This window comes from Microcebus murinus, chromosome 28 (genome assembly GCF_040939455.1).
Source record: "Microcebus murinus isolate Inina chromosome 28, M.murinus_Inina_mat1.0, whole genome shotgun sequence".
Lineage (NCBI taxonomy): Eukaryota > Metazoa > Chordata > Mammalia > Primates > Cheirogaleidae > Microcebus > Microcebus murinus.
In genome coordinates, this window is record NC_134131.1 from 10,101,354 (window position 1) to 10,952,477 (window position 851,124).

Genomic DNA, 851,124 nt, shown 5'->3' on the forward strand with positions numbered 1-851,124 from the left:
ATTATTTTTTGTCCAACGGTATGAGGAGATAGACATCCTAATTTTCTGGAAACCAACACAGAGCAGTTCAGCAGTTCACTTAACATGAACTCACACTTCCTCCCCCAACCCCCACCCCAACTGGTTTCTTCTTTCCTAATTGCAGCAGGGCAATTATCATGGTTGCCAGAATCTAGTTGTGTATTTCCAAAAGCATTATGAAAATAGAAGCTATAATAAACTTTCAGAATGCCACTTCCTAAAGATCATTCTTTTGGGAATAACATTAACATGTTTGAAACTTACAGTGATAAAGCACCACAGAATTGCCTTGTTTCCCATCCTGAATGAAGGCATATTTGGGATGTGTGTCTCAAATAGAGCCTTTCCTGTGAGCTACAACCTAGAGTTCTGGCTATCAATAAATATACCAATTCAATAAGAAAAATGTGAAATGCTGAGAAGAGTGTTTGAGACATAAAATGGGCTCAACGAATGTCATTTTCTCCCTTACATCCATATATCCATCCACCATACATTCAAGGCCTAAATATGTCAATACAAATAAAAATCATTCAAGCACAGTTTTTTATTTTTGTTTAACATTCTAACTTAGCAAAACAATAAGCTGGCTAAATACTTCCACATCCCCTGTTGTATAGAAGAGAATCAGGTTTATGTTGAACCTAACAGCACACTATATTAATATATTAGCATTAATTATGAAATAGTTAATATATCATAATGGTAAGTTCTACTGTCATGTAACAACCAAGACAAAATTATAGAAACTAAAAAAACCACCAAGTAACAGTTACCAATGTATAGGCAGACCTAGTTTTCCAGAGAGAGGAAACTCATTCTCTAATCTTGATAGGTTAATTGAATAAAAACTCAAAATTTGCTCCTCCTATATTTTAGGCACAACTGAGGCTTCTATTTAGAATGCTTTCAGAATTTCAGATTCCAACTGTACGTGGTTCAGGGAGTAGAAATTAAATCTCTGAAGAGTTCTGTGATCAGGATCTGTTTCTACTAATGTAGGGGGGAAAAAAGACATCCTCTATTTGAAGCAGAATTGAAGGGGCTCTTGATGTACAAAAGTAGCTTCAAATGCATTGAACAAAATACTTGATTTTCCCTTGAAAGAACAGGAACTAGTACTTCTGTTGCTACAAAGTTTTGCAACTTTTCTTTTTCTTTCTTATCTTTGCAAATAGAGTTTCTGAAAGTACACTTACAATGTAAGAAAAACTCTTACTTTGACCATGTGCTTTTAAGAAGATACAAAGTATTTCTGCGCAGAAACTATTTATGGTGAAGTTGAGAAGTTAGTAGTCTGTCCAGTTTTTCTCTCATTCCAATGTTGTGGTAGAAGCAGCAAGAGTTCTAGGCTCAGGGAGACCTGGGTTCAAATCCTGGGCTTTGCTTTTAAATGCCTATAAACTTGGACAAGGACACGTTACTTAAACATTTGCCTTCTGCCTGACGCCTGTTACTTGTGTCATAGTGGACAACGTCCCCTTCTACCCCACCACTCTCCTGCTCCCCCACGCAGAACCCTGTACTCTCACATGGTTACTGCATAACACGTGCCTTTCACTACCCCCAGGAAACAGCCCATATATCTAATCCCTTTATCTTTTTCTCAATCAAATTTACCTATTGTGCATTTCATTTCTAAACTGAAAATAGGAGGTAAAAGTTACTCAAGGAAAGGCAGGAAAGGTATTTAGAAATGAACAGAAGACCTCACTTATTTAGTCAATTGATCTACCAGGAATGAGTCACGTGGCCCCTCACACTTAGCCTAAGTGTCATTTGTAAAATGGCAATAATTCTACGTAATTCAGGTCATGGTTTAGATGATACATCATTTTGTGCATAACATATATCATGTCATACCTTTATGGGAAGTTATTGTCAACTAGCAGTTATTAATAATTACCTCTCCCAGGAATAGTTTCTTTCCCTGGCAAAAATGTTCAATAAAGCCCTGTGAAATTTAGGTAGGTTTGTGGTGTGAAGTCAAAGTGACAGAGACACTTCTAATTCCATTATTTTATATCACTGTGACTGTGGACATATTATTTCTTTATATTTCTGGTTCTCAATTTTCTCACTGAAAACATATAGGCTTTTCCACTCATCTTACAGAAGATCTTATAAAGACTAAATGTGATTATGTATGTAAAACCACTAGCACAGTGCCTGGTACAGAGATACTCAATAAAAATTGCTATTATAATGACGGGGATTTCAGGCAATATGTAGGTTGGGCAGTAGGATCTGAAAGTGATTCTGCTAATACAGGTGGCTGTTTTTGCCATCCACATAAAAGCTGAGTTTTTGATGAGGGTTTTTGGGTTCTCATAAAAGAAAGCCAGTATATAATTGATTCCCTGTGGACTACTATTGAGATGAGTTGGTAGCAGACAGGATTTACACAATCAGTTGAAAATGGAGAGTCACAAAGATCCCTTCCGGCTCCTGAAATTGGGTAACAAGACTATAAAATGGTTATCCTCTTCAACAGCAACTAGGAAGAACCAAACTTAAAATGAATGAGATTAGTCAACTATGGGAGTAGGGAGAACTTGTAAACATGGTCCCAAGAGATCCTCAGTGTCCTCCACAGCTAATCAGGATAACAAAAGCAGATCTCCAGATTGTGCTGTCTTCTGAGTGGTATACAGAAATTTCTTTTATGCTCAGTCGTTCTGAAGCTTGCTAACCCAGTTGAAATGTATACTGTCATAAAGCAGCTCTGCCCAGGGGTAAATGATGAGAGGTTATTAAAAAACAAAATTCTTGCTTTGTTCCATGAAGCTTTTTGAAAAGTAACTTGGTTGACTAGGTAAGCTCGCAAAGGTTAAGGTGCTACAGAGAGTGCACTATAATATTCTGTTTATTGGATCCTCACTGTAAATTAAAACACCAGCATTTCAGCTCACAGACTAATCTTTGACTCCTCTGGTTAGCATACTTCAGATCCCTAAAGCTTAGACATTTTTGAGTCAACTGTTAAGACAAAAGGATAAGAAATGGCTCTAACAAGAAGAAGAGAGAACAGGAATGTAGATAATCATTATTTCTGAACTTACTCAACGTTTACATTAGATACTAACACCAGCATGAGTCCTTCAGAGAAAATATTGTAGAGGAGATGAAAAGTGCAGTTGTCATTAAGTTTGGAAAAACAGCGCAGCCTCAAGATGGGAAGTGTGTGATAGAAATATGTTTTGCATGCCCCTCTCCCAAATGTTGAAAATAGTCCCAGTTTATAGCACTACAAAAGGTTAAGTATGAAGCCATCTGGACCGGGACTTTTCTTTTTAGGGAGATTCTTAATTGCTGTTTCTATTTCAGCTGTTGAGATTGGTCTGTTCAGGGAATCTATTTCTTCCTGGTTGAGCCTAGGGAGGCTGTGTGTTTCTAGAAATTTGTCCATTTCCTCCACATTTTCCAGTTTGTGTGCATAAAGACTTTTGTAGTATTCATAAATTGTATCTTGTATCTCTTTGAGATCAGTTGTGATATCTCCTTTTTTATTCCTGATGGAGCTTATTAGAGATTTCTCTTTTCTGCTTTTCGTTAGCTTAGCCAATGGCGTGTCAATCTTGTTTATTTTTTCAAAGAACCAACTTTTTGTTTTATTAATCTCCTGAATAGCTTTCCTGTTTTCAATTTCGTTTAGTTCTGATTTGATCTTGCTGATTTCACTTCTTCTGCTGGGTTTGGGGTTGGTCTGTTCTTCTTTTTCCAGCTCTTTGAGTCGTTTCATTAGATTGTCTATTTGTGATCTTCTTGCCTTTTGGTTATAGGCATTTATGGAGATAAACTTTCCTCTCAGAACTGCTTTAGCTGTGTCCCAGAGGAGTTGATAACTTGTCTCTCCATTGTCGTTTTCTTCATAGAAGTTTTTTATTTCCGTCTTGATTTCTTCATTTACGAAGTAATCATTTAGTAGGAGGTTGTTTAATGGCCTTTATCAAAAAATCTCCAAACAATAAATGCTGGCGTGGTTGCGGAGAGAGAGGAACACTCCTACACTGCTGGTGGGACTGCAAACTAGTTCAACCTCTGTGGAAAGCAATATGGAGATACCTTAAAGCGATACAAGTGAATCTACCATTTGATCCAGCAATCCCATTGCTGGGCATCTACCCAAATGATCCAGTGACACTCTACAAAAAAGACACCTGCACTCGAATGTTTATAGCAGCACAATTCATAATTGCAAGGCTGTGGAAACAGCCCAAGTGCCCATCAATCAAAGAATGGATTAATAAAATGTGGTATATGTACACCATGGAGTACTATTCAGCTCTAAGAAACAATGGTGATATAGCACACCTTATATTTTCCTGGTTAGAGCTGGAACCCATACTACTAAGTGAAGTATCCCAAGAATGGAAAAACAAGCACCAGATATATTCTCCAGCAAACTGGTATTAACTGAGTAGCACCTAAGTGGACACATAGGTGCTACAGTAATAGGGTATTGGGCAGGTGGGAGGGGGGAGGGGGGCGGGTATATACATACATAGTGAGTGAGATGTGCACCATCTGGGGGATGGTCATGATGGAGACTCAGACTTTTAGGGGGAGGGGGGGAAATGGGCATTTATTGAAACCTTAAAATCTGTACCCCCATAATATACCAAAATAAAAAAAATAATTAAAAAAAAAAAAAAAAAAAAAAAAAACAAAAGGTTAAGTATATTTATTGTCAATGAGAATAGTCAGGACAATAACTAAAAATTAGCAATAATTTACCAATATTGTTTATAATTTTTTTGCAGCCTCCTGGTATTTGTTTAAGGCATAAGCAAGAGGCCTTTATGGTCATTTTCTTCCCCTTGAAGAGTGAACAGTACAATGACTGGGAGAATGTGCTCTGGAGCCAGATGGCCCTGGGTTCTGTTTTGGTTTGCTATTTCCTGGGACTGTGTGGGGGGGATTGTTTTTTGTTTCTTTTTGTGACACAGTCTCATTCTGTCACCCCTGCTAGAATGCAGTGGCATTATTGTAGCTCACTGCAACCTCAAATTCCTGGGCTCAAGCCATCCTCCTGCCTCAGCCTCCTAAGTAGCTGGGACTACAGGTGTAGGCCACCACACTGGCTAATTTTTCTATTTTTTGTAGAGACGAGGTCTCACTCTTTCTCAGGCTGGTCTCGAATTCCTGAGCTCAAGTGATTCTCCTGCCTCGGCCTCCCAGAGTGCTAGGATTACAGGTGTGAGCCCCGCGCCCTTGTGGTTTCAGATAATTTACTTTACCTCTCTGAGTTTGTTTCCATTTCTGCAAAATATTGTATAGTTGTTATTCATTGCTATATAATAAATAATCCCCAAACTTGATGGTTTAAAACAGCAAACATCTATTATCTCATGTAGTTTCGGTGGATCGAAGATTCTGGAGACCTTAGCTCGGTGGTTCCGGCTCAATGTTTCTAGGGATTGTAGTCAAGATGCAGACTGGGGCTGCAGTCTTCTGAAGCTTTGACTGGCACTGGGGGATCCACTTCCATGATGGCTGGCTCACGTGGCTGTTGGAGGGAGGCCTCAGTTCCTCACCGCATGAAGTTCTCCATGAGGCTGCTTGAGCACCCTCACAACATGGCAGCTGGCTTCCTTCAGAGCAAGTGATCCAAGAAAGAGTGAGATGGAAGCCAGAGTGTCTTTTGTGACCTAGCCTTGGAAGTCACATACCACCGCTACTTTCGTTCTTCTTAGTCACACAGACTGACCCTCATACACTGTGGGAGGGCAGACACATGGGCATCAATGCCAGGAGGTGGGAATCATTGGAAGATATCTTGGAGGCTGGCTATGGTACTTATTTACCTTGTTATGATAAAAATTTAATAAAAAATAGCATACAGATTCATTATTCTAGGCCCTGATACATGGTAGGGGTTCAATTGGATAGTGGCTAAGTCTAAGTAAGCTCTTTAGGCTTTTTCCACTATTTGACCTTAAGCACTTATTTATTATTATTACTACCAACATTATTATTATTTACCTCATCAATTTACAAAGTCTTTACCACTATAATAGGTCTGACTATTAGCAGACAATGCTTCCTTGTGGGAGACTAAGCCTTACCTCCAAACACAAGTATCCTCAGCTTGGGAGTGGAAAGAGGTATTTGGGAATCCTACACTCTGGTCATCAACACCAAAAAGATATTTTGTCCCTAAATCATGTTCAGATACCAAAGATCTTTAAATGAATCCAGAAATGTACTTGTCTCTCTAGCCCTGCCAACTGTATTCTGAGTTTTAAAATGAGAAAGAGAGAAAGTGAGAGAGACAGAGAGAAAACATATTACTTAATTAATTAATTCTAGTCTTCTATTATCGCTATAAAGCAGATGGGGAGAATTATTTTTATCCTGTTTCATAGATAAAAGAGCTGGGACTCAGGGAAATGAGGTGGCTTGTCCAACTGTCCCCAGTGCATCACATAAAGATCTGTAGTTGAAACCAGGTACTTCACACACACATTCATTATATTTTCCTCTTTCTCGTCTGTCACCTGGGGCCTGACTGTTACGGCAAGGTGTACAGCTAGTGTTACAGCTCTTGACCAGGGAAAGAACCGAATGGCACACAAAATCCTTCCAGCAGGCTCAGCCAACTTCTGACTCCCAGCAGGCTCCTGAGGATCTGACCCCCCCTTCCTTGTTCTCCTCCAGTTTTTATACCCTTGGTAGGACTCAAAAAGCATCCAATCAACAACAAGCTTTAACAGCCAATCAGCAACAAGTGTTAACATCCAATGAGCAACAGTGGGATTCAAAAAGTATCCAATCAAAATTGCGCAGCCAGCATGGGGCCAGAGGACCGGCCTGGGCAACGGGTGGCCACCTTCGGGCCCCTAGGCCCCGGCAGCATGCCCTCCAACAGGCCCTGCACAGCGCAGGCTGGCAGGGATGCAGAGTGGCGGGGAGGCGGCAAGCCTCCACGTCCCAGCGCCCAACAGTTTTCCCTGTCATGACTACAGCCTGGTTTAATGGGGGTGCCCTGTACTTTTTTTCCCCCTTATTTTCTCACTACTTCAAAAAGAAAGGGACCAGAAAACCATGAAAAAGTCACCATGTAATGCCAACTTCACTTTAGAGTCACTGACAACAGTTTCCCTTAAAAAGATAAAAAAGCAACTTGTAATTATAGAAGTAACCTCCCACTGAAGGGTAGACGTGGAAGGGCTGGTCCCATTTTCCAAGGAAAGGGTATAGTTGAGGATGCTTTGTGTTTTGAAGGCTTGAAAGAGGAGGTACCCCTCTCCTCTTGGAAGAAGAAAAAGAAATCAGGGAGAGAATGAAGACAGTAATCATGCATTCTAGAAGGAGCTGATACCTGAAATCAGCTCCACCCAGAGCTTTGGGGCTGACCTGCAGTCGTGGAAGAAGTGAGCGAGTGAGTTGATCGGACCAGGCGAAAAGCCCCATGCGTGCCCTTTGGGCTTCATCGCGCAAGGACGAAGACAGCTTCTTCTCAAATCTCAGCACCTTGCCCCATGATACGTGGGGAAAAGGGCTGCCTAGAAGCTGATCCTGTAACTCCAACACATAAAATAAGAACAAATACCTCGAAAATCTCCCTGCACGAAATACAATTCTCAGTGGCTAGGGAGGTCGGTTCCTCTAAAGCATTTTAATGGTGTGACTGTTCCTTCATGAGAATGTCTTTGCAGGCATGGTTTTATTCTGATTGATTCTTTACTTCTTCTTTTCTTGACTCTAAGCATTGTCATAGCTCTTTCTGCCTGCACAGAAATTAGTATCACTGAGGGCAAAATGCAGCCTGACAGTAAACTTTCCTTAACTTCCCGAGCTAAGCAGGGCAGTCTCCGGGTACACTGGTCGTACTACAAGGGACAACACTGGGTTGGTCTTAAACTCCTCTGGCCCAGGGAGTTTTTGTTTTTATTTTCACACAAGCACCTGGCTGCCCATGACTTGAGCAATTTCCTAAGAGGAAAATGAAGAGCCAAACTCCTCTTAACCTGCTCCCAGTGGACTGCCTCACCTTATGCTTGGAAATCCCACTAGCGCTGGTGGACTGCTGCCATAATTGCAAAGCTGTAGTGCAATAGATGGTTTTGTTTTCTCTCTGCAAGTGCAGCTCCCAAAGCCACCATCCAAACCGTGTGAAATTTCTCACCCTTGTCTGTAAATGAGGCTGAACCGCTCCTGAGCCCGCTACCTACCACCTTCTGCAAACTAAAATGCATCTCTATCCTGCCAAATCATTTCTTCCCTTTCAAGTGGTGAAGTGTGAAGAGGAACACCCTTATTTCATTGTAAAATGAACAGTAAGTAAACAGATAAATGTGATTAAAATTCAATCACATGTGATTTGGATAGTAATCGGTTTATGGCCTGCCCTATAACGGGGGAAAGAAAGTCACAGCAGCTCAGCTAGAAAATTGTTGGGGCATTTTACTGAATGAATCTCTTGCTATCCTCAGCTCTGTCTGCATCCTGCATGTCCTCGATTACACAGTGATGCACAACATACCCCAGCAGTCTGAGGCGGGACTAGGGGCAGTAGCTGTTGTTTGCTTGCTAGTGGGATTCCTAATGGGGTTTCTTACCCATTCCTGAGCTCACAACCTGAAAATGACTACTTGCTTTGCTTTCTGAGCCTTATGGAGCCAAATATCAAAGACGATCCAATTAGCTTTAAACAAAGCAAAAAAACCTACAGTCTTCTACCTGCGGTTTCCATAGCAATTCCAAATACTGCGCAGTTTCTTTAAATGTGGCTCAGTTGTAATGGGCCCTAATGTAATAAGGTCCAACATGTGTATCTCCCAATGTGGCCAATAAATTGCATTTCATAGGCTCATGGAAAACAGTTGATAACTGGTTCAGAGGAAGGGCTGCCAAGTCAGCTGACCTGGGTTTGAATTTGGACAAGACCATTTATCAGCCATGGAATGAATTTTGGGCAATTTATTTAAGCTCTCTATGCTTCAGTGTCCTCAACCCTAAAATGGAATTAAAAGCAAGAGTGCTAACCATGCTGCTGTGATAATCATATGTGTCAATGTATATAAAGTCTTAATATGGTGCCTGGCACATAGTAAATGCTCAATAAATGCTAATAAGAATTCATGCAGAAATATATGTCTGCAAAGGTGAAGTAAACTATTGGAGGTTACACAGCTGACCATTCGGGAAAATTAGTACTAGAAGATCTCTTAATCCCCAGACTAGGGCCATTTTGTGATGCTGTGTACAGATAGAAATTGGGCATGACTTGAGCATCTTTAGACCATTGGTTCCCAAAGCACAGCTATGGATCTCAGAAAAAATAGTGTCTGATGAGAATCTATTTTAATTTCCCAGGTGATTATCCTGAAACCCCTCTGTTAACTATAGAGCGAGAAGGGGTCCTCCTAGGTAAGAAAACAGTGTGAAGAGGGTACAGACATGAGAATGTATAATAGCAGTCAGAAGAACTGCAAGAATAATCTGTGGCTTGGGGCAGAGGGTACCTGCCTAAAAAGCCCTTCAAAACTGACCAAATGGTCAGGTGGAGCCATGTGTGAACTAAAATAAAATCTTAAGAACCCCCCCCCTGACTACATGGACCCCCTTTCTTGGCCTAGGGGACCCCAGAAAAAACTTAAAGCTGTGCTACCAGCCATGAGGAGAAGAGCTGTCAGACACACCTCCTCATCATGTCCCCTCCCTTTTGGAGTTACTCTTTGTAACAGTTGGATACTAAGTCCTCTAACAGGCCTAAGGTCATGCAAGATAAAGCTTAACCACACCTGCAACCCACCAATCTACTTAACAGATCACTTGAATTTTGGTAAATGTCCAGTAGCTTGTCTCTGATTAACGAACTTCCTTAAGTTAAAACATCCCAAGCCTTTAGATAAAGCTTCATTTCTTTAGCCAATTGCAAGTCAAAGAATCTTTAAATCCATGCATAGCCTGTAACACCCCCCATCCTCAGATGTCTGGCCTTTTTGAGCCAAACCAATGTCCACCTTCCACGTATTGACTTAGGTTCCTACGTGTCATCCCCCTCTCCAATAACGTATAAAACCAAACTGTAACCCGGCCCCCATGGACACCTTTTCTCAAGCCCTCTTGAGGCCATGTGCTCCAGGCCGGACACACACATTCAGCTCAGAATAAACCTTTTAAAATGATTTTATAGAATTTGGATTTTTTTTTCTATTAACACATGCAAAATAGCCCAAATCATCTAAGCATCATTATGCTATCCAAAAAAATTGTATGACCATAAGAACACGAAGAAATGCACTGTCCTGCCCTGTGTGTGACCTACTGAGTTAGAAGGAAGTACCAGTCCAAGGAATACAAGAGAAATGCTGAAACCCACGAATGAGGCGATCAGCTTGGGTAGGCTCCAGACTTCTTTGTCAAAGAAGTATCAGGTATGGCATAACCTGAATGCAGGCACATAGGCTATCTGTCCACACTCCCTTTTGACTTTTGGAATACTTGATGGAAATTTTTATTTTAATTTCATAATATTATAGGGGTACAAACGCTTTGGTCACATAAATTGCCTGTGCACTGCCAAGTCAAAGCTACGAGCATGCCCATCCCCCAAACACCACACACTGCACCCATTAGGTGTGAATTTACCCAACTGCCCCTTCCCCCTCCCCCTGCCTGATCCCCAGTGAATGCTACTTCCATATGGGCATGTAAGTGTTGATTGATTAGAACCAATTTAATGATGAGTACATGTGGTGCTTGTTTTTCCATTCTTGTGATACTTCACTTAGAAAAATCGGCTCTAGCTCCATCCAGCGTAATACAAGAGGTGCTAGATCACCATTGTTTTTTTTTTCATGACGGAGAAGCCCTCCATGATATCCATACACCACATTTTACTAATCCATTCATGTATGGGTGGGCACTTGGGTTGTTTCTACATCTTTGCAACTGTGAATTGTGCTGCTATAAACATTCAAGTGCAGATGAAAAAATTCTTAATAATGTTGGTGCACCCTACCAGGGCTGTCCACAGAACCCAATCAGTAGGCTGAGCTAGAACCTCTCATCATTACATTACCAAAGTCATGGGATAACTTAGTTTCCTGAGAGGACAAATTTATTTCAACCCTTGAAAGTTAAGTATGGGAATATGTATAAGAACCAAGTAATAAGCTTTTGTAATTAAGGGGTCTTTGCAACTGGTATTATATAATTTGGTGTTCTATATAATTGTATAATATTTAAGAGAATTTGTTTTATTAAGTTAGCCTTAAGTTTCAATATAAAATGTATACATGAGCAATGGTTATAGAGTTGGGATTTCAAGTTGAAACCTTACTACATTTTTATTCAGCACTGGGACATTTGAGATAACTTATAGCTCACCACATGACACATTTCATATATTGGATGTGTAAGAACAGTTTGCGTGCTCAGGAAACAGATGACTGCAGAGCCATGTCAGCCTGGGAGGGGCCACATCAGAGCTGGCACTTTGGTGAGGAGTAGAGGCACGATGTTCAGCTTTCCTGGGCTACACTTGCTTCATACCAAGGGGTCCCAGAAGTAGACAGGAGTCTGGCTGGGGCACGTGTTGGGCAATCACCATAATGGGATCAAGGCGACCCTGCAGTAGTTGTTTGCAGACTGGCTGCCTGGGCCGCCACTGAATTGGAGTCATGCCCGGATCATGGCAGCGGGGAGGGGAAGAGGAATTCTGTAGTGCCAGAGACAGCCACAGCACTGCTGCCTCAGACAGGGAGGGCCACTGGGCATTGTGCAAGCTAAGAGAATTTATCACTCAACCATCTACTGGCTTCAGCCACAAATGCCAGTAAGGTCCACACTGTCCAGGCAGCCTAGGAAGGGACATGGCCACAAAGACCCATCAGGGCAGAGAACCCCTTACCCTTATATCTTTGAGGCCAACTAAGACCCTTACCTAACTCCCCATATACCATTTAAGGAGGAAACAAGGTGAGAAAAAGACTGTACTTAACCCGAAGCTTGCTTTCTATGATGATGTTGGACTAGGTCATGGGTTGAACTCAAAGTTTAAGTGGAAGCTTATGAGGAGGAAAAATTAGAGACAAAAATGAAGAAAAAATATTTTCTCTGTACATCCCATCAGCAGTGTAAGTAAATTTGTGGTCCCGTTTCAAACTTGGTTAATTTTCATCTCACAGACTCACAGAAGGGAGAGTTGGGAGCAAACTCAGCAGTTATCTATACCAGTGGTCCCCAACCTTTTTGGCGCCAGGGGCCAGTTTCATGGAAGATGATTTTCCCATAGACTGGGGGTAGGGGGAGGCGGAGCTTAGGCGGTGATGTGAGTGATGGGGAGGGCGGGAAGTGCATAAGAAGCTTCGCTTGCTCGCCCACAGCTCACTCCTGCCGTACAGCCGGGTTCCTAACAGGCCACGGACCAGTACCAGTCCATGCCCGGGGGGTTTGAGGACTGCAGATCAATAGCAACATTCTTATTTTGCAGGTGATCAAAACAAGACAGGAAAATGTTAAGTGATCTGAGAGGCAGAATAGCACAGTGACCAAGAGCCTAAACCACGCAATTAGGCAGACCTGTACCCACACCCTGCGGCTGCCATTTCCTGGCTATGGGACCCTCTCTGAGCCTTAGTGTCCTTGTAAATTGGGGACTGCTTAGAGCTATCTCATAGGGTTCTTGTGAGGATCAAAGAGAACATCTTTCAAACACTTAGCATAGCACCTGGCATTGAGTAATTGCTCAATAACGGTAGTGGCTTTCATTGTCTAAGTTCACAGCAATGGGAAGGGAGAGGATGGGAAGTGCAGGGAGGACACACAAGTCCCCAAGAAAGCAAGGGCAGAGCCTTAGCCCTGTGATTAGCATTCCATCAACCCAGGCTTCCGACGAGGCTGGCTTTGGTTAATGCAGCCCATCTGCTAGGCTACAGTGAACTGCAGAGTGGGTTTCCCGGGAGTATTCATTGGGGCTGATTAAAGCCTTCCTAACATGCCATTTGCATCTGTTGGAATCTTCTGTGCTGTTTATGTTGGTTTGCTATTATGCCATTTACCTTGAACAGCTTTGTTCTTTTTAAAGAAAAACGTAACACTCTGCTGTCCCATGGAGGTGTGAGCCACATTGGAATGAGCGCTGCCCTGTGCTCTCGATGGCTGTGTGACAGGGCAGAGGGTGAGGGATCCTGGGGCGAGTGGAGAGAGCACTGGACCAGGAGTCTAGTCCCTGCTGTGTGTGACTTTCTGATACCCTGAGAACCTTTCTAAGTCTTGGGTTCCTTATTAACTTTTTTAAGGGGTAGGGTTTGGACACGATGGCTAAGTGCCCTTCCGCCTCCGAACCTCTGTGATCTGTTCGGCACAGCGTCAGGCTGGGTGACAGTGTGCCCCTCTCGTCATTTTCAGGCTGCACTGATAGCGATGACAACTAAGGACAGGTGGCTCTCGATTCATAAACAGTGAAGATCAGCAAGGGAATAACAGACATTGACGTGAAACAGACCAAATTAAACAAACAAGAAAATGAAATGAATAGCTAACCTTTACGAGAACTTACTATGAACCAGGAAGAAGGCTTTCCTCACCTGGATTTAGTTGATTTAATCTTTGGTACAACCCTGTGGAGTAGGCACAAATACTGTCTTCATTTTGCACATAAAAAAGATAAAGTCACAAACGCTGCAGAGTAGCAGTCCCCAACATTTTTGGCACCAGAGACCGGTTTCATGGAAGACAATTTTTCCATGGGCCAAGGGGGTGGGGGTATGGTTTGGGGATGATTCAAGTGTATTACATTTATTATGCACTTTATTTCTATTATTATTACATTGTAATATATAATGGAATAATTATACAACTCACCGTAATGCAGAATCAGTGGGAGTCTTGAGCTTGTTTTCCTGCAAGTCAGGCACCTGCTGATCCGACAGGAGGGGGAGCTCAGGCGTTGCTAGGAGCGATGGGGAGCGGCTGTAAACACAGATGAAACTTTGCTCACTCACCTGCCACTCACCTCCTGCTGTGTGGTCCAGTTCCTAACAGACTGTGGCCTGGTACTGGCCCATGCCTGGGGGTTGGGGACCTCAGTTGTATAGAACTTCACACTTTGCAATTTATCTCTGCAAACATTTATTTTACTTAAGTCTCACGCAAAACCTCCAAGCAAGGTAGGTATCCTCACCAGTCTAGGGATAAAGAAACTTGATCTCAAAGCAAGGGAAGAGACTTACGCCCAGGACACAATGCCCCACTGGGGTAGAGCTTTAGTGTCACTTTCCCACACTTTTCCATGATATCTGCTGCCTCCTCACTGGGACCTTTGCTTTTCTACTTCTCCTTCATTTTTGCTTTTACCCCCCAAATCCTGTTTTTCCATTTCTTCTCCACTGATACATCATGCCACACTTGACTGATGAGAAAACCCTTACCTCCCCACACAGCACGCCCCCCTGGCTAGACCTGGACCCTACTGTGAAAAGTATGGCTCTTCTCATCAAAACCCAGTTGCCTCATCATGCCCTGGGGATCCCTTCCCTCCCTTGCCATCCCTGCTCTACCCCACCATCGATGTCTCCCCTGTGCTGGGTCATTCCTAAACAGGCTCTGGAATCTCCCATACTTGAAACACCTGCCTTGAATCCACATCTTCCTCCAGCTCCTGTCCCTCTGCCCTCTGTCATTGATAATAAACTTATTATTGATAAGTTATTATTGATAATAAACTTATCAAAAGCTTCTCTATATGCATCTGCTCTACCTCCTCATTTCCATTCTTTCCCCAACCAGCTCCCATCTGGGTGCTCCCCTAACCTCTTCCAAAGAAATTACCCTGGCCAAGGGCAGTGGGACCTTCCTGTGGCCAAATCTAGTGGGTCTTTCCCAGTCTCCATCTTACTCCGTTCCCAGCAGCAATGGAACCAGGCCAGGTCTCCTCTCTTGGCTCTTGCAATCCTGTGCTCCTTCCAGCTTCCTCCTGTCCTGCTGGCTGCTCCTCCTAAGACCTCCAAGAGTTGTGGTTCCTTAATGTTCAGCTCAGCTTCCCCTGTTTTCTCTGTTTTCAACAGGATTCAATCCTTCTCCATGGCTTTGAATATGACTCTAGGCTGGCAATACCCACATTTATCTCCCCAATCCCAGGCCTCCTTTCTGAGATTCAGATACTCATCTCCAGCCACTTAGATTAGACAGTTTCTCCTTTGGGAGCACCTGCCAACTCAGAATAAATCTCAGACTGAGCCCTTGATTTGCAGCCTGTACCTACTCTTTTCCACTCTCTCACCTCATTTAGTTTAAGCATTTTTGAGAAATCTCATCATCTATCCAATTGTTCATTCCAGAAACCTATGGCAAGTCTTATTAGCATTGACTCCAAAATAGATTTCAAACCTATCTAACACATCTTCATTGCCTCAACTGGCCCTGTGGTATTTTCAAATCCAAGGAATGGATCTTTAAGTAAAAAATAAATAAATAAAAAAAAATGAGGAAGCAACACTTTCCTGGAACATGCAAATTACATGCTGGCGATGTACCTGTGCACTCAACATGTGGTTTATAGACCAGCAGCATTAGCTCAGCCTGGGAGCTGGTTAAAATGCAGATTCACAGGCCTCATACCAGCTCTCCTAAATCCAAACTTGTGGATTCTGGAGGTGGGGCTCAGGAATCTGTTTAATTGAGATCTCCAGGTGACTCTTCCTGAGAACCAGTGGGCTGCACTGTGGCATATGCTCGGAGCACTGCAGCTGAGAACTTGGAGCCTCCTGCCCAGCATCCCTGGAAAAACTGCCAGCATGGCAAGAAGTGACTGTCCCCATGGATCTTAGCAAATAGCTCTGCCATGTTCATATGCCCCTTCAGAAGGCACATGGGCAAACTGAAACACTGGATTGAGACTCAGAACATTAAAAAAAATTAGAATCTTATGAAAATATAATAACACAATGCATGCAATGATAAAAGCGAAAATTAAACTGTAAAAAATGTCTATAAGTGATTTTCCAATTATTCTGAGGTTACCACTGTCTTTCCCTAGAGATAATCAATGCTTTACGTTTCTTGCTTATACCCTCTAGAAATTTTCTCTGAATATACAAGTATATATGCATGTATATTTATATGTATATGCATGTGTATATATATATGGGGGGGAGGAGAGAGAAAGTCCCCTCCTGTTTTAACAGAATATAAACTGAAGCACACATATTCTGTGACTCTTTTTCCTGAAAATTGCTGCTGTCTACCCACATCTAGAGGTTCCTTGTTCTTTCTAATGCTGATTCCACTGAATAGACCTATCTTATTTTATTTTGCCCATGGCTAGTCATATAAATTGTTTCCATTTTTTGCTATTATAAGAAATTCTGCCAAAAATATATGCTTATCCTTGGACACATGTGAGTATGTCTGTGAGGTCATAGCAACCTGTCACCGTGCTTATCTGTCCCTTCACCTGGTGATTTCCAGGGACCCTTCTAAATCTGTAATCTTAGTCGTCTTCACAAATCATCCTGTTTTTAGCAATATTAAAACATGTAAAGCTTTGTTGATAAAGAGGAGATCTCGCTAAATGCACACCAGCTCTCTGCCTGCAGTGTGTCATGAAACGCCACACAACGCAGATGAGGAGAGAGAACGCTGGTTTAGCAGCTACGGAAGGATGAATCGATTAGTGTGAAACCTTCCCAACAATAGATAAGTGTTTACATCTCTTCTCTCTCCACTTTGCAACTGTTACTTTCTCTTATGAGACTACATGGGAAAAGAATGCATTAATTTTCTTCTCTCCATGTTGTTTAAACGCAAGGTGTTTCTGAGTTCCCCATTGACCCTGGTTCGCCTATAACACATGTGAGGTATGCCATGGTGGTTTCTGATCGCAGGGGATCATTTTTAATCATCTTTTGTGTTTTTGTCTTGAAGTGACCTCACAGCGTTTAGCAGGATATACACATACACACATACACTGTCACGTCCGCACATCACTGCTAAGATTGTGTGAGAAAATTCTACTGCAAGCGGGTTATGGGCAAGTTTTTCTTTGCTCCCAGTAAGATGGAAGACTCCCTGACAAGGATTTTATTTTCATTGTAGTGGGCTGTCAGCACAGCCATTTGTAATAGCCTGAATTAATAAGGAGAGAACAGAAGAAAGACAGCTTGCTGCCAAACAGCTCGGGGATGCTCGGGGCTGCACAGATCAATCAGCTGGGCACACTGGCTATTGTCTGTTCATCAATTCATTTTCATTGAGTTTCAGGACAGAGAACACCAGGCCTTTTTCTGAGGCATGCTCCTAGAATGACTGCCTATACTCGCTTTCCATTCCAACCTTTCGATCCCGTGAGCTGCTCATCAAGGAGGCATATTGTGTTTAGATTAAGATACTTCTCTAAAAATCAACTTGTGGCAGAGCCCTGCCCTTTCCCACTGCCCACATGCATATGTCTTCAGGACCTTTCAAAAATGTTTACACATATTTGCACAGTTCACAATCGCAAAGGTGTGGAAACAACCCATGTCCCCATCAATTCATGAGTGGATTAATAAAATGTGGTGTATGTACACCATGGAGTACTATTCAGCTTTAAGAAACAATGGTGATATAGCATCTCTTGTATTTTCCTGGATAGAGCTGGAACCCATTCTACTAAGTGAAGTATCTCAAGAATGGAAAAACAAGCACCATATGCACTCACCAACAAATTGGTATTAACTGATCAGCACTTAAGTGGACATACAGGCATAACATTTATCGGGTGTCAGGCAGGTGGGAGGGGAGCATGGGCAATATATGTAACCCATAACCTTAACATTTGTACCCCCATAATATGCTGAAATAAAAAAAAGAAATATAAATCCAACTGGAGCTTCTAAATCAGCAAAGAGAAAAGAGTGGCCAAGGCTTGGGGAGATTTAATACAGAAATTTAGTAATTCAACAGAAAGCATAAAAAGAAAATAAAGTTATGGAAAGCAAATTTCACACGCAAAATAGTAGAATTAAGTCCAAATATGTCTTAATAAGCACAACAACAAAACATTTAAATTACTTTTTAAAAGGCAAGGATTATCAGCTTGGCTTAAAACACAAAACTAAACAAACCACAGAAAGACTGGATGTAATGGGATAAAAAGAGATAAATTATCAAAATACTAACAAAAAGAAAGCTGAAGAAACATTACTAATGTCAGACAAAAATAGTCTTTTAAACCAAATGTATTAATAGAAATAAAGAGGGTCACTACCAAGAAGTTTAATGACCAAAAAAAAAAAAAAAAAACTAATAGGCACAATCAATTAGCATCAAACACCTCTGAGATGCAAAGGGAGACCCTTATGCGCTTGTGACAACATGATAAATTAAATAGTCAAATGCTTTCAAAGGCACTGGGGCACATGAAGGCCACAGAGGAAAATGACAACATTCATTTCTAGTTGGCTGGTGTAACACATTTTTGTTGTTTTCTTTTATTCAAAATGTATTCCCTTTCTACCAAAAATAGCTTTCTGATTTTTCTCAGCAAAGCACATTCTCTGCCACTTTCAGATGTCATGCTTCAGCCTGGGCTCCACACCATTTTGGGGTTAGAGAAATTAACTCAAGCGTGCCACGTAACAGCATCTCTCTCCCCAGGAACCAATGACTGGTTCATGGATGAACCAATGACCCAGCAGAGCCTGTGAGATACGATGAGAATTTCTGGGATTCTTGGATGTTTTTGGTGGCTGTAAAATGGTGAGGATATAAAGACAGAGCCTTAAGAGGCCACCACAGACAACTTGAGAATGAAGCCAACCTGGTAGAAAACTGCAATGACAGACAGACCGAAATTAGTCCTGATGGCATCTCAAGAGCCCCTGGAAGAAATCCCACCTGAAGCTAGTATCCCCCTGGATTAAGTGAACTAATATAATCTCCTAATTTTAAAAAATATTAGTTTGAATTAGGTTTCTGTTATAATAAAAATAATTTTCGCTAATATAGACAAAATTCCATTAATCGTGTTTATTAAATTTAGAAGACCCAGAATCCCGAAGCTTCAAAGTGGTCCTCATAGTTTCTTCTTCTTTTTGGACAGAACCAAATAGCTTTTTAATCTGGAAATCAGAAAACACAAACATTTCATCTGACTGAACTCCCTCCATAATATTAGTCCTGCCTATACTTTGAGAAGTCAGGAATGGGGCCTTTCCTTCTGATAACTATTGACAGAGTGACATGAACTAACTACTTTGATAAGGATAACATTAAAGCTGGATAAAATAGAAAGATAAAATAAAGGCATTGGAGTGATAATAATAATGGGAAGAATTACTGGGCCAAGACCTAGGAGAAGACAGTGCTTGAGAGATGCAGTGTCTGGTAGCTGCCATCCTGAAGGTGAAGGCTATCAGATCGAGAAGTACTTCTGAAAGCTTATAGAAGGGGACAGAAGTCCAGAACTTGCTAAAGGAGGCGGTCATGACAAATTCCCTGCAATTTGTGTGTTGGAGGCCTGACTGGCTTTATCCTAAGAGAAAGAGTAAATTAGAAGTATAACAACATATTTCTCATGAGGACTGAGTGGAGATGGGAGACATCTAGATATCCAAGAAATCTAAGAAATTTGATAAAAATATGGACAAATCCAAATGAATCATTGTCTTGTGTGATTTATAATAATAAAATAAAAATGTATGACAATGAAAGCACATAAGTTGGAAGGAGATAAAAGATGCAAAAGTATTTTAAGGCACTTACTTGGATTATTTAGGAAGAAGGTAAAAACGGAAAACCATAAAACATTACTAATAGAAATGAAAGAAAATCTTCCTTCCCTGCTCCTCACCAATGGAGAAATATACAATGTTCACAAACCGAAATACCCAATTTTGTAAAGATTTTAATTATCCCTAAATCAGGCCAGGCACGGTGGCTCGAGCCTATAATCCTAGCACTCTGGGAGGCCAAGGCAGGCAGATTGCTCAAGGTCAGGAGTTCGAGACTCCAGCCTGAGCAAGACCCCGTCTCTACCAAAAATAGAAAGAAATTAACTAAAAATATATATAGAAAAAATTAGCTGGGCATGGTGGTGCATGCCTGTAGTCCCAGCTACTCAGGAGGCTGAGGCAGTAGGATCGATCACTTCGGCCCAGGAGACTGAGGTTGCTGTGAGCTAGGTTGATGCCACGGCACTCACTCTAGCCTGGGCAACAAAGTGAGACTCAAAAAAAAAAAAAAAAGAAGATTTTAATTATTCCTTCTAGTAAAAATATCAAACGTCCTATTGTGAAACTTGACAAACTTATTCTAAATGTATATGAAAATGCAAAAGGCCAAGGTTAACCAATTATATCATGAAAACTTCTTATAAAAGAACAGTAATTTGAATGAAAGTAATTACAGGTACCGTTGTAAGGATAGACCCATAGACTAATGGAGCAGATAAGAAAACTCAGAAACATACCAATATATATAAAGACACTTGGTTTAAAATTAGGTTGCACTTTGGAGTGATGAGGAAAGATGATCTTTTCAATTAGTAGTGCTAGGAAAACTGGATACAATGTGAAAAAAACCCTAAACCTCTAGTCCATACTATACACACACAAACAAAACAATTATAGTGGGTTGTTGATATAAATATGAAAGGTAATACAATAAATATTTCGGAATATAATTTAGGTGACTATTGTCATGACTTCAGAAAAGGAGACAATTTTAAAATAAGGACACAAAAAGGACTAACCAAAAAGGAAATTTTTGATACATTGTACTACATAAAAATTAAGAAATTATAGTTCTTAAAAAGACACCATCAAGAAAGTTAACAAATATAACCAAGACATAGATTGATAGAGGATATTTGTAAAATAAATAAAAAGGACTTATATGCAGAGTATATAAAGTCTGCCAATCATAAGAAAAAGACAGATAACCCAATTTTTAAAAAAGGATGAGACACGTGAACAGGTAATTGGCCAAAGATGATATCTAGATGACTCTGTACATGAAATGATATCCAGCCTCATTAGTAATAAAGGAAATGGTAATTAAAACCACAATGAATTACCACTACATACTTCACCAGAGTGCCTCAAATTAAAAAGACAGAAGAGGAATTGATTTGTGGCAACAGGAACTTTTATACACTGCTGATGGAAATATGAATTGATACTACCACTCTGAAAACAATTTGGTAGTATCTAACAAAATAAACTATGCATGTCCTTGCAATTGAGAATTGTGCTATTAATATAAACATTCTTCTGAGTGAAGTACCACGAGAATGGAAAAACAAACACCACATGTATTCGCCATTAAAGTGGTATTAACCGATCAAAACTTATGCGCACATTTGGAAGTAACAGGTGGGCAGGAGGAGGGGATGGGTAAACTCACACCTAATGGTGCATGCTATCTGCGGGATGGGCTCGTATCTGGCTTTGACTCAGGCGGTGCAAAGACAATTTATGTAACCAAAGAATTTGTACTGTAATACTCTGAAATAAAAAAAAAAATAAAACAACTATGCATATCCACAGACCCAGCAATTCCATTTCTGAGCATATACTCAACAGAAAGTCATGCATATGTATAATAAGTGACAGAGACAAGGATATTTATGGCAGCATATTTGAATAATAGCCCGTAACTATAAAGGGCCCAAATATCCGTTAGCAATAAGCGGTGATACATTCTTACAATGAATATATAACAGAGAAAATGAGCAAAATAGTTACATGAAAAGATGAATGAAATCTCATAAACATTATCAAAAGAAGCCAGACAAAAAAATTATATATTACTCCATTTACATGAAGTTAAAAAATAGGTAAACCTAATCTACAGTGTTTAGTGGATGCAAACTTGCATGGAGAAACCATTAAGACAATTACTACAGAACCCAGGGTAGTGATTACCTTTGGGGAGAATAAGAATTGGAAAGCAACCTGCTTCTAGGATGGCTGCATTGTTCTATTTCCTGATGAGTTTTTCCTTTATAATAATTCATTAAGCTCTGCATTTTTATGTATTTTTGACATATATGTTTATATTTCACCATTAAAGAGGCTTAAAAATGTTACCATCAGTCAACTGATCTATGCAACCTAACGCCATAGGTACACACCCTGTAGCACCTCAGGGAGATGTCTCTGGAGTCAGATGTCTGGGTTTAAATTCCAGCTCTCTCCTAAGGGATGTGCGGCCATAGGTGAATAACTTAACCCCTTTAAGTCTCCATTTCTTTATGTGTAACATGGGTGTTGTATAGCTGAGAGGATGAAATGAAATAAAGCATCCAAGCACCTAGCAATTATCATGGCACATCAAGAGAGTGCCATTTTATTTTAGTTATTCATCTGCAAAAATGTTCTTGATGTAAGTCAAAGTCACACCTGGGCAGAACTGGCTTTATTTCCCACCTTCCTCCTTCCAGCCCTTGCTTCTTTGATGCTGCTGTCTGCAGTGGTTAATGACAGGAATGGAGACAATCACAGTAATATCATCCGAGAGCTGTAGGGTGCTTTAGCATTTACAAAGAGCTTGCCTTTATATTTTATCATTGAATTCTTCAGAACAGCGTGAGAAGTCAGGTCTATTTTTCCTGCAGACACAAGCCAAGGAAATAAGAGGTTTAGATGGTTTAGCAGATCAGTGGTGGATTCCCACAGGTCCCTGACACTCTGGCTCAACTACTTACAGTCTTCACTGTTCAATTTGCAATGATTATGGTTTCCATGATGGTGTAAACCAAGAAGTTGAAGTGATTCCACTTAGAGAAAAAGGCGAAAGGACAATCTGTAACCATCATTAGTACTCAGCAACCAAAGTGTTTCTTTAATCTACTCCAATGTATGAATAAAATCATTTCCTTCTGCTCACAGATCTCTTTTTATTATTTTCTCTGTATGAATTTTTATTCTCTTCCTCAGTACCCCACCCCCACATCTGCCACTATGCCATTGTCATGGTACTGAACAACAATGGCAAATCCGGGACATGGAAGCACATCACTGCTGATTTCTGCCCATGTCTCTAAGAGTTTATTGCTTAGTTTAGTTTGAATAAGCCATCCAGACCTTGAACTGTTTGCTCTCAAGGCCGACCCTGATGTAGGTGTACTTAAGTTCACTGTACAGAATTCCCTCCTTTCAATCCAAGTTGTTCAGAAACATCAAAAACCCTAGGAAGTCATTCTTTATCATGCCCATTTAGCACCTGTACTTTTAGCCCTAACTGTTGTGCCACGATAAGGGAAGCCACTTAACAAAAAGACTCGTGACCAATTCAGCTAAAAAAGCTCAGCTCTAGAAGAGAAAATGAATGGTATAGTTTTGTTTTCCATTCTTACAAAGAATTTCAGGGCCAGTCCTTAGAAAATTGGAAAAGAGGACTGAGTTTGCTTTGGTTTCTCAACGGACTTTCTTTCTGCCATTTTCTTTTGGCAAGATTACTCAGTACTCTGTGTGGGGAAAGAAGGTTAGCACTAGAAGTCTGGAGATTAATTAATTCATTAAGCATTTATTGAGTTCCTAATGTTTGTTAGGCATTGTGCTGGAGGCTGAAGATCAAGTGGTAAACAAAATAGACAAGGTCTGTGCCCTCATGAACTCACCGGCTAGTAAGTTCTCAATTGTGAGAACAGGCAAGTTACTTAATCAATGTAAACATCACTTTCCTTAATTCTCAAGTAGAGATCTCAATCCTCCTCTATGCAACAGGGTTATGAGATAAATAGTAGCAGATATATCTATGAGGACTAGGGTACATGGTTTTGTTGTGAAAATTTAGGTCTATTGAAATGTCAGGTGTTATCATCATACTTTTCTTCATGAGATATTCATGTTTATATGACTTGTGATTAAAATGGGATTCTGGGTACTATATAGGGTCTGGGGCTCCTTTGCTAACTTTCAAAAGCAAGGAACTTCATAACTCTAATGAAGTGTTATTTACATTTAAAAGCAGGTTAGAAACTATAACCCAAGAGAATAGCATTTATCATCTCAAACTGAAATAAGTATAACCCTTAGGGTATATAGTAGTAGTCTGCCAGTGGGTATAATACACAGGGCTACATCCTCATTTGAAGACAAATAGTTTAAGTTACAGTTTTAACGATAATAAAACATCAGAGATACTGTCTTACTCCATTTTCTGTTGCTTGTTATTCTGTTATAGAATATCTGAAACTGGGTAATTTATAAAGAAAAGAAATTGATTTATAGTTATGGAGGCTGAGGAGTCTAAGGTCAAAGGGCCACATGTGGTGAGGGCTTTCTTGCTGGTGGGGACTCTGCAGAGTCCCAAGGTGGCCCAGGGCATCACATGGCCAGGGGGCTGGTGTGCTATCTCAACTCTCTCTTCCTCTTTTTATAAAGCCACCAGTCCCTACTCCCATGTTAACCCATTAATCCATTAGTCCATGGGTGGATTAATTCATTCATGAGAGTAGAACCTTCACAACCCAATCACCTATTAAAGGACTGGCCTCTCAATACTGCCACACTGGAGATTAAATTTCAACATGAGTTTTGGAGGGGACAAATAAGCAAACCATGGCAGATAGTAGGAGTTCAAATAATTTTTTAAAAATAAAATAGAAATCATCAAAGACATTTCAAATTTGTGATAGCCTACTATAAGCTAAGCCCCTAGAAACATTAAGGGTCATCAATCATTTATACTTTTCCACTTTAAGAGATTCTTTGGTGAAGAAATTTGAGGTAGATCAAAAGGATCAATCTTACATGGTAAAGATTTAAATCAGAAAAACAGAAAGGTTCTCCTCCCTGTACTCAATATTATGGTTCCCCTCTTATGCTGATTGTTCATCCTTGGTGTTTCAATACAGAATCCAGTGTTCCCTTGGTTAGAGATTGCTCCCAGACAGCTGGCCTGCTCATTTGAGACAAAACCCACAGTACAAAGCAGCAGCTCCTCAGAAATGAGAAGGGTGATGGCTAATGCACCCTTGTGTTCAGCTTAACTTCTGAGTAGTGGTTTATCTGTTATCATTCCATGTTCCCTTTTTTAGAGCAAAATCATGATGAGCTTATAGTTCTAAGAATGCAAATCTTGCCTTTCAAGCTTGATCAAGAGCTCAATGAGAGTTCAAATGGCTTGTAGTCTCCAAGTGGTCTAGAACAGTGTTGGGTATAAAGAATTTTTACCTTTTTACCTTTAGCTAGATCCATCTTTTTCTCCAAATGTATTTGAGGTGGCTCTGGGTAGTGTAGGCATTCCATAAATAAGCCTAATTTAAATTTTTCTCTGCTCTTAAATAACAGGATGTTAGCTAGATTTATTCCTGATGCTTAAAAATTTTGGCTAAGGCTTCAAAACAGAGATCAATGGATCATGAGTACACATTTTAAAGAGAGATGCTTGATACTTCCCTAGCAGCCATGAATAAAGATAGGAAAGCCAGTCCAGTGACTGCCACCCCATCCCAAGCTGATAAAAGAAGGCTAGAGATTGATAGAAGGGATTTTTTGAAATAAATTCACGTGAGGAAGGGAGCAATGTAATTGTTACCCGTTATTTCCCCTAGTATTTGCAGTACCTGTGAAAAGGGCACTATATTTATCAACTAGAGCTTTCCATGATGGCAGGAAGGGAAAAGAGGGCCAAGCAGGTACATTTCCATGGTTTGCAGTTGGCAAAAAAGAATGAATTCTTGATATCGGGTGAACCCCACCATGCTGGGTGAATGCTAACCAAGAGCCACCTACCAAGGCAAGGGGACTCCTGAGGAGAGAAACCACTGAAGGGGGTGCTCCAGCAGGCCAGTTGGAAAATATATCACTTGAATCAGATATCCTCACTGGGATCTCCAAAGAACACACTTATGCACCCTACAAAAGATCCAGAATTTGGTGACTACCATGACAGAGACTGACAATTGAGAGAGAATGGTAAACATCAGCTAAGTAAAAAAGGCTTTACCTGTTTTCCTTTTGATCATTCTTTCACTCTTTGCTTCTTTCTTTCCCTCTTTTCAAAATTTCACACATTAAACCAACATTGGAAGATCGGGAGCCAAACAAAAAAAACAGTGAGGGAACAAGGAAGATGAACGAACAGACCATGCCATCCTTCTGTTCTGACAAGTCAACAGCAACAGCTCTTGACTGGCGAAAGAACCAAGCGGAGAGTTAGAGAACAGCCTTTACTCCACCAGCAGGTTCAGCCAAATTCTGACTTCTGACCCCCCCCCCCTTGTTCTCCTCCAGCTTTTATACCCTTGGTAGGACTCAGAAAGCGTCCAATCAGCAACAAGCTTTAACATCCAATGAGCAACAAGCTTTAGCATCCAATGAGCAACAAGCTTTAACATCCAATCAGCAACAGTGGGATTCAAAAAGTACCCAATCGTGATCACGCGAGCAGTGCAGCCAGTGTGGGCCCAGACCAGCACACGGGGTCTGGCCCCAGCACCGTGCACCTGCTGAGGCCTCCAGCCGGGATGCGAAGGGGAGGCGGTGAGCGGCCGCATCCGGGCGCCTGATGGATTTCCCCGTCTCTTGAAAGTGTGTCCAGATGACACACGTGAAGCCTGAGCTGGGGATGGGGAAGGGAGGAGGTTTAATTGCCTGGGAGACTGAAGTTTTGAATTAGAACAGACCAGGCTTCTTAATATTTATACATGACAAAACTATGGGGTTAAAGAGTAAAGGAAAAAAATCCACGTATTGAAGGTAATAACTGAGAAGTTACAGATGATTCCTGATTATATTCTATTAAATTTAACGGACTCCACAAATGAGTTATAGTTAATTGCTTTAAAATGCTATAGTCCTATGATAATTTATCAATTAAATGCACAAAGAAATAAAATGAGCTCCTCTCAGACCCCAAAATCAGACTGCCAGACCTTCTTAGAACTGGGGAATGAAGGCTTTGATTTACTGTGTAGAGGACAAACTCCCAGGATGACAAGAGCATTTTAAGGGTAAGTAAAAGATCTTGTGCTCTGTTGTCAGAAAATGCACCGAAGTAAAATTCATACTAAACTTTAGAGAAAGGTTAAAAATGGGGTTTTCACTATTTGTAAGAATCCAAATGCCCACCAACAGTAAGTGGGCATATAAACTGTGGTATAGCCACACAGTGAAACAGGAATGAACTATTCTAGAACCACGCATGATAATATGGATGATTCCTACAAGTGTAACGTTGTGCAAGATTTCAGACATGAGAGTGTGTGCAACGTGATTTGGTTTATGCAAAGTACAAAAATAGGCAAATCAAACTAGAGTGGTGGAAGTCAGGAGTGGGTAGCCTTGGTAGAGAGCAGTGGTTTTATGGGGAGCCAAAGTACTTCTGGGAGGCTGGAAAATTCTGTTTCTTGATCTGGATTTCTAGGTGTTATCAGTTTGTGAAAATGCAAGTTATACATTTATCATTTGTACACTTTTATATGCATACAATTCAATAAACCATTCAAAAAAAATTTTTCCCCTCCCATAGGTAAATCTACTATTGGAAGGGGGCAGGAAGGGGCTCCTGAGTTACGTGGTATGTTCACTTTTTGAATACCCGTTGAGCTGTACACTTATATTTGTACTTTCATACGTGTGTGTATGTGTGTGTATATATCAGTACATTTTATACGGACATAATGGAGTACTTGAATCTAAAACTTCAAACTTATTTTGTCCTAAGACCTCCAAATAAAATACTACCTAATAGACCTCTTTTAAAACTTACTGAGTAAAATATTCCCCAGTTAGCTTTTCACTAAGCTATAACACATCAGGGATAATCAAATATTTATTGATTAAAGATCTAGTTTTCTCAGCCCACGAAATACTTCTTTGGATCTCTTATTGTGCTTTTCTATTGGCCTGATAGGATTTTAAAATTATCATTGCATTCAAGTTGCTGACAACTACATCCCATTTTGCACACCTTTAAAACACCTGTAGTCCTTGCAAGTGATGGACCCACATGGCTTACAGCTTCTCTGCAAGTCGTGTAAATATATCGAATTGAAGAGTCAAGCACAGCATCTGTGAAAACTTCCACCTATGCAGGCGAGTTGGAAGTTAGCTCACTTCTCAGCTCTTAAAAACCAGGGAAGCACCTGGAACAACAGATGGTACATCAATATGACAGTCAGGGGCAGATTTAATTTTCTTGGATTAAAGATCCCAGGCCTTCATCTACTAAATACATAGAGACAAGGGAGCAGTGAGAGCCATTTTACCAGATAACGAACAAGATTTGGTGAATAGAGTCATTTTACCAGATAATTACAGATAAGATTGAAGCTGGCAACACATTTCTCTGTTGCTATTGGGTAGTTACCGTTTTAATTATGCTATCATCTTAATGAGGAAGGTAGGGAAATTATGCCATTCAGAATACTGATAGGCTTTAGCAAACATGGATAGAGAAGATAAATACTGTATGTATCTTATTAACTTTTCCATTTGCAAAGCTAAATCTGTCTGATGTGGTGCATTTGAAATCAGAAACCGCTGAACACACATGAAAAATGGCGAGGCACAGGTCCTATTTCATTCAAAATGACATTGAAAGAATCGCTGAAGAAGAAAACAATACACTGTAAAATAGAAATGATGCTTTTAATTATTGAGCACTAAATACAAAGAAAGACTGCCTTAAGCAAAGTGTGGTTGGCAGCTGAAGAGTATGGTGGATTTCTACCATGTGTAGCAAGCCTCTTGAAACATTATCGATAGGAAGGAAGTGAATAAACAGACATGAGTGTTACCCCACCATCCTGATCTTGTATTTTTCTTTTGAAATAAAAGTGTTACTCTAGCTTGTATCCTATCGTGAAGAGCAGTTCTCAAATGGTCGCTTTTAAGTTTTTATGGCAAGCAAATGAACTAGCTTCCAAAGTGTATTATCAGAGGAAGCATTTTATTGTGATAGGAAAAAAACGATGAGACGAAAAAAAAAAAAAAAACCCTTTCTTAAAGTTTTAGAGCTGTGAAATCCAGAGGAAGCAATAGTTCAAACAGTTACTATGTCTATTATCAGGGAAGTCAGTGAGACATGAAACAAGGACAAACCCCATTTGCCTGGGCAAAGAGCCCAGGGAGGAAGTAATTGCTAGCTGAGGCGCAGCTGCAGATAGAGGTTGATCAAATCCAAAGATCAAATGCTTATTTCATTCTCATAAAAATCATTAAATCACAAATTAACTTACTGCAGGCTCCTATATACTCAGGAAGTGACTATGTATACCATGTGCACATAACTGTCCCTTAATACATTAAAATGGTGACAGTGACTTTCAGTACAAAATCCTTAGATATGAACAATTTATCAAAATGCAAGTAGTCACCATTCACATTTTATTTAGCCATGAGAATGAATTCCATATTTGAACTCACTAAGGAAAATTTCAAAGCAAAATCTAAATTTGGAAGAACCAAGACTCTAAAATGAAAAGTTTGCTACCAACTTTTTGAATATAATATTCATTTGGCTGTTCTTTATTCATATTATATTGATTACAGAGAAAATACCTAAAACATTATTATTAATTTCTTCATATAAATAGAATAGTAAACTGGCAAAGAACTATTTTTTCAACCTTGAGCCTATTTTCTTCACCATAAAAGATATTCATAAAATGTCTGTGAGGCAAAGAGATACCTGGTACCTTGTGCTTTAGAAAATAGTGGATGAAAAAATAATTGTATGTTATTTTTATATCTAAGAAGTTGGAAATAGGTGGAAAGTTTGGAGTTGCTTCCACCCAAATACAGGATAAATGTTTAAAGCATAAAATTGAATGTGTGTCTGTGTGTATGTGTACACATGTAGCAAACTGACTCTTTGTGTCATGCCATCGGCTTTAGTTACTCCCAATTTGCAGACAACTCACAAAGATATATCTACAGTCTCTGAGATTTACTAATATCCAGAACCCACATCTTGAACGTCTCAAATATAGCTCCAACTCAAGCTCCAACTCAGCTGTTCAAAGCTTAACTCAAGGTTTCTCACAACTTACATATATGTATTCCTTCTTTCCACCACAGGGCCTTTGCACATGCTACCCTTTGCTTGTTCCTTCCTAAGTTAATGACTACTTATCCTTCAGACCTCAGCTCAAATGTAATTTCCTCAGGAAGCCTTCCCCCACCTCCATGGCTAGGTTAGATTTTTCTATTATACACTATCATATCATTGTGAAACTTGTCTTCATGGCAGCTGTCAAGCTATAATATCGCATTTACTTGTGCCATTATTTGTGTTTGACTCTCCCATGAAACTGGCATAGTGTCTTGCACATACATGCACAATATGAATGAATGAATGACTACATGAATAAATCGTACTATCTTTTAGTCTGTGGTAAATACCAAGCTGAAGCTGATCTCTGCCTTTGGTCTCAGTGGTAGCCAGGAACATGTGCCTCTCGCCCTTGAGTATGGGTAGCATAATTGACCGATGGCTCTGTATGGAAGATGCAATGTTGTAGGCATTGTGCCTTTGTTCTAGTTTGTATCTCTGAGAATCTTTACCCATTGTATCTATTCAATATTTCATACATGACCAGTGTGTGTGCTATTCAGTTATATGGCATCTGCTTTGCACGCCAGGCAGAACATACATGGTACTGTGCAATTTAATGAGCTACTTAAGATGAAGAACTTAGCAGGACGCCTAGAACACAGGATGAGCATGGTACATGTGTTACCACATCGCCATCACAAGATCACCATGATCATTGCCACTTTTGCCCTCTTCAGTTGTCTCTGCCTGCCTTCAAAGGGTGGAATTTGGTGTGGAAAAAGCACTGTACCTATTTAATTGCCTGACCTCCAGAAAATATTCTGTCATCATTATTTCTAGTGGGGGACACAATATAACTAAATACCAGGCAATGTTAAGGAATACTGCAAACAGCCTTTTCATTTCATTCTATTCTTTGATCAAATGCAAGTATAGAAAAGCAGAGTGGTTTTTTGGTCACATTTGCCAACCCGAGATGATCAAAAGTTATGACTATATTAAGAAGATAATTGTACTTTGGACACATGAGACCGAATCTTGTTAGGATTTCCCTTGGTATAAAAGTCTTACCGTGATTTAACCCCAATTTCTGAGAAATCACACACACATTGCTTTTGGAACACTTGGGTCACTGTGGAATATTTCCAATATCTTCAAATATATCTCCCTGGCTATGGAGAAACATTAATAGCTTTAGTTACTAAAATGTAACTAAATGTAACTTCTAATTTTGTAATCTATTTCAGTAATGTTAGAAGAGATTCTGGAGCCTAGACAAAAATGTCAAAATGACTTTTATTTCAAGTGAAACAATCTCAGCAAAAATATTTTAGTCCTTTAATGTTTTCTGGATGTTACGCCTTTGTGGCCCTCCTCTCAGCAGAAGGACGCTCCCTTCCCAAGGCCCAGAGAAGTCACCCAGGGCACCCACCTAACAATCAGAAAGGAAAGAATTATTTTCCCTCATTTGCCTATAGACTACCAAGGCATTAATTGCATCTTGTCTTCTTAACGTCCCAGGGGAATGAAAACACTTATAGCAATTTATTTTTCTAACTGAGGAAGATAGTGACTGTGAACATCCAGGAATAAGATAATTGGATTTCAAAGGTAAAAACAGGAAAAGATTTCAGAGATTATTATTCTTTTACATTAGGAATATTATACATGTGATACTGATTGAATCTTTAAAATGCTAAAATTATCATCAGTGCAAGGTAGAAAAAAATAGGAATTTATTTTTCTTTCTTCTGTGTTTTAACATGCTAATCAGGAGGCAGAAAATTAGGAAGTGGGAAGAATTGGTAGTAGGCCTAGAAATTAGAGTTTAATAGGATTCCGACTGTCAGATTAATTTTCTACTCTTTCAAGGGCCACAAAAGGATAAAGTTTGAATTCAAACTCTGCCTCTCAGAAACAGTGGTCCAAAGCTCTTCTAGGCCTAATCTCCAGACTTACCCTGGTGGCCAACAATATATTATTTTTCCTTCAAATACTTTAGAACTGCAAATTATATTTTCACTGAAAAATAAAATTTAAATTCTGAGGAGGAACAGCCAATTTACATGCATACGTTTTCACTAATGACATTTTGCTTGGGTGGGGAAAATGTTTTTGCTCCTAAACTTTTAATTTACATTCATGTTGGCATCATGTAAACATAAAGAGATCTGTGCTACTAATTCCAGAAGTTTTTAACGTATGTTACCATAATATTCATTTATTAAGACCAAGAAGCATAAATCAATAAATGTTTAATTATAGGCCTCTCTTTTAGAATAAAGTATTATTAACCAGCCACTTGGAAAATGCAAAGAATTCCCACTTAACTTTTTGTTGAAGGGGAAAACTGAAATATAATCAGAGACTATGTAGAAAATAATGATAAAGAAAAAAGTAAGACCTATGAACACAAATAAGGCTATGCTCAGTGGAAGAAATCATAGACAAACATATCACCCAAGAAAGACTGAAACAAATAAATCCTGTTTTTAGCATTAAGAGCTCAGGAAAAACTCCACAAACTAAACCTAATAAAAGCAAAAATAAAGGAGTTATAAATAAATACAAAGAAATTGCAAAGAAGAAGATTACCAAAGAGGAAGATAATTGAAATAGAGTTAAAACAAAGAACAATGACCAGCCAAGGAATAATGATGAGATAAGCCAATGGGTACACTAATAATTTAAAACAGGAGAAAGCATCAATAGACACAAATGAAGAGAGGGAAACACCCTAAGATACAGTGCAGATAAAAAGAATTATATGGTACTTAAAAAAATTCTAAGCAAAAGTATCTGGCTACAATGAGTGATTTTCTAGCAAAATACAATATGCAAAATTAACCCCAAGAGAGGTAGATAAGTTTAACAGACCCACAATAATTAATGTAATTGAGAAAATTATCAAAGATGGAAAATATCTCCAAATATTAGCAAGCAGGAATCAGCATTAAATTTAAAGAATGACAACTCACAATTGAGTAGGGTTTATCTCAAGAATACAAGATTATTTCAACTTAAAGAAATTAATATAGTTTATTACATTTATGATCATCTCAATAAATATCAAAGAGCACTATTCCTGATTTAAGTAGGAGTGTGTAATAAACTACAAATTCAATGTTCTTCAAATTAAAATAGTACCATTTAAACATTTTTTATCTTAACAGAATGATACTAAAGATCATCTGAAAAATAAACATGTGAGAATATCTGGAAAAGTTCTATAAAATAAAATACAGCCTTATCCTACGAGAAAATAGAATATTATGCAATGAGAAAAATTAAAATACTTAAAGACAATGGATGAAATACGTTGAACAATAAAAGCAAATAGAAAGTCAAGAAATAGACAAACATACCTGGGAATTTAGTACATAACGAAGGTTCGAGTCAGGTGTGAAAAGATGGCAGCATAATCAGCGATTGACCAAGTGGAAAAACACTGTGTCCCTGACTTCACTTCAAACTAAATTCCATGGAATGCAAGAGGTATCAGAGAAAAACTCATAAACCATAAAAAAAGTCAATGAGAATTTTGAGATTGATTTGAGAGCAAAAATGGTATCAAGAATAATTTTAAAAATTATAATCAATTTTAGTTACAAACTCAAAAACCGAGGTCCTAGTTCTTTCTGAAGTTTTTAAAATATAGTTGTATTAATCTATTAATTAATTGACTAAGTTTTTGCTTACCAACTTGTACTTGCTAACATCTTAAACTGCATTTATAAATTTAATATATCCAGCTAGACTTTTAGACTCTCAAAGGTCTTATTAACATATGAAAACTCCACGAGTACTTAAATAAACCTTATAAATATAATGTCAAACTTTTAAGTGTGGGAAATTATATGCTATTGACAATATTCCAAATGTTATTTCACTAACATTTCCACTTACAACAACAATTCTAGATCAAAGTATAGCTTAACTGACTGTTGTATTGGAACCACAAGGCTAGTTTCTGACTCTACTAGGTCACATTCATGCAGGTAAATCCTTAAAACAAAAGGTCCGTTGTTATCGGTTATATTTACGTCACCATTTCTACATTAATTTTACATTTCCCCAAAGTTAAAATAGACTTTCCTACTAAGAGAGCGATGTGTCAATCAAAATTCTTTTGGGATAGTCTTAACCAAAAAAGATTCATAGGGGATATCATTTCAGTTGACTAAAAATGAATATTGACCAGAAACTTGGGAGATCTGAGTTGCAGAGAGCCAAGGCAATTTTTTGTACAATAATAAGGACGCCCAGTTTGAAAGGTTTAGGTCAATAGGAAACTCAAATCCATGTCTTCTACGTGAGCTTAGTCTGCAGCCAACATCCCAAAGATTCAAGTCATCTTATACTGAATTCTCAAGTTATGATGAGGCTGTATTCCATCAGAAAGCCAGTATCTGACACTCTTCGCTCCTTCAATTGGATTTCACTTTTCTTTATGTCTCTTACACAATATTTAGATGACATGTTCTTGGATTCTGTGTTTCTCTCTTGGCTTTTTATGGTTTCAGGCCACCATTTTTAAGGGTCTTCTTTCCTAGTTTGTGCACTTTCCTGCTCTCTGGAGCACTATTTCATATCTCTGCTCTCTGTTTCTCCTCTGTTCTCAAACCCCCAAAGCTTGCTTCCCCAGGTTCACTATGAGTTCAAGATCTTTCTTCCTAGTTCACTGGGGAAAAATGAAGTGCTCAGAAGAGAACTCTCAGACTCTCAAATCCATACTACCCACGTGAGAGCATCTGGCTCCACATACTCAGATGAGCTTCCAGGCTCTTATTCAATACTAAACTCTTTCTCCTGGCCTTCAAGGATCACTCAAGCAGTTCTCCCTTTTCTCTGTCTCACATTATCATTTCCCTGTCTCTACTAGATATTTCCCCCTTCAGCATTTTTAAATGCTGTGATTTTTTCCCATGTTAAAAAGAAGAACCCTCTCAACCTCACTTTCTCTGCCAAGCCAGCTAATTCACTATTCCTATCTCTTCTGTAGCAAAACTTATTGAAATAATTGTTTATTATTTCCACTTCTTTTCTTATTTTCTATTAAACGCATTCCAATCAGGCTTTTGCTTTCACCATTTGATTTCAACTCCACTGCTCAATGTCCTTCACTGATGACCTTCACATTGCCAAATCCAATGAACAATTCTCAATCCTCATCTTGATCTAGTATCAGCATGTGACACAGCGGGTCACCTTCTCCTCTCTGACACACATAGTTCACTTTGGTTACAGGGCACCACATGCTCTTGGTTTTCATCCCAACTTACTACCTCCTACTCCTCAGTCTCCTTTGCTATTTCCTCAATTTCTCCTTAGCCTCCCAAAGTTGGAGTACTCAGTTTCCAGTTATCATCTTATATTTATCAACATTCACTTGCTTAATGATATCATCCAGTCTATTTTCCTTAAGTATTATCTTGCACAACCTGGCTATACCACAATCTATTTCTCCAGGCCAAACTACCCTTTTAATCTTTAAATTCATAAGTCTACCTGCATATGTGATACCTCTCCTAACTATAGGGTTAACACTGAAAACTCAGCATGTCCAAAACTGAACTGAATCTATCCCCAAAACCTACCCTACACACATCCTTCACCATCTCAGAATTATGACTCCAACATGCTAGTTACAAATCATGGCCAAAAATCATGGAGTTATCCTTGACAACTCTCTTTCTCTCACACACCACACTTAAGTGATCAAGGTACTATGTGAGTTTATATATTCAGAATATAGACACAAATGGAGAGAGGGAAACACCCTAGCGTACAGTACAGGTAAAGAGAATTATATGGTACTTGAAAAAAATTCTAAGCAAAAAAAAAATTAGTATCTGGCTAAAATGAGTGATTTTCTAGCAAAATACAATATGCAAAGTTAACCCCGAGAGAGGTAGATAAGTTTAACAGACCCACAACAGTTAATAAACTGTTAGTTTATGTATTCAGAATATATCCAGAATCTGCCTAAATCTCTCCACTGTTGTTGCTACCACCCTATTCCAAGCCATTGGAGAGATGATTGCAATAGTCCCTTACCTATCTCTAGTTTATATTTTTGTTCCCCTACATTTTACCTCTATTCTCTTCTATGCCTGATAGATCCATCTAAAATGTAAGTCATCAATGTCTCCTCATTTCACTCAGAGTAGTTCATTATGCAGGCCTTGGGACAATGTGTAATCTACCGCAACCCCCGTACAGTTTCCTTCTGTTATATAACTTATTTACAGGTATTTACAATACATATTGCTTATGCCCCCTCATTCATTTGAATAAAACTCCACAAGGACAGGGATATTTGTCCTTTTTGTTCACTGAGGCATCTATCCTAACCACCTAGAACAATACTTGACACATAATTGGCACTTAAAAAATTTGCTGATTAATGAATTAATTCTAATGGTAAAATATTTGATGCATTTAACTTCTAAAAAATTAATTTTGTAGTAAAATAGTAATAAAATAAATTAAAGGTACCAATGACAAACTGGCAGAATGAATAAAGGAGTAATTTTTCTCTTAATGAAAGAAAGAGTTTTTATAAATCATTAAAAGACAGAACAAGATGGCAGAGTAGGAGATCCCAGCCTTCATTATCCCCACAAAGAGCAACAATTTGGCAGCTATCTTGGAATGAAAATAACTCAGGAAGGGTTCAGGAATCCACTTAAGAAGCTATAACACTATAGAGGAAGGAAAAAAAAAAAAACAAGAATAATTACACAAAAAGGATAGAACCGTTTCATTTTGCCTACACCCCCCATTATTTTTAAAGTACATACAAAGTGTGTTTCTTTGATGTAAATATTCCCTTTTATAAATGTATTTTCTTATCCTATTGATTCTTATGGTGGGATTATTTTCATGAGATGTATCAATCACATTCTATATATTTTCTCAAGTCCAAAAAATTTGAAAAGCTTAAATATGTATAGGTTTACTAAATGGATGAATTAGATAACAATAGCAGCCCCTACAACAACCTGCTTGCCATATGTCCCTATTTTTTTTAAATGTATTTTTCCTTTTATTTTTCATTGACACATAATTGTACATACTTATAGGATAGAGAATATTTTCATACATATATACAATGTGTAATGATCAAATCAGAGTATCAGCATATCCATCATTTCAAACATTTATCATTTGTGTTATGAACATTCAAAATTCTCATCTCTTTGAAAATATGCAATAAATGATAGTTAACCATATTCACTCTACAGTACTGTGGAACACCTGTAACTTATTTCTAATATCTAGCTGTAATTTTATGTTTATTAACCAACCTCTCCCCATCCTTCCTTCTCTGCTACCCTTGCCATCCTCTAATATCCACAGTTCTACTCTCTAATTACAAAGTAAACAATCAACAAAGTGAAGAGACAACCTGGAGAATGGGAGAAAACATTTGCAAACTATTCATCCAGTAAGAGACTAATATCAGAATATACAAGGAACTCAAACAACTCAACAGTAAAAATACAAACAGTCTAATTAAAAAGTGGGCAAAGGAACTGAACAGACATTGACATACAAATGGCCCAAAATATTTGAAAAATGCTCAACACCACTAACCATCAGGGTAATGCAAATCAAAACCACAATGAGATATCATCTCACCCAAGCTATTATAGAGCAGCTATCATCAAAAAGACAAAAAGTAACATATGCTGATGAGGATGTAGAGAAAAGGGAACTCTTACACACTGTTGGTGGGAATGGAAATTAGCACATCCATTAGGGAAAACAGGATGGAGATTTTTCCAAAAAAGTAAAAATAGAACAGCCATACAATCCAACACTCCCACTACTGGGTATTTATCCAAAGGAGAGGAAATCAGAATGGTAAAGGGATATCTGCACCCCCATGTTTACTACAGAGTTATTCACAATATGGATATGGAATCAACCTAAATGTTCACCAACAGACAAATGGATAAAGAAAATATTACATATATACACGAGAGAATCCTGTTCTGACTTAAGAAAAGACGAAATCCTGTCTCTATCATAATTATGGCAGTAAGATTATATCCATCCAAGGTTAAACAAAAGATGAAGAGAAAATGCCCATTATAATTCATTGTTTAGTCACATCATTAGGGTCCCATTGTCAGCTGGCCTCAACCTAGATATGCAAACTGGACTGGTTACTTTGCTTTTTGTAAATATTTACAAAATGCCCTACAAGTGAAATCATTACAGTTAAACTTTCATTTCTTAGGATCAATATTATAAGAATCCACCAGAGAGATCATGTTGTGCAAATTGATAGTTTTATAATAAATATTCCAAGATTCAGGGAGTTGAAGTTCTTTGTCCAAGATCAACAAGATCTATGAAGAGGTAGGTATCTTGACTCCCAATCCAGGGTTCTTTCTCCTACAGTTTGTTACTATAGTATCTATCTATAGTAACACACTAGTAATGTTACTAAGTATCTCTTATATAATTTCCCTTTCTTTATAATCCTTAGTAGCATTTCTCACATATGACCCTTTCTGTGGATTTGGAATTCTTATTCTAACATTTTTAATTACTCTATGCAAAACATACTTACTCTCTCATTTTCTCTATTTTTGTGAAAAATCCAAATAGATATTTACAGGTGCAGACCAAAAAGCTCAGTTGGAAAGAAGGGCAAATAATTTTTTCTTCTAAATACTTTCACACATGTAGGCAGATTTTTGATGTTGCTAGGAGTTCACTAAGTAAACTAAGTAGCACCATGATTTAGAAAATCTTGGAAAGATATCTTTATTAATAGGAAAATGATAATTTACAGAAAAAAAATTCCCCAAAGCTGAAATGTTCCTCTCGCTATTGTTTAATTAAGCAAAGCCATCTATTTCTTGATTTCATGTTTTAACTAGGTAGTGCATTATTTAATAATGATTAAAAATAAGATTTTTAGAAGAAATTCTCCAATTAGCATTCTTACCCAACCTTTGTTTCTGATATGTTATGCTTAAGTTTTGAATGTAAACATAAAGAAACAGTTTTTTGTGACAACCAAAAATGTCTGAGAAAAAAGAAAAAAAAAAAAGAAACAGTTTTTGTGAAATTATTTTACTCACAAAATTATGTTTAGTGATTTTCAGGATCAATAAAGTAGACAGTGAAGTGTTGGTTCTAAAAATGCAGATGATTAAAAATTTTATTGCTCCATCAATGCATACTTTTATTTTCTGTGTCCAATTCTATTATCATATCTGTATGATTATGACAGCCTAAATATCTTGGGAGGGAAAAAAAGAAATGAAAAAAGAAGAAAACAAACGTAACTGTGCCTGAGTTGTTCAACTAAATGATCAATTCTATTAAAGGAACCTAAGCTATTTGCTAAGCATTTAAGTAACTTGGTAGATATACTCAAGTCTGTAAAGACAGAAGGTTAAATATAGCAAATTAATTGCTATAAGGACATCACATTGAAAATAGCAGATATTGTTAGTACACACACTTTCCCATCTTGTTTTCTCTCCTGTCATTCAGGAAAATCAGCACTAGATTGGAGAATTAGAGATTGAGAAAAGAAGTACTACCTTTAAGACTTAAAATCTTTTTTTCCCTTAAAGTCCAAAGGGAAGAAAATGAATGAGCCCAGGTGTACAACTCAAATCTCATCACCACCTGCATTTAGTCTTTCTCTATCTGACAAACACACTCTCTTTCTCCTGTGTATCATCTCTCTCTCTAATCACTGGCAGAAAGCAAATAAAAGCAATGGGGATTAGGGCTGAAAGTTACCAGGTGTGCAGGTTCATTAAAAAGAACTAATGAATGATTGTAACACACAATCCACATGATTGTAAATAACCAACACACGATTATAAAGCATTAGAAAAATATTGAGCTTTCTGCATGCAAATGCTAATATAACGCAACTTCTCATTTATCTGGAAGACCATTTGAATGCTAAATCCCTTTCAGTAAATTCCTTTTCCTCGGAGACAGGCACAGCAGTGCTTTTGGATAATGAATGACTTAAACCCTGCTTTCTGTCTTCTCATTGGCCCAAGGAAGCAGCAGGAGTGAAAATAGAATGAAGTAAAATTTTTTATGCTCTAGATATTTTGAGCTAACAGCATGGGGCCCAGTCTGCAAAAGAAAACCATCTCTTCCCAGAACATTAAATCAAAGAATGGAGGCAAGTCTGGAGTTGCCTTCCCTATTAGTCATAGGATTATTCCTTATGCAGGTATTGGATTGTCTTTCACCTCCAGAGACAGAGTTTGGTAGGATTTCTTTGCTCTCTGGCCACCCCCACTAGTGTGGTAAGGAGAAGTAGAAGGAACTCAAGTCAGTGCCCATGGCACCCTGCGGTAAAAGTTTTAGACTTTTTTGTGCATAAGTGTGATTTAAGTGTGCTTGTTAGAATGCAGATTCCTGGGCCCCACACGTAGAGTAATGCACAGTTACCGAGGCTGCGGAACAAATTATTTCAAACCTTAGTGATTAAAAACATTCATTTTTAAATTTTGCTTACTGTTGTGTGGGTCTGGAATTTAAGAAGGGCTCAGATAGGGGGGATCCTCTAAGACTTTCTCACAATGTTGGGATCAGATGTTGGCTGAGACCACACTCAGTTGAAGGATCAACTGGACTGGACATCCCAGATGGTGTGTTCACGTAGCCAGCAGCTGATGCTTTGGCTAAGAGCTTAGCTAGGGCTGTTCCCGGGAGCACCTCGATGGGACTCTCTAGCATAGTGATACTGGATGGAGCAGGCAGACTTCTCAGATGGCAGCTGTCAGTTATCTTCTCCCAGACTGGGTGTCCCAACAGAACCAGGTGGGGCAGCATAGTTCTCTCTGGCCTACCCACAGAAATCACATCGTGTCACTTCTGCCATACCTGTTGGCTGAGTAGTCACAAACCTACGCAAAACCCTGAAAAGGAGGGGGCATAGAGCCTCTCATTAAATGCAAGAATTATCAAAGAATCTGTGATTTCTTTAAAAAAAAAATAATAAAAATAACCAATCTTCCTTCTGGATGTAAATTATTTAGATTCCTCTTACTTGCAAAATACACTCATTTCTCTCCCCTAAATCTCTCCAATCTCCTCTTATTGTGACACTAACTTGAAGTCCAGAGCCTATCATCTAAATTAGGTCTAGTGTGGAGGAAAATCCTTAGGTATGACTCCCTGAGAATGGGTCCTCCCGATCTGGAGACCTATGAACCAAGGAAATAAGTTATCTGCTCCCAGCCCGACACATAACATACGATTCTGAACGGGTCTAGTATAACTACCGTAGGTCCTTCTCTTTAAAAACGGGGAAACAGGAGGTAGAAGCTGTCTCTGGTCCGTAGCAAGTTTGGAATCCAACCAGATGTTTCCAGTTCCTTGAATAAGGCTCAGTTATTTTCCAGAATGTTTTACTCTCCTTCTGGATTCTTGGTTCACCTTCTCAGCCAACCTCCTCTTTCCATAAGAAACGGCCTGTGTTTGCAACTGAGTATCATATTCACTCTACTTTCTGCCTCTATTCATTTTGTGCTGTCGCTGTCCTTTTCAAAGCAAGCTGATACAATTTCTTTGAAGCTCTGGTAACTTCCCTGTGTATGAATTTATGAACCATCCTCCCAAACAAAAGCCTCACTCAAAAATATCTTTGAAAGAAGTCTCTCTCTCTACCTCCTAATCCCTGTGGGACTACCATCGGATAACACAATTAATATTTATAGTAGCCCTATTATTTAACAGAAAGGGTCTGAGAAATTTTTTTCTTAAGCTCCTTAGAAGGCTTTGCTTAAAAGACTGTATGAAGTACCCCCTTAAATCTTTGTCTTCTTAAAAAATCAGTTTATAATTAACTTCTTATCTTCATTTTTGCTGAAATATTTCCCTGAAAGTTCCCTGGCTTTGATATTTGCCCTGTAGCCCTTTCTCTCTTTCTTTCTAGAAAAGGATAACATCATACAAAGCCTCAAATTACCTTTATCGTTTTTCATACTCAGTATTCAACATTTATTCAAAATAGCTAGGAATACCAAGCGAGCAAACCTGTTTACGAACATGAAGAACAAAGTGGAAAGTTTCTCTTGAGAACTAAAAACTGTGAATAGGAATTACATACAAATTCTATAATTAACAAATACAGAAACTCAGAACTAAAATTTAACAGAGATTAGATACATGAGAATAAGAGTTAGTGAACTAGTAGATAAAAAGAAAATGCCTAGACTAAGGCATAAAGAGACTAAAAGAGAGAATATAGAAAAGTACGTAAGAGATATATAGAATGCAATGAAAAGATCTACATGTGTTCTTAGGATTCCAGTAGGAAAGAAGAGAGAATGAGGCAAAAACAGTATTTGAAGAGACAATGACTGAGAATTTCCCCAAATGGACAAGATACATTAAGAAATGCTAGGAACCACATAGATTCAAGAAGTGCTGGAAACCCAAAGCAAAATGAATTCGTAGCATATGAGAGTAAAACTGCTAAAAACCAAAGAGAAAGAAAAATCTTAAAGGCAATTAGGAAAAAAGCAAAACAAAACCTTCAAACAAGGAACAGTAAGACTGGGAATTGACTTCTCAATAGAAAGGACAGAAGCTGGACGACAGTGGAATGGCATCTTCAAAATGCTGAAAGAAAAGTACTCTTAATATGGAAAACTATACCCACAAATTAATGTGGAAAACAGTCAATTGTACCAATTTGTCACTGCCAGGCCTGCACTAAAGGAAATGCTAAGGGGAATTGCCATCATCTTGCTGTATAACTTATGATAGAGAAGAAGCATCTTTCGTGTGGTTTGTTGAATTGCCATATTTCTTTTTATGTTTGAGTCAGCTTCCAAATATCTTACGACATATCTTTAAAGGATTCTTTCACGTGAAGCTTTGTTTTGGTTTTGGCTTGGTTTGGCTATCTGCCCACCTCACTTCCTCCGGGACATCTTTGTTTTTCTCAGTACAACCCCCTTTCCTCATTTATGCTGACAATGTGCCTTCACTAAGTGCCTCTAACTGCATACACATATCTACAATCCACATTCCCATGGCCAGCTGTTTCCTTTATAACTCTGTTTATATTTATTTTGAATTTTACTTCCAGCGTTGTCACTTTTAGTTTCTTGGCTGCACTTTCATCTTTGTTGGCCAATTCCCTTCCAGATATTCATTTTCGGAAAATGTCACACGTGTTTATGACTTGAAGACAAGAAGACAACACAACTACATGCTTTGCTGTCTGTGCACAAACTAAAGGACAGACGTTCAGAGGTGAATCACTGGCAGACTTGGCAAAGGTGACACGATCGGTCACTGACTGTTTCCCATCTGTTGTTTGCTGAGACTGAAGATCGAACAATGAAGTTTATCCTTTATGCAGTTACTCACGGTTAGTGTTCTGTGGTAACTGCAGTCTGAACCGTGCTGTTGGGGGGCTCGTGTTGTTTAAACCTCAGTAACTAAAACTCAGGCATAATGAAATCACAAAGAGCAAAGACTAACTATAATTTTAAAAATTCTCCTCTATTTTCTTTAGGTGTTAAGACCCACCAGGTTTTAGTATAATTACTTCCCTACATCCTTATCTTAGCTGTCACATTGTATCCACATGCCTTGCAAATGCTCAATAAATATTTGTCAAATGCATGATTCATGTTCTAGATACCTACTATAATAACCTCCCCAAGAGCATGGACTTGAGAAATAACTTCTACTGGTCCTAGAAGATGTATTTTCAGTTAATTTCATACATGCTAAAACAGTGATATAAATTCAGAATATCAATATTCACTAATGACTTTTATTAAATGCCAACTATAGGTCAGATGATTTTCTGGGCAGCTGGGAGTCAGGTATCAAGAAGACAAACATGGTCTCCCCCTCAGGGAGCTTCCAGCGTGATGGGGAAGAGCTGTGTCACCTTAGCCTGCAGAACAAAGGCTGCTGACATTTGCCTTTATTCATTAACATTCATGTCATCCATGTTGTGCCCTCTTAAGAAAATAAGTCATAATTGTAGCACTTGCTGAGCATAGTGGTGTTCTCAGCAAGGATGGAGACATTTTGCAGAAGTGAAGCTACTGTTTATTCATAACCTTGATCCTGAATGGTAATTCACTCACTGCTTTCTATGGTCTCACCCTAAGTCACCTTTCTAATGGGAAGATTACCTGGAGCAAAAGGAAGGGCAGTGGAAAGCCAAGTTCTAAATATACATGTCATGCAGTTATTGCTTTGGCTGTTCCCTCCTCCTCAAATGCTTTTCCATAAGGTGCCCTCCATCTCTTCACCTAATCAATGCCAACTTATTCTTTAGAGCTCAGATCCCTGACCCTATAGCCTAGGTTAAGAATTCCCGTACTATTCTTATAGCAGCATACACCTTTTCTTCCAGGACTCACCACAATTTATAATTATATATTATTTGTGTGAAGATGTGACTGATGTCTGTCTCCCATGAAATACTCAGCTCCATAAACTCACAATACCTGGAACACAGTACAGGCACGCAACAGACAGCACAACTTAATAAAGAGCTTGGCTTGTGGTGAAGCCAGGTTTTAGACATAGGGATGTGATAAAAGTGAAATTGTTCTTTGCCTTTCAAATTTATTTTCTGATCATTGCCATTTATCCGGAGTAGAATTGGTATCTGAAGAGGTTTTATCATTACATCATTTTTGGCCTTTATCCCATGACCTTATTTCTTCCCCTTTGCTCAGAAGAACATATTGTGTAAGGTCAGCAAGATGGATCTGGAGCCCCAGTTTAACGTCTTCCTGTGCCAAAAAAATTGCTTCTGCTCTGGGGCACACACCTGCTTCTTCCTTCTCTGCCAACTCTGTGAGGTGAGGCAAATTAGAATTTCTCTTCTTTCCAGGGTGGGTGGGATCAAAACCTCCAGCTTCGTATGCCTCACTCTCTATTCTCCATCAAACAGCAAGTTCGATGAGTTACCTATGTGTGCAGCACAGGACAAAACACGAAGGCAGTGGAGTTGCACCGGTTCTGAACCTGCCTTGCCCCACCCATGTCCAATGGATCAGCAAATCCTGTTAAATTCCCAACCCCCTTTTCAATCAACCTGCTTCCTTTGGTCTTCATCACTCACGATGGAGCCACCATCTTCCTTTCCCTTTGTCTCCTGTGTCCCAGCATCGACTCTGGCCCTACTCAGCTGTTCTCATTGGAGCAGAAGTGATACATTCAAGTAGTGAATCTGATCTTTTTGCCTTTTGCCTTTCCCCAAACCCCACACATTTGTTCAAAGCCCTACAATGCTTTGCAATTGTTCTTAGGAGAAAAAAAATCCACACTGTACCCCATGAGGCCCTGCATGTTCTCGCTCTTGCTTATCCTTTTAGACTTATCTTATGCCACTTTCACCCAACTCTCTGAGCTCTAGCCACTGTGGCCTTCTTTGGCTTTCCTAAAGAAGCAATGCTCCTACACACCTCGACACCTTTGCACACGCAGATCCCTCTCTCATAAATATTCCTCTCACCCCCAGTCCTTCAAATACCGTTCATCCTTTACTTTCAATTATCATCTCAACTATCACTAATAAATAGCAGAGTTGGAATTTGAATCCAGGTCTGTTTCTCAAGACAGTGCTACTCCCAACACACAGTTTTCTCCTAAAAAGGCAATAGGACATAGCGCAAGGTATCGTGTTTCCCCAAAAATAAGACCTACCCATAAAATAAAGCCTAGCAGGATTTCTAAGCATGTGCGCAATAGAAGCCCTACCCTGAAAATAAGCCCTAGTGATGGGCGTGGCTGTGCAGTGCATCTGCACAACCCATGCATTTCGTCATGGAGTAGTAAAGATGACGAGCAGCCCTTCTCATCTGCCCCATCGTGACAGCTACTATCCCAGAGGTGACCAGAAAGGTGTGGGCAGCCCCACCAACAAGGTCGCCTCCCCCTGTGAGATCCTGGCCATCCTGTGTGTGCTGCAAACTGAGGCTTTGAGGGGAAAATAATACATCCCCTGAAAATAGGGTGTCTTCTTAAGGAAAAATAAATATAAGACCCTGTCTTATTTTCGGGAAAACACAGTACATGCTGGGTCAAAACCTAGGAAATGTCTCTGGTCTAGGCTCTTTCCTAGGATCTGCTTTTCTTTTCTTTTACTGAGGTTTAATGGAAAGAACACTGGATTGGGTGTCAAGTAATCTGTGTCCAGGCACCAGCTATGTGAACATGCTCAAGTGACATTATCTTGCTTGATGTGGCAGTTTGGGTTCCCCAAGACGCAGATACCAAGACGGGGTTAGATGTGCAAGTGACTGACTGGGGGGATGCCTGCAAAGGTTGAAGGGGACGCAGCAGGGGAGGCAGCGAGAGCCTTCAGACCTCAGTGCAGGTCTGACACCCAGAAAAGGATGGAAAGGATCTGGGGAAGGAAAGAGAATTGCATCTGGGTTCTAAGAAAGGTGAGGCCGGGCTGATGGGGAGTCCTTAGGCCAAGTCACTTGTGAGAGGTGTCCCTGCCTCAGAGGAATAGATACCCACTAGTGTCACCTCCTGTCTCAGTCATCAGCCAGGAGCAGCCTAGGGGAGGCGTGGGCTTGGCATGAACATGGGGGTGGGACCAGGGGGATGCCAGTTGGGTGCAAAGGTCAACCATGGTCCCCTCAGTGGGAGATGTGAGCGGCACATCACCACACGCAGTCTCAGTATCCTTATAGCTGCGAATAAGGGCTATGTTCCTGTGACCCTGGTGTGACTTCTGGCTCTGAAATTGTGAGGCTCTCCACTTGCTTCAGTATCATGTTGTCTCTCTAACCTCTTCTAATTTTGAAATGTTTTGTTTTTTTTTTTCTGGTACTAACCAGAGTAATAATAAACAATATAAACAAAAGGGGTATTTTAATAAATCAGAAAATAATTCTTGGATTTTTTTCTTCCCTTGATTAAACTTTTAGTACAATGGAAAGGACTTTGTGTCTCAGGTCTCCACGCATGATGGAGGACCCAACACAGTGACTGCCACGTCACAGATGCCAACTCACCCTTCAGTGACCAAATGACTGAAATTGAGCAAAACTAGGTCTGATTTTAGACACATTCATCCATTTAAACTTCTAGGTTTTACTTCCGGGAAAGAATACCATGTAGATATGCTCTTTCTTTTGTTTTGGTAACTGGAGCTCTCAAATCTCTCTACTCAGGAATATGTTCATCTTTCTCACTTCTGTTTCATTCATAAATGCTCAAGTAACATTATTTGCCTATTAGAAAAATTTCCTACCAATGTCCATGAGCCCCACTTTTCCCCAAGAAAAATAGTCTTTGATCATATCCTCACATATGGCCCCTGTTCTCAAGGAACTCACAGTCTAGTTGGAAGGTTAGACGTGAATCAGTAGCAAATACGATATACATAGGCTTGAGCCTGCTCCCCTCTCTGCTTGCATCTCACCATGTGACATGCTGGCTCCCCTTCTGCTATGATTGGAAGCTCCCTGAAGCCCTCACCCTGCAGAACCATGAGCCAAATAAACCTCTTTTCTTTATAAATTACCCACCCTCAGGTACTCTTTCATAGCAATGCAAAAGGGACTAAGACAAGGTCCAATGTTGCAAATCTTCCTCTTGTGGGGTGAGGAGAAGCAGGAAATCAAAATTTAAATACAAAATCTTTCCATTTTATAACAGTGGGAACTAATTTAAAAAAATCTAAAACATGTTACAGGCAACCCCCTGCCCCCAACATTTGCCAAGTAAATCTGGCCATGTACCTATTAGAACCTGTGGAATAGACGTCATCATTTAATTATCACTGGGTGCTAAATAGAGACCATAAGTATCGTAGAAGTTAAGAAGAAGAATCAATGATTTTGTCAGAGCAAGTCTGATAGAAGAGGTTGGTAGTTAGTACCTAAGTTGGCCCTTGAGAAGTGAAAATCATTTAGATAGGCAGAGGGAAAAGGAAATATTTGGGGCCAGAACGAAGACACATGCGATGAACTTATGACTAGCAGGGATGAGCAAGGCATTTTTCCAGTGATGAAGGAAACAAGGCTGGACAGATCAAGTAGGAAAAAATTGAGGACACTGTCACTGTAGTCTGTAGAGCATCCTGTTTGGAACTGATGGTCTGGAAGCACCTATCACACATGGACCAGCCAAGTCCTAAGGGATGGCAGGGTGGGGCACAGCTGAAGCAGATGGAGGCGCTGAGATGGAGAAGGGACATTTTTCTGCATAGTACCAAGGGAGCAGGAGGTCAGGCTCTGCTGAAAGGAAAGGCCTCCTGCACTGCAGATGTTTGGCCAATATTTGTCAAACAGAATTAAACCCAGGGTCAGCAGGGCACAGAAGACAAATTGTCCCCTGGGATCACATAACAATCATCTTCAAGTAGGTCAGTCAAGTATTTTATCAGCCCAAAAAAAAAGAGGAGAAAAAAGAAAAAAAAGGCACAGTGTACCAAGACCTTTGAAAGAGTAAAGACAGAAAAGACTGATAGGGGTGGGTCCAGGTAAGTGGGAGAGGAGAATGAAAAAGAAGAAAACAGCAGCAAACAGCGAAGTAAATGAAAGACAAGCTTTCAAGGATGATGGCTAAGAGCTCAAGGTGGGATAGAATTGGATGAATTGGCTTTTTCATCCATGTACATGAAGACATTCTCAATAAACAATGAGGTCTCTAAGAGTATGAATGAACAGAAGGGAAAGAGGAGGAAGAGGCCAAAATAGAGAGAAAAAGAGAGAGGAGAGGAAGAGAGGGAGAAGAGAAGATGGAAAGAGATGGAGCACAGGGGGCACGGAGGGAGAGGAGGCCTGGGGGCGAGGTAGAAGGAAGGCAAGAGAAGGGGACAGAGGTGGATGGATCGGTGTTGGTAATTCCAGGGCCATCCAGCTGAGCGGGCACACGTTCCTAAGGGGACTGTCCCGGGTGAGGCATTCCTAGGCTAACACTGCAGTTGAGTTTCTTCCTCTTGCTTCTACAGCATGAGCTTCTCGCCCTGCTCAGTGAGATTTTACACAATGGCTACTAAAATAAAAAACAAATTAATTCATCTCGAGTCCAAATGAAGACATGGCAATCTGTTCCAACCCTGGAGGAAAATCTGGTGGTGTTGAACCTATGGAGAGCAGTATGTTGGTCTCCGATGTGAGATTTTCAAAGTTAATTTTGACTCAAGATGGTTCTTTTTGTTTACGTGAGCACAGTGAACACAGTCCCCATTTGGACGGCAGCTCCACTGAGGAATAGAATGTTCACATTGGTCGAGACACATACGGAAATCTACCGTTCGGATGAGCTGTCGCACATGGAAGCAGCCGCTGGCCCAAATTGGGTACCCAATACTTTCACAAGGAATTGAGTCTGCAGAGAAGTAAGGTGGGGGCTAAGGAGAAATAACTGCTGGGGAGAGAGAAGGGCTGAGGCCAGAGCAATAAATTTAAGAGAAATCACTCCAGCCCAGCTGAGAGGAGCCAGCGGCAGGTCTCAGAGAGCCCTGCAGAGCCTTGCTATGTTGCCTGCTGCTGCTGCTGAGCACAGAGAAGAACCACCAGGCAGCCAGCCCATCCATCATTTAGGGCAATAACTGTCTGCGCTGAGCACCTAGGAGAGGCAGAAGAGCCATTTCCAGCGAGGGAAATGCATTCTTTGGGGAAGGAAAAATATGAAGAGAAGATTTTGCTTTTCAGGAGGAATAATACTCATTGGTTAAAAATAACACAGTCTGATGGCTTGGGCTGTATGCGATGCATCCCACTGTCAGTTCAAGCAGGATTCCTCTCTCACTGCTCCGTCAAGCAGGAAGGCAGCCAGAGCCTTGCTCAAAGTTGATCTCATGGAACTTCTTCCATCTGCCAATTACTGTGACCTTAGAAATGCAGTAGACGCCATCAGGCACATGGCAGGAGACTTAATCAGAAGGAACACAAGAAAACATTTGCACGCCCAGAAGACATGCTGTGTGTGGACTTCGTAAGTCATTTCAAACAACCAGGAGAGACAAAGTGTGTGCAGACAGACCGAAGTAGAGGAGATATGACAAGCCGATGAGTGGCAGAGGTACAGAATTTTAAACTTCGCTAAGTCCTGAGCTGCCATACCTAATTTTGAAAAGACTAAAAAAATATTCGTTTATAGAGTTTATAGCCTCATTAATGAACATAACAAATGGCACAGACTGAATATATTGTCTGGCTAGAAATGTTCTCTGATGAATGTCACGCTGCATCACAGGATAGGTGGCTGACATTGCAAGCTACTCAGCGGAAGTTGGACTACCTCACCGTCAGCCTCTTCCCTGTACGTCTTGACACTGCTTTTCTGACAAAAGAGGAATGGGGACCTACGGGGGGATTTCTAATATGACACTCTGACAACTGGCTTTGGGCTCAGATCACACAGCCCAGATTGTCTCTGGTCTTGGAGGGGATGGGCGAGCAGGAAAAACATGGTCACAGGTTTCATCAATTACTTAAGAACCTAAATGCTGGCCCTCGGACTTTGAGTCCAGACAGATTGAGGCATCACCCCGTGGTCCACAAATCACAAACTGCCCCTGCCCAGTATAATGACAAATCAGGGCCCTTATTTACACAAAGATTAAAGGCTCCTTGACTCATTTCTGCTGCTAGTGTCTGGACTGCAAAGGCAGCTGTGGTGAGTGGTATTGTAGCGTAAGATTCTTGAACTCGGCAGAGGCTGCAAGATGTTGCCCATGAACCCTGATGTGCTAAGACCAAGCCACCATGTCACTTCTGATACATAAAACTGGGTTGTGAAGATTTAGAAAAACTTCCTCAATGATTGTACATTATGAGTTAAGGGGAACTAGGATTGAATGTATATAACACGGAAGAAAACATTCACTCCTTTGCCTATTATTATACAAACTTACTCATCTTTTAAATTCCAGATTAAACACCATCTATTTATCCAAGACTTACCCTGTCTCCCTATTTCAAAAGTATTTGCTTTTTTCAGTATGCCTTCTTTCTGTGCTTCTACATTAGGCTGTGTAGATCTTTATTAAGGGATTTTTATAAATTCTACTTTGGACTTGAGTTAATTTTTTTTCTTGTCAATTTCCTTTCCTATTGGTGTACTCCATAAGACAAAGTCTGAGTAATTAAAAGATGCATTATGTGCCCAGCCCTCAGCAGGAGAAGTGTAGTAGTGCTCAATATCTGTGTTTTGAATGATTAAATGAATGCATTTTTTAATAAAGGAGACAGATCTATAATTAAAGCATTGTCACCTTCCTTATCAATAAAGATACTGAATTCTATGACCAGCCACCCAAGATTTAGAAAAACATATTCAGGTCTTATTTATTTACTTTTTATTCTTTATTAGTACTGCTCATTGGGCTAACTAAAACAAGAGGCTTTTTATTTAACCTCGATTAAAGAATAGAATTTGGTCACAGAAGTGGGCAAATCGACATGAGTGTTCAGAATGAGTATTATTTTATTTAATCTCTCTTTGTTCACTGGAGCTTCATAATTGGTGCTCCCACTAATGGTGTTACTTGTTTTGGTTCTCAAAGAAAAACAAACAACCTAAAATAGACTCAGTGGAAAGCGTGTAGATTCTCAGATGCCAGCTTCCTCCAGGGAGTGATGATCAGATGGATGTAACCATGGAAAAGCAATTGTGCACTCTTCCCGTGAGAAACGAATGTTTCCATGTTCAGGGCTCAGAGAGACGAAAATGAGTCCTTTTAGGGAGACTCACACATTTTTAAAAATGTGTAGACAAAATGAATATAGAACTCTTTATCAAGTCCTACGCTCAGTTAATCATAAGTTTGCAGCCCATATGCAGGGCTTTTCATCTTCAAAAAGAAGCCCTTACTGCTGGATTTTAGAAATATGACTGTTTTAAAAGAAAAATCATTAGGAAGAACTTTCTAGCAGAATTGTGCATATACATTTTATCCTCTCTTGGTCTAAAAAAATCTAGTTTCTCCATTCCATTAAAGTTTTGTATGCCTGTTTTACTGCAGAATGATTCTGTTATCATTGTTACTTTTGTTGTTATTATTAGTCTTTGCAGTACCATCCACCGGTCTGCTGAGAACGGAACAGAATGCTTCATTTTAATAAGAAATCTATTCCATCTGGTTTGGGTGAGGTTAAACCCATTCTGCCATATGATATGAAAGATAAACTCCCTGCCCAGGGTAACCCAGGCCCAGCCAATCAGAACACTCTATCCTGGTTGCTAGGCTGGTCACATGACTTATGCAGTGTCTACTGCAAGCCCCCTTGAGATTCGCTATATAGACACTTGGAGAAAGAGACTACTTCTCCCTTTTCAATCATCAACCACGATGATGTAAGGCTTGGGGAACCAACACCGTATCACCCTACAGATGGAAATAACCTGCCACAGAACAAAGTCAGCACGCAGAGGTGAGCAGAGTTGAGAAAAAGTCAACACTCAACACTCTGAAGGTGTCACATAGGTTTTTTTTTTTTTTGAGATAGTCTCACTTTGTAGAGCTCAGGCTAGAGTGAGTGCCGTGGCATCAGCCTAGCTCAAGCAACCTCAATCTCCTGGGCTCAAGCGATCCTCCTGCCTCAGCCTCCCGAGTAGCTGGGACTATAGGCATGCGCCACCATGCCCAGCTAAATTTTTCTATATATATTTTTTAGTTGGTCAATTAGTTTCTTTCTATTTTTAGTAGAGACAGGGTCTCGCTCAGGCTGGTTTCGAACTCCTGACCTTGAGCGATCCGCCCACCTCAGCCTCCCGGAGTGCTAGGATTACGGGCGTGAGCCATTGCACCCAGCCTGTCACATAGGTTTTCGTATCCTATCCAGTGGGGCTTGAGATTTAGTTAATCCTTCATTTCAGAGTTACATGAGTCAATCTGTGATCTTTTGCTCTTAAGTGAATTTGACTTTGGATTCTGTGACATGCAACACAAAGAGGTCTAATCAATAATCCGAATTTTTCCTATTTTATGAAAGCTGTGTTATGGTGAGACTATGAATACTCCAGGTGGATCCTCACATCTTAAATTTTGGTCCTGCTGCTGTCTAGAATTTCTCTCCTCTGCCCATGTAATTTGTATGGTCCAGCTTAAGTCATTTTTTCCATTAGCTTCTTTCTCCATTTTGGGAGAACCTCTTACATAAGACAAACTATACACATAAGAATTCCTCAAACTGGAATTCAAGACTTCCCAGGATCTTCAAGGTATCCAGAGATGGTTTTAAATTTGGTGTTCTGTGTTAACTATTTATTGAGCACTTACTATGTGCCAGGCACAATGATAAGTACTGAGAAGAGAGAAATGAACAAGACAGCAGGTTCTTGACATAGCTCATGTTCTATTCTAGTGAGAAATGTGCAATGCACAATAGACAAGTACCTAGTGATGGGAATAAATAAGTAAATTTCAGACAGCGATAAATACTAAGAAAGAGATTAAACAGGATTGTGTGTTTGAGTGATTATGGGGAGAGAGGATATTTGAACATATTTAAGTAGAGATTATCATAAATATAAAAGGAAAACAACAGTAGAAGCAAATGATGCATCTTTTCCTTTAAAGGGGGTCTCCAAAGTGCTAAACATAGAGCCATCCTTAGGATCCGGCAATTTCACTCCTAGATACCTACCCAAGAGAAATGAAAACATACGGCCATACAAAAACGTGTGCACAAATGTTCACAGCAGCATTACTCATTATAGCCTTAATGTGGAAACAACCTAAATGTCCAATCAACTGATGTAAGAATAAATGAAATGTAGTATAATCAAATGATAGAATATTATTTGGCAATGAAGAGTGGTGGAATATGTCACCCCAAAATATGCCACTTACACAGAAGGGTTACTTTGAGCACCTGAAAAACAGAAGATGCGAGGAAGGCATTCTAGTCTCCTCCTTCCTTCCTGAAACCAGGAAGTAGTAACTCCCGTGTGAACGATGCCCTCACCTAACCCTAACACAGAAAGAAAGAACATTTGATGGGGAGTCATGACGAAGTTCTGTGTAAATCGGCCCTCTTAAGATAATTCCTATCTTCCTTTCACCTCCACACATAATTCAGCTACTTTTCCACATCTGTCTTTGTTCAACCTCTTATAAAAACATTTAGATTTTGCCAGTTCTTTAAGTCTTCATTTCCTCATGAGGGCCCCCCCCATGTCATACAAAACTTATGTAAGTTTATGTGCTTTAATCCTGTTTATCTTTCTGATGTCAATTTAATTCTCAGGCCCACCCCAAACCCCTAAGAGGACAGAGGTAAAATGTTGCTTCCTCTATAGCAATAAAAGGGAATGAAGTGCTGATAAATGCTACAACACAGATGAACTTTGAAAACATGATGCTAACTGAAAAACTAGACACAAAAGGTCGTATGTTGTAGGATTCCATCGACATGAAATGTTCACAATAGGCAAACCCAGAGACAGAAATTAGATTAATGGTTGCCGAGGGCTAAGGCAAGGGAAAAACAGGGAGCAACAGCTAATGTGTAAGGTTTCCTGTTGGGGTGATGAAGATGTTCTGGAATTAGACAGTGGCGATGGTTATACAGCTCCGTTCCTTGTGGTTTCTAGTATAATTATACTAAAAAGTGTATATTTTAAATGGGTGAGTTTTATAGTATGGGAATTATATCTCAATAAAACTGCAAAAAAGACTACCAGAAAGAGGGTCTCTGCATCACTTAGATTTGAGAAACACTGGTGTACAGACAGTGTTACTCTGTTCATTTAATCAAATATTATCTTGTGTTGTTGCTTTGAATTTCCCAGGATTACGTTTTTTTAGGGGTTTTTTTTTGCCTCCAACTAGACAATGAAGCCCTTCAGCAATAAGGATTGTGCTTTTTGCTTCTTTAGCATTTCTTTGGCCCAACCCTAGGGGCATATACATAATATAGCATCATTAAATTTATGCTTACTGGTAGGGTATCTGATACAATGCAGCAAGGAGCATGAAGATCTTGGGGCTGATACTAGTTTTCTAGGACTATCATAATAAAGTGCCAAAAACTGGGTAGCTTAACCATCATAAATTTATTGTCTTTCTGGAGGCAATGAATCTGAAATCAAGGGGTCAATAGGGTTGGGTCTTTCTGAGGGCTGTGTGTTCAAATTTCCCCTTTTTTGGAAGGGTATTAGTCGTGCTAGGTTAGGGGCCCATCCTAATGACCTAATCTTAACCTGATTACCTCTACAAAGGCCCTGTCTCCCAATAAGGTCACATTCTGAGGTCCTTGCGGGTTAGAACTCCAACATATCTTTTTGGAGGGGACACAATTCAGTCCCTCACAGAGTTAAATTTCAATTTATATTAGCATCCTCACCCACCAAGCTATTGATTTTGTAAACTCCCTGCAGCTCCCAGGCCAGAGCATTTCAGCCATAGCTCTGGGAGTGACTATCATAAAGCTATTATTAAATTTCCAAATTGAACAGAAGGAGTTTCACTCCAGTGAGCAGGCTGTAACTCAGCCTTTTCTCTAAGACTTTCTTATTTTGCAGTCCACTACTTTGCCTTTCACCAGATGAATTCATTTGGCTTAGCCTTATTCTTATGTCCACCGATTTCTTAATGTCAAATAAAAGGGCAAGCCAAGTGAGGCACTCCATTCTTCTGAAAGGTACAAAGCATTACTGATTCCCAAATCACTAGGAGGTAGGCCAGTCCAAAAGCGTAACACTACTGGAAAAATAAACGCACACAAAATTTCAACTGGATTAAATCTCTGCGAGTGTGTCTATATACTTAGCATATATTTATTCAGGACTGAGTGAAAAAAATATTATCTGAAAGGGACCCTTCTTTAACAAATAGAGCAACACAGTTTTGAATTGGTCTTCCATTTGTTTTATTTAACTAAGGTACCTAAAAAATCTTGATAATAGAATAGTTTTCTTTGGTTTCTTTCTCACAATCAGGGAAATGTTTACCTTTAAATGTTCTTGCATTCTTTACTTGTTTATCAAACAATGTTTTCATAGACAGAGGCCTCATGTGATATGAACTTTGACCTGGAAGTCAAAACATCTGAGTTCTGTTTTTGGATCTGCCTCAAATTAGGTCAGGAATGTGGTCATGCCCCTGGTCTGCCCAGAGCCTTATTTTGTTCATCTTTAAAAAGAACATGATACTACCTGAGTAGCTCACAGATAGGTATTGAGAACCAGCTGACTCTACAATAAAGAAATTGAAGTTTAACTTAGTATGGTTTGTAGCAGATGTTGAACTGATCACTATTTATATCCAAAATAAGCTTTAAAAGTGGTTGGCACAGAATAGTTGCTTCATAAATATTTACTAAATGGATGAAAAACCATGAATACATGTTTAGCAAAATACTATCTTAAATTATACTACAATGTTAAATTTTAAAATCAAAGCTCTGATTTAAAATATATTTCTATTTATATCTGGTAAGAGATTAATATCTGGAATATATAGAGAACTTCTAAAACTCAACAAAAAACTCCAATTATTCAAAAATGTGCAAAGGACTTGAATACACATTTCTCAAAAAAAGACATACAAATGGCCAATAAGAACATAAAAATATGCTTAACATCACTAATCATTAGGGAAATGCAAATCAAAACTACAATGAGAGTGCATCTCACAACCATTAGGATGGGTACTATTAATATCAAAAAATATAAAATAGAACATGACAAATGTTGGTGAGGTTATGGAGAAATTAGAATTCTTGTGCACTATTGGTGGGATTGTAAACTGGTATAGCCACTGTGGAAAAGAGTATGACAGTTCTTCAAAAAATTAAAAATAGAATTACCATATGATCCAGCAATTCCACTTCCGGATATATAGCCAAACAATTTGAAAACAGGGTCTTGAAGAGATATTTGCATATCCACGTACATAGCAACATTATTCTCAATACCTAAAACACGGGAAGCAACCCAAGTGTCCATTGATGGATGAATGGGTAAGCAAAATATGGTAAGTATATTATGGTACATACATGCAATGGAATATTATTTAGCCTTAAAAAGGAAGGAAATTCTGACATATGCTACAATATAAATGAATCTTGAAAACATTATGCTAAGTAAAATAAACCAGTCACCAAAAGACAAATTTTGTATTATTCCATTTATATGAGTTCCATAGAGTCCATAGAGGCCCATTTATATGAAGTCCTCCAAAATCATAGAGACAGTTGGTGGTTGCCAGTGGCTGGGGGAGAAAGAAATGTGGAGTTTATTTTTTGGAGTTAATTATTTAATGGGTATAGAATTTCAATTTTAAATGATGAATAGAGTCCTGAAGTGGGATGGTGGCAATGGTTGCCCCACATTATGAATCTATTTAGTACCACTGAATTGTACACTTAAAAATGGTTAAGATGGTAAATTTTATATGTATTTTAACACGATAAAAATAATGAAAAATTATACTGCTATACTTTTGGAACTTCCTGTGGATTTGCAATTATTTGAGAATAAAAAGTTAAAAACAATAACAAAACGGTTTCAGCAAAATCAAGATAGTCCCATGGAATGTGTGTCTAAAGAGAATGTTAGCTGTCACGTGTAGTAAGCCTTGAAAAATGTGAGAACGAGTGGTTTAAGAGAAGTGTGGCCGCCTCAATAGGACAGTTGCAAAGGACACGAAAGAGAAGAAAGAACGACAAAAACAAAACCCAAAACTCAATATATACATACAGAAACATACATGCAGATATTCAGACATATTAATACACTGAAATACTTTATAGAAAAGAAAACTTCCAAGAAGGTTTCCTTTTTTTTTTTTTTTTTTTGGCTTTAGAGTCCTAAAGTTAAAGATGTAGTTGGTACACAGATTACTTTTTAATATTTAAACATTTTTAACTAGTTCTTTTGCATGATCAATAAATCAGGCTATGATAGGATCCAGCTTAGAAGGCAGAAGGTTATATCTGCTAATTTTATGTTCAGAGCATTTAGGGAGAAGTTTTGATTGCTCAGTCATACCATGCAGAGCTTACTCAAGACATAACATTTCCAAAATAATTAATAATTCTATTTTTACAAGGGTTAACTTTCTCTGATGGTTTTGTTTCACCCCTAAGAGAACTGTAAATGCTGAAAGTTACAATGTGTTGTTGTTATAAATGCCTTTGTTAAGGACATATTGTAAAAACATTTAATTCTCTATTTTTTCAAATAAATCCAATAGTGTGGGAAGCATTATGTAAGTGGTTAATTTCTCCCCACCTAAAAGCTTTTTTCCTCTTAGTTATATAAAATAAAAATTTTAACACCAGACAAAAATGGGCAAAGCTCTTTATGCAGTTCTAGATTACAGATTGGGCTCATGGCTAATATTTTTGCTGTTGGACCTAATAATTTATGTGACTAAGAGTCTATAAAATAGAGCAAGCTCATGTCCGTACTTTAGACATGGACCTTTTGAATTAATTGAATATTTATTGCTATTGATCATATAGACGCCAAATAATGTGAATCACACTTGTGACAGTTACCCAAAGGAAAGTCATATGGTACCACAGCACATATAATTAACGGAAAGGAATGATATATATACATACATACATTGTATCAGAGAAAATTTCCCTGAGGAAAGACAGGCTTGAGCCCAGATCTGAAGAATGAGAGTTAACTAGACATACCCAAGAGAACTCAAGACATGTCCACACAAAAACCTGTACATGCGTATTCATACCAATGCTCTTCCTAATAGCTAAAAAAGTGGAAACAACCTAACTGTGCATCAACTAAGGAATGAACAAAGTGTGGTATATCCACACAATGGAGAATTATTCTGCCATCAAAGGAATTTAAATAATGGTTCATTTTACAATGTGGATACATCTAGAAAACAATACGCTAAGTGGAAAGAAACGAGACAGGAAAGGCCCTAGAGCATATGATTGTGTCTCTATGAAAAGTCCATAATAGGCAAGTCCATAGAGACAGAAAATGGATTAGAGGTTGCCAGGGTTCTAGAGGGAAGGGAAAATGAGGAGTGATTAATGGGTATAGTGTTTCTTTTGAGGGTGATAAAATGTTCTGAAATTAGATAATGGGGATAATAGTGTAACTTTCAGAAACACTGAATTATAAACTTTACAAGGGTGAATTTTATGGTTTGTAAATTATATCACAATAAAGAACTAACCACCCGCTCAAAAAAAAAAAAAAACACACACACACATAAAGGTAACAGCCTGACAAGACGATTTGAAAGAAGCTGGCATTGCTTGTGCAGAGGGCCAAGAGGATTGTGGGGGATGAAGCTGGAAAGAGGGAGGAGCCAGACCAGGCAGTGCATCATGGGAAGTCAGGTGTATGCTTTTATCCACTCTGCCGGTCTCTGTTAATAGACTGGTCCTCATCTCCTTTGTTGTATCTTCTAACCCAACTCTACCTGAGAAAGCTTTTGTGGCCATTTTCCCCCACAAAGCACTCTCCTCTCAATCAACTCTACCTCCTTATCCCTGAAACACACCACGTTTGTTTTTCGCCTCTTTATCTTTTCCATGTTATTCCGCACCTGAAACACCTCTGTCTGACCTGCTCTGACTACAGGAAAGAGGCAGCACACAACCCAGAGGGCGGCTGCTGTCTTTCTAGCACAATACCTGGAGGACCAGAGAGATGAGTTTCCTAAACACAGTGCTGATGTGTTAGAAAAAAAGAGCTAACTTTCTCTGAAAAGTCAAGTCACAGAGATTTAGCTTTTGAGGGTTGTAGTTTGAGGAGTCTAGGAAAGAAGAGAATGGAAACAAATATCAAGGAAGGACACATCTTAAGAGAGGGAAGTTAGACAAAGACCAAAGGGTCTATGGAGAGGGGGGGACCCCTGTTCAGATCATACTTGTATTTTCCTTCAGATTTTAGGCACAATCATATGTATGCCCAGTCTCTTTTTTCTTTCTCCTTTCTTACATGGCAATTACCATAGTTAATTGTTATCCCCAAATTTTAGAGAAAAATCACAGCCATGACTTAATCATTGATTGTTGGCTGATTCCTGTGGTTTCTTTCTTTCTGGGTATCCTGATGTTAATACCAGTTTCTCTCAGGACCGTTCCAACAGCAGAATGAAAGCTGCCTGGCTAACAATGTCTAAAGAGCAGAAAACATTCTTTCATATAAGACATGTTTATGAGTTCCTTCTAGGTACCAGATTCATTGCTAGGTGCTGGTGATGCTGGAGTGTATAAGACAAGGTCCCTGTCCTCATGGAACTTCCATTCCATATCAATGTCAAATATTCACTGAACGCATTCTGCCTGCCAGGCAGTGAGCCACACGCTGGAACAGAACAGGAAAAACACAAAAGGGCCTTTAGCAGATCTTGCTTAATGAACTTGTCCAGTGCTTTGTGAAAAACTCAGAGCAAACTAGAGTGAGCAGGATTTATTGACTCAGAACTAAGTTATCTAAAGTCTCTAAAATAGCAGACAAAGTGTCAATTTTGGGGCTCCTGGCAAAGATATGCAAAAAAGTATTCTTATCCTCTATGAAATGAGAACAATCACCTCTTCTCTGGTATCCCATTCCCAACCTTTGGTGGTGAAGGAAATTCCATGATCACATTCAGCCCTACTCATGTCAGAGGTCAATCTCCTGAGATACAAAAATGAGCAGATGAACTCATTTGATTTGGTCATAGATACAGGCTCTACCTCAGGGATTCCAAACAGCTCACATCCACGGAGCGGGGCTCAGTCTGCTCATCTGAAATATGGGGTAACAACTGAGCTTTATATTTTATTATAGAAAAACAATGGGATTTTCAAAAATGCCTTTTATTTTGAAATAATTTGAACTTCATAAGAAGTTTCCATGTTCCTTTCACTCAGCTTTCCCAATGATCATATCTTAGAGGACTGCAGTAAGTTGTTAAAACCAAGACATCGACATTGATACGATACTCTGAGCTCAAACACAGGCTATTCAGATTTCACTATCTTCTACATGCACTTTTACCCTCTTAATGTATAACTCTATGAAATTTTATCACATGTGTAGATTCTAGTAACCAACACCCCAATTGGGATACGGAACTGTTCTATCACCAGCAAGAATTGCTCCTGTGTTCCCCCTTAGAGTTGTGTTCCCCAACCCTAACCCCTGGTGACCACTGGTCCCATCTCTATCACTACAATTTGGTCACTTTGGGAGTAATGAGAGACTTTTAAAAAATGTAAGTTTAATGTCTTCTTCAAAGGAAAACAAGCTTAATTATACCTTATGATTTTTTTGGGGGGGGGGTCGTTATAATTATAAATAATACTATCTCCTGCCAACAAACTCTGCTCTTTCTCTGCTATTCTCCTCCTTTATATTTTACATTTTAAATCTCTGAAGAGAATCCCCCTTCCTGCCCCCCGAGCGAAGCCATCTCAGGGAATCCAGATTTCCTCATGACTTTGCTGTCCCAGCCTGTCACTGAGCCCAGCACAGTAAGCACATGTTTCTACCAGGTCCCGGGCCTTGTGCCAGCATGAGCATGGTACAAAGGGGAGAAAAACAAGATGACAAAGAAAAGTCATCTAGAAAGAGTTCTGCTTCGGGTCCTCCTCTTCTAGCCACAGTAGAACACACAGAGATTTATTTCAGGCTTGGGGATTTTGGAAAGCTCCTAAAAGTTAAGACTGAAGATATTTTAGAGACATTTGCACACATAGCCTGGTTTGCATTCATCCCTAGGTCAATGTGGTAGATGATGTCTTATTATAGTAATTTTTAAAAAATTGGATTAAAAAAGGGCAAACAACAAACATTAAACTATGAGTATATTCTAAGGTGCTACTTCAAGTATGTTCAGTGGAAATTACTGACTGTCATTCCATGGAAACCCGTGTGGAAATAGTCACTATGTTCTGTAGTTACCAAATGTGATACAAGGCAAGATGGGTAAGAAATAATTTCACAAGATGCTATGTCATGTTGTGGAGAAGCTGCCTGAAGAGAAATTACTGCCAAGTGATGCTGCCAAAAGTGTACAGAACTAATACATGTCTTTCTATTATTAAAATATTCTGGAAGGCTCTCTGTGAAAGGAATAGGCTAGACACGCAGTTCCCTAATCCTGTTCTCTTACATAAGTACAGAAATGCTTCCAGAAAGTGAAGAATTAAATATGCAAGCACCAAAGGGTAGGGAAAAATCAGTTCAAGAGTTCTTTAAATTGAGTTTGTAATTTTTTTCAGTCAACAAATGTGTTCAACTTTGGTTTCAAATTAACTTATCCAACATGCAGGGACTGTCTCCTTCTGCATGACAATGCCAATCTACGAAAGCAGAAAGGAGAGGAGACCCTTCTGGAAGTCTATGGAAGTCACTCCTTGGCCAATAAAAGGAAAATATTGAGTCTAGAGAAAGAGAATAGACTTTGCCACCACAGGGCCATCTCCTCTGGGAGCTTGTGTCCCAAGCCTCTTGTAGAAGCCTTGATCTCATTTCCTGTCTCTCTCAAAGAGCTAAAGGTTTGCTCCAGACTGTACCCTCTTAAGGGTTCCCTAGTTATTTATTGCTCCTCCTACCTCTGCCTCCTTCTTTCCCACCTGCTTCCTCCCCCTTGATGACAGTATCTTCCATCCTCCTCTTGACCTAGCTGATATTTACCCAAACACTAAAGGACTGGTTTGAGTCCCAATACCTCCCTGAAACCTTTCTTACCTTCTGGCCAACTCCTAGGCCCCTCTGAAGTCCCCCGGGAGGGGCAGTGCCATTCACTAAACATGCATCAACAGTCCCGTGTTTCAATATATATCGTCTCCACGAGGTGAAGGAGGGATTATAATGAAGATACGAGCGAGCTCAGAAAAACTGTCATGTCTTTGTTTTCAGACAGCTGGCAGTGATTTGGCCACTTGGTTCCGAGTCTAAAGCCCATGATCTTTCATGATCTGCCCTTGTCGTCTGCATATGTCATTCACGGCCCCTAACCTCCATTCGTGTTTTTACTTGATGTTCGATAAACCACCATTAGAGAGAGACAAATCACTACCTTGTCTTGCTGGTTAGAGCGTCTTTCAAATAGAAACAACTCAATAATCATTGCTTGGTAGAATCTTTTCCCTTCGCCCCTTTTGCACCCAACTCCAGGTTTGCCTGACGAATTCTTTAAACGGTTAAAGAGGCTCCTTCCTCAGACATTTCCCAGACCTAAGAAGCTATGGCATAAAGTACACCTGAGTGAGAAGGAAATACTCAGCCATCTACACAGGGTCAGGGGAGCAAGGAGACGAGAGACAGAGACAGGCTGGGGAGCTCGTTCTGTGGCCACTGTGCTGTTTACTGCCGGAATTCGCAAGACAAGAGAGATGCAGAGTCAAAAGGACTTTTGGAGATCAACATCCAGTCCCCACACTTTACAGAAGAGAGCCAGAGCCAGCTGGACTGAGTGGCTCATTGCAGTCTGCTAGCTCACGGTCCTTTCCTCTGTGTCTAAGAACCCATCTTCCAAAATACTTTTTTCCACCCCTAATTATAGAAGCATACATACTCAATGCCAAAATTGTAAAATATACTGAAAAGCATGAAGAAGCAAAGTACACTGTTGTAGCAATGTGTACAGCTACTGTTACAGCTCTTGACCGGGGAAAGAACCGAGTGGCACACGAAGAGTCGGGAACAGCCTTTATTCAGCCAGCAGGCTCAGCACAGCAAGTGTTGCACCTCTCCCCCAATCTTCTGATCTTCTGCCTCCCTTCCTTGTTCCCCTCCCTCCTTTTATACCCTTGGTAGGGCTCAAAAAGCGTCCAATCAACTACAAGCTTTAACATCCAATCAGCAACAAGCTTTAACATCCAATTAACAACAGTGGGATTCAAAAATTACCCAATCAGGATCACACAAGCATGCGGCCCAGTAGCATTCCAGCAAGCGGGGGAGTCCCCAGCTGCACACAGGGCCCCGGCTTGGGCACCATGCCCTCCAACTGGCCTGGCACAGCGCCAGCCCTCGGGGATGCAGAGCGACAGGGAGGCAGCAAGCAGCCAAGTCCCTGCGCCTGGCATTTTCCGTGTCACACCAATAGTCCAGTAATCCCATTACCTAGTGATATAGCACTGTCTGTATCAGGTTGCATGGTTTGGACCCTGCCAGTATTTTTTGCTTCACCTACACTATTTGCTGTCTAAGTCTCTAGCATAAGACCCCTGTTTCAGCAGTTCTTTTAAGCACCTTGCTCTTCCCCACCTCAAGTTTTTACCTAAGGTATCCTAATCTTTGTCCTATCTCCCACCCTGCATCTTTCCAACCTCCAGCTGTTCTGCCTTTAATTCTCAGCTTAGTCATCTCTTTCTTGGAGAAGGCTGTCCCAGTCGCCCAGGCTAGACCGGTTTGCCACTTAAGCAATGTCTTTGCACCGTACATGCTGTGCACATGAATTTCTCCTCCACTGTACTCAGCAGCTCTCTACTTACGTCTTTCCTTGGTGTCTTCCCTTCTGATGCTTTTGTTCTTTTGACCTCTGGTTCTCACCATGCCCAACAAATAGGTGCTTGATAAATGGCTGTGGAAAGAATGAATAACTACTACTGCCGCCATTTATTTCCTTCCAGTGTATTCTCTTTCCTCCCCCACCTTTTCTCTGTCTCTCTGCACACACATGTGCACACACACACACACAACACACACACATCCACTTAGTTACGCTCTTTTTTTTTTTTTTTTTTTTTTTTTTCTATTTTTTTGAGACAGAGTCTTACTTGTTGCCCAGGCTAGAGTGAGTGCCGTGGCGTCAGCCTGGCTCACAGCAACCTCAATCTCCGGGGCTCAGCGATCCTACTGCCTCAGCCTCCCGAGTAGCTGGGACTACAGGCATGCGCCACCATGCCCGGCTAATTTTTTGTATATATATTTTTAGTTGGTCAATTAATTTATTTCTATTTTTTTTGGTAGAGACGGGGTCTCGCTCAGGCTGGTTTCGAACTCCTGACCTTGAGCAATCCGCCCGCCTCAGCCTCCCAAAGTGCTAGGATTACAGGCGTGAGCCACCACGCCCGGCCTGAGCCACCACGCCCGGCCCGCTCTTAATTCATTTGATAAATCTTGACTAAGGTCCATGAAATTTTGCATACTGCTTTTTCGTAGCTAACATGGCAATGAGCAATTTAACGTTTCAAAAAGTTTTCTTTTTTGACAGACATTTTAAAATGATTGCATACACTAGTATATAAATGGAATATAATTTGCACATTTCCCCTTTATTGGTCACTCTACATTTTCTAATTTTTCAAAATATGAATAATAAGAAGTACAGTACAGTACAAACAGCTGTTTGCATTTTAGGTTCTTTTATGGAAGGATTCCTAAATGTGCAAACAGCTGTTTGCATTTTAGGTTCTTTTATGGAAGGATTCCTAAAAGTGGAATAACTGGTTTAAAGGGAATAAATATTAAAGAAAAAACCCACCCCTTTTGAAACATGCAGGCAATAGTTTCCAGAAGGGAAGTTTATTCCTGCCCCTGTGTTTATTACTTTACATTAAAATGCTTGCCCCTGAAGAGTCCTAAGCAGTAAAATAGATCTTGACACCTACAGTCATGAGCCAATGTCACCCCAAAACAACTTAATAGTCAAAACCCTGTTGACCAAACCTATTAAAAATATTTTCTCTCAATCTTTGCTTTTTGCCATTCCCCACTCTTTTCTGCCTCTTTAAGCATCTATTCATGCTTCAAATTTGATCTGGTTTAATCCTTACCTCCTCGGTGAAACTCTTAACTCTTTTTGAACTTCTCATCTGCATCATTCTCAGGCATATTTGTTAACATCAATGTTAAGGCACAAATGCCTGAATTTTGTCTAACATACTTTTCTATTTTCTTATGGCTCTTAGCAGACGGCCTCATGTGCAGAATTTCTTAAGATATAAAGGTTGCCTGACAGATATGGAGAACTCCTGTTACTTTCAGAGTATCTAGGAGCTTTCCCTTCCATGCCTAGTGGAAGCTGACATTCCTGTGGCCCCGGGATTGGACATGATACTCCAGTGGGCCAATAAGAGCCCTTCCTAAGAAGTTTCCTAAGATGTTTTTGGCCAAGGGCATTTCTGTTCAGACTCTAGGAGCTGCTGCCCATCTGAGAATAAAATCAGCACAGGAGAAAACAGAGCCAAGGGAAGGAGAGAGAACCCTGAAGACACATGGTTTGAGTCCCTGAATTCAACTGCTATAAGCCACAACCGCAGCCCTTTGAATTTCCTTCTTATATGAGACAGTAAATTCTGCTCCCCTCTTTCTTATTTAAGTTAGTTTGAATTGGGTATGTGTTACTTTCAATTAAATGAGACCTCATTACTACAACTCTACTGTGTAGACACTTAGTAGATAGCAATATACATTGCCAATAAGCATATTATTGTCAATTTAGTTGCTATTTTAAATTTAACACTGCTCATCTTTGGAATGGGAATTACACACTAATTACTAGGAAAGGTTAATTTGTATTAAGTTTGTAAGCCCTTAGGAATCATTTTTTATCCAATGTTTGCCTCTTGGCCCTGGCTTTTCCCTCAAGCCATCTTGCTACTGTTCGACTTTAAGAAAATGAAAGTTAGTGATTTCAAATTACATTTTAATTATTTCTTTCATAATAAACCAAATTAAATTTTAAAAGCTAAAGACATTTTCTGCTCTTGAACTTAGAACTGTAGCTTTTAATGAAATCTGCTGCAGTCTTTAATTTTAATAAATTTTCTACAACTCACTATGCAGCTTATCTTTTTTCTTTTTTTGAAAAAGATTATCAATGTTTAATTTTGCTCCATTATGATGTTCTTTTTATGAGCGTCACAGAGAAACTTCTCTTCTGCATAGGTATTTCCTGGTAATACATGTTCTAATTTCACCTCTGACAAACTTTGCTTTAAGCTTTATGGTTCTAGTCAACTGAATATTTTTTTCCTCTGAATTCAGACACATTCTAAATTCAGTAAAAAAATCTGATTGAAGCCTATCTCCTGAAGAATCATATTAATTTACAAGGAACTTGTTTTATAATATAGTCTGGCCCAATCCCACTCTATCCATTGAAGCAGGCTTAAGTTCATTCCTCATAAATTTAACCTGACTCCTTTTACATGAGAGAAGTTTATCAAAACTTTACTAGCCAAATGTTTCTTCTCACTGTGAATAGAGTCTAGGGTTACTTTGAACAGAACTACCTAAAAGTATTTTTATTATTTATTCACCACACATACACACACACACTCAAAAACACAATATTCAAGTGTGTAAAACAGATATAAAAAATCCCAAGAGAGGGAGGACCATTATTAAGTATTGCGTATAACTTTCCAGACTTTTATCTATAAACATATACACATAATTGGAATCAAACCATACATATTGCTCTATATTGCCCTACCCAGTGCACACATATTTAGCACCTCCTGGTTATTTCTGTAATAACAATGCAGATTTACTTCATACCTTACATGGTAGCTTAGTATTCTATGAATGAATGTACCATAATAAAATCAATCTTCTTCTAGTAGACATTTAGGGTTATTTCTACTTTTGTGCTGATATAAGTAGTTTCCTAACCAATACTATATCTACCTTTACCTAATTATCAGACAATTACTTAAAAATACAATAAATATTGTGTTAAAATTCTAAGAAATAGCATTGCTGATTAAAAGATAGACAAATTTAAAATTTTAACACATATTTCCAGATAGCCCTTAAAATGATATTTTTTTTAGGTTATGAGAACATTATGAAAAATTACAGCCTGACCAATAGCATACAAAGAGGCTTGTTCTCCTCACTATTAATACTTTGCCAATGTTTCTTAAAATGTGTTTTCAGAACTGACTACCTACCTTAGATGGCTAGACATACACAGCACTGGGTCTTACAGCCAACCAACTAGACAGTAATCAAAAAGGATTGAGTCTAAGAATCTCCATTTGTATAAGTTTGAGAAACACTATCCCATCCATATCATTTCAAAGACATTTACTCAACAGATGGTTAAAGATACCTTTTCATCTCCTAAAGGAAACTTAGTTGTGTATATCTTGTGTATATCTAAACTTAGTTGTGTATATTTATTGATGATTTCTCTGTCTCAATTGTCAAAGTATATATTTTGCCCACTTTTCATTTGGAATGGGGTTTCATTTTTTTATTAGTTATTTAATCTTATTATATATTAAGGACATTAACTTTCCCTGAATGGTATCTTATACATATGTTTTTTTGAGACTTTTGTGGTGACATTTTTTTTAACCATGTAAAAATTTACAACTTTCCATAACTAAATCATTCGAATCATTCTTTGCAATTCCCAGCCCAATATAAAAAACATCTTTTAGATTATCTTCTATCACTTAGTGAAAAGTTTTGACTAACCTAGAACTCTTTTTGACATATGTTTTTAAAATAAAAGGCTAATTTTCTAAACATTTACTGAACAGTCTCCCAATATTGCTTTACCTGAAACACTATATGCTAGCAGCCTGATGCCACACTGATTTTTCTTTCTGCCTCTAAGAACATTTTTTTAATGCTTGGAATTCAGAAATTCTACTAGTGTAAGGACACATTTATTTATGTAGCAATTAGAAAGCTTAGTCAATATAAAAAAACTTTCTTGTCCTTTTTTTTAATCTCAGAGATATTTTCTTCGAATAGTTTTTAAAAAATAGTTCTTTTCATTCACCCTGTTCTCTTGATAATTTCTACTACGTAGAAGAAATGTGATATGAAGCTTTCCTCTGTGTCCACTCTATTTCTAAGAAGTTTACATATAAACTTTTAAGAGGTGATATTACTAGAAAAAGTTTATGACTAGCTATGTTACCATTTATACTTGTCGAAGATGAAAATCATTAAATATTCAATATCATCTTTCAGCTAATAAATAAAATATGGACATGTAGACCTAAGGGTAACATAAGGTGAGCATTTTGTCTCAATGCTCAGAGGAAAAAAAAGGAAATACACACTTGGATGTAGTAAGATTACCACTGCATCACTAGCAACAGAAACTACACGAGGAAATACACCAAACTCTTAACAGTTATTCCTGAGATGGGAGACTTTGGAAGACTCTTTTCCTTCTTATTTGCTGAGTGTTTTTGTTTGCTTTCAGCATGCTTTTATAATGGGAAAAATAATCAATATTCTTACTGTAAAGCTAATCATAAGCACCAAATCAGTGTCAATGATCCATAGGAGTGAGAGAAAGGGCAACATGGTGGTCTGGGAAGTCTCCATCTGAGCTGAGACTTGTAGCCAGAGAAGATGGGTTTGGAAGGAGCAAAGCACCCATGCAAGGAAACAGGATAAAATGTGGAAATGCAACCCTGAAAATCACTTAGGCATCTCAGAGACATAACATTGAACTGCCCAGGGGGCTTGTTTCTTCTCCTTTAGAGCTTTGACATTCTATGTCTCTTCATTTCCTTTCATTTTCATCTTAGGCAAAGAGAATTTTCTCTTAGCAATTTTTGTTTTCTCATATTTTATACAATTTTAGGCCCTTTACCAAAAGAACATAAAATGTCAAGGACTAGATTGTAAAAAGTTATTTGATATTAATATTTTTGTTGTTTCATTTACTAATAAGGAAAAGATTATTTTGGCTTTTATTATTTTTATTAATGTGCTTTATTTTTCACAATGAAATTCTAAAACCTGTTCAACTATCTCCCTTGTTTAGAATACCAAATTTCTTAAATTTAAGCAATAAATGACTTTTTTTTCTGGTTAAAAATTTTCAAAAATTATTAGTGATATCTTTAATCAGGATGAAAACATAAATTCATATTTTTATTTCATTATCTGCTTATATTAGAACTATAATATATAATCAAAGGACTAAAAGCTCAATGTTAAACAGTGTGAGATACAGTAAATCATTGGTTCATATTCCTAAACTTCTGGAAGGACAAGGGATGAAAACAGACCCAAGTACCATTGGCACATTCCTTCTCTCCATTTTCAACATGCCAGCTTTATTCTCTCAGTCCTCAAACATGTTCCCTCACATAAAGTGACATCCTAATAAATAATAAATCTTCAAGCAGACAGACAAGAAGAGACTTTTTCCTGCCAGTTCCTTTTGGAAGAGAACTGAGGAAGAGAACTGAGGAAGAGTTAGCCTGATGAGCCTAGCCTGCCTCATGTTCCTATGTCAAGCCAATCTCCACGCTCAGTGAAATGGACATATTAATAACAGGTGATCTGTCTTGGTCTTTATGAGGGATGAGGAAATGTTTTTTTAGAGAACAGGGGTGTGAGAGAGTGCTGGGCAGACCAAACCAGCCATAGCAATATTCGTATTTTCAAATTTTCAATAGCAAAAGGGAGTTTTAGATTTTTTCTGATTCTCCTAAGCATCACTGAAAACATGCTCTCAGGTAGATTTGACTTCAGGTGTGGGAAGCCTTGAAGAAAAACACCATTCTGTAGATTTTAAGAACATTTCTGGAAAAACTGTTGCAAACAAAGTATGTGTCAAAGTATACTACATTTGCACTAAAGAGCTGGTTTTGATAGATATTCAGATTCTCCTACTATAAAACATTGACCCAAATTATTTACTGAATACTTTAGGTCGTCTGTAATTGGCAGGTTTCCCAGGTTACCAACCAAACTAATTTTGTCCCATGGCAGTTTTGATTCAGCAGACATGAAACCACTTTAAATCTAAAGATCATGTTCAAATAGCCATAGTTAAAATTTTATGTTAGAAAAACAAATTCCTTGAATGCACTTTGCTAAGATAGTGGTTTGTAACATGACTGCAAAATAGTTAAGAACCAGGTTTGTGTCTCTCAAGGGAAGCTGGGACTCTTCTCTGTTGTTTACTGTCTCAGGTTGCTTCCAGAAGGCAGTAAATGTTGTAAGTAGGTCTTTGATCAAGATGATCTGTCTGCCGGGCTGTCAACATCAAGAACACATTTCTCTGGTGTAAGGCCAAACAATCAGCGATGCAGACAGAAAGCACTCATAATGGATCACATTCTCAACTAAGTCTTCCTTTTTTCTGGCTCAGGAAAGCCTTTAAGGCTATTTCTGGTCTCTGCTCAGTGTCTGGATTAAAAACAGACAGAATTAACTATGTTAGACCAGTGCACTTGTGTGTGAGTAGTCCTTAAGTCAGAGGGATTTCTGCATCATTTTCCCTTTATCTCAGTGTATTTAGGAGCCTAAATGTTCATTGGGCCATTGTGACAAATCTGTTCAAAAGATGTGCTACCACCTAAAGGATATTTTGAGAAATGATAGCCATTGTTTCTTTAAAAAAAAAGAATGTAAGTCCCCTGACATGTTGTGGTTTCACATGGACAGTTTTATAAGTGAAAAAGTCAATAAAAATAATGAACCTGCCAGGGAGAAGGCAATACATGCAGGTTTATAAAGTAGTATCACATCCATTATGCAGGGGATAAAAAGCCACCCTAAATTCTGAAAGGGTAGGTGACTTGCTAGCCATGGTCATTAACACTGGAAGACTTCTGCTTCCACTCAAGGTGGAGAAACAGGAACCGTATTTGCCCTCCTGCCTAAAACAATGAAAAAAAAAAAAGACAAAATCCACGAAGGTGGTTTTCAAGACACAGCGCATCAGGCAATGAAAGACAATGATCTCTGAGAGACAGGAAACAAACGAGGTGAGCCCTATGATTATGTTAGCTTATGCCTACAAGAGTTTCCAAGCCACAGCACAGGAGGGGGAAACGCAGACAGAGCCTGGCTGACACCCGGGGTTAAGGAGATGGAGCTGAGATTCTGGGGACATCGTGGCAATGAGAGTTGTTAAGACAGCATCCTGAAGAGGAGAGAGCTGTACAGAGAGAGAACTTTAGGGATCTGCAAAGGGTCCCTCTGGGGTACTCAGCCCAGTGCGTGTGTGTGAGGAGCTACCTAACCAAGGCCTCTGGCAAGAATCGCCCAAAAGGATTCAGGGAAAGACTGCTCAGGGTTCTCAAGGGCTGAGGATAGAGTCAGTTTCCATCGATCATACTGGGGACTCCCAGGTCATGAAATGCTTTGTGCCACAGAATTGAGAAGTTTAAGCAGAGGAATATTTTGTTATGTCTGATATTTAGATCAAATCCTAACCCAACCAAATGTCAAAGACCTGCTTTATAAGTATTGTCGGTCAGGAGGAATGGGGCTACTTGTATGGGCCCTGGAATTGATAATCTTTTCACCCTTGTGTTACAATTTCACCCTCGTCTTACCTTACCTTACAGAGAAGGTAAATAGCTTACCCAAAAAATGTTAGTAGAATCTAGGGTTTTGATTCTCAATCCAACCCATTTTTCTTTTACTCAATATTGTTTCTTCCTACAACTATGACAGGTGCTAGGGCAACACAACAGTAAATGTAGCATTTCTTCTTATTTGAGCATTAGGCCATCTGAAGGGTTGATACGGACTTGGGGAAGACTGCTTTGTAGACTTCTGTGGCAGTATCACATTCAAAGCATTTGGATTATATAAAGGAGACCATGGTTGGTTTTGCAGAGCACACCAGTGGGTACCAGGGCTCCTTTCTCCTTCTTTTATGACGTTAAAACCACTAAGATTTTGGAGTCATTTGTAAAGTAGAAATCTCTCATAATAGACCTATATACTCTGTATTTGATCAAATAGGTGAAGTGTATCAGTTAGTTGGGGGGGGGCGGAGATATATTATCTGGTAAAATTAGCAAACATTAATGATTAAATTTATATAGAACTTTAATGATTTTCTTAGAAAATTTAATGTTAAATTTATTCTTAAAACTCAGTTTAAAATTTGGGGTAGTAATTCTTATTTTTATACCTTAAGTGGGGAGTGGGACCTACTACCAAGGACAAATACAATCTTCCCTGTTCCATCATCCATCTAAAGCTCTTGAAAAATTTATATAACCCACAGGTCTCTTATCTTTCATTTTTCAAAAGATAATTTCTCGCTTGGAACGAGTATGATTTGGAGCTCACACTGTGAGAAGTTCACTGAGACCATTTTTTATTGAATGCTGAGCACTTAGTGGTCTGAGAATAGACACACTTTCTCAAACTTGGAGAGAAATGACCTTGCAAACAATTTGAAGAGTCACATAAGGAAAAAAAAAGAAAGTTAGATTTTGGCCTGGATTAAGTAAGTTCCTTCAATGAATTACTTACATTAAAAAAAAAAAAACCCACAAACTTAGTTTATTTCACTCCACAGTTAGTACTATAGTGGCAGCATGAGTTTGGGGGTTTTATTTTTTTCCCCCATCAATTTCCATTTTTTCTCTCAGTATAAAGCAGAAAACAGGTACTATTTCACAGTGGCAGCCCCAGAATATCTATGGAAGATGACACAATGATGGCTGCAGTCTGGTTGGAAAGGAGCTGGGAGCTTGTCATCAACTGTATTTGCTTCATAAGGGAGTTATTCTTATGATTAAATTCCAAAGATTCTACAAACAGCAAAGACAAAGATTCTACAAAAAGCAAAGTGTCTTATTAAAGACACTTTTATCCATACGTTATTGAGAAAATATCAACGGTTTATATTTATTTTATAGGGTACCTTGAGGGAAGGCAAGGGTATTTTTTGAGGGGGAAGCGATAGAACTCCATAGCCACTATTTCCTGGGCACTCCACTTAAAAATATTTACTGGATATTGTGCCAAACATTGCGCTGGGCACTGGAGATAGAGCAGTGAACAAAATACACAAAACACACAAAAATCTAAGCTATCAGGCAACTTCTTGCAGACTTATGGGAGAGACCGGCAATGGAAAATTACCTAAAATATATAACATGTAGTATGCAATACAGGAGAATTTTACATATGTATACGTAAAATTAACTACATATATAAAGCCTAGCATACTATAAAAAAACAAAGGAAGGGCCAGAGCATTGTGGGGATAGTGGTGAAAAAGAAAGGAGACAGTTTAGAATTTTAGATAGGTCGGCCAGGGTAGGCCGCAATGGATGTGTGAGTTAAGACCTAAAAAAAAAAAGTGATCCACCTGGAGTGATCATTGTAGGTGGTGAGAATAGCACGTGCAAGGGCCCTGAGGCCAGTAAAAGTTGAACAAAGTGTAACATGTAACAGACACTGCAGATGCCACCTGCTGAGGTCAGTCCACTGTGAAAAGCCCTCCTCTTCTCTCCCCCTTGATCCTGGGTGCTGAGGCCACCCAGCTGGGAGCTCAAGTAGTGACTGAAGAGCAGCACAAGAAAAGGGGCCAGTTCAATACGCCAGACCCTGAACTGAGGCTCTGGGCCAGTAAGGGCGAATGGGGCAGGGGAAACCCTTGGTGAAATATGGCAAATGAGGTCAAATCCACACCACCTATCTCTAAAACGCCTCCTCTTAAGGACCCAATGCATTCCAAAATGTGCCTTAAACAGTAAACTAAACCCACGTCATAGAATCACAAAACCACACAAAGGTTGAAGCAAACTTAAAACTCATCTAACCCAAAAACAGGAACACAAGCCTAGCTGAGGAAACTGACACTGAGAGGTTAAATGACATGCCTAAGGTGACACAGCCAGGTGGGAGCAAAGTCAGGTTTTCCGACTGGCATTTCAATACTGCCTCCTCTACAAGAGTTTAAACGGCACCTCCTCCTGTAAGTGTGATTGTCTTTTAGATTCTGTTCTGGAAGGACCTGGTGCTCTAAAACAAAATAAATGACTACAGGTCATGTAACATTGCAGAGAGACTTTTGTCTCAGCCCCAGGCTTAAATCTTGGTCCTAGGAGAACCACCTTATTAACTGGATAGACTGGGATATTACCACTTTCCCCCTGGGTTTGTTGAGGGGATTAAACGTGAAATGCTTGGCATACAGTAGAAATTTAGCAACAGAAACTATTCCAAGAAGGCTCTAGGCAGTCACTTCTTTATGGAGGAATGTTTAATTATGCATGATTGCCAAAAACCTAAAACATCCCTCATTCCAGTTTGTGGGAACTGCATTAATTTCCACACTGCCTTCCCCAGCATCTTTTGCATATTGCTCATTTAACCTCAGAGTATGCAGGAGAATAAGGAATGAGAGCGTTGTCAGAGCATCGGAGGGCTCGTCCCTGGACGCAGTCAGGCAGTGTTTTAAAAAATCCATTATAAGTCAACTCTTCGTGAAAGTACATTCCCATCTGCCTCATGTTCTATTCGGCGGAGCAGGGCTGGGGCCCAGAGCTGATGCAGTGAAGCTCCACAAACGCCATTGCGTTTCCAAGACAACGGTATGCGAAATGATGGCGGGGACCGAAATCACCGGTGAAGCAAATATTTTAATACGGAAGCCCATTACGGACTTATGAGCTGTGAGCTCTTCCCATCTAAATGCAGGACCAACCCTGGCACATATCTGGGACAACGGTGTGTGAAATGCCAGTCCTTGTTAAGACAGTGGCAGGGAGGAGGTAAACGCTTTGAGGTAAAAGGCTTATTACAGACCTAAGAGCTGTCAGCTTCGCTTCCTCTGGGGAAGGGCCGGCAGAATCTGGAAGCTGCAGTCCCTATTTCTGCTCTTACAGTCAGAAGTCTGGGGGCCACAGGCACTCACGAGGACTCAGGGAAACATGAGGGCGATTTGAGGTCGTTTGGTAGATGCTAAGCCCAGCTTCCTTCGTGGCTACCCCACGGGGCTCTGTTAATAACTGCATGAGTGACACTCTGCAAAATAGTGATCTACCATGTGCTTCTCAAAGAGTGTCATGAAGGCTCCTTTATCCAAACAATGTCTTCATCACGGAAGTACAAAAGTGCCTGAAATTTCAACGTGCCATTTCTCTGGAGGCACGCTCCACTTGGAATACAGATGCTCCCCAACTTAAGATGGGGTTATGCCCTGATAAACCCATTGTAAATTGAAAATGCACTTAATACACGGAACCTACTGAATATCATAGCTTAGCCTGGCCTACATTAAACACTCCTATTAGCCTGCGGTTGGGCGGAATCTTCTGGCAACACAGCGCACTGCAGAGTATCAGTTGTTTACCCCGATCACACAGCTGAGTAAGAGTTCCAGCTCTCTGCTGCTACCCTGCATCATGGGAGAGCATGGTACTGCATATCACCAACCCAGGAAACGATGGAAACTCAAAATTTGAAGTACAGTTTTTACTGAATGGGTCTTACTCTTGCATCATCGTAAAGTGGAAAAATGAGTTGAACCATCTAAATAAATGTACCCCATAGAGGACTCAATCATTAAGCCACTTTCAACACAATGTGAATTAGCTCATCAATGTGTACTGCACTGCTCGAAGGCATGATCATAGCAATTAACCAGATCTTCAGAGAGTCTGTCATCGTTTCAGACTGTACAGAATGCTTTGAGATAAACTTTAAAAATTAGGAGAATGTGGATGGACAGGAAAAAGAGAGAGAGAGAGAAAGGGCCTTGGAAAGCGATTCTTTTCCTAGAATCAAGTTTCCTCTTTATTGGAAGATGTTTTATTTAAAGTCCCTTTTCATTTCAAAGATAATTAAAATTGAAAATGGTATAGTGTCTGAAGTTTTTCCGGGAAAAGAACAGATAGGAGTCCTTGGAAGATGTTTCTTACTAGATCAAAATTTATTTTCTTCTCTTTAAACAGCCGAGTATAAAGACTGCTTGTACAGTATAGAAGGCAAGATCAAAGTTATGCCCCACTTTGACTCAAACATTAAGGCTTTTTGCATTCTCAGAAGCTGAGGACGTTCCATTTTTCTGACTTGGAGGATCTGGATCCAAGTTAGAAACCAGCTGTTCTCAGTATAATATTCTATCTCAGGCTAATCAAATCAAAGTTTGAATTTTGACCAAAATTTGATTCTACCGTTATGGCAAGACACTATGAGATGGGCGAAGATGGATTTTGTACCAATGATTCATGTGTACACTAGAGATTTATTGACAGACAGTGGACTATTTGGAGGCTCATAAACCACTAAGTGTATCAGGGATCCCATGGTGTCCTCAACGCCGTGGAAAGAAATGACAAATTCTAACACACGATCTGTGCCTTTGACAATCTCCTTGAATAGATAGAAATTAAGTAACTGAATCAAATAATAAAAGGAAGCATAACTAAGTGCTAAACTTGTGCACTAACATGAGCTACTGGAGCAATTTACTAGCTGTCAGTAGAGGCTAGGTAGGAGAGAAAAAAACACAGAGAAATCAGAGAGGTGCCTGGTGGGCCTGGGTGTCTCAGAGAACCCTTTCTAGGCTGGGTGGGATTTAGAAAGAGTGGAACACACAGGGCATTCCTCAGTCCAAAGCGAACATGACAACCATAACAATTTGACTAAATCTATTGATGCACAAGAGTGACAGGATCCTGCTAGCAAGGAGACGCCATACAATATGCTGTGAAGGATTTGGAAAGAAGGGACACACTTAACATTTTACCAAACTAGAATGGTGGAACTGACAAGACAGAGAGTAGGGGTGGTGTCTTGAATTCCTTCCGTTGTGAGCAGACACCGTAAAGGAGGGAGTGGGCTGTGTGTGAGGAGACGAGTGCTGGAGACTGCTGCAAACTGTGTGTGCCTGGTGTAAAGGTAGTCACATAAAAAAATTAAATCAATCAATCATTCTGTGGATGAAAAAGCTGTGGGCTGGCTCACTGCCACATTGCAATGACAATCCTAACCACTCCGGGCTGTGCTTCAGCTTCACCTGGACTTCCACGTGCTCAGTATGAACAGAGGCATTGTCCTGAGCTCTCTATTTGCAGCTGTGTCACCCCTCCCTCTTATTTCTTCAGACATCAGCCCCACCCCTCCACCCCCCAACTTATACTAACACCAAACCATGACACTTTGTCCTCTGAAATGGCCCTGAGCATTCCTCTCTCTTCCCTTTACTCCTCTCCTGCTCTCTGCCTCAACTGTCCTTCCCCTCAAGGCTGCCATGAGTTCTGGTTCAGTTATAAGTGGCAGAAACCCAACCTCAATGAGCTTAGCTAAAGCATGGGGATTGCTCAGCTCAGGTCGCTGGAAGTCCAGAGGTTGACTTGGCTCTGAGGGATGCAATGACTTTGTCTGCTCATTATCTCTCAGACTCTACCTTTTTTTTTTTTTTTTCTGTTCAGTTTTTTGTTTTTCTGTGAAGTGGCCTCATTCTACGCTCACTTCTCCTTGCATATGGGTGCGCTTTGGGCAGGCAGGGCGTCAAGAGGAGTGTGTGGAGAGCAAAGCGAAACCAGGTGTGATTCATCCCAGCCTGGTGACCCGGGAGGAGAGAATATACTTTCACTTGCAGCATCTAGGAATAAAAAGTCCTGGAAAACAAAGATTCTGATCAGCCTGACTTGCATCGTGTGCTCTGGTGCAAGTGACTACAATAGGCAGGGTTGGGCCACGCGACCCCCTTTTCGCCAGAGGTACCACACAGAGTGGGAAAGGATCTGAGGGCATTTACTATAAAGGAATAATACTTAGCAACCATAATCTGCCACTACTGGCCACATCAGCTCTGTTCTACTGCTTCTTTCCAGCAGGCAAAGCAGCTCAGTACAAAGAGCACGGACTTCATTAGGCAGCTTGGGTTCAAACTCCAGCTCTACTACTTGCTAGTTGCGTGAACTATACCTAATCAAGCCCATCACTTACTTAGACTATTCTAGCTTGCCTGTTTTTTCTCAGGAAGGCCTCCCCAACCCTGCACATCTAAATTTACTATTCTACAGTTTCTTCTAACATTTAAAAGGTTTTATTGTTTAGATTTAGATATTTTTGTTCTTCTGTAACTTGTTATAAATGGTGTAAGACAGAGAACATAGCTTTACATTATTCCAGTTTCATAGCTAAGTATCCCATACCTCTGTACTGAATAATCTAGCGTATCTACCCGAAGCGGAATGATAACTTCACTGTGGTTGAAGCCTTCTAGAATAGCTTTCAATGATCCCCGCCTTCTGTATATTCATGTCTTGTGTAATCCCCTCCCCTGAGTGTGAGCTGGGCTAAGTGACTCACTTGTCATGAGTAGAATACAACAAAAGAGATGGATGTCACTTCTAAGATTAAGTGACGGAAGACTGTGTTTACCAGCCCTCTCTTGGTGGCCCTCTTCCTGCCTGCATGCTCCGATGAGCAGGATGCCTTGTGATTAGGCCTCTGTGGCCGGGAACTGACGGCAGCCTCTGGGCAATATGCAGGGCAGAAGCAAGGCCTGCGCTCAGTCAAGAGCCTGAGAGGAACTGAATCCTGCCAGCAAGCACTGGAGCGAACCTGGAAGTAGATCCTTCCCTCAGCCACCCTTGAGAGAAGACTTCAGCCTTGTGAGTGATCCTGAGACAGTACCCAGCTGCGCCACACCTGGAATGCCAAGCCACAGGAACTGTGAGATGACAGATGTAAATGTTTTAGGCTACAAAGCTTTGAGGCAATTTGCTACGCAGCTTTGGATCACTAATTTTTTCATCAGTTTCTACCTGTTGTTTCTACAGGGCTCTTAAACTTCTTAATTTAATTTAGTTTAATTGTGCCGAGTATCCTTTTGACAGTCTGGTGAAGTCTATAGAGCATTTCTCCTACAATTTTTTTTTGAAATGTACACAATGAGATACAAAGGATTACAAAGGAAACAAATCCTATTAAAATCTGGGCTCAAAAACCTCCATTAGTCCATTAACTATGTTTTAGTTACTGTGCCAGATTCGTATTGTTTTGATCATACTAACAACATATTAGCTTTTGACACCTTATAGGCAACTTTTTATTAATTACTGTTTTTCATATTTTGGGGACAATTCTCATATGTTTATTCTTTAATATAATCTCTAAATAATTTTTTCTTTCCCCAAATTGATTGAGATTCTCATTGGACATGCATTAAATGCATATATTAATTTGAGAGGCACTAACATATGTAAGGTATCAGACTCTCTCTTTATCTACAGCTTGTTCTCTTAATATCTTACTTTCTACATCTTCTCTGCATATTAGTAGTAACAATAACAATTAAATGTCATTTATTTAAGCACTTACCATGTGCCATACCACATACCATGTGTGGCGAAGTGTTTCACACGTATGCCCTAGTTAAATCCTCACAACCCTATGAGGTAGAGGTATTGTTCTTTCTTGACAAGAAAACTGAAGCTCAGAGTTGTTGAATATGTTTCCCAGAGTTAAAAAGTTAGCTAGTGGCTAACTGGTGAATCTGCCTGGAAATCACACGAGTTCTCTCTAGGAAGCCAAACTAAACTGTCAATCTATGTTCTTGACCCACGCCTTCCACAAGAATATAAAAGGGAAAGACTTTGAATGTCCTAAAGTACATGTCACAATGAATAGATAGTTGCACAAGTGAAAGTCTACATTTCGAGCTATATAAAAATTCATTTGTAGTGAGTCTAACTCCATCTTTGTTGTTTGACCATTGACAGCTTTCAAGCACCACGCCTCCCTCTCTTTCCCTTCTGCCCCTCATCTGGACAAGCTATTAAGAAAGTCCAGGTGCACTGGGCCGATAAGGAATCCTGGATATCTCTAGGCAAGCTGATAAGAAAGCCGGGTGCACCTTTAGCACCACTGGGCAGTTCAAACTACTCACACACCTCCTAAGCCCTTGTGAAAGAACCCTCCCTCCGCCCCTCCCTAGCCCCACAGAACTCCAAACTAGACTCTCTTCTCTGCTTTCTTAAACCATTTTCAGATTTGCCTGGCTGCCTTCCTTGCTCTCCCCAGAAAGGCTCATTTTCTGAATAATAATCATTTTCATACTCCCTTGGCGCACACGTGGCATTGTTTGTATTGACATTTGAGCCAAATTTTGAGTGGAGATTCATCCCACCGATACTGAGTGAACACAGCAGCCTTGAATATTTCACTTTAGTATTTTATGTATTGCTGTTGAAAAACCACAGTTAATCCAAAATAAGAGTATCTAGTAACATAGCTATTATAGATGCTACACAAATACCACAAAAGAAGCAACACTTTCCCTTTACACTAGGTTAATTTCTTCCAAAGACATTTATTAAATAGCTGCTGTGTAGATATAGGGCATTTATTTAATACCTACTTTATGGGCACACTGTCTCAGGTATAGTGAAAGATACCAAGCAATTTGTCACTAGGCAATTATAAGACACAATACTAGCTTTGGGAATAGAAACTTTAACTAAAAATATAAATTCAAATACAGGGGGAAAACCTATGTATTAATTCAAGATACTATTCATGCAATATTTTCTTATGAAAGAAAATTAATCTATAGCTAGTTATTTAAACCATTTACTACTCTAATAATTTGAAGAAATTAAAGATTTCCTTTTGTCACATAAAGCTAAGGCTTATAATGGATGTTTGCCTCACAATTAAAAGCCACTGACTGCCATTAAAATGTCCTGACAGATTTAAATTTCTTTCATCGTAACATGGCATTTTCCAAAGTCTCTGACACAACATAAAAGACTCTAAAGCTGAAGCATTGTAGTTGGAAAATTAAGCTTTCATTTTTATGAAATCTACTTTATATCAGGTGTGACACATTCATGGCATGCATTGATTTTCCAAATTTATAATACATTCACAATTTGAAAAACATTGACATATATACATTATTGTGATTTCTAAGCATATATATCCATTTATTCAAGTCCAATTTAGTGTTCCTCAAATTTTATGCCTTTCTTTTAACTAGGTCCTGCATCTTTTTTTGTTAATTTTTAGGTCTCTCAAATTTTTGTCTATGGTAAATGATTTTTTTCCCATTTTAATTTCTAACTGTTATTACCAATGTAAAGGGAAAGTATTACTTCTTTTGTGGCAATTTTGTTGCGGCCAGCTACTTTACTTAATTATCTTATTAGTTTTAATAGGATTTCCTTATTTGGGAAGTATATGATCACATCACTTGCTAACAATAATAATGAATGTTTTTTCCCTCCAAATATATGTTTCAATTATGCTATGTTTGCCTTAATAAATTACCTATAACTTCCAAAATGATGTTGGATAATAATGATAAAAGCGACCACACCAGCCATGTTTCTGATTTTAATAGGAATACCATTTAGTAAGACATTCATTCTTGATTTCTATCCTATATTCTATCATATTTAGGACAGTTCCTTCTATTATTATTTTGCTTTAATTTTTTGAAGTTTGGAACAGGTGCTCAATTTTGAGTTACTATACTTAAAATGTTATTTGAACCCTTACATGGTAAATTGAATTCAAGTTTGCCTCTCAGGAAACTGAACCAGCAATAGTGCTCCAGAAAATTACTCATGTGTTAAACCAATAAATCCAGAATAGTACTTCTGTGGTATCATTTCTTTTTCAGAGACAACCATCACAGCTTACAACTTTATTTTTACTTTAGCCAAATGTCAATTAAATATCATCTTAAAATTTTTTCTTATCTTGAGGACAACTTTGGAACTGGAGTTCGAAGAATCAAAAAAATGGCTCTTATAGAAAGTGTGGACTACAACTAACTTTAGTAACTAATAGAGAGTAGTGATTTCAGAAGGCTCTTTTGTTATGTGAATTATGTTTGACCTTATTTATGATTCCAAGCTTTATTGGCTTTTTGTCTTTGTATTCATTTAAATAAGTGCGGACCTAATAGATTAGGTAACAATCTATTCTGTACGGTGGCACAGATGGCTCCATGACAAGACATATCAAAATAAGAGAAATGGAAAAAAACAAGTAACATTCAGCAACACTTAAGGCTTTCCAAAGTGCTAGGACTTCTAAGGGGATAACAAAATGAAAATACAGTTATTACATCAGTCTCCTGATTCATTTTCAAGTAATATTTTGAAGTATGATTAATGATTTTATAAATACTTTTCTCACTTCATCCATACCAACAAAAGATTTCAAATTAATTCTCTATTTCTGACTCCTTCCTTAATGGATTTTTAAAGTCCATGGCAACAAATCAATCCATTATAGACTCAAATCTGTGAAATATGATATATTCTTTTGTATCCAGAAAGGAATGAGAATGCAACACTATAAATGATACTGTGAAGTATATTGGTACAGTTTAACCTAAACAAGAAAAGTGAATGGTCATTTTAAGATATTTCTAATGCCACAAATAGGTATATTTTTACTTTTCCTAGGCAACTCATAGGCTCTGGAATATTATAAAGACTTACAACATACACACTGTAAGTTTGAACTTAATGTGTTATTTATTAAAATTTCTTTCACCAGATATTTCAGCCTTTAAAAGGGAAAAGATTATAACACCCAAGATACATAAATGGTTCCTAGCTTCATGGAACCTACACTCACAAAGGAAGATGACACTGTCCCTTGGAAAGTAAAAGACTTTCAAAAACTGTCAACTGAAAAGAGGTTTTCAAAGATTCACAAGACAGAAACTTACAAAGATCAAGGGCTGAAAAGTTGTAAGAACAGACAAATAGATCAACGCCATGAAATAAAAGACTTAGAATAATCACAAAAAAAATGGAATATGATGGAGGAGGGAGGCATGGAAAGTAAGTGAGAAAGAAAGACCCATTCAATAAATGATGCCAAGGAAATTCGTTCTTCAGGTGGAAAATGATATAATTAGATCCGTGCTTCACACTATTTTCAGATGGATTAAAATTAGAAATGCCAAAGGCAAAGAATTTACAAAAAATATAAGAGAATATATATTTTATGTTAGGCTAGGGAACACTTTCTTAAGGCACATGAAGTACAAACCAAACCACAAAATAGAATATCATCAAGTTTGTCTGTCTTAAAATGAAAATTTTGTATATGAAAAAGATATCATTAAACATAATCAAATTACAAACTGCTAACTAGGAAAATTACTTGTAACACTGTAAGATAATTAAGGTATGTCGGAAAACATAATGCTTAATATATGCCAGACACTATTCCAAGTGCCTTGCATACAAACTCATTTAATCCTCATCACAAACTTGTAGGTACTGTTATCCTTCCCACTTTACAGAAGAGGAAACTAAATTATAGAGAAATTAAGTCTTCCAAGGCAAACAATGCTACTAAGTGGCAGAATTAGGCTATATAAACATGGATAAGTAAAAAAAGCAAAAAACAAAAATAGATGAATAACCCAGTAGGAAAATAAAAGGCTATGAACATGTAATTAATGAAAAAGGAACCTCAAATGGCTAACATACATATGAAGACTTGCTCTATTTAATTATTAGTGATAAAATGCAAATTAAAATACTAAGATACAATTTCATACTCATTACATTGGCAAAATTTTGAAAGTCTGGAAATATCAAATGTTGGTAAAGATAAAACAAATGGGAATTTTTATACACAGCTGACAGCCAAGAGAGTTTAAAATATTTGAAACTCTCTAACTCAAGAAGTATACTTTGGAGAAGCTATCACATGTAAGAACAAAAAGTAATGTACAAGGATATTCACTGAAGCACTATATATAGTAATTACAAGTGTGAAAAACCACAATTGCACAGGTTTCAAAAGGATATATTCAACATGAAAAAGTGTATATCTAAATGATAAAAGCACACACCACATGTTGTTTATGACTATAAATATACAAAGTAAAGATTTTATAAACACATAGGAATGATGAACATGAACTTCCCTGTAAGAAGGTAAAGAATAGGAATTGAACTTTATAGGAATTCAACTTGGAAAAACATGAGCATCTATTAAAGGTGTACACAAGGAAGTCAATTATATTGCTTTTATACTTTTCTGTATGTTCTAAATATTTTTAAATTAAATATGTTTTTCAAATTAATGGTGCTGTAGAAAAGAAAGACACAGTGAGAGTAAGAACAATGAGAACAGATGTGGCCATGGAAGGGAGAGGTTGTGCAATGAAGAATAGATTGAAGGAAGATTTCATTTTTCAAAGAAAATCCTATGAGCAGGAGGGGAAAGGAGAGAGAATAGGAGAAATCACAAACTGCTACTGCTGACCACTGAGCCCAACGCAGCCAACAGACATGCATATTTAGCCAGCACAGCATTATTCAAAATTTGGATATTTCTATGGGAGATACACATTATCTATTTCTTCACAGTCCCCACAAATTCCTCATGTCTTCCACCAGGGCATTTCATTTACTTACCTGGTTTAGGAAAACTTCTGTGTTTGTAACCCTTGCAAAAGCATGAAAAGAACCGATATATAGGGGGTTAGATTGGGAGTCAAGAAAAACACCTCTTCATCAGAGACAGTAGAGGAGAAAAAGGGAGAAGAGATGGAGAATACTTGAAAAGAGAATGTAGGGAAGGTGCGGCTTTGAATAAGAAGAAAGTCAATGAGTTAGTGAAGATACAAATTAAGAAAACACTTGGGTATACCTGTAAACACATCATAAATGGGCCTTTGGCATGCCTATGTTGCTAAAAGCATCTTTACTGAAGAGTTTGTCCCAATCTCTCACATGATTTTCTGCCTCCTGATAACATGATTTTTTTTTTTTTTTTTTTTTTTTTTTGGTACTTTGAATCTTACTTCCTCCCAAGGGTACCATGATTGGTGTTATTTCTCTGACTTCGGAATTCCCTCCTTAACTGTGCTTTACATTAGTCTCTTTTGGGCTTCCCTGGGTAAAACTTTCTGGTGTGGTCTGGAAATGAACCATAGCATAGTGCTCACCTTCCTAAAAAGAAGACTGACTTATACAACACTCTGGAATGTGTAAGAATTCACATTGTGAATTCTGGAATGTGTAAGAATTCACATCTTGTCATCATTCTGGAAAGGTCTCAATTGTTTTCTCTTCAGGTCCATTCTCATTCTCTCATCTTCCTTTGAACACTTTGAACACTTTCAGTTTTACTGTGCCTAGAAGCACAGCACTTGTCTTCAAATACTGTATAAGGCTGCATCTCCAGAGCATCAGATTACTTGACTGAGTCAGTCAATTTTATAAAATCCTTTCCTTTTGGGATCAGGAAAAAAAAGTGTCTAGCAAATTTTATCCCCATAGAAGTGATAGATTTGCTATTTCAATTGAATTGGCTGATCCATCCAGCCAAATAAGTGGTTTTACTATTTTTTTCTCTGACGAATTAACAAGTTATTTCATTGAACTCAACAGATTTATAGGTTTCTTAGGAATTGCATGAACAAAACCACAATGAAAATCAGCACCTTGAGGAATCACTATACAAACAAATGATTTGGTTGAATTTTTTTTTCATCTTTGCAACTAAGTTTTGACAAGTTTCTTATCCCTGTAAGGCTTTGTTTATGAAATCCAAAGCTAATATATACTCAAATGTGCTCAATACTCTAGAAGACTAGTCAAGATTACTGTAAGACGTGGAGTAAAGGGGGAAGTTAGTCAGGGGAGTTGTCAAAGGCTTGGTAGAAGAGTTGTTCAGTTTATTCATGAGGAAACTGATGTACCTAGATCAAGATTTATAGAGATTTTTTTTTATTTCAGCATATTATGGGGGCACACATTTTAAGGGTTTCAAATAATGCCCTTGACCCCCCTCCCCCTAACAAGTCTGAGCTTCCAGCATGACCATCCCCCAGATGGTGCACATCTCACTCATTATGTATATATCTGCCCCCCTCCCCCCTCCCACCTGTCCAATACCTAATTACTGTAGTTCCTATGTGTCCACTTAGGTGCTGTTTAGTTAATACCAGTTTGCCGGTGAATATGTGGTGCTTGCTTTTCCATTCTTGGGATACTTCACTTAGTAGTATGGGTTCCAGCTCTAACCAGCAAAATACAGGATGTGCTATATCACCATTGTTTCTTAGACCTGAATAGTACTCCATGGTATACATATACCACATTTTATTAATCCACTCATGAATTGATGGGCACTTCAGTTGTTTCCACAGCTTTGCAATTATGAATTGTGCTGCTATAAACATTTGAGTACAGGTGCCTTTTTTGTAGAGTGTCATTGGATCTCTTGGGTAGATGCCCAGTAATAGGATTGCTGGATCAAATGGTAGATTCACTTGTATCACTTTAACGTATCTCCATATTGCTTTCCATAGAGGCTGAACCAGTTTGCAGTCCCACCAGCAGTGTAGGAGTGTTCCTATCTCTCTGCATCCATGACAGCATTTACTGTTTGGGGACTTTGTGATAAAGGCCATTCTCACTGGAGTTAAGTGATATCTCATTGTGGTTTTGATTTGCATTTCCCTGATGATTAGAGATGTTGGGCATTTTTTTCATATGTTTGTTGGCCATTCTTCTGTCTTCTTTAGAAAAGTTTCTGTTCATGTCCTTTGCCTACTTCTTGATAGGGTTGTTTGATTTTTTTCTTGCTGATTTTTGTGAGTCCTAAGTAGATTCTAGTTATCAGCCCCTTATCAGATGTGTAGGATGCAAAAATTTTATCCTATTCTATAGGTTGTCTGTTTACTTTCATGACTATTTCTTTGTGCAGAAGCTTTTTAGTTTGATCCTGTCCCATTTATTTATTTTTGTTGCTGCTGTGATTGCCTTTGGGGTCTTCTTCATAAATTTTTTGCCTAGGCTGATGTCTAGGAGAGTGTTTCCAACATTTTTCTCTAAAATTCTAATAGTTTCATACCTTAGGTTTAAGTCTCTTATCCAGTGTGAGTTGATTTTTGTGAGAGGTGAAAGGTGTGCATCCTGCTTTAGCCTTCTACAAGTGGCTATCCAGTTTTCCCAGCACCATTTATTGAAAAGGGATTCTTTTCCCCAGTGTATGTTTTTGTCTGCTTTGTCAAAGATTAGCTGGCTATATGAGGATGGTTTTATATCAGGGTTCTCAGTAATAAAATAGGCATACTAGGTGCATACCTAAAAATGATACAAGCCATATATGACAGACCCATAGCCAACATCATACTGAATGGGGAAAAATCGAAAGCATTCCCACTTCCCACTTAGAACTTAGGCAAGGCTGCCTACTTTCTCCACTTCTATTCAACATTGTGCTGGAAGTCCTGGCTGTAGCAATCAGACAGGAAAGCGGAATTAAAGGTATCCAAATTGGGGCAGAAGAGATCGAAATTTCACTGTTTGGTGATGATATGATATTATATCTAGAAAACCCCAAGGATTCAACCTAGAAACTCCTGGAATTGATAAATGAATTTAGTAAAGTCTCAGGATACAAAATCAATACACAGAAATCAGAGGCATTCATATACACCAACAACAATCAAATTGAGAACGAAATCAAAGGCTCAATTCCCTTCACAATAGCAACAAAGAAATTAAAGTACCTAGGAATATACTTAACCAAGGAGGTAAAAGACCTCTACAGGGAGAACTATGAAACACTGAAGAAGGAAATAGCAGAGGATGTAACAGATGGAAATCCATACCATGCTCGTGAGTTGGCAGACTCAACATCATTAAAATATCTATACTACCCAAACTGATATCCAGATTCAATGCAATACCTATTAAAATCCAATAATCATTCTTCACAGATATGGAAAAAATAATTTTATACTTTGTTTGGAACCAGAGAAGACCCTGCATATCAAAAGCAATTCTAGGCAATAAAAACAGAATGGGTGATATTAATATGCCAGATATCAAACTATACTACAAAGCTGTAGTAATTAAATCAATCTGGTATTGGCACAGAGATTTATAGAGATTTTATACACAAATACTTTTGCATGCAAAACACTGTACTAGGTGCTACAAAGGCTACAAAGATATAAACAATCAAGTTCCTACCTTCAGTGAATATCCTAGTTAGAAACTATTATCTTCTAGAAACAGAATGCACTGTACTGGCTCAAATATATTTAAAAGATAAATAAATTTACCACTTCACATAAGTAGAATTTAGCTAGAGCAGGGTGTTTTTTTTTTTTTTTTTTTTTTTTTGGTGTGATTTAACAAATGACTCAATTATATCACTAAAGATATAATTATTTCTATTGTTTACTCTGATATCTTTAACATCAGATCTACCCTAAAGGAGGCTCCTCTTTGGGTTACAAGGCGGCTGTCATGACAATTAGAACTATGTGCTCTCCTTTGGTATCTAGTGTATGTAAGTGAAAGTGTGAAGAAGGAAGGGAGGATTAAGGAGAGCTAGGGAGAGAGAGAGAGAGAAAAGGTAAGCTGGGAGAAAATAGAGAGAAAAGCTGTCCCCGGTTATAGAGGATAAGCCCTTCTCTTTCATTTGGAGGGGTCATTTTAATATAGATGCTCTGGACCAAGAAAGATTCCAAGAGGGATGCCATAAATTGGCTTAGAATAATAATGGGAAGTATCCCCATTCCCATGCCAAAGGATATAGATGTTTAGGGGAGGACTTGATTTTAAAAAATAAAATATGTTATTCTGTTAGTAAGAGGGAACAATAGATATGAATGTGCATAAGCAACTGACAATATCTTCTACACTGATTTTGCAATTTATTTTTGCATAGTGGCAGGTTAGAAGGCAAGAAAAACATAAAAAGAACTATAACATAAGGCATAATACGGTAAATGGAAAACCTCACGTCAGAGTTGCTATCAGAGTTGAAACATTCTTTTCATCCCTGAATTAAACTCATAATTCTGGATGAATACATCCTTATCTTCAAAAATCCTCACATTGTGAATGCTAGTTTGTACATATTCCTTAATTCCTCTGGAATCATGTTTTATTTTGGTTTCCTTTTTACATATCCTCATGATGTCTGTTAACATATTAAACCTTATTGAAGAATTTTCTCTGATTTATGGCCATTTTCCACCAAAAAAGCAAAGGTTTCAATCATTACAGAGGAATTACCATATATTCAGTGAGGAGAGAATAATGTAAGCATACTGAGACACGGGTGTCAGGCGGTGAGCTACAATTACCCATTAGCTACATGACTTGTTCCCACACATCAGCTCGTCTGTGTGCTCAATTCGAATATGTGCCTCAGCAAAATTTGAAATCAAAGCATGTCACGGATTATCAGGGTCATCTGCAAGTAGTCAAAACTACTTATATTAAATCCATAAATGCCAAGGGGTTTCAATATAAATGTAAGTTATTAATACATCTTATGAAAGATGTGTGAACCAATTATTACAGGAATTTGAAGGAGGAGAATCCCTTCCCAGCAAAGAGTCATTAGAAATATTTATGCAAATTGTCAAATATTCATGGCAGATTTAGAAGTTCCTTTTGCATCTTCTTGGGTGATGATTTGATGTGGATGACTACAAAATCCTCCACTCTATAATATCTACATTAAGAAAAAGAAAAATTCTTGAGCTAAAGAATCACTCTTTGACAAAGGAGAATGGGAACACATTCAACTACCTTTGTCTTGACAGACACATTTAGCTAGGCTTCTAAAGGAGTCTTTAAAAGTGCAAAGCACAAATGTGCTATTCAAGAAAATAGAGGAACTATTTTCAAAAGAAGAAAATAAGTAGATCAAACAGGTCACTTTAAACAACAATCAAATACCTTGAAATATACAGAATGTGTGCCCAAGTCACATGTAGAGCAACAATTCTGAAAGGATGGGGAAAGAAAAGAACATTACCTAAGAGCTGTCTCGACTCTCTCCATGGTGCTGAAGGCCTATAACTGAAACTCAGTGCAGAGTATTGAGTACTCACGACAGACAGTACAACTAACTTCGTGCAGTGGTCAAGATGAATGGCTAACATGTCCTATGAATCAGTTATACTGTTAGTTCTAGAGAAATGTCAAGATTAAGTTAGACAGTAAGCTAGTCACCAAAGGAGGAATGCTTACTTTTTAAATCCATCTTTAGTCTTGCCTTACATGGAGCTGTATGACTTTACAGTAACAAATTAGCTTATATTATAATTAACAAGTAGATTTGGCTGGCTGTGTATAATGACACACAGATGTCTCAGACTTCACAATAATTTGGGAGGGAAGTTGCAATAAAAATACATTCAGCTGTTTGCCCAGAACATTTAGAAATGAAAGCTAAAGCTCCGTTGGCTGTAAATACATGAGATTTGACTTCAACTTTCCTCACTAAAGTATCTCTCCATACTATCTGGAACTTACTACTTTATATATGAGGATATTCAGATAAACTCACATCTTCTAAAAAAAAGCTAGAAAAAAATGAATGATTAATTAAATATTTCCATCTTTGAGTTTATCAATTCAATGAGATAACACTACCCCCAGCACCTAGTTGAAAGCGTATCTGCATTGAGGGAATGAATATTTTGATGGGCATGAAGTGCATAGAACGTGCCAGGGAGAGCAAGAATGAATGGGTTAATAGGTTAGGGGTGCTTTGGGGAACCTGAGGTTTCTTAGGATCTAAAGACTAGAAAAAAAGAGATCAAATGGATTTCCTAGGGTTCCAGCTGCACACCTATCACTTGAGAAGCTAGGAGGCACAAAGTGGGGACCCTCCTAAAGCTTATCTATCTACAGCTACTAATTGTTTCCTTCACTATGAATTGTTAGCTACCTATGGCTTCACATAGCCAAGCATCGTAATCATCATCAAAAATTGATCAAGTGCCTACTATGTCCCAGACATCCTACACAGTACCTTACATAGATTACTTTATTTAATCCTTGAAACAATGGTAAGTATATAAAACATGCTTTACAGATAAGTAAACTGAGTAATTTATCTAATACCACTTACTTTCAAGTAGAATAACTAAGATGTTTCAGGTTTTCTGACTTAAAAGATAATGTTCTTGGTAAGTGCTACATTTTCTCTGGATTCCTACCTACTTCCTGTATGGCTATAATTTTTGATTAATCTCAGTGACTTCTCTGTCCTGATGGCTCCTTTATTCCATAGTCATTATTGTTTTCTGATCACAATGTTTTTCCATTGTGACCAAACTTTTTTTGGCTAAGAACTCCATTTGTTCTGGCGAAGTTGTGGGTAATCTGCTGGGCAGCCAGCCTTGGGTGACATTGGCCTATAGCAACAGCTAAGCTTTCAAACCCTTGGTCTGAGAGAAGAGGCATCTAACAGCGGTAGAAGACAAAGAATAGGAAGTTTGGATAGGGCCAAAGACAATCTTCTCTGACTTTTAATTCTAAACTTGAAGTTAATAGGCACTTGTACAAAAGAAATCTTAAAATCTATGCTACACCATGACCTTCATGTAAATTGTGTAACTTCTCTAACACAATCCGATAACAAATGATGTTTGATGCCTCCTCTGGATAAAATGGACATGTTTCTTGTTCTCAGGGGACCTACAGTCTAAAATACTATGAGTAATAATCATACATTCTTGCAGAGTTTTTGTGAAGGTTAAGGGCAAAAACCACCTAGGTTCATAATAAGTCAGCATTTGTTAAAATTTGGTTTGCTCTGTCTGGATAGAAACTAAATGTTATTTATTCAAATTTAGTTAAGTTAAACCTTGCTTCTGTGTTGGTGCTACTAGTATTGCAGTTATGAAACCAAGGCAACTTGATCACTTTGTTTTTTTAAAGAATTGCTCTTACTCTAGGGGCAAGAAAGACAACAAAAGATCTACAATCTCTTTATAGGAAAAGCACTCAGCAGCAATTCATTCATGTACTTCAGTCAATTCACCTATCTACAGGTTTTTCTGTACTTAGTCTTGGACTTTTAAGAACAGGAAAAAAGGAAAAGTGGTATTCTTGGCTTGAGTGAGCTTTCTCGTTCTTTGAAAAATAACGTATAGCGATGGCATCATAGTATGTTCCTAACTACATGGAAAAAGACATTGCTACTGGTAGGCTTAAGCTCTACTACCTGATGGAATGGCGTGAAAAGAGAGGCTTAACACCATTCTAAAATTTAGGATTGATTTTATGAGTAGTCTAGTGACCCAGGGTAAAGGAAATATCCTGTGAGAGCAGAGTATTTGTTGGCACAAAGAGTGTCTCTCAATTCTATGAGACACAGGACTTACAAAATGCAGAGGTGCAGTGAAAAGATTTTGCGTAGAAATCTGCATTAGGATTCTTTTGATTGTGAGTAACAAAGAGAATTCAAACAAATTTATACATAAGGAAGTTTATTGATATGTGTACTCAAATCATGGAAAGATGAATCTAGGTACAGAAATGACTGGCTTCATGAATATTTTTAGGATTCTATCACTTCATCTTTGTGTGTATGTAAATAGATATTAATAGATACACACAAGTGTATCTATTAATATACAGAAAGACAGTGATATACCTAAATCTTAAATATATGAGTTTTTATGAATATATATAACTATTTACCCAACATACTAATCAAGACACTGAACATTTTTATCACCTGCAAAAGTTCTCTCATGCCTCATTCTTGTGGACAAATCCTTTCTAAATTGTGTTGACCTAACAACACAAATTTCAAGAAAAGTTCAAACTGCATTTATAAACCCCCTAAGGGATGCCTTTTTTATACTCCAAATATTTAAATGACTTTTCCAGTGTTTAATTAACCAACATTAATTGATTTATTAATTTATTTAACCCAAGTGCTATATGCCTTATAATCTCATTAAACTGTTACCAGTTTTGCATGTTTACCTATGAGATAATAAAAGGCTAATGAAAGTGACATTTTGGTCTCCAAGACATTCAATATTTCAGAGTGTAATTTTTATTTTAGCTGTGGTTTGCATTTTTTAAACCTGCTCTAGGTACTTTACTAAAGATTAATTGTCTATCAGGATTATGTAAATAGGATAGCTAAAATTCCCATGCATATTCACTCATAAATTAAAAACAATGCTTTCCACCAGTTAGCTCTATAAAAGGGAAATAGACCTTGACTAGACATAATGAGGCATTTGTGTTCACTATAACTGTAATTTACTATTAGTGTTTGAAGAGCTATCAGTTCTCGTTTACTCTGGTAAGTGACAATAAGTGAGGCTAAAGTAAATTCAAATCAATACTCCTGGGTCACCTTAGTGAATTTATGGAGCATACCATAACATTATTTGAAACAACTGAAATTTTTGGTTCCACTGCACAATAGCATGAATCACTAGTTTTATTCATTATTTTGTATATCCAGGTTACTTAAAGTGCATAACTCGAGAAGGGTGAACTTGAGAGCAGTAATGGCTACATGTTAGGTAGTATGTACTCTCATTTAACACACAATGCTCAAGGTGACCCATGTGGTGAGACTGGCTGCAGAAACAAATACAAATTGTTTGCTATTTTAAGATGCTTCAGTAAAGTGCTTCCCCAAAAGGCAATTCTGTAGGATATGTAAATCGTAATTGTAATTATATGTAAATACATATATATGGAAGCTGTTTTCTCTAAAGCTAGTAATAAGAGAAAAAATCCACAATAATGTAGATTTTTTAAAAAATTAGCACAATATTCAGTTTATCTGGTGGTGAATTTCAGTAAACTATAGCCATACAAAACATAAGAGAAAAATAACAAAATACCTTGATGATAAAGGTTTTCAAATGGTGTTACCTCTGCCATCATAGTTTTTAGACAATGTAGATAAAGGAGAGACTGGATACATGGGACATTTCCTTCCTTCCTTTCAACCTAAACACTTCTATTTTAATCTAATTTATTATGTGAGGCTCTGTTTTGTGAGAGAGAAAAAAAATAGGTCACTGTCCTAGGACATATGTCACAAAGCCAGTGTACCAAATCCAATTTGTTCCTGCAAGGAGGCTCAAAAACTCTGGTAATATACAGGTTTAGGCATGAACATACCTCAAAATAATAAAAGCCATATAGGACAAACTCAAAGCCAATATCATATCGAATGGGGAAATGTTTAAAGTATTCCCTCTGAGAACTGGAACAAGATAAGGATGCCCACTGTCACCACTTCTATTCAACATAGTATTGGAGGTTCTAGCCAGAGCAATCAAGCAAGAGAAAGAAATAAACAACATCAACACTGGAAAAGAAGAAATAAAACTATCTCTATTTGCCTATATGGTCTTATACCTAGAAAACCCTAAAGACTCCTCCAAAAGACTACTAGATTTAATAAATGAATTCATTAATCAATCTCAGGCTACAAAATCAAGGTACACAAATCAGTGGCCTTGTTATACACCAGTAACAACCAAGCTGAGAATCAAATTGAGAATTCAATCCCATTTGAAATAGCTTCAAAACAATTAAAATACCTAGGAATATACTTACCCAAGAAGGTGAAAGACCTCTATAAGGCTAACCATAAAACACTGATGAAAGAAATGGTTGATGACATAACCAAATGGAAAAACATCCCATGCTAATGGACTGAAAGAATCAGTACTGTGAAAACAGCCATACTGCCCAAAGCAATCTACAGAGTCAATGCAATTCCTATTAAAATACCAATGTCATTTTTCACACAATCAGAAAAAACAATTCTAAATTCATATGGGATCAAAAAGGAACCCAAATAATGAAAGCAATCCTAAGCAAAAAGAACAAATCTAGAGGCATCACATTACCTGACTTCAAATTGTACTACAAGGTGACAGCAACCAAAGCAGCATGGCAGTAGTGAAAAAGCAGACACATAGATCAGTGGAACAGAATAGAGAACTCAGAAATAAAGCCCAATACCTAAAATCAACTCATCTTCGATAGAACAGACAAAAACATGACTAAGGAAAAGACACACTATTCAATAAATGGTGATAGGAAAATTGGATAATCACATGCAGAAGAATGAAAGTAGATCCCTATCTCTTATCATATTGAAAAATTTACTCATGATTAAAGACTTGAATGTAAGACCTGAAACCATAAAACTCCAGAAGAAAACCTAAGGAAAACTCTTCTCACCATTGGCCTAGCCAAAGAATTCATGCCTAAGATCTTCAAAGCAAATGCAACAAAAATAAATGAGAATTAGAATAAAAAGCTCCTATACTGCATAAGAAATAACCAGAAGTATAAATAGATGACCTATGGATTGGGAAAAATACTCACAAAGTATACATCTGACAAAGGACTAATATCCAGAATCTATAAAGGACTTCAAATAACTCAACAAGATAAAACAAATAATCCTGTTAAGTAGTGGGCAAACAATGTAAACAGACATTTTGCAAAAGAAGATATATAAATGGCCAACAAACATGAAAAAGTCTTTGACATTACTAGTATCATGGAAATGCAAATTAAAACCATGAGATACTAACCTTATCCCAGTCATTATGGCCATCACTTAAAAAAAAAAACAATAGATGTTGGTACAGATGCAGTAGAAATGTAACACATACACACTGTTGGTAGGGATGCAAATTAGTACAACCTGTAGGAAAACTATATGGAGATTTCTCAAAGAACTAAAAGTTGATCTACCATTTGACCCAGCCATCCCACTAGTGTGTATCTACCCAAAGGAAAACAAATCATTATATCAAAAAGACACCTGCAATCATATGTTTATCACAGTGCAATGCACAATTGCAAAGACATGGAATCAATCTAAATGCCCATCAATTGAGGAGTCAATAAAGAAAATGTGGCACATATACACCATGGGATACTACTCAGCCATAAAAAAGGATAAAATGATGTCTCTCACAGCAACTTGAATGGAACTAGAGGACATTTTCCTAAGTGAGTCAACACAGAAATGGAAAACCAAATTCTGCATATTCTCATTTATAAACGGGAGCTAAGCTATTGGTACATTGGGACATCCAGAATGGTAGAAAGGACCTTGGAGACCCAGAAGGGGCAGGTTGGGAGGGGGTTGAGGGAAGAAAAACTGCCTATCAGAGGCAACGCACATAATATGGGTGATGGGTACACTAACAACCCAGACATCTCCTTATACGGAAATCCACAGGTGCTCAAATCCCGTATATAAAATGATGTATTATTTGCATATAAACTGCAGACATCTTCCTGAATACTTTAATCTCTAGATTACTTATAATACCTAACACAATGTAAATGCTATGTAAATCATTGGTATACTGTATTGTTTAGGGATTAATGATAAGAAAAAGAGTCTGTTCGTGTTTAGTACAGACAATTTTTTTCCCCCAAATATTTTCAATCTGAGGTTGGTTGAATGCACAAATGCAAAACCAAGGGATATGGGGACTGACTGTCCCTATGTATCCCTCATGGTTTTGCTGTGAGGATGGAATGAGATGGCACAATAAAACATCAATACCTTACACGTAATCAGCACCTAGTCAGTGGTAGTTGTATTACTCACTCCCCCTCCTCTGCCTTGCCTTGCCTATACCTATAGTGAAATCATTTTTCTAACTCCATTCTAATGGACTTAAGCTAGTGCAATTACTACTCTGAAAGGCATGGTCTTTTGTCTTACTCTGCCTGCCTTTAAAACGATAAGACTTTGTTTTAAAGTCAAATATTGGCTCCAATGCTCTTCAGATATTGTCCCAGGCATGGTAACAGGTGTACAAGCCCTCCACTCCTGCTTGCTACCCTGTCCCTGACTTTCAGATGACGGTAGGGCTGGCACCTGGCCCTGACTGGGGGGAGCTCAGAGACCTCCATATAGCTTTACCTATGGAAGAGAACAAAAGGTGATAATCAGGCTACTCAAGACTGAGTATCATTCAATGACTCAAGTGGAAAACTCAATTCTCATACTTCTCACGCTCTGCAGGGCCATGCATTAGCCTAATAAGCCTTTTCCTTGATTAGGATGAATGTGAAACACGAACTCTCCATCTCTCTTAAGTATCTTGGGGAGACATTGATGGACACCAAGAAACACCCCTATCCATGGAGGGGCTAACACATGCAATCAGAGCTTGTTTTTATCCCTGCCCAGCTTTGACCTTTCCAGCACAAACATGTGGATTATTTCTGTCAAGTATCTGCCTATAAATAAGCAATACATGAACTTATATGATTGCTTCATAAAATAACAGGCTGTCTGAAGAATCTAAGATAAAACTGATAAATAATGAAGTTCCAGTTCCAACACCAGAGCATTTGACATGCTCTATCGCTGAAAACGTGATTAAAATTAATGGCTTTCGAAATGAATTCTGAAAAAAACACATCTAACACAATGATATTCTTATAAAATATACTTGAGATTTTTTTATCTATCTTTCAGCAATCAATAAAAATACTTCACCATTTCCAGCTTTCTCCTCTGTTATTTATTCAACAGAAATTCCCCTTTAAATGTTGTTTAATACTTTCTTGAAATGCACATAAGGGTACAAAAGCTTTGATTAGTGTTTGTTCTAACCCAAAAGATCAAGTTTTAAGTACTCTAATAACCTTATATAGGATCCTTTCAGTTCACCGATAAAAGAAGCTCCTATTGGGTGAAACACTGATGATTTAGTGGCTTGTATAACTAAAAATTCCAGGTCAAAAGGGCAGCCTTGCAAAAATCACAGGAAAAAACCTAACCCCATGATTTCCCTAGTAACAGTCAAAGGTCGATCCTGTGAGTTCTCTCACTAACAGCCACCCTGCAAGGGTTGTTTTGCACAACTTCTGAAAAAAGCTGAATACACAGAAAAAAAGACGTAAATCTCTTAAAAAAATTTTTTTTTTGTATAATCTGCTTTTACAGAGTTCCCAAGTAAACAGCGAGAGAACAGCTATAGCTGGAACCGTATCTCAAGGGCAGAATCATATCTGCGATAATCCCGTCTCCAAGGAAAGGTGGGGAAACCAACTCTAGACTTTGACATCCTGCTGCTGCTTTTGTTATCAACTGACAGCATCACTATTGTTTTCCTCTTTGCCCCCCCCCCCCTTTAAAATCAGCAAGCCACTGGGCTTCAGGGCTGGCACCTCCCTTCTCTTTTTCTGGGATGCCATGCTGTTTGCCTGCCCTCCTCTCTCTCTCACTCCCTCGCTCTCCTCTAAGAAGATAAAATAAACTTTTTTACTTATTATATAGATATCCTAATCTCAGTGTGAGAAATCTTTCTCCACCCATGCCATGAGCATGTACTAGGCTTCCTATCCTCACACCAGCTTCCTGTCTCAGTTACAGTTTGACCCAGGAGACAACAGACAGTCTTGGGACTTATCACTTATTTTTTTCCCACTGCTTACAGCTCTGTGCTGGTTTCATTTAGAATTTCCTTCACTGCTTGTCCCCTGCATCACTAGACCCATAGCACATTTTTCCAGCAATCTCAGTGGCCAGAGAAGCCCCAGCAGTCCAAACCATGATTCCAACTATCATTCTGGGATTGTTCTTATTCGAATCATCAGGAAAATGGACTCTACCCAGTAGCCACGCTTGGGTCATATGCTCAGTCTTAGAGCCAGGGGTTCAACCTCCCAGCAAACATGAGGACAGAAAGCAGAAGTGTCCAAAAATCTCAGGATGCTGCTTCCAGAGCTGAGCAAGCAGAAACCATCTCAACTTTTAGGCCAGGTCGATTGTTTTTCGTCAACACAGAAAACCACTCAGAGTTCCCATTTCAGTTTGTCACAGTGACTAAGAACCCCAGGGTAACACAACTCTTCCATCTGTGGAACCAGAATATTCAGTTACCTGCCTTGTAGGCATGCTATTTGCACTTAATGCTACTAAAATGGTCAGGGCATGAAACATGCTATATAAATGCAAAGTATCAATATAAATTGTGCTAAAAGAGGTATTCCCCAGTTAATAGAAGGAACAGCATGCCTGCAATGATACATCAAATGCTATTTTAAAAATGCCAATTTCTTTCCCTCCTCACCACATAACTTAAAAATTGCTTCACCCACATCTTATATTCTGGAGGTTATATTTTATCTCATGATGTCTACTTTTCAATCACTTGACTTCCTAAAGGTTACCATAACACAACTTTTTTCTTTCCAACCAATCCACTTCTAGAGAGGGACAGAAGAATTTGTTAGAATTCTGATACAGCGACAAAGTGCTTTTTGCCCTCACTCTCAGACCTGAGAAAAATGGATTTTTCAAGTGGCTCTGATAAAGGATTACAAACACCTGAATTTTTGCGTGTCTTTTTGAGAAATGAAAAGAAGTGGTTTGGGTTAAAGGTATAAATTCCCCTATTTAGTCACAGAAACAACATCTAGGCCTTAACGGCACAGGGCGAAGATGAATGAAGAGCTGGCACCACACAGACACTGGCAGGGTGACAGGCAGAGACCTCACCTGACGGCTCATCAATGAGACAGTAAAAGGTCTGGAGAATTATTAACGCCAACGCGGAAGAGCAAAGGACAGTGGAAAAGATAAAAAAGCAAAACTCTTTTTGGTGATTTCTTTTTTAAGTCACAACATAAAATAGTCTACTTGTAATGAATTGCCTTTTGCCTCTGTCGCTACAGGTTGAAGGCCAAATTTTAATTACTAACTCAATTCCACATTTTGTGGTGACAGTGGTGGTGGTGGTGGTTTTTCATTTGTGCTTTGTTTTCCGTTTTGATTTTTAGTAATGAAAACTAATTTTGGACTGAAGTGTTAGATAATGGAAGAGTTAGTAATCATTAAAGAATAATAATATATAACAAAACAGGTTACAACACAGTGTGTAGTATAACCCATTTATTTTTAAAAGATGGATATATAATAGATAGCACTTAGATGGTACTCCCCTGGGGTCAGACACTGTTCTAAAGGCTCTACCCTTTGCTAACTCCTTTCATCCTCACTCTATAGATGGATAGCAAATGAGGAAACTGAGGCACAGGGAGAGGTTGAGGAAATTTCCCATGGCCCCAGTGATCTGGGCAGATGGATAAATGGAGAGATGGGTGGGTGGATCAATCTGCAATATTGTTCACCCCAACATTAATAGTGCTCATCTCTGGACTTTGGAGTAGGATTTTTGTTACGCTTACTTTGTTATTTTAAAATAAAGAAAATCATAAATATTTTTCAAAGAATGAAACTTATCTTCATAATCAGGAAATAAACATTGTCATTTTTGGGGAAAACATTTCATGTACCAAACTTAGCTTCCTCCACTTCGATGATTTAGATATCCCATTGAACACCTGAATCTGAATGGTTACAGTCGACTCACACTCACCCAGTTCCAAAGGGGCAGAAGCTCACCCTCTGTCCAAAGCTTCTCCTCATCCTCACTCTTTTTTTCAGTGGATGTAGCCTCCTTTCTACTCTTTACTTCCCAAACTGCATGGGTTTCTCTGTATTTACATAATCACATGCTGAAGTTTTCTACTGCTAGAACTATGTTATTCCCTCTGTCTGGAATGCTTTTGGCTGGATTTAAATATTTCTACCCTTAGGCTCTAGCAACCATTTATTATCCATTTAATATTTATGAAGCACTTACCATGCATCAAGCAGTTTGCCAGGGATGGTGATGTAAGCAAACCTAAGCACACCTGGTTCCTACAAAAGGTGCCCAAGTCCTGGTTTACCCACGACTGCTGGTGTCAGCCTTCCAAGCCCCAAGCCTCAGAAAACCCCTCAGGCTTGGACAATCCAGGACAGTGGGTCACCTGATTCTTGTACCTAATGAATTTACCATGTAGCAAGGGAAGCTGAAATAAATGGATACATGAAGAAATTACTTTTTATAGTACCTGAGGATGGTGATATACATCTTTCACTGTTATATAATAGATTTAAATTTCACCTGAAATAAACTTTAAGATGAAGAGAAAAAACACTGAAGTAACTTAATACAGTGAACACAAATCCTACTGTGGGCGGAACCAGATTATCTGACTCTTGGGATTTAGAAGTCACCAGGACAGCTTGGGAAGGGCCCCTGGAGGCAGGCAGGTGAGAATGGAAAGAGTCTTTGTCTCCTACCAAGGCCAGGGGCAGCTCAGCTTGTGTCCATTTCTGTGACCCATGTTCCACAGAAGGACATGCTCCTGGAACAACTTTGAGGGAAGGGGACTGGAGAAACAGGAAATAAAGGAGGGGAGTTCTCAAGCCCTCCCACTGAAACTCTTCATCATCCTCACCTATAAAATGGGAATAACACAAGTACCTAACTCTCAAGTATCTATGAGTAGTAAATTAATTTAATGCATGTCAAGTGTGTAGGACGGTGCCTGGCACATGGTAACACTTCATAAGAATCAGCATATATTACCACTGCCTCTGCCTTCTGTCCCACTACTGGTTCTACATGTGGCCACCAGAAATACCTAGTGTGGTGCAGGAGACAGTGCAGACTGGTGGCTAAGCTCAACGTCTATTCTCAGCTTAATCTAAGATGAGGCTTATGGAAGGTGAGTAGAAAGAGGGGTTTGATTCCCATGTCCCCCAGGTTTCTCCAAGAATGCAGGGACAACAGAACTGAAAACTTAACCTTCAACCCTACCCTCTTTCAACTCCCCAAACCATCTGTATCCCCATGAATACGTGCTACCAGGAATAGATTTTTAAAAGATGGGCCACTAAATACATTAAGAAAGAAATCCTTTTCTCAAAATAGTCCAACACAGTCTATTCTACATTAATAACAAAAATCAAATTTGGCAAACAAATAATTGTTTGTACTTTAGCCAGACATTATTGAACTTGAAAGTTATGGTGAGTTGAAACTGTTCACACAAATTTAAATGAGCCCTAATAAATAAAGAGTACAAATTCCACCTCTAACTGAACACAATCTGATATTCGTATCTTAGAAATCGCAATATAGTCAGGGCCATTTAAAAGTTAGTTGAATTAAATAGTTGAAATAATCAAACTAAGTAATTCATTGGCATGTTTCCGGCTACCTTTTAAAAAATTGGTTATTGTGAGACAACTCAAATATGTAGAAATAAATACATTCAGGGCCCAAGCACCAAAATCGCAAGCAGATGGTCAGATGGATCCGTTTGAGTAGTTTGCACTGCGACAATGTCCCAGTGTGACTCTTCCGTGCACGAGGCCATTGCAGCACAGGCCTCGTCTTTCCACATCTTGCCCACACGCATGGCCTCAAGGAGGCATGGCTGATGATCGCAAGTTGTAACTGAGCTTTAATCTCCGTTGCTTTGATGATAAATGTTTGGCTACAACCTGAAAAACAACCTGTTCGATTCAAGATTCACCAGGCAGAGAAAGGTAGTGTGGGGTTGCCCGGCTAATTTTTTCTATATATTTTTAGCTGTCCAAGTAATTTCTTTCCATTTTTAGTAGAGACAGGGTCTCACTCTTGCTCAGGCTGGTCTCGAACTCTTGAGCTCCAAGGATCCACCGGCCTTGGCCTCCCAGAGTGCTAGGATTACAGGCCTGAGCCACCACGTCCGACCTGACAACTTCACTTTTGAACTATCTATGAATAAGTGTCCTAAAGTAAGGCCTCTTACTCAACCAAAGCTGACAAGTTTTTCTAATGTAACATTTTAGGATTTGCAGAACCACCACATGCTAGAGATGATTCAGTGTTCATCTGAATATGACCTGGTTTCACAAACTTTGAAAAAGGAGAAAGTAGATTGACCTCAGCATTACTGCAATGACTAAAATGTCGCAGAACATAGCTGTGACACATTTTTTTTTGGGAGGAGAGTTCTAAATCATGGCTCCCAAAAGACACATGTGAAGATTAAACACTGGTAACACGACTGGCTTCTGTATGCAGTCACTGTACTTCCATCCATTCGTGTCGTCTTTCTCAAGGACAATTCTGTTCAATTTAGAAATTTTATCTTCACATGAAAACAATCTTAAAGGGTTTTAAAAGTCATATGGGTTATACCTGTGAGTCTTGCTATAAAGTTGAATTGCAATGGTGGAATGAGAATGCCTAAAACTTCAGCTCAACAAATTTGGTGTTTCGTCCAATGGATGATAATGGAAACTTGTGTAAAGTTACTTTACCTGTGTTGTTAATAACAAGGTGACATTTATGAAACTAATAAACTGTGAAGTCCATTATGGCTTATTGCTGATTCCTGAACATGAACCTTGTCATATATTCATTTATAAAAAACATTTGAGCCATTTAAATATCATTAAACCACGGCAGCATTAAAATGAGTTTTCTCCCTGTGGGCTCAGGTATATGGGAGGAGAGTTATTATTTTCATAGGCTATGTCATCCAGTTTGGAGCCTGATATATGATGGTGTCATGCTGCTCCTGCTGTCACACAAGACAGGGGGTCAGATCAGGAGTGGGTTGGCTTCCCTGTGGAAAATTTGGGAGAAGTGTCCTTTTATCTTCATTTGTCAGCTCTAAAAGCTCTGTGTGTCTTTTTACCAGATTGAAGCATAACTTAAAGCTTTCTCCTCTTATCCTCACTGTTGACGTCCTAATCCATGATTCTTACTGAAACAAGTGTGCAGACTGAAACATTCATTGAAAGATATCACATGAGGTTTTTTTTTTCTCCCAGAGATCAGCTCTAGCCTCTTTGCTATCTTACTTCAGGCCCACGTCATTTCTCATCTGGATCAGTGCCAGGACATAGGAGCTTGTCTCCTAGCCCTCAGGACCTTCCTCTTCTGACCAATCTTCTCCATCACCATTTCCCTAATCATACCGTGTCTCTGCGTAATATCCTTCAGGGATATATTTAAACTCCTAAGTGTGCAGAGAGAATTCTTCATGTTTGGCCCTTCTGCTTCCAGAAAGCATGTGGAAGTCACAGAGGCAAGGAAGCTGGGTATAGCCAACAGCCCCCAAAGAGGAACTGATATGGGTTGATAATATTTTGTTCAAAATGTATCCCAAACTACCACTCCCAATCTCCCACTGGAACACTATTTAATTAGAAAAACAGTCCAAAGTTGGGGGTGTGATGAATAATCTTTCTTTTTTTTCCCTCCAAAGAAACTAAAGATTTAGTCAAATTAGTCTCATAAAACCAGTTCTCCTCCTTTCTGGATACTGCCTACATTCACTACACTCCTGGAGTGCCTGACGGCTATATTTATTTAATCTTTGCTGCGTTCTTGTCTATAGGCTAAATTAAAAGGGAGTCAGCTGGACAGTTGCCTGGGCCATCAGATCACAATGCACATTAAAACATCCCTAGAATAAAGTGCGAATAAGGTGCTAGTTAACTCAGCTTCCCACATGAGACTACTAACTTCACTGGCAAAAGTAGGCAACAGGCTCAAGTAAAAATTGGGAAAACACTTCTTCCAGTGCTGAACTTGCTCTGTGGAATCATTTTGCAAAGAATAATTGCAAATTGCATGTTAAAATTACAGGCTGCTCCAGGGGCCTTAGGACAGGCCAGCTGACAGTTGATGTTCTAAAACTGAGTAAGGCATGGCCAAATGTTTTCTTTTCTTTTTTTTTAATCTAAAATGAGTGATATAGTTTATTATCTAAATTTCAAACCTTGGAATATGCCCCCAACATATATATTCTGGGCTCAAAAACTTACACATAAAGCAATACAAATGGTAAAAGGTAGAAAATTTCAGATTTATCCATTCGAAAGTCAGAAAATTAGAATTTGTGGATATATTTTGAACAAAATGTAACACGTGTGCTTCTTATGTAAATTGCCTCTTTCTTTTGTGATTATGGATGGCTGATGCTATGGGTGATTTAATGAAAAAAAGCCTGAGAAACAATTCCAAACGGGTTTCAAGTGTGTCCATCCCCCAGATAGAGCTTATACCTAATGGATGCAGTGTGCACTGACTTGGGTGGGGGGAAGGCAATATATATAACCTAAACGTTTGTACCCCTATAATGTGCTGTATTAAAAAAAATTTGAAAATGACAAAAAAAAATTCTAAACAAGTTAAAAAATTGACTAGTAAATATATATACCTTAGCAATAGAAAAACTAATTATTTTGGTGTCTACTAAATAACTGTTAAACAAGTATTCCAAGAATGTCAATTTGAAGGGGTACATCCAAACTGTTAGGCTGTCTGAGATGCCCACCTATCTGATGTAGGTACTGGTTACCCACTTCACCCCTGATGAAACAGACCTAGAGGGGTTAAAAATCTTTAAGAAATTATTTCAAAAGAATAATTTTTTCAGTAGGCTGAAATGGAAAAGTTAGTATTTCTATCCTAGATCCTTGGAATTTAGCAATATCCCATAAGTCCAGAATTGTTGAAAACTGTCTTTTTTAGTTTTATAACATAAATTGACAGAAGACATGAAGCAGAGAAATGAGCAGTAAAAACTACAGATAGCATAATCAAGATCCCCAGAGCTTGATATTTGACAAAATTAAATACAGTACAAATAGTTGTAGGTCATACACTTGGGCTTAATAAGAGAAAGAAAAAAAAATACAGAATGAAGGAGACACAACTCACTAACACATGTGAACAAGAGTACAGAGTTTTCTTGTAATATAACTGAGCAAAATAAAAGGGGCAATGCATAATATAGGTGATAATGTTTGAAGTTATATTATTAATAACTAATTGAAAATCTGATGAGAGAGGCCTATAACTGCTTTTTCCATAAAATGTACATACACACCAAATTTGGGGTTCAATTTCAGGGAGTTTATGGATTCCTAAGCTAGCCACAGATCTCAGATTAACACTCTGCATTAGCAGAACAATCTTAGCATTCATACAACCATAGGTTTGACTGTTAACTCCACAACTACTCACAGGATGATACTGGCCACATTACTCATACACCATAAGCCTTAGACTACCCATAGGCAACATAGGAATAAAAATGCCTAGCTTTTGTTTGTGTCATCTATGCTTTCTTTCCTCAGTGTTTCCTACTTATCTTTGTAGAGACCTTTCACCTCCTTGATTAAGTATATTCCTAGGTATTTTATTTCCTTGGTAACTCTTATAAATAGTATTGAGTCATTGATTTGTCTCTCAGCTTGACTGTTATTGGTATTTAGAAATGCTACTGATTTGTGTGCACTGATTTTGTAACCTGAGACTTTGCTGAATTTATTTACCAATTTCAGAAGTCTCTTGAAGTCTCTGGGGTTTTCTAAATATAAGATTGTATTGTCAGCAAACAGGGATAGTTTGACCTCTTCTTCCTGATTTGGATGCCCTTTATTTCTTTCTCTTGTCTGACTGCTCTGGCTAGGATGTCCAGCACTATGTTGAATAGAAGTGGTGATAGTGGGCACCATATCTTGTACCAGTCTTGTTCCAGTTCTTAGGGGGAATGCTTTCAACTTTTGCCCATTATGACATTGGCTGCGGGCTTGGCATATATGGATTTTATAATTTTGAGATATGTTCCTTCTATGTCTGGTTTGTTGAGGGTCTTTATCATGAAGGGTACTGGATTCTGTTGATTGTTTTTTATGCATCTATTGAGTTGATCACATGGTCTTTGTTTTTGCTTCTGTTTATGTGGTGAATAAAATTTATTGATTTATGTATGTTGAACCATCCTTGTGTCCCTGAGATGAAGCCCACTTGGTCATGGTGGATTGTTTTTTTAATGTTCTGTTGAATTTGCTTTGCTGGTATTTTATTGAGGATTTTTGCATCATATTCATAAGGGATATTAATCTGTAGTTTTCTTTTTTGTTTTGTCCTTTTCTGGCTTTGGTATCAAGGTGATACTGGCTTTATAGGCTGAGTTGGGGAAGATTCCCTCCTTCTTGGTGTTTGGAATCATTTCTGCAGTATGAGTACCAGCTCTTCTTTGTAGGTCTGGTAAAACTGTGAATCCATCTGTTCTGGGCCTTTTTTTTATTGTTGGAAGAGTTTTTATTACTGCTTCAATCTTGCTGCTCATTATTGATCTGTTCAGGAGTTTTATTTCTTCCTAAGTCTTGGGAGGTTGTGTGTTTCCAAGAATTTGTCCATTTCCTCTGTTTTCTAGTTGATGTGCATAGAGATTTTCATAGTATTTGTAGATTATATTTTATATTTCTATGATATCAGTTATAGTATCTCATTTTTCATTTCTGATTGAGCTTATTTGGGTCCTTTCTCTTATTTTTCTGGTTAATCTGGCAAGAGGTCTATCAATTTTGTTTATCTTTTTAAAGAACCAACTTTTTGTTTCATTGATCATTTGTATTTTTGTTTGTTTTCTATTTTGTTTAGTTCTGCTTTGATCTTAGTTATTTCTTTTCCTCTGCTGTCTTTGAGTTTGGTTTGCTCTTCCTTTTATAGTTTCTTAAGGTGTGTCATTAGACTGTTAATTTGTGACATTTCTATGTTTTAGAGGTATGGTTAGAATGAGATCACTTTTGGTAGAGGTTCACCTACCACTTAGTGAATACTGTCTCAATTCTATATTACCATGGAGAAGATGCTAATATAGAAAAGGGAAATTGTGTATAACTCCAAATGGAGTTAAAAGGAGCTAGAATTTTGTTCAAAATAATGTAACTCTTTCGGATATTGAGGCTTTTTTCACTAGAGATGGTTAACCAGAAACTGAAAGTCTGGTTATTAGCCACTACATAGACATCAGAGACACAGCACTGAAGTGAGTCAGTATACCCTAGCTTGGGTCTGTACACACCTGACAGGTGGTCACAGCATGGTCAGGGTCGGATGTGGAAAGAGCAGAACATGAACAAACCTAATAGTAAAACCCAGATATGTTTCCAAGTTGAGACTTGATACTAAGCATTGATATTTGTGAAATGTCAACCTTCTTATTAGGTATGTGACATCTTTACCTCTTTTCATAGATTTAATGCAAATAAATGTTCAAAGAGTGACATGTTTATAATTGAGAACATTGTCAGTTATTAGAAACAGGTGAGTCTTCAGTAGCTCTTTGCATATGCAGTTTGATTCCTTTCAGCTTCGTGATTTTTTAAATGTCTTAAACATCTGCTTACAGGATAGTACAAAGAAAGTTTCATAGAAATCAGTTTACTATAAAAAGGAAAAGGTTGGGAGCTAAAGGATTCAATGTTCACTCAAGGTCACTTACAGTACACCAAAGTTTTCTGATTTGGCAATCCTTTAGGCAAATGACAATTTCAGAATAAGCGAACTGGTGGTGGGGGTATCCAGGAAAGGAAAGGGTGCTCTGAATATAGCACATCTCAGGCAGTGTACTGGAAGGGTGCTGGCAAATCTGTCACAGCATCATGAACACATTCTTCAAGTGACAAAGCCGTTCCCTCTGACAAGCTCTTGGGAAGCAACACAGCACAGTACATCCTTTTGAGGCAGTCTCAGCAGTGGGGAGGGAAGGAGGAAGTTATGTAGAGGAGGCAAGACAAGAAGTAAGACAGATGCATCTGGGTTATCGACTGTCATTGTAAAAAAAAAAAAAAAACCACTAAGACAATCAAGCTATCGAATTGAAGACTTCTAAACTTGTCCTTTCAAAATATGCATGAATATTGCTACTTGTGATCAAGAAAATGATTGTGCTTGCTAATCAAATAAAGTATGGGTTCTGTTTGAAAACAGTAATTAGCTGATTCTTGGAGATAGCGTATCACCAGAAGTCACGCTTACTACTTAAATGGAATACCAACTTCAAATAAGAAGACTGCTCCCCTATTCTCAGCTTAGCTGCCTGGAAGCTCATAAATTAGGCAGCCACCTGAGCCCTCCTGCACCCCACACCAGCACTCTAAATATTACATTTTTAATGATCGCTGGGAGTTCTCATTCTTATGTCTTTGGGTATGTTGGCAGATGCCACTGATAATGTACTGTCACAGCAATCCAGTAAGAAATACTGAGATTTCGTTTTTTGTCCTACTTCTCATCTGCAAAGTCATGTTTAATATCTAGCTGTATGCTTTTATGATTAAAAAATAAAGTAGAAACCACTGCTCCCTATGCCTCTTACCTCTACCAACAAGCAGTTTCTTATCGTACTTTTCCTTATAAAAACAAATGGAATTTATTTTCCTACTAGGGGACTCATAAATGTTGCTTTTAATTTTAAAAACTGTACAGGCAGATATGTTTTCTTGTTTATTTATGAGCACCACTGAGTGTTTGCATGAGCCATGTTCTCTGTGGATGATCCAATATAAGAGCAATCTCTCTATATTGAGTAACTAAACCACTGGGCTGGAGACCATGAAGAAACACATAGTAAAAGAAAGGCACAGAAGCAAGTCCATAGCAATGATAATACTAGTAGTGCTAAAAAGTATTCTTAATACTATTACAGTCATGGTAATAGTAGCTGTTATTTACAGAGTCCCAGCTGGATGCCAGATGCATTGCTGCTGGGCGTGTCACATGCATTATTTCATTTCATCTTCCATCAACCCCATGCAGTGGCCATTACCGTGCCCATTTTATGGATGAGGTATCTGAGGCTTTGATACGCGCAAGTAATAGCTATGTGTTTCGGTCAAGCCAGAATTCAATTCCAGGCTCGTCTGATATTTTATCTAGCTATTACACTGCACACCTTTACTGCCACACTATACTACTTCTATGTTAAAGTAACAATCACCTTAACCCCACAGAATAGACAAAGTTTACTAGACAATAAGCTGGTAAAAGCATGGTTTCCTGTTCTAGAAATGGGAAAAGACATTTCTTCCAATATGAGCTGATATTATTTGGGGCACATGGTCTGAGTTTAAGTGTTTTTCCAGGAGTGGGGCATTATTATTATTATTACTTTTTTTTTTTTTTTCGAGACAGAGTCTTGCTGTGTTACCCGGGCTAGAGTGCCGTGGCATCAGCCTAGCTCACAGCAACCTCAAACTCCTGGGCTCAAGCGATCCTCCTGCCTCAGCCTCCTGAGTAGCTGGGACTACAGGCATGTGCCATGATGACCAGCTAAGTTTTTCTATATATATTTTTAGTTGTCCGGCTACTTTCTTTCTAATTTTAGTAGAGACAGGGTCTTGCTCTTGCTCAGGCTGGTCTCAAACTCCTGAACTCAAATGATCCTCCCATCTCGGCCTCCCAGAGTGCTGGGATTACAGGCGTGAGCCACCATGCCTGGCGGAGTGGGGCATTATTTGTGCTGGGCTTTGGCGTGTTTCCATGGACCAAAAGGATCTCAGAAGTTCAAGTCCCACCAACTGCTGATGCCTAAATCACGCCTAACGTGTTCCAGCCAAGCCCTTTCAGGATTCTTCCCAGGAGAGGAGACTTATCACCTTCCAAAGCTGTTCATTCCATCTTTGGATCATTCTTAGTATAATGAGCTATCAGAAGCTATCCCCCCATTTTTGTGCTCATGTGACATGCAAAGTCACCTTGGAAAGTCACCTTTTGAAAGGAAGATTCACCCTCAGTGGTATAACTGAAAGTGACACTGGGGAAGGGCTGTCTTATATATTATAACAGAGGTCGATTCCTCACAGTGCCCCACAACATGCTGCAGTGGCCATTGCTGGGTAAGGACATCCATTTGCAAAGAGAAGACTAGGCCCTTTTGTACAGAAAACGTCCTACAACCTGTGGTTTGAAATTGGTGAAACTGCTCAAACCAAGCAGTTTTCTCTCTCTCTCGCTCTTGTTCTCTCTTACACAATTTCTTTTGGCTTCTACTGTGGAAAGAACTTTCTGTCCCTCTCTCATTCCCACATATTCTTTTAGTATCATGTTCCAATTAGTCTTCCTTTTTCTTAGCTTAAACATCTATCTTTTTTTCAATCATTCCTCCCTAAGGTAAGCTTGAAGGTTCGTGGCATGCTGGCCCACTTCTCTTGTTGGAAGTGCTCTTGTTGGTCTGTAACTCAGTTTTAAATTCTCTTGCACAAAACCTACTTCAGAAGCCCACATCCTGTGTGAGGACTATTCTTTCCCTGTCTAGAGCAAAGAATGATACTTTCTCTTCCTCATGCCCTAAACCATGCTTACATTTGTATCTAAGTCACCCAAGAGTGTATTGCCATCTTGAGTAGCAACATCATCCAGATGACAACTTTTGAGTTCACTGTCAAAATCATGGAACTTCTTTGATGCATTATTATTGTACTTTTATGCACTATTTCTCCCTCATCCTGCATTTCATAGTTAGTGTTAAAGACTCACAGTCAGAAGTCTATGCTAGAATGTACAATACCTTATTAGAATCTCTGGTTTATTCCCACCTTGGTGTTCCCATTCTGCTCTGCAGTATACTCCCAGCCTCTTAAGGAGGTCTCAAGAAGCATCAGCAGCTTTCAATGAACAAAGTCAAGGGTACGTTCTTAATTCAAGCATGACATGGCTGGTTAGAGTCAGGGATTTTTCTGTGGCCATGGGCCTCAAATGTACCTAACTAGCAAGACCTATGCCCCCAACTCTTCTTAACAAAATGTCTAAATTCTTTAAGGGCTGAGAAAAGAAACCTGATAAATGCTGATGGAGAACAATCCTGTAATAAATATTTAAAATATTGGAATATTTCAGTAAATATTTGTTGAATGGCTAGTGAAACTGAATTTCACCTTTTATATCTTTACTGTCAACACTCCTCACAGACTGATTGATTGATTGATTCATTCATTCATTCATAACAGTGTTCCTGAGCACTTACTGTGCGCCAGCTGCATGTTAGGCCTCAGGACCTCCAGGACAAATAAAAGCAGGGGTCCTGTCTCTAACGAGCACCCAGACTAGTGACAGTGGTGGGAACAAAGGCGGACACAGTCAATTACAACAGAAGTATGTACCGTGCATAGTACTGTGAGAGCACAGAGGAAAAAGAGCTAACTCTTCCCAGAGTTTTTGTGTTGAGGTGGGGGAGGGTCAGGAAAACCTCGTGGAAAGATCAGTATTTCAGCTGAATTCTGAAAGACACATGAGAATTATCCAGGTGAAGAACAGAGGGCCAGGATTTTCAATTAGAGAAAGCTCCAGAAAGCACAGAATTCCTGAGTGAAGGCCAACCATTTAGTACAGTACAAATGAAGGTACCTGAGACAGAATACTGAAACATGAGGCAGACGAGGGACACCTAACAATGACCTTCAGGTACCACTGCATGGGATTTAGATTCCCCCCTTATGATTTAATGAGCAAAGGGCCTGGCTATCAACAGTACTAGCTGTGCATTTTAGCAAGATCACTCAAGAAGCAATAAAAGAAATCCATCAGAAAGGGCAATATTTAGGAGGCTGCTGTAGAGTCTAGATAGGAAATGACGATGTTAACCCAGACAGTGATTTTGAAGTTGGAAAGAGTAGGATGAATTCCAAAGATACTGAAGAGGTAAAAATCTATGTATCTTAGTAACTTTCCGCATGTAATCGGAGATGGAGGAGCCACAGAAGAAACCTAATCTTTTGGCTTAGGCAACTGGTAGGTGATAACCCTATTCATTAAAATAGACATCCATGGCAGGTGGGGGGGGGTGTTAGGGACTTATATCAATGACAGACACATGAGAAGGCTCGTGTTGGATATATTGAGTCAGAGGCAGAGAGACATTGGGGTAGAGATGTCAGGAAGAAAATCAGAACCCAGAAGAGAAATATGGGTAGGATTTAGGAGCTACTAGCACCCAGCATCTGAATCTATAGGAGTGAGTGGGATTTCCTAGGGTCCTAAATAGAAGAAGAGTAAGAAAAGAAAGCATGTAGAAAACAAAATCTGGACAGTTTCTAATGTTGACTTATTATCTCTGCACAACTTTCTGCATACTATCAAAATAATCTCTTTCAGTCAAGTCACCCAAAGCAAGAAGCAAAAAAAAAATTATATCAGAGGTTGATTATACAGGGACAAGGAAAAAAAAATAAGCCAAATAGACTGATGCAAATTTTTACACATGCACAGTTTGCTCTTTAAACACATGGGAAGGTTATTTACTTTAATGAGAAACAAACAAACAAAAAAGTATTTCTCCATCTTTCCTGAAACATGCAACTCTTTGTCTACATTTTGTTTGGAAACTTTTTAAAGACATTGATAGAATGTTCACTCTTCATAGGTAAATATCACAGGTAAATGACCAGCGACACAGTGTCAAGATCAAGTACACCATAGTATGTGAAGACTGGGACATCAGGACACAGGTGCACAACTTTTACCTATAAAAGCTTGTGGCGCTTGACGCCAGAGGGAAATGCAGGTCCCATGCTGCAAATTCTCCATTGTTTAAACAGAAACCAACAATTTGGATCTATCAGTATCTCTCTCCTTATTTTTTGGCAATGAATCAAACATGTTAGGAACAATAAGGCCAATATTTAAAATTAAACACCTATGTTGGCCATTAGTCTTCAGGCCCTTGATAAGCAACTTCTTAAAAATTGGTCATTGGTTTTCCCTAAAGTGTCAGAGCTAAGTTTTAAATTTCAGTGAGGCAATCAACGACACACTTCAGGCCCAAATGCAGCTGAAAACATTTCATCTCCCCCTTCTGGATGACTAGTAAGACCTGAAACATGCCTAATCCTTCACTTTTTTCCCCAGATCCCAAAGTGATTTCACCCACTTGTGGCTGCCAGGACAAGCATGTACATTAAGAAGCTTATAAAGACAAGCATCTGCTGAGACTTTGTCACTGTGATTAATTAAAGCAGAGCCAAGTGTAGGAGGGAACCTTCTTGTGTACCCTCCACTGTGAAGTGATTTTTTGAGAGAGTATCTTATCACAATTAAATTCCAATTTCACAGTTTACTAGTTTTTTTCACTGCAAACACGATAGCATTCATAATGCCAAAGGCAGTGTAGAGGAGCTGACATCCTGTTTACTATATGACTGCACACTAAATTCCCACATGAAAAGCAGTCAGTACACGAATATGCATGGCCTGGGGAAGCTTAAATTGGCTTGCTGGAGATCAAACATGTAACTTTAAGTGAATTTTCCTCAGGAATCCTTTTTGCCCAAGTATTGAAATAATTCAAGTGGTTCCCACCATTTCTTGTTTGAGTTATCTTATGTCTCTGTTTGAGGGTCATCCAGCATTCTGCAGAAAGGCTGGGAATTATTAGAGAATTCTTAGAGAATTAATTTACTATAGAGGGCCAATGGGATAAGCAACAAGGATTAAGTGCCAATTGCAAAAAACACCCCAACATAAACAATAAAAAAACCAAAAGGAACCAGAACCATAATGCTGACACTTAGGAAGCTTGCTGCCTGGTTGCACTGGCAAAATATTTGCCTGTATACCAACCTGAGAATACTTTCAAAAGAACACATCACAATTTGCTGCCTTCCTAGAGATGCAAGTAGTGCTGTAAAATGGACTGTGCCAGCAGGGACCCAAATTTGAGCCAACTCTGAAGTGTCAAAAGCTTTTGACAACGACTTGGATACTATGCCTTCAAACTTCCTATTGTCATGCACATTTTTAGAGCTACTGTCTGAACATTTTATTGACTGCCAGAAATTATTCTAAGCACTCTGCATACGTGAATCTCCAGAGCTAGGAGATAAATACTATTATTATCCTCATCTTATAGGATGAGGGAGTTAGAGAGGTTGAGTAACTTGCTCAGAAGCATACCACCAGCAAGTTGGGATTTGTACCCAGTTCTGCCTGACTCTAAAGCTGGGAGTTTTAGTTACTGAGCTACACGGTTCAGAACCTGGAACACTGCCTGAGACAAAGCAAGCACTCAATAAATAGCTGATAAATGAATGTTTCCATTCATAGTTATTTATCAGTAGCTACAAAGACTTTTCTGAGACTTTCCAAAAATGCCTCTTAATTTAAATACTTGAATCAGTAAAATATTTAATAAAAGACATAATGTATGATATTATGCATTAAACACTTTAGTTAATGAACATTCTATTTTTTAGCTGCATTTTAAAAAATTATACTTGAAACGCCATGATAATTTTTTCATGCCTTTGAAAAACAAGTATTCTGAAGCTAAGTTATATTCAGAAAATAATTATCTGATGTTTGACAAAGGAACATGTAGAGCATGAGAATTTAGGAGGCTTCTGGACATTGGCCAACCTATCATCCTTCACTGGATATCAATTTTTAAGACTATCTCATAAGGGTGTAACTTCCAGGGCTGAAAAATCTGTGGTTCTGTGATTTGGGAACATGAAATAGTTCAAGATCAGAAAGTCAATAAATGAATCTTTATTAATTAGTCTTGATGTGATATGGAGCCAGTGGGGAGAAGCAGGAAACCGGGACTTACCAGAGACCCACTTGAGAAAGAAGGCTATTGGCTAGGGGAACTATTTAACTGTCTGTAGGGACTACCAGAGTCCAAGATCATGGCTAATTAAATCATAATAATTTGGAATTAAACACATAAAAAGATCTTTATATAGCTGACAGTCTTCTGGTTTAGACTCAAATGGGAGTTTTTTCTAGAAGGGCCAATACACGGAATAGGTGCTAAGTATTTGTAGAATGAAGGAATGCTTTCCCATTTATGTAGGTTACATGAGAAAAAATACAACCACCAAGTTGGGACATAACAAATCAAAGGGGCAAGGAGCTTCTTGAAAGAGAACTCAGTTCAGAGCCAAATATGCTTTCAAAGTAGATGATCCTTTTGATGAAACAATAACCAGGATTCTATATCTCTTCAACATTTTGCAGATACGGTATACATTTTAAACAAAGCTCAACAATTTACTAGATCACTGTAAGAAACAATCAAGTTTAAGAATACACTCCCAAACCAACAGGCAAATAAAGCTTGTTCATTTTCAATGGTGTCATCTGTGAATTATTTTGTCTTTCACTTGTCAAAGATTAATTACTTTGGGGAGAGTGTGTATTATAAAAAAAGTTATTTGCCATCAATACACATAGGACAAGAAAGCAAGGAATCCAGGCACTGCTCCAGTTACAGGCTGGGCGCAAAGGAGTAGAATCTACACCAAGCATGAGTTGTGTGTTCTGGAATCCTAGTTAAGAACTACAGTTCATGGCATGTGTGCATGGGAGAAGGTGAGGAGGGGAGGCTAGGCGGGATTCAGTCCTATCTTCAGAATCAACATGGTGCAAAGTGGAAGGCTGAGGTCCTCAGAGGTTACTGTGGGCATAATGGAATCTTATATAAAAAGTTAGACTCTAAGGAGCTAACTTAGAACTTCAGCAGCTGTAACTGTGCTCCGGTTGTCCTGTGCTGTCCTGAGTCTGGTATAGGGTTGGCAATGAGAAGTCATTTAACTCCATCGATATCCCTCACCCCTCTTATTTCCAATACATATTTATTGAAGTCCTTTGGAAATAAGTGATGGTTTCAAACATTGAGGACACGAAGTTGAAATTGACTATGATGCATAGATTCCTCACCTCCAAAACCTCATACCAATCCACCAATGTGAAGGATTAATTAATCTACATTCCAGTGAGGCCCTTTCAGGAAAATATCAGAAGATCCAGCTGTGCAAAAAAGAGGGAAAAAGGCAGGAGCCAAAAACAATGGCTTCTTGGGCATGAGTTCTGACTCATTTTATAGAAAGTAACAAAACAAAATTGATTCTGCATAGAGGCTAAGAAAATGTTATTGCAGTTATAAAGGCATGAGACAGAGTGGGTTGAGGAAGTTTTTTTGTTATAGCAAATTGATTGACTTGTCTAGAACTGATGTGTTTTATGAAGGAATAATTATACATGAAGTAGGAGATTAAGGAAAAAGAGAAGCTGATGATAATATTGGAATGCTAAGTTAAGATATAGAATAATAATAGGGAGGCACTGTAGATTCTAGAACAGAGATGAGATACAAAGAAAAGACTATTTATGGGAGATTGTTATGGCAGGTGTGTGGGATAGATTGGCAGAGGGAAGGGGGATGATGGGTAGAGAAGAACTGGGAAGCTATTTCAGGAATTGATACAAAGTTTTTATCTATGGTAGTGGTCCTTGTGTTCAAACCATAAAATGCAAGAATGTGGAAGCTCTCAAGTGGAAAACAGAAAAGAAAATACTTATGCTAGTTCTCACCTATCCCTTGAATTTCTTTATCCATAAAAAAGGGAATACTTATAGGAAACTTAACCTGAACATTTTTAAGAAAACTTATTTGGCAGCTTGAAATAAAAAATAAGGATATTTAGTTTGTTTATTCCTTTTTTTTCACTACCATTTAGTGTCAGAAAAAATGATTGGAGATAGAGAAGTGTTTTAAGAGAAATATATGTGATGGGTAATCAATGAATTATAGTTCTCTAACGGGGTCCCCAGTGGCCAAGCTGAACCTGATTCAGTGTGTAAAATCAGAGCTAAAGAGTGGCAAAGAGAAATTAAACTACTATGTGTAATAGTAAATGAGGGTAATGACAATGATAGCAATGCTCACCATTTAGAGAAAACATACTATATCCTAGAAACCGTGCTCTGTTTGTACTTCATATACAATGTCTCAAGTCTTCCCAAATAACTCTAAGTCAGGCACAGTATAGCGACCTCACTTTTGTATAAGGAGAAACAAACAATACACATTATTTGGATGATGGGTACACTAAAAGCCCAGACTCCACCACTATACAATGTATACACGTAACAGAATTCAACTTGTACCCCCTAAATCTATTGAAATTTTTAAAAAAATCTCACATTTAAGAAAAGATAAGACTTGTTTATAATCACATCATTTTTCAACTATATGGTTAGATTTGATTTATTTTTCAGGAACTTTGTATCATTTATCATACTATCTTCATATTTTGGTATCAGGGTTTTACTAATTTTGGAAAAAAATTGAAAAGATTTTTTTCTAAAAAAAAAAAAAGAAGAAGAAGAGGAAACTAGTTAATTTAAATGACTTGCTCAAGATCTCAGCTCAAAAAAGATGGAGTACATATGTGAACAAGGCTTGTTTGAGATGCTGGTACCTCATTCCCCATTCTGCAATTAATGTGGAGAGTGGTAGAAAAAGGACATAGTATTTCAGAAACTTATAAAATGTAGTTGTTGGTAAGAAACTAGCTCTACACAGTGTATGATTAAGATATTTGGACCTCACTCTCAATGTTTGAAAGCACTTCATAGACCTTATAATACACATATCAATATTTAATGCATTTGAATGTGTTGTTTAATACTGAGAAGTGAAAATCTGAGATGAAATCTGTTTTATCAATATGTTGATAAAAAATTAGCAATATCTTTGGAGAAACATCAGAGATGAGTGTGATGCTATTTTAAAGATGTCATTTTAATCACACAATATTTCTCAAGCAAGTGGTCTATTACATGTAGACTTGTTAATAGCAGACTCTTTGAAACTCTAGCAGAAATAGAAATTTATGAGGCACTGCTTTATCTTTCAAACTTAATTCAGACTTTGTGAGCTTTTTAACAGATCAGCTCTGCATAATTTATTCAATAAAATATAGATCCTTAACTACATTTTGTCTAACATACAAATATTTTTTATTGTTTGAATAGTAAATCTAGCACCTGAGGATTTTTCTTCATCTACCCTACCCTTGGCTGCGTGTCTGGTTATCTTTCACTCTCCCTCCTTGAAGGGTACCCCTGGCTGTCTTCAGGGAAGCCTGTCCCCTCTCCCCTTCCAGACAGTATAAGGCCTTCTCATCCCCTTCACCGCACCTCTGCCCGACATCTTGTTCAAGCCTGGGTTATAGGAGCTACAACATTACTATTACCTTCAAGAGGTTTACTTGCCCTTGTTTGCATGACTTGAGAGTGACACAGCTGAGTCTAATTCAGGCTGGCAAGACTGTAGGCTCTGTGCTCTTAGCCACCAAGCATGAGGCCTTTACAGAGCACACTCTACAGTCACGCATTGCCTAACAAAAGACAAACGTTCTGAGAATTGTGTCCTTATGCATTTTCTTGGGCTCACATCATACAGTGTACTTAACAAATCTAGATGGTATAGCCGGTTACCCACTTAGGCTACAAGATACATAGCCTATTACTCCTAGGCTACAAACTGTACGGCATGTCACTATGCTGAATACTGCAGGGAATTACAATGCAACGGTATTTGTATAACATATCTATCATAGAAAAGGTACAGAAAAAATAAAGTAAGAAGGATAAGAAAAGGTATGACCTGTATAGGCCACACCACAAATGGAGCTTGCAGAACTGGAGGTTGCTCTAGGTGGGTCAGTGAGTAAGTGGTGAGTGAAGGTGAAGGCCTAGGCCATTGCTATACACTACCTTCATGAACACTATACACTTAGGCTAACTAAATTTACTATAAAAATTTATTTCTTCACCTCACTGTAACGTTTTTACTTTATAAACTTTTTAACTTTTTGACTCTTTTGTAATAACATTAGCTTAAAACACATTGTACAGCTGTACAAAAATACCTTCTTTATAACCTTATCCCATAAGATTTTTCTACCTTTAAAATTTTTTATTTTTTTAATTTGTCAACTTTTTTGTTAAAAACAAAGACACAAGTACACACATTAGCCAAGGCCTATACAGAGTCAGGATCAACAGGACATCACTAGGTGATAGGAATTTTTCAGCTCCATTATAATCTTACGGGATCACCATAAAAATACGTGGTCCACTACTGGCTGGAGTGTAGTAGTGATACAGCACACGACTGTATATATCTTTGCATCCTTGGGAATTAGCAAAATACCAGACATGCTAGAGGCGCTGAATGTTCGCTCAATGAAGGAGTGAATAAATACTTTCAACTGGAAGGAGACTTCAGCTTTAGCCCATACCATAGTTATGGCTAACCCACATAGACTGCTAAGTAATCAGTGAGTTAAATGGAAGTAATTAGTTGAGTCCCTCTCCCATTCTATATTCCAGAGAAAAATAAATGTGAAAAGAGAGTCTATGTAACCTTAAAAACCTTATCTCACCTTCAAAGTGTCTTTCTAGTCTATCCCTGCTATTCTATTTCCAGTGTTCACCACCTCACACCCCAACAATAGGAGCAGCTGTGCTACTGGCTTGTGTTGCTGTGACTTCTTCGGTGGCCAAGAGCCAGACTCATTTTTCCCAAATACCATATAGAAGACCTTCCCTCCATGCTGTCAATACATCCCATTTTCTACATATTTAACCCAAAACTCAGCTATCTTATCCCATAGATCTCTCAAATCCCAGTCTTACTTCTCATTATTCCCTAATACACAACCTTTAATTTCTTGTCACAAAAATATACTATGCTTATAACCCTTCTGAATTTCATTATATCGTTCGCTTATAATTTTCAGGGTAATGCAGAGGTTGGCAAACTACAGCTTCCCACGTGTTTTTGTACTGCCCGAGAGCTGAGAAAATGATTTTTAAATTTTAAGTGGTTGAAAAAAAAAATCAAAAGAATAAGAATCCTTCATGACATGTAAAAATGAAATGAAGTTTAAAATTTCTTTAAATAAAGTTTTATCGAGACACAACCAATGTGTTCAGTTTTGTCCATGGCCGCTGTTTCTCTATAATAACAGAGGTGAGTAGTTACAGCAGAGACCGTATGACCCAAAAAGCCTAAAATATTTGCAGTCTGGCAGTTCACAGGAGAAGTCTGCCAACCTTTGGTAATATAACGGTAATAATATAATGATACCTATATTACCTTTGGTAATAATATAATGATACCAAATTATCCAGCACCTGCTGTGCATGAGACATGTGAATTCTCCACTCATTACTTCATTTAAACCTCCCATCTGGGGGGATGTAGGTATTATTTTCTTCAAATTATAGAGGAAAACACTGGGGCTAAATTACTAAAATAGAACCAGAACTGAAAACTTTTGGACTCTACAGACTATTCATGGTTTTTCCTCTATGACAAGCTACTTCTCCATAGACTTGAGAACAAATGAATCTATCGGTAAGTGTGAAATCACATAGTACATGCTGAATACATAAGCAATATGGGATGTCACTAAAAAAGTGGCCCTAGAGAAACCCAGCTAATCCAGGAAGAGTTGATTGCATCATTAGAACTTTCTTGGTCTCTGTTTTCCTCAATGCCTAATTTTACCTGCCAGGCAGTTCCTTCCTTTTAAATGTTAAAAAACTCGAGGTTCTTTCAGGTAAAACTTTAAAATTCTTTTAAAAAATCACTTTTGTCTTTTATCTATTGATCCAATTGTTCTTTAAGAGAACAGATTTTTTTTTAAGTACAATGCTATTCCTTGAATCCCACATGACAATTTTAAAGCCAGTGCTTCAAATCACAGTTTATTTGAGCTATCTAGGGGTCATTGTCTTTTATATTGCAGGATAAAAGAAGGTAACATAAAGAAAAAAAACATTCCATTTCCCCCCCCCCAAATATCTATATCTTGAATCTCACAGTCAAAACTAAGGAGATTCTACAGGAATGAGGAAAGTAAACAAAAGAAATCCACCCATGACAATGCAGGCAAACCCATGTGATGATTTGTTTTGGAGTTTCAGGGTTTTCTTGACCCAGATGAAATCATGCATTCTGACGACTGTTTAGAAATAATCCACAGCGTGGCAGATACTAAACTTAATCTTTGTAAAGGTAACTGACCCTTAAGAGAATATTATCTTTATGTAGCTGTCTTCTGGACTAGTCACTAACAATAAAAGCCAACATTTACTGACTGATCATTATCATACTTTATGCTCGCTCTATATATTCATTTGTGTAATCCGCACAATGGTTTCTTGAGGTGGATAATTTTAATACCGCATTTCACAGATGAATAAATAAAAGGACAGGGTGTTTGGGGACTTGCCCACTGCCTTTCAGATAGCAATGGAGCCAGGCTTGAACAAAGGTAACTTGGAGTATATATCCCTCACTCCATGACAGACTGCCCTGGCCTGCTTCCGGATGCCTCACAACCATTTCCTTAACTATTCAATGGTAAAAATATATTTTTTTAATCAAATATATTGTAATTGTGTGGTTTGGTGACACACATCTCCTGTGCCACAAAAGCCTATTCATTTTGGGTTTTTGTATCTTTTTGAAAGGGGCAGTGTCATGAAGATGGAACCCCCAAAAGACCTTTGATAAAATGCTGTCGTTTGGCAGCTCTGTGAATAAACAAGAAAAATGACAGCAAAAATTCCCTTATGAAAAATTCAACTCTTATTTAGCACAGTCGTAAGATTTTAGCATTTACATGAAGATACCGAAAATATCTCTCTCAAGTCTATAACTTGTCTGGAAAGTAATTTGCCATTCTTAACGAAGAAAGATGGTCAATATAACAGCAGATTATCACGTTTTAACTATGGCGACACACACACGCAAAATCAATATAGAGTCATTAGTCTAGTCAGAACTAAGACCCAGAGGCTAAAAATTATCCAGACTGCAATGAATTTTTTGTAATGACATTCTTATTACAAATCTATTTGTGCAATTTTGAAATAATCAGTCCTAAGGACATGCCAAATTACACTAAGAAGATGAAAAACAAGAAAAAAGTTTCATTCACTCTCAAAAGGCATTTCCTTAAAATGAAAAGAATAGCTTCAACTTCCTCATTGTGATGGTCTCACTTATATTGCTAGTGCAGTGGGACCCAAATACCATCATTTACTATAGAGCGAAAATATATTTTACTATTTTCTATTCTACCTCTTCCAGAATTGGTCTATGGAGTCATTTTTTGATGGGAAAATAGCATTTGTTCTGGACATTGTTCTAGGCTTATGTCTGCAGTTATTTTTCAAAAATCAACGGAAAGGTACAATGACCTCCAACCCAACTTTTAGTCCCTGAGTTTCATAGAGGAAAATTGTGCAGATTCAGGACAGAATTTTACCTTTGTAATGTAAGACTTCCAATTCTTGCTATTTTCATATCTCAGCTATCATCATTATGAGAAGTGCTGAGTAGAAGGCTAATTGGATTTTCCAGAAAATGGCAACCTCTAAATTAAGTACAGCTTGGGAGCTGACCTGCTATATCCTAATGATATAGGATCACTGACTTAATCAGGTGAACACAGAAATTGTTTTCCTAATTCCCTAATTTAGGTAAATTTATTTGGTACATTTCAGACTGAACCAATGAATTTCTTAGAGTTTGATTTATTTTCTTAAGATGGCATTTTAAGCTCAACAAATCCTAAAAGAAGATGCATTTTCTTTAATAAAAACAAAGTAATTGATGTTTAGCTATTTCAAATTGTTCTTGGATGCTGAAGTTTGTGCAAGTGCCACATTACATGCCACTTTTACAATAATACTAGATTTGCTTGTAATTGCTTTATGAAAAAATATGATCAATGGCATGAAAGCAAATCACAAATTTGGAAAGTAGTAGGAGTAGTGTCAAATGCATTATCACTGCATATGTATTGCTCTTTCATTTTGTTCTCGATGGGACTGGATTCCAGGACACACAGAATATTTCTTTCCTGAGTAACGACGTAACAAGGGAAATCTTGTTTCAATATTGCAGCCTTGCAGATTAATTAAAACCAATACTAAAAGCAATGTTACTTGTTTTTTCAAGTATATTAAAATAATTTTGCTTCCAGTTACTGTGTCATAGTTTCTATCAGACCACACAGAAAAACTATGAACTCTGAAAAAAATTACCTGAAGGCACTAAAGAGCAACGAAATATAGGCAAGCACGTGGGGGAGGGGGGCAGTTGCGAGGGAGGAGAAGGTACCTGGAAGAAGGCAATGGCACAATCCTAGCGAGGGTCCTGTTTTTCTATCCCTTCCATAAGAAGTCAAGCCCTAAATAGTGCCATGTGGAATATCAAATTTAGACACAAACTTTCAGTTTAACTGGTTTGAAGAACCAAAGGATAGAGTTTAAAGTTCCTACAAGTAGAAAGTTAGGGGGCATCCTGGTAAGAAAATAACCACGAAGTGGAAACCCCAAATACTGGATTTGAACTCGGCTCAAATCTCTGGCTGACCCCACAAATGGTATAAACTCCAAGTAGCTCAACTAAGACTAAATGAGCTGCACAGAGATTTCAGCTACTACCAATCACAAAGAAGATGTTGTTGGCTTTGGAATTTAATTTGAGTTTAGCCAAGTTAACTATCTGCCAACATTTTAAAATATTTGATAGAAGAATATAATAGAACACCAAGTCCCTATAATATGTCATTTGCAAAGTTCAAGATAATATTAAAAGTTTAGACATATGCAGAAACAAAAACATGACTTATAATCAAGAGGAAATTAATGTAGATTGAATTTGAGATGACTCAGATGTTGAATTAGCAAAAAATCAACTATGCTAAAAGTCATAAAGGAAAATATGTACTCAGTAAATGAAAAAATAGGAAATCTCATCACAGGAATAGAAAGTATACAAAGAAATCTAATGGAAATTTGACAGCTAAAAATATAAAATGTGAATATAGTTAATTGTATGAGATTAATATCAGATTTAGAGTAGGATAAGAGTCAATGACTTTGAAGGTAAATCAAAAGAAATTCTATTCTCAAAAAGAGATGGGGAAAAGGGTTGGAAACAAAATACAGCCTTAGAAATACATGGGATAATATCAAGCAATATAATATACAGGTAATAGGATTCTAGAGGAGAATAGAGAATTGGGTAGGAACAAATAATTAAATAATGGCAAAATTTTCCCAAAATTTGGTCAAAGACATAAATTTACAGATTCAAGAAGCATAGCAAATCCTAAGAAGGATAAATACTAAGAAAACCACACCCTGGCATGCCATAATCAAACTTCTGAAATCCAAAGATTAAGAGAAAACCTCAAATGAGCCAGAGAAAACATACTACAATATATGCAGAGTGCCAATAATACCACGTACTACTGAATTTCCATCAGAAAAAAAATGAAGTCCAGAAGATAGTGTAATAACATTTTAAAGGGTTGAAAGGAGGAGAAAAATTATCAACCAAGAATTTTATATCTAGCAGAAATAACCTTCAAGAATGAAGGCAAAATAGAATTTTAGCTAAAAAAAAAACTAAGAATTTGTCATCAGCAGATTTTTATTACACAAACACTACAGAAGTTCTTCAGACTAGAGGTAAATGCTGCTTGCATTCCTAGGAAGGAACTAAGAATACTAGAAATGTTAAATATGTAGGTAAATAGAAAAGATCACTTTTTTCCTTCTAATATCTTTAAAATTTATGTAACTATGTAAAACAAGTATCATGACATTGTAGTTTGGGGTTTATAATGTATCTAGATGAAATACACATGATTACTAGAGAAAAAGAAATGAGGAGAGGTGGGGTTCAGTAGGACTATGTATTATACCAACATTCTTTTTTTTTCAGCATATTATGGGGGTACAAATGTTAAGGTTACGTATATTGCCCTTGCCCCCCTGCCTTCTTGAGTCAGACCTTCAAGCATGTCCATCCCTCAGTTGGTGCGCATCACACTCATTATATATGTGTATATACCCATCCCCTCCCCCCTCACCTGCCTGACACCCGAAAACTGTTATTCCTATATGTCCACTTAGGTGTTGATCTGTTAATACCAATTTTCTGGTGAGTGCACGTAATACCAACATTCTTTCATTTTATGTGACATGATATCTGAGTTGATGTTGACAAAGATGTATGTTGTAACTCCTTGAAAAACTACCAGAAAGTAATGTGAAAAGATACAGTTTAAAAGCCAACAGAAAAATGAAGTACTATGAGAACACAGACTCCTAGAGTATCAAAGGTACAAGAGATCATAGAGCACAATTTTTGGTTCAATACCAGAATCCCTTCTCTAAAGCCTTGGACTGCTCGTTTAACTTCTACATTACTAAAACACTTCCAAACAAGAGTGCTCAGTTCCTCATGAGGCCACTCACTGTCCTAATTTTTTTGGTCCTAACTTATATTTGTATAAAACAAGGCCTCTCTGCTCTAATGAAAATCTCTATTATCTTTTAACATCTAAACATCTATTTTTTCTTCCCTATAGTTTTTCTGCATTTATGGCTGGGGACACGAGGTCCTTCTCTTCTAGACTAGTTCCTAGATGAGTTGAGGCCTCTCTTCTTCTCTCCTAGTATACTTTTTATCTTCTTTATACCACTTGGCAAAAAAATTTAGGGACATGATTGTCCATGCATTTCACTTGCTTAGTGACTGTTGCCTAGCATATTATAGATGTCCAATGATAATACAATTAACACAAACAACCATCACCAGGGCATGAAGCTAACTTTTGGTGGGTATTAGATCCTGAGCCAGACATTCCTCTAAGTTTTGTACAGGTATTGCCCTGTTTAATTCCCAGCTTAAAAAGACATATCCTATACATGATAAAACTAAGGCACAGAGACATTGAGCAACTTGCTCAGGGTCATACAAACTGGTAAGTGGAACTAGGATATTTATCAAGAATTGAAGGAGAGAAGAATATATCTGTTCCTGGGTGACTGCATGAATGAGGACTACTTCTCCCACGACTTCTGCTCAGTGTCTCTCCAGATTCCTTTATGCTACTTTTCTCTGTCTCTGGCCTTTCATACCCCTCTATAGGGACCATCTCTTATTCTCCATCCTGATTCTCCTATTCTTGGGAAACCTACTCCAGCTAGCTTTAGGGTGTCTCCTAATTACCAATCCCATTCTTATCACAGTCCTCCTGGTGCCAAATGGGATCCATAAAATATTATATTGTCAAAGATCACTAAAGTTGTTTTAAATAATGAAATTTAAGCAATAATCAATATTCTTGAAATTACAGCCTTGTTATAAGATGGCTGCCAACATGTGAATGTCCAGACTTACCTCGAATGTTCCTTTACTTTAGGCATTTGATTTAGCTCTATCTGAATTATATTCCATATTGATCTTCTTAGTGTACATTTCTGAAGTATATCTTCCAAACAAAAGAGCAAGCTGAAGCATGGACACATTCCAAGCAGCAAAATATCTGGTTTGTCAGCAGGAATTTACTAGTATGTTAAAGAGTTACATAACTTACCTTTATAGCATATTGTCTGACACAGTCTTGGGTTCTTACTCATGATCTGAGTTTAATATACTGTGTCAATTGCCCACAGTGTTCAATTTTATATTTAATCATCTCATAACATCAAAGGGTTCACATGTATCATCAAATAAGGTTCGTTTTGCTTGCTGTAGCTTTATGATAATTAATGTCAGAATTGTAACTCTGTCTTGGTTTGTCTCCACCAAAATCTTCAGTTGTGTTAAAAATATTACTTCGCTTTAATTATAAGTCAGTTTTATTGGAGATGGTGTGAAGAACTAAAACACAGCTGGTGTTCTTTCAACAAACATTAAATTCTACAAATATTATATTTGAGTGGCTACAATTTATAAGACTGTGCCAGACTCTTCCAGAGAGAGCTGAGTAGGTTATGGATCTGCTTTAAACAACTTGGAGTTTAGTAATGGAGATAAATATGTACTCAAATAACTAATAGAATGCATTTACAAAAATTATTGCCTTGGTTTTATAGCAACAAAATGGATATAGGCCAAATACAGTGAATTATTTGCAATGCCCAGAACAGTAGTTATAAATTCACCTTTGGTGACTCTGCCTGGGACAACTGATTCACTCCAGTCCTCTAGACTAGAGCTACACAAAGTGTGATTCACAGACCTGGGAATGTCTAAGATCTGTATATTACTAGCCTTCAATGAAATAGGTAGAGACAGAAATTGTAAGCATTTAGAGACAATTATAAAAATTTGATCATGTAATTTTATGTCTGTTGACTATAATAATATTTTGAGGCTTATATTTTATTAATTTTGTTGACATTAACAATGAATTATGAATATTTTATGTACCTATATTCATCAGTTCTGGAAACCCGAAAACTAAGCCAAATACTGCATTAACTCTCATCACAACACTGATTGATTTGCAACAACTCCCAGCATTCAGTTATCCAGACTATAAAAATCAGGACATTGCATGAGATATCTTCTTGTGCAGACATCTTATTGTCTTTGCAATTTGGGAAATAAAGATAACAAAACTAATTTGTGTTTCCTGGAAAACAATTTCTTCAAAATTTTCTAATTTCCTAGGAACTTAATGTATTCCTAATATATTCATTTTAAGCATATGTTATTTTGTTGATTTTATTCTATGGATTTTCAATAGCTTTATTGAGGTGCAATTCATGTACGATAACATGTACACTCACTTCAGGGAAATAGCTTGATGAATTCTGGTAGCTGGATACAGCCATGTAACCTCCACCATAATCAAAAACCATGAAGAGTTAGGATGATGCCCAAAGTAACTATTCAGTCCCTGAGTTTTGCACAGCAGTATTTTGAAGATTCTCCCACCAGTGTCTCCCAGCTTCCACTACCACTGTGTGCTGGAATTAACTGCATAAGGGTAAAAGGCACAAAAAAATAGGGAACTTCCTTCAGATTGCCCCCCACCCTCTCCCTCCACCCACATGCTCCCCAACAGGCTCTGTTTCTGTTCACTCTTTAGTGCTTCTGGGTTCTACATCTGTTTTCTATGGCGAAAGCCCTCTGGTATCATCATGGTCTATTACCCCCAGGGGCTAATGTTTTATAATATGTGTTTTTAAATTTCCTTTTTCTTGTAATTAATTTTATTCCTTTTTACAAAAGTATTAGCTTATGATGATTAATTTTTTTTTTTAAATCTAGTTGTCACCATAGTTTGACAAGCATAGCTCTAAGCTAGAGGTTCTTAAACTTTGCTATACATTAGACTTGTCTGAGAACTTGATACAAAGAGAGACAACTCAGACCTCAGACTACTTCAGTGAGCCTGGGCCTCTATCTTTTGTATTATTGTGCTGGGTAATTCTGATTCACACCAAACTTTGAAAATCAATTGCTACACTAATCTCTACAAATTTCAAAATTCCAGTTGCATTTTTAGGAAGGCTTCCTGATGAGCCACTCACTGAAGGCTGCAGAGCCAACAGAATTGACTGACCGAGCTGTCTAAGGCCTACCACAAGATGGAAAAGATTAATGTATGATAGCTGTTAGTCTATCGCTAAACTTGGTCTTTTCGCCCACAGCTTGACATTTGGGTAGTGAAATGAGTGAGGACCATGTTCTGATAGTGCTGGCAGGAATACAGAAATCGTTTTGCTACCGGCCAGCTAATGGGTATAAAACATGAGAAACACAATTCTCCTACTGGTAAATATTTCCTCTAAGTTGCCAGGATTCTCTCAAACATAACTTTCCCATTTTCCCTCAATTTACCCTTCATGTGCTTAAAAAAAAAAAAAAAATCAAAGAACCTATATGATCCCAGCAACAGGCTTTGACTTTTTTTTTTTAAAGGGGAATGTTACCTTCTTAACGAGTCTTAAAGAGTGGGCTCCAAACCAGCAACTTCAGCAGCACCTGGGAACTTCATAAAAATGCAGGTTCTTGGGCCTCATTTCTTGGACAGGTTCTCGAGCTGCTGCATCAGAAACTCTGGAATGGGGCTTTATAAATAAGACCTCTTGGTGATTCTGATCACAGCAAAGTCTGAGAACCACTTCCTTAGGAGATGCTACATACTAATAGATGGAAATCTTCCCTTGTTGGTGGACTTAAAGAGATCCAAGAACAGAGCTGAATGTTATCAAAACTACATACATGGAGGTCCTTGTCAATGCCCCTGACTCCTCTCCCTTTTCCAGTTTTCTCCACCTATGTGGCCAGCATTCCCACCACACCTATCATCACCTATCACCTATGCATTTTGACAAGGAAAACTTCAAGTAATAATCTCTTTCCTGGGAACGTTAATAAAGAGGAAGGATGACACAGAAAGCTTACTAAAAATATAACTTCCCAATGCTGGGAGCTGGGGCATCTGTCATGTATCACAATATCCCATAATATACAAGACAAACTTTGTAAATCATGTTTGAGATGGGCCCTGGTCTAGAGTCCTGAGAATTTCTCATCCCACAACTATCTATATTTCAATCTCTACTTCCACCTTCCTTTCCCAGCCCCTTCCTTTAATCATTGATTATGAAATAACTGCAAGGCAAGATTTAAAAATAAATGGATGATTTTATTGATTTGCCTCTTATTCTAGGTTTAAAGTAATGACCTTCTTTCCTATCTTCTATTTTAAACAAATTTAACTGTGGATCTTAATTATAATTATTCCTGTAGCTACAGAACACGCAACTTGTTAAAGTCCTCTTTAAAATGGCCAAATTGCACTATAAGTTCTAAAGAACTCTCAATTAAATAACTATACCCGGGAAATCAAGATGTCTATAAATCTTAACCTGAATATTTACTTAGAAATTCCCAGTGCTTCTTGGTATATGCATAAGCTGAGTTTTCGTCCTCAAAGCCAATTAACAATACAACGTTGTTTGTATAAGCAACTGAGGTATAAAACACAATTTAAATGACATAGTTCGGAAAGGGTAATAAAAAAAAGGAAAATTACATCTCTCAATGTCCCTGCTGCCTTTTAATGGAAAAATGATTGAAAGGGCCCATCATGGCTTTCATTCCAGTAACCCACGTAAAAGCTGAACTGTAATTTAATTATTTTCTTTTCTAGTAATTAACTGGGAATTTCTAATTATTCAGCCTGAGTATGTTTTGATTCATGAAGCATCTTGTTAATTTTTTTTTTCCCCACCAGTGTATTACATCTTCTGAAGACCAAGTGCATAGAGAAACTGTCATTTTGAGGCCAATAAGTAGTTCTGGCTGCAGTGTTTACAGGAGAGATGATGGGAAGATTTCTGATCAAAATTACTTAATAATTACCTGATCCACTGATAAATTAGCAGGGTGTTAATTGAGTTACATCTGAAAGGCAGACACTGCACGACTCAGGCGAGAGTAGGAATGGTTTCCATGAAAACCACAGAGTGAAAATAAAATAGCAAATGCTGATGAGGCTGAAAAACGCAACGCGAATGCCACGGAAGCAAGTGCTGGAGCTTATGTTTATTTTGGCAGAAAAATGGGAAAAAAGTTTGGTTTGCAACAGATATAAATGTATGCTGTAAAACTGAGCATTGTGAAAAACGTCATTCGGGCTTTTGAATCAGAAGAATGAGTGCATGTGTTCACCGTTACATGTCCGAAGTCTCCCTGCAATCAGCTGAAAATTTGAAATAAATTCCTCATTCTCTAGTAGGTGCACTACATATCTCTGAGATGATAGTCTAGGAAGCTACATTTTGGTAAAATGATATTTTATCCTTGGATTTGTGTTGTTCTAGAAAATTATCAAATGATACAAAACTATTTTTTCTGGCACTTTTTTTTTTAACTTGTGCACATACAGAATGCTCCTTAATTTTTTCCCAGAAGTCTTTGGTCCTGGATATATAAATATTAACCTCCAAATAAAAATTGTGCCTGCATACAAGGAGGTTTATAATTTTGATTGCTATATGTAGGTCATGAAATTCTATTAGCTGCATGGTACTCGAAACACTGCCAAGTTCTAACCGCATCCCTGCGATTTGTAGTGAGCAGAGCAGCAATGTGAACAATGGGAGTGACACTTGGGCCTCTGTCACCGCTACTCAACTCTGGAGCCCAGAAGAAGCCACAGACAATACATAACCAAACAAGGATGGCTGTTCCCACAAAACTTTATTGACACTGGAATCAGAATGTCATATAGTTTGCATGTGTCGCAAATTATCATCCTTCTGATTTTTTTTTTTCCACTCAAAATGTAAAAGCCATTCTTAGCTGGTGGGGCGGGCCACACAGACACGAGCTGAACCTGGTCTGTGGGCTGAGGTTTGCAGACCTTGGTGCGGGGATACCCATACTATACTTTAATCCTCTACGGAGGAGGACATCCTAACCTTTGCTATTACTAAAAGCACTTTAATAATTTTGTACATATGACATCTGTTACCCACAAAAATATCTGAGTCTAAATTTCTCAAAGGAAAAACCTTGGCTCAAAGGGTTTTTGCTTTTATATTCTTAATAGATATCCCAAATTGCCTTCAGATTGAGGTTGTAGACTTCCAGGCAGGAGGTAAGTAAGCCTGTTCTCCACAGCTCACCAGCACACTGTGCGAAACGTCTAAATTTTGTTGGTCTGATGGGTGGAAAATGGTGCTTGAGTATATTTCTAATTCTATTTCTCCTATGAGTTAATTTTTTTTGTTTTATTGTTCAAGAGCCATTGTATGCTTAATTCATTGTATTGCTTTTTTTTTTTTCTGTAAACTGTCTTTTTCTGACTTTTCAATTAAGTTGTTGGTCTTTTCTTATCAATTTCTAGGTTTTCATACATGAAGAAGGCACCAAGTTATAATTAGAACATAAGATACAAAGAAGCAGACATTTTGTCAGTTTTAGTTACTGATAACAATCCTCACTCTTAGCTAAGTGTTGGGCAGACATGAACGAGTCTTTATGCACAAGTAACAAAATTTTTTCCTATTTAGTCATTTATGTTTTGACTTTGCTTATGTTGATTTTTGCTATGCAAGTCCTTTTTGAAAAATATATGTAGTTGAATTCAATCTTTTTTATAGCTTCTAGATTTTGAGAGATGTTTAGAAAGACCTTATCCACTCCAAGGTTATAATGTAGTTCTTTCATGTTTTCTTCCAAGCAATTTCATAATTTCATTTTTCCCACTTTAATCTTTAATACATTTAAAATTTTTCTTGGTATATAGCATATGAGATAGATTCAACTTTTTTTTTTTTCTGGAATACCACCCAGTTTTACTTATTGCATTGCATGGTGCATCCCCGATTTTGCAACTTTACAGTACGAAATGCCTTCTTTGCTTCCTGTTCATATATATGAAAGCTATTTACACCTGCATATTAATTGTACCCTAGTTCTGCAGTCAATTTTTGATAGCTTAATATTATAGTTAATACTAAATTTTCCAGGTATGTGATATCATATCATCTGCAAAACATTACTCATTTTGCCACTTTTTAAATAACAGCTTTATTTAGATATAATTCACATGCCATAAAATTCACCTTGCCACCGCCTTTTAAAATTTGTTAAGATGTAACTTCTTTCTCTCGTCTAACTGTACATCCAATAAATGTCAAATAATAGTGGTGATAGGGGCTTCCTTATTTTGTTCTGACCTTTAGTTATGAATGAGTCTAGTGTTGTTCCTAGTGTTTGATGCTGGCTTTGGGGGTGAGAAAAATAGTTTTATAATGTCAAGGTTGTATTTATCTATTCCCATTTTTGATGAATGTTTTAAAAATCATACATAGTTAAGTTTGCCAAATGTCTCAAGCATGACCTTGACTTCCAGCTATTATGGCCAGTGTAAATATTCTTTCTCCCTGTTCTGTTTTGCTTTCCATCCTCCATCCTTCCTGGCCCACACCTTCTTGGGGAAGGTGTGTCGTGTTTCACCCCACGTGGCTTCTATGGTGATCTGAGCCACTTTGGGCAGTCTGTAGGCACTTTTGACTCAGCACATTAAATCTATCACCTACTTTCACTGAAAAAAGAGTTACTAGGTTTTTTTTCCCCATTCACCTTTTTGCTTTAGTGTGATATCCAGAAGATAAAGAAGGAAATTTCTGTCTCACACCATCACACTCATGTAAGAACTAAATCCTTTCTAAAATATAAACATCATCAGAGAAAAGTTATGCAATCAAACTGTTCTCAAGTGGAGCCTGAACACTGCCCAGGTGTCCCCCAGTTTTCCTTAGTGTTAGTTAATAAGAAGCCTGTTCTGTCACCTACAACATCAGTCACGTCCCTTCCTCACTCTCCTTAAGTAATAAGCCAGCTACCCTTTCCTTGCTCTCTTGCTGCACGCCAGGCACTGTTCTATCTGCTTCACTTTATCGTCCTAGCACACCTGTGAGGCAGGCGCCAGGAAGTGGTGGAGAAAAGTGGATGAGACAGTGAAGGCTAAAGCTAGGTGACCCGGTCTGCCACCTGCTTACCCGTCTGCTGCTGCTTCTGCAGCCATAGATTAAGGAAGCTAATAGCACCTATTTCCAGGGTTCTAAAGAACATATGAAAGAATAGATCAGTACCTGGGGTGTGGCATGAAATACTATGAGACATCAGAGAACAGCACCCAGAGTAAGCTTGCGCTACATGTTTGCTACTATTCTCCCATGTTTACAGATGAGAGCAGAGCATTGCATAATTTACATAATGTTCTACAGCTAATGGAACCTTCATTTAAAACAAGCCAATTATTGTCCAAAGCCTCTGCTCTTAAAACCTATGTTAGTTTTTCCAGGGCTTCCTTAACAAAGTATCAATAACTGGGTGGCTTGACAACAGAAATGTACTGTGTCGCAGTTCTGGAAGCTAGAAGTCCAAGATCAAGGTGTCAGTAGGGTTGATTCCTTCTAAAGGCTGAGAGGAAGAATCTGTTCCAGGCCTCTCTCCCAGCTTCTGGTGGTTTTCTGGTAATCTTTGGTGCTTCTTGGCTTGCAGGTGATGTGTCACCCCAATATATGCCTTCATCTTCATGTGACAGTCTTTCTGTGTGAGTGAATATGTCTAAATGCCCCCATTTTATAAGGATACAATTATGTTGGATTAGGGGCTCACTCTAGTCCATGATGACCTCATCCTAGCTTAACAAATTATACCTGCAATAACACTGTTTCCAAATAAGGTCACATTCTGAGATAGTGGGGATTAGGACTTCAACGTATACATTTTAGGGGGCCCGAATTCAACCTGTAACATCCACAGGACCATGCAGTACCAGGCTGGGTCCCTTCCTGTGACTGTCAGTGTGTGTGTAGGGCGCACCAGGCACCATCCTAAGAGCTTTTATATATAATCTTCACTTCATCCTCATAGATCCCCACGATCGAAACCCTATCATTATCCCTCTTATGGCTAAAGAAACTGAGTCACAAATGACTAAATATTCTGTCACTGTCCCCTTTCCTCCTCCTCCTTAAGGCTTGGTCCTGCACTTCATGGAGACAAGAGAAGCCACCAGACAGGACACCAGGCCCCCACCTGTGCCTGTTTCCAGCTCTGCACTTGCCATGGGAGGAGCATCTTGATCCATCTGGTTATAGATCATGGCTTGAGAATTACCCTGTCTCTCCTTCAGCATCAATAAACAATCACAGAAATAACTGTGCACCAAATTGACACAAGTGCCACAAACAGCAAAAGGGTCATGAGAGAAACAGCAGACTAGTGGGTGCAAGTGCTGAGAGTGCGACAGTGGCACTAAATACAGCTGGAGAGAGAGGAAGGGCAGACAGCAGAGGGTCTTGTACCACACGCTTAAGGGATACATTCTGTCCTCCCTGTAATGGAAAACTGTCACAGGGCATGGCCTAGGCCAGTTTACGTGGAAATGGAAAATTATAACAAGGGAGTAAATGCTACAATTGCCTTTGAGCCCAGTGGAGCCAGGAAGGGGCTCTCAGAAAAAATACTCAATTTGCCAAATGAAAATCAGTAGAGACTCCTCCTCAAAGATGACATGTGCTTAATTATATTCTCTGCCTCTTCACAGCAAGAAGGTGCTGTCGTCTTATTGTATGCATTCGTATTAAACAAGCTTTCCTGGGCCTTAAATTTGTATTTGCATTTCCCCCTTAAAGAATTCAGTAACAATATGGAAGTTCTATCTACAACAGAATCTGGAGTGTTAAACAAATAATGCACAAAATTTTAACCAAGCTGGACTCACAGCTCAGAAAACAGCCCCATTAAAACAAATAAGTAAACACGAGGGAAAAAAAACGATGACAAGAAAGAGCTGGTGAAACTACAAAAGCAGAGTAGGGAGCAGCAGGGAGAGGTGCTTGAGTCCCCGTCCTGACTTGGCTACTACCTCAGGACATTAAGCGAGTGGCTGCTGGGCAATGAACAGGTAGGCTTGAGGATTACAAATGTGCCCCGGGGCTTCAACATTCAAGGTGTCCCTGGGTCAATGATGAAGGCGGGGGGAGAATCAGGTTGGCCAACTAATCCTTCAATGGTGATATGGCAAATTGGAAAAAGGAAGATGGAAGCCCAGTGTTCATTTTCATTTGCTTTTATGGGAAGGTAACCAGGTTCCTTCCTTCTCACCTGTCACAGCTGGGATTCTTTGGTGCAGACAGTGTCTTTTTACCAGTGGGAGGTGTCATGACAGATCAAAACCTCAGCACAGATGTATACAGCAAGCCTTTCTTTCATGCACATACTTTCTTCTAGGAAGATGAACCAAACCATGACCAAGTTGCCTCTCATGGAGACTCTTTCCCCACAACTCACCGCCAAGCCTTGGAGGCAAACCATCTCACTTTTTTTGTCTGTCTGACAAAGTTAGAGGTAATCATCCCACTGTCTCTCCCAGCAGGGTGCCGAGACCTGACCCAGGTTTGGGGCCAGGGCTGTGATGCAGACTGTGAAGGCCTCGTCCCCCTGCTTTTTGGGAAGAAGAAGAGCTCCACATGGTGCTGTGTCTCAGCCTCTGCACTTGTTTGTACCTAAATTCTGATCACAAACTCTTGGCTGGCTGGAGACCCTTTAGTACCTTTCTCGCTTTTAGGGACCCTGTGGAGATGGTCAATTGGTGGCAGAGGAGCTGAAGATATTCCTACATTCTCTGGCTAAATGACAATCTAATCATGCCCCCAAGTTTCTAAATCCAGAAATGCTGGTGAGATCAGCATCAATAAACCCCATATTTCTAATAACCTCTTCCCCTTGGAAATCAATCTTTTCTTATTCCACAGATTCTTTGCACTTGGCATAACTCCTACAAATAGTCAAATCTTTTTCACTACACCAAAATAAAGATCTAAGTCAATTAAACAGCTAGAAAAAGAAGTAGAATAAGCTATGGTTGCTGATGAATTACCATGGAAACAAAATCCAGACTGGAATCCACTTCTAGTCTCCCTTGGGTTGGTAACTCATAGACCTAATCTGCATTGAGAAGCAGCAAAAAGAGAAAGATCAGAATATAGTCAATTTTCAATTGTCTTTGTGTTAACACACACACACATATATATAGATATATGTACATATATATGTATATACACACCCATGTGTGTATATATATTTCTCTACTGTAGTAGTAAATAACCTTCAGTAAAGTTTTCTCCTGTGTGCCTATGCTTCAATTAATTTAGATGGTCAGGCAAAGAAGAAAAAAAAAACACTTCTATACTGCAAACAATACAGATTCATAAGCTTCACATAGTACATTGACAAGCTATATTTTTATTGCCTGATTTGCAATGATGTCCACACCACTGTTTCACCAACCCAGGTTTTAAGTATTAGTACAATATGTAAAAAGCTCCAAAAAAACAAAACAAAACAGTTTTGCAGATGTTTTGCCCTCACAAACTCTAAAATAGATGACAAAAACATCTAATGTACATCTTACACACTGAAACTGAAAATCTTGCCGCATGCTGTCTTCAATCTAAAATAAAACATCTTTTTCTCTATCACATTCTCATATACTGGAAAACAGTGTTAGGAGCTACTTCTCCACATTTTAGCTGACATGAAAATAAATGACATATATCATGAGTAGGAAGACAAAAAGACAAATCTATCAAAAATAACTATAGGGATTTTTTTAAAAGATATGGATGGAAACAAAAAGTTAAAAAGTAGGGTAGGGATGGAGTTAAAGGTAGAATTTCTGTTAGATTTTTCTTTGCTTGTTTGATTGCTTTTTTGTTTGTAGGCAGAGTTGTTTAAAATAACTGGTTATAAAATATATTTTGCATGCCTCATGGTAACTTCAAATCAAAAAAATTCAACAGATACACAAAAAATAAAAAGCAAGAAATTAAAACACACTACCAGAGAAAATCACTTTTAATAAGGGATGATAGAAAGGAAAGAAGAGAAGACCACAAAACAACCAGAAATCAAATAATAACATGGCTGTAGTAAGTCTTTACCTATCAATAACAACATTGAATGGGACTGGAGTAAACTCTCCAATCAAAAGACAGAGTGCCTGAATAAAAAAAAAAAAAAAAGAATAGCCAACCATATGTTGTTTGCAAGAAACATACTTCACCTATAAACAAACACAAAAACTGAAAATCAAGGGATGGAAAAAGATTCCACGCAAATGACAAAAAAAAAACAAAAAAACAAAAAAACAAAAAAACCCCAGCAGTTTGTATACTATCAGGTAAAACAGATGTCAAGACAAAAACTACAAAAAGAGGCAAAGTCATTAATAATTCAACAAGAGGATATAATAATTCTAACTATATATGCATCCAACACTGAAGACCCAGATAAATAAAGCAATTATCAGAGCTAAAGAGAGAGACCCCAATACAATAATTGTTGGAGACCTCAGCACTCCACTTTCAGCATTGGACAGATCATCCAGACAGAAAATCAACAAAGAAACATTGAACTTAACCTGCACTATAGACCAAATTGACCTAATAGATATTTCCAGAACTTTTCATCCAACAGCTACAAAATACACATTCCTCTCCTCAGATCATTCTCAAGGACATACTGAATGGGGAAAAAGTGAAACCCTTTCCTCTAAGATCTGGAACAAGATAAGGATGCCCACTTTCACCATTGTTATTCAACACAGTACTGGAAGTTATAGCTAGAGCAATTACACGAGACAAAGGAAGGACATCCAAATTGGAAAGGAAGAAGTCAAATTATCCTTGTTTGCAGATGACATGATCTCATATCTAGAGAAACCTAAAGACTCCACAAGAAAACTATTAGAACTGATAGATGAATTCAGTAAAGTTGCAAAAATCAGTAGCATTTCTAAATGCCAGCAGTAGACAATCTGAAAAAGAAATCAAGAAAGTAATTCCATTCACAGTAGCTACGAATAAAATAAAATACCTAGGAATAAACTTAACCAAAGAAGTAAAAGATCTCTACAATGAAAACTGTAAAACATTCACAAAAGAAATTGAAGAGGACACACACAAAAAATGAAGAGCTATGCTATGCTCATAGACTGGAAGAATCAATATTTAAAATGTCCATACTACCCAAAGCAATCTACAGATTTAATGTAATCCCCATCAAAATACCAATGACATTCTTCACAGAAATAGAAAAAATAATCCTAAAATTTATTTGGAACCACAAAAGACCCAGATTAGCCAAAGCTATACTGAACAAAAAAGAATAAAACTGGAGGAATTATATTACCTGACTTTACATTATACTACAGAGCTGCAGTAATCAAAACAGTGGTACTGGCATAAAAATAGACACATAGACCAATGGGACAGAATAGAGAACCCAGAAATAAATCCCTACATGAACTTATCTTCAACAAAGGTGCCAAGAACACAGCATGGAGAAAGGACAGTCTCTTCAATAAATGGTGCTGGGAAAACTGGGTATTCATATGCAGAAGAATGAACTAGACTCTTATCTCTCACCATATGCAAAAATCTTATCAAAATGGATTAAAGACTTAAATAGAAATCCTGAAACTATGAAACTACTAAAAGAAAACATTGGGGAAACACTTCAGGTCAATGGTCTAGGTAAAGAGTTCTTGAGTAATATACCCAAAGCATAGGCAATCAAAGCAAAATTGGACAAATGGGACCCTATCAAGCTAAAACCTTCTACACAGCAAAGGAAACAATCAACAAAGGGAAGAGACAACCCACAGAATGGGAGAAAATACTAACCATCTGACAAGGGATTAATAACTAGAATATATAAGGAGCTCCAACAACTCAAGAGGAAGAAATCAAATAATTTGGTTAAAAATGGGCAAAGTATCTAACTAGACATTTCTCAAAAGAAGATATGCAAATGTCCAATAGGTATATGAAAAAAATGATCATCATTAGTTGTCAGAAATGCAGATCAAAACTACACAATGACATATCATCTCACCCCAGTTAAAATGGCTCTTGTCAAAAAGACAGGCAATAATGAATGCTAGCGAGGATGTGGAGAAAGGGGAACCCTGGTACACTGTTGGTAGGAATGTAAATTAGTATAATCACTATGGAAAACAGTATGGAGCGTCCTCAAATAACTGAAAAGAGAACTACCATATGACCCAGCAATCCCACTGCTGGGTATATATCCAAAGGAGGGGAAATCAGTATATGGAAAAGATAGCTAACTGTACTCCCATGTTTTTTGCAGCACTATGTACCATTGTCAAGATTTGGAATCAACCTAAGTGTCCATCAACAGATGGATGGATAAAGAAATTGTGGTACATATACTCAATGTAATACCATATCGCCACAAAAAAAAGAATGAAACTTGCCATCTTCAACAACATGGATGGAACTGAAGAACATTATGTTAAGTGAAATAAGCCAAGCACAGAAAGACAAATACACATGTTCTCACCATATGTGTGGACTACATATTAAAAACAATGGATCTAATGGAGACAGAGGGGAGAATGGTGGCTACCAGAAGCTGGGAAGGGTAGTGGAAGTGATAGGGGGGTGGATAAAGTGGGGTTGGTGAATAGGTGCAAAAATACAGTTAGTTATATAGAATGAACAATATTAGATAGCACAATAAAGTGACCCTAATCAACAATAAGTTAAGGCATACTTTAAAATTACTAAAAGAGTGGAATTGGAATTACCCTGATTTGATTAATTCATATTGTATGCCTGTATGAACACATCACATGTACCCATAAAGATACACAACTACTATGTACCTAAAATAATTGAACATTTTTTAAAATAAATATGACAAAGTCCTCCCTTATGTCACTGCTGTTAGGGCTGTGCCGTGCCTGTGCTGCCAGGCCATCATGAGAAAATCCATAGTGGGAGAATTCAGGTGATAATGGCTTCCTTTCCGCATAGTATCTTACAGAATAGATGTTTCATTGACATAAATGAGCCAACAACTCCCTTTTGGCTCTCTATAAGAGTCACTGTCTGGGTCCAAACTCACCTAACAGAGGTTCCCCCATGGGAAACCAATTAAATTGATCACAATAATGGATTTGATTCTAACCTGACATTTGTACCTTGGAGCAAAATGACCATAGATCATCTTGATGTTCTTTTTTCAGTTTTATAAGGTAAGGACTCAACTATTAACTCTTCCCATCTAGATGGTTTAATATTTCAGGAATCCTTTTAGCGTCCTTATGGGATATCAAATGCCACACCCTCAAGATGAAACGGTTGGAATCGTCTTATTGAGTATCACGAACAGTCAGAATCAGGCAAGGCGATGGCACTGGCAGTTCCGGAGAGCTGGCTCCAGCAACGGGAGAAATGCAGCCCAGCTGGCACTGCACTCGCTACAGAAACCAGTGTCTCCCTGACGGAACAGCCCTCCAATGCATCAACAGGAAAATACAAGCAAAGCTTCAGATCTCTTTAAATCACAGTAAACAAACCATCGGGTCATTATGTTTTCAAGCTATAAAGTACTGTAAGCTTCTCCCGGCCCCAGTAAAACCCCTCTTTTCATAGATGACTTGGCTAAATGATTTGCTTAAAGATACTCAGGAAGCTAATGAGAAAAGCAAAATGAGGAACAATTTCTATTTTCATAATATCCCTTCCTCCCAGCAAACTAAATTCTTATGCCCAGACTGCACAGGGATTCAAATGGAGTATTTCAGCTGTAGGTATGCTTGGACGCTCTAACTGGGAATCTCTGCTGGTCTACAAGAACTACATAAGCAGTCCTTCGACAACTGCCAGGGCAATTTTTTTTCTCATCACTGTCCCACTTAAAAACCAAAGGCTTAAACTCTCTCCCCTTCCCACCCCAAATTGCTTCTCTGGTTCATGCAGGCTAATCTCTTGACGACTGTCAAGACCATCTTTCTTCTCCCTCTAACAATGTTCTGCAGAGTCAGCGTTTAGGAGATTCAGGTTCTAGTCTTGGCACTGTTCCACTCCATGCCATCTTGGACAGGTCATTTATCCTGCCTAGACTTCTATTACCTCATTTAAACACACCAATATTTATAATATTTGGGTTTAGTCAAGGGTTCTTCGTTTTGATTTCAGTTTTTTTAAGAGACAGAGTCTAGCTCTATTGCCCCATAACAACTGCCTACTGGTTACAGATCATCAAAAACAAACCTGCCATCACTTTCCCCACAGGCTATGTCCTCAGCTTCCGACTCCTTGAGCTGCCATCTACTTTTCCATCGCCTGAGCCTGCAGATAATCACACTCTAATTGCCTTTCTGGACTTTCCCTGTCACCTGCTGTTGGTATGGCACTATAGAAAGAAAGGTGCACAGAAACAGGGCTACCAAAGGAAGCATGTCATGATAGTGAAGCTGGGCAGCTAAAGGTCACAACAACAGAAATTATGTCAAAGATCAGAGACAAATGAAGACCTTACAATCAAAAGTGCATACCAAGGACATAGAGCAGGGCTCAGAAAGCAAGCGTGAATTCAAAGTTTGAGATGGACTATGGCAAGTGGTTCAGATTATAAACTGTTAGGGTGACAGAGGTCAGCTTTCACTTTTTGCTTTCTGTATCACTCAGGTAAAAGGTTTTAAGGTTGAATAGGAGAGTTGCAAGACTCACTTATTTCTAGAAGATGCTTTAATTACAAGATCTGGGCTTTTGACACCTGCATTGTTTTCACACTGACCAGTAATAGCAACTGCTGCTACGGCTACTGCTGTATCGAGTACTGGCTTCATGCCTAGCATTTTACCAAGAGCGTTTCATGGATCATTTCACTTACTCTTTACAGCAACCTTGAGGTAATGCCATTATCTCCGTTTTATAGATGAGGCAGTCAGTTCTGAGAGGGCATGTGACTTGCCCAAAGACTGCAGTTCATAACTGGGGGGCCAGGTTCAAACTCAGTGCCCAACTCTCAAGTTGACACCCATGTTAGTTTCCTAGGGATGCCATAACAAACTACCATTAGACAACACAATGTATCGCCTCCTAGTTTCTGGTGGTTTCAAGTCACCAGTCAAGGCACTGGTAGGGCCATGCTCCCTCTGAAGGATTTAGGGAGGCATCTATCCTTACCCCTGCCCAGCTTCTGGTAGCTCCCAGCAATACTTGGCGTTCTTTGACCTTTTGTATCACTCCAATCTCTGCAATCTTTGTGTGTCCTCTCCTCTTTTTATAAAAATTCCCAGTCATTGGATTTAGGGCCTGCACTAATCCAGCATGACCTCATCTTAGATTAAGTACATCTGCAAAACCCCTCTCCCCTAAGAAGTTTATATTCTGAGGTTCTGGATGACATGAATTTTGGGGGAGACACTATTTAACTCACTACCATGCCTTTGTAGATAGCTAGAAATATTGTGGAACATTAATAATTATAACAGACCATTAATAATTATAATTATTATTGAATGGCAACGTATAAAACAACATATTTCGTTATGAACTATTATTAACTGCTCAACATTGTTGATTACATTGTCATTGTTGATTACAACTGTCATTACAGCAACTTAAGAAATCTGTATCCCTTGAGTTAACCTACTGCATTTGTCTTGTGACCATCATTCTCTTATTTACATGTGTGATGCTACTTTCTCCAGGAAATAGCTTTCTGGGTTAGATTTGGGTACAGTGTGTGGATTTGCACTTCAACTTCAAAGCCGTGAGAAAACTTTCAAAGCTCAAGATTGCAAGGTTAATACTGCATTTGATTTACTTCAAGGAGAGATTTCCATCTTTAATAAAAAACAAAGGCTCCTATGTGTTCAAGAATAAAAAAGGCAACAAATAGGTCTGGTCAGTTTTAGCTTCTGGTTCAGATCAAACAAGATAACTCCAATATGTATGAGAGTCGTGAGCTTGTACCCCATTGATACCAGTACTGCAAGAAAATATTTGTGTTGTATGATCCTTTCAGATGATGTTTACCGTTGCACCAGGATGTGTGTTTGCAGGACATGGAAGAAGCAGCAATCTGCTTTTGAACAAAGATGAGGGAAGAGCATAAATCCACCCAATACAATATTAAGTGGGATATAACCACTGCTTTCCCTAACTCTCCTCGTTGCCCTTGTTTCAGACTCAACCTTTGCAACTCAAAGACTATACATCTTTACTCCGACAGTCAGGAGACCTGATGTATTGTTAAGCAGGTGAGCAAAATCCTGAACCTTAGCCAACGTCCTCCCTGACCCCTGTAGAGCCAGCAGGGGCAGCGATGACCTCATGTGAAAAGCCCTTCTCGTTTGGCTAGAACTACTTTTGTTGTAAATTGCTGAGCAAGAACATGGCATAGCAAACCCTCTGTAAATGTTAGCTGTCATCTGTATCCTCATTTCACAGATGATAAAATGAAGGCTCAGGCAAGGTATTCATTTAAATAAAAAAGGTAAAAGAAAAACACTTCAAGGAACACTTTTAAGTCACTGTGGCACACAGAATTGGAATACGTAGAATATTTTTAGTAAAGATTTTGAGAAAGTTGCTGCCCTGCAAAGGTGAATAATTTCATTTTTTTTTTTTTTTTTTTTTTGAGACAGAGTCTCGCTTTGTTGCCCAGGCTAGTGTGAGTGCCGTGGCGTCAGCCTAGCTCACAGCAACCTCAAACTCCTGGGCTCGAGCAATCCTTCTGTCTCAGCCTCCCGAGTAGCTGGGACTACAGGCATGCGCCACCATGCCCGGCTAATTTTTTTTATATATATATCAGTTGGCCAATTAGTTTCTTTCTATTTATAGTAGAGACGGGGTCTCGCTCTTGCTCAGGCTGGTTTTGAACTCCTGACCTTGAGCAATCCACCCGCCTCGGCCTCCCAGAGAGCTAGGATTACAGGCGTGAGCCACCGCGCCCGGCCATAATTTTATTTTTTTAACCTCAAAATTAAATGAAGACACTTCACACTGCATGAGGTAAAAAGTAAAATCTTCAACATCTCCTATTTCAAGACTTGTGTGATTATTTTAGTGGTGAAGATGTCACAACGCCAGAGAAAGTGGAGTCCAGAAAGCATTCAGAGGTAAATATTTTGAGTCCTACCCCTGGAGTCGATACGCTAGTTGCAGGTCAATGAGATTTTTATGGTTGGCATAAATACCACAGTGCTCTGTGAGTTGCCACATGCGCTGGTTCATCAGTTAGAATTGCTCGCCCCAGGACTTAAATGAAGATCCGGGAGAATAAATGCTATTCTTTATGTCATCCTCTGTGGAATGTCTCCTCACTGACATAGGTTTGAAACACAATACCCAAGAGGTTTGGTGCAGAACCCAGTTTAACAATGATTTATTATATCATATGGGCGCCTGGCCTCGGTGCACATATAAGGAAAGACAGGCTGAAGGAAGAGAGTGAAAGACAGGGTGTTGCCAGAGAAAATTGTTGAACAGGGTGAGGAGAGGAACAGAAAGCAAACTTACAATGAAGCCAGGAGAACTGGGCAAATGCATGATTAATCCAAAGGCCCAAGGAGAGGTGACATAGACATCATAAAAGAAACCAGGTCACAGAATCTCAGTTTAGGGGGCTCCAAATGGAAGGAAAAATGTGATACCTACAGAGGGGTTCTCTCTCATTCTGGAGCACAGCTCCAAATACTCGATAGAAATGCCTGCTGCTTTGACCCTGTGGGCCAGGGAGCTAGAAAAGGGCTCAAACCTGCTTAGATTGGTTCTTACAAAGCTCCATCCCTTTTCAAAGGACTTTCATTTGTCGCCTCATCAATTACTGCATCTTTGGTGATCTGAGAATGAGATTAAGAGCTACTCCTACTTTTAGGTTAGAAATGTAGGCAAAATTGGTTTGTAGTTTTCTCTTTAAGATGAACAAACAATTGCCAATTTACCCATATGGGTTAGGCGAGTGTTGGCTGGATTGTGAATCAATTAGAGCACCTACCCTTATGGAAGGTACCATCAAGGTCACACTGGTAGTTGGCAATGTACGTACAGATGAGCATGTCTTCTGATTCATATTTGTGCTTTTATTTATATCCTTTTAATCTCTTAATTGGATATACAAATCTCAAAAGTGTTCAATGGAAAAGCATTAGCTATGCAGTAAGTGAGCAAGGGAAGAAGATAGATTTGTTTTTTGGTTTAACTGTTTCACAGGAGGGCTAAATAATCTCTTAGAAATAATGAAGATAATTTAATCACATTTATTATAACATTTCTTATAGACTACATTAACCATTGATATATTTGCAGAGTAAGAAACAAAGCAAAACATGTCACTTTAATTCATTCACTTAAGTATTTATTGAACTACTACAAACCCAGCTGTGTATATAGTGATAAACAGATAGTTAAAAATCTAGAATGGCAGGGGCCATGCCTAAGGGGAGCTAGAAATTCACAAGTAAGGTCCCAAAACTTTGAAAGTTTGATGTTAATCATATTTATTAAAACACTTAACAATGGGCATATATTACTTTTATAATAAAAAAGGAAATCAGCATGCTGGCTAGTACAAGTCAGCACATGGAAAAACAGTTGTAGTTTAGAAGAGCTACAAGATGTAATTACAGGATTATTTACAGAATACTGCATGATATTGCATTCTGATTTCATGTCATAACACCATGATTGAAGGCTCCAATGTCAGAGTCAAATTTAGATCTACCACTTAGAGATTATGGTAATCAGAATCTTCTGTCACTGAATCCCAGACTATTTGAAATAACATTGCACTGTAACCATGAAATGACAATATGAGGATAAAGAGTATAAGCTTTATTTTTCTTCTTATCTTTTCTAATAAAATTTAAGATTTTTTTCTAGGTCAATTTTTTTTTAAAAGCAACAGGATTATATTTCATCCAAAACTACTCTACACTTTTCTGACATGCTTGGGAGAAAGGTAAACCAACACCTAAGTAGAAGAGGAGGAAGAGAAGGAAGCATGTAGCATGAAAATCCCGGCTCTTCCATGTATGTAACTTATCTTAGCATCACTCTTATGAAATGAAATGCACTACCTGCACATTCTCTTGGTTGTGAGAACCAAATGAGAATATAAAGAAAAATCCTAGCATAGTACCTGACATAGCATTAAGTACTGCACATGATTCCAAGAGGAATTGAGTTTTCTAATGTGGTATGACATATTAATCAAATATGCTTTTCTAAATGTAAGCCAATTTACCCCAACATCCACTTTTCCTACTGATTATTTTTTAATTCCAAGTTACAAAAGTAAAACATATGCATTGCAAAAACTGCAAATAATTCAATAAAAATGAAGTTTTTGTCATCCTCCTGAAAGGAATTCTAAATGCATCTCCCTACAGTCTTTTTATGTGTTTAAATCCATTTAATTACAATACTACATATGCACATATGTGCACATATATAATTTCATATGTTCTAAACTGGATCACATTAATAATTACAACTCTAATTTATTTCTGTCCCTCAACAATATACCTCAAAAATCCTCCCATGGCAGTGTACATAGATTCACATTACTGCTTTTAAACATGTGCTAATATGTAAACATATATGTACCTATGTATTTACCTATATATTAAAAATGAATCCACATTCATTGTAAAAATCTCAAACAGTAATGAAAGTTGTGAGGTGAAAACTAAAATCTCTTAAACTCCAAACTCCCATTTCCGTACCCTGCAGCTAAGCACTCGAAATAGAAACCTATTTATTTTTAAAAGTCCAACTTACTATGGCATTCTCATATTTATATAGGTCTCTCTTCAATTCCTATTGTCATACCAGACTGTTTTGATTATTGCACAGTGAAAATATGTTTTAATAACTGGGAAGGCATGTCCCTCATCATTATTTTTCTCTTTCAAGACTTTCTTGGATAGAATTTTAAATTTCCTTTTCCAGATGAAGTTTAAAATCAATTTGTCGAGTTCTCTAACATCACAGGAAAAAAAAAAGTTTAAATGTAATTGCTTTGAATAAATTCAGAGAAAAATTTAAGTTTCAAAAATACCGAACCTGTATGTGAAGAGATATCCCATATTTTTCAATTACTTTCAGATTTTTCTATGTCCTTTAAGAAAGCTTTGTAATTTTTGCATTGTACATTTATTGTTACATTTGCTCCTAGATATTTAATAACTTGTATTACTGATGTGAAAGCATTGATTGTATTTGAACAATTTTACTGAGGCTACTTGACACAGTAAATTGTATATATATTTTTTTAGAAGGAATTAAACTTTTATTATTAAGTTTTTATATTTTTTTCTTTTTTTCCCCTTTTATTGTATCATATTATGGGGATACAAATGTTAAGGTAACATATATTGCCCTTGCCATCCCTCCCCAACCCCTGCCATGTCAGAGCTTCAAGCATGTCCATCCTCCAGGTAGTATGCACCACATTCATTATGTAAGTATACACGCATCCCTTCCTACTCCCCTACCTGCCCACCATCCAATAAAAGTTTTTTTTCCTTTTTTTTTTTTTTTGACATTTTGGTTACATTTTATATCTTTGCCTCTCCCTAAGAGGAGTTACCATTTGAGACCATACTTTTAATCAGTCAGTAACAATCTGATGTGAGTACATGTGGAGCCCATTTTCCTGATCTTGTGTTGCCTCACTTTGGATAATAGCTTACGTTTAATCCAGGACAGTATAAACGGTGCTAGCTCGCCATCGTTTCTTAGAATTGAGTAATATTCCATTGTGAACATATACCAAATTTTGATTATCCACTCATGACTTGACAGGCACTTGGGTTGTTTCCATGTCCTTGCAATAGTGAATTGTGCTGCCATAAACATTCAGGTGCAGATGTCTTTATAATAGAATGTCATATGTACTTTTGGGTAGATGCCTAACAATGCTATTGCTGAGTGAATGGTATTTCTATTTCTAGCTGTTTGAGGTATCTCCAAATTCTTTTCCACAAAGGTTACACTAATTTGCAGTCCTACCAGCAGTGTAAGAGTGTTCCTGTCTCTCCACATCCTCACCAGCATTTGTTGTTTTGGGATTTCTTGATACAGGCCATTTTCACTGGGGTTAGGCAGTATCTCATTGTGGTTTTGATTTGCATTTCTCTGATGATTAGAGATGTTGAGCATTTTTTTATATGTTTGCAGGCCATTATTCTGTCTTCTTTGGAGAAGTTTCTGTTCATTTCTGTTGCCCATTTCTTGATGGGTTGATTTTTTTCTTGTTAATTCTTTTGAGTTCTAGATAGATTCTTGTTATTAGACCTTTATCAGAAGTGTAGAGAGCAAATATTTTCTCCCATTCTGTGGGTTGTCCATTTGCTCTAATGATAGTTTCCTTGGCTGTGCAGAAATTTTTTAATTTGATCATATCCCATTTATTTTTGATTCTGCGATGATTGCCTTGGAGGTCCTTCCTCAAAACTTCTTTGCCTAGGCCAATGTCAGAAAGGGTTTTCCCAACATCACCTTCTAGGATTCTTAAGGTTTCATGCCCTAGGTTTAAATCTATGATCTATCTTGAGTGAATTTTTGTGAGAGGTTGGGATCCTGATTCAATCTTCTGCATGTAGCTATCCAGTTTTCCCAGCACCATTTATTGAAGGGAGCTTCTTTTCCCCATTGTATATTTTTGTCTGCTTTATCAAAGATTAGGTTACCATATGCTGATGGTTTCATCTCTGGTATCTCAGTTCTATTCCAAACATCAATGCTTCTGTTCTTGTGCTAGTACCAGTCTGATTTAACTATTATTGCTTTATAGTACAGCTGGAAGTCAGGAAGACTGATGCCTCCTAGTTTGTTCTTTTTTACTTAAGATTACTTTGGTTATATGAGTTTTTCTCTGGTTCCACACAAAGTAAAGCATTATTTTTTCTAGATCTGTAAAGAATGCTGGTGGTTCTTTGATAGGGAATGCATTAATGCTGCAGATCACTTTAGGTAATATTGACATTTTAACGACATTGATTCTACCAATCCATGAACTAGGTAGATTTTTCCATCTGTTTACATCATCTGCAATTTCTTTTTTTAGTGTTTTGTAGTTATCCTTGTATAAATATTTCATATCTTTAGTTAAATATACTCCTAGATATTTAATTTTCTTTGGGGCTATAGTAAAGGGTATTGCATTTTTTATTTGAGTTTCTGCTTGATGGTTCTTGGCATATATGAGTGCTTCTGATTTGTGTATATTGATTTTGTAACCTGAAACTTTACCAAATTCATTTATCAAATCTAGGAGTCTCTTGGATGAATCCATGGGGTTTTCTAGATATGTCATCGGCGAAGAGCAAGAGTTTGATCTCATCTGCCCCCACCTGGATGCCCTTAATACCCCTCTCTTGCCTGATTGCTCTAGCTAGGACTCCCAGCACTATGCTGAATAGAAAAGGAGATAGTGGGCATCCTTATCTAGTTCCTGTTTGAAGAGGGAATGATTTCAATTTTTCTCCATTTACAATGATATTAGCAGTGGGTTTGTAATAAATGGATTTGATAAATTTAAGGTATGAGTCATCTATGCCTATTTTGTTAAGAGTTTTTATCATAAGGTGTATTGGACTTTGTCAAATGCTTTTTCTGCATCTATTGACAGAATCATATGGTCTTTGTTCTTGTTTTTATATATGAGGTGAATTGCATTTATAGACTTGCGTATGTTAAACCAGCCTTGCATCCCTGGAATAAAGCCCGCCTGGTCATGGTGAATTATTTTTTTGATGTGCTGCTGAATTCTATTTGCTAAAATTTTATTAGGATTTTTGCATCTATATTTATAAGAAATATTGGTCGGTAATTTTCTTTTCTTGTTGCGTCCTTTCCTGGCTTTGGTATCAAGGTGATATTGGCTTCGTAGAATGAGTTAGGAAGGATACCATCTTCTCAATGGTGTGGAATAATTTCTGTAGTATGAGTTTATCTTTGTATGTTTGGTAGAATTCTGAAGTGTAGCCATCTGGTCTGGGACTTTTCCGTTTGGGGAGGTTATTAATTACTGCTTCAATTTCTGAGCTTGAGATTGGTCTATTCAGGAATTCTTTTACCTCCTGGATGAACTTAGGAAGGTTGTATGAATCCAGGAATTTGTCCATTTCCTCTTCATTATGTAGTTTTGGGGCATATACTTTTTTAAAGTAGTCAAACAATGTTTTGTATTTCTGTGGTGTTTGTTGTAATATCTCCTTTTTCATTTCTTATTGAGTTTATTAGTGTCCTTTCCCTTTGAGTCCTTGTCAGTCTAGAAAGAGGGCCATCAATTTTGTTTATTTTTTTAAAAAACCATCTTCTGGTTTTGTTGATCTTCAGTATAGTTCCCTTGTTCTCCATTTCATTAAGTTCTCCTTTGATCTTTGTTATTTCTTTTCTTCTACTAGGATTGGAATTTGTTTGCTCTTCTTTTTCCAATTCCTTCAGCCTATTCATTAGGTTGCCAGTATCTAACCTTTCTGTTTTTTGGATGTGACCGTTAATTGCTATTAGTTTTCATTTCAGGTAAGCTTTTGCTGTATCCCACAGGTTTTGGTAACAAGTATTTCTGTTATCATTTTGTTAGAAGAAACTCTTGATTCCCCTCTGAATTTCTTCCTTGACCAAATAATTTTTCAATAATAGATTGTTTAGTTTCCATGATTTTGTGAGGGGTTGAGTGTTTCTATAGGAATTGAACTGTAATTTTATACCACTGTGATCAGAAAAGATACAAGGTATAATTTCTATTTTCTTGAATTTTTTGAGATCTGATTTGCAACCTAGGATGTGATCAATTTTGGAGAAGGATCCATGAGCTGCTGAGAAGAATGTAAATTCAACTTTATTTGGGTGGAATGTTCTGTAGAGATCTGTCAGACCTTTTTGATGAAGAGCTCTGTTCAGGTCCATTATTTCTTTGCTTATGTTTTGTTTGGAGGATCTATCCAGATTATTCAGTGGAGTGTTGAAGTCCCCTGCTACTATGGCAGTCTTGTGTAAGATGATGTTTAGATTAGATAAGGTTTGCTTTATGTAATTAGGTGCTCCTGCATTGGGCGCATAAATATTAACAATTGTCAAATCTTCTTTTTGGATCTTTCCTTTCACCATTATAAAATGGCCATCTTTATCCTTTTACTTTTTCTAGTTTAAAGCTTATGTTATCTGCAAATAGTTTCCATCCCTTGACCTTCAGCTGGAAGGCATCCTTGTGGGTTAGATGTGTTTCCTGTAGACAGCAGATACTAGGCTTGTGGATTTTTATCCACTCTGCCAGTCTATGTCTCTTCAGAGGACAGTTTAAGCCATTTACATTTATTGAGAAGATTGAAATTTGAGGAAGATTTCCATTCATATTATTGGGTGAAGTCTTGTTGCTTTGTCTTACTCCTTGTCCCATCATGCAGTTTAAGATCTAAGCTTTAATTCTTTGAAGATTTTACTTTGAGGAGTGTCTATTGCCCTGTTTGGTTAGAAATGTGGATCTGAGAACTTCCCGTAGGATGGGTCTGGACTTTGCAAATTCCTTCTGTGATTACTTGTCTGAGAAGGACTTTATTTCTCCCTCATAGATGAAACTTAATTTTGGCAGATAGAGAATTCTAGGTTGGCCTTTGTTCTGTTTTAGAAGATTAGGATAGGCACCCACTCCATCCTGGCTTATAAGGTTTCAGATGAGAAGTCTGTTAGTCTGACAGGTTTTCCTTTATAGGTTAATTGTTGTTTTTGCCTCACTGCACGGAGGATTTCTTTTCACGTTTACTTTGGTCAACCTAATGACCATTTGACAAGGTGATTGCCTTTTCACGTTGAGTCTCCCAGGAGTTCTGTGTGCTTCTTGTATTTGTATATCAAGATTTCTGGCCAGGCCCAGCATATTTTCTTCCAGTATTCCATGAAATAAGTTTTCCAGCCCTTGTGATTGTTCCTTTTCCCCTTCCAGAATCCCAATCACCCTGAGATTCATCTTTTTTACATAATCCCACACTTCTTGTAAGCTTTGGTCTTGTCTCCTGTTTCTGTGTTCCCTTTCTTCCTCTGAGTTGTTTAGCACATAGGCATAATCTTCAAGCTCTGAGATTCTTTCCTCTGCATGGTCCATTCTATTCTTGATACTTTCCAGTTTATTATGGAGATCCTTGATTGTTTCCTTCATTGCTAAGATTTCTGATTGGTTCTTCTGTATAATTTCAATTTCTTTGGAGAATTTTTCATTCATTTCCTGGATTGTTCTTATAGTTTCTCTGTGTTGGGATTCTATTTTCTCTTCAATTTCATTGAGTTTTCTAACAATCCATATTTGAAATTCTTCCTCTGTCAGTTTAATCATATCATGTAAGTTGGTGTTGGTTGACAGAGGTCAAGTATTTTATTTTGGAGGTGACTTTTCTCTGTACTCCTTCATGTTTCCTGTGATCTTCTGCTGATTCTTTCTCATCTTGGTGTTTTGTCGAGGTGTTGGGACCAGAGGTGTTGGGACTGGGTTATGGGCTAAATTCTGGGATTCCTAAGGAATGATCTTTGGCAGGACTCTGGTCCTGTATCATCTTAGAGGAGTTTGAGTCTGTTTGGTTATTTTTGATCTAATTTCTTCACCTTATGTCTATAGAGATTAATGGGTTTATGCCCCTTGCTTAGATATTCAGGAGGTAGATAACTCTTAGTTCACTCTCAACCCCTAGGCTGAAGTGGGAAGCACTATGATAGACTCTGATATTACTCTCTCTTTTGTTTCCTGAGGCCTCTGAGAGTCCCAAACCAGAAAGAGACCTGCCCCATCACTTTGCCCCTGCCAGGAAGAGGTTAGTCCCTTCTGCATGAAATCCCAGTGGGTTGGTCGCTGCTAAGGATATTCTTCAACACCAGCAAATCTCAGCCAAGACAATAGATTCCCACACCCCTCTGTAGGTCCGGGAATCGGGCTTCCCCTCTGGCTGGAGGCACCAGCTATCAGGCCACAGTAAGGAGGGGACTCAGTTTGATAGGCTGTCCTGATATGCTATTAGAGCTGCCTTTCTGTGGCCAGCACCAGCAGGGAGGTGGAAGTGAAGCAGAGGTGACAGTCTTGCAACCCGGGTTTTGGGTTGAACAGCCTCTTTCTCAACACTGCCCAGAGCAGAGTCAGACCCTTTGGCGCAAAGCACCCAGACCCAAGTCATAGGAGGTATGGGTGATGGTGTCTCCCCAGGTTATATCTAGAAAAGTAGCCTCCTTTGCCACTCCACCTTGCCAAGACAGGCTCTGCTCTCTGAACACAGAGTGCAGGTGGCTTGTGCAGCAAGAGACCACCCAAGATCAATCTGGCGAGGCAACCACTGGAACCCACCACTCTCAACCTCCTACCCCTTTAAACACAGAATTTAAGACAAGCCACAGGAATGGAACAGCCTCTTTCTCAGCTCCACCCAGAGGCAGAGTAGGAACCTTTGGCACGAAGACCCAAGTCATAGGAGGGTGTAAAGCAGCCTTCTTCACAACTATGCCTTGCCAAGATGGGCTCTGCTCTCTGGACACAGAGCATGGGCAGCTTGCACAGTGAGAGACCGCCCAAGATCCTACTGGTGAGACAGCCGCAACCTGCCACTCTCCACCTTCTGTCTCTTTAAATACAGAGTTTGAGACAGGTGGCAGCTTCGCCCCAAGGTGGAGTCAGAACCTTTAGCACAAAGCGCCCGGTCCCAAGTCGCAGGAGGGTGTGGGTGATAATGTCTCTCCAGGTTATATCTAGAAAAGCAGGTTATATCTTGGCAGCTCCACCTTGCCAAGCCAGGCTCTGCTCTCTGGACACAAAGCACAGGCGGCTTGTACAGCGAGAGACCGCCCAAGATCAGTCTGGTGGAGCAGCCACGCATACCACCACTCCCTCCCTACTGCCCCTCCAGAGTCCCAGTCAAAGCGCAGGAATGGGGAGATGGGGGGAGTTTTGGAGGAGCAGAGGGACTTCACCCAACTTGCGGAGTCCCCAAGGTTCAAGGAACCTAGCTTTCCGCTCTCCGTCCACTCAGCACCAGCCAAAACCTCCACTAAATCCAAGATCAAAGCCTCCTTTCGGGTATACTCCCCTCAACCTGGGCCTGGAAGCATCCTGCAGGGAGAGGCCAGAGTGGGCTCTCGCTCCTGTCCAGCAGGGGAGCGACTGCTGGGTTCGGACCTTCCCCTACCTGAAACTGCCTCAGCTGAGCGCTAAGGAGAGTCCAAAATGTTCTCTGCTCTGGTCTCCTCTCCACACAGCTTTGCCTGGCGCTACCACTGCCCACCAACTTCGGGCACTCCCAGGCCTGCGCGGGTGTGGAGCTCGGTGGGGGATGGGATGTCTCCCAGAGCCAGGTAGAGCTGATGCTGCAGCCGCAGCCGGTCAAACCGCGCCTTGCTCCCTCCCTGTTGTATATTTCCAATTCCCCGGGTTTTGTGGAAGAATATTCAATTCACCTTTGATTTCGGCTGTCGTCTTTCTTATCCCTCCGTTTCCTGGTGAATGTCTGCAGGCTTGCGAAGCTGGTCCTGTGGAAGTGTAGATCGCTCGTGTGTGGTTGTCTGCTTTCTTCACTTTCCACTCTGGGAGCAGAGAGCCTGGAGGACACCCCTACTCCGCCATATTTTTCCTTTGTACACATTTTTTCTTTCTTTTTTTTTTTTTTTTGAGACAGAGTCTCGCTTTGTTGCCCAGGCTAGAGTGAGTGCCGTGGCGTCAGCCTAGCTCACAGCAACCTCCAACTCCTGGGCTCAAGCAATCCTTCTGCCTCAGCCTCTCGAGTAGCTGGGACTACAGGCATGTGCCACCATGCCCGGCTAATTTTCTATATGTATTAGTTGGCCAATTAATTTCTTTCTATTTATAGTAGAGATGGGGTCTTGCTCTTTCTCAGGCTGGTTTTGAACTCCTGACCTCGAGAAATCCGCCCTCCTCAGCCTCCCAGAGTGCTAGGATTATAGGTGTGAGCCACCGTGCCTGGCTTGTACACATTTTTTCAAGTGTGCAATTTGATAAGTTTTGATATATGTCTACATGTGTCAAACAAGTATCACAGTTTCCTGTAGCTTCCTACCCTGCCATCTTCCCAAGATCCTCCTTTGCCTACTTTTTAATTGGGTTACTTCTCTTTTTTATTGTTAAGATATGCAAATTTGTATATAAGAAACTAATAGTCATTTAGTTGATTGGAAAAAGTTTAAAGCCTGTGGTTTGGAGTTATGGGAAAATAGGGTCTCCTTAAGTGTTGGTAAGTACAACATGTTTAGAAAACAATTTGGTGAATGCGCTAACATTTTTTTTAACATGGGCATAATCTGATCCATAAATTCCTCTTCTATAAATTCATCTGATAAAATAACTTACACAAGTAGAAAGGATCTATAGATTAAAACTATATACTAAAATATATTATTTATAATAGCACAAACATGGCAATAATCTATATATTCATCAATAAGAGTTTCAAAATGACAATATATTTATAAAATTGAATACTAGGAAACTGTTATAGAGAATAAAGTACATTTTTGGTGCTGGTTTTAAAAAATGTATATATCCATTTTTTAACAAAAGGAAACAGTTAACAGAATGCTGTTTTAAAACTAAACTATACGTAGATACACATATATATCTTCAGGTGTACATATGTATATTACATATGCAAATATTTTATATGCAAAATATTCCTGAATGTAACTTAACTCCTTACATTGAAAATTTTTATTCATGTTTTTGCATTTTTGAAGAGTATAAATTACTTTTATGATTAAAACCTATTAGTTCCCATCCTCATAATTATGTAATAATACAATTAACATTTGCTTAAAATACTTTGCAAGTCAAATACTATGCTAAGTGCTTAAGACTTTATCTTATTTAATCTCAGCAATTACCCTGTCAAGGTACATTGTGTTAAGATTTCCATTTTGCACTTGAGAAAGGAAGCCTGGAGTAGTTCCCTGCTTTCCCTATGGTTGTGTGGCAGTCAGCTGTGGAGCCAGCAGGATCTGAGTTTAAGGCCTGGCTCCAGCACTGTTACCAACTGAAAGTATGCCCTTATCATTACTCATGTTAAATAGCAGCATGACATTAGATTAATACTGGCACATTCTCTTCTCATATAATTCTGATGCCTAATTTTTTTGTGTGTTTCGTAGCTTTCGTCTTACAATAAAATGGAAGAGGTCTCTGAAAAACATTCTGGTATTTAAAAATAAGATCTGAAGTGAGCATATCGTTCAAAAAATTAAGTTTGCTAATAAGATAATTCCAAAGTCCAGGCCCATTAAAGTTGTATCTCCCAACAGGATATGGGTAATTACTAATATTTAGGATATCTAGAAAATGCTGTGAAAAAAAACCAAGGAGTCTAAACTATTTTGAGTCTCAAACTTTCCAAAAATCACTGTTATTCTACAGTTTGAGGATCAATATACTTATCCTCAATTCTCTATTTCATTTTTGGAAATATCAATCCATCCTGGGAGCCTTCTTTTATCCCTGGACATTCAATGTCAGTGGCACTGACATAATTCCCATGTACCAACCCATGGTGAAGACTGGCTTGAGACAGCTCTCCAGAGATGTGTGATTGCCAGAAGCTGATTGAAAGCTTCAACTGGGCAAGCGTGCATGTCAAAAGCCTGCAGTGGAAGACCTCATTCTACCTACTTTGTTTCGTCATGGAGTATTAACCCACAAAGAGGTTAAATGACTTGTCCAACAGCCCTCCCAGTTAGTTGTCAGAGTCCTTCTCCCTTCTAGGTCAATGTTACCTGTGTCTCCACCTGGGGTCACCATAAAAGAGGGACGTGGGGCAGTGTACCCGGGGTGCCTCAAGCCACTTAAGCAATGGAGCTCTTCCAGGATGGCAAAGTTACCTGATGCAAAATTTTTTCTTTTAATAAGAAAAAATAAGAAAACATATAATAGAGCAGAATGACAACCCTAGCAAGATTCTCCAGGGGTTTGACACCACTGACCTGTGTATGGGGACAATACAATGCCACTATTTGAGAAGTTCTTCACTGTACCACACTCACTCCAGTGTCTATCATTTAATGGCTCTATTTACTTCTTTGCTGAAAACTGAGCCAAGATGGTTTTGGGTCCCTAGGGCATTCTGACTAAATGGCAAAATTCGCTGTGACTGTTTTTCAAAACATCAGGTCAAGACCCATTAGAGGGTTGTGAAATCAGTTTAGTAGGTCAGATCTGTGTGTATGTGTGTGTGTGTGTGTGTGTGTGTGTGTGTGTGTGTGTGTGTAAGGAAACGGAATACAAAAATCAAAATGTATTGCATATAGTAAGCATAATAATTGTTTTGCAAAACATTTCAGCTGTGTTTATTTCTTATGTAGATCTCAATTAAAAATTTTTGAAGCTGCTTTTCTATGAGCCATCTTTACTCTGATCTTATAGGTAGCACAGCCAGGAAGGGGCCCACCCTATCCCAAGAAACAGGTTGTCCTTACAACAAACCGGCTGCCTACACATGGATTTGACAAGGCCAGGTGGGAAGCCTTAAAGACAAATTTACCCTCCCTTTACATGTTGCAGTGAACCAAATTCTTAGCACAACTGAGACCAGAATCCATGCCTATAGACAAGACCTAAAAGTTCAAATGGAATAATAAAGACAGTTAACATGCCATAATGATGGAACTGTGAAGTGGGTCTCCATTATTTGATACAAATTGAAATCAAGAGAGAAAAATATATACTCTATAAATTACCTATTTTGGGGTAAAGGATTTGAAGAAGGCAACATCATGCATTGCCACTGAAGCAGGCCTCAGAATAGTTATTTTAGAGCTCAGATGAAATGACAGAGATTATCTAGGTCATCCCTGTCATCCTGCTGATGAAGTTGAGAAACTCTTTCAAGATCATACAGCTCATGAAAGAGCAAAAAATAAAACCAGCTCCCAACTGACTCCAAACCTGTTGTTCTTTTTGCTGCGCTCTCCTGCCCTAGCTGGTAGCTGGCTGATATGAAGAGCCTTTGTTATCGATACCTAGGAGGAAGCAGAAAAAGGAGGAGGCACACAGAGCAGGCAAATAAAATCCCACAAAAGAAAAACCTGAACAATTTGATGTTTTTGTTTAGGACTGCCTCGGGTGAGAAACTGAGGCTCTTTAGTTCCTGAGTCCTGGGGGGGAAAAAGTCTTAACATTGTCACGCTTGGGACAGAAGAGACCTCCAAGCACATGCACTCCAATTCTTCTTAGAGGGAGACTGACTTAATGACAGTCACAGAGCAGCCTGGAGGAAGAGAGAGGATCCGCATCCCAGTGGTGTAATTCTCAGTTGATGGATTTCTCCACGGTATCATGTTCTCTCTTTTCCATAAAGATGGATTAAAACAAAAAATAAAACAACAAAATGCCCCAAAACTACAAGGGGCTAAAGGAGGGTTGCAAGTATTGAGAGGATTTTCTTTTGAAAAAAATCAATCAGCAACTGTCAGGAAGGCTAACTGACTTTATAAATGTCTGATCCAAAACAGTGAAAATTTTCTCAGGAGAATAAATTGCCATTCATTCCTTGAGCGTGGTTTATTTCCCAGCCAATCCTCATCTCCTGCTGTGCTCTTGGGGAAAACTGGATCATATGGATGTTTGGTGCAAAATCATTTCATGAACTTTTGATAACTTTCTCCTTTTAATAACATTTTTACATTTGAGTTCATTTCCTAGTGTCATAAAAATAGTCTCCAGAGTTTGACTGGGATTAGGAGAACTCTTCAAGAAATTATCATTCCCAGAAGACACAAGTGATCAATATTGGTACACAATAGTGTACAGTGTTACTACTAATTGTTTTAATAGGCAAAGAGGATAAAAATGAAAGTTGGCAAACAAGACTTCTCAGCTTCTCATAGTGGATGACTTCATGTAATGTGGTAACTCTTACGCCTTCATGAACCCACACTCAGACTGGAAACCAAGATAAACTAGGCTTAATGGGCTTTGTAGAGCCCATCAAACAGAAACCCCTGGAAAGCAGAAGCTTAATGGCCAAGTTAGCAGAGACATTATTGATGAAAATGCCTGTCTGCTGAACAGTAAAGGCTAATGAATGCACAGCTATCCACCTCCAGAAAATTAAGAAATAATTTCATAGCAAGATTTTTAAAAAGAAGTTTTCAGAGTTACAGAGACCTGCATTCAAATCCCAGTTCTGCCACTTTTCTAGAAATACAGCTTTGAGGCTCTGAATAGGAAAGTAACTCACTCAGCTCTCCCAATTATAAAATGTGAAGATTAGTGCCCTTCTTCATTGTATTTAAATATTCTGCATAGGTATTATATGCTCCTGACGCAAAATATATGAGGTATAAAGGGGTATCCAGTGAAACAAATTTTCCTTCCTTCTGCTGTCTGAGAGCCACTCGATGCTTCTCCCTGGTACAACCCCCATTACCTAAATCATGAGTTCCCTTTCTATTTATTCTATGCATTTATGAACACACATTTACACACATACACACTTTAAACTTACATCTGATTACTTAGAGATGGGGTTGTCATCAGGCACATAGATGTTTGTAAAGCACTTATTGCTAGTCCAGGGTCATTGTTATTAGCAGGTCCTTCAAAGCACTTTAACGAACCATCTATAACATGCAAGGTTATCTGGTGCCCAGACTGAAGGAGAAGTAGCTGGAAGAAAGCCATTGCCCACTGAGGAGGAAGAACTTCTGACACATCACTCAGCGGACACACTGCTTGGTGCCGGGGATGCGGGCCATCTGGGTTTTTTCCATTCCACTGCCAGGGTATCATAAATTATCTTTTGTACCAAGCAAGTTCTACCCCTTTTTGTAGCAAGCCTCCATGGTGGAAGAAATACATCCAGTTGAACTAAGTGGGACTGACAACTGCCTAGGTCTTCCAATCCATGGAAATGGTTGCAAAGGAAGTTTAGGTAGATTGTGGAAGTCAAATTGGATATTTTTTCTTTAAATAAACTTTAAATGAAGAGTCACCATTGAATTCAACTTAATAAATCAAAACTCTCGTAAAACATGCAAAAACAAGAATATAGTCTTAAAACTGTTGCATATTAGAGTTGGAAGGTCTCCATGTATAGACAGCGTCATTGTTCCCGATTCTCACCTCCTCTTATGTTCATGCCCCTGAATGTGTGATTTTTAAAAATTTTCCCCACAAGAGACAGGTTCTATTTCACCAGCTTTATAATTCTGGTCTTGAGCACATGACGTGCTTTGGTCAAAAGAATGTAGGTGACAGGGACAGTGACACAGATTTGAGCTAGGCCTTCACAGGGATTGACTATTTCTATTTGCTGCCTGTACTTTCTGCTGTCACCATGAGAGGACCTGCCTTTGGTGAGCCAGTGTCCAAGAAGATGAAAGTCACACACAGCATCGGAACTTGGTCCTAGCTAGAGGACATATCAAAGCCCTATCAGCTGAACTCCAGCCAATTTGAAAATTAATTCATCAGTGAAAATACGTAATGATGATTTGAGACAGTGAAATTTAATGCGGCTTATTGTAGAGCATTATCACGGCTATCGCTGACTTATGTACACTCAGAGATAACTGCATTCCTAAAAGGGGAAGAAACTTTTCTATGTTTCAGCTTAGCACAGTGATAGACACACTATAGGCACCTGTATTTTCCTGAGTTATATTGAACCTAATTCAAGAGCTTATTTTCAGACAACCCCTCCACTTCCCCTATATTAAGAGAAGTCAAACTTCTTGCCTAATATTACACAGCTAAGTAGCAGGAAATGTAGGACTGGATTTTTCTTCTCTCTCAAGCTAGAGGACAATGACCTTCAACAGGGTTTCTCTGCCTTAACAATATTGACATTTTGGGGCCATCTCAATCTCTACTCACGACATACATGACAAGAGCATCCTGCCCCAGCTGTGAAAACCAAAAGTTTCTCCAGAAATTGCCCAATGTCCCATGAGGAGCAAAACTGTCCATAGTTGAGAACCAATGAGCAATCACAATGCTTTCAACTAGGTATTTTTTATCTACTGAAGCAAAAGAATGCAGACTGGTTAAAACACAAGGTTAAATGATGTCTTACTTGTATAACTTTTGTGGTAAGTATACAAAAGATGCTAGAAGCCACAGTTATTAAGCAACTGAAGACCAACATGGAACCCCAATTAACCACCTTCGTCAACTACAGAGTGGAGCACAAGGAAGTTCTTTGTAGTTAAAATACTTTTAAGGAACGAAATTCTAGATGCAACATTTTCATGGATCCATTCAGTCCTGGTTTTGTGGTGGTCTTTACCTTTTTGCTTATAACAGCTCAGAACAAAAATCTGCAAGACCACCAGGGAGTGAGAAAATCCCTTTTCTGTGTCAAGATTTTCCCGATTCTTGACCAAGACTAGAAAACTCTCTTGGCTTATTCATCACTAGGGAATATCTGATCCCACTGATTTTCACACACTATTGCAGCCGTGCTTCTCTCAGCGCACAATCAAACTCGCTGGCTCATTGTATACATTTCTTATCCTATTGGCCACTGATGCCTTTTGTCACGATGCTTCTCCACCTTGACACCCACTAGACTCTCTGGGAGAGCTTCTATCACACACAGATGCTTAGCCTCACCTCAGACCATTTAATTCCAACTCTCTAGAATTAAGGCTGAACACTGGCATTAAAACGTAACGAAACAAAACAAAAAACCCCAAGCAATTTCAGTACATAGGCAGGGTTGAGAACTAGTTGTAAGATGTCACATTTTGGCAGAGAACCACCTACTAAACACATCAAGACTACCACCCAAAACCGGTACGGCAGCCCTAAGCGTCTTGCAGGATGTAGCCTCTGGCTGTCTCTCCCTGACAACAGCCACAGCCCCGAGGGCCCCTGCACCACCCACAGTGGCCTCCTTGCCACCCTGACACACTTGACCCTTTACTCTCCCTCCTGCTGGAATATTATTCTCCAGATGGCCACATGGCTCAAAACCTCAGCACTTGCAGGTGTCTCCTCAAATGTCACTTTCCCCAAAAAGGCTGTCCCTGACCTGCCCCATTAGAAAAGAGCACCTGTTCACTCTCCATCCCCTGAGCTTTACTGTGTTTTCTTTGGAGGGCTTATTAAAATCCAACTTAGATGTACCTTCATGTTTGCTCACGACCTCTCTTCTAATGACAACAGGGACTAGACATGTTTTGGTGCAGCTCAACATGCCAAGCACCTGTATCAATGTCCACTCAAAAGATTGTAACAAATAAGAACCATCATATGTGTTTATGTTTCGCGTGTATCAGGTGCTGAATTAGGTGCCTCACAACACTATTACCTTATTTCAGTCTCAGGGTGATTCTTATTACCCTTAATTTCAGAAACTTGAGGGTAAGAAAGGTTAAGAAAAAGACCCAAAGTCAAATACATAATAAGTTGCAAGACTGATTAGAATCCAGGATTTTTTTTTTTTTTTTTGCTGCAAAATTCATTTTTTACTTCTAACACTGATAGCAACTCAAGTTAGGTATGTTCTAACCTAAAGTCTTTTTACTTAGGTCCTTTTATTCAGAGTATAGTGGGGAAAACTCATTCTTTGTAGCCACATCCTGCAGAGCTACCAGGGGGAGGATGACAAAGAGCCAGGTTCAGACCAACATGAGGACTCAATTTCCAGCAAATCCCGCTGATAGGTGACAGGTTCCAGTGAGAGACGGTCAGTCTCTGTTCCGGTGCATTTCAGTCTCATCTTTGGGGAATAGTCTGAACAGCTTTCTCCCTTGCATTTGTGCTGGACTCGAAAATCTTCTGAGATCCTTGCAGATTCTATGATTTTCTAGTTTTGTTAAATACTATGTTTGTTAAAAAATTATTAGTCTCTGCTGTGCTATCCTGCCACAGAACAAAGAAATGGCTGGTCTCTCTCTTTGGTCACTGGGCCTCACAGCAAGCTTGAGGAGGAGTCCCAGGGCCCGGCTACGCTTTGCCCTGATATTGCAGGGAAGGAGTGTTCACGGTGTCCCTGCCTTCCTTGCTCTTCCTGTGCCAATCAGCATCCCTCACGGGGGAGAGCAGCCAATCAGTATTCAGAAGCTCCAAGGAGCAAACTGACAACTTGGATCCCAGAAGTTGTTTCTAACCACCTAGAGCAGTTGCAGTCCCTCGTGGAAAATAAATCAGAGGTGGGAGAAGATTCCAAGTTGTTTATTTATAAGTGAGCGCTTCATCCTCAAACAGCTTGAAGAGGAAGCTTGTCACTAAGGACTGGACTGAATTTTCCATTTCAAGACTTCATTCTCTTAAGGGCTTAACCATTTTTCCTGCTGCTTCTGTTTCCAGAAATAACCAAAATGCCTACACAGTGATGTCAATGGCACCAGTGATCAGATAAGAGCCTGCAGGATGAAGTAACAGATGAGGCCTTTCTATTAAGTTTAAAACAAACTGCAGAAACCCTGAAAGCTTTTCTTTGGAATCAGCATGAAGAAGTGGACCTTTCATTTCTTTGTAACTCATAGCCTTGCTATAATTTTACATCGAAATGTTATTTTTTGGGCTAGGGTTTTTAACCTCTTTAAGTCTACTCGAAAGTGGTGAAAGTTAAATGATGATGTCTTCTATTCTCCAGAAATGCTATTAAAAGCAAACTGTAGCTTCAAAGAATTATTTCCCAAGGGCAAAATTGCTGCTGACATTATTTAAGAAATACTACTCAGGTTTGGCTCAGCAGGGTTAAGGAGATGGAAAGGAATGTTTATCCAGCTCTAGAGGAACAGAAGTTCCTCTAAGGAAAGAACACACCTGGTGATCACCTCAGCACAGTCTTATCTGTGGAATTCAGAGCAGAGGTTGGGGCTCAGCATCGAAAATCTCATTCATGCATCAATTCTTCAACCTAACTTCCCTATGACTCCCCATAACCCTGATAAAAAAAGAAGAAATTAAGGCACATAACATGATGTCTCAACACACTTATGTTGCTATCATTTCCTTTCTGTATCATCAAGGAAGTATTTTGACTTTTCCAGCTCTTGATGTATTGGTTTTCCTTTGCTGCTGTAACAAACTACCACAAACTTAGTGGCTTAAGACAACACAATCTTACAGAACTGTAGATGAGAAGTTGGTATGAATCTTACAAGACTAAAAACCAAGGTGTCGGCGGGGCTGTGTTCCATTCTGCAGGCTCCCAGGAGAATCTTTTCTTGCTTATTCAGGTTACAGCAATGTAGGACTGAGGTCCCCAATGCCTCGAAGACTGTCAACTGAGGGCCACTCCCAGCTTGTAGAAGTTTCTACACACCTGGGCTGCTGAGCCCCTTCCTCCATGTGCAAAGCCAACAATGGCTGGTTGAACTGTTGTAACTTGGAAGACGAGAGTAATACAAAGGTAGCACTAGGACCAGATTAGGGCATCCTCAAGGGGAAGATGAGATTTTTAGACAGGGAGATTTAAACTAATTACCATTAGCCATAAAAGGCCCTTAACATACATGAAATAGTTAAATAATCCTTGTGCAAACTCTAGGTTTCTTGGGCACAGATGTGTCTCAGGCCGAGTTCATATCTACCCCACTTCAGTCAAGGCTGAAGTGGAAAAAAAAAAAAAAAGATTACATGTGACTTTATAAAAAGCTACATCCTGCTACATTTTAAAAAACAACCTATGCCAAATGTATATTAGTATTATTAGAAAAAATGTACTTTCAGATATAAACATTATTTGTGAACAGTGAAAGCTTTCATGAAAGTATTTCCAATAATTTGGACATTTGTTGGTAGGGAAAATAAATGAACTACATTTGAACCTGAAGTTAACTTTATTTGCATTTCCATTTTATTGCTTGGATCAACAAAATGTTCCAGAACTTCCAGCAGGTGCCTTATTATCAATTTTGAAGTAGGAATCAGACTTTTAAAAACTCTAATTCCAAAAGAATAGCATACGTATGTGTGTGTTTTTATATACATATATGGAGAGGGGAGAGAGAGAGAAAGAGAGAGATGGACTATATATAGGCCACATATACATATATGGCCTGTAGATGTTATACATATGTATAACATACATAAGTATATATAATATACTTATGTCATATAATATTATATGACATATACTATATACACATACACATATATATTCTAGATGCTGAGACTGATACAAAACTTTCTATTGTTCAGATTAAAGTATAGGATATTAAGTCTTGGTCCTTTAATTTGCAATTTTGTCCCAGTAAATTTAAGTAAATTTCTCTCTACCTTGAAACAAACTAGAGGAACTAAAGATGAACACCCTGTGAGGCCTGTATTGTAGTGAGCAAAGAGCAGAGTTCCCACTTCTTCATGTGTTGAGGGCCTTAGACTCTGAGACTAAGATTCATGTATTGTCAACTGGAAGATGCCTTAGAAATCCCATAGTTTGACCCATTTGTTTCCTATAGTGGCACATGGCTCTTCTCCATTCTTATCTTCCATCAGGTATTCTACACGAAGAAAGACAACTATCCCTGACTGACAAACTTCAAAGTTATTCATTAGGCTGTATTTTCTAGGGTACAGAGCTTTGGCAGAAATACTTGAGTAGGCTTACTTGGGGGAAAGTCTTTTCAGGCATCTTCATTCATGAGGTTAGAGTGGCAAGCCAGTTGAGTATGTCCAGCCCTTCTTTCTTTCTCCTATGGCATAATTAGAAGTCTGTGCTTCTGCTTCTAAGCTGTTTAGATCTGAGAAGACACAGGGACTCAGAGTCTCTAGATACTAGGAAATGTTTTTCCGGGTTCTGGGTCTCCTTCCCTTGGCCTTGTTTTGTCTTACAGGGACATATGTTCATCCTGGAAGAATGATCCTAGAATGGTCATTCCTTGATAGCAGAATGGGACAATCAGAGGATTAAGCAATAATTTGAACTTGGAGGATGGTCACCGGCTGGCTCCTTAGACTCTCTTTGCTTTTAGGCTGGGGCCAGCCTCTAGTGTGTATATTAGTCAGGACTCTCCAAGTAACAAAACACTGGAATGCACCTCCTCATGGGTCACACACTGATCTTATTTGCAGGTGCCTGCTGGGACTTGAGTCCAGTTACAGGTCTAGAAGCAAAGGAGGGTAGGTCCTGAGAACCAGCATTGTCTTGTATGGCAACTACCTCAAGGGAGACCATTACAGTTTTCTCAGGTGATACGGGGTTAACGCCCCTCAGACAGAGGTAGAAAGGCTGATACTACTGAGAGGAGGACCATTTCTGCTGGGGTTGAGGAAGCCACTTCTGCTGGGGCTGGGGAGGCCACTTCTGCCAGGGGTGGGGAAACCTCCTCCACCCCTGGTAAAGAATTTAGGGGCAGCTCAATGTCCTCCACTTCATCAGGGTCTTCCCACATGTCCCATCTCAACTTAGAAGATCCCATTCTTTCCCAATCAAAGCACTCGCTTTAACAGTAAACACCCTGTTAGGCTGGGAGTTCAACTTTCGCTATCATTTAGCCAGATGCAGGATGGGGTTCTGCGTTAGATTTTAAGCAATTTCAGCCCTGTGGCTACGGGAGACAAGGGTTTCCTTAAGGACAAGCATGGAAGATCTCAGGTCATTTATGTAGCACTTGTGCTGGGAATTCAAATCTCCGAGTTCATCTTTAGCTTTCACCACTTTGTCTAGTGATATTCATAGCAACCAATTATCATTATATTCATTAATTTTCCAAAAATGTTCAAAAGTATGCTACAGAGTCACCTAGCTCTTCGCTTCTTTTAAGTAGTTGATCAGGACTATCAAATACAAATATTTGTTATGTCTCTAAAAACTTCAGGCCATGGACTATCAGTGCTCTCTTTACTACCGAAAATAGAGTCATCGGCATGTTTAAGTCTAATCAGATTACGGATTCAATTCCAGAAACTCCAGAATCAATTCAGAAAATTCATGTTCAAAATTCCGTTCCTCTAGAATCACTCTTAATACCAAAATCTGCATTAGGGTTCTTCAGAGAAACAGAACACATGCCAAATATATATCATTTTGTAAATGTGGAAACAGATTTAGAGATGTAAGTTCAATTAGGGATGGCCACCAGGCTGGCTGGAGGCAGAACTGGCTATAGGGCTCAGACAGACATTACACACTTCTCATTGCACACTGGCGAATGAAGAAATAATTGAATATATTTCATTACTTAGCATATTTAAAAAATAGGTAATTCTGTTTAACTAAGGGGTAGAAAATTTAGCAAGTGAAATGACCCAGTCCACTGATATCAACGCTCACTCTTGGAACCAAAATATCTTTTGAGAGTACCTAACCAGGTGGGATTTTTTTGTTTGTTTGTTTTTTTTGTCCCTGTGCTTTAGAAAACATAGTGCTTTGCCAAACACCGATCTTTAGTGATGAGAACATCCGTCACACTATTGGCGCACTTAAAAGATTTCTCACCTTGGGACGTCACACAGTTCTCCCGGCGTCTCTTCACCTAAGCCATACATGTTCAACATTCTCAGGTGCTCTGCTTGTTGCAGGCCTTCCAGAACATGCTCGGTGTCAACAGATTCTCGACCATCTTTGAAGCAATTGTGCCACACTTTTGTTTGTGCTGCACTCATCGCATCATCCCTGAAAACCTTCTGAATCATCCGAATGGTTTCTGTCGAGGAATGTTCAAGCTTAACGCAAAATCAGTCGCTCTACTGGCTCAGCATTTTGAGTGCAGCAGCCACACAACACGCAGGCTCACCCCACAGCGTCTAAAGCCCCACTGACGGGCAGTGACGCCATCACTGTCTTCACGCGCACATCCCATCCACTCTCCTTGGCCGCCAGGCTACGCTAATGTCGCACAAACCATTCTCGTCGTAGTAACAATGGCACAATACATTCTGGACAGACCTCATACATCACAAAGATAATGAGGGGAAGAACAGGAAGTAGAATTGATATTTAGAAAGCAGAAGTTGAGATTTCTACCTGCTATGTTTCTCTTCTAGGTGAGGACGACACAGACTCTTATGACTATCATGATTTGACTTTGGACTCTGCTTACATGCCATCCTCCCATCAAGTGTAATGAAGAAATAAATCACAGCGTAGTTATCAAAATGTGGTCTGTGGGCCAGCAGCAGCAGCACCTGGGAGCTTGTTAGATAAATTCTCAGCCACCACCCCAGATGTACTGAATCAGAAACGCTGAAGGTGGGTTCAGCAATCTGTTTTAACAAAGCATCCAGTTGATGTAGATGCCCAGGGAACTTGGAGGACCACCACCTGAGAGTTCATCAACTGTGAACGAGTGACAGCTGGGGCGCTTTGCAAACCCCAGGAAGCCCTCCCTACCAATTAAATCAGAATCCATGGAGGTGGGAATCAGATAACAGTTACCTTTTTCAAACTAAGTGATTGCCAAGTTCAACCAAGTTTGAGCACCACTGCTTTAGGGTGTCACTTGCTTAAGGTAACTACCACCTTGGGGGGGGGGGTGTCCCAGACCAATGGCTTTTGTTCTTGCTGGCAATCTCTTCGAAGGAGGTTGAGAGGTGGAGGTGAGGATCTCTTGTTACTGAAAGCTCGGCCACTTGTCCACTAGGCCCAATAATGAGGGCTAGCGGTTTGAGGAGGAAGGAAAAGATAGAGTCTATTTTGCCAGCAAAGGAGGAAATAGGGTGGACCTTCTCATCTCAAAATCCCAAATTTTCCCCGAACATAGGCAGAAATACAGAGCTTTAAAGGGAGGGTTCTCAGCTTCAGGCAATTGCTGTGGTTAAAGATTCTAATGATTCCATCTCTGCCAAAATCAAAGCCTGTGACCTCTGCCAGCCGCCCACCTTGGGGGCTGGCAGCCACCTGGGAGATTTAACCTGCCTCAGGGATGCAGGCCAGGCTGCAAGTTCCCAGAAGTCTGGGGAAACTTTTAAAAAGACAGAAAATCTTTCTTCTTTTTTTCCCCCCAGGCCATTCTGTTACACTGTCTCTATAACACATACACCACCTTAGGACCTTCCTAGCTCTTAAAAGGAAGTGCTTCAACAGTCCATATCACACTTTTCCTGTCCTATGAAGCATTTATTCCCATCAATGATTTTTTTATGTAAAACTAAAACCTTGAGGGTATGAATGCCAGTCTTGCTCACACACCGAAGTAGTTGTTGGTTGAATAAATACATTTTGCCATAATCCACACCAGGACAAGAAAATTGAGGTCCTTCCTTAACCACTGCGTTTCTATGACTTGGCTGCCCAGAACTACACAAGTATTCAAAGTGAAGGAGCTCAGACATTTCACCCCAATATGGCTACTTGGTATAAAGAATATTTTGAATTAAGTGCCATTTCAAATCAAAAAGCACTTGGAAGGGGCTTTCTATTTGCATAAACCAGGCTGACCTGATCAAAAGAAGCAACTGACTTCCTCTCCCTGTTATCTCAATATATTGCATGCAGAATGCAAGCAGACCTGGCCCAAATTATTTTCAACACGCAACATCTGTCTCTCAGGTTAAGTTAATTTGCAAAGTGAATCATTTACAAGTGGTCTGTCTTTTCCCCCATCCATTTCTCCTCCCTAGCACCATTAGTCACCCCTAAATAGAATCACCTGTACTCCACAATTCTCCCCGCCCCTCCAAAAAGACAGGTATAAAAATATCTGAACATCATTGGGATATTGAATCATCACTCTGTGATTTCTCCCCATGCTCATGGCAAATAAACCTCTCTCTTATTAATATGCCTTAATTGTGAGTTGATGGTTCTGCAAACTTTCTGGTGAAAGGGCAAGTTTCCCTTAATGCCTACAAAAGCAGTGCACACCAGGATACAGAAAAGCAATGTATCCAACCCAGCGTTTAAGCAATTTCATCATACACCGAAAGGCAGAATTCTTAATTTTCACTTTCTTGGAATAAGTAGATTCATCCCCTGGAACTCTCCTGTCGTCTAACACAATCCCTTCATATTTATAAGTCCCTCCTGCTTTTAAAATTTCACTTTAGACAAGATAATCTTTGAGAGGCATTTCAAGTGACCTTGGCCTTCTCTAATTGCCATTCACAAGACTCAGTTAACATCTCCTTTTGGCATGGCCATAGTGATCCATCTTTAGCATAAATGAATGGAACCACCACTGGGTCATATATCAGCAGCGGGTGGGAAGTACTTCATATTTATTACCTGCCATCTTCTTCCTTAAAAATTCATTTTTCATTAAAAATCACTTAAACCCATAGGAGTAACTTAATAAATTTACTCATGCATTGCATCCATGAGGATTATATCATAAAATTCCATCAGTAACTATGATTCAGACTCAAAACTGATAACAAAAACACCTACAGTAATGAGATACCTCAAAGAGCTAAGAGTAGAACTACCATTTCATCCAGCAATCCCATTACTGGATATCTACCCAAAGGAAAAAAAGACATTCTATAAAAGAAAGACATCTGCACTAAAATGTTTATAGCAGCACAATTCACAATTGCAAAGATGTGGAAACCACCCAAGTGCCCATCAATACATGAGTAAATTAATAAAATGTGACATATGTATACCATGGAGTACTATTTAGCCATAAAAAATGGTGATCTAGCAAGTCTTGTATTATCCTGGATAGACCTATAGCCCATTCTACTCAGTGAAGTATCCCAAGAATGGACAAAACAAGCACTACATGTACTCATCATCAAATTGGTATTAATTGGTCCACACTTAAGTGCACATATAGTAGTAACATTCATGGAGTGTTGGGCAGGTGGGAGGAGGGTGAAGGTGATGGATATATTCACACCTAATGGGTGCGGTACGCAGCGTCTGGGGGACTGACATGCTTGTAGCTCTGATTCAGGTGGGGCAAAGGCACTATGTGTAATCTAAACATCTGTACTCTCTAATATTCTGAAATTTTAAAAAATTGCAATAAAATTTATAGACAAAACTAAAAATAAAAGTGTTACTGTAGACCTTTCCTAGTTGTGCTTTTGCTATCATTTTTCTCTCCTTTATAGCAGCATGAGAAGAGTTTACATAAAATATTTCCTGTAAGATTTTAATATATTTTACACTCTACTCTCCCCCAAAGCCACTCATATTAAACAAAAAACATGCTTAATAGCTCACAATAAACATTATATAGAAAAAGGGACCCTGCAGCTATGATTCCTTAAAAGTGAATGAAGAATCATTGAAATGTTTAAGAAAATTAACAGTGATGTTTTATTAATACTCTCCTATCTGGGAAGATGCTCTCCCACAAAGAAAAACTTCTTTTTCCCCTTCTTTTAAAAACCAAGAATTTTTTTCAAACAGCTTTATTGAGGAATAACATACGCTGAACTGCACATTGTTAATATGTATAATTTGATAAATTCTGAAATATGTATTCACCCATGAAATCATCATCATGATCAAATTCATCACCCTCAGGGGGAAATGAGGGGAAAAAAATAGGGAAAAGGCATAGAAGCTTGTTTAATGTCATTACCCACCTTGGGGCGGCAAAACTCAATTTAGGAAACTGAGAGGGAGGATTCTCTTCTTCCCCAGGAGTTTTAAAAAATTCAAATGCACTTTAAAGGATTTTTAACAAAGCAATTGGAAGATGTGTGTTTTCTTCCTTCTTTACAGCAGTTAGCTCACTCACATTTGAGAAAGGCTACTGTTGAAACCGCACTTCAAGTTAATAAAAAAAGGGGTGCAAAGTGAGAATAGTGGTAAGGGCCTAGCTAAAAATAAGGCACAGGCCTAGCTAAAAATAATGATAATAATGAGGCACTGCCCCCTGTTTGCTTCTCTCTAATTGCCACTTTGGAGGCACATACTGGTGGTCATAAAGATTCTTAGCTTTCTCCATAGATAACATCACCTTTCTGAAACCTAGGGGTAGGTCCTGAGATACCTTCCATTGGGACGGCTGACCCACCCAGACTGGCGGTCCATAGCAAGGAACTGACTCAGCTGATCTTGTGGCCCCACTCAAGAACTTGGTCAGCAAAGAAGACAATTTCCAAAAACCCTATGGCTGTGCCCTGAACACAGCCAATTAGCAGACTCAATTGCCTACACCCATCTGTCTTTAAAAATCCTGTCTCCCAAATTCTCTGGGAGGCAGATTTGAGAAATTTCTGCTGTCTCCTTGCCCAGCACTATGCAGAATAAACTCTTTCTCTGCCGTAAACCCTGCTGTCTCAGCACAGTGGCTTCCTCTCCTGCAGTAGGCAAATGAACCTGGTTGGGCAGCAACACTGTCACTTGTTGCATTCTCCTTAAGAATGGTCACTGTCTCATTCATTACCCCAGGATGGAAAAAAAAGCAAAAAACATCAAAAAAGTGGTATCAGAAGCTTTTAGAAGTTTCCCACAGGTTTTTTATATTGTCTCTAAAATCTGATAACACAAAAAACTTAACCTATGAGTCACTAATACAAAGCTGGCAGATAGAATTTAGCACTACAAAAAGAGTAACATTCTATAAACATTGCATTTCATACACACACATCAACATAAATCTATTTATTACTATAGCATATTAGTCATAGGTTGCTTAATGATGGGGATACATTATGAGAAATGCATCGTTAGGCAATTTTATTCTTGTGCGAACATCTTAGAGTATACTTACACAACTCTAGATGGTACAGCCTCCTACACACCTAGGCTACATGGTATGGCCATATTTCTGGGCTACAAACCTGTACAGCATGTTACTACTGAATATGTAGGTAATTATATCAAAATGGAAACATCTAAACATAGAAAAGGTTTCTTAAAAACACAGTTTAAAAGATGAAACATGAAAAAAAAGAAAAAAAAAAGATGAAACATGGTACACCTATATAAGGCACTTCCCATGAACGGACCTTGCAGGACTTGAAGTTGCTCAGGGTGAGTGAGTGGTTAGGGAATGTGAAGGCCTAGGACATTACTGTACCATCTAAGGACTTCATAAACACTGTCTGCTTAAGCTATGCTAATTTTATAAAAAAACATTCTTCAATAAATTAACCTTAGCTTACTGTAACTTTATCAACTTTAAACTTTTTGACTCTTTTGTAACATTTAGCTTAAAACACAAACACTGCACAGCTGAACAAAACATTTTCTTTCTTTAAAACAGAAAAAAAACTTATAGAATAAGTTTATAATTTCTTTGTTCACTTAAAAAAATTTTTTTTTAGATGCTAAGACACAAACACCCACATTCGTCTAGGCCTACACAGAGACAGGATCATTCACATCACTGTCTTCCACCTCCACATCGTGTCCCACTGGAAGGTCTCAGGGGCAAGAATAGGCATGGAGCTGTCACCCCCTATGATAACAATGTCTTCTCTGGAACACCTCCTGGAAGACCTGCCTGAGGTGGTTTTACAATTAATTTATTTTTTTCATAAATAGAAAGAGTGCTCTCTAAAATAATGATTAAAATTATAGTATAGTAAATACATAAACCCAGTAGCATAGTTTATTATCATTATCAAGTAGTATGTACCATACACAATCTTCTGTGCTAGACTTTTATATGACTGTCGGCACAGGTTTACGCCAGCATTGACACAAACACATGAGTAATGTGTTGCACCATGACGAAGTTATGACAGCAACATTAGGCAACAGGAATTTTTCAGCTCCATTGTAATCTTACAGGACCACAGTCATATATGCAGCCCATTATTGACCAAAACATCATTATGCACTGTATGACTGCATACCAGTATGTTAAATTTCTAAAATAAGTGACTATTGAAAATATTGCTGAAGGATTTGTAATAATGTAATATCCTTAATAAAGCATTGTAACCCAGAAATAAGAGGATACATGTTAAAAAATATTTCAAACTAAGAGTCACACAGAAAAAAATGGAATTATGTCCTTTAAAAACAGGATCAACACAAACATGACCTCTCCCATCTACGTTATATCTCAAGTTCTAATATAATAATATATAAAATAAAAAGTGAATAAATATGGGGAGAAAAAAAATCAGTCATGGGTGATACTATTCTAATCTTTGAAAAGCGAACCATCATTGACAACTGCTGGAAGCAACCCTTGCCCACTGTTGGTGGAAATTGTAAATATGGAAACCAGTATGGAGAGTCCTCAAAAAATTAAAAATAGAGCGACCATATGATCTGGCAATCCTTCTTTTGGGCATATATCCAAAGGCAATGAAATCCGTATCTCGAAGTGATATCTGCACCCCACATTCACTGCGGCATTATTTCCAATAACTAAGATGTGGAAACAACATAAAGGTCCATTGATGGATGAAAGAATACAGAAAGTGTGCTGTACACCCACAGGCAGACACCAAGGAATATTATTCAGCCCTAAAAAAGATGAAACTCCTGCCATTTGCAACAACATGGATGAACCTAGAGGACATTACACTAAGTAAAATAAGCCAGATGCAGAAAGACAAATATCGCATGATCTCACTTGTATGTGGGATCTGAGAAGTTGAGCTCATAGAAGCAGAGAGAACAGCAGCTGCCAGTATTGAGAGGGTAGGGGAAACGGGGACATGTGGGTCAAAGCATACAAACTTGCAGTTGTCAGATGAATAAGGTCTAGGCATCTAATGTACAACACAGTGACAATAGTTAATAATACTGTATTGTATACTTGAAATTTGATCAGAGCAGATTTTAAATATCCTCCCAGTCCCTCACCCACACACAATGGTAACTATAGGTGGTGATGGATGTATTAATTTGATTAGGGAAAATGTTATACAGTATGTATATATATCAAATCATCACGTTGTTTACCTTGAATATATATAATTTTTATTTGCCAATTAAAGATTTTAAATTTAATAAGCAACATGCTAGAAAATGCCAAGATTCTAAGACTCACCATTGTTCACAATACTGACATTGGTTAACCAGAAAGATATCCCATTCTCACTTATAACAAAATATATAAAACATGAAGGACTTAACAAGGGATATGTTTGACATAAAATTATCCAGTTTTATTGGGAGATATAAAAGAAGTTCCAAATAAATTGAGGGATATAGATATGTTGTGACATCAATCAAAACCCATCTGCAGGAAAAAGAACTAATTTCCTGGGAGAGGGGGTGTATTTAGCATGTATAAGGTCTTTTTTAAAATAGAGCTTATTATGATGATTCTAAGATTCACTCGGGAAAAAGGGAAAGCCCTAACAAGTAAGACTACTGAATAATACTTTAAAGATGAATGTGGGTAGGATGGGGACAGCAGGGGTCAAGGGACAAAACAGAGCTATCCTGTCCCTGGCGTGTCTCTGGCATGGAGCACTGTCCCTAACATAGAGCAGGCACCAAATTTGTATCACATGAATAAACGCAGCTTAAAAATATACACTGACATGACTCCAACAGATAAATACAGAAAGGCTGTGAACAGACATCCTTATAAGAGGACATGCAAATGAGTGACAAATGAAGTATTTAGCCAATATTGTTTATATCAAAACAGCTAATAAGCATGATTTAATTCTAAAACCACACTGAGCAAATATGAAAAACTGGTATATTCCTAGCAGCATTGTTTTGTTAGATCGACCCTTTGGAAATGTGGTTTTACGTCCTTAAAAAATGTCAGCCCCTGGATCCAGTAATTCAATAGTTAGGAATTTATCTGAAGGAAATAATTTTTTAAAAGAAAGCCATAATGAAAAAGAAGTTCATTACAATGGTGCCATATCGTCAAAACAATGAGTAAATTTAGTAAAAGAGAATTCACATAATCATATAATAGGATATGATGATATAATCAGAAATGATGCAGAGACTGAAACAACATAGAAATTGATGTCATATTAAAAATTTTTAAAACAGAATAGACATATAAGACCAGTATGAGAGCAACTGGTCTAGATACAATAAAGACGGGGAAAACACCATAGGAAAAAAATAGAAAATACCATGCCAGCATAGTGGCAAGGCATCATTTTTCTTCTTAAATTTCTTTTAAGGTTAATGCGCCATTACGCAAATAAAACAATTTGTAAAACAGGAGACGTAAGCACTAGCTGGCAACCTTCACAAGAAAGCCACTCCATTCTCCTTGCACTTTGCATTACATTTTGTTTCCGTTACTCTATTTTTCAAGTTATAAAAACCCTAATCAATGTCCCTAAATCATCTCCAGGTGGTTGCCCTGCACCCTCCCAACTCAATGCTACCTTCCCTGAAGGCAGAGGCCGTCATTCTGGTCTAGTTGCTCTTTCCCGAGACCCCGCCTCGGCGCCAGACAGCGCCTGGCACTTGCTGGTTAAACCCAGAGCAGCCGATAGAGCCGGGAAGATTTCTAGAATGTCTCAAACACACATCTTTGAATCCAGCATTTGGGATTAAATTCTAACTCCTCAAACTGGAAGCTGAGCCACACGTGCAGGGCTTGAGGTCCCTTCCCACAAAGTTTATCTTCTGAGGTTGTAACCAGCACAACATCCCCTTATTAAAAAGATGACAAAAGAGGGAAGAGAAAAGATTCGTGACTGGGTGCTGCAAGACCTCAGGAACATGAGACTCGCTTGCTTAATTTCAGATGAGAATGCAAAGCGCCATACCTGTGGATTGCTCCAGCCGCTTCTTTGAGTCCATTTTCTCCATCTCCAGGCCTTGCTGCTTCCAGGCTCACTTAGGCCGTTGGCAGAATTCAGTTCCACGTGGCGGTAGGAGTGTCCTGCCGGCTGTTGGCTGGGGTCAGTCTCAGCTTCTAGAGGCCTCCACAGTCCCTACTTTGTGGCCTCCTTCATCTTTAAAGTCAGCAGAAATGGACCAAATCGATTCTTCCAACGCATTGCATCTCACTACGTTTCCCTTCTGCTGCCTCACTCCTGTTTGAAGGTGCAGAACGTGCTCTGCCTTTAAGGACTCGTGTGACTAGATTGGATGCACCTGGATAATTCAGCCTCCTCTCATTTTAAGGCCCTTAACGTTAATTCCACCTGTAAAGTCCTCTTTGCCATATTATGTAACAGGTTCCAGGTTCCAGGCCATGGACCTCTTTGAGTGGCCTTTCTGCCTTCCATATATTGAAGGTCTTATCGCTCAATGATAGGACCCTCTTTCTCTCCTTTTTATATCATTAATATTTTCTAGACTTCTTGCAGTCTAGCATCTGGCTATTTGACATTTCCTCCTCTTTCCTGACATCAACCTGAGAGGCCTTAGACACCACTCTGGCGACCTTCTTTCTCATTACCAAGCATTTTCACTTCTAATCCACTTTTTATGGCCACCTTTTGCTGTGCTGCTTCCAAAAGGGAATCCGTAGTAAGAAGTGGAAAGTTGTTCCCTGATACATATGGGGCTGAACTTGTTATTGCAAAATGACTGGCTTTTATGTGATAGTTTATGTATGCAAAACGGATTAAAATCAAATTTGAGAAGCATGAACAATACCTGGTAATAGTGGATATGATTATACGGCATCCGTCAAAACATGTCAGTAAACTGATTTTTTAAAACATCAAAGGTAAACAATTTCAGGGCCCCAAATGTCAGATTTCAATAGGAAGAAATATGATTTTGGAAGGAAGCCTTTTAACAGTCCTGTGGAATGACAGGAATTGATTTTGGCATGTAGATTTGAATTCCCTTGCTGCTTTTTAAAACACATTCAACAGGAGATCAGTACTAAATCTGGTTACATCAGTAAGATTTTAGAAACAGAGAGTATGATTTACATGCTATATAAAGCCCATTTTCTACATTAGGAGTAGAGGAATGGGCCATCTTCTCCATGAAGTCACACAGGATCTCAGTTATGTGGGGGCCACAGGGGTACTGCTGTACGTAACAAAGACTTACCCTGATGCTCAGTTTTGCTCGGCGGGTTATTGCTCTGCTGTGTTTATTTATCTACAGCAGATGCAAGTGGCAGCCCAGCAAGCACCCAACCCATTGCTCCTGGACAATCACAAAACTATACAAACCACAGCCCTTCATATTTTCCAAGAGGAGAAATTATACCTTTTAGAATAGGTTTTTATAGATGACTTGTAAAAATAAAATAGTCAAGACTTGAAAAAAGATTTCAAAAAAACAAAACAACACCACAATAATTGGACTTGATTTTACATCCCTGCGTCCCACCACACAGCCCAAATAATTAGTGGATAAAATGGGTTTCTTGTTAAAAATGCCCTAGCATGGCGATTCTTCTGAGTCAGTAGTTTTGGAGTCCTGGTCAGAAATGGGAATGTTTAATGAACACCTCGCCTGACTCTGATAACAATGGTCATAAACGCACCGTGCTTTGAGTAAGACTGTCCGTCCTCGTGCTCCTTCTCCCAGCTGCTGTTCCAAATGATGGGGAAGGGTGAAAGAGGAAGAAGAGGAAGAAGAGAGAGAAAGAGGATGGGAAGGAAGGGAAAGAACTGCAATTTTGAACCTTCCAAAAAATTTTTGTTCTGCTTCTCCTTTCCCATTGACCCCCATTTCCCAGCACGAATAATAATACCTCAAACTAAAAGTCAAATTTTGTCTTTTATTAAGAATTCATAGCTGCTGGAATGCGTTAAGGCTCTAAAAGCCTTTCAATGACTCAAGTGGAAATGCTTCTAAATGGCTAAAATAAAAGCCAAAGTTGGAGCCAGGTCCCCTGAACCTCCCTGAAACAGGCTCCCATCCAAATGGACACAGTGGCAATTACTCCCTTCTGAAGGTTCTCCTTCCAAAAAGCCTGCTAAAAGATGAAAAGAAAAAAAAATTATAGGCCGGGCGCTGTGGCTCACGCCTGTAATCCTAGCTCTTGGGAGGCCGAGGCGGGCGGATTGCTCAAGGTCAGGAGTTCAAAACCAGCCTGAGCGAGACCCCGTCTCTACTATAAATAGAAACAAATTAATTGGCCAACTGATATATATATATAAAATTAGCCGGGCATGGTGGCGCATGCCTGTAGTCCCAGCTACCCGGGAGGCTGAGGCAGAAGGATCACTCGAGCCCAGGAGTTTGAGGTTGCTGTGAGGGAGGCTGACGCCACGGCACTCACTCTAGCCTGGGCAACAAAGCGAGACTCTGTCTCAAAAAAAAAAAAAAAAAAAAAAAATTATATATTGTCTTCTCAGTGAACAGTCATCCTAATCATTCCAAAATGCTTATAGAAATTTGAAACGGTGGCAATAATTATAAACCGCCACTGACGGTGTTGGCATTAAAAAATCATTGGCGTGAACTACCCTTTTAAGAGTTTTAATTTGCAATCAAGTCAAGGACTATTCTAGAGAATCTAGGAGCTGTATGGGGGACAAAAGTTCACACCAAAGTGGGAAAGCCACATGAAGAATGTCTGATAAGCCATTCTCTCAAATTTTACAAGTTACAGAAATAGGCCACCTCAAGGAATCTCCTTCAGGTTGTCTTTCTCAAACAAGTGAATTATATCCTTTTAATTAAATACAATAATGAACAAAGGAAATAATCCTCAAGCCTAACAACACTTAACTTACTTTCAACTCTTTATTTAACACTTTATGAGCACCAGTTGCACGCAAGCTCCATGCTAAGAGGTTTTGGATGAGAGGTTGTATAATTAATTCATCAGCTACAGAGTGATAACCTCAAAGGGGCTCGCATTCCAGCAGGGATCTAGCTGTGAGTAAATAATTCCCAGACAGGAACAGAAGGAGAGTGGAACATGACGTTCTCAAGGGTTCAACAAGAAACCAGAGAGGGGAAAGAAAGGAAACAAACATTTCTTTCAGACTTCCTCCATGCCTGGCATGGTCCTAAGTTCTGTGCTTTTCTTATCTTGTTGGTCAAACACATTCCTACTATCCCATCATATCCTAGAGCAGACTGTCCTCCTGGATCAGAGGGCGAGGCAGCTGCTGGCCGGGGAGAACACGTGGAAAACTCACCCTCCTCGTGGATTGTGGAAAGACTAATTTCCAGATTAGCAAAATATGTTCCAATAATGTATTTTTGTCACCCACTGTAAATCACTAAGCAACACAGCTGCTGATATAAAAGTAGGCAGCGTGTGTTTTCCCTGACTCATGACAAGCAAGGACAGTTTTCTGTTTCTCCCCACTTTCTTTTTTTGCCGCTAATGATTGGGAAATTCTGTTTCAATGGACACCAAGTTGAATGGCAGCATTAATAATAGGTAAAGTGTACAGAATATCTTACAACTTTCATTTCCTCTTTACCTGCGAAGTAGTATGATTATTGTTCTCATTTTACAGATGATGAGACTGAATTGCCCATGATTCTACAGCTAAACGGTGTCAAGCCAAGAGTTTAACTCAAGTTGCTGACTCCAGTGTCTACCTACCCAACGACTATATTTTAACATGAAGTAGCAGTAGAAAACGGATCCCCAGCTCTCAAATAGGTTCACCCTTGAAATTCACTGAAATTTAAAGGAAAGACTTCACTATCTGGCTATGATTTCCTACATAAAACAAAGAAACACTCAACAACAAAAATAACCTTCATTTTCCTGATGCCTTCCTCATTTCTATGTATATTGTTTGTTTTATTATCAAACATCTTCTTACGAGGAAATGCCTTAGATAATGTTGAAAAGTCCAATAGCAAATTCAAACTTCAAAAGAAAGAACACTATCTGTTCTTAGGTCTGTTATTTCCTCATAATGCCCAGGACGCTGTCCTGGTGCTCCACACCCTCACACAAAAGTGCTCGCAGGTGTAGGACTCACATAAAGTCAAGGTGAAGCAGAAGCTTGCATTGGCATAAAACCACGTCAGACGCCAGCCTCATCGCCAGATCTTTTTTATCTTAAGAGTTTTCCAACCACTTCTCCTCTCTCCAAGACAAATAAATGCACTGCCAGGCACACATCAAAGTTTATGTCTGTACCATATTGCTCTGCCCCCTTTGGATACAGGCGTTTTTGGAAAGAGACCAGTTCTCGCTGTCCTTTCTCTAAAGTACGAAACTGGGTACACCGAGCACAGAGCTCTGCAGTCTTCCCACATTGCTCCTGATACCTCCTGGAGACACTATGCTATTATTTTTGATACCTTGAGGTCCTGAGCTACAAGGTCCCAGGTCCTGAAATGCAAATACTATCCACCTGCTTTAGTCAGAGGTAAAATGGAAAATTTGAAAATAGAGCCAAGCACTTTCACATTTTGCTTCAATTTCCAAACTACTGAGAAAGTAAACTTGATAATACTTATTTACCTCCCAGGATGTTGAGACAATTAATGAAGGTTTTTACCTTTTTCTGAAGTTCCAGAAACCAAAAGAAGGTAATGTATTATAATACATTCCACCTGCATTGTGCAAATTAATGGCCTTCTCTGTTCAGAATACACAATGAGGATTTTGTCCTAATTGGGAGAAGTCCAGAATGTTGTAAAAAAAAATTTTCTGGTCCCCTCTTCAATTAATTTTGATTTTTTTTTCTATTTCATAGACTTGAATATTAACCATGATTTTCTCTACTAATCTTTCTATGTGAGTTATAAAGTCAAAAACTGGTTTGATTGCAAGTAGGCAAATAATAACCTCTCTATGGCGATTTCTCTTTTGATTAGATATACTGCTTTGTGACGTAGGCTTGGCCTTTTAATTACTCAAAATAAATAAAACCCCTAAACCCCTTGGCAACAATATATTCTGTTGACTTTCCATAATGTTAATAACAAAAACAATAATAATGAAATGAACTACTTGAAATGACACGGTTTAACAATTAATCCAAATGGTGAAACATAAGCTTTTTCTCCTATCATTTTTTATTTTTTTAAAGTTACCCTTTAAAGAAAGCCAGAATAATTGAATGATAAAATATCCTACATGGCAAGACGTTGCTGCCAAGGGCAAATTCTAGTATCTCCAGACAGCTGACAACTTTAATTGTCAAGTTATGTTTGTTAGGATTTATCTCCAAATGCATATTTCCCTATTTCCCATTATATTCAGTTTGTGCGAGACCAGTCTCTGTGGGCGCCTTCTCACGCACAAATTTGTTTTCATGGTGATTGAAATGCAAATCTGGTTTTACAACCTCCTTTCTTTGCAAGGAAGTGGACATCTCTAATAAATGTGTATCTGGAGAAAATAGGAAGAAACAAAGAAGAAAAACGTGAAAATAGCAGTACACTGTGTAGGGGTTCCCAAGAGTGGTACGTGCACCACTGGTAATTAAACTAAATAATCGCAGGTGGCGCACGGGCAAACTTTTTTTGTTTTAATGCTTATCTATTTCTTTGACTACCTGCTGGAGAAAAAAAAAAAAATGACTAGTGCAATAAACTCCAAACTTTGATGGCCCAAAATGCTTAGGACAAGTAACAGGTATGAAAAGTGAGTTGATTTAGGGAAAACTTTATGAAAGGACCATTTTGGTGATTTTGAGATAAGGCGAACACCTGGAAGGGGGGTATGAGAATGACTGAGGTTGTCAAACATTGGCACAGTGGGACAGAGCATGGGTTTTGGAGTCAGGCCTGGCATGGGACCCTGGGGCTTGGCCACTTAATGGCTGTCAGAGTGCCCATTTGTTAAAACCTCCCATCAGAGCCTGCTGGGAGAATTTTTTAAATCCACCTAAAGCTTTTAGCATGGCACTAGCTACCTAGTAGTGCGCACAGTAAATGACAGCTATAATTATTCCTCGCAATAAAAAGTCTAGATCTCAGGACCCATCCAGCAACAAAACAAACTTCTTAGACCAGGTGAATATGGGCACAGAGAAGCATTGTTAGGAAAATCGCATGCAGCTGTTTAAATGATTTTACAGCGAGTTGATGAAAACAAAAATGAATTGGCTTTTGATACTACTTTCTACTCTTTTTAAGCTAAAAATATGTGTGAACTCTGGTTATTTATTATCTAACATTAATTTTAAGGTCTTTTAGGGTAGAAACTGTATTTTATTAGTCCTGGCATTGTCGAGTGTTAAAAATGGAGTTTTGCATTGGCTCTTAATAAAGAAGTATTGCCATAACTATCAGATCACTTCTCTAATTTTCAAGATTTCTTTATCCATCATGGCTTATGGAAGGCGGGAAATACAGCTTTCGATGAGATATATTTTGCATTCTCAGTAAGGAAAAGTCCCATATTTTATAAAACACTACCAGAAGTTTTCTAATATTCCCAATATTGTTATGCTCTCTGTGGTGGTGTATATCTACCCTGAAATCCACATGCTAAGTCCTAACACACTGGCAACGACATCTGATGAGTGTAGGTCCATTCACGCCTGCTCTACAGGCTCACAGAGTGTGGGTTCAGCTTAAAGCATAACAAAAATACCCTAGGTTTTTTCCTGTATCTGTACTGGGCATGTCATGGGTGACCAATATATGCTCACTTATTGGTTTCCAAAGCAGTCACGGATGAATTAATTAGTCCAACAGGAATCTCAAACGCCCACCGAGGGCCAGTTATTATTATTTTCCCATAATATTTTTTAAAAATTTTAGATAGAGGGAATGGCAACGAATATCTACTCTTTTCACACGAGTTGTATCATAACCCAGAGGACTTCTGACGAATGTCTTAGCGCTGTAGGCCCTTAATAAATGTCAACCAAACCAATTTCTAGGTGATACTTGAACTGTGAGTACCCATCCTACTTACCTGTCTCCCTAGGATCATAAGGTTCTATGACTACATTTTAAAACCTAACTGTGTTTCTGAAATGCGGCCTAAAATGAGCAAATGAAGCACTTCAAAGAGAATTGTTTCTAACCGTTGGAATCTAACATGTAATAGCAGAAATGTGGAGATGATCAAATGTTCATTCAAAGAGAACTGGTGCACCTATTCCATAGAATATATCATATAGCACTGAATAGAAATGAGGCAAATCTGTGCCTATTCACATGGCAGAATGCCATGATATTATGCCCAAGTAAGAAATATGAATGGTGTGAAGCTTTTGAACATGATCCCATCAAGTGCCCATATCCAGTCCATCCAGAGAAAAGTCCTAGGAGAACACACACCAAAATGTGCATAGTAGTTATCCCTGAGGACAGAGTCTGGGAGAATAAGAGGAGGAGCTTTCTTTCAGTTTTTACTTGACATATTCTGCAGTCCACTTTTACTATAATAGTAATTTTAATAGCATTTTCATTTTCATAATCTTTTTAAAAACAACAAAATGTATTTTCATAAAGGTAATCCTAGACTAGCATTACCTGTTATTTAGATGTATTGCCATGCTACCCAAAGTCATTGCCTATACAGACTCATTATTTATATGTGTGTGTGTGTGTGTGTGTGTGTGTGTGTGTATTCACCTGTATAGATCTAAAAGAACTTGTCTATTCTATGCCCATGTTCACTGGATCCTTTTTCTTCCAGTGTGGAGGGCCACTGAACAGAAGACGATGTAGAGCAAGTGTAGGCTTTGGTTTGGGGTCTGAAAGCAAGAGTTTGAATCTTAGCTTCATTACTTGCAAGTCCAGATTTTTGGTCGCAAGGAATAGAAACCCATCAAAGCTGCCTGAAGCCAAGGGAAGGCTTTATAAGGCTATAAATTATACCTGGAAATGAATTGCAGCCAGAGCTTTTGGGAAATGCAGGTAAGAATTGTGCGATTATCAGAGACCACCCAACTCCTGTCTTTGTACTCCCCTCTCCCTACGTGACTGCAAGTTCTCTATTTTATACTCTTGTCTGCAAATGAGCTTCCTCATCTTTCTCATAGTTTTGATACCTGATAGCCTTTATCTGTACGTGACTTTTCTTGGTATGGCATCTACTCAGGCCTGGACTCCAAGGCACTTGTCAGCTTCTTACAATTCTTGGACCTCTTACTATTGAGAGATCATGAGAATTAAATAACACTTTTTTTAAAAAAAGACTTTCACATTTCTTGACACAATATTTGATACCCCAATTTTTTTAAACTTCAGTGTCCTTGATTACAAAATGTAGATACTAATAGTATCAAGATCAAAAGGTTTCCATAAAATGTTCAATAGAGTGCCTGCCATATAGTATGTGCTTAATGAATGTTAGGTTATGCTATTGTTACTGTTATTTTTTAATCTACCGGGGTTATTATTTTAAAGATTTCAAGAAAATGAATGACCTGCTTACCCCAGTGGGCAGACTCCACACATGTCTCAATTTTCACAGGATCTGGGAGCAGAGGACGTCTTCAAACATCTGATAGAGAAGCCCACGAGGGCTGATTTTGATGGATCTGTAACACAAATCATAATACATCAACAGTTCCTCAAGGCAACAATGGGAGAAGACAGAAACAGTCTTATTCCTGTTTGAGGCAAAGACATGTGGAGTTAAATGGAGACAGTGATAACATCATTTCAACCAAAGGCTATTTAGATGCCTTCATTAATCACTGCCCAGGAGATGGCTCAGCATGTAAAGGGGTAAAAAAACCTGTGCTGCTCTTGGTCCAGTGGAAAAGATTTGATGAAGCACATAAGAGATAATTTCCTGCCAAATTATCAGATACACAGGGAATTTAATAATGCAAGCCATCAGATGACCCATTCCATTTCTACAAATGGAGAGGGCCTGGGATGAACTTCGAAGAGGCTGCAACAGATATGCAAACATGTTTCAGTCTCATGTTTCTTATGAAATTAGCAAACAATGTGCTCAGCGATACTCTAAACATAACACACCACCATCTGACTAATGGGACGTGTCAGTTCAGCTATCAACACTTAACATTTATTATGCTCAATGACATTCTCGTCTTAGATCTCAGAATAACAGGTGTTTCAACGATGAAAAGTCAAAAGTGGGAAGTGAGAGCTTTCACATATTTCTCTTCAAATTTTGCAGCACACAGTTTTTGACAGAGGGCCTTCTGACTGCTCAATTTGATGGCCAGACGAACTTATAAAAACTGAAGTATAGGGTTTCCCAGGGGACGACATAATGAAATAAATGTGCTCATGAATATGTATGGGTGGAGGAGGCCATCTGTTCTCCACCAACTTCTTTTCTTACAACAACTCACAAATACCCAGCCCCACCCCCACACCTACCCCACCCTCCAGGGGAAAAAAAATCTTCATTTGGAGATTTTGAAAGTCAGAAATGTTTCATCTAGGACAAGAAACACAAGTGCACTAGAAATGCTTTTACTGTCAGACTGAAAATAAGAAATAAATGAATGAAAGAATGTTTATGTAAACACTCTGAGCCATGAAATTCCATGCTGCCCTTCCATCGTTCAGGAATGAAGTGTTTTACTCCTCACCAATACTGAAAGCCACGTGAACCTGCCTCTTGGGCTACAAGTATGAGAGCAGGTGAAACTTCACTAACAGCAGAGTAGATAATACTCCATCTTCCAGGAATTCCGAGTTAGCTCCAGTTGCTATATATTCAAATTCAATTAATATTAAGTATTTCCCCTGATCCCTTTGGAATTCATTACTCATTACTAATTTTGAAAACAGAGGATGAGGCTAATCTTACTGCTCAAAAGTGACTGAAAACAAATTTTTAGGAGACGAGCAAATATAGTTGACAAAGAACAGAGAATGGATTTATTGGAAAAGTTGATTGCAAAATGACTTATTATTTTTTTGGTCAACTGAATCCTATTTGAAATGCATAAAGAACATTTGTGCATTATTTATAGGATTGTTTTGGTAAATCTTTTGTAACGTGGATGCATATGAAAAGAATAGTCATTCCTAATTCTTTTGCTTGGCAATTTCAACTTTGTAAATATCTTGCCTTCTTAAAGGAGAGGTTCTATTGAGTCTATGTTTCAGAAAAAAACATAATCTAAGGTTAAACTCCTCTAACAACAATATGGACTTGGAAAATTGAAAAAAAAAACACACAGTCACAACAGCAGTCCCTGAGTTTTATTAAATTTTCTCAAACTAGCCTGTTTATAGATATGGTCTGCAATAAACCATTCGTTTTATCAGGAAACTGAAAACCAGAGAATAGCTATATTGTTAAATTCTAAAAGGCAGTAAAATGGATTGGGGAAAGTATACATGTTCTGGAATGAGAAGACTGAGTCTTCAATACCTCCTCTGTTTAGTTAATAGCAGGATGACCCTGGGCAACCCACCCACGCTTTCTAACACTTCGTATTTATAAGGGCTGTCTGGAAAGTATCCAGCCATATAGTAGGAAAAATTATATTATTAATAACAATGGCTGGATACTTTCGGACAGCCCTTGTATATCTGTTAATCAGACATCATGCTGCAATTAGTATGATCTGAAAAGGTAATAATAAATATGAAAGCATTCTAAAAACAAAAAAGGACTTTTATAAGATAAAAGCCTAAAACACATGTTAAAGTCAATTAATTTACAAACTACATTCGTAATAAAAATAACATGTGCTTGCTCCTCAATCCCTTCCTAGCATCAAGCATTATAATCTTTTATAAATGGTCCCTTTTACAGACTAAAACAATTTCAGTTATCTTTGTTGTCTGCATCCTGCTATAGCTATTGAGATACTAAAAATACCTTGTGACTATTACAATTGCACCCTATGTATTATGAATCTTAAGAATGTTCCAGAAGACCAACATCCTAAAGAGATTCCATCAAATAAGAAAAGAGCTCAGAGACCTCCTTGCAGAAGTTTTTCCATATCTCTGCTCAGCTGCCTATCTATGAAGACCAGCTATTGGACGGCATTGTCTCAAAGGTCTCTTCAGGCTCTGAAGTTCTGTGATGCTCAGAGTGTATTGTGGAAGAACATGCACTAGGCAGGTACCCACCAATAGCCTGTGTGGTTTTGGATGAGGCAAGTTATAGAACCCTCTGGGCATTAGTTCTTCCATCTGCAAAGTGAGGGGGTTGATGCACACACACACACACACACACACACACACACACACACACACACACACACACACACACACATAAATTTCAAAATATAAAGGGGATACAAATGCTTTTGTTACATGGCTTAAGTCAGGGCTACAAATGTGCCCATCACCCAAATAGTGTTCACTGTACCCATTAGGTGGGTTTTTGACCCTCCCTCTTCCCCCCTGCTTGATTTCCAATGACTTTTACTTCCCTCTGTGCACACATCACCCACGTCACTGCAGAACCTGTTCATGTCTGTCCCCAGCAGCAGGAGGACTTACTTCAGGTGGAAGCCAGGTCTACTGTCTTATTTGTATCACATGCCCAGCCTGGTTCCTTTTCTTCTGCAAAATGGCTGGGAAGGGGGGTAGGATAAAGAGGGGTTGATCAGCGGGTGCAAAGATACGGTTAGATAGAAGGAATACGTTCCAACGTTCCACAGCACGGTAGGGTGACTACAGTTACAACAACAATATATTGTATGTTTCAAAACAGCTAGAGAAGATTTGAACTGTTTCCAACACAAAGAAATGATAAATGTTTGAGGTGATGGATATCCTAATTACCCTGATTTGATCATTACACATTACGTACATGTATCAAAATATCATATGTACCCCATAAATATGGACATTTAGTATGTATCAATATTTTAAAAGGGGCAAAGTGCTTTTTTCTTTTGCCTTGCAAAGCTCAGAGCCAAGTCTTCACATGTTACAGTGATATTTTTCTTCAGGGAAATTAGCATTTAGCCGCAAATAGGCAAAGTTTGGGGTAATTGTTTTTAGTAAAAGTGGCCAAGTAATTGACTATTGGTTGTTGTGTGGGCTTTGTAGATTTATGGTTAGTAACAGAGTAATTTAAATGCAGTTCACAGAAAACATCCTTCGGTGGAAACTAATCCAAACAACCCCCTACTTGGTTCCCTCTCAGCTGGTTGCCCTTTCCATCCAAAGTATATTAATTGCACCTCTCAGGCTTTCTAGAATATGAATGGTTCTAAATAAGCATCTTTTCCATACTTAGCACATGGTAGAGTTGCTTAGAGAAAGGTGAATTGGGGACTGAAAAAGGTTTTGTTATTGTTGTTTTAGTTTGACTTAGTTTTCAAGAACGGTCTCACTTTGGATAGCATTTTTCAAGCACATATTCTGAGAAATGTTAATAAAGCTCTTCAGGGAAAAAGTCCCATGGTCAATTTTGAAAATAGTCTTTCTTAGAAATTCCTAATTCATAATAGCATTTAATATGGTTCTGGGGTGGGTAGTGCTTTTTAACTTTCCTTAACCCGAAGTTTCCCAAATTTATTCGATCCAAGAATTCTTTCATTTACAACACCCATTGATATTTGTGGAACACAGTATAGAAATTTCTGTTTTAGGAGAATTAAAAGAATATCCCAGTTGATTTGTTAAACTATTCACTCCATCTAGGGCAGGGGTCAACAAACTAAAAGCTGGCCTGGGACCTGTTTTCATATGGCCCAGGAGCTAACAATGGTTTTTACATTAGTGAACAGCTATTAAAACAAACAAAAAAAATCTTAAAAAATAAAGATTATGCAACAAAGACCTACAATATTTACTATCTGGGCCCCTATAAATTATGTTTGTCTACTCCTGCCCTAGGACATTATACTTTAAAGAAATAAATCCATATATCTTGAGTGCAAAAACGAAAAAAGGCAGAGGGGTTATGGGGAAGAAGGGCAAGCCTAGTTTCTAAAATGTAGCGGGTAACATGAGAAATAACCCTTTGGATTGTACGGAAGAATTTTCTACCATCTTTCCTATGACAGCCCTTCAAGTATTCTCTCGCCCAGAGTAAACATCAATCTCGCCGGTTCCTTCATCTTTCCCCACGTGTGGCGAGTCTCCTTGCTGCCCTTGTCTCTCATCCGAGTGGTCTGCGTCCCTCTCATACCGTGGTGCCCAGGCTGGTGGTCACTCTGCCCACGTCCGTCAGGGCCAAGCAGAGCAGGCCTTCCTCTTTTGCCCCCTCAGCCCGGAGGACACAAACTGGCCAACTCCACGCCAAATGACACACGTGAGTTGTGTTCAGCATGCCTAATGTTTTAAAATACAGTTGACCCTTAAATAACAGGGGGGTTAGGGGGCTCCAACACCTCCATGCAGTTAAAAATTCACCTATAACTTTTGACTCCTTCAAAGCTTAATTATTAATAGTCTACTGTTGACCAGAAGCCCTATTTTGTGTGTTACATGTATTATATACTGTATTCTTACAATAAAGTAAGGCAGAGAAAAGAAAATGTGATTAAGAAAGTCATAAAGAAGAGAAAATACGTTTACACTACTGTACTGCACTTATCGGTCCTCTAAGTTTCCGTCATCTGTTTACAAGAAGAATCATCTGTCTGGGACGGCAGGAAACCACAGCTGCAAACCCAATTCTACGGCACGGATCAAGCAATCCAACTTTTTCTTGTAATGCCATGACTTTTCTCCTCTTCTTAGGAGCACTTCCAGCATCGCTGGTGGCACTTCCTATGGGTCCCCCGGTGTTGTTCAGGTTTAATGGTATTGCATGAAACACAATGAAAAATACAAGACAACCTAAAGAGATCGCTTTTTACTGTGATGCAAAATTTACTGGAGACAGAAACTGCTCAGGTGGAGGTGATTTGTGGCACATGGCTCAGCACCATGGCAACAGCAGGTGGCTACAAAATTGTTACAGTAGCATGTACTATACTTAACTTTATGCCCTTATGATTTAATACTGCGTCTTTATGTTTGCTTATGTTTCTTTCAGCTGTGAGTGGTGTCATGTGTAATCTGTGTTTGTGTGTGTAAGTTTTAATAAGTTTAACCTTTGTGTGATAGATTTGCATATATTTCATGATAGTAAATGATAAAATAGACTGGTATCTACATATACTTTATGCATTCAGGACATATCTTTTTTCTTAATTTTTTCAATATTGCTAGGCTACATGGTTTGTCTGTGAGTTTTTTTAAACTATTGCAGATTTCCAAAAATGTTCCCGATATGTTTATTTCAAAAAATCGACATAAGTGGATCTGTACAGTTCAAACCACATTGCTCAAGGGTCAAGAGTGTAGGAAAATCACACACACAAGGACAGCCTTTTGGTCTTTCCTGGAGGAGAGCATACATGGGAAGATCTGGCAGCCTCAGGCCTGTGTTTCCCAGGCCCCAGGTAGCAGGCGCTGAGTAGCCGCCACTCCGTTCGGCTGGGCACAACTCTCTGGCTTGCCACAGTCCTTACCGCTCCCTAGTGTTGACCCTAAGGCCATCCCACTCATCAGCACTTCCTGCCTGGTCCCTGAGGCATTTGAGTCTGTAGCCTATTTTGCCCCCTTACCCCTGGTGGCCTGTTTCTAGAAACATTTGTTTAGATATCTATCTATATATTTGGAAATCATTTAATAGCAAAGAACAGGCCTTAAGGAAATCAAACATTGACATGAAGTTGTGATAGAGAAAAAGCTCAGGGAAAGATACAGAACTTGGTAGCCTTGGTAGTTTAGATGGATCTCAGTGACAAGGTCCCCTGCAAATCCTGAGATAGGTATGTGGGGAGTACCTGGAATCAGACAGAAAAAGGGGGCAGAGCCTGAGGATGGAGCCATGGGGAAAGAGCATAGGACTAGAAGGCAGAATACCTGGGCTCTAGTTCTCACTCTTCCATTTAACATACTGTGTGTTCTTGAGCAGATTGTTTAGCCTCTCTGGGCTTTAGCCAGCTCCTCTACAAAATGCAGCAAGGTAGCACCTAGACTTGCTTTGGTCTGGGAATGCCCAATAAAATCAAGTAATAAAAATGGAAACACTTTAATACCTATAAAGTACAACACATAAGTAAGGTAGGTATCATTCATCCATTACTTTCCAATTTGGCCTAAGTCTGACATGGTAGAAAAAAAAATCAAAATTAAAAACAAAACCTCAACAAAAACAAACAAAAACCACAGACATTAAAAGAGCTCAGTTCCTCCAGGACTCAGACATATATATCTTTCCTGCTGCAAACTGTTTGCTGTTAAAAGGCACAGATGGACCCAGCATGAACTGCTAAAGATGGATAATGATGGCCTCATGTTTTCCGAGAGTTTCAGACCCACCAGGCTTTCTGGCACAAGACACCAGCCTTGTGGACTCAGTGTCAGGACTCAGTGTCAGAAATGTGGAGTAGTTTGAGACTATCTGGCCACCACTGAGATCACTGGGGCTCCCTTGGAACAGTCAGAAAGGGTTCCTCATTTTAACAAACTCAGTTTTCTCTCTCCCTGCTCAGAGTTCTCCAACTCCACCTTTCCACCTGAGTATATTCTACAGTGAGTCTCCACCTGTCTCTCCTCGGCCCTCCAAGGAGTTCTGGGTTGTTCAGAATGAAGCCGGCTTTCACACTTTCTTGAAGTCTGGTGCCAAGGACAGACCTATCTATATGAACACTGCTTGTCACCTTCCCAGGGGGAAGCCAAGGGTATACTGTGTCATGATGTTGCAAAAGAAAGTAAAGGAACTTCTGAAAATGAAAGCAGCAGGAAACATTCCTACTGGGGACAATACAAGCTCAATATCCATCCCAAAGTCATGAATTTAGTGTGGGTAGCAATTTAGAGAAGTCTTTTTTTTGCTATAATTTCATTTGATAATTTTCCAATGTCTAAAGGATTGTTCACATTAGAATAATGACGGTTAAGCCCAATTTTTTCCCTACACATTTGATATCAGAGCTAAAGTTTTAACAAGAGTACTGCATTATAGTTGAAAATCTGTTCTCACACTAGTTCTGCAATCTATATCAAAAGAGTTCTTTGCAGAAGTGGTGAAGTTCAAGGGTGATAAATTTGGACTTTCGGTACAGAAGCATGGTCCACGGTTGTCAGAGCTGACAAAACATGGACATCTTGCTTCAGAAGTTTATGCTCAAGAAGAGTGGGACAAACTTTGTCCTGGGGGAAGTAAAAAAGAGGATCAGACATCCGATAGGTAATAAACTAGAATCTACGTGACCTTCCAGTTTCCCTCCAACTCTCTCATGCCAATGTTTTCCGTTTGAGCCAGGAACAATAGTCTTGTCCAAGAGCTGGCTTGTGCTGAGTACAGCCAAGGGATGTACAACCAGCAAGATGTGGCTGCAGTGTGATTTGCATGGTAACGCAGATGTTCTCTGTCCCAAATGAACATCTTACTACGCTAGCAGAGTGCAATTGAAAATGACATTTAAGAAAATGCCAGGTTTGGTTTGTATATCGTAACAGACGTGTGAAGATGTCTACTGCTAATAGAATGTTTAGGTCCATATTCAGCCACAGTAAGAAGAAACTGGCAGACTTTCTCCAGCCAAAACAGAAAGCCTTCGTAGGAAGGAGAGATGGTGGGGATAAGGTTAATGATGGCAGTTTATCAGAGAACTGGTTATATGCCAAACACTATACCTGGCATGTTACATGAATCATTTCATTTAAACTTCACTATTGCATCCCTCCTGCCCCCATTTTAAAGATAAATAAACTAAGTCTCAGATAAGCTAAGCTCCCAGCCCAAGGAATAAGTACCAGGTACGTATTAATAATTCCAACCAGGGCCCTGTGATTCCTGCCATGAAACATCATTTGTATGGACAAGAGAGGAGAGCCAGTTCTCAGATGGTAGTGGACGATGCAGATGAGATCACTGGAAGTGTCATGTGGGGTATGGGACATCTCAGCATTTTAGACAACTTGCAGCAGGGCCTGGAGCCCTCTGGACATCAAGCCACACTTTTCTAGGGGTATGGGGTAGATGGAGTCGTAAACCCAGCACATTTGGGGATTTTGCTTTCAGCATCAATCTCTCCCTCCTTCTACTGAGAATCTAAAAGCTGTGTGAGTCTGAAAAGGAAACAAAGTGGCTCCTGCGGAGGTCTGGGGGAGCCTGCCCAACACAAAGGAACCAACAGAGGTAGGTCAATGTACGCTGTGACAAGGGCTCTCTAAAATCGGGTGGATTCGAATGTAAAGGAAGGAACAGATGCAAGATCATGTGGAGGAAAGAGAGGCAGGGTCTGTTGCCTGGTGACAGATTAGACAACAGGGCAGGGAAGAAATCAAAGGTCCCCCAAAGTTAGCCTTGAAGCCTATTTTGGGCCGAGGCTGTGCTCCAAGCTCAATGAGGACAGGACCCCTGTGTGTTTCATTTAGTGTTTTATTGTAGCATCTAGCACAGTGCAGGAAGATTGATTTCTAGTTAATTTGAGCATGAGTGATTGGGAGATATTTGTTAACACAGAATGAAAAGTTATGGCAATTAATTTGGTGGGGGCTGAAAGAGAGGGGAAAGATGCTAATTCTGCTGGAGACATGACTAAGTTTTAGGTGTCTTGAAAAATAAAGGCCAGACAAGTTCTAATTTATTTTTATTTGAAAGGAGAATAAATATAAATGCAACGAATGGACTCTCTCTCCTCTAACATTCAATGAGTTGCTGCTAATCAACTCACCGGGCACTTAAACTTGCGCAGCCAATGACTTCAACCTTTTTAGTGACCATACTGGACCATAACTGCTTCCTCCAGTATATATCTCTACCCAGGATTCATTCAACCAATATTTATGGTGCAAGGCCCAGAGGAAGCATTCAGGATGATTCAGATGAGAAGGACTATCCTCAGGAAGCTAAGAGCCTAATGGAGAGATGAGTCAGGTCCATAAATGATAAAACATGATATTCACAATTTTTAACAAATGTAGGGCACAGGAATTGACCAGTCAGAATGGATTTCTCTGTAGAACTGGATCAGGGTGTTGGAGGAGCCCTGCCATCCCAGGCATGGCTCCTTTAGTTGTTGGATCATAGGGAGATCCAAGGGGGCTGGGAGAGGGGCCAGGGTTAGGGGACACTCAGGAGGCTTAGGGCTTATTAATTGATTCAATATTATCCCCACTGGTGCATCAAAATTAGTACATACCTCTCGATTATGAACCCTATAAGTGATAATACAGAGGCAAGAAATGTATCAGGTAGCTATCCTGATAGGGTAGCTATCCCTACCTAGCAAACCACTCTAAAACATTGTGGCTTTAAATAATGGCCATTGATTATTATGCCTCACAGTGATAAATGGGTCAACTAATCTTGGCTGGGCCCATTCATGTGTCTTCAAGTCAACTGAGACCTCTATTCTGAGTTGGGCTTGGCTGAGGGCACCTTAGCCGGGGCAGCTCTGCTCCACACGTCTCTCTTCCTCCTCTAGGACCAGGGGCACGGTCCAGGCACAACCTACTCACAGTGCAGCACAGGTGCAAGAGGGAGCCCAATTACGTAAGTGCTTTTCCAAGTCTCTGCTTACATCATGTCTGCTAAATCTCATTGGCCAAAGCAAGTCATCTGACCAAATTCAGACTCAAGGGATGGGGAAATACCCTCCACCTTCTGGTGGGAAGAACTACAAAGTCTCATGGCAAAGCTCACGGACACAGGAAGCGCTCAGTAGTGCAATCTACCCCAGCAAACATCTCTTTTATTTTTCGTCTGTTGAGTGTCCATTTCTACTTCTGGAAGGAGCACTTTACCTTTCCTTTAGGGAACTACTTCTCCACTTTTTGTCCATGTGTGGTTCACTCTACCTCCAAGAACCCAAATGTAGAATAGCTCAGATCTGCACAATCCCAGCATTCTATCGACTTTGGTCACAGTCATTGGTTCAGAGATAGGCATGTAACCTGATCCAGGCCAATGAGATTAAATTCTGGGAATTTTGTTGGAGTTTTGGGAAAAAGAAGTCTCTTTCTAAGGGCGTTGCTGAGAGTCTAAAACAGAAGCCTAGAGCTTCTGGTAGCCATTATGCTACAATGAGAGGAAGCTTTGACTATCAATTCAGAGGAAACTGGTGAGAGACAGAGCATGCGAAACTGAATAAATCTTGTTGATCTTTTAATCCCCTGGTTCCAGCTGTGCCTGAATCATCACTCCTGAGATTTTCAGATATAGGTGCAATATCTCCCCCATATTTTACTAAATCAGTTTGAGTTAGGTTAGAGAGAGAGAAAACTAAGTTTTAAAGAAAGTAAATGTTGAGAAAATGATTTAAGCCAAGAGAATTAGGGTGAGCTATTTAGAGAAGTTGTCATTTGAGCTAATCACTATCTTGTTTAATGTCTCAGGTTTTTTTGTTGTTTTGTTTTTTAATGACTAAGAAACCTTTTCAATTCTTCTTTCCCAGGAAAAGATAATTTACATAAAAAGGTCCAGCCACAGCCAACATGCTTTGAAAAATGAGTTGTTGGACACCTTTTTCATTTCTACTTGGCAAGTTTTAGCATGGAAATGAGAACTTCCCAGCCAACACCCTAGTTAATTTTCCAGTTGGTCTAACAATGTATTTAAGAAACTTGCCTCCTAAAAGATTAGCTGGGCCCCACTGCATTAGGGAGGCAATGTAACCCAATTCCTAGGCAGTTAATCTATTCATTATGTATATTTTCATTCTTAATTTTTTTTTCTGAGAACCAACTGAAGCATGAGGGATAACATAGCTCTCTTAAGCAATTGCTTTCAAGTTCTGATGAAGAAAGTTCCAAGCGTAAATTTCAGTACAGTCTTTCTCAAAGTTATCAAATTAAAGTCAGCCAGAAGGTTATATCTATACCCGCCTTCTCCCAAAAAGAATTCATATTCCAATCAGAGTGACCCGCGCTTGGTCTAGTTCACATTAGACATCTTTCCATCTACTCGGCCTTTCTGAAATATCCTCTAGGACCGAAAATTTAATGCAATAAAAAAAATATCCACAGCCTTTCAGATATCATCCCAACTGTTCCACCCCAATGGGTAATATTGACTATTTCAACTGTTTGTGCTGATGCTAATCTTAGAGACGAAAGAAATATCAAGGGGGGATATCTGTACAGATTCCCAAATGCTCATAGAACAACCATGGTAACAATTCCCACAGCAACATTCATATCCTAAGCTAACAGAAAAAAAGCAAGCACAAACACATTCCTGTGGCATATCATTGGCCCATTTCGAGACACAGAAACATAGACCTCTGCATATGAGTGAGAGTGTGTGTGTGTGTGTGTGTGTGTGTGTGTGTTGCCAGGAAACCTTCTCAATGTGGAGAGCCAAGCTGGTCATCATCTGCCACAAACCTCACTTCCTGAGCCGGAGTGTCCCGACAGTCACCTCCACCTGCACCCCTCCCACTCTTCCCAATCTTGGCACATTTTCAGTTCACCATATTCTTCAGAGCACGGGTGGGCACAGGTGCTTGTGTTCTGGGCAGCCCCTTTATGTGTTTGCAACAATATTGCCAGTTTTAGAAATCAGTCATAGTTTGGCTACGGGAACTGTTTTGGAATGTTTCAGCTAAAGTTAGATTCCCTTTCTTGGCAATTACACTCAGAAGATAAAATGACACTGCAAAATGCCACCCAAAAAGTCCCCCACCCAGTTTTCCCCAGGTTCCCACTTAGGTCCAGGAGGAAGAGTGGCTAGAGGAATGGAAGGAAGAACATCTTTCCACACTTCCAACCTCACCTCCCACCCTTGCTTTTTTCCTTTTGCTTCCCAGCATCGGCCGTGCTCTGTGGCACGCGTTAGAGGACACAGCGGTGAGGAACACAGACACTGACCTTACAATCCTGCAGTATTCACACTCATGAACGCAAAACTGCAAGTGCAGACAGGTGCTTGAAGGAAGAGACAGAATGCTAGGACAGTATGCAACCACAAAACCTGCCTCGCTGGGAGGTCTGAAGGGAAGCCATGGCTGAGCTGAGATTTGAAGAAAGATCGAAGTCCGCCAAGAGCATTCCAGATGTAAGGGACAAGGACAATAATACCCTGTGGTGGGAGGGAAAGCAGCAATTCAGGGAGTGAGAGAAGCCCAGTGTGGCCGGGAGGCAGAGAGCAAAGAAGAGTGGATTGTGTAGGAACTTGCAGGCCAGAGTAAGGATTTTAAGGGGGCCCTGGAAGGAAGCATGATTGATGGAGGTGAGGACAGCCGGGCATGGGGCAAGCGGACTTTCAATAATAGTTTTATCACTTCAAACTACTCAGGAATTTTTCAACTGGTTGGCCTGATATGGCCATAGGGATGATACAATAGTGAAATATTCTTGTACCAGTTGGTAAATAATTGCTTCTGTAATCCTGTGAATGCTCCTCAATGCCCCCACTACCTAGCCCTCCTCAGGAATCTCCCAGTTTTCCCTGTGATCTGGCAACTAAAGGAAGAAATGGCTGGTGCCCTGGAGGTCCTCTGGGACAACCTATTTTTCAATGCCCAGACTGTACCACTTGCTAAATGTTATGAATGTAACCCTTGCTGGTGCCTGCCACAGCACCTGCCACAGTGCCTGAAAACTTAGGATTGCTGTATATGCATTTGTTGCATGAACTAAATAGAGCTCATCCCAATTCACCATAGGACCTCAAAGAACAGAAGTCCTCACACAACTTGAGCAGCATCAGGAAGCTGAGGTCAAAAAACAGGAATCCACACCCCAGAGACCTTCACTCAATGTCAGCTCTAAAACCACCTTCTTCCTCTAGGTGATGACTTAAAAATCTTCCCAGGGAATGCAGGACATATTTCTGAGCACCCCTCCCACTCTGTAGTGACTACATTAATGTCTAGTCTTCCTTATAGCTAAATCTCAGTGCCAGCGGAGAATTCTGGAGCACTGTTGGCCTCACTCTACATATCCAGTGGCCTTCCCATTCCCACACCCAGTCATCAGCCAATCATGACCTCTGTGACCCTGGACTCTGCCCCCAAATCCTGCCTACTGTCCCAGGCTCTTTGCCAAACCATTCAACAGCTCCTTGCTTGTAGCACGGAGTCTGAGTTCTTTAGCATCGCCCACAAAACTGGAAGAGATGTTGACCATGACCCTGTATTGACGTGTACCTGTCTCACCTATGAGATGGATGCTGTTATCATTTCTGTTTTACTGAAGAAGGTACTGAAGTTTGGAGAATTAGAAGGATTTTCCCAAGATCACAAAATAATGGTGGTGCTGGGACTTGTACCCTTGCAGCGTGACCCTAAGCCCATGGTCATAAATATGCCAACATGCCACCTCTACTGTTATATCCCATCAGTCCCCAAATGATGGGATTAAGACTACTGAGATTTAGGGATGCTCTGCCTGAGGCTGTGAGAAGAGAGGAGGTAAAGGAATTGCCTGAGCAGAAGCCTGAAATAAGTGTAGATGTTAACTGCCTAGTTGGGGGACATATATCAGCGATCGGGGAGTATAGCAAAGCATGCTCCAACCTCAGAGCCTAAGGGGTCTTGTGCATGAAAAGCCGCAGGTGGCTTGACATGAAAACTTCTCATGGCTGTAGAGGTGGATTGCAGTATGTCAGCCTGGGAGAAGGGTCTCAAGGCTTCCATAGTGTTTGCACCCTGGGCCAAGTTCCTTCTCTCCCGTTCTCTCAATAATGCCTCAGTTAATGTAAAACCAGTCTCCCAGCGGGAAGCATGTAGTTTCCTCGTTTCTTGATCAAATGGGTCACAGCTACTGACATTAAAGATTGATATCCATGTACATAGCTGAGTGTGGGATAAATCAGTTTACCTTGATCAAAAAGGTTCTACCTACTGAAGAATTATGTGTTTTTCACTTCTAGAAAGGAGAAGGAAATTAGCTAAGACACCTTGTGATTTTTGGGGTAGCCCCAAAACCTTTGATCATTGTATCCCATGATTTTTTCACATGAGATCATTGTATTTTGCAACATGGCAAAGAAAATAAAAAGCAAGTGCTGGGGTTGAGTCATGGCCACCTTAGCACCGGAGTGCTGGTGGTCCCCTGGCCTCTCCGCTTTCTTAACTATTATTTCTGTGTCTGTGTCTGTTTCTTTTATCTCTTGCAACACAGTCTGCCGGGGACCCTGTCTTTATTGGGGATGTCACTAAAACCCGATACCCAAATAAATTCTTTATTTCAGTTAAACAAACTACTCATTATACCTAAACATGAGAAGCATCAGCCCACAAATCTGGAATATCTACCATAGTTCAAATCCCATCGTGCCTTCACAGAATGGTTTACATGCTTTCTCTTCCATGAAGACATTCCTTAGCTAACTTATCCTAGACCCTCCTCCATCTCCACATTAATCAGCTCATATTGATTTTGCTTCCTTCATATTTATATCTCCTTCCTCTCCTATATTTCTACATTGCAGCCACCTTTGTTTAGTCCATGGGTCTTGTGTGGGTTCTTGCAGCACTTGCTCAGCTAGTCTCTGTCCCCTATTAGATCCCCCCAAATGCATCCTCCTCAAGCCATCATCAAGCACATAGTTGACTCTTAATTTTTGTATATTGAATCCATTAAAGAAACGCCACTGGAAAGCTCATTTACGTGCCACTCTCCCCACTAGACTCTAATCTCCTCAAAGGTGGAAGCAATGGTCTACTCATCTTTGCATGACAGCATCAGACAGAATGCCTGGCACATGGCAGGTCTTAGCAGATGTTGGCTGAGTGAATCAAAGATTAGAGTATTTATTTAATGTTAACAGTCATGGGCACTGAAACTATAATACAAGTCAAACTCAGTGTTTCTTATTAGGTTGTGTACTATTGCCCAGCTAGTCTGTTAGGCCCTTGTGAACTAGGAATGCGTTTTAGGAACTTGGCATCCTTAACACTTAAGCGCGGTAAACATACGACTTACGATCAGATGTATCTCCATTCATTCCTTTATTCAACAAATATTTACCGTTCAACTCACTCTGTTCTAGGCCCTGTGCTAGGAACCAGTAAAAGAGATATGAAGAAGGCAGACAAGGACATTGCCTGTCGGAGCTTACAATCCAGAGGGTATAACAGGAAAATATGTAAGTGATCAAATAAGTAAAAAAACAACTTCAGATGTAGTCAGGAAGGCAATAAAATGCAGTGTGACACAGCAGAAATAGAAGGAGGAGGAGAGGTCTCACTAGTGAGGGTGGTCAGGAATTCATCTCTGAAGAGGTGAAACTGGAGAAGAGACCTAAATGATGAGCTAAATTTCAAACCGCAAAGTTGAATATGACTCAGCCTCTCACTGAGGATATCTATCTTCAATGAAAAGGTATCAAACAAGCAATGGAAAGGACTAGTTAGGTGCATTCAGGGAGAAATGTGGTCTCAGGCCAGATGTTGCATTTAGACTTTTCTGAAAATAACCACGTAATCCCCAGGCCATAGAGACCTAACTGATATAAAGCAGTTTTCTTTGAGGCAGAAGATGGGGAGATGCCCATGTTTTCAGCAGATATTTTGTCTGTAGTTGGAGAGGTACCTTCGGAAGGTGTCCTCATTCTATAGAATTAAATTGCATTTTCCATCTGTTGTTTCCTGTGATTTTCATGCATCTTAAATTCACAAGCATCTCATCTACTTTTTCTTAGTCCCTAATACAAAAATCCTATAGTGATTCGCCTCTTACGTGCATTTTCCATGTTGGAACCATCAAGATAACAGATGGGACACATTAAGAATTTGTTAAATATAGCTTGTGAGTGAAAGGATTCAATCCAAATTACTCAGCCTGACAGCATGGGCTTCTAGACAACAACGTAGGGATGGGTGGTGCTCAAAAGTTCACTGAATTAAGTAATTGCTTCTTCCATTTCCATACCTGCCTCAATAATATTTTATTTTTGAGAATTTTTTAATCCAAAATTTGATTCTGAGGTGTTCTAATTACATTGTATCTCAGGGTGAACTAACTTTGAACTGCATTCCCTCCTCCCAGAGCACAGGACTGGCTAAATCCATTAATTGCCTTTTGATTTCATGGACCATTGATATGTCAGCCCTTGTGGTTGCCTACTGAGCGGCTCTGGGTCACCAGTACCCACAGGGTCTATAATCTTCTTAATTTCAATTATTGCCTCCTTGTCTCCATAAGCTTCTGGGAGGCCTCCTAGGTTTGCTTTTTCTTTGCTCAGAACTGAATTTCCTCTCCTGCTATTCCTTTCCCTAGCTTCCTTATTTCTTTGTGCATTATACTGTACTTGCAGAATTATTAATATTAATATATTCCAGGGTCCTCCTGCTACATGTTCCTGATATATATTCAGTTGTAGTAATCAAAGCCAAACATTGCTGCTCATTACGGAAATAACTAGTAGAATCATTTAACTCAGAGAAGCTCTCAGCTTCTGGGGTAAAATTACCTGGACTTCAAATTCCTGCACCCCACATCCTTGCTGCATGATCTCAGATGAGCTATTTAAGCCTCTCTCAGTTTCAATTTCTTTATCTATAAAATAAGGATAATAATAAAGCCTACAAAGGATTACTATGAGTATTGAATGAAACAATGTACACAGAAAGTTTAGCAAAGTGCCTGACACATAGGAAGCCCCCAATAAATGTTCACTATTATTGCCATTATTATTATCCTCATCCTAGAAGATGTTGTGCAGCCCGTATGTGTCTCATTTGTATGCAAAAAAGGCATGTAGCCCAGTGATCGGTGCTCATTCAATAAATTTCAGATATTATTACTTGTGAATCAATTAGAATCATAAAATTACAACATGGGAGAGGAAAGTGGAGATTATCTAGTTTAATCCTTTCATTTTACAGAGGAGGAAACACGTTAGAAAAAGGAAATGACCTGCCAAAGAGGACGGGGGCACAGCTGGGGACTCCGCTGAAGGCTCTTTTCCAGGTCAACTGCCACCCTGACTCAGAGTGGACAATTTTTAAGTTGATGAGGATGCAGAGGGCAGGAAAAAAAGAAAAAAAAATGCACAAAAGACACTGCAAAATAGATCCCACAGAGAACGTCAGGACAGATATAGAAAGGACACAGTGGAGAATGTTCCTAATAATTCCCAGGCATAAGAGGAGCCTCCAAGAAATCAAATTCTGACAATAAAAACTGGGACAAGAAAGAGAAAAGTGAGAGACAATTAAAGAGCTCAATATAGAAGTACAAGGAGTTTTGCAAAGAGCTTAAGGATATAAAGTGTTACAGTGTCTACGACCTTGGCCCTGAGATAAAGCTCAGGGGCATCTTACGTGCAGTACTGTCCCAAAAGCCTAGGCCCATTTATCACCTGCAGGTCTCCCCTACCCCCCAGATTATTTAGGATGGGTCCAGCAAAGAACTGCAATTGGGCAGCTGCTGCCACCATGATTCTTACGATTGCTGCTGCTGAATATGCAAGAATGTGATTTTTGTCTGGTTTGAGGCCCCAAGAGCTCTGATTTATTAAAGAAAGGGTGGCAGCAATTGGAGAGTGGGTCTTGGACAAGGCCATAGCCGGAAGGTGGAAAGCCCAATGCAGAACTGCCAGCCCTGTGTCATGGAGAAGGGAAGCTAGTGCTACCTTGTGGTTTTCTTATCACGAATGGAACATCTCCCTGGAATTCAATTGTGCAGATGCAAAACCCAGAGGAAGGGGCTGGAATGAAAAGCAATGCCTATCGGGAGTGAAGGTGCAGATTTAGGTGGAAAAGAGTGCTAAGGGCTTTCTAACTTGCAGTTTGGCAACCCTATTTGGCTCCTGCAGCACGGAATCATCACAGAAGGTCCCCGAGGTACCGGAGCCAGTTAGAGCGTAACAGTTCCCCTGTGCTTTCCTAAGCCATGGGCTCTGCATGTCATGCAAGGTCATGGAGGGCAAAGTGTCACCCTTTGGCAGGAAGATCCTGCATCAGGATGGAATGGGGGTCCCCAAATCAATGACAGACACAAAGAAAGGGCAAATGTGTGCTGGGAGAAGAACATCTAAAAGGCTAAAGGAAAGACTAAGCGAAAACCTTCTGGGCCACGAGATAGGCTTCAGCTTCTTAGCTCATAACACTGGCAACAGGGCAGAACACCCTCGACACTTCCACTGCTTTTGCCTCTCCCACTAGAAGGCGATTATCCTTCTAGTCTACGTAGTGTGTACTTGGTATGATGCTGGCAATCACTGAAGGCAAAGAAAATTGGAACATGGATTCTGTCCTCAAAAATGTAAGGACTTCTAAGCTGTTAGGTCTTCAAATGCTAGTCAAAAGTGTTCGTCTTAGGGACTTAGCCGCATTTGACACAGCTAACCAGCTAAATTGAATGCCATTTTCTCAGAGTCCTAGGAGAGGTCAGTGGAGAGGAAAATTATGCTATTTCTCAATTGTGACACTGTTACAGCAGGTGTCACAGCGGGTGGTCCCGAGGACAAACCAAGTGGCACGCGGAGAGTCGGAGAATCAAAGTTTATTTGCCGGTGGGCTCAGAGGGGCCTCGCCACCAAATTCTGAGCACCGTCTACCCGATTTTTCCCACTTTTATTAAGTTGGGGTGGTCCAAGGGTGGGGTACCAGGTGTAGGTTGGTTGATGTGCCAGGCAATCAATGCTGACGTGGGTCTTCCGTGAGTAGTGGGGGTGTCCCGTGCCTGATGCGCCAAGTACCAGATGGGGGTTTCCCTCATCAGTATTGGTTAGGGTTAAAGAATTCACCCTCCCCAAACTTCCATCCAAACCACCTATAGAACCCACCCCTCTCACTTTCCTAGGTGTGTATACTGTGTTTCCCCGTAAATAAGACAGGGTCTTATATTTATTTTTCCTCAAGAAGACACCCTAGGGCTTATTTTTAGGGGATGTGTTATTTTTTTTAAGCACGGTACAACAATCTACATTTATTCAAATACAGTTAAGTCGTCTTCCTCTGGAATATCATCATAACTCTCCAAACCCTGAATTCCATCCTGAATTTTTTGCGACTCTATTTACTTTAGAACCATTGGCTCCAGTCTCTCCTGTCAAGCACTAGAGCTCTCATGGGGCAGATGAGAAGGGCTGCTCGTGTTCTTGACCGCTTGGCGACAACACGCATGGGTTGTGCAGATGCCCTGCACAGCCACGCCCGGCACTAGGGCTTATTTTCGGGGTAGGGTTTCTATTGCGCACATGCTTAGAAATCCTGCTAGGGCTTATTTTATGAGTAGGTCTTATTTTTGGGGAAACACGGTAGTAGCCTTTGCCAGACCCCTAGGGAGAAATGCAGAAGGGGAACTTACTTTCCTTATCCCTGCTGATAAAGACACCCTTATCCCTCCTAGTTTTCCCTAGGGATATAAAGGAATGGAATGCAAGAGGGAACTCATTTCCTTTGTCCCTCCTAGTTGTTTGAAAAGAATTTATTTACTCCCCCCAGAAAAATCCTTTATAAAACCCCAGGCTCTCATCTTTTCTCTCCTGGATGCCTTTTTTGGCCTCCACCCATCTGCACCCAGATGCTCAAAATAAATTAAAATTTTGCTACACACGAGGCTTCATGGACCTAACAGTAGTATGATCCCATTTATGGAAAAATGTTATTTATTTATCTACATGCATATATGCATTTGTGTGTGTACAACAAGGGGAATTCAGGATTCATACTCATCAGCTGGCTACGGCCACACCTGGGAACAGGGTAGCTGAGGCAGGTGGGAGAGGGATGTGGAAGGAAGGCTTTCTAGTGTGTTTCTGCATATGTACGTATTATTTGAATCTTTAAAACAAAACTGGATTCGTGCATTACTTACATAATGAAGATAGTAAAAATGGTTATTCAGCATCCAATTAACATATGCATAGTACAATCATAAAGAATGGACAATTAAGGAATACTATTTAGATACTCAGACCAACTTTTTCCACCAAAAGAAAACTAGGAATTATCAGCTTTTGACCTCAATGGGATTTTTTTTGAGCTTCTAATCAGCTCTGATGACCCATTAGAGGAGGGCTTATGCTTGGAACCCAGAGCTTTCGAAAAGGCATTTATCATCATTATCTCCCCATCCCCTAATATGAAATGATTCATTTTCCTGTATCTGTAGTTTGCAAGAGACTTTTGAATTAAACCTTAAAAGCTAAATTTTTCTGGAATCTGTCTGGACCTAGCACTTGATGCCAATAAAAAAGCTCAGGGTAATTTGTTTTCCTCTATAATTTCAAAGCGGATCAATACAAGAGTCCTTTATTGCTGTCGTGGCTTCCATAGCCCTTGATGGTGAATCATTACAGGAGGAGAAGCCTGAGATCCGTAGAGTGGAGGTGGCCAGACTCCATTTTTCATGTGGTTTCTGTGGTTTCAAGTAAGCATGAGGCAGAGAGGAGAGAAGCTAGCTTCAAAGTGTGTAGTTCAGAGAGCTGAGGGCCTGGGCTGCTGGGAATGGGAAGGGAGGAAAAGGATGGTGGCTTAGTAATACCACAAAGAGTAACATGCAGCCTCTGAGGTCTGACTGGGGTCCAATCCCAGCTGTCCTCTTCTGGATGTCTGACCTTGAGCAAGTCACTTCACTTCTTTAAGCCTTTGTTTCTGCATTGGCATAACAAAAATAACAATGGCACCAACAGCATGCAGTTATTATAAGGCACTGATGACAGGGTCCCAGCTCTGGTTCATATTAAGCACTCAATACATGTTAATTACTTTTTTTAACCTTTGAGAGAGTAGAAACTTAGTTTGATAAAATTTATGCCTTCCATCAACTTCAAATAAGCACCGACCACATGGTAGCCTCAATCTCTGCTCACAGGGAGCTTAGAGTCTATTTGAGAAGGTCAAACATATTCCTGCAAGGACTTAGATAACCATACAAGGTTTATCTAGTAACTCAAGACAAAAAGAGTTCACTGTATCATTTCAAATGAATTGTCTGGATAATAAAAGCAATTGGGTCTCAGAAGGAGAAGCGGCTTTATGGAAGGCTTCATAAAAGACTTGGAATTTGACGTAGACCTTAGGTTAGGCTTGTTTGGACAGAGATTAAGGTAGGAAGCATTTGGAGTGGAAAGACAGCATGAGCAAAACCGTGGTGTATTAAGTAGGGGGCTCCCAAAGCAAAAAATAAACCATTTGTTGCGATACGGAGAATGGGTTTGGAAATAATTAGGTCTCGTAGATCCCAACCCCAAAATGAATCAAATCATGTTTTTTTTTTCTTATTCAAATCAATTCTGAAGCCTTGCTGTATTTAAGATCATGTCTTAGATGCTTGTTACAGCTGAGTATGCATTAAAGCAAAACGTTCTGATATCTCTAATATCCAGATTTACTCACATGGGGACCAACACTAACCAGTTGGAATAAACTCCAGAACCTACCGCAGCATTGCAGAGCATGGTCCTAACACAGTGTTCTAACATGGGTACCTGGACGAGCATCCTCCTCATCATCACCTAGAAACTCAAGCCCCACCTAGACTCACTGATTCAGGACATTTGGAGGTTGGGCACAGTAGTTTGCATTTTTTACAAGCTTTGCAGGTGCTTCTGATGCAATTTGTGACAGTTATACCACGGTCCCAATATATTCCTTTCAAGCATATGCATTTAATATTTGCATATTGGTTAGCCTAATAAAATGCTCCACGATTACTTGCAAAGAGGCTTGCAACTTTCCCCCCATCCTCTATTTTAGAGAAAATTCTTGGAAAGAACACATCGTAAGAAGGTCTGAAATGAGATATTTTTCCCCAACAGCAAGAAGAAGAAAAAAATACAGCAAAAATAATCAAATGGTCATTTTAATAATGCAATTTTGCTTCTTGTAATGTGGCTCAATAGAATCACCATGGAGGATTTTTAAAAGAATAGCCTGTGTAATTGGACCTTTATGGGTTTTTTGCTGAAAATGCTTTAGCTGTAGATGGGCCAGATCCCATTAGCAAACTTCCTCTGGAGCCCACAGGAGCTTTCTGACAGGAATATCCTTCCACGGTGGTGGCAAAAAGCATAAAAATTGATTTTAATTATTTGAACTACAATTTCAAAGTCAGTGATCGATGCTAGAGGGTTAAGATGTTGCTAGTACATTCTATATCTCTTTCTAACATTTTCTTTTCAAAGGATTCTTTTTAGCTCAAAACATCAAGACATGTGAAAGAATAAAAAAAAGAAAGAAAGAAAATCAAAACTTAAAGGACAAGAAAAAACCCCCACAAGTTTAGCTAGATCCCATTGGTAAAGCCCCAGGGGTAGCAAAGGAATAGCTCAAAGATCTTTCTTCCAACTATTAGTACCAGGACTTAAAATATCTTCCACAAACACCCTCCTGCTAGAATTGGCTGTTTTGTTATATCCAAGCATCATTAAATCTAAGTGTCATCAGTGCAACATTTTTTCCAGATTATGTTGTTTTAGACTTTGAAGAAAACTGTGAGGCCAGACACACTGGAGCCTAAGGAGCCATCAGAGTCAAAGCTGAGGTCCTCACAGCAGCCAAAGAGCCGTGGCTCCTGGGTGTTTTCTACTCCTCTGCTACCTCTCCTCTCCACTTCACTCACTCTGGCCCAGCCACGCTGGCCTCTTAACTGCTCCTGAAATCCCACACCAAATGTCCTTCCAACCGTCCCCTCCTTCCCCCTTTATGTCCTCAGGGATCTCTGCATCACTTCTTCCTGTCCTCTCTTTACGTATCACCTCCTCTGGCCAACCTTCCCTGACCTTACTCATAAAACCTCCAGCCTTTCCTATCCTCCATCACTTGCTTTATTTTCTTGCCATAATTTACTTGATTTTGTCTACTGCCATTTCCTCCTTCCCCACTACAGTATTAACCCCATGAAGACAAGGGCTTTGTATATTCTGTGGACCACTGTATCCCCAAGGCCTAGAACAGTGCCTGCTGCATAGTAGATATTCAATACATATTGACTAAATGAAACAGTGAATAGTGAGGGAAAGACTGAGTAGAAAATAGATATAGAAAAATCCAGAAGGTTTCAATTTGCCTGTTAGGATGGACAGGGAAAAATGTCCATGGGTATTTGCTTGAAGTAAATCTTCAATAAGAAACGTAACTCTTCATATAAAAATTGATTGGCAGGATTTACCACCATAAAATCAAATGCCCATGCTGGCTGCAATGCAGAGAAGCAAGCCTTAAAATTCCTTCAAGTCCATCAAGGAAGTGATCAGATCCACCCCCTCCACCACCTCCTATTGGAAACCATTTATCTTTCTCTAGCTGAGGCCTGGAACTGTGCGTTGAGGGTCACGTGGCCAGAGGAACGGTGTAAAGAACCTCACAAGGCAAGAAGAGGCTACCTCTATGCCACTCCCTTCATGCAGAGCCCCACACCTGGAGCTGAAAATTGGCTGTTGTGTGACAGCCAAAGTAGCTCATAGAAGAGACCAGATGATTCACTTGGATGTTGTCCTACATCTTAGAGAAGATCAAGGGAAGATTCTTGTCTTCTCTCCATAGACCTGAGACCTGGGTCTAACCCTAATTCCACCACCATCTAGCAGATGACTTTGGCCAAGTCGCTTCTCTCTGAACATTAGTTTCTTCATCTGTTGATGAGAATAATAATAACAGCAGCTACCATATATTGAGTACTTTATAATGCTAATAAACACTTTGAACCTTCCATCTGATTTGGCCTTCCCAAGAATCCTTTGAAGAGGGCACTGAGCCTAGAAGAACTTAAGTAAATGATCCAAGATCACACAGAGAATGGTGGAGCCTGGCTTCAAACTCAGGTGGGTCTGAGTCCAAAACCCAAGCTCATAATGACAGCAGTATAACCCCTCTCTCATAGACCTCAGAGATGGATACAGGGAGCAAATGGCATCCTGAATAAGAAAGCATTTTGAAAGTTAAAACATATTCAGCATATGGGATTTCATTAGCAACCATGGGTTTCTGAGAGTCTACAGTACAGTCACACAAATGTGAGGTAGCCTGATATGTTCCCTTGAGAATGAGTGAGGACCTTCTCTATTCAGCCCTCACAGACAATTATCACTCCTTCAAAATCCCCTCAGCACTTATTTATCTCTAGGCCTAGGTTGTTTAAAAAGTCGATTCAAACAAGGCAATGAGCAACTCTAGAAGGAAGGAGAGTGACTCATGGCTGCATTTTCCACAGTAGCCTATATATGGTATGGGCAGGTTGGACAAGGCAGGTGGAATATAGGCCAGTACCTACTAGAACAATCTTAGACAAACCTAACCTCTCTCTAAGTCTCAGTTTCCTAATGTGCAAAATAGCAACAACAATATCCAGTCCTTCATCAAAACTGATGGACTAAAAGATCATTTCTGATAGCATGAACCAGAAATGTTGGGGTATCAATGCCCCTTGGAGTAACCATCAATGAACGGGAGGTGGGTAGGAATGAGCAGTTTTGAGAGATTGCCGTCTCTTAGAGAGTTCCCAGAAGTACTGAGTCGTAGTTGCTTACAGTAATGACTGGCTCCTTAAGCCATCCTTAAAAACTTTCCTCTCTCCCCTCTCTCACTTCCCCGCTCTCTCACTGCACTAACTAGGACCACCTCCTCAATAAACTACTTGTACCCAAATCCATGCCTGCCTTTGGGATAATCCAAATTAAAATTTTCCTAACTAAATTTGTATTAAATAATCAAGTGTGGCAGACGGAGTTCTAAGGTGAGCCCTAAGATTTCCCACTCCATGCAATACATGCACAACTCTCCGCACTGTGACTATGATGGGTTTTACTTCCACAATGAGGTTCTAGTTTATGGCATGGTTGACTTAAACATAGGGAGATTTTCTGGTGGGGCCTGACCTAATCACATGAGCCCAGCTGAGAGCTTTCCTCTGGCTGGATGCACAAGAAGACATCAGAAAGATTCAGTGCATGAGAAGGATTCAACACATGCACCTTTGCTGTCTTGAAGATGGACATGAGGTCACAAGGCAAAGAAGGAAGCTGCCTCTAGGAACTGAGAGCTGACGGAGGCAAAGAAATAGGGACCTCACCTTAGTCCAACAACCACAAGGAACCAAATTATTTCAACATGAATGAGCTTGGAATAGATTTTTTTCCCAAAACCTCTAGATGAGAACTCAGCCCAACCAATAACTTGTTTTCAGCATCTAATACCCTGAGCAGGAGACACAGTTGAGCCCACCTGGACTTCTCACCTACAGCATCAAGAGTGAATAAATAGGCATTCTTTTATGCTGCTAAATTTGTGGTGATTTGTTACACAGCAATAAAAATGAATACACCAAGTAAACAGGTTAAATACCTAAAAGTCTAGTCTAGTGGAAAAATCAAGTGCTATCATTCAATATATATTTAAATAATGAAATAATGCTTAGAAAATGCTATGGTATGTTTATCCACACTTCTTTCTTTTTTGTAAAATTTTATTGTATACATTTAAGGTATGCACATGATGTTTTGATATATAGATAGTGAAATGACTATTGTAGTCAAGAAAATTTACATATCCATAATCCCACATAGTTACACACCTTTTTTCTGGCGTGGTAAGAGCACCTAAAATCTACCTTTTAAGAAAAATCTTGAATACAATGCAATATTATTAACTACAATATAGTCCTCCTGTACATTATATCTCTAGACTTGTTCATCCTACATATCCACTACTTTGTATACTTTGACCTACATCTCCCCATTTCCTCCCATCCCCCACCCCCTCCATAACCACTATTTTGTTCTCTATCTCTGTGTATTTGACTTTTAAAAAAAACTATTCAAGATATAGGTGAGATTACGCAGTATTGTTCATTTTGTGTCTAGCTTATTTCACTTAGTATAATGTCCTCCAGGTTCACCCATGTGTGGCAAATGGCAGTATCTCCATCTTTTGTAAGGCTGAATAATATTCCATCACACACACACACACACACACACACACACACACACACACATACACACACACACCCCCCACAGTTTCTTTATCCATTCATCTGTTCCCAGAAACTTTGGTTGTTTCTATTTCTTGGCTATTGTGAGGAATGCTGCAATGAACACGGGAGTGCAGATATCTCTACAAAGTGATAATTTCATTTTATTTGGGTATACTCAGAAGAAGGATTTCTGGGTCACACGGTAGTTCTAGTTTCAATTTCTTTAGGAACCTCAGTAATGTTTTCCACAATGGCTGCATCAATCCCCCTTCCCACCAACAGTTCACAAGGGCTCTCTTTTCTCCACATCCTTGACAACACATGTTACCACTTGTCTTTTTGGTAGTAACTGTCCTAATAGGTGTGAAGTGATATCTCTTTGTGGTTTTGATTTGCATTTCCCTGCTAATTAGTGATGTCAAGCACCTTTTCATACATCTGTTGATCATTTTTATGTCTTCTTTAGAGGAATGTCTACTCAAGTTGTTTTCCCATTTTTTAATCAGGTGTTTGTTTTTCTGCCATTGAGTTGTGTGAGTTCCTGATATATTTTGGATATTGACCCTTGTCAGATATATGGTTTGCAAATATTCCCACACTCTTTGCTAAAACACTTGAACATTTCTTTAGTTTTCAAAATCAAACTTTATCTCAAGTTACTCCATGCTAGGAAAAGTAATATGACATAGTATAGACATTTCAAAATTGGTCCCTTAAATAATACATCTTGATGAGGCACTTAAAAGAAATTAAACCATGAAAATGTCAATCTGAACAAAGAGAAACTCTTTTCTATAGGGGTGGGGGGGCAGAATAGGTTCAATGACATAATGTTTCTTAAGGTACCACCTTGCCTAAATTAAATTAGACTGTAATGTCTACATGAAGAAGCCATAAGGTTAGGCAAGATTTTTTAGTCTCTCCATTCACTGTGGATTTGCATTAATACCAGACTACAGAGGTGCTATGTATTCCATGGTTCACTTCTCACCAACTTTTCCTGCTTTGAAGTATCAATGCTGACTCCTGGACTCATCAAAATGGTGTATATGTTAATGACATCAGAAATGAAAAGAAGTCAGACATGCTTTCTGTTGCTACAGGTCCCCAAAGTACTCAGGCATGATGCAGTTGGGAGCAATGCTAGGCCCAACGGATGTCAAGAGGCACAAAGACAAAAGACAACCACTCAAACAAGGACTGATGAAGAAACACCAAACAAAGGCCAGTTCCTATGAACTGAACTCACACCAACACAGGGATGACACACCAAGTCACAACGATTGATTGCCCCCAGGGACTCACTTTCGTCCCGTTGCTTTCCACCATTCAGGTTTGGTGTTGGTTATAGTTCGTGATTTCGATCTTAGAGGCTTTGCTACCTTTGGAGAGGCCTAGACCTCTGAACCCTATGCTAGTGTGCAGGAGCACTTAGAAGGGAATTTAGTCTTAAAGACCTTTTTTCTCTCCCGGATTATGAGACTGAGTCCTAGAGAGGGACGAGACTTGCCTAAGATAACACAGCAAGCGAGTGACAGAGTCAGGTCTGACTCCAGGTTCTGTTTGTTCCATTTAATAAGTAGTGGCATTTCTTTCCCCAAGTTTCTCTGACTTTTGGAAGCAGCAATGGGTCCACTCTTCCATCCATCCCCACCTCCCTGGCATACAATTAATCCATTAAACATATAGCTGCCAGATTAATGCTTTAAAAGTATGAATAATATCATGTAACTCCTCTGTTTCAGTCCTCACATATAAACTAAAATCCCAGACTTTTTGACATCAAGGCTTCAAGCTCTGCATTGTTTGCCTCCTGCCTACCACTCTGACTTCTCAACCTTACTCTCTTTGCTCATGACGTTTCACCTTGTGCAAGACTTCTTTTCTGTTCTGTAAGCCCATTTACCTTGCGTTCACCCCGGAGTCTTTGCGCTTGATGTTCTCTCAACATTGAAGATCTTCTCTGAGAACTTTACAATAATGGCTCCAGTGCCCTGCTGACTGGCTTCAGGCAGTTTCCCTATTTGAAATCATCCTATTCATTTATGAATGTATGTGTTGTTTTTTTCCACTAGAATGAAATTTTGAAGAAGGCAATGTCTTATTTGTTATATCCAAGCAAGATCTCACATCCACAATATCTAAAATGGTATGTAGGATGTGGAAAGCCCTCAGTAACCATTCACAGGGTAGATAAACCCACAATTGCCATCTGCCATGATATATATGATAACCCCCTATTAATCAGAATATTTAACCTGAATCGAATAGCTCGTTCCCAAACATGCCAGAAAACAGAATTTCTGATACACTGTTCATTGTTACAGCTGCCTTAATGGAATCATTTAAGTGCCCACCTGATCAGGCCTATGTAGAAATCAAGAGAAGCACACGTAACTTGTGCACACTGGAAATTGAAAGTTTAGGCTGGAACTGGCTAATAAAAACCCATTTATTCTTCCTTTGGGTTCTGGAGATGAATCTGTTTGTTTTCCCCCTACTGTGCTAAAGTAGTTTCCTTCACTGCTTCCTTCATCCACAGAGTTAATGAATTTGCAAAGGAGATAGTATCTCCCTCCCTCTGCTGTTCTGCAGTATAAAAAAAATGAAGCTTTTTCCCTCCATGGAAACTCACAGAATCACATCTCTCCTAGGGCTCATGGCTGGACTGTCTCACTGAATGTCACAGCCAGAAAAAGGGCTCGCATCAAAATTTTTCCTACACAACATCAAAAGCCCTTCCACTCTGATAGTGTTTTTTCTTAACCTATATCTAGATAGTATATCCACAGCTAAGATGTTAACATCATTATTTGTTTTTGTGAAAGAAAATACATGAACTATTAATGTTTCCCTATTCCTGCCAACTTGCACATTTAATATTTTAGGGGAGCACCTAGGTTTCCTTCCAACAAGAGTTTCTGGAATTGTATTAACCCCAAATCTGGGAAGAATCACTAATCAAAAACAGGCAGTTATTTTTGCTTCTTACTTTTTGCCCTTCTTAGAACTTGACCTGTGGGAGCTGACAAATAAAGATAAATTACCAGGCCAGAGCATTCTAACTAACTAAGCCATTGTAGTCACTTAAATAAATCTCAAAATCCAAATTTTGCTTTGTTAGCTAAAATTTCTCCTCTCATTGTCTTCGACTATGTGAACTAGAATTACATAATACCAAGAAAAGGTTGTAAAAGCCAGGTTCTTTATCACACCGACTTTACTTTTGGACTTAATGATATTCCTGGTCTGGAAAAAGAATTGCCTCATGCTAGGGAAGTCAGTGACGCAAGTCCTGTACCTTCTTTAACTTACAAACATGAAAGCCCTGTTTTTCATATACAACTGAGAAAACATATGACTATCAACTGACACTAGGCAATGTTGTCGGGTGTAACCAAATTAAATGTCTCCTACTTTATTTTAAAGACTACTATTACTTGATATAGAAATTTATTTCTAATTATAATAAGAATAATAAAAGCTAACATTTACTGAGTGCTTACTATGTGCTGGAAGCTTTCATTTAATCATCACAGTGATCCCACTAAGTAGGTACCTTAACCGTGCGACAAAGAACACATCTAAGAATGAGGCATTCTGCAGCCAGGCTGCCTGAGTTTGTAACCCAGCTCTGCCCTGCAACTTACTTGTGACATGACTTTGAGCAAGTTATTTATTGCCCCAAAGCCCCAGTTTCTTAATCTGTAAAATGGGAATATTAGTAGTTATCTACGTGACAAGGTACTTGCTAGGAGGAAATCACAAAATATGTGAAATAGTCAATCTCATTACAGAGAATATTTTACCATAGTTTCCCAAACTTTGGTCATTTTTAAACTATGGACAGAAATTTGTCCATATACCTGTATGCCATTTTATTATTAAGTAACTAATACTACTATTCATTTAATATTGCCCCTGTGCAATGCAATTCTGACAATCACTACCTAGAATTAAGTCCATTTCCAAAGGTCCAGGGCATATACTCCTCCACCAGATTCCCCTGGCTTCAGACACCAGCCACAAGCTCCAGAGGTCCCAGTACGCCTGTACTTCTAGACAACTGGCTACAAATGCAAGGGTTCCTGCTATCTCCTTAGGCTTGGTAATTTGCTAGAACAACTCACAGAACTCAGGAAAGCATTGTCTCTATGATTATAGTTTTATATAAGGGATACACACCAGGATTACCCAAATGCAGAGGCACTTAGGGTGAAGTCTAGGAGGACCCCAAACACAAAATTCCCATGTCCTCAGGATGCCTCACCCTCTGGCACATTTGTGTGCACCACCAATTGGAAGCTCAACCAAGCTCAGTGTCCGGAGTTTTTATTGTGGTTTCATTACTTTTATTACACGGGTGTGATTGATTGAATCATGTGATTACACTCAATTCCCAGCCTCCCGAGAGGTCAGATGATATCACTTGGCTTAAAGTCCCAGTCTTGAATTGCATGGTTGGTCTTTCCTGCATGACCAGTCCCCATCCCCAAACTATCTAGGGTCCACCATGAGTCACCTTGTTGGCATAAACTCAGGAAGGGCCCTCTATGACCAACAAAGACACTTCTATCACTTAGCAATTCCAAAGATTAAGATACTACCTCCCAGGAGCCAAATTCTTTATTACACAAAACTTTTAAATCAATTCTCTTTTCACCTTAATTTACCTTCCTTGCAAGCGACAACATAATGTAATCACTGGTTTTATTAATGCTAGTCATATATTTTCTAACACATACTAAAAGAGATGAATGACTTAAAATTTAAAAATGTCTACCTGCATATCATCCAAAATTATCTTACATCACCACTTATTGAGTTATTTATTACATGATTTCCTTAACAAATCTTTATTTTATGTGCTTAGCCATGTTCCATATGAGTAGAAACAGATTGTGTGAGCTCCAAGAAACTGTCAGAAATCACATTGTCCTGTCCTCTCATTGTTCAGATGTGGAATCTGAGCCCCACTACAAGAAAATGACTCGCCCAGGTCTACGTAGCCAAGTCTCTATCTCAGTCTTCTGACTTCGGTGCAGGAGACTTTTCACCACCTTCAGTGAGCTCCCTCTCCAGTACAGAAATGATTAGAGGAGTAAATAATGAAAGGAGAAGGTAAGAGAGAACCTGACATGCTTCTTTTTGTACTAAATGCTGACAGTATGAGCACAACATGTAAGGTGTTGAAAATGGTCAATTAGGTTGGCCAGGTCTCTGAACCTTGCAGCAAATAAAGCCAGGCTCTGTGGTCAGACTTTGGAGTCACCAACAGCTGGTTTACGGTGTCATCCAAGCCCTGATTGCTATTTCTTCCCTGATACTGAGTGGACATTTTTGTGTTATAGCCTTACCCCAGCCTGCAGGCTTGGGGAACCCATCTGCTACCCTTCCTCTTCATCTATTTCAACATGAGCCTTCAAAAACAATAAACACAGGGTGGGTCACTGTGAAAATGAAACTGAAGAAAGTTAGCATGATGAACTTGTATTCGAAAAATGGAATGGCATCTTAGGAACTTTCTTCAAGCCCGCTGAACAACTCCACCCTGCACGATTACGTTGATTTGCCATTTGCCTAATGGGAACGAGAAAGTGAAGGCAGAGACAGGCGTCTATTTGTAAAATTCAACATTGATTTTTTCTTCCTTGTATACATGCCCAGACATAATTGTGGTGAATGGTCTTTTAAAAATTTAAAAATACATTAAATAGACTAATGAGCCTCCAATAAATGTGTATGGGAATAGTTCTCTCCTTGACACAGCTTTCTGCCACAAAAACTAAATGCATTCCCGGAACACAGTGCAAGTAATCTCTTGATGGCTACTATTTTGAACCCTGATATTTTATACTCTTGTTTAAAATGGACTCTAATATGTTTTGACTCATCTCTTTTTCATTTTTTTCCTAAATTGTGCAGCGTTGATTTGCAAAAATCTCCCTTTGTCATCTTCCTCCACTCTCCTCCTGCCATCTCACCAATGCAGGCCTTTTTTACTTTGTTTTGGGATAACAGAAGCAAATCCCAAGCTCGTCTGTCAGAATCTAGGGTTCCCCCACTGCACGTCTCTCTGCATAGTGACCCTCCTCACCAGTCCCAGTGGTCGCTACGTCCCTTCCCGTGCTGGGAAGGTAGTATAGGTAGCATTAGGACTCAAGCTCTGGAACTTATTTCAAATCCTGCCTCCTGTGTTTATCATCTCTGCTAACTTTGGGTGAGTAAATTCACCTTTCTGAGCTACAGTGTACATATCTGCAAAAGGAAGATAAATTATATACTTCAAAGGATGGTTGTGAGAATCAAATAAAATAATTCATATAAAGTGCTTAGCGTAGTATCTGGAATATTGTAAACATCCAACAAATGGTAGCTATAGAAGCTGTGTTATCTATGAACCAAGTCTAGAGTTCCCTAACTGTATTGCAAAGCCCTACGAAAACTAGGCCATCTCCCATGCCTCTCAAATTTTTGTTCTTTGTTTCTTAAACAATGTGACCAGTGAATGATTCAGTCTAACCCTGAAAACCCCGAAGAAGCTCTGAGCAATCTATCCCTAAGGAACTGTGCTCTTGTTGACATGGCCAGGCAAAGCTCTCCAATTCACCATTTTATTAATTTTCATTAAGCTCCAGGCTGGCAAAACCTAACTACCAGAGCGAGAGAATTACCACTCATCACCTCAGGTGAAGCTGCCCGCTAACCATGTTGGTAGAAATATGAACATTACGGGTCTGTTGCCATTCCTACCAAAGGGTGAACCAAGATCATCAGTGGAATTTTTGCCCCGACGAATAAAAATTAAACCTTTGTACTGCCCTGTTTTCAAATATGCGGAGCCTGTCTCTCTAGCTAAACTATGCATTGCTTGAGGATAGAGAAAAACTCAGGGACAACATTTAGTTTCTAAACAATATAAAATAGTTGTTCTACTTTGTCTCTTTTGGTCTGAAATACACAGTTTAGTCAAAGATGTAGTAGAACAAGAATTGGTTCTTACTCTAACTCTACTACTCTTTTAATCTGAAAATATAAGAGAAAAGACAAGATTATGTTTAAGGGAAACACGTTTCACTTTCAAGTAATAGGAACCCAATTCAAACTAACTTAAGCAAACGATGTATCTTACAAAGGGCTAATATCCCAAATATATAAGAAACTCAACTTAAGAGCAAAAAGAAAAAGAAATTGATTTGAAAATGAGCTAAACATTTGAATAAACATATCTCAGAAGAAGACATATTCACAACCTAACACCAGAGGCTTAAAAAAAAAAAGATATACTAATGGCCAACAGGTATATGAAAAGGTGTTCAACATTACTAATCATTAGAAAAATGCAAATCAAAACTACAATGAAATATAATTTCATACATTTTAGAATGGCTAATATCAAACAGATATACCTTTTAGGATGGCTAATATTGAAAGTGATGGTGAGGGTGTGGAGAACAGGGAACCCTCACACACTGTGGGTAGGAATATAAATTGGTATAGACATTATGGGAAAAAGCATGAAGGTTTCTTAAAAAATTGAAAATGGAACTACCATATGATCCAGCAATCCCACTTCTGTGTATACAGCCAAAGGAAACGGAATCAGTATGTCAAAGAGGTGTCTGCACTCCCTATTCATTGAAGCAGTATTGAAAATAGCCAAGATACAGAAATAACCTAAATGTCCATCGACAGATGAATGGATACAAAAATGCAGTGTGTGTGTGTGTGCATATATACATATATATACACATTACTATATACATATATACACATACAATGACATATTATCCAGCCTTCAGAAAAGAAGGAAATTCTGCCATTTGTGACAACATGGATGAACCCGGCAGACAGGCTAAGTGAAATAACCCAGACCCAGAAAGACAAACACTGCATGACCTCACTTACATGTGGAATCTTAAACAGTCAAATTCATATAAACACAGTAGGATGGTAGCTGCCAGGGGTTGGAGGGTGGGGGCAGTGGGAAGACATTGGGTCAAAGGATACAAAGTTCCAGTTATGCTAGATGAGTAAGTTCCGAAGATCAAATACACCACATGGTGACTATAGTTAACAATACCATATTATATCCTTGAATCCTTGCCAAGAGGATAGATCTTAAGTTTTCTCACCACCCGACTCCCCAAAAAGGTAACTATGTGAAGTGATGAGTATGTTAACTTGCTTGATTGTGGACATCATATCATGATGTATATGTATGTCAAAACATCCAGTTGTATGCCTTAAATATATAATTTCTATTTTGTCAATTTTATCTCAATAAAGCTGAAAAAAAATAAGATACACGAGCATAAGCAAAAAATGAGGATTTCTTAGCTCGCTAATTAAAAATATGACAATTATGTTAAATCCAAGCAAGTCTAAATTCTGGTGCTCTAATGATGTCATTGAGGACTTGTCCTTGTCCAGCCCCTGCCTCTCATGTTCTTTACGTTGGCTCTGTCTCAGGCAGTTCTCCCTGTCTGGTCTCCGCACGACCTCTAGAACTCCTATCTTACTTCTGTCACCCTAACAACTAGTAGAATAAGAGCTTCTCCTTCCCAGAGCTGATGCCCACTGATCTGATTGGCCCGCTTGAGCCTCATGACCTCTGGAAAACTACTCCCTCTATTTGGGGAAGAGCAGAATCCTGGGCTAATAGTCTCCTCAGGATTGGATGCACAGGAGAGAGTAGTTCCCTAAAGAAAAGCTAGGGCCGTTTAGATAGAAGAGAAACTCGTACTGACTAATCCAGATATCCACTAGGCCACCTAAGGCTCTGTGAACCCTGACTTGTGATGGGCAGCCACCTTTGAGCCTCCGGACTAGGAGCTTAAAGAGCAAACTGATTCTAGTAAGGAGTCCGTAGGCACATTTCCCTCTGCAGGTTAGAATCTGGTTTAACTATGCATCCTTTGGGCAAAGGGGGTCCCCTCTAAGTTGTATGTCTTCCCTGTTTGCCTTCATAGCACACTGGTGCAAGTTCCTAGATCTGTAAGAAGCTGATCTGTTAAAGTAGGTTTTTGCAGGACACTGGTTCTAGCTGGCTTAAAGCCAAGTGGAAGAGGATAAGAAATACTTCATTTTAGCTTGAAGTATGCTACAATCAAGTCAAATGTTCCTTTCCTTGACATCACACAACCCCTTCTGTTTCCTTTTGTATATTTTACTCTGTTCATCGTCTGTTAGCACCTATTAATTGCCAATGTGTGCCAGGCACCAGACTAGACCCATGTGCCACAGAGCTTGAATTCTAGGTCTCTTTTCAGGGCAGTTTATAGGCTAGTGAGTAGGTGATGTGATGGTGTGTAGTAAGTACTATTAGGATGATATCACAAGGTATTAATAGGTACAGAGAAGAAATGAATGTGAGAGCAGCCAAGGCTGCCTACAGAGGTCAGAACTAGAGTGCTGGAGAATATGACGGTTTGCTGGAAGACAGGAGTGGCGTTCTGTGAGGTCAGGGAGGGGGAAAACAGGAAGGCATGAATAAAGATCTGCAAGTGGTTACTGGGTTGGGGTGGGGGGAACTGAAGGAGGCTGGTGCTTTGGAGACGATGGTGGGAAAAGAGAATTGGTGTGAGATGAAGCCAGAGGGGCAGATAAAGAGAGATGGGCCACCCAGGTTCCCCTTCAAAGAAGGCCTTGCTCCCAGCAGCAGGAAGTGCAGTCAGCCACCGGCTGTCAGCAGCTGCAGGGTGAGGCTCAGCTGCAGAGGAGGTTTTGCCCTTTCTGGGGTAGCCTGCAGGGTCTAAAGCCCTGGCCACTTTGGCCAGACAGGAGACACTCTGATGGCCGGCACTGCACCAGAGCTCCCTGACAGGTAGGTTGACAAGGCTATGGAGTCCTTTTGTCAATGCTACTCTCCTCCTCCTTTTCACTGACATTGTTCTCCAATAAATATCTTGAGCCCCAAACTCCATCTGTCTGCTTCTAGAGAACCCATCCTGAGAGCCCAGCATGGATCAAACCACGAAAGGTTTTGCATGTGAAGCTTAGATGTGTTCCCTGAGCTCAAGAGTTCCCAGAAGAGAACCAATGAACGGATCGTCCTCTGACAAACTCTCAGTATCTCTTGAAGTCTGAAATAAACATCCCATTCCTGTTATAAAGCTGACAGCTCTAAGTGCAGATAAGAAGATACAAGAGAAAAAAGTAATAAAAAACAACTCTATCATATTCACTCAACAATCATTTACTGAGTGGCTGCTCAACATCAGACACTGTCCCAGGCAATGAAGATGCAAAGAATAAGACACCAGGCAGGGCTCTCGTGGAAGACTTCCTGGAGGAGACAGTCCCTGAGAAGAGCCACTCTTGTGTTAGAACACATGTTAGAAGAGACATGTGAGCTATATACGCAATACAGAAATGAAGATCCAAAACCCATGATGACCGGACGAGCTCTGTATTAGTTTCCTAGGAGTGAGATAGTGTACCACAAACTAGGTGGATTTAAAAAACAGAAATTTATTCTCTCATAATCCTAGAGTTTATAAGTCTAAAATCAAGGAGGGTCATGTTCCCTATCAAGGTTCAAGAGCAACATCTGTGTCTGCCTCTTCTTAGATTCTGGTGGCACTGGCAATCCTTGGCAATTTGGGCTCTGCCTCCACCATCCCATGGCACTTTCTCTATGTGCTGTCTGCATTTCTGCTCTCTCTTCTTACAAGGACACTGGTCGTATTGGATTAAGGCCCACCCTAACCGAGTACGACCCCCTCTTAACTTGATTAAGTCTGTAAAGACCCTGTTCCAAATCAGGTCACATTCTGATGTCCCAGGGGTTAGAATTTCAACATATTTTTTTTTGGCGGACACAATTCAACTCAACAACAGGCTCCAACGAGAGTGTCACTGGCCTAGACAGGCAGTAATCACAGTGATCGGAAGCACCAATTTTAGAGTCAGTCAAATATTGGAATTGTAGCTTTCCACTGACTATTGCATGTACGTGATACTGAACAAGCTCCCTTTTCCCCTAGGCAGAAGGTTTTCGCATGTATACAGTAGGAACAACCCTGGTCTGTGCTCACTGAGATTTCTCTTTCTCCTCTTCTTAGAGACATACTTCCTCTTGAAGTGAGGCATGGTCATTTGACTGTCTGTGGCTAATTCAAGCAGAAATTATGTTTCACTCCAGTATAGAAGTGTTAAAGGGTTAGCACTCGATTAGCCTGGCTCTCGTCCCCTGCCAACCTAGAGACTTGTGCTGAGATGACGACAGCATCTTCCATCATTCTAGGTTCCCAAATAATAATAATACACAGAGACCTCTGTGTACTTGCATTGGAAATGTAGCGAGAACAAAAAAGACATCTTGGTTCTATTAAACCACCCAAGTTCGGGGTTATTTGCCTCTACCGTGTAACCTACCATATCCTGACTGGAACATTTACCACCAGGACTGCTATAAGGTTTAACTGAGATAAAGCACATAAATTCCTTAGCATGGTTCCTGGCAAATAGAAAGCCTCAATAAATAAATACTGTGTTTATTATGCCCAAGGGAGCGAATACATTGCAGCATTTACATGAAAAAAACTTGTGAATCCATTTTCATTCTAGAGAATTGGGGGAAAAAAAAAAAAAAGAACTCATATTCAACAGCTGGTATATCCTATCCAGACTGGTAACATTTCCTGAATGCCTACTCCGGTGCCAAGTGCTGTTCTAACAGCTTTACTTGCATTCATTTGCTTCTTCCTCACAACGCCCGTAGGAGGTAGGTAGTAGGATTATCGTTTTTCACGAGGAAGGAAATGGAAGCACAGCAAGGTTAAAGAATGTGCCCGAAGTCCTGAAGTGGGAGATGGCAGAGCCAGTGCTTTGAACTCGCGAAACCCGGCCCCTGTCTGAGCACCGCCCCAGACTCGTGCACGAGCAAGCGCAAACAACGGAGCGTGTCTGAGCTCCATCCAGGACTGTCTTGGAAGGGAAAGCTACCTCTGAGGAAGATGCATCTTGCTCCGAAGATGCCCCAGGGTCAAATTAGCCGTTATCCTGGGAGAGTAACAAAATGCTTTTAGGTCTCATCTGCTAAACTTGGGCAAGACGCATACAAAACATTTGCAACCTAGAGACACCACTTTGCAGTGCCGTCACCAACGCACCAGCACATTTGGTTTCAGCTAGACATTTGCAAACAAGCAGGGCACAAAGCCTCGAGGCTGAGCACACACAGGAGTGACAGATGCTGCCCGCAGAAGGCCACAGCCCTGTCCTCCAAGGCTGCAGGAGAGATGGAGGGACTGAGAATTCCTTGGAAGCCAGAAATGATGGATTTATAACAGCCCCCTAAACTATTCCATCTGAGTTTATATGGGTTTGGCCTTTGTCCCTGCTTGCCAGGAAAAGCCCCAGTATGGCAAGCAATGAAAGCACAAAGCTTTCTCTAGAACCGAGTTTAATTTGCTGAAATTACCTCAGGATCTTGGAGTCAGAAGACCAGACGTGTATTTTATCTGCTGCGGCTTTCCTGAGAGAAACACACAGAACGTCCCATCTGTATTAGTTTGCTAGGGGTGCCATTACAAAGTACCACAGACGGGGTGGCTTAAACAACACAAACTCATTTTCACACAGTTGTGGAGGCTGGAAGCCAGAGACCAAGGTTGAGCAGGGTTGTTTTCTTTGGGGGCCTCTCTCCTTGGCTTGCAGATGGCGACCTTCTGGCTGTGTCTTCGCACGGTCTTCTCTGTGTCCCTGTCTGTGTCCTAGTCTCCTCTTGTTATAAAGACACCAGTTTTACTGGATTCGGACCCACCCTAATGACCTCATTTTAACTTGATTACCTCGGTAACAACCCTATCTACAGATACAGTCACATTCTGAGGTACTGGGGCTTAAGCCTTCAACATGAGAATTGGGGTGGACACAACTCAGCTATACTATTGTCTACAATGGGAACTGCCAACCTCTAGCACCACCAACAACAGAAGTTCCACAACCTCTTAGGTTACAGAAGTGGTTCTGAGTATTCTGGATGGAAGATCATTCCCCAAAATTAGCAGATAATTTTTAAAGCCTGTTTTGTTCAATTAGCTATTCTCTCCCCTTTATGCAGGGAAAGGGGGAATTAGAAGAAAGGTTAATGTCCAGGTGCCCTGTGGCCAGAACCAATGAGAGGTGGGCCACCAGCTGGCCATACCGAACATGTAATCGTCTCATATTGAACACCATCTCCTGTTTCTATCTACATAGCACTCTACAGTTTCTATCACTTTCCTTTCAGTTATCACTATCTCTTCACCCCCTTGAAGAAAGCACGGACTAGTATTCCACTGAACTGACAGGGATCTAGGGATCGGAGCAAAGTGACATGTCACTTGTTTAGTTAAGAAGCAAAGCAGAGAATGGAACTGGGGCCTTTTTCTGGGTATTCAAAATTCTGTCCAGTATGTTGACTATACTGTGTTTTTTCCAGTTGATGCTCTTAACATTTCCACGAGCAGTTTATTTTGTGTCTTCATTATGCAGAGTGTCACTGCCTCACCTGACTGGCAGCATTGTCATCACTTAGGAGCTTGTCAGAAATGCTCGATCTCAGGCCCCTGCCTAGACCTGCTGAACTGGTCTGTGTTTTAACAAAATCGCTAACAGTGTCGAGTGTACATTACAGTCTGAGAAGTAGGTGCTGAAGGTTTCGTTGCCTCCATAGTGCAGATTAGAATACGAAGAGCCCCAGAACGATGGGGTAATTTGTCTCGTGCCATATGGCCATGTAGAAACAGGGTGGGGGCAAGAATGCTGGTCTCCAGAATCCTAGCAGAACTAAAGAGCTTCATAAGCACTAGCACTGTTTCTCTGGGAACTGGTTTTTAGCCCAGAGAAACCTTTTTGTTGTTGTTTTTCAATGGCCACTGCACTTGGAGACCTATGGCTATAATGGCAGATAAGTAATGTCTCCAAATAGAAGCTATTGTTTTTCTATGTGTGACTTTTTTCCAGAGAGAGTTATTTTGTCATTCTGGGTCAGGGTTTCTCAACCTCAACACTATTGCTATTTCGGGCCAGATAATTCTTTTGTTTGGGGGGATTGTCCTGTGCACTGTAGGATATTTTCTAGAATCCCTGGCTTCTACCCACTAGATGTCACTTGTGACAATCAAAAATGCCTTTAGATATTGTCCCCCAACCGCCCCCAGGGGCTCCAAATCACTACTGGTTGAGAACCAATATTCTAGAATTCAGGGGTCCTCAAACTATGGCCCACAGGCCACATGCGGCCCACCGAGGACATTTATCTGGCCCACTGGGTGTTTTTGCTGCTGCTGCCTGTCCTGCTTAGCAGCCGACTCCTCCCAGGCCCACAGTGCGCACGTGTGGAATGTGCGCCACACTCTCCAATGGCCCTCCAACGGTCTGAGGGACAGTGAACTGGCCCCCTGTTTAAAAAGTTTGAGGACCCCTGTTGTAGATATAAAAAGGGGTGGTCCTTCCAAGTCTTTAAAAAGAATGTGGGTGAATGTGTGCTCTCACAAACCCACCTAGCCATTGCATTCATGTAGCAGCTTAGGCCCAGTGTTCTAGTCACACTTCTCTGTTCGATAACCACCAAATGGAGCAAGTGACTTTTGAATCAGTTAACCTCTGTGTGCCCAGTTAACTCAACTATAAGATGAGAAATAATGGTCTTTTGTATCTGTTCATTTCTCGAGTCCCTACAATTCTATAATCTGTGATATTTATTTGGTTCAGTGACACAAGATGTTTTGAATTCTTGATTGAAAATTATTTGGCTATGCAACTCAAATATTATATATGTGTGTGTCTGTATGTGTGTGTGTGTATTTAACAACTATTAAACCTTAAGTGCCATAGTCTATTTATCTCAGAAAATAAGTTCTACTGTGCACCAATGCACCTGTCAAACAAATTGACAGCTGAGAATATTTTAAAAAGAGGAGCAAGGCAAAGCTATGGAGGAAAGGGAGAATGATTTGTCTTTGCAAGAATGAGTTACTTTACTGGATATTAAGGCATATTATAAAGTTAAGTATAATATCATTAATATGTGATAGTGACATAAGAATAGCCAAAGAGATGAGTGGAATAGAATGTACAGAATAGAATCATACCGTAGTACATACAAACATTTAGTAGAAATAATAATAAGTGCTAAATGTATGAAATTATGTTTGTTATCAATAACAAAGAAATAACAATTAAAACCTCAAAAATACTACTTATAATTATTAATGGCTTATCTCAAGCAGAAATTTGTAAAATTATAATATTAACTAAGGAAAACATTTGGGGAAGTGGAATCTTATTGATTAACTGACTTTGTAATTAACTAGCTTTGGGTTTGGATACGTAAAATGATACTTTTACTTAAATAGTAAATATGAAAAATAATAATAAATGTCGTTCATCTTTAAAAAAATGTAAATGTAACACATGTTATTTGTAGACAATTTTGAAAATATGAAAAAATAGGAAGAATAACAATGAAATGACTTTTAGTTCTATCTCCCACATGCAGTCATTATTAACAGTATGGTGTGTTTTTTAACCCAATTATTCATTCCCAATATTAGTGTAGGTCTTATTTTGTTTTCACCTAATATTATATTTTGAACATTTCCCCATTTTATGAGATATTCTTTGAAAATATATTCATAGTTACAAAGTAGTCAATCATTTGTATATAAATCATAATTTAGTCATTCATCATTAAACAGTAAGAGGATTCTAATTTTTCTTAAAAATAAATAATAATGCAGTAACTATCCCTATACATTATTGTTTGATACATCTCTACTTCCTTGAATTTTTGGAAGTCAGATTATTAGATCAAATGTAATTAATATTTGTAAGACTTTTGATAGATTTTTTTATTCGCTCTAGGACAATTATACAAGCCATATTCCTTCTTGTCTAGTGGGAAAAGTATAAAAGTGTATCCTATTTTTCTGACCACATTTCTTGAAGGTGTTAACACTAAATATGATCATTTTTGAAATTCCACCAAGTAGTTTTCACCTTAATAGTTGAAAAATAGTATATTTTGTCATTTGATTTATTATTATTATTAGAAGTTTGAACACTTTTATACATTTATAGGCCATTTGTATTTCTATTCTTTGGTGTACCAAAGTCAAAGTCAATTTTTGAGCTATTTGTTCAATTGTGAACCACTAACATCATTTTTTTTATTATAGGAACCATATAATGTATTTTAATATCAAGGAGGACGAGTTTTCCCTTCACTACCCTTCTTTTCAAAATTTTCTTGGTTTCTTGATACCACTTTTTCCCCAGATACACTATAGATTAACCATGCTAACATCGAGAAAATGTCCTTTTGAGATTTTAACTGGAATTGCATTTAAAATGTATATTTATACATATTTTTCCTGAGCTAAGTCAGGAAAAAAAAAACTTTCACAAGAGAAATGTTGAGTAAGTCAGAGAAAACTAATTGAGAGACAAGTTAGAATGGTTTACAAAAGAACTATATTAAAGCTGAAATGAAAAAACCTAGGTTTGAGAATTTCACTCTACTATTCACTATCTTGATGATCTACGGTGGTTCGCTGAATTTCTCTCAGTCTATTTCCTCATCTATAAAGTGGAACTAAATAATAAATAAGTAAATAAACAAAGCATAAATAAATAATGATAATAATGATAAACTCATCCTCAAATTCCTAGTGTCCAGTACACAGTAAGCACTCAAACAATGCTGAATGGCTCATCAGCATTCACCATTTTAATTGGGGAAGAGATAATAAGTTTTGAGCAAGCATCTAGTGTTGTGAGCCTAAATGAAGATAATATGAAAGTTCCTCATGAACCATAAAGCACTGTACAAATGCAAGGGTTTTTACAAGCTCTAAAGAACATGATGATTTTCCCACTTAGGAAATATAAAATTCCAACACACTGTCTATCTTCCCTTCTGCTGCAATAAAATGGCAGCAACAGCAATTTCAGCACTGGGTTATGAGACTGGAGTGTAGGAGCTAGGCTTCACGCCCAAAACCACACAGACATGGAGACGTGGGAGCATCTTCCTGACTCAGCACAGGAGAGTTTGCAAAGCAATGAATGAGAAGACAAAGCTACTCGGAATTGCACTGTGTCCCAAGGATTTGCCTCTGCCTGCTCGGGGCCCTGGGAAATGCAGTGTCGGGAAGGCACCGGGGAACATATGGAGGGAGAACAGCATGCTGACGGCTGAAGCACTGTTTTATAATAACACATAAAGTAACAGCTATGCTAGTTAAAACAGGATTACTTTAAAATATATGCATAGATACTCACACACACAGACGTGTCTTGAAAACTGGGATAGAAAGGCAGTCTGAAGAGGCTGATTGAATTAGATGAAGACTTAGGAGTTTACAAGCTCTTGTCTACACTGCTGACACACAGCCCCGCTGGAAGCTGGGAGGGGGCCAAGACTCAGCCCTCCTCCTTACCAGGGTCTTAACCAGTGGATGTCAGAAACTGACACAACACATCAGCTTTACCCACGGCTGGGCAAGCACCCAGTTATCCTCAAATGCCAGGGGCTGGTAAATGATTTTGGAGAACATAGCTTGGATTCGAGGTCATTGAGCACCTTTCATTTTCTCCAGAAACCTGGATCTTGGGGTCAACCTGTGTGAGGATATCTGGGTCTGCAGAGGAGAGCTGCTCCCTGCCTGGCTGGCTGAATAGAAGATAGGGGCCTGCCTCAAACATCCTGGTCACCACTGGAATGCAGAATAGAGCAAAGCAACAGAGGGGCCAGGGTTGCCTTTTTAATTTAGTTATCCCATCCTCTAGAAAATGTGGCTCAATGAATGTCCCCAGTTCTGATCAGTCAGATTATTTATTCCTCTTAACATGAGGAAGAATAGTAACTAGAAAGAGAAGGGACAGAAGTTCCCTACTGGATGGGTAGATGGATTGGGAGAAAGAAACATTACCCTTTCTCCAAAAAGGTGATTTGTGTCATCAGCTGCTATAGGCCTAATTAATATACATATTATGGGAACTTCATGAAGATAATATGTGAAATCCAGGAGACTGTAGTGACTCCAATTGGTATTTGACATTTGTTGGCTAGTGCATGTTTGTTTGTAGAGATGGGGTCTCTCTCTGTTGTCCAAGATGGAGTACAGTGGTGCAATCATACCTCACTGCAGCCTCGAACTCCTGGGCTCAAGTAATGATACTCCCACATCAGCCTCCCGAGGAGCTGGGACTACAGGCTCACACCGCCATGCCTGCCTAATTTTTCTTATTTTTTTGTAGAGATGGGGTCTTGCTATGTTGCTCAGTCTGGTCTCAAACTCATGGCCTCAAGTGATCTTCCTGCCTCTGCTTCCCAAAATGCTGGGATTACAAGCCTGAGCCACCGCGCCCAGCCAAGTGCTTAAATAGTGATACAGCTATAAACAGGTCCACAATCTTAGATACATAGTCATCTGCCAAGGTATAAGTTATCAATATGAAACAAGAAGCCCCTGATTAGAGAAAGATCATATTAATGTAACCACTCAGGCCTTCTTATATGCTCAACTACCATAGGACCTTCCTAATTTAGACACCACTAATTTGCATGTATCATAATTCTAATTGGACCAACATAGGGTTTTCTAAGCCAAAAGGTAATACCTGGGCAGATTCTTCCCCATCTTAATGAAGTTCAAATAATAAAGAGCCCACTTTGATGAACATTTAGGCACCTGAAAAGCATTGCACTCTATACATCATGATAAGGCAGGGTTTGGAGCTTAAGAGGAATTTGTGATTTTTAATCAAATCCCTTCATTTTATACATGTGACCACTGAGGCCCTAAGAGGTAAAGACACTCCCCAAAGCAACACAGTAGCAGAACCAAAACCAGATGATTCCATCGGAAAAGAGCACCATTTCTACTCAAAGCTACAACACGCTCTCCCTCTCTTTCTTTATGACAAACTCTTACCCATTAAGTAAATCCTTGGGCTTGTATTTGGCTACATTCTATTGGCCCATATTCAGCTTCAAACATTTGCTATAAAGCTACATTTCTTGGTAAATACTTTACAATTTAGAATTTCTTCAAAACAGTTTGGTCTTGCCTTCAGTGTGTTTACATTAAACTGATTGTTATTATTTTGTTTTCCCATGTTACATTATATTCTGGGATGGTTTCATTTTGGGTATTTTTTGCTGCAGCACAGTGCTGAATGAACAGAGCTTTTAAAAATAACAGGTGTTATCACTCCTCATTTGTAGAATACTAGATGCTCATTATTCACTTAAATTTTTCTCTGTAAGTCTCACAAGAGACATGGATTTTTGATATGATTGATACAGTCTATCGATGGTCTCCACAGATCCCACACCATCCAGAATCTTAGGAGATAAGGAGGACAGAGAAAAAGCAAGAAGAGGGCATAGGATCTCATGCGGGGTCTGGCACGGTGAATGGACTTAGGTCAAGTTCTAATGTCTGCTTATCACTAATCTATTCTTGGAAGCAGGAATTCCTCAGGATAGGAAAAAGTTGACCTTACATGGAACTAAAGGGCCCCCTCAAACTCTCATCCACACCAATCCTGTTATGCTGGACTCCTCATTCCCTAATCACACCCTCAGCTCTCTCTTTTAGCTGTGCCTAGAAATAGCTCTAGTGGAAATAATTGTGTTTACTTTCACAGTTCAGAAGTATTTCCTACTGTGTTTATGCAAATCCTTTCACCTTTCAGTGCCTAGCTGGAGGAACCCTTAGCCTGAACGCTAGCTCCATGATTTACTAGCTGTGAGACCAAAGGCTGGTCAGGCAAATCATCGAATTTCTCTGACTCTCAGTTCCTGAGCCGTAAAATGAGATAATAAGAGGACTCTCTTTAAAGGTAGTTACTATACAACTTGTGAGTACATCACAAAAATACGCAACAGCATTAAAGAGTCAATGGCAGGTGATGTTTTAAATGATTAATATGTTTTTTCTTTCCACTAGAGACACTTGACTACGTCAATGGGTACATTTCACCCCCTGTGAGAAAACCTTCCTGAGTTATAATAATTGGCACTGTGATTTCTGAATTATTCCAGGGATAGTTTGGAGTCTCGTGTGGGTTAGTGACTAAGGAAGCTGCCCTGCTGAGCTGTGCTTTAATCCAGCCCTGAGAACAGGGTCACATTCGTTTCCCGGGGCTGCCATAACAAAGCAGCAAAACTGGGTGGCTGACCATACAGAAATTTATTATCTCACAGTTCTGAAGGCTGGAAGTCTGAAATCAACAGTGGGCAGGGAGGGCCATGCTCTTGTCGAGGACTCTAGGGAAGAATCCTTCCCTGAGTTTTTCAGCTTCTGGTGTTTTCAGGCAATCCTTGGCACCCGTGGCTTGTAGACACCTCCTTCCAGTCACAAGGCTGCCTTCTATCTCCACGTCTTCAAAGCATCTTTCCATCGTGCATGTTTGTCTCTGTGTCTGTATTTCCCCTTTTTATAAGGACGCCAGTCATATGAGTCTAGCATGCATTCTAATGACCTCATTTTCATCTTAATACCTCAGTAAGACCCTGTTTCCAGATAAAGTCACATTCAGAGATACTGGGGGTTAAGGCTACAGTGTATCCTTTGGGGAGCTCAAAATTCAACCCATAACAAGGCACTAATACACAATAAGTTGACCATTAAAGTAAGCTATTATTTTTGTTATATTACTATCAGCATTAGGTAACGTAACAGTTGATTTTCTATATTTTATACTCATTAGTTTTTCTTCCTAGCTAAATGTAGTAAGGACATTGACAACAGAAGCCATGTTTTATTTATTTCCTTTCAGGAGTATATTAGTCTTCTGGGGCTACCATAACAGAATATCACAGATTGGGTGGCTTAAACAACAGAAATGCATTTTCTCACAGGTTTGAAGGCTAGAAATCCAAGATCAAGGCGTCAGCAGAGTTGGTTTTTGGTGAAGCCTCTCTTCCTGGCTTGCAGATGGCCACCTTTCTGCTGTGTCCTCACCTGGCCCTTCCTCTGTGCACATGTGTCCTGGTATGTCCTTCTCTTATAAGGACACCAGTCCTATTGGATTAGGGCTCCACTCTTATGATTTTGTTTAATCTTAATTATCCCCTGAAATGCCCTATCTCCAAATACAATCACATTGGGTATTAGGGCCTCAACCTGTGACTTTTAGGGGAGACACAATTCATTCTATAGCAATGGTATTCTCTCCTGAACAGAGGTCTAGCCATGTGGTGGCAATTAATCAATATGTTTTCTTTAGCAAAATCTTCACATATTCACTGGAAGAAGGAAAAAAGGAAGTTCCTGAATGTCTGTGTGTGGGGAAGGGAAGTGGTGAAGGGCATTCATCATAAATTCTCTAGCTGAATTGCTTTACTTAAGCCACTACTTTGACACACAAATATGATGTAAATTTCTAGATAAAGCAACTCCACAGGAAAATACAAACATTTGTTTCGAGACAGATATTCTGCTGGATTCAGAGAAGGAACCCAAAACAAAAATTACATCTTCAATTCATCCCAAAGTCTTCACTTTGTTGATAATGAGCAACACATGGGCTGGAGGCAAAACATAGGATCTTGTTCGAGTCTTCCAGAACAAATACAGATAAAGCCGCTATGAGTCTCTCTCAAATCATGTGTAGAAGGCTCAGAAATCCCTTTTTTAAGGACCTATCAAGACTGACTTCCAGGACACTGTGTCTCCTTATGTTTCAAAAGGCTCAGGACTGGCCACAACACAGTAAAAAAAAAGGCATCATAAAATCCACCTGTACCTTGCATCCAGCTCCCTGGTAATGCTCCCTGATCATGCTCCCATTATCCTGGGACCCTGGTCATGCTATGTGGTCTCCTTTCTCATGTATGCCAATATCATGAGTATCTCTGTGCCGTGTATGAGGAGGTGAAACCCTTTACCTTTTTATATCTACCAAATACTTTCTCACCTACCTTGAGAGGTGGTTTCCGGTTTTGCTGGCAAGAACGTTCCAGGCAAGAACGTTCCATGAGTGAAGCCTGGGCAGTGTAATCTTCACAGTCTATTTCATAATTTATCTTATCTTGTGACACTGAAGAATGGGATCCAGGGCAGGCTTTTCAGATGCCTGACTTCTCCTTGTGGAACCTCACCCTGCTCTGATATTCCTTTACACTGTGACCACCCCAACAGCACTTACATATTTAGTTTGTGGCGGATTATTTTGATGTTTTGTAATGGGCCCTGTAACTATTTTCACATTATTGTATTGATTCATCCCTCCATTTCTTGGCAAATCATTTATTAAAGGTAACTACACCCGGTACCAGGCCATGGGATATAAGGATGAACCAAAGAGATGAGTCTGTCTCTTTGAGGAGGATATTAAATTATAGAGGTCTGCCTCCAACCAGAATTGAAGGCAGAGGAAAGGTCTCGGGGTCTTTTGTATTCTCCCACAGTGGCGATGGCAGGGTTGTGCTCACAGCAGGTGCTCAATAAATAACTGGGAGTCACAAACCAGATGGACAAAATCAGCTTTGTTGCCTGGGTAGCTCCTGATTTATGGCTCCATATGGTCACCCTCTCTAACCTTCTCACCGCCTCCTCTCCCCAGGCTGCATCCTTCTTCCTTCTGCATCCTTCCTCTCCTTTTGAGAGCATAAAACATGCTCCCATTTCCTTTATCTCTTCTCACACGTTGACCAGCCCAGCTCAAGTACAACAGAAAAACTGGAGGAATTGGGGTAAATTTCTCCCTCTGCCTATCCAGACTACCAGACAGACTGGCTGGGCCATTTCTCCGGATGAAATACAAAGGTAAAACCACTCCTAATCACATTAACCATTGTCAGGAGTAAGCTGGTTAGTTACAAAGCATGATGATGCAGAGAAAATTCTAATTAAGAGGAATGAGGAAATCTAACACATATCATCAGTCATTATGTTGTCATCCTTACCAATATAACAAGGGGTGGTTTGTGCCAAGTGTCTGGCTATTGCTTTTGAAAGAGAACTATTTATAATTAGAGTTGTGTTGAATATTTAAAAGTTGTAAAATTACCATGTCTCCAGGGGGAAATGTCTGTGCAATCACACAATAACAAATCCAGAAATATTTCTGATGCATTTAAGAGCTTCCAACTTTGTATTAAACAAGGAAAATGGGCCACAGCAATTAAAAGCAACATGCATTTTATAAAGGCATCCAGCTAATTAATTGTCATCTCACCAATGCTACTAAGCCTATGGAATGATGATAGATGTCACAGTTAGGCAATTATTCAGTAAATCGAAATTTGAAGGTTCATTTTCTTATTTTTGCAGGCTTTACAGAGTACTTTAATAAATGGTCCCTCCCATGTCCAGCAATCATTTATCTAGCACCTCTAGCTATCCACAACATCAGAGAAAAACTACCAGAAATAAACCTCTGAGTGCTTAAAAGAGCAAATACAAAGCCCAGGCAACTTTATTCACTGGGAAGACCTCAGAACCTCACTGAGACACTTATTGTTTTTCAACTTGTTATTGAAGAAAATTTCAAGCTATAAAAAAAATAGAATATGGTACAATGACTCCCTCTTTACCCATCACACGATGTCAGCAAGTATCAACTCATGGCCGATCTAGTTTCATCTATATCACTAACTTCTTCCCTCCTCATTATTTTGAAGCATACATAAGATATAAAATTTCATCTGTAAATATTTCAGTTTCTACCTCTAAATGAATGGGCTCTGAAAAAAAAAACATAAAAATGACCATTATCACACCTAAAACAATTAGCAATAATGTGGCTTTCCTTCCTTCAACAGACTTGGAGCCGTAAATTAAATGGGGCAGGGAGGAAGGGCATGTAACCACCCACCAGCTGAATAATTTTAGGGCATTCATTTCCCTAAGCTTTAGTTGTCTCAAAAATAAATACGGTTGTTACAATGGTTAAATTAGAAATGATGTAATATATGTGAAAAATTCAATACGGTGCCTTGCATATGCTAAGTGTGCAATGTCAGATACAATAATGAAAACAGTCAAAATTAAAATATTGTCAGCACCATAAAAAGTAAATTACAGTTCTCTGGAAATTTACTTAGATAAATCATCAAAGACCACCATGCTTCTAAACCAATAAGGGATATTTTTTGAACCCATCTCATGTAACTTCTCATTAGCCTTTGATACTACCATTGAGCACACACTCCTTGGGAAGTAGTGTCTTCTCTCGGCTTCCATGACACCAAGAAAACCTCTACAGCTGCTCCTTCTTAATCGCCACTGTTGGCACCTCCTCACAACATGACCATTCTAGAACTCTTCAAAGTCCAACCCTAACTCTATCTTGCTTTTTATTTCATTCTATATTCTCACTAGATTTTTAGCAACTCACATAGCTACAAATATGATTTAAACACTAGCAATACACACATTTATTTCTCTAACACAGACCTCACATCTCAGCTCTAGATCTTTCTAACATCCTAATAGTCATCTTCATGCAAATTTTCCACAGCATCTCATGTACATCTAAAACTAAATTCCTACATACCTGTTTTAGATGTCTATTGTAGAAAATTGTGGTTTCTCATGCTTCTGTAGGTTTTCCTGATGTTTCCTCTGCTCTGTGGAGCAGCTAGGGTGCTAAGACGGCTGGAAGGTCCAAATGTCACATGGTAGCCAGTTGATGCTGACTGCCAGCTAGAAGTCAGCTGGGGTTATCAGCCACAAGTCCTGGTTCTCCTCCATGTAAGCTTCTCCATGTAGCTGCTTGAACTTCCTCAAAGACGGCAACTGGATTCCAAGAAGGGGCATTTCAAAAGAGGAAGGCAGAAGTTGCAATTTTCTTCATGTCCAGGCTCAGAAGCTAAATAGCATCACTTTCACTGTGCTCTGTTAGACAAAGCATGTCCCAGGATCAGCCCAGATTCAAAAGGAGAGGAAATGAGTCCTGTCTCTTAATGGGAGAGTAATAAGGTCATGCTGTAAAAAAGCAGGTGAGGTGGGAGGTACAGTTGTAGCCATCTATGGAAACAAAATTTATTGCATTCTCTCTAATTGTGTTCGAGTTCCTCCAGAGTTCCCCTTTCCTTAAATGATGTAATCATCTACCCAGATGCTCCTACCAAGACTATTCTTGACTCCACCTTCTCTCTCATCCTCTTCATCCTCTCCCTCACTGAATTTTGTCATTTTTACCATCAATATCTCATGAATCTGTCTCCTTCTCTCTATATGCACCATCACAACTTAGTTCAAGCTATCATCATCCCCCATCTGGACTCCTAAATAGACTCTTACTGGTCTATATATCCACTTTGCCTGTCTTTTAATCCATTCTTCGCAGAGCAGAGGGAACTGCTAAAACACAGCAGAATCTTCTTGCTGTTACAATAAAGTTAAAATCTTTAGCCTGGCTCACATGGTCTCCATTCATGCCTACAGCTTTATTTGTTTTCTTTTTCTTTTACCACTTTCCTCCCACATACATAATCATCCTCTCATGATGGCTTTCTCTTATTCCTCAAATGAATCATACTCTTTCCTCTATCAAGAGCTTACCCATGCTGTTCACTCCCTCTGAAATGCCCTCTCTTCCACTCTCAACTCAGCTACCTCTCTTTCACATCACAGCTAAAACATCACTTCCTCAGGGAAGTCTTTCCTAACCTCTCCGGTAAGATTAAATCCCTCTTTATACACTCCCATGGTATGTAGTGTCATTAAATTTTAGTCATTATCTTATACACAATTAGAGAGTCATTCGCTTAATTATAGTTGATCCTTGTTATTCACAGTACTTAGGTTCTATAAAGTCACTGTGAACACTAATTGAGCAAATACTGAAGCATCGCTCCTAGGGGATCTATAGGGTTAGGTTCCTGTGAGCCTCTGGTCATAAAGATTTTGTCAACCACTCAATCCATAACTTTGTTTTATGTGTGCATCTGTTTAGAGACACCTTATTTAATATTGGTGATGCTTTAGCATTGAACTCATGGCCAACAGCACTACAACTCATGAGTGAATGAAGCTTATCTAGCACACATATTTTCTCTATAAGCCGCATCACAGCCTTCTTGTGGTTAGGACTAGATAGGACTTCAGTGCTATGCGTGGGGGCCATTCTAAATGGCAAAATCACCAACAAAAAGCACAAAAATTGCCAAAAAACATGGTACTAAATCATCTATAGAAAGGATACTTGTTTAAGGCATGAGAGCTGAAACAAGAAGGCAGAGCATCAACTTGTTCAACCTCAGCTGGGATTATGTAGGTTGGGTAACTCGAAATCTTCACTACTCTGAAAATGTCCAAGAATGGCCATTAAAGTGCTGTGACTATTGATTTTGGCATCACAAATAAGTTTTAGTGAGTAGATGAATTTGAAAATACAGAATCCACAAATAACTAAGGAATGACTGTCCTAATTTAATAAATGCTTCTCTTGATAGATTGTAAGCTTCACAAGAATAGGAGTCTGGTCTATCTTGTTCACCATATCCCACCATGCTTGACACATCGTAAGTATACAATACATATTTATCCAATTAATAGACATATAATTTTATTCTTCCTTTGAGGATATAAAACTCAATCCTTAACTCTAACTTCCGTATAAGCTACAAAAAAAAGTAAATAGGATGTGCTCAGCAAGAATAGATGGACTATGTAGAAAGACCACAGGGAGATGAGCTCTTATTAAAACCTGGGTAGGCTTGGATAAGAGACTCACAGGGACGTCTGTAACTGCACTGAAGAAGAGAAGCTGAGTCTGGGTGAAAACTAAGAGATGAGGGAAACTGACCAGGTATAAAAGTGATGCTTGGTGTAGTAGTTGACAATCCAAAGTACAGGTCTAAAAGGTAGTATCAGTTTTGGAATTGTGCCTGAGGCAGAACAGTCCCCCACAGAAGGGCAAGGGGGTGAATGAATAAATAATTAGATGGGTGTGGGAATAAATGGCTGAGGAAAACAGAAAGCTGAGGTGATCAAACTTAATCAGTACGTTATAATGTCATAGGTCCAAGTGACAGCAAATTCTTCGGGTCAAGTGTGTGGTGGAAGAACAGTTGTGTAATAAACACATTCATAGGAGAACCATAGCCAGTGTTCTTGAGTTTCTGTGAGTTTGTGTATGACTCAGCTCCTGGATTTAAGTAAGGTATCAAGGCCCCAGCTGAGTAAATTGGATCCCAAGCAGGTTGCAGGTCCAGTAAGTAAGTGAGTACTAATGAGAGAAGGAAATCAAGACAAAGTCACAGTCCTACATCCTAGGCCACTATGGAAGTAGCATGCCAAGGCTCAGTACCTGTGTCCACTTGAACATGTACCCCCCCCAGGTAAAAAAGACTCCAAATCCAGAGCAACAAGTCCAATCCCAAAACCCGTACCACTAGCTTGGGCTAATATCATACTGTCTACTCTGATAAAGACTGAGTCATGAACTGGAGAAACTGAGCCCGCAGTGGGACTTGCAGGTCATTGCAGTGGAAAGGCACTGGTAAACACAGAGCTCGACTGTTTCTTGACTGTTTTGAAATATTCCAGAGTATTATTAACTGGACTGGGAACTGAAATATTGACTTTTAAAGATTTAGACAATGCCTTTATTTCAACCTAGATTTATCGAACACCCATTAGGTGCAAAGAACAGGGGGATGTGGAATTGAGGAAGGATCAATGCAAGAAGAATGCATCCTTCATCAAGTGTGGAATGTGAGAATGCAAGAAATAGCCAATTATGTTAATTTTCTAAGAGATTCCAAAAGACCACAAAGGCTGATGGCTTTCTAATTAGCATCCACAGAACCACTGCATATAAAATCAGTTCAAGGTATATGAATGGTCCTTGAGAAATAGAAAATGAATGGGAAAAATGCTTTCAAGGAGAGCTCAAACACAAAGAAATTTTCAGATACTAAAGTATTCCATAGGATTCCATTCGCAGGCCTATGCATAATGTAATAAACTATACATGTTCATATCTAAATTACATAGGTAAGCATACTTAATTGCAGGGTTTGCCACCATAAGCACTGGTAGTCCCAAAGAGAGACAACAGAAAAATCCAGGCTGAACATCTAAGTCTGATTTTTCTCACTGTTAACTCAGTCTGGGAGTCTAACCTCACACATGCTGATTTTGCTCCTCAAAATAACACTGCTAAAGAGAAAACTGAGATCACAGAAAAGCCTCATGGGTTATGTTCAAGATGATCAGCTGAATTCCTTAAGGAGTCCTTCTGTTTCTTCATTAAAATAATACTATTTGCTTGGAATCATTTGGTCTTGAGACAGGTCATGGTTTTAAACATAAACCTGAAGCACAGTGTTTGAAGATAAGGGAAAGGGTGGGAATGATGGGTTGCATTAGGGTGGTCAATCTAACGCAAAACCTAAACAACACAAATTATCTCTGCTTTGCAGTTCTCTGAGTCCACCTCCCAGGGTACATGCATGTATCACACAAGCTCTGGGCATGCACATATATAAACACACACACACACACACACACAGTCTCTTGTACCCCTCACCTAGTCTGATCCTAGGCTATGACCTGATTCTGGCCCTTGGGTGCTACTAGAAGTTGGCAAATGACCTGTGTGATTTCTCGCTGTCTCTGGTAGTGGCACTCTGGAAAATCTCCAGGGACAGTCAGTAAGCTCCTTCTCCTACCTCCAGGTTAAGACATTTAGCTTCCTCTCCTGCCAAGATCTTTCCCGTTGTATTTCCATAGCTGTCCCCAAACCCATTTCTCCAGCTACTCATGTTCAGTACAAATCTAAAATGTCCACCAGGAGAACAAGGCTTGCCAGGAATGCAAGACTCTAATCAAGCCTTATTGATTTCAAGTGCGAAGGGAGGTGTGCGCAGAAGCCCCACCAGTGCTGGGTGGAGCAGAGACTTGGGTAACCTCTCACACCCTCTGCTCTTGCCACATCTGTGCACACTGGCCTTATTTCCAATCACCAATATTGAGGGTGTTCTCCAAGCCCTCAGCACTCTTTGCCACCCAAGTGGCAGAATAGAAGTACCAAGGAATTAGTGCACTCTTGGAGCAATCCTCCACCAATGACTGATGAGGATTAGTGTATAAACACCCACTTTCTTTGACCTTCAGTGACACTCTGGGCTGTGTATTCTCCCCTGGCCTCTATTGCAGGACCACACTCCAATGGCCCGTAGTAAATCTAGTTTGACGAGTACCTTCTTTATTGGCTGCCTTCCTCTGGACTGCCTTCCAACACCAACCAGTTTCCAACTCTCTGGACACCAGCTAGGTGTCCCACAGTTTAACTCAATTCTGACACTGTCTACCCTGATTAGCATAGACCCCTCAGGTTAAGGACTCGACCTTCCCACTTTAGATGCCAATTATAAGTAGGGTGTACCCAGGTTACCCACATGTCTGTCTGGCCGGGTCTAAATCAGAGGCTCCCATGACCCCCTCTTCAGGTCAATAATTTGCTAGAACAGCTCACAGAACTCAGGGAAACATGCAACTTAGACTTACCTAAGTTTATGATAAGATTACAATGCAGGAGCAGCTAGATGGAAGTGATGCATAGGACAAGCAGGAGGGGTGGGCAGGGGGAAGCACAGAGCTTCCAAGCCCTCTCTGGGCACGCCATCCTCCAGCACCTCAGTGTGGTCATCAACCTCAAAGCTCATCAGATCTCCTTGTTCAAGAGTTTTGCTACAGCTTGATCTCGAGTGGCCCCCACACACCCCTTTTCCCTTCCCAGAGGTTGGTGGATGGGGCTGAAAGTTCCAACCTTCTAATCATTTGTTCTTTCTAGTGACCAGGCCCATCGAGAGGTTACCTAGGACCCTAAGTCACCGCCTTAGCATGAACTCTGGAGTGATCAAAGGGGGCTCCTTATATGTAGCAAAAGATATTCTCATAACTCAGGAAATTCCCAGGCTTTTAGGAGCTCTGTGCCCAGAACCTGGAACAACAAGCAAACATATTTGTTAGACCACACTTCCCTTCACTGTCTTATTTCCCCAGTCTCTGCTGGTGGTCTCTTTACCTCCCAAATAAGCTACTTGCATCAAATCCTGCCTCAGGGTTTGCTTCTAGGAAACTCAAAGTAAGGTAGTAGGTAACATCAGTAACACAGGGCGACAGCTGATACAAAACCTGGTTCTCTCAAATCTGTTCTAGAAGAGCGGGCACGCAGAAGATTCAATACAGAGTGTTCAATGACAATGACACCACAAAGATCCAAGCAAAAATGCCTGTGGGGGAGCAGGGTTTCATCAGAGTAAATTAGAGAGTATTAAAAGAAAGAACGGTAAAGGCAATTCACAAGGCTGCTGAGAACGAGAAACATTCAGTGGAAATCTTGTAAAATACCATAAAATTAAATGATCCACTCTTCAGAGCACTTGAAAAGCAAAGTTTTCAGAATGAACAAACCTAGAGTTCAAGGTTAGAAAGAACAGAATGGTCTATTGAACAGCTCTAATTAGCATTTTCCTAGATCATGTTATAAAGGAAAAATTAAGGTGTAGGTTTAGGTGAAATATAAGCCAATGCCGATTAACCCTCACATACTTTTGCTCACCTCTAATACTACTACTGTTTTATTAAATGGGCCACAACTATTCTGTTGCTGGAAATTAGGTTCAGAGTTTATGTCACGACTGTAATGGGTTATTGACTGCCTCTTAAAGAACTTCATAGCTCCTCAGGCTTAAAATCCATTAATGCATGTTGGTGCTGATAAAGTTGAGTTTAATTACATACTGTATGTCTCGTTGGACATTAAACTTGCATTTATTTATTATTACTTTTTGCTCAGTTGAGATTTTATTTTAATCTTTCACAAGATAAATGTCTTTCTTTACTACATTTTGTTCTGCAGGAGCCATGGGCATCAATGACGACTTAATTTGGAAAAACGTTAGCACATTCTACATCATGATTTATTCTTGATGCAGCAGTAAAGCTGTATTCATGCCTCACTCGGTATTGCGCAATATCTGTAATCTAATCAGGTGGTCTCCATTGTGAGGGCCCTTCTTTCTTATTCCTCAGAGCCCTGTGACAGTCCCCTGCCCCACACGCTGCTCTGCCTGAGAGGACACTATACATCATCTCCTCTTTAGAAGACGCTGCTGTCTGTACGACGCAGTGGCCAGGCTGGCCACAGAGGTACGCGCATGAGCTTAGACAGAAATGGAGAAGAAAACTTTTCACCCCAGCTTAGTAAGTTTAATCTATTCCAGGTCAGGAGTGTGCCTATTTGAAGGACATTCTCAAGGCCTCTTTTAACAGGTCAGTGGGCTTGATGTGAAGCCCTACATTTTAGTATAGGAAACACCTTTGCAAAAGAAGATAACCTCGTACCTTATCATCACTCATAGCAATATATTAATAAGGGAAACAGCAATTTCTACTGTGAGCTCCACTCCCTCTAGTTCTCAAAACCCAGATCAAGATTTTTCCTCCAGTAAGTCTTCCTGGATTGCACAAAAGATTCTCTCCTCTCTCAACCAAATACCCTTATTTCCTTTCTGTCCTCCATATGGAAATGAAGAATGCACTATGACAGCTGTTCAAAGCTAAGTTTCTTGGGGACAGGGAAGACTCCTACTTCTAAGCCTCCCTCTGGGGCTGATCACACTGTTCCTGCTCAGGGGAAGGCACTTTATTTGGAAGCATAGGGAGGCACTGACCACATAAAATTCTCTTTTTGGAGCAAGAAAAAAGAAGGGGGGGGGGTAAAGAAATATGTCTAAAACACAGGTGAACCTATGAAATACCCCCATAATCTCTGACAGCTTCACCATTAAAATCCTAATAGCTGATTTGAGTGTATTCCCAAAACCAACTCTCCATGTAGAATATTTGCCAAGCACAAAGGCAAAAAGAAAAGACCTGGAACAACCTAATCAAAGTTTGACTACATAAGAAAGCTGTAGCTTAATCAATAATATTAGCATTTCTGAAGAAAGAGCATGGCAACGGAAACAGGGCATGGTATGCATGGCATATAAAAAAGGGAAGTCCAAAGGGAAAGATTTGGACAACACCTATCCAAGCCTGCAGAGATGCAGTGCCCTCCCCCATTCCCATCTCACTGAGTCATACTAGCATCAGGAGGGTCTCTTAGTCCATTTGTGCTGCTATGACAGAATACCTGAGACTGCGTAATTTATAAAGAACTGAAATTTATCTGGCTCATGTTTCTGGAGGCTGAGAAGTCCAAGATACAGAGACAGGCATCTGTGAGGGCCTTCACACTACATCATCCCATGGCAGGAGCAGAAGGGCAAAAGAGCATGTGCAGGAGACAGCAAGAGAGAAGAGAAAGGAGCCCAACTCATCCTTTGATCAGGACCCCATTCTTGTAATAAGAGACCCACTCCTGAGATAATAGCATTGATTGATTCATGAGGGCAAAGCTCTCGTGACCTAATCACTTCTTAAAGGGCCCTCCCCAATACTGTTGCACTGGGAATTAAGTCTGCAACACATAAATGTTTGGGGGCATATTCAAAACACAGCAAGGGGCATCCTTTAAAGCAATCACCTTTTCTTAAGCACAGTAAAGGAAAGGGAAGATGGAAGTCATCTGTCCCTAATTTTCTGGAAATAAAATACATGTGTGTAACTATCAGGACCATAAGAAAAACGTCAAAAAGATATGAGGTCAGTTATATAAAGTGTGACACATAAATTAACATCCTTTTGAAGTTCAATAATTGAAAACTTGCAAAATTTATTATCAATACAGAAAATTAAAATGAAAAAAATTATTATTACAGAATAAAACTGAGATGGAATTCTACTAAAGTGTCATATGGAGAGAACCCCACTACCATAACTAAACATTATAATCACCCCCATAATCTCCTTATTTTGATTCTAGGGTCAAAAGCAATTTGAGATTATAATTTGACTTCTCACATTGGGTGTGCTTCCTAATGTAGTCTATGCAAAGTGGCTCTTCTCCTAACTCTTCTTTAGCCTTTATGGAATGTAACTTCCTCCAGGGTATCTTCTCCCAGCTGGTCATTCTAAGAGCCCTTCCCCTGCAACACTCAGCGCACACGTACTCCTACGCCTACATCTTGTCTCTACCGCACTGTAATCTCCATGAGGCCACCATCTTTTTATAGGATTATCAATAGTCCTGATTTGCTAAAATTGGTGGGGGAAGGATGGGTTGCCAGGTGCAGGGCTTTCAGTGCTAAAATGAAAGGAAGGAAGGAAGGAAGGAAGGAAGGAAGGAAGGAAGGAAGGAAGGAAGGGAGGGAGGGAGGGAGGGAGGGAGGGAGGGAGGGAGGGAGGGAGGGAGGGAAGGGGAAAGGAAGGAGAAGGGAAGGAAAGAAAGGAAGAAAGACAACAATGTGATCACTCTATTGCATCACTGTTTGGGGGACACCTACCACAGTGTCTACAAAATAAACTCAAAATATATATGAAATAAAAATGTGATTCAGGTGATTCTGCATACAGAGTTAACCACTGGACCAATTCAGTGTATCTTTCCTTATAGTTATGACCAAACATCTGTTTACATTTCAAAATATATAAAGAATAAATTATTTTTGCTTTCCTCCCTCTTTTTATTACCAAAGAAAAATATAAAGATAGCACAATACATAATTGCATGCACACCACATTATAACTCTGAAATACATAGTCCGAGATTGAAAGAGAACATGGTTCCATGACAGATAGGGTCATGGTTTTGTTTTATTAGAAGATTTTTACATTAAAAATTATTTTCATAATTTTAAGTTGATTTAAACTGGTTCTTTTGAACTCCAAATCATATCCTATTTTCTCTCTGAAACCTTTCCAAGAACCTTCTGGAAAGAAATAATGTTTCCTCTCTGAATTCTTTTACAATTGTTGCCCATGAAACTCATCTATCACACACCATTTCAGTGACTTACAGCTCTTTTCCCCATCTTCCCTGTGGCCTTCCTGCCTATGTACAATCGACTCGACACTCCTGGAGGACAGGTGTTATGTTTTCTATTACTTGAGGGCCTTCTCCAGTGCCTTAATAAACTCTCTGCCAAACTGCCCCCAGCCAGCCCTTTCCAGCCCTGCCTGGAGAGCCCCGAACTCCATTATCCAGAACGCAGCTGTGATCCTGCCATCCCGTGCAATTCAGACTCTCTCTCGAGTACAAACTCTCATGGAAATGGCTGGGCCATTCCTCCTCCATAATCTCCTCCTCTAAAAGTCTTTATTGGCCCCAGGACAGCCATCGTGAACTGAGTCTCTGTAAATCAGTCAGCCAGAGCTGTGCGGAGTGCAGGCTGAACACCAGCCCCGCTGCAGTTGGCTTTGGCTCTGTTCCGCCCAGGAGCAAGAGGCACCTTGCTTTTCCAGGCGGGGAGGAGAAGAGCAGGATCAGCCTGGAGAGAAAGCAGCAGCTCTGGTGGAAGGAACAGACTGCAGTGTCTAAGGAGATGCCAGCTGAAAGATTTAGGCTAACAAAGTTCTGGAAGTTAATCTGAGGCTTCAAAAGTTGGAACCAAGGTTTCAGAGAACTTTTGAAACACCTGTTTTCCGTGATTCCGTGTAAATTTAGGAGAGAACAGAATATCTATCAGCCATAGCAAGGACGCGTCTTCACCTGCTACCCCAGTGGGCCTGATCTCTGGAAGCAGAGCTGACAGATTTATACGAGAAAAGGAAGATAATATTCCCTCTAAAATTGTGCATATTTTAAATCACAGGGAAGGGAGGAAACTGAAGCATAGACAAACTGAAGGGAGATCTGGAGAGAGACGATCTCTGACAAGTTCTGCATTATCTCTGTTGTGAGAAGACAGAGGAGCTCTTTCCCTTCTGAGAGTGGTCAGCCCAGCATTAAATCTGTGTCCATTTGGAGTAGGGGGAATTAAATTAAGGAGCAATAAAATCATATTCAAAGTACTTTGTAGAAGGCCCTTTTGCCCCCAAATCTGAAAACGTATAACCCATTTTCACTTCTCTTTCCTTCATTTGTTTTATTTTTCTCTCTTCATATTTAAAAGCATTCCCCTTGCTTTGTGTGAATACTCGGTGCAGGAACAAAAGGCCCATTTGTCACTCGGGAGACTGAGAACACATCGGGTGTAATGGAATTCTGGCCGGGGCAACTCTCATCATTTGTGCAGACATTTCATCACTGTACTCTGACATTCTGTGCAATTCGTCTACTGCTAATCTACATGACCTCCACACAGCATCTTCACAACATTATGTAATTAATATCTTTAAACAAATCTCTCTTCACTACCCTGCCCTTGTAATTTCCTAAAAAGCTTCTGGCTTAGTCCTCAATCTTAGCTGAATTAATATACTCTGAAAGCAAAGTCACATGTGGGGGACAGGAACAATTAATGATAATGTACTCGAGTACAAGGGAGAACAGAGAGGAGGGAAGTCTACCCTGTTATGCGACTGTGAATCCACAATATCACAGCATCCATGTGTTGCTAAAAACCCTGAACCCAAATCCTTTATAAAACCGCATTACTAATGCACATGTGGTATGTTTCCCTAATTGGATTATGCTTTTTTGGGTACAAAGTGGAAGTACTTGGCTTTTATATTTTGATTTTATCTGTGAAGGCCAATATAAAGAGGGGTGCAGCAGCGAGAGCAAGTCCTATCTGGGGTGCTCTGTGCACCCTTTGGAATGCTCTCTGCTTCATGTGTCCTATCTGAACCCTCCCCGTCACTTAGTGCCCAGCCCCCTTTCACCACCATCCAGGAGTTTTTCCCATAATTCTAGTTTACAAGGCTCAGGCTTGCTCCCCGTGTGGATTCCCTGTACTCATCGTTCCTGATGGGGGTCTCTCAGGGAGTCCTGGGTCCTCCTATCTCTAGAACTAACTGAGTGTGAGACTTTGAGTAAATGAACTTGGCACTGTATGAGTAAGGGGTCTCCAAAGAAACAGAACCAGTAGTACGGGTGTGAGTATGTGTGCATGGAGCGAAAGAGGGGTGGAGGGAAAGAGAGAGATTATAAGGAATTGGCTCACATGATTATGGAGACTGAAATGTCCAACAATTTGCCATCTGCAAGCTGGAGACCCAACAGAGAAAATGGTATAAATTCCAGTCTAAGAGCAAGAAGAGACCAATTTTCCAGCTCAAGTGGTTAGGCCAAGAGAGAGAATTCGCCCTTCCTCTGCCTTTTTGTTCTACGTAGGCCCTCAGTGGATTGGAGAATGCCCACCCACATTGCACAGGGCAATCTGCTCTACTCAGTTTCTCAATTCAAATGCTAATCTCATCCAGAAACACCCTCATAGACACACACAAAAATAATGTTTAACCAACTATCTGGGCACCCCATAACCCAGTCAAGTTGACACATAAAATTAACCATCATAGCAACTATTTTGTTCTTTCTCCTGGCAAAAGAAAAGATCAGATTAGATCAAAGTTCACCGAAATGGTTTAGTTGTTCCTCATGAATAACTGGTGTTAAACTGTTCTTTTTTAAAGCAGGAACTTCTCAGAATCTTTATATGTTAAAATGAAGAATTCATTTCCATAAGCAGTTTATAATGTGCAGCATTTCCTAAACTTAAGTGACCAGGAAGCATTTTGCAAGGTTGACATACCATGGAAAACCTTCTGGAAAATGTTGAACCCTAGTCTCTAGCACTTCTAGGATGGGGTCCTTCTTAGTCCTGACAGTGGGATCAGTTGCTTCTGTGTTGTCATTTAACTTATGCCTTGGCTTTAACCATAAATCATGCAGCAATGTATATTTATCATGTATGAGATTTTAAAATTATTTCTTCAATCTCTCTATATACAGGCCACACATAAGTGTACTGTTTAATATATTAGAACTTGTAAACGTGATCACTGCCTATGAAAGAAAAAATTACCCATAAAGCATGCTTAACTAGGAGGCTATTTCACCTGCCAACCGTCAAGACGGTGAAGATGAACATGAAGTCAGACCATCTGTCTACCCCTCTCTGAACCTTCTTGAGCCACCATTTGGTGACCCCTGCTCAGGCCCAGATTGGCAGCATATTTCTTCCCAGCAATCAATAAATTTCAAAAAGATGTTCATCATCACCTCCTGCGAGAGAAATCTGAGAAATATATTTCTTCGTATCGTCAGAAAATATGTTGCTGCCTGAAGGAAGATATCATGGAGAGCAAGACACTGGTCATCCCCAAAAATGTTTTGCCTGGGATTTTCTTGTAGATGGTCTTCCCAAAGATCATGTTGCCACAATGTCCTCTGCCATCACAGCTGCCCCTGCCCCACAATGTGGGGGCTCACAGAGAAGCCTCAGCCTGTGTCTTGTCTTTCCAACTGGATCATGAACCATTTACACTCTGGACTCACATCATCTATGTCTTTGTGATTTCCCAAATAGGAAAATAGGAGCGCAGTAGGAACTAGAGACTGCTCTTGCTTCTTGTTTCCATGTGACTCTATTGTTGCCATTACCACATCATCCCTCATCTGAAAGAACAAACCCAGCGTCGTGTTCTCCCGGGCAAATTCTACCCATTATCTGCTATCCACTTCAAATGGCATCTTGTTTCTTAAGTTTTCTCCAATACTCCAATCTAAACTCCCAAAACCTCAACTGTATCTTCATTCTGGCATCCACAATATCTCACTTTTCTTATCAATATATGTACATTTTTCTTGTTTCCCCAGCTAAACTGTACATTCCTTGGAGATGAGATAGTCTCTTACTCATCTGTGTTCTCACATGGTACTCATTCAGTGTTTGTTGAAATGAATTAAAAATGTATTTAATCTATCTCAATTTCTTCTGCATAACCAAAGACCCCAAAACTTAGTGCTTTGAGTCAACCAGGATTTAATTAGCTCATGACTTTTGGTGCAACCATTTTGGCTAGGATCAGCTGGGGAGGTTCTTCTAGTGCCTTCTGGATTTCATCATGCATTGGTGGCCAGCTGCTAGTCAGGTATGCAACTGATTGTAGGGTCAGCAGGCTGTTGGTTGGGTGGTGTGGGCTACCAAACCACATGCCCCTCGTGTTCCAGCAAACTAACAAGGGCTTATTCATATGGCAGCTGTCAAGGTTCTGAGACAACAAGTGGAATCGTGCCAGGTCCCTTGAGGCCTGGGCTAGGAATCAGCATAACATCGTTTCTGCCACATTCTGTTGACCAAAGAAAGTCACAAGCCAGCCCAGATTCAAGGGCTGGAGAAACAAACTCTCCCTCTTGGTGGGAGAGGCTGCACTGTCACATTGCCAAGGTTATGCCTAAAGGGAAGGGTAGAGAATTATGGCCACTCGGCCATCTACCACAGAGCTTTTCCTTTCTGCAAGTCCTCAATTTGCAGAGTTGACAACATTCACTTGCTTGGCTTAGTCACCTGCCATCATGTTCTCCTCTTTCATAGGCATTGAATCATCTACCAAACATTTCCCAGAGACAGAGTTACTGCTGACAATTACCACTGCACATGAAAATTTAAGGGCATGTGAAATTGGGACAGCCATTAGTCCCCTAGAATCTAGAGTCTATGTGAACACATGCTTGAAATGTCTAATTGATCCCTCTTTGTTTTGTTCTGTTGCACATGATTTAGAATCAGGAAATCATAAACTATTAAAGCCAGTAGGCTGACGTAGTAGCTCACACCTATAATTCCAGCACTTTGGCAGGCTGAGGCAGGAGGATTGCTTGAGGCCCAGGAGTTTGAGATCAGCCTGGGCAACACAGCAAGACCTTATCTCTACAAAAAATTAAAAAAAATTAGCTGGGCATGGTGGTACATCCCTGTAGTCCCAGCTACTTGGGAGGCTGATTGAGGGGGGAGGATTGCTTGAGCCCAGGAGTTAGAGGCTGCAGTGACCTTGATCTTGCCACTGCATCCAGCCTGGGCAACAGAGGGAGACCCTGTCTCTAAAACGAAGAAAAAAAAAAACAAAAAAACAATAATAAACTTCAAGATCATCTAGTCCAGGGGTTGCAAACTGAGATGCTTCAGAGACCCAATAAGTAAGATAAATGAGTGAAATTCAGTTTACGACAAAATGGAGCAAGAGAGACTATGAGAGATCAGCTGGCAACTATCCCAAATGAAGTCATTAAAATTCTTGCTTTAAAAAAAAAAGGAAAGAAAGAAATTGCTCAGAATAAATAAAATTCACATGCAGAATAATTCAAACCCACCAGGCGTCTATTTTGTCATCTCTGATTCTAGACCAACTATTACTTTAGAGATAGAAAAGCCAAGGCCCCGAAAGGTTAAGACATTTTCCCAAGGTGGCCCAGCTGGTCGGCAGCAGTAATGAGCCTGGACTCCGAGTCTCCCGCTGCCTGGTGCTGGCGTCAACACTGCCTAGAGCATAATTTTGCAAGTTTTCTTCCTGATAGGAAGGCGAGATTCAATCTCTTCACAAAATAGTTGCCTCATGGGTTTTGTCAGAATTGAAAAAGCTCTCCTGGAAAACGGCTGTCTCATGGGAGTGACTGCCTGGGTCAGGTTTATGAAAGGAACGACAATTTGATTTGTGGCGCTCACCCGTGGGAGCCGGGTCCTGCCTGCCTCTCCGCACTGCAGGCGGGGGGCTGAGGATGCTGATAGATGCCACCAGCCTGGGCACGGGCTGCGCTTCCAGACAGCTCGGGAGACACATCCAACTTGCCCTCTGGCCCTAAGGAAGATATTGCCTGGCAGAAGTGGAACAGTGACACAGGACAAGAAAGGAGAGAAATCCAATAAGGCTCCGGTCACTCGCAGCGAGAAATGGATGTTTTACCTGTCTCTCCCTTGATTCTGCTGGGCTGTTTACTTCCCATTTTTAAAATGTCCTGGTATTCTCACCTTTGATCTCCAGAGGGGAAGGCTGTTTTGATCAGGGATGAGAAGGAGATGTAGCCCATGTGGAAGAGTGAGGAGGAATTTATAAATCAAAGGAAATGTTTCAAACAGAAAATCACACCCCAAGTACATGCAGGCGTGCAAACCACAATTTGGCCCGCTGCCTGGCTTCACAAGGCATCAGTGGCCCTGCTGTGACCCTCTCAGACAGGCCCCCCCAAGCATCTGCCTGTGACAGTCAAAGCAGGGATGGCCCTGCATAACCCCTCAGAGCTGGTATCTCTGCTCCTGTCCTTGGTGAGTTCTCAAAAGATATTAACATTTGGTGATAAAACCGGTAGATGAGATAAGAGATTGCTTGATTCCAAATTCTTTTCTAGCATAACAAAACACAAACGAAAACAGCCAAGACTTTATTAAAGCACCTGAAGGTGATAATGAAAAGACTGCACACTGAACTAGTCGTGGTAGCATGTGCCTGTGGTCCCAGCTACTCGGACAGCTGAGGCAGGAGGATCGCTTGAGCCCAGGAGTTCAACGCCAGCCTGGTCAATATAACAAGACTCCCGTCTCAAAAAAATAAATAAATAAATAAAGACTGGACACTTGGTGTGCAAAAGTCAAAAAAGAAATAGGGACCAACAATGAGCCAGTCAAAAGTGGATTCTAAAATCCAAACTTATATATAGTGTAGCCCAGACACAGGCAGTCAACTCCTTTTAGCCCAGACCAGTACAATCAGGATGCTCGACAGCTCAAGCCTGTCCCTTCTAAAGTGTTTTACAATCCTTATTCAAGAATGAATGAAAGTGCGTGCTTGCCTGGGGTCCATCTGATCTGATAAAGAGAGAAAGATGAAAAAGGCAAATAGTTTTAGGACAGGTATTACCCCTGGGTATTTTCAGAAATGCACACCTAGGTGATGTCAGTTCCAATTTTTACCCCCTGGTAGTATCCATCTACTTCCACACTGCTTTTAAAATGAGATATTTTGGTGCATATGTGCTATACAGTTGGTCAGGGGACCTAGGCTTTTTTTTATCTGCTAAGAATTGGAGCTGGGTCCTTCTAAGTCTCAGGTTTCCTCATGTGTAAAATGAGATATTTGAGCAGAATTTTATGAAATTCCCTTTAGCCTTATTGTTTAATTTTCATTGATTTTTACATAGTGTTTATTCATTTGTTCATTCATTCAACAAATTTTATTGAACCCTCCTCCATGTCCAGCACTGTACTGGTAACACTAAACAGAAGGTAGTGAACAAAAAAAAACCCAGAGTCTCTGTCCTCATGAATCTCCCATTCTAGACAAAGACAAATGATAAAAAACCAAATAAGGAAGCCGGACGATTTCAGATATGCTCGGGGTGATAACCAGGATAAAGAACCCAGAATTATGTTAGAGAATAATGAGATTGGGATGGGTGGGGAATACCTAGATCAACAGGTAGTCAAAAGTCCTGGGTATATCTCCCAGTTGTGCCATGAATTGGGCATGTGACACATTAGCCAAGTCTCTTTCCCCATCTGTGCCTGTATTAGCTTCCTATTGCTGCCCTAACAAACTGACACACATTTAGCAGTTTAAAACAGCACATATATATTATCTTCCTTTTCTCTAGTTCAGAAATCCAGCATGGGTCTCACTGGGCTACAAGCAAGGGGTAGGCAGGGCTGAGTTTCTTTCTGGAGGCTCCAGGGGAGAATCTGTTTCCTTGTTCATTCAGCCTGTAATGGAGGGCCAGTTCCATAACCTATTGCCTCCACATTCTTTGGCTCCTGGTGTCCTTCCTCTATCTTCAAAGCCAACACCCTCAGTGGAATCCTTCTCACACTGCAGCTCTCTGATCTACTCTTTAGCTTTTCTCTTATATTTTTAAGGACTCGTGATTAGATTGGGCTCACCAGGATGACACAGGATAATCTCCCCATCTCAAGGTCCTTAACTCTAATCACATCTGCAAAATCCCTTTAGCCATGTAAGGTAACATTTTCACAGGTTCTAGGGATTAGGATGTAGACATCTTTGGGGGACCATCATCCTGCCTACCATAATGCCCCAATTTCCTTTTCAGAAAATGAAGGCACTGAACTAAAGTGCTTTCAAATCCAAAACGTCATGACTCTTTTTGCTTCCATGTTTTGCCAAAACTACATATCATGTTTATTTTCCATAATAACTCATGAAAAAGTTTGCTGAGAATGAAGGCAGAAACTCCCAGCTGAAGAGGATGTTCATTTCACTTAGGACCAATGATAGAGAGGAAGTTATGGTGCCATGGCTGTGAATCCGCTAGGCAGTCTCAAGGATGGAGCTAGAAGCAGGCTCAGGATTGATCCTTGAAACCAGGTGTTGTCGGGGCTGCCTTGTGTTACACAACTGCTCGTTATCCTCCTGAATGTAATAAAATAGAATTGCTTCTATTAGAGCCACATTTACTATCAAGCAAGCAAATAAACATAATGAACTATTTTAATGTGTCGCTTCAAGGGAAATAAATGCAAAGCTCCTCCACGTATTCCTCCAAGAATATATCATCCCAGGTGTGGTGACCAGGTCCCACTCATATTTTCTGAAATGTGAGGCCACCACAGACTTTCCTGTGCCCAGGGAAGCATACACACACACACACACACACACACACACACACACACACAAACACACCTGGAAGAATGAAATTCCTACCTGATCAAGCATGGTTGGTGGCTTTGTAACTGTTCTTAGATGGTCTAAGAATTCTGATTCTGCTGGAAAGAAATGAATATTTTCTACTATTTGTCTTTTTGCCTTTGTAAATTGAGATAAACCCAGACTGGTGGAGGCAGTAACAACAGGGACTCTGGCATACAGTCTGGAAACCAAGGCAGGTGGGGAAGAATCAACATATTTTTCTGGGTCTTGACCAGATTCTCCCAAGAGCAGTAGGCGGTCCTGATAAATTAGGTCTATAATCTCAACAGCCTTCCTTGTTATGCAGAATTTTTTTTTTTTTTTTTTTGAGACAGAGTCTCACTTTGTTGTCCAGGCTAGAGTGAGTGCTGTGGCGTCAGCCTAGCTCACAGCAACCTCAATCTCCTGGGCTCGAGTGATCCTTCTGTCTCAGCCTCCTGAGTAGCTGGGACTACAGGCATGCGCCACCATGCCCGGCTAATTTTTTTTTTATATATATATATATCAGTTGGCCAATTAATTTCTTTCTATTTATAGTAGAGACGGGGTCTCGCTCTTGCTCAGGCTGGTTTTGAACTCCTGACCTTGAGCAATCCGCCCGCCTCGGCCTCCCAAGAGCTAGGATTACAGGCGTGAGCCACCGCGCCCGGCCTGTTATGCAGAATTTGCTATTAGGTGAACTAGTGGGATTATAACCACAGCCTCTAGAGCTAGGCTGGTCAACTGGTCTGTTTAGGGATTGAAGCATAGAGTTTGGGATCAAAGATATCACTTGAACACACATCCCTTAAGATACACAGTCATTTCCAGAAGCAGCCAGGTAAGTAAGGCAATTTCAAAAATTCGTATTTTGCAGATTATTACAAGAATATAGAGTTTGGAAACAGAAGATCCTGTCTTGAGTCTTTTAATAAGATTACTATGTGACCTTAAAAGCAAGTCATTTAACTTCTCGGTTTCTTCATCTTGGAGTGGGAATATCTATATCACATCATCCTTATAGGATACAAATAAAACAAAGTACAAGTGCTTCGCAAGACGCAAACACCTTACACACATTAATTGATAACGTTATTATCTTTCACAGTTCTCTGAGAAAGAATAAATTGAGGGTGCTCATTACTTTGGAGTATCTGTCACAGTTTGTAATTGTGTACTGGCATCATTTCTAGACTAATGGCTCCTCCTGCCCTCAGTATCCTACAAGCTCCTGAGAGCTGGGACTGAGTCTCTTTCAGTCACCACTGGTTTTCTCAGTTTCTTGCCCAATACCTGGCAGTTAGTAGGTACTCAAATACTCAATGAATGAATTAAAGAGAAAGTACGAGTGAGGAAACAGGGAGAGAGGACAATGGAAGGCAGGAAGAAAGAGGAAGAAATTTTGGAAAAGTGGAGAGTGCAGTGCAAATGTTATTCCCTGAAATATAGCCTAATAATACTTATAGCCTAATGCTATACTTCCTAAAACAGACTTTAAAATAATAATGAACATAATAGCCCATAATTTTTGTGTAACAATTATGGTGTACCATGTACTATTGTCACATTTCATTCTTAAAACAGTCCTATGAGGTGGCATTCTTATTATCTTTACTTTACAGATGACAAAACCGAGGTTTAGGATGATTAAGTAACTTGCTGTAAATCACACAATAAGTCAAAGAGTGGAAATGAATGAAAGTCAAACCCACACAATCTAACTCAAAACCTGTGCCATGTTATTTCATGCTAAATTTTTTAGTTCAAAAAATAACTAGAGTAAAGCTGCAGTGAAGACAAAGTCCCGAAGGCAGGTGATGGTACAGGAAGGTAAAAGGATACCTAGGAATTCCCATCCCCCTAAAAAGTATATCATACAAAAAGAAATAGGGAGAAGTGCAGTATAAGACCAACAGATGGATGATATTATAATATCCTGCCAGGCTGCTTTCATATAAATTCTATACATAAATTATTTTTCAAATATTCAATTAAAAAAGCAAGTGTTATTTAAAGACATGGCCAGGTAAAATGACAAATGGCATACCATTTCAATTTCTCTCGAGCATGCAAGTTTTAGCTGAATAAACATAAAAGAAATCAATCTACATGGTGCAAATGTGAAAAAAAAAAAAAAGACCAAGATCTATGTCAGCAATAATAAAAGGCATCTACTGTTCTAAAACAGCCAGCGCATGGAAAATGGATACCCAGACCAGAGAGAGAAATGCATGACGGGAGAGCCAACAACCTCTGCCAGTCAGTTGTTCTAAGCTATCAACATTCAATTAAGGGCATACTCTTTGGGAAAACAGTTTATAAAAAGATTCTGCAAGAGAAACTGAAGAGAAAACCCTGATAAACATAAACTCTTTGCTTTTGTCCTTCTGTGGTTAACAGCAATTTCGGATTTCAGCATGGTTTTCAAATATTAATTATCCTTCAAAAATCCCAAGAAGCAACATTTAAGATGTGATGTTACAGATCATATCTGCATGGAAAACTATCAGCACACACCTCCTATGGAAAAGCTGACTGAGACATATTCTGGGGGAAAATCAGGGGAACATGGGGAACTAGAACTAGAACATTCGTTCTAGTTCTAGATTAAATGATGTTTAGCTATGTGATCTTGCATAAATCATTTAACTGACTGACTTTCAATTTCTTCACTGATAAAATATCACGTTGTATAAGATGAAGCCCAGAGCTCTTCACTTGGGTAAAATCCTATAACCTTTAAGATACAAAGAAAGAACTTTCTCTGTTTATTGCAATAATGCTATGAATTTATTCATTTATTTTGGATTTATGCTCTTAATAAGAATCTCTGTAGAGATTATTGTGTGTTGGCAGTTTAAATAAACTATAGCTAATGTGACTTCATAATCGGATGTGATAAATTTTGACAGACACTCGGCACTGACTCAATTTTAACAGAATAATGACGGTTCAAGTGTGTTGATCTACTTCACAGGAGCATCAGTGGAATGAAAATATCAGTGTCTCATAACATTATTTTCACTATCTTAATTATACTTTGACTTACAACTACAATGAAAAATCTTAAATTACCAAGTTCTTTCTAATTAGCTTAGTATACATAAAGATTACTTCTTTTCATTTTGGAGCTCTTTAGTTGGTATCTTTGAAATGTTGCCAGTTTATTACAATGGTGTCTTTATTAAATTGCTCTAGAAGCACATGAAACCAAGGTCTTACCATAAAGATACTTAATATTAATATTTTATGTGGAAATTAGGGAGGTTACATAGGCTCTGGAAATCTTAGAATCATTATATTTTATTATGCAAAGTGAGATGTTGATAAATGGGAAACTAGCTGAAGGTTCTTCAGGTCATCATTTTAGGAGGATTTTAACTTCCACGCAGTATCTTCAAACAAATCCCATATCTACATATTGCTCCTCATATAAAGTTCTCCTCTTAATGATTCATGGGAAGGGCCTGTGTAATCCTTAGAGCAAAAGAACTGATAAAATATGATTATGTCAAGATGAAGGTCCAGTGGTAGATGTCTGGGTAGGTCCACACTATTTTTGCAAAGGACATAGCTCATGCCTTCCCATGTTAAACATTCTTTATGCCCAAGATTTTAGTACTGCTACTTTGTTCACAGACCTTCCTCTAAACAAAACTGTATTTTTAAAAAACATTTTTTCAGAACCTTTTTCATCCATGACCAATGCTTTTGGTTGTCCTTCCATTCTAAGGTCTTAACTCGAGCTCCCTAGTAAATATCTAGGTCCTCTGCTATATGTAATGTATCATATGTTACCGGTTGAAAACTAATTCAATTTCTCTACTTCTGTGAGATTCTGCATTTTGAAACTGGACTGCAGGGATTGCCCTGAAAACAATCATGTCCCTCATTCCTGAATTTTTCCAGTCCCACCACCACTGCCCTCGTATACGGCAATGTGATAACTCACCTTCATCCCTTGGCTCACCCTGAACCAGAAACAAAGACTCAGATAATTAGCTGGCAGGAGTTGGAGACAGAAAAATTTGCAGAGTTTGCTTTTTGGCAAAAACAGACAAAACTAGGCTAGAAAGGGGGAGGAGGAATTAGAAAGATCACTTAGACTGCAGAAGTAGAAAAACTGGTATACTGAGCTGGAAAGGAGGAAAAAGGACCCCACTTGGGGAAAGAAAATGAATTAGGAGCTAAGTGATGGCCCCAGGATCCAGCCCACTGGCTATTGAATATCCAACATCCCTAGCTACTCATGTATCCCAGCATCCTTCTCCCTTGTTGGCCCCCAAATAGAAGGTAGGGAATTAGTAGGGAATTGAACTCATGACCCACCAAGGTGAGAAAGGACAGAGCCCATTAAATATATCCCCTATGAATAAAAGTACTGGGAAGCATAGCAACATCATTTCATATGCCATTTCCTTAAACAAACTTCCCCCTTTTTCATCTTTGAGTTTTTGCTGTATCTTTTCCACCTATGGTATCTTCCCTCCAATGACGAGGGTGACCATGCATCCAGTTTTCCCAGCCCCAGTTTATTCCTATCATATCAGTGTAATTAGTAACAGTGTCTCCTTTCTCTCTGGTCTCTCTCCTCTTGTCCAAGTATGAACGATAGATTATCACCTTACTAGTATCTATTTTTATCTTTAAAAATGTTCTCTATTCTTCAATGTAGAGCCCAATCACTACCTCTTACAAGAACCTTCCCTAATTTCATAGGTTATCAGTCCTCCCTATTCTTTGATTTCATAGCTACTTGAAGAGACATGAAAATATTTCACCTTTACAAAATAGTAATTTACAAATATACACTTTCCCTTCCTAGATTTATAAGAGCCAAGTCCACATTCTTGTTTTTAGTGTTATCCATGGTTATTTGTACATAGATAGTCAATATATATTTCTAGAATTGGTTTAAAATTATATATAATTTCAACTATTAAAGTCCTTGAATGAGAATATGTGGGGCCAGATTTTCTGTAAAATTAGTATTAGAATTAAACTAGATTTTATATGCAAAATACTTAGTATGTTGTTTGTCATCCAGTAAGTTTCATAATTATAAATTATTATTTTATATTATCTACTGATGAGTTAATTAGTTCTTCCTCTTCATCTCTATAGCACTTTGTCCACACATCTATTATGGCATATCATGTATTACCTTAAATATAAGTCACCACTCAAGTAAGATACACAAGAAGGTTTTATAACAATATTAGCACAATGCCTGGCTTATAGTATAGCCAAAAAATACGACACATACTGAATTAAATTTTTGTTTCATATGTAAAATTGAATTTACTTTTGCATATCATATCCAATAAAGGATTTGTATCTAGATAAAGAACTCTTACAACTCAATAATGAAAAGATTAGCACCCTAATTTAAATATGAGAAAATGACTGGAATTTAAAAATGGGAAAATAATCACATGTTAAGATGCTCAGCACCATTAACTATTAGGGAAATGCAATTCGAAACTATAATAATGTGCCACATCATATGCCCTAGGATGACTAAAATAAAAAAGACACAATAAGCAATGTTGATGAGGATGTGGAGAAACTGAAACCTGCACACATTGCTAATGGGAATATAAAATGGTAGAGTCACTTCCGGAAACAATTTGACAGTTCCTTGAATGGGTAAGTTACCATATAACCTAGCAATTCCCTTACTAGGTGAATAGAGAAATGAAAATATATGTCTACACAAAAACTTACACACAAATATTCACAGTAGCATTATTCACGATAGCCAAACAGTGGAAACAACCAAATAACCCTTCACTGGTGGAAAGAGAAGCAAAATATAGTATATCCATGAAATGGAAGTTTTTTCAGTAATAAAAAGAAACTAAGTACTGATTGTTATTTGCTACAACATGAATTAACTTGAAAACCTTATCCTTTGTAAAAGAAGCCAGACACAAAAACAATACAGATTATAGTATTCGATTTTTGTGAAATGTTCAAAAAATACAAACTTATAGACAGAAAGTAGAATAGTGATTGCTTTGGGTTTGGTTTAGAAAGGCGGAGGGATTACAAATGGGCATGAGATGATGGAAATATACTGAAACTAGATTGTGGTGATAGCTGTACAACTCCAAAAATACACTTAAACTCATTGACTTATACATTTAACCACTTTGGTACGGAGCTCACCGGCCGCGAACCCTCGCCCACAGCCAGCACTCACAGCCCGCACGATAGTGTGTGCTGTGCATTGACGACAAGTCCATTTTGCTCTTGTGTGATGAGGAAAGCTTGAAAGCACTGAAAGCTTGTTTTACTTTATAGGCAGCTTTACTTGTGATGTAAATCAGAATAGCTAACATATACATATATGTTTTCATTACGTTATTTTTAAACGTTCACAATTTTATTTTGATACATGAAAAATTGGAAAAGTCATATCACAGCTGTCGGCTAAAGTCGATGCTCGGCTGTGCACCTTCATATCACGGCTGTCGGCTAAAGTCGCTGTGCGCGTTCATCTGTGGCTGTCAACTACAGTCGACACTCGTATCGAATGGTTAAAATGCATGAATTTTATGGTATGGTATATAAATTATATTCAATAAAGCTGTTTAAAAGAAACTGAATTGACAACCTACTGAATTTCTAAATAGACAACCTACTGAATTACTAAATTAAAAAAAACAGGTGCATTTCTGTGACTTGCAAGTCACCCATTGCCTCAGTTTCCTAATCCAAGGGTGTCCTCCTTCCCTTTAATTAGGGAGAAATGCTAGAAAGGTAGGACATATATTAATAGAATACACCTTTGATATTTTTAAAAATGGAAGATGGTGTGGACTGTAGGGGAATAAAGAGCCCTGGGTTCCACTGCTGTCTACCAGTCAGTAACCGGGTGTGTAACTGCACACAAATCCCTTCACTTCATGGCTGTTTAATGCCCTCATCTTTAAAACGAAAGCCCAGCAGACCTGGCTGGTTATCCTCGTCCCCCCACGACACTGCAGAAGGAGAGCCCAGCAGTCACAGCTGACAGGGCAAATGCTGAAAGGGTGGATACATAGCTCAGGCCGAGCCAATCAGATTGTTCTCCTGGAAATCTGGCTTTGGGACTCTGGGCCAGCAACTGTGTGAGGGTCAGAGAAAGTCACGCCAACTCTTGCCCTTAGTGCATTTATAATCTGAGTACTTACCAGAGGATAATAATCCATAGTGCAGCAAGAAAATGGCACAAACCCGACGCAGAAGCCAAAAGATTTTGAGAGATGGTGGCAAAGGCCTGGTTTCTGTGATCTTTCTGATTCCCAGAGGCCAAGCAATACTCCATGTCCCATCCTTCGATTCCCAGAGACCTATTTGAATCCTTATAACAATGTCCAATTTTCTAGCTCTAACTTTAGGAGGCCTCTATCCTAGCAATCAAAAGAACCCTGCCTAGAGAAAAAGACACTGAACTGACTTCTGTGTGGTGTCCCAGCTCTTATACTTTCTTCACACTCGTTCCCTCCAACGTGTTCTTGGCACTCAAGCCCAGCAATAGGACAACAATTTCTTCCTAGAGAAGTTAATAATTTCCTCCATTAAATCCTACTTTTTCTTCAATAAAATCCACTTTGAATGAACTAAACCATGATATGCAGTGCTGAAATGTCCATCAGTATGTGTCAAGATTAAAGTACTATACAAATGAGCTAATTTTTGTCATATTCTTGAAATTTTTGGTTAATAGTACCATCAAAATGGAAAAGTTTCTAACTTTCAAGTCACAAAAACAATGCTATTCATTTCTATGAACAAAAATGGATTCCTGAATGAAAACAGGGGTGGGGGAGATTTATTCTTTTACGCCAAATAGGTATTTGAAAATAACTACTAGATGAGTCTAATGCAATTGTGGAGCTCAATTCCACTTTTTCTTAACCCCTGTATTTTAGTGTAAGCATGAATTTAAAAATTAAAGCAACCAAGGTAAAGTGTGGGGTTCTGTGGTCTGCAATTGGTAGCAAAAATAGTCTCAGCAATCACCCACTTAAGAGCCACCCCTTCAGCTCAGTCATTCCTACTTTTCTTGCAGTCCATAGTTGCTAGTCTCTGAAATAGCATAATAGTCCCCAGGTGGGGAGGTAGAAACTCTAGTGATTAAAATCCAACTATACCATTCTGCTTCACTCCCACTTCATAAAATGGATTTTTTAAATGGCAGGCAAATGCAAATCAGCACATTATCCCATTTTACTGAGCCTAAATGATTTTATCTGCCTTCTAAAGAAGGAGCTAATGTGCCACACAAATAAAGCAATCAAAGTTTAAAGCCTTCAGCCTGTTTTCTCACTAGACCACCCACTCTGATTTCATAGTCAGACTAGAAGCAGGAAATCGAATGTCCCAATTAATCAGACAGAACATATGAAAATATCTTTACCATTCTGTTGAGTCACTAAGATTCAGAGGTATCACTGGTCTTTTTCTGGGTATCATACAAAAATGCTTGGGACAAAAAATTATGGGCTTAAATCTTGATATCAATGGCCCATCCAGCTGAGGTTCATTTATACCTGGGGCAGTAGTTGTCAGCCAGGGGTGACTTTGTCCCCCAAGAACATCTAGCAATGACAGTTTGGTTGTCACAATTTCGGAAAGGGGATACTGGATGGCATCTAGGGGGTTGCAGGAGATCAGGGTTGCAGTTCACTATCCTATGTCCCAAATTTGGTTCTGATATGAAGACTGGTGATGACCCACACCCACCAACAGGGAATGAAGGTTTATTACCCATATAATGAGGCTTCCTTAGAAAGTAGAGCAGGTACCAAAGCCAGTCTGAAAGTGGCTTGAGTTTGTATTGTGGTTAAGTAGTGAGCTAAGGCGAAGATTTCCAACCACGGGCCTGGGTTTTGCCCAGCATGAACTTCCCCAGTGGAGGCAAGAGAAAGACCATCCAAGCTTTCTCAGGACTTGCTCAGATGTGACTAGGAAATAGCAGGTGGTAGGAGTGGAAAGTGGTCAGTGGTCAATCATCAAGACTGGGGTCACGCTCTTTATTCCATCCTACAATAGCCCCACAGCAAAGATTTGTCCAGCCCCGAATCTCAATAACGCCAAGGCTGAGAGCTCATACACTGGAGGAAGGCGAATCTGACTCAGGCCGAATCTGTGCAGTGGCTGTGCAGGTGTCGTAGGTGCCTCCCAGATGGCCCCCCGCTCAGCGCTGGGGTGCTCCAGAGCTGTGCAGGCTGCGCATGCTGCTGCCCAGCACACAGCACAGAGCTCTCTGGAACTGCCTTTGGCCAGTGACAGGAGCTACGCACTGAAGTGATGTCCCTCCCCCAGGAGCAGCCTAAAACCAGTGGGGGTACAAACGCCCCACCGTCCCTGGCCTCAATTCAGGACTCCTCTGCAGGGCCACCCACGTGCCACAGTTCCCCATAGGGATAGGCTGAGACCTCTGCTGCAATCACATCTCTGTGCAATTCCTTCTCCTGCCCAGCCCTGCCTCCTGCTCCTTCTCACAGGGGTGCTCCCTCACTGCACTTCCCAGTAAACTCACTGCACATAAGTGTCCCCCTTGGAATCTGTTTCCTAGAGAAATCGACCTTCCCTTGACCAGACCAGGAGTGAGAAATTTTCATGAAATTTACATGTGCCAGGTACAGCACATGTTCTCTCTATATAAATGAAATAAATGTTCACAAACCAACACTAACCATTATTATGATATACTCTGATATTTCCTATTCTAGAATTTTATTTTAAAAATAATGCTGGCCATGATTCAATGCATTGATCTCACTAGTGAACACACTAATGGGTCTTGATCTACAAACTGAAAAACATGTATTTAGAAGTACAACTAGATTAATTCTTTTGCCAAACTCTACTTTTTAAAAATGTAATTAATTGACTTTTTTCCCCTTACTCTATTTGATAGGCCAATTTGGATCCAAAGACCTAATTAGTGTGTAGCCGCAAAGAGTGAAAATTTTCAACCACAGACCACTCTTACAGAAATAAGCCTCACTGCCTTCCATCACATTTTATAAATTCAGCTGAGGCTAACAACTGCTAGCTCTGGCCAGACTTAGTACATTCAGCCTTGTCATGATCACATCATTAGTAACTAACCAGCTGCTACCACAATGCATAATGAGTTAATTTTTTCAACAATCCCCATACAAAACTGACTTAAATTATTTTCTTAAGTGACCTCCTCTTTCTTTTCTGAAAGAGAGCAAAGACTCTAGTAAGGTTACAACCAAGAAAGTTTTACTAATACAATTTTCAACAGTAGGAAAAGTGATTAAAAAGATGAATTCATATGTGTGCCTTTTGCCTTAGAAATATCATTTACAAGGGCAGATGGAAGCCAGGAGGGTATGAAAGGAGATCTCGTAAGGAGATGGTACCTCTGTGAGGTGGATTCACTTGAAGCCTGGGTAGAAGCCACAGCTAGACACCAGGAAGGACAGTGATGACCAGAACACTAGCGAAGCCTTAGCAATTGTCCCATGCTCTCCTTTTACAGAGGGGGGGATTGAGGCCCTGGCTGGTAATCTGACAGGCAGCAAAGTTAGGGGAAGAAACTAGAACTCCTGAAAATTTTGTCCTGATGCTCTGTCTGCCACATTGCTGGGCTGCCGGTAGTGAGATTTTCTTTTAACATGAAGCGTTTGTGCTTCATGATTTCCCAGAAGATTTATTTAAAATAAGTTCTGAGAAACAGGTGGAGTTGTTTTCTGCTCAACTATATACCTACCACAGGGCTTGCTGCCAACATTAGAAATATTTTGACAGCTCCAGAAGCAACTCCAATGGAGGCAGAAGACTATTGCTTATCTATTTCCTTTCGATAAAACAGGCAATTCCTAAATCTATTCTCTCTTCTCGATAACCAGAAAAGCTGCTAAAACCTGCTGTGCTTCATCCTTTGAAACATTAACTGAGTCCTTGGCAGTGAAAAGAATTTAGCAAGATTCTGGCATAATGTCTTGGGGAAATTATGCCTTATTTGCTCATTTTGCAGGTGTTTGAGCTAGTGTAGACTCCTCAAGTCAAGATCTTAAGAAAGTTTTTATTCTAAATGAGTCGTATTTAGAGTTGCCCTTTCCAAATTCCTATCTGATGCTTTAACAGGCTTTGTAAGAAAATCCCTTTATCTCTTTTGGATTTCTGGAAATCCTGCTGGTTGGACTCAGAAAAGCAAATAATTTTGGTTAAGTAAATCTCAGATCTTTAGTACACACTAATGTGAATGTTTGCTATTAAAACATGTGTAAATATTTTATGAGAAGGATGCTTGCCTAAAATAAACATTTTAAAAAGATCGAATGAAACTTTTATTTAGAAAGTACCTTTCTCTAAGGGGTTCAAAAATGCTCTATAAACACTTGCTTGATCTCAAATCAAGATCTCTTTTTTTAGCTTGAAACTATCAAATGTATACCTGCTGCTGTGTCTTATGTTTGAGGAGAGGTTCCACTCAGGGAAAAACATCCATGATTTCACTCAAAGTTCTCCAGGAATACTTTGGAAATATCGAAGTCTGGCCTCTGGTCCTCATTGGGCTGATAACCAGCTAGGTGACTTTGAGCAAGTCAGTGCACCACTCTGTCCTAAAATGAGAAGGTTGGCCTCTTCTGGAAAAGCCTTTCTAGTTCATTAGTAGGGAGTTGCCTAACCCTGAAGGCATGTCAACACTTTGGGAGGTATCAGTCTTTTAAATATCTCATTGTTATGGTTAATTGCAGTAAGGAGCTCTACAATGTATTCAACGAAGATAAACCCCATTCAGAATAAAGCTCAAATTTCCATTTCTTCTTTTTGCGTGTTAACAGTTTCTATCTAAAATTCCAGTTAACATGAATAGGGCACAGAATGTGGGGTTAAGATAAAGAGGTGGGTTCAAACCCTAGACGCTTCACTAATGAGTGGTATAACACTGAGGAAATTATTGACCTTCTCTGACTCTCCATTTCCTCAACTGCAAATTGGGAATAACGACATCAACACAACAAGTTGTCAAGAGCATTAAATGAGATAATTTGCGTAAGGCCCCGATACACATAGTAAGCGTTTAAGAGTCAGTACAGGAGTCATAGCATCTTTAATATTGACATGTTTATGCAGCTTGTGAGAGAACTGGAAATAACCAAGTGTTTTCAGAATGAGTTTAGGAGGAGAGAAGGGTGGTTAGAAAGGGTGTTGAAAATGACAATGTTCATCTTGAGAAGAAATAAATAGGGAAAATCTTCTGGAAGTAAAAGGACCTCATAAATGAGGAGAAAGATATATTGTGTGGATCAGAATAATGCAAGTTATAACAGGATGAGCTGGGATTTGAAAGGCTCATGCCTGATTTGGAGAATAAAATTATGAATCTTCTATAAATTCTCAGTAAATCCACAAGCTACTGAATGTTGACATTCTACAAAATGACAAAAAGATTTGTGTGCTCCTGAGAATAATTGAGATTTTCTTTAAGTACCGTGTTTCCCCAAAAATAAGGCCTACCCATAAAATAAGCCCTACCAGGATTTCTAAGCATTTGCGCAATAGAAGCCCTACCCCGAAAATAAGCCCTAGTGATGGGCATGGCTACGCAGCGCATCTGCACAAGACAAGCATTTCGTTGTGGAGCGGTAAAGAAGACGAGCAGCCCTTCTCATCTGCCCCATGAGAGCTCTAGGGCTCGACATGAGAGATTGGGGCCAATGTTTCTAAAGGAAATAGAGTCACAAGAAATTCAGGATGGAATTTGGGTTTGGAGAGTTATGATGATGTTCCAGAAGAAGATGAGTTAACTATATTTGAATAAATGTAGATTGTTGTGCCGTGCTTAAAAAAAATAACACATCCCCTGAAAATAAGCCCTAGGGTGTCTTCTTGAGGAAAAATAAATATAAGACCCTGTCTTATTTTCGGGGAAACATGGTAACTGGGAAAAAAAGATGCTGAAAACATGTAAACATCAAATCACATCGCTTCTAAAAACTGAACTGAAAACAATGACTTTCGAACACTAACTGCTATTTCTTTAACATCATAATTATAAATGTACAACCTTGCAGAGGATACAAACCTCTCACTTATTTATTAAATAGTTAAAACCACCAACCATAAGCCAAATTCAGTGATGAACATAGAGTATAAAAAGATGGGTAATAACTCCTGGTCTCTAGAATTCTAGAATCATCTATCACATACTCCCACAAGACACAAGAATCCCCTGTACAACTACTTTGTTTCATTGGCTGAGCATCTGTGAAGTCCCAGGTACCATGCTAAGTGTTTTCTCTATTATATCATTTACCCTGACAGATGCATTTCTGCCTCTGCAAGAATATGACAAGGCACTTTCTAACCCAAGGCCACGCACTTCACTTGTGAACAGATGCTGTAACCAAAATCTGCATCCCTATAAATTCTGCCTAATCCCCCTGGAGCCACACAATATTGGGCTAATTCTTTTTCCACATGTCAGCTGTTCAAATGCTGTCAACTAGCAAGGACTCCCTTTACCATCTCCAGATTAATCATCCCCTCTTTCTAGAAACTCTTGTTTACCACTATATCCCTAGTAGCTAGGAGAGTATCTAGCACATAATAGGAATTCAAAAATATTTTTGCTAAATATAAAATATAGCCACATACCCTAGATGTCCTACAGTTTATTAATAACCTACCCAAAAGATAAAAATCAAAATTGAGCACAATCTTCAAGTATAGTTTGACCAGTACAAATAACACTGGGTCCATTCCCATCCCTTTAAATATAACCCAATGAAATATTATCTTTTCTGGAAAAATGTCACCCATTCAGGTTAAACATGAAATTAACTCAGAGCCCCAGATTTTGCTCATAGCAATATTTTTTCAAGCAGGCCTTATCAGCCCTTCACTTGTGTGGTTAAGTTATGTTTTTTTTGTGTTTTGTTTTTTGTGTTTTTACCCTAAGCATAGGTCTTTACATTTATTTATAATTGCATATTTTTATCTTGTTAAATCAATTTGCCCCACTGGCTGGTTTTGTTTGAATCTGCAATATATTTTCTAACATGACTTCTAACTTCCTTAATTTCAAGCCTTCCATGAAGCTGATTGGCAAACCCTTCTATATCTTATCTAAATTATTAAGAAAATTATTTAGCAAAACAGAAACACATAGAATGATACTCGCAACCTGGCTCAAAGTTGACACGTATACACCATCCAACTTTTGAGTCTCCTTAAAGCACTATCATATGCAGACATTTTCTTCAAGGATATTATATAAAGTTTTCTCAAATGCTTTGCTCCCACGTAGTTAACCCTACCTTAAAGGTGAGTGTCCTGGGGGGAATCCTGTAATTCAGTTCATCTAATCTATTGTTTATTGCATACATCTCATATTCTAAATCCTTTAGGGCTTTAACTTTTGAAACTAATGCTAGGTTCTTGTGACACAAAAGCCTTTGGTTTTTTTGTTGTTGTTATTGGCACATTTTGAGTAATTTCTTTGCTTTTCTGCCATATTCTCCCATATAGAACAATGAATTTTTACAATTAAATAAGAGAAGAGTAATTTGTTCAAGGAAATGGACATGAAAGGGCCCATTTAAAGGAAATGCCAGTTAAAAACCTCAAAACACTATCAAAATATAATCTGGCTAAATGGGTTTAGAAACCAGTCTCCCTCACGGTTGGTTAAATTTTCTTCCTGATCCAAGAATTTCAATGCATGGGCTGAATATACAGTAAGACTTTCTATCCAAGTACGTAGTAATTGAATAATCATGAGGAGCACATCTTGGTATTGTACACTAGTCGAAGATTAACACTTCGGCTATACCTTACGTGAACAAAACTTCCCAGGAACTTTGCAAGAAAGAAGATTATAGCTCTTTACAAGGAAGAAAATTATTAGTTCTATTATTTTCCCTTTAGATTCACGGACAAATTTAGACTTTTGGAGTATGTTATCTCTAATTGTTCAGGCTTTACCATCTGTTTGTATAGAACAATCTATTTTTCTTATAGAAAACCACACACCTGTGACATATGTTTGCTTTAGAAGATGGTTTCTTTGACTTGGAATAAATCACAATGTCCTATTTCTATTGTCCTTTCATGAGGATTTCCACAATTACTTTTAAGGGTTATTTTCTTAATATTTAAAGGGAAAAATTCCATTCAAAATATAATTAAAATTCTATCATGTGCATTCACCAAGGGAAATGGAAAGGTCTTACTCTTGGGGAGATTAAAATAAAATAAAGGAGCAATGTCAAGGTCAATCAAATTTGGTACAATAAATATCTATAGCACAACATTCTTTAATAACTAATTTATTTTTTATCTAAATGGTTATGTCATTGTTTTGCTAGATATGTAAAAATAATAAGTTTCTTGCTATTTTTTTAGTATTATTGATTGAAAAGTCCCACATCAACATTTATGTTCTTCCTGAAAAGTCTTTTCTGATTTAGATCCATAGCTATAGTAAGTCTATCAAATTTTTTGACATTTGACTTATCATATATTTTGAAAAATAGGGTACCCAAAAGTTCAATGATATGGGATTATTTGAGTGATTTGTTAAAAATAATATCTCATGACAATAATGTTTCTGATATAAATTATCTATAAATCTTCTTGTAAGCTCACCCTTTTCATTGATCTTCTGAATATAATATCATTTATTCTTATATAGAGCAAGATTGAGAAATAGGAAATTAGTACATTTTAAACTATAAATGCTCTCTATAAATAGAACTTGTTTTCTGCGATTGGTGCATCTTGTGTTAGTTCATATTATCTTCCTGCAGTCCTTTCTGCTGTTTTGCTAGAAGCAAAGTGACATAGTCATAATTCTACAGGCTTTGTATTTTTTTTACTACTGAAGCAACTAAATGTGTATAACTTTGAAGAAAAAAAATTAAACAATGAAGAAAAAGCTCATTGATGTCAAATATCTTGCTTGCTGATTCCAGATGGAAATTGCAATTATTGGTTCAATAATATTGCTCAAGACCTTCCAGCTTAAAGCTTTCTGACAACATTAACAAAATGACACAATGACACACAATTGCCAGAGTTTTTTCTCCAGTAGAAGATATTTAAAGACTATAATCCCTGGAGAATAATTCAAATTCGTTTCAGAGTCTAATATATTTTTATATATATGTAATGGAATCTTAATTTATTAACAATTTTTCCACACTACTCTTTAGCACTAGCATCATCTACAGATGAAAAGATTTCCTTTCAATATAAGCTCACTAGATATTACATACCAAGAAGAAATGACCCAGATTCTCTCTAATGTAGGCAAAGGTAATAAAAAAAATTAGAAAAAAACAATAAATTCTCTTTTATCTACTTCAAAAATAAGATGGAATATTCTGGTTAATATAATAAAAGAGTTAATATTAAGGTTCCTTGTAAAAACCTAGTAGATTTCTAAGTTTTTAAAGAATTTTACTAAAATTCCTATAGAACTACAATGGTGGCTTTAGGACACGCTTTAGGATTTTAGAGTGCCTCAGAGACATCATTTTATCACTGAAATGTCGTGAAACCCATTCCTTTACACTACAGACATTCACTGGGAGTCGGGCTGCATGTTAGGAGGCAAAGGTCGCTCACAGAGGGATCACATCCGGTCTAAGAGGAGAAGATGGACATATAAATACATACATCTAGTGACATAGAAAAGACAGTGGCTTTGTTTGGGTTTTCCCCACAAGCAGATGCTGTTACAAGGCCGTGGGTACAGGTAGTTTATGTAGAAGGGGATCCTGGGAACACAAATGAGGTTACCACAAGGGCAAGTGGGGCTCCATTCCACTGGGGCCCTGCACAGTACACCTCAGAACCACCCTGTGAGGGAAGGGGCAGCTGACTCTTCCATCACACTCTACTTTACTGGTTAAAGGATGTCCCTGGAACTTGTAGGCTGCCTGGCCAGAGAAAGCCCTTAGGCAGAGAAGCAGAGAGATGCAGGCTCTTGAGATGGGAAGCCACGGGCACACAGGGGAACTGTTCACCACATCTACAGGTGAACTTTAAAATGACCAAAGGATAGTGGCAGGACATCCACAGCCTCCGCTGCAGATGGAAATGGAGAGTCTACTATCACAGAGTGAGGACCCAAAAGAGGAAAGATCAGCTCTACCTGGGCAGTCAAGATTTCAGAGTACGATAGATGTTTAAGCGGAGTTAAGTGTTCTCTAGGAAATGTAGGGAGCGAAGGTGGAAGGCTGCTACTGAGCTGCAGGTACACTGAATAGAATACCAGATGCCAAAAAGGTCAGTGAGCATGGAGTCCCACCTTTGCATTAGCTGTGATCAAATTCCCTGCTTAAATAAACAAATATATATGCGTGCTTGTCCTTAGGTAGATACAGGCTCCCATGGGCCCTGTTTTAAGAGCCAATGTAGATGTTTCAAGCTGTTGACTGTATAACAAACAAACAGTTTCTTACAAGAATTGTGGAAACAATTGCTTTACTCTCCCCTTGCCTCTGACCAGCAGATGTGAAGGTAGCATCAGACAAGAGTAGAGCTTGATTTCCTGGAAATCTACAGGCAGTGGGACTTCAGAAGAGAAATTTGGGTTCCGAGAGAACAGAAGAGGGTCTCATAGAAAATGGGAAGCTGGATCAGTGTTTAAGGCAGACAACCCGGATGCAGAGTGGGGTGTAGAGACCAGGAACAGTTCTGGAAACTGAGGCACACATATGGATTGGGAAATAAACAAGATCCTACAGACAAGAACTGAGCATCAAGTCAGTGAGGGTGATAGATCCGGAGCCCCCGAGCTTTGAAATTTGGGTTTATTCATTTCCTTCTATGGAAATGGTTTAGCATGAAGTCTAGGAATCAGCATTTTTAACAAGGATTTCAAGTGCCTCAGATGCAAATGGGCTATGGATTGTGTGTTAAGAACCACTGAATTAAGGTAAGGTCGATTCCAGGGTCTGGGAAGGAAGTGAGCTTCAACTAGCCCCAACAATACAAAAAGTAGGGTGATCAACTCATCCCAGTTTACCCAGAACTTTCTCAGTTTGGGCATAGAAAGTCCCACATTACAGAAAACCATTCAGTCCCAAATACACTGACAGCTGGCCACCCTAGCACCAAGAGAAGTGCTGTTGTGCCTGGGAGCTCATGGAAAACCTAAGCATCATCATCTCAATTCCACGCCTTTCTCTAGACTCCATACATAGCGCCCCAACCTTCCTCCACCCACGCACATATCATGCTCCTGCTTTCTTGCCTCAAATATGTGAAAGGTACTGAGGTCAGATCCTGATGCTTAAAAGTTCATGACAGGTCCTGGGTTGAAGATCCTGCTTCCAGAGGTTACATATCTACCCCCAATTTCCCCACCCTCGTGCCTAGAAATGAAGCTGCTCCAGAAAATAAAAGGCAACAAAAGGAAAGCAAATGAAAAAGCACACTAGCTTTTGCACAACTGTCTGTATAAACATCCTAACGTAACGTACAAACAAGGCTGGCGCTGGGGCCGGGTACCTGGGTCTATATCACTGCTCCGACACGTACAAGATGTGTGGCCTTGGGCAGGTAACTTCTACTCTGTGCACCTCTGTTTCCTCGTCCGTAAAGCGAAAATAGTAATATTAGTAACCATAGTAGTGTCTACATCATACGATCAAATTAGTCGAGACATGCGGTGCTCTCAGGAATGTGCACGCCACACAGTAATCACTCTATAAATGGCACTTTTTCTTACTAAAACCCTAATATTTAAGATAACTCTGAACCATTCACAGTTACTTGTGTGAATGACACTAGTCTTTCAGCACCCAATAAATTAAGTTGTAGCATTCAAAGTCATTTTAAACAAGAAGCTTCTTTTCCCATCACCGAAAATATCCTATGGAAAAATTCACCCCGCACGCCAGCCTGGGCCCGGCGCTGGTGGGAGGAAGGATGAATCAGCTCCACACAAGATGTTGATTAGCGCCCCGGCCGTGCCAGAGCATCCAGGACACTCGCGAGCACAGGAAGGAGGCTTGGAAACATTTCAAAGCCTGCCGACACTCAAATTGCTTCTGGTCGCCAATGGATTAGTATTGGTGGTATGTCCTTAACCACACACTTCACCTCCATATGTCTCAGCCCTCTTCACCTTTCCCTCTGACTGTGACAATGAGAATATTGAAATCAATAAGTTCACTCTCCCTGCTCCAAATACTCAAGTGCTCTGAAATGAAAAATGGCTCAGGAGGAAGATGCCAACAAAGACAGCGGCAGGCAGGACACAGATGGAAGTTAGAATTGGCAGGATCTACAGTCTAGAAAAAAGGGGAGCGAGAACAGTGAACTGGGAGTGGGGATACGTGGGGTCTCCCTCCACTTTGTCACGACTGAGTAGTGCGGACAGGTCATTTTAACTCAATGGACCCTGCAATCTCTCCTCTGCAAAATAAAGACATCGGGGTAGATAAACAGCCATTATCCCTTCTGGTTCTAAAAATGCTATAAATATTTTATGATAAAATGTCATCCAGCTGCCTTTAGCTTTATTCATCTCTTCCATAAGTGCCTCCTCTTCGTTTCCCTGTTATAACGCATCCTTCTAACACCCATTCTCAACCTGAAACCACCTTAATCCTACGCTTAACCCTTTGCACTCGGATGTCGAGTGTGGATAATGTCAAGTGATAATCAGAAAAAAGCAAGCGAGTGCAAAGGGTTAAATTTCCTGCTAGACTAGACATTCCTTAATGGCAGAGACTTTGTTTTCATCTCATTTTATCCCCAGTGCTTTGAACCATGGTCAACATGGAAAGACGTCCGATAGGTGTTTTAGGAGCTGAACCCCCACGTTAGCCTCCTTACTCACGTTAGTGGAGGCCCAGCCACAGCAGACGGGCCACACACACAGGGTGACCTAGGGAAGGTTGCTAAAGGGACAGCTGATGTGATCTAGGCCGAGCTAGGGTGAAGCACACGGAGGCTAGCTACAGCAAAGAATGACTACTCCCTGTCGCCCTGAAGGGGTGAGGGAAGAGAGCTGTTACAGGAACTCTGAGGAAGTAGCTGGAGCGACAGGAGCTGAGAGCAAGCTGCCTGGACAGAGCTGGAACCTTCTCTAGAGGGAAGCAGCTGACCTGCCTCCTAGCAAGGAAGGACTTGTGGCGGGTACACGCCCCATCCCCAGCCTGACCCTCTGCTGGTCCTTCCTTCAAGTCCTTCAATCCTGCCAGTGCCTCTGTTGGCTGAACACGGAAGGAAAGCGCCCTCGAAGGGCAGCTCCCTAGTGGGGTGGAAGGCAGATGGGGAGACAGAGAACATCCAGCACTCAGCCCCCTGCACCACTGCCTCCTGCTCTCAGAAGTTCCTTGAATGACTGTCTTTTCTGGTAACTTCTTTCTTCACAAATACATAAACATTTCTCCAGCGAATGTGTATATGCCTATATACACACGTTTACACATCACTTTATAAGTGTTGATTACTTTCTAGCAGAATTTTTTTTCTTACCAATCAGACTTAGGGGCAAGGATGATATATCTTCTATTTCTAGAATCATCTCTAGTATATTCTTGCTATACGTACAGCATTCACTATTTATAACTCGAATGACCATCTTTAGCCAAATTTTCACATATCAGATTATACAGTTGGTTATCCCTAGCATGACAGCCAATTCCTAAATCTCTAGAGAGAGCTGAATGAAATGTACAGTGTGGCTAATTGCCTCGTATGGTGTTTTTGCTGAATGATGATTGTGGCGGCAAGGTAAGCATCTCCCCACATAGAAAGACTGGCTTTGGAAGACATTCCATAGCAGTTCCTGGAATTCATTTATTCAGCATGCCTGTATTAATATTCACTAGGAGTAAAGTGCTGTACAAGGCATTGTGAGAAATCAAAGGTCAATTTGACTTAGATTCTGTCCCAGGGAATTTAGAGTGCCATCAGAGAGATAAAGTATTGATGTAAGTAGCTGGAAAGAAGGAAAAAAGAACCCTAAGAGAAACGAAGATGAAATGCTAGGAGAGTTCTAAGCAAGAGCAATGATTTTGATTGAGAAGTTCAGAATAGATTTTACTTGGATTAGGTCTTGAAGAACATGTGTTCTCTAGTTATAAAGAGATAAGAGATACACTACGTGCATGTGACCAGAAAAACAATTCTGTTAGTTTCCCTTAAAGTTAAAAGAAAGCGTCTCATAGATACATGATTAGAAAAAAAATACGCTAGAATCAGATACGAAGGGCCTTGAATGGTAAGCTGAGTCTGAACTAGCTTTCTTTAGGCAGTAGGGAGCCAACGAAGGATTTTGAGCAAGTAATGAGAGCTTCAAGGAACTTCAAGGAAAAATAATAGCAGGTGGCAATGCATTGAGATATTTCTATGCCAAGCACTGTTCTTTTGGTTTTGTTTTATTTTTGAGATAGGGTCTCACTCTGTTGCCCAAGGCAGAGTGCAGTGGTGAGATGCTAGCTCACTACAGCCTCGAACTCCCGAGCTCAAGTGATCCTCCCACCTCAGCCTCCTTAGTAGCTAGGACTACAGACACACACCACCACACCTGGGTAATTTTTTAATTTTTTAATTTTTTTTGTAAAGATAGGGTTTTGCTATATTGCCCAGGCTGGTCTCAAACTCCTGGCCTCAAGCAATCCCCCTACCTCAGCCTCTCAAAGGAGTGAGCCATGGCACCTGGCCCCAAGCACTGTTCTTAATACCAATCCCTGTGGCGTGATCAAGAGTGGGGTGGAGGGAGCAGGCCACCCCAGGGGGAAAAGTATGTCATCACTGATATTGTTTAGACTGCAGCTGTGTGGTAACAAATATCATTCAGACTTTTAGTTGGTTTCATTGTTCTTTCTAAACTCTCTATGTGCTCCCCTCCTCTTCCCCGCAGCTTCCTGCCTACATCTGGGGCAAACTGCGTACACAGTCAACTCATTTAATCTTCAAGACACCCCTGAGAGGTAGATACCATCATTATTGCCAGGGAGGCACAGAGAGATAAAGTGATTGTTTTCAAGATAACAAAGCCAGTAAACAGATAGAGCCAGAATTTGGATACTGGATGTGTGGTCCTAATAACTACTCCAACTGGCCTGGGAAGATTTTAACTTCTTTGAAATGGGGGGGGGGGTTACGCCTATTAAACTGAACTCCATGCAACCCCCCTCATAAATAGAAATTTAAAGTGGTTGTTTTGTGATGATTCCAAGCCAAAAAAAAAAGGTCCATGCACACATGATCTTAAACAGCTATATCCTGACTATGTTGGTTCTATTTTAAGTTGCAATAGACATAAATCAGGGTGTTTACTTAGAACCCAGGTGTATTTGACAGAAACCAAATGACTGCAATTGTCTAATCAGGCGTGTGGAGATAAGTGCCATGCCAACCGCTGTATGGGCAGGTCTCGCAGTTAACATTCTTGAGGGTTAGGTGAAATCATTTCTTGCATTCTGACTGGACAAGCTCTTTGCAGCATTTCTTTACAAGTGGTCTAAGCACTATTGTTCAGAATGGCTGTTCTTATTATTAAACCCTTTAGCTATTCTAAATGCCAAGGGAAAATGCTACTTGCCGCACTGTGTTTCAAGTGTGATTAGGCATTAAAAGAAATTTCATATTATCGGTTATTTTTCAACACTGACGTTGTACTTTGGATAAGAAACTCCACTGATTCGCGGATTCAATAATCACAGTTTCAACTGTGTGCTATTTCCTGATTCCAGGTGCTCTCCCAGCCTCTCCTTTCCAACCTGCCTTCCTCCTGCCTCGTCCTCCTCCATTCAATACACTTCTCTCCCTCTTGATGTGACCGTCACCACCTCTTCCTCCATCACCACCACCGCTGCAATACCCGGTGGGGACTGCTGGCGCAGCTACTGAGGCTGGCATCTGCATGAAGCCTTGGGCTTAGATCAAACCCCTACAGGCTAACATTAATAAAGAATAATAGCAACAATAATGACAACTATTAATACCCATTCAGTATTACCACTTCACATGCACGATTTCACTGAACCCACAAAACAACTCTAGGCAGTAGGAACTATTACTAGATCTATTTTCTAAATGAGAACAGTAAGACTCAAGGGGGTTCAATGATATAGTTACAATCATGCAGATCATAAAGAGTAGTGTCTGGATTGGCTGGGAGGCCTGTGTCACTTCAGAGTCCACGCCCTTAGTCCCTGCCCCATGCAAAGGGTTTCCCCTGCATTGATACAACCATAGGAAATAAAACAGCAGGGCACAGAGGAACAGTCTGGAAGAGAGGAGCTATCTGAGGCAATTGCTACAAGAAGCAAAAGTCCTAGGATAGTTTTCTTTTTGGGTGGGCCCTTTGGGTGGGAAGGGGATTTTTTTCTCTTGGGACAGAGTGGAGCAATTACAAAATTCTGTGAATCCCTACTGTGATATTCCCATGGTGGTGGTGGCTGGCTGACCATGTTACTATATATATATATATATATATATATATATATATAATGATCCTAGGAAAAATAAACGACTGTATCCACTGTATCCAAAATATGAAAATCCCAGCTCTCTGACCCTCCCCAATGAGACTTTAGTCTATTTAAGCACACAAAACACTTCTGCTTTGCATTAGCAAAAGAAAGTTAAAAAAAAACAAAATTTGATTTTACCCACAATATGTTAAATGAAACTCTCCAAATTAAGCCCATTTTTAAGGTAATTGAAAGCTAAGATTTTACTTATTTCAGAGCAATTCCATTCCACCCACTTTGCCTATTAGCATATCAGACGTTCACAAGCACACTAATGATGTAGGGGTGCTTCACCCACTCTGTTCTTCTCCTAGGCAATATGTCTTTTTAAGCAGAGATAAAGATCAGAAGTACAGCAAAGTCCCCTCCATGCCAGCCAAATCTGAAGGTGCATTACAACGGCAAACTTTTCCTCAATTCAAAATGAACACGTTTCATTTCTTCCTTGGTTTACCTTATTTTAATCTCATTTGAAAAGTTTAGACCCATCTGGATCCAAATAATGCAGAACATGTCCACAGTGTCTGTGGAGCTTTCTTTCACCCTTCGCAATTCTGCCATCCGTCCGGGTCACCTGGTGCAGGGGAGAAAAGATAAAGTGCTATGAAATTTGCATCAGCAAGAACATTCATGAAATAATCACTCTCCTAAATAAGCAAGAAGGCACATAGACATTTTCACAGATGATAATCCTGAACAGTTCTCAGAGGCTGCTTGATTTGGGAAGGTTGGTTTGAAAATGGTTCTTTGACCCTGCCAGGGCTTGACAGGAAAGGGTGCTGTGATCAATTAGTAGTTTCTTCTGTGCGAGCAAAAGGGAGGGGCGGTTCTGGGGATGACATAACATGCTGAATAAGAAGATGATGTAATCAACCTTGGCCACCTTCTGCTGCACTTAGGTTGGGTTTTCCATAAGCCAGTCTCACTGTTTTCGCCTCAGCTCTCTTGTGTATACATTTTCCGTTCAGGACTTGGAGTAATGAACATACTTTGTAATTTTTAAAAGAGCACTATGCTGACTCCTGTCTATCTACTCAGTTATGAATAGTTCCTTTATCCCCCATCTCCACCATCATCACGCTAGTGCAGGGCACCACTCCTTCCACTTGGCCCATGCGAGGACCACCCACCCAGCCTCCACGAACCAACTCTTAGCCATATCACCCCTCTCCTCGCTACTGACAAAGAACCATTTCAAAATACAAACCCTGCTCATATCTCATCCTGCTTAAAATAACTCAGTGGCTTCCCATAGCTCTCCAGGTAAAGTCCAGACTCCTTAACAAGGTCTCCAAGACCTAAGTGCTTGGCTCCTAGATCTCCTTTCCAGCTTTATCTTCCACCATGGTCCCCGAGCTCCTCCTGAGCTCCAGCCACACTGGACTCTAGCTTCCTCCAGTGGCCGCCTACTCCCACCCATCACATGCCTCTGCACATGCTGCTCCACGATTTTCTTCCTCCCTAGCCAGCCCTCTCCATACTTGTCAGGTCACTCAGACAATCATCTTTCCTCTGGGAAGGAAGCCTTTCTTAGGCATGTGACCTGTTATCTAAACTGGGATACTTTTGAGAGCTAGAGTGCTGTCAACTTTTAAGTTGGGACCAGTGACTAAGACTTTCCCATTATATGTGCTCATAACAGCTTGCATTGGTACACAGCCCTCTATCCTTAGGGATAAGAAAGTAGGGTATAGGAGAGGCTTACAGGTTGTCTTGATTATTGCAACTTAAATCACCTCGCCCTATCCACAGTCCCTTAATGATGAAACATAACTCAGATTGTGGCCATCATCTGTTTTTAAGAGCAAAGGTGTAGCTTTACCTCCAAACCCTCCCGTGGGGGAGAGCCAACATGGAAAAGAGAATATGTTCACCATGTGGGCACTGAGTGAATAGGAACATAGTCATGATTACTTAGATGGAATCCCAGTCTTTATTTCGAATTAGAAACATTTTAACTGCCTTTTTGATTATAAAAATAATACATGCTTATTATAAAAAATTCAAAAAAGCAGAAAGTAGAAAGTGAAAATCCCCATATTCTAACCCTTTTTGACAGACTCATTTTTGATAACCAATAACACATTCATCCAAGTTTTTCTCTATGTCTGTTGATATTTTTTAAAAGTAAAGTACTGTTCTATAACTTGCATTTTTTAAAACTGAATATACTGTGGATATCTTTTGAGAAAGGATTAAAGAGGCCCCTAACATCTGAGAGCTGGCTTTCTGGTCTGGACCTTGACGTTCTCCTGTTAAACAATTTCACAGAAACTCAACAACAGACAAGGGCACTCTGTGACTTCCGTGATTTGGATGTAGCTTGTCTCTGATAAAATTCAGGTTGCAATTTGATCCCCAGTGTGGCAGTGTTGGGAGGTGGGGCCTAGTGGGACATATCCGGGTCTTAGAGGGAGGGTCCCTCATCAATAGATAAACTTCCTCCCATGGGAGGAAGCAAATTTTCACTCTTGAGGGAACAGACTGGCTCCCATGAGAGCAGGTCGTTAAGAGGAGTCCGGCTTCCTCGGTCTCTCTCTTGCTCCCTCCCTCGCCGTGTGATCTCTTCCCGTGCGTCTGCTCCCTTCCACTTTCCGCCATGCCCCAAAGCCATGGGAGGCCTTCGCCAGAAGCTGAGCAGATGCCAGTGTGATGCTTCTTGTACTTCTCAGCCTGCAGAGCCATGAGCTAAATTAACTTCTTTTCTATATAAATTGTGCAGCCTTTGGTATTCCGTAATAGCTGCACAAAATGGACTAAGCCAGTGACGACAATGGATCAAGACAAAAACAAGACAACACTATAATCATATCTAACACAGAAAAAATGTAAACATTGTCCAAGACACCACGAGAATACCCAGACATTCCCCTTTTCTGACCAATATGAGTAATTGCTGCTTCTTTATCAGTTACGGCTTTATCCTCACTCTAGCCTATCCTCCTTCTAGAGATGATTTATTAAGATAAACATGCATGGAAACACCAAATTCAGAGCAAAGCTCCATTTCCTTACATCCTCCCCCAAACCACATGACACAAGGCCAAATGCCCTGTAAGTGCTTTCTGACATCCTCTTACTAATATGTCCCAAATAGTTCTCCCTTGCTGCAATGAGTAATGAACCCAACTGGTTCAAATACAGGCATGTTCCTAGTGGGCTTTGGCTGGAGGGAATTTGATGTCAATATACATAGATCTATCTGTTTATTTTAAAAATTTATTTTATAGCATTGTATTGTATGTATGTACCATATTTTATTTAACTGAATATTTATTTATTAATAGATAATAATTAGGTGTCTTTAATGATACTGAAATGATTATGCCTCTGTACATACTTCTATACAATTGCCTGGTTATTCCATTATGATAAATTCCTAAATATATAATTGCTGAATCAAAGATTATACCCATTTTCATTTCATTTTAAACTAGTTTTTTATAATATAAAGGTAATATATGAGCTTGGCAAAATGTAAGAAAGCAAAAGTTCAGAAGAGCATAAAGTTATAAATAAAAATTCTCTTTCTGTCCCCCAACATCCATTATCATTCCCTAGTGATAACTATGTGTGCTGTTCCATAACTTTTGCCCAAATAAAAAATACATATAATTGTTGTGTGTATATATATGTATAAACACACATGCACAAGTATTGATATAAATTTTCTTTTTTGAAAAAGGTCATGTCATGCTTGCATTCAATGTGGATTCACATTGCAAATCATCTACTACAACATTTACACTCTTACCAACAGTGTAGGAGAAAGCCTATTTTTCAGTATGCAAATTTAAGGTGTAAAATATTAAGAAGAAAAAATAAAGGCCAAATCTCTCAGTTTTAGTGTCCTTATTTTTAAAAGTCAGCCAACAATATCTATTTTGCAAGCCTGGTTTGGGACATTAAATGAAATCCTATATAGAGAGAAGTTTAATACATTTTTCCTGGTCCATAAAATATGTATGAATAAATGATAATTGATATCATTATTTTTATCATCATTTGGTTTAGCTGACACATTAAAGTAACGCTCTGCAGTGGTCTTAGTACTATTCTTTAATGTTAAGAAAATAAATCCAACTTTCCTGAACTTAAGAACTGGAATTACTGTCTTCAATATTAAGGGGCTAGGAAATTTAAATGTGAGTCCAGCTGCCTACAGTCTCTAGAAAAGAAAAATATCTTCCATACTATCTTGGCTAATCAGCCCTCTGGCTACAATTTTCTATTGATCCCTCCCTTGGAGAATTTGAGAATATTCTAATACTCAGAACTTTGGCATAGAGGCACTTGATAAATGTCTCCAGATTCTATTCTAACGAGCAATAATCAAATTTGGGTGAAAATAAAGAGGCAGCCGAGTGGAGGCTGTAAAGGATGAAAGGATAGGTTTCATGGGCCCATTTTCTTATTACAGAAAGAGATATTTATTGCCTGCAGCACAGCTGAGGGCTGCATTTGGAAATGCCATAGAAAGCAGTCTGTGGCTGAGGTTCTGGGGCTCAGCCCAGGACAAGGCATTTGGCAGGTTCAGCCCCAGAATGGCAGGAAGCCTGATTTCCAAACGGCAGCTGCAAAAAGAGACGGAGTTTGTTAAAACTTATTTGGTCTCATTCTCATCTCTCTCTGCACCCCTTCGGCACTCTCCCAGGCACAGTGCTGTCTTTGTAATCCAAGTCAGGGGAGCAGGGGAGTAAAAGAAAGGAGGAAAAGAGGGGAGGAGGGGTGAGGGGAGGAAGGAGAGAGAGGGGGATTAAGGGGGAAAGAAAGGAAGGGGGAGATAGAGAGAGAGGAGAAACTTGGAAGAAAGATTGGAATTCACATCTTGACAATAAGAACCATGTTCAAGGTAATACAAAAGGATCTTTTCCACAAAGGAAGCCTGAGGCCTTTCTGCATTCAGGCCTTTACTCTGAATCCACAGATGCATTATTATTAGTATTACTGCTGTCATTATTATTTCCTGTATCAAAGCTCTTGATATCTATTATTTTAATCTCAATAATAAATGAAAAATTTAAATGATAACTTTTCATGTTACAGAAGAAACAGCAGTGAAATATTAAATAACTGCCCCGATATTACTCCAGATGTTAATGAACAAGGGGATACAGGGAAACAGATCCGCAGGGCTCCCTCCCCTAGGCCAGGCTTCTGATTACTTATGTCTGTTTTCTCATGGGGTTGCTAGATTGAGCATACCATTACGCATGTCACCTGAGTGACAGGAACAGCTCCACAGACCAGAGCTCAGGCTCCGAGAGCAGGCTGTCTGGGTACCAGTGTGGGCTTCGTCATGCATCAGCTGTGTGACTAGAAGCAAGGTCCTTACCTCTCTGTGCCAGTTTCCTCATCCATAATGGCAGTATCCAAAACGGGAATACTCACAATGCCGACCTAATAGGGTTATGGTGAGGATTAAACAAAATAATGCTCATCAAGTGCTCAGCATGGGGCCTGACACATAGCGGGGACCTAATAAATGCTGGGGGAGGTGGCAGTAGTGATAATGGCACTAGGGAATTAGTGTCCAACTATACAGACAGGATTTTCCAGTTACACAGCAGATCTTGAAAAAGTATTCTCATGATCTCCACTAGATTTTCTTTACAGAAATAGCAACCGAGATTGTCTGGAGCTAGGGAGGAGAGTTGTTCCAAAGGAGTACATGCTAGAGGACAAACTTTGGTCTTTATTTAGCTGAAGTCCCCAAGTTTCAAAAGACTAGGGGTGGGAGGTGCCCTGAATTCTGCTCTTCACTAGGACAATCCCAAGAGTCACTCAATGCCACGGAGGAAACCAGCCCATCACATTAATGGTCCTTTCCCTTTGGGAAGATAATTTCTCTCTTCAAGGTTCTGATGAAAGCTAGGGAGAAAATGCACAAATATGCAGAATTTTGCATCCAATTTTAAGAATTAAAATCCCACCTAATGCCAAGCATGAATTGGCAGATGAAGAAAAGATAGATGTATTTTAGGCAAAACCAGCTTTGCCTTTCTGCATTTAGGGCTTGCGGCAAAGTGGAGTTTTGATCCTAGATTGTTCTCCCTGCTGACTTACTGCTTCAGAGTGTAGGCATCTCCTCTGACCCATTTAACTGGTAAGGGTGCACATGAATATTAGGTCAGGAGTAGAGAAATAGGACAGATGTAGGGGATGAAGATATAGTAAATGCATAGGCAAGAATCTAGAACCTTTTATTATGCCTCCTTCAATTTTCTTGCATACATAGGGGGAAAAAAAACAAGATGCCCTGGATGGATTTATTATAGGAACAAAGAAAGGTCTCTTCTGGCCCCGTGATTCTGTACTGAGAAAATTCAATCTCCTCTACATTTTCCATGAGGCATCAGTTGCTCTTTATAGCTTTTAAGGCAGCAGAATTATTATTAGTTCTATGGAAAATATTGAACCACAGTTGTTCTCAGGACTATCTTGCTGCTTAAGCTTAAATGTCACAAGGTATTTGATCATATATAGATAGCAATAGAGCAGCAAAAGCCTAGTGCTCAGAAGGGAAAGGCACAAAGAAATGACAGAGGTGGGCACAAAATAGAGCTGGGGAAGTCAGAGACAGATAGACATTCTTTCCAGGGATGGCAATTTAGCTTTAGGATGTGGCTTGCAACCCTGTAGTGGTCTTCCTTTTGTTTGTTCAGCTAAGGCAGCTGTTCCCTAGCCTTGCATTATAGCATTTCTCATCCAATGATTTGATAAAGTTGCAAACATGGAGATTTCCAGGATCAATTTAGTAGAAGTTCTCACCCTCTCTCTCATCTGGCCTCCCTATGAAAATAAATTAAACATATCTGAGTAGGTCTTTTCAAGGATCTGCTCAAAATTAAAGTAAAAAAGAAAAGTGTGGCTCAGTCTGTTTTATATTATCTTTAAAAGGTGACTAGTTCATAGAATCAGAACTTTGTGTTGAAAGAAACCTCTAAAGACACCTAGATTTAGCCACTTGGATGCAGCAGAAGAGGGATAGGTAGATTGAGTAAAAGGGACAGACGAGACTTCTCTCTTTCTTCAAAGTAATGAGGTTTCACTAGCTTGGGCACACTGTGTACACAGAGTTACTAGAATTAAGCTGACAAAGTGTGGCTGAGCAGAGAACCAACTCTAACAAATAGATAAGGGTGGTTTATAGTCATTAATCAATTACTTATGTACACACAAATGTTCTAAAGGGTTTGAAGGTACTTTGCATGTTTCAGCCTCTCTGTAAGCCGGTTCTGCACTGTGGTTTGTAACCACTTCTCTCCTTCCTATATACAGGTCAAAATTCCCTTTGATCCAGACTCTACCCCCAAAATTCTGAATTAATAAGATCTATGCAGTGAAGGTTTTAATGTCATGAATTTCTGTCTGTGTATCCACTAATTTTACCTTCAGCCCAGCCTTGAGGCCCACACGTTTTCAATTCTGCACCACAGCAATCTTCAAACTGGGGCACTTGTACTCTCTGATGTATGGACATTTCATTGAGTACATGGGAACGAATAGTTTCAAGGGAAGATGTTTCCAGATTCTCAAGTTCCATATGTACTTTTCGCTAAAACATATCTGCTTAAGAAAGTGCCTGCAGTCAGTTTTATGCCAATCTTCTTTCCACACTCCCTACCACAAATTTCCTCCCTTTTAACAAAAGAAAAGTATAACTCTCACCTATCCTGATCTTACTATCGTAAGATAAATCTGGTGGTCTCCAATTCTTTGTTTTCAACAAATTTGAAGGATAATGTAATAAACATGTCCACTAACACATTAAAAATGAGTTTGATGATAAATTATGTGATTTTTGGCATATATCTATAAAGGTGATCATAGAATTGAGTAACATTGTCTTAAAAAAAAAAAACCAGAAAAATGACAGAATTGATGCTGCATTATCTCTCATTCCGACAATAAGTAATTTTTACCCTGAATACATGAGCTAATTAAAAATAAAAGCCAGCCTCAATTGTCTCATTAGAGAATACATTTCCAATACAATTTTTCTTTCATATTTAGTGTTTACTGAAATTTTATTGTGTATTATTTTGATTGTCAATTGATTGCAATAAACAACTAATCCAAAATAAATTTTTAACACTTAGACTTTATGGGCATAAGAACTTTTAAATTTTTTTAAATTTTTAAAAAATTTTATAAAATTCAATTTATATGAATATTTTTGTGGTAGCTAAGTAGCTAGAATAGTAAATAAAAACTTTCAACACAAACATCTATCACTTTAGGACAAAATTTTGTGGCAAACATAGAACGGAAAAATGCGTGAAAGGAATTATGTCTTTTTTTAGCTGTGTTAAGGAAAACTTGTTCCAATATATTTTAAATAAATGATGATAGGAATCAAATCACTATGGTTTATAGGCCCATGGATTCATTTAAAAGAGGGATGTAGCCATTTTAAGATATGAATAGTGACAATAGACTGGAAATTATATCCTTTATAACTGTTTAGACACAGTGAAATATATTAGTCGTCAATAAGTTGACAAGTTCGAGAGAGAAGATTTCTAAACTTCTTCAGGTAGTCCGGAAACAAAAATGTGTGAAGTCTATTGCCCTTGAGTCTTGCTACTCAGGGTAAATGTGGTCCCGGGACTCCAGCGGCTTCACACTGGAGTTCCTTAGAAACATGGATCTCAGGCCTCCCTTCAGACTTGCTGAGTCAGAATCATTTTAATCCGATCCCCAAGTGACCCACATCCCATTAAGGTTTAAGAACTGCTCTACACCATTCCTTCATCTGGACACGATCTCAGAGTTAACCTATTATCTCCTTAACCTTCAACATTTTCCCCCTTGTTTTCCTGCCCTGGTTAATGGCATCGGCACCCAGTTAACCCAGGCTGGAAAGCTCTCCTCATCCTTAACACTTTCTCTCCACTTGCTCTGTCATTGCTCCTCACACGCAATCAGCACAGAAGCCCAGTCACAGTGTGTGTTTTTGTTAGTCACTGTGTACTGGACAATGAGGATAGAAAGTTAAAGACAATATATTCCTTACTTTAAATAACTATCTTCCAACGCTCTCTCTGGTGGACTATGTTAAAAAGTAAGTTGAGAAACAATTAAATTTTAAAGAGTTCATTTGTGCAAATAACAATTCACGAATTGGGCAGCTCCGGACCTGTGGGGACGCAGGAGCTCCACTGAGAGAGTGCACGGTGGAGCTTCGCGTGAACACACAAGTAAAGCGAGGAAAATACTTGCCTGGATACAGTTATACAGTCGTCTTGTTTGGTCTATACTGCTGGAAAGTCTCTAGTTATATGTTTGTTCACAGTTTTGATTGGTTGAGCATAAATTCTCGTTTTCTTTAATACAGGCATTTACAAGGAAAAGCTCAGATCAAGTTTCTTTTGCATTTGCAATTTAATCAAGGTTGAGGGCACTTACAAAGCCTAACTGGCTTTATCTGCTCAGAGATTCTTCAGGCTGGGTTTTCATTTTAGTTTACTTTAACAACGTTAAGGTGACTCCAATAATCTCCATCTTCTGTGTTCCCCTTTGTGTGTAATCTTCTCCCTTGGAGTGTGTGTAGGTGGGTGGGTTCATCTGTGATTTGCTTCTAACCAATAGCACATGGCAAAGTTGATCCCTCCTGTGATTACTTTACATTATATGACATTCATAGCAGACTTGCTTAGGGTTTGTCTCTGCATTGCTGGCCTTTAGAAAAGTGGGCTGAGAGATTATAAAATGCCTAAGGAAAGGGCATGGGGCAGGGCCCTAAGGGAAGCCTCTAGGTGCTCAGGACTCCCTCTGGCTGACAGTCAACAAAGCTACTGAGCTCTCAGCACTACAGCTGCTCAATCCATAAATAAATAAATTCTTCCAATAATAAGAGCTTAGAAACAGCTTCTCTTCCAGTCAAGCCCCAGAAGAGAATGCAACCCAGCTTATCCCTTGACTACAGGCTTGTAAGCTACCCTGAACCCAGCCAAGCCTTTCCTGGACTTCTGATCCACAGAAACTGTGAGGTCCTAAATGTGTGTTGCTGTAAGCTGATAAGTTTGTGATAATTTGTTATGCACTAGAGAAAACTATACAGGCTCTGACAACGTCTTAGTGGGATGGATACAAGAAGACCCTTGTCATTGCTTTTCTGTACACAGTCTTTCTCTCTCCTTTTCACCCAGCTTCAACACTGCCAGTAGAGTAACTGAAAAATAAATCTCACCATGTCAAATCCATACTTAAAACACTTTGAGAGCCTGCAAACAATGCCCAACACACAGTAGGTTTGCAATAAATATGTGTGAAACAGATAAAAATATAAAAGTGTTAAAAAGTTACTTGTATATAACATAATACAAAGCAGTGGACCAACTGACTAAAAAGACACAGCATAGGCCTTCGAGATGCATCAAGTCTACACACCAAGAGAGATGATGAGGCCAAGGTAATGGCTATTCTGCTTACATTTCAGCTATTCTTTGGATCCTTTGAAAAGTCATCTCTCATACCAGGCTGTCCTTTTCTGTAATAACAAAAAGTAGGCAATCCTCTATAAGTACCTACTTTTTGTATTTTAAAACCATGTCCCCTTCCTAACTGCAGGGAGAAGGGAACTTTAGATTTACTGAGTGCTAAGTCTCCTACTGCAGATTTCACCGGCTCCCCATAATTTAGGGACCCAGCACAGGCCCGGCGTACACATGGCCAGCATCCACACTTTCTCACATCAAAATAACTTGCCCATGTGCCTCCATTTTGCTTTATTCATTCACAGAGAGCTTTGAGTGCTGCCAAGTTCAAAATGTGTTGCTAAGAGACAAACTTGCCCTGTGGATAAGGAGCAGGAATTAAAGGCAACTTGCCAATGGTTTCATTGCTGACTCGTTTATCAATCTTGGAAGACACAGGGCTGCTCTGCCTCTTGGTTTCCCCAAATGGTAATGGGAAAAAATCACAAGGATGAATGCTCCATGCAGAGATACGTCCTATTCCTGATTCACAGTGTGAGCCCACAGAAGACCAGGTGAACCTACAGGTACAACCTTCTACCATCACTGAACAGTCCCTAAAGAGCCTGCGCCATGGACAGTGGGCACATCAGGTACCTTTGGTGGAGTGGTACCTTGGACAGCAGAAACCTCTGCCATTACCCAGTGTGTGACCAGATGGGTAGTAGGTCAGCTAATAGAAAATATTGGTTAAATTTGGAAATGCTTTAAAATAATGCATGCATAACGTAACTTAAATTTTCATTGCAACTTAAAATATATAAATTGGATCCATTCCTAAGCTTTCTATGTAGGCCAAGTTTTGGTGGCTGTGGTTGACTTTAAACTGGTCCAGCGGTCAGAGTTCACATTATCTTTGTTGCATAAACAACTTAGGTGCATCATCTACTAGGATTTACAGGTTTGCTTTCTTTAACGCAGCATGAGAATGTAAACACCCTTGTGGAACAACATGAGCGCAGACTCTTTGTAGTTTTTAGGATTCCTTCCATCCCTGAGGCTTTTAGCATTGTCTCACCACATCTAATTTAACAGCAGCTTTTAGCCACTCAACCTTACTGTTTCCAAAACATTCACAGAATCAACCACTTTCTTTTTGCATTTATATTAAATCAGTTTATGAAACATTTAATTGAAACATGTAATTATGTAACAAATAGAGCTTGACATAAATAGATATGGGCAGCAACACAACTGACTCTTGGCAAATAATCAACCGCGCTGGAGGGAACAGAAGTACCAGGATGAAATCGAGAGCTGGCCCCTCTAGTTGGGAACAATCTGCATTCTTTGGGCATTAGGCAATACATTGCACATAGGGGGGTAGAAAGTATTGGTTAATCCAATGGTTAAAAGGAGACTGGTTAAGAGTTTCTGATGCAGCAATTTGTCTAATAGAGAAGCATTAAACCAGCAGCAAAGAGAGACACTGGGACTAGCACAATTAGTATGGACCAAAGGAGCCTGTTATGTAGAGCTGCAGTTCTCAAACTGCTACAGGTGGGCAGGCAGAGAGCTCTGGGCTTCTTTCTAAGTTCCACTCTAAGAAACAGCTTATTTCATCAGCTCCATGTATATTGAGAGGTTTGACTCCTGGTGGAGCTTCTGTCCATCCTGACCCAGGGAGAGAGAAAACCCCAGAGCATTCTGGAAAAAGTCTCCGAGTGTCAGACTCAGAATATCAGCAGACAGCTGGGCCTCCCTCCTCCTTGACTGAAGGCCCAGCAGAAGTCCCCTGGAGGAACTGACACACTCCTGACACACTCCTTGTGTCAGGCCACAGTGCTCACACTGGACTCAGAGCCAGACTAGCACTCTCGGGACAGCTTCTTCAACAAACAAATGTCACCAGCATCAATGACGAGAACAGCAGCCACTAGCAGCAGCTACAGAGCTCTTTCTCATGGTCAGACACCGTACTAAGTTCAGTATGAGCATTATCTTGTCTATTATATTTAAGCTTTCGTGCTTACGTTTAAGCTTTATGATAATCCTATGAGGATATCCTATAACTCCCATTTCACAAATAAGAACACTGAGTCTCATGAGGTTAAAAACTTACACATGAACATACAGCTGGTAAGTAGCAGAGCTTGGATTTAAATCCCAGTGTGTCTCACAATGGAGCAAGGGTCATTAACCACAAGACAGAACAAAACAGGGAGAAGGAGAATCTTCATGTGGCGGTGATGTACAGGAACATGCTATGATGACAGCTGCGATTATTTAAATGACATCCCCGAAGATACAGAAACTTAAACTTCTAAATGAGCAGCACAAATAAGGCCAAAAGGCTTTAGAGTGTCATGGGCAAAACAACTTGCAACGTCATCATCCTGGTGAGGAGCTCTGGACCAGTCTGTTAGGGTGATGATGATGGCGTGGTGGGGGATGAAGATGTGAGAAGAGAAGGAAGTGGTGAGGGGATCGCTCAGTATTAGGCAGATAAGCAGCCCTTCCAATTTATTATTTTATAATTTATTATCTGTCCGAGAAGACCCCATTATAAAATACTGCCCTGAGACATCACCTATGTGTCCAGCAAAACATTGGCTACTAAGTATTCAGTAGCATATGGTACATCTCTCCCACTACCGTCCACAGAGGGAAATCTTATCCCTGGCACCACACTATGGTAAGTTAGAATGCTTTGGAAAATATGTAGTCCTCTAAAAAGAAAACTCACACATATATTGTATCACTTCCATTTCCAAACATTCCAGTGGGATCGGGAGAAAAGGCTTTCAATTAGCATCTCAACTTTGGCAAAGACAAGATTTGCTCAAGGTCACAAAGCTACTTAATAGATATTATAACCAAGAGTTTTCCATAAGAACTCACTTGGTTAGAAATAAGACAAGAGGGTACAGCGGGAAAAACTGACCCAAATTGAATATTTCCTGTTGATATTCCTCAAGACCAAAACTAATCTTGAAAAATCAAGAGATGACCCTGTTAATATTTTGAGATGGTTGGTTGAAAGGCAAATTTTAGAAACTTAAAGTCTCATTTTCATTCATTCATCAAATACATATCTATTGAACACATTCTACATGCAACCCAAAGTGCTGAGTATTAGTCATGCAGTGGTAAAGAAATGTACAAGGCCAGGTGCAGTGGCTCACGCCTGTAAACCTAGCACTCTGGGAGGCCAAGGCAAGAGGATCATTTGAACTCAGGAGTTCAAGACCAGCCTGAGCAAGAGCGAGACCCTGTCTCTACTAAAAATAGAAAGAAATTGGCTTGACAACTAAAAATATATAGAAAAAATTAGCTGAGCATGGTGGTGCATGCCTGTAGTCCCAGATACTCGGGAGGCTAAAGCAGGAGGATCCCTTGAGCCCAGGAGTTTGAGGTTGCTGTGAGCTAGGCTGACACCATGGTACTCTAGCCTGGGCAACAGAGCAAGACTCTGTCTCACAAAAAAAAATAAAATAAAATAAAATAAAAATAAGAAAGAAATGTACAAGATTGCTGTCCATAACATCTTAGCTAACCATTCTGCACTGTCCAGCTTGTGCTAAGAACTAAGAGGCCAAATTCTCTAAGCCAGGACCGCAGCTGGCCACAAAGGCATCTATCAACCTCCTGAAAAGACAGACTTTTGGCAATTTGTGTGTTTATTTTCCTAAGGAATGGGTTCTTAGCTTTTATTCATTTTTTAAATACTTGACTTTAAAAGTTAACGGCCAATAGTAAAAGAACCATGACTGAAATCAAAGAATAAACAAGGAGTTATTACCAGTGAAGGACCAACCTCCTCCCCCCCCCCCCGCCTTCTCCATCCCCCCTCAACCTCTGGCCACATTTTATCTAACAAACCCCCAATAGCCACTGGGGTGTGATGATACGGTATTTGTCTTGCAATCTCTAAAGGACTATGTATAAATAAGTTAATGTTATGGTCATTACTACTCAATTTGTAGGCTTCCTCTTCCAACACTTTCAAAGAAGAACAAATATTTAATGAGCAGCCACTGTGTTCCAAGGATATTACTGCACAACACAAGGACATTTATGAAGAGAGGGGAGAGGGATTCAGCCCTCAAGTGACTCCACTGGGCAGTGAGTTTGATCGGTTTTCAGTTTTCTTTTATTCCTTCCTTCCATCCTGCCTGCCTGCCTCTCTTTTTTAAACATACAAAGACACTGGAAAATTTTAAGGCTTCCGAGAAATTTTTAAATGGTTGTTAATTCTGCATATTTTAAAATGATATTAGTGCATCCTGAGGCTAAATGGGACCAAGTGGTTTTTATGAATATAATAAATACATAAAAATGCCTTCCCACAGAGCTGGGAATAGACACCTAGGTTCAAAAACCCTTCTAGGAACTAAGCAAAATTAATGGTTTTCATCATAAGAACCCGGGGCACAATATTCAGGCTGCATCCTGAATCGCACAATGCTTGCCTAGATTTTATTCTCCCTCTTCATTTGATATACACGACCATGAGAAATCCTCTGAAGAATTTAAGCATCCACTGTCAGGTAATTGCAGCCTTTGAAGACTGGCACCCAATACACACACATACACACATTCTGTTTTCCCTAGCTTACACTTCCAGACTGCTTCTCCTATAAGGATGACTTATTTTTAAAAGTAATTGCACTTATTTTGACTAGGCTGGCTTTTTAAGACAGTTTAGTTATATTCATTGCAAAAGCATTTGGAAATGGTCTATTTGTTTCCTCTATCCCAGCACACACACTATCAATTCATCTTGTGGTTATGAAAGAAATAAACACCCCACAGGAATCCTCCGTTTTCAAAGTCAGGTAGGTGTGTAATATCTCTAGGTTTTTTTCAGGACTTAACGCAAAGTATATCTAGAGAAAACACTCCTGTCTTCTGCTGCTGTTAAATTCAAAGGAAACACCATTATTTGGCTTTACAGAACATGAGCCTCTCCCTTCCCTCTGACAGATCTGGTAATAGTGCCTGGGTTAGAAGAAAGATCCTCAGAACGTGAAACTCAAATTCTATACAATCTGTTTACAGGGGAGCAAATTAAAAGTGATTTTTATAAGTTTTTGAGCCCAACATGTGGTCTCCACCACAAATGAAATTTGATACTCAAGCCCTCCCTACCAGAAACCTGAGAGATATAAGTCTGTCAAGAAGCTTAAAATTAGCTAAGAAGTCCACTCCAGTAAAGGGCTGTCCAGTCCACAGCTGAAATACATTTGTTGAAATTCTCTGAAGAGAATCTGTTTCCTAATTTTTGTTGATAAGTAATTTCCCTGTAAGTCATTTAAGCATTCCAGTTTACTACATTATCTCAAAAACATAATCATTTTCAGTTACACTGTTTTGGTCATAAAATATTACAAAGTCAAGTCTAAGCCAAAAATACAAGCCTGTCTGGAAGCAGCTCTGTTGAGACGCCAGTATTTTCTGTTGCTGTCACTCCCAGTCTTAGGAGAGGAAGCAGGTGCTCTCCCTGCCTCCCGATGGCCATCTGCAAGAACACCGTGCAGGTTGTGTTTCTACAACCAGACTAACTGCTCATAAACAAGAAAGGAGAGTTGGATTATTTAACCCTGGGGAAACTTACCTGGAGAGATTCAGGATTTATTTTTTATTATTGTGTTAGGTATGCATTAACAGGCAAATGTTTCTAAGTAGTACAGCCTAATGATTAAGAGTATAAGTTTTACTGTCAAACAGCATGTGTTTAAATCTTATCTCTGTTGCTAATTAACTGTGTGGCCATGTGCAGGTGACTAAACCTTGCTGTGCAGTCTTCTCTTTTGTGATGTGAAGACAGCAATGGTATCCCTCTCACGGAGTCATTGTGAGAATTAAATTGCACGCTGCTAAAACCCCTCCTTCTGGGGCTGTCTTTGGAAATTCAGCATTCACCAGCTTTATTACACAAAACTTCAGATCTTTCCACATCTAGCTTTTGCCCTATAAAAAGTGGGGTGCAGAGAGGACCTCTTAGACTCCTGGAGAAGCTGCAAGTTTTAAAATGAAATAATATAGGTAAAAGCATCAAGCACAGTGCATAGCCAATATTAAGTTCTTAAAAACGTGAACTAAATTGGAATCTGTAGCTTGCCCACTTTTGTTTGCCCAGGTTCTTAGAGCAAGATCTCTTTGCTATTATTCAAAGAGTAAGTTGCCTAGGCAGCGCCCCCCCCCCATGCCTTTCCTTAGGGAGATGTTCTTTATCCTGCCCCAGAGCTTTCACTGGCCATAATGCCTCTGTTATATTTTGGGTTTTCTGTTTCCTGCAGCCTCTGCTGGCAGGAATCATAGCAGCAGAGAGGAGGAGTTGCAGAGGACAGGAGTAGGAATTAGGGAACTTGCTCTGCTGATGGGCAGTGGGACACCCACGTCATAGAAAGGTGCTGATCCCTCCAGTATTCGGACCATATCCGAGTCTCTGAGAGGAGCAACTGCATGGCCAATGTTCTTGTCTTCTTTATTCACCCATGAATCAATATGATAAACCCCTGGATCATTAAGGTAGCCTAATTGAGTCTTTCTTCCCCAAAACACAAAGAACCTATCTCACATGCTTCGCATTGGACTGGAAATTTCATCATCACATACACAACTGACTTTCGGGGAGCAGCAGGCCATGACAGATATCTTCCATCAATCAGATATCAATTAGATATATGCCTTCCTTCCAAGGCAGCAGGGAACCATGCAGTTGCCCTCAGTTGTTAGCTCACTCCTGGGCTGCTAGCATAGGCAGGCAGAGAACTTCAACTGGCCTACAGCCCTCCTTGCAACTCACTACTTCCCTATCATGTGTCCATATGAAAACAAGCACCAAATGGGAAAGAGTTATGAGCAAAGATAACTGATAAGATCCTTAGGGAAAGTCCTGCTTCTGGGAATGTGCTTCCTTAAGTCCCAAGAAATAGCTTGTCTATGGCCTGAGTTGTCTCAGACCACAGAAATCCCTACACTCCTGGTTGACAGGGCTCCTGCCTTATTGTGGGTGGATTCTTAGGCCACTGGAAAGGTGGATTTGGCTTTAACTCATCAACTCTTTGACCTCTTTGGCCACTAACCACAGCTTTCTGGCCCTTAAACAAATTTCTATTTGTTAGTCCTAGCACATCCCTACAAACTCCACAACACACCTGCTTGCTGTGATTCAGAGCTCATGGCTGTGTTTGGGTCCATGCTAACTACACAGAGTCCTCCACCTTTTTTATGTGAAGGCTAGAAGAGGATGATATCCCACTTAACTCCTGCTCATGAGACTCATCAGCTGCAGATAGTAGCTCATTTTCTCTGACCCAGCTCAGGCATCTAGACTGAAGAGAATCTGAAATTTTCACATCACTGTACTAGGAATCAGAAGAGCCAGGTTTTAGTCCTGGATTCATTCTTACATGATCTTGGAAATGGTTTCTTGATATGAAATTAATTCTGAAACTCCACTGATGTATTAGTTTGCTGGGGCTGCCATGACAAAGTGCTATAAGCTAGATGGCTTGAACAATTCAAATGTATTGTCTCACAGTCCTAGACGTCAGAAGTCTAAGATCAGGGTGTCATTAGAATTGGTTCCTTCTGAGGCATGTAAGAGACAGATCTGGTACAGAACTTTCTTCTAGCTTCTGGTAGCCTCAGGTATCCTTAACTTGTAGATGGCCATCTTCTCCCTGTGTATTTACACCACCCTCCCTCTGTGTATGTCTGTGTCCAAATATTCCCCTTTTATTACATTAATATAAGGACATCAGTAATATTGGATTAGGACCCACCCTACCCCAGAGAAGCTCATCTAAACTAATTATATCTCAATGACCTTATTTACAAATAAGGTCACATTCTATCATACTGGGGGTTAGGACTTCAGCATATGAAATTTGGAGAAAACACAATTCAACTCATAGAAACTTATAATCTCTGTTTTATCTACTCGCCAAGTTGGTGTAAGAGAGGATGGCTACAAAAGCATTTTGCAAACTGTAAAGTACTTTACTAACACTAGGAATTATTAGAACTTAAGCGTGCTGACTTGTTGGAGGTTTTGCGTGCATATGTATGTTTTTTGTTTTGTTTTGTTTTGAGCATTACAGCACCTGGTCATTCTAATGATTATGCTGTGCATAAGAGCTGACTACAGGTGGCCTTGCTACATCTATAAAAGTGACTTTTATTTTTCTACAAGTGCTGTTTCCTTCTCATTTATTGATTTGCATAAAATGCCACTTAATGCTTAAATATTTATATTGTGTGGACTCAGTAATAGCTTAATTTCCACAAAATAAAAAGGTACATTATCTCCTACTGCAGACAGAGTCCTCTTTTTCCAAGCCATTTACATTTCCATCTCCCCAAGACAGAACTTATGTAAATGGATTAGTGGCATAGAAACAAAATATAGTTCTTGCAGGGGAAAATTTGACTTGAAAAAAGGCTTGTACTCTGAAACTATCTGAATCTTTTCTCACATAGGAGTTTCTCCAAAGACTAAGCTGATAGAGGAACACTTGAAAATCAAACTAGCTGAAATGATAGTCATTATTTCCCCCAAGGAAGAAAGGAAGGTTTCTGACCCCATTTGGATGCTTATCTTAAATGTTAGCGTTGGTCCCATCTTCTCCTTAGGAGAGGCTGATGACAATGATCAACATTGTCATACACAGTAGATATAGCCATTTTTTTCAACACCTTTGAAAATTCTTTTTTAATTACACAGTGTATTTATTTCCTGTGTGGCTATAACAAATTACCACTGGCTTGATGGCTTAAGACAACAGAAATTTATTCTCTCACAGTTCTGGAGGCTACAGGTCTACGTCCTGGCAGGACTCCACTCTCTCCAAGGGGCTTTGGGGAAAAATCTGTCCCTTGCTTCTTGCAGCTCCTGTGGCTGCCCCAGCCTTCCTGGTTCACCGTAGCATCGCTCTAATCTCTGCCTGGCTTCGTTGCCTTATCGTCTGTGTGTCTGTGTCGTATCCTCTTCTGTCTGAATCCCCCTCTGCCTCCCTCTTGTAAGGGTGCATATGATGTCATGTGGGGCCAACCAGAGCCACCCAGGGGCATTTCCACATCTCAAAATCCTTAACTTAATCACAGCTGCAAAGACCCATTTTCCGAATAAGGTCACCTTCACAAGTCCCGGGAACTTGATGTGGATATCTTCTAGGGGACCATTTTTCAACCTACCACACATGGGTAGAGAAAAGAAGCCTTCAATGTATCTTCTTAGCTCATTAGTTTTCAAGCTGTTTCTGAGAAGCCTTGGGGCTGTGTAGGGGGACAACAGGCATCACAGAGGAAGGTGAAATGTGACTGAGTCTGGAGGTCCCTCCCTCCCTCCCCATTATCAAAACCAGCTCTGCTTTCCTCTGGGCATATGGGGTCCTGAGAGAAGTGTCATTCAAGGAAGGATTCAGTGGCTTAAAAACAAGGGTGAAAACTACCTTTCGAGGTTGGTGATTCTAAGAATGCTTTGCTATCTACATAAAATTCACATGGGAAAGAATTTTCCCAAAAAGAACACATACTCCCAGCATGGGGGATTCTGAGTCATGGGGTCTTGGAGGAATCGGTACTTTAGGAGGAACCACGGTGACTTGATCTCACCGCCAGGATTAGATGTCATACAGTTCCAGGTAAATCGGGGTCCTGTTGGGCCTGTTCTTCATCTAATATATGAAACTGTTGCCAAGAAAGAGGGGTCTCTTATGGCCAATAAGAATAATAAGAAGACTGACAGTAGAAGTAGTTGTCAGGGGCGGGAGGGAGGGGAGAATGGGGCATTGTTTAGTGGATACATAGCTTCAGTTTTACAAGGTGAAAAGAGTTCTGTGGTTGGATGGTGGTGACGATAGCCTAGCAATGTGAATGTGTTATACTTCATGCCACTGAACTGTACACTTAAAAATGGCTAAGATGGTACATTTTATGCTATGTATATTTTACCACAATTTAAAACAAAATTTCTTATGAAGAAGGCTGTCACGGGCAATGTTGGTGCTCCGGATTCCTATTTAACATTTTTGTGCAACCCTTTCCTATAAATTTTGATTCTAACAACCAGCACCCACAGCTTATATTTGCAGGACTTCCCTCCAAAGCTTGAGCCACTCTGTATTGTCAAATGCCCAGGAAGTGCCTGGATGGCCCTCTGCCAACGACTCATGGATGCTCCCTGGTCAGGCCAACACTGGGCATAGTTGACACTCCAGAGTCCCCATGGGATCAGCTGAACATAGCCTCAGGGAGATTCTGCATGTAATTCCACCTTTGCTTGGCTTTCCCCCATTCCCTTGGGTCTGTCATGCTGACCAGTCTCCTCTGGGAGTCCTTCCTTAAGAAATCACTTGTGTACACACGTGCGAGCACACCCCCCCCCCCATTATGGTTCCCATTTTGACTGAGTCAGTGGGAATAAATCCATGGACTGGGGCCAGCTGTATGATTTGTCAATCAAAATATATAAAGAACTGTGTTCTCCCTCCTAGAATTAGTTGAGATTTTTTTAATGTACATAAATAGCATCAGGAAGTATATGAAGAGGTCGGTCACACATGTGATATAAAATGTTGAAGCATTTCAGTGCAGGAAGAAAGTAATTCAGGATGGTTGGGTCTGGAAAGATGGGAACAATTTAGATAAGTCAAGATTAAAGGATGGCAGCTTTGGAAAGAAAGGGAAAAATGATGCCAAAAGTGAAGGTGGAAAAATGAAAAGTCTGTTCTGGGAAGGGCCAATAGGGAAACCTTGGCAGATGCTGTGTTTCCCTAGGCTGCCTGACCCACAGGCTCTGCATAAGAAAGAGTCCTGAGTCCCAGAAGGAAGTTGGTTACCCCAGGAGTCAGAGTTAAAGACGCTGAACTAGAAGAGAAAGAGAAGCCAGGAGTCAGAATTGGTAGGACACGGGGTAAACCTATAGTTATATGAAGAGGCCTAATTAACAACAGGCAAGAAACAAAGGGAAGATCTGGGTATGAAAGGATAATTTTTAGAAAAGAAAAAATCGGGCCTCTCCTACAAATATAAAATTAAAACGTGTCAAAGATTTTATTTAGCTCATCAAATAATGAGGGAACAAGTAAGATGTAAAAATGCATACAGAGGGGAATCCAAAGAACGGACACTTGTCTAGGCAACCAGTAGCACCAAAATAAACTTGCTAGCAGATGTATCTCTGCGGCTCCACCAAGGAAAAAAAATGTGTTGCAATTCTAAGAACAAGAATCATTTACATTACTATTAGTTTTCCACAGCTTACAGATCTGTAAAATAGCTGGTCAAAGACAATAAAAGGCCAAGACCCCTCTCAAAGCAGATAACTCAAAAGGGTGAGGCACTTCATGCCTCATATTCAACTGAAAGGTTACCTGGAAATCTCTTTTGGCCATTTGTTTAAACAAAGTTACCAGTTATCTGTTCACAGAGCCTTTGGTGGGTAAGATATACTTAGATTAATAAGAAAGGGATATAATATCGAACATTTTCCAAATTTATTTGGACATGAGACCCTTTTCCATGAAATTCTTTTTAAGGTATCATAAAATATCAGTATTCTGCAGAGCAATGTTTGGAGAAACTCTGAATATTAATACTGTCACTTCCTAGAGGCAACAGAAGGAAAGGGTAGAAAACATACCCTTGCGGGAGGATCTTGGTGGCTTAACAATTTTTCTTCAGTCCTGAGTGAGGAAAAACCTCCCACAAATTTCCTGCAACTTGTCCTTATCTTTTCTCTCTTTCCTTCCTCTATACCCCACAGCATAATACACAACAGAGTACACAGACATGCTTTCCATGTAGCACATGAAGGGTTGAAAGGATTCGAGGACACACTATTTTGGTCCCCTCCCCCACCTGATCCCAAACTTCTATGTCTACATTTGTTATTATATTTGTGTCTGGCATGCCTTAGGCTCCCCTGCAGACCAAGACATTTCTCAAGAGAAAGGAATTGTGGCTAAGACACACCTGCCACATTTAAGTCTGTCAGTTTCTCTATTTAGAACACTTAAGAGCACTCACTGAAGAATGAACAACTGTTCTAATCAGCAGTAAGCTGTTTGGAGGTAAAGATATCTTTTTCCGCCCTGGCTGAGACAACAAAGCAAAGGAACCAAGCCACTGGAGGTACCTTCTTTCTGGGACAAGGAGAACTTCTAGTTGTTCCACGGCCTAGTGGGCAAAGTGTGTCCTTTGAAACCAGAAGAAATGAAGTCCCAACCTTCATGGTCAATAATTCTGTAACTTCAGGCAAGTATTTCTGCTTTCTGAATGTCCACTTCTTCACCTGTGAAACAAGTATAAAAATAACACTGAGCTCAGAGGGTTATTGTGAGCATTGAATTATTCATTAAGATAACATGTGTGAAGCACCTACTCTATATCTAGCACAGAATAATTGTTCAATAAACATTAGTAACCTCCCACAATTTACTTCATTTAATTAAATACAATAAGGCAGTGGTATTTGGAGTACAGACATATGATGTTCTACCCCTGATGGTATATAAGATCTTACATGGTGCATGTATTTATTTTTATCTGTATTATTAAAAAAATACTCCCCCTTTAGACCTATAGTTTCACAGATAATTTTGCTTAGGATACAACTAAAGTATTAAAGTCAAAAAACAAGTCAATTAAAAGGAAAATATTAAGTGGATAATATTACAGGTCGTACACAGATATAAAACAATCACAATGGTGGTACATGAATGACTGAATTTTAGGAAATATTAAGATATATATGCTAAATGATCCAAAGAGGTTCTAGAAGCAAAAGATAGAAACTTCAGGAAGAACATTTCCCTATGGAAGAACTGCCTAAAATAGCTGAACAAAGATGGATTGGATTGAGTAAGTATTCTGCTATAGATATTTAAGCAGAGATTAGCAGACCTACTTGCAGAAACTGTAGAGTGGGTGTGATGGTTAATTTTAGGTGTCAACTTGACTGGGTTAAGGGATGCCTATAGTTGGCAAAACACTATTTTGGGGTATGTCTGTGAGAGTGTTTCTGCAAGAGATTAGCATTTGATTCAGTAGACTGAGTAAAGATCACCCTCACCAACGTAGGCTGGCATCATCCAATCCATTGAGGGAGGGCCCACATAGGACACAACAGCAGAGGAGGGAAATTTACTTTCTCTGCTTGTGCTGAGGCATCAGTCTTCTCCTGCCTGCAGACATGGAAGCTCCTGGTTCTCAGGTTTTGTATTCAAACTAGGACTTATACCATTATACCACCACCACCACACCAGTCCTCCCAACCTCCAACTCCTACCCATAATACTCAGACTGAATTACAACACTGGCCTTCCTGGCTCTCCAGCTCGCAGACAGTACATCATGGGACTCGCTGGCCTCCGTAACTGAGTGAGCAAATTCCTTACAATAAATCTCCTCTTATAGGCATCCATATATATTCTATTGGTTCTGTTTCTCTGGAGAACCCTGACTAAGACATTGGGGATTCAGACTTCAGATGCCCAATTAGAACATGTGCCCATTAAGGTCCCTTTGAACCACATGGGGCTATGCTTCTATCATTAGAAGGACTTCAGTTGTAGAAGCTTATAGATCACAAGCAAACATATCGAATAAGAGACTCATGGGAAAAGGTAGTGTCCTTCGGTAGTTGAGGGCTTAGAGGTTCTCCCCTAGGTCCTGAGAGTCACCCAGACTGAGTTTCCATGGCCTGCCTCCATCGATGACTGCATGCCAATTTCCATAGCATTTCACAGGTTTTGCACTTTCTATTCACTGAATGCTTCCTTTGAGAATATAGCCCAGATCCTCACTGCAGTGATTTCCTTTGGGTGTGAAACGGTGGGAAGGCACAGGGTAATTAAAGCCCACACATGCCAGTGTGTCTGACTGACTGATGTGGACTCCCCTCTGATCAGGGTCTGATTTGAATAAAATGCCAAGCAGGCTGAGCTAAGAGAAAGCAAAGGGATAGAAAGCCTTTCTACAGTAGATTCTAGAGAGAACATAACAGACTAGGGCTGAGTTGGCGCCTTCGGCCAGCTCCTCTATACCTTCCTCCCCTGGCACAACACGCACACACAAACTAAAGGCTTTGGTCTGAAGTTCTTGGGATTCCACAGGGAATCTCTAGAAAAATATCCGACTTCCTGGCCTAACTACCTGGTTGCTCCACATGAAACACATTTTATAGATTATTGGCGTAGGCTGACAGATGCCCAAGTGGCATGATTTCCAGGAAGCTTGCAAAGGCCCTCAAATACTTCCTTTTGACTGAAATTACTTTAACAGCTAACAATGTCTCTATAAAGAAACTGCTTCCTGGGACAGGAAACATCATGATAGGAATTCAGGTTGAGGTGGAAAGGATCTACTTGATCCCACGTGATAGGATCTTAGATGAGGAATACTGCAGCTACTGCTGCTACTGACGGTGGTATGAGCCAGGTGCCGTCCTCAGAAACGCTTCATTCGCAACAGCCCATTCTCACACTACCTATGCGTGGAGGCTTTCCATGTGCCCATTTCACAGGTGACCGCAGACTTAGGCAAGGCAAGGGCTGCCCAAGTTCACACACCTGGCAGTTCTAATCCTGACCGTCTAGCTTCAAATTTACATTTTAAATCAGGCATTTTGTAGATCGTCTAGACCACCCTCTCTTTTTAAAGAACGCGAAACTGAGATGCAGAAAGCAACCACCATTTGCAGCCAGTACGTGGCAGAGGTGGAACACAAGTCCAAGGATTTCTGGATTTCTGGGTCCAAATTCCAGGCTCTTTGGAAGCAGCAGGTGTAATGGGGTCAAGGGGAGAGACGTGTGGGTGCTTGAAGTTTGGGAGGACAGAAAGGGAGCTGCTGAGAGCAGTGAGCACATTTATGCCTCCTTCAGAAGTTCACGGTGGTGGCAGCGCAGTGTCTGGGAGCTAAACTGTGGGGGCTTTACTATGTGCCAGGCACCCTTCTCAGAGGGAGGAATGTGTATTTTGATACCAGCTGAGGAGGCTAAAATGCAGGCTGTGTCACCTTAGATAAAGCACTTATCCCACTTGACTGTGGGAGAATCAGAGGTTAGGAAAGGTGAGGCCACTTGCCTTCTTGTCACACAGCCAAGGACTGGTGGAATAGAAGCTCAAATCTAGGTTTTCCATTCACAGTGATTGGTAAAACAGAATGGAATAGTTTACCATGATTTTGGTTGTCATTGTTTTGGGGTTTGGGGGTCTTGTTGCTTGCTTGTTTGTTTTTAATCTGGGCAGGGCCAGGGGGTAGTGAAACAGGTGGCTCGCCTTGTAGGTGTTGAATCCTGACTGCGAGTGACATCACTGTTGAACACCAGCCCAGTGGCCCTGACTCCTGAGACTGCCTCCCTCCGTCACTCTCCCCAGGCTCACAGTGCCGCGCTCCCCACAAGGCCGGCTCTAGGTAACGAGCAGCTCTCTGGCTTCCCGTGGGAAATGGAGCCCTGGTGACCTGGAACAGACAAAAGGGTCACTTGGAGAATGGAGCAATTAGCTGCCCGTGATGAGCTGCTGTCATCAGTGACCTGGCAAGTGAAGGCCAAAGAGCCCTGCCCCCATCCCAACACCGGAGCAGTGAGCCAGGAGGCTAGGGGCTTGACCACTTGGAAGTAGACAATCCCAGCAGCTGCCGATACCCCAGATGCCAGGGCCCTCTGGCTCTGCTGCAGGAAGCAACCCGTGTGTTCCCAGGACCTGGCTGGCGTTTGGAGAAGGGGGTTTGCTGTGAGCAACCAGCTGGCTTAGAGGGATGAGTGCATCTCAGGGCCTGAGCGCTCCGGGCCCCAGGGCCTCACTACTCCACGCCAAGTTTCCACGTGACAGACTGTAACCATTAATTAGACACCTGGGTGATGTTTATGGCCCATGACTTCAATCTCTGTTAAGATTTTTTAATAAATCAAGCCCTTCTGAAACCATCTGTCAATGGAGGAGCAAGAACTAAGCGAGAGGCAGGTAACTAAATGGCAGTGTTCTGGCTCTGAAATCTTACAGAGCTGGGTTTCAATCCCCAATAGCTGTCAGTTTGTGTTGCCCCTGGGCCACCTCCTAACCTCTCTAAGTCTAAGTTTCCTTATATGTAAAACGGGAATAATAATATTTCTCATTTTTGTTAGAACTGCTTTGAGACTACACAACAAATGTTAGCGCTTATCATACTGTAGTGTAATTACCCATTCTCTTGTCTGAATCCCCCACTGATGAAGAAATTATTACACGTACCAATGGAAACCAAGATTTCCACGCTCACCTCCTGGCTTAGGCTGGGTTGCCCTGGAAGCATCCCCAAGACAAGGATTTGCGAGTATTTGGAGGTGATCCCAGGAAGCACAAGTAGGGGAGCAGGGAAATAAGGTAGGAAAGGGGCACAGAGCCAATCAAGAATGCAGTGTGTAGCCAGCTACTACGGGGCAGCTGAGGCTTGGCCCCCTTTGGGATGAGGTGAGACAGCAGGCTTCAGGGGTGTCCCACCCGGGGGTGAGGAAGCTAGTGCTTATCTACCCCAGCTCATTCATCCTTGGAGGAAGGTAAGGGCTGAGCAAGCAAGGAAGCTGGGCTGTTAATATGTTAATTCCCATCCACTATAGGATGAGGCCTGCTCCCAGGGGCATTGACTCCTTGGAACTTCCATTTGCCTCGGGTACCTGATCGAAAGCCCCCAGGCAGAGAGTTGCAGGAGCTTGCACTGAACATGAGCTGCATGTGCCCGCACAGCGAATGCCCGCAGGACAATGGCAGGGCCCTGGCAGTATCTGCTCTTCCTCTATATCCCTAGCACAACACCTGGCACATGGTTTGTGCCCAGTAAATATTGAATGAATGCATGAGTGGAAGAAATATACATAGATATTATTAACTATATGATATAAGATAGTAACTGATCAGAATGATAAAAGAGACAAGTTATCAAGAGAGATTAAAAAGAGATAAGATATATTTTTATCTAGGAGGTATCATGAAGGTTTTAAAGTGGTAGCACTTGAATTGGCTTTTTGAGAATAAGTAGCCTCTGAGCTTCTGGAAAGCACAGGCTGTATTCATCGAATCTCTATCACCTTGCATACTTAGCACGTTGCAGGGGCTAAATAAATTTTTGTTCTGTGACAAATCTGGCCAAATGGCAAATAGGAGAAAGGCATTCCAGCAGAGAGAGATGTGTGTGAATAATGGGGAGCAGAAAGTCTGGCACCTACTAAAGACAGCAAGAAGTTCAGTTTGGCCAGAGCATAGGTGTTAGCAGTGTCTGGTATGCCATAATGTTGGGATGGTAGATTGCAATTGTAATAAATTAATGCAGCATTGAGGGATTTAGACCTTATTCAGTGGCATGGCAGTGATGCCCCCAGTGAGAATCCCAACTCCCTATATCCCTGTTTTGATTCTTGGCATGGCTTATGGAACGTCAGCAAACGTGATACAAGCAAAGGCCTGAGAAGCACTTGTGTCATATACTGCGACTTGCTGCTCTTAGGAATCCTGAGATCACACGTGAAGCCAGGATGAGAGACCAGGTGCACCAAAGACAACCTGTCCCCAAAAGACTCCTCTACCAACCAGCCTACCTACCTCCAAACCTTTGAATGAGGCCATCCTAATCATGACAGCCCTAGCACAGTCAACCCAGAACAGAAGGGTCTAGCCAACCCATAGAAATGTGAGAAATCATAAACACTTATTGTTTTAGTCCACTACATTTTGGAGTGGGTTGGTATGCAGTGAAAGCTAACTGATACAGTTGAAGAGTCATTGAGAAGATTTAGAGGAGGAAGGAGACATATCAGAGGCTTTAAGATTAATCTAGAAATACTGTGCAGGATTTAGGGAGCAATTGTTCTAGCTGTTCCCTTACTGGAATGGGTAAACCAATGCTATGTTCTCCCCTTCTCTGAATTTCTCTATCACCAGACTGAGATGGGCCACACACAGGAACTCTTGACTATATCATGGATTTACCATCTAGAGCTACTTGTTCCAGAGAAGATGTTCTAAATTTCTCAAGCAAGAGAAAGATGCCAGAGGTGAGATCCCAGGCTAATAAGGCAATTACATATTAATTCAAGAGGGATAAAAGCAAAATAATCTACAATTCAGGGCAGCTGAACTACAGGGAAAAATAGTTCAGAGCTAGAGTTCAGGTCAGGATAAAAGAGTGGCCCTTGCAATTCTAGACAGAGCCCATGTTTGAGTTGATTGTGGCTGGTTGTTCATAACTGTCTGGACCTGACTCACACCCCAGCATTATATAGGGGTCACCTAGCATAACTGGAACCTAATGAAGATTTGTGTAATATTTTGACTCCAAAGCTACGATAAAGGCCCGGTGAGAAAGGAGGTGTAAATCGTTGCCTAATACAGTCATGATACTCTTCTCTCCGGCTAGTCTAAGAATTGGAGAGATTATGCCACGCAAACAAATTCACAGTAGAGATAGTGTTCCATGTTCCACAGCAGTGCCCTTCCCTTTGGAAGACTCCATGTTTCCAAAGTCCCTCACTGTAATCCTTCCAGAAACTTCATCCTCAGCTCTGGGTTCTGGTACTTCACAAATAACCTCCAACCAAAGTCATGACAGCCATGTGACTTACTAGAGGGCCAAAGCAAGTCTGCCACAAAACCCAGGTTAGAAACCACACCTCCAAATGTCCTGCCTATGGCTTTATCCACAGGGCCAGCTCTGTCCTCTCTTAGCTGTTCATAATTCCCCCCAAAATGAGAATGGGGATAATTTACAAAACTAGAAAAATTGCTCACTTTATTTTCCATTAAATTCCAACATACTCTTCAGCATGAAAATTACATAAGACTTTAGCTGAGATACAGGGCAGGAAGAGGGTGAAGAATTTGGGTTTGCTGTTACTAAATTTGCTTTACCTATTGAAAAAATCATAATCCACTGTAATTATGATAAAGAATACCGAACTGATTCTCTGCCCAATCCACGACCTCCCACATATACATTTTTCTAACTTCAAAGGGAGCTGATCCTCTGATTACTGGTAAGCAGTGTTTGTGACTTATGTGTTAGGACCGTGAGTCTTTGTGTCTCTGTGGAACCAATTATCTGCAGGTCTGGGAAATTAAGAAGTTGAATTATGTTCTCATGGATGCATATCCAGACGCCAGGCACTAGCACAGAGTTGGGAGTTATAACAATCCTCTCCAGATAAATCCTCATCAAAACACAGGACTTCAACAATCTGCTGTCATCACTTGCTCAGGAAGTAGGGCTCCAGGTTTGGGTGGGTACTGTGTACAGGGCCTATATTTAGTGATCATTTCACAAATGTTCTCCCACAAAGTTTCACAGATGCCTCATGCAGACTGGTAAGGGTACATTTCCTTTTACTGGGGACTATCTGTTGTCTGAACTTGTCAAGCTGCTCATGGATAGATAACTGATTTCATAGTCAGTTCTGAGTGAGATTGGTAAGGTTTTGAATCTAGGGTAAACAAGACCCAATTGTACCATAGTGGACAGATAACAGCACAGGCTTAAGATAAAGGAAATATCAAAAGCCTCAGGTTTTATTATTATTATTATTATTAACATTAAATATCATTACTAATACTGTTACAAATAATAATAGCAGATAACATTGATTGAGCTCATAATAGATGCCTCTGTCCAAATATTAGTTCTACCACTTGCTGTTGGACCTTGAAAAGTTACCGTATTAGTCTCTGAGGGCTGCTGTGACAAAGTACCAGAAGCTGGGTGGTTTAAACAACAGAAATGTATTGTCTTACAGTTCCGGAGGCTAGAAGTCTGCAATCAAGGTGTCACAGGGCCATGCTCTCCCTGGGGCCTCTAGGGGAGAGAGCCTCCTTGTCCCTTCTGTCTTCTGCTACTTGCCGACAAATCCTGACCTTCCTTGGTCTGTAGATACATCATTCCAGTCACGTGGCCATGTCTCTTCGTGTGTTGGTCTCTGTGTCCAAATTTCCCCTTTCTATAAGGATGCCAGTCATACTGAATTAGGCCCCACTCAAATGGCCTGATATTAACTTGATTACCTCTATAAAAATCCTATTTCCAGAGAAGGTCATATTCTGAGATACTGGGAGTTAGGACTTCAACATACCTTTAGTGGGGGGCAGGGGAACACATTTCTACCCACCACAATTATCTAAGGTCTCTCTAAACTTCACTTCCCCTTTATAAGATGAGGGTGTGAGTGCTAGCCTCTCAGGAGGCTGAGAGGATTAAATGAGATAATGTCTGTAAAATGATTCACACAGGGCCTGGCACGTAGCTAGAAGGGATTAGATATTAGCTAGTGTGATCATGAAATTGGAGACAGAGAGCCTTGAAGTTCAACTTATTTTGCTTTGCTTCATAGAGGAGACGCTCATATGGGTAACATTTTCCTCCAACTCCGGAGAGCATAATGATTTTTCTTAACAGTGTAAATAGATTTTTACCTCCTGTACTTTACCGAGGAACTATATGTTTGAATAAAGTTTACTTTTTATTTGAATATTGCCACCTAGTCATACTATGACAAAATTATCTTAAATAAATACCTTGCTTCCAGGAGGTAAATAAGCCCTAAAGCTTATTTAAACAAGGTTAGAACATGTTCCTTCTAGATTATCCCTAAAATAAAAGAAAGAAAGGCTCTGAAGTGCAACATTAAGGACTTGAATCCCTGCAAACCATGCCGATGGAGGTAAACTACATTTCGGATATTGGGAGAGAGTCTCATGCACTGAGAAGAACATTTTTTATTTCAGGTGTATCTGGATCCAACTCCCACCTCTTACGGCTCTGTGACCAGTGGGCATTTATGTCAGTTTTTCAGTCTCAGTTTCCTCACCTGTGAAATGAGGACAGTAACGCTCCTTCAAAAGCGAGACAGCCTCACAGCCATCAGTGGATGGATGGATAAACAAAATGTGCCATGTGCATACAATGGAATATTATTCGGCCTTAAAAAGGAAGGAAATTCTGACACATGGATGAACCTTGAGAGAATTATGCTAAGTGAAATAAACCAGTTACAAAAGGACAAATACTGTATGATTACACTTAGATGAGGGACCCAGAGCAGTCAAATTCTTAGAGACAGAAAATAGAACGATGATTTCCAGAGGTGCTGGGAGGAGGCAATGGAGAGTCAGCATTCAGTGGTTACAGAGTTTCGGTTTTCCGAGATGAAAAGTTCTGGAGGTGGTGATGGTTGCGCAACAATGTAAGTGTACCTAATGCCACTGAACCATACACTTTAAAAATGGTTAAGATGGTAAATCTTACATGCATTTTACCACAATTTAAAAAATTCTAAAATATATATATATATAAAAAAACAATGTGAAACAGCTCAAGTAAAGCCCCTAATGTAGTGCCTGGCATAAAGTACCTGTTAGATACATTCCATCATTAATAGTCTCCTTCCATTCCACCACCAATAGTTGCAGAAAGAATTAGAGTGTGCACATACCTAAGGATTCAATGTAAAAGACTACAGATAATCCACTAACCCTTGATTTTGAAATAAAGCTAATTAAGAAGGTGAACCACACTGAATCAGAAGGTAAGAAACTAGTCCCTCTGCTGCAATTAACTGGTTCCATGATTGTGAGCAAGCCCAAGCTTCTATGGACCTATTTTCTCATCTGTCAAATAAGGGGGTTAAACTAGATAATCCACACTAAACCACAGTCTTTAGAGGCTTTCATTACATAAATAAAGTCAAGATATGGTATTTGGGAATGAAATGTTGTAGCTTAGCATGCCGATATCCCCTCTTCATGCAAAAATTAGGAGAGGGGAAATATCTTTTACTATGCTAGCATGATAAATTTGCTAAAGGGAGGAGAAAAACAGATTATAAAACAGGCTAAAATGAGCAATTAACAGCAAAATGCCACATCATTCTATGTCAAATGTTACTGTATTTAAAAGAATATATCAGTTTTGCAAGATGAAAAAATTCTAGAGATGTGCTGCACCACAGTGCACTTATAGTTAACAAGACAGTACTGTACATTTAAAAATGGATAAGATGACAAATTTTATATGTGTTTTTTTTTTGCCACAAATAATAAAAAAAAGAATACGGGCACCTATTATTTTTCTTTAACCTCCTCATTTTTCAAAAACAATACCAGCGGTTTTCAACTTTTTTTTAGAACAGCAAATCCATCCTTCTAAGAAAATCTCATGGGAAAATAACTGTTTAAAAAAATGGAAGTGAAAGTGGGGTATGAGATAGGGGTACTAAGACACCTAGTCTGAGCCTCTGTCCCTTGTTCCCTGGGTCTGCCCCTGAGTCCATCCTGCAAAGACTCCCTAGTGCTCTAGGAGGCTGGTTTGAAAATCAGTGCTTCTGTTCTACAAAGAGATGTAAATGGCCTGTCAGTGCCTTCAACTGGATTCATGACGGTAGAGCTTTCCTAGTCTAAGCCCCACAGCTAATCCATCGTAGACACTTCACTGGTGGACCTTGAGAAGGTATTTCTATTTGCTTTCACAAAGAGACTTTATGGATATGAGAAGGGGAACAGATGCCTTCACCAACCCCGGAGTTTGGCAGCTGCTCAATGAAGGTATGTGTAAATGACTGAATTAATGAAGGTATCCGAGATCCAGGAAAAGTATAGCAGGAAAAGACATATTTCATTCATCTATCCATTTCATTCATTCATTCAAAAACATTTCCTTATCCTCAGCTATATTTCAGGCAATCACTAAGCACTAGGGATAGAAACATGAATCTAGATACAGTCTCTACCCTCAATGAGCTCATGGGGGTGAGGGAGACATGCTTCAACAGATCACTGTAACGAAATGTGGGAAAGGCAAGAACTACCCGTGGCAGAACCAGGCCAGCTGAAAGGGAGCCAGGGAGGACTGCTTGAAGAGGGGATAAGAGCTAGCTGGCCAATGACAGGGGAAGGTACAGAAGGCACAGCCAAAGGAATGAGCCTACGTGAGAATCGGCCTGATGTAGCAGGAAGCACAGAGTGCAGACGGGGAGGGGACGGGAGAGGTGAAGCTACAGGTAGGGTTGTGGAGAGGTCTGCTTGTGAGTAGGGCCTGTCCCACATTTTCCTACCTTGGCTTTACCCGTCCCCTTTCATCCCACCCTAGGGGACCCCCACCTGACACTTCCGTGGAGCCTTGCGTTCTGTAATCAGTAGCTTGCTCCCACTCTGTGGAGTAAGCATGGAGAAAGAGGAGAGAGGAGGGCTACAAGGAATGAGGAAGAGACGTTTCACCTCCCCAGTGGAAGCCACCATGAAAAATCAGAACCCAACTTTTCCCCATTCAGGAAAACAAATGATGTTGCTTGGCGAGAAAAAAACGTGAGTCCTTGAGGAGCTTCTGAGAGGCAGAAATTTTTCACCAGAAGCACCCTGCAGAAGGGCCCTGGTGAGAACAACTTGTTCGCCAACTCCCCTGGACCAAACTACATACAGATGCTGAGGGTTCTGGTTGACTTACCCAGCACCAGGCAGGCCTGGTCCCCAAGCCTCAGTTCAAGCCCTTCAAGTACTCCGAGCTCAGGACGTTCTCTTCGTGGGGCCCTCCACTTCCCAGCTGTATTCTGTAACATTCACTTCTGGATTCAATTTTCTTACCAAACACTATTAGGAAACTTCACAGCAACATGAACACCTGAGTAAATCCCCACACTGGGAGGCAGGCTCCTTGGAGTTTGAATCAAAATGCTGACCACAGTGGAGGGACTTCTCTTTCCTATATGAATCGTCACTAGATAAACATCAAACAGGCACAGATAATGAAAATACTGACCTGGGGCAGACTGGAATTAAAACCCAGTAGTAAAGATCTCAGAATTCCCTCTACTGTTTTTAAGCAGATATAGATATAGATGTAGATATAGACATAATTCCCATATTTTAAGTTCTTAAATCTTCTGGTTGATAAAAATCAAAGCAGTGACTCATTCCATTTTGTCCAGGCTACTGTTCTCATGTAAGTCACATCTCAGAAACCCAATAGCCCCACTGGGTAGCTTTAGGCCAAAGGTTACTGGAAGAAGATGGATTTTAGACACTGTGACAATCAAAAGCAAATATCCTTTTGAAGTTTGCATATCAATGCTTTAGAATCTGAATTATATTGGCAACCAAAGAGAATCAAGCATTCTTCTTCATTGCCCAAAGTGCTAACATTTCCCTTGTGGAATCTGATTTTCAATTTCCATTTATTACAAAAAGCAGAAAAATATTTTGAAGTCTTACATTCTCCTATTTTCCCCCTTTTCCATTGTCCTGAATAACAAAGCCCTATATTACTCAGAACATGATTTTGCATATACTATCAGATAAGTCTAAAACATTTTTGTGACTAAATTTAGATTTTTGTATAATTGATACTTTGGGGAAATTGCTTAAGTGATTTTGGTACCAATACTCAAGAAAAGTGTTTCTACATCTTCAGTAAAGCTACTACAAACTTGTTTAATATTTGGTAAAAAAAGGAGACAAGGTGACGCTATAGACATAGGCATGGCCAGACCACGTAAGGTCTTTGTAGGAATGATTAATGATGTGGCTGTACTCAGCCCATGAAGACAATCTCTGAAGCATACTCCTTTATTATAAATTTCATCCTCACTCCCCCAAATTTTCAGAGACTCCCCTCTCCATTAGTCAATTCCAAACCTTATAGCTTTCCCTACAAAGCCCTTAAAATTTGATTTGCCTTTTCAAATACGTCTCTCGTGACTTCTTGATGTGAGCCCTGTGTTCCTGGAGGAGGGACCAGCCAAGTGGTATATTTTCGCACCCTCTGTCTTCACCTAGAATGTGCTACCCCTCTGCTATAGCCTCAACTGTGGTCCATAAATCAGATATATGGTCAAACGCATGACCACTTAGCATCTCCTCAGACAGTGGCTCTGTCTTCTCAGAGTGAGACTGTCATTTCCCGGTGGGCAGGAAACATTTTTGTTACAATTTTTGGATGCTACCTAGCTTCTACATAATTTCTAAACATAATAAATAGCTAATTCATGTTAACAGATTGTGTAAGTAACCTCCCCTAAGAGCTCCCTACTGAGTAAGATTACTGCTTTTGCCTAGCACTTTCTATACAGTAAGCACAACAGTGAGGCCTGATGACTACGAGATTCAGTTTCCCTAGAATAGATCCTATGGAACCTTCTACATGTGCAGTCTTTATACACTAGAGAAGACAAATTAGGGCATATATATTTCCTCTTCACTAAATGTTTAAGGCAGCATTTTCCAAAAGGTGCTCCTCACTAGTTCTGAGTGATTGCAACATAAGTAACTTGAAAAGGGGTTCCTAGGATCATATATGTTTGGGAATATGTATGAATAATTTAATTAATTAATTAATATGATTGATTTAATTTACAGAACTCAGAGCATTAACCTATGGGTGAGTATTTTGATTGCCCAAGAGAGAAACATTATATTCATTCATTCATTCATTCAACAAACATTAAGAATCTACCATACACCAGGCAATATATGAAGTGCTAACAGGAGTATGTTGGTAAATGTGTAAAAAGCAGCTGTCTTATAAAAACAAAACAAACCAATAAAACCACTATTGACAAAACTTGTAGCGTTTGCAAATTCCTGTGATGTAAATGTCCCCCCGTGGCTGATTTCAAGCTCTCAACGTGGCATCAGGGAGCTGAGAGTAGGGAAGACGTGTGCACAATCAGCGCTCGTCAGCCCAGGCAGGCTGGCTCCAGCACACCACTGGGTGTTAGCCAGTGATGAACAAGAACGAGCAAATGGCCATGGTCCCTGTCCTTGTAGAATGCACAGTCTAGTGCAAGTGACCAAAAATAAACAAGTGAATAAAGCAACAGAAAAGGTTGAATCAGGCAGGGGATGGCCAAGGGACAAACAGAGCCCTGTGAGATAGAGAACCTCTGGGAAGTAGGGAGGTGGTCACAAGAGTCTTTCCCCGAAAAGGGATGTTCAAGCTGAGACCTGTTATCAGAAGGAGTCTGGCAGGGGAGGAGTGTGGGGAAAAGCATTCCAGGTGAGAGGAACAGCACATGCAAAACCTCGATCCTGGCCGGGCGCGGTGGCTCACGCCTGTAATCCTAGCTCTCTGGGAGGCCGAGGCGGGCGGATTGCTCAAGGTCAGGAGTTCGAAACCAGCCTGAGCAAGAGCGAGACCCCGTCTCTACTATAAATAGAAAGAAATTAATTGGCCAACTAATATATATATATACAAAAAATTAGCCGGGCATGGTGGCGAATGCCTGTAGTCCCAGCTACTTGGGAGGCTGAGGCAGGAAGATTGCTTGAGCCAGGAGTTTGAGGTTGCTGTGAGCTAGACTGACGCCACGGCACTCACTGTAGCCTGGGCGATAAAGTGAGACTCTGTCTCAAAAAAAAAAAAAAAAAAACCTCGATCCTGAAAGAATATGGTCTAAAGGACTAAAAAGGCCACTTTGACCTGGCATGAGTAGGGGTTGAGGATGACAAGAGATGAAGTTGGAAAGGCAGGCAAGCTATAAATGCATGGTCTCGGACCTCCTAGTAGGGAGTTTGGATTTTATTAATAAAATGTAAAAGAAGCATTTGAAGTTCATTTTCATTTTAAGGAGGAAGGGAAATGCCCTTAGCAGTTTTACAAGCTCTCTCTGTCTGTGTGGAGAATAGTCTGGAGCATTTTCTACACTTATTTGACGGTGGATCCCCAAGGATCTTTCTCCGGAGTGCCTCACACAGCGCATATTGCGGAATGTTAACTTAGGAGTTACAAAGCGGCACGTAACTAGTTACCTGTGTTATTTCTCAACTCTCATGCAGTGAGAAACAAATGCTTAAGTGTGATTCATAAAGGTTTCTTCTTTGCTGCTCAGTACCAAACCACCCTAGGCTATTCCAACAGACTCTGTAAAATATCCACTGTTCACACAAGTGATGAAAATGAAAAGAGCTTAAAAACAAAATCTGAAGTGAAAGACCTAAAGGCCCTGTGAGCTCCCAGTTAGATGATACTGCCTATTGATGATTAGGCCTAAAGCCTGGCTGGTTTCAAGAGGAGGTGAAGCTGCTTCTAGAACAGGGCTGCACAACAGAGCTTTCCGTGACGATGGAAAGTTCTCTATCTGCACTGTCCAGTATGGTAGTAGCTAGCCGCACGTGACTCTTGAGCATTTGAGTTGTGGTGATGTGACTGAATGCATTGAATTTAAAATTTTATGTAATTTTAATCCATTTAAATTAAATTTAAAGAGCCACATATGGCTTTTGCTACCATAATGGTTGTTATAGTTCTGGAGAATATTAATGGCAAAATAAAAGGCGGTGATTTCCCTCTTTTTATAGGCAAATGAAACCCCTGTTTTGAATAACCATAGTCCCATAGGAGAGAGGTAATACATTGAAGGCATTTCACAGGTCACTCTCTGCAATTTGGTTTTCTGATGTTATTTTCTGCCAATTTTTTCGCTGTTCAAAACCATATATACACAGGAGAACTTGTTAATGTCTCTAAATGGTAGATTAGCATTATTTACTACTTGTGCTTCTGTACTCATTTTCTCCTAAAAATATCACATTTTAGGCATAAAGACTTCCTCTTTGATGAAAGAAAAAAGTCAGAAGGCCATAGCAAACAAAATAGTCTTGTGACTCTGTACACGTTTGTTTTGTCAATATGTAGCTGCAACCAACCGACACAGCAACTACTGCCGACACTCCTATTTTTCATGTCACCACTCAGAGTTCCTTTAAATCTATTTTAAGCTCTCCAAGCCCCTTTAAATTACATTGTACCAAACAGAAGGATGGGAAAAAATGACCAGGAATATATGGCCCGTTACAAATTCTCTAGTGTCTTTCTATTACAAGATGTTTCTCAAAACATTCTGTTATTTTGCAAAATAAATCTTTCTTACTGATTTCATTCTTTAACATCTCAGTCGTGAAGAACTGAGCTTGCATATGGTCGAAGACATGAGTTTGCCATTGCTGTGTTCACATGATGCTGTCCCATCGTTTTCCACGTAGGCTTGCTTCCCTTCCTTCATGCCTTCATTTTTATCCTTCCCTCAATTGTTCCACAACTTTTTCCTGAGAGCTTCCTACATGCCTGGTACCATGGCAAATGGGTCACCACACTCACGGAGCAATGGAACGGTACCAGACACATGGCAGGCTGCTGGGCAGTACAGGAAGGTCTATAAACAGAGAAGCTTGGGAAACAAATCAAAGTATATGTCTACATGGAGAAACAGGAAATGAGGAGATGGGCTTAGAGAACCAATACACTAGGCCTGAATTTCATTGAGAAATTTTGCCTTTATAAGAGAAAAAGAAAATATTTCTTAGAATCATCTTTAAGGGTCACAAAATTATTTGAAAATTACAGAAAATCAAGGCAAATCTCACTCCATCATTGAATAAAGTAGTTGCCCATCTGTGAGTGGAGGAATAGACAGAAATCTCTGTGTTTCAAGAAGTTGAGAGTTTAAAACTGGCGCGTGGACCATGAGAGTTTCCCTATGGCTGACCTGACAGTCAGAAATCCTTAGCTAAATCCTTAGCCATTCAAAGGTCTCCAATGTTGATCTCCATCTTCCTTCTCCAATTTCACATCTTTCTGCCCCTCAAAAGAACCTTCAGTGTTAGCCAGAGAGATCTACTGACTAGGTACCAAAATGTTCAGGAGTTCTTTGCCTCTATTCCTTTGTTTTCTTCCCTTACTTTCTTAGCAACTCCACAAAACCTAAGTTAAGTCTTATCTCCTATATACAGCTTTACCCAACTATACTAACTTCTAAAGCATGCTTTTTTCTCCTCTGAACTCCTAAGGCACCTCATAAAAAAGATACTTTTTTTTTGCAATGACAATTTCTCATTTTGCTGTTAGCAAACTTATTAGGTGTGTCTGTCTAAGCAGGCATAAGTGCAATGTACCCTATCCCTTCTTTTTACTCATAAAACATTTGTGTATTCATATACAGCATATAAAGCATTTGGACAAATCGTATCTCATTAAATACAATCCTCATTACAATCTAATTAGACAGGCATTTTCCTTACCTATGTGCAGGGGGAAAAACACGAAGGCCCAGAAAAGAGAACCAATGCACCTCAGCTAGACAGAGCTGAGTTTAAAATGAGAAACTTTGACTCCAAAACTGGTGCTCTTTCTCCATAATAGTAAAGAGTTTTTAAATACAGGACCCTTGAAACATATGCCTCCATGCACCCAAGATAGGTTTGACCACATAATGGGTACATGTGTAGAGACTGATTTAATTGCCAGTTAAAAAAAACTCTTTCAAAATCAGCTTCATCAGTAATGCAAAAGAAGTGAGGATGGGAATTCAGCTTTTATAGTGCCATCCATGGTAATTTTTGAATTTAAAAAACAGCTCCAAAAAACAATTGGCTGTGATTATGGCCACGGTTGCTACAAATATATCTGAGTCACCTAACCTTTGGATCTGTTTTTTCCTAATGGTTTCAGGCCAAACCATCCAATTCTTTATGGTATAACAGCTCCTCCATAAATGGAGACAGATCAGAACAGACTATTAATACCCAAGCAGATGCAAAAATCACCCAGATGGATAATTTCAATGTTAATACAAAAATATTTAAAAGAGCTACAGAATGTCACATCGAGGATTAGCAATACAAAAGAGATAAAAGGCATTTATTTTTGGAAAAGTAAATTTTTTTCTGTGTATTACTTGTACATTTTAAACAGAGCTTCTACAGCTTACACATAAATTCTACTTTCTAAGCAAGAAGTATTTTGCATGGTAGGTAAGTGTGCCTCTGGGTTATGTATACTTAATGACATTATCTTCCATTTGACAAATGTGTTCTCTGATATGCATTGTGAGAGTTCTTCCATACACTTCCCAACAACCCTAAGTGTTATTAGAATCATTCTACTGAAGAATAACTCCCAAAACTGACTACAGATTGGTGGAATATGAGACTGAATAGAAATTGTAACAGAGCTTATACAATTATAGTTTGGTTGAGGGCTAACATTTTTTTCATATGGAGAAAATTAATTAGGAAATCATGTTTAAAAGAGAATTGAGTAATATAATAGCAAAATTGGAAAAATTAAAATAAGCACGTTTTCCTAAACGGAAAATTTTTTTCAATTTTTTTCCTCTAAAAATGACCCAACAGTGCCAGCAGCATTTTGATCCTATCAACTCTTTGTGTGGATCTCTAGGGTCTTGATGTCAATTTCCAATACATTTCTCCTGAAAAGAAAATGGATTTGCAGAGGGTAACTGATCCCTTGTCTCAGAGGGTAACTGATCCCGAGTAATATCAGAAAATCCCAAAACATCCAGATCTTGCTAAAGAACAATGGCACTCTTGAGGACATTGCAACAAACAGCCAGTTTAAAGGGACCAATTTAAGGCAATTTGAGCATTGAAAAGGGAAAAATAATTATGGTTAAGTGGAACCAATTTGAGTCTGCAAAAGGTCATGATTCCATTCTAATAACAAATGGGAAGAGTTAACACAAAGTGAACTAAAAGGTAGCTCTATTGCAAAAGAAGAGTGACTATAAATGTATATTTTTCTTTTTAATTGGTTTTGATAATTAGAGGAGATATTTCATGTAGGTGTATTGTTTCTTCTATTTATTCTTCTCTACATCTGTTCATAAGTTGTAAATACATACTTTCTAAGTAAAGAAGGGTAGATGATGGAATTATGAGTCAGTCAAGTAGTACCAAGGAACTTTGGAACTAAACTCCAAATTAGGAAAGATTCATTATGGTCATACGTAATAATAAACAGGTAGGTTGAGCTTCAGTCAGTGGTCACACTCAATGACCAAACAGAAAGATGGTTAACAGTAAATTTTAGATGACTGGTGAGTCGAATGTCTTCAAAGAGCCAGAATACCCAGCTCAGTATAATAAAATACTAAAAAGTAGTATTTATTAGTATTTAGGGCAATTTATAATCATTGATAGGCTAATGAAGATATGGTTCGAGCCATGCAAAACTTTTTAACGAGTGCCTTATTCTGGGGAAAAAAACCCCACAAATTGCAAATACCAAACATGTGGGAAAGTCACAGGATTAAAGCCATTCCACTGATATCACAAATAGAGTATAGTTTTATAAGAGACCCAGCCAAATGACAAGCCAGCATACACAGGCCAGAAATCAGCTGGTTGTTAATTGGATCCTATAATATAGATCAGTCTCAGAAGATATTGTTTCTTTGTTTAGTTTTTGAATGATAAAGACCTTTATAATCCTAGGAAGACATTAATATAAATTCTAGTATAATTTTCAAATTAAATTAAAACAAATATTATTGTAACTCCACAAAGGTATTTAAAAATATACATAAAAATAATGAAGAAATAAATTAAATCACAGCATTAATAATTTTGAATAGGTTACGTATAATTATAGTAATGTTTAGTAAACATTATAATTATAGTTATTTTGTTGACTGTAAGTTTTAGTCACATTAAAATTCCAATTTTCCCATTCTATGAGTTTAATTAATCGCATTTGTAATAAGTTTTAAATGTTCAATTTGATGTCTCAAGTTTTATTAGATCTATACATTTTAATTTAATGAATCGAGCATTTTATAAAATATAGACAGTTTTTGTTCCTCTATTAAATAAACCCCCAGGAAATCAAGAATCTTGGTGGAAACAATTTTAGAGAGAAGTAATTTGCCATAGGTCACACTGCTAATGATTCAATCCAGACTATATGAACCCAAAACCTGTGTTTATATCTATTGCACCCCAACATTTTGCAGCTATTTTTTGGAGTAGCTTTTCTCACGTTATTTAAGACACTATTTTTTTTTTCACTTAGCAATAAACAATTTGGGGCCGTACAGACATGACTGTCCGTGAAGAGTTTCCCCATAGATTGAATTCAGCCATTACAACTGTTGGTTTGGACCACATAATTTTGTATTAAAAATGAATTGATTAATTGATAACATTTTTAAATTGGAGAATTTCCCATAGAAATGTAGATGTGCAGCTTCTCTTGAAAAACTAAAAGATCTGGTAATATTGGCCCCTGACTGGCAAAAACCAACAGGAACAAAGTGGGGCGCCCCTCAAATGTGGCACTCATCTCCAGCTTGCCACTGTCCCATGCAGCCAGCTTCACCAGCCATGTCAGGCCCTGTGTACATGAAACATGCTGTTTCTACTGCAGAGTCATGTACTGAAAACAACTGCACAAAGATGCTCAAGTCACCGCATGCTTGTAGAAGCCATCGCCAAAGGGGAATTTTAATAGTACAAGGCACGACGTAAAGAAGGAACCTGTTTCAAGGCTTTACGGACCATGTTTCTCCAGTTATAAGCTGCACACTCTAGAATGATGATGTCACCAAGCAATAAGACAGTTCTCCTGCCTGGAATTGGATATGTGGAGTAATCTGCCATCTGTACTCCTAACTTTCACATCTACAATGTTCAAATACAATTAGACATTGAGCAAAGGAGAAAGAGTCAGCACAGAACACTGAAAAACGGTAGCTAAAGAAGTTGGATGAAATCAGAAGAGTTAATTCACTTATCTACAAAGGTGTATGGGCTTCTCATATGTCTTAGTTGAATATATCCATCCATTCATGGAATGGTTTTGAGCACGAAACCTGTTTCTGTTCTAGGCACTGTAGAATATGCACTGAGTATACAGCAATGAACAAACTAGATGGTGCCCCCTCCATCTCCTATCAGGCCCTAAGTTGGTTATCACAGAAATAATTGATTAAAACTGTGGTAAATATGATAAAGAAAAAAGCACAGGTCCTGTGAACGCATATATCAGAGGCTGCTTGCCTTAACTTACAGGTTCAAAGCAGGTTTCTCTGGGGATGTGACATTAATTAATCAGAACCATCCCTTTCCAAACTCTGGTCTGCTACATTATACAGTCATTTGCTAACTGAGTAATTAATAATAACAATAGTTAACATAACCTGAGGACTTACCATGTGCTCAACTTTGTGGCGAGTGCTTTACCCAGGTCAACTATTGAAACTTCATACCAAATCTATTTTAAGACTGGTGCTATCATCCCCATTTTGTAGATGAAGAAGCAAAGGGAGGAAGAGATGGATTAAGTACTTGTCCAAAGCTGGAAAACTAAAGTTAAAGTTCAAATCTAGATCTGCCCTTTTGTGAGTTGCCGTGGCCTTAACCCTTAACTTTCTTGTAAAAGAGCCATACCTTTTCTGAAGAAGTCAATCTAACTGGTAAACATCTGTATATTTAACACACACACAGATACACATACACAATCCAGAACAGCTTTTCCCAAAAGAATAAATGTCAATATATTTTAACCCACTTTTACAGTGAAGATTTGATCCAGCAAGAACAAGAATATTCCTCCTGTAATGCCTTTTCATTAAGAACAAATAGGAGTTAGGAGACACGATACAGTATCCAATCTCAGAAAGCAATTTTTAAGGATTGAGTATCTCCACTTTATGTTGCAAAATAATGAACACATGGACACCCCAGAATGCTTATCCAACATAGCCTACCATGCTAGCATTTAAAATAGGCAAACATGTGCTGAGAGACATAAAGAAATGTAACTATACAGATGATTCGCTCCCTATTTAGCTCAACATTGATCATTCGCTGTTAAGTAAACACTTTAAAGTAAAAGGAGTCAATGAGAACTTGGATCATTCCAAAGAAATCACACAGCAAAAGCTCACTGTGGGAAGGTGAAAAAAGAAAAGGCAAAGAAGTCTGCAGTCATGATGACGCAAAAGCTAAAAGGCTAATAACCTTGGCTGAGAAAACCTTTTCAGAATGAGCCATTTAATATACATATTCAAGGAGGATCACGTGTTATGCATTTGCTTTGTGAAACAAGGAGAAAGCTTTTTCCCCTTACGCAAGTGCGAGGAAAACCATTCCCTAGATTAACATTATGAGCATAAAAACACTTTCTTCCCACGTTTCCCTCCAGCACCAAGACCTCATGAACTTTCTTAACCCTTCAACATTCACACCTTTGTAAATACTGCTCCCTGGAAAGGCATGTGATAAAACCCGAATCCGAATCCTTAAGCACTCTGCCACTAGCGGAGTAGCCAGGGTCAGAAGACCTCAGAAAGCCCTAGAACTCTTTTTTTTCCCCTCTCTTCTAAAGACAATGAAATCTCACTGAAGCATTAAGTTTCCTCTATGCCTTTCAAACTTGGGAAATCTTGGCCTATTATGTGAGGTAAAATATACACATTCTGCTTAAATTTAATGAACGTTTGAAAGGTTTTACAAAAAGCTGAAGCAATGCAACAGAACAGGTTTTTTAAAAATTATTTTTTCTTTTTGCATATTGAGAGGGTCGGGGAGAAAGAAATGTTTTCAAGTGCTGAGATGTTGCATGATAAATCAGAGTACTATTTCTTCAGTGTATTTAATTACACATTGGTATGAACTTTCAGAAGGACAGGGCTTATAGACAGATATGTCCTCAATATGAAACATTGCTATATTAATGATGTATTAAGTCCTTTTTATAAAAATAAAAAAAAAAAACACACAGCTTCTGGGACACATGAAGTATCCATAGCTGTTCATATGTGCTATGTGAAGGAGAGTCTAAGTAAGCTTTGTAAAGGTCAGCGTCTTCATTCATTTATCCCGCAGATATTTAGCAAGAGTCTTCTAGGGCTGGACACTCTTCTAGATATGGAGGATACAATACTGAATGAAACACAGTCTCTCTTCTCCAGGCAGAAGTCTGTTCTATTTGGGGAAATATGACAAACAGAGCAAATCAATGTGCAATAAATTGTCAAGGAGGAATATGGTCTCTGAAGATGAACATACAGCAAAAGAGAATGGGATGAAGAGTGGCAGGGAGGGGTAGGTGAAGGAAGGGCTTATGAAAATGGTTTGCCAATGCCTTACTTCCTGTTAGGGGGGGTGATCAAACCGAGAAAGAGTTTTGGGTTAGAAGTCGGGACATACGCACCCTGTGCCCTAGGTATACCCCTCTCAGCATGGGCTCACTATTGTTAGGGACACATATCCAAGATCTCGGGCAAGTGCTGGAAAATGAGAAGGCCTGAGAGCTTAAGACACTGGAAAAAGATTCCTCAGCACTGTTTGTCTGAAGGCCAAGTGTGTTGCTTTGTCGGAAGGCAGGAAAGAACATGAACACTGGAAGCAGAAAGACCTAAGTTCAAATCCTAGTTTGACCTCTTAGTTGAGTGACCTCCAGCAAGTAGCTTTATCACTCTAAGTCAATATCCTCATCCATCAAATAGAAATCTATGCCTACCTCAGAAATTTTGATGAGGGTTCAATTTGATCATGTATGCAAAATTAGCTCAATGCTTGGCACATGGCAAGCACTCAATAAATGGTTTATGGTGTTAGCATAGTAGATAACAAATAACACAATGCTAATACTGTCAAAACAAAGCCAAAATGCCCTTTTATTTTCTCAAGATTCCTCTTCTTTTTTCCAGGTGAAATAACCTGATTATTGTAAATTGCTTTCTTTAGGCTAAATGGTACCTGTCACCTTATGGATTGGTCCACTAAATATTTTCATTTTTAAAATAATAGAATCCATTTGCAGCTCTTCAGATAAACTGGAGGGGAAAAAAATCTATTGAAAATGAATGTGAGTCATTCAGTTACTGGATACAAATCATTTACAATTGCAGGGGCTGGATTTCCCCAGGTTTGGACTCACATACAGACACCAGCCAAGCAGAGAGAGGAGCCCTGGGTGCTGAGTGGGTATATTTAAGTGTGTCTGATTGACTGCATCCTAAATACAAACATAAAAATATACTTTAACTTTGACTCCATCATGGGTTATTATTACCCAGAGCTCTCTGCTAAAGCTGGCAGAAATATCTGTGTTGACTTAAAATATATTTCTGTCACTTATATACCCCGTTCAGACACATAAAAGAAAGAAAGAAAGATTTTTAAAGTTTTGCAAGAAAACAATGTGCAGCAAAGAGAAGATTAGCCATTTGGTGACCAACAGCACAGCCAGAGGAAAGCTTATGCCAGGAATGTGGACAGAATACAACAGACAGACATGGTGCTATTAGAATAGAAGGCGTTCCCAAGAAGTATCTCTTACATTTGATTCATGAAGCAACAGGTGTTCTTAGAAATAGGATCCTAAGTTTGGCTCTGACCACATCCTCTGTCAAAATGAGAACAAAAGATTGGAAAAATCACCACCACACTGACAATTCCCATTAACCTCTGGAATGGAATAACATGCTCTTATCTGCCCACAACTGCTGCCCAGCCTGCAACCTGCCTCTTATCCTCATTTGCAGGCTGTGGAATTATCCTGGCCTCTGAAAATGCACCAAGAGCAAATACTGCTGCAACCTGAATCTCTTTGGTTACTAAGGGCCCCAGGGGGGCCCCAGAGAGAAGGGTTGCAGATATTTATCTTGATGAGCACACATCACACTGCCTGAGTTTTTAATCCAGGCCAGTAATTGCTCCTCTTTGTTTGGAAAATGCACAGGGACTGAATATCCATCCGGCTAAGAGAGCAGGGAGGGGAAAGAGGACTAATGAACTAAGCAGAAGTGGGTGCCACATGCCACGGCTACCTTACTTTCTCAGCTGGGAATGTAGGTGTGTTTGGGATAGGAATGGCATTCTGGAAGAAGCCTTTCAAGAAGGAATGGCCAGTACAGGACACTGCCAATTCCTTGCCCATGACACACATCCCAAATTGGCATGGATTCTTTTACTTGGCTGTCCACAAATAGCCAATCTCAATGCCATCGTCCAGGCAGTCACTTCCAACTGAGCAAACCTGGCACAAGAGAAGGAATGTGCTTCGTATAATTTTATGTAAGGGCACAGTATGACCACACACCCTTTCCCCTCCAGGAGATGAAAACCTAAAACAACCTTAAGCTTGGGAATTTTAACACCATTCAGCCCTGGCTAGATTTTGACCCACATGGCACCATCATAGAAACCATATAGTCTGTAAAAAATGTTATTGCAAAGTAGCAAATGTGAAGCCTTGAAATGTCAAATGGATTTAGAGAAAAACTGAATACTTCTAAATGGCAACAGGTGGCCTTTACTTTTCATGCTCATTTTAAGAGAGAAGATCACAGAAGAAAACACATTCTTCCTGTCGAGGTGATGATGGATAATCAGGCAGGAGGTGAAAATGAGGTCCAACATAAGGATGTTACAAGTCCAAATATTTGAAAAGGTTGTAAAAATTTGTTTTCCATGATACTCAGTGGTTTTGGATCCTTTTGTGGGAGAAATACATGAGCAGGCATTGTGTCATTTCAACTAGGATCAAGTAGGAAAAAAATGAGTTTTGCAGAGAAGGGTAAAGTCGTATTTCATGAACAAAAATATAGAGATGATAGAGAACGAACGACAAAGAACTTTTAATAGGTGACAGGAGACCTACATGGAAGAGAATGAAGCCTGTCACCCAGCAAGGGGCTTATTATGAAGCTGAGATTATTTAGTTTGTACAAGCAATTGCCTTGCAGCTCTTTATTGGCTGTGTTTTCAATTGTTCAAATCTAACCAGTTTGCATAAGCAAACAATATTCCCACTACACTATTTGGTGAACTAATGCCTGTGCTACCAAAATAGAGAACTTCAGTATGGAAAAACTCTACTGAGGCACCTAACCCATCTTCCTGCCAAAGTGGCATTCTTGCATGGTATGTCCTTCTAGTACTTTGTTTATTCCCATTTTAAATATACCAAGCAAAGAGCCTTTCACTGCCTAAGAGCTTTCACTGTCCAAGAGGTTTCCTTTCCTACACTTTTAAATGGACACTGGACTCAGTTCATCTGGTTATTTCTTTCTATTGCTCCCCACCGGCACTTCACTTTGTCCCCAACAAAAGCAATTATTGGGGGAGGAGGGCGGAAGAGAGAGAGAGAATAGAAAACACAAAGTTGAAGAAACAGTTCTTCATTCTGCTATAGAATTAAGACTGTATAAAGTGCCTTATAATGAGATAGTAGACTCCTTGCAGGAGCAGCTGAATTTCCTACTCAATGCCCCCAACGTTTTCAATGTCTTTTTATGCTTTATTCACTCCCACATGTAATGTCTCCCTTACTACATTCTTGGGTTTTGATTCCCGCAACTGAGTTAACCCAAGATGAAGGAGTCACAGAAATTCTGAAAGAAGCTCTATTAGACCCATTGACACTTAAGAATAGTTTTTTTTCCTGCCAAAAACTCCTAAAGGAATTCATTTATCTTCGGTTATTTATTTTAATAGTTCTAAACAAATTTCCTATTATTTTATTGTATAATTAAATCCTTTACACTCTTGATCTATTAAAATGAATTCATAAATTAGGCAAAACAATTGCTTACATTTTGATATTTGTTCCATTCTTGTCATGTTTAATTAATGACATTTTAATGATAAACAAGTTAATCCTAACTGATAAAAACCACCAATTAGAGTCATATAATACAATGGTTATTTCTAAGGTCCAGAGAGATCACTTAAAATTCTAAGATCTTTTTAAAACCTATGTAACAATTTTGAATTCAAAAGTAAAGAGGTGTGATAGGAATGACTGTCAGAGAGGCCAATCCTCTCTCCTACAAATTAAGGGGGATTTATAGTGGTTAAGGTTCTGTGTATTACAATTTATGTCTTTAGGAATACTCAGCATTTTTTACATTTCTCCTTTCCATTTCATACTATCTCATAAATATGTTTCATAAGTTTTCATAAAGTCCTCTTTCTGTACTTTATTATTTTTAATAACGTGTATGCATTTGTGGGAGAATACAAAAGCACTAAGAAGAATAAATGACATTTAGTGGGCATTTACCCCAATCCAACAGCAAGTCTAAGCTCTGTATGTGATAACACATTTCACCCTAACAAAATCTCTTGAGTTTTACATTATGCCCATTTCACAAGTGAAGAAAGAGAGGTGTTAAAAAAGAAAAAAGTAAGTCTCCAACTTCATCCAACTAAGAACAATGGGTCTAGGATCTGACTCTAAACCTGTATCACTAACCATCACATTTCACTGCACCCCTCCAAAGAGCAGCCTAAGTTGAAGCCATCTATTACTCCACTGTTTTTTCTCTAGGCCTCCAATGAGCCCTAAGAAGCAAATACTTAGTAGCAATTATCTGAATTGTTTGCCTTCAAATGTTGCTAGGAACAAACGCTGCTGAGGCCACAAAACCATTTCAAAATTGCTCTTCCTTGCTTAACAAGACATGTTGAATGTTATTTCACTCCAAGTAAAATTATATACTGTTTCAAAATGGGGTGCTTGGAAATAATTAGCACTATCTTATCCAGTTCTGAGATCAAAGTAGAAGTTTGTACTTCTGAATAAGGTCAAGGCAGCATTCCAAAGAGTGGTGGGCAAATAATGTTGCACTGACATTCTCCTTGGAGAGAATTAAAAAAAAAAATCTCTGACATCAATCCTTTACCATTTTTATCCTCTCTTTTAGTTAGGCTTCATCTATAGAGTCTAGCCCAACAATCTGACACCCATAGATCCCTCCCTTCTCTGAATTACTAGAGTTTATAGGCCACCTTGATTTTTGATGTCATTATATGAAACTCGTGTATTTACTGAATGGTTCCATGCATCTTTCCTCCCTATAAATGCCTGTAAGGTTTCTTACAGATTGCTTATGATTATAGGATTCTAGAACAAGAAGGAACTTGTGGAAAGCATCTGGTAGAACCCAATTATTTTACAGAGCAATAAACGAATGCTAAGAGAGGCTAGACATCTCAGGTGACACAGGTAGTTAAGGAACAGATTAAACACCAGTATCTACAAGTTTTTAATTCCTGACCCCGAGTTCTTAACCCCAAATCAGATTGTTCAGCTGAAGAGAAGCCTTGCAGAAGATGAAACAGAAATACCTGGTTGCTTCCATATGTTCATACCCACATGTTTAAACCAATTATATACAGGACTAGAGGGGGGTCTGAAAATTTTAAAAAGATTATTGGTAATATTTAAAAATTTAAATGAATAGGAGATTTGCCATAGAACTAGATTCAGAGGTGCAGGCTGACAAATTTTAGCCAAGAGTAGCCTGCAGAAACCCCAGGACAATATACATGAACATTAAACCCTTGCAAACCACAAGAACCAATGATCAAAAAATGAAATATGAACATTTAGAAACAAATATCTTCTCCATTGTGTGCCAATGTGAATTTCCTGAGAACAAGTCATCCTAAGCTAATCTCATTCCTTTCCTGATCATTTAATAACTGGTAATAATTAAAGTTATTACCATTTCTAGGGGAGTAACTATATATAGTGCTGTGTATGGCTATAATTGCTTTAGTAGTGCACCCCTCATGTTGAGAAGCACTTTCCTAAGCGAAGTGGCAGGCACAGAATTTGAACCCAGGTCTACTGACTTCAAAAATTTCTCTCTTGACCCTGCTATACTCACAAAGAGCCTGATGGAAACCTCTGAGCCATGGGAACAAGGGAAGGGCTTAGATATAGTTTATGTTACTTTTAGTGAAGCACTTCTTCTACATAAGCACAGTCTCTATAATCATGTGCTGTTATGGAGATTTGTAATTATTTGAACAAACCATTCCCAATGAGGGCTACTTAATAGATCAATATCAAATTGGAGAGAAGTCTCTAGGATGATGCCACAAAGCTCTGTTTGGGGATCAATGCTCTTGAACGTTTTAATCAATACATCAGATTAAAATGTAGAACATGTGTCTGCAAAAAAAAATCTTTAGAAGATACAACTCTGAGAAAGATAGCAGTATAATGGCCATTTCCACAGGCCGCAATCCTGGGCTGAAAACAACCAGAAGAAATTTAACAATTATGAAAGTATGTTCCTAGATATAAGCTTCAAAAAAGAAATCACCTGAACAAACGCAAGATGAGAAAAGCCCAGGTTGAGAGCCATTCCTTCATTTAAAAAAAAAAAAAATTAGTGACTTTTGTCTCATCACTGTCCAAGCCCCCCTTCCAGACATAGAATACTTGGGATGCCACATGGCAGATGAGGCTGGAAGTGGACGTGGGTAGGGCTAGATCATGGGCTGTAGATCTAGATACCCTGAAAGGAACAAATTTGGGATCAAACCATGTAGAGCCCTACTGAAGTATCACACAAAGGGGGCTGGGTACAGCAGAGAAAAATAGAGACAAGGTAATGAATGTGACAGGAACAAGAGGCCTTAGGGCAGTCCTGGTGAATTTGGAGCTATAGGCAGGAGGCAGAACTCCTGAGTTACTAGGCTGGCCATAGACAATATGTAAACAGATAAATGTGGCCCTGCTTCAATAAAACTTCATTTATGGACACTGGAATTTGAATTTCATATAATTTTCACATGTCACAAATATTATTCTTCTTTCAATTTCTTTCCCCACTATTTAAAAATCCATAAAGCATTCTTAGCTTGCAAGTGGTACAAACATAAGCAATGGTGGTAGACGATAATTGAATGAATAAATGTGATTTATTCAGTGTTTTAGGAAACAGAGGTAGATAACACCAGAAGCAATGGAAAATGGACTTTGAGAAAAGAAAATGAGTCTATGATAATACAGTTATTTTACAATAATTCTGGGGGAAAATGTTAAATTGTAAAAAAAAAAAAAACTAAATAAATAATTATGCAGTAGTAACCTGGTCCAAAAATTTATCCTAGGAAATGTGGAATTGCTTCCATCAAAAAGAGAAGAATTGCATCATTCTTAAGAATTTCATCGTAACTTATGACATCCTTGAAGCTGAGGTCAGGAAGGAGCCATGAGCATTCAATGTGTCCAGAGAGCAGTGGGTGGCAGCTCTTCCAGGACAGGACTGGATTCACAATTACATTACTTCAGACTGCAACACAACACTGGTTTCTCCCCTAGAAGAAAAGCCTTTTAAAAATAAATACAAATTAAATTCTCTCCTACAATACTTTGGATGGCCATAAGGTTAATTTTTAGTGGATTAACCAAACGAGTTAGGATTTTTACTCCAATTCATTTGGCTATTTCAATTTCATTCTCCTTGCACTTAGAAATTAGATAAAACTTAGCGGCGGAAATGGCTCCAGCCCCCTTGTTGAAAGAGAAATATGAGAACGAAGCTAACGGGCTTCCTTACTGCATGTGTGCTTTTCGTGGGAAAAATGTGCTCCTGAGTTTAGCACCAGGCAATCACTCGGAGTTGAAGATTTTCCCATGAATCATGCAGTTCGATTAAACACATGGATGCTATGTCCAATAAACATTGCCTGTGTGTCAAATGTTATGTTTGGAAATACAGCGTGTAGTTTACTAATTTCTAAATGGACAACGTTAAGACCAGTTCTAGGGCAAGAGCGGCAGCCTGGTTGTGTAAGACACGGCAGAGTTTGCCATCATCCTCTTCACATTAAAAAATAATGAATCTCAGCTCATCTGCAGGTTCTTAAAAGCAGATACCGCATGGTCACGTGAGGATAGGAAGCCAAAACTCATAAATAGTAAATGCAAACAGGATTTTCTTTTCTTTCTAAACAAGTATGACAGAGCTCTCTGGTCCTCCTGGGACCCAAACATCTTTACGAAGTGTCGGGAGGTTCAGGGGAAAATAAAAATAAAAACAAAAACAGAAGCCTCTGAGGAGAGAAGCAGATCAAGGGTATGTTTCTCCCTTTTTCCCCCTCCCCGGAAGTTGAGCAGTCCTTACATTGTTACAATCGTTTTTAGGAAAGGAAAATCCAGCATCTGTGGAAAACCTCAATTTGTTCGTTTTTACAAGCAACACAAATGTTCCCTTTATTCTATAGTAACTTCAGGAAGTCATGGCCATTAGGTTTAGCAAAGTCCTTGTATTAATGTCCTAGGGCTGCTGTAACGAAGTCCCACAAACAGGGTGGCTTAAAAAAACTGAAATTGATTCTCTCACAGTTCTGGAAGCTGGAAGTCCCAAACCAAGGTGTCAGCAGGGCTATGCCCCCTCTGAGACTCTGGGTAGAATCCTTTCTTGCCTCTTCCTAGCTTCTGCTGGTGGCAGTAAGCCCTGGTGTTCCCTGACTTGCAGCCCTGTCATGCCAATCTCTGCCTCTATTGTCACATGGTGTTCCCCTCCCTGTGTGTGTCTCTCTCTCCTCTTCATCAGATGAGGCTGTCTTATTCCAGCATGACCTTATCTTAACGAATGACATCTGCAACAGCCCTATTCCCAAAATGTTCACATGCTGAGGCTTTGAGGTTAGGATTTTAGCACATCATTTTGGGGCACACAATTCAACCATAATAGTTCTTAAAGAAATCTAACCCAAAAGATGCCAGGCCATGTCAATGAAGAATACAGGCATGTCTCGTTTTATTGCACTCCACAGATACTGCATTTTTTACAAATTGAATGCTCGTGGCAGCCCTAAGTTGAACAAGTCTATTAGAACCACAATTTGTCCAACAGCATTTGTTCATTTCATTTGTCTGTGTCACATTTTGGTAATTCTGCTAGTACCTCACACTTCTTCATTATTACTTTATCTGTCACAGTGATCTGTGATCAGCAATCTTTGATGTTACTATTGTAATTGTTTTGGGGTGTCATGAGCCATGCCCATATAAGATGGCAAACTCAATAAATGTGTGTGTTCAAACTGCTCCCCCAACCGGCCAATCCCTTGACTCTCTCTCTCTCCTTGGGCCTCCCTATTCCCTGGGACACAACAATATTGAAATCAGGCCAATTAATAACCCTACAATGGCCTCTAAGTGTTCAAGTGAAAAGGAAGAGTTGCACATCTCCCATTTTAAATCAAAAGCTAGAAATGACTAAGCTTAGTGAAGAAGGCATGATGAAAGGTGAAAACAGACTGAAAGTGAGGCCTTTTGGGCTAGTTTCTAGAAGGGAATTAAAAGAGCTATTCTGCTGAACACACAAATGATAAGAAGGCAAAACAGCTGTAATGCTGCATACGGAGCAAGTTTTAACAGTCTGGATAGAAGATCAAATCAGCCATAACATTCCCTTAAGCCAAAGCCTAAGCCAGAGCAAGGCCCTAGCTCTCTTCAATTCTATGAAGGCTGAGAGAGGTGAGGAAGATGCAGAAGAAAAGTTTGAAGCTGGCAGAGGTCGGTTCATGAGATTAAAGGAAAGAATCCGTCTCCGTAACATAAAAGTGCAAAGTGAAGTAGCAAGTGCTGATGGAGAAGCTGCAGCAAGTTATCCAGAAGACCTAGCAAGGGTAATTGGTGAAAATGACTACACTAAACAACAGATTTTCAATGTAGATGAAACAGTCTTCTATTGAAAGAAGCCATCTAAGACTTTTAAAGCTAGAGAGGAGAAGTCAATGTCTAGCTTTGAAGCTTCAAAAAAGACAGGCTGACTCTTGTTAGGGACCTAAATGCAGCTGGTGACTTTAAGTTGGAGCCAATGCTCACGGACTATTCTGAAAACCCAAGGGCCTTTAAGAATTACACTAAATCTACTGTCTGTACTCTATAAATGGAAAAACAAATTCTGCATGACAGCACATCTATTTACAGCATGGTTTCTTTTAAGCCCATTGTTGAGACCTACTTCTCAGAAAAAAAGATTCATTTCAAAATATTACTGCTCATTAACAATGCACCTGGTCACCCAAGAGCTCTGATAGAGATGTGTCTGAAGATTAAAGTTGTTTTCATGCCTGCTAACACATTTATTCTGTAGCTCATGGATCAAGGAGTAATTTTGACTTTCAAGTCTTAATATTTAAGAAATATATTTCATAAGGCTATAGAAGTTTCTTCTGATGGATCTGGGCAAAATAAATTGAAAACCTTCTGAAAATGATTCACCATTCTAGATGCCATTAAGATCATTCGTGATTCATGGAAGGAGGTCAAAATACCAACAATAATAGGAGTTTGGAAGAAGTTCACTCCAGCCTTCCTGGATGACTATGAAGGGTTCAAGACTTCAGTGGAGAAAGTAACTGCAGATTTGGTGGAAATAGCAAGAGAATTAGAATTAGAAGTGGAGCCTGAAGATGTGACTGGATTACTGCAATCTCATGATAAAATATGAACATAGGATGAGTTGCTTCTTATGGATGAGTGAAGAGAGTGGTTTCTTGACAACTTCATTGTTGTCTTATTTTAAGAAATTGACACATCCACCTCAACCTTCAGCAACCACCATCCTGATCAATCAGTAGCCATCGAGGTAAGACCCTCCAACAGCAAAAAAGATTACAATTTACTAAAGACACAGATGATGGTTAGCATTTTTTAGCAATAAAGTATTTTTAAATTAAGTCATGTACATTGGAGTTTATGAACATAATGCTATTACATATTTAATGGACTATAGTATAAACATAATTTTTATATCCACCAAAAATTTGTGCAACTCACTTAGTGTGATACTCACTTTACTACGGTGGTCTGGAACAGAATCTATGATATTTCCAAGATATGCCTGTACTGAACAGAGGCTGAGACCAAATCAACAAACATTTCTATTGAACTCCTTCCATGCAATAGTAAGCATACCCACCTCTTCTTGAGTATCTTTTCCATCCCAGGCACTAAAAAACATATCCTTTGTACAACAGTGCTAATCCTTATAATACTCTGCAAGAAACTGTATCGTCTCAGTTTTACAGATGAGAAAAAGGAGGATCCTAGAGGTGCAATGACTTACCCAATACCATACAGAGGGCAAGAGAAACACGCAAGCAAGATTGAAATCTGGTTTGTCTGACAGGCAAAGCAGTGGGTAAATTTATAGGTCCATGTGGTTAAATAATAATACAATAAATTATTCTTATTACTTGACAGTAAAGTGGTATCATTTAGAAGAATTGTAGATGTTCAGAGGCATAGTGTGGGGGATGGAGGTCTTTATATTTTATTCTGAACCCTTTTAGGGATTAGAATTACATTAAGAATCGCCAATTATTGAGCACTTACTGTTTGCTAGGCCTTGCAACAGACACTTAAGATACAAGATTGAACAAGATATAATCTCTGCCTCCAAGGTGCTCACAGCCTGTCAGAGGAGAAATACAAGTAAATGGGCAATTAAAATTTGGTGTCATTAGATAATAATAGATAACTTTTATGGGTCATTTATTCCCTTCCTGGGTTTATTCTAAGGGCTTAACGTGCATTCATACATTGATCCTCACATCAGCCCTAAGAGGAGGTACTATTTTAAATCTCTATTTTACAGATGAAGAAATTGGTGCAGAGCAAATTTTGCTTGCCCAGAGCAACACTGCCAGAAAGTGGCAGAGCCAGGATTTAAATCCACACCCTTAGCTGTTAAATTGTATTGTCTTCCCAATAAAATATGGAAGAATAGAAGTAAGCACAGATATCACAGAAGCACAAAGGCAAGCCATGTCACCAAGCTGCAGATTAGGCAGGAGTCCTCATAAAGCAAGCAAAACCTGAGCAAAAACCTAGAATAGAGTGAGCTCATAGCAAATCCAGTGACTTGAGGGAAAATGAATACGACATTCTTATCTTTTTTTTGAGATTGTTATATATATTAAGTGGGATAATTAGGTAAAGCCATCAACTCAGTGTGTGACAATTAGTAAATGCTCGGTACATTTCAGCTTCCTTCACCAGGACCAACACCATGCCGAGGCTGGCCGCCAAAGCTCTGCAGGGGAGGGAATGCAGGTAGCAGGAGGGATGGAAAGAGGTGAATTTGATCAGAATTTCCCAAAGCAGAATGGTTAACAAAAACACTTGGGAAGATTTTTTTGTTTTCTAGTGCAGATTTTGGAGCCCCATAGCAAATGAATAAATGAGAACCTCTGAGGAGTGGAATACAAGAATGTGCAGTTTGAAAAGCAGCCAAGCTATGAGATTTGGGAAATTTGAAGTGCATGACCTTTAAACCTGACATTCTATGATTCCAACCCAACATTTGATCTGGTATCTAGAAGTTGGGGAGACTGATACACGTGGAAAAGAGAAAGGCGGGAACATCAGTGTGCCTCAACAGCAGAGTAAATGACATTTTGACAGTCATTGTGGCATGGGATTATTCTGATGCTGCCTCAAATAGAAATCATCAAATGTTATTTTAAAATTACACAAGAAATAATATTCTGATATTCACCTCCATGATGAGTTTCGCCTGCTACTCAACTCAGCCCACTTGTGGATCTTACTGCTTCTTTCATCCCATGCTTGAATCTCTCACCATCCTCCACTCTCATGCCGTGGCTGAACCTCATGTGCTTCCTCAGTCTTGCTCACAGTGAAGGTGCCAGGGAGGTCAAGGATAGAGTATGTGCAGGTATGTCTGTCATGCACAATCCTCAGTAATTACATACAGTATTGTTATGTGTGATGGAGCAAAAGTAAATGTCCTCTTATGCAAATTCCATCCTTGATAGCTTGGTTCCTGGGGTTTTGTGATATAGAATAAATAAACAAATAAAAATAAAGGCCATGCCTTACTCATGGAAGAAAAGAAACAAGTGGTAGAAGGACAAGGGATAATGTATTGAAAACAAGGACTTGCTTAAGCTAAAGAAGAAAAAAATTGGAGGGATTGTTGACAGTGAGGAGAGAGAAAATTTTAAGGTCAGTGACTGGTCTGAGAGATACTGTGTTTAAGAAAACTAAGAAAAGATTATTTTAATAAAGGTTGATGGGATTTTCAGATTGTATCTGCCTTGACATTATTCAAGAGATTGTAATAAACTTTTGACTTGTCTAAATTACTTTTGATCTATGGATTATATTTTTCTTCTAAGGCAACACTGAACAAGCACTGGAGTATGTAGAGTACCTGCTTATATTTTTCAGTTATGTGCATGTTGATGTAGCCGTTTTGATAAGAATGGATGATAAATGATTAGCCTAAGAGTTCCACAAGCCCAGGTACATAGAATGGTTTCTTTATTCTAGTCTCAAACTAGATCTTCGCAACATATGAGCACAGATCCAACTATTTATATTTCTACGAGGAAGAGGGAAATTTCCACTTAATTATATCAATTAATTTGCCTAAAGACACAGGTGTCAACGTATTCCTCTTCAATTTCAAATTTAATGGAAACCTGGGTTTTATGCCATTTCTTTTTATCTTAAGTGTTAGTCAACTCCCCAGTTTAAATGTATCTGCTAAAAATATCTGGCCTCAAATTAACTATGTTTTCAGTGCGAGTTAATATAATTTTTATAAAAGTGATTTCTCTGATGTGTAAACAGGTGACACAGATATTTCATAGCTGGCAATGAAGTTTCTATGACAAGAAGACAGAGGGGGGTTCAAATCCTGGCTCTAAGTTGCAATTGCAAGACTTTAAGCAAGTTTCTTATTTACTCTTGTAAAACAAGGTAACAATATCTACCCCATGAGATTGCTGGGATGAACCACAATTTCATGTTTGTAAAGTCCTTAGCATGCAAAAAAAGAACCTGGAACATACACTTTGCATAAACATAGATAAAGAAGGCTCAAAAAATTGAATTCCCCTTTGAAAGAAAATTATAAATGTTGAAAATGTGATAAATTTGTCAAAAGTACATTAATCATCCATAAATAATTGTGAAACATAACTTACTCTTCTATTTATTATGCAAAAAATATTAAAAAGTCACTAATTTTTTGTGAAGAAGATAAAAACAAAGATCAAAAATTCAACAGCTGATGATGCTTTAGCTGTCCATCTCATGGCCAAGTATAAGAAGTATTCTTCATTCCCCCAGCCTCTCCCAAGCATATTAGTCATGTTTTACCCATGCTAATGTGAGACAGCCTGCTAAAGAGAAGACTTCCTAACCCCAGCAAATCAAGGAGAAAATAGTTAACTTTAGTTTCTCTGTGGGTTGCAGGTTCTGCCTGAATTCTAGCTTCCTCAACTCTAGGACAGGCAAATATGAACACATTTACCAGTCACATCTATACTAATCCGCAACTAGAGAGTGATTACCTCGCATTGATAATGTCAACCATTACTTCATTCATTTTACTTAAAAAAATGCAACTGTTTCTAACATGAAGAAATAATAAATGTTTGATATGATGGCTATGCTAATTGCCCCGATCTGATCACTATTCATTATATGTATCAAAACATCACTATGTACCCCATGAATATGTATAATTATTATGTGTCAATTTTAAAAAACAAATTAAATTTTAATAATGCAACTAAAGCATATACCCTCTGCCTTCTCTATTCTCCCCTATAGAACAGAGTGGTAACCATTACCAGATCTGGTACAGTAAATTTAATGTACATAATTAATGACTGATAAGAAAATGGCCTACCCATTGCTTCTCTTGTTAATGTGGCTAGTTCACGTACATGGTTTAGTTGGGGCATTTTTATCTTTGGCATGATACAGGCAGCAGGTAAAGAGATGGAATGTGGTTGGAGTACTCTGGACATAAGCTCAGAGCATCAAAGAGAATTTGGCCTGAGCTCACCATAAATCCATCCTACAGGATCTCTGGAGAAATAGCTTTAATCACCCTCAAATTAGCAAATAGAGATCAAGGGCTTTTATTCCTCTTACTCATCCCAGTGGAAGTACAAAATGCGACCAGGTCGTATGCAACAGAACGTGCTAAAACTTTCCACTGTGAGTGGAGATCGACTCTCCCCATTAGCTGCCAAAATCATTTGAATTATGCCCACGTCACTCATTTGTCTTCATCGACCTGTTACAGTAAGTAAACTGAGTAATTCTTATTACTGAGTCCAGGCCATCTACACCAACTGGTAATTTATGTTAAATCCCAGGTTCAAGAACCTGTCTAAATATTGGCAAATACACCTTGATGGGGTGAACACTACCTATTAGAGCAGAATTTATAAACTAGAACGCCATGAGCAGAGCATAGCCCAAAAATATTTAAGGGTTATTCTACAGAGCTTTCAAAAATTTGAATTAGCTGCTATCTTGACAATATTTTAAAATAAAACATTTCACTTAAATTCTGGATTTCCAGTTTCCCTTGGCAAAATCAGACCCACATTCTCACAAGATGACAATCGCATAGAGCTGAGGAGCAGCTGCACACTTTAAACAGGGTACATCCTCTGCAATTTGGCTCAGTCCCTACCGGGCCACTTCACTCATCTATCTGCCGGCCCCCTGCAGACATCTGGGTTTGTGACTGGTGTAGTAAAGGATCCGCAGTCCCATGAGCCACGCCAGAAAGAAAAGCAGCGGGGCCCTCACAGAACTCTCATTTAATGCAATGTCTGCCTGTCTTGGTGTGCTGCTTATTAATTTTGTCTCTCTCACAGCACAGGGCCTTTCACAGAATAGGTGTCATACATTTCAGTTGAATAAATAAATAATTTAGTGTAAATACTGCTGCTCGTGTTTGGCCAAAACTTCTCCCTTGTTTCAAGAACAATACTTCTTTTAATGAAGCCCGATGCCACATTTAGCTCTTTTAGCCATTATAAACATTGAGTTGAAGCCCTCTTCCCTTCTGCTACCCTAAAAGTAAAACACTGAAAATGACCTCTTATGGGCACAAACTCAGGAACATCCTTCAAGCATCAGAAGGTGATGTTTCTACTGATGTGGCTTTAGCAGATCTCTCCAGGCTGGTTTAGGGGCTGATCCCAACGACCCAGCGCGGAGCCACCTCTGAGAATCTGCAGCGCCTTGAGCCATAGAGTGTCAGGCTCAGCCGATTCAATCACCAGGAGCAGAGACCTCATGCGAAGACCAGTGCGGCCACCACACGACAGCATACGCCCAGGGTGCTGGATGAACATGTGGCATGAAACTGCTTGGTGTGGGAGACATGGAGGGAAATAGGAAAAGGAGAGATGGGGAAAGAATTCAGGAAGAGTCAAGCTGGCTGCTAATGGGTGACATTTTCTCTCCTGACTGGTACTTTTAAAGAAAGCCCTTTGGCGTTTCCCAAATGAGCTGACGGACTAACCTATTATGTTAACAGAAAATTAGAAATTACAAAAAAGTTTATCTCCATTTGGCTAATGTGAGGTTGCATGTCGCTAGCTTGTTACTGCTTATAAACTCAGGCCCCACACTGTTAGCTTTGACATTTCCACTGTGTTTTCTCAGGCTCATGGGCACAGAAGGATTTCAGCCTGCTTACCATGGCAAGGTATACATCTGTCCTGTCTCTGCCACCTTCTGCTGCCATTGCATTTGCACGTGGCAAGGAAATCACACAGATAAAAGGATTAAAATGCAATAACTTAGGTAATGGAGGGATCTGATCTGAGCTGGCTCCTTACATGCATATTCAAGATTAACATTCGTGGTGGTAGACTTGTGGTATAAAACAGATAAAAAAAATAAACTAAATATTTGCTGCATATTTTATTCCCAAAGCATTACAAACCAATCTAAGCAATTTGTATTCTCAAAATTTGACTATGCTAAGTTCTCGAAGCTTTTAGGAAATACCCAGGAAATAAAAAGATCATGTTCGCACTGGAGGAATTTACAACTTGTTAGTAACTTGGAACACACCCAAATGAAACAACTTAAATAGCATTTCCAGGGTAATACTTGAAGCACAAATGATGGAAGGTTAACACAGATAAGCATATGTATGCGAAACTTATTTTTAAGCCAATGTAATATGTTTTCTTACTCAAAAATAGAAAATTTAAAAAGAGTGCCCTCCCTCTCTGTGCCAGGCACTTGTATACCTATTATCTCATTTAACATGTTCAAACTCCCAGGGGATGGGTATTCCTGCTTCTATAGATGAGGGAACTAAAGTTCCAAGAGGTAATCAATCTGCCCAGGGTCACCACAACAACAAGAACTACAGCGAGAGTCTGAGCTTCTCTCTTAAATTCCTCTTTAGACCTCTTTGTGCGACATTACTGCTGCATCCCAGTTCCAAGCATTTCATTCTGAATGCAGGGCATTCAATTCCTCAAAGGTAGAAAGGCTAACCAATAAGGGATGCAAAAATACATTAGTATGATCAACTCGTCTTGGTTTAGCCAGAACCTTCCTGGTTTTAGCATGAAAATATTAAATACCACATCCTAGGAAATTACTCTGTCCTAAGTTTAAAAAGAACAGTTTTGTGTCCTTGGACAATCCCTCAGTCCCTAGCAAAGTGGGATGGTTTGTCGCCCTATCTATATTTTTCCCACATACTTACGGGTAGAGTCGATCCTAAACACCTGCTTCCTTAACATCATTCCCCACGTGCCCACTGTGGCCCACATATGATCCTCTAGAGCCTAGCTAACGCTCAGAGCCAAGAGGGTCCTTAGAACACACTGGAAACTCAACAAATATTTGCCGAATTAGTGTCCGTGTTAGTCTGGCATCCTGGTTTACAGGCCATAGCACTTTACGTGTAGGTGGTGCCCAGCAATGTTTACTGAGTCAAATACAGGTGAAATCAATCTATAATAAACAGCAAGGGCCATCTTAAAGAGTTAAAGAAGACTCAAAGGGAGAGTGATGCTCTGCCTCGATGTCTTGGTGACGGTGGAGAGCTTGTGGGCTGATGGCATATTTGTGAATATCATCTCTTTCACCTCTAGGCTAGAAACTGGGGAAGCCACATGCCCTCTCCTCAGCAGCAGCCTCCCAGAATCACTGCTCAGCTGCCAACGCCATCTGGGCCAGCAACACCAAAGGCCGGGGTAAGTGTCTCAATAACTGTGCTAGACAACATTTATTATGTCTCAGGCAATGTGCTAATAATTTAACATATATTATCCCATTTGATCCTTGCAACAACATGATGAAGTTAACTATTATTATTCCTTTCTTATGGATAAGCTAAAGCTTCTTAAGGTCAAGGAGTTGAATTTAGAGTTCAAGATCTTAGACAACATGACACAGCGTATCCCAAGTTATCATACAATCGATGGACATACCATGCCTGATATAGTAGTTTCTCACTGATTTCTGATGTCTTTGGGGTATGTTTATGATAACTTAGTTATTTTCTGATAACTGAGAAACTTTAGAAAGCCAAAGATTAAGTAAATAGTTCTCTGTATAATTTAAGGTAGCTTAAGTTTGCCTCCTCTTTCTTTTGATTTTTGGAGCTTTGTGCTGGGGGCCTGTAAATCTGAACTTGTACCAAACACTGTAGGCAATTTTTGGATAACTGCATCTGAAAGCACTCTCAACTTAAAAACACTTTCCTTGAAAGGCCCCAAATCTACCCTTCCGAAAAGAAATTGCATATATCTTTGCCAAATGTTCCCCCTTTCCGTTCTGCCCTTCCTTTCTTTTCCTTCTATGTGAATTGGATGTTCTTGTGCTGATTGATATACCTAATCAAGGAAATCAACCAAAATATAAAGGCAGAATAAGCCATATTCCTTGAGTATAATATTCTTAACTACTGATAATTACAGAGAATATATTGGCATTAGCCAAGCTATACAAGAAAATGAAATACTGTTTAAACACCTCCACTTAACGTAACCTTGGAAATGCATAGAGTCATGAAATTTTAGCACAAGAGAACCTTAAAAATTATCTAGGTTGGTGGTTTTCTAACTTTGATCTGCACACCTTTGGGGACCTGTTTAGTGAGTGACCAGCTAACAAGGCACCATCATTGCTAAGGAACAGTGACAACAGGAAACTGAGTAGGGGCTCCTGCTCTGGCCATCTTGAATGAGCACAGATGGCAGGGACTAAGAGTTGGCCCCACCTAGTACCTGGTCCAGCCACTTTCTGTCTGGCTTCCCATTCTGCACCAGGTCTAGATTTGGTCAGACAACAAGAGGCACAAATGAGCTGCATAAAAAGATAGCCAAAAGCTAGGGGCTCAGATCTTCTGGCAGGGACATTTAGAAGAGATGTCCAAAGTTTCTGACTACCAGATCATAGTGTGAAAGCTATCAAGTGATGGGCTATAGTGACAATGCTGATTCCATTAGAATAGGCACATGGTGTGTCAGGGTAACTTTCTCTAGCTGCTTTGTTCCCAACTGGGCAATATCTATGTCTACCTGTTCTCTAGGCCTTCCATAGATCAACTGGTACCTTTTAGTAAATCTCTTCCTGCCTAATTAGCTAGGGTAGATTTTGTTGTTGCAATCAAGAACCTAGTTAAATTTTGTTTTATGTCTTGATATGGTGATTTCTTATGATTTAATTTAACCAAAGAGTACTTGGAGGGAAAAAGCATGAATACCACAAATTCTTTCAGCTGTCCCTTTTTATGCATAAAGAACTTGAGAGTCAAAAAAGTAAAGCTATCAGCAGTAAAGTTGCATCTAGAATCCAGTTTTCACTACAAGCTCACCAGGTGACATTCCAAGAAGTGACCTTGGCAGACCACATCCATATAACTGCTCAATCCTTAAGAACCAACTAGGTGGCCATGGCTGGTCCTTCACATGCACCAGTCAGAAAGCTCCAGTGTCACAAATTGAAATTTCATTGCCTTTTATATTTCAAAAATTTTCAAATCTGTTGACTTTCAAATCTTATTATGTTTGTAAATGACACTGTTATTCTAATAAAATGTGAGCAGTATTCCTCACATTCCTCCTTTCTGAGGACAGCTTCTTGGACACTACTTCAATCTATTTTGGTTTTTGAATTTTTAAGTTTTTCCCCCAACAGGTATAGTATCTGCATCAATATAGTCAAAACAGTGCAGTCGTTCTAGATCACAGTATTATAACACAGATAGGATCAGAGACTACAGATCATATCATAGTTAAGAGCATGAGCTCTGGTCTCATATCAGACTGGTGACCCAGAGCAAGTGATCTAACCTCATTCACATCTCAATGATCTCATCTCAAAAAAATGAGAGTGATATTAATAACAACACTTAACTGTTTCATGGGATTGTTGTAAGAATTCCATGGAATTCATGCAAAAATTGCACCATGCCTAGCATACAGTACATGCTTAATAAGTGTTAGCCACTATTATTATTAAAACAAAACCTTACCTACAATAGGAAAAAGTTGCTTCCTCTTTTCAATCCCAGATTCCTTTCAGATTTCAGGAGGAATGATCCTAGAGAGCATTTAGTCATTTGTCCCAAGTTCCACTGGTACTTTGTTTTCTGCCCAGGAACTGAGGCGAAAGGGAGCAGGTGGAGTTGGCCAGTGCACTCCACATGAGACACCATCTACACCATGTAGGCTGCCACAATCTGACCTCTCGGACGGTATTCCACTGTCCTGGCATCTTGAAAAAATGGTCTATACTTTCCATCATTTGCAAAGTATTTCTTTGAACAATTGGATTTGACCTGGAAACTGAAGAGGCAGGCCAGACTCATGTCTTTACTTTGACTTTTCAGGGAGCACGTGAATGCTGGGAGATAGTTAATGGCACACGGAGAGGTATATGGCTAGTCTACGGCACACTCGTATCTTCTGGCTTTGGTCCAGGAATCTTTAGAGATTTGTATATATTAATATGTGACTAACATATTCAAATAACCAATTCTGAACCAACTTATACATCAGAAGTTGCACACTCAAAACCGTATGAGTAACATAAGCGTGTGAGCTAAACCTGGTATAAGATGATAAGCAACATGGTGACTGAGATCATCTAAAAGTTCCTACCTACCCAAAAGCAAATACCTTCAAGGGTTTTAATATGCAAGCCAACTGGCACCCTCACACATTGCTGGTGGAAATGAAAAACTGGTACCACCACTTTAGAAAACAGTTCGGCAGCTTTGTAAAAAGTGAAATATACATCTACCATATGATCCAGTCATTTCATGCTTGGGTATTTGCCCATGAGAAATGAAAGCATAAATACAAAGATTTGAATACAAATATTCAAAGAAGCATTATATTAACATATGATAGGCAAAAACTGGAACAATCCAAAGGTCTATCAACAGGTTAATACATGTAATGGCATATTCACACAATGAAATTATACTCAACAATAAAAATAAACTATTGATACATGCAAGAACATGGATGGTTTTCAAAATAATTATGCCAAGTGAAAGAGATTCTAGAAGTTACAAATTAATCTATAATGACAGAAAGCAGGTGAGTTTCCTGACTCTAGGAATAGACAGCAAGCAGGAGGGCATGGAGACTAGGGAGGAATAGATTACAAAAAGTCACAAACAAATCTTTGAGGGTGATGGATATTTTCATTACCTTGATCATGATGATGATATCAGCGGTGTATACATGGGTCAAAATCATACACTTGTGCAGTTTATCGTATGGCAATTATATGAGTCTCCTAGGGCTGCCATAACAAAGTACCACAAACTGGGTATCTTAAACAAGAGAAATTTATTTTTTCACCTTTCTGGAAGCTAGAACTCCAAGATCAAGGTGAGGGCAGGGTTGGTTCCTTGGTGAGGGGAGTCCGTTCATGCTTCTCTCCTAGTTTCTGGTGGTGTGCTAGCAATCTCTGCCATTTTGGGGTTTGTAAAGGCATCACCCCGATCTCTACTTTCATCTTTACATGACATCCTTCCTATGCATCTGTGTTCAAATTTCCCCTTTTATAAGGACACAAGGCACAGTGGATTAGGGGCCCACACTTCTCTAGTGTTACTTCATTTTAACTGATTATATCTGTAATGAACCTGTTTCCAAAAATAAAATCACATTCTGACGTACTGGAAGTTAGGGATTCAACATACAGATCTGTATAGAACATGTCTCAACTCATAACAGTACTTTTATTTAAATGAAACTATTTAGAACATAAACACCCAGACTACCAAACTACTTAAATTTAAATTCAATCATCAATTTTTATGTCATAGATGACAAACTTTTTCCCTTTTCCAAAAATTAAGTCACCTCTTGAAGTATGACTTGGGTATTCATGCCCAACCTCTCTCTCTCTCTCTCTGTCTCTCTCTCTCTACTTAACCACTTCAGTGCGAGCAACGACTATAATCGATAACCACAGATGAATGCACACAGCCGAGCGTCGACTGTAGCCGACAGCCAAAAGCTTTTATTTTTACAGCTTTTATCTCTGAAGTTGCAGTGTGTACCTGACCTTTTAACCAGTCCTTAGTAGGAATTATTATAGTTATTTTCCTAAAGCTGCCTGTACAGTAAAACAAGCTTTCAGTGCTTTAAAGCTTCCTCATCACACAAGAGCAAAACGGATTCGTTGCCATACCAAAGTGGTTAAAAACAGACTACCTACTTCTGTCATCCCGTTTTTCAATCTGATCATTTTTAATTCATAAAATTTCTGTAGGACCTTCCTATAATATGATAAGACATTATTTGTCTTATTTGTCACCTTAACCTGGTGAAAAGACATCATTTCTATATTAAAATTACCCTGTTTTTCTTTTAATTCAGTCCAAATAGATAGACACTGGCACTAAATGTTATTTACCTGCATTCAAATATAAGATCAGCCAGGTGTTTTAGAATATGCTCATATTAATTTTTCATACTATTATAATTGAAACAAAAATTTCTCCATATATATTCAGTTATAGGATTGTTGGATCATATGGTAGTTCTATTTTTAATTTTTTGAGGAACTTCCATGAAGTTTTCCATAATGGCTGTACTAATTTACATTCCTGCTAATAGTGTGCAAAGGTTTCCTTTTCTCCACATCCCTGCCAAGGCATGTTATCTTTTGTCTTTTTGATAACAGCCATTGTAAGTGGTGTTAGCTCATTGTGGTTTTAATTTGCATTCTCTAAGAACTAGTGATTTTGAGCCTTTTTTTCATATACTTGGCCATTTGTACATCTTTTGAGAAATGTCTATTTAGATCTTATGATCATTTTTAATGGGTTGTTTTATTACTATGAAATTGTTTGAGTTCCTTACATATTTTGGATATTAACCCCTTATCAGATGTAGGGCATGGGGCAGATGTGTACAGTGTTTCCCCGAAAATAAGACCTACCCACAAAACAAGCCCTAGCAGGATTTCTAAGCATTCATGCAAGAGAAGCCCTACCTCAAAAATAAGACCAAGTGATGGGCGTGGCTATGCAGCATATCTGCACAACCTATGCGTTTCATGGAGGAGCGGTAAAGAAGATGAGCAGTCCTTCTCATCTGCCCCATGAGAGCTCTATAGCTCGACATAAGAGATTGGGGCCGATGGTTCTAAAGAAGATAGAGTCACAAGAAATTCAGGATGGAATTAAGGGTTTGGAGAGTTATGATGATGTTCCAGTAGAAGATGACTTAACTATATTTGAATAAATGTAGATTGTTGTACCGTACTTAAAAAAAAATAACACATCCCATGAAAATAAGCCCTTCTTGAGGAAAAATAAATATAATACCCTATCTTATTTTCGGGGAAACACAGTATGTTCTTCCATTCTGTAGGTTGACTTTCCACTCTGTTGATCATTTACTTGGCTGTACGAAAGCTTTTTAGTTTGATGTAGTCCCATTTTTCTATTTTTGCTTTTGTTGCCTATGATTTTGGGTTCATATGTAGCAACCTTTCACACTCTTTTAAGAGTATATCCATGAACTGCTGGGAAGTCTGAGGAGCCCAGTTAAAGTTACACTAAGTGAAAGACCCCTGGTCTGAAAATCAAGAGAACTAGATTTTAGGCCTAGCTCTCTTATTAACCAGTGGTGGGACCTTGAGTAAGGGTTTAAATCCAGTCAAATTTCCCAGATGCTCGGAAGCACATGGAAGTGTTAGCCTTCTTGAGACTTCAGTTTGCTCATCCATAAAATGAAAGTGCTGTTCCAGATCATCTCTAAGGTACTTTTCAGCTCTAAAATCCTATGGTACTCACTGAATTCAATTGTAATATAACCTTGCTTCTAGTAACTACATAAGTCACCATTTATATACCATATACCTATCTGAAGCTTTTTTTCCTCCGAAGTAACAAAACTCAAAAACTAAGTCTCTTTTTCCAAAAGATAGCTTGTATGTGATGCAAAGTTGGGACAAAGACACAGACTCAAGACTACAGTGTGAATTTCATTCAAGAAAATAAGGATTTCAACAGATGATTAGTTTGGTAGGTAGTACTTAGTTAACCATGAAAATGCAATATGGGCAATGTTTTACTCAAATGAGACTGCTAGCATGCTCAGAGATAAAAAGTATGAGAGTCCTCTATTATGAAAATCAAATGAAGCACAGGCAAAATGCAGACAAACTTGACAGAGGAAGGTGCTAGCTGAAATGTGGGAGAAAATTCTGTAAGCTTCATGTTTCTGCAAAATGTGTATAAACCAATTGAGTCTACTCTATCTGCCAATCTTTCTTTTATAGCCTCATAGGCCCCTAGGACTAAAAGTAAGTGTGGATATTAAATTTATGATAATAGGGGCACTGAATTCCAGCGCAGTAGTCTCTAAGCACTTTCTTATGAGGAACGATTCTGAACTTCCTTAAAGTTTTATGGTTACTTAAAGAAGAAGGATGTTACTGAAAGAAAAAGGAGTACAAGCTGCTGGCGGGGGCAGCTGACAGTCCTCCTCTCCCTGCCTGAAGTCTCAGGGAACTTAGGAAGGCGATGTGTTGATGGTAATTAGGCTGGCAATCAACGAAGAGCAGTTTTACGCTGAAGGGAGACCTGGAAAGCACGCCTGTAGAGGCTGTTCTACGCACATGGTGTCTGCTATAACGATGCCCTCTTACTTTTTGTATGACTCTGAACTAGTCATTCCCTCTCTCTTGCTTTACTAGACTTGTTATGAGGACCAAGTAAGGCAACGGACAACAGTGAGAGAGATGCTGTATTTTTAGTATATGTTGCTATATTTCTAATATAGACTGCTATATGTTGCAAAATTTCTTCCTCTACTTTCTAGGCATACACTTCGTTTCCATTTCCCAGCTGATTTTGTTATTAGGTATAGCTATGTAACTGAGTTCTCGTCAATAGTGACACAAGCCACTTTTTAGGCTGGCCCATAGAATTTTCCCATGTGATCCTTTTTTCTCTTTCTTTCCTTATCTTCTGTGTTAATAGAAAGTAGTCTGTAGATGTAGAAGAGGAAGAACCAAAAGATGGAAGTCACCTAGGCCTGGAATGATCACGTAGAGCCCACCCAGCCAGGATCACACTCTGTTATATTAGAGTGTACAATAAACTTGCCTTATTTAAGCCACTGAGGTTCTTTGGTTTATTTGTTCCAGCAGTTAGCACTGTATTAACTAATATATTAATATTATATAAATGCTTTCTATATGCTAGGCACATACACACTTCTTTAATCCTCACAGACCCCATGATATAGGTACGACTACAGGCTCAGGGAGTTTAAGTGATTTGTTTAAATTCACAGAGTATGTTGAGCTGAAATATAAACCCAGATAGTCCAAATCAAAAAGCCTTGGCTATTAACCATTACACTACATTGCTTCTCCCAATACAGGAAACATTACTAGGTGCAGTACCTGGCAAAGAGTCAGCACTTAATTTATGTTAGCTATTATCACACAGACAAAAAGAGAAATCAGAATGGAGAACAAATAATTAAAAACAAAAAACCTTGATTCTAAAATTTTCTTATCAACTAACATCTTTACAAAGAATACAAATATCCTTTTATTTGTTAGTAAGGTCTGGCTGGCTAAAGGTAAATAGTAATGAAAACATAAAAAGTTGAACATGTTAAGTGGATAATCCAAAGTATAGTTTATATCTATAGATCAATAACCAAAATGGCATTTCTAATCAAGTGTGTTTATTGTAACACATTATAGAAATAATCAAAAAGCCCTTATTTCTGACCAATAGAAGACTGGTAAAATTATGCAGCCATTAACATTATAGTTCAAAAGATTTTGAATGATATGAAGAAAATGCTTCTCATAAAATATGACCCAATGACATAAAGGCATTCAGTTATCAATTGATTTAATCCATCCAAAAAATGTTTACTGAGTACTTATTATATGGTATAGGTCTTGGGCTAGGAGGTGGCCATATGGTCCCTATTTCCAGAGAGTATATGGTCTAGCTTTCAGTGTAGACTTCGTCAACATACTGGCAGAGTTCCTCTTCTAGGGCTTAGTTTAATTACCTACCAAATAAGGAGAGTGGATTTGATGGTTGTCAAGGTCTCTGCAGCAATTAAGTTCAACAAGTGACAACAGAATCCTTTATTCAGTCCAGCATAAAACATTATTTGGTGTATCTGCAAGGTTGTAACTCAACTAAAATTGTAGCAGTACCATAAACCTATTAATGTTAGCTCCATTTAAAGTGAATAGCCACTTTGGTTCACCCAAGACTGAGAGGTTTCCTGAGATGTAGGACTTTTGGACTAAAATCCAGACAGTCCCAGCAAACTGAGATGGTTGGTCATATAAGTTCCATATGAAGTTATTAGCCTTAAATGCTAAAACTAATTTTAATTACAAAACCCTCAATTAATGTGTATTTTATTTTGGAATGATTTCATATGTGGTATAAAACTGGAAGAACAGGAATTATGTATGTGTATTAATCCATTCAATTGTCAACAATTTTTAGAGAAACAACACATTTAGTATGAAAGTTAACAATGAACACGACAGTCACATAATTATAACTTGCATAGTCATCAACCTCTAAGAGCTTGGTGGTGGATGTTAAAACTAAATATCAAATATTAAAACTATAATATTAGTTTAGAGAGGAAAAAGAACACTGACTACCAGCACTCTTGTTACTATTTTAGTTAGAGAGCGACCTATTTTCAACTTTGAAAAATTGTGGTTTTAACTGGCATATTATAATTTTCTTTTCAAAATACAGGTGTTCTTTTAAAGATTATTCAAATTTGATCACCCTCTAATGTTTCGTCCTTCTTTTTCCCCTCATTTACCACATAGATCAGTACAATTGGGTTAATACCAATTATAATGTTCCTTCAAACCCAACATAAAGAACCTTGGGGATTGTGGGTGAATCCAGCGGGGTTTCTGGTATCTCAACACAGCCAGCCCCAGGGGCAAGAACTCTGCACATCAACAGCAAGACCTGGCTCTCTTGGGAACTCTTGGGCTCTTCTCTCCAATTCCATTCTCCTTCAAAGATTCCAAGGGCTTCTACAACACCCTAACAATAAATACTAAGATAAAGTCTTTTTTTTTTTTTAACCAATTAATAGATTCAGTACCCTAGGATAAGGTGAGATCACTCAGGGGTAATTCAGATAGATTTGAGCTCTTTAAGCAAGAAACAAGTGAATGGTTTGGTTTAGTTATGCGGTTTATTGACTGGGTGTTTCTTTTTCATTCATCCTGATGACAAGAGGCTTTTAAGTGTCAGTAAATAAAATATTCCTGAAACCTCTTTGCAGAGTTAAAAAAAAATGGCAGTTTCTAAAATTTGAACCAATAACTAGGAAATTTACCAAATTTCCAATAACTGGACTAAATTTCAGACTCTTATAGGAGTTCTACCTCATTTGTCCTTTTCTGTCCAGGGCAATCCCCACCCTACTGCCCAAGTCCCCTCCCCCATCTCTGACACACACACACACACACACACACACACACACAGATTTCTTCCTAATGATAATACTGCCTCTGTGTGGAGCCAAATAAATGCAGTGGCCAAGTAGATATAGGCAGAGCTTCCTTTCTCACTCTCGCTTTGGGGAAGAGGGAAATTAGTTTAAATAAATGATATGCCGATTTTAAAAGCGATGAATTGAACAGCAGGGAGACAGAGTCCATTTCTTCCACTGGAGCTGCTAGTGCCTTTAAAATATTCTGTCACATGTGTCAGTTCATCATCCCACCTGTCTAACCTGATGTCTTGTTTTAGTCTTCAATACCTGGCTACTAATGCCTAGAGCTTACATTTGTAGAATGCTTGCTATATACTAAGCACTGCCGTAAGCATTTTACATGCTCACTCTCACTTAACCAGCATAATCCTTTGGAATAGGTACTGTTATTAACCCCACTTGAGAACCAAGGCAAATAAGACTTAAAGAGATAAAGTGACTGGCCCATAGGGACATAGCTTATCAATTGCAGTGCTGGGATTTAAAGCAGTGTTGGCTTGATTTCAAAGCTCATATATGGGTGCCTGACTCATACCATTCTCACGAAGTCTCTTCCAAAACCTGGAGGCTGGCATACTTCTCGCCTCCTAGGACTATCATTAATTACGTTAACTGCCTACCCACCACCCCGCCTCCCAAAAACCTCCCTCTGCAAGGCTCTACCTCACAGGGTACGGCATCATCCACCACTAGGGAGACAGGCTGGAAAACCCAAAGGAGACTCCTTAAGAAATCTGCATTTTGTGTTTCGTTTCCCTGATCATTTAACTTTTGTATTTCCACGAGAGCCTCACCTTCTTTCAAAAAAACTTCATGCTATATACAATCTGCATGAAAAAGCGGGAAGAGACAAAATCGTGTTATGAAACTTGGGTATGGTTCTAGACACAACTTGCTTTGAAAGTTCTTAAACCTTATTCAGTTATAGACAGCAATGGGCCTTTTTTTGGTCCGGCTGTTCCTCTACTCTTCATCAACCTTCTGAGTCCTAACATTGTCTTTCCCTAGAGCCTTCTAGGGCATGCTGTGACTCACTGGTGTCTTTCATGACAGTTTCTTGGACATATAGGGACATCAAATATTTATGAGGCATCTATGTAAGACATCAAGAAATGCTATCAGGATCAAGAATATACAATTATTGTTATTCATTTTATCCTGTGGCTTCAAAGAATTCAAAAGATCATTCTGTAATAATGCATCCTTCCAAATACCCTAGAAGTTCTAAGCTTGGACATCAGGGGGAAATATCACCACACTGTCTTGCCCAGAGCTGTTCAGTACTTAAGCGCCAATGATTGTCTCTAGCTTAAAGCAGATTCCCCCAGTAAGTAGTACTGAGGCTTCCTTGTAGCCTTGTTCTAGGCTGGCCACTTTAAAGTTGAGACTCACGTTCACCTGCAGCTTGTGAAGACCCATTCCCACCCTCCCCTCCCCCTTTCTCTCTGACACCCTCCACTTCAAACAGACCCTTCTCAGTCCTCCACCCCGTATTTGAACACAACTTTCACACCTGACAAATCAAAAAGCTGTCATTCCAAAGTTTCAGAAATGTGCTCTAATAGCCTCCCTAAATCGGAAGTGACTTCGCCTGTCGGTTGAGTGTCGGAGTACTACTTCCCGCAGCAAGGGTGCGGGCCAGTTCCACGGCCACGCGAGTCCGCCCACCCGGACGTCTACCCACGGCCCAGGGAACCACCATGTATTTTTAGACGAAGGGTCAGATTTCACACCAAAACTTGGCTCTCTCCCGGGCTGAATTTTGTCTGCTTCTCAGCCCCTGAGCCCGAGTCCTACGTTGTGCAGAGATGTGGCCCCGTTGTGCCTAGCCGGCCTCCTAGCACGACCCTTGTTTTCTGTTTGGTTTTGGTGTGTCTTCTGCTACCGCGCGGCAGTGCGCTGCCTTCCTAACTCGGCCGCAGCCTGCTGTCCCCTAGACAAAAAGAGCGGCCCGCTGCTCCCTGCAGCGGAGGCGGCGCGGCGCGGCCGGGGCCACCCGAGGCCCGCCGCGCTGCGCCTTTGTTGGGCGGGCCCCAGATGGTGCCCAGCACGGGGCTGAGCCGAGGGCGGGCGCGGGGGGCGGGAGGCCGGGAGGGGGAGGCCGGGAGCGGGGTCGGGAGGGAGGGAGGCGACGGCGGAGCAGCCAATCGGCGTGCAGCCCATCAGCTGACCGCGTTTGCTTACACCAGGTGCACGCTGGCTGCGGGAGCACAAAGCGGGGCGCACAGAGGGCGCCGGCAGCGAGCCGGGGAGCGAGGCGAGGCCCGTGCGCCCGCGGCTGCAGCGCCCGCCTGGCGGGGAGAGGGGCCGGCGGCGTCAGCCCGGGCGGCGGCAGCGGCGCGGCGGCATCCCTAGGCGCCTGGGGCGCCTTCCTCGGGACCTGGCCACTCGCTGCCCCGCCCTCTGCACCCCACTTCTACCCTCCTTCCCAATCCTGCCTGCCTGTGCCCGGCCCCCAAGAGCCGGATTGAACACGGCCCCGCGCAGCAGCTGTTGCTCCTGCCGCTGCTTCGCCTCCCATCGTGGTGCTCTGCCGGGGGTCCCCCGAGGAGCCAGTGCGCGCTGCGGGCCGGGAAGGAGGCGCCGCTCCGCGGGTCCTTCTCCTGCTGCCGCCGCGCCGGTGCCCGGTCCGTGCGCACCCCGACACCCCGGCCAGCTGGGCCTCGGGGTAAGTGCGCTGGCCAGCCGGGCTGCGGCGGGAGGTGTGGGAGACAGCGAGGGGAAGTCGAGGCAAACTTGGTGGCGTGGCGGACCCTGGAGGGTCCAGGGAACCGCGGGATAGGATCGCGGGCCTAAGGGGGACGAGGGGGCGCGGTTCGTGGAGCTGGGGAAAATGCCCAAGTCGGGAAACGGCAACCTAGTCCTCCCACCCGAAAAAAAAGGGTGGGGGCAAGTGATAGTTAGGAAGGAAGGCCAGACAAAAACCGGCGAAAGGCAGCGACTGGAGCCGAGCCCGCTGGATTTCAGAGACGGACGGTGGGAGGGTGGTGCCCTGGGATTGGGAGGAAGGACGACTGCTGGAATGCGAACTGGGGAAGGCAGCTGGGGCCCGAGAAGAGCGCGTAAGAGGGGGCCCAGGGAGTTGAAAAGAGGGCCAAGAAAAGGGAAGGGAAGGCGGCAGGTTATGCAGAGAGAAAAGAGGAAGGATGTCTTGGCGGTGGCCTTGGTAATAGAAACGGGCAGGAGGAGTAATTCACAAAGCGTTGAGTGTATTGAAGTCAAACCGTTAGGAAGAATCGACTCAACTATCGGGAGGTCGAAGGGGGAGGGAAACCTCACCCTATACGTTTTGAGCACAGAAGCGGGGGCAGCCTCAGGAGGCTTGCCAGAGAGGCCGAAATGTCAGGGAAGCTTCGGTCCCCTCCAGGAATGGAGCCGGCGCCTCGTTCCCGGTTCGGCCGGGCTCAGGAGCGATGAAAGTTTGCCAGCCAGTGTCCTTTGTGCCGCGTGGAGAGGGGTGTGGGCGGCCGCCGGCTCGGTGCTCCCGAGGTTCCCGCGGCGACCGCCTCCCGCGAGGGAGTCCCTGCCTGGCAGGCTGGAGTTGGGTGGGCAAGTCCAGCGGCGGGAGGGCGGCCGCGCCCGGGACCGGTGGGAAAGCCCATCCCGGACGGGTGCGAGGGAACCGGCGTGGGCAGGCGGACTAGGACATTGGGCAGTGATGCCTGCTCCAGGAGACCGGGACCTTGCCTGTCTGTGTTCACCCCTGCAGCCCCGGCGCCAAGACCAGTGCCTGGCCATGAATGAGTGGCCGGGTGTAAATGAGGCACTTGAACCACACAGGCAAAGGCCAAGAGTCCAGAAAAATGGACCCTTCTCTAAATCTCATCCCGGCATAAATATTTTCATTCCAGACGTAGACAATAAAGGAAAAGTGGAATTCAAATTCGGTGATTTGGGCTTTTGCTTGAGGGGTTTTTCTGAAAGGCAACATGTTTTGTTCTGCAATTTGCTTTGCCAAAACAGCCTAAAGAATTAATATTACTCGAATATGCTCATTACTTCATTTTTAAGAGCTAGGACTAGAGGCTTGGAAAGTTCAGGAAGGTACTTTGATCACTATAAATCTCGAGTAAAAGTGTTATTGGTTCCAGGGCCATGTGTGTCCCGAAGTCTCTGATTTGCATGCAAATGTGAGCGGGTCCTGGCAGATGTCTGGCCTCATCCATTCACATGAAGGAATTTGAAAAGACAAGGAGTCTTCAGTTAACAATAGACCTTAAGAAAATAGAATAAAGACGCAGTGTGAGTTTTTCTGTTTGGGAATTCCATGGCTTGCTGACACCTTTATTCAAGAGCCAAATTCTTTGAGTGCTATTGTATTGAAAGCTCAGAGTAATGCTTGCTCTTTACCTGGCTGTGTGTATTTGTTCAGCATTCAAGCTAGATATTACAAGCTAGTTAGGAAAATGATTATGTGAAGCAGACAGTAACTTTAATCCACTTCTGGTGGCATGAAGTGATTTCTGAATCCACCCTCAACTTTTAGAGTTTTTCTTTTTTGCTAATTCTACCTTTTGCTCACATTTGCTTCCCATCCTCAGATATATTCAATATAGTAGAAGATAGCTGTCATTGACTTACACGAAGATCTCATTAGAGTGTCCACTATGTAGTCAAAGTCATTTGGCTCTTAAGGCACCGGACTTGTAGAACTGCAGGTGATGAAACCACCCCATGCCTAGTCACCAGAGTGGTTTTTGGGTCTAGTATAGAACAACAAACAGGGAGGCAGTCAGGCAAAGGACCTTCCTGCCTTGGCTAACATTAGCTGATTGACCACACTGCACTGTTCACCTCCTGGTGTTGTGTGACCGCTGAACAAAAGGCAGACAGTGTGGGCAGCACGTGAGACCAGCGATTATACCTACTGACAAACCAGCCCCAGTGGCCTCTCCTTTTGTCAGCCTCAAACACTGTTGAAGGGAAAAAGAACCTATTCACTGAACAGCGTTTGCCCCTGTATTCTATATATTCACTGAAAGGGACATTAAAACACAACCAAAAAAAAAGACAACATTGTATTGGAGGGCTCAGTGTTTGGGGGGAGGGGTGGGTAACAGATGTTAGTCTGCTATTTTACATATTTCCTTAAGTTATTTTTGCTGGTTCAGTGCCTTTTACACATAAGGTAGTATTTTTCCCAGGATGAGAAAAATGAATTGAATCAAATTTAAGTGAGAAAATTTTGTAGGCAAGTTTGCATTTTCTGTCTTAGAGCTATATAGAAGTTAGAAAGTAACAAATCATTGTAATAAACTCTTATTTAATACTTAAGCTTGGGATTCTGTCTTCCTGATGGAGTTGAGGATAACTATAAAATAAACTTGACATTGCTAAACTAGACTATAAACCATTTTGTTGTAAAGTTATCATCTAGATATTTTTCAGACAAACTTGGTGACGTTAAACTGACTAAAGCCTCACATTTGTGAAATCTTTTATCTTTGGCTATCCTGCCTGTGTGAAATCTTTATTCTGCAAATTTAATGAAAAGAAAGATTAGAGCTCATTCTTTGGTAAATAAAAGCAATAAAGTACTAATTATTAGAAAAGGATTATTCTGCTACATAATTCTGCTATATCTCAGACCAGAGCCAACTGTAGACCATGGTTCTGAAAAATAACCACAGGTAGCTCTGGTTAGTATCTGAAATTCTGAAAAAGCAAAGAAAAATTCAACCATCGATCTTTCTCTATTAGACTCTGCTAAGGCTATCTTGACCTCAACTGCTAGAGCCATTACTACATATTCTAAAGCAGTGACACTCATGGGAATATACCAGGTAATAAAGAAAATCTGCTTCTACAGAGCTATATTGCTACTTCTCAAGCTGGTTAACTATAAATGATTATAAGTAATCAGAATGGTGGATTTTTGATACCACCATAAAAAAATCATAAGTCATAAATAAAATAAGGTAAATTATAGGACACAGATGTTATTTTTACTATACTTTCACAATGCTTTCTTAAAATTTATTTTTAAGCTACAAAATAATAGTTCTCTGAATGATTCATTTGAGCACTAATGTAAGGTTGCTCAAATATTGTATTTAATTTTTTAAAAATTGTGCTGAACATCTATTTTGGGTTAAGCCAATTTGGAGATAAAGCAAATTCCATTTTAGAATCATATTTTAGAGTCACATGATCATTTAGAATCATGTTTCTGGAAATAATGGAAGTATCTTTAACTCATGAATAGAGCTTTGATTAATATTTTATTCAGGATGAAATTATAATTATATAGATAAAGTCAGAAAAACATGTATTCTCTCTTGTTTTGGCTCAAAGAACATAACAGCAACAAAAATTAAACTTTATCTATAAAATTCAATACTTTAGTGACCAGGGGATCCATTCATTCTAGAAGTCTTCTTAAGTGAAGTTTACTTTTTAAGTTGTCTTGTTTTAGCATATTATCATTCACCTACTTTATGGATATATTAGAGTGTAGCCTCCAAGTCCCAAAACACAAATGCATACTAAATGATGTATTAGTATTGCATTATAATCCATGATATTATAAAATATATTTCCAGACTTTATGAGCACCCTATAGAACTTGGAAGCATATTATTCAATAATTAAAATATATACCATTTTTATGTTATAGGTTTTTCTTTAAGAAACAATATGCAGGCTTACATAATATCTATCATATTTTTTACTTCTGGAATGTTTTTAAAAGCTCTAACCAAGGTAGAATGTTATTAGCAATTTTATCACTTGTTTGGTTGGTAAGCAAGCTATTAGCCAGTCATAGCTAAGTGATCTTGGATTAGTTTCTCAACCCCGCCAACTCTGTTTCCTCACTTGTAACATAACAGAGTTGGGTGAATAGGGCTGGGAGAACTAACTGCCACAATCAGTGAGATTGCTGAAAGGTTTATGGAACTGTGCCTCCAACGTCACAACCACTATCATAAACATTTAACTTGCATGGAGCCATTGTACTTAATGAACTGAAAATCATCCTTGAGATACGGAGAAGCTAGGCTTCAACTTGCAATGACAGCCACCAAAGGTCCTGTCTGCTCTGACTCTGGAGTCCCCTCTAAAGATAGATGCTGCTGCATCAGCTTTCGGCACTTAGTTTTAAAACCTGTGGAGTGAAGACTGCTTTTATAGTGGCTTATTGCCTTCCATTTATACTCTTTATAGCTCAGAGGTTGGAATGTTATTCGAAAGCTCTGATTAATATAAATGAGTTGTAATTTTCTGACCCAGGCTGTCCTAGCTCACATCCATTATACCACTGGCAGACATGTGGACTTCACAGCTGTCCCCTCATTTGTGTATGAAACAGACACACTGGTGGCATTTTTTGGTTACCATAGTTACATTAACAATATACATGTGACATGACATCCTTCTACATGAAAGGTTTCTGTAGGCAGATATTTTGTAGACCTGGGAGTAAAAGACAACTATTTAAAGTTTGGGGAACACATAAATTAGTCTGCCGTTGTTTTCTGGAGCCATCATTGCCGTCGGGAGGGGAGCCATCCTACAGTGGTGTTCAGGAAAGGGCAATCTTGGAAACAAAGATTTCCAACAATGCGTAACCTCTACAGGAGAATGTACATTGAATATTCATTTCAAAATATTTGCTCTTCCTATTTATGACTGCCCTTTGTGAGATAATGTATTAGCATAGTGATTTTCAATTTCTACAGGGAAAAATGGACAGCAGCAATGTTAGCATCCATCTTAGTAAGACGTAGGAGACAAAAAAAAATCAGTTTGCACTGTTAAGCAGTGAGCACAAAGAGAGAATCATCACTTAGCAAAACTGAAAAAGCTTTACAAAGAAAGGAAGGTGGCTTAATTGGTTTCATGCCTATAATTTTCCCCTCTAGAAAAAAATGTTAGCATGGCAATTAAGAATATCATTAACCTGCATTGTTATTTTACAATAGTAGTAAGTCTCAATTTGCATCCATAATAATTAATGTAATCAAGCACTGTACAGAGAGTCAGTAAGGCACAGGCTCAATTCCCAGCAGTGACACTAATGGCTCCTTGTCTGACCTTCTGGATGTCCTGCAACCCTCCTGGTGCTTCATGGCCCTCTCAGAGTTGTCTTTTAACGAGTCCAAGAATGCCAGTAGATGTTTCTAGTGTTACCACTGCGAAGAATTTGATTTCTGCCCCAAGTGCAGACTTGTGGTCTAGGGGACGGCCCCCACCTTTCTGCAAGGTGATTTGTTTTTCTGGCCCCTAATCCCACAGCCAAGATATTTTTTTGTTTGTTTGTTTGTTTTTTAAATATTCTCCCCCTAATATTGACAGTTCCCCACCACTTCACCTGGGCTTCCTTGAGGAGAAAAAACTTTTACAAGGGATACAGAAAGCTATTTACAATCATCAAACATTTGTTTATCCAATAAATATATATTGAGCACCAGCTGTATGCCAGGCATTGTAGGTGGCACTAAAACTAAGAGATGTTAGCTTTTTTTTTTCTGTAGCTTGTACACTGAATCCATCTTAAGCATTTTGTTTCCATCAGTCCATATATTATTCTATAAATATTTATTGATTGCCTAGTAAGAAAAAGGCAATCTGCCTAGAGGATGATTTTGCCCCTCAGGGTACATTTGGCAATATTTTGGAGACTTTTCTTGGTCAGTTGCACAACTGATGGGGAGGTGCTGCTAGCATCTAATGGGTAAAAGCCAGGGATATTGCTAAAACATCCTAAAATGCACAGGATACCTCCCCACAACAAAGAATTATCTCGTCCCAGTGTAAGGCAGTGCTGAGGATACTGGTCTTGCAGGCATTACCTCTGTTCTCAATGAACGTAAGTCTTAGGGGGGGTTCCAGAAAGGAGACGGACAAATACCATGTAGTATGCTGTGATAGTGAGAGTAGAGGCCACAGAAAGACAGAATAAGGAGCGTTAATTCAGATACTGGCTGTTAGCAAAGGCTTTGAAAAAACACACCAGTTAATTCACAGAACAGGCTATCACCTGGAACACAAGTGTTCAGCAGGAGACGATTTTCGATCTAGCCTCATTGAACATAAGTGAGTTGGATGGTTGCTTGAGAGAGGGTAGACTCCTTAAGTTTGTTGAGAACTCTAAACTGAAGATGGGAGTTGTTAATTCCTTGTAGGACTCGGTCAGAACTCAATGTGTCTTGAGTAAACAGGAGAGGATGCCGGAAACAGAAAGTCAGTAGCAATTAACACGGGTCAGCACCAACTGCGTAAAGGGAGGATGCATCTGAGTTGACAAAGCTAATAATGCCTCCTATTTTAGAATTTTAAACTTTTCAGAATCCTTAAATATGTATGTCATTTCACCTGTCACAGTTTGAGATACCAAATATTATCATTCTTCTTTTTTTTTAATAACTAAGGGACAAGAGCCATGGAGAGGTTCACTGTGACCATGGACAAGTCACTTAATGTATCTCTAAGGTTTATGCGTGATAGAAGAGAGGCTGCAAGGCTACTTTCCCTAGCACAAGTTGAATTTGTGCAGGGTCCTCAAACTACCTCCCGTGGGCCACATCCAGCCTGCCGAGGACATTTATCCAGCCTGCTGGGTGTTCTTGCCGCAGCTGCCTGTCCTGCTTAGCAGCCGACTCATCCAGGGCCCACAGTGCGCATGTGTGGAATGTGCGCCGCACTCTCCAAAGGTCTGAGGGACAGTGAACTGGCCCCCTGTTTAAAAAGTTTGAGGATCCCTGGCTAAGGTCACACATCTAGTGAAAGACTGGAGCTGGGAGAAGACCTGAGGCCCCCTGCCTATCTCAGACCTAGTTCCTTTTCCACCTGGACCGTGGCTGCATCCTGGACTGTGGAGTCAGAACAGGTAACATGACGACAGTGACTCAGCATTTAACTGTTGGGTTACCAATGAAAGTATAGACCTGCGGAGCATCAATTAAAAAGTCTCATACAGGGAAACTTAAGCTGGGTTTCCCATACACTGAAGGATTAGCCAGGCTCTGTCTCTAATATGTTATCTTAAGCTGACCTCAGCAGCTTAAAAAAATACTTGTGACAAGCAGGGAAGAAGGGTTCATAGGACAGCGATGCTAGAGTTAAAAGGTGAGGTAACTCTGAACATATGGAAGAATGGAGGATGTTCTGCCTAGAGAAGATGTAACTGTATGTAACTGTGGTGTGGTTTTTTGGTTTTGTTTTATTTTTGCTTTTTTCTTTGGCGGAGTATTTAAGCTTCCTACCAGAGAATCATGACCAGTGTATATATACAGGCACCCACACATGCACACACACACAACAGGGGCACAGATTCCATACTGAGAAGTTTATGTTTGTTTGTGTTTTAAATAAGATGTACACCTCAGAATGAGTTTTGGAGAGAGCCTTCCCTCGGGGTCTGAAAGGTGTACTGACTTCTCACTCCTCTGGGACAGTGTAATGTTTTCTTATGAGAAGTAAGACTGAGAGGCTGCATGACCACTCACGTTTATTTTCATCCTCTGTGATTTCCAAGGCCATAAATAAGAGTTACTAGGACTTCAGCCACGTCCTGGGAATTTCCAGGACACTAGCGGAATCTACATTACCTCATCAGACCATCACAGGACCACCAAGGCAGTGGATTACTATTCTAGCTGACAGTGGTTCTGTGCAGTGAGGACTACAGGTAAAGCTCAAGCCCCCAAAGGACCAGTTAGTGTTGCTGTGTTCTATGGGGACACAGTCAACCTCCTGACATGCTCAGAAACTCATCCTTTCCCACTCAGGAGTCCAGGTGAAAAAATCCAGCCATTTCAAAGCCATCTGAAGGGAAAACACAAAGTTTGTGGGCAGATGCTAGTGGGATATTTCTCTCTTTGTGCGTGAAGGATAGCACTGTCAAATTGGAGCACTAGTGCACGAGTTTCCAAATGGTTTCACTACCAGGACTGCACAATGGAGTGAGAGACTAGCTCTATACTTTAGTAATTGGGAGGGAAATATTATATAGGGCTCCCAAATTATGTCCCCAGAGCCCACTATTTTTCTTAACATACCATTGTAGTCGTAGGAGATAGATAATGACATCCACCATTGTTGTGCCTTTCCAGTGTGTTAGAACCATTAATTCTCTTAATCCTTACGACAACTCTACAATGTAGACACCCACTTTACAGCTCAGGAAACTCAGGCAGGCAGCAATTAAGTAACTTGCCCAAGGTCACACAACTAGTGTGTACTTAATAAATACTTGTGTATATTTGGATAAATGGATGAATGAATAATACTTTGTTCTAGAGGAGAGAAGCCACTACTTGAATTCTCAGTTTATAGCATTCCTGCTTTACAGGCAGGGCACTTTCAAGAACTGCCTCTGTGACTCGTGAATGATAGGGGAAGAGCTGGTCAGAGGCAGAGCAGGGGTTGAACTTGGGTCTGACTCTAAACCTGCACTGTTAAAGCCGTGCCTATGTTTCTTCCTCTTTAATTGCAGCCGTAAAACAGAAGGACTGGACTAGATTGGTTCTTACCCCATCCAGCTTGAAAAAATGCTATGATTCCATATTAAAGTCTATGTAAAATAAATCATTTTTTTTTACTATTTTTAATTTTGAAATCTAGTTTAGTATTTTTTTTAACCAATCATCATTGAGTTACCCTTTAAAATTACCTTGGAATTATTAATAGAACATATTTTTTTAACCATATTTAAGATAAATCATTTTAAATGGAGGAAAATGTATACTTAAAAGATTTCCTTCTCTTAACCACTGCCATCACATTGCATATTAAGTTATGTCATCATTGTCTAAATTTAGGAGATTTCTAAAAATTGAAAAGCATCTATTACCCAGAGAAAATACAAAGTAAAATGATTAATTTTGAAAAAAAATTATAGTGCAATTGCAGAACTTAGCAGAACTAAGTAGATTGCTAATTCTTATGGAAAAGTATTGAACGTTTTTTACAAGAGCATCCAACTTCTAGCAATATTAAAAACTACTACCTGAGGTTTGCTTCTAAAGATCATTTTGGTGCAGGGGTCCCCAAACTTTTTAAACAGGGGGCCAGTTCACTGTCCCTCAGACCGTGGGAGGGCTGTTGGAGAGTGTGGGGCATATTCCACACATGCGCACTGTGGGCCCGGGATGAGTTGGCTGCTAAGCAGGACAGGCAGTGGCTGCATGTGGCCCGTGGGCCGTAGTTTGCGGACCCCTGGTTTAAGGTATCCTTATGACATGCATCAGAACAATGTGTCAGTCATTGCCATAGTCTTATAGGATATGCAGCCCAAGGTAGGGGAAAGAGTGGGTAACAAGGCAGGGCTTAGAGTTGGGAAGAATTAGTTTCAAAACTGCTTCTTGGCTCTGTGATCTAGAGTGGTCTCACATAGCCTCGGTATCTATATCTGCTTAATGGGAATAATAATAGAACCTGCCTTTTAGAATGATTGGAATCATTCAATGAGACCATGTATATGACACCCATAGTACAGTTTCTGGACCAAGGTAAGTACTTAGTAAATAGTGGCAATGAATACAGATGGTATTATGTTGACTTCTGACATTTCTGCATGCTACTGTGTCTGCATTCTGAGGATGCTACTTCAGAGGCAAGTGGAGAGATTTTATGGGTCAGGAAGATTCAGACTAGCTGTTTTATGAAGTCAGTAGTTTACATGGTCATCATCTTTTGTGATAGATCCCAAGAGAGCTTTTTATTTGTCTAGACATGCAAGAAACCTTGAGTCAGCTGGCGTACTTTGAAAGAACTGGCAAACAGATTAATACATTAGAGCCTTTTTTGTTTGTTTCTAGACTCTCTTCTGTATCCACTCTGTCTTTCCTCTCTTAATGCCCCTAAGTTGTAATTCATAGAATCACATTTTCTAACCAGAGAGAATAGGTTAGACTCAGAGCTATCATTCCACAAAGAAGAGCTGAATTCAAGACATAACTAATGGACCCAAAACCTTCATCTCTCTGTATCTACTGTGATAATAAAGTTGCTGGGGCATGTAAAACTCTTAGAGCAATGCTAAGCATCTTGTAAGTGCTCAATAAACAATGCTGCTACCACTGTTATTGTAAATTCTTAGTATCGCCATCATCTTACCACATCATCATCTTGTTATTTCACCAAACTGCAAAGCTCCTGGTTAGGACCAGATTAGAACACCAGTGCAGTATAACCAAGAGTCTTCCTATAAGTAGGATCAGTCACTAAGCAAGAGAAAGTCACCAGGCAAGCCAAACCTGGTGTGACCCCTTAGGCAGATCCCTGCTGCACTAACGCAGAATTGCTATGACTTAGCCTCTACCCCACCTACCCTGTTTCACCTAGAAGATTTTCACTTGCATGTGAATGAGAGAGTTGAGAAAACCATTAACCTCATTTTCTTGGAATTCTTTGTGAAATGGAAATAATAATTTACAGTGAACTTCATATTCATTGTCTTTTTTAATCCTCATAATCAGAGCTTCCCAATTGGTATGTTCAGATTTATAGGAATTGTAGTCTTAGCTCTTGAGGACAGCCAATACCACTGAGCTGGTCATGTAGCTACCCTTGTGGGCCAATAAATGTAATTTTCTAAGCATACTGAGAAGAGCACATACCAACCCTGGGAGTTAAATATCATCCCCATTTTAAAGATGTGGGGGAAAAACCCTGAGATACGGAACTTGCCTAGTATCTTACAGCTAATAAGTATGTGTAGGAACAGGTAATCTTAACCCTGGTTTTCCTCCAGACTGAGTTACTCACACTGTCCTTGATTTTCCCACATTTTCTTGTCCTCACTTCAAGTATAGCATGTGTCATCTTAATTTAGGATTATTAATTTAGATTTTCCCACATCTTCTTGTCCTCATTTCAAGTATCTTAATTTAGGGTTATTTATTTACATTACTGTAATACAATCACCATTACCAAACAGCTTCTTAAGGGAAAAGAATACAACTGAGTCTTAGGTCCCTGCACCTATAAAAGCATTTAGCACATGAGAAATATACTTAGCAAATATTCAGTCAATAAAAGAGGAAAAGGACTTCCATATATGTCTATTTCATTGCCATGCTGCTTCTTTTAAATAGTTTTTACAAAGTTATTTCCTCTTTAGTTTGGTAGAAAGTAAGTATTAACAGTTCACATATTACATACTCAGATGTTACTGCGGTGCTATTTTTGAGAGGTTATTATAGAAAGTTGAACTCATTTGGGAATGCTTCTATGATATTGCCAAGGAAGTGTTATTAATCAAAAAGTATTCATTATATGCATGTAGACTATCAAGTGCTATTAGAAGGGTGATACGGGAGGGTGATACAGGGGATGAAGAAATGTACCTGGTATTATTTCTGGCCCAGATGAGCTTCCGGACTCAGTGGGGAGTTAGAGTGAACAGAGGCAAGACAAAATAACGAAGTGATGATCTGTAGAAATCCTACAACAAAGCAGGAAAACATGGGCTCAGACCAGACGAGGCTGGGTTTGAATCTCTATCACATATTTGTTGTGCTCAATCTTGGTTAAAAGACTCAATTTATTGACTCCCAAACGCTCTCACCTGTAAAATGGAGGAATGATTTCTACCCCTAGGGCTGCTACAAGGATATATGGGAAAGAACTTGGTATGGTTCTTGGAGCATGACAGTCACTCACTTCAATCATTTGGCAAATATTGACAGCACCACTTGCGTGCTGATCTTTTTCTGTAAGCTAGGGATACCGTGATGAGCAAAACAGGTGATGTGTGCTCCTTTCCCAAGTGGAGCATGCCATCTTATTAAAAATGCACTTGGCCACATCTGACTGGTTGTTAACATAAAAGAGGTGAGTGATGTTGACTGTGCAAGATCCTCCATGAGATTTAGATGGTGAGTAATTTCATTGGGGTTCTAATGACCATAGCACTTAGTTGATACTGATTTGTCCTCAGTGGAAAGATCTACTTTTCTGCCTGATCTGAATTATTATAGTTCACAATACAGGGATCATTTCAACCCTGAGTTAGCATTTTGCCCCTGTAATAATTTGTTTTAGTCCCATCTTTGTATTGACTTATAACTAAATTTAGACCCTGTTACCATATAGTTATCAAAAAAGATGGTGGAATTAAAGTCAGCAAGATGCAGAGTTATCCTTTATTCCATGCTATATGGCAGTAAATTTCTGGCTCCCCTGCACCCTTTTATTACTAGACTGCTTTTCCATCTATGTCCCTTGAGATCTTACATCTTCTTCTAGATCTTTATGAGAAAAACTCCCAAATTTCTCTCCAGCCATAACCTCACTCCCAAACTCCAGTCCTATGTTTCCAAATGCCTGCTGGATATTTTCACCCCGAAAACCACACCACCACTAAACGAGCAAGAGGAAAGCAGTGGTTTCCAGGATTCAGGATGAACGATGGCCTACAGGAGAAAGCCACTGCCTGCTGCAGAGGAATGAAGCCACTGCCCACTAGCCCAGGAAATAGGGAACCTGGGGTGGAAGTACTCCAGCCTTTCCCTTCCCTCCTTCTAATCACTCAAAAGGAAACTCGTCCCACTTCCAAAAGGAGCTCTTGTTCACGTCTGCCCGTATCTTGTTTTGGGACCCCTGTCATCATGATCTAGGCTCAACCTTGGCATTATTTTGAACTCATCCCTGTCCTTTCTTCACATCTAGTCAACTGTGGTATCTAATAGATGTTTCTCTAGTTGTACTTCCCTAATGTCTCTTAAATATCACCCTTCTTCTTGGTTCCTATCACTACAGCCCAAATTCCAGCCATTATCACCTCTTATGTAGCTTATTATAAGTGCTTCTTAACCAGAGTCCCCATACTCATTATGCTGTCTCTCTAGTCCATCTTACACACAGCTAGTGGACTAATCTTTCTGAGTTAAAGAAATGAATCCATCATTCCACTGAAAAAAAGCATTTATTTGGTGGTCACCACTGGCTATGAGAATTTGCTAGATATTCTCGATGCCCCTCCAGATGCACTCAATACCCCTCTCCACTTTGCTTTGTGCCCTGGGGATCAGATGTGTATGGACTGTATCCATAAATGGGCCCCCTGTCATCCGGTTTCTTGCTGGGTTCTGCTTCCTGCACTAGCTAGCTCAGGGATGCTTGACCAATCCTTTGTGAGTTTACCTTAAACTTGCCCATCCCTTGTGCTATGGTTTGAATGTACTTGTTCCTCCAAAATCCATATGTTAGAACTTAAAACTCCAAGGTGATGGTGTTAAGAGATGGAGCCTTTTGGGAAGTGATGAAGCCATGAGGGCTCTGCCCTCTTGAGTGGATTAGTGCATTTGTAAAAGAGGCTGAAGAGAGTATTCTAGTCCCCTTTTGTCCTTCTGTCTCTTCTGCTGTGCGAGGACACAGCCTTTGTCCTTTTTGCCCCCTTCCGCCATGGGAGGATATAGTAAGAAGGCACCATCTTGGAAACAGAAAGCAGCCCTCACCAGACACTGAATCTCATGGCACCTTGATTTTGGACTTCCCATCGTCCACAACTGTGAGAAAGTAAATTTCTGTTCTTTATAAATTACCCAGTCTCAGGCCATTTTGTTATGGTGGCAGAAATGGATTAAGATACCTTGTAAATGGTACCTTTTTAAGACCTTTCTTTATTCACCCTCTTTTGAATGTACCATCTGTTTCTTCTAGGCCTCTGATAAGGATGAGAAATAAGAGAAAACTCCTTGGTGAAGCATTAAAGGCCCTCCATATCTAGGCACCATCCTACCTTTCTGTTGTAATTTCCATTCCTATTGTGGCATAACTTAAAACTCATTCAAAATGAAATAGTTCCTTTTCCATGGACCTATTCCCACTCTACTGCTTTGGTGCCTTTATACCAGTGGTGTGCAGGTGAATGCTATCCAGAAAGATAAGCCCTGATTTGTATGACCAATTTTAAGCTATCAACATGATGTCTCTGAACTCAGGTTTGAAAAGAAATTTCACATTTGGCTCAGAATACCACTGCTCTGCACACCACTCCCCACTGCCTGGGATGCTCTGCGGGTCCCCTCCCTCCCTACCCACCAGTGCCTTACTCAGAAGAGTTGCTGGATAAACTATTCTAATTCATTTCTGTCACTCATGTGGACATTTGGAATGGAACCAAAACCTAATTACCAACTACATGTTGATGGTAACATTTCTCTACCCAGAATTTTTTGGTGAGTCCTAACATGGGTGCTAGTCAGATTTCTGAGACTTGAAAACCCTGAAGTGGAAAAAAGCTCCTTCCTCACATTTTATGCCAAGTTGTTGAAGCTTACCACTTAAAGTTGCTTAACTCTCCAAGAAAACAGTAAAATTCTTACTTTCTGGTCTTGTTTTCAAACTACATCTTTATTATCCTCATTTAAATATGATTTGAAGTAATAGTAAACCACCATTAAAATATATTTCCTCAATATAATAATCATTTGACCACTCCATAGTTTAAATGATCTCCCCTTAAACCTAAAACTCTACAGAAACTTCTAAGGTGCATGTTAGTCCTAGACATATAAGATTGCACTGCACTTTATTCTAAAGTGTATTTTGTTAAGAAATAACCCTTTTATTTAGTCAGTCTTCCTAAGAGATAAGTTTATTTTGCTTCATTAAAAACTGATTTCTATGTTTAAAGTTCAAAGTATAACTACAATTTCTACTGGAAAGCCAGGAGGTAAAATAATAAAGATGATCTTATAATAGCACTGGATTATTTTATGTTTTAATCATCATGAATGACAAATGGATGTTCAACTCAAATTATTCTTTTTACTTTTAATTTAATAAACACATGAATTGAAGAGAAACTATAGAATGCACTATGATTTATAATGCCCGCTGGCATTTTAATGTTCTCAGCTGTTCCTTCGTACCATTTGATTACACAAGGCCTAAACTGTGCAATTAAGGACCATCCCACTAATGTGCGCTGGTGGATTTATGATGTCTAGGTCATGAATGATGTGAGCACTTTGAGTACTGGACCATTAGTTTCAAATGCATACTAAGATACGGGAACACAATGGCATCAAGGAGAATCTATAATAAGAAACTATTTCAAATTCAGGGAGGTAGCTTTCACCTGATTTTAATTTGCCAAAACAATTTAAAAACTTGATTAGCAGAAATCCTAATTAACTAGATTTTTCCCCCCCTGGAGTCCACTTTTAGAAGAAAAGGGAAAATTGGAAGAAAATAAGTTAACCAAGGCTTTAGATTAAAAATAATTCCAATGAGTTTATTATCAGGGCCTTGAAGAAAAAAAAAATGCCTCAATAAAAAAATATAACCACCCTTATCAAAGGCAAGAAAGTGGGTGTTAAAGTTTAAAAGCTTTCTAGGAAACCTTCAGCTAACCAGAAAATTAAATTTGCAAATTCCCTGAGCCTAATCTTCTAGTTAACCAGTGTTTTACTCTACCAGTTAGTGTTCTTCTAAGTATCTGTGTATCTACGAGGATACTGCAGTATACTCTCCGAGGTCCGATGAGACAGCTGAGACAGAAAGGGCTGCGTGCAACACACTTGGCTTTAATCTTGCCTCTTTCACCTATTACCTCTCCTTGAATTAGTTATGATTCTCCAGAGAAGCAGAACCAATAGATGGATGGATGGGGAGGGAGAGAGATTTGTTACAGGAATTGGCTCATGTGATTGTGGAGGCTGAGAAGCCCCACCCTCTGCCATCTGCAAGCTGGAAAACCTAGAAAGCTGATGTTCCATCCTGCTGTCATAAGAACTCATAGGTAAACCTTCCATGGTTTTTGTTTTGTATCCTGCTCCCCGTCCTTGTCTTGGGCCATTGTGACACTCTCTTCTTAGAGAGTCGCTGTGGCCAGCAAGCCTTCAGAGGGAAGGTTAGAATAGGCAGGCACACCTTTTACTTCATTGTCTTGCAATGGTTACGAAAATCAAATTCTTTAAGTGCTTATTAGAATAAATAGTCATAGAAAAATGGTTTAGAAAAGGAATTTGAAACCAAGTTTATTATAAGAGTTCAGGGACAGATGGCTTTATTTTGCTTCTTTAAAAAAGATGACATTTAGTGTGCTTCATTTCTATCAAGTCAAAGGACAAGTACTGTCGTTCACCTGAACACTGCTGTCTTTAGCCCTGATTAGCAGGAACTTTTATGCTAAAGCTATAGACACTTCCATATGTCTGTCTTCAGATTTTAAAGGAACATTTTAATGTGGAAGGGACATGTTCTTGACATTTTCTCAGTCTAAAATTTAAACAGTGCTTACTTAGTCTTATAATTGGCAAATTCTAAGCAGTCAAACTCGTAAGAGAAATAGCATTAGATCAGAGCTAAAGGCTCCCGTCTTAAGGACACTGGATGTTTTATTTTTTTTAAATGTTGTTAAAATGTCAGATAATTAATAAAGATGACTACTGGATTAAGATATAAGAAAAGACAGTACAGAGCTCTAGTTCAGCAAAGAAAATGCAAGAAATGTTTTGAAATGGATGTAAAAATGTTTGCCATTTTCTTGGTAAGGAGAATTATTTTCACTGTTACAAACCAAACTTTAATTCAGTCTGGGAGCAAATGCGAATCTGATACAGTCTAATGGAATTGCTTGACTTGGTTAGAATCCAAAAATCTATGGCTTGGTATTAGCAGCCTACATATTGGCACTTACAGTACTCACAGTGATGAGTCTATTTTTTCATTGGTATATCTGTAGTAGTGAATTTACAATACAGAGCCATTGTAGCTGCAGCTCCTTATGTGACATGTATTAACAAGGCATGGTGAAATCTATGTCTGAAGTGAAAATACTAAGCAATATACTGTGAAGTACTTAGGAAAAAAAAGTAATGAAACTGGGCCTTCTAGGCATATTAAGGCTGCCAAACTAAAGATTTAGCATTTATTTAACATTTAATCATGCTGCTAATTACAAAGCAATTATTTCATATAGACATATTACAGGAAGAGAATTAAAATAATCTGTAAAAACTAAAATTAATTGATTTCATGGTAGTTTTGATATCACTGTACTTGCTGGTGCTAAAGGGAGCAATAAAAATAGCTCAGTGGTTGGTTGATGTTTTGTTCTCTTGAGCCTTCTGTCAGTTTCTCAATTCCTAATGTTAAATTGATACTTTATGATTCCAGCTATGCAAATGGCCCATACAAAGAAAACAACAAACTTTCTTGATCCTACAAGTGATTTAAACAGGAAAAAAAAAGTCTTTTTTCTTTGTCTTACTTCCTTTGCCTGTCATAGATTCTGAGGTTTAAAAGGGATTTGAAAGACCAAAGATTCAAGAATTCTTCAAACTGTATTTGGTATATGACAAAACATAGAAGGAAAAAAGATTTGGCCATAGAGTTGAAATAGTTCATGAATAATAATTATAGTCTAGCCTGCTAGGTCCTAGAAGAAGCAGCTGCAAAGATCATAGAGTTTACCACAGCTTTTGAAGTTTAAGAAATGGATATATCTCCCTATCCATAAGGTTTACAGTCAATGGTAGAAAACAACCTCGTTTCATAGTCAATTGTATTTAGTGGGAGTACAACAGGGATAAGGAGGGTAAGAGGAAAGTCAGTGCCTTAAGCATTAATATTTAATAAAATAAACATTCCTATAAAAATAATTTAGAAGGTAGTTAATACATATATTAGCTACTTTAAAACCATACACTGTATTGGTTTCCTAGGGCTGAGGTAACAAAGTACCACAAACTGGCTGGCTTAAAACAACAGAAATTTTACCGTTTCACAGTTCTGGAGGCCAGAAATCTGAGATGAAAGTACTAAAGTGTCAACAGTCATGCTCCCCCTGAAACCTGTGAGAATCTGTCCTTTCCTCTCCCTAGCTTCTGGGGATTTGGTGGCAAGCTCTGGCATTCCTTGGCTTATAGTCTTGTAACTCCCATCTCTGCCTTCATTGACACATGGCATTCTCCCTTTGTGTCCTGTCTTCACATCATTTTCTCTCTTCTTTTGAGGACACCACTTATAATGGATTAGGAGCCTAACCTACTCCAGTATGACCTTATCTTAACTAATTATAACTGCAACAACACTATTTCCATAAAACGTCACATTCTGGGGTCCTTGAAATTGAGACTTAAAACACACCTTTTTTGTGGAAGGCATAGCAAGCATTTTGTCCCAGATCATGGGACCTTATGGTAAGTGACCTAGGCATTTTGCATATATTAACTCATTTCAACTTTTTAACAACCCCATGAGGAAAGCATGCTGACCCCACTCTCGAAGGAAGACATGGAGGCTAATAAAGTAACGTGTGCAGAACTGGATTTTAATCTCTACCTGTTGACTCCAAAGCCTGTGCACATTCTCATCTGAAGAGCTGCCTTCTTGGGAATAGTTTTCCTATCCCCTTTTTTTTCTATTGAGAAATATAGATATAATTTCCTAAGTTCTCAAAAACTGTTTCCACCTTTCCCACAATGATGTTAATTTGCCCTGCTCGTTTTCAGAATTACTTTTATCTCATTTCTTCTGTAATTATGTGGTCCAAAGATAAGATCCAGGAGGACATATGTTTTTGATGGGAAATAACTAAAATGCCTAAAATTCAAAACAAATAGGTGTATTATCACCTGAAAAGGTTTATTTGTTCATTCAACAACCTTTTTCAAGTGTCGAGCTTGCACACAGCATTCAACGAGGTCCTGTGCAGCAAACTTGCTATCAAAACTCTTAAATTTCTGAAAAGTTTTAACCAGCCTTTTCTTCAGGAAATATGGTAAGAGTCATGACATTTGGTATAAGGATAAACATTTTTTGTTTAGGTTATTTTCTATGCAAGGTGTTTTTTCTCTAATTACGACTTTTGAATGCAGTAGTATGGAGAGCAGTGGTACACTCTGGTACTTGACTGGCAAACAGGAGCTCTAATGTGATTAGAAAACATTCGTTTGCCTCATCCTGAGAGTCTGGGCAAAAGAAGTCTTTCCTTATAAATTTCCTTCTGGATTCAAATAATGTAGACTTTTTCAAAGAGTACATTGGTTTTTCTACTCTTGCTTTTTGCACTCCCCTTGTCCACACACCTGTTTCAGATGGCCTTTGTTCTCTCTGGTATAGTAGAGAAACCCAGTAAATGGAAAACAGTCTGAAATGTATCCTGTGACGTACCTTGGTGGATTGAGCTAACATTCATTGAACACTTGCAGGCTAGTCACTGTGTCAGGTGCAGTGCCCACCATGATGAATAAAACATAACCTTGGACCTCAATCCAAGAGTTTGGGTCACCTCTGAGAACACTATGATGATTGACTAGAGGAATGGAACAGAGTGGCTTAGAGCAGATCCAAGTCTAGCTGTGTCTTTGCAGGTTGCAGCTGACATGCCTGCTAGACCCTCTGAGCCTGTGAGTGGTGGCAGGGCAGAGCCAGGCCAGCATGGCTTAAGGCTAGAGTAGTCAAACTTGGTTGGCATTTCAGCCCTCTGTGGAGCTTTTTAAAATACACATATATTCCCAGACCCCATCCGAGACCCACTTCATCAAAATCTCCAAGTGACACAAGAATTTGCATTCTGAAAAAGATCTCCAAGTTACTGAACAACTAAGTTTGGAGATCTAGGGCTGTGCTGCCTGATGTGGTAGCCACTGGTCACATCTGGCTATTTAAATTTAATTGAAATGAACAGAAATAAAATAAAAGGTAAAAATTCCACTTCTCATTCCCACCAGCCACATTTCAAGTGCTCAGTAGCCACTCAAGAGCTACCATACTACTGGGCAGTGCAGATACAGAACATTTCTGCCATCGCAGGAAGTTGTATTAGATGGTGCTGACAGAGCAATGGCAGGTTGGCAGTTCTCACCTCGCCTTCTCATAGATCCACAGATCTCTCCATCTTCCCTTTTGACACGTGTCTCCTTTTACAGAGGCACTTGGGTATTGGTCTTAGTGTCCCCCCATAAGATTATAAGCTCTTTAAGGGCAGGGACTGGTCTTCCTGGCGCTGTGACATAGTAAATACTCAAATGAGTATTTTTTTTAATTGAATTAAATCAGTCGGGTTCAATTAGCAGTTTTATTGGATCTCTTTTGCATTTAGACTGACTCCAGATTTCAGCAGAGTCTGGAGAAAAGGAGGGATCAGAGGGCAGGCTTTTCCTCAATCACAACCCTTAGGATGGATGGGGAGCAGATTTCTGCTAAATTGCAAGCTTTTTTTTTTTCTTTTACAGTAAGGCTTTTTAAAACACAGAAGTAGAGGAGACGCAGAGACCCAGCAGGACTGTGAGTATTTGCAAGCTTAAAACTGTTGTCATTTTTGGGCACCTGGAAAGCACATTTTAACTGATTCAGTTAGTCATTTGATTTGGTTATTGAGTGCTCACTATGTGGATGCCAGGCGCAGGGTTTGACCCTGGGATGACTCATTTTGAATGAGACAGAAACAGGTTCCTTACCCTGTTAGACTCACACTGTCATACTGGCATATGGGAATATTGGCAAGGATTCTCCCTGCCCAGACAGGTTGGGATGGGAAGGGTGTATGATTTAGGCTCTGGCATTAGATACCTGGATTCACAGAGAACCTCTGCCACCCTACTGCACTAGCTACAAGACCTTAGCCAGGTTATTTCATTTTTCTTGTCATCTGTAAAAATAGGAAACATAATGGTACTCCCCTCATAGCTGAGCATTAAATGAAATAATTTATGTAAAGTACTCAGTGCAGTGCATGTTGCATAATAAGAGCTTAATAAGTACTAACTGCTATTCTTCTTACAACTACTGCTCAGCCAAAACTAGGCTGCAGTGAACATTCAGAAGTAAAAAAACGAGCCTACAAGGTTAGAAAATAATTCATTATTTGGAAAGAATGCTTCCCATCTTTCTTGAGGTAATAGTTTAATTCCTTTAGCTTACTGTTTATATCTTTGCTTGCAGAATAACTAAGATGGATAAGTGGTTTGGTAGATGCCCATTTCTTGTTTTAATTTTTGATTCCCTGGTAAAGGACTTAACTTGTTTGGAACACTTCCTTCCAAGACAATTAGGGATCTGGAAATGCTTTGGGTGTCATTCAGCCTCTCTGGATGTAGAAAGGTATGTGCTTTTTAATATAGTGTGTGCAAAGGAGAATCCTATTAAAGAGGCTTACCATTAAACTGCAAAATTGAAATCCTAAGTAACTGGAATGCAAAGATTTAATTAGTATTGTCTCATTAAAATAAAGTGTAGCTTAATTCTTACCTTCAAAAATGATATTGCCTTTGAAAATACATTCTGGAAATGAGCTGAGACAGGCATGGCTGCATCTTGAAGGCAGTCCCTTGATACCTGGGGAGTTTGCAGGTGGAACCTCCGGAGTCCCTTCCCATCGTTTTTTCTGAGGGAGAAGGGCATTCGCTTGCGTACCTGTATGTAATAATGAAATAAAAATTAAAAATCAGAGACCTGCCATATTCTCACTTAAGATTCAATGAAAACTGCCTTTGCTTTAAGATTTTTCTAGTATTCTACAATCTACAATATCATTACCCAAGGGATGCAGGGGTCCTCAAACTTTTTAAACAGCGGGCCAGTTCACTGTGCCTCAGATGGCTGGAGGACTGGACTATAGTTTAAAAAAACTATGAACAAATTCCTATGCACACTGCACTTATCTTATTTTGAAGTCAAAAAACAAACAGGCAGAAACACCCGCATGTGGCCCATGAGCCGTAGTTTTGAGGACTCCTGGGATAGAGGATGTCTCTGTGGTACCTAGGCTATTTGGCAAACAGCTGCTGAACCATCCCTACATCTTCACTGTGACTTTTTGTGCCCAAATCATTTTGGAAGAATTTGTATTGCCTTCAAGAGCTATAAATGCTCCCAGGCAGTGGATTTGTATTTCTCCTGCTTCATTGACAGGACCATTCGTTTGATTTAAAATTGGGGGTTCTTTGGGATGATCATGTTACATGTGGGAGTTGTTGCTTAGAGCATGGGCTTTAAAACCAGAGTGACTCCGTTTGAATCCTGCCTTCACTGCTTCCTAGTTGTGTGTCTTGAACAGGTTACTTAATATCTCTATGTGTTGGTTTCCTCAGTGTGAAAGGGGGACAATAATAGTACCTACCTTCTAGGACTTGGGTTCCCTAACTCTTGGTCCAGTACTCTAATCTCTGTACCATACTGCTTCTCAAACTACCTGAGACCCAAATAGGATTCAGAGGTAGACAGCAGTAGGGCACAAGCCCTATTTCCATGACTTACTGGCTCACCTAAGATAAGAAACTTGATCTCTTTATGAAAAATAGGGATGATTATGCTTCCAGGGGTGGGGAACCTACAGCCTTCTGATTTCAAGATTGTTCTTTTTCATGCACCAAAGGAGGTAAGAAAAGCTTCATCTTTCTCTGCTGTACCCCTTTTAATAAAGGAATTATTCTATAAAATTTGGATTCAGTCAAAAGGCCTTATGTGAGGAACTAGAAGGCCACAGGTTCCTGGGAATGCAGTATAATGGTTACATAGTAAGTCTTTTATTAAAGTAAGTCTATTGGTAAAGTTAGTTACATTTATATTATAATATTATTCATGAGGGATCTCCTATCTTGAATGCCCAGTTCCAACTCCTATTCATTTTTCAAACCCACTATATACTTCTTTCTGTGAAGTATTTCTGAATTTCCGTGATCTTATAGAGTTTGCAATACACGTTCCATTACCAAATTAAGAGAAGTTTAATTGATGCATTTTACAAATTAAACTTGCAATTTGGCCATGCTTATGGCACAGATCAACATTATGATCAATTCACTGCCATGTTAAAAAAAATCAATGAACATTGTTTAGCTGACCTGACTAATTTTTTGTAATAAGTTGGCCATCAGCATGATTGATTGAGTTGTCTAACCTACCCCTGACTTACATAAGCAAAAGTCAAATTGGAGGTTATTAAAGAAAACAAGCCAGTGAACTATCTCTAAATTGAATGATGTTTTCCTATGCTACTAATAAATGGTTGATTAATGGCCAACACCCTTCAAAGAGTTGTAGACCCTGTCCAAGTGGTAAAGAATTTGAACTTAAACCAACTAGACTAAGGGAAGCCATATGGGGTTCTGTAGCATATAGTACACAGTACAGTGTGCTTGGAGATTGGGAATGAGTCAAGCTTGTCCTTCAAATATGTGACCTCACCTCTCTGAAGTGTGCTCTGTAAAAGGATAGGTGACTGTAGATGTGCCAGGTGATTTCTAAGACCTTCTCCAACTTTACCAGTTTGTGCTTCTGTGTATTTCACAGGGAGGCTGGCCTGATTGCTCGGATTGGCTGAATCCAAGTCAGAATCTGAAGTCAGTGTTATTCCCCAGGGCTCTTCCACAAGCACCCTTGCTGACCATCCCAACCCACCTACTTGGATTTAGATTCAGGCCAGCTGCTACTGGGCTTTGGCTTTTCATTTGCCTTTTGTTTTTTACATTTTCTGTGTAATTCTTAAGTCATCCAGTCCAGCCCTACCCTGTCTACCATGCCTGGCCAACCCTCCTGAAAGGGCTAAACTGCTGTCTATGCCCAGTTCCTCTTAGGCACTGAATGAATTGTGGCCCCAGCTTTCACACTAAGCTTGGAGACCAGCTGTGCCTTTGGGCTTTTCCCAGAGATGCTGGCCGAGGCTGTACCTGCAGTGTGGGGGACTTGCCCTGGCCTGAGAGAGGAAGGAAACAGAGGGGGAATCAGCAGATCATTTGTGCCCATCCTCTTCTTTGCACACTTGTACATTTATATCATCCAAGCACACCAGGGAATTTTTGTCTCTATTAATTAACTAATTAATACTAATAACATGCAAGAAGAACAAAGGAGAAAAAGAAAATAAAATTAAAGAAAGGATAATCAGATTTTTCTCTAGGAACCAGAAAAACCACCACAGAAATTTAAAGTGGTCAGATTCAGAAATGCTGAATTGGGGATCAAGGCCCTTGGGTTTTATCTTGTTCCCCTGGCAATTAACTGGGTCTGTTTGGATTTGCCTAAGGGGATCTCTAAGGTTCTGTTTGCATTTTAAAGTAGGTCTTCCACAAAAAAAGATGTGTCAAATGAATTTTTGTGAATGTAATGCCTTTTTTAATAGCACGAAAGAAGTTTTCTTCAGAGATTCACACCATAAGTTTGTAATTATAGGTTCCCACATATGGAGTGTTTGCCAATAATATTTGAAAATTTATATCTAATCTAGTTATCACATATTCCCTTTAGCTCAGCATTATAGTGCTATTATTATACTTATATAATTCAGAGGTTGCAAACTGGTCAGGGCCGTAAAAAGACTCAGAAAGCAAATAGGTTCTTTTTGGCCTACACAGCTAAAACAGTTTTGGATACCTTTTGGAGTTCATGAACTCTCCAGCTTTTTATATGACCATGACTTCCTACTGTGTTGACTCAACTGCCTTCACCTACCCTGCCCTAGAAGCCATTAAGTTTGAGATCCTTGGCATAATCAAACTCCTCCATCCCTCCATGACAATTTGATAACAAAAAAGGAAAAAGGAAGGAAGGAAGGAAGGAAAAAAGGGAGAGAGGGAGGAAGATCTGCCTCTCTGAAAACGGCTGGCAGTATAGTTTTCCATGACGTTCATAAGATGGGTCAATAAGATGACTTCCTGAGGTTCCCTTTGTCCTGGGAAGCTAAACGTTTTTGTGTAGCTTTACTCTCAAACTGCTTACTGTAAAATACATAACATAAGACACAAAGTCACATGATCTGTTCCAGGTCATCCAGAAGGTGTGTGGTGAAGCCAAAATGAAGAATCCCTTCCCGGGTTCTGTTGCTTGGCCCATTCAGACATGTGGCTGCAGTGCTTGCTGATGAATGATGTGGGCTCTTAGGAATAGTTCCTTATGCAAAAGAGCCTGAGCAAGCTCCATTATGTCCTTGCAAGGGGATACACGTTATTGTTCCTTAATGCATTATGGAGACTATTATAGCTCTTCCTCCCATATGCACCCTCCATCTGCGAACACTAACACACTCTACGGGGTGTTTGGCTTTGGATAATGTGTGAACCCGGAACATAATTTTGGAAAATGGTTGGAGAAAGGAATTTAAGAGTCAGGGGCCAGACAAAAGTCCGAGAAATGAATGTCTTTAAAAATATCCATGTAGATTCAGCATTCAGAATGTATTTAGTGAAGCCCTCTTTCCTTCCCAAGGGAAATAAAATGTACCCTCCATTAAGAATCTGCTGTAATTTCTGTCTTTGGCTCCACCTGCACTAGCCATCTACATTATTTAAGGTTTAGAACTTGTAGTTGATAATACCACAAAAGGCACCCTATCTCTACTGATTCCAACTGCTCATTCCTGCCTTTCATCCTCAACATCCATAAAAAAAGACTCTGATTCAATATGAGACCTCAAACCTGTAAATAATGATAGCTAACATCTATTGGGCACTTGCTATGTGTCAGGTGCTCTGCCAAAGGCTTTGCATTTGACATCACATTTTAATTTTCTCACTACTCTTACAAAGTAAGTTATATGGTCTCCATTTTCTAAAAGAGCAAACTGAGACTTAGAAAGCTTCAATAACTTGCCCAAGGTCACCGAGCTGAATTTGAAACCAGGTCTGTCTCTCCAGAAGCCACACGCTTAACTCTATGCTATATTCTTCCTGTTTCGGACAGCTTCAGGCCCTTGTGGGTGTGACAGTCAGCACATGGACCTGCAGCAGAAGGGAGAGGGGCCATCAGCCGTGGGGGATCCTTCTGGGAGGTCAGTCCATACAGTGGAGTCTAGCTTCACCCTGCCCTCCTTGGGAGTGGCTAGAGGGAGAGTTTGTGTCAAAGCTATGCAATTTTTAACCCTATAGGGCCAGAAGGAAAGCATCTGTGAACAAAAATCTCATTTCCCTATTTTCAAGCCATTTCTAAATAAAAAGAAGCAAATTTGAATGTTGCATTAGCCCTGGATCTATTTGGAGACCAAGAGAGCTAAAAGAATGATTTTTCTGAACATTATCTACATGATATGAATTTGGCTACCAAAGAAAGTATGTATAAAAGCACATGTCCTAAAAAGGCATTTTGATTCATTTTGGGATCAAAATCTTAGTTCTTCATTGCTGTGACTACACTACCTATGAAATTATGTTAATTTCCAGGTTGGAGGTTTGTGTTTTATAATTTGCCTGGCTAGGTTTTTACTTTAGTTTTAATGTAATCTTTTGTCTCTGGATTTCTAACACTATTAATACCAATAATACTGGTGGAAAATATAGTGGAAATGACAAATAATAATAATAATGACTCTTTACCAAATACTTGCCATGCCCAAGGGTCTTATGGAGATTTGTGCATTCATTACCTCCTAATAATAGCAGGATGGAAGTGAAATTTACTGGCAAACTTGATAAGGTTCCAGAGATTCAAATAAGTATTTGAGGGCCCACTATGTACTAGACTCTTTCCCAGGCCCTAGGCTGAATACTTTCACACAGGTTATTTTATTTAGTTATCATAATTTTCATGTAAGAAGCATATATAATTAGCCTTAAGTTTAGCTATGGAATCTGAGACACAGAGGATTTAAGTACAAATATTCCTCAACTTACATGGAGTTACATCCTGATAAATCCATTGTAAGTTGAAGATATCATTAAGTCAAAAATGCATTTAATACATCTAACCAACCAAACATTGTGGTCTACCTTAAACTTGCTCAGAACACTTATATTAACTTACAGTTGGGCAAAATCATCTGATACAAAGCCTATTTTATAATAAAATGTTGAATATCTCATGTAATTGAATACTGTAATAAAAATGAAGAACAGAATGGTGCTCTATGGGTACTGAAGTATGGTTTCTACTGAATGCATACCACTTTCAGACCATTTTTAAAGTCGGAAAATCTTAAGTCAAACCATCGTAAGTTGGTGACAGTCTGTAGTTTGCACAGGTTATAGGTCTAATAAGTAGAGAAGCATACTTTGAATAGAGGCAGCTTGATTTCCCCAGGACAGAATTCTTCCTACAACCCTAGAGCTGCCTGATTTTTTTTTTTTTTTTACAATAACAAGAGTGCACATAACCGTCATGTTACTGTGAATGGATATTTCTTTTTGCCCGACTCCTAGCTGTAAGTCCCACCAACTATTGTCATTTGGTGAAACTAACATTCCATCTAACACAGTTCCATGGGGGAAATGAGAGTCCTTGCCATGTGCACTGATGGTGATGCACTTGGATGGAATTCAGTCCATTCCTTTGGAATTTATATTTAGAGCAGAGTGACCCAAACATATCTTGTTGGGGGGCAGGGAAGCCACAAATGTAATTGTATAACTATGGGACTCTTTTGAAATGTGTCCCTTGCCAATTCTGGGCCTTTAAAGCTGTGGTTTGCTATCTAAGGGAATGTTTCTTTAAACTGCCAGACTTGTTTGTGGAACATCATTCTAGTAATTAGCAGGGCATTTTCTTCTCATATGTGACAGACTTAGCCCTAGAAAAAAGAAATTTCATTTGTTTTTAATCTATGCCAGCCATTTGTTGTTGTTGTTGCAGAATTTAAAATAATTAATTTGTATGCGTGATAAAAGTTGGCCTGAATTATAATGGATTTACATTTTCACTGTGGTAACAAACATTAAATTTACCATGTCCCATTTTTAAGTGTACAGTTCAGTTGTGTTAAGTATATTCACATTATTATGCAACAGATGTCTAGAACTTTTTTTTCATCTTGTAAAATGGAGACTCTATACCTATTAAATACTAATTTTCCCCACTCTATCCCCAGCCCTTGGCAACTACCTTTCTATTTTCTGTTTCTATGACTTTGACCACTTTAGATACTTCATATGAATAGAATCATATAGTATTTGTCCTTTTGTAACTGACTTGTTTCATAATGTCCTCAAGATTCATCCATGTTGTAGCATATGACAGGATTTTCTTCTTTTTAAAAGCTGCATAATATTCCATTGTATGTATACAATCCATTTTCTTTATCATGTCATCTGTTGCCAGACATTTGGGTTGCTTCTATCTCTTGGCTATTGTGTATAATGTTGCGGTAAAAGTGGGTGTGCAAATATTTCTTTGAGATCATGCTTTGAATTTTTTTGGATATATACCCAGAAATGGGATTGCAGGATTATATGGTGATTGTATTTTTAGTTTTTTGAGAAACTACCGTACTGTTTTCTGTAATTTCTGACGTATATGTTCATATTATAGAATTTCATGATAAAAGTCAGAGTCAACTACTTTTATAATATTGAAAAGTTTCTTCCTCATAGAATCAGCAGGCATCCAGTATCACGTAGCATAATCATGCAATCATTTCCTGCTCCTACCTCAGACTTTCCAGAATCTGGATGGGATGATTTTTATCTTGTTAGAAAAGTAACATAGTTTGAATATTTTGTAAAACGACAAAAAAGTAGTAGGACTTTTTCTTTCTTTCTTAGTATAAATGACTTAGTAAAGTCATATAACTTTCTTAGTAAAATATGATTTAAATATATAACTTTTAGTATTCGCTATTTGTATTATTATACTTCTTGGTCAATCACAAGGATAACTATGTTTTGCAAAGTAAAAAGGCTAATAGTAGCAGCATGAATTGAGAGCTTGCTATGGGTTGAACACTTGGCTTTAAGCATACTATATGCTTTATTTTATAGAATCCTTATATAGAATCCTTCATAGAATCCTTATATGAGGGGAAAGAGAACACTAGTCACTGAAGTTCCTTCAGTTCTCAGAACTGAAGTGTACCATAGCAAGACAAATGTCAAAAAACCTAAGTCTTTACTTTGAATACCTTAACAAGTGAATGGCCCATTTTGAGAGAACAGGACAAACACTGGCTCCATAATGGCTTTTTACACCTGGACTGGAAGGCAGAAAACTGTAACTGTTAACCACTAATATCTTTACACATAGATGCAAGATGATAATAAATAACACATAATTCACTTTTATGAGCATTTAGTATGTGTCAGTCATTACGCTAAGAGCTTTACATAGATTTCTTTAATTCTCTTGATCCTACCATTCTAAAAGTTGGTACTTTTATGACCAACTCCATTTTATAGATGAAGAAACTTAGGCTTCAAGAAGTTAAATAAATATATTCATGGTCCTACATCTATTAATTGGTCAGAGACATTATCATGAGATTAATGAAATCATGCATGTGAGATATATACACATGTATTAAGCATGTTTGTGTTTTTAATGGAGACCAGTGATATGATGGAATAGAGTCCTTTTATAAAATATTTTATTCAGTCAAGATCAGATCTGGTGATTAGAATATAGGAAAAAATTAATGTTTTCCTTTTGTAGTTATGTTAAATTAGCTTTTTACATAAGAATAATTGAGCTAGAAAAGCATTGTCTCAATATAGATACATAACATACCATTTGGGAAAGAAAGAATTCCTGGAAACAAATAAGGTGTTAATTAAAATGTAAATAACTAAAAATGAGTCTTTTACAAACTACCTTTAATGTTTGCTTTTACTAGAAATGACCTTTAAAATTTTTAGAGCTATAAATATATGTAGTTTCTAAACTCATCTTTGTTTTTAAAGAAATGACATCTGAGGGCTTTTCTGAGTGTTCCTAATAAGTTCATGTAGGCGGTTGTGCATTTGTGTGTGTTTGTGTGCATTGTTTAATGTACTACCCAGTAGTATGTGCATTCCCAATTTAATTGTAAAAGTGAAGGAACACTAAAGCTCGTGTTAGTTTAGTAAGTGGGATATAGTAAGAATGTCCTGCAATTTAACAGTTTGTTAATTATTTTAAATGGATTTAGAATGTTTCTGTTATTAGATTTGTGACTCTGCCTTTTTAATAAACAAAAGAAAGGCTATCGTGTAGAAAGTATATGGAATACGCGTAACCTCTGTCCTAATCTCATTTTCAGGCACATCTCCAGACTTTGATTTGGCTGAAGTGACTCATGCCACGGACCTGTGCACATGCCTGGAATTGAGAGACACAGGTAAAAGATTCCAAATCGAGTCCTGCCTTTTGAAAACTCCAGAAAACCATCCCTTCAGACTCTGGAATTCGACATATCTCAACAAAGACTTTGTTTGAATGTTTACATTTTCTGCTTGCTGTCCTACATATCACTATATAGTGTTCCCATTTTATTAAAACTTACGAGCATCAGAAGTGGAGCTTTCTCGGGGAGCCAGCATGGCTAGGATGAGCTTTGTTGTAGCAGCTTGCCGGTTGGTGCTGAGCTTGCTAATGACTTCATTAACTGAGTCTTCCATGCAGAATAGCGAGTGTCCACAACTCTGCGTGTGTGAAATCCGTCCCTGGTTTACCCCACAGTCCACATACAGAGAAGCCACCACCGTTGATTGCAATGATCTCCGCTTAACAAGGATTCCCAGCAACCTTTCTAGTGACACGCAAGTGCTTCTCTTACAGAGCAATAACATCGCAAAGACTGTGGATGAGCTGCAGCAGCTTTTCAACTTGACTGAGCTAGATTTCTCCCAAAACAACTTCACAAATATTAAGGAGGTAGGACTGGCAAACCTGACCCAGCTCACTACTCTGCATTTGGAGGAAAATCAGATTACAGAGATGACTGATTACTGTCTGCAAGACCTCAGCAACCTTCAAGAACTCTACATCAACCACAACCAGATTAGCACTATTTCTGCTAATGCTTTTTCAGGCTTAAAAAATCTTTTACGGCTCCACCTGAACTCCAACAAATTGAAAGTTATTGATAGTCGCTGGTTTGATTCTACACCCAACTTGGAAATTCTCATGATTGGAGAAAACCCTGTGATTGGAATTCTGGATATGAACTTCAAACCCCTCTCAAATTTGAGAAGCTTAGTTTTGGCAGGAATGTATCTCACTGATATTCCTGGAAATGCGTTGGTGGGCTTAGATAGCCTCGAGAGCCTATCTTTTTACGATAACAAACTGGTTAAAGTCCCTCAACTTGCCCTGCAAAAGGTTCCAAATTTGAAATTCTTAGACCTCAATAAAAACCCCATTCACAAAATCCAAGAAGGGGACTTCAAAAATATGCTCCGGTTAAAAGAACTGGGCATCAACAATATGGGGGAACTCGTTTCTGTCGACCGCTATGCCCTAGACAACTTGCCTGAACTCACAAAGCTAGAAGCCACCAATAACCCCAAACTATCTTATATCCACCGCTTGGCTTTTCGAAGTGTTCCTGCCCTGGAAAGCTTGATGTTGAACAACAATGCCTTGAATGCCGTCTACCAAAAGACAGTCGAATCCCTTCCCAATCTTCGTGAGATCAGTATCCACAGCAACCCCCTGAGGTGTGACTGTGTCATCCACTGGATTAACTCCAACAAAACAAACATCCGCTTCATGGAGCCCTTATCCATGTTCTGTGCCATGCCGCCCGAATACAAAGGGCAGCAGGTGAAGGAAGTTTTAATCCAGGATTCAAGTGAACAGTGCCTCCCGATGATATCTCACGACACATTCCCAAATCATTTAAACATGGATATTGGCACGACGGTTTTCCTAGACTGTCGGGCAATGGCTGAGCCAGAACCTGAAATTTACTGGGTCACTCCCATTGGAAATAAGATAACTGTGGAAACCCTTTCAGATAAATACAAGCTAAGTAGCGAAGGCACCTTGGAAATATCTAACATACAAATTGAAGACTCAGGAAGATACACTTGTGTTGCCCAGAATGTCCAAGGGGCAGACACTCGAGTGGCAACAATTAAGGTTAATGGGACCCTTCTGGATGGTACCCAGGTGCTAAAAATATATGTCAAGCAGGCAGAATCCCATTCCATCTTACTGTCCTGGAAAGTTAATTCCAATGTCATGACGTCAAACTTAAAATGGTCAACTGCCACCGTGAAGATTGACAACCCCCACATAACCTACACGGCGAGGGTCCCAGTAGATGTCCACGAATACAATCTAACACATCTACAGCCTTCCACAGATTACGAAGTGTGTCTCACCGTGTCCAATATTCATCAGCAGACTCAAAAGTCATGCGTAAACGTCACAACCAAAAACGCCGCCTTCGCGCTGGACATCTCTGATCAAGAAACCAGCACAGCCCTCGCTGCGGTCATGGGCTCTATGTTTGCCGTCATTAGCCTTGCGTCCATTGCTGTGTACTTTGCCAAAAGATTTAAGAGAAAAAACTACCACCACTCACTAAAAAAGTATATGCAAAAAACCTCTTCGATCCCACTAAATGAGCTGTACCCACCACTCATTAACCTCTGGGAAGGCGACAGCGAGAAAGACAAAGATGGTTCTGCAGACACCAAGCCAACCCAGGTTGACACATCCAGAAGCTATTACATGTGGTAACTCAGAGGATATTTTGCTTCTGGTAGTAAGGAGCACAAAGACGTTTTTGCTTTATTCTGCAAAAGTAACAAGTTGAAGACTTTTGTATTTTTGACTTTGCTAGTTTGTGGCAGAGTGGAGAGGACGGGTGGATATTTCAAATTTTTTTAGTATAGCGTATCGCAAGGGTTTGACACGGCTGGCAGCAACTCTAGGCTTCCAGTTTGTGTGGTTTTTTAATTCTTATCATTATTATGATTATTATTATATTATTATTATTTTATTTTAGTTTGTTGTGCTAAACTCAATAATGCTGTTCTAACTACAGTGCTCAATAAAATTATTAATGACAGGTTGGGGTTCCCCTGTGCTTTTACCAGTAGCATGACCCCTTCTTCTGAAGCCATCGGTAGAAAGTACCAAGTCCTCCAAAAAGCTAACATATGGTATTGAAGCAGCATTGAACCTTTTGTAGCAATCTGGTCTACAGACTTTTAACTCCAGAAACTAAGGCTAGACTTGTTACCTTTGTTGAATGATGTTAGTTGACTGTACTGTAATGTTGTATCAACTGAATTGAATGTTTGCCTTTGAACAATGACTTTTCTTTTTCTTTTGTAATAGTTACAGAAGCTTAGAATAAGCTAACAGGCAATAGAAATATGTATATCAGATTTTTTAATGTAACAAACTACATGTTAATTGTTACCTTATTCTTTTTATCTTTAGTAGACACTTTTAAAAGAAAAGACAATAATTTTGTTGTGTTTAACTCACCAACATGTGGTGTATAATGAAGACAGAACTATAATAAATTAGTTTTGTTCTGATTTTTTAGAACACTTGCAATAATGTATCATTTATAGTTCTTGTTAGTTGCAGTGGTAATATTTTTCACATCCATAAAGACAACAACCCAAAATAAATCAGCTATAGCATGTTGCTTTTTAAAGACAAGCCCTAAAAAGTTTGAATTCACTTTCTAAGGGAAAAAAATCTATTTTAATTAAGATATTTTAATGAATAGGATTTCTATATTTTAAATATTACTGACCAGAACCTAATGTGTATTGGGGGGCGAGCATATGAAGGAAAAGGTATATTACTGTATCCCATGAATAACTAAACATGGTAAATATATAATATATACATATTTATCAATATATTCTTTTTCTGTAAGAGTTTTGCTAAAACCTGATTTTTTTTTGTAGTACCCACACCCTCCATCAAAGTATAAAACATAGATCTACAGAGTGTTCCAAAATGTATTATATGTTATTCCTTTTTAAAAGCTGTCTAAGTGCTTAGGCCTCTATTACTCTAAATATCTGTGTGGATATATCTACTTGTGAGGCAAGTAAATGATTAATAGAAAACAGAATAGCTTATGTACTGTTGACATTTTTCATCCAAATAATATATAGAAAGTTTTCCAGAATTAAGTGTTTCAAGATTACATGAGAACTGTGTATGTGAAATTTAGAACAGAAGGAGCTAGGTTTAAGTAGAAGGCCAGTTCCACAAAGCATAGAAGGGCAGGATTTAAAAGTGTAGGTAGAGAAGAAAGGGCCCATTAGAAAATGTGAATTGATAAGGCAGAGAAATAAAGAAAGGCTGTTCTAAATGGCAGCTGCTGCCAGGCACACACTGTCACACCAGGAATGATGAGAACTACGGAACTAAGAAGAAGCAGGTGCCAGATGAGCAAAAGCAATGAAAAAGGAGCAGAAAGTCCATCCAGGTGAGAAGTAGGCTGAGGGACTTCTTTCTTTGTCAAACCCCTTGTTTTGTGAATCACAAAAAGATCATCACTTCCCCCCCATTTCTAAGGGATTTGGGGGAAAAAGAGAATTTCAGATGCTGAAACATGAGCTGCAACAACAACAACAACAAAACAAGAAATATTGGGGCTCAAAGCATCCTTTCCCAAAGTCTCCATTTATTGGTGAGAAAAACCGGGGCCCAGGGAGGGTGAGCAGCTTGCACACGTCAGGCTCCTTGTCCATTCGGCACGCTGCACTCCATCGAACGCTCTAGGCCCTGCAGCCTTCTAGCTTCCCGTGCAGGGGTCCTCCTTTACAGTTCTAAATAACCTCTGGTGCCCCTGCTTCACAAATACAGTATATCCTCAAGTTCCTATTTATTCAGGATAAATTTTAGCACAGGGCATACCAGAGGGTCAGGAAAGGGTCTACACTGTTGGTACTGCCAAGTATGTGTCGGAAACATGGAGAACTGGAGATGCTTTGGATGTAGCCTTGGGGCATTTCCTGTCGGTGAATCCATCTTCAAACACCTGCAGAGAATAGTGGACCATCTAACAACGTCCCTGATAATCTCTGAGCTGTGAAAGGGGGTGGCACTGACGTATGAGACACTCGGGTGCGAGCAGCTGCAAATCTGCAAGGCATCCTTCAGCCCATAAAGCAATGATTTTAACCTGGCACAGAATAAGCACTTAAATATTGGTAGAATAAATGAAGGAAAAAAAAAAACTCAACCATTTCTCCATTCTGAATATATAGCAAGCACCAGGAAATCTATTTTTTTTTTTTTCGGTTAAAAATATCTTTTGCCAGGCCAGTTTGGGGGAAGAAAATTCCTTTTACTTTTTTCTCCTACAATAAATACTAGAACTTATTTTTTCCCTTCTGTGATAATGGGTTGGTTTTCTGTTGAGAGAAAGCAACATGGTGGGGTACTTTTTTTCTCTGGCCAACTATTTCCTCATTTGCACTTAATTTAATTTGAAAAATTAGACAATGAAGTTAGATATCAAACTAGGTCCTGATTGATAATGGAAGTTATATCATCTTTACCAGTGAAGTGATTATTATAGGTCACTTTCTAATTTTGTGCTTTCCCTTTTGTTTCCTGCTGCCCTCAGGGCATATAGTGTATCTCTAACCTGATTTTACAAGGTTATTTTTGGAGCAGCTTCTTAAAACAGGCATTCCTTAATTTGCTCATTTAATTAATGACAAATTGAACTGATGCCATGAATATAAAAACAAATGTAATGTTTGATTATCAATGTCTCTAATTTGGCAGAAAGGAATCATCTCTATTCTTTTGCAAACAAACAATATCAAAGGTCTATATTTTCTCTCTTGTGGTTTCTATTTATGCATTCGTTCTTTCATTTACTAAGGATACCACAATCAATCCTTTACTTGGTGTTTGCTTTCTATCTCTTTATTCGTTTTCCAAGGCATTTTCTTTCTTCATTACGGTTTTTACCATTAAAAAAAAAAGTTTTATATCTCTAACACTTGGCTGGGAAAATCATACTTTGTGCCTTTCTATTCACTGAAAAGGAGAATTTAACTACTTCTGATGCATTCTAAGTACAAATGAAAATGCTTTCTTCACCTCAATTCTTTTACTCTTGCCCTGCTTGCAAATAGACCTTTTTTTTATTCAAAAGGGATTAGCTGGGAGATAAAAATGTTTCTTTAAAGATTGGTGATTCAGAATCACCATCCAGTACTCTAGAATAATTCAGGCCTAGAGTCTGTGTAGGACTTTATCTAGTCTGGTGTGGACATGATCCCCCTGCCCCCCTCTGTTCCCCACCTGCATTGCCAGTACGTTATGTTGGGAACTTAAGGCACATAGTAAGAATAACAAGATGGTGAGGGAAGTAATGATTTTTATACTTGCTGGTTTAGCATTGCCCAGTACCGGGTAACAGAATTAAATGGGTTTCTTGTATTAGAGAACTCCTCAGAGACTTGGCAGTACTAATATAAAGTATTCAGCACTTCCCACGGTCATGTAACCATTGGTGTATCTCAGGGTACCAATCTGCACCACAGGTCCTGAGAAATTGAGGTTTTAATTTCTGGAAAATAGTATGGTAAATTAGATACTATTCTTTCCAATTCACAGATAAGAAAACTGAGACTCATAGAAGTAACCATTCATCTGATGCCATATAGCTCTGTAAGTAGGTGACTATTATGGGGTCCCGTCACTCCCAGTTTTCTCCCCCTCCATCCAGCACCCTTCTGAGGTGGAAGGAGGAGCAGATGCTGGAAGTCACAGGGCACATATACCAAGGCACAGTAAATATGGAAAGGGGAGCTCCTGGGAGACAGCACTGATGGTTTTCTTTATGTCTTAACATTTATTTTTCTCTCTTCTCTTTTAAGAAAATTTATATGCTGGGGATCTGAGATACATACCAAAACTAATTTTGTATCAGGCTGAATTTTAATTCTAATCTTCACCTCCCCCATACTATTCTCTCTGTTAAATACTCATCAAATTAAACTATGTAAAGATTTTTGTGGGGAAGACTCCAAGCTCATTCTTTCCTTAGCAGGAAATCATGGAAAGCTTTTATAAACTTAATCACAAAGTGTTTAGCTCTGAAGCTTAAATGGGGAAATGTGAAGTTGCAAGGGCAGTAACAGATGTGCCCCAAAACATACATAACAGTCAGACACAAATGGCTCTTGCATAATCACGGAATTTGTAGAGATATTTAGGAAATCCTCTGGTCACCCCACTCCTTGCAAAGTCTATATGGATGCCATCAGACACTAAAATGGTATACATTAAAAAAAAAAATAAATGCAATTGCCCTCTCAATGTACCCCATTTTGTCAGTTATATGCTATTTAATATGAAGCAAAACCAGTATTATGCACCTCACGAAAGTAGCTCTGGGCACAAATTGGGTCAGATCATGCCTCTCCTTTACACTTTGGCCTGACTGTCCCCCTCCCATAAGATTAGACTGACAAAGTAAATTTCAGCTTGGGCCCTGACAGAATGATCATGAATTCCTAGTAAAGGGGGTGTCCTGAATAATGCATCAGTCTTCATATTAGCATATCTCGCTAATGTAAACAGAAGACAGGGTGGTCATGAGGAGAAGGCAAACAGCTCATGTAATTATAGCAGGCAAGATGACATTTTTATAGCAGTGACTTAATGAGGGGAAAAGAGGGAGAAACGTCAATTGTGTAGCCCTCTGTTGGGAGCTCCCCGTGGATTATGTACATTGAATCCTTTCAATTGCCCATGTTGTCCCTGTGTTAGAGAAAAGAATAGTGGATACTGGCCTCAGAGAGTAAAGCAACTTGCCCGAAATCACAAAGTTGCTAAGAAGCAGAACTGGGACTTAGATCAGGCCTATATGAACTAAAACTTTTAGTTTTCCTATTATATAATGATCCACAAACTAAATCCAGATCAGGAATGTAGACTAAAGCCCAAAAACCCATTTGACACTTAAGACAGGAAAAATGGAACAAAGGGAGGGTCTAATTTAAGACCCAAACCTGAGATCAATATATGGAAATTACACGAAACCAAAGAGGAAAAAGTAAAGGACAACTCTTCAAAGTTTGTGTCAACTCCATATAAACAACTGGAAGAAACTGAAGCTGCAAAAGAAAAAATAGTAAATAACAGCAATAATAATAGTAATAAACCAAAATGGGGGCAGGATGATGAGAGTCAAAACAGATACGATGGATTTCCATGTATGAGCACTTGGCCTGTATTGTCTCACAGAATCCTCAATAACTGTGTAAAGCAGGTGTTCATATCCTCAGTTTCCACATGGAGAAACTGAGGCCCAGTTCATCAGTCATAAGTGATGAAGCCAATATTTCAACCCTGGCTGTGAGACTCCAAAGCCCAAAACTAACCACTAAACTATTTTCTAGGTAAAAGAGGCATCCAGCGTACTGGGCTGGACACCTCATTGGCAGGATTGATTTAGTTCTTTCCTGAGAATGGGGTGCAAAGAAGAGTAGGTTTCAGGATCTTGCAAGGACCTTCCCACAGAAGGTTTGTTAACATGACATTTAATGCAACTTTTTTAAGGCTTAGGTAAGAGGGAAAATGCTACTTTGCTCTTTTTCTTTTTAACTAGTAAGATTAGTCTCATATTTGAATCATTTCTCTGATCTGCTTTTTAAAGCGATACTACCTCATTCAGAGCAAAAGACTTGTTCTGATGCCTTAAGAAATCTAATCTTAACTTTCCTGTAGATCATCCTTGTTGATGGGGGTGCTGGGAGGATAAACTCCCTGGAGAACTGTTAATGAAGAATTCTATGCCTAATCCTATATCTTTGTGCTCTCAATAGCTCTTAATTTAAAAACATTTTCAATCTTCTAAGAGACAGATTGGTTTAAATATCTCCTGTGCTACTGATGAAGCTATAAAAAAGGCCACTATGAATATTAACTAAAATATATGCTCCCATATTATTTTGCCTCTTATTAGAATACTACACTTATTAACAATACTTTATTTTACCAAATTTCATTCTAACTGGCTTAGGTGTGCTCCCACCATCATAAGATGGTTCCTATCTGTCTTCACTTAAACATGGTATTTTTTCCTTCTGATTGTAACAGTAGTTTGTGTTTGCTTTGGATAATCAAGAGAAAAAAATATGTATTTAAAAATAGTATATAATTCCACGACTCTAAAAATAACCAGACAAGATTGTGATGTACTTCCTTCTAATCTTTTTTCCTCTGTGTATATATTTCCTCTGTGTATATATACATATACTTATAAAAATATACACATTTATAAATGTAAAATTAGAATTATGATATATATGGTTTGGTACACTTTTTTTCTGTCATGCAAAAAGTAAGCATCTTTCCTTTCATATTGTTAAATTATCTTAGAGAACATGGTATTGAAAACTCTATAATCATCTATCACATGGATACTCAGTAATTGAACAACCTCCTTCCGGAGGTATTTTACTTCTTCTATGTCAAGCACTAAGAGCATGAAAATGAACCCACCCTGCCCATGCTCTCCAGGTGCAGTCATGGAGGAAGACAGACATCCACATAAAGGACCATCCAGAGTGATAACTACAGCAAGAGGATGAAGCAGTATGAAAGCACAAGGAAGAAGAGCCCTGGTCGGTTTGGGGAGCTCAAACTTTTAAGTCTCACTGTAAGCTCATAATTAAAAGATGAACTGACAGTTCCATGGGCAAACACCCAGAGCGACAGCATCCTAGGCTGACAAACAAATCGCCACGATCACAGCATTTCCAAGGACATGGCAGAAGCCCTCCCAGAGGACTTGGAGATTTGGAGGCATTCTGATGAAGGGGAAGGGGCTACTAAAAATATAGAGGAACCAAACAGGAAGCTGTAGGAGGAGAGAAATTATAGCAAGTTTTTTGCAGAAACGAGAGGGAGAGGCTGGGTCATATGAGCAGCCTATGGTCCCCAGATGAAGCTTTGCTCCCAATTTAGTTTTTTTTTAGCCATTGCACATAATCACTGGGGAAGTGCCTTCCTGGTGAGATAAGAGAAGCTTGCAAGAAAAGTTTGATAAACCTTTCCAAGCCCTGGGGCCTCAATGTGGAAACTCAGCTGTGGTAATATGTAAGACAACAGCATTAAACAGATGTGAGATTGCCCTAATTGCTTACATCTATCCCAGTCAGTGGCTTGCAGTTAAGGCAGGCTTCCTTTGGTGTCTGTGGTGTCAAGGAAATACAAAGTACACGTTTGGAAAATTGAAACTGATTATGTGGGGTTTAAATGTACAAATTAATCCTCTTCTCAACTTGTCTCAACTTTCATTGCCCACTAAATACAAATATTTCTTTTTTAGTGCTGTAAAGGCCTTAGGCTAGAAATAGTAATAAAGAAGAAATCAGACTTGAATACATCTACCCCTACTCTCACATATTGCACCCCCTTTATTTCCCAAAGCAAAATGGGTCACAGTGACCAACTTACAAATATTTTAATCTCGATCCATTTCCTTAGACAATGTAAGTTATAATTAGCTTCCCATTCACTACATAAATTGAGACAGTTTGTAGATAATGAAAAACACTGGGCAATCCAAAAGTCAACAGAGGTTTGTTGAATGAATGAAGTCATTTACTTCATTGGACTTTGGAGTGAATAATAAGTTTTTTCTAGAAGCAGATGCATCTTCCTGGTTATATTTTGTTTTGTCTGCTAATAGATTTTTGGACGGTTGCAGAGAGCAAACTAGCATTTGGTTGATTTGGGGAACAGATTGAATTTCTTGAATTTTCTTTTTCTATTTTTTTCTTCTGTATTGAGGCCTGGGAAATTTTGCCTTAACTTCATTCCAAGTTTGTGGAAATCACACAACCTAGGACATCTGCTTGGGCTGAGCCACTTGCGGTGATCTGGGATTGTTTGCATTTGTGTTCGGCCCCCCAGGGTACTGTTCTGTACACACAACACAACAGCTTACATTTTCTGGGAACTCAGCAACTCTCAGTGGATTCTGGAGCCACAGATACTCTCCATGCAGAGGAGCACATATTCTTCAGGAGGGGACACTTTCACGTTCCCTGAACTCTGGAAGCCTATTCGAGATAGTACAGCCATCTCTTTCCCCCCTAGGCAAATCTTGCACTGTGGAGCTGACTAGCAGGAATCAACACACAATTTCCCGCATGTTCCATAACCACCAATGGCTGGTTTGGGGAGGAGTTTGGGGAAGAATAACGACACCAGGGCAGAAATGGAAAGAAAGGTACATAGCCCCTGTGGGAATGTCTCATGCTTAGAGATAGAGTGGCAAACAGCTATCCCCCTCTCTAAAACATGACACCCCGGTAGTGGAGAAATTCCAACTCAAAGTTTGCTGAAAGAAGAGACTTCTAAACTTGTCTTTTATGAATCCATCTCTCCTCCCTCTCCTTTTCTCATTATCTCTAAACAAACCCATCTGAAATTTCAACACTTACTCCTAACTGCTTTCTCTGAGGGTCCTAGTCTTTACGTTTTCTTTTTTTTTATTTCAAAGTATTACAGAGGTACAAATGTTTTTGGTTACAAGGACTGCTTTTGTAATGCTTGAGTCAGGGTTGTAAGTGTGCCCATCACCCAGATAGTATTCACTGTACCCATTAGGCAGGTTTTCACCCATGCCCTCTTCTCCCCCACCCCCTGCCCCGATGGATTGCCATTGTGTTATACTTCCCTCTGTGCACTTGTGTGCTCACTACTGGGTATTTACCCAGAGGAAAAGAAGTCATTTTCTCAAAAAGACACATGCACTTGAATGTTTATTGCAGCACAATTCACAATTGCAAAGATGTGAAATCAACCCAAATTCCCATCGATTAATGGCTGGATTAACAAAATGTGGTATGTATATATATATATATATATACACACCATGGAATACTACTCAGCCACAAAGAAGGATGAATTAATGCCTTTTGCAACAATATGGATGAAACTGGAGACCATTATCCTAAGTGAAGTATCTAAAGAATGGAAAAACAAATACTACATATACTCTCTATTAAATTTAAGTTTTCTTTTAAGTTGTCCTGGCCAGTTCCCCAGGGAATATGGAAAGAGTCATCCAGAGTAGAAAGAAGTTCTATCTGTGAATTCTAAAAAATTGTATATGGTTGGCTTGAACATTTCTTGATTATTCATCTTGGAGATCAGAGAATGACTGATTGTGTCTAGAATGGCCAACCATCAGAGCCAAGTGGATTGGACGATTCAATCCCAGCCCTAGTCTTGTTCTCTTCCTCCACAAAAAGTATTAAGCTGCTTATCTTTCTACCTCAGTAGCTTATACTTCGACACCCTTGCTTTTTGTTTTCTGCACTGCAGTCCCACTAGGCTGCTTTTCAGGTCCTTGGTCATATCATGCCTCCTTCACACAGAGCCCCTCCCTAGAACGCCTCTTGCTCTTTCCCCTGCTTAATCCTCACTCTTTCCTCAGAGTTTCTTGGACAAGGCTACTGAAAACCCCCAGATTAAGTTAGGTTAGCCTGTTACATTTTCTCATCCCAGGCCTCTCTCCTTCGCAGTTGTCATGGCTGCTGCCTTTATCCACCACGAGAAAATGTATGGGAGGGGCTGTACTTGCCTTATTTGCTACTGCATCCCCAGGGCCTAAGACATCACCTGGCTCTGGGTAACTTCTTAATTGTTGTTTTCTCCCCTGCTCCTGAATAATGAGTGAATGTATGTCCAACTTCTGACCCAGGACTGAACACTTAGAAAACACAATTTTGGGGGGAGCCCTGCAAAGTCTTCTCTCACCCCCAATTTTTCCCAGTATTCTCCCTCACCACAATAGAATTTCTACTTTTCCTTAGAGAGCACAGGGTCCTGGTATTGGTTTGTTAGGGCTGCTGTAACAAAGTACCACTAACTTAGTGGCTTCAACAACAGAAATTTATTTCCTCCCAGTTCTGGAGGCCAGAAGTCCAAGGCAAGGTATTGGCAGGTTTGGTTTCTTCAGAGGCTTTTCTACTTGGCTTATAGATAGCTGTCTCCCCCGTGTGTCTTATTTACTCTATGTGTGTGTGTGTCTGTGTCCTTTTTCCTCTTCTTCTAAGGACATTGGTGGTTTATATTAGGTCCTACCCTAGTGACTTCATTTTAACCTGACTGCCTCTGTAAAGATCCTGTCTACAACTATGGTCACATTCTGAGATACTGTGAGTTATGAATTGGGATGGGGGTGGACAATTGAGCTCATAACAGTTCGAGAAGCCTGCTTGGATGAGTACACCCAGTTAGCTGGCTGTCATTGTGAACGCTGGGTAGGGCGCATTCTTCACACTGCTATACAAAGTGAGTTCTGCATTTCTCATTCATCAAGTGGGTGCCTCCAGCCTGATGGTATCTCATTAAGGCTTACTGATAAATGAAAGTTGGAGGGACCTTTACAGACCATTTAGTTCAACACACTCCTTTCACAGATGGAGAAACTGAGGCCCAGGGAAAGAGAACAAGTTGGCCAAGCTCTCCTAACCAGTGAGTGGAAAGCTGAAAATAAAACTAAAGGCTCCCAAATTTCAGAAACAGTAAAACTTAAGCTTTCTCCCCAAATTTTCCTACCCTGTATCCTCAGGAAAATTGCCTAAGGCTTATTTCATTTAGTCTATTGAGGAAGAATAATCAATCTATGGTCATGTAAAGTTCTGGCTCTGAAAGTCTTGCTGTTATCTTGTGAGGGAAGAAGAGGGCAAGACAGAAATAATTCATCATCATCTTTTCAAATACCAAAGCACTCCACTTCCCATGCAGTCGTTTTCAACCTCTGCCACAAGTGAAAAGGACAGCTGTCATGCAGAAAAGAGATCCAGTTCTCACATACAGAATCCCCCAAACCAACTTAAATTCATGAGTCATACAATATATCTGACATATGACCAAATCCTCCCCAGACTCAAAGCTCAAAAGCTTTTGGAATTTTACCACATATACTTTCTGAGGAATTTCAATTTGGGATGAAAATAGGTCTTTCTGCTGGACTGATATGTGTGGTAGCCACAGGAAGGGATACTCACTGAATAAATATTTATTTAGCATCTACTATGTGCTGACCATGATCTCCAGTGGTTGTTTTTACTGGTTGGGGCCAAATAGCATGGGAGAGGGGCTGACAGAACTTCATCCCAGAGGCTCATGGAAAAGGAGGAAACACCCTCAGATCTCACCTAATGGGGCATCCAGAAGAGTATCCTTGATTCAGTGGCTGCTGCTTTCACCTCAGAATAAGCGTCAAGGGAATCTGGATAAAGGACAGATCACTTAGAACTGTAGAAAGCAGAAAAGGAGGAGTTTTATTTTTTATTTTATTTTATTTTATTGTGGAAGGATTTATAGCCAAGGTAACACTGCAGCAGAGCCTAGGAGAATGGGAAAGTGAACTTGGGAAAGTGGGGGTAGGAGCAGGCAAAAGTCTGAAGGAAAATGTAAATTATGGGGTACTTGCAGAGGTAATTAGTTCACTTGCTGGATCAGGAGAGAGATGTGATAAAAACAACAAACTTTTATTAAGCATTTACAACAGCCCCTCTCATACCACTCATATTGTCGCCTAGGCACAATGGCAAGTGCTTAATATGCATCATTTCTTTTAGTCTTCAAAACAACCCTATGAGACAGGTTCTGTTGTTTTCTCCATTTTACACATGAGGAAACAGGAGGCTTAGAAAGTTCAAGCAATTTGCTCAAGGTCACTCAAGAGGCAGAATCAGGTACTTAACCCCAGAATCTATGCTCATAACCATGATACTATCCTGAAATTAGGTTATGAGGAAAACTGTGTGAGCGAGTGAAGGCCTGAGACTTTATTCTTCAAGCATAGGGGAGCCAGTGAAGGATTCTGAACATTAGAATGACATAATCACTGTCTTTCTTCAGGAGGGCCGAGGTAGCAATACAATGACCATAGATCAAGTGTCCAAAATATAGGTAAAAAAGATGCCCCTTGAATTGTTAATAAAGTAAAAAATAAACAAACAAACAAACAAACAAAAACCACACACACACACACACACACACAGCTGAATCAAATCCTCCCAGATGGCTGTTGGAAGATTTCACATACAAATTGCCTCATCTTTTAAACTTGTATATGAGTAAAGTAAAATCAATTACCTACAGAAGTATGGGGATTACCTATAGTGAATGGGCAATCCCAAGGGGTACCCTACGGCTGCCTCACTTCCTTTCTGCCTTCAATGGTATGAGCCCCTTAGCTTTATTTGACAAAAAACCGATACACCAATTTTTTTTTTAATTTTTAGTTTTGTTTCTTTTTTAGAGTTGGGGTCTCACTCTATTGCCCAGGCTGCAGTACAGTGGCACAATCATAGCTTATAGCAGCCTCGAGTACTTGGGTTCAACTGATCCTCCCACCTCAGCTTCCTGAGTAGCTGGGATTACAGGTGCGCCACTGTGTCCAGCTTTTATTTTTTGTAGAGACACGGTATGGCTATGTTGCCCAGGCTGGTCTCGAACTCCTGGCCTCAAGTGATCCTTCCTCTTTGGCCTCCCAAGACACTAGGATTATAGGTGTGATCCACCTGATGCACATTTTATAGCTACATAACACAACAAAATGTGAGAGGGTATTCACCATAAAAATAAAGAGATATAAAAATTACTTCACCAAGCATGGTGGCTCCCACTTGTAATCATAGCTACTGGGAGGCTGAGGTGGGAGGATCACTTGAGCCCAGAAGTTCAAAGCTGCAGTGAGCTGTGATTGTGCCACTGCACTCCAGGCTGGGTGACAGAGAGAGATCCCAACTCTAAAACAAAAAATTACTTTTCAAAGCTAAAAATAATTTATATTCTCAATTATCCATTGCACTGCTACCAGATATACATGCTGAAGCTCCTTAAGAAGTTTGTGTTGACATATGAGACATCCACTTATTACGCATCACATGTCAACTTATTTCTTGTCCATAATTGGTATCTTAAAAACCACATGCATGGGGAAATTACCTATTTGGCTATGAAAATTCAAATGCTCATGGACAATTATAAGCATGTTAACAAATGTGGTCAAATCCTATCACAAAGAATAGCAAGATTATATCATGGATTTTATAATTCATTCATTCTTCATTAAATCAGTCTTTATCAAGACCCTACTATTTATCAAGGGATATAAGAAAAACAAAGCACACTTGGTTCCTGCCCTCCATGCATTTATGTCTTTGAAGGGCGACTAGATAATAAGTTAAATAATTAGTTAATTGCAGCTTATGATAAGTGCTATGAAAAAAAATAAATAAAAGTATTGAGATAAGGCTTACTGGTGTGAGAAAGGGAGGGCAGTCTATTTCTTTCCCCTACGTGGATATCTTCAGTACATTCTAGATCACGCTATTATGAAGAGACTCAGTCCCTTGGTGCTGGCTTTGTAGCCATAGCTGACTGTACTCAGATGATGATGCTTTGTTACTTAAATATCTCCCTAGCAGGAGACTCACAGCAGTTTGCAAATGGCACCTCCATACATCACTGCAGCACTCCTGAGAGGGAAGAGAGGTTCAAGCCTCATTACCTCTATTTAAGAAAGAGGAAGGGCAATGACTAGAGAGCTACCCTCTGCCAAACATTAAGGAGCAAAGCAGCTGTGGGGTTGATGCTGTAGCGCAGCTCAGACCCCACTTCTCCCAACTTCCTCCACCAGACTGTTCATTCAATCCTTCAGTGTACGCTGGGAACTAACATAAGCCTGTAGGTTTTGGAAACAAACCAGCTGAATTTTAACTGAGAAATAAAGGGCATATTTGTCACACAAAGTAAATTGTTCTCCATAGTCATTAATATGTAGTTTGTTTACCTAAACTTAAAATTCCTATGTGAGAAATCTAGTAAATGGAATCACAAACTGAATAATTTTGTTGAATGTTTCAACTGGCTTTTTCCTCCTGTACAACAACAAACAAATAACCCTACAATGGAAATTTCTTTGACACGAATTCACGGTAGTCATATCAAGTGGAATTTGTCATAAGGCAGAGTCAACATGGGCCACATTCAGAAGAATAGATTCAGCAGTTTAAATACCCAAAGGATATTAGAGAATCATAAATGAATGTTCTGGAAGGGTTGAAGCAGAATACTTAGTTCAAACTCTTAATCTAAACATGGTTTAAAGCCAAGAAAAGTGAAAAAACTTACAAAAGTCCTCACAACTATTGAGACAGACACACGTTCCAGTTTCTTGATTCCAAAGCCAGTGCTCTGGTACAGGTATTAGAAACTCTACCCAATAGTCAACACATCCCTAGGCTTCCAAATGGACATATGAAGACAGAGACATCCTGGCTTAAGAATGCTGAGGACATTTTCCTTATAAGGACAAGATAGCATCATAGAGGTAAGCAGGATAATGACTCCAAGATTCAAATGCTTTATATATTTTACATTTTAAAAAATTTTATCATTAAACACATACAGGAAAGTTACAAGAATGGTACAAAGAATTCCCAGACATTTGTCATGCAGATCCTCCAAATGTTAACATTTTACATTTGTTTTATTTCTCTCTTTCTGTCTTTCTGAACTCTTTAAGAATAAGTTACAGACATAATGTTCCTTTATCCTTAAATAACTCAGTGTCTATTTCCTATAAATAAGAATAGCCTCTTACATGACCACAGTATAATTTACACAATTAGGACAGTTAGTGTGGATAAAATACTATTAACTAATCTACTGCCATTATTCAAATTTTTCTAATTGCCCAATAATGTCCTTTGGAGCAAAAGAAAAATCCACGATTATATATTTCATTTAGTTTTCATCTCTTTTTAGTTTCTTTTAATCTAGAGCAATCTTTCTTTGTATTTTATGACATTGACATTTTTGAAGAGGACAGGCCAGCAATTTTATATAATATCCCTCCATTTGGTTTTTTCATATCTTTTGGTGTGATTAGATTCAAGTTATATACTTTTGGTAGGAATACCATAGAAGGGAAGCCCAGTTCCTCTCAGTGCATGGTACCAGAAGGCACATGCTACAAATGCCTCCCATTATCCAGTTAGATCATTTGGTTAAGGGGGTATCTACCAGGTTTCTTCACTATAAAGTTATTCTTTTACCCTTTGTAATTATCTGGTGGCAAAATGCTTTGAGATTATGTAAATACCCTGTTATTCCTCAAACTTTCACCCACTGGTTTTAGCATCCATTGAATCTTCTTGTCTGAATCAGTTATTATTATCACATTTGCCAAATAATTATTTTATAATTCCATCTTCCTTTCTACATTTATTAGTTGGATTTAGACTGTAAGGAAGAGCTTCCCCTTTTTATTTATTTATTTGTTTGTTTTCCTATCTGTAGACTCACAGATTCTTGCTTTATTCAATAGGCTGTAATCCTTTATGATCATTATTTATTTTGACGCTTCACTTGTCCTAGATTTGGTCAGTGGGAGTTGCTTCAAGCTAGCTCCTGTGTCCTGGTTCCATAATTCTTTGAGCACTGAAAGAAATTCACTCTTAATAAGGATTTATAGAGGTTGAGCAACTGAGTGTAAGAAGCAGACCTTGCAAGGAAGATTTGAATACAAGAATTTGGATTTGGGAGATAATTCTCAGAACCACTGGAGAGGAAATGGGACAGTGAAACAGGAAATGGAAGGAAACCAGGAAAGGGTATATTATTGAGCAAGTAACCAATGTGAACAGCTAGGGTGAAATCCCACTGGGAAATTCTGAGAACAGTAGAACATATGGCTCAGAATTACCCAATTCAAGGAACAAGGAAAGTGGGATATTTTTACACTGAGGCAGGCTGAATAATAGCCCCCGAAAGATGTCCATGTCCTAATTCTCAGAATGTGTGAATATGTTACTTTACAAAGCCAAAGGGACTTTGCTGATGTGTTAAGGATACTATCCTGAGATAGAGAGATTACTCTGGATTATCTTGGTGGTCCCAGTATAATAATCATAAGGATCCTTAGAAGAAGGAGGCAGGAGAATCAAATTCAGGGAAGGAAGTATGACCAAGGAAGCAGAGGTCAGGGCGATACGAGACCACAAGCCAAAGAATTTCAGAAGCTGGAAAATGTAAGAAGACAGTTTCTCCCTTAAACCCCCCAGAAGGAGCACAACCCTGCCAACACCTTGATTTAGCCTGGTGGAACCTAGGTCAGACTTCTAATCTCCATAACTGTAAGATGATAGATTTGTCTTATTTTAAGCCAAGTGCATGGTAATTTGTTACAGCAGCAATAGGAAACTAACACATATACCAAGTCGTATTAGCTTTTTAAGGACTACGCCTGGGATGTTAATTCACTAGAACTTCCAGCCTGCAGCCCAAGGTGATCAGAGAAAGCCTTCAGGCAAAGAGACACACAGATGTAGACATCTATGCCTGAGGCTAGTGTAAGCCCAACAATGTGGTAAGGGCAGAGCACTGACTGCCTCTACTACCAAACTGCATATTACCTAATCTCTTTACCTTCTTCTCTTCTGCTACAACAATTCAATCATTAAATAAGCGACAAGGAGTTTTATGAAAAGAAGCAAACTATGGATCTCATCTTGGCATATTACTTTCTTGCTGCAGGTGCTTGGCAATTTGAGATAGATGACCTTATCTCTTATCATTGAAAAAGGCCCCAAATAAAGACATATTTATAATGCCTTGATGTCATTGACAAAACTTAGCTTCACAATATTCTCTGCAACACTTAACATATTTAACAAGTATGACAGATAAGACAAAAGGTCAGTTTATAAACATCTGCATGGCAAACCCAGAAAAAGATCTCAATTTACACTAGAATCATCAAAGGTGACTGTAAAGATATTTTTTTCAAATGGAGAATGTTATTTTACGGCACTATCCATAGAAAGAAACACAGGATATAAGCAGTATATAAGGAAACAACCCAGGGAGAAATGAGGGCCAAGGTGGGTATGAAATATCCACAAACTCTTCAATCTCTGATCATTAAGTGCATACTATGAATCCCTGAAGTTCCTTTTGAGTATCCTCTACAATTCATGATGTCTCCTTTACATTCCTTCTTCTATGTGCATGCCTCGAGGGTAGCATTATAGTGAGAGAGATGGAATAAGTGGGCTGCTCCTTTATTTTCAAGTCTGTAACTTTTACAGCAACCACCATATGTATAAACCATGGTAATTGTCCAAAAATGCCACTGAATTTTAATAAATAAAACATGCTTTTTCTCCCAGAAATTCCTGAAGGATAAAGTTCATGTTCGATTACAAACTTATCACCAAATCTAGTTTCTGTTTTTAAGTCAATAAAGTTCATGTTATTATCTACCCAACATCAACTTGACTGTATGTGGGAGTTTAAGAAAAGTAGAAGGAATAATTCTGATCACGTTATTCTCCTGCTCAAAAACTTACAGTAATTTCCCACTCTCTGTAGGATGCAATCTATCATTCTAGGTATGCCATATTACACCCCTCATAGTTTGACCCTTGTTCATACTCCTCAGCCTCATGGACCACCTCTGCCCAAGCCTCTCATTCCCTCCAGGTGGCTCATTCTCACGTCTTCCTGCCTTGCACATTCTGCTCTCGGCCATACCTTTATGCATAGTGCCACTGCAAATGCCCATCCCTCTGCTGGGGTGCTCTTTCTGGGAAACTTTTGCTCAGTGAATTATCTGTACAAACACAGAGGCCTGGGGAGATTCTGTACATACCTTCTGCAAATGTCTGTTAGATGAATTCAGGAGTGAATATTTGAAGAGATTTTTAAAAATCTAATTTAGAAGACAAGAGGTAGCTTGATCTAGGGTCCCCAGTCCTAGTCTGAGAGTGAAAAAACCTGACCTTTGATTCTGGTGCTGCTACTCACATGCTGTGTGACTTTAGGCAAGTCATTTACCTTCTCAGTCCTCAATTTCTACACTTTAAAATGAGACACTTGGACAGATGGTGTCTAAGGTGTCTCTTAGCTCTAACTTTCTAAAATCTTAGAATTTTAGGAAATCTTGCAGCCCCTAAACATCTAAATACCATGAAGTCAAATACTAATTTGTACAATCTAGATTCCGATGTCAGGAGTTCAGAAGAAGAGAGGATGCAATTTTGCAGGAAGGCAAGGAAAACATCAAGCCAGGCTCTTCTATGACCTGCTAGGATCTACTTCATACCAAAACATGAATATAGAAATAGGCACATCCGTACTTACTCTTTCTAATTATCCTATTCTTCTTCTCTTATGCAATGTTTCTTTTCTCCCCTTTCCCTAGAAACATAGTAGCTCTGGGAGTTGAAATTAAGCTTTCTAGAAGAGATTTTTAAAAAGTAGCTTTATTTTGCTTAAAGAAATAAAACTGAGAGGCAGCAATAACTGTACTGGTGTAAAAGTAGGCGCAGACTTCTACACTGCACATTTTCAGCAAATCCCATTTTTCACAAAACTGATCTGCAAGGTTGGCATCTTGAAAGATGAGAGATGCTCAAGACAAGACTTCTGTATTTAAAACCTTCATTTTAGTAGCTCAATTCTCAAGATTATGGGCTCTGGAGTCAAACAGATAGGGTCAAATACAGCCTCTGCCACTTATTAACTGAGACCCTGGGCAAGAACTTAACCTCATCTGCAAAGTTGAGATAATAATAATAGTAATTATCCTCTGGGATATAACTGTAAAAATTTAAAACATACTGACTGTAAAATAGTCAACACTAAGCCTGCTTGCAACCTATATACTTAACCAACATTTCTTGGGCATATTCAACTTTTGAAGTATTGTGCTAGCCACTGGAGCTACAATTATAAGTAAGACTCGTCTTTGCCCATAAAGGACCCATCATGTAACAATGAAAACACCTACATCTCCCACTGTAATTTGATATTCTGGTCAATACAAACATAACTACATGAGCAGCAGAACGCCTTGGAGAGGGAAAGCAGACAGTGAACAATTTCTAGTGGACACAACGAGAAGGTTTTAAAAAGGAGATTATTTTATGATTAGTCTTTTAATAAAAGTAGAATTTTGCCATTTGGAAATGCAGGAATAAAATTCCAGTTGATAGAGCAGTACAGCCAAAATATAGAAGTGTAAAAGTAAATAGCAGGTTCTTAGAAATGCAAATAGTCTGGTGTGACTATGGAGAATGGATTTTAAGGTAGGGAGCAGACAGAAATGAGGCTGCAAAGATAGCTTCCTCCAAGTAGCAGCCACTTGACTGACTGACTGATGTATTTAACAAATATGTATTGAGTACCTGTTACATGCCAGGTATGATGCAACAATGAGACAGATATGGTCTCTGTCCTTATGGAACTTACCTTCCAGAAGTATTAGCTACAAATGGTGCTATCAGAGACTGCATCTACTTGAGATCTACATAAAAGTTTAATTAGAGGACAAGGGAAAAACTTTATGAACATAAGTTATAAAAATGTCAGTTTAGTCAGATTCACTAACGTCATTAAAAATGAATAAAAGGCTAGTGCTAGGAATAATAGTAATGCTGAGCTTTTGTATTTACATAAATTTGGTTTACCATAGAGTTCACACTTGTAATTTGATTCTTCATATAACCCTCAGCTAGATAAGAGAAATGTTATCTCAGTTTACATATACAGAACTAAGGTTCAAAAGATTAAATGGTTTGCTCAAGGTCACAAGCAGTCTCCTCTCAGCTCTAGAATGGAGATAATCTGCGAGGCCAGCCTTGGGAGGAGGCTTGTTAGGGAAATCTAACAGACCCTTGCTCCCCCTGCTGGCGCCTACCTGAATGACAAGTATAGTACCTATGAGGCACCACCAACCAGTTCTCAATCTAGGAAATGAATGTACTTTGCAAAGTAAATCTTGCTGAATAAAGATAAACATCACAATCTGAATATTAATCACAATAGCTAAAGCTTATTGAATACATCCTATATGCAAGATCCTTAACTTAGATTATTTCCTTTAATCTGCATCACTATTTGATCAAGTAGATACTACTATTAACTCTGTTACACAGCAGAAGAGAACATGGAGGACAAAAACAGGTTTCATGATTTCCCCAATGTCACCCAGTCCACGGGGCAAGGGGAGATTGGATATAGGGTTCTCTGATTCTAGACATGAAAACTTTCACCAATGAGCCACATTCTCTCTAGCATCTCTACAATCGTGTGTCTACTCAACCTTAAGATGCAGGAATATTATAAGCACATGATATTGTTCTCAATTGACAAAAATCATGGGCAATGTCAACTCTGTCTGGTTCCAACCCAGCTCCTTCCCCTCACCCAGAGGAGAAAAGGTACGTACGGTAGTTAAGTTCTTTCTTAGGGAAAGAATAGGGTTCTGAGGTGGCCTATGTTTCATTCCTTTCTCATTTGCTCACCCATAAAAAACCCCAATATCTGGCTTTACCACTTACTTCTAGTTCTCCTGGTTACAGGCTTCTACAGACTCCATATCACTCCTTATTATTCCTGCAGATCTTAGGTCCTGATTCACTGCCATGTTCTGCAATACTACTCCTGTCATAATTCCTGATTATTTAATATCCAAGTAGATAATCCTTCCAATTGCATGATATCTTAATTCCTTGCCTGCCTTCCTGTCTTCCAAAGACCTTGTCCACCACAGAGCCCCAGCCAATTACCCCAGTCATACTCTGGATCTCATCCTTCCTGACAACCCTTCATACTCTCAATTTCAAATATCCCACTCTGGAAAGTGGATCCAATACCTCCTATCACATTGGCTCACTCCTATTATTCTTCATACTCAACCAAGACAAACACTCTATTAGTCCAAATGCCATTTTCCTATCCCTTAAACCTCCCATTTCCTTACTTCCTTTTTACCCAGCTTACATGCCTGATGTATCATTACTTCCTTGATATGTGTAGAACCCGCACCTCTTTGCCCCTTCTTGTTTTCATACTCTCTGACCAAACCTTACCTGAAGTAAATCCAACTCTCTACCACCCATGAATTTTTATCTGTGTAGATGAACATGGCAGGGGGAAGAAAACTACAACCATTAGAAAATGTTCTGCCTTTAAGTTCATGACCACGACCTCAAAAAGCCTACAGTGGTACCCAGTAATTCTACTGCATTTTCCAATCTATTCCCTCTCTCAATCTCCTATAGGATTATTTCATGCTTCCTCCTCCTTCAACCACAACTTGCCCCATTTCCTCACTCATGGCTGATGAATGACCTTGCTCTTTATTTCAATGGAAAAACAGAAACAATCAGAAGAGAAATTCCATATGTTCTTATCACCACTTCTACCCACCCACCTGCATATGTGTCCACATGCTCTGACTTCCCTCCTGTTTCCTCAATTTGCTTCCTGGTCTAATGCTCCTTGCTCCTATCCAAATCCATTCCCCTCAATTGTACACTAGATTTCATCCCCTCTTGCCTGTTTTAGGATATTTCCCAAGCAATTGTTCCCTCTCCTTTATGCATAATTAAATTTTCCCTCTACTGAATTATCCTCGTCAGCATTCAAGTATGCTATAATTTCTTCCACCTCAACAAAACAAAACAATCTTGACCCACTTTTCCCTCTAACTACTACTTCTTATTTCAGTTGCTCTTTACAGCAAAACTTGCTACTTTTCTCCTCCCATTCTCTCTTTTGAATCCACTTCCCTGAAACTGGTCTTGACAAAGATGCCATTGGCTTCCATGCTGCTAAATTGCATGGTTGCTTTAAAGCCTTTATCTTACTTGAATGGTGAGCAGCATGTGGCACAGTGAATCACTCCTTCCTCCTGAAAACAGTTTCTTCCCATGGCTTCTGTGACTCCACACTCTGTTGATTTTCCTCCTGCCTTACAGACAGTCCTTCTTAGCCCCTTTGCTGGTTTCTCCTTATCTGTTCAACCTCTTCCCAGTAGAGTGTCCCAAGGCTCAGTTCTCACACCTCTTCTCCATCCACACTCACTCTAGTTCCAGGGCTTTCACTGTCATCTGCATGTTCATGACTCTGAAATTTCTACCTCCAGTTCAGCCCTTTCTCCTGAATATGCAACAGCTGACTTAACATCTCTACCCTGACGTCTGGCAGGCATTTTAAGGTTAACAGGTTCAAAACTGCACCCCTGATCTTTTCCACAAACATGCTCTACCCAAAATCTTCCCTATATCAGTTAAAAGCAACTCTGTCCTTCATTTTATTTTTTTTTTTTTAGTCTCAAATCTTGGACTCATCCCGTACTCGTCTCTTCCTCATACCACTCATATGTTCTACTGGCAAGTCCTGTTGGCCCTGTCTTCAGTATAAAATCAGAATCCAACTGCTTCCACTACCACCAATAATACAAACCCAATCCATGTCACCATCACCTCTGCCTTGAATTATTGACAAATTCTGTCGGCTCTGTCTTAAAAATACATGAAATCTGATTGGTTCTCATCTGGATCAAATCACCATAATCTCTCTTGCCTGGCTGACTGCAAGCATCTCCTTGCTAATCTCCCTGCTCCTGCCCATGGAACCTACACTCTATTCTCAACAGAGTAGCTGAAGTGACCCTATTAAATATAAGATTGAGCAAGCGCATACTTCCTCAGCCCAAAATGCTCCAATAGTTTCTCATCTCTCTGAGTGAAACTTCACATTATTACAGTTGCCTTCGAGGCCCAGTATGAGCTCCCGCCACTGCCAACCACCTCTTTGTTACTGCATAAATAAGTAGTCTTCCTGGGGTATGAGGCAATAAGTATGCCACCCAATAGCTGTTCAACAAGTACTTGTTAAAGATAGTATTAATTATTTAATCTTTTTTTTTCACTAGTGTTGAGGTTGATAATTATTTAATCTTTAACATGAAGAGTTTTATAATAACTAGTTTGAGTATAATTAACTAATTGGATTGAGGGCCTACAGTCTAACATTTTATCAATGCAAGAATGTAGTTATGTTGGCCCATGTTTATACACTATTTTAGGTAACCATAGGATGCCATTCAATAGGTGTTCAATAAGGCTTTGTTGAAGATTGCATTAATTAATCTTTAAACATGAGTCAACATAACTGCACAGACATCAAAAAAAAAGGCCAACTCTGGTGTGATCTAGTCTTGCAGGACTGCGGGCCCTGAGAAGCCCTGGGGGATGTGAGGGTCCTCAGGGGGAACTGGCACTGTGCCCGCCAGTCAGAAGTGACTGGAGGCCTACAACCTGGTTCTCCTGCATTCGTTCACTGTCCTGGGTGGCTTTTGTTGCAGAGGTGCTTGTTTTGCGGTACTGGTTTTGTGAACAGGCTCTGGAGGGCATTTCTTGTTGTTAACACAGATGTCTTCCTAACACCTGCCACCTGTGTTAAAAGGCCATCCTGCTCAGTCCCCTGCTCTCTTTCAGCCCCTGCCCATGGCTCCAAGGGGGAAGCTCCTATTAATAGGCCCTTCTTTTCTTTACTACATGAAGCTTTAGAAAGCAGCAGAGACAAGACACTAAATCGGCAGTAAACTTGTCCATTCACCTTTAACATTTCAAGTCCATAAAATATGCTTTACTGCAAGGAGTTTTCCTTCTTGCTTGACAAGAGTTTTTTTTTTACAAGGATTTAACATTTTCTAAAAGATATCCACTAAGCTCCCAACAGATTTTCCATAAAATAGAACTGGGTCCTAACATGATCATCTTTGTTACAAGTCCAGTTTGTCAAGATCAATATTATCACTTGCTTAGTTGTTTAAGAAAAATGTACAATCACCTCCCAGTCATTTTATCTTATGAAAAATTATACTGGGCCTTATTTTGATATCTTCCAAAGTTACCTTTCTTCTTCCTGTGACCTTAATACTGCCAACAATAATTAATAATTGAACAGATATTTGCGATGTGTTTTCTTTTAGTGTCAAAATATAAGTTTACTTTATAAATTGTTAAGCTATGTTTCAAATTCTGAACTGAGGCTCTCATTTTCTATTGTTAAGCCTGTCTATCAAAAGCTCAAAATTTCAAGGAGCCTAAATTTTGTCTTTGATGTTATACTGATGAATTGCAATGTAGGTTTTCAGAGACAACGGAAGAGGGCCATCACTTATACATGTCCATTTTCAAAGGGTAATGTCTGCAGCCGTCCCTCCTCACTCTAAGAGACTGAATGACAGGCTATGCCCTTGGTTAACCAACCCCAGGGTGGTTGTTGGCACTGCCAGTTATTTACTGTCACTAAAGTGGAAGCCACCTTTAAAAGTGTGTCCCTATAAATCCTAAGAAGTATCTGAGCTTCTAAGTCTCCTGTTGGTCTCCCTTCTGATCCTTCTCTGATTTCTTAGTCTGAAAAGGTACTGAAAGCAGTGTGATAATTAAGTTTTTGGGGAAGGGAAATCTTAAATGATGAATTAACTTAAGATAACATTGCTGCAGTCTTGCTGAGCACTCAACTTTCGTCTACAATGGACTCAGTGATCCTAAAATAAATTTAATATTCTCCCTTATTAGTAGTAAACCTTACAGAGTTGAAATCCTGGTGTACAGAGTAAATTTGAAAGAGAAAAATATATAAACTTACATAATATAGTGAATAATTAGGATCTTTTTATTTTCAAGGGTAGTTAGTGACACAGATTGGAGTTCTAATGTTTAATCCATGCCAGGCAGAGGCACAGATAAAATCTACTGTAATGAAAACTCAAAAATCATCTTCAATCAGGAAGTATCCTGATTTCTTATATCACATATAAAATTCTTTTCTGTTCTAAGCACCATGACCCATCACAAATTCCTTAACTTCTGGAGACAAATGCCTACGTTTTTACTGTACATTAACTTCTGAGTAGGTTTCCTGATTAGATTGGCTACCCAGGAGGCATTTGTGCCCTGCTCAGCCTGACTCAGAGAAGACTAGAGGTGGTAAGAAAAAGAACGAGCAAAGGCTATCGGTGAGGCAAATTCTCATCTGGCAGACTTGTATTTTTTTTATTATGTCTCTCAGGCTTTTCTAGTTTGTATTCATGTAACATATCAGGGCAGAGTCAGGAGACGTGGCGTGGTGTAGTGAAAATCACCCTCTGCTGATGTCAGGAGACTTTGATTCTGGTTCCTGACAGCCGCTGAAAACTATGTGACTCTGTGCCAATGTCTAGTTGCCATCCCCCTCATCTACTAAATTAGGGGGCTGGAGAAGCAATTCTCTAAAGGTCTCTTCCAAACCTAAAATTCTATGATTCAACAAAATACAATGATTCATGTAAAGGGGCAGAGATAATTCACTCAATCAAGTCATATTGCCTCGACCTAACATGGTTTTTGGTTTCAAAGTTCAAATGTAATTGCAAAGAAATGAAGGGGACAGAAAAGACTTGCCACTTAAAGCTAATACGCATCGCAGGCAGCAGCTCACTTTCCTGAAATGCACATTGACAATTAGCAATTAACATCTTCTGGAGACAAGCAAATGATCGGGAAGACTTTTGGCAGAAGGGAGTCATAAAGTTTCATCATACCACTTAACAGATACTTTATCACATGAGAAATTAGGTACCTTTCCATCCACTGTAATAATATATTTCCTGCAATAATTAGAGATGATTCAAAGCCTGACGCTCTCTGGCTGGGCTGAATCCTGAAGAAATTGCTTGTTCAATCATATTTTGGTAGGTTTGTGCCAAAAAATGAGAGAACTATGATCTCTTTTTATCTTTTGGAAAGAATAAAAACTGAACCTTCCAAAAGGAAAACATTAGCTCAATTATCTGCAAAGTCAAGCCTTAGGTCTGGCTTCAGGCAAGGCCAGATTCAGGGGATATCACAATGTCACTAGGACCAGTCCTTCCCTCTTTTGGCTCTGCTCTGCCCTGTGTTGGTTTAGTCCCAGGTTCTACAAGTAGCAACATGGCTGACTGCTGCCAGCTCTGGGTCTACATCTTCCCAGGTTCAAATTCAATGCAAGGGACTACTTGTTTCTCCCCCCAAAAGTCATAACAAAAATCTTAAGCCTGATTGTTATTGGCCTGAAGTAAACACCTGACCAAGTTTGAACCAAGCACTCTGGCCCAGGGATACAACTAGCTGATCAGCTTAGTCGTGAGTCACAGGCCAACCCTAGGGGCGGTTAGGAGTAACAGAGGTCAGCAACCATGCCCCACACTCTGCAGAGTAAGAGTGAGGCTGACAGAGTTGCTTCAGAGAAATTACAGTAACATTAGCTAGAAGCTGAGTGATGATGGCAGGGTTACAAATTATAGATATTAATTTCATGCCTGAAGTAACATGAGATCTTAGAGCACAGTCATAAACCTGGAAGCTATCCTAAAGATACCGGTCCCACCTCTTGATCTAAGGCTGAAAATGCTGAGACTTGGAAAAACTGAGGCAGTAAAGCATAATGGTTAAGCTTGACTTTGGAATCAGACAACCCTGGTTTTAAGTTCTGATTCTGTCACTTATTAGTTCTCTGACTCCAGGCAAGTAACTTAACTGAAGGAAGCCTCATTTTGTTAATCTGAAAATAGTCAGATTAACTAGTCAGATTAACTAGTCATGGTAACCACCTCACAGGGGTGATGTGAGGATTAAATGAGATAATCAGGGTACATCACTTAACAAAGCACCTAGCACTTAATCAAGTAAATGGCAGCCGTAATTAGTAGAGAGAGGGAAAGATTTGCCCAAATTCACTTTGCTAATTAATAAAAAAGCCAGAACTAAAATTGAGCATCTTGACTTCTAGCTCAGAACTGCAAGTGAATCAAGGTGAAATTTAATAGCATACTAGACAATTATTCCAAAATATCATAGGAAAAAATTGATCTTTCCAAACTGCTACCTGAAGCCTCATGGATCCCATTTTACAAAGCCATAAGATGTTAAAATCACCAGATCCTCTTGAAGAAGGGGCCAAGACAGGACTGTCATTTTACTCCACCAACCATAACTAGGTGGATTAGAGAAAAACACGATTGACCTAACACAAGCTGAAACACTTGGGAAGATGGAGCCACCTGTCTCAGCGGCCAAAGTATTTGCTAAGCCCTCTCTGGGCATCCAGCATTGTGTGGAATTTTAAAATGGAAAATACATTCTCTGCATTCAAAGACCTTACTCTTGGTGGAAGATGGGTAAGTTGGGTATAGAGACTAAAAGTGTTTGAGGTGCTAAGGCAGGCAGAGGGGAGATCGCTATGGAAAATGCATGGCTGACTGGGCCAGCTTTGATTAAGAAGAAAGCAATAGGAAAAGGGGACTCCAGGGGAGGAGTTCAGCATTAGCAAAGAAGACATGAATCTGCTGTGGGAGAGTGGGAAGAGGAGCATGCAGGACAGAGAAAGGAGAAGAAAATCAAGCTGAGCAAGACAATGGTGCCTCTAGATTCAGGAGGCCACATGTGAGTTGATGAAGACTTAGCAGTACAAACCAGTGAGAGCAATGATACCAAGTCACCCATTTCTTCAAAACATTCATTGTGTGCTCAGCTCTTTACCTTGGCCCTCAAGGTCTCCCAGGCACTGATACCTTTCCCACTTAGCTCTTCATCCTTCTCTGAATATATCTGGTGCTCTTACCCTACCACTCTGCTAACTGTTTGCAAAACCCACTCAGTCTGTACTCATCTCCATGTGCCATTTCTTGCACTAGGAATGCCTTTCCTCTCTCATGTGCCGGGCATACTTCTGCAGATTATAATGCCCAAGTCATGTTGCAGGGCACAGTATGGGAGAGCGTCTGCTCTGCCCACTGCTTTCCCAGCCCAGTGGGGGTGATGCAGAGGCAGCTGGAACAAAGCCTTTCAGACCTGGCACTCTGTACCTGAGAGCTCACAATGGCGTCAGTTGCAGTAACCCAGGAAGGTAAGCACCAGGTCCTTGCTGTGCCCACTTTCTGGTGCAATGTTGCTGTACAGACTCCAAGCAGTTCCCTGATCGTTCTAGAGGTCTGTGGTGGTATTGGGGTCCCTGTCACAGCTCAGGCCGTAGTGCCTGCAGGGTGATTGTGGAGCCCAGGGCTTTCTCCTCCTGTCCTTCCCCAGGTACCTTCCAGTTTTGCAGAATAAATCACCCTGTCACCTTCTCTGTCACTCTAAATGTCCCCCATCACTTCTCCAGTGTTTTGCAATGCTCTTTCCAAGAAGGCCTGTCCACAGATGGGCATCCACTTGCGACTTTTGATCCTGTCCTTGAGAGCAGCGCATGCAGGCTGCTGCTAGTCCGCCATCTTGCCCCTCGCCATCCACACTGACTTTGATAGTTACAGTAGTCCTGCTTATCTCTGGAGGATACATTCCTAGTGGATGCCTAAAACTTCATACAGTACCGAACCCAATATATACTATGTTTTTTCCTATACATACATACATATGATAAAGTTCAATTTCTAAATTAGGCACAGTAAGAGATTAACAATAACTAATAATAAAATAGAACAATTAGGTAGAATAAGGGTTACTTGAACAGAAGTGCTGCCATACCGTGACAGTCAATCTGATCGCTGAGACAATGACTACGGAGTGACTGAAGGGCGTGCAGCATCTTATAGATGGATATGCTACACAAAGGGATGATTCAGCTCCCAGGTGGGACAGAGTGAGATTTTCACCATTCTACTTAGAACAGCACAAAATTTAAATCTTATGAGCTGTTTATTTCTGAAATTTTCCATTTAATATTTTCAGATTGTGGCTGACTGTGGGTAACTGAAACTGCAGAAAGTGAAACTGAGAATATGGGGAGACTATCATGTTTACTTATGTTTATGTCTTAACTTCCTAAGATTTCAAGCTCCTTGATTGATAATAAATAACATTTGTACAGCAACTTTGTAACTTACAAAGCACTTTAATGCACCAGTGCATGAAATTTCCTACCACAATCTTATAAAGCAAGATTCCTTGTTTCCACCTTGAATATAAGAAAATGAAATTCAGAGGAGGTAAGTGATATCATTGAAGACCTATTGCTAGTAAGTTGCACAACCTTCCCACCAAAACTTCTTGACCAAAATCTGATGGCAGTTGTTGGAGCCACTATATAAATACCCTGGCTTCCTCACCCCTCAAGTGAGAATACGGATATGTGTGCTCTGCACCAGTTCTCAGTGTTCTCCAAGGAGAATAAGCTCCAGTTACCCCCAGTGGTAATGTGCTTCATCCACATACCCTTTATTGGCTCCTTCCTTTTCTCACTTCCCCAAGTCTAGACTGGTGTTTCCTGGGATCACCTCCCACATAAATTACTTGCATTCAATTCCTTTCCTCAAGATTTTCTTCCAGGGAAACCAAAATTAAGACATTCTTCTGAAAGTACTATTGTTCCCAGTAAGTTGGAGGAGTGGGGTTAAGAAGGTAAAATAATCAGGAATTTTAGACTATGTGATTTCCATTTTTAATTTTTTAAACAAAGGGAAGAGGGAGTTATTAGACAGCAGTCATTTAACAGCCTGAAGCCTGTTAAACTCATTGCAAGTCAAAGTCTACTTAAAGGGAACCTGGTATTAAATTGACAGTTGCCTTGGCATCTAAAATAGAATTGGTTAGAAGGGACTAGAGAAAAATATTTTGCATTTCTCTAGTTATTTCCATTATAGACAGAAATACTCTGACACTTGCTCCTTTGCTCTGATTGCAGCTTAAGGCAATTTCAGAACTTCTTAGGTTGAACTGGAATCCCACTTATACCAAGTAGCATAGCTCATTCTCAGTATCTCAAAGCCTTAGTATGAATCAAGGATTTTGATGTGCTCAAGGGGGATTAACAGAAATAAAAATGAAAACAATTAAATTTTATGAAGGGATGTCCGGGCAAACAGAGCTAAAAATGCATATGCATAAACACACGGACAGCAACACACAAAGTCCATAGAATAACTAATGCTATTTTGAGTTCACAGGGCATTTTTTTTTTTTTTTTTTTTTGTCCAGGGAATTATCTGAATCTAATGCTGGCTTCATTATTCTTAAAACATCTCTGGCCCTCTCTCCAGAGAGGAAAACTGGAACAGTGATATTTTAAGTAAAGTGATAGAGATGGGCTTATGCCTTCACAGCTGGTTCAGGAAGAACACTTCAGGTTTTGAAAAAGCATATTCCTCAAAATCTTCACTTAATTTTTAACAAATAAATAAGTGCTTTTATATCTAAAAAGGTACTATACAGGTATAAATAATTTTGCTTCATATGATTTGTTAAATCATTTGTCCAGGTAGAATCCTATTCTAAATTGGAGGTGGGGAGGTGGTTAATAGCTCTAGTTAAGATGTCAAAAATGATGGCGACTACTTTAAAGTTAGAAAAGCCCTGGAACAGAGCTGAGAAATGGTGTTAACCTGGCACTGCAGCTGAGCCAATGGTAGAATGAAGGATAAAACCTTCATATCACCAGAAATCCCAGGGATAGCCTAGCACAGGAGAGCAAGAGATTTTGACTCCCTGACTATGTATTAAAACTCTGAATGTTATCTAGATTCTCAGAGATCTTTGTTGAAAGGATTATCTCAACATAAGATGGCTTCATTTATTTTCAGCTTATCCATAATAGCTGGGCTTACTCTATTCTCCTCCAAAGAGGAAACAGAGAAGAGTAATTGCAAGAAACTATCATGGCCCTGAGGGGGAGTATGAATTGATGGAAGGCAGAATCATGAATGTCTTTTTAAGACTAGCACTCCATGTCACCACAAACCAAAATTCTTAATCTAGGGGAAAAAATAGAAAAACAGGCACTTGGAAATCTAGAAAAGCAAATGTCAGAGAAAGGGTAACTTTTTTTCTCATTGCATACTTAGGAGAGATAAAAGAAGCTAAAGCAAATTTCACTTGCTCAAATAAAGGGTTTAATGGATCCAATCAAAGTTCTGATATGCTAAGACAGGCTTTTTTTATGAGAGGCATGCCCACCAACAAGCAAAGCCAAGCCTGTGTTTTGGGAAGTGTTGAAGGCACACTCTTGGGTACATCTGGTAAATGCTCTTACTCAACTGTCCTAAGCTAAATAGGTTAAATAAAAGGCACCCAAAGATTTTCTCATCTCATGTAAGATATGCTTTGTCTTCCACCATATCTTACAGAGAAATAGGAAGCAGGAGTCATCATTTAAATAAAATAATCTAAAGAAATGCATCTAAAAGCTATTCTCATTATGAGGAAGCCTCCACAGAGCTCAAACATATCACTCAAAACCAAAGGGGCTTTTTCAGTGTTATCGTTAATTAAACTTATGTTTATCATATAACGTAAGCTGGTTAGGTTATACTAATTTCACTTTAGAGAAGATGAGGCTATAGTTCACATTAATTAAAAGATATCAAGTAATTCTTTAGGTTTAATAACACCTAGCTACATAGACAATACCATTCACTACAGTGGAAAAAGGCACTGATTTTGGGTACTGATGATATTTCAACCAGAGAAGTCAACAGAATGCCCTAGATGGCTGATACTGACATTTCTGTTCTTATCTTAGGTTGTGATACTGACTCTTTCCATCACTGATTTCTCCATCTATTTTCAAAGGTGTACTTGTAATAGTAATTGCCAAAGTAATTTCTCTATTATTACTCTGCTCTTTGGGTGCCCTTTTCTTCAGCTAAAGGTTATTGCACCCACTAATCAGAAATATGGAAAATGCCCTCAAAGGTCATTTCTGAAACCTTGTCTTAAAGGGAAATCTCTCTTTTGCAACCTAGTCATAATCTTTTGCTAGTTTTCCCAAGAAAAGTGTTTTATGGAAATTGTTCTCACTTGCAAGAAGTTTCTAATATTAAGTGAAAGAATTTGGGGGGGGGGGGAGTCAAGCTGGGAATCAGGAGACCAAGTGCTTTGGTCTGAATGTGTCCTTGTGTCCTTCAAAACTCATGTGTTGGAAATTCAATCCCCAAGGCAACAGTGTTGGAAGGTGGAGCCTTTGAGACGGTATTAGAGCAGGACGGTGCTGCCTTCATGAATAAATTCATGCCATCATAAAAGGGCTCCATGGAAGGAGTTTGCTTTTCCACCTTTTGCCATGTGAGGACACAGAGTTCCCTCCAGAGGATGCAGTGTTCAAGGCGGCATCCTAGAAGCAGAGGGCAGTCCTCAGGAGACACCAGTGCCTTCCCAGCCTCCACAACTGCAAGAAATAAATTTCTGTTCTTTATAATTACCTGTGGCAATTTGTTACTGTACCGCAAATGGACTAAGACACAGGGTTCTAGTCTTTCATCTGCCACTTATAGGCTATCTGTTGTTGAGTAAGGCATTTAATCACTCCAGTCACAAAATCTTTCATTTGCAAAATAAGGGAATTGGAATGGAAAATCTCTGAGGTACATTCCAGTCCTAAACCTATCATAATTCCATGGCTAATAATGTTGAGTTATTTTTAAAAAGAAAAAATATTTTATAATGGACTTTAATAAATATTGAGATAAGGAATCACTGCTTGTCTTTGGGGCTATCAAGGCTTCTTGTGAGGATGTTTTTGTCCCACAGAGAGTAAGAAGTAGGAAGAAGAAAGAAGAGTTTAGGACTGGATAAAGGGAAGATTCATTTTATTCACCTTGGTTACTAACCCTTTAACTAGTTGGTAGGTGGTTCATTCATCCTGGAGATCTTTGACTAAAAGGCAATCATCCAGGGCCAAGCGTAATCCATCTCTTGCATAAAATGTGGGCATGTTCGAGAAGAATGCCTAGTATTCAAAATGGCAAGATTCCTAGCCCTTCATCAAAACTTGATATCACATTGCCCTCACCATTGTCAGAAGGGGGTGGTCCCAGAAAATAGGAGTTTCCAAAGCCAACAAACCCAGGTCAGGCACCTATGCAGTAAACTGCTCGACCACTAAGCTATACTACCTCCTATGAAGGCTCACAGGAGAAGAACAAATTGATATTGAAGGCACTTACCAAAGGAGAAATGCAGTGAAATAGTGATGGCTATTAAGAGAGATCATGCTTCTATCTGTGTAAATGGGAAACACTCAACCTCCCAGGGCTCCTTCTATCTCTAAAATCCTAGGACTCTGTGTTCTGCAGCTTTAAGATAATGAATGATTATTTAATAAATGAAAGGGATAGAATTCTTTGAGAGTGATCAATTTAACTATAAATCGCCTGTTCATTCAGATATAGGCCTTTTGGGGGGATTACATTTTGGCCACAAATCACTAAAATAACAAGACAATAGATTCAACCCAAATATATTAATATTGTAAATTTTCAGGTCATTCCCTGTAAAGTTGAAGTTATATGGAAGAATCATTGGCCTGAGTACATTTATCATATTTAGCAACTCCAATGATCGATATTATAAACTATTATTACCCATTGTTTTAAAAATCCTATTGGTTTGGATGGTATTTTCCTTAATGAGTTGGAAACACAAAGTTAGATATCAGAGCAAAGGCTGATATGTTCCAATAGCTTGCTCTTCCATAATAAAATGCACAATTGTCCTTTGGATACTAATTAGCAATAACTGTATCCAGCTTTTCTCTACTCAGTCCTAACGAAGTGAATCAGTTCCAGCTTTTCAGTTTTCCATGGTGTGTCTTTGGTTAGCTAATTCCTTTTTAGGCAGGTTTTAAAGAATGTATTTTAACAGTGTTTTACATTTTTCAATTCAAAATATATAAAAGAATTACACTGCCAGGTTATTAGGCTAGGATTAAATTAGATGTTTGCGAAAGCCATTGTAAATGGTTAAGTACTTCACCAAGGTTAATTATAATTTGAGGCAATGTAGGGTTGTGGTTAATAGCACAGGCTTTGAAGGCAGAGCAACCTGGTTTTGAGTCTTGCCTCGCCTCCTACCAACTCTCTAACTTTGGCAAGTTTTTCAATCCCAGAGTGCCTCTTTTGCTGCCCTATGAAATGCAAATAATATCACTACCTGCCTCCCAGGGGCATCTTAAGTGCTAAGTAGATAGGGTATATATAAAGGACTTACATGGTACCTGCTCAGTACATGTTAAATATTATCATTAACTGTATTAGCCCAATAAATGTTTAAGAGTGAATGTGCTGATTAATTAATCAATGGATTATTATGAGGATTAAATGAGAAAATGTCTGCAACAGACTTAGCACAAAGCCTTGACAAGCCTGGACATTGCTTCCATTACAAGATGCACCACTATTGCATGTGCCTCTAAGAAAGAAAAAAAGCTCTGTCAGTTAATTGTAAGATATCATTAACCATGATATACATCCTTATTACAGAGGAGTAAAATTCTGGTGAAGAAAATGCACCTTAGAATCAATGAAATATAATAGTTTTAAATAACTACTACAATGGTAAAAGATGACGGAGAGGAGGAAAAGGCAGGACAGAAAATTTTCATCAAACTAATTTCTCAGTGGCCTCAGAGGTATCTGTGAATTTTTCTTTCATTCACATACCCAAAATTATAATTCTCATTAGTGAGAAATATAAATTAAGGAACTTGCCAGAAGAAGCCAATAAATAATTATAAAATAAGATAATGGTGAATTATGATAAATCTCCCATAATATTCATGGAGTCCTTGCCGTGAATGAGAACCTATCAGTCATTGGTTCCCTCTCTTACCCAAAGCACGTATCTCTTCCACAGCGTCTCTGAAATGCACTGATAATATGTTGCATTTCATTCCACAGCCCTTTTCAAGGGGTCTCAGAGTTGTTCTTATGGAAATGTAGATCCTCTTCCACAGGCTGTTGCTGGGGTAGGTGAGAAAAGAGCAGCACGATGTGGGGGTTTGCTAATCGTCACTGTCAACCTTGACGGGAAAGTGAGTGACACTAGTTCTAAGTGAAAAGGGGAAAGGAGCATGTGAAGTACAATTTAGACAAAATCTGGAAGATAAATGACACAGAAGAGGAGGAAGAGCTCTCATTTATTTCAGAAAACTTTCCCAGCAACTGCAATAGGTGGGAAAGAAGAGGAGGAAGAAGACAGGTGGGAGAAAGCAGGAATGTCTTTGAACAAAAGCACGGAGAGAAAACAAGATAGTTGATGCTATTTGGGGGAAAACTCAGCAATTATTGAAGGACACAAGCTTTTTTACCCTACTAATTAGTATGTCAATCTTGAACAAGACTTGATGGCCAACCAAGAAGTCCTATTAGAACCTAAACTAGTTTTGGAATATTAGAAACAACCTAACACAGCCATCCACAATCTTGGCTATACTGAGAACTATCTAGAAGGCTGTGTAAGCATACCAATGCTTTAGCCTTACACCTATCTGATGAAATTGTTCTTGGATGGTGCCTGAGCCATTAGTGCTTTTGAAAAGCTTCCCCCAGCTGATTCTGATATATATATCCAGAGCAGACAAATGTTGATCTAATTCAACCTCCTCATCTTACAAATAAAGAAACTAAGGCACAGAAAGGTACAGTGATTTACCCATGGATACACAGCCAAAACCTCCAACAGAGCTACAACTCTGTGGTAGATTTAGTCATTGATTTCAATTCTCCATTTCTCTGGAGCTGTGTTGTACATCCATATCCTTGCCACAGTGGCCTCATAGTGGGTGGAGTGTATCTCCCTGCCCTTTGACTTTGGACTTTACCATGTGACTAGATTTGGCCAATAGGAGGTCAGCAGACAGGATACAGGCAATGTTTGAAATGTGCTTACACAGTTAGGTTTGTCCTCTTGTGCTCCTGTCTTTTTCCCTAAGAAGAGCATGTCTCCTGTAAGTAGTAACTGATCCAAGGAAAAATGCATGGCACAGACTTGAAGCCCAGCCAAGCCCAGCTAACCCAGATATGTATAAGTCAGAAATAAATGCCTATTATTATGAGCCACTGACTTTGGGTGGTTTATTTGCCACTAGCTGAGATGACTCAAAACCAGGTTTTCTAATGTAGTTCACGTCATCACTAGACCTCTAATGGCTTACAATATACAAGCTGTGGAGTACAATCTGATGATGATCTGCCAGTGCTTCATAAAAGACAAACCAGTTAGATTCCTCACTTGTGTAACATATAACACCTGAATATGTAGAAGCCACGGGCTCTTTTTGATTAGCTGTTCAAAGACAGACTTTTCCTCAACTGGAAATACTTCTTACCCATTTTTATATTTCAGTCACTCCTGAATAATTATCACTAATAGTTCTCGAGCTCTTACTATATGGAAAATTTAATTTATTTGATCTTATGTAAAGAAAATCCCTTTGAGATAGGTACTATTATAAGCCCCATTTTACAGATAAGGAAATCAAGGCCCTATGAGATAAGTAACTTGCCCAAAATCATATAGCCAGAATGGGAACTACAGAGGCCACAGGTTAACCACAGGTTAACCAACGTATAACCACTATGTTATACTGGCTCCACCTTGACTTCATGTCTGTGGTCAATGCAAACTATACATATTGGATAATTTGGCAGAAATGCACATCACCCCAGTATGCTGTTCAAAGAGAATTCCTTTTTCTTCAGGCATTAATTATCTCTACATCTTAACTGTTATTACCTTCTCTTTACATTGTCTGACATTTAACTACAGGATGTCCATAAAGTCTGGAAACATAAATTTCATTTATATATTGAAGTAGTCCTCAACAACATTAAATTCATTTGCCTGTACTTCCAAACTTATAGGCACCCTGTATTTTCCCCTGCTGGGGAGCAATTACACTATACATAGAATTCAGGGGTCAGGATAAAGAGTGTCTGATAATAGCACGATCCTTCAAGAATTGTAGTCACTTGGGAAACATTAACCACACTTGAGTAAGCTTTTTTGTGGTTGGCTGTGGCTTTGCTCTGCCTGTAAGTTTCTCTGCATTTTAAACTCAAATTTTAGCACCACTGCTAGCTACAAAGGGAGAAAAGATGTAGATGGGAATCAATAATTCTGCAGGTGAGCCGGGCATGGCAAAGTGCACATGTAGTTCTATGTAGTTCTATCTATGCAGGAGAATCCCATGGAGACTCCATTTTAACAAAAAACAATCTCACAATAACTGCAGGCACCTTGATTTGGGAAGGAAATGCTTTCTTTTCCTTCTTTCTCATATAAAAGAAAACAACAACTGCTCTAAAATTTTCATATCAACTGCATATAGGTGGCAACCAGTTGTTTTGTTTTTTTTTTTTTCATCTTTTTTTTTTTTTATTTTGGCATATTATGGGGGTACAGATTTTAAGGTTTCAATAAATGCCCATTTCCCCCCCTCCCCCCAAAAGTCTGAGTCTCCATCATGACCATCCCCCAGATGGTGCACATCTCACTCATTATGTATGTATATACCCGCCCCCCTCCCCCTCCCACCTCCCCAATACCCTATTACTGTAGCACCTATGTGTCCACTTAGGTGCTACTCAGTTAATACCAGTTTGCTGGAGAATATATCTGGTGCTTGTTTTTCCATTCTTGGGATACTTCACTTAGTAGTATGGGTTCCAGCTCTAACCAGGAAAATATAAGATGTGCTATATCACCATTGTTTCTTAGAGCTGAATAGTACTCCATGGTATACATATACCACATTTTATTAATCCATTCTTGGATCGATGGGCACTTGGGCTGTTTCCACAGCCTTGAGATTATGAATTGTGCTGCTATAAACATTCGAGTGCAGGTGTCTTTTTTGTAGAGTGTCATTGGATCATTTGGGTAGATGCCCAGCAATGGGATTGCTGGATCAAATGGTAGATTCACTTGTATCGCGTTAAGGTATCTCCATATTGCTTTCCACAGAGGTTGAACTAGTTTAGCAACCAGTTGTTTAGCAGTTGATATGTACCACATCATTTATTAGGAGCTTGTAATCAACATTAATTACATATTTTGACTATTCAGCATCTGAGCCTCTTTTGAAGGATGGGATACTACTTACCCATGTGTATAGGAAGGAGTTAAAGATTTCTTCCCCTGTAGAAGGCTGAAAATGCTAGTTACTCTTTTTCTTAACCTCGTGCTAAGGCACTGGGATGTGACCTAAACTCTGCCAATCAGATGCTGGTGCCAACTGTCCCTTTTTATAAAAAAGGTGCAAACTTTCCTTCAGAAGGAAAGCTTCAGCACACTTCTATTCACCTCAGCACACTTCTATTCTCTTCTATGGACCAGAACAGGGGTACACGGCATCCCTCGCTTCAAGGAAAGATGAGAATGAGTATTAAACTTTTTAGCCTCTACGATTGGATCCAGCAAGGGAGAAGGAGGTTGGGAATGGCTTTTGTGTAACCCTTTGGCAGGAAAGTATTACTATTCCCAGTTTACACATGAAGAAACAGAGGTTCTAAGAAGAGAGGTGACTTGCCTAAGGTGATACAGCTAATGAGTAAAAGAGATAAAATTTGAAACCAGTGTCCATCAGACTTAAAAGTCCACATTCTTTCCACTATGCCACTGTGGTGGTTTAAAAATATGACCCAAATTCCTTGATACTTCTTGATCCATGAGATGGAACTTAATTCCCCTACTCTGGCATGTAGGCTGGACTTAATCACTAGTCTCTAACAAAGAAGAAATTAAGGTGCCAGATTTAACAAATAAAAATATAGGATACCCAGTTAAATCTGAATTTCAGGTAAACAATGAATATTTTTATCCCAAATATTTCAAGAGACATACTAAAAAAAATTATTGTTGTTTACCTGAAATTCAAATTTAACCGGGTATTTTGTATTGTATCTGGCAACCCTAGTGGAAGCAGCAGCATGTGACTTCAGAAACTAAGTCATAAAAGGCACTGTGGCTTCTGCCTTCCTCTTTCTCTTGGATCACTCACTCAGGGATTCCAGCTGCAATTTTGCAAAAACATTCAAGCAACCCTATGGAGAGGCCCATATGGTGAAAACTGAACCCTCTAGAAAATAGCCAGTGGGGAGATGAGACCTCCTAACAACAGCCACTCTCAAGTTTTTAGATGACTGTCACCCAAGCTGACATCTGGACTACAACCTCAGGAGAGACCCTCAGCTAGAACTACCCAACTAAGCAGAATTCCTGACACAAACATTTACTAAACATTTGTTGTTTAAGCTGCTAAGCTGTGGGGGGTGATTTGTTAGGTAGCAAGAGATAACTAATATAGCCATATTACTTGGGTATATGTACATCTATTCAGAATTCTGGCCAATCTTTCTGGCATAAGGAATCTTTTTTGTTCAAAGAAAAATGGTCCTGCCTTTTGTTTGGAAGTATCCTATCTCCTCTGAAATATCCCTTACCAGGCCCAATGTAGCATTGACTGAGTTCCTGTAAACATCTTTTAATATTCAGTTTACATTTTTGTCCTGTCAACCAGGAAGCTCTTAGCTAGCTATTTTAAGGAAAATTTTATCAAGAATAATGTTTGTAGAGAAAATTTTAAGCAAAAAAAAAAAAAAAAAAAAAGTTAATAGTCATATATAATGGATTTACAAGGTACTTTACAGATCCCAAACTTTCACATTTATCATGTTATTTGATTATTAAAATAAAGCAAGATTACTACCTAACTTTAACAGGTTAAAAAAAAAAGGAAGGCTTTAGGAAGTTCATCTCTATGTTCAAGGTCTCAAACAGCTAATTACACAACTAGGATTCCAACACAGATCATCTAACACCCAGCTTCTTCTAAGATGCTGGTTATCAAATCCCAACATTCTGACATTGTTTCTTTCTTTCTGACACTGGTCATTGATCTTACATGGTGTTCTGCTGCAGGTGGTTTTCAATATCAAAAATGTCAAAATGAAGGGTAGAAAACTGGTCATCAATCATCTTTTGTCAAATCCCAAAAGTGAGCCTCTCTTGACCTCTAAAAAATGAGTTTTAATTTTCCTCATTAATTCAATAGCCATGGTTGACAATGCCATTGGTGGTCAAGAGTTGACTCAATAATTCAGCAAGTCTTGTCACACTATTTGACTTGACATTTACCGAGATGAGAAACTATTCTTAACAAGAACAACAAAAGGACAAATACGGAAACAAATCTGTCATAGGAAGGAAATGCAAGACAAAGAATAGCAAGGTAAAAAATGGAATTCTCATACTTCCACTCCAGGTAGTCTAACATATGACTCCTAACTTCCTGCCGAGGAATACTGAGTGTTAACAAAGGCTAAACTATATTAGTTTTGCTATAAAACTCACCATCAATTGTTCATTAATTGTACTACTCAACCCTCATATAGGAGTCCATTTCGGAACCTTATTTTTAAAGTTGATTCCAGGAAAAGTTTTATTTCTTTTGTGAAGGTGTTATTATTGAATGAGCAATAGTATAAATAGAAGGGGAAATAATTATATATGAAGAAGGAAAGATATCAAAATTGGTTAATAAAATTAAAAGAGTAAATAAATCCAGTTAAATAAATTCAGGTCAGAAATAATGATGAAAGAAGGAAATAATACAAGTGGGAGAAATCAAAGTAACTTTGAGATGGTTTGCATTTTTTTTTTGACTAAAAAAGAGTAAGGAGGAACTAAAAACATAGTAGGAAGCTGAACAAGTGAAAATGAGGTCTTTGCTAAATGTTTCACTCTAGATATTTCACTCTTGCTTGCCCTGGCATTAAAATAAGAAGGTGAATGAAGCAAACAGTAATGAGAAGTGGAGCCACAAGTTATCTAGTATGTCTATATTAAAAAAAAAAAAAAAAAAAAAGTCTACTTTGGGAGACTGAAAAAATGCCAGGAATGACAAGAATTTAGTTATATACAAAAAAGTTAACTTGAGATTATACCATGAAGTGGATTTCTAGATTCTGTAGACCTATTGCTTCTCTCACTGATACTTATCAAGTCATCATAGGCAAAAAAATAATGTAATGGCTTATTCAGATTCTCTCACCTATTCTACTTTTTAGTATTGCTACTTGAGAACAAATCCCAGGAACCTGGAACTATTATAGAAAAGGCTAAACATTCACTCACCTGGCGCCCTGAATAAGATGGATGAAATGGAACAATTGTGCACCATACTTTTACCATTTCCAAGGAATGGTGTGTCTAAGGTAGGGAATAGAGGAGAAGGTCAACACTGGCTTCTTCCTTTCTGACAAGGAAAATGTACCAAATGGTTGTGAAACCTCAGAATTCCTATTGATTACGCTGCTATCTTTTGAGAAAATTATTACATGCTTTTTTCATTTGCACAAGGCAAGTTAGCCACATGTGGTTGAACTGATGTATGCTAGGAAGCGACCTGTAGGATGACTTGGACTGATAACTGTGCCCTATAAGAATGTTCCATATTGAATAGTGATCAACTATTCCAATCAATTCCCCTCTCTTGGGGAATTGGAATGCAAGATATACATAGAGAAATGTCAATCAACTCAGTAAGGGAATAAAAGTAGATGGGGAGAGAAAAAGTCTGAGCCATGAAGGCAGCTGACTTAAGGGTTGTTCTTGGGTCACTAAAACCACTGTGAACAGTTAAGTTCTGAATAAGGCATGACTGTACTGTTACAGACAGGGTTTCTACTATTTCCTTAACTTCTAAAATATTGTAACAGTAAAATCTTTATCACTTGGGTTGAAAAAACATGTATATCTTTCCTGCCACCAGAAGGAAACTGGTTAAAAAACAGAATCTTTTAATATTTAGAGTTTCCATTTTTGTCCTGTCAACCAGGAAGCTCTTAGCCAAGTCTCATATTTAGCAACTGTATTAACTCCAGTGGTTAATTTTGCTTCTTCGGTTCCATCCCTTGGTCATGATAAACTGTGTGTGTGCATCAGACACTTCCTGAAACTAGTTTCTCAGTCTTTAGAGTATCAGGCGGCCAAGAAACCAAGACATACAGCTCACAGGAACCTCCTAAAATATGCCTTCTCAAATATTATTACAGTGGCCTTAAAATGCCAAAGTCTTTGGGGTTTACTGGTTTTTCATTTATCTCACAAAGAAGGAAATTGAAGTCTAAAGTCCAGACACAATCCTACATGAATAGTTCTGACTCCAGGCACAGATGAGTGGCTGCAGAAGCCATCAGACTTTGTGTCTGCTTTTCAAAGACTCATAGAGAGATGTTACTTTCTTCAAAGTGGGACAAATATCTCTCTATACTAAAATTTTAGTATGATACCTAAAAATAACTTCATGTTTCTCTATTTTATAAATTTCATCTCTAAATTCCTAAAAGTTAGAGAAAATTAAATCAGTGGGGAAATAAATATAGACCCAGAAGCCTCCCCCTCTATTCTAATTAGGTGGAGCATGTAGGATTCACTTTATTATTTTCCAGCCCTCCCCCTCCTCTACCACGTTATCAACTGAGAAAAGATCTATAGAAACACAACTAGCACCAGACTTGTTGGTGGAAGGCATCATCTAGCATTCTCAGTTCCTCTCACTTCACTAGCACTTCAAACAGTTTTGCTATCTTCCCTCTCTCCACATCACCAAGAGCCAGCCAGCTTTACTTATTCAATAAAATGTTGTTTTATTGAGGAATGCTTGTGTTCTAGGCAGCTTGTTAGGTATAAGAAAACAGTATCAAGCAAGATATGTATGATGCCTGCCTTCTTGGAATTTATAGTCTTCCATTAGTTCTCAACTAAGAAAAATACTCAGCCATAAAAGGCATTTGAAAATGTATGGTGGCAGCTTTGGTTGTCAAATGACTGGGAAAATCTAATCTACTGACATTTAGTGAGCAACACAGGGGATAATTTAACACAATGAAGAACTGTCCCAAGGAAAACACCAAAAGCTCTGAGAAATAAACAATTACAACAGAATGTGTTAAGTGCTCATCTTTGTCCATTTGTGTTGCTATAAAGGAATACCTAAGGCTGGGTAATTTCTTTTAAAAAAAGAGAGAGAGGAAGCTTATTTGGCTCATGGTTCTGTAGGCTGTACAAGAAGCATGGTGCCAGCATCTGCTTCTGGAGAGGCTGGCTTCAGGCTGCTTCTACTCATGGTAAAAGGTGAAGGGTAGTTGGCATGTGCAGAGATCACATGGTGAGACATGAAGCGAGAGAGAGGGCAGGGACATGCCTGGCTCTTTTAAACAACCAGTTCTCATCAGAACTAAGAGGGAGAACTCATTCACTCCTGTGAGAATGGCACCTAGCCATTCATAAGAGATCCACTCCTATGACCCAAATACCTCCCACCAGGCCCCACTTCCAACCTTAGTGATCATATTTCAATATGAGATTGGTGAGCCAAACAAACCTTATCCAAACCATAAAAATGCTATAATAAGAGAAGTGCAGGATGCCTTTGGGATCACATGTCAGGGGCACCAACACTGCTGGAAGGAAGGAGGAGCCAGCTAGCAACATTGAAGCTGAAAGTGGACCAATGATAGAAGTTCTCTTGCTCATAGTGGAATAGAGGTGCTGAGTTTCATATCATTTTTTAAAATTATTGATTAGTTAAATAAACATATGAATAAAAGATGGATACCTGCTTATTGTTAATCATTGAGTTGAGGTCGAAAGTTCTCAGTAATGCCATTTTAGTTATAAATATCATAGTCATTGGATAAGTTTACATTTATATTATGCATTGTTCTATGGAAGAGAGCAAAATCTCTGAGAAATTAAAAAGATTCACACTAAACATTTCTGTGGACTGAACTTGAAATTTTTCTAGATTACTTTCCTTTTCTTTTTGCTTTGTCTTTATACTTCATGTGATTTCACATATCATTTATCAGAGAACAGGGAGTGCTTTATCACTCTTCAAAGTTCGTAGCCTCCTCATTAATAATCAAACCTGAAGAGCTGACAGGCTAAACCTGAATAAAATTACACAATATATTTAGTACCATACACTCCCAAGAACTCACAAATTTTCAAATGCTTCTGTTTGATTGAGGGTCAGCTATTACCTGTTTTTCTTGAGTCTGAGTTCTAATGTGGCCAGAAACATTCTACTAAACACAACTATTACCTTGCTTCAGCTATGACTTGTCAAATGTCCCTAGAGAGCTGCTCTTAGACATCACTGTAGGCAATGATAGGTGCCCCAAAACCAGAATCAGAAACAGAAACAAGCAAAGTCCAAAATGTGTAGATGACCTATTTGGGTCAGTTTAAATTTTAAAAAAAAAGAAAGAAATTAAAATAAATCTATACTACTCTGCAATCCATCCTCAGGTAATTTAAGGGAAAACCAAAGGACAAAAGAAGTAGTTGGGGAGATGAGTTAGATAACTGTGGATTCTACCAATATTTGATTTGATATAAAGCAGCCAACACATCTAAAGTCATAGAAGAAAGAGAGGCAGAGCAAGAGGGCCAAACAGAAACCTCCAGCAATTGTCCCTCCCCACGAACACCAAATTCAACAACTATCCATGCAAGGAAGCACCACCAGAAGAACCCAAAATCAGATGAGTGATCGCAGTACCTCGTTTTGACACCATATCAAAGAAAGAGGCAAAGAGGGCAGAAAAGACACTCTTGCATCGCCTATGCCACCCCTCCCCCTCTCCCAGCAGTGCCGCACCAGTGCACCTAGTGGAGAGAGAATCTGTGTGGCCAGGGGTGGAAGAGTGAAGTGATTGTGGGACTTTGCACTGGAATTCAGTGCCACCCTGTCACAGGGCAGCGCAGCACAGGGTAGAATACTGCCGCCACCCGTGGAGGAAGCACTTAGACCAGCCTGGCCAGGGGAAAATCCTCCACCCTGAAACCTGAGTTCTGGCTAGCTCCACTGCTGGCTGACATAAAGCAGCCGGGGGCCTGGAATAAATTCCTAAGGCAGCTAGGCCACAAAGGATACAGTCCTTGGGCAATTCCTGCAACTGTGCCATTTCAGAGTCAGCAGACCTGGGGTGCACATGACCCAGCCACACTAGTGGCAGCAGCCAAGCCAGTGCCTGCGTCACCCCTGCCCCAACTGAGGCAGTGTGGCTCAGGGAGTCTTCCTACTTTTGGGGAAAGGAAAGGGAAGTGTTTGGTGGACTTTGTTTTACATCTTGGATACCAGGTCAGCCACAGGAGAATAAAGTACTAAGCAGATGCCTGAAGCCCCTGAGTCCAGGCCTTAATTGCTGAATAAGATTTCTAGACCTACCCTGGGCCAGAAGGAAATATGCTGCCCTGAAGGGAAGGAGCCAGTCCTGGCAGGATTCACCACCTGCTGCCTAAGGAGGCCTTGGGCTTGGAATAAACATCAGAGGTAGCCAGGAAGGAGTCTCCATAAGCTTTGGGTGAGACTGGGCTGGCTTCAGATGTGACACGGCACAGTCCCAGCTGCAGTGGCCATAAGGGAAGGCCCACGTCACTCCTCCCCTAACTCCAGAGGCCCAGCACAGATAGTGAGGGAAGAGAGTGAGAGACTTTTCCTGGTAATCCAGGGAATTCTCCCATACCCTATCCGAAACCACCATGGTGGTATCATCAGGAATCTGCAAGAATCACAGCATTACTGTGCTTGGGGCCCCTCCAGTGCTGACGTGGCTATATGGACCAAAGTCTTAGATTACAATGCTCAATTCCCTTGAATATCTGGAAAGTCTTCACAAAAAAGACAGGTTCAAGGCCAGGCACAGCAGCTCATGCCTATAATCCTAGCACTCTGGGAGGCCAAGGCAGGAGGATTGCTTGAGGTCAGGCAATTGTTTTAGTGCAGTCTCTCTTTGTTCTCATTATGTCCCATGTGCTATGACTTATGTAGCATGCGTGTGTATGTGTGTGCACACATGCATGCACACAAGCATTTAAAGTAACCACCTTTAACTGTGGCATTGACAACCTATTTTATAGCATAAAGGTTCAATTCTGGCCAAGGTAAAGGATGGCAGGAGGTTGTAAGAATACTGGAATATGGGATAAATTAGAAATTCTTTTTGTCATATTTAGAGACCCAAAATGTATTAAGAGCACAATTGCCACGACTGTAAATTGTCCTCCAGCAAAGGATATTAACCAGGTTGAGGATACCTGCAAAACCAGAGCAAAGCCATGTGTTTACCAACACTTGGGAAAACTGAAGTTTAAACCCAAGACCAGACATTAAATATCATCATGTAGGGCACCAGTTCTGTGTCAAGTTTTTGCAAGGCTTAACAGCCAAATTAGCAATAAATTCTGACAGCCCCATCTATCAGTTCTGTTTGGCCAATCCGGTGGCAATATTGTGTTTCTTTACAGGCCCAGGGAAACACACTTGCCTAAGGGGAAAAAATGCACTTGATTAAATTTGGTTTTGAATAATTGGTTCATTGGAATTCAGGGCTGAAGAAAAATGGTAATTCTAATTTACAGAAATCGCTATTTGAAATATAGTTATGACTGCTCAGAGAACCCCTGGAACTAAATAAATTTAAGTCGGCACATTTAAGAAAGCAATTAAGAGGTACCTAATGGCAGCCCCTCCAATTATCACTCCAATGGAGCTGGGGTGGAAACCTGCCAAAAGCCAGCTTCCCTCCTCCCCTGGCTGAGGTGGTATGTGGCTTGATGCTTAGGGGCCCAGGTGGGGTGTATCTAGGCCTCTCACCCACGTGGCAAGCCCAGGCACCTGATGGGGCCTATAAAGGAGAAGGACACACTCTGGGGCAGGAAAGGAGGGAAGGAAAAAATAACTTCCATTGCCAATTCCAACACCTCTTTGGGAGTAGTCTTTGATAGGCGCATTTTGCCTACTTGCAGACATCGCCGCTAACTTGCACTGGGTTCGCCCTCCCACTCAAGTTACCCCAGCATCTTAGACATCCAGGAAGGACCCCAGACATGTCTGACTATTGCAAGACAACTTGGAATGTTATTATGTATTATATCTGAGCGAGAAAGGAAACTCTGCACTTCTTCTCCAGCCCTGTTTTATGGGTGCATTTATGTAGTTTAGATTTCATCATGTCTCTTAATTGTTACATGAAAATGTAGGCAGGCAGTGTGGAAGGGAAAACATTTCCAGGTCACTTTGGTAACCAAGGCTTCTGCAGATGAGTCAGGGAGTCATCCAGGGTCCCCAAACGAAGGAGTAAACTTTTTATCTCAAGCAGCCTTCTGTAAACTGTCTAGTAATAACCATAGCAGAGCCTAATCCTAGAAATCCACCCACTTCAGGAAAACAATGAAATCTGGAGACCTGGTTTGACCCAATCTCCCTGCTGTGATAAAAAACCACGGCTCCTATCTTTCGATACGGTGTGGCCCATTTGTGAAATTGCTTCTTTGAGAAAGCAAATGAGACCCTAGTTTGAAAGAAATGAGGCCAGACTGAAATATGTCCTTCTGTAAGCATTTTGGCAAGCATGGAAATGACATCTGTGGGCTTATCATTCCCAGGCCCTTACCCATTTCATTCAATAGGTCCCCATTCACCAATTTTAGTAACACCCGGTGGACACAAAGTAGGATATGGGCATGATTAGGATATGGGAAGAATGTGCCCTTGGCATCACTGTGGTAGACACAAAGAGGCATGGCCCAGATCCCCTTCAAGCTAGGCCTTGCTTCCCAGCTGCGGGGAGTATAGTCGGCAGACAGCCCCCAGCTGTCAGCTTCTGTGTGGCCTGCTGCAGCTGTGGAGGGCAGGCACACAGAGGTCACGCCTGGAGTAGCCATATCCAGTGGCTAAGCAAAGTGGGCTATATGGCCTTGCCCTTCAGCCAGCTGCAGGGCACTGCATACAGTACCTACTCCAGTGCTTCCCACCAGGCTGGCCAAGGCTGGCTGGGCCTGCATCACAGTTCAACTTCGTCCTCTGCTCAGTTTTTCTTGCTTTTCCCTTTTGCAGGTGATGATGCCCAATACATGTCTTGCACCTCAAACTCCATTTGAGCATTTGCTTCTGGAAAACCCAATCTGTGACAATCACCTTTGTTTGTTCTGTGACTTTACTCCTCTTAATTGCACCCCCTTTTAGCCTGACACCCCAAATAAGTTTGTTAAAAAGGTTTAATTGATTAGAAGTCTCTGGTTCTACTTTCACTTATTACTCCAAAGCATCACATAGTAGAATGAGCACAGGCTTTGGAAAGAGAGAGCTCTGGGATCAAATCCCAGCTCTGAGTGCTTTGGTGCAAAGTACTTAATCTCTTTCAGCCTCAGTTTTCTACTCCCTCAAATGGAAATATCACACTCTACCAAACAGAGTAGGCAGATGGATTAAATGTATTCACATATACAAAGCATCTAACACAATGCTTAGTACACAGTAGGTGTCTAGAGATCAGTTATCTATTGTTATAGTTCCTTTGTCACTTGACATGCACTTTCCTTGTATTCTAATATACCTTTTCAGGTATTTACTTATTGCTTCTCCAGTGAAACATAAATTCCTGGACTGTGCTGTTTACTTCCTCTGGGTTTTCTACATGATGCCAAGAATGGACTGACGTTGCACATGAGAAATATATACAATTTTTGTCAATTTAAAATAAATAACAAATTAGGGGGAAAAAGAATGGACGGAAGTCTATCAAAGGTGCCTTCTATTAATATATAGTAACCAACCTGAAATTGTGAAACTGGAGGCTTGGTGTGTCACAGTTACTGACATAAATGTAACACCTCCTGCATAAGTAGATATATAAAGGCTCAAAGTAGATTTTGCCTTCTATTCATCACTGCAAGACCAAATACATAATGGTTTAGTAATGTACAATAAATATGGTGATTGGTACCCCAAGACAAAATACAGAAATGATTAATAAGCTAAGTAGACATTGTGGTTGATACCCATGTCTATTCTACTCGAGAGGATCGGTCCAATCCAATGACCCTATTCAAGTCCCCTAGGTACTTAGCTGGTCCAAGGAGGGGCAGAGGTCTTTGCTTGCCTTAGATAGATTGAAAAGAAAGAATTACATTGTGTAGTTGGCTAGGAGAGTTTTTCCTCTTTCTCACTGGATGTGAAAAACGTGATGCTTCAATTTACATATAGTCACCAGGATAACCAGCATAAAGATGAAACTCATGAGGAAGATCAGAGAGCAGAGAGACTGAAAGCTCCTGGGTTCTTATGACATCTTTGAGCGCTGAATCACTGAAATACAAAGCCTGCACTGCCTCTCATCTCCCTGTTATGTGAGAGAATAAATGTCCTTTAGGCCATTTGAGTCTAAAATTCTGTTACTCTGAATCTGCAACTGGAAGTATCCTGAGAGGCAAGGCAAACATTCAATATGCAAACACAAATGTCCAGGGTATCTTTTATGCTTAGAGACACACACCAGAATTGTTGCATTTTTAAGAGAAAGAGACCATCTAAACTGAACTCCTCATTTTCGTATCAGGAAACTGAGGCCCAGAAAGGCTGAGTGTGATCTCTGAGAAGACAGAACTCATAAGCAGCCTAGCCAGGAACTAGACCCCACATTTCTTGACACCTCCCACTCAGGCATTAATCCATCCATCCCAAAGCATTTACGGGTATCTACTATGTGCCAGGCACTGAGCTCCTTCCACCCTGGATCCCAAAACTTATCTCAGAAATGAAACTCTTACTACAATATTTGTATGAGACAAAGGACAATAATAAATGTTTCATGAGGCTCTGTTAAGGCAGAAGCAGTTGTAGAATGCTACAGACACTCTTTACCAACCGGGAAATAAGAGTGACCAAAGGAGGAAATGAGAGGAATGTCAGGCTGATTGGAGAGATTTATCATATTTAAAAAAATATTGCCAGTGCACTCACAGAAGATATATTTAATAGGATTACCTCTTCACTTTTTCTGTCCAAAGAACTATAAAATGCAGTCCTGTAAAAATCAAATGAAAAAATGAAAGAGAAGGAAAATAACTGCCATTTTACTCATGGTATGTATACCTGAGCTCAAGTCAAGAGTCAGTCCATCAATCCACCTAAAGAATCTTCATCACTGAACAGAATTTAGGAAGGTACAGGATGAAGTAAAAACAGGTACCAATTTTTCAGCAGTAGCATGAGCAGACGTCCATGTAGAGTCAGTTTTGTTAGCCGAAAGAATGGCATCTGGAAGGCTGAGGTGCCTTCCCGAACAGGGAGCGGCTGAATCCACTGTGGCTTTAGCTCCATCAGAAAAATCTCGGTGGCTTGAGTAAGGCCACCTCTAACAGATGAGCATGAGAGCCAAGTTGGATAATACTGAAGTGGGTGGGTTAGTCACAACGCTTGCCATACTCACAAGCCTCTTTTGAAGGAAGCACTCCCTTGAGCAGGGAAAGCCATCTTCTGTACACACGACTCTGGCCTCTCTCTAGCCACAGCTTTTTGAACTTGACCCAAGGGCAGCCAACCCATAGACAAGCCATTAATTCATGGAGATGGCTGGACATAAAAATCTCTGCTGAACACAGATAATAAAGACTGCACATTACTGGGCATGTATGGGGAACAATGAGAGATCATGAGTGGCACCATAAATCATGACTTTAGGAGGACATCAGGGATCTTTAGCAGATGTCAGAATCTCGGGGCAAGTAAATGGAGTATTTCTAAAGGAGCTTAACAACCGGCTGGTTTAGAGTGTGGCTCATGGACCACCTTCCTCAGAATCACCTGTGGGACTTGTGAAAAATGCAGGCTCCTGATCTCTACCCCACATCCAACATATCAGATTCTGTGGGAGTGGGTTCCCAAACCTACCTTCAACAAGGTGATTATGATGCTTAAAGCTAAAGTTTTAAAAATATTGATCTAATTCAGACTCTTTTATTTTACAGATGAGGAAACTGAGGTCATCAAAACAAAATAACCCATATATTCACTGTTTTTACTAAAGATGCCACCACCCCTCTTGCCTCTGACTGATGGCTTCATTGGAGTGCCTGAGTACCTACATTCTACTTGCCGTATATTTCCTTTCTTGTGTTTACATTTCTCATCCATTCATTCATTCATTCAGCACACACGTATTGAGTGTCCTTTATTGACCAAGTCTTTTGCTAGGTTTCAGGGAAAAGGAAAGAAACAGAATCCCCAAATCTGTGGTCAAGGAGCTATATGATGTCTCCATAAATAAAATTATAAACAAGACTGATTTTTAACCATTTATATTTTTAACCATTATTTTTAACCATTTATACCCAAGTGCTTATTATATTCATAACTAGCAGTCTTTCTACAAGAATTATTGACAGAAAAGGCCCACTCACTCATCCCCATCCAATGCCCCTGTCCCATAAAAGGTCTATGCAAGTCAAAAACTAAACCTTGCTTAGGTTCTCATCTAGAAATAGGTAGAAATATGCCTTCCCACGCTGAGGTCTTAGCTAATGCAGCCAGATTTCAAACTGCTCACCCAGATCCAAGACCATCTAAAGTTCTAAGAACAATGGTCATTAAACATCTAATAACCACCCATGCACAAAGAAGACCATTAGCCGTGAAAATTGGCTTATAGCCAGCAAAGGCAATCTGAGCACACAGTCCCTGTTGCTTCATTTGAAATGTTTCTCTCTTTTATTGTCTGAAGATTATCATGAAATGCCACCAAGGAGTGCAAAAGGACCACAATTTTTATTATGATGAAGCACATAAAGAGACCAAAAAGAAAAAAGAAAGTACCTCCCACTGGAGGCAAGAGAGAGGCCACAGGGAAGCGAGATGTGAGGGAGAGGACAGTGGGAGAGGCAGACTTACAGGGCCAGGATGCAGGAGCAGAAACTGGCTCTGACTCCAGTGGAAAGGTCTAAACACAGGAATGATGTGAAAATGTCAGACGGAAAGATCACTATTAGTTTCCTCCTGGTTGGAAGGGGACAGGGGCATGCAAGAGATGCAAGGGGTAGATCCACCCAGACCTTCCAACCACCACTTACTCGACCCAACGTTAGAGGCAGAGTAAGAAGCATAGTGAGAAGAGTACAGAGAAAGAAAGGAAGGGAAGAAAAATGTGTTAGAAGGAAAAATATAGCCTGATCCCTTGCATAATTTCAGAGAAAGCCCAGGAAGTTTAAACTGTCAAGGCAAGAAAAAAAAAAAAAGATAATAATACCTACAATCCTTAAATGTAGTCCTTTACATTTCAGAGCCATTTTTCTTTGCCTCTACCTCCTCACTCCATTTCTCCTGGGCCACTGCCTACAGCAGGCTTCCTCAAACTACAGCTCGAGGGCCACATGTGGGTGTTTTTGCCCGTTTGTTTTTTTACTTCAGAATAAAATATGTGCATTGTGCATAGGAATTTGTTCATAGTTTTTTTTTTTTAACTATAGTCCGGCCTTCCAATGGTCTGAGGGACAGGGAACTGGCCCCTTGTTTAAAATGTTTGAGGACCCCTGGCCTACAGTCTCTGGGTGCTGCAATCTCTTGATGTCATCAGAATGGGCGACACCTTGGCTTTTACCGACCACCTCTAAACCTTTTGTTTCCCAAGAGCAGAGGTCACAAAAGAGCTATATAGCAGCGGAGGGAAGCAGGCGCTCAGTGTGGTAATTTGCAGTTTTGCAGAATAAAGAAGTAAACTTTCCCCACCATGTAAGCAGCGATACTGACAGACACCAGAGCTTCAAAGCCATAAGCCCGCAAATGTTCCTGGGAAATCTGTCACATAGTCTGGTTGCTGGATAAAACATTCAGCATCACTGACAAAATCAGCACAAATGGAAGTAAGCATACATGGGAGGGTGGAGGAGTGTCTCTCGATGTGACACGGTAAATGTGAAAGTCACCATCAATAAATAACTAAGGAACAACAGAAACCGAATCAAATTGAGAGTTAGGCTGCTCAAACTCAGTGAACTAAGGAGCCAAGTATTTAAATCTTTAAAGATATAATGAAATTTCCTTTTCAATCTACATTGTCTCACACTGCCAAGAACATCACAGAATTCCTTAATAATGGCTGGCTGGCTTTGCTTGAAAACTGGGTTACCTAGTTTGTAGTAAGATCGATGTTACTGTACATGTCACATCTTCCTCACATATGGGAGCTTGCAGCCCATTGTCTCCTGCCACTATTAAAATGATAGATAGCTACTTTTCTACAATTGTCATAAAATTCCATGCCTGAAACTGAGATGCTTTCTTCCTATTTTCCCACTTATTCTAAGTGACCTTATTAATGATATTTCTCTACTTGAAATAATTGGATAATCTAAAACTGAGATATAAGCACTTTCCTTCCCTCATTGTTTTCCCATCTTTATCTCTAACAGCCCCAGGAGATCACAAATATTTGTCCTTAGGGCAATATCAGCAGTTAATGATTCATGTTCAAAGGCTTGAAGTTGTCTAATTAACCAAAGGCAATGTTTTACAGAAGCCATTTTTGCTTTCAGGTTAATAGCACACAGTATATACAAAGGGTGGATTGCATGCAAATCTTCAAGCTTCTGGGGTGCTACTACCTCAAAACTTTCCAATATGCATCTGACTCAAACTTCAAGTCATTGAAAATAAAAATGAGTCTTTTTTATTTGTTTCATGACTTACGAAACTTATGCCTTTACAGTACATTTCACACATCACATCCTCCCATAATGTGCTCATAAAAATCATGTTTTGGTTTTCATTAAAATATGCATTTGATTAATAAAAATAGTATTAGCATATTTTCTGTGAATTGCACACTTAATAGTATCAATCATTAACAAAATCAGAATCTTTAAAGTACTCCAATCATGCTCTTAATGTAAATGATGGCATGGGCTAAGTATTTCCTTAGTAACAGACATTTGGTAAGATTTCTGGTACTATATTACCAGGACATCATGAATTTTTATAGAGAGGGGCTGACATTTAAATGATAAATATTGACGTTTCCAAATTGCAGTATGCATATGTATGTCACTGGCTTTCATATCAGCAAAAATTCAAACAGATCAGATAAAACTTTTATAGATTCATCATGATCTTTGATTTCAAAACTAAGTTGATTGCAAGGAATTAAGTTCTTGTTCTTCTACAATTTCTGGATACTTTGCATGTTCTTTTATTATAATTGCTCACTTTCTTGTCTATGTCTACACTAGCAAGCAGACAATGTATCTTTGCAGTATAGCACAGTGGTTAAAAATATAAAGTCTCAACTGAAACCTGTCTTGGTTTGAATTTGGGCTCCATGCTTCCTAGATTACATAACTTGGACAAGTTACTTAGATTCTAAATGAAACTTCCTTAACTGTAAAATGGGCATAATAGTATCTATTTTTCTCATAAATTTGATAGGAAGAATAAAGGAGATGATGTATTTAGAGTGGTTGACACTTGACTAACACTCATCAAATGTTAGCTATTATTATTTGCATTTTTAGTAGCCACAGCCCAGGGATAAGAATATAGTAACTACTCAGTACTTATTAAAAGAGTAATAGATTAGTTACTAAGACAAAATATTAGTATTCCTGTTTATAATTGTGTAAAACCAGCCTCAGCAAAGTAAAAGAACTATCCCAATATCAGTCAGCTAGTAAGCGGCAGAACTATTTTCCAAACGTGGGACTATCTACGGCCGAACTACAGCAGAAGACTTGCTGTCTCCCAGAGGTCTCTGAGCTTCTTATCAGTTGAGACCAACATCTGAGTTTCAAAAATGAACCAAGTGATTTTTTTTCTTTAGGAATAATTTAAAAAATATTGGGCAGAAATGCCATGAACCTCCCTCCCTAATCACTGCCAATTATTCTACTAGAGAGTGATAGCTATGAAATTGGAACTTTGTTCCCAAGTACTCTCCCAAACTCAGAAAAATGGGGAACAGATGACATTCTGACAGCTAACTTTCCACTTAAGTCTCTGCCACTCTCAATCTTTGTCAAAATGGGTTTCTCATAATTAAGAATCATGGTTCTCAGAGGAGACAAGTGGCAACTCAACAGTTCAAAGCTTACTGAAAAATTCCATTGTATATTCAAGTGCCCACACACTTGAGCATTCATACACATCTCTCCAATCCCAAAGGCTTTGCTCAGTGAAGAGAGCAAGGAAACCATCTATACAAGGACATTTTAAGTAGGTGTTCTCATTCTTCAATAATAATTACTTGAGTTATGACCTTATACCATTGCTATGAAGGAAAGGATCTTTTATGAGAAGGAAATGAGTTCATTTCTTAACTCTAGGTAGGTGAAACCCCTCATATTTGTTCATCTATATGAAGTTATTACTAAGTAGAAGTTATTACTAAGATTGATATTCTTAATATATACATTGAAGGCAGATCCAGTGTTCACCCTGAAAGCCTAATAGATACGTGACTTTTCTTCATATGCTCTCAGACAAGAAAGAAGGTTACAACTCACATGTAAGAGTTTTTAATTGTGCCTCATCTATCTACATTTTAAAAGACTTCATTCTTAAAATATATGCTTATAAAATTTATCTTTTCCTTTCATATTGTATATTCATCAAATGAAATTGGATTTTCCTCTCCCAGGGATAAAAAATGATCTAATTAAAAATAAGCCATTAAAGAGTTGTCTGGGAAAATGTAATGGGTGGGGTGGGGTTCATGCATGCACTCGTTCAATAAGTATGCACTGAGCTGCCATAACCTGCATGGGGCCTGTCCTAAAGACAATGAGATATCAGTCTCAAATGCCTCTATAGCCTAAATACTACAACAATGTAGCAATATTGCTAGACATTTGGAGATTAAAAAATTAATCTAGACCCCCCTAAGTGTTTTGTTGAAGGCAACAGGCAACAAAAAAAGATTCTTAAGAATTAAAATTTCAGAAAATATACTGCTTAGGTACCCTTATCTTAGAAGTTATTGGGAAGCCAAAATGAAACCAAAATTTAGGAAGAATCAAGAAGTCACAGTATATAAAACATGGCAAACCTACAAACCTTTAAATTCTTGTACTCCACCTATACCTTTCCTCCTATTAACAATAAAGTATTCTTACCCCTAAAAAAAGCAATCTCCTCACCTTCTCACAGACTTTTTTCTACAATAATTCTCCTGAATTATTTCCAACAGCATATAAACATGGTCTATATCACCCACTGAAAAAAAACCTGTGTATATGTGGTGGTTGGCAGGTGTAGTCGGCATTGCTGTTTCTAAGTATTCACTATTTCTTCATTCCTACAGATTAGCATATGAGGTGGAGTGTCTTCTACGGAAGGAGTGTACTTCTCCAGCCATTATGTCTCCGCTGACATTGGGCTTGGCCATGTAACTCGATGTGGTTAACGGAGTGTGGACAAACATCATCAAGTATGGCAAGTGCGAGCTGAAGATCTGAGCCACTGTACAGCTCTGTCTCTTGTGTCTTTCCTCTTCTATCAACGGGATATGTCCCAGACTGGGGGAGCTCTGTCAGCCTGTGTCCAGAAATGAGAAGACTCACGGTGCAAGGCATAACTGATGTCTAGCTATTGACATGTAATGTGATCAAGAAATAAATGAATTTTGTTATATGATTTTAGTTGGTTTTTGTCACTATAGTATAACCCTATTTACCTCTACCCATCCATTATTTCTCTGTTCTACTTCCCAGCAAAAATTCTTGAAAAAATTGTTTATAGTGGCTATCTTTACTTTTCCACCACCTGTTCTCCTTCAATCCTCTACAATCAGGCTTCTTCCCTACTATATTTCCCCCACCCATTCCACTGAAACCACTCTTAACAAGGTGTCTTCCATATTTCCAACTCAAATGATCATCTCTATCTTTTCCTCTCTTGATCTCTCAACAGCATTTGGCATGGTTGTCTACTCCTTCCTTTTTAAAATATTCCCATTTCTTGGTTTCTCCTCATTTGCCTTCCACCTCACTGGCCCTTCCTTCTCAATCACTTTTGCTAGTTCCCTCTCCTCTTTCCAATCACTAAAGTGTGAGTATAACAAAGCTCATCTTTGGTCTTCTTTTCTGTCCCTATATTCTCCCAAATGATCTCATCTAGACCTCAGTCTAAAATACAATCTGACAATGACACTCTAGCCCTGATCTCTCAATTTAGCTCAAAACTCATCATTCGATTAGCTGCTTGACATCCTTATCTATGCGTATATAGGCATTTCAGTCTGAACGTGGACAAAATAGGAATGCTGATTTTCCTGCCCTGTAGATCTGTCTTCCCACAATCTTCTCCATCTCAGCAAATGACATAACTATGTGTACATAGTTGACAAAGCTAAGAACTGAGATCAGGGTGATGTGGCTACAAACCAAGTAATGCCAAAGATGGCTAACAAACCGCCAGGAGCTAGAGAAGAGGCACAGAACAAGTTCTTCTCCACAGCCCTAGGAACCAATCCTACTGATACCTTCATCTTCTGGCCTCTAGAACTACGAAAACACAAATTCCTGTTTTTAAGCCACCCAGTTTGTAGTACTCTGTTTCAGCAGCACTGGAAAGCTAATACAAGTCTCCATCCTCCCAAGATGGCAGGAGATTCAGGCTCAACCATTAGGGGCATTTCCACTCCTCCCTCATGCTCTAGAAATATCAGCAGATTCCAGTGTGAAAATCAGGCCAGGCCAGAGGGCAGATCCTGGGGAAGTAAGCCTAGAAAAAAGGTTCACACTTGACCAACTTACCTATGAATACTATAGTCTAGACACACCACCAGTCATTCTCTTCTGACACCTTGCCATCTGGCATGCTGCCAAGTTTAGGGTGCTAGTCTCTGATACACTTGGGACCTACTATGGTTTGCCCCATTCCTACTTTAGAGACTTTCTCATCTCTCTCTTACTTCTGCTTCCACTCCCTCAAAGACTATCACAAAAAGCAAATCAAAAGATTGTTTTCAAGCAACTTCTACTTTAAGCCTGACAAGTGCCCTGAGACAAAGAACACAAAGAGCTGGCTACTTCTAAAAAAAGGAAGCCAACATTTTATGAATATCACATGTGCAGTTCCCAGCTGTCCCAATTCTTTCACATCAGCCAAAACAAAACACAAACTAATCTCTTACTAATTTATTTTACCAAAGCAGGGGTGTCTAGTCAAGATTTATCTAGTAACAACTTCATGATGCACAGAGGGTATCACGTACCAAGATGGTCACCCTGTGATGAGCTCATAACCAGAGTCTGTCTCACAACCAGACTAGTAACCTAGCCACAATGCAGAAAAACCTTCAAAGGATTCAACAAGCTGCAAAGAAGAAAGAATTCAAGATGTTTCTAGATAACAAGTCATTTCTTCTGTCTCCTCCCATGCTGTTTCTTCCTCCTCACAGTTTCATTTTTGAACTTTTAGAAAATAGTATATGATCATAAGAGGTCAAATAGTATGCCCTGCATTAGTAAGCTCTCTCAGCTGTTTTTGCTCTCTGCTGACAGGAACTCCCTATCTACTGTACATTCCAAAGCTCCTCTGTTTTAGGAAATAAATCTCATTGCTGCCTGATGGTATATTCACTCTAGTACTGTTGTCCCTGCAAATGAAGGGGTTCCAAATTAATTAAATAAGAGCTGGGTAGTCTTCTATTGAAACAAACAGCCTGCTGTTTCTTCTACTGATAAATAAAATTTTGTCTCAACAAAATAATGTATTGATACTGCAAGCTGGGTCCTTATTGTGCTCATCAGAAATCTCTTGAATGAGGCTAGATGTTTTTATTTCCCTTCTTCATGTAAGTACATGGGATTCAGTGTCACAAAAACAAGTAAATATGTATGTATTATTCTTCTCATACAGAAAAAAATCTTTTCAACAGAGGCTTAGTATTATCACCAGCAGATGTACTATAACTACAAAGAAAGGGGTGGCCAGTTGCATTTTATGGCTCTTCTTTCTGATTCTAATAAGGAACCATGTAATACTTAAAAAGTATGTATTGCATTATTTCATTAAAATGCATTATGAATGGATAAACAGGGCAGAGAAAATTACTGGAAACGTGCATATTTTCCTACACTAACTTTTTATAGCACGCATATGTAATTTGCATGTCAATCCTTCATCCTGCAGGAATGAGCTGCAGGAAATTTGAATATTATTCCTACTGTGCAGAAATAAAAGAAGGGATAAATTCTGTTGATTCTGTAATAGCCAGAGCAGAAAAGTCACAGTATTTTCAATTAAGTGATACACATATTAGGTCCAAACTGCTTTTGGAATTTTTAAAAATTTCAAAATTCATCACTCTCAAAGCTAAGATAAATTTCCACCTTTTCTTGGTTGTGGGGCGGTCGGTTAACGCCACATATCACTAGAAGGACTGGGATTCATGGGTATAAAGCAGAATTAAAGAGTCTTTTAATAAGACGTCAATAATTATAAAGAGTTTTATTATCAATTCATCTCCAGCATACAAAGAACACATTGTGGAATGATGAATTTCCATACTCAACTAAAGACATATACTGAAATGTTTTCTTCTTCCTTTGGTTGAAGCTTTACATTTAACAAACCAGGTAGAATACGAGAAAATATTAAGCTTTTCTGACATCATGAACATTAATAGTAAGTATGGGTTTGAATTCAGACTATTATTTTCAAAATTATGGTTTCAGTTACTTGAGGCTCATAAATTGAATAACTATGCTTTTGTTTTTCATGTGCCTGGATATGAGTCCATCTTCGGTGATACAGATGAGATCTATAATACAACACTACCTTTAGAAAATATTGCAAGTTCTATAGATACCAGTACTGAATGCTGTTTTTGAAATAATGCAGTTGAGCAGCTTAATTGTTGGTGTAATTACCAATGCATTGGCATGCCTGGTGATTCCCTCTATCTTTCAAGTTAATACCCTGCAAATAGCAGAGCTCTATGATTTTCTGTAGCAGAGAAATATGATGTAATCCAGAGGACAAATAATGGCTTGTAAAACCTTTTAATCTTCCTCCCTAGTCACTGTTTCCTCCTTCCATCACTTCTCAGGATATCTGATGACACCCATATTGGAGGTATTATTATCCTCATTCTATAGATATATAAACTGAGGTTCAAACTATTAACTAACTTCTTGTAGTAATTGATAAGTGGCAGAGCCAGGATCAGAAAGTAGGTCTGTCTTTCAATTAAAGCCATCAGTATTAGAATATTACAAGCCTACTTCTGTATTTCACATCATTTTATACAATGCTGCAGATGGGGTGGTAACACACAAGACAGGTAAAATTGTAAAGAAGCAAGTCAGTCCACCCTTTCTCCAACCCCTGATCACTTTCAGATTCTCTCAGCCCTGATACTTACCTCCTTCTTTTTGTCTACTTTTCTCTTCTCATCCAATCCACTCTAAGAAGGAATACGATATCTGTCATTTATACATTAGCATATATTTTCATTAGTAATCCAGATTTTAGAGCTGCAAAGGATGATAGAAACCACCTTTTCTGAACCCAGTAATTTTAAAGACATGGATACAAGGCTATACTAATTAAAACAGCTTGGGATTGGCATAAGAACAGGAACATTGACCAGTGGCACAGAACCGAGAACCCAGATATAAAACAATCCTCATATAGACAACTAATCTTCGACAAACCAGACAAAAACATACACTGGGGAAAAGAATCCTTATTCAATAAATGGTGCTAGGAAAACTGGATAGCCACATGTAGAAGACTGAAACAGGACCCACACCTTTCACCTCTCACAAAAATCAACTCACGCTGGATAACAGACTTGAACCTTAGGTGTGAAACTATTGGAATTCTAGAGGAAAACATTGGAAATACTCTTCTAGACATTGGCCTAGGCAAAGAATTTATAAAGAAGACCCCAAAGGCAATCACAGCAGCAACAAAAATAAATAAATGGGACATGATCAAATTAAAAAGCTTCTGCACAGCCAAAGAAATCATCAAGAGAGCAAACAGACAACCCACGGCATGGGAGAAAATTTTCACAAACTGCACAACCGATAAAAGACTGATAACTAGAATTTACTTAGAACTCAGGAAAATCAGCAAGTAAAAATCAAACAACCCTATCAAAAAATGGGCAAAGGACATGAACAGAAATTTTTCAAAAGAAGACAGAATAATGGTCAGCAAACATATGAAAAAATGCTCAACATCTCTTATCATCAGGGAAATGCAAATCAAAACACAATGAAGTATCACCTATCCCCAGTGACAATGGCCTTTTTCAAAAAGTCTCCACACAATAAATGCTGGTGTGGATGCAGAGAGATAGGAACACTCCTACACTGCTGGTGGGACTGCAAACTAGTTCAACCTCTGTGGAAAGCAATATGGAGATACCTTAAAGTGATACAAGTAGATCTACCATTTGATCCAGCAATTCCACTACTGGGCATCTACCCAAAAGATCAAAAGTCACTTTATGAAAAAGACAGACACCTGGACTCGAATGTTTATAGCAGCACAGTTCACAATTGCAAAGCTGTGGAAACAACCCAAGTGCCCATCAATTCATGAGTAGATTAATAAAATGTGGTATATGTATACCATGGAGTACTATTCAGCTCTAAGAAACAATGGTGATATAGCACCTCTTGTATATTCCTGGATAGAGCTGGAACACATTCTACTAAGTGAAGTATCTCAAGAATGGAAAAACAAGCACCAACTGTACTCACCAGCAAATTGGTATTAACAGATCAACACCTAAGTGGGCATATAGGAAAAACATTTATCGGGTGTCGGGCAGGTGGGAGGGGGGAGGAGGGGATGGGTATACACAAACATAATGAGTGAGATATGCACCGTTTGGGGGATGGTCACGCTAGAAGCTCTGACTCGAGGGGGAGGGGGGGCATGGGCAATATACGTAACCTTAACATTTGTATCCCCATAATATGCTGAAATAAAAAATAAATAAAAATAAAGACATGGAGACCAAAGCCACAGAAAGGTTAAGGACCTAACTGAGTTCACAAAACTAAATCTCTGCAGGACAGAGGCAAGCATTCTGTCTCCTGACTCCCAACTAAGGGTTCTATTCTATACCTTAACATTCCATCAGAGTTTTTTTTTAATCTTAAAGGAAAAGTTTTGACCTCAAAGAAATTTCACACATCAAGGACTAAACAGAGAAAGAATATTGAAAATCATAGACCCAGCATGAACCCCTTAAATCACATTTGTAGGTGGCTACCTACCCTCTTCTCCTGTAAGACCAGCCCTGCTGAAGGAAGCCATTGGTGAGCATGGGGGAACCTCCCTCACCTGGCAGTAGTATGCAGAATGTCCTCCCTACCATACCCTCCTCACCCCTCCTGCTTCCTTTTCAAAGCATTGCTTCTCTCTGTTCTTCTCCCCAACAGGAATCAATACAATCATTGTATTATGTCCCCACTGGAAGCCACTACTATATAAAAAAAGGAAACAATGAAGTTTCAAATTGATCATTTCTAGTTCCTAAAAGAAGAAAAGAATAGATTTTCCCTTCCTGATTATGTTCATTATCATAGATTTCAATTTGTCTCAAATTACAAGGAAAAGTAGATTGAAATCTATAGCTGGATCCCCAGGTGTAACGTTTCATTTTTTAAAATCAATATGAAATGGAAGTCACTTTGTGTTAAGTATTTTTGGCTCCAGCTCTAAAGTACTAAGGCTATTATGTTGCATTTAGTCATCCAGAAGTTGATCATATTCAGCCTATACTTGTTTTCACTCTCAATCTTTATGTCCTACATAAACATGAGGCTCTGAATGTCAGTGGTCTTTGAGAGCTTCTTTCCTGTCAAAATAACTGTGTACAGTCTGCTCAGGCTGAGTACTTGTGGTTGTTCTTCTGTGTCTACATCTATAAAGACCAATCAAGGTGGAGGCAGATCATCTGAATACTTATGGAAAAGAACAAAAAAAGATACGTGGAATAGAGGGAAAAACTTCAAGGGCCTTACTATTCAAATGACCATCATCATCATTTAAGTTTCATGTGTAAGTATTCAGTTTCTGAAAAAATATATAGAGTTATATGAAAGTCAGAGCTAGAAAGAACTCAGTAAACAGCCAATTCAATCCTTATTTTACAAATGGCACATCTAAGGCCAAGAGAAAGGAAGCAATTAGGCCTGTATCATAATTTGCAGAGCTGAGAATCAAAACTGTATGTCCTAACTCCTAGTTATATACTTCATAACACTAATATTTTAGTTTAGGTTTAGTTTAGAAGTAATCACAAGGAATGGGAGCAAGAAAGCAGGAAGATGAGGCAGGGAAGGAGAAAAAGAAAAATGCAGCATTGATCTGATTATTGCTGTGGGAACGTAGGGCCCAATCCCACTGGGGACCCTCTGGAATCATACACCATGAACCTAATAAATGTGCCTCCACAGTATGGAAGGCCAAGACACTTATCCACCCCTTCCTGTAGAGGGTTGCTCCCCAAGGCATTAACTTCCCTCAAGTTTCAGACTGCCTATGTTTTTGCTAAGCAAGTAGTGACTTGAAAAAAAGCCCAGGGACAGAAAAGCAGAGACACAGCAAGGTGTTCATTTTGACCCACTTTAAGTAACTCCCCATCACAAGTACAGCTGAAATCAGGTAGAATAAGGAGTTCTGTCATAGGCCACAAAGGATCTATTACAACTGGTTTTTAAACTACATTGCCTAAAACTTTGGGGTTGGTCCGCAAAGACTCCAAGCAGGTCTAAGAGAGGACTGGTGTATTAGTCAGGGTTCTCTAGAGAAAAAGATCAATAGGATATTTATAGAAATATAAGAGGAGATTATTATGGGAATTTGCTCATGCAATTGTAGAGGCTGAAAAGTCCCATGATATGCTGCCTGCAAGCTGGAGAACCACGAAAGCTGGTGATGTAATTCATTCTGAGAATCTGCAAGTGGGGGCGGAGTAAATTTGAGAGTCTGAAAGTCTAAGAACATAAAGCTCTGAAGTCCAAGGGCAGGAGAAAGATGGAAGTCCCTGCTCCAGAAGTCACAGCAAATTTGTCTTTCCTCCACTTTTTTGTTTTATCTGGACCCTCAATGGATTAGACGATGCCCATCCACATAGGTGAGGTTGATCATTTATATTCAATCTACAGATGCAAATACTAATCTCTTCCAGAAACACCCTCACAGACCATTCAGAAATAATGTTTAATCAGATATCTGGGTATCCAGTGGCCCAGTCAAGTTGACACATAAAATTAACCACCACAAATCCACCCCTCATCAACTTCGCACCCATAAGCATCTCCTTAAACCATAATTAATCTTCAAATAAATACAACAATATTATAATTCCACCTAACATGATATAACTATCTTGTGTACTAGTAAAGTCCTTGAGAAATGTTTGTTCTCTTCGTGCTATCCCATAACTTAAATACTATGACATAAAATTAATAATTCTTAATTACTATATGATAAGGAAGACAAGGAATAAAACAAAGGCATTTGTTTAACATACGCATGTATACACATGAATGTGTTCATAATGAAAATAGGAAGGAAATACTCATGACAATTATAGTCCTAGTTTCTGTAATTCGTCACATGATTGTAGCTGGTATTTATAACTATCTCTTCTACTACCCAGTTTGTGTTCCCTTTGCCTTCAGCAAGCATCTTAGCTGGTCATGGTTCTTTACTTGGTAGGGTGACCCAAACCTTTATTCCTGAGGGTCCTGTGCCATTTGTAGTCCTGCCTGGATTGAGTTGTTGTAATTTTCCATTGACCTTAATTATAGGGTATGGTACTAGTAAGAGATGCTCTACAGGATCTCCTGTATTTCAGACACACTCCTCTATATCTCCATCGTGGAGTAGTAGTCCAACTTCTCTGTGGTAGTCTGGATCAATCACCCTCAGAGACATACCCAGAAATAATATTTTATGAGCTCTCTGGATATCCCTTAATCTGATCATAAAAAATTAACTGTCGTGTCTAGGAAGAGCCACATGGTGAGATTTGAGGGCTTCTATTTCTGCTCTATTCAGAAGCAGATCCACATTTATCTGTTTTATACTTTAGAGCAGGGGTCCTAAAACTTTTTAAACAGGGAGCCAGTTCACTGTCCCTCAGACCATTGGAGAGCATGCACTGTGGGCCCGGGACAAGTCGGCTGCTAAGCAGGACAGGCAGTGGTGGCAAAAACACCCAGAGGGCCGGATAAATGTGCTAGGTGGCCCATATGTGGCCCACAGGCCATAGTTTGAGGACACCTGCTTTAGGGGTACTATACAAGATATCATTTGGAAGCAGATATGGGGTTTACTTGTGTATTAGTCATGATTCTTTAACTTAAGTGCACAAGCAACATCAAATTAGCTTGAGCAAAGAAAAATAACTTTATATAAGTAAGAAGTCAAGGGCTGAACTGGAGCTCTGGGCACAGCTGGATTTAGGGTTCACACGAAGTTGTATAGGCTTTGTCTTATCTGTGTGTTTCATTCAAATGTCTTTCAAGAGCTCATTAATAGACCAGACATAGCTGAGGAAAGATTCTCTGAGCTTAAAGATATGTCAATGGAAACTTTCAAAACTGAAAAGCAAAGGGAAACAAAGACTGAAAAAAAAAAAAGAAACAGAATATCAAAAACTGTGGGACAACTATAAAAGTTATAACATATGAATAATGGGAATACCAGAGAGGGAAGGAAGGGAGGGAGGGAAAGAGGGAAAGAAATATTTGAGATAATAATGACTGAGAATTTTCCCAAATTAATATCAGACACCAAATCACAGATTCAGGAAGCTCAGAGAATACCGAGCATGATAAATGCCCCTCCCTCCTTCAAAAAAAAAGAAACTACACTTAGGCATATGATATTCAAACTGCAGAAAATCAAAGACAAATAAAAAATCTTAAAAGAAGCCAGAAGAAAAAAATACCTTAGCTATAGAGGAGCAAAGAAAGAATCACATCCAACTTCTCCTTAGAAACCATGCAAGCAAGAAGAGAGTGGAATTAAATATTCAAAGTGTTGAGAGAAAAACAATCACCAATATAGAATTATGTACATTGCAATATTATCCTTCAACAGTTAAAGAGGACTAAAGACTTTCTCACATAGGATAAATAAGGAAATTTGTTGCCAGTAGACCTGCTTTGCAAGAAATGTTAAAAGAAGTTATTCAGAGAGAATACAAATGATATAGGTAAGAAACTCATATCTGTATTTAAAAGGAAGACTATTAGAGAAGGAACAAGTGAATATAAAATAAAAAACTTTACATTTCTTATTCTTAAATGATCTAACAGATAACAGTTTCTTCAGAATAATAGCAATAATAATTCAGCAATTATAGCTTATATATAAGTGAAATAAATGACACCAATGATGCAAGAGATGGGAGGAAGGAATTAGGCATTAAGCATTATATGACAGCTGACTTGAAAAGCTGTAAATGTATATCACAAACTCTAAGACCACATTAAAAATATTTTAAAAGAAGTATAATTTATATGCTAAGAAAAGAGAAAACAGAATCATAGAAAATGCTCAATTAAGAACACAAAAGACAGGAAAAGAGTGGGAGACAAAATAGAAACAAAAATTGAGGGTAATTAATAAAAGAATTAACAAATATGGTGAACATTAATCCAACTATATCAACAATCACTTTGATTTCAATGGTCTAAATTTACCAATTAAAAGATAGAAATAGGAGATCAAAAATAAAACTTAACTACATGTTGTCTATAATAAATCTACTGTAAAAGTAAAGGAATGGAAAAAGAAATACTATGCTAACACTAATCAAAAGAAAACTGGAGTAGCTATGTTAATTTTAATCAGAGCAGAGTTCAAAGCAAGGAAAATTATCAGGAATAAAGAGAGGCATTACATAATGATATGGGAGGTAATTCTCCAATAAGACATTAACAATCCTTAATGTGTATTACCTAACAACACTGCATCAAAACACTTGATGTAAAAACTGAGAACTGCAAGAAAAAATAGATAAATCCACTATTATAGCTTGAGACTTCAACACACCTCTACTAGAAATGGACAGATCCAGCAGGCAGAAAATCACTAAGGACATAGCACCATCGATTAACTTGATATAACTGACATCTATAGATTACTTCATCCAACAACAGCAGAATACATATCCTTCTCAAGCTCACATGGAACAGTCACAAAGAAAGACCACATAACAGGCCAGTAAACTTGCTTTAACAAGTTTCAAAAAACAGAAACAATATAATTTCTGTTCTCAGACCACTATGGAATTAAACACAAAATCAATATAGGAAAGATAGCCATAAAATCTCAAAATGCTTGGATATTAAACAACACATTTGTAAATAACACATGAGCCAAAGAAAAAAGCTCAAAATAATTCTAAATTATTTTGAACTAAATGAAAATCAAAATACTATGTCTCAAAATTTGTATGATGCTAAAGTAAGCAAATAAACAAAAATAATAAAAATTAGAGCAGAAATCAATGAAATTGAAAAGAGAAACTTAATACAGAAAAATCAATGAAACCAAAAGGTAGTTCTTTGAAAAAACCTATTAACATAAAATTGATAATCTCCTAGCCAGGCTAACCAAGTAAAAAAGAAGAAAAGACATAAATTATCAATGTCGGAAACAAAAAAGAGGATATCACTACAGATCCCATGGCTATTAAAAAGAATAATGGAATACTATGAACAACTCTAAGCCCACAAATTTGATAATGTAGATAAAATGGACCAATTCCTTGGAAGACACTATCTGCCAAAACTGATATACCAAAACACAATCTGAATAGACCTATATATTTTAAATAAATTGAATCAATAATTAAGTAATTAATAATAATAATTAATAATAAAAGAGCAGCAGGCCCAGATGAGTTCACTACTGAATTCTGCCAAACATTTAAGAAATAAATTATATAAATTCTCTGCAATCTCTTCCAAAAGATAGAAGTAAATTGAATGCATGCTAATTTATCCTATGAGGCCAACATCACCCTGATACAAAAATCAGACAAAGACATCACAAGAAAAGAAAACTATAGACCAATATATCTCTTATGAAAAGAGATGCAAAAAATCCTCAACAAAAACAACAAAATCAATACCTGATCATAAAAGGTGTATAGATTGGGAAGGAAGAATCAAAACTATCTCTTTTTCACAGATAACATGATTGTCTATGTATAAAATCTGAAATAATCAACAAAAAACTCCTGGAACTAATAAGGAGTTATAGTAAGTTTGCAGGAAATAAGGTTAATATACAAAAGCCAACCACTTTCCTATATATCAACAATTAAAAATTTGGAATTTGAAATTAAAAACACAATGTCATTTAAATTAGAATCCAAAAATAAAATATTTATAAAACAAACAAAATATGTCATATTTTATTATTTTTATATTTAAAGATCTATATGAGGAAAACTATAAAACTCTGAGAAAGAAATAAAAGAACTAAGTAGAGAGATATCCACATTCATGGACTCAATATTGTCAAAATATCAGTTCTTTCCAGTTTGATCTATAGATTGAACACAATCTGAATCAAAATCCCAGAAGGTTATTTTGTAGATACAAATAAATTTTTTCTAAAATTTATATGGAGAAGCAAAAGATCCAGAAAATCCAATGCAATATCAAAGGAGAAGAACAAAGTCTCCAAAGATGGACACTATCCATCTTCAAGATTTATTATAAAGTCCCGTAACTAAAACACTGTGATACTGGCAAAAATATAGACAAGCAGCTTAATGTAACAAAAAGCCTAGGAATAAATGCACATAAATATAATCAACTGATCTTTAAAAAAGGAGCAAAAGCAATAAAATGGATAAAAGATAGTCTTTTCAACAAATGATGCTAGAACAACTGGATATCCACACATGAAAAGAAAAAAAAAGGATTCAGATACAGAACTTATACCTTTTTTTAAAATTAACTCAAAATAGATCACAGACCTAAATGTAAAATGCAAAACTATAAGTCTCCTAGAAGTTAACATATAAAAAAATCTAAATGGCCTTGGTGATGGTGATGATTTTTTAGATACGACACCGAAGATACAATCTATGAAAGAAATAATTGATAAGCTGACTTCATTAAAATCAAAACTCTCTGTGAAAAACTCTGAAAAAAGAATGAAAAGATAAGCTACAAACTAGGAGAAAATATTTGCAAAAGACACATCTGATAAAGGACTTTTTATCTGAAATACACAAAGATGTCTTAAAATTTGACAAGAAAAAAATGAACAATCTGATTTAAAAATGAGCAAAAGACCTGGATAGAAACCTCACCAAAGAGAATACAGATGGCAAATGAGCATATGAAAAGATGCTCAACATCATATTATCATTACCTTTTTATAAATTAAAACAATGAGATATTACCACATATCTACTAAAATGGCCAAAATCCAAAACACTGACAACACTAAATGTTGCTGGATTTCTGATTCATTGCTTGTGGGAATGCAAAATGGTACAGCCACTATGGCAAATAATCTGGCAGTGTCTTACAAAATTAAACAAACTCTCAAATGTGCCAACATGAATGAACCTGGAGGACATTATGCTAAATGAAATAAGCCAGGCAAAGAAAGAAAAATACTGCATGATCTCACTGATAACTAAAAAGGCTGAACTCATGGAAGTACAAAGTAGAACAACGGTTAACAGAGGCTAGGGCAAGTGGCAGAATGAGGAAGGAGAAAAGGGGAGACGTTGATCAAAAGGTACAAAGTTTCAGATAGATAGGAGGAATATGTTTTGAGATTTATTGAACAACAGAGAGACTAAAGTCAATACAAATATATATTTCAAAATAACTAAAAGACTAAATTTCAAATGTCTCACCAAAAAAAGTAGGTAGGTAAGCAAGGTGATGGTATGTTAATTAGTCTGATTTAATCATTCCACATTATATCGATCTATCAATATCACACTGTAATATATAAATATACGCAATTATAATTTTTCAATTAAAAATATTATGTTATTATAAAAAATTTTTAAATACTCTTACCATATTATCCAGCAATCATGATCATACACATATATACCTTATGACCCAATAACTTCACTCCTAGGTATTTACCCAACAGAAATGCATATATATATGCGTCTATGTGTGTGTGTGTGTGTGCATTTGTGCACCAAAAGATATGAGCAAGAGGTTCAGAGCAGCCCTATTTATATAGCTAAACAACATATGGCCATCAACAACAGAACAGATAAATACATTATAGTATATTCATACCACAGAATACTACACAACGAGAGTGAACAAGCTATAATTGCTTGCAACAATATGGATAGATTCTCACAAATACAATATTAAAGGAACAAGATCATCTATAAAAGAGTGTCTACTATATGACTCCATTCATATAAAGGTCAAAAACAGAAAGAACTAATTCATGATGACAGAAGTCAGGAGAAGAGTTCATGCTGGGCTTGGGGGGAGATGAGTGAAGATTGGTAGGGTGCATGAGAAGGGTTTCAAGGTTGATATTGCTTTATTCCGATCAGGGTAGTGGTGAAATGGGCATGTTCACTTTGTGAAAATTCACTGAGCTATATACTTGTAGTTTTAAAAATATGTATTTTACTTTTTGTATATATGTTATTTGTGCTTACCACAGATAATAGATTCGATATAAAAACACACATATGCACAGATATTCACATAAAGACAGAAAATGATTCCAAACACTGCTTGAATTCACAGCCAAAATATAAGGTACTTATTAAATTATCAATATCCATAATATAAATAACTGAATAGCACTATAAAAGATTCCTTTAAATCATGCTTTTTATGTCTGTGTATTATAAATTGTCCATCTTAGGATTCACTCCTAGTTCCTTGAATAAAATCATTAAATAGTTGGCAGCTCTTATATGCCTGAAGAAATGTGACAAACTTTTCCAGGGATAGGGAAGAGAAATGAAGAGTCAAAGACTATTTTCTTTGGGATACATGAGCTTTGGGTATAAATATGGACAAACAAACACCACATGTTCTCACTAATAGATGGAATCTAAATGATGGGTACACATGGGCACAAAGAGACATAAAGAACATTGGAAACTAAGAATGGAGAAGATGGGGGGAAGGGAGAGAAAATCAAAATTTACCTATCAGGCACAATGAACACTGTCCTGGTGACAGGCACACTGAAAGTCCTGACTTCAGCATTATACAGGATATCCATGTAACAGAAACGTTTGTACCCCCTTAAAATTTTGAAATTTTAAAAAGAGTAACATTCAGCCTAGATTGGCATCTGTGGGGTTTTTTTATCAGTATACACAAGATTTTATCAAATTAGATACTTACATCAACATGCAAACTGACAAAACCTAGTTACAAACTCATCTTTTACTGCTTTGAATTAAATGTTATTGTTTTTAATTTTTCACTAAAACATGTGTTATTAAATAGGGAAGACTCCCAAAGACACCTGCTCTAAAAAGTTCCAAGAATGAAAAAAATCGGTTTTCACTTATAAATGAATTTTTACAAATTAGTAAGTAATTATTAGGAGAAATGTGATCTTATCTCACTTCTGTCACTAAATTACTGTAGAGAAGTTATTTACCCTTTTTTAGTCAGTTTCATCAACTATAAAATGTAAGATTTGGATAAGCTCCTATTAGACCTTAGCATTTTAGGTGTAAAGCAAATGTGGATGAAGCTAAACTTGCTAAAATACTGGATCATCCTATCTAATATTAACTCTTACACAGAATACACGGAAGGGTTCTGTACGTTAATTGTTCTTAAATATGTATCATTCATAATCTTGAAGTCACAATTATTAATTTATGCTGTCAATTTAGTGATATCAATTTTGTGTCTTTCTTTTAATAGTTAAGATTATTAATCAATGTTAAGATTAGCAAGTGATTGTCTTACAGCTATAACATATTGTTGTTCTACAATTCTAGCATTGTAACTCTGTCTGAAAGATTATATGAAGTTATAGAACCTCTTTTTCCTTTGCATTTTCTGAAAGTGACAACACAAATAATATTTCCAGAGGAATACTGGATTTCTCCTCCATCCCTGATAAGATTGATAACGAATCTGGCAGTAAACTTGGTAAAAAACACAATGGTGGGAGGGAAAAAAATCAATAGTGCATCCAGAAGACATCCCTTTTCTAGAAAATGCTATGTTATTTTCAAACATGCCACAAATCTGTACAAGTTACTGTCAGGAACCATCTATCTTTATAACAAGCAGCAACATAAAAGGAACCTGTTACTGTTCAAATTGGAGATCACCAAGGTGAGAGAATTCAAAGTGGGAGTTAAATGAACAACAACTTCTATCAACAGTAAACAAAATGTCTCAGAAGTATGTTCTGACCCACTGTAATGTTTCTTGATAAATATATAGAATGATAGATTCATTACTCAGTTTTTTTTCTCTAGTTAGAGTGTTTAAGTTAATGTAGTATGCTGTGCTCTCTCAAGGGTAAGAAGAGCAACATTAGATAATTAAGCAAGAGCAAAGTGCTAAAGAAACTGAAATAATATGACTACCCACACTTTTCAGTCCAAAATATTTCTGGTGTTAAGATTAGAATGACCTACAAAAATTCCCATAGAATAAAAAATTTATAGCTTAAAATATCTTGGTGGCAAAGATCCAGATAAGCAAAGTGTCCTGCCCAAGGTCAAAGCCACTTAGTTACAAGAATGGAACCTGTTACTAATAACAGGCACTGCTCAGTAGTTTTGACCTTCAAGTGGTCAGTGGGCAATTGACAAATAGATGAAAGACACATTTCTAGTTTTCAGGTTCTTAAGAGACTTTCTTCATATTCATTACAAACCCTATACAAAGAATTAGCCCATAAAAAGGTATGTGTATATGTGTGTTCCATTACACATAGTAACATATATTCACTCCCAGTTCTATGTTCTTCCTCCAACTATAAACCATAAAAAGAATAGGGGCCCTTATCAAGAGAAACAAAAGAGATGAGATTTAAATCTCTTTTCAAAGATATAAAGATCTTATCCTGTAGAAAATTGACATTGTTTGCTATAGCACTATCCAGTTAGAACTAAAAAACATTCCCAGATGAATCCAGGTAGTCCCAACTTCTCCAAGTCAGAGACTCATTACACTCATTACATTATCACTGAGACTCATCACATGGCTTCCACAATGTCCAAAGACATTATTATAGATAACCCCCAAATTACATAAATCCTGCATAGAAAAGAGAGGGGAGATGAAGAATCCCAGATCTAACTAAATTATTAAATCCTAATCACAAAAGGAGACTTTACTGTAAAATGTTCTATAACAGAAAGGTCTGTAGGAAATCATGATAATGATTTTTAAAATTAAGATATCACCAAGATAAAGGAGCATATTCAGGAGAATGAAGAGGAGATGAAAGAACACTAAACCAGGCTTGGAATGTCTGCTTGTCCAGACCACTGTATTTTCAGCTAGTTGCCCATTAGAGCTTACCTCCCTTCTTTTTGAACATGCCCTTTTAAATCCACCCAGCAGAATTCATTTTCTCAGCATTAATCTAGTGCTCTTTATACTTTACCTTGATCTTCTCCCTTTATCCCTTCAAGATTAATAGTATTCAAAGTTAGATTGTTCTATTTAAAATTTTTTAAATATAAATAATTGGGTTGGAAATATGAAATAATTAAAGATATTTCTCCTTGAATTATCCTGATAATTGCTTCCATAATCTGCTTCACAAAAAATAAATGGGTTTCATCTTAGTAAAACTATGTCTTCTTATTAAGTCATCTACCAAAGCTCACAGTATAGTGGACTACCTAAAATCCAATCTGAATCTTCTGGCCTTTTTGGTAAGTGACATTACCACAATTCAAACTAGGTTAAGCAAAATAAAGTAAAGTAGTGGCTCAGGTAGGTAGAAAACCCAGCAGTATGTCTGGCTATAGCCATGGCTTGATCCAGGGGATCAACAAGATTATCAGGACACTGTATTTCTCCATTTTATGGCTCTGCTACCACAGTAATTATCAGGAAGACTCTATCCATAGTGTGGCAAATATGAGCAACAGAAGCTTCCTACCTTCCTACCCTAAGAAAGAGGAAGCACCTCTTTCCAAAAGTCCAGGAAAAATGTGTCAGGACTTATGTTCACTGACCATAAACCTGTTTCCAGTCATGCACCCACCCCTGACATACCATGTGAGTTCTTTCCTTGGCCAAGCCTGAGTCTTCAGGCTCTTTGGCATGAGAATGTGGACTTGGGCCCAGCCAAACTATGTAGACTGATTGAAAGGGAGGAACAGTTTCCTCCCACACAAAAACCTATTTCTCTTAGCAGAAGAAGAGAGAATGGATGCTGGTCAAAGGGGCAAGAAAGAGCAAGAAACAGAAATGTACCCTAACAAGACAAATACTCTGAAAAGGACAACATGCCTCCTAAAAACACCTACGTTACTATGAAATATTTCCAAAGATAGTATTTTAAGAAGATGTCAACATATGGGTGATCACTATGGACAATCATGACTACAACTCTTAGTACCTTACAGACAAAACCTGTTGTCTGTAACAAAACAAAAACCAGCTTTGTTACAGACAAAGCTGTCATCTTCTGAAAGACTATAACTTTGTATATCAACTTGAAAATTATAAATTGTTATTGTCTTTATAAAAATAGGCTAAAAACTAGACAATTAGAAAAATTTCAAATGTTATTTCATAAGGACTATAAAACTTATTATCTAAAAAATTGTTCAATGTTAAAATTATTATTTATACATTCAGTCATTATTTAAAAAATGAACAGGATATGGTCTCAGTGTTGCATCTATATGACAACTATAGTTTTTTTATGGCTATTTACAAAAATCTTGATCTTCTTGAAAAATCTGCTACCATAGTAATCTCAGCAAATAATTAGCTCCTTAGAGAAAATCCAACTCTTTATAACTTCTAGTTGAAACAGAAAATAGCCTTTAGCTCTTCTTCCTATGTTATGATACATTTATTACTTATACACTGCTGCCCAATACATTTGTAAAGAAAACTTTTCTTAAAAATATTTTCAGACATTGTATTCACCTCAAGATATTTAAACATGAAAAACAATTACATTTTTAAAAGTTAACTGTTAACAGGTTTTGAAAAATTAATACACAACATAGTTTATAGCCTTAAAATTTATTTGAAAAATGATCTTTTCTATTCTTTTTGCTGTCCTTGTTCCCCCCATTTCACAATGCCCTGTGGCTACAAACAGAAAACAAATTAAGTACAATAAACATTCTTTCTGTTTACTGGGGATAAGTGGCTATTTTTAAACTAAGATAACTAAATGTATCTCTAAATAGCTCAAAAATAATAACATTTAATGTAAATACTGAATTCTAATCTAAATATGTTTTACTGTTTATGTGTATCGTGTTTAATTACAGAATGGATTGAATGCAACTTAAAAGATGTCAAAAATAGAGCAAAATAAAATAAACAAAGATTTAGCAAAAGGCAAATAAAGATACCAAAGCAGGTTAAAGCCAAGGATTAAGTAAATTTGTACTCAATATGTATTCCATGATCCACTTTCTAATAGTGAGTGTTAACCTAGGAAATTTAGTTTCAAAATCCCTGAAGGGAACAATTACAGATTATCCTGATACAAAATAAAATACTGATTAGTAAAAGAGAATGCTAAGTTGTCAATGAGGTACATGTCTGTAAACATTATAACCGAGAAAACTGAGCATATTATTTGAGAACACTTCAAAAAGTTCACGGAAAAATGGAATTAAAAGAAAAAAATTAAAAATATAAAGTTCATTTCTCAACATAAGCTCCATCAAGTTCAAGACATTTTTGTAAGTGATGATATCAGCCATTTAGTCCATCCCTGAAGAAGTGAGGGTCCTGGGAATTTAATGAAGTCAGTGTAGTCTTTTCTACATTATTAACAGAAGAAAAATGGGTGCCCATTAATAATTTTTTAAGATTAGGAAACAAAAAGAAGTCAGAAGTAGCCAAATCAGGACTGTAATGTGGATGCCTCATAATTTCCCATTGAAACTCTCGTAAAATTGCCCTTGTTTGATGAGAAGATTGAGCAGAAGTATTGTCATGGTGAAGAACTCTCTGGTGGAGTTTTCCCAGGGATTTTTCTGCTAAAGCTTTGACTAATTTTCTCAAAACACTCTCATAATAAACAGATGTCATCATTATTTGGCCCTCTAGAAAGTCAAAAAGCAAAATACCCTGAGCATCCAAAAAAAACTGTTGCCGTGGCCTTTGCTCATGACCTCCCTGCTTTTGCTTTGACTGGGCCACTTCCACCTCTTCGTAACCACTGCTTTGATAGAGCTTTGTCTTCAGGATCATACCATTAAAGCCAAGTTCTGTTTCCTGTCATAATTCTTTTAAAAAATGCTTTAGGGTCTTGATGCCACTTGTTTAAAATTTCTATTTAAGGCTCTCCTCTTGTCTGCACCTTATCTGGGTGCAATGGTTTTGGCATCCATTGAGTGGAAAGTTTGCTCAACTTTATTTTTTCAGAATTGTGTAAGCTGAGCCAGGTGAAATGTCTATGGTGTTGACTATTGTTTCTGCTGTTAACCATCAGTCCTCTTCAATTAGTATACAAACAAAATGAATTTTTTCCTCACAAATTTATGTGAATGGTCTGCCACTGGAGACTTTATCTTCAACATCTTCTAGTCTCTTCTTAAACAAGTTACCCATTTTTAAACTGCTGGTTTCTTTGTGGCATTGTTCCCTCAAACTTTTTGTACAGCATCAATGATTTCACCTAATCTTCACTAAAAATTTTTGTTTGGTCTTGCTTTGATTTTAGCAGAATTCTTGTTGCTCTGATAGAGGTCCTTTTCAAACTGATACCTTATCCTCTTATGCCTCAAATTAGATCCTGTTCAGACATGTTAGAACAAGTTCATATGAGTTTATTTTGGTATAAAACTTTTTGGAAATCCATGCATAGTGTTTTCATAGAATGCATTTTCCAGTAACTTTTCGAAAGTCCCTCATATATACATACGCAGTTCTCTCTCTCTCTCTCTCTCTCTCTCTCTCTGTCTCTCACCCCCCCCATGCTAAGATGTAAAATTCGTAAAACTTGCATTTTTTATAAGTTCACTACTTTATTAATTCTGGTAAACTCAAGCCAGAATTATTTTATATATGTCCTATTATGGCCCCCCTTTTCAGCCTGTGCTAACACTACTAAAACGATTTGTTCTAAATTGCCATTTTTACATGGGAGGGCCAAACAGAGTTAAAATCACAGATTTGACATGCCAGAAATAACAAGGAGGTCAGGTTTAGATCCACAGAAGCAAAGTTCTGGAAGCTAAGTCTCATCAATTGATGAGTGAAGAATAATAGGGAGCAATGCATATAAAAAATGGCAGATGCCTAAAGTTATTGATAAAGGAAAGAATTAAGAATCAGAAGCACAATTTAAAGAAAAACAGAAAGGTAATGAAAGAAAAATAGAAATGGAAAAATTTCAACACATCAAGTCAGTTACTTCCTACAAGGCTAGTAGAGGTTGCTCTTGAGTTCCCTTTTGATAACCCATTTGATCACTTACAGATGCAAAATTAATTCACTCACCTTTCTGCAAATAGTCTAAAATATGGTCATTATTTTTTACAACATATTTCTCATAATCAGGAACATACCAAAAAAAAAAAATCAACGAACTAGGACCTTGAAATCAGGCATAGGATAGAATCCTGGCTATTTGGTAGCAGCAGAGTATCTAATAATGTACATTCTAAGCAGTGAGTGCTTGGAAGAGTCATTGACAGTGTTAAACCAAGGGTTTTGTAGGATTCTTGTGATCTTTCTCAATCTATGCACCTCCAAGTGCCTTCCCCAAACACCCTCTCTAACCAAATTGCTACCCTTAAACTGCTTCTGGGGGCCATCACAGCTTGGTGTCAAACAGATTTGGGCTGGACCCCCAAATCAGCTTATTGATAGAGCATGTTATTTAGTTTTTCTCAGCTCTAGGACTCATCACAGTATATAGGAATTATAATATCTACACCAAGAAGCTGTTATAGAAGTCAAATGAGATAGCATTGCAAAGTACCTAGTTATATGCCTGACCATCATGAAATGGTAGGTACTATAGGCATAGAAGAAAAGTTCAAGATCATTGCAGGAGAATATGGTCCTCCAGTGATTGAAAGATCTTTCTAGACAGAAAGCTTTGTTCTAACCTAGTCAATCTCTTTCTCACTGTAGGAACATACACATGCCTCCCCCTTATCATCTACACAATGAGGCTGGATTAGAAGTGATAGGTCATCTCTAAGGTACCCTTCCCATCTAAAAAATTCTGTGGCTACACAAGTATTGTAAATTAGGAATTTTCCAACTAATTTCCTTTTGGACTTACTAGTCTTACATTGAACCTCCTTCCTGTGCTTTCTAGTTTTCATCATTAGTCTTTCAAATGGTCATAAAGAACATGTAAGATGATACCAGCCCTAAATAATGGAGCTTAGTATTGTGAAATGATCAAAAACTTCTGAACCAGCCAGATCATATGTTAAATCCTGACTTTGCCATGCTGGTTATACAACCTTGAAAAGTTACTTCAGCTCCCTGAGAATTTGTTTTCTATTCTACATAATGAGGCTAATAAGCAATACCTACCTTAATATGTTAGTATGTGAGAACTTAAACTCACCTGGCTTCTAGTAAGCAATCAGTATTACATTGCTTGTTTTTTAAGTGACTTGACCAAAATATTCTGAGAGAATCATGATGATTCAGATTCAAATGTTTCTAGATATGCTTAACACATTTTTGATAAAAGAATATACCAAATATTTTAAGAAAATTTTATAAAAAATCCTATATAATTTAAAATAACAAAAATTGAAGCAACATTTAGTTATAGAAATGATAGTTTAACTTTGCTACAGGTTGAACTTCCCTCGTCCAAAATTCTAAAATCCAAAATGCTCCAAAATCTGAAACTTTCTGAGTGCCAACATGATGCCACAAGTGGAAAATTCCACAGCTGACCTCATGTGACAGGTCTCAGTTAAACTTTGTTTAATGCACAAAATAATGTAAAATACTGTATAAAATTACTTTCCATCTATGTGTGTAGGGTGTACATGAAACATAAATGAATTTCATGTTTAGACTTGAGTCTCATCACCAAGATATCTCATTATGTATATGCAAATATTCCAAAATCTGAAAAAATTCAAAATCCAAACACTTTTTGTCTTGAGAATTTCATATAAGAGATACTTAACCTGCATCAAATTGTGGCAAGAGAAGATTACTGAACATTTGAAGTGTACCTCAGATCAATTCTTGAATTGATCAAGAATTAACAACCACATCAAGAAATGTACTTTAAATTGCTATAATGAGCACATGATGATGAGACAAAATTTTTTGTTTTCTTATGAAAAACTCCCAAACTGACTATTTAAGTGCTATTTCAAAACCTATCTTAATAAAAGTACATCAAAATGTTCAGAAAGATTATTTGTAAAAAATGAAACACCTTTTCAAAGCCAGGAGGAAAACTATAGATTGGCTCACTTTTCAGTTCTCACATTATTAGTTCAATGGGTTTATTTAAAAATCTTTCTGATCTTTTACTCTGACTCACTGAAAGCAAATTTTGAAAAGTGAAAAACCTATAGGGCTTTTCGTTTTCTATTAAGTATCATCCACATATCTAACATCAATAAAATATGACAGCCCTGGACCTGAATATGACAGCCTTTATATTGTCCTAATGCATTGCCTGCCCTATCCACAGAACAATCACTAAAATCAGCAGGAAGGAAGATCAATCAGTAAAAACAGGAATGTGAGTTTAATTCAAGTACCTGGGAATACCAAGTTACTTTCATATATTCTCAGTACTTATTTCTTTTAAAAAGTCATAACACTTCATTTAAAATGAATGTATGAGTGCAATTGATTAAAGAAGTGTATGTTTCTTGAAGGTAGTGATCATTTGTGTCTCGTTAAATGGAATGACTCAACTAATAATAATAACAGTAACAACTAAAGCAGTTCTAAGAGGAAAGTTTATCTCCATAAATGCCTATAACCAAAAGGCAAGAAGATCACAAATAGACAATCTAATGAAACGACTCAAAGAGCTGGAAAAAGAAGAACAGACCAACCCCAAACCCAGCAGAAGAAGTGAAATCAACAAGATCAAATCAGAACTAAACGAAATTGAAAACAGGAAAGCTATTCAGGAGATTAATAAAACAAAAAGTTGGTTCTTTGAAAAAATAAACAAGATTGACACGCCATTGGTTAAGCTAACGAAAAGCAGAAAAGAGAAATCTCTAATAAGCTCCATCAGGAATAAAAAAGGAGATATCACAACTGATCCCAAAGAGATACAAGATACAATTTATGAATACTACAAAAATCTTTATGCACACAAACTGGAAAATGTGGAGGAAATGGACAAATTTCTAGAAACACACAGCCTCCCTAGGCTCAACCAGGAAGAAATAGATTCCCTGAACAGACCAATCTCAACAGCTGAAATAGAAACAGCAATTAAAAATCTCCCTAAAAAGAAAAGTCCCGGTCCAGATGGCTTCACACCTGAATTTTACCATACTTACAAAGAAGAACTAGTACCTATCTTGCAGAAACTATTCCACAACATCGAGAAGAACGGAAACCTCCCCGACACCTTTTATGAAGCGAATATTACTCTGATACCAAAACCAGGAAAGGATGCCACAAAAAAAGAAAACTACAGACCAATATCCCTAATGAATATAGATGCAAAAATTTTCAACAAAATCTTAGCTAACCGAATCCAGACACTTATCAAAAAAATAATCCACCACGACCAAGTGGGCTTCATCCCAGGGATGCAGGGATGGTTCAACATACGTAAATCTATAAATGCAATTCACCACATAAACAGAAGCAAAAACAAAGACCACATGATCCTTTCAATAGATGCAGAAAAAGCTTTTGACAAAATTCAACACCCTTTCATGATACGAACACTTAAGAAAATAGGCATAGAAGGGACATACCTAAAAATGATACAAGCCATATATGACAGACCCATAGCCAACATCATACTGAATGGGGAAAGATTGAAATCATTCCCACTTAGAACTGGAACCAGACAAGGCTGCCCACTATCTCCACTTCTGTTCAACATAGTGCTGGAAGTCTTGGCTACAGCAATCAGACAAGAAAATGGAATCAAAGGTATCCAAATAGGGGCAGAAGAGATCAAACTTTCACTGTTTGCTGATGATATGATATTGTATCTAGAAAACCCCAAGGATTCAACCAAGAAACTCCTGGAACTGATCAATGAATTTAGTAAAGTCTCAGGATACAAAATTAATACACAGAAATCAGAGGCATTCATATACGCCAACAACAATCTAATTGAGAACCAAATCAAAGACTCAATTCCCTTCACAATAGCAACAAAGAAATTAAAGTACCTAGGAATATATTTAACCAAAGAGGTAAAAGACCTCTACAGGGAGAACTATGAAACACTGAGGAAGGAAATAGCAGAGGATGTAAACAGATGGAAATCCATACCATGCTCGTGGATCGGCAGACTCAATATCATCAAAATGTCTATACTACCCAAACTGATCTACAGATTCAATGCAATACCTATTAAAATCCCATCAGCATTCTTCACAGATATAGAAAAAATAATTTTACGCTTCGTATGGAACCAAAGAAGACCCCGAATATCAAGAGCAATTCTAGGCAACAAAAACAAAATGGCAGGCATTAATATGCCAGATATCAAACTATACTACAAAGCTGTAGTAATTAAAACAATATGGTATTGGCACAAAAACAGGAATATTGACCAGTGGAACAGATGTGAGAATCCTGATATAAAACCATCCTCATATAGCCATCTCATCTTTGACAAAGCAGACAAAAACATACGCTGGGGAAAAGAATCCCTCTTCAATAAATGGTGCTGGGAAAACTGGATAGCCACCTGTAGAAGGCTAAAACAGGACCCACACCTTTCACCTCTCACAAAAACCAACTCACGCTGGATAACAGACTTAAACCTAAGATATGAAACTATTAGAACTCTAGAGGAAAAAGTTGGAAACACTCTCCTAGACATCGGCCTGGGCAAAGAGTTTATGAAGAAGTCCCCAAAGGCAATCACAGCAGCAACAAAAATAAATAAATGGGACATGATCAAACTACAAAGCTTCTGCACAGCCAAAGAAATAGTCATGAAAGTAAACAGACAGCCTACAGAATGGGAGAAAATTTTTGCATCCTATGCATCCGATAAGGGACTGATAACTAGAATATACTTAGAACTCACGAAAATTAGGAAGAAAAAATCAAATAACCCCATTAAAAAGTGGGCAAAGGACTTGAACAGAAATTTTTCTAAAGAAGACAGAAGAATGGCCAACAAACATATGAAGAAATGCTCAACATCTCTAATCATCAGGGAAATGCAAATCAAAACCACAATGAGATATCACTTAACCCCAGTGAGAATGGCCTTTATCAAAAAATCTCCAAACAATAAATGCTGGCGTGGTTGCGGAGAGAGAGGAACACTCCTACACTGCTGGTGGGACTGCAAACTAGTTCAACCTCTGTGGAAAGCAATATGGAGATACCTTAAAGCGATACAAGTGAATCTACCATTTGATCCAGCAATCCCATTGCTGGGCATCTACCCAAATGATCCAGTGACACTCTACAAAAAAGACACCTGCACTCGAATGTTTATAGCAGCACAATTCATAATTGCAAGGCTGTGGAAACAGCCCAAGTGCCCATCAATCAAAGAATGGATTAATAAAATGTGGTATATGTACACCATGGAGTACTATTCAGCTCTAAGAAACAATGGTGATATAGCACACCTTATATTTTCCTGGTTAGAGCTGGAACCCATACTACTAAGTGAAGTATCCCAAGAATGGAAAAACAAGCACCAGATATATTCTCCAGCAAACTGGTATTAACTGAGTAGCACCTAAGTAGACACATAGGTGCTACAGTAATAGGGTATTGGGCAGGTGGGAGGGGGGAGGGGGGCGGGTATATACATACATAGTGAGTGAGATGTGCACCATCTGGGGGATGGTCATGATGGAGACTCAGACTTTTGGGGGGAGGGGGGGAATGGGCATTTATTGAAACCTTAAAATCTGTACCCCCATAATATGCCAAAATAAAAAAAAAATAAATAAAAAAAAAAATAAAAAAAAAAAAAAGATATAATCAAAAAAAAAAAAAAAAAATAACAGTAACAACAACAATAATGGTTAACAATTTATTGTGTACAGACAATGGACCTAAATCACTAACTTAAATACTTTACATGTGAGACCTCAACTAATCCTCAAAACAATCTTACTTACCATTGAGGAAACCGAGGCTCAGCAAGTTTAAACCACTTGATCAGACCACACATTAAATAAATGATGGAGCCAGGATTGGAATGCAGTCATGTCCTATATCTTTCATTCAAGTATACATGCAGATATTAATTCATTCAACTATTTTTGTCCTAAAGATATGCCACTGTAGTAGAAAGATGGTTGCAAATTCTTTGTCACTCTACCTAGAGTAGAAGTGAAACCTTTCTTTCTCCCCTTGAATCTAGGCTTGCCCTGTAACTTGCTTTGATCAATGGAACATGTTGGAAGTGACTGAGTTACTTCCAAGGCTAGCACTAAGGAGATCTGCAGCTTCTGCGATCATGCTCTTAGAACATTCTTGGGACCATACCACTATGGAGTAAGAAGCCCAAGGCACATAGGAGGCCACATGGAGAAGAGCCAAGGTATTCTCGTCAACAGCCCCACTAATCAGCACTAAACGCCAGTCACGTATGTAAGACATCTTACATATCCCAGGACAGTCAAACATCAAGATCATTGCGACCCCAATCAACACTACATGGAGTGGAAGAACTGTCCAGCAGAGTACAGTCAACCCACAGAATAGTGAGAGATGGTAAGTGACTGCTTCATATCACTAAATTTTGAAGTGACTAGATATGCAGCAATAGATGATCTAAAGAGCCACAATATTCTTCTTCAGAGGGGAGTATTAGGTATAGCCTAGCAAAAGTGCAACTCTAAAAAGTAAGAAAATAGATGAAGCAATTGCATTTCTCTTATTGCTAAGGTATGTTTCTCTTAAAGCCTAGTAAAGTAGAAAAGTCAGAATAGACTATGGCCTCTTTTCTTCACTTATTCATTTATTTATTCATTTATATATTTGTTAGGCAAGTATTTCTTGTTGTGTGTAAGTCTCTATGTTAACTATTATGGGTCCTACAGGAAATTAAGCAAGCCTACTGCCTTCAAGAACTTTTAGTTCTAATGAAGAAAAATGCTTTTTGGTTGACTGATTCTTACTCATTCCAGAGGGAGTAAGTGGAAGTTAGAAAAGTAGAGAAAAGTGGGGGGTGGAGTAGACGGGAACAGGAGAAGCCTAGTTCATATTTTAAATTTTTTGTGTTGATAGTATGCAATGCAGATTTAAAATATGCACTATACTTACATTTCAATATTTTATTCCCACACATAGAATATTAAACTCCAACAACGAACAAGAAAGAGAGCATACATTCAATTGCTTTTGCTCTTCTGCTTGGTCCACCTTAAGGCTAAGTTCCTAACCTCTCTGAACTTAATTTTCCTCAAGTGCAGCACTGAGAAGATTTTAGCTCTATCTGCTCCAAGAGATGTTATAACATGCAAATGATAATAATGAGATAAAATTATAAAAACTTGGTAATGGGGTCAGCACTTATTTACATAACCATCTTATCCAGACAGTGAAAATGTTCATTTTCTTCAAAAGTGATATTTTATGCACATGTAAGCAAAAGATAAGCAAAAGAAGAATATAAAAATTAACTGTAAAATCACTACTCAAACTTAATTAAGCTATGTCTCTCCAAATTCAAACATGTGATTCTATATAGGGCTCAGGATCATATACTCTACATTGCTGTCCTCAGAGCTGAGCATGGGATGCAACTGGGTCAATCAAAATCCTCCCCTGGAGAATTTCTGGATTTAGAGGTGATAGAGGAAGGGCTTTGGATTTTGAATCACTGGCCAGAAGGACATGAGTCAAACACCGCTAGCACCATCTTCCATGTTAAATGGAGAAAGCCCATATTCCATAGGAAAATATGAGATCCACAGAGAGAAACAGAGGTTTGGGAGAGACCAAGTCCTGATGACCTAACTTGGTCCCCTGGATCCAGCTGTACCTAAAGCCATGATAATCCTTCACTACAAAGTTATGTGAGCCAGCAAATTCTCTTTTATTTTTCAAGTTAAAGTAAGTTGCATTTCTGTCCATTGCAACCAAAAGAGTCTTCGCTAAAAATAAAATTAAAGCATCAGAGGCATATTAAAATCATCTGAGACCTTTCATAATTTTTTGGGCAATTAATCTCTTATGAGAATAAAAACACCTATAATCTTAAAATAAGACCCCAGTTAGAGCAAAGGAGACATTGTGACACTTTTACCCCAGCCACCAACCTGACTGCATCCTTTACTTTCTAGTTGAACCCCTGCTTTCTTTTTATAACCACATACCAACACAGATTTTATCTCACCCTGTCTTTTTAATTTCCATTGCACAAAGTGCTCTCTCTCTCTAGGATGCCAGGAAATAAACTGGAGGACAGGGGACAGAGTCAAGAAGGGAGAATAAAATTTAGTTTGTAGCCTGTTGGCACAATAGCTAGCACCTCTACCCTTCAGCAAATGCTCAAAAGTCCTGAGCCCAGAAAGCCTTATTCATTACCATTAAAGAAATAAATCTCACAAGTTAGCTGTACTAAATATGTTATGAGAATGAAGAGGCACTGCTATTTTGATAATCAATTCAAAAGAAAGTTGAGTTTACTAATGAAAACTACTATTATTTATTTTCTGGACATATGTAAAGATAAAGCCAGTTTAAAACAACAATTAGCCACCTAATCTCTTAACCTTCAGATACAGTGCAAAAGCGTTACCTAAAAGGCATTTAATCATTACTAGAAGCAGGCTTTAGTCTCAAACTTCACCTTGACCATTCAACATCTGCCCATCTGTCTTGGACTGACCTTCCTTTCAGTGCCCTATAGGTCAAGGGAACTTGGCTGCCAAAGACTGAGGCTGTGATCAAAGTGCTCTGGGCTCTCCCACCAGAACTCCATTCATGAGGCAAAGAGGCAGACTGGGAAACAGACAAATGCTGTGTTTGCAAAATAAATTAATTAGCATAAGACAAAATGGGCTCTATCTTTTTCTCAACCCCAGCCCCAGAAAAGAGCAAGAATCTCGTGGTCATTTTGCCTGTGCTTATATCCAGAGCTGTCTGAAGCTGAAGAAAGACTCCTTAGTAGACCATGGTGATCTGCCATTTATCCTCCTGCTGTCAGGGATGAAAGATTCCAAGCCTCAAGGGCAACAGAGCTGCAGGCGCCAACTTTACCAAAAGATAAAAATCAAAACCCAAAAAAGACCACAAGTTCACTTTGAAATAAAAAAAAGAAAAGAAAAGAAAAGAAAAAAACCAGCCTTCTCAGAGTGGCTACTTTCTAGACACACAAATGTTTTAAAGACAAAAACAGGCAGTTATATTTGTCAGGGTGAATAAAAAGCCTAGAGCAGGACTCTCATGTTTCTCTGTCTGCACTGAGAATCATCTTCCCAATATTTTGCAGCCTTGAGGCAAACAAGGACAGGATAATGATGGGGAGATTACTGATAAGAGGAGGGAATGGGCCATACCCTATATGCTGGCATACAGGGCCAAACACCTAGGGGCAGCAATGACAAAAAGGAGTTTTAGTGCTCATCCTGGAGTTCCTGAGCTTTATTGGTTGTGGATCCTGTCATTCAATCAAATATTAACTGAGCACCTACTATGTATCGGGCACTCTTCTAGGCCCTGTGGATGCTTTAGTGAACTAAACAGAAAAATAAACCAAAAAAAAAAAAAAGAATCCTACTCATGTGAAGGTTATATTGTAATAGTCTTTGGGGAGACAGACTGACAATAAATAAAACAAATAAGTTTATATTAATAACACCTTAGAAAACAAAAAGCATTACAAAGAAAATAAAGCCAGTAAGAGACAAATATAAGAACTGCCAGGAAAGCAAATGATCGGTTTGCCATTTTAAATTGGTGTTCAGGGAAGATACCAGGGAAAACTCAAAGTTTGAAAAAAGATTTGAGCAAGGGAAGGGAGTAAGCCAAATACTTGGAAAAATATTAGAGGCAAAGGAAAGGGTAAGCACAAAGACCAGGTGGAAGGACCTTGCCAGTCAGGTTCAAAGAACAGCAAGAAAGACTTGCAGCTGGAGTAGAGACAGTGCTAGGGGCAGAGGTTAGAGATGAGGTCAGAAAAGTAGTTTTGGACAGGTTATGCATGGATGTATAAAATGCCAATTTGTCCTCTGATGTGGGAAGTCTTTGGAGAGTTTTGAGCAAAGGCATAATCATGATCTAACTTAGCTACTGAATTGAGAAGGACAGAAGCAAAGAGATTAGTTAGCATGCCGTTACAATAACGCGACTTTGGTGCTCTGGGGATTTCAATATGCCTCTTAATTTTTTCACAATCTACTTTCAAACCATACTAAACTACTCCATACATAGTACAATAACCAAATTACTGTAACAGAATACTTCCATTCCTCCCTCCTTTGTGCTATTATTGTATTTTACTCCTACTTATGTTATAAACCCCAAAATGCATTATTTTTTTCTATTAAAAAATTATTTTTCAAAGAAATATAAACATGAGGAAAGAAAGTCTTTTGTATTTTCCTGAATATTTACCACATCTTGTACTCTTCATTCTCTTTTGTAGGTTCAAGGCTCCATATGGTATTTTCTCTCATCTTGAAACTTCACCCTTTCTTGGAGCGCAGATATGTTGGAAATGAGTTCTTTTAGCTTTTATCTAAAAGTTTCTTCATTTTACTTCTTTTTTGAAGAATATTTTCACTAGATATAGAATTCTAAGTTGACAGGGTTTTTTATTTTCTGCCCATAATATTTATAATGTCATGGCATTGTCTTTTGGACTGCATTGTTTCTAACAAAAAAAAATCAGTGATAATTCTTACTTTGTTTTTCTGCATGTACAGTGTCCTTTTCCCCCCTTTGGCTGATTTTAAGACCTTTTAAAAATCAGAGGTTGTTAATATTTGATTATGATCATCAAGTTTCTTGGATCTGTAGCTTTAGAGATTTCATCACATTTGGATATTTTTTTAGCCATTAATTTTTTATGTCCTGTCCCATCCTTTCTTTCTGGTACTTCAATTATATATGTTAGACACCTTGTGTTCCCATGGGTCACTGAGACTCTGTTCATTAATTTTCAGTTTATATTTTTCTCTGTGCTTCAATTAAAGTTTCTACTATATCTTCTATCATCTTTTTTCCTGGAGGGTCCAATCAGCTGTTATACTCATCCAGTTAATTTCTTACTCTTGATACTGTATTTCTCAGTTTAGAAGTTTTGTTTGGTTATTTTTTTATTTTCCATTCATATCTTCATTCTGTCTGTATTTTAAGTTACATTTCTATACATATTTATCAAAGCTGTTTTAAAATCCATGTCTACTAATTCTATTATTTGTAGCATGCCAGGTCTGATTATATTGATTGGCTTATCTCCTGATTATGGGTCACATTTCCTGCTACTCAGAATATCTAGTACTTTTTCATTAGATGAAATATATTATGAATGTTATATTGTTGAGTAACTGCATTTTATTGTCTTCTTTTAAAAAGCATTGAAGTTTGTTTTGGCAGGCAATAAATATTACTTGCAAATGGGTGGATATTTTCCAAGCTTATTTTTATGCTTTGTTAAGGTAGGTCTAATGTAGCCTTTACTTTAGAGCTAGTTTAGTCCTACTACTAAGACATAACCATTCTGGGTCTCTAATGAAGGTACCAAATGTTTGCTTGGGTTTCACCTATTTTTGGCACAGTCCAGAAAATTCTTTCTGGCTAAAACTGGAGCAATGTTAGGGGTCATCTTGTTTATTACCCTCCTATTGATAAACACAGTTCTATGCCACCAGTTGTTCAATATCCAAAAAAAAACATTATTTTATGTTTGTCAAGTTTTCTAGGTTTTTTTTTTCTCATGGTGGGAGAACAAGACTAAAGCTAGAAGGACTTGAAAGGGATGTCCATATCCTTCTCTTTTGTAGATGAGGTAACAGGGACTCAGAGAATTGTCACAAAACACTCAAAGTCACAGAGCTACTGGTAAAAGCATTAAGCTCAGAATCTATGTTTCCTAACTCTAAGTCCAATGCCTTTCTCACTCCATCATGCTACTTCCTACAGAATGATTAATAGAGGGTAGGGTACTCATTTCTTGGGGCTACTATAACAAATTACCACAAACTAGGTGGCTTAAAAAAAAAGAAATTAATTTTCTCTCAGTTATGGAGACCAGAAAGTCAAAATCATGGTGTTGGCAATTCTGGTTATTTGTGACGGTTGTGAGGGATAATCCATTCTATAATTCTCTCTCTCCTAGCTTTTAGTGGCAATATGAAATCCTTTATGTTACTTGCAGACAAATCACTCCAATTTCTGCCTTGTTTTCACATGACCTTATCCATGTTTGTCTATGTCTTCTTCTCTTCTTATAAGCACACTTGTCATTGGATTTAGAGCTCACTCAGTAAATTCAGGATGATTTCATCTATAGGTCCTTCATTCAATTACATCTATAAATACCTTTTCTCCTAATGTGGGCACCTTCATAGGTCCTTGGGGTTAGAACTTGGGCATATCCTTCTTTTGGAGGGGACACCATTCAACTCTTAACAGGTAGAAAGGGGGAAGGGTGAATAATACAGCCAAAGCCTCAATTTGGAAATGTTTGCCTCATATAAAAAGACATTGAGGCTGACACTGGCTGGGTCTATTTTGGAGAATTTGAAAGGTTTTCCATGTAGAGCTCTAGGATTATGAGGAAAAATGCAAAAGTAGGTTGATAATGTTCTGTTTCATCTAAGACCAATCATGTTACTGGCTCAAACCTTCTCACCACTTTCTGCATCATGCACTTAATTTTACCTAATCGTCTAAGATTTAACAAGGAATGATTTCTTTTATTTAATCTAACTTCTTCTTTCTCTAATAACCATATTACTCACTAGAGGCTTAAATCCTGAAAACAGGGACATGTAGTAGAAATAAATTTCTAACAAGCCCTAACCTATAACAGGAAGAATGTCATCACTATAATAATTGTATTTGCTGAGATGATCCAATGCCAGTTTCAGAGCCTTTATTAAGTAAAAAGGAAATTCTATAATGTGACATCTAATTGCTATATTAGCTATCATTTTTCGCTAACCACTGACTTTTGTTTTTCAATATCAACTCTTCTAAAAAATGTTTTCCCAACTTTTTTCAGCAGGTTCAGATGTGAAGTACATTGTGAGACACAGGCAAAAGCAATAGGGAGAATTAACTCATAAGAAAAATTAGCAATAAAGCATTATGACAGCACAGCAAAAGGCAACTTTGTTAAAAATCATTACAACATGAATAATTTGACAGTGTTAATTTGTTAAGAAAAAAAATATCTAGAACAGATACCACCATGAGATCCTTAAACAATACTCTGAAACTTCATTTGCTACAAACTCATCTACTACATTGCCAGTTGGGAACACATCTTTCAACCCACATTTTACCTGGGTTATAAGTCCTATTGGGTTCTGAGCAGACGCAGTCAATTTGGTTTGCTTTATGATTATGATTTGGACCAAACACAAACATTAAGTTAGGTCAAACAAAACACCCCACTGGCAATCCTCAAATCTCTAAAGCTGATTTAAAAGAAACTGGGAAATTGAGCTGAATAGAAATAACAAAAATAAAGAGGTTTGTTTTTAATGAAAAAGGAAGTCTACCAATATGAATCCCCATTGCAATAGATGCCCCATAGTGCCCTAAATTGGATTGGAATGTACAAGTCAACAAGCACAACTGCCTTACCCCCACTAACATCACAACTCGGCAGAAGGAAAAGATTTAGAGAAATGTTAATTTAATTCAGCTAAAATTAAAATCATGATAAGAAAAGGGCATTCTGGGTATGCCAATTTGAGGTAGGTAAAGAAAGTAACATATAGGGCCAAAGTAATTAGAAAATGCCAAGTAAGAGATGAATCACAGAATATTGATGATAGAAGAAAAGTAAACTTCTCACCTCAAGGGATAAATACTGATGGTCAGAGAGAAGCAGTTACTTGCCCAAGGTCATAGCATTAAGAACAGAAATGGGATCAGAATCCACACCCTTTTATGTCTGGTGCTGGCTATAGGCAGACGTTCGAGTTTCTCAGTGTTCAAACCTGGGCCCCTTTCCTTCTCTCTCCTCTTCCCCTCCAAGGTCTTATTTTTTTCCCACAGCTTTTATTCCCATCGACAGACTTAGTCACCCAAATGTATTTCTCCAGCGCTGACATCTCTGAACTCCATACTTGCAGTCAATACTCTATTTGTATGTTTCACAAACATCTCAAACTTAACATGTGCAGACGTAAACTTTCAGCCCCCATTGTTCCCACTACAGCTCTGTTCCTCCCCAGAACTATCATCTTACAAGTTCCTCCAGCCAGAAAACAAGGTGTCAGCCTTGATCTGGTATTTTTCCTTCATCCTTGCTCTATATCCAACCCATCAGAAAGACTTCCTAAGAGTATCCTAAAAGTGTCTCTATCCATCTTCATTGCCACCACCTTAGTCCAAGCTGCCAACATTTCTCTCCCAGACTGCCTCCTAACTGCTCTCTCTGTTGTGATTTTTCCACTTTAATTCATTTGCAACACAGCAACCAGAGTGATGTGTTCAAAACTTTCCATTTAAAGTAAAATTCAAGCCCCTCACCATTACCTCCCAGGTCAGGCATTTTTTAGCCCCTTACTTCTCTAACCTCAATGCATGCCACCCTTTCCCTTGACCCCTCTGCTCTTACCATAGTGACCTCTTTAAATTCCCCAAACACACCATGCTCTTTCTACTTCAGGGCCTTTGCATATGCTACCCTCTCTGTCAGAGAATGCTCTTCTTTCCATTATGAAAGGCTAGTTCCTTCCTTTTACACTTCAGGGCTTATGTTATGTGTCACTTGTAAAAAGAACCCTTTCCTGACTTCATTGAGGTCTTAGCTTCCTCCTGCTATCCTCTGCAGCAATGCCTTAACTGTTTTCTTCATAGCACTTATTACAATTTATAGTCATTTGTTGATTCTGTTATTGGTTACTATCCACCATGAGTCTTGCAGCTAACTGCCAGTAAGGATCAAGTCTATCTCCCTCACTTGTCACTACTGTATCACCAGCACCTACCACATAGTAGGTGCTAAGCATTCTTTGACATAATGAAAATGAAAGACATTTGTAACACTGTTCTCTCTATCCAGAGAGGACACAAAAGATGATGGGCTTCCATTCTGTGTCAATATATTCAATATGATATAAGGAATACCACAACTGAAGGTTGCTAAAACACTGAAAGTTGTCAACTCTTATGCTGTAGAGATCCTTGTTAAACAATTTCCCATCCATCAAGGTTGAATCAAATTCATTCCTGGCTTAAAGACAGAACAAGATGACTTCACCCATCCCCTTATAAACTTATGATTTTATGAAAAATCCATAAGCTCTCAACCTTCCAGCACTCTGATAATGAGGTAATTACCCTTTTAATGAAAAAGGAACCCTTTTTATATCTATTCCCATTGAATTATAGACCTCAAAATTGAATTGGAGTCTAATAGACATCAAGCACAACTACCTGCTAGTTCCCAGCAAAGATGAGAGAAAAATGTGTAGTGATATCTAGGAAGTCAAGGGGCAGTGCCGACAGAGTGTCCTTCCTGCCTTATCTGATGACCTTTTGCTATGAACACAGGTGTCCATTAGATGCCTTCCTCAGATTGTGAGCCAGTCCCTAACAGCAGAAAAGACACCAGACGCCCTTCTCTACCTGTTCATAGGTTTTGAAATGAAGCCTCAGTACAGATTCCCTTTGAGATGTGACATTTTCTCTATCATGCCATGTTGACCTCAGTCAGAGGGCTGGGCTCTGTTCAGACAGCAAGTCAGATCCCACACTTGCAGGAGGCCTGCTTCAGAATCCAAATCCATTTTCCCAGTGTCCTAATACCTGTCAAAGCCCCTGTCACCAGTCTCCTCCATTATTGACTGAGCATTTACATGGAAGGACTAATTAACGAAACCACATCCACACTCACATGGATCGCACGCAGACCCCACAATCCATACTCCTCCCCCAAACTCCTCCAGTTTGTTGATGCTGTTTAATTATCAGAAGCAGCTCAGATTAAGCCCTAAACATCTGGCCACCCGGTTCCACAGCCAAGAGTGTACTCTCACTCCTCACTCCTAGGTCTTTTTGCCTAACTTCCCCTCTTTGGATGTTTTATAACTGAGTCTGTCCAAGTTATCACATTCAAAGCTAAACTCACACTTTTACCTGATCTCTCCCTTTAATCCTCTGTGATTTCTTTTTATACAATTGTCAGTTTGGAGGCATAATCTTGTAAACCACTACCTTCTGGACAGTAGCATTGGAAAACTTAATTATTTTCGGTTAATATACAACGTAGAGTGGCAAATGCAGCCTCAGAAAGCTGAACAACTTCTTTCCCCTTGAGAGTCTTTGCACAACTTTCCATATTTGGAACCCAAGGACATTTCCTTTCTCTCTCTGCTAACATGGAGTACAGCAAGGTTACATTAGCTAATAAAAGCTCTCTGCTGACAAAAGATGCTTTTGAAAAGTCACTCGAAAAGGGAGCTCTGTCGATAGTATTATTAAAACAAAATGCCACATCTTTGTGAAGTTAAAAGTCTCTGGATTGTGGTTAAAAGTCTGGCCAGCTCCAGATACAATGGAAAGACTTTTAAGAGCCATGTTTTGCTCAAGCTGGCCTCACCATGCATAACAGATAGAATATAAATCTAGACTCTCCCAGCCCATCTATAATTTCCTTTTTATATCATGTAGGAGTTTCCATGTGAAGGAAAGATCTTTGCAATAAGATGAGAGACAGGTTCTATATGAACACCAAAATAATAGAAATTTTTGAACGGATGATATTAAAATAATTTTGTGTAAGTTAAAACAATTAGGTATCACTTTTGTTCATCGGATTGGCAAGGATGCTTAAATTCAAATGTTGGCCCGTATTCAAGGAAATGATATTCTCACCCAGTGTTACTGGGGAGAGTACATGTACACACAGCCTTTCTATAACAACAGACATTTTGATAGTATGCATTAAAATGTAAAATGCAGATACCCTTAAATTCAGTGATTCCTCTTCCAGGCATTCTAGAGAGATACTTGCACATATGAAGAAAGGAGCCTTTACAAGGATGCTTATTTTAGCATTGTTCATTATAGTAAGATTATTGAGTCTCACCAAAACGCCCATCATCAGGGGAATGATCTATGCGCATCTGCACAGCAATTTAAAATAATGAGGTGGATTTACATGTACAATGACCTAGAAAGATATCTACACAACAATGCAAAAAGTATAATCCCACATACATAAAACAGAGAAACCTGTTTATTAGGTTGTTGGGTATATCTGATTCCCTTAAGTACTAAGTTTGACAGTTGATTTCACTTTAACATTTTTTGTTTTATTTGTATTGTGAAGGTGCATCCTCAGTCTTTCAAATACATGTTTTGAGTTGTGATTATCTTTCAAATTTGTTTAGAGCAATTTTGTGAAATTGCTCTAAAACCATGGATAATTCAAAAATCCGTGTTATTTTCGAATACGAGTTCCATCATGGAACTAATTTAGCACAGACAGCTCAAAATATAAATGAAGTGTTTGGGAAGGATGTGGCTAATGAATGCACAGATGGTTTGAGATGTTCCATTCTGGTGATTTTAATCTTGAAAATGAGCCACATGGGTGACCTGAGACCAAGGTGGACAATGATGAGCTGAAAGCTGTAATGGAAGTGAATCCATCTTAACCTATGCGTGAATTAGCAGCAAAGTTTTATTCCAACAATATTTGACCATTTGAAACAAATTGGCAAAGAAGCTGGATAGATTGGTTCTATATGAATTATAATAAATGAGTGTTGGAAGAGAAATTCTCTTGAAACTTGCCTTTCTTTGCTGTCATTTCATAAAGGCAAACCATTTCTACACGGTACTGTTACATGTGATGAAAATGGATTCTTTTTGACAACTGCAAGCATTTGGCACAATGGTTGGATAACGATTAAGTGTCAAAACACAATCCAAAACTGAATATTCATCCAAAAAAGCTAACAGTGCCTGGTGGTCCAGTGCTGGTATTATCCACTACAGCTTCATGAAACCTGGTCAATCAATTACAACACATGTCTACTGCACCCAGTTGGATGAAATGGTGAAGATGCTTGTGATTAAGCAGCTGAGATTGGTCAATAGAGACAGGCAAATCCTCTTGCAAGACAATGCTCAAGCACATGTCACACAAACGATGCTGCTCAAACTACAGAAGCTGGACCTGGAAACTCTCTGTCGCCCATCATATTCACCAGACCTTACACCAACTGACTACCACTTCTTTCAGGCTTTGGACCACTTCTTGCAAGGAAAAATATTTAATTCTCAACAAGCTGTGGAAAACACCTTTCACAATTTCATCACCACTTGCTCTCCAGGCTTCTTCACTGCTGGCATAAGGAAGCCACCATTAAGATGGCAAAACTGTGTCAAGAGTTTAGGAGCATACTTTGATTAATTGTTTGTTTGAGATATAATAAACTATACTTTTGATTCAAAATTGTACATTTCATATTTAATGACCTAAAATAAATCCTTATATATGGAAATATATGCACAAAATAAAAACAGTTACTTAAATATATATTAAAAGGTATATATTAAATGTATATTTAATACATATGTATAAAATATATAAAAATATATATTAAAAGGTGAGGAAAATATTTTTAAATTCTATGTCAGATAAAATTGGGAAGAAAGTATCTGTAAGTCTTTATCTGATATATGATTTGTAAATCATATATCTCATAATGATATTAACAGATATTATATATCTGATAATATATGATTTATTTGTAAATAATTTATAATCACATATCTGACATCATATATTTGATAATATATAAATATATTTACATATATTTATAAATCATATATCTGACATATGGTTTGTAAATCAGAATATATATATCAGAATATATAAAGAATACTTATAACTCAATACGAGGACAAATAACTCAATTTAAAAATGAACAAAAGATTTAAATAGATATTTCTTCAAAGAAGATACACAAATGGCCAATAGGCACATGGAGAGATGCTCAAGATCATTAGTTAGGAAAATGAAAGTCAAAAGTCACAATGAGATACTATTTCATACCCACTGGGATGCCTACAGTCAAAAACACAGACAATAACAAATGTTGACAAGGATGTAGAGACATTGGAATTCTCATACATTGCTGGTGGAAAGGTGAAATTGCACAGATGCCAACAGTTTGTTAGTTTACCAAAAAGTTAAACACAGAGTGCCATATAACCCAACAATTCCATTCCTAGGTATTCCAAGATAACTAAAAACATACATCCACATAAAAACTTATACAGGAATGTTCATAAAGCATTATTCATAATAGCCAAAAAGTGAAAGCAGGCCATGTCCATGAACCGATGAATAAGGCAAATATGGTATATCCATACAGTGGAATATTATTCTGCCACAAAAGGAATGTACTGAGACATGATACAAAATGGATGGACCTTGAAAACATTATGCTAAACGATAGCAGTCAGGCATAAAAGGCGATTTTTTGTATGATTCCAGTTACATGAAATGCCCAGAAGAGACAGGAAGCAGATCAGTGGTTTCCAGGGACTGAGTAATGGAAGGAATAGGGAGTGACTGCTAATGGGCTGATGAAAATGTTCTAAAATTAGATAGTGGTGATTGTTTCACAACTCTGTGAAAATACTAAGAATCACTGAATTGTATATTTTTAAAGGGTGAATTTTATGGTCTGTGTATTATATTTCAATAGAGCTGTTATTAAAAAAATAAGTAAATAATTATAGGGGTACATACCAAGGGTACATACCAAGGGTACATACCAAGCTAATAACAGTGGTTATTTTGGGAGAGGGGATTAATATATTTTTAAGAATAAAAATAGATTCACATATTTCTTATTACTTACATAATTTAAAATGTATTGAAAAAGGAAAGAAAGAAAAGTACTAAGGTGCTGTACTCAGAGAAATGCATAGTGGTATGTTTTACTCTTCCTAATTTATAATCCAAGATATCCATTGCAGAAAATAAGCATTTGGGGGCACTTTTCTAGGCACTGGGTATATAAAAATATACAATCCATGTTCCTTTTCTTCTAGGAATTCATGATGCATATAAGAGTAGAGGCATGTACACAGCAAATTGTTAAATACTGTGAAAAATGCTATACTACCAGCTAGCATGTACCTATACTACCAGCTAGCATGTACCTCTAACTCTGAAAGCCAAGGAAGGGTCAGGGATCCAGGAGAGAGGAGCTGAACTTTAAAATGTAAGCAGAAGTTAAGCAAGCAGAGAAGAGGTAAAGCAGACAGGTAGGGAGAAGGGCATGGCAATCCTGCAGGTGCAGTGGTGCAGGGAATTTTCTAAGAAAAGTGGGCATCAGTGGCCATGACTGTAATAAATGTCTTGTAGGGGAGATTCTTGCAGATGGAGAGCAGAATGAGTCACATTGAAAAGGACCATAAAGAATGTCTTGCTAAGGAATTAAGATCATTATTCTGTAACAACGGAAAAGAGAAAAGGAAGGGAAGAGACCAGATAGGAGGAGACTCAAGACAGGGAAATAAGTCAGAGTTTTCTGAATTAACCGGGCAAGAGGGAGGAGCTTTTGGTAAGAGCAAGGAGAGTGGCAGTGAAGAGGAGGTCAGATTCAAGAAATATTTCAGAGACAGAATAGGCAGGATGCTGTGACTCGTGTGGGAGGGAGAGGGGGATGTTGCAGTGACTCCCAGAAACCATTAGTTGTCAGAGCACATACAGGAAGATTATAGTCAGACGTGTTTGCCCCTCAGGAAACAGAATGAAGATGAAAGAAGGGGTTTCATGTCCAATAGGAGAAAGTACATCCTGCACTTTGCATGCCTCTGGGTAGACAGGATCTCCTGAGCTCCAGCTGTTGTGACATTATGTGCTGGGACAGGCATATTTGTTAACATGTATTAAGCACATGATAAAATATGTGCCATGCAGTGTGTCAAGTACTTTACATGCATAATTTTATTGAATCTTCAGGACATCTCTTTGAAGAGACAGAAAACTAAGGGTTACTGAGATTAAGAAGCCAGGTTCATGAACGTCAATGGTTCTCTGAGTGTTGGAATGGGATTGGGATAAAGGCGATTTTTGATAATTACTTGAGTCAATATATTTATCAAAACTCACCAAACTGTATTCTTTAAAAATGAAGTTTATGTAAATTATACCTCAATAAAGTTCATTAAAAAAAAAAAAGGCCGGACGCGGTGGCTAACGCCTGTAATCCTAGCACTCTGGGAGGCGGAGGGGAGCGGATTGCTCAAGGTCAAGAGTTCAAAACCAGCCTGAGTGAGACCCCGTCTCTACTAAAAAGATAGAAAGAAATTAATTGGACAACTAAAATACATATACAAAAAATTAGCCGGGCATGGTGGCACATGCCTGTAGTCCCAGCTACTCGGGAGGCTGAGGCAGGAGGATTGCTTGAGCCTAGGAGTTGGAGGTTGCTGTGAGCTAGGGTGACGCCACGGCACTCACTCTAGCCTGGGCAACAAAGCAAGACTCTGTCTCAAAAAATAAAAAATAAATAAAACAAAAAAAAGAAACCAGGTTCAAACCCAGGCCGTCTGACTCAGAGGCCAATGTTCTTAACCACTGCACTTTCCTGCCTCAGACAAAGATGCCTCAGAGAGATGGACTTAAACAGATTCACCTGTTTCTTTCCAACAAAGTCAAGCCAGATTATGAACTCATCTTCCTTTCTCTCTCACCACATTCAATGCACACTCAGAGCATCCATCGCCTTCTCCCAGTTGAGATCCAAGTGACTCTTCAATCTTCACAGTGACTTCCGGGATGTCTGCAATGGCCACGTGAGGCAGGTGCATCCATCAAGCAGCAGCACAGCTCTGCAGCCTGCCAGGAAATCCAGGGAATACCGAAGAGCCTCCCAGACCTTCTTCTGGACCAATGAGGCCATTCAGCCTAATACTTGGGGATTCATAGACTCACTGTAGTAAACATAGGTTGCTTCTGCCCCACTTAGCATATATTTGCTCCTTTTCTGTTAACATCATCCCTGTTTTTCTCTTGAGAACCACACGGTCTAAGTTCAGTCTGTATGATTGGTCTAGATGTACTTCATCACTACCTTCATGGGTGAGCATATGACTCAGGCTTGACCAATCAAAGTATCTTAACTCCTTCACCTCAAGAATTGTTTCAGGTTTGGGAATGTGATACAATTCAGTCCATTGTGAGTCAGGTCCAGGACACTTTTTCAAATTGGCCCATAAGAAAAAGCCCCTCAGGACGGCCGGGCGCGGTGGCTCACGCCTGTAATCCTAGCACTCTGGGAGGCCGAGGCGGGCGGATTGCTCGAGATCGGGAGTTCGAAACCAGCCTGAGCGAGACCCCGTCTCTACTAAAAATAGAAAGAAATTAATTGACCAACTAAAAGTATATATACAAAAAATTAGCCGGGCATGGTGGTGCATGTCTGTAGTCCCAGCTACTCGGGAGGCTGAGACAGGAGGATCACTTGAGCCCAGGAGTTGGAGGTTGCTGTGAGCTAGGCTGACGCCACGGCACTCACTCTAGCCTGGGCAACAAAAGTGAGACTCTGTCTCAAAAAAAAAAAAAAAAAAAAAAAAGCCCCTCAGGAAACAGAATGGAGATGAAAGAAAGGGTTTCATGCCCAATAGGAGAAAATACATCCTGCACTTTGCATGCCTCTGGGTAGACAGAATCTCCCGAGCTCCAGCTGTTGCGACATTATGTGCTGGGGCAAGGCATATTTGTTAACATGTATTAAGCACATGATAGAATATGTGCCATGCAATTATTTGCCATGCACATTATTTTGTATGTTCAGACCTACAATGAAGAATGCCTGAAGTTTCCAGGGACGTCAACATGGCAAGACTGTCTGAGCAGCTAGCCAAAACAGAGGGATGAAGATTTGAAAGATGGAAACACAGAAACTTCGAGCTCTTGAATCAAGCCACTCCTGAAACCTAACTTTTCTATTGGTTATACAAGCCAGTACATTTCCCTTGATGTTTAAGCTGTTTTCAATTTCTGACATCTGCAATCGAAAACAACAGAAAAAGAAATCGGGAGAAAGAAAAACCTAAAACACCTGCCTCAAAAACAACTAGAAAGTGCTGAGTAGGCAGCAAGCTAGCCTCCTTCTTGAAAAAGGGTTTAACTCCGTGCACAAGGTAAGTGGCTCAGTAAGTGTCATCATCTTTGTTATCCAGGGCATTATTGTGGGAATAAGAAGCTGTTGGTGTGTTGACACCTTCATCGAGAAGAGAATTTTTAAAAGTCCTCCCTGGAAACCCAGAGTATTTAGTGGCACTGGGAACTCACGCTGGCCATTGAGAACCTACATTGCAGAGACCTCAGACTCCTATTGGGGATGTGGACTACAAAGGAAAGTTACAGAGATGCTGTCTTGAATTATTTGTGAATTTCTTCACATGCCTTAGTTTTATTGGATTATGAACTTCTACAGCACACAACCATATCTTTCACTTCTTATAAAATCTCTCATAAGGTCTAAATCAAAATCAAAGCTCCCTCACTGATCAACTGATAGGAACTAAGGGCCACCCACACTGGGCATTCCCATAGTGTCAGAAAATCCTGCACAATAGCAGAAAAGGGAAAGAAGAGAAGACACAAACGTTCAACAGAGGATATGGCAGCATAACTAAAGATAGTGTGTATTGGGAGTCTAAAAAAACCCCATAGTCTTTGACATAATAATTCTACTTCTAAAAAATCATCCTACCAAATAATCTAAAAAGTACAAGAAATTTTACGTAGAAAGCCAATCTTTGAACAGAATGTACAAGCAGAAAAAATTTTAAACAATCTAAATGAGCAAAAATATTTTATATAAACTATGGATCTTCTCCCATGTAAAGCAGGTATTAAAATAATGCTTAAGAAGCATTTTTAAAGGCTTAATAACTACTTACTTATGATGTATTGTTCAGCAAAAACATATACAAACTGTAATCTCAATTATGTTAAAATGCATAGAATATTAACAGTGGCTATTTCCAAGTGGTGGGATTGGGGGTTAAGTTTTTATTTTCTTATATATACTTTATATTTTCTATTTCCCAAGTTTTCTGCAATAATAATATATTATTTTTATAATCAGCAAAATGTTGAAATACTACTTTAAATTATGTATGTGAAAAGATCATCTGGTCCAGGCAGCCACTGGAGCCAGCTGAGGGTGGTAACTCTAGCTAGACCCTGACACCTGTCATGAGGGGTTAATATCGATGGCCTGGCCAGAGCCGGGCAGCAAGTTGGCAAGCTGGTAAAGAGCCCCAGCCCTCTTCCTCTCTACAGGACACTAGACCAAAGACTTCTAAACTGTCCCCTAGAGACAAGAGAAGATTGTGACACAGCTGCTTACTCTCTTCTGAGGAAGAGAGAGAAAAAACACAAAACTAAACAAGCAGGCCTTTCTCATTCAAGACACCATTAGTTTCTGAGGCAGGTTAACCTGCCATTACCTTTCAATGCACAGAAGCTGGTGACTGTTTCCACAGTGCTACCCTGCCCAGTCAGCCCTCTGTGAGCTCTCACCTGTGGCCCTCATCACAGACCACCTTTTTTTCTGACAAAGTTCTGAAAAGCATCTCAGTGCCCAGGAGCCACAGGTTATGTTTGTGTTAATTACTACAAGGCTTTTTCATGACACCCTTTAATAATAACAACAAATTTCAAGAAAGGAGTAGCTCCATAGTTTTCTCAGTTATCAGAACATCTAGATGAGATTATTTATGTGCTTATTGGAAATAATATTTTAAATATTTGTTTTGTTTTAATACCTCATTGGTGAATTGCATAATATTTTATAAAATCATCTCTTTCTACCTGATATACTTGCTTAGCCATGTTTTCCTGATAATAAAAAAAACATACAAAAAATAATTCCTGAGTTATTTCCCTTTTCCTTCAGAACTTCAAAGGATGATCATCGTGAGTACTCATAGAATGATTTATTATTGTTTTCCAAGGATCTGGTCATCTATCTGTTAAATCATTAGAAATTCAACTCAAAAAGAAAGTTATTGGAGATAGAATGTTAATATACTGGTTCAGAGAAAACAATATACAACTACTTTTGCAGAAGATCAGTTGGAGAATAGTTTGAGAGCTGTCTAGAGACAGCAAGATATTCTAAAGATGCTCTGAATATCCATTCTGACCCTATGACTATTCTGAGCACAAATTCAGGATTTTAGCTTCCTTCACTAATACCTAATAATAAAAAAACCTTCATGTATTATTTATGAGAACAGTTAAGCAGATAAATAATAAAGTCTCCTGACACTTCAAAGGAAAATGAAGAAAATGTGAGTAAATATAAAATCAATTCATCATATACCTTTTAAAATTCCAGCTATTAGAGTCAGAAGGAATTGTAAAAGATCATTTCACTCCATCTGCTGGCTTTATGCTGATAAGGTATGCTCTATCCATGTGAACAAAGAGATGCCCCAGGTTAAGGGGCAAGCCTATAGGCATATAGCTGGTTAGCTCCAAGAAGCAAAGTGAAGTTATGTTTCAGTTTCGATTATCTTCTTACAGGCCTCTTCCCACCACACCAAGCTACTTTTCCTCTAAAAATTATTCTGTTTGGAGCATGCGTGGGTTGTTCCTATATTCATTCTTCATGTTTTGAGCACATACTGTTTGCCAGTGACGATTAGTTAATGAGAATACAAAACCAAAACAATATATAGTGCAGCACTTGGAAGACTTCACAATCAGGCAAGGAAAAAGAAAATATAAACAATACCTAAATGGTACTTGCATAGCAATATAAGAAAAGTGCTATGGGAACATAGAAGAGGGAGTAATAAATTCTGCTAAGAAAGTGTGAAGAAGATTTCACAGAAGACCTAAGTCCCAAAGGATGAATAAGAGGTATTCTAAGCAGAAGGAACCATGAGAACAACATATTAGAGAAGCAGCAAGCATAAAGCATGAAAGTTACTCCACATCAAAAGCAAAAGAACCTTTGCTTTTACACAGACCTAACATGATAAAGCCTCCTCACAGCTATACACATTAGGTCACCATAGGGCTTCTAAGGAGCACCACTGTGTTCTTGCCTTTATCTGTGTCGCACCCTTGCCAGGAAAGCCTTTGCCCTCTCCTCAACACCAGCTCCCCCTCGTCTTTCCTCTTCTCCAGCCTCCCTGGGAGAGTTAATTATTTCTTCCTTTCTGCTCCTATAACAATGTTATATCTCTTGCAAAAGAGTATTTTAATTATTTATTTATATACTTATTTATCTCTCAAATAAGTCTGCAAAGGCCTTAAAACAGTAGGCTTCTAAATAATTGTATATTTGATAGACATATGAATGAATGACATTTTATATGGAAATGTGGGTGCTAAGGGTGACAGAGAGATAACATGCACCGCACGAGTTCTCAAGGGAAATAGACAGACACATGGATAACTTGTAAGTGGAGGAATAATGTTTAGAATTGAAACCCCCAGGGAAACATCTCCACTCAAGTCCTAACTGTGATCCAAAGATTTTCACATACAACCGCTTCGGCACTTGATAAAACTTTACCTACACAGATTCATAAACTCAGATCCTTCTTTTGTTATATTCTTAGAGCTCATAAAGGGTGTTCTAAAAAGGTAAATCTTTGGTATAATTTAGTCATATTAAACAGAAGCGTAAGGAAGAGAAAATTACTGTCTGGTCTTTCATCACAGGGAATGTAATCCATTATAAAGGTGTTAAACTCATTGGTAAGTGTGAAAATGAGAGGAAATGAGTCTACTGACAAAAAATGCAATGAGACAATAAACTAAAATTAATGCTTTACAAATCCTCAGCTTCTCAGCCTTATTGTCTCAATTTGTTATTCTCATGAATTATCAAAAAGTGACACATAGCTGCTGCTCCTAAAAATAAAGATTTTATTAAACTTATTATGCATAAAAGTGCCTGAAGACATTGGCTCTCCTTTGACCTCATGAGCTACTCAAGCCACCCAATCCCAGGGTTAAAGAAATACCTCATTAGCAGTACCAGGTGTCAGCAGATGTGTTATTAAACTGCCTGTCACTCAAGCCTCAATACTGAAAAATACCTAGGTCATCTAACCCTTTATGCCATCCACAACTCTTTGCAATATAATAGCAGGTACTGTAGTGCTTGGAATTGTTATTCATAATAATACCAAAAACTCAATCATTTCTAGAATGCCTTTGAGTTAATGGGAAAGAAGCTACTAAGCTACTATCTGCCACACAAAGTGCTACATACTAAGAAATTAAGAAATGATTGATAGATGATAGACAGTATATCAGTCTGCCTGGGCTGCATCATAGTCCACTCGGATGGCTACAACAGAATACCATAAACTAGGTAGCTTTTAAACAACAGAAACTTATTTCTCACAGTTCTGGAGGCTGGAAAGTTCGGGACCAAGGCACCAGCAGATTTGGTGTCTGGTGAAGGCCCACTCTAGGTCATAGATGGTGCCTTCTCACTGTGTCCTCACATGGAGAAAGAGGCAAGACAGCTCTCTGGGGCCTCTTTTATAAGGACACTAATCCTATTCAAGAGGGTTATGCCCTCATGACCTAACTGCTTCCCAAAGGCCCTACCCCATAATACCACCACACTGAGGATTAGGTCTCAATATACGCATTTTGGGAGTATATATTCAAGCCATAGTAAATTACCACAACAAAATACCACAGACTGGGTGGCTTAAACAATAGAAATTTATTTTTTCACAGTATTGGAGGCTGGAAGTCCAAGATCAAGGTGCTATCAGGGTTGGTGTCTGGTGAGGCCTGTCTTCCTGGCTTGTAGATAGCAACCTTCTTGCTGTGTCCTCACATGACTTTTTTCTCTGTGTACATGCAGAGAAAGAGTAAGCTCTCTAGTGTTTCTTCCTCTTCTTATTAATATAAAGACTCCAGTCAGATAGAGCCTCACTGTTATAACCTCATTTAACCTTAATTACCTCCTTAAAGGCCCTATCTCCAAATACAATTACATTGAGATTAGGGCTTAAACTTATGAATTTGAACAGAGACACAATTCAGTCCATGATTGATTGATTGATAGATAGATAGATAGGAAGGAAGGAAGGAAAGAAAGGGAGGGAGGGTGGGTAATAATTGCTAAAGAGGTAGGACTAGGATCAGACCTAAAGCTGCTTGGAAGTAAGCTTGCCTGTGAGATTAAAAACTAAAAAGTGTTAGAAAAGCCTCACACTGCTCCAAAATGCTGCTTGCAGACAGACAGACAGACAGACAGACACACACACACACACACACACATGCTACAGTGCTGAAAATTTCATGTCAATCAAGCATGCAACAAACACTTATTGAGCAAGAACTTTGTATCTGGCACCAAAATGGGTATTATGAACTACATTAACAGAATCCCTGGCTGAAGACACTTAAATTCTAATATGGAAGAAAGAATCTATGCACAGGAAAGTTGTTCTTAACCTATATTGCACAAAGGATCATTTATGGGAGTTTTTAAAAATACATATCCACAACCATATCTTATGGATCTAGATAGCCTGAGGGGGGCCCTGGGCATTGACGTGTGTGTGTGTGTGTGTGTGTGTGTGTGTGTGTGTGTGTGTGTGTGTATATATATATTTAAATCTCTACAGGTGATACTGAAACACAGCCAATATGAAAAACCAGTTTAGGCTACTATTTAATAGCTAGTTTTTAGCATTGGCCTTTTCTTTTAAACACTAATATTTCTTAAAATAATATGTGAAGATCCTACTACCTTGGCGTAAATGAACTCACTAGATGGCTAATGATAAATGATCCAGGACAATATGAGATTACTGGGCAAGAGAAGGCATGATTGATTTAAGATAATGTACATGGAAACTTGATAGCAGACATGAAATCCCTTCATAAATGTAAGAGATTATTATTACTCGGTAGGTCACCACTTTACAAGGCAGATCATTTCATTTTAAGTGCTTCCAAATACTGAGCCAACACTTTTTTTGTGATTTTCTTCCAATATTTCTAGTCCTACACTTATCACTGCCTGCCTTCTCTAGAAGTTTTCAAGGAGAGACTCCACAATGCCTTAGGTCTGTGACCACAGCCTTATGGGGTACCTGAGTAAATCTGAACCAAGGCTGATCAAGATCACTAGGCTTAGCCCTAAAAGTAGGGGGGAGCCTGGAATTAACCTTGCTGCCATTACCCTGGGCTTCGGTGGCTCGTAAGCCCGGGACAGCTGAGTATCTGTTAAGCTGCAGCATTCCCCTTAACTAACTTCCCCCACCTTAGATCACTGCTCCTCAAATGAAATGGCTCTGCCTCCCATGGAGTGTTTTAGAAATTTTTAATGACATATTGGTTGTCACAACATAAGATATGCCTCCTCCCACATCATCACCCCACTTTTACTGGCATTAGAGTGTGGGGACCAGGGAAAAAGACATTCCACAATGGATGCACTCCATAGTCCATACAAGGATCAGTTGTGCTGTGTCCCTCTGAACATTCATGTCGATGAAAAACCTCTTTGTTAGTATCTGGGCCTACGAGCTAAATTTGTTTTACATATAATCTCATAGTATTTTTTATTTTTTTTGCAGCAAGTTCTAATATGTAACAAATTTTCCAGAATAGTCTGTAGCCTGTAAATCAAGGGGAAAACCTAATTGGGAACTTTACCAAAAATTATTCACCATCCTAAAAATCACTTCACCAACAATACAATGACATTCTTGGTATTTGAGTCACAAGCACAAAGCTCCTCTGTCAGTTTGCATTTGTGATTTTCATTCTTCATGTATGTATAAACACCTGATCACTTCATTGTCTTCTAGTGTAACCAGGCCCAAGCACTTACATATTAAAAATACATATTATGTTAGTTTTAGTTATTTTACATTTGCTAAACCTTTAAATTAAAATGAAGGCATTATATTTATTTCTTTTCTGTGTGAAATTATGCATGTAGAGAGATTGTATTAGCCATGAATTGTATTATCTTTGAGAGTAAAGAGGGCACTACCAAACACATGTTGGACAGAGGGGATGTTAGGTCAGATAGGCTTGAGAGATCAATATTAGTCATTATTCAGAACAAAGTGAATATTCACAATAAACCCAGTGGAGCTTAACCATAATCTTTCACAGCTCAGCCCTTACAGCTACTTCAGTTCCTGCAGTCCAGCTCTCAAAAAGGCATCTTCCATGCCAAGGATGTTCCAACATGCCTTGCAGCCAAATCTACTCACTGACACATGGCATCCTATAATTCAAAAAGAAATGCTAAAAATTATTTGTGTAATTCATTTTGAATTAAAAGCTAGATTCTAAATAATAACACTATAGAAAAGATAAGTCATTATTTTTAAAACCTGTATATCAATAATGCTTTCACATATGTTGATTTCATTTGATATTCACAACAACACAGTGGGATGACAGAGAAGATTGTGTTTTTCTATCTCTGTTTTAAAAAGGAGAATCTTGAGGCCCTGGGAAGCTGACCAGATCAGTCACAGAGCAAGCAAAAAGAGCTGAGATTTGAATTACACCTTCAAAGCCAAAATCTATGCTCTTTTCACCCATATAACACTGTCTCTTAGGTGAGAAAAGTAACAACAGGAGAAAAAAATAACAGAAAGAACAAAATAAAAAGGCTCAATATGAAATGCTAATACATGTAAATAGGAACAGGGTAATGGTAATTTCTGAAAGTTTAAAGAGGAAAATTCAACACCACTATCTAGGAGATTTGAGTAAGGTGGCTTTTCTGACATGTGAATGTACCCTTCCATTGCAACCGACCACAGCTCATCTCTTTGCATCCACTGTCTACAATGCCTGCGGACACACACAAATGGCTCCCCAAGAAGATACTTGAAAATAGCTGTGCTGCCCTCTACTGTTGAAAAAAGAGCAGACATGCAACTGGCAATCAGATTTGTTAACGTCCCTAAAGCTGATAAATGGTCAGCCTCAAAATCCTACAAACATGATTTCACTTTTATCAATCAACAGCTCACCAGTAACTTTTTCATTGAAATAAATATTTTGACAACATTAATGAGATCAAACAATTCCCTTGGCTTAATAAAAATATCATTATAATTTTTAATTGTTCTTTATTATTTGAATGCTGTGTTCAAGTCTAGCTGAATGAACATGAACATTCAGTAATCATAGCCAGTTTTCAGATTCTTGTAATGTCAGGGCTAAATGAGGTCAATAGAGTCAAATGGATGTCTTACAAATGACAACTCTGATCCATAGGAAGCGGCCGCTTGGAGAAATGTATAAATAAGGATTCTGAGACTCTCTCTAGGCTCAGTGAGATAGAGTGCCAGAATTGATTAGTAATGTCTTCCAAGGAAGAGAAAGTGAGATGATAGGACACATGCAACATCCATGCCATCCCTGGGCTAAATCTGACTGCCATCCCTACGGTAGTCTGATCATTTTACAGATGAGGAAATCAAGGCCCAGTGAGATAAATTGCTGGTTAAAGATCTCATTGCTATTTGAAATTAGGCGGGGTCAAGAATTCAAGCATCCTGTACTCTGGAACATTTTTCTTGCCATTAGATGAAAGTTTCTTAGTTAGATCTCCAAGAACATATGTCAAGAAATTCCAGCCCAAACTTCAGAAAATAAACAGTGATGTTCATTCTCGATGCAGCTTTAAGATAATTCTTTACCGGCACCAAAGTGCATATTTTCTTCTTTACATAGACCAAAAGACTTTGTGAAAGTTAAGGGCACAGGCAAAGCCTTTTCATCTCACAATTGATCTTTTTGATGATTATTTCATAAAGAAATAGAATTTCCCATTGTAGAGTCATTTCCATGGTTACCTATTGATTTCCTATAGGACGCATGCTGTTTACATGGCCATCAGGTCTTTATTGTGGAGGGTAAATCACCTTCTTGAGTTTTCACTTTATCTGCAACCTGAGGCATGTAAAAATGAGCTCTGCAAAATTACCAGAACAAGATAAATAAATGATTCATGTGAGTTGGTTTTGCATGAATAAGTGATTAATCCTCTCTTTCAACCTTGCTATGAGAGAATACAGAATTAATGTCATTCTATGCAAATAGAAGCCCACTTTTCTGAATTCTGACCTAATTATAGGTATTTGTGAGGCAAAATATATTTAAAATTTCTTGCAGTTTAAAAAACACCGATAATACTGCTTCTGAAAATCAGAAACCAAACTTCTTTTTATAAACTTTAACTGTACAAGTACATAGATGAGATTGATTTACCCTAAAGGTTATTTCAGAATATTTTATACTTTAGCATTCTAAAGGTATATGACCTTAGTGTTCCAAAGCAGATCTTACCACTGCTTATCACATAGCCTAGTCCTTGGTTTATACCAGAGTCCACGTAGCAGCCTTAGCAGCATGAACTGATTATATTCTCAAAAGCAACATATCTAGGACACAAGTGTCTCAACATAATGGGAAATAAGTGGACCATTCAATAAATTGGTAGAACATTCAAGAACCCAAGATAGCATCAATAAAATGGAATCTCCTTAAGTTGGAAGCAGAGAATAACAATTCTATTCCATAGATAATTATCTCAGCTTTGTGCTAGAGGCTTAGGTCTCTGCCCCCAAGAGTATTTCATCTGTAGTTGGGGACTTTGAACATAAACTTGGACGAACCAAGTAATTCTATACAAGTCACAAAATAAGAATACTAGGAAGAAGAGTCGTAGAAGGAAGAGATCACTTTGGACTGGAAGATGATCAAAAAGGCTTCTTGTATAGGAAGTAAGAAGTGTACTTTGAGTATTTTGAGGAGTCCTGCAGAGATGTGAGATTTGAATAGGTATAAGTGGAAAATTACAATAGCTAACATTTAATGAGCATCTACCATAGGCCAGGTACTCCACCAAACCCTTTATACTGACTATCTTATTTTATCTTCATAACTATACAATGATGTAAGTAAACTATTATCATCTCTTTTTTACGTTAGAAAGTTGAGGTTAAACAACTAATGTCACAGTGCCACTTGCAATGGATTTCAATCACACCGTCTCCTGAGTCCACAATCGTAACTATACCCTTCTAGGCAGAGGAAAATAAGGGACATAGTGGCAAGGAAGCAAATCACATAGCAACAAGGTGACAGAGGGTACATCATCCAATCAAGAGAGAGCGGCGTAGGTAGAGGGAGGAAAGGCTGGGAAAACTGCATGCAGATGGATTATAGAGAGCTCTGAATGCCATTCTTCGTAGGCTAAGACGTGAGAACTGAACCCCAACTGAGAAGGTGCCAATTAATTTAGGTGGCACTGACCTGTGAGGCAGAGGATGTCTTAATCATCAGAACACTAAATGCTCATTATCCAGCCCTTTAATTAGCAAAGAAACTACCTAGTCTGGAAAAGTTATCAGCAAAGGACCAATATTTGATCCTGCTGTGAAAAGAAAAGAAAGAAAAGGAAAGGAAAGAAAAAAAAAAAAAAAAAAAAAGAACAATCCTCTGATCTCTCCAAGGCAACAAATCTGTATTTCAGATGTATGTTTTCCTATCTTCCAGGGCTTCTCTGGAGAGAAAATGGGCAAAAGGAAGAACAGATGGGGCTAAAAGCAGAAGGTACCTGGTGAAAGAAACAAAAGCAAGACTGGGGAAAGAGCATAGAGAGAAGGACTAGGGGAACAATGACAAAGGATTTTTAAAGTGCATGGTCGCCTCCTGTGCTGAACTAAACACACAAAGTGGTTCTATTTACTACTTTGCAATGTTAAATGACTTTATCAAGCATTGGCAGAGATTGGTACCTAGGAATAATCATATGGATCTCTCAGCAAATAGGTCATCTTACAGAGCCGGGTCAGAAATAAAAGGCTGGTGCATGTGCATCACCATGTAGGCATGAAAATGCAGGACAGAATCAGTGACTACACCAACATCTTCAATTGGTGCATGCAAAAAACTGAAACCCAAGAAGGTCAACAGAAATGACATTAGCATGGGAATCAGGAAGGTAGTCCCTTCTCCTAAGAGAGGATTTTTCCAAGGTGACAAAATGAGTGGTAGAATACCCACACCGTGTTTCCTGCCTCTTAGGAGAGCATGCTTTCTTCTGTTCTCATGAACTTTAGAATGAGCCACACCTTTACTCAAAGCCTTCTCTGTCACATATTAGATGTCTGACCTTAGGCAAGTTATTATCCTCTTTGCCATAAAGATGAATAAAACAAGTTCTTTGCTCTCAGAAAGCTAAAGTGAATCAGGCACAGACAGGTAGGCAGGGTCAAACAAGAGGAGCCAGCGTACAGGTTATTTTCTGGCCAGCACCAGGCTCATAGCATTATTGTAACTAAGATAGTAGAACATACCACTTCAGTCAGGGAAAGGTTCCTCCCACTTTTCTAAAGCTGCCAGAGTTGGTTTGATTGTTTTAGGGAAAGAGAAGGAAATTGGGACAATATCTTCAATACTACATAGTATTTATTGGTCACTCAAAGCCATCCACTATGCTTAGAGTTTGTTATTTCTTAGACTGTATTCCCAAGGTAGTTTTGCCCGTAAGTCTGTGTCCTGAGCAAAAATAATGGAAATTGGCCTGAGTGCAATCACAGGGCTTCCAGGAGATTCTTTCACTCCTTATGGGTCAAAAATAGTGTGTTTCAATGAAAGAGCATGGCTTTGGATACCTTCTTGCACAATTCACATATTTATTAGACATATAAACATTTCAATTTCAGGAATGGCATCTAATATGGAATTTAATTTGGCCTCAATTTTGTTACTCTCTACTGTGACCTGACAAGCGTAGTTATTTTCACTTGCAGCGTATAGTTTGGTTGAATTGTGCGTGGCTATCCAGTACTGGCAGGAGGCAAAACACCAATCAACAAGGGCAATAAAACTGAGAATCCATAGATGTGTGGTCTGAAACATGTATAATTTTTAATTCATAATTTAGAACTAGATTGATTCTTCTGAAAGAAAGAACTGCTAAAATTGAGGTCAAAATGCAGAATAATAAATACAATAGTCATATGTCTTTAAGATTCCTTTGCAACAAACAGAGAGGAAAAGCTAACTCTGCACCCTAGAGTAAATTTTATCTTTATTTTGGGAATTATTTGGGCACAATTGCTATTGCCAAAAAGAATAATTCCTTCGTATGTACTAAACCCACTTCCCACAGGCTCCATGACCACTCCTGGGCAAAACAGGCGGGGAGCTAAAGGATGTTGCAAAGAATAGTGAATTTGGAATAAAAAATACCTGTATTCATGGCTTGACTCTGTGGTATGTAAGACTGGAGGATGGGACAGAAGGGCCAGTAAATCTTTGCTCAAAGACCAACTCCCTTGCTGTTTTTTTTTTGTTTTTAAGTTCAGTGGCTATTGAGCTATTCACGGGTGTAATCACAGTGCTCACTCTACAGCCTCAAACTCCTGGGCTCAAGTGATCCTCCTGCCTTACCCTTCTGAGTGGCTGGGACTATGCCTGCCTATTTTTGTACTCTGCACTTATCCATTTCCCTTGACAGGGAAGGGTTAATATTTACGACTTATCCCTTGAAGCAGGAAAGAAATTGGCTTTCTGCAAAGCTCCCAGGAAACTGGCGATGGCCTAATGCTTACAGACATTAATCCTGGTCAATAGTGGCAAGTCTTGGACCTCAGTCCCCAATTATACCAACTTCTCCAGCCATGAATGCTGATGTGGCAAATCCTGCTGGTAGCTTGCTAGAACATACAGCTGCAACCACAAGGGTTGGACTCCAGCCTGCTCACTACTCCAGGGGAGGGGCTGGTGCTACCCCAACCATAAATGCTGAGTTAGCAGCAGGGAGCTGAAGCCAACTGACACTGTTGTTGTATCCTGGCTGGCCCCTGACTACAGCAAAGAGGAGCTGATGCTTCCCTAATAATTCAGATTGAAAGCTCCAAAGCCCAAGGATGGTAATCTCCCTCCCAGAATCTGACTTCTAGCCCTGTTAGATTGCTGTGTGCTACCCCAGAATGTGATGAACAAAGAGAAAACCACTCGTCTGTTACTTCATGCTTCTGCAAGTTTGCCCCAGGGCTGATATGTGTACATTCTGGCTATTTGCCCTGGTTCCCAGAATACCTCTATTGATAATATTTATGAAGGGATGGATAACACTTCTTGATAACCATTTGAAGTTTGCTCAAATGGAAAAGGGAGGTTAAAATAGGTACATGTTTCTGTATAAATGTATATATATTTATTCTACAACTTCTTATATTGCTCCTACCTCTCAAATCACATGAGTCTCTGGAGTAAATATGTAAATATATATATATATATATATATACACATATATATACACACACACATACATGTCTCTCTATTGTGTGTTTCTGTGTGTTTCTATGTGTATTACTTATATCTGTATTTATATTTCTAGGAATTTTGAGGTACCATGGTAAAGGCCTTGGCCATGTCCACGCAAAGCCAACATGGGATAACCTCAAAGCTACAAGCCTCTGCTGGCACCTATATGGAGAGTGCCAGGAGCAGGATGCCTATGGGAGTCAAACTGAGCTCTCCCTGGTTCTGAATCCCAGCTCTTTTCCATGAAGAAGGTCTAGATTTTCTTTTTTATCTGTTAGAAAATGTTATGGGTTGAATTGTGTCCCCTCCACCCTCTCCAAAAAAGATATGTTGGAGTCCTAACCCCTAGTATCTCAGAATGTGACCGTATTCAGAGATAGGATCTTCAAAGAGGTAATCAAGTTAAAATGAGGTCATTAGGGTGGGCTATAATCCAGTATGACTGGTGTCCTTATAAAAAGGGGAAATTTGGATGCCAAGAAAGAGACACACAAAGGAAATTTATGTGAAGAGACACAGAGAGAAGACAGCCATCTACAAGGCAAGAAGAGAGGCCTAGAATAGATTCTTCCTTCACAACCCTCAGAAAGAACCAACTCTGTCTACACCTTGATCTTGAACTTCTTGCCTCCAGAACTATGAGGCAATAAATTTCTGTTGGTTAAGCCACCTAATCAGTGGTACTCTGTTATGTCAGCCCCAGCAAACTAATATACAAGCTGTCTAGAGTTTTCAAACTGGAAGTGCATGTCCCTGGAACATCAGATTGTTGTAGCTGTCCACCGCCACTGTGTCTGTGGAAAGCTAGCTTCCCACTTTTATCCCATTGATCTGATAAGACAGTTTTTCAGGTAAAAATTGGGAAATAGGTAAGCAGAACTGGGTGACTTAGGTACCCTAGATAAAGCACTGTTTTCTGTTAATGAGATTCAGATGGCCTGATAATTGCAGCTGTCCACAAAGTGGAATGGGTTTTCTCATCCAGCATTCCTGACACATGACTATTCAACTGACGACTGGATTAGTTTATCCACCCACCTCCAAAATAAATACTTAATATTAGGCAGTGTCCTGGGTATTGAAGGAATACAAAGAATGGGCATAGTCATATCAATCTTCCTCTCAAAGAGTTTAGATCCCAGTAGGAGAAATAGAGTAGATACATACAAAATTCCAATACAGAATGGAAAATTTTTAGTGACACAAAAAAAGTACAGTTAAAATGCCACAGGAAATCAGAGGAGTATAGGAAGAAAGATATTGTGGCAGTGATGGCATTTAAGCTATAATGCTATTATAGCTTAACAGACAGAGAAAATGGCATGAACCAAGACAGAAAGTAGAAGTTGAGGATTGACTAGAGTACAGGCATGTTTAAAGGAGCAAGAAAATACAATTGCAAAGGTCATCTATATTACATTTACAGATGGCTTAACCACTAAGCCAGGAATGACAGTTTTATTCTGAAGACCAACAAGAGCCACTCGAAGAAGATAACCTTCCAGAGGCATTGACAGGGAAATTCCAGACACAAGAAGTTACCCTAACAGATGACTTCGGATGTCTCCCTCTTAGACTGCATAAGTCTCTGGGTTAATGCTGACGGGGAAATAACACTCCCCCATCATAGACATGGACCACATCAGTTGAGTTAAGTCTCAGAGTGCGGGGAAGCCACAAAATCCTTCTGAAATCACAGCTATATTTTAGGGGATCACAGAGAGAGCAAGGTTCAAGCAACTAAAGGGAATATAAAATCCATGCTATGGTGGGGCTCTTCCCTTCCTTATGATCCTCCTGGACACAAAACCAGTTCAGAGACATCATCAGCTTTTCTCACAAATAACAATTTTCAGTAGAAAAGTAATATTTTCCCTCTTCGCCTTACTTCTTGACACATAATTGGTAGTTCCTCCCAATATCTGATGGTGTCATAAAAAAGCTGAAGGGAAAATAACTATTGTGGGCTAGAAAGAATAAACTAGAGTCTAGGTGTCTTTGACCTGATGAGATACATTTGCAGTGAACTTTAGCCAAGTGAATGACCCATTTACAGAGCAACTAGAAAGGATTTGTGGGATCCACTGAACTGGAATTTGGTGCACTGAGCAGATCCTGCAAAACTGTGATTATAAAACTACAAAGCTTTACCAAAGAAAGGTTCATGTATTCTGTGGCTTTGTACTCCAAATCACTCTTAGTCTGAAATCTCCTTCCTTTCCTACTATAGGAATTGGCTAACCATATTGCTCTACTTACACAATCTTTGTGCCTAAATACTATAATCAACTTCAGAGTGGTTTCCAGAAATTTATCATGCGTAAACAGATAAATATTCAAAGATACATGCAGAAAGATGTTCATTACAGCATTACCTAAAATAAAGACTGGAAACAATATAAATATCCATCAGCAGAGGATTAAGTATAGTATAGTAACATAAGACTTCCATCTAGCCAATAAAAAGAATAAATTATTTGTACTAACAAGAAAAGTTGTCCATGTGTTGCCCATGTGTCCATTAAATATTGCTAAGGAAAAAAAGAGGATGCAAATAGTATGTATAACATGATTTAATTTTTAAATTTGTATGTATGTTCAAGAGATAGAGAAAAGCCTAAAAAATCATGAACCAAATTAACAGTGATTATCTCTGAAAGATTGGGATTGTGGTGAATCATTTTCTACTTTGTGTACTTCAGAATGGCTTGAATTTTGTTACAATGAGCAGGTATTGTTTCTATAATTAGAAAAATAATATTTCTATCAGAAAAGGAAGCTAGAAAAAGAGACTCTAATTCTTCACTAAGTTTTCCAGATTTGAATATTATTTAATTCATACATAATATTAATCTTTTCAAGCCACTTGATACAGTGGAAAAAATACTGGACTTACTGGCCAAAGTCTTCAGTTAAGAGTTCCAGCTCTCTGTTTTCCCCCTCTGAGCCTCAGCTGTCTTGCTGTCTTCACATATAAAATAAATGGCTATATTTACTGACTCTCAAAGACTCTACCAGTACTAACATTTCATTATTCTGAATGGAAATAAACATACCTCATAAAAGAAGCATTCAAACCTCTCTTATGAAAAATGGCCCACAATAAGGCCCACAAAACTGCTATAATCCAAAGACAGGTGGGACTGGTCCCTTTGAACTCGTGGAAGAGCTGAATTACATAATGGAATGTATTTCTATTTTAGATCCCCAACTCAAAGGCACATTCTATCTCACTAAGCAAAAAATGTAAGGGAAAGGGGAACAAGTCTTTTTTACAGACTTGCAGTCAGAAGTTCTGCCAATAATGCTACAATCATCTCCATTCCCAACACACACACACTATTCATGAGACAGGAAACGGAGGCCAGAGAGGCAAAGGGACCTGCCCCAAATTTCATAGCTACTGAGTAGAAGATTTAGGATTACAAACATTTTATCATATCTGGACCAAGTGTAACAGTCTTTAGATCTTACGGAGTTCAGGCTAAACATACAATAAGTTCTAAACAACGCATTGACCTTTTCCCACAGGCCTCCACCCAATGAATCTCTCTGCGATATCTCCCATAGCTCAATCCATTTCTCTAAAATAGTAACACATTAAAAGGAAAAAACTCTTGAGGAAGGAAAATTTTCATTTCCTTTTTCCTACCCTCAAGCCTGTAGGCACCCTGATACACAAAAGAATTTTTTAAAAGTTTGTGGGAAAATGAAATTAAAAGATAACAATAAAAAATATAAATTGTATTTCTCAACATAAGCTCCATTAAGTTCAAGACATGTTTGTAAGTGATGATAATAGCCATTTGGTACATCCCTAAAGAACCGAGAGTCCTGGGAATTAACCAAATAATGCAGTCTTTTTTACATCGTTAACAAAAAAAAGTGGATGCCCTTCAAATATTTTTTTTTTTTTTTTTTTTTTGAGACAGAGTCTCACTTTGTTGCCCAGGCTAGAGTGAGTGCCGTGGCGTCAGCCTGGCTCACAGCAACCTCAATCTCCGGGGCTCAGCGATCCTACTGCCTCAGCCTCCCGAGTAGCTGGGACTACAGGCATGCGCCACCATGCCCGGCTAATTTTTTGTATATATATTTTTAGTTGGTCAATTAATTTATTTCTATTTTTGGTAGAGACGGGGTCTCGCTCAGGCTGGTTTCGAACTCCTGACCTTGAGCAATCCGCCCGCCTCGGCCTCCCAAAGTGCTAGGATTACAGGCGTGAGCCACCGCGCCCGGCCCCTTCAAATATTTTTAAAGATTAGAAATTAAAAAGAAGTCAGACAGAATCAAAACAGGACTGTAAAGTGGATGCGTAATGATATCCCATTGAAACTCTTGTAAAATTCCCCTTATGTGAAGAATGAGCAGAAGCATTGTGCTTCACCAGAGTGAAAAACTCTCTGGTGGAAGTTTCCCAGGCATTTTCTTCTAAAGCTTTGGCTAACTTTCTCAAAACACTGTCATAATGAGCAGATGTTATCATTCTCTGGCCTTCCAGAATGTCAATAAGCAAAATACCTTGACCATCCCAGCAAAACTGTTGCCATGGCCTTTGCTCTGGCCTCTCTGCTTTTGCTTTGCCTGGACCACTCCTGCTTCTTGGTAGCCAATGCTTTGATTTGTGCTTTGTCTTCAGGATCGTACTGGTAAAGACATATTTCATCTCCTGTTAGAATTTGTTGAGAAATACTTCTTTTGACCCAAGTTGTTTAAAATTTCCACTTAAACCTCTGCTCTGGTCTGCAGCTGATCTGGATGCAATGGTTTTGGTACCCATTGAGTGGAAAGCTCGCTTAATTTTAATTTTTCAGTCAGAATTGTGTAAGAGGAGGCAATTGGGATATCTATGGTGTTGGTTATTGTTTCTGCAGTTAGCCGTTGGTCCTCTTCAGTTAGGGCACTATCAAGATGAATTTTTTCCTTGCAAATTGACGTGGATAGTCTGCCCCTACAGTAGGCTTCTTCATCAACATTTTCCCATCCATTCTTAAAATGAATTATCTATTTGTAAACTGCTGATTTCTTTGGGGATTTGTCCCCATAAATTTTTCATAAAGCAACATTTATTTTACCATTTTTCCACCCAAGCTTTCCCATAAATTTGATGTTTGTTCTTGCTTTAATTTTAGCAGAATTCATGTTACTCTGATAGGGGCTCTTTTAAAACTTATCTTTTATCCTTCTTAGTGCCTCAAACTAGATCCTGTTTAGACATATTATTACAAGTTTATTTTGGTACAAAAAATTGAAATCCATGCATAGTTTCTTCATAATATGCATTTTCTATGAACTTTTTAAAGATCCCTCATACACCTATCATTTACCTTGAGGCTGCAACCACACTCAAGGTGTAGATCAGAGGTATCCAAATGCAAGGAACAAAGCAAACAACTACTTTAAGATAAAAGAAAAAAATGCTCAATACCTATAATAATTAGTGAAATGCAAATCAAAACCACAATGAGATATCACTTAACTCCAGTGAGAACAACTTTTATCAAAAAGTCCCAAAACAACAAATATCGGCATGGATACAGACAGATAGGGAGAGATAGGGACACTCATACACTGCTGGTGGGACTGCAAACTAGTACAACCTCTACGGAAAGGAATATGGAGATACCTCAAAGATAAAATGGTATTAAATAAAATAGAACTACCATTTGATCCAGAAATCCTACTATTAGGTATCTACCCAAAGGACAAAAAGACATTCTATAAAAAAGACATCTGCTTTCAAATGTTTATTGCAGCACAATTCACAACTGCAAAGATGTGGAAACAACCCAAATGCCCATCAATACATGAGGGCTTAACAAAATGTGGTATACCATGGAGTAATATTCAGCCATAAAAAAATGATTGACTACCTATTATATTATCCTGGATGGAGCTGGAGCCCATTCTTCTAAGTGAACTATCACAAAAATGGAAAAACAAACACCACATGTACTTACTGTTAAATTGGTACTAATTAATCAACACTCATATGCACATATGGAAAGTAACATGCATAAGGTATTAGGCAGGTGGGAGGGGGAAGAGGGATGGATAAATTCATACTAAAAGGATGTGGTGTGTGCTGTCTTGGGGATGGACACGCTTGTCGGGCAGTGCAAAGGCAATTTATATAACCAAAGCGTTTGTACCCCTGTAATAGTCTGAAACAAAAAAAAAAAGATAAAAGAGACCCTAAAAATTAGGGTGAATTAGAAGTGTAGAGCATCTGTGTTTAATAGAAAAATCACAAAAAATAGGAAATAGAAGACTTAGGTTTAAGTATTAAGTCTTATCTCTGCTACTTAGTTGCTGTAGGACCTTGGTCAAACTATTTAAGATTTCTAAGCCTAGTTTCCATATGTATAATTTAGAAATCATTCATTCATTCATTCTCATGGATTTTGTGGTTTTGAAGGAGAGTTAAACATTAAATAATCATACAAATAATTCAATGAGGATTAGAAGACAAATAACATGATCCTTTCAGAGTATATAACAAAAGTTCCTAACCTAGTCTTGAGCACGTGATGCTTTAATTTGGATTTGGTGTATGATTAGCCATTAACTCAGTGAAAGAATAGAGGAACAAAGAGGAAGTACATTCTAGGAAGAGGTAGCATAATATTAAAAGGCCCTGTGGTGGCAGAAAGTATATAGCTGGTTTGAGTAACTGAAACAAGGCCAGCGAAAACAGCCATTGAACAGTTTGAAACATGAGAGTGAATGTTATGCTGTGAGATAATATGAAACAGGCCATAGAACACAGCTTTAACTATTAAAGCAAAAGTGCAATATATGTTGGGTGTTAATAGGATAGAAGTATACAAATTATCTAAAAGAACTCTCCCCCCAACACAAAGGTACTTTCAAAGTACTGGCTGAATACTTTGCTAATAAAGGCAGGAATGGAATATAACAGTGCCACAGCGACTTCTTTCATGTTGAAAATCTTCCAGCAGACAAAAAATAAATAAAAAGAAAGGAAAACCTTCCAGCAGAAAGAACAAAAGATACAGAATCACCATGCTTTAAAAGAACCTACCTGTAGGGAAAACAACTGACAGGATTTGTCAGAAATCTCCACTGCGGAGCCACCAGTGGATGCCGACCCAGTTTGATACAGTACAGGTAAAATGCCAGAATGAAAGCCACCAGGTTGTGATCAAATGCAGCTACTTGGAAACAATTCAAAATGCAGACAACTGACTTCCTGAACTCCTGGGTCTACTTCCAAACACAGAAATTATAAGCTGACTTTATCAGAACTAAAATTTCTTCCACAAAATGGATATTTTATTTTGAACTTGCATGAAACTTAACAGTATCAACAGAATTCATGGGTCTTTTTTTCTTTTCTTAGGAACACTGCTGAGGAATTTACTAATACACTCATAAATTAAGGAGACAGAATGTCAGCTCCAATAAGGATATTAATTAAAGGACAATTGACAATTGACATTTCTGCAAGTTCAGACTAGCAGATCAAACACAAACCCAAAGGAAGGGAGAAGATCAAGGTGACATTAAACAAGCCAGAAAGTGGGTTAAAAGTTTCTGGACAAACTAAGATACATGGTTGCAGACCTGTAAACTTTTATGCTTATAGAAAATCTACAATAGAACCATCTAAAACTTAAGTGGCAAAGAATTTGTAGAAACAACATACTAGATAGCAATCAGCATGACAATACAGAGTAAATCAATGCATATTTTCTTCTTTGACAAAGTAAAAGACCACATAAATTAAGAGAGCAAGTACATGCAATCTATTATAACTTGAGCAATATTTTGAATTCTACCATGCAATACATAGTATCATATAAGAGAAAAATCTAGATTTTTCCTGTAATGACATGGATGGAAAGTTATACACAAAGAGTAGTTAATTATACACAGAATAAGTTATATTAAAAGATTTAAATATATCAAAATAAAACCATTAGAAAACCAACTGAATATTTATCAAAGTTTTGAAAAGGGAAAATAGAGGCAATTTGGAAAAACAGAAACGAAAAGACAGACTTACTATATCACCTATAAATGAACATACTTCTTAATATCAAAAGCATAACCCCAAATAGAAACAAATAAAAGATTGGGGGAAATGGTGCAAATAATATGGTAAATACCATATTACCATTCTTAGTATACAACAAGGTCACTAAGACACTGATGGGAAAATGCTTAAAGAGTAATAAAGACAATGGAATTAAGGCCAAATGCCTGGTTTCTAATGAGGTTTTGTTTAGGTCACTGCTCTGATTCCTATGTGTATTTGTTATCCATTGTCATATAAAAATTATCTCAACACTTAGTAGCTTAAAACACCAAATACTTATTATCTTACAGCTTAGAAGCTGAGCTGGCTGGGGCAACAGTTATCTGAGGGCTTGACTGGGGCTGAAGGATCAATTTCAAAGACAGCTCATATGATGTTGGCAGGAGGCCTCAATTTCACCACATAAAGCTCCCCATAGGCTGTCTGAATATCCTCACGAGATGGCAGTTAATTTCCCCAAGAGTGAATGATCCAAGAAAGAACAGGAGGAAAGCCATAATATATTTTGTAACCTAGCCTCAGAAGTCACATTCTGGGATTTCCACAATATCCTACTGGTTACAGAGATCAGTCCTATACAATGTGGGAGAGGACTAAATTAGCGCTTGAATGTCATAGACTGCCTATTGATTAACAAAAGGTCAATCTCTCTTTCTCTCAATAAACACTTGACTATCTGCAATGTGCCAGGTAGAGTGCTATCCTAGTAAAACCCATTCAAAACAGTAAACCTCACAGTCACAAAGACCTCAAGCAATGATAGTATTATATTCCAATACTCAGCAAGAATGAGAAATAAGAAATGCAGTTTTCACTATGATAGAGAATGCTATGAGGAGGGTCGGAGAATGGGGATGAGATTATTTTTTGAGATAATATTTAACCTAAGACCTGAAGGAGCCAGCCATTTAAAAGGCCAGAAAAAGCACTCTATTTCAGGATGGCAAGAGCCAAGGCATGAATAATATGCAAGAGCCAGGATCTGTCGGATAAGTTTGGCTAAAACAGAGAGCAAAGGAAAGAACCCCTGAAAATGAAGTAATAGAGATAAAAAAAAAAAAAACAGGGCCAAACTGCTCAGGGCCCTGCAGCCTATGGTAAGGAGTTTGGATTTTATGCTAAGCACAGTGGAAAACCTGCAAATGGTTTTCACCAGGCAAGTGACAAGGTCAGATTTAAATTTATAGTTGATGGCATACTCCATCAGACCTGTGTGTGGTCTGATAGCTGCCCTAAGAAGGGCAAAGGAATCAAGCAGCCTGATTTGGCCCAGTGAAGTTGGCCTTATCTTCCTTACAACCGTGCCATTTACATTGGGCACTGAAATAAACACAGCTATTGTGTTAGTATGTCCTTATTCACTGAAAGTGAAAGGTCTTCTCTTCATGACTCATCGACAAATCCCGCTGTCCTCCTAATTAAAAAGTTTTCAAACAAGTTGATACATTAGTTATGATGAGCCCAGACACACCAGGCATAAATCCTCCTGCCACCCATGTGCATGCCAGGACTTCACTGCTGCATCCTTCATCATTATGAGGAACATTCTTCAATGTAATTTTCATGACACCATCTGCCATGTTCTTTTCTCAACTTTTTTTTTGGTGGGGTGACTGCTCAGTGATTATGAATGTCATATCTGGCATCTTTAAAAAATAAAGCTCTGAAAGAGATCTCAAGGGGAAAAAATAGAGTTATGAAATGTCTCTACTGGCAAATGCTATGAAGCACAGACTTAGAAATGCACTGCAGGTTAGTCTTTTTACATCAAAATTGACGATGCAGCTAATAATGGAGGTAAACTGAATTTGCGGCCATCTTAGTTTTCAGCAAATTGCTGATTCATTCTTGCAACCTTTTTAAACATTGCATCTTTTCATCAGTATAACAGGTTATACATTGCTGTGAACTATTAAAGGTGGAGAGAACAATTCTGAAAATTAAACTGTCTCTCCACTCAACCTTAGCCCTATGTCTCCAAGACCTTCAAAGGTCCATCTCCTCTGAAATGACTTCTCTAATTATCCAACCACATGGTTTATTCACATTATGTGACATTATATGTGGCCTCTGTCGTGAAGCCATTAGCAAACAGGCATGTATGTAATTTGGTTTTTCATATGTCCCCACACCTAAATAAATAAATAAACAGAGACAAAGACTTGGGTGCAAGTTTAGGGAACAGGGACAGTGAAATAAAGAAGTAGGGGAAAACAGTAAGAGATGCTGATAACCACCATGGAAAAATGGTGTTCAACGCAGCTGAGCACTAATTCTCAAGGGACCAGGTAAAATGCACCTAAGAATTTCCTTCCAAAGGAGTGGAGTCTGCAGCTTCCATTCTATTTTCCATTGGTTGAGGTTTACCCCTATGGCACTAACTCGCCTACAGTTCTGTGCTACCCAAAAGGGAGATTAAGAGAGCTCCCATGCCTGCAGAGAAAGCCCTGAGGCAGAGAGATGGAAGGTGCTTAAGATGGGGTGTGGTAATCTTGCATGGGACCTCTCCAGCACAGCTACAACTGAAATTAATGGTAGATCAAGAGATTATAGCACAGGGCACAAAACGTGTCTGCTACGGCATAAAAATGATGTTCTTTTTATTATTTTTTTTTATTTTAGCGTATTAGGGGGGTACACATGTTAAGGTTACATATATTGCCCATGCCCCTCTCGAGTAGGAGCGTCAAGTGTTCTTAACAATCTCACTGAAGATATAAACAATCATTTCTCTTAGTGTCACAGAGAGACTGACTGATCAGCTGAGTCTGAGAATGCCCAAGTATTGATTTAACATGAGCATCTGTTGAGCACCAGCAATGCAGAAGCTAAAGACAACATGCCTATCTCTCAAGAAGCTTACAACCTTATGGGGATTATCAATAATTACAAACAAACTAATATGTAACTGGTGCTTCTGACTATAAAGGCAGAAAAAGTGAAACTATCACAAAGTGGTTAAGACATTCCATTCTGGAGTCAGACAGAGCTACATTTAAAATTAATCTAGGACCTGTGACCTTGGACAAGGTGCTTACCCTGTGTCATAATTTCTTCACCTGATGATTATGAAAATAATAGTATTTGTTTCATGGGGTTGTTGTGAGAATTAAACGCATGCAAAGCACTAATCACAGTGCCTGGCATATAAATATTCAGTAAGTGTTGGTTATTTTTGTGAAGGTTAAGAGGAAATTTAATAGTGGAATGAAATTTAGGGAACAGAATAAGTATCTCCATATCAGACTCTTTCTCTTTCTTACATATAAATTTTCTATAGCCTCTGGCCCTTGTTCTAAATGCCATTTTACCTTTTTTAAAAGGTACATTATCCAAGGAAGAACTACTTATATTGACTGAAAGGCAGGTATTTAAATAAGCAGAAACATAGTACAAATACATGAGCTGCGGAGCAGTACTAACCTAATTTCAAATCCATACATCTTGCCACTGCATGACTATGGGTAAATCTTTTAAAACACTCTGCCATTCAGTTTTCTCATCTATAAAATGGGGGTGATATAACCTGCTAATTACTATAAAGAGTAAGGAGTAGTTCTGTAGGATTTCCAACACATTTTAGACCCTCCAAAGGATCTATTGCTACTATTCACTATTAATTCAGTAGACACTTAGCAGGCACTTACTATGTGTAAAGCACTGTACTAGGTTCTGGGAAATAAAAAGACAAGAGATATGAGTAAGATATGGTCCCAACGGTCAAAAGCCTTACATGTTAATGTTATTGATACATAAACAAATCTGGCCATTTAAAAGGACTCAAATTAGTAAGTTATACTAATATCAAATGTTATTATCCTAATTTCAAAGAGGGGGAAGGAGGAAGGAAGAGAAAGAGGAAGAAAGGAAGGGAGGAAGAGAGGAAACTAAGCTGGTTATCTCAGAGACAGCCTTTCTGGAAATGCAAGATAAGGAGCTCTATCTAAACTCATATCCCATCTAAACTCACATCACGTTGGAGGCTTCACAGTAATCAGAAGCCTGATATGTGAATTGAACTCAGAAGTTTCTGTAATAGAGGCTAAGAATATATAAGGGCAATTCTACCTACCCTGGACTTGGAACATATAACAATTCTGCTCTTTCCAAAACTTTTAATCCAGCTGAAACCAAGATGAAATATCCATCAGTGACAGCCTGGAGGAAATGATGTCATAAATTTGGGTAGAGAGGAGAATACCAAATAAGAAGATGGTAGAGATTATTCCACCAGCTGGGGTGCTTATAAAGCTTCATGTCTTTCCTAAATCACTGCCTTACCAAACTAGAATGGGGGTACTCCAAAGAGGGGTCTAAGCCCGCACCCTAAGTTTCTTGCATCTCGAGAATGACTCTCAGGATGAACATGGTCTTTACAGGTACACACCCCTCTTGGACCCAATAAACATTCCTTCCTTACACTTGCAGAACACTTTATAGTTCACAAATCATTTTAATTTCCGTTATCTGACTTAATTCTCACAACTCTGTGTTATTTGAGCCTTTTAATCTCCATTTCATAGATAAACAAGCTGAGACTGGGACAGCTTAAGCAACCTGTCTGAAATCCTATACCAGGGGTGGGGAACTTTTTCATGTTGGAAGGCCTCATTAATTTAGCTGTAATCAAATAAGGCTGCATTCAAGAAATCTCAATTAGACATACTTAAAAATGTACATCACTTTGTAAAAAATCTACTATGTACTTAATAATTTCAAAAAATGAAAACTATTTGTTAATTTTAAAGTTAACTAACCTTTTAATGACTTCCTTGTGTCTGCTTGTGGTTGGAAAACCTTGAATATTTGGTTGCAGCATGGAGGTCCACAGTTTTAGTGATCCTCTAGATGGGTATCAGTCATTTGTGACCTTACGGGAGACTTGATTTATGTTAGGAAGGAGAATGTAGATTCACAGCAGTAAGTGGGTGAAAAGCAACAAAGCATTTTTGGGGCATGTTGCTGAAGGCGTGAGTAATTCTACATTTTTCCGTATTTCACTTGAATCTTTCTTAGCATCAAGCAATAAATTTAAAATGTCATCTACTTAGAGCTTAATCAATTCCGTATGTAGTCCTTTAGGTGCCTTGGTGACATCAACTTGGTGAGGCTGAAATGCAAATTTGAGTGTGATGCTATGATTCTCAAAGTCACTGAACCTATCATTATATTCTCCAATTAACAGGTCTATAACAGCTGTGCATTCTTCAAATGATTCACATATATCATCTTGCTCATCCATGATCTTTGCTAACTGGGGAAAATGTTCATCCAAAATTTCCTTTTGAAGAAGTGTTTTGGGAAAAAATATAACTTTTGTCGAAATGCTTGGATTTTTGCCATGTATCATATATAAACTTAGTTTTACCTTGCAAAGGAATATTCAAGTTGCTTTGATTTGGCATGATTCCACACAGAAATGCTGCATTCCTATAGAAATCTTTTTTCAATAATTCACATTGCTGATTTTTTTTCTTCATAAAATTTAAGTATCTGTTCTCACAGAGATAAAATGTTGGCTAACACCTGTCCCTGTGGTAGCTAACACACTTTAGAATATATGGCAAATCCACGCTGAACACCTCATTGTTCAACCTTAGCATGTTATGAAACTGACCATGCCCTGTTGCATTTGCACAAATATAGTTAACAATATTTATAACTTGTTGCATAGTGTCACTTAAAATGACGCAAGATACAATGAAAAGAAATGAGAAGATCTGGATCTGTTAATACTTCTTTTATCAGTGCATTAAGCCCTTCACATTTTCCTGTCATGGAAGGCATACCGTCTGTACATACACTAACTATATTTACCAAAGTCAGTCCTACTTCACAACATTGATCTTGAAAGTTGTTGAAGATGTCTATTTCCCATATTCTGTTCATAAGAGTGCCCAAAGCGAGTAACTCTTTGCACCAGAGAAAATCTTCTGTTGCGACCCGAATGAACTACAAAACCTGTACTGAGTCAGTAGTATCAGTTGTTTTGTCAAAGCAATTGAATAATATACATTTTCCTATTGAAGTATTGCATGAAGTTGTTCTGTTGAAGACTAATTCATGCTGCTGATCAATTATGGTTCTCCTTGAAAGAGGCAGCTGTTTGTACTCTGAAACATTATCAATGTCTAAGCATCCTACAATTTCAACAGTGCCTTCTTTCACAATTTCTACATCACTGAATGTCTTCCCTTTATTCCCAAGAATATAAGCTGCTTTATAAGTTGCTTCAGTGGCATTATTTCCAGGTCTTATTGCTGCTTGAAAAAACTATCTTCGCTTTGCTTTTCATCTTTTAATTTCTGCAATATAAACTTTTGTGCCTCTCCCTCTAATTTAAAATATTTGTGGTCCGTATGAGTGTTATAATGCTGATGAGCACTGAATTTCTTTAACATTGGTATTACACCATCATAAAGCAAGCAAGTCATTGTATCTTTAGCGGAAACAAGATAATATTGCAATTCCCAATCCTCATTAAAAAATCTGTTTTCTTCCTTCACTGTTTTCTTGGTCCTCTTTGACGTGATGAGCTGTTAAGCAGACAGAATATACTGTTGAGCTGTGCAACTATTCACAAATTCCACTTCACACGGAAACACAGGACACCGCTGTCAAAAGCTGATGGCAAACTGGCATACTTGACCCTCATAAACTCTCTCCAACCAGCCTTGTGCAGTAGTGGCTCCAGTCAGGTGGGGAACTTAGAACTAAATTATGAGCACAGCAGTCGTCAGTTTAGCCCTTTCAGTTTACCAATGTTGTAACTGTGTTGTTCAATCTGGGAGCATTATTTCAATGAAACTTATTCTTTGGTATTTTAAGTATGCTCATTTTAAAAATAAAATACAGGCCGGGCGCTGTGGCTCACGCCTGTAATCCTAGCTCTTGGGAGGCCGAGGCGGGCGGATTGCTCAAGGTCAGGAGTTCGAAACCAGCCTGAGCAAGAGCGAGACCCCGTCTCTACTATAAATAGAAAGAAATTAATTGGCCAACTGATATATATATATAAAAAATTAGCCGGGCATAGTGGCGCATGCCTGTAGTCCCAGCTACTCGGGAGGCTGAGGCAGAAGGATCACTGGAGCCCAGGAGTTTGAGGTTGCTGTGAGCTAGGCTGACGCCACGGCACTCACTCTAGCCTGGACAACAAAGCGAGACTCTGTCTCAAAAAAAAAAAATAAATAAATAAATAAAAAAAATAAAAAATAAAAATAAAATACAAACATAAAAGATGAACAAAAGTATATTAATAAAAGTAAAAGGATTTGTTCTATAAAATCTGGATTCAGTCAAAAGGCCACATTTAAGGACCTAGAAGGCCATGTGTGGCCTTAAGGCCACAGGTCCCCCACCCCTGTCCTATACCAAGATGCAGAAGAGTTTGTACTGAAAACCAAGTGTCCTGGTTCCACTTCTAGGGAATTTTTCACACTTATGTGCAGCCTCTGAGGACAGGGAATTGGAAGGCAGTGACAAGAGGAAGCAATTTGTTTTGGATTCAGAGACCTTGAGGGATCTCCCTCAAATCAAAATTCCCAACTAAAAACCCTGGTGAGCCAAGTGTGGTGGCGCATGCCTGTATTCCCAGATCCTCTGGAAGCTGAGGCAGGAGGAATGTTTGAGCCCTGGCATTTGAGGCCAGCCTGGGCAATATAGCAAGACCCCTGCTTTAAAAAAAAAAAAAAAAAAAAGAACTGGTGGCTCTTACTCCATACCATCCCTCCAGGTAGTCAGATATGCAATCCTTCCTTTATGAACATGGAGCCTACTCCACGAGGAGCACCATTAGATTCAAGACAGTAAAATTCATTTGAAACTAACTGGTGAGTAATGAAGTTGCTAAGGTTTATGAGCCTTGCACTAACACTAATACAGTGGTACGGTGTCAACAATAAAATTGTAGCCATTGACAAAACTAGCCTTCTGTGGAAAAAAGGGAGGCTTTTTCCCTTCACCTAAAGGTAAAAACAGCATTGGACAATTTTAGGAGTGACAAGACCACTTTCTCTTGCATGGTCTTAAATAGTGAATAGAAAGAACAGCTTCACTCTTAGAAAAAACCTTTAATTATTTGATAATGGGAAGGGAAAAAAGTGTAAAATTATTCTCTAGTTAAATTTCAAGTATTTACACAAGTGGGTGTATTTATAGAGTATCATATCCTCAAGAGCAGCCATGGTCAGAGATAAGAGAATAATACAGAGCCCCATTACACCCCAGCCTGCACATAAAATTGTCTGTCACCACAGAGGGGTGCCAGAGAAAAATGTGATTTTGAGCAGAAAAAGACTGACTCCCCCAGTGGGCCTATAAGAATATGTTATCCTCCTATGTACCCTCCAGATAGCTGAATGGATGAATCTGTTGAGTACTGAGGAAAATCTACCTCAAAACAACTATTTGGGTTCTTGCTAAGTTGGTATTGAGACAATTGTTGCTAGAGGTCAGTCCTGGACAATTGCTAGCATCCCTGCTGAGTAGGACTTTGTCTTCATGTTGGCTCTAGGGCTACAATTACCAACACCACTACTGAGCACTCAGTCCAAGTGACATGGAATATACATATCAAATACACACCAGATTTTGAAGACTTGGCATGCAAGTTATTTGACATCACATTAAAATTTCGGAATGAATTACACGTCAAAATGATAATAGTTTAGATAGATTGGTTTAACTAAAATACATTACTAAATATATTGTTATTAATAAAATTAATGTCCCCTATTTCTTTATACTTTCAAAAATGTGGCTACTGGAAAATTTTGAATTGCAAATGTAGTTCACAGATGTGAATTACATTATATTTCCATAGGACTGTGCTGCTCTGGAGGGCATAACCTTATTCCCCAAAAGCTTTATCAAGTCATTTAGTTAGGTTTCAAAGGAGAAAGTATAAATGTCATTTTAATATCCTTGAATTCAGGTAACTTGGAAATTGCTTACTTGCTTTCCAATGTGCTTTGAAAGTAGAAGTATGCAAAACAATATGTTTGTTTGCCTTGCTGTTTTTTGGCAGTTTGATCTTTCATAGTCACCAGTAGGAACAGTGTCTTTTTAATGATCTACAGGAATTCAGCACTGCAAGAGATGGGGCATGTGGGTGTTTAATTGTAACACTTGAGGAGAATGCTTATAGCTCAGCTGTTAGAATGTGGTGCTGACGAATCTAAGGTGAAGGGTCAAATCCCCATCCAGATACACTTAGCTCAGCTTTTTGTGGACCAGGGATGTACTCTCCAACTGAGCTTGCTTCTTTGCAAATGTTCATTGTTAGTTACAATAGGGGCCAGCGAAATAATGGTACTGTACACTTACCAAATCCATCATCATGATTTTAAAAAACAGCTCCGTTTCTTTCTTTAGGAAAACAGTATCACCTGTACTACCTTTTCATATAAAGGAAAGCATATTTCCCTTTGTTAAAAAAGAGAATTTTTTCAAAACCCACATGTGTTACAAGTTTCAAAAGGTAAACAAATGCAAAAACTCATAACAAGTATCATATCTATTCCCTCATTTTGCTTCCAGAAAAACTATTTCATACAAAAGCCCAGGTTTGGGTGACCTAAATTCTACCCATCTAGGAGATTTCAAAGATCTTAGAGAAACACATTTATGCCTCATATCATTTTTCAGAAATTTACTATTAAGCAACTCAGTGTAGTAGATTCTTTTTTTGTTTTGTTTTGTTTTTTATGTTTTGTTTTTACTCTGCTATTTTTTTTTTATTTTAGCGTATTATGGGGATACAAGTGTTAAGGTTACATATATAGCCCATGCCCCACCCCTTGAGTCAGAGCCTCAAGCGTGTCAGTGTAGTAGATTATTACATGGCTTTTATTCCTCAAGTTGCCAAGAGGCAGTGGCCAGCAGTGCTTTGCAATAGAAATTAGAGTCCAGAGATCCAGAGCACAGCCTGACTTTGCAGCAATGACTGAGTGGGATGAGACAATTCATTTCCTTCTCTATTCATGAGTGTCCACCTCCTTAAAAGCAGAGTTTGAACTAACATTTAGTCTGATTCTGTACTTTCAAAGCACACTAGCTGATCACCTTAAAGAGCTGGATCAGACGTCAACTTTTGCCAAATTCACTTTTTTTGTGTTCCTCTTCCAGAGCAATAGAGGTGACGCCTCTTGAATTTGGCTGACCTTCATTTTTAACAGCTGTGCCAAGCAGCTTTGGAATAGGCTCCTGTCTCCAGCGGCTTTTGCACCTGTGGTCTGGCTGGCTTGCACTTTCTGTTTTCTGCCTGTCCTGGCAGCAGGCTAGAAGTGAGAGAGGGCAGTTGCCCATGATGTTCTCTGGGCTTCCTCTCCCTGGTGACTGAGCCAAGAGATACCTAAGGGGCTTGACGACACCTAAGGCTGTCTCTCCTTCTCCTTGGCTCAAAACATTGTTCTGGGAATTGCCTCAGCTGGGCCTAGCTGAAGATCTGCTTTCTAAAGTGAAGTTTGACCTTTTATTAAATACTAACTTACAAGAATGGCAGAATAAAGTGGTCCCACTGTAACTTGCCAACATTATTAGATCCACAGAATTTGGACAAGAAATGCTAAAATGATCATAAGATATAACATTGAACACATACTATAGATTATGCACTGTTAAGTAATATATTTGGATTTCTAATTTAACCTTTATAACAAGTCTATGAAACAGGTACTGTGATTATTACCATTTTACAGAAGTGGAAACTGAAGTTTAGAGAAATAAAGTAACTTTCCCATAGACTCATAGCTATTGAGTAACAGAAGTGGGATTTAGAGATAGGTAGAGCTGCTTGATTCTAGAGTTTATACATGCACTTACTTTATCATCAGGATGGTTTTTTGGAACTCACTTTGATGAAAAAAATCAAGTTGGGTATGCTTGATCTGATCACTTCTGCCTGATATGCCTAAAACATCTAAAAGAATTATATATTAGTTCAATTCTGTTGAAAACCAGGCACCGAACAAGTTAGATGTTACTATTAGGTCATTAAATATGAAATGCCCGATTTTGAATCAACAGTTTAGTTTATTACATCTCAAACAAGAAGCAGTACAATTAATCAAAGTATGTATCCAAACTATTGACATAGCTTGTCATCTTAAGAGTAGCTTGTTTAGGCCAGCAGCAAAGAAGCCTGGAGAGCAAGTGGCAATGAAATCGTGAAAGGCACTTTTCATAGTTGGCAGAGAATTGAATATTTTTTCTTGTAAGAAGTGGTCCAAAGTCTAGAAGAAGTGGTAGTCAGTTGGTATAAGGTCTGGTGAGTATGGTGGGTGACAAAGTTTCCAAGTCCAGCCTCTGTAGTTTAAGCAGCATTGTTTGTGCGACATGTGGTCGAGCATTGTCTTGTAAAGGATTGGCCTGTCTCTAGTGACCAATGTCGGCTGTTTAATCACAAGCATTCTCATCATTTTGTCCAACTGGTTGCAGCAGACATCCGCTACAATCGATTTGACCAGGTTTCATGAAGCTGTAGTGGATAATACCAGTGCTAAACCACCAAACTGCACCATTGGCTTTTCTCGGTGAATATTTGGTTTTTAGACTGTATTTCCATACTTCATATTTATCTAATCACTGTGCTAAATGCTTGAAATTGTCAAAAACATCCATTTCTCATCACACATAACAATATAGTGGAGAAATGGTTTGCTTTTATGTTGTGACAGAAAAGAAAGGCAAGCTTCAGGATGATTTTTCTTTTGACATTTGTTTATTTGGTACCCATTTATCCAGCTTCTTTACCTTGTAAATTTGATTTAAATGGCCTAATATTGCTGGAATAGTAATGTCAAACCTTGTTGTTAATTTATGTTTAGACAAATTTGCTTCCGCTACAGTTTTTAGTTTATCATTATCCACCTTGGCCCCAGGTTGTCCAAGTGGCTCATTTTTGAGATTAAAATTACCAGAGTAGAACTTCTGAAACCATCAACATACTGTGTGTTCACCGGCCACATCTTTTCCAAACACTTTGTTGATATTTTGAGCTATCTATGTTGTATTGGTTTTACAACAGAACTCATATTTGAAAATAATATCAATTTTTGACTTATTTATAGTTGTACAAAAATTGTTCTAAAAAATTTTGAAAGATAATCACAAGTCAAAACGAGCATTTGAAATAATGAGGATATGCCTTTACAATAAAAATAAAACAAGATGTCTCAAACTGAAATGTCACAGATATTGAACCATCAAACTCAGTACTTAAGGAGATTAGACATTTCATACTTAATAACCTAACATTTATTTCCAAGCCTCCTCCTACTCCTGTTATTTTTTTTTCTTCTTTTTCTGGGGGTAAAAGCCTGGCAGGAAGAAGAATACACAAACTTCAGCAAGGCACAGACAATTCACAAATTTCTATAGTCCAACATTCAGTGCCAGTAGGCATTAGAGAGTAGTGTTTCTCTGGGTATGTCCCTGAAAGTCTCCTTAAAATGAACTGAGAAACCCAGGACATTTCTGCATTTGTGCTCATCTGCCTATTTTTATCCTTTAAATTCATTCAATATCTGCTCTTCCTTCCAAAGGTAATTCGGATTACACCATACCACCACAGGCTATAAATCATTCTGAAGAAATTCTCCTTCTGAGGCACATCAATGTTTACTCAAGGGATCAACCTTAAAAAATTATCTACCAATGCAGATTTCAGTGGTCTACTCCAACACTTACCTGACACAGAGAACAATCTTCTGCACCACCCATTTCCTCAATACTACATTTTGCTTAGCTTTCCAGAATTACTTTTGGAATCTCATCTTTCAGGAAGGAGTTTATTATATGCAGCAGAAGAGATAAGAAGAAATAATGTTTGCCAGCAGCACATCTAGGGGAACAGTCTGTTAATAAGCCCCTAACTATCAGTTCTGATTGCTTTAAAGCTTCCAAGTTCATCAGAACCTTACTGAGTGTCCCAGTCTCAGCCACTGTATTTCTCAGATCCAGCACACACGTCTGAGCCTCCTCCTAAGCCTACATTGATTTATCAGGTGGCACCTGTCAAGAGCCTATGGCTCATGTTAAAAAATGATTGAGGGCGGCTCAATCATTTCCTCCAATCAGCTGCAATTTCAGCAGACCCCAAACCTACCAGATTTCAACCCTCATTGAGAGAGGCAGCTGGGGTGCTGGAAGGAGCACTGACTAATAATAATAGCAACTATTGACTCAGTGCATGCCAGGCATTTTATATACATTACCTCCATTCTGCTGACAACCTAAGGAAGTAAGTCTGATTACTCCCATTTCTGAGTTGAGTGAATTAAGGATTAGAGAATATCCATGATTTACCCAAGTTCACACATGTACTGCCTGATGGAGCCATGATATGACTTGAACTCTCCCTGATTCTATATAATTCTGCTACATCATTACTGCCTCCAAATAAAAGGAAAGAAACTTGGTCAGAGTCCTAGAACTGCCAGCGTGGTGGCCTTTAACAAATCTTACTTGATTTCACTCTGGATCTTAATTGGTTCAGCTACAGAATGGAAATAATGCTATTGAGACCTAGCTATTGAGGATGCAGTCCTGAGAATTAGATTCCTGAAGTTTAAAACCTCGTCCCATCCTTACTAGCTGGATGCTCTTAAAGAAGTCAATTAGTTTTATCTCTAAAATGGGAATAATACTAGTGCCTACCTCAATGGATTTTGAGAAGATTAAACAAAGCAAAAATATATAGACATACCAGCATATGGTAAGCATTCTTCATCATCATCATCATCATCATCATCATCATCACCATCTGGTTATAATGGATATTTTTTCCTATCTTACGACAAAGTATGTTTTTGAGAATTGAATTAGAAAACATGTAAAAATGAGTTTTGCATAAAGACCTACACAGACATAAGGAAATAATAGTACACAAAGGGCCCATGTTATGAAACTATAATAAGGATTCAGCTGGAGTTAGGAGAAAGTTCTAGGCTCCCACTTCAACCTGAGAAGTCTGAAGTGTTATCTACTCTAGGTTAACAAAAATAAAAGTCTGATGACCTGAATTTATATATGAATAAAATAGAGCCACTGGGTGATAATCTGAAAACTTGTTTTAAAATGGTTTTCTCCTCTGACTTTCCTAGAGGCTACTGAGGCTCTGTCATTAAGGCATTCAGCTGGACATAGAAGAGTAGCCTGAACGCCAGGATGTGTGGCGTCAGATACTACAGTTAAGGACAAAGTGTGGAAATTGCCAAGAGCATAAAAGGAAAGATACAAGCATCTCCATCTGAGAAGAAAATATCACAGTGATTATAGAGCATAGTGGTTTTGGCATCAGGCTGCAAAGGTTCAAATGCCAACAAGTTTGTTTATTGGTGCCTCAGTTCCCTTGTTTGTGACATCTAGCTGTTAATAGTATCTACCTGACACGGTCACTAAGTGACCTTCAGCATTTAGCACAGAGTAAGCATTAAATAATAGATATTATCCCACAAGGTATACTATACATTTGCTGAGGTAAACTGTCATTCCTAATAATGTTTCCTCCAACTTCCTGTGAAAGTTTTGGTGGTGAGAATATTAGAATGGAAAAGGTCTAAAAGTGGGATAAAGTTGTGAAATGAGCTACAAGAAGGTGTTTGTGACCTATGTCAGTAAGACTTGTCAAATACATACATCTTTGAGACAGACTTGAGAGCTCTTGTTTGGCTCTCTGGCCTTCTGTGGACAACCAAATCTCCCAAGTTGCTGAATACAGGCCAGTCACTTTTGTCTTTTAAGTTGCTCCAGGCCATAAATACAGAAAAGGGGTTCCTGGCCCTGGTACTAGAGCCTATCTTATAGCCCAACCTAGTATAGTTCTAACCTAGGCAGATTCTATAGTCAAAGGGCCTAGTTTTGTATCCTGGCTTCATCACTTACGATCTGTTGGAACCTAGGCAAGTTATTTAACCTCATTAAGCTTCTCTTTTTGTATCTGTAAAATGGGGACAATGAAATAGGGATACTGGGAGAATTCAATGAGACAAAATGAATGTGTGGTAGGCAGAAGAATGCCCTCCTCCCCCAAGAAACTATCCATATCCTAATTCCCAGAACTTGTGAATATGCTGTTAAACAGTAAAACAGATGTTGCAAATGGATTAGGTTACAGACGTTTTCAATGGGATATTGTCTTGGATTATCTGGGTGGACAAAATCTAATCAGATCATCCCTTAAAAGTGGACGAGGAAAGTAGGTCAGAGAAAAAGTGGCAAAAGAGCTCCAAAGCATGAGAGGGATGCAAGGCACCCTGTCTGGCTTTGAAGATTAAGGAAGGAGGCCACAAGCTGAGGAACATGGATGGCCTCTAGAAGCTAGGTATGGCCCTCAGCTGACAGTCACCAAGGTAACAGGGACTTCAGTCCTACAATAGCAGGGAACTAAATTCTGCCAACAACCTGAATTAGCAGGCATCAGATTCTGCCCTAGAGCCTCCAGAAAGGAATGCAGTCCTATTGACACCTTGATTTTAGACCAATAAGACATTCATTGAGCTTCTGACATACTGAACTATGAAATAATAATTTTTCATTGTGCTAAGCTTTAAGTTTGTGGTAATTTGTTATGGCAGCAAAGGAAAAGTGGTACAGAATGTCAAGCACTTAGAATGTGCCCAGCACATAGTAAAAATGAATTAAAATCCACCAATTTGATGACAGTGATGATACTGATGACAAGGGGGATGACAACAATGAACTTTCAGGTTACAGTCAAAATTATGAATATTAAATATTTAACCAAATATTAAATATTATGATTATGTCTATAATCACAATATTAACATTTTGAGGCTCTCTTATGGATTAGATGTCACATTAAATGCTTTCTACATAGTAAATCATGTTCTATAATCCTCACAACTATTCTATGAAGTAGATAGAAGAATTATCCCCATTTCATGAGATGAAATTGAAGCTCAGAGAAGAAAAGTTAATTCATCTTATACTGAATTCTGCTCTGAGTGATTTGCGTTAAACAGAAGTTTTCAAAGATATAAGACACTCCTAAGTGGTAGGGAAAAATTCATAATGTCCCCAAAGACAGAAACACAGCCCAATGGGTTATTCCTTTAATGGGCATAGATACTTAGGCAACCTTTTCTTTCCATGAACGCTGAAAGTGATAACAGTTCAAGCTCTTTGAAATCAAGTTAAACAGGGAGAGGTGCACAGAAAATTTAGAACTTGAAATTGTTTAAGAGACAGAAAAGAATTGTGCTGTCTGAGTAAGGCAGTCCTAGCCATGTGCCTGGTGAGAGCCCAAAGCACGTGAGTTTTAAATAAGGAAACCAATTCCAAATCCTCAGCAGCTCAGGAAATACGAAATGGATTTCAGGTGGACTGAGACAGAGTTTAGAAATGGGATCAAATGTGCAGCCTCTTTTGACCAAAGTCTAAAAGGATGATTTCATTCTTCCTTTCCTAAGCAGAATGTAATTTTAGGTCACTTGTTACATCCCAAGAAAAATCCATAAAAGTATCATTCACTATGTGGATACCACATAGGTTTCTAATCCAAATTTTAGACTACTGTTTCTCATATAACCATTTGCACCAAAATTACTTGCACTGCCTGATAGAAATATAGGTTCTGTCCCTCCACAAAAAGCAATGAATTTACAGAAGCCCAGGAATCCGTATTTCTAACAAGTTCCTTAGGTGATTCTCTTGCAAATTTAAACTTGAGAAATGCTTTTGTAGAGTTTTTCATGGGCATCCAGGGGTAAGTCTGTCCTCATCAGAAGACATTTCACGGATGGCCCCAGGGAAAGCACTGAGAAGATTTGTAATTCTCACCCTGCATCTAGGATTTCACAGGCAACTGATTAACCACAATACAGGATGGACAGACATACATAATACGTGGAGGTAGGTATAAGTAAACTGCTTTGGGCACACAGAAACAGAGAAATTAATTCTGGCTAGGGCTCTCCCTCCAGGATTTTAGGAAAAAATTTCAGTGAGGCTAAACTTGAAAATTAGATCATAAGATTATGGAGTGGGATGGAGAAAGAGTAGATTCCACAAGCAGAGGAAAGACAAGACCAAGGTGAGCAAAAGCAGGAAGGCGTGTCCAGGACTGATGCTGCTGTGGGAGAGAGGTCCTCAAGGGCTACAGGTAAAGAAGTCAGAAAACAAACTAGGTGAGCTAAAGGAGGGCACTAAAGGCACTGATGATGATAATAAGATGAAATGGGGACCATTGGACCATTCAAGTTTGTAAAGAAATTGTACGGGCTGGGTGCTCATTCCTATAATCCTAGCATTCTGGGAGGCGGAGGCAGGAGGATCACTTGAGGTCAGGAGTTCAAGACCAGCCTGAGCAAGAGTGAGACCCTGTCTCTACTAATAGAAAAATTAGCCAGGTATGGTGGCTACTTGGAAGGTTGAGGCAGAAGGATCGCTTGAGCCCAGGGGTTCGAGGTTGCTGTGAGCTAGGCTCACAGCAGGGCACTCTAACCTGGGTGACAGAGTGAGACTCTGTCTAAAAAAAAAGGAAAAAAGAAAAAGAAATTATATGGCTTAAAAGTGAAATAGGCTATTTTCTTCACTGCTATAACCAGTGACCACAAAATGGGTAGCTTAAAACAACAAAAATTTGTTCTCTCATAGATGTAGAGGCCAGAAGCCCAAAAATCAAGTGTTGGCAGGGCTCCATCTAAATGCTATAATGGAGAATCCTTCCCTTGCCTCTTCCAGCTTCTGGTGGCTCCAGGCATTCCTTGGCTTGTGGGTGCATCACTCCAATCTCTGCCTCATCTTCATATAGTCTTCTCATCTTCTCCCAGTCTGTCATCACCCCCTCTTCTCTCTATATAAGAACCTTTGTGATTGGATTAAGGGCTCACCCAGACAATCCAGAATGAGCTCATATTGAGATACTTAATTTAGTTACATCTGCAAAATTTTGTTTTTCCAAATATGCCAGGGAAGGCCACGAAGAAAGGGTTCTCATGCTTCTATACCTGATAACAAAAATAGTCACAAAAGACTGCAAAAATCACAACCTTCCACAAAGGCTATTACAACTTTATACAAAAAATACTTCTGCAAAGACATCTGCCTGTCTGACCTCAGACTGATATCACCCTTGTTATTGACCTTTAGAGCCAAGAATAATTATATCAAAACAATTATGCAATCCTCCTCATTTTTTCCTTTAAAAATCTTTGCCCTCCCTTACCTTCGTGAATATACACCTAGTTTACTATGGCACAGTATTCCCCTTGAAATGCTCTATTCCCAAATAAATATCTTTTTCTTTTAGAGAGCCTCTCTCTGTTTGTTATTTAGGTTGACAATAACAACTGCAGGAAATAGGCAAGTTATTATCCTATTTATTGATGGGGGCAGGGAAAATAGAACAGGATTAGGCTATTTGCTGGAAATCCCTCAGCAAACTCGCCCCCAGGGCAAGTCCAGTGCCCTGTGTCCCATCACCTCCTGGCCCTGCACCTGGGCTGGTTATTCTCTCTTTGCCGTTTCCCCAAAATCATTCTCTGCCCTTCTCTGCATCACATGATCTCTTATCTGCTCTGACTTCATGGTGGATTGGCCAATAGAAAGACCAGAAGGTGAGAGGAGAGTGGGATTGGAGTATTGGTTCCCCTGCTCTCTCCCTGCCTCTACAACACCAACTAGAACCTCCTCCCAGTTACAGGTCTCATGGGACTCCATTAACACTGGGTCCCCATGCTTACCCCATGCTCTACACCAGGTGTCCTCAAACTACGGCCCGCGGGCCACATGCGGGTGTTTTTGCCCATTTGTTTTTTTACTTCATAATAAGATATGTGCAGTGTGCATAGGAATTTGTTCATAGTTTTTTTAAAACTATAGTCCAGCCCTCCAACGGTCTGAGGGACAGTGAAGTGGCCCCCTGTTTAAAAAGTTTGAGGGCCCCTGCTCTACAGCTAGGCAGTATAACAGTTTTCTTCTATTGCTAAACCCTGCTGCCTCATTATCTTTTCCTGGTGCCTCAGCCCTGCCCACACGTCGTGAAATTGCACAGTTATTCAGTTCTGTACAAAATGCCTTCTCCTCTCTGCTGGGTTCCTAAGAAACTCCCCTTTTCCAAAATACTTGTTCTTAGGCTGCCAAAGAAACTTTACCACTTTGTCTCCAATTCCTCTCTCAGCCCTCCCCCTCATTTTACCCAGACTCCCTCTATAGGAAGTCACAAGCCATCTCAACTCTTCTCCAGGCACTAACTCACCATGGGTCTAGATTTGCCCTTTCCCAATTCTTGTTTATTAATTTAAAAGCACACGCACACCTGTAATCCTAGCACTTTGGCCAAGACAGGAGAATCGCTTGAGCTCAGGAGTTGGTGACCAGCCTGAGCAAGAGCAATACTCCGTCTCTACAAAATATAGAAAAATTGGCCAGGTATGGTGGTACATGCTTGTAGTCCCAGCTACTCAGGAGGCTGAAACAGGAGGATTGCTTGAGCCCAGTTTGCAGTTGCAATGAGCTATGATGATACCACTGCACTTTAGCTGGAGTGACAGAACAAGAACCTGTCTCAAAAAGAAGAAATATAAGCTGCTAAGCCCTCTCCCCAGCTAATATTCCCTACTCTCTCTTCTTCCTCTATTTCATACTTTTTTCCCCCATAGTAAAGAATTTGGACTGTTGATCCCTCTACTGTGTAATTTGGGTTGAGAAACAAGGCATCAAAGCGCTCTTTGAATATCTCAAGGGAAATATATTCTATTTAAACCATGTATTTCTCTCAACTCTAAATCTGTAAACTATCCTTTTTAAAAAGGAAAAAAAAAACACATGATTTTGCCTAAAAGGGATAAAAAAATTGACTACCCTATCAATTTTGCCTTCAAAGTTATATAGACTATTCCTACACTGGCAGTACAATCAAGTTCATTTCTTTTAGACTAGATCACAATTGTTACTAGGCACATGGGCTGCTGACTGTCTTCAAGGCTGCAATAAATCAGAGGCCCAAAACTCTTTTCCTCCATCATATTTATAGCAGAAACAGCCACAATAGTCATTTTGGCCTCTAGGGTGCTTTCTCACTAAAGAGCATGAGTTCAGTGGTTAGACATAACCCATAATAATAACTTTGTCTTCCTGGAGTGTGACGGGAGAGAAGAAAAGAAATAAAAATGCCCTTGGCTTCTTATCTTAGAACGCATAGCCAAAAGCACCCAAGAGCTGACATTTAGTTCAGGATTTCTGAGCCCCCTCCTCCTTTCCTTGCTGTGAAAAATAATGATCTGTTGATCTCTGATTGTCATTCAAACCATGAGCCCACGAAGCCAACATCTGTCTCTTCACTTGCCTCTTCTTCCCTAAATGTACTGGCTGTCACCAAAAGGGAAATAGCACTTCTTGTGACACTTTCCAAACCACATTAGCCATGAAGCACTGACAATAATTACTAACAAACTGAAACAGTTGTCCAAAATGATGACTGTACAGACCTACAAAATAACTGGTATTTTTACTACAGTTCAAGAGTATGAGACTTCATACGTGATTTTATGACATTTTGGCTACTGATCACAGGTACAAATTATCCATGCTCAATTAAAGAAAGATGAAAGTTCAGCTTTCCATAATTAAAAAAATAACTTGTTCAGCCTCAGGGCAAAAAATAAATGTTAAAGATTTGTGTCTCTTGCAATCCTGTGCAAAGAATTAAAGAAGCCAACTCTACTATTACCGACTTACTTAGAATCAAGGCCTTATTCATATTGGAAATTATTCATGATGAGACTCTTAGACCAGAAAAAAATAAGTAATTCTCATATTCTTTTGGCTGCCTTGCAGTGAAAAAATAGTAACTTTCTTCACTATTTTTTTTTTTTTTTTTTTTTTTGAGACAGAGTTTCGCTTTGTTGCCCAGGCTAGAGTGAGTGCCGTGGCGTCAGCCTAGCTCACAGCAACCTCAAACTCCTGGGCTCCAGTGATCCTTCTGCCTCAGCCTCCCGGGTAGCTGGGACTACAGGCATGCGCCACCATGCCCGGCTAATTTTTTATATATATATCAGTTGGCCAATTAATTTCTTTCTATTTATAGTAGAGACGGGGTCTCGCTCTTGCTCAGGCTGGTTTCGAACTCCTGACCTTGAGCAATCCGCCCGCCTCGGCCTCCCAAGAGCTAGGAACTATTATTTTTTGAATAGCACATCATTAGATTATTTTTGGTAAGCCAACCCAGATATTTCGCTAATATTTTTCTGCAAATGTTATGCGAAATTTAAGCACCTGAAAAAACACCAAAGGGGATATTTTAACCCAAACAACCAGCTCTGCAACTTACTACCACCTGCAGCTTCTATTTCCTTATCTGTAAAATAGGCTGTGGTCAGTTTTCTGTGTCAATTTAGCTAGCTGTAGTCCTCTTTTATTCAATCAAATATGAATTTGGTGTTACTGTCTTGGTATTTTATAGGTATAATTAAATTTCACAGTCAGCTGACTTTAACTAAAGGAGATTATCCAGGATAACCTGGGTGGGCCTGATTCAATCAGTTGAAAGTCCTAAAAGGCAGAACTGAGGCTTCCCTGAGGAAGAAGAAATTCTGCCTGTGCCTTCAGGTCATGCCCAAGAGTTCCAGCGTCCTCTCCCTGACAGCATGCCCTACAGATTTCGAAATTGCCTAGCAGCCCCCACTTGGGTAAGGGAATTTCTTCCAACAAATCTACCTATCCATCCATCCTACTGGTTTTGTTTCTCTGGTTATATTCTGACTGATAAATGAGGATAGTAATGCCTATTCTGGAGCAGTGCTGTAAGAATAAAAGGAGATTGTGTACATAAAAATTATTTTAACACAAAATAAATGTAAAAATGTGTATGTAGTATTACTGTTTGATATCACCTTCTCAAATCCAACTAACTCCATATAAACCCTGCTCTTTCCTAACAAGCCTTGCCAAATCATTGTGTTTCTAGATATTACAAATTCTCATACATTCTAAGGCTACTTTGCAACACTACTAAACCCAGTTTTACAGTTTGAAGACAAAGCCAGACAATCATACCCAAAGCCACAAACAACCAGATTTGGTGCTCTTCACAAGAAACTATTAAATAATAATGAACTTGAGATAAGGTCTGAGGGAATGGGTATCAGAGGTCAAGTCTAAAGCATAGGGGTCCATGTTCAAACAGGAACCTGGACAAGACTGAGATAAAGAATGAGTCAAGAGTCAGAGCATTGGAAATACATAGTGGGCTCTTAGTAAATGCTGAAAATTAATTGTATTTCACTCACTCTACATTTTACAATAAGCCAAAAATAAACTGAAATGGTTAGTGAAGATGCTAATACAACACAATGGGAATGGCAAGTAGATGTTTTTGAACACCTACGCTAATGAAGTGGTGGTGTGGCTAGCTAGAGCACCAGCTCTATGATGGTGATAAGAGAGACTCTAAGGCCATACCCAGGCTCGACAGGAGAGAGTTCTGTCATCTATTAGCAGTAGCTGCATGAGCACTGCTACTGCTAGAGCATGAAACACTGCTAGAGCATGAAGCTCCAGCATTTTCAATAAACCTATAGCCAATGAGTGGGTGGTTAGAACACTCAAGGCTTATATACCCAACTGCCTACTTGACAATACCACTTGGATGGCATGTTGGCCTCTATCACTTATTTTATGTAATATTGTACTCTTAACTTTATGCTCTCATATCTTCTCTTCTCCCAGTTTTCTTTATCTCAGTAAATGGCACTACCACATATCCAGCTGTTTGAGGCAAAACACAGTGGGCAAAGCCATCCTTGATTATTTATTCCCTTTACTTCACTCTCTCCCAGCATCCTGCCAATTCTGTCTCCCAGATATATCTCCAGTTGGTCCACTTCTCTTCCTCTCCTCCAGTCTCTTGCCTTAGTTCACTCCATGACCATCTCTCAACTTAAACTCTTAAGTGGAGTTTAAACTCCTAACTGATCTCCCTGTTTCTATTCTTATCCTCCAACAGTCTATTCTCCACTTGACAGCAGAATGATGTTTTAAATCATTAATCAAATTTTGTCACACCACTTCTTGAAACTTCCCAGTAGGCTTCCTTTCCTTTGTACTTAAAATCAAATTCAAATCCCGAATGTGGCCTAAACCCTATGCATTTTGCTTTACCCACCTCTCTGACAACATCTCACACCACTATCACCCTAGCTCACTGGGCTTTTGCCTCACTCAGCTTCAAACGCATCAAGAGCATTCCTGCCTTACAAATTTTGAACTTCTTATTCCTTCTGTCTGGAACACTCCTGCCTCAGATCATTGCTGGTGCCTTTATATATTCTAATTCTCAGCTTAAATGCCACTTATTCAGAGAGACCTCCCCTGACTACCTTATATAAAATATCCCCCAAGCCCAATATTCTTTATCATTGCATAGTGTTCACTTTGGGAATATTTGTTTTCTTGCATGTTGTCTATCTCCCTCACTGAATCTTTGGCTCCATAACAGCAGGGATCTTGCCTAACTTCTTCATTTCACTGCTATATCCCCAGCAGTGTGAACTTGGTCACCTCATTCCCCTTCCTAACTCTTATTTTCTCTATTTTTAAGATGAGGACTTAGAATTTGGTGCTCACTGGAGACTGGCTCTGACATTCTTTGCATCCACGGTACCAAGGAGGCTGTAGAGCTCAGGGCTTTCCAGACACTGACATTTCTAAATGCATTTTTCAAATGAAGTCAACCCCCTCAGGCAGCCTAGTGGGGAGGTCATGGAAAGCCAGCAAGAAGGAAGTCTGGTGAGCTGAATTACACAGTTCCCTTGCCATGCCACTCCACCCCTACTGAGGAGATGCAGTTCATTAGGTACTAAATGTTTAGTGACTGTCACTATTAATTGGTGGGGATTAATACTCGAAGGAGACAGTAAATCTCATGCTGGACTCAATGACATCAGCCCCTTGAAGTCAAACAAAGCATTAGGAGTATGAATCTAAGGCATTACAAAAAAGAACCCAAAGATTATCCCTTCCCTGCCTGTAAGAGTAAATACTGGTTGCTAGTTCCGTTGAGCATTTCCTCAGTTACCGAGGTCTATGTTAAATACTTAATCATTTGATCTTTACCACCATCCTATAGGGAAGCTCTAATTTTATCCTTAATTTATGGATGGGGAAATTTCCAAATAGAAAGGAGAAGTACCTTGCCCAAGGTCACAGAGTTAATAATGATAGAACCGCAATTTGAATTGGGGTCTGTCTCATTCTGAAGCCTATGATCTTAGTTACTAAGTAATACTCCCTATTTCTTATGATCATCATCTCATCATATGATTACAATTATTTTTACTGAAGCCTTTTCCATTCAAATCTGAGCTTAAATGCTACTTCTTTCATGAAGCTTCCTCTAACCCCCAGACAGACTTTCACACCACCTCACTCTTCTCTGCATTGGTCATGTAGAATCAATCACATAGGGGAAGGAGGCTCAGTAACTAACATTTATTAAGCATATGCTATATGCCAGGCAATGTCATAAACAAAAGCTTATATTAGTCTCATAACTACCCTGCAAAAAAGGCATTCATATCTGTCCTGAAAGGGAAAATGCCTTGGGCAGAGTCTTGTGGCTTAAACTGGCAGAACCAGAATTTAAACCCACGTCTGCTCGATTGCTGAAGCCTTTCCACAAAGGCTTCAGTGGGTAGCACTAATGACTTACCACAGTAACATACTTCTCAGGAGAAAACATTGAGAAATGATCCATTTAGAACCTGACCTACCATCTGAAAAAACTATATCCCCAAGGCAAAATATTGTTACTATAGCCCTGAAAGTGCTAGAGCAGGGGAACTCAAACTTTTTAAACAAGGGGCCAGTTCACTGTCCCTCAAACCATTGGAGGGCCATTGGAGAGTGCGGTGCACATTCCACACATGTGCACTGTGGGCCCAGGACGAGTCGGCTGCTAAGCAGGACAGGCAGCGGTGGCAAAAACACCCAGCAGGCCGGATAAATGTCCTCAGCAGGCCGCATGTAGCCAGAGGGCTGTAGTCTGAGGACGCCTGTGCTAGAGTCTTTCCTTCAGTTCTTGAGCAGTTGCTCTCCAGGCCTCAGGGTTTTTATTTGTAAAATGGGAATAAATATAAAATATCAGAGCTACTTTGAAAAGTGCAATGATGTATGTGAAAACACTCATCACAAGGCCTGCTACAAACAATTGATCTCTAAACATTAGTCTTCTGGGAAACACAATCTTCAAATCCAAGTATGGTCTTTGAAACGTAGGAAAAATTAATTCCTCCAGATACGAGTGAGATAAAACTACCCACTCACCCTCTAAGCTTGACAATTTTGTTTTTCTGATGTTGTAGATCACCTACCCACTAAAATGACTTGCTGCACACAACCACCCACACATCCCTCTAATGCTAGTACTCAAGTAATCTGAAAAGGGATAAATGTACCATATTCTAAGGCAAAAGCAGGTTGGAGAAAGGAAGGTAATGGAAGAAAACTTAAAACAACTTGAAACTACCTGTGCACCGCCCCACCAAGGCAAAACCAACCACCCCACCCAACAGGCTGTTGAGTTACCACAATTCTTCTATCCTTTTGCTCTATTTCCTATCTTCACACCCCTTCTGGGCACAGGGCTTAGTGTAGGACCACAGTGTTGCACATTCTCCAGCACTTCCTACGACTAAGTCTCAGGATCAGGAGCCACAAGCCGGTGGTATTTGCAGTGATGCACAGAGTTCCTCCTCCCCTACTGTCTATGCTCACTCAAGTTTGTGATTCAAGGAGCTTTAAAGGGCAAATATCCTCAAAGTAAATATCACTGTATTCCCACTCCTACTGATAACTCCATACAAATGTTCTCAAGACAAGGGGAGAAGCACATGTTAAAGTTGTAATGTTTCTAAATAGTTATACTGTGTAAATACCTAAAAGACAGGAAGCTCCCCACTTAATTCCTCCCTCCCATCCTCTCTTCTCTGGTAGTCCCCAAGGACAAAGCCTGATTCTAGGACACTAAGCCAGGGGAGGCGGCTATTGAGCAATCACAGCTTACATGTTCACTTCTGTCTTCTCTACTGCAATAATAAGAATGTGGACCGGCTCCCACATGGAAAGAGACCTGGCCTTCTTATCACTGTGCTTTTCTTCCTTCTCTTCTATCTTTCAGCATAAGTGGTAAATTGGTCTGAAGTAAAGTCAATCCTATACTTGAGATCATGAATGACACAAAACAAGAAACTATCAACTAACAACTATGTGGTTGTTTTAATTCTCAAAATGTTTTGATCTTCTGTCTCACTCTATCCTCACAGGAACCTGTATTTGTTTCCTAGGGCTGCCATATAAAAGTACCACAACCTGGTTAGCTTAAAACAACAGAAATTTATTGTCTCACAGTTCTGGAGGCTGACAAGTCCAAGATCAAGGCACAGAAAATGTGGTATCTGGTGAAGGCCTGCTTCCTGCCTCCTTAATGACACCTTCTTGCTGGGCCCTCACATGGTGGAGAGGGCAAGGCAGCCCTCGGGGCCTCTTTTATAAGGTCACTAATCCCATTCATGAGGGCTCCACTCTCATGACCAAATCACCTTCCAAAGTCCTCCTAATACCACCATCATCTTGGGGGTTAGGAATTCTACATATGAATTTGGGGAGGACACAAACATTTAACCATAGCAAACGGTTTATAAGTATTTGTCCCAAGGCTAGAGCTCAGGGCTATCCCACCGCTCTGGACACACATTCTTCTCCTTCCCATCACATGCTTCCCAGAAAAACTACAGCTCCTGCCTGCTTCCCAGGGCCCCACTCTAACAACAAATAACAACTGAGGAAGCAGGCATGTTCCCCTCTCAAGTACAATATTCCTAATCTATGGGTTAATATGTAATTTGTTGTCATTTCAATAATATTTACAGTATCTTCACCAGGAGTAGATTCTATCTCAAGAAACCACTTTCTTTGCTCATCCGTAAGAAGCAAGTTATCATCTGTTCAAGTTTTATCATGAGATTGTAGCAATTCAGTTATATCTTCAGGCTCCACTTCTAATTCTAGTTCTCTTGCTATTTCCCCCACATCTGCAGTTACTTCCTCCACTGAAGTCTTGAATGCCTCAATGTCATCCATAAGGATTAGAATCAACTTCTTCCAAACTCCTGTTATTGTTGATATTTTTACCTTCTCTCATGAATCACAAATGTTCTTAATGGAGTCTAGAATAGTGAATCCTTTCCAGGTTTTCAATGTACTTCTCCCAGATCCATCAGAGGAATCACCATCTATGGCAGCTATAGCCTTATGAAATGATTGCTTAAATAATATGACTTGAAAATTTAAATTATTTCTTGACCCATGGGCTACATAATGGATGTTGTGTTAGCAGGAGTGAACACAACATTCATCTCCTTGTACATCTCCATCAGAGCTCTTGGGTGACCAGGTGAATAGTCAATGAGCAGTAACATTTTGAAAGGGATTTTTTTTTCTCAACAATAGGTCCCAACACTGTGCTTAAAATTGTCAGTAAGCCATGTTGTAAACAGATAAGCTATCATCCAGGCTTTGTTGCTCCATTTGTAGAGCACAGGCAGAGTAGATATGGCATAGTTCATAGAGGCCCTAGGATTGGCAGAATTGTCAATGGGTATGGGCTTCAATTTAAAGTCAGCTGCATTAGCCCCTAATAAGAGAATCAACCTGCCATTTGAAGCTTTGACACCAGGCATTGACTTATACTCTCCAGCTATGAAAATACTGGGAGCAGAAGTAAATTCTTCCAGAAGAAGGCTGTTTCATCTACATTGAAAATCTGTTGTTTAGCATAGTCACCTTCATCAATTATCTTAGCTAGATCCTCTGTATAGCTTACTGCAGCTTCTCCAGTGGCACTTGCTGCTTCACCTTGTACTTTTATGTTCTGGAGACAGCTTCTTTTCTCAAACCTCATGAACCAATCTCTGCTGGCCTCCAACTCTTCCTCTGCAGTTTCCTCACCTCTCTTAGCCTTTATATAATTGGAGAGAGTTAGGGACTTGCTCTGGATTAGGCTTTGGCTTAAGAGAATATTGTGGCTGGTTTGACCCCTATCCAGACCATTAAAACTTTTTCCAGGCCGGGCGCGGTGGCTCACGCCTGTAATCCTAGCACTCTGGGAGGCCGAGGCGGGCGGATTGCTCAAGGTCAGGAGTTCAAAACCAGCCTGAGCGAGACCCCGTCTCTACCATAAAAATAGAAAGAAATTAATTGGCCAACTAATATATATAATATAAAATCAGCCGGGCATGGTGGCTCGTGCCTGTAGTCCCAGCTACTCGGGAGGCTGAGGCAGGAGGATTGCTTGAGCCCAGGAGTCTGAGGTTGCTGTGAGCGAGGCTGACGCCACGGCACTCACTCTAGCCTGGGCAAGAAAGCGAGACTCTGTCTCAAAAAAAAAAAAAAAAACTTTTTCCATATAGGCAATAAGGCTGTTTCACTTTCTCATCATTCATATGTTCACTAAAGCAAAACTCTTAATTTCCTTAAAGAGCTTTTTCTTTGCATTCACAACTTCGCTATTTAGTGCAAGAGTCCTAGCTTTTGGCCTATCTTAATTTTTGATATACCTTCCTCGCTAAGCTTTATCATTTTTAGATTTTGACTTAAAGTGAGAGATGTGCAACTTTCTTTCATTTGAATACTTAGAGGCCATTGTAGGATTATTAATTCACCTAATTTTAATATTGTTTGTCTCAGAGAATAGGCAGGCTGAGAGAGAGGGAGAGAGAAGTGAAACACACACAACATTCATAGATTAAGTTTGTCATCTTCTATGCATGGTTCATGGCACTCTAAGACAATTACAATAGTAACATCAAAGATCACTCATCAAGATCACATTAACAGATATAATAATAATGAAAAAGTTTAAAATATTGTGAGAATTACCAAAATGTGGCACAGAGACATGAAGTTAGCACATGCTATTGGGAAAATGACACTGACATACTTGGTGGAGGCAGGATTGCCACACATCCTCAATTTGTAAAAAACACAGTACCTGCAAAGTGCTATAAAACAAAGCACAATAAAGCAAGATGTGGCTGTATTTGAAAAAAATGAGAAAATAAGGATCAAAAAGCTAAAAGGAATGTATAAATTTGCAATGGAATTTAGAAGAAGAACAAGAATCCCAGAATCTATTCTGCCCTAAAGAGCCTCCATTGCCCTCCCCATTGTGACATGGACTTTAAAATTGGGGAAAGGAATAACGTCTGAGATTTCAGAACTGGAAGGAAATTAATCTTATTAAGTAGTACTGAAAGGAGACTGGAAGACAAACAATTCCCAAGACATACTAAAACATCAAACAACTGTCACTGCTCCCATGTGATCCGTGTTAGTTAATAATTTCACCTTTCCAAGCAAGAGAAATATGAAATATGCATAAACTTAAGAAATAATATAACATCTATGAAGTCCTTCCAGTGAAAAGCAAAGTTTTATCATAACCACCAGCTCTGAAGTAATTTGGAAGCCCTACAATCACCTTTCCGTGAGTTAAAAACTGCCATCCTTCACAAAATTAGTCTTTACCAAATCAATTCCTAAAACAATCAATAGTAACATAGTCAAAAAAGACTGTCTTAGAAATAATAAGACCAATAAAACCAATCACATCAGAGAAAAGTCAAGCATGAACTTTTGAGCAATACCATTTGTTGAGCTGACACTCTGTAAGATAAATAACTTCTAAATAAATGAAAATAGGCCAGTAGTAATAAAAAGAACTGAATACAAGCATAATTTAACACAGAGCCTGGTATGGCTTTCCAAGCAATCATCCCTTTATCCAAAACCACACAGCTTCAATTTAAAGAATTTATCACATAAATGATAAAATACTTTGAAATATTAGTTCTGGGTACAGAAATCATCAAAGGAAACACAATATTAGTAGAAAATAAAAAACTTACTGACTGCAGCAAAAAGGCCCTGACAATCTACCACCTTGTCAAATTGTGTTGTTCTATTGTCTCTCTGGCATCAGTCTCTCATCCTCTGAAACCTGTTCAAATGCTGTAGCAAACAGTTAAATATTTTATTCAGGTGTATGTTTATGTGCCTGTTGTTGAAGATATCTTTACCCTCTACCCTCCATTTATCTGTCACAGTCTTTTAGCATCAAGAGCATGCTTGTTCCCAATACTGTGTAATATTTATGAGATACAGTGTGCTCAAGGCAGATAACAACTGAAGGTCTGCCATCTCAATACTCAACCTTCTTGATCCAGAATCCCAGAGAAACTGATAAATAAACAACTACAATAAGAATATTAACAATAACAATAATACCCTTTAATAGGTATTGAGCTTTTGCTCTGTGCCAGACATTATGCTAGGGGTTTCACGTATAATCCTATTTTATTTGCACAACAAATGTGTGATATAGGTATTATAATTATCCCCATTTTAGACAAAAGAAAATTGAGACCCAGAAACATTAGGGAACATTCCTAAGACCATACAACTGACATACCCCCAACATCTTCCTGAGTCAAATGCTTTATGAATAGCACTTAACCAACATGCTGCATGGCTTCACCAGTTTACCTTTACCCAGTGTGTGTTAATGAAACAGATACTCCAGTGGAGTAAAGATACCTTTTCATCATCCTGTATGTTATTGACACTCTTCTGCTGAAATGAATTACTGCATACAGCAAGGAAGAGTTGAGAATGGTTGAAAAGTGCTATGGCATGATGACATAGCGTAAATATAATGGAATGGGAAAATGTGAAAAAGAAAAAATGTGTAAAACAATACAGACAAAAGTACAAAATAATGTTAGCTAGATTTTATTGTTTACTATATTTTAGATATTTTTCCAAGTTATTTTCCTGTTTTAATATATTGATGTCTTATAATAGCTCTATTTATTTACATATACCAGGTGTATTAGTTTTCTAGGGCTGTTATAAAACTTAGCACTTTAAAACAACACAAATTTATTATCTTACAGTTCTGCACTTCAGAATTCTGAAATGGGGCTCACTGGACTATACTCAAGGTACTGGCAAGGCTGCATTCTTTTCTGGAGGCTTTAAGGGAAAATCTGTTTCTTTGACCTTTCCAGCTTCTCAAGGCTATCCACTTTCCTTGGCTCCTTGACCATCTTCCTCCAGCGTCAAAGCCAGCAATGTCATGCCAAATCTTCCACATGCTGCCGTCTGTCTGGTCTATCTTCCAATTCTCTCTTTCACTTTTAAGAACACCGTGATTATACTGGAGCCACCCAAGATAGTCTCCATCTTTTATGACCAGTTGATTAGCCACCTTAATTCCATCTGCTTTCCATTCCATTCCACTTAATTCTCCTTTGCTTCATAACCTAACATATTCACAAGTTTTGGGGATTAGGATGTAGACATCTTTGGGGACCAGTATTCTGCCTACCACAGCCTGCCTTCTGATCCCCAAAGATTTACATAATTCCCAAGCCATTATACCACGTAACTCTCATTGGCTGAACTTCGTCCATTGGAACTCCTGCTGTCAAAACTTAGGAGCCACATAGGTTCATACAGTTTGAAATAAACCTGAAGGTTAAATAATAAGATGTTAACAGATAGGTTGTGGATTTATGTTTGCTTTTTGTTTCTTTCCAACTGTATGTTCCATAATTTTTACAAGCATGAATAGCCTTCATAATCAGAAAAAATTATTTTGAAAAATGTGTTAAAATGAATGCCAATAGATGCACGTGCAAAGTGGTAGAGGGGCAAGAAAGGTAGCCCCACCAGCTGCACTGAGATGGGGAGGGAATTAAAAGCCCTTACTGAGAGGCAGTATATGCCAGACAGGCAAAGAGTCTGGTAAGCCAATCCAAACCAAAGGAAGGAGTCAAGGGGTTGAATGCAAAGGCTGCAGGTCAGTTACTAGAACATTCTTGCCTGCTCCTCACTATCACTGCATCAAGCATGAGTCAGGGAATGGCAGTTGGCTCATGGTAAGGAGCTCAGATTTTATGAAAACCACAGAGGGAAGAATCTAAGAAAAGTGAAGGACATGGGTAAGTCAAAAACTGAACTCACAGACTTGTGCTGAATAAAAGAAAGAAGATGGAGAACCAAGTTCAAGTCCCAGCTTCACAATTCACACCTATGCCAACTTGGGCCAGTTTAGTTGCCTCTTTCATCCTTGGTTTCCATAACTGTAAAATAAAAACAAGAATAATGCCCTGTGCTTCCCACTGTTGTTATAAGGATTAAATTACATGATGTCCTTAGCAAACTATAAGAAATCATCATTCAGGCAAGGCACCACACCTCATGCCTGTAATCCTAACATTTGAGGAGGCCAAGGAGAGAGGATTGCTTGAGGTCATTAGTTGGAGACCAGTCTGAGGAAGAGTAAGACTCTGTCTCCATAAAAAAAAAACAGAAAAATTAGCCAGGTGTGGTGGCACATGCCTGTAATCCTAGCTACGCAGGAGGATTGCTGGAACCCAGGAGTTTGAGGTTGCTGTGAGCTATCATGACACAACTGCACTCTAGCCTATGGTGACACAGCAAGACTTTGACTCAAACAATACAAAACAAAACAGTAGTATCATGGAGAAATGGAGAAGGAAGGAGGAACTTGTGGTCAGTAAAACAGCAGCTGAAGTGGCTCAGCCAGTTAAAGGTAGAAAGTTGCAGGTAGGTGGAAGGTAGACTGGCATTTGAGTAGCTTCTAAGGATACATGATTTATAACCATATGAACATTGAGGCTCCAAGAAGTTAATTAACTTGTCTCAAATCACACAAAGATAAGTGGTGGAGTTTAAGCCTTCTGGCTTCAAAGTCTGTGCTTTTTTCTCTGTCCATATTGCCTTGTGAAACAGGAGATTGAAGGCACTGAGAAAGTGGCAGAGGAGGGATTAGAGTCTAGATCTATTGATAAGTATAATTGAGTATTTTCTCTATGCTAGATACTATTGTGTAAGTACTTTACATATCCTAATTTATTAAATCCTCCCAATATGCTGGGGAGATAATTACCTCCATTTTTATAGATGAAGAAACTGACACATCAAGAGGTCAAATAAAACCCAAGATCACACAGATAGTAGATAAACAAACTAAGATTCGAATCCAGGTGCATAGCACCGGAATCTACATTTACAACCACGAAGCTGCATTGCTCATGAGCAGGTATGTACATGTATTCATTCTCCCAGACTGCCCTAACACCCCTTAAGCACTGTCCTCACCCCCACCCCCACACCTATTATAAAAGGTCATGTACATAACAAGTGACCTTGAAATATCTATTAAGTTTGGAAAAGGCCCTGGAATGCAGTAATATTCAGGTATATAATAAGGAATGAGGAGAAGGCAGACATTCTGGGTGACTGACTGGATATGGAATACCAAGGAGAGACACGGTAAAGAAGGTTCCCATGTTAAGGGACCAGTACTGGCTGGGACCTCCCAGGATGGGAAGGGGGCTCTGTTGAAAGATGGCTGGAAGAGTAAGAGGAAAACCAAGTAAAAGGGAATGGCAGGGCTAGGGAAGCCATTTGGTAATCACATAGGAGATGAGTTCCTCGAGATTATATGTTGACCTAGTATCTCTGATTATACAAAAGAAAATACAAAATTGAAGAAAAATAGCATCTTAGAAAGAAACTAGGGCAAGCATGGTTCCTCAAAAGACGTTCTGGGAGTTTTCAATACATATTCAAAATAATGCCAGCCAAAAACCACTCGATAATTCTAACCATTAACCTAATGCCCCATTACCAGACAGTCAGGTTTAGTTAATAGCTTTTATACTGCATTTTATTTTCAATTTGTGAGATGTCAATCTGGGAGACATTGTTGGAAACCAATGAGGTGAGATTACTCTAGCAATTACCACCAAATAATGGGTTACTGCATTTGACAAACCTGTATATAAAAAATGCTTTTCTTTTCATTGAAAGGAATGAGCTGTAGAGAAAAGAGGGCATTTGGGACAACATATTGGAAAAGCAGATCACTTCAAATATATAGTGAGCTTTATGGGACAGGTTTCTAGAGGCCTATAGAATAATTCCACCAATATACGAGTGTTAAAAAAAGAAGACAGCACTACTCCCTCCAAAGAACTCGAGCTTACTAAATTCAACATGAGGTTCAGAGATGAGCAGACAGATGCCCTTGCTGCTCTCACACTACTACCCAACATGAGGGCTACAGTCAGCTCGGCACCTAACACAATTGGGTTTGCTATCTGTGTTTCCAAGAAAGTGGTGCATTTTCTTTGTACTGCTGCCCATTTCAACCGTTCCTTCTATGTCAGTAGGAACAACAAAATAAAAAGGGCCCCTAGACATTGCCATTCTGGAAGTGAAAGCTTAAATCCTCCAGTCATTCATTAATTTTTAACAGACATCTAGAAGTACAACTCTATCATACCCAAAAAGATGGTAGTGACAGCTGTACCTATGACTGAATACACCAATATTTTTTTGATTGTGCTAAGAAAATTCAACTATTAGCCCTACTAGAAGAGAAGGAAACTGAGGCTGAGATAATGGCTTGATAAGTGGGGAACTCAAGAACTGAACCCAGGAACCCAGGTCTATAGAATGCACGCTCTTAACCGCTGTGCTGTACACAGTCTCTGCAGCCCTGAGTAGGACTATGCCTTATCCAGATTTTTAATGAACAAGTGTTAAGTTTTTTTTCTCAGATCATTTCTTCAAACTATTTCATTTGGAAGGAAAATAAAACAGCATGGAACACGACAAAAAGTGGTGAGTTTCATTAAACTAATGTAACAAATGAAAGCACAGAGAAAGAGATACTCTAATGGTCACTTGCAACATGTAAATAAAAAAGCAAGGCTTGCACCATGGTATAATTCTTTATCCTCCCCTGCAATTTCTCCTAATAACTCTAACTTATGGTATGTAAAGTTCTATAGCAGAAGGAAAATCAACTCCTGTTTGCCTTGCCTCATAATTTCCCTTCCTGTGTCAGAAGGTACTCTGGAAAGCCACCATGCAGACTTAATAGTTTCTTCTACATTTCAAGATGCTTTTTTCATTGCTTTTTGCTCTCTTTCTACAATGAGACAAAGAAGCAATTACCTCTCCGTCTGCTCATCGTGATACCTATGCTTCATTGGGCCAGAAAAAATAGGAAATGGGAATGGAAAATCTAAAACCAGAGACCTAGAGCCCGAAGAAGCTGTACAAAGTTTTTAATTCACTGAGATTTGCATGGAAATGTACAGCTAAAGTTTCTATCCTACTCCATTTCTGAGAAATATTTAATTGCATCTGACTAAGGCAAGACAGGACTGTATGTTTTAAAAATAATACTGGTAAGGTTCAGTGAGTCTAGTATAACTCTACCTTGCATTTCTTTAATGATTTAACAAAGCATTCATATACATTGTTTCATTTATATCCTAAAGCAGTAGCTAATTCCTTAAGTAATCATTTTAACTTAGAAGTTAAAAGGATTTTGGTAGGAAAAAAATTATCATTTGAGTGCCTACCAAGTGCTAGTCACTGTACTGAGTGATTTACATTCATTGTCTCCAAGCGTTACAACAACCAAGCAAGGCAGGCACATCAGTCCCAGTCCCAGCAGAGTTTAAAGTCATCCAACAAGAACTGCTGCGGTAACCTGAGGCTAGCAACTGCACTCAGGCAGGAACCCAGAGTGCGGAGCAAACAGCAACAGGAGCCGAGGGTTTCCCATGGAGTGAAGCAGCAAAATCTTGCAAAGCAATAGGGAAAAAATCAGAGGATTAAATACCCTGAACTCACTATGCACCTGTTTCTGATCTACTGCTTGTGACTCCTTCCCTCCCTCCCCCTTCCATTAACTGAACACAACTGGAACCAGAGGACAAGGGGTCCCATTGATGCAACTAATTCAGATGAGCCTCCTGTGGGACAGAGCAGGGTAGAAAAGGGAAAAAGTGGATCTGGAAGGGAAATAATGTAACAGAGGGAATAGCCTGAAAAACAGTAAAACGTTTTTCAAGCTGTCTCTTTAAACTCACTCCCCACGCTTTTGGGAATTAAAATCTGTATTCCTGCTGGAGGCCAGTGGTCAGAAGGGCAGGGGAGTGTTCTTTGTTTTTTGTACCACAAGAGATGGCTCAACAGAACTTTAAGGAATGGTAGCATGTAGCCAGGAGTTGAGAACTTTTGCTGTGGATAAGTTGGGCACTTTGCCTTACTAAGGAGAAGTCCACGTTGTTGAGCCCATGACTAATAATAATCCCTTCCTACAACCATGGCTATTTGTACAGGCGGCTATTGAGCAAGTGAAACTGTCCTTTATAAAATTAATGAAGGATTGCAAGGTGGGAACTGTGGTAGGGACCTGAACTCTGTAAAAGTATAGACATAGTTAAAAGATAACCAGCCATTATTTCAGTTTGCCTTCCTGCAATTGCTTACTGCTTACGAGTCACATATTCCTGGTTGTCAAAGATTTGTAACTTTCCCAATTACTTCTATAGATAACATTGCTATTGTAAAACCTAAGATTGCTCTTGAGATATTTTCCAGACTCTGCATTTGGGTGGACCAACTGACGCCAGCTGGACCAGTGGCCACATTTAGGAACTGACTCAACAGGTCCTGTGATCTTCTCTCTACCTAGGAACGTGCTCAGTGAAAGAAGACAATTTCTGCTTCCTAATCCTGTAAGTTCATCCCCAGCCAATCAGCAGACCCAGTTCCCTATTGCCAAACTATCTTTAAAAACCCTGGCCCCAAAATTCTCAAGGAGACAGATTTGAGAAATTTCTCCCTTCTCCTCACCTAGTGGCCCTGTAATATTAAACTCTTTCTTTCTGTAACACCTACTGACTCGGTGTATTGGCTTCCTTCTGGGCAGCAGCCAAAAGCACACAGTAGGGCAGTAACACAAGCACTGGGGCATCCCAAGAATGTGTGGTTCATACACCTGGTTAGTGACAGCTTCATCCTCAGTGGGTGCTCTATGTGGGAATTAACATAGAATACTAATATCTGTGCTCACTTCAAAGAAGTCCATCCACATACTTCTCTCCCATGATTCTGATGTCCTGTGGGTGCCCTCCCCCATTGTCCAAACTCAACCTTTAAGCAGTGAGCAGGAATGCCCACTGATGTAGTCCATTGGTCATCCTCCCAGGACACAGAACAAGGTAGAGAGGAAGAAGAGCATAACCAGAGGGCAAAGATATTCAGCTCTATAGATATTAATGTTACTGTCCCTTTTTTCAGATAAAGAAACCAAGACTCCAAAAGGAAAAATAGTTTGCCTGAAGTCACACAGCTGAGATTCTAATCTTCCATTCTAAAGCCTGTGCTCTTCCTTAGGCCATTAACACCACATGGAGGAAGAGAAAGCCTCTCAGCTTCCTGTCAAGGAGAATTAGGTTCATCTGAGATGCAAACCAATTACCAGTTTAAAACATTTTCTTACACTGATAAGTAAAATCCAAAGTTCCCTCCTGTGGTCATTAAAATTAAATCTTAAAGATTATGATGAGCAAGGAATTCAAAGAGCTTTATTAGCTTGCTTAGTGAAATGCGTTCTTTAAGACAGCTTCAGCCCCATTCATAAACCCCCACAATCCCAGCCTCTAGAGACCAGAGCTGTCTAATAGAAATATAATGTGAACCACATTATTAATTTTAGTTTTCTAGTAGATACATTTTAAAAAGTAAAAAAAATGAAATTAATTTTAATAATATATTTTATGTAACCCAATACGTAAACATTATCATCTCAACACATAATCAATATAAAAGTGTTTGTGGAATTTTGACATTCCTTATTTCATACTAAATGCTTCAAAATCCAGCGTATATTTTGCACTTAAAGCACATCTCAATTCAAACCTGCCACATTTCAAATGTTCAATAGCTACATGTGGCCAATGCCTGCCATACTGGACAGCACCATTCTAGAGACAAGAAGGCCTTCCACTTGATCACTGTGTGCCTTCTAAATGTCGCCGATACCTCATCTTGAAAATGGGGCTAATAGTACTCTTGGGACTAAAACAAGAAGAAGAAGAAAAAGAAGAAGAAGAAGGAAGAAGGACATAGGAGGAGGAGGAGAAGAAGAAGAAATAGTAATAATATGAATAGCTAAAATTTATTTACTTGTCATGTGATAGGCACTGCTAAATTTTAGAGGCTTATGTACTTAATTCTTATAACTAAATATAAGGAAAATCAACACTTAAAATGATTAAGTATCTTTCCCTAAGTCACAACTAGGAAATAACAATTTGAGCACTGGCAATGTGACTACAGGGCCTGAACTCTTTTATGAGAATAATAATAGCAATAACAGTAATTGTTACAAGTAGTATATTTAATACTCAAGAGGGTAATAGAATTGTTACTCAACCTCAGCAAGGCCAACCTTGCATGGTAATAGAACCATTATTACGAGCTTGTCCTCAAGAAGTTTATCATGTTGTGGGGAGAAAGAACAAAAGGGATGAAAACTAGTCACAGAAGGCAGTTTATGGCATGTAACAGGCAAATAAAGGTGAGCGCCACAGAAATTCATGGGGGTAGTGATCAATTGGACTATCACAATCAAGAAAGCCTTCCTAGAAGGCACTGAGACTTAGGGCCCTGCAAGGGAGAGATGGGAAACAACAGCAAATGCAAGTAGGGCCTCCTTTATGTGTGCATGTGTGATCTGTACAATCACATAGGGCCCTAAGCTCAGGAAGGTCGCACACTTGGTTTAATGCTCAGCTATCATTGTCTTGAAATTCTCAATAATTTTATCTCTGAATTTGTAGGTTTTTTTCTTTTTTTATTTCAAAATATTAAGAGGGTACAAGTGTTTTTTGTTACATGGATAGCTTTTCTAATAATGCTTAAGTCAGAGCCAGTAGTGTGCCTATCACTCCAATAGTGTTTATTGTGACCTGTTAGGTATGATTTTACTCCTCCCCTCCTATTCTCTCCCAGATTCTTGATTTCCAATGACTTTTACTTCTCTCTGTGCCATATATGTCCATCAATTAGTTCTAAATTATTAGAGAGTACATGTGGTGTTTGTTTTTCCATTACTGAGATACTTCACTTAGGATAATGGTCTCCAGTTTCATCCAAATTGCTACAAAAGACATTATTCATTTCTTTTTATGGCTAAATAGTACTCCATGGGGTGTGTGTGTGTGTGTGTGTGTGTGTGTGTGTGTGTGTGTGTGTGTGTATGAATCCACTCATGAATTGATGGGCACTTGGGTTGATTCCACATCTTTGTGATTGTGAACTGTACTACAATAAACATTCAAGTACAGGTATCTTTTTGATAAAATGACTTCTTTTACTTTGGGTAGATACCCAGTAGTGGGATTTCTGGGTCAAATGGCAAGCCTATATTTATTTCTTTGAGGAATCTCCATACTGTTTTCCATAGAGGTTGCAGTAATTTGCAGTCCCACCAACAGTGTATAAGCATTCCTTTCTCTCTGCATCCATGCCAGCATCTATTGTTTAGGGATTTTTTAATAATGGCCATTCTGACAGGGGTAAGATGATATCTCATTGTGGTTTTAATTAGCATTTCCCTGATGATTAGGAATGATGAGCATTTTTTCATATGTTTGTTGGCCATTTGTCTATCTTCTTTTAAAAAACTTCTGTTCATGTCTTTTGCCCACTTTTTGATGGTGGTGTTTGTTTTTTTCTTGCTGATTTCTTCATAGATTCTGGATATCAGCCCTTTATCGGATGTACTATGGTCAAACTACCACTTTTCGCTGATGATATGATCTTGTATCTAGAAAATCCCTAAGACACTACCAAAAGACTCCTGGAATTGATAAATATATTCAGCAAAGTCTCAAGTTACAAAAATCAATGTATACAAATCAGTAGCATTTCTATATATCAACAATAGTCAAGCTGAGAGTCAAATCAAAGACTCAATACTATTCACAACAGCCACAATGGAAATAAAATACTTAGTAATATACTTAACCAAAGAGGTAAAAGATCTCCACAAGGAGAACTAGAAAACACTGAGGAATGAAATCAAGCATAACACAAACAAATGGAAAAACATATCATGTTCATGGATCAGTAAAATCAACATTGTTAAAATGTCCATATTGCCCAAGTAATCTACAGATTCAATGTAATCCCCATCAAAATACCAATATCATATTTCACAGATATAGAAAAAATAATTCTATGCTTCCATCTGGAACCAAAAAGAGCCTAAATAGCCAAAGCAATCTTAAGCAAAAAGAACAAAATCTGGAGGTCTCACATTACCAGACTTCAAACTATACTACAAGGTCATAGTAACCAAAATAGCATGGTATTGGTACAAAAATAGAGACATAGACCAATGGAACACAACAGAGAACCCAGACATAAAACTATCTCCTTCAACCAACTAATAATCTTTGACAAAGCAGACAACATAACTGGAGAAAAGATGCCCTATTCAATAAACGGTGCTAGGAAAATTGGGTAGCCACATGCAGAAGAATGACACAGGACCCCTCTCACCATTTAAAAAAATTAATTGAAAATGGATGAACTTATGTTTTTTTAAATGAGGTCTGCTGGGATAATAGAGAAGGTGCCTCAGCAGAGGATATAAATGTAATATGCAGTGTATGTGTCCTATGTTTCTTGCTGCCCATTTGCATACAGCATTCACAATGCCCCATGAGCACAGAATTCCAATAGACCTATGAGGTGTGAGAGTTTAGTGAGACTCAAAGTAAGTAAGAGATAAACATGTTATGACTACAATTGAGTAAAGGGACAGCCCCCCAGAGGCCACAATTTCCATTTGAACCAGAACTTGCTTCAAACACAAAAAGAAGACATTTATTTCTAAGAAACATGCCATGCTAAGAAACATGAACAACCAATGAACCTCACCATATCCTTTCTTAATTGTGTTACTTCCTTTATGAGCTAATCATTTGTGCTGAAAATGATAACATACCAGAAAAGGGAAAGATAGGGCAACCCAGAGTGTCTTTTCCTTTCAATTCTTCCTTACTCATCAGTATCTTAAGGTAGAGAGTATTGGTAGAATATGTACATATCATGAAGTAAAATGTTGGTTTACTTTTGTGCAGCATTTTCACTGTTCTCGTAAGATTCATGCCAATATTTAAATTTTTAATTTTTCCTTATTTAGAACAATTTTAAATAGTAAATAAAAATACCACAGAAAGTCAAGAGAAAGAGAACATGAAGGAAAGGAGAAAGCTTTATATTTTAGTACCTGTTATGGTACTTTTTCCTGCATTTGAACAAGGGGGACCACATTTTCATTTCACACTAGGCCTCATAAATTATGTAGCCAGCCCTGTTGCCAAGCATGCAGCTATATTCCCCTTTCCTATACTCATGGCAGATATTACTGATTGTATACGGTACTACTTCCCACCGAGACCAAACATGACCTCAGAATCCTTCTCAAGTAGGGCTACAAGGAGCAATCTGAGCAGGCATACAAGTTAAATCTATGGGCATCCCCCAAATCAAGCTACACAAACAGAGGGTGGGACGGCATTCCAGGAAAAGGAAATACTGGCTGGTGTGCACCAGATAATGAGTAGGCCAAGCTTGCTAAACTCTCTGTGAACCATCTAGTACCTATAAACATCTCATTCAATCTCCACATATCAAACAACATAACAAAAGTAAGCTTGACCAACAAGGGAATTAGACTTATCTTCAGTCATTGTTTCATTAGTTAGAGAAATGGCCCACAATTACATCTTTTTAACTGTATTAAAGATGAATAATGCAATAACCTGATGAATACTTAATTGGTGCTAATTATATACCAGGTGCTGTTTTAAATGATTTGTGTATGTTAACTCATTTCATCCATACAACAACTCTATAAGGGAGATACTATCGTTATCCCATAGGTGAACAATCTGGGGCACAGAGAGGTTCAATAACTAGCTCAAGGTCATCAGCTAATCAATAGCAGAGCCAGCAGCTGAAACCATAGTGTATAGATATAGAGTTTATACTCTTAAAAATCTTTTAAAAGAGTCCCTTCAGAAGGTATCCATGACAAACATAGGAATGTTTTTTCAAAGATGATATCTCTGGAAGCTCTTGATGGTGCTGGGTTTCTTGTAGACTCAAGAAAATTGGCCTCCTCCCTGTGACATTCTTTGTCATCTGGACCCTGAAGCAGCTCTACTTGGGCTATCTTACAGTCCCTAATGAGTAATTTCAACCATTTCAGCCCTTCCCACACTAACCATAGGAGTTCAAACTCAGCCCAAGAAGTAACAACATCCATGACACCAGCTCATCCAGACAAAATACCCTGTATTCCAGTTTTTGTAAACATTATTATCTGATACCGTCCTTCTACCCTCAAAATCACAAACTAGAATCTTAGAGTTGGAAGGGTCATTAGAGATCATCTAACACAGGGATAATAAAAAGGTTTATCTCACATTCCTACTCTGATCTGGTCCATTGGTAGTGGATGCCTGGGGCAACATGATGAGAAGGATTTTGAGACCATTTAGAGTTAACTGGAATAGGGTATGTGCCTGGTAAGTATTGGCTATAAGGAGGAAGCAGCAGATGCACATACACTGTCCTGGGAGTATAGTATAGCTCTTACGAATATGGGCTCTGGGGTTACATTTCCCAGGATCAAAGAATTGGATCACTGTTTGCTGATAGGGTAATCTTGAGCAAGTTTCTAAATCTCTCTAAGTGTCAGTTCTCTTATATGTAAAATGAAGCTAATAAAATCTACCTCACAGGTTGGTTGTGAGAATTTAATGAAATAAAAGTGTAAAGTGCTTATTGGAGCATCTAGTATACTCTAAGTACTCAATATATTATTATTACACATTGGCCATAAGCAATTTGTGGTATGTGGTATGGACTCTGGAGGTGACAGTGGTAGCAACAGTGCCACGTATATGCCATTTCTGATGTAGCCCCATCTCTTAAAACATACAGATGGAGACGCTAAAGCTTCTGCAACCATGGGGCTTTTCCCAAATCACTCCAAAATTAGAGGCACTCAAAGAGCACCATCTTCTTGCTCTGACTCTGCTCCTGCCTACATGCAACCCTTGCTCTCTGGACTTCAGTGTCCTCAACTGTATAAATAAAAGAATTAGAATCCAATTGATCTCCACAAAGCAATCACTTCCTGTATTTCCAAGGGGTCAGGAACACTTTTATCCATAGTTCAATGGATGTTACAAACAGTAATTCTCTCTTTCCAGTTTTGACAGTTTTAGTGTTAACTAAGTAGTCAAGCATTCCTTGCACAAATGCGTATGCACATTCCATTTGCTTTGTTCTCAAATTTCAGGTTTCTATTAATGAAGACCACAGCTGGACACCAAAAGATTACACCATTAATTTTTCAGTATGCCTCAGGGTGTTTATTGGGCCATGACCCACAATGGCCATATTTCCTCTTGAGCCAGCAGCCAAGGTGGTGTTGAAGTGTACTTCCCAGCTTATCTCCCTTCTCTTCTAAACTTGGAATTTCTGGACCTACGATAATATTTCAGTCGACTCTTTTTTTTCCTTTTTTTAAATTGAGTCCAGTATACCTGGGAACCCTAAGGTCAAATCTATAATACTGGTCAAAATCCAGATTTTTATTCTGATAGGCACTAACTTCTAATTAAGTATATAAACAATGTTATGAAAAGGAGGAAAAAACAAAGTATGGATTTATCATTAATCACACATACATACATGTAATATACATATTTATAGCTGAAATAAATATAAGTATACATGTTTATAAAACACACTATTTATACTAGATAATTTTTTAGAGGTTACTTTAAAGGCTTCTTAGCTTAGGCATTAGATCTCTGGTTTTGTAAACCCAGGGTCACATATTCAAATTTCATTAAGACCTTCCTTATATACTTCAGAGAAGGATAACCTATATATTAAGAATCTGGACTCAAGAGCAATATTACCTGGGTTCAAATCCTGACTTTTTCATTCTCTAGCTGGTGTCTAAGAGCAAGTTATTAAATTCTCTTACCTCAGTTTTCTCAACTTTAAAATGAGAATAATATTGATTACCTTGTCAGAGTTGTTCCAAAGACTTGATGAGGTAGTACACATTAAGCGTTTAGCCCAGTGACTGTCCATGTTTCAAGACAATGGTGATTTCAAGCATCTTGAAATGATGACCTCAATTATCAACTTATTTAATGCCTCCTATTTTGCAGACAAAGAAACTGAAGTTCAGAGAACAGTTGTTACTTGCATAAAAGTAGCATTAGCTGAGCAGGCCAGGTTAGGAAACCCAGAACCAGAACCCGGTTTTTCGAAACCTTAGAGAATTGTCTTCTCCAGGCCAGTGTTACTTCTGCCTCATTTGGTGTAGACATACCGATCTACCTACTTTGCTCCCTGTTTCTACTTAGATGGGCTTCCTGAGAGAAGGATTTGTGTCCTATTTTCATTGCCTGGCACAGTTCCTAATATATAGTAAATTTAATCAATGTCTAATTGAGTTGAATTTATTCATCAGTTCCTTATACATCTGAGTTCTTTTAGACGTTGCAAATAAGCTGATAGCCAGTTATTTAGTTTTTAGAGAGGCAGTGTAGTGCAGTGGTTTAGAGAAAAGGTTCTGGAGCCAGACTGTATGGGTTCAAATTATGCTTCTGCTGCTTACTAATTAATTTAACCATGGCCAAATTACTTCAACCCCGTTTTTTCAGTTATAAAATGGGGATAATAATACCTCTGTCACCGGGTTAAAAAAGTAGATAATTTGTAATAGTTAATTTGATGTGTCAGCTTGGCTAGCTTATACTATTAATACCCAATTATTCATTCAAACACAACTAGTTATTGCTGCAAAGGTATTTCATAGAAGTGATTACCACCTACAATTAGTTAACTTTAAGAACCTGATCCAGCTGGTTGAAAGACAATAGAAACTGAGGTTTCCCTAAGGAAGATAAAATTTCATCTGTGGACTCCAGTGCCAGCTTCTGCCAAAAGTTTCCAGCCTTCCTACAGCCTGCTCTGTGAATTTTTGGTCTGGGTTAGTCAGAGAGTCACATGACCCAATTCCTTACATGTTCTCTCTCTATCTCATATGCGCACACATACATACATACACACACACCCTCCTACTGGTTTGTTTCTCTGGGGGAATAGTGACTGACACAGTATGTAAGGCACATACTTGGCCCATAGCATGTAATGAATGTTAACTGCTAATAGTGTTAGTAATAATTTTATCATTCATTGAACACGTAGCAAAAGCCTTCAACACAATAAGTGCAAGCATAAGGATACATATTTTTTCTTCTTCTAAAATTTTCCTGAAAGGATCATGCCTATAACTTACTTTCAGACAAATAGAAAAACTGTATATAAAGCAAATATAGGAAAATATTAACATTTGGGGCACCTGGTGAGGGATACATGGGAATTCTTTGTACTACTTTAAAAATTTTTTACATCTGAAATCACATTAAAATAAAAAGTTAAAGTTTTTTAAATAATGAAAATTAATAGAAATAAATTAAAAATTTTCCAACAGATTTACTCTGATAACAACCAAAGTTCTTAGACAAGGATTGCTGATGTGGAGTGAAAGAGATTAGCTAAAATGCCTATTGAAGACATTTTTACATTATGATACTATTTAATAACCAACTTAATTGCTCATATTTTAATTGAACAATATTATCTCTATAAACTATTAATAAATAGAGGTTCAAAAGAGAAAAGAGATTACATCCTGTTTGGGGAATTTGGAGAGAATGGGTATGATTTCACTATGGAAAAATGAAAGCTGAGAAATGAAAATATCTCAGGCAATCAAAATAGGCTAAGTCCGTCTATTTTAGATGATGAAATCTATGTCTGTTTAAACTCCTTTTCTATGTACTAAGTACCCAGCAGATAAATGACCACACTAGTGCACTGCCTGGCAGGGGTCCATATTTCAAAGTTCCTCCTCCAAGCACAGTGCTAAGAAGTTTATTTAGAAAATATCTAAATGTCTCCTGGGCTAGAATATTAGAGACAATGGCAGACCCTCCTACTGGATCTAACTGCACCCTGTGGATAAACGTGCCCAGACTGAAAAGGCTGAAATCCTGGGCCATCTGCTGGGACACAGCTTTGTTCTAACACCTCACTTTTGATTAAGAGATCTCAAACTGACTTGTTATTAATATTATAATTCAAACTTTGTTGGCAGCTACACAATTGGAACCTCATGGACAGTCTGCCTACCCTTTATACATGACATTTGAGCTAATACCCTGTCCTTTTGCCAAGACACACATTACTAAAAATCACTGGAATCTGAAGGCAGCAAAAGTTCAGTAATCAAATCCTGAATCCTGATTGCCACGGCTCAGTGCCCATTGTGAGGAGTTCTAGCTAAACTAATGAGGATGCATCAGCAGATCGTAACTTATCACCAAGGTGCCTGTAGGCTGCACCCCAGCATGACTGTGAAACACTCAGGAGAAACAAAGAAAAATCTATGTGTCTTGTTACTTTATCGAATTCCCCCCAATCTTCTGCTATCAATATCTTCCATTTGCAATCTGTTCTAAGGAGAGCACATTTCATCCAAAATTAGGGTCTTTTAGTACAGCTTGAACTTCTACCTTCTTTATTTTAAAAAGTATTCTTTGAGGCCGGGCGCTGTGGCTCATGCCTGTAATCCTAGCTCTTGGGAGGCCGAGGCGGGCGGATTGCTCAAGGTCAGGAGTTCAAAACCAGCCTGAGCAAGAGCGAGACCCCCGTCTCTACTATAAATAGAAAGAAATTAATTGGCCAACTGATATATATATATAAAAAATTAGCCGGGCATGGTGGCGCATGCCTGTAGTCCCAGCTACTCGGGAGGCTGAGGCAGAAGGATCACTCAAGCCCAGGAGTTTGAGGTTGCTGTGAGCTAGGCTGACGCCACGGCACTCACTCTAGCCTGGACAACAAAGCGAGACTCTGTCTCAAAAAAAAAAAAAAAAAAAAAAAAAGTATTCTTTGAAAGCCTACCAAGTATGCAATGCTTTATTATATACTGCACAAAGATATATGCGACACTATCCCTATTCTGAGTTTATAATCTGAGGGAGAGGTAAACATATAAATATAAACCAGACACAAGTATGACATCATCTTTGGCACACAGACATTTCAAAAAGAAAGAGATTAGAAAAGGACTTTGTAGGGTGTTCTCCAAATGATAACATATTTTCTCTGAGTGGTTGGATTTGGAATGATTTTTGCCTTATTATTTGTACTTTATACTTTGTTTCAATTTTTATGGTAAGTATGAATAGTTTTTACAAAAATAATAATGCTATTTCAAAAAGAGAAATGGGTTCATGGAGGAAATGGCACTTGTTTATTTTAGGATATTATGGGGGTATAAACATTTTGGTTACATGTTATAACTTTGCCACACTCAAGCCATGATTTGAGGCATGCCCTTTTCCCCCTACAATGCTCACCATGTCCATTAGTTGTGAGTTTACCCAGCCCCAACCCCCAATCCCTGAAGAATATTACTATTGTGTGAGCACTTTAGTGTTGATCAGTTAGTGCCAATTTGATGGCGAGTACGTGTGGTGCCTATTCTTCCATTCTTGAGGAACAAAAGACATTCTATAATAAAGACATCTGCACTCGAATGTTTATGGCAGCACAATTCACTATTTCAAGGATGTGGAAACAACCCAAGTGCCCATCAATCCATGAGTGGATTAGTAAAATATGGTATATTTATACAATAGAATACTACTCAATTATAAGAAACGACGGTGATCTAGCACCTCTTATGTTTTCCTGGATAGAGCTTGAGCCCATCCTCTGAAGCGAGGTATCAGAAGAATGGCATTTTTTTAAAATGGCTATAATTTGGAAAAGGAATAGTGAATTTGTTGGTTATTTGGCCCCTACTCCTTTGGAAGTTATTAAAAGAAGACAGGCACCTCTTCCATGAGCCTGGGCAAATTCACAACTCCCTGCTTCTTGCTCCTAATTACTCTGCCAGTAAAGTCCAGGAAAATACAAGTGGCATAAAAGCCAAGAGTGTTTTCAAACCACCAGACCCAACAGATAGACTATAGAGGGAGATAATCAAGAACAGGAGTTTTGAGATATGTTGTAATTTGTCCAAGAGAAAATGTCACCTAATAAGTACCAGCTCACAATTCTGACCTGCCAGTGAGTGTTCCTCCACTCAGTAGTCATGGCAGCCAAGGGAAATAATTCTTCTTGGCGGAAATAATTCCCCTTTGTTGCAGAGAATCTGCTGGAGAATTTGTGTATCAGAAAATTTTCCCCAACACAGGTCCCTAGAAGAGTAGATGCTAAAATAACTTGATTGGTAAGAACTAAAGCTTTTCTAAAACTAAGGCAAAGGGATAGAAAGCACAGGACTAAGAAACTGAAGACTTATGTTTCTTCCTAACTTTGACACTTAGCACAATATGTGATCTTTAATCCATGGAACCACTCTTGAGTTCAATTAGCAACATTAATTTGTAAGTTGGGAATATGATCACCTTACCCATACTTACTACTTTATAAGAATATTTTCAATATTGGTAAATAATTTTTGTTAATTTTCTTTGTACCTTGCAATGTTCTTTGTACCTTATGATTCCTAGAGTTTAGAAAAGCATAATGTGTGGTTATCTTGTTTAAAGATGAAAAGGGGACCTACATGTTTCAGAAATGCCAATCCTACATCTTCCCCAGTTTTCAACATAACAGGTCAGGTTTTAAAAAGCCCCTCTTGAATCTTCAAGTGACAAGTCAATAAAACACAAGTTTTATATTATGTGTCTTGATTCATTCATTCAAGAAATAAACAATGCCTATCTACTCTATGCATCCTAATACAAAAGATCCATTTCTATATCACAGACTCACAGATTAGGAGTATGCCAACAATCGGGTAATCAGAGCCCAATCAAATATGGGAAGCTAAAACATGGTTCTCAGTGTACTAAATTATTATAAATGTAATAAGGTAAAGAATGTGTGTTTCCTAGAACTCCAAGTAGAGAAATATATATATATATATATATATATATACACACACACACACACACACACATATATAGCTGGAAACAATTACTTAATAAACTGTTTTGAGTGCCCCATGAGTCCCTACAAAGGCATGTCCAAGATGATTGCCTTCTAAGGAAGGTGGACGTGAGAAGCTCAGGGTTTTGGTTTTGCTAATGAGAGAATAATAATTTGGGGTCCAGAGCTTAGAAAATAGAGATGAGGTTGACAGCTGCTACCAGTGGTGATCTTTCTTCAACTTCACCCCATACAGTGCTCAAACTCATCTCTAAATGAGCAAACCCTTAAGTAAAACTGTTCAAAGAGGCATCAAATTATTAGCCAGCAAGAGATACTGAGGTATCTTATTAAGTTGTGTATGGTCCCTTTTGTTATATGCAGTCTTAGTTGAGAACCATAGTGAAACAAAAGTTCATGCTCTTAGTCACTGACTCATTTTCACGTGCTTTTCCCTTTTCTTAGACCAGCAGTCCCCAACCTTTTTGACACCAGGGAACAGTTTCAAGAAAGACAATTTTTCCAAGGACCAGGTGGGGTTGGGGGATGGTTTCAGGATGATTCAAGTGCATTACGTTTATTGTGCAGTCAAACCTCTCTACTAATGATAATCTGAATTTGCAGCTGCTCCCCAGCACTAGCATCACTGCCTCAGCTCCACCTCAGATCATCAGGCATTAGATACTCATAAGGAGAGCACAACTAGATCCCTCACATGTGCAGTTTACAGTAGGGTTCACGCTCCTATGAGAATCTAAAGCCACTGATCTGACAGGAGGTGGAGCTCAGGCAGTGATGCGAGCGATGGGGAGCAGCTATGACTACAGATGAATCATGGCTTGCTAGCCTGCTGCTCACCTCCTGCTGTGCATCCTGGTTCCTAACAGACCATGGACTGGTACCGGTCTGAAGCCCAGGGGTTGGGGACCACAGTCTTAGACCATCCTAGACAGGGCTGATGTCATATGGCAACATATGGAAAAAATAAGAATGCTAAAGAGACTTAGCATGTTTTGTTCTTTTTTGTCCTCTTAATTTTTTTAACTAAAGAATTACAAATACAAGACACACAACTGTTTTAATATAAAGCCAAAAAGGGGAAGAGAAATATAAATTTTTGACATTACACTATATATTCTTCCTATAAAAATAGGCAATGCTCCAACCATTTGATATTCACATCAATCATTCCCTTCTTCCTTCCTCTCCCCCCCAAAAAATACACAAACCACCTCATCTAACACAAAAAGTGAATAAAAATTGAAATTTACAAATGTCTGAAGTGAATTTCAGTCCTGAGGAGAAATCAATGTATTCCCTGGTGCAAGTTAAAGCCAATCGCCTCCAACAAGAGCCACAGCACAATAAGGCTGAGATTTTAAATACAGAAAACACAGGAACAAGGGCCATTCATTAAACAATCTAGCTGATTAGGCAAAATATGCATTACCCAAACCATGATATTTAAAACACCAAGACAATAGCCCTCCAGTGTTTATACAACCCAGAATCAGAATAAAACAATTATCATCATTAAACTAGGATAAACTAAACCATCTAGCAAAGAAACAAAAGAATCCTGAAACCACATGTACTATTTTAACTTCTTTTCTCCTTTATTTGGGTCCTTTGTGCCCTTGGAAAGTCAGTTCATCTCTCTGGGACTCATTTTCTTCTGTGAAATTAAGAGGTTATATTAGATAATATTTACAGTGCTGAACAGATGCATAATATAACACAAGGGAGTTAGAAGACCTGGCATCAAACGCCTGATCTGTCATGAAAAGTTAGGCAAGTCATTTAACCTTCCCTGCGTCCCAGAATTCCTCATCTATTAAATGGAGACAAAATTACCTGCTCTGTTTATCTTAAAGGGTTGAAGATAATCAGATGAAAGTGGTTAGGGAACTGTAAATGTCATGCAATTATAATGAACTAAAAGTATTATCAACATTTTAACTTCCCAAATCATATAATAGAAAAGATCTTTATTTTTTCTTAATTTCCAAAGGGAAATCATAATATGATGATGATTCTGTGGCTCTCAGCAACTTTGGAGCCAATGGCTGGTAAAGTTACAGGAAAGCCAATGTAGGGTAGTGAGAATCAGAAGACAAGTCCTGACATAGACCCTCTGTGTGACCTCGAACAAGGCTGCTAATCTGATTGTCTCAGCTTTCTGATCTCACAGATAGGAAGCTGGGTAAATTATAATACCAAATTTACCAAATGATTACTACACATCATGCATTGCTCTCCCATCCCTTCTTTCGGTTACTGTCAAAATGGCCCTACGGTATAGGTAAGCTGACCATTCCCATTCTACATGTGAAGTATGCGGCACTGCACAGGTGCGTAACTTGCTTAGGGCCACCTGACGCCCAGTCACAGGCAGTCAGTCTGACTTCAGTGTTCACACTCTTGACCTCTAACCAGCAGTTCTTAAACATTTTGGTCTGAGGACTATTAAAAATTATTGAGGATCCCAAAGAGCCTTTGTTGAGAATTTAATCTATTGATGTTTACTATATTAGAATTAAATGCAAGAATTTTTTTAAAAATTTATTAAGTCATTTAAAAATAAAAATAATCAACCCATTACATGTTAACATTTATAAAATATTTTGTAAAATAGTGAGAAGAATGGCATTGTTTTAGTTTTATGTCTCTTTAATGTCTGTCTTCATAGAAGACAGTGGAAGAAATGGCCATATCTCCTCATGTCACCCCCTAAAGCCAATAAAACAAAATATTACATAAGCAAATGGAAACTAGAAGAAGATAATTACAATTATGCCAGCACCATTTTAACATTTATCTAATAAGCATCTTAAATTTCTAAATTAGAAGGTCACCATATTTAATGAATGAAATAGAATAATAATCATAATGAGATTCTAAATTGTATTTTATACAGTGATAATCCCAGACAAACCAGCCGTTACTAGCAATTACTGATAATTTATTTTTGTTAACAACTTGAAAAAGTTTCTGAAGAGAAATTAATGATTGAGAGCTTGATTTGAAAAACAATAAATGTGCATGCCTATTTGATTCTAAGAAGGTGTAATACAAATCTTCCTAAGCAGAAGTATGGTCAAGGGAGAAAATGATAACCTGTGTAGGACTCGTAAGTCAGTGAGATATATAGTTTGGCTTCTACTGAAAGATAGGGCTCCAGGTAGCCTCTGAACTCAGTATTAGGTGAACATTCTCTCTGAACACTTGTGATTTATTTCCATTATTTCCTTCCTTAAGCCCGTGCCAGACCGTTCCTTCTTCCCACCTATTCCTTCTACTTCTCATACCCAAGTAAGGCCAGTCTGCTCTTTATGGTGTCATGAAATTGACATTTGACCATAGGAAATAGGCAACAACCACCTGAATTCCCTTACCTACTTGGTCCACCAATTAAAATTCACCTTACATTGAAACAATATTCACCCCAAATATGTTTTGTAAACAACTATTACATACCTTTATCTCCTCCATATCTCTACACAGGCACTAAATGAAAAAATTTCTCTAGACAGAATAAATATCACATGTAAAAGTATGAGCACTGAAGAAACAATCTGAGAATTACAAATATTAACAGTTTGGTGGTAGACGGAGTGCAGGATATGGTGGAAAAAACAACAAGGGACAAGAAAAAAACAGATTTTGAACTTGCTCTTTTAGGCAAAGGAATTAGATGATAAGGACTAACTCTAAAGAAAAGGAATAAAAAATTCAAAAGGCATGGTTGAATCTGTAAATTATACTCAATTCATGAAGAGCCTTAAATACCAATTCAAGGAGTTTGAATTTCAGCCTACGGGCTGTTGAAAAGGATTCTTAGTTCTAAAATAGAAGGGGAAACACTGAAATACTATCTTACGTAGATTGGGCAGGTGTATGTCCAAAATGAGAATTAAAAAGAAATTCAAAACAAGGTACATCCAAGAATAATACAGTTAAGTCCTGATCTGGATTTTGACAGTGGAAATGAAGATACAAATCCAAGAGATACCTAAGCAGATCTGATAAAGAAAATAAATAAGAAAGACAGCCAAAATTGCCTGGAGGAAGTAAGCTTTATGAGGGATACATCATGGTGAAATAGACCATTTATTTTAAGAGGGGAACAAGGTAACAGTTGAGAAGCCTATCAAACTTTTGGTGTTGAGCTCATTTATTCATGTATTCATTCACTTATTCAACAATATTTATTGTTATTTATCATGACAGGGCAATTTGAACATGCACTGGAGATAGAAAGATGGCATAAATATAGATCATGTCCTTATGAACTTAGAGCTTAATAGGGGAGATATGAAATGTACCTAAGCAACTATTAAGACAAGGTAGTAAAAGACACATTTATCGAAAGAGGGATTTCTGTGTAGCAAAAAAATTACTTCCAACTGGGGAAACCAGAAAGTCATTATGGAGAAGTTAGGGTGTGAGCAAGGCTTTGAAGTCAAAGCAAGCTCATTAAACGCAGGGCAGGGTGACCACATGTCCCACCTAACCCAACACAGTCCCAGTTATGCCTTTTGTCGAGCTTAATTATTAACATCACCCCCACCTTAACTCACTAACTGTCTCAGTTTAAACAATAAATTAAGTAGTCATCCTAGTCATGGTGAAGGGGCACCAGCCTGGTGGCACCAGCCTGTGCTCATAATCAATGAGAGGCTCGAACGGTGAAGTCAAAAGGCTGTCAATAATACCTATCACCAGAGAAGTAATGCTGCTGTTCTCCTTGCATCATCTATGCACTGATATCACAAGGGGAAAAGAGAACTATATTCAAAGGAGAGGGACCAAGATGTAAGCTGACTCCAAACCATGTTAACACTTACTTAACTACCCTACTTTGAGGAAGCATCTCATGGAACCAGTGTTCTACAGAATACACTTCAAGAAACACAGAAACTCATCAACTGGCAACAATGTTATAAAGAGTAAAACAAATATTGGGGGTGGAGTATTGATCATTAGAAAGGTATTTCTAGATAGAAATAGGATAACTCTATATCACCTAGTGTGTAATTTGAAACTATTTATGTAGGATAAATCTTTCTAAGGCACAAGTCTCTATAATTTCTTGGCTTCTTCAAAGAGATAGTTATAAAATTTATAAAATAAATGGTGTTATACAAGCTATAGTGTATCCATGCTTCTAAACTCTACATGTCAAACTCTAAAAGAGATTTAAAAATTCTAAGCATGGGGCACCCTAAGCAACAGAACAAATAGTGTTCTGCTTTCTTATTGAAAAGGATTATTGTGCAACCCATCTCTATGAATGTAAATGCCAGGAACCTCCATGGCTGGAAAAAATCTAGTACCTTTCAAAGGTTTCTTTTGAAAGCTCTGAAAAGATTGATGATAGAATCACTAATGTCTCCCTCTCTCTCTTTTCTTTTTTTTTGCAATCCACGCACACAAGATTTAAAAGCTAAGCCAAAAAACATCAAATGACTTGTTCTGCATTGTTCAAGGAGAAACATTGATGTTTGCTGCCACTGATGAGAAACACTAGAATTTTTATAAAAGGTACAATGAGAATATGACCAACAGCTTGTCTGCTATAAGATGATGTTAAACCAACTACTGTAAGCAGATCAATATAAAACAAATTCATATTCCTGACTGCCTGAAAGGAAAAAGACCCTCACAAATCCACAGGGCATGAATTCAAAAAAGTGTTAACAAATAATGAGTATAAAGCTGGGTCCAAGCCTATAAAAATCAAACATATTTTTATATAACTTTATGATTTCTTATTTGGAACTTGTGTAGATGATTCTGGTGTTCACTGAACAAGGGATAGCAAGATACTCTTTCATCATTTTAAGGCCCTACTCAGTCATAAAGATACATTTTGTTGTAATTGAATTTTCTCTTCTGTCCTTAAAAATGAAAACTACATCACTACCAGGAAATACAACTACTAAGCATTTAATGGAACTGGGGATTATATTGGTCACAGTGCAAAGAGAGTTACCTAGATATAGTTTAACAATTTAGAATTTCATATGAACAAGATGTCTTAAATTTGTAAAGTTTTTATGGTCTTCCATGCTATATCATTCACATTGTTACATTTGAGCTTCTCAATAAGCTTGTGAGATAGACAAGGCAGGTGATACAATACCCAAACCAAAGGAGGAAGCTGAGCATCACCAATTCAGTCATCGTGTCCAAGAATTTACAGTAAGTGCAGAGTTAGGATTGTAACCTGAGGACCCTAATTCCCCGTCTATCTCCAACGCTATAGCTGATAAGCAATTAAGTTCTTGACACTTTCTTCCCTCTACCAAAACAGTTGCTTGCCTCTCTCACATTAAGTTTTAACATAAATGATGACAACTTAGAGGGTTATCTTCATTCAGTCAAAGAGTGGGTGAAAAGTAGGAATGAGCAGCTTTTGTAAGTCACTGATATCAAGATGGCAAATACCAGCCTGTAGGCTCAGTTTTCAAACAGCCATTGTGCACAGCAGCTTGTCTATATGCAGTTAAAATCAATCCTTACTCTTAAGTAAGGACTAGCCCACAGAATGCAAAGGAATCTAAGTTTCTTTATAGATTACTACGATAGCCATGGTCGTCAGGAAGGCATGTGACTAAAATTAGAAAGAGAGATGAATCCTATAATGATAAGGATACAAGAAAACCTTCAGTGGTATCTTAGCTAAAGTAGAAGTCACAAATGGAAATATCTACAGCGATCAGGTAGGTAACATAGTGAGGGAAGTGGGCTTGGTCAGACTGGGGTGAGCTGGAAGCATAATGTGTGAAGGGAACAACCCTATTTAGCTCTAGCTGAGTGCTGACATACAAGAGACCAGGCTCACTGTTGCCAAATCTTCCCTTTCTTAAAAAAAGAAAAATTGGATTATTAGGAGGAATTTGATTTATAAATGCTAACAACTAATTGAAAAAAATTAACATAGCATGGATCAAACTAAGCAAGTCTGTTTTTCCAATTTGGCCTATGTGTCACATTCAGCCTGTAGACTGGTAATTTTGGACTTCCAATTTCTGTTTAAAACTTACGGTTTAAAAAAACTTCTGGTTTAATCAACAAGAAGTCCTTTTTCATAACAAATTGTATCTAATTGCTCAAAAATGTCCAATACAAGGGCTATAACAGTAAATTAGAGTTTTCACCTATCTACTGGGATAAGGGGTGAGGTAGGAAACACGAATCTACCCACGACGAGTTTATTATTTATTTAAAATCTCTGGCTTTATATTAAAAATTCATGCAACTTTTGCCTACCAATTCCTAATACATATGGTATTCCTTTCAATATCAAGAAAGACAGTTTTCACCCCAAATTTTGTAGTAAAATTGACTCAGCAGAATAATGTGCCATTTTTATTCTGTGGCTTCTAAAACCTCTGCAAACCTTGTTCAAGAAGCATGGCCCTGGATTAACCAGAGTTCTCTCATAAGTGCCACTCTTTCTTACATCCAGCTGTCCCTGCACCTAAAGCCTTAGCTCCAGCTATCTATCAGATTGACAACAGCCAAGGGCCAGGGGGCTGGTGTGGCATACACAAAGAGAGACAAGCTCCCAAGAATTCTCAGGGCTCACTCCAAATGCAGCCTGCTGATCTTGCTTAATCTGATCAACACCCTCACTGCTGTCACAAACAATGGCGTTGATTTTTCAGGCCTTCTTTGACCTCTTGCCTTTCAAAACAATGCCTCTGCCAAAAAGCCTAGAAGAATAACTTATCTTCCCCTGGGGTTGAGACTACATAACTTCCTTTCTCCCAAATTACCTCACACCACTTTCATCTTTAATGCTGAAGTTGACTGAGAAGTGGACGTCAGAATAACTCAGTGGGAGAGCATCCGATGGAAACTGAAACTCCCCTGGCAGTATTGTTCATTGTAGGTTCTGATACCTTCATTTTTTCAGGTCATTCCTGGAGACATATCTTCAGAGAAGCAACAAAACTATGAGATATAGTAAATACTCAGAGGCACACTTGCTTCTAATTAGTTGATGCCTCTAATGAGGTAGATTAAGGACCAGTATGCATACATATTTCAGGTCTATATGCATATATTCACAAAAATTACATATATTAATATGTGGCAGAGTCTGTAAAATAATTCATTTCCCCTAAGTTTTAGTTTTTAATCTTCTATTTTATTTCAAAGAGGATTCTTAAATGTATTTCTTTTGTATTCTTCTATCTCCAGACACCAGAAATGTCCTCTGTGTGGTAATGATTGATGGCTCTCAAAGGCAAAAGAAGCTGTCTCCTCTGAAAGCTTTCTTGGTCTCTAAATGTATGATATTTTTTCTTTGATAAATATCCCCATGTTTTTATGAATAGTACTTTCCCCCTGGAAATTGCAGGATCATGCTACCTAAATGTTGGCATATAGGGCTTTACTTTGAGAATTTGGGGATGTTTCCTGTATCTGCCAAGAGGGATTCTATAGATAATCATCCTTCATAGTTTCAAACCAAAAGAAAAAATATATTAAAGATTAAAACTGCCAGAGAACCATAGAGTTCACTTACCTCCATTCACAGGCCTGAGAGGAAGCCACAAAGGAATTTCTGACAATTGCAATTTGTCTTAAATATGCCAATACACTGTTCACATTCAAGACTCATTAAGCAGATTTGTAGCATTCACTTCACATCTGATGTACCAGAGGGTGAGAAAATGGATTTTTTTAACCCATGGTGACTGTGAAACAGACTTTTGGCCATTGCAGTCCTCAGCAAAACAAAATCAAGCCTATTCTCCATGAGTCATGAGATGGCATAAAAAGAGATCAGAATCTGTCCTGATAGACTACCCACATAATAGTGACTTGAATAGAATCTGTTCTGCTTCCAAATCATGAGTTAGATGGTAACAAGTATTTGCAGACTTTAAACCACCCCCTCCCTTACTAAGTCTTCTCCACTCCCTCCCCTAGCCGGAGGTAATGGTGGAACGATCAAGACAGATTTATCCCTGGGATGCAAAGTTGGTTCAACATTCACAAATCAATAAGTTTGATTTACCATATTAAAAAAATGAAGGACAAAAACCATATGATCATCTGAATGGATGCAGAAAAGAATTTTGTTTGACAAAATTCAGCATATTTTCATGATAAAAAAACTCTCCACAGATTAGGTATAGAAGAAATGTTCCTCAACACAATAAAGGCCCTACATGACAAGCCTCTAGCTGACATACTCAACAGTGAAAATCAAAGGCTTTCCATCTAAAATCAGGAACAAGATAAGGATGCCTACTCTCACTACTCTGTTCAATATAGCACTAAAAGTCCTAGCCAGAGCAATTAGATAAGAGAAAGAGATACAATGCATCAAAATAATAAAAGATAAAGTGAAATTGTTTCTGTTTGCTGATGATACGATCTTAAACAGAAAATCCTAAAGACTCCACCAAAAAACTTCTAGAACTAATAAACAAATTCAGTAAAGTTACAGGATATAAAATCAGCATATAACACTCAATAGCATTTGTATACACTAACCATGAACTATCTGAAAAATAAATTAAGAACATACAATCCCACTTAAAATAGCATCAAAAAAATACTTGAGTCAATTTAACCAAGGAAGTAAAAGATTTATATACTGAAAATTATAAAGCATTGATTAAAGAAATTGAAAATGACATAAATAAACAGAAAGATGTCCCATGTTCATGGATGGGAAGATTCATATTATTAAAATGTCCATAGTACCCAAAGCAATCTACAGATTCAATGCAATCCTTTTAAAAATTCTAATGCCATTCTTCACAGAAACAGAACAAAATAATCCTCAAATCCATATGGAAACATAAAAGACCCTGAATAGCCAAAGTAATTTTGATTGAAAAGAACAAAGCTACAAGTATCATACCACATGCCTTCATAATATATTATAAAACTATAGTAATCAAAACATCATGGTACTCATATAAAAAGAGACACAAGAGCCAAAGGAATAGCATAGAAAGCCCAGAAGTAAACCCACACATCTACAGTCAGTTGATTTTCAATAAAGGTGCCAGGAACACACAAAGGGAAATGGATAGTCTCTTCCATAAATGGTGCTGGAACAAAAGGATAACTACATACAGAAGAATGAAAATGATCCCTTATTTCAGCCCTCATACAAGAATCAACTCAAACTTAATTAAAGCCTTAAATGTAAAGCCTGAAACTATAAAACTACCAGAAGAAAACAAAAGGGGATAGCTCCATAACATTGGTCTGGGCAATTTCTTCAATATGAGCCCCAAAACACAGGCAATGAAAGCAAAAATAGACAAATGAGATTACATCAACCTATAAATCTTCTGCACAGCAAAGAGAAAAGCTTTCCCACAGTAGAGGGAAGAGACAACCAATGGGTGGATTGAGAGAAAGTACTTGCAAATCATACATTGGGATAAGGGACTAACATTCAAAATATGCAAGGAACTCAAACTACTCAGTAACAAGAAAACAACACTATTTAAAATTGGCAAAGAACTTTGACGTACCATATGATACAGCAATTATTCTACTTGTATATACTCAAAGAAATTGAAATCAGTATGCCAAAGAGATTTCTACACTATCATGTTCTTTGCAGCATTATTCGCAATGACCAAGATATGAAAATAACCTAAATATCAATCACCAGATGAACGGATTTTTAAAATGTAGTATACATACACAATGGAACACTATTCAGCCTTTAAAAGACAGGCAATTCCTTCATTTGTGACAACACGGATGAATTATGTTAAGTAAAAAGCCAGGCACAGAGAGAAAAATACTGTATGATCTCACATATACGTAGAATCTAAAAAAGTCAAACCCATAGAAATAGTAGAATGGTGGTTACCAGAGGCTAAGGGGTGGGGAGGTGGGTAGGGAAAGGGGAAACCTTGGTCAACAGGTGCAAAGTTACAGTTAGATAGGAGGAATAAGTTTTGGTATTCTATTACACAGCAAGGTGGCCATATTTAATAACAATGCATGTTTCAAAATACCTAAAAGAGAGGATTTTAAATGTTCTCACCACAGAGAAATGATAAATATGTGAGGTGATGGATATGCTAATTACCCTGATTTGATTCATAGATCCATGAATCAAAGACGATTTTTTGGGATACAAAGAAGTTAGGTAACCTATACAATGTCACAAAGAAAATTAATGTAAAAGAGGGATCAACCCAGATCTCCTGGTTGCTAATTTAATTTGTCTTCTACTGTGTCACTTCACTTGACCAACATCAACAGCCACATCTCTTAAATGTTCAAGAAATGCAAGTAAAGAACTGTGATTATTATTGCCCTGGATTTGCCTCTCTCCATTGCTCAGAATAAGCAATTTCTAGCTTCTAATACATATAGTTGGTTTCCTGCAATGATTTCCCATAGATGCCCTGAAATTTCAAAAGAGATACCTATTGCTACATGGAGGTATGAGGAAGCTTTTGGTTTTATCTTCCCATATCCCAGTTCGATCTATTAAATTTTGAATGCAATGCTTCTCTGAAGGTGTTTAAAATTCAGTGCTCAAATCCCAAATTTCTCAAGGGTCAGCAAGTCAAATTCATTTACACTATATCCCTGAGTTTCTTTCCTTTTAATTCCCTCTTTTATATGAAAAGCAATAAACCAGTGACCCATGCTTTTCACTCAGAGACTCTTTGGTCATACTTTAATCATTTCTTATCTGGTATCTTCACAATAAGGTAACATGCTGAAAATAAGTACTACACAACTATTTACTTCTCACCGGACAATTTCAGCAGTTTCTGTCAGGTCAGTTCAATACTTAGTGAGATTGGCAGTTATAAAATCATGAGTCTAAATCTGCCAGTACTTAGAAGACAAATAAGGTCAGGCATGTGAAATTGTAAAAGACACAAGAAAGCTATTTGACCCTTTGTATAAAACAAAGTTTATAAACAGCTAATGAATGCTGAGTGAACAAAACAAAGTTCTACTTATAATCATACACAGAAAAGTCTACAGTCACTAAAGACAATGGTGTAGATAATATGTTTACTGACATGGCTGTTCAAAACATTTTATAAAATTATATATAACATAGCTCCATCTTAAATTTTTGCATGTATAAAAGAAATCTGGAAACTGTTTCTCTTTAAACAGGGGAATTATGGATTATTTTTATGTTTTTAAATTTTTATCTATATTTTATTTTTCTCCAATGAATTTATCTTTCTTACTTCATAATAATAGAAAAGTCAAAACCTATGTGTTGAAAGTTAACTAAAGCAAAGGTTAACAGAACCATGGGCCTCCCTTCCCATCTTTCAAATGCAAGAAGGGTTATAGAATACATCAAATGTAAAGGAAAGATCTCATGGGATAAAATGGCAAATTGTTCCTGGGGAGAAATTTAAATTATAATATATGATGCTTTATACTCAAGAAATTATAAGTAGCAGGGAGTTAAGGGTAGTATCTTCCTCATCTTTTTTGCAACTTACTTTTTTAGTTCTCTTCCTTTTTTGTTTGGGAGCAAATAGGTGGCTTAGTGGATAGAAGTCTGGACTTGGAGTCAGAAAGCCTAGGTTAGCCTCTCCTCCTAATTGGATAAGATTCACTACCTCTTTGAGTTTTAATTTCTTTATCAAAAATGAGGACAATAATGCCTAATTCATGAAGTTATTGTGAGAATTCCTTGAGAAAACATGTGTGAAAATTTGGAACATGGAGTTAAAACTCAAAAGTGTAATTTAAATATGAATCCCCACCTGATTTTCACTTTGGTTTTCTGCTTTGTCTGAAACGGAAATAGATACATTATGCCCTTAGGTTTTTGGATCTCATTCCCACTTGCTACTTGGTTTTAACTGGTATTCAAGTTAAGATCATAAAATAGGTATGCCTTTCTAATCATTCCATTGTGCCAAAGTATAGATGGTTCTCACCAAGAGTCCACAACAAAGAATGAATATATGTCTTTGTATCAGGATTCTTGGCTTGAACCTAAGCTATGTCCACCCTTAATATCCAGGGCCAAGACAGGTAAGGACAGATCTGGATCTCACAGACTGACAGGGTAGGTAGGCCCATGGGAATTCCATTTGCATGAGTAAATAGGACCTTCCTTTCCCAACAAGGCATAGAAATGTCCTGAGTTCTCTTTGGACTCAGAAGAACATTTGACCATCATTATTTCTTGGTCATCATTACTTATAGCCTCACCTCTTCTTCCTTAGAGAGATAAAAGAAGATACTATATGTATGAAAAAAGAACAGGATAAATGAAAAAGAAATCATCGGAGAACAAAAAAGGGCCTTGAAGATTTAAATATGATTATCCACATTTAAAATGCAATAAAACAGTTTAATGATTCAGTCAAGGAAATTCCAAAAACTTAGAACTAAAAAAACAAAATGCAAAGAAATAGAAATAAAAGAGAAAACAAGAAAATTAGAGAATAAATCCAGGAAGTCCAACATCTAGTATTAGTTCCAGAAAGAGGGACCGCTGGTTTTTCTAAAGAGCCTTTTAGTGCTATTTTAAAAATGTGTATATATTTTGCTTTAATAAAAATAGAAATTAATTTTAAGGTATTATTTAGACTTATTATATCTACTTTGTCACTTCTAATTTACTCATTAAACATACCATAATAACTACACTTATTTAAATCAGCACTAATCTTCTAAATGTCAAATCTAACAACTACTTTCAATACTCATACTACTTGAAAACTATGCAATATTTGTCATTTGACCATTCCCCAATCCTCCTTTAATTTCTAGAGTGCCACTCTCCCCTAGTTCTTCTTCTCTAAGAGCTCAACATCACCATTGTTGATTTTTCTTCTACATTACATTAAACTTTTATGTCCCATCTTTACTTATTCTCCCTTTATTCTACACATTGTTGTTGGATAATCTTATTTCAAAGCTTCAACTGCCAATGTATAAGCCAATGATTACCAAATCTATATACCATAAGCTATATTTCCAACCATCTAGTCTTCACCTGATGTCCTACAAAACCCTCATACTTAGCATGTGCAAAATTAAATGCATTTTTTATCCATTTTCCTCCACCCACAATACCCAACCCCCCTCAATCTGCTACAATTTTCATCCAGCTTAATGGCCTAAGCAAGCTAGAAAACATGGAGTCATTCTCAACACCTTCCTCAACCATCAGATCAGAAAGAACTTTAAATCTGGCCTTCCCTTTCTACCTAATTTGCCACTTCCTTATCTCAGGCCTATTGTTTATCTTCAGGTGCCATTTTCTTCCTATCCAATCCATGCTCTGCATTACTGCATGTTATCTTCCCCCAAATCAAATCTCATCACATCTGCTTCTACCTAAAACCTTTTAATGGCACATTATCAGTACAATTTTCTTTTCCTGGCACCAGAGGCCTTCACAATCTATGACCCATACTCCAAACAATGTTGCTTCAACACACGATGGATTCTTCACTGGTCCTGAACACCTCGGGCACTTTCATTACTCCATTCTAGTCCCACTGCCTGGAATTCCCCTCCTCACCTTCTTCAACTGGAAAACTCGCTAATTCTTCACAGCCTTGCTGAAGTGTCACATATTCCCTGAAGCCATGTAAAGAAAATTGTTCTTCCTCGGTGTTCCCATAGCCCTATATCCTTACCCCCTGCAGCACTGCAGGTCAGGCTCTGGATCTACAGAAAGAGGTCACACACACACATGCACATGCACATGCATGCACAGCCACCACTAAGTTCTCAATGTATTTAGGTAGCAGCTAAACGCACAACTTAACAGAAGTGTCTGCACAGAGCAGGGGCATATGCACCACATCCTTGAGCAGTTTTTTTTCTTGCTCCTTGGTTCCCCACAGGTTCTGCAGCTACCACTGACACTGTCCATTCGGGCAGGGTACAATCATTTGAGATAAAAGCCACAATCTTAATACACCACTACCCTTTTACACTTGGGCTTACATCACCATCCAGCTATGAACTTCCTTTTTAGGAAATGTTAACAAACAGAAGACTCTTCTGGTTCTTAAACCAAACTCAGCCCCTATACAGGCATATCCTCAGAGGAAAGAAAGCTGAGTCAGGGCCACAATGTCCCTGAATAATGTCTCTGCCTGCAGATTTCCAGTCACAGGAAGTCCATCTTACTGCACCAATATAAAAGTTGTCCATTTTGTGTTATAATTTATATATTTATGTCTCTGTCTTTACTACTAAACTGTGAGATTTCTGAAATCAAAAGCCATATATTATTATATCTGTATGCTCAGAGACAAACTCAGCTTTTGGCACCTAGTAGGACACATAATAAATTTTGTCAGATGAGCCAACCCAATATACCTTCCAAAATCGGGCTTTCTTAAAATTTCTTAGGTATCACAATCTAGGCTGTAATCTAGGCTTTTATAATTTCGTGAAGGACATACACTTTAGAAAAAGGTATTTCAAAGAGATAATCTTGGGCAGCTAAAATTATAGGCTATCTGTGATGGTCTTGCACAACTCTGACCTGGAATACCATCTTCTGTGTCTACCCTAGGGGGAAAATAGCCATGATATTGCCTGGCCACCTGGAGTCAAAATTATACCTGCGGGAAATTCAAGGCCAAACAGCCAGCCAAAAGAAAAAAAGGGTTCTTCATTAACTGCAAATTTCTGGTGGAGACTACATGCCTAACTTAGTAACTAGTTTGTACTACGTAATCAACAGCTGATAACATAAGAAATAACTGCACTAGGATGGAAAGACACTGGACCAGACTTCAGACCAGGGTAATAAACAGCAACAACACTGTGACCCTGAACTAGGCATGTAACCATTCAAGGATATAGCTCCTGCAAATGTAAATTCAGGGAATTGGACTTGTTTATTAAGGTTTTTTCAGCCATCACAAACATACTAGATTCCACATATCTGGTTTTATTTCCAGGTCCCCAATTTCATGAAGAACATAATTTTAACAAAGAAACAACTGAGGCCAGAATGATTAAATGACTTCACCAGGTTCAAACAGATAATTATAGAAGATGGAAACCAATACATATTGATCCTTACTATGTACTAGGTTCCATGCATAATCCTTAGATCTCACTTAATCTTTTCGTAATAAGCACAATAGGTACTTTTTGTTTTATGTTTTTAGCAAGGGTAACCACCCTTTAAAAAGGATAATTGTTTGAATTATAATTAGTAGAGTTGGGGATGTCCACTTAAGGTAGACCACCTCTTTTTTCTGCCAAGAAATATCTTTGAGGTTTCTTATAGCCTATAGACATAATTTTAGAAGCAAACATGCCGTTCCTCAAAAAGTTAAACACAGAGTTACCATATCACTCAGCAATTCCAATTCTACGTATATACCCAAAAGAACTGAAAAAAGGTATTCAAGCAGATGCTTACCCATGCATAATCATAGCAGCAACACGATTCATAATAGCCAATAGGTGAAAACAGCTCAAATGTCCACCAATAGATAAACAGACAAACAAATTGTGGTATATCCATAGAATGTAACATAATTTAGCCATAAAATAGATGGTGTACTGATACAGGCTAAAACTTATGTGAACCCCAAAAGCATTATATTGAGTAAAAGAAGCCATAGACAAAGGCCACATATTATTTCATTTATATGAAATATCCAGAATAAGCAAATCTATACAAAAACAAAGCAGATTGGTGGTTGCTAGGGATCAGAGGGAGGGTATGTGGGGGATGGTAAGTAATTGTTTAATGAGTACAGGATTATATTTTGTGATAATGAAAATGTCTTGGAAATAGATAGAAGTACTGGTTACACAACATTGTGAATGTACTAAATGCCATGGCTTTGATGACTTTAAAATGGCTAATTTTATGAGAATTTCACTTCAATAAAAAAAAAAATTACATGCCCGCTAACAAGAGAAAAAGGCAAAACTTGACAAGATGATGTAGGAAAAGTAGCATTAGGAATCCAAAGCCCTCATGGTAGAAATGGGATGAAGGCCTCGGCCCATTCTGTCCAAAGCTCAAAGTTACTAAAACCTGTTGAAAGGGACTAAAGTGGCTATGTCTGTGGTTAGGTAGTCAGAAGGCCAGGAGTTGAAAGGGAAAGGGAAAACTACCTTCAAAGGAGGGGAGAGTCTTAGGACTGTTTCCCAGGCTCAACGGCAGGACCTTATTTGCTGGGGGGGGGGGGGGGGGGCAGGTCCTCAGCGCACCATGTGGCTGATGCTGGAATGCTTCTATGTCAACCACCCAGACACCAATGGAAAAACGGATGTGTGCCCATTCAGCAGCAAATTCATTCATTCCACAAATAAGTACTGGGCATTTTCTTAGTACCAAGCAGTATTCTATACTTTAGTAAGACAGAAATGGCCTTTGTTTTCATGGAACTTATATAATATCGAGGAAGATACACAAAAGACAAGAAAAGAAAAAAAAATAAATTCAGATAATGATCACAACTACAAAGAAGGCAAAGTAATACTACATAGAGAGTGACTGGAGATAAGAGGTGCAGCATTAGACAAAGTAGACAAGGAAGCATCACTGAAGTGGTGATATTTTAGTTGAGCCTTACACCATCAGTGTGAGGGCTGGGGTGGGGAGTAATGCCACAGCACAGCAGAAACTGGCTTTACTAATACAGATATTCTATCTCACAATTCCTAACTCCCTTAACTCCTACAGAGCTAAGCTCCATATTCTACACAGTGGACACTTAACAAATTATTGAAGATCAAAATGATCAAAGATCAAAATGAGAGGGAGTGCCTTAATGGGATCCAAAAGGATTGTTTGATTTGGTTTTGCTTTTCTTTTTCCCCCCGCAGTTTTGTCTGTACATCTTTTCTTCTACTCAGATATAAGTGCCGACAAGGCTCAGAACAAAACACATGTATTGTACTTGTTCTATTGATCAAATGGTTACAAGGAAGAATTAAGACATTTTGAAACTTCTGTGGTAAGCAAAACTAGAAGAACAGCACAGCAGAGACAAAAGCCCTCTGAACTGGGAATTACAAGACCACTGTTCTTGTCCCAACTTTTTTATAACATTCTGTACGGACATGGGAAAGTCACTTCAACTATTTGCACCTCAATTTCCTCTGCATAGTGGGAAAAATGGGCTAATCTCTGAGGTCTTGTTCTGGTATATGGCATAAATGGGGACAGAGGAGAGGAGGGATGGGAGAAAAAGGTTTAGCTAGGGCACTACAGAAATACATCAGATATGGGGACTCAACAAAGGCTGATCCATGAGGGTGATGATTTCTCTGGGGCATGTGTTGCTTGCTCTCCGTATCTTTACATCCAAGCTGGCACATTTCAGATCTAATCCTTCTCTAAAAGCTCTCCCTCCCTCCCTTTACTTAAAAGAATAATTGAAACCCCTACTGATAAATAAAACAAGATGTTTTGATTAAAATAATGGCCACACTCAAAAACTACATCAATTTCTTTTTTTTTCTTTCCAAAATATAAAAATCCCACTTATGAGCAAATTAGCTTACACATCACCTCCTTGCTCTTGGAGAGACAGAATAAACAGATTTTTCTTCAAAATGGCATCAAGACAGTACAACTCTATTCTTAAGAAAATTATAAAAGTATGCATATGCCCATTCAATTTGATATTAGAAGGAGTAATTTTCCTATATCTTGGAAAGTAGGTGAAGATAATGAGGTCAGTTTAGTGCAAAAAATGTTTGAAACAGAATGTTGTTCTCCTTCCTATAAATATAAACTACAGATCTCATTAATCAGACTTCATTTCCTCCCTTTGTGAATGTAAGATTTTAATTGTTATAATCCCTTCCCTGTTGATTTCTTGCTACAATTTTACACAGCAGCAGGTCACCTCTTTCTTTTTTCAGAAATACATTAGCACAGCGCCATAGTCCTAAATAATATATTTTTTAATTGGGTGAAGGAAAAAAAGAGGAAATCAACTCTGAAGTTTAGAGACATAAAAATAGTCTTCCCTGAAAGGGTACACATTTACTCAATGTAAGTTAATGTTAATTCACTTTGGCCTTTACAACCAAGAAACGAAATCTCAAGATTCCATTTTTAGGAATACTTATCTACAAAGAATCTATGTATTGACTTCAGTGATCTCTTAAATTGGCTCTTTTGTCCCACTGGAATTCTTGGAAGCAATCCATACTTATATACCCATGAAGGATTATTTTCTATAACATGGTATATATGAAAAATGTATTGACTGGAATTCAAAGAACAATCATCAGTCCCTGTTCAGCTGATAACTGTGTGATTCTGATCAAATCATTTAAATATTTTGGGCTTCATTTTTCTCATCTGTAAACAGTTGTAAAACATTTGAACATGATCTTAGTAAAACCATTTTATGATTCTATAAAATGAAATTTTAAATACCTCTTAAGAAAAAAATAAACTTTGCATATATCTCATTAAAAATTTGGTGATAGTCCTTTCCTATTTTCCCCCCACCCAGCCACAAAAAAATAAAATAAATAAAATAAAAAAAAATAATAAAAAAATAAAAAAAAAAAAATTTGGTGATAGTATAAAGCTGTGCTGTATAATACAATAGCCATGAGGCACACACTAAAAATAAAACAAATTCAGTGCCTTAATTGAACTAGCCACATTTCAAGGGCTCATATAACTATCTATGACCAGTGGTTACCATACTGGACAGCACAAATACGAAACAATCATCACAGGGGGTACTATTAGACAGCACTGGTACAAAGTGGCAAAAATAGCACTGGGCTTTATTAATGTCACACTGAAAGAAATATTTCTTTCAGTCTTTCAGATGAATATTCCAATAGATGTCAATCCATACATTAACACCCATGGGTACAGTTATTCAACCAGTTATAAATCTATTCACTTTTTACCATTAACTCACCAAACGTCTCCTTCTTATTCATAAGAATATCACAATAGTGTCGGATCCCTTGCTGAAATCCAAGTGCACAATGTCTGTTGCCACAGACATCTGTGACTCTGTCAAAAGCAATAAGTAGAGGATGAAAGGCTCTTCTCTTATAATCACTTATTATTAAACCCATGCTAGTGCCTCATGCCAACTTCTCCAAGCTTGCTCAAACACTGCCTAGAACTGCATCTTCTAAAGTCTCACCTGTGCTCAGTGCCATGCTGATTGTTCTCCTTTCAATTGAAAAAATCAGAACTACAGATGCTTCTCTTCCATTTCCAGTATCTCTCTTATGTCCCAGGACTCCTCAAAGATCACTGACAATAGTCTAGCCATTTCTCCGTACTCATAATTTGTACATTCTACATAATTTTTAATTCAGTTAAAATTAGACTTGTGGATTTCAGCTCTTTCTTCTCTATGATTGTTTTACTTAACCAAGTTTGAAAATAATATTCCTAGATAGATTTTTCTCTTCTTTGCTACTTTAGCTTTTCTACATTTTTTTGTTCATGGTATACTATTAGGACTTCCTTCCTTATTCTTCTTTCCATACACAACTATAAATAGAATTTTGTTCATTTTATTCTTAAAACATTTTTTGTGTAGGTTTTAGAAAATCTTAGCCTCGAGCCTATTTGCCAGACTCATTATATTTACCCTTATTTAATAAGTTTTGTTTGTTAAAACCTTTGGTTGCAAGAAGCAGAAGCTCACTTGAGTTAACTTTAGTAACAGGAGTCTAAGAAAACAGGGATATACCCCCCAAAAGGTATGAACAAAGGTATGAATATCACTCATGAGAAAGGACTAAAACTGGAAGTTGAAAAGGTATCACGTTTCAAAAAGAGCAAAAGTCTCAGTGGTTGATAAACCTACAATATAAAGAAAGTAGAAAATGACAACATAAGTTAAATTGAAAAGATGTTTGGACTCATAATCACAAAAGGAAATATTTTCCAGTCCTGTCACTGTTAAGAATGACTCAATAAAAGTAGCAGTAGTCATACCCACTTTCAATCTCATGTGTACTCAGACTACGATCTCTAATATTCTTCCCTACCATAAGTCACCAACACTTAATGGAAGGTAAATGTTTCCACATCTTAGAGAACAAAATTACAATGGGGTCAGAAATCCATCATTGCCAAGTAGGGGTTGCTTCCTTCCAAGAATTCCAGAGGACAGAGGAGCCAATTCAAGAGGTCACTCAAGTTGTATCTATTTGAACAAATAATAATTGAATCAAGTTGAATATATAAAAGGCCAGGAGCCATGATGTTCAAACACTAAAAATTACTGTGAAGAATGCAGGAGATCTGAATCAAGATGGCAGAAAGAAACACCGCCAGACAGAGCGTCTCCGCCAAAAAGACAGATTCTAGCAGAAATTAGAAGAAAGTAGCAAGAAGACAAGCATACATCGGATGAGGGTCAGAAGGAGGGGTACCTGAGACCACGGGAGACTCCACGAGAGGAAGTTGCAGAGGAGAACTGGAAGCAGAGACCTCCGGAGTAGCCTGGAGCCCAGTGGGAAGGGTAGGTAGAGCGATTAATTCTCCCCTCCCTTGCGCAGCTCGGACTGCTGGTGGGATCCCTAGCAGGTGGAAAGACCTGCGGACACCAGGCCAGAGATGGCCACTGCCAGTGAGTGGTAAGCTTGTAGCGGACACGGCACCAGGCTCCCAACTCCCGCAGAGCACTTCCCTGTGCACAGACCCGAGCCGCGTGGCAGGCGCCATATTGCCTCCTTCTCCCCTCCCCCGACCCTATCCACGGCTGCCAAGAGAGACAATACAGCCACCAGCCCCAGGCACCTCCAGGGAATGGGACCTTCCCTTTTGGGGCACTACAGCTGACTGAGGGGAACTCAGACGGTGAGCTCCCCACCCGCCGGCCCTCCCAGGAGCTGCTAGCCAAGTGATCCCAGGAAAACGGGGCAGACCCTGAGGCTGAGAGACATAGACCCAGCTTGGGCTCCCCGTGGGTGAATTGGGACTAGCACTCCTCTCCCTGGTGGGGATAGGGATTGAACTCTGGGGCCCAGAGGTCAGACCTGCAGACCAGATCCCGTGCATCCAGGTCTTGCATTGCCCGGGGCACAGAAGGGATATACACAAACAGCCTACTGAGGTGTGTGTGCCTTCAGGGGCAGATCAGCATCCTATAGGGCAACCCTCCTCCCAAAAGGAGGCCGTGCACCCACCCCAGGTGGCATTCCTGCGCAGGGAACCGCCCCGCCAGTATCACAACCAGGGCAGGCCCGGTGGTGTGTGGTCTGACCTGCTGGCAGAGACCCAGAAGTAGCCACGGAGTTGGGGAGGGTGGAAAGAAGCAAGGCCCGCTCCAGACTGCAGGTCTCAGACAGCCCCACCCCCACACACAGACTTTCTGGCTGAGCAGGGACCATTCCAGCCCCACCCTGACAGCTTTGCCTGGAAGCAGAGAACAGAACTTTGACCCCTGCTAACAGCATTTGTGGTGCCTGAGGGCAGGCTGACCCAACCCAGCTCCGCCCAGACTCACTCCCAGACCAGCCCTCACTGAGGGGGAGAAAAGGACACACCTGGAAGTCCCAGGGCCCCACCGACCACCTGAGCCACTAGCGTGTTTCTCTACAGGAACAAGAGCTGATAACAGGACACAAAAACAACAGCGTAGCCTGTTCCTCGAAGCAAGCGCCACCTATTGACAAGGAGGACACCCTGCACACCCTCTTTATGGCACCTACTGACTCATCATACAGGGAGTGGTCATCATACAGGGCACCTACTGACTCATCATACAGGGAGTGGTCGAACCTCACCTACAGACACCACCTACCGGCTCAGAAACTAAACAAGGCATGTGAATACCCAAATAAAAACCTAAAGGAAAGAAGCAACAACTGATCGACATGGGAAAAAATCAGCGAAGGAACTCCGGAAATACGAAGAACCAAACAGAAAACACACCCCCAAAGAAGAGCACCAGCCCCTTAGAAACAGACACCAACCAAAAATCAGGCAACCAAAATGACAGAAGAGAAATTCCAAATGTGGAGCATAAGAAAATTCAACGACCTACAAGAACAACTCAATAACAAACACAAAGAAACCACAAAAAGCCTCCAGGGTCTGGAACAAAAGTTCACTAAAGAAATCAATACAATGAAGAAAAGTTTAACTGAACTCCTGGAAATGAAGAATCAATTCAGGGAACTACAAAATTCAGTGGAAAGCCTCAAGAACAGGGTAGATCAAACAGAAGAAAGAATCTCAGAGATTGAAGATAACACCTTCCAATTAAATAAATCAGTCACAGAGATAGAGCAGAGAAACAAGAGCAAAGCCTACAAGAGATATGGGATTATGTGAAGAAACCTAATGTGAGGGTCATAGGGTTGCCAGAAGGGGAGGAAGACAATACTCAAGGGTTGGACGAGCTATTTAAAGATATAATAGAGGAAAATTTCCCAGGCCTTGCTAAAAATCTCAATATACAAGTTCAAGAAGCTCAGAGGACCCCTGGGAGATTCAATGCAAACAGGAAGACGTCAGGACATGCAGTCATCAGAATGACCAAAATATCAACTAAAGAGGCCCTTCTAAGAGCCTCTTTAGAGACAAGAGAAGCAAGTAGCATAAGACAAAAGAAGCAAGTAACATACAAAGGACAGCCAATTCGAATAACAACAGACTTCTCTACTGAAACTTTACAAGCAAGGAGAGACAGGGCCCCCATTCTCACTCTTCTGAAACAGAACAATGCCCAGCCTAGAATCTTATTCCCCGCAAAACTAAGTTTTGTTTATGAAGGAGAAATCAAGACATTCTCAAATAAGCAAAGACTGAGGGAATTCACCAAGACAAGACCAACCCTTCAAGAAGTGCTCAAACAGTGTTACCCATGGATCAGCATAATAAACACTCACGAATGTAAATCTACTCAAAGCTAAAGATCAAATCCCAGACACTACAATGGCTCAAAAGAGAAAACAAAGCAACAAAGTTCACCCCAACATAATGAACAGAAATCTTCCCCACCTATCAGTTATCTCAATAAATGTGAATGGCTTGAACTCCCCATTCAAGAGACATAGGCTGACCGAATGGATAAAAAAAACACAAGCCAAGTATCTGCTGCCTTCAGGAAACACATCTAACCTGCAAGGACATTGGCCTAGGTAAAAGAATTTATGAAGAAGACCCCAAAGGTAATCACAACAGCAACAAAAATAAACAAACGGGACCTAATGAAATTAAAAAGCTTCTGCACAGCCAAAGAAATTGTCAAAAGAGCAAACAGACAACCCATAGAATGGGAGAAAATTTTTGCAAGCTACACATCTGATAAAGGGCTGATAACTAGAATCTATTTAGAACTCAGGAAAATCAAGAAAAAAATCAAACAACCCTATCAATAAATGGGCAAAGGACATGAATAGAAACTTCTCAAAAGAAGACAGAATAATGACCAACAAACATATGAAAAAATGTTCAACATCTCTAATCATCAGGGAAATGCAAATCAAAACCACAATGAGATATTGCTTAACTCCAGTGAGAATGGCCTTTATCAAAAAGTCCCCAAACAAAAAATGCTGGCATGGATGTAGAGAGAGAGGAACACTCCTACACTGCTGGTGGGACTGCAAACTAGTTCAACCTCTGTGGAAAGCAATATGGAGATACCTCAAAGTGATATGAGTAGATCTACCATTTGATCCAGCAATTCCACTACTGGGCATCTACCCAAAAGATCAAAAGTCACTTTATGAAATAGACACCTGCACTCGAATGTTTATAGCAGCACAATTCACAATTGCAAAGCTATGGAAACAACCCAAGTGCCCATCAATTCATGAGTGGATTAATAAAATCTGGTATATGTATACCATGGAGTACTACTCAGCTTTAAGAAACAATGGTGATATAGCACCTCTTGTATATTCCTGGATACAGCTGGAACCCATTCTACTAAATGAAGTATCCCAAGAATGGAAAAACCAGCACCACATGTACTCACCAGCAAATCAGTATTAACGGATCAACACCTAAGTGGACATTTAGGAGTAACATTTATTGGGTGTCGGGAGAGTGGGAGGGGGGAGGAAGGGACGGGTATATACAACCACAATGAGTAAGAAGTGCAACGTTTGGGGGATGGACGTGCTTGAAGCTCTTCCTTGAGGGGGGAGGGGAGGCATGGGCAATATAAGTAACCTTAACACTTGTACCCCCATAATATGCTAAAATAAAATAAAAAAAATAAAAATTATATTAAAAAAAACGGAAGGCATAAAAAAATTAAATAAAAAAATTGTTCATGGAAAAAAAAAAAGAATGCAAAAATGTAGTGATACAAATCTAGAGAACTGATATTGCTAAAAACTGAACCCAGAATTTCATTCTGAGAGTAGCTGATTACAACAATGCTGATTACTGTTAAAGTGGGGGCATTGATAGGGAAGGAATGGGATCCTGAAAATTGGAATGGGAGCATATGGGAAGACCCTAATGAATCTGAGGACATTGAACCCCTGATGACTCTTCTTTGCCAGTAGAGGTAGCCTCTCCCATACCACCTCCCCCAAACCTCATCTGAGGAGAATTAGAAAGGGCTCTTTCTAAGGGCTCTTTTAGGGTTGGTTAACTGAAACAAGGATGGAAAATTAGCCTTTCAAAATGAATTTGAAATGCCAGACCTGCTTAGGTTTATTGCAGAGGAAGGGATTCAGAGGTTCAGGGAGATTGGAACGTCAGAGTGGATAGACCCTACTCAGCTACCCTGAGAAGGTCCAGAGGACACACCTTTTACCAGTACTTTGAAAGATCAATTTGTGAGAAGAGCCCTAGCATCATTGTAGGACTCTATGATTACTCTTTTCTGTAGGCTAGAACTTACAGTGGGAACTTCTGCCACTGAACTGGGAAGCCTAAATGCAATGGGAGCAACTGGATCCCAGAGTGGTGCCATTCAATTGCCCAAGGCAAGGTAGGCATAGTCATTGTAATGAACAGCAGGGTCGAAGCAACAATGAGAATAGTCTGACCCATGGTGTTGGCTAGTCGATCATGGTGTTACTAGAAGTGAAAGAGATGGTTACCTAGAACTCCCATGATCCAGACACACAGAAGGATTCATTTCCTCACAAATCAACGTCTAAAGAAAAGGACATTACAGAGTTCCACTAATATATTTTTCAGACTATATGACAGAGTAACATTTCCAAATTTATTAATAGTTCTGCAATTATCTTAAATTAATTAAACTTACTAAAGGTAACTGGAGTAAATGAAAGCGGAAAACTTTTTTCTCACAGTTTATTCCTTAATTGCACATGAAATGAGGCAAAACCAAAACAACACACCTTGAAATACCTTTTGTAATGAGGCCTTTTCTATGGATACAGTGCTGATGCTTTAATTATTATTACTAGGTATTGCTTTGTGATTAATATTCTGACAACGACAGAAACTTCCCTGATCAAAATAGACATGATATTCATTGAAAGTAACTCTTACAAATTAAACTAGAGTTAGGACAACCAGACTTCTACATAATGGATTAGAAAATGTTTATTTTATAGAGATATCATCTCACTAAATTACATAATTAATACACTAGGTATTAATTTTAGTCTCATAGTAAGTTTTTTAAATATAATATTTATAATATTTAATATTATAATACTTATTTAATATTAATTAATTTAATATCATTTAATATGTATTTAAATTTTATTTGATATTATAATTTAAATATATTATTTTTTAAAGTTTTACATGGTAACTGATTTTTATTAAGGAAATGTTTTCATTTAATTCATTTTTTGAGCATTATACCCAGAGTAGCATTCACTCATTTGGCATCTGGGAGGCCTATGTTTGGTCTAGTGGAAGAAAAGAGTTGACTTTACAGTGGTATGCTAGAGCCAGTACATACTGACTCAAGAATGCCAATTGTTACATATTTATGGATTTTGTAAGCCTATTGTTAAACACAACTATTATTAAAACAAACAAGAAATATGCGGGAATTTCCTCAACCTGATAAAGGGCATCTATGAAAATTCCACAAGTAACATCATACTTAATAAAAGACTAAAGCTTTCCTGCAACATCAAGAACAAGACAAAAATGTTCACTCTTACCACTTTTATTCAACATTATACTGGAGGTTCTAGACGGGCACTTAGGCAAGAAAAAGAAACAAAAGGCTACAAATTATAAAGGAAGAAGTAAGGCCATCTTTATTTGCAGATGACATGATCTTGTATATAGAAAATACTAAGAATACACACACACACATTATTAAAATAAGCAACTTCAGCAAGGTCACAGCATACAAGTTCAATATCCAAAAATCAGTTATATTTCAATACACTAGAAATTGAACAATTCCAAAGTCAAATTAAGAAAATTTCCCCTTTATAATAGCATCAAAAAGAATAAAATACTTAGGAATAAATTTAACAAAACAAGGGTAAGTCTTTTGCAATTAAACATGGCAGAAAGAAATTAAAGACCTAAGTGATTGAAAGATATTTTGTGTCCATGGATTGGAAGACTTAATATTGTTAAGATGACAATACCATACAAGGTAATCTACAGCTTCAAAATAGTTCCTATCAAAATCTGTATAGTGAAAATTTAACTTAACCTAAAGAGCGGACAGGCCTTTGACTTCAGCTTTGGGAGTTGATCTCTACATCCCTGGAATGTCCTGCCAGAGAGGAATATCTTTATTTGCCTTGGGCTTTGACCACTGAACAGTCTAATACTGTGATTTACGATGGGAGTTTTGGTATATGCCCTATCAGTTCCAACCTCCAGGGGAACCAGAGTCTAAAGGTATTAGCCTGACTTTTCAAAAAGGTCAGTAATGTGAGCAGTATGTGATTAAGACTTACTAAAAACTCTGAACATTGAAGGCTCAGTGAGCTTCCCTGGTTGGGAAGGGTCAGTACCCTTTGGGTATTATCACATATCATAGCCAGGAAAAGGTAATGCCATCCATGATTTTGTGTGGAGAGGATGACTAGAAGCTTCATGTTAGAATGCCTCCCAAACTTTACTTCATGCATCTCTTCTTCCATTGCCTAATTCCAATTTGTATTATCCTTTTTGCAATAATAAACCTGTAATTATAAGTATAGTACTTTCCTGAGTTCTATAAGTTATACTAGTGAATTACTAAACCTGAGAGTAGTCATGGGAACCTTGAAATTCATAGCCAACTGATGTGATGCTCTTAAGGCTATTTACATGTATTGTTTCTATGCTGGATTTATGATATCCATATGGTAATAATCATCTCTTCCCAACTCTTTTATACATTCGTCAAGTATAAAAAATCAGTGCACTTTGGAATTATTCTGTTCCTTTCTTTCTTTCCTACTGAAATAGAGAGGAAACATATGTCTTTATCCTGTAGTTTATAAACTATTTCTATTCCTACACTCCTATATAATTATTTATACTATTCCTTGACTTAACCTAACCTTTGCACTTAATTCTCCCTTGAAACAATATGACACTACTTTATGTAGTATATTTCTCCCAAAAATCTCAAATTATTTTATTATAAATATAATGCTTAGGAGAGGGCGGAGCAAGATGGCGGACGAATAACACCGCCAGACAGAGGGTCTCTCCAGAAAAGACAGATTCTAGCAGAAACTAGAGGAAAGAAGCAGGAAGACGAGCATACAGCGGACAAGGGCCGGAAGGAGGGGTACCTGAGACCCCGGGAGACTCCACGGGAGGAGGCTGCGGAGGAGAACTGGAGGCTGAGACCACCGGAGCAGCCCGGAGACCAGCGGCAAGGGTAGGTGGATTCGCTGTTTCCCCTCCCCTGCATTCGGGACTGCTGGTGGGCTCCCCAGCGGGTGGAGAGACCTGCGGACACTAGCCCAGAGACTGCCGCCACCTGCCAAAGGTGAGCCTGTAGCAGACGTGGCACCAGGTTCCCAACTTCCTCCGGGCACCTCCGTGTGCACGGACACGAGCCGCGCGGCAGGCGCCATATTGCCTCCTCCTCCCCTCCGCCGACCCTACCCACAGCTGCCCAGAGAGACAATACATCCACCAGCCGGAGGCACCTCCAGGGAACGGGACCTTCCCGTTTGGGACCCCGCCCGCCCTCCCAGGTGCTGCTGGCACCGTGTTCCCAGGAAAACGGTGCCGACTCAGAGGCTGAGAGACATAGATCCAGCTTGGGCTCCCTGTGGGTGAATTAGGACCGGAAATCCTCTCCCTGGTGGGAATACAGTTTGAACTCTGGGACCCAGAGGTCGGACCTGCAGACCAGATTCCCTGCACCAAGGGCTAGCATTGCCCGGGGCACAGAAGGGTTATACGTGAACAGCCTACTGAGGTCTGTGTGCCTCCAGGGGCGGATCGGCGTCCTAGAGGGCAACCCTCCTCCCAGGAGGAGGCCATGCGCCCAACCCAGGTGGCTTTCCTGTGCCGGGAACCTCCCCGCCGGCATCACAGTCCGGGGAGGCCTGGTGGCTTGTGGTCTGGCCTGCTGGCAGAGGCACAGGAGTAGCTGCGGAGTTGGGGAGGGTGGAAAGAAGCCAGGCCTGCTGCAGACTGCTGGTCTCAGACAGCCCCACCCCCACACCCAGACTTTCTGGCTGAGCGGGACCATTCCAGCCCCGCCCTGACAGCCTTCCCTGGAAACAGAGAACAGAACTTTGACCCCTGCTAACGGCCTGAGGGCAGGCTTACCCAACCCAGCTCCGCCCAGAACGAGAGCTGATAACAGGACTCAAAATCAACACCATATTTAGGTATGTCCCTTCTATGCCTATTTTCTTAAGTGTTCGTATCATGAAAGGGTGTTGAATTTTGTCAAAAGCTTTTTCTGCATCTATTGAAAGAATCATGTGGTCTTTGTTTTTGCTTCTGTTTATGTGGTGAATTGCATTTATAGATTTATGTATGTTGAACCATCCCTGCATCCCTGGGATGAAGCCCACTTGGTCGTGGTGGATTATTTTTTTGATAAGTGTCTGGATTCGGTTAGCTATGACAGACCCATAGCCAACATCATACTGAATGGAGAAAGATTGAAATCATTCCCACTTAGAACTGGAACCAGACAAGGCTGCCTACTATCTCCACTTCTGTTCAACATAGTGCTGGAAGTCTTGGCTACAGCAATCAGACAAGAAAATGGAATCAAAGGTATCCAAATAGGGGCAGAAGAGATCAAACTTTCACTGTTTGCTGATGATATGATATTGTATCTAGAAAACCCCAAGGATTCAACCAAGAAACTCCTGGAACTGATCAATGAATTTAGTAAAGTCTCAGGATACAAAATTAATACACAGAAATCAGAGGCATTCATATACGCCAACAACAATCTAATTGAGAACCAAATCAAAGACTCAATTCCCTTCACAATAGCAACAAAGAAATTAAAGTACCTAGGAATATATTTAACCAAAGAGGTAAAAGACCTCTACAGGGAGAACTATGAAACACTGAGGAAGGAAATAGCAGAGGATGTAAACAGATGGAAATCCATACCATGCTCGTGGATCGGCAGACTCAATATCATCAAAATGTCTATACTACCCAAACTGATCTACAGATTCAATGCAATACCTATTAAAATCCCATCAGCATTCTTCACAGATATAGAAAAAATAATTTTACGCTTCGTATGGAACCAAAGAAGACCCCGAATATCAAGAGCAATTCTAGGCAACAAAAACAAAATGGGAGGCATTAATATGCCAGATATCAAACTATACTACAAAGCTGTAGTAATTAAAACAATATGGTATTGGCACAAAAACAGGAATATTGACCAGTGGAACAGATGTGAGAATCCTGATATAAAACCATCCTCATATAGCCATCTCATCTTTGACAAAGCAGACAAAAACATACGCTGGGGAAAAGAATCTCTCTTCAATAAATGGTGCTGGGAAAACTGGATAGCCACCTGTAGAAGGCTAAAACAGGACCCACACCTTTCACCTCTCACAAAAACCAACTCACGCTGGATAACAGACTTAAACCTAAGATATGAAACTATTAGAACCCTAGAGGAAAAAGTTGGAAACACTCTCCTAGACATCGGCCTGGGCAAAGAGTTTATGAAGAAGTCCCCAAAGGCAATCACAGCAGCAACAAAAATAAATAAATGGGACATGATCAAACTAAAAAGCTTCCGCACAGCCAAAGAAATAGTCATGAAAGTAAACAGACAACCTAGAGAATGGGAGAAAATTTTTGCATCCTATGCATCCGATAAGGGACTGATAACTAGAATATACTTAGAACTCACGAAAATCAGGAAGAAAAAATCAAATAACCCCATTAAAAAGTGGGCAAAGGACTTGAACAGAAATTTTTCTAAAGAAGACAGAAGAATGGCCAACAAACATATGAAGAAATGCTCAACATCTCTAATCATCAGGGAAATGCAAATCAAAACCACAATGAGATATCACTTAACCCCAGTGAGAATGGCCTTTATCAAAAAATCTCCAAGCAATAAATGCTGGCGTGGTTGCGGAGAGAGAAGAACACTCCTACACTGCTGGTGGGACTGCAAACTAGTTCAACCTCTGTGGAAAGCAATATGGAGATACCTTAAAGCGATACAAGTGAATCTACCATTTGATCCAGCAATCCCATTGCTGGGCATCTACCCAAATGATCCAGTGACACTCTACAAAAAAGACACCTGCACTCGAATGTTTATAGCAGCACAATTCATAATTGCAAGGCTGTGGAAACAGCCCAAGTGCCCATCCATCCAAGAATGGATTAATAAAATGTGGTATATGTATACCATGGAGTACTATTCAGCTCTAAGAAACAATGGTGATATAGCACATCTTATATTTTCCTGGTTAGAGCTGGAACCCATACTACTAAGTGAAGTATCCCAAGAATGGAAAAACAAGCACCAGATATATTCTCCAGAAAACTGGTATTAACTGAGTAGCACCTAAGTGGACACATAGGTACTACAGTAATAGGGTATTGGGCAGGTGGGAGGGGGTAGGGGGAGGGGGGTGGGTATATACATACATAATAAGTGAGATGTGCACCATCTGGGGGATGGTCATGATGGAGACTCAGACTTTTGGGGGGAGGGGGGAAATGGGCATTTATTGAAACCTTAAAATCTGTACCCCCATAATATGCCAAAATAAAAAAAAATTAAAAAAAAATAAATAAATAAATATAATGCTTAGTTTTATTGTCCCTTTGGCATAGAACAGTATAAGTTGTCCTCAAAGTAGAGGGATACCCTTAGAAAAGGAAAAACTCTAGCTATAAATAATTTTTTAAAAGGTTTTATTTTATTGAAGAAAATTAAGCTTTTAAGGAACTGAAGATTATTAGTAATCTGTAAAAACTAAAGTCCAGGAAACATAACAGGAATAAGGAAGAGGGAAACAACACAGTTCCTAGAAAATAGAAAAAGCTTGAATTTCTTAAATTTTTACCTGATAAGCAAATAAGAGACTGTTTTAATACATTCACTTGTTGACCTTTAAAAGCATCCATCCTCATGTATGGCAATAGACACATATAATGAGATCAGTATTTAGAGGACTGTTATGAGAATAGGTCAAGTTTGTCAAAAGCGTATTTTTGTTTCCGTGCACTGTATTTCCTACCACAGCATTTTGCAAGTCAGTGTGTACTGGTTTCAAAAAAATGCTGCAATGAGAATAGTGCATTGACCTTTCATCTCATTTCCCCCTCCTCCGGAGGTAACCATCAATAAGTACTGTGCATATTGGAGTTAGGCCTGTGTGTAAACAAAAGATTGATTGAAATGGGCAAGAGAGAGGGGAAATTGAAACCTATCTCACTTAGAAGCCGTTTAAGAAGATCTTTCAGAAGACCTTGCCAGAAATGCAACCTGGGTTATAACCGCACCACTGCCCAAAAGATAACTTGGCCAGCAATAAAAGTTGGCCTGCCAAGACAGGAAGAGCAAGGTTTGCCTCAAATCTGACCTATTCATCAAGGGTTATTTAAATGCCAATTCATTCAGGAAGCCAACACTGATGATGGCAGCTAAAGTGACCTCTCCTTCTTTATTACACATCCATAGTGCTTTTATGGCACTTTATCCACAGGCATTGAAGGCCTAAAGTACTTGGGTGAGTGAAAGAGTCCCAAGCAAAGTGATTCTAACCAGCCAGCCTGGACCAGTCCACAGAGAATTTTTGGAACTATATGGCTCCAGCATAAAAGGAAGGTTTAGGACCTTTCCTGCATATTCAAATAATTTGGGAGATCTGGGTAGAGCCCTAGGAACCCATATGTTTTTAAAGCTGCTCAAGACCAGGGAGTGTAATGTGTTAAAGCAGGAACTGTTGGTTTTCATTACAATCAGCAACTACTATTTGACATTTATAACTGTATCCAAGAATTATTTTGATATGTATTAAAGGACAAAAATCTCTCCAGGGTTTTCTAGCCTATAACAAAATCTGGGAACTATTTTGATGAACATGGTTGTTTCCCCTGATCCTGGGATACTACTAAATCTTCCCAAAACTTTCCCAGAGAATAGTCTATATGTTTTACTTTTCTCTGTTGATGAGAAACATGTGGTTTTTATCATCGTTACAGAATAAACAGCAATGTCAGTTAGGTTTCCCAATTCTCATAGCTGACTCCACATAGTTTTAACAATTCTGTCACCTGTCCTACAGTTCCTCTGGAAAGTTGTGGGACATATGATACACTGATTTACAACATATTCCTGGATACTCACATTCTTTCCTCTACACTGAAGTTTTACTAAGAGTAGGGATAGTATCTTTTATGTCTGTATCTCCAGTTTAAATAGGGGATGCCACATAATTTGTAATCCTTAATAATTTGATTAATGACATGTAAAATATAGGAAAGCAATTTCAATATAGGAAATTGTTCATTACACTTTGCACACTCCATAGTACCCAACACAATAAGTTTTTTTGCTTGTTTAAGGACTGTAAAATACAGGTAAAGACTCATTGTTATTTTACACATTTGAAAAAGAGGTGCCTTGGGAATGAGGAAATCTCAATTAGAACAGAGGTTCTTAAAATGTTTTAAATTAAAGACTACTTAAGAATCTGGTGAATGCATGAGCCTCTCCTCACAGCCCTCACACTCTCCAAAGTGTACATATTATTTGAGGGTATTTGCAAATTAAGCCCCCCAAAAAACATCCATGGATCCAGGTTAAGAACCACTAGACTAGTTCATCTCAAAGACTTTCTAGCTCTAAAACGATCCACAGTGTCAAACAAGGGAGGATAATGTTTGCCAATATCAAGTCCAAAGAAGAACTCAGAGACTCAACCGACAGAAATGTGAAAGGCCTCAAGGACAAAGATAGCTATAACAAAGATTGGGACTCTCTGGAGGTAAGTGTCTCTCTGCAAAGAGGTTATTTATGTCCCTGAGCCTAGATCAGCTATTTGTGCAAGGCTGGTAGAGGGGAAGCATGTTTGCCTCAGGAGTTTATTGCAGGCAAATTATCCCTGGAAAATACTGCTGGGAAAAGTGCTGAACAAACAACATCTATATTTACACAGTTAGATATTCATTAAAGCAGAAAATGCCCACTAAATTTAGAGAGATACCAAGTGCCAGATTCAAGAACAGACCAGTATAGAAAAGTTGGCTCAGATTTTCCCTTAGAATGTTCCAGGGATAAGTCAGCTTCCATGGCAGTAACTTTTCCCACGTACCCTGACTACAAGATTGTCAAGTGTCCTTTGCAGGAAGCTAGTTTTGTTTTTTCATAAGGAAAATTATGAAAAGGTCAAATGGTAGGATTTTAATCAAGAACAGTAGCAATTACATCTGAATAGGGAGTTCATTCTTGATATTTCAATGGGCCCTGATAAACATAATCACTTATGTTATAGTTTCTATTATTTTGGTATAAAATGTGATCAAATGATATTCACAAGTCCTCTCAGTGAAACAGAAAGTCATTTTCTGTGTTTGTAGAATAGTTGAATCTTAGATTTGAGAGTATACAGAGAAAGGGGGGACTTGTTTATCTCTTTTATTCTTAATTAAGAGAAAATTAGGCCCAGGAAGATAAGTAACTTTTCTAAAGTCATAAAGTTAAGTGAGAACATTCCTAATCCCTAATCTATCAAACCCTTGCTACTCAAATTGTGATTCACAGAACAGTAGTAGCAGCAACATCTGGGAGACAGTTAGAAATGCAGAATTTCAGGCACCAACCCAGATATGCTGAGTCTTAATCCACATCCTAATAGGAGCCACAGTAATGTATATGCACAATGATGTTTGAGAAGTATTGCACCAAATTGTGCATTGCCCAATGTGATTGTATTCTTATTATTATGTTGATAGTTTCAGAAGAAAGACCGAAGAAAAGAGTATTTATGCAGGGGATGAGAAGAGAGGTGATACAAGTGTATAATTTAGAAAGCTTGAGATACTGTAGGAAGGTGGAGGAAGATATAAAACAAAATGAAGCCTGGGAGCTTTGGATCCTGAGGGCACCACCAACTTTTTAAGCAAATAAGAGAAGATGATTCTAGGTCTAGGAGAAGAAGACAAAAATGAAAGGAAGGGGCCAGAAATAAATTTCCCCTTCTTTTCAGGCCTTATCATTAGGAATTATACAGGCCTTATCATTAGGAATACAAATGCATTTCAATAATAGACTTTGAGGAAAAGCTAATGAGATAGGTTAATGCCTACTTATTCATAATCTAAGCCATTCCAAAATAAAAACAACCAGTTTTTTTATGAGTCTTGTAACTGATATTCAGAATGATTACCCTATGGCATGTAAAATCTACAGAGATGAATTCTTCTGACCATTATATTTAGCATAATTTCAGTTATAAGTAAGCTTTATTTTAATTCCCGAAAAACAGATAGTTCATGTGTCATAGCTGTTCACTGCTGGGTCCCAGAACCTAAAAGAGTGCTTGACATTGAATGGGTACTCGGTAAATATTTGCTGAATGAATGAATACAACTGAATGTAACTCCCTTGAAAGCTTTCTTCTAGCTTCTCTCGAACTGGAGACCTCATTACTTTGGGGGAAAGATCTGCTCATTAGAAATTATTTCTTCACACTCTGCTAACTTCTGCCTTTCTGTAATTCATATCCAATCACTCTGGTTCTGGACAGAACAAATCTGCTTCTTCTCCTATATAACCTCCCTCAACTATAAGCAATTACAACGCCTTCCCAATCTATACGTACATTACTTTTGGATTATATTTGTCTCTGTGAGTAAAGCAGATACATAGGAATAATCATGATACATAGGAACTTCGTGGTCAATTTTTGCAGCTAGCCTTCTAGGACTTCTAGTCTGCATCAAAAATTGATGAAATACATATTCAAACCTCAATCTAGGATTTTGAGGGCTTTGGGTTTCATGATGATTGGTTTCAGTTGTTCTGTACAAAAGACAATGAGGGAAAAGGATAAGCATGAATCATCAGGGGGTAAGTATTTTAAGATACTTCCCTTAAAAGCTGTCCAACCCCTTTCACTGCTTCCTCTTTCCCCTTCTACTGCTTTAGGCACCATTACAAAGAACCTCACTGATTCCAATTCCCTGAGTTCAATTTTCAGGGAGGCATATTATGATTGATTTTACCACAGGGTAACAGAGAGGGAAAATCCACTGGGTCTCCCCATTGTGCCGACTTAGTCTCACTGTGAAGCCCCATTTATTCCAGCAGACAGGTACTTGACCTTCACAGGTCCTTAGCACACTTAGCATTCTGCCCAAAACTGCCAGCAAAGGCATTTTACCTGAGGACCTCAGCACTACCGAGAGAAAAGAGAATCACAAGTGTGCTCTGGGAGGATTTCAAAACACACCTGGGAGAAAAAGGGATGGATGAAAGAGGGAAAGAAACAAGGCAGAGATGGAAGGCAATGGTGAAAGTGTGCAGAAATGACCGGACACAGTGGCTCACGCCTGTAATCCTAGCACTCTGGGAGGCCGAGGCAGGCGCATCGCTCGAGGTCAGGAGTTCGAAACCAGCTTGAGTGAGAGTGAGACCCCATCTCTACTATAAATAGAAAGAAATTAATTGGCCAACTAATATATATAGAAAAAATGAGCTGGGCATGGTGGCACATGCCTGTAGTCCCAGCTACTCGGGAGGCTGAGGCAGGAGGATTGCTTGAGCCCAGGAGTTGGAAGTTGCTGTGAGCTAGGCTGATGCCATAGCACTCACTCTAGCTGGGGCCACAAAGCGAGATTCTGTCTCAAAAAAAAAAAAAGAAAAAGAAAGAAAGTATGCAGAAATAAAGGGAGATGGTGAGAATGGAAGAGGGAGCTGAGCGAAGCGGGGAGCTTTCAAAGACTAAGGAGTAGGTGAGGAAAAAGAGGAAGATGGGGAGCTACAGTCTGAGAAAAGATGGACAGTGATGGAGCCTCCAGAGAGAAAGGGGAGGGGAAAAGGTGAGTGAAGAAATCTGTAGTATCGTCCAACCTTCCACATGAAATCAACACTGTCAGCATACGAAAAAGTAAAATAGTTGGTAGTCACAGCACCAAGATTCGTAGAATTTCTTGATCCGCATAAATCAGAAGCCACATAAATCCTCTACCTAATCTTTCATTTCATAGGTGAGGAATCTGAGACTTAGACAAAGGAAGTTTCTTAACTCAGCTAGTAGCTGCTTGGGACCAGAGCTGAGATAATAAATGCTTCACCTAAAAAGTTGTTGTTGACAGAATTTATGGTTCTTTTCTAGCACTTTTGAAAATGACAAAAAACTATATGCCAAGCCTACATAAAAATTATTTTAGAAAATAAACTATAGCATGTAGTGACTAACTTATTGCTGTATTGAACCAGATGCTTCCTTATAACAGCCATGATACAGATGTAGATAAAAAGAACTACCACCACCACCGGCTTTTCCTGTTTACCTAAGCCAGCAGAATGAGCACATCAAATAAGGACCCAAATTGGAGATGGAAATAGTCCTATAATAAGCAATAATTTCCCCTTCTCTGATCTTAAGTTAGCCAACTAACCTTTAGGCCTTCTAAATATGATGCCTCAGCAGGAATCAGTTAATGACACTTTTTATTTTTTTTCATCTCAAGATAAGTGGCTCTGCACTATGCTATGAAATCTCACTCAGCTCTATTCAGGGGAATTGAGGTTGGATGAATATAAGTCTCCTTTGGCACATTAAAAAACATGAAGCATTTCCACACATAGGTATAGCTCCTGCCCACTCCTTTGAACAAACATTTCTTTTAATCTAATCTGAAATCTTAGAATGCAGAACTAAATTTTGCCCTGGCTAATCAGGAAGAGAAAGGCTGCTGTTGTGACAAGGGATGAGATAAACATCTCTCCCATAAACCATAATCTTTTGCAGTATTTCTCACCCAAGAGATGGGGATTGATTTTTATTGGCAGTTTTGATGTAGTTATAAGTAATGTTTCAAGGATTGTTTTTATAGAAGTTCTCTGCTTCAGTTTAGTGGGTGGAAAAACAAGCACTAGTAATCTTCTGGGTCAAAGCACTTAGGCAGATGAGCTATTTCCCCAGAATCATCTAAAAAACTCTTGCCTCACAGGAAGCCATTTTTTGTGATGTGTATAATGCATATTTCCTTATCAACAAAACAAAATAATGACTAGAGCAGGGATGAGCAGTTTCCTGTGAAGGACAAGATAGTAAATATTTTAGCCTTTGCAAGCCATACACTCCTTGGTGCAACTACCCACCTCTGCCATTGTAGCTCAAAGGCAGCCATAGTGTATAAACAAATGGGCATGGCCGTGTTCCAATAAAACTTTACTTACAGAAACAAGCAATGGGCTGAATCTGGTTCATGGCTAAGAATGTAGCTTGCCCATCCTGGGCTAAAAGGTTACTATTTTCTTATACTATATCTCTTATAGACCTATTGGGCAGAAATCACAAATCTCACATTTGGAAGGACTCTTATACAGGGGCCATATCAACTGTGCATTTACTTACTCAAATTCAACTCTACGTGCTGTAAGTTCAAAAAGAGAGAGTGAAAGAGAAAAATAACAATAATAACAATTTAAAGAGTGCAGAACTCGAACCTACCATTCCACTTAGTTGAATCTATGCCTTGGTGCAAGAGAGAGACACGAGGTAAGAGCGGTGAAATCTCATGTTTCATCAGTCACTCACATTTCCTGATTCTAGACCCTCTGGAGTTCCTCAAGAATTCTGGAACTTTCAGGAACTTTCATTGCATGAACACTTTGCCCTACAGAGAGATGTTCTTGTTGTAGTCTTTAAAGATACTATATTACTTTCTTACTATGTGGCTCGTAAACTATTCCACCTGGTGTTCAACTAAAGCAGCAGCAACCATCTCCAAGCCTGAAAGGGAAAAGAGAATCATTAAATCATTAACCTGCTGAGAGAGTGTGTAGCTCCCCATGATAGAGTCTTCTTGAGAGATTTTGAAAGGTGATTTTGACTATATGCCATTTTCTTCTTAAATATGGACTTTAAAACCTTATTCAGCTTAAAATACAGTGCCAGTCTACATAGCCTAGCCCTACTCAATGCTTGAAATTCCTCTATCACATCCCTACACAGTTCACATCCCTACACAGTTCATCCCTACCTTGTGTTGCTTTAAGGTATCTCCATATTGCTTTCCACAGAGGTTGAACTAGTATACAGTCCCACCAGCAGTGTAGGAGTGTTCCTATCTCCCCGCATCCACGCCAACATCTATTGTTTTGGGATGTTTTGATAAAAGCCATTCTTGCTGGAAATAAGTGATATCTCATTGTAGTTTTGATTTGCATTTCCCTGATGATTAGAGATGTTGAGCATTTTTTCATGTTTGTTAGCCATTATTCTGTCTTCTTTAGAAAAGTTTCTGTTCATGTCCTTTGCCCACTTTTTGAATCCAAACATCATTCTTCACAGATATGGCAAAAATAATTTTATGCTTCGTTTGGAACCAGAGAAGAGCCCGCAAATCAAAAGCAATTCTAGGCAATAAAAACAAAATGGGAGGTATTAATATGCCAGATATCAAACTATACTACAAAGCAGTAGTAATTAAATCAATCTGGTATTGGCACAAAAATAGGAATATTGACCAGTGGAACAGATCTGAGAACCCTGATATAAAACCATCCTCATATAGCCATCTAATCTTTGACAAAGCAGACAAAAACATGCACTGGGGAAAAGAATCCCTTTTCAATAAATGGTGCTGAGAAAACTGGATAGCCACTTGTAGAAGGCTGAAGCAGGATCCACACCTTTCACCTCTCACAGAAATCAACTCATGCTGGATAACAGACTTAAACCTAAGGTATGAAACTATTAGAATTCTAGAGGAAAATATTGGAAACACTCTCCCAGAGATCGGCCTAGGTAAAGAATTTATGAAGAAGACCCCAAAGGCAATCACAGCAGCAACAAAAATAAATAAATGGGACATGATCAAACTAAAAAGCTTCTGCACAGCCAAAGAAATAGTCATGAAAGTAAACAGACATCCTACAGAATGGGAGAAAATTTTTGCATCCTATACATCTGATAAGGGGCTGATAACTAAAATCTACTTAGAACTCATGAAAATCAGCAAGAAAAAAATCAAACAACCCTATATATTTCTTTGTATATTTTTATAAATATATCTATTTATGTCTTGTCCCCTGTTGGGTGAAACACTCCAGACTGACAGACCGTGCTATTATATATTATTTCTTCAGAGCAGTGATTCCAAAAGACTAAAAGCCGACCAAGTACGTGTTAGTCCTCTGGTAGGGTGCAAAGAAGCAGGCTGTACGCTGTACCCCAGGTGTCAAAGCGATTTGTTCGCTTGGTGCTCCAGAGGAGATAGACTGCTGCTTTAGGAGAGAGCAGAGAGAGTGTGCAGGCTGTTTTGGGGCACAGGGAGGTGGCTAAAGCCTATGGAACCTGGTAATATTAGGGGATCTCCTAATCAAGTCCTATCTGGCTACTACCTCCCAGAGCTCCTAAGAACAGAAGAGACAGGGTTCCTGTTTTCTGGGGCCTAACTATTATGACCCAAGAATATTCCCCAAAGCTTGTAGCACTGCTGTTTCAGGGCCAGATGCCTCCCCGTGTGTCTTTTCATAGGGCATAGAGGATTGGTATCTCTGTTGCTTCTTTTTCTTATTAAAAATAAAGTTGAGATAATTATAAGTGCAATTACTAATCTACAGATATTTTCTCAACAGTAGAATTCACTGCAGTCTTTGCTTTGCATTTAAACATATAAACCAGTAAACCAAATCTCTAGAGGCTTAATTTTAAATATCAAAGACATGCAAATGAAGACCACTGTTCTAAATATGTACCCATTGGAGTGATACATTTCTCATAGGCAGAACAAATAAATAAGTGGTTCAGACACAGCATCAACTGAAGCAAGCAGAATTTTATTGGCCTCTATCCATCACCTCTCTGTTTTACCTCTGGGGACCAAGTGGGACTGACTGCATACCCATAGGCCAGGGATAAACCCCATATGTAGGGAATGCCCAGTATTCCTTACCCCAAATTGTAATATCAGTGAATTTTGGAAATAGTAGTATATGGCCATAGATTTTAATGGTTCCAAATGAAAGATGGTTGCTTTCTGTTTGGGAATTATCTATGGTACCTGAAAAATTTGGGGAAGACAGATATGTTAGCTCAATCTGAGGAGGAAATTCCTAATGAAGTAGTTCAGAGAAGGAATATGTTGCCTCCAGAAATCATTAGCTTCCTCTATAGTGGTTGTCTCATTATGTTGACTTATGTTGACTCATTATGTTGATCTACCATTTGATCCAGCAATCCCATTACTGGGCATCTACCCAAAAGATCCAATGACACTCTACAAAAAAGACACCTGCACTCGAATGTTTATAGCAGCACAATTCATAATTGCAAAGCTGTGGAAACAACCCAAGTGCCTATCAATTCATGAGTGGATTAATAAAATGTTGTCTATGTATACCATGGAGTACTATTCAGTTCTAAAAAACAACGGTGATATAGCACATCTTGTATTTTCCTGGATAAAGCTGGAACCCATACTACTAAGTGAAGTATCCCAAGAATGGAAAAACAAGCACCACATATACTCACCAGCAAACTGGTATTAACTGAGCAGCACCTAAGCGGACACATAGGAACTACATTAATTGGGTATTGGGGGGGGGGTATACATATATATAATGAGTGAGACGTGCACCATCTGGGGGATGGTCACGCTTGAAGCTTAGGCTTGTTGGGGGGCAAGGGCATTATTTGAAACCTTAAAATTTGTACCCCCATAATATGCTGAAATAAAAAAAGAAAAAAAGAAATATTTAATGTATATAAATATATACATCAACAAATAAATACATAAATATTAAAATATAGATGTTTATACATGCAAATACAGAGTAGAGTGCCATCTGCCAATGTGGGGTGCTTTTCTATACAGTGGAGAAGAAATATATAAATACACTACAAATACATGTGTAAGTATATATTTATAAATGAATATAGATATCATATAAAAACATGGGGAAAGAAATAAAAAAGAAAAGAAAAGAAAAGCACATGGATCAGGACTGGACAACTCCAGGCATGACTGACCTTCCCTTATAAGCATGATAACTAGCTATTTCTATCATCTGTCAGCTTCAAAATTCTCCTCTACTTGCTAGGTGGTTTCTGAAACCCTGTTAATAACAAACAATGACCCTTGTTCCCTAATTCAATTAAAATATTAATATGATGAAAGTGCAAGCATTCATGATCTAAGTTCCCATAAATATCTAAATAACTGATATTCCTGATTCTGAGACCAGACTATGGACCATAGAGGTGGATAAAGATTAGGATTATACTGAAGCACTAAACTGGGGAATGGGGCAGTGCAAAGAACACAGAAAGGGGAAATTTTTAATGTTTGAAATATACTTAGTCTCATTTACAAATTTTCCTGGGACAAAGCAGCGAGAGGCGGAAAAGGAAGGAAAAGATTGATCCTAGAGGTCATTTGCCAGATGGTCTAGGAGAGTAGTCCAGTTTCTAAAACAGATTTTACAGTACATGGATTCACTTCATAATTCACCTAGATGGGCTTCAATACAAACCACTCTTACATTTGTAAATTAAATTGCCTGTACCTGGCTGGACCAATGCTTCATGCAGCCCATGGCCATCCTGAAGCTAGTAACAATCATTGATTCTGCCCACTCCCCACACTCAACCCCACCCCTCAAACAAACCTCAGAAAATTCCAAAGCACTATTGAGTAATGTCACTGTATTAATGGACTCATGTGTAGACAGAAGAAAATATTAACATTTATAGAATTCCCTCTAAATCTCTAGTCTCTTTCCCTGACAATTTCCCCAATTTCTCCAACTTGCCTTTTCCCCAGAGATATTTAAAATTCTGTCAGCTGCCTGCAATCTCCACCCAACACAATAAAAGCCAGTTGTACAGCATAAGCTAAGCAAAAACTTGGTACTTAACCAAACCCTGGTCTTCTGAATACCTCACTCAAGCTCTTGGACTCTGCTTGGTTATAGCTACAATCTCTTTTGATCCTCAAAAGTATGGTGGATACATATATCAAAACATCAGGTTGCACACCTTAAACACATACAATAATTTTTTTTAAAGTTGAGCTGTTACCTTAGCCCAAGATTTCTCCTTCACGAGGAAACATATTTGTTCAATTCCTCAAAGATATTCTTTTAATGTACTTTCAATTGCCCTACTGTTCAATAACAGAGAAACTTCCTATAAGTAAAAATTATATTCATGCCCTAAAAAATGTTAATTTTCTTATTTACCATTTTTGTTTATTTTCTTTTTGCTTATGAATTTAAGTTAAAAACTAGTATCATTTCCATATTTCAACATAACTACATTACCATCTACCTTCTTTGTGCAGTTATTATAAAAATGAAGTATGTTTCTATATGTGATAGCCCAGCAATATGATTTTATAAATATTATTTCCTGAAATTGATTTTTAAACAATTTAATATAATTTTGTTTATAAGAAATGTATATATTTTTTGAGACAGGGTCTTATTCTGTCACCCAGACTGCAGTATAGTAGTACCATCATAGTTCACTGTAACCTCAAATGAACTGAAAAGATCCTGAACTGAAAAGATCCTCCCACCTCAATCTCCTGAGTAGCTAGGACTACAGGCACACATTACCACAATGGCTAATTTTTTTTTTTTTTTTTTTTGTGGAGATGGAGTCTGGCTATGTTGCCCAGGCTGGTCTCAAACTCCTCACCTCAAGTGATCCTCATACCCAGGCCTCCCAAAGTGCTGGAGTTATAGACATGCACCACTATGCTTGGCAGGAATGTACTTTAAAAAAAAAAATCTGGTGGGGGGCAGGGAGGTCAAGTTCCATATTCATCTTACTACTGAGAAATTTGGAGCTTAGGTTAGGACTCTTGCCCAAGGTGTCAGATATGACTGTATAATTTGGAAACAATCCATCCATTTATTTCTTCAACTTGCAAAGAGTCAGGCACTGTAGTGGGGGCTAGTGACCTATGTCTAGTTAAACACTATGATGCGGACTATGGCAGAAGTAAACGGAGTGGCATGGAGCCAAGCCTACACTAAGAAGTCCAGAAAGACTTCTCAGAGGAAGAAGTAACTCCTGAGCTAGATATTACAGAATATGTGGAGGCACGCAGGTAAGAAGTGGGGCAGAGGTATTCTTGAGAGGCATGGCAGCATGTGGGAAGGCATGATGGTGGTTTCTGAGTCTGAATTTAGGTGTTTTTATTCTCCTTGACAACCATCACATAAAATGGCTCTAATCCTTAGGAACCTCAACTCACCAAGAACCAACTAGGAAGCTCTTCACCCATCAGTGGATTTCTCATGACATCCATTCATGTTTTCATTTATTCACTTAACATTTAAAGAATTACCACTCTAACGTGAATAATAAAATATTATTTGACTGAGCACCTACTATGTTCCAGTCACTTTACATATATTATCTCATCTGACCTTGCCATAAACCTGCAAGGTAGAGACTATTATATCCATTTTATAGATGAATAAATCAGGTTCACTGCCATTAAGTGAGGTGTCAAAGGTTACACAGCTATGAAGTAACTGAAACAGAATTCGACCTTTAGGTCTACCTGTCCCCCAAACCTGGGCTCTTTCCAGGACTCCACACTACCTCGTTCATCTATTTAAAAAAATATTTTGATTGCCTACTGTGTGTCCTCTGCTGAGGAAAACAGGCCCATAGACTCAGAAATTCAAAATCAGAGTTTTTGTAAGAATTGCATTGTAGGAAGGAAAGACAATGATGCTCACCAGCCAATAACTGGGCAATCACCACACCCCAGTTCCAGAACACATCAAAATTATAGCTTTCTTTGATATATGGGTGCAACATTAAGTAAAGGCCTCTCTGAAAACTGCCTTATGGTTAGCAGGGATAGACATCATTGTGAACTCAGGTAGGGGAAAGAAGACTGCTGAGGCTCAGTAGAGAAAGGAGATGTATCTTTTAGTTTCATGATGGCAAATTTCAAAGAGGCTATTTGAAAGGAACAAGGTGACATTCATTCAAATGGGTGCACAATGTTTATCCAGGAAAATATTAGGGCACTATCATCCTGTTGAGACCTCAGCCTTTTTTCTGTAGCTCCTAACACGAAGCATGCTCTTGTGACAGAGGGCTGACTTTTCCTCACCTCTGGAGGCCAATGCCTATGCCCAATGAGGCACTGTGCTAGGGTTCATAAGCAGAAGAAGAAAGTTCTGTGGTGTTAATGACATGTAAGAGATGTGGTAGATCTTTACTGCCTAGCTTCAGAAATTCTTTCTGTATTTGAGAAATTTCCATTTAATGAATCCTAATGGGGGGAAGGAAGCAAAAATTCCTGCCTCATAAGATCTAAAAATGCTAGATACTTGCTTTTTTCAGCTCCCCTGCCATAGGCATGTGATGTTTCCATGTCACAGGCATGTGATGTTCCCATGTCATAGGCATGTGGTGTTCCCATGTCATAGGCTTGTGATGTTCCCATGTCATAGGTATGTGGTGTTCCCATGTCAGACTTTGACTTCTTAGCTTTGAAGCAAAAGGGAAGAGATGAAGGATTGCTCTTTCCCTTCTGGCAGTAATAAGTTTCAGAAAGCCATGTTCATGGAGAAGAAACAGGAGCAGTACAAACTGTGACTTCCAAGATTTAGTGGCAGTGGCAGCAGTTTTCTCTTCAGATCAGTTCTATGGCATGATTTGGGGCTCAGCTTTAAACCTGGTTCCCAGCCTTCACAACAAATCTATAGATTCCCCATTATTAATAAATTTTCATGCTTAATCAGCCAGAATCAGCTTTTGTTGATTGCAGATAGAAACCCTGTCACAGTTTGCATGTTTGGTCTGCTCAGCATCACTTAGCCTTTCTTCTAGTAACATCACACCACTTCCTCCCTGAAACTGCCCTAACATCATATTAAACACAGGACCAAAATCAGTGTGCCCGTCATGGGGGTTCCCCTAGCCCTTCTCCTCCACAGATACTCTTCATAATCAAACACCAGTCTAATCATGGTATCCCATTGCCCTGAACACTGTAATTACTCCAGGTATGACATGTGACCAAAGCTGGGCCCAATGGTCCAACTTGAGATTTTGTTTTTCATCAGCAACTAAGAAGAAAAACACTTACCCCAGAGACTATGCATGGAGACGTTGAGAACACCCTGTAGTAACCACTTCAGGAAAGGGGCCTCTGCCTTCTCTTTCCATTTTATAGTATAGTATTATTATAGTATTATATAGTACAATGTTTCACTAATGGAGAACCACAGTCTCGCCCAGTTCTGTCCAGAGTCTTTTACATGAGTGTTTATTGTGTTCACAGGCATTTAAAACTCTCTTGGGGACATGGCAGTGACCATTATCCATTTTATATAGTATTAGACCATGACAGTCACCTGAGGTTTCTCTCCAAGTGGACTTTTTATTATCCATGACCTTATGATGAAGTATTTATTAACATTATGATCACTATCTTCCATACACTTCATGTAGAAAGAAATGATTTCTTTCTTTCCAAAAATATTTTTAAACCAATAGTGCTCTTCTTAGTTTTATATCATAATATTTTACCCTCAGGGTCACTTTCTCAGAATCTCTTATGTCATTGGGAAGGCAAGAGTTGACTTCTGGGCCATTCTGCTGTAATTGGCCCATGGATTTCTTTTCTTCCCAGCGTTCTTCCCTTAATGATCAGGATGGTTCATGCTTTGATTCCCTTATTGCTCTGCTTATCTCTACACACTTCTCTTTTTATTCCCTTTTTCACATAAGGCAATCAAGGTTTTAAGTTCCTCCTACACAAGTGAAACAGAAAGTGATCTTTCAGGAATTGCTTTTATTACAACAGACCTAGGATCTAGAATTGACCATTTCTACCATGTCAACAAGCTAAGAACTATTTAGCTCATAAAAATGATATATCTATACTCGAGTCATGCATCTCATACTGTATTCTGTATTTGCACTCTCTGGAACTGGCAGCCTTGCCTAGTACCTGGAGCATAGAAGTTTAACAGATTACAGAAAAGCATTTATTTCCTTTAAGCTAGACAACCCTAGGGAAGTCAATCCAATTGAGTTCAACTCAAGGAACATCTGCTTTGTGCCAGGTATCATACTCAGCATCCTTTGCAATTACCAAAAGATCAAAAAAAATTTTAGCTTTCAAGGAGTTTATTGTGATTTCAATGTTTACATAAATAACCATAAAGGTACAAGGCAGAATGCAGTAAGTTACAATGGAGATATAAACAAAGGTTTTGAAAGGTCGTATAAGAAATGTGAAAAATGTGGACTGCTTCACAGATCCACAAACTCATCACTTTAGAGCCCATTGCCGCACTCTAAAAAAAGGTTCTTATTATTTAGTCCATACGGGCCAGCTGAAGGGGGAAGAATGCCCAGTATGGATCAAAAACATAAAAATGTCTGATATAAATTCACTAGGTATGGAACTAAGCAGCAGCCTGGAAAAATTCACTGTCTACCTCTACACCAAAGAAATTTAGCCACCACCCTTCTCCTAGTATATTGCTAGGGTTTCCAGGTCATTTCACAAAGCTCAGTGAACAGAAGAAAAGCAAAAACATTCCAACAAGCAATCCTCTTTCCTTGTTTTCACTACACCAAAAAGCGGGCTCAATCTTCTTCCTGCCTCTTTTAAACCTTCCTTTTCATGCAGATGCTCATTATTATAGAAAGAAAGAAAGAAATTGAGAGAGAGAGAGAGAGATTATAAAGATGTAAGAAAATCTTTCTATGACCTATCAAAGACCTATTTCAGGACCTTTCTTCAATTTCTTTGGTGACATTTTGCTTTTCTTGTATTGGTATCCTAAGGTACTTTCCATAGACCCACTTTCTCAAACATTTCTATGCAGAAAAAGTCTTTCTTCTCCTTTGTATGAGAGGAAATTGAGACCTAAGGAAGTTAAGTTCCCTGCTTGAGGTCTACAGTGAGGCAGAGTTGAAACAAGAACCCAGGTTTCCTGAATCCCGGTCCATGCTCTTTCAACTCTATCAGTCCACATCATAAAGGGAGATCAAGGTATATGTTTAGGTTAAATCCTGTTTCTCAATTTCTAATATCAGTCTTCTGATAACAGAGCTATCACCCTATATTTTTCTATGAATTTCCTTGTAAAGGGGTGGGGATGGCCATATTTTTTCCATTTCCATGGCCCTGTCATGAAATACACATAAGCCTGTATTAAGAATCACCTGTGAGAAGAAAAAATCAGCAGATCTGTCAGAACCACTGGCTGTTTGATGGGCAGTTTGATGGTAGCAGCAGCAAATCAGACAATATCCTGCTCATTTCATCTACAGGGAGCACAGCATAAAGGTCAAAGAAGCAAGCCCTGGGCTTTGACTTGCACTTTTCTACAAATGATGAGGCAGTAAGTCTCTTGATAAGTAATTTTTAGATACAGGGAAGAGGCAAAGTGGGCATCTGTTTGTCACTTGCTTCTTGGAAAGCATGGCATGAAGTACAATGTTCCACTAATGGAGAACCACAGTCTCGCCCAGTTCTGTCCAGAGTCTTTTACATGAGTGTTTATTGTGTTCACAGGCATTTAAAACTCTCTTGGGCACATGGCAGTGACCATTATCCAACACACTGCTTCTATTTTCAGGGAGTTCACAGTGCGGTAGATTATATCCCTTCAATCAGAACTAGATGGTTGTTAACAAGAATTGAAAACTTCTCCCTTTCCAAACATGATTACAACCTTTGTATGGTCTGAATCTAAAGGGCTAGATTTTTGAACTATTAGACAAAATCTCTGCAACAATGCTGACCCAAACTGCCCAAAACACACACCCCAAACTTCAATTTAATCATGTCTCTACCCTGCCTAAAAATCTTCAATGACACTAATTTGCCCAAAGATGAATATGAAACTCCTTAGTTTTGAGTGCTGAGCCTTTCATAACATAGTGACAGATGAAGAGATCTGCCCTGCCCAGCTCCAGCTCTGCTCAAAAGCAAGGTTGGTCTCATGCTATTAATCATTAAACTATTATGTAATAGGTGGTCAACAAATGTTTTATGCAAATGATTTGCAAAATAAGATAAAAATAGTACAGTGATTAAAAACATGGGCTTTGTCTTCACTTACCATATGTACACTTTTCTGTGTGCCTATTGTACTTCAATAAATAAGGGATTTTTAATGAGTTTTCAAAGTAGTTGGCTTGGGTTAAAGTCCCCTTTTTGCCACTTTCCAGTCATGACACCGAGCAAGTCACTTCATACTATATCTCTCTAAGCTTCATCTGAAAAAGGAGATGTTATAGTACCAGTGATGTAATGAGGATTTAGTGAGATGTATGTGAGCACTCAGCATAGTGTCGAACACAAAGTAAGAGTTTAGCAAATGGTGGCTAAAGTTATTATGGATGAATGAATGTTAATCTCTGTCTCAACTGTGGACACTTCTTCCACTTAGTGAGCACATACTGTATGTCAGCAACTGTGTTTGATACTGTTCCAGGAACTTAAATTCCTGTTGAGAGCTTGAGTTCCTTCTAACATTTGCTATATAAGTAATAATTTTATTCTCTCTCAGGAAAAAAAATAGATTCACAAATGATAACTATTGTCTCTTTTACTGAAATGAGGCAAAGATCGCTCTGTGCACCTTTCCCAGAGGTAAATATCACATTTCATGCAATAAGTGGAACACATAATGCTTGAAAATTCATATGTGAAGGTTCTGTCTACAACAGGTGCTATTAAACCTTATTTCCCACCTTCATCACTGTAGGTGTTGAATCGTGTTCCCCAGTAAGATGTTGAAGTCCTAATCCCCAGTATATTTGAATGTCACTTTATGGAAATAGGAGTTTACTGATGATCAGGTTAAGATGAGTACATTAGGTTGGGTCCTAATCTGGTATGATCAGTGTCTTTATAAAAAGGGGATATGAAGATACAGAAACACTCAGAGGAAAGACAAAGTAAAAAAAACACATAGAAAAGGGAGCCTGTGACTGAAATGAGGCATCTATAAGACAACACGAAGGATTGCCGGCAAATACCAGAAGCCAGAAGAGGAAAGAAAGGATCCCCTGGAGCCTTCGGAGGAAGCATGGCCTTGCAAACACCTTGAGTGAACTAGCATCCAGAACTTTGAGACAAATCACTGTTGTTTCAAGCCTCCTAGTTTTCGGTATACTTTTTTACTGAAGCCCTAGTAAACTAATGCAACACCGTCACCAATACCCTCTTTGGGGCTGGTGATCTGCAGAGATTTAAAAGCTCCTGTAGGAAAAAAAAGACATTCTATAAAAAAAGACATTTGCATTTGAATGTTTACAGCAGCACAATTCACAATTACAAAAATGTGTAAACAACCCAAGTGCCCATCAATACATGAATAGATAAATAAAATATGGTATACCGTGGCGTACTACTTAGCCATAAAAAATGGTGATCTAGTTTCTTTTGTAACAACCTACATGGAACTAGAGACCATTCCTCTTAGTGAAGTATCACACGAATGGAAAACAAACACCACATGTACTCAATACCTACTGCAGGACCTTCCTTAGTTCCTAAATTAGTTCCTAAACTGGAACTAATCAATCAACACTTACCTGCACATAAGAGTACAAACTAAGTAAAACTCAAGAGAAATCAAGTAGGTGGGAAGAAGGAGGAAGGGATAAGTAGATTCATACCTAATGGGTACAATGCACACTAACTAGTGAATGTCACCTTATAACTTTGACTCAAACTATACAATAGCAAATTATATAACCAAAACATGTGTACCCCCATAAAATTCTGAAATTAAAAAAAAAAAAAGCTCCTGTAGGTCAAGTGCAATGGCTCATACCTATAATCTCAGTACTTTGGGAGGCCAAAGTGGGAGGACTGCTTGAACCCAGGAGTTCAAGACCAACCTGGGGAACACAGTGAGGCCCCCATCTCTATAAAAGACAAAAGCTCCTGCAGCATATAGCCAACTTGTGCAGATGGCATGCTCAAGAGTGAGGCTAAATGACAAACTGCCTGCTTTTAAAATAAAAAGTAGATACATAGTAGCAGGCATTAGCACTAGCTGGGGTGAGATGAAATACCAGTCCTCGGCAAGGGAAAAGCTCTGTTAAAAGAACTACTTAGCATTAATTAACCAAGAGAATTTTCCTTGAGGGGTCTTAAAATAAAGAGGTCCTAAATTAAAGAGGTTCTAAAATGATAGAGAATACAAATCTCCAAAAAAAAAAAAAAATGAAACAAATGCCAAGGTTTTAGATGTGGGAGAGGTGAGAATGGAATACAACAGGGGTTGGCAAACAAACCAAATCTGCCCACCACCCGTTTGTGTAAATAAAGCTTTATTGGAACACAGCCATGGTAATTTATTTACATATTGTCTATGGCTGTTTTTGTGCTACAACAGCAGAGCTGAATCATCATTACAGAGATCCTATGGTCTGCAAAGCCTAAAATTTTTATTATCTGGCTCTTTATAAAAAAGTTTGTTTTGATCCCTAGAATAGAGAAATGCTCTGTATCAATGGTTCCCAAATTTCAGTGGGCACCAGAATCACCTGGAGGCCTTGTCGAAACTCACATTGCTGAGTCTCCCAGATGTTCTGACTCAAAACATCTAAGGTGCGGCCTGAGCATTTGCATTTCTAACAAGTTCCAATGATCACACTTTGAGAAACACTGCTTTAACTTTGCATTAACCAGATGAACACTGAGGTAAGAGTGATTTAAAGCAGGGGTGGGGATTAAGGAAGAGAAGAAAATTGTAGGTGACTTTAAAAAAGAAGAACACAGTTGGAGGACTTCGATTATTGATTTTAAACTTACTATTAGGCAACAGTAATCAAGTCAGTGTGATATTGTCATAATAACAGACAACAGTTCAATGAAACAGAGTACAGAGACTGGAATTAAACCATCGCATATATAGTCAACTAAATTTTGACATAGGTGAAAAGGTAATTCAATGAAGAAAGACTTGTCTTTTCAACAAATGGTGCTGGAAGAGTTGGATATCCATTAGCAAAAAATCAACTTTGATCCATTATTCACACCATACACAAAAAGGAGAATAGCCAGGTTTTTTTCATGGTTTATAGCTGATTAAGTCAGACACTTATGCATGGTCAACCCCTCAACATTTTTATGAGACAGAAAAGATGAAAAAAGTTTGAAGAATGTGACAGTGTAGAGCTCTGTATCATTCACCCAAACTCTGTATTAGCATCAGAAGAATATTGCTGAGACTCTGTCATGAAGATTTCTTAGTCCTAAAGATGAGAAAACAGACTCTTAATCTCAAATTCATACTCTGGTAAAAAGTATTATTCAAATGTCCTTAAGGAGAGAGGATACCCTATATCCAAGTATCGCTGAATAAACACCTTGCACCTCGTAACCCAGTTTTTCATCCCTACCATGCAGAATTTTGCGAAACTACTAAGGATTATGCTACCATCAGCAGCAAGGAGTATTTGCAGATGCTCTGTGATCTATTCCAGGATTCTCGAATACACAGGGAAAGCCCTTCATCATGCATTTAACAAAATGTTGGTTAGCACACAGGAGTCAAGAAGTAGGTCCCTAGAACAGGAGATAAATCTAAAAGTAAAGGATACACTGATTTTTTGAGGTGTTGGTTAGTTGATAGTTAGACCTGAGTTTCACAGATGTATTTGCATGGGCCAACCAAACCTAAGAGCCATCTGAATAACTCATGCCAAATGATTTCATCTAAATTTGACCAGACAATTGTGTCAAAAATAAATTAACAAATATTTCTTATTGTTTACTTACCTGGATACTGAAATACAAGACGTGTCTCTGCTCTTAGGGGAATCTGAATGTGGATGGGAAAATAAATAACCCTATAATATGGGAGCATGCAGAGACAATAGCCAGATCTGCCCATGCCCAAAAGCCTTCACACTGAATCTGAGTCTTGAAGAAGGACTAGTGTTCCAGATAGGTGGGCTTGCGAAGTAGGGAGGAGACAGAGCTCTGGGGTAGGGATGATATGCTAAACAGGAACAGCATGTTCAGGGGCAAGAGAAACCACGAGGTAAGCTGAGGGCAAAGCAAATTCTTCTGTATATCTGTAATATAAGGTGCCGGAGGGTGGGGTGAGAAACGAGATTGTGGTCAGACATCCCTTTGTGGTCAGATATTCCTTTGTGTCATGCTGAGGAAAGCACACGCTACCCTTTCAAGTGCCTTTAAATCACTTTAAAGAAGTGATGTTATCAAGCCTGTGCTTTAGAAAGATCACACTGAAGGCAGTATGATGGATTGAATGTGGCAAGAATAGAGGCAGGGAGACCAGTTAGAAGGTTTCTGTAGGAAAAAGTCTCCAATAGGACAGTGGCAGTGCAAGGAGAGGGGGATAAAAAATATTTAAATTAAATCTTGTTTGGTTTGAAATATTTAGAAAACTCAGTAAGATTTAGTAATTGATTGGACTTAAAGGACAAGGGGAAAGAAGAGTTGTTAAAGATGATTTTCAGATTTCTGGCTTGGGGAAACTGAATGAATGATGATATCAATACCAAGATTGAAAACACAAGGAGAAAACTGGAGGAAAAGGGTGATAGATAAGCTTGCTTTTGGACATACTGAGTTTGTAATGTGTGTGTTTTCTAGTTATACAATCAAAACTAGGACCCAAAATCCAAATGATAATAGCAGCAAATTTTTTGAGCCCAAAGCATTTTTCTAAGAATTTTCCTTGTACAACCCATTTAACCTTCATAGCAACTCTATGAGAAAGGTTGTACTGTTCTGCAGATGAGGAAAGTGAGGTTCAGAGAGGTTAACTGACTTGTGACTTCCCTAAGGTCATAAAGCTAAGAGTAACTTTCAGAGGCCACTTTCTTAATCTCTATGATATCTAGTCAAACTTCCTTACTCTGCTAAGGAGAAATTTACCCAAAGTCGTGTAAGTTGCTAATATTAGCCAGGATTAAATTATGGTTACCTAGTCTGGAAATTAAACTTGGATTTCCCACATGGTTGGTAAGAATTCTAAAATATACTTCTCTTTAAGTATACAAGGAAAAACAAGCTAAAAATTATAATAATAATAATGCATTTGGTTAGTTTCAGGTGTTAGAGAATCAAGTAAATGGAGTGAAAATGTATTTGATGTCGCTGCTATCCATATTAGAAGATGTCACAGGAATTTCTTACCACACAGAAAATGTAAGAGGCGATTGGTGTGCCACCAAGAGTATCCACCATTGTACTGGCATGTGAAGGTGGTTCTCTGACTTACATTTGGTGAAGGGATCACTTTTTAACTCATGTTTTCCTTTATTCTGTTGTCAATTAGAGCTTTTGCTCAGGGGAGCCTCCACCTCCCCACTCCCAGCCCCTTCCTCATTCCTGGTTAGTACAAGGCCATGATGAACCCACTGCTACCCAGGCTTCCAGCTTCAACCACTAGTTACTTTAGGGAAAATGCTAATTTAAAAGACTGCCTGAAAAACATTCTGAAACTAATGAAACTTTAGAAGCAATAGAAAAATACACCTACTTGGGGATTTCACCATATACAAAAAGGATGGACGTAGAGGAAAAGGTGAAAGAAAATCTGAGCTCTAGTCTTAGCTCTGCCATTAGCTAGTGGTTTGACCTTGGGCGAGGCACACAACTTCTCTGCATCTCAGTTGCTTTGTTTGTAAAATGAAAGCTTTAGATCAAATGATCCAGTTTCCTTCCAATTTTATAACTTCCTAGTACTTTTCTTATACCCAGGCAAAAGCATTCCCTGTCCTAGGACTCATACTTAAGACATTCCAAAGGGATAAGCCTACCCTTGGACCAGGCTCCAAGCACCCAGGATCCCAGAATCCTACGACTATGCAAGCTGCAGTATCCACACGCATGTGTGTGAGGGCCTCAGAGCACAGCATGGACCTGGGGCTGGGGAGCAAAGCTGCTGACTGGCTGTCTCTCCTACTGCATTCTGGCAATAAACTCTGAGGAGTCCAGAACCTGGACTTCCAATTCATTATAATATTTGTTAATATAAGAGGATAGAACACACCTTATTTCATAGGTTATCTTGATTTATAACTTTGAAATATTTAGACATGCTGTGATTGGGCTTCTACTTGCATTCTTGCCCTGGGACCTGAAAATCTTAAAGGTTATCCTAGAGATTCATATTCAATAATCAAGGTCTTCAGAACTCTATAAGTTTTAGTTAATACAAGATGCAAATAATTATGTAGGGTGTGGGTGAGTGTGGGCTGGATGTGGCATGTGTACATTAATTCAGAGTCTCAAATGAATTGTCATTCTTCTCTAAAAAATACAACATTATGCCTATTCTTAAATGCTTTAAAGCTGCTAGGTTATTCTAATGGCATTTACAAGGCACTGTAAATCAGTAATCTATACATCATAAATCTAACTTCCAAGTAATATCTGTTGATAAAGTGTTAAAAATCTGGTCATATGGTTTTCTCTTTTTTCCCCCCTTCACCATAAGGCAAAAAAAAAAAAAAAAAAAGAAAGTGAGTATGGAGGGTAAAATGTAAAATTTGAGACTTCAGACATAGCTTCCATTAAATGATAAGGAAATCTTAAAGGTCTGAAGGAGCTAGAATAAATTCAATGGGCTTTGTTCTGCTGTGTACTCTACCTCAACATCCCAAGTGTTCATGTTTGTTTTCTTTCTCTTTCTCTCCCTGGCTCTCACTCTCTTTCTCTCTCTCGTTCTCACTCTTTTCATACCTTGGACATCAGCTCCAGAAACCTTTCAAAAAGAAGGTTTCTATTTGGAACTCCATAATGTTCCTTGGCCCCAACACACTATCCTGGTCCTCTACTGGCTCAAGCTACTCGATGATGTCAGTAATTCTCATTCTTGCTCTCCCCACCTTTCTGCCCATCCTCTTGCCCCCAGTTTTTTTGTTGTTGTTTTCTGGTCTATCTCCTATTTCCTGTAACCTTAAATATTCCAATATATTCATTAATGTTAAAATGTCAATGGCTAATAGCCCTGACCCGTACCACCCGGTCAAAGCATTGATTTTTTAAGAGGTTTCAATACATTATTGGAGAGTTCTCAACTTTACAAAGCCTAAAAGTTGCCAAGAGATCTTGTTAAAATGCAGATTCTTGAATTTCAGCTCAGATATCCTAATTCTGTAGGGCAGGAGTGAAGTTCAGGAGTCTGCATGTCCTAAAAAACATCTGAGGTAGTCTACAGATGGCAAATTGAGAAATAATAACTTACTACAAAAGAATGATTTTTATAATGCAAATTTTAGGCATGATGGCAGGAATATAGAAAGATCTTGTTGGACTTCAGGTATAGTTTCAGAGCCCTTCATGTTACACCAGTGATCCACATTAGTATCATGCTTTGTAGTTAAACCAGGCTCACATCCTGAATCTGAGACACTCCTTACAACAACCGTACAGATAGATTATAGTCTCTCCACTTTACATATGGAGAAACTGAGGCTCAAAGAGGGTAACTCAGCAATTTGGACATTCAGCCCAGGTCACGATTATTCTGAGGCTGAGGCTGACCCAACCCAGCTGCTTACCTTGGACTAGAAGCCCCAGTAAGTAAAGGCGCATTTGCTTCAGGGCTTTGTGTGTGATCATATGCTTTCTGCCACCGGCCAGCTGTGAATAAGGAAGTTTACTAGCTTGGGAATTTGCCGAACTGTCTTGGTGAATTATTCCATTCCAGGTACTAGAAGATAATTGTGCTTGCATCTAAGGAACAGTTTAGAAACTGAAAGCTTGATGTCAGAGGCAAGGACAGTTAAATTTACTATTATATAACCACATTGTCTAAAATTATGGATGTTTAGTAACACTTTGTGGTGTTTTGAAATCACAATATCAAGGTTGAAATAAACAAAAATATAGTTTAAACAAAAGCGAGTTCATTAAAATCTAATCATGTCTTTCTCCTTTATGTATTAAAATTGGAAGCTGTGAATGATGCCTTTAATTATAGTCCTGATGTTTTAGTTGCAGAGCAGTTTATTTAAAGTGACAGTATCATTTTCTTATTACATAATTACTCATACTGAATTTGTAATGTAAACAAATAGAAGACTAATAATTCAAAGACAGAAGTAAAATTGATAGCATTCATCAGATAATAATGTTAATGTATTTATTATACATTGCTGATTCAGACCTAATTTAGTTTAGGAGTTAACTAATTAGAGGGAAAGGCATTATAGGCTCACTTCTTTGGCAGGATCTACACTTAGATAACTCATGGTGTTAAAGACAAAAGAGATTCATGGAAAAACTGAAAAACAATGAAAATCCATATCAGTATGATTTTCCTATTCTCTTTAAGTCTGCCTATATGATTCTTGGATATCCCAGACCAATGGAAGGTTGTTAAAAGGAAATAGGATTCTCATTAATGAAAACAAAGAATTTGGAGTTGGTCCACAAGATAAGGAGCTACTTTATAAGCAGGGATACCCCATTAAAAGAGGCATTTTTTTAAAAAGGCAAAAGAGAGATTCTCACTTCTCAAAACTTGGTCTCAAAATGATCTTGAAGGTCACTTCAACTTTAATGTTCTATGATCTCATATCTGGATCGTAATTAATTAAATCCAATTCCATCTCTCTATGTATTTACAAGAAACAATTTTTTCCTGGCTTTAAAATGTGCTAGATATTTTTCCATATACTCTTTTTTTTTTTTTTTTTGGTGACAGATATGTTAATTAGCTTGATTTAATCATTTCACTGTGTATACATATATCAAAACTCACAGAGATCCTCATAAATATATATAATTTTTATTTTTCAATTAATAATAAATACATGATTAAAAAAGAGAAATTAACATATAGTTTGAAAAAGCCACAAAATATAATTCTCATTCTTAGTTACCTATACTAAACATAATTAACATTGATTTCAGTATATTAACATTTGGAGGCAGATTTGACACATGTGAAACTTTTCTTCCTTTTATTAGAAATCCCACCGGTATAATTGATTTTATATTAATAATAAATTTATATAAGAAATAAAATATATTTATCCACTCTATCAATAGCCCATAGGAAATATCATAGAAAACTAGATACAATTCATAAAAGGAATTAAAAATCACCATATAGGAATTTAATTTCTTTATCTGTGCTCCCCCACATTAGAGTATAGAAATACTTTACATGTCTCAAATAAGCTAATATTTTATTTCTATTTACTTTAAAAATATATTTATATGTCACTTCTTTCCATAAAAGTTATGGTAGGTTGAATAATAAGCTCCCAAAACACACTCATGTCCAAATCCCTGGAACCCATGAATGTTACCTTATATGGCAAAAAAAAAAAAGGGGGGGACTTGTAAATGTGATTAAGGATCTTTTTTCCATATACTCTTAAAAAGACATTCAAAATGCACTGTATACTCCTCCCTGATTTAAAATAAAGTATGGTCATCCTATTTCATATATAAGGAGATTTTGTTGGTAAAATTTTGTTAGATGGTTAGAACTATGAAGCAGTCTTATGACTTCAGAGCAAAGAAGTTAGGATTATTTACATATCATGCTCCTTTTATGTCTGTGAATTTCCCTACAGAAATCATATTGTATGCAGGCTTCAAAGGCATAGTCCCTGGTTACTGAACAATCCACAGCTGAAGCTTCAAAGAGATGATTTGAATATCATATATAATCCAACTATTTTTATATGTTCGAAATGTTGGCATGTACACTCAAAATAACCAATAATGAGTGAATAATAATTTTTCAGCTGCAGGAGATGATAATGGAGTTGTTTTATTTTTCATTATTTCTTTGAATCTAATGACAACTAAAGATGCTGGTGAATTACTTAATGTAAGCTACATTATCCTACTCCAGTCCTATAACTACTATCAGTGCTTTCTTGGTTTCTGTCCTCAACAGATACCTACTGGGAGTCTACAATGGTCTAAGCCTTGAATCTAGTAGACAGAAATGCTTCCCTTCTCCAAAATGAGATATCATACACTGAAGGTCACTCCAAAGTCAATATTAGTAATAATGACAACCATAACAGTTGAAAGTTAGTATTTGGAATCAAAAATAACAGGAGAACAAGAGATGCCATAGTTAATAACTGCAATAATGTTTATAATGATTATAAATTAATAGGTCAATTGTAATAGATGCTGCAATAGTGAGTTCAAGCTTAATTTTATGATATAAGATTAATAAGGAAAAAGAAGAAAAATGTACATAATAAGGGTAATGTAGATATGTGTGAATTGCTGGGGTTGTAAATTATGCTGGCTTGAACAACGATGTTTTTGTCCTTGTTTATTCACAAAATGTTCCTCCATGGAAAAAGTTCCTTATGGTGGGAAGGACTAAGAAGGAGCATTCTCAAATTTAGTTAGGATGAAGCCACACTGGAAGCACCGTAACCAAGTGTCTTACTCTGGATATCTCAAATTCACTGAGCCTGAGATCCTCTACCCTTTCCCTTTCCTTATGGATATACCTTTAAGATGACCAACTGCATTTCTATTCAAGTCACCATTTATGATGGGGTAATTTTAAATATACTCAAGCTGTTACAAGTTCTATATTTATTGAGAAAAGAGAGTTTATATCTTTGTCACTAAGCCATTAGGATGGTCCTGATCGACCTACAGCCTCATGCTTATGGGCAGATGATATGAATATATGCCATAAGATACCAAGACCCCACAGTAAGATAATCAGAACCTGAACACCAACACCTCTAAATGGGGGATCAAGTCTGTGTTTGGAGCTTCAATCCTACCATTCTTCCAGTAAGATTCCACTGAGGTGGGTTGATACAGCAATGGGGGAGAAGTGAACTGAACTGGGAAAAAATTATGTAAAGAGGAGCAGAAACATAACCAATATAGTGGCTTATCATCATATGGTCTTTAAACCTACACAAATTCTAATATAGGTTGCTCAGTAACAAAAATAATTTAAATAATATATGCAATTCAGCCCCCCATTTCATTCAGTATGTATACAGCCTAGAGTGAGTGGGATGTGAGATAAATGAATCTACTGCCCCTGAGCCAATCTCAGTTTCTTGGTGCTGAAAAATAAGAATGTCTCTATGACCAATTTCATTGGATGTTCAGAATCAATATTTATTATATTATACCCCAATTTTTTTTTGCATACTAACTATAGATGTTAACCTTCGTAAGATGTAAATTCACTATTGAAACATTGACCAAAATTTTCTCCTTGGAGAAAATGTGAGAAGTTAAATTGTTCATTCCCGTGATGCCAAATATTCAGGAGTTTAGCAATGTTTCTAAATGGAGTGAGCCACACTCTTCTCTTTCTCTCTTTGTTACATTAGTACAATTTTATCTGGTTCCAGTAAAAGTTTAGATCTACTCCAAAATCAGACATCTACTGAAAATTACTCTTCAGGTAACACATACAAACCAATATGTTACTAGCATAACATACTGCTAGTTATACAGTATGTTCAGGACCTGATGTGTTGGGACTATACAATAGGATGATGGACCATAAATCTTCTGAACTGCCAAAAGAATTAAGTTATGATGCAACAGACTATATATCTGAAAGGAATAGGAAGCACCTGAGTAAGCCTTTGTTAATTCTAAGCCTTGCGCTGTACTGAAACAGTATTTCAATGGCAGACATTTGAATTCTTGTTCAAACATTTGATTTTTTTCTTCAGAAGACTGTGAGCTTCTTAAGGTCAGGGACAATGTCTTTTAACTAGTATATAATTCCCAGTGCCTGGCACATTATAGATGCTCAATAATTGTTGAATGAATGAATGAATGAACAAACTTGTGGACTTAAAATTGAAGAAGACAGAATTTTGTCAGAGGGGGTTCCCAACAAATGAAACATCAAAGTTGCAGCAAGTGTAAATAATCCTGTGTCTACACTCACCAACTGCTGGTAATGCAACATTTAAGTTCAGAGACTGTGTTTGAGTATTATGTGTCAACAAGAATTGAAACTTGGTGATTAACAAATTTCTTCCAATTTTGAATTTAGTGTCCCACCCTAGTTTGTCTTACACTTTCTTTGAACTTCACATTGCCAAAATAATTTTCTAATTTAACAATATTTTCTGACCATACATGTGGACCTTAACATGCACTTTGTTGTGATAGCCCAATGTTGCTACCTTGTAGTAACACTGATTTTGAAAATTTATTTTTTTAGAGTAGTTTTAGGTTCATAGCAAAATTAATAGGAAGGTACAGAGATTTCCCATATAATATGCCCCCACACACACAAAAAGCCTCCCCCGTTATTATCTTCCCCCACCAGAGTGGTATATTTGTTACAACTGATGAACTTCCACGGATACATCATAATCACCCACAGTTGTACATTAGGGTTAACTCTTGACGTTATACATTCTATGGCTTTGGACAAATGTATAATGGCATATATCCACCATTATAGTATCATACAGAGTATTTTCACTGTCCTAAAAATCCTCTGTGTTCCACCTCTTCAGCCCTTCCCCACTGCAGTCATGATAAAACTTTTTGATGCACATGTTTTATCCCTCCAGGAAATTTCATCCAGGGCAGTAAGTTTTCAACAAAACATTTATTTAATGAAGTTGCAACAGACATGATCTGGGACTATATGAGGCCCTAATGTCTGAGAATGCAGGCTGGGGGTGAACTGTTCAGGGTCATACCTGGCTCATCCTTCAGTGCTGCTTTACCATGGGTAATTTGCCTAACCTTTATGAGCCTCATTTTTCTCATATATAAAATGGGGATAATAACAATTACCTCAAAAAAGTATTTGTAGGGATTAAATGAGATCATCCATGTAAAGCATTTTGAATAGTGCCCCACATGCACATGGTACATCCTTATTATGCCAGGGGCTGTTATATGTGCTTTGCTTGTATTAATTTGAATAAACACTACAATTAATACTTGTTACATGTAATAAAGGTTAGTTAGCTATTATTAGCTATTATTATACTTAACTATATAAAAATTCCCAATATTTCATCATTTTGACTACAAAAACAGCAATTTCACATGGGTTCTATCAGATACACTATGACTTTAAGATATGTAAGTGATTTGGGCAAGTTAATCAGTTCTGTTAAATTAGAAAATGGTGGAATGATATAAACTCATTGTTTGCACATCAAGTCCAAAATATTAATCCAATAGTAATAGTCTCCTATTATAACAAGCTGGGGATTATATTATACTTACATCTCCTGACTCAGGACAGAGACAGAAAAGCCAGTTTGGGAGGATCCAAAATCAGAATAGAGAGGGCCCTGAATATTCCACACCAGTACACTTCTACATTTCTCCATCACCCACAAGTTTCTTGATCCAGCTCAAGGCTATCTTTGTCCTTTCTGGCAGAGGTGATAAATGCCTATGGGAAGTGATTCCAGGGAAATTTGAAAAAGATGGGCATCATAAAGATAAAAATGTCTAAAATCCAAGCTCACAATCATCATCATCTTATGGTCAGGAATACTATTTCTAGAGGATTACTGATAAATATACAAACATGATGCCTGAACAAGATAATGCTTTACTCATTTAGCATGCACTAAATAGGGTCTCAGCTTAGCTAAGAGACTGCTAATGGGATAGGTGAGAGGATGCATACATTGTGATGAGGCCAGTGATGGGAAAAGTTAAAATATGCAAAGTAGGGCAAAAGAATGGGAGGTCCTAGACTAAAGACTTGGGATTTTTAAGAAAAGGGACGTAACTAAAATAAAAAAATCAATGATCCAACCTTACGTGGGCTGACACTATCTCCTCATGCTCTCCCTAATCCTCTATGTCCTTTGGATGAGTGATAACACCTCCCACATTTCTGGCCCACCCACTAGGCGCCTATTCTTTGGCTGGTCTAAAATCACCCTTCCCCCACACGGATTGTCTCAAACTGCCTTTTTCTGCCTCATAAAAAGTGACTGCTTTCATCTGAGCATCTGCAAAATCAATTTTCTTCGCTCTTCACTTCAGAACACATTTTTAAATATAGCTCCAGTAGCTGTTGTGCTTAACAACATCAGTGAATAGCACTCCAATTTAACTTTTCCAAATAACCATTGATATCTATAAAGATTCTTAGTCCCACCATAGAAAAAAAGTCCCTGAGCTGAATTATTATATTTTTTTTATTAAGAAACAGCATTCTCTGAGCTTTAAACAGTTTTTAAATGAACTAAGAATCCTTAGTGGGATTTTTTTTTTAAATGAACTGAACACAAGCATTAACATAGGAACAGTTGGACGCTAATCATTTAGCTGGCAAAAACTATATTACATGGCTAATGGAAACACCAGGGAAGCACAGGGGCAATAAGAACTACGTGTTGGCAACAGCAGTGTGTCTGTAGGCAGCTCTAAGTTACCAAGTAGCCTTGCATTACTATTCACAGTACAGAAGCAAAAGAGTTATTATAACATCCTTCTAACCACTTGAGAATTTACCATATGAGACAGCTCAGTCCTGTGAAGGCCAATAAGAAGTAACTTTGGCATTACTGAGAAATACACTGTTAATATAAGCTCCAGTGTGTTTAGCAGGAAAGTGACCAGTGATAACAATAACAATTCCCTACATTTGTAGAATACTGTATCCACTGACCTACTTTCATTTCAACAACAACCCTGAGAAATAGGCATTATAAACGAGGTTCAAAAATGTTAAGGAACTATGCCAAGATCACATAGATAATAAATAATAGTGGCCAAATTTAATTCAGTATTCCTCAATGAACTTTTAATGACTTCCCATCCATGAAATTCTCTGTGCTAAGCACTGAGAATACCAAAAAAGAACTCACGATGTGGGCTTTCAGGGAGTTCACAGCCTACTGCAGACAACAGATGGGTATCCATTCACTCAACAACTATATATTGAGGGTCTACTACACGCCCGGTATGATTGGGAGACTGGGAAATAAGCAATACACAAAACACACAAGGTTCTTGCTATCATGGAGCCATGGATTCTAGTGAGGCCAGGCAACAGGCAAATAAATAAATAAGACATTTTATTGAGTTCTACCAACTTGATAAAACTAGGTGATGTCACAGGGTTGGAGAGTGCTCTGAGGAGATTGCATTTTAACTGAGAAATCAAGCTGAAGATCCTGGCGCAATCTGGCTGGAAGGGAGAGACCAGGAAACTTGTCTTGAGGCTGCATTTGTATAGCAACCAACTGTTTTTACTCACATTTTATGTTTATTTGAAGTGGCTTTGGGAGAGGTTAATGAGAATATGGGGATGAGAGAGAAGCCAAATCTTCCTCTCTCCCACCACACTCTGACAGCAAGCCACACCTTGGTATGGCCTTAAGAAAGAAACAAACATGGTGTGTTTGAGAAACAGGAAGAAATCAAGAAAGGCAAAGCCTTGCAGGAGAGGGAGCCTGGTACAAACTGAAGGAGGAACAGGCCACATCATGTAGGTCCTTGCCACCCACAATAAAAAGTTTGGATTTAATCTCACTGAAAAGAGAAACTATTTTGCTGGAAGTGACATAATCTGTTTTACATTTTGAAAGGAGAACTCTGGCTACTGCATGGAGAATGGATTGAAAGAAAGCAAGAGAAGAGGGGGACAGACCAGGTAGGAGGTAAGTGATAAAAGCTTTAGGATATATTTAGGTTGTAGAACAAAAGGATTTGATGTTAATCAGACGTGCAAGATGAGGACAAGAGAGAAATCAAGGTGATTTCTAGATTTTAGGATTAAGCATCTGGGTCAGTGATAATGTTATATCAGGATTGGGAAGACGAACAGAGAAACAGGCTCATTCCCCTTGATTCACAAGAATGAATCAAGAATTCTGTTAAGGTTTGAGATGGCTATTTCACAATGTGGAAAAATAATTACAATACAGTGTGCTAACTGCCTCTGAGGTAGGGGCACATTCTAAAAAGATAGAGATTAATTCTGAGAGAAGAGAGATCAGGGAAGACTTCACAGAGGAGATGATGTTTAGCTCATATATTTAAACACAATTAAGAAATGGCAAAAAAAATAAAAAAGAAATAGCCAATGAGTGAGAATAGCATCTGTGGCAGAGGGAACAGCATATGTAAAAGGCAGGTGGTTTGTGCTGAGCCTTGCATGTTGCACCACATCCTTCTCCCAAAAGCAGCCTGAGGTTGCTAAGCACAGTAAAGCAGTGAAAAAAGTACAAAGCAGTCAGTCTATGGCCAGTGTCACAGGAGAAGCTTGAGATTGCAAAGACAATAAGAGTATTAAATATAAGGTTAAAAACCCTGAGTTTTAGTTCCAACTCTGCCACTAGCTGGCTGGGCAAGCCACTTGCCTTCTCTGAGACTTATTTCCTCATCTGTAAAGTAAGGGTGTAAAGCCACATTACTTCTAAAGCAATCTTCAGTTCTGGAAATCCATACAACTATGGTTAGTAGACCTATAGTACCTATATTAAAAATATATAAAATATATGTAATTTATATATTTTTATATATTTATATGTATTTATATATATATTTATTTATATTTTATAAAATATATAAAATAAATATAAAATATTGTTTATATTTTACATATAAACACAGAAAAATACATAAATCCTCTACCTTACTTTAAAAAGGATTTGAGGTAGACTCGAAAAATTATATACTGTTGCATAATAAAGAATTTATCTGGTTTTGTTTCTGTTTCCTAGAATATTACTTCTAAATGCATGAAATTTCCTCAGTGATAGGAGTGTTTTTGTTATTCATGATAGGCTCCTTGCATCATACCTGATTTATGCTAATTAGATAACTCAAGATGGGTCAACGAAAGACCAACCATGAGATTAGAGGTTGGGGCTTTGAGTCAACCCAACCTCCAAGGAGGGGAAAGAATTGAAGACTGAATTGAATTATGTGGCCAATGATTTAATTAATTATCCCTTTGTAATGAGATCCTAATAAAAACTCTGGACACCAAGACTTAAGCAAGATTCCTGGCTGGTGAACACGTCAATGTGCCAGGAGGGTAATGGGTTTTACTTCAAAGGAGAGGGTATGAAAGTTCCACCTCGGGGGTCTCCCAGACCTCACCCTTTGCAAGTCTTCATTTGGCTGGTCTGATTTACAGCCTTTATGATAAAAATATAATTGTAAATATAGCACTTTCCTGAATTTGTGAATCATTCTAGCAAATTATTGGACCTGAGGGGATCATAGGAACCACTGAGTTTACAGCTAGTTGGTCAGACATGCAGGTGGCCTAAAGACACCTGAACTTATGACTGACATTTTAAGTGAAAGTAGTTTTTCGGGGGGACTGTGCCATTAATTCGTGGAGTCTGCTCTAACTTCAGGTAGTTAACATCAGAATTGTACCACAGCATTATAATTACAAAAATAAAATGAATAAACAGCTACAATCAGGAGGAACAGGGATACAAAAATAAAGTGATAAAAGCAACCCAGTTACTACTCATATCCTGAGAATAACTCCAAAGCAGCTTCATAGGGATTTCAGAGGCACCATGATGTGGTGGTTATGAACTTGGATTTGTGTCAAACTTACAGGACTCAAATTCCACCTCTGCTATTTACCATCTTGGTGATGATGCACAAGTCACTTAACCTCTCAGAGTTTCCATTTCCTTATCTATAAAATGGAGTTTGATAATAATGCCTACTTCGTGGAATTATTTTAAGAATTAAACTGGTCAATTCATAAAAAGTGCTTTGAATAGTGTCTTACACATAAGAATATTCAATAAACATTAGCTATTATTACTAAAATAAGCCACGATACAGGCCAATGTCAGCACATCAAAACACAATTAAATTAAAGCAATTTTTTTTTTCAAAAATGCAGTCCAGATATGAAGCTATACAGTTGTCTATTGCAGCACTGGCCAATAGAACATTTTACAATGATCATTATGTTCTATGTCTGTGCTGTCCAATCTGAAAGCCACTAACCATATGTAGATATTGAGCACTTGTAATATGGATATTGAACAGAGGCACTGAATTTTCTATTTTAATTTACTTAAAATAGAAATTTAATTTAATTATTTTCTATTTTAATTTATTTAAATTTAAATAGCCACATGAGACTAGGGACTACCATATATTAGAAAGTGGGAAATGTAAGCATATATTGGATAGCCACTGCCCTTTGGGTGCTCTTTCATGAACAATATTCATCACAACCAAGCTCTTGGCAATAGGCAAGTGAGAATGGGCAGGTGAGAATTCAAGTCCACTTAATTCTAAGTTGGTAGTTAAAGGCAGAATAATGTGCTATGTGCATCCAAGTAAAGAGTAGGGTTAACATTTTGTTATGAAACTCAAGAAGCAGGCATCACCCTGGAGAAAAGCCCACTGTCTGCCAAATGAAGATGGGCCAAGATAACATTTGCAGATATGTATAAGTCTTTCCTCAGAACCTCAAAGTTCTACCTACTTTATTAGGTTGCAGTTAGAATTAAAGTAGAAAATGCATATAATTGCTTGGCACATTGCCTTGCACAGCAAACATTCAATAAATTTTAGCCCTTGTTATCATCATTATCAGAATGATTATATGCTATAAAATATATCTGCAATAATTTCAACCTGAAAAACTGTGTAAGCAGATATTAATAAGCTCAATATAATGCCCATATAATATAGAATTTCAAGTAATCTTATTTACTTTTGAACCCTTCAAGATAAGCTAGAGGCAGAGCGCGGGTGGGAGCGCAGAGCCAGGAGGGCGTGGGGCGCGAGCGCACAGGGGCGCAGTGCCCGGGCCATCTGGAGCAGAGGGTGCAAAGTCCAGCGAGCAAACAGGAGCCCTTGGAGCCCTGCTGAGAGGAAGCTCTCAGCCTTCCCAGCTCCTCAAGTCAATACTGAGACCCTACATGTGAGGGGCTGAGGAGCCTCAGGGCATCCACAAGGAAACTCCTGAAGCTGACTCAGACTCAGCGAATTTGCCTGCTGTCTGAACATCCTCCAGTTCTTCCCCCACCTCAACCCCTGTTGCTATGGAGACCACCAATGGGACCGAGACCTGGTAGGAGAGCCTGCACGCTGTGCTGAAGGCTCTAAATGCCACTCTTCATGGCAACTTCCTCTATCCCTATCATATGTACATCAAGAACCGTGTGTCTATTATCTAATGCGGGAGGGCCAGGGATGGTGGGAGATCAAGACACCTGGGGATCACTTCTGGAGCTCCCATAACTCAGCTATGACCACAGCAGGCCTCCATGTCTCTTTCTATAATACCAACAAGAAACAGTGATAAGGGGAGGACATCACTAGGGTGGAAGGAGAGGGGCTGGCAGACCTGGGCTTTGTGGATAAGGATTTTTTCCAGGCAAAGATAGACTTTATAAACAGTAGGAGCCATGAACAAACATATAGAAGTAACAAAAGAAAATGACCAATGACTGGTCCAGTGGCTGGAATCTTGGGGGGCTGGGGGTCGGAGAAAGGAGAAAAGAAGTTGTAGCAGAAGGAAATGAAACAGGAAGATGCTCTGGGGACATATTTTTTATGTGTTATCTTCAATAGCTGTGAGAAGTAGTGACGATTATCCCACATCACAGATAGGAAATCTGAGCAATATTATTTATTTATATTTGTTCATATTTCAACACATTTAACATATGTGATTTTTACCCCTATCGTTCACCCTCCCATGAGTAAGTAAAGCAGGGCAAGTGCCACACTGCCCATTTGGGCCAGAGTGGTGCCATGATTGGAACCCAGGACCTCTAGTCTCCTTGCCTAGTGCTTTTCAAAGTCTGGTGCCACACACCTGGAGTGGATCCAGGCCTGAAGCTTATACAATTCTGGGAATTCTCTTTAAGAAAACGAATTCAAAAAGCTCTTATTTTTGCAAATATTACAAAAATATATCACCATGTTGATATGTTGCTAAGGACCCCTGCTAGGACCTTAAGAAGGAGCCCATGCCAGTCATGACCCTGAATGTTATATCTCATTAGCTCCATGGTTACATCTGAATATAACCCTGAATGTTGTATCTCATTAGCTCCATGGTTCATGTGCTTCTTGAGCCAATTCACAGGGCCCCTCCGAGCCTCATCTCCAGTCAAGGGGACTAAACTGCCTCTAAAGCAGCCTCTTTTGTTTTGATTGAGTTCTATGAGAAATTTTCTGGTACAAATTGAAATATGCTTCTAGAAGATTATCATGACACCTAGAAGATAATTATATTAAAAGAAGAAGAGTATGAAAGGCTTTGCATGGTTCAGTGGAAAGAGAACCAACCGTGATTCTATCACTAATGTGGTATATGATCTTAGACTGGATACTTCTCTCTCTGATCCTTTTTCTTCTTCGACATGATGAAATGTACTTTAATCCCATATCAGTTCTGATTCTAGGCTTCACATACATTAGATTGAACCATATGAAATCACTGTATTTCTAGGTCAGAAACAGCTGAATATTAGTAGTTTCATATGGTTCAATCTAATATGTGCAATATGGTAGGTGAATACTTTACAAACTACTTGCCCCAAATCCCAGGCTGGAACCACCCACTGTTCTCTTTGTCCAATTTTAATTTAACAGATTTCCATGAGGTCCCCAGAAGGCTCCACTGAAATGTACATATTTCTGTATAGCAGAACTCTGAAAGAATATTTTGATAGCAGTTATCTCTGAGGAATAAGATTATGGGTGATTTCTCCTTTCCACTCTATAAACTTATGTAATATTTGACTTACTTGACCATAAGTATGTTACTTGTATAATAAAAGGAAAAAAGCTACTTCAGCTCTGAAAAAATAAAAAAACAAAAAAAAAAGATAAGCTAGGGGCAACAGATAGCCTACAAAAAGTAAATGAGTTTACACTTCTGTATAGGATTTTTAGATCTTGACCAATTAAGTGCTAGAGGCCCTGTACCAAAACTGATGATTTAGGTTTTGAAGTAACTTATTTAAAGTAAAGTAATTAAGTTGCAGAGCTATTATCTGTGGAGGCTACTCTAAATTTGAAAACATAAAGTTGTATCATCAGCATTTAGGCAAATGCTTATCTGTCTGTTCTCTATTGCAAGGAAGCATGAATTTGGCTCATCCAGGAATAATATCAAGTCATTAAGATACACATTAAAAAGGAGAATCTGAAACATATTGTATGTTGTCTCCCTTAAGATTATCTAATCTGCCAAGAAACTGTCTCAAATAACCTGGAGTCTGGCAGTGATGTTAGGAGACAAAGGACAAGTCCCAGATCAGTGTCAGTAGCCGGGAGCATGTATGTAGTACATAAGTCAAGGGATAGTCAATAAAACTGCCCTTTTCAAGGTTCTCAAAAAACTTATTCACAAACTGATTAAGGTTGTGCAATGTTGATCAATAAGGCAAGAGCTATGCCTAAAGCCTAGATGTTCCTCCTCCAAAATATTGTTCTGAGAAACCCAGACTTTGCCATTTAATAAAAAGGAAACTGGCCTACATTTAGATGGAATAATTTAGAGGGAGGAGAAAGCATTTTTTATTAGAATCATTCTATATATGGTTCTATGCATTTGTTTACTCTTAGGTAATAGGAGCAACAAATAGACAAGGATCTAAGCACATCAGAGAGCAGTGCTGAATATTCCAAAGGTAAATGATCTTCATCTGTGCTTTATTTAATCAGAGAGACTTACTAGGACCCAGACTGTTTTTAATTTCAAGACAATTGGTCATGGTTTTTAAAGCTAGGAGATTCTGCTCAATATCACTCTTAAACACTAAAAAAATGAACTAAGAATGTGATGGCTTTCATCTCTCATCTCTTAAACTATGAAAAAACATTAAAACTGGTAGCTTCAAAACATGCTTATCATAAGCTCTGAATTGCACTAAGATTATAGGGAAATGGTATGGTGTAAGAGGATGGCTGTGATTGGTCCTTTTTGGGTACCAGAAGCTATACATAATAATTTAGATCATATCAGTTATATAACAGTGGAAACTACTATATGATTAAATGATGTAACAATTAGGAATACTTTAGGCTACAAGGAGCAGAAAGCACGCCTATGGTGACATAAATATTAGGAACTTATTTCTTCTCATATAAAGGGAAGTACAGAGGCATACAGTTGTTAGTCCTGGTTGAGTTAGCTCCAGAGCCTCTGAATTCCTTTGATATTTCCCTCATGGAACCAGGTTGGCTGCTGCAGCTCCAACTATAAGGTCCAATCCAGCTTAAGGAAGGAAGAAGGAGAAGAGGTGGCACTGGTATATTGAAGAGTCCAGCTCTAAATCAAAATCCTATGTGTGACCATTCAAGCCCAATCATAGGCAATTACACGGCTTTGTCTAACAGGCTTCATCGAGGAAGGTTCCCTTCCCATATCAGATGTGGTGCAGAGCCAGTGCACTGCAATGTTCTGGAGGAATTTGCAGTCAACGACTTCTTCCCAAGCCAGCCATACTCATACACAAATCTGCATTCCTAGCCCAGATGCCTCCATTCATCAGAGGCCTCCTTATCAGAGGCTTTGGCTGAATCACCCACCACCCAGGCACTGTCCCTGTGAGTTCTTTATCGGGGGCCTTGGCTAAGGGACTTTCCTCCACTCTGACTTAGTGCTTTTCTACTTCTAGTCCTTCCCCCTCATTCTCTCCCTGGCACCCTGGGTCCATAAAAAGTCAGGACTTTTGTGTTCGGGGCTCCTCAGCAATAAAATATTTCCTCCCTCTGTACTGTATTCATCTGACCCTTGCAAAGTGTTCGTTCCATGATTCGAAAAAATGAAATACTAAGGAGCCAGTGCCCCTAAAGGCATGGCAGAGAATGCCATTCTTATAGAATAATCTTTAGCAAATTTAGTACCGGAAAATAAACTAGGAAATGCCTATAAAACTATGCTATTGTCTATCCAAACATACCAGTAAACATTTATGTCACACAAGTTGTCTTGGCTGGGCGCTGTGGCTCACGCCTATAATACTATACTTTGGGAGGCTAAGGCGGGAGAATTGCTTGAGGCCAGGAGTTTGAGACCAGCCTGAGCAAGATCCAGACCTCGTCTCTACAAAAAAATAGAAAAATTAGCCAGGTGTGGTGGCACACATCTGTAGTCCCAGCTAGTACTCGGGAGGCTTAGGCAGGAGGATCACTTGATTCCAGGAGTTTGAGGTTGCTGTGAGCTGTGATGTGGCCACTGCATCATAGCCCAGGCAAGGGAGTAAGTCTCTGTCTCAAAAACAAAAAACAAAACAAACAAACAAACAAAAACAAATAACCTTAATACATGCAGATTATACTTTTCAGGAAAACCAAGCAAAATATGCTTTGTGCACCACAATGAAGAAAGCACCATTCTGCCACTAGTTCTGCTTTATCTCCCACCCACTGTGATCCACAGGGTACCCATTCATGGAACCAAAGCAGCATATGGCTCTGAAAATAAAAAGCCTCTGATCTTACAGTGAACAAGGTAATCAGTAAATTAAAATATCAAATAAAAAATGCTCCTGAATAACAATGAATTTAAGTTGATGGCTTCTTCCTTCTTGTTTGTTTCAGGCTTTTTTTGTGGAAAGAGATTCTTATTGGTCAATTAAAAGTTTGTATTCAATATTTGCAGCAGTCAAAATCAAAGCAATATTTTGTCTATATCCTCTAAGAGGCATGTGCCTCTTGTTCTTTATTAACTGGCAGTGAAGGTATAAACAAAGAGTAGAAATAAAACCAGTGAGTGGGGTTCTTTCTTGTCTCTTGTTACCTCCTATGGAGTAACATGCAGTTAGACACTGAAAAGCTCAAGGGCCAAGATCTTTTCTGCCAAGTGTAAGTGAGTTACACCAAAAGGAAACAGGAAATCTGCAGAGATCACGCTGAAGGAAGTCATCTATTGATTTACAAAAAGCTCCTCTTCAAGATGATAGATTCCCAACAGTCTCATTCTGAAAGTAGATACTTTTTCTCCCCTAACCCCAATTGACAATTTGATATTTCTGCTTATTAATCTACAGGTTCCTGAAAATTAAAACGTGGGACACTTTCATTATGCAACTATGCTGGAGACAGAAGGAAATAAAGTGTAAACCCACAACTGTAACATCCTAAAAGTGAAGAGACTGACAACAGCTCAACAAAAAGAAGACATTTCAATTAATATGCCTCCCTGTGGCTTTAACTTTCTTCTTGTGTGCTCAGCTGGAGTAATAAGAGGAAAACCTGAGGGGAGCCTACCCCAGAAGCCTCACTCAGCCCTCTCCAGCTGAGACTCACTCTTCATTGGCAACTGTCTCCACTGAGGAAGAGACTCAGCATGACCTGTAATGTACATCTGCTCTGGGAATAATGCCTTCCAAGAACCACCAGGAAGTATCCTGTTGAAAAAGAAAAAAAAAAAAAAAAAAATTCCTGTTCACTTTAAAAGAGAGAAAAAGCAGCAATCATTTAAGAAAAATCCTCTTCCAAGCTATTAATCACTCTGACACGAATTTCTCTTCTGGGATTTTTCCTCACTTTACAGTTTTTTGCAGTACAATTTATAATACCATAAAATTTACCCACTTGAAGTGTACAGATTAAATGAGTTTAAGTAAATGTATACAGTTGTGCAACCATTACCACAATCAAGCTTTAGAACATTTCCATCCCTCAAACAGTTCCGTGGTGTCCATCTGCCATCATCCCTGCTCCTACTCATAGTCCCAGGAAACCAATGATCTTCTTTCTGTCTCTAGTTTTACCTTTTCTAGACATTTCATTCAAATAGAATCATATAATATGTACTCTTTTGTTCGTGTCTGGCTTCTTTCACTTATCATGTTTTTGAAGTTGATCCATGTTGTTACATGCATAAGTATTAACAGTTTGCATCTTTTTATTGCTGAATGGAATTCCATTATATAGATATATCACACTATGGTGACCTATTCCCCAGCTGATGGACATTTAGATTGTTTCCAATTTGGAGGTATTATGAATAAGATGAATATTCAGATATAAGTCTTTGGACATATAATTTCATTTCTCTTGGGGAGATAACAGAGAAAAGAAATTGCTGGTTTGTATGGCAACTATATGTTCAATTTTTTAGAAACTGCCAGGTAATTTTTCAAAGTGGCTATTATCATTTTTCATTTCTATCAGCAATGTATGAGGGTTCCAGTTTCTTCATAATCTAAATAACACTTAGTATTCTCAGTCTTTTTTTGATTATGTATATTTTAATAAGTGTGTAGTGGCATCTAACTGGAGTTTTAATTTGCATTTCCCTTATGACTAACAATGTTGAGCATCTTTTCATGTGCTTATTTGCTATTCATTGATCTTTTTTGATGAAGTATTTAGTCAATTTTTTACCCATTTTTAATTGGGTTGTGTATCTTCAGATTATTTAATTGTAAGAGTTATTTTCATATTCTGGACACAAGTGTTTTATCAGATATATAATTTGCAAATATTTTTACCCATTCTTTTTGCCATCTTTTGTAGAGCAAAAGTTATAATTTATCTTTTATTGTTCATACATTTTATGTCTTAAGAAATATTTGCCTAACCCAAGGTCATAAATTTTTTTCTCCCCTCTTTAACTCTAGAAGTACTATACATTTTTAACTCTTACACTTAGATCTATGGTCTATTTAGAGTAGAATTTTATGTATTGTGTGAGGTAAATGTGGAGGGTTTTTTCCTGTTTTGTTTTGTTTTGTTTTGCATATGGCTACGGTGATGGTTAATCTTAGCTGTCACCTTGACTAGATATGGAGGATGCCTACATAGTTGGTGAAGCATTATTTCTGGGTTTGTCTGTGAGGGTGTTTCTGGAGGAGTTTGGTGTGTGAATTGGTAACTAAGTGGGGAAGGATCCATCCTCCATGTGGGTGGGCACCATCAGAACCTCCAGGCTCTCCAGCCTGACTCTGGGACTTGGACCAGCAGTCTCCCAGGTTCTGAGGCCTTCAGCTTTGAACTAAGAGTTATACCCTGAGCTTCTTTGGTTCTGAGGCCTTTGGACTTGGAATGATCCACGCAACTGGCTTCCCTGGTTCTCCAGGGAAGATCACCTATCATGGGAGTTCTCAGGGTCCAAAATTCAATGGGCCAATTCCTCTAATGAATCCATTCTCATGTATCTAGCTATCTATTGAAAGAAATAAAAATATTTACCCCAAAATATATTTCTTCAACATATTTTGAGATGGCTGCCATAGGGCCAGCAGACTGAAATGGCCGTGCAAAGCTGTCTTTTGTAAGGGAAATTTGTACTTGTAGAGAATCTTCATTACTTCAGTTAGGCCAGCCTTTGTCCAGATCTAGGAAAGATTAACTGAGACTCTGATACCTTTATATGTCTGAAAAAAGACATTTGCTATCTATATTCTCTGAGGACTGCTATCTGTAAGGTTTTATCTATATAACAAGACCACCTTTGCTAGCTAATCCTCCTCTTCCTTTGTCTCTCCCATAACCTTTCTTGTCACTAAAACCTGATTTACCACCTTACTCTGTTTTGGGCCATGTTCTGAGTCTGCATTCTTTCTGTAATCTCAGGATAGTATATAACCTTCTGTACCCCATTGAAGGCTTAGGTCTTCACTCCAAAGTTGCCCATGTATACTCATTAAATAAATTTGTATGCCTTTTTTCATATTAATCAATCTGCCTCATATCAGTGATTTTTCAGCAAATCTTCAGAGGGCCAAGGGCCTTGACCTATCTTTCTATCTATCTACCTATCCTATTGGTTCTCTCTGGAGAACCCTGACAAATTCAGATACCCAATTGTTCCAGCATTATCTGTTTAAAAAGACTCTCTTTTCCCACTTGCAACTTGATCAAAAATCAAGTGACCATAAATGTGTCAGGTTATTTCTGGACTCTATTCTGTTCCATTGACCTACAGTTTATGATGCTAATACCACACTGTCTTGATTACTGTAGCTTTATAGTAAGCTGTGAAAACTGAGTATCAAAAGTCCTCTAACACTGTTCTTCTTTTTTAAAAAATTTTGTTTATTCTAGGTACTTTGCATTTCCATTTGAATTTTAGAATTTACTTGTCCATTTCTATAAAAAGCCTTTTGGAATTTTGATAAGGATTGTGTTAAATCTATAGATCAATTTGAGGAGAATTGTCATTTTAGTTAAACTGAATCTTCCAATCCATGAACATAGTACAACTCTCCAGTGATTTAGGTCTTCATTAATTTCTCTTAGCAATGTTTTATAGTTTTCAGTATACAGTTCTTACACTTTTTCATTATACTTATGCCTAAGTATTTTACCCTTTTTAGTTTTGTAGTCAATAATATTGTTTTCTTAATTTTATTTTGGGATTGTTAATTGCTAACATAGAGACATACAATTGATTTTTGTGTATTTATCTTGTACCTTGTGACCTTTGTTCCACATCCATTCATCCTCCCTAGTTATCCTTTATTGCCTCTCAAAAGAATTCCTCCTTTCCCCTCCTCCCATAACTCATTTTATCAGAAATATATATAAGCTACTAAATCTCACCATGGAGTGGAATCTTCATTCTGAGGGTTCCTATCTATATGCATTAAATAAAATAAATTTGTATCTTTTTACCTCCTATTAGTTGGTAGGTTGGTAGTGATCTTTTAGCAAACCTTAGGGGAGCAAGAGATTCTTGCCCCCTATAGCCTAGAATCTCCAGTGCAATGTTGAATAAAAGTGGCAAAAACAGACATCTTTGTATCCTTTCAAATCTTAGGAAGAGAAATCATTTAGGCTTTTAATACTAAGTATGATTTATTTATAGCTCTTTATCAGGGTTAGGAGATTTTTATTCCTAGTCTGTCAGAAATTTTTATCACAAATGTATGTTGGATATTTCAAATGCTTTTCTGTTTCCATTGAGATAATCATATGGGTTTTTTCCTTTATTCTATCAATATGATGTATTACACTAATTAACTTGGAGATAATAAGTCAACCTTGCCATATAAGGAGCTCAAAAGTCCCCATTCCATCCTAACAACAAGTAAACAAGTAAAAAGCTGAATAAACTCAAAAATCAGTAACTCTTCTTATATACATAAGAGAATTGAGGTAATGGCAAACCTCTGTCCCAAACATCATAGAGACAGACAGGAATATACAGAGAATCACAACTTACTGGAGCAGACACCCACAAGTATAAAGATGAACCTTGACTTCTAAAGTCCACAATACACAAAAATTAATTTGAAAGGATTCACAGGCCTAAATATAAAAGAGAAAACATGAAAGCTTCAAGAATAAAATGTACGAAAACATCTCCAAGACTTTGATATACACAAAGATTTCTTAAATAGGACACAGAAAACACCAACCATTAAAAAAAATTGATAAATTCAATTTCACATACAATGCTGTTGGCAGTATAAACTGGTATGATCACTCTGAAAACTGTTGTATCTGCTAAAACTAAACATGCCAGCAATTCCAATCCTGGGTTCATACCCAAAGAAGGAAACAAGTGCATATTTCTTCTAAAACATATATTGAAAATGTCGAGGGCAGCTTTATTCATAATAGCCAAAATCCAGAAACAACTAAAATATCCATCTTCTAGAAAACTGATATAAACAAATTGTTGTATATTAATACAAAAAATACACAGCAACCAAAAAAAATGAATGAACTAATGTTTACCGGCAAGAACATGGACAAATCTCACAGGCATACTGTTTAGTGAAAAACCCAGACACCAAAGAGTACATATTAATACTATATGATTCTAGGCCAGGCACGGTGGCTCATACCTGTAATCCTAGCACTCTGGGAGGCCGAGGTGGGCAGATTGCTCGAGGTCAGGAGTTCAAAACCAGCCTGAGCAAGAGAGAGAGACCCGGTCTCTTCTATAAACAGAAAGAAATTAATTGGCCAACTAATATATATAGAAAAAATGAGCCGGGCATGGTGGCACATGCCTGTAGTCCCAGCTACTTGGGAGGCTGAGGCAACAGGATCGCTTGAGCCCAGGAGTTTGAGGTTGCTGTGAGCTACGCTGATGCCACGGCATTCACTCTAGCCTGGGCAACAAAGTGAGAGTCTGTCTCAAAAAAATAAATAAATAAATACTATATGATTCTAATTATATGGAGTTAAAATACTAATATATGTGATAGAATTTAGCATAATGGCTAATTTTAAGTAGACAGTGGCATAAGGCAACCTTCCAGGGTGCTGGAAATGGTTTATACCTCATCTGGGTGGTGGTTTTATGGATGTCTATATATTCAAAAACTCGGTAAGATATGAACTTCAAATTTGTGTACTTTACTATGTGTATTTTACTTCCAAAAAATTTTAAGGATGCTCAACCTCACTTAAAAAAAGATACATAAAAATTAAAATTACCTTAAGATATTTCTTACCTATTAGATTGGAATAAAAAAAATCCAAAAGTTGTTTAATATGCTCTCTTCTTGGTGAACTTATGGGAAAACACAAATTAATATCATTGTAAGGAATGGAGAATGTTGGAACTCATATGAAACAATACATAAACCCTTTGACAATCTCACTTCTGAAATTTCATAGACATACCTACATACATACGAAGCCACATATGTACAAGATTATTCTTCATGACATTGTTTGGAATAGCAAAAATTGAAAAATGACCCAAGTGTTTAGCCACAGGGGTATGTAGAAGTATGGCTGAAAAAATATCTTACATTCATGTAATGGAATACAATTTAACTGTAAAAAAAATTAAAATAAAAGAGATTCTTATGTAATGATATGTGCTGGATGAAATATTATGGAAACATAAAAATGTGAAATTATAAAAAAAAAAAAGCAAGATGCCTATGTACTAATAGGTATCTGTGTACCAATCAAGAGAAAGCAACAAGTCACATTCTTAAGTAGAAAAAATGATGTAGAACAATGAATATTAAATATAATGTTTTAAGCAAAAAAAAAAAAGTATTTCTTCACATTTTCTTATCTGTATATAAAACACTGGATGTACAAACAAGAAATTAATGAATATGGTTAACCACAAGGATAAAGGGATGGGAGAACAGGGTAGATGAGACCAAAATGAGAGAGAAACTTTTCAAAATATATTATTTGGGAATATTTTTATCTTTGAAATACGTAAAATCATACCTATTTTTTTTAAAACACATAAAGAAATAAGGTATATTTACAAGTACTGCTACTGAAATGCAGAGGGGCAAAACTCAGAGTTTAGCTGAGAAACAGTTCATCTGAGAAACAATTTATAGAAGAAACAGAACTTCATTTGGTTTTTGAAAGAGGGGTAAGGTCTAATTTTGGACACCTCCTTTCACTGCCACCTCACTCATCAGGAAGTAAATCCTAATTACTTCCATCAAAACACTTAGTTTAACACTCTCTTAATTCAGCATAATGGTCACCTCTAGAAAGAGAGCAGGGGGAACAAGAATGAGGTGGGGATGATTTCACATAGGCTTGAACTTCATCTATATTTCTTTTAAAAAATAGACATGAAGGGAAGACCACATGAAGACAGAGGAAGAAGATGGCTATCCGTAAACCAAGAAAAGAGGCCTTAGAAGAAATTGACCCTTGCAACCAACATGTTGACCTCAGACTTCTAGCCTCCTGAATTGAAAGAAATTTCTCTCTCTCTCTCTTTCTCTCTCTCTCTCTCTCTTTTTTTTTTTTTTTTTTTTTTTTTTTTTTTTTTTTTTGAGATATACTCTTGCTCTGTGGCCCAGGCTAGAGTGCCGTGGCATCAGCCTAGCTCACAGCAACCTCAAACTCCTGGGCTCAAGCGATCATCCCGCCTCAGCCTCCCGAGTAGCTGGGACTACCAATGCATACCACCATACCTAGCTAATATTTTCTATTTTTACTAGAGATGGGAATCTTGCTCTTGTTCAGGCTGGTTTTGAACTCCTGATTCAGCTTGAGCTTGAACTCCCTGAGCTCCTTCCACCTTGGCCTCCTGGAATGCTAGACTTATAGGTATGAGACACCACACCCTGCTGATAAATTTCTATTGCTTAAATCACATATGAAATAATAACAATAATAATAATAATAAAATAAAAGACATGAAGCAAAAATGGCAAACTGCAAAGATCTGATAAATCTGGGTGGTAAGGAAAAAAGGTTCAATCGTGTCCTTTTTATTGAAAACACCATGAGCCCGTCAGAAGAACAACAGATTTTTAAAAAATAAAGTATTTTATTGCTTTCTGTGTGGACAAGCAATATGGGGAAGAATAAACATGTCTAAAGCCACAAAAGACATCGTCCATTTAGAAGGCTTTGGCTCATCAACAAGTCACAAGAAAGCCACCCAAGGTCTCCCCAAGCTGTAAGTGTCCAGCGCAGAGCAAATCTGGGCCTCGTGAGTGCCTGTTGCTGTGAGTGGGGGCCAGGCCAGAGCTTCACATGTCAGACTTAAAGTGCGGGCATCAATTTATAGACAAACTAGAAGCCTATTGGTCGTGTAATTACTATAGGCAATGAGGATAGTTTCCAAATTGAAAACTAGACTAAGTAACTATGACACCTTCAGAGACAACATTTTGTACATATTTCATGATTTCTTTTTAGGGAAATGCACAAGGTCTAATTACACAAGCTGTTTATTCTCCTCATTAGTCTTTTGGGTTTCAGCATGTGTGGGTTTTCTTAAGCTTTTCTCACTATTAAACTCAGCCAAATTCATACTCACAGAGGAAGTCAGATTCCAATATGCAGCGCTACAGCAGATCTCCAAGCTACCCAAATCCATGGGGTAATCAAAAATATTCTGTAGGCTGCTGTATGACTTTTTTCATTCCTACTGCAAATAGCAGTAGCAGGATTAATGTCAACAACACACTCCCACACCACCCCTGCAACAGGCTTAGCCTGTTTAACTACAATTACTCTCCTAAGCAAGACTCTTTTTGCCACTTGGCAAAAGTGAAAAGAAAAGAGGGTAGGACAGGCGTGGTGGCTCATGCCTGTAATCCTAGCACTATGGGAGGCCAAGGCGGGCAGATCGTTTGAGCTCAGGAGTTCAAGACCAGCCTGAGCAAGAGTGAGACCCCATCTCTACTAAAAATGGAAAGAAATTAATTGGCCAACTAAAAATATATAGATAAAATTAGTTGGGCATGGTAGCACATGCTTGTAGTCCCAGCTACCCAGGAGGCTGAGGCAGAAGGATCGCTTGAGCCCAGGAGTTTGAGGTTGCTATGAGCTAGGCTGATGCCATGGCACTCTAGCTGGGACAACAAGAGTGAGACTCTTGTCTCAAAAAAAAAAAAAAAAAAAAGAAAAAGAAAAGAAAAGAGGGTAAAGAGAACAGACTATTACAAATAAATACAAAATACCTTAAGTTATTCAACTTTCCAAATTTCAAACAGTTTCACATATTCACTCCTTATAAATCAATAAAGAGGCATGGCAGGTAATATTGTTGCCATTTTACAGATGACAAAAGCTGAGGCTCGGAGAAGGTAAGTGGCTAGCCAAAAAGTTATCCAGCTAGTTAGTGGATAGAACCCACACTTCTATCTTCTGACCCTATTCCAGAGTTCCTTACACTGTGCTAGATGTCCGGCAGGCTCAAGCCAAAAAACCAGAGACATAACTTCTCAAATTTCTTTCCATCTACCCATGAATTTCAAATTCTCCCACAGTTATGACTGTCTAATGTATTCAACTCCTATAGATGTTTTGCAGACCAATCTTTCCCAAAATCTCTCTTCCCACCTCGTTAGCCTGCCATGGATCTGAATTTCCACCATTTGAGCTCTTCTGGCTAACCAGCTGGACTTTACCATGCAGGCCAGTTTTTCTCAGTATTGTTTCAGAGATACCTGCATCAGAAACACACTGAGAACACGTTAAAAATATGAATTCCTGGGCATCATCCCAAAGCCATGGAATCAGATTGTCTTGGGGGTATGTTTAGAAATCTGTATTTTTAACAAGCTACCCCATGCTGCTACTTACCAGCTTTAAAGTTGAGAAACACTGCTATCAGCAATGAAAAGCCTGAGATGTTTTGAGCCAGAGACTAGAATCATCAAAGGGTTATTTTAAGAAGATAAACTTGAAAGCAATGTTTAGCATGGGCTGGAGTAGGAAGAGACTGGAGTCTCAGAGAACTGTCTGAGATTATTACAGTAGTCCTGCTTCAGGACTGGGGAGAAAAGTAAATATGGAAATAGAAAACCTGAAAGGGGCATTACATAAGTCACTATAATTCCTTCTCTTTGTTTTACAAAAATTTCATTTCACCTAGGCTCCATGCCATTACTAAGGGGCCGAGTTAATTCTGTGAGTGTATGACATCAGTGTCACAGTTCACTCCTCTGTGAGTGTGCTGCACTTCATACAAAGGGATTTAAAATGGTTCATGTTAGATGGCTTAATTAGCCTCCTGTGCCTAAAATTGAGTTCCTTTGCTATATTCATTTAGACTAGAAGAAAAAGTAGTGAGCTTCCAATACTGATATCCAAAGCATTTCAAATTCATTTCTAAAACTACAATCTTCCAGGTTTTTCATGTGTGCTGGAGAAGTTCGTGGGAGCATCACTTTCCAAATCATTTCGTATGACTTGCATTTTATTCTCTAGGAGTTGAAATCACAGAATGCATTATCCAGGAAGGTTCTCATTTTCATTTGTTTCCTTTGTCATCACTTCCTCTGTTTCTCTCTCACATGTGTGTGTACACATATACATTTATAAATATATTTATAATATATATTTATATTCATATTATAAATATATTATCTTACATTCAAATGGTGGCCAAGTGTTGTTCATGGATGTTTTAAGTTTTTATCTTTCCCACAAGAGATGCCAGAAATCACACCAGCCTAGAATTCACAGTGCCTAAATATTAATACTAGTTAAAGTTTACCATGGACTTGCTATATAGAACCTTAAGTAATTTGACTCGCCCTTCCGGAGCTCAGTTTCTTGATCTGTAAAATGAGATTGAACAACCTGGTATCCAAGGTCACTCCAATCCAAATATTCTACATTTCTAAGTTGACTGCTCTGGATCCCTTCCAGCAACATGAAAGTTTAAAATCTCCAGATCCAAATTACTATTTGGTTCGTTTGAGTTCACAGCATATAACATGTCTCTAAGAGTGCTCACTAGAGTCTTATGCTGTGGCAGTGGAGCTGTAATAAAGTGGGCTTAGCTACTTAACTCTCTGCCCACACATATTTCTCACTACAACTTCTTTAATCAGGTCCAGCGAAACTAGGTAAGGGAGAGGAATTTTAAAGAAATAAGCAGTCATCTTAGCATCTGGTCATATCAGAAAAGTATCACATGCCTTTTATTCACTACAGGGCTTCTCTGCAGATAGTTTTCCATCACCTTCCACCTCCTACCATCACGCTCACCAAGAAAAATGTGCTGAAGCCAAAGACGCATATGGCAGCAGTACTAAGATGAACAGGACATGTCCCTTGCCTTCCTAGAGCTAGCTAGAAATATGGCGACCATGACAGAAGGAGGTGATTTCAATTGCCATGACTCTTAACCCTTTGCACTCAGATGTCGAGTGTGACTTGACACAGTTAGCAAAAATTATAGAGATTAAAGTTACTCTTTGAATTTATCGATAATTTGAAATATAAAAAATCCAAATAAATAAGTTTGTATGAAAAGAAACTCCAGTTTTTTATTCTACTGTCATGCTGTGTACAATCTGGGGTATTTAAAAAGTTAAATCCTGAGTAGAATAAAGGAATCGAGAAAAAAGCAAGCGAATGCAAAGGGTTAACAGTCAAAACACAGCCAAAAGTACATGGAGTTAAAAACATAAAATGGTTTTGGGTTATTTCGTTGTTGTTGTTGTTGTTATTTTTTTGTTTTCTTTTTTTGCTTTGGATTTTTTTTAAGTGTACTCATATTAAACATGTATAAGCAAAGATCCATAACACAGTGTTCATAGTTCCGAAAGCCCTGTCCCATTTCCCCGTGATTAAACAGCATTCCTATTATCTCCTAATTCAAGATCCATTTACAATATGGACCTATCATTCACTCATTCACTCATTCATTCCCCCAAAAAATATTTACTAAGTTAATGCCTATGATGTGCCAGGCACTATACAAGGAGCTAAGAATTCTCTGGCAATGAGATACAGCACAGTCTCTGCCCTCATGATGTTTTAAATCTGTAAGAGGAAGGTGTGTGAGAGATATCAATCAAATACCTACCAGAATGAAATGTAGTATAGATTATACATACATGTTTCACATACGCACACTTGGAAAAAAGTCAGGAAGTATATACACTCAAATAGTAATGGTAATAAATGCTGGGGATAGAATTATATGATTTTTTTCTTTTCTTCCTTATAATGTTTTGTATATCTTTGGATTTTTTTGCAAGCATTACATTTTTATAATGAGAAAAAAGCAATTTTCATTACAAAAATTTTATGCTTTTGAAGATTTATTGATAGGAAAGTATCATATGTTGCTAAAAACTAAAATCACAACACAGCATGTATAACAAGATTTCATTTTGATTATATAATGCAATAATAAGAAACTGAAAGAGAATACCAAAATACAAATAGCAATTATCTTTTGTGGGATAATAGATAATTTTTTCCTTTTATGCTTTTTACAAATTATCCAAGATTTCTACACTGAGCATGTGACTATATTTATTTTACCCTTGGAATCTCACTATTTCTGGAAGCCTTGTCTGACCATCGCCACATGCTGCTCACGTGATCTGCCTCTTCCGAACACCTATAAAACTTGCTGAATCTATTGCCACCTTAACACCAAGCACAAAATACTGTCATCGTTATTTTTTCTATAAGTTCTGTGAGAGAGGTGCAAGACGTTTGAGTTCTTTCACTCACACTAGTATTTGATCATTGTCAGTAAATGCTGGTAGCTTCATTGGTTATTCTCAAATCCTATGGTGATGTTCTGCTACCTATGTTTAGGGATAGTTTGTGAGTTACCACCCCCAGCAACTGCCACATCTTGCTCCTAGCTCTTGCCCAGAGTGCCTGTCATCTTCACCTGTTGACAGAGAGTACACCTCTGATGGGCAGGAGCTCAATTCTAAACTGGTAAAGGGAAACTTCCACATTTGGCAAGGTATTGTTAGTATCTTATATAAATAGACTATATAGTATTTATGAATTGATGATTACTGTTCAAACTTAATAAAGACAGACCAGGCACTATTACTCACACTTGTACTCTCAACACTTAGGGAGACTGAGGAGGGAGGATTGCTTGAGCCCAGGAGCTCAAGGCTGTCCTGAGCTATGATCATGGCACTGCACTCTAGCCTGGGTGACAGAATGAGACTCTGTCTCTCAAAAAATAATTAATTAATTAAAAATGAAGAAATATCTTTTTAAAATAAAAACATCTGACAAACAGAACAGTTATTATTAACAGCATCAGCTCTCTGGACAGATTCATGGGACTGCTTGTTTGGCTTCTTATCAAATTCACAGAGCAAAACATGTGGTTGAAGAGAAAGAATGGGCTTCAGGATCAAACAGGTTCAAATTTGAATGTAAACTTTACTTATTACTACCTATTTGATTTAGGTGAGTTAATTAACCTCCTTGTGCCTGTTTCCTCAGCAGCAGAGAACAGAGATAATTGTATTTATATAGCTTAGAGGGTTACCCTAAGAATTAAACAAGATAAGGCAGAACTGAGCTCAGAACAGTGCCTGGAGCATAGCAGCTGCTCAATTTGCTGACTCATTTTTCATCAGCACTTTCCTTGAGGCTATTGTCATTTGCCACCACTACCCCCAGGCTGGTTTTGTGACACAAGGCAGAAGCACTTCTCATTCAGCTGCTTTACTCAGGTTGCTCCCGTTCCCTCTTTCCCTCGAATGGCCTTCTCTCTTCTTTCAACCCGTCAAAAGCCTGAATTTTCTTCCACACTCAAGATTCACTTCTCCAAAGTTATCCCTCAATCACTGTCACAAAAATATCCCCCCTCCAAAGTGTGATTATTATTTTGGGAAGGAGGCGATAATATTTAAAGGTATGAGCAAATACAGTGAGAGAACACAGAGAAGAAGAAAAAGGCTAAGCTTTGGAGTCAAATGGCTCTACTAAAAATTGCTCATTGGCCAACTACCAACTGTGTGACCTGGAACAAATCACTTCAGACTCTCTGAGCCTTCATCTCTTCATCTCTTAAATAAGCATTATAAGCCCTCTCTCCATTCCTTCTGTCAGGAACAGTCCAATAGAAAACAGCATTAAGGATAAGAGCAAACAAAAAGGAACAGGAAGAAAAAAATAGACTCAAGGGTAGGGGAAAGGACTGGGGGGAGGGTATGGAGTGTGAGGGCTGATGAAGATGGACAGAACTCAGTTGAGGGGAACAGTCTGGGGATTTTATGTCTGTCAGTAGGAGAAAAGTCCATCGATGCCTATGGGTAGAGCCAAAGAGGCCTTGTGCCAGCAGACTGGTGAAGATAATAGTTTCTATCAGAAAGCCAAGCAGGTAAGTTTGGCATTAATTAGGAAAAAAACCTGAAAAAGAGAGGAAAAGGTAACAATTTATGTTTCAAAGTGTCAACAGACAGCCTAGCTGGAATGCTCCGTGATAAGCTGTGTAACTAGGGACTGTTTTATGTTGAATTCAGCTACACAGTGTTCAGGGCATATTTCAGTGGCAATATTTGGCTCCCTTGCACATTTCCCCCCATATCTTGCTGTTATAATAAACCATGCTATGCGCACCATGACCCCATCCTGGGCTCACAGAGACAAGCAGATGACCCAGACCAGCCAATCAGAATAGCCCATTTCCAAGGATGCTACTCAGAATATTTCATAACTAGCACAGCGGGGAGGCCAATGGTCAGGATGGGCTTCTGCCACAGATAACCAGACATACTGGTACATACTGGCTGAATGTCAGCCCTGCCCACTCCCCTGGAATGAATCTAGAGGTGAACCCAAGACCAAGTGGGGCCAATCAGATTCTCCTCTGGGAATGAAAAATGGGCCTTAGAAAGAAGCAAAGCTCTTTACATTAGGATAGCTAAGATATAAAGCCTGAGATAAAAGAGCAAAATGAAAACAATCAAGCAAGCAGGAATGAGAGATGAGTAGAGAGAAAAACCTAGTGAAGTTGTATCCTGAGATTCACAAGTCCCTGGTCCTGCAGTTCTTCCTTTAATTCTGTGGTCTGCACCATCATCCTTCCCAGTTACCAGAGCCAATCAACTCCTTATTTTTCCTTCAGCTTGTTCAAATTGGGTTTGTCACATACAATGAAGGGTTCTGACAAAAATTCCTCCTCTCACAATGACAAACCTTGGCTGTGCACAAGAAGTGGCCATGTACCAAATTAATTACAACAGAAAGACAAAGGCGAATTAGAGAAAGAAAGGAAAGGCCCTAAATCTTGGGATTCACTCTTGGGTGAAGAAATCATCCCCAACACATTTGGCCACTGGTAGTAGTTAATCTTAGACAAGCATTTCCTGGAAATTGAGCCTTAGAGTCTCCACAGGGCCCCTCCTTGTTACAGCAACCCTGCCCCATGCTAACTGCCCCCACGCCTCAGTCAGCTTTAAATTAATATGTACCTTCTCCTGTGCTGAGATATCACTGGCCCCAGATTGTTTCAAGCAAGCACATTCCACTGTGGCAAGCTATTACTCTCTTAGCATTCCCTGAAAATGGAGTCTCTGAACTTCGCATACAGTAAACACCCAATGGATGCTTATGTCATAAAGAGTGGCCACATACCACAACCAAACTCCTCAGTCTCCAATCTGACCAGATAAAACATCTGCCTCAGTCTATAATGTATAGGCCCAGCTGATACACATGCAGGCAAACAGCACTGGTTACTAGTCCAAATTTCTGGTGACCAAAGCTCAAATGTCCAAAACCTATGTGTTTGTCAGATCTGGGTGACCTTGATCATGAGCAGTGAGTAGAGAAAATCAGTAGAGGTTATAAAATTCTCAGTAGCTTCTCTGCATTGAAGAAAAATCCCTGAAGTGCAAATACTAAAAAATGCAGAGCTCAATAAAAGCCTGTACAGAGAACACCTTCAGTTAATCCCCCCTAGAAAAGTTCACTAAAATGGTCGGATAACCTCAGTCAGACATCACTAGGCTTATAAGTGCTTGTGGCTTATTATAAGCGTATGGACCAAGGGCAGCTAACAAGACAGGAATGTGAAGGATAGATGGCCCATCAGAAGGCAGAATGGTGGGAGCAGGCACCACACCACACTCTTCCAGGTCATACAGATGTCTGATCAGCCTCTACCATGGTTCCCTAGACTGGGGAAGCTTTTGGCTCACTCCAAACAGACAGGATCCATTCACTCTTCATTTATAAGTAGAAATAAGCATTCAATAAATGTTAGCTGTGTGTTGGCACTGTGCTAAGTACTTTGCATGTGTTGAGTAAGATAACACTTAGAAAAAGATTGGAATTTTGTTTAGATACTTAGTGAGGACTTAATAAATGTTAGCTATTGTCACCATCATCATCCTCATTATTTTTAATCTCCACCGCACTTTCGTGAGTTAGGTACCATTTGTTATGGTTAGTTTATATTTATTTCCATATTTTCTAGGGAACTGAAGGCTTAGAGAGGTTGTGTGAGTTGTACAAAGTTGCTCAGTAAGCAGAGGAGCCAGGATTCTCAACCAGACAATCTGGCTCAAGAGCTCTTAACCATTATGTTTTACTGCCTCACTTCAGCTCGAAAAGGAGTTTCAAAAAACCCAAGGAACAGCCTCTTGCCAGTAATTTTTGTATGATACAATTATGTAAGCATAATCTTCTCACCCCTCCCTATCCCCTACTTCAGTAATTCTCCAACATTACCATATATCAAAATCACCCAGTAGGCTTGTTAAAATATAGATTTCTGGGCACCATCTCCAGAGTTTCTGATTCAAGAGGTGTGGGAATGGGGCCCGAGAATTTGGTTCCCTAATGATGCTGATGCTGCTAGTCCAGACACCACACTTTAACATCCACTGCCCTATTCTAGTCCTTAACTCATGTCTCTGCCAGTTAGAGACGACCCACTTCCCGAAGAAGCACTCTAGAGCTTCTTTAGGTATAAGGATCTGGTTACAACAAAGCTATCTCCTTCCTTCTTATATACTCTAATTTCCTTGGCCATTTCATTCATTCCTCATATGACTACCAAACTTCTAATATATGCCAGCCACAGAAACTAGGAATACAGCTATGAACAGATTATCTGCAGAACTGATTATCAACCTAAGGAGTACATAGAAGATATTAACCAAATGAACACAAAAACTACAGTAAATTTCAAACTGGATGAGTGCTATAAAGAAAAAGGACTGGGTTCTAGAAGAGAAAAAACACAGCAGACATCACTGTGGAGATCTACTGGCTTTTGTCTACCCAGTATACATTCTTCCCTGTTTCTCTCTTCCACAATTCCTGCCCTACCTCTCCCTCACACACACTGACATGTTCTCTACACTACCTTGGGAGATGGCCTCCCTAATCCAAGCCTAGTCATGTCAGGAAAGAAATACATGAAGTGGCCTCTAGCCTTGCCTCCTTTTCTCATGCTACATGCTTGAAGTTAGTCCCCAAGTGGGGAGAAGGAGAACAGTAAGCTACCAAGCTAAGAGGCAGGAGGGATGGAGAAGAACTAGAAGGCAGGGGCGATTGTTTTTGAGTCCCTGAATCTAGTCATGCCTGAGATCAGCTCTATCCATGGGCTCCTTGGTTCAGGAACTAACAAATTTGTTTTTCTGCCTAATTTTCATTATTTTATTGCAAATAATCACTGTGAACACAGGAACCTAATTTATATTTGAGCATGATGCTTCTTTGAAGAAGTAATGATTAGGTTGAGACCTAAAGAATGAGTAGGAATAGGTATGGAGAAAGTTGGAGATTACAGTTCCAAAAGAGAAAACAAGATCTGCAAAGTCCCTGAAGTGGCAAAGAGCTTCCTGCATGAACTAAACACAGAGGTAGCATGGGGGACCTGTGTGGTAGAAGAGGAGGGGGGAGAAGTAGTTGGTGTCAGACAATGCAGGCTATGCAGAGGATTTTGTAACTCATTTTTAATATATCACTCATAAATATGAATCCATAGGTAATTATGATTTAAACTAAAATAACTTTACTTGCATCAAAGTTAGACATCTACTCTAACTCAAAACACAACTATCCATGCAACAAACTACTCTACTATGTCTCCTTTATCCTCTCTCTACATATTTCCTACTGCAATCAGCTGATTCAGGCCCAAATTCCCCTCAGCCTATTATGAAAAAGAAGCACACATCCTTTGGAAGCAGATGGAAGGGACACAATACTCAGGGTAGCACTGTGGTTCCAATAACTAAGTTTATGGAAAGTAGCCCCAATTGAGTCAATCAGAACCAACTCTAACTAACAGCAGTGGCCACATTCTCTGATCTTCTCTCACCTTTACACAGCTCTGCTTCACTGCTTAGCTAGATCCCATGTAAGGGGAATTTAAGGAATTTAAGAATTTAAAATGGAAAAAATTCTATAAGCTGCAAGATGAAAGCAACAACTAACCTACAAAGGAAAACCCATCAGGCTAATAGCAGAGTTCTCAGCAGAGACCTTACAAGCCTGAAGGGATTAGAGCCCCATTTTTAGTCTTCTTAAACAGAACTGTTAACCAAGAATTTTGTTTCCTGCAAAACTAAGTTTCATAAATGATGGAGAAATAAAGACTTCCCCAGACAAGCAAACACTAAGGCAATTTGTCACTACTAGACTTCTCCCTCAGGAAATGCTCAAAAGTGCACTATACATGGAAGAGAACAATAGATACCTGTTAGTGTAAAAACACCCAAAAAGTAAAGCCCACAGCTCATATAAAATGGTAGCACAAGAAGGAAAACAAAACAAGGTAAAATGATAAATGAAACAGTATGCCACATATCAATACTAACACTGAATGTGAACAGTCATAATGCTCCACTTAAAAGACATAGACTTATTGAATGGATAAAAAAAAAATCAAAACCCAATAATATGCTGTCTCCAAGAAACCTACCTAACTCACAAGAACTCTCACAGACTCAAGGTAAAGGGATAGAAAAAATATTCCACACAAATATAAACTAAAAGCAAGCAGGAATAGCCATTCTCATTTCACATAAAATAGACTTAAAATAAACAATGGTTTAAAAAGACAAAGATGGTCATTATATTTAATATAATCATAAAGGAAGAAATTAAGCAAGAAGACATAACAATCTAAATATATAGGGACCTAACACAGGAGCTCCCGGATTGATAAAACAATTCTACTAGATCTAAGCAAAGAAATAAAGAGTAGTATCATAATTGTTGGGGACTTGGACAGATCATTGAAGCAGAATGTCAACAAAGAAACACTAGACTTAAATGGCACTCTATAACAGACATTTACAGAACATTGTACCAAAAACTACAGAACATACATTCTTCCCATCATCACACAAGACATTTTCCAATATTGATCATATCTTAGGCCACAAAACAAGTACCAGCAAATTCAGAAACATAAAAGTCATACTATGTATCTTCTCAGATCACAGTGGAATAAAACTGGAAATCAATTCCCACAGAAACTCTCAAATCAACACAAGCCATGGAAATTAAACAACCTACTTATGAACAATCCTTAGGTCAATTGTGAAATTAAGAGGAAAATCAAAATATTCTTCAAACTAAACAATAAAGGGGACACAAGCTTTCAAAATCTATGGGATACAGAAAAGTAAGTGCTAAGGGAAAAATTCATAGCCTTAAATACTTACATAAAAAAGACAGAAAGATCACAATTAACAACCTGGTGTCACATCTCAAGGAACTAGAAAAAGAAGAACAAACCAAACCCAAAGCCAGCAGAAGAAAAGAAATAACAAAGCACAAAAACTAAATGAAATGGAAACAAACAAACAAACAAAAAAACAATACAAAGATCAATGAAACAAAGGTGCCCCATTGAAAAGATAAACAAAATCAATAGACCACTAGCCAGATTAGCCAGAAATATAAGAGAAAGGACTCAAATAAGCTCAATTAGAAATGGAAAAAAAATACATTACAACTAATACCACAGAAATACAAAATAACATCCATGAATACTACGAAAATCTCTATGCACACAAACTAGAAGAAAACCTGGATGAAATAGATAAATTCCTGGGAATACACAATCTCCCAGCCCTGCATCAGGAAGAAATAGAAATTCTCAATAGACCAATAATGTACAGCAAGATTGAGGCCTTAATAAAAAATCTCTTCCTCAAAAAAACTCCAGACCAGACAAATTCACAGGCGAATTATACCATGTCTACAAAGGAAAACTGGTACCTATCCTACAGAAATTATTCCATTACACTGAGGAGAGAACCCTCCCTAACTCACTCTATAAAGCCAGTATCACCTTGATACCAAAGCCAGGAAAGGACACAAGAAAAAAAAGAAAACGACAGACCAATATCCTTTATGAACATAGATGTAAACATCCTCAACAAAATACTAGCAAATTCAACAGCATCAAAAAGATAATTCACCATGATCAAGTGGGTTTCACCCAGGGATATAAGGGTGGTTCAACATATGCAAATCAATAAATGTGATTCACCACAGAAACAGAAGCAAAAAACAAAGACCATATGATCATATCAAAAGATGCAGAAAAAGCATTTGACAAAAATCCAGTACCCTTTCATGATAAAAACCCTCAACAAACTAGCCAAAGAAGGAATATACCTCAAAATTATAAAAGCAATATATGACAAACCCACAGTCAATAGCATACTAAATGGGAAAAGGTTGAAAGCATTCCCTCTAAGAACTGGAACAAGACAAAGGTGGCCACTGTCACCACTTCTATTCAACATAGGACTGCAAGTCCTTGCTAGAGCAATCAGGTAAGTAAGTAAGTAAGTAAGTAAGTAAGTAAGTAAGTAAATAAATAAATAAATAAATAAATAAATAAATGGCATTCAAATTGGTAAAGAGAGGTGAAACTATCCCTCTTTGCCCACGATATGATCTTGTATCGGAAAACTCTAAAGATTCCATCAAAAGACTACTAGAATTGATAAATAAATTCAGCAAAGTCTTAGGTTACAAAATAAATGTGCACAAAACAGTAGTATTTCTATATAATTAACCAGTCAAGATAAGAGTCAAATCAAAAACAATACCATTTACAATAGTTACAAAAAAATAAAATACCTAGGATTATACTTAATGAAGGAGGTAAATGATCTCTAGAAGGAGAACTATAAAACACTGATGAAAGAAATTACAGATTACAGAAATAAATGAAAAAACATCCCACGCTCTTGGACTGGTAGAATCAACATCATTAAAATGTCCATCCTGCCCAAAGTGATTTAAAGATTCAACACAATTCCCATCAAAATAGCAACATCATATTTTATAAACCTAAAAAAAAAATCCTAAGCTTCATTTGGAACCAAAAAAGAGCCCAAATAGCCAAAGTAATCCTAAGCAAAAAGAACAAATCTGGAGGCATCACATTACCTGACTCTGAATTACATTACAAGCCTATAGTAACCAAAACAGCATGGAACTGGTATAAAGGCAGACACATAGACTAATGGAACAGAATAGAGGACCAGAAATAAAACCATGTATCTATGACAGATTGATCTTGAACAAAGCAGACAAAAATATAACTGGGGGAAAGGATGCCCTATTCAATATATGGTGCTGGGAAAATTGGATAGCCACATGCAGAAGAATGAAACAGGATCGCTCTCTCCATATACAAAAATTAATTCAATATGGATTAAAGACTTAAATGTAAGGCATGAAACCATAAAAATTCTAAACAAAAATGTAGGGGAAAATCTTCTAGACATATGCCTAGACAAAGAATTTATTACTAACACCCCAAAGGCAAATACAGCAACAATAAAAATAAATAAATGGGGCTTAATTAAATTAAAAATCTTCTGCATAGCAAAGGAAATAATCAACAGAGTAAATAGAGAACCTACAGCATGGGAGAATATATTCACAAAGTGTATATCTGACAAAGGGCTAATATCCAGAATCTACAAAGAACTCAAATAAATCAATAAGGAAAAAACAAACAACTCCATCAAAAAGGCAGAAGACATGAATGGAAGTTTTTCAAAAGAAGATAGACAAATGGCCAACAAATACTTGCAAAAACGCTCAGCATCACTAATCATGAGGGAAACGCTAATTAAAACCATAATGAGATCCCACCTTACCCTTGTCAGAATGGCCATTATTAAAAAAAAAACAATAGAAGTTGGCATGGATGCAGAGAAAAAGGAATACTTACACACTGTTGGTGGGACTGCAAATTAGTACAGCCTCTATGGAAAACAGTACAGAGATTACTCAAAGAACTAAAAGTGGACCTACCATTCAACCCAGGAAGCCCACTACTGGGTATCTACCCAAAGGAAAAGAAGTCATTTTATCAAAAGGACACTTGCATTAAAATGTTTATTGCAGCACAATTTACAATTACAAAGATATGGTATCAACCTAAGGGCCCATCAACTGATGAATGGATAAAGGAAATGCAATATCTATCTATCTACCTGCCTATACACACACACCATGGAGTACTCTTCAGCCATAAAAAGGAATGAAACAATGTCTTTTACAGCAACTTGGATGGAACTGGAGGCCATTATCCTAAGTAAAGTATCTCAGGAATGGAAAAACAAACACTATATGCCCTCACTAATAAGTGGGAGCTAAACAATAGGTACACACAGGCACAAAGAGATGTAAAAGCCATTGTAAACCAAGAAGAGGAGGGTGGGAGGGGGTGAGGGATAAAAATTTACCTTTCTGATACAAGGAACACTATCCTGGTGACAGGCACACTAAAAGCCCTGATTTAAGCATTATTCAATAAATCCATGTAACAAAAACATTTTTACCCTTTTAATATTTTGAAATTTAAAAAGAAAGCTTTCTATTAAAGTTATAATCTCAAAAGATCAATTTATTTGCTTGACCCTATTTCTATAAGACACTATTGATGAACAAAACCAGCAAGATACTCTTGATGAATTCTACCCTAATCAATGCTGCTTGTGAGGAATTAACAAAATATAATGAGCTTTTGCATTCATTTTTCTCATCTTTTTCCAATATAGTATACAAACAGGTTTTGGTTAATGAAAAGAATAAAATAAATTAAAACAGGCAAAAGCCAAAGTCTAGAAAAATTGAAAAATTCTAACAAGCACTGTGAGTTTAAGCAACAACATCTAGAATGGAGTTCTTTACCCACAATATTAAGATATACTAATGTGTTGATCAACAGGTGAGGTGTCAAAAGTAACTGGATCCTAATAATAGCAAAGTACCAAAGTGTTGAAGTTAGTGGATAATTGACCTCTTTGTGGATATCCCTATAGTAACTTTACTCTCACTCATAATAATTCTTAAATATTTTTGGAATGAAAAGAAAGGACCAGTTACAGCACTGGAACATTAAGTGTGTACAACCCACAGCCTACCTCATTTGTGCTAAAGACTTCACTGACTTCTCATGATTAATACAGTATTTGTAGTTGAGACTATTTTAAAATTTTTGTGCCACATGCAATCTATAGTTTTATTTTCCTTCTTTTATTTCTTCTTACACACCATACATGTTTAATAATATTTAAGAAAGCAAGCACAAATTAAGAAAGCATGAATGATACAATGGTACAGACAAGTTTACTCAGTGTATGAGTGAAAATGATGCTGAGAACATTTTTGCTAGTAATGGTACACAATTATAATTTCTAGGTCAAAAACCATGTGATAATACAAGTGAACTCAGTAGTAATGCTAGTCACAAATAACATATTTAAAATCTTGAAATTATAAATCTTATAATCATATTTTATTACATTTTAGGCATTAAAGTCATTTTATGTTTATCTTTTGATGGCATATACTTGCTTGCTTCATCACCTAGTAGGGCATAACTCCTCTTCTAAAGCAAAGATAAAAATCAGATTCCATGTTAATTGATTTTCCTATGTAAATTATAATTTTTAAGATTATAAAATTGGCAAATGTTATTACTGACACGCCAGCAAAATACTTTAATGAATGTCACACCAAATAAATAAAAGTTAGTGGTATGAACTATATCCAAATCTGAGTATACTTGTGGAATGGTAATATTCATGAAAATAACATCATATCAGCACGAGTCTAATGCTTATGGGCCTTGACAAGATAAAGTGAAGTGGGAGCCCAAATTATAGAGGCAGGAGATCAGCACAAGAAAGAACAGGTAGCCATCAAAGGGTCTCAAGGTTCTGGCTTTTCCCACAGTATAAACACACAGTGAGGGTGCAGGGAACTAGGAACAAGAACTTCTGTTAGAACACAGGGAACACAGAAGCAGTGACCCCGACACTGAGAGTAATAAGAACCAGAATCCAGGCAAAAAGAAGTAGTAATAGGAGCCAGAGACCAAACCTCGAGCGGGCAGAGTACACGAATAGAATGGTAATGAATCTGATTTCAGCCTTGATTGTGAGCTCCTGGCTCAGTGCAGAGTTCAAAGGTGGATACTGGTAGCCACTGAGGGACATATACTTCCTGTGATCAGAGAGTTTAACCTCTTAAAGAAATCTTAAATAGTCAGGGGACACCTACAAAGAGCAGAGCATTAACTGGGAAACATTCATTGTGTAAGATGCTTCAGATGGAAAGATGAGAATGACCCCTGGGTTCGAATTCTGACTCTATTACCAACAGCTTGAATTTAAGTCAGTTATTTAATCTGTGTGTTTTAGTTTCCGTACGTATATGAGATAAATAGGGCTAATAATTTCCACTTCCTAATTCAAAGCTGTTAAAATATTAAATGGAAGACAATACATGAAAAACATGGAACCTGACAAAGTAAATTTCTATTTCCATACCTTTTCCCTTATATATACTAGTACCTTAAACCAACAGGGTAATACTGCTGATTTCTGTTCCACATGCACACTAAAAAGCCACAGTGGCCTTTTCTACATGTACTTGTTATTCCCATGTTTGATTTTTATGTGATGCTTCTTTCCTTTCCATACCTGTTTATGACTGAACAATATTCTTAGTCTTAGAAATGAGTGCCTATCACTTGAAATAATCTGCTCACTATCAGAACAGTGTGGTTATCTTGGGAATAACTGAAAATATTCATTGATCTCTACAACTTGCTTTTCAGCCAAAGAAGCCTCAATGCTCAAAGTAGCTCGTTGGCTCTAGGAGTCTTGCCTACCCAAATCACACTTTTAGTCAAACAAAAGGGAAAACCAGCAGCTGGATCATACAAATTCCAAATCCTTGCTGCTTCTTAAAAAACATAATTAAACCATTTTCATTTTTATACACATGGCTTCAAATATAGGTAATCATAACTTACAGATAATGTCAAGGGAATGATGGCATTGTCTATACTGGTCCTGTTGGGAGCAAGAGGTTTCAGAGAGATATTGGAAATGGATTTTGAACAAACAAACAGAACAAAAAAGGTTCATTGTAAAAGTGTTTATGTGATTACAACTTATATTTTTTAATAGTAAATATACCTATTTTTCCACAACTATCAACTTTGAACCATCAAACTCTAAAATCAGCTCTGAAAGCTCATGACCTCAATCAAAGTTAGCCCTAAACCTACCCAGTCAAAAAATAATCATTGCAAATGTAAAACTACAAGGGATTACAATAACATAATCCCTGTGTTCTCACTGTAATTATTGACTGATTCAGCCATTCATTCACTTTAATGAAGTTATTGAGAGTATACTACATACACAGTATTATGGTACATAACAAATAATAATTTGTCCCTTAAAATTAAAAGATGGAATGTATTAATAAAAGCAGACATATTGAGAGTATAAGGAAGGGCTAATGGAAAACACAGTAGCCCAAAGAATCAAAATATTTTAAATTACTTTAACTACCTTAATTCACAGCATGTGTCTCTCTCATCCACAGTCTATTCCAAATCCCTAACCCCTGTAAGAATTAAATAATTTTGATAACTAATTTACTAAAATCTTGATCCTGTTATCTTAGCAGAATTTTATCTATCTTTCTGAGAGCTACTCACATTTTTTATAATCATCAGGACCTCTTCTGTTCGGGCATATAGTAGTAACCAATTGCTGATTTTTATTATTTCTACTAAACACATATGCCTTTGTTTCTGTGATAGAGAACCCTGTTGAAATATCTCATCCATACTCCTAAACCTTTTGTTATTTTGTCCACTGAAGTAATTAAATTTTCATATCTTTGGCCACAATTTCTGTACAAGCTGGCCCTGAGATATGACCTTGTGATACAAGGATTCATTAGAAACTCTCAGAGTCACTCAGCACTTCTTTTTAATTGCTGTTGTCAACTGAGCTTTTTGTTTTTCTGTTTCTTGATGTCTTTTAATTGAAGACATTTAACAAACCACCAAGAGAAGTGGTTGAGTTAACCAGCTTTAAACAAGTGTCTTCCAGATCTTGACATTTCCATGTTTCCCCATGACATAAGAAAAAAAGGAAATACAACAGTAACCTGAGGAATTACAGCCTGAATTCTATAGGTCATGGATCCATTTTTTAATTGCATATTTCCTTAACACATAATTTGGTTTTGGTTAAGTTCAACCAATTTTTTTCAGGGCTCTTAAGTCCTTAGTAACTATGCAGCTTTGAGCACATATCATATACAATTGGTTTCAAGGCATATCCATGAGTTGACTTCATGTTTAAGTATTCATTTCCACCTGCTACTTAAAGAGATTCTCTGAAAATAATAAAATAATATGGCAATACATGACAAAGGAGGCAAATATTTTGCACTGCCCCATTGCCCAGATGGTGAAACAGTGAGTCAGCAGCAGAAGTGAAACCAGAGTCAAGGCCAACTAATTAATTCACTGTTCAACTTCCACTGCATAAAAAATAGAAGTATTTAGAAACATGTGTTCTACAGTTTCTATATTTGGCCCAGTCTACTCTGAACTAAGATGTCCTTGATATTTCCAGGAACAGAAAAAAATCATTAATTCAACTCTTCAATTCTTTGCTAGACTGAAACCAACAGGCTCCAAATTACCAATATAAAGATTTCTATGTAAAGCTATTAAGTCCAGTATTAGGTTCTGAAATTAGAATTCAGGATTTTATAAAGTGGCAATGTTCACTATTCACTACATTAATCATTCAGAAAATCTGATTACAGTCTTCTATAGTAGATTAGTACAACTGAGAAGGAATAGAGGAAGTGAGAAGCCCAGCCAGAGATTTGAAATGCTAGCTGGGGGCAGAGGCCTAGCTTAGGTTTATTGAAGACTAATCAAGACATGAGCTGGAGCGAGCAACTGATATCCAGACTAAAATTAGAGGAGCAAGTTTCAACATAGACAGAGGGAGTCAGTCAAGAACTGAAAAATGAACCGTGGTCCAGTACACATAGAAGAATATCAAGCAGATAAACATAATGACCCAGACAGGCCCCTATAAAACTCACTGAATCCAGAAACCATGACTCTGACAAAGTACAAAGAGTGTTTGGAATCAGAATGCCTCAGATCCAGTCCAGAATTGAAAACTCACAACATATTTGACCTTGGGTAGCCCCCTGCTTTCCCCAAGTCTTAATTCTCTCATGCAAAATGGAAATTTTTTAAAAACCACCTTGCAAAGTAATGGAAGGAATTATGTATTTCATTGGAAAATGGTTTGTAAGATGCAAATTGTCACACATATGTTTCATTGTGGTTGTGGCATTATCATGGCTTTTTATATTACTAGAACTAATAGAATAACATTTTCAATATTGACTGATATCTCTTCATCCTGAGTAAGACTCATTGCCCTGTGATCCTCTAGCCATTAAAGCTGAAGCATCCACTCCTCCTGGAGGGCAAAACCAACCTGAAAACAATGAGAAGTCCCTTCTCAACCTTGACCTTTCAAAATAGATTTTTTTAAAGTCATAAAAGGCACAGCAGTCATGAAAGCAACAGGTTTTAATATAAGAACCATGTACTTAAGACGCAGAAAAAGTTCTTTGAATTCCAAGAGCTTCCCTTGATAGGGCCTCACTAATTCAAGACATAGCTTTTTGTTTTCCTAGAAGTAGTAGAGTAGAAAAGACAGAGGACATGGTATAAGAGCACTTCCCTCAAAATCATTCCTAGTCTGGATTAAGCAGCAGCGAGGGAAAAAAAAAAGAGTTAGACATAAGTGAGGGCTTCTGCCATACCCTCCCACCCCTCCAGCCCCCGTCCCATGCATCCCCACATACCTGGGGTCTGTTCCTGGAACGGGAGAATGGGTGGGAGAAAAAGCCTTCCTCTCAGCTACACTTTGAGGACCCAAGAGTAGAAAGGACTTTTTTCTTGCTTGCACCTGGAATACCAGGAGGATGCAATCTTTCAGTGTGTTTCATACTCCACCAACATGGGGTAGCTGTAGAAAAGAAAGAGGATAGTTGTAGACAGAAGGAAAGAAGGTACAGGCAGAGAAAGTGTCTGGGAGAGCAACATATTCCTACAGCCTACGTGTGGTATGGAGGAAAACCAGACATTCCCATGGCCCCCACTATGGTCTGCAGACTTGCTCAGAGGATCAGTAAACTCAAAGAGACCTCAGAAGGGATCCAGGTGAAAAAGAGATCACCTATGGCCATTGAAGTTCATGTGCATGAACTTTTCCTTCACTTCTCACTGAGTGACATCACTGATGTCCCCGGAGCCCCTCTGCCCACAGGGCAGATGGGGCTTCCTGCACCTAACTGAAGAGGTATCTTCCTAATGGATTGGCTTCAAAGTAATCAGAGAAAATAAGTTCTGTGTTTTCTAGCAGAGTGGGCGCCATTTGTCTTTGACATTTAGCAAATCAATTATCAAAGGAATTTTAGTCTGCTGTGAACTGTGCATTCTACTGAGCTCCAAACCCAAATATTATGTACAGACATATGCTGTTTTCTTATGCTTCATTTTGATTATACTTCACAGATATTGTTGTTTACAAACTGAAGGTTTGTGGCAACCCTGAATAGAGCTACTCTATCAACATCATTTTCCCAATAGCATGTCCTCACTTTGTGTCTGTGTCACATTTTGGCAATTCTTGCAATATTTCAAATATTTTTATTATATTTTATCTCTTTGATGTTACTGTTGTAACTGTTTTTAGGCACCATTAACCATGCCCACATAAGACAGGGAACTTAATAAACACTGTGTGTGTTCTGACTGCTCCACCAACTTGCTATTCCATCTCAATGATTATGTTTACGAGGAAGGCCTGTTGTTGAAAGCCAAGATAAGGCCAGAAACTAGGTCTCTTGTGTCAAACAGCCAGGTTGTGAATGCAAAGGAAAAGTTCTTGAAGGAAATTAAAAGTGCTGCTCCAGTCAATATGTGAATGATAAGAAAGCAAAACAATCTTATTGCTGATATGGAGAAAGTTTGAGGGGTCTGGATAGGAGATCAAACCGTCCACAACATTCACCTAATCCAGAGCAAGTTACTTAGTCTTTTCAATTATCTGAAGGCTGAGAGAGGTGAGGAGCTGCATAAGAAAAGTTAGAGGCCTGTAGAGGTTGATTTATGACGTTTGAGAAAAGAAGCTGTCTCCAGAACATAAAAGTGCAAGATGACGTAGCAAGTGCTGATGGAGAAGCTGCAGAAAGTTATCCAGAAGATCTAGCTAAGATAATTGTTGAAGGTGGCAACACTAAACAACAGATTGTAAATGTAGATGAAACAGCCATCTACTGGAAGAAGATGCCATCTAGGACTTTCATAGCTAGAGAAAAGTCAATGCCTGGCTTCAAAGCTTCAAAGGACAGGCTTATTCTCTTGTTAGAGGCTAATGCAGCTGGTGTCTTTAAGTTGAAGCCAATGCTCATCGACCATTCTGAAAGTGCTAAGGCCCTTAAGAATTATGCTAGATCTCCTCTGCCTGTGCTCTATAAATGGAACAACAACATCTAGATGACATCACATATATTAATAGCATGGTTTATTAAATATTTTAAGCCCACTGTTGAGACCTACTTCTCAGAATAAAGATTCCTTTCAAAATATTACTGCTCATTGACAATGCACCTGGTCACCCAAGAGCTCTGATGGAGATGTACAAGGAGATGAATGTTGTTTTCTCATCTGCTAACACAACATCCATTAAACAGCCCATGCATCAAGAAGTAATTTTGACTTTCAAGTCTTATTATTTAGGAAATAATTTCATAAGGGTATAGCTGCCATAGATAGTGATTCCTCTGATGGATCTAAGCAAAGTACATTGAAAACCTTCTGGAAAGGACTTGCCATTCGAGATGCCATTAAGAGCATTCATGGTTCATAGTAAGAGGTCAAAATATCAACATTAACAAGAGTTTAGATGAAGCTGATTCCAACCCTCATGGATGACTTTGGGAGGTCCAAGACTTCAGTGGAAGAAATAACTGCAGATGTGGTGGAAATAGCAGGAACTAGAATTAGAAGTGGAGCCTAAATAGCTGTAAACTCATGATAAAACTTTAACAGATGAGGAGTTGCTTCTTATGGAGGAACAAAGAAAGTAGTTTCTTGAGATAGAATCTACTCCTAGTGAAGATACTGCGAACACTGTTAAAATGAAAACAAAGGATTTAGAATATTACATAAATTTAGCTGATAAAGTGGCAGCAGGGTTTGAGAGGATTGACTTCAATTTTGAAAGAAGTTCTACTTTGGATAAAATGCTATTATTCAACAGCATTGCATGCTACAGAGAAATATTTCATGAAAGGAAGAGTCCATCGATGTGGCAAACTTCATTGTTCTGTTTTGCATTTTAAAAACTTAAAAAATAAATGTGCTCAAAAAAATTCATTGTTGTCTTCTTTTAAGAAATTGCCACAGCCACCAAAACTTGCAGCAACTTCCACCCTGATCAGTCAGCAGCCATCAACACTGAAGCAAGACTCTCTACCAGCAAAAAGATTATAACCCACTGAAGGCTCACATGATCATTAACATGTTTAAGAAATAAAGTATTCTTAAATTGATATATGTATATTTTTTAAATATAATGCTATTGCACACTTAACTGACTACAGTATAGTGTAAGCATAACATTTATATACACAAGAAACCAAAACTTCATAAGTCACTTTATTGTAATCCTCTCTTTATCAGGCCTACCTGGAATAGAATCTACAATATCGCCAAGGCATGCCTGTATATAGTGGTAGTTTTGCATTGCTCTCACTCCACTGACCTAAGTAAATAAAGAAATGGGTAATACTGAAAAATTGGTAACTGAGAACAATTCTAATCATCTACAAAATATGTATCATCTACAAAATGGAGATAGAATTAAACATTTGACCTATGTCGTCTTCTCCTTGAGTTACATAAGTAGACATTTCTAAGACAAACAAATCTCCTGAAAAGTCAACAAGAGTACAGTAAATAATAGTTCTGCAAGAGGTTTTTGGATTCCTTTCAATTACTCTCTCTCTCTCCCCCCATGGGCTATTTAAAACATTTGTACAACCTGCCCACATTGTCTATTATCCCAAAATATGAAAATAAAATAATCCCTAAATATATACACCCTTTGAGACTGCTGAACTTTCAAATATTGAAAAATAAAACCCTGAGTGGCAGGAGTGGGAAATGGAGGCAGTCAAGCTCATTATCAACCTGCCCTTTTGTCTTTTGTACATGTACAATGAACTTAAAGGTCTCAGGAGAGAACAAAATCTAGGAAAATTAAAGTTACAACTTGAAGCAGTTTCCATCAAACCACTTTCTTCTCAATTTGCTATATGCACCCAGCCAACCCCTTTAATGAAGGGGAAAATCCATTATTTCACCAAGTAAAGTGGGAAATAGTAGCAAAGCAAAGAATTCTACCTCTAGGAAGAAAAACTGCAAACTGCTTGATGTGGTGAATATTCAGGCAGTCAATAGATAATTTGAAATTGCACCTTTTTATAGTTAAACATAAAAATGTACCCTAAAACAAATGTGTTCATGGTGTATTCTTATCTAAAGTGTCAAGTTCTCCACTGACTCATTGCTCTTCTGAAATCAGCATTCTGGAATATTTGGCTTAGATCACCTAACCTTCAATACAATTCATCCCAAATTAGACTTTATTATGTGCTTTTCTAGAGGGTTTTTAATTTTTTTTTTTTTTTTTTTTTTTTTTTTTTGAGACAGAGTCTTGCTTTGTTGTCCAGGCTAGAGTGAGTGCCGTGGCGTCAGCCTAGCTCACAGCAACCTCAAACTCCTGGGCTCAAGCAATCCTCCTGCCTCAGCCTCCCAAGTAGCTGGGACTACAGGCATGTGCCACCATGCCCGGCTAATTTTTTCTATATATATTAGTTGGCCAATTAATTTGTTTCTATTTATAGTAGAGACAGGGTGTTGCTCTTGCTCAGGCTGGTTTCGAACTCCTGACCTCAAGCAATCTGCCCACCTCAGCCTCCCAGAGTGCTAGGATTACAGGTGTGAGCCACCTTGCCTGGCCTTTAATATTATTTTAAATCCAGCTAAACATTTATGTCTACCATGTTGTAGCATACTAAAAGAAAAAACGCACTGTGAAAAAGCTTTTGTGTTAAGGCACAAGCTCAGTTTGGTTCACTTTCCATCTCTTGCGTTCCCTTCAAGAAGGGAATCATAATTTGAAGATGAACCCTGCTTATCTCTAACAAAGTTTCTTTCCATTGTTCCTGTACTCCTATGGCTACTGTGATTTTAATTTAAATTAATATCACTCTATTTGACCTATATATTGCATAAGGCAAAAAGACTGTTAGCTTTCAGGGAATCTGCAATTATATAAGATGATATGATCATTCAACAAAGTATGAAAATCTCAAACATGAATTATTTACATGTTTCTGCCTTTTCAAAAAAGTAATGTTTGGATTAGATGTGGTATGTGTGGCGTTTTGGGATTGTGGTTTGGTTTTTATTTTTATTTGTTGTTTTTTTCTATCAAGAAATCTCAGCCTTTTGGGTTATAAACAGCCATGAACAATCAAAATACCAAGCAATGAATAATTCTTTATTCTTTTGCCTAGAGCCCAGTAGTGGTAGCACAAAACCTAATGGCAAAGGATGTTTTGAAATAAATAACTTCTGTTAAATTTTTTAAAATTATAAAAGTATCATTTGCACCAAGGATAGTTAGAAAATTTACCTCCAAAACAACCATAATTTACTACCTAGAAACTATTACCACTTTTAAAAAATATATTTTTTATAAACAGAGGGACACCAGTAATATTGAAATCTTCAATTAACTAGAATGCTCAAAGGAGAAGTGTGATGAGTTGGAAAGTTTTCTCAAATGTCATAATATATATATTGTTTTTGAAACCAGAAAAACAAGAGATAAAATGCAGTTATCTGTCCAGCTCAATAATTTATAAACAATGAATTAATGAAATCTAGAATCACATTTATGACTCAGAAACTGGCAGTACTCTGAATCATTGGGGTGAAAATCAATTTTTATGGTAAAGCAGAAGTCATAAAGGGATAGAACAGGGCTTGAATATTTATATGCTCCCAGTGGAACCATGCAGGTAATATAAAAAAGCAGGTACAAATATCCTGTCTATAAAAGACAACCAACAGGTACTACTCAACTCTAATTGCTGCCATGCAAAATAAACCCAGCCCTGGTGTTATCATATTCTCCTACTTCTTGTTGTTGTTCCCTCAAGAGAAGCCAGAAATCTTTGTTTTTATGTGAAATCTTCCAATTTAAAATTTTTCATTTAAACAGAAATGTTTAGAACATATAGGCCAATATTTATGACAATGAGCCTAATTTGGCCTGTTGGTTACCAATTTGCAGTCCTGATTATCAGAGATTGGAAATAATCTGGGTCAGACCTAGATCATATTCTTGATTTGTAGAACAGTGCTAGACAGATAATAAGCTTCTATAAATCTAACTGAATATTGATAGAGACTTAGGAGTTCGCTAAATAGTATGCAGATTGATGCCATCCCCCAACCTGCACAGAGATGTGCATACCACAATCCCCAGAACCTATGCATGTGTTACCTTACATGGCAAAAGAGATTTTTCCAATGTGATTAAAGTTAAGGACCTTGAGATGAATAGATTATCCTAAATCATTCTGGTGAGCCCAACCTAATCGAATGAATCCTTAAAAATAGAAGAAGAAGGCAGAAGAATAGGTAAGGGAGCTGTGATCTGAGAAAGACCTATCTCACTTTTGCTGGCTTTGAAGAGAGAAGAAGGGGGCCACAAGCCAAAGAATGCAGTGGCCTCTAGAAGGTGGAAAAGGCAAGGTAATGCCCCTAGAGCTTCCAGGAAGGAATACAGACCTGCTGACACCTTGACTGTAGCCCAGTGAGACTCATATCAGACTTCTGACCTACAGAACCATGAAATTAAAAAAAAAAAAAAAAAAGACTGTGTTGTTTAAGCCACTAAGTTTGTTTACAGCAATGTTATCATTGCAATGTTATCATTGCTGTAATTTGTTACAGCAATGATAACAACCTAATATAATGACCTATTTTGACATTTTACAGATCGGAAAAATAAGGTCCACAGTGTGTGTAAAGACAAAGCTAGGAAGCAAATACATCCTAACAGTCACTGTCCAGTAATCTTCCCACTGTATCAACCTGTCTTGATTGCCTTTGTGTTTGCCTTTATGTAATTTTCTCATAAGGGCAGAATAAATAGCATGCAGAGAGAAAGAAGGAGAGAGAGAAAAACCTTCTGTATAACTAGGACTTGCTTGAATAGTAACATTTGGTTTGGGATTCAGAGCTAGATAAGGGGACAAGTTGGTAAAAGAAAAAGGAGATGTATACAGTTTAAAAACACAAAGCTACTCCAACATATAAAATCAGCATACCTTTTTATTGTTACGTAAATGCCTGCCTTTAATCCTTTGCTGTCTAGCCAGTTTGGAAGTTGCAGAAATTAGAACAGTTTGGGCATGAGTTGCTTGTCCTGCTGGCCCTAGAGGATTTGTAAGGATCTGTTATCCCATGGATTATGCACACTTTCTGTTGGCTTAGGTGTCAACCATCTGCAGCATAACTGGAGCTGTGATATGCCTGCCGAGATCATGATTACAATCACAGCTCGACGGCAACAGCAATGCCAGAATCAGCAGCGTGAAGGACATGAGAGCTCAAGCCTGCTTGGAAAATCTGTCCACATTCACTTCTGCTTCCCCTCATGGTGTACAGCAGAAGACCAGCACTGGCGCCACACACAGACTTCTCCCAAAGGTCCTACAAGTGGGGCCAGTGCTGCTGGCACCTGAGCACTGATGCAAAGAATCAGCTGGCAGGGCCAGGAGACGTTTCTGCTTTGGGTCCTAAAAGTCCACAAGTATCCCCCTCCTTTTCTATAAACAACCTATAGGTTGTTCTTTCAGGCTGTCCTTGATGTTCATTTCAGCCAGATTTCACCAGGAAAAATATTCTGGGATGAGTGAAGAAAGTGAAGAAAACCAAGCATATAACATAGGTTGTCCTGCTTCTCAAAATGGCCATAACTGACCACAGCTCCAATGTTCTCTTGCACTTTGAGCTGCTCTAAGCAAAAGCTTATCAGTGCCTATGTTTCAACCCAGATAAACAAGTGAAGGGTAGTGTGGTTACCCCTCCTTTCATAAAAACTGATCTGGAGGGTACCTGAAAGTACCCTTCCCTTGGGCCAGGTAGAAGGAGCACACTGCTCAGCACAACCTCCAGAACATGATGGAGAGAGCTGAGCTTAATATAACAAAGCAATGCTGGCCACACTGTAAATTCCATCTTATGATTTTCCAGACCACTTCAGCTCCCAGTAACTGCCTCTATCCTCTGAGTTCAAACCCTACCACCTCAAGTATCCCTCTATGTGCATTGTCAGTGAAGGAAACGTAATTCAAAGTGGCCAAAGCAAAAAAGATAATTATTGGTAGACAAAACTAAAAAAAATCCACAACTAAAATGCCAACTTCTGGCACAGGTGGTGCTCAGGCAAGGTCATCAGAAAACTCTCTCTCTCTAGCCCCTGGCTCTGCTTTCCCCCTATGTGGCTCCATTCTTACCCGAGTGGTAGCAAGATAGCTACCAGCAGCTTTCAGCTTAAATTCTAGCAGCCCCAGCAGAAAAGCATGCCTCATTTCCAAAAATCCTAACAAAAGTTATAGAATTGAGTCTCTGGCTCCAAATAACCTGGCTTGACCACATATCCATCCTTAAACCTATCACCAGAGCCAAGGTGATGCAACTGCCTGTCAGGCCATGACAGGATTCGCCTAGATGTATAATAGCAATAGATCGGTTCTACCCAAACCACATAGTCCAAGAGTAGTTTGTTTCTTCAAGGAAAATCAAAGTGCTACTTAAGGAAGAAAAGGGAATGAATGCAGAGCTGGCAAAAACAACCAAAGTCCAGCTGTGCCCAAATCAGGGCCAGAATGATGGCAGTAGCTCCATTAGAGGAGGGGACTCATGAATGTGTTTTCCCTTCTGTTTTCAAACTTCTGTAATGCTATTACATTGTCCTTATTTTTTTAATAGGGATGCAGGGCATAGAGTAAAAAAATAGAAAAAAGAAAAACAATGCTAAGTTTCAAATAAATGAAATGTAGATATCATAACGTGAAGGCCAAGGGTTTATCTGAAGAATATCTTCAGAATAAGATATTCTGCCATTTGTAATAGATGCTATCCTTTTCGATGTCTCTCCATGTGTACAATCTCTTTAGATCAGTTTTAAAAATCGCTCCTCTGAAGATGACCAACTAAGACAAACAGCATCAAGAACTGCCTTCCAAATGATTTCTGCTTCATTAAATTGTATTGTTCCAAAACCATGAGCATAATTCCAAAACTATTCAAGGTAAAAGTAGGTGATATTTTTAAAAAAGCAAAGAAAAAATATTTCAACTGGGTTCTAAATGATGTGGTAAGAGATCTAGTACTGCAAAGTTTCTTAGCCTAGTACATCCAAGACCCTCCTTGATCCAGCCCCAACTTGTCTCTCTAGTACACCCAACCATGTATGCTATGTATATCATTAACACTGGTCCATTTCTATTCAAGCAACCCACCATGCATTCTCATGACTCCTGTTTTCTTCCACCCAGTTCACTGAATGGGAAATGCCTTCAGCCTATTCTTTGCCTATAAAACCCTTTTCAGAAGAGCCAACATCACTAATCATTAAGGAAATGCACATTAAAACCACAATGAGATACCACCTTACCTCAGTCTGAATGGCCATTATTAAAAAGGGAAAAAATAGATGTTGGCACGGATGTAGTGTAAAGGGAACACTTACATACTGTTGGTGAGAATGTAAATTAGTATAACCTCTATGGAAAACAGTATGGAGATTCCTCAAAGAACTAAAAGTAATATACTGCATTCAGAAGAAAGAAAAAAAAAAAAATTAAAAAAAAAAAAGGCCGGGCGCTGTGGCTCACGCCTGTAATCCTAGCTCTTGGGAGGCCGAGGCGGGCGGATTGCTCAAGGTCAGGAGTTCAAAACCAGCCTGAGCAAGAGCGAGACCCCGTCTCTACTATAAATAGAAAGAAATTAATTGGCCAACTGATATATATATAAAACATTAGCCGGGCATGGTGGCGCATGCCTGTAGTCCCAGCTACTCGGGAGGCTGAGGCAGAAGGATCACTCGAGCCCAGGAGTTTGAGGTTGCTGTGAGCTAGGCTGACGCCACGGCACTCACTCTAGCCTGGACAACAAAGTGAGACTCTGTCTAAAAAAAAAAAAAAAAAAAAGAACTAAAAGTAGGCCTACCATTCGATCCAGCAATCCCACTACTGGGTATCTACCCAAAGGAAAAGAAGTAATTATATCAAAAAGACACCTTTGCCCATATGTTTATCACAGCACAATTCACAACTGCAAAGATATGGAATCAACTGATGAATGGATAAAGGAAATGTAGTAGGGGTGTACACACACACACACACAGGGAAAGCCCTGATTGTGTGAATATTTTTGCTACTATTGAATTCCTGCTCATGTTTTCATAGAATCTCAACATTGATTATCTTAAAGATAATGTAGCCAAACCTTTAGTTTACAGATCACAAACTTGTAGGTCACCTTTTTTTTTTCTTTATTTGAGTACTATTGAGTACTATTCAGCCATTAAAAGGATGAAACAATGTCTTTTGCAGCAACTTGGGTAGAACTGGAGGCCATTATCCTAAGGGAAGTATCTCAGGAATGGAAAAACAAATACCGCATATTCTTACTTATAAGTGGGAGCTACATGATGGGTATACGTGGTCATACAGAGTGGTATAATAGACACTGGAGACTCAGAAAGGAGCAAGGTGGGAGAGGAGTGAGGGATTAAAAATTATCTGTCTGGTACAGTGTACACTATTAGGGTGAGAGGTATACTAAAAATGCTGACTTCACTACTATACAATTCATCCATGTAACAAAAGGCACTTATATCCCCTAAAAAATAAAGATGCTATTATATACCTAAAAAAGAAAAAAAAGAGAGAGAAAAATGCCAACTCAAACCCACATTTGCTGAGAAACATTCCCTGACGCTCCTGTTAAGTTCTCTGAGCTCTCAAAACTCCTCTCTGGCCCTTATTTCATTCTGCCTTATATTATAGTTAGTTATGTGCTCATAGTGGGCAAAGCTCTATAATTTTCTACATATCTCTTCCCCACCCTAAAGATTGCAACTGAATTGCTTATTTTATTTTATGTATTGTATCAGTAAGTGATACAAGGCCCAAAGAAAAGAAGATAGAGTTGTTCCTCCAAAAACTACAGAAAGGAAAATGGATAGCAAATCTTTGGTATTATGCACATAATGTTTTTCAGAGAAATTTATCATTTTATTTCCTTCTCCTAGAGGCAAAAGAGAAGAGAAAAATGGCTATGACCCATACTAAATGAGAAAAAAAGGTTTAAGAATGAAACTGAGCTCTCCTCACCATAATCTGATTTTAGTAATCATCTGAAATAGGGAGTAGAGTTAAAAATAAAGCTCTCACCCAAAAGGCAGCCAGGATACAACCCAGTTAGGCTGAGCCAGCTTCTTTCCAGTGACACTTCCCACACGGTTAGACACAGCCATACAGAGTCCTCTGGGCCAGAGTCTGAAGGTAATTAGGGAGTGTGGAAAGAAGCAGTGAGTCTTTTAACAAAAGAGCCACCACAAACCATAGCATTAATATTATGCCTCTTCAAAATGCTAGAGTTCCTTTCTCACCTTCAAGCATCACCACACTGACAAATATGGAAAAGGAGAGTTTGGGGTGATGAAAATTTCATGAGCCATGGGATGTTTCTGTGGTTTTCAGCATTAGAACACTTATTTTTTTTTTTTTTACAGGAAAACAGCAGGGAAAGGCACATGTTTTATTTTTCCATAGGTATAACTTGTAAACCTCTAACTCAGCTGCCCTTTGACTACTTTTAAAGTGTTTTTCTTCTGAGAGAAATAACACCCATTTAGGTCTTCCATCAAGCTTGGGTGATAAAATAGATACTTTTACAAAGCACATCATCAGAAAGTAGGCTCATTGTAAATGGTGAGGTATGTCAGGGGAAGACAGCCCAGACTTTCTCCGACTCTAAAAGTGACGTTTAACTACCTAATATCAGACATCATTGCAGCAGCAATTTCTCACAAGCCTGACCCCAACTCTCATCAGTTAACAGACAGGACACAGATGTGTCCTATGCATCAGCAGGAGCAGGGAAAGCCCTGATTGTGTGAATATTTTTGCTACTATTGAATTCCTGCTCATGTTTTCATAGAATCTCAACACTGATTATCTTAAAGATAATGTAGCCAAACCTTTAGCTTACAGATCACAAACTTGTAGGTCACCTTTTTTTTTTTTTTCTTTATTTGAGACAGGGTCTCACTGTGTCTCCTGGCTAGAGTCCAGTGGCATCATCACAGTTCACTGCAACCTCAAGCTCCTGGGCTCAAGCAAGCAATCCTCCTGACTCCGCCTCCCAAGTAGCTGGGAGTACAGGCACATGCCACCACACCTAGCTAATTTTTTAAATTACTGTTTGTAGAGATGGGTGTCTCACTATGTTGCTCAGGCTGGTCTCAAATTCCTGGCCTAAAGCAGTCCTCCTACCTGGGCCTCCTGAAGCACTAAGATTATAGGCACAAGCCACTACAGCTGGCCTATAATTTCTATAATTATTTACAATAGTGACTTCAAGTGTGGTATGTCAATTTGTTGGCAATAATGATCATGATTCTTCATATATAAACAATACTTTATAATTTAAAAAACACTGTTTCACACATATTATTTAAATTCTTATAGTGTTTCTGCTAATTATTCCATGCTTACCTATCCCCCAAATTATAGTATTTCTTAAAAACACAAAATATTTTAAATCCTCTCAATTTATTTTTAAATAGTAAAATAAAATGTTTTTCCTTTTAAAGAACAAAAGAATTATAGGATTATATTTCAGGAATCAGAGTGCTTAACTAATTCATTTTAGCAACACATACTTATCAAAGACCTATAATAGCATTTCAAATTTTCAAGCCTTAAATGCAAAAATATGATTTTACTCTAGAGTTAGTCATGAATCACAATTGAAGGGTGTTTAATAGACACATACAAACATCAAGCAATCTTAACCAATGTGCCATATTTCAAATTATATGGTATATGCAGAAGATAGGATAGCACTACTGAGGAGAGGACAGTCAATAAAAGACCAAAAGTACAGGAAAGAATGAATGGGTGAAGAAGGTATCGTAACAATCAAAAATTCACATTTCCCAAAACCCAGCAGAAATGCCCAAGGAAAAATAGGCAAATTCCTTATGTGGTATAATTTTGGAAGCCATGAAGAAGCTAACAAAGGCATTCCCTCAGATCCTTCCATTCAACTACTAATGTGTGTAATTCTACCAGAAAAATATCTCTTCTGTTTCAGGATTTGGCCCTCTTTAATTCTCATCCTTTTGGGATAGACTGGAAAACATAAGATGTGCAATACAAGCTGCTCTTAGCCACCTATATTCCATGAAACTGGCAGTCTACAAGAGAGACATTTTGAAGGTGAAGAACTGATAATGAAGTAATGATAACACATATTAAGTGTTATACACTAAGCATTTTATAGCTACCATATCATTAGTCCCCACATCAGTTCTCTGAGTTAGGTATTCTTAACCATATTATATACATATGGAAGCCAAGGCTCAGAAAAGTTAAGTCATTTACCCAAGGCTCAAGGAGAACAAATAAAGAATCTGGGGTCAGAGCTGTACCATCACAAAAGCTAAATTTATGCTACACTGATGCTGAGGCAATGAGTTTGGGCTCCCTAAAAACGAGACACAGTATTGAAAGAATTAATTGCTGAAGCATGACTGACTACAGGTGAACCCAAGGTCTCAATCTGGAAGAAACACAGGGAAACTAAGAGGGGAAAAGTTTCTCTCTTCTCTTCCTTTCCCCTCTTTTCACTTATCTTCTCTTTTCTCTCTCCTCTCTCTCTCTTACACACACACACACAAAGAAATACACACAGACACACACACGCACACAGGCATGCGTGCGCACCTCCCACTTAAATTCAAAGGGCATGGTTAAAGAGATAGAAAACTTAAACCAGCAATGCATTTATAATTACACCTCCTAATTCTTCAAGATCCTGCCATGACAAGTGTACATATTTGCAGAGACAAAGGGGATTGAGTGTAAGGAGAATTATAATTTATGGCAAGAAGAAGGTTGTCAAAAAATAAAGGGCACTGAACTTTGCCTCAGATTTCAACAAAAGACACAAGCATGTGGGAAGCTCCCTAAATATAACTGATGTTAAAATCTAATCAGGTCTGGAACAACAATATTTTCTAGTTTTGCCAAGCAAAAATGTTAGATAATTTAATATTGATATAAACAAAGATCAAGGGAGTGGTCATTTGACTTTCACATTGTTAGGGACTTTCCTAGAGGGTTTTTTTATATTCTTAAACAACAGCATTTCATCCAGGAGGAGAGTTTTAGAGACCACAAAGTAAAACTAAATCATGCAAAATGTACTGTTCAACTAGTTCTGACTGTACTGTGCAAATTGTCAAGGTAGCAAAGAGAAAATAGTTTTAAATCTGAATACTTACACATATCACAAACATTGATAACAGTAGTGTTAGAGATGACTGAAATGCAGAGGAAAAAAACAACAGTCCTAGAATATGGCAGACTCAAAGTCACTGAAAGTACCATAGCCAGTCTGATTGATGGTGCTAATATCTACCACCAATCATTTCATGAGGCTCTCAACAGTGTTCTTCTTTATAAATAAAAGAAATTTATTTATAAATTTTAACTCCTGAAAAACTAGAAATAACCAGAGTCCTATAATAGAAGAAAAGGAGCAAAGTTTAATGAAAAAAATCACTTTGACCAAATTTTACTCTTTGTTCTCCTTGGTGCTCTTGGACCAATCATTCCCTGTCTTATGTACCATGTATTTTTACCTACAAAATAAGGAGGTTGAACCAGATAAACTCTGGACTCTAATATTCTCTGATTTTATAAGGCATCCTTGATGGAATTTTGTAAAATCCACTCTATTTAAATGCTTCTATACCATCAATTTAAAACATTAACTGATTAAAAACTAAAATAACAGCCTGTGCTCAGAAGTGTTCCTCAAAAGGGGTTACTCAGAATTCTGCTTTTCTTAGAGCATACCACATGAAGTTTATTCCTACATATCCTACCAATCTCTGGTGGATATAGGATGAGCCAACAATAACAACTAAAAACAAAAAACAAAAAAAAACATATTTTTAAGAACCCCTGGGAATTTCTATGACAATTAAATTCTTTATTCACGCCACATGACTGCCAGATTAACTAGCATTTCGCTGCCCTCTCTTGGTAGATTCTGAGATAACAGAAGCTGATTTCTTTGCAGGGATTGGAATTTGGTTTCAGGCTTCAAGAAAATACTCTGATTCTTGCCAGTAGGAGAAGCTACTTAATAAGGCAAGTGTAAATGTAATCTGTAATATTTAAAAGTTAGTGATTTGTTGCTTTCAAGGTTGGTGTCCTCAGAGGTGAAGAGTAACGTGCAGAAAACCTATTAGGAAGAGGTCTGGAGATCAGGTCTTCCTCTGGAGGAAGGGAAGAAAGAAAGAAGGGGCTAGGTTGGAATGTGGTTCCAACTAGAGCTTTAGTCGACCCCACAGAGAGCTCTGAAGCAGGCTGGTGCTTTAGCTGTACTGAGTTGGCACAAGAAGATGGGCCTTCACAGCCTCATATCAATTAGTCATTGGATACAGGCTTCCCCTAGGAAGGTGCCCTGACCCTGAGCAAGGTGACTCTGTCCAAGGGCAATTTCTGGAGAGGGCTGACAGCAGAGAACTATTAGCTAGTAGTGGTCTTAGAAGCTAAAGGAATAGAGCCTTCTATCCTGAAGGACAACTTGGGTGTGGCATCTGTTATATAATTACTCTATACTATCTTTTCTAACTCATTTCTTAATAAATGTCATTGAAAACATCATCTTTCAATAGTCACAAAAATCAAAGGTAGAGAAGGGGATGGGTAAATTCACACCTAACAGGTACAATGCACACTAACTGACTAAAGGGCACACTTACAACTTCAACTCAAACTGTACAAAAGCAAATTATGTAACCAAAATGTATGTACCCACATAAAATTCTGAAATAAAAATAAATCAAAGTTAAAAAATACAGGAAATTGTACGGCCATTTTGGAAAGCAATTTGGCAGTTTCTTTAAAAATTAAATTTACCAGATCTTCTAATTTCACTCCTCGGTGAGAGAGAAATGAAAACGTTTGCCCACATAAACACTTGTACAAGAATGTTCATAACAGCATTATTAATAATAGGGAAAAAACATTCAAAGGTCTATCAACTGTTGAATGGATAAAGAGAATGTATTATATCCATAGAATGGAATAATATTTAGCAATAAAAAGGAAAAAGGTACTGACACATGCATGCTATAACATGGATGAACATCAAAAATATGCAAAGTAAAAAAAAAAGCCCAAAGCAAAAGACTACACACTATATGATTCCATTTGTATTAAATGTCTAGGAAAAAATATACAGAGAAAGTAGATCAAGGATTGCCTGAGGCTGGAGGTGGAAACATGGAGTGACTGCAAATGGGTATGAGCAATCTTTTGGAAGTGAGAGAAATGTCCTAAAATTGAATTGTGGTGATGGTACCACTTTGTAAATGTACTAAAAATCCTTGAATTGTATTAAAATGATTAAATGTTATAGTAAGTAAATTATGTTCAATAAAGCCAAAGAGAGGAAGAAAGGGAGGGAGAGAGGAAGGGAGGGTTCATCATCATGCCCCTGGGTGACATAATCTGATCAGTGTGTGTTTGTTGTTCTCTGAACAGAGGACAAGGGGTTAAAATAACAGCCTAGTCTGCATCTGTCAGAGTATGTCAGATCAGCAGGTCCCCGAACCTCAATGTTAGAAACGAAATTCATTTTGGGGAAGGCACACCATAGATGGGGCTCATAAACAGCATGACAGATAACTCCCTAAAGCAACTGGTAGGAGACTGGCCTGTCAGTCATACTAAAAACAAACAAACAAACAAACCACTCTAAGATAGATACATTCAATGTATCTCTAAAATCTCTATCTTCACCCAGTCTGGCAAATGGAACTGCACTCCCTCACTTCTACATATATACATAGGCTTAATAATATCATGTTTGACATATTTCCCCCTTCAAGATTGTCTCTGATATTCATTTTTACCCAATTTCACCAAGATACAAAATATAGAGAGAGAAAAGGGAGAAGTGAGGATGGGGAGGGAGAAGAATCTAACCTTCATTGAAAGCATATTATATTCAGCACTGTTCCAGGTACTTGTTATATATTATATCACTTAGTTGAACTCTAATTCTGTGAGGGGGATATTATTCTTATTTAATGAATAAGAAAGCTGAGGCTCAGAGGATTAAGCAGTTGATCTGAAGTCATCCAGGATGGTAATAAGATGACCATAGATAAAACTTGTATAAACTTTATACAAGACAATACACAAATATCAGACTACTTTGTATTTTTGGAGTTATGCAACCAGACTCTGCCTCTATGAATAGAGATGGGGTTTCTCCTGAAGAAACCAAATACTCCACTGTAAAACATCATGGGAAGGAAGAAGTTTTTCCTACAGCTGGAAACAAATATCTAGAAATAAAAAACCTTCTGTCTGGTCACTTTGCCTAGGAGACCAAAGCTAAGAGAATTGCCAAGGGAGATGAGCTGCTCCTGGCCACATAGAGGAAGGACAGAGGAGAATAGGAAGCTAGCCTGAAGTCATGGGTTGGATCTCTAGAAGTAGATGCTGAGATGGTAATTAGGGTACAAGATGTTTATTAGGGAATACCACCAGTGAAAGGATGAGTAAGGAGGAGGCAGAACTGGACAAAGGAAAAAGTTCAAATGTCATGGAACCCTGAGAAAGCCCTGACCAACCCAGTGGGCAACTCTGGAGCATGTAATATCCATCAGAGTTGTCTTGTGATGCATCTCTGTGTCCACCAAACCTAGGGTGGACCTAACAAGAAAGATTACCTAAGAGAAAGCAAGAAAATGAACATAACTAGAGGAAAACTCCAAGGTATGAGTTAGAGCACATAGAAAGACCAAGACCCCATAAGAAGAAAAGAGGGAAGTGGAGGAAAAGAAATAGGAGATAGAATAGACAGGGATGCTATCCAAAGGAAAACAGACAGACACAGTAGGACTTTCAATTAAACTAAAAATGAAAAACATTTATGTTCTTTACATCCAGAAGAGCTCAATAGAACCAGCATAAATGAGAATGACTTCACATGTTCCATTTATCATTCAGCATAATAATCTTTGAATGGACAGTCATACTGCAACAGAGAGATATTGGCAGTGTTAGAATAGCTCCACTAAAAAATAGGCCAAAACACAGGTCAGTAGGGCCTAGGAAGAGCTTCCTCTGAGAATCCACCATTTCTAGGCAAGTACACTTAAGCAGGGGCCATCTGAAGTTTTAAGGTATTGATATGGTGATTGATTCATCACTATCACCATCATCCTCATGTTATCATCACTAGCAAAAAATGTATGCATGTTGGAGTACGGTAATCATCAAAGGGAAAAATTTTATAAAGAATGCTTAACCTACAAAATGAATTTCTTGTTCTGCTGCAACATAAGAAAGTAGTTTGGTCCCAAGTATTTAAAGATGTTCATTGGACACCCATACCTGCTTATTTGTCTGATGTTTTTGGTAGTTTTAACTTTCTTAATATTTCCATAAAAAGAAGGACTGCAGTATCTTTTTGGATAACAGATGAGATCAAAAGACAAAAGCAAAATTTAAAACCCTAAAACAACATATTATGACATGTTCTATAACTTATCAGTAATTACCAGTGAAAATAAAAAAAATTAAAAATAGAAAAAAGAAAAATAGAATAATTATCAGTGAAGCAGGTGATAATCTTGATGTTGTTCCAAACACCTCATTAATTTGATAATACTTTTGAATTTCTGTTTTCCATTAAAAGGAGATTCATTCAGTGAAAAATTTAAGAATTTTAAATCTATGACTTTCATTAAAAGGTCATTTAAATTTGGCAAATAAACAGACAAATGAGGCTGTAATTTTAAAGGATAAATTGGTAGAATTAACTACTAATGAAAAATTTAAGATGAATTTTGAAAATACAAGTATCACTTGCTTTATTTTGAGCAAAATTTTAAAAGAAATATCCTAAGCTTGCTAAACTTGTTTTAAAATCTTTTCTTACGTAGCTATCAAATACTTCTGTGAGACTGGTCTATTGGGAGTGTTATTAAAACAGACTACAGAAACAATTTTTATATACATTATCTCCTAAAAGTAGCATTGTCATCAATCCAACCAAGATTACATAAATCAACAAGCAAAAATCAAGCTTGTCACAATGAAAACATTAAGCCTTGATGTACATGGTTATTTTTTCAAAGTGAGTATATTAATAAAAGCAAACATTGTTTCACTCATAATGTTTTGTTTAGTTATGATGATGGAACAACAAAAACTTATAAATGCAATGGAAATTCTCTATATCAGCTGCTCCCAAAGTTTTTGACCCCTTTTACATCTGAAAAATGAGGATACTGGACCATACACTGCTCTATAGTAATCATCGAGGCTTTGTATTTTGTATGCATTTTTAATTTTATTTTTCTGATAATTTTTTTATCGCATTTTACAAAAGTATTGGTCTGCAAAGAGTTGGACATTTTTTAAAAAACAAAACAAACCCTGACTCTTTCACCACAGAAAGCTGGAGAAAAATTGCTCTAATTCAATACTGCATAAATAAGTTAGACATTTCTATTTTAACACTGAATGATTCATCAGCTACTTCATTTGACAGATTAAGTTTATTAGTATTACACTGAAGTACTATATGAAAATCTTGATAACTTAAAAGAGCTCATTAAAAACAGGTATGTGAAAAAATCATCTAAATGCTCTTAACCTTTTTATTCTGTCGATTCACAATTTCAAAATGTAAAAATAAAAAGGTCAAGGCCCTTTACAAGATCATATATGTGTTTTTAATAGCTAAAAGAATGGAAACAACCTATATGTCAATTAACAAATAAATTAAGATACATCCATATAACAAAATACTATAAAGCCATGAAGAAGAATGAAGTAGATTTATGTGTGCCAATGCACAACTATCTGCAAGGTATATTGAAAAGTACAGAAGCAATTTACAAAGAATATATGCTATAATCCCATTTATATGAGAAAAAACTGGGGAGAGGCAATTGAGCTGTGACTGCATTCTCTGTGGGAGGTGGAGGTTCATCATAGCAGAGCTGGAGGCAATAAATGCAAAAACATAAAACCATTTTGTGTTTATACCCTGAGAAGAGACTTATAATATGAATCAAGTTACATATGCCACCTCTGCAGGCTGTAAGATCATTTTTTAAATGGGGTTACTTTTTCCCAGCTCCTGGCTTTATTTACAGAGCCCATTTCCTAAGATCCTGAACTTTAGGATACATAAAAATTAGTGTACCAGATGGTATACACACCAAAAAACTGCATGTACTATATTTTATGAGATATTTTAAAGAATTTTTAAAGTTAATTTTTGCTATATCTTAAAGCTAACTTTAAAGAATCCTTAAAGCTGTATTCTTTAAAGGATGTGACAGTAAAAACATATACATAAGAGATGACACCAGCCATCTGTAAAGAACAATCCAATTTTGAAAATCACTAAGAGTAAATTTTAAGTGTTCTCACCACAGAAAAAAAATGATAAGTATGTATGGTAATACATTTGATGTAAGGTAATAGCTTTATTGAGCCATTCTGCAATATATACATATTTAAAGCATTATGTTGTACCTGATAAATATATACAATTTTTGTCAATTAAAAGTTAAATTTAATTTAAAAAAAAATTCCAGGAGGCATTTTTCGAACTCCTGACCTTGAGCGATCCACCTGCCTCGGCCTCCCACAGTGCTAGGACTACAGGTGTGAGCCACTGCACCGGCCCTGCCCAAGAGGCATTTTTAAAATGCACTGCTAATGAAACCAAAGAGTTAATCAAGAACATCCTGGAGTTTTAAAAAAGCTTGTGTATTAGTTCGTGAGGCTACCCTAAAAATATACTACAGACTAGGAAGTTTTAACAATAGAAATTTATTATTCAACAGTTCTATAGGCTAGAAGCCCAAGATCAAGATGTGTGCTTGGCCACACTGCCTCGGAAGGCAGATAGAGAAAGATCTGTTTCAGGCCTCTCTCCTAGCTTCTGGTAGTTTGTTGGCTTATGGTAATATAACTCCAATCTTCAGATGGCATTCCCCTTCTCTGTGTGTGTGTGTGTGTGTGTGTGTCTGTCTGTCTGTCTGTCTGTCTGTCTGTCTGTCTGTCTGTCTGTCTCTGTGTTGAAATTTCCCCTTTTTAAAAGGACACAGTCATGTTGGATTAGGGCCCATCCTAATGATCTCATCTTAAACTTGATCATTTGCAAAGACTCTATTTCCAATCACATTTATAGGTACTGGGGGTTAGGACTTCCACATCTTTCAGGGGGGTACATAGTTAAATCCTTGATGGCTTGTCAAGTGGAAAATCAGGGAATGGGAACTCTGGGGAAGGAGGAAGTCATGTGTAATAGAACCGGAAAGAAGAAAGCTGCACAGTATAGAAGAGTCTAGATCATGAAAAGTATCACATGCCCTTTGAAGCACATCCTCTGTGCAGCTGATACCAGCCATAGAAAGACCACCCTGTTAGCAGTGTGAAGAATAGATGTACAGGAGCTACACTACAGACAAGGAGAATATTTGCGAAGATACTGTAGTTTCAATTCAGGAAACAGATGATGGAAAGGGTTGATTTCACTACGGGAGAGAGAAAACATCAGAGAAAAGGAAAGAGAAACTGACATACATTGATTGCCCACTCTATGTTATTAGCTGTAAATTACCTCATTTAATCCTCATAGTAACCTTATGCCATTGGTACTGTTACTTCCATTTTTACAAAGAAGTTAACTTCGACCCTCAAGTTTACAGGGTCACACACTTACCAAGTAGCAGAGCTAGCATTCAAACAGAGGCTTGTCTAACCAAAAAAGCCAAAAAATCTAGGGAAAATGTTTTTAGTTCATGGATGAGAAAAAATAATTGGAAGAAATATCAATTACAAAGGTTCAAAACTATCTACATACTAAGTAAACTTTGGGGCAAAAACAGAGGGGGCAAGGAGAATACATATATATATTTACATAAAGAAAATTGGAAGGATTTACAAGAAACTAATAAAGTTATTACCTGGATGGCAGAGTGTAAGAAGTACAGAAAGAAGAAGAAAAGTAGGAACGGGAGTGGGCATGAGACTCCTTAACACATACTTTTTATATTCTTTTGAAGTTTTATCCATATGAACATCTTTCTCGTCAAAAAACAACATAAAACATTTTATAAAGAAAGAACAATTCAGTAGAAGAGCAAAGACAAGCCAGAATGCAGATTATACAGGTACTTAGAAGCTGGCTTTTACCTTTTGGTAAAAACCCATAACTTTAATTTTGTTTACTTAACATTCCTGATTTGTTCATTATCATTATACATTCTATTTAATGTTCTTTGTAGCAAAGACAAAACATCTTTAAAGACACTGTGTGGGTTAAAAAGACAGCTAAATCCAGTAACAATGTAGAAAAATTAGAATCAGTAATCTCTATTATCATTTTGTTAAACCACTAATCTCCGTGAAACATAAAATCAATGTACTTATCTAGCCACAGAAAGAAGTCACATTCAAATGAAGGGGGTGAGAGGAGGCTTTATTGCATTTTTACCAGAAGGAATGCCTGGCCACTAATAGGATACAATACTAAGAATTTAAAATTTTGATTTTTAAAGTAAAGAAGAAATGTGCAAAGGGAAAGAATGTAGATTGATGCACTGCTATTCCTATTTAATTTCTACAGTAACTAGTTAGAATCAATTCACACAAACCTTCTACAATTTTTCTACTCCCCAATTCTTGCCTTATCAGAGCAAAGAAATAGAACTACTTGGTACTGAGAGTGGGAAAAAATCCTTATGGCAACATGAATGACTCTTAGACCACAGTTATTACAATTTCAACCCTTTTATACTAAATGGCACTTTCAGTGAAAATAATGATACCCACACAAGAGTGGAAAGTGGGAGAACTGTCATTCAGTCAATTCTTATTTTGAAAAAGATTTTAAAAGAAAATCTTATTTTGAAACTTAAAGATAATAAAACACTTCTGTTAAAGCATCTGGTTTTTATCCTGCATCAATCATATGCTCCTTTCTCCCATGGTTGCCTTTGGAGATTTAATATCTCCAAACATACTACCAAACAAGAACTCCAAAAATGTCTTCATTGATTGGATACTCCACCCAGTGAAAAATTATTTTTTTATTGGAAATGGCTGTCAGAGCTATTTTTATTGTTCTCCTAAAGGCTCAATCTGTAATCATGTGCTACACTTCTCTACCCTGAGAACAAAATGAATTAGATGACTGCCTCTCTTTTTCAGATTGCATATTAAGCCATTTTAGGAGCTCAGACTGTGGACCTGAATGGAATTGATGCATTTGGTGCCTTTCCCTTGAGAATCTTTATACTGTTAGAGAAATTGCTAAGGAGAGAAGGCTTGGAAACCTGCTACAAATTTGTTTTAGTTTAAATCTCTTCAGGAAAACTTTCCCCACATTCAACTTCTGGAGGCAACAATAAACCATATAAAATCTTGTGGAAAGGAATTTTCAAATGCCTATTCACATTAAAAGATACATGGTACTTCCTCCCTCTTCTATTCTTGTCAAAAGAGAAATATATGTTCAACTAAAACTATTTGGCTATCTATAGGATAAACTGAAGGGTCTTTAATGTTATCCTATTTCCAACTATAATACTTTCTCTGACCCATCTGAAATTTCAATATTTGATCTTTCTTAGTTAAAGCTTTGCCTCTTTCAAAACCTTTTGTTAAAATTCATACAAAAGAACTTAAAATATCCTAAGTAAGTAATATCTTTGGAGGGATCAGTTCATTAGATTCTTTTCCAACAAGATAACAGAGAAAAGTGGCCAACAATATGTGTAAGCTTTGATAAAGGGAAAAAGCATAAGATTTAAATCTCAGTATTGGGCACCTAAAGAGGACAGGGGTAGGTATTACCCACCATAAAGGGACTGGCTTAGTCCAGTCAGGCTGCTATAACAGAATACCATAGACTGGATGGTTTATAAATAACAGAAATTTATTTCTCACAATTCTGGAGACTAGGAAGTCCAAGATCAAGGTGCTGGCAGATTCAGTGTCTAGTGAGGGTCCCCTTGCTGATTCAGACAGTGCCTTCTTACCGTGTCCTCACATAGTGGAAAGCATGAGGAATCTCTCTAAGGCCTCTTTTATAAGGACACTAATCCCATTCATGAGGGCTCTGCCCACATGACCTAATGACCTTCCAAATGCCCCATCCCCTAGTACTATCACCTTGGAAGTTGGGATTTCCACATATGAATTTGGGGGGAATGCAAACATTTAGACCATAGTAGGAACTCTAAAAAATATATATATCAAGGAGGAGCTAAGAATGGGAAGTGCTAAAAAGAATGGAAAAGTACAAAAAAATGGGGTTTCCCTGCTTTCCATTTTGCTATCGGTGGCCCTGTCATCAACTACCCATTACCTACATGTGAATGATCCACTTTAAATACTATCTGTGATATATCTTTCACACCAGTGTGATAGTTTCTGATCACCAAAAAATGTCTTTAGACTGACTATTCCTAGGAATTCACATTAGTATCAACAATTACTTCAAACTGAGAACAGACAAATCTACTGGGGGGAAAAAAAAAAAGGACCATAGATTACACCTCAAAATATAGGCCGGGCGCGGTGGCTCACGCCTGTAATCCTAGCTCTCTGGGAGGCCGAGGCGGGCGGATTGCTCAAGGTCAGGAGTTCAAAACCAGCCTGAGCAAGAGCAAGACCCCGTCTCTACTATAAATAGAAAGAAATTAATTGGCCAACTGATATATATATGTAAAAAATTAGCCAGGCATGGTGGCACATGCCTGTAGTCCCAGCTACTTGGGAGGCTGAGGCAGGAGGATTGCTTGAGTCCAGGAGTTTGAGGTTGCTGTGAGCTAGGCTGACGCCATGGCACTCACTCTAGCCTGGGCAACAAAGTGAGACTCTGTCTCAAAAAAAAAAAAAAAAAAAATATAAAGAAGTATAGGGTCTTTTGTTAATTTCTTATCTGTGCTAGAGCGCTTTTAAATGAGAAAATATCAGAGAAAGGGATTGTTTAATACATTGCTTTTCCTGTAAGTAGAATAACTATCTCAACAAGCAAATGTTATTTCAAATACAAAGATTTTTTTTAAATTTTTAATTATTATGGGTACATAGTAGTTGTACATAAACAAAGATTTAACTGATAATTTTTATGTGGACATACTTGATGGCAGATTTGCTAAGCTTTCATGTATACTGTCTCTAAGAATCAGCTGACAGTCTTCTCTGAAGCAAAATGAGACCTGCTTTTGTTTCTGAGTAGAACCTATCACATTCCTAGAATTCCATGAGTGCAATTCTCCTGTCTCTAAGTAAAATTTAATGATGATTCCAAGCAAAAGCAAAACAATGACCCCTGAGAATTCAAGCACCTGCTAGCTACAATCTAGGTCTATGACCATTTAGAACTACATCACTAGAAAACACCTAAGGAAAGTGAGGAGTGTACAATAATATAAACCAAGTTCTTAATTGCTTCATCGCTGATGCATAAATGCCAGTTTCCTAATTTCAGTGAGCAGTAGGCAAATAGCACTGACAAGTGGAAAAACTATACATGGACAGAATTTCCCTCTTGGCAGAGCACAAAAATATCATCAGCTTTAGGCAACAAATTAAGAACCAGGAATTATTTTGTGTGTCTTTCCACTTAAAAAACAAATATTCTAAAGTTTTGGGTGGATGTGGAAGCATTCTGAAAGAATTATTATGATGGACCTTTGTCTCCAAAACAGCTATTCCTGTTAGTCGTTTTAACCTAGCTTAATATTGCAGTATAATCACCCCACTCAAAAACTAAAAACTGTGGAGCCCTCTATCATTTCTAACTAAAATTTAATTTCTGCCCACCAAGGAAGATGGTTTTGGAACTTTGCAAAGTTCCCTTTACCTTACTTCCTTGTTATTTACTATTTATCCATGAGAATCAAGAAGGACCTCAGGCACACATTGTTATTGTTGTTTCTACCAACTCTATCTCATTGTTCGATATTATCCTGCCTTTTTTGCTACAGTACATAGTATAATTTGCTCCTTGTGAGCTATAATGCCATTACATTCAGAGGGAAGCCTATTTTAAACCTTAACCCAGCCAATCTGGAACTGAAGTAGATTAAAAACAACTGGGGGAGTTGAGGTGGTGATGGGGAGGAGGATAGTGACAGAAAGGAAGCCCTGGAAGCTCCAGACTGGAGGTAAAGAACAGCTGGAGGCCAGGACACTCTCACTTGGAGAGGGGGGCAGGAATCCAAAGATCTCCTCCCTCTCTTAGCACTTAAGCTTTTTCCAATTCCCCAAACAAGTCATTCCCTACCTAATTAAATCTTCAGGACTACCCTATGAGACTGGCATTATTATCAACCTCATTTTATGGGTGAGGCAACAGGCTTCACAGAAGAGCAAGGACCACACTAGGCCACTCTGGTGTAAACTGACCAGTCATAAACTGTTAAGGGCTGTTCTCACATTACTGCACCATAATTTAGAAACTAGAAATAAGACTAAAAGGAACCTAAGAGTCAGGCCTTAAGCCACTGCCTTCAGGCAAGTATACATCTTAATTACATCACTTCCATTCTTGAAGATTTCCTGGAAAGCACCCCCTCCACATTGCTCTGCCCTCCAACACCCATTCCAGTACTCCCTCCCCTACTGTCAACCAGATATATTACACCATCTCTCTTAATTTAAACCCATTTTCTTTGTTGCCATCATACACATGGTATAAAATATCTGGCTGTAAAGTTTCTAGCTAGAGCACTCTGTGAACTAAATGACCATTTAAAAATAGCACCTAGCACAATGGCCAACAAAGCAGGTCCTTAATAAACATCTATTGAGTAACAAAATGAAAAAATGCTAAAAATAAATCTTTCTTATTATGAAGGACTCTAGCATCAAATAAATTGTCTTATCAACAAAAACAAAATGCTTTAAAACATGTACCATAATTAGGTAAGTTGCATTTTTGCAACTATTGGGAGATCTAGATATAATGAGATCCAGGCATAAAGTATAACAGGCAAATCATGAATGGCATAATAACTGCCACACTGTACCCATTCAAATCTGGTGAATGGATTTAAATTACGTTGGGTTCGGTTTTTCAATCACAGTGAAATCTAAAGACATACCCGATCCTTAACTCAGACAAATAAAACATGTTCCTGATTCTTAACTCAGACAAATAAAACATGTTCCCAAGTTTAGTATTTCTAGACAGTATTTTATATCTTTTTCAGACTTACTCATTCATTTAGAATTTCATGCCTACTCAAGTTATACCTTGAACATAAATTTCTCCTAGATTGTTTAAATGAGTCTCACAACAAAAGAAAGAATTTCTATGAAATTCCTCATCACAATTACTACAATCATTTTTTAACTGTTTCCTCACTTTTAACAGAGAAAAAAACCTCTTGTCTAATGTATGTAAAATGGGTATTTTATTTGCAGTTAAATGCAGAAAAGGATAGGGGTATCCCACCACCTTGTGGACCAACAGGGTATTGCTTCTTCAGAGTCAAAGCACATTTTAAGAATAAGGGAAGACATTGAACAATGGCTGCTCACGCTTTTCTCACCCGATCCAGCTGTTCTGCCCCCAATTCCACATCTTCCAATCGTACTCATTCCTCAAAACACAGTTTTAATGTCCCCATGATAGAGCTTTCTCCAACTTTACATTAAAATTATAAAGAAACAGCTAAAAATTATTTCTGCTCTAAATTTCTATGCCACCTTATCTGGCTCCTCTTATTTTATACTTCATAATATATAGTCTTAGCTCCCCTACTGCACTGTATTTTGAGGACATGTGCGCAATCATCTTCAGAGGTGTGCTGAACCCAGCCATACCTGCTCTCACCAATAATTTAATATTCAGAAAGCTTGCAAGTCAGTTGTTAAAGTATTGGTAGCTTGAAATCAGCCATGGTAGATTCATTTACACAATGGAGATGAGAAAACAGTGAAAATCAAAACACTTTTAAGAATTTGTTTATCAGCTTTAACATCTCCCATCTCCTTGTCTCTACATGTAATATGTGGTGGGGAGAGGTGATGATTGTGCCTACTACCTCACAGGGACTGTTGCAAGGATAAAATTACCCACATAAAAGACTTTGTCTATGGCTGGCACATAGCATGTGCTCACCAAATATTATAATTATTTCCCATAACCCTATCATGTTGCCTTGCAAGTAGTAGATCCTCAATGAATACTTGTTACATGACAAATAAAATCAAGACTTTCAATGGGAAATTTTAAGATACGTTAACACTGATGGTAGTCCCAGATTAACAATAGGCCAAACTATTACAGGGAACATAAACTCTTTACTTATAAATAATCCAGATGTTTTCCTTTGCCCTGTCCTCCTGACTTATTCATGCTCTAAATCAACCTCTCTCTCCCTCTCTGCTTTAAATCAATCTCTCTTCCCTCCCCACCCTGTGTCTATCTACATCTCTTTGCTTGTCTCCTACATTTCTCCCCCATTCTGATTCACTCTCAAGTGCCTTCCTCTCTCCTTCCTCCTTTTACCACTTTATTTTACAATGCAAAATAAATAATTTATGCCTCACTTTGTTCCAGAAAAGGTTTGTGGTGAATAATAGATAATTTGGTTTCATGTTTAGCGAATAAGTGTTTTATATTTCTCCAAGGGAAGGAAATGAAGTAGCTTTTTACCACTTCTTTCATTGATCCCACAGTCCTGTTTGGCCCCTTGGCAAAAAAAATGGGTTCTTTATACAGACCTTTGGGGAAAGACAAAATTAAGTTTCCAAGTGCAAAACTGGAAACTGAATTGCCATGAATTCCTGACATTATCCAAAAAGGGAAGCAAGAAATGTCTTTGCCTTTTAGGACTTGTGTAGGATACATTTGCAAATGTATACTTTCTCCCTGCTTCTCTGATGTGGATTATAATGACTTCTATCTTAAATAACCTTCTACCAAAGGTCTTTAGCACACTTTCCTCTGTGGGCTAATCTCCTTTGGTCCCTCTCACCTCTCTTCACCTACCTCACCCCAATCCTAACATGGTGTTTGTTTAGAGACACAGTTACTTCCAATAGCTAACTAGCTTTAATGATCTGACAGTAGCTTCATTTCCTTCCTAAAAAACAAAACCAAAAACTGAAACAACTAATTAGTTGCAAAAACAGGCTTGGAATATGATTTATTCCAGATGGTTTGGAATAAACTCCAATTGTTCAAATATAAATCTACTCAAAAATAAAATTTTCTTTACTTATTTCCTTACTTATCTGAATCTTTATTAAAGCAAATATATTTGAAAATATTTGACTTTTAAAAATTGCAAATTAAAATTACAAAGGAAATGAGGAAAAAAAGCCAAAATACTGGCTTTTTTCTAAGATGACCATTTGCCCTAGAATATACAAATACTGTCTATGATCATTTCTAATTTAAAAATACACATAGCATGTCTACAAGACATTGGTTAAATGCAAGGCATTTTGTCTAGTGGAATATCTACTTCAATGTTGGTCTACACAGTGCCCTTATCTAAGAACATGTGGATGATGCAGCACATGATAGGAAGGGCTTCATCCAAGAAGTGGAAATAAGGTGGGTGAGTCAGCAATTAAAATTCCAACTAACCTACAGGCATCTATAAGATGAGGCAATATACTGTATGTGATTCACCTCCTGTTCTGTTCCAAAGGACACTGTCAAACACGATGATTCTTTTTCCCACCAGCTGTCACCACCAACTTGACTATACTTTATACTTTCCCTTTGTGTTTGTAAGCCAAACCTAGAGCAGATGGCTGGACCCAGTGCCAGAGAAAAGGTAAAACCAGCTGTCTCATCTGAGCAGGTACTGCCAGATTTCATTAAGACAAAAGCCCCAGCAACAAATATCTACAACACCTAGAGTCCAGAAAGCTCAACCTGAATTTCTTATTTAATTTACCAACTAAAAATAAAAACCCGCTTTGGGGGAAAACTTTACTTTACTTGCTAAGAGATGAAGAAAGATGCATGTATTTCATCTATAGTAAGAAATGGTTTCCTGTGTCATCAAACCAATAATTTCTAGGCTCCATAAAAAGCAAATTATATTCAATGCTCTACTAAGCTGAACTCACGGGTGAATTCCAAAACATGAAATTCAATCTCCCAGAGCTGAAACTTCACTAAAGCAAATATGTTTGAAAATATCTGACTTAAAAAAAAAAAACACTGCAAATTAAAATTAAAAAGGAACAGCTAAATGAAAAGTGAGACTTTACAACTGAGGTATTAAAGCTAGAATCAGGATTAGAGAACAAGGGAATCCAGATCTGAATGATATGACCAATCATTCATTAACCATATAGTATAATTATATTATATAACTGGAAGTGGAAGAGTTAAGATGAGAATGACATTGAAAAATCTCCCTCCTACTATTGCAAAGAAAGTTCAATTTCTGATAAAAAATCTTCCATTCTGAAGCTAAAAAATGCTGGAGTTCACAGAGCCACCTATTTGCCTCTCCCAAATGGCACACGCATAGAGCAGTTTGTTGCTTTCATTTACTTATTAAAAGGCCAAAAAGAGAAAGAGAATAAAACTAGAAATCACTTCTATGGCTATTAATAAATTGGAGATTTTCTCAGCATTTTTATTCCTATCGAGAGAGACGTAATCACCTATGCAATAGATTTCTATTACTCAGCCCCCTTATTCAGGTAACTCACAATTAATAAAATTATAGTCATAACAGATGAATGTCACAAGGCGGAAACCTCAGCAGCCTAATAGACTGTTCTCAGTAGTCAGGCTCCAAGACTGGGATATTCAACAGTGAGATCAATGTTTTCTTTGAAGCAGACTAATTAATCTGTTGTATTTTCTAAGCCTGAGGGTACAGCCCTTAGGAAAATCATCTATCAAGTTACAGAATGCCCTTCATTACATAAATTACTATAAAGTCAAATAAGATGAATAACTGTATATATTTTTTTAATTTCATAATTTCTAATCCTTTACTTCCTCCATAGCAGCCAGAAAAAAGGCAGTCTCGGAATATGACTAAGGCTTAGCAACACAAACAATAAGAAATTTTATCTTTAGAGAAGCAGAGTTTCAGACCTGGGCCCAAATCCTCCTCTTCCACTCAAATACATAGAATACATTAAAAAAAAAACAAACTTAATTTATCTGAACTTCAATTCTCAGATCTGCCTACTTCATGGGATTGTGAGGATTAAATTACAAATATATACAGTATTTAGTACAGTGTCTAGAAATGTGCTGTCCATTAGAGTTGTAACTAGCTATACGTGGCTATTCAAACCAAATTTACATTAATTAAAAATAAAATTTGTAACTCAGTAGTTCAGTCACATTAGCCATATTTCAAGTATTCAGTAGTCACATGTGGCTGGTGGCTACTGTATTAGCAAAGATACGGGACATTTTTATCGAAACAGAAATTTGTAGACAACACTGAAGAATGAGGTAAGTGCTTAATAAATGTTAATTTGACACGTCAGGCATTCTTTTCCTCTTCCTTACCAGTTCCTCCAAGTTCTCAGGCTGCCCCAACTACCTCCTTGTCAGGAAGGAAAGCAGTATGATAAAACATCCCTTTTTATCATTTCTCTCATTCCCAGGAATACTGTAGTTCTAAAAGAACATTACATGGAGACAGCAATGCTTACCACAATCAGAGAAGTTCCAATGATGGGGAATTCAGGTATTGTAGTCAGATATTGAAAATGCTCTTTTAGGACTATAAATGTGAAAGAGCAAAAAGAGTCTCCACAGTACTCCTCAATTCATAAAGATCCATTTACTTATAGCAATGACATTGACTTTAACACATTAATACATATCAAAATAATGAAAAAGAAAAGGGCATTTTCCCCCATAGAATTCTTTTCACACCAAATTTTCCTGGTTGAAATACCTAAAAATAAGTATAAATCATCAACTTTTTGTCAGAGTACTTTAACCAAATTAGTCTTGGACACGTGAGTAAAATTCTTTCTATTTGGTTTTTTGTTTCTTTGTTTTCATTTCCTTTCTCCTTGTCAAATGCCAGAACCGGAGCTAGGAAGCTACTACAGTGAAAATGTTGCTAGGAGCCTAGAAAGTTGCAGGAATGTTGATTTATAAGCTGAATATTAATATGATCCCTAAGAAGGATTCCAGTCTCAGATAATACTTGAGGGTATCCCGTGAAATTATACTGTAAGGTGTAGATCTTACATGTTTTGGGTACATTTCTCTGTAACAAGACGTGTGGTACTACACTTTAAAATATACACACAGGCCAGGCGCGGAGGCTCATCCTAGCACTCTGGGAGCCCAAGGCGGGAGGATCATTCAAGGTCAGGAGTTCAAAACGAGCCTGAGCAAGAACGAGACCCCATCTCTACTAAAAACAGAAAGAAATTAATTGGCCAACTAAAAATATATAGAAAAAAAAATTAGCTGGGCATGGTGGTGCTTGCCTGTAGTCCCAGCTACTCGGGAAGCTGAGGCAGTAGAATTGCTTGAGCCCAGAAGTTTGAGGTTGCTGTGAGCAAGGTTGATGCCATGGCACTCTAGCCCAGGCAACAGAGTGAGACTCTGGCTCAAAAAAAAAAAATAAAAGATACACATACATCTTTGCTTTCAAAACTATAAACAGAAGAAGCTGGCCATGTGCCTTATTATAGATGAAAAGAAAGACCTAGTACTAAAAAACATTTTTTGATTATAGATGATAGCCTTCTAGGTAGTATGCAAAGCTTACTACATAGATCACAAAATGGAAATGAAAATGTATGGAAACTCCAGGCTGTGCTTTCAATGGTCAAATTGCAAACAGAGCAAATCTATTCTCAGTCTTGGTAACAGTATTAGAATATATGTGATAATAAATTTCTTCCTGTTTCTCATGAGTGAAATTAAATATTTGCTGGTGACATTTCAGGTTAAGTAATTCTTTTATCTCTTCATAATTCTTTTATCTCTTTACCTATTATCAACCAGTCCACATTTGATTGCATAACATTATGAGATAGTCTATAATCATCAATTCTGGATATTACTTTATAGCTAAAGTACTTATGCTAAAAATATTCTGTGATTTTATAAACCATAATGCAATGATAAAAACATAGGAAAAGATACAAGAGTTTGTTATTCTACTGAAAACAGTGTATACTACTAACAATGTATGCACAAAAACATAAACTTCTACCTTTTGGAAGGTACAAATAACACAGGATAATAATTTGGAAGGTATAACTCTCAAGTTATTTTAATCAATTGCCATATTTTTTCTTATTGTAAATGACCCACATGCGATACACTTTGGCATAAAATTTCAGTTATGAAAAAGATTTTTTACCTTCCACTTTGCTATTTTTTAACAAGACTGGGCACAAATTATATGCTACATAGTTTTAGTATTGTGGTATTATTATTATTCCTTCCTTTAGATAGAAATTTCATATTTTTACTACTGTTTGAGGTAAATTTCAGGGAGGCATTCTTTACTGAAGACACATCAGAACGGTAAAGTGGTAAAATAAACATAGCTTATTCAACTTTTGAAATGAGCAAAAATTGATAAATATCAACTAACTTCTATATAGAAAATAGTAGCTAATTATCCAGTACACACTTTCTAATAATAATAATGGTAATAATGATGTGCACACTACTTTTATTGGTCAACATTCTTTAAAGTAACAGAAGCTACTCTGAATTAACCTAACCCCAAAGGTAGAATTTATTGTAAGGTTACAGTTATGTCGGCTGCATCAAAAAAGAGACTAGAACCAGAAATAGACAGCTGTCAGGAACTAAGAATTCATCTCTCCTTGTCACTCTGCTTTATTTGTCTTTTGGCAGGCTGACTTTCCTCTGCTTCTCCACCCATATACCGCATAAAGCTACCACTCAGCTCCCAAAATACATAAATACAGTTTTACCTGTTATTTGATCTCAACTCCTCACCAAGAGAATCCAGTTGGCCTAGACTGAATCAGGTGTACACCAGGAAGCCAAAAACCTGGGCCAAGGCTTAGGGGTTAACTGTGTAATATAAACATGACTGCCAGTGAGCCCACCCACATGAATGGGCCAGGTGGGCACTGGCATGTTCTTACAAGGGAAATAGTCACTGAGCTGGAAAGAAATCCCCAAAAGTATCAACTGTCATATTTTGCTCTCAAAATTATTTCATTTACACACAATCTTTTTCATAAGAGGATCCAGTGCCTATATCACTCCTACTTAATATCTAATAGTGATAGTTCTTACTGGAAGGCTAGGATATTCCAAACTATTCTATTCATGATGTCATTATGCTAACAAATATATAACTTCTACTGACTTTAGCTCTTTCATCACTGACCATAAAGTACATCCCAGAAGATTAGGCTGAGATAATGCCAGTGGGACTTTGATGAACAAATGGCTTCTGAATTCAAAGCCATACAGAACTTCATAAAAACTCTAGCAAAAAAAAAAAAAAATCATGAAAACTGCCCAATTAAAGGCCATATTTGTCAAAAAATGGAAAGGTCATATAGTCCTATCCCATAATTTAGCCAGACAACTGAACTTACAGAATGTCAGAGTTTTACCATATTGTATTGTTTTTTCTTTTATTTTTTAAAATTTCTGATCTGATAGTTTCTCTTCTGCCAGTGAAAAAGCCAAAAACACCCTGAATAATCAATGTAATATTCTTGTACTATTACAATGTAATATTACAATGTATATTACAATGTAATATTACAATGTATATTACAATGTAATATTCTTGAAAAAATGTATTTTTGCACATTAATGAGTTGCTCAAAGAGATTTTTATAAATAATCTATTTATTATAGACTGGAAGGAAACTATAGGACGGGATATGGCTCTTATTTTTTCTGTATATTAGTTGGCCAATTAATTTCTTTCTCTTTATAGTAGAGACGGGGTCTTGCTCTTGCTCAGGCTGGTTTCGAACTCCTGACCTCGAGTGATCCTCCCGCCTCGGCCTCCCAAGTGCTAGGATTACAGGCATGAGCCACCGCGCCCGGCCAGGATATGGCTCTTGTCCTATAACCTTGAGTGAAGCCAAATGCCAGGTCTGGCCAATGATAGTCTATGGGTTTGAATCTTCAGTTGAATCTAGAATAACCCTGCGGTGGGTGTTTCGAGTACCATATTATGGGAACTAAATGAGTTAGTACATGTAAAGTGCTTAAACAGTATCTGGCACATAATAACAACTCAATAAATGTTAGCTATTTTTGCACACAGTCAGAAAGTGGCAAAGTAGGAATATGAACTTAGGCATAGCTGATTCCAGATCCTGTGCTCTTAACCATTACACTTTGCTTTTTCCTATATAGAATGAATTCCCTATTTTCCCCTCTAAACCTGCTCTCAAAAAAAGGATTTTTATATCAGATGTGTACTTCTGGTAAAAAAAATGTGACTTTATTACTTGCTCATGGATACCCACATTTATAAGCCTGATCTTAGTGTCTGTTCCCAAACCTCTTAACACCAGGTATAACTGCTATTATAATTACCTGAGGAAAAGATGATGAGCTATGAATACAAAGAATTTTTCCCCTCTAGGGAAATTAAGTAGAACATTTTGAAAAGATTTTTAAAAAGGGAAGTCACTAAAAAGTGTTTTGTCATTGAAGTGGGTGTAGGTGAGAAAAGTATAAAAGATTGGGGGGGGAGAATCATGATCTCGGATTACTTCACTATCTTTTAGATCCTGGCCCACTTTAAAGATACCAAAATTGAAACTCAGTAAGCTTGACATGAAACTCTAATCAGTACAGTATCTTTCCCTCCCTCCCTCCACTCCACCCCACCCCACCCCATCTATATCAAAAGACTTAGCAAATAAATGTACCAAAATCATTTAAGTTAAACAAAATATTTTTCCTCTCTCCCTGCCCCCATATATGTATAATCTTTATGAGTTCAATATAATTTTTATGAAGGGTGGAGAACCTGCAGCCTGGATCTTTCCCCATGTGGGGAACCTGCTGCCTTTTGACTGAATCCAAATTTTATAGAACAAATCCTTTTAATAAAGGGATTTCTTCTGTGAAGTTAGGATTCAGTCGAGGGACTGCACTTGGGGATCTGGAGGGCCACGTGTAGCTTTGAGGCCTTATGTTTTGCACTCTCACGAAGTCAGGAAAGATACAGAGAAGGGGACATGAGCTAGATTCTCCTTGAATCCAGTTACGCATATCCAGGTAAGTATTGGGCGTTTGGGGTTCTGTCCTACAGGCTCCTCAAGCTCAAAACAACCGGAATTGACTTCTGCAAACCTTGCTTTTTTCCCTCTTTAAAATTAACTGGGAGAATAATTTGTTCAGGATCTACAGAGCCACCAAAGCAACACACCAGTCTGGCTGTTTTCCTTCTCCTTATACTCTCATGCTAAGGCTCTCGTGGCCAAGTCTTATTGATTCCACCTTCATGATGTTTTTATTTTCATTCTTTTCTTACGTATTCCCAGACTCTCATTCCTTTCTTGGATTACTGAAGTCATTTTCTTCAAGTCTGTCATTCTCCATACCCCCAAATCACCCTTACTGTCACTGCTATAATGATCTTTTGAAGATGTTATTATGTTTTGCTCCTTAAAGCCCTGTTTGCTCAGTTTTCTCTCAATTAAAGTCTACCTTCCATAGTCTGCCTTATAAGGCCCGTGAGGATCCAGACCATACTTCTTTCTTTGGTCTCTGTTGCTGCCATTCGGCAGCCTCAGGGTTAGAGGCTGACGGCCTCACCCTTTACATTGCTATCTGAAGCCATAGGAACGGGGGCGAGAGGGGTTCAAGGAGAAGTAGGACAATCATGTCAGAGAGCTCTGGTAAGATGGAAAATATTCCACTGGATTCAGCAAGTTTGAGGCTACCAGAATCCTCCGGCAGGGAGGGGTTTCTGTGGGGTGCGGGATGGGAGGGTGAAGGGGGGAGGGGAAAACAGAACAATCTGGAACAGACCCCTCCTCAGGGGGTGGGCGTACGCCACGCAAATTCCTCACGGTGCCCCATAAGGTGTCCTCCAACTTCCAGGCAAGTTCCAGCTCTTCGGAAACCCTGGTGTCCACGTCCCCCCTCAGCTTAGACCTCAACGCCTCCCTCCACGCCAGCAAACGCCTGCCAGGTCCTCACAACCCCGCACGAGGGGCCTCGCCTCCCAAGCCCTCTCCCTGATGCTCCCTGAGAAAACTAAAAACCCGTCATCTCGGGTCACCGAAGTTTTGTCCGTACCTTCCACGGCTTTCTAATTATCTGTGGTGCTTCTGGCTCAACTCAGCCAGGGAGCCAGACCTGACCAAGTCGAGGAAAGCTGAGCGAGCGACTGACGAGGCGCGCCGCGCCTCACGCGCCGCCTGTGAGGCGGCGGCAACTACAACTCCCATGGGGCGGCGGGGCCGCGGCGCCCACGAGTCCCGGCAGCCTTTGCGAGCCCGAGCCGGTCCGGGCAGTACCGGCAGGCGCCACGTGAGAGGCGCGGGAATGTTCGTGGAAGCCCCGGAGAAGCGGCGGCCTCTCCGGATGGCGGCGTGCGAAGAGGAGCCCGCGGTCCCGCCGGGGCAGGTGGATGTCGCGCGCGGCCTAGAAAACCTGCCCGTGAGCGCGTGGCCCCCGGGGGCCGGGCCCGGGCCCTTCCAGGTAGGGGCGCGGCTCCCCGACGTGGCCGTCCTTCCCGGTCTGACTGTTATATGACCTTAGCAAGGTCACTGCCCTCCTCCGTCTGTGGACTGGCAGATCCCCAAGGCGCAAAACGGAGGCTTCGTGAGGTCCCTCCGAAAGGGGCCCTAAAAACCGGGCTGTTTGTCCAGGTTCTGTCCTCACAACTCAACGAGGGATGCGGAGCAAATCTCCCACCTGGCTGGCCTCAGGTGTCTCATTTGTAAAATAATAAGCTGCTCCTTTGAATGGAGCGGCAGCCTAGTGTCCTGGTTAAAAGCTTCCGCCACGTGGCCCTTCTGGATCTTTCCCACGTGAGGAACCTGCTGCCTTTCGACTGAATCCGAATTTTATAGAACGAATCCTTTTAATGAGGGGATTTCTTCTGTGAAGTTTGGATTCGGTTGAGGGGCCGCACTTGGGGATCTGGAGGGCCATGTGTGCTCCTGGGCAAATACAAATTAGCTTTGGTTAAAGTTTTAGAGTCCTCCTGTGTACAGTTTAAATAATAGAAATAATAGTGCCTCTCTTGAGTATGGCTTTAAGAACTTTATGTTCACTACTAGTTCTCAAAGCCCTTTCTTCTCTTTCTCATCCCTCTAACATTGTCTTAAAAGTTGCGGAAGAAATAAGCAATGACCCAAAAAGGGACGGGGGGAAGAAAACAAGAATTTTGAAATGGTAAGAGCACTGGACTTAGAGGTCGCAGAGCTAAGTCCAGGGCTTAGCCATTTCAGCTTCTTCATCTGAAAAATGAGAATCATAATTTAAAAATGTATAGCCCCTTTCACATCTATTATCAGTATTGAACTCTATCTGCCCGTTCTTCTTCCTACAGTTGTTGCGAGGATCAAATAAGATCGTAGATTTAATAGTTTTCAAAGAGTAGAGCGAGATACTAATGTCAAAAATGGTTTTTATTCCTTAAACTACCTTTGGCAGTTTATGGTTAATAATATGGTTGGCTGGCCCAATTTTAAATACTGGTCCCTCAAAACTTATTCAAAACCAAGCATTGCTGAATTCCTGGCCAAAAATACTGATACATCTTTACTTTATTGAACAAATAATTGAGTGCTGTGTTAGGCTCAACCTAGAAGATAAAATGGTGAAGACACACATGAGGATATAGAAAAACTATATTGAGCTTGAGCCCCTGAGCTTACATGAAGATATAGAAAACACTTGGTTGCTACCTTGTTTTTTCTTACCTACAGGTATCTAACATAAACACAAAATGCCAATGTTCTAGTCCATTCTTAACTAAATCCAACAAATATTTACTGAGAACTAAACGTATGTAAGGTAGTGGGTTGGATTGCAGAGAATATAATGAATAAAAAAACACATGCTCTGCCCTCAAAGTGTTTACAACTGTGTCATCTTATGATTAATTTTAACTAAGTATCCAGTGCTATTACACAAAACAATTGTGTGTGAATTCTGTAAACCTATTTCCAATCTTGAGTCATATTTTTCTTTGCCATATATAAGAACAATGTGTAAAACTGTGTGCCTAATGTATTTGTTTATATAAAATCACTTCATTTTAAATATTAAATAAACTTATTTAAAACAAATCAAGTTATATACATATCACCTTTAAAATCATCGTAATCAGTGTTCACAAAATCCTGTAGTTTGGTGTGCTTGCTATATTTGCAAAATGTACATTAAAATAAATACTTGTCTATTTTAAAAAGCAGGGAGAGAGGTGGCAAGAGAAAGCATTATAATTGATCCTCAGACCTACAGTTGATGGGCATAAATGAAAATCAGGAGATTAAAACTCAATCCCACAGTATTCTAGCTACCTGTGTATATGCACAGCTCTGGGTAGAATTAAAGAAAGTAGACAGGATTCCTTCCTAAAGGGGCTTATAGTCTTTCTTACCAAGAAGATAAAACATGCTTGAAATATTTAAATGACAAGCCTAAGAATGCTTTCAACTAGTTTTCTTCCATATGTTCATGGATCATAGAACCAGTCTTACAAAAGGTCAAAACAGATTGCTTGCTCCAAACCCCGCCTTCACAGACATATGCACACATAGGAATTAAGGCATGAAAAACTAAAGATAAAAATAACTGTATCTGGTTTGCTTTTGGCTACTGTATGAAAAGGCAAAAAGAACATTCACATGTTCATCTTAGAAACAAGCATATCATAATATCAGTATTGAAAATGAAGTAGAAAATAAACTAATTGATTTTCTTAAGCTAAGAGTTGCATCTAACCATTTTCAGATTTCTGAAACCAGCTTTGAACATTATTTTTAAGATCTCAAATGGGCCCTGATGAGAATTATCAGGCTTTCTAATAGCTGCTTGATCAAAAACAAACTTATGAGGCTGGAGGCCAAGTACAAAGATTCTGGTAGCTGGGGTTTCAGCACAACCAAAAAGGGAATGAAGATCTTCCCAACACTTACTTAAAATTCAGAATGGCCCGGGTTTTAAGCCTAGAATATTATACATTCTCCTGCTTCAGTTTCTGGGACTTTGATACAGAATATGACTCAGACAAGTCATATTTCCAATTAAAGGTTATCAAGAGGTACAATCAAAAAATACTTTCTGAGCACCTGCTCTGTGCCTAGACTATGGAGAGGAACATCACCCCATCACCATGCCGCACCCCAAACCTCATGACCATGCCTCTCCTTGAGACATGTTTCTTAGAAAGACAAGACCTACTTATTCAACACAGTTAGACAGCCTACACTCTATGGCATTTGGATTCCAAAGTTTGCTTTTTGGATAACCATAGTTTATAAAAAATTTTTCTCAAGTTTTCTGTTAAAAGACTTGAAATCTTCACCCAGTGTATCAAGGATCTATTTTCTAGTACATTATTTTGCACTGATCATTTTGCATTTGTTCCCCACTCTTGCATGACCAATTCTGTGTTTTGATACATACCAAGAAAAAGTAAAGCTTATGTTGTGACAGGTAAGAATCCCATTCTTCGTGTCCTCCTTTATATTTTTCTTGCTGGTTTCTAAATCCCGGCACATGCATATAACAGGCAATAAGATAATATTTGATGATGAAAGAAGTTTGGACTGGATCAGCTGTTAGCTTATATCCACCTGAGATGGATTAGTAATGGAGGACAGGAATCTAATCATGTGATTTCCTAGACACAGTTTTGGTTTGAATATATTTGAACCTGGGAAGTTTAACTCCAGAAGCTGTTTTCTTTGCCACCCTACTATGTACTTCCTTCACAATTCTTATGAAACACTTAAGTGCTTGCTAGCCACTAGATTAAGATTTTTAGGTGAGGTTTTTCATTAGTTCCTTCACAACAATCTATGAGATAAGATAGATAAGTAAATATGTAGAGATGTTAAGTAATTTACCAGAAATATGTGATGTTTTAAATATGACATCTAAAAGTAATATCTAGCCAGACTGGTGGCTCACACCTCTAATCCCAGCACTTTAGGAGGCTGAAGCAGAAGGGTAGCTTGAGGATAGAAGTTTGAGACCAGTATGGGCAACATAGTGAGACACTGTTTGTACAAAAAAATTTTTTTTAATTTTTAAAGTAATATCTAGAAGAATTGAAAGAAGCTAGTATTTGAAAAACATAAAATGCCTGGCACTGAATAACAGTGTTGTTTCATTTGCCTTTCATGATAACCACCTCAAAAATGGGTATTATCCTTGTCTTATACTAACCCAGAGCTTAGCAGTTAACTTGCTCAAAGTCACAGTGCTAATAATAAGAGCCTGGCTATGTGTGTCTCTCCTTTTGGGCATTCCATGTTCTGCAATAAGAAGTTCTCTGCTTGGCCAGAGTTCAGGCCACAGTCAGAATATTCCTGTCTGGCCTCCTACACACTTTGTTCCAGTCTCACCTCCCAATTGGACATTTACATCTTTGACTAAATTTTCCAACCATTTTCTAGAATCATTCTCAGCTTCCATCTGAGGTGTACAGTCAGGACTCACTTGTTTGCACAAAACAAACTGGTCTGAGAAAACGGGGAAGGAATTGCCTCACATCAGAAAAGTCTGAAAGTTGTAGCTGTAGGCATGTCTGGATCCAAGAAATCTAAAAATGTCAGATGTTTCTTCTCACCACCCTCCCCAGACACCCCTGTTCCCCTTTCCTGTGGTTGGCTACACACTCAGTAGGTCACATCTATGCAGTAGAGCTTGGTAGTGCCGGGCAAACACTGTATGGTTTAGCAGCTCTAGTAGAAAGATAATGTCTCTTCCCTAATTGTTTCAGAAGTCCCAGAATTATAGTTCATTGGTCTGGCTTAGGTCATGTGCCCATCCATGAACCAAACACTGTTGAAAGGAGTGAATGATATTCTGTTTAGCCAGGTCTAAGTCCCTGCCCAACTGGGACCCCCATCCAAACCACTGAGACAAGAGTGGGGAGGATTCCCCTGGAAAGAGTTGGGATACTGTTATTAGAAGAAAGTAATGGATGCTGGGAAGGTAAAAACGTGTATGATGGGATGGCTGCATCCTCCATGCTTTGATCTCTCCTGGACTTGGGGTAGATACAAGCAAGTTTCAGGGTAACAACCATTTTGGGATCAGGTTGGTCCAGGACTTTGGGTACAGACTATGGAAAAAGGGTTTTAAATTAGGAGTATTTAAGGCAGGGCATGGTGGCTCATGCCTGTAATCCTAGCACTCTGGGAGGCCGAGGAGGGAGGATTGCTTGAGATCGGGAATTTGAGAACAGCCTGAACAAAAGCGAGACCCCTATCTCTATTAAAAATAGGAGAAATTAGCCAGGCGTGGTGGCGTGTGCCTGTAGTCCCAGCTACTCAGGAGGCTGAGGCAGAAAGATTGCTTGAGCCCAGGAGTTTGAAGTTGCTGTGAGCTAGGCTGACGCCATGGCACTCTAGCCCGGGTGACAGAGTGAGACTCTGTCTCAAAAAAATAAAAGAAAAAGAAAAAAAATTTAATTGGGAGCATTTAAATTTGTGCTCAGGTCACCTGACTCCCAGTTTGTAACCCACTGTCCATTAGCCGTTAGATACAGTATTATAATCTATGGGGCCCCCATTGTATGCATTCTATTTTTGACCAAAAAGTCATTATGTGGTGTGTGGCTGCATATAAAGTTTAACAGTTTGCCTGGCATATAAACATTGGAACAGAATGTCAGGGGAATAACCTCGGATTATTTCTGAAAAGAATAAATAGCTTTTCAATAAGTAGTTAAATACCTGAAAAGATGGATAATTACATAATCATAAATTAGGCCAACGTTTAAAGACCAATAACCTTTTCAAAAGATTATTCTTGAGTATAATAATTTTTTTAAGATAGGTGAAATATCTTTGTGGAATGGTATTTTACTTTTTATGGAAGAGAAAATGGAGACATAAAGTAAAATGACTTGCAATGACTATTGATATCAGAGTCAATGATTATAATTCATCAGGGAAAAAAATTTTCTCTTTAAACGGGAAGTTTGCCCAGAAACCTTGATTATCCCTTGGAAGTAATCTGCAGCTCATTTGGAATTAGCTACTGTTTGTAATCTTATCCCTAAATGATCTTAAATTGTACAGAAAGTTTAATTGCAGAATTTTTACAAATAAATATATCACTAGATTCTACAGTATCTTTTTAATTTGTAAGTAAAAATAAGCAAATAAAACTGTTTTTCAACAAGGAATAATATGTACTCCTGGTTAGAAACTGCAGTACATCAGACTTGATTATAAAGGTCTGGATGTGTGTGTCAAAAAAAAAAAAAAATCACTTTAGTGCTTCATACATTACGTTAAAATGTATATATATTAAAAGTATATACACTGTTAAGAACAAATCAATTTAAAAGCATTCTTCATGAAAAGTTTAACAGAGAGATAGTAAAATTTTCATTTTAGAAGTACTTCTTAAAATATCTCAGTAATGATTTACATTGCAACATTGAATCTTTAAAACGCTGGAAGTAGGTTGTGTATAAGACAGCAGTCATTGACTTTGACTGATAGGGCATCTTTTTTTTTTTTTTTATTTCGGCATATTGTGGGGGTACAGATTTTAAGGTTTCAATAAATGCCCATTTCCCCCCCTCCCCCCTGATAGGGCATCTTTTTCTAAGTTATCCTCTGTCCCTTTAGAACATCCCTGCTAAGTTAAAGCTGTAAGAGACAACACAAACAGAAGGTATTTCTGCTCCCCAAGGTGTATGGTGGCGCTCCGCCGCCGACACTCCCACTCATCATCCTCCTCATCTTTCACAAGAGGACGTCCATCCTTCTCCCCAGCTCAGTGTTTTAAAGTATAGGGTTTTGCACTTAACTGCATAGCTCCACCCGAGGCCCCCGCGGGGGGTACGACCACACGCCGTTCCATACCCCTCTAAAGCTCGGCCTAGAGACGTAATATTAGTGGAGGACCGACTGAAGCACTTGCTGTGCGAACGTTCCTCTGTCTAGCCCCATGAAATGCCACTCAGCTGGAGCCGTGCGGAACCGCCTTCCCCAACTGTGCCGTGGCTGGATGCCAGTGGCCTTTGCTGAGGGCCAGAATAAGAAACAGCCCATGAAGATGCTTTCTGGGGGAAAAAAATGGTTTACAAGGATACATTAGTGAAATTTCTCTCTGGTCTCCATACTGCAAAAAGTCAATGCTTTTTCTGAAGAGTGAGACTGCTCCCTACAGACAGTGCAAGCCACACATGGCTGTGCGTCCCTCCCTGAAGCGGCTGCTCTCGGGAGGAGCCGAATGTCCACTCTACTTCCGCTACACACTCTAAGCTCACTGGACTAGTTTGCTGCCATGTCCCCCTTCACCTCACTCTTTTTACCTATTGTTCATTTATCTTACCTGTTGGCAAGTCTCATTAAGTCCTTTTTGGAGCAAGGCAGATATAAATAAATGCATTCGGTTCCATATAAGCAAGAATTGTTCTATACATAAAGAAATCCGCTGCGCTCATGAAAGATATTTTAATCTTCAGGGTTTGAAAATACACTTCATGATGCCACTAAGCATATAACTAGAGATCAGGCTTCACATAGCGATTAACTACATAGAGATTTTAAGATTGAGGACTGTCATCTTTTTCCATAACATTTTATAAATGTAAGGTTTTGAAAATAGATGTACATTTCAAAAACTGAGAAATTTTTTCATATTATCCCTTTTTCATTTAATAAGAACAAGATTTCTTTACATGTATATAATACATGTACAATAAACTTAAATACCTACCAATATCTATTTGACAAATAACCATTTTTTGAAATTCCATCTGCAGTTGATTTATTTGTCATTTATAATTTTCTTATTCCCAAAAAAGATCTGAAGTAACTCACAATAAAAATACATATATATGCATAGGTATTGTCACATAAAGGTAAAAGAGATCAAAAGCTAAGAATAAGATGCTTACCTGCATTCAAACACGAAATTCAGCACTGATTTTCCTGATATCCAAAGCTTAGAGGATTCTAGCCCTATTGTGCAGAGCCCAGACCCCTCCCTGCAGCAGGCATAACCTCAGCCGGGTTTGGAGTTGCAAGAGCATTCAATGGCAGACCAGAGAATGGACATTTCTTCAACCATCAGTGATTTCATGTCCTCGGGCCCCGCCGACCTGCTGTCCAGCTCCCTGGGCACCAGCGGCGTGGAAGGGCAGGTGGAAGGGCAGCTCCACTGACTGCAGGTGGAAGGGCAGCTCCACTGACTACCAAGAAATGGACACAGACAAAGATGACCCTCATCGAAGGTCAGAATACACAGAGCACCAAGGAAGGATCAAAAATGCAAGGGAAGCTCACAGTCAGATTGAAAAGCAGCGTCAGGATAAAATGAACAGTTTTATTGATGAACTGGCTTCTTTGGTACCAAGGTGCAACACCATGTCCAGGAAATTAGATGAACTTACTGTACTAAGGATGGCTGTTCAGAACATGAAAACATTAAGAGGTGCCACCAATCCATGTACGGAAGCAAACTACAAACCCACTTTTCTATCAGATGATGAACTAAAACACCTCAGGGCAGCAGATGGATTTTTATTTGTCGTAGGATGTGACCGAGGGAAGATACTCTTTGTCTCAGAGTCTTGTCTTCGAGATCTTCAACTACAGCCAGAAGGATCTGATCGGTCAGAGTTTGACGACCTGCATCCGAAAGATATCGCCAAAGTCAAGGAGCAGCTCTCCTCCTCCCACACCACAGCCCGGGAGCGGCTCACAGACGCAAAGACTGGGCTTCCAGTTACAACAGATACAACCCCGGGCCATCTCGATTACGTTCTGGAGCACACGTTCTTTCTTCTGTAGGATGAAGTGTAACAGGCCTTCGGTAAAGGTTGAAGACAAGGACTTCCCCTCCACCTGCTCAAAGAAAAAAGCAGATCGAAAAACCTTCTGCACAATACACAGCACAGGCTATTTGAAAAGCTGGTGCCCACAAAGATGGGGCTGGATGAAGACAATGAGCCGGACAACGAGGGGTGTAACCTCAGCTGCCTTGTCGCAATCGGACGACTACTTTCTCACACGGTTCCATAACCGGTGAACGGGGAAATCAGTTTGAAATCCATGGACTATGTTTCTCGGCACGCAACAGACGGCAAGTTTGTTTTTGTAGACCAGAGGGCAACAGCTATTTTGGCATATTTACCACAAGAACTTCTAGGCACATCGTGTTATGAATATTTTCACCAAGATGACATAGGACATCTTGCAGAATGTCATAGGCAAGTTGTACAGATGAGAGAAAAGATCACAACAAATTGCTATAAGTTTAAAATCAAAGATGGTTCTTTCATCACACTACAGAGTCGATGGTTCAGTTTCATGAACCCTTGGACCAAGGAAGTAGAATACATGGTTTCGACCAACACTGTTGTTTTAGCCAACGTCTTGGAAGGCGGGACCCAACCTTCCCACAGCTCACAGCGTCCCTGCACAGCATGGACAGCACGCTGCCCTCTGGAGAAGGTGGCCCAAAGAGGACTCACCCCACTGTTCCAGGGATTCCAGGGGGAATAAGGGCTGGGGCAGGAAAAACAGGTCAAATGAATGCTGAGGAAATCATGGAAATCCACAGGATAAGAGGGTCCTCACCTTCCAGCTGTGGCTCCAGCCCATTGAACATCACGGTACACCTCCCCTCATGCCTCTTCTCCAGGAGGCAAGAAGATTTTAAATGGAGGGACTCCAGACATTCCTTCCAGCGGCCTACTACCAGGACAGGCTCCGGAGAACCAGGTTATCCACATTCTGATAGTTCTTCTATTCTGGGTGAGAACCCCCACATAGGTATGGACATGATAGACAATGACCAAGGATCAAGTAGTCCCAGTAATGATGAAGCAGCAGTGGCTGTCACCATGAGCCTCCTGGAAGCAGATGCTGGGCTGGGTGGCCCTGTTGACTTTAGTGACTTGCCGTGGGTGGCCGCTGTAAACACTACATGTTGCTTTGGCAACAGATACAGTATCAAAGTGCATTTCTGTATCTCAGAGCCATTGATACCAGTCAATCTTATGTGTAACTTCAGACAAAGTGGAACTAAGCCTGCTCCAGTGTTTCCTCATCATTGATTATTGGGCTAGCTGTGGATAGCTTGCATTAATTGTATATTTTGGATTCTGTTTGTGATGAAATTTTTAATCATTGTGCACAAAAGTATCATTGGTAGCTTTTATATGCAAATGGTCATTTCAGATGTATGGTGTTTTTTTTTTTGTTTGTTTTTTTTTTTGAGACAGAGTCTCACTTTGTTGTCCAGGCTAGAGTGAGTGCCGTGGCGTCAGCCTAGCTCACAGCAACCTCAAACTCCTGGGCTCGAGTGATCCTTCTGCCTCAGTCTCCCGAGTAGCTGGGACTACAGGCATGCGCCACTATGCCCGGCTAATTTTTTTTTTTATATGTATATCAGTTGGCCAATTAATTTCTTTCTGTTTATAGTAGAGACGGGGTCTCGCTCTTGCTCAGGCTGGTTTTGAACTCCTGACCTTGAGCAATCCGCCCGCCTCGGCCTCCCAAGAGCTAGGATTACAGGCGTGAGCCACAGCGCCCGGCCAGATGTATGGTGTTTTTATACTACAAAGAAATATCCATGTGGATATTTCTTATACTAATTGTATCATAAAGCTGTTTATTCTTCCTTGTAAGAATTCTTTACTATAAATATGGGTTAAAGTATAATGTATTAGACAGTTAAATATTTTTAATAAATGTTTCCCTTGTTCTATATTAAAAAAAAAGCTAAGAGGAAAACAAAATAAGCTACAAAACTTTCCATTTCTGATAAGAGAAAAAACATATTTTCCTAGTGCTAGCTTTATACCTAAAATAAAACCACAAAACTTTAAATCTAAAAATTAATCTTTTGTGAAACGATTTTTGGGAAAAGAAAAAAAAAGAAAAGAAAAAGTAATCTTATTTTTTTAAATTGGAAAGGTATCTCTTCAGGCAGTATTTATTATAATACTGTGTTTTGTCAGTTTTGTCCTGTTTTTATATATATGGGAGTGTCCCAGCCAAAAGCTGCTTGAAATATATATGAAATATACAGCATGCCATACTGACAGTATTTGTATTTTTTACAGTACACACCTGATCATGTACGTGGACCGGGAGCAGACATGGATCCCACTCAAATAACCTTTCCCGGATGCATTTGTGTCAAAACTCCCTGCCTCCCTGGCACTTGCTCCTGTCTCCACTATGAGGAAAATTATGATGCTAATTCATGCCTTAGAGATACTGGATGGGAAGCAAAGTACGCCAAGCCTGTTTTTGAATGCAATGTCCTGTGCCAGTGTGGTGACCGCTGCAGAAACAGAGTGGTCCAGAGGGGTCTGCAGTTCCACCTCCAGGTGTTCAAGACAGATAAGAAAGGTTGGGGACTTCGTACCTTGGAATTTATACCAAAAGGAAGATTTGTCTGTGAATATGCTGGCGAGGTTTTAGGATTCTCTGAAGCACAGAGAAGAATTCACTTACAAACGGTATGTGACTCAAATTACATAATAGCCATCAGGGAACATGTTTATAATGGGCAGATAATGGAAACATTTGTTGACCCTACCTATTTAGGAAATATTGGAAGATTCCTTAATCATTCTTGTGAGCCAAACCTCTTGATGATTCCTGTCCGGATTGACTCAATGGTACCTAGGTTGGCACTCTTTGCAGCCAAAGACATTTTGCCAGAAGAAGAACTCTCTTACGACTATTCGGGAAGATTTCTTAATCTAATGGACTGTGAAGACAAAGAAAGGCTGGATAAGGGAAAACTAAGAAAACCTTGTTACTGTGGTGCCAAATCGTGTACTGCTTTCCTCCCTTTCGACAGTTCGCTGTACGGCCCCTTAGAAAAGCCAAGCATCAATTAGGAAGGAAGCTGCCCAACCACTAAGAGAGGCCAGTGGGTGGGAATGAGAACCAAGCATGTGCGGCCCAGCGCCTTATGCCTTCCTCTCCTCCAAGCAACTTACTCTTGAGGGAAGTCTGGTCCGTGGCAAGCAGCTTGCCCCTCTTCATAAGGAACGCTGGTGGTTGCCTGGCTTTGCCTCTGTCTGGTTGCATAAATTTAAGTCAGGAATGTGGCAGAGACTACAAGTTCTCCATCAGTATTCTTTCTCTCCTTCTGTAATACCATTCTCAATTTTACCTGGGTACTCTGCTACCCAGAATACTCACTCCTCTAGTTAGATATGGCTGAGGAACTTTGTTCTGGATAATGGAAGAGGAGCAGAAATGAGGTGTCCTTAAATGGAGATTCCCCCCCTTCTCCTCCTCTTTCTTCCTGTTGGCCGGAACATCTATGTTCCGACTAGAGCTGGAGTAGCCATCCCGGACCCCAAGATGACTCCAAGAAAGGAAGCTACACATAACGAATCAACAAGATAGAAAGGAGTTTAGGTGTTTGGTACTGCAGAACATTCTCCTGGTTCTGACCTGACACATCTTAACTTTTCAATAAGAAAGTCTTTCCCTCGTTTAAGCCACTGTTATTGTGAGTGTTCTAGCACTCAAACTGAACCTAGTTATAGTGATCCAGGAAAACCCTGTGTCTACACACCTAAGCCATGCTTCCCAACCAGTTTCATTAGTAATAAAGCTGGTATTTTGATTTCTGTCTGACTCCTGCATCCTATTTCTTCTTTGTTTCTAAGCACGGATCAAGGAAAACGGCATGACTAATTATCACCTGCTAAAACCCTAATAATTATCACCAATAGTGAAAAATATAACCATGGAAATGCCTTCTGTGTTATAGCCAAAAGTCAGAAAAGGAAACACATTGTAAATTTTTTATTATATACTTGGCTATATTCCAAAGCTTGTGAAGTTATGCTTCAAAACTTCAAATAGCCTCACTTCTTCATGTATTAATAACAAAAATAACCCTGTCAACACCACAAAAAGAGATAGGAGTTTTACAATCCCATTTAATCTTCTATAGCAGTAAACATCCCTAGCTTCCTTAAATTAAAGATTTTGCAAAAATATAGTTGCTATGCAGGTGTGTGAGACATTTCGAAAGCTAAAATAATTATTTGAGCCCCTATATTATTATTCAATAAATAATTTAATTTCTTCTCTAGTACATTTAAACCCTACCACTGGGAAGCTCAGCAAAGTTATAGGGATCCATATTTTATATAACACTCTTTCTGTGTAGTGTATGTGTTAGTTGTACACGTTAAATGAGTGAAATATATGGTATATGAATTATATCTCAATAAAGTTTTTTCTAAGTATATTAGGGCTTACATGTTCATATAACATATCAGGAATGGTTCCCTGTGAACAAAAGACACTAGAATGCACATAAAGTGCTCCAAACTACAAATGCCTGATGTCAAACGTTTTCCTCCAAACTCATCATTTCTCCCTGCCAACTTCAATCTGTTACTTTGATTTCTCTGAAGCACCCCTGAGTTTTGTAAGGAAGCTTGTATCTCTCACTCCAAAATGGCCTTTCTCCTCCTCACAAGCTCTCCTAACAACTGAGGCACTTCAGAAGCAATAAGGAAATGGTCAGAAGGAAAATGATCCCTTTCCCAACTTCTTTTTGCCTTTCTTTGTTGAATATCAGATGTGACAATCTTCCATTCAGAGACACAGACATGACCAGCACCCTCCAATTTGGTGCCTCTGCCAGAGACAGAACTGACTAAATATGAACCCTTGGAATGCTTTGTCCTCGGGCACTAGTTTATTCTCAAATAGCACCTAGTCTTAGAAATCAGATTCCTAAGGTAAGGGTAAAGAGTCTTTATTCCAAGCTTTTTCTAAGTACCACATTAACTGTATGTGTTTGTTTTATTGCCATATTCTTAAGAATGCTGGCACTTGAGAGAAAACACTTAAAAATATACTTCTGCTTGACTATCGAATGATAATATAGAATTTTTGTAAGTAAATTAGAATTTTAAAATATGGCATGTGTCTTTACATGTGTCAGTAGACACGCAAAAAGAATTTGGTAAAATCCAGTACCCTTTCATGATAAAAAACAATGAACAAACTAGAGGTAGACAGGAAATTTCTCAAGCCGAGAAAGGATATCTATGAAAACCCACACCTAACAACATTAATTGTTAGAGAAATACAAATCAAAACCACTTCCCACCCACTAGGATAGTTAAAATCAAAATGACAATTACAAGTGTTAATAAGGATGTGGCGAAATTGGAACCCTCATATACTGCTGGCTGAGTTGCAAAATTGCACAAATAGTTTGTAAATCAGTTCAGCAGTTTTTCAAAACATAGGTAGAATTACCACATGTCACAGTAACTCTACTGCTAGGTATAGACCCAAGAGAATTGAAAACATGTCCACAAAATATTGTGCACAAATGTTCACAATAGAAAAATTCACAGTAGAAAAAAAAACAGTGGACACACATTCCAAATGTCCATCAGCTGATGTATAAACAAAAGAAATCTGGTATCTACCTACCATCTTAAGTATTATTTAGCCAAAAAATGGAATGAAATACCGAAACATACCATGACATGGATGACCCATGAGAACATTATGTTAAGTGAAAAAAGACAAACACAAAAGGTCACATACCATGTGACTTTATTTATATGAAATGTTCAGAATAGGCAAAGACATAAAGTAGCTTAGTGGTTGCTCAGGGCTGGGGAGGGAGTATAGGGAGCAACTGCCAATTGCTAATGGGCACATGGGTTTCCTCTGGGGGGTGATGAAATATTCCAGAATTAATGATCATGGTTGCACAACCTGTGACTGTACATTTTAATGGAATGAATTTTATGTTATGTGAATTATATCTCCATAAGGCTATGACAAGAAAAAAGGAGGAGGAGGAGGAGGAGGATGACCACATGGTGGCTCTCACCTATCTGAACTAAAATGCAATCTTACGCTCTCCCAACCAGCTGAATGGACCCACCACCACCGCCACCTTGGCCAAAAGGACCCCAGAAAAACCTTCAAGTTGGGTTGCCAGTTGCAGTAAAAAGGGAGGCCAGACATGCCTCCCTTTTGCAGTTACTCTTCATAACAGATATTAAATCATTAACAGGCCTGAGATCATGTAAGACAAAGCGCAAACCACACCTGCACACCATCAATTTACTTAACAGATCACTTGCGTGTAGGTAAATATGGTCACTGTCCTGTGGCTTGTCTGGGTTTTTTTGTGGTTTTTTTGGTTTGTTTTTTTTTTTTTTTTTTTTTTTTGAGACAGAGTCTCACTCTGTTGCCCCAGGTAGAGTGCTGTGGCATCAGCCTAGCTCACAGCAACATCCCACTCCTGGGCTCAAGCGATCCTCCTGCCTCAGCCTCCCGAGTAGCTGGGACTACAGGCATGCGCCACCACGCCCGGCTCATTTTTTCTATATATTTTTAGTTGGCCAATTAATTTCTTTCTATCTTTAGTAGAGACGGGGTCTCGCTCTTGCTCAGGCTGGTTTCGAGCTCTTGACCTTGAGCAATCCACCCATCTCAGCCTCCCAGAGTGCTAGGATGACAGGCGTGAGCCACCGGGCCTGGCCTCTGTGGCTTATCTCTGATTAACAGACAGCCTTAACCTGAAACCTTCTTCAAACAATGCTTCACTTCTTTAAACCAATTACCGGCCGGGCAGTGGCTCACGCCTGTAACCCTAGCACTCTGGGAGGCCGAGGCGGGTGGATTGCTCAAAGTCAGGAGTTCAAAACCAGCCTGAGCGAGACCCCGTCTCTACCATAAAAATAGAAAGAAATTAATTGGCCAACTAATATATATAATATAAAAATCAGCCGGGCATGGTGGCTCGTGCCTGTAGTCCCAGCTACTCGGGAGGCTGAGGCAGGAGGATCGCTTGAGCCCAGGAGTGGGATGTTGCTGTGAGCTAGGATGATGCCACGGCACTCTCTCTAGCCTGGGCAAGAAAGCCAGACTCCGTCTCAAATAAAAAAAAAAAAAAAAAAATTACCAATCAAAGAATCTTTAAACCCACCTATAACCTGGAAGCTCCCCTACAGCTTCAAGGTGTCTCACCTTTTCGGGCCAAACCAAGGTATTCCTTCCACATACTGACTTACACTCTTACATGTAATTCCTGTCTCCACGAACGTATAAAATCAAACTAACCTGCTCCCTCGGGTGCATTTCCTCAAGCCCTTTGGACCGCATGTCTCCGCAGGCTACAGTCGCGCACACTCAGATCAGAATAAACCTCTTTGAGTCATCTTACAGAGTTTGAGTTTCCTTCAGTGAACGCTTGGACTCTGGTGACCTGTAACTCTGAACGTTTGTTTCAGGAATAACGCTCTTCAGGCCCCAGGAAAATGCTTTTCCACTTGCTTTCTGTCCTCCAAAACAAAACGTGACTGTGCTTCATCTGTGGTCATTTGTGGGTGGGCCATGACCACCGTCGGAGACGGACACTGCTTTGGGGAGCAGGGAGAACTTGAACACAAGTGCTTAGTTAGATAAGAGACAAATTCAACTGTCAGATCCTTCCTCTCAGCACCAGTACAATAGATTCTTGAATGACAGCGTATAGTTTCCTTATGATGCCTGGTGTCAATTTACTTCCCTCTGTTCCTCTTGCAGTTTGTAGTTCCAGAGGTACTCACCAATCAGCACAGTGCTCATTACAGTTGCCCACAGAGACTTAGAAATGCTTTGCAATATTAAGCAATTCATATAACTTTTAAATTGGTATATGTATAGGTCTAGAAGTTTGATAGTAGTTCTTTACATTACCATGTGGATTTACCAGATGGTGAAAATGACAACAGAAATGATAGCAGTTTATGCGACAAAATTAAAATATTTTTGTTTTCTATAGTGACAGTTTACCAATATGACTATTACAGCGTTTGAAACTGATATGTAAATTTAGTGGTTTGTTTTCAACTCTGTCTCAGCAGAGTGAAGTTTCCTCAAATTGAAATTAATTTTTAAAAACTATCAGAGCTACACTAGCTCAAGGAAGATGATCTCATTTGGCATCATTGTTAATAATACACCAACTATGTGAAATCTTGTTTATAACAACACAATTTATGATTTCACTGAAAAGAAGACAAGAAAAACAAATTTTATGGAAAGAAATATATAATAATTTATGAATCACATAGGTCATTATTTTATTACCCATCCAGACATCATCAGCTCAGTTCAATGCCCCGGCATGATAAAACATACTTAAATTTAGACACATTTAATACTTTGCCAGTTTTAGTCACATAAAAACCATAACTTTCTGTGTGCTTTTCATTCTTGTGGTTATGAAAATACTTTCATCAAAGTAGGAAGATAGCTTGATTTATAACTTTCGAATATTTCTATATATTGCCTGTGGTTCTTTCCACAAGCTGTCCTTGCTTTGATACTTATAAGAGAAGAAAGCAATTAGCTTCCCTGGCAAGGCTGTTATGGGACTCAAAATAATGGATGTAGAATTAATTTATTTAGCCCAATTTATATAGACTATAAAGTACTATGTACATTTCATTATCACGACAGGCACAGTTCTGGGTTTATATTGTGCTAAACGGAATAGAACATACAGTATATTATCATAGAAGTTGTTTTTTGTTACATCAAGAAATTTTGATTCAGAATAATGGTAGATAGGTCCTTTTTAGTGGTAAAGGGTAGGGAGGTATTAGAATAAGCTCCCAAAGGAGGTGTCTTAATAATAATTTAAATAAAAGAATACCTACATTTTTGCCATTTTATCATTTCTCATTTAAAGATAGCCAAAATTATAAACACAATCTGAAAAACATTCTTGGAGTTTCCTTTTACCTTATAACTATTTGGAAATTCTCCGGGATGATAAAAATCCTCACTATTCTTGTGTTTATGCTTCTTCAGTGAGTAGCATCACTACTGGTGTCCCTGCCAAGAGCTGCGAGTCATCCACGACACTCACTCCTCCTCCCCACGGATAATCAGCCACCAAGTCCTGTAAATTCCAAGCCCTACTCATCTCTCACAGCTGTTCAGTTCTATTCACTCCCTTTACCAAGCATGATTAAGGGACCTTCCGATGTCTCCCATATGGGTCACCCCTTCCTTCACTCAAGCAGAACATCCCTTCCTACATCGCCGCCTCCGGGGAGGTGGCCCCTGAAGAACTGTCCCCTTTGCGGGACTCCCTAGATTTCCTCTTACCCTGGCTTTGTCATCCGAGAATCTGTCAGCATCCCCTAACTTTACGTTATATATTTATTTTCTTGACTCACTTCGGTCTTCCTTACTGCAGCATCCGCCCGCGAAGCAGGGATACTTGTCGCTGCCTTCCTGGAACAATGCCTGGCGCGTGGGCAGCCCTCAGTGGATAATAATTCTTCAATACATGAGTAACTGAGTGAATCTTAGAGACTCCTCGTAACAACCTCATGTTCCAGAAGAGAAAACTTGACATGTTGAGGGGTTACGTTGCTTAGCCAGCGTCTAGCTGAGTGTCTGGCACATGGTAGGTGCTTAGCATAAGTTAACTGTGACCATTCCCTTTTTGTCCTCCCACACCTCTCCCCAGCCCTGCCAAGAAGAGGGTCCTCTGCGCCAATGTCATCTACATGGTCGCCGTTGCCATCCCTGCCTCCCCGCCGCTGTGCACGAGGCGGGCCTCACCCAGGCCAGTGACTCAGTGTCTTCCCCGGGAAGTGGGGCACAATGGCGAGGCCAGAAGCCTCCTGACTGGGAGGAGCTGGAACGTGGTCATCCGTCAAGACTTAGTTCAATGTGAAGAATTTCCTGGCACCTACACCGCCAGTCAGACGCTCTCTCCTACTGTTAGAACGTGAGCAGTGACACCCACAGGGGAGGGCTGGAGTGCGTTCCCACAGCAGCACGTCTAGGTCAGAGGTTTCTGGCGCCAAGACTGCCTGGCACAGCCCACTTCATTGCACCTTGTCTTCAGGCTTCCCTTATTCCACGACCCCGCCAGCAGCCTTCCAACACAATTATTTTTATTTAAAGTAGCCAATTTAGGCCGGGCGCAGTGGCTCACGCCTGTCATCCTAGCACTCTGGGAGGCCAAGGCAGGAGGATCGCTCAAGGTCAGGAGTTCGAAACCAGCCTGAGCAAGAGTGAGACCCCCCGTCTCTACTAAAAATAGAAAGAAATTAATTGGCCAACTAAAAATATATAGAAAAATATTTGTCGGGCATGGTGGCGCATGCCTGTAGTCCCAGCTACTCGGGAGGCTGAGGCAAGAGAATCGCTTGAGCCCAGGAGTCTGAGATTGCTGTGAGCTAGGCTGATACCACGGCACTCTAGCCCGGGCAAAGAGTGAGACTCTGACTCAATAAAAATAAATAAATAAAAAGGCCGGGCAAGGTGGCTCATGCCTGTAATCCTAGCACTCTGGGAGACCGAGGCGGGTGAATTGCTCAAGGTCAGGAGTTCTAAACCAGCCTGAGCAACAGCGAGACCCTGTCTCTACTATAAATAGAAAGAAATTAATTAGCCAACTAATATATATAGAAAAAATTAGCTGGGCATGGTGGCGCATGCCTGTAGTCCCAGCTACTCGGGAGGCTGAGGCAGCAGGATCGCTTGAGCCCAGGAGTTGGAGGTTGCTGTGAGCGAGGCTGACGCCACGGCACTCACTCTAGCCTGGGCAACAAAGCAAGACTCTGTCTATAAATAAATAAATAGTAGCCAATTTAGTTTTTGCTTCTTGCAAGGACCCAACCTTCGTCCTGTCTCCCCAGTGTTGCGTTCCTGCCATCAGAGGTTTGTGGAATGAGTCGTACTTACACAGAGGGTCATCATCAAAGGCCACCCTTCCTGCCATGCAACCCTCTGAAGGATGGGGCATGCAACAGACAGACACCAGGCGGCCTCGCTCTGGGAAGTGTGGAACGGAAGGCCAAGAAGCTAAGTGTGGGGAAACTGGCTGGACGGGCTCAGCGACTAGGGAAAAAGGAGGCTCAGGCTTTCGCAAACATGCGCTAGTTTAACCCTCTGTGTGCTCCTCCCTGTGCAGGGCAGTGGCCTCGCCGTCCTGCTCACGGGTCTTCTCTGCACGCACACCGTGTCCGACACGCGTGGCTCACCGCCCACTCCTCCTCCGGCCGGTCGTGGGAGCGGGACTGTCAACAGCTGCATCTTGCAGATGGAGATCGAAGCCTGGCCTGAGGTCACCTGCTAGATGGGGGGCAGGGGGGACGCGGACATGACGCCAGGCCCCGGTCCTTGAGAGCTCATGTTCGCCCCCCGGCTGGCACGGTGTCCCGATGACGGGCACTCCGCCAGACCCCTCCCGGGTGGCTTGGGACCCGGCCCCTGCAGAGCGGCTGGGAGGGCGCGGGGACACGCGTGCACGAGGGGGCTGCTGTGGGTGGCTCTAGAGGCCGGGTGCAGGCTGAGTGGGGCCCGCTGTGCCAGGCGGAGCCGATGGGGGCCCAGCCAGATGGAGCAAAGTCCGGATCCCGCCCCCGCCAGCCAGCGCGCGTCCAGCTACCGGCTGCAGCAGCAGGGAAGAGGGGAGGGGGTTCTGGGCATGTCAGCGTCAAGACTCTGCTTTTCGGGCGCGATGATGGCCCCTCATGTTTATCCACAGAGCACGTTCCCAGCTGCTGCTGTTGTGGACGCTGTGCCTTGGGGGCCCAGAGAGGGCTCTCGTGTGAGGCAGCTGGCACAGGGCGAGCCTGATGCGGATTCCACGTCCGGCTTGTCCACATTGGACCGGGAGGGCCCTGGGCCTGGCAGGGGAGAGTCACATGGGGAGCTCGGCCTTTGCCCTTGCCAGGGGCGACTTCGCTGGGACACGGGCACAGTGATGCGCGCCTCTCAGGCCAGAGTGAAGGCCCTCGTAAAAGGGAAGGCTCAAACTCCTGGGCTCAAGCGATCCTCCCGCCTCAGCCTCCCAAGTAGCAGGGACCACAAGTGTAGGCCACCACACCGGCTAATTTTTCTATTTTTTGTAGAGAGCCAGTCTCCCTCTTGCTGAGGCTGGTCTCAAGCTCCTGGCCTCAAGGAATCCTCCCGCCTCAGCCTCCCAGAGTGCTAGGATTACAGGTGTGAGCCACCATGCCTGGCCTCCCTTTTATTTTTTTATTTTTATGTTTTTTTGAGACAGAATCTCACTTTGTTGCCCAGGCTAGAGTGAGTGCCGTGGCGTCAGCCTCGCTCACAGCAACCTCCAACTCCTGGGCTCAAGCGATCCTCCTGCCTCAGCCTCCCGAGTAGCTGGGACTACAGGCATGCGCCACCATGCCCGGCTAATTTTTTCTATATATATTAGTTGGCCAATTAATTTCCCCAAATTTTCGGGAACACCTGGCTACTCATCCCTCACTGTCTATACTTCTGCTCTGGGTATTTTTTCTTATTTAAAGTACTGAGCTCAGGCCGGGCGTGTGGCTCACGCCTGTAATCCTAGCACTCTGGGAGCCCAAGGCAGGAGGATCGTTCAAGGTCAGGAGTCCGAAACCAGCCTGAGCAAGAACGAGACCCCATCTCTACTATAAATAGAAAGAAATTAATTGGCCAACTAGTATATATAGAAAAAATTAGCCGGGCATGGTGGCGCATGCCTGTAGTCCCAGCTACTCGGGAGGCTGAGGCAGGAGGATCGCTGGAGCCCAGGAGATTGAGGTTGCTGTGAGCTAGGCTGACGCCATGGTACTCACTCTAGCCTGGGTGACAAAGCAAGACACTGTCTCAAAAAAAAAAAAGGTACTGAGCTCAGGATTAGACACTAGATGGCGCCAGAACCGCACTTAAGGCTTTATTTACTGGCTGCCGAGGACTGGCCTGCCTGTTAACTGGCTTGGTCACTGGAACTTTTAGAAAGCCCCTAGCGCCTGCTTTATAAGCAGCCTGTGTATTTTCAGTGCAACTCTCAATGGATTTTATGTATTGAATCAATTTTCCGCGTATAAAAAGGGAAGGAGGAGTATTGTAAAACTGACTACCCAGAGTGTTTCAATACCATCATCTAACCACCTCCCCGGACAGCGAGCCACACAGCTTTACTCAGCACCCGGTGAAGGGTCTGAATCCACCCACAGTCTCTGCCTGCAGTGTTGTTACCGGGATGCGTCGGGCAGTTTGGCCAAGGAGGGAGATATCTCCTTCTCTTGGCTGGGTTCTGATTTTTCTTAGCCAAGAAGAAGCAGGATTCAGTCGGAAGGATTGCAGACCCCTTCCCATGTTAGGGGCAGGGGCCACTAAAATGGAATTGCATACACAAGGAAAACAGAGTGCGCCCTGGTCTCTGTTGTCAGGCCTTTCGGGGACATGACGTCCTTTATAGATTAGTTTCCTACAAAGACAAACTATTAGGGTGGGGAAAATCTTAGAACAGTAGAAGTATTTTTCCTTTACCTCATTTTTTAAATTTATATTTATAGCCATGTAATGTAATGTACTCGATTAGCTAGTTGTATACATCAAGCCCATTTTTTTCAACATGAAAATACAGTTCCCAAGTTCCCACACTCCCCTCTTTCCTAGGCAAAGAAACCCTGTTTTCTTTCTTTATTTATTTATTTTTTTTGAGACAGAGTCTCACTTTGTTGCCCAGGCTAGAGTAAGTGCCGTGGCGTCAGCCTCGCTCACAGCAACCTCAATCTCCTGGGCTCAAGCAATCCTCCCGCCTCAGCCTCCCGAGTAGCTGGGACTACAGGCATGCGCCACCATGCCCGGCTAATTTTTTCTGAATATATTTTTTAGTTGGTCAATTAGTTTCTTTCTATTTTTAGTAGAGACGGGTCTCACTCAGGCTGGTTTCGAACTCCCGACCTTCAGCAATCCACCCGCCTCGGCCTCCCAGAGTGCTAGGACTACAGGCAAGAGCCACTGCACCCGGCCAAGAAACCCTGTTTTCTATAGGGTGGTAAACTGCACAGAGAAAGTATTTCCCAGTTTCTCTTGCAGCTAGATGCAGCTAATGGGCAAACTTCTGATCAGTGAGATGTAGGTAGAAATTGTTCTTCTAAACTTCTGATAAGGCTAATAAAGGAAACTATGTCTGCTGAGAGGTGAGCCCTTTCCCCTTCAGGCTACACAGAATGCAGATGTGACAGCTGGAGCTGCAGCAACCATTTTGGACAATGGGGCAACCTACAGGCTGCAAGCCACATAATAGGATGATGAAGTGGAAAGACAGAAGCCTGGATCCCTTATAAACATAGAGCAGCCAGACCACCCCTAGATGAAACTTCATCTGTGACACACAAATAAACTACTTTACCGGTTAAGCCCCTGTCATTTGGGAGGTTTTTTTCCTTGTCAATTACCTTGATCTCAACTGCTATCCATACAGGTAAAAAAAAAAAAAAAAAAAAAAACACTAAAAGAAATGAGACCCACACTCATCTTTCTCTATCATTTGTCCAATCAGGAAGCCACCTCGCTAAAAGACACGTCTATCACTTCTTCACCGTTACACCCCAGCTCACGACAGTGAGCACAAGTGTTGGCTGCGCCAGCCCAGCAGCCAGGGAGGGCCCTGAAGAACCTCCCCAGCCCACCCCACCCCCAGGCTCCTGGTAAAATGCTCCACCTCTAGGGAGGTGTGGCAGGGTGGACCAAGAATGCCTCCTGGGCATTCTGAGAAATTCCCTCCTGGGGATTTCTGTCACCTCCACTGTGCTCTCAGAACACTCACACCTGCTCTGCACTGTGCTCAGGGAGGGCGTCTTGATCAACCTCCTCATTGCACACTGCCACCCCCATCACCCCTTCAGGCTTCACTTTCTCCATGGCCAGCAGAGACGAAATACTTCTTTGCGTCGTTTGTGCTCTCTTTCTCGCTCTCTCTCTCTCTCTCTCCCCTTAAATGTCAGGTCATGGGGACAAGGGTTTTGTGTTTTCTGTTCTGCTGCATCTCGAGCAGGGACTGGCACAGGAAGGTGTTCATAGATACAGTGTTTCCCCAGAAATAAGCCCTATCCATAAAACAAGCCCTAGCAGGATGTCTGAGCACGTGCGCCATAGAAGCCCTACCCCGAAAATCAGCCCTGGTGACGGGCGTGGCTGCGCAGCATCTGCACAACCCGTGCGTGTCGTCGCGGGGCGGGAAAGAACACGAGCAGCCCTTCTCATCCACCCCATGACAGCTCTAGTGCTCCACAGGAGAGATCGGGGCCGATGGTTCCAAAGGAAATAGAGTTGCAAGAAATTCAGGATGGGATTCGGGGTTTGAAGAGTGAGGATGATGTTCCAGAAGAAGACAACTTCACTATATTTGAATAAATGTAGACTGCTGTATTGTACTTAAAAAAAAATAACACTTATCCTGAAAATAAGACACCCTAGGGTGTCTTCTTGAGGAACAATAAATACAAGACCCTGTCTTATTTTCGGGGAAACACGGCAGGTGACGCGTGACCAGATGGCTGGAGCAGGAGGGGCAGGGCTGGGCCTGCAAGGGTTGGGTGTTTGCTCTGGAGGCCAGCAGGCCTTGGTGTCAGCCCTGGCTGGGTGACCCTGGACACATTTCCTCACTCACTCACTCTAAACACAACCACGCCGGGTTGGTGTCTGCTCTGGGCAGGTGCTATGCCCAGGGCTAGAGGGGCAGAGAGGGAAGATCCTAAGGCCACTGAGCTTGCTTCTAACTGGAGAGAGGGACAATGAAAAACATTACACACCACGGGGACCAGCGCTGTCTGCGAGGCTGACCCTGGTGGCAGGGAAGTGCAAGGGCTGCCTGGCCCAGGCTGGGGGAGGGGGCTCCTCCAGGAGCAGAAACACCCACCAACTTACCCTCTGGGCCTCTCGTGGATGAGGCGGGGTTCAAACACAGCGACGAGTGGGTCACCAGCCCATGTGTGCAGCCCATGAGTGATGCCTTCGCAGCCACCCTCGGGGGCAGGCCCAGCTGTTTCCATTCATGTTTTACCAACTAAGCCTTGCTGAGCGCTCCCTCCCTCCCAGGCTGCTTTCCAAGCCCATCCATGTATTAGCTCGGCTCGTCCTCAGCACAGCCTTACGGGGTAGCTGCTGGCTGGCCCCATTTCACAGGCGGGAATGTGAGGCCAGAGAAACGAAATGAGCAGAGTGCTGCCCAGCGGCGGACCTGGGCGCGGCCTCGGGAGGCCGGAGTGGAGGCTGGGCCGTGTCCCCGTACGCACGCCATGGCCGCCTCCCTCCTCAGGCGGGAAGAGGGACTCGCAGACGTCAGGCAAGTGGCAGAATCCAGCCCGGACCCAGGTCCCGGGAGGGCCCAGACTCCCACACACCAAAGGCCACTGTCCCAAATCTAGGGACCGGTTAGGGACCCTGGAGGGTAACGCTGGAGAGGACCGGCAGCGCTCCTATGTTCCGACTCCGCTGGAAACATTTCGAAGCCTTTGGAGCCCACAGTCTGCCTTGGTCGGGAGGGCCTGGCAGGTCGGCACCCTGCCAAGCCTGCCAAGCGCTGTCTCGCATGATCACACGGATGTCAGCGACCTCTGTCCCCCATGGGGGACACTCTGCTCCTTCTACACCAATTCCTGCTTTCAGCCAGAAAATCACAGGGACACGGAGCCATGCCGAAAGCTACTCTGAGCAATTGGGTTTTCACGCAGATTTGTCAGAGCACGTGAGTGACTCCCACCAGGGAAGGACTGGGCAGGGCCCTGGCTCACCTTGAGGGGCGGTAGGCAGCGATGGCGATCCTGGCATGCAGGTGGCCGCGGCCCTGTGTGTCGCTCAGCAGGAGTGTGGTGGAGCCCTGGGCCGCTGCGCTGCTGGGACCCCAGTGGCAGCCTGTGCACACAGAGTACCACACGGTCGCCAGGAACTTGCCTCTTCTGGGGAAGGCACAACAGGCTGAGCGTCCCTCTTTCATCGTGGGCTTCATAATGTCATCTGATGCTTTTAAATTAAAAAATTTTAACTTCACTATAATTCACATGGGTACACAATTCACAATAACTTTTCCCACATATTGAACACAACCTGTATCCTGTACCCAGATCAAGAAACAGATTATCGGCACCCCCAAATCTCCTGGAGCCCCATCTGCTGTCTAGCCCCTGCCCCAAGGAAACCACTACCCTGACTGCTACCCGCACAGCTCAGTGTTGCTTTATATGCTGCACTTTCTATAAAGGGAATCACTGAGGATAAATTCTTCTGCATCTGGCTTCTTCAGCTCAACATAGTTCATGATAGTCTTCATTTGTCACACATTGTACATCCTTTATCCACATTTCTATACATTACGCCGTCATGTGAATACAGAGCAATGGATTTACCCACGCTACCATGCACACCTCGGCTCCTTCTCATCTGGGGCTCTTAAGAACATCTGTGCACCTTCCTCTTTGTGGACACACTTAGGCGTTTCTGCTGAGTGTATCCCTAAAAGTGACACTCCTGGGCCATGGGGCGCACACTGCTACTGCCAAATATCTTACTCAAAGTGGTTCCATGAATTGAAACCGCTACTAACCGTTCCCTTACATGCTTGCCTTTATTTTCCATCAACGTTTTCATTAAAATGTTAAAACCTTATTTCTTTTGATTCTGATAAAATGCACGTAACAAAAAAACCTCTCAGCTTTGCACTTTTCCATGCACGGTTCAGTGCCGTGACGCACACTCACATTATTGAACAACGATCACCACCGTTTATGTATACAACTCATCTCCTAAACTGAAACTCTGTACCCCATAATCCATAAGTCCCTAATTTCCATGCTCCCCGGCACCCACCCTTCTACTTCCAGTCTCCATGAATTTGACTACTCTGGGCATCTCAGATAAGTGGAATTAGACAGTATTTACCTTTTGTGACTGGCGCATTCACTCCGCACAATGCCTTCCAGGTTCATCCTCCTGGCAGCATGCGTCAAGTCTCCTTCCTCTGTAAAGCTGAACAGCAGTCCACCGTTCGCAGCGGCCACATTCGGTTCGTCCATTCATCACTGGGGAACACTTGAGTTGCTTCCACTTTTTGGCTATTGTGAATAACACTGCTATGAATGGGAGTGGATAAATACCTCTTGGAGATTCTGCTTCCAATATCTTTGGTTATATATCCATAGGGGGGGGGGTCGCTGGATCACATAAGGGTTATTTAATTTTCTGAGGATCCACACTATTCTCAACAGCAGCGACTCTATTGTACATTCGCTCCACCAGCGCATGAGAGGTCCACATCTCCACATTGTTTTCTGTTGTTGTTTGGATAGTAGCACGGGAAGGACTGGAAAGCGGTTTCCGTTGTGGTTTGACTGCGTTACCCCCATGACTAGTGACGCTGAGCCTCTTTCATGAGCATGTGGCCACTTGCATATCAGCTTTGCAGAAATACCTATGCAAGTCCTTTGCCCACTGCTTACTGTGTTACGTGTTTTATCACTGTCAACATGTAGGAGTTCTCTACATATTGTAGATGAGAACCACTTATCAGGTATATGATTTGCAGGTATTTTCTCCCATTCCATAAGTCTCTGCTGTTTCCTTTGATCCACAGAAATTTTAGATTTTGACGTAGTCCAGTTTACCTACTTTTCATTTATAGCCAATGCTTTTGGTGCTATACCCAAAAAATCAGTGCCAAACCCATTGTCCTGAAGCTTTCCTCCTATATTTTCTTCTGGGAGTTTTATAGTTAGGCCCTTAACATGTAGATCTTCAATTTGCTGTGAGTTAATTTTTGTGTGTGGGTCATCAGGGTCCAACTTCATTCTCTTGCATGTGGATTTTCAGTTCTCCAAGCACCATTTGCTTAAGAGACTGTCCTGTCCCCACTGGATGGTCCTGGCCCCTTGTTAAAAATCATGTAACCATCCATGAGCAGGTTTATTTTGGGCCTCAGCATTCTATTCCGTTGCTCTATAAGTCTGTCCGTGCCAGCGCCACCCCGTTTTGATTACTGGAGCTTATAAGGAGTTTTGAAAACAGGAAGTATAAGACTGCCAAGTTTGTTCTTTTTCAAGATTCTTTTGTTTATTTGGCATCCTTTGATATTGCATATGCCTGATACTTCGCCAAATTTGCTTTAGTTCTTACTTACAGTTCTTTTGTGGAATCTTAAGTGTTTTGTACATATGGGATCATGTCTTTTGCAAACTGATAACTTTACATCTTCCTTTTCAATTTGACAGCCCTTTATTTCTTTATTTTCTTGCCTGACTGCTTTTTCAGTTATTGGTGTCACCATGTCCTTGTGACCAAAAATGGGAAAAAAAAAACACTGCAGGTTATACCCAGCCATGAGTGGCCCATTTCTTGCTCTGACCTCATAAACAGCCATTGTTATGAAATTCCTGACACCAATATAAGCCCCTGGCTGGGCCTTGGACTTCGGTCATTATTGCCCAGGGAGCTGCTTTTTTGGTGACCTGTGGACTTGGCCTGTAGCACTACTGCTTTTTCCTTGTCAGTGAGCTTTGTTGGTGTAGTTAGTATAGTTAGCATCGTTTGTTAGGTGTATTCGCGTAGGATAGTTAGTAGTTTGTCAGTTTTGTTACCATGCTGTAGTTAGTGTTGTTACCATATTATCGTTAGTATTGTCTGTTAGTAGCATTAGTATGGCGTAGTTAATATTGCTTTTTATTAAGATAGTATACTTAGAGTTGTTCTTTTGTAGTGTTAGTGTAATTAGTATTGTCACTCTATTTAGCGTTATCTATTAACATCGTCAGCGTAGTCCGTGTAGTTGGGGTGGTGAGTGCCGTTGGTGCCCTTCGCCTGGCTGGTCCAGCGCTTGTGGTCACTGGTTCGCAAGCGCAGTTCACGTAGCGTTACCATGGAGGGGACCACGGAGGCCTCGGCCTCCTCTTTACCCATGGAGGAGCTGGAGAAGTATAACATCCTCAAGACGATCGGCTCGGGCACCTACGGCAAGGTGATGCTGGCCGAGCACATTCCCACGGGCACCCACGTGGCCCTGAAGATGATACCCAAGAAGACCCTCCCCAGCCTGGAAAACGGCAACCTGGAGGCCGAGGCCCTGAGGGCCCTGCGGCACCCGAACATCCTGAAGCTTCTGGACGTCATCGAGGACGAACACTTCATCTGGCTGGTCACGGAGTACGCCCGCGGCGGGGACCTCTTCTGGCACGTGGCGCGGCGCCGCGGCCTGGGCGAGGAGGAGGCCCGGCCCTTGTTCCGCCAGCTGCTGGCCGCCGTGGGGCACTGCCACGAGCACCGCATCGTGCACCGCGACCTCAAGAGCCCCAACGTCCTCCTGGACGCGCACGGGAACGTGAAGCTGGCCGACTTCGGCTTCGCGGCGACGTTCAGTGACGAGGAAGACCTGTACACCTTCTGCGGGACTCCCTGCTTCTGCCCGCCCGAGATGTTCCTGGAGGAGGATTACCGGGGCCCGGAGGTGGACGTGTGGAGCCTGGGCGTCCTCCTCTACTTCATGGTGGCCGGGCGCATTCCATTCGACGGCAACAGCTGGGAGGAGCTGAAAATGACCATCACCGAGGGAAGGTACGAGACGCCGGCTTCCTTCTCTCGAGAGCTGACGGCACTCCTGCGGAAGATCCTCACCGTGGACCCCAAGTTGAGGCCCGCCCTTTCTGGACTCATGGAGGACGTTTGGGTCCAGGGGCAGGGGACACCAAAGGCCACAGCGTCTGCGCGTTCTCTACGAAGCAGGTGGAGGAGTCCCCAAGTTAGCGTAGCCCCCCAGCACAGCCCCGAGGCCTCCCCGTCCACCCAGAGCAGCAGCCTTGGGGAAGAGACAAGTGGAGACGGCTCTGTCCAGCCCGGGAAGCCGCACGAGGAGAGCGCGACCTCTCTCTCGGAAGAGGAAGACGGCCAGGGCCTGAAGGGGCTGGCTAGAAGGCTGGGCAAGTTCCTTTTAAGATATTGCTGCATCCTCCCAGCAGAAAAGATCTGCCGCAGACACAGAAAGCTGAACAAGGTGGTGCCAGTGAGTCAGGACAGCTGAAGCGGCCAGGGCAGGTACGTGGGGCGGGCCAGCCACGCTTCCTGCATCTTGTGTTCTCTACCGTGTTTCCCCGAAAATAAGACAGGGCCCTTATATTTGTTTTTCCTCAAGAAGACACCCTACGACTTATTCTCAGGGGATATGTTATTTTTTTTTTTAAGTACAGTACAACCATCTACATTTATTCAAATCTAGTGAAGTCGTCTTCTTCTGGAACATCATCCTCACTCTCCAAACCCCGAGTCCCATCCTGAATGTCTTGCGACTCTGTTTCCTTTAGAGCCACCGCCCCGATCTCTCCTGTCAGCACTAGAGCTGTCACGGGCGGATGAGAAGGGCTGCTCGTGTTCTTTCCCGCTCCGCGACGACACGCACGGGTTGTGCAGATGCTGCGCAGCCACGCCCAGCACTAGGGCTGATTTTCGGGGTGGGGCCTCTATGGCGCACGTGCTCAGACATCCTGCTAGGGCTAATTTTACAGGTAGGTCTTATTTTCGGGGAAACACAGTATTATGGTTTTGCTGACATTATTTTTAATAGACAAGTCACAGATGGACGCATGTCTGCGGTACAGTGTGAGGTTTATGTCTATGTGCTCCATGTGGAATGGTGACATGCAGTTAATTAACATATCCGTCACCTCAGAAAGGCAAACACAGTGTGACGTCACTTGCTGAACCTGCAAGCTGACCTCGTGGAAGTAGAGCAGCGCGGTGGTGAAGAGAGGCTGGGCTGGCAGAGGGAGGGCACGGGTAGTTGGTCACAGGTACAGTTTCAGACAGACGGGAGCAAGGAGCCCTGACGTGTGTTGCACAGCAGGGTGCGAGAGTCCACGAGACTGTCCTGCACATTTCAGAATACCTGAGAGTCCCCTCGCATGTTGCTTTGCCTTTAGAACGGAGACCAAGAAGCCCCTGAGCTGCCCGGATCCTGACAACGCGGAGCGGGAGGTCAGCCAGGTAGGGACTCCCAGCTCTCGGTGGGCGCCGCCCAGAAGCAGCCGCGGCCTGCAGAGGCCTCCGGGCACAGCATTGTGACCTGCCGCACGCCCGGCAGCCCGGGACAAGGGGGCCCCTCCGCCCCCACCGGTCCCCTTTGTTCCCCAGTGCGGATTTTCTTTATGCTTAACAGCCCAGGGAGCTGTCACCTAGTGCTCTGTCCTTAAAATCCGTCCCTGGCTCTCACACCCTCAGCAATGCCTGTTTTGGGTTTTTTTTTGTTTGTTTGTTTTTTATGTCATCACACATTATGATCCACATATGGGAGATTCCAGTACATTTGAAGCATTTTGTGAAGTAACTTCACGTCTAGGGATCCTTAGTTCCAATTCTCTGGAAGCTTTCGTCCTCCTGAGCTCTTCCGAACTTGCGAGCTCCTCATTAGGTTGGCTGACCTGTGTTCCTGGCTCCTTTTCACCTCAAGGTCTCAGTAGATCATTTTGTTAAGGAGGTAGAACGTTCCGGATTGGTATTCTACTGCCTTTCAGTTCTTTCTTGAGAACGGATGGATGTTGAAGGATCCGTCAAGCCTGTCCTGTCTTGTTAGTTGACCTTCTGCAGTTTCCAGAGCAGAAGACACAAGGTGGAAACTGAATTGCACCGTCCTGGATTCTGAACTTTCTAGTTCTGAATCCTTGTTGTGCCAACCAGGAGCAAAAGGTGAGAGGAGAACTGACTACATTTTAGTCTATTGCTTTCTCTTATACGGCTTCAATTCACTGAACACTTTTGAAGGGTATATTCTATTTGATGCAGTGAGAAGTAGTATGAGCATTCCGTTTTGTCTAGGGTAACAACAGATTTGTTCAGAAGGTCATCTCTGTGAGATTTTGCATCATTGCTGTTGATTTTTCTGATTACAAAAGGGGCAGAGGGAAGATTTGGAGGAAGAGAACTTAAATTTTGCAAATGATAACTTTTTCCATTGTTTTGGCCCAGGTTTTAAGTTAGAGGTTGTATACATGAAGAAAAGTATGTGCAAAATAATGACGTAGAACTTGACAACAAGGGCTTCCTTGGGTAAGATAAGAAAGAACTACAGTGGATGATGAGATTTACTTATATTTCCAGTTGAAAACTCTATTGTGATAGAAAACTGTAACATTTTTTCAAGAGTAATAGTGTTTTACTTAAAATTGGGAAACCTACCAAACAGGATTATCAAAAAGGCAAAATGAGAATTTCCTCAAGACTTAGTCTGATTGATTAGTCCAATTGATTTTGGCGTCACTGCACACTGGTTTATGGTGTTTGTATTTTTTAAAAGAACAACTGAAACAAAATGTGACTTTCTAGATTTTGGATATTGGGCTCTATAGATTCTTAGGTTCAACAGGTCCATGTCTTTAAAGAAATCAAAATACATGAAAACAAAACAGGGCCCATGACATCCAAATATTTATCTGGCTCATTTTGCTTACAGATGCACGACTGATTTGCAGTAGGTGAGTTCTGGCTTTATCCATCTTTCTTCACAGTACACATAAAATACAGTGCGAACAGTTATAATAGCAAAAAATCAATAGGCATGTAAATTTTTCCATGAAGTCAGAATTTAACTATTGTCTTAATTCCCACTCTCTGCTCTAATCCACGTGTTTATAGGAAAATTGGAAATATTTTATTTCTAAATAACTTGATTTTCACCCTAGGAGATTATCTTTTATATTTTAATTTTTCCCCTAGCAGTTTTATTCTATATGGGAATAGCTCCCTGAAGGACAGACCCTTTACCGCCTTGAAATCAGACGGGGTCTCAGTTCTACTTATGAACATGAGCAGGTGGCTTAGTCTCCCATTTCTGAAACAGGGGAAGTAATAGCTGCCCTACCTGAGTAAGATAGTGCTTGGGAAATCACCGTGGAAACCTACGGAAGTGGTAGGGATTCTTTTGAAGGGTAGCATTTGAACATAAGGGGAGAGAGAAGAAATTACAGTGGACTGCGTGCTAAATGCCATAGCTCTGTCAGGCACTTGACACACATATGGTAGCCCCTTTATCCTCTGACATAGGCATTGTGGTCTACGGGCCCCTTCCCTCGTCCCAAGTTTACTCTTCATGCTTCATTGTTTCTACAGTTTCTTTCCTGCTGTGCTGGGTTATAGTCTCCTGTTAGTCTGCCTTTCCTTTCTCCTCTAGAGCTCTGTATCACATTCTGTTTATACTTTGGTGTTCATCTTGTAGTTTCCCTCTGCTTGACATGTACTGGGGTTAGACTTCTTAGCACAAGGAAATGGGATGATCTTTGGATTAAAAACATCTCCGTGTTACACTGTAACCTTAAAGTAAGGGTATTTTACTCAACCTGCTGTTCAATAAATGAATTTTCTACAAACACACTCACCAGGTGATGATCCTCTAGCCTCAACCCACTACCTATTAAGGCTGCATCTGCCTTCGTGGAAAGCTCTGAACATTAGAAAATTCTTCTGTCTGACTCTCTTGTAAGTTCCACCCAGTGTGTCTAGGCCTCCCTCCTGGGAATGTATGTACACAGTAATTCCTTTCACTTTTACTCATGATGGCCCTTCAAATATTTAAGGATGATTAACGAATATTCTTTGTTTTCTTTTCTGGCTACCAGAAAAGAAGCCAAACTCTGTAAAATAATTTAAAGAGGTTTATTTTGAGTCTAATACGAGGACTAGGACTGGCAGCCACATCCAAGAAGCCTTGAGCAAGTGGACTTGCTGTGGTTGGGTTCCAGTTTGGTTTTATACATTTCAGGGAGACAGAAGTGTGAACTAAAATAAAATCTTAAGGTCCTCCACCCATCGGCTGACTGAATGGACCCCCTTTTGGCAAAGGGGATATCCTAAAACTAAATTGCCTGCCAGGAGGAGGGAGGTCAGACATGCCTCATCATGCCCCCCTCTCTTCTTGGAGACATCCTTTGCAACTCATTAACAGACCTAAGGCTATGCAAAACAAACCTGGAGGACCTCAGTTTACACAACAAATATATGTGCAATGGTTTGTCTCTGATTTTACAGGCTTACTTACCTTAACATTCCAAGCCTTTAGACAAAAGTTTTATGTCTTTAACAAGTCAAAGAGTCTTTAAACCCACCTATCACTGGTAAGCCCCTCACCTTTGAAATGGCCCATCTTTTTGGGCCAAAAGGAATGTATGCCTTCCACATATTGATTTATGACTTTATCTGTAACCCCTGTCCTCCTGAAATGAAAAAACCAACTTGTAACCCAACCACAGCACATCCACTTGCTTAAGGCTTCTTGGGCGTGGCTCCAGGTCATGGTCCTCAAATTGGGCTCAGAATAAACCTCTTTAAAATTATTTTACAAAGTTTGGCTTCTTTTCAGTTAACAACATTGACACTCAGAAGGGCTCAGAGAAGACTCAGGACCCCCGAAGGAGTAGCCTGAACTCGGTGCCAGGTATTGGCATGACCCTTTTGGGCTCCCCCCTGCCCCCCGACTCTGAGCTTCTCCTCTGGCGGAACTGGAAAGTCCTCCTGAGCTCTGGACCTCCCAGTTTTGGTTGATGGTCTTGGTTTACTCTGAGCTGGTTCTTTTCCTAGGAATTGTTGTTTGGGACCCTAATTTAGATTTGGAGGTACATTCTAAAGGGCCATCTCCATTGTTTTTTCATCCTCAAATTAATCTCAATTGGCTTCTCTGTGCATTTGCAAAAGAGGAGATAAATGAGAGACTGTCTTGTTTGTAGATAAATGAGAGACTGAGTTCCTCAGCTCTGAAGACAAGGGGCCTCTTACTCCTCCCAGCCAAAATGCAGCTCTGGGTGACCGGGATGCTGAGTGGGAGTTGCCTGGATGATTCCCAAGGCACAAATGGTGCTGTAGGGAACCACTCAACAAATTAATTAAAGGAAGGCTAGTCCAGGAAATGCCTAATTCAAATCAGGGGAAAAAACTATGCTTTCGGTTAACCAAAAATTGTGTGTCTATATACACAATGGAAAAAAGATGACACAGAAGTGGGAAATGTGAGCAATTGTGTGATGGGGACTTGGGGTGTTCCTGGAGACTTGGGGTGTCCCGGGGAGCAGGTAGCACAGTGGTGAAAGACATAGACTCTGAAACCAGACCGTCTGGTGCAAGTCCCAGCTCTGCTGTCCACCAGCTGTGTTCTCTTAGGCAAATGACTGAAGCTCTCTGTGCCTTGGCCGCCACTCTCTAAAGTGGGAATAGCAACTGCGCCTCACTGCTGGGATTGTTATGAGATGGATCTATGTAGACAGCACTTGGTAAGGATCCGCTCTCAGTACCATGTCTCTTCAAGCTTTGCATGGTAAGCCTACATTACTGTTATATGCAGAAAGCTTATCTGTGAGTATATTTTAAGAGGCCACCAGGAAAGATCTGGAAAGAAGCAATAACTGCTGAGGTGTTTGCCTAGGTGGGAGGAGTACTAGTGACAACTCGTGTATTGAGAAAATACCCTGTACCAGGCACTGTTGGATCTACTGCTGCCACCATTTTGCAGATGAGGGGAAGGGGGCACAGAGAGGTGAGGGGACTGACCTGAAGACACACAGCCGGTGATGGACTGGCAGAGCCGGGGCTCCCAGGGCAACAGGAGGGCATGGGGCGCCCCATCTAAGAGCCTGCAGTGGGGAGTCCAGGCCTGGCCAGAATCAAGGTCTTCTTGGTCTCCGTTCTAAAGGCAAGGAGACATGTGAAGGAGGAGCCTCTCAGGTATTCTGAAGTGTGCGGGGCAGTCTCATGGACTCTTATCACCCTGCTGTGCAAGAGATGTCAGGGCTTCTTCCTCCTGCCTGTCTGAAACTCTGTCCCTGTGAGCAACTTTGCATGCCCTCTCTGTGCCACCCCAGCCTCTCCTCGCCATCAAACTACTCTGCTTCTATGAGGTCAGCTTTGCAGGTTCAACAGGGAGGTGACATCAGGCTGCATTTGCTTTCTGAGGTGACGCATATGTCAATTAGCTTCATGTCACCATTCCACATGGTGCACATATACCTAAACTCACGTTGTACTGCATGCATGTCTGCAGCTATGACTTGTCTATTAAGAGTGATATGAATAAAGCTATAATCCATAAAATTAGGTACAGGAAGCGTGGCCGGACCGCCCCACATATTTGTTTCTCTGCTGCTGCCGTCCATGGCATGTGCCGGCACCACCGTGTCTGCCGTTTGAGGCGGAGGTTTGGGCCGGCAGCAAGCGGCCTATCGTCAGCCGTAAGCCGGAGGTTGGCTGGTCTCCTGGCGAGCTTCTGCCAGAAGAACTGAAACTTCAGCATATCACCAGCACTGTTATGCTAATATGCACACAAATCATATCACATTTTGTCAAGAGTACTATTTATTACTTGATTGTCCTTCACATTTGTATTTCATTTTTTTAAGGCTTCCAGAGAATTAGAACTATAGGTCCCTGGAAATAAAGTTACTTCACAAACTAATTCAAATGTATCTGAATCTCCCATGTGTGCACTGTAATCTCTGATAAAAACAAAAAACAAGGCATTGCTGAAGGGGTGAGAGCCAGGGAAGGGGGGAGGGAAGGGGTAAAGGAAGGGAAGGGAGAGGGGGGAGTAAAAGGGAGGGGGAGGGGGAGGGAAGAGAAAGGGGGAAAAGGGAAGGGTGCAGGGGGCAGGGAAGGGTGGGGAAGGGGGATGGTAAAGGGGGAAGGGAATGGAGGGGAAGGGGGAAGGGGAGGGATGGATTTTAAGGACAGCAGCACTGGTGACCGCTCACTGGGCTGTTAAGCATAAGGAAAATGGGGAACCAAGGGGACCCGCTGGGGGCAGAGGGGCCCTCTTGTCTCCAGGGCTCCAGGCTCTGCCACAGCTCAGTATAGTGTGGCTCAGTCTGGCGTGGCCTCAATGGACACACTGCAGGGGACGCCCTGCCGCGTGTTCGTGTCCGTCTGTGCGAACGCCACGCTAGCTGTGCTGGCACCTAGTGAGCACTGCCCGCTACACGCCCTGGGCTGGGGACACTAACGGTGCCACGACACCAGCTCCATGAACCAGCTCCATGAACTCTGGCGTGGCTGGGCCTGGCGTGGCTCAGCTGCCTCTGAGGGCCGCGGGCCACATGCTCCCGGCTCCCACCCCCACCCACAGCTGTCCCCGTCGCTTGCTCTCTGTGCTTCAGCATTCACCGCCGCCGCCACCACCTTGTTTGCCCGTCTGCAGCGGATCTTTGGGGCTGGCAGGAAGGAGTGAAGCTGGCAAGCGTCCTGGCGAGCTTCTGCGGCCTGGCCGTCTTCACAGGGTAGGCTGACGTCTTCCCCTCAGGATGCCCAGCCTGGCGGGAGGTGGCTTCCCGGGAGGTTTCCTGGGGACAGGTGCCTCGTCCCGGCTCCCTGCCGTGGCTGCTGGCGCTGTGGCTGGAGGGGCTGCTGGGACAGGGACTCGGGTGCGGCCTGCTAGAGGGCTGGCAGTCACGGCGGGTTCCTGCCCTCCTCTGGCACCTCCTGCCCGTTCCTCCACATGCCCCTCGTCATTTGAAGGAGCGTGGGCCTCTCACTGGGGTCAAGGGTCAGGAACTTTTCCAGCAATGTTTTCGGTTCCTCTGAAAAGAAAACAGGTGTCTCAACACTGCGTGTGTGAGGCTGCTTGAAGGTCCCCCCGTTTCTCACCATGCAGTGGCAGAGTCCCCGGCCGTCGTGGTGTAGAGGACAGCCCCTGGCGCCACGCGTCCACCACTGGTCCCACGGAGTCCTCGTTCAGCAACTTCTCGGGCACAAAAAAAAAAACAACAGGAGTTCCACAGAAGGTGTCCAGCTTCTCTGCGCTAAATGGGTGGCAAAGCCAAAGTCGTCCGCATCGATGTTGTCACTGTCATCGAGGAGGATGTTTGGGGACTGTAGGATATAACCTGGCTCTCATGGCAAAACTGCACGCAGCAGGGATCTGTTGGAATTGGGCTCGTGCCGCCGCCGCCGCCTCCGCCGCCGCCGCCGCCTCCGCCGCCGCCTCCTCCTCCTCCTCCTCCTCCTCCTCCTCCTCCTCCTCCTCCTCCTCCTCCTCCTCCTCCTCCTCCAGGTGGCCGTGTCTCCGTGCATTCTGGAAAAGGGCTCCACCACCGGCATATTTTGTGAGTACACACAGGGTGTCTTCAGTCTCGGTGACACCAACCACTTCAGGATGTTTAGAGGGACCCGGATTTGAAATCCATACAGACACTTTCCAGGCTATACAGGCTCTGCCTGGACACTACTGGGCTCTGTCCCAGCAGCAAGGTGACAGGCCAGCATCACCTTGGTGATGGCTCACCAGCCACTTTTCCTCAGGAGCTTGTCATTGTTCAGCGCCTCAATGGACACACTGCAGGGGACGCCCTGTCGCGTGGTCGTGTCCGTCTGTGCGAACGCCACGCTAGCTGTGCTGGCACCTAGTGAGCACTGCCCGCTACACGCCCTGGGCTGGGGACACTAACGGTGCCACGACACCAGCTCCATGAACCAGGCTGACGGTACCAACAATACTAACTGTCCTAACAGCACTGACTACACTGTGCTGTCGCTACTGACAGACAGTCGACTACTGTGCTAGCACTGCTAGCACACCGCACTGTCGCTGCTAGGCTGACACCACTGACAGGCAGCACTGACTGTCCTAGGCCAGCACCACCGACCAACGACACTAACTGTACTGACTACAAGAGCACTGCCAACTAACAATGATGAAACAGTGTTGCTACGGTCAGACTACCAGTTCCCCAGCACCTTCCTGGTCAATAAGCACTGGTTATGGTATTACTGACACCTACGCTCAGCCTAGGTTTCAGTAATTCTATAACAATGGCTGTTTCTGATGTCAGAATAACCAAGGGGGAGGGGAGGGAGGGAGGGAGGAGGGGATATGGGAGGGGGGAGGGGGAGGAGGAGGGGAGCCAGAGTTGTCGTGAAGGCCGGGCTCAGTTCCTGTGGCAGGGTGTGGTCTTGTCCTCTTCTTGCCCGGGACCTTTTTTTCAGTAACTCTGGCTCTGGTGAAAACCCTTTCACAGTGGCAGCCATGATTTGAAAAGCTTTTTCTGCTTTCGGGGCTGCTGTCAGTCCCACTCTGTTTCCTCTCACCTCTCCCCATGGCTGTTATCAAAGACCTTGAAGGCCAGGTTTAAAGTTCCGCTTGTGGAGACTGAGGCCCCTTCTCAAGTCGTGGAGTTTGTGCCAAACGGTGGGGCTGCCTGGCAGGTGAAGCCCATTGCTAAGAGGCAGTGTTCCTCCCTGGCGTCAGGATGCAGACTAGTAGAGAGGAGAATGACTTCCGACAGGAAAGGGGTGGCGTTTCCTCCTGGCCTCATCCATGTGGGTACCTGATTTGCAAGGCCTTCCTACCCTGCAGCCTCCCAGAAAGGGAGCTGGGGTGCAGGCGGGCAGGGAGCTCTGGAAGGGCTGCTCAGGTGAGGGAAACGGAGATGGAGAGGAAGCAGGAGGAACAAGGGATCCAAAAGAGAAATATCATCCAGACAATGAGGCAGCGAGAGAGATGCAGGGGTCAGAAGTGACATGAGGCAGGCAGAGTGAAGACCAGGATGTCTAGAAAGTTTGAAAGTAGAGGACGTTAGGCTCTTCGCTGGCCATCAGGCAGAGATTCATTCTTGGGCCAAATTTCCTGGTCCTTTAATTTACTGAACATTTGCGATGGGGGTCGATGAGTCCCAAAGTTTCAACTGAACATTGCCATGACGGACATTTTGAGGGATGGTCGTAGGTTCCAGAAGTCTGAGAGAGCAACTCCAACTCAGATGACCACTGAAGGACTGATCAGACATCTGGTGTCCCTGAAAATCTAAAGTCAGACCAAAACCTAGTGATCTGGGCCAGAGAACAGGCATCCCGAACTATGACTCAGATTGTGACCATAGTGGTTAGGCAGCACCCCTCCATGCTGGGTTTTTCCTGGACTAAGGAAACCAAACTGACAAGCTGCCACTCTCCACGCTGTGCCTATGACCATTCCCAAAGTTTCCAGAGACCCAGTGACTCACCGAGTCCCAAACAATTTGAGGGCACTGAGAGGGATGCAGCAGCTCTCCATCCAGAGGCAGAAAAATAAGACAATGACACAGTCTCCTCACGGGGGAGAAAATTGACTTCTCCCCACATGGAGGCAGAGAAAAGTCCCCATGCGGAGGCAGAGAAGAGATTTTCCTTTGTCACCGTGCAGAGGCAGAGAAAGAGAAAAGTCCCCGGGTGGGCCACCAAATGTTACTGTGGAAAGTCTAGCAGGTGCTCACGGCATAGGTGGAGAAAGGTTTCTCATGCAGCAATTAAGATATAAAAGTTTTAAAAAGTTTATTTTCCCATTGATAAGGACAGAGAGAGTGACAGAGAGAATGAGCACTAGAGAAAGAAAGGGAGGTGAAGTGAGCAGGGAGATGAGGCGGCATCCCAAAGAAAGGGAAAGGAGCTGTCAGCAGCAAAGCCAAGTGGCTTGCTGCTTTGATGGGGACAAAGAGGAAAATAGCCATTGTTGTGGAGCAATTAGCAGGCAGTTGAAACACATCAAGTTGTGCGCCTTTTTTCTTTCTTCTCTTCCTGGAGACTTGGGTATCTCTGAAATGTAGTCAGGCCTATCACAGGGGATGTGATTTTTGCCTCTGAGATGTGGTTTGGGGCAGGAAATGAAGGCCTGGAGTTTATCCCCCTGTTGTCTGGACTGGGAGCTTCTCAGGAAACACCTTCAGGCTCTAGAAACAAATTCTAAAGGCTGTGAGCTGGTGGATATAGAGAGAAATATGTACATCCTTTTTCTTATTTTTGGCTCTTTTGTGTTATCTGTGAGAACAGAGTCCCAGCAGGTTGCCTGCCAGCAGAGAATTCATAGGATTGATCTTTAACTGTCATTAGAGAATTTAGGGATTAGAGATTTTCCTGTTATTTCAGCAAGGCCTTCCTTATAGTTTGAAAATCTTTAATAATTTTAGGCTTTTAAAGACCTCATAATGTCTATACGTGAAGTATTCTATTTCCTTTTCTTTAAAATCTGATTGGTGTCAGAGTGATGCTACAGCATGCCTGACATCGTGATAGTATAAAAATGTGTGCTGTGGTGTGTGATACACAATAAGGTCCATAACTAACTTCTATAGAGCTGCCAAGAAGATAACTGTCATAGTAATTTCCCCACACCATCATGTTCAGATTTGTCATCAAAAACCTTAGAGGCCAGAGTGAGAAGCAAGACGGGGGATGAGAAACATCTCCAGCCAGAGCATGTCTGTAAGAAGGAAAGATTTTAGATGAAAGTGAAAAACAAACAGGCAGACAAAGAGATCAGATGACGGTCAGAGGGAAGGATGCCTGAACCTACAGAAGATTCCACAGGAATGGGTTGTGAAGCAGAACAGGAAGGAGAAAGGCACTGGCAGGGTCTAAATGCCAAGAGGACTTGAAAGAAAAATTGACTACAAAAATCGAATTATTAAAGATAAATCAAACAGAACTTCTGGAAATGAAGAATTTGTTCAAGGAATTACAAAACACAGTGGAAAGCCTCAAGAATAGGATAGATCAATAGACGAAACAATTGAAGATATTACCTTTCAGTTAAACAAGTCAGTCAGAGAGATACAGCAGAGAAATAAAAGGGCAAAGCCTACAAGAAATGTGGAATGATATGAAGAGGCCTAACATGAGGATTATAGACATCCCTGAGGGTGAAGAAGAAAATACATAAGCATTGGATAAACTCTTTGAGGATATAATGGAGGAAAATTTCCCTGGCCTTGCTAAAAATCTAGCTATCCAGATAACAGAAAGTCAAATGACTCCTTAGCGATTTGTTGCAAACAGGAAGACATCACAACACATAGTCATCAGACTGGCCAAAATGAAAACAAAAGAGGCTCTCCTTTGAGCTATAAGGTGAAAGAAGCAGGTAACCTACAAAAGAAAACCCATCGGACTAACTACAGACTTCTCAACTGAGATCTTACAAGCCTGAAGACACTGGGACCCTATTCTCACTCTTCTCAAACAGAATAATGCCCAGCCTAGAATCTTGTATTCTAAAAAACTAAGTTTCTTATATGAAGGAGAAATAAAGACCTTCTCAGACAAGCAAAGACTGAGGAAATTCTTCAAGACAAGACCTGCCCTCCAGGAAGTACTCAGAACAACAGCATTACATACGGATCAGCACAATAAACACTCACCAATGTCAACTCATCCAAAAGGTAAAGGTCAAAGGCCAGGTACCACAAGGGCTCAAGAGAGAAAACAAAGTAACAAAGTTCAACGCAACAAGATGAACAGAAATCTGCCCCACTTATCAATTCTTTCAATAAATGTGAATGGCTTGAACTTCCCACTAAAGAGACATAGGCTGGCTGAATGGATAAATATACACAAGCCAAGTATCTGCTGTCTTCAGGAAACATATCTAACCCACAAGGATGCATTCAGACTTGAGATGAAGGGATGTAAAACAATATTCCATGTAAATGGAAGCCAAATGAAAGATGTCACAGCAGTTCTGATTTCAGATAATTTAGTCTTCAACAAAAGTACTGAAAGACAAAGATGGTCACTATATAATGGTGAAGGGTACAATTCTATAAGAAGACATAACAACTCTAAATATTTATGGACCTAACTCAGGTGCACCCAAATTCATAAACCACATCCTACTTGATCTAAACAAAAGGATAAACAGCAACACCGTAATAGCTGGAACCTTCAACACACCTCTGACAGAACAAGACTGATCCTCCAAACAGAAAATAAAGAAACAATGGACTTAAACAGAACTCTAGAACAAATGGGCCTGACAGTTACAGAACATTCTACACAGTAACCACTGAATATATGTTTTTCTCATCAGTTCATGGGACATTCTCTAAGACTGACCATATCCTAGGCCATGAAGTGTGTCTCAACAAATTTAAAAAAACAGAAATTATACCATGCATCTTCTTAGACCACAGTGGAATAAATTTAGAAATCAACTCGAAAAGAAACTCTGATCTCTACACAAAGTCATGGAAATGAAACAACCTACTGCTGAAGGATTATAGGGTTAAGCAAGAAATTAAGAGAGAAACCAAAACATTCTTTGAATTAAATGAAAAAGGGGACACAAGTTATCAAAATCTGTCAGACACAGCTAAAGCAGTCATGAAGGGAAAACTTATACTCATAAATACCTGCATCCAAAAGACAGAAAGATCACAGATCAACAATCTGATGAATCATCTCAAAGAACTGGAAAAGGATGAGCAAACAAATCCCAAAACCAGCAGAAGAAAAGAAATATCCAAGATCAAAGCAGAACTAAATCAAATCAATGATGAAAAAACTTATATAGAAGATTAATAAAACAAAAAGTTGGTTCTCTGAAAATATTTTTTAAAAATTCACAGCCTCTCACTAGATTAACAAGAAGCAGAAAAGAGAGGACTCTAATAAGCTCAATCAGGAATGAAAAAAGAGGTACAACTGATACCAGGGAAATACAAAATATTATCTATGAATACTATAAAAATCTCTACGTACATAAACTTGAAAATGTGCAAGAAATGGACAAATTCTAAGAAACACACAGCCTTCCTAGGCTCAGTCAGGAAGAAACAGAGTTTCTGAACAGAACAATATCAAGTATCAAAATTGAAGCAGCAATCATAAACCTTTCTTTAAAAAAAAGTGTCAGACCAGGTGGTTTCATGCCTGAATATAACCAAGCCTACAAAGAAGAACATCTCCTATCCTGCAGAAATTATTTTGCAACATTGAGAAAGAAGGAATTCTCCCCAGATGTTTTACAAAACCACCATCCCCCTGATGCCAAAACCAGGAAAGGACTCAACAGAAACAGAAAACTACAGACCAATATCCGTGATGAATATAGATGCAAAATAGCTCAATAAAATCCTAACAAACTGAATTGAGGTGCTTATCAAAAAATACCCCATCAGGGCCAAGTGGGCTTCAATCCCAGAGATACAGGGACGGTTCAACATTGGCAAATCTATCAATGTAATTCACCACATACATAGAAGTAAGTGTGTCTGCCAGAGTGTGAGTCGACCTGGAAGGTCTTCTGAAACCAAGTCACACGGAAGGAACCAGAGCCTCCTACAGCAGAGGGAGAAGAGCTTTCAAAGTCCTGATTTCTAGTCCCAGCTCTGCCACCTTCTGGCTGGGTCTCCCTGAGGACGTCAGTCAGCGTCCCTGGGCCAGGTTCTTCAACAAGAAAAGCGGAGACTGAGAACAGCCACAGAAACCATCTCAGGGCTCCTGTGGGGCTACCTGAGGCTGACAATGTGAGGTATTGACTCACAGAGAAAGCCAACTGGCTTGGGGACCCAGAGAGTGAAGCTGGGTCTCCCCAGCTAGTCCTTCATGCAACTCCCAACTCAGATCGTACAGCTGTGGAGTGGACTTCCCAGGAGGTAGTGAGCTCCCGAGCACCAGACGTATTCAAGCCAGATTTAGATCTGTGCCTTCCAAACCAGGCGCCACCCGCCACATGACCGCTTGAAATGTCGCTAGCCTGGACTGTGATGTGCTATAAGTACAAAACCAACACCAGATTTCAAAGACTTATTACAGAAAAGAAATGTAAAATAGCTCAGTATTTTATACTGATTACATATTGAAATGATACTATTTGGCATAAATTAGATTAAATAAAGTATCTTATTAAAATTGGATGTCACCTCTTTTTACTTTTTTGGTGCGACAACTAGGAAATGTTATATTACATGGGTGGCTTGTACTATATAACAGTTCAACTGGACAGTGCCAGTCGGAATCCTGGGTGCTCCCAGTATGGTCCTGGGGTGGCAGCATCCGCACCTCCCGGGAGTAGGTTCTTTTTCACCTAAGCCGAAACCTACCTTTTCCCCATGTTCTTCCTCCCCCTGGGTTCCCGCCCTGCCTGCTCCCCTCCCAGCCACAGCCCCACCCCAAGTCCTTAGGGCCTGGGGGGGACAGTGACAGCTCCCTGAGGCTGCCCCACTCCAAGCTGAGCCACCTGAGCTCCTCCCAGGCCAGTGTGCCCTGCCGCTACCTCTGCGCCTGCCCCAGGCTGCCCATGTCAGTCCTGGGCTCTGGGGGAGTGGGGGTCTGCGCAACCCAGAGCAAAGTGCGGTTCTAGAAACCAGGCCCCACGGAGCTGGAGCCACAGACGTTTCCTGTCCCCGTGGGAGGGGCTGCCCTGCCCTGCCCCTGCTCCCATCCCGAGGCCTCTCTTATCCTGTCCCCTCCCTTCCCAGGCACCGTCCACTGCTATCACTGGGGCATCACTGACAGGACCTGTCCGGGCCCTGCCCTTACTGTGTCATCAGAGAAAACTAGAAAAATCTCAGGTCTTGTGGGCGTCCTCCGCCCCAGCCTGGCCTGGTCCCCTCTGACCCATCCTCAGCGGCTTCTGCTCTTTCCTCTGGCCCCACACACTGGGCCTGGTCATCCCACTGGGCTTCCCCCCAACCCCCCCGCAGACCTCCTGGCCCCCATCTCTGCCCCATCCAGCCCAGCTCCACCTGCCTCAGCAGCCACAGGGAGCCGGGCCCTGGTGCAAATCCCGCTTCGCCACCCTCTTGGCGTGTGTGGCCTGGGTGAGGCCCTCTGACTCTGGGCCTCAGTGTCCCGCGGATGAATTGGCCCAAGGGAGGGAGCCTCCAGCTCTGCCACAGCTCCACGGTTCTCCTGGGCACGCCCAGAGGCCGCGCTGCTCGCTGGGGCAGTGGAGGCTGGGGACGGTGGCCAGATTCAGCACATAAATAGGTCAAAAATGAACCTTGACTTCAGCTTGGGCCTTATGCAAAGGTCAATTCAAAGCACACCGCAGAGTCCTGCAGAGCGGGAGCTGCTGAAGTAACCAGACACAAAAGCACAGATACTGGGAGAGTCCTCATATGGAGACCCAGAGCAGTTACAGTCACAGAGACAGAGAACATGGGGTGCAGGGGCCTAGAAGACCCTTCTGAGGCCAAAAGGAAGAAACCTGCCCCCTGCTCCCCACCATGGAAGAAATCAACGCCTTGCAAGGTTATTTGCCCAAGGCCATCCCAGGTCCAAGTCCTCCAAGTGCTGGCTGCAGGCCTTCCCATTTGCAGAGGCGAGAACCCAGCCCCGCTGGCTGTGCGGTAGAAGCAGAGGGCACAGCAGCCTGATCGTGCCCCTGCCCTCCTGGCCTGGTGCCTCAGGACCTCACATGCCACTGATGACCACCCTATCTGGTCAAATATGCGAGTGGCCCTAGGGACAGCAGAGAGGAGCACAGCTGAGCAAGCCTTATCTGCAGGCCAGTCTACGGCCAGGGCAGGGGTGGGAATCTAGCTCCCAGGAGCACCCAGACCAGACAGGGCAGGGCAGGAGAGAGAGGGGGGGAGGGAGGAAGGGAAAGGAAAGGAAAGGAAGAAAAGGAAAAAGATGAGAGGAGAGGGGAAGGGAGGGGAGGGGAGGGGAGGAGAGGAGAGAGAAAAGAGAAGAGAGAAGAGAAAAAGAAAAGAAGACAAAAGAGAGGAAAGGGAAGGGAAAGGGGAAGGGAGGGGAAGGGAAGGGGAAGGGGGAAAGGGGGAAGGGGGAAAGGGAAGGGGGAAGGGAAAAGGGAAAGGGAAAAGGGGGAAGGGGAGAGGAAAGGGAAAAGAGGGAAGAGGAAAGAAAAGAAAAGAAGAAAAAAAAAGAGAAGAAAAAGAAAAGAAAAAACAAAAAGAAAAGAAAAGAACAGAAAAGAAAAGGAAAAGAGTCCAACCTGGCCACTAGAGGGGAGCATCGCACATAAGACCACTGCAAGCTGCCAGGGCACGGAGAAGCCTTCCCACACACAGAGCGAAAGCCACAGTCGTCAATGTGATTCAGACTTTGGCTTGCCCAGTATGCCCTGAAGCAAAGGGTCTTGTTTATAAATATAAAATTACAACTGTGAATGTGTTTCCCATATTACTCAGGTCCCCCCCACCCCCACCCCTGGGACTGAATATTTACACCTGTCCTGGAACAGAAGCAAATGAGTTGGAAGCTGCCCCGAAACTGCATATTCAGAAACAAGGCCCAGATCCAGCCCAGCGGCAGAGTCAGGCGTGGCAGGCAAGAAACTTTAGCCCTCATTTCTCAAAGGCCAGGGGACCTAATCTTATCAAGGAAGTCCTCACATGTGCGCTGTTTAAAGGAGCAGGAGCCCACTTCTCCTCTCATTCTTCACACATGGGTCTCAGCTGTGGTTATCGGCTACGTTCTTTTCATGAGCGTGAGCCTGGAACAAGTGAGCTGATAACGCACCTTTTCATCTTCATTATTTCCAGTGGGTGAATGTTTCCCACACACCCCGACTTCTCCCACCCTTCCCCTAAAAAAATCCACCTTTTTTTTTTTTTTTTTTTGAGACAGAGTCTCACTCTGTTGCCCAGGATAGAGTGCCGTGGTGTCAGCCTAGCTCACAGCTACCTCCAACGCTTGGGCCCAAGCGATCCTCCTGCCTCAGCCTCCCAAGTAGCTGGGACTACAGGCACTCGCCACTATGCCCAGCTAATTTTTTCTATATATTTTTAGTTGGCCAATTAATTTCTTTCTATTTTTAGTAGAGACGGGGTCTCCCTCTTGCTGGTTTCGAACTCCTGACCTTGAGCGATCCTCCCGCCTCAGCCTCCCAGAGTGCTAGGGTTACAGGCGTGAGCAACCGCGCCTGGCCAAAAATCCACTTCTTTAGGGTACCATAAACATTTTGTAAAAAGAAGGGGCACGTTCTGGGGGCGGGGGGAATGTGATGAAAACACTTCTTCCTTTGAAAATGTGTAGTCTTTACCTTGGGTATCTCATTACCATATTGAGAATAATTGACCTTCACAATGTGAAATGGACTTGAAGCAGGTCAAAGGTTTATGCACAGACCACTCTAAACTATTTTAACCCTCCTGTCTTGAATTCTACCTTTTCTAGAAGTACTTCCACTTAATTTTCAAAATCTCAAGAATAGGTTGAGTAAACTTGCCCAAAGTCGCAAATCTGGCAAGTGGTAGCACCAGAATTCAAACCCAGTGTGGCCCCAGATCCAATGTTCTTACCCCCTAATCCAGTCCACCGCCTCACTCCCCGGCCTGCCTTCTCCTTGAGGCCGTCTCTTCCCCAGGAATCTCCCCTCTTCCATCCACCCCTCCCCACCCCCAACTCACAACAACACTACGGATCCCAGGATGCAATACTGAGCACAGAAGTCACAAGAATCCTGTGAGTCCTGGCTCTGCCTCATTCAGCTGTGCACCTGGGGCGTCTTGAGTCCTAGTGTCCTAGGCGCACATTGGGAATACTAACCCAGAGCAACCAGTTCCTCCCCAGACTGCTGTGCACATTAAATCAGGTCATCTACATCAGCATCCAGCAACAGTGCCCGGCGCCTCCCAGGCGCCTGAAATTGTTGGCTGCAAGGCAAACCGGCCCAGAGAAGAGGGAGAACAATCAGTTGTTCTCCCCAGGAGGAAGTGAGCTGTTTCAGAAAGTAACACTCACCTTCCCCACCTGCTTTATAATACAGCCACTATCTGAGGGGGAAGAGAGTTGGTGACCTGCAGGGTCCCGTCACCATGTCCCCTTGAGCAGAGGCTGTACCAGTAGTCAGGGTCTTACAAGTCCTGTGCCTAATTCTTGCAAAGCCCTTTTCGGGAGTCCTTCTGAACAAAGTGATTCCAACTACAGGATGGTTTAGGGCAGTCCGTACACAGAGTTATCTTTCAGAGGACCCAGGTCCGTTATCACTGTCTCTGTGAAATATGTGACGCCTCATGGCACAGCCATCTGTCTGTACTGCTCTCCAGGGATTCTTTCTGACCCTTCCAGAGTGACTGGCTTCAGCTAGATTTTTGGTGGAGGTCTTCTTAGGGCCAGGGAAGGACATGCACCTCTGTATTTAATAGGTCTCCAAAAACAAACAGGAAGGAAGTGCTTCTTAACGGTTAATGCACCTGCTCTTGTGGCCATTTGAACGCAGTCTGTCACTGTCCTCAGAAGAGATGGAGAAGGGCTGATGGTTTTCTGGCAAGACAGATTCGGTACTGGCAGGACTAGCTTTTCTCCTAGATGAGCAGCTCTCAAATTTTTTTGGTGTCAGGATCCCTTTACACTTCTAGAAATGATTGGGGGACCCCAAAGAGCTTTTGTAATGTGAGTTATATCTAGAGATGTTTAACATATTAAAAATTAAGACTGGAAACTTTTTAAAACATAAAAATATACAAGCTCATATTCTATGAGCCATCAGGCTACATACTATGTAGTCTCTAGAAAACTCCATTCTATACTCATGAGATAATAAGAATAAAATAGGCAAATGACATCTTACTGTTATTAAGAAAATCGTTTTTACTCACAGACCCCCCGAAAGGGAACTGGAGACCCCTGGGGTCCCCAGGCCACACTTTGAGAATGGCCCAGCTAGATAAAACCTACTACACCAGCTTGTAGTGGATCCTGTCTGGCAAAACTTAAACTCTTCTCCTTTTGACATCCTCTTGATTTTTATTTCTGTTTATTTATTTTGGAGATAAGGTCTTTGTCTGTTACCTGAGCTAGAGCACAGTGGCATCATCATAGCTCACTGCAACCTCAAACTCCTGGGCTCAAGTGATCCTCCTGCCCCAGCCTCCCAAGTAGCTGGGACTATAGGCGCATGCAGGATTAAATGAGAAGGAAGAATTTAAATAACTAGGCAGAGCTACCTAAAGATGATTCTCTAAAATCAAAATGCAAATTAGCACTAAAAACACCACAGAAAACATTTAATAGGCTGATCAACCTATTATGGGCCAACAGACTGCCCTCTCTTTTCTTTTTTCCTTTTTCATAACTATTATGCCCACAGATGACATTTCCATTGGTATTGGACCTGCCAGAGGTTCTTTGTGAGGTTGGATTCAAGAGGAAAAACTTCAGAATCACACAATATATGTAGCAGTGATGAGATCTAACTTTCCTCGTTAATGAGAACTTCCTGGGACGTGTGGACCATGCAATATCAGGATGTTTCCAAATTCCAGGACTAACACAGGCCTGGGGGCAATCGTGCCAGCTGTTCGTTTGTTTGTTTGTTTGACACAGGGGTCAGCTAAGCTTTCACGTATAGTCTCTTTGTTCTTTCTTACTCTTTCTTAGTCCATGTTGCTCTCGGATCTACAGCTGTGAGTCTGTGGTTGCAGCAAGACCATCTGGCAGTACCTCCTGCTCCTCTGCTTTTAGTAATCATATTCGTGATAGAAACAACTACCTAGTAAGCACTTAGCCAAGTAGTTTGTGCTAAGCACTGTATGTTTGCATTATCTCATAGCTACTCCCAACTCCAAGAGGTAGGTGTTATCATCCCCATTTTACGTTTGGGGACACCAATTGCCTCCCAGTGGCACAGTTAAGCACATGGTGGTTCAGACAATGAGCCCTGACAATCTAATTCCAAGAGCCTCTGCTAACCTGCTTTCTAAAGACGGCAACCGAAGAGATTAAAAGGGGCATCATCCCGATGTCACTTAAATAAATAAAATCTTAATTTGGCAAGGGTCTGGAGCAGAGCAAAAATGATAGACGTTGCAAAAGCAACCAACACGAGCCCTTCCCGCAGGCACCGGAGTAAACGCAGGTGAGCTTTTTATCAGCGCCGCCCGACTAGGAAAGTCCCGTTTCCCCTGATCATGTGTGTGCTGGTTTCGCTTTTCCCCTAAGCGTTGATTCACAGCGTCTAACGTTACGCTGCTGAGGTGCCAAACTGACATGATGGAAGAGTTGCTCTGGTCAGTCCTCCAATTCCCTCAGCAAAGAAAACAAGGAGTTTGTCAAACGTGGCCCAGGCCCAGGCCCAGGGGCGGGAGAGCAATCCGACCTGCAATTACTCTGAAACGGAATTGCCTTCTTGCCCGACAACTGTGACTAATTCCAGAGGCCCAACCAGCCTTCTCATGATGATGACTTTGGGGTCAATTACCATTTGGGGGCAGATTAGAATCTGATCTGAAGCCGAAAAATTCCGTCCCTTAGCATTAATCCCTTGAACTTTCCAATCCTAAATAGGGCAAGTTTCAGAAAAGAACATTTCTCCTTCTACAGCCTACCTGAATATTGTTCTGTACTGCTTTTGCTTAATAAAAAAATTAATTAAACTCCTGCCCTGATGGTCTAAACACAAGAGTCAGAGGAAGGAAGGAGTTCTGGCCAACTGCCAAGGCTCCATCTGAGGCCCTTGGAGTTAATAATTTCCACAGTGTTTTAAGCATTTGCAACAACAAAAGCCAGTTCTCACTAATCGCACAACTGACTCTGGCCAAGCTATACAAGCAAAGCCTGCTCTGGGGCAGTTTATATTCTAGAGAATTCAGTTTTAATAAATAAAATGAAACTAGCAGTCAAGAAACTGACATTTCTGCTATCCTCTGATATTAATCTGCAAACTTAGTAGTAAGTGCTAAAGTTAATGAAAATGGGCTGTCTTGGCTCCGCTGAGGTTACCTACGGCTATTAAATCATTCTAGGTGGCTGGGGTGGGGGGGCGGAGGATAGGAGCCTCTTAAGGCATTTCTAGGCAAGATGAGGCCCGTGGACAAGCCCTTTTTCTCACACTCACGCACCTTTCTTACTTGCCTATTACTTACTTGATCAGTCATTCTTGAGACAGAAACATGTGCGATTGTGTGCTCTATGAAAGGAATCAACCGTTCATACTCTAGGTTGCAAACTGGCACCCCACCAGCTGAATCTGGCTGCAGAAGACAATTGTTAGGTCTTCAAGGCCACCCAACAAGGCAAGTCTTCTTTCTTTCCCCCTGACAGTCTGTCTGCTGGTTTTGCTTTTCCCCTAAGCTGTTTCAGAGCTTCTTACATTACTCTGTGTTGACGTGCCAAACTGACACCTCGGTTTAGTGGGGTTTTTTTGTTTGTTTGTTTCTAATCTGAATTGGCTGCCATCATTAAAAACTCTGAAGACATCAAACAAAAATGCAAATATCCAGCTACTCCTGGAAGCCGGATGACTGAGCAACAACTAACTCCAGGCTGGCACTGCCGCACGGCAGCGGCCGGGAGAGCAGGGGCAGTGGCAGCCCCTTCAGAACCGGCACCACTCATGCCCGGCCCGCGTCACCTGTCCATGCTTCTTGCCCGACTCTGTGCCTCCTCTGTTCCCCTCGCCAGCCAGGCTGCAAGTGAACGCCCTTGTGAGAAATATTGCTAATGGTAATGCTAATATTTGTTGGAAGCAAAGAGGAGGAATACGTGCAAAAATATCACTTAAAAAAGAAAAAACAGATCCCGTACTAATCTCTTCTATAAAACTCCCCAAGTTTCGGAACAGAAAGCACCATGTTTATGGTGTTCTTAAAAAATATTCCTTTTGCTAGGTCAACTGTGGATTTTACTACATGCAAAAATTTTATTTGCAGCTTGAAAACTGAGGATAAAAACATGATCTATTTTGAAAGGCGGTTAGCAAGAAGACCCGAATTCTGAGATCCTTAGGGATGAAAAACCATTTTTTCTCAACAACAGAATTCTCAGTAAAGACAGCCCCTGGAAAATGGAATTTACTGACACACTATTTTGGAGACATAATAGTGGAGACCTCCCCAAGCCCCCATCCCAATCAACACTTCCTAAAATAAATGGTATCTTCTATTTCTTTTTTTCCTGAAAGGTCATATGGACAATTGAGATAATTTGTCCAAAATGAGGTAGCGGGTGGAAAGAAAAAGGAAAAAAATGTCTATATTGACACAGATCTGTATTCCACTGAAACATCTATGTAACTTGTTGCTTTCAAAAAGGAAATGTCACTCTTGATTCCCACCACCATCACCTCCCATCTCCTCCCTGTTCTAATCATGTTTACAAGCTTTAAGAAAAAAGCTACTATGCCTCAACTGTCCTGTACACCCCTGAAAATAAAGCAAGATTGTCTAGGATTCAGGACCAAAGCAGACTTGGGAACAAACCTCAAATTCCCTCCACGCTTCAATGGGGCAAGAAATGAGTTAGAAATCAACTTTAGATATAAGAGCTCCTGGGGTGGAAAAAAGATTTTCAATACTGAACTGAGCACATTGACAAAATGGTCTGTTTTACTACAAGTGTTTCTTTAATGCAGAGATAGCTTGTAAGTGATTAATAAAACCAGAAACAGAGGACATAGAATGTGGAAGTCATGTTGGAGCATATGCGGTTTGAAGTGTTTTTTTAAATTTTAATTGAATACAGAATAGTTATACATATTTATGGAGTATGTATGATGTTCTGATACAGGCGAACAATGAGTAATAATCAAATCAAGTTCATTGGGGTATCCATCATCTCAAGCATTTATCATTTCTTTTTGTTGGAAACATTCCAATTCTACTCTTTTAGTTATTTTAAAATGTATATTATTATTAGCTAAGGCTGCCCTATTGTGCTACCTAATACTAGATCTTATTCATTCTATCTAACTGTATTTGTGTACCCATTAACCGTGCTCATTTTATCCTACCTGCCCCCCTTTCTCCATTACTCTTACCAGCCTCTGGTAACCATCATTCTACCCTCTCCCTGAGTTCAAATTTTTTTTGTTAGTTCCCACATATGAGTGAGAACATGTCATATTTGCCCTTCCATGCCTGGCCACATAAACTTAACATAACATCCTCCAGTGAAATGTGCTTTGAAACAATCAGGCACAAACCTTCCCACCAATGTAAGAGAAAACCCTAGCAATATATATGAGACCTTCAAAAAAAAAAAACCCTATGGAAGTGCCGTTAGTGCATGTAGTGGTCTATTTAGTGGCTTCAAGAATTGCGATACTTTCCACTATGTTAAGCTCTCTGAAAAGTTGGAAGTCCAGATAAAGATGCTGTAGACCAGTATCCACTTAAAAAAAACTGATTGATGGAGAAGTCTATACCCGGGATCAGATTCTCACTTGTGATGGAAGAGGTCTCCATCAGAAGTGTACGTCTTTAAGGACTTACATCTTTGAGAATGGAGGAGGAGCTTCAGGGTCTAAGGCTGCAAACGACTGACTGGTAGTAAGGCTGGCTGCAAATGCCAGTGGAAATTTCATTGAACTACTGGTTTTCATTCAGGTGGTTATTTTGTTAGTGCTCTGGTACGAGATGCAGACTTCCTTAAGTTTTGAGTGATCTTCCTCTACCCCTATTTTTCCCTTATATCCCTATTTTTTGTCTATGCAATTTTGCAGAAGGTAAGGTTTTTCAGTCTAGGGCATTGAAATCAAAATCATTATACTGCCATTTTGTTGGTCTACTCATATGTCAATATGCCACATTATAAAGTGTAGTAGCTATAGCTGTCTGAAGTTTGGTGTACTCTTATAGTTGGTAACCTAGACATGTGGTTCTTAAGTGAAGGGCTTGTTAGGATTTCATTTTAAATGCTAATATTATGCTGCTGTTAAAAATGCAATTCTAAAAACTGTGCCCCAAAACATCCCAAAATATTTATGCTATATGACATTAATTAACAGAAGAAGAATTCAAAATATACACACTATAAATATAAGGAAGTAGAATACATGCAGGTGGGAGGCAACCAGTCAAAACAAACTGTACTACAGTAGTGGTGACTTTAAAAATAAAGTATCTCATTTCCTACATTAGCTATTTCCCACAAATGTTTGTTTCTTTTGCCTGGGATTAATCATCAATTGGGGGAAGTTTTTAGAGAAACATTTTATATCCAAGAAATGACTGAACAACAAACAAATACAGTGAAATATGTCAGCCATGTGATCATTTTTCAATATGTTTTCACATGTTATGAAGCTAAGCACAAAAGTAGCAATCAAGTGTTGGTTAAACACTTATGAATGTTATTTGACTTAATAATTTCTTTCAAATGACATGCATGAAACAGCTTCGGGGCCCTCAGGACTGGGGAACCAGGATGGGATCCTGACGACGGGGACCTCGGGTTGAAAGCCATCACTCTAGAACAAGGTGCTTTCCTGGCACCTGAAGCAGCTGCCGGGTTTTACAGAACCACCAACCAAGGCAGCACCCTTGACGTCACATTATCTACTGCTGCAAGAAGCAGCAAGGTCAGGATAGGGTTCCCGGCAGAATAGTCTTGCTTCTTGGAATAAAAATTCCTACAAACTGGCCCATATAGCAAAATTATCCACTAGCTAATGGACATGAAAGTTCTGTAGCAAACTAAACACACAAATGTCCCAAATCATTTTTAAAAGAAAACACAAAGAGGGAAAGAGAAAAGAAATGAATGAGAGTAAAACCTGATTTAGCAGATACCAGTTTATTCAACATAGTGCATGACTCAAAGCATCTGACATTCCACAGCCAACAAGGTTTCCTACTTCTCTGTTACAAAATATTGGATGATGCCCTGAATATAGCTGATTCAAGGTTCTTGAACCTTTTCTCCTGTAGGTATTAACAGAATTAAGCAGGTTTCCCTGTTTAGCACACATTTCACGTTCACTGAAGGCTTTGGGGAGAGGGGAAAACAGGGCTTCTAACTGCCCCTCTGAACCAAAGGCACTTAATGTTGAAAGATAAAGCACAACAGAGTCACCCCACAGACATTCCTTTGTGTTCAGGTTGCTGAACTTTAGCACACCATCGCTGGCCCACGTGGGCTACGCCACAGCAATGTAGAAGACACTGATTTCCTTGGGAAAACAAAGTGCAGTGTGAATATAAAGAACTCATCGCCACCCTTTTCTGAAAATATTACATAAGAGAACTCTTATTTTACATGATTAGTATCACCCAAGGTTCACACATGGAAAAAAATAGCTCAAAAATAATCTGTCGTAAATTCTCACTATGAAATCACAATATATTCTGATAATCACTCTTAGAATTTGGAGATAACCTCAGAGGTCAGGTTGTCCACCATCATTTGATGCATCAGGGCTCTGAGGCCCACGCAGAAGGTCGAGTATTAGACCCTGGGGCCTAAACCCTGGGGCAGAGCCTGGGTAGCAGGCAGGCCTCCTGAAGCCTAGTTCAGGGTTCCCTCGCTCCCCTTCCTTTTTTTTTTTTTTTTTTTTGAGACAGAGTCTCACTTTTGTTGCCCAGGCTAGAATGCCATGGTGTCAGCTTAGCTCACAGCAACCTCAAACTCCTGGGCTCAAGCGATCCTCCTGCCTCAGCCTCCCGAGTAGCTGGGACTACAGGCATGAGCCACCATGCCCGGCTAAGTTTTTTTATATATATATATATATATATATATATATATATATATATATATATATATATATATGTTTAGTTGGCCAATTAATTTCTTTCTATTTATAATAGAGATGGGGGTCTTGCTCTTACTCAGGCTGGTTTTGAACTCCTGACCTTGAGCAATCCACCCGCCTCAGCCTCCCAGAGTGCTAGGATTACAGGCGTGAGCCACCACGCCTGGCCTCCCCTTCCTCTTAAAAGACTCTCCAAAGTAAAACACGACGACGAGGATCTCCAAAGATGCACCACATGATAAAGCACGTGCACTGACACAGGTCAGCGATTTGGTCTCACAAGATGGTTCCTTTGGCCATTGGGCAGGTACGTAACCCACCTTGGGGTGGGAATTCTTTGCATGAGATCATTCAAAGTTCCAAGGGAGGCCCAGTGCAGGTCAGACATGACTTCTTGGATTTGGGAAGGCTCTCCTTGGCTGTCAGTCCGTGGTGGGCAGGCGGTCAGCTGCACAGCGGAATCCCAGATTCGAAGAGGAACTATCAGGGGTGTTCTGGCTTCGAGCAGCACAGCGATACCTATAGCAGTAGGACTGTGCAGAGAAGAAAGCGACGTAAGTGCTACTGGGACGGAGGGCTCCACACTGGCAGCTGCATGTTACACAGAAGTGAAAGCTGTTCAGAAATTACGCTGCCCTATACACGGTGCTTCCCCACAACCTTCACAGACACTTAGCGCGTGTGCTTTGGAAAGAGACGCACATTCAAGAATTAGCCACATATTATCTGATGTCCTTTACCTTATAAACATAACACAGATGCAGTACAAGATGCTGGTGTCAGCATTACTTATAACAGCAAGAAGCAAAGAAATGTAGAGACCAATGGTTTAGGCATATCCATAGGACAGAATCATAAGCAGCCACTGAAAATCATGTTTTTACATAATAGTTAATGAGAATGTTAAATGAAAAAGTCAGACTGTAAAGCTGTAGATGTAGTATGATCTCAAGCGTGATAATTATATATGCCAAGAAAAAACAGACCGGAAGATTCAGAATGCACCACAGTAGTTGTCCTCCAGCAGCTGGGTTTCGTATTTTCTACACTAAGTATATATTGATTTTTGACATGAAACTAAGTGATAAACATAGATGGCAACTGGGAAAATATTAAGAGTAACATTAAGATACCATTTACTATCCAGTATCCAGTAGATGGGCAAAAAATTAAACAGCCAGCCTAGGAACACCAAATGTAGGAAAGGCTGTGGGAAAACGCTGCTTTTTGTATACACTGCCTTTAGAGTTTAAATCATCCGAACTCAGAGCTATGCATTTGTTCGTGTGGTTGTTTTGTACCGGTGTTATTTATAAGAGCAAGGCGCAAGCATACACACGCACACCAACACAGACCTTCAGCACAGCAGGCACGGTGCTAGGCACCATTACCTGTTACTTCATTTTTATCATAACAGCCCAGAGAAAGTAATGAGTTACCCAAGATCTGTCTGTGGTGTTCCTGCTTCCCTAGCAAGAGTATACTACACTCCCAGAGGGAAAGGTACCACAATCTGTGACTTCTTTTCCCACACCCAACACACATCTGCCTACACACACACACACACCTGCCTACATACACACACACCTGCACGTCCCTGGCCACCTAGCCGGTATTCGGTAAAGAACTACAAATTACTTGCCACAAACACTTCAAAAGCTTCCAGATTCCAAATATAGTCATGCACGGGACTCTTGTGCTCTAGGATTGTTCTCTGATCCAAAATAACAGAGAATGAAAATAAACTAGTCATCCTGGGTACCACGAGCATAAACTCTGAATTGGCCCAGTAAGACCTCAAGTCCCTGCCGGCCGGTTAAAGAAACGACACAAAGAATCGTGTAGAATAACGTTGGAATTCACGCAGAAGAGATAATTTGCAGGTTGGGGAAACAAGTCAGCATGCAGGAAGATTTTTTTTTCTTAAATATGAATTATTCTCTTTTCTCTCACAAAAGTACAGTGCTTCTAATCTTCATAAAATTATCTCTGAAGGTGACAAGACAATTCTCTGGAGCACTTCCACCATAAAAAGAAAGACACAGTGCTTTGTCTTCTATAGTGATACAACAGCAACTAATTTTCTCATGTTCCTTGTGGCCAGGGAAGAATATAACAAACATTACTAAATCTCAGGTAGGCGGAGGGAAGTTTAATTAAAAATGTGTTTGATAAAAATAATAAAAATCGGTGGCATCTGCTACTGTGTGTGGTCCACATGCAATGGAAGCTCTCAAATGACTAGAGGTGACCATGCAGGAAGACACAACAAATGCCTCACTCCACGTATGGCCTGCTCATTGGGCTGCTGTGAAACAACAGTGCTCTGGCACTTCTAGAATCAGGTTCCTGTGGATGATCCAGGGTCCCATGAAACCAAGCATGCTTAGTGAATTCCATGCTGCAGTAAGGATCAAGTTCAGGGCAGGCAGGACGACAGACAACAGATGACATGGGCATTCTTGTTCTATAACTGTACCACACTTGTGACCAAATCAATCATGCGCTTCCTGATTGGCCACTGTATGTGCCCAGCGGGGAAATCATGTCTCAGCATGGTCTTGTCTTGCTAGAGATCACAGGCTGGTTGAGGAACAGATTACACATCAATCAGCTACAAGACATGCTAGGGTTAAACAATTCTGAGGTTATTAGTAATGGAGGTGAAGGAAGTGTTCCTTATAGAATGCAAAGTCTTTGGGAAAGACTATTTTGGAAGGCACAACTTGATCTGAGTGGGATTTCTCAGACTTCACACACGAGCAAGCCTGGAGAGCATGTATAAATCCAGCACCCAGAGATTCTGACTCAAGAAGTCTATGGCAGGGCCCTAGACTGTGTATTTCTAACAAGCTTTTAGGTGTTGCTGATGCTATAAGGCCCATGGCCCACACTTTGAGCACTGATTTATTTTAAAAGGAGAAAACAAGGCCCATCAAGTAGAGAAAATAATGATGTCGACAGCATGAAAACTGAAAAATTCAGGCAGCTTAAGAGGATAACAAGACCATAGCTGGATCACGTCACAGCATGGTTTATTTGTTCATTAGATATATGGGCTTACAATATGTCAGATGCTATTTTAGGCATGAGGGATACAATCAGAACCAGACAAACAAGGCACCTGTTATCAGGGAGCTGACATTCAACAGAGAGCAGTGTGACAATAAACAAACCGATAAACTGAAGGTTATTTCCGGTACCAGTCATGTCAAAGGAAACTGAGATAAAGGAAAGAGGACTGAGAGTGACTGGGTGGACACTTGAGACAGGGTGGTCTGGGAAGGCCTCTCTGATAAGGTGACATGTGGTCTCAGTTGCTCAAAGATCTGGAGAATGAGAATTCCAGGAGTGACTGGTACAAAGACAGTTAATAATGACCAGGAAATGTGGGTGGATAAATAGGATGGAGTCACATTCCAGTCTTCTCAGCAGACAAGAGTCTGGGCTTGATACAAGTGAAAACTGTGACAGCTAACATTTTACTATTTAATCTTAGCAAAGGTGAAGCCTTTCTGAATTTGTTCCCTCATCAATAAAATGCAGCTACTAATGGAATAATTTTAGCATACTTCACCTTGTTTTTACATAAACAACTAAAGCACTACACACTTGGAAGGCCTTCTAGCTGTTACTTTATAATGAACATAACACTCGATCACAGAAACTAGTTCTGCCTGTCTTATCTGACCTCTGGGGTAATCTGTTTCCTCACTACAACAACAAAAGCATTAGCCGGCTTCTAAGCAGGTCTTGGAGAGCTTGTGCTCACTTGGAGAAAGATGATAATACCCCTCCTCCAGCATCTGAACCTGGATACACATTTGCTACATGAATGGAAAAGTTGAGGGATCTCTCTGTGGATATGACATAGGACTGAGGTTTTTGTTGGATGACATATTCCTATCTGCCATTTATCTCTTATTTTAAAAACTACTTTAAAATAAAATGATGTTCATATGCCACAAACCCCAGGATATAACAACTCAAATGAGCAGTATCTGCCCAGAGCACTGTGTTGAGAAGGATTCCCATAGCTGTGACATAGGATAATGTAAAAGAGATCCATAATATATAAGAGATTTTTACCATGGCTATATATTTGAAGACCCTGGTATATACAGAATAATTCCATTGTTGAAAGAAAACAAGAGAATGCATGAAATATTTGATAGAATACTACTACCAGTTTTCCATAGGCAGCAGGATGATTTTTATTTCCATTTTTATCTTTAATGTTTATGCAATGAAAATGTTTTGTTTGTATAACAAAGACCTTAAAATCAGTGACAACAAAAGGAGTTAGTTCTTTATCAGATCACAGCAATCCCTGAGGCCTTTCATTAACCAAAATGACTATGCAGAACTCAACACTAAAAAAGCAAGTCTCACTACAAAAGTTAGTGCGGAGAGGTCAGGCCCATCACTTGAGAAAACAGTCAATTCACACCATCATTCCATTTCAAATGCACTGGTTCACTCAGCAAACACTTATTAGTAAGTCGTTCACTTTAAGTTCCAACTAATGATGCACATAATTAAAGAGGTAAATGGCCTGATTATGAATGTCCTCATTGTTCTTTTTTTCCAACTCTACTTTTAGCACTTTAAGTGGTTCTTAAGGATGTGAGGTCTTTAGGTGGCTGAAAATGGGTCATTCTATTAATTAAGAACAGAAAAAGTGGGAAGGACCTGTTTTAGTCCTATTTCATCAAAATGTCTAATTACTGTGTGAAATTGATCTCCATATCTGTGTTAAGAATGTGACAGTGGACTTGGGAACAATCAGTTTAAGATAATGACTTACCAGCCTTGGGGCTTTGAAGCCAAGTGGAACAGCAATATGGTGTTTATAGGAAGAAGACTTTTAAGGTAATTGTGGCTCAAGTTGAACAAAATCATTATAGAGAACCACACACTAGAACTCAGGTCTCTGATTTCCCCTTCATTGTTCTTGCTACTGACAGTAGACCAACTCCTTTTGCTCTTCATCTTGGCAGGAGAGTAAGGATTTCCTCAATGCTATGGGGGGCTGAAGACCCCACAGGGATTAATCTAACAACATCAATGACAACAACTAATATTTCTTGAATACTTACCATATGAACCACTCTAAGAACCTCACATACATTAACTCACTTAATCCTCCCAAGAACCCTGTGAAGTAGTACTATTAATATCTACACTGTGTATATAAGGGAAAATTGAGGTGGAAAGATGTTCACAGTGTGCCTAAGATTACATGGTTTATAAGTGGTAGATCTAGGATTCCAGCCTATTCAATCCCATTCCAAAGTCTGTGCTCTTAACCAGATGCCATGTTGCCTCATAGTTCTTTCTTTCTGTGCCCTCTTCTCCTTACTGAATCTATACTTTGGATAGACTTCCATAAAGTTATCAATGATCATCAGCATTTACTTTAGCCAGGCAAACTGGCCCTGACCCATGATCGAAAATAAGCTACCTTCTAAGCAAGGTGATTTTTAAGAAAATGAATTACAACATTTTTCTTTCTTTTCATTGATTTCCACTTACATCATAAGCATACTATTTAGGATTCTGCCTATCTAGTTAGGAGCTCATTAGTTGGTTCCTTCTCCAAAGGAGAAGGAGGAGGGACATAACCAAATTATAATAAAAATGATGACTAAGGAGGATGTTGACAGGAGCACCTAACGTCTACTGAACCTTTACCATAAGCTATACCAAGAGCTTATCTATGCTGGTCCATTTATTCCTCATAAAACTCTTTTACAAGGGGTGCAATTATGATGTATATTTTACAAACATGAAGACTGAGGCTTAGAAAGGTTAAGTAATTTGCCCATAGTCACATACCTAGCAAGAAACAGTTACAAAACTCCAGTCCAGATATAATACCAGGATCTATATCTTAATAATTTAGTAAAAGCTGCTACTCTTAACATAGAAGGTGGCTAAGTACTCGGAAAATAATTCACTACCAATACTGTGCTGCTTTCCTAACCTCACAAAAATAACCAGACTGATGTTAAAAGACCAAAACAATGTACAATTCACTTGACCACCAAGATCCAGGAACTGCTGTTATTCTCTGTAAAACCCTGTGAATCCTATTCAGTTTTGTCACTCTGCTACTCTCCTCTTCTGGAATGTTTTCCCCATCACACTGAGCCTGGCTAAACTAAAACTTATCCTTCAGGTACAATACGAAAAGTTAAAGGTTTATTATATAAACTCTAAATCAACCACTAAAATTTTTAAACAGAGTTATAGGTAATAAGCCAAAAGAGAGAAAATGGAGTGATGAAAAATAAGTAACCAAAAGAAGACATACAGAGAACAAAGGGAACAAAGAACAGATGAGACAAAGACAAAAAAAAAAAAAAAAAATCAAGAAGGCACATTTCAACTCAACTGTATCAATAGTCACATTAAATATAAATGGTCTGAACACCCCAAGAAGAGGCAGAGATTATGCCAACAAATTCAATAACTCAGATGAAATGGACAAATTCCTTGAAAGACACAAACTACCATAATAATCAAGAAGAAACAGATAAACTGTATAGCCCTGCATTTATTAAATAAATTAAATTTATAGTTATAACTTTATGCCCACATGGCTTCAATGGAGAATTCTTTTTTTATTTTTAATTAAAAATTTTCTTAGGCCGAGGCAGGCGGATTGCTCGAGGTCAGGAGTTCAAAACCAGCCTGAGCAAGAGCAAGACCCCGTCTCTACTATAAATAGAAAGAAATTAATTGGCCAACTAATATATATAGAAAAAACTAGCCAGGCATGGTGGCGCATGCCTGTAGTCCCAGCTACTCGGGAGGCTGAGGCAGAAGGATCGCTTGAGCCCAAGAGTTTGAGGTTGCTGTGACCTAGGCTGACACAACAGCATTCACTGTAGCCTGGGCAACAAAGCGAGACTCTGTTTTAAAAAAAAAAAAAAATTTTTTTTCTTTTCTTTTCATGTGACCTTGTTTGGAAATATTCACTGGTGAATTCTATCAAACATTTCAGGAATGATGCTAATTTTACATCAACTCTTCCAAAAAATTGAAAAAAAGGTAATATTTCCCAACCCAATCTATGAATACAACAGTACCTTGAAACCAAAACCAGAAAAAGACATTATAAAAAAAGAAAACAACAGGACAATCCCCATCATGAACAAGATGCAAAAATGCTCACTTATCATTTTAGCAAATCAAAATCCAAAATATATAAAAAGGATAATACATCATAACTAAATGGCATACATCCTAGGAATGCAGGGATGGCTTAATATTTGAAAATCAATGTAATTTACCATATTGAAAAAGAAAGAACATATGATCATCTCAATAGACACAGAAAAGGCATCTGGAAAATCCACATCCACTGCTGATAAAAACTCACCAAAAAATTATCTATAGAAAAAAACCTCCTCAGGCCAGGTGTGGTGGTGGCTCATACCTGTATTCCTACCACTTTGGGAGGCTGAGGCGGGACAATTGCTTGAGTCCAGGAGTTCAAGACCAGCCTGGGCAACATAGGGAGACCACATCTCAATCAATCAATCAGTCAATCAAATCCAAATCTAAAAAAAAAAACCACCACTACATTGAGAGTTTGGGGGAAAAAACCTTCCTCAAACTGGTAAAGGGCATCTACAAAAAGCTATAGCTAATATCATACCTAATTTTGAAAACTGAATGTTTAATCCCTAAGGTCAAGAATGAAGTATGAATGTCTGCTCTTATCATTCCTACTCAACCATACAGTAAGAAAAAGTTATAAAAGGCATCCGGACTAAAAAAGAAGAACTGACTATATTCACAGATCATATGACCACCTATGTTGAAAACTTGATATATTCTACAAAACCATTACTAGGACTAATAGATGAGTTTAGCAAGGCTGTGAGATACAAGGGGAACACATGAAAATCAACTGTACCATGTAAGTGTATTTAAGAAAAACATGTATTAGTTTAAAAGATATTTTAAAAGAATCAAGTGGAAAGCTTATGAAAACACAGATTAAAAACAATCTATTAATAAAAACTATAGAACATCAGACGCATTCATATGCATGGATTTAGGATGGTTTAGTGTTATTCACTTGTTGAAAATGTCTTTTACAAGCTTAATTTTCCCCATTTATTTTTGAAAAATCTTCTGGTCCCCAATTACTTGAAAAGTAAATGGATTCTCAATTTAGAAAAGTACCATATGTCAGAGACATAACTGGTAGCAATTAGGAGTTTGAGATACTATTGTACAAAGAGAGATTTAACTGTTTCTCACAGAAGTTTGGATGTCCGGCAAGATCCAAGTACACCTGTTTTAACAGCTTCAATTAGAGAAACAATCTGGGACGAAAGACTCTGATGTATATATACGGACATGTAAATATACTGGGAAGACCTGGGACAATGCTTTTAATTTAAAATAAAAACAGGATTTTATAAAGATTAAATTTGTCTAAATCTTGTTATGAAAGTACCGTGTTTCCCCGAAAATAAGACCTACCCATAAAACAAGCCTTAGCAGGATTTCTAAGCATTTGTGCAATAGAAGCCCTACCCCGAAAATAAGTCCTAGTGATGGGTGTGGCTACGCAGCGCATCTGCACAACCCATGCATTTCCTCTCCGAGCTGTCAAGAAGACGAGCAGCCCTTCTCATCTGCCTCATGAGAGCTCTATGGCTCAACATGAGAGATTGGGGTCAATGGTTCTAAAGGAAATAGAGTCAAAAGACATTCAAGATGGAATTCGGGGTTTGGAGAGTTAGGATGATGTTCCAGAAGAAGATGACTTCACTAGATTTGAATCAGTGTAGATTGTTGTACTGTTCTTTAAAAAAAAAATAACACATCCCCTGAAAATAAGCCCTAGGGTATCTTCTTGAGGAAAAATAAATATAAGACCCTGTCTTATTTTCGGGGAAACATGGAAGGTACAAAGCATAAACTGAACTAACTCTATGAACATCCCCCTGAATCACTGGATTAAAAATTCGAAGTTAATGCCTAAGTCACTTGGTTGAAAAATAAAAAATATATATAAAATAAAATATTAAATATTAAAAAAAAATTCTAAGTTAAGAGATACAGAAGACGCACATACCAACAAACTCACACGTACAGTCTACAGGGATTCTCTTTAGGCCAGTGGTTCCCAAACTTTGCTATCTGTTTTCATCACATTAAGAACTTTAAAAAATCTGATGCTCTAGTCACGTCCTGGAAAAATCCAATCAGAATGAGGATAAGCAGGGAACCAGGCATCTGTATTTTCTGAAGATCTCAGATGATTCCAATGTGCAACGAAGTTTAAGAACCACTGTTTTCAAGCAAAATTTGATAATGCCACCATCATCAAATTAGTAACTGAATTTGGAGCCATTATATGTTGTTTTAAGTCTCCAAGTGCCTGCACTAAGTGTATTACCTTGGGAAACTTCTTGGCAATAACAATCCGCAAAATGCCATCTTTGCACAGATATAAAAGAAACTAAAGTGCTGGAGACATTAAAAATATATGATTCGAAGAAAAAACGGAGGGGATGGTATTCGATTTCCAAATTCCTTATAAAGTTTACTTATAAAACACCAGGTTCCCTACGACTAACCAAGAACAGCCAGCTCTGACAATAAAACCATAGTGCAAAGAGCAGAAACACTCTCTGAAAAGGCTGCTTGTTTCACAAGGCACAAACTTTATGCCTAGAACACTCGGGATGCTTCCATTTCCATATATCACAAACCACCCTCCCTTTATAACCCTCACCCGAATCTCAACAGAGAACCCATAAATGTATAGGAGTCTCAAATAAATTTATAGGGTGTGCTTCCAGACTTACATACTGGAAAGAGTATATAGCCCCCACCCTCACCTCTAGTTAGTTCAAGGGACAACAAAGCTCTCTCAAAGGGGCAGGATTCAACAGACAGCATTTGGTTGACAACAGGTCATCTCCACCACCTCTGCTGCTTCTGCCACTTTTTCCCATGCTTGGAATCTTAAGGACATTCACTTAAGATGAATGTCCTACTTTTTTCCAGTTTCAGTGTATGTATGTATTAGCAGAAGTAAATGGGACAGTTGGGGGCTACTGTTTACCATGGATCCATAAACCTGCTATTAGAACACCAAAATAGAGCTAAGTGACATGACTTACCCTATGGCACATGTAGGATCCACCCTTCTTCACACGGTCTTTCCCAGAAGGGGGCCCTTTCTATGGATAAAGAGAAAAGAATAGGTTAGTCCAGAGACCACACTGCCCCCTCACATAGCCGGAGAGAGTCCATTTTGATCCAATCAGCTCTCTTATGGTTTCCTAAACTCTCCACACGCCTTCTGCCCTTGGGCCTTCTGCCTGCACCCATGAACCCTCACAAATGCCCATCTCCCCCCAAATCCTACCCATACCCTAAGCTGCACCCCAAGTTCCTACTCCTTGGTGAAGTCTTTCTGATGACAGGAAGCAACCCTGCCTCTAAGTGCCCCCAGCATTTCTTGCCATTGTGACTGATTGGCAGCACGTTTGACCCTGCCTGGTCGATATGCAAATTTATCCTGCCTGATCACGGCTTTGCTCAATGAGAGTCACAAGCCTCTTTGAATTACATGCTTTTATAATCCCACTGTGCACACCTAATAAACCCTTTCCTGATGGAATAAAAGAGTTTACTTTTTATCCTTTTAAAAAATGTTAGGTCTGGTTTATTGATGTATACTTTATTAAACAGAGTAAAATCCACTCTTTTAAAATGCACATTTCTGATCAGTTTTGACAAATGTATAGTTATGTAACTGCCACCACAATCATGATGCAGAACATAGATTATCTTTTAAAAAAAAAGACTTCTATAGCACTCACTATGAATCAGGTATGGTTCTGAACAATTTGCAAACAGTAATTCAGATACTCTCCATACAGTTTCAGCAGTGAGTTATGTAAGTGACAAGTGGCACAGCCAGGCAGCTTTGCTCCAGAGTCCATTCTCTGAAGCACTGCACTGTGCTCTCACTAAGAGACCAACAGTGTAGGAAACTAGGTGGTGCCTAAACGGAGGCAGGAAGGAGTGGCAACTATCTATCGCTGTAAGGAGAATTAAGATCCGTACAGAGCCAGTCAAAAGGCCAGGCTGTTTTTCTAGGGAGGGCTCAGATAAAAGTGCAATAGAAATGAAAATCCTAAGGCTTCAGCTGCCAGGATAAAGCCTCAACATCAGGTCAGCCTTGCAAAGAGAATCTGAGAGGTACCAAGAAGCTCTGATAAGCCAGAACCAATCAGGGGAGGCTGAGGGATAATGATTTCTTTGTTTTCCTTTGTTGTTCAAAAAGCCAACCAATCACACAGCTGTCTTACTCTCTGCTTACTGAAAACAAGAGGCCTGGAGAATCCCCCTTCTATCTTAGTTTTCCCTTTTCCCGTCCACCAGGTATTACCAAGGGCAGAAGTTAAAGAACCACATTTTCTCTAAGCATGGCCAACAAACATACTGTCTTGCAAATGTTAACTACCTTGGCAGAAGTGCATGTTATCTTCCAAGCTTTTCCAGGTACAGATGCTCCTTGATTTAGGATGGGATTACTTCCTGTCTTGACATTAACCTACAGAACTCCATAGCTTAGCCTAGCCTACCTTCAATGTGCTCAGAACACTTATACATTAGTTGACAGTTTAGCAAATCATCTAACACAAAGCCTATTTTATAATAAAGTACTGAATATGTCATGTAATAGACTGAATATTGAACTGAAAGTGGAAAACAGAATGGTTGTAACTGTACTCAAAGTACAGTTCCTACTGAATGTGTATTGCTTTTGAAGCACTGTAAAGTTAGAAAATTTTAAGTCAAGCGGACATTAAGACGGACTGTCTGTACTTAGAAACTGTCATTGACCAGTCTTCCTTCCTTTGCTGGGCCACAATTATTGCCAAGGCTTTAAATGCTTAATGTTATGTTAGCAAACTCTCATTGATTATAAAAGGACAAGCTGCAAATGTGAACAGCTACATACGAAAATAATAGCTAGCAGCACAGCTTTCTTCCTAGGAATGTCTAGAATCTGACAGATATTGCATCAGAATCTGCTGGGTGATTTCCAAATTCCTTATAAAGTTTACTTATAAAACACCAGGTTCCCTACGACTAACCAAGAACAGCCAGCTCTGACAATAAAACCATAGTGCAAAGAGCAGAAACACTCTCTGAAAAGGCTGCTTGTTTCACAAGGCACACACTTTATGCCTAGAACACTCGGGATGCTTCCATTTCCATATATCACAAACCACCCTCCCTTTATAACCCTCACCCGAATCTCAACAGAGAACCCATAAATGTATAGGAGTCTCAAATAAATTTATAGGGTGTGCTTCCAGACTTACATACTGGAAAGAGTATATAGCCCCCACCCTCACCTCTAGTTAGTTCAAGGGACAACAAAGCTCTCTCAAAGGGGCAGGATTCAACAGACAGCATTTGGTTGACAACAGGTCATCTCCACCACCTCTGCTTCTTCTGCCACTTTTCCCCATGCTTGGAATCACACTTAAGATGAATGTCCTACTTTTTTCCAGTTTCAGTGGGAACAGGTATGTATTAGCAGAAGTAAATGGGACAGTTGGGGGGCTACTGTTTACCATGGATCCATAAACCTGCTATTAGAACACCAAAAAAGAGCTAAGTGACATGACTTACCCTATGTTACTGCAGGTTAAAACAACTTAAGTGGTTATTTGCCAGTCATGTCTGAAGAGCTCATCTGTCCGTGTACAAACTCCAGCAAAGAGAGAGGCTGCGGAGCCCCCACCCACCTGCACCACTGACCCGTACACCAGATCTCAGGGAAAAACTCATGGAACACAGGGACTCCGCCCACACCCACGCAGGAACCAACATGAATGATGTCTCCAAAGGTTCTACTGCCCATAACTGCTCTAGTCCCACAGACACCAAAATACTATTAATAACAGGCCTCCAACGCTTGCATGAGTGCAAGGAACAGCAAAAAACACAAGTTTCTACATGTCAATCCCAATAATCTTAAAAGGCCAACGTGCAGCTAAAGTTCTCAGGAAGAGATTAAGAAGCAACACTCTGAGTGTTACTGCAAAGAAATCTACCCCTGTTGAAAAGACCAGGGAAGGCATAAAAGTCTTTAGCAAAGAAGGAACTCCACAGATGATGTGGAACCTTGCGTCAGGGAGACTGGCTTGTTCCATGAGGAATGAACCTGCATGAAGAGGGGTGACCAACTTGCTCAGGGCTGCCAGGACACGTTTCACAGGCGCATCAACAATGGCAGTCTCTGTAGTCCAGACAGACACTTCCCTTTCCCTTTTTGTCGTTACCCAACACCTGACAAGGAAAGTGGGAAAACATTTGGCAAATTCCCGTCAGTCGGCAAAGAGTTACATTTAAGACTGTTATTTGACATAATCCATAGTGTGGAATACTAGGCACCCATTAAAAAGAATGAGGCACTTCTGTATGTGTATAGCACACTATCATTTTTACCATGAAAACACCACCACCAAGCCTTCATTTATTCTGACTTCCATATACAAAAATTATACCTCAGGGAAATAGAAGAGCTCTGAGGGAATGTTTCCTTATAGAGGAATTCCAGATAATTAATGCACAAAGAGTACCAGAATACCACCTAGAATATTATTGTGTTTTTTTTAAACTCCTAGAGAACCTAATCTAGGAAATGACTATCGACAGCTACAGTGACAAAAAGGCTGATGGAGGAGAGAGAGAAGATGGCTGACCAGAGACATCGGTTGCCAGATGGTTCCAGAGGGAAGGAAAGCTTTCAGATAAAGGAGAGGAGGAGAACACAGAGCTCAGGTTTAGTGAGGAGGGTGGGGAGGAAGGCGCCAGAGTCTGCGGGAGATTCCATGGGAAGAAGTTATAGAGCAGAACAGAAAAGAAAAAGACTCTGGCAGAGATCGAGCCCAGAGAAGCTCGAGGCGGGTGCAGAGGGTAGGTGGGGTGTCGCTTCTCCTTCCCTCACACTTCCCATGCTCAGCAGGCTTCCGAGCTGCCTGGAGCGTTTCCGCCCACAGGAGCACGAGGGCTGTGCAACCACTGAACTGGGTGGGAGCTTCCAGAGAACGAAGCGCTGGACGGCCAACCCCTCGGGGGTGGGGCGCTCCCCGTAGCCACCCTGCCAGACGGTGGGCACCACGCTGCTTCCCCACAGACAGTGTTCCCTGGCAACTCCAGCCCGTCGGCTTTCATGTCGCCTGTCCCCACACGGACAGTTCCCAACGCCGCCCAGTCCACGGTGGGCCCCGGGGAATTGGCGTGATCCCAGAGCCTGGGCATTCCTCCTTCCGGGAGAGGGACCAGAAGGGCTGGAGTGCCTGCTCCTCTCCATTCAGACTCCTCCCGCCGCTGTAGCCAAGAGGGACAACTGGGTGCAGACTCTCAAAGGCGGCTGCAGCCAGGAGTCCCCGGTTTCCACAGAGGGAGGGGCCCACACCTCTCCCCTGGAGGACCCGCGGGGGGCCTAGGGGTGCTCGGTGCGGGAGCCACGTGCCTCTGGTGGGACAGGCACGCAGGTCAGATCCCGTACCCCAGCACTCAGTCGGGTTGCCTGAGGGCACAGAGGGGAGACGTGAGGACTAAACCTGGGAGGCAGGTGAGCCCACCTGGGCGGAGCTGACGGGACAGCGCGACATCGGTCTGAGAGGCAAGCAACTGGTGGAGCACCCAGCCCCGCAGGAAGGCTGCCCTTGCAGGCAGGAGCGGGACCTGGAGGTGCCACTGCCGGGGAGCTCCGTGAGGTTGGGCCCGTTTCAACCAGACGCCGGAGGGCGACGCTGGAGGGCGACGCTCGGGGCCGGGCGGAGGGAGGAGCGCGAGACTCGAGATCGCTCCACTCTGCGAATCCGAGATGGCCCCTCCCCGGGAGCCGACTGCCCCGTCCGCTGAGGCGGCTCTGGCCGCTCCCCAGTGGCTTTCCCCACAGGCCTGGCCGCCAACTTTGGTCCCCGCTGAGCTAGTTCTAGGGTCTACCTCAGCAGAGCCCAGCCTAGCCCCACCCAGCCCCGCTCTTCCACCCACCTGCGCTGTGGAGCTGTGGAGGAGACAAGCACGCCCAGGGAGCTCCCGGCCCGCCCACTGCCCGGGGCATTCCCAGGAGGGGCCAGAGCGGGGCCCCGCCCACTGCCCGGGGCATTCTCAGGAGGGGCTACAGCGGGGCCCCGCCCACTGCCCGGGGCATTCTCAGGAGGGGCCAGAGCGGGGCCCCGCCCACTGCCCGGGGCATTCCCAGGAGGGGCCAGAGCGGGGCCCGCACACTGCCCGGGGCATTCTCAGGAGGGGCTACAGCGGGGCCCCGCCCACTGCCCGGGGCATTCTCAGGAGGGGCCAGAGCGGGCCCGCACACTGCCCGGGGCATTCTCAGGAGGGGCTACAGCGGGGCCCCGCCCACTGCCCGGGGCATTCTCAGGAGGGGCCAGACCGGGGCCCGCCCACTGCCCGGGGCATTCTCAGGAGGGGCTACAGCGGGGCCCCGCCCACTGCCCGGGGCATTCTCAGGAGGGGCCAGACCGGGGCCCGCCCACTGCCCGGGTCATTCTCAGGAGGGGCTACAGCGGGGCCCCGCCCACTGCCCGGGGCATTCCCAGGAGGGGCCAGACGGGGCCCGCCCACTGCCCGGGGCATTCCCAGGAGGGGCCAGAGCGGGGCCCCACCCACTGCCCGGGGCATTCCCAGGAGGGGCCAGAACGGGCCCCGCCCACTGCCCGGGGCATTCTCAGGAGGGGCCAGACCGGGGCCCGCCCACTGCCCGGGGCATTCTCAGGAGGGGCCAGACCGGGGCCCCGCCCACTGCCCGGGGCATTCCCAGGAGGGGCCAGAACGGGCCCCGCCCACTGCCCGGGGCATTCCCAGGAGGGGCCAGAGCTGGGCCCCGCCCACTGCCCGGGGCATTCAAGTGCCTCTCAGGGGAGGCTGGAGCAGGTCACAAGCCATAGAGAACAACACTGCAGCGGGCTCTTCCTGGCAAGCGCCACCTACCAACCGGGAGAACAATTCACCCAGCCCATTGTACCGTGTTTCCCCGAAAATAAGACAGGGTCTTATGTTTATTTTTCCTCAAGAAGACACACTAGAGCTTATTTTCAGGGGATGTGTTTTTGTTTTAAGCACGGTACAACAATCTACATTGATTCAAATATAGTTATTAAGTCTTCTGGAACATCATCATAACTCTCCAAATCCCAAATTCCATCCTGAATTTCTTGCGACTCTATTTCCTTTAGAACCATTGGCCCGATCTCTCCTGTGGAGCACTAGAGCTCTCAAGGGGCATGAGAGATGAGAAGGGCTGCTCGTGTTCTTTCCCGCTCCACGACATGCATGGGTTGTGCAGATGCTGCACAGCCACGCCTGTCACTAGGGCTGATTTTCGGGGTAGGGCTTCTATTGCGCACATGCTTAGAAATCCTGCTAGGGCTTATTTTGTGGGTAGGGCTTATTTTCGGGGAAACACGGTAGCACCCACGGACTCCATCAACAGGGAGTGGCTGATTCCTACTCATAGCCACACCTGTCTTCTCAGAGATCAAGCTGGATGTCCCTACATAATCCACACTGCTGTGGGGAGGGAGAGACAGCAGAACAGAAGCAGCCCACGGGGACACCTCTTTTAAAGAGAAGAGTAAAATCTGCGGGTGGCTCGAGCTGTAAGGGTACGCCCTGCACCACTGCAGACCTCTGGGCTGATTGAGGAGCTGTTCAGAGTCTGTGCAGAGATGCTGCAGCCGAGAGCAGGCACAGCAGAGCTCTGATGACTGCTGACCCCAGGTTTCTGCAGCGGACCCATCCTGAACGCTGAGGTGCAGGGTGCCAGGTCGGTTCAGGGCTCAGCTTTCCTGCAGTAGCCTTTGCATCACCTCCACAGGGCCAGGGAGGGCGCAGACAGAACAGACGCTCCCACACGCCATGTAACCATGGCCAGAGCACCACCCTCCCACAAGTGGGATCTGGGCGGAGGGGGAGCCTCAGACACCACAGACACCACCTGGAAGGGCTTGGGCCACTGCCTAAGCAGGACATTGGCTGGCGGTGAGGTAGGGAGAACCTCAGACAGCCAGCAGTCCCAGCCCACCTCCACAGTCCCTGGGCTGCTGAGACAAACCCCTGTCTGCGTGACTGGGCATCAGCTGTCTCTGTGCTGGCGGGACAGCCCCTCATCTGTGCAGTTCTGTCCCCATAATCACCAGATCCAGCTCTGAGGCTCTTGCTGTGCCCAAGCCCAATGCTCTGCCTTGTGGCTCCAGGGCCCCTGCTGGGTCTGCAACACTATCCTTCCCCAAGATTCCACCCCTGGGGCTCCACCACTGCTGCAGGGCCAGCACAAGCACCCCGAGGTCCAGTGCTTCACAAGGGATCCCCCAGACCTGAGTAGCCATTACTCCAGGACCTGGTTCGTGCAAATGCCCACAGCCTGGTCACCTAGGACCATTGGCTAAATAGACTCACTCAGCTGCCACCGTCACCTCCACTGAGTGACCCCAGGGGGAGCAGTCCCCCACAACTACAGCCTCCACAGAAAGTGTCATATCTAGCCCCCAACTTGAACTCATAACAACAAGCTGGGAAACGACCCACAGCCCTGCATGAAGATCACCCGGCACTGACTCAACGTGAGGCAATCACAGGAGGACAGGTCAGAACAACACAGCTGTTCTACAGGCACTCAGTGCACTTGTCCCTCCCCTGATGGGTCATCATTCCAGAGTAGGTCACAGAACCTCCATCTAGGATCTCCCCCTGCCCCTAACTAAACAGGAGAGTTCCCGGCAAAGGCGAACAGCTGCCCTGCAATCCTGTTAACCCGGAGCCAAGAGAGAGGAGCGAGATGAGAAGAAGCAAAAAAACTCCAGCAGCACAAAAAAGAAAACAGTTCAGCATCCCCAGTGGATCAGTGGAGCTACAGTAGTGGACTCCAACTTGAACTAGAAGGTTCAAGCCCAGGACGTCTGGAACCACACTGAGCCACTTTGCCATGTGCCCCTTCTGAGCTAACTCATATGGTATCACTTTTTTTTTTCAGCCCGTTTCTGACGCTGAAACTCATTAGCTTTTTGATGGAGCTGAAATTTGTCCCTTGTCAAGTACGTGTCTCCTAATGTACTTCTCTCAGGATATGGCACCTACTTATCTCACTTGGGAATAAACACATATTTAAAGTGGCAATACCTACCACTTAAACAGACATCCATTCTTAGTGGACATCCTAGACACCTTGCCTGGTTTCACTAGCTCACCCCCCACTGGGTTTTTGTGTCTCAAACTCATACCATAGAAGCAACTGTTCCATTTCATAGAACTGCTTTGTCAAGTTTCATCTTCCCTTAGGTATTACAGGAATAGTTTTCCAAAAGCTCCACAGAAAAATCTCGTCCCAGAAATGAAGTTATGTAGGGAATGGAACATTTTCCTTTCATTACAAAATAAACTGTAGGTATCATATAAAACCTCAATGAACCAGAACATTAGGTAAACAGAAAGTGTGTGTGTGTGTGTGTGTGTGTGTGTGTGTGTGTGTGTGTGTGTGTATGCACAACAAATCCTAGCACCGTGGCAGGCCAAGGCAGGAAGATCACTTGAGCTCAGGAGTTCAAGACCAGCCTGAGTAAGATAGAGACCCCATCTCTACTAAAAATAGAAAAATGAATGGTAGTTTTTCAACATAGGGCTATGAAGCATGCAGGTGCCAAAAACTAGCCAACCTAAACACAGAAGAAACAGCTATTAACAGAAAACACATAACATGTCAGATTTCTGCAACAAAGGATCAACTTTCTCATTATCTACTAATAGTGGTATACTGCCAGATGGAATGTGCCTCCGAACACTCCAAGTGGTTCTTTAATTTCAGAAAGCTTAATATGCTAATGTACGACACAAAAGAACATTCACGGTCTACCCAGTCCCAGATGGATTCGTTCTAAAATATAGAGAAATCAGTTTGTTTCATCCTCAACAATGCAAGCTATCATATATAGTACCATCAGCCTAAACAAAGGTAACTTCTAGGTCAACTAAAACCAAACCACCAATATCATAGGGTACAGACTACATTCAGTAAAAGATATTCTCCAAAATCAATCCCTTCTATTTCTTAGAATGGTATAAAACTGTTCAGTCCCGCATTCCAGGCCAGATATATTAATAGCTGTAAGCACTGCCTGAACTGAGAAAAATAAACACAATTTAGTCTCACTAAGGATTTATCACATTCTTTATACTCAAAATCTTCTGTGTTCTTCAGTGACAAATCATTAGCAAGTTACGAGAGAATAAAGCAATTAGCTTATACCGAATGACATTTTTAGTTAAACATTATTTTCAAAGAACTACTTGAAGACTTCCATGATTTTATTTGGACGTTGTGAAAGTGGATAAGTGCTAAGTGTCCAATTCTCTACGTTCGTTCTGTCGCTTGATTAGCTGCAGTGTTTACTTCCTTTACTGAGTATACAGTGGAGATTTTCCACGGGAAGAAGTGTCATTTACGACTGCATGCTACCAGATGGCTGATCACTTGTCCACATCCCTAAAAACGTCCAGAATAAATGTCTTCTGTAGATTAGATTTCCAATAAGGTGTAATTTCATAGATTGCTAGCTTATTTCATTTAAATTTTCATTACATATCAAATATTGTAGTCATAAGTGCTTACTATATGCCAGTTTCTACACTAGACATTTTCTTTGCAGCATCTCCTTGAAATCTCTCACTAACCCCGTAAGGGGTATTACTATTTCCTCACTTACAGATGAGGAAGCTGAGTGAGAGGTTCAGCTAGCAGATGACTCATGAGCTAGAACTTAAACCCAGGTTCAACTCTGAAATTGCATGCTTGTAACCACACTTCTCTACTTCCTCCTTACATCTGCATTTGTAGGTACTTAGGTACTTTTGCTTGCTTTCTTAACACCTACAAGCTCCATGAGGGAAGAGGATTATGTCTATTAGATTCCCAGAACCCAGCACACAAATCTGGCATTCAGGAGGTTGTCAATAAATTTTGCTGAATAGATAAAAGTATGTACTTAACATAAAAATTATATGTGTGGTCATGTACATACTCATATTATAAATGTGACCACATACCCACATAAAAGAAAATCACAGCATCACCTGGTAACAAAAATACATAATTTAACTATTGTATTTTCTCTTCTTAATAACATGGTTTTATTTCCAAATCCTTAGGGAAAGAACAAATGAGTCATACTATGACACAGGGATGTCATTAAGGTAAGCTATAGGAATGGGAAACCACAGTATACTACTTCACAATTCATTAACAAGTCAGATGTCAAATGTAAAAACCAACTTGGGCCAAATTGATAATTTTTAAGAACAATTTAATGGAAACAAGAGTTTAGGAAGGTAAGAAGGACAAGAAACTGATTTAAAATTTTAAGATATCAAAAACCATAGGCATAATTAGCTGCCTCCCCCTTGCTCATGGCAGAAGCCACTGCATGACACAGCAATTCCCATCTCTTAAATTATCCTTCATAGGTATAACGCTTCTCGAAATTCCTGATTTAACATACGTGGCTTGTGATAAAATATTACTACAAGGAAGTAAGAAGCCTTTCATGTTCTGTATTTGAAATAACATCTGGAGTCCAGTAAACATGGACAAGTCCTGGGATGAAAAGACGTGGGATTTAATCCCGACTGCAAATCAAGTTGGAAACCTGGGCCAAAGTCAAAACCTCTCTCCACTCCATGAATTATCATAAAAAATGAGCCCAAGACCACATGTCTCCTTTTGCATAATCAGGAGTATTTTGAGGATATGAGAATGAGAGAGAGGAGAGAGAAGACGAGGGAGGGAGGAAGAGAAGGGGGAGGGAGAGAACAAGCAAGTAGCGCACAAGCATGAGAGCATGGTGAGCTCTTTAGAGGGAAGAAGCTTATATAAATGCAAAGCACAGGCACTTAGACTTCACTCCTCACAAAAGCACTAGGCAGCCTGGGGTAAAGTCAGGACTATTACACAGGGATGCAGGGTCTGGGCATATCTCTTCTTTTAACCCAAAGCACATTTTACACTCACAATCTACAAAGCTACGGTGGACAGGGCTTGGGGGACCATCTTCAAGTTGAAGCAGACAGCTCTTCCTTCCCAAACAATTTGCAATGATTCCACCCCTGGTTTAGGAGTGCTATCAGGAAATTATTTATGAATATGGACTGTTGGATGTGAAAAACTGTAAAGAAAAGAATTAATCTGTGGGTTGCAATATATGCATATGTTAATCATTGTTGGTTGCCAAGAGTGATAAGAGACAGCCCTAGCTGAAATAGTTAAACAGAAATGAGGGGCAGGAGGGTTGGGAGGTCAATTGTAATTCACTACTAAGAAAAAACAACCTTTCCAGGGAGGCCCCAGAGCATGAAGAAGATGGAAGACAGCTAATATATATAGAAAAAATTAGCAGGGCACGGTGGCGCATGCCTGTAGTCCCAGCTACTCGGGAGGCTGAGGCAGGAGGATCGCTTGATGACAGGAGTTGGAGGTTGCTGTGAGCTGGGCTGACGCCATGGCACTCACTCTAGCCTGGGCAACAAAGTGAGACTCAGTCTCAGGAAAAAAAAAAAAAAAGAGGGAAGACAGGAAGGCAACCCTGGTAGAAGGGCTGGCCCTCGAAACTTCTTCTGTCAATTCATACCTCAAACCACACCAATATGAGATATAAAAACCTCAAGCAACTGACCCCAAATGGTGGCCTAATTCCACCTAGAATTCCCAGAGCACCCCTCCTCTGCCCAGAAAAAGCTACTCAGACATGGGCTGTCCACTGTGGGGACAACGAAGGGAGCCTAGACACAGAGGCTCTGCAAACCCCTGCACCAAAAGTTCCCCACGGCCCTTTCCAGGCAAAGAAAGATGCAGGGAAGAAATAAACAATCTTTGAAAAGAAGCCAGAAACCTGGGCTTTGGGTCTGGCTTCCTAAGCTTCAGTGGAGCAACAGTGTCTACTGCCACAGAAATGATGACAAACCACCATTAGGAATTCTGCAACTGAAACTCTCTGCAGGCAAGGACTGTGTCGTGTTTATGTTTGCCACTAGCATACATCAAGTGCTCGATATTGCTGTTAAACAGGCCGGCGCAGTGGCTCACGCCTGTAATCCTAGCACTCTAGGAGGTAAGGCGGGAGGATCACTTGAGGTCAGGAATTTGAGACCAGCCTGAGCAAGAGTGAGACCCTGTCTCTACAAAAAATAGAAAAATTAGCCGGGCATGGTGGCACTTGCCTGTAGTCCCAGCTACTCGGGAGGCTGAGGCAGGAGGATCGCTTGAGCCCAGGAGTTGGAGGTTGCTGTGAACTAGGGCTAGGCTGACGTCACAGCACTCTAGCCCGGGCAACAGAGCAAGATTCTTGTCTCCAAACAAACAACAAGCTGTTGAACAAATGAAAAGAAAAAGAACATAATCTGGCCTATTAAACGATAAGGTGTAGTGCTGAAGGGGAAAAGATTTTCCAAAAGAAAATGTTTCAACTGACAGGTGCTCAGAAATAAGAATTCGCCCACATTTACTGAGTGTTTTTACTGGGTGGCAGGCACAGTGCTAAGTGCTTTAATATCTCTTTTTAACCCTCAGAACAACTCCATGCTGTTGAATTTTACTGTTACTCCCATTTTACAGACGAAGAAACAAATCAAAGGATTTCACCCCATTGCTCTGAGGCCACCATGCCACCAAGTGGCAGAGCTGAGATGTGGGCCTGGGTCAAAATCTTTTTTTTTTTTTTTCTTTTTTGAGACAGTCTCGCTCTGTTGCCCGGGCTAGAGTGCCGTGGCGTCAGCCTCGCTCACAGCAACCTCAAACTTCTGGGCTCAAGCGATCCTCCTGCCTCAGCCTCTCAAGTAGCTGGGACTACAGGCACACGCCACGGTGCCTGGCTAATTTTGTCTATATATTTTTAGTTGGCCAATTAATTTCTTTCTATTTTTAGTAGAGACGGGGGGTCTTGCTCTTGCTCAGGCTGGTTTCGAACTCCTGACCTTGAGCGATCCGCCGGCCTCGGCCTCCCAGAGTGCTAGGATTACAGGCGTGAGCCACCGCGCCCGGCCCAAAATCATTTTAAAACAATCTCTTAACCATGTTACTATCAGCTGCAGCTTCTTCCATCACTGGCTACTTCCCAAACAGCAGCAGCCCCAAAGGCAGGTGCCCAGGTGCAGCGGAAGAATGGCTTGCTAGATCCTCAGCACCATTTACAGATGAAGCACTAAGCCTGGCAAGGTGACATGACTCACCTAAGGCTCCATGACATTTTAAAGCTAAACCTCAGATGGAAGCACAGGTTACTGACCTTCTTTCGTCGCGTAACCATGGTTCTGTCGTTCGGTGTGGCAGGAAGAACTGTACTGAGAACTGCAAACAACCACATTAGCACACTCTCTGCTCTCCCCATTTATCATTTCTGCTACAACCCCAGCCCGTTCTGCTGACCTGCCGCCATCCTTGTCTTAGAGCATTTGGCTCTCTCTTCCCACGAGTGTGAGACACTGAAAAAGACAGCTAATAAAAGCCCTTTTATGGAACATACCAAAATAAGGAAGACAATTCACAAGTCACTCTCCAAAACCCCAAGCTGGGGAGCCAACAGAAATTCTTTGAACAGCTCTATTGCTCCCATGAGGAGGGGAAAATATACTGCAGAAAAACGAGAAGAAACAAGTGCATGCTCACACGGATGTACACGCCTCTCCCTGCTTTTACTTTTACTCTGGCCATGCAAGACATCACGTTTCAGGACAGACAGGCAAGCAGAGGGCAGCCATGGCTCCGGACACTGATGGTTAGGCATTTACTTAAGAAGCTGAAAGCAGTGGGCAAGGAAAGAAGAAAGTCCCTTCTCTGGTTACCTGAATGGCTCAAAAGGCTGGGCCAGGCCTTCTCCATCTTTGGATCCCTTGGACCTAGCACAGTGACCTCCTCAACTGCTGCCACCCTTTCTAAGGGCAACACCCCTGAGAACCTTCCAGAGCTCAACTGTCAGAGAATAGAGGTCACCGAAGCTCCACCTCAATCATATGCACACCAAATGTTACCACAGTGCATCTTCATTCACCTGATCAGCACCCACGCTGGCCCTCCAAAACACATGCTGCTTCACAGCAGGGCCTGACTTACGTATCTAGACCCCCAAGCGCAGATACAGCCCCATGACACAGGAAGTCCGCAGGGAATGTGGGCTGGCTCCTGTGCACCAGGGTCCGGACTCAGACCCTACCCCATTCACACTGCATTGATGACTTCAGAACACAGCCACGTCTTTTCCTTCCACAAGAAGCTGGAAGGAAAAGCTGCCGCCACCAATGACAGCACCGATAACCACAGATTTCTATGAGCTGTCTCTCAAGGTCGCAAGCCACACACAAAATGAAATCTGATGGAGAGAAGAGACAGGCATTGCATTAGGTTTCAGCACACAGTTATGAAACAAGGAAAATTCAAAACAATTTTTAAACTACTTTTTAAAAAGTGGCTGCATTAAAAAAATACCTGCATAGCAACAATATTTGGGGAGATCTAGCCTGAGATCAATATATATGGGGGATAAAGGGAAGTTTTATTTGGCTATGAGTTTAACAGGAACCATCAGTGCAATATTGCTCTTCCTGCTGCTGCTGTAGCTCAGCTACTGCTCACAGTAATGTCAGAAGGACTCACAGCCTGGCACAGCACTAATAATGACAAAGACAGACGCTACCACCTATCATATGCTTACCATTCGCCAAACACTGTGCTAAGTGCCTTACGAACATTCTTTCAGTTCCTCGCAACAACCCTATGAAATCCGACTCTTTATCCCCATTTAAGAAAGAAGCAAACTGAGTCTCAGCGTGGTTAAACGACTTGCACAGGGTCACACATCTGGTAAGCCACAGTGACAGTGACAAGATTCAAACCCACCTCGACTAGAATCCGCTTGCCAAACCCTCATCTGCTAACAGAATCTGAGACCTGACAAAAGAGAATGAAGGAAAGGACAGCCCCACTATTATTCGCATCTATGAGACAACATCTAGAATGCTGGGTATAATTCCAGGTGTGCCTTTGTAAAAAGAGACTTCTTTCTCCACCCATGTGATTCACGGGAATGTAACCAGGTTGCCCCGAATTGTAAACCCAGTTAACCCAGGGGCAGCAAAAGGAATAGGGATCCTTATCTAGAAAGAGAAAACTCAAGGGCAAATGCTATGACTGTCCTCAGGCATCTGAAAAGCTTTAATGTAGAGGGCAGGAAACCAGGGGGAAATATTTTGGTCAGACATAGGAACCTTCAAACAGGGAGAACATCTGATACTGCAGCAGGCTTCCCCGGTGTTAGAGAGATCTTGCTCACCAAGTTTTTAGCAAGAGACTGGAAGACCACGGCTGGCAGGGAAGAAAGGATTCCAGCAGGGGCAGAGGCTGGAGGAGGTTCCCACTTCCCACCTTTAAGACCCACTGATCCTCCAAACTGTGGAGGCCAGGGTACATTTTGGGGTGCTGCTCTCTTGGTTCAGGAAGAATCAACAGTTCTAACACGAGGCTCGGTAACTTTATTGTGAAGTGGAAACAAACAGAATTTCTACCATCTTCTAATTAGAACTAGTATTCACTCTTTTCAAGCAAGGAGCATGTGTTTGCATAATGTGTTTGGAAATGTGTTTACAGGCTCTAAACACCCGCGTCATATACATTCAAGCTTATTTCTTTTTCTCAATCGTTCTTCTTTGTTGGATGAAGAACCCTGCTTCTGAATCACAGAGGGAAATGACAATGGATGAACCTGAGCACTTCCTCCAGACGGGTCTTCATCTTCCACTAGGGAGAAGATGTTAAAATTATTTTCCTAAATATAGTCCCAAGAGGCTGATAGTTTGATCACCTTGCTTTCCCCTTGGCACTTACTAAGTATAATTTGTAGTCATATTAATTTTTTTTTAATATCATATAACATTATAATTTTACTAATGAACTGTGACACCTCTCTGTATTACTTCCCGCTCATCACTAGTTTAGGCTAAAAGATCTTTGATTGCCTCTTCGTATTACTTTCTAATATAATTTTTTTTTCATATTAATTTTTTATCAAATGAATTCCATTAACATGTTCATTCTTTTTTCATTTTGAATACTAGGTTAGCTCTCCAGCAAACTGATTTATTCATGCCCCCAGAATGTCCTCATTGAAAACACGTGAGAGAAGGACTTAGGCAGGTAACAATTCTGAATCAACTTTACCCACCACCCCCCCCACCACCCCCACCCCCGCACACACGAGGTGCTCGACGAATGCTCGCTTGAATTGCTGAGGCTGTTGGCGGGGCAGTGATGGGTGTGGAAATTCGAACTAAGGAGAAGGATGATGTGATGTGATATTGATATTTACCATTTTCTGCCAGGCTGAGACAAAGGCAGGCTCATACCACAAGGCAGAGGAGGACGAGGGGACAGGCTGAGCGGCAGTGTGACATTTCTCCTGCACACTGAGACATGCAGAGGTGGGGGGCCAAGAAAGGCATCGGGGGTTGAGGAACCATGGAGTTCAGAGAAGCTCCAAAGTCCAGCCCCAAGTCCAATCCAGCCCCAAGTCCAGCCCCAAGTCCAATCATACAGTGCCAAAGAAGTATCCAAGCAGGGTCAACAAGTCTGGCACTGCCAGCATGGTTACACATGCAGAAGCGGGCGTGTGTCCCAATTTCCTTTAATGTGCCATGTGTGGACAGGCAAGGGCTCAGAGGGGTGTCCTTTGAAACTGAGTCCAAACTCTGCACAGCATGGAAGGTAGACAAGAAGAGCTTAGAGCCTCCTTGGTGAACTCTACACCACCTCAAAGCAGCCCTGAGAAGCAGAACACGTTTCACAAAATGTGCAGGGCCACACAAACCACTGGACAATCAGATTCCACGTTGACAGAAATAGAACAAACAGAATCTCTGGCTAAAATCTAGCAAAGCAGCAGGAACTCACTCAGATGAACAATACATTTTGGAAACCTTTGTTCCCATTGGACTTGGATGAGCCAGGAAGCATGAGCAATGTTTTCACTGTGAGGATGGCTATGTGATATGCCAATAAAAGGTAAAGGGAAAGGGAATACGGAGCAATCATTATTTATAAAAATTATTTTCTTCCCCTCTGCTTCCAAAGGCCAATATTCCTTATTAATTCTATTGACATAAGTATGTAATATTCCAATTAGATAGCCAACACATAATATAGACAAAAATAATAAAATAACAACCATAGCACTTTTGAGGCATTAAGTATTTCATATACATTAACAAATTAAAGTCTATAATAATTTCACCAAATAGGTATAATTATTTCCAATTTGTAGACAAGGAAACTTAAGGCATATATATTCTAAGTTTGGAAATATTCCTTCATGGCCAGGTGCAAGGTAGCCCATGCCTGTAATCCTAGGACTCTGGGAGGCCGAGGCGGGAGAATCGCTCAAGGTCAAGAGTTTGAAACCAGCCTGAGCAAGAGCAAGACCCCATATCTACTAAAAATAGAAAGAAATTAATTGGCCAACTAAAAATATATGGAAAAAATTAGCCAGGCATGGTGGCACATGCCTATAGTCCCAGCTACTTGGGAGGCTGAGGCAGAAGGATCACCTGAGCCCAGGAATTGGAGGTTGCTGTGAGCTAGGCTGATACCACGGCACTCTAGCCCGGGCAACAGAGTGAGGCTCTGTCTTAAAAAAAAAAAAAAAAAAAAAAAGAAAGAAATATTCCTTCAGTATTAAGTGGCAGAGCTATTATCCAAGTTACTTTAGCTAATTCCAAGACAAGAGTTCTTCCGCTTCGGAAAAAAAGCTGCCTAAATGTGATTATGTCCCTCTTAGAGTAGAACAGATACTATAGATCACCCCATCCTATCAGACCATCAACTGGGCAAGTCAGCACAGTACCTCGGTGCTGATGGTGAGTATGCAGATGTGGGAAATCAGAATGTCACATAAGATCTACATTTGTTTTTAATTGAAAGTACTGCATACTGGCCGGGCGCAGTGGCTCACGCCTGTAATCCTAGCTCTCTGGGAGGCCGAGGCAGGTGGATTGCTCAAGGTTAGGAGTTCAAAACCAGCCTGAGCAAGAGCAAGACCCCATCTCTACTATAAATAGAAAGAAATTAATTGGCCAACTAATATATATAGAAAAAATGAGCCGGGCATGCCTGTAGTCCCAGCTACTCGGGAGGCTGAGGCAGGAGGATCGCTTGAGCCCAAGAGTTTGAGGTTGCTGTGAGCTAGGCTGATGCCACGGCACTCACTCTAGCCTGGGCAACAAAGCGAGACTCTGTCTCAAAAAAAAAAAAAAATATATATATATATATATATATATATCTCAAAGCAATGACCATATGCTGGACCATGTCGAAGTGGAAGGGAAGGATGCCATCTTAATGTGGCACCTCCAGAAGACACACACACACACACACACACACACACACACACGCACACACGCACACACACACACACACACACACAAACAGCTAACACCAAACTAATGCTCGCTTCCTATGGCCAAATATCTCATCTTCTCTTAGATCTCTGTGTACAAAGCACACCAGGCAGTTTCTGCAACCTGCCTTTGCCATAAATGACTGCCCAATAAAATAAAAACTAATGATTAACTTTTGCTCCCTGGAAGTCACTGAATAAGAAAAAGATACTTCCTGAACGACCTTTGCAGACAGGGCACTGACTCTTCCCAAGCTCTCAGAGAAGCTTTTAAATTATTTGCCACCCTGAGCAAGTCAGGGAGCTAACATAAACGCATGACGCTGAACAGGTCAGTTCCTGGGTTGAAGTGTTTACTAAGCACATTGATATCTCGGTTCAAAACTTTCCTTGAGTGTGGCTGCTTCTGACCACCATTTGCTTTCGAAACACCTGGAGTTTGGACAGCGATCCAACTCCCCCATTTCTAGGGATGTGGAATTGGCATTATTGTAGGATCAACAATCATAGACCAGGTTTTTTGCTAAGCAGAGAGAAAAGGACATTAGGGAAGAAAAGCAAACAAATTAAGATCTCAGAGAAATAGGAATTAACCAGACCAGATGAGAACTACCACAGCCGTGAAGAATTGTAGGGCTCAAGCCCCAGAAAGAAGGTAAGCCCAGAGAGGTGAAACTGTTTTCCCCAGAGATCTGTCCTTTATTTCTTTTTATTTATTATTTATTTTATTTATTTATTTTTTTGAGACAAGAGTCTCGCTTTGTGGCCCAGGCTAGAGAGAGTGCCGTGGTGTCAGCCTAGCTCACAGCAACCTCAAACTCCTGGGCTCAGGTGATCCTCCTGCCTCAGGCTCCCGAGTAGCTGGGACTACAGGCATGCGCCACCATGCCCAGCTAATTTTTTCTATATATTTTTAGTTGGCCAATTAATTTCTTTCCATTTTTTATAGCAGAGACGGGGTCTCACTCTTGCTCAGGCTGGTTTCGAACTCCTGACCTCAAGCAATCTGCCCACCTCGGCCTCCCAGAGTGTTAGGATTACAGGCGTGAGCCACCGAGCCCGGCCAAGATCTGTCCTTTAAATGGCAGCAGCTATAAGGCTGAGAAGCTGAGTAGAACTGTCAGTAGACTCAAGGCCTAAGGAAACAAAACATTGGAGTTCAAAGCCCTTAAGGAGGAGAACCCACCCACCCCACACTTTTGGTTGGCACCCTAAAGAACTATACCCAGGGTGAATTCGACATAGACTGGCCCTCACAGGAACTGCAGCTCTACTTCAAATCATCTCAATTACTCCCTGGATTAAGCTAATCTGAAGTAGAAGTTTCCAGAAGCAAAGGTAAATCCTCTCCAGAGAAACATCACACTATCTAGATATCAAATAACCTCTACAGTTTCTCACACACAATGTCTGGTACTCAATCAAAACTAACCAGGAATGTGAAAAAGAAAAAGATGTGACCAAAAACCAAGAACAACAGAAGCAGATTAACATGGTGGCCAGATATTAGAGTTGTCGGATACAACCTTTAACAAATGATGACTAAAAATCACAGTGAAACAGCACTACACACTGACCAGAGTGGCTTAAATGGAAAACACTGACAATACCAAATGCTGATGAAAGAATAGTCTTTGTTCTTTTTCTTTGGCTAAAAGAGAGGTAAATATAGTAAACCATTAACACACGTTAAATCTATGTGGTAGGCACACAGTTATATATTATACTGTTTTCTATACTCCTCTTAATTTTTATAGCATTTCATAATTAAATGTTTAAAAAAGAAGATAAAGGTGTGGCTAGAGAGATCAGCACGGGCTAAACTGTTTTAGCTTTCAGAAGTCATGTTCAAGAATTTGGAGCCGGGTATAGGGGTACACACATGGAACCCCAGCACTCAGGGAGACCAAGCCAGGAGGACTGCTTTAGGCAAGGAGTTCAAGACCAGCCTGGGCAACACAGCAGACCACCATCTCTACAAAAATAATTTTTAAAAAAAATTAGCCAGGCACGGTGGTGCACACCTGTAGTCCCAGCTACTCAAGGAGGCTGAGGCAGAGGATTATTTGAGCCTACAAATTTGAGGCTACAGTGAGCTCTGATTGCACCACTGCACTCCAGCCTGGGTGACAGAGTAAGACCCAGTTTCAAAAAACAAAAGAATCTAAACCTTATTCTTGGGACAACAAGAAGCCATTTAAGGATTTTAAACAGGGGAGTTACACCATTAGATTTGTTCTCTATAAAGATCATTCTAGTTGCAACATAGCAAAGAGAATAAAAGCAAGGAGTCTAACCGGGGGGCTGATGCAGTAACCCAGATGAGGGACGACACTGGCTTGTCCATCAGCAATGTGCTGGCCATGAAGAAAAGTTGCAAAGATCTGAACGATGGAGTGAGAGTTTTCGAAGGATTTGGGGTTTCGTTCAAAACTTGTGAAATTCTATCCCAGTCAACTTAGGAAGCAAACGAGGCCACTGTAGCAAAGAAAAGCCTAAAACGCAAACAACTTCATTAGAGCAAGAGCACCATCCAGGATAGAGCCCAGGATTGGTGAAAAGAAAAAATTTGAATTTTTCCGTAAATCCTTAGAAGAAACACAAATAGTTATAAAACTGAAAGCTAACAAGCACTCAGCTCGACACCAGATGGTCAGAGAGATACATTCACAACTTGCCAGAATTGTGGAGCCTTGTGCTCCCCCTCTCACACAGGCAGATGCTTTTATCCAGGAGGGAAAAATTCTATTTCTGATTCTGACAGCAAATGCCAAGTCACACTTTGCATCTCCCAAGCACGAACCCACCTAGGATTTTACAATCCTATTCTCATTTTAGAGAGAGGTTGTCATTGACCACTACACCCCCACCAGCCCTGCTAGAGAACGAAAGGAAACATGAAGAGGGTGACAGTTTCTGAAGAACTCAGCTTTTTCATCTGCACTCAGAAAAGTGGATCTCTGTCTCTAGATCATTCATGCGCAGAAACGCGAAGAAAAATTAAGCATAGCAAACAAAAATGTATTCCCATATTCTGAAAAATGGCCTGAAGCACAATCTGATTATTATTTCTTCAAATACTCTGTTTAACCCTATACTGAGAAGATAGTGAATAATTAATTTTCTTTATCATTATCCTTTGTGCTTTTTCAAAAGGTTAAGGTCTAAAATTAAGCATTATCAAGTTCTCAGTCTAGCTAGTTTGGGTATAAATATACATCCTTGGAACTGAATTATGAATGACTGCTTTGCTGGAGATGGGATTTTTCATGATATTTTCCCCCCAATCTGTTCACACAACAAAATATTCAGAGATGCTCTTTTTTAAAGGAACCACTTTGCACACACATGCCCATGTAGCATCTCAATTTTTGTATATTCCACTGGGAGAGTTTGGTTTTAGAGGCAGGGTAGTATATTATTTGCACTCAACATTTTTCACATACCAGAACAGTAAAACTTAGACAAACACAGTTGTCTTCTGTTCCCAAGGTATATGATACACTGGCCTCACATACTAAGAGGTTCAGGAATTAATCACTAAATGACTCAACTTCCTGATTCGACACTTAGCCGGAAAGTACCCCTTCTTGGTTTCTCCAGATGATGTACTGAATCAAAATTTCAACCCACCAAAACTCAGGAAAGGGGCTGCATGATACATACCCATCCAGCAGATCTTCACAGGTAATAATAACACATTAACGAATTTTGCATAGTTATTTGTATATCCACACTATGATCAAATGTATGGAATTAAATACAATTTCTAAAGTTACGGGCAGATCCCCTCAAATAGTTATCACCATGACAATACAGCAGAACATAAAATGCTCATAGACAATTTAACGAAATGCTCTAAGTTTGAAATCAGAGAGACAGATGCTTAACGTCCCTTTGCGGAAATTCCAAGATCAATGGCAAGAATATGTAAACACCCCTCAGAAACACAGGAAATTCTTGCTGCAGACTGCCCGGAGGGCGGGTCTTAGGGTACCTGCCCTGAGGTGATACTCACAGGGTTAAGCGTTTCTTCGGCAGAATGATGAACCGTCCACCAGTCTGAAGTCCACTCCCATGCGTTACCCACTATGTTGTACAAGCCGTAACCATTGGGAGGAAAGGCATCAACCTAAAAATGAAGTAGAGAAAAATGCTGCCAAACTATTCACCTTGTTTAGAAAATCTCCTTGGCACAGAAATGCATCAACAGCTTTCACTTTAGAATATGAACTTCAATTTTCATTCCAATATTCTTTTTTTTTTTTTAGACAGAGTCTCACTCTGTTGCCCGGGCTAGAGTGCCGTGGCATCAGCCTAGCTCACAGCAACCTCTAACTCCTAGGCTAAAGTGATCCTTCTGTCTCAGCCTCCCGAGTAGCTGGGACTACAGGCGTGTGCCACCATGCTCCGCTAATTTTTTCTCTATATTTTTAGTTGGCCAATTAATTTCCTTCTATTTTTAGTAGAGACGGGGTCTCACTCTTGCTCAGGCTGGTCTCAAACTACTGACCTTGGGTGATCCTCCCACCTCGGCCTCTCAGAGTACTAGGATTATAGGTGTGACCCCACCACGCCTGGCCTTCATTCCAATATTCAAAATACAGTTTGTCCAATGTAAAAACAAAGAGGCATTTTTTTAGCTTTGAGCTCTCAAGGAGAATTTAGAAACCTAAGGAGAGTTAATATGAAATGGTATGAAGCCTGCAAAATTATTCCTAATGGAGTGACCAATGTTGACCATAAATCAAGTTTGCATTGGACAGTGGGTATGGGGCAGGGGTGGGTGGGAGAAGAGATGAAATTCAGACTTTCAAAATCATTAAAAAGAGCATCACATTGGACCCAATATGAGTGCTGTCATCCAGACTTAGCTCTGCTGGCCACACGATGTCTTTCAGCACTGAGAGACCCCAAGGCAGCTGTGCCCTGTCCACCAGCTCCCTCCAACTCACCATCTGAGCCTTCAGCCTCCGTCATCATCCTCAAAACACTGACAGTATTTGTTTTTATAGAGAAGACGTGAATTACTTATCAAGTGTATTAGTAATAGAGGGTCTGCAGTCTCTGGAATCTGAGAGTGTCAGGTGAACTGTCCATGTTCTTCAGCAAGGAATTAAGCCACATTTCCAAGGCCGGCCAGACAGTCTGCCCCAGGATATTGGCACAGGCACAGAACCAGAGCATAGAGTTTTTATAAAAAGGGAGGGGGGGGCGGTGTGGAGGCAAGAAAAAAAACTTACCTAGACAATAGTAAGTGAAGAACAACTTTGCTAGCTTAGTGACTTAAAATTCTTCCCAACCTTTCTTTAATGGAAATTCTCAAACAAAAACAGAAGTTTCATTTTTTTAAATGAAAAAAGAAAAAAATCAAGTTATCCTTGGAGTTTTTAATCTTTTTGTAAATTCATGCTTTTTCCATACTAACGAAGTAGGACTGAAGGAATGGATACACTAAAACTCATTTCTATGTGGCTTCAGATGGTTTTGCATGTACACGAACGCAGAAGCATCCGAGGCTCAGTCGGCTCAGAGCGTTTCGATCAGAGTTAGGAAGCTATTCTGAAAGGCTCTTAATCTGGCTGAGTTGGAACGCTGAAAAGTTTTCCCACCCAGCTTCCATAATCAGCATTCATTACAGACACCGCAGCGCTTATTCACTGGTTCATTCAGTAATTCCGTGCATAGTGACTAAAGGCAAGAGGGGATTCAGTGACAAATTATGCCTCGAGTTTAATGAAGGGAGAAAAGCAGAATATATCAAAAACTACTAATAAAAATACAATTCTAAAAGGCAGAACAGGATGAGTAGGGTGAGAGTGGAATAAAGCTGCAGGAGTAGGAAGGAAAAAAAGAAATTCAGTTGTTTCAGGGACAAAAAGGAAGGAGTCAGGGGAGCAAGAGCAATTAAGAGATGAAATAAACATCCCAGAGGAAGGAGGAATTATTCAGGCTATAGAAGGCACAGGCAGTGGTGCTCTCAAATCAGGTTGCCTGAGGTCCTAGCTAACGTTAGGTAAGCAATTTAACATATTTGGGTGCTGTTAATTCATAAACTGAGAAAAATAATAGTTCCTCCTCAAAGGTTTCAGTTTTTGAAAATTACTTTAAATAAGCTGATGTTTAAATGAAGTAAAATGTGGAGGTCACCACACTCAAAATTATCGTATATGAGTATGCCACTAAGGAAAATTAAAATTTTAACTGTTCCTTGTTAAACTAATCACACCAGCCAAAGCTTCCATTCGGGAACCTCAAAAGCAGAGGCATGTACATGAGAAATACTTCTGGCACACTTATTTTCAGGTCAATGAGCTGATATGCATTAAAACCAGAACAAATAATTGTTGTGACAGTAGCCTAACAAAGTACAAATTCAATTCTTCAAGCTCACTGTGGTCAAAATAGTTTGCTTGGTATAAAGGCAGATCTGAAACAATAAAATACATGAAATATCAGGTGAAGGAGCTATTTCCCAGCAGTCCAATCACATCATGAATGTTACAGTCCTGCTCTCAATTGACCAGAGCACAAGGACACAACAGAGCAGCTCAGGTGGACTCAAGAAAATTCTATGTGCAAGCAGTTTCAATTTAAAGATAGAGGTCTCTCTCATTAAGTCCCATTCCAAATACAGGAGGAAGTCACCTCTTTGGCTGGCTGGCTTTCTCCACTCATCCTGTTTCTCAAATTGGTTCCTGCAGGGCTCCTGGCAACTGTTCTAATTCTGTCTTAGTAACTTCCATGGCAACTTGCTCAGGTAAGTTCTGCAGACATCTGCTGAACTCCCAGTCAAATGTTCCAACTCTAAACATCTGTAGAGTGTCCTTATTTCATACTGAATTTTATGTATTCTGAAAAAGTACACTGATTCGAGAAGAGTAAATGGCTCTATTTTCTTAGCAGCTCATGCAATTAAGTAGAGATGGAAATTTTGTAGCAGCAAACACAGTCAACTATGCATAAATGCCCGTGACAACCTTGTCATGGCCTTTTACTAAAAGTGACAGACACTTGTATCATTTGTTGGTTCATGAGATACAGTTACAACAGGCTTGTCCAAATGAGGGCAATGGAGGCCATCATCCCATCCCGTCCCTTTAGAATGGAGATTACCATCTCCAGGATCACCAACTGATCCTGTCCAACTGCTGATCAAAGGACCCTCCTCCACTTTGGCCTTCAAAGCCCTCATTCGAATATTTGCTACCATGACAACTAAGACCTGCATCTACAGCTCCACCTAGGCCCACACCCTGGGCTCCAAGCTTTACTGTGGCTGCCTGGCTTGTCACAGACTGGCATCTGGGAGGGGGGTCCAGGCTGCTGAGGCCCTTCTCCTGCCAGTCTCTCTCGTGTGTCCACTGCCAGAGAAGGCCAGGTATGGGCCCAGCATTCCAGTGGCACCCATTGTCATGGTTAGTGGCATCTGCAGGTGAGCTGTTACATACTCCTCAATAGATCCTGTGTTTAATGGCCACCGTCCTGCTGTGTGTGACAACCAAGATCTTCCCTGGGGGCTGATGAACATCCACAAGCAGCTTAACTGATATTCTGTTCATGCTGCAGTGCCACTACTGCTGACCAAGAGTGGCCCACTGGACACCCTATTGCATGCCGAGATCCACACCAGCAAGCCGGGCCTCTTACTCATTTAAAGTTTGAGAAAAGGTTGAGATCATTTACTCCCCAAGATCTCTCATCAGCCACTTTACCAAATAAAACTGTGCGCCTGCAAGAGCACAGCTACCCTAAAAGAAACTTCAGAGGAACCAGATACTCGATAGTTTGATTAGTCTTTTCCCTCTACTGAAGAATGCATCCACTTCCCGTGGTGAGTTCATGCTAGTTTATCATCTTTAACTCACATATATGGAATTTTACACACATGCACATACGCACTCATACTTAAGGGCTAAATAGTCTCATGCAATTTATTATATCAATTCTGCCCCTAAAACTACAATGCTTCATGTACTATACCTCAAAATAATTTTAATTTCTGGTAAATCAGGTGCCTCCCTACTCTTCATCTTTTCCAACAATTTCTTGGTCTTTCTCTCTCATTCGCTTAGTTTTTCAGTTGAAATTCTGGAATCATTTGGTCATGTTCCAAATAACATATTTGTGTTACATTTATAAATAAATTTTGGAAGAACTACTTTTTGCCTGCAACAAAAAGACAACTATTTTTTAAATGACAACTCTTTCAAGGATTATTGGAAGAAAATGATTCTCCGTAACAACAAACCCAGCAACAGGCTATTTCTTCACAGCAAGATTTCTTTCCTTTCTAAGAAAAAAATGTTTTTGCTGTGGTTTGAATGACGGTGTATCCTCCAAAAGTCATGTTGAAACGTAATCTCCAATGCAACAGCATTAAGAGGTGTAGTCTTTCAGGGGTGATTAAGTCACGAGGGCGCTACCCTCAGGAACAGAATTAGCACCCTTACGAAAAGGTTAAAGGGAGGGCTCTCTTGCCCCTCTGCCTTCCGCCACGTGAGGACAGGCGTTAGTCCCCTCTGGAGGACACGGCAAACGCTAATCCTGCTGGCACCTTGGTCTTGGACTTCCCAACCCCCAGAACTGTTAGAAATAAATTTCTGTTGTTTATGAATTACCCAGTGGTGTGGTATTTTGTAACAGCAGCACAAAAGGACTAAGACAGTTTTTAACATAGCTTCATTAGTATAGGATCATGCCGAGAAAAGTGAGAAAGGATCTCTCAAATACCCACAAAGAAAAACATGCCACAGGCATTCTATAGAACAATCTGACCAAGTATCTGGAACTCTTACCAAACTCTGACTCATTAATTTTCACTGCTGAGAATCTATCTTTATAAAGATCATCAGAGATACAGCTTAATATTTATGTACAAGATGTTCATTGCTGTACGTTTAGCAAACAACCCAGAATTAATCTAAATTTGCAACTATCAGAGGTAAATAAATTAGGGTTTATTCATGCGACAGGTTATCCAGCTGCTGAAAGACAATGCATTTGTGACATACTGTTAATGACAAAATGTTCCTGATATCAAACAGGGGAAAACAGTACAATTTTAAACACTGTATCCAGTGGGATCCAAATGCCATTACGGGAAAAATATAATACATATACACCAGACACACATATGCTGGCAAATACGATAGTTAAGAGCACGGGCTCTGGAAACAAACCGACCTGGTTCAAATCCCAGCTGTGCCGCTTTCCAGCTGTGTAATGTTGGGAAAGTTAGTTAACCTCTCTGTGCCTCAGAATGCTAGCCTGGAAAATGGGATATAATAGCACCTGCCTTACAGAGTCGAATGGACAGTAAGTGAGAAATTCATGCAAAGGCCTTAGCACTGTGCCTGGCACACTTGAAGCCCTCGGTCACTCCTGGCCATTACTAGCCATCAACACAGAGAACAAATGGGAAGAAAGGCACCGAAATGATAACAGTGGTTATCTCTGAGCGGTAGAATTCCAGGTCAGTTTAGCTTTCTCCTTTACATTCTTGTTTTTCCAAATTTCCTACAGTAAGTATTATAAAGTCAGAAAGAAAACTGCGTTTGTTTTTGCCACGTGGGACAGTCGATGGACACAGGAAGGGGACGACGTGTGAGTCAGAGTGAGCAATGCCTCCCACCCCATTTCTACCAGGCCTGAGTCGTCTGCGGCCACTGCAGTTCTGCACAAGCGTCACTACTCACGGGCGCAGTTCCTCGGAAGCCGTCCTCGCCAGTGTTGGTCACCGGAAACTCGCCCTGCCAAATGTTGGCATAATGTTGGCCTTTCGGCTGCAGTTTGTTGCCCCAGGGGAAAAGTCTGTCGGAAGAGACACAGCACCAGCCTGTCAAACAGGCACAGGCTTTGGATTCAAGTCAACAGAAGGGACGCGATGAATGAAAGGACATTGCTCACTTGTTCTGAGTGAGCCTTTTAAAACATATAAAGTCAAGGCCGGGCGCGGGGGCTCACGCCTGTCATCCTAGCACTCTGGGAGGCCAAGGCGGGCGGATTGCTTGAGGTCAGGAGTTCGAAACCAGCCTGAGCAAGAGTGAGACCCCGTCTTTACTATAAACAGAAAGAAATTAATTGGCCCACTAATATATATAGAAAAAATTAGCCAGGCATGGTGGCACATGCCTGTAGTCCCAGCTACTCGGGAGGCTGAGGCAGGAGGATCGCTTGAGCCCAGGAGTTGGAGGTTGCTGTGAGCTAGGCTGACACCACGGCACTCACTCTAGCCTGGGCAACAAAGCGAGACTCTGTCTCAAATATATATATATAAAGTCAAGGTTTTCATTGGGATTTTTAGAAAACTTTCCTTATAGCAGCTCGTGTTGAGTTCACAACAACCTCAGTCTCTCCCAAGTACTCAGGAGGCCTGAAATAAATCACAGAACTAAAAGAAGGACTTATGGAGAGCCGGGAAAGCAGACATCATTTTGGACTTATATGGTAGCGTGATCAGGCACCATCACACCACACTTTTTTATAAAGCCTCGGCTATTTTAGGGAGCCTTTCCTAGAAGATGTGAACCGAGCTTGAGTGTTCTGCCTCATGGCTCTAGAAGCAGAGAAATACCACTGCTTCAGGAGGCGCCTGAAATAAGAAAATGCTGAAAGCAAGGCAGCCTGCCAAGAAGTTCTAAGGAGTAACATGTAACACAAGGGTAGCTTGAATTGCTAGAACTTGCTTTGGGACTGCAGGGAGCCCACTCAGCCAGACACTTGCCTTTGGGGCTATAAAGGGTTAGCGACCCTTTCATTCTCCACTGTCTCCTAAGTAAATTCCTGGAGATGAAGAAAAACAAGTAAGAAAAAGAACTGTTGTTTTCAATGAGCTTTCTAACCAAATCGAGTTCAACAGAGTTTTGGAAAAAAAAAGGTCAGCATAGGGTGAGGCAAGATGAGACCCCCCCAAGTACCTGTTTTGCAGGCCTCCTCGACAGCTGTACTCCCACTCAGCCTCCGTGGGCAGCCGCTTCCCTGCCCACGCGCAGTAGGCGACCGCGTCGTTCCAGGAGACGTGGAGGACCGGGTGGTCTGGCCTGGGGAGGGCGAGAGCAGAGTGAAGAGGGCGCCCACTGCAGCAGGAAGCAGGAGGTGGCTTCAGCAAAGTGCCCACCACCATCCTCAGCAGTTCAACCTGCAATGCCAAGGTGGTCCTGGTCCCAAATTCGAGCCCCAGCCATGCCACATTTGTCACCCTCCACACCAAGGGTTGCTGACGGCCCCCGAACGGGTTGCGGTTCCCCTAGGAGCTAGACCCGAAACCTTTCTTCGCCTTGCAGGGTTGATTCCGACAGAGCTTTGTTGGCTGGCATGGCCAACATGGAGACACTCCAGCTGCTACAGTGCCGTCAGCAGAAGCTTCCAGCTCCTTCGGGGTTTGGCATGGTTTCAAGAGCCACCTCAGAGCCACTCGTGACCGAACACAGCAGGGGCATGAAGGTCCTGCCATTCCAGCTCACTGCGGCTCACACACACTCCAGGGGCCCCTGCGCTGGCTGGAACTTTCTTGGGCCTGCACCGTGGTCCTGCCTTCTCCCTCTGCCCAGTCCTGCTTCCAGCCGCTCCCTTCCACATGTGCACGTACCTAACAAACATGCTACAAGCCTGTTTCCAGACAACCCAACGTGTGACACTTGGCGTTAAACGTTGTGTCTTTCTACTTTCCCACTACAGCAATATTTGCCCAGCAATGTTCGCCTCTCTCGAGCAGATCCCAAGCCAGTCTCTTTCTTTTTCCTGATGATATAGACGGGTGGGCAAGGCTGGGAAGAACACTGAGAACAAGGGGATACACACACTCATGATTTAATTCCCTGCTTATTTTTTTTAAAGTGGACTACTAGTCCATTCCTTATGTACCTGTGGCTTCCCTATAGTAATTACACCAGGACTTTCATTTATCCTTTCAACACACGTCTACCGAGCACCCACCATGTGCCAGTCACTGTTTCCAGCACTAATAAGAGACAGACTTTTTTTCAGAAGATTGACTCAGTTGGGGTTTACTGAACAAATAAATAACATTCCGTTTTGAGTTTTCCTTCCTCACTTAGCTTTTCCTCTACCATTAAATTCAGGAAAGAAGATATGAATTGGGAGCTGAGAGGTCTAGTCTACCTGAAGTGCCCAAGAATCCGATGACTTTGTATCTCGAAGCCTGATTCCAGCGAAGAGGCTGCCAACTTGGGCTTTGAAAGATTTCTGACATTTGTCAAGGGGCCATTTCGCTAAACCTGAACTTCCTGTACATCCTAACTCCCTGGCAATAAGGGCAATAACAAGGAATGTTGTGAAAAATAGAGACTTAAAAACTGCATCTGAAAAATTAGGTTAGGAGAGCAGTTTTCTTGGGCTATTGAGATACTGAGTCCTAACCCCAACTTTTCTCCATCTCCAGGGTTTAAAGTGCTGCTCTATTTTTGCTGGAGATAATTATTTCCTAGCCACCCTGGAGACCGGCTGACCGACTTGCCACTCAGTCAGGTGGTGGCTTCAATGTATGTCAGTCCAGGACTAAAGATCACACGAACCCCATACCAAAGGCCTGGGCTTCTACAGTGGCACCCTGGCAGGGCACAACTACTTACCCACTAGGACAGATGTCTTCATGCTCATAATTACCCACTTGTAAGAGAGAATAGACGGACAGATTGTAAAGATTAAACATGTCAGGAGATTTGAAATAGGCCTGTCAAAGGGGGAGAAAAATCTGTACAAGGCAACTCTTTGGGCGGGCGCGGTGGCTCATGCCTATAATCCTAGCACTCTGGGAGCTGAGGCGGGAGGATCGCTCAAGGTCAGGAGTTCGAAACCAGCTTAGCAAGAGCAAGACCCTGTCTCTACTAAAAATAGAAAGAAATTAATTGGACAACTAATATATATAGAAAAAATTAGCCAGGCATGGCGGCGCATGCCTGTAGTCCCAGCTACTCGGGAGGCTGAGGCAGGAGGATCGCTTGAGCCTAGGAGTTGGAGGTTGCTGTGAGTGAGGCTGATGCCACGGCACTCACTCTAGCCTGGGCAACAGAGTGAGACTCTGTCTCAAAAAAAAAAAAAAAGGCCACTCTTTGACAGGCCAAATGAGGAGGAAAGAAGCCATTTAAAATTAAGAGCCTTCTAGGAGTGAGGCGCAGTGTTTAGGTCTTTACATCCATAATTTCCTGCCGTTTCATTTTCACGCCAATCAATTAGAGCTTGTCATTCTCACCGTTTTACAGCTGAAGATGGCCACTGAGTTCTTTTTCCAAGAGCACAGGGAATCTGGGAATGAAACTTGTCAACAGGGGAAAGGGCAAGCAGCCTCACCTGTGTAGAACAGTGGAGTCCGGCCCTTCTGGGTGTCTCCAGTCAGCACCTTTCACAGGTAACCACCAGGGCGCAGCTGCAACCTCAAAGCAACCCAGAACAGGCCGACGTTAGCTACGATGACTCCAGGCAAACACTACTGACTCAGCACGTGCGGCAAAGATCTCACTCGCTGCCTGCAACTGCATTTGGGTTACCAAACAGGTACCTTCACTAAAACATCAAAACTAAAGATGTACATACAAATCTTTAACCAAAAAAGGCATTATTTCATACCATAAAGTACCACAGTGAGCAAATAAATACGTATTTATATGGTGTGTAGCTCCAAGGGTTCTAAAAAGATGCACTGCCACCCAATCCTCTGGCATCTCTAACAAGTGAGACAGGTGGCGCTGCTATTTAAAACGTAGGGAAACAAAGTTAACCTTGGAATGAAGCACAGAGAGGAAGGTTGACCAAGGTGGTCAGAGATCAAGCTGGAGCACGCAGACAAAGCTGGGGCGTGTTTTCCAAAGATCCGGGTTCAGTTTCCAGCCCTGGGCAAGCTCACTACCTGTTTGTCCCTTCAGGGTCCTCATCTAGGGCACGGAGCAGATTCACCTGCTAACTAAGAATACAGAGGTCAAATCAGATAAAACTGGAAAGCGCTCAGCGAACAGTTACTAGGGCTTTAACTCCTGCTTTACGGTTCTGTTACCTAAAATAGCAACAGCAAGTGGTCCTCTTTTAAGTGAATGGTTTGGTTAACAACATAGGCTTTGGAGCCAGGCAAAATGAGATTTGAATCACGGCTCTGCCGTTCACGGTGTGACCCTTGGCAACTTATCCAACCTCTCCAAGCCTGTGTTCTCATTTGTAGATTGGACAGTAACAGCACCTACAAGCTCGGGCTACCACAAGGAGGAAATACAACATACACGCAGGGTTTATGACTACGCCTTTAGCAACTAAGGCCAATGACTTAGCAAGCAGTCAGCGAAGGGAACCAGTTTCACCGCGGCCCCATGACAATCAGTCATGAGGACAGCCACAAAAAATAATCATTTAATAATGATTATTATTATACAATGAGATAGAAGTTAGTCTGTAAAAAAAACAAAATAAAACAAAACAACAATAATCATCACTGTTGCTAATACTAGCTAAAGAACAGAAGTTTGCAAAGGATTCTTCTGGTACAAATTAGAGCAGACTCAAGTTCATCCCCACAACGCTGTTTCTCTCCATCATTTGCACCCGATGGGCTTGGCTGAGTGGAAGGGAAGGGAGGATGGGTCCCTGCTAATGCATATTACAGCAATCACAGGAAACACCCAACCCCATTCTTGCTCATTCTTCGTTCACATCAACACAATCAAGGCATTCACAGTATCTCCATCGCGATTCGATTTAAAAAGCCAATTTTTTAATATTTCAACCAAAAAGCTATTATGTCCTTTAACAACAATGCAGCAAGGTGTTTTGTCTCACAGAGAGCAGGAGAGTAGAAAGGGATGGTTTCCTTCTATTTCATTTGTGGCACCGCAGAACTCCAACACTGAGCACCACCACGAGAAGGTCCTGGTTCTTAAATTAAAAATAAAAATGCTAAAAAAAAAGCAAAATATGGCAATATGTTAACCTTTGTTAAATCTGGCTGGTAGATACTAGAATGACTTTTTTTCTTGTACCCTCTTGTGTTTTGAAATATTCTATCATTAGCAATTTTTTTAGAAAGAAAAATTTAAAAACCCCACTATTTGTTTATCCATTCTTCTTACTACAGGCACGTGGGCAGTTTCCAGTTTGGTGCTATTATGAAGAGTGCTGCTTCTGTGGATATTCTTAAAGAGTCTGTGGCCTTTGGCAAATACACATATGCGTTTCTGTTGCTTGTACACCGTGGAGTGGAACTGCTGGGTCATGGGGTATCTGCATGTACCGCTTTAGTAGAGACGGCCAAACATACGCCTTAGTGGCAGAACCACCCCCTACTCCCCCCAAGGTTTCCCACCCCTTCTTCAAAGGGGATCTTCCCTAAGAGTACAGAAGCCCCTTGGGCAGCTGCTCCAGTGACCTCTCCATCCACACTCTTTTCCTCTCCTTTTCCCCTCGATCCAATCTGGTTACAAACATTTACCCACTATATACCAGGCCCTAAGCCCAATTCCTAGAAGAAATCTATAGAGTATGACTTAAGATAGTTGGTATATTAATACTTCTAAAATTATTTATTTTACATATAATAATTCTTTAATAGCAAAAAGTAAGGGGGGTACAAAGTATGAAACTAGTTACCTCCTCACTGTCCTGCAAAAGTGTCTCAAATTAAAATTGGTGGGTTGGCCAGGTGCAGTGGCTCATGCCTGTAATCCTAGCACTCTGGGAGGCCGAGGCGGGCGGATTGCTTGAGGTCAGGAGTTCAACACCAGCCTGAGCAAGAGTGAGACCCTGTCTCTACTATAAATACAAAGAAATTAATTGGCCAACTAATATATATAGAAAAAATTAGCTGGGCATGGTGGCACATGCCTGTAGTCCCAGCTACTTGGGAGGCTGAGGCAGGAGGATCGCTTGAGCCCAGGAGTCTGAGGTTGCTGTGAGCTAGGCTGACGCCAGGGCACTCATTGTAGCCTGGGCAACAAAGTGAGACTCTGTCTCAAAAATTAAATAAATAAAATAAAAATAAAATTGGTGGGTCAAGGTATCACCTTACACACAGAGTTACAGTTTCTGATTCCATTTCCTCCCCACCACACATATTCCATATTCTCTCTCTCCCTGTCTCTCTCTCATTCTAGATATCTGCTTTTCATTTCTCCCAGTATCTCTCTTTTCTGAAATCTTTCCCATTACCCTAGCAACCCACCAAAAACAGACCAATAGCGTACAACACTTAGTCATGGAGCTATATGATGATCACCAACGTCAATGTGCACAGCGTAACAGAAAAAGAAGGTGCTCTGGCTGGAGCGTGGGGGCAGGGGACACCATGATAAAACTGTCCCTGACCACGGGCCACAACCCAGATTTTTAGTCCAAATTAATAAGACTTGAAGCAAGTATGCAAAGATACAACTATCATATATCTAGACATAATAGCCACTGAGCCCCATCCACTGCCAGTTCATCCTTTTCAGAATACTGACAGAGGCTGAGAAAAGTGCCCAGGCCATAAGAGGTGAAGGAAGCCTTAGAGCATGTGTCACTTCCAAAGAAGTCTGAAGATTATGCAGTTTTCATTTTCCACCACAGTCATGACGTGAGAACCATCTACACATAAACCAACCCGCTCCCTAGGGCAAGAAGCACCATGAGGGTAGGACAGGGAGAGGGTGTGATGGGTAAATCAAATGCAAGGGGGGTCCACATTCCTGAACCCCTCAAACTAGACAAAGTGTCGGTGCCCATAAGGAACCAAACTACGAGCCTGTCATCTGTGAGGCAGACTGTAAGTCACCACGGTAACGGTCAGATGCAGAGTCAGCAACCACTTACCCACCTGACATATGAATTAGGAAGTAATCAAAGTCAACACACAATTGGGGACTGGTGAAACCAGAGGTAGGGCCCCATTCTTCCTAGCCAAGTTGCCCTGGGAAAGCCAAGATATTTTCTGGCCAAATTCATGGCAAATCCCAAAGTCTCTGCATGCCTTTCTTTTCCAAATGTCACTGTTTTTTACCCAACATTAAAACAAACAAACAAAAAACTTGTTCTTGAACCAATTCTGTCTTGAAAATAAATGATATTCTACTACATTTAGAAACTTATGAAATAAATTTTTACATTAGCCATTTTATCAAAGTTATACTGTAAATTATGAATGCTCTAATTTTCTTTTTCTATCCTTTTCTTTCTTTCTTTTTTGGAGACAGAATCTCACTCTGCTGCCCACGCTGGAGTGCAACAGCCTGATCACAGGTCTCTGCAGCCTCGAACTCCTGAGCGCAAGTGATCCTCCCATCTCAGCCTCCCAAATAGCTGGCACTACAGGTATGCACCACCATGCCCGGCTAATTTTTTTTAAAGTTTTTGGTGAAGATGAGGGAGAGGTCTGGCTATGTTGCCCAGGCCAGTCTCCAACTCCTGGCCTCAAGCAATCCATGCCCCTTCCCTCAGCCTCCCAAAGTGCTGGGATTACAGATATGAGCCACCATGCCCAGCCTAATTTCTTTTCTTTAACAGGAATAGTCTTCAGGTGTGTTGTTTACACAGCAGAAACAACAACACGAGTGGCTTGGCATCTATGATAAACCTCGTGCTAAACAGATAAATGTTTTGGGGACGTGGCTGTCCACCTACACGTTTTCTGCTCAACTGGGACAACTTCCAGAGTTACAGCAGTCCCTATATCCAGGGGAAAAAGAACTTTTACATGACCTATTTCTACTCAACCATCTCCATAGCAACGGTCTGGGGTATAAGTTGAAACAGCTGTACCCGCCAGCCAGCCAGCCAGCGACCGATTACAAGGTAAATAGGATCCATGTGCCTACTGAGGTCCTCTTGAGAAACGGGCTTTGCGGAGCAAAAACATCATTCCCCCTCTCCCTGGGGACATGACCAGACTTGTAGTAACAGCTTGAAGCAAAGGAAAGGGGAAGATAGCAAAGGTGCCTTTATTCTCGCCAGAGGTGGTAAATTATGCTTCTGATACATACACAGCCCAGAATAAAATCGGCACAGGAAAAAGAGCACTGTGTAATTATGCACATTCAAGTGTAAAGATGTCAAGTTCACAACTTTACAACTGCTCTCTTAAAAATTAAATGCATTTAGACAAGCAAATTAAAAAGATGGACGTTTCTTGAAACGCAGTATAAACATGACAGTTACCCCTATAAAAACAGCCTGGGAGCATTTTTCAACTGGCATCAGTGAACAATGAGAAATTGCAGATCTGTTCAAATTCATGAAGTATAAATAAAACCGGAGGAGAATTTAGCAGCTGAAGGAATTAAATGGAACGAAGAGCACACAGTAAGTAAAAAAAAATCTTTCTTCAGCACCCAATACAAGTGTGGAAGGTTAGAGAACAAGGCTTGAATAAAGGGTAAAAACAAATTCAACATCAAAATAGGTAGTCAAGTTTGACAGTTTATTTCAAATTAAATCCTAAATGAGGTACCTTGACAACTTAATAGACAACATGGAAGAAAAAAATGCATGGTTCTTCAAATAAGGTACAAATATTTATGAAATTGAAGGAAGACCTGAAATTTTTCAATACTGTTTGCTTCAGTTCTTAATGCAATTCCTCATCTATAATACACTGCATTCCCAAGACACACAATCAGTATACTTGAAACATTTCAAGTCCTTAAGAAAGGAGTGGAAACTCAATGCACAGTCAATCACTGTAAATGACTTGCAAAGAATGGCCCAAGGAATCTCTGGGCTCAAAGAACCTTTACAAGTCAGCTGAGACCTGCATAATTATGTGGGGGGCGGGGGAGTTGATTTGGGGCATTTAAAAAATAGAAATAAAAGAAAAATACTTTTTATTGTTTAAAAATAATTTTTCACTTTGTTGGACAAATATGTGACAGTGCGAATTGGTATGACCTATCTGGAAGGCAATGTGACAATACTCAGCAAAAGCCTACACCACGTGCACACTCAGCAAGGATACTAGTTGAATCACTTATTTTATACCCAAAGGAAAGTATTCATTAAAAATTATGTACAGAAAACGATGTGATCATTTGAATAAATGTTCACCCTTTACTGAAAGTGAAAAAAAGCCGGTTATAAAATGTTTGTACAAATCCACTTAAAAATATATCAATATATAGAAACACATAAACACACGCACCCTTACACACATACCAAGAAAATAGTAGTAGTATGTTAAAATGTCTGCAATGGTTATTTCTGAGTGGTAAGATTATGAGTTATATTTAATATTCTTTTTTCTACCATTTTTAATGTCTGCATTATCAACAGTGAACATATTTTTTTTCAGATTTCCTAACTTTTTTCTTTTAACAGAGCTGAGACAATTTTACATTAAAAAACAAAAGTAAGCAATATTAAGTAAATGTTTTTACATTCACTTACATTCACCATTCTACTACAAATTTCATTTTTATATTTACCTTTCAGTTTTACCAATAAGCATACACTTTTACAGTTTTTCCAAATTTATATTGATTATATTGATTGTTTTTACTACTTTATTAAATATTTTCCTACATTTTAATCTGAACTTTACAATGATCATTTTTAGTGGCTGCAAAATATTTTTGTCATGCCCATGTACCATAATTTACTAACTTCCTAACACTGAAGCATTCAGGTTATATTTAAGTTCATCTGTTGTTGCTTTTTTTTTTTTTTTTGCTATAATAGATAACACAGTGAACATCTTCAAAGATCTTCATTTGTGTTTTTTGCTTATGCTGAATTTCCAGAAGTGGTATCATTATACCTAAGAGCGTGTCTTCATAGCTTTTGCTAAAAATCATCATTTAAACAAATCTACAACATTCACAGATGGTGTGGGTAGTTCCGCTCTTGAAACAGGACTGAGTATACAAATAAATCATGACACCCAAGATGAAGGTATTTATTACAACTCTTTACAAGGAGACTTCATTTAGGTTCCTCAAATTACTAGTGGCTTACTTATAGATCTTTTCCAATGCATAAATCAGGGAAATTACAAAAAGTCAGAATGCCATCTGATTGCTTCTGTACTACTGTTTCATGTCTTACAAGTTCGGAAGCTTCAGAAAAGAGTGATCAAAATAGAAGACAGAACACAGAAAAGGTATTCTAAGAAAGGCACATTCTCCCACACAGGTTGTTTTAGAGGTAAACCACAATATGGATAATCCCACCTATTATATGTTAAAGAGAAGAAAAAGAAGAACATCCTCACCCCATAGGGCATCACATAAAAAAGGACAGGGACTCTTGTTGCAAAGGCAGCCCAGGCTCTCAGCCTGAGTCCATCTACTTCCTGCCCGTGGTCAGAGACAGGCACCTGCAGAGGGACAAATAACATCATGGCTCCACTGCTGCCCCTTCAAATGAGAGGCTGGTACCGTACCTGCCAATCTCAGGTAGGGCTGCCAAGAGCACAGAACAAATTCTGAACACTCCGCAGAGCTAAATTCCTCAGGCTGCCAGCCTGGCACGTCCCATTTCACCATCCTGCAGCCGGACACTGCACCAGTGGACAGTGATGAAGGGGGAACAAGGGGCAGGAAACGTCTGCATGTGTTTATTACAACAATACTGGGTATCTCGCAAAGTCTTGCGAGAGCTGGTAAAAGCAAACATGTGCTCGGCAGAAGAGTGGAAAGCTGCCTCTGACTCTCAGGTGGTCAGTGTTTTCCCAATACTGCTGCGTGCTCAGGATGTGCGTGCTTGCACCACCGCAGGGCTTTAAAGGTGGGAAGGATCTGCTAACCTGTCTATTGAAACTCCCTCATTTTGCGGATGGAAAAATAAGCCACGAAAAGTGGCAGATAGGGACAGAGCCAGGAAAAGAACCCATGGTTGCAGGTTTTCGATTCATAACTCCTTCCACTGTTCAAGCATGTTCCAAAGGCTGCTTGCTAGGCCTCCCACAACATGTTGGTAAGTATGAAAAAAAGGTCCCACCATCAAAGCAGTCACGGTAGCCAAAAAGCACTGGGTTAGTCAAAGTTAAACTTGTTTTTAATTGCAAAACTTCTCAGAATCTTCCAACTGCAGATACAGTGTATGGTAAGTCATGAGGAAAGGGACAGGCACTTGAGCCCAGTGGTTAAGAGTTCTAGGCATCAATCCTGGCCCTCCTACTACACGATTAACCACCTGATGTTGGTTGGGCAAGTTACGTTTCCTCTCTATGCCTCAGTTTCCTCAATCAGTAAAATTAGTATACTAAGAATTTATCTACTAGGCTTGCTGTGAGAATTTAGCATAACAAGCACTCAATAGATAGGTATGTATATGTGGGTATTGGTACGTTATTAGAAATCGACAGAATGGATTCATGATGCCATTCATTCATTCAACAAACATTTGATGGGCATCTGTTCTATGCCAGCCCTGCGCTAGGCCCTGGGGACGCAGAAGCAAAGTACATAATCCAGACGTGAAGGCAGTTAGTAAGCAGATGATTTCAAGCCTGTGCTTAACGAGAAGCTCGGTGAGCTATGGGACCCAAGAAGGAGCACCCAGCCAAAGTCGAGCTCTGCAGATGCTTCCCGCAAGCAAGGCAGAGGAACAAGTAAGGCAGGGCGGGGACGGGAGGGACACTCCACACCAGAGGCCACCTGTACTACAGGTGGACTTGACCTAACCCACAAAAGCTGGGCATCAGTATTTCTTGTTAAATAAAATGTACCAAGGATCTTCACAACCTTAGATCTGGAGGGATGCCAAGAGGTCACCTGGTTTCAGCCTGTCCCCAAAGCATCCGCTCCACAGTGTCTCTAGGGTGAGTGAGAATAAGGGTGGACGAATACTGGCCCCAATGCAAGCAGGGGTCTAGATTACACCTGTTATCTAAGCATAATTAGGAGCATGCCATTTCACTCCCAAATGTGTCCTGACTTGGACAATGAAGTATATATATATGGTCACTACCAACAGATGGTCCCACAGTCCCAGCTTCAACAAGCTGGGTGACAGACGTCACTTCTTCCTAGGCAGTCCCTGTCATGTTCACATCATTCTAACAAGGAGGTCCTGATCTGTGGCTAACCTGAAATCTGTCTCCTGGAGACCTTGCTTAGGCTCCAAAGAAATATCGAATTCCCTTTTCATCACCTTCCAGACGTTTGCAGAGTAACCATAACCCATTCGCCTCTTAGTGTTCTTAGGTTCAGTAATTTATCCAACCTGCCCTCAGCCTCTCTCATCTCAAGTGGAAAACTCAAGTCATACCTGATTCTTCTCTTTCCTTCCCCCCTGTGCTCCCAGATGTGCTTCCCAGCATCAGGCCCCTGCTTAGCCCCTCTGCTCTTCCCACCCAGCTCCCGCTCCCCGGACCCATCATCTCTCACCGGGACTATGGCAAAACTCCACAGGGAGGCCCAGAGTGGTCTCTTGAGAATGTTCCTTAGATCCAATGGCTTCTAACTGCCATCTTCTGACTTCAGATGAAACCCCAACCCCTCTGAGGCCCCCCAAGGCTCTACATGATCTACCCCTGCCAGCTTCTCCAGCCTCACTCTCAGCCCACATCACAACCCCCCAGGGCCATCTGCTCATCGCTCCCCCATTACTGGTCACACTGGCCCTGCTCACGGTTTAGGGTTCAGCTCAGGTGTCACTGACCCCCCCAAATAAAAGAGGCAAAAGAGCCCAACCACACTGCACCCCAATTACTGTCTGACCCATTATTCTGTTTTATTTTAATCACCAGCCATCATCATGATCCGTTACAAGTGGATTCGTTTATACTCCGTGCCTCCCAGAGTTGTAACCTCCAAGAGAATGAGGACTCAACTGTGGTTCTCTGTTGGATCCACAGCACTTAGCACACTGCCTGGCTCATAGTGCATACTGGATACACATTCGTTTAATGAATAAAGTCACCTGTTCCCTATGTCTGCATAATTTCCAAACCCCTCCCTATCTTGGGTGACCCTCTTCTGGATAAATATCAATTTTAAATAGTCTTCCAGTGGGATATCCTTTTGTGCAGAGAGACACAGTCAACTCCTGGCTTAGGGGTTTTAAGCAGAGGTCTGTAGTGGGAAAGGTAACAGACTGGCTTTTAGGCACTAATGGGTTCCACTCTCGGCTCAGAGAGAAATGAGGCAAGCCGTTTCCCCTCCCTGGGCCATAGCTGCCTCATCTGTAAGAGGAAGGTTCTTTGCCATTTAATTTTTTTTTTTTTTTTTGAGACAGAGTCTCACTGTGTTGCCCAGGCTAGAGTGAGTGCCGTGGCGTCAGCCTCGCTCACAGCAACCTCCAACTCCTGGGCTCAAGCAATCCTCCTGCTTCAGCCTCTCGAGTAGCAGGTACTACAGGCATGCACCACCATGCCCGGCTAATTTTTTCTATATATATTAGTTGGCCAATTAATTTCTTTCTATTTATAGTAGAGACGGGGTCTCGTTCTTGCTCAGGCTGGTTTGGAACTCCTGACCTTGAGCAATCCGCCCGCCTCAGCCTCCCAGAGTGCTAGTGCCATATAATTTTGAAAGTTCCATTCTGTGTTCTAATTTCTGCCTAAGTTTCTCTTAGTAGCTGGACGTTGCTGGGCATGACTATCTACTCAACAGCCTACGTTCGTTTCTCCACGGAGGCTGGTGATACAAACCCCGACATTTCGGGGACAGGGGGAATGTCAGAATCATTTTTATTTCTTAATCCAAGTTAGGCCTCAAAAGACCTGTGACCTGAAAAGAAATGTAAGTACAGCTTAAACAGAGGTTCCAAACCTGAACCTCTGGGCCCGCAGCATGCCTCACACACTCGTTCTGATCAGCAGCAGGTTAGAAGAAATAACCTGTGACCTGCCATCCTGTTCCACTGGCTCCTCACCTTTCAGGGTTATCGTGCTTTGCTTCCTGAGCTCATGCCACATGCTGATCCCTAGGCCAGGCGAACAACTACTCTTTTCAAAAAAAGACACAAAAGACAGTGTTACCTTCTTATCCTGCCAATCAGCTGGCCCTGGAATGCCCTTCCCGAATAACTCGGTCACCGTGAACCCACCTCAACCCTGGTGACCCGGTCAGCGTTCTCTTGCCAAGCAAAAGCTGACTGTACAACCTGAGACGGTCACACCAGCTCTGGGCCCTGCCGCTTTCAGAAACGAAATGCACCAATGGATGCTACTCGGATAGCATTCTTTCATTTTCTGACAAATATTTCTTAAGTAATTATTAAAAGGCAGACATCGTGCTGAGGATTTGGTGGCGAATAACACGGGGGCATTCCCACCGCCTCACAGAACCCAGCGAGTGAAGGCAAGAGCATTCGAGAAACACTGGCACGAATACTCAGCATTGTGAGTGAGAGGAACGATAGGAAAGGAAGACACAAGAAGCCACGAGAACAAAGAACAGATGGAGAGCATCTAAATCCGGAATGTGGGGTGGCAGGATGGTGTTCCAGACGGGCTTCCTAGAGGAAGTGTGGCTTTTGACAACGCCAGGCTGAGGGGAGGCAGGGAGAGCTCACGGACGCGGCAGGCCCTGTGCCAGATGCTTTACCCTGTGCGTCCCCAAGATGAGTTCTTCCTCATGGACAGGGTCCCCCCCAAGTGCCTCTTCCTCACCCAGGCCTCCCCGGATCAACAACTCTAGCTTTCCGTCCACCTCCCCAACTCTCCACCACAGCTCCCTGCCACTGTCCTTCCTAACGCTCTTCTCAATTTGTCATTTCATATCACCTGGGCACTCCAGGACAAGCGTGGGTTTCACATAGGCTTATTCGTTTTGAATAATTATTGCATAATTTTTTTTTTTTGAGACAGAGTCTCACTTTGTTGCCCAGGCTAGAGTGAGTGCCGTGGCATCAGCCTCGCTCACAGCAACCTCAGACTCCTGGGCTCAAGCGATCCTCCTGCCTCAGCCTCCCGAGTAGCTGGGACTACAGGCATGCGCCACCATGCCCGGCTTATTTTTTCTATGTATTTTTACTTGGGGAACTAAAGCAGTAGATGAAAGTGTACAGATACACAAAACCCAATGAAACTCAAGCAGGATAAATACAAGAAATCAACACTCACATAACAAAGACAGGAGAGTATCTTAAATCAACCAGAGCCAGATCACCTGCAAAAAAACAGCAATATTGACTAATGGCTGACTTCTTAATGGCAATAATAAAAAGCAGAGGAAGTGAAATAATGCCTTTAGTGTGCTAAAAGAAAACAACTGCCAACCTAAAATTTTTACTTGGTGATAATATCTTTCAATAATGAGGCAAAATTAGGCTGGGCACCGTTGGCTCATGCATATAATCCTAGCACTCTGGGAGGCCAAGGAGGGAGGATCGCTTGAGCTCAGGAGTTTGAGACCAGCCTGAGCAAAAGAAAGACCCTGGTCTCTACTAAAAATAGAAAAATTAGCCAGGTGCAATGGCGCATGCCTGTAGTCCCAGGTACTTGGGAGGCTGAGGTAGGAGGATCACTTGAGCCCAGAAGTTTGAGGTTGCAGTGAACTATGACGATGCCACTGCACTCTAGCCAGGGTGACAAAGACTCTCAAAAAAAAAAAAAAATCATTATCAAAGTAAAAGAAGATTCCTATATAATGATAAAATATTCAATTCAATGAGAAGACATATTTCTTTTTTACTGTTTTAATTATTTTATTTTATAAATAGCATAAAAACTTTTTTTCTCAATAGAAGTATTTCAACATTTAGTTTTCATAGCTATAAGAGCTAAAAAAACAAAACAAAAACAAAAAACCACATCTCACAAAAGCATACAGATTAAAATGAGAGATGTGCCTCATTAAGGACAGATTCTCTCCTCGACCAAACCCTAGTCAGGCTCCTCTGAACTCTCTTCTCAACTAGGCCCTGACTTTGGGGTTTCAGTGTTCGTCTCTACCCTGTTCAATTACAGCAAGAACCCTGCTAAGTCAGTTTGCCAGAATCTCCTACCCTCAAACGTGTGGTCACCTTTGAAACCTGACCACAATCTTCAATGTCTCCCATCCCCGGGAGATATCTGATCACCCTGGCCTGCCTTCAACAAGAATCCTGTTAGGCCAGTTTAGCCAGATTTCCTCCTTACCCCTACTGTTTCCTATTAGTAATTTTCCATCTCAGGAAGAGCCACTTCTAAACTTACACACACGTAAGAGCATAGCTTTAAAATATATAAAGACTGACAGAGTCACTAAGGGAAATTATCAAATCTCCCACCTTAAATAGAGATTTTTAACAACTCATTCAGCAATTACTAAGACCAAGCAGAAGGGAAAAATTAGTAAGGACATAAAAAATTTGCACAGCAAAATGAACAACCTTTCTATAATGGATATGTGTGGAATACTGCACCCAAGTAATAGAAAAGGAATATTCTTTTCAAATATACATGCTGTATTCACGGAAGTCGACCCCCAGTAGGTGCTAGGGCTAGCCTCCACAAATGTTATGGACCAATATCACAACAGTCCCATCAGGTTAGAAATCAGTACCAAAATGATAACAAAATAACTGCAAGTTAAAAAGTAAAAACTTCTAAAGCATGTATGGATTAATAGCTAATAATGGACATTAGAAAATATTTAGAAATAATTACAAAACGACCTCAACACTTACGGAAATAAAGTGGCCACTTTAGAAATCTGCAGACTAAAATGCTTACGTTAACAAAGAAGACTCAAATATTTTACACTAAGTATCAAACTTAAGAGGTCAAAAAAAGGATAGCAAAGAATTTCAGTGGCTTTCCCCAAAATCAGCTGATAAATAGCAGAGCTAAGATTCAAAACCAGATCTCTCTGATTGAGAGGCTTTGGTCTTTTACGTATGCCTTCTCCAAATAAACAAGCACCCAAAATCAGTTTGGGGTGGAAAAAAGTCTTGGTAATCATGTAAAAGATAAAATTTCTTAAAGCTAAATTGACATTTTCAAGGAAGTGTTGGTTAAGCTACCAGAAAAGTAAAAAGTTCAAACATCCAAAATGATGCTGAGTATCTATCCATCGTGCATGTCTTCTGAGCTACTTTATTTTTCCTATGTACTAAAACTTGCCTGGCGTTAGCACCTACCAGGGGTCGACTTTCATAAATGTAGCATGTATATTTGAAAAGAATATACCTTTTCTATTACTTGGGCGTGATATTCCACACATATCCATTATAGAAAGGTGGTTAATTTTTTTTTACATTTCAGATGTTTTTATTTCTTCAAATTTGTTATTCATCAGGAGTGACTGAAATAAAAAATATAATTGAGTCCCATCATGATCATGGGAATGGCTTTAAGAGAAAACTGGTCAGATGAATATTACTGTTTCCCATTTTCAACCAGTAAATAGTTGCCATTGATAAATAGACAGCCACGAGTCTGTCAAGAATGATCAAGATATGTTATATAATACAACATGCCTGTTCACAGGGAGAAGCTAGGAAATAACTAACTTATGTGTACTTCTTGATTTCGTCATACAAGACAAGCACAAAAGCACCACCCATGCCTCTGAGAACATTGGACCATGCACTCTTGAAAAAAGCTTTGCCTCCTGCATCACGAGCAATCTTCCTCCAGCAGTCAACCCTGCCCGTGTACATGACGTCAGTTCCTTTGTGCCCTGACTGCATCATCATACAGCGACGAACAGTGTCAAACAGGTAGGAAGTCAACCCAGCAACAGCAGTGACAGACTGTGCGATCATCCAACTGACAATGATGTGAGTATTCTTGGGATCTGGGAGCATTCCCTTTGCAGAGTCACCGATACCAAAGTAGGCCGCACGGTAGATGATAATACCCTGCACAGACACGTCAAAGCCTTGGTACAGGCCCCTGATCCCATCAGATTTGTAGATCTTAACCAGGCAGTCGCCGAGGCCTCTGAATTCCCTTTCAGCTCCGGCTTTACCCACATCAGCTGCTAGACGGGTACGGGCAAAACCAAGAGGGTACACAAAGCACGAGGACGTGGCCCCAGCGGCACCACCTCATGCCAGATTCCCTGCAAAGTAGCGCCAAAACCGGGTCCTCTTGTCCACACCACCCAGGAAGATCTGCTTGTATTTATCTTTGAAGGCAAAGTTGAGAGCCTGGGTGGGGAAGTATCTGATGACACTGGCCAGGTTACCACGCCAGAAGGACAGGACTCCCTGCTCCTTGGGGACACGGACCACGCAGTCCATAACGCCCTTGTACTGCTTATCTGCAGTGATTTGCTGGCTGGCATGCTGCACCTGCAGCAGCAGCTTGACCCGCTCGATGGGCGCTACTGCGGTCTTGGAGATGGCCACGGCCACTCCACCAGCCAGGAAGTCCTTGAGGAAGGACACAGCGGCATCTGTCATGTTGAAGCAAAAGAGGAGGCACACGACTGCGGGACAACACTGAGCCCGGAACCGGCTTTGACTCCACAGCTGTGGGGAAGGTGGTTAATTTTGCTGTGCAAATTTTGTATATCCTTACTAATTTTTTCCTTCTGCTTGATCTTAGTGTTTGCTGAGACAGTTGTTAAAAGCTCTGCTTAAGATAGAAGATTTGATAATTTCCCTTGGTGATTCTGCTTTACACTATACTTAGCTTACTAAAGCTTTTCTAAAAATTATTTTCGGGGTGTGACCTTAGAATTTTGCTGGGCCTCAAGGTATTTCTCATTACAGCCTGTGTACACTCAGATAACTGAATCGCATCCTTACTGATGGTTCTTTTTCTAGTTTAGAGTCTTCACCCGGTTGTGATTAAATAACAGAGGGTCAGACTGCATTCGTCTTTGCCTTCTGTCGCAGCCCACATCATCCAAATAGCAAAGCACGCAGCACCACTTGGGCAGGTGTGACTGGAAATTGCTTTTTAGCAAAGAGGGGAAAAAAGACACTTGGGGCTGGGGGCAGTGGCTCATATCTATAATCCCAGCACTTTGGGAGGTCAAGGAGGGAGGATCATTTGAGGCCAAGAGTTCAAAAACAGCTTGAACAACCATAGCAAGAACCTCTCTACAAAAATTTTTTTAAAAAATTAGTGAGGCATAGTGGTGCACACCTGTAGTGCCAGCTACTCAGGAAGGCATGAGGATCACTTGAGCCCAGGATTTTGAGGTCAAAATGAGCTATGATCGGGCCATGGCACTCAGGCCTGGGAAACAGAGTTCCAAAAACAAAACAAAAACAATAAAAAAAACCCACTTGGTAATACTGATCCTTCACTGAAATTGACTTTCAGTTGAAAAGAACTTCTCAAAATAGCTTATTCCTCTCTTCTATAAAGGACACCTATTCAGGAATTTGTTTCCTTAAACTGTTAACAGTTTAGAAAGTGCCAAGCTAAAAATAAAATAAAGTAAAAAAAAAAAAAAAAAAAAGATATTCTTAACAAGCAAAGTCTGAACGCCAGCTCAACATTTCACCTCAAAACATTACATAAAAAGGAAACTAGCTAAGATGGCAGCAGCATCGACATAGTTTTTGAGTCTCTCCAAATCTACGTATGAAACCAAACAGATCTACTAGATAGCAATATGCAAAACCCAAGAACAACAGGCACAACAAATCCATGTGACAAGGCATCTTCATCAAAGCCATAATACAAACTGGTGAGGAAAAACTGCCAACAGCCATACACCTGCATGGTATCTGTGGTTGAGCAGGAGAAAGCAACAAGGAATCAGATCTGCAAAACGGAAAATCCCAAAAGAGCCAACAGGTACCACTGGAAAGCATGGAAGGACAGTCTGAGAACAGCAGCTACAACTGGAAGGAATTTTGCTCATTCCAGCGAATGAATGTAATGGCCCACAGTAAGGAAGTGTGCGGGGGCTGGAGCAGTCTTGCCCCATGAATTCCTCAAACCAACCTGCCAGGGTTCCCTCCCAAAAGCCCCACCCCAAGGAGAAAACTCAGGGACAAAAATCAAACTTCTGAAAGAGAGGGACAAGAAAGAAAAAAAGAAAAGAAGTAGAAGAAATCTCAGCAGACAGGAGGCCGTATTTGTACTACTACATGAATACAACTAAGAAGGAGCTATATGACCTGTACCAATGCTTAACAAAATAGCAGATGGAGGGAACTATCTGATTACAAAGGTATCTCCATTGATACATGAAAAAGAACCATTAGATTAACACCATTTTACAGCCCGCAATGAATTCGTGGATTTTAGGCAACTGAGCACCAACAGCAACTAACACCACAAAAAGACGAAGAAGCAGACGTCAAGTGCCTCGTGGTGAAAGAACACACCACTGTCTGATGTCTTGCCATAGGGTTCAAACGTGAGTCTGATCAGGCCCGGGGATCCAGCTACCAATCTGCAGGAAACACAGAGAGCAGGTGAACTGCAGGTGAACAGGGCAATCAGCAAAATTCAGACTGTGGGAAAGGCTCCAGGCTAAATGCCCTGGATTCTTCAACAGACAAATTGTTGGTGGTAAAAAGTGTGGGGAGGAGGGGAAGTGGGAGATCTTTAGATTACAAGAGTCTTAGAAGACACAAATTTCCTTTAAATGGACAAGGTTATACTTGGGATATACAACTAGGTGATAATATTATGAAGAAATACAAGGGTCCGGGCGCGGTGGCTCACGCCTGTAATCCTAGCACTCTGGGAGGCCGAGGCTGGAGGATTGCTCGAGGTCAGGAGTTCAAGACCAGCCTGAGCAAGAGCGAACCCCATCTCTACTATAAATAGAAAGAAATTTGGCTGAGGCAGGAAATGAGAAAAAAAAAAAAAAGAAAGAAATTAATTGGCCAACTAATATATATAGAAAAAATTAGCCGGGCATGGTGGCGCATGCCTGTAGTCCCAGGTACTCGGGAGGCTGAGGCAGCAGGATTGCTTGAGCCCAGGAGTGTGAGGTTGCTGTGAGCCAGGCTGACGTCATGACACTCACTCTAGCCTGGGCAACAAAGCGAGACTCTGTCTCAAAAAAAAAAAAAAAAAGAAAAGAAAAGAAATGCAAGGACTGGCTAATTTAGGGACAGGGGTGGTGATCAGGATGTGGCACACAGATGGGGCTGCTGGGGTAGGCAGAAAAACTCTAATTCCTGACCTGGGTGACCGGTACAAGCGTGTTTGCCTTAAGATAACCAATAACCTATATATTTGCATGGTGTAATTTTCCTGTATTTGTGTTTTATTTTACAAAAAAAGTTATTTGAAAAAAAGGAAAATTTATCTCACAAGTGTAAGCTGTCATAAATAGAATGCGACATTTTAAAATAACGCCATGAAAATAAACAGTATCATTATGTGTTAACTAGTTACTATAGCCTGAGCAAGGTGGCCAGGCCTATTTCCTGTGTTAAAACGACTAACAGATACCCTCGAGTGCTAGTGCCCAAAGGGGACTTTCCTCTTGACTTAATCAAGTCTGGAAAGACACCTGAAAAGGGAAGAGCTTTCACTCTCTACTGCAGGCTGATCTTATGCTTGCCCATCTACCACCTAAAATCATCTCTACTGCTTAAATTTATCTCATGGACCATCTCACATTCTACACTCTTGGAAATACTGGGTTAAAAAAAGATCTGGTGCATAAGGATAAGTCAAGCCTAAGAGAAGCATGAAAAAAACAAAACCTCAGCTCTCCCGGGTCATCAACAGATGTATTTTATTCATTCAACCCTTTCTAAACAAGCTTAAAAGGTTTGCTTTTCCATTATGAGCATTTAAGCAAGTGACCAACACTCCGATCCTGTGAGAGCTGCTTGTCCCCGTCCTAGTTACGATCACACACACTTCACTACGTACTGAACTACTTAACAGGGCGAGCCTAGCGATAATCCACCTCTGCCCTCATGCCTAATGCGTTTGGAGGTTCTCAAGTGACAAGAGGCCCCGTAGCTGAGAGCGCAAATTACAAAAAGAAGCGCAAACGCCCTCCCTCATCTGAACTCACTCTCTGGAAACAAGGCACCAACCATGTCCTGAATCGCTGGCTCATCAATACTAGCTTGATCCGACCTCAAAGCCCTTTTCTAAAAAGAGGCGCAGGGATATCAGGTTGCAGTATAGACCTGTAACATACACTTGTAATGAGCAAACTGTGAAATTCAAACAGAGCTCTACCACATTTTTTCAAAACACATACAAAACAGTGGCCTGATTCGCCTATAAATGATTTGAGAGCAAGCCTTGTTTTTTACCTCATCTTTTTCCCCAAGTTATGCTAAAGAAAACGTAAGCCAGGGCAGTTTAATTCTGCTGGCACTGCTGCTCACAAGAGAGGACGGAGTGAGGGCTACATACAAAGATGAATTGAAAGGGAACTTGTATTAAAAAGGAAGATGAGGGTTGGATTCCTTTGTCTTCAATGTCTCTGTCTTAATCAACCTCTCTATCTCCTGCCTCTTTTAAATATATTCTTTGCTCTCCTTGTTTTGTGAACTCTCAACTTCCCAGTTTACCTTCACTCCTCCTGTTCTTATGTTTTCAAGAGTCATGCATACAAACATACTCAAATCTGCTAAAATGTCTGATACACGAGACTCAAGTTCCACTCAACACACAGGTGCTTAGGGAGGCCCAGTCCACCATTGCTATGATGCCTGAGAAAAACACACCTAATTCACACTCCCTGGATCTTCTTCCAAAGAGGGGAGGGACACCCCTGCCTGTACAGACCAATTCCCTGCCTCCATTTCTTACGAACATTGAGAGCAAAGGGCCTCTTTCATGAACACTAATCTGATCATGTGAATTTATGACAGTTAAAGGAAGCTCCATCTCCACACCAGCCCCTGATGAGATCAAGGCTTTAAGAATATCACGATCCTAGGCTGGGCGCGGTGGCTCACACCTGTCATCCTAGCACTCTGGGAGGCTGAGGCAGGAGGATTGCTCGAGGTCAGGAGTTCGAAATCAGCCTGAGCAAGAGCGAGACCCCATCTACTATAAATAGAAAGAAATTAATTGGCCAACTAAAAATATATAGAAAAAATTAGCCGGGCATGGTGGCGCATGCCTGTAGTCCCAGGTACTTGAGAGGCTGAGGCAGGAGGATTGCTTGAGCCCAGGAGTCTGAGGTTACTGTGAGCTAGGCTGACACCACGGCACTCATTCTAGCCTGGGAAATAAAGCGAGACTCTGTTTCAAAAAAAAAAGAATATGACGATCCTTAACAAAAATGTATTTTACTCAGCGGATGGACACCCTACATACCCTGACTTGATCACTCCACATCACATACATATAACAAAATTGCTCATGTACCCCATAAATTTCCAAAAATAAAAGACTGTTAGAACCATCCATTCTAGAAATGGGTGTAAGGAAAAGAAACCCAGAAGTGTCTAGAGCCCAGCTGAGCTCTACTTAGCAACGCAATCCGTTACTCAGGTACACAAGACAGAAGCTCGAGGCAGATCCAACACTTCCTCTGATACCATCCTGGGCTTGTGCCGTTTTCCTTAAGATAAGGTGTCCTGGTCCACGGGCCTGTTATTCTGGGCAAGTCTACAGCAGAAGAATGGTTAGATATTAAGGGGCAGGTGAAGGTGGCACTTGTAGCTTGGATTTTTCGCCCAAATTCTTTCCGCAGAGAAATACGAGAGCCTGTTTAAACGTTACTTACTGCCTGCTGGACATCAGTCTTCACCTGCTCGCTCAACATGCCTTCAAAGACAAAGGAGTCGCCAAACTTCTCAGCCTATAAGGAAAGTGGGAAATAAAAATCCAGAAAAAGCTGTAGTAACATGTTTCACGTTTTCTTTGTACACTACCGTAGTGACTCTTCTTGTCCAAATGAACTTGAGTCTTCCTTATGACTTCTCAGAGGACTCAGAAATGACTTAAAAGCATCTCGCTTCCTCTTAAAACAGGTCAATGTCACTTACAGACACCATTTTCATTTAACTGATAAGAATGCAGACTGGGCCGGGCATGGTGGCTCCCCGTGTGGTGGCTCACACCTGTGATCCTAGCACTCTGGGAGGCCTAGGTGGGAAGATCGCTCAAGGTCAGGAGTTCAGAACCAGCCAGAGCAAGAGCAAGACCCCATCTCTACTATAAATAGAAAGAAATTAATTTGCAGACTAAAAATATATAGAAAAAATGAGCCGGGCATGGTGGCGCATGCATGTAGTCCCAGCTACTCGGGAGGCTGAGGCAAAAGGATCGCTTGAGCCCAGGAGTTTGAGGTTGCTGTGAGCTAGGCTGACACCATGGCACTCTAGCCCGGATAACAGAGTGTGACTCTGTCTCAAAAAAAAAAAGAAAGAATGCAGACTGAACAACATTAGCTTTTGAGAACGTAACTGTTCCTGAAGGAAACAACACATTTCCCCAGGTATTACAAATGACTCTGGAAAATAACAGTATTCTGTACATGTGAGATTACATAATCAAGCTTTGTCCTTTGTCCTGGTCCTGGAATCTAGGTAAAAGAATCAAATGGCACTGCTTGCTGATATGCTGACACACTCTATAATGGCTCCACTAAGGTGTCAAATATGCTTACAAATCAACCTCAAGCAGCCAATTCAAGCACCAGGTGGAAATCTATATTTAATAATATTATTTAACATTAGTGTCTCCAGTCCTTGTCTCCCTGGTTCTTTCTGTTGCGTGTGACCCTATTCTAAAAGGGGGGGCCTTTGTCCCTTGGTATCCATGACTCCACTCCTCTAGTTTTCGTCCTGCACTTCTGACTGCTGTCACTAATCTCCTGAAACATACAAGCTCTCCTTCCAGCCCCTAAACACCACTGCGCCTCCCCTTGGCCCTCTGCTCTCCTTGCATGATACCAGGGGCTCTTCAGGCTTTGTGTGGTTGAGATTACGTGCTCAGCCTGTTAAAACTACAGACTGCTGCTTCCGAACCCTGGAGACTGTGATTCCGGGGGTGCAGGTGAGACCAAGGACTCTGCATGGGCAAACTGCACAGCCGGTGGTTCTAACGCAGGGGCTTTGAGGGATACAGTAAGACACACTCATCGCCTGCTGGACAGACAACCTCTTTCAATCTCACCACTTTAACAACAGCCAGTGCTTCCAGTGGCTCTCAAATCTCTACCTCCAGTCCTGTCCTGTTCTCATTAGATGAGATTAACTGAGTACTGAATCCCTATATTTCAGGCCTTACGAGTGCCTCAAACTGCTTTTCCTGGCTGAGGCTCATCATCTTTTCTTCACCCCTGAGCTTCTTCCTGTAATCCCCTGTGAAACCACCAAGCCTGAGTACTGAAGCCATTTATTCATTCAACAAACATGTATCGAGCTGCATACTAGGTACCAAGGAATGTAAAAGAAAAAGAAAAAAATAAAAATGAAAAATGTTTTTAAAAATTATATTAAAAAAAACAAAACATGTATCAAACCCTACCATGTACCCAGCTGGGGGCTAAATGAAGGGATACAAGGTCAGTATCAGGTACGCATGGTCCCCATCCTTACTCTGCTTAAGTGTGGGGGCACACACAAAAGTCAAGCCAAATAAAGAAAGGAAGAAAACAACAACTTCCCCTCACCCTGGAAGGTAAAGAGAGTCAAGGAAACCTCCTTTCGCTGGAGCGCGCAGAAGCAGCCTCCCTGAGAAAGCTCAGATGACTCGAGGCTGAGAAGGAGCCAGCCATGCGAAGCGGGAACGAGCCAGGGGCTGCAAATTCCAAGCAGACGGAGAATACAGGCCAAGCTCCCAAAATGGGAAAGAATGCTGAGTTTTCAAGGAACAGAAACAAAACCAGCAGGGCGAGCACATGGTGCACAAGAGGAGCGTGACGTAAAATTAAGCTGGAGAGGTGGGGAAAAAATCTGTAAAGTGCCATAAAATAGGAAACACTTTTGTCCAAGACAGGGGGTTTGTTTTCTATTGTTGTTTTTTTAATTTATTTTTTTCTTATTTCAAAATATTAAGGGGGTACAAATGTTTTTGTTACATGGATACCTTTAATAATGCTTAAGTTGGGGCTTTTAGTGTGCCCATTAGCCAAATAGTGTTCACTATACCCAAGAGGTAGATTTTGACTCCCCTCCTTCCCCCCCCCCCTTGATTTCCTATGACCTTTACATCTCTTTGTCAAGGCAGGGCTTCTTAACACTTTTTGCGCCCCTACACCCCTTTGGCAGCATGGTGAATCTTAAGGAACTCCTTCTCAGAATGAAATGCTTAAATGCATACAATAAAATCAGTAAAATTGCTAAGAAAACTAGTTGTATCAAAATATTAATAAATTTGTACTCTAATAATATATATGCTCTTTATTAATACATAAATAAAACCTAATAGCAGGTCTCATAATTATCGTATTTCAAAGTGGACATGAATGCAAACAATATTTCAAGATATCTGCAACAATACAATGAAAAGTGTCTGTGATTTCTACAGGTGACAAAGTCACAGGTAGGGCTATTGCCACTATGGTTTGTTGTCTCTGTCATAACTGAAGCATAACTAAAATGCTAAATTTCAGTTAGAGGGTAGTAAATATCCAGATATAAGTTTTCCCCATCCAACTTCTTGGATGCCCTAAATTCTGCTTATTTCTATCTAATCTTCATGGAGAACCCTGGTCCCTTGAAGTCTTCTAACTTAAGTAGACTATTGAGGAACTCGATCTCAGAATATCCCTATGAAACAAAAATGACAGGGACTTTGCTTACTACAAATATGTACAAAAAAGATTCATGACCGCTTTGTATATTTTAGGAAATTCCAAAGAAATGTGACGATGCAAAACCAAATTTGAATTGAATATTGCTTTGCTTTAAGCACTTGCCCTTAATTTTTTTAATTACAAAACAGTGTTTGAGGTCTAAAAAAGAAGATCTGGGACTCCACAAACTGCAGACAAGGGTAAAGTTCTCTGGTGAGAGAAAACGGGAAGCGTACTAAACATGTATATTCCAGACACTCTCAGAAATGTTCATGAACCAGAAAGCCTTCCTCTCCCCACTCCCATTGAGGACAACGTCCACTTTTAGAACCTAGCTTTGTGATTCAGTGACCACAGGATAATGCCTGGAGCCGCCACAGGACAGCTTGTGAACTGTCAAGGCACTGGGACAAAGCCACAAAAATGAAAAGCCGCACTTCTGCATTTATCACTTAAGAAATATGTGACGCTTCTGGAACAAGCCAATTGCAATTGATTGAGAAGGAAAAGGGGCTTTACTTTACATGCCATCTGTTATCTCAAAAAGCCCAAGCAGACAGTGGCACTCCCTGGCATATTAAAGCATTAACTTCATAAGGCATAATGGTTAAGAACACAGATTCTGAGGTCACACTGGCCGGGCTTGAGTCCCAGCTCCACTAGCTGTGCGGCTCAGGGCAAATCACTTCTCTAATCCTCAGTCTGCCACCTGAAAAGTAACCCACCTCCTGAGGTTGCTGTGAGAAATCAGACTTCACCCAAGTTCACATGCATAAAGTGCCTAGCACAGTACTGGGCACATAGTAAAAGTGGTCAGTCAAGGTTCTACGCATGATAAGAATCTGGACATGCCATGCAAACAGGTCTAGAATAAGTCACCAAGCCGCTAATAGCTGGAATACAGAGGCAGAGGGGATACCCCGCTTTTTTCTTCATATATATTTTCCTTTAATATATCTTTGTTTCTTTTGAATTACTTGCACTCAAGGTTACTAAAACATTCTTAAAAGTTCTGAAAATGGCCGGGCGCTGTGGCTCACGCCTGTAATCCTAGCTCTTGGGAGGCCGAGGCGGGCGGATTGCTCAAGGTCAGGAGTTCAAAACCAGCCTGAGCAAGAGCGAGACCCCGTCTCTACTATAAATAGAAAGAAATTAATTGGCCAACTGATATATATATAAAAAATTAGCCGGGCATGGTGGCGCATGCCTGTAGTCCCAGCTACTCGGGAGGCTGAGGCAGAAGGATCACTCAAGCCCAGGAGTTTGAGGTTGCTGTGAGCTAGGCTGACGCCACGGCACTCACTCTAGCCTGGACAACAAAGCGAGACTCTGTCTCAAAAAAAAAAAAAAAAAGTTCTGAAAATGAACAAGTTCTTCCTCCTTCCCCCAATCCCATTACCTCTGTCAAGTAGCCAGTGGAGTTCACAAACTTCTCAAATTCAGCATTACTGACTTCGTAGGCATCCATGTAAAAGGCATCAAGAGCAACTCTCCTCGCAGGGCCTTCCCCGTCCTGCTTTATCTGCGGATCATCCGTGCCCATTGTAAATACTCCAGCAGGGATGAGCACCATCTGCAGCGAAAGGGGAAACACAGGCAGTCACGCAGCACGCCAAAGTGTGCCTGTATACGGTGCAAAGTTCCTAGCACCGAGTAAGCACTCACTAGTTAGTAAACCCTCATCACAGAAATGACTGGAACCTTATTTATAGCATGCAACTCTATACCCCAGTGAAAGTGAATAACTAGTCACAAAAAGAAGCAAAAATTCTTTAGGAAAATAATCTCATTAGTCAAACCTACACATGATAAGAATCTGGGCATGTCAGGGAAACAGGTCTAGAATAAGTCACCAAGCCGCTAATAGCTGGAATACAGAGGCAGAGAGGATATCCATCCCACTTTTTTCTTCATATATATTTTCCTTTAATATATCTTTGTTTCTTTTGAATTACTTTGAAAAGCAAATGTAAAAATGCCACATATAATATCTTTAAATATTCACTGCATGCATTTTGGCCACCAATGATAATAGAAGAGACTTACATCAGGGAAATAGAAAATTTTAAAGTTTACTAAGGGACTATGTGTAAGTCTTTATTAAAATCCTAACTACCTTTCCTCATGAACTCTAAACTCAAAGATGACAGCAACTGGGGCAACCTCTGTATTCCCAACACTGAGCACAGGATCTGAAGATCATACTGAAAACTTTCAGGTAACAAATGTAGACACACCCTCAACACTATGAGTCATTAGGGAAGTGCAAATCAAAACTACAATGAGATGCCGCTTTGTAACCACTAGCATGGCTGTAATGAAAAAGACAGAAAATAACACGTGTTGATAAAACGTGGGGAAATTGGAACTGTCATACATTGCTCATGGGAATGTAAAAGATTAATAGTACAGCTGCTTTCAAAAACTCTCTGGCAGTTCTCCAAAAATCTATGAAAACAATCATCATATGACCCTAAAATTACGCTCCTAGGTATATACTCAAGAGAAAGGAAAATACATGTCCACATAAAAACTTATACAAAAACATTCACAGCAGCATTATTTACAACAGCTAAAAAGTGGAAACAACCCAAATGTCCATCAACTCATGAACAGATAAACAAAGTATGGTATATCCATAAAATGGAATAATATTCCATCATAAAAAGAAATGAAGTACTGGCTCATCCTACAGCATGGATGAACCTTGAAAATATTACACTAAGTGAAAGAATTCATTCACAAAGGGCACAAATTATATGAATCCATTCATATGAGCTGTCCAGAATAGGCAAATCCAAAGAAACAGAGAGTAGACTAGTGGCTGCCTGAGACCACAGGAAGGCAGGAATGGGGGAATGATTGCTAACAGGTATGGGGGTTCTTCTTGGGATGATGAAATGTTCAGGAATTATTAATAGATAGTGATGACGGTTATAGCATCTCGTGACTATACTAAAAACCATGGAATTTGTACACTTCAAAAAGTGTGAATTGTATGGTGTATGAATTATCTCAGTTTTTTAAAAAACCACAGGCCCTCCACCATTTAATATATCATCTGTCAGAAATACACTTTTTGCAGACACAATGTCTTATTTTCAAATAATCTGAATGAAAAGTCAACTCATAGACTTCTCAGCAGCCTAGGAACTGTCAAGTCTCTGATCTTTTATAAACAAGGGTTTAATGCCACAGAAATAAAAAGGATCACAGGGGAACAATTATAAACCTACAAATTGGATAACCTAGAAAAAATTGGATAAATTCCTAGAAACACACAACCTACCAAGGCTGAATCAAGAAATAGAAAATCTGAAAAGACTGGTAACAAGTAAGGGGACTGAATCAATAACACTAATAATTTTTAAACTCCCATTGAAGAAAATCCCGGGACCAGAGGGCTTCATGGCAAAATTCTACCAAATATTTAAAGAAGAACTGCCAAAAGTTCTCAAAGTCTTCCAAAAAATTGAAGAAGGGGGAACATTTCCAAATTCATTTTACGAGACCAGCATTACCCTGATACCAAAGCCAGCAAAGGACACTGTAAGAAAAGAAAATCACAGGCTAATATCTCTGAAATGCAAACACAGATGCAAACATTCTCAACAAAATACCAGCAAACCAATCTAACAGCACATTAAAAGGATCAAATACCATAATCAACTGGGATTTATCCCTGGGACCAAAGAATGGCTCAACATATACAAATCTGTACATGTGATACACATGTTAACAGAATGAAGGACAAATGCCATATGATTGTCTTAATTGATGCAGAAAAAACATTTGACAAAATTCAGCATCTTTTCATGATAAAAACTCTCAATAAATTAGGCATATAAGGAATGTACCTCAACACAATAAAGATCATATATGAAAAGCCCACAGCTAACATCATACTCAATGGGGAAAAGTTGAAAGCTTTTCTTCTAAGATCCAGAACAAGATAAGGTCTCCTACTCTTACCAATTCAGTATAGTACTACAAGTCTCAGACAGAAAAACTAGGCAAGAGAAAGAAATAAACAGCAGGCTCCTGGCTGAAGATGACATGACCTTATATATAGAAAACTCTAATGACTCCACTAAAAAAACTGTCAGAACTGATAAATAAATTCGGTAAAGTTGCAGGATACAAAAATCAATAGCATTTCTTTATACTAACAATAAACTATCTGAAGAAGAAGAAGAAGAAGAAGAAATTAAGAAATCAATCCCACTCACAATAGCATCAAAAAAAAAATACTTAGGAGTAAATTTAACCAAAGAGGTGAAAGATCTGTATAATAAAACCTATAAAACATTGATGAAAAAATAGTAGACAACAAAAATAAATGAAAAGGTACTGTGTTCATGGATTGGTTGAATTAATATTGTTAAAATGCCCATAGTACCCAAAGCGATCCACAGAATCAATGCATTCCCTAACAAAATTCCCATAATTTTGTTAGTAAAATTAATGTGATTGCATCAAACTAAAAAGCTTCTGCACAGCAAAAGAAACAATTAATAGAACTCAACTCAATAGCAAGAAAGCAAAGAACCCAATTAAAAAATGGGCAAAGGACCGGAATAGATAGTGCTCACAATAAGAAAAACAATGGCCGGGTGTGGTGGCTCACACCTGTAATCCTAGCACTCTGGGAGGCCGAGGTGGGCAAACAGTTTGAGCTCAGGAGTTTGAGACCAGCCTGAGCATGAGCAAGACCCTGTCTCTACTAAAAAAAATAGAAATAAATTAGCTGGACAACTAAAAATATATATATATATATATAAAATTAGCCGGGCGTGGTGGTGCATGCCTGTAGTCCCAGCTACTCGGGAGGCTGAGGAAGGAGGATCGCTTGAGCCCAGGAGTGTGAGGTTGCTGTGAGCTAGGCTGATGCCACGGCACTCTAACCCAGGCAACAGAGTGAGACTCTGCCTCAAAAAAAAAAAAAAAAAAAAAAAGACATACAAATATCCAACACATATTTAAAAAATGCTCATCATCACTAATCATCAGGGAAACACAAATCAAAACCACAATGAGATAACATCTCATACTTGTTTAATCAACTCTTGTCAAAAGATGAAAGATAACAAGTGTTGGCAAGGTGAGGAGAAATGGGAACCCTGTGTGCCCTGCTGTGGGAATGTTTAATTTAAAGGGATTATGGAAAACAGTATGGAGATCTCTCAGAAAACTAAAATAGAATTACCATATGATCCAGCTATCGCACTTCTGGGTATACAGCCAAAAGAAATAAAACCAGTATGCCAAAGAGATATCTACATTTGCATGCTCATTACAGCATTATTCACAATAGTAAGATACGGAAGCAACCTAGGTATCTATCCATCACTGGATAAATGGATAAAGAAGATGTGGTATATAAATATAATGGAATACTATTCAGCCTTAGAAAAGAAGGAAATTCTTTTATTTGGATAAGCATGAATGAACCTGGAGGACATTATACTATATGAAGTAAGCCAGGCACAGAATGGCAAATACCTTGACTTCAGAAAGGACTTCATAAGGATTCAAATTCCTCACTTATATGTGGAATCTAAAAAAAAATTGAATAGTAGATAACAGAATGGTAGTTATCAGAGCCTGAGAGAGAGGGGTGGATAGGGAAACGAGAGATGTTAATCAAAAGGGTACAAACTTTCAGTTACACAGAAGGAATAAGCTTTAGAGGTTTATGGCATGGAGTGGTCACTATAATAAATAGTAATGCACTGTATATCCCAAAATTACAAAAAGAATAGATTGTGTTTTCACCACAAAATAATTATGTGGGGTGATGGATCTGTTAACTTAACTAGATTTAATCATTCCAGAATGTAAACATATCAAACATAACATTGTACCTCACAAATACATAATATATGCAATTATTATTTGTCAATTAAAATTTAAATTTTTTCAATAAATTTTTTAAAAGAAGGGTTCAAATTAAACAGGGGGGGAAAGAAGTCAGAGAGATAAGGAGGTGGAAATAAGAGAGATTGAGTGTGGTTTAGCAACAAGAGCAGAAGAGTTAGAAAAACAAGATCAGAAGAAACAGAAATTAGGAAACCATGATCATTGATCCTACATTCTGTTTCCACTGACGCTCCTTGCTAGTAGTTGTTCCAATTCTGTGCATGTTATTTCCCAATAAAAGTGGTGCTATTTTCATCTCTGATAAACATATTTTTATTTGTCCAATATATTACTACTATTCCAAGAAATCATCTTTGATTATTTCTGTCCCCTACTCCTAACACTTCATAGGCCACCTAGTCTTACCGGATATCCTAAATATATATCTCTTTCATCTCTCCCTCTTTTCTGTTCCCAGATAACTTCAGTAGCCTCATAATTGACCTCCGGGTTCATTCATTCACATCCCTCCTTGCTTTTAAGCCATCTACCTTTCATTCAATCATTCATTCAATAAATATTTAAGCCCCTACTAATCTTCCTGAAAAAGCCAGTCTTCTGTATCCAATGCAATTCATCACAGCTCTGTTTCTAATAGAAACAGGGTGGAAACAGCCTAATAGTAGACTCATTAAGTCATCTGTGGGCCATGGATAAGAGTGGAAATTAAGCAGCCATAAGAAATGGAAAAGAAAACACCTGTGTGTAGCTGTCCTCGTTCTTCACCTCCCACTCTGGGAGCAGACAGCCAGAAGGTCGCCACTAATCCGCCACTTTTTCCCCCAAAGAAGAGGGGGAAATAAGAAGAAGCTTTTAATGTATTGATATGGAAAGATCTCACCAAGACAAAGAGTAAGGAGCACAACAGTAAGTGTGGTAGGCTGTCATTTGTGGGAAAGGAGGTTGGGGCATACAGAGGCACATAGTTTTGTGTTTACGCATATTTGCAGAACATGGCTCCGGGAAAATATATGAGAAACGCATGCAGTAGTTGTCTGAATGGAAGATTATCAGGTAAATGGGAAGATTCTCACTATATACTCTGTTATTTAGTTTTTGAGCCTTGTAAACATGCCATCTACTGAAAAAAATAAAGGGTCAATCTGATCACACCACTTTGCTACTTAAGTTCTTCAAGAATTCCCAGCACCTTTCAGAGTAACATTAATAATCTAAACTTCAGGCCGGGCACGGCAGCTCACGCCTGTAATCCTAGCACTCTGGGAGGCCGAGGCAGGAGGATCGCTCAAGGTCAGGAGTTCGAAACCAGCCTGAGCAAGAGTGAGACCCCTGTCTCTACCAAAAATAGAAAGATATTAAACGGCCAACTAAAAATATATAGAAAAAATTAGCTGGGCATGGTGGCACATGCCTGTAGTCCCAGCTACTCAGGAGGCTGAGGCAGGAGGATCACTTGAGCCCAGGAATTTGAGGTTGCTGTGAGCTGGGCTGATGCCACAGCATTCTACTCGGGCAACAGAGTGAGACTTTGTCTCAAAAAATAATAAATAAATAAATAAATAAACAAATAAACAAACAAACTTCAGAGCCCAATGTCTCATGCTCTAACCCTGGACTTTCTCCTACATTCCCATGAGCTACATCATGCCACTTCATCTCTGTGCAAACAATGTCACTGTTCAAGGATCACCTCCTTCAGGTCCTTCTTAGCTGCACATTCCTCCCCAAGCTGGGCCATTTGCCCCTTATTTGGGTCCCTGTGACGAACACATCTATCTGTCCTAGCAACTGACACACACATACATATACACACACACTGTCTTAATTCTGAGTTTTCATCTTCCCTAGATCCTGGGCTCCTTGGGAACCAGAAATAAGTTTTTCATTTCTATAACCCCAGCACCGTGTGTGGTCCACAACAGATATTCAAAAAAATCTTTACTGACTGAATGAGTGAGATCATGACTATAATGAGGAATTTATCATTTGAATTATTCTTAGGTATAATTATAAAAATTCTATTTAATTTATAACACAGTCCCAGACATAGATTACCATGTCAGCACTTTAATGAGCCTGTTTAATAGACTCAGCTCAAGACTGAACTAGGTTTATGCATTATTCTCACTATACCCTAAGTATCTGGGACACAAGATTCCTCAGGCCTAAGAAGAGAAATCAGAATTTAAAGCAGTTCTACAAAGAAGTAGAAAAATTGAAGGCTTTAGACCAAAGTTTCAAGAGTAGTCTTAAAATGATTAAGAAGATCTAATAAAAGGTTTCATAAAAGACTTACTAGAAAAAAAAAAAAGCTTTCCCGCAGCAGACAGGTAAGTCCTGTTTCGAGAACAGTTGTTCAGCCGTCAGCTCAAACTCAAGGCCACAGGCAGGTGTGGCCATTGTACCTAATTAATTCTTACAATTATCTAATTTTTTTCATCCTCTTCTCTCTCAAGGTGAGTACCAACAATGGTAATACAATCACAATGTCCACTGTGGACTCTTGGCCTAGTTTTTTTTCTTCTTCTTTCATTAACCATGAGAGACAGCCAGCGCTGAATAAGCCAAGTTTCCATTCTGGAGGCTATAGACAAAAATAGCCTGCATTGCACTCAGTGGATCATAATTTCTCATTTACACTAATGAAGTAAAGTTTTCTGTCCTACAAATGTCACATGTCATTCTAGTAAAATCTAGAGCATCAGGTATCTCGTGTTGTTAAAACCCAAGCCAAAAAAAAAAAAAAAAAAAAACACCATTTTAATCAAGTCTTCATTGAAGGTCCAGATTCAAACAATCTATTGTTTGAATCCAAAGATGAGATAAATCCCCTAATGCCACATCACAGCTCTGCCACTGCCACTCAAGCCAAAAACATAAGTCAAGTCAAGAATGGCTCTAATATTCATCAGAGTAACAAAACCATATTTGGGCTACCCATTTAGGACAAGAGCAGTGGGCATCTGCTACTTTGGTCCACCCAGCACCCATTCCATCCATTCATGCATTCATTCATTCATTCATTCATTCAGAGTCAGAGTCTCGCTGTGTTTCTCAGGCTAGAGTGAGTGCTGTGGTATCAGCCTAGCTCACAGCAATCTCAAACTCCTGGGCTCAAGCAATCCTCCTGCCCCAGCCTCCCGAGTAGCTGGGACTACAGGCATGCGCCACTGTGCCCGGCTAATTTTTCCTATATATATTAGTTGGCCAATTAATTTCTTTCTATTTTTAGTCGAGACGGGGTCTCACTCTTGCTCAGGCTGGTCTCAAACTCCTGACCTTGAGCGATCCTCCCACCTCGGCCTTCCAGAGTGCTAGCATTACAGGCGTGAGCCACCGCGCCCGGCCTCCCCCTACCTCTTATAACAGCACCTGAAGTTCCTTTCATAAACCACTTCTTAAACTAAGTGGTGGAGCTTGATGTCTCAACTCTACCTCCTATGCCTCAAGCCTGGACAATCATGGCTTCCTTTTGACCATGGAGATGTAATCAGGGATAGGTCCATGAGCTGATCAAAGTTCATCTTAGAACTTTTGCCTGAGCTACCAGAAAAGGGGAACTTACTCTCTTCTAGCTATTTTACCAGGGTGAGAAGAGACATTACCTGACAATGGAGCCAACACAGAAGAAGAGCCAAGAGACAGGCAAAGAGCCCCGGAGATGCTGGCCCAGGTCCTGGATCCAGCTGTGTCTGGGGCCATATTTACTCTTGAACTTCCCAACTAGGAGAGCTGTAAATGTCCCCTTCCCCACTTTTTTCTGCTTAAGCCAGTTTCAATTGTCTTTTTCTTCTACTTGCTACTGTAAGATTTTTGTCTTATACGCAAAAATGAAATAAGCTCATATGCAACTCTTTTGCGTAGCTCTTCTCTTTCCTTCTTTCCTATCCTCACACCTAACATTAAAAGCTAAAGGTCATGAGAAAGCTAAGTGAACAAGAGAAGCATGTTCTCTGGATTCATCCACAAACTGCTGCCTTATCTATCAATGCAGGGCTTATCTTTTATGTCATTCTCTCACCCTATTGCCTCTACAGACACTAATCACAGACGAAATAGCATTCAGAGTTTCCTCCAGCCCTGAGATTTATGATCCCATTAAGCCTCAGCTGCCTCACCTGTAAAGTGGGAGATAATCTCTCTCACAGGATTCTTGAGAGGATGAACACAGCAAAAGATTATATACAAAAGTTTCTTTCAAAAGTGTCTGACACAGAGATTAAAACAGATCTAAAAATGCTCTCAATGTAGAATGAGATATCGGACAACTTGGCCAGGCACAGTGTCTCACATCTGTAATCCCAGCACTCTCGGAGGCTGGTGGGAGAGGATTGCTTGAGGCCAGGAGTTCAAGACCAGCCTGGGCAACATAAAGAGGCCCCCATCTGTACAAAAAAGTTAAAAATTAGCCAGATGTGGTGATGTACACGTAGCAACTCAGGAGGCTGAGGTGGGAGGATCACTGGAGCCCAGCCTAGGCAACAGAGCAAATCTCTGTCTTTAATTAAAAAAAAAAAAAGAAAGAAAGACAACTAGACACTACAGAAATACAAGTAACACCACATTAAAAAGAATATAGGGAGGCTGGGCACGGTGGCTCACGCCTGTAATCCTAGCACTCTGGGAGGCCGAGGTGGGCGGATTGCTCGAGGTCAGGAGTTCGAAACCAGCCTGAGCAAGAACGAGACCCCGTCTCTACTATAAAGAAATTAATTGGCCAACTAATAATATATATAGAAAAAAAAAAGAATATAGGAGAATATAGGGGCCCGGTACCATGATGCACACCTATAATCATAGCTACTTGGGAGGCTAAGGTGGGGAGATCAGTTGAACCCAGAAGTTCGAGACCAGCCTGGGCAACAAAATGAGACCCTTTCTCAAGAAAGAGAAAACAAGTTGCCATCAGACAACAAGAAAAAATTATGTAGCAATTTAGAGGACAGAAAAACTACTTTCTTATGGAAGACAGGTTTCATGAAAGAGATGGCATTCAATTGTGCCTTGATTCCCAGGTAAGGATTACCTGATCAGAAATATCCTCAGACAGAAATCAACACTGACTTTACCTATAACTATAGACATGCCACGTCCAATTTTAGCATCCCATGATCCTAAATGCTTTTTCAAACAACTCTTCTAAAAGATACATGGAGATTAAAACATTTTGCTTCCTTGTTACAAAATAATAAGCTATGTAGAAAACTGTTAAGATAACTTTCTCAATGAGAATTACATTTTTTAACCAGAGGGAATTAAAGTCAAATCTTAAAATATCTATGTTGTTTCCCATAGTTCACTATCACCTCAAACTCCTAGGCTCAAGTGGTCCTTCCACCTCAGCCTCCTGAGTAGCTAGAACTATACAGGAGCACACCACCATGCCCGGCTAAATGTTTTTATTTTTTATAGAGATGGGGGTCTCCTATGTTGCCCAGGGTAGTCTCAAACTCCTGAACTCGAGTGATACTCCTGCCTCACTCTCCCAAAGTGCTGAGAGTACAGGTGTGAACCATAGTGCCTGGCCCTCAGATAATTCTTATTGCCCTAACTTCTCAGTGAAACTGGAAATTCCTTAAGAGTAAATAAAGCCGAGTGCTATTTGCTTCTTTGTGTCCCTCACCTTGCCAAGTGCTCATTATATGAATTAAAATATTAAAAAAACCTCACACCTAAAGTGTTACATTAAAAGGTATGAAAATGTCACTCCCAGAAAAACTTAAATTATACTTCCCTGAACACACCACGCACTTCCACAACATGCCACGTGCAGATGCTACCCTTCTTGGAATGCCCTTCAACCTGACCTTCCATCCTCAGGTCCTAAAAAGGTCTTCTCCAAGGCCTAGTTCAAATGTGACCTTTTCTTTGAGGCACTACCTGATTTGTCCAGAAAGAATGAATCCTTTTTTCCTCTCCAAGTACTCTGTACATACTCCTCCTATAGTATTTTCCTTATAGAAAAATGATACCTACATATGAGAGTGTATGTGAGAGACAGAGAGAAAGAGAGAGAACACCTACCAGAGTGTAAACGCTACCAGGGTAGCAAATAGGTCTTTTTCTTTTCTGTACATTCAGCACACGGGACAAAGTCATATGCAATGTGTGCCTAATCAACAGAAAACAAAAAGAGGCAGAACTATCCCTATGACCATTTACCTCTCTTGCAATGTTGGACTTCCTGAATTTAGAATAAGTGGCTAAGTGTCAGACCAAAGTCATCTGCACATGAACAAAAACTTCTGAAACCAAGGAAAACAGAGATTAAGAATTGCTTCCTACGAAGTCATTTGTCTTGATAACAAAGTTACTTCAGGTTCAATCATCAGGTTAATAGTCCTTGAAGGCTTGTAGCTTGTCTTCTCACCAACCACTAATTGTTTAATAGATTGAGATGCCCCTAAACATTATAGAAAGTGACTATAAGAATTGGCCAAAGATGATCACTACTGCATTCACAAAACCACTTTATAGGGATGAAAAATATGTATGTTGTAAATGTAATTCAAAAGATGCGGCCACTAGTATACCATTTTAGAACCTACAGGAAGATGGAAATGGGGAATGAGGAATGTTCAGTACTGGCTAGAAGGTTCTAGGCAAAATTTTGAGACTGACCAATGTGTATAAGCACATGAGACAGCTGCCCTATTAGTTACAAAATAGATATACAGAAACAGGGGCTTTCTTCTTAGAAAGAGGGAGAGACTGATTATCAATCATCATCAAGTTAGAGAGGAATTAAAATCAAGTATGGTCAATGTACACCAAAAAAGTAATCACGACACCTCACCACATAAAAGATAAACACTAATAATTCAGGGCATCCTCTGAGGAGTAACAGGAAAAAATGGAAAGGCCAAAATTATGCAGAATGGAAAAACGAGAAGCCTGGTTACCAAGCTCCTACACTCTGTTCCTGAGAGACTAAGTCATGGTCCTGACCCTACCACCCTCACAGCACACAAGCATCCGTAATAACTGTTATGTCAGAGTAAACACACACCACTATGGCAGCATATGGAAATACTGAGGGGAGAGAAAAGGAGGTCAGGGAGACCTAACCTATGGATGTAACCTCTCACCTAAGTCTTGAATTTGGTCAGAATTAACCCAGAGGAAAGAAATGTGGGATGGAAAAAAGGATTGGGTTGTGCAAGGTATACAAGAAAGAGCACTAGTTTATGAGTCAGAAAACCTGGTTTCTAGTCCCAAAAGTTGTTTCCACAAATACACCAATATGCAAAGTACCTGGCAGATGGAACGAAGTAACAGTTGTTATCACTGTTATTACTCATACATCCTAGCACCTAACACATCCAGGCACTACGTAAAACATATATAAATAACAGTAATAAACCAACTACAGTTGGTTTTCTCCTTCCTATGTGCTAAACTGCTAAGAATAGCAGGATAAGTGATACAAGGCCTTGCCCTCAAGAAGCAGAACCTCTTGGAAGAGACTGCAGGTAAATACACAACCATTTTGGAGACACTGAGACCCAGGGTCCTGATTTCTTCAGTTAGTATTTGAGGAACTGAGAATGTAAACCTATTCTGTCTGACTCAGAATTCTGACATCTTCATCAAGAGGAGAGTAGGTAAAGGGAGGAAAGTAGTAGGGAGTAAGAGATAAATAAGGAACAACAATCCTCCATTACGCGGAGCCCCAAGATCCAGCCCTCCTTCCGGTGGTGGACGGAGGAGGAACGCCTCAAATAGGATCAGCAGGTGCGCGACTTGGGTGTGGTTACCACCTTTACCTGCCTTCGTGCCAGTCCCTTGCCTTGCCCATCCCAACCCCGTCCAGGAACCCTGCAGCCCCCATCCGCCTAGGAGGAATCCAAGGAGCACCTTGGTGGTCGTGAGCGCCCGCTCTCCGGGGGCTGGGCCCGGGGCGTTCGCCTCCCGTGAGTACCGGGGCGCGGCCGCCGAACTGCCAGGGGCCCCGGGCCGTTGGGGCGTGCCGCAGCCGCAAGAGCCCGCGAGGGACGCCGCGCCTGCACCGCTCGCGGCCTCCTCGCCGCCCGCTGCCCCGCACAACAGCGCGAGCAGCGGCAGCCAGAGAACGCCTGTGAGCCCAGGGAAGCGTCCACTAGCCGGCCCTAGCGCGGGCGCAGCCATGTTGTCCCGCGGGTCACGTGACCCGATGGGTCACGTGCCCTCGCCCTCCTTAAAGGGGCCGAGTCTTGGGCTGACTTAAAAAATGGCCAGGAGAGTTACTCTCTCTGCACCTTTCTCCAGGTACTTCCCCTTTGGAGCGCTCCTGCTCGGTTCTCCTGGCGTCACAACGCAGCAAAACTCTACACAACTCAAGGCTTTCCACAGACTGTGCGCTCCTTTGTGATTTCTTGGTTGAAAAATGACAATCAAATTGATTGGGTATTTGCTAAGTGCCAGAGTACTTTTAAAAATCTCATTTACTGGGGGATGGACGCGCTTGAAGCTCTGACTTGGGTGGGGCAAAGGCGATATATGTGATCTAAACATTTGTACCCCAGTAATATGCTGAATTAAAAAGAAATGTTTTAATTTTTTAAAAATGTCATTTAATCCTCACACGGACCCTGTAATAGTGGGTTCACAGAGCAATTAAGTGGCTTGCCCAAGGTCACATAGAAAATAAGTGTCATAAGGGAGAATCTAACTTTAAACGCTGAGTTTTAACCATTATTCTGCACTGCAGGCAACTATAATAAATAAGTTTCCCCTAACAGGAAATAAACAGGAAGATAAACACGTTGAAGGACACTTCACCAAGGGCTACAGTAAGGAAATCATCACTCTGGGGATATGTACAACAGTGCTTCTCAAAGTGTTGTCCCAAGCCAGCACCATCAGCATCACGTGGAAACTTGTTAGAAATACAATACAGTAGTGAATCGGGCTGGGCTCGGTGGCTCACGCCTGTAATCCTAGCTCTCTGGGAGGCCAAGGCAGGCGGATTTCTCAAGGTCAGGAGTTCAAAACCAGCCAGAGCAAGAGCAAGACCCCATCTCTACTAAAAATAGAAAGAAATTAATTGGCCAGCTAATATATATATACAGAAAAAATTAGCCGGGCATGGTGGCGTATGCTTGTAGTCCCAGCTAATCGGGAGGCTGAGGCAGGAGGATTGCTTAAACCCAGGAGTGTGAAGTTGCTGTGAGCTAGGCTGATGCCAGGGTACTCACTCTAGCTTGGACAACAAAAGTGAGACTCTGTCTCAAAAAAAAAAAAAAAAAAAAAAAAGAAATGCAATACAGTAGTGAATCAAAACTCTCTGTGGGCAGGACCCAGAAAATCTGTGTTCTAACAAGCTCCCCAGATTGATTCGAATGCACACTAAAGTTTAAGAATCACACTATTCTATATACAGTTCTGTGAGCAAACAGAATGCAGAACAAAAACAAAACGATGAAGGGGGACTTATAAAGATGGCATAAAGAACCAGCTGCAATATGAATCTTATCTAAATACTAATTCAAACCTACTGATTTCAAAATTTTTTAGATAATCAGGGAAATTTGACCACTTAACCAAGTTATGACATTTGATAAAATTACAGAATTACTGTAAATTTTGTTTTTAGGTTTTTAGAAGTGATAATAGTATTTGTGGCTATGTTTTTTTTTAAAGAAACCCTTTCTTTGAGGTGTTTATATTGAAATATATATGCATAAAATATGGATATGCCAAGATTTGCTGCTTATAAAATGGGTGATGGGGGCTGGCTAAAGATAAAGTATGATTGGCCAGGAGTTGAAATTATTGTAGCCGTTTGATGGGCAATCTGAATGTTTATTGTACTGTTCTCTCTACTTTAGCATATGTTTGGATTTTTTAATATAAAGAAAAGTCCCTTCCTCCTTGTTGAATATTTTACAGTTTGCCAAGAGCTTTCATGCATTTTCTCACTTGAGATTACAACCAGTTGGCAAGAAATCTATTATTACTATACCCATTTCAAAACAGAGAAGGCTAAAAGATCAATGCCTTAACTAAGGTTTTATGTATTAGCTGTGCATATTCCAGGATCCAGGTCAAAGGCAATCTTTGTTCGTGTTTTTCAAAAGGTCATTCTCCACACATGCTGTGTTTAGCTGCCCTTCGGAGACCTGAACTCCTTTGATTTGTGGTCCTGCTATACCATTAGGCTATAAGCTCCATGAATATAAGGATCTTGCCTATGTGTTTGTCACAGTGTTAGCAAAATCAGGCAAAGACCTGGCACATAATAAGCACTCAATGTGAACATGTATTGAATGAATGGATAAATAGATGACTTGAATGAATGAATGAATAATCGTTAGCGCTTACTCTTAAAGGAAAGCAAATTGTTGAGAAAATAATACAGATTTTAGACTCAGAAAGAGCTGTGGTTAAAGGCCAGCTCTTTTGTAAAGAGCTGGCCTCTTACAAAAGGTATGACCTAGGCAAATTATTTCACCTTTCTGAGCTTCTATTCCTTCATGTGTGAAATGGAGATAATAATAATGCCTCCTTTCAGAGATTTTATGGGGACTCAATAAGGCAAAGTTTGTAAAAGGCTTAGCCTGGAGCCTGACATTTAACATATCTCAAAAAACGTATGCTATTATTAGCAGTCATTATCAAAGAGGGAACTTGGTTGGCTCTCCAGGAAGATCATTCTCTCTAAACCCATTATATATTGATAATTTCTTTTTGGTTACTAATTAATGAAAAAGTAGAAAATATTGATGAGAAATCCCTAGGTGAGGAGGCCTATGCTAGAAATTAGAGTTAAAAGTCCAACTCAGCAATCAAATCTGTACAAACTAACCTCTCCCAATTGAGCTCCTTCTGCATTTTGTGGTCTTCCTTGCCCGCTCTATCTAACGAAGCTGGACGAAAGACCCTCGTCCTGAAAATGACTTGTGTGCTCACTGAACAGTAAAGAGGCCAGCACGGCCACAGTGGAGTGAGCACAGGGGTAGCAAAAGGGAGGGAGATCTGAAAAGTAACAGAGGCCAGATCACGTAGGATCTGGTAAACTTTTGCTCTAAGTGAAGGTTGGTGCCATTGCACAGTTTTGAGAAGATACCTGGCACTCTTCCTGCTGAGCAGGACCAATTTCCCTGCCAGGTTAAGAGGCTCCTCTTCTTGCCTGCTGGTCCCTGACCACAGAGAAACAAAAATTTCCTGATGGCAGCCATGGCTTATAGTTCAAGGGGACCCTTGTTGTGTCCACAGAAAGAGAGCACCTCTTTGAGGACCGGGGCCTCCAACTCTGCAGAACCCAGAGCTACAGGAATAGGAGAGCAATGTCCCCAGTGGGTTAGAAGGAGTGACAGTAAGTGGGGTCATTACTATTTCCACCTCTTGGTTCTCAAACCCATGTATTCTTCCTACTTGGGGACACAGGGCCATATAGACACTTCTGATTGAATACATACCATGTTTCCCCAAAAATAAAACCTACCCATAAAATAAGCCCTAGCAGGATTTCTAAGCATTTGCACAATAGAAGACCTACCCTGAAAATAAGACCTAGCAACGGGCGTGGCTATGCAGCGCATCTGCACAACCCATGCGTGTCGTCGCGGAGTGGTTAAGAAGACGAACAGCCCTTCTCATCTGCCCCATTACAGCTCTATTGCTCGACGTGAGAGATCGGGGCCAGTGGTTCTAAAGGAAATAGAGTCACAAGAAATTCAGGATGGCATTCGGGGTTTGGAGAGTTAAGATGATGTTCCAGAAGAAGACGACTTAACTATATTTGAATAAATGTAGATGGTTGTACCGTACTTAAAAAAAAATAACACATCCCCTGAAAATAAGCCCTAGGGTGTCTTCCTGAGGAAAAATAAATATAAGACCCTGTCTTATTTTTGGGGAAACACGGTATACTGTATCCTTCTAGGAGGCCCCAGCCTTGCAGAAGATCACGTCCAAGCGCTGTGCCTTTGGTAAGCCATTCTTACCCTTTATGAGGCTAGATGCATGTGGTTGATATTACATGAGATAAAACTGTTGGATTTCATGACTGTGACCTACCTTTGCATCTCCTTCGTGATGAAGTGGGTGTTCTGGTCAGATGCTATATTGTGTGGCAGTATATGCCTGTGTATAAAGTATTCTGCAAGTGCCATTCAGACAGTGATGCTGGCTGAGGGTCTTGGAGCAGGAATGGCACAGGTCAAACTTTTATCCCCTCCTCGGTTGACGGACATTTGGCTCTATCTGGCTATTACAAATAATATCAACATGAACATGCATGTGCAGGCTTCTGTTTAAACCTATGTTTTCATTTCTCTTGGATATTTACTACAAGAGGAGTGGGATTGCCGAGTCATTTGGTAGCTCTATGTTTAACCCTTTGAGGAAGTGCCAGACTGTTTTCCAAAGTGGCTGCACCATTTTACATTCCCACCAGCCACGTAGGAGGGGTCCAATTTCTCTATGATGTAGTTAATTCTTGCATCTCCTCTACAGTAAAATCTCTTTCTCCTTTATCAGGCCCAGCCAGGTTACACTGAGATTCAACCCTGGTTATAACCTGGCAGCCACAGGGCAATATGGAGGTCGCTGCTGTGGGGGTTGGGAGGGTTGCTTTTTTGAGCAAAAACCCTGTGCAGTATGCAGTATCTTCCCACGTGGGGGGATTGCTCATTCTTAATGGGGACGCCACCTCTGCAGGCTCCCTTTGGGCGCCCAAGGGCGTCTGCAGAACCACATGTCTCAAGGGCATCCTCCTAGATGTCCCTGTCCCACGTTTCAGGTCCCAGGTTTTTCCAGCCAGATCCCTGACTTTAGCATAGGAGACCTTATATTTACCTGGGCTGAGCATCCAAACGGCTCTGGAGCTCTGGGTTCTAACAATTAGATTGTCAGCCTGCTGTTCTGCTGGGTCTGCTCTTGCACCGCAAAAGAAGACGACCATGTTGCAAGCTGCCAAAGAGGCCCTCTGGCTCTCACGCTTGGGTTTTAGCTGTTTGTTAACTGCTCTCAGCTTCTCATTAGCTTTCTGTAGGGAAGGTTAATGCAACTTGGTAATAAACAGCCAATTTCTTTTTCTTTTCTTTTCTTTTTTTTTTTTTTTTTGAGACAGAGTCTCACTCTGTTGCCCGGGCTAGAGTGCTGTGGCATTAGCGTCACTCACAGCAACCTCCAACTCCTGGGCTCAAGCGATCCTCCTGCCTCAGCCTCCTGAGTAGCTGGGACTACAGGCATGCACCACCATGCCCGGCTAATTTTTTTTCTATATATTTTTAGTTGGCCAATTAATTTCTTTCTATTTTTTAATAGAGACAGGCTCTCGCTCTTGATAAACAGCCAATTTCATCATACTTGTATACGTGGTTCCTCTATGCGTTTTAAACTCCTGCATCAGCATGCTGGCACAGCTTTCCTTTTCACCTGGACATTTTCCCAGGTCACCACTAGTAACATTTTTAGCATTGGGGCTATTGTGCCAGGGACTATTCATACCCCACATACCACTCAAGATGGGGTCCTCGTCACCTGTTGGGTAGTGGGTGACCCAGTCCCCAAACTTCATGTTACCACCTGCTTTCTCAGACCTCTTCCACTACCGACTGTGTCAGTATGGTTCCTCTCAAAAAGAGATGTCAAGATGTGATTAGAAGGCCGGGCGAGGTGGCTCACGCCTGTAATCCTAGCACTCTGGGGGGCCCAGCCGGGCAGATTGCTCGAGGTCAGGAGTTCGAAACCAGCCTGAGCAAGAGTGAGACCCCGTCTCTACTTAAATAGAAAGAAATTAATTGGCCAACTAATACATATATAGAAAAAATTAGCCGGGCATGGTGGTGCATGCCTGTAGTCCCAGCTACTCGGGAGGCTGAGGCAGGAGGATCGCTTGAGCCCAGGAGTTTGAAGTTGCTGTGTTGAGAGGCTGACTCCACGGCACTCACTCTAGCCTGGGTGACACAGCAAGACTCTGTCTCAAAAAAAAAGATGTGATTAGAAATGCAAGAGATTCTGTTGGTGGTGACACCTCTGAAAACCAAAGAGAAGAGGGAATAGGAAGGAGCAGGTAGGGAAGGACGCCAAACTGAACATAAATCTGATCCCTGTGGAAGGAGGGAGGGGGGAGGGTTGGAGAGGACTCTGAGTCTGGTGCTGCAGGGAGGACAGGCTAGGCTGGCCCAGCTGGAGCTCCGGAGCAAAGGTAGCTCATTGGAAGACTTACGCACTGAGCCAAGTGCTAGGCCCTTACTCTTCCCACCATGTTGGGTCATCGGCTGGAACTGCCCAGGAAGAACTCGTTCTCGGTTTGACCACTGACCGGTCCCGCAGAGGCTGCTGCTTGCTGCCAGTTGACTGTCCACCTTTAGCAGGGTCTGCCTGGAAGAGTGATCTCAGCACACACCTCCTGCCTGCCACACATGGCCAAGAAAGCCCTCCGCGATCCAGCCCCGTGTTCCACTCCTTCCAGTCGTCCTTTGCTCACCGTGTTCCAGCCACGGCGTCCTTCTCACAGTCCTGCCTCAGGGTCCGCACACCTGCTGTTCCTTCCACTCTTAACACTGCATTCCCTTTATGGCTGGCTCCTTCTTGTCCTCCAGCTCTCCTTACAAACGTTACTTCCTCAGAGAAGCCTTCCCTGGTCCCCAAATACAAAGTAGTCCTTCCCCATTGTGCTCTTTTTTTTTTTTTTTTTTTTTTGAGACAGAGTCTCGCTCTGTTGCCCAGGCTAGAGTGAGTGCCGTGGCGTCAGCCAGCCTCGCTCACAGCAACCTCCAACTCCTGGGCCCGAGCGATCCTTCTGCCTCAGCCTCCCGAGTAGCTGGGACTACAGGCATGCGCCACCATGCCCGGCTAATTTTTTATATATATATCAGTTGGCCAATTAATTTCTTTCTATTTATAGTAGAGACGGGGTCTCGCTCTTGCTCAGGCTGGTTTTGAACTCCTGACCTTGAGCAATCCGCCCGCCTCGGCCTCCCAAGAACTAGGATTACAGGCATGAGCCACCGCGCCCGGCCCCATTGTGCTCTTTTCACATCGCCTCTTTTATTGTCTTCATAGCACTTGCCACTACCTGAAATTATTGTGTTTGTCCCTCTCTGTCCCCATGGCGGCGGGTATGGCATCTTTGGGATTCAGTTCTGTATCCTCAATGCCCAGAAAACACCACTTGATATGTACAAGTACTAAGTAAATATTTATTGAGTGAATGACTATACCATCAAAAGAATAAAAACCTTCAGACTATGAAAGGATTACATGTTGAACACCAACATTCTTCAAATAATAGTGCTTCAAAACATCGTCAAGACCAACCTTGGAGATCATGGCCTTTGTGTTTGCTAGCAGAAGCTTGCCGCCTGCCAGCAGTATGCTCACCTAGACATTTGGGAGGTGACTTTCCATCTTTACAGCCAGGAGGGGCTACAAGAGGGATATAATAGCACTGCCATCCAGGGGTTGTGTGAATATCCTTTTTAATTCATTCGACAAGTATTTATGGAGTGTCGACTAGTAGCCAAGCACTATTCCAAGCACTGAGATTACAGCAGTGAACAAAACAGGAAAATAAAATCTTGCACTTGTGATATTGACATTAAATAGCTTAAAACACGTGAAATATCTAGAACATTGCTTGGTACATAAGAATAGCTCAAGAATTTTTAGTTATGCTTATTTCTATTATCAACCTATTTAGTATCTAAAATGAGCATTCAAGTGTGTGTGCTTTTTTTAAAACAGGACACTTTCTTCTTTCTTTCTTTCTTTTCTGTCTTTCTTGAGTCTCACTTTGTTGCCCAGGCTAGAATGAGTGCCGTGGTGTCAGCCTAGTTCACAGCAACCTCAGACCCCTGGGCTCAAGCGATCCTCCTGCCTCAGCCTCCCGAGTAGCTGGGACTACAGGCATTTGCCACCATGCCTGGCTAATTTTTTCTATATATATTAGTTGGCCAATTAATTTTTTTTCTATTTATAGTAGAGACAGGGACTCGCTCTTGCTCAGGCTGGTTTCAAACCCCTGACCTCAAGCAATCCACCAGCCTCGGCCTCCCAGAGTGCTAGGATTACAGGCGTGAGCCACCATGCCCGGCCAAACAGGACACTTTCTTCTATATTTAGAGAGCAAAAGAGGGAAGTCCAGATAATAAGAGGGAGAGAAATTTTTCCATGTGTTTCCTTCATCACACTCTCCTCAGAGTCCTTGTGTGGTGAAATCGCCTGATTGGAAAGCCTATTAATTTAGGGCTTTTAGTTTTGCTCATTTGTGCTGTAGCCAGTGAGAGAAAGATAGGTACAGAGAACGTTGCATTTTGCTTCCTCTTTTCTTGTTCAAATTGTTTTGGTCTTACTTCTCCCCCTTTTTGAAAGCATGGAAAAAAAAAAGCCTTCTTTATAGAAAATGCAAAGAAAAGGTACTTTTTAAGGCTACACAAGACAGAAGCTGCAGAAAGCGGAATGATTAGCTTTTAGAAGGTTCTGGCACACTGTGGAGATCACAGCGAAGAGCTGGTTTAGAGGCTGCGGCTGCTCCAGGGACCTCAGGGACGGGCAGATGTTTTTGAACTTGACTCTGGTGCTCTCCTGGTTCAATCTCTACCTCTCCAAGGGCTGCCTTGCCCTGCACACTTCCTTTCTTCTCTTCTGGTTAGCTTGCCTTCCTTACCTCGCCTCGTTGTCTTTATTTTATTTATTTATTTATTTATCGCTTCTCGGCCTTTGGGCCAAGATCATGTGTAGTATTTATTTATTTTTTTGGCCTCACAGCTTCTGCTTAGTCATGGTTCCTGTTTCCAGCCTGCCCGTGACCCTGTGTGGCTTCAGTGCTACCGCACAGCCTCATTCAGCTTCGACTCCTGCTGCTGCTAACGCTCAGAGTATCACTGTTTCCCCTCTTACCTGCCATAAGGAGAGAGCCCGGTTTGCTCAGCTGCACTTTGCCAGACCTTTTTCTCACACACCGTAGGCCCAGCCGGGAGCCTATGGTTCAGCTGCACTTGAGCCAGGTGGCCATCTCCGGTCCGACGCAGTTAGAAGGTCAGTGGAACCTGTGGCTCGCCTTGGAATCACAAAGAGGCCCTTCCCAAAGCAGTGATTGCTGGGCCCATGCCCAGATTCAGAAGGTCTGGGGTGGGGCCCGAGAACGCGCATTTCTAACGAGTTCCCAGATGAGGCTCATTCTGCTGATCTGTACCCTTCGTAAACTGCTGCTTTCATTAAGTTAGCCACTCTTACCACCCCTCACCACCTGTGCTGGCTGGCTGGGGCATTGTCTCTTAGCAATACTGGGGGTGTGGAGGTCACTGTGATTGACAGTTCCAGTACAACCTATAATTATTCTCCACACTCATGAGTGTTTATCCTCCTGGTGTTCCTGGACAAGGGTGATTGAAGAGAAGGGTGAGAAGCGGCCAGAATGATGGCACCAAAAGACATCTGGAGCAAGTAAAAGAGGCTTTGTGTGCCTTCGGAGACAGACAGGAAGAAATAACGCAAGAAATCACGGCCATGGGTCCCTTTTAGAGCCTAGCTTTCGAAGCGTTTGAAATCAAATGAAATGAAGGAGAAGAATGACGCCCACCTTTTTCATGAATGACAGCTCAATTAATTGTAAAGGGGAAATAAACATCATCTATATATGGAACTACTTAGGAAGTGGGCTGCCTGGCAGGAGGTGAGGCATGGGTGACTGAGCGAAGCTTCGTCTGTGTTTACAGCCGCTCCCATCACTGGCACCAGTGCATAAATAAGCTCCGCCTCCTGTCAGATCAGCGGTGGCGTTAGATTCTCATAGGAGCATGAACCCTACTGTAAACTGCGCATGCGTGGGGTCTGGGTTGCACGCTCCTTATGAGAATCTAACGCAGGGGTCCTCAAACTTTTTAAACAGGGGGCCAGTTCACCGTCCCTCAGACCGTTGGAGGGCCAGACTATAGTTTAAAAAAAAAACTATGAACAAATTCCTATGCACACTGCACATATCTTTTTTTGAAGTAAAAAAAACAAATGGGCAAAAACACCCGCACGTGGCCCGCGGGCCGTAGTTTGAGGACGCCTGCTCTAATGCCTCAGCTCTACGTGATCTGCGTGGACCTGAGGCGGTGATGCTAGCGCTGGGGAGCAGCTGCAAATACAGATTATCATCAGCAGAGAGGTCTGACTGCACAGTAAATGTGATGCACTTGAATCATCCCGAAACCAGCCCCCACTCCAGTCCATGGAAAAATCATCTTCCATGAAACCAGTCCCTGGTGCCAAAAAGGTTGGGGACCACTGATGTATAGCACTTAGCACATAGTAAGACCTTAATGGTTTGTGTTATAATATGTTTACCATTATTATCATGATTAATGATGAGTTACTAAATAACATACAAAGCGCCCGAGGTACACCCACGGATAAGCCAATAGCGGACAGTAAATGTCCTCTCGCAAACTGTCCCCCTCAACAGTCAGAAGTTTCTAGCCTGGGCTCGGTGGCTCACGCCTGTAATCCTAGCACTCTGGGAGGCCAAGGCAGGCAGATTGCTCAAGGTCAGGAGTTCAAAACCAGCCTGAGCAAGAGTGAGACTCTGTCACTACTATAAATAGAAAGAAATTAATTGGCCAACTAATATATACAGAAAAAATTATCTGTGTCTACAGAAACTTTGAGGAGAAAAAAAAGAAAAAGAAAAAGAAAAAATTAGCCGGGCATGGTGGCACCTGCCTGTAGTCCCAGCTACTTGGGAGACTGAGACAGCAGGATTGCTTGAGCCCAGGAATTTGAGGTTGCTGTGAGCTAGGCTGATGCCACGGCACTCACTCTACCCTGGGCAACAAAGTGAGACTCTGTCTCAAAAAAGAAAAAAAAAGAACTTTCTGGAAGTCTCTCACCCACAGAATATTATTTAGCTTTGCAACTCAAAAGAATTCCTGGAGGGAAGAGTCTGAGTAAAAGATATGCTTTACCCACAAAACAGAATGAAGAGGAAGCACAACATTTTCAAATATTCTGTGAAACTGTGCCTAACAATTGAAAGACAAAACTCAACCGGAGTATGATGCAGGGGCTATACAGATGAGTAAAAGTAAACTGGGCCAGGAGCAAATTAATTTGAAAATGATTTTGGAGAAGGGAAAAGAACTATGCCATGCTCTCTCCTTTGGGAAATCTGACAAGAAAGTAAGTGTTTAGGCTTTTTTTTTTCTCCCTGTTCTAGGATAATTGGTATTACCATCATGTGAAAAAAATAATAAGTCACCCTGGAAGAACTCTATTTTCCTCCCACTAGGAGGAATTCATTCTCTGGGTCACAGCAACAGAAGAAGAGGATAGTTCATCAGGAAATTAGGACGTTCTTGTGATTTCCCCATGGAGCCACTGTTCTCCTTTCTGGCGAAAATTTGCCATATTTGATGGACAAGGCAATAACTTAGTGGAATACAATTCTACTCTAATAAACAGTGGATTTATTATAACATGTAATAAAATTTATATTATTTACATAATAAAGTAAGTAGCATTAGGACTTTAATCATGCCATCTGTTTAAAAAATAAAAAATAAAGAGATAGTTAGGGCCAGGCATGGTGGATCACGCCTGTCATCCTAGCACTCTGGGAGGCTGAGGTGGGAGGATCTCTCAAGGTCAGGAGTTTGAGACCAGCCTAAGCAAGAGAGAGACCCCGTCTCTACTAATAATAGAAGGAAATTATCTGGCCAACTAAGTATATATATATATATATATATATATATATATATATAAAAGAAATTAGCCGGACATGGTGGCACTTGCTTGTAGTCCCAGCTACTCGGGAGGCTGAGGCAGGAGGATCGCTTGAGCCCAGGAGTCTGAGGTTGCTGTGAGCGAGGCTGACGTCACGGCACTCACTCTAGCCCGGGCAACAGAGCCAGACTCTGTCTCAAAAAAAAAAAGAGCTAGTTAGGAGAATATGTAAGAAAATTTGCTAAGGTGATTAAATACCAGTGACCTGGGAGTCACTGGATTGAGCTCAAGCCTGGCGTCAGGAAGCCTGGCTTCTCGTCCCTGCATAGTTTCAGTTCAGTGGGGTGATCCAGAAGGACCATCACATCTTTACTTATATCAGTGCCTTCATCAGCATAAGAAGGGTTGTAGTAGAGCACAAAAAAATTTCACTATCAAGTATCCCTTTATAAAAATTGCTCTTCAGGCCTGGCGTGGCGGCTCACGCCTGTAATCCTAGCACTTTGGGAGGCCAAGGCAGATGGATTGCTCAAGGTCAGGAGTTCGAAACCAGCCTGAGCAAGAGTGAGACCCCGTCTCGACTAAAAATACAAAGAAATTAATTGGCCAACTAATATATATAGAAAAAATTAGCCAGGCATGGTGGCGCATGCCTGTAATCCCAGCTACTCTGGAGTCTGAGGCAGGAGGATTGCTTGAGCCCAGGAGTTTGAGGTTGCTGTGAGCTAGGCTGACGCCACGGCACTCACTCTAGCCTGGACAACAAAGCGAGACTCAGTCTCAAAAAAAAAAAATTGCACTTCAACCAAAGGACTCCACATTGAGAATAACTTTATATCACCAGTTATTCAATTAAGGGCCTGTGTTTGCGAGGAGTAAAGTCACATTAATAAAAATAGACTGTAGTGTTAACTCATCACAGTCCTCATTTATTGAGTCTTTACTATGTGCTGAGCTCATAGACACATTGTTTCAGATAGTTCTTTCAACAATCCTGTGAGTTCTATTGTAATGCCCAGTGGAAAGATTAGGGGACCAAGGCTCAGAGAGTGTAGATGACTGGTTAAGTCACAGGGCTAGTAAGTGGTAAGCTGGGGTTTCAGTGTGAATCTTGAACCTCTGCCAGCTGACTGTAGCGCCTCACCCAGTGGTGGTGGCAGATTGCAAGTCTCCAAATGGCTTGGGGTGGGATCTGGAAATTATCAGGAATCCGGGCAGTTCTACGGACTGTCCCCCCTGACTTCACTCATGGTGTCTCTGCCCCACCTCTTCTGTGTTCCCCTCTCACTATCCAGCTACCTCTCTTTGTTCATGGTGATTTCTTCCCGCTCGCCATAACAATTTGCACATGGCTCATCTGACCCTTGTGACTTTGAAAATTCAGGCCTCCTAGCCTCTGTTTCACCACTTAAATCTAAGGTGGGATGTAGTTGAGCCAGGCCATCTTTTCACATGAGCGTATGCTTTAGGCAAAGGGGCCTGTGGTATACCCTAAATGGTCCAAAATATAGCAGTATGCTCCGTGGGTGGACCAATGTCCCTTAATAATAATTCATAATAGCCACCACTTATTATGTTAGAGACTTTTAACCAGGATTTTATCACTTAATCTTTATAACAACAGCCCTGTGAGGTAGACACTATATTGGCCCCTTTTTTTCAGATCAACAAGAAGTAATTTACCTAAGCTAGCAAGTGGCAGATTCCGGGATTCAAATCCAGAGCTTTTTTGCTCGCAACAGCTCCATTGACAAATAATTCACATGCCATATATTAAGAATGTATCCATTTAAAGCATGCCACTCAATGGCGTTAAGAATAATTGTGGACTTGTGCAATCATCATCACAATTTTGGAACAATTTCATTACCTCGACAAGAAATCCCATACCCTTTAGCAGTGACCTGCCTCCGCGCATCTCAGTCCATTTGTGCTGCTATAAAGGAACGCCAGAGGCTGGATAATCTATGAAGGAAAGAGGTTTAGTTTGGCTCACGGTTCCGCAGGCTGTATGGGAAGCACGGTGCTGGCATCTGCTTGGCTTCTGAGGGCTTCAGGCTGCTTCCATTCCTGGCAGAGGCTGAAAGGGAGCTGCATGTGCAGAGATCACATGGCGGGAGGGGGAGGGGTGCCAGGCCGTTTCCACAACCAGTTCTCATGGGAACTGGAAGTGAGAACTCACTCATTCCCCCAAGAATGGCACCAAGCCATTCATGAAGGATCCACCCCCACGATCCAAACACTTCCCACACGGCTCCATCTATAACACCGGAGGCTCAAATTCCACCGGGAGACTTGGCAGGGCAGAATAAACCACATCCGAGCCATCATAGCATAGCCCAGAACTCCCCTCCCTCAACCAGCCCTGGGCCACCACCAATCTGCTTTCTGTCTCTATGGCTTTGTCTATTCCGGACATTTCATATAAACAGAGTCATACAATACGTGGCCTTTTGTGACTTGCTTCTTTCATTTAGTGTGATATTTTCAAGGTTTGCCCATGTTACAGCATGTATCTGTAGTTCATTTTTTTATGGTTTATTTTTCATGGATAGTCTACATTTTGTTTATCAGTTGGTGGACATTTGGGTGTTTCCACTTTTTGCCTTCTATGACTAAGGCCGCTATGAACATTCATGTACAAGATTTATGTGGATGTATGTTTTCATTTCTCTTGGGTAGACAGATACCTAGAAGTGGAAAACTCTGGGCACTTTGCACTCTACTTGTGGCCATGACAGGCTTCTGAAGTCTGGCCTGTCTATAGGATACAAATAACTTACTAGTCAGCTATATCTGAATTTAATAAACAATTTTAAGTGAATGAATTTTTAATATATGTGTTACCAAGCACGCAATGGGTTTGCTGCCTGGCACACATAAAATCCAACACCATGGCACTGGCTTCTGAAAAAAGAAAAGCTTTATTGCAAGTTGAATGGCAAGGAGACAGGAGGCAATGCTCAAATCTGTCTCCCCAAATCTCATGAGGGCTGGGGCAGGTTTTACAGGCAGAGGGTAATGCGGTGTGATTTGATTGCATCTTGCAGTGAGGGAATGCTGGGAGGTGGGATCTGATTGTAGCAGGCCAAGAGGTGACACTGAGCCACTAAGCCTTGCTTCTTTTTTGTTTTGTTTTGTTTTGGTTTTTTTTTTGAGACAGAGTCTCACTCTGTTGCCCGGGCTAGAGTGCTGTGGTGTCAGCCTAGCTCACAGCAACCTCCAACTTCTGGGCTCCAGCGATCCTCCTGCCTCAGCCTCCTGAGTAGCTGGGACTATAGGCATGCACCACCATGCCCGGCTAATTTTTATATATATTTTTTTAGTTGGCTAATTAATTTCCTTCTATTTTTAGTAGAGACGGGGTCTCGCTTTTGCTCAGGCTGGTCTCGAACTCCTGACCTTGACTGATCCTCCCGCCTCGCGCTCCTAGAGTGCTAGGATTACAGGCGTGAGCCACCGCGCCCGGCCTTAGCCCTGCTTCTTAATTCAGTCCTGATTCCTCAATGCAAGAGCTTTGGTCCCATCTGTGGTAGACTTCTTAATTCCAGCTGGCTATGGGGTCACAAATTGGGCACCCCTGGCTCATCTGGGTGTGCTCAGGTTATGTGACCTGCAACCTGGGGGTTCATGGCAACTGGAAAACAGCTCCCCATTTTATTATACACAGTTGAACCAGATTGGGCTGGTTCTATGGTAACGTATGTAATTGAATATTAAATAACCAGGGCCACCTAGTTTGTTTATAATAATTTAGGGATCTCCATTATCACTTTATCTGACACTGAGAGACCCAGATATCCCATTCACATAAGTGATGCTAAGAAACACAGTGACTACAGGTGTTTACACAATAAATATTTATTTGAGTATCCACTATGTGCCAGGCGCTGTGATAGGAACCAGGGAACCCATGGAATCAAAGGACATAACATTGGAAATTATTCCGAAATGCACCTGTGCATTCTGAATTCTACTCAGATCTCTTTATTATTGTGTGGTTTATTGATGCCAATATTTGCCAAATACATAGCTCTAAGGCAGGGGTCCTCAAACTTTTTAAACAGGGGGCCAGTTCACTGTCCCTCAGACCGTTGGAGGACTGGACTGTAGTTTTAAAAAAACTATGAACAGATTCCTATGCACCCTGCACATATCTTATTTTGAAGTAAAAAACAAATGGGCAAAAACACCTGCATGTGGCCCGCGGGCCATAGTTTGAGGACGCCTGCTCCAAAGGATGTTCATCCTATGAGCAAAAAGTTTTCTACACTTCCTGACCGAGCTTCTTCTTGATGGGGGAATGATAGAAGTCCATGTTTCTTTCCCCCAAAATAGAGCTTTAAGGCAAACTCTACTATTTCCTCATTTCCCCAAGATTTTTCTGCTTCTACTGCATTTTAAATGTAACAGTGGCACAAAACAAGATTCATAATGTAATGGCTACAGTGAATCCAAGCTTACTTGGGCATTAAGAGTTATTCCATGGAACACATGAAACAGGTTGCTCCTCTACCTTTACCTTGTGGTATGGATTAACATGTCACCAAGTGCCACTCTTTTGCTTCAAAACATCTTTCCAAAGTAGGTTAGCATTATAAGAAGTCTTTTTTTTTTTTTTTGCCTTTTCCTTTTAATATTGGTGCCTCTTCCCTTGTGATGTGCTCTAAAATTAAGTTAAGTGGAAGAGAAATAAAGGCCAATTTAACCTGAGCACATAGTTTCTAATATTGATTCTGGGTCAGATTGTATACATTCTTTTTTTTTTTTAAGGTAAGAACAACAAATGTAATAAAAAGATTTTCTAATAGCAACTTCTCATTCTACTTCTTTAGCCAAGTGAAAATTTCCAAAACCAGAGGAACTTAAAATATTTTGCTTTTTCTGAGGGCCAAATGATCATTCAGTAATGCACAAGTTTAAAATGATTAGCAAATGTTTGCGGAATTCATTCTTTTTCTTTCTTTCTTTCCCTTACTTTCCTTCCCTTTCTTTCTCCTTCCTTCCTTCCTTCCTTCCTTCCTTCCTTCCTTCCTTCCTTCCTTCCTTCCTTCCTTCCTTTCCTTTCTTTTCACTTCCTTTCTTCCTTCCTTCTTCTTTCTTTCTCTTTATATTTATTATTATTTATTTATTTATTTTTGAGACAGAGTCTCGCTTTGTTGCCCTGGCTAGAGTGAGTGCCGTGGCATCAGCCTAGCTCACAGCAACCTCCAACTCCTGTGCTCAAGCAATCCTCCTGCCTTAGCCTCCCTAGTAGCTTGGACTACAGGCATGCGCCACTATGCCCAGCTAATTTTTTCTATATATATTAGTTGTCCAATTAATTTCTTTCTATTTATAGTAGAGACAGTGTCTCACTCTTGCTCTGGCTGGTTTCGAACTCCTGACCTTGAGCGATTCTCCCACCTTGGCCTCCCAGAGTGCTAGGATAACAGGCGTGAGCCACTGCCCCCGGCCTCTCTTTATATTTTTTAGAGATGGGGTCTCAGACTGTTGTCACCCAGAATGGAGTACAGTGGCTCTATCATAGCTCACCACAGCCTGAAGTTCCTGGGCTCAAATGATCCTCCTGCTTCAGCCTCCCAAGTAGCTGGAACTATAGGTGCTCACCACCAGCCCAGCTGAGAATCCTTTTATAAAAGACCAAATCTATTTACCTGTTACTGCATGGAAATCTTTTCACTGAGCCTTATTACAATGTTTCCTCATTCAGGTACAAAATCGTATATTCAGAAACTTAGAAAGAAAGCCCTTGCTTTTCTCATGAGTGAGATTCTTTTGGAAACAATAATATTTTTCTTTTAAATACCCTTATTTATTTCTGATGTTAACAATGCTATATGCTTATTTAATTTTTTTCTAATGAATGCTGATCTTTACAAAATGGCTAATTTTCTTCAAGATAGCCAATTTCCTCTGTTTCTTAAGATTTTTCAGATACTGAGTAAGACTTAGACCACTTTTCAAATTGATTTACTTCCTCCTCCTCCTGATGCTCCTAAGAGGAAACACAGTTATAAATTTAAATAAGAGGGGCCAGGCGTGGTGGCTCACGCTTGTAATCCTAGCACTTTGGGAGGCCCAGGTGGGCGGATTGCTCGAGGTCAGGAGTTCGAAACCATCCTGAGCAAGAGCGAGACCCCATCTCTACTATAAATAGAAAGAAATTAATTGGCCAACTAATATATATAGAAAAAAACAATTAGCCGGGCATGGTGGCGCATCCCTGTAGTCCCAGCTACTCGGGAGGCTGAGGCAGGATGATCGCTTGAGCCCAGGAGATTGAGGCTGCTGTGAGGGAGGCTGACGCCATGGCACTCACTCTAGCCTGGGAGACTCTGTCTCAAAAAAGTGAGACTCTGTCTCAAAAAAAAAAAAAAAATTTAAGTAAAAGGGCTTGTTTGGGGGAGGTTTGAGTAGAGAACTTACCGAAAAGAAGCTACTTTTTTCTTTCACTTGCTGTATTATATGTAATATAACAGTTTCAATGATATTGATATTGAAACTGTTGCAAAGGATCATCTTGATAATGTGTTTATTTAATGGAGAAATATTCCAGTGTGAACAGACAGGTGCCTGGATGATGGTGAAGAAATCAAGGAAGACCAGAGGAGCTCACAGCATCTAGGCTATTTCCTAGGTCAACAAAATATTACTGGAAAGAAGAAAAAAAAGAAGGAAATGGCATAAAAGACTGGCTGGTGACTACAACCTTTATATAATTAAAAAGTAGCTAGCTAGGCACAGTGGCTATGAGTTTGAGCCCAGTCTGGGCAAAACAGGGAGATCATATCTCAAAAAAAAAAAAAAGCAGCCAATTTTGTTGTCATCCTCTAAGCACCGTGTTTGAAATTCTTCTGGAAGGAAGGTAATGATCAAGAAGAAGGCAGACAGCAAAGCTCTTTGTGTTCTACTCAGTCTTTTCAGTGCCTAGCACCTGGTAGAGTGGGTAGGTGTCCATTAAATATGAGTTTAATAATGACAGCCTGGCACTTAAGCAACCAACCCAATGTACCTGGACATTTCCCACTACCCTACCTCCCACTGCTTCAGTGCCACTTCCCTGGGCAGACTCTACTTAACTGATACGTTTCATGAAGGATTGACTGACCTCAAGCTCTCCATCTTGGTTGAACTCATGGTACAGGTTACCCATATCCTATAACTGCAATTAGAGAAAAATACTACTTAAAACCTGGGAATAAAATTAAGTAGGAGCAAAAGGAAGCAGTTAATTTGCTTGAGCCTGGATACGCTGACATAGCATGGGAAGCGAAACAAGCGATATTGATAAATGAATTAAGTAGAATTTAGTGCCTGGTTTAGTGACTAGGTTTATTGATTATTTAAAAACTTTCCCAAGAGAAGAGAAAGATGAAGCCTGCAATAATTCTTTAGTTTTCCACTTCTCTTTTCTTATGCATAATTCTCGTTGCTTTTCTGGTTGAATTAAAAAGACCCTAAGGAGGGGGAGGGGGAGGGGGAGCATGGGCAATATACGTAACCTTAACACTTGTACCCCCATAATACGCTAAAAAAACCAAAAAGACCCTAAGAAGGACAAACTAAAACAAATATAATTACTCATAACTCAGAGACTGTTGACACAAAGTTACTTAGTTGTAGTAACTAAATTGTAGTAACTTAGTTGTAGTAATAAGTTACTTAGTTGTAGCTTGTTTTGCATTGTACCCAAAAAGCTAAATGTACATTTTTCAATAAGTTATTGAACCATAACTTATCACCTTCAGAAGTAAAAAAATAATTACTTCTCCAGCATAAGTGTGAAACCATCACAAAAGTGAGCCTGGAAATATCTATAAATGTGGCAAGATTTTAGATGGTGTTTTGAATAAGATAGACAAGTTTTAAATGTATAACTTTTTAGAATAAATAGGTATGCACTTTTTGAGAGTGAGTTTCAGATGCCAAGAGATTTCACTTCAGAATACTTTAGGGTACACCCTTAAGGACAAAGGACATCTTCCTACATAACCACAACACCATTATCACACCTAAGAAAATTAATTAATTATTCTACTATTTTTAGTAAAAAATAGTCTCTATTTAAATTTTTCTAGTTGCTCAAAAAAGTGTCTTCTATAGACTTACTTTTTTATTTTTTTCAATCCAGAATTCAATCAAGGGTCACATGTTGCATTTAATTGTAATTTTTGTTTTGGTCTCTCTTTTTTTAATTTAATTTTTTATTTATAATCGACACATAATGATTATATATATTTATGGGGTACGATGTGATGTTTCGATGCATGTAGACACAGCTTAATGATCAAATCGGGGTCATTATATCCATCACTTTAAACATTTTAATCTAGATAATCTTCTTGCCATCTTTTTTATAATGACATTGGTTTATTTACAGAGTCCAGACCAACGGTCTTGTGGACTGTGCCACATTCTCAGTTTGTTCGATTGCTTCCTCATAAAAATTTTTGGCATTTTTGGCAAGAACATTTCATATGTGATGTTGTGTACTTCTTTTTCTATTTTTGAGACAGTCTCACTCTGTTGCCTGGGCTAGAGTACAGTGGTGTCATCATAGCTCGCTGCAACCTCAAACTCCTGGGCTCCAGTGATCTTCCTGCCTCAGCCTCCTGAGTGGCTAGGACTACAGGTGTGTGCCACCACGCCTAGCTAATTTTTTTTTTTTTTTTGTAGAGCCAGCGTCTGCTATGTTGGCCAGGCTGGTCTCAAACTCTTGGCCCCAAGCCGTGCTCTTGCCTCAGTCTCCCAAGGTGCTGTGATTACAGGCGTGAGCCACTGGGCCTGACCAGTTTTGTGTACTTATAGAATTTTATTGAGATGTAAATAGTGTCTATGTGTCCCAGTATTGTTGATGGTGAATTTGATCACTTGGTCACGTGGGTGGTTGCCATGTCTCTTCATTGTCAAGGTCCATGTTTCACTTCATAGTTAGTGGGGAATGTGTGGGGTTGATCTTTAGGACATATCAATACCTCGTTCCCATCAACATTTCACACAGGGTGTTTGGCATCTATTGGTAATCTGTCTACACAATCATACTGGAAGTTGCAAAATGGTGATTTTCTAATTTTACTAGTTCTTTTACAAGTATTAATTGATTTCTTCTGTAAAGAAGAGCTTTTTTGTTTTTCTTTTGACGTACAGCTGAAATCTGACACACAGATTTAATTTCAGTTCAAACACTAGGATAAGATTAAAAAGGCTTTTCCAGAGATTTCTTCAAGTCTCCAGATCTAGCTTGTCTACCAGAGCCATTTAGGCTGACAGTCTTGCAGATGAGAGGCAGGAGATGGGGGAAATGTCTGCGTTTGTAATAAAGCCCTGATTCTGCACGTTTCACAGAAAAATAATGTATATAAGATAGCAATAGGTTCTCTTTGTCTATGTGGTTCTAGACAATATTGACAGCAGTCATCAGACATGGTATAGCAGCCACTTCTATATGGTATAAAGTACTAGTAACTTTGTGATTTTTTCATTCTTTTGCAGCTATTATAGTGCTTTCTAGATCTTTTTTTTTTTTTTTTTGAGGCAGAGTCTCACTCTGTTCCCTGGGCTAGAGTGCCGTGGTGTCAGCCTAGCCCACAGCAACCTCAAACTCCCAGGCTCAAGCGATCCTCCTTCCTCAGCCTCCCGAGTAGCTGGGACTACAGGCATGCGCCACCATGCCCGGCTAATTTTTTCTATGTAATTTTAGTTGACCAATAGGATTACAGGTGTGAGCCACCATGCCCGGCCGGCTTTCCAGATCTTAAATCTTTGACGATTTGTCCATGCTCTCTCCACTCACAAGGTGACTGACCAGCAGTCTCTTCTGCACAGCAGGGACAGGAAAACAAAAACAGGAGCTGTCCCTATTCGTGTCTTCTCTCAGCTTCACGGATGCCCAGAGCCTGGATTCAGAAACATCTGACTTTTCCTAGCTCCATATCGAATTGTTCTCTCTCCTGCTCTTGTTTGAACACCAACTACACTTTTTCCCATCTCAAGACCTGTTTCTGCAGGTCATTTCTTCTGGTCACTCTAGTAGTTCCACTTGGCCATTGCTAAACACCTATCCCAGAGTTGAACTCGATGCGACCTATTTATGGGACCTCGTTCCAATCTATCTTCAAAGCGGTTATCTGGTTGGAGAGAGAAAAATCACAAAAAAGTGTAGCTAAAAGATAATCTAGTCTTGTAAGGGGGTACCTGTGAATGAATTTTGCGGGATTGGTACAAGAAACTCCAAGAACTGGTGCGAAAATTTGGAGTATTTCTGT

General features: G+C 39.8%; 4 protein-coding genes, 2 long non-coding RNA genes and 1 pseudogene across 11 annotated transcripts; 3 read left to right on the forward strand and 4 right to left on the reverse strand.

Annotated features, from left to right (window-relative positions):
* Window positions 1–10,846: 10,846 nt before the first annotated feature.
* Window positions 10,847–596,843, reverse strand: LOC142865020 (uncharacterized). Of its 3 annotated transcripts, XR_012915320.1 has the most exons (9): window positions 596,397–596,843; window positions 595,865–596,146; window positions 375,139–375,303; window positions 365,280–365,377; window positions 300,752–300,907; window positions 278,637–278,756; window positions 185,957–186,062; window positions 64,341–64,429; window positions 10,847–13,947 (listed from the first exon to the last, which is right to left on the reverse strand). It is a non-coding gene; the product is annotated as an uncharacterized LOC142865020 (long non-coding RNA). The 3 variants fall into 3 exon arrangements; XR_012915321.1 differs by lacking the exon at window positions 365,280–365,377 and having other exon boundaries at window positions 596,397–596,842; XR_012915322.1 differs by lacking the exon at window positions 278,637–278,756 and having other exon boundaries at window positions 596,397–596,842.
* On the forward strand, window positions 353,289–405,107 carry LRRN1 (leucine rich repeat neuronal 1). 2 transcript variants are annotated; one of them, XM_012751485.3, is made up of 2 exons: window positions 353,289–353,656; window positions 383,825–405,107. In XM_012751485.3, the coding sequence occupies exon 2, from the start codon at window positions 384,103–384,105 to the stop codon at window positions 386,251–386,253; it is 2,151 nt and encodes a 716-aa protein (XP_012606939.1). In that variant the 5' UTR covers window positions 353,289–353,656; window positions 383,825–384,102; the 3' UTR covers window positions 386,254–405,107. The 2 variants fall into 2 exon arrangements, with proteins under 2 accessions (XP_012606939.1, XP_075854670.1); XM_075998555.1 differs by lacking the exon at window positions 353,289–353,656 and adding an exon at window positions 372,055–374,175.
* Window positions 596,844–694,702: 97,859 nt separating the features above from the next.
* Window positions 694,703–707,578, forward strand: LOC105869397 (histone-lysine N-methyltransferase SETMAR). The gene is given in 3 exon segments (XM_075998417.1): window positions 694,703–694,899; window positions 705,476–706,262; window positions 706,297–707,578. Coding segments are annotated over 3 exon segments (1,230 nt in total). The 5' UTR covers window positions 694,703–694,743; the 3' UTR covers window positions 706,584–707,578.
* Window positions 702,413–704,597, forward strand: LOC105869394 (basic helix-loop-helix ARNT-like protein 1; annotated as a pseudogene).
* Window positions 702,907–722,470, reverse strand: LOC142865010 (uncharacterized). Its single transcript, XR_012915298.1, has 3 exons — window positions 721,089–722,470; window positions 719,945–720,173; window positions 702,907–703,034 (listed from the first exon to the last, which is right to left on the reverse strand). It is a non-coding gene; the product is annotated as an uncharacterized LOC142865010 (long non-coding RNA).
* A 3,596-nt stretch (window positions 722,471–726,066) lies between these two features.
* On the reverse strand, window positions 726,067–829,367 carry SUMF1 (sulfatase modifying factor 1). Of its 3 annotated transcripts, none has more exons than XM_075998556.1 (9): window positions 829,076–829,367; window positions 816,738–816,911; window positions 812,321–812,395; window positions 792,165–792,247; window positions 789,773–789,895; window positions 788,552–788,666; window positions 782,872–782,985; window positions 760,497–760,556; window positions 726,067–729,852 (listed from the first exon to the last, which is right to left on the reverse strand). In XM_075998556.1, exons 1-9 carry the CDS (start codon window positions 829,343–829,345, stop codon window positions 729,604–729,606), a joined length of 1,263 nt encoding a protein of 420 aa, XP_075854671.1. In that variant the 5' UTR covers window positions 829,346–829,367; the 3' UTR covers window positions 726,067–729,603. The 3 variants fall into 3 exon arrangements, with proteins under 3 accessions (XP_075854671.1, XP_012616608.2, XP_075854673.1); XM_012761154.2 differs by lacking the exon at window positions 726,067–729,852 and adding an exon at window positions 749,372–750,875; XM_075998558.1 differs by lacking the exons at window positions 726,067–729,852; window positions 760,497–760,556 and adding an exon at window positions 775,952–776,203.
* Window positions 798,468–809,510, reverse strand: LOC105860211 (ADP/ATP translocase 2). Its single transcript, XM_012744765.3, has one exon. It carries the CDS (start codon window positions 807,099–807,101, stop codon window positions 806,745–806,747), a length of 357 nt encoding a protein of 118 aa, XP_012600219.2. The 5' UTR covers window positions 807,102–809,510; the 3' UTR covers window positions 798,468–806,744.
* Window positions 829,368–851,124: the final 21,757 nt, after the last annotated feature.

Bases quoted from the DNA above. Each gene is read 5' to 3' on its own strand.
- LRRN1 (XM_012751485.3), top strand. From the start codon at position 384,103: ATGGCTAGGATGAGCTTTGTTGTAGCAGCTTGCCGGTTGGTGCTGAGC.
- LOC105860211 (XM_012744765.3), bottom strand. From the start codon at position 807,101: ATGACAGATGCCGCTGTGTCCTTCCTCAAGGACTTCCTGGCTGGTGGA.
- SUMF1 (XM_075998556.1), bottom strand. From the start codon at position 829,345: ATGGCTGCGCCCGCGCTAGGGCCGGCTAGTGGACGCTTCCCTGGGCTC. The intron at 816,912-829,075 runs GTGCTCCTTGGA...CTTTCGCTGCAG, and splicing joins GGGCGCTCACGACCACCAAG to ATGGTGCTCATCCCTGCTGG. The intron at 782,986-788,551 runs GTGAGTAGTGAC...CTTCATTTTTAG, and splicing joins GCTTCCGAGGAACTGCGCCC to GTTGATGCCTTTCCTCCCAA.